This window comes from Macaca thibetana, chromosome 8 (assembly GCF_024542745.1).
Source record: "Macaca thibetana thibetana isolate TM-01 chromosome 8, ASM2454274v1, whole genome shotgun sequence".
NCBI lineage: Eukaryota > Metazoa > Chordata > Mammalia > Primates > Cercopithecidae > Macaca > Macaca thibetana.
Window position 1 is genome coordinate 45223241 of NC_065585.1, and position 1153433 is coordinate 46376673.

A 1153433-nucleotide genomic window follows, 5' to 3' on the forward strand; every position below is an offset into this window, starting at 1 on the left:
GTAAGCAGACTGTAGAGAAGCAAGCTAAGCCATGGCAGATTATCGTTTAACTATGCTTATTCTTTAGCAAATTTCAGGACTCTACCATAATTCTAACCTTGTTTTATGAATGTGACTTCAGTCTCTGAACAAGGAGGGATGTCAGTTTTCCTTACCTCAAAATTTTAGCTAAATTTCTCTCATGGTCTTCACACTAGAATAATATAAAAACCAATTTAGCCTATGAGGTTAGAAACAAGATGGAATCATTCGTGTTAGATTCTCTCATTTCTTAAATTCTAAAGGAGATGGATCTAGCAAGGAGTGTGGGAAGGGACGGGGAGCTTCTATGCCCTCACTGGATATGCCAGCCTTGCAGCACCTCCATGTGTTCAACCGCCCCAGAAGCTCCAGCTCAGGGTGTTTAAGTGTAAATTCTGACTAATCATTGACTGACCACTAAGCTGTGCTAACCCAGAGGTGATCCCTAGGAAACAAGACTTAAACATAAAGAAAATGAATAAAACAACTGTGCAAAGACATAAGTTGCTATACAATGTAGGGAAGACAGACTATAGAATTAGTCTAAGCAAGTCACTGAAATAAATAACAAAACTACAATAACTACCCAGGATGGGAGGTGAATCAGAATCCAGAAATACTACCACATATTATCTTAAATATCCAGTTTTTTGTTGTTGTTTGTTTGTTTGTTTGTTTTTTGAGATAGAGCCTTGCCCTGTCACCCAGATTGGAGTGCAACAGTGCAATCACAGCTCACTATAACCTTGACCTCCCAGGCTTAAGCAATCTTCCCATCTTAGACTCCCGACTAGCTGGGACCACAGGTATATGCAACCACCTCCATCTAATTTTTATTTTTTATATTTTTGTAGAGATGGGGTCTCCCTGTGTTGCCCAGGCTGGTCTTGAACTCTGGGGCTCAAGTGATCGTCTCACCTCAGTCTCCAAAAGTGCTGGAATTACAGGTACAAGCCACCATACCTGGCTTAAAATGTCCAGTTTTAAACAAAAAATAAACACAAGACATGCAAATAAATAGGAAAGTGTGACCCATACACAGGAAGAAAAGCAGGCAATAGAAACTGTCTCAGGGGGCCTCATATTAGATCTTATAGACAGATCTCAAATCAGCTATTATAAATATGTTTAAATAACTAAAGGAAATCATATTTAACTAAAATAAAATGTGGTGACAAGAGTTCATTAAATAAATAACAGTAAAAAGAAATTTTTTTAAATTGAAATTCTAGAGTTTGAAAATACAATAACTGAAATGAAAAATTCATTACATAAGTACAACAGCAGATGTGGGCTGGCAAAAAGAACTTGGAGATAGATGAATAGAGATTACCCAATCTGAATAACAGAAAGGAAAAAGAATGAAAATAAATGAACAGACCTTCAGAGAACCAAGGGACACCATCAAGCATAAAATGTGTTGCATAAAAGGAACCACCGCATGGGGGCAGGGACAGAAATGTGCAATAAAAATACTTGAAGATACAATGGCCAAAAACATTCCCAAATTAAAGTAAAACACTAGTCACATCCAAGAACCTTAAAAGCAAATTGGATACAAGGTCGGTTTAATATCCAAAAATCATTTAATGTAAACCACTATACTAATAAAGGACAAAAGCCACATGATCCTTTCAGTAGACAAAGAAGCATTTGAAAAAAAACTAATGCTTATTAATAAACCTTGAAATAATTCAACCTAATAAAAGGCCTCTACAAAAAAACCACAGCTAACATTTATACTTAATGATGGAAGACCAAAAGCTTCACCCTAAGATTAGGATCAATGCAAGGATATTCCCTCTTGCCAAGAAATCCACCAAAACTACTAGATCTAATAAATAAATTCAAGAAGGTCACAGAATTCTGGATCAGTATTAAAAAATCAATACTGTATTTCCATATACTAGCAATAAAGAAACTAAAATGGGCACATTGAATACAATTCTATTCACAATAGCATGAAAATGAATTAAGAGTAAATTTAACAAAGGAAGTGCAAGACTTGCACACTGCAAACTGCAAAACATTGCGGATAAATATTAAAGAAGATCTAAATAAAGGGAAATACATTTCATATCAGGAACTGGAAGACTGAATATTGTTGTCTGTTTTCCTGAAATACATCAATGGATTCAACACAATCCATATCAAAATCCCCTAGGTTTTTGTAGAAATTGACAAGCTGATCCTAAAATTTAGCTTAGGAAAAGCAAAGGATACATGGCAAAATAATTTTTATAAGAACAAAGTTGGAGGACTTACACTTCTCAATTTCAAAATATGTTGGTAATTAAGACAGTGTGGTATTGACATCAGGACAGACATAGAGATCACTGTGAAAAAATTAGGAGTTTATAGATAAGTCCATATGTTTATTGTCAACTGATTTTTCAACAAGGGCACCAAGGCAATTCAGTGAGGAAATTATCTTACATGAAACACAAAATTTTCCCCAGAATAGATCATAATCCTAAATGTAAAAGATAAAAATTTTGAAAGAATGCAGGAGAAAAATCTTTGTGACCCTGGGGTAAATAAATTTTTCTTGATATCAAATCAACTAAAATATCAACAAAAATACATTGATAAATTATACTTTATAAAATTTTAAAAAATTTGTGCTTTTAAAGACAATTTGTTTTCATTAAGTAGATGAAAAGACAAGCCACAGACTTGGACAACATATGGCCAAATTATATATCTCCCAAATAACTTGTATCTACACTATATAAAGAACTTTTAAAATTCAATAAGAAAAATCCAATTTAAAAATGAGCAAAATATTTGACTAAATGTTTTACTAAACAACATATAGGAATAGCCAATAAGAACATGGAAAGATACTCAACATCATTAGTCATTAGGGAAATGCAAATGAAAACTACAATGAAATACCTCCTTACACTCACTAGAATTGCTATAATCAAAAAGACGATAACAAATGTTGGCAAGGATGTGGAGAAACTGGAACTCCCATACATTTCTAGTGGGACTATAACAGCCATTTGTAAAAGTTCACAGTTTTTTTATAAGTTAAATATATATTTACCATACTACTTAGCAATTCTGCTCCTAGGAATCTATCCAAAAAAAAGAAACCATATTTTCATTTTTTAAAATGAAACACAAAGATTTTTATGTTGATGTTTGTAACAGCATTATTCTTAATAGTTAAAATGTGTATACTACACAAATGTCAATCAACTGGTGAATAAATAAAATGTTGCACATGTATAGAAGAGAATACCATTCTGCAATAAAAATGACAAATTCCTGATACGTGATACAACATATGTGAACCTCAAAAAACATTATGCTAAGTGAAAGGAGACAGGCAAATACAGTCTTGTGTCACTTAACAATAGAGATACATTTTGAGAATGAATCCTTAGGTGATTTTGTCATTATGCAAATATCACAAAATGTACTTATACAAACCTAGATGGTATAGGCTACTACATGCCTAGGGTATATGGTATAGCCTATTGCCCCAGGCTACAAACCTGTACAACATGTTACTGTACTGAATACTGTAGGCAGTTGTAACACAGTGGTAAGTATTTGTGGATATAAACATAGAAAAGGTACAGATATGGCATAAAAGATATAAAACAGTACCCCTATATAGGACACTTAACATGAGTGGAGCTTGCAGGACTGGAAGTTGCTCTGGTTATGAGTCAGTGAGTGGCGAGTGAGTGTGAAGGCCTAGGATATTACTGTACACTTAGGCTATACTAAATTTACAAAAAAAAAGTTTCTTCAACAGTAAAGTATCCTTAGCTTACTGTAATTTTTTCTTTTTTTTTTTTTTTTTGAGTTGGTGTCTCACTTGGTCACCCAGGCTAGAGTGCAGTGGCGTGATCATGTCTCACTGCAGACTTGAATTCCTGGCCTCAAGCAATCTCCCCACCTCAACCTCTCCAGTTGCTGGGATTACAGCAAGCCTTACTGTAACTTTTTACCTTATAAACTTTTAACTTTTTTAGAACTTTTTGACTCTTCTCTAATAACACTTAGCTTAAAATACAAACACATCATAAGCTATACAAAATATCTTCTTTATATCTTTATTCTGTAAGCTTTTTTCTATATATATGTGTATATATATAGAAAATAGATATGTGTATATATATAGAAAAATATATATGTAGAAAAAATATATCTATATTACTGTTAAAACGTTATTGTTAAAAACCAAGTCATACACACACATTACCTAATCTTACACAGAGTCAGGATCATTAGTATAACCGCTGTTGACCTTCACATCTTGTCCTACTGAAAGGTCTTCAGGGACAGCAATATGCATGGAGCTGTCATCTTCTATAACGATGTATTTTTCTGGAATACCTCCTGAAGGACCTGCCTGAGGCTGTTTCACAGGTAACTATAAAATATATAAGTAGGAGTATACTATAAAATAATGATTAAAAGTATAGTAAATACATAAGCCAGTAACATAGTTGTTTATTATCATTAACAAGTGTTATGTACTATACATAATTGTATGTGCTATACCTTTTTGCAAATCACTTCAATGTTTGGTCAAGAAAGATGATCTGCTTCTACTTTCAATCTTATGGCATCTTGTTTTGGTCACACTGTATGAAGAAAATCTGACCTCACACAAATGTATTTGGAAAAAGGAGGAGTATTTTAATAGCCTTCTCAGATAATAATGCACATTCTTCTTCATACTATACCAACACTTGAAAAAGAGGAGATTTTTAAAGGTTAGTTGCAATGTGGAAACTGAAACCATATTAGTAATTCCTATACTCTGCCATATGAAAATCTGTTAATCTGTTTTGCTCTTCGTATGCATCTTTTATCCATGTGTGATTTTGTAACATCATTGGTCTTTTGGGGAAAATAAAAGGTTCACTGAGTTATGCAGGTATTCCAAATGTTGATGTTTCATTATACACTATCAAAAAATCACAAGCTAATATCACCACCAATATCATCAGAAAAATCTTTGAGTATTGGGAAGCTATCAGATTCACAATGGTAGATATGTTTTCCAAAATTCTGATTTTCACTCATAAGCTTGTATTTTATCACTGGGAAAAATACTGTCTGTTGTTTTCCTTGAAGTGATAGTTCCACTTCGTACATTTTTGAGAAAGTGTCTGCTAAATACCCAAGTCTGAATAACTATAATTCATATGTAAGTCCTTAAAGTGAAAATGGTGTTCCATGAGACAAATGGCTAGGCCAGCTGGCAACTCAAACAATTGTACAAGTGCTTTTTCTGGAGATAACCATTGTTCTTTGGTATGTGGCAGACATACTTTCTGTGTACTTCCATTTCACCGCACAGAATATTAAAAAGGTAAGTCCTCAAGGGTCAATATTTAATAAAGTTAATTTTTTTGGACATTCTTAAGTGAAACTGGCAGACCTCAAATCTGAGGTCTTTTTTGCATTTTTTTTCCTTGCTTTTAAAAAAATCTTTATCTATTGCTCATCATTATACAAATGAGGACTCTTCTTAAAAAGGACATTTATTGAGGCATAACATAAACAAAAAACTGTACATATTTAATGTATGCAATTTCATGAGTTAGGACCTATGCATATACCCATAAAACTATCATCACAATAAATGTATAGACATAGCCACCACCTCTAAAAGTATCCTGGTTTCTTTTATGTATATATATAATATGAGGTCTACCTTCTTAAATTTTTAAGGGCACAATACTGTTAACTAGAGGTACTATATTGTGCAGTAAATCCCTAGAACTTACTCATCTTGCATAACTAAAACTTTATACCCATTGAACAACTCTCCATTTATCCCTTCCCCTGGCCCCGGGAAACCACCACTCTAGTCTCTGCTCCCATAAGCTTGACTGTTTTAGATACTACATATAAATAGAATCATGCAGTATTTGTCTTGTGATTGGCTGTTTCACTTAGCAGAATGTCCTCTGGGTTCATCCATGTTGTCACACATAGCAGGATTTTCTTCTATTTTAAGGCCAAATAATATTCCATTGTCTAAATAAGCCACATCTTTCTTCTCTCTTTCTTTCTTTCTTCTTTTTTTTTTTAATTTTTAAATTTTTTATTTTTTTATTGAGATAGGGTCTCTCTCTGTTGCCCAGGCAGGAGTGCAATGGCACAATCATATCTCACCCAGCCTCAAACTCCTGTGCTCAAGCAGTCCCCCTGCCTCAGTCGACTGAATAGCTTGGACTACAGGCGTGCACCACCACACCTGGCTAATTTTTGTATTTTTTGTAGAGACGGGGTCTCTCTTTCTTGCCCAGGGTGGTCTCAAACTCCTGGACTCATGATCTTCCTGCCTTGGCCTCCCAAAGTGCTGGGATCATAGGCATGAGCCACTGTGGCTGGCATCCTTTTTTTCTTTTCTTTTCGGTTTGTTTGTTTGTTTGTTTGTTTGTTTTTTACTTTTTTGAGACGGAGTCTCCCTCTGTCGCCCAGGCTGGAGTGCAGTGGCACAATCTCGGCTCACTGCAAGCTCCGCCTCCCGGGTTCATGCCATTCTCCCACCTCAGCCTCCCAAGTAGCTGGGAATACAGGCACCCACTGCCACACCCAGCTAATTTTTTTGTTTGTTTGTTTTTGTATTTTTAGTAGAGACAGAGTTTCACCATGTTAACCAGGATGGTCTCCATCTCCTGACCTTGTGATCTGCCCATCTCAGCCTCCTAAAGTGCTGGGATTACAGGCGTGAGCCAGAGCGCCCAGCCTGGCCTCCTTTTCTTTATCTGCTCATCTGTTGATGAACATTTGAGTTTTTTTCATATCTTAGCTATTGTGAGTAATGCTGCAATGAACATGGGAATGCAGATATCTCTTCAAGATATTGGTTTCAATTATTTTAGATATATGCTCACAAGTAGGATTGCTGGATCATACGGTAGTTCCATTTTTAATTTTTTGGGGAACCTCCATACTGTTTTCCATAATGTATACCATTTTACATTCCCACAAGTAGTGAACAAGGGTTCCAATTTCTCCACATCCTCACCAATGCTTATTATCTTTTGTGTTTTTTTAATAATAGCCATCCTCAACAGATATTAAATGATATCTCATTATAGTTTTTATTTGCATTTCCCTGGTGATTAGTGATATTGAGCACCTTTTTAAGATAATTGTTGACCATTGATATGCCTTCTTTAGAAAAATGTCTATTCAAGCCCTTTGCCCATTTTAAAATCAGTTTGAGTTCAATTTTCTTTTGACTTGTGGAAGTTTCTTTTTTTCTTTTTTCTTTTCTTTCTTTCTTTCTTTTTCTTTTTTAGACAGAGTCTCACTCTGTCTCCAGGCTGGAGTGCAGTGGCATGATCTGGGTTCACTGCAACCTCCAAATCCCTGGCTCAAGCGATCCTCGTGCCTCAGCCTTCTGAGTAGCTGGGATTATAGGCAAGGGCCACCATGCCCAGCTAATTTTTGAATTTTTATTTTATTTTTATTTTTAGTAGAGGTGGGGTTTCACCACGTTGGCAGGATGGTCTCGATCTCCTGACCTGGTGATCTGCCCGCCTCGGCCTCCCAAAGTGCTGGAATTACAGGCCTGAGCCACCACAACTGGCCAAGTTGCAGGAATTTCTTATATGTTTTCAATGTTAGCCCATTATAAGATATATGGCTTGCAAATATTTTCTCCCATTCTATAGTTAGACTTTTTGTTCTGTTGATTATTTCCTTTGTGGTGTAAAAGTGTTTTAGTTTGACATAGTTTCATTTGTCTGTTTTTGCCTTTGTTGCCTGTGCTTTTGGCGTCACATCCAAGAAATAATGGCCAAAACCAATATCAATAAATATTCCCCCTATGTTTTCTTCTAGGAATTTTATGGCTTCAGTTTCTTATGTTTAATCTTTAAATATAAGACCTGAAACTGTAAACTAAAAACTGTAAACTTAAACTGTAAAATTCTTAGAAGCCAAATTAATTATTTTTTTAAAGAAATTTAAATCAATTTAATTCAGTCCCTTTTGGGTTGATTTTTGTGTATGGTGTAAGATAGGGGTCTGATTCATTCTTTTACATTGGGATATCCATTTTTGTCAACACCATGTATTGAATAAACTGTTCTTTTCCCAGTGTGTATTCTTGGCACCTTTGTCAAAGGCCTATTGACTATATATGCGTGTATTTCTTTTTGGGCTCTTTATTATGTTCCATTGGTCCAAATGTCTGTCTTTATACCAGTAGCATACTTTTAAATTATTGTAGCTTTGTAATATATTTCAAAATCAGGAAATATGCTTCCAGCTTTGGTCTTTTTTCTCAAGATTCCTTTGACTACTCTAGGTCTTTTGTTTTTCCATATAAATTTTAGGAGACATTACAACTAATGCCACAGAAATAAAAAAGATTATAAGTACTAGTATGAATAATTATACATCAACAAATTGTACAACCTAGAAGAAATGGATAAATTCCTAAAAACACACATTCTTTTTTTTTTTTTTTAACTTTTTTTTGAAACAGATTCTTGCTGTCTTACCCAGGCTAGAGTGGCACAATCAACGCTCACTGCAACCTCCACCTCCCAGGCTCAAGCAATCCTCCCACCTCAGCCTCCCATGTAGCTGGGACTACAGGCATGTGCCACTATACCCAGCTAATTTTTATTTATATATATTTTTATAGAGATGGGGTTTCGCCATATTGCCCAGGCAGATCTTGAACTCCTGAGCTCAAGCAATCCACCCACCTCGGCCTCCTGAAGTTAGAAACACACAATCCAACAAGACTGAATCATGAAGAAATAGAAAACCCGAACAGACTAATAACAAGGAGACTGAATCCTTAATCAAAACCTCCTAACAATAGCAGAAAAAGCCCGGGACCTTATGCCTTCACTGGTGATTCTACCAAGTATTTAAATGAGAATTAATTCCAGCTATTGTCAGACTCATCCAAAAAACTGAAAATGGGGGAACACTTCCAAACTCTTTTATGAGGCCATCATTATCCTGATACCAAAGCCAGACAAAGGCACCACAAGAATGGAAAATGATAGGCCAATATCCTTAATGAACATAGATGCAAAAATTCTCAACAAAAATACTAGCAAACCAGATTTGACAGCATATTAAAATCATCCTACACCATGATCAAGTGAGATTTATCCCTGGGATATAAGGATAGTTCAACATTTGCAAATCATAAATGTGATATACCACATTAATAGAATGAAGGTTAAAAATCACATGATCATCTCAATAGATGTAGAAAAAACACTTGACACAATTTGACACCCTTTCATGTAAAAAATATGCAATAAACTAGGTACAAAAGGAAGGTACCTCAACATAATAAAGATCAAATATAACAAACCCACAACTAACATTATACTTCACAGGGAAAAACTGAAAGCTTTCCCTCTAAGATCAGGAAAAAGGCAAGGATGCCCATTCTCACCACTTCCATTCAACATAATATTGGAAGATGTAGCCATAACAATTAGGCAAGAAAAAGAAATAAAAGGCATGCAAGAAGGAAACAAAGAAGTGAAGTTGTATGTTTGCATGATCTTCTATGTAGAAAACCCTGAACACTTCACACAGCAAAACAACAATGAACAAACAAAAACTATTAGAGCTAATAAATGAATTTGACAAAGTTACAAGATACAAAATCAACACACAAAAATCAATTACCCTTCTATATGCTGACAACTATCCCCAAAGGAAATTAAGAAAATAATCCCATTAACAAAAAATAGCATCAAAAATAATAAAATATTTAGGAACAAAATTAACCAAGCAAGTTAAAGACTTGTGCACTGGGGATGGCCATAGTGGCTCATGCCTGTAATTCCAGCACTTTGAGAGTCCAAGGTGGGAGGATTGCTTTAGGCCAGGAGTCTGAGATCAGCCTGGGCAACACAGCAAGACCCAGTCACCAAAAAATAAAAAGTTCAGTATGTGTGGTGACACACAGTTGTAGTCCCAACTACTTGGAAGGCTGAGGCAGGAGGATCACTTGAGCCCAGGAGTTCACGGATATAGTGAACTATGATCGTGCCACTACACTCCAGCCTGGGTGACAGTGCAAGACCCTGTTAGTAATATTTCAGTAGTATTATGAAAATAGTTTTGGCTGGGCATGGTGGCTCACGCCTGTAATTCCAGTGCTGGGAGCCTGAGGCAGGTGGATCCTTATATCCCAGGGATAAATCCCACTTGATCATAGTGTAGGATTATTTTAATATGCTGTTAAATTAAACCTGATTTGCTAGTATTTTGTTGAGAATTTTTGCATCTATATTCATTAAGGATATGGCCTATTGTTTTCTATTCTTGTGGTGTCTTTGTCTGGCTTTGGTATCAGGATAATGACGGCTTCATAAAAGTTTGGAAGTGTTCTCCCATCTTCAGTTTTTTGGAAGAGTTTGACAATAGCTGGAATAGGCTGAGCTTCAGAATAGTCTGGGCTTGAGCCCAGGAGTTCAAGACCAGTTTGGCCCACATGGCAAAAGTCTGACTCAAAAAAAAAAAAAAAAAAAAAAAAAAAGAAGAAGAAAAGAAAAGAAAATAGTTTTGATCTCATTGAACCCCTGAATAAGAGGTTTACAGGCCATACTTTGGGAATCACTGTACTATTATAAAATAAATTACTTACAGCTCACAAGTGGGTTATGGCAGTTTCATAACTGGTTCATCTGTCAGGGAATTCCTTCCCTCTTTAACCTGCAGCGCTCCTACCCATTTTTTCAAAAGTCCAACTTGAAAATTGTTTCCTTTGTAAAGCTGTCCCTGACCCCTTCCCTTTTCTTCTCCAACTGAGTTGATCTTTTTCTCTTTTGTCTTGCCATGGTACATATATATCTGCTTTGGAACTAAACAACAGTATTGCATTTTTTGTTTACATGTCTTACTTATTTCCTTAGCACTTATTGGACACTGAATAATTTAATGGGACTGAAATTTTATAGTTATTTACCAGAAAATCGTGGCAATGGCTGTTTCTTCTTACTTCTGTGGACTGTTTTCTAGGGTTTAAACACAGTACTGCTGCCGTTGAGTCACCCTGTACTATAGATGTGGGATACTCTATTCCTTATAATTGTATTAGGTTGGTGCAAAAGTAATCGTGGTCTTTGCCATTAAAGCCAATAGTGCCAACCGAATAGTTCTTAGTTGAATCTCCTTACTTGTTATTTACATATTCATCTTACAAAGAAATATTAACCTACATATTCAATTCTCATTACAAGTTATACTGGGATTATGTATCTTCAATCAAATCTGTTTCAGCTTTTATATATCTTTCTAAGTTAAAGTAGTACTGATTTACTGAACTTTTCCGTTTATCATCAAAAGAAGAAAATAGCTTAAATTTCTTTAAAAGAATAATTTGGCTCATAAGAAAAACACTTTATAACATAGTGGTAACACTTATTTCATCTGAGGATTTTAAATGGATTGTTACAAAAAAATCAGTGTACATTTTCATTGTGTGTACTATTCATTTTAAGGCTTGTTGGCAGAAAAGGAGAATGCACTTAATGGATTGTGATTTTAATTGAAGGAATTTTTTGTCCATTAAGACTATTATGGGCATAGTAGTCTTTTTACACCATATGTGTTTGAAGTTCCCATCCTGCCAGAAATATATATTTTTTCAAATCAAGAGAATTATTTCTTCTCAGAAAAAATTCTTGCACACAGAAGAGCAATCATGTCATTAACTAGAATGTGAAATGAGACAAATGGCAGAACAAACAAGGAACAAACACATTGTCATACAGGAAGAATGTGCTAGCGTGCAAGAGCTTATGCATTACTGCTGTTAAGACAAAAAATCTGATATATCAACAAAATGTAACATACTGTGTAAAAATTTTTGTAAGTGTGCGTGTGGGTGTATGTGTTTGGAGAATGGCTATTCTTGTTGGTAAGTCCTCATTATTACATTTTAGCCTAAGAGAAAATGACAGTTTTAATTCAGATATAATTCAGCAAAGACCACTGTGTAATCATTATAGCCATCAACAAACTGATTCATGTGCAGTTGGTCCAAAAGTTACAAAAGCTGTTTCTGAGTTCTTGTTTGTATCCACCATTTTAAGATTACATCAGAATTAAAGCATGCAGGACTTGAACTGACTTCAAAGACTAGACTTAGACTTCTAGCTAGTTTAGCTTTTTTATTTTATTGGTTCATGTTTTCCATTTGGCTTCCATATCCTGTTCTAGCTTGATGCCCCTTCTAGAATTTCATTTACAAGTCTTACAGCCTTGGTTGGTGAAACGCACTAATTAATACTGTGATGGAGGCTGAGTATTTTAACAATATCATGCCTCCTGCTTGGAAAAATATCTGCTGTTTTTCCATCCATGTCTAGTACCATATTGAACAGGCAAAATGCATCTTAAGTGAAACCTTAAATGCATTTTGATTAAATGCTGTTTACACTGTTACCTGTTGCCAATACTGTTAATCACAAAGCTCAAACCTTTCAATGCAACAGAAATGTGAGATTTACTTTTTCCCAATTAGATTTTTTCAAGCAAAACAGTAAAGTAAAAACAGGCCATTTTATGATTTTTTAAAGTCCCAAGTAATACTTAAGCTAACAGCACTCCAGCTTTTAAAAAGTGGGCAATTCTATGGGTTTTGTAAATCCCTTATGACTATATTAAGCAATACTAATTTAAGGGACAAATTTCAGTTCCACAGGTCTTTGGCCTGCCTAGAAACTCTATGCTGGCAGCCAAGCTTAGATTTGCAGCTTTATGCGTATAGAAACTATGTCTAGAACCAACTTCTCAATACATTTTAATCAGTGCTATGGTGCATCTGTCATATTTTAGTTGGAGTGGAATAAACCTAAAATTATTTATTTGCCTACCAAATATGTAGCAGATCCAGAAGGGACCGTATATTTTTGGTTGATTCGAACCTCACTTAACCCGTATGCGGTCTTGTAATAATGTAACTACATGTGAATTCCATATTTTTTGAGCAGCATGTAGGCATTGTTTAGTAGGTTTAAAACCTTTGGAAAAGTAGTTGGGTGGCTTTATAATAGCTGAGCATTTTTTAGAATGTGAGATTATAGTTAAGTTTTTGACTCTTAGATTTATCTAACCCTAGCAAAGTGATGAAATGAAAAGACCAACCACTCTTGAAACTCAAAATTCATTGAGCCTGGAACATAACACTTTTGTTTGGTGTGTTGACTTGGCTACATTAGTTGGCTGGCTATAAACCAAGAGAGATGGAAAGGATGGTTTGTCAATTTGTGCTGTAGATGGTGCAATCTGCACTGCCAAGTTCAAAGCCCTATTTGCCAGATTCCCTCCTTATCCAAATCCTCATGTATTTGAAAGCTTTATGTGTCCCTTGAGACCTTCTGATAAATGTGATTCCACCATACTCCCAAGAACCCAAAGATCTAAGATTAGCTAGTGAAAAGATAATTTATAGTACACTTACCTTGAGCTCTGATTGGCAGTGTTTGTATTAGTGTAGTCCCTGTGTTCTGTCTAATGTGTGTGTGTACGCAAACACAAAGGAATGACAAGTTAGTTCCAAAACAACAATTTTTAAAAGTATGGGGGGAAAAACCTGTATGTACTTACTTAAGACTGTTTTCCTCATAATTTTATGTCTTTTCCAAGATGACATGCTCTAATTTTTTTAACATTTAATTGAAAATTTCTTTTGAAATATAGATAAATCTAATTCAGAAATGTATTCCCTGGCTTCTACTTTAAAAACACCTAACACAATTTTCAGATACTTGAACATGTATGCCTTTATAATATTCCTATTTTACTAAAGGGGGTAGGAAGAAAGCCCCAAAATGATAAAATGTATTGTTTACACTCTTTTTCACATTCTTATACAAAGTGAATGACAAAGTTATGGTCAGTACTAATAACATTTGAATTTCCTTACTATATTGATGATGATTATGATGATTGTTAGCATTTATTAAGCAGTTTTTATGTACCAGGTTGTTCTATGCATTCCTCACAACAACCAGAACCATCAGTGAAAAGTATTATTTTATAGATGAAATAACTGGGGCACCAAGAGGTTTAGTAACTTGTCCATTGTTATACTGCTACAGCTTATATCATTGAAGCACAATGCCTGGCTGGGTCCTGTGGCTCATGCGTGTAATCCCAGCCCTTTGGGAGGCCAAGGCAGGAGGATTGCTTGTGCCTAGGACTTTGAGACCAGCCTGAACAACAGAGTGAGACCCCATCTCTAAAAAACAAAACAAACCATAAAAGCACAGTGCCTTTCATCATCAATTCCCTTTTAATCCCATCAAAGACCAACTCAAATTTGAATAATTACAGCACTTAGATTTAGTGTGAGAGGAGAATTGAAGTTCAAGTCTCATATTAAGCAAATTAGCCTTCTCATTTGACATTAATAATAACATTGCTTATTTCCTAGAAATACAATAGACTATTAAGTAGTAAGTGCAGATCTCATACTTCTGTGGCAGATAGATAGAATAATCTCTTTAGAAATATTTGGTTTTTCTAAAATGTGATGCTTTACTTTGGTTTTGGACTCTAGTAAGTGGCCTAAAAAAAAAGTGACTTTGTTTTTAAATTAAATTTTTATTTTTATAGATCTAGGGGGTACAAGTGCAGCTTTCTTACATGCATATATTTCATAGCGGTGAAGTCTAAGCTTTTAGTATACCCATCACCCAAGTAGTGATATGGTAACCAATAGGCAATTTTTCAGCCCTCACCCTACTCCCACCTTCCTACCTTTCAGAGTCTCCAGTGTCTGTTATTTCATTCTGTATGTCCATGTGTACTCCTTGTTTAGCGCCCACTTATGAGTGATAACATGTGGTATTTTACTTTCTGTTTCTGAGTTAATTTATTTAGGATAATGGCCTCCAGTTCCATTCATATTCCTGCAAAAGACATGTTTTCATTCTTTTTATGGTATTCCATGGTACATAGATACCACATTTTCTTTACCCTATCCTTTGTTGAGGACACTTAGGCTGATTCCACATTTTTGTTATTGTGAATAGTTCTGTGATAAAATATGAGTGCAAGTATCTTTTTAATATAATTTTTTTTCCCTTTGGGAACATACCGAGTAGTAGAATTGCTGGATCTAATGGTAATTCTATTTTTAGTTCTTTGAGAAATCTCCATACTGTTTTCCATAAAGGTTGAACTAATTTACATTCCCACCAACAGTGTATAAGCATTCCCTTCATTCCTTTTCTCCACATCCTTGCCAATATCTGTTGTTTTTTTCTTTATTTTTTACTTTTTTTTTTGGAAACAGTGTCTCCCTCTGTCATCTAGGCTGGAGTATGGTGGCGCCATCATAACTGTCTGCAGCCTCAAACTCCTGGGCTCAAGCAATCCTCCCAGGATCATCGCAGCCTCCTGAGTAGCTGGGACTACAGGCATGTGGTTTTAATTTGCATTTCTCTAATAATTAAGGAAACATTGACTTTAAAGACTTTTTTTTATCCTCTAGTAAAATGTTATTTGAAAAGACACTGCTTATAGGTATAATTTTGTATTGTTGGTCATATAAGAATTGATTAGCCACTTGAACTCTCAAAGTACGAAGTGAGAAAGTCAGTCTTTTAAATGTGGAAGTTATTTTTTGAATGATCTCTAAGACCCCTTTTAATGGCATGGGAACTTAAATGTATGTTGTGTATGTATGCATACATGCATGTGTGTCAGGATGGGTTTCACATCTGAACTTTGCCGTCCAAATATGCTTACACATATCCTTGTGGTATTGTTGTTCATGGGTGATGAACAATGTGGATACTTTGTAGCTTCTTTTTTACTTTTTAAAAAATAGTCTTATTGGCCGGGTGTGGTGGCTCACACCTGTAATCCAAGCACTCTGAGAGGCCAAGGCAGGCACATCACGAGGTCAAGCGATCAAGATCACCCTGGCCAACACGGTGAAACCCCGTCTCTACTAAAAATACAAAAATTAGCTGGGCTTGGTGGTGCATGCCTGTAGTTCCAGCTACTCAGGAGGCTGAGGCAGGAGAATCACTTGTACCCAGGAGGCAGAGGTTGCAGTGAGCCGGGATCGTGCCACTGCACCCTGGCTTAGCAACAGAGTGAGATTCAGTCTCAAAAAAAAAAAAAAAAAAAAAAAAAAAAGTCGTAGTCTTATTATATGCTATAATTGGTACTTACGTCCAGATAGGTCAAGCTCTACCACTGTAATTAACCCTGAAATCTAAGTGGTTTAAAATCACAAGGAGGCCGGGCACAGTGGCTCACGCCTCTAATGCCAACACTTTGAGAGGCTGAGGCAGGTGAATCACCTAAGGTCAGGAGTTCAAGACCAGCCTGGCCAATGTGGCCATACCCCATCTCTACTAAATAATACAAAAATTAGCCCGGCTTGGTGGTGGGTGCCTGTAATCCAAGCTACTTTGGAGGCTGAGGCAGGAGAATCACTTGAACCTGGGAGGCAGAGGTTGCAGTGAGCCAAGATCACACCATTGCACTCCAGCCTGGCCGACAGAGCAAGACTCCGTCTCAAAAAAAAAAAAAATCACAAAGTGTTTGTTTCCTATCACAGTCTTAGTGGGTCAGTCATCTCTCTTCCGTGGCTCTCCTTCAAGCAGTGACTTAAATTTCTAGGCTCCTTCTATCTGTGAGGTCACCATCCTAAAACTATGACCTTTGGGTCACTGTGGAAGGGGAAGGAAATTGAGGCAATCGCACAGTGGTGGAAGGGGGAAGGGAACGTTTTATGGCAGGCCTGGAAATAGCATATATTATTCCACATCCTATTGTCCAGGATTCAGTGACATTCCCCTAACGCAGTTGCACAAGAGGCTGGGAAATGTAGAAATCTGGTATACCTAAGGAAAATGAAATGGAGTTTGGGGAACACATAGCATTGTCTCTGCCTCAGTGGAAAGGCAACTTCTTGGACAGAAAAGTGAAGAGGTACAAACTACAACTATGTTGTGACTAGCTACAGTTTCATACAAAATATAAAATGTCCCTAATTCAGTATGTACTCTCCCTCTTCTACATAAGGGATTATTAGGGCTTAGCAGGTTCCAGATTGCAGTAGATTTAGTCTTAGAGCCAGTGGTCAAAGGAGAATGGGATTACTAAATTGTCTTCATATTCCAATAATTGAATGGCACCCAGGTACTACTTCTATGGATTCTTAATGTTTTACCTTTATCTTCAAGAATTCGTAGATCATCTTCCTGTATCCTCAGTGCATGTTAAGATTACTAAACTTGGCCAGGCACGGTGGCTCATGTCTACAATCCCAGCACTTTGGGAGGCCAAGGTGGGTGGATCACTTGAGGCCAGAAGTTCAAGACCAGCTTTGCCAAAATGGTGAAACTCCATCTCTATTAGAAGACCCAATCCAAAAAAATATTTGCTGGGCCTGGTGACTCCCACCTGTAATCCCAGCTACTCGGGAGGTCAAGGCATAAGAATCACTTGGGGGGCTGGAGCGATGGCCTGGGTCTGGAGCCCGCCGTGCCCCCAAGGCCCAGACAGCGGGTCGGGGGTCTAGTAGGCGCGGGACTGGCTTCTCTCAGGCTGACCCTTCGAGCCAGGCTCCGGATCTTCCTCGGCCTCGGGCCTCCTTCATGTTCAGGACGGAGGCCGGAGAACAGTGATCATCACACACCCCATCCGGCTTCCTGGGCCGGGCATTTTCTCTGCGGCCAAGCAGTGTTGGGATTGTAGCTGCTGGGAGCCCCCTCCTGCCGCCACCTGTCCTGCAGGAAGGGACTGACGCGTTCCCACGTTCTTGCTCTGCACCTCCCCACTCTCTTCCCATTCAGGAACAAGTTTCTCTTCCTTCCCCATTGGAAATCCTCCCCCGGAGGTCCAAAACACCTATTTTAAGTGTGCCCTTCCTCAGCTCCTGGAGCACCCTTAGAAGTATTGCCTACTTATCTGGGCTGAGAATCCTTCATTTTTGAGTTGGCTTTTTTTTTGGCCTTTGGAAGATAAAAGTCCCTTTCCACCCTCTACTAAGACTCTGCGCCCAAGGCCTTATCCTTTGGGGTCACCAGCTTCTTGGCCATTTCTATGTGATTTCCCCCACCCATCTGAGTTCCAGTTTCCTCTGGGCTCCAATCTCCAGTCCCTGGCGGATCTGGTCAGTCCCACCCCTAGGTGGGAGTGACCAGGGGGCTCTGGCCCAGGATCCCCAACCCTGGAAGGCAGCTCCAAGGCAGGAAGAGAATTGGGCATTGGGTAGGAACCTGGCAGCTTAGGAGTCAGGGCTCCACTCACCCCACACAAAAAGATGAAAAAGCGCAAAGAGCTCAATGAATTGATTGGTTTGGCTAGGGACAGCCGGAGAAAGAAGCCCAAGAAAGGCCCAAGCAGTCACCATCTGCTTCGCACTGAGCATCCTGACTCAGACTCTGAGTCCAGCTCCAAAGAGGAAGAGGAATTTGGTGTGGTTGGAAGTCGCTGTCACTTTGCCAAGGGAAACTATTTACGATGCTGCAAGATCTGTTATCCGCTCTGTGGTTTTGTCAACCTTGCTGCCTGTGTTGTGGCCTGTGTTGGCTCGGCGTGGATGCAGGTTGCTCTCAAGGAGGATCTGGAAGCCCTCAAGGAAAAATTTCGAACAGTGGAGTCTAATCAGAAAAGCTCATTCCAAGAAATCCCCAAACTTAATGAAGAACTACTCAGCAAGCAAAAACAACTTGAGAAGATTGAATCTGGAGAAATGGGTTTGAACAAAGTCTGGATAAACATCACAGAAAAGAATAAGCAGATTTCTCTGTTGACTTCTGCAGTGAACCACCTCAAAGCTAATATTAAGTCAGCTGCAGACTTGATTAGCCTGCCTACCACTGTAGAGGGACTTCAGAAGAGCGTAGCTTCCATTGGCAATACTTTAAACAGTGTCCATCTTGCTGTGGAAGCACTACAGAAAACTGTGGGTGAACACAAGAAAACGATGGGATTACTGCAGAGTGATATGAATCAGCACTTCTTGAAGGAGACTCCTGGAAGCAACCAGATCATTCCATCACCTTCAACCACATCAGAACTTGACAATAAAACCCACAGTGAGAATTTGAAACAGATGGGTGATAGATCTGCCTCTCTGAAAAGAGTGTCTTTGGATCAAGTCACCAACAAAACAGATACGGTAAAAATCCAAAGCATAAAGAAAGAAGATAGTTCAAATTCTCAGGTATCCAAGCTAAGAGAGAAACTCCAGATGATCAGTGCTTGTACAAACAAACCTGAAAGCAACAGGCCTCCAGCGACCGCCGATGAAGAGCAAGTACAGAGTTTCACATCAAAGCCATCAGCATTGCCAAAATTTTCACAGTTTCTTGGAGATCCAGTTGAGAAAGTTGCCCAACTAAGACTTGTCTCTCTACTAGGAGTTTCCAGCATTGAAGATCTTCAGGATTTATTCCACAAGACTGGCTAGGATGTGGATGGGAAGCTGACCTACCAGGAAATCTGGACCTCCCTAGGTTCTGCTATGCCAGAACCAGAGAGCTTGAGAGCATTTGATTTTGATGGAGATGGGAGATACTCATTTCTGGAGCTAAGGGTAGCTTTAGGTATCTAGCCTCATCAGGCATATTTTAGAAATGGACTGCCTAATATCTACTTACCTAACAACAAAACAACCCTTACTTACCCATCAGTCCTCTAGTCCTCCAAACTACTGTAGCAGATACTTTGCCACCTTTTAACTTGTTTGAAGAAGCCATATAAAAGTTATTTTTTTAAAGAAAAAAAAAAAAAAAAAGAATCACTTGAACCCGGGAGGCGAAGATTGCAGTGAGCTAAGATCCTGCCACTGCACTCCAGCCTGGGTGACAGAGTGAGACTCTGTCTCCAAAAAAAAAAAATTACCAGACTTACAGGAAGCACAACAATAAGCACCACATGTGTTTCTTATCATGTAGAGGACTAAACTGGAAATTATATGATGTAGGTTTGTTTGCCTACCTTTAATTTTCCACTATATAAGAATAGGATTGGTCTATAAAAACATAAGAAGTATTTGTGGACTTCTTGTACTGGACATCATGAAGTAACTAACATCAGACCTTCCCTCCTGCCATAAACAACTATTAAACTAAACAAAATGTACAAAACAATTTATTTTGGGCGTGGGATAAGGCACAGTGCACGACTATAATCCTTGAGAGAAAAGGAGCTCAAAATGAGAATTTTACATTCAACCTTGGGGGGCAATTTTCCAAACCACTTTCAGAGAATTGGAATAGATAAATAAATTGGAGTTTGGGCCTGCAAAGGTTACTGGAAATTACAGGACAGGGTAGGTAGATAGAAAAGAGTGACAAAGAAGGAGCCCCAGGAATCCACATAGGAGTTTCCTTTGGGCTCTTGGCCAAATGGTAAACTGCATATGTGCTTGGCAAGATTCTGTAAGCTATACCAGCAAAAAACAGCTGAAGGAGCTGAAAACCAAACCTAGATTTCAGAAGCTGCACAAAGCTATGAAGACATTGGAGTTCTGATCCACTCAAGAGTGGAGATACCATGTTGAGACACCAAAAAGACCATGCCCTAGGTGTAAGGACCATGCCATATGAGTAAGAGCCAAATCCCAGAACTAAGGAAAACCGGAAATAGACTCACCATAGAGGCCTAAAATAAACCTCAACAGAATCAAAGTGATCTACCAGTAATTTAACTTTCTTTCAGAAAAATATTTGGCACTCTTCAGTGGAAGATAACAAAATCCGGAATTTTTCTATGCCCAGCATAAGATTTTTTAAATTGCTGAACATGTAAAGCAGCAGAGGAAAAACTGACCCATTATTAAGAGAAAAGGTGGTCAACTGAAGAGACTTACAGATGACCAAGATTTTGGAATTAACGCAGAAGGAGTTTAAATTCATAAATGTTTTAAAATTTAAAAGATCTTTCTCCTGTTGAACCTTATATGAGACCAAAGCCCTGCCTGGCAGCTTGACTGTAACCTTATGAGCGAGCTTGACCCAGAGTCATCTAGCTAAGACAGCTAAACCACATGCAGATTTCTGACCTACCAGATACCATGAGACAATAAATTACAATATGTAAAGGAAAAGATTGAAGAAATGGCAAAAGAGATGGATGAAATTACAACAGAAAAAGAGAAACTTGACTGGGTGTGGTGGCTCACGTCTGTAATCTCAGCACTTTGGGAGGCCAAGGGGAGGGATAGCCTGAGTTCAGGAGTTTGTGATCAGCCTGGGCAACATGGTGAACCCCATCTCTACTACAAATACAAAAAACAAATTAGCCAGGCATGGCAGCGTGCGCCTGTAGTCCCAACTACTCAGGAGGCTGAGGCAGGAGAATCACTTGAACCCATAAGGCAGAGGTTGCAGTGAGCTGAGATCGTGCCACTGCACTCCAATCTGGGCAACAGAGTGAGACTTCATCTCAGAAAAAAGAAAAGAAAAGAAAAGAAAAGAAAAAGAGAAACTCTAAAAAGAATTAAATGAAAATTCTAAAACGGAAAAATATGGTAATCTGACGTGAAGAATCCAGGGCATGGGCTTCCCAGCAGATGGACACAGCTGAAAAGGGGATGAGGAAACTTAAAGACAGGCTAATGGAAATTATCCAAATTAAAGCACAGAGAGAAAATAAAAGGAGGAAAACAGGACAGAGTTATAGAGAACAATGGGATAATATAAAATAATCTGCCGGGTGCGGTGGCTCAAGCCTGTAATCCCAGCACTTTGGGAGGCTGAGACGGGTGGATCACGAGGTCAGGAGATTGAGACCATCCTGGCTAACACGATGAAACCCCGTCTCTACTAAAAAAATACAAAAAACTAGCTGGGCGAGATGGCGGGCGCCCGTGGTCCCAGCTACTCCAGAGGCTGAGGCAGGAGAATGGCGTAAACCCGGGAGGCGGAGCTTGCAGTGAGCTGAGATCCGGCCACTGCACTCCAGCCTGGGCGACAGAGCCAGACTCAGTCTCAAAAAATAAAATAAAATAAAATAAAATATCTAACAGGTATAATGGAGAGAGAACGGGGTAGAAAAAATATTTGAAGATAAAATGCCCTCAATTTTTCCACATTTTATGAAAGATATCAACCTACATGTCCAAGAAATTCAGAGAACCCCAAGCAGATAAATTATTTGAAGACCACACCTAGGCTCATTGTAGTCAAAGTGCTATAAACCAAAGATAAAGAGAAAATCTTAACTGCATCCAAAGGAAAAATACATAGTACATTTTAAGGTCTAACAATAAAAATGATGGCTAATTTTTTATAGGCAACAATGAAAACTAGAATGAAAAGACATCTTTAAAGTGATGAGGCTGAGCGCAGTGGCTCCTACCTGAGGTCAGGAGTTCGAGACCAGCCTGGCCAACATGGTGAAACGCCACCTCTACTAAAAATACAAAAATCAGCTGGTTGTTATGGTGGACACCTGTAATTCCAGCTACTCAGGAGGCTGAGGCATGAGAATCTCTTGAACCTGGGAGGTGGAGGTCGAGGTGAGCTGAGATCATGTCACTGCACTCCAGCCTGGGCAACAGAGTGAGACTCAGTCTCAATAAATGAATAAATAAATGAAGTGATGAAAGAAGAAAAGAATTTGTCTAGTTGGAATTCTATATCCAGTGAAAATATTCTTCAAAATTGAGGGCCTTCACTTCACCTTCCTCTTCCTCTTTGTCAGAGCCAAGAATTAGGCTGGCACAATCAGTGGGGCCAGGGTCAAGAATTTAGCTGACAGGTTTGGCAGAGACAGGTTTAGGAAGATGGCCTGTATAGTTAGGAGATTGATTACATATGGGGATTGCCAAAAAGTATATTGAGGATAAGAGGAGCTAGGTTTTCAGTGTTGGAGAAATTACAAATATGGTAACAGAGGATGCTAGAATAAATCTTGTGGTGTTGGATTGGTATTCGAACTATTGGTGTGAATTATTTGAAATTATATAATTTCAAATTATCTTACTACAAAATACTTAATAATTGTTGATAAGTACAGATATTTATTAACTTTACAGTGGAGAAATAAGGCACATGCCATCTTTTTAAAAATTGTGGTAAAATCCAAATAATTAAAATTTATTTATTTATTTATTTTGAGACGGAGTCTCTCTCTATTGCCTGGCTGGAGTGCAGTGGCGTGATCTCGACTCACTGCAAGCTCCACCTCCTGGGTTCACGCAGTTCTCCTGCCTCAGCCTCCCCAGTAGCTGGGACTACAGGCACCTGACACCACGCCCGGCTAATATTTTTTGTATTTTTAGTAGAGATGGGGTTTCACCACGTTGACCAGGATGATCTCGATCTTTTGACCTTGTGATCTGCCCACCTCGGCCTCCCAAAGTGCTGGAAATACAGGCGGGAGCCACTGCGCCGGCCAAAATTTACCATTTTGACCATTTTCAGTGTATGTTCAGTGGCATTAAGTACACTCACAACAATGTGCAACATTGTGCAACAATCACGACTATCTCTCTCCAAAACCTTTTTGCCTTCCCAAACTGATATTCTGTACTCATTAAGCAACAACTACCCATTCTCCCTTTCCCCCAGACCCTGGCAGCTACCATTCTACTTTCTGTCTTTATGAGTTTGACTACTTTAGGTACCTCATATAAGTGGAATCATACTGTATTTGTGTTTTTGTGACTTATTTCACTTAGCATTATGTCCTCCAGTTTCATCCATGTTGTAGAATTTCCTGTTTTTAAAGGCTGAATAATATTCTGTCATATGTATATATCACATTTTGTTTATCATTCATACATTGATGGTAACTTGGGTTGCTTCCATCTTTTGACTATTGAGAATAGGCTGCTATGAACATGGGTGTAGAAGTAACTGAGTCTCTGCTTCCAATTCTTTGAGGTATATATGGAATTGCAGGATCGTATGTAATTCTCTGTTTAATTTTTTGAGGAACTGCCATATTATTTTCCACAGTGGCTGCACCATTTTATATTCCCACCAGCAGAGCAAAGGGTTCAAATTTCTCCACATCCTTAACACTTATTTTCTGTTTTGTTGTTTGTTTGTTAATTTTTTATAATAGTCATCCTAATGGGTGTGAAGTGGCATCTCATTGTGGTTTTGATTTGCATTTCCCTAATGATTAGTGATGTTGAACCTCTTGTGTTTGTTGGTGTCTGTATATCTTCTTGGATAAATGTCTATTCAAATTCTTTGCCTGTTTGCTGCTGCTGCTGCTTCTTCTTCTTCTTCTTCTTCTTCTTCTTCTTCTTCTTCTTCTTCTTCTTCTTCTTCTTCTTCTTCTTCTTCTTCTTCTTCTTCTTCTTCTTCTTCCTCCTCCTCCTCCTCCTCTTTTTTTTTTTTTTTAAATAAACCAGTACTCGCTCCTTATGTTGCCCAGGATGGAGAGGCTTTTCACTACAATCATAGTGTACTGCAGCCTTGAACTCCTGGGCTCAAGCAATCCTCCCATCTCAGCTGGGACTACAGATGTGCACCACCATGCCAGACCCCTTTGCTCATTTGCAAATTGGAGCTGCTGTTGTTGTTGTTGAGTTGTAGGAATTCTTTATAAATTCTGAATATCAGATATGTGATTTGCAAATTTTTTCTACCATTCTGCAAGTTGTCTTTCACTTTATTGATATAGTCCAATTGCCTTTTTTTTTTTTTTTTTTTTTTTTTTTTTTTTTGACAGAGTCTTTCTCTGCAACCAAGGCTGGAGTGCTATGGTGTTATCTCAGCTTACTGCAACCTCTGCCTCCCAGGTTCAAGCGATCCTCCTGCCTCAGCCTCCTGAGTAGCTGGGATTATAAATATGCACCACCATGCCCAGCTAATTTTTGTATGAGATGGGGTTTCACCATGTTGACCAGGCTGGTCTCGAACTTCTGACCTCAAGTGATCCACCTTCCTTGGCCTCCAAAAGTGCTGTGATTACAGGCGTGAGTCACTGCATCTGGCCAGTTGCTCTAATTTTTTTTGTTGCTTCCTGTTCCTTTAATGTCATAGCTAAAAGATTATTGCCAAATACAACATCATGAAGCTTTTTACTCTGTGTTTTTTTCCTGAGAATTTTATAGTTTAGCTCTTACCTTTAAGTCTCTGATCCATTTTAAGTTCATTTTTATGTATGTAAGGTACGGGTCCAATGTCAGTGTTTTGCATGTGGATATCCAGTTTTCCAACACCTTTTGTTAAGAAGACTGTTCTTTTTTCCATTGAATGATCTTGGCACCCTTGTTAAAAATCATTTGCTCATATAGACAGATTATTTCTGGGTTCTGTATTGTATTCCATTGGTCTACATGTATTTCTTCATGCCAGTACCACATTGTTTTGATTACTGTAGCTTTGTAGTAAGTTTTGAAATCAGGAAATGTAATTCCTCCAACTTTGTTCTTCTTAGTTAAGATTGTATTGGCTATCCAAGGGCCTGTATTATCTTAATCAAATAATAAAAGTTAACATCACCTGTATTGAGGACAATTGATATTATATGCTGATATGGTTTGACTGTGTTACATGCTGATATAGCTTGGCATATGATATGGTTTGGCTATGTCCCCACCCAAATCTCATCTTGAATTGTAATCCCCATACTCCTCATGTGTCTAGGGAGAGACCTGGAGGGAGGTAATTGGATCATGGGAGCATTTCCCCTATGCTGTTCTAGTGATAGTGATCTCTCCCAAGATCTGATGGTTTTATAAGGGGCTCTCTCCCCTTTACTCCCCACTCTTCTCTCTCCTGCCACCATGTGAAGAACCTCCTTGCTTCCCCTTCAATTGTTAAGTTTCCTGAGGCCTCCCCAGCCATGTGGAACTGTGAGTCAATTAGACCTCTTTCCTTTATAAATAACCAGTCTTGGGTATTTCTTTATAGCTGTGTGAAAACAGACTAGTACACATGTCTGCTGACATGATGCACTGAGAAGAACATAGAATCATTTCTGTGGTATTCCTGCCAAAAACAAAACAAAACTACACACAAAAAAAGAATAACCTATCTTGAATAATGAGGATATATCAGACAAATCCAAACTAAATGATATTTTACAAAGTAATTGGTATGTGTTCCTGGAAACTATCAAGGTGATGAAAGACAAAAAAAAAGGGAATTCATCCAGATTGAAGGAAATTAAAGATATATGATAACTAGATGTGACGTGTGATTAGATGCTAGACTTATAAAGATCACTCTTGGGTAGTACAGCCATTATGAAAAATACAATGGAAGTTCCTCAAAAAACTAAAAATAGAACTACCACATGATCCAGCAATCCCACTCCAGGTATATATCCAAAGGAAATAAAATTAATATGTCCAAGAGAGATATCTACTCCCCCATGTTCATTACAGCATATTCACAATAGCCGAGATATGGAATCAACCTGTGTCCATCAACAGATGAATGGATAAAGAAAATGTGGCATATATATACAATGGAGTACTATTCAGCCTTAAAAAAGAAGAAATCTTGTCATTTGCGACAATATAGATTGACCCAGAGGGCACTGTGCTAAGTAAAATGAGTCAGACAAGAAAGAATATCGTGTGATCTCACTTACATGTGGAATCTGAAAAAGTTGAACTCATAGACAAAGAGTGGAATACCAGGGTCTGGGGAAGGGTGGAATGGGAAGATGTAGGTCAAAGGGCACAAAGTTTGAATTAGACAAGAGGAATACATTCTGGAAATCTATTGTACAGCATGGTGACTATAGTGAATAATAATGTATTGTACTTGAAAACTGCTAAGCATAGATATTAAATGTTCTCACCTCAAAAAAAGTATGTGAGCTAATTAGCTTGATTTAATTATTTCACAAAAGATATGTTGAAACATGTTGTACAATGTAAATATGTACAATTTTTATTTTTCAATTACATCTTAATAAAGCTGGGGAAGGGGATGAAGAACATTATCAAGACAAAGTGAAATTTGAGTGGAACTTGTGGATTAGATGATAATACTGTATCAGTATGCATTCCCTGAATTGGGGTCATTATATCTACAATCTATTTTTAAACAATTTAAAAATTATCTGTGGGTCTGACTGGGTGTAGTGACTCATGTCTGTGATCCCAACACTTTGGGAGACCAAGGTTTGAGGATTGCTTGAGGCCAGGAGTTTGAAACCATCCTGGGCAACATAGTGAGACATCATCGCCACAGAATTTTTTTAAAAAATTATGGGCCAGGTGTGGTGGCTCACGCCTGTAATCCTAGCACTTTGGGAGGCCGAGGCAGGCGGATCACGAGGCCAGGAGATTGAGACCACCCTGGCTAACACAGTGAAACCCCATCTCTACTAAAAACACACAAAAAATTAGCTGGGCATGGTGGCGCATGCCTGTAGTCCCAGTTACTCGGGAGGCTGAGGCAGAGGAATTGCTTGAACCCAGGTGGCCAAGGTTACAGTGAGCTGAGATTGCGCCATTGCACTCCAGCCTGGACAATAGAGCAAGATGCTATCTCAAAAAAAAAAAAAAAAAATTATGTACCAGGTGTGGTGGTTCATGCCTGTCATCCCAACACTTTGGGAGGCTGAAGAAGGCAGATTGCTTGAGCTCAGGAGTTTGAGACCAGCCTGGGAAACATGGCAAAACCTCATCTCTACAAAGAATACAACAATTAGCCAAGCATGGTGGTGCATGCCTGTGATCCCAGCTACTTAGGAGGCTAAGGTAGGAGGATTGCTTGAGCCCAGGAGGTCGAGGCTGCTATGATCCAAGATCATGCCACTGCACTCCAGCCTGGGTGACAGAGTGAGACCCTGTCTCAAAAACAGAAAAAAAAAAAAAAAAAAAAAAAAAAAGATGTGGTGTGTGTAGTGGTCTAAGTATATCCACATATACAAAGAGACAGAGAGATTGATTAAGCAAATGTGGCCAAATGTTAACAATTAAATGTTACCAGCTGAAATGAGTACTTGGGAGTTGTTGGTGCTATTGCAGTTTTTCTGTAAGCTTAAAATTAGTTCAAAGTAAAAAGTTTAAAAACCAGAAAAATGAAGGCCAAATATAGACATTTTTCAGACAAACAAAAGCTGAGAGAATCTGTTGGTAATAGATCTGCACTGCAGAAAATACTAAGGAAGTTCCCAGGGTTTAAGAGAAATGATCCCAGATGGCAGCCTGCATCTGCAGGAAGGAAGAAGAGTGCTAGAAACGGTAAGATTTCTAAACGACACTTTCAGACTGTAATTCAATATGGTGGATTAAGTACATGTTTTTAGCTCCTCTCCCTCCCAGCTCCAAAAAAGGACTGTAAAGTCTAAAGTTATAAATCCACAAAAATAAATAGAAGGCATCAGTTGATTAAGAGATTTCAACATCTGCAGGGTTTGGGTGGGAAAAAATATATTTTAAAAAGTAAAAATAAAAAATAAAAGGATTTCAACAAATTTCTGGAGACTGAAAGTGAATAATGGAGTAAGTGTGGGGGAAGCAGGGAGAAGGAAACCTCACTTAAAGAACGTATGATGGATACTATTGCTGAGGAAACCGTACAGCTGCCCCTCAGAAGCCTGGGGAGGCTCAGGATTCAGAAATTCCAGGTCCTGCAGAGATAGCAAAACATGGGGCTGAAAACAGAGGAGTTACTGGAAAGTCTGTAGGCAGAACATTCAACTCAAACATATCTCAGCAGAGAATGCCTCACTCTTCCTAAATATAGACAGAGAGACAGAATGAGAGTGAGAGAGGAGAGATTGATTGACCTATTGATTTACAAAAGAAATGAAAAAAAGTGTCTGGTGAAAGACCGGACAGTGAAAGTGTGAGTTAGTGCCCAGTTCAGTGCATAGCCCCCTCATTCTGTTTTTTAAGATCCGAAGACTAATGGCTGCTCCCTATCTGCTCATCTGAAGTGACTCCTGTCAGGTGGCAAGCCCTGCCATGACATATAACTGATAATTAGTTTTTACATTGCCTCATTCTTAAATGTAGGTGGGCATGATAAACAGAAGTGTGGAGTATTAAGGAAAAAGACCCAGATGTATGCAAACAAAAACTACTCCCTAGGAAACATAGTCGATTCAAGGAAAAAATAGTTTTTAAAAATGTATAATTAGTGTCCTCAGATATCTATATAAATATAGATCTATAAAGATATATCAGAAAACAAAAACACAATGCTATGGGAAAAGACTCAGATTAAGAAAGTGCATTTGGGAATGAAAATTAGAATTACCAGGCTGGGCGTGGTGGCTGTAATCCCACTACTTTGGGAGGCTGAGGCAGGAGGATTGCTTGAGCCTAGGAGTTCCAGGCCAGCCTGGGCAATATAGTGAGACTCTGTCTCTACTATGTGACCCAAGTTGGATATAGGAAGAATACTCACTTGTAAGAATGCCAAGAAGGCTGAGGCGTGGTCTGGGGCTTGTGAATAGTGCTCAAAACATTCTATCATTTTAAATGGAAAGCATCAAACTTCCTGTATATGCAAAAGTGGACAGAAATTTATAGTACTTATGTACTCCCATGTACTCCTGATCCAGCTAAAATAATGATTACTTTACCAGAGGGGATTAAATTATGGCCCAAAGGCCAAATCCAGCCCACTGAATGTTTTTGTAAATAAAGTTTTATTGGAACACAGTCACACTCATTTCTTTATATTTTGTCTGTGACTGCTTTCACATTACAATTGCAGAGTTGAGTGGTGGGCAACACAGTTTGAGACCCTGGCCCACAGCTACTATCTGGCCCTTTATAGAAAAAAAAAAAGTTGTGGCTCACACCTGCAATCCTAGAACTTTGGGAGGCCAAGACAGGAGCCTGAGCCCGAGATCAGCTTGGGCAACATAGCAAGACCCTGTTTATATTTAAAAAAGAAAGAAAAGAAAAGAGAAAGTTGGTGACCTAGGTTTTATTTGCCTATGATTAACACCTTCCACTCCCATCTGCCCACCTGCCTACCCCACTCTCGTATTATTTTGAAGCAAATCATCATTGTATCATTTGATTGGTAAATATTTCAGCGTGTATTTCTATTTTTTTTAAGTGGCAGTGTCTCAATCTGACACCGAAGCTGGAGTGCAGTGGCATGATCATGGATCACTCTAACCTCAACCTCCTGGGCTTGAGTAATCCTCCCATTTCAGCCTTCTGAGTAGCTGGGACTACAGGTACATGCCACCATGCCTGGCTCATTTTTTTTTATTATTTTGTAGAGACAGGGTCTCGCTCTGTTGCCCAGGCTGGTCTTGAAATTTTGGCCTCAAGAGACCCTCCTGCCTGGGTCTCTCAAAATGCTGGTATTACAGGCATGAGCCACTGTGCCCTACACCTCCAGATTTTAAATGTGGCAGTGTCAGGGTGATCATACAATATTCTAATGACTATGTCCTGCTGTCAACACAGTTACTGTTTACTCAGAAGAGCATGTGGAAGCTAAAGATATCCATGTTTGAATTTGACTAGGTGACCACATCCATAAATTAAAATAAACATAAGTTCAAAGTGGAATTCCAAAGAAACTACTAAGACATCCTTTTTTAAAAAAAATCAATTTAAAAGTCATTACCAAGTGTCCTATCTTAGAATGATAATTTATATCTTTTGACTTTGCTGTATCCTCCTAGAAGTTAAAATAGGTATTTGCAGCTCCTCTTGGTTTTTTTTTCCTCATCTAGTAAATTTGGATTTTTTGCTGTCTCTGTATTCAAAACGAAGCTGAGTTTAACGTGACTCTTTCATTTAACAGCTTCATTTCACAAAGGCCATTATCAGGCTGGGTCATCTCTGTGTGTAGCTTCTGTGATTGATGTCAGCCCGATTCTGGGAAAATCGTTTTAATTAGTACTGCTTCTGAAATGCCCAAAGGAACACAAATATCTGGTACTTAGTTATAGAACAGACCTCATCATCTGAATAAATAACCTCTTTGATTTTCTAAGTAGGACCTAGGAGAATTTATCAATTCAACTAAAAGAAACTGAAGGCTCTGGAATGATCTACTGATTTAGGAAGTGTCCTCAGTGACTTGGGACTATCCTCTCAGCCATTAGGGACAACCACACAGGGCACACCATCGGTGCTCAGTGAACTATCCTAGGCTAATGAGTGTTATCCACTGAGATGGATTTGTTTCCTTGGATGTGCTCTCCACAGCCCTGCTGTGGAAGGGAATCTCTGGATTCTCACACTCTAGATTCCAGTCTCAGTGTTTCTGTTTTTCTACCACTATGACTCTCAGTTTGTTTATCTAAAAACCGAGGCCAGACGTGGTGTTTCGTGCCTTTAATCCCCGCACTTTGGGAGGCTGAAATGGGAGGATCACTTGAGCCCGGGGGTTCGAGACCAGCCTAGGCAACATAGTAAGACCCTGTCTCAACAACAAAAAAATTTTTTAATGAGCTGGGTGTGGTAGCATGCATCTGTCATACCAGCTACTCAGGAGGCTGAGGCAGGAGGATCACTTGAGCCCAGGACTGCAATGTTGCAGTGAGCTGTGATTGAAGGGCTGGGCTCCACCATTCAATTTTGTTTTCAATTTAGAAGACATCGTAATGATCAACATAGCTTATTTCCAGGCCCATCTTAATGTCCCCATTACTTTTTTACATTCCCACTGTCTCTGTCACTCAGTTTATCTGCCTCAGCATTCACACACATGCATCCCTAACGAAAACAGATAATGAGATTTTGCCACCATCATTTTTGCCTTTCGTAAGATTTCTGTGTTTTTATTAATTTATATTTTATATGAGTTAAGTTCTGGGGTACATGTGTAGAATGTGCAGTTTTGTTACATAGGCATACACGTGCCATGGTGGTTTGCTGCACCCATCAACTCTTCACCTACATTAGGTATTTCTCTAAATGCTATCCCTCCCCTAATCCCCCACCCCATGACAGGGGCCGGTGTGTGATGTTCCCCTCCCTGTGTCCAGTGTTCTCATTGCTCAACTCCCACTTATGAGTGAGAACATGTGGTGTTTGGTTTTCTGTTCTTGTGATAGTTTGCTGAGAATGATGGTTTCCAGCTTCATCCATGTCCCTACAAAGGACATGAACTCATCCTTTTTTATGGCTGCATAGTATTCCATGGTGTATATGTGCCACATTTTCTTAATCCAGTCTATCATTGATGGGCATTTGGGTTGGTTCCAAGTCTTTGCTATTGTGAATAGTGCTGCAATAAACATATGTGTGCATGTGTCTTTATGGTAGAATGATTTATAATCCTTTAGGTATATACCCAGTAATAGGATTGCTTGGTCAAATGGTATTTCTACTTCTAGATCCTTGAGGAATCGCCACACTGTCTTCCACAATGGTTGAACTAATTTACACTCCCACCAATAGTGTAAAAGCGTTCCTATTTCTCCACATCCTCTCCAGCATCTGTTGTTTCCTGACTTTTTAATGATTACAAGACAAGGATGCCCTCTCTCACTACTCCTATTCAAGATGTGAAGGACCTCTTCAAGGAGAACTACCAACCACTGCTCGAGGAAATAAGAAAGGACACAAAAAAATGGAAAAAACATTCCATGCTCATGGATAGGAAGAATCAATATCATGAAAATGGCCATCCTGCCCAAAGTAATTTATAGATTCAATGCCATCCCCAGTAAGCTACAACTGACTTTATTCACAGAATTGGAAAAAACTACTTTAAACTTCATATGGAACCAGAAAAGAGCCTGCATAGCCAAGACAATCCTAAGCAAAAAGAACAAAGCTGGAGGCATTGTGCTACCTGACTTCAAACTATACTACAAGGCTACAGTAACCAAAACAGCATGGTACTGGTACCGAAACAGATATATAGACCAATGGAACAGAACAGAGGCCTCAGAAATAACACCACACATCTACAACCATCTGATCTTTGACAACCCTGAGATAATCTAGCAATGGGGAAAGGATTCCCTATTTAATAAATGGTGTTGGGAAAACTCACTAGCCATATGCAGAAAAATGAGACTGGACCCCTTCCTTACACCTTATACAAAAATTAACTCAAGATGGATTGAAGACTTAAATGTAGGACCTAAAACCATAAAAATCCTAGAAGAAAACCTGGGCAATGCCATTCAGGACATAGGAATGGGCAAAGACTTCATGTCTAAAACACCAAAAGCAATGGCTACAAAAGCCAAAATTGACAAATGGGATCATATTAAACTAAAGAGCTTCTGCACAGCAAAAGAAACTATCATCAGAGTGAACAGGTAACCTACAGAATGGGAGAAAAGTTTTGCAATCTATCCATTTGACAAAGGGCTAATATCCAGAATCTACAAAGAACTTAAACAAATTTACAAGAAAAAATACAATCCCATCAAAAAGTGGGCAAAGGATATGAACAGGCACTTCTCAAAAGAAGACATTTATGCAGCCAACAAAAATATGAAAAAAAGCTCATCATCACTGGTCATTAGAGAAATGCAAGTCAAAACCACAATGAGATACTATCTCTTGCCAGTTATATGCTTGTATTTTTTTTAACCTCCTGTACCAGTCAGGATGAGCTGTTTGTCTGTAGGACCAAACAACCCCGAAGCTCAGTGGAGTGACATACCACTTATTTCTCCCTCACCATATCTGGCCAGCACAGGTTGGTAGAAGGACTCTGCTCATCCTAGTGTCTCACAGACCCAGGTGAGACACAGGTGATGACATATGTGCCATCTCCATCAATACTTCCATCCTATCATAGGCAGGGCAAAGAGAATGTAGTAAATCACATGCTGTCTTATAAAGCATCTACCTGGAAAAGACTCATGCCACTTCCACTCATACTGCATTGGCCAAAGCAAGTCACGTGGCTGCTTTGAAGGGAGCAAGGAAGTATAACCCTACTGTGCATCTGAAAGGAGAATGGAAATATTAGTTATACAGTACTAATCATGATCATACCTCTTGTGGTAGGAAGGATAACAGCCCTTCAAAGATGTCTACGTACTAATCCCTGGATTATGATATGTTACATAGCAAAGGGAAATAAGGTTGCAGGTGGAATTAAGCTTGCTAACCAGGTGACACTAAAATAGGGAGACTGTTCCCCCATTATCCAGGTGGGGCCAATATAATCACAAGGGAGAACAGGGAAGAGGGAGGGAGAAAAGGAGAGGCAGAGGAAGAGATGTATTGGAGCTGGCTTTGAAGATGAAAGAAGGGAATTATAAGCCAAGAAATGCAGGCAGCCCCTTGAAGCTAGAAAAGGGCACAGATTCTTCCTCTTCTAGAGCCTCTGGAAGGAATGCGACCCTGCTGACGCATTAAGTTGAATCTAGTGAGACCTGTGTCAGACTTTTGAACTACCGAACTGCAAGATAATGAATGTGTGTGGTTTTAAGCCACTAAATTTGTGGAAGTGTGTTACAGCAACAATAGGAAACGAATACACCTCTCTTTTTAAAAATTCATATTTATTATTAATTTTTTTCTAACCATAAAAGTAAGACATGATAAAATTTGGATTGCATAAAAATAAAATGTAAAAATTACTTGCAAGTTTTTGGTATATACCCTTTCAGTATTATTTCCTGCTTATATATACATACATATGTATAAGTGTATGTACATGTTACAAAATTAGATCACGTGGCATAGCTTTGCAGCTTGCCTTTTCATTTAGCAATGACTCATGAGCATTTTCTTATGACTAAAATGTTCTAATTGTGCTATCCAATACAGTCACATGTGGCTATTTAGAACTTGAAATGTGGCTAGTCTGAATTGAGACATACAGTAAGTCCTCACTTAATGTTATCAATAGGTTCTTGGAAACTGTGACTTTAAGCAAAACAATGTACAACAAAACCAGTTTTACCATGCTAATTGACATAAACAAGAGGTAAATTCCATCGGCATATTTCTGGTTACAAAAACATCATTAACTTTTAAATAAGGACAAAAACACTTCTAGTATTAAACACTGAAATAAATGTAATATAAAATGTAATAAATACATAAATCTTAGAAAGATTAATAAAAACAAGGCCAGGCATAGTGGCTCATGTCTGTAATCCCAACACTTTGGGAGCCTGAGGCAAGAAGATCACTTGAGTCCAGGCGTTCCAGATAAGTCTGGACAACATAGCAAGACTCTTGTCTCAAAAAAAAAAAAAAAGAATAAATTAAAAACATAAAAATAAACAAGTAAGGTAATTACTTACCCAATTGTTTCAGTTCAGGGTCACTGGAAGTTGGAGCTAGCTCAGAGTACAAGGTCTCTATGTTGCCCAGACTGATCTTGAATTTCTGGGGTCAAGCAATCCTCCCGCCTTGGCCTACCAGAGTGTTGGGATTGTAGGCATGAGTCACCACACCTGGCCTCCATAAGATTTTACATTGAAATACTTATTCATCACACAGCTGATTTAATAAGTTATTTGGGGCCAGTCATGGTGGCTAATGCCTATAATCCTAGCACTTTGAGAGGCCGAGGCAGGTGGATCACTTGAGGTCAGGAGTTCGAGACCAGCCTGGCCAACACGGTGAAACCCCATCTCTACCCAAAATACAAAAATTAGCCGGACATGGTGGCACACATCTGTAATCCCAGCTACTTGGGAGGCTGAGGCAGGAGAATCGCTTGAATCTGGGCGGCGGAGTTTGCAGTGAGCTGAGATCACGCCACTGCACTTTGGCTCTGAACGAAAGTGAGACTTTATAGAGTGAGGCTCTGTCTCAAAAAAAAAAAAAAAAAAAAAAAAAAAAGATTATTTGGAACTTTCACCATGCCTCTCCTATTTAAGGTGAGGTGTGGGACCATCTTTGAGAAAGGAGTCAGGTTTCCTCTGAACTGTCACTGTTGTTTGTCATAAGCTGCAGTGAACTCTATACATGGGACACTGCTGCCACTGAAGAGCTTGGAACACTCCTCCAGGGGCTTTCGTAAACCACACCGGGTCTTCCTGTACCTCCCAAGTCCCATGCCAAACAGCATCAGTGACAATGAAGGATCTCTCTGGTAGAGGCTGCCCTTTTTGGAGGCATGTAGAGCCAGCAAACCTCATCTTGCTTGGAACTATGTTGAATGTCGTCAGTTTCTAAGAGCAGGGGATCATTTGCAGATCATCACTCTCAGCATTTGCTTAGTCAATAACAACGTCACAAAGAAACCACACTTAGAACTTGAAATGTGGCTAGTCTGAATTGAGACGTACAGTAAGTCCTCACTTAACGTCATCAATAGGTTCTTGGAAACTGTGACTTTAAGCAAAACAATGTATAACAAAACCAGTTTTACATGGGCTAATTGACATAAACAAGAGGTAAATTCCCTCTCAGCATAAGAAACTCTTAGCCCTTATGAGTTCCCTTGGATCCTTATTTACATATTGGATATAGTCAGGTCAACTAAAGTCCCCAGACTCAAGCCTTGTGATGGTCCATATCCTCAACTGAATTGTTAGAATATAATTCTAGGGGAAAGAATATGCCTCCTTTTTCCTGTCTACTTTCAGGGTCAGATATGTTTCCCTGTTGAATCTGGCTGGTGATTTCTTATTTATTAATTAGTGGGGAGGCAGAATGGAAATCTAGTTACATTATTGGGCTGCATCTCTGAAATCCTAGATTTTCTTGGTAATAATGAATAGTAAAGAGAAAAATCTCTCTCTCTCTCTCTGTTTCTTTCTCTATCTCTCTGTTAGATACAGGGTCTTGCTTTGTCACCCAGGCGAGAGTGCAGTGTAGCTCACTCACTGTAGTCTTGAACTCCTGGGATCAAGTGATCCTCCTGCCTCAGCCTCCTGAGTAGTTGGGACCACAGGTGTGAGCCACCACACCAGCCTAATTAAAAAACATTTTTTTTTTTTTTTAGACACAGGGTCTCACTATATTGCCCAGGCTGGTCTTGAACTCCTGGCTTCAAGCTATCCTCCCACCTTGGCCCCCAAAGTGCTGGGATTACGGTGTAAGCCACCACACCCAGCCTGTCGTCTCTTAGCTCTAGGATCTAACTCTGACTCAACACACTCATTATTTGTTAAATTTGAAAATGGAAATAAATTATATGTAAAAGAGTCGGTAGATCTACCTCTGAGGTTTGTCAAATATTGCAGATACTGCTATTTTACCTCAGATAGAGGTTGTTTTTGTTGTTACCTTTTAACTTCTGAGCCCCTCACATTTTCTTAATCCATAAAATTATTTATGGCCCTTCCCATTGATACCGTATCAGTGATATATCTTATGGTTGAAAGGATTGAAAGTTTTCCAGTCTTTCGAGTGACTACTGCCTAATTTGTTTCAGGGTCCATTTCATTCCTTTCAGCTCTTGGCATTGTAATTTGCCTTTCTAGGTGTTATATACACTTTTCACAACAGGAAAGGCTGCAGCACAGGTGAGAGGTCAGGTTTTCTCAAAAGCATGTTCACTGCAGGATAGTGATGGAGGAGCCAGGATGTTCCTGGGTGTGCTGCGGTAGACAGCTTAGGCAAAGCTACCGCCCAAAATCTGAGGAAGCTGAGAGGCTGAAAAAGAGGCTGATAAATCTGCCCAAGGGAAAGATTCATGGTCAAGGGTGTTTTGTCCTAAGTGCAGGATTCACAGTTAACAAGCTACAGTGGTGAGCAGGTCTACGCAAACTTGCCCCCAAAGGTTGAAGAAAGAGACTGACAAATCCAGTTTCTTAGGAAGAAACATTTAAAAGGGACTTAGGAACAGAAACAATCTCTCTGTTGGCTGAGGGATGGTAGATTCCCGCACCTGTGGTCCAGAAAATATCCTCTATATAGCAAGCTTTTCCGGTAAAATGTGCAGCTGGTCACGCCTCAGACTTTCTACCAAAACTTGTGACCACTGGGGAGGTTAGATAAACATCTTTATGAGGGTCTATCCATGCCATGGAAACACCTTGGTATGCAGTAGTCAAACATCGGTCATCATGGCAGTTTTTCTTCAAGATGGCATCTTGGTCCCTGTTTCCCTGCCCTGGACCCAAGCTCCCCCTAAGTTTGTATTTAAAAAGGGCATCTTATCAACACATTTTAAGGTAACATGCTGACCTGGTGATTGTCAAGGCCAGAATGGAAAGATATAGTGGGAACAAGACTGTTGGTCGTGTTTTTACCAATTAAGGGATTTACCACGTGAATCCCTTAATTTACCAATTAAGGGATCCTTGTCTCCCCCAGGTGGATGTGTCTCTGGTTGAGGATGACCTTGAAAGGAACTGATTTCTAGCCATGGTGAATACTTAACTGATATCTAACTCCCAGTATCTTCCACTCATCCATCCTACTTTATTCCTTAGGGCTATGCAGAACAAACCCAGTCTTTACACTGAGCCATCTTTTAGTTTAGTGTAAACCATGGGCTTCTTTCGTGGGTTGTTTCATCAATCTTTCAATACAAAAAAGATACCTCTCCACACAGACTTTCTTAATACCTACTCTGTTGTTTCCATTCCACTTACCTCCTTCAGATACATTTTTTTTGGTGGTTTTTTTCCTCGAAGCTCACTAGAATGAAAGTTTCATGAGGCTTTTTATGTCATTTTGTCATATGCTGTGCTTGGTGCATTATAGGCACACAGTACCCTCTGGCCTTATACTCTCACAGATCTGCAAGACCCCTACTCCAACCCAATGCAAACTCCTCTCTCTATAAAAAGAGATCCTTTTCCCCAATAGTTTCAACAGAAGTCATAGAATTGAGTTTCACTGGCCTGGCCAGAATCCTGTGCCCATCCGCAACAAATTACTGTGGCTAAGGGGATGGGCCACATTGCTTGGCTACTCTTGGGTCGCCTGCTCAACTGGAATAATGTTTTTTCTTTTTCTTTTTAGAGCCAGGGTCTCACTCTGTCTGGCTGGAGTGCAATGGTGCAGTCATAGCTCACTACAGCCTGCAACTCTTGGGCTCAAGTGATCCTCCAGCCTCAGTCTCCTGAGTAGCTGGGACTATGGGCATACACCACACTATGCCCGGCTAAGTTTTAACATTTTTATGGAGATGGTGGTCTCACTATGTCGCCCATGTTGGTCTCCAACACCTGGGCTCAAGTAATCTGCCTGCCTTGGCCTCCCAAAGTGCTGGGATTACAGGCGTGAGCCACCACACCCAGTCTGGAATAAGATTTGACTATTGTAGAATCACATGGCTAGCAGTGATGAAGGATTGATTACTGGAAAGACAATTAAGCACTGCTACTAAAAGGAAGATGGAAGGAATGCAGGACAGGTAAAAGTACACAGGGAGGAATGCATATTCAGAAGGCCTGTTTGTCAAGCACTGTATAGGTTGAGCACCCTTAATCTGAAAATCCGAAATCCAAAATGCTCCAAAATTCAAAACTTTTGAGCACTGATGTGGTGCTCAAGGAAATACTCGGTGGAGCATTTCGGATTTCAGATTTTCCTATTGGGATGCTCAACTGGCATGTATTCTGCAAATACTAAAAAATCTGAAAACATCCAAAATCTGAAACACTTCTGGTCTCAAACATTTCAGATAAGGGATACTCAAGCTGCATATACATTATCCCATTTAATTTACATCACAACCCAACAAAATGGGTACTATTTTTAGAGGAGAAAGCAGACTTAGAAAGATTAAGAAATTTGCCAGCTACAAGTTGATGAGCTGGGTCTCAAATCCAGGTCTGTTCGGTTCTAGGACAGAACCTATATGTAACATGTCTCTCTTCACCCCTACCACTCAGGTTTTATTCATGAGTCACCCTCAGTCATTCACTGTGGTTCACTGGATAGCTAGGGAAGCACAGAACACTCAGTATTTCACTCAGTTCAGGCTCTGTGCCCTGAGTGTGCCTGTTTTTGCCATCTTCTCCCAGCCAGTGTTGTCTCTCCAATTTCTCCAGTTTTCCAGCCTTTCCATTAGACTGAAACTCAGGTCTGCTTCCATCTCTTCCACGTCTTGTCTGAAGCTTTCCCTGATGGTTTCACATACACTAATCCGTGTGAACTCTGAAGTTCACCACTTCTTCTTTGGGCCAATGGTGGGGTGGGGAAGGAAAGAGAGTAGAAACAAATTACTCTTTGGACAAATTCCATGCAGAGATTTTCAGCTGGGTAGACCCTTGCTTGATAAGAGGCCTGAAAAACGTTGGTAAAGTCCAAACCTACTTCTGAGTCTCAATTAGTACCTTTCTTCGTGGCTGAAAGGTTTCACCTCCAGAGTGTTTGTTAATAGGTTGAGGACAAAGACTCCCTGACCAGAATGAGCCTCCTCTGTCCTCTTGTTTAGCAGAATCTGGCACGTAGTAGGTACTCAGTGTATTGACTCAATATCATGCATCTGTTGTGTCCCAGTTATCTTCCACAGGGCTTGATGGGTTGACTGAAATAATTCAGGTTATTTCAATAAAAACAGCTCGGCATCATTAAGGCACAAGAGCCTCACCCTTCTACACCACTTTCCACGAACTTCCAGTTGCCTTCCTTCAAAACCCTTGTGCTTTCTCAAGAACCCCACACAAATACCGCCCCTCTATCAAGACGTCCTCAGCTTTGCCAGGTAGAGAATTGCTTCTGCAGTAGCTGGGCCACGTCTCTGTGGTAGTGCCCACTTCATGGGATCGGTATTAATCTGTTTATCTTTCTCATCTTCTGGGCTCTGAGCTCCTAGAAGTCGGCTTTTTCACCTTTTACCCAAGCCAAACGGTTATTCGCATAAGGTTGGTTATAATTAAAATGTCGGTTTGTGCACATGGTTTGGGACTCTGTGTATAAGTACGACTAATATCTTCAATTTACTAAGAAGATAAAGAGGTCGATAAATGAGGAGGTCAAGCCCGTTTTGCAAGGTCACACAGGAAAGAAGCAGACCACGAAAGTGAACGTCGGCTGTCACCTGCGGTGGGCACGCTAGAGGTCTTTTGAACTCCTTCGGCTACCGTCGCCAGGTTCTCTCGGTGCATTGTTATTCCGCGCCTGCGCGCGGCTGGAGTGCCGTCCATTTTTCCTTTAGTTGGGAAGGACGTTGGTATTGAGGTAAGTGTGGTCCGTTTTGCATCTCCACCCCGACACTTCGGGTTGTGACAACGGCAGCCTCCCGCTTTCTCTCTGCCTCGGATTTAGTCGTGATTCTGTGTCTCGGCCGTGGTGAAGCTTCGGGCCTCTCTTCCGCATCTACCCCCTCACGCTTCCGCGGCGGCCTCAGGAGGGCGGCGGGTGGACCACAGAGACCGGGTGGGTTGCGACGGCCCCACCGAAGCCGGGTGGGCTGCGGGACCCTCGAGGACCCAGCGGGCTTCGGAGTGAGCCGACCCGGGGCCGGTACCCGCTGCGGTTTTCCCCAGCCATCGTGACCTTGGTGAGGTCATTTGATCTATTTGGCCCCGGTGTTTCTCCCGTGAGAAAAGAGGTAGTGGTTTCTTCTGCAGCTGGTCGTGAGGCGCAAGGGTCAGTGTAGGCGAAGCAGCTGGCAGCGTCGCTCGCTGTGTGGCAGCGTTTTAAATTAGAGCTGGGAAGCTGGAGGAGGGTCACCGTGCCTGTCGCAGGAGGAAAGGATGGGCTTCCTGCAACCTCCCTCGCCCCACGGCTTCCCATCCTACCCCCGGCCGCGTTAGCTGAAGGCCTGCAGGGACGCAAGGGTCTTTGGGCCCCCGGGTGAGGCTGGGCAAAGGAGTAGTTAGGGAATTTGGGCCCTCATGGCAATTGCCGCGTTCTCGTCCAAGTTTTAATGGTATATCGTGTGACCGTGGAAGACACCTGCCTCATGATCTGACAGGGTTGTCGCGAAGGTTTAACGAGTGGACAGAAAATTTTTAGAAGAGTAAATGTTCCATAAGTGGGTTTGCCATCGTTAATTACAATGTGGAGCCAGTGCTTATTTTTCTTATTGGGAAAGATTTTTGTTGCCGTTGCTCGCCCATTACTAGTGTGCCACAGTTAGTCGCCTTTATTTACGGTAGTCGCTCAGTGTATGGGGGCCGGGGGAGGGAGAGGTGAAACAGGCTAAGCCAAGAGACAGCTTAGGCTTTGTGAGAGGAATCCATCCACTGTCGTGCTGTGATTCTCTAGGTAGTAAAATGTACTGTGCATGAGAATTCTTTTGATATGTTATTTTCTTCAGAGTTTTTCTTTTATTATTTCACCCGAGAAAGGAAAAAAAGCTCAGTAGGGAGAGCTACATGAGGTATGCAGGGCCCAGAGATCTGAGTATTGGACTTCAGTCCCGTCCCTCACCCATGTCTCAACCCAAATATTATTCCTGGATTTGTGACACAAATGACAGCGTTTAGTCAGTCAATAGTTTATGTTATTTAAATGTAAATTCTTGATGAACAATTTAGGAATTGCCTCTAGTTTTTTCTTAACCCACTTGTAGGCTGGAATCCCAGCACTTTGGGAAGACGAGGTAGGGTGATCACTTGAGGGCAGGAGTTTTTAAGACCAGCTTGGGGAACATAGCTAGACCCTGTTTCTGCCAAAAAAGAAAAACATTTCATTTGTACTTGCTGCTAATCGGAGTTTATATTCAGGACAACTCCAATGCTTCCAGGTGGCCATTCTCAATGCTGCTAATCGGAGTTTATATTCAGGACAACTCCAATGCTTCCAGGTGGCCATTCTCAAGTTTATGGCTTAAATAAACTCTGTACTTAATCATATTTTCTGAATCTCTTAAGGTTGGCATACGTATCAAGGACAGTAACTACCATGGCACCTGAAGTTTTGCCAAAACCTCAGATGCGTGGCCTTCTGGCCAGGCGTCTGCGATTTCATATGGTTATAGGATTCGTGCTATCCCTGGGAGTTGCAGCTTTGTATAAGGTATGTATGTTTTTTACTTTGTGCCAGAGGTCATAAAGTATGTGTTTTTGGTTGAAAAATCTTTTAAAGAAATCCCCCTTGTAATGTGTTTCCTTCTAACCCTTTCTGCACTCACTTCAGTGTGACAGGAACTATAGCTTGTCCTCCATCTTTAAATGAAACCTGTTAGTTTGCTGGAATGCCATAACAAAGAACCATAGACTGGGTGCCTTAAATTTGCTCGCAGTTCAGGAGGCTGGAAATCTGTTGGCAGGGTTGATATCTTCTGAGGCCTCTGTTGGCTTGTAGATGGCTCCCTTCTTTGTCTTCACAGGGTCCTCTGTGGGCATATATCTGTGGCTGAACTTCTTTTCCTTTTCCTTTCCTTCCTTCCTTTCCTTTTTCTGCCCTTCTTTTCATTTTTTTTCCTTCTTTCCTTTTTCTTTCTTTCTTTGAGACAGGGTCTTACTCTGTCACCCGGTACCTGGGACTGCAGGTACACACCACCACAACTGGCTAATTTTTATATTTTTTATAGAGATGAGGTTTCAGAGTTGGTCACGTTGTCCAGGCTGGTCTTGAACTCCTGGGCTCAAGGGATCCACCTGCCTTGGCCTCCTTGCTGGGATTACAGTCGTGAGCCACCGCACCTGGCTTGCTGAATTTCTTAAAAGAATTTCAGTCAAATTGGATTAGGGCCCACCCTAAATGGCCTCATTTTAACTTAGTTATCTTGTTAAAGCCCTTATTTCCAAAAACGTTTAGATTCTGAGGTACTGAGAGTTAGGACTTAAACATATGAATTTTGGTCAAACACAATTCAACCCATTACAGAAGCTAGTATGCAGAGGGGCTCTGCCCCTCTATCCATGGGGGATTGGTGCAGGAGCCCTGACGATACTTTAAATCATCTCTAGAGTACTTATAATGCCTAATGCAATATAAATGCTATGTCAGCAGTTTATACTGTATTTTTAATTTTGTAGCATTTTTTATTTTTTTCCTCAAATGTTTTCAGTCCTTGGTTGGCTGAATCCATGAGTGTGGAACGTGCAGGAATGGTCAGCTGATTATGGCTCTGTTTGACACTTTGAGTAATTGTCACATAATTGCATTTTAACACTCTGCCTGATGTGGATTTTGTTATGCCCTTTATTTTTAATCAAAGGCTGCATATTTACAACTTTTCCATAAAAATGCTTTTGATAATATGTTTCTTATTCTTGTCATAATACCCCATGAAAGAATTCAGAGCTTTGCTTTTAAACTCTTTGTACTTAATTTTTGTTTAGTGTTTATATTCTTTACTGGGCTGTGAGCCTCATTAAGGCAGGTACCATGTCTCTTGTTTACTGTGGCACTCTATTGTTGGGTGCTGGACACACAAATAGGTTATTAAAAGGACCTGTTGAATAAGAGGCAGTGTATAAAATTCAGTACAGTGTTAGGTAATGTAGAGTTCCAAGTGCTTTGGAGGAAGCAAAAGGCGTGTATCTAAATCTCTGTTCTTAAAGAACTTAGAGTCAAGTTGGGGAGGTAAAAAAAAAAAATTAGAAGACATTGCAAGATAGAACATAACTGAAATAATGGTTTTGGGGGACGTTGTGGGTCACAGTTATTGTGGGCCGTAGCTATTTGATAGAGGAGGTGGAATCTGAGCCTTGCAAGTTAGGGAGAGGGACTAGGTCTGGTGGCTCATGCCTGTAATCCTGGCACTTTGGGAGGCCGAGGTGGGCGGATTGCTTGAGCTCACGAGTTCAAGACCAGCCTGGGTGATATGGAGGAACTACGTCTCTACTAAAATACAAAAATTAGCTGAGCATTTCTTTTCTTTTTTTTGAGACGGAGTCTTGCTCTGTTGCCCAGGCTGGAGTGCAGTGGCACAAACTCGGCTCATTGCAAGCTCCGCCTCCTGGGTTCACGCCATTCTCCTGCCTCAGCCTCCCGAGTAGCTGGGACTACAGGTGCCCACCATCATGCCCAGCTAATTTTTTTTGTATTTTTTAGTAAAGATGGGGTTTCACCGTGTTAGCCAGGATGGTCTCGATCTCCTGACCTCGTGATGCACCCGTCTCAGCCTCCCAAAGTGCTGGGATTACAGGCGTGAGCCACCGCACCCGGCTGCATTTCTTCTAAAATTACAAAAATACATGATATGCCTGTGGCCTTAGCTACTTGGGAGGTTGAGGTGAGAGGTTGGCTTGAGCCTGGGAAGCAGAGGTGTCAGCCAAGATTGGGAGGCGAGGCCAGGTGCAGTGGCTCACACCAGTTATCCCAGCACTTTGGGAGGCAGAGGCGGGCAGATCACCTGAGGTCAGGAGTTTGAGACTAGCCTGGCCAGCATGGTGAAACCCCATCTCTAGTAAAAATACAAAAAAATTAGCTGGGCGTGGTGGCGGGCACCTGTAATCCCAGCTGCTTGGGAGGCTGAGGCAGGAGAATTGCTTGAACCCAGGAGGTGGAGGTTACAGTGAGCCGAGTTCGTACCATTGCACTCCAGCCTGGGCAACGAGCAAGACTCTGTCTCCAAAAAAACAAAAAAACAACAAAAAAAATGGGGAGGCGGAGGTTGCAGTGAGCCGAGATCGCACCACTGCACTCCAGGCTGGGTGATAGAGCCAGACTGTCTCAAAAAAAAAAAATTAGGGAGAACTGGGAGAGCAAAGAGGAGATGGAACACTGAGAAAGCAGTAAGTGGACCTATGCTTTGGTACTCTTTGGAGAGACAAGCACAAAAAATCTTTTGGTGCTTGAGATTCCTGCTGCCTGGCATATATAGTGGGCATGAAGTAAACGTTTGTAGAAGGGATGGATGTGATGCAGAGTGTTTGCTCCTTACTTTAGCTAAATTTGGGTTCTTGTGTCACAACCAGGAGAAATTAGGCACATGGACACACTGAAAGGTGAGGAGGGCTGAATTTATTGGGTGAAAAGGAACAAATAAAACAGACTCGGCAAAGTGAGGGGGTGTCCTGCTAACAGGCCCCCACCTCACAGATTGAATACCAGGCCACCACACAGGAGCTGAAAAGACTAGGGTCCTTCCCACTGCAAAAGGTGCAACTTCTCCTGGCTCCACCCTATTTACCCCCAGTGTGCCTGTGGCCATTAGTCAAAAAGAATCAGTCCTGAAAGGGCAGGCAAATGTGCAGTTCTCCCTCAGTGTCGTGGGATCTGGGTCCAACAGTCTGGCCTTTCAGCCTTCAGGCTGTTTTTCGAGGACCCTTGGCTGTCTCCTGTCTGTCAGATGGATGACTAAATGAAGTAGGGAGAGTCCAAATTAACCGTATGTGTAATGATGGCCCCCAGCACTTGTGCTTCTGCCTCTTTTTATTTTATTTTTTTCAAGACGGAGTCTTGCTCTGTCACCCAAGCTAGAGTGCAGTGTCACGATCTCGGCTCACTGAACCCTCCGAGGCCTCCCGGGTTCAAGCAGTTCTGCCTCTGCCTCCTAAGTAGCTGGGATTACAACTGCCCGCCACCATGCCCGGCTAATTTTTGTATTTTTAGTAGAGATGGAGTTTCATCATGTTGGCCAGGCTGGTCTCCAACTCCTCACCTCGTGATTCGCCCCCCTCGGCCTCCCAAAGTGCTGGGAGTATAGGCATGAACCACCACACCCGGCCTCTGCCTCTTGATTTATTACTGGGAAGAAATTGGTAATTCAAGTAGAAGTGAAGTAGTAAAACTGGTCAGGTAAAGGATTCTTACTACATTACTCCATCAGGTAGCATGATTTTTGTGTATTTCTGCAGAGGGAGACCCCATGTTTAAAAAAATAATAATAGTAAAATCACTTAAACTTTCCATATTTTGTCTTGGATCTTCATTTGTTCTTTCTCTGTTGAACCCTGCCCGCCCTTTGTGTACGGAAACCTCAAACAAAACAAAATAGACACCTTATTCCCCCATTCTTTTCTTTGCAAATGTAGCTATTTCTTACACTTTGTCTTCCTTTTTATCTGTCACCACCTCCACCCCTTAGAAAATGTAGGGTTTAAATTAAAGGGCGAACAAAAACATGTGTGCTACCTTGTCTTTAGATATTATAATCTGAAATCTAATTTCCAGTAATCTGAAAAATAAACTAATGGATGGTTGCTTTTTAGGTTGGTGTGGCTGATAAAAGAAAGAAGGCATACGCAGATTTCTACAGAAACTATGATGCCATGAAAGATTTTGAGGAGATGAGGAAGGCTGGTATCTTTCAGAGTGTAAAGTAATCTTGGAATATAAAGGTAATATGGTTATTTGAAGTTACTTAAAAAATTTTCTAATTGTGGTAAAATGCAAATACAGATGACTGTCCATGACTTACAATGTTTGGACTTAAGATTTTTTGACTTTACGATGGTGTGGAAGTGATACACATTTGGTAGAAACCATACTTTGGATTTTGATCTTTGTCCACATGAGCAATAAGTGGCACAATACTTTTGTGATGTGGGGGAGCAGCAATGACCACATCTCCCAGTCAGACACATAATCACAAGGGTAAACTGATGCTGTACTTGGTAGTGTTGTGTGAGATACTCAGTGTTTTGTTATAAGCTAGGCTTTGTGTTAGATGATTTTCTGCAACTGTAGGCTAACATAAGTGTTCTGAGCACATTTAAGATAGGGAAGGCTAAGCTATGATGTAGGTTAGGTGTATTAAATGCATTTTCAACTTAAGATATTTTAAACTTATGATGGTTTTATCAGAATGTAACCTGATGGTAAGTTAAGGAGCATCTGCAAGATAAAATTTGCCGTGTTAACCATTTTTAATTGTACAGTTTAGTAGTGTTAAGTTCATTCACATTGTGCAACCAGTCTCCAGAGTTCTTCATCTTATGGAATTGAAACTATATCCATTAAGCAACCCATTCACACCTCCACTTAGACCCTGGCAGCCACTGTGTTACTTTCTAAGAATTTGGCTACCCCAGGCATCTTGTAAGTAGAATCATATGGTATTTGTTTTCTTGTGACTGGCTTATTTCACTTAGTGTAATGTACTCGAGGTTCATCCATGTTACAGCATGTGTCAAAGTTTCCTTTCTTTTTAAAGCTGAATGATCTATTTTAGTTGTGTCACATTGTTATACATTCATCCATCAGTAGACGCTTGGGTTGCTTCCACTTTTTGATTGTTGCGAGTGATACTGTGAACCTAGGCATACAAATATTCCTACAAGGCCTTGCTTTCAGTTCTTTTGGGATATATTCAAGAGTGGAATTGCTGGAATCATAGGATTTTTAATCTCTTAAGAAACTGCCATACCATTTTCCATAGTGGCTGCACCATTTTACACTCTTTCCATCCTCCCCAACACTTTTTTTTAACAGGATCTCCTTCTGTCAGCCAGGCTGTAGTGCGATCATGGCTCACTGCAGCCTCAACCTCCCAGGCTCAAGGGATCTTCCTGCCTCAGCCTCCCAAGAAGCTGGCACTGTAGGCATGTGCCACCATACCTGGCTAACTTCTGTATTTGTAGTAGAGACAGGGTTTCACTGTATTACCTGGGCTGGGCTTGAATTCCTGGGCTCAGGTGATCCATCTACCTTGGCCTCCCAAAGTGTTGGGATTACAGGCGTGAGTCACTGTGCCTGGCATAATTTTGGTATTTTTGATAGTAGCCATCCTAATAGTTATGAGGTGTTATCACATTGTTGTTTTGATTTGCATTTTCCTGATTATTTGTGATGTTGAGCGTCTTTTCATGTGCTTATATGCCATTTGTATGTTATCTTTGGAGAAGTTTATTCAGTTCCGCTCATTTTCAAATTTGGTTTTTTGTTTACTGGTTAAGTTGTGGTTCTGTATATATTCTGGATATTAACCCCTTATTAGATATGATCTGTAAATATTTTCTCCCATTTCATAGGTTGCCTTTTCACTCTTGTGTCCCTTGATACACAGAAATTTTGATGTCGAATTTATTTTTACTTTTGTTTTATGTGCTTTTAGTGTCATATTCAGTAAGTCATTGCCAAATCCAGTGTCATGAAGTCTTTTTTATGTGTTCTTCTACGACTTTTATAGTTTTAGCTCTTGTCTTTAGATCTTTGATTCACTTGAATTTTTGTCTAGGGTGTAAAGAGCCAACTGTATTCTTTTACATGTGGTATCCAGTTTTCCCAAAATCATTTGTTAAGATTGTCCTCTTCCATGGAATGGTCTTGGTACCTTGGTGAAATCATTTGACTCTAAATGTGAGAGTTTATTTCTGGCCTGTCTATTGCATTAGTCTGTATGTCTGTCTTCAGGTCAGTACTACACTGTTTTGATTACACTAGTCTGTTTTATCTAAGATATGTTTCAAGACCCCTCCAGTGGATTCTTGAAACCACAGATAGTACCAAATCCTATATATATTATGTTGTTTTTCCTATACATACCTACCTATGATGACGTTTAACTCATAAATTAGGCATAGTAAGAGATTAGCAACAATAACAAAATAGAACAATGATAGTGTATAGTAATAAAAGGTGAATGTGATTTCTCAATATCTTCTTGTACTGTCCTCACCTGTTTTTGAACCGCAGTTGACTGTGGGTAACTGAAGTGGTAGAAGGTTAAACCACAAATAAGGGATGCTACACTGTAGCTTTGTAGTATGCTTTAAAATCAGTAAGTGTGAGTCCTTCAGCTTTGTTCTTTTTTTCCCCCTGCCCCGAGAGTGTTCTAGCTATTTGGGATTTCTTAAGAGTGTGAATTTTAGGATGGATTTTTCTATTTCTGTAAAAAATGCCATTGGGATTTTGATAGGGATTGCATTAAATCTGTAGATTACTTTTGGTAGTATGGACATCTTAATACTATTAAGTATTCCAATCCATGAACATGGGATGTCTTTCTTCTCCTTTGTATCTTTAATTTCTTTTAGCAGTATTTTGCATCTTTAATTTCTTTTATTGTTGCTAATCTCTTACTATGCCTAATTTATGAGTTAAACTTTATTATAGGTGTGTGTGTATATAGGAAAAAACATAGCTATGTAGGGTTTGGTACCATCCCTAGTTTCAGGAATTCACTGGAGGTGTCTTGAAACATACCACCCTGGATAAAAGGGGACTACTGTAATCAAAGCAGTGTGTCCAAGGACACACATTTCTTTCCGTACTTTTCCTTTATTTTACAGTGACGTGTTTCAGTTTCCTTCTTATTTCCGTTTGTGTATATTCTGTATTTTCTTTATGTATATTCTGTATTTACTGTGGGGATTGCGTGATTGAGATTTGCTAGTTTTTTTTTTTAGCAGTGTACAGGTATATATCTGTTTCATCTAGGTCAGTGTTTAAGTCTTTCATATTCCTGGTTAAATACATTCCTAAGTATTATTTTTGTGCTATTATAAATAGAATTATTTTCTTTTTTTTTTTTTTGAGATGGAGTCTCGCTGTGTCTCCCAGGCTGGAGTGCAGTGGCTGGATCTCGGCTCACTGCAAGCTCTGCCTCCCGGGTTCACGCCATTCTCCTGCCTCAGCCTCCCAAGTAGCTGGGACTACAGGCGGCCGCCACCACGCCCTGCTAGTTTTTTGTATTTTTAGTAGAGACGGGGTTTCACCATGTTAGCCAGAATAGTCTCGATCTCCTGACCTTGTGATCCACCCGCCTCGGCCTCCCAAAGTGCTGGGATTACAGGCTTGAGCCACTGCGCCCGGCCGAATTATTTTCTTAATTTCCTTTTTTAGGGATTCCTTTATTTCCTTCTTGTTGGTGTATAGAAAGAGCTGATTTTTGTATCCTCCAACTTAGCAGAATTCATTTATTTTGATTTATTCTGACACTTCTGTGTGAGAAATCTTTAGGGTTTGCTGGAGGTAAGATTATGTGATCTGTAAACAGATAGTTTTACTTATTCCTTTCCTTTTTGGATGCTGCTTATTCCTTCTTGCCTTATTGCTCTGGCTAGGACTTCCAGTACTACGTTGAATAGAAGTGGCAAGAGTGGGCGTCCTTGTCTGGTTCTAGGTCTTAGAGGAAAAGCTTTCACGTTTTCTGTGTTCACTATATTAGTTTGTCCTTTTTGGCCATGGTCGGGTTGAAGTACATTCCTTCTGTTGATAGTTTTGATCATGAAAGGATGTTGAATTTTGTCAAATACTTTTTCTGCATTTTTTTGAGATGTGTTTTTTATCCTTCATTCTGTCAGTGTGGTATGTCACAAAATGTGTTGAACTATCCTTGCATCCTAGGGATAAATTCCACTTAATCATGGTGTATAATTCTTTTAATGCACTGTCAAATCTGGTTTGCTAGTGGTTTGTTGAGGATTTTTTGCATCTGTGTTCAAGGATTTGGCCTGTAGTTTTCTTGTGTGTTTGTCTTTGGTATCAGGATAATGCTGGCCTTATAGAATGAATGTGGACATGTTCCCTATTTCTCACTGTTTTTGGAAAAACTTGAGGAGGATTGGTGCTGGTTTCATAGAGGTCTGGGCATGGTGGCTCATGCCTATAATCCCAGCACTTTGGGAGGCTGAGAAAGGAGGATCACTATAGCCCAGAAGTTAAAGATCAGCCTGTGCAACATGGCAAGACCCCGTCTCTACCAAACAAACAAACAAAAATAAATATATATATATATTTTTATTAGCTGGGTGTGGTGGTGCATGCCTGTAGTCTCAGCTACTTGGGAGGCTGAGGCAGGAGGTTCACTCGAGCACGGGAGTTTAAGGCTGCAGTAAGCTATGATCACAGCACTGCACTCCGTCCTGGATAACAGAATATGAGACCCTGTCTCAAAAAAAGTTTGGTAGGATTCACCATGTGGTCTTGGACTCTTCTTTGTTGAAGTTTTTGGCTACTGACTAAAAATTCCTACTAGTTATAGATGTTCAGATTACTTTTTTCCTGATCCACTCTTGGTTAGGATTTCTAGGGTGGGTGTGGTAGCTTATAAAGCCTCTAATCCCAGCACTTTGGGAGGCCAAAGCAGGTGAATTGCTTGAGCCCAGGAGTTTGAAACCAGCCTGGGCAGCATGGTGAAACCCCGTCTCTACAAAAAAAAAATACAAAAAATAATGTGTGTGATGGCGCATGCCTGCAGTCCCAGCTACCTGGGAGGATCACCGGAGCCTGGGAGGTCAAGGCTGCAGTGAGCAGTGATTGCACCATTGCACTCCAGCCTAGGTATCAGAGGGAGATGCTGTCCCCACCCCCCGCAAAATTTTCTTTTTTGAGTTGTGTATTTCTGTTTCTTCTAGGTCATCTCGTTTGTTTACATGTAATTGTTCATAGCATTCTCACTCCTTTTAGATCTGTACAATCAGTTGTAATGTTCCATCTGTTATTTGGTGGTTCTCTTTTTTATTAGTCTGACTAAAGGTTTGTCGATTTGATCTTTTCAAAGAACTGACTGTTGGCTTTGATTTTTCTCTATTGTAGTCTATTTTGTTTATCTCTAATATTATTTACTTCAGATACATTTGGGTTTAATTCCTCTTTTTCTAGTTCTTAGGTTGATATAGTTTTTCTTTTAAAATTTCCTTGTAATTTATTTTTAATTTATTGATTGTTAGAGTCTGTTTAACTGAAACACATTTGTGGATTTTCCTCTTTTCCGTTGGCTTTTGATTTCTAGTTTCATGCCATTGTGATCAGAAAAGATACTTTGTATGATTTCCAGTCTTTTAAAATTTAAGACTTATTTTGTGACCTAAAATATGGTTTGTCTTGGAGAATGTTCCATGTGCTCTTGGGAAAAATGTGTATTCTGTTGTTAGATGGAGTGTTTTGTTAAGTCCAGTTGATTTATAGTGTTGTTCAAGTCCTGTGTTTTCTTATTAATCCTTCTGTCTAGTTGTTCTGTCAGTTATTGAAAGTGGGGTATTGAAGTCCTCCACTGCTATTGTAGAGCTGTCTGCTTCTCCCTTCAATTCTGTCAGTGTTTGCTTCATATATTTAGAGCTCTGATGTTTGGTGCATATGTATTTATAATTGCTAGATCTAGAATTAATCTTTTTAAATTATAGAATGTTCTCGTTTGTCTCTTGTAACATTTTAGACTTGGTCTATTTTGTCCCATTTAGTGTAGCTACCCCTGTTCTCTTGGTTACTATATGTGTAGCACACCTTTTTCCACCCTTTCACTTTCAGCTTACATCTACAGTGAGTCTTACATCTTGTGTGTCCTTACATCTACAGTGAGTCTTGTAGACAGCATATAATTGGATCCAGGTTTTTAATCCATTCTGTCGTTGTCTTTTGGTTGAGGAGTTTAATCCATTTACATTTAAGGTTATTACTGATAAAGACACAGTATTGCCATTTTGTTTTCTGTATGTCTTACAGCTTCTTTGTCCCTCATTTCTTTCCTCATTCTTTTATAGTGACATGTTTCAGTCTTTCCTTTTGTATTCAGTATTTTCTTTGTGGTTACCATGGGAATTACGTGAAATATGCTAAAGTTATAATGATTTATTTTAAACTTATAACAACTTCAATTGCATATAAAAACTCAACTCCTTTACACCACCCACCCTCTTCTCCTGTGTTACTGGTATCACACATTATGTGTTTATATATTATGTGTCCATTAACATGGACCTATAGTTCTTATGCTTTTATCTCTTAAATCCTATAAAAGAATTAAAAGTGAATTTACAGACCAATTTTTTTTTTTTTTTAAAGAGATGGAGTCTCACTCTGTTACCCAGGCTGGAATGTAGTGATGCAATCTCGGCTCACTGCAACTGCCACCTCGTGGGTTCAAGCAATTCTCATGCCTCAGCCTCCCGAGTAGCTTGAATTACAGATGCACCCCACTGTGCCCAGCTAATTTTTATATTTTTAGTAGAGATGGGATTTCACCGTGTTGGCCAGACTGGTCTTGAACTCCTGACCGCAAGTGATTTGCCTGCCTGGACCTCCCAAAGTGCTGGGACAACAGGCATGAGCCACTGTACCTGGCACAAACCAAATTTTAATACAAGTTTCTGTATTCTTTGCCAGAGAACTTTATATTTTCACATGACTTTGAGTTACTGACTGGTGTCCTTTTTGTTTCAACTTGAAGGATTCCCTTTAGCATTTCTGTAAGGCAAATCTAATGATAAAACTCCTTTGACTTTTTCATCTGGGAATTTCTCCTTCATTTTTGAAGGACTGTTTTGTGGGATGTGTTATTCTCAGTTGACAGGTGTTTTGTGTGGTTTTTTAAGCTCTCTGCCCTTTTTCTTTTCTGGGACTCCCATAATACCTATATTGGTCTGCTTGGTGTAGTCAGATGTCTTAAGCTAGTTACTTTTTTTTTTTTTTCTCTTCCAGACTTTTAAAAATTTAATTTTATAGAGATGGGGTCTCACCATGTTGCCTAGGCTAGTCTGGAACTCCTAGGCTCAGGTGATCCTACCACCTTGGCCTCCCAAAGTTTTGGGATTACAGGCATGAGCCACCATGTCTGGCCTGCTCTTGAGACTTGATAACTTCAAATGATCCTGATTCTTTCCTCTGCCTGAGTCTGCTGTTAAATCCCTCTAGTGATTCCTACCCCTTCTCCCCCCATTCAGTTACTATATTTTTCACCTCCAGAGTGTGTTTGGTTTTTAGAAATCATTTTCTCTTTGTTTATATTCTCACTTGTTTATATAATGTTTATCTAATTTTGCTTAGTTGTCCACATTCTCCTTTAGCTCATTGAGCATTTTTTAGATAGTTTTTCTTAAGTTTTTTAGAGTAAGTCAGCAGCTTCTGTTTCTTCAGGGTTGGTTTGTGGAGATTTGTTTCTTTCAATCGTTCATGTTTCTGTATTTCTTTATGTGCCTTGTGATCTTTTGTGAAATTCAGGCATTTGCAAAACCAGCTACCTCTCCCTGTGCAGACTGGCTCCGTGCATGGAAAGGCCTTCACTGATTAGCGCACCATAAAGGCTTGGTGTCCTCTCAAACTTTTTCTGGGGATGCCATCTTCCCTGGGCCTGTGCATATGCATTAGTTTTAGTTTCCTCCTATACACAGCTGCCTTTAGTTTTTCTTAGTTTTCCTGAGTTTGCCTTCAGCTTCCTCTTGGAGTCTTAGCTGTTCTGTTGTATTCTTTTGCCTCTGCTCTCTTGCCCACAGGTTTCTGTAGGTCTGTGTTCCCCTGCAGCTCACTCATGCCATGGTACCCATTATTGCTTTCAGCTCTTTCCAACCTCCTGTCCAAACTATGCCATTGTTCCCATTAGCACTCTGATTCAGGCAAGACAGAAAGCAGTCCCTTGGGCAGCTCCATACAAACCAGAACATTGCAGGCCAGTTTCATTCTTTATGTCCTAAGGGAAGAGACAGGGTAGTTTTCTTCTGACTGTATTGCACTGAGGAGGGCGTTTGGCAAGAGTGAGCAAAAATGCCATTTCCTGCTACTTTGAGTGTGACTTTTTCTTGGTTAGGTGGTTCCTTTGGTTGCTGCTCAACTGGTTTCTAGAGTTCTTACAAAGCTAAACTTTTTTAAATTTTTGGTCCATATGTTTACTCATTATTTTTTGTGGAGGTTTGGGGACCTGGAGCTTCACAGTCTATCTTGCTGACATGAAACTACTTTTTATGTTTAAAATCATTTTTATAGGTTATACTATTAATTGCTAGATTGGCATTATGAATGTTACACTTTTAGAAGTCACTTTTTAAAAAAAAAGTATTTGGGACACTATAGTTTGTTAGGTGAGTGTCCACGAGTGACTAGCTGGCTTTCCATAGGTCTGGTTTGGTCTGTTGTATTCACAAGGTCCTTATGCCTCATGGACAGTGTGAATTAAAGTTCTATATCTAGAAAAGGACGGACTGCTGTGCTGATGAAAAGTCATCTAAATTGATTTGATAGCATGTATGAAGTACCTGATGAGACTTCCTACTCTGGAATCTTATGTGTATATTTAACAAAAAAGAACAATGTAAAGTCTCTTTTTGACACTTCAGTCTGGGTTTATGCCTTGTAAATGAGTTTGCTGTGACACAGAGAATGTGAAACTGTTATTTTGGCAGTATTCCTAAATAAGCATTTCAGTTGCACTATATATATGGGGGTTACATCCCAATAAACCTTGTATGTTGAGAATATCATAAGTCAAAAATGCATGTAAGACCCCAGAAAATCCATTAGAAAGTCAAAAAATTGTAAGTCAAACCATCATAAGTTGGGTATCATGTGTATTAAGGAAGAAAGATCAAGAAAATACTAATAGTTGTTTATAATCTTAACATATCTGCTTTAACTTTGAAATTTTCAAAATTTACAGGGAGCATGCGTTTTATAATTAGAAGATATTAATAGGCTAAATTTGTTAGATTTTTACCATTTTTAAGATTATGTTTAAAAACCTATATGAGAGAACATTTGGAGACAGGAACAAAAATATGGCTTGGAACAGAAACAATATGTGGCTAAATAAGGGGCAGTGGCGGTGGGGTGGGGGTAGTGGTGGGCGTAGAATTGAGGAGAAGGAAAAAAGCAGAATTTGTTCAATGCACACAAGCAATGACAGTAAGGTGTGGTATGCCCAAAATGGAAAAGAGGCTATTCAGAGTGGTCAGGGAGCTTAAAGGGGCTTAAAGGAGAGTGAAACTTGGAGTCCAGGTAGCCTGAACTGTGCTTTTTCTGTGGCTAAGGGTGAGTGATCAAGGTGTGAAGTCTACTAGTAGGAATATACCTCAATTGATCCTCAAAGATGGTGAGTATTGAGAGAGTGTTTATCACTAACTTAGCCTTTGTGTTTCTCTTCACAGAATTTCTTCAGGTTGGATTACCTAGAAGTTTGTCACTGACTCCTGAACTATGACACATGAATATGTGGGCTAAGAAATAGTTCCTCTTGATAAATAAACAATTAACAAATACTTTGGACAGTAAGTCTTTCTTAGTTTTTAATGATAATGCAGGGCACTTAATAGCATCAGAATTGGTTTGGGATTTAACTGTTTATGAAGCTAATTTGATTTCCATGTTCTTTAAAATTTCATTGTTCTAGCACATCTTTAACTGTGATAGTTTGTCCGTTTCATTGCAGTTACTTGGTCTTGGGCCATGGATTAAAGTGTTCTTCATGAGCCTGTAAGACTACTGTACTGTGGGCTCTAAGAAGAGATAGAATCCTAATAAAATCTATCCCTTGGCCTTCATTGTCACTATTTGGTAGCTGTGCCACCATCAGATAGTTGAAATAGGTAATTCAAATATAGGGTTTCTTACTCAATATTGCTTTATTAATAACAAGCTAACAGTATGTAATAGAATTTGGATATATATCTAATCCAGAAAAGGTTACTTAACTAGAATTGAGTAATGTCTGCTAAATGACAAGCAAAGTATGGTACTTTTTCAGAGGTCTTTTTAGGACTTCAATTCATGTTTATTGCGAGCAAAGTGATACTGGAGAACTTCAAAAAACGACAGTTATTCAAAGCTAATTTAATCAGTAACTTTATTATAACAAAACCTGTATATTAACCCATTTAAACTCTTGTAAAATTCAGTGATGTGAGCTGTATTAAACCCAGGTATTAGAGAAAATTTGCATTGTAAAACCTGGTAACAATAGACATGTATGGGTGGTCAGTAATTCAAGGATACCTTTTAAACAGTTTTATATAATTCATATCAATATGCAAAATTACCATAAAAGATACAAGGATTAATACATATTTACATTTTTAGAAATACTTTTGAGGTTCACAGTTGTCACTTTTCTAAATGAGTATTTTCAGAACAAAGAGCCATTTTTCATAGTCAGAATTGTTCATTAAATCTTGCTTTCCAGTAACAATTACATAGTGACTTCTTATGCCCAACATGTGAGAGTTGAAGATCAGTGGGTGTTGGGCATGGTGGCTCACACCTGTAATCCCAACAGTTTGGGAGGCGGAGGTGGGAGGAATGCTTGAACTCAGGAGTATGAGACCAGCCTGGGCAACATAGCGAGACCTTATCTCTAGAAAAAATTTAAAAAATCAGCCAGGTATGGTGATGTATACCTGTGGTGGTGCAGTCTCAGCCGCTTGGGAGGCTGGAGTGAGATCCCTTGAGCCCAGGCAGTGAGCTTAAGCTGCAGTGAGCCATGACTGTTCCACTGTACTCTAGTCTGGATGACAGAATGAGACCCTGTCTGTCTCCAAAACAAGTAAAACCCGTGGGCATTTAAAATTGCATTATCTTAGCATCTCAAAGTTGTAGGTAACAAGCTGTAGCCCCAAATTTAAATGTAATCAGCAAACATGTTCTAAGTTACTGGACTGTAAGTAAGATAATTTACCGAACATTGAAGACATCTTGGTAACCCAAGATCTTGAGTCAAACCCATTCTTAGGTGCAAAATATTATCAGACACTGGGAATATCTTCATGCTTTATCGAGTCAATTCCACAGAATAAACGAAATGGACTGGTATAATTATCAGCATTAATATTGGGGTTGTGTGCTCTACGGCATACCAGGGAGTTCCCACTATGTATGTTTTGTTTATGGAACTAGAGAAACTCACCTGAGCACTTTGGGACTGGATATAGGACAAAGGATTTACTCAAAGTTTGCTTAGTAAAACACAAACTGGAAAAACACTTTTTCTAAAATGTACCTGGACAGTAATCAGACTGTTTTGTAAATTTTAGTAAAATGCTTTTTCAGAGAAAATACACATAGCAGCTTTCAATCAAAGAACAGCATTGCAGTTAAGTGACAAATGTAATAAGCCACAAAGTCCTAAGCATTTCATTTAAAGAATCCTAGGCCTTTCCAGACCAAAGAGCATGAGGCAAACGTGGTGACTCAGCCCAAAAACAGATGCAACTTTTAAGTTTTAACTCTGGCTCTCCATTGTAAGGCCTGGCCACATTCTGTGATGGAACGTTAATAGATCCAAATTACAGTAGAAATTTTTGCAAGTGTCGTAGAGCAAAAAGAAATGCATCCTCTGTATGTGGTAAGGGACCTGCTAATCATTGTCTGTAAGTGGGAAAGGAACACGGTTTTGTCACTTTGAAGTATCTTTTAGAGGTAAGGATCTAAATAAGGAAACTGTTGGCCTTGTGTGCATATCAGATGTTAGAGCTGCCTAGGCTTTTTTAAAAAAATGCAGCCCTGTATGGTGGCATGTGTCTGCAGTCCTAGCTACTTGTGGGTTGAGGTGGGAGGATTGCTTGAACCACAGAATTTGATGTCAGCATGGGCAATGTAGTGAGACCCTGTCTCAAAGAAACCCAAAAACTAAATCACACAAGTACGAATCAATACCTCAGAGGGGACTCAAGGAAACCCTTTCCTCAGGGCTTTATTTTTCACCATGGTAAATTTACTAAGGAAGACCTGAGCAAAATGTGGATCAACCAAGTAATGGTATGTTTTAACAGTGGAGGGGGGAGGTTCTGCAGCCACCACAGGGCATGGTATTTGCATGGAAGAACAGCTAGGGGCCAGGTGACAAGATGTCTTTGTGATGTAGTCCACAAGTCTGTTGTACTGTTGCTCTGACAGTCTCTCTCGGACTCCATCTACCTAGGATCCAAAAATAAAGATTAGTTGCCAGACCCTTATGAGAGTTCCAGAGCAGAATTAGTTCTTTTGCCTTGATATATTTGTACATTATGCCTTTTAGGTCATCTATTAAAGCCATTAATCCAAAATGTTTCCTTTTTTCCTCTGAGATACGGCAATGATAACAATGCACTTTTAGCAGTATAACAAAAGTTGTGCATGAGACTTAGGACAGCCTCCTTTGAATAAGCATTTGGTGGTGTGTAAAATTCCCATGTTTGAAGTTGACGATTTGATAACATTCTACTCACTAACCATTAAAACATCTGTCATTGCTCTGTAGCAACCAGCCCAAGAAAAAAGGAGAAAAATCTTTCCTCCACATAAATCTATTCAACATTAAACTCAGCACTGAAATAAAAGCTCTGTTTGCCTAGCTCCCCAAACCTCTTCAGATAGAACATCTTAAAGTGGAGAACACCTCTTTCAAACCAGTGGCTTTGGACAGAGCATTAAAAAACCTTTTGAACTGTAACATTTTCTGCTTTTATAAATCCTAGGATTTAAAGCCAGAGAAAATAGAAAAACTGGGCAGCGGAAGGGGAAATTTTTATGGAAAAAAGAGGATGCAAACTACATTTATGGTTCATAAAAGTCTGGCTCGTCTTCAGTGGAACACAAATAGAACTGAGATATACTAGGTTCTTCAGTGAGATTTTCTGAGAAAGCGCTCATCAACTCATTCAAAGGCAGCTGAAGCTATAAATTCTTCCCACCCTGAAGTCCTTTAGCTGTCTAGTGTGTAGATCAAGTGGAGTGGGAAGTTTGCAGTTGTAAGCCACTGATTTGTGAATCTCAGGTAGCCACCAAACTTTCTGTGGTTTTTGCCTACTGCACATTGGCAAGACTACTCGGGAAGAAATGATAATGTAAAGACTTCCTAGTTCTGTGTGTGGTCCAGTAACAATGCTATCAAAGTGTCTTAACAGCTGGAGAAAGTCCGTGTGATGGCACAGAGATAGTAAAGGGGCTTGCTAGAGAAATAAGTAAGGAGTCCCTTAGAGTTTGGATCTTGTGTTTTTAAGCTTGGGGAAAAACGGTCCCCAAAGATTCACTAACAGATGAAAGCTCTGCACCACCAGGCAAAAGCCAGAGCTCTGATATCATTTGATGGGGCCAGAATTCAGCTGGAAAGCTTTGAATACACAAAAAGTTTTAATTGCTCCTCCTGAACAGCAGCACAGGAAAACCCGTGTTGTGAAAGGAACCCAGCCAAGGAATAAATTGACCTTCTGACTCATTTTGAGCCTCATAAGGGATTTCAATAATGTGCCAAGCATATTAAGCAATTATTACCCCTAAACTGGTTGCATTTAACCAAGAAAAGCAAATGCTGAGTTTAAAAAAAAAATCTCAATCCTGCCATATTTAAATGTACTGCATGATGTCATCTACAAATTAATTCCTTCCAAAACTCAAAGGAACTGTGTTTCCTAGCATCTAAGGCAAAAGCTAAAAATCAGAAAAGTCATTTATAGAAGATCTTAAAATACTGCTTTTAGTCTTCACTGGAAGTGTTCACAGCAGACAGGCTTCCTTATGTCTGTGGATTATGTTGGGATGCACTAAAAGACAGCTCAAGAAAGCTCCCTGACAAGACAGCACTGCTGGCCACCCTCCCCCACCCACTCATGTTGAAAATACTCCGGATTACAGCAGTTGGGAGGGTTTAGTCTCAAAGATGCTCTGCAGCTTGAGTTTTCTTGGGGGTGAGTAGGAGAGGTTGGGGTTACAGACACAGGATTACGGCAGCAGTTATTCCCATTAAGTCATTAATAGGAATATTAATGAGACAGAAAGTGGAATAGAGAAAGCAGAATGTGGAGGCTGAAGGCGCACTGGCCCATCCACTTTCCAGCCAGTGCCTGGCCTTGGCTGTGCAGGCACAGTGCTCCTGCTCTCAGTCATGTCTTCCCACCTCTGTTTTAGGCATTTCTTAATCCCAACCCTCTTTCAGCCCTGGACAGCAATGGAAAATCGTGTTGAAAATGGTATCCAGAGCTTCAGTGCTGCTTCCTCATTCCACAGTCCCAATAATCTTGGCAACTTTTAGGAGTGGTGACTCCAGATACTATCTCAACCCCTAGGGAAACTGAGGTCTGTTTCCTTCCAGCCTATGATGATTCTCCACAGTACCTGCCTCAAACAAAAATACAAGAGAAGGATCACAGTTGAAGACAGTTCAACAGCAAAAGAATCTCCAGTCTTAAGAGTTTAAGATCTGAAATATTTCCCAAGCAGCTAAGGAATAATGATAGTCACAGGGCCTTGGAAGTTTCTCATTAAGGACTAAAGACTTAATTGTAATGATATTATCCCTTGCCAAATCACCGCTGCTTTATTGTCAACTGATCAGAAGATCTTGGCAGATCTAATAAAGTCAGCCTGGACATCTGACCTCTGTTTATTCCCAGAAAGTCATCAACTTGAAGGAGCAATGTAGTCCTGGTGCCAAACCCTAGCTTAAAGCCTGACTATGATCATGATCCAAGAAACTAGAGAAATCTTAGAGTTGTTGTGGTTGGCTGCTTTCCATCTTCTCAGATAATTTTACCCAAACAGTGGTGTGACGGAGATACATGCCCCCATCGCAGGAAGAGAATAATGAAAGGAGGATCAGGCAGAACCTACTGGGGGCAGGTTTGCTGTGCTTTGCTGGGGCCACTCAGTCCCCAGGTTAGGACCAGCAGACTCCAGTTTGCCACTGATCCTCCACCATCTTGCTGTGTGGAAAAAGATGGCTGTTTCTTATGTAAATAATTAGGGTCTTATGGATCAGGCCATCACCCAAGGAGGAAGAGCACAGAGCAGTTTTCCAGTGGGTGCACCTGTTTACCCTGGGCTGGACTACAGGAAGCTGGGGTCTTTCTGGTCGGGGCTCAGCTCTGACTCCTGACACCCAGTATGCCTTGCCTGCGCATCTGTTCCACATTATGCAGGCCAGGAGCCAGCCATGGAGCTGCCCCAAGAGCCTTAAGTATCATCCCCAGGGGGGGATTCTGTGGTACTTATGGGGTGGGAAACCATCCTGTGGGAAAGAACACAGCCACAGAATACAAAGCAGTGGATGTGAGAGAGAGACCACCTCACAAAATGTTGACCCTTGAAGTCACCAGGTTTGGGGGTAGGGGAGGGAGTGGAGAGTCTTTTTTCATGATGCCCCTTGCTCCTGCAGTGGTCCTCTCCAGCACCCACAGACCTCCAGCACCCTGCAGCCAACTGGGGTCCTCAGGCAGCCAAGGACCTGACTTCAGGCTTTCAGACAAGGGGGCCTCCTTTGTGGAGCAGTTGCTGGGAATTGCTGCCCCAATCCTGGCCCTTCCTGTACCGACCCACTCATTTTGTAACTCCATTGTCCTGTCCATCGAGCACCCCAGCCCCATGATGGCCAAGCCAGATCAGCCTTGTTCAGCTGACATGGTGACTTAGCCCCAGACCTTGAGTCCTGCTAGCCGCCTGCTGGGCTCTCCTGTACAGGGCTCATGTGCATATCTGGATGGGGCCTTCCCAGTGCCCTTTTGCAGTGGCCCTCTGGCCTCCGCACTCCCTCTCTGGGTAGCAGCTCTCCTTGGTCTCCAGCAGCCACTCCAACCTCCCTGGCAGCTAGTCTTGTTTGCCCTGTTTTCTGAAACGTACCTCCACATCACAGGCCACTCTTGGCTGCTTCAGCTGCACTGTGAGTAGGCTGTTCTGCTTGCTGTCCTGTGCACAGTCGATTTCTGTGACGGGGAAAGCCTGCTGCTGTGTGTCCTCGCTGACACTCACCACGAAGAGCACTTCTGATGTCAGCAGCAAGCACCCTTCATGCTCCTGGCCTGAGCCCCTCACCAAAACCACGTCCAGGGCCATGTGGACTTCTGGTCTGCCCAGAGACTGAAGCATTTTCCTGTTTAAAAGGAGAAAAGTGAGGCCAGGGGCCAGCTTTGAAAAGATGGTCACTTATCAGCGCTCATTATTTACCAATGGGGCGGCCTCCCCAAGGGCAAAGGGCCCTCACTAATCCAATTACTCATTTTAGCTTGAAATGTAATTGTCAGTTCTCAAACACTGATTCTGGTTAACAGAACCTGCTTCCTCCTGGGAATAAAGATTTCCCTTGGTTTTGCTTAGCTCCTTTTCTCTCCATTAGAAATAGCACCTCTAATTCGAGTGGCCATTCCACAGGGAATCTCAGGCCCTCTAGCAAGACTGGGCTTCTCTGCCAATGTATGACTTTCCTTGAGTGGTTAGGTATGGAGCAGAGGAGTTGTGCAGCTAGCCCCAAACCTGGCAGTGGCAGCCCCTTCCTGTCCCTCTACAGTGCTCTTGTGCTGCCTGAGATGCCAGTGCCAACAATGGCTACTCCTGGGCTCCCTGGAAGTGTGGCCCATTAGCTTGAGAGCAAGCCAGGAGCTATTAACATACAGTATGGATGTAAAGTTGAGCAAGTATCTCAATAATTTTACCAGACATATTTGACATGGCTGTTTGGAGCCTGGTCAGCATGTAGATCACTTGGCTCATAGCGCTGTTTGGGAAGCTGAGAAAGTCCAGCTCCATGTAAAATACCTGTGGTAAGAGAAGCAAGGGAGTTTTACTACTTGTTTTCTGGAAAACAGTTTCATGCTGCAATGATGTCATCTGCTCAGAGCCATCCATAAAATGTTACAGATCCAAAGTGATGTCACATCTTTGGAAGCAAGTGTATAGATAATCTTTAAACATTACAATGCTCTTAACTTTGGTGATCTTGCATTAGAAAATTAAAATATGAATGTGTTACACAGTCCAAGCATAGACCAGCAATTAGAGGAAGCAAAAACACTGAAAGTAGCTGGTCATGAACAATAGCTTAGATATCATTTGTAATTGATATGTTAAAAAAGTCTAGCTAGGTCTGGTATGGTGGCTCATGCGTGTAATCTCAGAACTTTGGGAGATCAAATCAAGGTGGGAGGATTGCTTGAGTCAAGGAGTTAGAGACCAGCCTGGGAAACAAAGTGAGACCCCCATCTCTACAAAAAATAAATAGTGGTGCATGCCTGTAGTCCTAGCTACTCCGGAGGCTGAGGTGGGAGGATCACTTGAGCCCAGGAGTTGGAGGCTGCAGTGAGCTATGATTGTGTGACTAAATGCCAGCCTGGGTGACAGCAAACCCTGTGTCTAAAAAAAACCCTCTAGATTGTTAGTTAGCTTCCTTAATACTTCTGTATCTGTGCTAAGGCTAGTCAAAAAATAAAAAACACAGATATATACAAAGGCACACCCTTTGCCTAGATACACTGTTTAAATGCTAAGTGACTTAATCCAACTGTTAAACACGAATCCATGTACATTTATGAGTGCGCTTGGGGCCTCTGGTTTATGACATGCTCTCCCTGGTGCCAGCACCAAATGAGGGCACCCAGCAGCAGCCACATAGGCCTTTACAGAGACTCTCCAGAACCAAAGATGGTACAGCATGTGTGCTTTCTGAGGGCTTGTAAATGTTTATAAACGACGCAGTCATTAGACTAAGAGTTAGTGGTTTGTAAAACCTTCAGTTCGGTAATAAAAGTTTTACAAGAGTGATGGAAACCAAAAAGGCCATGTGAAGCTCTGCTGTAAGATCTTCTTACATAAGGGAGCATTCTTCAGCCCTGGGAAACACAGTGAGGGACAATGGCATTTTCAAAACCAAAAGAATTTGTGAAGTATGACTTGACTTTACCTCACTGGAGTCCGTATCATAAGGGAGTTTAACTTTTCCCACTTACAGGTTATAGCACATCTTACTGTCAGTTTCCCTGTGAGTGAAAATGTCATTCACAGAAGGAGAGGGAAATGAGGGGGGCGAGGAGGGGAAAGCGAAGAGGAACACATGCTGGCGTCTGTGTGGTCTCTTAAAGGATGCTTTCCGGATGGCTGCCTGAAGTGTGGGCACTCATTCATCTCCACTCCCTTCCTTTCAGATGCTGTTTTTATGCCCTGATCTGGCTGCCTCTTGTCAGGCCTGCTGAGGAGCCGGATGCCTCCCTTGAAACATCCCGTGGGCTTTATGGCCAGATGTGGATGCAGACAGTGTGCTTACATGTCTGACAAACGGGAGGGTGCTTCTGTGGTTTGTGATACTAGCTAGACAGCCTGCTTCATGACCAAAATGATGACACCAATTTTAGGTAAAATGTTAACGGTTCCAGCCACAGGTTTATGGAAAGTCACTTTAATGTGCTCTGCCACGAATGCAGAAAATAAGCCTGGGAGGAGGTGCTTCCTTTCATAGGCACCCATTACTTGTATGCACACTGCTGCACGGGGAGAGGCCCTGGCACGCCCATCCAAGTGCAGGTAGTGCCGTGCGCCCATGCACTCCACAGCTGTCTGCTTGCGAAAGGGATTTTAGTTGCAGATCCTTTGTTTCTGCCCCGGCCTGGCTGTGAGGAGCAGGATGGCGTCTGTGGGTGAGAAGGCCACCCCAAACCCAAAGATCCATGTGCACATCCACACCCTGTCTCATTCTCTACTGCTTCTTAAAGTTATCTTCCCACAACCTATCACTCCTTCCACATTTCTCATAGGAAAAAGTGTTAATTCTTTTCTCTGTGGTATTCTCCATTCTGCCCTCAACCTCTAAACTGGTCTATCAAGTGTACTGTAAAAAGATTCTGTGACATATACACTGAAACTAGTAACTGGTTTCCTGATTCTATGGTTTTATTATTAGTAGTAAAATTCTACTCTGTGTAAATAAGCATAGAGAGGTAAGAAAGATAGCCACTATTTATTTATCTTTTAGTCCTCTACCATGTGAAAGGTTACACTATCTTAGGGAACCCTTGGTATAATCATGCAAATCACTAACGTCTGGGTTGGCCTGATGGGTTTTCCACCAACTTACCGTAACCAGTCTGTGACACCAGCTCAGCAGCTCCTCCGATGGGCTTTGTGAACACCCCCATGATTCCTTTCCCCACACCTGAGATGACACCCTTGGCCTTGTGTCCTGCTGAAGCATGTGCCTCAGATGTTTTCTGGAAGTTCTGCATCGGCTGATCGACTATACCAGCAATTGCACCTGGAATAACAAAAGCCCTCAGTAAGGACAGAGGCTTAAAATTTTTGGAAAATGAAAGGCTCCATCTGGAACACAGTTTTATCTGGATTGAAAATGAGTCCCCACCCTCATTGTAAAGGTCTTTACTATCCATTTATTTACCAGTTACCTAAGTACACCAAGGGCAGTAGACATTTATTATTGTCATCAAAGTACAATATTCAGATGGAGTTTGGTCCACACAGTCAGGATCTGTGAAGTTTAATTCAGAATTTAACAAACCTGTCAGTCTTTTCAGTGTCATCCACACATCTTTCCTCTGAAGTCAGGCAACACAGTTTACAGAGAGGAGCTAACAATTCCTCAGGAGTAGAGAAAGACTGTTCAGCCCAATACATTTGCACCGATTCAGGAAGATGAAAAACTGGAAGGGGTTAAGCCCCTTTCTAACTCCCCACTTTTAATAATAATCATAACAATCATAATTTAGTAGTATTAATACTTAAGAGTAATTATTGATATAGTAATTATTATTTTGATTATAGGTAATCTATCTATCTTGAATGCTTACTAGGTCTGGGGACTGTGCTAAGAGCTTTACTTGTATGAGATTATTTGATCCTCATATTCCCAGGAGTCAGACATTGTTTTTATCCAAATGTGGACACTGAGGCACAGAGCTTAAGGAGTTTTTCCCAAGGTCACACAGCTGTTAAGTGTACAGAGAGTGTGAGTCACAGCATAGCTCTTAACCACCAAGAGATTCGCTTATCCCATTTATAAAACAGGCTCTTCCTCTTTGCCAATCTTGGAAAAACCTTTCTCTCTCACTTGAATTGAGGTTTGGCCACTTACTCCTCACTTAGAATAGCGACCAAAACCCCTCGGGGCTCTGCTCCCACAGCTGTAGCACAGGGCGTCCATCTCCTGCACTGAGCCTGAGGCAGTTAAGATGAAAGGAGCCCCTCAGGCAGTCCTGTGGATACGGCCCCTGTGCTACTCCTGCTTTGAGAGGCCAACAATGAGAGCCAGAAAAGCCTCACCATTCTGATTTTTTTTCATGATGGAGTGGAGGGCTCCCTAACTCAGAAGGGAAAATTTCTTTACAATTCTTGACAGAATTGTCTGTTTTCAACTCAAAACTGCTAGAATTGATGAAAATGCTCTGATGTAGAAATTTTAGTGCACATCACGTCAATTGTAAAGGGAATGTTTTTCATGGACTCCTTTCCTCTAGGTTTTGACAAAGACATTTAAGTTTATGCATTGACAGATTCAGAATGACCTGAGGCAACAGGCCTGTTTCCCAGCCTAGAGTCATGCTGCCAAACCTTATACAGAAATGGCAAGAGTGAGCAGAGGAAGCTGCTCCCAGCAGGCCCAGGCCACCCCAGCTATCAAGAGTGAGGGTCACTCTTTCAGCATCACAGCTAGCCAGGCCTGGCGCTCGGCTAGGAGCGCCCCTCATTTGCCATTGACGCTCCACTCCATTTGGAAGATCAGAAGTCAGAGTGGCCACACTGAGGGACAGGGAGGAACCCTGGGTCTTCTCTTCCGGTCACCTCAGCAGATTATCAAAGTGAACAGCATCAAATCAAAGAGTGGAGCCTGGGCCAGCCGCAGTCACCCGAACAGGGTGCTGACAGCCAGCTGCTCCATCGCACGCAGGTATCAAGTGACGCTCCCTCTGTTATGCTCTTCCGTTTTCTCTGGCCACAGTGAAGGCTCCAGTTACTGTGGCTTTGACAGATAAGACGATTTGGGCAGCTCCCCAAAAGTGGAAAGCCTGAGTCCCATGACAAGGTGTTAGATTCTGAGAGTCAGAGAGGGAGCTGTGGAACCACCTGCCCCGGGCTCAGCAGCAGACCTTTGAGGGGGAAAGCTGGCCTGTCACACCAACTCCTCACCAGCCACCAGGTGCCTTATCTACCTCTGTGCTCACAAGCTGGGGAACAGAGAGGCTAAGAGACCAGCAGCCATTTCATGGTCCCTGCAGCCCTGCTTTGAGAGAGGCAGCCTCTCTCAGAGCCTGGAATGGCTCTCCTCTGAAGTATATCCTCTGAAGTAAATCCCTCAACTGGTAAATTATGGACTGTCATAGACTCAAACTCTGCTTGAAGGCTTTCAAGAGTGGAAACTGATCCCAAGACTTGTCTGCTGGCGTTAGGCCCACGGGGTGGGTGGCCACATGGAGATGGCTGTGATCTGATGAAGCCAGTGGACAGAAGAGCGTGCCTGGGAGGGGTTTCCAGGACTGAGTGAGTGCTGTACCCCACAGGACACAGGAGCTATTGCCTGTTGTGCCTTGGAAGGTGGAGGAGGAGGAAGGCCTTCATTGTGGAGCAGGAGACCACCACGCCTTCCCTCACCGCTTTCTGTGACTTGCTCCTAAGCCTTGGGCAGAAACTACTTGGTCACTGAGCTATGGAAGTTCCTTGTGATGCATCTATTTTGATGCTGCCTTTACCATGTGGTGTAATTTTGTTTCTGGCATTTTTTTTGTCACACTATCAGGACAGGCATAAGATGGGATACTACGCCACAGCTCGCCATTCCAGAAAGAAACGAGATGCATAGAGTATACTGTGCATTCCAGCTCAGTGCTTCTTTTTTGACCAGAACAGATGAGCAAACCAAGAAGGAAGCACTTTGCCTGTCATTCCTAAATTCTGCACTGACTATAATACACACCAGTCAGTAAATGGCAGATGGTGGTCTTAAGGGCTATCTCTTGGGATATGCAACTCTTGAGTCACTCCCTCGGAGGGGACTTTTCTGATTCACCTGGCAGAGGCCTGTTTTGTTGGAATTCCAGATGGCATAGCCAAGAGTGCCTATGAAGAGAGAGGAGGTGGTCTCTGGGGAATCCAGCAGCGTGTCACAAACCAGGAAGCATCCCAAAAGAAGTGGGAGTCAGAGGAGCAATGCTTGACATCCTGACTTTGGTGTTCATGAGAAGGCATCAGGTCTGGGAGGAAACGCAGAACGCAGTTGTGATGCAGAGCTGCATATCCTTTCTCAGTGCAGGCTCCAGAGTGTAGTAGAAAGTGTGGGTGTTGGGGAACAGATCTGGTAAATGTGGGCAAGGCTGATGCCAATACTGCAGGCTAAACAGTTTTTCCAAAAGCCGTTGCTTTTGGAAAACTGTCATGGAGCTCATCCAAAAGCCTCGGCGGCATCTCTCAGCCAGCAGACACTTTTCCCTGCTGACCTGGGGCAGTGCGGCTGGGCATAAATTAAAGACTTGCTTTAATTTTCAAAGGCCTCATAATGCTCCATAGGGTTCCCATGAGGGTGAAGCAGAGTCAAGAAGGACTCCCGAACCCATAAACATTTGGGGGAAATGTGTTTTTCCTATACTGGAACTTGAAATTGTTCAATCTCCCCACATCCTGATGGTTTCCAGGCCTGGAGCTCCACAGGGGTAGGCGACATGGTGGAAAGGCCCGGGCTCCTGTCCTTGCTGGAGGTTTGACCTGGCTAAGTCACTTTACCTCATCCAAAGTTGTGAAGCTGTGAAGGGTTATGAAGTTGTGAAGGGTTGTGAAGATCAAATAAGATGACACCTTTGAAAATGCTTTGCCAACTCTAACTTTTCCTTTAATATATTTTTATGAACTGGGTCCTTGACTTTTGTGTCTTTTTGAAGAAACTGAGCAACTAGAATATTTCACTGGCATGGGTTTAAAACTATTATTATTACTGTCATTATTTTGAGACAAGGTCTCACTCTCTTCACCAGACTGCAGTGCAGTGGTGCAATCTCAGCTCACTCCAGCCTTGACCTGGGCTCAAGCGATCCACCTCAGCCTCCTGAGTAGCTGGGCCCAAAGGCATGTGCCACCATGCCTGGCTAATTTTTGTATTTCATTTTATTTTTGTAGAGATGGGGTTTTGCCACATTGCCCAGGCTGATCTCAAACTCCTGGGCTCAAGCAAGCCACTTGCTTTGGCTTCCCAAAGTGCTGGGATTACAAGTGTGAGCCATGTGCCCGGCCTGGGTTTCAAATTATTATGTGATAATGGCTCTAACTTCAATTAGGCACTGCATTGTATATGGCAATTTCACATTGCCATATACAATTTCTGGGGAAGAATTAAATGGTGGCCAATCTATAACTTTCCAAAGTGAGGAGATTCAGTTTGTTGTACTCCCCTCTTTCTTCTTCTTGCCACACACCTGGTAGTTCTAGGACCAGACATTTTGAGATAACTCAACGATTACATGAAACAAAGGCTCTTGAAGTCTTACAGGAAAGGAAGCTGGTTTGAGCCAAGCTTGAGATGCCCACTGTGAACTCTGCAGAGCCCTGACATGGACACACTGCTCAGGGGGTGGGTTGGGCTGGGACTGGGGCCGGCCAGTGTTGGGAGATGCAGCCAGCATCTACAGAGGAGGTTTATGTTACCCCAAGAATTCCTAATGTTCTGGAAATTACCAGATATGCACAAAGACCCCATGAGCCCACTGCAGTTTCCAAAAATGAATTCCCTCACATGGATAAGGATATGCAAGACACAATGACTACAGCAAAGATCAGAGCGTTATGACTTACCCTGTCAACAGGACCCATGCCCAGAAAGATGACCTCATCAGGGCCGATTCGTGACTCCTCACACAACTGATTTTTCCCATCAGGTACAATCTTACACACTGAAAACGGAGCATTGGCTGGGGCTTCTCTGAGTGGGAAGAGACTGGAACCCTTGGGCGGGAAGGGCGTCGGGTTTGGGGTGGAGACAGCCACACACCAGCCAGCCCAGGGGTGGGTGAGTTGGTCTCTCTCTCTCTCTCTCTCTCTCTCAGAGGGGCTGGGCTGGAGACAGGGAAGCTCTCAACCCCAGAGTAGTGGTACTTAAGCCTCCAATTAATAGCATCAACAGGTCCAGAGTTGCAAAACAATGACCTTAAGATCCTCAATATAACCTCATTGTCACTTCCTCTGGTTACAGCCACTTAATCCATTAGATTAAGGGAAAATATTCCTGCCATTGCTCAGATGTTTCTTTTTGCGGAGACACTCTTGGAAACCAGGCAACTCTTATAGTTCATTTGCTACCATACTATGATAATGATAGGTGCTGTTTACCAAACATGAGCATGGTGGCTGCCATATAACTAACTACCCACTGTTACTTCTAACAATAGTATCACCAGGCCCAATATACAAAAGAAAAACTCAGGTTCAGAGAAGAACTTCTCTGAGGTCACAAAGAAAGGACTTGGGCACCCTAGCCCGAGGTCTGGGGCTTCTGAGGGCAAGGTCCCCTGCCACACCGCCTTCCCCAAAGGAGTCACCATCACCTTTGGGTTACTGAGTTAAGCAGTTAGGTTGCTCCTTTACCCAGCTTGTTTATCACAGGTCACCAGCTTCCCAGTTTCCACATATGACAGTGCCCCACACCACTGAATGTTTTTACCTATATAATTTCTAGCAACTTAACCTGAACTTGTACCATTTTACCACTTCCTCCCAGAGCCTCAGCTGGCTGCAGATGCCAATCGAGGAGTTCCGTAGAGAACTGAAGATCAGAGAGAGGGCAAGTCCTTTCAAACTCATCTTTTCTACCCTTTGCTCTGCACTGCTTTGGGTGACTTTGATCTCTGGGAGGCGCACACTCCCTCAGATGCGGGACAGGCACATTGCCAAGCAATACAGTTTTAAATTCCTTTGCAAACAAATAAACAAAAAAATCCTTGATAATCTTGCCCTGCAAGCTTTTAGCTCTGAAGCTTCCTTTTTATAGATTTTTTTAAAGCAACTTATTTTCAAACATTTGTAATATTTTGAAATATGCATAGCAATCTTCACCTCTCTACCATCTGGCTGCTCTACAAACAATAATTGCTCTGAGTCAGGCTGATCTCAAAAAAGTAAAAGGACAAAGTGGGCTCCTCACTGAAGTTTACATGACATTTGCATGTTGCTCTAGTGCTTCTCAAACAAAAGAAGCGGCTCAGCATGTGTGGGAGTGAGGGAGCCAGTGCTTCGGAAGGGTTGCCTATCATATTCTTCAGAAAGCAAACAGCTGGATGCTGCTGTCCTCTTGCAGACACCACTATGCTTAGAGCGGGTCCTATCAAATTAGGATTTCTTTTAAGAACTTTAGTGAGGCTCAAGATACATTTCATACACAAAGCAAACACAGGTGCTGCCTGTGCGGCTGTGCAGGTGAGCCCTCAGCGGGATGCACTGTGGAACTCAGAGCAAGTGCCTTACCTTCTCTGAGCATTTCCCAGTCATCCCCAGGCAGAAGGCGAGGTTGCCCAGTCCTGGGAGACCCTGCACCTCAGTCTGCTGGATTGCAGACAGGTGGGAGGCCCCACAGCCCCTTACCAAGCAGGCTGATGCCCAGCCGGGACAGGCCCTGTCGAAGCCCCTCGCCCAGGCTCTCGGGGAGCTGCCGCCGCCACTCCTCCTGCCGGTTGTAGTGCTCCTCATCCAGTGAGAGCCGGTCCATGTTCCGGGCCAGGCTTGTGGCCAGGTTGGTGATGGATGTGAGGGTACCTGAGGGAATAAGAGCATGGGGTTAGCCTCCTTGTCACATACATGAGGGACCCCAAGGCAGTAGTTTCAGAGGCAGTGGGAACACTTGTGGGCCCTCTTGGACATGCTCATTGGCAAGTGATGGTGGCTTCCTCTCAGGCAATTTGAAGAAAGAGTCTTAAGAGGTAAACAACTGGGGTGGTGGCTCACGCCTGTAATACCAGCACTGTGGGAGGCCAAGACAGGAGGATTGCTTGAGCCTAGCAGTTTGAGACCAGCCTGGGCAACATGGCAAAACCCTGTCTCTATGAAAAGTTAAAAAATTAGCTGGGTGTGGTAGTGCACATCTGTAGTCTCAGCTACTCAGGAGGCTGAAGTGGGAGGATTGCCTGAGCCCAGGACGTCAAGGCTGCAGTGAGCTGCAATTGCACCACTGCACTCCAGCCTGGGTGGCAGAGTGAGATCTTGTCTCAAATAAGATACAATAAAATTTAAAAGAAAATGAGGTAAAGAGGAACACTTGCCCACAGGGGTGATGACACTCTTCAAAGGGGAAGAATCACAGGTGCCAGAGAGCAGCCTAGAGTTTCACATGAAACTATCCTTCACTATAATTGAATTTGTCAAAGTTTGATTAAAACAGTATTGATGCCTTCATTGAGGCCCAATTTTGAAGGTTAAAATCTGCCTGCTCTGATTTTAAAGGGTAAAGTTACGTTGCTAAGTTTTAGAAAGATGATAAAGAAATATTTCAACTTTAGGAATAAATTTTATTCCCTCCCTATAACTTCAGTAATAACAAAGGGGGAGATACTAAACCTTATCATTTGCCATTCTGAGGATGTAATTATTGTGCCATGGAGAATATGTGCAATTTTGATATTCAGGATATTAACTGAAAAAACAGTGAGGGGAATAAAGGGAGTAAATCATGTGAGAGCCGTGAATCTGTCTGATTTTCCTAAGGAAGGCTGTTTTAGCATTTGGTCACAACAGCCACAATTCCTCTAGCAGGTCTGCACACGTCTCAGTGAGCAAAACTGAGCGACTTTCATGTACAGATCTGGACGCTAACAAACTAGCTCAGCTGTTATTGCAGGTCCAGTTTCAGGAAGAAATGCTCAATGTCGTTTTTGCAGCTGCATCTTTACCAGTAATCTGAAAAGAAAAATATCTGCGTGTGCACACACATAGGGATGCCAACAAACCAAACAAATTTTGCTAAGAGAAGAAGAGAACAAGTGTAAAAAACATTCAGTGAGTCAGTAGGCTGAAAATACCGCTGAGGTTCAATTTAGCAGGTGTTGGTTGTCTTATTTTAACATAAAAACAACAGAACCACAGAGATTCCAGTGTCAAGAGTGAGCAGTCTGCCAGTGACTCCTGGGGTGGATTTCTGCAACTCAGCCCCCAGGCCTCCCAGATGATTTGAGGCCTGGGGGAGTGTCCTTTTCATTGTCTGTGGAATTTGTTTTTATGACTCTGGCTGTTCTCTTGCCAGCCCTCCCACCCATAGTCCCTCACCCCCTCTATGGATCACGGATTCTCCTATTTCAAGATCAAGTCTTTTGTGCCTTACAGAGACTTCTACAACCTGTCCTATGGCCTATGGTCAGATGCCTTTTACGGGAAGAAGCCCTTTGCCCTGTTTTCCTTGCCTCCCACTGAGAAGAAAAGGGGACTCAGATGGCCCTTGTTAGTTCCCAAGTCTCTGCGAAGCTGACCAAAATAACATCAAGCAAACACACACAGATAAAACTAAAACACTGTCCTTGTGGGAAAGCACTTTGGCCTCCGTGCCCGATGACCTGTCTGGGCCACAAGATGGCACTGTTTACGTGGCGTGCTAGAGAAAAGTTGGCTGTTTCACCCTGAAATCTGCTTCCATGTCAGAATGTATCCATATCCTTCAGAAAGTTATGACAACTGTATCTACATTTAAAAAAATATGGAGGCAACAGAGTGTAGAGTTTCTGATGTTTAGCAGAAGTCCTGAACACCTTTAATATTTCTGTGTTTATCACATGGAATAACAGTTGAGCCAATCCTTGTTTTCCCAATGGGAGGCTTAAAATTCTGAAGTTTCTGAAACATTTTCACACACCACAGGCAAGTACTGATCTGCTCAAAACATAAGACATTATATTACGAGCTTTGTTACAAATCCAAACTCTCACTGCAAGCTAACAGGCTAAAGCTAGAGGCAATCTGAATGCACATTCTTTAAAAAAAAAAAAAAAAAAAAAGACAGGGAAGGAGTAAAGGCATTATTGCAAGGAACAGAAACCGCTACCTTTGGAGATGTGCTTTACAAACGATGTAGTCCCTCTGGAGACGCCACTCACGAAGGCTCCGGGGCCCCGGGTCAGCCCCTCGTACGGAAGCCTGAAGAAGTCGGCGACCCCGTTCCCGATGCTTCTCACCAGGCTTGCAGGGCTGCCAATAATCTCCAGAGACCCAACTACCCAGCCTGCAATGGACCAGAGGGAAGGGGTGATTGAAACCTCAAATGCAGAACTTTCAACATTTGTGAAAAAGTGACCCATTTCCCCTGCAATTCATTTTTTCACACTGGAATTGGGAAAGTAATCCATTTCTTTGGAAGAAAATAAGGGAAATAAGTCATTCCCTGTGAATTCATAAATGGCAAACTTTCATACTTTATAAATCAAAGTGATCCCCTGATGGCCCCACAAATGGCTTTAATATAACTGCCTGGCCCGAGCCTCCCATATTCCTGCTAACAGGGGTCCATGTGCTGGGGACGCACTCTGCCACCACCTAAGGAAGGGCGCCTTCTTGGGCTGCAGGTGTTTGCAGGCGGGAGGTCCTCTCTAAAGCCTCCCCGGGACAGAGGCGGCACCAGGATAGGAGGAGATGCCTGGTCGGGGGTGGCCAGATGCTCAATGGTGTGTTGCAAAGGGGATGCAAACTTCTGACAAGAATGGAGGGGTTGTTTTTAATCTTTCCCAATCCTACTGAGTTGAGTGCTTCCCTTTGGAGCAGAGCTGGAGCCAGACAAATGTCTTGGACCCTTCAATCCCAGCTCCGGTTATGTAAACCCTGGCGACAAGGACTTTTTTTTATTTTTTTTGAGATTGAGTCTCACTCTTTTGCCCAGGCTGGAGTGCAGTGGTGTGGTCTCGGCTCACTGCAACCTCTGACTCCTGGGTTCAAGCGATTCTCCTGCCTCAGCCTCCCAAGTAGCTGGGATTACAGGCACATGCCACCACGCCTGGCTTTATTTATTTATTTATTTATTTATTTATTTGTATTTTTAGTAGAGATGGGGATTCACCATGTAGGCCAGGCTGGTCTTGAACTCTGTGACAGGGACATTCTGATGAGGTTAGTGAGAGGGGAGTGTTCACCTGTGCCTGTCCCAGGAGGGCAGCTTTGGATCTGGTTTCCTCCTGAAGCTTGGGCTGACCAGAAGCTGGCCTGCCACGCAGCCACTGCTGCCCCATAGGAACGTGGCTGTGTGTGGAGTCCCACAGGCACTGCCCTTACCCTGGCTCCCTGGGGTGGGGATTTGGGGATGTAGGCCCCAAAAATTGGAGGGGCAAGTGAGGGCCAGGAGAGAGGAGTCCAAAAAGACAGCTTTCTCTGGGAAGCCACCAACCTCCCCAGCCTGGTGCTCAGAGCCTGGCAATGGGAAGGCTGTGGGGACAGGACTGGGTGGGAGCCATCCCTCCTTCACCAGCAGGCTCTGAAGAGGAGGGCAGTCCTGTGACAGAGATCTGCAGCTCAGTGATCTGAGGGGATCGGGAAGGTGAGGACACAACAGCCAAGGTCCCGAAGAATCCCATGCCCAGCCCATGAAGAGAGGGACGTTCTTAAATTTTCAGCCCTCCTCCCTTCTCTGGAACGTTCGGATGATAACACTAGGGCTTAGGGCAAAGGAGGGAATAATTTCTGGAAGATAAAGATTACAAATGAGAGGTCCTATGGATGCCAGGCATTCAACACATTTAATTCTCACAGTAACTGCAAGAAAAGTATTCTCTCCCTTCAAATCAGTGCAGGTTAGCTGGTGACTGAGCTGCTGCCTGGGTCAGGGAATGGACCAGGCACAGGAGGCAGAGGTGCATGCAACATGGTGGTACTGCTTCCATGGCCTCACAGGCAGGAAAAGGGGGAGACTGAGGCTTGGAGACTAAGCCAACTGCTCATAGTCCCCTGGATGATCCACCTGTGGGCTGGGTTTCCAACCCAGGTTTTCCTAATTCCGAAGCCCACCCACCTCTTCCTTCTGTGAGCTCAGGCTGCAAAGAGTAGGCAAAGGAGCTGGGGAGGCTGTGGAATATTCCTCCATGGAGGGCCTTCTCTGGAGGTAAAGAAACAGCAGATTCCCTTTAGTCCTGAATGGCTGTAAGGGTGTACCTAACGGCAGAAGGTTGGTCTAGAAACATCTTAATTCCCCATCTCTCCAACGAGTCCATGTATAAAAGAAAAGAGAGTAGCTATGGCCAAGCAGTGTCCCCCATGACAGGCCTGTTCAGTTTGGTGCCACGGGTGCAGAGAGGGAGTGGGAATCTGCCTTGGCCTCCTCCTCCTGCCAGTGGCAGGTTCTCCCCTGTGGTGGGGTTGGAATCCTTGAAGCCTGAAGCCACTGCCTGATAGAAGGGCTATGTGGAGGCCAGAGCTACATCTCAGTGGCATCTGAGCTGGACAGAAGAGGGCAGACAGATCCAAAGGTACTCCTTTATTGTCCTGCAATAGCAAATCTATCTTTTGCTTGGTCATTTGGAAATTGTGTTGAAGAAGGGAGTCTGCCTGGCTCCTATCAAACTAAACCTTTGGGTTAGAGAGGGGCCTCAGGATAAAGACCACATGCATTCCTTCAGACAGGGTCAGTTACTGATTTCCAATTGCTATTTATTTTCATTCTGCCTCTCCTACCTCTACCTTTTTTAGTTGTTTAATTTTTTAAATATTTTTTATGTTTTTGGAAATGGAGTCTCGCTCTGTTGCCCAGGTTGGAGTGCAGTGGTGCGATCTTGGCTTACTGCAACCTCCACCACCCAGGTTCAAGCAATTCACCTGCCTCAGCCTCCCAAGTAGCTGGGACTACAGGCGCACGCCCCCATGCCTGGCTAAATTTTTGTATTTTAGTAGAGACGGGGTTTCACCGTGTTGCCCAAGCTGGTCTCGAACTCCTGAGCACAGGCAATTCACCCACCTCAGCCTCCCAAAGTGCTGGGATTACAGGCATGAGCCACTGCACCTGGCCTGTTTATTTTTAAAATCTCTTCAAGTTGATACCACAACTTCCCTAGAAATGAGGTAAGGGTGTTTTCCATGACAGGCAGGGGCACTCTGACCCAAGTGAGATGTGAGTGGGCAACTTGCCCACCTGCAGCCAGCTCTCTCCCTTCCCTCGACAAGGATCACCTGGGAGTCTGGAGCCTCCAGCATCTTCCCATTTCCTACTCCTGCAATCACTGCTTTCTTCCAGATGATCTTCAGATTGTCCATAGATTTTTAGTGACAGAGTTTCCAATAGGCTCTGAAAACTTGGCCCTCTATATTAGAATCCCTTATGTTGGTATACAGTGAGATTGGAATGGCAGCTTAGAGGATTTTTAGGTGAATTATATGAAATTCAAATAGAATGTTCTTGTGAAAGCTCATTAAAAATATAAACCAAAACGAAGAGCTCGTTTTTAGCACACGGGCTGCACGGCCCATTACTTGGTGCCACAGGTAGAGTTTCCCTGCTGCTTACTGCACTGCTGCGTCGCGCAGAGACTGAATGGGAGCCTTCGTCCTTGCCGGGCCTCAGACTGGAGCTCAGTAACCTACGTGCCTGCTGCTTATGTGAAAAAGCAAAGATTGCCTGAAGGGAAAGTTTCTGGAATTGTTTATAAATACACCCATCTGTTAAATTTGAAATGTGAACTGCTTATTTTTAAATAAGTTTTTAGCAAGAGGGAAACGTTTTCTTCATTGTTGTGCAAGCTATCAAGACAACAGGTCTGCAGGACCCTCTCCCTGATCTTGTTGTTATCTTTTATAAAAGAGTCTAGATAACCCTAGTAAGTCTATGAATTTCATTATGGAGAAAATGTAATCTGACCAATATGGCAATAACACAGGTTGTTTACTGCTACAATCTTAATCTTATATGGGAATGCATTCACAAAGTACAGCTTTACAAAGAGGATAGAACAAAGGCTCTCTCCTCTGTTACTTTCAGAAAGTAAGATTTCCATGTTTTTTATTGGAAAGGGCTGACAAGGCTAACTCTGGATGCTGTTCTTTGCTTGAATTTCTGGGAGCCCAATTATCAAACTAAAACTGCTTTAGAGTGAACTTGGCTCAGGAACACACACTGTGATGCTGATTACCATAATGTTCCCTGAGACCACATGGTTCCCACCACTCAATCTTTATTTTTTGGGACAAGGTCTTGCTCTGTCACCCAGGCTGGAGTGCAGTGATATGATCATAGCTCACTGTAGCCTCAAAGTCCTGGGCTCGAGCAATCCTCCCACCTCAGCCTCCATAGTAGCTGGGACTACAGGTGCACGACACCACACCTGGGTAATTTTTTAACTTTAATTTTTTGTAGAGACGAGGTTTCACCAGTTGGCCAAGCTGGTCTTGAACTCCCGTGCTCAAGTGATCCTCCCACCTCAGCCTCCCAAAGTGCTGGGATTACAGGTATGAGCCACTGCGCCCGCTACCCACCAGTCTCTAGGACACAGTAGTCCCTCTACAAAATTTTGCATGCATGTTCAAGCCAGCCCCTGCAGACTTTTCCAGCCAGACTGAAGGAATCCTTACCTTTCCCACAGAGTCCCTGAGAAACAGCAGCCCTCAGCCTGCAATAGGCCACTTGCCCGGCCCCAGAGAGTGGAAGGGCCATTCCTTCTCTTTGAGCTCAGGTCTGTGGAGAGGCTGACACACAGCCTTCGCTTTGCCAGCTGTCTAGACAGGCAGTACAGCACTGGATAGATAGAGGGCTCAATGTGCATCTTACGAGCACACAAATCCTCTGAATTTCTCACCTGCTGCTATTCATGAATAGCAATGAAGAAAACTAATAAACAAGAATTGGACTTCTTTTAGGCCCAGGGACTGAAGACCTGGGCTAGCTTTCCTGGTTGCTCTAGGGTGCTAAGAAAGGGCTCTGTGCCTGCAAGGTGCTAAAAAAAAGTGTTTGCTAAACTGAACTAAAATTCTAAGTTACAGAACAGCTACTACTGCTCAAATGTTAATTAAATGGCAAGCAAAATGCTGGATACCTCACATACTTTCATCTGATCCTCTCAGAAATCTTCAAAGCCATTTTATCGATGAGGAAATGGAGACTCAGGAAGAAGGTTCAATAACTTGCCCAAAGTCTTACAGCTAACAGTGGCAGGCTCTATATTTAGATCCAGTTGTGTGTGACTGTAAAGCTCTGGTGTGTTACCTCTTGCCAATTGCTTCTTTAGGTCTTGAAATGAGGTGCTACCCCCAAGCGTGTCATTTCTGCCCAGGCTCTAGCTCATCACAGACCCTCAGCTTGTGTTCTTACCTGCTCTGAAAAGGGCCCCCGCGGCATAGTGCATTGCCAGGGCGTGCACAAGCTGCCTTGCAGTGGTGAAGACGGGTCCTCTTTCAAACACCGAGAAGGAGAGAGGAGTGTGGTCTGAGGCTATGTACAGCTTGAGGGAAGCATGGATGCTGACGAGCAAATTCACTGGCTGGATCACCAGTTTCCGTAACTTCACAGGATTCACCAAGGCCCTGGCGTGCTGTGTGACCTGCACGGGCAACATCTGTTTACCCCCAGAGAGGTGCGTGGAGTGACCAGCCAACCTGCTGTTAGGAAGGTAAGTGTCAAACAAAGTCTTGATGTAGTATACAAATGTGTCTTCCACATACAACCGAGCAGGTTTTAATTCAAAGCTGAACTCGTTAATATCACAGAGGATGCTCTTGCCTTCATTTAAGGTGATGCAAAGTTTGATAAAACAGTTTTCCTTGTATTCTTCCAGCTCTTTGTTAGATATGAGGAGACTCTGCATTTTAGAACACTGAATGGGTTCTGCTTTTTCTCCCTGGCAGACTAAGACAGCAAAGTGGAAATTGGATTTGTTATAAAGCTGGTTGTCTAGCTGCAGGTCCCCACAGCAGATCTCCACACAGTAAAGTTCAAACAGCGCAGCCGCAGGCTCTTCCCCAGGGAGGGGACCAGCTCCCGGGGCCATGCAGAGAAAAACATTGTCCAGTGTGAGTCTCAGAAGCTCAGGTGATGCTTTGTGGTGGGTGAGGTCATCAAACACTGCCAGACTCAACTGAGTGATAAACATTTTGAATGTAACAATCTTCTCCTGGGCTCTAGAAGAGAAAGGGACAAGAACATTAGTCTCCCCCACTCACCTTTTCTTTCTCTCTTCTTTCTTTTTTAATGACAGTACCCTATTAAATACCTCCTGATGGGATATCAGACTCTCATAAGAAACAAATAAGAACTCAACTTTCAGGACATTGTTTCTGGATGGAGCCCGTCACACTCCAACAGTATTGGGAAATGTTCCCAATGGGACTATTATAAGCTCTTGTCATGTTTCCGTATGTTTCCCTTATCAACACCAGATTTTTACTCCAAAATCCCTCTGGTCTTTGTGTATTAATTCTCTATCATGATGATCACAAGACAGAAAGAGAGAAAAAGTAACTGAGACTCCCTAAATTGAAAAAGTCACGTGAGCAGAAGAAAAGTTAGCAGGAATTCCTGCCACAACTGCCCACCAACCATACCTGAGTCCATGCTTAGCTCTTCTCCATCTCCATTTCTGGGGTGGAACTACCCTTGCTTCTGTCTCAGGTGAACCCCTCTAAAGTGCACTAAATCACTCTGCTCTCACCTACTCAAAGACATCCCTCCAGCAACTCACACCCCTTTCCTCCATCATCTTTTTCTTCATTACTAGCAGCTTGTAAACATGCTGTCATCTCTCAGCTCAAAAGATCCCTCATGACTCCACTCTCTCCCTTAGCTACCACTCCTTTTTCTGATCCTCTCTATATAGAAACTCTAAAGTGTGTTCTATACACATTGTCTCCAACTCCTCTCCTTCCCTGCTCTCTAAGGCTTGCTCCAAGCAGCCTTTTGTGCCCCCATCCCCAGCCTAATAAAACAACTCCTGTCAAGGTCATCAGTGACTTCCATTTGGCTAAATCAAATGATGGACTTTCAGGTTTTTGCTTACTCGACATACTAACAAATAATGGCATTGCTGACAACTCCCTCCTCCTGGAAATACTTTCTTTCCTGTCTTCTCTCAGCTCTTCTGCCTCTCTGACCACTCGTCCTCAGTTACCTATGGAGATCCCTCCTCCTCTCCCTGACCTCTTAAAGTGCCTAAGGCTCAGCCCTTGGTCCTCTTCTCACCCCCATCTTCACTGACTTCCTTGGGGATCTCATCCAGTCTCATGACCTAAAATACCATCTATATGTTGATGACTTCCAAAGTATACACTTAGCCTGGAGCTCCCCCCTGAACTCCAATCTTGTGTATCTACCTTTCACACAGTTATTTAGATGTCTAAATGACATCTCAGCTTATCATGTCTATAACCAATCTCTTGATCTTTCCTCCTAAACCTGCAGATAGTCTCTCTCATCTTAGTTAATGGCAACCATATCCTACCAGTTGCTCAGACCAAAAATTTGGATGTCATCCTTGATGCCTCTATTTTTAGCCATTCAATGTATTAGGAAAATCCCATTGACTTTTCCTTAGAAGTAGATCCAGAATCTGACTGTTTCTGACACTTCCACTGACACTTCCACTGACACCACTGTAGTCTAAGCCATCAGTGTCTCTAATATGAGCAACTGTAATCATCTCCTAACTAGTCTCCCTGCTTGCTTGTGCCCTTGTTTGTCTACAGTCTACTTTAACAAAGTGGCCAATGATCTTCTAGAAATTTAAGTCACAGTGTGTCACTTCTATGTTCAAAATGCTCCAATGAGTTCCTCATTTCGCTTATAATTAAAGCTAAGCCCTTCAATGTCCCAATGAGGTCTCCCTCCTTCTAGCTCTTACCTCCTGGACCTCATGCACTGCTACTTCCACTTCCATCCCCTCCACTGGGCCGACAACAGCCTCTTCCCTGTTCCTCCTCGTTGCCAGGCACGTTGTTGCAGGCCTTTGAACTGGCTGTGCCCTTTGCCTGGGAAGCTCTTCCTTCAGATAGTCACATTACTAACCTCCTACTGCTTTCCAGTCTCCGCCCAAATATCAACTTCTCAGTGCAGCTTACCAACACCAATTTGTTTAAAACTACACTCTCCCAGTCCCTTGGCCCTGGCACTCCCAGCACCTCTTACTGAGCTCTGTTTTCATCCCTGTAGAATGCTGACCTTCTACTGCACCATAACATTTCCTTTCTTTTTATGTTTACTCTCTACACCCCCCATCACCCTGCCCAATTCCATGCCTATGAGGAGAAAGTGATCTTCTCCAGGGCAAGGATTGGGCCTTTTTATTTATGGATGTATCCTCATCCTGTGGTAGGCATCCAGTAAGCCTTTGTAAAACATTTGTTGAATGAATTAAGGAAGTTCCAAGAAATACCTGTACTTTTCTCATGAAAGGTTGCTTCTATTGTCATTAACATTTATGCCCTAGATAAAATGTTTCTGAAAGTGTTGAATAAACCTGAAATTTTGTACTATACTAGTTAAAAGTTCATCTCCAATTTTGTTATGCTATTAATTTTTTATGAACACTTTTGGGCAAAGAAAACATCCTATCCAACATTGTTTGAAATATTATAAATTCAAATGAGCAGAATCCAAATTAATGACTTCTTAACCATATATGAGAAGCAATAAACCTCCCCCCCGCCCAAACCGAGATGGAGTTTCGCTCTGTTGCCCAGGCTGGAGTGCAGTGGCGTGATCTTGGCTCACTGCAACCTCCGCCTCCTGGGTTCAAGTGATTCTCCTGCCTCAGCCTCTTGAATAGCTGGGATTACAGGCACCTACCACCAAGGCTGGCTAGTTTTTGTCCTTTTAGTAGAGACAGGGTTTCACCATGTTGGCCAGGCTGATCTCAAACTCCTGACCTCAGGTGATCTGCCCACCTTGGCCTCCCAAAGTGCTGGGATTACAGGTGTGAGCCACCACACCCGGTTGCAATGAACTTTTTAAAAGAAAGATTTAAACAAATGTATGGAAGTTGGTGGTATTTATATTTTAATATTATTTTTTCTGATCATAAAATAAATGCTATTATAAGAAATCAAAATACAGAAATCAAATAATAATTAAATATTAAATAACTCATTAACCCCCCCCATATCTGTTACCAATTTTGACTGTTTTCTTTTCAGTCTTATTTCTAGGAATGTTTTCCGTGTGAGTATGTATACATATGTACTTATGTGTGTATGTATGTACAGATAACACACAACTAGGATCATATATATTCAATATTATATTCTACTTGTTTTTAGATTATATAATATGCATTTTCTATTCCATTAATATTCTTTGAGATCTACTTTTTGCAGTTGTAACATTTATAGTACAATTATAGTACATCTATTTCCCTATGGATGGGCATTTTTACTTTGAATATTTTGCCATTGTAACTGTGTGGTATCTCTCACTGTGTACATCTCTCTGTGTATATCTTTGCCCACTTCTCTACTTCCTTAACTCTTCAACTCTTAACACACTTAAAAGTGGAATTTCTAAGCCAAAAGGATTTTAAAGCTCTTAACATGTATTACTAAAGTGCTTTCCAGGAAATAGTACCAATTTACACTTTCACCAGGACTGGATATGATACGACATCATTGTTAATTTGATAAATTAGCATTTCTTTGATTACTTATATTTCCTCTTCTTAGAATTTTCTGTTTATGCCTATTGCCTCTATTTTTGTTTCTGTAAGGCTATCTTTATTCCTATTGAATTATGTGAATTCTTTTAAATTAAGAATATTAACTCTTTGTCTATTTCAAGTTTTTAAAACCTGATGGCAACATTCAGGTCAAAGTGGGGGAGGAAAATATGACTCTAAGAGGCGTATTTATATTTGATATAGCTCTAATTGCTAAGTTTTATTATTAATTACTACACTGTCATGCAGCTACAGAGGTATTAATGTGCATTTCATGCTAATAATAGTGGTATGATTCCAAGATGCATAGTTTGTAAATCAGTTTGTTAAACCTACCACAGAAGGAGTGGAAGTGGTATCTAGGAAAGATGGTTTATTGCTACCTATTGAAGGTATGATTTATTGCTAATAACCATATTTTTTATGGATTATGCGATAATTCACAAAAAGCTTTAATACATATGTAGAGATGACAAAAATAAATAGTAAGTTTACAACTTTATAACAGGAACACTTACTATGTTGTTACAGGGAAAATAATTAAACCTACCTATTGCTGTTGGTTAAAATAGGTCCTGCTTTTCCTTCTGGGGCCACAGTGATGAAGACTGTGCCACACTGATGTACAGTGTCCACATACACATAGCCAAAGCCAGTCAGGAACACAACCTGCAGAAAGAATATTCAAAATCTGATTAAAAAGAAGTAAGAAACACTACTGAAGTGGCTTGACTTCAGATGTCTCCAGTTCTGATTCAATACCACAAACAATTCCTGGTTATATTTCTTTATATCCATGTGTATGGGCTATTCAGTTGACTTGAAATGAAAAAAAAAATACCCAAAAGATCAAAACCAGATTTTTCAATATTCAGCTGTAAGGTTCATAGAAAAAAATGATGGATGATGGGGCACGAGTGTCTTCATTCTCTGCTTCTTTGGAGTTGGCAAATAACTCTGTGTGGGCTGGAGTCCAGACATGGGGCCCGCTATATGTGTGCATATGAATCGTTGTGGAAAAAAACCCTAAAACTCGGGACTTGAAGTGCAATGTGCAAACAACTTTCAGGCTCTTGGGTGTGAACTTACTACTATGGGGATGTCCTTCTGGACTAGGGACACAAAAACATACCTCAAAACTCACCTAAAAACATATCACAATCCCTCCAGGGTCTTTTGCATAACTTGTAACAAGAATGGTAGATATAAGTTAATTTGTTCAGAGTAAAAAATTAATTTTTCTAACATGAAAAGATGGACTAAGACCTAGAAAAAAGCTCTACCTCAGGATCCAGGTGCCAGACAGCAGAACAAATACCCCTTCAGTATTAAATAGCGAGTTGCTTAAATGGGTAAATATTTGAAAACAGAACAAGGCTATTTAAAAAACAACTCCAAGAACATCATGTTCACAGCCAGGATTACCTGAGGGTAGGGGCAAAATCCTCCTTATGCTTGGGAAGGCTGGTTCTGATGATTTGCAGTATCAATTCAGTCCAAGTCTGGGCCCTTTGTTATTATTATGGCAGCAAATAAAAGCAGACAGACTGAAAAATCCTGGATGACGGAACAAAGGTAGGCTCTTGCTTGACCAACAATGAATATATTCTAATTTTGATCACATGAAGAAGCACCAAAGTGTACAAAGAACCACAGGAGAAAGCCACAGAGTCACATTTGGAAGCAACTTCAAGGTCGCTGGCCTTCTTTCTCATGCAATGACTTTCTCATGGACTTCAGAAATTCAGAATTTCTGACCATCTTCAGCATGTAGGTTACCTGGATGTCATCTCTGCCTTCTGCCTCTGCTCCTTGCTGCAGCCCAGCCCCTCCAGCTCTGCCTGGTTCTTCCACTGCTGTCTTCCTTTTCATTCTACAGCCTCTGCTTCAGCTGAGGCCCTTGTCTGCCACTCACTACTCACTATGCCTAGAATATACTTTTCCCCATACAAGTCCTTTCAAAAGCCTGTATGTCTTTGTGCATACAGCTTAAAGGATAGCTTACTCCATAAAGCCATCTTTAATTTTTCGATTCCCTTCTGGACTGACACCTACTTCTACATTCTAAAACAATTCTAACCATATTTCTATTTGACCAAAAATATCATTGTCTGTACTACAGTTACTTGTTTATGTGCCTGACCCCATTATTAGATTGTAAACCTCTTGACAGCAGAAATGGAGTCCAGTTTTTCTATCTGTATTCTCTATGAACACATTTCCCAAATGGACTGTTTTGCAAAAATATCTTTTTCAAAAGACTTGTATTCTGAATTTGCCCTATTTGTTCCAGGGTAAAAATTAAACTTACAATAAAATTTGAGACTAAAACATAATTAATGGCTTAAAAATGGCTCGGCTCGTGAATCTAAAACAAAAGAGATATTCTTTAAGAAATATTCCTATTTATAAACCCCATCCCTTGGTATGATACATAAGGTAAATCAATTGCTTTTCTTTACTAGGTTGAATGATATGAAATTATCCACTCAGTAGAAACCTTTTTAAGTCCCATGCTCCCATCTCATATTCCTTTTCCTCAGTCACTGCACACAACTTCAGGACCCCTTAGAGGAGAGAGGGAGGGGATGCGAATAGAGAAATATTTACTGTTCTGCTCTGTCTCAAAGTGATCTTCAGGTATTATGAAATGAGGATACTTACACTTTCTAGAATAATAAACCTAAGGTAAGGTGATGGTTTCTGTTAAACACCCCAAGGACCTTCTGAAGGCAAGCAAATTAACCTGAACTTTCACGTTACTTCTGGCCAAAAACCTAGACTCTCGAGGGAAATTTTTGCTTGTTGTCCCTTTCACTCACTGCTATGAGTGGAAGAGACACAGACTTGAGTCTATCCTTGTCTTTTCACATTTAGAGAAACAACTTACACCTTGTAGCCTTTTGTATAATGGCAGCTCTAGGGGTTTGAGAGTTAGGCACCTGAGTGATACAGGAATTAGGCATCTATATCCAGGTTCCCCACAATCCAAAGTAAATCCTTATCTTGGTCTAATGGTTTGAACAATCAATTACTTGACAAGCACTTAAAGAGTGCCTACAAAGAATCAGTCACTGCATCAGGCACAGAGAAGATGTAGTCCTACCCTTGCGTTGCTCACAGCCCAACTGGTGAAAAAGCCAAGTACACAAACAATGAGACGACAACTAACAATTCCAGAGCAGAAGTGTATAAAATGCTTCTCCCTCTCAGTGTATTCACCATCAGGGACTCTGTGTAAGCTCCATGAGGGCACTGGTTTTGTGTCTGTTTTCTTCAGTTCTTACAACCAGTGCCGGCTACTCAATAAAGATAAGGCTGATGATCTGAACATACATCTTCTCAATGTGGCTTCTGCTGTATTGACTTCCAGTGTCCACCCATGTCTAGCTCTTCTCTCCTTCTGGGAATAGAGCAGGATTATACTCCCCATCACCCCTGCAGTTAGATATGGTCTTGTGACTAGTTTTGGCCAATGGGCTGAAGGCAGAATTGACATGTATTCCTTCTAGAGAATAAATAAAGGCTTTATGTTTCACAGCTCAGTGGTGGGCCAAATCTGGTCCACTGCCTGCTATTGTGAATAAGGCTTTATTGGAACATGCTCATTTACTTACATATCTCTCCATCCTAATGAGAAACTGGGAAAACATAAGGCCTGCAAAACCTAAAATATTTACAATCCAGACCTTAAAAAAATATTTGTTGACTCCTGCTCTAGATAGCTGTGGAAGACTGTTGCACAATGAATTTGTATATCCCAGTATCCATGCCCTTGTGTAGTACCTTCCCATACTGACATTGGGCGTGGCTATGTGACTTTCTTCAGCTAACATGACATCAGCAAGTAAGAATCTTGATACAGCTTGCTTATTGGGGTTTTCCCACTTGCCACCCTGGGCTAGCCTCCGTAAGGAGGACAGACAACATGGTGAGAGCAACACCCAGACTTCCCAGCTGAACCCATACCTCAGCCAACTCTCCAGGTGAATGCAAATGCATGACTAATCCCAGGCTCATCCTGCAGAAAAGTCACTTGGCCACTTCCTCAGAATCATAAGAAGTTGTTAATCACTCTTCTTTTAAGCCAGTAGGTTTTGGGGTGGTTAGTTACAAGGGGGTAAATACGAGATGATGGACTTTCCATCAACCTGGGTCCCTGAGTGACCATGTAGAACAAAACCCCCTGAAGACACACACTAGGCATTTAGCATGAACAAGAAGTAAGTTCTAGGCTTATGATAGGCAGCATAACTGAGCTTATATTACTAATATAGATATTGGTGATAGAAGTAGTGTTCTAACAAAATCCTACAATATGAGACCCTGGCTTAATGGTCAGACAGTAGAAATCGATATTGAAAGCTATAAAAATGGGCATATATATTTTGAAGTGGTAAGATATTCAGTAAAACTGTTGCTTGAGATGACTTGGGAGGTAGATCATAAAATTAATAAATCTGTAGCTCTAGAAGATGAGGTCTGAAAACCAAACATCAGTGGTATTATGTTGGCTGCTGTTGCCTGTGTCTGGAACACTACATTTTGTTTTATGAAGAGATGAGCTCAGGAAAGAATTGGCCAGGTTACAAATAAAAATGGGAGATAATAGAGAGATTCCAGAAATTTAGAACCTTGCAAAGTTAGAAATACTTTTAAACCTACTATGGTCTGAATGTGTTCCCCCAAAATTCATACGCTGAAATTCTAGTCCCCCAGTGTGATGATATTAGAAGGCAGGGCCTTTGGAATGCGATTAGTGTCCTTATTAAAGAAGCCTGAGGCCAGGGACAGTGGCTCATGCCTGTAATCTCAGCACTTTGGGAGGCTGAGGCGGGTGGAGGCAGGAGTTCAGGATCAGCCTAACCAACACATGGTAAAACTTCATCTCTCCTAAAAATACAAAAATTAGCTGGGCGTGGTGGCGGGTGCCTGTAATCCCAGTTACTCGGGAGGCTGAGGCAGGAGAATTGCTTGAACCCAGGAGGCGGAGGTTGCAGTGAGCCGAGACTGGGCCACTGTACTCTATCCAGCCTGGGCAACAAGAGTGAAATTCCCTCTCAAAAAAAAAAAAAAAAAAAAAAAAAAAAACCTGAGAAACCCCTCATCGCTTCCATCATGTGAGGTTACAGTGAAAAGATGGTCATCCATGAACTAGGAAGTGAGTCCTCACCAGATACCGAATCTGCCAGTACCTTGATGTTGGACTTGCTAGACTCCAGAACTGTGACAATATGTTTCTGTTGTTTATAAACTACCAGTCTGAGATATTTTGATATAGCAGCCTGAACAGACTAAGATAAAGCCTCAAACAGCAAGGTCTAAAATTAGAAAGCCTCTGAACACAAAGGCAGATTAACACTCAGCCTTAAGACTGACTATAGGCAACACACTGTTGAAACTTCTTAACTGTTATATTGACTTGGAAGAAAATGCAGATCAAGGGTATAACTTTCCTGGAGAAGCTCTCTTAAATCCAGAGAGGAAGGAAGCAAGTAAGCAAATAAATGTGTCTTATGGACCATGGATATGGTTCCTGGCACAGGGAATTTTCTGGAACCAAATAGGTAAGAAGTCTACTAAGTTGAGAAATTACCACTGCCCTATACACTCACGAACCTGGACTAAAAAAGACTGTAATTATTTGAGATGCAATACAAACTTCAAATGGCCAAGGAAGATCTCCCAGAGGGGTGGAGCCAGGAACCTGAAGGATAATCATAAGAGCTCCTTCAAGATTAGAAACAGGGCCGGGCGTGGTGGCTCACACCTGTAATCTCAGCACTTTAGGAGGCTGAGGCGGGTGGATCACGAGGTCAGGAGATTGAGACCATCCTGGCTAACACAGTGAAACCCCGTCTCTACTAAAAAAGACAAAAAAATTAGCTGGGCATGGTGGTGGGTGCCTGTAGTCCCAGCTACTCCCCACTTCGGGACGCTGAGGCAGGAGAATGGCGTGAACCCAGGAGGCGGAGCTTGCAGTGAGCCGAGATCACGCCACTGCACTCCAGCCTGGGCAACAGAGCGAGACTCCGTCTCAAAAAAAAAAAAAAAAAAAAAAAAAAGATTAGAAACAGTACTCAGTGAAAGCTGATTTCTTGCTTCCAGGGTATACACCCCATAATATGTGCCCAGAAAACTTTCAGAATTGCCATAGGCAAGAGACTGCTGTATGTCTGTCATTCTTCCCCCTTCCACAGTGGAGGGGTTATTACTGTTACCCTCTCCTATAAAATGGCAGGGAAATGGGGAACAGGTAAGTCCACAGGTCTCCAGATCAAAGGGTGTCACATCCAGACTGAGCATCGCTCAGAAGTGCTGGACTTCAAGTGTGATGGAGTGACTGCTTCCAACCTTGGGGGGAAGATTTGTTCTGTGTGTGGGGAAAAAAATGATAAATGACTGATGGCCAAGAGGATTTTTTTTCCAGCTGTTTTTTATCACAGAATAACCCAGCCAGTCCTGATCAATGTCATCATTTGGTTCTTTTTTATTTCTTCACTTCACTAGCAGGGTGAGGTGGGGTGGTGTAGAAGGCTCTAGGTGACATATACTAAGAGACTCACTGTTTTACCATTTGAATCTGTGTTAGAGTTCTTTAGTAAGCAAGACACTATCATATTTATTTTTTGAGACAGGGTCTCACTCTGTTACCAGGATGGAGTGAAGTGACACGATCATGGCTCACTGCAACCTCCGCCTCCCTGGGCTTGGTTGATCCTCCCACCTCAGCCTCCCGAGTAGCTGGGATTACAGGCGTTTGCCACCATGTCCAGCTAAGTTTTGTATTTTTCGTAGCGACAGAATTTTGCCATGTTGCCCATGCTGGTCTCAGACTCCTGGGCTCAAGCAATCTGCCTGTCTTGGTCTCCCAAAGTCCTGGGATTATAGGCATGAGTCTCTGTGCTCAGCCCCATCGTACATATGTTAGGTCTAAGAAAACCATTTGAGGCCTGGATACTGGTTTCTACTTAGTACAATATCTTCTATGACAATTACAAACAAGAAGCATTTTAATATAACTTGCGCTTTTCTATCTACTCAGTTATCTTTATTTGAATGATTATATGTAACAAATATTTTTTACAATTATAACAATTTTACTAAGTAAATTAATTACAAGGTGACAAAATATTTGTTGTGTTTTTTTTAAAAACAGAGACAGGTTTCACTCTGTCAACCAGGCTGGAATGCTGTGGTGTGATCACAGCTCACTGCAGCCTCCAGCTCCTGGGCTTAAGTGATCCTCCCATCCTGAGTAGTTGGGAATAGAGGTGCGCACCACCATGCTTGGTGATTTTTTAAAAAAAATTTTTCTGTAGAGACAGGGGTTCTCGCTATGTTGCCCAGGCTGGTCTCAAACTCCTGGGCCCAAGTGATCCTCCCGCCTCGGTCTCCTGAAGTGTTGGGATTATAGGCATGAGCCACTGCACCTGGCCCCCTACTTTTGAACATTTAAGTTGAAGATAGTATCACACTCATCTTTTGCTGCAAGTTGATATGTCTAAACTGATCTGAAAACATGCTACTTAGGCATTTTATTTGTGCAGCTGACTTTGGGTTAAAAGTCATTTCTCACAAAAAATTTCATCCCCCATTTTCGGAAGGAATAAATTTAAAATGTACTACTGATATCTCTATATAAGTAGTTTGTAAAAGAGTATCTTAAGTAGGAAACCATGCTATGGAAGAATTATAGACTTAGACTTTGAAAGGTGGGAAGAAGCGATTGAACCCTGGCCTGTAGAGGGGGAGCAGGAGTGAAACAGGGCCTGCTTGGTCTCAGGTGGAGGTCTGTTTTAAGCAACCTAGTGGACTGGGTTCTCTTCTCTGGGCTGGAGTCTGTGTTTTAGGAATCATTTGTGGGGTGGTTATAGAGAGAGACTGAGAGTGGAGAGGCTGACAATGGAGAGACCTGTTAAGGTACTATTGCTAAAAGCTGGGAGAGAGATGATGAACCAAAGGCCTGAAGCAGACCCTGGTCACAGAGGGAAGGGGCAGATTCCAGAGACGACCCTGGTCACAGAGGGAAGGGGCATATTCCAGAGACGTTTCTGAGGTATTTCTGACAGAAGCTGGTGGCCTACTGGATGTGTGGAGGATCAGAAAGAAAGGAAGACACTGGGAAGCAGTAGGCAGAAGGCAGGCTGGGAAACCACACAGTCCTGGGTTTGAATCCCAGGACCATTTATCCTGAGCAAGTTCACCTCTCAGAGCTTTGGGTAGCATCTACTTTTAAAGGATGTGACAGGGACTAATGACTATACCTGTAGAGAGCTTGAGATAAAACAGGCATTCAATATTATCTGAATCCATTGTATTTATGGTTTTTGTACTGGGAAAACAGGGATGACATTAACTGATGCAGAGACTCCAGAAGAAGCTGGCTTGGGGTAAGAAAAATGATCATCTTGGTTTCTGATGTGTTGATTTCAGATGCTTGTAGGATTTTCAGGCTGAGATGTCTAGTGGGAAGGCAAAAACACAGATTTGCATACTGGGAGTAATGTGGGGGCCGGAAATCAATTTCTGGGAGTGACTGGTGATAGGCAGTAGCTAAAGGTATGAGGTGAATTAGATATCCAAGAGAAGAAAGGAAGATGAATTTCTAAGTTGATCAAGGTAGGAAGGATCAGATAGAGATGAAAAGAAAACAGTAGGTATTCTGGATGTAACTTTTTCCCACTGTATACTTTTTGAAAACCATCTTAGGGAAATCACTACTCCTGAGTATCTTTGGAAACAGTTGTGACTCATCCAGAACAAACTGTAAACACATAGAAGACTCTAGACCAGGGCACCTAGCAGACATTCAGAAGTCAGTGCCAACTTGCTGGTAGCTGTTCTACTGTGCCCTGGAGTACTGGGAAGGTGAGCAAAATAAGCAAGAAGTCAAAATACCTGCATTACACATTTTATAAATCAGACATTCACCTGCATTGACTTTTTTTCTTTATAAAAATTCCTTAATGGAGGGTAGAGATAACTCTGAAAATTACTACCTGCTGCTTTAAGCTTCAGTGTTCAAGGTTACCTCTGTGTGATCTGCACCAAATGGAGAGATTACACATTTGAGTCCTGGTTCGTCAAGGCATTTAACAAAGTATGTTCTGATATTCTTGTAGATAATATCTTATATAGTATAGTTTAAAAGTGATTTTAGATGCATTTTCTTACTTAAGAAACATGGACTAGATGAGAGTAGAGTCTGGCTGAATGACCCCATGCATTCGGGGAGTGTCTAGTGATTCACTGCAGTATGTCGACCATGAACTTGTCCTGTTCAACATATTTATTAATGACCTGGACGAACATGTAGAATGCACGCTCACCACATCTATGGATGACATAAAGCTACCAGGGATACTTAATATGTTAGATGACAGCATCACAATTTTTTAAAAAGTGATTTCAACAAGCCGGACTAGGCCAATATCAACAAGACTTAATTTACTTGGGATAAATGTAAAGTCCTGTCTTTGGGTTCAAAAAGTCAGCTGTATTGCAAGTCATATGATAAAGACCTGGGGGATGTGGTTGACCACAAGTTCAGTATAACAAACAGTCTGAACTCATTAATAAAAAGCTAACTCAATCTTTTACTTTATTAATGGAAGCATAGGGAGGTAATAGCTGGTTAGACCACATTTGGAATACTGTGTGTAATTCCGGCTGCCAGATTTTTAAAAGGGAACATAACACCTAGAGTGTTCACATAGGGTAACTGTGGTGATGGGTGTGGAAATTGCATTTACTGAAGGAATGATTCAAGGAACCAGAAATGTTTGGCCTGGATAAGGGAACACTTAGGAAAGATGTTGGAGCTGCCTTCAAATAATTGTAGCGTTGCTGTATTTGAGGGGAAATAAATAGTCTGTGATGTCCCAGACGGCAAAACAAAGATGAATGAACGGATGCTACAGAGTAATAGTTTTCAGATTGATACAAGAGAAAATTTCTCATAGCCACCACTGGATAAGTTATGACTATTACACTGGGAGCCTTCTGGGGTGAGATGTCATAGAAGGGATTCTTGCATTAGGTAAATGGGGAGATTAGAAAATCTCTTCTATCCTGTGCTTTGATGAACTTTCAGGCAGCTAGTATTTGTAGCCAGGGCAAGACTTCAGAGGACAGACAAGTGGCCTGAGCCTGGTGTAGGAAAAACAGGACTGGACCACATGGGAGCAGATTTAGGCTCCAGCTTGCTCCTGCTTAGTTGTAAGTCACCTAGCTGATTCCTCTTTAAGCCTCAAATCTCTCATCAGTAAATAAACATAAAAATTATCACCCTATCTTAGAATTTTTGCAGTGATCAAAGGTTTTATCTTCCCTTTACTGCATTTATTGGTTACTCAAGTCCTTGAAGGCAGGAATTATGCCTTATTTAGGGCAAAGGGCTTGGCACCTGATAGGTCCTCAGCAAAACTTTGAACAAATGAATAAAAGAATGGAGACTGTGCCTGTGAAACACTTGGTAAATGGCACAGAGCTGTAGAAACATGAAGGACTATCATTCTCTCCTCCCCACAAAACAATCCATTTGCGAAGAAACAGCAGTGACAATGACCCGACTATGAACGTCTGTTAAGAGTCAAAGATCATGAGAATTTAATGGATCTTTTCAGAAGGGAATTTACCTGCAAAGGGATCATTTAAATTCACTTTCTGGGGTTCAAACTACTCACTCTTTGCAGTTCAATGGCTCAGCAAGTACTTTTCATAATGCAATGACTTCCCATGACTCATAAGATAAAAACCAAAATCCTTGATAGGACCCACGGGGCCTTGCCAGGTTTGGTCTCTCATTGCCTCACCAGCTCCCTCTCCTACCCTCTGTCATCTGGTGCTACAGCCGCACGGGCATTTAGTTCCCTAAAAGGACCACGTGCCCTCTGAACACTGAAGCTTCAAACATATTGCTCTTTCTACCTAGAAAGATTCCCTACTCTCTTGTCTAGGGAGAGCCTGTTCACCTTGAAGACACAGAGGCAAGGTCTCTCCATCAGAGACACCCTCCTTGACCTCTCAAACTTGTCTGCTGTACACCCACATAGCACAACTGTACCTTTCCTGCATAGCTCCTCGTAGTGCTTATAATACAACTACCCATGAGATTATTTATTATCTATCTCCTCCACATGTAAACTTGAGGGCAGGGGCTGTGCTCCATTTTTGTTCAGTATATTTTACATGGTGCTAGTACCAAGTTATAATGTCTGGCATACATTAGGAACTCAGTATTTGTTGACTGAATGAATGAAGCAGGCTTCTCAATGTTGTTGGTAGTTAAGTGGTAACTACTATGTTTTCTTTGTTCCTTGTTTTGACTTTTTCAAAATAACATTGCCTAATTCTGACAAAAATAGTTTCTGAGTATCAGAAATTAAAATCCTATACACTATGATAGGAGTCTGAACTATTTTCCTGGTAGGATCAAAATTATGACTTAAAATTATCGGTGTAAACTTACTTTTATGACTTTATTTATTGAGCACCTAAAGACTGTTTTTGTCCTAAAGTCAGCCTACCACCAACTATCAAATCATGCGTATGAGCACCAGGTGCCACCTTCAGGTCTCTGGTTGAATAACCATGAGATGTCTTCTGACCAGGTGTGAGCCAAGGATCCAACCCCCAAAAGCACGCAGCAACTTTACAATCAGTATTCTGCAGCCTACATGTGAGCAGGTCTTCTCAATAACTCTTGGTCCAAAGAATACTCTGTGAGATTATACAACTCCTCTGTGCTTATTTCCTCATGCAATCCATTTCAAAATTCTACAACATGAGACTATCTTATCTACACAACGGAAGCAGAGGGCTTGACTGAAAAAAGTTAAAGGAGTTTTCTTCCTTGCAGCATAATGGGCATTTTATGGTGTTTTGATTTTGCTTGTTAGGTCAGCTTTGAAATACACAGACCAAGGGCTGAGGAAGGTTCCTGGAAGACAAACTCCCTCCTCCAGAAGGACTGCTCCTTCCTTTCATCAGAGGACACAGCTCCCTTTGCTCCCCAGTGATTTATATGCCCTGGGATATTACTGAGGAGATGTCGGTGAGGGTCTGAAACAAATCTTCCTCCAGAGTAGGAAGTAAACCATGGTCTGCAGGACATATGGCACACAGCTTCTAAAAGATTAATGGGAACATGAGATTGCTGGGTCCTCAGACCACAATGATAAGGGTGTTGGAAAGAGCACCTCCTCTTAGCTTTGAAGTATCCCTGACTACAAAGTTTTGAGGAAATTTAGAGTGAATGGGAATCCCCAAAATAAGGTTTGACAGGAAGAATGTCTATCGTAAAGAATTCCTAAGTCAAATATAAGCAGGATTTCAAAAATCTTTAAACCCAGACAGGGGAGTTCAGGGACCCCTGAGAAGCTTGCAATATTTATTTTGTAAATTAATGAGACTGGGAGCATCTTCTGAGGCTGCATAGATCCCATGGGTTTTCACTGTTCAGCCCCTGAGCACAGCTGACAGAAAGCATGCCCCTGAGTAGTTTGTGGCCACTACAAATGCAGGTCTCCAGGGTGAGTGTGGCCCTCCAGGCCACTCAGCCATCCCTTCCTCTGTCTCCAGCCAGGTCCTTCACCAGTTTCCACAGCTACTGCTCTTCCCAGACACCTCCCTTTTTCCTTCTCCCCCTTAGCAGATCAGTCATTCCACACTTCACAAATACACTTCACAGGGGCTTTAATGAAATCTTGAGATGAGAAAGAATGTGCCAGGAGGACTGGGAAAGAGGGGTGGCAAGGAGTTTCATGTAAGGAAACAGCATGCATTGTGCTCAGAGCACTGGCTTTGCTGTCCGGTGAATCTGGATAAAATTCCAGGCCTTTTGCTTCCACTACATGCAAATTAGACCTAGGTACTTCTGGAGGTCTTAGTTTCTACTTCTCCCTCCGTGGAGATGATAGTCCCTAACTTGTATGGCTGTTGTCACGGTTAGATGAGAATGAACGTAAAGTGCTTAGAACAATGCCTCGTATGGAGTAAGTGATTATTCAATGATAACCATTATTATTACTGCAAATGCATTTATAACTTTAATATGTGGTTTGTCACCATTACAGTAGCCTACCTCAGAAGCTTGTTGCGAAGACCAAATGAACTAATAAATGTGAAAGAACTTTTCAAAAAAGTATGGCACAATATTATTCACTCATAAAAACAAATGAAGTTCTGATCCATGCTAAAACATGAACTAACCTTGAGAACATTATGCTAGGTGAAATAAGCCAGACACAAAAGGATACATATTTTATGATTCTACTTATCTGAGATGCTTAGAGCAGGCAAATTCATGGAGACAGAGACGAAGAAGAAGAGAGCTACCAGGGGTTGGAGGAGGGGAGAATGGGAATTACTGCTTACTGGGTACAGAGTTTCTGTTTGAAATGATAAAGAAGTTTCAGAAATAGTGGTGATGGTTATACAACACTGTAAGTATATTTAATGCCACTAAATTACACACTAACAAACAGTAAATTTTAAGTCCAGAAGAAAGGAAATGCTAAGTTCTTATGCTATTTTCAACAAAATTAGTATCACTAACATCCAGACGAAGACAGAAACAATTAAGACATTTTATCTGCTCAGGTTTTTAAACCTACTTCTATTTGTGGGGTTTTATGTAATAAAACTTCCATTTGTGGGGTTTTATGTAATAAAAATTAGTAATTTTAAAATACACATATTTATCCTAGTAATACACAAAAGAGGATTTGTATTATGACTATGCAAAAATCTGTACAGCTGAACTATGTTCTATCTAAATAAGCCTAACAATTTCATTTCCATTTCGACCTTGGATTAGATCCAAGATGGGCCTGCTTTTACTAAGTGCTCCTCTCTAGTCAATGGTTTTATAGTCTACTTTGCAGATACATGCTTGAGTTTGAGAATTTATAACTTAATGAGGATGTAAAAATGGATTCACATGCTCTTTCACACAAAGAAAAGATGTTCAGCATCTAGAAAATTATGTTTAAAAGTAGGCAACCAACAAAACCTCAGAAAAGGACATTTTTCTTTGGGTCTTGGCAGGAACACACGGCTCACTGACCTGTGTTCCCTGACTGTTGATGTCGATGGCATCACTCCACTCAGTTGTTACTTCATCTAGCAGTTCAACTCTCAAAAGGAGGCTCGGAAGTAAGTCTTTGGTCTTGCAGTCCGGATAACTGGAAATCTGATGATACAGTTCATGATGAATTGAGCACTCGGAGGGAATTTTTTTGCAATAAACCTCAAACTTCGGAATATCTGAAATTTTAAAAAAGGCATATCAGAATTAGCCCTTAAAGACAGAGACTTGGGGGACAGTAAACATAATGTGGCAAAAGAAACTTCTCAAAAAGAGATGATTAATACATCTATTTAAATATTTTTTTCACAGGATCACAGGTAACTACTAAACCAAAAAACCCCAGAAAAAAAATACACATTTAGTATTATCTAAATTTGACATTATAAAACATACCTTTAATGTTTTCCTTTATAAGCACTGTTACTGGACATCTGTTGTGGATAATTACTCGAGGACTAGGGTCTTCTGAGAGGGTTAAGTAAGTCACTCCAAGGTGTTCTTGATATGTCAGCACTATAGCCCTAGAACAGAATCAAGTCAAATGACAGATATGTTTAGGAAAAAAAATGAATGCTTTCTCTCCTGGAACATGTTTATTTAGATTTGCAACATTCAGAACTTGAAAATATCTCTTTTATAACTCAGGGGAGCTTTCTTTTCTGACAATAGTAACATATTTATAATATTCATAAAATGTGAAAAAATACTTAAAAGCAAACAAAATAATTCTATCATCCAGAGAGAACTATAGCTAACCTTGTGCTAATATTTCCTGTTGTTCTTTTCCCCCCCAATGCATATGTGTGTTAAACTCCTTAGCCAGGCAGGGTACCTTCTTCTTCCTTAAAAGTGCTTGGTAGTCTGTGCATGGTGGCTCACGCCTATAATCCCAGCACTTTGGGAGCCAAGGCAGGAGGATTGCCTGAGCCCAGGAGTTCAAGACCAGCTTCAGCAAAAGGGCAAAACCCCATCTCTACAGCAAAATACAAAAATTAGCCAGGTGTGGTGGTGCACACCCAGCTACTTGGAAGGCTGAGGTGGGAGGAGGATGGCTGGAGCCTGGGAGGTTGGCTTAAGCCTGGGTGGTTGAGGATGCAGTGAGCCATGATTGTGCCACTGCACTCGAGCCTGGGCAACAGAGCAAGACCCTGTATCAAAAAAAAAAAAAAAAAAAAAAAAGCTGACCTGCTTTTCAAAGGACTACTAGAGAATTTGGGTGCTTGCTCTTTTTTCTAAAGGTAGGCAGGCTGATAATGTTTGCTGTCAATTTCTATATTCCCATCACACCTTAAAAAATGTACATTTTGATTAGCAGGAGCAAAGCTGTATTATTTGGAGTTAGAAAACCAACTGTGTGAGTACAGGTTGCCTTCTGTGATGAAGAGAGAGAAATTTTCCTATTTAGATTACAGACTACCACAAAGAATATTTCATTGAAGCAGGAAAAAAAAAATTACTCTGAAGCCTAAATTACATGGAATGATTGTCAAAATTAATCAAAGAAATCAGATAATTTGCCAAATGTGGCCCTCAGCTGACTAAAAGGGGTCAATAATGCTCTAAAAAGCTTCCATTTGCCATCCATCTTATTTGCCAGTGTGAGTACTTCCCAAAGATTGTATTTGTGTGAAATGTCAAAGTGAATGGTCCGTTAGCATTTGGTAAAAGCACATTAATACCACCATCTAATGTGTGCTATTGGTTGAATTGAGGGAAGGAAATAGATGAGGAGATGGGACAGCACGAAATAAATTCATTTTCAGAGTACAGTTCTTGGATAAACAGCAAAGTTCCTTTCCCAGCCTAATTTTAAAAGAGCTACGCGAGCCAACCTCAGATAATTTCTTTTTGATAGCCAAGAAGGCTGGGGCCAGGACTCAAGTATGGTACTTTCTGTCCAATATCTAGCTTAGTATTTATAGATAAGATTAAATTATACTGTAATTATCAGAATTTTAAGCTTAATTTCCAAATTAAGTTTAGTTTCAAATTTTGTTTTTTTAAAAATGTTTTGTTTATAGACATAAGTTCATATAACTTTCAAAAACACCCTTAAACTCACTATGCTTAACATCTCCAACCAGAATGTAAGGATAACCACTCCTCTACAGTGTAAGAGATGACAAATGTTTGTAAAATCAAGGATTTTGTGAATACTGTGAAAGAAGGAGGGATGTGTGAAGAACAGAACCTTGCCATTATGAACAACTTATTTAAAATATTACTATTATAAATCTCTCTTGTCTTTTAAAATGTTATATCAAAAGAGTTAGCATTGCTAAAATCTCAAAGCCTATAAATTCATAATCATGAAAATAAGGTACTTCTCATAAGGGCACAATATGTTTTCTTTTGCAGCTGTTATATATACTATAAATAAGTTATTCTTGAGAGCTACAGAAGGGATATTTTACATGCAAAACAACCACATAATGGAAGTCCAGTATGAACAAACCATTATACATCTCTGGCTTGATTCTGTGGTTATTTGCATAACTGGTAATCGGTCATTGGAGCAACTTGCGTGCAGGAACAACCACAGAACAGAGTCTTCTGTGACTTGTGTTTATCTAAGTTATCTCTCTTAATGACTTTTTGAGAAAAATTCCATTTTGAAGTAAAGTATAATATGGGAAAAGAAAAAGGTTTTCCAACTTGACTTGCTCATATTTTAACCCTTATTTCCTATAACTCACAACAGGTAATTTTTTCATTATGATATGATCTTTTCATACAATGCTATTTGTATGATCATACATATGATCTTTTCATATAATGACATTCTGTGGTACAAGTACCATCATTTCCCCCCAGCGTAAGCTCCATAAGGGGAAAAATCTCTTAAGTAGTATGCTGGGACAAGCCATATGTGATCACAACACTTGACTCACTGTATACAATGTCTAGAAGTCATTAAAAATAAAGCCTAGTATTACATATGGGGAGCACTACAACCATTCTCTCTCTCGGCATCTAGATGAACAGCTAGACTGACAAGCAAAGAAGAAAGACATTTATACAAACATAAAATACCTGGTACAGAATCCATTTTCCCGGAAATTCCCAAGGGGTACTGCCACACTCTGTCTGGGAAACTCTGGTCTAACTATAGCTGGCAGGCTCCAGCACTGTGAGCTGTCAGCACCTGGGGCAGGAGAAAAGCCCAGCATGATCTGTTTCTGAAGCAGGGATGCATCCAGCACTGACTGACTAATGGCAGGCATCAAGTCCCAGCAAGGAAGGGAGCTGGATTTCATAGCAGGCTGCTCTCCACCTGGGCAAATGCTAAAAGTAGCACTGTCTGGAACATGAAAATACTAAAAAAAAAAATGCAGAGAGCACATTAGCTACAGTAATACAGCAGAATTAGACTTTTTAAAGCATATCTTCTTTTCTTTTCTTTTTTTTGGGACAGTCTCACTCCATCACGCAGGCTGGAGTACAGTGGCACCATCTCGGCTCACTGCAGCCTCTGCCTCCCGGGTTCAAGCAATTCTCATGCCTCAGTCTCCCAAGTAGCAGGGACGACAGGCACACGCCACCACGCCCAGCTAATTTTTGTATTTTTAGTAGAGATGGGGTTTCACTATGTTGGCCAGGCGGGTCCTGACCTCAAGCGATCCACCCGTGTCAGCCTCCCAAAGTGCTGGGATTATAGGTGTGAGCCACCACGCCCGGCCCCGTAAAGCACATCTTCTAAGACACCATCTATAACTATGTATTTTCAGAAAAAGGCTGGGTTGGGGACATGGGAATATTATGAATCCTGTTTCCATGAGAATGTCCTAATGAAAAAATTAGAAGCAGTGAGAACACCATGGATGCTCAAGTCCGTTATACAAAATGGCGTAGTACTTGTACATAACCGTGCCATCCTTCAGTATAATTTAAGTAATCTCTGTATTACTTGTAATACTTGATAACATATAAATGCTATGTAAACAATTGTTATATTGTATTTTAAAATGTGTATTTTAAAATAGTAGTATTGTTAGTTTATTTCTTCCTGAATATTTTTGGTCCATGTTTCGTGGAATCCATAGCTATGGAACCTACGGAGACAGAGGGCTGACTTTAGCACAATGCATTATAAGCTTAAAAGTATAAGACTTTTATCCTATTTGATTAATTTAATATAATTTTTAGGAGCTGAAAGTAGGAGGTAAAAGGGCAGACAAAGGTAAAGAAAGATAATACTTTCCTATAAGACAGTTTCAATAGCATAAAACAATAACATACCACTTAACATTTTCTGTTTTTAAGTTCTCTTAAAACCTCTCCTTACGGCTGGGTGCCAGTGGCTTATGTCTGTAATCCTAGCAATTTGGGAGGCTGAGGCAGGTGGATCATGAGGTCGGGAGTTTGAGACCAGCCTGGCCAACATGGTGAAACCCCATTTCTACTAAAAATACAAAAATTAGAGGGAGTGGTGGTGGACACCTGTAATCCCAGCTACTCATGAGGATGAGGCAGGAGAATCGCTTGAACCCAGGAGGCAGAGGTTGAAGTGAGCTGAGATCGTGCCATTATACTCCAGCCTGGGTGGCAGGGTGAGACTCCATCTCAAAAACAAACAAACAAACAAACAAAAAACTGATTCCTGGGCAAGTTGGCTGAATAGGAACAGCTCCGGTCTGCAGCTCCCAGCGAGATCAACACAGAAGGTGGGTGGTTTCTGCATTTCCAACTTAGGTATGTGGCTCATCTCACTGGGACTGGTTAGACAGTGGGTACAGCCCAAGGAGGGTGAGCAGAAGCAGGTTGGGGAGTCGCCTCACCTGGGAAGCACAAGGGATCAGGGAACTCCCTCCCCTAGCCAAGGGAAGCCATAAGGGACTGTGCCGTGAGGGACGGTGCTATCTAGCCCAGATACTATGCTTTTCCCAGGGTCTTTGCAACCCACAGACCAGGAGATTCCCTCCGGTGCCTATACCACAAGGGCCTTGGGTTTCAAGCACAAAACTGGGCAGCCGTTTGGGCAGATACCGAGCTAGCTGCAGGAGTTTCATTTTGTACACCAGTGGCGCCTGGAACGCCAGCGAGACAGAATCATTCACTCCCCTGGAAAGGGGGCTGAAGCCATGGAGCCAAGTGGTCTTACTTAGCGGATCCCACCTCCACGGAGCCCAGCAGGCTGAGATCCGCTGGCCTGAAATTCTCACTGCCAGCACAGCAGTCTGGAGTCGACCTGGGATGCTCGAGCTTGGTCGGGGGACGGGAATCCACCATTACTGAGGATTGAGTAGGCAGTTTCCCCTCACAGTGTAAACAAAGCCTCCAGGAAGTTCGGACTGGGAAGAGCCCACCACAGCCCCGCAAAGCCACTGTGGCCAGACTGCCTCTCTAGATTCCTCCTCACTGGGCAGGGCATCTCTGAAAGAAAGGCAGCAGCCCTAGTCAGGGGCTTATAGATCAAACTCCCATCTCCCTGGAACAGAGCACCTGGGGGAAGGGGCGGATGTGGGCGCAGCTTCAGCAGACTTAAACATTACTGCCTGCCAGCTCTGAAGAGAGCAATGAATCTCCCAGCACAGTGATCAAGCTCTGTTAAGGGACAGACAGCCTCCTCAAGTGGGTCCCTGACCCCTGAGCCTCCTGATGCGGAGACACCTCCCAGCAGGGGTCAACAGACACCTCATACAGGAGAGCTCCAACTGGCATCTGGTGGGTGCCCCTCTGGGATAAAGCTTCCAGAGGAAGGAACAGGCAGAAATCTTTGCTGTTCTGCAGCCTCTGCTGGTGATACCCAGGCAAACAGGGTCTGAGGTGGACCCCCAGCAAACTCTAGCAGAACTGCAGAAGAGGGGCCTGATTATTAGAAGGAAAACCAACAAACAGAAAGCAATAGCATCAACATCAACAAAAAGGACAACCACGCAAAAACTCCATCTGAAAGTCACCAGCATCAAAGACCAAAGGTAGATAAATCCATGAAGATGAGGAAAAACCAGCACAAAAAGGCTGAAAATTCCAAAAACCAGAATACCTCTTCTCCTCCAAAGGATCACAACTCCTCACCAGCATGGGAACAAAACTGGATGGAGAATGAGTTTGACAAAGTGACAGAAGTAGGCTGCAGAAGGTGGGTAATAACAAACTCCTCCGAGCTAAAGGATCATGCTCTAACCCAATGCAAGGAAGTTAAGAACCTTGATGAAAGGTTAGACGAATTGCTAACTAGAATAACCAATTTAGAGAAGAACATAAATGACCCGATGAAGCTGAAAAACACAGCACGAGAACTTTGAGAAGCATACACAAGTATCAACAACCGAATTGATCAGGTGGAAGAAAGGATATCAGAGATTGAAGATCAACTTAATGAAATAAAGCATGAAGACAAGATTAGAGAAAAAAGAATGAAAGGAACAAACAAAGTCTCCAAGAAATATGGGACTATGTGAAAAGACCAAACCTACATTTGATTGGTGTACCTGAAAGTGACGTGGGAGAAAGGAACCAAGTTGGAAAACACACTTCAGGATATTATCCAGGAGAACTTCCCCAACCCAGCAAGACAGGCCGACATTCAAATTCAGGAAATACAGAGAACACCACAAAGATACTGCTCAAGAAGAGCAACCCCAAGACACATTATTGTCAGATTCACCAAGGTTGAAATGAAGGAAAAAATGTTAAGGGCAGCCAGATGGAAAGATGAGGTTACCCACAAAGGGAAGCCCATCAGACTAACAGCAGATCTCTCTGCAGAAACCCTACAAACCAGAAGAGAGTGGGGGCCAGTATTCAACATTCTCAAAGAAAATGTTTCAATCCAGAATTTTATATCCAGCCAAACTAAGCTTCATAAGTGACGGAGAAATAAAATCCTTTACAGATGAGCAAATGCTGAGGGATTTTGTCACTACCAGGCCTGCCTTACAAGAGCTCCTGAAGGAAGCACTAAATATGGAAAGGAAAAACCAGTACAAGTCACTGCAAAAACAAACCAAAATGTAAAGACCATCAACACTATGAAAAAACTGCACCAACTAATGGGCAAAATAAACAGCTAGCATCATAACGACAGGATCAAATTCACACATAACAATATTAACTTTAAATGTAAATGGGCTAAATGCCCCAATTAAAAGGCACAGAGAATGAATTGGATAAATAGTCAAATTGGATAAAGAGTCAAGACCCATTAGTGTGCTGTATTCAGGAGACCCATCTCATGTGCAAAGACACACATAGGCTCAAAATAAAGGGATGGAGGAATATTTACCAAGCAAATGGAAAGCAAAAAAAAAAAAAAAAAAAAAAAAAAAGCAGGGGTTGCAATCCTACTCTCTGATAAAATAGACTTTAAACCAACAAAGATCAAAAAAGACAAGGGCATTACATAATGGTAAAGGGATCAATGTAAGTAGAGCTAACTATCCTAAATATATATGCACCCAATACAAGAGCACCCAGATTCATAAACCAACTTCTTAGAGACCTACAAAGAAACTTAGACTCCCACATAATAATAGTGGGAGACTTTAACACCCACTGTCAATATTAGACAGATTAATGAGACAGAAAATTGACAAGGACATTCAGGACTTGAACTCAGCTCTGGACCAAGTAGACCTAATAGACATCTATAGCACTTTCTACCTCAAATCAACAAAATATACATTCTTCTCAGCACCACCTAGCACTTATTTTAAAATTGACCACATAATTGGAAGGGAAACACTCAACAAATGCAAAGGAACAGAAATCATAACAAACAGTCTCTCAGACCACAGTGCAATCAAATTAGAACTCAGCATTAAGAAACTCACTAAAATCCACACAACTACATGGAAATTGAAGGACCTGCTCCTGAATGACTACTGGGTAACTAACGAAATTAAGGCAGAAATAAATGAGTTCTTTGAAACCAGTGAGAACAAAGACACAATGTACCAGAATCTCGGGGACACAGCTAAAACACTGTTAAGAGGGAAATTTATAGCACTAAATTCCCACATCAGAAAATGAGAAAGATCTAAAATCGACACCCTAACATCACAGTTAATAGAAATAGAGAAGCAAGAGCAAACAAATTCAAAAGCTAGCAGAAGACAAGAAATAACTAAGATCAGAGTAGAACTGAAGGAGATAAAGACACAAAAAACCCTTAAAAAAAAAAATCAATGAAACCAGGAGCTGTTTTTTTTTTAAAGATCAACAAAATAGATAAGACTGCTAGCCAGACTAATAAAGAAAAGAGAGAAGAATCAAATAGACAAAATAAAAAACGATAAAGGGGAGATCACCACTGATCCCACGGAAATACAAACTACCATCAGAGAATACTATAAACACCTCAATGCAAATAAACTAGAAAATCTAGAAGAAATGGATGAATGCATGGGCACATACACTCTCCTAAGACTAAACCAGGAAGACGTCAAATCCCTGAATAGATCAATAACAAGTTCTGAAATAGAGACAGTAATTAATAGCCTACCAACAAAAAATGCCCAGGACCCTATGTATTCACAGTCAAATTCTACCAGAGGTACAAAGAGGAGGCAGTATCATTCCTTCTGAAACTATTCCAAACAATAGAAAAAGAGGGACTCCTACCTAACTCATTTCATGAGGCCAGCATCATCCTGATACCAAAACCTGGCAGAGACACCACAAAAAAAGAAAATTTCAGGCCAATATCCCTGATGAACATTGATGCGAAAATCCTCAGTAAAATACTGGCCAACCGAATCCAGCAGCACATTAAAAATCTTATCCACCAAGATCAAGTCGGCTTCATCCCTGCAAGGCAAGACTGGTTCAACACACACAAATCAATAAATGTAATCCATCACATAAAAAGAACCAATGACCAAAACCACAATTATCTCAATAGATGCAAAAAAGGCCTTTGATAAAATTCAACACCCTTCATGCTAAAAACACTCAATAAACTAGGTATTGGTGGAACATATCTCAAAATAATAAGAGCTATTCATGACAAACCCACAGCCAGTATCATACTGAATGGGCAAAAGCTGGAAGCGTTCCCTTTGAAAACCATCACAAGACAAAGATGCCCCCTCTCAGCACTCCTATTCAACATAGTATTGGAAGTTCTGGTTAGGTGAATCAGGAAAGAGAAAGAAATAAAGGGTATTCAAATAGGAAAAGAGGGAGTCAAATTGTCTCTGTTTGCAGATGGCATGATTGTATATTTAGAAAATCCCATCGTCTCAGCCCAAATCTCCTTAAGCTGATAAGCATCTTCAGCAAAGTCTCAGGATACAAAATCAATGTGCAAAAATCAGAAGCATTCCTATATGCCATTAACAGACAAACAGAGAGCCAAATCATGAGTGAACTCCCATTCACAATTGCTACAAAGAGAATAAAATACCTAGGAATCCAACTTACAAGGGATCTGAAGAACCTCTTCAAGGAGAACTACATGCCACTGCTCAACAAAATAAAAGAGGACACATACAAATGGAAAAACATTCCATGCTTATGCATAGGAAGAATCAATATTGTGAAAATGACCATACTGCCCAAAGTAATTTATAGATTCAATGCTATACCCATTAAGCTACCACTGACTTTCATCACAGAATTAGAAAAAACTACTTTAAACTTCATATGGAACCAAAAAAGAGCCCGCATTGCCAAGACAATCCTAAGCAAAAAGAACAAAGCTGGGAGCATCATGCTGACTTCAAACTACATTGCAAGGCTATAGTAACCAAAACAGCATGGTACTGGTACCAAAACAGATATATAGAACAATGGAACAGAACAGAGGCCTCAGAAATAACACCACACATCTACAACCATTTGATCTTTGACCATCTGATCTTTAACAAGCAAGGGGGAAAGGATTCCCTATTTAATAAATGGTGTTGGGAAAACTCGCTAGCCATATGCAGAAAACTGAAACTGGATCCCTTTCTTACACCTTATACAAAAATTAACTCAAGATGGATTAAAGATTTAAACTAAGACCTAAAACCATAAAAACCCTAGAAGAAAACCTAGGCAATACCATTCAGGACATAGGCATGGGCAAAGACTTCATGACTAAAACACCAAAAGCAATGGCAACAAAAGCCAAAATTGACAAATGGGATCTAATTAAACTAAAGAGTGTCTGCACAGCAAAAGAAACTATCATCAGAGTGAACAGGCAACCTACAGAATGGGAGAAAAATTCTTGCAATATATCCATCTGACAAAGTGCTAATATCCAGAATCTACAAGGAACATAAACAAATCTACAAGAAAAAAACAAACAACCCCATCAGAAAGTGGGCAAAGGATATGAACAGACACTTCTCAAAAGAAGACATTTACGTGGTCAACAAACATGAATAAAAGCTTATCATCACTGGTCATTAGAGAAATGCAAATCAAAACCACAATGAGATACCATCTCACATCAGTTAGAATGGCAGTCATTAAAAAATCAGGAAACAACAGATGCTGGAGAGGATGTGGAGAAATAGGAACACTTTTACACTGTTGGTGGGAGTGTAAATTAGTTCAACCATTGGAACACACTGTGGCAATTCCTCAAGGATCTAGAACTAGAAAAACCATTTGACTCAGCAATCCCATTACTGGGTATATACCCAAAGGATTATAAATCATTCTACTATAAAGACACATGCACATGTGTGTTTATTGCAGCACTATTCACAATAGCAAAGACTTGGAACCAACCTAAATGCCCATCAGTGATAGACTGGATAAAGAAAATGTGGCACATATACAGCACAGAACACTATGCATCCATAAAAGAGAATGAGTTCATGTCCTTTGCAGGGATATGGATGAAGCTGAAAACCATCATTCTCAGCAAACTAACACAGGAACAGAAAACTAAACACCGCATGTTCTTGCTCATAAGTGGGAGTTGAACAATCAGAACACATGGGCACAGGGAGGGGGACATAACACACCAGGGTCTGTCAGGGAGCAGGGGGAAAGGGAAGGGAGAAATACCTAATGTAGATGTCGGGTTGATGGGTGCAGCAAACCACCATGGTACATGTATACCTATGTAACAAACCTGCATGTTCTACACATGTATCTCAGAACTTAATTAAAATTAAATTTAATTTAATTTTAAGTATAATTAAAAAAAAAAAAAGGAAAACATCTAAGAGGCAATGGAGAGAGAGAAAAAACAAACTCTCCTCTCAAAATATAACTATTCATTTTAACTGTACAAAGAACTGAAATTTAGATTTATTTTCCATATATTCTGCCATCAAGATGTTAACATAAATGAGCTAGTACATTTCTACATTTATTCTCCTCAAAACCACAGAGCTCACTGCTCGCAGATCCACGGCTCAGTTAGGCCCTAGTCTTTTGCCTGCATGTCTCCCCCAGGCACTGCAGCCTGTGAGACAGATGTGCTTTTCCATGTGACCCAGGAGCCAGTCCTCAGGACTATGTGTCTGCTTGTAGGAGTCTAGTGAGCATGCTAGAGGACTGGGCTGGAGCCTCTGTGCAGATGGGGCACAGGCAGGACTAATCCAGCAGTGTGTCAGGGCCTCCTTCTTGGTAGGATTTCTGCTCATTAATTACCTTGGAAGCAGTGACCATGACATTCATGGTTTTAATTATAACAAAAATAAGTGAATTTCTCTTTACCTACGTTCAGGGTTAGCTTTTCATTTGCTGTAGGTTAAAGAGAAGTTGATCCTATTTATTGTTTCTTTATCAAAACTTAGACAAAAGAATCATGTTATGATTTGCTTACCTCCTTTCTAGAAAGGGGACTGGAGACAGATAGCTGTGGTTTATAAAATATTTGATATGGTGTATTGTTGATTATTGTAGTCTTGTCTTCAATCTGAATAATTTGTATACCTTGCTGTACCGTGGAGGAAATGCAGAACTGACATAACTACAAGATAATTGAGAAAAAAGTAATTTTGACAATACTGTAAGGCATATTAAAATCTCTTGAGTACTCCTAAAAGGTTATTTTATCTAATTGTCTACCAGGACAGTACCAATTTTACCGTTTTTTTTCCCCAAAATATTTAATGGTGTTCCTTTCAGTCTCAGAAATGTTCTGGCTCCTGTTGGTATTCAGTCTACAACATGGTGCTTTAGCAACCCCGTTACTTTTGCTGCTGTTATGTAGTGACAGATAAAAGACTTGTTTTCCGCTTGTTTGACCAATAACATCATAAAATGTTTATTTAGAAAGCAGGTATATGTAAATAAATGCCACTCATCTTGGCAGAATTCCACCCAGCCTCCCTCCTCCTCCTCCTCCTTATGGTCTCCCAGCAGCTACCTCGCTAATGACTATGATGAACCAAGGAGAGTTCTAAAAACTTCAGTAATGACAACGAAGACAGTAAGGATTGACCTTCATATATTGCAATATTGTGTTCTACTAGTTTCAAGTGCTGTATACATATTAACTCAAAAAATTCTCACAGTACCTACATGGGGGAGTTACTATTATTAACCCCATTTTACAGAAGAGGAAAGTGAGGCACAAAGAGGTTAAGTAACTTCCCCAAAGTCACAAAGATGAATAGGGTCTAACTAGGGGGTTGGAACCCATGCAGTCTGGCTCTGTGGTGCTGCTCTTAACCACTACATGTATCATTTCGTTACCTTACCATGTTATGCAAGGAACTGATGCTCAGAGAAGATGTTTCTTGCTTCAACATACCCATCTAGTTAATAATATCAGAACACTGGTTTTCAAAGGGTGGTCTGGGGACCCACAGGGGATCTCTGGGCATGGGGTCTCATGGTCAAAACTATTTGTATAATAATAGTAAGATGCTATTAATCTTTTACAATTGAATTCTCTCATGAACATACAGTGGAGTTTTCCAGAGGTACATAACATATGATGTTATTACTGTGATAGCTAATGGAATATATCTTTGTATATTCTTGTGTTTTAAAAGTTTCTGTTTTAATTTCTAATCTGGTCAATATTGATATAACCCACAGAAACAAAAGGTCTTTGGGGGTAATCAATAATTTTTAAGAATATAAAGGGGTCCTGAGACTAAAAAGAGTATAAAGAGGTCCTGAGTCACTACCAAAGCATAATGAGACATCAATATGTTTTCCAACAGTACATTCATTGATTCACAAACATTTATTCAACACTTGCTGTGGCTACTTTGTTAGGTGCTAGAGGTATTGGGTGTTGACTGAATATTATAACATTTTTTCCAGGTTTTGATGGTAGTTCTCAACTTACAACTATTCAACTTTGGGTGATTCATGCTTACAGCTCTTTGCCATTTACACCCATGTTACAGTACTTTGGCTGTCAGAGTATAAACATGTGTTGCCCAGACAACTCTGAGGAAATGGATACCAGCCTTGAATGCTGAAGAAAGACCAATTTCTTTGTATCAGGGAAATTTATTTTTTTAAAAGTCACCAAATGACCCTAACTTTTCTCAAAAGACTTTTCAAAGACACCTGTCAAAAATCTAACTTCTCCCCTGAAAAAAGTCATTCTGAATTCTACTACTTTGATGAAGTATCCCTTCTTTTTCTAATTTGGGACAGCTAAAATAATGATGATATTAGAAGTATAGCATAAAACTTCTGCACGGTACACTGTGATATTGTACTTTCATAAGTGATGTGATTAGTTATATTATTCAGCTAGTTGGTTTTAATAGACTTTAGATTTATGCTGAAAAGCACATACCATTTATATTTAAATAACTTACGTTTTTTGTATCTATCTCTAAAACATGGACACCAGTCCACTGTTCAAGAATATAACTTCCTCTTATAACCATGGTTCTAGGGGAGATTTAGAATTGATCCACATAATTTTGCTCAGGATGTCCTTTCCAGAAATATAACCTTTGCTGCAGGAGGAGCCTTTGTCCTTTCACTCTATGCTCAGAATGTTAGTGACTCTACTTTCTGCTCTAAAGAAGGAGGCCAAGTACAATTTGTGGATATTTTGGAGTAAGTTCATTTTCTCCCCACATACTATAAATCAAGTGACTGCTGAGTATTCTGAAATAGAACAATTATTGGATAAATTATGTGACACAGCTTTTATCACTGGTAAAGAAAAAAAAGCACTGTAAAACAGAGAGGTCTAAGAAGTTAAGAAATCAAATGTTTTACTATTACAAATTGTTTAGAACAAGTAATATGAAAAAGGTATTAAAAAGAAAAAGGCAGATTCATTTCAAACAGGTTAAGGGGATGGCATGCTATTTCCTCCCAGCCACACAGACTTTGATCTTACCTTCTGATGTCCTGGAAAAGCACCAAGTCTTACTTCAGTATCAACAAATGCTTCTTCATCCAATGTCACAACTTCGCCATTACCTCCATCTTTCCACTTTGGAGATGTCAGGTTATGGACCAGTTTAATTGCTACTGACTTGTGCACAGTGTTTGTATTTGCCCAGTATATTCCAATTTGAAAAGCTTCCTGGAAAAATAATGCCTCGATTATTTTCTTAACTTTGATATTTTTTACTTCAATCCTCAGGCTGTTTTAAAAATATTATATAATAGGTCTACTAAGGCAACCAAATATCCCTCCATGGTTTTTTTGTGTGTGTGTGTGTGTGTGTTTGTAATGGCAACGTACATTTTATTTTGGCTCCCAATGTATTTTTATTTTTGTACTCACAATGGAATTCATATTTACGGGAGGGAGGGGAAAACCAAACCCAAACAGTGACTACCCTCTAAATACCAAAGGCTTTAAAAACTGAAGGTTTCATCTCATTTGACAAGAGAATAATATCTAACATTAGGTCCACATAGGTCAACATTCCAATTCCATAAGGTAACATCATCTGATTTTACAAAAAAAGAAAAAATGCAATTGAATAAAGATGTTTATGACCTGGAGCTCAAAAAAGGATTCTGAAATTGTTCTCTATCAGAAAGACATTGTATTTAGGAGTTCCTTTTACTCTATTTTTTTTTTTTTTATAGATTTGTGTGTCTTCTTGAAACAGACTAGCCTTATGAAGAAGGTTTTGTGACAGCATATAAAATCTTCCTGTGATATTTTGGTTCGCAATTAGGTTTCTCTCTGTGTCAGTAATCATTCCATATTGTTATAATCAACAACTGGGTAGACATCCATAATTATGAACATCCAAGTCCACTTATAAAGGAAAAGGGGCCCTGACAAAAACAGTTGCTCTGAAATCCTCAGTATCTTGCAGACTGCAGAGAATTTCCTGAAGAACACCAAAGAATACCTAGGGTATGGATAAGCACACATGATGGCTATATTTCCTTAATATATACTGATAGACCAGCCCGAATACTTGTCAAATATCCTATGCCAATGGAATGAGAATGTAACTAATCCAAGTTATCGAATTTAATGGTAACTCAAGCACCAATAGTGTTGATGGTTTTCAAAAAAAAAAAAGACATCAGAAAAGTCCTTGAATATTCAAAGACCATTCCATACCTCTTACATATGCATCTAAGAAGAATTTTTCACAACTGATTCATTCTGTGAAGATCATAAACACAACTTTACAATAAAATCTACTTGTTGAGAGATAAGAATTCATATTAATTAAAAAAGTTTAGTACCTGAAAATTAGGAGGAATAATAATTTTGCCAGCAGGAACCTGTAGAACAATGTTCTCTCCTTCAAATAGCCAGAGGTCCCATTTGGACTCATTGATAAGCAGGGCCCAGGGCAGAAGTTCTATCAACAAAGTTCTAACATATGGCTTCCAGATTGACAGCTTCACTCGCATTGGGCTATCCCACTGACTTAGCTGTTCATTCCTGTTCCAAACACCACATCCAAGAGACTCAATGAAATATGATAACTTTAATATTTGTGAAATATGTTTAAAGATTCCAAACACACCATGTTCCTGCATGATACCTCCTCATACCAGAATCTTTCAATTCTAAATTTGCATGCAGGAGAAAGCAACTTTTCATGCAATTATGATCTAGATCATGAATAAAGAAATCTACAAAATACACCTACTAGATGATAAAAGGTAAGAATCTGACACATACATGCACACACCACTTATGGTATTTAATATTTTTGTGAATGATCATTTGTTAATATTGAGAAATTTTTGTAGAAAAAGATCACTGAAGAATGTTACCTGTCAGAATCCTTCTTATTATAGGGCCATATGGGTTGAAGCGACTTTTCTGGCCCATAGAATTCGTCAAGGATCTGATTAACTGTGCCTCTAGGGTGTACCTTAGTGGCTATTTGCTTAATGAGGGATGTTGAGATGGGAACTGCACAATCTGAAGGATCATATTCTTCTCTAGGAAATTGAAAGAAAAACCAAGAATAAATATCAGATTTCTAAAGTGGTCTACAATTTATTGAAAAATATCTAACTACACATGTATTACAGACCAACACCTTTTTGGTAGATAGAGTCCATTTATGGGACAGTGTGTGGATGATCTGGGCCCTGGCTTTTCCTCTTTCTTCCCCCACCCCTCAATTCCTGGGTGTTGATCTCTATTCACATCTTCTTTCACTACAGAAGTCATGTGTCAATGAAATAGAAATTAAAATTTCTGATGATTCCTCTTGATTATATCTATGCTTAATGAGAAAGGCTGATTTTTATCTAAAACTACAGATGAGAATAAGAGGTCACTAGGCAGGGCAATTTTAAAATAACATTCTCATAAGATAAGAAATCATACAAAAAACTCCCTCCACCCCATCTTCCCACCCACCTCCTACCCTCCCCAGTGCAAGGTTACTTTTCTACTTAATTTCTCTTAGGAAAATGTAGGGAAGGATTTTTCTAGTACCTTGCTTGGAATGTCAGGTGATGTACAAGGTCAGGTTCTATGTTTTGCAGTGGTTTTTCCTGCCCTTTTCCTGGAATAATTTGTGTTTCACTCAATCCCAGACTCCTTTTCTCCAAATGTATGATAATGGGGTCTGGAAGATGACTCTTCATGATAAAAAGAGGGCTGAACACAATCTATAAAAATAAAAGGACAGAACAACTTTCATATTTGCTTTGTTGCAGTATTCCAGCTGTTTGATGCTGAAACAAACTTGCAATAAATCTCTTCCCTAGGTCACTCTGACCTTAATTTATTTCAGAACAGGAAAGGTCAGAGTCATATACCATATTTTAGGATTGGGAAAGCACTCACCATTCGTTGTTGCACTTGAGAGTTGGGTTCTAAAGTCAAAACTGTGCACCAGACATAAATAATGGAACTGTTTGAAGATGGCACCTGCACATGAAATAGAAACGGGTCCTATTGAGTACTAAGCAGTTTACTAATTAATCAAAATAAGGCACAGATATATCCGTTTGGAAGATTAAAAAGAGTTTAAAGTTATAGAGAAAAAGCCATTATTTAAAAAAAACTAAGCAAAACCAGACTTCATTATGGCATAAAGCAAATGTGCAGTGAGTCGACGGGGCCAACTCTTTCCATAAAGACAGAGATTGCATAAGGAGAGATATAAGACTGACTGGCAAAATGAAAGAGAATTTATCCTTTATGGGAATGAAAGTGATGATGGTAAAGACTGAGGAAGAGATAAAGTAACAGACCATCACAAAAATCCTTAAGTGAGGAGGATACCACCCCCGGTCCCACCCCACCCCTAACCCTGGGGCAGCAGGATCTTTTTCAAGATATCACTTGCATCTGGGAGGGACAGAGTCTTGGCTGTAAGAACTACTGGAACTGATACAAATGTATTGTCATGGGATGGGGAGTAAACAGTTTGAGAAGTACTATTCAAAGCCTTTCTCCCCCCTTTTTTATATATCACTTTTTAATAAATTAAGTGCTGTACAAGTAAAGAACATTTTGAGAAAATTTCAATGTTAAAGCTGCTCTACTCTAGATTGAAGTTCTTTTCAAACCTGAATGACAATGCTGTATTCAGGGGCTTTGGATTCCAGGCGCACATCTCTTGACCAGTCTTCATCTCCTTTGGCCTTCACACACAGCTCTGTCAGTTCATTGTTTTCTAGTATATATGAAGGCAGTTTCTGTTTGGCTGTGAGGCAGTCAAAATGTTCCCGAACTACAGCTTGTCCATCTTGACCAATGTAATGCTGAACGACTTTTAGTTCTATGCTTTGAGACAAGTAACTACAGATGATCTGTCTTCCACAGATGATAATCTAAAAGACAGTAAGTACATAAGTCTTCATCAATTCAGACTTCATTAACTGGAAATATGTTATCGATCAAACAAAATAAACTATGTTGATGTTAATGGAAAGAAAATGAAGTAATTAGCTTAAACAGTACAAGAAGGAAAAAAAACTTGAAGTCAAGAAGAAATTTTGCTTTGGCCATGTTGAGTTTGCTATTTAAAGGACAGACTCCTCCATGGAGTCCAGTACTCAACTGAAATGCTGGTCAGGTGCTGGCCAGAGACAATGTGGCGGAGGAGATAATGATTTGTGAAAGGAAAACCTTGCAAACATGCATGAACAGAAGATAGTTTACCTGAAAGAGAGGGTAGAAGCTCAAACCCAGAAACTGACCAATACTCCAGGGGCAGACTCAGGGTGAGGAGCTAGAAAATGGGGCCAGAGAAGAAGGGGTGAAGGAGAATAGAGGTGAATTGGGGACAGTAGTTTTGCTGAAGCCATAAGAGAAGTGCCTGCCCAGGAGGTGGCAGTGAATCTTGTCAAGTGATGTACAAATGGAAAAGACTGGGAATTGAAAATCATTTAGCTCTGGTAACTGAGAGGGCAACTGTGATCAATCCATTCCTTGAAGTTGATTTTCAAGGGTTTATTGCACTCTTATCTAGTAAGAAATCTCTGTATAAACAGATAATACAAATAATCTTTAATGCCAATATCTAATTTTTAAAATTTTTTTTCAGTTTATTTATTTCGTTTTTTTAGACAGGATCTTGCTCTTTCACCCAGGCTGGAGTGCAGTGGCATGATCACAGCTCACTGCAATCTCAACCTACCAGGCTCAAACAATCCTCCCAACTCAGCCTCCAGAGTAGCTGGGTCTACAGGGAATGCACCACCCCATCTGGCTAACATTTCTGTTTTTTTGTAGGATGGGGTTTCACAGTGTTGCCTAGGCTGGTCTCAAACTCCTGAGCTCAAGTAATCTTCACACCCCAGCCTTCCAAAATGCTGGGATTACAAGCATGAGCTACTGTGCCCAGCCTAAACTGTGTAAGTTTTATCTTTATAAACACAGAATTATCCACTAAACCTATGGGTTATTCAACTTTACAGCCAGGTAAGAGTATAGTTCATAGTAGGTATTAAGAAATGGGGGCCTTGGCCAGGTGTGGTGGCTCACACCTGTAATCCCAGCACTTTGGGAGGTCAAGGCAGGTGGACCACCTGAGGTCGAGAGTTCGAGACCAGCCTGACCAACATGGAGAAACCCTGTCTCTACTAAAAATACAAAATTAGCTGGGCGTGGTGGCACATGCCTGTAATCCCAGCTACTCGGGAGGCTGAGGCAGAAGAATTGCTTGAACCTGGGAGGCAGAGGTTGTGGTGAGCCGAGATCATGCATTGCACTCCAGCCTGGGCAACAAGAGTGAAACTCCGTCTCAAAAACAAACAACAAACAAACAAACAAACGGGGGCCTGGTATGATGGCTTATGCCTGTTATCCCAGTCGTTTGTGAAGCCAAGGTTAGGAGTTCGAGACCAGCCTGGGAAACATGGCAAGATCCCATCTAAACAAAAAATTTAAAAATCAGCAAGGTATGGTGGTGTATGCCTGTAGTCACAGCTACTTAGAAGGCTGAGGCAGGAATACCACTTGAGCCCAGGAGTTCAAGGCTGCAGTGAATTATAACTGCACCACTGTACTCCATCCTGGGTGACAGAGCAAGACCCTGTCTCTACAAAAAACAACAAATGTTTTCTTAAATTGGTTGAAATTGAAAAGATAATGCAAAATTTAATATGGTGGTGAATTTTTTTTCAGAAAGCAAATCCTTCTGTAATATGAATATTCACCATGACTGGAGAAAATAGGACTTTCATATACTGAATTTCCTATTTGTAATATTTTTCCAGATTATAATAACACACACACACACACACACACACACACACACACACACAGAGTATATGTATAAGTCTAAGCATATGATGTTTAATTTTAGTATGTCAACTTGACTGGGTCATGGTATGAGCAGACATTTAGTCAAATATTCTAGGTGTGTGTGTGAGGGTGTTTCTGAGTGAGATGAACATTTGAATTGGTAGACTGAGTAAAGCAGATCATCTTCCCCAACATGGGTGGGCATCATCTAACCAAATGAAGACCTAATCGAAGGAAAAGGCTAAGAGGAAATTCATTTTGCCTGACTGCTTGAGCTAAGGCACTGGTCTTTTCTGGCCTTTAGACTTGGAATGAAGTGTCAGCTCTTCTTGGGTCTTGTACTTGCCAGACTTTGGACTGGAACTTACACTGTTGGCTCACCTGGTTCTCTGGCCTTTGCACTCAGATGGGAGCTACACATTGGCTCTCCTGGGTCTGCAGCTTGCTGACTGCAGATCTTGGGACTTCTCTAAGATTATGTCACATGTTTCATAATCACGAGTCAATTTATAATAAATCATTCTTTTTCCACACACCCATGCACGTACATGTGTGCGTGCATAGGTGTGCACACATACACCCCCTCATTAGTGCTGTTTTTCTGGAGAACACATTCTCAGAGCAGCCTTACAAACTAGGTGCTACTATGACTCCCCATCTTAACAGACAGAAAATTTAACAGAGATATTTAATAACTTGCTTGGTGTTACCCAGTAAGTCTGGCCCAGAGTTTGTTGATCGTCACCCTGATAGTCTGTCTGTCATAAAATTAATATCTACTCATTAAGAAAAGTTAGAAACCATAAAAAAGAAAATAAGGGCTGCTCTTTATGACAGTTATGTTATAAAGACACCATTTCTTCCCTTCCCAATAGCTGTTCTATCCTTTCCTCTTATTATGAAAAACCCTCACTTGATTTGATTTGGTTAGTTAGCAAAAGGCAGCAAAGTACTCAGGGAAGGTAGACACCTCCCTTGGTCCCCAGTGGCTGTATCATGATCGGTACAAGCCAATCCTGTTAATTCCATTCTCCTTTTGCCATTGATTAGGGTAAATATGGAACTCTGGATTGGCCAATAATATGAGAAGGGAAGACTGGTAAAAGGCTCTAGGAAAGATATTACTCCTTGATAATAAGGGAGACAGGTTGAGAAGGGAAGCCCTTCTTTTCTGTCACAGAAGCTGTTATCAGAGGATGTATACAGCTTTTACTGCCATCTGAGACCAGGCAGGCAAATCTAAGAGGATGACAGAGAAGCAAATACAACACTGGGTTGCTTAGTTAGCCAATACTGAACCAGCCTTCTTCCTCCTTGTTATGTGAAACAGTAAACATAAAATAGAATAGTATCTGCCTCATTAACTTGCTATGAAGATTAACAAGCATATTTTGTAACTTCAAACTGAAAGCATCCTAATTGATACATTTTCCTATGTCATTAAGACTTCTCTGTAACCATCAATTTTAATGAACTATTATTTACAAAAATAAATATGAATAACTATTTATAAATGAACTATTATAACTATTTCTAGGTGGGGGTCTCGCTCTGTCACCCAGGGTGGAATGCAGTGGCAAGATTTCAGCTCACTGCAGCCTTGAACTCCTGGACTCAAGGGATCTTCTTGCCTCAGCCTCCTAAGTAGGTTGGACTACAGGCACATGCCACCATGCCTGGCTAATTTATTTTAGTTTTTGCAGAGATAGGGACTTGCTAGGTTGACCAGGCTGGTCTCGAACCCCTGGGCTCAAGTGATTCTCCTGCCTCAGCCTCCCAAAGTGCTGGGATCACAGGCATGAGCCACTACACTGGGATGAACTGTTATTTAATCAAAAGAAACCTGCTAGATTGAGGAACCAAAAATTAAATGTCATTGTTTTAATTTGCATTATTTGAATGGTGAGGTTTAGCTTTTTCTCAAACATTTATTTCTCAATTATCTGCTTATTTGAATTTTCTTTAGAAGGAGCACATCTGTAAAACCAAGCTGTGCTTAACTGTTATATTTCCCTTAGATACTCTAGTCATTATAATCTTTTAAAACTATGCTTTCACAATAACAAACCATAAAAGTCAACTGAACTATGATCCTAAATTAGGAAGCAAACTTTTCTTTAGCATATGCTAGGGGTTACTAGACACTCATGGTAAGTCTTATGATGCCATAGCATTGCCTAACTTGAAAAACATTTGAAAACTCTGAAGCAGTATTTAACTCTGTTATTCTTGATGTGTCCAAGCCTGGCAATATATGCACATGGCTCTTGCTTCAGAACCTTTGGACTCCTGGAGATTTAGAAGAGAATTTTGCTGTCTCTCACAGAAACCACAGAATCTCCACAACCATCTGGGACTCACTTGGTTTATCCAAGACAAAGATCCTCTGGGTGGGTTTTTATAGTCTCATTTTCAACTAAAAAGCCTGTTAAATGGCTTTCAAATTTGATAAAAAGAAAATTCTTAAAAGTGGCCAGGGAGGGAAGGCTACTTTAGATGAAGGAAAATCCAAAAATGGTCACTCAGTGGAGTAGTGTGCTTTCACGGCTGTTCCAGGGTTAGGTTCAGGAGAGCTATATCTGCTTTTCTTCAAAGTGGCAAACTTACAATGCCTTTATTTTGAAAATTATGGTTAGAATTTCAAGATTAATTTATCAGTTGAAGACAGCTACTTAATTTTTTTAAATGCACAGTTTCTCTTTAATACACATTTCCAGGTTTCACACTAATTTCCCTCCTTCCTCAAAGCCACAAAGATGTGTATTGAAGATTTCCACATATGATTTTACTTAGCAGGTTTCAGAACTCTTATTAGATCAGTGCCAAGAAGAATAGTGATATTAAAGAATAACTCCAGAGCCCCAGATGCACTGGAAAATGATATCTTAACCATGATTAAAAGTATGTGTATAAAGACACCATTATACATACATACATATGTACATTTGAGATTTTAGAGTAGTAAAGGTTTCTTCAACAAAAGGATGGGAAATATGGAAGCAAATATGTGTACATGAGTGGTTGTAGAACATACAAAGTTCCCACAAAATTTTCTGTGGTCAATTTTCATTCAATTGGGGAAAATGAGAGGGGTATAAGAAAATGCAGAGCACAGATAACCCAGCATCAATGTTAAAAAAGAGCTTTAGCCAATTCTCCATTATCCAGGGGGCGTTAAGGTCCATCAGGGATCTGCACACACTCACTTCCCCAAATGGGCCCTGGTAATTAGGCAGCTGCAGTTTATTGCAAATTTTCAGGCCCAGGTGGGGGTAGAAGGAAAGAAGCCAAGATGTGAGGGAGGCAAGAATCCACAAAGCTCTTCTGAAGCTTGGTTCCCTTCTTCCTTCCTAACCTTGCCAATTGAGGAAATCCTATGTCTCTGATGTACTTTAACTAGAGCAAATCTGAACGCTAAACTACCCTGACAGCAAAAATTAAATCCAATTGAAAAAGACATTTAACATTTTTGCTTGTGGGTGTGTGTATCTGAGTAAGGGGGCAGGGGAGAGGTAAAACTGTCAGACATTTTTAGAAATGTATTTTTCAAATAACCAACTTTTATGACATTTGGTAGGTATACTGTTGCAACGTGTAATATTTTGTGCAGGAACACTGTATATATTAATTTATCCCTGAAATTTAACATTGTTTCTTGAAAATATATAGTATCTATACAAGAATGAGTCACTACTGTTGTAACACAAAGATGTCCAACTAGTGTTACTCATGCCCGATAACATTTCATTAGAATAATTTTAAGTATGGTACACTGGGCTATGGCAGGAGGGCAGGCATGTTGTAAGCATTTTACATACACAAACTCAGTTAATCCTCACACTAACTTCCTGAGGAAGGCACTATTACTATCCCCATTTTACAGATGAGGAAATTGATTCACAAAGAGTTTAAATGACTTGCTGAAGATCACACAGCTAGCAAGCGGATACAGCCAAGTTGCCTATGATCTTGACTACAAGGACATACCATTAAAACCATTTCTCTATGGAGGGACCCTGCCATTTCAGTAATTGATAAACGTTCTAGCAGCTACACTAAAAAGAGCTGAACCACCTGGGAAAGTTTAGACTGGAGCTATGGTAGTCAAATTGTGGTCCCTGGACCAGCAGCATCAGCAGCACCTGGGAACTTGTTAGAAATGCAAATTACAGGCCACACCCAATCTGAAACTCTGGGGTTGGGAGCCAGCAATCTGTGTTTTAACAAGCCCTCCAGGGGATTCGGATACACTCTCAAATTTGAGAAGGCCTAGAGAGAAGAAAACCAAGGGGAAACACGATAGCTTCCCTTATGTTTTTGAAGGGCTATAATGTAGAGGAGAGGTGACTTGTGGAGTCCTCACAACAAGTTTTGTGCTTGTTGTATATGCCTCATAGTTCTAGGGAAAGGTGGTGGAATGGTGAAAGATTTTTGGTTCAAAATTAGGAAGAAAACTTAGCTGGTAGTAGCCAACAGAAAGGGCTGCTGTGTGAGAGAATGAGCCTCTTGTCATCTGAACTATTCAAAGAGGCTGGATGACCTTTTCTCAGACATACTACTGAATGGGAAGGTGGATAAGACATTCTTGAAAGACCATGAGTGACGGAATCAGAAAACTAGTACATACTTACTGGGCAGATATTCATTGAGAGCAAATTCGTGTAAGAGTGTTCTGAGCGCAGATGGGAGTTAGTGACACTTCTTGTTCTCTTTGGCTCAATGCTCACACTAGTAGGCTGGTCCCCACAGGAATCCTTCAGTAAGACTCATTTGTCCCATATTTGTCTCTTCGTTTATGCTATACTGTCTACTTGGAATGCTGTCTCTTAATCCAAATTCTACATATTTTCCAAAGCCCAGCTCAAGTCATATCTTCTCAGTGAAACCTCTAAATTCCCTTTACACTTACTGTCAGTTGTATACATTGTTGGGCTTACATAAAATTGCAATTTAAAAGCAAAGATTGTTTCACATACTTGGTGTTTTCCATTTTACTTTGTTCCACTTTAGGCAATCAATAAATATTCTGAGGAATGCTCGGTTAATTGGGGAGTCTTCCATGCTTCTTTTCTGAGACTCCTCTGCTAGAGTTGAGTTCTCTTTTTATTTCTGTGGCCCACAATAATAAGATCATCAAGTCTAGCTCCTTGATTAGGTGCAGACCAAGAATGCATATGGTGTGGGTCCTACTGTTCATCTCGCTAGTAGCTTCCTGCTTCCTCCTTGGCATGCAGCAACAGAATAGCCCCTGCTGCTCCATAGGGGAAGCTCCCCTTTTCCAGGGACTAAGTGCTGTTTCTATCATGTCCCACAAAAGCTCTGGATAGACTGTTACAATCCAGATGTAAATGTATATGTTGAAATTCTAATGACAAATCCAGTTATTATGTGTGCAGTGAAGCCAGTTTTCAGATTTTAATACTTCCTTTTTTTCTTTCTACTCGTCATATGCTCCATGCTTGAAAAACATCTTTTAGAAACCACATTTTCACATCTCAAGAACACAAAGAAAGTGTCAGATACTTTTTTCCCTTTGCAGTCTTAGAACTTCAAAAACAGCCAAAAGGAAGTTTTATAAAATACGTAAAAATATGTGCTGAGAGCTGAGGTTTTATATGCCAAGAGTTAGGCTGCAGTGAATTTTTACTGCAGTTAATATTAACTCCTAGGAAAAGAAAAGCTTGCTGGAGACCCAGGCCCACTCTGTCATGGGAGAGTATCACAGCACTTCCTTACAGATCATTCTCACGTGTGAGAACCAACTCTTGGTTATCCGCTGGTGGATTATCCAGGGTTCCCACTACTCTTTGCTGCTTTTCCTTCTCAATAAAGGACTTTTGGCTATTTCACAGCTCATTAGCACCTCCACCAGAAGGTAGGTGGTGACAGGGAGAAGAGGTGAAACTAAAATCAGTAAATTTTACTGCTCGTTAGCAGCTCTTGTAAAAGAAGTGGGACAAAGGGTTTGAAGCCATCATCATTGTCAGGATCATAGATAAGCATTTATTAAATGCTCACATGCGTGCTAGTAGCAGATATAACTAGGTATAACCACTGTGATTTTTAGAAAATTATTAATTATTTTCATTTAAGTTTCTTCTTCATTACACTGAATAATGAAGAGGTGTCTGGGTCAGGAACACAAATAAACTTACCTGTTTTTGTACTCCATTGAGTCGCTGAACCTTGATGATGAGAGAAGCAGTTCGACCCCTGTACTGAATTGTTCTAATAAAAGTCCCGGCATGGTCCACACTGAAAGGCTCTGACCAACGCCAGTTGCCCCAACCTTCAATACAGATGTGTAACAGCTGGAGAGAAAAACAATAATCGTCATATTGCCAAACGTGCCAACAAAAACCTAGTCCTAAAATGAAAGTCTCATTGCTGGAAAACCTTTCCATTTGTAATATTTCGCATCTGTTTTCTTTCTAACCTGCATTATTCATCCACTTCCAACTTATTCCACCAGGCTAAGAATAGCAAATATGCCACATAGAGTCAATGTGGTTTTTCAGATCACATTTTAAACCTTCTTAAAAATAATTGTCCTATCAAATGGTAAAAGGCCTGCTGAACATTTGAGAAAAGATCATTTCATTCATCTGGAGGACAAAAAGGTTGAAGTGTGAGATCAAAGAACCTTGGTATTCACTGATAGTTTATTCCTTCTTATGGCTAGACAGTAATTAAAGTTAAAATTTTTTTTTTTTATTTAACCATAAATTGCCATACCTTACTTTTTTCTTTTGATGAAGAACAAAATAGCAGTTTGAAGATGCAATTCATTTAATATACTCTCCTTATGAGATCAGATATATCAAATTAGAAATACCTTCAACATTTTAAATGTAAGATATGATACATTTATTCTATTTTTTTTGTTATGTACTTACTGTAACGTTTACCAATTGAGTCTCCTGATACATATTTATATTTATTCACGTAGCATTGCCATGTCTGGTCATATTTGGATTTATTTTGGGGTCAGATATGTCCTATTTCTACTCTTACCCACTAACTGCAGCTGAGAAGATCAGTTTAACTACATGAGTATTCCAAAATATATATACAATAATTAGTACTTTTTTAGGAAACAGGTTTAAATGAAAACAATGTTCTATGATTTGTAAGTACAAGGAAAGAAATCTGACGTTTTTTTTTTTTGAGTCTTGCTCTGTCACCAGGCTGGAGTGCAGTGACGCGATCTCGGTTCACTGCAACCTCCACCTCCCGGGTTCAAGCGATTCTCCTGCCTCAGCCTCCCGAGTAGCTGGGACTACAGGCGTGCCACCACACCCGGCTAATTTTTGTATTTTTAGTAGAGGTGGGGTTTCACCATGTTGGCCAGGCTGGTCTCGATCTCTTGACCTCATGATCTGCCTGCCTCAGCCTCTCAAAGTGCTGGGATTACAGGCGTGAGCCACTGCACCTGGCCGAAAACTGATATTTTAAGAAAAATGTATTTATATCATATGCAAACAATTTAAAGTTTTCTTTCACATCACATATAATTTTTTAACAGAGCTAACCAAAGGTAAATCTCATGAAAAACTCCCAATTAGTAGACAGAATAAAACTTTGAAAACATCCTGTAACACTATCATAAAAGGCCCTAATAATAAATACATTAAGGATTTACATGGAAATTGCCATAATATTAAATGTCTTGGTGGAAGCAGGTTATTTTTTAGTTTCAGCCTTAGGAGGAGTCCTGATAACATGCTTAAATTTAAAAAATTCCCAAGGTCATCACAGCATACGTTTTCGATGTTAAGATAGGGCTTTTTTTTAAAAAAAAATCTGAATACATTATTTTAAAAAATCTCCTAACTCATCTCCCTGCTGTTAATACGGCCTCACTCCAGTTCTTCCTCCACACACAGCCAGTGATCTTGTGATAGGAAAAGGCTATCAGTTAGGTGACTTCTAAAAAAGGCTAACAGCTAAGAAAACACACGTGTGTGCGTGTACACACACACACACACACACACCCTGGATAGCAAATACCTTTAGGGAAAATATGGTCTTATATACACTCTACAACATAAAAGTACCAGAATATCTTTGATGTTTAAATATTAGTAACAGAGAAAAAAAGAAAAATAGCAGTGTTTGGAACCATTTCAGTTTTTTATAGCAGCAACTGGGAATCAAGCTCAGGGTACACACAAAACTAAAAGAAATAAGAAAGTTGTTTTCTTTGGACAGACTAGTAGCTGGAAATGACAAAAAAAAAATAATGAGGCAAGGTACTTAAGATCAAGCTCAGCTATATTTTTCCTGAACATTTCATAGACTCTAGAGAAAGTTTTAATGTACACAATGTAATTTTAAGTGAGGAATGTTCACATTTGCATATGAGCTCAGCTTTAGATAGCTGCTCACTCTGTGTACACAGCTTTTAAGGACTGGATGCCACCAAGGAATATGCTGTCAGGTTTTGCTTGGCAGCTATTTGTTCTCAGAATGTTGGCACAGATATTTTCTTTGAATTATGAAAATTCAGATATGTTTGGAGTTAGTTCATACAGGAAAATTAAGTGGGAGAAAAACATTTGTAACACTTCTTCCCACATGCATCATCAATGGAACATTTGTAATGTTTGGTCTACTGTTAAAAAACATCTAAATATCTCTGGCAATTAGATGCATATAATTCATTAGCAAAGGAACTACATTCTTAGGAGAGAAACCAACAAAAAGAAATTCAGGAGGCCTAGCAGTACTTCAGTTCTCCTTCCCATTGTGTAATCACCCCTGCCTGGGAACCCGCGGCACTGGATTTGAGCACTGGATGGCAGTGAGTGCTCAGATACCCACAGATGCCTGGCTAAGGTGAGAGGTTTTGTTCTTGCTGGACCCACTGACTAAATTTCACTGCTACAGGTACTGTAAGTCTCCATTTAGTAACGAAGACTTGCATACCTATTTTATTTCTCTACAGAAGGAAGCATAATATCAGGCACAAAAAAATGTGCCATCTGTGTTAGACCCCCTGATTCAAATGAGATTTCGATCATCATCCAATACATTCCATTACTCAGGCACTGTCAGGAAGGGAATTGCTAGGACTATGGAGGAAATACGGAGGAAGAGATGTGTTCTCTGCCCCACAAGGAGATTATGATCATATAGGGAAAATAAGGCAAGAACAAAAACTAACATGAGGCAGTCAGGAAAGGAGAGGAGCAGTCACATAGTAGTCCAGATAAGGAAGGGTCTGGATCAGGTTGCTGTGATTAAGAAAACATTGGGAAGCAGCTGGATCTCAGAGTTTGGGTAGGATTTCAACTGGCAAAGATGACAGTTCCTTCCCACGCCAAAAAGACAGTGTGAGATGTGCAAAGACTACACATGATCCGGACAAGGTTAACCATCTCAATTGGCCACAGAAAAGGGAACATGGATAAAGGGGTGGGGGATAAGGTTAAATACATAGATTTAGATTGTGGCTGGCACTGATTTACTAAACTAAGGAATTTGCACATTATGCAGGAATTAGTGGATAGTCACTGATACCTTCCCTATAAGTGAGCAACGTGATGACAAAGAATGAGAGCACATGGAGAGGCAGGAAGACTGCAGGAGTTGGATGAGGGGCAATGTGGGCTAGAAATACAGGGGAGAGAAAGGCAACGGGCTTCACAGAAAATAACTATCCCTTCTGCCTGAAGCCCAAGACATTTTTTTTTAATACTTTATGTTCTAGGATACATGTGCACAATGTACAGTTTTGTTACATATGTATACATGTGCCATGTTGGTGTGCTGCACCCATTAACTCATCATTTACATTATGTATATCTACTAATGATATCCCTCCCCTCTCCACCCATCAATTTGGAAATTTTCTTTCACCTCTTTTCTATTAAGATTTTCCTTCCTTACTTCCCCTGCTATCATTCAATCTATCCAGGATTTTCAGTCTCTTTGGTCTACTTAGATAGTGTCTAATATTTTCCATTGCGGGGGAAAAAGTCAAACAGGAAGTATTCTTGTTGGAAGTTTTCGATGACAACTAAAACTAAGCAATAAGGCAGGTTGTACAGTCGCCACACTCGATGGAAGGTCCCAAGAGGGTACACTTTCTTTTGTTCCAGCAGACCCTGGTGCTGGCAGCCAGACTAAATTCATAGTTTTCCCATTGAAGACCTCAGATGGAAGCATATACAGTTTTCAACTCATTTTTTTTTTCTATACAAAATAGAACTTAAAACAGAATTACTGATCAGGGAATTGGGGATCAGCTCTGAGGACCACCCACAGTTTTGTCCAAAGGAGAATTCCTGAATTGATATATTTAGGAGGAAAGAAGAATAAGATAAAATCCCGGAAAAGAGTACACCAAGAAGAGAAAGAAAAAGTGGATGGTTAAATAAAAAATGTTAACCTGCACCTTAAAACATAAATGATAAAGGTATCAAATACTTTTTTGTGAAGTTACATATTTCACTATTCATTTTAAAACTATTGTCAAGATTTTTTCTACTTCAGTATCACAAATTAAAATTTTATCTTCACACTCATTTGTGTATTTTTTTTGCATTTTATAGTAATTTACCCTACAGTAATATGTAATGTTCTAAAAAGAAACTGGAGATTTAAACAACTTCAAAAAAATTCCTAATCCATTGTATTCATTGTAGAAATTTTAAGAGTTCTTAAAAATGAACATGCAATCCAAGTGATATAAACTACTGTATATATATATATATATATATATATATATATATTCTGGTAATATATTTTTATATATTATTTATATATAAAAACTTAGGCACCATTTTATTATATTTTAGAGACAGAGTCACTCTGTTGCCCAGACTAGAGTGCAGTGGTGTGATCATAGCTCATTGCAACCTTGAACTCCTGACCCCTCAAGTGATCTTCCTGCCTCAGCCTCCCGAGTAGCTAGGACTATAGGTACATGCCACCATGCCTGGCTTTTTCAATTTTTTTTATTTTTTGTAAAGATGAGGTCTCGTTATTTTGCCCAGGCTGGTCTTGAACTCCTGGCCTCAATCAATTCTTCCCCCTTGGCCTCCCAAAGTGCTAGGATTACAGGCATGAGCTATTGAACCTGGCCCGTTTATTTTATAAACTTCTAAACTCATCATAATATCCCAAGAGTCTAGTGTATAGCAGGCATTCAATAAATATTTGTTGAATAAATAAATCAAGATTAATACAAAATAACCAAAAGTAAGTATCTTAAAATGTCAGTGGTGATATCTGTTCATAAAATGGTATCACAAAATTAGTATGAGTGCCTCCTGGGGCCAGGGACCGCAGTCACTCAGTCCCCAATTCAGCCCCCAGTTGCAGTCCCCAGGCAATTACTGTACCTAATAGGATGTGCCAGATACTTGATAGGGTGTTGGCCAAATGCCCAAATCCTGGTGAATGTGGTCACACCCTGCCTCCTATTTTCTGCAGAAGAAGACATGGGCACTCCGTACTGTGCCTGGGCCCACTCAATACAGATCATGAAGGCAGAAAAAACTGTGGCCAGCAAGTGCTGCCAGCCAGCAGCCGAGCAATTCTACAACTCTGAGATCAAATTCCTGCTGCCTCACGGCATTCTGTGTCGCCAGCACAAGCCAAGCTTCACCACCAAGAGGCCCAACACCTTATTCTAGGTGTTTGGCCCTCTCACCCCAGGTCTGTCCAAATAAACTCAAGAATGTCAAAACAAAACCAAAACCAAAATGAGTATTAAATCAAGATATTTAGAAGAGTTTCCTATTTTGAATGATCTTTCAACAAAGGAGATTTGTCTTACAGGGATAATAATATTAAACACCAAATCAATGTAATCCCTCAGATTCATAATTCAGATACTGCAGTACTGATATTAAAATATCAAGTAGGCACAAAATGATACAATAGGTGAGCATCATGGGTAAAAATTAAGTTGAAATACTAAAATAATTCTTGTCTATCCAAAATACTATCTGGAAAGTCAACTGAATCAAAATTAAATCACTTGCTTGGAATACATGCATCTAAGTGGAACTGATAGTACATTCCACACTACTAAATTAGCATAAGAATGAAATATGTAGGCCGGGCGCGGTGGCTCAAGCCTGTAATCCCAGCACTTTGGGAGGCCGAGATGGGCGGATCACGAGGTCAGGAGATCGAGACCATCCTGGCTAACACAGAGAAACCCCGTCTCTACTAAAAAAATACAAAAAACTAGCCGGGCGAGGTGGCGGGCGCCTGTAGTCCCAGCTACTCGGGAGGCTGAGGCAGGAGAATGGCGCAAACCCGGGAGGCGGAGCTTGCAGTGAGCTGAGATCCAGCCACTGCACTCCAGCCTGGGCGACAGAGCCAGACTCCGTCTCAAAAAAAAAAAAAAAAAAAAAAAAAAAAGAATGAAATATGTTGCTTATTATTGCTTTTTCAAGGAATTTGAATTTCAAGATGTTTAGCGTATCTGAAATAATGCCAAAAACCAAGTAGAAAAATTTCTAGGTAATGACTAATGCTTGGTGTCATAATTCAATGCTGAAACTTTTAATGCTGAAATTCTTAGGGCCCCATATATCCTTTCACATTTATAGAATATAATTTCCCACCTAAAAGAGTAAGTTGAAATAAATACAACTGAATTATTTTTGAACCCTTTGATGTAGTTTGTTTTGGTAGGAAAAAGAAAAAGAGAAAGTAAGCTCAACTGTGAAAGCCTTTCTAAATCATTCAGGGTGTGATATAATGGAGGCTGCATTGTTGTGATGTAAGTGTTGGCTATTCTTCCACAAAATATGGGTGCTGTAAGTTTTCTCTCAAGCTTATTTGAATTAATTGAAGGCCACAAATACTGTGTAATTAGCATGAAACAACCTCTTACAATAGAGGGAAACCTGACACATTCATAAAAATGTGGTTGGAATAAAAATTGTGGCTGAAAGGTAATCCTTATATACAAAAAATCTGACTTGTAATACCTATTGATGCATCAATTCTATGAAATAATCTATCCTAAAGTAATAATTACAGATGTGTGTAAAGAATGTATCTAGATGTATGTTTATCCCAGTGCTAGTTTAATAATAAAAATTTGGCAGTATTAGGAAATTGGTCAAATAACACGGTAAAAATAAAAACAGCTTTCCTTTATTAGACATTATGTGTCAAGCACTGGGCTAAGGGCTTTTTAATATTACTTATTCCTTAAAACAATCTTGTAAGGTAGACAGATGAAAAAATAAATGGAGGTACACAGGGGCTGAGGGATTTCTTCAGGTACACAGGGCCAGAGTGTTGGGAAGGGAAAGATACAAGATCTGAAGTTATTCAGAGCCTCTGTTCAAAACTATACTAACAGTAGAGTACTTTCAAGTGGCTGAAAAACAATCATAGCATGAAAACATATTAATGCTATCAGTTAACAACAGATTAATTGAAAAACACACATTACAAAAAGGTATGTGCAGTACCCCCATTTTTGTAAAACAAATAAACAAAAAGTATGTATGCCTATTCCAAAGGAAGAAAAAGGCTAGAAATATGCCATAATGCTAACAGTGGTTAGTTCAGGGTTATGGGATTATGCATTTTAAGTTTCCTTTTTTCCATGTGTGTTTTGTGTGCTTCCTCAGGTAATTTCCAAATTTAATATTACAACTATGTCTTATTTGGCAATCAGACAAAAATGTTATTAAAATAAAAAATGTCTAATAGTATGCCTAGAGAGGACACATTTTAGGTAAAAAGAAATTGTACATTTCTATTTTAAAAGTTCAAGTTCAGCCTCCTAGTCAAAGCCAAATTTTCCCAACTTGCACGCTTGGCACTTTGCCAAGAGGGTGACATGATCTTCAGTTCATCTCTGCAGCCTCCATAATTCCTAGTACAGAGTCTGACTTGCTATATTGCTACGTTACATATTCGCATGATTCTTAGGAGCCATTTAATGCGATTATGTGAACTTTTTACCCTAGGGCAACAGCTTGTTTTTTTGAGACTGGGTCTCCCTTTATTGCCCAGACTTGAGTGCAGTGGCACAATCATGACTCACTGTAGTCTCAACCTCATGGGCTCAAGTGATCCTCCCACCTCAGCCTTCTGAGTAGTTGGGACTACAGGCGCACCATGCCCTACTAATTTTTGTATCTTTTGTAGAGCTGGTGTTTGGCCGTGTTGCCCAGGCTGCTCTTGAACTTCTGAGCTCAAGCAATCTGCCCACCTTAGCCTCCCAAAGTACTGGGATTGCAGACATGCGCCACTGTATCTGGCTCAATTTGGCGAATATTTTTAAGGATTTACAGCTATTAAATGTTTACCATAAGCCAACTAACTGTACTACACATGGTAGATATAGAAAAGAACTAGACAGTTCACTTGGGCTGAAAATGCTTACAATATAGTAGGATAAACAGATATTCAATAAGAATAATTACACTGCAAAATGTTGTTAGAGTAAGAAAAACACAGGGCTTCTGAGGGTTCTGCTTGGGGAAGTTAAAAGTTTGACCAGAGAATGTATTTTGCTTACTCCTCAAAATAAGAAAGACACGTTGAAATAGAACAAAAGATGATAGTAATGTTACTTCTGATAAACAAAAGTAGGTGACAACCTAACCTGTCATGTGACAACCAGGGATGGAGTGGTTATTTCTGTACAAAATTTGTGTCTACAAACATATTGATTATATTAGAAACAAAGACAAGCCATAAATGCAGCAAGCTATGGCTTCAAACTATTTTTGAAAACAACTCCTGGTCATTTATTTTAACAGAATTTAGAAAATTAACTTTCTATTATCAACTTGTCAGCTTACTTTCCTCTAATAGTTTTGATCGTAACCCAAATGGAGTCACTGAATACTGATTTTGGAAAGAAGGAGTAACTCTGGAATAAAAAAGTCATTGTTTTAGGAGGTCAAATCTTGAGACAGAGGATGAGAGAGAGATATAGGAAGGCAGGGTGAAGAGGAAGTGAACTCTTAGGTCAGTAACTACTATTTCCTCTCAGAGCATCAATCATCAATAAACACCAGGGATTGATGCATGAAAGACAATGAAACAAAGTAACTGACAAGAAAGTCACTGTTTGGCTGTTTGAAATAATGCTATTCATATGCTATATCTATATTCTTCATAGCTTTAAAACACTGCATTGTGTCATTTCATCATATACTTTGTAATAGTCATTTGAATTTCCCTGGGTAAGTCAGGGTATCAGATTTCACACGTTTCTAGCAAACATTAAGGCTTGATGTTTCAACATACCTATAATCAAGCCATAGAATCTTTTTATTATTTTTCACAAATAACTATAAACACAACTCTAAATTCAAGAATTTATTTATGGATTTTTATTATTCAGGAATTAATCTCTGTTCAATCTCTGGCTGAAATTTACATACTTAAAATAACCTAATAAAAGAAAAGTGGGCAGAATAGTATCATCGTTTCATTTAAATTATTTTCTACAAAACACTGAGATGCTTAATGGGTATTCTGGGCTAAAAAAAAATTAAATCTAAGTGACCTAATTTAGGAAAAACTAATATACTGCATAAACATTTTTGCAAAAAGATTTAATGAGAAAGATGTTTCATGCATTAAAATATTTTATTTTTAAATTTTATGCATAACTTTTTTGGACATTTCAATCATGAAATCAGATATAAATACTGTTAAAAAGTATGAAATGATAAATAGGCTTGTTTTAAAGAGGTCATTTCAACATTTTACGTATCTATTGTTTTCATTCTTCTAAAGGCTTCCCTATAGTTAAATGATACGTGACTGAAAAAACATAAGCTGTGATATTAATAGCTGCCTTACGTCTAGAATTGTGTGACAGTCTTTAAGACTGTTTACCCTTGGTACCACCACAAAGGGTTGAAAAGCACAGATTCAAAGAACTTTGATATATATGTATATACAGAAGAGGATGGACTGTCTATAAAATCTGAAATAATTCACATTTTCTTTTTTTAAAAATAAGTAAAATAAATACAGACTTTGATTGCTTAAGTTATGTCAACAACCAGGAGATTGTGATGCTATGCAGACACACTCTTAACAGAATGATAGTCAATGGTCGCCATGCATTTGGTTAGACCCAATTCTTCAGTGGAAGAATTAAGAGTATGTTAGAAGGAAATGATGATGAATAATTTAGGTGAGCTGAGAAATGGGAGCAACAAGATAAGAAATTGGAGAGGCTGTCTGTCAGTCATTCAGATTTGGATAAATACTCTGAGTCAAATTATCAGATTTTATTTGTTTGCAAATCAATTTTGACAAAATACAAACAATAGAGAAACCTACCTAAAGTTTGAATAAAAGCTTTCTTTTAAACTGTTCTCAGATGTAACATTCACTACTCAGTAAAATTTAGTTTAATGTAAAATAGAAGACATGCCAGCACATGTCCTAAGAAGAGATCAAGCGATTTTTACATAATCTTCCTTTTTTAGTCATCATGGCAATGTGGACAACTGTAATTATCTTTAATTTTTAATTAGAAAAAAGAAGTCAATAGATGGATATAAGAGAAATCCAAAATTTTTACAGTTATTTATTTTAACTAAGCTGCCTTGCCGTACTAAGAAAACATTTTTGTAAAGGTTAAATAAAGTATTTCATGGCAAACGCTGCTTCTTAGTGCCTGTATAACAAGAAATATGAGCCAGCCAAAGTTGTGCAAGTTGGTTTCCTTTCCCAGTAAGGGAATGTGGTATCTAAGACCTTGTCCTAACTCATTTTATCCCCAAGTGTAAGTCAAGCAAGTCAAATATGAACTAATGCCTGAAGGGAAGTCCCTGACTCCAGAAGTATGGATTATTTCACATTTATCTTAAAATCTGCTCTCAGAGTTCTTAAAATTCACTAACTTGGCAAGTCAGGAATTATCATGAGAAATGAAATAATTTCATAACTATGAAGTCATCCAACATTCCATGCATCTGACACTCAGTGGGCTTGGCCATGTCTTGGGCATTATTCTGACCTTTAAATAATAAGCTCTTCAATATTCTGGAAATAATTTAAAAGCACGGAAATAATAAGTGCCACAGTATAATAGGTATGCCATTGTCTTTGAGTTAATGCTTTTGTTACACAGACTCATGGTAACAAGTTATGATTAAAGACAATCACATTATGTATGCTGAAATCTTTACAACATTCTTAATCAGTATTTCCCATTACTTAAAAATGGCAAAATACCATGCTTTAATAGTCCAGCTGCATTCCCTTTCTCCAAGTATTCTGTATTAAAATTCACATTTAAAATTAACTTGGTAAAGGACCTTTATGTTTAGACATCAAGAATTTACATTTGCAGAGCACTGGCTTGTGAAAAGGCTTTGAGTGTCTTGTAAAAAGCTTAAGAAATCTTCAGTATATTCTTCTCCAAAGCCATATTTCAATATCTGAGATTTATTGCCAGGGGAGGAACAGAGAGACCATTAGCAGCACCAGCAGCCATTCCTCTGGGCGCTTCGCACTTGAAATATCCCCATTCTCTTTCATGCAGGCTTGCAGAAAACTCTAGAAATCAGCCCTGGGACTGGATAAAGGACCCTATCACAATCCTATCTTTGCCATTTCTTGTGAAAGACTTTAAAAATCTTGAAATTGGTCATTTTATAAACTAGTTTTACAAAGAAACTTTGAAATATAAAGGAAAAGGAAAACTCAACCCTAAACTTCTGCCTCTGATTTAGGTAGAATGTATCTCCCAACAGAAAATGAAAAAATTCCAAATATGCTCTATGCATTAAATACTTAATGAACAAAACTGCTAGGACCCCATTTACTTCTATTGGTGACTTCAAAAGGCACTGTAATCTCCCTCAGAGAATGTAAGTTTCCTGGAATCCCTGATGAAACTAAAAATATTTTAAGAGAAAAAAGTGAAGGGACAGAGTCTACAGACTACTTTTTTTTTTTTTTTTTTGCTATTTCAATTACTGCTTAAAACTGAAATGAAAATGCAGTTGATGGTGGCTGGACGGTAGTTCCTGGGTACTCAAAGGGAGTCAGTGTTTACAGAATATTTTGGATTAAAATCCTTGCCAGATGGTCCCAAGAAGTGTTTACCTCACTGTTGATTTTAGCTATCTTAATGTCAGCAACAATAAAAAGAAGCTTGTTACTGCCACTCGGGAGCAAAGGCATAAAATCCTTCCTCCCCAAATGGAACTGCTAGTTGCAGACAGCTGTGCCCTACACAACAATAAGGGTGATACTGTAGATTTCTGGGAAACTATTTCCACAATTAGAGAAAGACATTATGTGGCAAATTTAACTTGTAATGACATCTACTTTAAATATATAATATTTAGTGATTAAGCTATATACTTTTAGCTTATGGTAAACAATAAAAATTTTCATAGAATAAGCACAAAAGGCTAAACAAAAATGTGAAGAGTTAGACACACATGAAAGTTGTGCCCAATTGAAGTATATTGCTAATCTTCTTCTGTAGCATGTTTCTATTTTATGACTTTTCATTAGAGGCCATAAGGAGGCCAAAGGGGCAGGAATGGGAAAAAGGGGAGGGGTGTGCGACCAGGAGCTACTCTTAAGAGCCCAACTGAATTGACAGTATATTGGGGCATGTATTTTGAGCTCAGTGCCTCCTTTGTGTGTATATTAATAGTATATACAAAAGTATCCAACATTATGCAAATAATAGTGTTTATAATTTTATTAAGGTTTTAAATCTATGTTCTTGAGAAATCCCAAAACTTATTCAATGAACATTTATTGGCTGGGTGTGGTGGTTCACTCCTGTAATCCCAGCACTTTTGGAAGCAGAGGTAGGAGGATCGCTTGAGCCCAAGACTCAGAGGCTGTAGAGAGCTGTGGACGTGCCACTGCACTCCAGCCTGGGCCACAGAGCAAAACTCTGTCTCAAAAAAATAACAAAAATAAAGGAACATTTCCCGCCTGTCTATTATAAGCAAGATACAGGATTAAATATTGTGGAAACAATACCTTATTAAAGTCCTCTTTTTCTTCCCTTTCATTCTCAGCAAACATCCAATACAACCTCAACCACATTCATGCCCATCTTCATTCTCTCCCTCCTATCTCAAGAATAGGAGGAGACTATTGTGGTACATTGCAAATGGCCACAAATTCTCTGCAGCAACTCTTACCAAGATCTAGTTCCTTACTGTTTGGATCTGGCTTAACCTTGTGGCTTGCTCTGTGAAACAGAATGTAGTGGAAGTGAGGCTGTGTGAATTGAGCCCAGGTTCAAGAGGCCCTGGAGTCTCTGCTCTCATTCTTCTGGGACAGTGTTACCAGGTGAAGAAGCTTGGCTAGCTTATTGGTGAGATCACGTGGATGAGAACCAAGACACCTGGCAAACAGCCTGCTGACCACTAAATATGTGGGTGAGGCCATTGTAGACCACCCAGCCCTCACTGATTTCCAGCTGACTTCAGCCTCCTAAGTGAGACCAGGTGAGACCCACAGAAGAACCTCTTGAGTTCACCTAGATGTCTGACCAACAGACTCACGAGCTAATAAATGGTTTTTAAGTCGCTAAGTGTTGGGATGGTTTGTTAAACAGCAATAAATATTTGGTATAAACTTCTTCCTTCAAGATCAGTCCTTCCACTTGTGATCTGAATTCTTTCCTTTTCTTCCCTTGTAAGATTTTATGCCATTAGTGATTCTCTCTTCTGTGTCATTAATTTCTTTATTTCTTTCTTCTCCTATAGTAATGTGCCTAACTCTTCTTCCATTTAAAATTGTTCCTTAACCCTGTGGCTTTCTGTAGCTAACACATAATTAATACTAAAACAAACAAACAAAAACTTCATGCTCATCATCACCACTTCATCACTTCCCATTCACCTCTCAGCCCACTGTAATCTGGCTTTTATCCCTATCTCTCTACTGAAAGTGCTTTCCTTGAGCCATCAATGATGTTCCAATTGCCGAATACAATAGTCTCTTTTTTTCAATTCTTACCTCACTCAGTTCCCTTAGGACATTTAACAACACTGATAATTCTATCCCTCTAAATATCCTTTTTGGATTTTAAAACACCATTATGTCCTGGTTTTCCTGTGACATCTTGGTTTTCCTCACAGCTCTTATTTCCTCTCAATACATTTTATTTCACAGCCCAACTCCCAAATTCAGCTACTGATCCTTTTGCAAGCTCACCTCCAAGATAGCCCCAGTAATCCTTGCCTCTTGTTATCTGTGCCTTTGTGTAGTCCCCTACTGAATAGGGCAGATCTGTGTAGGATATTACAAATAAGACAATGAATGACTTCTGAGGCTAGGCCATAAAAGATATTGTGGCTTCTGCCTTGGATCACTTGATCTGGAAGACAGCAGCTGCCATGTCATGAGACTACTCAAGTAACTCTCTGGAGAGATCCCTGTAGTGAAGTGCTGAGGTCTCCTACCAAGAGTCATGGAGGTAAGTATTTTGGAGATGCATCTTCCAGATCAGATGAGCCTTCAGATGAGTGCAGCTCCATCTGCTGTCTTGATTACAACCTTATCAGAAACACTGAGCTGGAATCACTCAGTTAGACCATGCCCCAAATTCTTGACTAACAAGACTGTGGGATAATAAGTGCTTATTGCTTTACATACTCAAGTTTTGGGGTAACTTTTTATATAGCAATAGGTGACTAATAGAGATTTAGTATCTGTAAATGGGATACTACTGTAACAGAAGTCTAAAATGTGGAGGAGGCTTGGAGCTGGAAAGTGAGTAAAAACTGGAAGAACTTGGAAAGAGCGTTAGTGAATGTCTACATACTTCAGAGAGATTATTAATAGAAACGTGATGGTCCTAGAGGAGACTGCCAGCTAGAGAGTGAGAAAAATGTTACTGGAAATGGGTGGAAAGGGGATCCTTGCTATGTGGTGGCAGAAAGTTTTTCAACACTATCACCTGCAGTAACATGGAAAGTAGAAAATTTGCCTAATAAACTACATGATCTAGCTAAGTAGATTTCCAGGCAGTGTTGAAGTGCCTCCTAGCTTCTACCTGCTGCTAATATTAAAATCCACAAGGGGAGATATAAGCTTAAGGAAGGACTGTCAGATAAAAAGGAGCCAGGACTTGCTATTTTGAAAGTTCCTAGCCTTATGAGATGCAAATGATGCTAAAATGAAGAAATGGCTTCCCAGCAAAGATCAAATCCAGGACATGGTCAGAAAAGCTGGGTCTAAATATGAAGCAAATAATATGCCTGTAAAATCTTTTGAAAGACCTTAGAAATACCTAAATTGATAGCTCAGAGAACTAGTCAAAAACAAAAGGAGTTCTAAGACACTGAAGGGTTATGTCCCTCAGTAATATCAGAAAAATCTTCAAGTAGAGAAGGGCTTATCTAAAAGATACATGGGGGTAATTTTGTCTAATATAGTAAACCTCAGTAAGAATAACAAGAGACCCACAAAGTTGTTTAAAGAATAATATTGGCAGAAACACTGCCAACTTAGACTGAAAGAGGTACGGATAGTACAAAATGAAAAGACGACTCTGAACCTTCAAAATTCTACCAGCAGAAAGCAGGCTGGGAAAACTACAAGGTGCAAACAAAAGCTACTTTTCATGGAAAAGAATGCGTGACTCAGAGGCTGGAGCCAAGTGCACAAAGCCACGAGCAACAGGGAGCTACTTCCAAGTGGGAGTAATACTGAGTACTAATTAAGAAACTTCCGACATTTATCTGATTGAATTTAAGAATTTCTATGGACCAGAAACTCCTGTGTGTCTTCTGTTTTCTCATTTTATGCATGGAAATGTCTACTGTAGTTATCGTATGCCTATATCACCATTGTACATTGTTCTGCAGCAACAGATAGTTCTTCTCTTAGGACTCTCTCCTGGGCATGCTTATTTGTTCCCACTTCTAGCTAGGCACCAATAACAGGCCAAATTTGTATCTCCAGGTCAGACTATTCTTTTGAGCTCCAGCCTCTTACATTGAATTTGCCTACTTTACATGTCCATTTGGATGTCTAGTTAGGGGCAAAGGAGTAAAAAGGAACCCTTGGTTATAGAGAGCCAAGTTCTTTCTACTTTAAAAAATGTTTTGTATAGACAGGGTCTTGCTATGTTGCCCCAGACTAGTCTCAAACACCTGGCCTCAAGCTATCTTTCCTATCTTAGCCTCCCAAAGTTTTGGGATTATAGGCGTGAGCCACCACTGCACCCAGCCAAGCTGAGTCCTTTACTAGGAGCTTTATGAATGTTTTTCATGGAATATTTACAATAGTCACTTAATTATGCAGAAGAGGAAGTTGAAGCTCCAAGAAATTAAGAAACTGTCCATTCTTCATGCAGCTATCAAACCTTAGGAGTGAAACTCAGGTATTTATGGCTTCAAATTTGTGCTTTTTCTAATATCCCATCCTTCCTGCCCTCTATAGCAGCCTAAAATTCAATGTGTCCAAAATGGTTTTCAGGATTACTCTGTTGTGCTCTTACACCCTGCCCCATTATCTGTCTCTCAAACATTTTCCTACTCAGCTCCCTGGTCTTGGCCAATAGCAAAACTGGCAACACATCACCTAAGTCTGAAACCTCAGAGTCAAACCAGACCCTTCTCTTCCATGATCAATAATCAAATCCTGGTTATTTTAACCTCCCAAATTTCTTCCAAACAGACCTCTATCAAGTTAAACCTTCTCTCAGCAATTTAAAGATGCTGTTCCACTGTCTTCTAGCCTCCATGGTATCTAAAGAGAAGTCCATAGTAATTTGATTGTTGTTCTCCTAATGTGTTGTAGGTAATGTGTTTTCCTCTGGCTGCTTTCAAAATTTCCTCTTATCTTTGGTTTTCAGTAGTTTCATAATGATGTTCCTGATATCTTCAAATTTACTTTATTCTTCCATCATGTACTTTATGTATATATATGGGGAGAGGGTAAGACCCTGTCTCCATACACACACACACACACACACACACACACACACACGCACACATATATATATACACACATATATACTTTTTTCATGCAGGGTCTTGCTCTGTTGCCCAGGCTGGAGTGCAGTGGTGTGATCTCAGCTCTCTGCCAACTCCGCCTCCCAGGGTCAAGCAATCCTCCCACTTCAGCCTCCTTAGTAGGTGGGACTATAGATGTGCACCACCATGCCTGGCTAATTTTTTTTTGGTAGAGGCAGGATCTTACCATATTGCCCAGGCTGCTCTTTAACACTTGGACTCAAGAGATCCACCTGCCATGGCCTCCCAAAGTGCTAGGATTACAGGCGTGAGCCACCATGCTTGGCCCATGTATTATGTTTCTATTGCTCTGTAACAAATTAGTACTAATTTAGCAGCTTAAAACAGCACACATTTACTCTCTCACAGTGACTGTTGGTCAAGAGTCCATGTATAGCTAGCTGCGTTATCTGTTTAGGGTTCCTAAGACTCCAAATGAGCTGTCAGTTGGCTGCATTCTGATCTGGAGGCTTGACTTGGGAAGCCTCTACTCAAGCTTGCTTAAGTTGTTGGCAGAATTTATTTTCTTGTGGCTATAAGACAAGGGCCTTAACTTCTTACTGCCTCGTGCTGGTTCTGGAGGCTTCCCACAGCTCCCTGCCCCAGAACCCTCTTAATAGGCCATCATAACATGACAGTTTGCTTCCCAAGGCCAGCAGGAGCCTCTATGCCTCTCTCTCCTTACAAAAGGGTCCAATCACTCTTTTAGGGTTTTTATCTTAGGCCCATCCAAAGATTTTTTCTCTTGATTAACTAAAAATCAACTAATTTAGGACCTTAATTACATCTGTAAAATCCCTTCACCTTTGACACAGACACTTTAGAGTACATGTCTGATAATGCCAACATGGGTCATCTTTGGATTAACATCTATTAATTGTCTTTCCCTTGAAACTGAGTAACATTTCTTTTTCCTGACTCTTATCTGTCAAGTAATTTTGGGTTACATTATGGACATTGTACCTGTTTTGTTGTGGAGACTCTGGATTCTCTTATGACTGCTCCAAAGAGTGTTGATGTTTGTAGTTAACAGGTAACTAACTTGTTTAGACTCAAACTGGAAATTCTCATACTTGGGTGAGCAGCAGCTCAGGTTAGTTTATTTCTTTAAGCCTTGGGTACAAACTGCATTTAGTTTGCCCCAAGCATGTGTGTGGTTCAGCAGTCAGCTGAACAGTTGGGCCAAATTTAAAAATGTTATATTCCCATTTTATGGCTTTCTCCTCTCCAGGGTTTTCTCTTCACTCTCTAGCATCCTCGGATGCTTGGCTATTTCCCCTGGTACCCTGGGCCAGAAAGATGATAGGCCACCCCTGTTCTGCCGTGACTGCAGTTGCCTCAAGGCAAAGTAAAAAAAATGGGAAAGTCATCCTGCAAATTACTTGCTCAAAATTTTGACTCCCCTCCAAAATCTGCCTTTGTTTTAGTCTCCAGAGCCTTCAGGCAGTTTTTCTGGTTGTTGTTGTTTGTTTTGTTGTTGTTGTTTTTTAAGTTCTGTTCAGAATGTGTGGCTGTTATTCACAGAAGTATCAGTTTCTTAGGCATTTATATCATTTAATGACTTCTACTTTGTCTTAGCTCTGTTACTATAATCTCTCTCACTCCTGGACTATGCAGCAGTACCCATAGTAGTCTCTGCTTGTATTCTCAATCTTCTCTAGACTCTCTTCTCAAATACACTAGAACTTTTCTGAAATACATCTGTGATCATGGCATTCCTCTACTTAAACCCATTCAGTAGCCAAGAGCTGCCCATCACATAGATGTATATCTTCTTGAAATGGATTCCCAGGCTCTTGAGAACATAACTCCGCCAGACAGTGGTGTGCTGGAGCTGGCTCATATCTTGTTTGTGAAAACCAGCAATTAAGTATTCAGAGATTTTGCAAACTGGTGGTCAAACCATTGGTAGCTTGAAATAAGCTTTGGAGTATTTACACCATGAAAGTTGGCCATCCCTACAATCAGGGGGTCCCCACCACTACCACTCTAAGAGCCAGTGGACCAGCATATATTTCCTCTGCAATTTTTATGATTGAGCTACACTGCACAAAACCTGAAATCCCTTGACCATAACTTGCTGTTTATATAACCTCCCTGATGCTTCTTGGTGTACTTCCTCCACTATCGTCCACTGGGGCAACCTATACTTACTGTTCAAACTCAGCTTCTGTGGAAAGCTAACTTTGATCTCTCTGGGTATGTAGATTATCATACCTTTGTGCTATCATGGCCTGAAGACACCATTAAAACTTAGCACAGCATACAAGAGCCCTCATGGCCTTAGCCTATTTCCCCCTCTTGCAGCTCCACACATGTGCTCTACACTGTAGCCAAATTAGTCAAGTTCCCCTTCTGTGCCATATTGTTTCGTGTCTCTGTGGCTTTCACACATGTTGGTCCTTTTAGCTGGAATATTGCCTCCACCCTCACTTCACTGGCCTAGCTAACTCCAAGGCATTAACATGTAATACAAATATCCCTTCTGTCTGGAAGCCTTGCCAGATTCCCATCCTCATGTAGGGTTTGGAAACATTTCCTTTGGGTTCCCATTAAGACTTTGTTCATATCCAGATGCAATTGATTTTACTTCCTGATTCCCTGGCATTTCTTCCCTACGGCTAGTGTTTTCATTAGTCACCCCTCATTTCTCTCTGTCCTGAACTACTGCAATGATATCCTGATAGATTGATAGATACTGTCATGTCTATAATACTTTGTTTACTTTTCTGGGTCCCTCAATAGATAGTAAGTTCTTTGGAAGAATGTATATATTTAAACACAATAGGTAATACATAAAAATATACTGATTAAAAAATGAACGTAAGGGAGACTAAATAAACAGCTACAGAGAAATAATGGCCGACAGGAGGGCCTGTGAAAAGACTGAGTTAGGCCTTGGATGCCAGATAATTTGGATATTATTTAATAAATCATGGTGTAGCCTGTGATGGTTTCTGGACAGGAAAGTGTAACAAAGTATTTGGGAAAATTACTTCAGCTGTAGTCTGCAAGATAAGTCAGAGTTAAAACAGGGCAAAACTGTTAACTAAGAGAACAACTGAGAAAAACTATTGCCATAGTTTGTATAAGAAGTAATAAAGATAACACTCTTGATATATCATTACACTTGCCGGTGTTCCTAAGGGTTAGTATTTGGAGTTCCTTTTAGTCTGTATGTGAATTTTGGGTGTGTGTGGTGCTTAATGTCTCAAATTTAATTTCTTTGTCCTTATTAAGAAGTTGAAAAGTACATAAAAATGTTACAAAAATAGACGTATATCACCTTAACTCAACATTCAGAGGCAACCAGTGATAACATTTTGACATGTCTTTTTCCAGTATTTTTAATGCATTTACTTGTGTGTTGTTATGATCACATTGTATATATAGAATTTTATATTCTGCTTTTGTGACTTATATGATATGATAGGTAGCACTTCCCCCATTCCATGTAAAAATGTAAAGATCCCATAATATATCTATAAGATAGTCTTATGCCAGATTTTACTTAACTCCTTAAAAGTGAACATTTTGGTTTTTTAAATATTTTGTGACAAACTGTGATAAACTTTGTTTGTATAAAAATCTTTGTTTTAATTTGCATTCTCTCCAGAGGGTAGATTACTATTGGGAGACTTACTGGGTCAAAGTCTACAATAATTTTAATAGCTTTGAAGTTTCTTACCCAACTGCTTTCTAGAAATTAAGTACCAATTCCATTAGCAACTCCAGTGTGTAATAGTGTCTATTCATTTGCCTTTTCTAAACAAACTTTAACATGCATGCACACAGAGGAGAACACTTGAAAAATTTATCAGCTTTGGCAACGCAGAGTATTTCTTTGTCCCCCAAGTCTGCTTTTTAAGTTTTTAAATTGTTACTGTGGCAACAAGAAATATGCTCTTTCTCTAAATATATATGTATACATGCATTATACAAATGGATTTGTAAAGCATAGTAACTAAGAATTACAGTCTCGTTAATGAAACTGACAACTGGCTGGAATTACTAAAAGATAGGCAGATACTCAAAACCTGTTGCTTTCCATTTTAGACAAATGAAAAAATGACCAGGTCTCATTTTAAAATATTGTTACATACAAAAAGAAAACCAGAGAACTTTCTGTTATACACTGATTAGGACCAGAACGAGTATAATAAAAATATTTTACTGTAATTTGGTGAGTACAGGTTAATTACATAAAAGTTAGATTTAAACGATTATCTGTCATTTCTCAATTTCTAAACTTTGTACCAAGCTTTCAAATGATAGGAATACCAGTGAGGTCAGAATGAAAACAATTTTAAATCAAACCTTTAGTCTACTGAATTTGATCAATTGAGAAATCTTAAAGCAAGTGTTGGCAAACTTAGGCTTATAGGCCAAATTTGGCATGTAGCCTATTTTTGGATAGCCTATGAGCAGAGAATGGTTTTTACATTTTTAAATGGATGGAAAAAATCAAAAGAGTAATAATTGTGATGTTTGAAAATTATATGAAATTTAAATGTTATTGCCCATAAATACAGTTTCATTGGCACATAGCCACACTCATTCATTTATATATCACCTATGGTTGATTTTACACAGAGTTGAGTAGCTGCAACAAACTGTAAATCCTGAAAGCTTAAAATATTTACTATCTGGCCCTTTATAGGAAAAGTTTGCCACCTCTGCTTTAAAGTAATGTAGGATTTATATTTTTGTCTCTATGTGTCACTCTGTTTAATGAATATTTCCAAGATGCTCTGCTGCTCATTGAAATTAATTTTACCTTGTTACAATTGCTTTGTTATTTAAGATGGGGTCTCATTATATTGCCTAGGCTGGTCTTGAACTCCTGGGCTCAAGTAATACTCCTTCCTGCCTCAGCCTCCCAAGTAGCTAGGACTACAGATATGTGCCACCATACCCCAATAATTTTTAAATTTTTTGTAGAGATTGGGTCTTGTTATGTTGCCCAGCCTGGTCTTGAGAAGTTCTGGCCTCAAGTAATCCTCCTGCCTCAGTCTCCCAAAGTGTTAGGATTACAGGCATGAACCACTATTCCTGACCTGCAGTTTTAAATATTTACTGTTTCATGAGCTTATGAAACTTCTGTTATATTCATTTAGGATAAATGTTATATTATTTTCCATAGGTCTGTCTAGAGCCTATTTCCACTTGCTTGATGGTTTGATTACCACAATTAAGTCATTGGTAACTAGAATTCTGCAATTCTGAAAAAAATGCATAATCCATAAATTGTACATGTTTGAGGTTAAAAGCAAGTGTAAATCCTTACATAAAAGATAAAGGCAATACTATTCCAAGCAGTTTAACCAACAGTGCTCTCTATTAACCAAAAAAGGAAGTTAAACAGCCTCTACATAAATCCTACTAGTTGGTTTTATGTTGATCCTACTAGTTGATATCACTATAGCTTGTTTGTCTAAATTAAACAAAGCTTCCCTTGACTATGAACTGCACATACTGCCTATATTGTGGGGAAACATTTATACACTCACACCTCTAGTCCCTAGATTCAATGTAGTGTAATGTGACATACTTTTCTGAAGAGCAGTCCCTTGCTGGTTATTGTTCTCATCCAACCTGATCTAAAGTCTACTGAATTGGAATATTTAAGAGCCCTTTGTGATGGCATCTATGATTCTGTGCAGCTGAATATATTCAATTATTCCCTAGGAAATAGTTTTCTTCTTCCTTTGTTTGTTTAGGCAAGAAATTGTTGTGAGATATCCAGAATGTTAAGTGATTCTGCCCCAGAGTATGTGTTAGAAACTATAAGGAGCATTTTATGACTTTCAATTCTGAAAGGTTTGTCAGCTTTGGATTTCTAGAATTGGTTGTGTCCATGTTTCTTTTCATCCTACTGGGACTTAACTGTTGTTAGCAACCTCTTGTGTGGTTTTAAGATATCTTGACCTCTTTGAAACCTTTCCAGGTGTCACTGCCACTTTGTTGATCTCTGCAATTTTAGTTACATTGTTTAATGGAGTTAAGTTCCATGAACTTTAGAAATCCTCCCTGAGACTATGAATTGACTAACACCCAAGGCAGCATAAACATGCAGACACAAATGTTCCTAAAACGAAGCTTGCTGGGCGATGCAGGATATGACTTGGAGTCTGGAAAAAGGAATATTTTGCTCAATTGTGCATCTATGACAAGCTCCAGGTGCAGTTTGAAGCTGAGTGGTTAGTTTTTCTGATCCTCACGTAGACTCTCATTAGAACACAGCAGAATCTGCAACTGTGAATGTAAGGAATTCCATGAAGACCCCCTGGGCCCATTAAGGCTTCTGGCTTCAGAGGGTCCTAAAACACTTACATTAGCATATGGAAATATAGTAAGAAGACATTGTTTTTTATAAATATCATCTAGGTTTTAGTCTTAAGATTATAATGACTGCAGCTTATTTTAAAAGTTGCATCCACAAGATGCAGTTACAAATTTAAAAGAAAGAACAAAGTTTATTAGATACCTGTTTTATGTTTACAGTTTGTCATTAAAAAGCTCCTATTATTTTTGGTAACACAGTTAAGACTTTGCAAAGTTCATACTTGGACTAAGAATCCCCTATTAGTTTAGCTTTAGTTGTGGCCTACTATTCCAGTGATTTCTCAGCCCTTCTTTTCAAACTTCACAGCCTGGCTATTCTAACAGACAAATCATGCTGCCAAAACCTAGGAGAGTGAGACAAAGTCGAAGTGACACTGTATTGATAATTAAAAGATAAGGAGTTCAGTCCTAACTCTACCACTACCTAACTTAACATTTCTATTTGTCTCCTTATCTATAAAATATGCATAACAAATAATACTACACAGGAATGCTGTGAAAATAAAACTTGTAATAAATACAAAAAGGCCTTTGAAATAGTGCAAACAAGTATGAAAATGAAAGGTGTGCTGGTGACAGTGGTTGTTTATTCATTCTTTCCTGCTGACCTCTTCTCCACCCAGAAACTATATGTCTGTAACATGAACACTACTGCTCCCCACACTCCTGAGCCAGTTGTTCTCTTATGATCACCTTCCCATCCTGGCTCCAGTGTCCAGGGAATCCTGAGGATCTCTGAGGGATATGCAAGCTATGCATCTTCAAATGACTGTGGAGAGTTAAGCTTCCTCTGCTTTGCTTTCTACCGGCTAAGGCCTGGAGCTTGCTGTGTGTGCATCAGTAAAGTGGCTACAAGTACAGTGTACAATTACATGTTACTGTAGCTTCTCAGAAGCTTCTTTCCTGTCCCTCACAATTCACTGCTGGGAATGCAATGGCAATGGAAACTTAGAAGATCTAACAGGTTATACAGCAAGTGTTAATATGAGTTCTCTCTAGGTGGTTGGAATTATAGGTGTTTTTGTTTGGTTTTGTCTGTATACCTGTATGCTCTCACTTTTGTAATCCATAGGCAAAAAATAAAAAATAGATGAATTTAAAACAAATAAAACATCCTTTATGTTACAAGTGAGAAACAACTTAAATACTTCTAACATGGACATTTCTCAAGAGGAAAATTAGAAAACAAGGGTATGTGATTTACCCTAAAAATATGAGTGTAATACCATATCATGTGAGAAAATTTTTATGAAAAAAAGTCATGTATTTCAGTGTCCTGTCAGATTAATGTGAACAAAATAAGAAATACTGCATTATATCTACTTTTCCAAATTGTATATCAATAGTGTGGCAATCTGATGAAAAAACAAGTAAGAAATCAGCATCTAGCCACCCTCATTTGGAGCCCAAGGGTATAATGTAGTCTGATGCTGGTCTAGAGACCAGATGGGAAAACTTGTTCTCTAATCTAATGACTTTCTTTTAATCACAAGCAGGCAGTAGTTTCCTTATTATCCAGTTTAACAAATACATTATTCTTGAGAGTACTTCCTAGGATTTATTTTGCTCACTTAAGACTACATCTTTGTATTTAATTCATCTTCATATTATCGCTACAGGGCACATATCTCTAATTATTCCCATGTAAAGGGACAGGAAAATGAAATTACACTACTTGGAAAACAGACATCCTCTGGTGTGTCTTTTCTCAGTGCTGCCTTGGATGTAGTTTTTCATTGTCATTGTATCACAGATTGTGAGCTGTCCTCAGAGGGCAAGGCCTGTGACTTACCTCTTTTTGAATTCCCAGTGCCTAGCATGTGCCTGCTACCAAGGACACACACAGAAAAAAATCTGAAGAAACAAATGAATAATAATACCCAACACATAATGCTTACACATTAATGCCTTATATGTATGAATTCACTTAGTCCTTATAACCCTTTGAAATAGGTACTACTTTTATCCCCATTATACATATGAGAAAACTGAAGAACAGAAAGTAGAGCAAAGTTATACACAGCTAGGATCCAAACCTGGCTCTCGAGTCAGCCTCTTCATCACCACACCCTGTTGCCCCCCAAGCACCCGGGCTAAACAGGAAAACACTCCATTCCAAGAGAAGCGTGTGCTCCCATCTCTAAACACTCTTGAGTTTCCGTCAGATGTAGCTACGCTGTGTGGTTCCTTCGGAGACTTAAAAAGGAAAATAACTGGACAAGCACACAAGTGCAGAAGAAATGAATCCCCAACCTTAACAATGGCTGTTTGTAAGGGTGTTTCTCAAATACCTGTGGGGATTTGTGAGAGCGCCAGCTGTACTGGTGACTGTGGAGACTCGCCAGCAGAATATTTTCATCAGTATCCACCTGGCCAAACCGCAGTGTCTCCTGTGTGTCATTACAGATCACAAAATGGCTGAAGACCAACTCCTCTACCTCAGGGCATTTGTTCTGAAAGAAAAAGGATACGAAAGCCAACATGGATCAGATTAATTGCAAGATGTTTGGCAGCTGTCTGCCCAGTGGCGATTGTTACAACACAGAAACCCTAAAAGATCTGTTGTCATTAGCTCTGGTATACAAAGTATTCTATACTGCCAGGATAAGCACACACACACACACAAAATACCTTTAAGAGATTTTAAATGTTTCAAGAATGTGTTTTGATTTATACTCCCTCAAAATAAATCATACACACTGAAGAGTAAAAGAACAATGAGATCCTTCAAACTTTTAACATTTCTTAAAGTGAATTAACATGCTACAAAGAGTGCTGTACTGGGTAGTGCATGTTTTTGAACAGTACTGGAGGCTAGAATTACCATGTTCCCGGCTTCTAAACTCAACAATCAAGACCAATTACCAAAGCCACAGTTTGTACCCTACAGAAAGTAAGAATCATTTAGGTAAAACATCCCCAGATCCCTTAAGGGGGAGGGTGGATATGTGTGTGTGTGTAAATCTGCTCAGGGAGAGATGTAAATAAAACCATAACTTTCCCTCTATTGTTAAGAGGCTGAACATACAAAACAGATCAACTCCAGAGTTACTGTAAGCCAAGTTGCAGTTTTCATGAGAAATAATGTGAGTTGAAACACTTTTCGGTATCTGTTTCAGCTAATAGTCATCAATCAGCTAAAATCCTTCATTAGTCAGCTAAAGCGCAGCAAATTAATAATATGTTCCTGTGCTGATAACTCCTTTCTCATTTAATGGTGCCTCCACTGGTTGTTGCTACATTAAAACGCTGGCAAAGTAATAAAGTATTTCTGTGCTTACTCTTTTATCACTCTAGTTAGACTATGGCTTAAAAGCAATAAACACACTTTTGGTAAACTTAAAAGAATGCTAAATAAATGATTAACTTGAGAATATAAGAAAAAAATCATAAGTAGCTAATTCATTTGCAGATAATGGGAGATAACATGTTTCTCCAGTTGGCCTCTATTTCCCGTATGGATCTAAATAATGTCAAAATGCCACACTCCATCATTTGCCACTTTACTGAGAAGTAGGGGAGTAAACAGAGATACAACTCAGAAGCATTGTGATTCAAGTACAGAGGAGGCATGAGGCCAAGGAGACTACAGATGAATGTACCTGGAATCCAGCCTGGGCCATGACCAGACTTGTACCCATCAGGATACAGACTCATCTTGGGAAACAGAGTCTACTCCTAGTCATCCAAAATGCCCTTGAAGTAGGTGGGCAGGCTCCATGCTGCAGGTGGTGAAGTGGCCCTGACATACCTCATTTTTCCAGAGGTCCTTGAGGACTTCTAAGCCCTCTCGCATCATCCATCTGTTCCCATTGAACTGAACCTTGCTTCACAGTCACACTAACCACCAAAAGAGTTTCTGGCTAAGTGAGACCAAAGTACTCATAACAACAAGCATCGGTCATCTACCATAATACTCTCTACTCTGGCTTTTAATGGTAGCAATGATTTCAAAACTTGCCTGCTGTTGAGTTTTAGATGAATTGTTTTACCCAGCCCCTGCCCATGCCTCCAACTGCATCTTGAGCTACTCTCCATTTGCTGAGGGCATTTGTTCAGGACACTCCAGCTCCACCAGCCTTTTCCAGCTGCTCCAGCACTATGCTGACCTCCTTCCAACTCATCCAACACATCAAACTACTTCCTGCCTCAGAGCCTCCCTCTGCTTAGACATCTTTTTCTCCATTTCTTGTTTGACCAACTTGTTTCTATTCAACTTTCAGATTCCTGTTTTAAGGCTGGTTTTAAGAGCAGCCTTCTGAGATCCTCCCGGGTCAAGTTAGGTTCTCCTATTTTATGCTTATATAAGATTCTATATTTCACCTTCAGAGCACTTGTTAATTTGTACCATTATGGGTTCAATATTGTCTCCATAATTAGACTTTATGCCGCAGAAGGGCAGCAACCACGTCTGTATTCTTTACGGTTTTATCTCTGGTATCCAGCATAATGCCTGGCCGATAAATACTTAGGAAATAAACAAAAACTTTAGTAGATGTAATTTGTAAAACTATAATTATATATTCACTGTACAAAGTTAGAAAATAAAGGGGAGAAGAAGGGGAGGGGAGAATAAGGGGAGGGAAAATTAGGAAATACAGAAAGTATGGATTTTTAAAAATCTTTAATTTTAAACTCAGCAATAACTACTATTAACATTTTGGTGAATTTTCTTCAAGTAATTTTTCCCTTCTGAATGTCCTGCCTGTTACTATTCTAGTCTGTCCTATCCAATCCTTTTTTATATATTTATCTACAAACCTTTAATCAAACTGGAATCATAGTATGTAATTAGTTTTGATGAGATTTTTCCATTGAGCATTATATAATCAACATGAACTGCTCTACTTGTAAACATTTTTCTTTCCTTTCAGTGCGAGTACAGACATGAAGAAAGGAATATGATTCCAATCTCCCACTTAGTTACACATCCTGAGATTAAAATTCAGTTTTCATAATGAATTGGGATCAATCTGCTGGTAACACAGAGGTTAAGTTACCAGATGGGGCTTGAGTAGAAAAAAAATCATATTACTTTCTTCATCTCTAAAAACTGACCTTTAATAAATGATGAGGGTTTTAGGAAAAAATGTAAATTAAAGAACACAAGGGGGTTGTTTACATTTTTCTAAAGAATATTCAAAGTCCTCAGGGAACTATTTCTCTACTGCTCCTTCATCTGTAGAGTTCATTATAACTGTAATAAGTTTAAGCATTTCCTGGAATGTTTTAAATTCTGTTATAATATTAAAAAGTTCATATGTATTTGATGTCACATCATAGATGTTGAGCCTCAGAATGCTCACTTGGAATTGTAATTAAAAGATGGCTTATCCACATTTAAGTTTCATCGAGTGTCATACAAGCATTTGCAATTAAACAGAGATACCATTTTGGTGTTAGAGAAGACACATAAGTGTAACCTTAAGAAAAAATCCCTTTTAATACTATTTTGTCCAAATCTGGGAAAGTGACATAGAAATATAAAACAGATTGCAAGTGGCATTTTGGATCCTTAATCTGTTTTCACAAAACAGTCATCATTTATAAAAGAGAAAAGAAAATCTATAGCCAGAGAAATCAGACACTGATGAAGGCTTCTGTTAATCTTGAACTCATGACCTAAAGGTGGAAGGCCAAATTGTTTCATGCTTCAACTGTCTGGTCCATCCACACTGGGGAAAAATGACTTGTCTCCAATATGAATCCAATAAAAAGTATGTGGATAACTAAAATCACTTTGCTTGCTTATTAAATTCATATTTTTCACTGGCAGCAATTATACTGTATGTGAGCATTATACACACAATAAAATTCAAGTTTGGGAAACTAAACTTCCCTTTCGAAAGGGGATAAACCACATTCAGAACATCTTAAAAACAATGAACTTAATAACCCTTTGTAAGCCCATTTCAATGTCAAATGTCCTATAATTTCAAAGCAGTGCACGTTCATATTTACTTTAGAATACACAGGGTTAGGTGCCTACCACATTAAAACTTGGTGGCAAGTACCCTTGACATGAGAGGAAACAAGAAAATTACAGCAACAATTACAGAAGTATATCCTCTTGTGGCTCATGTTAACGTTGCCAAATCCCTGTATAAATCAGAACCAACTATTCATAGAATGTACCTGTCAGCAATATGCTACGTGACATATGGCTCTACTTAATCAAATATACAATTCCATTTAAAAAAACTCAGAATATTCCTTCAAGGCACTATGTTAGCCAGTCAGTCATTCACACTCTGATGTGGTTTAAAACATTTAAATATTTATGCACCATATTTTATTTATATGTATAGCTGTGTCTAAGAGAGTATTTTTACCCTGGGAGGAAACTGGTATTTCTGAAGGCCATTTTGCAGTAGTTGCTACACATGAGTCCCCTTATAATGGCTCTGATACCAAGACAAAAATATCCTGGGTTTAAATGTTCTATCAATGATTCTTTTATATTTTCTAGGTTTGTTTTTTATTAAATGCATTGTTCAAAATATGACCAAAAAACAGAAATTGGATCCATAGAGGTTTTTTTCACATGGCTATTTGAACCAGCTGCAAAGATTTAGATCACACTAGCTCTTATTTTACGCATGTCCTTTGCAACAAGAAAACCATGGAATGCCCTTAAAAAAGATTTTTAAAATACAAAACAGATGTGTTATCTTCTTTCCCTTTGCTATTGTAGTGCCATGTTAGGTAATTAATTCCTTGGTCTTGTATAGGTCTTCATGCATATAAAGAAAAACATTTATTCCCATACAAATTCTTAAGTTAAAGAACAAAAGCTTCTCTTCCCTTTAGCTGCTCCATCCCAGTGGGGGATGAAGGACCGTTTCTCTTGGGGAGCCAGCTTCACACAAATGTGTGTAACATATACAAAATGTGGGGAAAAGTCTCAGCTTAAATAGCAACACATACTTGATGGAAATACGATCTAACACTAAAATCAGTAAGGGAAACAGAAGTGATTTGTTCTTAAATCGCTGAACTTATTATCATCCAAATATTCTGTGAAGTTACTTTGGTGCTAGCAGACATGGAGAGGTTTCCCATTTTAAATATGCCACTTATCATAGACTTATACTTCATCCCTTTTTTTGGTTTGGTTTATTTCTGATAAGAAATAAAAGTTAAACAATTATTAAAATAATCAAGGCTCTCTAACTGATTAAAAAAATCCATTATCCAGTACTTTTTAGTGAATCAAAAAGTCAGAATGAGAGTAGAGGAAAAAACTAAGACTGTATTGTACTCACATATTTCATCTCACTGCTTTTTGTTTGTTTGTTGGTTTGAAAAGATGGAATGCTTATCATCAGAAAGGGTCACACAGGTTCTTTATTTCTGCAATGGACACTTAGACAATTTGATACATAGCTAAGTTGAAGCTTTGGCAAACTAAAGCCAAAATACTTGGAAAAAATTTCTGGGAATATGTTACTTTCCACACAGATGTGGTACATTAGTCACAAAAATGTGGGCATGATCTCCAATGCATGTGTAGAGAACCCATATTCTCCAGTGTTTCAAAAATAACATGTATCACTTTGCCAAAACAGAGAAGGCCTCAAGTATAATGGTGCCCATCAAATTCTTCATTCTCTCACATTTTTGTTTGTGTTTAACTTATTATCAGAAGTGATAGCATACAGAACCTAATAAAATATCATATGTGACTAAACTGTAAACTGTTATGGAATGTGCATACCTGTTGCCAAGCTTGTATTGCAGTGTTTAGAGAATGGACTACATGCTGTCCAACGTTTACAAATACAGAATCAACTATCACGGTGCAGTCAAGCAGCTTTTCTACTACATCGCTGGAAACTGCCATCTGCCCGAAGATGCTGAAGGGTTTTACCACACTTTGCATAGTGACATTTCTGCACTCTAGAAGTTTACAGTCTGCTTGAGCTGAGAACTGGATCTCCTGACAGACAGAACCATTATTCCACTGTCGAAGATACATGTGTGGTTCTCTGAAGGAAACAATCATGTATTCTAGTTCAGATGGCATATTTCTATCAGAAACAAATGGCTGTAGGTACTGTGGTGCAGCTGTTGAGAAAACAAACAAGAAAGACAGCAATTAAGATGAGCCAATACTTTGTGAAAATAAAGGGTGAAATGACATTCAAACTATTCACTTTTTGATTATTGAAATTAGTTTTTGGTGTTTAATAAATTCAAATTATTTCTTGAAGATATTATAATCTTTGGATTCCCATTTGATATCTGAAAACAAAACTGTTTTGTTCAAGTAGGCCTCTTAAATATATATTGTCCAGAAGTTACTTTCACAAAAAAATTGATCACAGAAGCAAATAAATAAACTGAAAAGCAGGTATCCATCTAAAGAGAATTTTATAGAACTGCTCTGTATCTACCAATTGAATCTCAAAAACCAAAACAAAAATATGACTCAAAGAGAGTTAGAGAAAGCAGGTTAAACTCCATTTTTGCTGAAACGGCAAGATGCTTAACAGCAGTTATTTTTTTATTTATTTATTTTTTGAGACGGAGTCTTGCTCTGTCGCCCAGGCTGGAGTGCAGTGGTGTGATCTTGGCTCATTGCAACCTCTGCCTCCCGGGTTCAAGTGATTCTCCTGCTTCAGCCTCCCTAGTAGCTGAGATTACAGGCATGTGCCACCATGCCTGGCTCATTTTTTTGTATTTTTAGTAGAGACATGATCTCGATCTCCTGACGTCGTGATCCACCTGCCTCGGCCTCCCAAAGTGTTGGGATTACAGGCGTGAGTCACCATGCCCGGCCAGCTATGTTTGGTTTTAATCTGATTTTCTCCTCCTCCCTTTATTACATGTAGGTTAAAAACCTAATACATGAATCAACATGTATCACCTAGAAAAGGTTTGGTACAGAACATAAAGATTGAGAAATAATTGTTCAAATAACATTAGTAAACTTATAAAAGGCCACCTGTGGTGTGTGGGAAAATTTAAACTTCCTTCTAAACTTGTAAAAATGATACCCCTTTAAATTAATTTGAGACTATGCCTATCTTTTGTGGAAGGTGCTCATGCTTTTGAAATCAGGCAATACCAAGTATTTTTGGAATCTATTTGCTACTAATGTAATGACTCAGGATGCTGAACAATAACAGACATATTTCTTTCAAAGAGATCTGATATGGTTTGGTTGTGTCCCCACACAAATCTCATCTTGAATTCCCACATGTTGTGAGAAGGACCCGGTGGGAGACAACTGAATCAGTGGGGGAGGTCTTTCCTGCACTGTTCTCCTGATATTCAGTGAATAAGTCTCACAAGATCTGATGGTTATATAAAAACTGGAGCTTCCCTGCACAAGCTCTCTTTGCCTGCTGCCATCCATGTAAGACGTGACCTGCTCTCCTTGCCTTCCACCCTGATTGTGAGGTCTCCTCAGCCATGTGGAACTGTAAATCCATTAAATCTCTTTTTCTTCGAAGTCTCATGTATGTCTTTATCAGCAGCGTGAAAAATGAACTAATACAAGATCATAATTGGAATTATAGTAAAACTAACTTCCTTGAAAAATTCTCATTAGGTAGCATTCAAAAACATGTCAGCTCAATACCATTGACAATTTATATAATAGGTTCATAAGCTGGTTCAGAAGTAAAGGTTATGCCTGTGTTGCCAAGTCAACCCCAGGATAACTTTGCCACTGCTCGCTTTATACTTCCCGAAGATACGTTATCTAAGACTGATGACTTCTGTTCTGAAAACACTCAAGAGAAAATGGTAAGTATTAAATGGATGTTATTCTGATGCTAAAGAAAAGAGTACCTGTGCCTAGTTGGTCAAGGTGATGACAAAGATGAAATTCCAGGTGAGCAAACTGGAAGGAAACGCAAAGGGATGGGACAAACCATGGGGTAAAGCAGGAGTCAACTCTGGTACAGGCAGCCAGGGCTGTTGGAGTCACAAGTGGATCACAAGTGCTTTGAGAACCAGACTCACTTGCAGAGCTATGGGAAAGAAGTGATAAAAGAAGTTCAATAACCAAAATTGCCCAATATTACATGAGTGAAATGTCTTTTTATAAGGATTTCTAAAACTAGTACTGAAAATTCTATAGTCAATATTTTATCAAATCTTCGGTATTTTCTCAAGTAAATTAGTTTTTTTTTAAAAACTAAGTTCGTTTTTGGCCGGGTGCAGTGGCTCATGTTTGTTATCCTTGTACTTTGGGAGGCCGAGGTAGCAGGATCACTTCAGCTCAGGAGTTCGACACCAGCCTGGGTAACACAGTGAGACCTCATCTCTACAGAAAATTAGCTGGATGTGGTGGTATGCACCTGCAGTCCCAGCTACTCGGTGGTTGAGGTGGGAGAATTGCTTAAGCACAGCAGGTCAAGGCTGTCATGCACTACATTCTAGCCTGGAATCATGTTGATTATTCTCTATGAATTCTTCACAGAAAACTTTCAAAGGATTCCTCAAATGCCAACTCATGCTGATCTATCTCCAAATCAATTTGCTTCCATCCACATCTCACAAAACTTATGGGCCATTCGTTCTGTTATTAAGATCAGTGCAGTTCAGAGTGTGACTCTGCCACTCAAAAACACAATACTTCAGTGTCACCATAAATATTTCACTTTTTTTTTTTTTTTTTTTTGTGAGACAGAATCTCGCTTTGTCGCCCAGGCTGGAGTGCAGTGGCGTGATCTAGGCTCACTGCAAGCTCTGCCTCCTGGATTCACGCCATTCTCCTGCCTCAGCATCCCGAGTAGCTGGGACTAAAGGCACCTGCCACCACTCCCAGCTAATTTTTTGTATTTTTAGTAGAGACGGGGTTTCACCGTATTAGTCAGGATGGTCTTGGTCTCCTGACCTCGTGATCCGCTCGCCTTGGCCTCCCAAAGTGCTGGGATTACAGGCGTGAGCACCGCACCTGGCCAAATATTTCACTTTTGTTTTACTTCTCCAGATTGTCCATACCCATATTCCCATAGGGATCAGTCAATATTCTTCATTAAGCACTCACCCCCTACTGTAATGGGTGCCATAAAAGTTATGACCTTGTCTAGAAGAATTAGGGTTCCATGGACAATTACAATGCATGGGTCCTCTCTTGCCCATCCTCTTAACATTATTTTATACAAGTTAAATCTTTATTTTTTTTTTGAGACAGAGTCTCGTTTTGTTGTCCAGGCCAGGCTGGAGTGCAGTGGCACAATCTTGGCTCACTGCAACCTCTGCCTCCCAGGTTCAAGTGATCTCCTGCCTCAGCCTCCTGAGTAGCTGGGATTGCAGGCGCCTGCCACCACGCCCAGCTAAGTTTTGTATTTTTAGTAGAGATGGGGTTTCACCATGTTGATCAGGCTGGTCTTGAACTCCTGACCCCAGGTGATCCACCCACCTTGGCCTCCCAAAGTGCTGGGGTTACAGGCATGAGCCACAACTCCCAGCTTATATGAGTTAAATCTGATCAAAACAAGTTAAATCTGATTAAAATGAATAGTGAAGGTATCCATAGAAGGGAAGATGTCTGCACATGGTGGCTGCTGCTGTGCACAGGAAGCATGCTGCCTAGATTGCATTAATACTAACAGGAGCACAAAACCTGGGAATTTGGGATTGTTGGAGGAGAACAACAATCCTGTTAATTGTGGATCACCGAATTGATGTTGTCCTGTTAACTGTAGATCACTGAATCGATGTTGCCTTTTCCCCACTACTCACTATCTTTCACTCCCTTCTTTTCATGCTGAAATATGCTCTGTAGCTATCACAGCCTGGCTCCCAAATCCATGAGGAGCCTAAAGACAAGCAATGTGATTTACAGTGTCCTAGGAAGAACTGTGACAGGAAACACTAAAGAAAGAAATCCTTGATTTTCAAAGAACTCACAGTCTAACTGGTGATACTCAGTACGTAGACATTTACAAAAATTACCAAACAGAACCAACACCCAGGAATAGGCAAGTGGGAAGTGCTGCCAGAGTGGAAACACAAGAGGAACTTAATGGCATGGGTGAATCATGTGGGATTTTCAGAGGTGTGAATCTTCCATTGGGTTTTGAAAGAGGTTGTGAAACAGGCTGGTGAAAATGAAAGCTAGGAGCATTGCGACATGTTTACTGAGTTGTTTAACCTCGAAGAGTTTAGTTATGTGGTGTAAGCATTTACTGCAATGCTAGTAAATCTCCATTGCAGACAAAGAAAACAGACTTTGGAGCACTAGGTTATTGACTATGCACAAAAACACAGCTAAGTATATTCTTAAAACATCTATAATGGGCACAGTAATCCAAGTAACTTTCTAGGAGTTTGTAGAGTTAACAAAAGATTTCATTGGCAAGATAAAATTAAAACTTGTATTTATTCAGAAAGAGGAAAATATATTAGTTGTATATGTGTTTTACGCATTTGAACTCTTTCCCTTATACTACTCATGTAAGTTTTTAGAAATAGGGCACAATGTTAGTCAAAATATTACTAAAAATCCAGGCAAGAGTTCTATGGGACCAGTTTTTAAAAATGGGTACACAGTTTGAGGGGTTTATCTGAAGCATTTTCCTGGCCAATTACAGTTTTTGACACTCTTGATTTATTTTTCTATCTCCTGAGAGTGGCAAATATTATAATATATTGCAAAAGTTTGCTAAAACATCATGAGTATCTAATACAATATTTACTTGTAACAAATTGGTTGATTCTTCACTTTTCCTAAATTAAATGCACAAAGCAATGGTAAGACATATTTTTAGGTATATACAGTAGCTCCTGAATCATAAAATCATACTCCAGTAAGCATTAGTGCTAGTAGCACTACTCTAGTCAGCAATACTCCTTCAATCTTGAAATCCTGACTAAAATGGTTACTAGGTTAATCTGTATGCAAAAATTAAAACTTTTACTTAAAAACTGGAGTCAACAAAATCACACACTTCTTAAACACAAAATGTGGTATATGTAATTTGAATATACTTTAACTCTATTTTACATTAGCACATTTATAGTTTTTGATATTCTTAACTTAAATCACCATTATATACTATAAAAGTAGCATTTATGTGTTTACCTTTCACCTAAGGATTAAAATGATCTAAGTACAATACAACTAAATAGTCATAAATATGAGTGATGACTCTGCTAGAGACTTGCAGTAGCTACATTTGTATAATTTCCCTAATTAGGTACAACAGTGAACTTTAATCTGATTCAGATCTCAAAAGGTCAAACATCAGATGTATAATAAGCAGAAAAACAAAAGTAAAAAAATCTCACAACTTATAGTATTTGTATTTCAATACTTCCGCTTTTCCCAAAAGACTTTCAAAACAGGTCAAATTCATGGCCAATGGCAGTGTTCACAGAATTATCTGGTGCTCTTCACTTTTAACATGCTGGAAAATAGCTCCTGGAAGCAAGATCTCTCAAATAGTAATACACAGAATTCACGATTCAGTAATTTATTCAGAGGGTTATTTAAGTGTTATTTTAGAACAGTGGAAGCATTCTAGACAGTGAGAAGGATGGCATGTGTTTTACTTATACCTTCATTTTAGCCAAAGAATTACTTACCAACTGTCCTGAGTGACCTATAGAAGGGATCAATTATTTAAACAAGGAGTATCCAGTACATCTAGATGTAGACTGATCCTATCTTAATGGCACTGTGGGGACCCAGGCACAATCCCTAAAGATCCAGCCCTGAATGTCACTTCTGTAAGGATCCCTTTATGGTAATAAAGATTTTATAATGTAGTATAATATAGCATAGAGATTAAGACATGACTTGCTCCTCCTTGCTTTCCACCATGATTGTGAGATTAAGCAGAGAATGACCAAGGTAGGAGAACCCAGAATGAAATGTATACACTGCTATAATTTATATTGTAGTATTAGGCAAGTTATTTCACTTGGCTAAATCTCAGTATTTTTCATTTATAAAATGAGTACAGAAATTAGACCTACCTTTTTCAAATATTACATGAGTTACTGCATATAAACTACTTAGCATGATATCTACCATTCGATTAAAAAAAAATGATGAAAAAAAATCCATTCTTCTTTTTCTTGTTGGCAAGACAAGGTACCATACTGGCTATATAGGTTAATGTTAATTGATTCTCTTTAGCTTCCTAAGAGGGATCTCACAACAGCATATTGGCATTCATCTCAATGGGGCACTGTCTCTCAACGTTGGTTCACATAAATTCTCCCCTACACACTGCAGGAACACTAATCTGTCCACCCCTGGAGAGTGCTGAATGGGTGAGAGAGGATGCAGGAGGACGTGTGTGCCTGTTGCACTGTGTTTCTTCCACTCCTTACAATGGTTGTTTTTCAAATGTCTTAACCCTAACTCAAAATAACAAGCACACTTTTATTGTAATCCAGTATACACATATAAAACAGGGGAAAAGGTTTTCTGAAAATACGACACACACTATTTTTTATTGTGATAATATATTAACATATATAGCATAAAATTTATCATTTTAACCATTTTAAAGTGTACAGTTCAGTGACATTAAGTACATTCACATTGTTGTGCAACCATCACCACTATGCATCCCTAGAACTTTTTGATTTTCCCAAGCTGAAACTCCATGTCCATTATACCCTCACTCCCCATCCTTCCCTCCCCACAGCCCCTGGCAGCCACCACTATACTCTTTATGAATTTGACTACTCTTAGGATCTCATATAAGTAGAATCATATAATATTTGTCTTTTTCAAACTATTTTCTATTTTATTTTATTTAAAAAATTCCAGTTGTAACCAGCTATTTCATAATCCATGAATGTGCTCCAATTTGTAGTTTGAAAAATAACCTTAAATGAGCCTTCAGGTAAAACACTCCTTTAAATCTAACTTAAAAAAAAAAAAAGGAAAAGTAATCTCCCAAGGTTCATAGAGTAGACAACACGACATAGAGAGCTCATAAGTACCATCATCCAAGAACTCTGAGACCTGAGCAGCACCTAAGTACTTTGGGGACTGTGTATGCAAGAAGGACTACATGGCAAAGGCCAACTCCCTGGAGGACTTCGTATACAGAGTTCAATCACCAACTAAAAGAAAATAGCAAAGGGCCTCAAAAGCAAACCTGGGGAAAACTGTAAGTATTCCTTCCATTCAACGAAGAGAAGACAAGAACTCAGCTTTAGCCCTAGGGAAGGGTAAAGGAAAAAATTTTCTGGATAAATCCTGGATTATACCAGTGTGTAACTAGAAACACAGGTGACAAAGCAGTTCCAAACGTCAAGATTTATGTATAAATGGCTTATAACACTAAACGAGTTACCCCAAAATCTAGATACATCTAAAAGTGCAGACCCAAGTAGCCAAATGGAGAGAAACAGTATCTAGAAGGCCACTGTCACTTTTTGGGAGGAGAGAGTTCAACCAGCAGAGAGAAAAGAAATGATTCAGGGACTTATCCATCATTGCGCTTTCTCTGATTCCTCCACTGTCTGTATATACAAGAATCAAGGTTTTGGAAAATGAAAAGGAGTTCTTCACACTCACACACTCATACACACACAGGCTGTGGATCACTGTCTCAAAGATTCCAAAATATGAGTGGACAGTGATTTCTTTAATGAGATCTTAAGGGAGTAGGAAGAAAAAAAAAAAAAAATATATATATATATAAGCACATCCAAAGATGGAAGCACTCCATACAACTCACCAGAGGTTTAATTTTTATCACATGAAGAAAGAGCCAAACACCCTTAAGCCATTTCTCTTTCCAAGATGCCTTCTGTCATAAGTCAGTATTTGGGGGGTAGGAATAAAAACTCCTTATAAGCAATCTGCTCTCACATGCTTTAATATTGTGAGAAGATGACCGTGAAACATGGACAGGAAAGTACCAAAGTCTTGGCACAGATCAAGAATTTAACGTTATCATCAAACAACTTATACAGAATTAACCAGACATACATATTGAGATCTGCAGTTACTATTGTGTTATATGATAAATGTCTGTAATTTGTGTGACTTTCCACAGCCAAAATAAGTATTTCTGGAATTAGCTCTTTAGGGGTGAAGGTAAGAGGGAATAAATAAAGTAAAAAGTTCTTCTGATCCATCAGAAGACACCTGATTGATTTCAAACCCAGGGAACCTGCCAGTGTGGCCCAAGAGAGTAGGGCTCACGACTCCTTTTCCCTTTTGTTCCTCCCAGGGCTAGTCACCTGGTAAGAAGTTGCCAATTGCAAATAAGAGTGTGTGCTTGCTGGATGTCTTCTGTTTGCTCTCTTGACCCACCTTCTACCACTCCCCACCTTCTTCTTTGCCTCCAGAAGGGAGCATTCTGGACTGCACCAACAAGCTACTTTGTCCTCTGGCTTGTCCTTGGATTCAGTCAGTGGGAGGTACCCACAAGGTGACTTAGAAGGCAGAAGGGGAGTGAGGTAAGGGTATGTATTTTCCCGGTTCCTTTGTAGCCAGATCTCTGTACATTAGCTGTGTTCCTCTATCAAACATAGCTACAAACACCCACTCTGAGTTAGAGTTTTGATAATGGCTCTATCACTTGGCTTCTTTTGGCCTAAGATTGGGACAGTTTCCCAGGGTTCCTAGCCCACACTTTTGTAGTTCATTAAACTCTCCCCAGTCACCCAGTCTGAGTAGCCATCTGTTTCCTGTCAGAACCTGACTGATAAGAGGTTTACTTAGGCTTTGGAAACAGGCAATGGGTGTGGACAAATACATACGTGATGGGAGTAACATAAACAGCTGAAATGGATAGCATGACCAGGGCTCCAGAGGCTGCATCCCTTGCCTCTAGTCCAGTGTACAGCAAATAGAAGGGGAAGGCTTTCAAAGGTCAGTACTATAAAGGTCAACATTTACTTCAAATGCTCCCTCCCAAAAACCATAATATGATCAAGCAAACCATTAGTTAAAGATATAGAAACCTAACTAATGACTCATTTTTTATTTTTTGAGACAAGGTCTCACGTTGTCACCCAGGCTGGAGTACAGTGGTGTGATCTTGGCTCCTTGCAACCTCTGCCTCCTGGGCTCAAGCAATCCTCCCACCTTGGCCTCCTGATCAGCTGGGACTACAGGCATGCACTTTTATGCCTGGCTAATTTTTACATTTTTTTTTGTGGAGACAAAAGTCTCACTAATATTGCCCAGTCTGGTCTTGAACTCCTGGGCTCAAGCCATCTTCCTACCTCAGCCTCCCAAAGTCTAGGGACTATAGATGTTAGCCACTGAGCCCAGTCAATTATTGACTCTTTTTTGTCTTCAGTCATTTGCACCGGGGGCTCCCTGTCATCCATTGAACTGGTTAGCGCCTATTCATTCCTTAAAGTCTCAGTTTAGAAGTCAATCTCTCAACACCAAATAGCATATTGGTGATGGAGCCAGGCCTTAAACCTAGGTCTTCCACCTTGAAAGGTGTAATAGGCCGGGTGCAGTGGCTCACGCCTGTAATCCCAGCACTTTGGGAGGCTGAGGCAGGTGGATCATGAGGTCAGGGAATTGAGACCATCTTGGCTAACACAGTGAAATCCCATCTGTACTAAAAAAAAATACAAAAAAATTAGCCAAGCGTGGTGGCAGGCACCTGTAATCCCAGCTACTCGGGAGGCTGAGGCAGGAGGATGGTGTGAACCTGGGAGGCGGAGCTTGCAGTGAGCCGAGATTGCGCCACTGCACTCCAGCCTGGGTGACAGAGTGAGACTTCATCTCAAAAAAAAAAAAAAAAAAAAAAAAAGATGGAATAGAGGTCTTCTATCTCTATTAAATGCTACCTCTATTTACATATTTAGAGTGATGCCATTACCACAAGAACATTAAAATTGCATCTCAATTATAGGCAAGAAGCTCCTCTTTTTAAATTAGGCTTCATGGGATATATTTTTGTGACCTTTCTTTCAGTAATGTCCAATAGTCTGATGTAAATCCTTCTCAAACCACTGAGACCATCCCTTATAAGACAATCTCTAATAATAAAAGTACCAGTTTTTGTCCAGATTTTGATTTCTCATGTGACAGAATATACTGAGGCTAACTGTAAAAGCATGAAATAAACTGTAAAAGCATGAGGCTAACTGTCTGCATGAAATATTGACATATTATCAAATCATTACTGTTTTCTTGCTAGAAATTGGATGAAACAAATATAATCCTTAATATTGTTTTACTATGTTGACTTTTAAACCAACTCTTCTAATTTAATTTCATTAATATCAATTTCTATCTGAAAAATGATTAATCTCAAACAATTTAAAGTGAGATCGATTGTGAAATATCAGCTAAGGTGAAAAATCCCTGGTGAGGACAAAGATCTGTGATTATAATGTCAGATGCTTGGTGAAAAATTGCCTGAATTTGATTGTCCACTTACATTTCTGTTTCCTAAAGGCTCCACATTTCTATACTGCTAAGCTTACCACGAAAGTAATTTTTATAAATGTTTCAGATTCAGAGGCATTAACATTCTCTACAATGCTTCTTTCGATGATGGAAATGCATTACTTCATAATTAGAATCAAGAAGTCATTTCTAACTTGATACTATTAATAAAACTCAGATTAAAAAAAATCAGTTTAGTTATCCATAGCTCTGTTTTCTGAGATTTCCTGGTTTCTGATGAGATAACCTAAACTTAGAAAAGGCAATCTTTCCATCCATGAAATAATTCATCACAGGATGGGTGTTCTTTTTATTGCTGAACTATATGCAGGTAAAATTAAAACACTACTTCTCTAATATATTTTCACTAATTCTATAATACTAACTAAACTGTTAGGAAAGTAAATATTTTTAAAGAGCCCAAATGACCTAGAACTAGAATATATGAAATATAAAACACAAAACACATTATTATCAAGCATACAAAATAATCAATGAAAAAGACTATGAGGCTACAAACCAAAATGTTAACAGAAGTTATCTCCTTGTGATTATGGGTAGTATTGTTTTATTTTACAAATGTTCTTCAGTGAACATATATTAATAAAAATAAATATTTCCAAAGAAAAAGTATTCACAATAATTTATAATAAAAAGTAGAAACTGGAATACAAAGTGGTGTGCTATGAGTATTACCTTGTAAAAGCATGTACACATATGGGCAAAAATAACGGTAACAGAGAAAAGAAAAAACACTTGATTTGCAAGGTACTGGAATGGTGGTTGGTTTTTTTCTGTTACTGTCAGAACGTTGTTTCCAGGGAAAGAAGAAGGTATTACATAAAAGGAATAAGATAACAACACTAAGCCAGCCCATGAGGAGAAGTGGCACGTAGGGCATCCACAGCAATGAACAGCATAGCCTCACAGTACACGTGATAGTATTTGATCCAAGAAAACTGTTCCACTGGTTGTGGTTTACTTTGTTTATTGTCTTTTATGGGGGCATGAGCAAAGGGGCTTAGCAGGTGTGCATAAGCTAGAAGTACTGAAGAATAGATTGCTGAAGCTATTTTTCTCTACTGTAAATTAGTGGATGTGTTAAGTAGGCAAAAACTGAAATGAGGATAATCTGGTCTAGAGATTTTGTGTGTGTGTGACAGGGTCTCGCTTTGTCACCCAGGCTGGAGTGCAGTGGTGAGATCATGGCTCACTGCAGCCTCACCCTCTGGGGCTCAGGAGATCCTTTCCCCAATAGCTTCCCAAGTAGCTGGAACTACAGTTGTGTGCCACCACGCTCAGCTAGTTTTGTATTTTTTATAGAGATGGGGTTTCACATTGCCCAGGCTGATCTCAAACTCATGGACTCAAGCAGTCTACTCGCCTTGGCCTCTCAAAGTGCTGGGATTACAACTGTGAGCCACTTTGCCCAGCCAGCTCTAGGGATTCTTTATTGCCAATGAAGCTTTATAGGTGGATAAAACTTTATCTGCGTAAAATCCTTTGGGTATGAGTTATTTTGGTTAGCTACACAAGTTTCTTAGTGTCTGGAGGCTTGTCGTTTTTCTTTTCTTTTTATTTTTTTAGAGAGTTGCACTTTGTTGCCCAGGGGAGGCTTGTCTTTTAAAGTTTTAAAAAACCAATTAAGATGAAAATATTTCTGAAATTTACCTTTTAGAAGGAGACAATTCAATTTTTTTTTAAACATTTCTTTTAATGCCCCAGGATAATCATTACTCATATTGATTATTATGTTATTAAGCTTCTGTTGAGGTGTGTATATGACTGTATTCCTATTTTGAGGTTCAGGATGACTAGACTTTTTGTTTAGTTTGCTTTTTTGAATTTTTTTCTTTTTATATTTAAGGAACAGGTTCTTAGTGAGGGCTCACAGAGCTGTATTATGAGTAAAAACACAGGATTTTGAGTACACAGACTTTGAAACATCAGATTTTGTCTTTCTTTGTGGTTCTCATCTGTTGTTCAGACAGACGCAGCTGCTAGACAGCTGAGATACAGTTAAGTGAGGGGTCACTAGATAGGAAAAGATGACCATAGTTTCCCAGTGTAATACTATCATCTCATCTTTCACTGAATTACCTTTGGTCATCAGCTCCATTTTGACTGCTGTTCAAGACAATTCTCCAAAGATCTGAAGATACTAATTTCTTCTGGTCATTCACAAGATTGACATCCGGCAACTGCAGTTCACAAACTTTGCTTTCAGACAGACTAAATTCTCTAAATGCAACAAAAACCTTCTGGAGTTCATCCCAGTATTCCAAGCTACAAGGAACCTATGTTAAAATAAAAAAAAATTTAGAAGTTGCAAATAGAAACTATGCTTTTATATTTGTTGAAATTCATATTAAACCTTTATAAAAGTTATAGCATTAAGACCTTTAGAGGAGAATAAGGTTATAAAAGACAGCAGTTTAGGATTTCTTTTCATATTATTATATATTCATCCTGTTTATTTTTAAAGAACAATTCAATAATAATACATATAAACAGCCAAAATTTTAAAAGTAATAATGGAGAACAAATTCTGCAAGGTGTTAAATGTATTATAAACCCATAGTAAGTAAAAGATAAGGCTAGTGTAGTAACATACAAATAGATTAAAAGAATACAATAGCAGAGAAAGGGCTAAGTACAGACAAAATCTTACTATGTAATGAAGGTGCCAGCCAGGCACAGTGGCTCGTGCCTGTAATCCCAGCATTTTGGGAGGCTGAGGCAGGCAGATCACCTGAAGTCAGGAGTTTCAGACCAGCCTGGCCAACATGGTGAAACCCTGTCTCTACTAAAAATACAAAAATTAGTTGGCCAGGCATGGTGGCATGCACCTGTAATCCCAGCTACTGGGGGAAGCTGAGGCAGGGGAATTACTTGAACCCAGGAAGCAGAGGTTGAAGTGATCAGCGGTCACACCAGTGACTGTACTCCAGCCTGGGCAACAGAGCAAGACTATGTCTCCAAAAAAAAAAAAAAAAAAAAAGGTAATGAAGGTGCCACATCAAATAAGTAGGAGAAAGATGGAAAATGAAGTTTGCAAAAACTGACTAGTCACTTGGTAAAACCAAGTGGGTCCCTACAGCATTCTTTACACAAAAGTAAACTCCAAAATGATAAAATTGCTGAAGGCTAAGAAGTGAAAGTGTAAGAGTGTAAGAGAAAAAAACATGCTAATATTTCAAAAATGTTATAATAGGGTAGACTTTTGTATGTATGGCATGAAACCCATGACAAAATCAAAATTAAAACAGTCAACTGGGATAAGACAGGTAACATTCGATGACAGGTGAAGGAATATTCATTCTGATAGGAGACGGCTCTTACAAATCAATGAGAAAATGATACATAATCACAGAGAAAAGACAGATTTTACAAGTTCCTCAACTGTGCCAAACGTCTACTGCAAGCAGAGCATCCCCCTGGGGGCGCTTCTGCATCATGCCTGTGGGACTTGGGAACAAGGGGAACCAATGAAAACATGATGCTCATGCTGCTTGCCATGCCACAAGCAATAGAGTTCTTTGCTTCTGGCCAAGCAGTCTTATTCCTTCTGCCAGCACCCATGAAACACTAACAAGATAACTTACTAGCTTGCACTGGGTAAAATCCCAGACCCTCACAGCAATTAGATCACAGAAGAAAAAATATAACCAGCCAGTAAACACAAAAAGATAAAAAGATACTCAACTTCACCAATACTCAAAGAGATTCAAATTAAAACAATAATGTAATATTTTATTTACTAACCTTTCAGTTGAAGAAGACTGACAGGTCTAAGTACCGTACAAGCATGAGAAAAAACAACTTTTTTTTTTTTTTTTTTTTGAGACAGAGTTTTGCTTTTTCACCCAGGCTGGATTGAAGTGGCACGATCTCGGCTCACTGCAACCTCCGCCCCATGGGTTCAAGCAATTCTTCTACCTCAGCCTCCTGAGTAGCTGGGATTATAGGCAGGCGCCATCATGCCTGGCTAATTTTTGTATTTTTAGTAGAGAAAGGGCTTCGCCATGTTGGCCAGGCTGGTCTCAAACTCCTGACCTCAGGTGATCCACCTGCTTCAGCCTCCCAAAGTGCTAGGATTACAACCATGAGCCACCACGCCCAGCCAAAACTTTTTTTTTCCCTAGGAAGTATACTTCTAAGAATTTGTTTTACAGAGATTCCAACGCAAGAGAGTGTGTGCATACAATATATACGTATATACACACGTGTGTATGTACTTCAGTACTGTGTTTATTAATAAGAAAAGTTGAAACAAGTCGAATATCTGTCAATAGATTGGTTACATGTAACATGCAGATCTATAGAATGTATTTCTACACAACTGTTAAAATGAATAAAGAATATCTCTATGCCAGGCGTGGTGGCTCACGCCTGTAATCCCAGCACTTTGGGAGGCCAAGGGGGTGGATCACCTGAGGTCAGGAGTTCGAGACCAGCCTGATCAACAAGGTGAGGAACCGCATCTCTACTAAAAATATAAAAATTAGCTGAGTGTGGTGGCAGGTGCCTGTAGTCCCAGCTACTCAGGAGGCTGAGACAGGAGAATTGCTTAAACCCAGGAGGTGGAGGTTGCCATGAGCCAAGATTGCACCACTGCACTCCAGCCTGGGCAACGGAGGGAGACTCCATCTCAAAAAAAAAAAAAAAAAAAAAAAAAAAAAAGAATATCTCTGTGTATTAACAGAAAAGACATTTAGGAAATATTAAAGTATTTTGTTTAGGATAAGAACATTTGGGTTAATTCTATTTGTCTTGAAAAATAAAAGACTGGCTCAGATGTGTTTCCTTTTTTGGAAGCATTTCCTAATTACCATCCTCAGAACTGATCATTGCCTCTCTGTGTCATATCTATACCTAGTATACTACTCTAACATAGGACTCACTATATTTTGTAATTACTTATTTATATGTTTGTCTCCTTTAGTAGACTCTAAGATCCTTGAGGGCAGAAATGGCACATTATTTAAAAAATATTCCTAGCACCTAACACACTTTTGAGAACATAATGGGATCTCAAAAAAGCTTCTTTAATGAATAGATTGCTCCTTAACCTTTGTTTCCTAAGTAAGTAATTCTCAATCTTTTAACAGGAATAAATGTTGAAATAAACATTACCTCCACCTATACTTAAGTTTCTTTTCTTTAAACAGTGACTTGAGCATCCATATATGATGAGATGCTGGAAGGAAGAGGGGAGAACAAAATGGATATGCAGAAGAGGGCAAATGTCATGAAACAGAAGCACACGTTCTGGTTAGTGCTAAGTGACATATCCATGGCATTACACTTTTAGCCACCATTTCTTGAAATTTTCTTTTTTCTTGTTTTCCATGACATAATTTTCTCTAACTTCTTTTTTCTGGGTTATTGTTCCTGTATTTTCTCTCAGCCTGAAATACCTCTATACCCCTTACTTTCTCACTGTCTCATGTTTACATCCTTCACATCAATCAATAACCAAATCGACCACTACCTATCTCAGCCTTTTCACCTCCCCCGATGGAAAAATCCTTTCCCTTTTCTGAACACAAATAATTTTTAAAAATGGAAATGTCTTTTACAGTGCTAATCACTGTATACTTCATGTTATAGTTATTTCTGTACATGACATCTTCTCTGGTGGACACATTCCTTGAGGGAATGATTTCCATTTGGCTAAGCTTTGAATTTTCACAGCACCTGGGAAAGTGAATACAGCAAATGTTCAAAAAGAGTTGCTGAATAAATGAATGAATAATTCATGAATGAATGAATGAATGTACACATACTGGGTGGTTCAAACCATCTCTGGCACATGAAAGATTCTCCACAAAGAGGTATAGAAGTTGAAAGCATGAACTTTGGATCAGATCTGTTGGGATTCAAATCCTAGTTCCATTAACTTTTTCTTGGGAAAATGAATTTTTCTTTTTCTTTTCTGAGACAAGGTCTCACTCTGTTGCCCAAGCTGGGGTGAAGTGGCGTGATCACAGCTCACTGAAGCCTTGACCTCCCTGGCCCAAGCAATCCTCCCACTTCAGTCTCCCGAGTAGCTGGGACCACAGGCATGTGTCACCATGCCTGACTAATTTTTGTATTTTTTTGTAGAGACAGGGTCTCCCTGTGTTGCCCAGGCTAGTTTCGAACTCCTGGACTCAAGCAATCCTCCTACCTTGGCCTCCCAAAGTGCTGGGATAGTAGGTGTGACCTACTGTGCCAGTCCCAAATTAATTTTTCTAACACAAGTTCCCATATATGTAAAAAGGGGATGAGAATATAGCTACATTCATGAATTTTCATAAAAATTAAATGAGACAAAGCATTTTATTTAGTACCACAGAGTAACATCTTAAGAAATATTAGCCATTATTTACCCCTCTCATGCTCAAAGAACACTGTGGAAGCTTGTATGTTGTTACTAGAATCAGGGAAGTTGTAAGAGTTCTGATTATTAGATTTCTTAATAATGGATTGGACTTCTGGGAAGAAAATAATAAACTATGAATCTGGATGTTCAAGAACACTGTTCAATATTATTTTCTGCTACATACCTGTTAAGGTGTGGCCCTCCATATATGCTATGACTTCAGAGATAAAGAAATATATCATTATACATCTTTGCTTAACTACTCTCTGGACTGCCAGTGAGTCAGCCCTGTGGTTTGACACTCATAACAAGCAAGGGTGGAAGAGATATGGTAACTGGAGTATAAATCCCTACAGAGACATATAAAAATCTCAGTGGAGGCGAGTTGCAGTGGCTAATTCCTATAATTCCAGCACTTTGGGAAGTGGAGACAGGAGGATTGTTGGAGCCTAGGAGTTTGAAATCAGCTCGGGCAACTTGGTAAGACCCTGTCTCTACAGGAAAAAAAAAAAAAATTAGCTGGGCATGATGGCATGTTCTTGTGGTCCCAGTTACTTGGGAGGCTGCGGTGGGAGGATCGCTTGACCCCAGGAGGTCGAGGCTGCAGTGAGCCATAATTGTGCTATGGCACCCAGCCTGGACAACAGATGGAGACCCTGTTTCAAAAAAAAAAAAAAAAAAACAGAAAAAACACACACACACACAAGCAAACAAACAACAAAATCTCAGTGGACAGGGAAGAACAAATGAGTTGAGAAAAAGCATATTAATAATTTAATGATATAGTCACCTTGCTGTGCTATCAAATATCAGATCTTATTTATTCTATGTCTGTATCAAAACCTTACATGTGTCCCATACCATAAATATATATGATTATGTACTCATGCTAAAAATAAAAATTTAAAAATGTGTTTATTATAAAATGTTGCATAAACACAAGTACAACAAAGAATATAAAACTGCCTATCATCCCCCCCAAAAGAAAAAGCATATTAATATACCCATTGTTTTTCGTAATACAAACAATGGAACGTAAAGTTCAACATAATCTTTTTGGTGGAGAGGTTATACAGAAAATATGCAAAAAATACTTGTTTCTGGCATTGTCTCCTGAAATTCTGCATTAAAATTAATATATAACAGCTTATAAAAATTAGCTGGCACACTGGAAGGCAGAGTAGGACCTTAAGGAAAAAGCAACAGTAAGTTTTGAAGTACAAGGTGAGGGTTGGAGTAGGTCCATAATATAAGGCAGTCCAAGCTGGGAACCGCTGTGTGAAGCCATTAGGTAGCCTAGGGGCAACGAATGTGGACTGTACCAACAGTGGGGCTTAGGGAAGGGCTTGTGGGAGCCTAAAATAAGAAATGTGGAAGAATGCCAAAGAAAAACTTTATTTAGTTCACAACTTGTGTGAAGCTGGCTCTGTAGTTACATACTTCAGCTGGAATATTCTCAGCTACTCTGAAAATTCAGAAAACAATAGATAACTACTATGGAGATACATACCAAAGTATGTTAGTTATGTGTCAGAATTTTCCTTTATGTGCCCTATTTTTTCTCTGTTAACAAAGGCATATTAATAAATTCACTCCAAATGAAACCTCTATTAAAAATTTAAATTGTATGCCTTTATACATTTATAAAAGTCACATACTTATTCTTTTTTCCCATTATAAGAATATATAATCATCCTTCAGTATCCATGGGGGGTTGGTTCTGGGACTACCCACGGATACCAAAATCTATGAATGCGCAAGTCCCTGATATAAAATGGTGCAGTATTTGCATATAACCTAGGTACATCCTCCCGTATACTTTAAATAATCTCCAGATTCCTCATGATACCTAATACAATGTAAATGCTACGCAAATAGTTGTTATACTGTATTGTTTAGGAAATAATGACAAGAAAAATAAGTCTGTAAATGAGCAGTACAAACAAAATTTTCTTTCCTTGAATATTTTTGATTGGTGGTTGGGTGAATACATTGATGTAGAAGTGATGGATACAAAAGGCCAACTCTATTTGTCTTTAATACATTGAAGCAAAACCTAAAAACAACACTGACAATAATTAATATTTTAAAGATGATTTTATTCAAATATATATTGAACCATACATTTACTTTTAAAAGCATATAGATATCATCTTTACATTATCTTATTTCTCCATCCTAAAAAAAAAATGTCATTGATGTCACATTTTGGATAAAATCTTGGCCCTACCACTTAAATCACAGCTCTATGACCTTGGGCAACCTATTTAATGACTCTGAGCCTCAGTTCCCCCACTTGTAAACAAGGGTAATACAACCTGTATTGTTTTTAGGCCAAATTAAGGATTTTTGACTTTATTTTCTTTGAAGGGTTGAAAGCAAACAAGTGATATCAAATTCATATTTTTCAAAGATTTTGGATACTATAGACAATGGATTAAAAAGAGGCAAGTGGCCAGGAGCAGTGGCCTATAATCCTCATGCCTGTAATCCCAGCACTTCGGGAGACCAAGGCAAGTGGATCACAAGGTCATAAGTTCAAGACTAGTCTTGCCAAGATGGTGAAACCCCATCTCTACTAAAAATAAAACAAAATAGCCAGGTGTGGTGGTGGGCATCTATAATCCCAGCTACTCGGGAGGCTGAGGCATGAGAATTGCTTGAACCCGGAAGCAGAGGTGGAAGTGAGCTGAGATTGTGCCACTGCACTGCAGCCTGGATGACAGAGTGAGACTCCTTCTCCCCCCTCCAAAAAAAAAAAAAAAAAGAAAAGAAGAAAAAAAAAAGGTAAGCATGGATGTAACAAGACCAATTAGGAGGTCTAGCTAGAAATGTTGATAGCTGAGAGTATGGTTGGTGGCAACAGAGTGGTATGTAGGAGATTCTTGGGACATGGCAATTAATAAGTCTTACTGATTGATTGGCTGAGAAGTGAGACGGAAGTGTCAAGAATAACTCCCAGTTTCCTAGCCTGAGCAGCCATATGGATGCTGATGTCATTTACTGGAATGGGTAAGACTGATATGTAGTATGTGTGGGTAGAGCAGGAGAGATCAGAAGTTCATTTTTAGCCATTTTGAGTTGCAGGTACCAATGAGCCATCCCAGCAAAAATACTGAAGAAGGGGTTGGCAATTCTGGAGACTGGAAGAGGGAGTTAATTGTGCTGATACCCAGCTACAGTTTATTCAGCACTAGCCTTTTGTCAGGAGGGTATAGTGGAAAAACAGAGGGCAATGAAGTTTAGGATACCTATTTGTAAGAAGGTATTTTAAATGATGAACTAAGAACGCAAACTGGTTAAAAGAGGATATGAAAACGGTGAGCTGATGAAAAGAAGAAATCAGAGAACTACAGTTTAATGAATAGTTTAATGAATAACTGTAGTGAGGTTTGTTGAATAAGCAGGGCAGAGAGCTATGAAAGACTGTGAGGGAGCTTGAAATGCTGAAATAATGATTTAGGAGTCATAGCAGTTGTGGATGATGACAAGATCCAGGGCTTGTGCATGGGAACGAGTAGTTAAGTGGAGTGGAAAAGATTCCCAGAGATATGAGATCAAGGTAGGGTTTTGGCTGGGTCATTTATGGCAGTGAAGAAAAAGGCTGGCAGCCATGGGGTAAGGACTTGTGAGAATGGGAGAGGACAACCAAAAAGTTAGTAGATGGCAACAACAAAGAGAGATGCGGAGAATATAATTAGAGAGAATGAGAAGCCAGGGGACTTGACAAGAGGGTAAAAGAGTAAAGGCCAGTGGCATTGGTGAGCAAGGAGAACACTTACCCTCCTGGCCTTGAGATAAAAAGGACATGAGAGAATGAACAGCCTCCACATCAGAGGGTCGCAATGGTGAACTAGGTTCCAGGGGACAGCGAGATTTTATTCAAGGTAATGGCACAGAAGAGATGCTGGAAGAACAAGTGGAGGTTTAGTGGAGAGTTCGCTAATCAAGGAGCAGATGATCCAGAGGGCAAAGTGGAAGGGCATGGAAGGCTGAGGAAGAGGGAGGTTGGTAAGAGTAGGTACCGTATCTAGACAGGAAGAAATGCATCTTGTAGTTTGGGTGGTGACTAGAAAAGAAGGAAGTGAAGCATGTGGTGGAACTGACATCTGATATAGGAGGAGTACAGACAATGGCTGTGGTTCTAAAGGTAACCTACTACTATTTCTTGAGGCCTGGCTTACATGCTATGTGTTCTCAGATTAGTATTCTTAAAAATAACAATGCTACCTTCTTTAACAGTCTTTTATTCTAAAAAGATCTTGTTTAATATACTGGTATTTCCATTCAAATTATTTTGCATTCATGCCAATTTTTAACAAACTTTGCATTAACTTAACTCACTAATCCTCTCTTGTCTTTCAGTTAGAAGTTGACATTGCCCAACTAATCTCTAGGTTTGTGGTGACATAATTAAGCTAAAAACCTAATGTGATCATATTGTTCTTATAACTTCATATGGTAGCAATTAATTATTCTCAAGGAATAACTCTGGGCTCTATTTTGTGTGATCTATGTAAAATAACTTTATTATGTGCTTTTAGGTTTGAAAGAGATGACGTGAATGATCTTCAGTTACAATATCTATAACTAAGGATTTGTTATTAATGCCTGTACTGAATAACTTGAAGGAAAGATGACTATTCCAAGAGTTTGGTTGCCAAAAAAATAGTTTAGAAAGCCTGAATATCTAGCACTAAGTCATGGGAAGTGGGAACAAGTAAATTGGTTTCACTGGAAAACATTCCACATGTAACACATGGTACATTTCAAATGACTGTCAAGACTATATATTTTTTATTACATTTTGTTTTCCTATCCATTATTTGACAAGACCTAAAAAATTAGCCAGCCATACATAATAAACTGTACTCTAAGCATATGTGGTCTTTGCATATGAATATATCTTAGGTTGTATATCTGCCAGTTGGTAAGAGCATATGTATTTTTGCATTTAAAATGTTATTCCACAATTTGTTTCCATTTGATGGCTAATTTGGGAAGATTTGCATGTGTGTTGGCCATTTAAAAATATTTTTGGTACAAAGAATATTTTGGCACTTAATTTGTTTTTATTACTTAATAGTACTGCCAAGACTGTTAGCAGGGTTATGACTGCCCATCTGTCCTCATGGATTTCTTTGCGCAGGGGCTGCTGAAGCTGGGCCATCACCCCTTTCTCCACTCAGTCCCACTAAGCAACCTAGGCAAAAGATACAAAGGAAGTGTCTTTGCTGTATATATGTGCATAATAAAGAGCTGGTAAGTAGAGAGGGGGAGATCTAGCAACTGATGTAGCCTAATAGAGTTGGTAGGTAGAGGGGAGAGATCTAGCAATTGATGTAGCCTATCAGTCAGCTTCAACTATGACAAAACAGGGTAGCTGATGGTATAAGGCTGGTTAGTGAGTACAAAGCCAGAGCTTCCATTCTAGACTTAGTTGTTAGAGTTTGGTTACAGCAGAGGATACTGTCTTCATCACTCTTCACGCCATATTTCTACACTTCCCAGGGTGCCAAGTTGGGTAATTACAGCAGAAGAACAGCTATATATATACCATCATCTGTGGTTTGATAGTAGCAGTTAGTGATGGTAGCTGTGGTAGAAGAAACTACCTTTTGAATAGCCCTCTATAAGATACAAATTTACAGATTTTTCTTACACACTACTTTCGGGAGGAAAATATTATTCCCATTTTACAAATGAGTGAAATATCGCTCAGTGAAGTAAAGTAACCTGCTCAAGATTACACATTTAGTAAGTGGCAAACTTTTTGGGTGTAAATCCTATGCTCTTTAATAATTTTTAGATTAAATAAGATAGACTCCATAAGGTGTCATTTACAATTTCCAGTTCCACTTTCTTTAAAGTGGGTTCTTAGGAAGCAATAAACAGAGAATACATTTTGATTTTTGCCACTTATCCCAGTCATTTAGTTGCTTCATTTGGCAGGTTTTTTTTTCCCCATTAGTAGTCTTTTTATTTCAGCACTTTGAATATGTCATCTCACTGTCTTCTGGTTTCTATGGCTTTTGATGAGAAATCAGCAGTTAATCTTAGAGTATCCCGTGTATGTGATGAGTTGCTTCTCTTTTGTTGCTTTCAATATTCTTTGTCTTTTGACAGTTTGTGTCTAGGTGTGGATATTTTTGAGTTTATTTAACGTAGAGTTCATTAAGTTTCTTAGATGTATAGATAAATGTTTGTCATTAAATTTGGGAAGTGTTCACCCATTATTCTTCAAATATTTTCTTCCCTTTTCTCTCCTCTCCTTCTGGGACTTCCCTTATGCATATCTTGGTACACCTGATGGTGTGTCACAGATCTCTGAAGTTCTGTCCATTTTTCTTCATTCTTTTTATTTTCTGTTCTTCAGACTCAATAATCTCAAAATGACCTAACTTCAAGATCACTGATTCATTCTTCTTCATGCTTAAATTTGTTGCTGAGCCCCTCTTTTTTCACTTCAGTTATTACACTTTTTAATTCTGGAATTTGTACTTGTTTTTAAACATTCTCATTTCTATCTCATTATTAATATTCTATATTTGGTGAGACATGATTCCTATACTTAACCTTTTTAGACATGGCCTTTTTAGTTCTTTGAATATATTTAAAATAGGTGATTTAAGGTATTTGTCTAATAAGTCCAACATCTGGGCTTCCTCAGGGACAATTTCTGTTGATTGCTTTTTTAACATATATGGGCTATACTTTCTTACTTCTTTGCCCATCTCATACTACTCTCTTGAAAATAGCATTTTTAATGATATAAGATTTTATAATATTAATAAATAACATTTTTAACTATATTATTATAAATAAACAATGGAAACTTTAAAAATTAGATCCTTTCCCTTCCCCAGGGTTTGCTTATTTATTTATTTATGAGATGGAGTCTCCCTCTTTCACCCAGGTTGGAGGGTAGTGGCATGATCTCGGCTCACTGCAACCTCTGCCTCCCGGCTCATGAGTAGCTGGGATTACAGGTGTGCACCACTACACCCAGCTAATTTTTGTGTTTTTAGTAGAGATGGGGTTTCACCATGTTGGCCAGGCTGGTCTTGAACTCCCGACCTCAGGTGATCTGCCCACCTCAGCCTCCCAAAGTGCTGGGATTATAGGCATGAGCCACTGCCTCCAGCCTCCTCAGGGTTTATTATCCTTGCTATACATTGTAGTTGTTGTTTAGTAATATCTATGAGCTAGTTTTGTAAAGTTTGTAATTTTCATTGTGTGGCCACTGAAGTCTCCACTTGGTTAGTGAAGTCTCTACTTGGTTAGTGTAGTAGTCAGTTAATGATTAAACAGACTTCCTTAAAGGTCTGGAAGGAGTAAGCCTCCAATTCTTTGCTGAAGGGCTCTTTGCCTCTGGTGCACACCTTCAACTCCTCCTTAGCCTTCACTTTACTGCTTGCACATAGCTTCAAGGACAGACAGAGATGAGAGTACAGGACCTTCTCAGGTCTTCCCCCAGCATGTACGACTATGCATGGGGGTGTGCATAGTCATATTCATGAGCATGTACTTATAGTTTCTCAGGAATATGTTGGAGCTTTTCAAAACCCCATGGACATCTCATTCCTGTTTTTCCTTTCAAACATTTTGGTTAGCCTATTGTTTACCCCAACTGTTTCCCATTGCCTCAAGCAACTTTAAAACTAATCAATTGTCTCTAATTATTTTTGACATACATCCCTAGGTGTTGTGGCAGGGCGTGGGGGCATGGGGATTGGGGGAGGCTTTTTGCCCTTGAAAGCTCCTAATTAGTAACTTTTGAAAGAGTAATTGTTGTGAAACTCTTATTTCGATTATAGAAAGCTATTTTATGTCATTAACAAGGTAAAAGTATATACTGCACTTATACAATGTTAAGATGGTGATAAGACCAAATATATTCCCCAAAGAGGAAAGTACTAGAAAATTAGTAGACAAGTAGATAGGTGAAAGAGTTTTAAATTGATGACTGAAGGAGAGTAAGTAGATAGTTAAAAAATAGAAAGTGAGGTCTGGGCATGAAATAGACATGTTCAGTGACTGAAAGAGACAGTCTTTATCTAGAGATAGGGATAAATGGAGAACAATATGAACATCAAAATCTTAATAAGCTAAGAAACCGGCTTTGCCTTTGTACAATAATGGGAGGTTTCTCTTTATGAATGTGTTAGGGCTTAACTGTCCTTTTAAACATAAAGAGTATTTCTCACAATCAGTTATTTATAATTCACAATAGAAGACACATATTCTTCACTCAAAACAAATGCAAATTGAGTAGAGATATTTTTCAATAGTTACTAAATAAAAATAAAATGTAGTCTGATAATGGAAGTTGGTTTTTGAGTTTCTATTTCATTTAAAAATCTACCAACAATGCGATAAAAGGCGAATGTCTTGCAATCTCAAAAGTTTTAGCTTATAATATTATTTCTTTTTATATGTATCTGCTTTTTAGTTGATTTTGAAGAAGGAAAAGAAAAGTTTCTATACATCTTCAACTAATAGAAGTCATAAAAAAAAAAAAAAAAAAAAAACCCTTATAATATTGGAACCAGTTGAGAAACCACAAGTATTCAAATGCAGGAAATCATGATTTTATAACATTTTAATGTGATCTACTCTTGGGAAACAAAGTTAACCAAACCCTATTTTTGTACAGGAAATATTCCAGCATACAGTTGTAATACATTGTGGTGAAGGGGTACAGCTGCAGAGTTTTCACCTGTAATGCCCCACTGGTATTGTGGCTTACTGCATTGCATCAAGACTGCCTTCCTGTCCGGAAAACCCTCTAAGTACAAACAAGACTCTAAGTCCAGATTTTATTTTCCCCTGGTATCAGAATATGGTAATTTAAGAGCCCTGAGAAATACTTTTTAGACTTTAAAAGGAAATGTGTAACATTCTTTTATTAGAATCTATGTTTGGGTTGGTTTTTCAAAAAACTTAACATATGACCCAGTTATCTTATCTATTTATCAAGCTACCAGGTTTCAAGCAAATGCAGGTGCGTAATATGACATCTTTCAAAAAAATATTTTTCCTTAAAGAGAAATAATAAAAATATACTCAGAACTTCTGAGTTAAAACTCAGAGCAGGGGCAACTTTACTAGTTTATGGTGTCTTTTAATGAGACTACAAACTCTAAACTCATATTATGTTTTAGTCTCATTTCTAACTGTTCAGATATTTTACTTATTTGTGTCAAACGCAGTCAAATGTACATCATTTGTTATAAATAACAATAGTTGGGAATCAGGGAGAGCTTAATTCTAATCTAAATTTACTCTTAACTAGTTTTGTCACCTTGAGTTAAAGTCACCTAACCAATGTAAGCCTTAGTTTCCTTACCCATAAAAATTTAGGAAGATAGAATAAGATTACTTTAGTTCTTTCCAACTCTGAAGAGATACATAAATATAAGATTTACTTTTTAAAGTTTATATTTTAGGAAGAGAACTAATATATAAAGTGCATACTACATGTGAAGATTTACATTATTCAATTTTAATGGTAATTCTGTAAGTTAGTAAGAGTATATCCATTTTACAGATCAAGAAAATAAAGCTCAGAAGGTTAAAAAAACCTGTCAAGGATCTCAATGATAATTACTTGCAGAGCCGGGACTCCTGGAGATTCCAGAGCCCAGGAAGCTCTTTCACCTTGTCATACTGACTCCCATATTTCAGTTACTTGATTGTGGTGGTTTTCAAAAATATAAACTGACAAATAAGCAATGCTCATAAACCAAACACACTGTGATAACTCGTTACGTGATTATTTTAAACCTAAAAAGGTGAAAATACAGTAATCATTGATAGTTGGTTCTTTTAAAATTTATTTTAAAGTTTTACATTCAGAGGTAGATAATAGGTTCTTAATAACTCTTGATAATGTGAAAACTATAGTACAGATAGGCAACTCTCAGTAATTGTGAAGAAGTCAATAAGGATTAGAGAATAACTTAAAATTTTTAAATATTTTAGAACAAAAGTCCAGTTAGCATATTTTACAAAGACATCATATGTCAAATATTTAGGCTAGATCTAGGGTCAGTAAACTTTTCCCGTAAAGGGCTATAGAATAAATGCTTTAGGCTTTGTTTGCCATATGGTCTCTGTTACAACTACTTGACTCTACAACCACTTGACTCTGACTATTGTAGTACATAAGCAATATGTAAATGAGCATATGTGTCTATGTTCCAATAAAATTTTATTTATACAAACAGGTTGTGGGCTAGATTTGGCCCACAGGCTGTAGTTTGCTGCTGATCCCTTGATTAGATGAAAGGCAATGCCCTTACAGAGGCCTTTTAGGGTATATGTCTACTAGGGAATAGTTCTCCATGGGTCTAGCACATTTCCACACAGCTTATAGGTAAAGGCATTGCCTGCCTTTTCCCCAGACTACCTTTACTATTTTTAAAATTTAAAATTTATTTTTATTTTTTTAGACATGGAATCTTGCTATGTTTGCCCAGGCTGGCTTTGAACTCCCGGGCTCAAGCGATCCTCCTCCCTTAGTCTCCTGAGTAGCTGGGATTACAGGCACATGCCATAAACCCAGTCCAGACTGTTTTTTCAAGGATAAATATATAAAAACAGTCAATGAAGACAGATAGTTGTCTCCCTAAAAAGAAAAGGGCACGCAGGCTTACTGTCCATTATAAAATATCCAGGTCCTCCAAATCAGGGTCCTCTACTATAATACAACTCCCTGTGTGTGCAGACATCAGCTGGTCCTCTTCAGGTCATCCTCAGAAACTTAGGGTTTGGACCTAGCACATCTGGAGACACTCTGTTCTAGGTAACAAACTATGTTTCATTTCTGATCCGGCATTCTCACGTTTTCTATCCATGAGATTTGCAAATAAGGTAAAACACTAACTTTTCACAATTCTTGACAATGTCTATACTTTACTGAAAGTGATTTTATATGTATCCCATATATTACATACACGTATAAATATATGTTTAAAAATGTGCTTTAGCCTATCAAGTATACTTAATCTATTTATCAAATATTTATTAAATGTTTCCACGAGCAGTGTAAATTAGGAATACAACGATCAGCAAAGCAGACAGACATGATTTGTTACTTCACAGAATTTACAAACAAGTAATAAATAGTCAAGCACCTGGGGTTACTAGAAGTGATTTGAAGTGTGTTTTAAAAATATATACATTTTCTTTACTCAGGTACTCATTCCATACTTTTCTGGCAGATTTGAATATGTCTTTATAGTCCAAATTAAATTAAATGAGTTAATTTGACTATCAGTGGAAGAGATCATCTTCTCATATAAGTCTGTAATTTCACACTGTAGAGCTGATTAAAAGTAGGCAAGAGACTCATGATTTTGACTCTGATGGAGGTGCTGATGAAAATAAAAATTTATAGGCAGATAACAGGAAGGAGAAAGAATAAAAAGCATGAAAAGCTAAAAAAAAAAAATAAGCCTGCATAATTAGCTCCTGAGTAAGGGGCAGACTGTACAGTGTAATTTTGAAAATTAGTAATCTTAGTTGACCTCTGGTATTCTGGATTAATGTCCTAGGGGAATAAATCTCAGTGTGGTCAAAACGGAATTGTGTGCAAATTCCATCAACATTCCTAAGGAATTAGGCCCCAATTCTGGCCCCTACCTCTCTGCCCAAACTAATATCCCACTTCACACTACATAGACCTTTAGCTGTCATCAGTTTGTCTCCATCAGTTTCTTGACATCTCGTCCATCTTTCAAAACTACTCACTACACCTCTGACAAAAAAGAAAAACCAAAACAAAAAGCTCTCCCCAATCATCCAAATTAGAAGTAATTTCTGAATTCCCAAAACACCCATGTATGGTTTAAACTCTTATGGCACTTAATAACACTATCTAATGTTATCTGTGCATATCTGTGCACAGAGAACTCTAACTTATGCACCTCTGTAACTGCCTGCCTGTCCTCAGTGGTGCCCTGTGTAGAATAAGCACTCATTTCAGCTTCTATGTCTTTGTTCAAAACCCTCTCCAGAAGTGCTACAAAGGTCTCCTGGTCTTCAGCCTGCTCATTCAACAGGCTTTAATAGTCCACCCAACAGATTATGATGACAGTATGTAAGCCCAGACTATGGGCTTTACATTTTCAGTACATTAAGATAATCTTCTTCTATTTCATTTTAAGCTTTCATGAAGTCATAGTCAACACTCACTAAGTACTATGTTAGGCACTGGAGATCAAAGATAAATATCATATAAACTCTGTTCTCAAGAAGAGCAAAGTGGAAGGAAGTAATATAAACGGGCCCAGGGAAAGAGTAATACAGTGTTCTAAAGTGGGGTAACTTTTCCACCTGGTTGGAGACAGAGGATATCAGGGGAAGGCTTTCTGGAGGAAGGGTCAAGAAACAAACATATAAAAGTAACATAAATTCACACATATCCACAACGTGTTTGCTATTTTCAGAGTTCAACTTAAGGTCTTTTCTACCTTAGAAATACTTCCATCATGAATGAATATAAAATATATACCATTTAATTAAAACTAAATGCATATAAAATATAAACCATTTCAAACACACATAAATCCACTGACAGGAAATAAAAATGTAATTGTTGCAAACCATTGTGAAGTCTCTTTTAAAAAATAGATAAGATATTAACATGTATTTGCATATAAACTTAAAAATCAGGAAACTTACTTTTTCCTTATGTGTATAATACGTTTTGTTCATGACACATTAAACTACTTGGATTTATCCAAAACACAGGCAATAACAAATGCTGGTGAGGGTGTAGGGAAAAGGGTACCCATGTACACTGTCAGTGGGAATATAAATTAGTACAACCACTATGGAGAACAGTATGGAGGTTCCTCAAAAAACTACAAATAGAACTATCATATGATCCAGCAATCCCACCACTAAATATACCAAAAAGAAAGGAAATCATATATTTAAAGAGATATCTGCACTCTAATGTTTATTGCAGCATTATTTACAATAGCCAAGATTTGGAAGCAACCCAAGTTCCATCAACAGATGAACAGATAAAGAAAATGTGGTACATACACACAATGGAGTACTACTCAGTCATAAAAAAAGAATGAAATCCTGTCATTTACCACAACATAGATGGAACTGGAGGACATTATGTTAAGTGAAATAAGCCAGGCACAGAAAGACAAAATCTGCATGCTCTCACTCATTAGTGGGAGCTAAAAATTGAAATGATTGAACTCATGGAGATAAAGAATAGAAGGAAGGTTACCAGAGGCTAGGAAGAGTAGTGGGGCAGGGGGAGGGAGGTGGGTATGGTTAAGGGATACAAAAATATAGTTAGAATGAATAAGATCTAGTGTCTGATAGAACAACAGGGTGACTACAGTCAACAATAATTTACTGTGCATTTAAAAATAACTAAAAGAATATAATTGGAAGTGTTTTTTTTTTTTTTTTGAGATTGAGTCGCCCAGGCTGGAGCGCAGTGGCACATCTCGACTCACTGCAAGCTCCACCTCCTGGGTTCACACCATTCTCCTGCCTCAGCCTCCTGAGTAGCTGGGACTACAGGTGCCCACCACCACGCCCAGCTAATTTTTTAATATTTTTAGTAGAGACGGGGTTTCACTGTGTTAGCCAGGATGGTCTTGATCTCCCGACCTTGTGATCCACCCACCTTGGCCTCCCAAAGTGCTGAGATTACAGGTGTGAGCCACCGTGCCTGGCCTAATTGGAATGTTTATAACAGAAAGAAATAAATGCTTGAGGTGATGGATACTGCATTTACCCTGTTGTGATTATTATACATTGTATGACTATATCAAAATATCTCATGGACTTCATAAATATATACATCTACTATGTACCCATAAAATTAAAAATAAATTTTTCTAACTACTTGCAATTTCAAAATATTTGTTCACATCTGATAAACATGAGTTATACTCATGTTTATATAGTAAACTATAGTATATACTTTCTCAACACAGTCATTCTTAAATGACCACTTCAACCCTGTATCCACAAAGTGGAATGCAAAAAAAAGTAGTCAAGCACATATGTGACATATACCATTACAAGGAAACATGAATGTCTTTGATATTGATCATGATTCTTTTTTCCTACTGTCATGTCAAATTTGCTTGAAATAATGACATATAATAGTTTAGCACCAATCACTCTTAACATTATACACACCTGATTTACCATAAGATCAGCCACAGGATTTTCGAAAATATGTCTATTTACATATCAACTGAACATATCAAACCATACATCTGTTCATTTAGTTGTTTTTAGGTTCCAGGTGGCTAAGGGAACAAGGAAGCCTCTCAAAGAATCTATAATTTTCTAAGTCTTGCAAAATCAACTCTTAAAAAACCTACAGAGACGCAAATTTCCTGGGCTAGAAAGACTGGCTTTTGATTCAGGAATTTGCAGATAGAATTTCTGGCTGCGCTGACCACTATTATTTGGTGTAACCTGTGTCCTGTTATGTGGATCATCAGGTACAAAGAATGTAATGTGGAAAAGATGAGTTTGGGGAGTGCTTTTTAGACAATTTAGTTAAATTCATAACACATTATAGGGTAGAATAAAAGCCACAGACACTTAATTAGCTATTTAGGGGATACATTACAGATTATAGGTAGCAAATTTTTCTCTTGAGATTCGTGAAAGATTACAAAGATAAAAATGTAAAATAGACAACTAAGAAATAGTATGGATGGATAAACGACAACACAGATCCAAAAACCAGTGGTGCCCATAGACTAGGTCTTACATCCACACAGAATAGTCAATCAGGAACCTTCTCAGCTGTTTCCTACTCTAATCCTCTTCTCCTGACCCTGCTGCCCAAGAGAAAAAAAAAGTATTTTTGAAACAAAATGCTCTTAGAAAAGTTAAAACAAAACAAAAAACCTCAGAAAGAACAAAATCTCCCTAATATAACAAATTCTCCAAAGTTTAGTATGCAATTCAAATGAATGGCATTAATTTAAGAGGCTTCTGCCTCAACAGAACAATAAACAACAAAACAATAAAAAATAATGACTTATTTTTGGGTTAAAAAGTATAAACATTTTTGCCGTATCTCACATAATTATACAATATTTTAAAGGTTTTTATTTCCATTAATAATTCTTGATATGCAACACTGACAATTCCAAAGGGCATCAGAATGATTTTACTTCTGAATGAAAAATATAAGATTACAGATTCTCTAAAAGGTATAATCTGGCACAGGTCTGAAGAACCGAGAGCTGGTCTGTATTCACTTGAATGTAAAGAATTATGAATTTTTTTCAACTACATATCCTTATATAGAGAGGACTTCACTGTCTCTCAACTGGATACTATAGTTTAATAGCTTTATCTGAATATTTTTAAAAATTTTCCGGTTAAAAGCCAAAATCAAAACTTTCTTTTTTTTTTTTTTGTACAATAACATATCTATTTCTAACTTCTGGCCTGCTTTTCTCTTTGGATCCCATCCCTGACAGACATCTGTATTTTGTAACTTTTCCTACATTCTGGCTCTGAAGATACTCCAAGTTCTGGCCCAATAATCCTTTTCTGTTTGAATTCATTAGTGTGAGAATCACAGGACTGAAAAGGACTTTGGGAGGTTATATAGACATCAGCTTGCTGCTCTGAACAAGACTAACTCCAAACCATGAAAACAAATGATGCTTACAGACTTATAGAAAATGCTTTGTGATACAGTTTTTCATTTCATAAAAATGTTATTTGGTGGACATCATGGTGTTCTATAAAAAGAACTACCATACATCTTACATTTTTGGTTTACTAAAGGGATATTTATCACTGAAATAAATTATTTGCCGGGCTCCAATGGTCCAGAATTGGGGCAAGGGAAGTACTAAGCATGTATAATATTAGCATTGCTTTATTGATAATAAAACAAATGCTACAGATGTTGTTGATTCCATTCAGTTTGGTGTTTACTTTTAATCTATTTTACCCATTTCTACATATAAATGAGAATTAATATTTTCCAGGTTAATTTTTCATAAAAACAACCCTCCAAACCTGCAGAACTGGGCTCACTTACTAGATACATGATCTTGAACAGATTAATCTCTCTATTCACAGTTTTCTTTCCTATTAAATTATTGTGATGTATGGAATGTGCAAGATTTGGGAAGAGCAAAGCACAGAATGTAGGTAAACTGTTAAGCAGAATTTTTGGCACACAGGACTTGCTCAACAAATGCAGGATGCCTCCTCCCTCCTAGTGGAGGAATTTAAATGAATTTAAATTCTGTGGATTGGGGAAATTGCTGACAAACCATAGTACACATCAATGGATGCTAAAACCACGTGTAAAAGATTCATGGGGGACTTTATAAATGATGGGCCTGACTAATACTACCTGATCAATTTTAACATTGCTGAAAGTGAAATAAGCAGACATCTCTTGCCTCTTGTTGTGATGCAGTAGGAGGAATATTCTTCTATCAACTGAGAAGTGTTCTTTCCAAAAAATCCAATTCAAATCTAATCAAACTTCTGTAAGGTGACTAGATTACAGAAAATATGGGGGACAGAGAAACATGTTAAACAATACTATAAAGACAGGGTGGGCCACAATCCAGAAAGTGGGAAAATTTACAGGCCAAATAATCCAATTTCTTCAATAAGTAAACGGCATAAGGGGGATAAAAGGGGATTCTTATAGATTAAATGAGACTTAAGAAACATATCAACTAATATAATGTGTGGACCTCAGTGGGATCCTAATTCAAATAAACCAAATCTAAACACAGATTTGTGAGACAACAGGGGAAAAATATAGACTGAGTATAATATGATATTAAGAAATTATTGTTAATTTTTGTTGGCACTGATAATGTGGGTAAAATGATACAGCTGAGACTTCCTTTAAAATATTCCAGAAAAACAATAACAACATCAACAAAAAGTAGAGAATAGATGTAACAAGGACAACAGGATACTGATAATTACTAAAGATGGGTCAGACTCAGAGTTTATTATACTAATCTCTCTACTTCTATATAGAGTAGTCCTCCCTTATCCATGAGGGATACATTCCAAGACCCCCAGTGGATGCCTGAAACTGCAGATAGGATTGAACTCTCTCTCTATGTATATACACACTATATATGTTCTTTTCTATACATGCATACCTATGATAAAGTTTAATTTATAAATTATGCTCAGTAAAAGATTAATATAACACTATAATAAAAGTTACATTAATATGGTCTCTCTCTCAAAATATCTTACTGTACTGTACTCACCTATGGCAAAAAAAAACTGTAGAAAGTGAAACCATGGATAAAGGGAGACTATTGTATTTGAAATTTTTCACAATAGAAAAATTTTTTCAGGGAAATCATCAAATTTTTTTCAACTAAAATTGATTGAATGATAGAAGTCTCAGTTTGAAGAATAAAATAGGACACATATAAAACAAGAAACTTCCAAAAAATAACTTGAAGTTCTTCAAGATCAGTTTATGAATCACTTTGGAAGGTAGAGTTTATATGAGAGAAATAATTTTGATCAAACTAAATCCACATAACTTAGAAAAACAAAAAAAATAAAAAAGAGGCAGCCTAAAAGCTAAAAAAAAAAAAGTGCCATGCCTATTATATGCTATCAAATGATATATTTTAATGTATTCAAAATACATACTTGAAAAAACTGTATGATAGACAGGTTCTTTAACTTACCACTAGATGATAGCACTAGCACTAAACATTAGTAAGTTGTTTATTTTATTGGTCTATGTTGATGGTATTAATATGATGGTATTTATGAAGGTATATTTTATACTCAATGGTAAAATAACTGGTGAAGATTTTCAACATGGTATATAGACTTTAAAGAGATAAAGATACTGCCTGGAAAAAAATATAAGGTTGTATGTATAGAAGGAGTCAAATCTACAATAGGATAAACTGTGAAAACGTTGATTCTTCAAGACCATATTTTATTCTGAATAAAAGATCAACAGAAGTAGCTTACATCAAGGCTAAGCTCTGAATTTTCTTAATGTGTTCAAAAGAATGTTTTAAGAAAGAGAAAAAACTTAGTAATTTGAGTACCCATCTTTTAAGATAATTTTTAATGAAGTAGAAAGGAACTCTGAAAGCTTGCTATATTATACAGATATACTATAATTTAGCTAAAGAGAAAAAGATAGTTGGTGTTTGGAATTTGGGTTGAAATGACTTTTCCTCATAGAGAATTAAAAACAAAAAAGATGTCATGATAAAGGGTTTAAAATATATGTAAGATTAATGAAATCATCGTCTATTTTTGAAAAACGGTTTAAAGTTGGCTTAGCAAATATTTCTACAACCCTGAATAATTTTCAATCAACAAATATAAGATAAAACTGTGAATGTACTCTTATGTGTTTCAAGATCACTGCAATAAAATGAAGTCTGAGAGCTGTGTTAAGAGAGCTAGTTGTTGGGATCTAATTAAACTAAAGAGGTTCTGCACAGCAAAAGAAACTACCATCAGAGTGAACAGGCAATCTACAGAATGGGAGAAAATTTTTACAATCTACTCATCTGACAAAGGGCTAATATCCAGAACCTAGAAAGAACTCAAACAAATTTACAAGAAAAAAACAAACAACCCCATCAAAAAGTGGGCAAAGGATACGAACAGACACTTCTCAAAAGAAGACATTCATACAGCCAACAGACACATGAAAAAATGCTCATTATCACTCGCCATCAGAGAAATGCAAATCAAAACCACAGTGAGATACCATCTCACACCAGTTAGAATGGTGATCATTAAAAAATCAGGAAACAGGTGCTGGAGAGGATGTGGAGAAATAGGAACACTTTTACACTGTTGGTGGGACTGTAAACTAGTTCAACCATTGTGGAAAACAGTATGGCGATTCCTCAAGGATCTAGAACTAGAAATACCATTTGACCCAGCCATCCCATTACTGGGGATATACCCAAAGGATTATAAATCATGCTGCTATAAAGACACATGCACACGTATGTTTATTGCAGCACTATTCACAATAGCAAAGACTTGGAATCAACCCGAATGTCCATCAGTGACAGACTGGATTAAGAAAATGTGGCACATATACACCATGGAATACTATGCAGCCATAAAAAAGGATGAGTTTGTGTCCTTTGTAGCGACATGGATGCAGCTGGAAACCATCATTCTCAGCAAACTATCGCAAGAACAGAAAACCAAACACCGCATGTTCTCACTCATAGGTGGGAATTGAACAATGAGATCACTTGGACACAGGAAGGGGAACATCACACACCGGGGCCTATTGTGGGGAGGGCAGGGAGGGATAGCATTAGGAGATCTACCTAATGTAAATGACGAGTTAGTGGGTGCAGCACACCAGCATGGCATATGTATACATATGTAACAAACCTGCACATTGTGCACATGTACCCTAGAACTTAAAGTATAATAACAACAACAACAAAAAAATAACGAGTCCTTTGAAAATTGGCGTTCAGCTTATATATAGTGAGACTCCCCAAAGTAGAGCACAACCACATTAGTCATCGCTCTTCACTAGAAATGCCCTTTGGTGGGTATTTCCTTGAGATAGTTAAAAGAGGCTGTCTCCTACATCATATGTTGAATAAGCAACTATTCCAGTACAATATATGATATAAGAGAACTGTTAACAAGAAAACACACTTACCAAATTCCTTCCAATAGTAGCCTAAAACCAGCATGTGATTTAGCTGCTTTGGCAGCATTCTGAATATCTCTTCTCAGTGATTCACCACTATGTGGCTGATAAAGCAGTGAAAAAAAATGGTTGTCATCTGTAATTACTTATTTGTATAAGTCTAGGTTTTCAAAATATTGTGGCAACAAGGTAGAGAAAACTGTCTGATACATGCTTTTGGTTTAATTTTATAAATGCAAGAGGATCTCTCAATTAACAGTATAGGTAATGAAATAGAAATTAGAATATTATTTTATAATAGTAAAACTAATAAAAATGCATAGTAGAGTAAAATACAGAATTTGGATGGAAAACAAGAGGTGATTTCAAAAACATTATGCTTGTTGGGGGAGGCTGCTGCTTTGGGACCCTATCACCCCATCTATAGACTGGAAAAATTTAAGAAACACTGATCATATGTGAAAGTGTATTTTAAGAAGGACATATTCAAAGGCTTTCCTGAAACACTTCAAATTCAATAGGACAGAATTTTTCATTAAACTACAAGTATATATCCATCCCTGTAGTTAAGAGTATAGGTTCAATAATCAGAATGCCTGATAGAATCTCAGCTTTGCTATTTACCATTGGAATGCCCTTGGGAAAATTATTTAACCTCTCTGGGCTTAGTTTTCTCATCTGTAAAATAAGAATGGTAACAGTTTTTATAAAATAAGAATAAGTTTTTGTAGTATGAGGACTGAATGAGATTATTACATAAAGCTCTCAGCACAATGTCTGACACTAGATAAGAAAACACATGGAAGCAAAAATATAAAAATAAGTAAAAAACTACATCCTTCAGTCCTGAAATCTTAGGGTTTTTTTCCAAGTTTGTTTCAAGGTTTGTGGGCTACAGTACAATAGCACATGAATATAGCCCAAACCTTGTCACCTCACTATTTTTTTTTCTTCTTTTAAACTGATTTTTGTTGTTGTTTGTTTGTTTGTTTGGAGTCAGAGTCTCGCTGTGTGGCCTAGACCGGAGAGCAGTGGCATGGTCCAGCTCACTGCAACCTCCGCCTCCTGAGTTCAAGCGATTCTCCTGCCTCAGCCTCCCAAGTAGCTGGGACTACAGGTGTGTACCACCACACCCAGTTAACTTTTTTGTATTTTTAGCAGAGATGGGGTTTCACCATGTTGACCAGGCTGGTCTCGAACTCCTGACCTCAAATGATCCACCCATCTTAGCCTCCCAAAGTGCTGAGATTACAGGCATGAGCCACCTCGCCGGGCCTAAACTGTTATTTTTACCTCTAATTTCTCCTGTCTCTAAGGAGAGAATCTTAGCACTCAAGTCTCTACCTATAAGCCCTCCTAAAAACAACCCCCTCCATGTCCTAAAATCAACTGTAAACTAAATTCATACCTTTCTAGTTCCTCACTTCTTCTCTCCATCCTTCAATCCTTTCCACACATACTGAGCAATTGCTACGTTCCAGTCTCTAAACAGGGAGACATTGGTATAAAGCAAAAGACACAGCCTCTACTGCTATTTAACAGTGTATTGAGGATTTCAAACAAGTAAGCCCACTGTGACCCAAGTACAGAGAACACAAGAGGGAGATGGGCTACTCAAAGAGCTCTACATGGTGCTCTGGCAACTAAAATTGATCTCTTCAAGTCAGTGGTGATCTGGAAGTTGTCAAATTCACAGCTTTTTCCACCCCCTAGTCCATAATATACTCTTTCTGCAGACGTGATACCACTGAGCTCTGTAAACTTCCTGAGATTTTCACTATGCCTGGGCTTTCCTGACACTGTTGCCTCCATGGCCTTCCTTTTTGACCACTCCTCTGTTGATTCCTGTATTAGTTTCCTAGGGCTTCCGTGAAATATTATCACATACTTACTGGCTTAAAACAAGAGATTCATTTTCTGGCAGTTCTGGAGGTTAGAAGTCTGAAACTGACGTGTCAGTAGGGCCATATTCCCTCTGAAGGCAATAGAGAAGACTTCTTCCTTGCCTCCTTCTAGTTTCTGGTGGTTCCCAGCAATCCTGGGCGTTCCTTGGCTTGTAGTTGCGACATTCCAATCTCTGCCTCCCTCTGCACATGGTCTTCCCCTCTGTGTGTCTGTATCTCTGTCCAAATTTCCTTTGTCTTATAAAGGATACTGCTTATTGGATTACAGCCCACTCTAATCCACTCTGACCTCATCATAATTACATCTGCAAAAACCCTACTTCCAAATAAAGTCACACTCTGAGGTTCCAGGTAGAAGTGAATTTGGGAGGGGAAACTGTTCAACCGATTAAAATTTCTCATCTACTACTTATTTACTAGAGACAGTGAGTTTTTTCATGGTTCTATCCTCATCTCTCTAGTCTTTGAACTCTTTACTTTCTCTGAGTGTGACTTCTATTTTGCTTTCTTGGTTTCAGTTTTCACTTCCATGAAGATAATTCCCCAAACCATTTCTTAAATAAGTCTCCCTCTTCTCTGAATTATCAGCCCACATGTCCAAACTTCTAGTGGCATTTACTATGATTATTCCTCCAAAACCTTAAATTATAACTGTCCAGTGTAGAACCTATTATCTCTTCCATACTCCTGGCTGCTCCACTTTTCTCTGACATTTCCAGTCCCCATTAATGGTGTTCCATCCATCTAGTCATCTAGAATAGAATAGAATAGGGTCATTTTTAATTTTCCCTTCCCATTACCATACACATCCAGGTATTGAAATCTGTTTATTCTGCCTCTAGATGTCTCCATCTTACATTCATTTCCTCCTTCCCATTCCAACTGTTATTCCTATTACTTGCGAATAATTACAATGTGCTCTAAACAGTTCTCTATGCCTCCAATATATAGTATGTCCTGATTCATTCTTTCCTCTGTAATTGGTCATGGTCATTGCTCAGCTCAATAGCCCTAATGGCTACCTTCACAGAATAAAGTGTTTATTTATGGAATAAAGCCCAAGTGTCTCAGCAAGCACTTTTTAAAGACCCTCCACTATCATGCTTTAAGTCTACTTTTCACACCCATCTTCTATTATATTAACTCCCATCCCTGCCTTTAGTTATAATGCTTACTGTATTTTGCTAGGTAATTATTGCCAATCTATTTGTTTCATGAAGCTTAGATTTTAAGCTTTTTGAGAAAATGTACATTAAGAGTACCTTGTAAATATGATTAATCCTCATCATCATCTTTCGGTCTTCCCCTCAAGTTTGTTGGACACGACAGAGTCTAAGTAAAGTAAATACGGATTCAAAAAGTACCAATACTCAAATGCCCATCAGCTGATGAATGGATAAGCAAAATGTGGTATATCCATATAAAGCAATATCATTTGGCAACAAAAAGGAATGAAATACAGATACATGATACAACATGGATAAACTGTGAAAATAACCTGCTAAATGACAGAAGCCAGTCAGAAAAAAAACTATATTTATATGATTCCACTTATGTGAAATGTCCAGAATAGGCAGATATAAAGTAGATTCGTGATTACTTAGGGCTGGGGGTTGGGGAGACCAGGAGGTAATGCTAAAGAGTCCTAGGTTTCTTTTAGAGGTGATAAAAATTTTCCAAAATTGATTCTAGTGAGGACTTCACAACTCCATGAATATATTAAAGTCACTGAATTATACTCTTTAAATTAGGGAATTGTATGATGTGTGAATTATATCTCAACAGAGCTGCTAAAAAGGTTGCTGCTAAAAAGCATAAGAGAACCAAGACCTTTAACTTTGATGTAGCATTTAAAAATGTTTCTAGAAAACATCTAAGGTAATAAAGTTTCATTATTTTTTTAACTAGGCATTGAATTTTAAAAATTGGAGGCCATGTGTGCTTGACAAAAATAAATTTTTTCTAATATCTTTATGGAAAGGATAAAGAGGTAAAGAAATTGTAGCTTGCAATCAAAACTCAGATTGCCTCCAAGATTCAAAATCTAGGGCAGAAAAAGAGACAAATTAGCACCTGGAGATGATAAGCCCTTAGCAGAACATAATAATTGCTAACATTTATTCAGCACTAACTATGTGCTAGACACCGTTCTACATGTTTTTTACATCCAACAGTCATTTATTCCTCCTAACAACTGAACGAGGCATGAGCTACGATTATCCCTAATTTGCAGATGTGAAAGCTGAAGTACTAAGAAGTTACTTTACATAACTTGCCCAAGATCACCAGCTGACCTTGGATTTGGACCCAGAGACTTTAGCTCCAGAATTTGTGCTCTTAACAGCTGGACAACATTGCTTTTCTGTACTTCCCTTTTTTCTTCTGTTTGCTGTTCTCTTCAACAATGTAGCTCTCAAGAAATGATCTATGCTTAATGGATAATGGTTTTTATTGTGAATCTCATAGGAGGCAAATACTGCTATTTGGCAGAGACCAAGTCATAAAAAGTGGTCACAGACCATCAATTCATATTTACTATTCTTTCATTTTTTACACCCCAAACATTTTTAATACTGAGCAGTGAACATCAAACACACTGATTGCTGAGCACAGTTCTTCATTTTGAGATATGCTGCCCTCCCCCTTTTAAATGTGAGAGTATTTAATAGGAAAAGAGGAATAGGCTAATAAAATTTCTACTACCAAATAAAGTGACAGGATAAAAATGACTTCAGTATTCTTTCAGTTTGCAAATGTTTTCCATTTACTTTAAAAGCACGTCTTACTGACAGATTCCTTCCCCACCTCTTACTTTTTTGAAGGGCAAGGAATGCTAGCATTTCAAACTATTCATTATTATTTTTTGTTTCGAAAATCCTATTTGCTTCTTAAGTGTTCTCTACAAATTCTGCCTTGGCAGACCTTTCGTTAATGAACTAGAAAGTGAGTTTTCTTACTGCACCATAGACTAGATAAAGAAACTCACAATCAGGTAAGACGAGACACGGGTTACTTGGTGGGTGGAGAGACTGTGGACAGTTGCTTGGTATTATAGCTGTGATGCCAGCAGGGCCGATGTTGTCTCCCACTATCTCCTCTTTCCTTCTTCCTCTGCAAATGAGCCCATTTCCCTTTTAACTTGGTGTGGCCATGTGACACAATTCTGGGCTCTGGGATATTGGCAGCACAGCAGTACAGTGTGTGGGTTCCAAGGCATATCCATAAAGGGAAGAGGCATGCTCTGTTTTGGTCCTTTCCTCTTCCTATGGCTGGAGTAGGAACAAGATGCCTGAAGCCTGTACAGCCATCCTAGACCATGAAGGAAAACCAAGTGCTGGGGATGGCAGAACAGCATACGGCAGGAAGATGGGTCCTCATGACTTTGTAGAGACATTTGCAGTCCTAGATCGCTAACCTCCAGACTGTTCCCATGTGTGATAGGAAATAAACTTCTATTTTACCTAAGCTACTGGTATTGTATATTTTCTGTCTTTCATATCTGAATCTAATCCTAATTGACAGAGCTGAAAAGCCCCAGCAGCGTCTATTATGTTCTTGTGATTCTTCACAAGAGACTCATACACGGCTTATAGAGGGGTCTATAAACTTTCTGAAATTGTATGTTAAATCTCATGTTAATTCATGTACTGCTCAGTGACAGGAGGTCCCCCATTTAACTTTTCAGATCCTCAGCTTCCTCATTGTATTAGGGGGATAGCGACACTCTCTCTGCAGGGTTGATTTCAGCTTAGACAGAATGTGTGTAAAGCACCTCACAAAGTGAATAGTGCCTAGCATAGCAGGCACTCCTCTTTATTTCCAAAATTGTGTAAATGCTTTTGCCATACATCCCACTGAGCTTAAATCTTGCAATCACCTTGACTTCTCTTACTTCCTCATTAAATTACCGTATTAGTTGTCAAGAACATAGATTTCTACTCTACAACCTCTCTTGCACTCATTTCTTTTTCTCCTTCCCCACTACTCCCTTCAGGTTGCAGCCTCTCATCTCTCTAAGACCCTTACCAGGTCTTCTTATTCTGGTCTCTCCTGACCCCATTCCACCTCCACAAGACTACCAATGTTTCCAAAGCTCTGGACTGCCAGTGATTCTCCAATGCCTATCAAATGAAATGTAAACCCCACACTCTAAATGTAGTCAAGGTAGCACAACAAAGAAGAAAGAATTATGAAGTCATACAAACTAAGATTTGAGTCCTGGTTTTACTCCCTTAACTTGCTTTATGATCTTGGGAAAATTATTTTTCTCAGGACCTGATTTACCTTAGCTCTAAACAGTACATACCACAGAGGGTTAGAGTGAAGATAATGGTACATACAGGGTTAGAGGGAAGATAGAAGGGATATTACATATAAAATGACAAGTTTGGTGCTTGGTACATACTAGGTGCTCAATAAATGAATTTCCCTCTCTTTTCCCTCCATGGAATCAATGGAGATTAAGAAGCCACATCTGTAGCCTATCACTCTTCCGCTAACCCCATACTTGTCTAACCTGTGCTAGTCAAACCAGATTTGCCACTTCCCAGAAATATGTTCTGCCCTCTCTACCCAGTTCTGAAATTTTGCTCACTGAGTTCTTCTTTACATACACCTTCACTCCATTTTTTTTCAGTTTTAATCCTCTTCATCCTTCAAGGATCAACTCAGTAACCATCTCCTTCATGAAGCCTTGTCTTGATGTCTCCATTCAGACATAAGCTTTGTTTAAAAAGGCAGATTCTCTGTGGCTTTTTTGTGACATGTCACATGTTCTGCCCTGTCATGTTTTATGTACTTGTCCCTCCTAAAAGTCTACAGGTACTTTGAGAGAAGAGCTAGAGCCCTCTCCACTTTTGTGTCTCTCTCTCAGCGTTTAGCCCAGGTCCTTTCATCTGTATTTAGTGAGTTAACCTCAAAATTATCAGGCAGGGCTCTTTTTAATGTATTCCAAGATCTTTTTTTCATACTTTTATAACACTATGAAGACAGAATGATTAAAAGTATATTCAGGGAATACTCTATTTTAGATTTTTCTTTGTCTAAAAAAAGGAGGCAATAGCTTCTGGATGCAAAACACTTAGCAGTTGATCCAGCACCGTTACCCATCATTCAAAAACATTTACTATTGTGTCCACTGGGTACACAGGACTTGTTCCTTTCCTTTATTTCCTAAGAGTCTGGCTCAGCCTCCTACTTCCCGAAAGCCCCCAAGGCTTTTTTTTTTCCTTTCTGCATTTCAACAACAATGAATTTCATATCTGGCTTTGAGCATCCCTCCTAAAGATGATAGATAGGAGCAAAGCCTTCTGGGACACATTAGTACAGCTGCCAGTGGGCAGGAGGTGCTTATAAAATAAAAAGGCTCAGGATTCTGGGAACATATGTGCAGCTATAAGTGAACCGCCCAACCCAGCTGAAAAGAAACACCAAAAACACTTCCTTTTATTCTTTTTTAAGCTATGTGTGGAAGAGGCAAATTATATTCAATTGCAAATAACTCTCAGAAGGATTCTCTTTTTGTAGTGCCTTCATGTGCTAATATCATAACCTTTGCCTAACAGGTTCATGTGCTTCAAAATTACAGGAAGCTTGTAAAGTCAAATTTAAAGCAGCAAAAGTCTAGTTTCACTTGATTGGATAATACTGACTATTACTATCTGACTCAGAACATTTTCCATGTAATTAAGAAAAAGACAGAAAACCCACACAACTATAAGATTTAATGAAGCTTTAGTTCAGTCTGTGGACAAGTAGTAGATAAAATATTATTAGAAAATTCAACACAATGAAATCACCATCAAGCTACAGACATTAAACATTACATTGTAAACTCAATTTCAAAAACAGAAAATTACTTTATATGTTAAGCTCTCATACTTCATTAGAACTGGAAGACTATTTATAGAATCTGTGAAGTTGCCAATGTATTACATAGTCATTACATTAAAAAGCAAGCACTGGTCAAGAAAGGTATTGATCTTAAGCACACTAGAGATAAGAAATTATCTCATGTGTGTCTGTACGACCAAGGACCTTGTCTAACCTACATTTTGAGAGGAGACTAGGGGAAGATAGTGGTGGGATTTAAAAATGGTGTGAGGCTTTTCTCCAGATGCAGATAGCCTTTGATGTGCAGAGCAAAATGGCTTTTCCAGATATTTGCAAAGGGAAAAGCCGGAAAAACCATAGCAAAATGGAGTCAATTTTTGTTAGTGAGAGGTCAGCACAAACCATGAGTTTGGCCAATCTAGCCAGGGTGGAAAGCAAAAGCAGTAAGAGAGATGTGACATAAAATAGATCCTCTAGGGGATCTCTGTAAAGTTCACAATGACCCAATTCATAGCCATGTTGGTAAAATGTGGCTCTCCCCATGACCAAAGTTGACTGGGCCAACAGCACCTGATACCAAACTTGGTCAATTAGGAATGTGGATCTGAAATGGAGGCTGGACTTGTAAATGTGACTTTTGGAGCTCTGGAAGCTGTGGGGAAACTACTGGGTGGCCCAAGAAGAAAGGGAGAAAAAAAGCTAGTCTGTTGAAAGGGAAGAATAAAGCATATATGGGGAAAGAAGCAGAGAAAAAGCGATAGTGAGTGAATATTCCCTTGGGCTCCTATCTTCCTTTCCTGGCCCCAGTTCTTCCAGAGGCCCGGCTGTAATTTGCAATTGTTTCCAGGACTCCCCACTGTATCTTGATATTAACCCCTCTCCAGTTTTAGCTTAAGCTTACTTCAGTGGGGTTTCCGCTACCTGCAACCTAGAGAACAATAGTCGACATACTACCAGAGTCCACTAACCATAACTGTGGGGAAGACAGTCTCTCACAGCAGTTGCTCTCAATGAAAGCATTCCATTCATCAATCACACACAGGGCCAGAATCCCTAACAATTATTACGACATTAACAGACTATAAACACAAAAACATCCTTCTCAGAAAACAGGGTTTTCTTGGTCTAACACATTAGAATCCAGATTCTTTGATCAATTGATAGGAGGAAGAAGATAATGATGATAACAGCTACCATTTATTATGTGTCATAATAATTGATTGGATCTTCAACTATGTAAGGCATTATGCTAAATGCTCCACACACATTATCCCCATTCCTCAGAACTCTTAAGGTAGTGAGAATAGACATTTGTTTGAAAAGGTTTGTGACATATCGAACAGAGATGTCATCAGGGAAAGGCCAACCTGCTGGGAGGGGCAGGTAGCCAGAAGAGGGCATTTAATGTGATGGATTCACCATCATTGAAGATCTAGCCATTGGTCCTGAAGTCTCAGAAAATTTCAGTGGTATTCTAGCACTGACTAGACTTAGGAATGCTGACTCATGCTAACAAAGTTCACTAGAGACTGACATATAAACCAAATGCCAAGTTATGTTATTAAGTTACCATGAGATGTATAACTGCCAAGCAGCCTGGATACTGATGTTGGCTCAACCAGTGTGTGATATACTTTCTCCATGTAGACAGACTACACTGGGAGCCAAACTATTAGAAGGTTGTTTAGGTGGTAACATGATTTGAATGTTAGACACAGAGATTTGACAGCTGCTACATTCATTTCCATAAAGGGGATTTAGCTACCAGGTGAACCAGACTCTTAGGCACCATTTCTTTGGTTGCTGCCAGGAATATCTCTTCCAACAAATACTTCTGTGACCCTCCTGGGCTCCCGAGCTGACCAGTCATCCTTCTAAAGGAAAAGTTTTTCTCTAGCTATCTTAAAACCGAATACTGTTTGGTTTTGTGTCCCCAACCAAATCTCATCTTGTAGCTCCTATAATTCCCATGTGTTGTGGGAGGGACCCAGTGGGAGAGACACAGGGGGACAGACCCAGTGGCAGATGAATGAATTAGGGGGCGGGTCTTTCTTGTGCTATTCTTGTGATAGTGAATGGGTCTCACAAGATCTGATGGTTTTGAAAACAGGAGTTTCTCTACACATGCTCTCTCTTTGCCTGCTGCCATCCATGTAAGATGTGACTTGCTCCTTTTTGTCTTCCGCCATGATAGTGAGGCCTCCCCAGCCATGTGGAACGGTAAGTCCAATAAACCTCTTTCTTTTGTAAATTGGCCAGTCTTGGGTATGTCTTTATCAGCAGTGTGAAAACAGACTAATACAACATCCAATCCATCTTGTGTGTTTGTGAGTCTTTTTATTGACTTAAAGTTACTTCGCATATCTTTGTCTAACTCATTATTTCATGATTTAGCATTTGAAGTAAAAGGATAATTCTATTTTCCTTCTTTCCACATTTCTCAATGAGGTGGCTCACTGTCATCCTAATGTATCATCTCAATTTTTTATATATAGGTGAAAAAAACAGGTTTATAAAACCTTGACTAAAACTCAGACAGACTGGGGATTAAATTTTGGCTCCCTCACTTATAAATTTCATGATTCATAACCAGTTAACTTTTTCTTGGCCTCAGTTTTCCTACTTGTAAAATGGGAATGATGTCTACCTCATGGAATAAAATTAAATTTAATTAGGTATTATGTAAAGTACCTAGTACAGTGCTGGGTATAAAACACACAGGTGATCATAAATGCCCACTGGAGCAATTAGGTTCTCTCTGTGTCTTAGAAAGTTTATGCTGCTATAATAAAATACTTCATACTGGGTAACTTATAAATAATAGAATTTTTGGTGGCTAATGCCTGTAATCCCAGCACTTTGAGAGGCAGAGGCGGGTGCATCACTTGAGGTTGGGAGTTCAAGATCAGCCTGGCCAACATGGTGAAGCCCCATCTCTACAAAAAATACAAAAATTAGCCAGGTGTGGCTAACATTTTCTCAATTAAAAAAGGCATTTTCACTCTTAAGAATTTGCTCCTGTTCCCTTATCATGGTATTCTTCTTGTTTTCATATTTATTTTCATTTATATGTTCACATAAACTTTTAGATATCTTCATTTGGCATGTGACAATGGCCAAGAACCATGACAAATCTGTATAGGAATTAAAATACCCATTACCAATTTTACTACCAAAAAATGGATTGAATATTTATAATCTGGGAACATATGCATTTCCAAAATGGAATCCTCAACAGGCAGTGTACACAGGAGGATTAGGAGAGAGGAAAACCTAGTATGTGCCATATAGTGTGCCAGAAATTTCTTACAGTTAGACCCATTTAAACTGCACAACACTCCTAGGCTGGTGGCATTACTTTACCTAACAGATGCTAATTTTATTGAGATCTAAATATGCTACTAACCTTTAGAAGTTCACATGATAAAATCATAAGCTGACCATAAAATAAGCTTTTGTGTTCTAGGAACATTAGTTTTTGAGGTTTTTATTCAGAACCTATGATTAGTTTGATTTATTATTATAGACATGTTTTTATGTTTACATTTTTCATTACAATTACAAAATAAATTCCATAAAGCGATATGGGGAGTTTGTTTATAAATCTCATCAACAATCATGGAATGAGGAATATAAAGAGACAAATCTGAGGCTTCTGTATTGTAAGTCAACTCTATAAGGTCAATTTTTAAGTGAACTAAATTGTCCTGAAGGAAAAAGTCATCCAAACTCAATTCTGTTTTGAGGACTAAACCTAAGGAGATTAATATATCTCTGTATTTAGGAACTAGCTACTGTTTAAGGGAGCAAGTAAGCTTGGCAGACTATTCAATGATATCACAAAGAGGCTGAGTAATGTAATGACATTAGATTATGTGTACAGCAGATGGTACCACCGAATAACACAACACACCCTGATATAGTTTGGTGTAGAAAATCAAAACACATTCATTTGTTCCATAAAATAGTGATATATAATATCATATTTTAGAATGATATGAAATAGAACATGGAAGTTCATGGATTTGTTTATCCAGTCAATGTATTTATTAAACATCTCTACTGCGATGGATACTGTAAAGAAGTGGTCCCCAGTCTTTTTGGCACCAGGGACCGGTTCCATAGAAGACAATTTTTCCATAGACCAAGGGGCAGGGGGATGATTCTGGGATAAAACTGTTCCACTTCAGGTGATCAGGCATTGGTTAGTTTCTCATAAGGAGTCCACAACCTAGATCCCTCACTTGTGCAGTTCACAATAGGGTTTGCGCTCGTATGAAAATCTTGGCCCTGCTCATTAGATTGGGAGGCAGAGTTCAGGTGGGAATGCTTGCCCAGTGCTCACCTTCTGCTTTGTGGCCTGGTTCTTAACAGGCCATGGGCTGGGAGCCCCTGCTGTAAAGGACATGATGACAAATTAGATACAACCTCTTCCTTTAGAGACATACAATCTAGGAGAGACGCAAGATATGGACACGTAAGTTCAAGTGTGAGGAATATGTTGAAAAATAGCATAAAAGTAGTACCATGAAGTGCTACAAGATTTCAGAGGAGGGCTGTATCATGTTTGAACATGGTATCTAGGAAAGGCTTCACTGACTACATGGCATTTTAGCTCTTCTGAAGTGTGGGGAGGAATTTAGCTGGCAGAGATGGGAGGGATTCAAATGAAGAGGAAGTAGGATGTCACAGGTTGGTTTGGGGAATGCCAGATAGGCCAGTTTGATAGAGGACAAACCATGTCTAAGGGACTGCAAGGCAAAATTGGGGGATGGGGGCAGTTTATGCAGGGCTCTCAAGGTCAGTCTAGCAGAGTGACAGAGCCACTTAAGGTTTTCTTCAGGGAATTACACAATCTATCTGTTCCTGTAAAAACTTAGAAGGACATGCTGGAGGGAAGAGATACCGGAGGCTGGAATTCCATTTAGGAGTCTTTTTTTAGTGGTCCAGGCATTTGTGTGATAAGAGAAAGTGGAGGGGAGGAAACAAGCACTTATTAAGAGCTCACTATGTGTAAGGTATTTATTTAAAGTGTATTAGATATAACACTCCACAACAACTGTGAAAGGTAGATAACATCAACTCCAATGTTCAATTTAGGAAACTGAAGCTCAAAAAGTTCAGTAGTGTGCCCAAGGTCACTGAGTTAGCTACAACAAGGTGGGGGTGGGGGGACAGTGGCAACTGAGACTTCAAAACCCATTTTATAATATACACCAGGTTGATTAGGGCCTTCCTTTCATAAGCTCCCCGAAATTCAGGATCAGCTGTTGAGGATTTTAGCTGTGCCTCTAGTACAGAACTAGAAATAATCACATATGGTAGGAGAATGATTCTGACAACAGATGAAATTAGAGAGACTCTTCTACCCCACACAGCCACAGAAACTTCCCTGCTAGGCTGAGGGATTGAGCTTTCAATGAGGTGATCATGTCTTATCTGTCTCTGGATCCCCCAGAGCAAGACCAGGGACTGGCATTGTAGAACCTCAAGGAGAAAGCTGTTGTATTAAATTGAACTTGTGATTCATGTTACATATGTTCTGTCCTCAACTGAAGTTCTAATGAAACAAAGTATTTTGCATGGTTCTAAGACTGCAATTCACGAGAGTTGTTTCCACAGATGAGACCCACTCTAAGCTCTGGGACAAACTCTGATCCTAGTTGGGAGAATATGAGGATTGAACTGAGAGCTCAGCAGCATGGCATCAAGTAAGCCTCACTGCCAGTCTTGCTCTGCTCCTCGATCCAAGCCGTAGATTCTGAGTATGCTCCTTCTCACCACTAGGATCCAGCTCTCCCTCCTTTTTAACTTCCGGTAGCTACAATCCTGGCTTGCTCCCTAGGCCAGCATCCCTGTCTTTGAATTTTGCCCACATATGGGATCTTCATTTCTCCAACAAAATATGAAACATAGCAAGACCTTTTTGATACCAACTCTTTGCTTGCTGAAACCTGCCAGGCTGTGTTTTGCTTATATTCCAAGGCTACTGTCTGGGTCCCTGGGACTGTCTCTGATCTCCTGGATTACTTCAGCTGGTCTGTAGAGTTATCCATCATACTCCAGACCTCCTTGGTCTAGCCTGTGCTTCTACTTGATGAAAGGAATTTGGACAACAGTCATTATAACATCGGTTGAGTATCCCTTATCCAAAATGCTAGGGACCAGAAGTGTTTTGAATTTTAGATTTTTTTTTTTCAGATTTTGGAATATTTACAAATACATACTAGTTGAGGATCCCTAATCCATAAATTCAAAATCTGAAATACTCCAATAAGCATTTCCTTTGAGCATCATGTTAACACTCAGAAAGTTTTGGATTTTGGAGTATTTTGGATTTCAGATTTTTGAATTAGACTGCTGAATCTGTAATAGTGGTAATATTCAAAACTTATATAACATTTGCTATGTGTCAGGCACTGTTCTATGAGTTTTATAAATATTGATTGTATTGATTCTTATAATCATCACGTTATTATTAGCCTCATTTTGTTGTTGGAGTAAAAAGTAAAACAAAAAACCAACCTGAGTAGTTGTTACTTGTCTAATGTGACGATGTTTGCAAGTGCCAGAGCAAGACTTTGAACCCAGGCATTCTGGCTACAGTTCATCCTCTTAATCACTATACTCTCCTAATAGCAGTGAGAAGATAGAAAACTGCCACTAGTAAATGTACTATCTTAGATGCTTTATTTAATATAATTTACATAATACCACCAATAATTATTAGACTTATGTTAATAAATGTGTTAATATCTAGCTATAACTATAAACCTTTAGCCATTACATGAAGCTAAAACTTTAATATATGAGTATTTTCATTTTGATTGAAAATCTACAGATATTCTGCATTTAGGCAAGTCTAATAAGACAGAATTCACAGACATTGCTGTTTCATTTAGCAAAAAGAATCCAAGAATACCAGTAGAGAATATCATCATGAATAAGACTCTGATAGGAGGGGAAACAAACAGTCCCAGGGACCCAGACAGTAGCCTTGGCATATAAGGAAAAAAAGATGGGAGAACTTAAGAATCAAAATAGAGACTGCTGACATCTTGGCAATTTGGATTGTTCTGCACTGTAGTTCACTTGACGAAATGATGACGTTTCACTGTTACCAATTCAGAAGATGAACATCTGACTAAACATATTACAATGAAGAATTTAAATAAGAATTAAATAAGATTGTAGGCCAGATGTGGTGGCTCACACCTGTAATCACAGCACTTTGGGAGACTGAGGCGGGTGGATCACAAGGTCAGGAGATTGAGACCATCCTGGCTAACATGGTGAAACCCTGTCTCTACTAAAAATACCAAAAAAAAAAAATTATCTGGGTGTGGTGGCACGTGTCTGTAGTCCCAGCTACTCGGGAGGCTGAGGCAGGAGAATGGTGTGAACCCAGGAGGTGGAGCTTGCAGTGAGCCAAGATCCCTCCACTGCACTCCAGCCTGGGTGACAGAGCAAGACTCCATCTCAAAAAAAAAAAAAAAGAAATAAGAAATAAGATTGTAATACTACTTATATTAATATGTAACTGATTTGTGTTATAGATGTAATTTGTTAAAACAGAGCAGTCACTTCAAAAATTTGGTGAGTGTACCTATGTATCAGAGGCATATAAGGCATATAAGGACTTTCTTTTCTTTTCTTTTTTTTTTGAGACGGAGTCTGGCTCTGTCACCCAGGCTGGAGTGCTGTGGCCGGATCTCAGCTCACTGCAAGCTCCGCCTCCCGAGTTTACACCATTCTCCTGCCTCAGCCTCCCAAGTAGCTGGGACTACAGGCACCCGCCACCTCGCCCGGTTAGTTTTTTGTATTTTTTAGTAGAGACGGGGTTTCACCGGGTTAGCCAGGATGGTCTCGATCTCCTGACCTCGTGATCTGCCCGTCTCAGCCTCCCAAAGTGCTGGGATTACAGGCTTGAGCCACCGCGCCCGGCTAGGGAGTTTATTTTCTAACAGTAGAAAGATCACACACAAGTAAACAAACACATAATTCCGACTAGCAATAAGAACTATGAAGAAAGTAAAACAAGGTAATGCAATACAGAATGAAGTACTTGTAGTGGGCTAGTCAGGATACAACATTTGAGCTGGTACCTGACTGACAAAGAATAAGGGTGGTAATGTGACAGAGGTGGTCTGCTCAAGGAGAAAAAGGAGGCCAGAGTGGCTGAAGGATCATGAGAAAGGGAGAGACTGGCATGAACTCCAGTTGGAGAGGTGAGCAGAGTCCAGACTATAGGTCCTTGCAGGCCACAGCAAGAGATCTGAATTTTGTTCTAAGTATTAGAGGAAGCCACTACAGGGTTTTAAGTTAGGGAAGTGATATAGTATAACCTACATTTAAAAAACATCAGTTTAGCTGCTATTTAGAGAATGCATTCCAAGTGGTCAAGAACAGAAGCATAGAGGCCAATTAGGAAGCTACTGGAGTAGGGAACAGAAGATGGCAGTTTGAACTCAAGTTGCATCAGCAGAAACAGAGAGAATTTGTAGACAGAACTGATAGGACTTGTTGATGGGCTTTGATGCAGGGAGGTAGGGAAAGAACGCAATTAGGAATGACTTGTAGATTTTGAGTGGGTGGTTGTGTGATCTAGTAATAGGCGGAAGATTAAGGAAGAAACAAATTTTAAGAAAAATTCCTATCAGTAGAATATTAGTAAGTACAGTGGTAATATAGTGATATCCACAATGACATTTATATTAAACTCAGGGAATTAACAAGCAACACACTTTCACAAAACCTTAGAGAATATGATCACTGGTTAGACCTTTTCTTTGATAGAAAAATCAGCCTACCTCAAGCCCCAAGACCATTTCAGCTATGGAAATGAAAACTACAATCATCTATTTCTGGCCTTCCATGGGCATATTTTGTTTCATGGGGCAGCTCTAGAAGCTCTGAAGTGTGTGAACACATGACAGGCACTTGATAAAGGAGCGGTGAACTAAATGACACCTCCTTGTCCCATTACAATCTACTCACAATAAAATGGAGAGTAGAACTGAGGACTCTGAAAATTGCCATGTATCATGAGTTTGGATTACATTATTCCCTTATTTTAAAAAATCCTATTATATATGTGTGTGGATACACACATACCACATACACAGATGTGTATTTCTCTCTGATACTATTAATGTAAGAAGTAAGTATGTTCCAAACATTTTTCCTAATAAATGATCAGCGCTTTTCCACAATATTTCCATTTTACAATGAATAGTCATTACATACCTGTAGCACATCACCAAGGTCTGCTGTGCTAATATCTGGATCCTCTGTGGTGTTAAAAGGCACAGGAGTTATTCGTACAAGGGTGAGCACTCTAGGTTCTGGGTATCTCCATAACATCATCCCTGGGCAATCTTCAGTTTCATTATAAAATAAGACTTCATAGACCCCAGGCAATTTCAAATATTCTGTCAAATAAAAATATAATTAATTGTATAATTTTAAAGGGGAACATGGTTTAGTAAAGGAAGAAAAACTTATGAGAATAAAAGATATAAAGAAGCTAGTTGATCGGCTTTATATATATTCTGGAACAGAAAGAAATCAAGAACTTCCCCTAAGAGAGACTGAATGATAACGTACTATTTTTGTACTGCAAATTTTAATGCACTTTAAAAAGTCATCTTGATTGTTATTATTTAGTCAACATGCATTTAAAATGCACCCACATGCACACACACACTCTCATACTGAGGCTACTGCTACTTACCAGCATCCTGTACATATTGAAATAGACCTGTCCGTAGGTCATCTGAAGTTTGTTCACTTTTAAATGTCTGATTCTTTTCCACAGGAGATGACATTTGAGGTACTGGTTCAGAAACTTGTACTTCAAAATTTCCCGCCTCACTAAGGTATCCATTGAGTAATTCATGTAGAAGAACTAAACAATTCAAATGTTCTTGACCCCAGAAGACCTTTAAAATCATAAAAAAATTCTAGTGGCTTTTAAATACAAATATTTCTTGAGACTAAGTAGGTGTAATCATATTTGAATTACTGTAGGACTGTAATTATGTTCAATTTAATTACTTATAATAAACTATAATTCCTAAAAAGTAACTGACCTACAGGATGAAATTCTACTGCTTGAGTAAATATATAACAACAAAAAATTAATTATATTTTATATTGTGTGAATAACAATAAAATTTAAATGTTGAAGTATGTTGATGTGAAGTAATGTTTATGAATTAATTTAGCTAAGAGGGAAAAGAACCCTATTATAGTCTGAGAGAAGGCAATGAAGATCCTCTAGGCCAAAATGTTAATAAAATCATAATAATAATCTTGTGGAATAGCTCTGACATTTTGTCATGAGATTAAATAAGCAATCCTTATAATAGGGTTCCTTTCTCTGCACTTTTATTTTTCAGAGAAAAAGAGAGGGAGCCTTCTCAATGAACCTGAACTTAGAAGGCTCCCAACTTCCGTGGTTAGTAAGACTGTGCCAACACAGAGGATTCCAGAGCCCCTGAGAATCAACTATACTACAGTAGCTACAGTAGAGTTTCAGAACAAAAGGACTTAGCGTTTCCTCTAATGGAGATTAAGTTTTCTTTTTCTGCATGTGAGTAATATTAGTCTATAATAAGTTATAGACATATAATGACCAGTAGGTTACAATGAAGATTAAAACTTTCAAAAATGTTAAATTTCTCTGTAAACACTAAATAAAGGCAATACAACTATCAATTCTAAGAGAACCAGGTAACACAGAAAAGACAAAAGAATATATAGTAGTAGAAAATAATAGCCCTATATCGTGTGGGTAAATTTTAAACCCTAGGCTTAGGTTCTGCTCTCTGGAATTAAGGCATCTCAGAAATGAAAGTAAGAGATATAACACTAAGTGTACTTGTGTTCTCATCAATCTTATTTTTATTGGATGTTGAAAAATAGAGATAGGTGAAAAGTCAAAATGGGGAGTAGAATGTTGTGCTCTAGCCTTTAAATTGTCAAGAGACAATGACTGTAATACAGAGATAATACACTGTACTTTGTTTTTGCTTTTATTGATGCTGTGGTTTAAAATTTTCTTACTTTTTATTTTTAAGCACTTGGTCATGTAAACAGATCATTGCTGTTTTTAATGTGAAGTTACTTGGCTGCCTTGGAAAAAAGGTAAGACAATGAATATTCTTGATAAAGTAATACATGCTTATTGCTAAATATATGAAGATTTCTGATAGATGCTGAAAATCTCCAAAGCAACACAAAACAATAAGTTATTAGGATCTTCCCAAATCTTGCTCTGTACATTAAAAAGAAAACTGGTGAAAACTTGAGGCAATACAACTTTTAGATAAAAACAAAAAATTGGCCAGGTGCTATGGCTCATGCCTGTAATCCCAGCATGGGTGGAGGATCACTTGAGCCCATGAGTTTGAGACCAGCCTGGGCAACATAGTGAGAACCTGTCTCTTAAAAAAAATAGTCAGGCATAGTGGTGCATACTTGTGGTCCTGGGTACTTGGGAGGCTGAGGTGGGAGGATCTCTTGAGCCCAGGAGGCTGAAGCTGCAGTGAGCTGTTATCACACTACTGCACTTCAGGATGTGCAACAAAATGAGATCCTATGAGATCCTATCTCAAAAAAAGAAAGAAAGAAAGAAAGAAAGAAAGAAAGAAAATTCACATTTAATGTCTCTATTATTGACCAATTAGTTGTTTTAATTTTCTATCACTGTGAATCTTTCAAGCTTTTTGGATTCATGTCAAGTTTAAAGTGGCATCAAATTACATAAAGATTAAATTAAAATCTATCCAAACACAAAATAATCAAGAAATAAGTTGGATATCTTCATATATTCTACACTTGGCTGTTAATACAAATGCATTAAGAGCTTGCAATGTGACTAATTTATCAAGTGTTGTAATCAGATCTCATCACATGTAAAATATTTAATATTAGGAAATGGTTCTTATATATTGCTAGTGACACTGTGCCTGCAACAGGTTGACTACTTTTAGTATTAATAATTTAAAAAATCTATAGCCTGGACAACATAGTGAGACCTAATCTCTACTGAAACAAACAAACAAACAAACAAACAAAAAACGAAACATTAGCTGGGTGTGGTGGTACACAGTTCTACCTACTCAGGAGGTTGATGCAAGAGGATCACCTGAGCCTGGAAGATTGAGGCTACAGTGAGCTATTATTGTACCACTGTACTCCAGCCTGGGTGACAGAGCAAGATCCTGTCTCAAAAAGAAAAGTCTACACATAAAAAAAAAAATTCAACCCAGCAATTCCACTCCTAGTTACATATCTAAGAGAAATGAAAACATATGTCCACACAAAAAGTTGTACACAAATGTTCATGGCAGCATTATTTATAGCAGTCAAAAGTGGAAAGAACCCAAATGTCTATCAACTGATGAATCAATACATAAAATATGGTATATCCATATGATGGAATATTATTTGGCCATAAAAAGGAATAAAATATTGACACTTGGTAAACATGGATGAACCTTGAAAACACTCTAAGTGAAAGAAGTCAGTCACAAAAGATCACAGGTTATATGGTTCTATTTATATGAAATGTCAAGAATAGGTAAATCTATAGAGACAGAAAGTAGATTAGTGGTTTCCTAGGCCTGATGAGGGGGTTAGAGGGTAATGCGACTGGCTGCTAATGGATATGGGTTTTTTTGTTGGTGGTAATGAAAATGTTCTGAAATTGACTGTGGTAATGATTGTGCAACTCTGCGAATATGCTTAAAAACCCACTGAATTGTATACTTTAAATAGGTAGAGTGTCTGGTGTATGAATTATATCTCAATAAAGTTGTGGAAAATTTAACAAGTAGCAATCTGACAAATACCCTTTCTTACCACACATTTAAAATTTAGTGAAACAGTTCAAAAACTGAACAGAGGCTAGTTAATAACCTATGAAAAAAATATGGCCAATATCCACAGACCTGTAGCAGACCTCCTCTTAAGTCAATGGATATTTTTGGTATGGATTGCTCCGGGCCTGGATTGCCGCTGTGTTTACACCATTTAGCTTCCAGATTGGCAGTAGCACAACATGGTCCTATCAGAATGCGGCTTCTTTCTTTGAGACTTGTTTTAAGGAGAAAATCGTTTATAGTGAGTAGAAATGATGACCCAAGAATTACGCCTGAAAAAAAAAATAGAGAAGAGTATATAATTCATCCTTATCAAAAAAATGTTTGGGAAAGAACTGTCTGTATTTTTGAAGAGTATTAATTCATCCTTTGTCAGAGTCTTCTTGCTCAGTTGGCAGTCCACCACCGTTTCATGCCATTTATACAGAGTTCTAGTTATAAAGCAGGTATACCTCATTCACATTCCTAACAAAGTAATATTTGCCAAAACATTATGACTTTTTCCATGTGTGAGCATTTTAAGTTTTATGAGTAGAGACATTTTCATTAAGTTGTGCAAGTTTTTCAAGCAACTACATTAAGAATAAGAACAGCTGCTTCATTTGTCTATTGTTAACATGATGGGAAAGGGTAATTTTCTGTGATTTCGTACAGTAACAGAGTGCAGTATATTACTTTGCTAGACACTCAAGTTTTTTACTGGCCCATGTTAAAATTCAAAACAATCAAAATATATAACATGTGTTTTCTAAAAATTTTAGTTTAATCCAAACTTCACACATCATAACCACTTGAAGTTTACAAAGTCTTAAAAACAGATAGTGGCAGGTTAGATTTATGAGAAAAACTATATGCTATAGTTCAAAGTAAATATACCCAGAAAAGGAATACACTTTAAAATGTAGGTTTTCTTTTGAACTTAAAATAGGAGTGTAGATCAAAACGTTTTCATAAAACCAATGGCACATTTTAAGATATTTAGATGCAAAGTTAGAGTGGTGAGTTAACTTTCCTCCCAAGGAGCTCATATTCTAAATTGTCATAGTGAATATTGAATTTCACCAGACCACGTTTGTAATGCCCATGGCTTATTTTTCTAATGATATTTGATCCCTAAAAAAGATGAAAGATTAAAAAACACCTTAGGCCCATAGTATACACATGTTTCAAAGTACAGTAACTACACTGACTTTTCAATTCTGTAGAGACTTGAAAATTTCATATAAGTTGTATATTCCTACTGCAGAAATAAGATATTCAACCTCTAATCCTCCACAGAAGGCATCACACCCACAAAAGCGTTAGAGATAAGACTTTTGTTTAAAAATAATCATGGTGGAAATCCATTGCTTAAAATGTTTCATCAAATTGTGAAACTGAAACTACCATTTCATTTACAATTATCCTGATTCAAAGCTTTCACTCAGTCTAAACAAACAAATAAACAAGCAAAAAAAGCACTCCAGAAAATAAAAGAAATAGAAACAGGCCCCAAAATACCCCCAAATAAAAAACCATCTTTATTAACAGAGTCCATAACTTAAGCCATAATTTTCTGACTTAACAGCATTACCTTTCTAAAATATCTAAAACTTCTAAAAGTAAATATTTGCTAAATGAAATATATCTATTCATCATCCAGAAATTTGCCATAAAGGCATAAAAGTATAGCCTTAATTCAGTACAATTATTTAGTAAATGAGCATTAACAGAATGTCAGGATTACATCATCTTTTATTTTCAAATACACATATCTTTGTACAACCCCACACTGACATACCTAATTAACTGTTTGTAATCTTATTGTGATAGTCATATTGAATCCTTGTACACAGTGTTTAATGCCAAAGGCCACCTAGTTTGCTTACCTTATTTAATGGTTATCATTATCTCTTCAGGCACCCAGACTGAAAAATCTAAGGTCCTCTTTGAAGGCTCTTATTTCCTTTGACAAATTTCTAAAACTTATCAATTTCTATTTCATTCTCTCCAATTCCATTATTTTAAAACATCAAAGAAGAGACACCTGAATAATATGAGTGACTGAAAGAGACGATCACACCATTTTCAAGCTCTAGTACTGACCACGCTGGAGGCAAGGACCAGCTTATTCAGTGTAGTCCTGGGCACAACAGTAGCTATTCAGGACATGTTCCATTGAACTGAATCGACAGTTTAGAATCTGATCCTATTTTTCAGCTGCCTCAACGTATTTCTTAATTGGTAGACAGGAAATAAAACTGCTTACATCTTCGGTTTCATTTTGTACCACTGTAACATAACAAGGCTGGATGGAAGAGATCTAGAAATCATCTACTCCAAGACCCTTCACTTAAAAAAAAAAAAAAAAAAAAAAAAGCTTTCTATTTTGGAATAACTTTGGACCTACACAAAAGCTGAAAAAACATACTGTATAACGTTCCTGTATACCCTTCACCTAGCTAAGTAACTTTAGTACAAATACTGCAATCAGGAAATCCACATCAATATAATACTTTTAAATAATCTACACATCTTTTTAAAATTTTGCCATTTTTCCCACTACTTTCCTCTTTCTGGTCCAGGATTCAACCAAGGATCTCTGCTGAATTTAATCATCAAAGCTTCTTAGTATTCTTTAATATGTGACAGATCCCCCAGTTTTCTTTGTCTTTCATGACCTCGATACTGTGGAATAACCCAGGACAATCATTCTGCAACATGTCTGTCAGTTGGGGTTTATCTGATGTTTTCTTGTGATTAGAATGAGGTTATGCATTTTTGGCAATACCACAGAAGTGACACCCTTAGTGCATCATATTGATGTATGTGATACTTAATATTTTACTATTTACAATATTAACTCTGATCATATGGCTAAAGTGGTGTCTGTCACATTTTGCCACTGTAAAGTTAACACTTTCCCCTTGTAAATAAGTATTTTTGCGGGAGAGACACTTGGAGGTTATGCAAATATGCTCTTTTTCTTCAAACTTTCACCCACTGATGTTAGCATCCACCAGTAGTCTCACCTGTAATGATTTCTTGTGGTGTGTGATAATGGTGGTTTCCTATTTCCCTTATTTAGAGCTGTCCCTTCTAGTGCCCACTTCGGTAGCACATATACCAGAGCTGTCCCTTCTACCCCATATACTAATTCAATTATTTATTTATATCAGTATGGACACATGAATATTCATTTTTATGGGTTATAATCCAATACTATCATTATTTACATTGTTGCTTACTCTGAACTAGCTTTGGCCATTGGGAGCCCTTTAAGATGGTCCCTGTGTCCTTTTAGTATATGCTCATCTTTTTTTTTTTTTTTTTTGAGACAGAGTCTCACTCTGTCACACAGGCTGGAGTGCAGTGGCATGATCTTGGCTCACTGCAACCTCTGCCTCCTGGATTCCAGTGATTCTCCTGCCACAGCCTCCCGAACAGCTTGGATTACAGGCGCCCACCACCATGCCCGGCTAATTTTTGTCTTTTTAGTAGAGATGGGGTTTCACCATGTTGGCCAAGCTGGTCTCAAACTCCTGACCTTGGTTGATCTGCACATCTCGGCTTCTCAAAGTGCTGGGATTACAGGCGAAAGCCACTGCACCTGGCCTATGCCCATTATTTTTTGAGAACTTCTTTACTTTCAGGCCACAAAATATTTCAGGCTCATCTTGTATTTTTCCCACCCTATCTCCAACACCAGCCATTTCTCCAAGGAGCTCTGGTTTCTTTTGTTGAAGAATGGTATCTAGAAACCAAAATCTGGGTGGTAGGTATGCTCGTTGCTACTGGGGTGTCACTGCTGCTAGGTCCTTTCAGCAGAGCTAAGAAGTATATGTATGTATAGCAACCCCTGTATACCTACGTATCTTTGTCTCTCTCTCTCTATCCACTGGTAAATATATTAAAAACCATGAATTCATACTGATACCTCAGGTTCAAATCCAACAGCACAGAGTGGTTTCTAGCCTTCTCCCCTTCCTTATTTGTAACCTCTTTCTATGACCGTGAGAAACTTGCTAAGTACCTCTTCAGGTGTGTCTGTTTCTAATCCACCCTAAACCATCACTTGGAGTGGTCAAAATTAAAGCAAAAGAACTAAGAAAGCCATAAAGAACAAGTTTATGGAAGCAAAGGTAATTATCTACTAAAGAAAAGTCAGAAAAGGTTGATATTTATTCCTGGAAGTCTCTTTAGGAGTGGGCTTGACAACATTTTGTCTACAAAGCATAGAGAGGAATGAGATTCCTTTCTCACTCTATAGTGGCTTTCATTTAAAAAAGAATATTTGTAAGCATGATAAAATCTTATATTTGTAGAAATAACATAATACATACAAAATTTGGATCATATTAGGTATTTCTATTATGCAGGAACCACTTTAAAATACCGATATTGCACTAAATACTGATGTTGTACTAAAATTATGAGGATTTGTCTTAAAAGAACTAGTACTGAAATGTCAAAATTCATATCATTCTATATTATGCATATCACTTGCAAAGTGCCTAACCTCTTAGAGAACTTAAGTAGAGTTGATGGAAGGCTCTTTTTAACCCTCCCAAAGTTACACAATTACAAGTTCTTATTGACTGGGGCAAGGAGAGAATGAAAAAAAAATTCCAGACTTGAATTATTACAAAACAAATATAGAAAAACACTTCCCTACTATTACACAAATCCCTTTTTTTTTTCCCCTTGGGGACAGAGAATGGGATAGCTAGAATTCTCAAGAGAGTAAAGATAAAGGTAGGGACAGAAATATCAGGAAAATGGCATAGAATTAGGAAGCCAATGATCACACAAACATTTGGGAGCCTGGAACAAGAAGAAAGTGGGCCAGACTCAGGTGAGCACTAAGGAGGACCAGAGGATGCACAATGTGCTTCAGAAATAGAGGCCCTGCAATGAAGGCAGGCACTAAGCTAGCTATAGCTATGTTCCGGTGACAACGGAATCCAATGACTGGTTTGCCGGAAACAGTCTAGCAGGTTGTGGAACTTGCCACACTTTATGGGACTTTATGTTTGATATTCTCTGGAGATTGATTTGGTTCCAGAATGAGCATAATATTCAATGAAAACCACTAAGGTATAATAATACTTTTGGGAACATGACCCTTCCTCTTGCTCCCTGGTCTTGAGGTTAAGAAAATTAAGGCCCTGGAACTACTGGCAGTCAGCATGTGGAGCCTAAGGGACGAAGCTGCGTAAAGCAGAGGGAAGAAATCTAACAGACTCAAACTCATCCTTTTTTATGGCTGCACAGTATTCTCAGCAAACTATCACAAGAACAGAGAACCAAACACCACATGTTCTCACTCATAGGTGAGAACTGAACAATGAGATCACTTGGACTCGGGAAGGGGAACATCACACAACGGGGCCTATTATGGGGAGGGGGGAGGAAGGATTGCACTGGGAGTTATACCTGATGTAAATGACAAGTTGATGGGTGCTGACGAGTTGATGGGTGCAGCACACCAACATGGCACAAGCATACACATGTAACAAACCTGCATGTTATGCACATGTACCCTAGAACTTAAAGTATAATAATAAAAAAAAAAAAAAAAAAAGAAATCTAACATACTCTTCCATGCCTCAGGACAACAGTGGTTTGGAGCTTTTCACATACATGACAACTGCTTAAACCAGTTTAGGTTGGATTTTCTGCCACGTGCAATTCGAAGCGTCACAAATAATACCTTTAACCAATGGGATTTCAATAAGTAATCTTCAGTTTTCTATTCTCCCCTTGAACTAATATTTCAGCAAACTTCTCTACTCTCATGGCTTAAACCATAATATCTGTCCTTATGACACAGTATCTAAAACCAGGCCTAATTTCTTAAACAAGTGCTATTACCATGCTTCTAATCGTTTCTAAAGAATTTACATATCCTGGCTCACCTTCAATTTGACATTTATGTAGGCATGTATCCATTATTCAACCAAAAGTTACTGGTTATCTACCATATATTGGGTATATGAAGATAAAGAAAATAATTAGCAATTTTCTTTCATATCAGATTCTCCCTTGGCAATGTATTAGCGTCAAGTTCTGCAATCTCAATAGTAAAGTACTGAGTGGGGAAGAGATATCCCACATTTCTAATATTGACTCTGTTAAGCACATGAACTGTTGAACAGGAATACTTCCCTGGTATCATACAAACCCTAATAATTTTTACTTTCTTTTTATTCACTTTATGTGCTGTTAATTCTTTTTCTCAGTCTCTTTTATTCTTTTGCCCAAGCCTACCCCTTGCTTTAGTCTTAGTTTTTACAGTCATTCTACAGTTCTTATTTGCCTGTAACTCAGGCCTACCAGCACTGATCATGAGCTTGTTTAAACACACAAATGACAATGAGAATTTAATAAGATGCTAATGTTTGCAGTGAGGACACAGGAACAGCCATTGCCAGAAAGTATTAAGAAAATACAAAATCCGCAGATATAAATATGTTCTGCCTGGTCCTTTTTGTCCTTTTTCTTTCTTGCCATATACCTATGTAGAAATTCAGTGTGGTTCAATTTTGAAACTTACACAACTGATACAACTCATCCCCATGCGCCATCCTTGTCTGCTACACATACTGCACACACCAACCTGTTGTGACTCCATTCCTCAATGAGGGAACACAGTTATCTGTAGTACCACAGAAAGATTCACCCACAGATATCAGCTTTTAAGTTTAAAATAGATATTTCCTTTGAACATATACTCCTACATTAAAAAAAGCTACAACATAATAATAAAAATGTTAGTTAAGTGCTTTTAATATTGGAACCAGTATTTATTTATTTATTCAGAGACAGAGTCTCGCTCTGTCACCCAGCCTGGTGTTCAGTGTGTGATCGCAGTTCACTGCAACCTCCACCTCCCTGGTTCAAGCAATTCCCCTGCCTCAGCCTCCTGAGTAGCTGGGATTACAGGCACACACCACCATGCCCAGCTAATTTGTTGTTTTTTTTTTTTTTTCATTTTTAGTAGAGATGGGATTTCACCGCGTTGGTCAGGCTGGTCTCCAACCTTTGACCCCGTCATCTGCCTGCCTCGGCCTCCCAAAGTGTTGGGATCACAAGCGTGAGCCAGTATTTATTAAGAGCTTGTGATAACTTAATAGCAATAAAGGGTGGTGATGAATTTCACAAAGGGTCACTTATAGATGGTAAACCAAATTATACACTTTTACCACAAAATATGAAAATAATCCCTGGGACTCATGACAGGGTTATTAATTTTCCTTTCCCCTTTCTTTCACTCTGAGAAGCTAGCCCGTGGGACACCAGGCCTTTCTTTTTTTTCCCAGGAAACATACTAAATATCTTCCTTATTTTGAATCTTATGTATTAACACACATATAAACCTAGGGCCACAGAGAATACTCAGAGTTCATGTAAACTAGATATTTATACATCCAACAACCTGGTATAAATGACAACAGAAAGTGAGTTAAGGCATGTGTTCTTCTTCCTAGGGGGACGAATGCACCATTGGACAAAATGCCTACAAGTAAAAATTATAAAGAGCTACCTTCTTAACAATGGAACATTGGAAAAGGCCTGAATAATTTTGTAAAGTTCTGTGTGTGTGTTTACAGCAAATAAGACAAATGTTTTGGGGGGCGGAGCAAGATGGCCGAATAGGAGCAGCTCCAGTCTCCAACTCCCAGCGCGAGCGACACAGAAGACCGGTGATTTCTGCATTTTCAACTGAGGTACTGGGTTCATCTCACTGGGGAGTGCCGGATGATCGGTGCTGGTCAGCTGCTGCAGCCCGACCAGCGAGAGGTGAAGCAGGGCGAGGCATTGCCTCACCTGGGAAGCGCAAGGGGGAAGGGAGTCCCTTTTCCTAGCCAGGGGAACTGAGACACACAACACCTGGAAAATCGGGTAACTCCCACCCCAATACTGTGCTTTAAGCAAACAGGCACACCAGGAGATCATATCCCACACCTGGCCGGGAGGGTCCCACACCCACGGAGCCTCCCTCATTGCTAGCGCAGCAGTCTGTGATCTACCGGCAAGGCAGCAGCGAGGCTGGGGAAGGGGCGCCCGCCATTGCTGAGGCTTAAGTAGGTAAACAAAGCTGCTGGGAAGCTCGAAGTGGGTGGAGCTCACAGCAGCTCAAGGAAACCTGCCTGTCTCTGTAGACTCCACCTCTGGGGACAGGGCACAGTAAACTAAACAAACGCAGCAGACACCTCTGCAGACGCAAACGACTCTGTCTGACAGCTTTGAAGAGAGCAGTGGATCTCCCAACACAGAGGTTGAGATCTGAGAAGGGACAGACCCCTGCTCAAGTGGGTCCCTGACCCCTGAGTAGCCTAACTGGGAGACATCCCCCACTAGGGGCAGTCTGACACCCCACACCTCACAGGGAGGAGTACACCCCTGAGAGGAAGCTTCCAAAGCAAGAATCAGACAGGTACACTCGCTGTTCAGAAATATTCTATCTTCTGCAGCCTCTGCTGCTGATACCCAGGCAAACAGGGTCTGGAGTGGACCTCAAGCAATCTCCAACAGACCTACAGCTGAGGGTCCTGACTGTTAGAAGGAAAACTATCAAACAGGAAGGACACCTACACCAAAACCCCATCAGTACATCACCATCATCAAAGACCAGAGGCAGATAAAACCACAAAGATGGGGAAAAAGCAGGGCAGAAAAGCTGGAAATTCAAAAAATAAGAGCGCATCTCCCCCGGCAAAGGAGCGCAGCTCATCGCCAGCAACGGATCAAAGCTGGACGGAGAATGACTTTGACGAGATGAGAGAAGAAGGCTTCAGTCCATCAAATTTCTCAGAGCTAAAGGAGGAATTACGTACCCAGTGCAAAGAAACTAAAAATCTTGAAAAAAAAGTGGAAGAATTGATGGCTAGAGTAATTAATGCAGAGAAGGTCCTAAACGAAATGAAAGAGATGAAAACCATGACACGAGAAATACGTGACAAATGCACAAGCTTCAGTAACCGACTCGATCAACTGGAAGAAAGAGTATCAGCGATTGAGGATCAAATGAATGAAATGAAGCGAGAAGAGAAACCAAAAGAAAAAAGAAGAAAAAGAAATGAACAAAGCCTGCAAGAAGTATGGGATTATGTAAAAAGACCAAATCTACGTCTGATTGGGGTGCCTGAAAGTGAGGGGGAAAATGGAACCAAGTTGGAAAACACTCTTCAGGATATCATCCAGGAGAACTTCCCCAACCTAGTAGGGCAGGCCAACATTCAAATCCAGGAAATACAGAGAACGCCACAAAGATACTCCTCGAGAAGAGCAACTCCAAGACACATAATTGCCAGATTCACCAAAGTTGAAATGAAGGAAAAAATCTTAAGGGCAGCCAGAGAGAAAGGTCGGGTTACCCACACAGGGAAGCCCATCAGACTAACAGCAGATCTCTCAGCAGAAACTCTACAAGCCAGAAGAGAGTGGGGGCCAATATTCAACATTCTTAAAGAAAAGAATTTTAAACCCAGAATTTCATATCCAGCCAAACTAAGTTTCATAAGTGAAGGAGAAATAAAATCCTTTACAGATAAGCAAATGCTTAGAGATTTTGTCACCACTAGGCCTGCCTTACAAGAGACCCTGAAGGAAGCACTAAACATGGAAAGGAACAACCGGTACCAGCCATTGCAAAAACATGCCAAATTGTAAAGACCATTGAGGCTAGGAAGAAACTGCATCAACTAACGAGCAAAATAACCAGTTAATATCATAATGGCAGGATCAAGTTCACACATAACAATATTAACCTTAAATGTAAATGGACTAAATGCTCCAATTAAAAGACACAGACTGGCAAACTGGATAAAGAGTCAAGACCCATCAGTCTGCTGTATTCAGGAGACCCATCTCACACGCAGAGACATACATAGGCTCAAAATAAAGGGATGGAGGAAGATTTACCAAGCAAATGGAGAACAAAAAAAAGCAGGGGTTGCAATACTAGTCTCTGATAAAACAGACTTTAAACCATCAAAGATCAAAAGAGACAAAGAAGGCCATTACATAATGGTAAAGGGATCAATTCAACAGGAAGAGCTAACTATCCTAAATATATATGCACCCAATACAGGAGCACCCAGATTCATAAAGCAAGTCCTTAGAGACTTACAAAGAGACTTAGACTCCCATACAATAATAATGGGAGACTTCAACACTCCACTGTCAACATTAGACAGATCAACGAGACAAAAAGTTAACAAGGATATCCAGGAATTGAACTCATCTCTGCAGCAAGCAGACCTAATAGACATCTATAGAACTCTCCACCCCAAATCAACAGAATATACATTCTTCTCAGCACCACATCATACTTACTCCAAAATTGACCACGTAATTGGAAGTAAAGCACTCCTCAGCAAATGTACAAGAACAGAAATTATAACAAACTGTCTCTCAGACCACAGTGCAATCAAACTAGAACTCAGGACTAAGAAACTCAATCAAAACCACTCAACTACATGGAAACTGAACAACCTGCTCCTGAATGACTACTGGGTACATAACGAAATGAAGGCAGAAATAAAGATGTTCTTTGAAACCAATGAGAACAAAGATACAACATACCAGAATCTCTGGGACACATTTAAAGCAGTGTGTAGAGGGAAATTTATAGCACTAAATGCCCACAAGAGAAAGCAGGAAAGATCTAAAATTGACACTCTAACATCGCAGTTAAAAGAACTAGAGAAGCAAGAGCAAACACATTCGAAAGCTAGCAGAAGGCAAGAAATAACTAAGATCAGAGCAGAACTGAAGGAGATAGAGACACAAAAAACCCTCCAAAAAATCAATGAATCCAGGAGTTGGTTTTTTGAAAAGATCAACAAAATTGACAGACCACTAGCCAGACTAATAAAGAAGAAAAGAGAGAAGAATCAAATCGACGCAATTAAAAATGATAAAGGGGATATCACCACCGACCCCACAGAAATACAAACTACCATCAGAGAATACTATAAACACCTCTACGCAAATAAACTGGAAAATCTAGAAGAAATGGATAATTTCCTGGACACTTACACTCTTCCAAGACTAAACCAGGAAGAAGTTGAATCCCTGAATAGACCAATAGCAGGCTCTGAAATTGAGGCAACAATTAATAGCCTACCAACTAAAAAAAGTCCAGGACCAGATGGATTCACAGCTGAATTCTACCAGAGGTACAAGGAGGAGTTGGTACCATTCCTTCTGAAACTATTCCAATCAATAGAAAAAGAGGGAATCCTCCCTAACTCATTTTATGAGGCCAACATCATCCTGATACCAAAGCCTGGCAAGGACACAACAAAAAAAGAGAATTTTAGACCAATATCCCTGATGAACATCGATGCAAAAATCCTCAATAAAATACTGGCAAACCGGATTCAGCAACACATCAAAAAGCTTATCCACCATGATCAAGTGGGCTTCATCCCTGGGATGCAAGGCTGGTTCAACATTCGCAAATCAATAAACATAATCCAGCATATAAACAGAACCAAAGACAAGAACCACATGATTATCTCAATTGATGCAGAAAAGGCTTTTGACAAAGTTCAACAGCCCTTCATGCTAAAAACGCTCAATAAATTCGGTATTGATGGAACGTACCTCAAAATAATAAGAGCTATTTATGACAAACCCACAGCCAGTATCATACTGAATGGGCAAAAACTGGAAAAATTCCCTTTGAAAACTGGCACAAGACAGGGATGCCCTCTCTCACCACTCCTATTCAACATAGTGTTGGAAGTTCTGGCTAGGGCAATCAGGCAAGAGAAAGAAATCAAGGGTATTCAGTTAGGAAAAGAAGTCGTCAAATTGTCCCTGTTTGCAGATGACATGATTGTATATTTAGAAAACCCCATTGTCTCAGCCCAAAATCTCCTTAAGCTGATAAGCAACTTCAGCAAAGTCTCAGGATACAAAATTAATGTGCAAAAATCACAAGCATTCTTATACACCAGTAACAGACAAACAGAGAGCCAAATCAGGAATGAACTTCCATTCACAATTGCTTCAAAGAGAATAAAATACCTAGGAATCCAACTTACAAGGGATGTAAAGGACCTCTTCAAGGAGAACTACAAACCACTGCTCAGTGAAATAAAAGAGGACACAAACAAATGGAAGAACATACCATGCTCATGGATAGGAAGAATCAATATCATGAAAATGGCCATACTGCCCAAGGTAATTTATAGATTCAATGCCATCCCCATCAAGCTACCAATGAGTTTCTTCACAGAATTGGAAAAAACTGCTTTAAAGTTCATATGGAACCAAAAAAGAGCCCGCATCTCCAAGACAATCCTAAGTCAAAAGAACAAAGCTGGAGGCATCACGCTACCTGACTTCAAACTATACTACAAGGCTACGGTAACCAAAACAGCATGGTACTGGTACCAAAACAGAGATCTAGACCAATGGAACAGAACAGAGTCCTCAGAAATAATACCACACATCTACAGCCATTTGATCTTTGACAAACCTGAGAGAAACAAGAAATGGGGAAAGGTTCCCTATTTAATAAATGGTGCTGGGAAAATTGGCTAGCTATAAGTAGAAAGCTGAAACTGGATCCTTTCCTTACTCCTTATACGAAAATTAATTCAAGATGGATTAGAGACTTAAATGTTAGACCTAATACCATAAAAATCCTAGAGGAAAACCTAGGTAGTACCATTCAGGACATAGGCATGGGCAAAGACTTCATGTCTAAAACACCAAAAGCAACGGCAGCAAAAGCCAAAATTGACAAATGGGATCTCATTAAACTAAAGAGCTTCTGCACAGCAAAAGACACTACCATCAGAGTGAACAGGCAACCTACAGAATGGGAGAAAATTTTTGCAATCTACTCATCTGACAAAGGGCTAATATCCAGAACCTACAAAGAACTCAAACAAATTTACAAGAAAAAAAAACAAACAACCCCATCAAAAAGTGGGCAAAGGATATGAACAGACATTTCTCAAAAGAAGACATTCATACAGCCAACAGACACATGAAAAAATGCTCATCATCACTGGCCATCAGAGAAATGCAAATCAAAACCACAGTGAGATACCATCTCACACCAGTTAGAATGGCAATCATTAAAAAGTCAGGAAACAACAGGTGCTGGAGAGGATGTGGAGAAATAGGAACACTTTTACACTGTTGGTGGGATTGTAAACTAGTTCAACCATTATGGAAAACAGTATGGCGATTCCTCAAGGATCTAGAACTAGATGTACCATATGACCCAGCCATCCCATTACTGGGTATATACCCAAAGGATTATAAATTATGCTGCTATAAAGACACATGCACACGTATGTTTATTGCAGCACTATTCACAATAGCAAAGACTTGGAATCAACCCAAATGTCCATCAGTGACAGATTGGATTAAGAAAATGTGGCACATATACACCATGGATTACTATGCAGCCATAAAAAAGGATGAGTTTGAGTCCTTTGTAGGGACTTGGATGCAGCTGGAATCCATCATTCTTAGCAAACTATCACAAGAACAGAAAACCAAACACCGCATGTTCTCACTCATAGGTGGGAACTGAACAATGAGATCACTTGGACTCAGGAAGGGGAACATCACACACCGGGGCCTATCATGGGGAGGGGGGAGGGGGGAGGGATTGCATTGGGAGTTATATCTGATGTAAATGACGAGTTGATGGGTGCAGCACAGCAACATGGCACAAGTATACATATGTAACAAACCTGCACGTTATGCACATGTACCCTACAACTTAAAGTATAATAATAATAAATAAATTTAAAAAAAAAGACAAATGTTTATATTTGTTCTAGCTCATGAGTACACAGGCATTTGATGAATTACCCTGTACATTTTCTGTACTTGTATTTTCCCCTAAATTTCTAAAAACAATAAAGACAAAATTTTTAAAAATATGCTTCAAAAGTTTAGGATATAAAATTATCACTTAAATGTTTAAAAGCATGAATATTATTAGAGTTACTTACCCAATTGTTGATCAGGTCATTTTTTTAAAACTTTAAATTCTGAAACAATTTTAGGCTTTCAGCAAAGTTGATATCCTCCACCCAGCTTCTCAATGTTAATAACTTACATAAAATTAGATTATGACTCTTAAAAACCATTAAATTTGCAGTGATATAATACTACTAATTTAAAGACCTTTCAATCTTACCAGCTTCTCCTCCAATGTCCTTTTTCCATTTCAGGATCCCACTCAGGATCCCATGTTGCATTTAGTGATTATGTGATCAGGTCACTTTGACCAAGCATGCGGTATGACTTCTTCTACTTCCTTTCCTTCAAGAGAATGCTTTCCCGATGAATTTTTCTGCTTTTTCCAAAAATCTATGTTTATCTTTTAAATTTAAGTTTTAGAAAACTAATAGCAGATATTTAATTAAACTAAATGAGGTGTAGCAACATTGAGAAATAATTTCAGAAACAACTGGTATGATAAACAGAACCAATCATGCTTCGTTTGAACACTGACATACTTTTCATTGAGTATAAAAATTTACTTCAAGGAACAAATAGTTTAATGACTTTTAAAGTACTCCTTCAGAAGACTAATAAATGCAAACCACTTGTTTTGGAAAATGTTTACAAAGTGCTGCCAGCCCTACATTGTCAGTATCTACCAGACCCTTAGTAAGGCTCCTAGTTTCTACATGCTGACTGAGCAAAATGCAATCTAAATCGAGCTTCTATATATTATTAGAAAGAGTAGTCAATGATGACATTGCTAGCAAAGCATATCCAGGTAATTATTTTATCCAGCTGTAAGTAATCTAAGGCTACTAGAAAATCAGCAAGCATGGTTAGATATATCCAGAAGCTGATTTGCATAACAGTGAAGCATCAGAAAACCTCAAAATGTGAAAAGGACAAAATTTTGGAAGTATTGGCTGTAAAGACACAACAAATTCCTCAAAAATAAAGTCTTCCATTCCTTCAACCAATTATGTTGAAGCAGATAAAAATGGCATTTGGGTGCTCTAGCAATGAAAAAAATGTGTTCCTCCCCGCTCTTGATCAGAATATGTAATTTTAATTATATTGAATTCTGTAATAAACCTATATATATATAGAGTGCATATATATCTATATATGTGTGTGTGCGTGTGTGTGTGTGTGTGTGTGTGTGTGTATAGAGAGAGAGAGAGAGAGAGAACCTATAATATAGTAAACTAAAATACAGGAAAAAATGATATATGGGACAACATAACAAAACCAGATAACTACATGGATACTGACATTTAAGCTGTAAAAGATGCCAGTATTCCCCAACAAATGAACTTAAAAGTCTAGTCATCAAAATAATAGACCAAATGGGTGGCCAGGCTGCTAACATGTTTCCCTTCTCAAAGCACCTGATGATTTCTCATAGGTGAGATTTCCATTCCCCAGGGACTGTGACTTAGTCCTTACTGGTAAGTAAAAATTGGGACCTCCTAGTTTAATTCAAACCTCTTTGTTTGGACACAAGAAAATGGAAAAACAGGTAGCTGGAAGAGTTTTTTCTTTCCCATAAAAAAAGGCAGAATTTGTCATGAAAGATGAAGTGTCTACTGAGCTGGCTACTCACACATGGCCATTGTCTGGGAAAGGTATTTTTTATGAAATGCTTTAGAACTCTAGGATCCTGGAAAAATGAAAACTAAAAATACCAAAGGGTGATGGAGGATATGCTTTGCCTCCTTCTTCCCCTCCAATCTGCCACCATGCTCACTGTTTTTACAGTTGTGTTAGTTTATTAGAAAAATAAAACTTCATTGGATCATGTGGTTACGTTTTTAAAAAAAAGCAGACTGGCAGATCTGACTGCATGACAACCTTCTTACATAGGAAAGAATAACAGCAAATACATACTTGAAAAGTTTCTGGGATGAATACAGTAGCTGGTTAATTGAATTATGCAAGGAAACTGCTGGAGAATCAATTTTTTTTGAAGTAAGTTACATGAATGAAAAAATTGGTATAAACTTACTCAAATAATGTTGAAAACAACATGACTTGCTGAGTAATTTACTGCAGTGCCTTAGAAAATGGTCTTGATCTACAGAATCCAGGTTTTGAAAGACTGGTATAACAGAAAGGCCAGCAGTCAGGAGATGTGTGTTATAGTCTCAACTCCACCATATGGTATCCCTAGGCAAACCACTTAACCTCTCCACTCCGTACTCAATGAGGGAGTTAAGACCCAAGGTTCCTTAACGCTTAGTGGACCCACATAGTAATGGTGGCCCATGAGGTATTTTTAGTATTCCTAAGAACCTAAAAGAAATCATGAATTTGTCTGAGACTAAGTTGTAGAGGTGTTCTGAAGTTTTTGTTTGTTTGTTTTGGTTATAATTGTATCAAGTTGGTATAGTTAGCTATCTAATACTAAATGCAGTGTGTCCAGACCATGAGGTCAATGGGAGGAAAGGATAATAAGGGCTACTGATAAAAAAGGATGACCTTCAAGGTATTTTTCAGCTCTGATATTTAGTTATCTATGACCTCCATATTCACGTGGTGTGATTTTGGGGAAAGGAAGATAGAAAAAGACCACTTAATTTGTACCAAGCAACGGTTGGATACTCCACATACATTATGTCACCTAATGCTCTCAAAGTCCTATACATTAAATATTTTTGCCTTCATTTGGGAAATGCACTACAGAGTAACTTTTGACACAACCAACTGGTCAGTAAGTGGCAGGGCTGGGGTGCAGATTCTGTCTCTTTACAGCACCATGTTGCTTTATACAAACTACTGCTATTAGTTCTTAGTAATTTCATTTTTCTAACTGGTAACTGGGTTGTAAATAAATGCTTTGTCCTGTCCTCATTTCCCTTGCTCAGCCTCAGTATGTTATGCCAACATAGCCAACAAGTCCAGGGAACCAACCAGGGAGTAAAAGAACATCTAAGATATGTCGTCAGTTACTCATCACTGTCAGGGTTGCTTTTCTAGAAGCTTTCCTAGCAAACAGCCTACTGGCTTATATGGACAAGGGGGCAATCTGCTGTGACCACAGGCAAAACTAAATGCTGTCACAAATTCAGTAGAATGGGGGATAGAGATTTACCTCTAATCTTTTATTTTTCCACACTCCTTGGGTTGGGGCTACAATACTTGTCCATTTTACTTAATACTAACCTAATAGGGACTATCATTCGGATCTAAGGAGAGGCTATTAAGAAAAAAAGTCTCTAGTACTTAATTATTAGGGCTGCTGGAAACGTCCTTCTCCAATAACATTTTGTACAATGAGATAGCTGCATGTTAACTGACAGCATTTTTGTTGTCTCAAAGACCCTTTTTTCTCCAAGAAACACAATATTTAGTATGTGTATATGCAAAATTTGTATCAGTTGTTTTTTTTCCAAATGTATCTATTAATAAATCTAGTGAAAAGGTTCTTTATCATATGACAAAAGAAAAAGCACTATTTTTTTTTTTTCTAGAGTATATAGGACACACAAGGTCCAATGTAATGGCATACAATTCTAAAACAAATACCCTAAGGTCAGCAGTTTTCTAGCAAAGAGTATAGATTAAATTTGGAATTTGGTAACTAAAACTGATAGCCAGAAATGACTAATTTGGCTAAAGATAAGATCTGAAGGTGGATTTACATGGAAGACTATAATGACTACACTGGATTTCTCATTAGAAGGCGCAGAGTCTTATGAAGACTTCATATTCCCCAAGAGAACGATATTTACACAATTAACAATTCTTTTGTTGGGAAAAAAGCTTTTCATTATTGCATGTGGACACATGTGGGCTGTGTAAAAATACAAGGGATGTGTAACACACGGTAAACAGAAAGTAATGATCTTAAACAGGCCAAATCCTTGAACTCGTCATTAATAAATGTCTCTCTTGCATTCAGCTACCCCGGCTGCTGGGAGCCTGTTTTCTTCAAGTACTTCAAACACTGAAATCCAGGAACATTTATTATTTTAATCCATTACAGGCAGTGCTTGATTTAACTTTATTGGTTGTGGTGGTGGTGGTGGTGGTTATAAGTGGGGGTACAGCAATGTTCTTTTACACATCATTTCAAAAGGGCTTAATTATATTTTATAGTTTAGGCCAGGAATTCTGCTTGTTTTTTGTCTAACAAGGTTCAAATGGAGTTCAGGTCAGTGATGAATCAGAACAAAAAGTCAGAGATGGTTATCTCTCTGAAATGAGCTCATCTCCCTCTACGAAAGGCTGGGCAGGTACATCATGTTCACCACACCACAGCACATGAGATCGCTCTGATATCCTAAGTTTGTTGCTTATTAGATAATTTTTATTTTTATGCAGCTTTGAAATACATACATCAGAAACTCAACCCAGTGGATATCTTCCATATCTCTGAAGTTACTCTCCTATGCATTTTAAAGGCTTCCCTTTGGAATCCAAAACAGCTATAGCAACCACACAGCACTAAAACAAAAAATGTACATAAAGAACATTTTAAGAAATGTACAAGCTCTGTATCACAGGACAATGAATATATCTCCCAAAATAAAAGATGTAGAATACTGTATTTACATAATTTGGTTAAACAAAACAATACATGACTAGGTAAACACGGCCGAGCAGCACATACCTCCTAGTGTCTTTTTTTTTAAATGTCAAACAGTCATAATTTTTAATCTCCTTCCTTGAGGGTATGAAAAAAATCTTTTCTAAGGTAGTGGTAATTAATAATGTCTAGTGTATCTAATCATATAACAGTTACAGCAAGGAGAATATAATTTGTATGTTGAGATGTCTTCTCCATTGCACATAATTTCTAAGAAGTGGACAGGAGAATGACAGTATCGCATACATTTATGGTTTTTATTCTCATCATATTAGAAAACATAATATGGGACATTTTTTGAAAAAAGTTAAGATAATTTTACTTGTTCTTATTTCCCAGCCAATTTTTAGAAATTCCCGTTCTACTTTTTTTTCAAATGCCTCAAGGTTCACCAGGATATACAGAAATATATCATAGTCAAAAATTATCAGTAATCTACAGGTAATTTAAAGGTGAAAAAAGAAGTACATGCCAGTTTATCAGTAGCAATTTTGAACCTTGTTATAAAGTAATAGGAGGGAATCTGACCAGGATTAATAGTGGTACTCAGTCCTGGGAGGGGAGGTGTCATGTTTCACGGACCCTAGGCCATCTGTTCTTTCCCCCTACATTTTACTTCTGCAAAACCATAAACGCACCTCTACCTCGGGGACTATAGAAAGGCATTAGAATTCTTCTGCTTTTCATTATCACAAGATTCAGTAACTCATTTCATTGTCAAGATAATCCCCTTTTACTCTTTCTTTTGCGCTTGTGGGGTATGCCAAAATGACAAATAAAAACCCAGATGTTACAGACCCAATGAGGTCTCCACCTTTCCTTGAGTGTTGGGTTTAAGCTACTTGGGACATAGTGTCAAAAATGACAGGACCCTGATGCCCACACCCAATATTCATTAAGGTTTGTTAGTGATTTGTATAGCTGTCTACAAGCTGTACTTCCACTTCAATCCTCAGTGGCTGCTTAAAAGTTAAGTTTATCCTCTGGTTTAACTGTCAAAGAACTCATTTCCTATTGTTCAGGCATTGGACAGAGATGTTATTTCTTTCTAAAAGTAACAAAAGTCTTTGGGGTGTTGTAATTGGCTGGTTATTGCAACATATTATTTTAGGTAGTCATATCTAATTTAATATTTTATTTCCCCTTAGGCTAACTTGCATCTCTGCAGCATCCAAAGCTTATGACAACACCTTATAAGATTTTACTTGGAAGATCCAGTTAACTATAGAATGAAAAGTTGGAGCTCCACTTTTTATCAATTAATGACCTGGTTTCACTTTTCAATACATGAAAAGAAACTTTAGGTGCTTTACATTTTATTGGTCCTGAATTCAGTGAACATGAGAAAAGGCATTTTGTGTATGTGAAAAATAATGTGGTTATGCTTTCTCTACTTTTGTTTATTCAGAAAGATAAGTACATCTGGATGACAGAGGCTGGGGTAGTGAAAGTTCCATAAACCATAGCCCTTTGACTAGAAGGAGTTCAACTCACTGTTTTTGGCTTGGGTGAAAAATCACCCAAGTCCTTATGGACAGGGGATCCTTCTAACTTCTTCCGAATTCTGACTAAAATGCCAGCCAAGATGACTTCATTAAGGTTCTTCCCCCAATCTTTTGTGGCATCTAATTTGCTCATATTCTATTTTCCTTTTCCTTATCTACATACACGGAGGCTGCCAATCTAAGTGCCCCCAAGAAAGAGCAAGGCAGCCTAAAGTACAGCTAGTTCACAGCTCTCAACTGTGGGCTCATTTGTTGAAATCTAAGGAGTGCCGCCCAAATAGAGCCATAATTTACTCAGACAAGGGGAGCTAAAATCTGTAGCTCACTCTCCACCCTGCCTCTGGAAAGTGCTACACTGCAAGTTCACAATTTATAGCTACATACTTATGGTTTCTCCAAAGCTACATATTTCAAATGGCAAAAAAAGATTGTGTTGTATGTGCATGTAAGGGAAAGGTTTTTTTTTTTTTTTTTTTTTCCCAGAAAATACTATAGAATGGGATGGATTTAATGAATAGCAAAATAAACATTATCGGCCTTAAAATATTTTAAAATATATGATATAATTTCTAAAGGAGATGTACTTTTAATACATTCATAGGATTTTCAGCAATATTATACACCAACCTTAAAAATACAAGTATTACCTCTACTGAAATCAGAACTTTCGGCTCATTTTACCAAAGATTCATGAGAGAACGTAAGTATTCTAACAGAAACAGGAGTTAGGTTATTCTAAGTCACTGCTACACCAGTATCTGCAGAGTGGAATTAAAAAAAAATCAAATCCCATGAAACTCCCATAGTTTAGGGTTAAATAATAATGCAGGAGGCTAAGAAGAACTGGTAGATATTTTTTGTAAAGTAGAAAATATTTAACCATTTCGTTTCATTCCAAATGATAATAACAGGAATTCCTTTAACTGCTTCAGTCAATAATTTATAAATATTTAGTTTTATAAATCAGTAAATAAATCTGAAAGCACAGATAATTTAAATGTATTTGGAATGCCTGGGGGAGAAAATTCACTTACCCCTTTCCGTCATATTATTTCCTTTTCACATATACTTCCTGTAAGCTTATGACAGTTTAGATGACAAAAAAATATAATCATTAGGTGAACTCAAATATCTTTGTACCTTTGACAAATAAAGAAACATACCTAAAACACATTCTCAATGGTGTTTCTCTAAATATTACTTAGCACATAAGATTCTTCTAGCATTACAAATCTATTTTGGCTTCTAAATTAAAACTCATATGGAAAGGACCGTTTTACCCTGTTTATATAACATTGTCACATAAAGAGTGTTAAAAAAATACTTCACTAAAAATAGCTTGCGTAAGTTAGGGATTAGAGTAGTTTCTGCTGCTATAATTGTTCCTTTGTAGTTTTTTCCATGATGTTTTTGCACAGTGTTTTTGACTGTGTTTATTAAAGTCAGCACATCAAAAAGGATCAAAGAGAAAGTGAGTGAAAACCAAAGAAACCCCAAGTGTGTTGTCTCATTGGGGAGTTATGCAGATTCGCATAAACAAGTGCAAATTGTTGAGGTTTTAATGAAAATTTTCTACAATTATTTTATCTGAAGTCATTCTATACAATAACATCTGTACAGCAGATGGCTATACTGTACCAAGGCAATGCTCCTTTTTCTTTCTGTTTAATAGTACATCTGAGATGACTACTTTTGTCACTGTGCTCAATTTGGTTCAGCAAATAATTTTGAAAAGTGCAGCTGCTGCAGATGGTCACAACAGTTATATAAACTGTAAAATCAAAGACACAGTTAAGTATTTCTGTATTAGATTCAAACTATAAAACTCTGACATGAACTCCATTGAGCTCAAAGATATACTACAGTATAAACAATTTCAGTTAAATGTAGAACGATGTCACTTGAAAACTACAAAAAGAAATATGACTACTGGTAGGAGGCTTTTATGTGAGTATATTTGTTTTTTGGTGGTGGATAGTTTTTATCACTCATCAAAATTATACTTTGAATATATGTTTGCATGTATTTTATCCAAATTGCAAAGCATGCATTTTTAAGACATTTACACACTGAAATTAACATTCAAAGCTTAAATTATGTTTTATTTTAAAAATATAGCTAAAATCAACTTTTTTGAAAAAAATATGTGGCAATCTCTTAATCACAATTTTCCAAGAAATCAGTCCTTATAACTAGAAGTTAATAAATCTTATTTCAACCTTGCCAACCTTGTTATCATCCTAAACTGTTTGAGTATGCATAAAGAAAAAACTGTAGTAAAAATAGAGTTTGGTGTTCATTATAGTCTCATAACAACAAAATTGTTCCTATTAAGTAGTTAACCTCAACTCTGATTTGATTTGATGCAAATAATTATTTTAAAACATTTGCTGGATACTACATGTTAGAGTTGTATAAAGTATGTTTAGTCAAAGCTATAGTTGCTATTTTTGTGTTTAACTATATTTAAGAACAGCACTGTAAAAGGATTGGGGGTATGTAGTTTTTTTTACATACAGGGGGAAAAAACAAGTTCCAAAACTAGAGTTTACTAACTTGTACAGCTTAGTGAGAGAAGGATTTTTAATATTTTAGAGGTGTTTCCCAAAGACAGACATCATTAAACATGGAAAAAATATGAGTAACGAATAAAAAAAGCAATGAGGATGATAAAAGAACAACCTAAAAGTGAGTACAGTATGTTTAAATTCTTCCATTTTGTTTGAATCTTTACCTTTCCCTGCTATGATTAAGGTACAACTGGAAAGGCATGGGAACAGACCCAGTGTTGTCTGGGTTGCAATTTATTTGTGGATAGACCAGATACTGTAGCCTCCAGTATTTCATAGTCTTTCATGTCCCACGAACCTTACCTTTTTCACTTGTAACTTTTAAGACAACTAAAAAAAAATAATTGGCTTGCTCACAAATATTTATTTCTGATGAGAAAGAAATAAATCATCTATGTTTTGGCCTAAAATTCAGGCTTCTCAACTATAAAACTTTTCCTTTCTCTTTTAACTGCTGTGCCCAAACTGGCTGTGTGGAACTAAGTACAGTAAGTCTACAGCTGCCATTTAATTACTTTTTGATAAGCAACTAAGTTGCATATAAGGATTTGCTTTATCCCCTGCACTATCCCCAATCCCCAATTTCGCCCCACAAATTAAAGTGGGAAAATACATGGTTCCCTTTTGCTACATTTACTTTGAGAGCAAAATTTCTGGCCCTGTGCCCTGAAATTTTACAGTAGCAGTTTCTGTGATTGAAAACTGCTATTTCCCACCTGTGTCTTGCCTTTTCTCTTCCCCTCCTCACAATCCTTCTGCCCACCCTTTTTGAAAAAGTATATAATAATTTAGTCATGGTAACAGAGGTGGAAAAATGTAGATATCACTGCCAGTTGATTTCTCACCTCTCCTCCCATCAATGGCATTCACTTTGCAGAGTCTGTACCCCACTTTGCTAGGCTAGGCACAGAAGCACAGCTTTTCGTTGCCAGGTGTTGCTGCCCGATAAAATGCCTCAACCGCATTCTTGCGAAGTTGAACCTTGGCTTCTGTTACACTTTGTGTAGCATATCTGCCACAACACCAACTTTTCTAAGTAAATGGTTACCAGTGACTTAATGCCGTGCATCAGAATCACCCATAGGGCTTGTTGAAGCACAGATTGCTGGGCTCCATGCCCAGAGTTTCGGATTCAGTAGGTCATGGGTAGGGTCTGAGAATTTGCATTTGTAACAATTTCCCAGGTGATGCTGATGCTGCTAGTCCTGAGATCACATTTTGAGAACCACTCTTCTAATGGTTCACAAAACTTGACATACTGTTGTTCCACTATAGCTGTTTTAGGTAAAAAGGAATTTAGGAATTAACAGTTTTAGACACCTGGAAGAACATGCCTCAAGAGGAGGACAGGAACATAAGACATTAAAATATCTATACTTAAAGGATTTGTTCTAAAATTATCTCTAAAAATAAGGTCACAAACCAGAAATGTCCTAATCTCTAATGGCCTTTATAACTTTTAACTTCTACATAATATAAATCTTCAAAATGATGCATTTTCAGATGTTAACAAATCATATTGCTTGTTCTGTCTCCCCGCTCCCCTTTTCTGTGACTTACCAGGTACTTTTTGTGCTGCTTTGACACTAAGGCTTCCATTGAGGTTTGAGAGAGATGCTAACAGGCATGGTTTACTGGTATGGGGTACAGTTTCCATGGAGATCACAATCTGAGTAGTTTGAACAGAAATTTTTTGAAAGCAGGAAACAGCTCTCCACATGTTTTCTTGAGCTGAAATCTTTTGCACTCCATCACCATGAACTTTGGGTTTAGACAGCTTTCCACGGTAATATTTGGAGACTGGAAGATCATCCTTATTCACCATGGTGTTGGACATGGCTGAAGTCTCTTCATTATGTGCCGAACTGTGTGCATTTTTTATCTTCTTTAAAAAAAGGTGTATCTGATCCAATTTGGTGAAACTCAGGTTTGCTTTCAAAGGCTTTGATATATCCAAATTGACATCCGCTATAAAAGTAAAAAAGATAAAACAATTATTGAAGCTTTCTTATTGAATATAAGCCTTTACTTCTCTGTCAAGCTCTTATTTAAAAGTGTCCCAAGATCCATATTATTAACTCATTAGGATGCCAGAACATGATATATCTCTTACTCATCACTTAACAATTCTTTCCATGTTGTTACTTGAAGGAGTATTCTCCCTGGACTACTTACATGCCTACATTCCTGGCCAATCCCTGTGACAGCCTTGCTATCCATGTGTGGCCCTGATACAGCGAGGGCCACACAAGGATATCAAGGTTGTCCATTTCTATTCTGCCTTTACACTTCAAGGCAAAATGAAGCAGGTTTTCCAGTTTGTTACCCATATGAAACTGGCCTTTCTTCAAAAAAAAAAAAGGACTTTCCTTACTACCCAGAACCATGTTTGACACAAATAATGGTATTATTAACAAATATTTATCCAAGTATCTGGCTGAAGTAGTCTTCCCTACCATTCTCTAATTGTTTATGCAGGAAATGTCTGTTTCCCTCTTATGACCTGTTGCAAACCAGAGGAGTCCCTGTACCTTTCCCTGCACTCTGCATTGATAAAAGTTCAAATACCTTGCCCAGTGTAACACTGGTAGACTGAGATTTCTTTAAATCTGTAGTCCATTTTATATGTACCATATACCAGATGTTGTCCTTATTTGTCTTACTCACCTGACATGAAAACTAGCCGTATTGTTTTTAACCTTCTAAATTACCTAAAATCACTTTCTATTTCTATTATTAATAAGACATAAGACTACTAGTATCATTAAGACAGAGCATGTCACACATCTTTACAACCCAGTGCTTAGCACAATGTGTCTTACAAATGCATGCATTCAACAAATGTTTGAGCTTAACTGACCCTAACAAGTGCTCGTTTCATGAGAGCCTGAGGATGTAACAGAAGACATTATCCCAAATGAAGGTAGGAATAGCAAAATTATTAGGCATATTATTAAGTCATAAATCATATATAATATTCTTTTTCTGTGTGTGCAGGAAGACAGATCTATTGACACCAACATCTAGAAATCAAGGTTCACAGATGAACAGAGGCATCTTCAGCCCTGAGGAGGCTGGGCTGTATCTCCTAAACCTCTGAGGATGGGCACAGCTGACAGCTCTGTGTGGGCAGAGTCCACGTGGTCCTCATTCTCTTCCCTGGGGACAGGGCAGCCGAGACGGGAGGGCACACACAAGGGGGCACCTTCCTGCCCTAGCCTGGCCCAGTGGCCTCTGGAGTCAGGCGGCTGCAGCAGCTGTACCACACCATAGTGTGGGTCCAACACAATTCTGTGGAGGGATTCTGGGATTTCAGACTGATTGAATCTCCATGGAATGATGAAAATTAAAATTTACTTGATTATGGAAGTCTCTGATTCATTCCAGCCAAAGTATTAGATGAGCTACTGAGAATCACCTCAAAGCAATTGCTCTCATGGCCCTTGCCAGGGCCGTGGGGCAGCAGGAGGATGGGTGCCTAGGTCAGCAGCTCTAGCTCTTCACCTCTGTGGCCTCCTTCTCTGCCTTCTCCTCCATCTTCTGCTCTTTCTCCAAGGTCGCTACAATCTCAGCCACCTGGCTGGTGGAGGCATGAACATCTTTGTTCACCAACTCAATCATGTTGATGAGGTGATTGAGGTTGACCTTGCTATTCTTGTCTTCATCCAGTGCTATGGCCAGGCTGGTGAGTTTGCTTTCTGGAATGTGCCTGACTTGCTTCACAGTGCTAGTGAGCTCAGTGACACTGATGACGTTCTCCCCCACAGGCGTGCCGTAGGCCAGGCCCAGCTTACAGCCCCTGGTCCATCTCCAGGTGTGAGATCAAGCCCTCGATCTGCCCGATCATCTGCTGCACCCTGTTTGTCAGTCTCTTGCTGGCTTTAGATTCTTCCACATATTTTTCTTCACTTACTGGTCTTTGAGAGTTCCTTCTTGATCTCTTGCAAGTTCTCGCTGTAGTCCTACACGTCCTTCTTCAGCAGCTCCAGCTCCTCCTTCTCTTTGGTGAGCAACTTCTGCTCCTTCAGCTTAGAGCAGGCATTGCTGAGGATGTCAATTTCCTCCTTAGTTATCTACTTCTCCTTCAAGCTCTCTAGCAGGGGGCAGTGTCCTTCAGGGTCTCTGACCACAGGACTGCGTCAGGCACTTCTGCCTGAGGTTAGGCCCCCGGCCTTCAAGGGGTGGCTTCCACACCTTCGGGCACAACATCCTTCTCCACCTCTGAGCACTTCTGCAGCTCCTTGCGGTGCTCCTGCTGGACGGCTGCCTCCTCCTGCAGCATGGCCTCCAGCTTTGCCTTGTCCACTTGCTCGCCTTCCACCTCAGCCACTTTCATCTGCTCTTCCTTTGCCGCAGTCTCTGGGAGGGTCTGCAGTATGGACTTCAGCTGGTCAGCTGACAAGGGAGTTTCTGGGAGGTACATGGCCCGGGACAGGATGAGCAGCGATATGGGAATCTCCTGGTGCAGGTGCAGGTCCGGACACTGCTTCAGCTGATGCGGAGGGCCCTCATGCCTCACTCCCCACACGCTGGCTGCAGCTCCTTGATGTTCAGGTTGTCCACCCCTCCTCAGCAATCAGCTTGTCACTGGCCTTTATGGAGCACAGCCACACAGTGAGCTGAAAGCGCCAAAGTTGTTGATGCCCATGGACTGCAGCTCCGGCAGTTTGAACAGGGCCACCAGCTGCGGCTGTGACAGGTTGTCCAGGGTCAGCTCATTCTTAAATAATTTGGAAAATGCATGATTTCCTTCCTCATTGCTGGGTCTCTCCCCTGTCCCCCAGATCTTCTGGAAAAGCAGAGAAGTCTGGTGGCACTGCCCTTGGCTGCTTTGTTCTTCAAGGTCCTCTCCTCGATGGTGTCCTGGAGGAACTCTGCCAGCTCCAGGTTGACCCGAAGCTCCTTCTTCAGGCTCTCCTCCTTGATGGACTGGGTCTCAAATGTGGATGCTGGCATGTTGGGGAAGAGCTTCATGGTCACAGGCGCCATGAACTGGACCACTATGAACACAAGGAAAGGCACCAAGCCGAGAAGGTCAGCGCAGATCCGGAAAAACTGCCTGCGCTCCTGGCTGGTCAGGGTGTGGCTGTCAAGGATGCGCCAGAGCATGAGCACCGCCGTCTTGGTATGGATCCACAGCAGGCAGAAGTCACCGCAGTAGCGCTTCAGCTCTTCCAGCTCCCTCTGTCCGAGCGACTTACTCACCACCACCTCTGCGATGTGGGGCTGTACATCGGGCCGCCTTCCTCAAGCTTCCTGTTCTTGTCCTTGAAGGATTTGAGGGACTTCTCTGCTACCAAGTCATCAGAGACAGGGTGCAAAGAGTGCCAGCTGTGCACAGGAAGGCGCCGAGGTCCCGTGACCATAAAATCCGCTGCCGCGTGGGCACTCTGGCCTCAAGGCCTAACAGCCGTGGTAATTGCCTCTGAAGGAAGGGTAGACGGGGTGGACCAGAGTGCAGCAGCCAAATGGAACATTTGCGTCACTCCTCAACCCCAGGATGTTGGCATAGGTGAGATAAGCAGGATGCCCTGGACTACCCAGAAGTTTTCACCAAGCCTTCATGATTGATTACAGCATTCACTCATACTTAATATTCTACATCTTCATGAGCAGGGCCCCTTCTTACCTTCCTCAGACGTCAGGATCTTTGGGTTTGCTCCCGGATACCCAGGCTCTCTGAGGGTCCCATCCCTTGTAAGTGTTCGTTCCCTTATGTGGGGACATTGTGTTTTCTTATCAGGCCTAGCAAAACTCTGAGTCTTGTTTACAACTAGCTGTGCACTGGAAAGGGTCAGACACTTGAGTCATCTGTACATAATACTAAAATGTTCCTTTCTCCCCATGTTTTCAAACAGGAAAAACAACTTAATGTAAAGGAATTATTTTTTAAAATACTGTATTGACATATAACTAACATGCCACAAAAATTACCTTTTAAAAGCGTACAATTTATTGTTTTTAGTATACACAAGGTTGTACAACCATCACCAGTCTAATCCCAGAACATTATAATCAACACACACACACACACAAACAAATATCCCATACTACTTAGCAGTCACTTCTCACACATGCTCCCCCCTCCAGCTCCAAGAAACCACTAATTTTCTTTCTGTCTCTACAGATTTGTCTATTCAGTACATTTCATAGAAATGGAATCATATACTATGTGATCTTTTGTATCTGGTTTCTTTCACATAGCATAATGCTTCCAAGGTTCATCCATGTTGAAACATGTATCAATACTTCATTCCATTTTGTGGCTGAATAGTACAACAACATAAGCATATACCACATTCTGCTTATCCATTATCTGTTAATGAACATTTGGGTTGTTTCCACTTTTTGGCGATTATGAATAATGCTGCTATGAATATGTATGTGCAAAATTGCTTTTAAATTTTCTGATATTTGTACCTAGCAGTGGAACTGCTAAGACATATCTGATTGCAGTTTTCCTACTAAGTGTGAAGGAGTATACCATTGTGATTTTGATTTGTATTTCCCTAATTACTAATGATGTTCAGCATGTTTTCATGTGCTTATTGACTGTATATATTTTTGGAGAAATAGCTATTCAAACTCTTTGCTCATTTTTAAATTGTTATTTGTTCTTTTGTTATTGAATTGTAGGAGTTCTTATATTTTGGATATAAAATATAAGATTATTATATTTGATATATGTAGATATGATTTGCAAATATCAGATATATAATTTGCAAATATATCAGAGATATGATTTGCAAATATTTTCCCCCATTCTGTGGACTATCTTCAGTTTTTTGCAGCACAAAAGAGTTTAATTTCTGCAAAGTCCAATATGTTTGTTATTTTGCTTGTGCTTTTTGGTGTCATACTAAGAAACCACTGTTTAACCCAAAGTCAAAAAGATTTACACCTATGTCTTCTTTTAAGAGTTTTACAGTTTTATATCCTAAATGTAAGTCTACGATCTTTCCTGAATTAGTGTTGCGTGTATGCTGTATGAGGTAGGGGTTCAAGTTCATTCTTTCATATGTGGATATCTAGTTATGTCAGCAACATTTGTTGAAAGGCATTATTTTTATTTTTGACTTGTAGAATCTGGGGTACTGGAAGAGGCTGGTGGGAAAAATATTTTAGATAAATTGGATGGCTAAAATGACTCACACATTTGCCTCTGCATCCCTGTATGTGGGCTTCCAAATTCTATGGCCTCACAGAAAATAATAGCTTTAACAACAACAACAAAAAAGTGCAATTTTAACAAATGATTGTTAGAACAAAAACAAAACAAAGCTAAAGTAGAAAGAAGACTCAGATGTTGGGTCCTGAAACTGTCTTTTTTTGGGTTTATAAAATGAAAACTTAGGCCGGGCGCAGTGGCTCAAGCCTGTAATCCTAGCACTTTGGGAGGCCGAGACGGGTGGATCACGAGGTCAGGAGATCGAGACCATCCTGGCTAACACGGGGAAACCCCGTCTCTACTAAAAAATACAAAAAAAAAAAAAAAAAAACCAACTAGCCGGGCGAGGTGGCGGGCGCCTGTAGTTCTAGCTACTCGGGAGGCTGAGGCAGGAGAATGGCGTAAACCCAGGAGGCGGAGCTTGCAGTGAGCTGAGATCTGGCCACTGCACTCTAGCCTGGGCGACAGAGCGAGACTCCGTCTCAAAAAAAAAAAAAAAAAAAAAAAAAAAAAAAAAAAAAAAGAAAGCATAAAGAAGGGTCTTAAATACTCATTCTGTAGAAGCAATTTAGTAACCTACCCAGAAGGTTGCCCAAATATCCACATAAACCAACTGCTGAACCTAAAGGGATCCATTTTCCCTGACTGCAGAATGGCAAAGCATCCATAGAGACGTAAATACTGAAGCTACTGACTACTACCCTCATATCTCAGGCACCACTGTGGTCCCAGGTACACAGAAAAAAACAGTTTATAACTCTGGCTGCTTAACTTGTCTTTGTCTTTTTTCAATAGATTGGATCTCATTATGTTGTCCAGGTTGGCCTCAAACTCCTAGGCTCAAGTGATCCTCCTGCCTCAGCCTCCTAAGTAGCTGGGACTACAGGTGTGCACCACCGTGCCAAGCGCTAACTTTATTTTTGAGACTCAGACCTTGGACCACTTCTGCCAACACACCCTTCTCGACTCTTGTTGATGAGTGAGGTGCCTCTCATCATTACTTTCAGAATATCCTGTGCATTTTGCCATTACCAGGCACCTATTGATATTATTTTTGTAGTTACTTGCTTAGGTATCAGTCATAGTTCAGTGAACTGTGAGCTCCTGGACTGTCCTATATGTAAATATTCGAAATACCTAAACTACTGTTTGGTCTACAGGAAGTACTAATTGAATGCTAAAGGCAGTAAAAATATTTCATTTCAAAATATCATTCCCAAGTGTGATGAGTATTTTAAATTAAAAACTCTTAGAGATCAACAAGTACTAGAAGATACATTTCTGCTATCTATGATGAAACTGCCCCACCAAGGAGAGCAATTGTTCTTGTTCCCCTCCTTGTTATCTCATTATCCTCTACAGGGAAGAAGACCAAAAATGTAAGCACACCTGAAGAGTCCCTTTGTCAAGACTGTGACTGTCCCAAGGTTATTTGAGTTACAGAGAGAACTATTTACAAGTTATTCTCTGTTCTCTGATCCAATCATTCTCCTTAGTAGTCATTTATTGCCCCTCAGTAGAATTCCTGTTCTATCCCTTCCCATAACCTGTTTTACCAGGATCCAAGCCTTCATTCTTTCTGTGACCTTAAGATGGTATATAAGTTTCTGTACCTTGTGATGCTGGGTGTTCACTCTGAAGGCGCCCATGTATATACATTAAATACATTTGTATGGCTTTTCTATTAATCAATCTGCCATGTCAGTGATTTTCAGATAATCTTTAGGGGGCCAAAAGCCTATGGCCCCCACAATGTTTAATGATGTAATGAAGAAAATATGAATGAATGCAAGTCTGTCACCATTTTCTGCTGAACTCTCACAGGCTCATCAAATTAATTTATCCAAACAATCTATTAATTCCTCTCAGACATGCTGTATTCCCTGTCTTACTTAATGGTTCTATAATCCACCAAGTGGCTTTAGTCAGAAATCTGACTTTTTGACTCCTCATTTCATTCCCTCTTTCTCTGGTCCCAAGCCAAAAACTGATTAAGTTCTGTCAATTTTAGTTCTAAAACATTGCTTGATTCTAATCTTCCCTTCTCTCCAGCATTCCATCCAGTTCCTATTTTCCTCCACCATGTTTTTGATATCGTTCAGTTATTATAAAGCCTCCTAAATGGTTCCCCTGTCTAGACCAATTGTCTTTAGATTTAATCCAGTCTCCACAGAGTAATTTCCAAACAATTTGTTTTAAGTGCAATCCTGAGCGGCTCACTCCTGCCTAAAACTCTTTATTGGCTTCTCCTTACGTAAGAAACAAAAGACCAAGCTCCTAAAAATAAATAAATAAATAAATAAATTTAAAAAATGATAATAATAATTAAAAAGCAAGCAAGCAAGAAAGAGTTCTTGCCTTTCCTTATAATATCTGAGTTTGCAGAGCCCACTTCCCCCAATGCATGCTATTGTATCACTAGGACTTTCATATTGTTCCCTTTATCTAATGTACCCTTTCTTTGCCAGTCTAATCACTGGGATACTGCTTCAGCATTTTCTCCAAGAAGTTGATTCACAAGGCTAGGCCAAGGCTAGGCCAGGAGGGAGGCAGAGCAAGACAGCTGAACAGAAGCCTCCACCAAACATCCTGCTCACAGCAACACCAAAATGAATAATTATCCATAAAGAAAAAGCACCTTAATAAGAACCAAAAATCAGGTAAGCAATCACAGTACCTGTTTTTAACTTTGTATCACTGAAAGAGGTACTGAAGAGGGTAGGAAGAGAGTCTTGAACTGCCAATGCCAACCCTCTTCCATCCCCCCAAGGGTGGCTGTGTGGCACAGAGAATCTGTGCATTTGCGGGCGGGAGAGCACAGTGATCGTGGGACTTAGCATTGGAACTCATGCTGCCCTGTTACAGTGGAAATCAATACCAGGCAGAGCTCAGCTGGTACCCACAGAGGGAGCATTTAGACCATCCCTAGCCTCAGGAGAACCATCCTGTGGGCAGAACCTGAGTTCTGGCAAGCCTTGCCACTGCAGGCTAAAGTGCTCTGGGGTCCTACATAAACCTGAAAGGCAGTCTAGGCCACAAGAACTGCAATTCTGGGGTAAGTCCTGGTTGTGTGCTGGGCGAGGAGCCAGTGAACTTGAGGGGCATGCAATCCAGTCAAACACCAGATGGGGCAGCTAGGGGAGTGCTTGTGCCAATCCAATCCTCCTCCAATCCAGGCAGCACAGCTCACAGCTCTGGGAGAGGAGAGGGAGAGTAAAGGGGACTTGGTCTTGCAGTTTGGATACCAGCTCAGCCACAGCAGAATAAGGCACGAGGCAGAGTCCTGAGGCCTCCATTCCAGGCCCTAGCTCCCAGAGGACATTTGTAGACACACCTTGGGCCAGAAGGGAACCCGTGCCTTGAAGACAAGGACCCAGTCCTTACAGGATTCATCACCTGCTGACTGAAGAGCCCTTAGGCCTTATATAATTAGCAGCAGCACCCAGGCAATACTCACCATGGGCCTTGGGTGAGACACTCAAAGATATGCTGGTCTGAGCTGTGACCCAGCACATTCCCAGCTGTGATGGCTATAGGGAAGGACTCCTGCTTAAGAAAAGGAGACAGAAAAGTAAAGGTAGTTTGTCTTGTAGCTTAGGTACCAGCTAGCCCACAGTGGGAAAGAGCACCAAGTGGGTTCTTGGGATTCCCAATTCCAGGCCTTGGTTCTTGGATGGCATTTCATTTCTGGGCCTGCCCTGGGCCAGAGGGGAGCTCACTGCCTTGAGGAGTCTCAGGCCTGGCAGTATTCACCACAAGTTGACTAAAGAGCCCTTGGGCCTTGTGGGAACATCTGTGGTAGCCACGTAACACTTCCTGCATGCCTGGGATGATGGTGGCCACGGGGAGAGACTCCACTGCTTGTGGAAAGGGGAGGGAAGAATGGGATTTTTTTTTTTTTTTTTTTTTTGTGGCTTGGGTGCCAGCTCATTCTCAGTAGCATGGAGCACCAAGTAGATTCCTAAAGTTTCTGACTCCGGGCCCTGGCTCCTGGACAGCATCTCTGGATGTACCTGGGACCAGAGAAATTTCACTGCCCTGTAGGGAAGAACACAAGCCTGGCAGGTTATAGAGCCCTAGGACCTTGAGTGAACACAGGTGGATAGCCAGGCAGGGGTTATCATGAGCCTTGGGTGAGGCCCAGTGCTGTGCTAGCTTCAGGTGTGACTCAGCACAGTGGCCACCACTGTGTTTGTATTACCTTCCCTAGGCCCAGCTCCAGGCAGCTCAGTACAGAGAGACTCTGTTTGTTTGGGAGAAAGTAAGGGAAGAAAACAAGAGTCTCTGCTTGGTAATCCAAAGAATTCTTCTGGATCTTATTCAAGACCACCAAGGTGGCACCACTGTGAGTCTGCAAGAGCCACAGAGTTACTGGGCTTCAGGTGCCCCCCAATGCAGATATGGCTGCAGTGACCAAAAACTTAGATCACAACACCGAAGTCTCTTCATATACCTGGAAAGCCTTCCTAAGAAAGACAGGTACAAACAAGCCCAGACCATGAAGCCTATAATAAATACCTAACTATACAATGCCCAGATACTGATGAACATCCAGAAGCATGAAAACCATCCAGGAAAACATGATGTCAACAAACAAACTAAGGTACCAGGGACCAATCCTGGAGAGACACAGATACATGACCTTTCTTTCAGACAGAGAATTCAAAATAGTTGTTTTGAGGAAACTCAGCAAAATTCAAAACAATGCAGAGAAGGAATTCAGAATCCTATCAGATAAATGTAACAAAGAGATTGAAATAATTTAAAATAAGCAAAAATTCTGGAGTTGAAAAATGCAACTGACATACTGAAGAATGCATCAGAGTCTCTTAACAGCAGAATTGATCAAGCTAAAGAAAGAATTAATGAGTTTGAAGACAGGCTATTTGAAAATACACAATCGGAGGAGACAATGAGAATGAATGGGTGGTCCCTAGGGCTTAAGGCAACCCTTGAACAACGGCTAATAAGGAACTGGAGACCTCAGTATTAAACCCACGAGGAACTAGATTATGTGAATAATTGGAATGAGTTTGAAAGTAGATTCTATCCAGGAGCCTCCAGATTAGAACCCAGGCCAACAGACAGTCTGATTTTGGCTTTGTGAGACCCTGAACAGAGAACCAGCTGAACTCACCTAGACTTCTAAGCATAGAATTGTGAGATGATAAATTTGTGTTGCTACATTTGTTGTAATTTGTTATGCATCAATAGAAAACTAATACAAATTCCATATGCACATTTGCCCACATGGCATTTCCAATTTCAAAAGCAATTAAAATGAAGTTTCAAGATGTAGGTATATTTGTTGAAGTTTTGTTTATCTCTTCCCCCAAAGGAAAAATATCTAATATATCTTAAAAACATCTAATGGGGCCAGGCACGGTGGCTCATGCCTGTAATCCTAGCACTTTGGGAGGCCAAGGCAGGTGGATCACGAGGTCGTCAGGAGTTCAAGACCAGTCTGGCCATGATGGTGAAACCCCATCTCTACTAAAGATACAAAAAATTAGCCAGGTGTGGTGGCGGGTGCCTGTAATTACAGCTACTTAGGAGGCTGAGGCAGAGAATTGCTTGAACCTGAGAGGCAAAGGTTGCAGTGAGCCAACATCATGCCACTGCACTCCAGCCTAGGCAACAGAGCAAGACTCTGTCTCAAAACAAAAAACAAACAAACAAGCAAAAATCCCAAAAAACAAACAAACATCTGATGATGTTAGTTGCCTACTCCTTCTTTTTAAAAATTATTTCAAAGTTCTAGGAATGATGGAACCTGTCTCTTCCACTGAATGCAGTTACAAAATCTGGCAATAAACCAGCTATAAAACCTACACAGAGCAGCTATTTGAGAATTCTGAAAAGTATATGGTAACAAGTAGATTGAAGAAGAAGACTAGAATTCAAAATACTACCAAAATGGTGAGGAGTTTCTAATTTTTCCTCCCCTACCTCCTTATTCTAGATTAATGGCAGCCCAAAGTCCAGAAGTGGATATCATGTGGAGATAGAGAGAGTACAAGGAGAAGCCCTCTATTTCTGGCTTCAAGAAGTGTGAGGGAGTCTCCTAATGCTCAGGGAAACTAGGGAAATCTATTGTTTTCCTTCTTTCTTTTCTTCATTCCCCTGTCCTCCGGGAAACAGGAGAGAATACTTCTTAATTCATTTTATGAAACCATCATTACTGATACCAAAAGTAGATGGAGAAAGTATAAAAAACAATATACATGGATATTCCTCAAGAAGAGACATAAAAATCTTCAAAAAATTTAGCAAATCAAATCCATCAGCATACAGAACTAATAATGTACCACAACCAAAATAGAGGTTGTCCTAGGTTGTAGGTTGTCCTACAAGCCTTGGTCAATCAATGTAAAACTGTTAACAGTTTACAACAATAACAAAGGTAGTATCAATTGATGCAGAAAACATTTTTGAAAAATTCAATATCCATTCATAATAACTCTAGGCAAACTATCAATAGAGGGAAACTTAACCTGATAAAGGCTATATATGAAAAGCCTAAACCTAACATCATCATTATGAAGAAATGAATGCTTTCCCCCTAAGAACAGAAACAAGGCAAGGATGCCCATTCTTATTACTCATACTCAACATAGTATTGGAAATCATAGACAGTGCAACAAGGCAAGAAAAAAGGGCATAAATAACAAAGAAAAAAATGCCAATTTGCAGATGACATAATTGTCCATGTAGCAAACCCAACAAGAATCTACAGAAAAGCTCCTAGAATTAATAAGTGAGTTTGGCAGTTTTAGAACATAAGATCATCACACAAAAATCAATTCAGTTTCTATAAACTAACAATATGCAGCTGGAAAACAAAAAAGCCTTAAAATAAAAGATAGTATTTATAACATATCCAAATAAAAGGAACACAGGTATAAATCTAATCAAACGGTCATAGGATCTGTATGCTGAAAACTACAAAATGCTGATAATAAATTTTAAAAGACCAACATAAATAGAGAGACATACCATACACATATCATATTCATGAACTGGAAGGTAGACAACATAGTAAATATATAAATTTCTTCCAGATCTGTAGATTTCACACAATTCCAATAATAATCCCAGAAATACTTATTTTAAATATAGAAAAGCTGATTCTAAAATTTACATAGTAAAGCAAAGGAACTAGAATAACCAAAACATTTTTGAGAAAGAATAACAACACTGGAGGACTCAAACTACCAGATTTTAAGACTTACTATCTATTAGGATCAAGATAGTATAGCTTTGGAGAAGGAATATATATGTACCTCAGTGGAACAGAACAGAGTCCAGAAATAGGGTCCAAACAATTATTAGTTGATTTTTTAAATAGGTGTAAATACAGTTCAATGGAGAAAGGTAGTTTACAGATGGTGTTGAACATCTGTATACAAAAAAAAAAGTACCTTAAACTCAACTTCATACTGTATACAAAAATTAACTCAAAATGAATCATGGATTTAAATATAAAATGTAAAATTAGAAAGCCTTTAAAGAAGAAAACAGGAGAAAATCTTCAAGTCCTAGAGTTGTGGCTTGGGTGCCAGCTCATTCTCAGTAGAATGGAGCACCAAGTAGATTCCTAAGGTTTCTGACTCCGGGCCCTGGCTCCTGGATAGCATCTCTGGATGTACCTGGGACCAGAGAAATTTCACTGCCCTGTAGGGAAGGACACAAGCCTGGCAGGTTATAGAGCCCTAGGACCTTGAGTGAACACAGGCGGATAGCCAGGCAGGGGTTATCATGGGCCTTGGGTGAGGCCCAGTGCTGTGCTGGCTTCAGGTATGACTCAGCACAGTGACCACCAGCATTGTGGTGGCCACAGTGCTTGTGTTACCTTCCCTAGCCCCAGCTCCAGGCAGCTCAGTACAGAGATACTCTGTACTGAGTCTCTTATACATGATACCAAAAAGGCATAATTTATTTTAAAAATGTGTAAATTGGACTTCATCAAATTAAAAACTTTTGCTCTGTAAAGGGTAGTGTTAAGAGAATGAAAAGAGAAGCTATGTACTGGGAGAAAATATCTGCAAATTACATATCTGACAAAAGACTTGTGTCAAAAAAAAATAAAAAAGTATTATAATTCAGCAATGAGAAAATAATGTAATTTTTAGATAGCCTAATTTTTAAATCCCAGAAGCTGGGATTACATGCATGCGCCACCATGCCTGGCTAATTTTTTGTATCTTTAGTGGAATGGGGTTTTGCCATGTTGGCTAGGTTGGTCTCAAACTCCTGGTCTCAAGCAATCTGCCCATCTTGGCCTCCCAAACTGCTGGGATCAAAGTGTGAGCCACTATGCTTGGACAGGACTAAATATTTTAGCAACAAGAAAATCTGAAGCAATCTTGGATCTCTGTCTCTCATAGTTTGTCCCAAAAGTCTCAGTGTGGTTTTAAACTTTAATAACTTCAGCAGCATAAAAATACTGCAGGATGATTTAAAAAACATCACTCGAAAAGTTTAATTATTTAAATCTTTTATAGATTTATTTTGTTTTGTGAATTTGAACAGTGAATTTTTAATGTTAACTTTTTGTGGTGCTGGTTTCTGGATGACCCTTTCTCAGACCAGTGGATTGGTAGGGGAGAGTTACTTATTTGGACACTTCGTCACTTGATCTATCTTTCCTATAAGGTTATGTCAAAAGTGTTTTTATGTATCAAAACTGCATTCTTTTGATTACCTTAAATTTAGTAATTTAGGATTACAAATGTAACCCCTCAGTCACTGAGCAGCAGTTGATGAAAGTTTTTAGAAAGTTTGAAAATCTAGTAGAGCTATATGTGTTCCCAAACAGTTGCTATGTTAACTTATTTATTTATTTTTCAAGACAGGGTCTTGCTCTGATGCCCAGGCTGGAGTGCAGTGACATTATCCTAGCTCACTGCAGCCTCAAACTCCTAGACTCACATGATTCTGTTAAGGCTTAATAAGAAACAAATTATTATTTAAGACATTTAAGTAATTCACTTTTCAAATGTTTTTTGTATATTTGTTTCCATATAGGGCATACAGTGCAACCTCTGTACAAGACGTACATTAGTTAGTAGGCCACAAAGTCCCTCACCCTGGAGGGAATGAACCATATAGAGACAGCGCTAAGCCCCATTTCTTGCAAAGCACATTCTGTGCAATGTATACACAGAGTGGCTAGGGCAGTCCCATTTGGGCAAGTTGGACAAGATGATAGGCTAAGAACCAAAAAAGCAGAGTTGAAATTAGGCTATATCGTAATACTAGGTATTCCTTTCAAAAGTACCAGGTCCACCAAAAGACAGGAGGCATGCACCAGAATGGGCAAGTGAAACAGCACCGTTTATTGTTGTGTAAAGTTCATCAATATGTTTCTCTGAACTTTCACATCCTTGATCTAGCTAGTTTTTTGGTAGAAAATTAGTCTTCACTGCAAATATTTTCAGTCTAATGACAGGAAGATTATTTTTACAAGTAGAAAAAAATATGCAAAAATAGTGCCTGGTATTTTTCAACTTAAAAAATAAAAGTAAAAATTGAGCAATCCACATTTTCTGTTTTTTGATACTTTTAAAAAATTGATGAAAATATTAATCTGATCATTAAGATAAAACATTAAAGAAATGGACTAGAACAGTTTTATTAAACAGAGACACACTGGGAGCTATAAAGAATAATGTTTTACGGGAACTGGAAATATAACTGGATAGGGAAACAGGCACAGACTGTTACTGTAAATTTTATTCCAATTATTATCGGATTCTTATGTTTAAGCGTTTAGAATTGTATTATAATCCTCATTGAACTTTAATAAATGGATTATTTTCAAAGTTTTGATTTTAGGAATATGCAGTAATAGAGAATCTCCCAGCTGAGTCATCTATTTCTCTGCCAGATCTAATTTCTCACAATTTTTAGAACATATTCTGTATCTTTAAGTAAACCCATGCCTGCCAATTATTAGATCCTAATTACCCTTCAAAACTTTCTGAACAGCTACCAGGAAACAGAATGATGGAATGACTATCGAGTTAAAAGATTAGACAAATGCAAATAAATTATACTTACTTTATGCTCCTATCATCTTAGAGGATGACTTAATAGTGAAAGGAAAAGTATCATATTGTAATAATGAAATCAGAGAGGGAATTCAAGCCCCAGAGGTGATTCCCATAAGTTTATGTTAATGCACACCTTGTGGGGGACCAAACATCAAATGGAAAAGTTTCCTGAGAACTGTTCCAGCTCTTTTCTCATTTAAAATGCTCCAACTTTACTTGACCCATTAGTCATCATATTACTTACATTTATGATGTATTATGAAATCTATTACCAAAATCCCAATGAATTCAATATGGCTTGTTATACTCAAATCATAACATTTATGAAAGAAAACTTCTTTGTTAAGTGTTTCTTCCTTTGGAATTTTATTTGCAAAAGATAAAAAACTTTTTAGACAAGCGAGGCTTACAAGAAAACATTCAGTGCATACATGGGCGGCTATGTATAGACACAGAAATGATGTTTTTATTCACCATGTTAGTAAATGCAAAACACAGAATTAACAAACCCATAATCAAGGTTGACCTTATTATTATAATAACTCTGGTAAAAAATATTACTAGGTCATAGTACTTTTTTCTCTTATTCAGCAATTGAAATTCAGATTTTTGTTACAGTGTTCAAGTGAAGGTATTCATGATGACAGTGGACAAGGGAGACGGAGTATTCACAGGTATAAGAGCTAGAAAACCTGGAAAGCTGCCCATGACAATGAGATCAATGTGCTCTCCATTGAAGGTGTGAAGTGTAAAGACCTCAGTGATGGCAGACACATGTGCTTTAATTAATGATAGTATACAAAGTGGAACAGGCTATATGCTGTCTTATGTGCTATGAGGAAGCTTAGAGGAAATGAAAGGTTCTTCACCTGAATAAGTCAGCAGCAGTTCATGATACTTATCATTGGGGTCTGGGCATCATCACTACTAGCAAAATTACTCAGAAACATGTTTTTATGATCAAGCATTGACTTTCTAAATTTCATTATCCTCTCCAAATCACAACACAAAAGTTCTAATTATAGGGTAATTGCACCAATTTCTAAAGTAAATGTACTGACCTAAACTCATCAAAATAAGTTTCCCTCCCTCTTAGTAATAACCATAAGGGCTAACTATATTCCACTACTCCAACAATTTTGTACCTTTTTTGGTGCCTATGTCTTCCTTTGTTTGTTTTACTATTTCAGTGATGGCATATACTCATCCTTGAAGACACATATGATTTTTAGAAACAGCCAAATGTTGTTTTGAGATAAATTTAGTGAAAATGTTATTACCAGTCTGTTTATGAAAAAAGGAGAGATCAGTATGAATGGAAATGAAAGGGAAACTATTCCAGAAGAAAACAAGACTTAGGCTAATGTAATGGCAGCTCAGAATTAGAGTGGGCAAAGAAAAAGGGTGTAAGAATTCCAGACTAAGAAAACAACAAAGTTTAAAACATAGAGAAGCCAGTTTATAGAGGTTCTCACTGCCAATGGTGAGACAACTTGAGAATCATTAAAAATAATGAGTTCAAAATAATACCAAACAACATCAACTAACTGGCCACCATTGAAATATGCTAGAGAATGAACTCATTTTTGAAAAGGGATAAAGGGAAAGAATTAAGCATTTATCCTGCCTTTTTGAATGAGCAATACTACTGAATATTCAAATAGTAGGTTGGGGAATGTTTCTCTTCAAAGAAGTATGCCAGCTAACATATGGAAAAGGAATGCTAGAATTAGAATATTACTATTTACAACCTCCAATAAATTTAGGCATTGAGCACCAATGGGTGCTAGCATCACAAAAAGAGCTTTGGACATTATATGCCTCCTGATTGAGTGATACAAAACATCTTGTAAAACAGTTTTGCTTAAAAAAAATCCTGAATCAGATTAAGCCAAATAAGCAATTTATATGTAAGAAATACAGTGGACAGGTGCACAAAGGGTTGGGGGCTAAAGAGAGTTTTGACTGGATTAACTGAGGAAAGGAAGTAGTTAAGATTCAAATAAATTTGGCAGGAGAGGCAAGTCTAGCAAGGGCATAGAAGACAGCATTATTGAGTAAATAAGAGAATCTGAAGTTAGTGCTACCAGGAAACAGAATGAGGAAGTAATCAAGGATTAAACCTACACCAGAGAAGTAGCAGGCATAATGGAGGACTATTTCAAAGAAAAAAGTAGAAGGACTTGAAATAAAAATAAGAATGGCCTAAAGATGGTAGTAAATTGGGAGAGGACATGACCAGAAAATTTTTCCTATCATCAGCAGTTGTAAAAAAAGTTTGAAGACTATGCTAAAAGAAGTGAGCAATGAGAGAGAAGAGAGAAAATGGCTTAATTTACTGTGAACATGTTTAAATAACAAAGCATACCTAATACTCATATGTAGAAATAGTCTTAGAGTTAAATATTAAATCAAAAGAGCTGCATTTGGGAGTTGTCAGCATAAAAGAGACTATTGTATAGGGATAAGAAAGGAAGGCTCAAGACTGTGTCAATGGAAAGGCATGGGGCTGGAGAGTTAGGAAAAAAAGAACTGCAGGCAGAAAGTTGGAAAGTTAGAGTTAGGATAACTTTATCTCTTCTTACTGGGCTTACTCCATGTCCCTAGGAAGATATTTCCCAATTACTCTCATTCTTTTCTGTAGAATAAATAATTCTAACAGAATTAGGCTACATGAAGAAATAAAAAAAATCTAAATAACTGCTATTCTACTGACTGCTCTGCGTGAGACCTAGTACCGGCCCCTACCTCCTTGCCACCTGCCCAACCAGCCTCTGTGACTCTTTGAGTTCTATTACTTAGCCAAGTCTTTCAGAGGTATAATCCCTTGAGGGCACCATTTCAGCTGGGTAATTTTTCTCATTTCTTCCTAAAATAAAAGTTATAGTTTAAAAACAAAAGTTGAAATAATGAAAGGCTTTTCCCTATTTTAAAATTCGTGGTCCATTCCCTAGTTGACATTCTGACATCAAGTTTACTGTTTCATTTGATAGATCACAGAGAAAACAAACTGTGATAATATCATGCTGACACTGGAAATTGGAACCATAAAATTCGGGAAACGTAAAAGTCAAGGTCCTTACAGTTTCACTAACTAGTTTACATTTCTTAAATGTAGAAGATAGCCTGCTAGTATGGCTGTAAAACTCAATTAAGATAGAGGCAGGACTCTCACGATTAAGGTATAGGCCTTAGCCCAATTTCTGGCAAGGGAGAAGCGGCAGAGGATTAAATATCATTTAAAAATGATATTTTGGGCAAGATTAAAATAAATAAATTATTAAAATTAGCTTCTTCTTTTTTTCTTTTTTGAGTTGGAGTTTCGTTCTTGTTGCCCAGGCTGAAGTGCAGTGGCATGATCTCGGCTCACTGCAACTTCTGCCTCCTGGGTTCAAGCGCTTCTCCTGCCGCAGCCTCCCAAGTAGCTGGGATTACAGGCATGCACCACCACACCCAGTTAATTTTGTATTTTTAGTAGAGATGGGGTTTCGCCATGTTGGCCAGGCTGGTCTCGAACCCCTGACCTCAGGTGATCCACCCACGGCAGCCTCCCAAAGTGCTGGGATTACAGGTGTGAGCCACCACACCTAGCCCAAAATTAGCTTCTTAAAATATTTTATTTTGCTTTGAATCTTCTTGCATTTAAAAATCATATTATGAGGGTGGAGCAAGATGGTGGAATAGGACTCTTCAGCGATCATCCCCTCATAGCAATATCATTTTGAACAACTATCCACACAAGAAAATACCCTCACAAGAGCTAAAGAAATGAGATGAGAGATCACAGTACCTGGTTATATCATAATAATATGAAAAGATATACTTAAGAGGGTAGGAGGGACATTCCCTGTGTCAACTCTCCCCTATTCCCAAGTAGCAAATTCAGACAGACACTATCTGCTTGGGGGAACATGAAGGAAGTAAATGGAGGACTTTGTTTTGGTCTCCACCTCTGGGCCTGCCATAGTAAAATCCAGCATCAGGCAGACTGCTGTAGCCCCTTATTTAGGTCAGTACCGATGTACTGAGCCTCTTGACCTATCCCAGTGGTGGGCAGGATACCATAGTCTCTGTGAAATAGACTTGATCACTGGGCTGAATCACTACCAGCTGTCCACAAGGCCTTTGGTTTCAGACAAACCTGAATGGCCATGGGCTCTGAGTATGCCCCAGCACTGTGCCAACCTTGGTGGCCATGGGATTCCATCCTGGTGTTGGGCTGGTGTGGCAAGCCTGAGTGTAGGGTGCCCTCTAAAACTTCGATGGCTGTGGCAATCATGGATTTAGGGACAATGCCAGACAACATGACCAAAAAGTTCTAGACAGGCTTACTGTTGAAGGGCATTCCCAGACAAAGCCAGACTGCAAAGACTGGAGTAAGAACCTACTTCTTCAATGTCCAGACATTGATGCATGACCACAAGAATAAACAAAACAAAACAAAACAAAACAAAAAACTATAAACATGACATCACCAAAGAAAATAGAGTGCTAGCGACCGATCCCCGAAAAATAGAGATATATGAACTGCTTGACAAATAACTCAAAATAATTGCTTTCAGGAAACTCAATAAGCTTCAAGAAAATAGATAAACAATTCAACAACATAAGAAAAACAGTAAGTGACCAGAATGAGAAATTTAAGAGATTGAAAGAATAATTTTTTAAAAACCCAGAAATCCCACAGCTGAAAAATACAATGAACTAAATGAAAGATGCAAAAGAGAATATAAACAGCAGAACTGATCAAGCAGAAGAAACAATCTATGAACTCAAAGACAGATTATTTGAAAATATACAGCCAAAAAATATACAGTAAAGGAATGAAGAAAGCTTACAAGATTCATGGGAGCATCAAAAGGGCAAATTCTTGGTCACTGGTATTCAAGAGGGAATAGAGATAGATAAAGGGGTAGAAAGCATATGCAAATAAAGAATAGCAGAACCCTTTCCAAACCTGGAGAAATATATAAATAACCAGGTATAACAAGGTCAAATGTCTTCAATCAGATTCAATCCAAGTAAGGTTACCCAAAGACAAATTATAATCAAACTATCAAAGAGCAAAGACAAAGACAGGATCCTGAAATCAGCAAGAAAAAAGAAGCAAAGAATACAGAAGGACATTCTAATACACTGAGCAGCAGACTTCTCAACAGAGAGGATTCTTACAGGCCAAGGAAGAGTGGGATGATATATTCAAAGAGCTGGAAAACAAACGAACTAACCTGCAAACCAAGAATACTGTACCTAGCAAAGCTGTCCTTTAATGAAAGAGAGATAAAAATTTTATTGGACAAACAAAAGCTGAGGGAGTTAATCACCAAGAGACCTGCATTACAAGAAATGCTAAGGAGAGTTTTTCAAGCTGAAAGAAAAGGATGATAATAACAGAACATCTGAAAGTATAAAACTCGCTGGTAAAAGTATACCATCAAATGCAGACTATTCTAATATTGTAATGGTGGTGCGTAAATTATATCTCTAGCGTAAAGGTTCAAAGATAAAAATATTAATGATGCTAATTTGTTAAGGAATATACAATATACAAATACGTAAATTTTGAAATAACATATTCAAAATGTGGAGGGAGGTAGTGGAGTGTAAGAATAGAGGTTTTTTTTGTGTACGTGATCAAAGATAAGTTGTTATTAGCTTAAAATAACCTGTTATAACTATAAAATTTTTTTGATATCCCTCATGGTAACCATGTAGATACACAAAAAATTAAAAAGCAAGAAATCAAAACATACCAATAGAGAAAACTTACTTAATCACAAAGAAAGACAGTGAGAGGAAGAAACGAAGAGTCCATAAGACAACCAGAAGCCAATTGACAAAATGGCAGTATTTAGTCCTTACCTTTCAATAACTACCTTGAATGTAAATGGCTTACATTCACCAATGAAAAGAAAGAGCAAATTAATAGATTATAAAAACACACCCAACTATATGCTGCTTACAAGAGACTCAATTCACTTATAAGAACACACATAGGTTAAAAGTGAAGGAATGAAAAAAGATATTCCATGCAAATGGAAACCAAAAAAGAGCAAAAGTAGCTATACTTATATCGGACTTTAGGTAAAAAACTGTAAAATGAGATAATGCACGTCCTTATATAATGACAAAGAGGTTAGTTCAGCAAGATGGCATAACATTGTAGTACATAGGTACCCAACACTGGAGCATCTAAATATATAAAGCAAATATTAATCCAGCATCAGGGAGCATCAGGCATAGCCTGCAATTTAATAATAGTGGAGGCCTTTAACACTTTACTTTCAGCAATGGGTAGATCATCCAGACAGAAAATTAAACAGGAAACATCAGACTTAAACTGCACTCTAGAACATTTGAACCTGACAAACATATACAGAATGTTCCATCCAAAAGCTGCAGAATACACATGCTGCTTAATTGCACATGGAACATCCTCCAAGACAGATCAGATATTAGGCCACAACTTTTAACAAATTTAAGAAGACTGCAATCATATCCAGTATCTTTTCTGACAACAATGGTATAAAACTAGCAATCAATAACAGGAAGAACTTCAGAAAATTCACAAGTTCATGGAAATTAAACAATAAGCTCCCGAATGATCAATGAATCAATGAAAAAATTGAAAGAAAAATTTAAAAATTTCTTGAGACAATATGAAATGGAAACAGCATATACCTAGACCTAAAGGATATAGCAAAAGCAGTTCTAAGAGGGGAAGTTTCTAGTAGTAAATACATACAGTAAAAATGAAGAAAGAGCTAAAATAATCTACCATTACAACACAAAGAACTAGAAAAACAAGAACAAAGTTCCAAATTAGTAGAAGGAGGGAAATAAAATAAAGATCAGAGCAGAAATAAATGAAACAGAGACTACAAAAATAATAGAAAGGATCAAAGAAACAAAGAACTGATCTTTTGAAAAAACAGGCAAACCTTTAGCTAGACTAAGAACAAAAAAGAGAAGACTCAAATAAATAAAATCAGAGATGAAACAAGAGACATTACAACTGATATAAAGAATCCTTAGGAAATAATATGACCAATTATATGCCAATACATGAATAACCTAATGGATAAATTCCAGGACACATACAATCTACCAAGAATAGATAATGAAGAAACAGAAAATCTGAACAAACCAATAGTGAGTATGGAGACAGAATCAGTAATAAAAAGTCTCCCAACAAAAAAAAACCCAGGGTCCAATGGCTTCACCACTGAATTCTATTCAGTACTTAAATATGTAATACCACCAATTCTTCTCAAACTCTTCCAAAACTGAAGAGAGGGAAATATTTCCAAATTTATTCTATAGGCCAGTATTACTCTGATATGAAAACCAGACAAAGACACGCCAAAAAAGGAAAACTTCAGGCCAATATCCAGGATGAACATAGATGTAAAAACCCTCAACAAAACAGTAGTAGACTGAATTTAAAACACATTAAAAATCTACTCGTGATCAAGTGGGCATCATCACAGGGATGATCAACATATGCAGATCAATAAATGTGATACATCACATTAACAGAATGAAGGACAAAAACCTTATGATCATTTCAATAGATACAGAAAAAGCATTTGACAAAATTCAAAATCCCTTCTTGATAAGAACTCTCAAAAAATTAGGTATAGAAGGAACATACCATAACACAATAAAGGCCATATGTGACAAATTCACAGGTCACATCATATTGAACAGGGAAAAGTTGAAAGCTTTTTCTCTAAAATCTAGAACCCTGCAAGAATGGCCATTCTCACCACTGTTATTCCATATAGTATTGGAAGTCCTAGACAAAGCAATTAGGCAAGAGAAAGAAATGAAAGGAATCCAAATAGGAAAAGGTGAATTTAAATTGTCTCCACAGATAACCTTATAACATTTAAGGTTTTCTTATATATAGAAAACCTTAAAAACTTGACCAGAAAACTGTTAGAATACATTCTAAAAACTGTTAGAATTCAGTGAATTTGCATGATTAAAAATCAACATACAAAAACCCATAGCATTTCTATACATTAACAGAGAAGAACACTATACACTAACAGAGAACTGAAGAAGAAACTAAGAAAACAATCTCATTTCATAATAGCTAAAAAATTATTAAATACTTAGGAATACATTTAACCAAGGAAGTGAAAAATCTGTACACTGAAAACTATAAAATGGTCATCAATGGAAAGATACCCTGTGTTCATGAATTGGAAGAATTAATATTATTAAAATGTCCATCCTACCCATGCTATTGATGTGCCCATGCTATTGATCTACAGATCCAATGAAACTCCTATCAAAATATCAAAAACATTCTTCACAGAAATAGAAAAAGCAATCCTGAAATTTATTTGGAATCATAAATGACCCTGAATAGCCAAAGCAATCCTGAGCAAAAGGAACAAACCTAGAAGCATCACACTGTCTGACTTCAAAAAATATACTATAAAACTATAACCAATACAGTATAGTACTGGCATAAAAACAGGCACATAAACCAATGGAACAGAATAGAGAACCCAGAAAGAAATGCATGTATTAGCTAATTAGTTTTCAACAAAGGTGTCAAGAACACAAAATGGGGAAAGGATGGTCTCTTCAATAAATGCTGTTGGGAAAGCCAGGTAGCCCATGCAGAAGAATAAAAGTAGATCCTTCTCTCTCACTATGTACAAAAGTCAACTAAACTTCGGGGGTTGAGGCAGGAGGATCCCTTGACACTAGGAGTTCGAGGATGCAGTGAGCCGTGGTCACACCACTGCACTCCAGCCTAGGTAACACAGTGAGACTCTGTCACTCAAAAAACAAAAACACAAACAAACCAACCCAAAAGCCTCAAAATAGACTGAAGACTTAAATGTAATAAGGCCAACAGCTATGAAATTACTAGAAGAAAACATAGCGGAAAAGCTCTATGACATTGGTCTGGACAGTGCTTTTCTGGATATTATCTGAAAAGTACCAGCAACAAAAGCAAAAATAGGATTACAACAAGCTAAAAAGCTTCTGCCTAGCAATGAAAACAACCAATAGTATTAAGAGATAACCTACAGAATGGAAGAAAATATTTGTAAACTATATAAGAGGTTAATATCTAAAATACATGAGAAATTCAAACAACTCAATAGCAAGAAGACAAAGAACCAAATTTTTAAAATAGGAAAATACCTAAACAGACATTTCTCAAAAGAGGACATACAAATGGCCAACAGGTATATGAAAAAGTGCTCAGTATAACTAACCATCAGAGAAATACAAATCAAAACCATGAAAGACATCATTCCTGCTAGAATGGCTATTATCAAAAAGACAAAACGTAACAAGTGTTGGCAAGGATGTGGAGAAAAGGAAATCCTTGCACATTGTTGGTGGGAATACAGATTGGTACAACCATTATGGAAAACAGTATGGAGATTTCTCAATCAATTAAAAATATAACTACCATATGATCCAGAAATTGCACTAATGGGTATAGATCCAAAGGAAATGAAACCAGTGTGCCGAAGAGATATATTTGGACTCCTATGTTTATTGCAGCACAATTCATAATAGTCAAGATGTAGAATCAACCTAAGTATTCTTCAATGGATGAATAGGGGATGAAAATGTGGTACATATTCACAATAGAATAGTATTCACCCCTTAAAAAGATTGAAATCCTGCCATTTGAGACAATATGGATGAACTTGAAGACATTATGCTAAATGAAATAAACCAAACAGAAATAGACAAAAACTGCATGATTTCATTTATATGTGGAATCTAAAAACGTCAAACTTATAAAAGGAGACATTAGAATGTTCGTTGCCAGGGGCTGGGGGAAGGGAAAATACGGAGAGGTTGGTGAATGGGTACAAAGTTTCAGTTTTGCAGGACCTATAAGCTCTAGAGATCTAATCTACAGCGTTATGACTACAATTAATAAATATTACTGTATTATATACTTAAAACTTGGTAAAAGAGGAGACCATATGGGTTCTCACCACAAATAAAAAGTTGTAAGTATGTGAGGTGATAAATATGTTAATTTGCTTGAATATGGTAATCATTTCTCAATGACACATTTATCAAAACATCGCATTGTACACCTTAAATGTTTATAATTTTTATTTGTCAACTATACCTCAATAAAGCTTGAAGTAGGTAACCAAAAATCCATTTGAAATTTGTGATTGAAAAAAATTTTAAAGATCAAAAAATTATATTATTTATTCTTCATTTTCTACTCCAGAAAAATCAAGACACTATTTGATTAATCTTTTCCAGGTATCTTAATCCTCTGGAATCAGTTACCTTCAGATATGTCTGAATTGATCCCCACTGAGTAATAAATTCAGTGATAACATAAAAGCAGGGTTAACCAAGAAAGGTAAAAACACTTAAAAAATACATCTATTTGAGGGTAAACAACCTAAAATTTCTACTTTATATTCATATAAACAAACTTACTCGAATGGTGTGTTACTGTACCTAAGAACTCTTTTACTATTTTACAGCATTTAAGTACAAATTTTCATTCAAATCAGAGCGGTCTGTGGAAATGGAATTGTTTAAGGATGTTTAGGAATTATTTTAAAGTAGAAATGAAAATCATTGTAACCTATAAAACAGTTATATTAATCCATACAATATAAGGAGAAAACTGTCTTCAAAACAAGATTATAATCAATTCAACAGGTTTTTAAAATCAAAATAAAATAAAACCAGAGATGAAACCAATTTGAAGCCAGAATGAAATCAGAAACACTGAAAACTAGACAGGTAAATTAATGAATGAGTTAAACAAGGTGAAACTAAAGAAGTGATTCTATTAGGAGAAAAAGACCAGTGGCCATGCATTTCAAATATAGACACTATGTATAATACACTAAAAGAAATGGGAAATTGCATTGTTTTGTGTTTGATATAACCATGTTATTTAAATTATATGATGAATGTGGCATGCTAAGCATTAATTTATAATAAAATATAAATGACTTGGGAATGTTTTCCTAATGTGGCATTTTTGTTCTTTGTTGTCATTTAAATGTCATTTCATGGCTACAATGACAGTGGCTCAAAAATTTGTGAAAGAACAATGAAAAAAATACCAGAGGGCTCAAATGTTTTTGCAAATAACCCTGAGTTAATTAGAAAAATCTGCACCCTTTCCAGTTCTTCTTCTCACGTGTCAGCTCTCATTAAATTAAAAAAAAAAAAATCGCATTTCAAAGTTAAGGAATCCTATGGTTAACAAAACTTTTAAAATGGGATCAAGTGGGCACATTCCTACATTTCTGTATGATGTCATACCAAACACTTCACAGCTGAATTTGAATTTGCAAGAAGTATGATTGATTTTTCAATATAAGAAGTATCTGATCTAATGTTAATTTTTTTCTATAGGCTAACTGTGCTGGGAACAGGTGGCCCTGCTTTCAATTACAGAGGGCTAGCATGCCAGTGTGAGGCCTGGAATAGTTCACCTTCTCACGGGGAATTTTCCTCGGTTGGGAATGGATTTATTATGGCTTCACACATGGAATAGAGCTCATGTCAGCTGAGGGCAGTGACACATCATATGATTCAAATTAACCTGCTGTGGACTGTTCCGCAGGGTTTAGATTGTGTACTCAAATGACGACATTTTAAAAACAGCTTGAAAGAAACCAGGATTGCTGAACTGCAATGGTTCCAATTTGTTCCAACTAATCTATCACCTGCTGGAGATATTATTCTAGTGGGTTTCTGGTAGCTGCTGTTTTCCAGGTTTCTCCAAGCCACTGACCTTGCTAATGGGTACAAGGGGGAAAAGGTGGGGGGTTGGGAGCGCTTTGAAAGAGTTTTTGATGTATAAGTTGGGACCTACCATTTGCTCTATTAAGGTACCATTAGGTGAACAGATGAAATAGGGGAATACTCAAGAACTCCACATTATTTTTCTAAAAACAAGTGCTAAAGAGCAGCATTTGTATCACCTTGTTTAGAGAAAATAATCCCTACAAAATAAATCTAAAAGGCTAAATTTCAAAAGCTGTGAAGTTTACATCTTTTTGAAGAAAGCTTAAGGTTAGACAGTTATAATCAGTATTCCCTCTACCTTTAAGGGTTGTAACTTTTTTTTTTTTTTTTTTTTTTTTTTTGAGACAGGGTCTCACTCTGTTGCCCAAACTGGAGTGCAGTAGTGTGATTATAGCTTACTTCAGCCTTTACCTCCTGGGCTCAAGCAATCTTCCCACCTCGCCTTTCTGAGTAGCAAGGACTACAGGCACATACCACCATGCCTGGCTAATTCAGGGTCATAACTTTCATTGTTACTATACCTTTCATTAAAGAGCAAGAAAAAATAAATGGAAATTAGTAATATAGTTCAAGACATTCTCTGGAATGATACTTAAATAGATATGCATACAGATTAAAACATAATAGTAGCTAAAGATTTCTAATGATAACACAATGACATTACCTAAAAACTAAAAGTATTACTTGTAGTGCTTTTATTATTTTTTTGTAATGCTTTTTCTTCAAGGAAAAGGAATGTTATTAGGGAACATTATAAAGCTGGAATTTGTTTGCCCAATCTCAACATAAATGATATTCCTCATAGTATCCTTCCTAGGAGCTGGAAAAAATATAATTTCCTTGAGTTGTCAAAATCTATAAAATAATACATTCATATAGTAAAAGCTGTTTTAATGTGTCCTGTTATTCCCATTTAATTAGTGGTATTCAAGTCTCACTATCTTCTTATAGCCATTTGATTCCTAAATTAATGTAGTAGCATGCCAATCTGGCTGTGTAGTGAGATAATATAATTACTCTATGAAATAACATCTACTTATCTACTCTAAATCACAAACTGCTTACAGTAGGAAAATTTTTGTCTAAGCTAGTAAATTCTGGAGCAGTTAAAGGCTGTTAGGTTACTGTTTTAGAGGAAGTCACACACAGCTGATATATCATTTAAACTAATCTTCCCTCAAATAAAAGAAATGTACTTTTGTTTAAAATGTTTTAGACTTTGAAGAACTTAAATCATCCATTGGATATTATATTCGATTTTCCATAATCAAAGCACCATTCTAAAAACCACTCATCTTTCTTTATCATTGCCCTGTCCTGTTCCCCAAAATATCTGTGGTTTGGCTCTCAAAGACTGATACTAAAAACAAAAATCATATATGATAAGTCATATGTATATTTTTTTAAAAAGAATTTTGGTAAGAACCATATAAAACTTGCTACAAAAACTACAGTACCAGACCAACAGCATCTACTCTATCTGGGAGCTTTTTAGACATGACTTTCAAGTCCTACCTTCTAGAACTATTAAATCACCATTTGCATTTTAACAAACTCCCCAGGGAAGTTTCAAATGCAGAATCAAGTTTGAGAAGTGCTGCTGTAAAATAACTATTTCAATTCATTTACTTAAAAGTTTAAATCTCCAAATATATTATCACTATTATAGCATGGACATAAAATCAGAAATTGTATATATTTAATTCCCAACTTTGAAAAGTATCTTAAGAAACACAAAAGTACAACTACTTTAAAAAGTACATTTCTGGCCAGGCACGGTGGCTCACGCCTGTAATCCTGGCACTTTGGGAGGCCAAGGTGCGCGGATCACGAAGTCAGGAGTTAGAGACTAGCCTGGCCAATATGGTGAAACCCAACCTCTACTAAAAATACAAAAATTAGCCAGGTGTGATGGTGTGTGCCTGCAGTCCCAGCTACTAGGGAAGCTGAGGCAGAAGAATCGCTTGAACCTGGGAGGTAGAGGTTGCGGTGAGCCGAGATCACACCACTGCACTCCAGCCGGGCAACAGAGACTGTGACTCAAAAAAAAAAAAAAAAAAAAAAAATCACATTTCTACTACTGAGTCACGTTAAATGCCAGAATTGTAAATACATAATTTTTCATTTATTCATTGGCATTTGTCTTAAAATTCAATTTATTTGGTTGCCTTGAAAATATTGTATCTAATTTACCATCAACTTTCAAATTCCATTTTTTTAACAAACAAATCAATCAAATGTAAACTACAAGATAATTTTCTAGCCAAAATGAGCAACGTGACTGTGCCTAAAAATAAAACGAATGTGAAACTAAAACTGAGAAATAAGTAAATCCAAGTTTCCCCTGTCACTTTTCCATGAACTAACATGTTTTTACCCTATTGCATCTATTTTATTGTGTTCGGTCTTTCATGTGTGAACAACTCTGAAATCAGAAATTGTCTTCACACTGATGTAATAAAAAGGCACTGTATCACAGTGTAAATAGCATATGTTTTTTTTTCATTTTTAGTGGTACATAGAATGTTTTTCTACAATTGATAGTGGCTTAGATGGAATGAAATATGGTACTTCATGCTCACTAACCAAATACTAGGACTCACACTTCTCCAGTCTATTACCTCACTCCAAAGGGTTCTTCCTACACTTTAACGACTTGCTTATCCTTCAGTTTCTTGCGTTCCTTCATGTATTTAAAACCATATCTAGAGTTTATCAAGATTAGAAATAGTTCTTCATACTTCTACACCTTTACAATCCCAGCACTAGAAAAATACGCTGAAGAAGAATTGGGCCCCAGTGACAAGGTCAGTGGAGATGGTTTCAGTCTCTGTTTAATCCATGACTGGCTTTCTCCATCTGTAGTATGGATCATAAGTACACTAGCATGCCACAACACATATACTCAACAAAGTCTATATATAAATATTTTTCCTTCCTTAAAATTCATGCCTTGCGGAGTATTGCTAGAGATCTTAAGACAGCTGTAAAATCATCGTTTTAAATTCTTTTCTTTTTTTTGAGATACAGTCTTGCTCTGTTGCCCAAGCTGGAGCGCAGTGGTGCGATCTCATCTCACTGCAACCTTTGCCTCCCAGTTCAAGCAATTCTTGTGCCTCAGCCTCCGGAGTAGCTGGAACTGCAGGTACGTGCCACCATGGCCAGTTCATTTTTTATGTTTATTTTTATTTTTAGTAGAGACAGGGTTTCACCATGTTGGCTTGGCTGATGTGGAATTCTTGGCCTCAAGTGATCTGTCCGTCTCAGCCTCCCAAAATGCTGGGATTACAGGTGTAAGCCACTGTGCCCAGCCTATTTTAAATTCTTAATGGCCAGGAGCAGTGGTTCACACCTGTAATCCCAGCACATTAGGAAGCTGAGAAGGAGGATTGCTTGAGTCCAGGAGTTCAGGACCAGCCTGGGCAACATAGTGAGACCTCATCTCTACTAAAAAAAAAAAAAACCAAAAAAAAAACCAAAAAAAAAAAAACTAGCTGGGCGTAGTGGAACACACCTGTAGTCCCAGCTACTTGGGAGGCTGAAGCAGGAGAATTGCTGGAGCCCAGAGATTGAGGCTATAGTGAGATATGATTGTACCACTATACTTCTGCTGGAGCCCAGGAGATTGAGGCTACAGTGAGATATGATTGCACCACTATACTTCTGCTGGAGCCCAAGAGATTGAGGCTACAGTGAGCTATGATTACACCACTGTACTTTGGCCTGGGTGACAGAGCAAGATGATCTCAAAAAAATAAATAAATAAAAAATAAAATGAAATAAAATTCTTAATGAAGAAACTAATACTCATTTCGTGGGTAACACTCTGAAGCACTGTAAGTATAAAATAACAAAACAAAAAGTGAAATGCAATAATTTTTGTTAAATAAATAGCTAAGACTATATGGAGTGAGGGAGAAATAACAGAAGAGGGGGAAGAACATGAGATGAAGGAAGAAAAGACAGAGGAGGAAGATCAAGGAATAAAGAAAAAATCTTTAGTTATGCCCAAATTAGTGTAGTACAGAAGTTAAGTTCTAGTCTTTGGAGTCATAAAAACTTAGGTTTGAATGGCTCCTCTGTCACTATGACCTTAGGCAATTTACTTCACTTTTCTAAGTCTTAGCTTCCTTATTCATAAAATAGGAATAACTATAGTGCATACTCCTAAAATGCATAGTGCCTGGGACATAATTAGCTCTCAAAAAATTTTGATATCTGTATCTAAAACTGAGTAGTTACTATGTCTCAAGCACTTTGCTAAGCATGTGAAACAGGTACATTTAACTATCAAATCTAAACTATGTATACTGTCTTATGTATATATATCATGTTTCCTTCCATTCATCCATCCAGTCTATCCTCTTCATATACAGGTAAGAAAACTGAAGTATAGAAGATTAGATCAATCACTTAAGATCATACAGTTAATTAATAGAAAAGGTAGAAATAAAATATTGGGGCTTTGGCTTCCAGTCAACTGCTCTTTAGTTGATAACTACCTTCTTGTCAGACTGAAGGTAATTCTTAATGCATACTTATATTTGCCTGTTGATCTCTAAAATCGGCAGCCTGAAAAGCATACACCTCTGGGAAAAAGTGAAGTATTCATTTTTTGCATGGAATGTCAAGAGTACTAACAGATCCTATATACATGTTAATATATTCACATAAAAAATGTACACACATGTAAATTTTATGACTTTCTTACCTGGTCCATTCAGAAAGTCTTTAATCTGTAGTGTTATAAAGGAAGGTGGAATACCACTTTTGCTGTCTGTTTCTCCAGGCACTGTTTGTAGCCAAACAGTGCAATAATCAAGGGCTTCAGGCAGAGTCTTCCCAGGATCTAAAGTGACAAAATTGAAATGAAAAACATCAATCACATCATAAACATCTCATTTTCATGTATGAGTTTGAGTTAATAAATGAGAGAAAAACTGGTTAAATAATTGTATGCATGCTTCATTGTTTCATTTGTTTGTACACATAAACAAGCACTCGTGTTGAAAAATATAAACTATCACTGTACAATGTGGGATGACAAGACCATGTTTTCTAGAACTAGGACAAAGAGGAAAAAAAAATGTTCAAATCTGAATTCATATTATGAATGAGGGAAGGTAAAGTTTCTGTATTCTGAGCTGCTGTTAACAGTTTAATAGTTGGATATTTTTTAAAATGTGATATTAAAAACAAATTAAATGAAAAAAGGGTAATTTTGTCAGCTTAAAAAAAAGCATATACATTTTCAAAGATACAGTAGATTAGTACTACTTAGGGGCTATTTGATCTGTTTCAGAGTTTTATTGACATTACAATCACTTTTTACTGCTAGGCCTTTGAAGTTAACCTCAGTAGCTTTCCTATAACCTTCTTTAATGATAAAATTGGTCAGTCTCTTAATAATCCTAATTATAATGAAAATGAGCTTTTTCTGTTTTGACTTTTTTTCTGTTTAATACTATGTATTTTAAAAATCTGGGTAATATTGTATATTTTTTTAAAAGTATTTTTGGTTATTGGTTGTGGCAAACTGAATTTGCTTTTTAATACTTAGGAATCCACAGCTTTTATTGAAATAGCTCTTTAAATAAAAACGACTGCTGTATCTTGGCGTACAGTGTAGCACGCTTTTAAAAAACTTCTAAATATTCACAGTTTTTCTTTAGTTTCATGATTGTTTTACTCTCTGTGTTTTAATGGTCTCTGAATGTCAGTTTTATAGGGATGTTCTTGCCATAGAGTCCATCTATTCCATTTTCAGTCTATTTGAAATGTGTTATTAAAGTATTATTTATTTTAGGTTTTATTGATTGGATTGCTTTCAAGAACAGCATTTACATACAGTGTATTATATTCAACATATGGTTATTTAGTATCGCTGTCATATGTGAAGTGGGCATATAAATTCTGCTTTGGAATTTGTATTTCTTGACCTTATCATGTGATCCTTATGAAATCTGGCACATATGAACCTTATGTGATTTCAAAGAAAATGCTGAAAGCACTTGATCATGATGTTAGATCTATGTGGTCAAGATCAAACACTAAGCTAGTGCACTCTTCTCTTTTTATATCATCAGTGATTTTTAAAGCAGTGAGAATATGCATAGTAGATCCATTGCATAGTAACACTGTGCTATTCTCTCTTTTAAATATAATAGTCAAGTCTGGTGAAAGGATGATTAAAAAGTCTTTGCTGGTACGATCTAGAATCAGTTTGTAGGAGCTATGTAACCTGCTAGGACCTATGCATCTATTTTGGGTCCCACCACTGCAGCTATCATCAAAAGTAGTTATTATCAGGTAAGTAGTACCATATAGAGCTAAACAAGGAGACATAACTCATCATTTTGAAGAGAATACAATGTGCAGGTAAAACAATGATCTAACAGAAAACACAGATCTTAAAAGATATAAATAACACAATAATGAACAGAGATGATTAAATTGATGTAGAAATATTAATATGATGTATAAAAACTGGCAAGTAAGACTTAGGATAAGTAAAACAAGTTACAGTAACTGCATATTCAAACTTACATGGCGCTGAGAATTGTTATCCTTGTGGCATACTTAATCAACTTTCTACATTTTTCTAGAAATAAAGATTCCAAGTAGCAAAATAATGCATACTGAGGGAATGTGCATTAACTATCCTATTGTATATCAACAATAATAACAATAAGACACCAAAACTAAAAAACATAAGGCTGACATATATGACCACACAAAACTTTTGTCAAAGAACACCAAGAACAGAGTAAAAAGTTAAATAACAAAAAGATGAAGTTGTAACGTAGGTGACAGTAAAAGAAAAGGGATACCATTTATATATAAAGAGTTCACATATTCAATGTAGGTACCAACAGAAAAACCAGTGGATAGAATAAACCAATAAATGAAAATTACTAAACAAAACAGTAAACAAAATCAAACGGCATACAAACATTTAAAAAATACAAACATTAAAAGATACTAAATCTTAATAATTAAAGAAACAAATATTTTCAAATAAGGTAGAAATTTTCACCTATCAGACAGGCTAAGACTAAAAAAACTGACAATAGGTCTGTAATCCTAGCACTTTGGAAGGCCGAGGTGAACAGATTGCTTGAACCCAGGAGTTTGAGATCAGCCTGGGTGATGTGGTGAAACCCCAGCTCTACAAAAAAATACAAAAAAATTTAGCTGGGCGTGGTGGCGCGTGCCCATGCCTGTAGTCCCCGTAGTAGCAGCTACTTGAGAGGATAAAGTGGAAGGATCACCAGAGCCTGGGAGGTTGAGGCTGCAGTTTGCTGTGACTGTGCCACTGCACTCCAGCCTGAGTGATAGAGTGTGATCCTGTCTCAAATAAAAACAAAAACAGAAACAACAACAACAAGAACAAAAAAAAAAACCACCCGATAATGCCTGTATTGGTAGTTTGTGATGAGAGGTCCACTCTCATTAATTCCATTTTATAATACATAACAGATTTTAAATGTGTATATCACTTGACCTAGGAAATTAATGTGTAGGAATTTAATCCAAATAAGAAGTGTGTAAATAAACATACTGGAGAATTACCATAGCAAAAATAGAGAACAACCTACATATCCAGCAACAGATTAATGTTTAAATAAATAAATAAATAATCTGTATAATTATTTAAGAGAATCAAGAAGATCTATATGGTTGACATAAGACAGTTATTTTATATTATTAATAGGGGGAAAAAAGCAAGCAGGTTAAGCATTTTCATTCATTGGCCATTCAGGATTCCTCATCTACAAAGAATTTATTTACACATTTTTCTCTTGAGTTCTTTTTCTTACTGATTTGTAGGAGTTCCTTATATATTTTGAATATTAGTGTTTTGTTTGCCTTATTTAGCAAAGCCTTCCTCATGTAAAGAGGCAGCCATTTAACTGTATTCTGATGCTTTTTGCATGCATACTTTTTAAACACATATGGTAAAAAAATCTGTTAACTTTTACTTTATGAATTTATTCCTAGGTAATTATATATGTTCCTAGTTTCTTAAAGCATTTTTAAGCTTTTGTTTTTACCTTTAGCTGTTGAATCCTCCTAGAGAGCACTGCCTTATGAAAAATAGGAAAACTCTGCTCAGCTTCGCTCTTAATCGGGGATATACAAATTAAAACAAGAAATACAATTTTTCATCCATCAGATTAGCATAAATTTAAAAAATTGATAATATCTTATATTGGGGGAGAAGGAGAAGAAACAAATTCTCCCATGGATGGTTGATAAGGGTATACATACAGTATTTTTGCATGAGCAGAGGAGAAGCCTGACAATGAATGTTTATCAAAATTATAAATGTACATGTCCTTGGAATCAGAAAGGCCAACTGTGGGACTGTACCTTAAAGAAACACTTAAGAATATATAAGTAAGTGTCCAAAGAAGTTGACTGCAACATCATGTGAAATATTAACAATTTGGGAAATGTTAAACTAAATATCTATCTATAGATAAATATAAAATAAATTATGAATGCACCATAAATGCTGCATAGAATACTATGCTGCTCATAAAGAGATTGGTGTGAGTCTCATACACTGAAAGAGAAGAGCTTAAAAATGTATTGATCGGTGAATAAAGAAATAGGACACAGATTCAGTAAATTCAAATGTAAAAAAATCTATCTGCATACATACACACACATATGCACGTTTTTAAAGTACTGTTGAATGATCATCTCTAGGATGATCCTAAACATATGCTGACATATAAATTATTCAGGACTTAAAGACAAAATAGCACTATTTACCAAGCATTTATAAAAATTAAAGGGAAAAAGAAAAAACACTTCAGTAGGTATTTGATGCCCTTCTCTCAAGGTATAAACTGGGGGAATAGCAAAGTCTGATAATGTAGATAAGAGTTTTCCAAGTAAGTGAAGTGGGTTTTGTGCAGTTGCCTCTCTTTTGGCACAAGTTAGAGGACCTGACTATCTGGCACCAAACTCAGGAGTCTACCCTGGACAATTACAGGAGAGATGACTTAATAGGAGACACAATAAACCAACTGGTAATAGCAGAAAGCACAACAGAAATCAGAAATTAAAGCAACTGTAAAAGTCTAGGAAATCCATCCAAGGAATCCCAAATGACTATTTCCCAACAAAATATTAGTATACCTGGTTTTTAAAGTATGCCTGAATTTACAGGGTTGATAAAACAGAATAACTGCAATTAGGAACATCCAGAAAAATACAGGTTGCATGGTTAATGAAAATTTAATTCAGGACAGGTCTGGTGGCTCCTTTCCCGGTTTTTGCTAAACTCTCTACTTCAGATATGCCCGTAGTCAGTAACATTGATAGAGGGAAGTATGCCTTTGTTTATCATTTGAATCATACAAAACATGACTCAGTGCAGCCAGCTCAAAATGAAACTCTGAAAGCAGCTGTAGTAGCAGAAAGGTGTGTCAGAATCCCAGAGAAACGGCTTAAGTTTGAAAGTCACCCTTTAGTCCCTTATGGTCTAATGGCTAGAAGATGAGGGGCATGACTCCTAGTCTTCCTGTCCTGTCCTCAATTTAACTTCTCCTTAATTCCATCATCAGGTCTAGAATATAGGATTCATATTACACATTCTTCAGGGTCAACACACTGGGGAATATACCAGATAAACTAAGATTAAAGGAGCCTAAGAATATAATGTAAATGAAGTGACAAACAGATAACTATTTCATATCGGAAGCTCTTTCAGACCTCTTCTGGATTTATTCAAGTCATAGGAATCTCTCAAAAATAATAAACTCCTGCTGATGTTGATGAGCACATTTACACTGCTGTCCCTAAGCCAAAGAAACAGGAGAAAGTCTTATCTTATGAGGAGTAACAGAAGGTAGGAAATATGTCAGAATAAATGACAAACATAAATTTATTCTGTTTATAAATTTGGTTCCCACAGCCATAAATTTGGTTCAGAGTGAGTTCGATCTCACTTTAATAAGGCATTTGTATTGACAAAGCTGTAATAATTGTTTTTCTTCTGGGTTGACCAGGTCTTAAAGAAAAATAAAACCAAAAAATCCTAATCCCCTGCCCCACATCTCATCATATTATGTCATAAGGAATACCTAAAGATTCAGAAAGCCCCAATTCAGTTCCCAGATGAATCAAGACTTTCATGAAGACTTGATTAAGACTATATTCTTTGTGTTTGTAGATTTGCTCTTCTTCAGAAAAAACCCTTCATTTCACTTGTTTGTCAGGGCTTCCAGTAAATCTGATAAAAGTGGTCTTTTGAAGTGCTGCTCACTATTTCTTTTAACCCTTAGCAAACATTCACAGAGTTATGTATGTCTTTGGTTACCACTTGAATTGTGTAAAATACAACATGATTCAGTGCAGCCAACTCAAAATGAAACTCTGAAATTGAACTCACTTCTTTTCTTCTTCTTCTTTTTAACCTTTTATGCTTGGAATCCAACAGTACCTGAAAGCAGGTAGGCGATAGTATAGTGAGGAAAAGCATCTGACAAGGCCAGCTGGGGCAGAGGATGGGAAGGATGGAGACACCTTGGTTTGGAAGCCTAGGAAGTAGGCAAAGACTGGCTTTCACTTCAAATCACTAACCGGGCCCACTGATTCCATCAACAATTCCAACCCACCTCCTCAGGACTCCCTATGCCTTCCCACCAGTGAAATGCAAAATAGCAGCAACTGCCACAGCCAAGAGAGCGCTTAACACAACAGCAGTTTATGGACACAAAGAAGAAGACAAGGGAGAATAAAGAAGAAAATGATGTTGATCTAAAAGTCTCACTCTACTCCTCTATTATAATATATATTTTACTTTGAAATAAACAGATTTTTATGACACTTCGCTTTTTAAGATTCAGTGCTCTTTATTCATATTGTAAAAAGTAGCAAAACTCTTTGTCTCTGGTGGATAACACTTAGAAGTATCCAATGTAATTGGACTTCATTATGTATTCAGTGTTGTATCAAGGAAGTAAATAATCTGCAAGCCAAAACAGACTGCTTTCCATTTTCTAAACTAGAAGTTAGAGTGCTGATTCCTTTTCCAAAGGTGTCTGGGTGTATCAACTTTTATACAAAGAAGGGACTGAAACGAGACTTTAAAATAATTTACAAGTAAACACCAGAACTTCTATTTCAGGCCGGGTGCAGTGGCTCATGCCTGTAATCCCAGCACTTTTGGAGGCCGAGGTGGGCGGATCATGAGGTCAGGAGGTCGATACCATCGTGGCTAACACGGTGAAACCCCGTCTCTACTAAAAGTATAAAAAAAAATTAGCCGCGCGTGGAGTCCGGCGCCTGTCGTCCCAGCTACTTGGCAGGCTGAGTCAGGAGAATGGCGTGAACCCGGCAGGCGGAGGTTGCAGTGAGCCAAGATCGTGCCACTGCACTCAGCCTGGGTGACAGAGCCAGACTCTGTCTCAAAACAAACAAACAAACAGACAGAACTTCTATTTCAAAGAGCTTTCTGTTTTAAGGACGATCAAGCAGCTAGCCAGTAGGGTACGAGGAAACACCTAAAGAGGAGTTAGGGTTGCAGGTGAGTGCTTAGAGATTCCTTACTCTCCCCTCCTGTGTCTCAATTTATTGAGACAAGTTGTTTCTAGAGAGTTTTTTTTTTTTTTTCCTGGCTTAATCCTTTTATCCCCAGCCAAGAACAAATAAAGGTGTTTCTTAATAAAACTTACAGAGAATTTAAAGGACAACATTTTGGAAAGTCCTATCATACTACATTTATTTGTGTCTATCTATGAAACTGATGTTATTAAAGCTGCCAAGCAGCCTCTGTCAGAGGCCAAAGTTGTGATTGGTTTTGGCTATGCTCATGGCTTCAAGTGTAATCCCCTGCAATAAGAGGTCATTATTAGAACACTCACCTCTTGACCACTGGACATATAAAAGGCAAGCTACAAGCTTATTGCGTTTCATACATTTTTCTATATTTACTTTTTCATCTATAGTTTAAATGGCTAATTTTTTCTTTTTCTTATGTAGCCACAAAAGCAAAATTAGTCCATGAAGCCCCTATAAAGCCTGCAAGTTAAATTGTGAAGGAACCTAGATCCATTAAACATCATAATAATTCAATGTGAGGACAGCAAAAATCAACCAAGAAACCAGTTCCAAATTGCTCTGGATGCAAGGTAAGTGCCACCATCTCCCTGTGGATATCCAGGCATTTGGCTAATTCTACAAGCACTGTTTCACATGCTCTATGATTCTGCACCTACACTGCACCTCATAAGATGTGATGGGAAGGGCAAGAGATTTCCTGGTTTGAAACCCCAGGTCTGCAGCCCATAGGAACAGGAAAAGGAAGGGATTAAATTGGCTCCTGGAATATTTGACCATCAATGTCCACTGGCTCTTACTTTTAGAACCAAGTCTTTCATATCTTGTTAGAAGGAAGTGTATTCTTTATACTTAATGATGCTAACCAGCAGATAATATGTGAAATATCAATTCAATGAATTCCTTTTAATTCATATTCTGTACTGCTCTGTGTTGTCCTTGATCTCTTTCTTATTAAAATTTGGTGTTTCACATTAAATTCTAATGTGGGTTTCAGGTATTTTATTGGCCAACATTTGATTAAAATTCAGCACAAGTAAGCACAAGGTGCTATTCAGTGGAAAAAAAAAAAATGCAGTCACATGTCCAAGTCACATATCCAACTTAATCCCAATTGTAAACCTCTCTTCTGCTCTAAGCAAAGTTGGGTTTTGTAACATTAAAGCTAATCACTGCCTTTAAATGATTCCCCCCATTTTCACTTGTTTTAAGTAAATGTTGATGATTACAATGGGAGTCACAAAGGCCAGGGCACTAATCTTTTCCTCATGTCTAAAATGAAAGTTTCCCTTTTAATACTAATAATCACTGAAGTCCCAACTTATGTTTGAATAATGTTTCATATTTCCATATAATTTCATAAATATCATCTCACTTGAAACTCAGATTTAACCAATAATTGACTAAGAGCAGATATTATTAAATAATTTTAGAGATTAGAAAACTAAAGCACCAAGAAATTTAGCTATTTGCATCAAATAGCTCTGGTATTAGAACCAAGGCTAAAAGTCAAGATTTCTGATTTCTGTTCTAATACCCTTCCTCATATAATATTATTTCCCTCAGCTGGTTGTGCCATTTCTTGTTTAACCTTCTCATCACCTTTCTCTCTGAGTGATACACTAGAATGCCTCTCATTTAAGAGGTCTACTAACTTGCTAATTCCTGTCAAAGTAATAATTTTATTTCATATTATTAGCCAGCAAGCAATGTTCCCAGCAGCTAAATTTCCAGATAAATGTTCAGAGTGTGATCATTATGACAGTAAAGTCACAGGTTAATTCTAAGCCTTTCCAGGCATATTAACAAAACCTTTAATTCTAAAGAGGCATATAATTCAATCTTTTTCTTAAAGTCACAACAAATAAATGAAATCAAGATATGATTTATGAGGTGTAAGAAGCCATTTTATGATTTTTCAACTGTTCGTTTACTCAAATGTCTTTGGCACATTTCTACAGTCCTATTCATGAAAGGATAAAAAAAAAAAACCCTCAATTACTTGACTGAAAATTTTCAAACCGCAATAGCTAGAATTACATTGAAATGATGTGCATTTTTTTTGCCATTTACAACCACTACTTTAAAAAAACACTTAAAGATATTAACAATGATGACAAAAGCAACAATATTTATTAATAATCATTGAGCCTTGTGCCATACACTTAGCTAAGAACTTCTCATACATTTTTAAATCCCAATAGCAACCCTAGGAGGCTGCTACCAGTATTAATCTCATATCATAGATAAGGAAACTGAGGCATAAAGAGGCTAAATAACTTGCCTATGGTCACACAGCTGTAAGGAGTAGAATCAGGATTAAAACTTAGTACTGAGAGGTCTAATCCTGAGCTCTCATAGGACTCCATATTTCAAGTTTGACTCTTCATTGGACCTTTGGCATTTATAAAACTTCAAATGCAGAAACTGTTCCATATTAGATAACCTATCTTAAGCATTACAGTATCCTACATAGAAGTGTGTTATGACCTACTTTTTCAGTGTGATACATTCCAATAAACTTTAACTTCTGTATTTTAGTCTAGTTGCTGTTTGAAAAGTTACAATCAGGTAAATAAGTTGCAAGATGGCAGAAGTAACTGTTTTTAGTTGGTTTCTTTGTTAGGTCCTAGCACACATTAATGGGTAACAAGATATTGCACTAATGAGTTAGTTAAATTCCCTCAGAGTTGTTCAGCCCCTTCACAATTGACCAAATGGCACAGTCATTTCTTCAAAAACAAACAAAAAAGCGCCAAACAAACAAGAAGAAAAATGACTTTTTGAGGCTGCCTTGGGCTGCATAGTCAAGATATGAGGCAATTTCAAATCTGGAATCCATTATCTTAAACAAAACAAATACCAATTTTTAAATATTTATAAACACAACTAATACGATTATGTTAAAAACAACTACATACATCTTTATTTAAATGAGAACTGCCAATAATACAGCTGCTATGTATAAAGGTGCTGGCAGAAGATCTCATTTCTGTTAGAGGTTGCTCCAGGTGGGAAGGGCATGGAAAAGCCCATTGCCACATTAGTCTAATATTTTTAAAAAGAAGTTAACTCAAAGACTTATTATCTACTTGGAAAATCATTTGAAGTAGATTATTAATATTAATATTCATAAAAATTCAAGTTGATAATTTAGTCTTTAAATAATGTTTTTAAATTAAGGATGAAAAGCATATTGCTATGTATAGCTTAAAAATTTAGTCAGCATAATTTAGGATCAGTAAATTACGCAGAATGTGAATTATACCCTATTAATAGGGCTTTCAAAATTATAAGTAATTGTCATAATTTTAATTTCGCTTTAGCTTTGTAAAACAGATGTAGATATAGGTATAGATTCCACTTATTTATCCTGGGAAGTATCTCAAATAGTTTTTTAAATATGTATGTTTAAAGTCATCTCTTGTTCACAGAGGACTGGTTCCAAGACCTCCTGTGGATACCACACTCTGCAGATACTCCAGTCCCTGATATAAAATGACCTGGTATTTGCATTATAGCCTATTTATATCCTACTATACACTTTAAATTATCTCTAGAATACTTATAATACCTAATACAATATAAGTGCTATGTAAATAGTTGTTATGCTGTATTGTTTAGAGGATAGTAAGAAAAAAAGGCTGTACATGTCCCGTAAATATGCAATTTTGTTTGGAATACTTTTGATCTATGGTTGGCTGAATTCACAGATGTGGAACCCATGACTACTGAGGGCCAGTTTTATACAGTAATCCCCTGCTCTTATCCATGGTTTCAGTTACCTGCAATTACATATGGTCTGAAAATATATTTTGAGAGAGAAAGAGAGACCACATTCACATAACTTTTATTACAGTATATTGTTGTAATTGTATTATTTTGTTGTCAATCTCTCACAGTGCCAAATGGATAAATTAAACTTCATCATAGTTATGTAATTATAGGAAAAAATAGTATATATAAAGGTCAGTACTATCCACAATTTGAGGCCCCATTGGGGATCTTGGAACATGTTCCCTATGAATAAGGGACATTACTACATAGTATACACATATATTTATACATATATATTTTAAAATTATATATCAGTCACATGTTCTGCGAAAGGCAGGTTGACAAGAAGGGCAATGAATCTCACAGCATTTTCCCCTTCTAACTTGATTTGATAGTACATGAAAGGAAAGCCCTAAGGAATGCAGAGAGCGAACACCATTGCTGCCCTCTGAGTGTGTGCTTATTGGTGGCACGGGAAGAATCAAGTTAATGCTGACAACTCCTTGGGAGCAGTAATTACTGATTAGGATATATGTAGCTGATCTGTGCTTAAGATGTAAAGATATAAAAGTATCACTTTTAGAGGAAATCCCCTATTAAGTTTCCCAGAAAACCAAGTCCTGGCTAATGGACTAGAAAACATTATTATTAGTTTTAAATGGCAGGATTTCTGGTGCCAGCCTAGACTGGAATAACCTCACTGCAGCCTAACTCTCATGCTGCTTACAAATAAAAACCTTGTAAAAGACACAAAAAGCAAATAAATACTTGAGAATTCTGAAAAGTAAATCGGAACAATGCAGATTAGGGAGGAAAGTCCAACTTGTGGCTATAACTTATGTGGTGATGAATTTCCCAGTTCGTGGTGTTGTGTGTCTTCTTTTATGTTTGACTTGAGAGTGAGCCCTATATTGTGGTGCACAGTGAAGGTAAGGACACATCCAAAGCTCCAACAGAAACATTGTCTGGAAATTAAGGCCCCTGTGGTTTCAACAGTGTAGGGGAAATCTTGTTGCTTTTTCTTTTCTTTTTTTTTTTCTCTCTCTCTCTCCTGGCTTTGCACTGAGGGTGGACCCAATATCCAATGTGTGTGTGTGTGTATGTGTGTGTGTGTGTGTGTGTGTGTGTGTGTTGAGGGGAGTGTTACAGTGGTGGCAGTGACACAGGCATTTAAGACTTTAAGCAGCTGTTACAACTGTATTTCATGAGGTAAAGGTAAACACACCTGAAATGAATTGAAATATAAGTTCTTAACAGAGAAATACAAACTACAAAAAAGAACCAAATGGAAATTTTAGAAGTGAAAAATTTAATAGAAGTGATCCAATCTGAAGAGTGGGGAAAAAAAAAGAAAAAAAATGAGAGTCTTAGAGATTTGTAGGACAATATTAAAAAGCTTAACACTTGAATTCCAAAAGGAGAAGAGAAAGAGATTGGTGCAGAAAGACTATTTAAAGAAATAAGGGCCAAAAGTTCTCAAATTTGGTAGACAAAACCAAAACAATATACCCATAAATTTACAGTCAAGAAGATCAGAGAATTCCACACAGGATAGAATCAAAGAAACCAAGCCCAGACACACAATAATCAACCTACAGAAAACTAAAGATAAGCAGGTGTCTTGAAAACAGCTAGAGAAAAACAACACATTACAAATACGGAAAAAATAATTGGAATGAACACGGATTCCTCATCAGAAACCACAGGGGATAGAAGAACATGAAATACTATCTCTAAAGTGCTAGAAGAAATGTCAACCCAGAATTTTACATCCAGCAAAAATATCCTTTAGGAATGAGAAAAAAAAAAAAATACTCGCAGATGAAGGAAAACAGTATTTATTGCTAGCAGCTCTGCTCTAAAAGAAATTCAAAAGGAGGTTCCTAATGCTGAGGAAAAATGTACCAGAGGGAAACTTTGAGCTCTGGGGATAAGGGAATAGCAATGAACATGGTAAATGGCTGGGAATATAAAAGACCACTTTCCCCCTCTTCAGTTCTTTAAAATATGTAAGATTATTGAAACAAAGATCAAAATCTTATCTGGTAGGGTTTTGAATATATAGATGTAATATTTATGACAATTATAACATAAATGGAAGACAGTAAAGGAACCTATGTAGTTGTAAAGCTCTCCCATCTTCCTTTAAGTGATCAAATATTACCTCTAAATAGAGTGTGAATGATTAGACATGCATACTGGAAACCCCAGAGCAATGACTAAAATATATTGCAAAGAAATATAGCCAAAAGGCAAATTAATAAATTAAAATATTTAAAAATATTCTGAATTGCAGCTAGAGCTGAATATACAACTAATAAAAAAATCAGTAACTTTAAAGATGTATCCAAACAGTTTTTCTTAAACCATCGCATACAACTGCTACTAGCTTTTCTAAATGGCTTCTCTGAGAGTTAAATAAAGGTCATAGGCTTTATTTAACTAATTTAAGTGTTTCACAACCCTCCATGGCATGAAGATCTTTATTCTGCTAAACCTTCATAATTAATCATAGTAAGTATGGTTATCACATGAAGCTAGGTGCCTGAAGGTAGAAACTGAGTCTTATTACTGGTTTCTCAGAGTCTTGCACATATCTGACAAGCAGCAGGTGCTCACATTCAGTGAATGAATGAATATTTCCAAAATATGTCTGGTGTATAAATGAAAGCACAATAGGAATAAAAGGTTCTTCTGAAGTAATAAGTCAAGCTGATTGTGTAAGACAGGAGGGAAGATGTAATTTTAAAAGCCAGATTGATTAAAGTAGTCACCTTGGTATATCACCCTGTATTCCTACAACACTCAAAGGATTTTCAATATTCACTTTTGGGCTCTTCATCATAGTTGCCTGAATATGTCAAATTAAACCAAATGGGTTCATAATTTAATGTCAAAACTATTTCCATCTTTCTAGAATCACCTAGAGCCATGCTTTAACAATGAATAATGCCCAGGATCAAGTGACATTCTAAGACACTTATGAATTTCAGAATAAAAATCTCTTGAGATGACCAGGGTCATCTGTGTAGGTCCCTTGTGCATGGATTTTTTTGTGATATTCATACAAATTAATAAGATAAATAAATTATTAATTAAATAAAACCTTTGACATATACTCTTCTTATATTTATATAAAAACTATGATTTTACCTTTTTTGAAAAAATTATTAACTTTTTTTTTTTTTTTTTTTTTGGAGATGGAGTCTCGCTCTCTCACCCAGGCTGGAGTGCAATGGCATGATCTCGGCTCACTGCAACCTCTGCCTCGTAGGTTCAAGTGATTCTTCCACCTCAGCCTCCCAAGTAGCTGGTATTACAGGCATTCACCATCATGCCCAGCTAATTTTTATATTTTTGTAGAAACAGGGTTTAACCATGTTTGCCAGGCTGGTCTCAAACTCCTGACCTCAGGTGATCTGCCTGCCTCGGCCTCACGATGTGCTGGAATTACAGGTATGAGCCACCACGCCCAGCCATTAAATCTTTTTAAAGAGTAAAACAAAATCCTTTTTCTTTTTCCTCCGTATGATTTACATATAAAGGAACACGAGCACCTATAATAATGGTTTATGACGTGTATAGAAAACAATAAACAATGACAAGCCATATTGTGCTAGGATTTTTTTTTAAATAATCAAATGTTATTGTCCTCTCAAAACAAAACCCAGAAAACCAATATCTCTATAACAACCTCATAGGTATTTTTGAAATGTGACAATGGGGCAATTATTGAGATGCCCATTATATTAGGCTATTTTTGCATTACTATAAAAGAATACCTGAGACGGTGATTTACAAAGAAAAAAGATATATTTGGATTATGGTTCTGCAGGCTGTACAAGCATGGCATTAACATCTGCTTGGCTTCTGGTCAGGCCTCAGAAAGCTATGATCAGGGCAGAAGGCAAAGGGGAAAGCCAGTATATCACATGGGGAGAGAGGGAGCAAGGTAGCGGGAGATGCCACATTCTTTAAACAACTATATATTTCATGAACTCAGAGCAAGAACTCACTTATCACTAAAAGGATGGTACTAAGCCATTTGTGAGGAATCTGCCCCCATAATCCAAATACCACCCAGCAGGCCTTATCTCCAACACTGAGAGTCATATTTCAAGATGAGATTTGGAGGGGATAAACATCCAAACCAAATCATACAATCATACATATATGCTAAAATGGCTATTGGCTGGTTGACACTTGAGTTACCTTATAGAAAAGAATACATTATTTTGTGTTTGAGACAGGATCTCACTCTGTCATCCAGGCTGCAGTACGTTGGTGCAATCACGACTTATTGCAGCCTCAACCTCCCAGGCTCAGGTGATCCTCCCATCTCAGCCTCCCCGATAGCTCAGACTACAGATGCACGCCACTGCAACTGGCTAAGTTTTTGTAAATTTTGTAGAGATGGGGTCTCACTATGTTGTCTAGGCTAGTCTTGGACTCCTGAGCTCAAGTGATCCACCCACTTTGGCCTCCCAAAGTGCTGAGATTACAAATGTGAGACAGTATGCCCAGCCAAAAAGAATTTTAATATCCAGAGGAAAAGTATGAACACTGTGGAAACACATGACATGTTACTTCTTTCACTTTTAACTTATGATGCCTTTAACTTTTCCTGGACATTTCTTAGAACATTAGCTTCATGGTAGAATCTCTTTAGTCCCTCCAATTTAAAGACATTGCAATGACTCCTTCACTTTATAATGCAGAAATGGAGCTAGCCACCCCCAACTTACTGCTCCCTCTGCTTCCCTCCCCATGAATGTTAGCATTATAGCCATTTCTATTTTTCTCTTTTTTCTTATCCATAAGGTTACTATCTCAGGGCTTCCAAAAAACACTGGTTATGGAACAGTGCTTTTTTCAGGAAAGAAAGTGCTACATAAAGGGTTTCTGGATAACCAAATTGGTAATGGGACTTAGACAATTCATTCAAGTGGACACATAAAACACATTTCCAGATCGGTTTTTGAAAAATAATTTCATTAACATTTAATAAAACTTATGTATTTAAAACTCGGCATAAAGTAATTAGTGCTCCACTAGAATATCAAAGGAAATCTGCATCTTCAAAACAAGTCAAAATAAATTTCTACCTGATATTGTAGAGCCTTACAGATATCAACTCCCTGAAGCCAAAGCCAAATTACAGAATTCCAAATTACAGAATGATGAAACTTCAGAACTGGAATGGATTTTGTTGATATCTATTATAATCATCACATTTTACAGATAAGAAAACAGAAAGTCAAAGAAGTAAACTGCCTAAGATCACTTTACTAATTGATGGCAGGGCCATGAATAAAAATCCCAGGTTTTCTGCCTCCTAGTTAAATATTCTTTCCACTATATGATATTGACAGCTAAAATAGTACCAGCACACATTTATGAGGGCCTAGGCCTGCTGGCTCAATGCTAAGTACTTTAGAATTATTCATGAATTATCTCTTTTCATTTTCATAAGTGCGTAATGATATAGGTATACATATAAGTGACAGAATTGGAACCCAGGTTTTCCATACCTGAGTACTGTGTAATCACAGCATGGACCCAGTTAACATACAAATTCACCAGTTAAAACTTAAGAGAGGAATCATTTGCATGGTAAGTGGGACAATACAGGCTGACTGCAAGAACCTCCAATTCACATCCTTCTTTTCAGGGGACCCATAGAGGTTGAGAGTCTAGACTCAGGAGTCCAACACTTCTTAGCTTTGAATTGTAGCTCTGTTTACTGCTAGGTCTGTGTCCTTGGGGAAGTTACTTAACTTCTCTAAGGCTTAGTTTCCTAATCTCTAAGAATAGAACATTTCCCATAGAGTTGTCATTAGGATGAAATAAGATAACGCATTAAAGCAGTTAGTACAATGCCTGGCACAGGGTGATCACTCAATAAATGCTAGCTGAATTTTATTTTTAGCCATTGTATTTTAATTACTTGCCTCCTTTTGGGTCTTCTGAAAAAAATTTCCCTAGATCACTAAGTTCACTTTTAAGAAATATTATCATGCATATTGATAACTTTTGATTATTACTAACCAAGAGTCATACTATTGAGATAATATAAATGTCCAAGTAGATGCATTCTGTGTAGGGAAAGGCATCCATGAGAATATTATGCAGAAAATGCTCCTTAGAAGGTATGTGAGTCTTCTTCCTCCTACATTTACCCCCAACCCCTATATTAAATCTGGCCCATGACCACCACTCTAGCTTCATGTACCAAGATTGGGTTCCATGTCAGTTTATATACAAGGTTTTTTTCCCCCCTTTAAGCAAGAAGTGCTCTATTATTTTAACCTAGGAATTGATTATAATCCAAAAGTCTATCTTTGGTACGAGCTCTTATAACTTTGCTGAATACAGACTTAGATGAAAATGTATAAACACATGATTTGGGAGTATATCAATAAAACAGATTTAAGCCAGTCTGCTCTTACAATTTCGGAAAGTGGAAACAAGTCCATCATTGGCAGTTCTTTTCTATTACTGTGGACCCTGGCTTGCCTCAGTTTAACAGTTTCAAAGGTTGAGGTTACATACAGAGTATCCTTAGGTTGGGCTGGAAGTAAGCAAAATGAGGCTTCTGTGATCTCTGCATATCTACAAATTTAGGAAGAGGTTATAGCTGTTCCTCTCAGCCCCTTTCCCCCTCCTACTTTCCTCTGCCTCCCCCAATGTTTTTAGCACAGGTCACCCACCTATAGAGTGACTGTAGCTGAGTGAACTTAATGAAGGGCTGAGAGTTAAGAATTCATCTCCTAATCCTGCACTTAAATTTTGGCTAATGCCAAGCAGACTTGCAAGCAGGTATCAGGTATACAGGCATGAGTTCTTGAATCACATAACATGTCCCACTATACCAGCATCTCCCATATTTTCAGTGCCGCTGAAGTATCTTTTATATCAAAGGCATCCAGTAAATGAGAACATGTTTGAGAAAGAGAGGCAGTTGTTGCTGGTAAGGGTTTAACAAATGGCTCTTGGAGTAGGAGAGCTGATATGATTGAATTTGCAAGCATCTGTGGCATAAATACTTTCACCATGGCCAATTTAAGCTACTAGTGGTTTAACAACTGTCTTGCAAAGTTCTTGAGTCTAACAATCAGCTCTTTTGACCCATTATGAGCTGCACAGGAGAGAGGGACAGCAAGCAGCCCAGGGGTTACTCCTCAGCAACTGGCTAGTTACCCCTTTCTTAAAGCAGGGGACTTGCACTAAACCCTGGCCTAGAGCTCCTTTGATGCTATTTCCTCAGGCTGAATCCTGATTCCCACACCTGCCATCTACCTTCCGGGATCCTGCCATGCAAAACAGTCCTTCTTAATGGCAAGAACGAACAAACCTGTATTCCAGATTAGATTCATTGTCCAAATGCCTCACTGCTGGCTTCCACCTATTGGATGAGACCAGCTGAAAGCAATAAAACGCCTGAACTATACCTGAGCTTGCTAGAGGGCCTCTTTGAATACTGAATCTTAGGTGACCCAGTTACTCTCTCCAGTTTTTTTTTTGGCCAAATCTCCAAATCTACATTAACTGAGGGAAAAGGTATATTGTCACCTTGCTTGACTCCACTGGCCCTTGTTACTTAATAGCTTGTATGTCTTACATCTGAACCCTGCTCACTTTCCTAGTCTCAACAGGCAAAAAGCTTCGGAAATTTCATATAATTATTATAATTAGAATAAGGAAGGGATGGGTTGGGCAGCAAGAGCGAATTAGCCAACATCAATATACTTTCTGTAGATGTACAAAAATCTTTAAATAATCTTTATTAATAAACCTTCTCAATTACATTTAATATGACGCTATTGCATCAAAAGAATACCAAAAACAAACTTCATCTTCTAAGGCTTTTCTTTTTTAATCTGAATAGAAGCATTAACATGGAAAGTATACCTATGGGCCATTAATATGAAACCGAGCTATGCTTTCCAAACACTGGAAATCGTTAAGCATCTCTATAGTCAAGAGAATCCCTGTTTCATTCAGTTCCCAGAAAAAAAAAAATGATATTCAGAGGCATAGTAAGAATACTAAGGCTAAACCTCAATACATTTCAAATATTTAAACAGGATTCAGCTGTGGAACATGAACTTTACATATTCTGTAGAGAAAAGACGTTTTGTCTGTCAGCTGTTTCTGTTTAATCAATCTGGAAACTATGGGAGTACAACTTATTAGATAGTAATTATTAGCACGTCAGTAAGTTTGAAGGTTCTTACCTGTACATTTGTAATCAGAGGCCACCCCTTTAAGCACAGCATCAAAAATGGATACTTCCACTCGCTGCTTTCTGTGGTGACAACTCAGAAGCAAGGAAGGCTGGGACACAATAAAGTACAGAAAAGGTTCTAGCTGTAAGTCACCAGTTCCTCTTCGACCAGGCTGCCGAACAATAGTTATACCAAGTGCTTGTCTAGCAGATGACCTTGTGGATGCATGAATACTTTCAAGAGAGAGGACCCCTATTTTTTTCCCTGAAGGAAAAGAAATGCTGCTCCTTAAGAGATCTTCTGCTGTCACTGTGGAAATACATGCCTGGTTGGGCTTAGCAACATCTGAATCAACTTCTGGGAGATTTAATGAACTCTTGTCTGTTTTTTCATTATCCTTCTGTTCTTGTGATTTCGATTTGGATAAGGCCATACAGGAATAGGTCATTAGTGAGATTCTACTTGCAGTAATAAATATGTCAAAGGGAATAAAATTTAGATTTTTTACAATTGATGACTGGCGTGAGGGACGGGCAATGCGATGCTGGCTGGCACCACTGTGCTGCTCTATTTGCACTATTCTGATTTTAACACTGTCACTGCCAATTCCACTATCCTGAGCACCACTGTACCGAGATGAGGTTTCAGCTATGCCTCCATCAAATGTATCCACTTTTTTCTGTTCTTGTTTAGAGATCTGTAAGAAAAAAGTAATAAAACATTTCAAACTAGTTACATGCCAATTGTCATATAAAAAATGTTATATAAACATGTTGTCAAAAAGAAAATTTTAAAAATGAGTCTAGTATAACTTAAAACAGTAATCAGAAAAACAGAATAGGTGCCCATTTCCTACACCAGACCCCCAAAATCACCTTAAAATGCCAAGGAAATACTTGAGAAAAAGCATCTAATGTTCATTTCCATCATTAAAATACATTTTTGAATGTCAGATCTTCTTTCTTTGGATTACTACAGAATAGCATAAAGACATATCTTTTAAAGAGACATATCTTTTAAAATGTCTCTTTAAAGAATTATTTTAATACATATTTTTATAGTGATTTCCCAAGCAATACAATAAACTGTCTCCAAAATCATGATTACTGGTGGTTGAAATTATATTTTATATAGAAGTAGTTTCTACTATATTCCTTACCTTTCTTATAAAACTGATTTATAGGTTTTTAGACAGTAAGAAAGGGAAAAATCAGTAGTCCTAAATTATGAAGGACAAAGAAAAGTACACTAAAATAAATGCATGCCATTTCAAAAGATGTTTATTTTCTCCTACTACAATAGGACTTAAAACAAGGACAAATATAAGTGATAAAGTAAAATCAAGTCAGTAATTAAGTAATTAAAACCCTTGAGGGTAGATTTTTCCTTTGTGCAATAAAGGCTACTAGTTCTCAAAATTTTCCACCAATGAGTCCCTAAGTAGAGAACAAAGAGCAACTTGGTGGCAGCAGCAGTTATAATCACTTGGCTCCAAGACCATCAGTTCCTCTTTCTTAGACTGCCTGACCATCAGTCTGCAACTTGCTATTCTGCACCTAGATATTTTACTTGCTTTTTCAACAGAATTATTAAGGTAACCATAAAAAAAATCCATAAGAATAAAAAAACTACCTCACCCCATCTTATCTCCAAACATAACCAATAGTAATATTTCATGGCTCTTCCTTTCAGTCTTTTTTACCTACCTATGCACAGGTTCCCTTCACCTGTATCCCTTTGTGGTTATAATGATACCATAGGGACAACCTGATAACTCAAATTTTGACATGCTAATGTATTCTTCATAAATACAATTTTTAAAAGCTACATAATACTTCATTTAGTGTTAGGAACAATTTGTTCTACCATTCACATATACCTGTATATTCAAGCTTTCAATTAGTGCTGACAAACCCCTAGTGATATTTTCTCAGGACAGACAGGCTCCTAGAAGTGAAATTATTAGGTCAGATACAGTTATTCACACTTGTAATTCTAGCACTTTCAGAGGCTGATGTGGGAAGACTGCTTGAGTCCAGGGGTTCAAGACCAGCCTGGGCAACATGATAAAACCCTATCGCTACAAAAACATATGAAGAATTAGCTAGGCCTGATGGTGTGCCCCTATGGTCCCAGCTACTTAGGAAGCTGATGGCTTGAGCCTGGGAGGTGGAGGTTGCAGTGAACTGTGATCATGCCATGGCACTCCAGCTTGGGTGACAGAGTGAGACCCTATTTCAAAGACAAAAACAAACAAAAAAATTTTTTTTTTAAAGTGGAGGCTGGGTGCGGTGGCTCACACCTGTAATCCCAGCATGTTGGGAGGCTGAGGCAGGCGGATCACAAGGTCAGGAGATCGAGACCATCCTGGCTAACGTGGTGAAACTCCGTCTCTACTAAAAATACAAAAAATTAGCCGGGCGTGGTGGCGGGCGCCTGTAATCCCAGCTACTTGGGAGGCTAAGGCAGAAGAATGGTGTGAACCCAGGAGGCGGAGCATGCGGTGAGCCGAGATCCCACCACAGCACTCCAGCCTAAGTGACAGAGCGAGACTCCATCTCAAAAAAAAAAAAAAAAAAAAAGGAATTATTAGGCAAATGGTTTGAATAAGTTAAAAGTTACTATTGTCCAACACCTATCCAAAAAGGCTGCACTCAGTTACATTACTATCAGCAATAAAAAAATGTCTCCCAAAGTACTGGGTAACTGTGTATTGCTTATTATTATTATTATTACTATTTTTAAAGACAGAATCTTGTTCTGTTGCCCAGGCTGGAATGCAGTGGCGTGATCATAGCTCACTGAAACCTACAACCCCTCAGTGGTGGCTCAAGCAATCCTCCCATTTCTGAGGAGCTAGGATTACAGGCATGCACCACCATTCCTGGCTTATTTTTACATTTTTTTGTAGAAATGAGGTCTCATAGTGTAGCCCAACTTGGTCCAAACTCCTGGCCTCAAGCAATCCTCCTGTCTCAGCCTCCCAAAGCTGCTTATTATTTTAACAACTCCTTAATTTGATTGGTAAAAAAATATATATTTATATATAAGAAATAATATATATGCAATAACTTATATATATAAGAACTAATAAATAATTCAAGAAAGTGAGGTAATCCTCATTAAAAAAGGACTTGTTTCTGTCCTTTGAAGACACCATATTCTTTCAAACCATGCAGTTTATACTGTGCTCTTTCCCTTCCTGGAGCGCCCCTCTGAGCTTGCTGTAGCTGGTGAACATTTAGTTATCCATCACGATAAATGACATTTGTCCGAGAACTGTTCTTTCACTCTTTTCCTTCTTGGTGATCTTAGTAGTTCACTTATACTTCTATTATATGGTATATTTTACTAAAATGTTTCGTGGTAACAGTATCAGACAGCATTAAGACAATATATAGGCTTTGAAGTCACACAGATGTGGGATCAAGTCCAACACTCTCTAACTGTATGACTCTGAACAAATTACAAATCTCTCTAAGGCTATATAATATCATTTGTAAAATGAGGATAATAACTCCTACCTCAGAGTTACTACGATGACTGAATTAATAGCACAGTGCCTGCCTTACAGTAAATACCCAATAATGAGCAGCTGTTACGTTGTCTCTTTTACCAGGTGAAGAACTGTTAGAGGGAATGTAGTATACAATTCCGCTTCTATATATCACTAAGGAGCAGGACAGTGCCTAGCACAATGAAGAGAATCCATGAATGTTGGATATGTTTATCTTTGATACAACATTAAATGAAAAAATTGCCCAGCAGACTAGAGTTACATGATTGTTACGATATAAATAAACGTAGATGGAGAATTCTCAATACTGTACTCCTCAAGGTCTTTCCCAGACATATTTATTCATAGTGTCTTTCCTGATCTGCATTCTCTACCTCGTGGGCTGATCATACTTCAAAGAATCCTCTCTATCTCTTCTGTCTTTGTCCTCACATTGGGACATTAATATCTAACTCATAGGGTTGCTGCAGCATAAAATTAATTAACATATTGAACAAACACAGTAGGCACTCTAAAAAGGGTAAGTTAAAAAATTTATCTTCTTTGTGAAGACTTCAGCAATGCTTTCAGGTGGTGCTAGTCTTTCCCACTTCTATGCTTTTATGACAAACTAATATTATAGTACTTTTCACACTATATTCTGTCTCAGGGATTGTGAGCAATTGAAGAAAAATAAAATACCGTTGAGTTCATTTATTATTTGCCAGACACTGTTAGCACATTATATAAGCTACCATTATAATTATTTGAGGAGGAGTACTATTATCCCCATTTTACAGCTGAGAAAATTGAGGTTTATAGAGATTGATCAATAGTTCCAAGGTCAGACAGCTAGTAGGATTTGGGTAAGAGGAAACATCATGTTAGTATTCCTAGAACATACTTTAGTGCTTATCACATAATAAAACTTAATAATTGTGTGCTGACTGAATAAATGAATGAACATATTTAAAAATTCAGTAAGATAAAAATAAAGATAATTGTTATCAAAATAGCAGTTTAATGTTAGTTATCCTTATTATGAAAATTTCAAATAGACCTCCAAATCTATTACCAACTAGGAATTCTCAAATAACATGTGAAAAGTAATGAAATCAAGTACTTAAGTAGTCAAATGCGAAATCAAGCACATTTTGAGGCATTACAAACTAAATACCTAAATACAGTATAACTAAAAAATCCTTTAGGTTGAGTTCCAATGGCAAACTCCAATCAAGAACTCAAGTTTTATAAGCTATTTTCATTCTCTGAATCAAGAAAGTTAAACACAATTAACTACATGAAACTATAGTTTCTATGCATATAGCATTTTTTACTTCTGATTTACAGATTTATACTTAAAATCAACTCTCTCCCTCTTTAAAGTGGATTAAGTGTTCCCATAGGTGTTAACATAAAATGGCAAACCACCTGTAGAGAAAGGTAAAGAAATTTAGCATCCAGCCTATATTACGTGCTGAGACTGCCACATTAGTCTCCAGCAAATGTCAAGTGGTGTGATCTTAAGATATAAATAACCAGCAGTGGCAGGATGGCAGCTATCAGTTCAGGTCACAAAGGTTACTGAACAGAAGTCAGATGGTAACTAATTCTAATCACTACTGAGCAGAATGGAATTTGAACCAATGACCTAGAGATGAAAGACTCTGACTTCCATTGGAAGGAAAGGAAAAAGTACAACTTACCCAGTACTAGAAAACTAGATTCCTAAAACTGAGTTAAAAGCCAGGATTTCCTCAATTTTTTTAAGCCTCTAAACTATCTGTAGCACTGAAATAAACAAGCTGATGATTTTGAGACATATTTAAAAATCCACTGGTTTGTCACCAGTCCACTGCAGATTTATTACATTGAAGGGTATCTGGCCCACTACTGAGAAAAGTTTTTAATTAATTATGTGTGCTGGGCCCTAAACTTGGGCATCAATTTACTATTCCTTTGTGGAAAACGAAGAGTTCACAATGTAATAACTCTGAAAGTAACTTTTGCTTTATTATTGTCCGAGGGGACTAATAATTTAAGTTGTCAAAAATAGCAGTATCTGCTTACTGTTGGTGCAGCAGAAACATGTATTTCTGGGCAGTGCTGTTACATCAGCTCTCCCACTCTTTACCTAACTTATTTAAGATGAACAATAAAAGTTTTCTTTAATTAGCTACTGGTGTGCATTAACATCATCATGATTAAACCATAAAAACTAACTGTACATTACTCTGGTCCTCTGTTCCATATGTTTTGAATTATTCTGTTTGAAAATGTACTTTGCGTCCCTTTCAAAAGTTCGACCTTCTGCTTTCAGAGAATTAAATGCATATTACTGTATTGAAGAAGATAATGTTTCAGACCTCCAGGCATATATTAAACACACTGGCAGCACTTGAGACAAAATGCTTTACTTATTAGATACTTCCTATTCTAAACAGTGTCATCAAAGGCTAAAAACAAAATCCATATAAAAGCTGCACAATGCTTCCACACAGAACCTGTGCCAAAATCCCTGTACTTTCCAACTAATGAGGAAAGGATGTGTACTCTTAACATATGAATGTAAGATTTTCCAAGCATTCACTTTAGGAAACTGGGATATTGATTCCATATGGGTTATGTTAAATGGAACTGTATTGGTAAAATAACCTTTAAGATATCTGGCATGATAATGATAATTAAACAATATTCAAAGGACTAAAACAAAAGGGAATTTAGTTCCACAATGGCTAATTAAAATAAAATGAAAAAATACAGCATGCCATTTATCAAGATAAATTGTTATTGTTTAAGAACTATTTAAATGCTGTTAAAATATACTTTTAGATAAAATCTGAGAGAGCTGGAAAAATATTTGTGGCTTAAAAATGGATAGTTTGGTGAAGAAAAAAGTATAGGACTCTGAAATTTTATGCAGAGATAACAGCTTTAGAGCCTTGAGTACAACCAGATGGTACTTAAATTGGAGGAATTCCACAGTTTTTCTATCAATGGGTTTCAATATGAGACAGTTTTCAATAGCTAGGAAAACATGTCAAGTTGATAGTTTACTTCTTAGATCATTTCAGCGCATTTTCCCATCCTTTCACAGCTGTATATAGAACAGATACTAGCCACCATGGAGAAGGTGCTGAAAGCTGTACTGGTAGCTAACGAACTGTAGCTAATTCCTCTTTTCAATGTATTAAGATAGGTAAGTTTACTAGCTCACTCTGGGGTTTGGTTAAGAGCCATAGTGTCTCAGGAGTAGTAAATAAAACCACATTTGAATAATGCGACAATGTCAAGGAATGCATTAAACTAATTTCAGGTTATATTAATTAGATGTTCTTCAGTAGCATTTTGGGGAAAACAAGCTGATTGAAACTTCTTGTTCAGCCATATCAACATTTTTATGAACATATTCAAATGTCAGCTCATTAATAAAAATGTTGCAAAGAAATGGATGCTTAAAATTTTAAAAAACCTGTGGAAACCAACCTTTTCAGAATTATTAAGGACCAAAACAAATACAATTTTTGTTTTGATGGCTAACAAGAAAAGGAAATTCAGCATCTATTCCAGGATTTTAATTAAAATTATGTCTTTTAATCTTTTTGTCTTTGTAAGAAAACTTACTATGTACCAAATATATGCATATCCAAAATTTCTTCTAACTTCCTATATAACAGCCATGCTGAAGTAATATTTCCAACAGGCAACAGTCATACTTTTTCCTTGATCAAAATATATTTTGCCAATTATGAGATTATATTTCATATCTTATAAGTTATAAAAAGTCAAGTGTAAAACCACAGCATCAAAGTGACAATCACATCTAAATATAACCGTGATCTTTATCCTAATTTTACTGCCCTTGCTAAAATGTAGTAGTATTTTCAAAAAAGTTAACATCTTATCTAACAAATACAGTAAAAAAAGTTATAGTATTTTAATAGTTTCACATACTGAAATTACAAAGGAGAATTTTTACAAACTTGAAAAAGTTATGTGCCTCATTGTGTAAACATTTGCAAACATACTTCTAGCTCTATGTTTCAGAAGTTTGTGGGATGAGGTAGGGTGGGGTGTTTGGGAGAGGCTGTTGCATGCTTTTAACATAGAGATAATCTACACTGGAAGCTTTATATAAATAGAAAATGGTATTAATTTAATCTAGACAACAATAAGAATATATTTTTAAGTCTCAAAATTTCAATGATGTCCATATTATGGTTCATAAACCTTTATCATTTTATTAATGAATTACCATCTCAACTCAGTGATGTGCTAGATGAAATTTATCTTAGCAAGCACATTAAACAAAAACACATCAAAAAGAATTGACTTCAGTATGAAATGTCTCCTTTAGTGTCACCAATTAATGTTATTTTTAATGAAAAAAAAAACCCAAAACTTGAACAAGCACTGTATGCACTAGCTTACTACAGATACCAGAGCTAGAAAACAAGGGCTTTTTATCTTTTATTTCTCTAAAACTAAATGCTATACAAGATCCCAAATAATATAATTGTTCCCAGTTGAATAGCAAAAAAGGTTTTCAGAATACTGCAGTAATTATGCAAAAGAGCAGAACTAATGATACCCATCACTGCTTAACAGACAGAATGATAAAGAGTACTATAGTTTCAAGTTTTCCCTTTCATGAAGTTACTTTTCCGGCTCTTTGAAGTAATAGAATGAGGCCACTACTGCCTGCTAAGTGCTAACTGCAATAAAAGCAGCATGCAGATAGTTCAGTCAAGGTTGTGTTTTACTACAGTCTGTGTTTGGTCTATTCTAAATTAAGTTGTAAATTATGAAAGGGAACTAATATTAGTGCTAAACTGACTGTAACACCTAGATCATTATCAGTGCCTATTTCAATATGATAAACTAAAAAAAAAAAAAAAAGGTATATGTATCCACCTACCCACATGGACACTTAGGTAAATTCAAATCCTACCTATTGAGATTTTATCTGCAGTGTTGACCTTTAGACTTTTGTGTCTGTTTGTCCCTTTATACATATATGATTTCACAGCATAAGCTTATTTTCAGGGGCTTCTAAGTTCATGAAAAAAAAAAAATTAGTTCCAGGCAAAACTGTGCATACAGTTTAACTCAAAAACAGTTCTCATTGTCTGTTCTTTTCTTTCTCTATGTTGCTCACATATATAGTGAATAGGAATAGGTTGGTCATTTTTGTTCGAGACTGGATCTAATTGATTTATACTAGGCTCTAAGTTTAAGTTTTGTAATGAATTCAGTTAAAACACACACACACACACACACACACACACACACACACACACACACCTGACACATTCCGGCAACTTGGACCTTAATCAAAACAGATGCCTCTACATAAGAAACAACAACCTGCTTTGAAATGGCCATGATGTTAATTCTTACAAAGTGGCTACTGTGTGTACGGGGTAACTACTCTTCAGACTGATGAAATCCAAGGTTCATTCCACTGATGTCAATGTGGAAACCATTTTGTCCCATAGCTGCTTAAAGATTTTCAATAGGATTAAATCACCTGCAAGTCCTCATTATATTAGGGTTTACAATTGTGTCTGAGTTGGAGTCTGTTTTTCATAGAATTTGACTCAGAGACTGACTTAGATTGGCTCTTTGGAGCTAGTCTGATTTTACCAGAAACAACTGTATCACATCAGCCACTCTCATAAACTTGCTTTAAGATTGAATCAGTCCTGACCCTAAAGCAGATGAAAGTTTACCGAGCCTACACGTAAGTCACAGAAAAGTTTGCATTTAGTTTCTGCAGCAATATAGAAGTAGACTGTGCTTATTAACTATTCCAGTGGGCCTCTGCCTTGCAACTATGAATGTAATTTTCTGGTAAGAAAACTATAGTTGAACTTGGAGAAATTTCTATCAATAAAATACATATATATCCTTATTTGATTACTTTATCCCCTAAATCATATATATCTCTTTAAAGAAATTATGTAGGACTTATGGAAATGAAGCAAGAAAAAGACATGCTTTTAAAACTAATTTACCCCCAATATCCAGCACAAGTTGAAAAGTGATGAAAATGGCCAAGCATATCCTTAATTAACTTCATCCAGTAGCTGGTTTTCATTGCCAGATAGAAATATTTGACCTGATTTTCATTATTACTTGTTCTAATTGATTAAAAAAACCTGGTGCAATTAATGCTAGATTCTCTTCAAGTCTCAATATTCTCTACTACCTAATTTTATGGAAATCCATCAAGACCCAACAGAATGCATTTGCAAACTTGTATTAGCCATCCTTTACTTCATATAGATCATATTCAAACGGAACTAAAGCCATATATTGATTATCTGTCATATGTTATCAATACCTTAAAAAGTAATGATGTAACAGACTTGAAATGCAATGGCTAAGATGTTAGAGAGAAATATTTGTTTATGCCCTGCAGCCAATTCTTCTTTTCCATTACAAATACTTTGTTCTTCTCTGCTACTCCATAAAAATAATCACTACACCAAAATGACCTTCCACACAAATGCTTTGATCACAACCTCTTCCTTCAATCCTTGGAAATTCGAAGTATTCTCTAAATCAGGTAAAAATTCCTAACAATATCTCTGGTCAGCTAGCCCCATAGCACCAGTCAATTTTAATATGCCGATATGTTATAAGTCATTCTTGCTGTTCTAAGAAAGCAACTTTCTGTATACTAATGAAGGTAATCTAATCTATGCATTAAGCTTGGATAATTTTGGTCATATGGAACTGCTTGAATAAAGTTTAAAAGTTAGAAAGAAGACATTCTTCCTCTCATATACCAAGCATCATCTTTTCAAACATTAAAGTAGTAATCCAGTCTGCAAGCTCCTAAGAAAACTTTCTTTAAAAACTATGAATTAAAAAGTAAATTTTAATCATACCTGGTGTATGATTACTAGCTGATCTTATTAGGATGTCTTTTAAGGCTAAATTTTAGAAGACCACATTCACAACGGTATTACCAGATTAGCACCATTAAAGAGTTTTCTTAGATTTTAAAACTTTCTGACATTTCTCTAACTAGTTAAGAAATAAAGTTTCTATTTTTTCTTATATTAAGATAATATCATTTGGTTAATAATATTACCAAATAGTATTGTGCTATTGGGCTTTAGCTAGAATAATTCATTGGGATAAAATATTTCCCAAGTTTCTTGAAGATAGAGCTAATGTCAAAATTAATATGCAAAATGTGAAATAAAATTTAATTTCACATCATTCATTCATTCATTCATTCATCAAATTGTTATTGAGCATCTACTATGTTCTAGGCACTAGCTAGGGATATAGAAAAAACAAAGCTTTTATCTTCATGAAGTTTACATTCTAGGGGGAAGTCAGCCAATAAAATACATATATGTATATATAAAACCCACACATACACACCATATTTGCTGATAGACTGGATGTTTAGTATTATGAGAGAAAGACAGGAGTCAGGAATGATTTGAGTTTTTTTCGGTCAGAGCAACTGCAAGAATGGAAAAAAATGATTTTCCAGATGATTACAAGCAGCTTTCCAACCTATGTATTATGCCAAAGCTTTTACAATTTGCTTTTCCAAACTTTGCCTGTTTTGCTAAGAATCATAAATGACCACAGTGATATTCCCATAGGGGCATGACGCTCATGACTGTACCCAATTTTAAAGGAATCTCTAGTTCAATTATGTTGTCTTCCTAGTTCCTCCCACAAGCCAAACCATTAATCAGCTGAGAACCATTCAAAGGAAGGCTATGATTAGAGATAGTGTTCTAGGGTTGGACCTAGTCCTCATTATAGACAAACATTTGGCAATCAGAGAAATGGGGCTAAGACATGCAGTCAGGCCATGATTTCCAGAAAAACCAATTGAATGAGACACAAATTCTTGGGAAGAAATTTTGGACCTGGAACAATAAGACAGACGGAAGATTTTTGAGATAAACTGGAGAAGGGGAAAAGGAGAGAGGCCTGGCCTCTTATAAAACCTCTGTATCTCTAATTGCTACTAAGCATTTGGATGTCCCATTATCAACATCACAAACAACACATCTAATGCATCATAACATTTTTAATGTCTTTTATCAAAAATATCACCTATCCATCTTTTAATTTTTTTCTTCTCAAAAGCTCAAATATTAAATATACTTTTGTGGCCCCCACCAAATATTATTGGTCATTCCTTCATTTCACTACTCTTGCTGTTTCCTTTTTACTTTCTCACTGACCTTTCCCACTGTATAAAGGTCACTTGCAAGAGCTCCTTAGTTAATTTCCTTTGCAGGTCTCTCCCATTCCTAATATATCCCATATAGCACTGCCGGATTACTCTTCTCAAAATACTTTCAATATTTACTTATAAATGGTTGCCCAATGAGAATGTAAGGTCCATGAAAACAGGATTTGAGTGCTTTTTCCCCCTACTTTATCACCTAGCACCTAGAACAGTGCATTGGTAAACAGTAGGTGCTCAATAAATCTTTAGGGAAGGAAAGAAGGAAGGAAGGAAGGAAGGAAGGAAGGAAGGAAGGAAGGAAGGAAGGAAGGAAGGAACAAATGAAGGGAATCATTTGCAAGGTGCTCATTATGTTCCTGGGTAGGGGAGTAGATAAAAGGATGAGTTAAAATTGGAGCCTACCTTCTAGGTTAGAGATGTACTCATTTACTAAAGATGCTTTCTGGACATATCTAAACCAGGACAGAAAGAAGCCAGGATTTGGACTTGTTGGAATGGCAGTAAAGACAATGAGGCTGAAGGAAACACATAAAAAAGACACAAAAGATGAAAAAAAAAGCTTAAGTGTAAGGAAAAAGTAAGTGTATGGAAAAGAAAATGTCCCATTTGGCTCAAATAAAGGGTGTATCAATCAGAAAAACAGAAGATGTGGTTGAAAAGGCAGGATAAAGCAAGACTCTGGGTGGCCGGTTAAGAGACGTGCACTCCTCATTTTAGGCCTGTCTTCTTCAAAGCAGTGCCTCTTGAGCACCTGAATCAGAATCATTTAGGGTACTTGTTTAAATATTAAATATGCTTTTGGCCTGACTGCATGCCTTAGCCCCATTTCTCTGATTGCCAAATGTTTGTCTATAATGAGGACTAGGTCCAATCCTAGAACACTGTCTCTAATCATAGCCTTCCTTTGAATGGTTCTCGGTTGATTAATGGTTTGGCTTGTGGGATTCTCAGGCACCATGTCAGAAGCATGTGACCTGAAGGTGGGACTTAGTGATCTGCACCTACAATGAACTCCCAGTAATTCTTATGCATGTTAATGTTTCAGAAACACTGCTATGCACAATGGAGAACTATAAGAACTTTCCAAGCAAGTCAGTGACAAAAGGATGTTTGAGAAAAATTAATGCGATAAAAATGTACAGAGGGGAGTAGGGGATTACAGACTGCAGGTAGCAACACCAGTTAGAAAGTAATCAGCTAGATGACAATTATGGGAATCTGAAATAAGGCAATATATAAAGTAGTAGGCCTCAGGTGAATTAGAGAAATCTTATTTGATTACTCCACCTCAGAACCTGGACATGGCAGATTACTGTTTACTGAATAATTTTAACCAGTGTTCTGGGGCCTTCTCTTTAACCCACACCACACTGCTCCTCTATTCAAAGTCTCCATTCTGGAACTTCACATTCACCTTCCTATGTCCAAATCTTCACTTGTGCTGTTCTTCCAGCCTAGAATGCCCTCCCTCTTAAGAGTCCATTTTCCTCCGAGAAGCCTTAGCTTTATGAGCCCACAATAACTGCTCTCCTCCCTACAATGCTGTAGGACATACTGTTTCTATCACTTATCTAGTAATTAGTGTATATATACTACAATTTTCTTTTAATCCTTACACTATATATTGTAAGCTTCTTGAGTCCAGGAGCATGCTATAGCCACTTCTGTGGGCACAATGCATATAAATGTGGTAAGATAAGTATCTGCAGATGGCAATGATGATAGTGATTAAGATAACAATGCTAACCTAACTAGTTGATTCCCTGATACTCTAAAGCAACAATGCCAACATATAGATAACACTTATTGGATGCATAGTATGTGCCAGGAACTTTTCTAAGTGCACCACATACATCAACTCATTTAATCCTCAGAACAACTCTAATAAAGAAGTTTCTATTATTATCCCCATTTTAAAGTAAAAAAATTGAGGCCCAGAGAAGTTAAGCAACTTGCTCAAAATCATATAGCTAGGCTGGGCATAGTGGCTCATGCCTATAATCCCAGATCTTTGGGAGGCTGAGATGGGAAGACATCTTGAGTCTTCAGGAGTTTGAGATCAGCCTGTACAACATAGCATGATCCCGTTACTACAAAAAATAAAAAAAATTAGCTGGCATGGAGATGCACGCCTGTAATCCCAGCTACTTGGGAGGACAGCTTGAGCTTAGGAGTCTGAGGCTGCAGTGAACCATGATCACGCCACTGCCCTCCAGCCTAGGTGACAAAGCGAGATCCTGTCTGCCCACTAAAAAAAGAAAAGAAAAAATCACATAGCTAGTAAATGCTGAAGTTGGAATTTGAACACTGGCAATGTAACTCTGGAGTTCATTTTAAAATCACATCCTACATAGTTTGTCTCGGAACCTTATTTCTTTCATAGCTCTTAATCATGACTCAAAAATCTTTAAAGTTTTGTTGTTGTGGTTGTCCATATATGTTTCTCTACTAGATGGCAATATCCATAATTGTAGGGACTAATTAATCTTGTTCACTGCTACATATGTAGTGTTGGGCACATAGTAGATGCTTAATAAATATTTGTTTTATAAAATGAATGAAAACATAAGGAAAAGGGAACAGAAGGCTGGAGTAGAGGAGTGAAGCAACACATACTATTATGAATAAGGGAGCTAGAGAGTTTTTTTTTTTTGCTGCAGATTTCAGACAGATGGCTTTCCAGAGAAAGCTCTTCATCAATACATGAATGTACTTTAAAATGCTGAAAGGAAAAATCTATTTGCAAGGTGCTGGAACCAGGTGTCTCTATTTTAGCAAATCATTGAATTCAAGAACAGGAAGTAGGGCTTGGAGATACAGCACTGCTCTAGGGAGCTAAAGACCTGGCTGAGTTCCACAGTTTCCACTAAGTCACACCTGTGTGCAGCTATGTGGGAAAAAATTGACTTTGTTCACAGCTTTCCTTTTGTCGACACGGAGTTAAAATGGAGTAATCTAGGCCAAGTTCAAATTCTGAATTCAATGCATCAGAATCATGACTTGTTAGAGCTGGAAGAAGTTCTGGATCTCATTGTTTCCAGAGATTTTCAAACTACTTTTCTGCTACAGTACACTTTCTTCAAAGAACATCTTATGGATTAATGGAGCAGTGGTTGACGGGTGCACAGGAGAGAGGGGATGCACAATCTGTAAAACATATAAAAGCAAAGTTGCCACAGAATGACTGTATAATGCATATGTGTGCATGTAATTTGAGGGCAACAAAACCCATGCTACAGGTGAACTGCCCCTTGATGTAATTTTTAAATTAGTATTATTTTTGATTGACAAATCATAACTATATACATTTATGAGGTACAGTGTGATGTTTTGTCATTTGTATAAAATGTGGCATAATTAGGTCGGGCACGGTGGCTCACACCTGTAATCCCAGCACTTTGGGAGGCTGAGGCAGGCAGATCACCTGCGGTCAGGAGTTCAAGACCAGCCTGACCAACATGGTGAAACCCCATCTCTACCAAAAATACAAAAATTAGCTGGGCGTGGTGGCATGTACCTGTAATCTCAGCTACTCGGGGGGTGGAGGTTGCAGGGAGCTGAGATTGCACCACTGCACTCTAGCCTGGGCGACAGAGCGAGATTCCATCTCAAATAAATAAATAAAATAAAAATAAAATAAAATGTGGCATGATTAAATCAAGCTAATTAACATATCCATCATCTTACCATCTTGCTTACCTTGTTTTTTTTTTTTTTTCCTTTGAGACAGGGTGTGACTCTGTTGCTCAGGCTGGAGTACCTATCATTTTTTTATGATACATTCGAAATGTACTCTCTTAGTTATTTTGAAATATATAACACATTATTATTGACCACAGTCACCCTGTTATCCAATAGATTCTCAAAAGTTATGCCTCTTATCTATCTGAAAGTCTGTACTCTTTCAACAACAACTCCCCATCCCCTCCTTTCCCCTACCTTCTAGCCTGGGGTAATCAATCATTCTACTTTCTACTTCTGTGAGTTCAACTTTTTTAGATTTCACGCGTGAGACTGTGCAGTATTTGTCTGTCCGTGCCTGACGTATTTCACTTAGCATAATGTCCTCAAGATTCATCCATGTTATCACAAAAGACAGGATTTTCCCCTCTTTGTAAGGCTGAATAGTATTCCATTGTTGACATACACCACATTTTCTTTATCCATTCATCTGTTGATAAACATTTAGGTTGACTCCTAGCTATTGTGAATAATGCAGCAATCAACATGGGAATGCAGATATTTCTTTGGCATATTGATTTCAGTTCCTTTGGATATATACTCAGAAATGGATCACATGATAGTTCTATTTTTAGTTTATTTTAGGAACTTCCATACCCTTTTCCATAATGGCTGGATTCATTTATATTCCCTCCAACAATGCATAAGAGTTCCTTTTTCTCTGCATCCTCACAAACTTGTTACCCTTGATACAATTTTTCAGTATATGCTTTGAGATAATAATTCATCTACTTAAAGTGGATATATAAATGTGCTTTTTATATATTTAGAGTTATACAACCATCACCACAATCAATTTTAGAACATCTTTATCACCCCCTCCTAAGAAACCCCATACCCATTAGCAGGCACTTCCTCTATTACTCCACCTCCCCCACTTCCTGTGACCCTGAGGTAACCAGAAATCTACTTTTTGTCTCTATGGCCTTGCTTATTGTAGACAATTCAAATAAATGCAACCATATAGTATGTAATCTTTAATGACTAGCTTCTTTCCCTCTGTATGATGTTTACAGGGCTCATCCATGTTATAATACGTACCTCATTCCTTTTTTATGGTCAAATAATATTCTGTTGCATGGTGCACTACACTTTATTTATCTGTTCATTAGTTGATGGGTACAGGTTGCTTCTGCCTTTTAGCTATTATAAATAATGTTGCTATCACATGTACAAGTTACCGTGTTGGACACATATTTTCATTTCATCTAAGATCACAAAAAATTACTCCTATGTTTTCTTCTAAGAGTCTTATAATTTTAGTTCTTACATTTAGGTCTTGATTCATTTTGTGTTAATTTTTGCATACAGTATGCAGTTGCTTCTAATTCTGTTTACTTCTGTACAATCAGTATTACTATCACCTCTTTCACTCCAGATTTTAGTACTGTAGTCTTCTTTTTCATAATCAGATTAGCTAAAAGTTGTCAATGTTGCTGTTTTTTTTAAGGAACTTATTTTATTGCCCAGGCTGGAGTACAGTGGCGTGAGCATAGCTCACTGCAGCCTCAGCTTCCCAGGCTCAGGGTGATCCTCCCACCTCAGCCTCTCAGGTAGTTGGGACTATAGGCGTGTGCCACTATACCTGGCTAATTTTTTGTAGAGACAGGGTTTCATTATGTTGTCCAGGCTGGTCTTGAACTCTTAGGCTTAAGTGATCTGCCCGCCTCAGCTTCCCAAAATGTTAGGATTACAGGTGTGAGCCATTGTGCCTGGCCTATTGTTTATTATTATTAACATATAAGAAACAGGTTCTCACTATGTTACCCAGGCTGGTCTTGAACTCCTGGACTCAAGTAATCCTCCTGCCTCAGCCTCCCAAAGTGCTGGGCTGCTGATCTTTTTGAAGGACCAAATTTTTTTTTAAATTTTCTCCACTGCTTTTCTATCCTCCTTTGATATTTTACAAAGGCCGCTGGGAAAGTGAAGAGTTTAAGTTAAGTAAATAGCAGTTTCCCACCCATCCCACATTTAAATAAATGACCACATGTCTTGGATGGCCTGAAACAATCCTACTTCATGAGTATCATCTTGACTTATTTAGTAATAATTTATTTTATTCTCAAAATTTTCCTGTTTAGATGGTAATACATATAGTCACCCTAACAGAAGCTCTGGTCTAAAACTGTGGACCTCCTGCATGTTATATCTAACTTCCTCCCAGTCTTTTCTGTTTGTGTGTTCTCAGGCTTTAATCCCAGCACTTTGGGAGGCTGAGGCGGGGAGGGGGGGGGGGTGGATCACCTGAGGTTGGAAGTTCGAGACCAGCCTGATCAGCATGGAGAAACTCCATCTCTACTAAAAAAAAAAAAAAAAAATACAAAATTAGCCAGGCGTGGTGGCACATGCTTGTAATCCCAGCTGTTTGGGAGGCTGAGGCAGGAGAATCACTTGAACCTAGGAGGCAGACATTGTGGTGAGCTGAGATTGTGCCATTGCACTCCAGCCTACGCAACAAGAGTGAAACTCCATCTTGGAAAAAAAAAAAAGCAAAATAAGGACAAGGACAACACAAATATCAGTTCAAAGAGACACTTGCAGTCAGAATGGTAGAAAAGAAAGAGGCTTTTGAGAATGCTCATTTACCAACAAAAAAGTAAAAGGATTAGTTTTCACTTGTCTCACTCTCTGTACTTTTTATTCTTTTATAAACAAGTGCAAACTATGGCTGAGGCTGAAGAACTGCTGTGGATAAAGCAGCTTGTATCCACAGGTTACCAACTTTCCTATGGGGTTAGAACCCTGTATTCTATTCTCCAACTGTGCCTCTGCATACACCTTTCCACAATGTAGATGGTATGCCCCAGTACAATGCCATCCCTTTGAAGATAGAGGTATTTCCCTTCCCTTGAAAGAAATGGTCCAGTTCTAAGTACTTCACAAAAAACAGGGATTATACTCGACCCATTTGCCACCTGCCTCCCATCCCCAATCAGTGTACTCAATCTATAAGATGCCAATAATTCACTTTCCATTCTGTCTGTCTGTTTCACAGTCTGCCCTAGGCCCATATTCTCTAAGGAGCTGGCGATAGTTCTGTGAGTCCAACTATCTTCAGCACCTTTCTTCCTAACATAGTTGAAGGCATACTGCAAACAAACAAATATATTTTGTCAGTTATTGGAGTGTACTTTACTCACAACAGGCATCAGGGAATTGCATACTCAATATTTCTAGAAGCGTCCTTCACTAATCAAAGAGAATTAAACATATTTTAAGATACTTTGTTTTAATTCTAAAGTCTTTTGCACATACTTCATTAATCTAGAAATCTGATCTGTTGTGTTGACCTGATTACTGCATATTATTAAAAAACTTCATTTTATTTTGATCAAAGGTGTTTTTTTTTTTTTCATGCCATAGTGGTCTTTTGACTTTATTTAAAAGGGGATATTTTAGAAACTGAATGAAACTTTAAAACACTTTCAAGGACCTGTTTGTTAACATGAATTTGCTTGACATCAAAGTTAAATCACAATGAAAAACCTGGTATGTTCAAGGTTTTCACTGGAACAAAAATGTTCATTAAAAGTGGGGGGAAATATTACTGCAATAAAACACAATGATGTAACAAAGCTTCCTTAAAGACAGTGGGACAGTGACTCAAGGCACTGGCATATATTTTATTTTGATAATGTAGTTCACAGAATAGCAGCTGACTTTATCCTTAGGAATACATTTTACAAATAGCAGCGATGGATTTTTAGGCCTGGCTACACCTACCAGGAAAATGACGCAACCATTATTCATCTCTTCCAGCTATGGTTTTTACTGGCATCTTCTATGAGTTACACTTTGGCGCTCTTCTAAACATCATCAGGCCACAAGCTCAGTCTAAATCAAATATTTTTACAAACTAAACAATCCAGTGCTAAAAACTACCTAAGTTACAAAGATCTAATGCCATTTCCATTCCAAGAAATGGACTATTTTATACAGAAAAATGTTCTTACTACATTAAAAGAAAAAAATGGTACTTTAAACCAAAAGAACTGGGCTGGCCAGAGCATTAGAAAAAATCAAACCTGTACTGGCCACCAAACGGACATACATAACCCACCAATGACATTTTCCAATCTCTGTATCCCATCTACCCACATAATGAGTTATCTAGGCAAGTTAGTTCATTTGCTATCAGGTCAGTTAAATTGGGTTCACATGGCAAAAATAAATAAATAAGTAAATAAATAAATAAATAAATAAATAAAGTTTCATGGACATAGCCTTTACCTTTAACTCTAACTAACAACCTTGCAAATGTGAGCCCCTTTCACATTACTATTGCAAAAGAACAAATGCATGTTCTTATGATAAATGATTACCATTATCTCTGCATGTGGAGAGTAACTGATTTTCAAAAAGCTGAGGGAATGTATATAAGCAATGCTGGCAAACTAACCTACTAAAGCCAGTGAAACTTTCATTTTCTCTACACTTAATATCAGCCAAAAGGCCAAGAAGTGATTAAATATACCCTTTCCAGTGGCTGCAATTATCTCCCACTTCTACCACCTCTATCTGTAGTTTTACCACATAGGGCTTTGTATTGGTCAACTGCTGCCAGAACCAGCATAATATTACCTCCTCAATAAAACTGTAACTTCTTTGCTTAGAGGAGTTCATTAATTATATCCATCATTTACTTATTTAACAAATTAGTAGTGAGCCCCGAATATGTGCCCAGGAATTTAAGGCACTGGAGAATACATCAGTAAAAACAAACAACAACAACAACAACAACAAACTCTCCTTGTGGAGCCTACATTATGAGGAGGTAGGGAAATGTCACAAATAAGGAAATAATATGCAGTATGTTAGTAGATCATACATGGTATGAGAAAGACAACAGCAGAGTAAAGGAGATCAGGAAGGGTTCTAAGAGAAGATTGCAATTTTAAATAGGGAAGTCATGGTGGCCTCATCAAGGAGGAGACATTGAATAAAGACTCAAGCTGCTGGGAAAGCACATTTGCAAAGGTCTGGTGGCAGGAATCACAAAACACATGCTCAAGGAACAGCAAGGAGGTCAGTGTGATGGACAGTACAGTAGGAGAGGAGGTCAGAGTGACGGAGGGGTTAGATCTCATAGTGTCTTGAAAGCCATCATTGTCAAGACTGGCTTTTCTCTAGAAGAAGCAGGACTCCCTGAAGAAAGCTTTTGAGGGGACAACAGAATCACTTGACTTAGGTTTTAAAAGGATCACTCTGGCTGCTGTGTTGAGAATAGGGCACAAAAAGGAGATGAATTATGAGGCCACCTTAGTAATCTAGGTGAGAGATGATGGTAGCTTGGACCAGAGACAAACAATGAAGGTAGTGATAAGAAGTCAAATTCTGAATATATTTTGAAGGTAGAACCAGGAAGATCTCCTGACAGATTAGATACAACGTCTAAGAAAGAAACAGGAGGTGACTATAAACTCATATTTGGCCTTAGCAAGTGGAAAAGGGTGTTGTCAATGACTAATATGAGAAAGACTATGGATGCGGTAGGTTTGGAGAAAGGGAAAAATCAGGAGTTTCATTCTGAACATGCTAACTGCATACAGTGAAATGCCATAATCTTTATAAAAAAATTTCAGTTAATTCTCCTCATTGTAAAATTATCTGTAGATTAAAAATGAATCTCTGCCCTTTTGTTTTTTAGGCATTCAATCTAAAGTTGTATTGCATATCTCATACAAAATAGCTTGTATCCATTATAGGATACTACTTCTCTCACTGGGGTAGTTGGAAATTCTAGTCTACTAATTAAGCCTTAAGGAAAATTCCTCCTTGCTTTCCACTTACCAAAAATAAATATGCTCACAACTTCTTGTCCCCTAAATTCAAGAATAAAATAGCTCTGTAATCAGTGTCAGAAGACCTGGAGGCCAAACCTTGGCTCTTCCACTTCCCTGTTATGGGACCGTCACCTCTTTGGGTCCCACTGACAACATAAATTGGAGAAAATACCTACTTTACAGGGATGGTGTAAGACTACATTAAATTATGGAGGTGAAAAAATTTCATGGATTGTAAAGAGCTATACCAATGTTAGCAGCTACTAATCTTGTCTCTAGCCTTGCAAAAAAATTGAACATGACTTTTAAATTGTTTTTGCTCATTCATTCATTGACATATCCTACCATCTTACAAAATGGAATGAATGTTCCAGACCAGCCTGACCAACATGGTGAAACCTGGTCTCTACTAAAAATACAAAAAGGTTAGCCCGGCATGGTGGTGAGTGCCTGTAATCCCAGCTACTCAGGAGCATGAGACAGGAGAATTGCTTGAACCCGGGAGGCGGAGGTTGCAGTGAGTCAAGATCATGCCACTGCACTACAGCCTGGGTGACAGAGACTCCGTCTCAAAAAAAAAAAAAAAAAAAAAAAAAAAAAAAGGAATGAATGTAGATAAGAGTCTTTTGAGGAATCTCAAACTGGCAAAAAACTTCTGATAAGCTTTCTTGGGGTTTCTTCAGTCTTTTTGCCCATGCCTTTCCAAGAGCTTTCTAGACAAGGGTTAGAAAAATAACATATCTTACGCATGTCAGATTCCGTTACAGCGAATTCTACAACAAGACAATCACTAAAATGAAAGGGGAAAAAGGCCCTGGTAAAGTAATAGGAGTTAGCATGGTAAAGCAATTAAGCAGCAAAGAGTGGCTATATTACATGTTATTAAAAAGTCAACTGGGCTGATTCCAAAGTACTAGGGTCAAAACAGAGTAGACTCTTAACAGATAACCTGTTGGGTACAAGAAGATTATACATAGCAGGGGAGTAAAAAAGAGAGGGCAATGGGGATTAATATCAAGGTCTTGTCCTAACTATTGTCAATTTACTTTGTAAAAATTTTGGTCTGACCTTGATAGCCCTTCATCTTTATTTATGGAGAAGCGAAGGGAATGCAGGTAACCTTTCTCAATTGTATCTCCATATACAGAGAGACTGGGGGATTCTGCTGAGAAAGGCAAAAGGTGGAGTCTAGGTTTCTTGTTAAATCTTAGTAAGTTAGCAGCAGAACAGTGACTTGTGTTATTAAACCAACAACAAAATTCTGTGGGAAATAATCTCAATCTTTAACAACTTCTTCCTAATCCTAACTAAAGGACGCAAGATTTATGAAGATCCTCTAGTTTTTCTTTCTCCAGTATGCTCTCAGACACATGGCATTTTCTTTTTCTTTTTTTTTTTTTTTGAGACAGGGTTTTGCTTTTGCTGCCCAGGCTGGAGTGCAGTGGCATAGTCTCAGTTCACTGCAAACTCCGCCTCCCAGGTTCAAGAGAATCCCCTGCCTGAGCCTCTCAAGTAGTGGGATTACAGGTACACACCACCACACATGGTTACTTTTGTATTTTTTTTTTTTTTTTTTTTTTTTTTTTTTTTTTTTTTAGTAGAGACAGGGTTTCACTAGGTTAGCCAGGCTGGTCTCAAACTCCTGACCTCAGATGATCCACCTGCTTCAGCCTCCCAAAGTGCTGGGATTACAGGCATGAGCCACTGCGCCCAGCTGACACATGACACTTCTTATCATGTGCCATAATTATTTCCTGAGAGGGGTGTCTTCTGATCTAAGGTGTGAGCTCTCTTGAGGTTGGGAGAGTATTTTCTTTAACCTTATAACCACAGAGCCTCTGGCACATACATAATGGGGACTCAATAAAGGTCATTTTCCTGGTTCTCCTTCTATGCACAGCTTTCCCTCCCACCCTTTATTTCTCAGTGGCTAACTCCAGAGCTCTTTTAGTGAGATCTCATACATATTTCAATATCCTTTGGTGCCGTAAGCTGCCCACACAAAACAGTTAAGGCCAAGCAGTTTCAACGCAGGAAACCCAGTATTTTAGACTGTGTATTTCCTCATAAAGAAATGGAATGCTTGGGACATAAGAGGAAAATATCATTCCAGCAATTCACCTGAACTGGATTAAACTTACTGCTCTCTTAAGAAGAATTTTGGCTTCTAGTTCTCTTCAGTCACCCTCAGTGGTTTTTATTGCAACACTATCATTCTTGTAAACTTATTTTTTTCAATGTCATCATGAAAATTTTCAAACACACAAAAAGTTGAAAGAATTTTATAGTAAGCATCCTACCTACATTCTCTAATGAACATTTCCTTGTCCACTAATTTTAATAATAACTATTCAGGGATAGCACAGGCCTCAGCAGGAGAAAAGGGCACTTTCACTTATTGTTTATAATTTCAAAAGTAAAAAAAAGAAACCATTAATAACAGCTATATTTACTTATTGAAATATACACTATGTGCTAAGTTCCTTGTCTACATTATTATTATTATTATTATTATTATTTTGAGACAAGGTCTTGCTCTGTCACCCAGGCTGGAGTTTAGTGGCATGATCTCAGCACACTGTATGCAACCTCCACTTCCCAGGCTCAAGTGATGCTCCCACCTCAGCCTCCCAAGTAGCTAAGACTACAGGCATGCACCACCACACCTGGTAATTGTAAAATTTTTTGTAGAGATAAGGTTTCACTATGTTGCCCAGACTGGTTTCAAACTCCTGGACTTAAGCAATCCTGCTGCCTTGGCCTCCCAAAGTACTGGGATTGCAGGCGCAAACTACCATGCCTGACCAGCCTACATTATTTTTAATCATTACAAAATTATTGTGGGGAAACTGAGGCATAGAAGAGCAGTTAAGGAACCTGGCCAAGTGTCAGAAGAGGTCTCTGAAAGCTACTCTTCTATCAAAACTTACACTATTTTAATTATTCTCTATGATTCTAAAAGCCAGATGAGGAAAAAACAAGAAACTGATGCAGACATTAATCACTACCTACTCACCATACATTCCACTTTCCCCTATCCTAAAAGAAATCTAATTTTTCACAACACCCCCTTCTCCTAGCCCACATATCTCAGGGAAATATGCAGCAACCTCCAGGATCCAGGGGTGGAATGGGTCTAATGGTGATCTTCCTTTCCTTTGACTGGTTCAGAAACTCAAGCCTAAGCCATTCAGATATGGCACTGCTTAAATCATAGGGCTTGGTTCAGGAATGGCATGAGATATAATTTGGTCTAACAAATCATGGGAAGAGGTTTTCTCAAGGCTTCTGGGAAGGAAGTTTCCTCATGCTTATAAGGTAGCTTTGGGAAACAACTCGGCCACTGTGAAGTGCAGACATGTACATAGGAACTATTACAGCCACAACACCACCACGAGGAAAGCAGCCTAGGATGAAACCAACATATCAAGGACAGCATAGCAGAGAGAGTTAGGAGAAAAGAAGCTGTATTTGATTGAGATCATTCTGGAGTCACCTCTGGGTTTTACAAAAGCTAAGAGAGGTAAGACATTTCCTTCCTGTACAATACTCTGGGTTTTCTGTTATTTGTAGCCATAGGCATCACAGCTGATAAAAGAAGCCACTAAAAAGAATAATACTTTAAAGAAAAAACAAATAACTAAAAGAGAACGAGGTCAAAGGACTATATTCAGAGACATATGAAGGGTCTATTGAGTTGGGTAGGCTGCAGAAAATAGCAGATAATCTGTGGAATTCCATTCCCAGAGTTGAGTTTAGCAGCACTGGCAGTTTTCTGAGGTTGCTCATGGACAGAACTCTTAGACTTTCCCTTGTGAACAATTCTAACATTTCCATCAAAGATCATATAGTAACGAATTCTATTCAAGCTGTAAAAAGTCTAGATGAGTTCTTGCCAGCAGTCCCAAACATGCAGACAACCACTTTGTCACTCAATTCCAATATTTTTCCTTGTGCTTTTGAGAATGCAATTAACTAGGATTCAGCAGATCTAGGTTCTAGTTCAGGCTTTACTTGATTTCCTTTGTCATTTCAGCTTTCTGTGATTCAGTTTCTAAACCTGAAAACTCCTGGGATTGCTCTGAGAAACAATTGACAGAATACTTTTTTTGAAATATACACATGAAGAATTATTATAAAGGGACTATATTAATAGTTCATTTGCTACTGCTTACTGGTATCAGGGCTTTTTAATCAGTCACGATTATATAAGAAACATGCTAGAAAATTGTCAAAATATCACACAGAGGAAAAGTACATCATTTGCCCTTTTTCTCTTACCCTTCCCAGTTGTTTGGAGCATGGTACTGATGGAGCAAATTGCAGTTCTCCATGAGGCTATGTCATTGTTAATGTTTTATCACAACAGAAAGCAAAGTACAGCTTACCAAGATGGGTACATTTTTCTGGGAATAGAGTTTTAGAAAAAAAAAATTAACAGCTGAGAGATCATGAGTGAGCTTCAGGGGCTGGGTATGAGGTTGATAACTAATAGAAGAAGGAGTGGAGAGGGAATGGACAACACATTTCTTATACTTTACAATTTTGCCTGAGCGGGGACTGGCACCATTTATACACTTTGCCATCTTAAAACAACAAAGCCTAGCATAAATTAGGGTAGAAAAATTGTTTAGAAATCTTTCAATGTAATGAATGCCTAAGTATAGGCTTATATTGTTCTCTTTTTCCTTACAGGAGTTACACCTAATTCCGTCCAAAGCAAGTTATGTGTTAAAAAACAAACAAAAAACCCCCAAAAACAGCTGGGTACGGTGTCCCATGCCTGCAGTCTCAGCACTTTGGGAGGCAGAGGCGAGTGGATCACCTAAGGTCAGGAGTTCGAGACCAGCCTGGCCAACCTGGTGAAACCCCATCTCTACTAAAAATACAAAAATTCACTGGGCGTGGTGGCGCGTGCCTATATCCCAGCTACTCAGGAACCTGAGGCAGGAGAATTGCTTGAACCCGGGAGGCAGAGGTTGCAGTGAGCCAACATGGAACCACTGCACTGTAGCCTGGGCGACAGAGCCTGACTCTTGTCTCAAAAACAAACAAAAAACCATACAAACAAACAAAAGAACCCCAAACAAAAAACCCAAAACCTAGGTTTTACTATTTCAAAGCAACATTATTTGCATATGTTTCACACAATCAACCTTCATTTTTAGGCTTAAAAAATATCATCTATCTACCTCATTTATTTTTGAGGTACAGGACAGATGCAATTCTTAGCTCCCAAATTTACTCATCTGAAATGTCAAATATTATGACTTTTCAATTTTTGTGTGTATGTGTATCTGTGCTGAACATTTTAAAAATTTAACTTATAATCTGCCTTCATGTAATATGATACAACTTTGCATATAGTCTAAGAACCTTACAACTATACATCTCCGTTCCTCCTCACTCAGCTTTTGTACTATTGTCAGACATTTTACTTTCATATATGTTATTAACCCCCAACATATTATTGTCACTTCAGTCAATTATTTCAAATACATTTTTGTAATGTGGGGGAAAAAGTCCTTTATAGTTATTATTCTCAGTTTTCTTCATTCTTTTGTCTAGAGACAGATTTCTATCTGGTGTATTTATTTACAGACAGGATTTCTGATGTAATCTTGGCTCACCACAACTTCCGCCTCCCGGGTTCGAGTGATTCTCCTGCCTCAGGCTCCTGAGTAGCTGAGATAACAGGCACCCGCAACCACAACCAGCTAGTTTTGTATTTTTAGTAGAGATGGGGTTTCACCATGTTCGCCAGGATAGTTTCTATCTCCTGACCTCGTGATCTGCCCACCTCGGCCTCCCAAAGTGCTGGGATTACAGGTGTAAACCACCGCGCCTGGCCATATCTGGCATTCTTATACTTTCTTGTTAACATCATTTCCCTTTCTCCATATTTTCTGCTGTTGAAATGCCTATTTATCTTTCGAAGTTCACCGTAAGTGTTACTTCCTCTTAAACATCTTGAGATACTTCTCCTCCACCCCTATAGGCAGAACCGATCATTTCCTTCTCTCTGCTCTTCAGTCCTTTCTTTAACATCTATTACTCATTATTCTCGTGAGATTTTTTTTAAAAACAAATTTCCATCTAGCCAGTAAATTCCTTTATTATCTGGCATAGTAAATGTACAATAAATATTTGTTGCATAAAATAAATGTCCAGAGACTGGACCTCAGCATCTCAAGATATAGACTCTTTTTCTCCCTCTCCCTGCCAAAATGGTAAAGTCCAAATTGATTTTTAGCTAAAACAGAGTAAAAGAATACCGCAGTTTTAAACTTGGTGGTAATAATAATCATGTGGTATGCTCATCAAACTACAAATTCCTGGGGCCTTCTCCAGGCCTACTTAAATCTGTAGAGAAGATTTTTAACTCATTTTAATGAGCACTCCTGATGATTATCATCATAGACTAGGTTTAGAAAACACCTACCTACCTACACACACACACACACACACACACACACACACACACACGTCTGTATATATTGCCTATAACATATATATAGTAGCACTGCATGAAAAAAGACAATACGCAATTGAAAGAAAGTTGGACTTTTAGAATGAGTCATTACAATAGTAATATTCCAAAAATAATCACTGAATTCCGAGCTGAAAGGGGCTTTAACATTCACACGTCGCAACTCCCCTTGCCAGGAGGAAACAGGCCCAGAGAGGCAAAATGACTTGACCATGATTCCATCATGTGTGGCAAACCAAATTTTACAGAAATTTATCTGTAATGGAGAATCCAAAAGAAATCTAGAAAGTGATCCATTATAAACTGCCAAAACATATTTAAGTATACACTTTTCCTTATCAAAGGAATAAAGAGTTTTTAAAAACTTATAAATTAATCTACAGTAGCAGATTCTAGCAGTGATAACTACTACAACTTTTGAGGAGTGTGTACTAAATGCCAAGCTTAAGTGTTTGTTTTCAATGAGCGTAATTTCAACAAGGCCCCACAATAAGATTAAGGATTAAGGAGTACTATCCCAAATTTACAGACAGGGAAACAGGCTCAGAGGAATCATAGAATTTGCTGTCTTTCAAAGTCAGTAAGTGGTAGTGCCAGGATTAGAACACAGCTTTTCTGACCATTCTGTGCTTTTTGCACTATACTGTACTACTTCATTTAGAAGATGGCTAATAATATTACTCATAATAATAATACAGGAGTAATTATTACATTGAAACAAAGGCAAATTTTAAAAGACATGAAAACTTCCTGATACTTATTTTGACAAGTGAATTTTTTTTTTGAGACGGTGTTTCACTGTTGTTGCCCAGGCTGGAGTGCAATGGCGCAATCTCGGCTCACCACAACCTCTGCCTCCTGTGTTCAAGTGATTCTCCTGCCTTAGCCTCCCGAGTAGCTGGGATTACAGGCAAGCGCCACCACGCCTGGCTAATTTTGTATTTTTAGTAGAGATGGAGTTTCTCCATGTTGGTCAGGCTGGTCTTGAACTCCTGACCTCACGTGATCTACCCGCCTTAGCCTCCCAAAGTGCTGGGATTACAGGCGTGAGCCACCGCGCCTGGCCGGCAAGTAAAGTTTTTAACATGAAACTCAGTAAAGGCATCTGCTTTCTTCTCTAGATTATCATTTCAGGATAAGAAAAAAGAATAGAAGTTTATTTAATCCAAATAATGAAAGCATAAAGTTCTGTTTTAAATCATTAAATAACATAGGACTATTTCTAAATGACCTGCATTAAGCCTAAATCCCATAAAATACTCAGGTTAAAATCATCCTAGACTTCCTTCTTACACTGAAACACTTTTAAAATAATTATAATTTAGGCCAGGCGTGGTGGCTCATGCCTGTAATCCCAGCACTTTGGGAGGCCGAGGTGGGCGGATTACCTGAGGTTGGGTGTTCGAGACCAGTCTGACCAAACATAGAAAAACCCTGTCTCTACTAAAAATACAAAATTAGCCGGGCATGGTGGCGCATACCTGTAATCCCAGCTACTTGGGAGTCTGAGGCAGGAGAATTGCTTGAACCCGGGAGGCGGAGGTTGTGGTGAGCTGAGATTGCGCCATTGCACTCTAGCCTGTGCAACAAGAGCAAAACTCCATCTCAAAAAACAAAACACACACTATATATAATTAAAAGAAAAACTATTTTAAGGGAGTTATTTTTCTCTAGTGAAATTACAGTAGCCTACATAATCTACCAGTAATCTCTGAATGTAAATCTGTGTTCGCCCTTGAATTTGCCATTTAATTTCTTCTTGTTTATTTAACTGAGGGGTATAAATTAGACAAGTACTAAGAGGTTCCTATGGTATGCATCTGTAGTCTGGCTACTTGGGAAGCTAAGGCAGGAGGATCACTTGAGCCCAGGAGTTCTGGGCTGTAGTGCACTATGCCAGTTGGTGTCCACACGAAGTTCAGCATAAATATGGTGACCTCCTGGAATCAGGGGACCACCAGCTTGCCTAAGGAGGGGGTGACCAGCCCAGGATGGAAACAGAGCAGGTCAAAACTCCTGTGCTGAGCAGTAGTGGGACTGCACCTGTGAATAGTCACTGTACTGCAGTCTGGGCAACATAGCAAGACTTCTTCCTTCTTCCTTTTTCCTTTCTCCTTTTTAAATGGTCTGTTCAGAGTATATATATTTTTGATAGCATGTCACCACGTTAAAAGAAACCAAATTTATCCAGTTTTACATTTCTTTAACCTGTCATTCAAGTCCTGGGTGCTTTGACATCTATGGTATTTCACCACTGGACAATATGAAGAGATGAGAATATTTTCACCTTTCTTTTATGCTATAGGCTACTAACAAGTCCACACAACAAAACATATTAGGCACCTAGTACATAAAAGGAATCATGCTATCTATTGTTTCATATATACAGGGAAGTATAGACACTGCTCTTGCCAGCTCTTTCATAGTCTTTTTGAATGAAGTAAGGGGACAGGTGAATGGACAGATAGGCAAATAAGAATGTTGATAGGTGAACAACCAAATAATAAATATTGTTTTAACTGCCTTCAAGAAACTTTCAGTCTACTTAGAGGAACTGATTTAGAAAACATGAATTTATCATTGATCATTGGTCTGGTACTATGGTGAGGTACCAGCAATGCTGAGATACATAATGCAGAGTATTTATGCCCAAAGAATGTAAAATAGGCTGTCTACTCTCCAGAAATACCTAAAAGGTATAACAACATAGTCACATTTTGAGACACTAAAGATGAATCAGACTTTGAACTTGTCTTTAAAAAAGATTTCAGGGTAGTCAATTGTCTTTTTCATGAAAAATAATTATAATTATAAACAGGTATAAAGGGTAAAGCTATCTAAGATTTTTTTTAAAAAGATACAAGTGTGGTTTCACACAGAAACTGGAGGAATCCAGAAATACAAATGGTCATTTAAGCTTGGCCTTGAAGGCTAGATAAGATGACAATTGCCACAGAATTAGAAGGAGAGATAGAAATAGTCAAATAGAAAGCAGGAGTAAAGGAATGATAGTAGGAAAATAGGGAGGAGGTTCAGTGTAGGAAGTGGAAGAAGCTGACTATCCACATTTGTGTGAGATAATTCATGTCTGAGACTGTCACACTCACAGAATAATCTGGAGCGTCCCTGGTCCTAATCCTCTAAATGCTGAGTGTAGACCTTTAGTAATGCTGATGTTCTAAAACATTTCCAAACAACGGTATTCCCACTCCAAATGAGAACTACACAGGTTTCTGTGAGAAAGGATAAAGCAGGAAAGATAAATTGGAACCTTCAGTAGCAGGCTGAGTTCTTATTTAGTGCAGCAGGCAAAGGGAAGCAATGAAGATTTTTGAACAAAGGACTGATATGACCCTAAATAAACCTTAGGATAATTACTCTGGCTGCTGTGTATATTAGACTGGCTTAAAATAGAAGGCAGAGAGTCAGCAGAATATTTAGTATCGTGACATAGTAGTAAGGACCACATGGCTGGAAATACACTCAGTAAGAGAGACTTTATTTCACCACCGTAGGTATTTCCATTTACTGAGTACTTTTGTATACCAAGAATTGTGCTGAATACTTTACTTTCTTTTTTATTCTCACAACACACCCCACAGGGATCTGTGATGCTCATAATGTTAAGCACTGCTACTCTTATTCTCATTTGATAGACGAGGAGAGTGAAGTTTAAAGAGTTTAGGAAAGTTGCACAAGAACACAATCTAAAGCCAGGATTAGGAATCCAGATTGCTAGTCTAATGGCAGAAGCACAGCAGTACTTTAGACATAAAATCTGGGTTGAAATCATGGCTGCACCACTTACCAATAACAGGACCTTTGGAAAATAACTTAAATTTTTCTGTGCCTCAGTTCTCCCTTTTGAAAAGTGGGAATAAGAATAGTACCTGTATTTTATGGCATTATACAGAGAGCTAATACTCAGTATTTACCATACTTAGCTAATAATAAGTATACAATAAATGTCATCATTATCATCTTTATCATTTTCAGTCCTTAGAGTACTAAAATTTTTAGATATCACATATTATTCTTTATCTATATTTCTTTACAGAAAAATTCAGTCAAACCCAGTCTATGAGAACAGTATATCTGGAAAGAAAAAAATGTTTTAAAGTTTATAGAAAGGCTAAAAGACTTTCCAGTCTATTTTACTAGTGTTAAAAGAGAGCAAAAAGCAAAACATCTACCACAAAACAATCCTTGCTATCAAACAGAAGACTGCTTAGAGTGTAAAAATGCTGTTATAGGGTAGTGAAATTACTCCCATGACAAATAAATATGTCAATGATTACCACATCCGAAGCTTTGAGTTTTTTTTTTTTTTTTTTTTTTGGTTTATTTGTTCCCAGCAAGAACAGTCCTCATATAGCTATTTGAGAATTAAATAAGATAATGCATATAAAAAAACAGGTAGTACTTGGCACATGGTAAGCAGTCAATAAGTATTATCTATTGTTATTATCATCACTATTAATAATGTGATTAAAGTACAAAAGTACAAATATGTACTTTAAAAGTCTTCTGAAAATTCCTGTCAAAACTATATCACAAATAAAGCACTGACAAAAATGAATCTGATTTCAACCGGCTAAATAAAATATCTCTATATAATTTATTTCATGTCTATTATATTTTCTATAGGAAGTTTATTTGCAGATTTTTATATAACTAATTCATTCAACCTACTACAAAATTCTTACATATGTTTGCAGCAGTTAGAGGTTTTATAACGAAAGGCACATCTCATTCTTAAAATATTTCTTTAAGTTGTTCAAATGAATTCATTTCCCATGGAACACTGCTTAGGGGAATTTAACTTGAGAATGTTAGAATGCCAGCATAATTCATATCCAATTTCTCAAATCTAACAGTTTTCTATAACCATTTTTGAAGACTAAAAGATTATTTGAAGATTATTCAATATGACAGACGAATTAAGCCTACGCCTTGGACTTTTTCTAAGTTATCATAATATTTCACATAGATTTTCTAGTAAAATAGCTGATAAAAGGCTTGGTTTCCAGATTAGAATAAGCAAATTTACTACTCAACATTAGACAAATAAGTAAAAAACTAATTTCCAATGTTTCCTCATTTTAATATTATTTATTTTCTGAATTTCTTTAGATTATGAAACTAGTTTTTATTATATTTTAAGTTCTGGGATACATGTGCAGAATGTGCAGGTTTGTTACATAGGTATACACGTGACATGGTGGTTTGCTGCACCCATCAACCCTGTCATCTACAAGTTCTGTTAGTGGCTGGAGATGGGGAAATTGGGAATAGTTATGAGGTTTCTTTTTGGTGTGAAAAAAATTACAAAATTGAATATGTTGTTAAAATTCTAAAATTGTGATGATGACTACATAACTTTGAATATAATAAAGGTCATACAACTGTACATTTTAAATGTGCGCATTGTATGATGTGTGAATTGTATTTCAACGAAGCTGTTTAACAAATTCGGTCAATAATGTGGATAGGCCAGATGCAGTGGCTTACCCCCATAATTCCAGAACTTTGGGAGGAGGCAGGAGGATCACTTGAGCCCCGGAGTTCAAGACTAGCCTGGGCAAGAGAGTGAGACCCTGTCACTACAGAAAAAAAGAAAAAAAAATTACAAAAAAAAAAAAAAATTAGCTAGGCATGGTGGCATGTGTCTGTGGTCCCAGTTACTAGGGATGCTGAGGTAGGAAGAAGGCTTGAGCATGGGTGATCGAAGTTGCAGTGAGCCATAATCATGCCACTGCACTCCAGCCTGGGCAACAAAGTGAGACCCTGTCTCAAAAAAAAAAAACAAAAACAAAAACAGTAGATTAAAAAAATATACTACCACTTGTTGAGTTTTAATGCATTATCAAGGAATAATATCCACAATTATCTTAAGGTTATTAAAATAGTCTGTCTTCTAACTACATATCCATGTGAGGCTTTATTTTCTTCATATGCTCCAATTAAAACAAGTATTGCAACAGACTGAAGCAAATAAAGGAATCTAGCTGTCTTTCATTAAGGCATACATTAAAGAAATTCACACAAATTTGAGACAATGCCAGTGATTGTTTTTGTTTTGAAAAATATAATTGTTATAATTTAAAAATATGACTATTTACATTTATATCTAAAGCATTTTTATTGTTACATTTAAATGAATTAATAAATATTTTTAAATGTCCTATTTTAATTTTTATATGGTAAATATTAGGTTATAGCTAATAAATATTACTGGGTTATAGACAACCCACATAAACAAAAGTTCCTTGTGGTCCTCAAGTTTTTAGATTGTAAAGGGATTCTGAAACCAAACGATTTGAAAACCACTGTTCTAGAGTTCTTTTATGTGAGATAATCAATAATACAAATTGTATATGACCTGCTACTAGACCTATATATAATTCAATGGATTTTCTCTTATTAACTTTTGAGCTTCCATCTCTTAAAGACACTTAACTCAAAAGAATCATAGGGTAATGGGAGGGAGGGAAATACCTGGGACAATGTGAGCACAGGTCTAGGCCCAACAGTGTGTGAAACTACCACATTTCTTACTTGTGGGAGAGGAGTTAAGAGACTAAAGTTTTCTTTTAAAATATACGTGGTATCTTAGATGCATAAGATAAACTACTACTGGTCATTAATCTTTGGCTCCATCTATTCGGATTATTTCTCTAGACCATTAAGAAATGAAACAATTTTTGTCAAGGAGCTCTGAAAATAGTTATAATGTTGGGTATTCACAAAGATTTTATAATTTTGTTTAATGTTCTCTTGGAAAAGGAGGGAAGGTTATATACTTTCCCTTTCATTTTTACTAACATAAACAGGCCTCCTTTCATTGCATTTGGCTTTATTGTGCTTCACAGATACTGTGTTTTTTTACAAATTGAAGGTTTGTTGGTTACGTGGCAGCAGGAACTCTGCAGAGTGATTAAGGTTATAGATCTTGAAATGGGGAGATTATCCTTAATTATCCAAGTAGGTCCAATCTAATCACAAGTCTTTAAAAGCTGAGAATTGTTCCTTCCTGTGCTTAAAGAGACATATAATGATGGAACAGCAATCAGAGACATATTTAATACAATATAGGAACCTGGCCTGCCACTGTTGGCATCGAAGATGAAGGAAGAAGACCGTAAATCATAGAATGCAGGAGGCCTCTAGAAAATACAAAATTAGCCAGGCATGGTTGTACATGGCTGTAATCCCACTACTTCGAAGGATGAGGTAGGAGAATCACTTGAATCTGGAAGGCGGAGGTTGCAGTGGCCGAGATCACACCACTGTACTCCAGCCTGGGAAACAAGAGTGAAACTCTGTCTCTAAAAAAGAAAAAAAAAAAGAAAAGGCAAGGAAACGGATTCTCCCCTATGGCTTCCTGAAGCAAACAAAGCCCCTGCTGACATCTTTTTTTTTCTTTTTTGAGGCTGAGTCTTGCTATGTTGTCCGGGCTGGTCTTGAATTCCTGAGCTTAAGTGATCCTTCAGCCTTAGCCTCCAGAGCAGATGGGACTGACATCTGGCTTGATATCCCTGTTCTAGTCCAGTGAGATATCTATGTCAGCCTGCTGAAAAAGCTGGAAGATAATAAACTTGTGCTGTTCCAAACCACTAAGTTTGTGATAATTTGCTATAGCAGCAAGAGAACATTAATATAATAGTAATGTCAGTTTTCACCTGAGGCTGGTTGATTTACCAAAACATTAAAAAAAGTTTCAGCCCGGGCTGCTGGGCATGCCTGTAATTCCAGCACTTTGGGAGGCCAAGGCAGGTGGATCACTCAAGCCCCGGAGTTTTGAGACCAGCCTGGGCAACATGGCAAAACCCCCTATCTACCGAAAAAAAAAAAATACCAATATTAGCCAGGTTTGGCGGCGTGTGCCTGTAGTCCCAGCTGCTCAGGAGATTGAGGTGGGAGGATCCCTTGGACCTGGGAGGCAGAGGTTGCAGTGAGTCCAGATTGTACCACTGCACTCTAGCCTGGGTGATAGAGTGGGACCTTGTCTCAAAACAAGCAAACAAACAAGCAAGCAAACAAAAGAAGTTTCAGCTCTAAGGCCTCTTACTTGCACAGGCCATTTCATGACCCTAAACCTAATTTGGTAATTATAATTTGTATTCTTTTTAAAAAGGACCAACGTCAGGCCCCAGAGAACCTAGATCCACCCTCCCCCTCACCCACCGGAGAATGCCAAAAACAATATTAGAGGAATTATCTCGGATAGAGAGACACCCAAATTCCAAAGATTCACAAATATCTTCCAAGGCTATTGAGAGGGAAAGACCTAATTTATGTGAATATGGCTCCATGAAAAGAGAGATGCCTGAAGAAAAAACTAGAATGATGGGAAGTTAATTTCAGAAAATATTTTAGAAGAACTAAAATTAATGACTGCCAAAACTCTTCTAAAATGTTAAGGAGATAAATTAAGCAGGAGAAACATTTATGAAATGATTACATCGAGGATTAGAGTTATCTCTAGATTGAAGAACAGAGTGTTTAGACTCATTTTTTTACCAAATGACTCAAATTTCAGAAAAATAGAAGAAAGAGACATTTATGGGTTACATGATAGACTAGATAAAGAAAATGAGGCTCATATACATCATGGAATACTATGCAGTCATAAAAAATGAGTACATGTCCTTCGCAGGGACATGAATGAAGCTGGAAACTATCATTCTCAGCAAACTAACCCAAGAACAGAAAACCAAACACCACATGTTCTCACTCATAGGTGGGAGTTGAACAATGAGAACACATGGACACAGGGAAGGGAACATCACACACCAGGGCCTGTTGGGGTTGGGGGGCTAGGGGAGGGATAGCATTAGGAGAAATACCTAATGTAGATGACGGGTTGATGGGTGCAGCAAACCACCATGGCACATGTATGCCTATGTTACAAACCTGCACGCTCTGCACGTGTATCCCAGAACTTAAAATACAATAAAATAATTTTTAAAAAAATTTAAAAAGAAAACCAGTAAAACAAATAAATAAAAAGCTTCTCCTTGAAACTTTACAAAGACAATACTCTACTCTAACATTTTTATTTAGGGTATAAAGGAAACAGTGAGCCGGTCAAGAGTTCGATAAAGGTACAAAGTGCAGGGAGATGCCAATCAGGGGTCTTCCAGTTTAGGAATAGTTGATACCTACAAGAAAACACGTAAGCAGAAGAGTCATTGCCTTTTGTTATTCAATTTGGAACAGCTAGAGAAAGAAAGTTCTCCAGCATTCTCTCTGCTTCAATACATGTGCTGAGACATTGCCTCTCAGGCAAATGCAAAGTTAGCCCATTACTGGTTTTTCTCCTCTCTTCCCCAAATGAATGCTTCAATTTAGGCTTTTGTTATCTGAATTACTACAGGAGATTACCATGTTGGGTCTCCCTGCCTAGTCCACCTGCCACTATTCCAAATGTGAATCTGATCATGTCATTCTCTTGTTTTTGACTCTTCAATGGCTTACCATTGCAATACAATAAAATGCAAATTATATATAAGGACAATTAAGGCCTTGTAAAACCTCATTTTTGCTTAACTGACCCTAAGAACACTCATATCCATACCAGTTAGGTCACCAAACTGTAGTGCTTCTAACCAATACATTCTCAAGTGGGGTGTGTATGTGAGAGTGCATGCCTGCCCACCTGACTTTGATATTTGTTAGGTACAAGTTACAGGACGTCCTTGAAACTTTGTTTCCATATCTATCGAATCTGAAAAGCAACCCCAAATTCAGAGAATGATTATGAAGATTAAAGGAGTTAAACTATATAAAACACTTAGACTATTATCTCACACAGGGTGAGCTCCCAATATGTTAGCTAGTGTTATGGTGTTATGGATCCTGGGTAGTAATACACGTTCTGACAAAAGCTGCACTGAGTAGCCCAACAATTTTTAAAGCGAGGTTTACTGAAGTATAATTTGTAAACAATAAAATTCACCCTTTAAAAAGGTACAGTTGATCGGGCATTGAAAAATGTATACATTTGGGTAACCACCACCATCATCAAAGCCTTCCATCTCCCCAGTGTATTTTTGTGTCTCTCAAAGGTACACTACTAAATGGGCCAGTTTTCAGAAAGAATGGTGAGGGGCCACCTGTGGCATTTGCTAAAGTCTGAGAATCTTAAAAAATGTAGAAGGAAGATTACGGGGTTTAGGCCATGGTGTTTATTTTTTATTCCTCTATATTCTGAGAAGATTTTAAGTCATTTGCTGTGGAAAACCTTTGATGAAGAGCCAACATTCTAGAAATAAGCAATCTAAAAATGTCTGAAATCTTAGATGAAAATTATATACATTCCCATGGCTCTAATGTTAATTTTTCTTAAAAGTCTATTTTTTTATGTAATAGTAACCAAAAGCCCAGAAGTTGCTTGTTAGAAAAGTACAAACTGTCAGATAGGAAACCAAGCAAACCATGGACCCTTAATTATTTTGAATAGCCTGCTTATTTGTCACATTTTTACTTGGAAAAGATCATAAATTATTTAAAACGGATTTTCCTAAGACTTTCCTCCTTCTGTACAAATATTTTTGTGTGTCACAAGTATATGATATTAAAAGCATTAGAAATCAGAGAACAGTAGGTGAGGAAAAAAACAATTATTCAAGAGAAAATTCAGGGTCAGAGAGATGATGTAACTTAGCATGAATGGAAAGAAATGGAAACTATAGAGGAGTATATGGGAGAGGTCCGAGGAGACAGGAAGACAGATATTAATAGTAACCTTGAGAGGACAGGGGCTGACTGAGATGGAGATGTAGCTGGAGCAAAGGGAGTTTTACCTATTCTGACCAGCTTGAGTATAATATTTTTAAAAATGTAAATTTATCATGCTTCATAGAGAGTTAAATACAGTGCTTTATGTAGTTCTTTAGTATTTAGATAGTTGTAGAGAAGTCAAATACAATAAATAATAGCAAAAAGTCTGGGGAAATGGAAACTTTACATTGGATAGAAATAACCATTACTTTAGAAATAGTTTAGAAACATGAACTAAGTACTGTATATTTTATGTTGGCTAAAGTAATTTTTTTTGCAAATGAGATTCTACTTAAAAAAACCATAATTTTTAACTATCAAAGACAGCATGATAACAGGTACCAAACATGCATGGACAGATTACCAAGTGGATCTACACTGGGGACTGAAGGGAAGGGAGAGCTAAGGAAGTGCCTAAAACCAAGTGGTTAAGTGGAGGAGGAGGAGGAAGGGGAGAAGGCAAAGGAAGGAATGCTCAATTAGTGTTATAAGTTGTCTTTATTCTTCTCCAGGATATGCAGTGCAGAGATCAAAGAACTCCCACATCAGATCTCCAATGATGTGGTTCTATTCTTTGCCCCTAAAAACATGGTTTATATTTTCCTACAAAAGTTTTATTTATTCTGAATCACTGATTTGAAAATGAGCATGTGTTACTCTTTACGTACACTACCTCTGTAAGTAGGCTTAATAAGATGATTACTTGCTATTCAGGAATAAAAGAATAATTACTGCAGCCAAATGAACGTAACCCAGGGCAATCTCAGCCCTCTCCCCCTTCTACGTAATCAATAACAATCGTAGCTTCTGAAAACAATGGGTGATACCACATAGTACAGATATTTCCTTACTGAATAATGAGATAATAGGTCCTCATTTATATTACAACAGGTAAAATGTAACTATCATATTTATGTTTGAAGATCACATACTTATAGATGACTATTATTGATGTGGGAGCACAACTGAGAGCTTCAGCCTAAAATGGATCTGAACTTTGAGGCATACCTGTTTAAGTCACTCTCTAACCACACAAACACCAACTTCTCTCTATTGCCCACTGACTTAAGCAAAACATTTCAATCTGATGTTCAAAGCACTCCATGGTATGTACTTAACCTATCTGTCTCCATCAAACATGCAGTTAGCCAATAATTTCTTCCAATTCTTTTGAAGCATATGTTGTATACATCTTATTTTTTCTACTTCTAGGAACAGAAATGAGAATTACTATGATTTCAGAAATCCATTTATTAATTCATTCAGCAAGTATTTATTCAGCATTGAAGTTCACTGTGTGCTCAGTATTTTCCCCAGGTTTTATTATCTCAGACTTAGAATACTGTAACAACATCTGATCAGTAAGGATTGTGCTTGGCGTTATGTAATAGTGAGCCAAATACTAATAGCCTAACTGTTTAGGTTTATTTTGCTCACATAACCTAAAGTTAGGGCTGGTGCAGTAGCTGCATAATGTCACTGACATCTCAGGACCATCTTCTCTGTCCACTTTGTTATCCTTACTGTGTGTTTTCTCCTCATGTTTGTCATCACATGGTCACAAGTGGCTGGTCACTTCCATCGTTGTTATTCCAAGGAGGAGGAGGAGAAAGAAAGTAAAGACTTTCCCAGAAATCTGTAGAACACTTCTCTTTACACCTCATTGACCAGAACTATGTCAAGGGAGTCAGATGATGTCATCAAGACTTTGTCTCTCAAGTTTGCTTATTTCTGTGCATTTGGCTCCTCCTCTCTTTATCTCTCTCTAACACCGAACAAGTTTTCTTCATATGACAGTGGTAAAGAAGGATGGAGCAAGAACAATGAAAGCTTCAGTATTATACCTAAACTTACTTAACTACAGGAAAGGCAGTTTACCTTTCTCACTGTCTTCATATGAAACACTATCCTTGTCTGGGCCCTGTGATCAGACCACCCAGTAAAGGTCAGGAGGATGGAGTAATTATCAGGCCAATGTCACAGGGCGACCATATAATGGGAAGCCCCATCAAAACCACGATGGAAGAGGAGACTATTGTTCACCTAAAGAAATGGGAGTTTATCCTCAGATGAAGAGAGGTAGAAACAATAGGAAAAGACAATATTTGTCACTATAGAGGTACTGGACAATTTTCAAGCTAACACTATTTCTGCCATATTATATGATATAGAACTTTAGACTCTATTTGAGGATATGTTCGAAGTATTGTGGAAGAACCAAAGCTGCTTTCTGAGGAATATCTTGACTGCCTACCAGGTAACCCTGAAGACTCTCTAGCTACGGATGCTGGTTGTACTCCAATATTCGTTATCACCTTCTTTCATAGTAAAATAATTTTCAGCAGGGCATGCAGCAGAAAAATAATTTTTAGCAGGGCACATGTAAAATACTGTATTTCTCTTCTGCAATTATACAGGCGGAATGAAAGAAAAAAGACTACATTTCTCAGCCTCTCTTGGAGCTTGGTGTGACCACATGGCTAAATTCTGACCAATGGAATGTGAGCATAACTGATACATGCAACTTCAGAGTTTGTCCTTATAGGGAGGGGTCCCTGCTTCCTGTTTCATTTCCCCTATCCTCTCATCTGCTGCTTTTAACACAGACCTGGTAAGCCATCTTGGACCAAGTCAGTGAGATACCTCAGAGTTGATAAATTAACAACAAGAGAGGAGACAGGGTCTCTGATTGACCTGAGGGAGCAGAGCCACTACACCAGTCTTAGAACTACTGACCTAAGGACTGTTACCTGAGTAAAAGAAACTTGTATCTATTTTGGGTTTCTGTGACATGCAGCTAAAACAGTCTCCAAGTGAAATGTTACAACCCTTATTTTCACAATAGACTTCTCTGCTAACTTACCCATTTCCATCTGGTTTTCTAAGCGTATGTATCTGTCTTTAATCAGAAGTACCACATCTTAGCTACTCTAGGCTCCAGTTGGGGAGTCATGTAACACCTTCCCCCACCCAAAAAAAAAAAAAAAAAAAAAGACTTACAGCAAAATTCTTTTCAGAGAAGATACTTTAGGGTAGTAGTTGTCAAATGCTGATCTATTCAACTCTCAGAATTTTGCAAATGTACCCCAAATGTCACTGTAGCAGTAGGTTATGTAGATAAACATTCTGGTCCAGTGTAAGAGGGTTCCAATTTCTCTACATCCTTGTCGAAACTTGTTATTATTTGACTTTTTTGACTGTAGCCATCCTAGTCAGTGTGGTGTTTTCTTGTGGCTTTGATTTGCATTTCCTAGATGGTTAATGACACTGAGCAACTTTTCATGTGCTTATTGGTTATTTCTACATCATCTTTGGGGAAATATTTATTCAGATTCCTTGAGCCCACTTAAAAATTGGGGTATTTGCATTTTTATTACTGAGTTGTAAGAGTCCTTTTTATAGTCTAGATAGAAGTCCCTTATCAAATATATGATTAGCAAATATTTTCTCCCATTCTGCAAATATATGATTAGCAAATATTTTCTCTGGTTCTGTGGGTTGTCTTTTCACTTTCTGGGTCATGTCCTATGAAGCACAAAAGCTTCAAGGTTTTTGAAGTTCAATTTATCTATTCTTTTTCTTTTTGGTTTTTTGATTTGGTGTCATATTTAAAAAAAACACTGCTTAACCAAAGATCATGAACATTTTCACCTACAGTTTCTTCAAGGAGTTTTATAGTTTTAGCTCTTACATTTAGGTCTTTGATCCATTTTGAGTTATATATGATATGATTTAGGCATTTTCCTTCATTCTTTTGCATGCGAATATCCAGTCATCCTAGCATTATTCCTTCAAAATACTATTCTTTCCTCCGCTGAACGATCTATACTACCTTGTCAAAAATCAATTGACTATAAACAGGAGAGTTAGTACCTGAACTCTCAATTCTATTTCATTGATCCATATGTCTATCCTTATGCCAGTATCATATTGTCTTGATTGCTGTTGCTTTGTCATACATTTTTATATTAATGAAAGTTTAACATTTTTCATCTATATGTAACCCCCAACAAATAGTTCAAAAAGTATAGGGCACTCAATATAGGACTGACTTTTGAAGCTCTTAACATTTTTAGAGGGTCATATATGGGTCACTAACCATACAGAGCTTATGAAGATAAACACTGGGAATAATTAATCTTTGAGGAGAAAATGCAAGTATCTTCCAATGCAGCTTTAACAGTTGATTCATCTATTGCAAAGAGCTAAAATTTCAGCAATAATTAATTTGACAGTGATCAATTAATAACAGTCCTAACTGATTTGATGAAGACCGGTTCTGTAAATCTTCCCTATGACTGAGAAAAGTCAACAGTGAATCCTGAGTGAATAGAGCAAGGTAAATAAAGCAAAGCAGTGGGATACATACATCCTTCTGTTAGTCTGCCACCTGAAAACAACCCCAGTGCTTCCAGAGCATCTCACTATCAACTATAGTTTCAGCAAGATCTCATTTACCTGAGGAATAAGTTGCTGGGGCAAACTGTGTTATCAACTGGGCAGAAGTCTATGGAACAGACACACTTTCAAAGCCTGCCAGATGATAAACAGGACACTGGAGCATTCTATTACATCCTCCTTTTATCCAATCAAACTCAAAAACATTAAGAAATACTCATATGTGCTCTATAATCAAACAAACTGGAGAAGGATCTTGGGCAAGATATAATGCAGCAGATAGAAAAGAGATGAAAATTAAGGATCTCTAGATGAGATGACAATGATGGTGATGGCTTTTATTGAGCTCTTATTATATAACAATTCCTATGAAAAATACTTAAGAAATAGCTTCCCAACTAATCTCTACAGCAATCCCACTGGGGAGGACTGTTATTATCTCAATTTTGCAGATGATTAAATTGAAGCTCACATGAATTAAATTAACATGTCCAAGGCCACACAGAAAGTAAACACAGGAGATGGGATTTATTGCCGGACTCCAACTACAAAGCTCAAGTTCTTGACCACTGTGTTTTCTTTCTTACATGTCCCCCAAGACTTATATCCTGAGAAATCAACAAACAGACCTTATCTGCAACAATTCTCTCCATTCTCTCTTAACTCCCTTGATGCAAAAGAAAAGCATTTTTTTTTCCTTTAACATTTAAGTTCAGTGGTACATGTGCAGGATGTGCAGGTTTGTCACATAGGTAAATGTGTGCCATGGTGGTTTCCTGCACAGATCATCCCATCACCCAGGTATTAGGTGCAGCATCCATTAGCTATTCTTCCTGATATTATCTATCTCTCCATCCCTCCCCTCCCCCTCCCTCCATGGACCTCAGTGTGAGTAGTCCCCCAACCTGTGTCCATGTGTTCTCATCATTAAGCTCCCACTTAAAAGTGAGAATATGTGGTGTTTAGTTTTCTATTCTTGTGTTAACTTGCTGAGCACAATGGCTTTGAACTCCACCCTTGTTTGTCCCTGCAAAGGATGTGATCCTGTTACTTTTTATGGCTGCACACTATTCCATGGTGTACACTTACCACATTTTCTTTATCCAGTCTATCACTGATGGGCATTTAGGTTGATTCCATGTCTTTGCTATTGTGAATAGTGCTGCAATGAACATACACATGCATGTATCTTTATAACAGAAGGATTTATATTCCTTTGGGTATATAACCAGTAATGCAATTGCTGGGTCAAATGGTATTTCTGCCTCTAGGTCTCGGAAGAATCACCACACTGTCTCACACAATGGTTGAATTAATTTACACTCCCACTCAACAGTGAAAAAGCATTTCTTTTTTCTCCATAACCTTGCCAGAATCTGTTGTTTTTTGACTTTTTCATAATAGCCATTCTGACTGGTGTGAGATGGTATCTAATTGTGATTTTGATGTGCCTTTCTCTAACGATCAGTGATACTGAGCTATTTTTCATATTTCTTGACCACATGTATGTCTTCTTTTGAGAAACGTCTGTCCATGTCTTTGGCCCACTTTTTAATGGGGTTGTCTTGTAAATTTGGTTAAGTTCCTTATAGATTCTGGATATTAGACCTTTGTCAGATGGTTAATTTGCAAAATTTTTCTCCCATGTTGTAGACTGTCTGTTCATTCTGATGATAGTTTCTTTGGCTGTGCAGAAGCTCCTTAGTTTAATTAGATCCCATTTGTCAATTTTTGCTTTTGTTGCAGTTACTTTTGGCATCCTCGTCATGAAATCTTTGCCCATGCCAATGTCCTGAATGGTATTGCCTAGATTTTCTTCTAGGGTGTTTATAGTTTGGGGTTTTACATTTTAGTCTCTAATCCATCTTGAGTTAACTTCTGCATATGGTGTAAGGAAGGGGTACAGTTTCAATTTTCTACGTACAGCTAGCAAGCACTCCCAGCACCATTTACTAAAGAGTCCTTTCCATATTGCTTGTTGTTATCAAGTTTGTCAAAGATCCGATGGTTGTAGGTGTGCAGTCTCATTTCTCAGTTCTCTATTCTGTTTCATGGGTCTATGTGTTTGTTTTTGTACCAGTACCATGTTGTTTTGGATACTGTAGCCTTATAGTATAGTTTGAAGTCTGGTAGTGTGATGCTTCCAGCTTTGTTCTTTTTGCTTACAACGATCATGGCTATTCAGGCTCCTTTTTGGTTCCATTTGAATTTTAAAATAGTTTTTTTCTAACAAACAGAAAGGAATAGCATCAGTATCAACAAAAAGGACAACCATACCAAAACCCCATCTGTTGGTCACCAGCATCAAAGACGAAAGTTAGAAAAAACCACAAAGATGGGGAAAAACCAGGGCAGAAAAGCTGAAAATTCTAAAACACAGAGCGCCTCTTCTACTCCAAAGGATCACAGTTCCTTGGCAGCAACGGAACAAAGCAGGACGGAGAATGACTGACAAGCTGACAGAAGTAGGCTTCAGAAGATCGGTAATAAAAAACTTCTCTGAGATAAAAGGAGGATGTTCGAACCCATTGTGAGGAAGCTAAAAACCTTGAAAAACGATTAGATGAATGGCTAACTAGAATAAACAGTGGAGAGAAGACCTTAAATGACCTGATGGAGCTGAAAACCATGGAATGACAACTACATGACACATGCACAAGCTTCAGTAGCAGATTCAATCAAGTGGAAGAAAGAGTATCAGTGACTGAAGATCTAATTAATGAAATGAAGTGAGAAGAGAAGTTTAGAGAAAAAAGAGAAAAGAACAAAGCCTCCAAGAAACATGGGACTATGTGAACAGACCAAATTTACGTATGACTGGTGTACCTGAAAGTGACCAGGAGAATGGAACCTTGCTGGAAAACACTCTGCAGGATATTATCCAGGAGAACTTCCTTAACCTAGCAAAGGAGGCCAACATTCAAATTCAGGAAATACAGAGAACGCCACAAAGATACTCCTCGAGAAGAGCAACCCCAAGACACATAATTGTCAGATTCACCAAGGTTGAAATGAAGAAAAAAATGCTAAGGGCAGCCAGAGAGAAAGCTAAGATTACCCACAAAGGGAAGCCCATCAGACTAACAGCGGATCTCTCGGCAGAAACCCTACAAGACAGAAGAGAGTGGGGACAAATATTCAACATTCTTAAAGATACAAATTGTCAACACAGGATTTCATATCCAGTCAAACTGTTTTGTAAGTGAAGGAGAAATAAAATCCTTTACAGACAAGCAAATGCTGAGAGATTTTGTCACCACCAGGCCTGCCTTACAAGAACTCTTGTACGAAGCGCTAAACCTGGAAAGGAACAACCAGTACCAGTCACTGCAAAAACATGCCAAATTGTGAAGACCATTGAGGCTAGGAAGAAAGTGCATCAACTAATGAGCAAAATAACCAGCTAACACCATAATGACAGGATCAAATTCACACATAAAAATATTAACCTTAAATGTAAATGGGCTAAATGCCCCACTTAAAAGACACAGACTGGCAAATTGGATAAACAGTCAAGATCCATCAGTGTGCTGTATTCAGGAGACTCATCTCAAGTGCAGAGACACACACAGGCTCAAAATAAAGGGATGGAAGAAGATCTACCACACAAATGGAAAATTAAAAAAAAGCAGGGGTTGCAATCCTAGTCTCTGATAAAACAGACTTCAAACAAACAAAGATCAAAACAGACAAAGAAGGCCACTACATAACGGTAAAGGGATCAATTCAATAAGAAGAGCTAACTATCCTAAATATATATGCACCCAATGCAGGAGCACCCAGATTCATAAAGCAAGTCCTGAAGACCTACAAAGAGACTTAGACTCCAACACAATAATAATGGGAAACTTTTAACACCCCACTGTTAACAGTAGACAGATAAATGAGACAGAAGGTTAACAAGGATATCCAGGACTTGAATTCAGCTCTGCACCAAGCAGACCTAATAGACATCTACAGAACCCTCCACCCCAAATCAACAGAATATACATTCTTCTCAGCACCACATCACACTTATTCCAAAACTGACCACATACTTGGAAGTAAAGCACTCCTCAGCAAATGTGAAGGAACAGAAATCACAACAAACGCTCTCTCAGACCACAGTGCAATTAAACTAGAACTCAGGATTAAGAAACTCACTCAAAACCGCTCAACTACATGGAAACTGAACAACCTGCTCCTGAATGACTACTTGGTACATAACGAAATGAAGGCAGAAATAAAGATGTTCTTTGAAACAAATGACAACAAAGATACAACATACCAGAATCTCTGGGACACATTTAAATCACTGTGTAGACGGAAATTTACAGCACTAAATGCCCACAAGGGAAAGCAGGAAAGATCTAAACTGACACCCTAACATCACAATTAAAAGAACTAGAGAAGGAAGAGCAAACACATTCAAAAGCTAGCGGAAGGCAAGAAATAACTAACATCAGAGCAGAACTGAAGGAGACAGAGACACAAAACAACCCTTCAAAAATCAATGAATCCAGGAGCTGGTTTTTTGAAAAGATCAACAAAATTATCGACTGCTAGCAAGACTAAAGAAGAAGAAAAGAATGAAGAATCAAATAGATGCAATAAAAAATGATAAAGGGGATATCACCACCGACCCCACAGAAATACAAACTACCATCAGAGAATACTATAAATACTTCTATGCAAATAAACTAGGAAGTCTAGGAGAAATGGATAAATTCCTGGACACATACACTCTCCCAACACTAAACCAGGAAGTTGAATTGCTAAATAGACCAATAACAGTCTCTGAAATTGAGGCAATAATTAATAGCCTACCAACCAAAAAAAGTCCGGGACCAGACAGATTCACAGGTGAATTCTACCAGAGGTACAAAGAGGAGCGGGTACCATTCCTTCTGAAAGTATTCCAATCAATAGAAACAGAGGGAATCCTCTGTAACTCATTTTATGAGGCCAGCATCCTTCTGATACCAAAGCCTGGCAGAGACATAACAAACAAAAGAGAATTTAAGACCAATATCCCTGATGAACATGGATGCAAAAATCCTCAATAAAATACTGGCAAACCGAATCCAGCAGCACATCAAAAAGCTTATCCACCATGATCAAGTTGGCTTCATCCCTGGGATGCAAAGCTAGTTCAACATATGCAAACCAATAAAAGTAATCCATCATATAATCAGAACCAAAGACAAAAACCACATCATTATCTCTCTCAACAGATGCAGAAAAGGCCTTCCACAAAATTCAACAGCCCTTCATGCTAAAAACTCTCAACAAATTCGATATTGATGGAACGTTATCTCAAAATAATAAGAGCTATTTATGACAAACACACAGCCAGTATCATACTTAATGGGCAAAAACTGGAAGTGTTCCCTTTGAAAACTGGCACAAGAGAGGGATTCCCTCTCTCACCACTCCTGTTCAACATAGTATTGGATGTTCTGGCCAGGGCAATCAGGCAGGAGAAAGAAATAAAGAGTATTCAATTAGGAAAAGAGGAAGTCAAATTGTCCCTGTTTGCAGATGACATGATTGTACATTCAGAAAACTCCATCGTCTCAGCCCAAAATCTCCTTAAGCTGATAAGCAACCTCAGCAATGTCTCAGGACACAAAAGCAACGTGCAAAAATCAAAAGCATTCCTATATACCAATAACAGACAAACAGAGAGCCAAATCATGTGTGAACTCCCATTCACAATTGCTTCAAAGAGAATAAAATACCTAAGAATACAACATACAAGGGATGTGAAGGACCTCTTCAAGGAGAACTACAAACCACTGCTCAACAAAATAAAAGAGGATACAAACAAATGGAAGAACATTCCATACTCATGGATAGGAAGAATCAATATCGTGAAAATGGCCATACTGCCCAAGGTAATTTATAGATTCAATGCCAACCCCATTAAGCTACCAATGACTTTCTTCACAGAATTGGAAAAAACTACTTTAAAGTTCATATGGAACCAAAAAAGAGTCCACATGGCCAAGACAATCCTCAGCAAAAAGAACAAAGCTGGAGGCATCATGCTACCTGACTTCAAACTATACTACAAGGCTACAGTAACCAAAACAGCATGCTACTGGTACCAAAACAGAGAAACCAATGGAACAGAACAGAGGCCTCAGAAATAACACCACACATCTACAACTATCTGATCTTTGACAAACCTGACAAAAACAAGAAATGGGGAAAGGATTCCCTATTTAATAAATGGTGTTGGGAAAACTGCCTAGCCACATGTAGAAAGCTGAAACTGGATCCCTTCCTTACACCTTACACAAAAATTAAATCAAGATGTATTAAAGACTTAAATGTTAGACCTAAAAACCATAAAAACCCTGGAAGAAAACCTAGGCAATACCATTCAGGACATAGGCATGGGCAAGGATTTCATGAATAAAACACCAAAAGCAATGGCAACAAAAGCCAAAATAGACAAATAGGATCTAAGTAAACTAAAGAGCTTCTGCACAGCAAACACAACTACCATCAGAGTGAATAGGCAACGTATAGAATGGGAGAAAATTTTTGGAATCTACTCATCTGACAAATGGCTAATATCCAGAATCTACAACGAAGTGAAACAAATTTACAAGAAAAAAATCAAAGAACCCCATCAAATAGTGGGGAAAGGATATGAACAGACACTTCTCAAAGGAAGACATTTATGCAGCCAACAGACACATGAAAAAATGCTCATCAGCACTGGTCATCAGAGAAATGCAAATCAAAACCACAATGAGATACCATCTCACACCAGTTAGAATGGAGATCATTTAAAAGTCAGGAAACAACAGGTGCTGGAGAGGAAGTGGAGAAATAGGAACACTTTTACACTGTTGGTGGGCCTATAAACTAGTTCAACCATTGTGGAAGACAGTGTGGCAATTCCTCAAGGATCTAGAACTAGAAATACCATTTGACCAAGTGATTCCATTACTGGATATATACTGAAAAGATTATAAATCATGCTACTATAAAGACACATGAACACATATGTTTATTGTGGCACTATGCACAATAGCAAAGACTTGGAACCAACCCAAATGTCCATCAATGACAGACTGGATTAGGAAAATGTGGCACATATATACCATGGAATACTATGCAGCCATAAAAAAGGATGAGTTCATGTCCTTTGCAGCAACACGGATGAAGCTGGAAACCATCATTCTGAGCAAACTATCGCAAGGACAGAAAACCAGACCCTGCATGTTCTCACTTATAGGTGGGAATTGAACAATGAGAACACTTGGACACAGGGTGGGGAACATCACACACTGGGGCCTGTTATGGGGTGGGGGTATGGGGGAGGGATAGCATTAGGAGAAATACCTTATGTAAATGACGAGTTAATGGGTGCAGCAAACCAACACAGCACATGTATATACATGTAATAAAGCTGCACGTTGGGCACATGTACCCTAGAACTTAAAGTATAAAAAAAATATATTTTTTTTCTAATTCTGGGAAGAGTGTCAATGGTAGTTTAATGGGAATAGCATTGAAACTATTAACTACTTTGGGCAGTATGGCCATTTTCACAATATTGATTTTTCCCATCCACAAGCATGGACTGTTTCTTCATTTGTTGAAAAGCACTTTACTTCCAAAGCTGTGCAAAATAATTGCTCTGTGGTTTAGGGTTTACTGGCCCATCTTTTCCCTCTTCCCACAAAGCCACCACTCAAATTTAACATGCATTTGATTAATCTGATTCAGAATCAGCCTTATATTAAAAGTCAGGCCACAACAGAAAAATAGGGGACAGAAAGCAAGACTCATTAAGAAAGATTAGACAAGTTGGCAAGATGGGATGACTCAGGTATTAGACACTGCTATGTTGAATCTTCCTCTTCTATAAATGTTTTGTGCCCTTGACAGTGAGTTAAGTGCATAGATATAAACTGTTGACTGACCCAGTCTAAGAATTTTCTAAAGGGTGGATGGCAAATAAGTGAACAGCTCTGAGGCCTTAACTTGGCTTTCTAGCAAGGATTCCATCAGAAAAATCATCTGGATTTAAGAAAAGAAGTTATCAGGAAGAAATTTAAGAAACAGGAAGCTATACTGTTTTAAGAAAACAGATACCCTGTTTTAAGAAACAGGAAGTTAGGCTTTCCTCATCCAATGGAAAACTGCTTAATATGGCATCAAGCTTATACCCTCTCCCATTCCTGTCAAACTCAGAGGATACTTGAGGTTTTCTGGTTGTGTCCACTGAAAAGAGAAGTGGGGGAGTGCAAGAAGGCTCACGGAGGGAAGCAGGAGCCTGAGCAGAGTTTCACTCTCACGTGGGCTAATGAATGATAATTAAATAACACAATTTCTGAAGTACCTGACAGTTCTAAGAGTCTCTGATTCTGTAAGAGGACCTCAGTATGATCAGTTTTTGCTTATAAAGTTAAACAGAGTAAGGGATTGGAAGCATACTGGGTGAAATTAACTACTCGAACTAGAACTTCCAGTACAGTGTTGAATAGAAGTGATGTAAGCAGACATTCTTGTCTTATTGTTGATTTCAGGGGAAAGTATCTTAGTCTTTTATCATCAACTATGATGATAATTGTGAGTTTGTAATAACTGTAATTTATCAAGTTGAATAAGCTCCCTTCTATTCCTAGTTTGTTGCATGTTTTTATTATGAAAGGGTACTGATTTCATCAAAAATATTTTTCATTTATTGAGATAATCATATGACTTAAAAAATTCTACTGATATAGTGCTTTACATTAATAGATTTTCAGATGTCAAACCAACCTTGCACTTCTGGGTAATCCCATGTGGCCATAGTGTGTAATTCTTTCTATGTTGCTGGATTTTGTTTGCTAGCATTTTGTTGAGAATTGTTGCATCCATATTCTCCAGAGATATTAGTCTGCAGTTTTAATTTCTTATGTTTTATTGAATGCCACTTCAAATCCTTTGCCAAAAAAAGACTAAGCATAACAAATTTCATTAAAAACCATTTCTTCTATGTCATCCCATTCATTCAAGTCTATAAACTTTGGTTCCCGACTGCCCATGATTAAATACACACTTCTCAGTGTATCTTCCATTATTTCCCTGCACAGTTCCTTCACTCTAGAAAGATTAATTTTTTTCACTGTCTTACCAAAAAAATCCTAATGCTTAGAAAACTCCATGTCTTTATTCATGCTATTTCTCCATGTTGAAATTATTTTTTATTGATGGCAAATTTAATGTATACCCCCCTACTGCTTCTCTTCTCTAACAACCAACATCCTTAATCTAAATGAAGTTTAGGCTTGTAAGAAAGATTAAATCAGTTACAGAAAATGTAAAGCTACATAATCTCTGCACATGAGTAGATGTATTTATATTTTAAGGTAGTTCCAAATATTTATTATTGTCTGTCTTCCCTACTAAATATATGCGCATTAGACCTGAAAGCAGAAATGTTACCTCTTTTGTTTAATGCTGTCACCCTAGTATCCATAATAGTATTTGACCAAAGGAAGCATTCAATATTTATTGAATAAATAAATAGGCTACTCTTTTCTATGTATTCCACTTCTCCATAAAGCTAGATCATTGATCACCTGGCCTAAAGCTTTCTCTTTCTTCCCCAGACTCATAAGTCTAATTTTCCATAGAGTGTATTTAACACTTTTCATATACTGCTCTGTGTTCTTAGTTATCACTCCATTTGTCTATGCTTTACTTCCCAACCAGATTATAAAAGCCTAGAGGGCAGAGACCATAGTGTATTTATTTTTCAAAACTCTGTCACACTGTAGACAGTGTATCTGGCATATAGTAAGCTCTCAATGAACAATGCCTAGTAAGACTAGCATAGACAGTTTACTAGAGCCTCAGGAAAACTTAATGCATTTACTGGATTTCTAGTAAAGAAATCTATAGGGATAAACATCATCATGGCTGAAAATTTTAAAATTTTATTGTCTTCTTGATGTCTTACATCTACTTTGAGGCAACTGTGATGTTTTCCTGTCTCAGCACAAGCTTGTTTATCAGGAGATAAAATTAGTACACTAATTTTAACATTGACAAGGCCTAACTAAAATTGTGATAGATGTGAGAGTTCACTGTACCTAAGAAATCCTTCCCTTGGAGAAGATAGGCAGTAAAATACTTAATATCTTTTCCAGGCCTAGATTTTAAGAAATTTGAGGTATTCTGTCACAGCCCCTCTTGTCCATTTAAGGCTCTGCTTGAATCCATATTTTATTGGAGCCTGTGTTTATTGCCTGGTTACAAGTAGTATATCCAGGTGCCTCTGATAGGAAACAAAATACTCAGCATAGCAACACCAATGGGAGGTCACCCTATGCACACTGTCCAAAATTCCCATCTCGTTTCCTAAATATAGAAATATGTAGCCTCTGATCTGGCCTTTTCCATTCATGACTACCTCAAGAAAGAAAGCAGCAAGACAGACCAGAAAATCAACATACTCCCTCACGCTAGTCTCAGTTTCCTCTCCAAAACCCCCTTTACCCACATACATTTTGGGTATTCATTTCCTCTATAAGCCTCATCTTACCTGAAATTCTATTCCAGAAGACATCTGTTATTATGCCACCACACACTTAAAGTCCCTTTCCTTCTTCTTTACCTTCAAGTTCCTACTTCTAATTATTTCTGACAGTCCTTAGTTTGGTCAAGAATGTCTTGAATTTTTCACTTTCTACTAAAAGACAAGAATTTCTATTCCTAAAATGAAGCACAACTACAAAACAGATGATTTCTAAGTTAAAACAGTAATAATACCACCCCAAACAACCTCTACCATCACTTCATATGGCATAAGCTCAATGACAGTTCATAGCAAAAAAGCCCAATGCATTATTCTGTTTTATAAAAAAATTTTTTAATATCCAAGTAGATTATATTAGCCAGACAACATTTTTCTATACTATTATACTTTTTAATGTAGTAAATAATAATACTTAATATTTTAGAATGATAGAATAAAGATACTGGTCAATTTACTAACTTATATTAATAGAAGAACACATTATTTTATTGATACCTAGATTTTCTCTAACATTGTTTACATCAACCTCAAATCAGAATCTTCTCTCATCTGGCTCTTTTATGCCAAGTGTGCAGTAGGTCTAGAGAACTAACAGTCCCAGAACCGAGAAGGCAGAAAAAGAACTTTAGGAAAAATGGCTCTCGGGGGGAAAGCAGAGGTGATGCTATCTGATACGTTTTACAGTGCGAAAAATTAAATTGCGAGGAATTATGGTAGAGCCACTGATAGGAATGGGGTGTGGGTTAGCGACAGGGAAGACACAGAGATTTTTAAAAAAACAAGTAAATAGAAATTGTGGCAATGAGTAACTTCAATAAAAACAAAAAAGTATAATGACAGGAAATATTATCACACTACATTAACTCACTAAGCAATGAACAATATTTATATCATCTTTATAATGAAAACAATTAAGATTGACAAAAAAGAATATGATATAAGAATACCGGGAAGATGGAAGTGTAGAAAGGAAGTGCAAAAGAGATAGAATCCTTATTTACAACAAATAGCAAGTGAATATGGTAACAGTGAATTAAGAGATGATAGTCCATTCAGGTTATTTAGAAATATGGAGATAAATACTTGAAGAAACAGCTTATAAAGAGTAGCTGACTATCAGGAAGGATGAGGTGGGGGTATCAGGGATTGTGCTACTTTGATGTATTTCATTAGCAAATTTTGGTTGTTAAAATTCATTTACTAATTTGATAAAAATAAAGCCATATTATAATAAATAAACTAATGGCCTTTTTGAGACTAAGACTATCTTGTAAGAAGGTGAAGAACCTTCTGAAGGGTAAACCAATTGTGTCAACCACAGTCCTGTTAAACACTGGTTTAGAAATCAAGGCTGAGTAGTGGAGCTTTGTTTTGGGAGTGAACTTACAATTGTAAATTTGGCTTTGGCTGTTAAGGTATCCAAAAGGTGGACTCTCACCTCATATAAAAGGCAGAGAACTAACATGTAAGAATCCCAAATAATGTGCCTGTTGTACTAGTTCTCTAGATACAGATGTCATGGAGACATGAAATATAGAATGGGATGGTGAACTATTGCAGCGAGCTAGATAAGGAAGGACATGTACTTTGTAATATGGAATGCATTTTGTTTTTGAATATTAAATTCCTGTTTCTTTTATGTAATTTCTCAGCCTGTCATAACACAGGTTGAGTATCCTTAATCCGAAAATTCAAAATCCAAAATGCTCCAAAATCTGAAATTTTTTGAGTATTAACATGACATGACCCTCAAAGAAATGCTCAGTGAAGCATTTCGAATTTTGTGTTTTCAGATAAGGGACTCAACCTGTACGTACAGAGAAACAAGGTTCATTTAAAGGCAGAAACTAAATATTCTGGGAGCTAGAAATCATGGAAATTATAGTATTTGAAAGGGACAGTGAAAATCTAATAATACAAATACAGGTCCATTGGTCTAGTGGTCTCACCCCATCTAAAACACATTTTTCAGAGCAACAATATTGGAAAATTTTTGTTTAATGTGGGACAGAATTTTCCTAATCCATCATCCAGTCATTTTGGCTGTGAACTGGTACATTTCATTATGTGTTAGCTGTCATTTTAATTAAAATTAATATTAAATATTGGTTCTGGCAAGAATCCTCAGATTACCCTATGGTTTTCACTTCTAGTTCCAAAGATATGTTCATTTTTTCCCCTTTGTTTATTGAATAGATGTTTCCTCCACTAATACATAATCCCACTATCATATTATACTTTTTTTTTTTTGAGACAGGGTCTCACTTTGTTACCTGGTTGGAGTGCAACGGTGTCATCTCGGCTCACTGCAGCCTCCACCTCCCAGGTTCAAGTGGTCCTCCTGCCTCAGTCCCCAAGTAGCAGAGACTAAAGGCATGTGCCACCATGTCTGCCTAATTTGTGTGTGTGTGTGTGTGTGGTTTTTTTTTTTTCTTGCTGTTGTTGTAGAGATGTAGTTTTGCCATGTTGTCCAGGCTGGTCTTGAACTCCTATGCTCAAACGATCTGCCCGCACCTTGGCCTCCCAAGTGATATTATTCTTGATTATTCTTGAATAATGTTTAATCTTCCTTTTATTTTTTTTTTTTTTGAGACAGGGTCTCTTGCTCTGTCACCCATGCTGGAGTGGAGTGGCACCACCACAGCTCACTTCACCCTCGACCTCTGGGGCTCAAGTGATCCTCCCACCTCAGCCTCCCGAGTAGCTGGGACTACAGGCACACACTACCACAAGCAACTAATTTTTAATTTTTTTTTTTGTAGAGATGGGGGTCTCACGATGCTGCCCAGGCTGATCGTGAACTCCTGGGCTCAAGCAATCCACCCACCTCAGCCTCCCAGTGTTGGGCTTACAGGTGTGAGCCACTATGCTCCCAGCCAAAATTAATCTTTCAAATAAATATTGCAAAAGGTTGTCTGAAAACGTTAACACCTTCAAAAAACATACTATATTAGGCCAGGTGTGGTGACTCACGCCTGTAATCCCAGCAGTTTGGGAAGCCAAGGCAGATGGATCCCTTGAGGCCAGGAGTTCAAGACCAGCCTGGGCAATATGGTGAAACCCCATCTTTACTAAACAAAAAAAAAAAAAAAAAAAAGAAAAGAAAGGAAAAGAAAAAAAAACATGTGTAACATCAAATATACATAATTTCTTCTTATAGAAGTATATTGTATCAATATAGTATCAGATGGTGGATTTAGAACATATTTGACATTTACTGGTCTACAATTCACAGGGTGCCTTCTAGAAAACCTGATAAATGGGATTCTCATTATTAATGCATAATTCCTATGCAATAGTATTTGTTTATAATGTCAGGATTATATTATATGTACTAACATATGTATCTTCCTCCATTTTCCCAATAAGTTAGCCAGGTTTAATTTTCCTATTTTTCTTTTCAAAAAGAATTTTTTAAAAAATTGTTGGCTGCGCACAGTAGCTCACGCCTGTAATCTCAGCACTTTGGGAGCCGAGGGGGCCAGATCACCTGAGGTCGGGAGTTCAAGACAAACCTGGCCAACATTGTGAAATCACGTCTCTACTAAAAATACAAAAATTAGTTGGGTATGGTGACACGCGCCTGTAATCCCAGCTACTTGGAACTCTGAGGCAGGAGAATCGCTTGAACCCTGGAGGTGGAGGTTGCAGTGAGCCAAGATGGCACTCCGGCCTGGGCAACAGAGTGAGACTCCGTGTCAAAAAAAAAAAAAAGAAAGAAAGGCCAGGCACGGTGGCTTATGCCTGTAATCCCAGTACTTTGGGAGGCCGAGGAGGGTGGATTATGAGGTCACAAGTTGGAGACCAGGCTGGCCAACATGGTAGAACCCTGTCTCTACTAAAAATACAAAAAAATTAGCTGGGCGTGGTAGCAGGCACGTATAATCCCAGCTACTTGGGAGGCTGAGGCAGGAGTATCATTTGAACCTGGGAGGTGGAGGTTACAGTGAGCTGAGATTGTACCACTGCACTCCAGCCCAGGCAACAATGCAGGACTCTGTCTCAAAAAAAAAAAAAAAAAATTTTGTGGTAGTGTGGTTGTGAAACCACACTAAAGGCAGTCAACCAGCCCTTTCAAAATATACCCTTGACTTATTACAGAGTATTCTATGTAACTAAAATATCTTTATATTCATAGACTATCAAATATGAGTTCTGCGAATAATTCAAAAATTGAATCATATTCTTCCAGTGCACTGTAGGTCTTTTCTAAAATACTGAACTTTTTACAGATATGTCCCACCAGGGTTGGGAAAAAGTCCAAACAGTCCTTTCTTATTATATAGCCTGTATTTTTAATTGTGATATATATACATAACATAAAATTTACCATTTTAACCATTTAAAAACATTCATGTCATCTGTACTTGTAACATGATCTCTAAGGAGAAACACACAGCCATAGATACCTTTTTAAAGCAGAAGAAAACAATGCCTATCCAGTTTATGGAACTGCCAGTAATGATTCAACATTCAGGGAGGGATAGTCAGTAACTCCCAGTATCCCTTTATTTACTGAAATTGATCCCCTTACGAGGCATTAAAAGTATGTAAATAGTTAATAACCAATTTGCTAAGTTATACGAATTCCTAAAACAATCAGTGATCTGAGAGTTAGATTTCTTTGATAGGAGACATTCACAAAATTAGCACAAATAATATAGGAATGTAATTTACTTTTATCCAACTCAACGTGCTTCAGAGGCCTCATCGAAAATGCATGGGGAAGTATTTTTTAATTTGCTTATTTTGATGTCATATAATTACATTTTTATGGATTCCCTCATGTATATTTAAAAAGTTAATATTGTGGAGAATATGTAGTTCTAAAGTCCTTTTACAATAGATAGTGAATAAATAGATATCATGGCTAGTAAAGGATGATTACATTAGAAAATCTCCATTTACAAAAGATAAAAGATTTATCATTTAAAAAAAATTTTTTTTAAATAAAGAAGACTGAAAGAATAATGTCGCAGTTGAAAGACCTAAATTCCTCTTCATTTCCTACCTTCTTACTAAACAGAACTTAAAGCCTTCTTTACAACTCATGACAAAAATAAAAGCAACATCTTTTTCATATATAAACAGTTTGTTCACCTGAGTATTTACAAAATATTTATTCTAAGTGCAGAATGTTAGAGAAATGTGGAAACAAAATGCGAAGAAAATATATCTTGAGAAGAATCTAACAAATAGCTTTCTTTGTTTCTTGCTGACACACTTTGTGGTTACAATACAGGCTTCCAACGAACACCGGATCAAAATTAAAATTCTAGGCAGGCATTCAATTTTTATGATTGTGTCCATTCATTTCCCACTGAGCATGGGAAACGAATGCTTTACAAGTTATTTATTGAAGATATTCCCATAGTACTCTTAGAAAGTTCACTTCCAAAAGAGGCCTTATTACTGTAATGTATCCGAGTAAATGAAAGCTATACCAGGATTCTCACATCATACTTTATAATTTCAGCAGGGCAATAAAATTATGTATATAACAGAGGTTCCTCTGAGGTCAGTCCACAGCAATTTTGCAAAGGTACATGATAAATAAGAGGAATAGAGACCAAATTTCTAAAATCAAGAATAACAATCCAAAATGATTTATGACTATATTTTGAATAAAGTTAAATACAGAATAATTAAGCAGAAAGCAGTCAGCTTAATTACAGTTTTCCTGCAGTGAATGTAAAGTTGGAACAAGTGCAGTAAGCCTGATCAAAATCAGGTAACAGTTACCTCTGCAGCCTTGTTTGATGGTTCCAGTCCAGTCATATTTGCTACTATTAACTGATGTAAGAGTTGAACTTGAGCCACACTTAGGAAGAAGTCCAGGTTTGTGGTTATATTCACTTCTAAGGAATGGCCACACACTAAAATCTCCTGAAGCAAAAAAGGTAGAATACAGATAAAGAAACATGATAGCTTTCAGATGATAATTTATCATTCTTACTTATTTGACCTTCACTACTTTGGTGACGTTTCCTAGGACTCAAGTTCATACATTAAGGTGAAGAGCAAAAATGGTGAGCACAGTCACTTGGACAGAATTTAATAGATAAATTTCATATTTATGAGGGCCTGCTGTGTGTTGGGACTTGTGCTAGATATACACAACTAACAATAAGAAGTCTTCACCTTTTCATACCTATTTGACTTTTCCATACCTCAAACTATTATTATTGTTTTCAATATGTAGCGACAATGTATTTGTGTAGCATAATCTTGTTCATGAATTCAAACAAACAAATATTTACTAAGAATCCCCTAAGTACTAGGTACCACAGTAGAGTCCTAGGAATATCACAAAGAATAATGTTGGCCTTGAACAGCAACCTGCTCTTGAGGAGGTTATAATCTAGTTGGGCAGACAGATGTAAACAGACAATTGTAGGCAGGCAATTATAATTGCTAAGAGCCACAGTATGAATATTCTCCAAAGGACATACTCTAAATGATTTATAAAAAAACACAGTGTTGAAGATAGCTAGACTAATTTATTTCACTTCTTTAAACTGCTAAAATCTTGGCAGCATTGGGTAGATGTCCATAACTTAATTGGTGCTGTTCTGCAAAACCGAGGCACTTGAACATTTATCACTGGAAAACTGTTCAGACAAGGAAAACAGAACAAACCAAAAAACTAATCCAGTAGCTTCACTTAATAAGGAGACTATAACTAGTCCAAATGCAAATGCGTCAGCTTAGAGCAGCTTTTAATAAAGCCATAAAGAACAGCATGTCTGAAACAATTATTCTTTTTTTTTTTGGTTAAATAACATTTTCCTCTACAAGTTCTCTGTATTAATTCACTCTAGTTAGAATTCTTGTTCTATTCCTCAAGTATTGACAAAAAGGGAAAAAAGTATACCAATTCAGGATTTTAAAAAAACAGTCGCCATAACATTACCCAAGAGCATAAAAATTTGTACCAAAAATATCTTGGCTCTATTGGTGGCATACATCCTGTGAAAACTTGCAAAAAATTGATCTTACACTAGGAGATTAAATAGTATCAATGCAATTGGTAGAATCAGCAGCTAATAACATAAAAACAAGGATAATTTTCATTTTTATAGAACTTACAGCTTTTCAGATTCCTCTTATAATTATTTTTTCTATTGATCGGTTTGAACCTTATAACAATCTAGAGGGCAACAAGAGTTGCTATATATGAGGCAACTAAGGTATGCATAAGAAAACTGTTGGAACAAAGAATTTAAACGAATGACTTAGGAGGATAACCTTTAGTATAAAGCTGAGTTTGGCCTAGAACTAGGTTTCCTGACCTTTAGCTTCCTGCCTCTTTCACCTGGGAATGAGGAAGTTTCTAGTAATGCCTTCAAATCATGCCTTTAAATGACTTTGAAGATGACTTAATTAAGATAGGATGATATTTCATCAACACTTGGATATATTCTTATCTTTGTTTCTGAATTCAATGACAAGCATTTGGGAATCCAAGTAAAGAATATTTTTGGAGGAAAAAAATCTTAATAATTTAAAAGGATTATGATATCCCATTTTTGTGAGTCAAATACACACAGGAAATAGAAGCATTTCTTAAATGTGATTTCAATATGTGAGTCTTAATTCGTATTTTCATAGCAGCATTGGTATGAAAAAGGGCATGTCATAAGGAGTTTCATGTATTCTAAACCAACAGTGTTACTAAGCAGCTATAAGATATTAGTAGATTTATTTAATCTTTATACCCCTTTAGTGGATATACAAAAAATTAGTATTATATATCTAAATTTTCCAAACATTTTATAATAACTGACTTACAATTCTGTGAATGAGCAAAAAGTTTATATTGTGTTTAGCATAAAAAGTTCTACGAAGAATTGTTTTAGTTATAATGAATAAGATTATTATTACATTTCTTTTTTTTCATTTAAAAAAAATTTTTTTTTATCATACTTTAAGTTATAGGGTCCACGTGCACAACATGCAGGTTTGTTACATATGTATACATGTGCCATGCTGGTGTGCTGCACCCATTAACTCGTCATTTACATTAGGTATATCTCCTAATGCTATCCCTCCCTACTCCCCCCACCCCACGACAGACCCCAGTGTGTGATGTTCCCCTTCCTGTGTCCAAGTGTTCTCACTGTTTAATTCCCACCTATGAGTGAGAACATGAGGTGTTTGGTTTTCTGTCCTTGTGATTGATTGCTGAGAATGATGATTTCCAGCTTCTTCCATGTCCCTACAAAGGACATGAACTCATCCTTTTTTATGGCTGCATAGTATTTCATGGTGTATATGTGCCACATTTTCTTATTCCAGTCTGTCATTGATGGACATTTGGGTTGGTTCCAAGTCTTTGCTATTGTGAATAGTGCCGCAATAAACATACGTGTGCATGTGTCTTTATAGCAGCATGATTTATAATCCTTTGGGTATATACCCAGTAATGGGATCGATGGGTCAAATGGTATTTCTAGTTCTAGATCCTTGAGGAATTGCCACACTGTCTTCCACAATGGTTGAACTAGTTTACAGTCCCACAAACAGTGTAAAAGCGTTCCTATTTCTCCACATCCTCTCCAGCACCCATTGTTTCCTGACTTTCTAATAATCGCCATTCTAACTGGCGTGAGATGGTATCTCACTGTGGTTTTGATTTGCATTTCTCTGATGACCAGTGCTGATGAGCATTTTTTCATGTGTCTGTTGGCTGCATAAATGTCTTCTTTTGAGAAGTGTCTGTTCATATCCTTTTCCCACTTTTTGATGGGGTTGTTTGTTCTTTCTTTCTACAAAGAGCTAAATTTGTTTGAGCTCTTTGTAGGTTTTGGATATTAGCCCTTTGTCAGATGAGTAGATTGCAAAAATTTTCTCCCATTCTGTAGGTTGCCTGTTCACTCTGATGGTAGTTTCTTTTGCTGTGCAGAAACTCTTTAGTTTACTTAGATCCCATTTGTCAATGTTGGCTTGTTGTGCCATTGCTTTTGGTGTTTTAGACATGAAGTCCTTGCCCATGCCTATGTCCTGAATGGTATTGCCTAGGTTTTCTTCTAGGGTTTTTATAGTTTTAGGTCTAACATTTAAGTCTCTAATCCATCTTGATTTAATTTTTGGATAAGGATTAAGGAAGGGATCCAGTTTCAGCTTTCTACATGTGGCTAGGCAGTTTTCCCAACACCATTTATTAAATAGGGAATCCTTTCCCCATTTCTTGTTTTTGTCAGGTTTGTCAAAGATCAGATGGTTGTAGATGTGTGGTGTTATTTTTGAGGGCTCTATTCTGTTCCATTGGTCTATCTCTCTGTTTTGGTACCAGTAGCATGCTGTTTTGGTTACTGTAGCCTTGTAGTATAGTTTGAAATCAGGTAGTGTGATGCCTCCAGCTTTGTTCTTTTTTCTTAGAATTCCCTTGGCAATGTGGGCTCTTTTTTGGTTCCATATGAACTTTAAAGTAGTTTTTTCCCCAATTCTGTGGACTAAGTCATTGGTAGCTTAATGGGGATGGCATTGAATCTATAAATTACTTTGGGCAGTATGGACATTTTCATGCTGTTGATTCTTCCTACCCATCAGCATGGAAAGTCCTTTCATTTGTTTGTGTCCTCTTTTGTTTCATTGACCAGTGGTTTGTACTTCTCTTTGAAGAGGTCCTTCACATCCCTTATATGTTGGATTCCTAGGTATTTTATTCTCTTTGAAGCAATTGTGAATGTGAGTTTACTCATGATTTGGCTCTCTGTTTGTCTGTTATTGGTGTATAAGAATGTTTGTGATTTTTGCACATTGATTTTGTATCCTGAGACTTTGCTGAAGTTGCTTATCAGCTTAACGAGATTTTGGGCTGAGATGATGGGGTTTTCTAAATATACAATCCTGTCATCTGCAAACGGGACAATTTGACTTCCTCTTTTCCTAATTGAATACCCTTTATTTCTTTCTCCTGCCTGACTGCCCTGGCCAGAACTTCCAACACTATGTTGAATAGGTATGGTGAGAGAGGGAATCCCTCTCTTGTGCCAGTTTTCAAAGGGAACGCTTCCAGTTTTTGCCCATTAAGTATGATATTGGCTGTGGGTTTGTCATAAATAGCTCTTATTATTTTGAGATACGTTCCATCAATACTGAATTTATTGACAGTTTTTAGCATGAAGGGCTGTTGAATTTTGTCGAAAGCCTTTTCTGCATCTATTGAGATAATCATGTGGTTTTTGTATTTGGTTTTGTTTATATGCTGGATTATGTTTATTGATTTGCATATGTTGGACCAGCCTTGCATCCCAGGGATGAAGCCCACTTGATCATGGTGGATAAGCTTTTTGATGTGCTGCTGGATTTGGTTTGCCAGTATTTGAGGATTTTCGCATCCAGGTTCATCAGGGATATTGATCTAATATTCTCTTTTTTTTGTTATGTCTCTGCCAGGCTTTGGTATCAGGATAATGTTGGCCTTATAACATGAGTTAGGGAGGATTCCCTCTTTTCGTATTGATTGGAACAGTCTCAGAAGGAATGGTACCAGCTCCTCCTCGTACCTCTCGTGGAACTCGGCTGTGAATCCATCTGGTCCTGGACTTCTTTTGGTTGGTGGGCTATTAATTATTGCCTCAATTTCAGAGCCTATTGGTCTATTCAGGGATTCAACTTCTTCCTGGTTTAGTCTTGGGAGAATGCATGTGTCCAGAAATTTATCCATTTCTTCTAGACTTTCTAGTTTATTTGCACAGAGGTGTTTGTAGTATTCTCTGACGGTAGGTTATATTTCTGTGGGGTCGATGGTGATATTCCTTTTATCATTTTTTATTGCGTATATTTGATTCTTCTCTCTTTTCTTCTTTACTAATCTTGCTAGCGGTCTATCAATTTTGTTGATCTTTTCAAAAACCAGCTCCTAGATTCATTGATTTTTTGAAGGCTTTTTTTGTGTCTCTCCTTCAGTTCTGCTCTGATCTTAGTTTCTTGTCTTTTGCTAGCTTTCAGATTTGTTTGCTCTTGCTTCTCTAGTTCTTTCAATTGTGATTTTAGGGTGTCAATTTTAGATCTTTCCTGCTTTCTCTTGTGGGCATTTATTGTTATAAATTTCCCTCTACACAATGCTTTGTATGTGTCCCAGAGATTTTGGTATGTTGTATCTTTGTTGTCATTGGTTTCAAAGAACATCTTTATTTCTGCCTTCATTTCGTTATATACCCAGTAATCATTCAGGAGCAGGTTGTTCAGTTTCCATGTAGTTGAGCGGTTTTGATTGAGTTTCTTAATCCTGAGTTCCAGTTTGATTGCACTGTGGTCTGAGAGACAGTTTGTTATAATTTCTCTTCTTTTACATTTGCTGAGGAGTGCTTTACTTCCAAGTATTCGGTGAATTTTGGAATAAGTGCGATGTGTGCTGAGAAGAATGTATATTCTGTTGATTTGGGGTGGAGAGTTCTGTAGATGTCTATTCGGTCCACTTGGTGCAGAGTTGAGTTCAATCCCTGGATATCCTTGTTAACTTTCTGTCTCATTGATCTGTCTAATGTTGACAGTGGGGTATTAAAGTCTCTCATTTTTATTGTGTGGATGTCTAAATCTCTTTGTAAGTCTCTAAAGACTTGCCTTATGAATCTGGGTGCTCCTGTATTGGGTGCATATATATTTAGGATAGTTAGGTCTTCTTATTGAATCGATCCCTTTACCATTATGTAATGGCCTTCTTTGTCTCTTTTGATCTTTGATGGTTTAAAGTCTGTTTTACCAGAGACTAGGATTGCAACCCCTGCCTTTATTTGTTTTCTATTTGCTTGGTAGGTCTTCCTCCATCCCTTTGTTTTGAGCCTTTGTGTGTCTCTGCATGTGAAATGGGTCTCCTGAATAAAGCACACTGATGGTTCTTGCTCCTTATCCAATTTGCCAGTCTGTGTCTTTTAATTGGAGCATTTAGCTCATGTACATTTAAGGTTAATATTGTTACATGTGAAACTGATCCTGTCATTATGATGTTAGCTGGTTATTTCGCATGTTAGTTGATGCAGTTTCCTCCTAGCATCGATGGACCTTATATTTTGGCATGGTTTTGCAGTGGCTGGTATCGGTTGTTCCTTTCCAAGTTTAGTGCTTCCTTCAAGAGCTCTTGTAGGGCAGGCCGGGTGGTGGCAACATCTCTCAGATTTGCTTGTCTGTAAAGGATTTTATTTCTCCTTCACTTATGAAATTTAGTTTGACTGGATATGAAATTCTGGGTTGAAAATTCTTTTCTTTAAGAATGTTGAATATCGGCCCCCACTCTCTTCTGGCTTGTAGAGTTCCTGCCGAGAGATCTGCTGTTAGTCCGATGGGCTTCCCTTTGTGGATAACCCAACCTTTCTCTCTGGCTGCCCTTAACATTTTTCCCTCATTTCAACTTTAGTGAATCTGACAATTATGTGTCTGGGAGTTGCTCTTCTCAAGGAGTATCTTTGTGGTGTTCTCTGTATTTCCTGAATTTGAATGTTGGCCTGCCTTGCTAGGTTGAGGAAGTTCTCCTGGATAATATCCTGCAGAGTGTTTTCCAGCAAGGTTCCATTCTCCTGGTCACTTTCAGGTACACCAGTCATACGTAAATTTGGTCTGTTCACATAGTCCCATGTTTCTTGGAGGCTTTGTTCTTTTCTCTTTTTTCTCTAAACTTCTCTTCTCACTTCATTTCATTAATTTGATCTTCAATCACTGATACGCTTTCTTCCACCTGATTGAATCTGCTACTGAAGCTTGTGCATGTGTCATGTAGTTGTCATGCCATGGTTTTCAGCTCCATCAGGTCATTTAAGGTCTTCTCTCCACTGTTTATTCTAGTTAGCCATTCATCTAATCGTTTTTCAAGGTTTTTAGCTTCCTCACAATGGGTTCGAACATCCTCCTTTTACCTCAGAGAAGTTTTTATTACCGATTTTCTGAAGCCTACTTCTGTCACCTTGTTAAAGTCATTCTCCGTCCTGCTTTGTTCCGTTGCTGCCAAGGAACTGTGATCCTTTGGAGTAGAAGAGGCACTCTGTGTTTTAGAATTTTCAGCTTTTCTGCCCTGGTTTTTCCCCATCTTTGTGGTTTTTTCTAACTTTCGTCTTTGATGCTGGTGACCAACAGATGGGGTTTTGGTATGGTTGCCCTTTTTGTTGATACTGATGCTATTCCTTTCTGTTTGTTAGAAAAAAACTATTTTAAAATTCAAATGGAACCAAAAAGGAGCCTGAATAGCCATGATAATTGTAAGCAAAAAGAACAAAGCTGGAGGCATCATACTACCAGACTTCAAACTATACTATAAGGCTACAGTATCCAAAACAACATGGTACTGGTACAAAAACAAACACATAGACCCATGAAACAGAATAGAGAACTGAGAAATGAGACTGCACACCTACAACCATCGGATCTTTGACAAACTTGACAATAACAAGCAATATAGAAAGGACTCTCTAATAAATGGTGCTGGGAGTGCTTGCTAGCTGTACGCAGAAAATTGAAACTGTACCCCTTCCTTACACCATATGCAGAAGTTAACTCAAGATGGATTAGAGACTAAAATGTAAAACCCCAAACTATAAACACCCTAGAAGAAAATCTAGGCAATACCATTCAGGACATTGGCATGGGCAAAGATTTCATGACGAGGATGCCAAAAGTAACTGCAACAAAAGCAAAAATTGACAAATGGGATCTAATTAAACTAAGGAGCTTCTGCACAGCCAAAGAAACTATCATCAGAATGAACAGACAGTCTACAACATGGGAGAAAAATTTTGCAAATTAACCATCTGACAAAGGTCTAATATCCAGAATCTATAAGGAACTTAACCAAATTTACAAGATAACCCCATTAAAAAGTGGGCCAAAGACACGGACAGACGTTTCTCAAAAGAAGCATACACGTAGTCACGTAGTTCTCATGCCATGGTTTTCTGCTCTATCGGGTCACTTAAGGACTTGTCTACATTGGTTATTCTAGTTATCCATTTGTCTAATCTTTTTCAACATTTTCAGCTTCTTTGCGATGGGTTCGAACTTCCTTCTTTAGCTCGGAGAAGTTTGATCGTCTGAAGCCTTCTCACTACTCCTCAAAGTCATTCTCCATCCAGCTTTGTTCTGTGGCTGGTGAGGAGCTGTGTTCCTTTGGAGGGGGAGAGGTGCTCTGATTTTTAGAGTTTTCAGCTTTTCTGCTCTGTTTTTTCCGTATCTTGTGGTTTTATCTACCTTTGGTTTTTGACGATGGTGATGTACAGATGGGGTTTTGGTGTGGATGTCCTTTCTTATGTCCTTTCTTTTCATTAATTTTCTTTCTAACAGTCAGGACCCTCACCTGCAGGTCTGTTGGAGTTTGCTCGAGGTCCACTCCAGACCCTGTTTGCCCGGTATCAACAGTGGAGGCTGCAGAAGAGTGAATATTGCTGAACAGCAAATGTTGCTGCCTGATCATTCCTCTGGAAGCTTTGTCTCAGAGGGGTACCTTGCCGTGAGGTGTCAGTCTGGCCCTATTGGGGGTGCCTCCCAGTTAGGCTACTCGGGGGTCAGGGACCCACTTCCAGAGGCAGTCTGTCCATTTGCAGATCTCAAACTCCGTGCTGGGAGAATCACTGGTCTCTTCAAAGCTGTCAGACAGGGACATTTAAATCTGCAGAGGTTTCTGCTGCCTTTTGTTTGGCTATGCCCTGTCCCCAGAGGTGGAGTCTACAGCGGCACGCAGGCCTCCTTGAGCTGAGGTGGGCTCCACCCAGTTCGACCTTCTCAGCCATTTTGTTTACCTACTCATGCCTCAGCGATGGTGGGCGCCCCTCCCCCAGACTTGCTATTGCCTTGCAGTTAGATCTGACTGCTGTGCTAGCAATGAGGAAGGCCCCATGGGTGCGGGACCCTCTGAGTCAGGTGTGGGACAATCTCCTGGGTTGCCGTTTGCTAAGATCCTTGGAAAAGCACAGTATTAGGGCAGGTGTGACCCAATTTTCCAGGTGCTGTGTGTCATGGTTTCCCTTGGCTAGGAAAGGGAATTCCCTTAACCCTTGCGCTTCCTGGGTGAGATGATGCCTCGCTCTCCTTTAGCTCTCGCTCCGAGGGCTGCACCCACTGTCCTGCACCCACTGTCCAACACGCCCCAGGGAGATGAACCTGGTACCTCAGTTGGAAATGCAGAAATCACCCATCTTGTGTCATTGACGCTGGGAGCTGTAGCTTGGAGCTGTTCCCATTCGGCCATCTTGGAACCTCCCCTATTAATACATTTCTATTCTATGGAGTTGGAGGTAATAAGTCATAGTGATCAGAATTGAAACCTGGATCCACCAATTAATGTTGGGTATGTTACTTAATCTGTTTTCACCTCAGTTTCCTCATCTTTAAAATATGTACACTAGTAGTATCTAATTCATAAGAATGTTGTGAAGACTAAATAATCTATGTAGAACTCACTATGTAAGGTAATCTGATTATCTGTCAGTATTATTGTTATTTTCACTAAAAAGAGGCTGTAGGACTTAGGAGTGTAGAGGATGGAGTCGGACCAGGTGGTTTCACACCCTGCTCTGCTGCTTACTATTTGTGAAAATCTGGGTAGCTTGGTTAGCTTCTCTATGCCTCAGTTTTGTCATCTAAAAAATAGGGATACCAGGAATAACAAATAAGATTATTATGAGGATTAAATGAGTTATTATAAGGAAAGCAATAACTGAAGAGTACTACAAAATCCATAAATGTTAGCTATGATAAGAGCCATTATTATTAATCAGCTAATTTGAAGTCCTATGGGCTGAAACTGTGGCAATCCCTAACATACAAAGAGGAGCAATTCCATTTTTCAAACTAAAATAAAATCAAAATTATGTTCTAACCTCAGTATGCAGATTTTCTGGAGAAATGATTTTGGTGAAAATGATAGCCGGTGCTCCAGTTATTCGGACAGAAAAATCTGTCAAAATGGGAGTCAAAATTGCTCTCCTTTCTTGATGCCGCCGTATGCTAAAAGATAGAGTGAAAGATTATTAGTCATTTCACTTTTTTCAAAGATAATTTTCATTAAATTTGTCCAAGTCTTTGTACTACAGACATGTATGGCAAAATTACATTATTATTTTGAGAGTGCCTATTTGCATATTTTACAGTCATCGTTTCTTAACTTCAATTCCATAAGATTTGTAGAAGATGATAACATCTTGAGAAATTCAGATGTAATTAAGCAATTTCATATTAGTATCATCCCAGAGCTTTTTAACAAATTAATTTTTAAATGTTTACTTCTTGTTCTTGCAAATAGTTTCATATCACTTTTGTTACCAACAATCTTACTATTGTTTAGAATAATTTTTAATTTCCTATTTTTAATATCTGACCTTCTATTTGATAACTGCTGTCTTTCTGACCTCATTAGGGTCATGACCATATCCTTTTAATCTTTTAATTCTTTTCTTTTTAAGGTCTAAGAACAATATTAATTCATTTTTTTTTAAGACAAGGTCTTGCTCTGTCACCTAGGCTGGAGTGCAGTGGTGCGATCATGGCTCACTTTAGCCTCAATCTCCTGGGCTCAAGTGATTCTCCCACCTTGGCCTCCTGAGTAGCTGGGACCACAGGAATGTACCACCACGCCTGGCTAATTTATTTTTGTTTTTTGTAGAGACAGAGTCTCCTCATGTTGCCCAGGCTGGTCTTGAACTCCTAGGCTCAAACAATTCTCCTGCCTAGGACCCTCAAAGTGCTGGGTTTACAAGTGCTGAGTCACCATGCCCAGTTCTTAAGGTTTTTGTGTGAGATATTAAATGCTTCCTGAAAACAATCCTGTATGTGAAGTAGGGACTGTTAATAGTCCCATTATTATCTGTAAGGAAATGAAGTTCAATTACTGGGCTAAGGCTACACAATGAGAGCAAAGGTTCCAGAATTGGACCTGGAGGGCAAGTTGACACCAAAACAGCTTTTGGCCTCTATTTTAGTTCTTCTTTATATATTCCCAGCTTTGATCAGTTATTTAGCAGAATATTTTTATCTGACATTTAAAATTATTAATAATTTCAAAGGAAGTACATGGTAAAAGATGAAATTGGAAAACATTATTGAGAAAGCAAAAGTGGGCTGGTACAGATCTTCAAGTCCACTATGTATATGCTTACTTTTTATTTTATCAACTAATATACATTTATGTTTTGTTAGCAAGCTATACCTCAAATTTTGCTTCAAGCTATTAACTTAATATTCCTTTTACATATGCCCTTATTAGTCCCTTATATCATAAACTGATAAAGTTGAAATCAGAGAATTGGCATAAATTATCTCATGAAAAAGCCTGGTTAAAATTCAAGTCTTTCTACACCATTTTTTCTTTTTATCAGAGTAGTCCAGAGAGTACTCTGGTCTTTTGTTAAACTTGCAATGAGCAGAGTTCTATATGGTGTCTGCCAAAAAAGCAAATTGGATCATCTGGTTCTATGACACATAAGTATTGGATTTCAAGAAAGTCAATTTTAAAGAATTAAGAGATCTGGCGAGTAGAGAGTAACAGGAGGAAGTATTAAAATCTGTGACTACAGAGGAAGGACTGAGATCCTGAGAGACACCATAATTATAGCCTAATAGCTCAAATTCCATAAAATGACCAATGTGAGAAACATGTAACATCTGATGTGCTCTCATAGGGGAGTGCTAAAATATATGATGTATTAAAAATAACTTAAAATGGAAAAGTTGGCAGGGAACCAAATAAGAGCAAACATTAATGACCAAGGGCAATGAAAAAAAAGGTACTTGTCCGTATTATACATTTTTCTCCATAATGTGATAAATTAAATCAGTGACACAAAATATGAAAGCCCTGTGACCTTAGAAGTAATAACAAAATATAAATGTCAATAGTCTTATAAAACTATAATTTTTCTGGTATATAGTATTAACTTTTATGATATCTCTGGTAAATATTTGAGGTAATGGTAAATATTTTAAAAAATCATTAAAAACCTTTACAGATTCAAATATTTTCAGGAATAAATTTAAAAGAAAAACAAAAAAGAAATACTAAATAACTACAATGAAGAATTAAATTCTGGCAATATTTTACTATATAACAGTTCAAGTTTCAAAATTCAAAAGAAGGAACTAAAACACAAAGTATTAACTAAGGTTGTTAATGACCTTAGGGTCATTAAATTGAGAGGGTCAGCACTCTTAATGAATCAAGGGAATAGAGTTTTAACAGCTATTTGAGATAAGACAAGGATTTTTAAATGAGTTGCCTACCTAGATCTGGGGCCCCTGAAGGTCCAGAAAAACATCACACCATCAGAAACCGGAAAGAATAAGAAAGTTTGCCTGTCTTGGCAAGAGAACTTGTTGAAAAAACAAATATCGCCCTGGAAAATTAAAAATAATGGGAAATATCCCATGTGTATTAAGTGGCTCTAACTTATATTACCTGGGTGGTCCTCAAATACCCATTCTGTTATTTATATAGCAGTAGCATCAGAACTTTGATAACCCTGGGGCATCTGTCAGAAACAGATGGAAAACCTCCCTAGAAAACATGTCCTCAATGACAAAAAGGATACTCAAGGGAAAAAGATCGTTGAAGATAAGCTCCTATACAAACCATTTTATATACCAAAAAAAAGAACTTTATTAGCAAGAGGAAAATTAGATCCTGTTTTCAAACGCATTATCAAGAACTTTTGATAATAAAATTTTGATAATAAATTAAATAAAAATTTTGCTTAAAATTACTAAAGACATATAGAATTAAAAAACATAAGAAAAAAAGCAAGGCACTATTAAAAAGTGCAAATCAGGTTTGAAAAAACAACCAAAGAGAATTTCCAAAAATAAAAAATACAGTTACTAAAGTTAAAGACATAATAGGTGGGATAAATAGCATTTAGAAATAATTAGTAAACTAGAAATAGATTTGAGAAAATTCCAGAATTTACTAAAATAAATTTTTAAATGAAAAGTTTAAAAGGAAAATGAAGAGACAGGGAGAGATGAGTCCAACATATATAACTAGAATTCCAAAATGAGAGAACAGAAAGAAAGGAAAAGAGAAAATACTAAAGAAAACATGGCTGATGATTTTCCCAGAAATTATGAAACATAAGAATTCATAGACTCAGGAAGCACAATGTGTCCTGGTTCAGACAAATACAAGGAAATCCACAAGTATACATATCTTGATGAAACTGCTGATCACTCATGATGACGAAAAGATACTAAATTCAGCTGGAGAAAACAGATTACACCATTCCAAGGCACACAGGGTTAGAGGAGCTGTGGAATCAATATTTCGCTGATGTACTCCAGTATAACAATGATTTAATATATGTCTATATTGTCCATATAAACAAAGAAATGGTATAATTATCTGTACCTATCATGTAATATAGAGGATTATATCCATAGAAATTTATTAAACCCTCGTTGAAAATAACAAAACATTGACTATTGTAAGGTTCTAAGCAAATAACAGAAAAATAATCATGTGAGTTGGCAAAAGTTCTTCTAGTAAGCTTTGGGAGGTATAGATTGTAAACAAAAAAAAAGTATAGTTCTCTGAAATTGTTACTAAGCAAGAAGGCACAGGTGTATGCCAGATGCACTCAAGAAAACACATGTATCAGAAAAGCTGTGGTCATCTTTCTTGGACTCAGAATATTTACACTAAGGTTCTTCTGCCCATCTGTCATACATTTTAGTATGCCTTTGTGGGAAATATGAAAGGAGTTTAAGAACCACACTTCAAAAACTGCATATTATCAAAGACCAGAAGTAGGAAAAGTGGTACCAAGGTTCCCAAGATATTCCACCAAAAAAATCAGAATAAGAAATGCTAGATGGTCTGTGTGCACAGAGCAATTCTTTTTTTTTTTTTTTCTTCCTCCTGTGTGTGAGAAAGGGTCTCCTTCTGTCGCCCAGGCTAGAGTGCAGTGGCATGATCTTGGCTCACTGTAACCTCTGCCTCCTGGGCTCAAGTCATCCCAGTACCTCAGCCTCCTAAGTAGCTAGGGCTACAAGTGTGTGACTCCACATCTGGCTAATTTTTGTATTTTTTGTAGGGACGGGGTTTCGCCACGTTGCCCAGGTTGGTGCACACAGCAATTCTTATGCAACATAAAGATTTTCTTAGTATGGCATTATGGCTGAACTTTAGATGGAAGACACTAGAGCAGAAGATACTTAAAACTTGTGGTAATCACCTGAGACCATCTCTTACAGTAGTTATTCCTAAATATGAAAACAGTAATATTCACAAACATTTATTATAAATAATCTGCTACCTGGAAAACTATGTGTTACATAAACCTATTCCTTGATATTCTTCTATTTATATTAATGGGAGGCATAAAGATAAATAATTTAAATCCTATAGGAACTTAAAAAATGAAATAGTTGGCAAGGCACGGTGACTCACGCCTGTAATACTAGCACTTTGGGAGGCCGAGGTGGGCGGATCACCTGAGGTCTGGAGTTCAAGATCAGTCTGGCCAACATGGAAAAACCACATCTCTACAAAAAATACAAAAATTAGCCAGGCGTGGTGGCGCGGGCCTGTAGTCCCAGCTACTTCGGAGGCTGAGGCAAGAGAATCGCTTGAACCCGGGAGGCAGAGGCTGCAGTAAGCCGAGATTGTACCACTGCACTCCAGCCTGGGTGACAGAGCAAGACTCCGTCTCAAAATAAAAACAGAAAAAAAAAAAGGAAAAAAAGAAATAGTTATTGGTATATATCCATTTAGAGGCATTTTTCCAACAGGAGAACTATCCCATGGCTTTCAAATGCAATTAAAATAAAATTCAAACTCCCTCTGACTTACAAAACCATTCATTATTTAGCCCTTCTCTCCCTAAAACTCATCTGCTATTACTTCTTTCCTCCCAGCCAGGCATGATCCCTTAAACGTGCTCAACTTGTTCCTACTCCAGTGTCTTTGCTCTTCCTGAAACACTCTCAGCAGAAACACTCTAGGGGTGTTTGAACGGATAGCTCATTTTTCTCGTTCAGGTATTAGAAGGGGTCTTCCCTGAGCTCCAATCTAAGGAAATTTCCCAATTACTCTTATTATGTTACCCAGTTATATTATTTTCATAGCATTTATCACTCTGAAATTGAGAAACATGGATTGAGGGCTCCCTATGGTGCCAGGGATGCTAGGTGCTGAGAAAACAATGGCAAAATGGGTACATAATGCTGTTTCTGAATGTTAAGAATTCAGTTTAGCAGGAAAGATAACTAAACAAAGTAATCATAAGGTATGATAAGTAGAGTAATAAGGAAAGTACAAGGAAGTGTGGAAATACTCAATAGGGACCTAATCTTTTATCTCAAGGTGTTGAATATACAGAAAGAATTAATCTCTAAAGACATATAAAGCATCTTGTGCACAATGCTACAAGAACTACAGCTTGAAATGAGGATGGTTCTTAAGGTACATTTAAAGAAAATATCAGTATAAATTTAGTTTGGCAAAATTAAATAATATTAAAATAAAATATTCTCATTCTTGAAAAAAAAAAAAACAGCAACATAAACTTTCCTGCCAAAACAAAAGAACAAAACAAAGGTTAATATATTTGTAATGGAGATCACAAGTGCTACGTCTATTTATTACAATATTTAGAAGACAGTTTTATGAGTATACTAAATTAAAATATTAATTCAGTCTTACTGAGATGTCCAATGGATAATAGCTTTGATTCCAGTTGTTTATATCTATAACCTGAAACTCCTGGTCATCTAATTTTACTTGTTAGACCTTTTCAAAGGAAAAGCATCAAAAAACAAAACAAAACAAAACCCAACTTCATAGACACTAGAGGTATTGCTGAAAGTTTCTCAGAGAAAAGAACATTAGAAATTGTGTGTTGAGGATTTACATAGGAATCCACTAAGGAAGAGAAAGTCAGGAGATTTTCAAAATTTCATTTTTAAAGCTTCAATAATATGGCTGGTCACAGTAGCTCATGCCTATAATCCAGTGCTTTGGGAGGATAGGGTGGGAGCATAGTTAGAGCCCAGAAGTTGGAGGTTACAGTGAACTATGATAACGACATAGTGAACTATAAGTGACACAGTGAGACCCTGTCATTCATAAATAAACCAGTAAACTTTAATAGTATGTACTGTTGTACCAGTTACAGTGCTCACAGAATTATACAGGATAATGTATAAAAGGTAAATGTTGTACACATGCTTTTAAAATACATTCTTGATATAATCCTGTTTGGCCCCTTCTCTTAAAAAGAAAACACCATGGCTGGGCACAGTGGCCTCTCAGCACTTTGGTAGGCCAAGGCCAATGGATCACCTGAGGTCAGGAGTTCAAGACTAGCCTGGCCAACATGGTGAAACCCTATCTCTACTAAAAATACAAAAATCAGCTGGGCATGGGGGTACAGGCCTGTAATTCCAGCTACTCAGGAGGCTGAGAGGAAGGAGAATTGCTTGAAGCCAGGAGGCAGAGGTTGCAGTAAGCCGAGATTGTACCACTGCACTCCAACCTGGGTGACAGAGATTCCATCTCAAAACAAACAAACAAACAAACAAACACACACACACACAGAATAAAGAAAACACCATAGAAGGGAAACTGGCTACTTATGGGCTTTGGTCAGTTGGGTTTCAATGAATCAAGGCATTATCTATCCATCCATCTTAGCTGTAAGATGACTGTAAAGTAATTGAAAATATATGCTACCATGATGATTACACACAATTTAAACATTTTCTTATTTTTTAGTGCCTACTGTATCAGTCAGTAACTACACTAAGATATAAAAAAGAGTAAGACCAAGCAAGACAGGATCTCTGTCCTCTTATATCTACACCATCTTTTTATATTGCCATAGGACACTCTCAGCCAACATGTAAGGAAGAAGATATCTGCTGGCTGCTAAGAATGAAAAACCAACTGCTCCCCCCTGTTGTATCATGAATCGTTTAGCCTTCACACCCACTTTCCAGGAACTTTTTAAGCAAGAAGAAAAATTCACATTTTTCATGTAAAGGCATGGTAAGGTTTAAGGAAATTATAAAATCACATCATTCAAGTAGGTTTAGGTCAATCTAGGCATTAACCTACAAAGTATGAAAATTAGACTAACTTCTGTGATTTTGCTTAGGTCTTAACTTGATGTCCTCACAAATTAGATAAAAGTGATGTTTTTCAGGTTGAAAATTTAAAACAAATTTAAAACTTTTTTCCTTCCATATTCCTATCTATAATTTCAGGTGCAATTCTGGAAAAAATCTCATTTTTATTAATCACTAATCAAACTATGCTGGGGGTCCTGTGCAGTGCGAACATTTGGGAAATAGTCTAAAAAATAAAAATAAAAGAGATCTAAGGACACAGAGAATAGTCATAATCTCTCAGAAATAAAGCTAGAAATATATGGTTTAGGGATTTTAATGCCTACACATAGCCATAGTTCCCCATATTCAAGGTTACCAGTCCTGAGAAGTATAAGACCAATGAATTTTAGTAATATGTCATGTCAGATTCCAAGTCAGCTTGCTAAGCAAACATAGTAACAACAATTTTAAAATTCTGTATGTGTAAAAAAAGCCCACAGAGTATTACATGTAATTTGTTATGTGTATATAAAAATATTTTAACAAACAAATATGCTGTAACTATTTCTCTGACAATGAAGTTTAAAAGATAAATTACCTAACAAAATCAAGTCAGAGATAGGAACAGATAAAAGTATTATGATAAAAACAAAATTATTTACTTTTAAGTGTACTTTTGCAAAGTCTATTAGAATTATATCTTTAAATATTACACATGAGAAAAGTATATCAATATTAACTTGGAGAATTAAGACTTAGTGGTACTTTCAGGTAATTATAAGATAAACTTTCCACCTCCCCCTAAAGCACTGGTGGCCATATAAAGCAGCAAGTCACTTGAATGTGCAAACTACACACGGTGGACATCAGTACATTTCCTCAGATTATAAAATAAACCCAGATGTAGCAAAAATGGTTGCTAAGAGAAAAAGAAAAAGAGAGTGATTAGCTAACAACGGACTTTAGCACAAGCCTACAAGATCTGAGCCTTGAGCAGAAGAAAAGTAGTTGACTAGTAAGAGGAAGGAAACCAAGGTTCTACACATAGCTCTATTTTTTGTGACACTGGACAAGCCAAAGAACCACTTCAAATTTAGTTTACTGTAGTAGTTTTTGTTTTATAACCACTTCCCAAGAATAATTCAGAGTTTAGAGTTTTGCAAAAGAGGAACCTTAACAAGATTTGGAAGATGGAGGGAAATAGTAGCCAATATTCTCTGCAAGACTTCATGTTTTAAATGCAGTGAAAGACCAATGGAAAGGTGCTGGCAGATTCTAGCTTGTTCTCACTTTTCCTGGCTCTGTGACCACTTCTTCTTCCTGACCCTTGGCCCTGCTGAACAACAGCAACTCCAGCCTCCCAGCCTTACCCCAGATGCAGAGGCCACAGCCTCCCATTAATGTCTACCAGCCTTCTGGTGGTTTCAGTCCACCAGTTGGATGTGCTGCTGGATGTTTCCGAGGTTCCCTTGAAAGCTCCCAAGTTTTTAACCAGGTCAAGCGCTTCAGGAGGGTTGGTTGTGACTTTGATCCTTCAACTCCCTCTTCCAGACCCTTACTTGTCAGCTTTTTCCACAACTGGGTAAGATTTTACACCTAAAATGAATCTCTTATTCTGTAATACTCTATTGGTTCTGCTGCCTTAATTAAACTGTGATATATTCCCTTGGATGAAAAAAAATCAAAGTTTTAGGAACAGAAGATCTTCAAGTTTTAAAATCTGATGATTCTCTATACTTAACTTCCCTACTCCCCACTCCCTGCAACATACACATAGAAGCACATCACAATTAAAGACAAAATTTGAGTAATGTACCCAGAGGAATGAATGAAAATCATCATTAAAGGTTGCCGTTTAATATTGGTCAGGGAAGTAAACACATTATTCCTCACTGTATCTTTGGAATTTCATCTACAATACCTATTCAGAAACAGAATCATATTAAGGTCCTATTTATATGTCTGTCAAGATTAATCATCAGAACTATGCTACAACAGATCTAAAATTTTATGTTTTTAATTGAATGAGTATCTCTCATAAACATTCACATTCAGTCTCTTGATTAGTTGGCTCTACTTAATCATCACTCTGTCATTGATTAATTTAGCCTTTATTTGGTATCTGTTATGTGCCAAGCATGACATTATGTGCCAAGTAAAACATGCCATACTTTCATACTTCTGGCCTCTGGATCTGCTGCTTCCCTGTTCAGAATGCTCCCTCTACTCTGCAGGCACCCAAACTCTGTGGAAACAGGTTCAGAAGCCATGCACTCTGTGAAACCTTCTCTGAAACCCCACTCATAGAGTCAATCATTCATTTCTCTCTGTTTTTTTTTTTCTTTTAAAAAGAGAAATGAATGACTATTTTGTACCTATGTCAACTTTGCATTAATTTATCTTTTCGCTTATGTGCCTGTGCCTAAGATCTCCTACGTATGTGGCATATATTTATCTTGATTTGGATTTGTTTCTTCTGTAAGCCTAAGTATGCTATATTTGTCAATTATAGCATTCTCCACACTATAATAGTTAAATAGTAAGTCTGTTTCTTTGATTGGCTGCTGAACTTACAGGACATATATTAGAATAAAATTAGAAATTATTTCATTTGTTTCTCCAGTGTAAAAGACCTTCAATGGCATACACTAGACATTCAAAAGTCTTTATTTTTTATTATTCACTTATTTATCTGAGACAGGGTTTTGTTCTGTTGATGAGGATGGAGGTGAAGTGACATGATCATAGCTCAATGCAGCCTTGAACTCCTGGGCTTAAGTGATCCTCCTGATTCAGCCTCAAGATAAGCTAGGGCCATAGGTGCATGCCACCATGCCCTGCTAACTAAAAAAATTACGTTGTTGTTGAGATAAGGTCTCACTATGTTGCCTAGGCTGGTCCTGGCTTCAAGCAATCCTCCCGCTTTGGCCTCTCAAAGTGTGGGATTACAAGCATGAGCCATCAAAAGTCTGTTAATTTTTGACCACACACAGCCATCAAAAGTCTTTGTAAATTTTTGATGAGGGTGACAGGATCATTCAATGGGGAAAGACTAGTATCTTCAGTAAATGATGACAGAACAACCGGAAACCCATATGTTAAAAAATGAAGTTGGACCTTTACCACATACTGAGAGGAGACAATGTGCTAACAGCCCTCGCTCTCTCGGTGCCTCCTCAGCCTTGGCGTCCACTCTGGCAGCGCCTGAGGAGCCCTTCCGCCCACCACTGCACTATAGGAGCCCCGACTCTGGGCTGGCTGAGGCTAGAGCCAGCTCCCTCTGCTTGCAGGGAGGTGTGGAGGGAGAGGCGCTGTCCGGAACCGGGGCCGCGCAGTGGCCCGCGTCCAGGCCAGCACGAGTTCCGGCAGGCACCGGCCTGGCGGCCCCGCCAATGGCCGCGCTGCTGGCCCAGAGCAGTGAGGGGCTTAGTACTGGAGCCAGCAGCTGCGGTGGGTGCGCCTGTCCCCCAGCAGTGCCAGCCCGCGGGGGCTGCGCTCAAGTTGTCGCCTGGGCCTCAGCTGCCTCCCCATGGGGCAGGGCTCCGGACCTGCAGCCCGCCATGCCTGAACTCCCCCCTCATGGCAGTGGGCTACCCTGCGGCCCCAGCCTCCCTGATGAGCACCGCCCCCTGCTCCCTGGCGCTCGGTCCCATCCACTGCCCAGGGGCTGAGGAGTGCGGGTGCATGGCGCTGGACTGGCGGGTAGCTCTGCCTGCACCGGGGGCAGGATCCACTGAGTGAAACTGGCTGGGCTCTTGAGTCTGGTGGGGACTTGGAGAGCTTTTATGTCTGGCTGAGGGATTGTAGACACACCAATCAGCACTCCAGCCCTGGGTTTGCAAGTACACCAATCAGTACTCTGATTACTTAGTATCTAGCTAACCTAGTGGGGACTTGGAAGAAGCTTTAATGTCAAGCTAAGGGATTGTAAACGCACCAATCAGCACGCTAGCTCAGGGTTTGCAAATACACCAATCCTTACTCTGTATCTAGCTAACCTAAAGGGGACTTGGAGAACTTTTCTGTCTAGCTAGAGGGCTGTAAATGCACCAATCAGCACCCTGTCAAAACAGTCCAATCAGCTCTCTGTAAAGCGGACCAATCAGCGGGATGTGGGTGGGGCCAGAAAAGGAAATAAAAGCAGGCTTCCGGAGTCAGCCAGCAGCAACATGCTTGGGTCCGCTTCTACACCGTGGAAGCTTTGTTCTTTTGCTCTTTGCAATAAATCTTGCTCCTGCTCACTGGGTCCACGCTGCCTTTATGAGCTGTAACACCGCGAGGGTCTGCAGCTTAATTCCTGAAGCCAATGAGACCACGAAGCCACTGGGAAGAATGAAAAACTACAGACACGCTGCCTTTAAGAGCTGTAAGACCGCGAAGATCTCCAGCTTCACTCCTGAAGCCAGCAAGACCATGAACCCACTGGGAAGAAGGAACAAACTGCGGACACACCATCTTTAAGAACTGTAACACTCACCATGAGGGTCCGCGGCTTCATTCTTGAAGTCAGTGAGACCAGGAACTCATCAATTCTGGACACAATACCATCAACAAAAAATTTCCATTATAAAAAATATTTTCTAAATCATATATCTAATAAGGGTACAGCATCTAGAATAAATGAAGAACTCTTATAACTCATCAACAAGAAGTCAAGGAACTCGATTAAAAATAGCCAAAAGGCTGGGTGCGGTGGCTCACACTGGTAATCCCAGGATGTTGGGAGGCCAAGGCTGCTGGATCACTTGAGGTTAGAAGTTCGAGGCCAGCCTAGCCAACCTGATGAAACCCACCTCTACTAAAAATACAATAATTAGCAGGGCACAGTGGCAGGTGCATGTCATCCCAGGTACTTGGGAGGCTGAGGCAGGGGAATCGATTGAATCCAAGAGGCAGAGGTTACGATGAGCTGAGGTCATGCCACTGCACTCTAACCTGGGTGACAGAACAAGTCTCTGTCTCAAAAAAGCATGGGGTGGGGGTGGCAAAAGACAAGCTTTTCTCCAAAGAAATACACAGACAACAAGCACACAAAAAGCTACTTCAGGTCATTAATCATTACAGAGATGTAAGTGAAAACCACAAGGATGTACCACCTCACACCCAGTAGAATGATGTGTTAGCTTACCAAACAAATAAAAAAACAAAGAAAAGTAAGTATTAGTAAGAATGTGGAGAAACGAACCCTCAAACATTGCTGGTGGGAATATAAAATGGTACAGCCATTTTATGTTTGAAAGAATTTGGCAGTTTCTCAAAAAGTTAAACATAAAATTGCCATATGACCCTGTAATTCTACTACTAGGTGTATACCCAAATATGTGAAAACAGGTACTCAAACAGGTACTTGTACAGCAATATCGATAGCAACATTATACACAGTAGCCAAAAAGCAGAAATAGCTCAAATGTCCATCAATGGATAGACAAATTGTAGTGTACAGATGATCCTCAACTCATACTGGGGTTATATCCTGATAAACTCATTGTAAGTTGAATGTATCCTAAGTTGAGAATGTATTTAATACACTTAACCAATCGAACATCATAGCTTAGTCTAGCCTATCTTAAATGTGCTCAGAACACTCACATTGGCCTCAGTTGGGCAAAATCATCTAACGCAAAGCCTAGCTTATACTAAAACACTGAATATCTCATGTAATTATTGAATACCGTACTGAAAGTGAAAACCAGAATGGCTGTACAGGTACGCAAAGTACAGTTTCTACTGATTGCACTATTATTTTTGCATCATCATAAAGTTGAAAAATCTTAAGTTGACCCATTATAAATCAGTGATCACTTATATACACACGGTGGAATATTATTTGGCTATAAAGAGAATGAAGTACTGATATATGCTACAACTTGGATGAATATACAAAACAGTATGTTAAGTGAAAGAGGCCAGATATAAAAGGTCACATATCATATGATTCTATTTATATAAAATATCCAGAATACATAAATTCATACAGACAGGGTAAATCCAGACTGGTGAATTTAGAGTCAAATTGGTGGTTGCTAGGGGCTGGAAGGAGGGAGAAGGATAGAGACAAAGTGCCTACCAGGCAAGGGGTTTTACTTTGGGGTGAAGAAAATGTTTTGGAACTAGACAGAGGTGTTAGTTGCTCAATATTGTAAATGTACTAAATGCCACTAAATGTTCACCTTAAATGGTTAATTTTATGTTATGTGAATTTATCTCCAAAAATTATTAAAACACATACACAAACCATAAGTTAAATAAATTAAAGAACAAATAGGAGAGATACAACTAAGGTTAGGTGGTCATAAAATTTCCTAGGAAAGTAAGGCTCATGTTCTTTGTTATGACAGAATTTGTGATTTTTAAGACACAATAACCTGTGACTTTTATAAGCTCGTACCTCCTAAATCTGAAAACTGTGTAAAGATAAGGAATAGAAAGACTTGAAGCTGGCTACTATTATGTGATATTTGGAGTTTATGATTAGTGTAGTTGATGCTGTGGTGTGCCAAGAAGATCTTCCTTTATGATGAAAATATTCACTTCCCAGCTGCCATGCAAGTCGCCTGCTGATGATTCCATAATTACATTCCTCTCTTGAAATTTACCTTGGCTGGCTATGTGTGCTTCTTCACCCAAATTTACACCCCTTCTCAGGGGCACATTCAATCACTTGTCAGTGAAGGACTACAATAATACATTTTATACATGGCAGTGCTATGTTCTAGGGATAAATCAATGAACATGATGGTGATGATTTCTGTCCTCCGGACCCAGAGGTAGTTATATAAGTAATTAGAATAAAATATGTTAAGTGATGTGATAAGAGCACACACAAATGTGACTTAACTTGGTCTTGTGACAGGCTCAGGGAAGGCTTCCTAGAAAACATGTCTACCATGATTGCATATTTAGAAAACCCCACCATCTCAGCCCAAAATCTCCTTAAGCTGATAAGCAACTTCAGCAAAAGTCTCAGGATACAAAATCCATGTGCAAAAATCAAAAGCATTCCTATACACCAATAACAGAGAGCCAAATCATGAGTTAATTCCCATTCACAATTGCTACAAAGAGAATAAAATACTTAGGAATCCAACTTAGAAGGGATGTGAAGGACGTCTTCAAAGAGAAGTACAAACCACTGTTCAATGGAATAAAAGAGGACACGAACAAATGAAAGAACATTCCATGCTCATGGATAGGAAGAATCACTATTGTGAAAATGGCCATACTGCCCAAAGTAATTTATAGATTCAGTGCCATCCCCATCAAGTTACCAATGACTTTCTTCACAGAATTGGAAAAAACTACTTTAAAGTTCATATGGAACCAAAAGAGAGCCCACATTGCCAAGACAATCCTAAGCAAAAAGAACAAAGCTGGAGGCATCATGCTACCTGACTTCAAACTATACTACAAGGCTACAGTAACCAAAACAGCATGCTATTGGTACCAAAACAGAAAGATAGACCAATGGAACAGAACAGAGCCCTCAGAAATAACACTACACATCTACAACCATCTGATCTTTGACAAACCTGACAAAAACAAGAAACGGAGAAAGGATTCCCTATTTAATAAATGGTGTTGGGAAAACTGCCTAGCCACATGTAGAAAGCTGAAACTGGATCCCTTCCTTACACCTTATACAAAAATTATTTCAAGATGGATTAAAGACTTAAATGTTAGACCTAAAACGATAAAATCCCTAGAAGAAAACCTAGGCAATATCATTCAGGACATAGGCATGGGCAAGGACTTCATGTCTAAAACACCAAAAGCAATGGCAAAACAAGCCAACATTGACAAATGGGATCTAATTAAACTAAAGAGCTTCTGCACAGCAAAAGAAACTACCATCAGAGTGAACAGGCAACCTACAGAATGGAAGAAAATTTTTGCAATCTACCCATCTGACAAAGGGCTAATATCCAGATGTACAAAGAACAGAAACAAATTTACAAGAAAAAATCAAATAACTCTATCAAAAAGTGGGCAAAGGATATGAACAGACGCTTCTCAAAAGAAGACATTTATGCAGCCAACAGACACATGAAAAAATGCTCATCATCACTGACCATCAGAGAAATGCAAATCAAAACCACAATAAGATACCATCTCATACCAGTTAGAATGGCAATCATTAAAAAGTCAGGAAACAACAGGTGCTGGAGAGGATGTGGAGAAATAGGAACACTTTTACACTGTGGGTGGGAGTGTAAACTAGTTCAACCATTGTGGAAGACAGTGTGGCGATTCCTCAAGGATCTAGAACTAGAAATACCATTTGACCCACCAATCCCATTACTGGGTACATACCCAAAGGATTATAAATCATGCTGCTATAAAGACACATGCCCTCGTATGTTTATTGCAGCACTATCCACAATCGCAAAGACTTGGAACCAACCCAAATGTCCATCAATGACAGACTGGATTAAGAAAATGTGGCACATATACACCATGGAATACTATGCAGCCATAAAAAAGGATGTTCATGTCCTTTGTAGGGACATGGAAGAAGCTGGAAACCATCATTCTCAGCAAACTATTGCAAGAACAGAAAACCAAAGGAAAAGAAGTCATTATATGAAAAAGACACATGCACACACATGTTTATAGCAGCACAATTTGGAACTGCAAAGAGATGTAAACTATCTAAGTGCCCATCAACCAATGAGTGGATAAAGAAAATGTGGTATATATACACCATGGTCTACTACTCAGCCATAAAAAGGAATGATAATGTCTTTTGCAGGAACTTGGATGGAACTGGTGGCCATTATTCTAAGAGAGGTAACTCAGGAATGGAAAACCAAGTATCATATATTCTCACTTATAAGTAGGAGCTAAGCTATGAGAATGCAAAGTCCTAAGAATGATATAATGGACTTTGGGGATTTGGGGGTGGGGGTGGTGAGGAAGGGGAGTGAGGGATAAAAGACTACATATTGGGCTCAGTGTATACTAATCAGGTGATGGGTGTACCAAAATCCCAGAAATCACCCCTAAATAACTTATCCATGTACCCCAAAACTACCTGTACCCCAAAAACTGTTGAAATAAAAATAAATTTAAAAAATTATCTATGAACATAGTTACTTTTATTTAAAGTGGATGGAAAAAACCCTAGAGTCAGAAACTCTTGTTTTTCCCCCACACTCTAACTTAAACATAACTTTGCAGAGTATTCATTAATTTTTTCTTGTTATTATAAGCAAAAAGGAGAGGCTAAACTTCAACCAAACAATTGACCCCAAATACAACAGATTTTAAGAGAAAATGTGTATCCTTTAGCCTGAAGTAGATTCTTTCAACAAATAGTAAGCTTTTTTTTATGCTAACATAATCCTAAATTTGTAATAATTTCAGTGTGACACTGGTAGGACCAGCAGGTTTCCATGCAAAATCATCAGCTACAATTACAAAATATTTTTTATGTTTGTAATGAAAAGCAGAAGCAATACCAAAATACTTAGGTTGGTTGGACATGCTAAAGATTATATCACCAACTGTTCTGGCAATGAAGTATTAGAAAGAGTGGAAAATTTCTCAATCATTTCCTACCTGCTGGCCATATTCCACTCAAGGGCTGGATTTTGAGAATTCCTTTCAGTCTCTGTTAGCACCCCTCCTGAGACACTTTCCTTCTCTGGTTTTAGTTGATCCCATTGTGCAGTACCAATATTGATAGACTGCAGGTCTATTTGGTATTGTCTGTCTTCGATTTCTGATCCAGGATCTCGAAGAATTCCTAAGTTCAAGGCTCTCCTGTAAAGGCAGTGAAAAAAACAAAAACAAAAACAAGAAAACAGATAAAATAACCATTCTATATTTATTTTGTTCACTAACATATTATCAATACCATTTTTTTCACTGTGGATTACTGATGAATAAACTGGGGCACATCTATGAAAAAGGTTTCAGAAAGTTAGCTCATATTATGACTTGAAAACATATCCAAAACTTATCACTTAGAGTAATCTACACTACAATGACTTCTTACGTTATTCCTGGCATGTTACTCTTTTTCTAAGTACTTTCACATACATGATTTCAATCCCTGAGATGCTCTGAGGTTCTATTTTATGTCCATTTTTACCAATGAAAAAATAATTCAGAGAGTTTGAAAGATAGCTAAAGTTACAAAACTAGTATGGGACAAAACTACAACACAAATACGAGGTTTTTTTTTTTTTTACTCAAAACGCTTTCCCTTGCTAATCATCTACTTTCCTCTGAACTTTGATTTCTTGTTAGGAAAGGTAATGGAGCCTTCTTAATCTATTTCACTCCCTCAACCCTTGCTCTTCATTCTTTATATAACCCAAATGTAGTGTTGAGAAATGACAAGGTTTCTGATGTAGAATAACAGTGAGGTTTACTGCCCCATATAGAGTTGGAACATACAACGTTGATCCTACTGGGTCCACTGCTAAGTAAATGAATAAAATAATCTGTAAAGCTAAATCAAAGGAAGTAAATAGATAAAAATTTTCATGAAGGTTTTAAAGTAAAATAGAAAGGCAGTAAGGTAGGGTGGGAAGCACAAAGTTTGAGAGCCAGAGAAAATTTAAGTGTGCCTGAATTTGGGACCTTTTTCTTATGTTAAGTTTTGTTGGTTCAGAAAAGTTTTAAAGTAGATGATCAAAAGAAAAATAGTATTTGGTCCCCATAAAAGTTTTTATCAGCAGAAAAGCTGAAATAACAAAGTGAATAAAAATAGCCTTACTAGTAGAAATATTTTTTAAAGTTTCAATTACAGACATTAGAAAAAATACAATTAAGTTAATTACATCAGTTGAACGCTAATGAAACTTATTATTCGGAGGTGATGGGGGGAGTGTTGGGTCCTAGTGTGAAAAGTACAGAAAAAGGCACAATCTGATTCGGTTTTTGCTTTGGTTGACTAAGAAGGTGTGGAGGTCAGAATAAGCACTCCCAGAGGCTGGTTAAACGATAATGGACAGTGAATGACTACTCAGACTCAAGAGAGCAGGTGTCTGGGCCAGCTGCTCAGGACTGGGCCAGGCAAGGTGAGGGCTGATATTAATTAATTCAAGTGAAGAGAGAAGCAAGGAGCAGACATGAGTGGAATAAGCAAGCAGCTCAGGTAGTGAGACGTCACAGGGAGTTATGAATGGGGGAAAGGGGAACAAATAGCCAGTGATCAACAAGCCATAGCAGGAGCCAGAGTAACTGAGGATAATTCTCATGATTCCTAAGGTAGGAGCTGGATCTGTTTCTTCTCCTTTTTAACTTAGAAAAATTGCAGGAAAAGTGACCTAAAATTTTACACAGACTCAAGAACTGCATTAGAAACAGGGCTCATAAGTGGGCCATTAATCCTTTCAATTTGTCTTAAAGAGAAAAGGAATGAATGACAGTGGGGGTAGGAAGGAGAGGCATTTTGAGAGTCTCTCTGTAGAAGAATGTTCTAGTTTCATTTAAATATTGGTGTAATTCTGTTAATTCTTAAAAGGCCCAGCTCAGCTATCATTTTTTTTATGAAGCCTTTCCTGATCACCCTTCCTCCAAACTCCCTCCTTCCCAAATCTGTGTTCTTAGGGTCTCTCTATACTTGTAAATACAATAATACCACATTGACTTACCAGTCTTCCCAAATATGCCAAACATTTCTTGAAGTCAGGAACTATCTATACTATCTAGCAATAGGTAAATGCTGTTTCAATTCACTGATGTGAACTGACATAAATCTTTACAAATCTCAGGTGGAGAACGTATCTGTACATAGCAATAAGAGCACATAGTCTTTAAAACACTAAATTTTTGAATCAGGGCCACATAAATTCTGATCGCCAGCAAATATCTGAGGCAGTTGATGGCCTAACCTATTTCCCTAGATTATTACTCCCCATATAAACATTACTTTTACTTATTTTAAAACAGCCAATGCTCTGTACATTTTAAATAAACTCCCTAAACATATTTTTAAGGTGAACTAAAATACTTTAAGAATGCCTTTGAAGGAAAAAAAATGAAAACAAAATTAGTGCTATAGTAAAAGACAAATCAACCTAATCCCAATGTAAACAACCGTTTTCCTATTTCTCTTGACACATGGAAAAACTGTAATAATTACAAGATTACAATCACAAAAACACCGAGTTTCATTAGAGTTTTCATTGCATTCAGGCTTGAAATTTCCTATTTTTTTGCGGGGGGAGCGGGGGCTTAAATTAAGCTATATTTCTCCTGTCATCATTTGTTGACAACATGATTTCCCACAGGTTCTTCTTCCCTATGCAATACTTTCTATTTTGAGTGATAGCCAGATACTTCCAAAAATGTAATTTTCAAATTTAAAACTTTTAGGGATCAGGATTAGTACTTCTACATTTTTTCTTATTGCTTGCTTTTAAAATTAAGTTATATATTTGATATATTGACATATATGTGACATATTTGATTTGAAAAAATTCAGAGTAATTTATAATATTTGAGGATATAAATCCAACTTAAAAGTTAATTGCAAAACCTTCCAAATCTCAGCTGGGGAAAGTAGGATAAGCAGTTGATTTATGTGAGTTTTAGTCTCAGACTTTCCAATGATCATGAGCTTGCAGAAATTATTTAACTTCCCTGTGCTTTAGTTATTTTGGTATAAGAACTATTATAAAGATAAATAAAATATATGTGTAATTGAAAAACTATTCATAAAGTACCTTATAAGTTTTATGACTATTATGGAAGTATATTATCTTATATGATTTTGAATGAACAGCATATTTAAATCACCAACTAATCACAAATGCACAAGTATCAAGATAAAACCAAATCCACTTCTCTATGAATGAACTGCAAAGAAAACGATACAGATAAATGTTCCTTAACATTCCTACTATCACCTATTTCTGAATATGGCATATTAGAAACTCTGAATGAACCTCCTAGCTCTAATAACCAAATTGCTTTAAAAAAAATTTAAAGTATTTTTTCAGACACATCCTGGAGCCAACACCAATAACAGAATAACAGAAACTGGAAAGTCTTCCAAATAATGTGAAACCAGGAACCATGATAAATAAGCACCTGCCAAAGCTGACTTTTACTCTACAGTTTTCTGCTAAATCCTGCAGACACTGATTTTCTGCTCTGTTAACTGCACAGGAGGAGAGGAAGTTCAGGGCTCACGCAAATGATCAATCTGTTTAATAGAAGACAATTCACATAAAGCTGAGATTACCAAGGGTCACCAGCAGTGAAAGGGTGAATTAGAAAGAGCACTTCTAGGGAGCTCTGTGGTGATAGGACAGTTCTGTATCTTGATTGTGATGGTGGTTACATGAATCTACATGTGAAAAAATTACATAGAGCACTATATACATTAACACAAATAAGTGCATGTAAAACTGGCAGAATCTGAATACAACTGTGTATTGATTGTACTGATGTCAACTTCCTGGTCTTGATATTGTACTATAGTTACACAAGACGTTTCTATTGAGAGAAACTGGGTAAAGTGCACACAGAACTTCTCCAAATATTTTTTGTAATTCTTTATGAGTCTATATTTCAAAATATATTTTTAAAGCAACAGTCCTCCTCATGCTCATGTAGAAACAGACAAGGCAATTTATCAACTTACCTGTCTTTACCTTACTAATGGGTAAAGAGGAAAACAAACAAACAAACAAACACAAAACCCAAACCAAAAAACAATGCTCCAAGATTTTGCAATCATGAGCTAGCACTTGGAAGTTTGGGTCTCAAATATGTGATGAACAAAAATTTCTGTCTGGAGAGTCTTGCTCCAGGTAGACAGTGCTGCCAGATGACAGGCAAAGGCAAAAGTAAAAGCACAATATCTTGGGATGAAATCAATTTCAACTCAAAGCTCTTCCACAGATCAGGTTCCAAGTGAAATGAGACACTTACAGACAAAATTCACAATTCACACAACAGCAGAAGCAATGGACAGACTAGCAAATATAAAATATAAAATAATTATTTAAAAAGTAAAAAAGCATCTTCAAAATATGAGCAGGGAACAAGACTTAACAAAAACAAAACCAAAAAAACTCAAGCATGCCCAGCTTGAGTGATAGTGAATAAAAAGAAAGATCCAGTGAAATCCAGAATGTAATCCAAAGAGACAAGGAAATACTATAAATGAAAGAAGGTTAAGATTCATGAAGAATAGAGAGAGAAAGTCTAAAAAATGCTTAATTAAAGCTTGCAGGAGGTAATGCACAGAACAAGGAGGAGGCAATATTTGAAGAGATAATATCTGAGAATTATTCCACAATTATTGAAAATGCCAAGTCCTAAATCCAGGCAGCCCGAAGTATCCCAAGAAATAATCACTAGGAAGACATTGGTAAATATATGAGTAAGTCTAAACAAATATTATGTTTAAATTAATAATAATGATGTCTAAATTATGATGAGAAAATAGGCCAAAAATAAGACACAGGAAAATAATAGTATATAAATAACGGGACCAGATAATTTGACATAAAATGTTCTAACTTTCTTATATTGTTGAAGAAGAAGAATATTAACTTCAGACTTTTGTTAAGTACACATGTTAACATTGCTAGAGTAGCCACTAAAATAACAGATATGGAACACATAACTTCCAAATAAATAAAAATTAGAATGTCAGAAATGAAAAACCAAAGTTGGGCAAGTAAAAAGCACATAAGAAGATACAAATAAAAATCCCAACATAATAATCAATATAAATATAGATAATGTAAACTCTCCCATTAAAAGATAAAAACTGTCAGATGGCATTTAATAAATCACAGTTAATATTCTGTTTTTTATGAGACACACCTAAAACTTCAGGGCACAGAAAGAGTCAACAAATGGAAAAATATATACTAGGCAAACATTTGACAAAAAACTTAAGTAGTTATATTTACATTATATTATACAAGATATACTTTAACTCTATTTAAAAACAGAGTTACTGCCTGAAGACAAAAGATTCAGTACATTTGGAGGTTAAGACAATTCTAAATTTATTTGTAAAAAGAGCCTCAAAACATATGAAAGAAAAACTTATAGCTCTACAAGAAGAAACTGACAAATCTGTCATCGATGGTGGAATACTTTAACCCTCTAAGCAGATAAGAAAAAAAATACAGAAAAATTGAAAAACATAGTATGTGTGATGAGGTGAACATTTACAGAACACAGTATCTGACAACTGGAGAATACATATTTTTCTCAAGCACACAGGAACATTTAAAATCCAACCACCTGCTAGGCCATTAAGCTAGCCCCAGTACATTTCAGTGAATTAGTATCATATAGACTGTATCCTCTGAGCACAATACAATTCAGTTAGATATTTTATTAAAGAAGAGAATTCACAAAATTGCCTATGTTTAGAAATTTTAAAACACACTTCTAAATTAGTCATCCACTGGTCCAAAAAATCATAATAAAAGTTAATACTTAAAAGCAAATGTTATGCATTAAACATTGTAGGATGCAGTTCAAGTGGCACTTACAGGAAAATTTATTGTCTAAAATACTAGTTTTAGCAAATAAAAAAGGCTCGATAAGCTGAACATAAAAAGTAGAATAAACTAAAAGAAAGAGGGAAGGATATAGAGCACAATAAAAAAGAGAAGATGAACAAAGCCAAAAATAAACAAATTTCTAGCATTAAAGGGGAAAAAAGATAAGGATAGAAGGCAAAATAAACTATATTTGCAAGAAAAAAGGAAACATAACTAGGATGTTGTGAAGATTAAATAGATAGTTAAATGAATAGGAAGATTTATAGAGACAAAGATTTTATGACTTACTATGGGGGAAAAAAAAAAAAACTCTCCTAGTCGTCACTGTCCCTAGAAGATATTTCTATTAATATAGTGTCCTCTAATTTCTTCTACAAAATACAACATTACTTCTTCTACAGCTCTTTTTCTACATGAAAATGACTCTATTTTAAAACCATATTGTGACAAAATAAAACTGCTAGTAAAGTAGTAAGTGGTAGAAAGCAACCAGGTTCTTCCCTACTCATAGCCTTAGTCAGGACTGTCACAACTATATTCTCCTACCAAAACAGCCCTTCCTCCAGTGACCTGACTTGCATTATCTGTTCAACAGATATTTATTGGGCACTGTATGTTAGGTATTGTGATAGGCCCTAAGAATAATAGGTCCCTGGATGGTCCTTGCCCTCATAACACTTACAGTCTAATAGGGGATTTAGAGGCAATTATACAACACTTAATACTCCAAAAGGTTACGTATAAAATAAAATTGGAAGCACACAGAAGGGACACCTGACCCAGACTTGGGAGGCCCAGGAAAGAGGAAGGCAACGTAGAAACAAGTTCAAAAAAGTCCAGTTATCTAATTTCATACAAGAAAGAATCTGCAGCAGAGGAAATAGCAGATTCAACGGCTGAAAGGTACGAGGCAGTAGCACATCTAGAAACCCTGAAAAGGCTCTGCACAGTGCGCCTGGAGAGAGGCAGTGGGGAAAGCAATGGCATATGGCATGGAGGTTTCCAGCCAAGGACAAGCCCTTTTGTACCAAGTATCAGAGACTTGTATGAGGCCCAGTGTTTGAGGAAGAGGTGCAGCCCACAAGATGGGCTTGCCTTGTAAACTTGGCATTTTCTCCCCTGCCAAACAGCTTGCATAAATTCTGTAGTAGCACAATAGCCAAGAGGAGAGAAAAAGCTGGGTTTCTGTCTTAATTATGAAAATTAAGTGAGATAATATATAGAAAGCCTGGCACAGAAGTCATCACATCATAAAAACTTCAAAAAATGTCAGGAAAAAAAAAACCCTACTTTGAAATCTTTCCTCAGACTCTGTATAAAATGTCAAATAGAAGTAAAATGATTGGAAAGTGAGAATAAGACAGACTTAGCTAGATAAAGCACATACTAGGATTCTAAAAAGAAACATCAGCTGAGCAGAGTGATACTCAATTTAATAAATCAAACCCAATGAATTCTACTCACATTTTCTAACCTGACCTGTTTCATCAACTTAACAATGTCTTAACAGTATGCTGGTTAGTATGCAATAAACCTCTTACTTTTTAAGCCAAGAAAAAGTTTACTGTGTAAAATTTAGGCCAAATAAAAATATTCTTGCATCTTTAAAACACAGTTTCTTCAACAGTCTTAGTCTCCTGAGCTATCAAAACCAGGAAACATCAATGTATTTCATCTATAGATAGTTTTCCAAGTACAAATGAAAATTTCTATTACAAATTATAAAAGTAGACCATTTGGCTTATTGGTTTTAGTTAATAAAATATTATATTTTGAAGAATTAGCTAATATGTATAAAATTTACAAGTTTAGTTTAATTTTTCTCTAATAAAACAAACATAGGATAGTTTTTCTGGCAGATAAAAATTTAATTTTTCTTTCTTATTACATAATCCCCAAGTTTATTTTTCTTTATCATTATAAGAAAATACAGTAGTAATGCACTGATTTACTTTATTTTCCAAAAAATAGGAGGATGTTTTCCCCCAACTTGAAATAGTCACTAATCTCTATTTTTTAATATGTAAGATATACTCCTGTTTTGTCCTATACATACTTAAAACCAATTTCAGTTATCATGAAATATTAAAAGCATTTTTGTTTTGTTTTTCAATATGAAATTAAGAAAACATATTCAAAATGTTTTCAAATACCATATGCTAGCTTTTAAAAATTATTATTTTTAATGACAAATCATAATTGTATACATTTATGGGGTACATTAACTTTCATTAAGCATTATTAGTGCAAGATGTCTTCTGAAAGATATTTCACATCTCAAGGCACACTAGAGTTTTTTTTAAGTTTTTGGTAAATGGTTACAGACACAAGATTCAAAAATAATTTACTTTTATTTTTTCAAAGATTGAAAATCATTTTACAATTTTACAACTTTTAAAATGCTATTTTCCCTAAGCAAATAACTTTATAACTTAAAAATAAGACTGGCAGGAGTGAAAAACATTCTGATTGCAATGCCAAAAATTAAAGTATATTTTATTCAAGGAACTTTGATTTAGAACACCAAGTTTTCCTAGCACAAATAACACTTGCAGAATAATTAGAGAGAAGAATTCTAACAGAATGATACTTGACTAAGTAGCTAATCATAGGTAAAGGACTATAGCTTGCCCTATGGTGAGGACCAGAATGCCTAATGTTAACAATGTCTGCCTTAAAAATACAATGTAAACATCTTCTAATAAAAAAGCCTTATGTTGTTGTTTCATTTACTAATTAAATGTTTCCTAGAAATGTTTGCTATCATAAACAGGACTCAAATTTTCTGGTCTCAACTTCACATACTTCTAAAAGCTCTATGAACTTCGCCGTCTCCTTATTGCAGCCTTTAAAACCTTTTAGCAATTCAAATCAGGAAAGGGGGTGAGTCAAGAAGCCCATGACTTCCTTACCCTTAGCACAAAAAGCTGCTTTATTGGCTAAAATGTAGGAGTTATAATTGTAATTGCTTTGCCCTTCCGAAACTCTTATCCCATACCATTTGAACCATTCAGCAGGTGGTGTAGGAGGATAAACTAAAGTCTGCAATAGTTGGTCAATAATGTAATCATAAGGAACCAAAGAAGACTTTAAGTATATAACAGGAAACATAGCTTTAATGTTTTTCTTTTTAAATTGATTTAGTCTGGGTCAGGCCTTTTGTATGTTTACATAAGGAACAGCTCATGTTGAACCATTTACTACTCACTGCTGAATAGGCATATCTCGGGAATTCACTGTAAAGAAGTGAAATTCATTCACTTATAGCTCAATTGAGATCCACAAAATGTTAAATAAAGCAGAAAATAGGAATGAAAAAGAAGTAAAACTTTTATGGCTTGATTAAATTAAATGTCTACATATTTATCATCAAGTCTCCATAAGTGACAGTAATTTTGAGAGTAAATAGGACAGGGGATATAATAATTGTCTGTCAGACTGAAACCAATGTTGAGTTCCATCATCAATGATTAGGGCAGGGGTACTAATCTTCAGAGTGTAGAAGAATCACCCAAGGAGTTTGTTCACAATGTTAAGCTCCCATCTTTAGACATTATGATTCAGAAGGTCTGGACTAGGCTGAGGAACATGCCTTCTTTTCCCTTTTTTATCTAAACTAGCATCCCTATTGGTTCTCAAAACCACACTCTGATACTTGGGTCATCATAGCTCTTTAACTTTGAACATTATATCTCTGCTATCTGAACCAAGGTGAGCATAGAAAAGGTGCCCAAAAATCTACGGCTGTTTCACTTATAAAACAGAAGAATTCACATTTGCTTCCTTCACTGAACTACTTAGAGGAAGCATCTCTTTTCTTCTTCAAGGCTAAGGTTTCTGTTAATTCACTCCACCCTTGAAGGCTGGGTTATGTTCTTTTCTCTCACCTCCATGTACACAGCAACAAGTGCAGGGCCTGGCACATGGCAGGCTTTTAATACAGGAAAGTTGAATGAATTAGAAAGCTGAATGAATTACAATGTCGAATGTATTACTTCTTTATTTCCTTTACTTCACATGGGGATTTTACTCAATCACCTTTTTCTTTTTCCTCCTGCATCTTTTACTGTTCTGGCTGAAAACACGTTCAAGTTATCCTCTCTCTAGTTCTTCTCTCTATAAAAGAGACACAGAGACACACTCTCTCCATAAGTCCTTGCATTCCCCTAGCTACTACATTCTTTCTCTCACATTCCCTTAGCCAGAAACTTTTTTTTTCTCTCAATATTTCCATTTTCTCACCATTTATTTTCTCTTTGCTAACCAAGAACAATCAGATATCATCCTTAAATTTTCCAATACTGGATCCAATGGGCAATTTTCAGTCATTAACTCAGCAGGCTTTTCTGGGTATGTGACAATTCAAAATGGCAGTATAGCATGCTGGTAAAGTGCATAGACTGAGAATCCAGCCTTTCTGTGTCTATAATTCTAGCTCTGACACCTGTCACCGGGTACTTTTGGGCAAATTGAAGTTTCAGTGCTTCATTATATTCACCTAAAAAGCAAAGTCACTGGAGGACTTAAATGAGTAAAAAGTAATATCTGACACAGAGTAATTAATATGTATCAGAAGTTATTATTTTTATGAGCTTGCTCATTCTTAAAATTTTGCTCTGTGAACACCATACTCCGTCAACTATTCCTCACTAATCTCCTTTACTAGACTTCTTTCTTTTGTTTGCCAATACTGGTTTCTCCAGGGCTCCAACTTCAGTTTTATTTTATGCTTTATGTGAAATCATTTGTGGCACAACTGATTCACAGATGCCAGTACATGTACTTGTCAATTATAACTCTAATGAAGGAGATTGGCTTACAATTTCTGGTCCAGACAATTCTATGATGAATGGCACACATCTGTAAGACAGCTGGCTATTGTTAAGGTTCCATGGTCAATGATGGTACAATATAATGCTGTAGTAAAGGCATGAATCTTAAAGTCACAATTATATTCAAAATCTGCTTCTACTACCTAACAAGCTTTGTATCCTTGGGAAAGTCAACTAAACCTCACTGAATATCAGAGGTTTACACAGGTTTCTTTTGGGATTAAATGTGGTAATGTTAATTGACATCCTTAGTGTCTAATAAATGACATCTAGTTATTGTTATTACTACAGAGAATAAGAGAAAGGCTGGCTGGCCTGCTTTGGGACTGAATCCATATAATCAGTCTCACTAACTCTGTGCTACAACATCCAAAAGAACACTGATGACACAGAGCTAGTTTAATAAGCAAAAGAATCCCTTAATAATTTCTTGAGCTGAAAGAGAACATTACGTAAGAAAATTTGTTCTCTATATCTTTAGTCCACATGCTAAATTAATTCTAAAACACTCATCACCCATTTCGCATTTGCAAAAGAAAGATGCTTGCTTATAAGAGGAAAGGAGTGAAAATTGAGTATATCCAATTATTAACTTATTTTCTAAGAATGTAATTTCATATCTTCTAGAAAAAAATAATTTTTAATTACTACAAACTTTTTAATGAAGCAGCAATTTTATATTAACAAATGGTTTTATGACGGGGAAATAATAAAACACATTTTTCAATTAAACAAATTATTAAATGATTTATATATACAAACACACATAGTATGAAGTAATAATGACATGACACTCAGCAGTATTTATCAGCTCTTTTCTTTCTGATGGCTAAATTATAGGCAACTTCATTAGAATTTAAATATTCCTCTCTTTCTACTTGAAGATTCTCAAAATAGTCTCACTGGTTAACACTGGTTAAGCAAATAAACTAAATTTTCACAATCTCTCTTCTGGAAAACATGAGCTTTGAATTTTTGTTTTTTGTTTTTGTTTTTTTAGTGAACAGTCATAAACTTCAGCTAAATCCTCATTTGCTCACTAATGTTATAAATGGGTTATACTGGCATGCTGATTTAAGATGCTATATGGCATACAATGTACAGTCAATGTAAAAGGCATAAAAATAGACCAAACACCGTTCATCTCATTAGAAATGTGTTCAACTGCAATGCACTAACTGACCATGATTGTACTAAAAAATCTGTTGATGTTATTAAAGAATCTATGTGTGATCTCAGATATTACAGAGAAAGGTGCTAGAATAGAGAAAAATAAGAATATGATTTCAATTTTGTTAAAAGTTTAATTATGATGTTGATCTTCAACCAAATAGATTACTTGTTAGAAGGCTTCTAGGCAGTGAAAATAGAAAGTGGTCTATATTAGGAGTTCCGTGAGACAACTAAGAACACATTAAACCAAACCAGACCCATTTCCTTTTTTGGTTACAAGACAAGGATAACGAATGAGAGAACAACACCAATTTTATGAAACTCGATGTTATAAAGATGTGTAAATGATAATATGAAGATACTTTCATTAATAGAGAAATATTGACTTGAGGAAAATATAGCAAAATGGATTCAGAGCTGATTTAATACCAAATCCAAACAGTATCTATAGGGAGGTCTCTAGTAACATGCCAGAGGATTTGCATGAACTAAATGGTTTTTTAATCATTAATTTACTGAATTCATATATATCAGTCATCAAATATTCAGATGAAAAAATTGGGAAATATAGCTAACATGGTGAATGAGAAAATCTAGATTCTATAATATCTCAAAATATTGGAACAAAGAGCTAATAAAAACTAGTAAGATGAAATTTAACAGCAACAAATGTAAAATTCCATATATGGGTTCAAATAACCAACATACAGAAAGAGTTTACTTGAAAACACTTGAATTTTTTTTTTTTAAAAAGGACAGTAACAAAAACAACAAGGGAATGCCTAGGAAAGCTAGGCTGGCTTATGAGAAAAAAGAAATATCAAAAGCATTGTCAAATGTGATACCAGATTTTTAAATAGCATAACACATACAACACACATAAAGCATTACAAGATTAACTAATCTCTTCCTTAGTGCACTAATAAAATAGCATAAATCTTAAATACTATTCTTTCATTAATATTCAAACATTAAATTTTAGAATGATTACATTTAATTTGCATAACTTAATTCAAGCAATTATATATAATAACTCATTATTATACTTGGGATCAGAGAGATTTTTTGAGAATGTTAGAATAATACATTACAGGTGTGTTTCCATAAAATCCTCATAGATTTCTTCAATGTGCAAGTGCTTGGCATAAAAGTTAACTTCATATATACTGAAGTCCAGAATTATCTTTCTTAGCAGTGAAGTTTACTGCAATTCCCACAATGGTGACTTAGAAAGGCTAATTGTAAATGTAGTAAAACTCTAAATTCTGCATTCTTTAGTTTTCTAAAGATGGTAATAAAATAAGCACATCAAATTTATCATGTGTCCTTATTAAAGACAGTCAGACCTTCTACCAACTTGTTTCTAATGCTCTACAATATATCTTCGGCAACAGTCCTGTTTTAGGATTCTCCTATAAAATCTACCAGAGCTGCAAGTCAACTTCTATTTTACAAACCATGAATCACTCAGACTTTATTCCAACTGTGTGTGCATCGTTTCTCATTCAGGTATTTTCTTCCTCTCTCTATTCAAAGTTTTTCATTTCATTTACTTAAAATCTCTGATTTTGGTCATTAACAGTCTCCCTATTCATTTCCAAATCAAATTTGGAAATCCGAAAATTTCTGTGAAATTATCCTCGTGTTTATAACGTTCCCTCTTTATCTACTAATCAATCATTTCCTACTCATAAAATTATGTCGACATAGATGACTTCTTTTCAGAGATTATAATTTAAGTTAGGATTCAGAATTGACTCCCTTTTATTCATAATCTCAACTAAAGATGGTCAGCAATAATAGTGGTAATTTAAACACACTGCTGAGTCATTAAAAATAAAGTTTTAAAAGAATACTTAATGACAGAGAGAAAAATGTTCATAGTACATTGCTTTCTAAAGTCAAGTTCTTCTTAATTTTCTAAATAATTTCCATAAGAAAAAAAACATAGAAAAATATTTATGAAAAGTAAATTGTAGCTGAATTAGTTAAACTGTATGTAAACAAGTACTAATTCCAAACTGTTTAGGAAACCTTTAATAACAATTCTAACAAAGACATCTCCCTTTATCTCTTAACCAAATTCATTTTTATTACTATGTCATTAATTCTATCACTTAAATTTTTTTCTCTTTAATTACATTCTTTTGTTTCCAATCATTCCAATTCTACTACCAAATTATGAAGAGCTTTGTAATACAAAATACAGAAATATATAAGTGATAGTAATAATATTAATAATGCCACTTTACATTTGATTACAGTTTAATGGTTTGCAAAGGGGTTTCAATATTATCTAGGTAAATCACAGCTCACAGGGTGCTATAGGTAGACTCCATTTTACAGATGCTGATGATTTAGGTAAGGAGGATGAGAAACAGCACAGTCCAAATGGGAAACCGCACCTTCTGACTACAAATTCAGTCCCCTCTTGTCGCCTACTTTCTGAACCTAACAATATGAGAACTAGCCTTCAAAATAAAATGTAAAACTATGCTTTATCTAAATGTATTTGTATGTTATGTAGTTGGATGAGAAACTGTAAGACTTCAAATTAAACATGATAAAGACTAATTCCAAGGCAACAGATTAGAATTGATTTAAAACAGGAAATTTGAGGAGAAAAAAAAAAAACCTTTAGATTTGTTATATAACAGATCAACTCCTTTTAAAAAATGTCACATTATTTAACATGGTGTTTAATGTATGGAGTTACTTCCAACTCACAAGTATTATAAAATTGGTCAAGAAGAAAGACTAGAAACAGAAGTTAGTATTCTCAAACTTATAATAATCATTAAGCAATTCTCTATTTGTAAAGAAAGGTATGAACTTTTAAAAATACAGCAACAGTCCATAAAATCTCTTAATGTATGATGTTAAAATATGAATAATTTAATTGCAAATCAATCAGAATAAAGATGGTTTCCTTAAGGAAAAGTATCAATCATGAATCTTCTAGTCAGCAACAAAGGCTACATAGTCTAACATTTGATCAGAAAATTGAATATATTTTCTTGACAGTAGCACAATGCCCTTCAGTTACCATACATTAGAAAGCATATCTAATCATACTAGGGTATCATCCATTAATTTATCACCTCCAGTTGTAGAGAGAAAATATTTTTCCTTAAACATCACCCACAAATATCTAGTACCAAGATAATCCCAAGTGTATAGTGTCTAATGCACAGTATTAAGGCTAAGTGTGTTTGCCAGAGAGCCATGAAACTCTTATACTCAGCAATTGGGAATATAAATCTGACACAATTTGGTGAAATCTATCAGCACTGAGGCTATGTAACCTATCGCCTAGCAATTAAGCTCCTAGATACATAACCCAGAGCTATGTTGCCCAATAGCTACCAGCTATACATGTCTCTTTAAAATTAAGTTAATTAAAATTAAATACAATTTTAAAAATTTAGCTTCTTAATTCCTTGAGTCATAGTTTAGTAGTTACATGGCTAATAGCTACTGTATTAGTTACAGTAGTTACAGTAGATAATGGCTACTGTATTAATGCAGATACAGAAATTTACACTATCAAGGGACGTTATACTGGAAGGCACTGCCCTAGAAAAACTACTACATGTGTGTACAAGGAGAATGTTGAATAATATTCATTTTAACATTACAAGTGATAGAGAAAAATTAAAAACTTAAATCTCCATCAACAGAAGGAATGACATAATAACCTGGCATATTCATGCAATAGAATATCACAGTAAAAATCTATGAATGAAATTATGTTTGTCCAAGTGATGAGTCTTACATGGTAGAGTTTAAAAAGCAAGGTATAGAACAGAGGAAGGTGGTGGCTATAGAAAAAGCATTTTCTTGTACTCTATATTGTTTTGATACAGTTGTTTCAATAAAAAGGCCAAACAGAATTATGGTGTGGTGGTTAAGAGCACAAGCTAGCTGTGTGATCTTAGGCATCCCTGAGCTTCATTTTCTCCACTGTGAAATGAATTATAGCACTGAGTAGTGCCTAAGGATGTGGTGAAAGCTAAAGGAGGTAACATATAAAACAGTACTCTGTAACCTGTAAAATGCTATCCAAATGCTAGCTACTAATATGGCCTATTATTAGGTAGGGCTTGAAACAACAATTGAAAATTATCTGGGAATTTTAAATTGATATAAACCTCTTATGTAGCTGGGATAAGGATGCTTGTAAGGGTTTTGTTGTTGTTGTTGTTGTGTTGTGGTTTTTTTTTTTTTTTTTTTTTTTTGCAGCACATACAAAATTACAATTTCTCAGTTCATCAGTGGTATTTTACTTATTTAATTTTGCATAAGCAAAAAGGGGTAGGTAGAATTCTTTCCACAATTCAATCAATATATTAAATACTATAGTCAGACTAAGCACTAAGCAATCATTTCAAAAGCATTCAATAAGTGTAATAATCATGACTGAATTACAAAATTCAGCAAATATTTCTGAATACTTACAAAGTACCAGACAAGTTTTAAATGCTTTATAAGCATTAATTTATGTAATCCTCATAACAACCCTATGAGGTAGGTAGTATTATCATCCCTGTTTTACAAATAAAATTGAGGGATTTAAGTGCTGTATGTTGGCCGAGGTCACTTGTAAAGGCTGTGCTCTTTAAACACTTACTTGTTACTTGGCACGGTATTTATTTCTCCCAAAATAGTGCAAACCTGATCAAAAATACTTAGGGGCTCTTCATCCACCTATGTAATAAAGCACAACCTGAACACCTTAACCAGGAATTCAAAGCTTCCACAATCTGATCTCAATCACTTGTCCTCATATCTCTCTCATTATGCTCCAATAACAAATACACTGATACAAAAAACAAGCATCCTCATGTCTCTAAGTGTACCATGCTTTATTTCTGCCTCTATTCTCTGACCACCTTCTTTTCCTCCACCTGGCCTATTTGCCATAGCTCAACATATTATTCAAAGTCTCACCTATTTCCAATTCTTCCATTGAGTTTTGCAGTGGCTACTATAGCACCAAGAAACCTCTCTGAGAAAATCTCCCTTATCTACTATCCATAATCAAGATGTGATAATATATAGATATTATTAGGACCCTCTATTATTCTAAAGAACAATGATGTGACAAAGAAATTCTGAGGATGTCTGTGTCAGTAACAAAGGCCGGGCTTAGGCTGCCCAATAGCCCAATAGCCTTGCATGGTGGCTCACGCCTGTAATCCCAGCACTTCGGGAGGCCAAAGCGGGCGGATCATGAGGTCAGGAGATGAAGATCATCCTGGCTAACATGGTGAAACCCCATTTCTACTAAAAATACAATAATAAAAGTACATACTTTGAAGAAATGTGCTAGCTATGTTCCAAGGTTTAACATTAGAATTTGCTTCTTTTCAAAACTTTTCCCTGTAGGAACTTATCCTGCAAGTGGAGGTACTAGAAAGGTCTCCATTACATTGAAGAGTAAACACCATTCAGATTTCCAGCAATACTTATGTTTAACACATTAAATATTATTACTGATAAGAACTCCAAGTATAATATTTTATCCACGCATTCAGGAATCAACAAAGCTAAGAACAGATCACCAGCTATTTCACTTGGGAAATGAAACACCACTAGGGCATTCTTAATATAAAGATACTTTTTCTTCAGGAAAAATTAGAATGTAAAAATCTTTTTCCCCATCTTCTCCACCAAAATATGGAGATAGATTTATTTACTTTGGGCATTAATTTTTTTTTTTTTTTTTTTTTGAGACAGAGTCTCGCTCTGTCACCCAGGCTGGAGTGCAGTGGCCCGATCTCGGCTCACTGCAAGCTCTGCCTCCTGGGTTCACGTCATTCTCCTGCCTCAGCCTCCCAAGTAGCTGGGACTACAGGCGCCCGCCGCCACGCCCAGCTAATTTTTTTGTATTTTTAGTAGAGACAGGGTTTCACTGTGTTAGCCAGGATGATCTCGATGGGCATTAATGTTTTAACTTGGCCAGAGTTATACAAATATTGGAATAATAAATGTGCTATGCCTTGTTGTCACTCAAAAGTGGGAGCTGAATAATGAGAACATATGGACACAGGGAGGAGAACATCACACACCGGGCCCTGTCGGGGTGCAGGGGGAAAGGGGAGGGAGAGCATTAGGACAAATGCCTAATGCATGCGGAGGTTAAAACCTAGATGACAAGTTGATAGGTGCAACAAACCACCATGGCATATGTATACCTATGTAACAACAAACCTGCATGTTCAGCACAGGTAACCCAGAACTTAAAATAAAATTAAAAATAAAATGTGCTATGCTTATTCTTAAGAATATAAAAAAGATAATTTAGTACCATATGAAAAGCTTTAGCCACATAGGGTTGACTTTAGTCAGAAAATACCAAATATTTCACACAAATATTTAAACTATATTGTCTATTCTGTTTATAAATTCTTACGTAAGTTTTAATTGATACCAGAGAACAATATTCTTTGGTAATCTTAAAAACAGATAAGTAATACTAATATACAGTATATAGAGTATAAATGTATTACCCCTAGAGATTTTCTAAGCTATAATTAAAACAGAAAAGGCATAGGGAGAATTGAGGCAACATATAAAAAAGTCACAATGTACATTTGGCAGTTTTTATAAGCAGAATAATGACTAAAAAAGCATTTAATCTTAGTATTTGTGCTTCTACACCATGACTCTCTACATTTTAAGAAAATAACCCTGTAATAGAAAACACTGAGCGATAGCAAAGACAAACATTTAAAACATGAAAGTACAGTTATTTGAAATAGGGACTCAAACCCATAATAAAAATCCACAGAACAATTATACAGTTTTTAGATTTTGGTTACAAAAGAAATGCAAAAACAAGAAAGCTTTTGTATCTTTCAAAAAAAATACAAAGGAAACTGATTGAGATAATATAGAATATTATTTTACTGATAAATTCTTCAATTTCAAAAATTTAGTTTTAAAAATGACATGGTCAAAAGTGAAGAAATAGCTAGGAAATATTCTATGAATAAAATTGAGACATGAAAGTGTTGTGAAAAAGGATATTCTTCACGCCTTAGCATATGTATGTGCTGAGGCAAAAGCATTCACTATAAAATTTATGAACTGAGAACAATGAGGTCAAACAGCTAGCTGTTAAAGAGATGCTATAAAAATGACTTCCAATTTAGCTAGTGATGAATTTTAGATCTCTTTTTTCATTAATTCTGTAAAGTATTCCTTAAAAATATAAATGCTCAGGCCGGGTGCGGTAGCTCATGCCTGTAATCCCAGCACTTAAGGAGGCTGAGGCAGGTGGATCATGAGGTCAGGAGATGGAGACCATCCTGGCAAACACGGTGAAACCTCATCTCTACTAAAAATACAAAAAATTAGCCGGGCATGGTGGTGGGTGCCTGTAGTCCCAGCTACTCAGGAGGCTGAGGCAGGAGAATGGTATGAACCCGGGAGGCGGAGTTTGCAGTGAGCTGAGATCACACCACTGCACTGCAGCCTGGGCGACAGAGCTAGACTCGCTCTCAAAAAAAAAAAAAAAAAAAAAAAAAAAAATATATATATATATATATATGTATATATAATTTATATATTTATATAACTCATTTATTTCTACAAGCATTTATATATAATGCTATATATGAGAATGCTATATATATAAATGCTTATAGAAATGAGTCCTTTTCTGTTTTAGGGTACAAAAAAGAAAAAAAAGAAACAGAATACACTTCCAATAAGGCAGCATCAATACTTATTTGCAGGCACCTTTTCCATTACCAATTTATTTAAATGCATCTATTCATTATGTAAAATTAATTTTTTTTTCCAGAAACGATGTCTGTTGCCCAGGTTGGAGTGCAGTGGCGTGATCACTTGCGTAATCACAAGATTACAGCTCATTGCAATCTTGAACTCCTGGGTTCAAGTGATCCTCCTGCCTCAGCCTCCCAAGTAACTGGGACTACAGGTGTGTGCCTGGCTAATGTTTTAATTTTTTGTAGAGACAGGGTCTTGTTTTGCTGACCAGGCTGGTATTAAGCACCTGGCCTCAAGCAATACTCCCACCTTGACCTCCCGAAATGCTGGAATTATAGGCATGAGCCATGGCACTGTCCTAATTTTTATTATGTATCAATAATTCCTTCTCCAAATACTCTGTCTGCAATTCATATTTCATGGACATTAGTAAATCACATTTACATTAAAATACAATATAAAATACAAAAATTATAATCATACATCATTCTTACTCAATATTAATGTTTCTGAATTATACATGTTATATATCTATATTTTAATATGTTGCGAGATAATGCAAAAGAATGTGCAGAAAATTACTGTACCTATTTTTTAAAGGCCAAATGAGTAATTGTTTACAAATTAATGGTGAAAGGCCTCAGTTATTTAAAAAATTTTTTCACATTGTTCTTCATTATGCTTACAATGTAATCATGATCATTTAGATCTTAAATATTAATATCATAAGCCGTGACTTGAAAAGTGAGTTAAGCAATGATGACAATAGCTTAATTTACAAAACTGGTGAAATACTTTCTTATGGAATAAAATAAATGCAGGCACCACACTGCTACACTGAGGACATAAAAAAATTCTGTGAGTTCTTCCTTTATAATCTAAATGTGCCATATATTTCTTTGCCTAGAGAAAATGATGTTTACAAGAAATCAATTAATATACTTTAAGTATAATGATAAAGTCAATTAAACTATGTTCCATGAAGGGTAAAGATTATGAATAATTTTGTCACCAGTGCAGCTTTACATCTAGCAAATAGCTAGCAAATGGTAGGTATTCACAAGTTATTCTGAAGAAATCAGTTAGTGAGATCATAAAATTGATTCATTATGCATGGAGGAAAGACAGCTTATTTTATCACATGAAGATCCTTTAGGCATTTAGCCTTATCAAATTAATGTATTAATGATATATCCAGTACCAAAACTGAAAGAGACAGAAGGCAAATACCAAAAATATCTGGATACTCAACATGAGGGGAAAAGATGAAACTGGCTCTTCAAATAAATAACCCTCAAACACACACACTCAGACACAGACACACACACATATCCCAAAACAGAGCATATATTCCTTTAGAACTATCATTGTCAAGTGCTAAATGACTAATGGATAAGCAAATGATATCAAAGTTTAAAAAAAATCCAAAAGCAAATTTAGAGGGCATAGAAAGATAAATATGAAAGAATAAAGAACCTACTTTTACATATTTTAAACTGAGTAAATATTTAAAAACCTAAAAATTTAAAGTAATATCTGAATATGTGATCTCAGAATAACAAAGAACATGTATAATCATCACATTTTGTTTCATTAAAGGTATATTATATTCTGACAGCAATTTTGTCAATTCTTATTGCATCTAAGAACATCCAGGAAAACTACCATGTAAAGCTAGTTTCCATCTTGAACTTTATATACCCATAGGTAATTGTGTGAAGAAAACGCTGATTTAAAAACAAGGACTACAAGGTAAAGTGAGGAAACTTAAAGAGCATCTGTCTACAGTAATGCTAGTACTAGCAGGTCTCTAATGTTGAATAATCTCTTTCATGAGAATCACAATCACTAGGTCAATTTTCCAATTATGAGAAATATTTTAATGAAAATGAGACATACTTGTTTAAAAGAAAACAGTACTTTAATTACGATAATGCTGCTAGGTATAGTTAATGACCCTATACATTAAGGAAGGTTGAACTTTAATGACCTGGACCACACCAGGGTCACAAATAGTAGCAGAACACTGATCATCATATAAAAGCCACCACCAAACACATGAAAAGAATTACAGTACATCACACATCAAACATTTTGGCCTGGTGCTTCCTTCCTCTAATTCTACTGGCAGGAAACACTCTACATATCCTTTGAGGTGACCAGACACATTTAAAAGTAGTCCCTTGTTTAAAAGAGCTCTTGGATACTGCAATTTTCTCCAAAGAGGAGGGCAACTTCTGTTTAGCACTGTTGCAATACATTTCCATTTGCAGCGTAGAAGTGGAGCTCCACTGATAAGGTACTGTAACTGCATAATGTAATGTCTTCTTTGAGGGTTAAACTATGGAGAACAAACCTGAAAAATGTTTTCACATTGTATATTATATAGAATCAGGCAAATTCACCTATAAATGTTATAGATGTAACTATTTTTATTATAGAGATGTATAAATGAAGTATTATTATAAGTAAACGTTTTGACCTACATCACCTTAGAAGTTAGCTTTTCACACAAATACATTTACAGCACTAGAATAAATTTTTAAAAATCTTTTTCAAACATGCCTATACTTTAACTTGGACAATTTACAAATGATTTTAGTGCACTATTCCAAAAAAGGCTGCTAAATTTTTGATGATGGACATTTTCAAATTAAATAAATGAAATTGTAAAAAAAATAGTGAGAGATTCAGACTGATGGATAATTTTCCCAAGTAGATATCTTTTATTATATGAAAACAAGGATTAAAAAAACAAAACATATTTGATTTTGTTTTATTCTACAGTATAAATATATTTACAGCACAATTTGACATGGTTTACCAGAATGACAAGATATTAATTAGTTTTCTGTATATCTCATTAATATATGTTCTATCATCGAACTGAACAATAACACTGCAATTCTGTAACTCTATGCATGTTATTTTTTTCCCCTAGTTTTTGGAAAATTCTTAAAGTTTAGTGGTACTATACCTCAGTTTTATCAGGTGTTCCTAAAATCACCTGGAAATACTGAGGTTGTGTCTCACTGAACGCAAGCTACGTGACTTCTATTCAGAACTTTAATGACTGGGAATGTGTTTAATGCCAAAGACATGCTGTCCACAGTGTGTTTGATAAGCTGACATGGGACAGGGATTCTTTTCACTGTTGTGTCAGTTTATCAAACCCATACTTGGATGACAGTCAATTCGGTTAAAGGATAATGGGCTCCCAGGATACAAAACATTATTTCCTTTACAGAAGCTATGCACTCCATGTTGTACAAATGCCACACACATATGTATGTAACATTTTTCACTAAATAACTATGGTATTAAGTGAAATTGATAGAAATTGGCTCAAAAGCTCATGCTACAGCCAGTTATTAGGGTATACGCTAGGAATTTATCTAATGAATGAAGATGTTATAAATTATAATGTTTAATCTTCATATACGGATTTTTAATTTTTTTCCTTATGGTTGCATTCAGAGATTTACATGGAAAATACCAGAGTGGATAATATATTATTTGATATTAAAGTTTAAAATTAAAGTTTAAAATCGTGCTTTAAATTCTGATTAAAATCAGGCTGGGTGTGGTGGTCACGCCTGTAATCCCAGCCCTTTGGGAGGCCGAGGCAGGCAGATCTCCTGAGGTAAAGAGTTCAAGACCAGCCTGGCCAACATGGTGAAACCCCGTCTCTACTAAAAACACAAAATTAGCTGGGCATGGTGACATGCGCCTGTAATCCCAGCTACATGGGAGTCTGAGGCAGGAGAATTGCTTGAACCCGGGAGGCAGAGGTTGCAGTGAGCCAAGATCGCACCATTGCAATCCACTCTGGGCAAAAAGAGCAAACCTCCGTCTCAAAAAAAAAAAAAAAAAAATCGGATTAAAATCATTTATATTTTGAATTATATGATCTGACATTGACTCAGAAATTACGTCAAGGAGATTTACAGATGACAACCTATGTTGAGACAAAAGTTTTCACAATCTAAACATTGATAATAACATTTAGTTATATCAAACCTAATATATAGTTAGAGAGGTCAGAATAATGATTATCTTCGCACTACCAAATACAGGCTAGAATAAGAATGAGGAAGGTTTCTGGGGTGCTGCATTGTGGTAACATGTCTATATATATGTAAAACTTCATTCAACTGTATACAAATGATAAATATACTTTCCTATATGTAAGTTCTAACTCAATTTAAAAAATGAAAGAAGTAAAAAGAAAAAAAATTAGCTATGTACTGACTTTTTACCTATTTTTAGGATCATGTTTGTATTTTTCATTACCTTTCTCAATGTAGAATGCTTTTCAGGTATTTGGTTTTTGCTCAAAGTTCAATGTTAGAAATGATGAGCAAGAAAAATGTTTCAGATTGAGGAACTATCTGTCTACACCACACAGGATGGAAGTTCTTCAAACACGATAAATATTTCTAGCACATAAAACAGGCAAAATTATAGTGTCTATTCTAGGACAGTAACCTCAGTGAACACAGAATAAAATATAAAATAAAGTAAGCATATGTATTTAAGAGTTATTGATTAAATTGGTGTTTTGGTAAATAATTATTTACTTGCTTTCATGTAAAAATTATTAGGATTTTTTTTGGTAACAGCATTTTATTTTACCAGGGCTTAGTAAGTGTTCTCATACAATGTGTAGAGGTAATTTATTATTAATTGTACACATTAAATGAATTCATAGATGCTTGCTTCTTAATTTTCTTTTTAGTTAGCTTCTATTTTGGTTTAGGGGGTATGAGGGGGCTGGCTGAAAATGGACACTAGTCAACAAAGGGTAAAATGGATAGTTCCGAAATTGTAACTACAAAGCCAACACTGCTTCTCACATTTATAGGTTTCTCACACTTGAAGTTGGTCAAAGATTTTTTTGAAAAATCTATCCATCCATCCATTCTGTTCAAGCCTTTTATGATGATGTGCAGGTTATACTATAAGAATAGCTATAGGAATAAACTTGCAGGTTACTCTTTTGTTACAATATTTGATCTTTGTTATTAATGAGAAAAATGCAATTCTTCCTTTACATTGGACACTCAAGACAGAAGCACAATGTTTTATTATATTTTAAACAGTTGTCTTATATGTCGGTGGTTATGGTGAACAGCCATCATATTCCAGAAGTTCCAAAGATGCATTTTAAAGGTACCCTATGGTTTCTCTCACTTGTCTTTAAACTCAGAGATGTTTAAATAATAATTTCACATGACAATGTTGGTGCCTCAATGAAAGTACACAATCAGGAATGGTTATAGTAAGATATTATATATCCAGTGTACTTAATATAACAAAAATGTATTTGAAAGAAGTATAAAATAGATTTTCCAAATTCATAACACAAAACTGTTATGATGGGAACCCAAACATTCTATTATTCTGTAGCTTCTTTCTAACATGAATTTCTAGAAACAAGTATAAAAATGACAATAAAAAAGTAAATACATTTAAAAAAACATTTCAAAATTTATGATGGTAGAACTTCTAGTCATTTTCAACACTGTTATTGAGGTAGCTTTTGGCAGTAAATAGAAACATATTCATGGAAACCTATATCCTGCTATAGGAAGCCACAAAAGATGCAGTTATTTTGGTGAGGGCCAAATGTAAATCCAAAGCCTTCAACTAGATCAGCTGAATAACACAACGGACTAAAACTCTGCCAATAATATTTTCAAACAAAGCTTTTAGGCAAGTTAATTTACATACCTACTATCCCAATCTCTCTCTCTCTGACTTACTAAAAGGGAATTATTTGAAACCAACACTAACCATTATAGGATTAGAGTCATAATGTCACCAGATATGAAACATACCTTTGCCAAAAACCAAAATAATAGTTATTTTGAGAATGCTTTTTATATAAAGAGAATTAGGAAGAAATTAAAAGTTGGGAAGAGAAAGGAGGAAACAGTTTTGTGAGAATTTGTACAATTTATCTTAACACTGCATCTAGAAAATACAGCTCAGCGTTAAAGATGATAAGCTAGGTTTTAGGAGAAACCACAAAGATACATAAAGTAGAGATGCCATACCTTGAGGTACATTCATCAGGAATAAAGAAAGGCTATTATAAACATGTCCATAAAAAAGAATGGTTTTCCTATTGTAAAATAAACACAGTTTGTTGAAGCATACAAACATAATTGTTAATGATGTTAAGCTCAATAAAAGAATACTAATCTTGTCTATGATTTTCTATTGGTTATATTCCTCAATTTTCAACTGTTAAAGTATACGTGTAAAACAAGATAAAAAATTTAGTTAATCTCAACCATGAATTTCATTGGTCACATTAATCTAATGTTCCTTCATATTGGGAACATTAACCCTACGAAAAGTCAGAATGACCATTTGAAAATTTGTCAAGAGTATATACATAACAGGAGAAATGAATTTGGAGTTCAAAAATTATTTTAAAGATACTGTCAAGATTTTAATGTATGAAACAATTATGTCACTTGCAAATATCTGTATCTTGGATCACCTGGTAGTTCCTCAAGGTCAATTTATTTAAAACCTTCAATAAGATACTTAATGTTCTGTAAACTATGATTTTAAAAATCTCAGTAAATTGGTCAGGCACGGCAGCTCATGCCTGTAATCCTAGCACTTTAGGAGGCCAAGGTGGGCGGATCACCTGAAGTCAGGAGTCTGAGGTCAGCCTGGCCAATATGGTAAAACCCTGTCTCTACTAAAAATACAAAAATTAGCCAGGCGTGGTGGTGTGTGCCTGTAATTCCAGCTACCTGGGAGGCTGAGGTAGGAGAATCGCTTGAACCCGGGAGGTGGAGGCTGCAGTAAGCCAAGATTGCCCCACTGCACTCCAGCCTGGGCAACGACGGAGTGAGACTCCATCTCAAAAACAAACAAACAAACAAACAAAACCTCAGTAGATTGATTATGCATTTAAAAAATTAAAACACATTTTATATTAATTTAAAAAAATATTTCTGCTAAGTTATATAAAACAGTAAATTTCTGCTGAAGAAGTATGTATTTTTGTGTTAAATATTTATGCTATTAAAATTTAGCCAATAGCATATTTAACACAAAAATACAATAAAATACAATGAAAGAAAGTGAATTTTTGTAATTAATTTTTCATCAACTATGTTAAAAACAAAGCATATTTTCTCACTCTTTCTGTGGCTGAGGGTGTGTTATCAGACTCACAGTAAGAAACAGAGCAAACACTGTTGCAAAAGTTGCTCACAAAAAAAGCAATAAGCAGATGGAAAAAAATTCTGTATATATTTCTGGAAGAATTTTACTAACGCATGTCTTCTAAGGGTGAAACACAAATCAGCTCACTACCTTTTGTAATTCTTTAAAGGTAAAATTTCATGGATTAAACTGCTACAGAACAGGGTACACCTGTCAGAAGTCTTACTTATAAAAGATGTCTTTCAAAAGTTTGCCAAAATTACTACGCAGTTTTCATATAATGCTTGTAGATATGTTTAAGAGAATGAAATTATCCATGAAGAAAAGCTAAAACCCATATCAGAATCAAATCTATTAGTACTGAATGCACTAAAAAGGATTAGCAAAAGTCTGCAAAAAATTTTAAAAAGGTTGAAAAACCTCACAATTGACAATGTTTAAAAAGGAGCTATGGAATAAATTAGTCAAAGATAAAATCCCAGAAGGAACTTCAGAAAACCCACAAATATTTATGGCATGAACAAAAACTGGTATGCAGAAGTTCACAAATGTCCAATTACAAGAAGAATCTACTTCTCTCAAGTTAAAGATGAAAGTTAAAAAAACTCTTTAGTTAAAAATACCTCCAAAGTAAAAAGCTCTGCTTTAAATATTTTTTTTTTTTTTTTTTTTTTTTTTTTTTTTTTTGAGACGGAGTCTCGCTCTGTCGCCCAGGCTGGAGTGCAGTGGCGCGATCTCAGCTCACTGCAAGCTCCGCCTCCCGGGTTCACGCCATTCTCCTGCCTCAGCCTCCCGAGTAGCTGGGACTACAGGCGCTGCCACCACGCCCGGCTAGTTTTTTGTATTTTTAGTAGAGACGGGGTTTCACCGTGTTAGCCAGGATGGTCTCGATCTCCTGACCTTGTGATCCGCCCACCTCGGCCTCCCAAAGTGCTGGGATTACAGGCGTGAGCCACCGCGCCCGGCCAATATTTTAAAGTTCTGTTATAACAAATGAAATACTCCTGAAAAAAGTATGAGGTAAATTATGTTACAATCACTATTTTAAAAATCTATTTGAATAGGTATGAAGAGCTTTTGTTAATATTTTATAAAATATGACAGAGCAATGAAATAGGTGGTTGACATATAATGTTAGATGACTTCCAAGTTTATATATCTAATTCTATAAACTCTATATTCAGATATGTAGCTTGAATACAGTATTTCTCAATTGCACAAGATTAGTGGAAAGAAAAAAATCTAAGTTACTAGAAGCCTTCATAACATACTTAGTCAACTTTGCTGTAATTTTGGTATATAAGAAATGCATGTGAAGTCATTGTTTTAAAATAAAACCAATATTTTTTCATCACAATTTATAAAAATACTGATGTGTAAGTATACAATGGGAGGAAGAGAGACGTTTAACAAAAGTTTTAACATCTCTTTTTCTTTCATAATTTTGAGACAACTAGATTAATAACTAAATTTTACTAGGGGAAAAGAGAAACGATTCATAACGCTTCTGTTTTATAATGACTTTTAAATATTTCCTATAAATAACAGCCACAAAATACATTGACTTTGTTAATCAGATACATCTATGTAAATATTTATCTGGTCATTACTCATCTCAGAGCTCATAAGAGATGTGGGAAAAACCTTGATGGCAATCAAAATCATTACCTAGCGAGCTATATTTGTAGAATAAATGCAGTATTAAGCACATTCTGATTAAAATTCTCTTAAAATGGATTGTATGTTCAAGTACCTTCAAGTATCAAAGAGCTCAAACACTGGGATTATAAATGATTTTATTATAAATTGTAGTTTTAAGGTTATAATAAGTTCATTCTAGCTGAGACTATTCTAAGGAACACAAGGAGAATACACTAAAAATGGTACTTACTAGTTTTTTGCAACATTTAAATAATAACAAAATTTAATGGAACATAAATTTGAAACTTCAAAAATAAGTTTCAAACTTCATGCTATAGACTGATTATAAATAACCTGGTTAAACTAAAGCTGGTATGTCTTACAGGAAACTCAGATACAGGCAGCGAGATGTAGTGGTAAAGTGCATGAGCAATGGAACTGACAGTCCTGGTTCTGTCACTTATTATGTGTGGCCTAGGAGAAACTACTGAATGTCTACAGACCGAATATTTTATTTCTGAAATACAGATAATCATAATACCTGACTCATGAGATTATTATAAGGCTCAACCGAGATGTAGGCATTGCATTGAAAGCAATACACAGAATCTTTGACACAAAGGAAGCACTCAGTAGATGTTAGCTATTACTACTGTTGCTACTGTTTTTTTGTTTTTTGTTTTTTGTTTTTTTTTTGAGACAGTGTCTCACTCTATTGCCCAGGCTGGAGTGCAGTGGTGTGATCTCGGCTCACTGCAACCTCCACCTCCCGGGTTCAAGTGGTTCTCCTGCCTCAGCCTCCCAAGTAGGTGGAATTACAGGTGCCTGCCATCATACCTGGCAAGTTTTTGTATTTTTAGTAGAAATAGGGTTTCACTATGTTGGCCAGGCTGGTCTCAAACTCCTGACCTCAGGCGATCCGCCCACCTCGGCCTCCCAAAGTGCTGGGATTACAGGCATCAGCCACCACACTCAGCCTACTGCTGTTACTATTACTATTATTTTATTATAATTGCATAAAGGTAGGTCAGCCATTGCTGTAGAAGGCCAAAGAAAGGAGACGTTACTTTCAAGAAAAAGATTATGAAAAATTTCAAAAAGAAAGCAAGATTTAAGTGAGACATTAAAAAATACATGTGATTCTTAAGGATTTTTAAAAATTAAAAATAGTGTTGAACATCAAAGAGAAAACATTTTTAAAGGATTCAAACCCCCATTAATGTAAAGTTCTTCATAACAAAAACCCTGAAAGGCTAAACTGGAAGATAGCTATATTTCAAGAAAGTCGAAAATGCATACATAAACAAGAGCCACAGAAAGGCACATAATAAGCATTATTGGATTAGACAAAATATTTAACTTGAACAAGTGTCTTATGTAAAGAAGCAACTAGTGGTAAGATTTAAAGTATAGGATAAGGTCAGATCAGAGAGTAAGATGCATTTTGGGTTAAAAGACAGGGATTTTGTCATGTTAAAAACTGAACACTATGACAGGTGTTGAGCAGAGAGCTGATAAACGATGTTTCAGAGTGGTTTGTTAAAGCCCAAACACCTGTGATATTTTAATTCACATAGCAGTGTTGAATTGTGAATTACTTTGCCCTTGTGATTCAAATGGTAACAAAGAACACATAAGCTATAATAATTTCAATTTCCTATTTTTGCTGATATACTTGTTCTTCAAGAATTGCCCTGGTAACTATTTCACAGAAGGAAACATTTTTCCCTTTTACATTTTATAATGTATAATAAAGTTTGAGGTCAGGGAAGTCTCAGTCACAATATAGTATATAAGAGTTTTTAATTTTAATTGAACTTTAATAGTGAGGCATATTTTCTTGGTTTAAAACAGAAAGCAGTGTTTACATGAGGTTTTTTATCTTTGCTGTCTAAAACAGCTCAAAAACAGACCAGTATGATGGCAAGTCTAAATATGGTGACACTGAAAGATGACCACAATAGATTATTGAGTTTAAACACAAGCAAGTTAAAGAATACTATGTAGAGTACAATTCCATTACTTAAGACAGACAGACACACACGCATAGAGACAAACGGTCTGTGAGTGTTGATCTAACAGTGGCCACGGAGTAAAGAGGTGGTTACCATTCAGAATAAGCCCTGGCAAGGAGAAGAGCTGCATACACTTTGGCGTTACTCGATTTTTAAAAAATAAACAAGATTATCTTTTTATTTAAAAAAATTTAAATGTTTTAGTTATATAGGTTTATTAAAATAAAGATAGATGTACTTTCAAAAAAGGTATCATTCTGAAAATTTATTTATAAAATTTTAAAATGTGATTTTACCTTTTCTTATTTTAATTTCATAATCAGAAGACTAAATCATAAGCTAAATTTTTAAAGAATCAATATTTTTAAAAAACAGGATATAAACAGAATTTGAAAAAAAGACCATTAAAATTTACTGAAAAGGTAATGTATTTACTTAAATATACTCATGAATAATTAATGGTAATATTTCTATTCTCTCTACTACTTCTAAAAAGAAAAAAACTTGAATGAAATTTACGAACATTTTTCTCTATTCCTTTCTGTGAAAACTGCGAATCTAGATGGAACTTCTGGGATCATGCTTTCTTCTTATACTAATTTTCGGAAGATAGGATACAATGCTGTAAGGATACTTAATGATAAAAATGAGACCATGAAAAAAGTTTAGGGTGCAGGTTCAAAACTTCTAATTTCACTTATTTCATCAACCTAGGCATTTTGGGAGGTATTATAGACAAAGCATGCAATTATTATGATATGGAATCTATCGAAATTACAATGTAAGATAATGTAGTTGAAGTCTTGAGTTCCGTGAAGTCATACAGTACCATACGTTCCAGTCAAAAATATGTATCTACTATCGGTGTCTAGTCATCATAAACACTCAATGTCTGTTGAATAGCTGCAAATATTAATCAATGTATATTTAATAAATAAATGAATTAAAGTAATAAATGAATGCATACAAACGAAGGGCATAAATGTCTCAAAGATCCCTATTGTATTAGTAACTAGTAATTAGTAATAGTATTCTATTTCTTATAATAAAAGCTATTTTTAGAAAATCATTAAAAACCATGAAAATCAAGTCAAACTACTTACAGACAGTATTCAGAATCAGAGAAAATGAAATTTTCAGAAAAGACGTAGAAAGTATAAATAATATAAATCCAGTGTAATTCTTCTAGAGCAATTATAGCATAACATGGCTCAAGGTTCTGAGACTTGTTTTCATTATTTCATAGAAATATTTAATAGAAACATTAAATATATTTAATAGAAACAACCATACAAACTATAGTTAATAAGGTATAGAGGATACACCAGCATACTGCACAACATAAAGCTTCTAAGAAATATATGTCATTTATATAAGAGAAATGTAATCAAGTTTATTAACTTTTTTTTTTTTTAAGGCTAGTCAAGTGAAGCAGTGGAAGTGGAGAAGAAACGAAGAAATCTGTAACTGGTCATGATCAATTAGTTGTAAACATCACTTCACTCGGACCAGACTATTAAATCATTAATATGCTTAAGTTATAATATTTAAATATTTTCACCTTGTTTGTTTATAATCTCTAATCAGCCTATGAAAAAACACTTTCACCACGGGTAATTTTTAAAAATCTGCCTTTATAACATCTTACTTAATTGTTTCCTGCTTCTTTTTTGGCTTGAGACAAGGACTTGAAAAATTTCTCAGGAGAAGGGGTTGTGTAAGATAAAAAAACAACTTCAGGTCAGACAGTGCTTCAGGACTATGGTATAAATCAGGGATATGGTTGAACACATCACAGAATAGGAGAATCTCAGATTGAGTTTAAAGGAAACAGAGATCATCCTATCGAGGAGCTGGCAGTTACAAACCAGGTAGATTATCAGGCAAGGAGGAGGCAAGTAAAGAAGGTAAAGGTTATGGGAGGGCCAATGACAATACATACCTGGGCTACACATTGCATAGTCACTGAATAAATAACATGTTATGTATGTTCTGTTGTTTTCTAGTGGATCAGATGCTTTTGAGAGTAGTAAAGTACAAATTCATATAACGTGTTAGTTAACAGAAGTGTTTTATTATTTTACATTTTCTCAGTCACAGATTCCAAAAGTTAACCACTATCAACTAAAAGTTTACAAAAATTTTGATGTTATAAAAAGAATCCACTGAGAGCAACCTCGGATACGGAGTGGGAAAGACTGAGAATGGAGGATATTTAATGTTTCTCACAGAACCTTTCATGCTGTTTTGATTTTTAGCATTAAAAGTTGTTAGTATTCATTTAAAAAAAATTTTTTAAATGATCTCAGTTTAAAAGGTTCGTAAAAAAAATGGATTTAATCATCTCCTACAAAGGGTGTAGCCTCTGAAGTGGCATATCAGTATCACCCAGTAGCGCTATCACACCCAGTCACCCAGGAGCCTAGAAGAAATGTAAAATTTTAGGCCTCAAACAATACCTTTTTAGTCAAAATCCGCATTTTATCAAGATCCTCAAGTGATTTGGAAACACAGTAAATTTAGGAATCACTGGTTTAATTTGACATAAATCATTTTCCCTTTTAAGCCTTGTATGTGGCTTATTAGTCTCTGCTACATCAGAAATGGGGAGCTCATTAACTCCTGAGATAGTCAACGTTTTCAAAAATAAACTCCTAATCTCCACTCACTCAATTCTCCAAAAATAAATCTTCCTACAGTTTTCCTTCTTCAGTTAATTTTCATCCTCCCAGTTGTTTAGGCCATATATAACTGAATTATCTTTGTATTCTTTTTCTCAAACCCTATGTGCAAATTCTCATGGCTCTACCTCTCAAACATCTCCAGAATCTGACCACTTCTCACCACCTCCACACTACTAACTTTGCCCAAGTCGCCACTATCTTCTTCCAAGATTAGAGCAATAGCTTTTCCCTTTCCCTTGCCTTTCCTTGCCTGAGTAATCTGCTTAAGTATAAAAAGAATCATGTCACTTCTCTGCTCAAACCCTCTGAAACCTTTCCATTTGATGACAAAATCAACTCCCCAATAAGTGAAAGAAATTCATATTATATATTCAGTTAACTCAAGTAGCAAAAATATTAATAATTCTTAACATGATTCTTTTAGGGTTGAATGTTACACTTCCATTTGTTCTGAATTGTGACTCCCTTTATTTTCAAATGTAGATTTAACCTCTTTTTAAATGTATATCTCTAGTCCCTTCTGGTGACCCCCCCCCATTTCTTTCTGAAGCAGACGTTTAGTAAATAACAAAAGCATTACATATTTCAAAATTTTGCATGTGTGGATAATTCTTCCCCCACAACCATGTCTCACTCAAACTAATAGCCAAAGTCCACACAATGACCTATATGGCTCCTCTATAAAGTCGTTTTCCTGACAGCCTGCTAAATTCGCCCGGCATACAATGCTCCAGCCACCAGGGGCTTCTCTTACTTCTTCCTGCTTCAGGATCCTTGCAATTTCTCAGTGAGGCGTCTTCTGACTAAGCCAGGCTGTCCACCTCTAACTCTCCATTTCTTTTTCCCTTCCCAGCTTTGTCTCCATGTCACTTATTAAATTCTAGTATACCCTATGATCTATTTATTAGCTTGTAATTCTCTCTCCCATTAGAATGTAAGTTCTATGAGCACAGGGATTTTTCTTTCTTTTGTAAACTGACATACACCCAGTATCTAGAATAGTGTCTGATGTACAATAGGCTCCCCGAAAATAATTGTTAAATGAGTAAGAACAAAAAGCCCCATTTATTATTAGACTTTTATAATCTGAAAGATTTTCATTCTACTGAGCTGCAATTAGTGTCATTGTAACATCCACTGACTGAATGATCCTAGGTCTGTTCTTAGCTTTGGAAGGAATGAACTACTTCCTATGATACATTATCAGCTAGGTATTCAAAGAATAGTACCATGTTCCCTAGGAGTTTTCTGTTTTTCAAATTTAATATACGCCATTATTTTAAACTGATGACAACACTAATTGCATAGACAAACAGGCAAAGAAAAAAATAAAAACTCTATGCTTTAACTTTGTCCTCCCGCTTTTTAACTTTTTGTTGTTTCTATTTATATCTTATTGTACTGTCTATGTATTATTTTTAATCAGTTCATCTTTTAGTCTCTCTACTCAATATATGAGTAGTTTACACACCACAATTACAGTATTATAATATTCTGAGTTTTCCTGGGTACTTACTATTACCAGTGAGTTCTGTACCTTCAGATGACTTCTCATTGCTCATTAATGTCCTTTTCTTTCAGACTGAAGAACTGAATCCCTTTAGCATTTCCTGTAGGACAGGTCTCATGTTGATGAAATCTTTCAGCTTTTGTTTGAGAAAGCCTTAATTTCTGCTACAACATGTTTGAAGGATATTTTCACTGCATATACAATTCTAGGATACAACTTTTCTTCCTTCAGCACTTTAAATATGTCATATCACTCTCTCCTGGACTGTAAGGTTTCCATCGAAAAGTCTGCTGCCAGACATACTGGAGCTCAGTTGTATGGTTTTTGTTTGTTTTTGGAGACAGGGTCTCTCTCTGTCCCCCAGGTTGGAGCGTAGGGGTATAATCACAGCTCACTACAGCCTCAACCTCCTGTGCTCAAGTGATTCTCCCACCTCAGATTACAGAACAGCTGGGACTACAGGCGTATGCCACCACACCTGACTAATTTTTAAATTTTTTTACAGAGACGAAGTCTCATCATGTTGCCCATGCTGGTCTTGAACTCCCAGGCTCAAGCAATCCTCCCACCTAAAGCTTTCCAAAGGGTTGGGATCCCAGGCACAAGCCACTATACCTGACTCCATTGTATGTTATTTGGTTCTTTTGCTTGCTTCTTTTAGGATTCTTTTTTATCCTTGACCTTTGGGAGTTTGATGATTAAATGCCTTGAGGTAGTCTTCCTTGGGTTATATCTGCTTTGTATTCTACAACCTTTACTTGAATTGATACTTTTCTCTAGGTTTAAGAAGTTCTTTGCTATTATAACCCTTTGAATGAACTTTCTACTCCTATCACTCTCTCTACCTGTCTTTAAGGCCAATAACTCTTAGCTATGCCCTTTTGAGGCTATTTTATAGACCTTGTAGGTGTACTTCATTCTTTTTTTTTGGTCTCCTCTGTATATTTTCAAACAGCCTGTCTTCAAGCTTACTAATTCTTCTGCTTGATCAATTTTGCTGTTAAGAGATTCTGATGCATTTGTATGTTAATTGTATTTTTCAACTCCTGAATTTCTACTTGATTATTTTAAATGATTTCAATCTCTTTGTTAAATTTATCTGATATAATTCTGAATTCCTTCTCTATTATTTTGAATTTCTTTCAATTTCCTCAAAATGGCTATTTTGAATTCTCTGTCTGAAAGGTCACATATCTCTGTCTATCCAGGATTGGTCCCTGGTACCTTATTTAGTTTGTTTGGTGAGCTCATATATTCCTCAATGGTTTTGATGCTTACAAATGTTTATCGGTGTCTGGGCATTTAAGAGTTAAGTATTTACTGTAGTCTTTGTGGTCTGGGCTTGTTTGTACCCATATTTCTAGGGAAAGAATTCCAGTTATTTGAAGAAGCTTGGGTGTTGTGATCTAAGTTTTTGGTCATTGCAGCCATACCTGCATTAGGGAGTAACCCAAGCCCAGTAACACTGTGGCTCTTGCAGACTGGTAGAGGTGCCACCTTGGTAGTCTTGGATAAGATCCAGAGAATTCTCTGAATTATCAGGCAAAGACTCTTGCTTTCTTCCCTTACTTTCTCCCAAACACAGCCTCTCTGTGCTGAGCTGCCTGGAGCTGTGGAAGGGATGTGTGTGTGTGCGTGACACAAGCACTGTGGCTGCCACCACCACTGGGACTGCGCTGGGTCAGACTTGAAGCCAGCACAGCACTGGGTCTCACCCAACACCCGTGGTAACCACTGCCTGGCTATGGCCTGTGTTCATTCAAGGCCCTAGGGCTCTGCAATTAACCAGGCTTGAGTCCTTCCCTTCAGAGTGGTGAGTTCCCCTGCTCCCAAGTGCATCAAGAGATGCTGTCCAGGAACCAGGGCCTGGAGTCAGAAACCTTAGGAACCTACTCGGTGCTCTGTTCTACTGAGGATGAGCTGGCACCCAAGCCACAAGACAAAGTCCTTTCCCATTCTTCCCTCCCCTTTCACAAGCAGGCCCTGGCAACCTTTCTGTCTCTCTGAGTTTGTCTATTCTGGACATTTCATATAAATGGAATCATATAATATGTGGACTTTTGCATCTAGTTCACTGAGATTTTATGGTTAACAAAATCATAGGAATAATAAAATCAGCCCTAGTATGCAGGGTCTTTTGCTTTGTGTATTCACTTTTATTCTAACTGAGCTACTTCCACTCTGATTACCTCACTCAAAAGTGGTTTCTAATTCTGCTGTTACTCCTTTGATATTGATGATACAGCATTTCACTGAGATCTTGAAACATTTTTGATAAACTCTTATGTGAACACCTTTTGTTAGTTTGTTTATTTAGAAATGACTTGAATGTGAGCTTTCAAAGAAAAATTATTAGGTTGAGTTTGCCATCCAGCATCTAGAATTTTACATTTGAAATTCTAACACATATTGCTAACCTTGGTCTACAGAGGCAACCCAAGTTACCCAACACGCTTGGAATTCAAGTTGTCCTGAGCCAAAGGAGCAGACAGCCTCACCCAAGAAGAGTTGGGCAAAAAAAAAAGAATAAAAGGAAGACCCTAAGAAATACTAATATCAAAGAGATTGTTTAAGAGGAAGACCAGTAAAGATGACGGAAAAGAAGCCGCAAGGCACACAGAAGGAAACCCTAAAAAAACAATTTGACACAACTGTTCCCAGCAAGTAAAAATACAACTCATGCAAAAGCCAGAAAGTGGAAAGGGTACAGGAGGAAAGGAATTATCCCAGTGGTTCACTTTACTGATGGTGATAGGATCTCTTCATATAACCTAGATTTCTTTCACCAAAAGTAAAGTAGGTCTCTATTTTAGGACCACTTACTTCTGAAGTAGAAAAGATAAAGACATCTGGAAGAATTTCCAAATGTTAGAAAATTAAAGTATTCTCATCTATAATTTATATTCTATTAAATCATTTCCCTAGATCCTAAGGGAGTCGAAAGATAGGAATTGTAACCTTGGCTCTATTACTGTTTCACCAGGGACAACTACAGTATTCTTTTGGTTATTCAGTTTCCTAATCTGTAAAATAGGGAAGTTGAGTTAGATAATTCCTAAAGCCCCTTTCAGCTCTGGAATCCTAAGATTATATATAAGTTAGCTACATGAAAACTTATTTAAGGGATGAATACTATTAAATACCCAAAAAATTAATACAAGGAAGAGATCATACATACATAAGTCAAAGGAAAAAATTATAACTCAAATATCAGAGAAATCTGAGAAATGAAGTTCCTAGATCTATTTAAATAAAAAATAGCCATCACCCTCTAAAGGGTAAATGTATCACCAAATTAGAATCTTTTCTTAGCAGTAACATTTACTGGAGAGCAGTAGGAATTTATTTTTTAGAAGAGACAACAACATCTGAAAAACAGACCAGCAAGAAGAATAAGACACTTGTTCATCTGTATTTCTGTGACTTTTCTCACTTGGTATTATTTGCAACTGTACTTTTCTGTCTGGCAGCAGTGCCAACTTCAGTATGAATCATATATTATTTTTATCATGTTGATTACATATGTTCACCAGTTTAGTTGTCCATATATGCTTGGTGTGGTTTGCAAATACTCAGTGACAAAATCCAGAGCATAGCATTTTCACAGAAAGTGTTTACTGTGAAATTTCTCTTTAGAAGTTTGCTTTTCTTTACAGCTTTGATCCATATGACATCCACATTCCTACATTTCAAATAATAGCTTTCACTTAAATTAATAAAATGTTTCACTTTGATACAACATGACTACAGTAGGATGTGGGGGTTCTACAGAGGACCTCGTTTTCTTATGTGATTAGAGATTTGGTCAAATTTGACATCTGCTAAAATTTTCCAAACTATGTTTCTTCAGTTTTACGGTGACTTAGTACTTACATTCTGTTATTCATCAACACTTCACAGAAATACTTGATTTGTCTGAATGAATTAAAAAACCCACAACTGAAGAAAATCAGAAAAACCTGGTTTTAAATATCAAAAGATCCTGAATGAGAAATATTTCTACAGGCCACAGTAAGTAAGTTATTGATCACTGTACGTCTTTGCAGGATGAAAATTGTTGCAAGATTGGACATAAGAAAATAAACTTACTGGTAAATATCTTTCCTAAGGACAGATCTGCCAAGGGGATTGTCAGCCTGGGGAGCCATGGCAACAGAGCCAATCTTCAAAACCACGGTGTCTTCTTTTGCTGCCTGATTAACTGTAACAAAAGAAGGAGATTCATGAATACACTGTGGATCTGTACATAACTTTATGCATAAGGAGAAATCTTTGAGGGAATGGAATACAGACACTTTAAGATAAGAGCAATACATAAGAAAAAGTAAAATGAAAAAAATCATGTTTAAAATAAAAATATTTGATTCTTTTAACTCTGTTCATACCCATTAAGTGGTTTCCTGTTAAAATACACAATTAAAATAGCAAAGAAAAAACAAACAACTCCACTCCCAACTTAAAAATTATAATATTAAATATATATAAGTAATATTGAAGACAAATGTTTATCTAACTTCACAATCTGTGTCTTTCTCCTAAATGATTTTCAGCTTTGGGTTCTTAATACTTCATTGTTGTCTACAAATATATTGAAGGATATTACAAAGTCAGTGACAAATTCTCAAAGCCATTTAAATTTACATGCTAAATAAGTTAAATACAACACACACACACAAACATAAAGTATATCACTTTAAGCTCCAAAATGTCAGAAAATCCAAAAGAAACATGATGACTGCCACATTGAAGATGGAAAACACCAACTATTTAATATGGAAGAACATATCAACCTGTTATTCCAGATAACTTTTTAATTTTAATAACTTCTACTGTAAAATTGCTTTAGAAATTGGAATCCCAGACCCCTTTAAAAGTTCTACCTCCTAATGACATCTAAAACTATGATAAATAATCCCAGAAAACAAAAAAAGGTAAAAGGATGTATCTGTTCTAATTCTTTTCTTTGTATTAAATAAAATGATATTTGACTATACGCTCTGATTTAGGGCTGAAGTTCAGCACCTTTTCCACAACTCACCAGTAAATTCAATGTCTTTTCTAAGGACTATTTGGGATGAATAGGAGAAATTAATGGCCCCATTCATTACATTTACATTTTACTCTCTATTCTCCAACAGATGATTCTACTATAGTAGCTGTATAAACACTGTTTAAAAAGTGCTAACAATATACAACTTTCTAGGTCTTGAAGTAAACGTATATTAAAACTTATAATTTCTCTCAAGGAACTACCATCTGCCAAAAATAGAACAGAAAATGACTGGCTGCAAGACCTAAGAAATATCCTGAACAGAACCTGCCTACAAAGGCATACAATCCATATTTCCCAAACTGTGGTGCCCAAAGAATGCAAAAGCTACAAGATTATTTCCAGCTGTATTTCCAGTATATTATTTCAGTGTATTATTTTCAGTATACTCAGTATATTTCAGTATATTTTCAGTATATTATTTCAGTATACTTGGTATGGTCTGATTCAGATTAGTCCAAGGAAAGACAGTCAGAATTAAGAAAATCAGAAAAAAGTTAGAAGAATAAGATACTCAGTGAGAGAAATAAGGACCCAGGATAAGATAACCATGAAGGGAGCAGGGTAAGGCAAAATAGTAGGAAGGTGGGAGAAGTGACAGCAAAAGGAGAAAGAAAAAGAGATGATCTATCATAACAAATATTAGCATGTGGATGTCACAGTAAAGACAGTATTTTTACAATTCCATAGCAAAAGATCAAATAGAAAACTACTTCTCATGCAGCTGCACTATTTTCAAATAACTTAGAGGGTTGGTTTGATTATAGGTCCTTATAATATGAACATTGTTTACATTTTACAGATCTTGCATTTTATGCCAAGCTTATCAAATAGTTCCATGTGGGTAAAACCTCTGATTAAGCAGCAGGCATCAATTAAATCAATAAATAGTAAGCCTGGAGAATAGACCATACCACAAAAGTACAATTAGTGTATTTGCTAACCGTTCTTCCAGGCTACAGATACTACCCACCATATGAAAGTCTGAAATGTAACAGAAACATTGCAGTAAATGAGGTACATATGGAGGAGAAATGACGTACTTGGTGTTACATACAAAGCCAGATCCAAGAACAGAATTCTGTTTCTGTTAGGGCCAAAAGTGTTCTCATTAGATTATACTAACTGTTATAATAAAAAAATGAACACGTAATGCAGATCATTCATAAACTAGATTAAAATAAATAATTTGATTATAGAAATTATTCAGCTTATCAAAATATATCATTGAGATGTAAGAAAAAACAAAAAAATGTATTTATACATGAAAGTGCCTTGAGTCATTTCTTCAGCTACTTTATTGCCGCAAAAAAATCAGCTTCTCTTTTTTGGCTTATTTCACCTGTATTTAATAGTTGGACCATATGAGGAAACGTTCCTTCTAGAAATATTTTCAACATGAAAATTAATGCCTTCCTTCCTTGCTTTAACTCTATTTTTAAAAATTGAGCCTCATGAGGAACTACTCATTCTGGACATGCTAGATTTTAAGAAGTTCTCTATTGTGAAATAAAAAGATTAAGCTGGAAGTCAAACACCTGTAGATTTAGAATCCTGATAGTAACTGCACATAACGTAAACAATATCCAGGTTTAAAAGCCGATTTTCACTATTATTTTTCTAAATAAAATATTGGAATGTTAAATATATTTTTTATCATAAACTGAAATGTAGACATGATTAAAGAGTCTTACATTAATGTAGCATATATTATAAGTCTGAAAGATTTCATCTTTTCTCGGGGCAAGAGAGTGTATACACGTGTATGTACAGATGTATGAATGTACATCTGTATGTGGCATATGGAAAGGCTATAAACAACTCTGAAATCAGGAGTTTGTATCAGTAACCAAAAGCTTGAATAAAGACCAGAATCTTCATGCAATTGTCAGATAACATAAGAATGTTGCTTACAACGAACTTTTCTTAATTCCAACCTGAATAAAAGTGTTTTGGATACTTCAACTTTCATTTAAGATTCTCAATATAAACTCAATTTAGTAAAACATTTGAAGTCTCAAAAGTATTTGAAATTGCCACTGTGTAATATTATGCTTTTATAAAGCCAAAACTGTTGTGACAGCTTTCAATAAAAGTTTTTAATTAGTTATTGCCATACTGGCAGTTGAAGACAAAAGTTTCAATAAATATGTAACCAATGACCACTATGCATATTAATAGAAAGTTTAGTTGTATTTAGTTTACCACTCATCTTTGACACAGATTACTTATTCAGTGACAGGCACGAATGCTCTGTGATATTTTTATAATAAAGTTTCTGCTGAAAAGAATGCTGTAGCAAGATTTAGTTATTCTTTCACACTCATCAAAACAACTTACATATACTTTTTTTTTTTTTTTTGAGACACGGTCTCCTCCTGTCACCCAGGCTGGAGTTTGGTGGTGTGATCACAACTCACTGAAACCTTGACCTCCTGGACTCAATTTCTTCTTCCACCTCAGCCTCCTGAGTAGCTGGGACTACAGGCACAGGCCACTATGCCCAGGTAATTTTTATATTTTTTGTAGGATAGAGTTTCGCCATGTAGCCCAGGCTAGTCTCAAACTCCTGGGCTCAAGCTATATGCCTGCTTTGGCCTTCCAAAGTGCTGGTATTACAGGCATAAGCCACCATGCCTGGCCTACATTTTTAATTTAATTAATCTGATAATCATCTTATTCAAACTTTCTTGTAAAGGTTTTCTAGAATAAAATGAATAGTATACTCTTGACTCCAACTTACTAGAGTCATTGATGATATTTATTTCTAATGAAATTCCTCATTCAATCATGATTTCCACAGTCCGCATTGCAGCTTTTAACATGTATTAAATGGACACATCCAATCTCCCATATAAAACATAATGTAAGAATTATCTATACTTTAAAATGGTGAATTTGTTATATGAATTTTACCACAATGAAAATTTTTTCTCTGACCTTTTCATGGGTAAATTACGATTATTTAAATTAAGAGTAGCAAAGAAGAAAGATAAAGTATTAAAAAAAACTAATATAATGTGTCAAAATCTGAAACTTTGGCATGCATTTTGTATTTGTATTCTTAGCTTAGGCACACAGTCTGGCTATTTATAACACCTCAGATACATAGAGAAGCAGGTACAATTATAAATAAAGATACAGATATATGCACAGGCAGAACACAAAAAAGTAAAGATATGAGCAATGCATATGCCAGACAAAAGGATTAATACACAAAAAAGTATTAATAAGGAAAAGATATGCAACTCCTTAAAAAACACTGTACTTTTCACTAATGAGACCTACAAAAGGCTAAAAATAACCTTTGCTAGGGTAAGAGTAAGAAATAGCAGCCATTTAGGAAGGTAATTTGACATCTCTTAAAATAGTAAGGTATGGAATCCTTCGATCTAGCAATCCTTTTGCTGGTAATTTATTCTACAGATACATACATCCAGGCCACACAAAAAAATACCACTAAAAAGTTGTTTGTTGCTAAAAATATGCATATCTGCAAAGGATTACACTTAACCTGAAAGTCCACAGAAAGACAAAAGAAATTATGTTTTCCAAAGACAACTATAACAACCTTCCCCCATCTCATATACTCTTATTCAAAGTGACCTTAGGAAGTACCTAGGCACATGAATTCTGAAATTATATGTTAAAACCCCACCATAGCCACCACCAAAAAAAGAAAAAGCAGCAGCAGCAGCAGCAGAAGAAGAAGAAGAAGAAGCGGAAGCGGAAGCAGCAGCAGTAGCAGCTTTAAAAATAAGATGGCAGAAGTCTGGAAATATTTCTGCAATTAAAATTAGTTGAAGGATTTTCCCAGTTGAAGCAACTCAATAGGAAACAACAAAACTGTGTGATATGTAGTATTAATGTTTATAACACAATAAGCCCAAAACAAAAACATATAAACAAACAAAAAAAGCCCCACAGAAAATAAAGTTGTTCTTTTTTTCCCTCACCTTTCTTAAATAGAATGAATTGTAATCTTTTTGTCACAAATATATCAGTGAAACAGAACCTGTTTCATTAAACCTTTGGTAAGTGTAACAGAAAATAAAGCTAGAGTTAAACAATGAACTTCAGACTTCTGCCTCACCACAGAGCTGCTCAGGTGCTCAGCACACAGCTGCTGCTATGCTAAGCATGAGCTCCATTTGCTCTTCTTGTTGACTAAACTATGCCTGCATATTGGCATTGTTCGGAAAATACCACAAATTGTACTCTAATCCACAAGGGCTTTCAAGAAGTTTGGTGGTTCCTCAAAAACAGAATTCCAAACAGAATTACCATGGGACCTAAAAATTCCACTCTTAGGTGTACACCCCAAAAGAAGTGAAAACAGGGCCTCCAACAGAAACTTCCATGCCAGTGTTCATAGCAGTATTACTCACATTAATACTCACATTAACCAAAAAAAGGGTGGAAATGACCCAACTGCCCAATAGATTAATTAATAAACAAAATGTGGTATATCCAAACAATATTATTCAGTTATAGCAAGGAATGAAGTTCTGATATGTGCAGCAACTTGGATGAGCCTTGAAAACATTATGCTAAGTAAAGTGAGCCAGACACAAAAGGATAAACATTGTATAATTCCACTTACATGAAATTTCTAGAGTAGGAAAATTTATAGAGACAGAAAATAGATTAGAGGTTACCAGAGGATGAGGGTAGCTATTACTTAATGGATACAGAGCTTTTGTTTGGGGTGACAAATACATTTGGAAATAGTGGTGATGGTTTCACAACATTGTGAGTGTAATTATTGCCACTGAATTATATACTTAAAATGATTAAAGTAGAAAATTTGTTATATATATTTTACCACAATAAAAAAGAGAGAAAAAAAAAGGTTTCCAAATTAACAATGAAAACTATTTACATTTATAGGCAAATTTTGCCTTAGGAGGAAATATTTATCACTATAAATAAGACCCCTCTAGTGAAGACCACCTAAAGGCTATGACGAACACTGACATGGATGGTGAAAATAAGTCAGTCATGGAGGTTTCTCTCACGGATATTGCCACAAAAATTTGAGTCAAAGGAGCTCTGCAATGAAGATCTAATTGCAATGAAAGAGCAATTTACTGTAAAAATATTTCCTCACTAACAAATACCAAAGACTTTCAGATGCTTTCAGGACATGAGATAGATAAGATATTATAAGACAAATGAGAAAATTTTGAATATAGATCAAATGCCCACATTGAGGAGCCGCTATGTCTGATTCAGAAAGATTTACCAGTATATACATTATTAAATACCCATTTTAAAAGTCTCAGCCCGGCTGGTCAAAGATGCAGAAAAACAGCACACTGATATTGTATCATATTCTTGGTCAAGTTTTAAAACGTAATAAGTAGGCACTGAATCATACACATTTGGTTTGTTTTTAAAAATTTAAACTTGTTACTGAAATTGATATTTTATGGTGTAAAATGGGTTTTCAAGAAGGAAACCCTAAATTAAAACAGTGTAGGGAATAATATGGGATAAATGACTAAATGTAGTGTCCATTATACAATTATTATTCAGATACCATTACATCATAAAATTTGAGAATCATTTATAAATCATGAACATTTCTTTATTACTAAAAATGTCTACCAATCAGGTAAGTTGCTTTACTTCCTTTTCTGTCTCTATGGCCTCTCACTATTTCCTCAGCTTTTTTCACAGAGATTCTCCCTGTATTTTTGTATACCTCATACCAACCTCTCACCTCTAACACCATATTATTTCTTACGTTTCAATGAAATTTTGGCCTTCCCAAATGTTTACATTAAACTGAAAATAATTTTACAATTAAGGAATGGGGAACATAAAACAAACACTTCAAGAAATATTCAGAAAATCATAAAAGCCTACTAACATATTTTAAATGAAATACAGGAACTCACAAGTTAGAAAAATGAATATTTTATACCAATCAGAGAGGTATTTGTGGAAAACAATATCCTTGTATAAAAACTATACTTAGAATTTTTTATATTATATAGTATAAAACTTTCTTATTTTTATCTAGAGATAAAACTTCTGTAATTTTATTTTAATAAAATAGATACTGTAACATTATGGTTTTTTTTTTTTTTTTTTTTTTTCCCTCGAGATGGAGTCTTGCTCTGTCACCCAGGCTAGAGTGCAGTGGCAGTATCTCGGCTCACTGCAACCTCTACCTCCTGGGTTCAAGCAATTATCCCACCTCAGCCTCCCAAGTAGCTGGGATTACAGGTGCGTGCCACCACGCCTGGCTAATATTTTGTATTTTTAGTAGAGACGGGGTTTCACCATGTTGGCCAGGCTGGTCTCGAACTCCTGACCTCGTGATCTGCCCGCCTCGGCCTTCCAAAGTGTTGTGATTACAGGCATGAGCCACTGCACCCGGCCCATGGTCTTTATTAAATGTAATGAACTACCCCAAATTCTTCTCCCAAATCACTTATAAATTTGGTGTAATAAAGACAATCTACTGTTTTCATGGTGTTTTCCTCCCATTTTCAGTTGTAATGCCAAAAACAGTTTGATAATCTCCCCGATCTTTTGTGTCTGTGTCTCTTCCAAGGTTGAGAACAAATGTTATTATAACTGAAACTATGATCCTCAGGGAATTACCTGTGTAAAAATGTAGATTTCTGTTTTCTAACCTATGCAACCTTAATGTAAATTACACTATCTACAATTTCATTAGGTGCTCCTATATAACAAGGAAAAAGCATAAACGTCATTACCTTTGCAATGAATATACAGCTTCTTACTTTTCTGCTTAGCGAGTTATCACTTGTAATTGGTCGATAAAGACTAACTCTTATTCATAACCATCCATGTGTTTCTACAAACTATCTGAACAGATGAAAACAATTGTATACTACTGTCAGAATATAGGATATTCAGAGAATAGTAATTTCACACCTCAAAGTAATCAATTTGAAGATCGCTTCTAAGAAAAATTAGACATAAAAAGTAGAAACCGGCTTGTATTAAGAATCTGTGAGTATAATACATTGAATTTAGTTCTAGACACCTTGGTAATTAAGGACTATAAGGTTCTACAAATATTTTATTACAAAAATGATATGCCAAGTAGCTGGGGCTACAGGTGTGCACCACCATATTGGGCTAGTATCTTATTTTTGTACATATGGGGTCTCACTACATTGCTCAGGCTGGTCGGAAACTCCTGGGCTCCAGTGATCCTCCTACCTTGGCTTCTCAAAGTGTTAGGATTACAGGCATGAGCCACTGTGCCTGACCTTGTTTTTAAACAAAATTTTAGTTCTATTAGATATATAGAACCCAACATTTGAGTTCAGTAAAACAAATGACACAAAGTATATATATGCTTTACTGGCAAAAGCCTTGAAGAAAAAAAATCCTCATATTTCTTATCCTACTAACAAAGTCAGATACTTACATAGTATTCTGATGTATTTCCTAATGATTTATAGAATATCTATATTTCTTCTCTATAAAATATACCAAACCGCAAAGCACAACCAACTGCTCATATTTTTTAAAAGAAACAAAAAACCCCAGAAAACTAAGGTGTCTAGAAGAAAATTATTTAAAATCAGACCAAAAAAAAAAAAATCAGAAGACAATACCTTCAACAGTTGGCTGCATTTCTTCTGTTTTTGGAATAAAAATTCTGATTACACTTGTGTTGATATAAATCAAAGGTAAATTGCGGGATGTCAGTGTATGGGTCCTCATGGGCTGACCAGGAGATTTTGTTTTCTCTTTTTGGGTCTTTGGTAGTTTTGCTTGAAATATACTTGCAATGGCATTAAGTAAAGGAAAATAAAGAACAATATCAAAAGCTTGTGCTGAAAGAAGAATTTCATGAAGAAAATGAGGAGAACCATCCATTAAGCCTTCAGATAACTTATGAAAACTTCTTCGCTCATTTCTTGATGTTAACTTGTGACGGACATTTTTTGTTACGGCTTTTGTGTATGTCAGAGAGAGGAATCCATGCTGCTGATGAGTGCCATCTAGAAGTTTTGTAGTTGTCTGTTCCAGAAAAAGGAAATCAAAATACACAGTTCATTAAAAACATTTTTTAAAAAATTGGAAAGAAGAAAATGATATCAGTGAGTATTTTTACCTGTTGGTCTTACCCTACACTTCTTAATAAACACATGACTGATCAATTCTGCAGATGGGGACAAAAAACTTCTAAGATGGTTTGAATGACTGAACTAAAGATTGGAATCCTGAGTTCCAGTTCTAGATCTTGAGGAAGGTAATTAATCTTTTTGTGGCTATTTCTGTGACTTCTGCATTTTCTGTAACATTAAGAATTTGGGGCTGGGGTGTAGTAGCTCATGTCTGTCATCCCAACACTTTGGGAGGCTAAGGTGGGCAGATAACTTGAGGCCAGGAGTTCGAGACCAGCCTGGCCAACATGGTGAAATCCCGTCTCTACTAAAAATACAAAAAATTAGCCAGATGTGGTGGTGTGGTAGTACATGCCTGTAATCCCAGTTTCTCGGGAGGCTGAGGCACAAGAATCGCTTCAACCCGGGAGGCAGAGGCTGCAGTGAGCCGAGATTGAGCCACTGCACTCTAGCCTGGGCAACAAAGTGACACTCTGTCTCAAACAAAAAAACTAGGTTGGAAAAGACTATCTTGATTTTATCTTTTCAATTCATGAAAATTTTTCATTATGAGTACTAAGAGGCTGTAATAAAAAGTATCACAGGTCACAGAAAGGTTATTTACTCAGGTGAAATTGAAATAACCACATTATATATTTTTATTTGAGACCAAATCTAAACAGGCCAGATGATTACCTTCACTAGATAGGATATAACAGTTGTGGAAATGGAGTTTTTCCTTCAATAATTTGGCTTATTTATACAAAGACAGAGCCTATAAAAGAAGCCTCATTGATACCATGCTTTGATAACTGAACTAAACAGTTACTGCATATTTAAACAGTAATGTGACGCAACAATATAACATTTGTCTTTCAGAACTTGCCTATTATCAATAGCTAACATATTGTTTATAAAATCTAATTATCACTATCCTGTAACTCATAATCTTTGCATATACTACTATATTAGTACACATATAACATTTAACTGAGAGTAAAATAATTATCATAACTTCAATATTTTTGCTAAACTATCTCAATTAGCTCTCCTATTCAAATTGCATACTATAAACAAGTTATAGTAAAACAGTATGCTTTTAAAGAAGTAAAGTAAAACGTATACTTTCGTATTCCTCAACATACAAAAGAATATCACTTGAAAAAAATCTTCCTCAACCAATTAACAGACATGAAATATTGTTTTGGAAATTACTCAGCACAGAATTAGAGGAGAACTGTTATATTCCACATTCCCTGCCCCTCTTTCCAAAACCTGAAAAAGTTAGTAGGGTCCAAAGAGGGGATTTTTAAGAGGAGAAGTGAACTGGAACAAAGCAAAAAGAAGAAAATATATTCACATAAACAGAAAAAAAAAGAGAAATAGGAAAGCTGTAATGAGTCTGAGCCTATATTATCCCATCACTCCTAAATTTCTTTTGCTTCCATTTTCTTCCTCTTATTTTGTTGCCTATCACCCACTGACGTGGTGAGAGGAAAAAATACGCAATTCAGTTACCACTGTTGATTTTGCTTTTAATTTAGACTTTATAATGAAGGAAGATAAGAAAATAAATTATCTTCGTATTTTTTTAATTGGCCATTAAAAAAAACCCCGGAAAGTAAGCATTAAATAGTTGTGCAATATAATCATCTTTCCCCATAACAGCCTGCTCTCAAAGCATTTTTCACTGTTCCCAACATTTTCACTAATTCTCCTGACTCCCCTTCTTTTTTATTTCTGCACTCAAAACAAAAAGATGCATAGTAAAGCAGGAAAAGTGCTACCAGTTTTATTACCATGTTGCTGGACAATGAGCAATAATGGATGGAGACGAATTGTTAAGGTATATCCCCAGTGGAAGAGGCCACAGTGATCACAGTGATGTTGTTTGTTCTAAGTGTCTAAACTGGGGAGAGGGTTAGTACTGACCACTAATCTAAAAAATCTAATTCATAATAAATCTTTATTAATAGCAATATTTGAATCCTGGAAAGAGTATAAAAGGTATTTCAATGTATAAATGTTTTAATTGGGAAAAATATTTTAAACATGTGGAATGTAAGCATATTTGAAAGGTAAGCTACATGAAGAAAGGGTGCTGTTTTTTTTTAACTGCTGCATTCCTAACTCCCTTACAATAAGGGAAAAAATGAACATTAGTTGAGGTAATATAAGTATAACTTTTCATACAGTAATAATACTTTATACTATTCAAATGTCAAAAAACACTAAGAAACTTTTTAAATGGCATTTAATTTATACATTTAGAAAGAATTTCTGAAGAACATTAATGATAAATTTAGGGTTTCTTTATGAATATTTGTTAAAATTATTAAGAATGTTTTTCATAGACTCTAATGAACATTCAAAGAGAGGAAAATAAATCTAAACACTTCCTCTAACACAAAAGCCACATTTTTTTCCCTGCACTAATGATTAGAGACTATTGCTAGTAAAAGCTCAAAATAAAATCAGAACATATCACTTGCTATGCAAATATACTATTAAACATTAAATTTAAGAACAAAGTTAACTTTAAGAATATCAGTTAAAAGAATTAGCTTAAGAACATATCTAGATATGTTGTACCATTAGAAAAGGCAAGGTTCTAAACTTCTAAAAGTTACTGATATAGCCTTGTGTTCATCTACCTAGTCAATGACAGAAATGCAATCTTGTTCAGATTCAAGAAGGTCCCACACAAGTTACTTTGAATTAGTTGTAAGAAAACAATGGCATAATAATAGAAAAAAAATTTAAAAAGCAATCTTATTAAGAATCATTAGAGGAATGACAAAAGCAGTATTGGTCAACTCTTGATCATTCAATACATGCACAATTTTAAAAAATATATTGAATGTACTACTTTGATTTCCTTATATTGATGATAAAATTAGTCTGTACTCATGCAAGTGACCCAGAAACAGGTTATAGTGGAAAAGCAGTTCTACGATTTTAAATTACATTATACTTCATTTATAAAGTTTATGATATAGAGGAAAACACAAATCAAGAGTTGACTCTATGAATCATTCCATTCCTTCTCTGGGTTCCTGTTAATGGGAGTTGTGTAGCATAATTTAAAAGTAATTTCTTACAGAAGGAAAGAAGCCAGAGCAATTACTGAAAGGGTCCTGCTTGCTGATGGGTCGAACCAACAAGGTGCGTCTGTTCAGCTTGTCAGTACAGGAAAGGAAGACACCTCCACATTGCCCCAAAGACCAACACTCTTCCCCAAGGCTTGAGGTGATGGACAGGAGCAAAGAAGGTGAAAAGACAAAAAGCAATAAAAGCCATAAGCAAAAAAAAAATCTGGATAGTTTTAAATTCTCCTCAAGTTTGCATAAATTTCGATTTGAGCAACTGCTAGGTATGGCCTCTGCCTGGACCATCTTCTGCAAAAGCAATGTTAATGAAAGTAAACAAAAAATAATTGCTTTTAGTATAAAATTACAACTTCTAGTTTATGGTAAAAAACAATCCAGCATGAACTCACATAAGAATTGGGAAACAATTCCAAAAAGTCAACATAATAGTACACTAAAGATAAAGTATATTAACAAAAGCAAGCCTACCTTTGCCTTTTTGATAAATTAATTTTTATAACAGGAAGATGGTTACAAAACAAGAGCAGCTTCAAAGAATAAATAGCTTTAAATTTATATGTAATTTTGAAGAAACAGGTTAATAAGAAGTTATTCTGAACTCAAATTCTTGTAACCATTAGTCCTATTTTATTAAATAACAAAGATAAACAGTTTAAAGTATATTTTCAAAAATCATAATAACTAAATGGGTCTCACCACAGATTTTTCTTTGCATTGTAGAAATACTCCTTCAAAATGTCCTGACTGCCAACCTTCCCCTGGCCTGGAAAACATAAGTTCACCTTATCTGTTCTCTTCAATTTTTCTGAGTTAAGAAATTGAACATATATAACTATTTCAAATACATCTAAAATTCACAACACTGCATTGAACTAAAACATAAATCTGACAATGCAATCAATAGAACAATTTACATTAGCACCACACTCTGATAGTTCTGCATAAGAACATTTGTCTTCATGGTAAATTATATATTTATTTGGCTGATTATTTACTTCCATCTCCTCCACAAGAGTAACATCTATGTTTATTTTTCTTTTTTAAAGATGGGGCCTTGCTCTGTTGCCCAGGCTGGAGTGCAATGGCACAATCATAGCTCACTGTAACCTTGAACTCCTGGGCTCAAGCAATCCACCCACCTTAGCCTCCCCAGCAGCTGGAACTACAGGCATACACCACCATGCCCAGCTACTTTTTGTGTGTATATGGTGATGGGGTCTCGCCATCTTGTCCCAGCTGGTCTCAAACTCCTGGGCTCAAGCAATCCCCCTGCCTTGGCCTCCCAAAGTGCTGGGATCACAGGTGTGAGCCACCATGCCAGGCTATTTTTCTTAAACACTACATCCCCAGTACTCATTTAGCATAGCACTTGGTGCATACCACACACACAACAAACATATATTTTTAATAAATTAATAAATTATCTGAATATTTATAATTTATAAAAATTTAGCAGTAATGTCAGGGATAAAGTACAACGTAATACATAATATTCATGACATTAAAAATTATTTCAGCTAAAATATTGTACTATCACTTGCAAAGATCATTTTTATACAGACACATACCATTTCAAAGGAACTAAAGAGTTGAACATTCTATGATCAAAAGCCAATTAATAATTCACTGTTTAATATGACAAAAATAATTATCATATGATTGGTAAGTTAATACTATTAGAAGAAGTCCTAACACATATCCAGCAAAATATTTTTATCCCATAATTGTGACAGATTTGATAATTATTGACAGACAATAATGATATATGCAATAATGGATAAAAATTCAAACACTTTTAATGTAGAACTAGGAGCTTGGTAAATTAAAAATAATTTTTTAGAGTACGTAATACATCAATATATGTACAGAAACATAAAGGTGCTTCTGGTGGCACACAATAAAAAATTGTTAAATAAATAAATGAAAGAAATGGATTTTAAGGCTGTTTCTAAGCCAAAAACTACAAAATTGAAAATATGATGCTATTTAAAATATTTCTGAAAAACACTTGTTTTTCAAAACAATTTTTATGGCATGTGAATTTTAGCTCAATTACAAAAAGAAGCATCACTGTACTACTATAAAGCCAAAAAAAAAAGGCATTTGTATTTTTGTTTCAGAAAAATTTATCATAAAACCTGTACAGAGCTTTGTGAAAACATCTGAAAACTTTTTTACTAATGTTACTATTACAAGCCATGCATATTTGCATGTAATTATACTTTTGATAGAAATTTATTATGCCAGAAACAATGGTTCTAGGAACATCCACCATATACATAATAATCATCTGTGAGATGAGAGTCATCAAAGTGCTTAGGAAATGAGCTATTGCTCCATCTCAGTGCATGATTATACTGGTATAGAGAATGAATGGGAATTATACAGCAAAAATCAAAGCCATCAACTATGTTGCAGGCATCTAAGCAAATATAAAATACAGAAAATAAATTATGTAAGATTATTAGTAAAAGTAGCTTATTTCATTTAATATGGCAATGTATATATTTATGAACAGATTTGTCATCTTATAAAACAAAATTTTATTATACTCCATACATGAACAAATATGAAATAAAATTAACCAATATATCTGTTAAGAACCCTCTTTGAGAATAAGTACAGGCATACCTCGGTTTTATGGGCTTTGCTTTATTGCATGGTGCAGATATTACATTTTACCCAAATTGAAGGTCTACGGCAGCCTTACATTGAGTAAGTCCATCAGCACCATTTTTTCCAACAATATATGCTGACTTCCAGTCTCTGCGTCACATATTGGTAATTCTTACAATATTTCAAACTTTTTCATTATTATTATACAGATATATGGTGACCTGTGATCAGTGATTTTTGACGTTATCATCATAATCATTTCAGGACATCATGAACAGTGCCCAAATAAGACGCAAACTTAATTGATCAGTGCTGCGTGTTTTCTGATTGCTCCACCGACCCTACTATTTCCCATCTTTCTCCCTCACCTCAGGTCTGCCTATTCCTTGAAACATAACAATATTGAAATGAAGCCAATCAATAACCCTACAATGGCCTCTTAAGTGTTCCAGTGAAAGAAGAGTTGCAAATCTCTCACTTTAAATAAAAATCTAAAAATGATTAAGCTTAGTGAGGAAGGCATATCAAAAGCCGAGATAAGCAGAAAACAAAGCTTCTTGTGCCAAGTTGTGAATGCAAAGGAAGATTCTTGAAGAAAATTAAAAGTGCTACTCCAGAGAACTCGCAAATCATAAGAAAGTGAAACAATCTTATTGCTGATAGGCAGAAAGTCTGAGTGGTCTGGGTAGAGGATCAAACCAGCCACACCATTCTGTTAAATCCAGAGCAAGACCCTAACTCTCTTCAATTCTAGAAATTAAGAGAGGTAAGAAAGCTGCAGAAGTTAAGTTTGAAGCTAGCAGAAGTTAGTTCATGAGGCTTAAGGAAAAAAGCCATCTCTATAATATTAATGTGCAACATGAAGCAACAAATGCTGATGCATAAGTGGCAGCAAGTTATACAAAAGATGTAGCTCAGTTCACTGATGAAGGTGGCTACACTAACAGATTTTCAATGTAGACAAAATAGTCTTCTCTTGGAAGAAGATGCCATCTAAGACTGATAGAGAGAGGAGAAGTCAATGCCTGGGTTTAAAGCTTCAAAGGACAGGCTGACTCTCTTGTTAGAGGTGAATGCAGCCGGTGAAGTTGAAGATAACGATCATTTACCATTCTGAAAATCCTAGGGCCCTTAAGAATTATGTTAAATCTACTCTTCTCCTGTGCTCTACACACGGGAATAACTAAGCTTGGATGATAGCACATCTGTTTACAGCATGGTCTCCTGAATATTTTAAGCCCTTTGTTGAGAATGGCTGCTTGTTTAGAAAACAAAATCCTTTGAAAATATTACTGTTCATTGACAATACACCTGGTTACCAAAAAGTTCTAATGGAGATACACAAGGAGATGAATGTTGTCTTCATGCCTGCTAACATCCATTCTTCAGCTCATGGATCAAGTAGTAATTCTGACTTACAAGTCTTATTACTTAAGAAATACATTCTGTAAGGCCTAGTCCATTTTGCATTGCTATAAAGGAGTTCCTGAGGCTGGGTAATTTATAAAGGAAAGAGGTTTATTTGGCTCGTGGTTTTGCAGGCTGTACAAGCATGGCACTATCATCTACTTGGCTTCTGGTGAGGCCTCAGGAAGCTTTTACTCATGGAAGAAGGCAAAGCAGGACAGGTGTGTCACATGGTAAGAGAGTGAGCAAGAGAAAGCGGGGAGGTACTATGCTCTTTTTAAACAACCAGCTCTTGCATGAACTAAGAAATCGAGAGCTTCACTTGTTACCGTGGGGAGGCACCAAGTCATACACGAGAGATCCTCCCCTATGACCCAAATATCTCCCACCAGACCCAAGCTCTGACACTGGGGATCACATTTCTACATGAGATTTGGAAGGGACATATATCCAAACTGTATCAGATAGTGTTGCTTCTGAAGGTTCTAGGCAAACTAAATTGAAACACCTTCTGTAATAGATTCGCCACTGTCGACAACATTAAGAACATTGGTGATTCATGGGAGGAGGTAAAAATATCAACATTAACAGACGTTTGTAAGAAGTTGATTCCAGCCCTCATTGGTGACTTTGAGGGTTTCAAGACCTCACTGGAGGAAGTAATGGTAGATGTGGTGAAAACAATGTGAGAACTAGAAATAGGAGTGGAGTCTAAAGATGGGGCTGAATTGCTACCATCTCATGATGAAACTTGAATGGATGAGGAGTTGCTTCTTATGAATAAGCAAAGAAAGTGGTTTCTGGAGATGGAAACTACTCCTGGGGAAGATGCTGGGAACATTGTTGAAATGACAACAAACGATTCAGAATATTCCATAATCTCATTTTTTACAGCAGCAGCAAAGTTTGAGAGGACTGACTCTAATTTTGAAAGAAATTCTGTTGTGGGTAAAATGCCACTAAACAGCATTGCATGCTACAGAGAAATCCTTCATAAAGAAAGATTCAATCCATGTGGCAAACTACATTATTGACTTATTTTAAGAAATTGCCACAGCTACCCTAACCTTCAGCAACCACCACCCGATCATTCAGCAGCCATCAACATCAAGACAAGACCCTCCATTAGCAACAAGATGATGACTCATTGAGTGCTCAGATGATCATTAGCACATTTTAGCAATAAAGTATTTTTAAATTAAGGTATGTACATTTTAAAATACATAATGCTATTATACACTTCACAGACTACAGTGTAGTGTACACACACCTTTATATACACTGAGAAACCAAACAATTTGTGTCACTTGCTTTATTGAAATATTCACTTTATTGGAGTAGTCTGGAACCAAACTCCTAAAATGTCCAAGGTATGCCTGTATAATATTTATTTTAATAGCTAGCCAAATTAAAATAGAAAAACTCTTATAGCAACTTTGTTCAAAGAAAAATACAGATGTTCTTATATTCATTATTCATTATTTACCTGCTTCTATAGTGATCAATATTGAAACTCTCTATTTTACATTTCACTTTGGTATACACATCCTGGACATCTATGGAAGCACTGAGATCTTCTAGTTCACAGACCATACAAACCTCTGCAATAAGAAACAAACAGTAATATCAATACAGTCTTCACAATTAATATTAAAACTTTCCATTTTACATTTCACGTTGACATATGCATGCTGGATATGTACAGAGGCACTGAGATCACAAAAGCTTCTAGAATAATAAGCAAATCAGCACAGGTCTTTCGATTAAGATAAGACATTTATTTCAAGAAAGGGGAAAGCCCAGTTAATGTCGGGAGTGTTATATTTAATACCAGTCAAGGATTTTCCCAATAATTTTAGTGACAATAGTATAATGTATCAATATGACCACTGAGGAAAATTCCTTATGGTCTTTTAGATGAATTTTAATACAAACAGGACAAAATTTATGTATTACAAAGTTAAGGAAAATATATACACATAAACCTTTAATGTTAATAAGATTCAACATTTCAGCACTGCAACTAGAAACTCCTTGAATTAGGTTTAATAATACTTATTTAATTATAAATGACAATAAATTATGTTTAATATGTCTTCCAAAATAGCGTTTAATATTTGCACTTTTCAGTAAAGAAGAAAAGCAATCCAGGTTGGGCACAGTGGCTCACGCCTGTAATCCCAGCATTTTGGGAGGTCGAGGTGGGCGGATCACCTGAGTTCAGGAGTTCAAGACCAGACTGACAAACATGGAGAAACCTCTGTCTCTACTGAAAATACAAAATTAGCTTGGCATGGTGGCACATGCCTGTAATCTCAGCTACTCGGGAGGTTGAGGCAGGAGAATCGCTTGAACCCGGGAGGCAGAGGTTGCAGTGAGCCAAAGTCATGCCACTGAACTTCAGCCTGGGCAACAAGAGCAAAACTCCGTCTCCAAAAAAAAAAAGGAAAAGAAGAAGAAAAGCAATCCTGTACCTGTGCCTTTATTTTCAGGATCTGGAGCAAAGAGCTTTACAGTAACTTTGGGAAGCACCCACTGCATCCATAAACTAACACGTCCACTGGTTCCGCCAATATTACTTGTAGTTTGTTCCAAGGTGACAGAATCTGAGAATGGTGAGTCCTCACCTGCTTGTATAGAATCTCCCTGGGATGAGGAGAAAAAAAAAAAAAAACGTATTTTGTAACATAAACAAAAATAAAAAATTCAAATTATAAATTAAAATCAGCAATTATTATTTGTAACTTTTTCACATCTTATATGCAAATGATAATCACATAAACGTTAATACTAATACATAATGCTTATATGTAAACATATATTCTCAAATGGTTTTTGTTAGAAAGCACATGCATGTTTCTAGCTTCCTCTAAAAGTAGGTAAGATCTAGAAAAGGTTAAGATTAAACCATTGAGTATGTTCCTACAGAGTAGAGTCTGCAAGCTACAGTTAAGGGGCTAATCTGTCTGTATTGGGGAATAAAGTTTTACTAGATCACAGCCACCTCCATTCATGTATTGACTGCATATGATTTCTTTTCAGCAGAGTTGAGTAGTTGCTATAGAGAAGCTATGATCTACAAAGTCAAAGGTATTTACTAACTGGCCCTTTACAGAAAAATATTTGTCTACCCCTTCTATAGAGTATTTATAATGGAACCTAGAATAACTATAGAAAAGTGATTATCAGTTTAAGAAACAGCAAAATATTAATCATGCCTTGCATGTTAATTAAGGAGACATTAAAAATTAGTAGATTTGACAATATAATTTTTAAAATGTTTTATATGGTTAAATGTTTCTTAGCGGAATACAGCATAAGCTTATCTGATTCAACAAATACATACTGAACTCTGAATATGTATAAGGTCCTAAATTCAGTGCTAACGAACTTGCTGTCAAAGGCTTGCTGGTTTGTTTTTGGTCTTTTAAGCAGCTTTTAGTAGGCCAGAATAAAATAAACCCTTTTATTTAAAGTTGAACTGGAGTTGAATAGCTTCAGTCTCAAATGCGGAAGAGATGCTGCAATCATTGACATGTTGAGTTCTTTCAGGATTAGCTATAAATATGGGGTTCCTAAAATCCCAAACTTTGCTGTCCATTTAAAACTTGCAAACAAAACTTGCAAATTTAAACCCATATACTCTGAAAACTGATCAAACACAATATAACATTCTTATTTGTTTAAAAGATGTATATGTATTTACATATCAGTTATAGATACTTAGTTAAGCTTAGTCTGTCAGGCAGTATGGTGTACTGGGTTAAGGAATTCAGATGCCAGTCATGTGATTTTAGGCAAGTAGTTTAACTTTTCAGATTCTGTTTACTTCTCTGTAAAATGGTTATTATAATGATATTTATCTCTTACAGTTAAGATTAAATAGCAATATGAACGTGAATGAAGTATATACACATAGAAATATTTCATAAATTATAGGTATAATTATCATTATCAAGTTGAACTGATGTAAGAAATTGTTCACTCACATTCTTACAGAATTTGGTCCCTCTATTGCCTTTCTCATTTTCTCATCTTTCTAACTTCAGACACGTTTTCTTTTGCTGTATATCCTCAACCTCCAATAGTTTATTGTTGCTTTGAATGTCTCAAACAAAAATGTTAATTTCCTATGCTAACGAGTCATGACCAGTAGTCAACTGTCAAAACAAAACACCCCTTAAAATTTAAACAAAGACAATATAATATGATCAGTATTCCATTTTCTATAGACAGGTTGTCAGAGCAGAAGCTACTAATCTCCAAACACTTAAAAGCAGGAATGATCATTAAAATCCTATACAAAACAAACCAAAGCCCCGGCTCTCATTATCACAGACATGCCATCTAGACCAAGGTATATTCAGCTACTACATGAGGCTTTTACTTTAACTTCATTGTTTTATAACATCTTTCAGTCAGAAGAAAATTCAATTTCCCTGCAACTTCAGAAGGAGGCCAAATGGGGAAGATTTTCAGAGCATGACAGGCTGTGTTTATTGCAAGAACACTTAGGCACCAAGCATAGCAAAGTAACAGTGTTCTGGGATTTACTACTAGAGAAAATTATAGAGTTAAACCTGAAGACAGTATAGTTACTCTTTGTCCCAAATACATCAAACAAAGCAAATAGCTCACTGTTTGTGGGGTTTTCATATAAATGCTTTTACAAAATAAGTAGTTCTAAATCTGCTACAACAGAAATTCCTACAACTTGAGAAGCTATAAAAAAATCACGTTTTTGGTTAGCTGTCTAATGTAACACAACATCTAATAAAAAGCACAAACTAATTCCAGATAAGGTTGCTTATTAAATAAAAGGCAAGATAATATACCCTTTCTTGATGGATAGGTTTCTAGAGTAGAAGTATGCTTAAATTAAATCCTCCCTCCAACAGACAGAAGAACATCATATTCCAAGAATGGAGAACTGAGAGAAAATAGCCTCTCAAATCAACAAGACTTCAATTTTTAACACTACTTGGTATAATTGCTAAGAAAACTGGCTGCAAAATTAGTAAGCACTCCTCAGTAAAAGCTTTGCTCTACTTCCTCACGCAGTTTCAATTTTCATTTTGGATTTACAACATTTTGTTTGGTATTGTTAAACATGTTTGTGCATTAATTTTCTGCTCTGTTTCCAAATCTGTTGTGAAAATCAGGCCGGAAATGGAGACGCTGAACTATTTTCCCATACGTCCTTAGGCCAAGTTCTAAAATAAACAGTTCAATTCTTTGACCATTTTGTTGCAAATTGACCAAATACTAAGTTTATTTTCCTAGGTGAATTTATCTTTGTTCATTTGGAAGAGCAAACACTTTATAGCCCTTCATCCTTGGCCTGCTTCAGAGCTTAAGGATGACCATAGTTTTGGCCCCATTGCTACTTTCTCTTATCAAAATAACTCCTGCGTTCTTGTTCAATCACAAAACTTCCCAAAGAGCTAAACACTTCGACCACTGGTTGTACTTAAGTCAACAGTAACAAGTGGCCTGCTTTGGTCTCAACTACCTGTGCTCCCACTATTTCAATGCAAGAGTGGGAAAAAATTAAGTGTTTTAAGCTCAGTACTTAATCTTCAAACTCATATTTCCCACTTTACCATGACTCAGACTGAAACACAGGAAGCTGGAGCTATATGTGCACAAAAGTACAGTGCTGCCTATCAACATGTCAGCATGAAAAGAAGTACGTAATCATAAAGTATAAATCATCTAAGGATCATATAAACAAATACTTCCATTTAATACAAACAATTGTTAGAATGTGTTTTCTTAAACTAGATTCATTTACAGTAAGTTCTCTATATTCAATAGTTTTGACCCAACTAAGCAAAAAAAACAATGTTTTAATAGTAAAATGTTGAAAAATTTTAATGATTGTTTCCGAGTGCAAATTGTAATTTAAAAAAATCAAACCTGCAATTTCAAAGTGTTCCGCAGATACATAATTAACATAAATAACGCAAGAAATGTAAGGTAATCTCAGATTATTAGCTTATAATTACATAATAAAACTATCTGAGTTTTAAAAAATCGAGTAGCCAATAATTTAAAGAAATTTTTGATATGAATATTTTGAAATAGGAAAGGCTTTATACACAAAATATTTTGTTGAATGGTATGTGATGGCTAAACAATAACCTTCATTTTCCTAACTTGTTTTGATATCTTAATTTTTTCCACAGCTGTTCAAATAAGATGATAGTCTAAATGTTATGATTTCTACATTTTGAATAAAAGTTTCTCTCTAAATGTTAAGGATAAAACCATTCAAAGAAAAATATGAAATGACCTAAGTGTTTTCAGGAGTTTTAAAACAATTACAAGAAATTTTAAAAATAGCAATTGAGTAAATTCAAACTTAATATCCTATCTAAACGGTTGTTTGAATAATAATTTGAGGTAGATTACTGCATAGGTTAATTGCACTTGAATAACTGAAAAACTGATAAGAGTTTTGCTACTACAGCAAACTCTGTCAACAACTCTGAAGTTGATGCCAAACAACCTTAGTCCAGTATTCACTTTTCAATTATCAATGTATGTTAAACAGTTACTGGACATTAAAAAAGGAACCACTTCATGCTTAATTTTTTTAACTAGGCTTATAATAACGCAATTTTAATTTTTGAATCAATAAATAATGCTTGTCACATTGTCACACTTTGCCATGACCCTAAGGTGCCCAACACTGAGTAGTTAATATATCAATTTTTATTTAGGTAGAGTTGTAAATAAATATTCTATTATTCACTCAGCATTTTAGATTATTCTGCAGCTTTGAAATTATTTCCTATACTACTGCTGTGATTAAGGAAGACATTACCAAAAACATTTTATATATACAGAAAAAGTTAAAATGAAAAAAACACTAAATAATTTGCCTAAAATCACAACTCAGAGGAATTTAATTTTGTCAACACAATATAATCCTTTAAAATCACATTTACTGAAACTACTGAAAACCCAGAGATCCAAAATATGATTTTATGTAGTTATAACAGTTTCCCAAAGACATATAGGTTATGAAAGTATCCTGTAAGGGAAGATGTGTGTGTGTACTTGTGTACGTATGTATGTGTTTGCTTTGTTTACTTGTCATGAGGAGGAATCATCAAAATGTTAGTGCTTTTAATGGCACTTTTTATTGTTGTGCTGTTCTGTGAACAAAATAGCATAAAAATTTTAATGAGTATAATTATTTCCTATACTACTTCCTTAATCACAGCAGTAGTACAGGAAATAATTTCAAAGCTGTAGAATAATCTAAATATATAATGTTCCACTTTCTAGACCACTTACCTGAATAAAAATTTGACAACTTCATCTAACTGAAGTATAGTTCAGTATGTTCTTCATAAAATATAAAGTTTTATTTATCTTTAGAACCGATGCAACAGTGAGTGTGGCAGAAACAGGTGGCTGTATTCCCAAATTTTGCTCTCCCTTCCATAATACAAAGTTGTCTCTGAGTAACGGTAATCCAACTACGGGCTAAATTTCCCAGCCCACCTTGGAATTATGTTTATATACACATCCATACCCCATCACTAATATGATAAATTCCTCAAAGGATAAAGGATTATGTCTTAATAACTTAGATTTAAAGAGAAGACTGAATATTAATAAGCTAAGAATAAAATTTAAGAAATTCAAAAAACAACAGAATAAACTCAGTAAAAAAGCTATATCTGTCTCAGCCTAAGCAGGGGAACAAAGTTAGCCCGGGTAATTTTTAAAAACAACTCTAAAGTGCATGTAGGTTTAAGGGCTTGATTTCATACTGCCTAAATATTTCAAAAAACTTCTAGCTGTAAGATTAACAGTATAGGGGGTCCCAGGTGAGTGGTAGTGAAGTCCCTTAGAGAAGCAAACACATAAAATGTCTTTGTGGGGGACAGGCCCTCAACCACCATGTAAGGGCTTCATAGAAGAAGTTCCATTGATGAAAAACACCCAACACTAAATTACACAGTGCCTAAGAAAACAATCTAGCAGGGGCAAGATTTAAGAAAACAACAAGTGGTCAGATTCAACTCTAAAGAAGTTCAGATACCAGATCTGATAAAAAATAAAAGAAAATAATTATGTTTAAAATGATTAAGGACAAAAAACAAACTGAAAACACAAACTCATATTGTATATATAGTTTTACATATTTACATAAACATATGTGTAGTGACTTAATGAACATATGCATCTCTATGCTATGTACCACAATAAATGTGATTTAATCATAATGTGAGCTAGTATTCCAAAATTATTCAACATCTACACTCTGAAGAAGAGTATGTGTAGAACCTACTTTGAACCATGCTTAAAATAAATTGGCGTTATCCTTTAATAAAAAGATAATGAGTGATGAATGGTGATGGAAAGTTTATATCTCATATCCAGTATGGCACTGAAACAATATAATCACTATTTGACATCTTTACTTCTGAGTCAGTGAAAGTCTCCCAGTCTGAATCATTTTACTTGTAATCTATAGTGTTTGACTTAACAAATATTTCAGATAGAAAAAAAAAACAGTATAAAAAGTACAACTAAGATGGAAAAAGTAAAAGCAATACAGGGCCAGTTTGTCAATATGTCTTTGGCTATTTGTGTAGAGTTTAATTACAGCCAAAAGAATGTTAGAGGTTTCCCTTGACAATAAAGAATATTATAAAAAGAGATAATTATGGTCAACTTTAAAATATTGCCTCATATTTTCAAAATAAATTGGAAAATTTATTTAAAAACTACTAAGGTCCTCACCAGAGAAATTAGGAAACAAAATGAAATAAAAGGCAACCAAATTGGAAAGGAAAAAGTAAAATTATGTCTTTTAGCACATGACATGATTTTATATGTATAAAACTGAAGATTCTAAGAAAAATTTTAGAACTAATCAATGAATTCCGCAAAGCTGTGGGATACAACACCAACATACACAAATCAGTTGTGTTTCTATGCATTAAAAACAAACAATAAAGAAAGAAAATGAACAGAATAATTCCATTTACAATAGCATCTAAAATTATAAAATGCTTAAAAATAAACATAACAGAGGAAGTAAAAGACATAATGAAGACTATGAAATATTTTTAAAAGAAATTAAGATAACACAAGTAAATGGAAAGACATTCAGTGTTCATACATTGGAATCTTAATATTAAGATGGTGACTTATTGTTTAATGGATACAGAGTTTCAGTTGGGGAAGATGAAAAAATACTGGAGACTGTTGTGAAGGTTGTACAACAATATGAATGTATTTAACACCACAGAATTGTATACTTAAAATGGTAAAAATAGTACATTTTATGTTGCGTATATTTTACAACAACAAAAACCGTAAGCCAAAAAAGTTAATAGTAATATAAAATCACGATCATACAGTAACAAAAAAACATTATATGTGTTTAGCATCTATATGTTCATTAGTTTTACTTGACATAAATTGGGCCACTGGAGTGGGATAGAAATATTTATCTTATCGTTAAGTATTATTTTATCAAAACATAGTATAAAATTTAATTTTGAGGAACAAGGCTGTATTAGTGTTGGAGATGGAAAAAGGATCAAGATACTTCTCTATGTTCTCTTTAAAATTATTAAATTAGGGTCCTTTGTCCATATGGTCCTTACCATTTCATTCTCTCTCTTTTTCTTTTTCTTTTCCTTTCTTTTCTTTTTATTCTTTATTTTTTGAGACAGAGTCTTGCTCTGTCACCCAGGATGCAGTGCAGTAGCACGATCTCAGCTCACTGCAACCTCCGCCTCCCAGGTTCAAGCAATTCTCCTGTCGTGGCCTCCCAAGTTGGGATTACCGGCATGCGCCACCCAGCTAAGTTTTGTATTTGGAGTAGAGACGGGAGTGTCACCATGTTGGCCAGGCTGATCTCAAACTCCTGATCTCAGCTGATCTGCCTGCCTCAGCCTCCCAAAGCGCTCAGATGACATGTGTAAGCCACGACACCCAACCTATTCTCTGTCTCTTCAAATAATTTTCTAGGCCAGGCGCGGTGGCTCAAGCCTGTAATCCCAGCACTTTGGAAGGCCGAGACGGGCGGATCACGAGGTCAGGAGATCGAGACCATCCTGGCGAACATGGTGAAACCCCGTCTCTACTAAAAAATACAAAAAAAACTAGCCGGGCGAGGTGGCGGGCGCCTGTAGTCCCAGCTACTCGGAAGGCTGAGGCAGGAGAATGGTGGGAACCCGGGAGGCGGAGCTTGCAGTGAGCTGAGATCCGGCCACAGCACTCCAGCCTGGGTGACAGAGCAAGACTCCGTCTCAAAAAAAAAAAAAAAAAAAAAAAAAAATTTTCTAAATGACATCTAAATTAAGACTTTCAAATTTAGATCAGATATGTGTTATAGCCAAGTACGTTTTCAATTACGATTACTTTTTTCAACATGGAAATATATTGTGATTAGAATTTTCTTTTCTTTTTATTTTATTTTATTTTTTTTTTTGAGACGGAGTCTGGCTCTGTCACCCAGGCTGGAGTGCAGTGGCCGGATCTCAGCTCACTGCAAGCTCCGCCTCCCGGGTTTACGCCATTCTCCTGCCTCAGCCTCCCGAGTAGCTGGGATTACAGGCGCCCGCCACCTCGCCCGGCTAGTTTTTTGTATTTTTTTTAGTAGAGACGGGGTTTCACTCTGTTAGCCAGGATGGTGTCGATCTCCTGACCTCGTGATCCGCCCATCTCGGCCTCCCAAAGTGCTGGGATTACAGGCTTGAGCCACCGTGCCCAGCCTAGTGATTAGAATTTTCACATGAAAACAGTTTTCTAGAGAGTATGACAAGAGGAAACACTTGCTCACTCATTTATGAAGATAGTACAATCTTCTAATCTAATAGCAAAAGATGACAAGGCTATAAGAAAAAATATAGAATTCAACAGAATTATATACTTAAAATGGTAAAAATGGTCAGTATCACTCATGACTATAGATACCAAAATCATAAACAATTAGCAACCTCAATCTAGCAATATATAAAAAGAAAAATATATCACAGCCAAGTTGGGATTTTTCTAGAACTGCGTGGTCAGTTGAACATTTGAAAATCAATTGATATAATTAGTCACATTAACAGAATAAAGGAGATAAATTAAGTATATAATAATGTTGAAGTCACTTCCAAGACAACCAAATAGGAACAGCTCTAGTTTACAGCTCCCAGTGAGATTGACACAGAAGACGGGTGATTTCTGCATTTCCAACTGAGGTACCTGGTTCTTCTCATTGGGACTGGTTGGAGAGTGGGTGCAGCCCACGGAGGGTGAGCCAAAGCAGGGTGGGGCGTCTCCTCACCTGGGAAGCACAAGGGATCAGGAGATTTCCCTTTTCTAGCCAAAGGAAGCAATGACAGACTGTACCTGGAGGAAGGGTACATGCTCGCCTAAATACTACGCTTCTCCCACAGTCTTAGCAATTGGCAGACCAGGGGATTTCACGCCGTGCCTGGCTCCCCAGGTCCCACTCCCAGGGAGCCTTGCTCACTGCTAGCGCAGCAGTCTGAGATCGACCTGCAAGGCAGGACCCTGGTGGGGAGAGGGGTGTCCGCCACTGCTGAGGCTTCAGAAAGTAAACAAAGTGGCTCAGAAGCTCGAACTGGGCAGAACCCACTGCAACTCAGCAAGGCCTACTGCCTCCCTAGACTCCACCTCTGTGGGCAGGGCACACCTGAATAAAATACAGTAGACAACTTCTGCAGGCTTAAACGTCCCTATCTGACAGCTCTAAAGAGAGCAGTGGTTCTCTCAGCATGTCACTCAAGCTCTGAGAAGGGATAGACTGCCTCTTTAAGTGGGTCCCTGATGCCCATGTAGCCTGACTGACAGAAACCTCCCAGTAGGGGCCAACTGACACCTCATATAGGCAGGTGCCCCTCTGGGACGAAGCTTCCAGAGGAAGAATCAGGCAGCAATAATTGCTGTTCTGCAATATTTGCTGTTGATACCCAGGCAAACAGGGTCTGGAGTGGAACTCCAGTAAACTCCAACAGATCTGCAGCTGAGGAGCCTGACTGTTAGAAGGAAAACTAACAAACAGAAAGGAATAGCATCAACGAAAACAAAAAGGACATCCACACCAAAACCCCATCTGTAGGTCACCAACATCAAAGACCAAAGGTAGATAAAACCGCAAAGATGGGGAGAAACCAGAGCAGAAAAGCTGAAAATTCCAAAAACCAGAGCACCTCTTCTTCTCCAAGGATTGCAGCTCCTTGCCAGCAATGGAACAAAACTGGATGGAGAATGACTTTGATGACTTGACAGAAGTAAGCTTCAGAAGGCTGGTAATAACAAGCTTCCCTAAGCAAAAGGAGCATGTTGGAACCCATTGCAAGGAAGCTGAAAACCTTGAAAAAAGGTTAGATGAATGGCTAACTGAAATAAACAATGTAGACAAGACCTTAAATGACCTGATGGGGCTGAAAACCATGGCACAAGAACTACATGACACATGCACAAGCTTCAATAGTCGATTCAATCAAGTGGAAGAAAGGATATCAGTGACTGAAGATCAAATTAATGAAATGAAGTAAGAAGACAAGATAAGAGAAAAAGCAGTGAAAAGAAACAAACAAAGCCTCCAAGAAATATAGGACTATGTGAAAAGACCAAATCTACGTTTGATTGGTGAACCTGAAAGTAACAGGGAAAATGGAACCGAGTTAGAAAAAACTCTTCAGCATATTATCCAGGAGAACTTCCCCAACATAGCAAAGCAGGCCAACATTCAAATTCAGGAAATACAGAGACCACTACAAAGATACTCCTAGAGAAGAGCAACCCCAAGACACATAACTGTCAGATTCACCAAGGTTGAAACGAATGAAAAAATGTTAAGGGCAGTCAGAGAGAAAGGTCGGGTTACGCACAAAGGGAAGCCCATCAGACTAACAGTGGATCCCTCTGCAGAAACCCTACAAGCCAGAAGACAGTGGGAGCCAATATTCAACATTCTTAAAGAAAACAATTTACAACCCAGAATTTTATATACAGCCAAAATAAGCTTCATAAGTGAAGGAAAAATAAAATCCTTTACAAACAAGCAAACAATGAGAGATTTTGCCACCACCAGGCCTGCCTTACAAGAGCTCCTGAAGGAAGCACTAAACATGGAAAGGAACAACCTGTAGCAGCCACTGCAAAAACATGCCAAATTGTAAAAAGCATTGACGCTATGAAGAAATTGCATCAATTCACGGGCAAAATAATCAGGCAACATCATAATGACAGGATGGAATTCACACACAACAATACGAACCTTAAATGTAAATGGGCTAAATGCTCCAATTAAAAGACACAGACTAGCAACTGGATAAAGAGCCAAGACCCATCAGCGTGCTGTATTCAGGAGACCCAACTTGCATGCAGAGACACACATAGGCTCAAAATAAAGAGATAGAGGAAGATCTACCAAGCAAATGGAAAGCAAAAAAACCAGGGGTTGCAATCCTAGTCTCTGATAAAACAGACTTCAAACCAACAAAGATCAAAAGAGACAAAGAAGGCCATTACATAATGGTAAAGGGATCAATTCAACAAGAAGAGCTAACTATCCTGAATATATATACACCCAATAAAGGAGCACCCAGATTCATAAAGCAAATCCTAGAGACCTACAAAGAGACTTAGACTCCCACACAATAGTAATAGGGGACTTTAACCCCCACTGTCAATATTAGACAGATCAATGAGACAGAAGGTTAACAAGAAGATCCAGGACTTGAACTCAGCTCTTCACCAAGCAGACCTAATAGACATCTACAGAATTCTCCACCCCAAATCAACAGAATATACATTCTTCTCAGCACCACATCAAACTTATTCCAAAATTTACCACATAATTGAGAGTAAAACACACCTTAGCAAATGTAAAAGAACAGACATCACAACAAACTGTCTCTCAGACCACAGTGCAATCAAATTAGAACTCAGGACTAAGAGACTTCCCAAAAACAGCACAACTACATGGAAACTGAACAACCTTCTCCTGAATGACTACTTTACATAACGAAATGAAGGCAGAAATAAAGATGTTCTTTGAAACCAAAGAGAACAAAGACACAACATACCAGAATCTCTGGGACACATTTAAAGCAGTGGGTAGAGGGAAATTTATAGCACTAAATGCCCACAAGAGAAAGCAGCGATGATCTAAAATTGACAACCTAACAACAAAGTTAAAAGAACTAGAGAAGCAAGAGCAAACACATTCAAAACCTAGCAGAAGACATGAAATAACTAAGATCAGAGCAGAACTGAAGGAGACAGAGATACAAAAAACCCTTCAAAAAAATCAATGAATCCAGGAGTTGGTTTTTTGAAAAGATCAACAAAATAGATAGACTGCTAGCAAGAATAATAAAGAAGAAAAGAGAGAAGAATCAAATAGATGCAATAAAAAATGATAAAGGGGCTATCATCACCGATCCCAGAGAAATACAAACTACCATCAAAGAATACCATAAACACCTCTATGCAAATAAACTAGAAAATCTAGAAGGAATGGATAAATTCCTGGACATATACACCACCCCAAGACTAAACCAGGATGAAGTTGAATCTCTGAGTAGACCAGTAACAGGCTCTGAAACTGAGGCAATAATTAATAGCCTACCAACCACAAAAAGTCCAGGGCCAGAGAGATTCACAGCTGAATTCTACCAGAGGTACAAAAAGGAGCTGGTACCATCCCTTCTGAAACTATTCCAATCAATACAGAAAGAGAGAATCCTCCCTAACTCATTTTATGAGGCCAACATCATCCTGATACCAAAGCCTGGCAGAGACACAACAAAAAAAGAGAATTTTAGACCAATATCCTTGATGAACATGGATGCGAAAATCCTCAATAAAATACTGGCAAGCCGAATCCAGCAGCACATCAAAAGCTTATCCACCATGATTAAGTGGGCTTCATCCCTGGGATGCAAGGCTGGTTCAACATATGCAAATCAATAAACGTGTTCCATCACATAAACAGAACCAATGACAAAAACCACATGATTATCTCAATAGATGCAGAAAAGGCCTTTGACAAAATTCAACAGTGCTTCATGCTAAAAACACTCAATAAACTAGGTATTGATGGAAGCTAACTCAAAATACAAGCTATTTATGAGAAAACCACAGACAATATCATATCGAATAGTCAAAAACTGGAAGCATTCCCTTTTAAAACCAGCACAAGACAAGGATGTCCTCTCTCAACACTCCTATTCAATATAGTGTTGGAAGTTCTGGCCAGGGCAATCAGGCAAGAGAAAAAATATAAAGCATATTCAATTAGGAAAAGAGGAAGTCAAAGTGTCCCTGTTTGCAGATGACATGATTGTATATTTAGAAAACCCCATCATCTGAGCCCAAAATCTCCTTAAGCTGATAATCAACTTCAGCAAAGTCTCAGGACACAAAATCAATGTGCAAAAATCATCATTATTCTTATACACCAATAACAGACAGAAAGCCAAATCATGAGTGAATTCCCATTCACAATTGCTTCAAAGAGAATAAAATACCTAGGAATCTAACTTACAAGGGATGTGAAGGACCTCTTCAAGGAGAACTATAAACCACTGCTCAACAAAATAAAAGAAGACACAAACAAATGGAAAAATGTTCCATATTCATGGACAGGAAGAATCAATATTGTGAAAATGGCCATACTGTCCAAAGTAATTTATAGATTCAATGCCATCCCCATCAAGCTACCAATTACTTTCTTCACAGAATTGGAAAAAACTAATTTAAAGTTCACATGGAACCAAAAAAGACCCCACAGAGCCAAGACAATCATATGCAGAAAAAAGAAAAACAAAACAAAACAAAAAACAAAGGAGGTGGCATCACGCTATCTGACTTCAAACTATACTACAAGTCTACAGCAACCAAAACAGCACGGTACTGGTATCAAAACAGAGATATAGACCAATGGAACAGAACAGAGGTCTCAGAAATAACATTACACATCTACAACAATCTGATCTTTGACAAACTTGACAAAAACAAGCAATGGGGAAAGCATTCCCTATTTAACAAATGGTGTTGGGAAAACTGGCTAGCCATATGTAGAAAGCTGAAACTGGATCCCTTCCTTGCACCTTATATGGAAGTTAACTCAAGATGGATTAAAGACTTAAATGTAAGACCTAAAACCATAAAAATCCTAGAGGAAAACCTGGGCAACACCATTCAAGACATAGGCATGGGCAAAGACTTCATGACTAAAACACCAAAAGCAATAGCAATAAAAGCCAGAATAGACAAATGGGATCTAATTAAACTAATGATCTTCTACACAAAAGAAACTATCATCAGAGTGAACAGTCAACCTACAGAATGGGAGAAAATTTTTGCAATCTATCCATCTGACAAAGGGCTTATATCTAGAAGCTACAAAGAACTTAAACAAATTTACAAAGTCTGTTCCAGAGGTTCCACTAACTTAGAATCAAGCTAATATGAGTCAGCCCAGTCCCTACATAGTAACGCTAATTTTAATTCACTGTGTTTCAATTTTCTATATATAAAATAAAAATGCTGGTCTAAAGGATCTGTCTGACAATCTTTTATGAAAATACAACTATAAGTTGACAGAATTAAGACAAAGATCTTTGCTCACTTGTCAAGTTCCACAAAACTACTACATCAAAGTCAGAGGAAGCCAATTCTTAGGGCTGAGAAAAGGAAAAAAGAGAGAGTTCATAACAACAAAGAGTAGGAAAGGAGCAGACAGTTTAGCTAGTTTTCCCCAGGAGAAAAAAAAAAACATACACCTTAGAGAAAATCAATTACTAACATTCTTTTTTGGTTTGAAGGGTTACTATAGAAACTAAACATACTACTCAATTTTTCCCTTTTTTCCCCTCTGGGACCCATATTTTCTGCCAAAATTTTGAAATACGCTTTAACACAGTAAGAGATAATATTAAGTGCTACTAAAATTCTAGACCATTCAGGCTAGTACTAAGCAAACAATATTAAGATGGCAGAAATGTGCTCTTCTAAATCAGAAAATAAGTACCGAATAAAACATGTTTAAAAACATTTCGATTTACTTTCTATCCCCTCCCTCTACATTTTAAACCAAATACATCAGTTATCAACATATTCAACAGTTAAAAAATTAAATACAATTTCTGGTACTCTATGAGTTTTAAAATGCTTTTTCAAGTGCAAGTCATATAACATGCATACAATTTCTTCAAGGGAAAACTATTTCATTAAAAATTAATCAACCCCTGTGCACCAATGCTCAAAGCAGCATTATCCACAACAGCCAAAAACGTAGAAACAACCCAGATTTCCCGCAACAAAGAAACAGATAAATTTAATGTGTTACATGCATACAATGAAATATTACTCAGCCATAAAAAGGAATGGAATTCTGATACACACAAGGAAAGGAATGAGCCTTAAATATATTACACGAAGTAGAATAAGCTAGATACAAAAGTACAAATACCATACGATTCCTCTTATATAAAGTACCTAGAATAGGCAAATCTATAGAGACAGAAAGTAGAATAGAGGTTACCAGGGATGGAGGGAGAGGAGAAGATGGAGTTGTTCGATGGGGATAGAGATTCTATCTAGGATGATGAAAAAGTTCTAGAAATAGATAGTGGTTATGCTACGCACTGTGAACGTACCTAATGCCACTAAATTGTACATTTTAAAATGGTTAAAATGGTAAATTTTACCATGTGCATGTTTTACCACAATTTTAAAAAATCACCAAATAAGTTAACTGATAGTATTGAGAAGTTAATATGTACAAGGAGAGTGAGATTAAAAAGACTAGTTCTTAGGCCGGGCTTGGTGGCTCAAGCCTGTAATCCCAGCACTTTGGGAGGCCGAGACGGGCGGATCCCGAGGTCAGGAGATTGAGACCATCCTGGCTAATATGGTGAAACCCCGCCTCTATTAAAAAAATACAAAAAACTAGCCGGGCGAGGTGGCGGGCACCTGTAGTCCCAGCTACTCGGGAGGCTGAGGCGGGAGAATGGCGTAAACCCGGGAGGCGGAGCTTGCAGTGAGCTGAGATCCGGCCACTGCACTCCAGCCTGGGCGACAGAGCGAGACTCCGTCTCAAAAAAATAAATAAATAAAAAGACTAGTTCTTAATAAGAAATTTTAACACCAGCAATATGGAGACTAAGCTGAAATGAACATTTACCATTTGTACTACCACAGCACAGATATTCTGGATAAAATGTCAGGTGAATTTAATACCGAAAAGTGCTACATATCTTTTCTTTGGCCCTCTAGATCTACTCTCTACGCTTCACTACCCTGTGTGCTTGGGAAGTTAATCTATATGAACAATACGAATGGATTTCCTGGTCCTCTGTTTGTTTTTGTTTTTGTTTTTTTCTTGGTTTCAGTCAATGAGAAACAGTGGAGACAGAAGTGGAGAATGAAGTCTGGGTATTTATTCCCTGTTCTGATAAACTCTCTTTCCTGCCCTTTAAGCCCACTGGTGTCAACAACTGCTCCAGGGTACTCAATCATCTCCTGTTAACTGAGATTTCCCTTCCCAGTTAACATCTTTGTCCTTTTACTAAATTCTCTTAAACTGTCCAATTTCAGACTACCATCTTTTTCTAATACGATAGCAAAACTTGAAATAAAGACAAACACTATGGTGTCAGAAATGAAGAGGCAACACAAAGTCAGGGTAACAAGTGGAAACAGTCCTTGGTGGTATATAGAAGTGTCAAACTCAGATAAGGGTGGAGGGGTTGAGCAATGGTGTTTTAACACTCATTCAGGGACTGCAGACGTGGTCTAGAGCCTGAACTGGGGAGTTCTTTGCATAAAGCCTGGAAGGAAACAGAGCTGCTTTTTAAGCAAAAGATACACTAGACACTAGGCTTCAGCAGGCTAAGAAATGCCATGAATGTTTTTCAGATTCCTAGGACAGAGGAGAGGTGAAAGTAGGGGCATGATAAAGTCATTCATGGCTGAGCAGGATGGCTCACACCTATAATCCCAGCACTTTGGGAGGCCGAACACCTGAGGTCTGGAGTTCCAGATCAGCCTGGCCAACATGGTGAAACTCCATCTCTAGTAAAAATACAAAAATCAGCCGGGCGTGGTGGCAGGCGCCTGTAATCCCAGCTACTCACGAGGCTGAGGCTTGAAACCGGAAGGCAGAGGTTGCACTGAGCCGAGATCACACCACTGCACTCCAGCCTGGACAACAAGAGTGAAACTCTGTCTCAAAAAAATAAATAAATAAAATAAAAAATAAATTATGAGAAACTAATTGCTATTATTTGCTTGTGTGGGATGTCATGTGTACTACTTAGATAAGACAAACCCTTGTTGATAAAGAACCTAAAAACTGCTGAGGGTTCCCTGAAATCTCTAGAACCCTGGCAAAAGCAAATGTCAAAATGCTCTGTAGGGACAATTCTACAACAAAGGGCACATAGGAATCACACAGAAAAATTAAACTGTTGAAGATGAGTTCACAATAAGATATTACAAACCACATGAGAAAATGAACCAGAAAAAGGGAGAGTCAGCAGATATAACTAACAAAAACTTGGCATCTCCAATAAATGGAGTTAAGAAAATCTAAAAAGACTATAAAGGAATTATTTTTAAATGTTAAGAAATAAAAGAATGAACAATATGAAGGGGAGACTATATATATACTTTTTTGTTTGTTTGTTTTAATCTATTCAAAAGACTTTATGCTTCTTTGAACATAGCATTCCTGGAAAGCTCTAGAAGTCCTTCTCTCCTCCTGGTAACCATTGTCCTGATAATCTTTTGATTGTAAGAATATTTTCTATTAGCCACACTATCATGTCAACAACAGAACTATCTGTATATGGATTTAAATATAGAATATATCTGTTGTGGAAAGTTATAGCAGTACTTCCCAACCTTCTTCATATAATTGCATATGTAGGAAATGTTATTTGTATCTGTGGTAAGCAGAAAAATCTCCACGGCATTGAAAGCTTCATTCACCCTGGACCCACCCAAAGACTCTAAAGGCCAAGGTAATCCATGTCTCAGCATAGCTGTGACACATCTCATGGTATTTCAGCGCACTGGTTAGCAAGCTCTGAGTTGTAATTCCTCTTTCATAAATACGTTCTTAATATTTTTATTGCCTTATTAATATGGTGTTAGTGAATTTAAATAACATGGTTACACTGAAATAATTTTATAATTATAGCTCCTTCCTCCTTCGTTATAACAAAATGATATAACAAATAACAGCATAGGGCTACTATGGTACAGCATTTGATTAGTGTGGCAGAATCTTCTTCTGCCCAGGGCTAAGGAGAAAATTAAAAGTTAAATTGAAATGACAAAATTAGCTAACCCTAATAGGGTTTCAAAAATCTGTTAACGAGTTACACAAAGCATATTGCGGACTGACAACTTGCCTGCTCTGTTGTGAGTAAATCCTAGTGTTGTTCGTGACTTCACAAGAGCTGGAAACATAAAATGAAGACTCACTAAATTGAAAATGTTTAAATGGTACCGTGTATATAGAAATTTGCCTATACTCACGGCCTAATGCAAAAATCTTATGAAGGAGATTTGTATTAGCTTTCCCTTTTGGACTATTCACTAAACTAAGTACTTTACAAGCATTATCTCTAGTTTTGTTTTGTTTTTTTTTTTTTGAGACAGGACAGAGTCTTACTCTGTCACCCAAATGGTTATGATATGATGATCAATTTTAAGGCATTGATCTAACTTTACCTTGCAACCTATAAGGAGGTGTCTGTCAATTGAATATTTCATGTTTAATTTCTATTCTTGCTCTCAAAAAATATTTATAGGTAGATTAAGATTAACTATGTGTGCATCTGGGTTTAAATTGACCTCTTTCAAAATTAGCCAATAAATGATAACATAAGAAAATATAGTCATTGTTTTCATTCAGTAGCGAAGAGTGAATAACCATCTTCATAATAGTGAATAACCATCTTCATAAAAATCGTCCTGCCCTTTATGAAAAACAAATCAGCTAAATTATTTTAAGGTACTTCTCAGCAAACAACCTTCCCAAGTGGATTTCAAATTGATATTGGACTAGTAGTAATCACCTTTCTTCTGGACCACACTATATAAATAAGAGAAGAGGGTGCATTTTGAAAACATGTGCCACTTTCCCATCCACCTTCCCCCAGAAATCCATTTCTATGAGCTGCTTTACATGGTCTTTTTTGAATATTAATTTATGAATCTTTTGCATTAAAATTTTATCATTATCAGATCTTTCAAATCTGATACAGATCAGATTAAATCTATAGATAGTACAAAACTAACAAATCTACTACAAGCATTTTCATTACTTGCCTTATAACCCAATCAGAAAAAAATCCTCAACTTTCTAATTTGAAATTAATTTCAGTCATATAAGGGTATTATTAAAATCAGAATTTACTTTTTTATAAGCAATTTAGCAAAATTTTCCCCTTAACTTCTTCACTTTGGCTGGTGAAGATACTATTCTTCTAGTATGTATTATTATACATCTACTAAAACAAAATTGTTACTCATGTCTTACTCATTTTTAACCATCTCAAGTGTTATTTTCTCTACAAAATAGCCACAGACCTCTTAGAATGAATTTATTAATCCTTCCTCTATAAATGTAAGGCGTGTTTATTTTTATTACATCTCACATCAGGGTCACCATGTCCTTTTGCATTGTTTCTACACTGTAGAATCCTAGAGTGTATGATTCAAACTATACCTTGTATGAATGGCAGTCTCTAGATGTATGACCAAAAGCTGTCACCATTTCACGTGAGCCCTGTCTTTCCTGGACTTGAAATATCTTTTAAATGCTTCTTTCAAAAAAACACATTTCCAAAAGAGTTGAGTGAGCACTCCAAAATGGATGTCATGTTCCTCTAGACATTCCTGTAAACACAGTACTTAGAAAACAACTGTTTAATGGAACATTCTCCTTTCAGCCACTAAAATGTCTCTAAGATTTAACTGTATTTATCAGCTTCATTTGTACTATCTTTGTCTAGCAACTGATTACCTTAAACTTTGATTACTCTACCAAAGGATTTCACAAAACGTATTTTGTAAAGCATTAATAGGCAAACTGAGAAAGATGAGCTTTTGGTTAAATAAGTTTGGAAACTGCTGTATTCAATAGCTTTTTTACTGAAGGAATTCTAAAAGATTTTGTATGCTAATAACATTGGAAATCTTCAAGAAAGAATTCATTGCTTTTACTCTAGAAAGGATATGTCCCATTAACTCGATATGGGCTCATTTCTAGACTTCCTATCTCTTCCTCATTTGGGAAGAAAAAAGAAAAAAGAGAAAGAATAATCTTATCACCTGGGTTACTGTGATTCTTAAGATTTGGAATGGGCAAGATAGCAAAGTTGCTTGTACAGGGGGTTAAATAGATGTACTCTAAAGTGTTAAATGCCTTACAGCAGCTGAAATTTGCCCTTTAAACTGAATTTGTTTGTTTTTACTGATTTGTAAGATGAAAGAAATTAACATCCCCTTTACTTGATTCTTATCGCATTCTGTATTTTGCCAATAGCTTTATTTCCAGAGGAAATGGTGTCTTTATGCAGAAACAAAAAAACATTAACTTCTACCTCCATCTACTATAGAACAGTAGTTCTCGTTGGAGAAAGTTCTGTCCTCTAAGCAATGTTTTGGAAATGAATGGGGGTATTTTTGGTTGACTCAATGTTTGTGTATCATTATTGGCATTTAAGGGTTAGGAGTTAGGGGTTCAAGAGATCCTGTGTAGAACAGGGCAGTCCTGAAAAATGAAGGCTGTCTCATATATATTCATATAGGTGAAAACCCTGTTTATAAAGTGTTTTAAATCTAAACATATTTTTCTTCATTTTTGCATGATTTTAATATACATTAGATATTCCAAAATTTAACTACTATAATGAAAGATTGAACTATGTTTTGTTTGAAACTTTACCAAGAGTTTCTCACTAGTTTAGAAAATCATGTCACCAACAGCAATACCACTTGTGGTGTTAAATATAGACCTGTACAAGTCTATTTACAGCCATCATAATTACAGTAATTGCACGTGACTATTCCATTATGTCTTCTAATATAGTCATGCCCAGGCATTTACATATTAAAGTACATATTACTATATATTAATTACTTTCCTTTTATGTATGCTTTACAGTTTAAGACATTATATATTTTTGAAATTATATGTATATGTAAGTTACATTATTTTTCATTTTCATTTCTGGTTATGTTTTTTATTTTCACTTCAGGATGGTAAAGGAGGCATTATAAAATATTTCTTATACAAAAGAGGTACTGGCATGCTAGGTTAGGATGTTAAAAAGAAAAAGAAAAATTTTTACAATTGGGAGGAAGAGGAGAGGGCACTGGGTCTGACAGGGTCGAAAACCACTAATCTAAACCAGGTGACCAGATAATAATAGTCACCTGGTTCAAAAAAGGTGTAGAGGAACAGAGATAGGGAGAGGGGAAGCATGAGTCTCTTTTTCACTCAGTTTCTACATTTCCATACTTCTGAGGAAACATACCTTTACTGTGTCTCAGTTTTCACCACTTCACAGAGCCGGCACTATTCTGAACTACCCCAGAAGCTGCTGAAAGTGATTTAAAAAAAAATTCTTGTACCTGAAAGGAATATACAGTCACTGCTGCCACAGCTCCTCTTGAACCTTCAGAATCTATCAGTTTTCACAGTAGTGAGGTTATCTTCATTTTAAACCATGATCTGGAAATCTGTGTTATATATTAACCTTCATTTTGTAACAGGATTTTCAAAAACACTTACCTCAGTAGTAGTCCCAATGTCAGCAGATGGGCTGCATGTGCTGGTATCTGGAGGAGCCGTGCCTATACTGCTTCTAACTGGAGAAGTAGGAACAGGCCCTGCCATGGTCTCTGGAGAGGTTGTAGATAGGTTGAGATTGCCTCTCTTCTGAATCTTATTCCAGACCTTATTCATGGTATCAGTTAGTTCATAGAAAAGCTGGACCTGAGAGCATAAGAAAAAAAGAAGAGAAAACAAGTCTATCAACTTCCAGTTTCAAACCACTAAAATAATAATATGAGAAAATTAACTATTCCAGAGAAATAAAATTTATAAACAAAACTCTACCAATGCATCACTGATCACTATTAACTTCCACTTGAAATTTGCTTCACACTCACATGGTGATATTTAATAATCAACCTAGCATTCCCGTGGATTAAAACCACAGTAATGTAAGCACAGCTTATTAGCAAACAGTAGATTTATTTCAATATATGAATAATAGAACACATATAAATGCCTCTCGACCAGAGGACAGAATCAAAATTTTTAAAAAAAGGCATTCTAGTAAATGTAATTATTTAATGTAATACAAAATAGCTACCATCCTTATTTCTAAATAATTTCCACATCTAAATTTTCTCTGTGTTTCCCAGGAATAAATCTGAAACTGGATTTCTTGTCCCACAAAACAATTGAAAAAGAATGATATAACATCAAATAGTAAAAGGCAAATGTTACATATGAGACTTTTTTTATAGATAAAGAACATATCCAACTTACTATTCCCAAAGGATATGTCATTCCAATATTCAGAGAAAAACTGTTTAACTTGCACATTGTTTGACTGAGTCCTAAGATATTTATGCAAGATTTCATAAATAAGCATTAATCATGAAATCTGTATGACAATGTAGTGCCATATACTGTATAAAACAAGCCCAGGAAGAAAAAATGCAAACACAATATATAAGCAAATCCACAGCTGGACACCATATTCTGCTTGCCATTTAAAAAAAGTGAAATTCTCATATTTATAAAAAGTTTCAGCCCCAGGAAACATCCAGATGATGAAGCTGGCTTCTTATGTGGGCAGAACAGATGCATAAAAACACTATTGTCAATCCTCATTTGATATAAAACAGCACTTGGGTGTACAATTTTCTCCTGTTTTTTTGCGTAATGAAGTTTCAAATCTCAGGTTATAGCTATTGTTGTTTAAAAGTAATCTAGCAGGTAAAAATCTGATTAAAAAGTTCTTTAAAAATATTTGTTCAAATTCTTCTGTCCTTCATAATTATGAATGTTTCTCTCTACAGAGAAACAACTTTGTTGCAAACCAGTTTTTAAAAATATTATTTTGCTTTTTCTTAAATAATTAGAACGGATAAAGAGAGCACAAACAACAACAACAAAAAGCCATAACAGGTTATAAGTATTTCTAAGGGTATTTATTTAAGAGAAATGATGCTGCTTTTATTGTCACTACTTCTGATTCCTTTAAGTGTTAGCAGTAAAATACTGTGCCTGAATGGCAACGAGTACACTGTGTGTTTAAACTGCCATGCAAACCATGACATAAACTTTAAATGTATTTTTATTTTCAAAGAAGAAAGTTGCTAACAGAACTCAGACTTTCCAAATTTGGAGGTTTAAAGAAATAAGGCAAAAACATCTAGGATAAATGTTCAACTTTTATCCTTCAAGTTGTGCTAAAACACTATGCCAAGTAGAGCCACAATGAACTTCCACTTCCCATCTTTAGAATGTCTAAAATTAAAAAGCCTAACTATATCAAGTATTAGCAAGGACGTACAGCAACTAACGCTCTCGTTTTCTGTTGGTAGGAATGTAAAATTTAGAATACAATTTGACGGTTTTTGAAAAGAGCATATAGCTACCGTATATGATCCCACCCATTTCACTCCTAAGTAGTTTCCTAAGAAAAATGAAGCCTATGTCCACACAAAGTTGTGTACACAAATGTTCATGGCAGCATTATTTGTAATAGGCAAAAATTGGAAAAAATCCCAAATGTACATTGACAGGTAGTGAACAAACTGAAGTGCATTCACATGACAGGATGCTGTTTAGCCATAAAAAGAAACTATTGATGCATGCAACAACGTGAATTAATCTCAAAATAATTATGCAGAATGAAAGAAGCTAGGATAAGAAAAACATGGTATGAATCAATTTATAGAGAATCCTAGAAAACAAAAATTAGTCTATAATGACAGAGTCAGTGGTAGCTGTGATGGGGAGGAATGGGAGAGAGGACTACATAAGAACATAAAGAAACTTTTGAAGATGTTAGACTGTGGGCATAGTTTCATGTGTGTATGTACGCCAAATCTTAACAAATTAGATAATTTAAGCATGCAGTTTATTGTATATTAAGTATACCTCAATAAAACATTTTTTAAAAATCTCTAAAAAATAAATACCATGTGAGGTGGCTTTATGTGAGTTCTGTATGAAGGTGACTTAATATCAACAATGTCTTGTGTATTGAATGCTGACCGAATAAAAATATGTAACGTTATTTTTAAAAAATTTATTCACACACATTTTTTCATTTAATCTATAGCTGTTCAGAAAAAAGATTCAATTTCACTGGAGAGGCTGAGAAAGGCCTCAAGAAGATATATTCCTGAAAGAGAGACAGGATTTAAATGAGTACAAAAAGTCATTCTACTCAGAAGTACAGAATGAACAAAAGCCAAGTGCAAGGGATGATCAAGACAAGATACAGGGCTGATGAGGAGTCCCTAGAGAGGAAAGGCCCAGGAGTATCAGGAGACAGTGTCAAAACAGAATCACTAAAGGCAGAGAGGAAGAAGGGAAGAAGAAAAACCATGGATATACAATGTCAGCGGAAATCAAGGAGAAACAGAATTTCACCAATCAATTTAGTGATCTGTGTTGAACAATGCAGAGCTCTAAGTTAATACAATCTTAGAAAAACTATTTCATTTGGTATGTAGGTTGTTACTAACCATTAAAACTCAGTTTTAAAAAGTTTTTTCTTTTTTTAACACAAAACAACTTTTCACATAAAAGATTACAGTTTAATTGTCCAGTTTAATTTTGTTTAAAAGTTAAAACAAAAATCAAGAGCTCAGGCCAGGCGTGGTGGCTCATGCCTGTAATCCCAGCATTTTGAGAGGCCAAGGCGGGAGGATCACCTGAGGTCAGGAGTTCAAGAGCAGCCTGGGCAACATGGTGAAACCCTGTCTGTACTAAAAATACAAAACATTAGCTGGGTGTGGTAGTGGGTGCCTGTAATCCTAGCTACTTGGGAGGCTGAGGCAGGAGAATTGTTTGCACCCGCGAAGTGGAGGCTGCAGTGAGCCGAGACCACACCATTAAACACCAGCCTGGGCAACAAAAACGAAACTCTGTCTCAAAAAAAAAAAAAAAAAAAAAATCAAGAGCTCAGAGAAATTAAAAATGGGTGAGTGGTGCAAGGATACAAATCCAGTTTTGTCCGAACTCAAAGCCTGTGTTCTTATACAGCAATGCCAAATTCCATTCCCTTGGTAAAAATTGATCAACATAAGAGCAATAAAAACATTAAATAAATGAATAGAAAACTGGCATAAATCTGTTATTTCTCTAGTTCCACATACTTATAGACCCCAAAATGCTAAGACAGTGTTGTATTCCTGTGAATGCCTATAAGAAAACAATGTATCAGTTTGCTGGCCAAAGGTAAACAGAAGTTTTATCACATTAAAAAAAAAAAAAAAAAAAAAAAAAAAAAAAAAAAAAGATCCTATGGGCTTTATTTTTTCTTTTTCTTTTTTTCTTTTTTTTTTTTAAAAATAAAGACAAGGTTTTGTTATGTTGCTCAAGTGGTCTCAAACTCCTGAGCTCAAGTGATCCTCCCATCTTAGCCCACTAAGTCGCTGGGATTACAGGATAGGCTCATTTAACTTTGGAATAAACATAGTATTTAGAGTCTGAGATACTAGTGACTAAAGACATTAAAGGAAACACGGTAACTTTGGTCACATAGTTAAGATGAAGGGAAGGGATAACAGAAATCTCCTCCAGTCACTAAAGCACCAAATATTCAACCAAGATAAATATACAGTGTCTAAGAACACTAAACGGCAATGAAAGTTCCAGGACTAACAGACAGACAGCAATGTCTGATACAATAATAAATTTGCTCTCAGCCTACCTTACATACATAGCCTTCTCTATTTTTAAAGTACACTAACTATATGAGGGTTCTGTATCTAGGCAACAATGAAATAAATTCAATAGTGTACAAGGGTCACAATTCTGATGTCATCCTAATGGATACGCCAAAGAAAGGTATTTAAGTAGGAATTATTTCCACAAAATGTAATCAAGAAGCATACACACTGGCTACAGTCAAAATCCCACAAACCTGACCGTATACCTCAGTATGCAAACTTAATGGGTCTATACAATATTCTGAGAATAGACTCACAGCTTTTAGCCCAATGGTATAAAAAGGACAAGAAGTATTCATTTGCACCTCATCCTTACAACAAATATATTTTAAAAACAAAAAGCAAACAACAAAAACAGATGGATTAATGAGAAAGCACAAGAAAGAAATTTTGAGCCATTAATTTTGAAAGAAAAAACAGTAAGACATTTTAGGATTCTATGGTCATGTGTATATCTGCGCTCATTTTAGGGGTCCATGATACTCCTTTTAAGACAGGATACCCAGAAAATAACAAGGAATATATAGGTATCTTTGACTATGAAAGATTAAACATTTCTGGCAAAAGATGTCAAACAGTTTAAAGGCAAATCAACTGCATTACAGTTATAAGGTTTGTATTTATAGAGTCTAAAGAAAGCTTTTACAAATTGCTAAGAAAAATGAATTTAATAGAAGACTGGCTAAATGATATGAATTAACAAATCACAAAAGAGCAAATTCACTGGACAATAAACATGTGAAAAAATGCTCAATCTTATTAGTATTTAGGAAAATATAAATTAATGTAAACTGTCAATTCACAAATGAGCAAATTCAATGGCCAATAAACATTTGAAGAGATGCTCAGCCATCGGGTGTCATTTCCTTTTAGCATGAAAATTGTTCTTTAGTACATCCTGTATGCAGTTCCTAATGGTGAGTCTTTTCTCTGAAAATGTTTTTCTTTAGTTTCCATTTATAAAAGTTATTTTTTGCTTAATTAATAACTTCTAAATTGATTGAGACCTTTTATTTTTTTTTATTTCCCTAAAGATGTTCTTCTGGCCTTCATGGTTTCTTATGAGAAATAAGCAGTTAATCAAATCTTAGTTCCCCTGAATGTAAGGTATTATACATGTATTTTCTTGTGATACTTTCAATATTTGTTGTTTACTTGCGGCTTTCAACAGTTGGATTATGAGGTATGTAGATATCACATTCTTTGCGTGTTTGTTTTATTCATCTTCATGTCTGCCTTACACGTAGTGCTCAGTAAGAATTTGCTTACTGCATATGGCAAAAAAAAAAATCAAGCCATCCTTCTGAGTTCTGAAAGCATCCAAAGAGAGTCTGGAAGCATAAGCTAAAGCAATCACTCACAACAAAGAGGTTTATTTAGAGACTCATGTTTTGTCATTACAATTTAGGTTAATCTGTCACTTGAAGATATCAAGGAGTATTAATCCCTAACCAAATCTTTTAATTTATATAGATTCTTCAGTGCTGTTATGTTGTGGTTTCACATCTCTTCAGGAATGTTGCTACATTTCACCAGGGATGTTCATACCAATTTGTAAAGAGGGTCTCACATTTTAATCAAAGTCAGTCTACACTAACAAAATGATATTCATATAACATTTCAGTGTTTACAAAATATTTTCATAAATATTTCAGACTTCCCAACAACCTTGTGATCAACTTTGGTTACATCACGTGGTGACAATTGAACACAATTTTGTTTATGAGGATTTATTGAGTAACTCCAAGGATTTTATGAGATTTATAAAGTAGAATTACATAAAGAGATAAGAATTATTACATTTTGGGTAAAAATGAACTCTCTGTACACAAGGTTCATTCAGCCTTGGAGCAATTCTAGAAAAAAGGTCCTTGGTATCAGGAGAACAGGAGAAAGGAGGCACTGGGAGCCAGGTGGCCCTGGAAGCCAGATAACTGAAGAAAGAACAACAGGGAAGGAGCAGACATAGGAAGGAAATACAAGGCCAAACACAAGCCCCATCTAGCTGATGACTTTGCTTAGAGCTGGTTTGTATTTAAACAACAACAAAATCTGAGCTCAGCTCCAAACAAAGTGGGTATCTAGAGAATATACCCAGTACTCTAGTTTTGAGCCAAAGTATTAGATTTACTAACACCATAAAAATCACAAAACTATTAAGTATCTCAAAGTAAATTTTAAAAATATGAATAAGAGTGGAGTCTAAGAATTTTTTTTGTGTTAGCTAGGATAGCTATGGATAACTAGAACATGTGGAGAAGGACTATCCTCTCACAGCTACAATGATCTTTTTTCCTAAGTTATAAGGACTTCGGTAGATAACTCCAAGTAGCACGGGGCTGTCTATTATATGTAGCTTTAGAGAGAGACTGAGCTACCACTAACTATAAACTATGACCTCAGAAAAACAACACTTCTATATCTTCCAAAAATATCATCATATCCCTTTGTAATAGGTCCTCTTCCTGTCACCCTCTCTTCCTTCTCTCTTCCTGTCCTGCTTCCAGGCAACAAGTAACCTACATTTTATCACTATATATTAATAGTAATCTGCATATCTTAACATTTTATGTAAATGGAATTATACAGTAAGTACTCTTTTTCCACCTGGCTTCTTTCAGTCAGCATAATGATTACAAGATTCATCAATGATCTTGCATTTTATCAATAATTCAGCCCTTTAATGGCTGACTAGTATTACCTCAGTATGAGTAGGCCATAATTTTTTTACTAATTCACCTGATGATAAACATGTGACCTGTGCCCCGTTTGGGGCTATACAAATAAAGCTGCTATATACATCTGTGTAAAAGACCTTTTGTGGACATACATTTTTGTTTCTCAGAGGAAATATATAGGGAGAAATGATTGGGTTGTATGCTAAGTGTGTGCCGAACTTTTTCAGAAATTGCCAAGGGGTTTCCAATGTTGTTACATCATTTTTACATTCTCACACGAGGTGTACGATGAGTTCCAGTTGGTCCACATGTTGAGTCTATCATTTATTTAAGCCAATCTAATAGGTGTGTATTTCTATTTCTTCATGATGTTTTTACCCCTGATAATGATACTGGGCATGTTTTCATATGCTTATTGACTATTCAAATAAATATTTTGTGAAGTATGTGTTCAAGTCTTTTCCCCATTATCTGTCTTTATGTTTATCATTTATTGTTCATCTTCATGTTATTGAGTAGAATTTTTAGGCCAGGCGCAGTGGCTCACACCTGTAATCCCAGCACTTTGGGAAGCCGAAGCAGGTGGATCGCTTGAAATCGGGAATTTGATACCAGCCTGGTCAACATGGTGAAACCCTGTCTCTACAAAAATACAAAAATTAGCCAGGTGCGGTGGCACACACCTGTGATCCCAGCTACTCAGGAGGCTAAGGCAGGAGAATCACTTGAACCCAGGAGGAGGAGGTTGCAGTGAGCTGAGATCGCATCACTGCACTCCACCCTGGGCAACAGAGGGAGACTCTGTCAGAAAGAAAAGAAAATGAAAAAGAAAAAGAAAAAAAGAGAAGAGAAGAGAAAAGAAAAGAGAAAAACAAAAAGAAAAAGAATACTTAAATATTTTGGATAACAGTCCATTGTTTGAAAAATGTCTTGTAAATACCTTCTCCAAATGCCTGGCTTTCTGCTATCTCAATGTGTCCTTCAAAAATTATTGTTTTTAAACTTGATTATGCCCAATATCAAGATGAATAAGCCATCAACGATTTGAGTCTTCCAAACTATGAGAAGATATATCTATTTATTTCTTTTAGGCGTTAAGTTTTCTCAGCAATGCTTTATGGTTTTCAGGATAGAGGTCTTAGGTATCTTTTGTTAGATTTATTCATTTATGTTTCTTGGATTTAGTAAAGAGTGAAAGTGATTTCATTCCATTTTCCAGTTGTCTGCTGCTAGTACATAAAAATACAATCAGTTTTAATACATTAACTTTGCCTCATAAAAGCTTGGTGAGTTTTGTTAGTTTTAGTAACAGTGTATTAGACTCCTTTGGGGTTTTCTATAAAATATGTTATATGTAAACAGTTTTACTTCTTCATTTCTTATCTTTATATCTTTTATTAATTTTTCTTGGTTTATTGTAATGGTTAGGAACTCTAATATGATACAGAATAGAGTTGAAAGCAGAAATCATGGGTTTTTTCCTGATCTCAGTGGGAAACAATTCAATATTTTACTATTATGTATGATATTTACCATTGTTTTCCCTTATATGATCTCTATAAGTTTGAGAATGTTACCTCCTACTTGTAATTTGCTGAGACTTCTCATCATGAATGCATGTTGAATTCTGTCAAACGTTTCACCTGAATTTATTGAGATGATCGTATGATTTTTCTCCTTTGTTTTGTTATTATGGTAAATTATATTGAATGACTTTTGAATGTTAAACCAAACTTGCATTTTTAAGATAACTCCTAGTTGGCCATTATATATTATGCTTTTTAGATATTGTTATCTTTGATTTGTTAACATTTGGTTAAGAATTTATGTATCAATTTCATGAGGGATATTAATACCTAATTTCCTTCTGTTGTAAAATCTTTTTGAAGTTTTGTTATTAGAGTTATGCTACCGTCATAAAACCAATTGGGCAAGGATGCTTCAGCCTTTATTTCTGGGAAAACATGTGTGTAACATTTATGTTATTTTTTCCAGAATATTTTATAGAATTCGTCCATCTAGATTGGAAGTTTTCTCCATGGGAAAGTTTTTGACATCACATTCAATTTTGTTAAAAGATATACAGCTATTTGGATTTGCTCTTTTCTTCTTGTGTCAACTTTGACGGAATTCTTTTCCAATGAAAATTTCCATTTCATGTAAGTTGTTGCATTTGTTGGCATAAAGTTGTTCATTATTCTTTTATTACGCTTTTAATGTTATCAACAACTCTTTATTCATGATATTAGTAGTTTGCATTTTTTCCTCCCCCTCTATTATTTCAGTACAGCTACGGAACTGTCAATTTTGTTGATCTTTTAAAAGAACCAGTTCACGGTTTTAATTTTCTATCTCTTGCTCATTTTTGTTAACTGTTCCATTCATCTCTGCTCATATCTTTGTTATTTTCTTCTTTTTACTTACTTTGGGTTTCTCTTGTTCTTTTCTTAGCTTTCTAAAGTTGAACCTTAAATGGCTGATTAAGATCTTTCTTCCTTTCTAATTATGTCTTTAAAGTTATATTTCCCTCTAAACACTGCCTTAGCTTATCCAGGTTTTTTAGTGTCATTCAATATTTTCTAATTTCCCAAATAATTTTGTCTTTGTTCCACAAATTATTTAGAAGCATGTTGTTTAATGTCCACATATTTAAAGTTTTTCTAGCTATTTTATTATTAATTTCTAATTTGACTGAGGTCAAATAATACTTTCATGTGATTTTAATCCTCTTAAAAATGAGACCATGTACACCTGTAAAAAAGTGCATCCTACGATTGTTGGATATACTGTTTTATAAATGCCAATTAGATCAAGGTGAGTTCATAGTATTTTCATATCTTCTAGATCTTCAATTATTTATTTTTAATACAGTTGTTTTATCCACTACTGAAACAGGTGTTATAAAAATTTCTTACTATGATTCTAGAATTATCTTTTCCCTTCATTCTGTTAATTTTTGTTTCATTTCACTCTATCTATGGTAACATGCTTTTTATTTATTTTATCTAAGATTAAAATAAGTAAGTCCAGTCTTCTTATGCTGACTGTTTGTATGGTGTATCTTTCACTATGCATCTATTTATAATCTGTTTCTTTATATTCAAGTAAAATACAATGTTAGGAATTATACAGTAGCATCTTGCTTTACTTCCAACTACAGATCTTTGCCTTTTACTTGGAGTGTTTCGAGCGATAATTTGTTAACTTTCTCTGTAAAGGGCCAGAGAGTAAATATTCTAGGCTTTGTGGGCCATACTGCTCTTTTATTCAATTCTGCAAGTATAGTATGGCAGAAACCATAGACAATATGTAAAAAATGAGTGTGGCCAAATTTGGCTTATGTGTATTAGTTTGCAGATTCCTAATTGAGACCATAAATATTTCATGTAATTATTAATGTATGTGGCTTAGCTCTATTATTTTATTTTTTGTACTGTTTTACCCTCCATTTTTTGTTCCTTTTGTTACTTTTTCCCAACTTCTTTTGGCTTCTTTGAATATTTTTTAGTATTTAATTTTAATTCCTCATTGGCTTTTTGGCTTTATCCTTTGGTATTTTTGCATTTTCTTATTACTTGGGCTAAGAGAGTAAAACATACGCACCTAATCTTTCAGTCTACTTAAGAGTTTATATTGTACCACTTCATATGATATGTAGAAACTTGGCAACCATAGATCCTTTTACTCCATCTTCCTCTAGCCTTAATGCTATAGTTGTCTTGTATGTTACATCTACATACACTGAAAAAACCAGCAGACAATGTTATGCTTTTTGCTTTCAAGCATCATACATATTTTTAAACAGTTTTTTTAAATTATTTACCCAGCTGTTTACCCTTTCTGTTGGTTTTCCTTCACTCCTGAAGATCTAATTTTACATCTAGTATCATTTTCCTTTACCTTGAAGAATTTCCTTTAGCATTTCTTGTAGAATAGAGCAGCTGGTGACAAACTTTCTTAGCTTCCCTTCATCTAAAAATGGGTTTATTTCTCTTTCATTTCTGTGGGGTATCTTCACTAGGTTAACAGTTCTTTTATGTTAGCACTTCCAAAATATTGTTCCAATGTCTTCCGTCTCTTACGATTATTAATGAGAAATCTATTCTCATTCAAATGATTGTTTGCTTATATGGAATGTGTCTTTTCCTATAACTGCTGTCAAAATTTTTTAAAATTTATCATTGATTTTCAATATTTTAATCACAATGTGTCCAAATGCTTGTCACTTTGGGTTTATCCTGTTTGGGATTAGGTGAACTTCTTGGACGCGTAAAAGACTATCTCTTTCCCCAAATTTGCAAAGTTTTCTGTAATTATTTCCTCTTTTTTTTTTTTTTCTATCCCAATCCTTTATCTCCTCTCCTTCTGAAACTCCAAGTAGAAAACAACATTAGACTTTTCTATTCTATAACTATTGGAGCGCTGTTCATTTTTTAAAAAAACCTTTTTCCTTTCTTTTTCAAATTCAGTAATTTCTACTGATCTATGTTCAAGTTTAGTAACTCTTTCTTCTATCATCTCCAGGCTACCTTTAAGCCCACACAATATGGTTTTCTTCCTTCAGGTACTGTATTTTTTAGTTCTAAAATTCCATTTGATTCTTTTTATACTTTTTATTCCTCAATTGAGATTTATTACCTTTTCATTCAGTATGCTTTTGTTTACACCTCATAAAAATTTCTAAAAGCTGCCTTAAAGTCGTTTTGCAATTCAATTATTTTAAAACAAGCTGAGAACATGCATTTATGTGGGGGTAGTCAATTGCTTGTTTTTGAATTTTTCCTAGAGTATATAGGAATAATCAGTGGGAAAGATAGGCTGAGGGAACTTATACTGCCATGCTAAGAGATCTCTTATGTTTTCCTTTTTAACAACTTCTGTGATAAAGGGTCTAAAGAAGTTGAATCTGTTCCTCTACATTCTATCTAGCAAAGCTGCCTAACAAAGTACCATAAACTGGGTGGGTTAAAACAACAGAAATATATTGTCTCAAAGTTATTGGAGGCTACAGTCTAAAATCAAGGTATCAGTAGGGCCATGCACCCTCTGAGATTCTGAGTACAATCCTTCCTTGGCTCTCTTGCCTAGCTTCTTCTGGTGGGAACTAGCTACCTTGGGTGTTCCTTGGCTTACAGCTCCACTAGTTCAATCTTTGCTTCCATGTTCACATGACAATTTCCCTGTGTATCTTTACATCATTTTCCTTTTGTATAAGTCTATGACCAAATTTTTCTATTTTATAAGGATACCAGTCACATTGGGTCACCCTAATGACCTCATTTTAACTTACTTCTGTTACAAACCTATAACCAAATAAGGTTATATTCTGAGATACACAAGGTTAGAACTTCAACATATATTTTTGCGGGGACACAATTCAACACATAACAGTTTCCCTTCCTTTTAAAAACACTTTAAAGCAACCGTTAGCAGTAGCACTCAAAGACTACTCTCAAAGAAGGTAACTCATTTCATGATTATTTTCTTCTATATCACTATGGGTATAATGGAAAGGCAAATGGCCATTAAACTGAAATATTTAGTATCATTCAAAAGTATTCACAACTGATTCTAAAATAAATGAACAAGCACTTTGAGAGGCTGAGGCAGAAGGATCACTTGAAGCCAGGAGTTCAAGATCATCCCAGACAACAAAGCGATACCCTGTTCTACAAATAAATAAAAATGAAATAAATTAGCTGGTTGTGGTGGCATGTGCCTATAGTCACAGCTACTTAGGAGGTTCAAATGGGACAACTGCTTGAATCTAGAAGTTTGAGGCTGCATGAGCTGTGATTGCACCACTGCACTTCAGCCTGGGGGACCAAGCAAGACCCTGTCAAAAGAAAGAAAAGAAAAGAAAAGAAAAAAGAAAAGGAAAGGAAAGGAAAGGAAAGGAAAGGAAAGGAAAGGAAAGGAAAGGAAAGGAAGCACACAAACAAAAATATAGTTAATTGTCACGTGAGAGTAAAATGTAAAACATTTAACATTTATCACTAATACTGCTTCATAAAAAGTGAATTAAACCCCCAGAACAAGATGGCCGAATAGGAACAGCTCCAGTCTCTAGCTCCCAGCACGAGCGACACAGAAGACAGGTGATTTCTGCATTTTCAACTGAGGTACCGGGTTTATCTCACTGGGGAGTGCCAGACAATCAGTGCTTGTCAGCTGGTGCAGCTCGACCAGCAAGAGCTGAAGCAGGGCGAGGCATCATCTCACCTGGGAAGCACAAGGGGGAAGGGAATTCCCTTTCCAAGCCAGAGGAACTGAGACACACAACACCTGGAAAATCGGGTAACTCCCACCCTAATACTGCACTTTACCAAGGGTCTTAGCAAACGGCATACCAGGAGATTATATCCCACACCTGGCCGGGAGGGTCCCACACCCACGGAGCCTCCCTCATTGCTAGCACAGCAGTCTGAGATCTAACTGCAAGGCAGCAGCAAGGCTGGGGGAGGGGCGCCCACAATTACTGAGGCTTAAGTAGGTAAACAAATTACTGAGGCTTAAGTAGGTAAACAAAGCCACCAGGAAGCTCGAACTGGGTGGAGCCCACAGCAGATGGGCCTGCCTGTCTCTGTAGACTCCACCTCTGGGGACAGGGCATTGCTAAACAAAAAGCAGCAGAAACCTCTTCAGATGCAAATGACCCTGTCTGACAGCTTTGAAGAGAGCAGTGGCTCTCCCAACACAGAGGGTGAGATCTGAGAACGGACGGACTGCCTGCTCAAGTGGGTCCCTGACCCCTGGGTAGCCTAACTGGGAGACATCCCGCACTAGGTGCAGACCGACATCCCACACCTCACAGGGCGGGGTACACCCCTGAGACGAAGCTTCCAGAGCAAGAATCAGACAGGAACACTCGCTGTTCAGCAATATTCTATCTTCTGCAGCCTCTGCTGCTGATACCCAGGCAAACAGGGTCTGGAGTGGACCTCAAGCAATCTCCAACAGACCTGCAGCTGAGGGTCCTGACTGTTAGAAGGAAAACTAACAAACAGAAAGGACACCCACACCAAAATCCCATCAGTACGTCACCATCATCAAAGACCAAAGGCAGATAAAACCACAAAGATGGGGAAAAAGCAGGGCAGAAAAGCTGGAAATTCAAAAATTAACAGCGCAACTCCCCCTCAAAAGGAACGCAGCTCATGGCCAGCAATGGATCAAAGTTGGACGGAGAATGACTTTGACGAGTTGAGAGAAGAAGGCTTCAGTCCATCAAACTTCTCAGAGCTACAGGAGGAATTACGTACCCAGCGCAAAGAAACTAAAAATCTTGAAAAAAGAATGGAAGAATGGATAACTAGAATAATCAATGCAGAGAAGGCTATAAACGAACTGACAGAGATAAAACCCATGACACGAGAAATACGTGACAAATGCACAAGCTTCAGTAACCCACTCGATCAACTGGAAGAAAGAGTATCAGCGATTGAGGATCAAATGAATAAAATGAAACGAGAAGAGAAGTCTAAAGAAAAAAGAGGAAAAAGAAATGAACAAAGCCTTCAAGAAGTATGGCATTATGTGAAAAGACCAAATCTACGTCTGATTGGGGTGCGTGAAAGTGAGGGAGAAAATGGAAACAAGTTGGAAAACACTCTTCAGGATATCATCCAGGAGAACTTCCCCAACCTAGTAGGGCAGACCAACATTCAAATCCAGGAAATACAGAGAACACCACAAAGATACTCCTCGAGAAGAAAAACTCCAAGACACATAATTGTCAGATGCACTGAAGTTGAAATGAAGGAAAAAATGTTAAGGGCAGCCAGAGAGAAAGGTCGGGTTACCCACAAAGGGAAGCCCATCAGACTAACAGCAGATCTCTCGGCAGAAACTCTACAAGCCAGAAGAGAGTAGGGGCCAATATTCAACATTCTTAAAGAAAAGAATTTTAAACCCAGAATTTCATATCCAGCCAAACTAAGTATCATCAGTGAAGGAGAAATAAAATCCTTTACAGATAAGCAAATGCTTAGAGATTTTGTCACCACCAGGCCTGCCCTACAAAAGATCCTGAAGGAAGCAATAAACATGGAAAGGAACAACTGGTACGGGTCATTGCAAAAACAAGCCAAAATGTAAAGACCATTGATGTTAGGAAGAAACTGCATCAACTAACGAGCAAAATAACCAGCTAATATCACAACGACAGGATCAAGTTCACACATAACAATATTAACCTTAAATATAAATGGACTAAATGGCCCAATTAAAAGACACAGACTGGCAAATTGGATAACGAGTCAAGACCCATCAGTTTGGTGTATTCAGGAAACCCATCTCACATGCAGAGACACACATAGGCTCAAAATAAAGAGAGAGAGGAAGATCTACCAAGCAAATGGAGAAAAAAAAGCAGGGGTTGCAATCCTAGTCTCTGATAAAACAGACATTAAACCATCAAAGATCAAAAGAGAGAAAGAAGGCCATTACATAATGGTAAAGGGATCAATTCAACAGGAAGAGATAACTATCCTAAATATATATGAACCCAACAGGAGCACCCAGATTCATAAAGCAAGTCCTTAGAGACTTAGACTCCCATACAATAATAATGGGAGACTTCAACACCCCACTGTCAACATTAGACAGATCAATAAGACAGAAAGTTAACAAGGATATCCAGGAATTGAACTCAACTCTACACCAAGTGGACCTAATAGACATCTACAGAATTCTCCACCCAAAATCAACAGAATATACATTCTTCTCAGCACCACATCGCACTTATTCCAAAATTGACCACATAACTGGAAGTAAAGCACTCCTCAGCAAATGTACAAAAACAGAAATTATAGTAAACTGTCTCTCAGACCACAGTGCAATCAAACTAGAACTCAGGACTAGGAAACTCAATCAAAACCGCTCAACTACATGGAAACTGAACAACCTGCTCCTGAATGACTACTGGGTACATAACGAAATGAAGGCAGAAATAAAGATGTTCTTTGAAACCAATGAGAACAAAGATACAACATACCGGAATCTCTGGGACACATTTAAAGCAGTGTGTAGAGGGAAATTTATAGCACTAAATGCCCACAAGAGAAAGCTGGAAAGATCAACAATTGACACTCTAACATCACAACTAAAAGAATTAGAGAAGCAAGAGCAAATACATTCAAAAGCTAGCAGAAGGCAAGAAATAACTAAGATCAGAGCAGAACTGAAGGAGATAGAGACACAAAAAACCCTCCAAAAAATCAATGAATCCAGGAGCTGGTTTTTTGAAAAGATCAACAAAATTGATAGACCGCTAGCAAGACTAATAAAGAAGAAAAGAGAGAAGAATCAAATAGACGCAATTAAAAATGATAATGGGGATATCACCACCGACCCCACAGAAATACAAACTACCATCAGAGAATACTATAAACACCTCTACGCAAATAAACTAGAAAATCTAGAAGAAATGGATAATTTCTTGGACACTTACACCCTCCCAAGACTAAACCAGGAGGAAGCTGAATCCCTGAATAGACCAATAGCAGGCTCTGAAATTGAGGCAATAATTAATAGCCTACCAACCAAAAAAAGTCCAGGACCAGATGGATTCACAGCTGAATTCTACCAGAAGTACAAGGAGGAGCTGGTACCATTCCTTCTGAAACTATTCCAATGAATAGAAAAAGAGGGAATCTTCCCTAACTCATTTTATGAGGCCAACATCATCCTGATACCAAAGCCTGGCAGAGACACAACAAAAAAAGAGAATTTTAGACCAATATCCCAGATGAACATGGATGCAAAAATCCTCAATAAAATACTGGCAAACCAGATCCAGCAGCACATCAAAAAGCTTATCCACCATGATCAAGTGGGCTTCATCCCTGGGATGCAAGGCTGGTTCAACATTCGCAAATCAATAAATGTAATCCAGCATATAAACAGAACCAAAGACAAAAACCACATGATTATCTCAATAGATGAAGAAAAGGCCTTCCACAAAATTCAACAGCACTTCATGCTAAAAACGCTCAATAAATTCGGTATTTATGGAACGTATCTCAAAATAATAAGAGCTATTTATGACAAACCCACAGCCAATATCATACTGAATGTGCAAAAACTGGAAAAATTCCCCTTGAAAACTGGCACAAGACAGGGATGCCCTCTCTCACCACTCCTATTCAACATAGTGTTGAAAGTTCTGGCTAGGGCAATCAGGCAAGAGAAAGAAATAAAGGTACTCAGTTAGGAAAAGAAGAAGTCAAATTGTCCCTGTTTGCAGATGACATGATTGTATATTTAGAAAACCCCATCATCTCAGCCCAAAATCTCCTTAAGTTGATAAGCAACTTCAGCAAAGTCTCAGGATACAAAATTAACGTGCAAAAATGACAGGCATTCTTATACACCAGTAACAGACAAACAGAGAGCCAAATCAGGAATGAACTTCCATTCACAATTGCTTCAAAGAGAATAAAATACCTAGGAATCCAACTTACAAGGCATGTAAAGGACCTCTTCAAGGAGAACTACAAACCAATGCTCAGTGAAATCAAAGAGGATACAAACAAATGGAAGAACATACCATGCTCATGGATAGGGAGAATCAATATCGTGAAAATGGCCACACTGCCTAAGGTAATTCATAGATTCAATGCCATCCCCATCAAGCCTCCAATGACTTTCTTCACAGAATTGGGAAAAACTGCTTTAAAGTCCATATGGAACCAAAAAAGAGCCTGCATTGCCAAGACAATCCTATGTCAAAAGAACAAAGCTGGAGGCATCACACTACCTGACTTCAAACTATACTATAAGGCTACAGTAGCCAAAATAGCATGGTACTGGTACCAAAACAGAGATATAGACCAATGGAACAGAACAGAGTCCTCAGAAATAATACCACACATCTATAGTTATCTGATCTTTAACAAACCTGAGAAAAACAAGAAATGGGGAAAGGATTCCCTATTTAATAAATGGTGCTGGGATAATTGGCTAGCCATAAGTAGAAAGCTGAAACTGGATCCTTTCCTTACTCCTTATATGAAAATTAATTCAAGATGGATTAGAGACTTAAATGTTAGACCTAATACCATAAAAACCCTAGAAGAAAACCTAGGTAGTACCATTCAGGACATAGGCATGGGCAAGGACTTCATGTCTAAAACACCAAAAGTAACGGCAACAAAAGCCAAAATTGACAAATGGGATCTAATTAAACTAAAGAGTTTCTGCACAGCAAAAGAAACTACCATCAGAGTGAAAAGGCAACCTACAGAATGGGAGAACATTTTTGCAGTCTACTCATCTGACAAAGGGCTAATATCCAGAACCTACAAAGAACTGAAACAAATTTACAAGAAAAAAACAAACAACCCCATCAAAAAGTGGGCAAAAGATATGAACAGACATTTCTCAAAAGAAGACATGCATACAGCCAACAGACACATGAAAAAATGCTCATCATCACTGGCCATCAGAGAAATGCAAATCAAAACCACAATGAGATACCATCTCACACCAGTTAGAATGGCAATCATTAAAAAGTCAGGAAACAACAGGTGCTGGAGAGGATGTGGAGGAATAGGAACACTGTTACACTGTTGGTGGGACTGTAAACTAGTTCAACCATTGTGGAAAACAGTATGGCAATTCCTCAAGGATCTAGAACTAGAAATACCATATGACCCAGCCATCCCATTACTGGGTATATGCCCAAAGGATTATAAATCATGCTGCTATAAAGACACATGCACACGTATGTTTATTGTGGCACTATTCACAATAGCAAAGACTTGGAATCAACCCAAATGTCCATCAGTGACAGACTGGATTAAGAAAGTGTGGCACATATACACCATGGAATACTATGCAGCCATAAAAAGGGATGAGTTTGTGTCCTTGTAGGGACATGGATGCAGCTGGAAACCATCATTCTCAGCAAACTATCACAAGAACCGAAAACCAAACACCGCATGTTCTCACTCATAGGTGGGAACTGAACAATGAGATCACTTTGACTTGGGAAGGGGAACATCACACACCGGGGCCTATTATGGGGAGGGGGGCGGGGGGAGGGACGGCATTGGGAGTTATACCTGATGTAAATGACTAGTTGATTGGTGCTGATGAGTTGATGGGTGCAGCACACCAACATGGCACAAGTATACATATGTAACAAACTTGCACATTGTGCACATGTACCCTAGAACTTAAAGTATAATAATAAAAAAAATAAAAAATAAAAAAAAATTTTTTTTAAAGTGAATTAAAACAAAACAAAAAATTTTGAGAGAAAGAGTCTTGCTTTATTGCCCAGGCTGGAGTGCAGTGGCTACTCCCAGGTGCAATCATAGGACACCACAGCCTCTAACTTCTGGGCTCAAGTGATCCTCCTGCCTCGGCCTCCTGAGTAGCTGGGACTACAGGCATGTGCCATCAAGCTCAACTAAGTTGAACCTACTTAAAAAAACACTCTTTAAAAACTGGCTTATAACAATTAATGCTACGTTAAATATAAATTTATCACTATTGACCTAGAGTGTCCAATAATCTTCTAAAAAGGATTATTTTAAAATATAACTCTAAATAGTATTCAGCTTTGACAATCTACAGAGAAAATATAACACAGTCTATTTGAGGTTAAGTAAACAAGTGCTACATTGTATGCAACTATTTGTGTAAACACAGGTGATCTGAATTCACATTAAACTGTAAAATTACAAGATACAGCATGATTGGTGTATGACAACTGAAATCTTTTTCTTTTTAAAAATATTGCATCATAAGCAAAGAAGTTCTGAGTGAGAATCTGAATGAAAATTACATTTGATCAGTTCAACAAACTCTTCCAGTTTAACAGTAAAATAGTTCTTCAGTGTTTAAAAACATTACATCTGCAACTGATTTCATGCCATCGGCCAAAAGATACATTTGTGCTGCCACCATTACATTTTCAGAAGAGTTTAAATTACACAACTTGAGAGAGCTTCAAAGCAATTCTTAATCTAACCACCCTGATCTTGATGGCCAAGTTAAAAATAATTTAGGATACTTAAGAGAAGAGAAACCCTTCAACAAAAAGGATAACAATTGCTTTTAAATCACATTACTTTAAATTTCCTTTCATAAATCAAATGTACCAACCTGGGGATTAGAGCATTTTATCTCTAGTGACTCTAGGTCAACATGGAGACAGACAACAAATGAATGTCGTGTATCAGGTCCCGTAGCAAGTAGTTTTTGAGACGTGACAGCTAGAGTGGAGGTGCAACCCATAGGTTCCACTAGGCAAAGTGTCACTTGTTTTCCAAGAAGGGTATATATGCTGAAATGATGTAAGCTGATCGTCCAAGGAAAAGCATCACCTGATATAGGGGACAAAAGGGAATAGGGAAGCACACAAACAAAAACACAATTAATTTTCACTTGACAGTAAAATGTAAAACATTTAACATTTATGACTAATACTCCATCATACAAAGTGAAAATAGTTTTCCTGAGACCAAAGTGCTAAACAATATACAAGCTACTTAAAATTCTTTCAGTAATTATATACACTACGAACCAAACATTAATATAAATTAAATATATGGGATAAAATTAAAAATAAAAGTTCTAACAACTTCTTCCCTTACCCTAGTTTGTTGTATTGTGAAACTGTTGGGGAGGAATGCGCCATACCTTGGAGGCCAGAGAAAACAGATCAAATTACGTAAATGAAGGTTTTATCAACGGTACTGAAAATGACCATAGATCTTGCCATGGAATGAGAAAGGAAGAGAATAAACAATCTAATATGGTCTGTTGGATCACCTGCATCAGAATCATGTGGGATGCTGGTTTAAAATAGAGGTTCCTAGGACTTTAGACTTTCTTAATCAAAACCTCTGATGGTACGAACCAGCATGAATTTTGATATGTTCCCTAGATTATTCTTACATTTGAGTTATTTTTAATTAAAATGCACTTGATAAAAAAATTGGCATTCATAAACTTCAGGATTAAAAGCAAAATTCCCTTTCTATACTTTGAGCTTTTACTAACTTATCTCAGGTAAGATTAATTTATTAATATAAACTTTTGAGATAAAGCCATTTATTTCTTGTAAATATAGGAAAGTAATTTTGAACTTTTAAAAGTCCATTTAGCATTAGAATATTTTAAAACATTTATTATGGTGATATTAATTTGATATCATTTGTATTTTGGACTTTACAATTCTACTAGTGTTTGTCAGTACAGAGAGTATAACATGAACATCATTTTTAGTAATTCAATTAAGTTAGAACAAATTGAGGACATTTATTTTCTAATTAGAGAGGTAATAGACACCATACTGCAGATAATTTTGAATTATGTAAGAAGAAAATATCAAAACCATTCATAATTTACCTTCTATCTTGCCACTCCCAATAATAAATTTTATTAACACTTAATTATATTTCCTTCATATATATTTTTCCCCCTATGGGGGATGGATGTGCCCAGGCAGAGATTAGATCAGAGATCACACTGCACTTGTAGTCTTACCTTGTTTTTTCACTGAAGAAAAAATACCAAGTGAATTACTAGGTAGATCATACTATAAATATTTTAGAGGAATCTAAATATATATTCAATACTCAGTAGGTACCAGAAGATACATTCTTATAAGTCTGAATATTAAAAATGTCTTGACCAAATATAGTTAATAAAATTGTCATAAAATTAGAAACTTTGAAATTGAGACTTGCATAATAAAATAAACCTAGCAACATAGTTCACAATAACTTGTCTGGAAACAATGATAACTGCATAATATGTGGTCAGCACTATGGTACTTTGCCTGTCTTAAGATTTAAAATATTTTTCCCCCTAGGAAGAACGACAAACTAAATCATCTGTAACTAATTCTAAAATTATTTTAAAACCTACATCAAATTCCATGCTATTTAAAAATAAAGGCTCTGCCAAATTTGTCTTAAAATATTTTGGAATGATTTCAGATTACATATTTTAAAGCTGGTAGTGAGCTATATATATTTTTTCAAACCTTATTTTATCCAAGAAATGCCAAATGGTGGTTATGTTGGATGTAAGAGCACAAAATTTAAATTTGTTAAATTTTTTAAAATCCCAAATAACACAGGTACTATCACAGTTATATTTCTGCTGCTTCTTTGGAATCAGATTAAGAAATTGAAATTGGGCATATCATACTCTAACTCCTAAAAAAAAAAAAATACACCTTTTAAGGTACTACTTAATGTCCATTTATTTAGCATACAGATTGTTTTAAAAAGCACACTATACCTAGAAGATGAGATGTTAACATACAATGATAAAAATTCCACAATTTCCCACTATGAGAAAAATTCACAAAACACATTAATTGCACAAGTACTCCTTTCATACACACACACCACAATAAAAATACCTTATCGACTTATAATACTGGCAAAATAATGTTCTGGGTACTCCATAAAATATGTTCAGACATCCATGACTGGCCAGAACCACATACTATTCTGAGAACTTCACGTAGTTTTCTATCAATCTGGGCTGACCTTCGAGATTAAGATTTTTATTGTACTTGGAAAGTTGTAATGCTATAATCTAAGTCTTTTGTTTCAGAGAAAATATTGCTGGCAGAATTTAAACATTTTCAAACAAAATGTCTAAAGAATAATAAAAAAAGAACAAAGCAGGAACATTGAGAATCCCATTTGTATGTGAATTTGTTACCCCTCTATATTATCATTAGAGAAAAGAATACAAACAAAACAATTCTCAAGAAAATGATAACCAAACACTGATGTAATTCGGAACAAATAATGTGAAAGAAAGTGAATATGACAGAAAGCTTTGGGACAAATTGAATAAATAAAGAACAATCAGTGAGACTATGCATTACACGTGTCAACGCCAAGGGGTGGAGCAGGAAGGAGGTCCCCAAAGGAACATATTAACTTACAATTGAGTGAAACTTAAAAAGAAAATTACAGTGGATTTCTTTATATTGTATCACATGTTGCCGATTTTACACCATGCTATAATCAGAAGATTATAGTTTACACGACACAAAAATAATTTTAATAATATAGATATTAAAAAAAAAAGTTTTTGTCAATGTTGCGGTTAATGAACAGTGACTATTTATACAAATCCTGATCACAGAAACATAATTTATGATCCCAATCTTTTTTGAGGAATCAATATTCTGGAAAGATAATCAGTCTTTCCCTTTCAAAAAACACTCTACTACAGAAAAAAAGTGTATGTACTTGAGGCCAGTTTGAGTCACCTTACAAATATCCATTTAGCAAATGCAGAAAGAATGTTGGTCAATGTTGGAGACACTTTCCTCAGTTTTCCTTGTTTTCATTACCTTAGTCACTGAATGTTTGTCAAAAGCATCAACAACAAAAAAATGCCTTCCTCTTCTCCCAGTTTTTTCTCTTACAGTCAACAAACCAGTAAGACTCAGGCAGGTTTGTATTTCAAATATGAACTAGTATAACCAGGAACATTCTACCACCTATTGTGAGTGTAACACTTGAGAGAAAGATGTACTACAAATTTAAATAGGCCAAAATTGCTGAGAGTGTTAGCCCAAACTAGTTAGCACTTAACTTATTTAAAGACAGTTAAGGCCGGGAGCAGTGGTTGACACCGGTAATCCCAGCGCTTTGAGAGGTCGAGGTAGGCAGATTACCTGAGGTCAGGAGTTCAAGACCAGCCTGACCAACATGGAGAAAACCTGTCTCTACTAAAAATACAAAAAGACTAGCCAGGTGTGGTGGCGTATGCCTGTAATCCCAGCTACTTAGGAGGCTAAGGCAGGAGAATCTATTGAATATGGGAGGCAGAGGCTCCAGTGAGCCAAGATCATGCCATTGCACTCCAGCCTGAGCAACAAGGGCGAAACTCCATCTTAAAATAAAATAAAATAGACAGTTAAGATAAAATGTTTGTTAATTCTAAGTGATGTTAATTTAAGTAATAGATACTTCAAAAAAAATCAAGACATTATAAATGATATCTAGCCCATCTTCATAGAAGAGGAAGACAGTTGAAAGGCATAGAAAGAAAGGAAATGAAAATGAGCAACCTACAGTTTTATTTGTGCTATAACTAAGATTCTACATTTGGAATACTGTTTTGTAGGAAATATGAAATGTATTGTATGTACAAAATATAATAATAATGATAGTAATAAGATAATTGATTTCAAATTTGTGAAAAATCTTTTACATATAGAAATCCATGTTACTAATAAAACTATTATTTACTTCTGAAAGTCATTACTGGTTTAATCATGACTTGTTCATCAACATTTCATTATTCATAAAGAAATACAATCCTCTAAGATTGTCTAAAACATTATTTCAATAGTAAACGATGCAAAACTAGAATAATCACTGCTTTTAAAAGAAGAAGGGACTGAAAAGAATAGCACTGCCCTTCAGACAACAAAGGTATTAGTAGTTACCCTATAGTTTTGCTAAAAATGTGAATATTATAACAATGTGTGACTTAGGGTAAATTGGTATTGAAGACTCCTACTACTCTATAAGACAAGATCCTATCAGTAACATCAGTGCCATGGAATGGATAGCTGTCTTGTGGTCAGCAGAGGCTGGTATAACAAAATACCATAGACTAGTGACTTAAACAATAGACATTCATCTCTAAGAGTTCTGGGAATTCCAGCATCAAGGTGCTGGCAGATTTGGTTCCTGGTAAGAACACTCTCTGAAGCTGGAAAACAATTAGATAACCTTCTTGCTGTGTTCTCACACGACAGAGAGAGAGGAAATTCTGGTATTTCTTCCTTTTCTTCTTAAGGTACTAATCCCACTGGCTCCAATCTCGTGATGTCACAGAAACCTAAATACCTCCTAAATGCCTCACCTCCTAACCATCACATTGGATGTTAAGGGCTCAACATATGAATTTGAGGGAACACAAATATTCAGTCCTTAACATTAGTACAGGTATAGCTAAAATGGGTATCTGGGCATATAAGAAAAGAACAAAGAAGTCAGGCATGTGAAAATCTTACAGATTTGTAAACTATCAGTGAATGATGATAGCTAAAGTTTAGGAAAGCTGTACATAGGAAGAATACCTGTGTTTAAGAGAAAGGCAGAGGAAAGGGAAAAAGAACCCATGAAGAATGTTCAGAAAGAATGGCCAAGATCCACAGAAAACCAAAAGAGAGTGGTTATCCAGAAGTTAGGAAGGTATTCAAGAAGGAATCAAGCAATGATGTCAAGAATTTTAAAAAGTTCTATTTGATTTGACAGCTAAAAGGTTTTGTCCTGATTGGATAAGGTGAAAAGATATCTTGATATTCTTACATGCCAACATGGGGAAAATAAAGAGTTTATAAGCAAGTTCTCTAAAAATACAGTGCATAGCATATAGTACACAAAAGAAAGAGATGGAGGGAGGGAGGGAGGGAGGAGGGGAAAGTTAGGAAGTTGAAAGAAAGGAAATTGGAAGGAAGGAAGGAAGGAAGGAAGGAAGGAAGGAAGGAAGGAAGGGAGGGAGGGAGGGAGGGAGGGAGGGAGGGAGAGAGGGAGGAAGGGAGGGAGGGGAATGAATGAGTAAAAATGGCTGGGTCTTAAGCATTGGCGGCAGTATAAGGATTGCTTCTAGTAAGGTAGATTCTTTTGTTGAACAAATATTGTGAGTTAAAATTATGTGACCTCATTCTAGGATCTAGGGACACAGCACTGAGCAATGCACACTCATTGTTTTCATAGAGCTTGCATTCTAGTGGTAGAAAGATAATCAACTATTAATCAACTGATATTTAGTACGTCAATGTTGATAAAAGCTCTGGAGAACAATTAGCAGGGTAATGGGACACCAGTTGATGGTGGTGTCATTTTAAGATACCATACTCTAGTAAGGTCTCTATGAGAAAGTGGAATTCTTCGAAGAGTGAACTGTGGAACTATTTGGAAGAGAAATATTCTATGATAATTGCAAAGGCTCTTTATTAGGAATTCGATGGGTCTGGGTGAGAAACTGTCAATGCTTTCACTCGCTTCCACTGAAGTAATATGAAGGTTGCCTGTTGAGTAGGGAAAACAATTAGACAATCTTAAAGAAATTGGTAAAAAAAAAAAAAAATTGTCATAGCTACTATAAGGAATGGAAAGACATTAAATAAGTTAGAAAAGCTTGCAAAATCATTAATGAAAGTCAGAAGTAATTTTTCCTAAATATCGTCAGGAACGTAAGAAGAAAACCTCAGATGTCACAGAGTTGGAAAGATCCAAAGCTGGACTTCATTTCATGAAAATGAAAATCTGAGAGAGTATGTAATTATACATTTGTGCTATTCATTGCACAAACTCTGCCTACCACACCCACAGTTGTCTTCAGTATAAAGCAGTCACCAGTAATTCTTTCTGCATAGGTCACAATGCATTGCATTTCCTTACTTGTAATGGGGCCAATCTAAGGAGACAGTGAAATGCAATCATTTCCAGGCTAAATATTTAAAAAAAAAACAAAACAAAACCAACTAGTAATATATGAAGTAGCTTGAGAAAAGAAGAGAATTTGGGTTAGACTTGCAGTTATGGCCAAATAAGCAGTTTTTAAAAAATCATCTTTCCAAAAATAAACTGCAAAGCTAGATATAGTTGATACAACATTTAACAAAAAACACAACCATTTCAGCACTTTGGGATTAAAATAATGAGAAAAGCATTTATGCTTGAAGAACTGTTGAACTTTGGATAAGAAAAGTGAGAATCTGTGATGTTCTTGCATGAGGCCATTTCTATCTCTACCACAGAGGAGGTTCTACAAGGCAAGCTATGAGGACTGGTGGCATTGCTGCCATGATCAAAGAGAGGTCACTTGATTTGAAGTGGTGAACAATGTCCACACTCAGCAATACTATCAGTGGAAACTGGTAACACTACCAAGGAAGGAAAAAAAAAACCTGTCAACCAATAATTTTATATCCAGTAAAACTATCCTTCAAAACTAAAAGTGAAACAAAGATATTCTCTCATAAACAAGCACTCAGATTATTTAATGGTGTCAGATCTTCCTTACCAGAAACACCTTGTCCTTCAATCTTTCAGGTGTTAACTCCAATGTACAGAAAGAAACAAAAAGCACTGGATATAACAAATATTTGGGTTATATGAAGACTCTACAGATACAGTATTCGTCATTTCTCCTCTTAAGTACTTGAAAATGCTACTGAATATATACAACATTTATAACACTGTAATATTGGGTTATATTACATGTAGATATAATATATGTGTCAATACAGGGGGATAAAGATTAGATATAAATTAGAACAAATTTTCCATAATTCACCAGAATTAATTTAGGAGTTTAACTGAGGTAGAATGTAAATTCAAGTCATAATACAGTTCCCAGAGCCACCATTAAAAATATACATAGTAAAAAAATGAATAGAGAAAATGAAATGGTACACTAAAATACAGATACAAAGCACATAAAGTAGTAAAAGGGGAACAGAGTAACAAAAAAGGCAGGAAAAACAGACAACGAATAGCAAATTACCAAGTGAGTTCAAATATATTATTATTACACTAAATGAAAATGTTAAAAGCCGCATTTAAAAATCAGAGATTGTCAGACTGCGTTAAATAGCAAGATTAACAAAATACTGTTTAAACTAGAAACACTTTCATTCAAAACCAAAACTAAGTTAAAGTAAGAAGATGGAAAGAGGTATACTATTAAACCACAACCATAAGAAAGTTGAAGTAGCTATAATTAATAACAGATAGAAACTAATTTAAGACAAGAAGTATTACAGAGACAGGTATTTCATAATAATAAACGGGGCCAACTTTTAGTAAAACCTAACAATTATAGGTATATACACATCTAACAACAGAATCTCAAAATACATTATGTGCTACATAACAATGTTTCACTTAGTGACAGACTGCATATACAATGGTGGTCCCATATGATTCTAATACCATACTTCTATTGTACCTTTTCTATGTTTAGATACATTTGAGATAAAAAAAAATACTTGCCATTATTAACAATTAATACTTATCAAAACTTACAATTGTCTACAGTATTCAGTACAGTTCCATTCTGTACAGGTTTGCAGCCTAAGAGCAATATGTTTTACCATAGATGGGCTATAGCCTAAATGTAGAGTAGGCTATGTTATCTAGGTTTGTATACACATATGCTATAATGTTTGCACAACAACGAAATTGCATAATGATGCATTTCTCAGAACATATTAAGTGACTCATGACTGTACATGAATCAAAAACTGACAGAATTTAAATGATAAAATAGACAACTAAAAAATAACACTTGAAGATTTAAATATCCCACTCTCCATAATTGATAGAATAATTAGAAACTCAATTAAGGTGACAGAAGAAATGAACAGGTTTATCAACCAACTCAACGTAACTGGCATATATATTAATAAAATGCTGCAGCTAAGAACTGCAGAATACACATTCAAGTGCCTATGCAACAATCTCCCAAACAGACCATATGCTAGACCTTAAAACAAGTCTTAATAAATGTAAAAGAATGAACATCATATAAAGTATATCATCTGACCACAATGGAATTAGATTAGAAATCAGCAACAAAAAGAAATCTGTGAAATTGTGAAATATTTGGAAGTTAAACAACACATTTCTAAATAACCCAGGGGCCAAAGAAGAAACCGTAAGGAAAATAACAAAATACTTTAAAGAAAATAAAAAAGGCGAGAGGCTGAGGCAGGAGAATGGCATAAACCCGGCAGGCGGAGTTTGCAGTGAGCTGAGATTTGGCCACTGCACTCCAGCCTGGGCGACAGAGCGAGACTCTGTCTAAGAAAAAAAAAATAATAAGAAAATAAAAAATGTAAATATATCACAATTTCTGGGATGCAGCTTAAGTAGTGATTAAAGAGATATTTATAGCATTAAATGCCCACATCATATGGGAATAAATTTCTCAAATCAATAATCAAAGCTTTAGCCTTAAGATGAGAAATAATAAAACTAAAAACAATGCTATTAAAACAGAAAATAATAAAGATTAGAGCTGAAACCAATGAAATGAAAAGGAAAAATGATAGGAAAAAAATCAATGAAATTAAGTTATTTCTAATGGATTATCAAACTGACAATCCTTTAGCTTAACTAATGCAGAAAAAAGGCATAAGTCACAATTACCAGAATGAGGAATGAAAGAATATCATTATTAACTCTTCAAAAGTAAAAGAGATTAAAAGGGAATGTTAAGAACAGCTTTATGCCAACAAATTAGATAACTCAAGATGAATATATAACTTTCTAGAAAGATACAAATTACCGGTTGGGCACAGTGGCTCATGCCTGTAATCCCAGCACTTCAGGAGGCCAAAGTGGGCAAATCACCTGAAGTCAGGAGTTTGAGACTAGCCTGGCCAATAGGTGAAACCCCAACTCTACTAAAAATAATTAGCTGGGCATGTTGGTGAGTGCCTGTATTCCCGGCTACTCAGGAGGCTGACGCAGGAGAATGGCTTGAACCCAGGAGGCAGAGACTGCAGTGAGCTGAGATCACGCCACTGCACTCCAGCCTGGGCGACAGAGCAAGAGTCCGTCTCAAAAAAAAAAAAAAAAAAAGAAAGATACAACTTACCATAACTGACTAAAGAAGGAAGAAAATCTGTATAGACCTATAACAAAGAAATTAAATTATTAATTTAAAAACTTTTCATCGAAAAAAGTTCTACCAGTTCCACATGGCTTCACTGGTAAACTGTATCAAACATTTAGGGAAAGAATGTCAATCCCTCATACATGCTTCCAAAAGTAGGACAGAATGAAAGACTTCCAAACTCATTCTTTGAGGCTAGCATTAAGTTGACATGAAAAGCAGACGAAGTCACTACAAGAAATTTACAGACTAAAACCCCTTAATAAACATGGATACAGAAATCCTTTAAAAATATAGCAAATCATATCCAGCACCATATAAAGAGGATAACACCCTATGACCAAATGAGATATAGTTGAGAAATACTAGGTTCACATGATTGATTGTTAATTATATATAAAAATTAATTATATAGAATTGGTTAATGTAATACACAATAGTAACAGCAAAAAGTATAGAAACCACATGATATCAACAAATTCAAAAAAATTTTGATAAAATCAACAAGCAATTCATGATTTTTTAAAAGGTTTCAATAAAATGGCTGGTGTGATGGCTCACACCTATAATCCCAGCTCTTCGGGAGGCCAAGGTGGGAAGATCACTTGAGGTCAGGAGTTCAAAATAAACCTGGTCAAGATGCCGAAACTCCGTCTCTACTAAAAATACAAAAATTAGCTGGGCATGATGGTGCACGCGAATCACTTGAACCCAGGAGGCAGAGGTTGCTGTGAGCCAAGATTGTGCCACTGCACTCCAGTCTAGGAGACAGGGTGAGACTCTGTCTCAAAAAAAGAAATAAATAAAAGGTCTCAATTAAACTAGGAAAAAAAGGGATCATTCTCAAAATGATGATGGGCATCTCTGAAAAACTCACAGCTACAATCATTCTTAATGGTGAAAGACTGAATGCTTTCCCTCTAGGATTGGGAATAGCGAAGGATGTCTGCTCTCACTATTTCTATGGAAAATTACACAAGACATTCTGAAGAAAAAAGTAAAACTGTCTTTATTCACATATGGCATGATTTAATATATTGAAAATCCCAGAGAACAAAAAGTAAAGACAACTAGAACTAGTAAACCATAGTTCAGCAAGGTCTCAGGATAGAAGAAAAATACAAAAAATTCAACTGTATTTTTATATACCAGGAATAAAGAATACAAAAAGAAAAATAAGAAAATAATTCCATCACAATAGCATCAAATAAGTAAAATACATAGGAATAAATTTAACATAAGAAGTATAAGACTAGTATACTGAAATCTGCAAAACATTTCTGAAGATCTAAATAAACATTCTGTGTTCACAGATCCAAAGACTCAATAATGTCAAGATGGCAAATTTTCCCACTTGATCTACAAATTAAAATCAATTCCTACCAAAATTCTAGCAGTCTCTTTTTATAGAAATTGATAAACAGATGTCAAAATTTTTATAAAACATGAAAAACACAGACAAAATAATTTCAAAACAGGAGAAGAAAGTTGGATGACTTATATCAGCGGCCCCCACCTTTTTGACACCAGGGATTGGTTTTGTGGAGAAAATTTTTCCATGTTCTGGGGTTAGGGGGTGGTTTGGGGATGAAACTGTTCCACCTCAGATCATCAGGCATTAGTTAGATTCTCATAAGGAGCACGCAACCTAGATCCCTCGTATGCACGGTTCACACTCCTATGAGAATCTAATGCTGTCACTGATCTCACAGGAGGCAGAGCTTAGGTGGTAATGCCTACTCACCCACCACTCACCAGTCCATGTCCCATGGGTTGGGGACCTCTGACTTACATGACCTAATTTCCAAACTTACTTTGACATTTCAGTAATCAAGACTATAATACAGACACCAGGACAAGCATTTATATCAATGGATCAGAAGTAAGAGTCCAGGGGGAATAAATTATATTAATGATAAACTGATTTACAACAAAGATGCCAAGACAATTCAGTGGAGAAACGATAGTCTTTTAAACAAATAGTAATGTGACAATTGTAATATCCACATGCAATAAATGAACTTAGACCCTATTTCACATTATAAGCAAAATTATCTTGAAATGTATCATAGATCTAAATGTAAGAGCTAAGACAATGATACCAAAAGCACAATTCATAAAAGAAAGAAAAATTGGCAAAATAGATTTCAACGAATTTTAAATGTTTATGCTTCAAAAGTAACTATTAAGAAAATGAGCCGGGCGCTGTGGCTCAAGCCTGTAATCCCAGCACTTTGGGAGGCCGAGACGGGCGGATCACGAGGTCAAGAGATCGAGACCATCCTGGCTAACACGGTGAAACCCCGTCTCTACTAAAAAATATACAAAAAACTAGCCGGGCGAGGTGGCGGGCGCCTGTAGTCCCAGCTACTCCGGAGGCTGAGGCAGGAGAATGGCCGTAAACCCGGGAGGCGGAGCTTGCAGTGAGCTGAGATCCGGCCACTGCGCTCCAGCCTGGGCCGCGACAGAGCGAGACTCCGTCTCGAAAAAAAAAAAGAAAAGAAAAGAAAATGAAAAGATTAGATTCTTATAACCAGATTCTCATCACGCTGGGCGTGATGGCTCATGCCTGTAATTCCAGCACTTTGGGAGGCCGAGGCGGGCAGATCTCTTGAAGCCAGGAGTTTGAAACCAGACAGATCAGCATGGTGAAACCCCATCTCTACTAAAAATACAAAATTTAGCCATGCATGGTGGCTCATGCCTATAATTCCAGCTATTTGAAAGGCTGAGGCAGGAGAATCGCTTGAACCCAGGAGGCGGAGGCTGAAGTGAGCCAAGATTGTGCCACTGCATTCCAGCTGAGGCAACAGAGTGAGACTCCATCTCAAAAAATAAAAAAAAGAAAAGAAAAGCCACAGCCACACAGCCACACAGCCAGGAAGAAAACACTAGCAAAGCATATATCAGAAAAAAAGACAGTTGGAATATATTAAAAAAAAAACTCTTAGAACTCAAAAATAAGAAGAAAACTTTAAAATGGGAAAATGATTTGAATAGACATTTCATTAAAGAAGGCATATAAATTATTACATACATGAAAAACATGAAACATTATAAGTCATTACAAAATGCAAATTGACACCACAATAAGATATCACTATATGTATCTCCATCAGAATGGCTAAAATACCAAGTGTTGGTAAGGATATGTAGAAAGTAAAACCCTAACAAATCGAGCATAAGAATGTAAAACGGTGTAAACACTTAGAAAGTGATTTGGGAGTTTCTTTAACTGTTCAACATAAATTTACCATTCAACCCAATAATTCCACTGTAAAGACTCTATCAATGATCAGTTACATTTGTCCATACAAACACATGTACCCAAATGTACGTAACAGCATTATTCACTATAGGCAAAAAGTAGAATATATATCAACTGGTGAGTTGATAAATAAAATGTAGCATTATCATACAACGGAATGCTCCTCAGCAATAAAAAGGAACAAACTACTGATACATGTTACGTCATGGAAGAATACCAAAATGTTACACTAAGTGAAAGAAGCCAGATGCAAAAGACTATCTATTGTATGATTCCAGTGTATTAAAATGTCCAGGAAAGGCAAATTTATAGGGACAGAAAGAAGATCAGGGTTGCCTAGGGCTGTAGGTAGGAGCAGGGATCAACTACAAAGGACACAAGAAAACTTTTGGGATGATGGAAATGTTCTAAAACTGTATTATGGTCATGGTTATACATCTTAATAAATTTAATAAAAATAACAGAATTGTATACTTACAAGTGTTAATGTTACATTATATAAATTATACTTCAGTAAGAACTGGCTGTTTAAAAGTATGTGAAACCACCCTCCACCCTCCCTCTCTTCCTCCTGCTCCAGCCGTGTGAAGTGCTGGCTATTGCTTTGTCTTCTGCCATAATTGTAAGTTTCCTGAGGCCTCCCCAGAAGCAAAGCAGATGCCACCATGCTTCCTGTACAGCCAGCAGAACTGTGAGCCAATTAAACCTCTTTTCTTTATAAATTACCCAGTCTCAGGTATTCCTTTATAGCAATGCAAGAACAAACTAGTACAAGACCTAATGTAAAACACGAAACTATATAACTCCTAGAAGATAACAGGAGGAAATCTAGATAACCTTGACTTTTTGATGACTTTTTACATGTAACACCAAATGCTTGATCCATTAAAGAAAGAACTGATAATCTGGACTTTACTAAAATTAAAAATTTCTGCAAACAAAAACACTCAAGAGAACAAAAAGAAAAGCAAATTTGGGAGAAAATATTTGCCAAAACATCTGATAGGGGACTGTTACCCAAAATATACAAAGAACTCTTAAAACTCAACAATAAGCAAAGCCTATTTTTAAAAATGGGCCAAAGACCTTAACAGACCCATCAATCAAAGATATATAGATGGCAAATAAGCATATGAAAAAATGCTTCACAGAACATGTCATCAGGAAACTAAATTTAAACAGCATTTAGATACCACTACATACCTATCAGAATGGCCAAAATTCAGAACACCAAATGCTAGTGAGTATGTGCAACAACAGGGATTCCCACTCATTGTTGGTGGGAATGCAAAACGAAGACAGTTTGGTGGTATACTACCAAACTAAACATTTTTACCATACGATCTGGCAATCATGTATGTACCTTAGTATTTGTCGAAAGAAGCTGGAAACATAGGTTCACACAAAAACCTGCAGATGGAGGAATATAGCAACTTTATTTAAAATTGCCAACACTTGGAAGCAACCAAGATGTCTATTCACACATGAATGGATAAACTGTAGTACATTCAGACAATTAAATATTAGCACAACAGAAATGAGCTATCGGCCAGGTGCCACTGCTCACACCTGTAATCCCAGTGTTTTAGGAGGCCAAGATGGAGGACCACCTGAGACCAGGAGTTAGAGATCACCCTATGCAACACAGCAAGACCCTGTCTCTACAAAAATTTAAAAACAAAAAAATTTAGCCAGGTGAGGTAGCAAATAGTCCTCCTCAGGATAATTACTTGAGTACAGGAGTTGAGGCTGCAGTGAGCTATGATCTTACCACTGCACTCTAGCCTGGGTGACAGAGTGAGACCCTGTCTCAAAAAATTAAAATCTATCTAGCCATGGAAATACATGGAAGAAGCAAAAATGTAAATTACTATGTCAAAGAATCCTATACGAAAAAGTTATATACTGTTTGATGCCAATTATATGACATTCTTAAAAAGACAAAGCTATGGAGACAGGGAAAATATCATTGTTTGTAGGGGCTAAGAAATGAGTATGTTGAGCACAGGTGGTTTTGGGGGCAGTAAAATATTATGCATACTATAATGACAGATACATGTCATTATATATTTCTCCAAGTCCATAGAATGTACAACACCCAGAGTGAGTCCTCTAGTAAACTACAGATTTTGGGTGACAATTATGTATCCCTGTAGGTTCATCAGTACTGAATTGGAGAGGTTGTGCAGGTTTAGGAGCAGGGGATATATGAGTTATTTCTGTCCCCTCCTCTCAAACTGCTTTAAAAAAATAAAGTCTAAAAATGTGATCAGGAAAAATATGACAGCATGTTAGGTCTGCCATATTGGTTTGGTATTTAAAATAAGTGTGGTGGGGAGAGGGAGGAGATTGGGAAATGCAAAACTGATAAGCAAGGAATAAATAGGGTGATGTTCCTTTTCAGCCTTTTAAAGCTATAGAACCCGTAACAAAATAAATGACAAAGAAGGCTGAATGTGAGCTACTTACAGAAGAATAATGTCTACAGCAATTATATTAAGTATATTTAGGTAGTACAACAGCTTAATTTTACTACTAATACATACATGATTGTTCCCAAGAAATTCATTTAAAAACATCATCATCAAAAACAAATTAGAAGTTAGTTTCTGAGCTTCCTTTTCTCCCCAAGGAATCCTATTTGCATACACAGTTTGAGGATTAAAGTCAAACACACTAAGTGAAATTGGAAAGAAAATAATTTTAACAGTACATCATCATCTTTCAGAACAAGCGGAAATTATAATTATAAAACTATGACTTAAAAAACCTAGAATGGAACAATACATATAAACCACTAAGGTGAACAAGAATTACATGAAAAAGCAGCCCCTGTGTTTTTCATAAATGCTAAATAATTTTCACAACAGTTTCTATTAAAACTCACTAAATCCAACAACAGCAAAGTTTTAATTTATAAATGATCTCAATATTCCATTTCTGTCAAAATATTTTACAAAAGTCACAGGCAATTCATTCAAAGAAGAAAAAACAAACCTCTTTAAGCATAGTGTAGAAATCCATCTGCTCAGAGGTGTTGGCTGGATGTAGCAAATTACATCTGCAAGGCTCACTGCAAGTGCTCCCTAATGAAACTCAAGATGTTGATTTTGACCCAAACACCCTACACAGATTGGAGCTGGCTATATTAGAGATCATCTCTCCCTTTCCACAGCAATTGAAATCAGATGACACATTTCAGCAAACAGTTCATCATTCTGAACTTTAGAAGTCCAAGTTCAGTAAAGACAGAGCCTCAAATCTATAGAGAATTTTTTGTTCATCCTATTAATCATCTATGTAATGCATCTTTTTCCTTTTTTTCAATTTGCAAAGACCAGGAATTATTTTTCAATTGTTTATGGATCTTAAGATAAGTGAGAAGGTAACTTTTTATTTTCTTAAGTTCTTCCTCCCTTATAGTAACCAAAAACTATTTATCATGAATAACTTGAAAACTTCATGTGGCCCGAGAATGTACAGTGAGCTCCTCTTTTGTGGCATGTGTTGTGCTAAATAATGGGAATACAGCAATGAACAAGACAGGTACGGCTCCTGCTCTTTTCACCCTAGTAGGGGAATGAGATACTGAACAAAAATAGTTAAAATTAGGATAGTTTGTAAAAGTGATGACTGGAGTACAAAGACAGCACAGAGTTGAGGGACTTGATAAATGAAATACCCTGAAGCCCGAAGGAGGAGAAGGAGAAAGATGCCTAGAGGATAGATTGGGAAGGAGGAATTCATGTTTGTAGCATATGCTAAGGCAGTGTGATAGGACAGTGCTGTGCTTATTCCAAGAACACAGAAAGGATACTAGGGCTAGAGTTGGGCAAAGCAAGCAGCAGAGAGAGCAGCAGAAAATACAACTGGAGAGGTGGGCAGGGCCAATTCTTACGGGGTCTTGTTGGTCATGTTAAGGATTTTAAAATATACCCTAAGATTGAAAGGAAGCCATGAAAAGGATTGCATGCAAAAATAACTAAATTACTCTGCATGATAAAAGGAGAGGAATTTCAAATTACTTTGGTCAAGAGATTAAAGAGGAAGAGAAAATGGCCAAATAAGCATTGTGATGTACAAACATGTCTAAGAGACTAACAGCCACTTTAAAGACTGTTTGATACAGGGTAAACCAGTACGACCTCTTCCCTATGGTAGGACATCTTCAGCAAACTCTACTTTATTCTTTTTTATTATTATTTCTTTATTACTTCATTATTTCTTTGTGATTCTATAAGTGAATTAAAAGAAGTGAAGAGTTATAAGCCTATTACAGAGACAGAGTTCCATACAGGGTTCCAGGAACATGGCAGCAGAAGAGACCAAGAAAAGAAAATGTATCTGGGAAACAGCAAAGATTGAAAACCAGGCCATGGAATTTGGAAATCCTACGTAGATGTTGAGAACCATAATGGTTTTTACTGAGCATTTACCAGACACTGTTTAAAGTAATGTATATCTCATTTAATCTTTAAAACCCTTAGGAAAAGATATCAATAGCCAGCAATACATAAGATTCAACCAAGGACTATTTATTGCACTACTCTTCCCAATAGTTTGTAAAATATCAGTGAGCAAGCACCATATCTGTCTTGTTCAAATCTGTATTCTCTATGTGACTGCCACATGGTAGGTGCTCAATATGTATTTGCTGAATGAATGGGACAAATATGGGAAATTTAGGAAAACAAAGAAATCCAAAAAAAGGCTGGAGGATTGAGTGGGATAGAGAGGACAGATGGTTGAAGTAAGTATCAGCCTAGGTTTTAGGAATTAAAAGAAAGAAACAGATACCCTTAGAATGCTGTGCCAACTAACTCCCTTGCCTATAAAGTTGTAGATTATGTTTCAAGGTGTACTGAATCAAATTTATGTCATTTTTATATTTCTCAGTATACTGAAAAGGCTTTAAGGTGTAAATAAAAAGGTCTCATTGTATTATATTTATTCTGGTTGCATTCACAATGATAATCCTGAGTAATTTTTTAAATTATTAAATTTTGTATCATATTTTTTGCTTATAAAGTCAGATAGATATTAACAGATGCAATATACCAAAATATTTCCATAAAAATAAAAGGTTTGAGTATATAATCTTAGTTACATAAGAATATGTTCTTTGTGGTTTATTCCATCTGGAATCTAAATAATTAGTCTCAAAGAATTGCAAATTTAATAGAAATTTGGAATCCCAGAATGATAAATAAGCAATGCTAAGGAGAGAGAAAAATATTTTCTCAGGAGTTATGAAGACAAGCAAAAACAAAGATAAAGAAAAGATTTTTTTTTTTTTTTTAAGACGGAGTCTTGCTCTGTCGCCAGGCTGGAGTGCAGTAGCACAATCTTGGCTCACTGCAACCTCTGCTTCCCGGGTTCAAGTGATTCTCCTGCATCATCAGCCTCCTGAGTACCTGGGACTACAGGCACATGCCACCATGCCCGGCTAATTTTTTGTATATTAGTAGAGACGGGGTTTCTCCATGTTGGCCAGGGTGGTCTCGATCTCCTAACCTTGTGATCTCCCCGCCTCGGCCTCCCAAAGAGCTGGGATTATAGGCATGCACCACCGCACCCGGGAGAAAAGAAATTTTTAATTGAACATATGGTCTTCATAACCACCAGAGTCAGATGGTGGGAGTAATATTAAAACTTTAACTAAAAGCCAAAGTTGTTTTCTACAATAGAATATAGACAATGAATCATTAAGTTTCATTTTTGCTTTCATTATCCTGACTTAGTTTCTGTTTCCTGCACCCAAAGAATATCAAGGTATATATACTTTCAGGTACCATCCTTTTTCTCCTGTCATTTCTCAAATAATATTTTTAAACAAATTATTTATTAAATCAGTTCTTCATTTCCTTTTTAGTCCTCAAGCCACCATCACTGACTGGCATTAAAATCATTCTTCTGGCCAGGCGCGGTGGCTCACGATGTAATCCCAGCACTTTGGGAGGCCAAGGGGGGCGAATCGAGAGGTCAAGAAATCAAGATCATCCTGGCCAACATGGTGAAACCCCATCTCTACTAAAAATACAAACATTAGCTGGGCATGGTGGCACGTGCCTATAGTCCCAGCTACTCGAGAGGCTGAGGCAGGAGAATCACTTGAACCCGGGAGGCAGAGGTTGCAGTGAGTGAGCATGCCACTGCACTCCAGCCTGGAGACAGAGCAAGACTCTGTCTCAAAACAAACAAACAAACAAAAAATCTTTCTTCTGAAAATACTGTGGTAAAAGAAACCAGTTACCTAAAATTGTCAAATCTTATAGCTTTTAGTCCTTATCTTATTGGCTACATTTATAAATGATCCAACCATTTATACATGATCCAATCTTATGTCTTCCATAAGACTACTGCTTCACGGTTTTTCCTCACTTACTTAACCTTCTATTGGTAGTTTCTATCACAAATTATTCCGTCCTTCCTCATCCCATAACATTACTGTTCCCCGCCTTGTTATATGGAGATCCCACTTCATTTGTCACTCTATAAATGACTTTGGATAATCCCATTTTTTTTCATGTTTTCCCTGTGGACATTTTGTGTCTCTAACTATGATCCCTCTTTAGAGCTCTAGATCCATATATGCAGCAGCTCATCAGATTTATTTACTTAAATGTCCCATGGATCCTTCATCATATGGACCAAACTAAATTCATCCATCTCACCGTGCACACCCAGAACTGGCCCTCTTTCTCTATTCCTAACCACAATATTAACTATATAAATGTGTACACAGACATCTAAGCCAGGAACCATGGAGTTATTCTACAGATTTTTTTTTCTCTCCTTTCCTATCCATAACTAATCCAGTCATTAAGTTTGGACAGTTTTTGTCAACCTTTTAAACATTTCTCTCTATTCTGTCCCAGTATCTCTTTCTTTTTTTTTTTTCTCGGGCTGTGTAATTTTTTTTTTTTTTAATTATACTTTAAGTTCTAGGGTACATGTGCATAACGTGCAGGTTTGTTACATATGTATACTTGTGCCATGTTGGTGTGCTGCATCCGTCAACTCGTCAGCACCCATCAACTCATCATTTACATCAGGTATAACTCCCAATGCAATCCCTCCCCCCTCCCCCCACCCCCCTCCCCGTGATAGGCCCCAGTGTGTGATGTTCCCCTTCCCGAGTCCAATGATCTCATTGTTCAGTTCCCACCTATGAGTGAGAACATGCGGTGTTTGGTTTTCGGTTCTTGTGATAGTTTGCTGAGAATGATGGTTTCCAGCTGCATCCATGTCCCTACAAAGGACACAAACTCATCCTTTTTTATGGCTGCATAGTATTCCATGGTGTATATGTGCCACATTTTCTTAATCCAGTCTGTCACTGATGGACATTTGGGTTGATTCCAAGTCTTTGCTATTGTGAATAGTGCCACAATAAACATACGTGTGCATGTGTCTTTATAGCAGCATGATTTATAATCCTTTGGGCATATACCCAGTAATGGGATGGCTGGGTCATATGGTACATCTAGTTCTAGATCCTTGAGGAATCACCATATTGTTTTCCATAATGGTTGAACTAGTTTACAATCCCAACAACAGTGTACAAGTGTTCCTATTCCTCCACATCCTCTCCAGCACCTGTTGTTTCCTGACTTTTTAATGATTGCCATTCTAACTGGTGTGAGATGGTATCTCATTGTGGTTTTGATTTGCATTTCTCTGATGGCCAGTGATGATGAGCTGCCCTGGTTCTGACAATCCTTTCTTCTAAGCTATAATGGCTATTTGTAATATTTAACTAATCTTGCCTTCAGGTTTCCTACTTTCTCCCATTACCCCCAATCCATCCTCTACACTTACCAAGAAACATTCACTGAACAAAAATGAGCTAAATATAAAACAATAGTATCAGAGAAGTAGAATGGAAAGGCATGTAATAGGAGGTGGCATGGATTTAGACATCCCTTATCTGCTTGAACATAAATGATTGAAAGTTATCTACATCTTGAAACCAACAAAATGACAATGAAAAGGAAAAAGCATTATAAATCAAAAAGGACTAATAAGAACAAGAGAGGAAATGACAGTAGGTGAAATATATCACAATTTTTTTAAAAATGCAATGTGTGTAAATAGCAAATGACTGAGGACCAGAGGGGGAAGCTATAAAAGAGCAGTCTAATTCATGCCATCAGTCCCAATACTCAAGAAAGATTGTAAAAGAGAATACAGGCATGACACCGAAACCAGAAGGGCTGTTTGAAAACTGGAAATGAGTAAATAAACCTCCAAATAAGTTTTCTATCTGGGTACATGTGTAAAGACAAAGAATAAATTACTCTTAACACGTATGCATCAAAGGCTTATATCCAAATATTTTTATAAACACCACCTTAAAAACAGAAAAAGGGACAAATTTATGGTTATTCATAAGAAGTTCATTTCTATAGTTTTTTCAGACCAAAAGAAAATTAAAATATCTTGAAATAATCTCTTTTTCTCAGAGTAGGTTTGACCAATGAGAACAACCATATGGTTAAAAAGTTGTTTCTACTTTATGTTTCAATGTTGATTATGCAGTCACTCTATATTCTCTTAGGGAGTATGAAAAATAGGCTGGAAATTTCAATTTGATTCAAGCCCTCTCCATCTGGTATGTGATTTTTTGCTTTAAGATCAAAATAAACTAACTTGCCATCTCAGTTCTTGCAAGAAAACAAAAACAAAAACAAAGAAAACACCTGAGAATATAATAGCATCTTATGCTTTAAAGATGGAGACTTCTGCAGTTCTTAAGTCATTCTTGATGTATTTGAAGAACGAGATGAAAATAAAATAATTTTTCATACGAAAAAGACAAGCAGTAGATGTTGGCAGGAGTTTCATAGAAATAAGAGAGATTTTAAATGAGTATTGAAGGTATAAAGAATTATGGGAACTACATATCAGACCTTTTATAAAATCATTTGAAAAGACAGAGTATAGTAGTGTCACATCATCTTTAAAAAACATAACTGAGGGATTCTATTTACAGCAACATGATAAATATGTTGAATGATCCCTCTCCAAAAAAATAAAAATGATGACTATATTGTATTTAAACAATATTTATATGTGACACATACCATAAATAAAATTTATATAATGTTGTACACATATACACATGCATGCACATACACACCAAATGATATCTTCTTAAACTTATTAATGAATTTCCAAAAAGAGTAAAGATTATTAAAGCCAGGGGCTGAGGGAAGCCAGAAACACAGAGGTATGAAAAGTAAATGCCCTGAGGCACTTCAACGTTGGTTAAAACTGAGCATCCGTGTTTACCACTGAACCGAAGACAAGTTAAGTCTGACTGAAGATAAAGCCTGAAGCTAACTCACATTTGCAGAAAATAATAGAAGATAAAGCTGGCATGCAACTGGCTAGAATATTCATGTACAGGTAAACTAGAAATAAAGTTGTCTGCTCTTCCCTTCTGTATATGATCCTCTCACAAACGCTGCCAGAAAATGAAACCTTGAATAGAGGGGGGAAAAAACCCACAATCACAAACCAGCCCTCATAACAGGTTGCAGCTTAAATTTTTATTACCTAAGTGGCATAAAAAGCTTTTATCAAGAATTTAGTTTCAAATTGTTCTGAACTCGTAGTGCCACCAACATGTTGGAAGTAAATTCAGGCCTGCATAGGAGGAATCTTTCAGACCAGTCTTCAAAACATTTCTACAGAGAAATTTCTAAGGAAAATAAGGAGCACAGAAAAGAAAAGAATAAACAAGAAATATTAGGTATAGTAGGCAAGAGTCAGCAGAAATTAGGCAATCATATATGTTAAATGTTTCATGTAGAAAGAAATAAAAGGAAGCCTTAAAAATATTAATATAAATAAAGAGTTTTAAATAGAATCAAGATAAAAAGAATATCCCATGTAAAATTTTAAATTCAATAAAAGCGCTATTCAGTAAGTGCTATGAAGTTCAAAAATAGGAAAACCAATTTATGGTTTTAGATGTCAAACACAATTTGCCTCCAAGAGATCTTCTGAGTACTGAGAATATTCTTGATCTCTATTCAGGTGCTAGTAACATGTATGGGTTTATCTGACAAAAATGTACCCAGTTGTATACTTAGTGTTGTACCATTTTCTGTATGTTAGACTTTCACACAGTTGACATTGAAAAATTCAATGAACAACTTTAACAAAATATTAGACACAACTGAAAAGAAAATGAACTAGATTAAAGAGATTAACTGGAATGCAGGTCAGCAAGTCAAAGAGAAAAAACATCAAAGAGTGAAGAAGCAACATGGAAAATACAGCAAAAAAACCAAAAAAGTCCAACATATGTATGGAAAGAAAGAAGTAGAGGCAATATCTGAATAAATTATGCCAGAAAACTTGCAGAACTCATATTCTCCAATATTAAAACTTTAAAACACAAAGACTGAGAAGATCCTTAAAGAACCCAGAGCAAAAGGACAAAGGAACTCCAAGGAAACATGAAATGACATTGTATCTCCTAAAAGGCCAAGGAAAAGCAACAGTCAGCACAACAGTATCTTTAATGAGCTGGGAGAAAATAACTATAAACAAGGATTTATATACCCAGAAAATATCTTTCAAAAAAAAAAAAAGGCAAAGAAACAAAATTGAGTTTGCTAACATCAGATCATCACAAAAACAGCTTCTAAAGGATGTACTTCAGGCAGAAGTAAATGAACTGAGAAAGAAGGAAGGGCTAAGCTGTGAAAAGGAATGACGACTAAAGCACTAGCATATAGGTAGGCAAATGTGGCTCATGACCAAATGCAGCCAACCACCAGATTCTTTAAATAAAGTTTTATTGGAACACAGTCATACCAGTGTATTGACATATTGTCTATGGCTGCCTCTGCACTATAAAGCATGGTCGGGTAGTTAAAACAGAAACTATATAGCTGATGAAACAAAATATTTACTATCTGGCACTGTGTTGAGAAAGTTTTCCAACCTCTGCCTTAGTTCTATATATGCCAAATCTAAGCAATTATATTACAAAATAATGATATCAAGTTTTAAAAATAAAAGGAAATATATGACAATAACCTCTTAATCTGGAGAGAAGGATTAAAGTGTTTTAAGAACTGTGTTGTTCAGGTGGAGAGTAAATAGACTGATTTACTACATCATTTAATAAATTAAATATGCATCTTAATATTTCTAAAACTAAATCATACTTTGTGGAAATGGTGTTAATTTCTAATATCAAAAAATAGTGAGAATATAATTTCCAATATAGCACAGGAAAACTTGTTACATTATGCTTATATTTATGTATTATATATTACATAATATATATTCTTTACATAATTCTGCATTATATATTATATACTTTATGTAATTATGTAAAATAAAATTACATATTTATATAATTTATAATTATAATAAAATAGTATGTATTACATATTTTATATCATGTATTATATATATTTAGTTAACTAATTTACAGAGACAGGGTCTTGCTTTGTTGCCCAGGCTGGAGTGCAGTGGTGCAATCATAGCTTGCTGCATCCTGGAACTCCTGGACTCCAGCAATCCTCCCACCTCAACCTCCCATGTAGCTAGGACTATAGGCGCAAGCCACCACATCTGGGTAATTTTTAAATTTTTTGTAGAGATGAAGTCTTGCCAAATGTTTATACTATAAAATTTATAATATCAATTTATATTATATAAGTTTATAATATAACTTCATATTATAAAAATTTTATATTACAAATGTTTATATGACAGAGAAAACCATCAAGGAAGTGAAAATACAATGTATAGAATAGGAGAAAATACTTGCAAATCATGTATTTTATAAGGGTCTAGTATCTAGAATATAATAAATAACTCCTACAACTCAACTATAAGATGGCAAGTAACTCAACTAAAAAGTGGGCAAAAGATTTGAATAGAAGAAAATATTAGGCGGGACAGGGTGACTCATGCCTATAATCCCAGTGCTTTTAGAGGCTGAGGGAGGTGGATCACTTGAGCCCAGGAGTTCGAGACCAACCTGCAAAACATGGTGAAACCCCACCTCTACAAAAAAATTTAAAAATTAGATGGGCATGGTGGTGTGTGCCTGCAGTCCCAGCTACTCAGGTGGGAGGATCAATTGAGCTCAGGAGGTCAAGGGGGCAGCGAGCCGTGATTGCACCACCGCACTTCAGCCTGGGCAAGAAGAAAACCCGATCCAAAAAAATAAATAAAAAGAAATAAAATATTAAAGAACATATACAAATGGCCAACAAGCACATGAAAATAAGTTCAACATTATTAGTCATTAGGGAAATGCAAACCAAAACCACAGTGAGATTCCACTTCACACCACTTTTACCATTTTTATAGTAAAAATAAACACCATTTTCATAAAGTAAGCTTTAGTTTTATAAATATTAAGATGAGTATTTAGTATATTAAATGATGTAGTAAATCAATCTACTCTCTGCCTAGCAACAGAGTTCTTAAAAACACTTTAGGAGATTTTGGGCTGAGACAATGGGGTTTTCTAAATATACAATCATGTCATCTGCAAACAGGGACAATTTGACTTCTTCTTTTCCTAACTGAATACCCTTTATTTCTTTCTCTTGCCTGATTGCCCTAGCCAGAACTTCCAACACTATGTTGAATAGGAGTGGTGAGAGAGGGCATCCCTGTCTTGTGCCAGTTTTCAAGGGGAATTTTTCCAGTTTTTGCACATTCAGTATGATATTGGCTGTGGGTTTGTCATAAATAGCTCTTATTATTTTGAGATACGTTCCATCAATACCGAATTTATTGAGCGTTTTTAGCATGAAGAGCTGTTGAATTTTGTCAAAGGCCTTTTCTACATCTACTGAGATAATCATGTGGTTTTTGTCTTTGGTTCTGTTTATATGCTGGATTACGTTTATTGATTTGCGTATATTGAACCAGCCTTGCATCCCAGGGATGAAGCCTACTTGATCATGGTAGATAAGCTTTTTGATGTGCTGCTGGATCCGGTTTACCAGTATTTTATTGAGGATTTTGCATCGATGTACATCAGGGATATTGGTCTAAAATTCTCTTTTTTTGTTGTGTCTCTGCCAGGCTTTGGTATCAGGATGATGTTGGCCTCCTTAAGCTGATAAGAAACTTCAGCAAAGTCTCAGGATACATAATTAATGTGCAAAAATCACAAGCATTCTTATACACCAGTAACCGACAAACAGAGAGCCAAATCATGAGCGAACTCCCATTCACAACTGCTTCAAAGAGAATAAAATACCTAGAAATCCAACTTACAAGGGATGTAAAGGACCTCTTCAAGGAGAACTACAAACCACTGCTCAGTGAAATAAAAGAGGACACAAACAAATGGAAGAACATACCATGCTCATGGATAGGAAGAATCAATATCGTGAAAATGGCCATATTGCCCAAGGTAATTTATAGATTCAATGCCATCCTCATCAAGATACCAATAAGTTTCTTCACAGAATTGGGAAAAACTGCTTTAAAGTTCATATGGAACCAAAAAAGAGCCCGCATTGCCAAGACAATCCTAAGTCAAAAGAACAAAGCTGGAGGCATCACGATACCTGACTTCAGACTATACTATAAGGCTATAGTAACCAAAACAGCATGGTACTGGTACCAAAACAGATATAGACCAATGGAACAGAACAGAGTCCTCAGAAATAATACCACACATCTACAGCCATCTGATCTTTGACAAACCTGAGAAAAACAAGAAATGGGGAAAGGATTCCCTATTTAATAAATGGTGCTGGGATAATTGGCTAGCCATAAGTAGAAAGCTGAAACTGGATCCTTTCCTTACTCCTTATATGAAAATTAATTCAAGATGGATTAGAGACTTAAATGTTAGACCTAATACCATAAAAACCCTAGAAGAAAACCTAGGTAATACCATTCAGGACATAGGCATGGGCAAGGACTTCATGTCTGAAACACCAAAAGCAACAGCAACAAAAGCCAAAATTAACAAATAGGATCCAATTAAACTAAAGAGCTTCTGCACAGCAAAAGAAACTACCATCAGAGTGAACAGGCAACCTACAGAATGGGAGAACATTTTTGCAATCTACTCATCTGACAAACGGCTAATATCCAGAACCTACAAAGAACTCAAATAAATTTACAAGAAAAAAACAAACAACCCCATCAAAAAGTGGGCAAAGGATATGAACAGACATTTCTCAAAAGAAGACATGCATACAGCCAACAGACACATGAAAAAATGCTCATCATCACTGGCCATCAGAGAAATGCAAATCAAAACCATAATGAGATACCATCTCACACCAGTTAGAATGGCAATCACTAAAAAGTCAGGAAACAACAGGTGCTGGAGAGGATGTGGAGGAATAGGAACACTTTTACACTGTTGGTGGGATTGTAAACTAGTTCAACCATTATGGAAAACAATATGGCGATTCCTCAAGGATCTAGAACTAGAAGTACCATATAACCCAGCCATCCCATTACTGGGTATATGCCCAAAGGATTACAAATCATGCTGCTATAAAGACACATGCACACGTATGTTTATTGCGGCACTATTCACAATAGCAAAGACTTGGAATCAACCCAAATGTCCATCAGTGACAGACTGGATTAAGAAAGTCCGGCACATATACACCATGGAACACTATGCAGTCATAAAAAGGGATGAGTTTGTGTCCTTTGTAGGGACATGGATGCAGCTGGAAACCATCATTCTCAGCAAACTATCGCAAGAACAGAAAACCAAACACCGCATGTTCTCACTCATAGGTGGGAACTGAACAATGAGATCACTTGGACTCGGGAAGGGGAACATCACACACTGGGGCCTATCACGGGGAGTGGGGATGGGGGAGGGATTGCATTGGGAGTTATACCTGATGTAAATGATGAGTTGTTGGGTGCTGACGAGTTGATGGATGCAGCACACCAACATGGCACAAGTATACATATGTAACAAACCTTCACATTATGCACATGAACTTAAAGTATAATAATAACAAAAAAAAGAAGAAGAAGAAGAAGAAAAAAAAAAAAACACTTTAATTTGTCCAGGCACAGTGGCTCACGCCTGTAATCCCAACACTTTGGGAGGTCAAGGTGGATCGGTGGATCACGAGGTCAGGAATTCGAGACCAGCCTGGTCAATATTGTGAAATCTGACTCTACTGAAAATACAAAAATTAGCCTGGTATGGCAGCAAGTGCCTGTATTCCCAGCTGCTTGGGAGGCTGAGGCAGGAGAATCGTTTGAACCTGGGAGGCAGAGGCTACAGTGAGCCAGAACTGTGCCACTGCACTCCAGCCTAGGCGACAGAGCAATACTCCATCTCAAAAAAAAACAAAAAACAAAAAACAAAAAATTAACACTTTAAATTAATTGTTCTCTCCAGTTTAAGAGGTTATTGTCTAGGATGGCTAGAACAAAAAAAAAAAGAAAAGAAAAGAAACAAAGCGGATAATAACAAATAGTGACAAAGATGTGAAAAAATTAGAACCTTTGTACATTAATGTGGTATTGTAAAATGGTGCAGACAGTTTGGATAACAGTCTAACAATTCCTGAAAAGCTCAAACATAGTTACTATACGACGCAACAATTTTACTCCTGGGCATATAGCTTAAAAAAATTAAAACAAATCCACACAAAAATCCTGTAAAAAAAAAGTTTATACCAGGATTTTTCATAAAAGTCAAAAAGTGAAAACAAACTCAACTGTCCATCGACTGATGAATGAATCAAGAAAATTTGGTATCTCCATAAGATAGAATACTATTCAGCCATAAAAACAATAAAGACTGCTACAACATAAATCAATCTTAAAAATATTACAGTAAATGAAAGAAACCAGTCACAAAAGATCATACACTCTAAAAATATTCCCTTTCACCTTAAAATTCTGTGACTGTATAATAACAGTATTCATATTATTAAGGACCAAAAATGTCTCTTACTGAAATCATGCTTTCTTTTAATAAATATAAGAAAAGTAGAATTTGACAGAAATTTCAGTATAGAGAAAAGGAGAGAGAAACCAACATCAAAGTAGAGGTCAAAAATTTCACAGGATATGTCTGCTTTTCAGTGACAGTATGTAGAAATTTCAATGGTATCAGGATTCATACACTTACATCCTAATAATATGAACAAGGTGTTGACCTGTTTAGTACTGTCAAAAATTTGAGCCTTGTTATTATAACATATATTCAGATTACTTACTTTATGACTCAAAATTTTTCCAGGTTCACATTTTGTTTGAAATGAACATGCCAAAGTTCAAAAGCTTATGAATTCATAACTGAAAACACGGCAATATGAGAAATCAAATATATATATATTGGAGAAAGGATCATGACTCTAATCATCATATAATTACTTTGTATAAACAAATGAGAAATCTAAAAATGCATTACGCTTGCTAAATACTATATTCACGCAGTTATTTTTATATATAATACATTCATTCATAAATCAAGTAGCTTAAATTAGATCAGTCTACTTATCATTCTTAGTTTAGCCTAATGTTAATATCCAAAACCAACTTTCTTCCCAAGTTAATTCTTCCTATGTTTGTATTTTAGTGATTATATTATATTGTATATGATCTTTTATATATAACATATATGTGAATATGTGACTAAGATTAAAATATATGGATGGCAATAAATGGCATCACTTAGTTCATTTACTTTGGTCAGGAAAATCTTTCAATGAGAAGACTGATTTGCTTATACACTGAAACATTTAAAAACACCAACAAATCTAAAAATGTCCATATAAAATATTAACCATAGGAAAAAAATTTTTAAATATACCTTCTTCGAGGATGGGTCGTGGGATAACAAATGGAATCTCCTGAAGAGGTTCCATGTACTTGTGCCCAGCACTAATAATCTTTATTTGAGGCAAACAGAGGACAAGTGTTCCTGGCATACTGGTTTGTCCATGGTACCAACTTCTCACTGTTCCAGGAATGTCACCAGATATAATTGTACTTGGGGAAGGCAGGCTATCATTTGGAATAAACACACAACAAGATTGTACTTCAAGCTAGAAAAGAAAAGCAGAATTAAAATATTTGGATCAGACTAAATATACCTTCAAACACCTAATATCTTCACCAGAATAAACAACCAAAAAAGTAAACGTTCCATATTTATGACTTATTTGATGACTTATCTTTATGACTTATTTTCACTAATGAACATAAAAAATACTTGAAAAGGTACTGTTTACTCTTGTTATACACTCGATACAAAATGCCCAGTGACAAGAGATGATCTGCCCTTCCACATAGTCTTTTCCAAGACACAAGACTGAGTTAGAAAATGTGCTGGCCAAAGAAGATCAGAAATCCCTCCTTCTTTTGCAGTTTATTAGAAAATTTTGTTAACACCAGATAAGGCCTAGAACTACCTAGCAATTTATTGCTGTTACTTTTTTTAAAAAGGGCTATTTTTATGTGAATTTAGTTCTTCCATTTTTACTTCACAGACTAGAATATAAGAAAAAAATGTTTAAAACATTCAATTTATAATACTAGACAAACATTAAAAAACATGTTTATATCACATACTTTCACTTTTTATATACAATGATTCAAGTATACATACATATATCAGATTTATTATACATAAACAAATACACGGTAATAGGAGAAATCAGAAGACTTAAAAATCAGAGCAATATTTATTGTTTTTTTCATTCTTCAAATTACCTAAATTATAATTTCATGTATTATCTTAAAGCTCTCCTATCTCCAGTAGAGTTACATTAAGTTGCCAGGACCTTAAAGATTAAGATAAAGAGACAAAGTAAGCCCAACCCCAAAACTGAATTCATCATGACTTCTTAATTCAGAAGCAATGTAGATTAAAGTCTATTAGTCTTAGCGGTGCTTATAAAGTAGTACTGTGTGTCTCATTATCCAATTGCTGCAACAGCCTACAATGTTTAAGTTATTGAGAAAATACAAACTATGACTGGTTGATTTCCTACAAAATATTTCACACAAAAAGATGTTATCTGGAGGTGTAATACAAAATATTTTTTTTTAATTCATAAATTCTTGGATATTCAAAGAAACTATATTAGCAAAAAGACTACATTTTTAAAAGATAACAGCAATATCTCTTCTCTTAGGCCTAATATACTACTCTGGTGAGAGCATGATGATATGTAGCAGGTTTGGAATTCCTTGATACGATAAATAATTTGCCAACCTATAAATAAACAAACCTGTTCGTCTTTGCTTCACATTTTGGGGCGTGGACAAACTGATGGATTCAGTGACGAAAAATACAGATAAAATTTTGCAAAAATAAGTGCATTGGTTCATGAAGCATGACCTCATTTTAGTTCTAAAATCTTATCCTGCAGATTAGATAAAGTACATATGTGTTAATATATGTACTTAAGATCAGAATGTAGTTTATTTATTCTGAAATAGAAGTCTACATTGTCTCAGGTAACTTACAATTATGCTTTAAAATATTTAACATAATTCACTAGTAATTTTCAGTTGCACAATTTAAAATGGCACATTAAAAGCATAGCCTTTATTAATTCAGGTTAAAAGGTCAAAATATGAAGTGTCAGTATTTAACACTTCATGTAGGTATTGATATTACAGTGAAAAATGCTTTCAATAATGTGAGGTAATTAGTTTAGTATGCTACCATACACATCCACATGCATACAAATCCTTAGGAACAAATTGAAATCATGCCAAAATTTCCAAAATCATAAAACATAAAATTTCACTAATTTAAAAATCAATTATTTCATCAAGTGTAAACAATGTGAGCAATGCAAACAGAATCAACACTAGAGTAGCATCAGATATACAACTCTAAAATAAACTTTCTAAAATATATTTTGTGAGAATTCCTTTAATGATAAGAATATAATTAAAATTACTCAAAATTATTACGATGTTATATCTATTACATATACTAAAGCTATCATATAAATCTTTTTACACTTTTAAAATAACTGTTAAACTGTATGTATAAAATTGTGGTTTTAATGTAAAATGTTGAGTGATTTATATTACTGAATATAAATCTGCAGCAGTAAATTCTGAATTAATGTAAGGATCCGACAATCCAAGGGAAAGAAAATGAAGTAATCTGCCAGTAAGAAGTCCTCAAGCTGGGGGTCAGATCATGTTCATGGAAACCATCTGGTTGGGACCCTCTGAGCCACACCAAACACAAATGATCTTTTAAAAAAATATCCTATTCATGAATGCATCACAGCTGCACTGAGTGTTACTTCATTTTTCCATGGCAACATCCTTTCTGTTTCAAAGATCTTGTTTCAGTTTTGGTAGCAACGTGTTCTTTTGCCAATACTGAACACATTCATGTGCTAAAGTGAAGGGATTATTACAAATTCTTGAAGTGGAACCACCTCTATTTTGATTCCTACTGGGTCAAAGGCTACATATCTAAGTATCATATACTGAAGATAAACCAATAAAGTAAAAATTATTTGTTATTCTTATTTTAATAAATGAAATGATTGCAATGCATTATTTTCCCTGATGTTTCTAGTTTATGTGCTATTTTAAAGATACATGCCTTTGTAAGTTCTTAACTCTATATGTGAGTTTCAGAAACTTAGATTTTTCTCTTTTATGTGCTCTATAACCGTGATCCCAATTCAGTTAAAAAGAAGAGACTAAGATAGGTTTGATTTACCCATTAATCTGAAAATCTTAATTAGCTACTGCCCATCATATAAAGCACTTTATAGATAAATGCTTTGAAATGTTGTGCCACAATTTCTTCCCTATTCAATAACATTACTGTTTCCTATTCCCAAATAATATACTTATTTTTATTTACAAGTTGAAAATGTAATGATAATTATATTTTGCATAATTTCTACAGTACCAAATATTCTCTATATAAATGTATGTTACTCTTCAGGAAAGAGTTTCAAATAAAAAACAAAAATAAAGGAACATTGTATGGTGCATTTCATTTACTTTTTCTCTCCTTTATTCATGTACTCTCTAATATCTATCATGAACTGACCTGGAAGTCAGGAATACAGAGACAAAAGACATAGTCCCAGCTCTAAAAAAGCTTAAACAAGATCACTTTCAAGTATTAATATCCTTACGGAATTCTCACTAGAACATAAGCTTAATGAAGTCAAACATTTGCTTATTTTGAACACTATATAGTTTCTGTACATTGTACAGTGGTGCATGTACTATGTACTCAATAAATAATTGTTAAACAAGTAGAAACAATTAAACAATTATTTTCATCACATGTGGTAATGAAAATAACTGCTTCATGCATGTTGTTCACCATTTCATTCCAGAGGCAACCTCTAAGGTGATTAATAAAACTGATCTGTTAACAAGATGATTCAACACAGCTGTAGGATCTTCGATAAGCTATTTAATCTCTCCGTGACTTCAGTTTCCTCATCTGTAAATGGGGGAACTCATAGCATTGATACATATATTCAATACAGTGTTACCTAAACATTTGCTAAAGAAATAAAGTCAACAAACAACACCAAGACTCTCCTATATGTGAGATCTCATATATTATTAGCCTTCATAGATTTACAAAAGCTGTTCACAGTGCATTTATTTTCAAATACTGTTGCTTATGGTTTAACTGTCTATGTATACAGAGACCACTAAAATAAGTATTATTCTATTTGCACTATAGCAAATACATAAACTATAACCCAAATCACAGTTTTCCTATTTGATAAATTTTCAGTGCATCATGAAAATATTTTGGATATCATCATATGTAGTAGAAATTTAAATACAACCAATTTGGGGCCATAGATTAAAACCCTACAGTTGGTTGTCTTGGTTGTCATCCTTTCCAGAGTAAGTGTTATAAATCTTCACACTTTTTCCATAAAAATCTCGTCAAGGGAAGACATTAAAAATTCCCAGATTTGAATTCCAGACTTCCTCCTAACAAACTGCCATGCAATGGCTGTCACTTGTTCAATGCCTATAAATAAGAATGTGGGCCTGTGTGCAAAATTTGTAAGGATTAAATATAAAATCTTACTTTTATAATTAGCATGATTGATAGTTGATCTCTCTGGCCTAAAATGTCTACTCCTATTTAATTCTGAAAATAAAGGCCAAGGAGTTCACTGGATATCAGGACATCAAGCAGTATGATTTTTTTCATCACTAGTCATGCTCTAGATGTAACTTCCTAGAAGAAAGAATTCAACTGGCCCAGCTTAACTACCTTATGCTGCTTGAGACACCTTGCCTGACATTCTCATCAAAATAACACAGAATGTGGGAAGTAGATCCCTAAAGGAATAACAGAGCATTATTACCAAAAGAAAGAGACCAGAATGCTTGGTACTGAAATTAAAAATGCCATTAAACTCAGAAGACTTCAGTCCATTCAGAAGACCTCAGAGAGTATAAAAAAAAAAAAGAAAGAAAAAGAAAAGAAAAGAAAATGCTAGTAAATGTCAAAGGACAGCAAGATGAACTTTGATGTAAATGACAAAAAAAAAAAAAAAAAAGCTAAGTCTGGCAATAAGCAGAGAAATATTTTCCTAGAAAGGAGTAAATTCTAGCCAGCACATTTCTATTTTATCAACTATATACTATTGCCAATTATGTGCTTCTAGAATAAAAACATAGCTTTAATAGAATCTTTGTTAATGAGCAGGTACAGAAAACTTGGAAAGAACAGGTGAACTTATGCTAATCTATTGTTAAAAGGCTCGCAAAGTTCATATATTTTTGTTTTTTTAATTTTTATTTTTGAGACAGAGTCTCACTCTGTCACCCAGGCTGGACTGCAGTGGCACAATCTCAGCTCCCTGTAACCTCCACCTCCCGGGTTCACGCTGTTCTCCTGCCTCAGCCTCCAGGGTAGCTGGGACTACGGGTAGGCACCACTATGCCCAGCTAATTTTTGTTTTTTAGTAGAGACAGGCTTTCACCATGTTAGCCATGCTGGTCTTGAACTCCTAACTTCAAGTCGTCTGCCTGCATAGGTCTTTCAAAGTGCAGGGATTACAGGTGTGAGCCACCATGCCCGGCCCCAAAGTTCATATATATTTATTTTTAAAAAGACTGTCCAAGACTACATGGAGTATCCATTATAATTAAGTATGGAAACTCCTTCTTCCAAACTGAAAATCAAATAGGTTACAGCAAATATTGTTAATTATTTTATGTAACATACATGTTTCTATTCTAAGCAAAAAAGAACATGGGTTTAGCAAATATCAACTTTGGCTCCAACATCAACTTTGCAGAAATTCTGGTTCCAATCATAATTACTTGCTTAAACTTCCACTAAAAGAATAATCCTTCGAAACCTTTAAGTTATGATGTCCTGTTTTATCTGATGACAACTTGCAGGGTTTTCTGTTTTATATTTTGGCTCATAAGACATCTTAAAAAATGGACAATGCTTTTAAAAATAAAACTCAGATTTTCAGAGTCTAAATTGTAATCATTTAATGAGAATCTAATTTTATCTTTAAAAATGTTCACAATACATTAACATCTGGAAATGTTTAAATATATAGTATGTTTAACACAGGGCCAGGACTAGGGTGAGGCAAGCCAAGTACGTAGGTCATATTTAAGATAACCTATAAAAAGATGTATTATTTGGTACTGCAATGATTATGTTAACTGATATTCAATAAGCTTACTCAAATCAAGGAACCACAAAATAAACCATATAGTTTATTCCAAATAGTAAGGAAGGTAAATTTTATGTTATATGTGTTTTACCATAATTAGAGATAAAAAAGGAAAAATGAGGAAAATCACTATAATAACTTACAATTAATTCAAAGTGATAGATAAAATTAAGTTTGTTGATGGTAATGAAGCTAATAAAGGTACTGCATCATTATAAAATAAGCAAAAGAATCATACAATAATGTTAGAGTTGGAAGTAACCTTAACCATTATTTAATTTATCCATTTTATACTGCAAATAAGCAAGTAAAGCATATAGTTAACATCTAGAATTTGACATCGCTGACCACTATCTCCTCAACATTCTATGCATTTTTTGCTTTCATGAACTCTCTGGTTTCTCCTCCTCCATTTCTGATCACTAACATAATTTCCTTCAAGGACATTCTCTCTTCTACTAACAACTTTTTAAATGGTATTCCCTTGGCCCATTGCTCTTCAACTTTACATACTTTCTTGAATGACCCATTCTTCTGGTTTGAAAACCATCTGCAGATAACTCCTAAAATTATATCTCTTCTCTTAATCTGTTTTCTTAAACTCCAGATATAAATATCTAATACATACCTGGATGTCTCACATACATTTCAAATACATGTGTAAATTCAAAATCCGTATGTGCCCCTAATCTGGAAAAGCTGCTTCATTTAATAGTATCACTACCACCCAAACACCAAAACTAGAATCTAGAAGATCTCTTAGACTGTGTTCCCTTATTCCCCAAATCAATTAATTACTAAGTCCTGCTGATTCTATCTTAAGACTCTCAGGAATCACTCTCCACTTGGCTTATTGCCTAGTGGTTTGAAACCTTTGTGTTATATATTTCAATAATTTTTTGGTTATTTCAGGCAGTGAAATAAATCTGGTTTCTGTTATTTAATCCCAGCCAGAGAAGGACATTCTCTAGTATATCCTACGCTGTAGAATATTGATGTACCTAGTTGTTTATAGATAGTGTAAAGATTTCTGATATTACTTGGAATCTTAAATTGGAGTATTTTCCTAGAGCTGTCAAAGAATCATGTAACCCAATACTATCTTTCATGTTCCCTATTATAGAACTACTCAGAGTGATATCAATAAAAAGATAATTATACCACATTATTCAATTATTAATAAAAAGATAAGAGGGAATGAGGATTTTTTAATATAACCAGTTCTATTATCATGAAATAACATTTAGATCTATAGTAAACTTTAAACAACTAAATATTATTGGTAGCTATCATATTCTAAACCACACAGTGGTATCAACTAGATCTTCCACAAAGCAATAAATACTTACCTAGGATAACATCCAAATTCATCACAAACCAGGAAGTACATGCCCGAGGCATCCTTTCAATAAGTAACATTCCTCTTGACATTCCCATTTCTCTTCTTTCATCATTAAGTTTTCTAAGAGTCTCCCTACAGGATACTCCATACCATGGCACTTAGCCTTTTCCCAGCTAGACCATGACAACAATTATGTCTCTTTTGCTTTCTCAGCATATAGCCCAACATGTAACAAAAATTAAGAGATGGATGTTACCACTGTACAAAGCGCATCTCGAAGGGAGAAGGACAGGTAAGTCAACGCAAGGAGTTATTAGGATATTCATTAAAATGACTCATGATGGCTGAAATTGGTGAAATATAGCTGATGTCCCTAAAAAAGTCATAATTCTGCAAGCTAAGAGTTAATTACACAAGAACAACAATCCACACTTTCTTCCTCTCATTCTTCTCTTAACTTTCTTATAAGCAGCATGCTCAGAAAAGAAACGCTATAAAGGAATGCTAAAATCAAGATTATGAGCTCTTATATTAAATAGTATTTTTATGCACTAGAGATGTTTTTGGATGAATTCTAAAAGGTTTTTATGGCAGGTATGTATTTCTTATAGTGATTAATCAGACACTATAGCTATGCATAATGTGTCTATATCTGTCTATATTCATTTTCTATGCTATATAAGAAATCACCACAAATGTAACAGCCTAAAACAAGAGACATTTGTTGCAGTTTCTGTGGGTCAATAATCTGGGTAAGGCTTAGCTAAATACTTGAATTACTGACTCAAAAAGCTGCAATAAAAGTGTTGACCATCTGTGTTTTCATCCAGAGGCTCACCTGGGAAAGCATACACTTCCAAACTCACTCTACTTGCTCACAGAGACAATTTCCTCACATCTGCAGGACTAAGGGCTGGCTGGAGTGTAGGACAGATTAGAGACTTCATAAATATTTTCTGAATAAATTACTGAAATTTCATTTAACTGCTGAATTTTGATCTTAATCAAAGCTCCTTTACTTTGTTAAGTGCCACATATTTTTTAATGTTAAATTTAACTAGGGCCAAGTGCAGGGGCTCATGCCTGTAATCCCAGCATTTTGGGAGACCAAGGCAGGCAGATCACCTGAGGTCAGGGATTCGAGACCAGCCTGGCCAACATGGCAACTCTACTAAAAATACAATAAAAAATTAGCTGGGCATGGTGGCAGGCACCTGTAATTCCAGCTACTGGGGAGGCCGAGGCAGAAGAATTGCTTGAACCTGGGAGGCGAAAGTTGCAGTGAGTTGAGATCACACCACTGCGCTCCAGCTTGGGCGACAGAGTAAGATTCTGTCCAAAAACAAAAAACAAACAAACAAAAAGTTAACTGGAAAATAAAGAGGAAAGAAGCTAATAGCCAAAAGGCTAAAACACACTAAAGCTTTCTCCTTGAATTCTATTTTTTTGCAATATTCAGTTGTTTTCCAACATATTTATACTTTCGGATATACTTCATTACTTTCTGAAAAACCAAGATTCTATCTGTCATAATTTCCTTTCAGCCTAAATAACTTCTTTCAGAATATCTTGCAGTTAATTTCTATTGGAGAAAAGTTCTTCTGTCTTTATGTATTTATTGGCCAACATTTTTGATGAATACTTTGCTGACTAGAGAATTCTATGTTAATTCTATGTTATGTGCCGATTTTCCCCAGCACATAAAAGATGTTATTCTATTGTCTTCTGGCCTCCATTGTTTCTAATAAGATGTAAGGAGTCATTTTTAATGTTTTTAATCTGTATATAACATGCCTTTATTGTCTACCCACTTCTTAAATTTTCTCAAAAGGACAGTAACCAAAATGGGTGTGCTGGCAAACCTGGGACACCTGAAGCTTAATTCTACTGAGGACACATTGACAGACAAGGAATGCTACAGAATCATTTCCCATGGTAGGTGAAGATAATCCCAAGGGTGTTATCTCCATCAGTTCTTATCTGCCTGCTGAAGGGCAGGGCAGCCTTCAGCTGCTTTAGAGAAAAGCTACAGCTACAGGAGAGAAAGACGAAATAGAAAAAGAAAACACAGGTGTTATTGAGTACCCAAATGTTTCCTGATTCTTCTAGGGTTAGCTTAATTGACACATATGTTCATGAAGCAGGATCATCATCAATATAGTCAAATTATTTTAAGTACAATCATTTAATGAATGTCTCTCCTTGCCAAACTATGATCTTCATGAGGACAGGACTGCATTAGTTTTCTTCAGTATGTTCTCTGAATACAGTATTGTAACTTTTGCAAAATGAATCAATAAACGAATAAATTTTATCAGTTGCTTTCATATACTTTATCACTCTATATTTTCCACCCTCTTCATGAAGAAGACATTATAATCTCTAACTTGTGGACACAGAAACAAGAAGAAACTCCCCAACATTACATTGCTAAGAAATACATATCTAGGTCTGCCTTACTTATAATTTCAGTCTCTTCCAGTCTAGTCTTCAGGTAAACAAGAATATTGATAAATAAAGATCTTCCCACTTTAAATAAAATAAAATAAAATGTTCTCCTTGAGTTTTCAGTAGTTTGACTGCTAGGTACTTAGCTATGTTCTCCTTTTTCTATATTCTTCATGGAGTTTTCTGAGATTCTTGGGTTTCAAAAAGTGAGTTGCTTGTCACTTTTTTGAATTTTAGCACCCTGCCATTATGGTAATGTCAATTTAAGACCTCAGATCTCTATGGGCTTAATACAGCTGTAATTTTATAGATGATATAACCTTGTTCTCATAGTAAGGTGGGAACAATTTTCTATTGCAACTTTTATATCTTAAGTCAAAGTGAAAGGCTTTGACTTAAGCCCTTGATATTACTATCTGCTACATATAAAATTATATAAGGATGCCTCTGGTATCACAGAGAAAAAATCCTATGCAAAAACTAAAATATATAACTGTTAGCTTATCAAATAAGCATCTAAATGTATATTTTCATCAGGTTAAACATGATCTTGAAGGAAAGTAATTCAGTAAGATAAAATCGTGCATTTTAAAGTAAAAATCAATAAGAAAATTTAATAACAATAAGGAAATAACTATTATAATTTTCGTATTTAACTTATAATTATGTATGAAAAGTAACTAGATAACCATTTCATGTTAATTTAATCACAACTCAGACTTTATCTCAGTACTGAGATAAGAATGGATCTATTAAGCACTTAAAATTGTGAAAATAATGCTTAAACAAAAAGTAGAATGAACTAAAATTTTTTAATTCAAGGAACATGTCAAAATGTTTATATTTTTATAACTATAAGGAAGATCATATGAGTTTCATAAAATTATTTTTAGGATAAGTGAAGTACACCAATTATTTTCAACTAAATTATGAAGATGAGATGGTATACATAATTGTTACATGTGAGAAAAATCTTACCAATATTAACAATGCTGGGAATTAAAAAGGATTATAGAAATTAGATCCATATTTCTAACTTTTATTTTACCTGTAGTGTGAGATGCTTCACTGCATTCCAAACTATTCCAATAAATTCCTTCATTCTTTCTTCAGGACTTCTACAGCTTTCAGATATATTCAACATGGCTTTAACAGGAACTGACAATGGGCGGGATTCTGAGTATGAGAACAGCTAATTATTTAATAGAAACATACCTTACAATTTCACAAAAACATACCAATTGTATTTTCAAGATTATTTCTTCTCTTGCTTAAAATTACAATTTTTATACGAGATTACGAATTGCCATTGTACATCATTTTCTCTTACAGAACTGATTTTTGCAAGTATTCAAAAATAAGCAGGCCTAATTTGTTACAAGTCAGGAGAGCACTCACTCTTGTCAGGGATTAGTGACTAGAAGGTAGACTTGTGAAGAGATAAATGTTCTATTTATTAATTACATGCATGTATTCACTTTCTAAGAATTCATTAAGCAGTAACTTAACAACTTGTCCAATTTTCAGTATAAAGGTAATACATCAATAAAATTTTTTCTTGGAAAAAAAAGAGAAATTCACCTAAAAAGCACTTGATTCATCCAAAATTGATAGAAAATTAGTCTTCCCATATGTAAATCTTCCTGATAACAAAAGCTTACCCATAAAAATCTCTCAATTTTAAAAAGTGACTTTTGGCCAGGCGCGTTGACTCATGCCTGTGAGTCCCCAACACTTTGGGAGGCCGAGTCAGGCAGATCATTTGATGTCAGGAGTTCCAGACAAGCCTGGCTAACATGGTGAAACCCCATCTCTACTAAAAACACAAAAATTAGTCAGGCATGGTGGCAGGCGCCTGTAATCGCAGCTACTCGGGAGCCTGAGGCAGGAGAATCACTGGAACCCAGGAGGCAGAGGTTGCTGCAATGAGGTGAGATTGCACCACTGCACTGCAGCCTGGGCAACAGAGCGACACATTGTCTCAAAAAAAAAAAAAAAAAGGGCGGGGGAGGGGGGGATTTTGATGATAACCAAAACAGGTATGTGATTACATAAAAGGAAGATTTCTTAATAAAATGAAATGTGATATTCCACTCTCTATATTATTTAAAATTTTGTTCATTCAAAGTAAAGAAATTGGAGGATTTCAACCATGTCTTCATAATGAAAGATTTCAGGAATTATTTTAAACAATTGAGTAATTTATAATAGTGTATTATAACTAAACAGATTCATTTAAAACTGAGCAGACACATTTATATAATACAGCTTAAGTTAATGCAAATACATAATTTATACATAGTATTTTAGGTACTTCTAAAGTAGAATAAAATAAATAAATCAGATCTAAATAAATTTTTATTAAATTAAATTACATCACCACTATGAGAATGTGGTGATATATGATTAGTTGCCATATCCACTCATACTTCCCTTCTCCCCCAACTTGGTTAATATATGAGCATTGATTCCATATTTAAAATACCTTAAGGGCATGAATAATGGACTTTTTCTTTCTCATAGTTATAATGTCATATATTATGATATGGTGAATATCAGCAATTTTAAATAATGTTTTTTAAAGCAAACAAGTTTGGGAGAGATCCATGCAGATCTCAGGGGGCAGAGCATTACAGTAGTCAGATGAAACAAAAACAACAAATGTCTGAAGTCAGAGGTATGTTTGGGATTTTCAAGCTAAGTATGGAGGCAAAGATGGCTTGAGCAGAGTGGGCAAGCGTGAGAAAAGTAGGAGATGAGGTTAGAGCTATATATAGGGACCAGGACATACAGGACTCATGTAGGTCATAGTAAGAAGATGGTTTTCACTTGAGGGAACTGGGACAGAGTAACGGATTCTCAATACAGTCACGGCATTGTTGAATATGTGTTTTGAAAGAACTTCTTTGGCTGCTATGCAAAAAATTTACTACATGGATCCAGTGTTGAAAAAGGAACACAGGTTGTAAGAGATAGCAGAAGCAAGGAGGTGGCAAGAAGTGGTGAACCGCTGTATCCGTTTCAAAGATACAGCCAATAAGACTTACTGATGGATTAGATGTATAGTAGGAGAGAAATCAAAGATGACTCAAAGTTACTGGGACTGAGAGACTGGAAGAATGGAGCTATAGGAAAAGTACATTTGAGAAGAAAGGAAACTTAGTTTGGGACGTCTTAAACTGAGATTTCCATTAGACATCCAAGTAAAGATATAAGGTGGCAAATAGATAAACGACTATAAAAAAATAGAAAAGATAAGAATAGATAATTTACAGAAAAAAATGTTATTTGGCTAGTAAACTTATTTTTAAAATGCTCAACATTGCTAACAAAGAAATAAAAATTAAGATATCAGATATCCTTTTCATCAGATATCCAACAATCAGACATACTTTTCATCTGTTACACTGGAAACATGTTAAAGAGTTAATTTGTATACCCACAAAATTTGTCACTGTTGAAGCCTCCTGTGAGAATGTTTTATATATGGGGAAAATAGGTATGCTCTATAGAACGGAATTGCAACAGAGGGCAATTTATATCTGTTACAAATTTAAACATGCTGGCCACGGTGGATGGTGCACATATATAATCCCAGCATTTTGGGAGGCTGAAGTATGTGGATCACTTGAGGTCAGGAGTTTGAGACCAACCTGGCTAACATGGTAAACCCCTTCTCTACTAAAAGTAAATAAATAAATAAATAAAATATAAATAAAAATTAGCGAGGTGCGGTGACACACACCTGTAATCCCAGCTACTCGGGTGGCTGAGGCAAGTGAATTGCTTAAGCCCAGGAGGTCAAGGCTGCAGTGAGCCAAGATCGCACCACTGCATTCCAGCCTGGGCAACAGAGTAAGGCTGTTTCAAAAGAAAAAAAAAATTTCAAGCATACTTGTTCTATAAAACAATCCCATTTCTAAGAATATGCTATGGAAATAGTAAAAGTTGTGAGGGTGCATGCACACAATTTATAAAAGATATTCAGTATCAGTGGTAATTTCTGTAGCAGCAAAAAAGAAAGAAAGGGAAGGAGAGAAGAAGAGAGGAAAGAAAATGCTAAACAATTTATCCATCCATCAAAAAAGAAACAGCTAATTTGGAAATATTTGCAATAAAGAGTAAAATTAAACCATTTAAAGATGAGATACAGTTACAGGTGTGAATAAGGCATATTTTTGGTATCTTACAAAGTGAAAAACCTCAAACATATGTGTGGTATCATCCAAATATGTTTTTAAACAGTATATTAAGTTTGAATACAAATTTGTCTTCCCACAAATAGAAAAAGTTATAGAAGACTAAAAAAGCAAGCCTGTGACAGAGTACTCTGAGGAGGGAAAAATGGAAATGATGATGGGTAAAGGAGTGGTAAGTATTTTAAGTATTTAACTCTTTATTATATATATTTCAGAATTAATTATTTTATAAAAGTGAATTACCTGTTCTATTTCTTTAAAACATATATATTAATTTACTTTGTACTTATTTGGACTTCTTTCTTTTCTTCTGTACGTTAGTAACTATTAGAAGAAGATGGTTACGTAATATTACTGTATATCTCTAGCAATCTAAATAATTGGCTTAAAATACAGACCAAATTTTAAAATTACTTGAAACCATGAATAATAAAGGTTTGCACAAAGGTCTCATGGTCAAAATTTTAAAACCTAGTGACGAAAAACATTAGTACTATATGAGCACTATTATTACATTTGAAAAGAAATCTATCTAATAAATGCTAATATTTCCAAGCAGTATGGGCACTATTAAACTACTGTCAAGCAATATTTCCAGTCATCACTAACCAAAACAGCTACATGTTTTTTGTAAATACTATATTCTCTGATACAATGCTAATGAAAAAATTAGAGACCTTGAAACCTACATGTGGCTTAAAAGTACTGTTCAAATAGCTATGAAAAACATAATCAGTTGAAAATTCTCATGGAATAACATGATCTGGTTATTCAAAGAGTAAAAGTACACTATTTTGGATATACGAGTTTTCAATTCATTATATTTCTAAAGGATAATAGAGAAGTTTGTAAAAAAGAAAAAACATTTTCTGCAGCTAGGTGTATTTTAAAGGCAAGACATGCCTACTCTATAAAACTCTGTCAAGCTTCATGCCCATCTATCTTATTTAATCAAAACTTCTATAGCACCTACTACATGCCAGGCACTGCTACAAGTGCTTTACAAATATTAACCTGTTTGTCCAGGCATGGTGGCTCACACCTGTAATCCCAGCACCTTGGGAGGCTGAGGCAGGCAGATTGTTTGAACCCAGGAGTTCAAGATCACCCTGGACAACATGGCAAAACCTTGTCTCTACCAAAACATATTACAAAACTTAGCTGGGCATGGTGGTGCACGTCTGTAGTCCCAGTTGCTCGGGAGGCTGAGGCAAGAGAATCTCTAGAACCTGGGAGGTGGAGGTTGCAGTAAGCTGAGTTAATGCCACTGCACTCCAGCCTGGGTGACAGAGTCTCAAAAAATAATAATAATGACAATCTGTTTAACCCTTGTAACAACCTGACAGAAAATACACTATTTTCAGACTCTTATGACCATTTTCAGATAGGGAAACTGATAACAAAGAGGTTAAGTAACTTATCCCAAGTCACCCAGCTGGTAAGTGGCAAAACAAGGTGGTAAATCTAAGCAGACTGGTTCCAGGGTCCATCCTTCTAACCACTATGTTATGCCACCTTTTATATTATTCAATCCCCATACAATGACTTCTAGTTCTATCAAATATATAAAAAACATATAATATTTCTACTATGGATCATGGACAATAAATAATTCAGAAAACATCAGATTTATTCATTCCCAATAAAGCTACATAAAGCCTAAATTTAACATGGCAATCTGATTTCAAACATATCTATTACACTTTTAGTTTTCTATAATAAATAAATAATTTTGAGACCCAAATTTCAGTGGTTAAAATAACATATCAACAATTACATCTTGGGGACGAACCATTCAACTTGGTACAATATAATTCCTTCATTTCTGTCCCATGGAAAAGGTACTACACTTGGAGTCAGTTTGTGTTTTAGTTGTGCCAAACGACACATGATTAAGGAAAATGAATTTAATCTAAATGTCACGTTCCTGACCTCTACCTTAGAACTAAAAGTATGTGTAGTATCAAGAATACTACTCAATTTAAATGTTGTAATGTATACAAAAACAGTTTATGAAAATATTATAAAGAATAAAGATATAAAACTAAACTAAACATGGATTATGTAAAGAACCTGAAGATAACTATATCTGAAACACAACTGCACTCCTTTTCTATCAAAATCAACTCATTGTTTTAGTTCTACCTTAAATGTCATTTCCTCTGAGAAATGGTAACTGATTTCCCAAAAAGATTTGGTTCTTCCTCTAGAGCCTGGCAGAATTCTGACATAATTCTGCAAAACATAACATTCTTCATGGTATAACTTTAAACATTTGAATGTGTGTCTCTCCAAAGGAGGAACTGAGCATAGTGATACGGTGCAGCAAGAAAGAGGAGTGGCTAATGGCTGGACATTGAAGACACATTCTTGTTATGTCCTCTCCTACTCTTACTTTTCCAGTAAGAAATAATCTTTATATACATATTTATTAACATGTCACCAATTAGATAGAATTCGATGAGAAATCAAAAAGGTAGAAATTCCAAGCCACAGCATTAAATTACTGTTTTGCATCTATATTTCAACAAATGATTTATACGAAAACATCTCTTTACCTACTTCAAGTTGAACTGGAACCTGATAAAACTTACTCAAAGTCAGTACATCAAAATCTCTGTTCTTATTTTGGAACACTGAATAATGATGTCAATAGTTAAATGGTAACTCTATATATCTTGTAATATGTATAAACCAATGGCACCAAATACTGACACTTGATATCAAATAGCTTATATTCTGAAGTTTACGATTCTCACAATAACCACAAAAGTCAAGATACATTTGTTCAGCTGTAATAATTCAGTTTTCATAGTGAGTGTTTCTTAGAATTAAGCACTTTCTGTTCTAGGTTTTCATCATCTACTAAGTAAAAGTCTGAAAGAAAGAAGTGCTTTCACTAAAGTAGGTTAGGTTTAGTACTTAGTCAATAAAGAAGGATGACTTTTAATAGGATACTTACTTTAAAATTTTCCCTTTAAACATAAAACTTGTAACCATCAACTTATGTTTATGGACTTTATGCAGTACAGCGCTGATACCAACAGAGTGTTCATTTTACTGAAAGGAGAATTCATGTCTCTTTTATCTATTTATTTCATGTAGCAGTAGTATAATGCCTTGCATGGTAAATACTCAATCAAAAAAATCAACTGATATCTTTTAAAACAGAGAACAAATCATATGTGTACCCTCTTAAAACCTCTTCTATTAGCATATTATTTGACATTCTGTATCACCTTTGTGTAAGGTACCTATTTATAATTTATGGTTTCATTTTTTTTCTTTTTATTTATTTATTTATTTATTATTATACTTTAAGTTCTAGGGTACATGTGCATAACGTGCAGGTTTGTTACATATGTATACTTGTGCCATGTTAGTGTGCTGCACCCACCAACTCGTCAGCACCCATCAACTCGTCATTTACATCAGGTATAACTCCCAGTGCAATCCCTCCCCCCTCCACCCTCCCCATGATAGGCCCCGGTGCGTAATGTTCCCCTTCCCCAGTCCAAGTGATCTCATTGTTCAGTTCCCACCTATGAGTGAGAACATGCGGTGTTTGGTTTTCTGTTCTTGTGATAGTTTGCTAAGAATGATGGTTTCCAGCTGCATCCATGTCCCTACAAAGGACACAAACTCATCCCTTTTTATGGCTGCATAGTATTCCATGGTGTATATGTGCCACATTTTCTTAATCCAGTCTGTCACTGATGGACATATGGGTTGATTCCAAGTCTTTGCTATTGTGAATAGTGCCGCAATAAACATACGTGTGCTGGGGGATGGCTGGGTCATATGGTACATCTAGTTCTAGATCTTTGAGGAATCGCCATACTGTTTTCCATAATGGTTGAACTAGTTTACAATCCCACCAACAGTGTAAAAGTGTTCCTATTTCTCCACATCCTCTCCAGCACCTGTTGTTTCCTGACTTTTTAATGATCGCCATTCTAACTGGTGTGAGATGGTATCGCATTGTGGTTTTGATCTGCATTTCTCTGATGGCCAGTGATGATGAGCATTTTTTCATGTGTCTGTTGGCTGTATGCATGTCTTCTTTTGAGAAATGTCTGTTCATATCCTTTGCCCACTTTTTGATGGGGTTGTTTTTTTCTTGTAAATTTGTTTCAGTTCTTTGTAGGTTCTGGATATTAGCCCTTTGTCAGATGAGTAGATTGCAAAAATGTTCTCCCATTCTGTAGGTTGCCTGTTCACTCTGATGGTAGTTTCTTTTGCTATGTAGAAGCTCTTTGGTTTAATTAGATCCCATTTGTCAATTTTGGCTTTTGCTGCCGTTGCTTTTGGTGTTTTAGACATGAAGTCTTTGCCCATGCCTATGTCCTGAATGGTACTACCTAGGTTTTCTTCTAGGATTTTTATGGTATTAGGTCTAACATTTAAGTCTCTAATCCATCTTGAATTAATTTTCGTATAAGGAGTAAGGAAAGGATCCAGTTTCAGCTTTCTACGTATGGCTTGCCAATTTTCCCAGCACCATTTATTAAATAGGGAATCTTTTCCCCATTTCTTGTTTCTCTCAGGTTTGTCAAAGATCAGATGGCTGTAGATGTGTGGTATTATTTCTGAGGACTCTGTTCTGTTCCATTGGTCTATATCTCTGTTTTGGTACCAGTACCATGCTGTTTTGGTTACTGTAGCCTTGTAGTATAGTTTGAAGTCGGGTATCGTGATGCCTCCAGCTTTGTTCTTTTGACTTAGGATTGTCTTGGAGATGTGGGCTCTTTTTTGGTTCCATATGAATTTTAAAGCAGTTTTTTCCAATTCTGTGAAGTAACTCATTGGTAGCTTGATGGGGATGGCACTGAATCTATAAATTACCTTGGGCAGTATGGCCATTTTCACGATATTGATTCTTCCTATCCATGAGCATGGTATGTTCTTCCATTTGTTTGTGTCCTCTTTCATTTCACTGAGCAGTGGTTTGTAGTTCTCCTTGAAGAGGTCCTTTACATCCCTTGTAAGTTGGATTCCTAGATATTTTATTCTCTTTGAAGTGATTGTGAATGGAAGTTCATTCATGATTTGGCTCTCTGTTTGTCTGTTACTGGTGTATAAGAATGCTTGTGATTTTTGCACATTAATTATGTATCCTGAGACTTTGCTGAAGTTGCTTATCAGCTTAAGGAGATTTTGGGCTGAGACAATGGGGTTTTCTAAATATACAATCGTGTCATCTGCAAAGAAGGACAATTTGATTTCTTCTTTTCCTAACTGAATTCTCTTGCCTGATTGCCCTAGCCAGAACTTCCAACACTATGCTGAATAGGAGTGGTGAGAGAGGGCATCCCTGTCTTGTGCCAGTTTTCAAAGGGAATTTTTCCAGTTTTTGCCCATTCAGTATGATATTGGCTGTGGGTTTGTCATAAATAGCTCTTATTATTTTGAGGTACGTTCCATCAATACCGAATTTATTGAGCGTTTTTAGCATGAAGGGCTGTTGAATTTTGTCAAAAGCCTTTTCTGCATCTATTGAGATAATCATGTGGTTCTTGTCTTTGGTTCTGTTTATATGCTGGATTATGTTTATTGATTTGCGAATGTTGAACCAGCCTTGCATCCCAGGGATGAAGCCCACTTGATCATGGTGGATAAGCTTTTTGATGTGCTGCTGGATCTGGTTTGCCAGTATTTTATTGAGGATTTTTGCATCCATGTTCATCAGGGATATTGGTCTAAAATTCTCTTTTTTTGTTGTGTCTCTGCTAGGCTTTGGTATCAGGATGATGTTGGCCTCATAAAATGAGTTAGGGAGGATTCCCTCTTTTTTTATTGATTGGAATAGTTTCAGAAGGAATGGTACCAGCTCCTCCTTGTACCTCTGGTAGAATTCAGCTGTGAATCCATCTGGTCCTGGACTTTTTTTGGTTGGGAGGCTATTAATTATTGCCTCAATTTCAGAGCCTGCTATTGGTCTATTCAGGGATTCAACTTCTTCCTGGTTTAGTTTGGAAGAGTGTAAGTGTCCAGGAAATTATCCATTTCTTCTAGATTTTCTAGTTTATTTGAGTAGAGGTGTTTATAGTATTCTCTGATGGTAGTTTGTATTTCTGTGGGGTTGGTGGTGATATCCCCATTATCATTTTTTAATTGCGTCTATTTGATTCTTCTCTCTTTTCTTCTTTATTAGTCTTGCTAGCGGTCTGTCAATTTTGTTGATCTTTTCAAAAAACCAATTCCTGGATTCACTGATTTTTTGGAGGGTTTTTTGTGTCTCTATCTCCTTCAGTTCTGCTCTGATCTTAGTTATTTCTTGCCTTCTGCTAGCTTTCGAATGTGTTTGCTCTTGATTCTCTAGTTCTTTTAATTGTGATGTTAGAGTGTCAATTTTACATCTTTCCTGCTTTCTCTTGTGGGCATTTAGTGCTATAAATTTCCCTCTACACACTGCTTTAAATGTGTCCCAGAGATTCCGGTATGTTGTATCTTTGTTCTCATTGGTTTCAAAGAACATCTTTATTTCTGCCTTCATTTCGTTATGTACCCAGTAGTCATTCAGGAGCAGGTTGTTCAGTTTCCATGTAGTTGAGCGGTTTTGATTGAGTTTCTTAGTCCTGAGTTCTAGTTTGATTGCACTGTGGTCTGACAGACAGTTTGCTATAATTTCTGTTTTTGTACATTTGCTGAGGAGTGCTTTACTTCCAGTTATGTGGTCAATTTTGGAATAAGTGGGATGTGGTGCTGAGAAGAATGTATATTCTGTTGATTTTTGGGTGGAGAGTTCTGTAGATGTCTATTAGGTCTGCTTGCTGCAGAGATGAGTCCAATTCCTGGATATCCTTGTTAACTTTCTGTCTCGTTGATCTGTCTAATGTTGATAGTGGAGTGTTGAAGTCTCCCATTATTATTGTATGGGTGTCTAAGTCTCTTTGTAAGTCTCTAAGGACTTGCTTTATGAATCTGGGTGCTCCTGTATTGGGTGCATATATATTTAGGATAGTTATCTCTTCCTGTTGAATTGATCCCTTTACCATTATGTAATGGCCTTCTTTGTCTCTTTTGATCTTTGATGGTTTAAAGTCTATTTTATCAGAGACTAGGATTGCAACCCCTGCTTTTTTTTGTTCTCCATTTGCTTGGTAAATCTTCCTCCATCCCTTTATTTTGAGCCTATGTATGTCTCTGCGTGTGAGATGGGTCTCCTGAATACAGCAGACTGATGGGTCTTGACTCTTTATCCAGTTTGCCAGTCTGTGTCTTTTAATTGGAGCATTTAGTCCATTTACATTTAAGGTTAAGATTGTTATGTGTGAACTTGATCCTGCCATTATGATATTAACTGGTTATTTTGCTCGTTAGTTGATGCAGTTTCTTCCTAGCCTCGATGGTCTTTACATTTTGGCATGTTTTTGCAATGGCTGGTACCGGTTGTTCTTTTCCATGTTTAGTGCTTCCTTCAGGGTCTCTTGTAAAGCAGGCCTAGTGGTGACAAAATCTCTCAGCATTTGCTTGTCTGTAAAGGATTTTATTTCTCCTTCACTTATGAAACTTAGTTTGGCTGGATATGAAATTCTGGGTTTAAAATTCTTTTCTTTAAGAATGTTGAATATTGGCCCCCACTCTCTTCTGGCTTGGAGAGTTTCTGTCTGCCGAGAGATCTGCTGTTAGTCTGATGGGCTTCCCTTTGTGGGTAACCCGACCTTTCTCTCTGGCTGCCCTTAAGATTTTTTCCTTCATTTCAACTTTGGTGAATCTGGCAATTATGTGTCTTGGAGTTGCTCTTCTCGAGGAGTATCTTTGTGGCGTTCTCTGTATTTCCTGGATTTGAATGTTGGCCTGCCTTACTAGGTTGGGGAAGTTCTCCTGAATGATATCCTGAAGAGTCTTTTCCAACTTGGTTCCATTTTCCCCCTCACTTTCAGGCACCGCAATCAGACGTAGATTTGGTCTTTTTACATAATCCCATACTTCTTGCAGGCTTTGTTCATTTCTTTTTCTTCTCTTTTCTTTTGGTTTCTCTTCTCGCTTCATTTCATTCATTTGATCCTCAATCGCTGATACTCTTTCTTCCAGTTGATCGAGTGGGTTACTGAAGCTTGTGCATTTGTCACGTATTTCTCGTGTCATGGTTTTCATCTCTTTCATTTCGTTTATGACCTTCTCTGCATTAATTACTCTAGCTATCAATTCTTCCACTTGTTTTTCAAGATTTTTAGTTTCTTTGCGCTGGGTACGTAATTCCTCCTTTAGCTCTGAGAAGTTTGATGGACTGAAGCCTTCTTCTCTCATCTCGTCAAAGTCATTCTCCGTCCTGCTTTGATCCGTTGCTGGCGATGAGCTGCGCTCCTTTGCCGGGGGAGATGCGCTCTTATTTTTTGAATTTCCAGCTTTTCTGCCCTGCTTTTTCCCCATCTTTGTGGATTTATCTGCCTTTGGTCTTTGATGATGGTGACGTACTGATGGGGTTTTGGTGTAGGTGTCCTTCCTGTTTGATAGTTTTCTTTCTAACAGTCAGGACCCTCAGCTGTAGGTCTGTTGGAGATTGCTTGAGGTCCACTCCAGACCCTGTTTGCCTGGGTATCAGCAGCAGAGGCTGCAGAAGATAGAATATTGCTGAACAGCGAGTGTACCTGTCTGATTCTTGCTTTGGAAGCTTCCTCTCAGGGGTGTACTCCACCCTGTGAGGTGTGAGGTGTCAGACTGCCCCTAGTGGGAGATGTCTCCCAGTTAGGCTACTCAGGGGTCAGGGACCCACTTGAACAGGCAGTCTGTCCCTTCTCAGATCTCAACCTCCATGTTGGGAGATCCACTGCTCTCTTCAAAGCTGTCTGACAGAGTCGTTTGCGTCTGCAGAGGTTTCTGCTGCTTTTGTTGTTGTTTAGTTGTGCCCTGTCCCCAGAGGTGGAGTCTACAGAGACAGGCAGGTTTCCTTGAGCTGCTGTAAGCTCCACCCTGTTCGAGCTTCCCAGCAGCTTTGTTTACCTACTTAAGCCTCAGCAATGGCGGGCTTTGTTTACCTACTTAAGCCTCAGCAATGGCGGGCGCCCCTCCCCCAGCCTCGCTGCTGCCTTGTGGTTAGATCTCAGACTGCTGTGCTAGCAATGAGGGAGGCTCCGTGGGCGTGGGACCCTCCCGGCCAGGTGTGGGATATAATCTCCTGTTGTGCCCGTTTGCTTAAAGCACAGTATTGGGGTGGGAGTTACCCCATTTTCCAGGTGTTGTGTGTCTCAATTCCCCTGGCTAGGAAAAGGGATTCCCTTCCCCCTTGCGCTTCCCAGGTGAGGCGATGCCTCGCCCTGCTTCAGCTCTCGCTGGTCGGGCTGCAGCAGCTGACCAGCACCGATTGTCTGGCACTCCCTAGTGAGATGAACCCAGTACCTCAGTTGAAAATGCAGAAATCACCGGTCTTCTTTGTCGCTCGCGCTGGGAGTTGGAGACTGGAGCTGTTCCTAATCGGCCATCTTGCTCCGCCCCCTATGGTTTCATTTTTATTTGAAATTTTAATAGTCATCAAGAAGAAAATTGTGTCAATTTTTATTTTTCCTTTCTATTCATGGGAAATCAAACTGATAGCCAAGACAGTATTATACTAGGGGGCAACTGCCTTAACCACAATTTAATTACCTAAAAGATAAAAATGTAAAAATTAAAAACCTCTAGAAAATAAGCCTTGCAAACTCAGATCACAGATCATCCTGGAGAGGCAGCATTTTTTAAAGAGTCAAAGGCAGACAGAGAAGATGACTATGAAAAATAACCCATAAGGGAAATTGTGTTAGTCCGTTTTCACACTGCTATAAAGAACTAACTGAGACTGGGTTATTTATAAAGATAAGAGGTTTAATTGACTCACAGTTCCACAGGATTAACAGGAAGCATGACTAGGGGGCCTCAGGAAAACAATCATGGTGGAAGGTGAAGGGGAAGCAAGGACCTTCTTCACATGGTGGCAGAAAAGAGAGAGGTAGTGGGGAAGTGCCACGTACTTTTAAACCATCAGATCTCTTGAGAACTCTATCATGAGACAGCACTAGGAAGATGTTGCTAAACGTTTAGAAACCACCCCCACGATGTAATCACTGCCCACCAGGCCCCACCTTCAACACATGGGGATTATAATTAAACATGAGATTTGGGTGAAGACACCTAGCCAAACCATATCAGAAAACAAGGTTCCCTGAAATAATGAGAAAAAAGTGGCAAGGCCTTTGTGAGAGAAATGGTTCGGTAGGACCTCAAGGAAGATGACAGTAACTTATTTACAAGTTTGCAGAAAGTTTAAGACTAACTGGTGAACTCCAGGCCATCGAGAAGGGCACATGTTCTAGATTTCTGGGTAAGAATTTGAAGAAAGAAGGATAAATTTCTCAGAAGAGAAACCAGACCTTGACGAAAGAGTGATAATCACTATCACATTTCATCATCTTATTCAGAAAATTTCACGAAAACTAAGATAAAGTGTTATTAGCCGGGCATGGTGGCACACACCTGTAATCCTAGCTATTCTGGAGGCTGAGGTAGGAGAACCGCTTGAATCAGGGAGGCAGAGATTGCAGTGAGCCGAGACGGCACCAATGCAAGACTCCATCTCAAAAAACAAAAAAATAAATAAATAAATAAAAAGAAAGAAAGAAAGGAAAAAAAGAAAAAGAAAAACCAAGATAAAGTGTTAACTGTTCATGTGCTTGAAGGTGTCTCTTGCTATATGGTACAGTTTTTAAAATACTTTTATTAGAGAAATAACATGTGCCAATAGGAGAAAAATCAGAAAATGTAGCTCACCAAAAAATAAGAAAAATAAGAAAGAAGAAAAGAAGAAAGGAGGGAGGGATGGACAGTGAAAATATGAAATTAAAATTTCAACATATCAAAAAACATCATTCAAAAACTACTTATGGAGTACCTATTATCTCTTAAGGCCTAAGTTAAGAACTAGAAATTCTATGGTGAGCAAAACAAACACAATCCCAGTCCTCATGGAGCTTATGCTTATTTGTAGAAGCTTTGAGATTTAAAATGAAAACAAAAAATCAAAAAACTCTTTGTGACAGAATTTCAGATACCAGTGAAATTAATATATTTAAATAAAAATTTCCTGAAAGCATGGACTGGGAGGACTCAGAAAACCTAGATTTATTTTTTATATTCTACCAATTCAAGATATGTGATCTTAAAATCACGTCAACTACTTAGGTTTCAGTTTCTCATCCATAATTTGCAGGATATAAACAATACAGTCTACCTAGATCTCAATGGAAAGTCATGGGGCAAGGCAGGGATTCTGAAATCTGTCAAGAAAGAAAAAACAAGAAACAAAGTAAGGTGAAGGGAATAAAGACGAGAAAAGAAGTAGGGAGATAATGAGAAAGCGAGTACATTGATTAACACTGTCTTGTTATAAATAGCAAAGCAAAGATATGAATGTCTCTGGAATTCAACATTCAAGTTATATATAGATCATCACATTAATGCACTGAGACCATTAAAATTCCTTTATCCTGGCCTCAATTCCAAAACAAATCACACAGACAACAACAAAAGATTTGAAAAGGGTAGTAAATGAGCTAAAGCACTTCCAGATAGCATATCATGAGATCTTAGAGAAGCAGTAAGAATTTTTAAGTTGCGACAGGCAGTTTTTTGCTTATAGCTGCAACAGGCTATCACTGGTTTCCAATATTTTATACTCAGAATTAAGATTCATTAAGAAGAACAAATTATTCAAAGTGTGACTGTAAAGTAATAAAGCTGATTTTTATGTAGAATTAAGAAATTGGTGGAAATATTTTATGTTCGCCTTTCAATAGCACCCTTCCCACTCTTTGGCTTTTATCATCATTTATAAGGAGTCGGAGAGAAACTAAATATAATCTAGGGAGCTTATAAAAATACAAATTAAAAAAACTTTGGTTAATCAGATTGCTACTAGAATTTGAATGCTCACATCTATGATTTTTTGGAAAGAGAAAGGAGAAAAAAGGTCAGAAGGAAAAGTAGAAGTCATTTTCTTCATCCTAAACTAAAAATCTTATTAAATGTCCATTTACCACATACTAGGGCTCTGCAGTAAGGGCTTAAAAATATGACACAATCCCTGCCCTATGAGAGCTTACAATGTGAAGATAAGATATAAACTTAATTAAATACTATGATTATCATTTGGTTTGACAAATACTGCACTATAAAATTCTGGTAACACAGATGGCTGGCAAGATGGCCAAATAGGAACAACTCAGGTCTGCAGCTCCCAGTGAGATCAATGCAGAAGGTGGGTGACTTCTGCATTTCTGAGATACCCAGCTCATCTCACTGGGACTGGTTAGACAGTGGGTGCAGCCCAGGGAGGGTGAGCCAAAGCAAGGTGGGGCATCGCCTCACCCAGGAAGTGCAAGGGGTCAGGGAACGCCCTCCCCTAGCCAAGGGAAGCCATGAGGGACTGTGCCATGAGGAATGGTGCACTCCAGCCCAGATACTATGCTTTTCCCAGGGTCTTCACAACCCGCAGACCAGGTGATTCCCTCGGGGGCCTATGCCAACAAGGTCCTGAGTCTCAAGTACAAAACTGGGTGGTCATTTGGGCAGACACTCAGCTAGCTGCAGGAGTATTTCTTCATACCCCCAGTGGCGCCTGGAATGCCAGCGAGACAGAACCATTGACTGAAGCCAGGGAGCCAAGTGGTCTTACTCAGCAGATCCCACCCCCACGGAGCCCAACAAGCTGAGATCCACTAGCTTGAAATTCTCACTGCCAACACAGCAGTCTGAAGTCAACCTGGGACTCTGGAGCTTGGTCAGGGGAGGGCGTCCACCATTACTGAGGCTTGAATAGGCGATTTTCCCCTCACAGTGTAAACAAAGCCACCACCGGGAAGTTTGAACTGGGCAGAGCCCACTGCAGCACCACAAAGCCACTGTGGCCAGACTGCCTCTCTAGATTCCTCCTCTCTGGGCAGAGCATCTCTGAAAGAAAGGCGGCAGCCCCAGTCAGGGACTCACAGATAAAACTCCCATCTCCCTAGGACAGAGCACCTGGGGGAAGGGGTGGCTGTGGGCACAGCTTCAGCAGGCTTAAATGTTCCTGCCTGCAAGCTCTAAAGAGAGCAGTGGATCTCCCAGAACAGTGGTTGAGCTCTGCTAACGGACAGACTGTCTCCTCAAGTGGTTCCCTGACCCCTGTGCTTCCTGACTGGGAGACACCTCCTAGCAGGGGTTGACAGACACCACATACAGGAGAGCTCCAGCTGGCATCTGGCGGGTGCCCTTCTGTGATGAAGCTTCCAGAGGAAGGAACAGGCAGCAATCTTTGCTGTTCTGCAGCCTGTGCTGGTAATACCCAGGCAAAGAGGTTCTGGAGTGGACCTCCAGAAAACTCCAGCAGACCTGCAGCAGAGGAGCCTGACTGTTAGCAGGAAACCTATCAAACAGAAAGGAATAGCATCAACATCAACAAAAAGGACATCGACACAGAAGCCCCATCTAAAGGTCACCAACATCAAAGACCAAAGGTAGATAAATCCATGAAGACTGTGGAAAAACCAGCGCAAAAAAGGCTGTAAATTACAAAAACCAGAATGCCTCTCCTCCTCCAAAGAATCACAAATCCTTGCAGCACGGAAACAAAACTGGATGGAGAATGAGTCTGATGAATTGATAGAAGTAGGCTCCAGAAGGTGGGTAATAACAAACTCCTCCGAGCTAAAGGAGCATGATCTAACCAAATGCAAGGAAGCTAAGAACCTGGAAAAAACTTTAGAGGAATTGCTAACTAGAATATCCAGTTTAGAGAAGAACATAAATGACCTGATGGAGATGAAAAACACAGCACGAGAACTTTGAGAACCATACACAAGTGTCAACAGCCAAATCAATCAAGCGGAAGAAAAGATAGCAGACTGAAGATCAACTTAATGAAATAAAGTGTGAAGACAAAATTAGAGAAAAAAGAATGAAAAGGAACGAACAAAGCCTCCACAAAATATGGGACTATGTGAAAAGACCAAACCTACGTTTGATTGGTGTACCTGAAAGTGACTCGGAGAATGGAATCAAGTTGGAAAATATTCTTCAGGATATTATCCAGGAGAACTTTCTCAACCTAGCAAGACAAGCCAATGTTCAAATGCAGGAAATACAGAGAACATCACAAAGATACTCCTTGAGAAGAGCAACCCTGAGACACAAAATCATCAGACTCACCATGGTTGAAATGAAGGAAAAAATATTAAGGGCAGCCAGAGAGAAAGTTCGGGTTACCCAAAAAGGGAAACTCGTCAAACTAACAGCGGATCTCTTGGCAGAAACCGTACAAGCCAGAAGAGAGTGGGGGCCAATATTCCATATTCTTAAAGAAAAGAATTTTCAACCCAAAATTTCATATACAGCCAAATTAAACTTCATAAGCGAAGGAGAAATAAAATCCTTTACAGACAAGCAAACACTGAGAAATTCTGCCACCACCAGGCCTGACTTAAAAGAGCTTCTGAAGGAAGCATGAAATATGAAAAGGAAAAACCAGTACCAGACACTGCAAAAACATACCAAATTGTAAAGGCCATTGACACTGTGAAGAAACTGCATCAACTAATGCGCAAAATAACCAACTAGCATCATGATAACAGGATGAAATTCACACATAACCATATTAACCTTAAATGTAAATGGGCTAAATGCCCCAATTAAAAGACACAGACTGGCAAATTGCATAAAGAGTCAAGACCCATCAGTGTGCTGTATTCAGGGGACCCAACTCATGTGCAAAGACACGCATAAGCTCAAAAAAAGGGATGGAGAAAGGTCTACCAAGCAAAGGAAAAGGAAAAAAAAAAAAAAAGCAGGAGTTGCAATCCTAGTCTCCAACAAAACAGAATTTAAACCAACAAAGATCAAAAAGACAAAGAAGTGCATTACATAATGAGAAAGAGATCAAAGCAACAAGAGCTAACTATCCTAAATATATATGCACCCAATACAGGAGCACCCAGATTCATAAAGCAAGTTCTATAGAGACCTACAAAGAAACTTAGACTTCCACACAATAACAGTGGGAGACTTGAGCACCCCATTGTTAATATCAGACAAATCAATAAGACAGAAAATTAACAAGGATATTCAGGACTTGAACTCAAGCTCTTCACCAAGCAGACCTAATAGACATCTACAGAACTCTCCACCCCAAATCAACAGAATATACATTCTTCTCAGCACCACATCGCACTTATTCTAAAACTGACCACATAATTGGGAGTAAAACACTCCTCAGAAAATGCAAAAGGATGGAAATCATAACAGTCTCTCAGACCACACTGCAATAAAATTAGAACTAAAGATTAAGAAAGTCACTCAAAACTGCACAACTATATGGAAACTGAATAACCTGCTCCTGAATGACTACTGGGTAAATAATAAAATTAAGGCAGAAGTAAATAAGTTCTTTGAAACCAGTGAGAACTAAGACACAATGTACCAGAATCTCTGGGACACATTTAAAGCAGTGTGTAGAGGGAAATTTATAGCACTAAATGCCCACAGGAGAAAGCAGAAAAGACAGAAAATCGACACCCTAACATCACAATTAAAAGAACTAGAGAAGCAAGAGCAAACAAATTCAAAAGCTAGCAGAAGACAAGAAATAACTAAGAAAGAAGAATCAAATAGATACAATAAAAAACGATAAAGGGGAGATCACCAGTGATCCCACAGAAATACAAACTACCATCAGAGAATACTATAGATACCTCTATGCAAATAAACTAGAAAATCTAGAAGAAATGGACAAATTCCTGGACACATACACCTTCCCAAGACTAAACCAGGAAGAAGTCAAATCCCTGAATAGACCAATAACAAGTTCTGAATTGAGGCAGTAATTAATAGCCTACCAACCCAAAAAAACCCAGGACCATATTGAGTCACAGCTGAATTCTACCCGAGGTACAAAGAGGAGCTGGTACTATTCCTTCTAAAACTATTCCAAACAATATAAAAAGATGGATTCCTTGTTAACTCACTTTATGAGGCCAGCATCATTCTGATATCAAACCCTGCAGAAATACAACAAAAAAAGAAAATTTCAGGACAATATACCTGAAGAACATCGATGCAAAAATCCTCAATATAAAACACTGGCAAACCAAATCCAGCTGCAAATCAAAAAGCTTATCCACCATGATCAAGTTGGCTTCACCCCTGGGATGCAAGGTGGTTCAACATATGCAAATCAATAACACAAAAACAGAATCAATGACAAAAACCACACGATTATCTCAATAAGTGCAGCAAAGTACTTCAACAAAATTCAACACCCCTTCATGCTAAAAACTCTCAATAAAGTAGGTATGGATGAGACGTATCTCCAAATAATAAGAGGTATTTATGACAAACCCACAGCCAACATCATACTAGAAGGAAAAAAGCTGGAAGCATTCCCTTTGAAAACCAACAAGACAAGAATGCCATCTCTCACCACTCCTATTCAACATAGCATTGGAAGTTCTGGCCAGGGCAATCAGGCATGAGAAAGAAATAAAGGGTATTCATACAGGAAGACAAGAAGTCAAATTGTCTCTGTCTGCAAATGACATGATTGTATATTTAGAAAACCCCACCATCTTAGCCAAATATCTCCTTAAGCTGATAAGCAACTTCAACAAAGTCTCAGGATACAAAATCAATATGCAAAAATCACAAGCATTCCTATACACCAATAATAAACAAACAGAGAGCCAAATCATGAGTGAATTCCCATTCACAATTGATACTAAGAGAATAAAATACCTAGGAATCCAACTTACTAGGGATGTGAAGGACCTCTTCAAGGAGAACTACAAACCACTGCTCAACGAAATAAGAGAGGACACATACAAATGGAAAAACATTCCATACTCACGGATAGGAAGAATACATATCATGAAAATGGTCAGACTGTCCAAAGTGATTTATACATTCAATGCTATCCCCATCAAGCTACCACTGACTTTCTTCACAGAATTATTTTAAAAAAACTACTTTAAATTTCATATGGAACTGAAAAAGAGCCTGCATTGCCAACACAATCCTAAGCAAAAAGAACAAAGCTGGAGGCATCATGCTACCCGACTTCAAACTATACTACAAGGCTACAGTAACCAAAACAGCATGGTACTGGTACCAAAACTGATATGTAGACCAATGGAACAGAATAGAGGCCTCAGAAATAACACCACACATCTACAATCATCTGACCATTGACAAACCTGACAAAAATAAACAATGGAGAAAGGATTCCCTATTTAATAAACAGTATTGGGAAAACTGGCTAGCCATTCGCAAAAAACTGAAACTGGACCCTTCTTTACACCTTTTACAAAAATTAACTCAAGATGTATTAAAAACTTAAATGTAAGACTTAAAACCATAAACACCCTAGAAAAAAATGTAGACAATACCATTCAGGACATAGACATGGGCAAAGACTTCATAACTAAAACACCAAAAGCAATGGCAACAAAAACCGAAATTGAGAAATGGGATCTAATTAAACTAAAGAGCTTCTGCACAGCAAAAGAAACTATCATCAGAGGGAACAGGCAGAATGCAGAATGGGAGAAATTTTTTGCAATCTATCCATCTGACAAAGGGCTAATATCCAGAATCTGCAAAGAACTTAAACACATTTACAAGAAAAAAAAAACAACTCCATCAAAAAGTGGGCAAAGGATATGAACAGACACTTCTCAAAAGAAGACACTTACGTGGCCTACAAACATATGAATAAAAGCTCATCATCACTGATCATTACAGAAATGCAAATCAAAACCACAATGAGATACCATCTCATGCTGGTTAGAATGGTGATTATTAAAAAGTCAGGAAACAACAGACGCTGGAGAGGATGCAGAGAATAGGAACGCTTTTACACCATTGATAGGAGTGTAAAATACTTCAACCGTTGTGGAAGACAGTGTGGCGATTCCTCAAGGATCTAGAACCAGAAATACCATTTGATCCAGCAGTCCCATTACCGGATATATACCCAAAGGATTATAAATCATTCTAGTATAAAGACACACGTACACATACGTTTATTGCAACACTGTTCACAATAGCAAAGACTTGGAACCAACCCAAATGCCCATCAATGATAGACTGGATTAAGAAAATGTGGCACATATACACCATGGAATACTATGCAGCCATAAAAAGAGATGAGTTCATGTCCTTTGCAGGGACATGGATGAAGCTGGAAACCATCATTCTCAGCAAACTAACACAAGAACAGAAAACCAAACACCACACGTTCTCACTTGTAAGTGGGAGTTGAACAACGAGAACACATGGACATAGGGAGGGGAACATCACACACCAGCCCCTGTCACAGGGTGGGGGCTAGGGGAAGGATAACATTTTCAGAAATACCTAATGTAGATGACAGGTTGATGGGTGCAGCAAACCACCATGGCATGTGTATAATTATGTAACAAACCTGTATGTTCTGCACAGGTATCCCAGAACTTAAATTATAATAATAAATAAATAAATAATTCTGGTAACACAGGAAGACTGAATTAATTCACTCAAATATTGGCAGGAAAGACTCCACAAAGGAGGTAACATGGAGCTTGTTTGAGAAAGAATTCTTAAAGACAGACGACTAGCAGACAGAAAGAAGATGCACAAAGGCATAGATTCACAAAGTGAATTGTAAGTAGTTTAGTGTGAGTGAAGCAGACCACACAAAAAAATGCAACTGGTATACCAGAGGTAAGGCCAGAAAGAAAGACAAGGTAAGGCCTAGTTGTGAAGGGTCTTAAATATCTTGCAAAGAAACATGAAGTTCATCCTGAAGGTACCAAGAGATAGTGAAAACTGTTAAGCAATTCAGTGTAATAAAATTTGAGTTTTAGAAGTGAAAGTTCTTTTCATTTTTAACAATTTTTTAAATTTTTCAATAGCTTCAGGGATACAATTGGTTTTTGGTTACAGAGACAAATGGCATAGTGGTGAAATCTGAAATTTTACTGCACCTGTCACCCAAGTATTCCCCCAACCCACCTTTTTAGTCTCTAATGTCCATTATGCCACTCTGTATGCCTTTGCGTACCCATAGCTTAGCTCATACTTATAAGTGAGAACATACAGTATTTGGTTTTCCATTCCTGAGTTATGAAGTGAAAATTCTTATATTAACACAAAGAATATACAATTGGAAGAAGAGAGTGAAAATAGAGACCAACTAGGAGTTGTTTTGCTAATACTCAAAACTCTTCTCATCTTATTTGATTCCTGATACAAGAACTGTAAGTTGAATCTATTATGACTCCAGTATGTAGTCCGGATGTTAACTTAAATAAATCCACTAAATATGTTTATTTGATCTGCATTTAATTGTTTTCCTCTAAGTGGAGAGCAGAAAAAGAAAATTATGATCCTTGGTTATTTTGTGGGGGTCTTTGCAATCCAAAGAAAAATCCTAGGCCTAAAAATTTCATTATTTTTTGGTGATTTAATTTGACATATATAACTGCAATCATTTAAAAAATCCACTAAGTATATAATTGTACATATACATATTTACCGAATGTATAAATTTCTTCAAATTTGTTTCAGGCTGGGCATTGTGGCTCACGCCTGTAATCCCAGAGGGATTAAAGACCACATCCCTCCAGCCCCAGTACTCACAGCCTTGTCACCTAATTCTGAATTAGACACCCCAGTACTGATTCCTTCATGCCATTTATATTGTTTACATCAGCCACCAGGAGAAACTCAAAATTCTAACAATACCCCTCATCACTCAGATTCTCATCTCTAGACAGACCTGTGCAATCCCCATCTGACCTCATCTCTCACTCCCCACTCCATTCTGCCCTCTAGAACTCATGATATGTCATCAGCAAAATCTTCATCTTCCTAAAACTCTCTTCTGAATCTGAGGCCCTAAGGACCCTCAGAGTGGCTGATTCACTGTTTAGAAAAGAGCTAACACACTGTGGACACAGTAATGGACTTTCCTACAACAAGAAATGAATTCTGAGTCACTGAAATTTCCGTGGTAGTTTTTTAGAGCCATTGTTTAACACTGACCTATTAGAGGAATCTGAAAAAGTTGATCTTTTCCACGTCCTTAAAACACAGTCTTCACTTCTTTCTGAACACTACCATCTCTATGTTCCCATTCTACCTCAGTTGTAGCTCTTTCTCAGTTTTCTAGCTAATTCTTCATTCTACAGACCACTAAATGCTGAAACGTCCAAGCGTTCAGTACTTGGGTCATTTCTCTTCTCTACAAACATTTCCGTCTTAGAGGATCTCACTCAATGTCATGGCTTTAAGTATCCTCTATGAGGATTCTATTTCCAGGGAATTGTCTGGATCTATCCTGTAAGCTCCAGACTATTTATCCAACTGCCTACTGAACATCTCCATTTGGATAGTTAATAGGAATTTCAAATTTAACATAGCCAAAGGAAATCTCTTGAGTCTCTTTCTCAAAAGTCCCTATATTCTTCACCTTTTAGTCTTCCAAGTTTCAATAAATAGCAAATCCACCTTTCTGGCTGGAAAAACAAACGAAGAAACAAAACCATGACCCTTCTCTGTTACACCATACATCCTGAAAATTACTATAATCTGATTGGCTCTATCTCAAAATAGATTCTGAATTTGACCTTGCATCCTCTAGGATGCCTACCTGGCAAAGTTACCATGATTACAGGTATACACACACTATGGCCAAGAGCCATATGGCACCTGGCTTATCTCCTTCTACGCTTTTCTCCCTACAGTGTATTCTCAGTACAGCATCAAGATTATGGTAAAATAGCCAAAAAAGGTTATATCATGCCTCTACTTAAAACTCATCACCTTTCTCTCAATCCCCCATTTCCTCATTTCTTTAGAAGATCACAAAAAGATTTTTAAAATTTCAGCAGCATAGCAGGAATAAAGTCAAACAGATGCCGACTTGTGAATCTTATTACATTGTATTCTTATATTCTGTTGATGTGGCCTGGAAAACACTTGAAAATGAGATAAAGGAAAATGCTGGCCTCTTCCAAGACTTATGAGCTATGGAAAAGTTGCTTAGTTCAATTCAATAAGTATAATCGAGTGCCTAGTTGTGCTAGGTCATGGAGAAACAAAGAGACTGGGGTCACACCTCTGAGGGGCTCTTATTATAAAGAGAGAAATAGATGGATAACAAAAAATGTTATCATAATGTAGAAAGTACAATAATTGTAGAAGCATTGATGGCCTCTCACTTTATTCTAAACCACATATGTATGACTATGAAAAAGACACTATTATCATTCATGATCCTAAAAATGATTTGGGAATCTCTCAAAAGAAATAAACATAAATTTACATATACCTTTTTTAAAGGGTAAGAAAGAAAGTCAATTTTTAGTTTCAGAAATACCCTAAATCTGTACTTTCTTCTTTGTTTCCTTGGCTACCAATTTGTTGAAAATCTTCATCACTATAAAGATTTACTCACAGTTCTGAAATGGGTCTTCCTCCTTTAGTTCCATCCTACAAACAATTCTCAGCTGTAGGATACTACTTAAGAATGAATCTCAGGTAGAAAGTCAAAGTTCTCTATCTGGCTTTCAAAGCTCTGTATAAGCTGGTCTCTGAATCTCTGTTCAACTTTATTTTCCACTATTTCAACTAAAGATTCTTTACTCCAATCAGTGTCTTCTCTCTGCTGTTCCCATCCAAATGAAAGCACCTTCTTGATTGTTACACCTGTCTAAGACCTATCTTAAGGTCTTCTCAATGAAAACTTTTCTAATTCCTAAAATCTATAGTAATGATTCCTTCCACTCAGTTTTCCTCAGTTCTCTAAAGTCTACTATGCTGTACATTACTTTTCTTTCTCCAGATAGAACCTAAAGTTCATCATAACAAAAGCCATGTCATACATTACTTGCAATTTCCCAACCCACTTAGCACAGAATGGAGAACACTGACTAGAGGTAAAATTTTATCTTAATATCCCGTGTTGTACTTGGACTATTCTTAAAATAATTCAACATTTTAAAATATATCTAAATTTCTGATGTAGTAGGAATACCCTGGAAGATTATGCAAACCATGTGAAATTGTGTCATGAGCTGCTAACTCCTTCTGAATACCTGACAAATATCTGTGAGGAACCAGAACAGATAAGAAAAGTTATAGGACATCAACTTAAATCAATTAAAGAACTGGGGTTTAAAAGACTAAGGAATGAGAGTTTTACATCTCTAAAAATAACAGAGAAAGGAAAAGTTTAATTCATTCATGCAACAATTATTTAATACATATTTGCTCAATACCAGAATGGCTGTTAGACTCTGGGAATACAAAAATGAACAAGTCATATATGGCTGTTGAGATATATTCCAGAGAAGGAGAGAATTTTAAAAACAAACAAACAAAAACAAAAACAAAAAAAAACAAGAACAGGATACATGATAAGTGTTCTAAGGACAGAAAGGGGTGTTAAAGAATCCTGGGTGACTGGCACATACCTCTTTTACGGAATACAGAGGTTTCTTTATTGATAATCTAAACTAAGACCTGCAGTATGAAAAGTGTATAGTGGCCAGGCATGGTGGCTCACGTCTGTAATCCACACACTTTGGGAGGGTGAGTGGATTACAAGGTCAGGAGTTCGATACCAGCCTGGCCAATATGGCAAAACCCCGTCTCTACTAAAAATACAAAAATTAGCATGGCGGGCACCTGTAGTCCCAGCTACTCGGGAGGCTGAGGCAGGAGAATCGCTTGAACCGGGGAGGCGGGAGGTTGCAATGAGACAAGATCATGCCACTACACTCCAGCCTGGGCGACAGAGCAAAAGTCCGTCAGGGAAGAGAAGGGAGGGGAGGGGAGAGGATGAAGTATATAAGAAAATGAAACAGGATCCATGTAAGGAAAAATGACAAAGATGCCATGGGAGAACCTGATGGAGGTTAGATAAGATCCAACTGTGTAGAACATGGTAAGAAGTCTGAGTTGTATCTTAAGTGCAATAGGAAGCAATTACTGTGATTAATCAGGGAGAGACATGATCTAACTTAGGTTTTTAATAAGATGACTCTTGCTGCCATGTGGACAATGAACTGAGGTAACTGAGATCAGAGGATAAGATAATACCAAATGCCACCAGGAAGGCTAGTTAGCATATCCTTACATTACTCTGTACAAAAAAATGATGTGGCTCCATTTGTTATGGCATACGAACAGACAAAAAGATTCAAGATACAACTTGGAAGTGGAATGGACAGGAAAGGGAGACACTAAGGATGAATCCTAGGTCTCAGCCTTGAGCATCATGGTGAATGAAGGTTGGGGGAGAGGTACACAGTTATATAAATGTAGGAAGGCAGATGAAACAAGACATGTTAGGCTTGAGCATCCCATAAAATACCTAAGCAGAGATGTGTAGGCAGTTGGATATGAGGCACCTTTAAAAAAGAGAAAAAAAAATAAGACTGGTATAACAAAACAGGTCAGTTAGACAGTTAGCCTAAAAAAGAAGGCAGATCATCAGTGTGAAATACATTTCATTATGTAGGCATCTGTACTGATATACTGAGGTTTAAGCCAACTTGCAGATGATTAAGATCCAAAGGAAAAAAGAAAGAATAAAATTTTACCACAAGGCTAGAAACTGTTAGTCAAAATACGCTTCGCCATGCTTGAAGTCTACAGCTTTTCCTTTAAAATTCAAACATCAAAAATGTGATCTTCGGCTTCTGAATTGTGTTTTATCATATTAAAGAACTTTCATATATCTTACTTTACTTGAGGTATTGCTGGGTATACTTATCATCATTTTATAAATGAAAAAAACAAAACCGTGTGATGTTAGCTTAACATGGGGTAGAGTAAGATAAAAATTTAGGTGTTTTGGTCCCTAAGCTACTGGTTTATCTACTATACCTTCCTAATTCTTGATTTACATTTTATACTCATCATTATTTTTGGCAACTGTATTTGGCAATATAAATTTAAATATATTGAAGAGAAAGTGACCTTTACATAGTACTATTTTTAAAATTTCTAAAAGTTAAATAATATTCAAAGCTTTAAGAAACTTGCCACAGAATTGCAATAATGCATGTGACTTTTCATCAAAATAAAAACTACATTCAATAGTATCACTCTTGAAAGCCCCTTGGGAAATAATGGCTTTTGGATTCTGCAAGTCAGCGTGACATGGCATGCAAAATTGCATCTCATGCTGAGCCAACCAGGAAAATATATGTCATCACTATGTGACATTCAGAATTTCATCTGGAAACTATAATCTTGTTCTGACTGCTAAAAGGGGGTGAAAAGACTGTTAAAAAATTTTTTGGTTGAATTTTTGCTGAATTCTTGCCAGTTTGTATAAAAACTAGAATAACTTATACTTATTTCCAAAGAACTCTATATTTGAAAAACATTCACTTATTAACACTGCAAAATGTTCTCAAAGAACTTTAAAATTAAGTGACATTATAGTTCAAATCACATATGATAATTCAAATTAATGGCTCTTTGGGAAAAAATCTTTATAATGAAACAGATGAAGTTTAAAAATGAATAAATTGTGCTAGGCAAAACTGCATTGTTCAAAACTGCACACAACAAAAACATATTGTAATTCCTTTCCCTCAGTTGAATAAACTCTATGTTTTAAAAAATTAAAACGAAGCCTGTTGTAAAGTCTGCAATCTGTCTTAAGCATCTTATGTCTCTTCCTTCCAGATTTTTCTCCCTGTTCCCTAGTTCATGTGGCTAATACCTTCATAATCAATTTACCATCTTCCTATCAAAACAGTAATGTGTTTTAAACCTGCTGTGACTAAATGCAAAATAAAAAATTAGTATGTACAAACTGGAATAGCTGGAGTTATCCTCATGAGCCATGTTTCTGCTATTCTTGCATTTTTTCTGGCATTATATCTCATGCCCCAGAACACAGGTGTGAAAACATGACCCAACCGGCGTTGCTGCTGGGCCAATCATTGTACCTAACCTTCCTGACCATAGTGACTGTCCAAGATGTTGGCACATGATTTAAGACAGTCAAGCAAAATCCTCTTCGATTACATTTTTTTATTTTATTTATTTATTTTTTTTGGAGACAGAGTCTTGCTCTGTCACCCAGGCTGGAGTGCAATGATGCAATATCAGCTCACTACAACCTCTGCCTCCCGGGTTTGAGCGATTCTCCCACCTCAGCCTCCTGATTAGCTGAGACTACAGGCATGTGCCACCACACCCGGCTAATTTTTGTATTTTTAGTAGAGACGGGGTTTCACCATGTTGCCCAGGCTGATCTCAAACTCCTGGCCTCAGGTGATCTGCCCACCTTGACCTCCCAAAGTGCCTCAATTACATTTTCAATAGGCATTGGATAAGACCTGTTTCTCTTTGATCATAGGGAATTAAGTATGTGAGTTCAGAGGTACCCTAGGAATGTACAAAACTATGTCAAGAAATCTATGTTCAGTAAGAGAAAGTTAAACCAACACGAAAAGATGGCGTGCTGATAACGTGGAATCTCTGGTTCTAAGTCATTCCAAAGAAAAGATCCATCTTTGCCTTTACCATTCTGGTTACGGGATTCAATAAATAGTCTGCCACAACTGGTTTTTAAATTGAAAATCATTTGAATATAGTTTCTGTCTCTCACAATTGAAGACTCCTTTCTAATTTAGGAATGTTTATTTGCTAGTAAAGAAATCACCTATCAATTTGGGGAAAACCAGGCAATAGGTTAGTAGTTGTATGTGCCCTGCCCTAGCAACATCATTACATAGCCTGCATAGGTCCCAAAATGCTTTAAGCATATCATGAGACTTGTTTCCCTCCTTTCTCAGGCTTACTTCTTCAAGAGCTGTTCAACTTCATTGGCTTCCTAACTCACCTGACTTTCAGTACCTCTATTAGCATATTCACTGGTCATTATCCCACTGATTCTCTGCCTAAGCCAGCAGATTTGGAGATGCTATTGATTTTTTTTTTTTAACTCCTTGATCAGAGGGAGTAAAGATTTCTTTCACTGTCTCAGCCAATACCTTTCTTAGTTTAAATTGGCTCCTTGGAAACTGCAGGACGGTGCTCTGGTGGCCTTGGACTACCCAGTTCTCTTCCTTTTTTCACTTGTAGTTCTTAAGAATATTGTACAACGCAACATCTTAAGACAGGAAGGGACTGACCAAAACAGCTCAAGTTCTGTTCCAGTCCAGACTAGAAACAGTACACTGTAATGCTTTAGCCAGCAAGTCATATCACCATGGAATATAAAACCCAAAGACAGATGTCTTCCAGGGACCCTCAGATGTAGTGCGGCATGCACAGATGAGACACCATTTAACCTGAGCAGCTTTCTGGAGTCTGGGGGAACCAAATCACACTGAATCCTAGGCTTCTATTGTCCCTTGATAGCTATCTGTGAGTACAGCCATAAATCTGCTTAATGTAACTCACTGCATATGAGTGTGTTCTGTCTCACTGGACAAGTTCGTAACCACTGCACAGTGAATCTGCTCCACAGGATAATCATATCCGAACCTTACATGAGAGGCTTTCTCTAGGTAATGCTAAACTTTCAAATAATAACATTCCAACACAAGAGTGTTCTCCAAAAAATGTGGTGCACAAAGCTACAAGAACACCCATAGGGTGTTCCTGGCCTAAGTCCAGGAGTTTGAGACTAGCCTGGCCAACATGAGAACATCTACTTATATTTACCTTCATCTAAAAATGAGAAACACATATAGTTACTTATTTATTTATTCAGTTATTTATTTATTTAGAGCTGGAGTCTCGCTCTGTAGCCCAGGCTGGAGTGCAATAGCACAATATCGGCTCACTGCAACCTCCACCTCCTGGGTTCAAGCAATTCTCCTGCCTCAGCCTCCCGAGTAGCTGGGACTGCAGGCACGCATCACCACACCCAGCTAATTTTTGTGTTTTTAGTAGAGATGGGCCATGTTGGCCAGGCTGGTCTCAAACTTCTGACCTCAAGTGATCTGCCCACTTGGCCTCCCAAAGTGCTGGGATTACAGGTGTGAGCCACTGTGCCCAGCCATAGTTTATTAATATTTAATACAGTAGACTATCATTGGAGTCCTTCCTCGTGTCAGAAGGCCACAGATAACACTATGTTAAGTATACAAAGGAACAGGAACACTCAACAACAAGAAAGAATTGCCAAGGATTCTTCAATCCTTCACTTGTTTTCAGTTAATTGTGGCATATTACAATTTACCATGCATAGTTAATCAGGTTTTAGAATTTTATTATTTATTTTAACTGAATTAATACTCATAATCTATATACACACTTTAAAAATATTCCTGTAAAACACACTCAAAAATATGGATTAAAAACAAAACTAATTTATTTGAATAAAAAAGGCAATATCCCATTAAATTGAAATAACTCATTATATAAGGAAGATGAAAATTTACTGGCCTTATGTCAGCAAACCTTTGCAAAATAGATGGGACTGAAAAATAAGTATCTTGAGTACAGTCAATGATGCCCTTTTCATCTCTTCAATATGATGTATCTCAGTGAGGCAGCTTTCCAATTATGTCAGCCATTAAAACCAACAATTGGAATAAACTTAATTAAAAATTAAACTTATAAGTTGCTATCAAAACAAAGTATTAAACAAATATTTAAAAAGTAATACCATGCAGGCTGGGTGCAATGGCTCACGCCTGTAATACTAGCACTTTGGGAGGCCGAGACGGACGGATCATTTGAGGTCAGGAGTTCGAGACCAGTCTGGCCAACATGGTGAAACTTTGTCTCTACTAAAAAACACAAAGATTAGCTGGGTGTGTGGTGGGCACCTGTAATCCCAGCTACTTGGGAGGCTGAGGCAGGAGGATTGCTTGAACCCAGAAGGCGGAGGTTGTAGTGAGCTGAGATTGAGCACTGCACTCCAGCCTGGGTGACAGAGCGAGACTCCGCCTCAAAAAAAAAAAAAAAAGTAATACCATGCAATATTACACCCACTGAAACATTATTGATGTATTAAAATTCTATCTGAATAGTATAATTTAAATATTAAAATTAAAATAATCTTACATGCTTTATTACATTAAATAGTGATACATATATTTAACGTATAAATCAATAACTACTATGGATGCTTGCTCAAAAAATTACTGATAGGAGTGCACTAAGAAAAACAACTGAAGACTACAATTTTAAGGTTAACTATTTTTAAATAGTTTATATTTTCTGTATTTGTTCTAATTTATTCCTTCTTAGTATTCAGTAATGCTTTTAAAGAAATGTTAGTCTGCCTCGGCTGTGCTGAAGGAAACCAAGAAACCATGTTCTGGGGTGGGGGTGGGGGTTCTTATTTCCCCCTCCCTCTTTTCGTTGTTTTGTTCCAGGTTTGGGCCAGCATATTCAAAAGGGAAGGGAGTGAGGTAGTGCTAACAGTAATGGAAGTCAAATAACTCCAATAGGGTATGGAAGTACAAGTAATTTTTCAACATTAATTTACCTTCCAAACCTTTCTCTTCTGAGAAAATTTAATGAAGTCTATGCTCTACCTTCAAAGTAAAAATAGAAAGCAAAACTTGAACACATTAGAAGAAACCATACACAAATAAATCTGCTTTACAATCCTAGAGAAATAAAAAGTGAGCCAAAGAGGTAAGGACCAAGAACTTAAAAAAAATTAAATATGGAATAATTGCTAGTCTCTCAAGAAAAGGACCCAACAAGATAGGACATTATATGTATGTTAATAAAGTACAGCACATTTAAAAATAAAAATAAATAAACCCAGTCTGCTTAACAAACTGAACACTTTGTTGGAATTAACCATCAAATACCAATGATAAAATACTCTGCAGGGCACACATGCAGACATACTAAATAAAGTGTAATTACATCTCCTTACGAGCTAATGATTCATTTCAGGAGTTTTCACATGAACACTAGCAATGTGAGAAATTCAAATATGTGGTAAATGTCAACTTAGTAATACATTTGATAGATATGGCTATAAAAGATTGCCATCAGATGACTGAGGGATGCTTCATGTTTATGAAAGTGATAGCTATCATCAGAGACACTTTATATTTATCACCTTCATAAACTACTACCTTCATAAAACATGAAATATTCAAAAAATCAAAGAGTTAAGGAAATGAAGTATATGGCTACAATCATCTACAGTATGGGTAACATATCAAATAATCATCTAGCATCTGTTGAAGTCCTTTAGAAAATTAATCTTAGAAATATTGTCTAATTATAAATTATGCTGATTGCCTAGAATAGTGCAGAAACAACTTATAAAATAATTTGAACTTTGTGTATCATTTTAAGCTCTGCAGACTGCTAATACTTTTTCCCTTGAATTTAGATTTAGAAATAAAAATAATTTTTCTTACAATATACAAAACAACTCAGTAAACATATATTTTCATTAAATTCTCTGATGACTTTCTGAATTACATTTTCAAGTTATTTTACTTTAGATGTACTTCATTAGATATACTTTATTTTCAACCTTTTTCTGTTCTAAAATAGTAAAATTTTTTAAAACCATCTTTTATCCCTGATAAAATCAATTTTATATTATACAATAATGTCTACTTTCATGCTTTAATATTTTCAAATGACATTTGTAAAGAAAAAATAAAATTTTAGGGCCCTCTAACCACCTGAATGAACTCCTCTTCTCAGCCAGGGCATTCCAAAGTTAACCTGAAAAACTGGTTCCCTGTATGAGAAAAATAGGAGGCTTGTCTTGAGAAAATTATACATTTTTCGATCTCTTAGATTCTGTAAAAGTGCAAAAAAAAAAATACTTGTCCCACATAAGTACTTGTTTGTGGAAAGAAAAATAACTAAATTAATCTATAATGATATATAGTCTTATCTTCTTATCTCTGTCCTAAAGAAGAAATGATTTTTCCTAAATGGTTAAGTCTCACATCTGTGCAGGGTTTTAGATCTTGCTTACCTGTGATCTCACTGTATAAATTATCCTCAGTCTTTGTGGTATCTCCAATTTTGTCTCCTTGTCTCTTTATATCTCTATTGCTATATACATACCCCAAGTGACTATATAGTCAAATTTCTTGAATGACTGGTGTACATAGGTTGTCCCTCCTTCAATTCACATCCGCTCCTTAACAACTAAAAGTCCTCTGGCCAACTGGCCACAGACTAACAGCCTATTTGTCAGCCTCATTGTTCTTGATGACTCTACAGCATATCATGCACATCCACCTTCTTCTTGAAACTCTTTGGAATTGTGTCGCACATATACATGTAGCTTTGTTGCCTACTTCTCATATAGTGATGCTTCTGAACTCTCTTCATTGGCTCCTTCTCCTTACTCTTCCATTAAAGAGTTCCTTTGAATGTAATTTTGCACTCTCTTCCCATCCTGCTCTCTAGGGTCTCCTGAGAAATCTCAACCACTCTGTGGCTTCCACTATGATCCATATGTTGACGACTCCCAAGTCTATATCTCTTAGTGTGAAATATCTAAGCAACACTAAAAACATTTTTTTAACCAGCTTTGTCTTGTGATATGCATACTAAAGGAAAATATTTTTATTCTTTTTTTTTTTTTCCAAAATTCAGCTTTTGATTTTCCATTTTAAGTTACTACGGTAGAAGCAGCTAAATAATCTCTACTATCCACTCTTCCTTTCTTTCTTAGTTAGAAAACACAAGTTGTAGCCAGGTACATGGCTTTAAAGAATACACACTACATTTGCAAGACCTCTTATGCAGCTAGATAGGACCATGTAACTAGCTTCTAGCCAAGAGTATATAAACAAAATGGGGTGTGCAACTTCTGGGTAGTGCTTAATGATGTAGAAAATAGCTTTCTCTTTCACTGTACTCATTTCTGCTCACTGAAATGCAGACTTGATTAACTGCTGAAGCCACCATCATGAACCATGAGGCAAGCCTGGCAATGAAGGTCACTCAAAGTAGAATAAAAAGCTTCCTGATATTGAAAGATTATAATAGCTTTAGGATGCCTGCTTAAACTTTCCAATGAGAGACAAAATTGGATCTTGTTTAAAGCACCGTTATTTAGAGTAGTCTGATATTTTCAGCCAAACTTAAGCCTAAACAAGATAACTGTATTATTAAACTTTGGCATAAATTTAAAATATTACATCTTGAAATGAGGTCAGCAAAAAAATGTAATTAGAAATATTCTACTCAGGCCAAGCGCATTGGCTCATGCCTGTAATCCTAGCACTTTGGAAGGCCAAGGCAGGCAGATCACAAGGTCAAGAGACCGAGACCATCCTGGCCAACATGGTGAAACCCCGTCTCTACTAAAAATACAATAATTAGCTGGGCGTGCTGGCACGTGCCTATAGCCCCAGCTACTCAAGAGGCTGAGGTAGGAGAATCGTTTGAACCTGGGAGGTGGAGGTTGCAGTGAGCCGAGATCACGCCACTGCACTCCAGGCTGGGCGACAGAGCAAGACTCCATCTCAAAAAAGAAAAGAAAAGAAAAAAAGAGAAAAGAAAAGAAAAGAAAAGAAAAGAAAAGAAAAGAAAAGAAAGAAAGAAAGAAAGAAAGAAAGAAAGAAAAGAAAGAGAGAGAGAGAGAGAGAGAGAGAGAGAGAGAGAGAGAGAGAGAGAGAGAGAGAGAAAGAAAGAAAGAAAGAAAAGAAAGAAAGAAAGAAAGAAAGAAAGAAAGAAAGAAAGAAAGAAAGAAAGAAAAGAAAGAAAGAAAGAAAGAAAGAAAAGAAAAAAAAAAAGAAAAGAAAAGAAAAGAAAAGAAAAGAAAAGAAAGAAAAAATATTCTACTCAATAACCAAAGATCATACTCCAAAGACAGGTTCTTTAAAAACAAATAACAATAATCTAAAGCCTTTTATTATCTGTAATATAAACAATGTACTTTTTAAGATTTCAAGATTTTTCATATTTACTTCTCTTGAAGACCTAGGCATAAGAGATAGATTTTCCATATGCCTGATAAAAACTGAAACATCTGAAGGATCATATATATATTTTTTATTTTGGTAGAAGCCTCAGCATTCTGGAATATATTTAAGGCTATATCAAGGCCAAGAAGTATATACCAACAGTAGTGTTTCACTTTTGAGTCTCATCCAGGAACTTAACTGTGCACCAGTGAGTGGCACTCAAATAAAGAAAGGTGGAACTATCAATGCCATTATGAAACACGATCATAAAAGGTGTTTCCCAGTAGTATGCATCTTGGTAACTCTGATGCAAAATCTTTCACTATCTTAGTGCTACGGGACAGGGCTGCAAATTTAGAGTAATTCCTTAGCAAAAAAATAAAAAGGGCACTGAAGTTGGCTGGCTATATATTAGGTATTAGAGATGAAATAGTAGATGGCAAAATTTGCATAGACCTGATTTGCAGGACTGCCTATGCCATGAAAGAAAGAAAGAAGGAAATATTCAGAGCGAAAGAAGGAAATAATCATGAAGTGCCTATACTCTGGCAATTTCAATTTTTAAAAAGTCTCATTAAATATCTTTTTAACCTTGGATAAGTTGCTTTATCTCTTCCTATACTCTGGCAATTTCAGTTTTTAAAAAGTCTCATTAAATATCTTTTTAACCTTGGATAAGTTTCTTGACCTCTTTGTGACTCAATAGTCTTACTTATAAAACGAAAGGGTTACAGTATATCATTTATTCCTATATAGATATAGATACAGATACATAGATAATTCCAAATCATTTATCCACAGATATCCACATGGCTCACTTCCTCGCCTGTTTCAAGTATCTGGTCAAATGTGAACTTTCAGTGAGCCCTACCCTCACAACCATAGTTAATTATCATCCCATGGTTCAATAAGGCTCTGTACATTTATTTTCCTTTATTCTCTTTGTGCTTCATTTTGGCATGTTTCCATCACTATGTCTTCAAGTTAATTAATCTCTTTTTCTTGCAATATCTACTACTCTACATCTAATTCCACTAAATTTTTATTTCAGATATTTTGGTTTTCATCTCTAGAATTGAGTTTGGTTCTTTTATATATTTTCCATTTCTCTCCTCAATGTATGCAACTTCTTGTAAATATCTGAACATAGTTATGATACCTGTTTTAACATATAGGTATTTAATATACCTGCTAATTCTATCATCTGTGTCATTTCTCAGCCTATTTCTATTGGCTAGTTTCTCTCCTGTTGGTAGTTCTCACTCCTTTGCACCTCTAGTAATTTTTTTATTGAATATTTGGCACTGTTATATTTAAGTTGTATGTCTCCATCTTATTGTATTCCTTTTAATGATGTTGGGCTACAACAGTATTATATTCCTTTTAATAGTAACAGTTACTTGCTATTTTGTTTCCTTCAGAGGCTGATTTACAAGTTTGTTTAAGGTGAGTCTAGGGTAGTCTTTATAAATAGTTTAGCCCCACAGCTAAGGCCTAGCCCTTCTGGTCTCTACTGAATGTCCTAAATAACCAATGAGAATGGTATGCGATGGACAGTAGGAACTTCAATGCCTTCTGCCCTGTGTAAGGGTGGGAATCATTAAGATCACAGCTCCAAGGTTATTCTTTGCCAAACCCTGTGAGGTCTCATCGCCCCAGGGGCTCTTTTTCTGCATAACTTTCTCCATCTCTGGAATTTTATTCTATAATTTCTAGTCATTTCTGCCTCCCTAAACTTCAGTTCCTGTCTCTACAACTCAGAAAGACTGCTGAGCTCAGTTTAAGATGTCCTATTCTACTCTGTATTCTGAAACGTGCCTTGAGGCAGAAAGCTAGGGAAATCCTAGGGCTCACCTTTGTTTCCTTTCTATGAGGAATCACACTCCTGCACTGCCTGTTTCCAATGTCCAGAAACTGGGGAATTTTCCCCATATATTTTATCCAGTTTGTTAGTTGTTTACAGCAGGAATATAAATCTAAACCCTGTTAGTCTATCATGGCCAGAAGCTAAAGTTCTATACTTTGAATTTATAGCATTATCTACCAAATCTACAACATTATCACACGTCTTCATTTATTATTATCTTAGCAATAGTCAAAGTGTCTTAAATTTAAAAGGCTTCTATTATTTTAACTCTGTACTTATTACGTTGACATGAGAAGTAATACATAAACATGTAAGATAAAATGGGTTATATCTTTTAAGTATCATTTATGGAGTATTCTGCTTTTTAAGTTTTCATCTCCATTCCAGAAATTTTCATGAATAATTCCAAATTAAGGTTTATAACATTTCAAAACCTAGGGTAAACAAATGTCATAGCTTTTAGGGGTTTCGTTGTTTTGAAGAATATACAGATTCTCTGGAAGATTATTTAGAATTTTGTGAAAATCGATTATCTTCATGTGGAGCAGCAAGTCTTTATTCTGGCTTAGTCCACCCTATGTGACTATATCATTGAAATAGTGGCATTCTGTTGTTAACACATCCCCAGCCCTAAACACATGTCCCCCTGCAGCTAGCCACTTAACATTGGCTGAATTTGGAAGAGGAAAAGGTCTGCTTCTAACTGAATAATTAAAAAGCAAAATCAAACCCAGTGCAGTATCAGCAGGTCTTGTTATTCATGTGTCAAAATCACCATATAACTTGTTGGGGATGAACTTAAAATCAAAATTGGACCATAGGTTGTGATGATATAAATTTAAAAAATAATTTTAATGAGAACTCAGAAATAAAATTAACATTTCTCCACTGTAATATGTAGTTAAAAAATAAATTGTGTATTTTACAACAATGTGATTATACCTAATGCTACTGATTTATACCTAATGCTACTGAAAATGGCTTAGTTAAAAAACAAACAAAAACCAACAACCAAAAAAGGTAGGCAGATGTGCAAAAGACTATGAATACCTTAACAAACTCGTTACAATTTATGATGCAATATAAATAATAATTAAAACAGTGATTGATAACTACATTTAGATGTATGTACATACTCTAAGAAATCATAAAATATATTTTTAATCTAAAAAAGAAGATTATATCCTTTAATTAAAAATAAAGTGTTAAAAGATAATTCTAAGTAAAGAAAATGTTTAGCAAAGAGTATTATCAAGAAAAGAGAGAGTACCACTGCCAAGTTCACCAGAGAATTAAAAATAGTGGGCACCCAAGGGGGAAGAAATAGAATTCATAAACAATAAATGTTATATTCAACTCAAGGCCTTTTACCTTTGGTGACTGCTCACAGAATATACATTTGGTGAAATAATAATGTCCTTATCTATAAGAAAAATACCTATAGGATATCTGATGGTTCTAAAGATGGGGGAACACCAAAGACATAAAATGCAATTATCCTTAATTCTAAAGAAAAGAACCATAGTTCATATTAATAATTTAAAATAAAAAACAATGTTATGTTTTCATATTTTATAAATAATGATGAGAAATTACGTTTTTAGCTTTTGTTATTTATTTTCCCTCATTACAAATTAATTTCTTATAAAAACATAGAGTATAATAAAGAAGGCAAAATAATTATCAGATCAACTGGTATCATTTATGAATTGATATGTGATTGGTATGAGTTTACATATAAACTTTTCCACGCATATACAGATGCATTTCAAAATCTGTGATCACATACTTTATATTTGCATAGAAGATCTAGCAGAGAATATGAGAGAAAGGGGAAGAAAGATGATTAAGGTGTACTGTGGTTTTCAAGAATTCACTTGAAGGAACATACTATTGAGAGACAATTCTCCATGGGTCTCTTAAGTAGAGGTAGTGATTGTCTTTGTTCCCTACTGTGTTTTAAAGGATATTTGTATAGCGAATAGCCTCAGAAGACAGAAATATGATCCTGCTTCTGAGCAAAGGGCAAGTGTGCTTACACCCTCGCAAAGGAGACACAGCGCCTCCCTCTGGAGCACGCTTTCTATCCATTATAAAAGGTTCAGGTTCCCTAAATTCAGAATTCCTGGCCCCTTTCATGTCACCTTATGGAAACTGGGCTCAGGGCACTAACACAAGAAAATGCTAATACTGTGATTATTGCTAACGTTGTGGATAATAAAGTTCTTTGTCTCCAGCTGAGGAGTCTCATGTCTTTGGCCAGCATCCATGAAACTGTGGATGCTAACTTGCTAGCTTAGAAGTGGAGTAAAATCATAGTCCCTTTACAGTACTTGACACATACCTGTTACCGTTTTTGTTTTTATAGGGCTGCTGGCATATTCAGAGGCCTGATATGATTGCTGCTTTGCCAAGGGTGCACTTCCAATAGACACCTCATCCTCTTTCCTTCTACAAACTGGCATAACAAGAGGAATAGCTACCACAGGCTGCTGGAAAGAGCCAAAATGAAAAACTTTTTAGTTTTTAGTTTTTAACTATTTCTTAAGCAGTAAAGGTTAAACATGGCAATACTGAGGACAGTACTTCACAAGTTGGGGCTGAGACTTCATTATTTTAAATCAATCAATCTCTCCCTCCTTCATCTGTCCCTGCACCCCAACTTTTCTCTCTCTCTCTCTCTCACACACACACACACACACAGAGCAATGCTTATCCACTTAAATTTTAAATTAAAATTCTGAGTGAAAACCAAAGAGCCTGTAAGTACCCAGAAAACTTAAGTTTTAGTAAGAAGTATTAAAATAATATGGAAAGAGCAAGATAAAATTTAAATTCACTTTGAAAATTATGTTCTCAAAAAAATGGAAAAGTATCCTTATAAAGTTATCCTTATAAAATGGCATTTTTAGAAACATACTTTTACAAACTGATTGTGTACATGTTAATATGGATACTCCAACTTTTTTGAAGAATACTGAAAATCTCTATATTTTGTCTGACAAAAGATATCCATAGCATATTCAGAAAGCACAGAAAAATATCTACTTAGAGAAAGCTGGAAAATATTATGATCCTCTATTGAATGCATGCAGGCTGAGCTGGACAGTAAAGCAGCTGTTTCATCTTTATTCACTGAAATAAAGTCTGATGTTACTGCTGATGATGCCCAATACAATTTTGTCATATTATTGGCAAAAAAAAGGCACTTTTAAGTTTGCCATAGGATCAAAGATCAATGTTGAAGTGGGTGGAAAACAATCATCAAATGTTGGGTTTTAGCCACAGTTTGAGAAGGAAATTGTAGCTTGGGAAACAACAGATGATAACTGTAACACAGTTGTATCAGATGGTAAATCTGGCGGTGGTTGGTCAGGCTGCAGTGTAGTCTAAGGTTATCTTCAATACTACAACCAAAGTTTTATAGATCCAACCTTAAGCCTCACCCAACTTAAAATACTCAATATAATTTACATTATGAAAAAGTATTTCAATGAAAACTTGTTTATTATATAACTACGTAATAAAATCAATCATGTTCTGAAACATGGAAAAGGGCATATTATTTTACAAGTTGCTAGTCACACTGAGTAAAAAAAAAAGGAAAAGAAATTAGAGGCCAGGCGCAGTGGCTCACTGCTATAATCCCAGCACTTGGGAGGCCCAGGCAGGCGGATCACGAGGTCAGGAGATCGAGATCATCCTGGTCAACACGGTGAAATCCCATCTCTACTGAAAATACAAAAAATTAGCCGGGCATGGTGGCAGGCGCCTGTAGTACCAGCTACTTGGGAGGCTGAGGCAGGAGAATGGCGTGAACCTGGGAGGCAGAGCTTGCAGTGAGCCGAGATCACGCCACTGCACTACAGCCTGGGCGACAAGAGTGAGACTCCATCTCAAAAAAAAAAAAAAAAAAAAAAAATCGAAAATGAGAAAAGGAAAAGATTAAATAAATTATCGGAAGCATCACAACATAGAGTACCTGCTTTTATATTTGGTATTTAGTCAAACTGATAATACACAAATCTAAATTGGAAATCATTTTTAAGATCTAGATGAGAAATGCTCCACATATTGTTAAGTCTTGATGCATTTAAATTTCCTCATCTAAAAAATAAGAGGGGCTGGAGATGGTTACTGGAAAACCTCTTTATACTCTAATATTTAGTGACTCCATAATCCCTTGAATTTCTGCCCATTTATATTTGGAATACAATCCAAACTCTAAAAAGTTATAACCAAGTTCAGGATTAAAATTAATATACAGCTGGCCCTTGAATACGTAAGTCTGAACCACATACGTTCACTTAGTTCACTTACATGTGGATTTTTTTCCACCTCTGCCACTTCTGAGACAAGACGAACCCATCCTCTTCCTCCTCCTCAGCCTACTATTCAACATGAAGACCTTCAGGAATGATCTACTTTCGTCCTATATAGTATTTTGTCTTCCTTATGGTTTTCTTAATAACATTTTCTTTTCTCTAGTTTACTTTATTGTAAGAATACCACATATAATGCATATAATATACAAAATATGTGTTAATTAACTATTTATGTTATTGTTAAGGCCTCTGATCAACAGTAGGCTATTAGTTAAGTTTGGGGGAACTCAAAAGGTATACATGAGTTTTTGACCAAGCAGGGAGTTGGTGTCCCTAGCCCTCGTGTTGTTTGTTTCTAGGGTCAACCATAGAATGAGTAACTAGAGGAAATTTATGTGCTATACAGTGTAAATTCAAGCACAATAGCCGAAAGATGCAACTAATAAAAGCACAAAGTTAAAAATCCATGTAAAATTTTATAGATCCAGTTCATGGTACTGGTAATACTAAACAACAAACAAAAAAACCTTTGGATAGCTAAAACTCTGGGTGTATTTTTTTTTTCTTTTTGAGACAGAGTCTCACTCTGTCGCCCAGGCTGGAGTGCAGTGGTGCAATCTTGGTTCACTGCAACCTCTGCCCTCCGGGTTCAAGCGATTCTCCTGCCTCAGCCTCCTGAGTAGCTGGGATTACAGGTGCCTGCCACCGTGCCCAGCTAATTTTTGTATTTTTATTAGGGATAGGGTTTCACCATCTTGGCCAGGCTGATCTTGAACTCCTGACCTCATGATCCACCCGCCTTGGCTTCTCAAAGTGCTGGGATTACAGGTGTGAGCCACTGTGCCCAGCCAACTCTGAGTGTATTTTTACCCAGGCAAGAATTAAAAGGCCAAACAAAACTACTTTCTAACACAAGAGTAAGGCTCTTGTATGCCCTGTACACAGCTGTATACAAAATACTTACATTTGTTGAATGACTGCTAATAAAGATGCTGCATGTCAGGCATTAAGTGATACCAAATAAGGAGTAAGACCAGTGATTTCCTCCACTATTCTAGAAATATGGCTACCTTGGTCAAAAACATCGAAATAAGCAGTATTTATTTTTAACAACCTCCTATTACCCTGCTTATATTCTTTTTCCTTCTGGTACTGTAGCTCTCCTCAAATTTCAGTTGCACTCTAGTCTCAGAGCTGTTCTATCTTTAACTCAAAACTGTCCCATAACCCAAAATACCTAAAGCTTTTCATAGCTGCATCATATAAAAGGTAACCATCTTTCACTAATTATTAATTTAACAAATTAAAATAATACTAGAAGGTTACAAAGAATACAACATACCTATTATAACCAATAATTAATGGCTATTAACAGTTTATCATATTTGCTTTTTTAAAAAAAGTATTCTAGATAAAACTAAAATCCCCTTTGACTGCCAACCTATTGTCCTTTCCTCCCAGAGTCAACCATTATTATGATATTAGTACAAATCCTTCAACTTAATTTTTATACCTGTATTCACTTACAGACACACATACATATACACATTAAGGGCAGTTTTAGAAAAATATAGGTAAGTGCTCTCATATTGCGAAATGGCTTTTGCATCAAATATAATTTGAGATGTCCATACTAAGGTCTATTGTATAATTTTTAATAAATGTTATATCATGTGAATATTTCATACTTCATCAACCTTCTTACAAATTTTCATTTAAGTTTTCAAATTTTCACATTATTGTAAAGAATATGCAACAGCAGTCTTACACACTATTCCTTAGTTACATGAATTTCACTCTAAGAGCGTACCTGCATCAAGAAGTACAAGTTTGGGGTTATAAGTTCACAGATTTTCAATTTTATTAGATACTGACAAATTTATCAAGTTTTCACTCACAACAACAGTAATCATTCTCTACATTTTCACCAATACTGTATATCGGCATTTTTTTTCACGTAACAGATTTTAAGAGTAAAGATGAGTGGTCATGACTTGATAATTATTGAACCTGGGTATGGAAACATATTGCTCTACTATGCAATTCTCTCAATTTTCCATGGTGGGGTGAGGTGGGGGGAACATTCAAGAGGAAAATAGTAGAATAAGGACATTTTTAAAGTATATTTTTAAGTACGCCAAACTGTAGTAAAATAATAATGCTATCAATTGCTGTTGAAAATGTAAACTGGGCTGGATATGGGGCTCATGCCTGTAATCTCAGCACTTTGGGAGGCTTAGGTGGGTAGACCACTTGAGCCTAGGAGTTTCAGACCAGCTGGGGCAATTTGGTGAGACACCACCTCTACAAAAATATATATATTTTTTTTAATTAGCCAGGCATGGTGGTGTGTGTCTGTGGTCCCCACTACTCAGGAGGCTTAGAAAAGAGGATCACTTGAACCCACAAAGTCAAGGCTGCAGTGACCTGTGATCACAGCACTGCACTTCAGCCTGGGCAACAGAGCAAGACCCTGTGTGGAAAAAAAAAAAAGAAAGAAAAAGGAAAAAGAAAATGCAAACTGTATACCAATTTTGGAAGCAATTTGGTGATATAACAAAAGTCTTAAAATATGTTTCTATAATGCAAAATACTTGCCTAGTGCTACTAATTACACTTGTAAAAATATATTCTAAGTGAATAAAGATGAATGCAAAGATTTAGCTATGGAGACATATACTCCAACATTATTTGTAACTCTGAATGAGTAGGATTATGGTATTTGTTAGTTTACCTTTTATTTTTATTATGTGTAGAGATGGGGGTCTCAACCTTTTGCCCAGGCTGGAGTATACTGGTGTGATTATTGTTCACTGCAGCCTCCACCTCCCAGGCACAAATAATCCTCCTGCTTTAGCCTCCAGTGTAGCTGGGACTACAGGCCTGCACCACCACGCAGACCTAATTTTTCTTTTCTGTAAAAACAGAGTCTTGCTATGTTCCCCGGGCTGGTCTTGAACTCCTGGGCTCAAGCAATTCTCCCACCTTGCCTCCCAAAGTATTGGTATTGCAAGTAGTTTAGCTTCTAAATAGAGCATTGTTTCTGAATTAGAAAAATATACATATAATTATGTGCCACATAACAATGTTTCAGTCAACAATGGATTGCATACATGATGGTGGTTCCATAAGATTATAACACCATATTTTTACTATACCTTTTCTATGTTTAGACATACAAATACTTACCTTTGTGTTACAACTGCCTAAGGTATTCAGTACAGTAATACTCTGTATAGGTTTGTACCCTAGGAGCAATAGGCTATACCAGAGATGGGTTATAGCCCAAACGTCTAGCAGGCCATACCATCTAGGTTTGTGTAAGTATACTCTATGATGTTTGCACAACAACAAAATTGCCTAATGATGCATTTCTCAGAATGTATCCCCATCATTAAGGGGCATGTGATTGTATATTCATTTTAAAAGTTGTAATTTTTTAAAAAGTTAAAAATCAAAATATTTGAATATGCTTGGTATCAATTAAATGAATGTCTAATTTATTTAAGCTGCTAGAACACTCTACTTGACCTTCAGGGATATCTATGGTACACTGGAAATAATTGTATTACTTAGAGAATAACCAATCAAGAATTTACAAAGAAAATTTTTCCAGACTGGTTACTGCCATTAGTCTAACTTCTGTAGCACTCATTCTCTATATCCTGCTAGAGTAAACTTTCTAAAATCCAGCTCTGTTAATACCAGTTTCCTATAGCTCCTCTTTACCCTTCAAAATGAAGTCTCAAATACCTAGGACTACAAATTTTTTTTTCAGAAATTGATTTCCAATTTCTCCCAGTCTCTACAAGAACACTTCACTCCATTCTGGAACCACTGAAGTCTTTCTTGCCATGCTTTTGCATCTTCTTTGCCTTTGCTCAAACAGTTCAGTCTAAAACAACCTTCCCTGTCTGGCTCACTCCTAGATACTCAGCTTAGTTGTTAATTCCTCCTTTTCACACACTACCCTGCTTGTGAGAACTATTCCTCTTTTTTGTTTTCACATAATCCTGGACATACATATACATAGTAATTACTAAAAATGGCATTACTATATCCCTTAAGATTCTCAAATACACTACATACTCTCAGAGGGAGGGATATTCTCACCTATGACTTTTATTTCTGTGGCCATGGTGTATAGCATACTGCCTTACATTCTGTAACTACTCATTGAAGGGAAAAATGGGGACAGGTATGGCAGAAGTTTCAAATAAAATTAGGACAAAGTGAAGAAAAACCTTTAAAACGTGCTCCTTAGAGAGTATTTTTTGTTAAACTTTTTAATTCTTATATAATTATAAAATTGTGTATTCTTCTCCAATCAACTAGCTTGAAGTTACTTCAGAAAAAGGATACAAAGCTATTCCATATAGGATATTGCAAAATTATACTTAAGTTGATGGGAAATTATAATTCAATAAAGCATAAATTTGGCCTCAAAAATTCTTAGTTCTGTCATTTACTTACAGCTGTTTGACTATACATAAACGAATCTCAATAAACATCAGTTTCTTCATCTTTAAAATGAAAATAACAAAACTGTCAGATTTATGTTTAAGTATCCTAGAAACTATAATTGTCTACTTACTACTTTGTAATTCATACCTTTTTAAACAAACATATATTCCAACCTTTTTTGCACCAATCATCCCAATCCAAGAATTAGGTATTCGATGCATGTTTTTTGAAAAAACCTAAATATGACAAGGAAAGGTAGAGATAAAAATAAAAGCTGGCCAGGAGCTGTGGCTCACACCTGCAATTTCAGCACTTTGAGAGGCCGAGGCGGGCGCATCTCTTGAGGTCAGGAGTTTGAGACCAGCCTGGCCAACAGGTGAAACTTCATCTCTACTAAAAATACAAAAATTAGCTGGGTATGATGGTATATGCCCATAATCCCAGCTCCTCGGGAGGTTGAGGCATGAGAATCACTTGAACTTGGGAGGTGGTCCCAAGAAAATCACTTGAACCAGGGAGTGGGCCAAGATCACGCCACTGCACTTCAGCCTGGGAGGCAGAGTGAAACTGTGTCTCAAAACAAAACAAACAAACAAAAATGCCAATTCTTTTATTGAGCAATTCTTATGTATTGCACACCATGAGAAGGGACATGTAGGCACTATGAAAGAATGAAGACTGGTGAAATAGGACTCCTAAACTAGTTTCTGTTTTATAAGCCATTGTACAGAAAGCCCCTTTAGTAGTCAAAGAAACTTTATAATGACATGCAATTTCTCATGCAAAAATAAGGGAACGGAATTGTTTGAAAGGGGTAAAGTGGAGAGACAAAGGAAATCTGGTACATTTGTTAAAAAAGAATCAATCAAAATACATATATAATTCTACTAAATGAATAAGAAAAATATTTGTTAAGAGAAAAAACTATTTAAAAATCTCTTACCTGTTGCATATGTCTACTTGTTCGTTTCTGAGGCTGATAGATGAGCCATGTATATAAGATTGGGTCAATATTAACTGCTAGTCCTTGTATACTGCAAAGAAGTACAGCACCTAGAAGATATGATTTTTAAATTGCTATATAATTCCTCATAAAAAACAATAAGCTATTTATTACTTTACACCATGTAGGATAGCTGTGACATAATAGACTAACAGTAACAAGCGTTGGAAAGGATGTGGAGGAATGCAAACCCTGCTACACTGCTGGTAGGAATGTAAACTGGTACACCCACTTTGGAAAATACTATGGCATAACTGGGTCATATGGTAACTATATGTCTTTTTGAGGAAATGTGGACACCGAAAACTTATGTCCACACAAAAACGTGTATTCACATGCTCATATCAGCATAATTTATAACAGCCAAAAAGTGAAATCAATATAAATTTCCATGAGTTGATGAATAAACAAAATGTGGTATTTCCATACAATGGAAAAGTATTCATCCATAAAAAGAAATGAAGTACTGATACATGCTACAGCATTGATGAATCTCGAAACATTAAGTGAAATAAGCCTGACCAAGAAAACATATATTTTAGAATTCCACTTATACGAAATTGCCACAAGAGGCAAAAACATAGAGACAAAAAGTAGATTTGTGGTTACCAGGGCCTGTGAGAGGGGAGAGTAGAAATAACTGCTAAGAGGTATGTAGTTTGAGAGTGATAAAAATACTCTGAAATTAGAAAACAATTGTAGAACCTGGTGAATATACTATAAACCACTGAATCACACAATATAAAATAATTGTATGGAAAGTGAATTACATCTCATTAAAAGTGCATTTGTCCATAAAATATAATAATAAGCTCAACTTTTTAGGCAAAGAACAATTTTTATATCGGCCCTGAAAATGGAATACGTTAGGTAAAATATTCCTAAATAACTTTTTCATTATATTAAAAAATTGATTCATGATTTGAAATAAATTATTATAATCATTCAATAAATCATTAAAAATTACAATTTTTAATGTTCAAAAGCAAAGAAAAAGAGCAGCCTAGATTAAATGCAGGCCAACATTCTGACATAAAACACAAAGCTGAAGTGTAACAGGTTGCAATTCCAACCTACTAACTAACCTATTTTTTGTCCCTTTCTGATGAAAAGTAGTTCAAATAGAACTTACCTAAAGCAGAATATACAATTCTCAATTTATGTGCAGGTTATATACATCTCTATATAAGTTTCTGTAATTGTACATATATTTTTAATACAAATATTATTAGCTCCACTAGGATATATGAAACATAAAGGAAGGGATATTTGTCAATTTTGTTATCAGCTATACCTGTAGCATATAGGAAATATGCCATCATACTGAATAGGGAAAAGCTGTTGCATTCCCCTTGAAAACTGGCACCAAACAAGATGCCCTCTCTCACCACTCCTATTAGACACAGTACTGGAAGTCCTGGCCAGAGCAATCAGGAAAGAGAAAGAAATAAAGCCCACCCAGATAGGAAGAGAGGAAGCCAAACTATCTTTGCAGACAACATGAAAATATATATCTAGAAAATCCCATAGTTTTGGCCTAAAAGCTCCTTAAGCTGATAAAGAACTTCAGTGAAGTCTTAGGATACAAATTCAACATACAAAAATCATTAGCATTTCTATACACTAACAACTGTCAAATTGGGAGCCAAATCAGGAATGCAATCCATTCACATTTGCCAAAAGAAGAATCAAATACTTAGGAAGACAGTTAACCAGGGAGGTGAAAGAGCCCTACAATGAGAACTACAAAACATGCTCAAAGAGATGACAGAAACAAATGGAAAAACATTCCATTCTCATGGATAGGAAGAATCAGTATCGTTAAAAGGGCCATTCTGTCCAAAGCAATTTACAAATTCAATGCTGTTCCTATCAAACTATCAATGACATTCTTCACAGAACTAGAAAAAACTATTTTAAAATTCATATAAAATGAAAAAAGAGCTTGAGTAGTCAAGGCAATCCTAAGCTAAAAGAACAAAGCTGGAGGCATCACATTACCCAACTTCAATCTATACTACAAGACTATAGTAACCAAAACAGCATGACAACTTTACAAAAACAGACACATAAACCAATGGAACAGAACAGACAGCCAAGAAATAAGACTACACACCTACAACTATCTTATCTTCAACAAACCTGACAAAAACAGGCAATGGGGAAAATGATTCCCTATGCAATAAATGGTGCTGGAATTGGCTACCCATAAGCAAATAATTGAAACTGGACCTCTTCCTTAGACCGTATACAAAAGTCAACCTAAGATAGATCAAAGACTTAAATAAAAACCAAAAACTATAAAAATCCTGGAAGACAATGTAGACAACCATTGTGGACACAGGAACAGGCAAACATTTCATGATGATGATGCCATGATGAGAATGGCATGGGAGAAAATGCCAAAATGGGAGAAAATTTTTGCAAACTCTGCTTCTGACCAAGGTCTAATATCCAACATCTATAAGGAACATAAACAAATCTACAAGAAAAAAAAGCAAGCCCATTAAAAAGTGGGCAAAGGACATGAACAGACACTTTTCAAAAGAAGACATACATATGGCCAACCAGCATATGAAAAAAAGCTCAAGATCATTGATCATTAGAGAAATGCAAATCAAAACCACAATGAGATACCATCTCACACCAGATAGAACAGCTGTTATTAAAAAGGCAAAAAATGACAGATGTTGGTGAGATTGTGGTGAAAAGGCAATACTTATACACTGTTGGTGGAAGTGTAAATTAGTTCAACCATTGTGGAAAATAGTGTGGCGATTCCTCAAAGAGCTAAAAACAGAACTACAATTCAACCCAGCCATCCCATTACAAGGTACATACCCAAAACAATATAAATCATTCTACCATAAGGACACATGCACATGTATGTTCACTGCAGCACTATTCACAATAGCAAAGACATGGAATCAACCTAAATGCCTATTAATGGCAAACTGGATAATGGAAGTGTGTTACATATATACCATGGAATACTATGCAGCCATAAAAAAGAACAAGATCATGTCCTTTGCAGGAACATGGATAAGGCTGGAGGCCATTAGCCTTAGCAAACTAATGCAGGAACAGAAAACAAAATACCACATGTTCTCACTGATTAGTGGCAGCTAAATGATGAGAACACATGGACACACAGAGGGGAAAAACAGACACTGGGGTCTATCAGAGGGTGGAGGGTGAAGGGCGGGAGAAGGGAGAGGATCAGAAAAAAATAACTATTGGTTTATTTTTTAGTACCCGGGTGGTGAGATAATCTGCACAACAAATCCCCATGACACAAGCTTACCTATATTATAAACATGCACTTGTATCCCTGAACCTAAAATAAAAGTCTATTTAAAAAAAAAAAGAAAGAAAGAAAAAATGCCTGATGGTAGGGGGTTAAGAAAGTATATATCAGAATAAACCATAGCTGGTTCTCAGGATAACTGAAAATAGTACATTTGTTCTATTATGTTACAGATTATTTAAACCAGGAAAATTAGTATTAATAACAAGTCCTATGAAAACTGATATATAAAAAGACAGATAAAAGAATGAAGGAGAAAATGTAAGAGAAAAAGAAATTTATCCTTTTTTCAAAGCTTTCCACAGAATCTTCAAATAACCAAAATTTGCCATGTATACTCCTATTCTACCATGTAGTTCTATTTTTCCCATAGGCCCAGAACCAGTATAAATCCCTAGGCAACATGCTCAGACAACAAAAGCAATGTACCCTCCCAAGGACCAATATGTGTACTGTTGAGCAATGATTCACTCAAGCAGATGTCAGAAAAGAAAGATACAGAAAAGCTAAACACAAGATGACTGCCAAATGGGATTCATAATTAAAGTCAACTGAAAATCCAATTTAATATAGAATATTTATTTTAACATATATTTATTACTTTCATAGGTTGCAAATTTCTCATAAGGACCTAAATTCTTCTACTTCCCAAGTATCACTTATACCCAGAATAAAGCCATAAAAATACCATATTAAGATAAATAAATAGGACTTTCCCAATATGATATCCAGTTTTCAAACAATTCTAGCAGCTCTATTACAGCTATTACAGCAAAGACTGTCATCTCCACAGACTAACAAGAATAAAGTAGTACAATATATACAGTAAGATTTAATTTGCATTGTATTCTTATTTGATGACAACTCATTCTCCCAAAAAAGTTACTATGTAAGAAAGAGAATTCTCCCCCAATATGAAAAGTTGTTTACTAAGACCTTTTGATTTTAAAGCAATTAATGGAACAAGATCTAGAGAATTTAAAAGGTTTATTTAAATTCAGGAATATATAATTCAATCTCAAGGGTTAAAAGATCTTTCTAAAATCTATGTAAATAAAATTAAAATTAGATTTAAATTACTATGAATTTCCTTCTGTCCAATGAACCCCTTGTAATTTGTTCTATAATATCACATAAGTACCATATATAATACATATTATTTATTAACAATAAAGAAGACATTCACCAAAAGAAAAGTAAATTACATGAAGAAAGAAGACTTTGGATCCAGAAGACAAAAGATCTAACTCCAGAGAAAAGTGATGGGAATTCCAAGGCTTACAACAGTGAATTAGTCACAGGTACATAGAAAGCTTAGTAACAACAAAACACAATTATTAAACACAAGGAAATCAAATGTTATAAAGGAAAGAATAGCTATTAAGATACAACACAACTGTGACGTGAATAGTGTTAATACATGGAATGATACAAATTCTGAAATAATAAATGAATAATTTAATCAATCAAATTTAGGATATAAGCAAATAAGAACATGTGATGAAGGCTGGAGAAAGTGAAAAATAGCCAATTATCATTTTCCACAGTAAGAAGTCAATAAATAATGCTCCAAAATCAATATTCAGGAAAAAAACAAGAAAAGCTATGTTATTTTAAAATATGGAAGTAAACACCAAAATGATTCCTGAAAATTTGTGAAACTAGTTACAGCTAGAAAAGGAAACATTAAAAAATGAGTTCTTGTCCACCCCCGCACCACACACACAAAAATGTAACTGAGATTCTGAAACTTGGGACACCAGGACAGAGAGATAGATGAGCCGTAGACTTTCTTGTGAAGACCAACAGTCTCCGATCTTTTTGGCACCAGGAACTGGTTTTGTGGAAGACAATTTTTCCACGGATTTGAGGGGTGGAGGAATGGTTTCAGGATGAAACTGTTCCACCTCAGATCATCAGGCATTAATTCAATTCTCATAAAGAGAATGCAAAATCTAGATCCCTTGTATGCACATTTCATAATAGGGTTTGCACTCCTATGAGAATCTAATGCCACCAGTGATCTGACAGGAGGCAGAGCTCAGGTGGTAATGCTTGCTTGCCTGCTGCTCACCTCCTTTTGTGTGGCCCAGTTCCTAACAGGCCATGGACTGGAACTGGTCCATGGCCCAGAGGCTGGGGACCTTAGCTGTAGATACTAGAAAAAAGCAGGAAAAAAGTTGTCTCTTCGAGAAAGTCTCCAATTCACTGTTATGTGACATCTACAAATTATGATCTTTCATTTATGTTTCCCATAACAAAAAAATCAGCAAGCAGTGCAGAAAACAAACCACTGTTAATAAGAGTCAAAAATATTAATGAATAAAACATTTAGATCCTCAAGCACTGAAGGTATTAGAATACAGAATATAAAACAGCTATGTATAAAATATTTAAAAACAAATTTATGAAATCATGAAGATAAACTATGAGAAAGCACCAGCAACAAGTAGACAGATTTTAAAGAAAAATGAAAATCATAGAAATGACAAATTGTTGAAGTAAAAAACCTTACTGAACATGTTAAAAAGCACGTTAGATGCAGTTGAAGAGAGAATTAAGGAAATGGAAGCTACATAACAAGATAGTTTAAAATGTAACCCCAGATTGAAAAATAATGAAACTTTTAAAATGAAGCTAGAGAGAGAGAGGTCTGAGTGAGAAGACATAGCATATGTCTTATTGGACTTGAGAAAGATATTAGAGAATGGGGAAGAGGCAATATGGTTTTAAAAAAAGGTAATGGCTGAGTATTTTACAGAAATGTTGAAAGATAATAAACTTTAAATCTAGGAGGACCAATAAACCCCAAACTGGATAATTAAATCTACACTAAGCAAAAAAAGAAGTTGTAAACGAGTGAAGATAAAGAGAAGATCAGAAAAGTACTCAAAAAGATAGATCACCCGAGGAAAGAATGCATAAAGGCAAATAAATTTATGACCAACCTCTCAGACAATAGTAAATGATATCATTATATAATTTTAATTAAATACTTACATATATGTTACCTATTTTTGTGCGTACCTAATGTTACATTAAAAAAACAGTAAAGAAAGAAAAAAGATATTGATTTTTTAAATAATTCAGGATTATGTTTTTTAAGATTATGTATCTAAGTACAGGTCACATTATATACTATATATTTTTTGATTATGATGAAAAAATATAAAAACCTAGTAAACAAAATGGCATATAAATTTAAATGCATGCAAACTGGACAAGATGCAAGTATGTTAAGAAATTACAGATATCCTCCATATTGTACAAATTATTATAGAAGTCTTTTCAGATATGTCTAAAACTAAATGTGTTCAATGAATTTTCAAATTCTCAACATGTGATTGGGACACCATTTTATTTGAGATTTTATAGAGAGAAAACTGAAAAAAAAGTAATAAATATTTTCAAAAGGAAAATTAAACTTGAAGGTCTTATTATAATTAAGAACTTAAAAATACTTCACCAAACTAAAAGTTATATGATTACATTATACCAAAAATGACCTCATGACTTATAGCCAGCCTTAAAATTTATGAATGTTATAGATGATAAAAGAGAGTAATCCATTAATTTAACACCAATTTGGTTGAAATTACAATTTAGAGATAATGTTCTTTTAAATTTAGAGAGAGATTTTCGTCATATACTCAATTCACAAGATACCAACCTTTAAAAATAGCACACAAGTTCTAACATGTAAATATCTGGGCAATTAGTTTAATATTGAGTTAACACAGACCAGATCCACCACAGATCACTAAAATTTGGCAGTATTTTATTCTGTTTAATTTTAGCCTGGGAGACAAGTAATGAGAAAAGTGTGGTTTACTGCTCTCCTCGCTGCCCAAATGGCTCACTTATCCACATTCCACTCAGGCTTCACCCTGATGTGGAAATCAGGGTGTCACTGTCATTTGCAGTTACATTCTACGCTGAAACATGAGAGCTGAAATAAGAGTTAGAGACCAAAGTTGCACAGTACTAAAATTAAACATACATGCCTCTTGGCAGCTATAGAAGCTTACCAGCCAATGAGACTGTCCTATAATATATCAAGTAATATTAGGAAAAAGTATCCTGTGTTTTTTCTTAAACCAATGAATGAGACAAAAAAATACAAACATATTAATTTACATCTAAGTTGTTAAAACTCACTATTTTTCTATTAAGCAGCTATAGTAAAGAAATTTGTAGAATTGTATAGCTCCTAAGAAATTACGTGCTACTCTAATTTTTTAAGAATAATTTCGATAATTTTGGCTAAATAGTTAAGGTAATAACAGAAATAAAATAAAAGAGGAACCACTACTTCAAAAACAAGGGTAAGGAATAAAGGCAAGAGGGGAATCAGAGACTAAGAAACGACAGAGCAGAGATGAACTGCCAACTACTAGCAACTTTATCTAGGGGAATTGTCAAATTTGGTATAAAGGAATATTAAGATTTGTAGCTGTGTGTATATGGTAGCTGGTCACTTCCTCTTCTCATAGGATGTAGAAAATTGCAAGAGAATTCTATCCCTTTGTAGCAACAAGAACTTTTCAACATTCATCAGAGCAGAGTTCCTAAGGGAATCCAATGAATAAAAACTGTGAAAGTCAAAGGTCTCTCACAGGAGAGAAGAAATGAATAGTGGCTATCATTCTTGGCAGAGTAGTATGAGAAGAAAGTTGATAAGAAGAAAATAACTGCACTTTAAAAAAATGTCAAAAGACCCAGTTGGGGGGTGCATGATAGTTCAGAATCACTGAGAACTCTAGACACAGGGGATCCTACCCACTTGCCATCTATTTTCCACAGGTGTCGATCAATTGTTCATGAGAATGACAAGAAGCAGGGCTGGAGAGATAAGACGCCTGCTGAAGTGCAGGCCCATAGATATGAATGAAGTCTGAGTGCAAAGCAGGAGAATGAAAAGAAATCTCACGAGTACTCTAAACCTTAAACTGAGTACCAGGAGGAAGGGCAATCTGTGTCTGGCAGAAAGAAAGAAGCACTGAGAGATACCTCCCTAAGGCACAAGTCAACAAGGCATGCAGAATTCTGAAGGTGTATCAGGAGAACTAAGCAGAAACTACAAACCATACAAAAACAAAGATCCTAATCTTGCTCTCAAAAAACACAGGGTCCTGTAGTGAACTTAACATAAGTTTTAAAAGAATAATATATAGCTCAAATATGGAATAAAAGCCAAATACCAGACCCAACGGAACTATGCTAATGCCATGACAAAAGAAGAGGCACGTATTTTTGTGGACATAAACATTATTTACATAGGCTCCATTCTCTTTATACACAACATTTGACATTACATAAAAAACTACTGTGAAATATAAAAAAGCAAGAAGAAATGACTGATTATAAAAAGAAGAAACAATCAATACACCAGTCTCAGAGGTGGCCCAGATATTGGAATTATCAAACAAGGACTTTAAAACAACTTTGATAATAAAGATGTTAAGTAATTAAAAAGAGTACACAATATGTTTGAATCGAAGGAAAATTTTAGCAGAGAGAAAGTATAAAAAAGAGTCAAATGAAAATATTAGATTTTTAAAAACACAATATCAGAGATGAAAAACGATTTCCCAAATGGACATATATCGACCAATAGATTAAAAAAGCTCAGCAAACCCCAAGAAGAATAAATAGAAAGAAACGAGATCTAGATATATCATCATCAAACAGCAGAAAAGCAAACGTAGAAAAAAATTTTAAATCATCCAGAAGAAAAAAAAAAAAGACACAATATATATAAGGAAATCATAAGAATAATTTCTCATCAGAAGTAATGGTGACCAGAAAATAATAGAATTTTTTAAATGTTAAAAAAGTCAAACTAGATTTCTATGCCCATAGAAAATGTCCTTCAAAGATGAAGATAAAATAAAAATAAAATGACAGAGAGAATTTGTCTTCAGAAAATTTGTGCTACAAGAAACTGTAAGATAAATGCTTTAGATTGAAAGGAAATTATATTAGATAGAAACTTAACTCTAGAGAAGGAATGAAGAACAAAGGGTAAATATCTTGGTTAAAAAAAAAGAAGAGTTCCTTTTGCTACTTTTTTGAAGCATGGTCTCACTCTGTTGCCCAGGTTGGAGTGTAGTGGCATGATCACAGCTCACTGTAGCCTCTATCTCCCATATTCAAGTGATCCTCCCACCTCAGGCTCAGGGGTGCCACTATACCCGGCTATTTTTATTTTATATTTTTGCAGAGATGATGTCTCACTATGTTGCCCAGGCTGGTCTTGAACTCCTGAGCTCAAGCGATCCTTCCACCTCAGCCTCCCAAAGTGCTGAGATTACAGGCATGAGCCACAGTGCTCGTCCTAAGTTAACATTTTATCTCCTTCTAAATTACTTACGTGTCTTATTTCTCATTTGTCACAGAATCCACCAGGAAGATGTAATGGTAACCTCAAACCATGAGTCAGTAATTAATACTTCAAGATGTTCCAAAGTTATCCTCTGATTTTATAATCACAATGTTAACTACTAAAACAATAAAGGTAATTATAGACAGCTTTGACAATGAAAAGCTCAGAACTACTTTTTTTTTTTTTTAATTTACTTCAAGTTGTGGGATACATGTACAGAACATGCAGGTTTGTTACATAGGTACACATGTGCCATGGTGGTCTGCTGCACCTATCAACCCATCATGTAGGTCTTAAGCCCCGCATGCATTAGGCATTTGTCCTAATGCTCTCTCTCCCATTGCCCCCCACCTCCCAACAGGTACCGGTGTGTGATGTCATCCTCCGTGTCCATGTGTTCTCATTGTTCAACTCCCACTGATGAGTGAGAACATGTGGTATTTGGTTTTCTGTTCCTGTGTTAGTTTGTTGAGAATTATGGCTTCCAGCTTCATCCATGTCCCTGCAAAGGACATGAACTCATTCTTTTTTGTGGCTGCATAGTATTCCATGGTGTATATGGGCCACATTTTCTTAATCCAGTCTATCATTGATGGGCATTTGGATGGGTTACAAGTCTTTCCTATTGTAAATAGTGCTGCAATAAACATATGTGTGCATGTGTCTTTATAGCACTATGATTTATAATCCTTTGGGTATATACCCAGTAATGGGATTGTTAGGTCAAATGGTATTTCTATAGAGTTCTAGATCCTTGAGGAATCGCCACACTGTCATCCACAATGGTTGAACTAATTTACACTCCCGCCAACTGTGTAAAAGCATTCCTATTTCTCCACAGCCTTGCCAGCATCTGTTGTTTCCTGACTTTTTAATCATTGCCATTCAAACTTGTATGAGATGGTATCTCATTGTGGTTTTGATTTGCATTTCTCTAATAACCAGTGATGACGAGCTTTTCTTCATATGTTTGTTGGCCACATAAATGTCTTCTTTCAAGAAGTGTCTGTTCAGGTGGGGTTATTTGCTTTTCCTCTTATAAATTTGTTTAACTTCCTTGTAGATTTTGAATATTACACCTTTGTCAGATGATTAGATTGCAAAAATTTCTCCCATTCTGTAGGCTGCTTGTTCACTCTGATGATAGTTTCTTTTGCTGTGTAGAAGCTCTTTAGTTTGATTAGATCCCATTTGTCGATTTTGGCTTTTGTTGCCATTGCTTTTGGTATTTTGGTCGTGAAGTCTTTGCCCATGCCTTCATCCTGAATGGCATTGCCTACGTTTTCTTCTAGGGTTTTTATGATTTTGGGTTTGACATTTGTCTTTAATCCATCTTGAGTTAATTTTTGTATAAGTGTAAGGAAGGGGTCGAGTTTCTGTTTTCTGCATGTGGCTAGAAATACAACTTACAAAGGACATGAAGGAGCTCTTCAAGGATAACTACAAACCACTGTTCAAGGAAATAAGAGAGGATACAAACAAATGGAAAAAAATTTCATGCTCACAGACAGGAAGAATCCATATCAAAAATGGCCATACTGCCCAAAGTAATTTACAGATTCAATGCTATTCCCATTAAGCTACCACTGACTTTCTTCATAGAATTAGAAAAAACTACTTTAAATTTCATATGAAACCAAAATAGAGCCAATCTAGCCAAGACAATCCTAAGCAAAAAGAACAAAGCTGGAGGCATCACACTACCTGACTTCAAACTATACTACAAGGCTACAATAACCAAAACAGCCTGGTACTGGTACCAAAACGAATATATAAACCCTTGGAACAGAACACAGGTCTCAAAAATAGCACCACACATATACAACCATCTGATCTTCAACAAACCCAACAGAAACAAGCAATGGGAAAAGGATTCCCTATTTAATAAATGGTGCATCTATAAAGTTAATATCTTTTTACCAATTCCATTTCCAGAAATCTATGTTAAGGAAATACAGAAATTGCTTAGTATTAAAAATTTCCCATAGAACTATCTAAAGGTCCAAAACTGAGGACTGGTTCAACAAACTGTGGTGTTAGCCATGTAACAAAATGGTAGCAGTCTTTTAAAGATAGTTGTGAAGATTATGTGATAATGATAACATTCTTGTGACATTAACAGAGATTTTAAATACAATTTAATAAAGGTCAAATAAGTATCAGTAGAATAAAAACCTAGAAAGATGTATGTTTTTAAAAATTTCAAGTGGTTTGTGATTTGGTGGTGAGTTATTTTTCTTCTGCTTTCCATATTTTTTTAATAGTCCAAATCCTGTTTACTCAATATATAATTATTTTTATAAAAAAGAGTTAAGGTTGGGTGCAGCAGCTCGTATATGTAATCCCAGCACTCTAGGAGGCCCAGGTGGGCAGATCACTTGAGTCTAGGAGTTCGAGACCAGCCTGGCCAAAATGGTGAAACCCCATCTCTACTAAAAATACAAAAATTAGTAGGGCATGGTGGTATACATCTGTAGTTCCAGCTACTTGGGAGGCTGAGGCAGGAGTATCACTTGAACTCTGGAGGCGGAGGTTGCAGTGAGATGAGATTGCACCACTGCACTCCAGCCTGGATGACAGAATGAGACTCCATCTCAAAAAAAAAAAAAAAAGACCTTCACAAAATATATGTAGATATCTACAGATTTTATGCATTTAGAGGATAAATCAGATTTAAGTTATTCTTCTGCCTAAACACTGCTTTACCAATCTACTTTAAATTAAATCCAGACTTCTTACCATAGCCTACAAAGCTGTATACAAGCTGATTCTCGCCTCTCTCTGAATTCCCATCCGGTGGCACTCTCCCTATTGACCATACTCCAGCTACCCTTCAATATATCAAATTCTTCGCTGTCCCTTCAGGTTAAATCACTTCTTTATGATCTCTTTGGAGAACCCTGTCACTTAACACCCTATCAAATTAGGTTTTCCCATTTTTTGATATCACATTACCTTGTTTGCTATTAATTAACATTTATAATAATGTAATTTTTTGCTTACTTATTACCTCCTTAGATGGAATGCAAGCTCATATCCGGAACCATTTCTATTGCTCAAATTACATCCAATGCCAAGCACAGTGACTGGCACTTAAAAAACACAAAATCTGTTGAATAAATGTATAAATATATTATTATATCTATCTTTAATTTTACAAACAGTTATTACAAAGTATAGCTCCATTTCATCCAGAAGTAGGTATTGTAAAGTATGCTTCAAATCAAAGAATACTCCAAATATTACTCAATAAGAGACACACTGTGATTACCAATGACAGGTAAAACTGTTTTCTGGACTAGTTTCCAATATTTCAGGGTAATACTATTTTATGTATGCTATTCCTTTAGTCTTTATTCAGATTATACAAACAATATAGAATTACTGGGGACATTGTAGAATCAACAAAAAAGGAGGGAGAAGAAAAGGAAGTTTTATTAATCAATATTAACATTTTGCTATAGATGAAACTCCTCATATTTGATGACTTAAAACCCTAGCTGTTCCAACATTGTAGCCCATGAAGTTAGTATCCCCAACAAGTATATATTCTAAAAACAACTACTTTTTCTTTTATGAAGAGCCTTTTCCTGTGTCATTTTTCCTGTGTCAAAGTAGATAATACTCTCTAGCATTCCTTTCCCCTTGTCCCAGACACCCCTAAATCTCCAAGTAAGCCTAAATTGTTTCTTATTCCAGTTCTATGTGGGCTTCCACCAATTCTACATAGGACAACCTGACAGAACTCAGACTCGCGCCCACTGCCTCACAATCACATACAGTTTATTGAGATTATCAATCAAGGTGTTCTCTACTCCTCTGCCTTCTGGATATGTATGTGGCTTAAACCAGGTGTCATAAATTGGTCTTAATTGCCTACTTAAATCTATATATATTTCATTTTACCCTATGCATATAATTGGTCAACATAACAATCCTCTTCCTTCCCTCTCCCTTTCTTTCTTTAACTAACATTTATGTTCAAATTATTGTGTTAGCTACTCAAGGTTCAAAGATGAATAAAGGAAAATAGCATTCTCAAGGAATCTTGTGGTGACAGTAGGAAAGAGGGACAGCAATAAACAATTATAAAATAAGGGACAGGTACAACTTTAAAACTGTGGAAAGGGTAGGGTTATATGCCTCACAATGAAAGGAGAAGGGACATAGTACAAACGATTTCTAAGTAGAGTCCTAAAGAAGGAGAAGGATTCTGCCAATCATACAAGAAGCAGGAAAGAACAACACAGAAACAGACACTAGCTTGTGCAACAACACGGAAATAAGGAAAAGTATGATACATTCAGGAACATATGAGTAGTTTTAAAAGGATGGAGCAAAAAAATGTAGGGAATATGGCTAGATCATGAATGCCCATTCTAGGGAATTAATCTTTTATTCTGGGAGAGTGAAATACAACTAAAGACTTAAATATAACTGGGGAAAAATAAAATCTCAAGTGTGCATTTAAGAAAAATAAAAATTAATGGAGCATGGACTATGGATTGGGGGATTTAGGGTACTAAGTAGGTAAACACTATTTAGCACCACTACTTTTAAAATTATTTAAGGCATTTGGGACAAAAATCACAAAGGCATGACCTGAGATAGTAAAAGTCATATTGAAAAGAGTGACAAATTTCTAAAAATATTTTATTTTAGAGACAGAAATAAGATTATATAACTAAATAGATTTAAGATACAGGAAGGAATAGTTTGAAGCACTGAGAGGATACAATGGTACAATCATTTATGAAATGTACTAAAAAAATGAATTTGAAGAGAAAGAGGAAGATGGTAATTCGGGAAATTAGGGATGTTTATGGGACATCTTTACCCACATAAACATATTGAGAAGCATTTAAAATATATAACATAACATTGTGTTTGTGTTGGGGTAGGGGGGATTCCCAGAGCTAGAACTGCAACTGAACTACAGGGAAGAAAGCAGTTAGGCTAATCAAATAATAAGAGAAATCTGAAAAGGAAATTAAGGAATGGTCAAAAGGGCAGAATCAGGATACAAAAACTACGACTATCCTATGTCTCTTTCCTCAGCATTTTCAAGAGAATGGTCCAAGCACCAAATGCTAATAAAATTGGGCTTTTAAAAACATTTGATTTTATGAAAAGAACAATAGTCTTCTACTGAGGTTTTATTTCCCTTGGTTCTCTTTCTTTCCCAATAATTAACAATAGTCCTATAACTAAATCTCCTTGGAGTGGCATGGTTCATCTCTTGATCTTCCCCAATCCCTTTAAAAATGGAACCAAACAGTCAGGTGTGGTGGCTCATGCCTATAATCCAGCACTTTGGGAGGCCGAGGTGGGTGGATCACCTGAGGTCACCTGAGGTCAGGAGCTGGAAACCAGCCTGGCCAACATGGCAAAACCCTGTCTCTACTAAAAACACAAAAATTAGCTGGGCGTGGTGGCATACGCCTGTAATCCCAGCTACTCAGGAGGCTGAGGCAGGAGAACAGCTTGAACCCAAGGAGGCTGAAGACAGGCTATTTGAAAATACACACCCAGAGGTGACAAAAGAAAAAAGAAAAGAGTGAAGCACATCTATCTAGATCCAGAAAATAAATTCAGAAGGTCAAATCTAAGAGTTATTAGCCCTAAAGTGGAGGCAGGGAGAGATATAGGTGTAGAAAGTTTATTCAAAAGGATAATAACAGAGGACTTCCCAAACCTAGAGTAAGATATCAATGTTCAAGTATAAGAGGTTTACAGAACACCCAGCAGATTTGAGCCAAAGAAGACAATCTTATGAAATTTAATAATCAAACTCTTAAAAGTCAAGGATGAAGAAAGGATCCTAAAAGCAATAGAAAAGAAACAAATAAACTAACAATGGAGCTCCAATACGTCCGGCAGCAGACTTTTCAGTGGAAACTACAGGCCAGGAGAGAGTGGCATGAAATACTTAAAATTCTGAAGGGAAAAACCTTTCACTCTAGAATAGTATATCCTGTGAAAATATCATTCAAACATGAAGGAGAAATAAAGACTTACCCAAACAAACAAAATCTGAGAGATTTCACTCTAGAATAGTATATCCTGTGAAAATATCATTCAAACATGAAGGAGAAATAAAGACTTACCCAAACAAACAAAATCTGAGAGATTTCATCAACACCAGACCTGTCCTAAAAGAAATGCTAAAGGAAGTTCTTCAATCAGAAAGAAAAGGACACTAAGCAATAAGAAAACATCTGAAGGTACAAAACTCTCTAGTAATAATAAGCACACAGAAAAAACACAGAATACTGTAATGCTGTAATTGTGTACAAACTACTCTTAAGTAGAAAGAATAAAAGATGAACCAATCTAGGACAGTAACTACAATAACTTTTCAAGACATTGACAGTACAATAAGATATACATAGAAAAAACAAGTTAAAAAGCAAGGGGGTAAAGTTAATGTGTAGAGTTTTTGTTAGTTTTCATTTTTCTTGATTGCTTGTTTATGCAGGCAGTGATAAGCTGTCATCAGTTTAAAATAATGGGTTATAAGATAGTACTTGCATGCCTCATAATAACATTAAATCAAAAAACATACAACAGATACACAAAAAATAAAAGCAAGAAATTAAATCAAACCATCATAGAAAATTAACTTCCCTAAAAAGAAGACAGGAAAATAGAAAAGAAGGAAGACCACAAAACAATTGAGAAAACAGTAAGAAATGGCGGAAGAAAGTCTTTACTTATCAACACCGAATGTAAATGGACTAAACTCTCCAATCAAAAGACATAGAATGGCTGAATGGATAAAAAAAACAAGACTCAATGATCTATTGCCTACAGAAACACACTTCACCCATAAAGACAGTCAAATACAAAATAAAGGGATGGAAAAAGAAATTCAAAGCAAATGGAAACCAAAAAAGTGCAGGAGTAGCTATACTTATATCAGACAAAATACATTTCAAGACAAAAACTTTAAGAGACAAAGGAGGTCATTATATAATGATAAATGGTAGATTCCGGAAGGGGATATAATTGTAAATTTTAATGTACCAAACACTGGAGCACCCAGATATATAAAGCAAATATTATTAGAGCTAGAAAGATAGACCCCAATACAATAAAAGGTGGACACTTCAACACCGCACTTTCAGCACTGGAGGGATCTGTCAGAAAGAAAATCAACAAAGAGATACCATATTTAATCTGCACTGTAGACCAAATGGACCTAACAGATATTTACAAAACATTTCATTCAATGGCGACAGAATACAAATTCTTCTCCTTAGCACATGGATCTTTCTCAAGGATAAATCATGTGTTAGGTCACAAAACAAGTCTTAAAACAAACAAACAAACAAAAAACTGAAATAATATCAAGCATCTTCTCTGATCATGGTGGAATAAAACTAGAAATCAGTAACAAGAGGAATATTGGAACACGTGAAAATTAAACAACATGACCCTGAATGTCCAGTGGATCAATGAAGAAATTAAGGAGAAAATTGGAGGGCTGGGCGTGGTGGCTCATGCCTATAATTCCAGCACTTTGGGAGGCCGAGGGGGGGCAGAACACAAGGTCAGAATTTCGAGACCAGCCTGGCCAATATGGTGAAACCCCATCTCTACTAAAAATACAAAAATTAGCCATGTGTGGTGGTGTGTGCCTGTAGTCCCAGCTACTCGGGAAGCTGAGGCAGAAGAATCGCTTGAACCGGGGAGGCAGAGGTTGCAGTGAGCTGAGATCGTGCCACCACACTCCAACCTGGGCGACAGAGTGAGACTCCGTCTCAAAAAAAAAAAAAAAAAAGAGAGAAGAAGAAAATTGGAAAATTTCTTGAAACAAATAATAATGAAAACAGCGAACCAAAACAGCAAAAGCAGTACTAAGGGGGAGTTTATAGCTAAGTTTATAGCTATCAAAAATAAGAAAACTTTCAAATAACCTAATGATATATCTTAAATAACTGGAAAAGCAAGAGCAAGCAAATCTGAAATCTGTAGAATAAAAGAAATAATAAAGATCAGAGCAGAAATAAATGAAATTGAAATGAAGAAAATGCAAAAATCAATGAAATAAAACTGATTTTTTGAAAAGGTAAACAAAATTGACAAACTTTTAGCCAGATTAAGAAAAAAAAATAAGATACAAATAAAATCAAAGATGAAAAACGAGACATTACAATCAATACCACAGAAATTTGAAGGATCATTAGTGGCTACTATCAGCAACTATATAACAATAAATTAGAAAATCTAGAAGAAATGGATAAATTCCTTGTTACATGTAACCTACCAAGATTGAAGTATGAAGAAATACAAAACCTGAACCAACCAATAGCAAGTAATGAGATCAAAGCTGTAACAAAAAGTATCCTAGCAAAGTCCAGAACCAATTGGCTTGACTGCTGAATTCTACCAAACAATTAAAGAAAAACTAATACCAATCCTACTCAAACTATTTCCAAAAATAGAGAAGGTAATATTTCCAAACTCATTCTACGAGGCAAGTATTACCCTGATCCCAAAAGCCAGACAAAGATACATCAAAAAAAGAAAACTACAATAGACGCAGTGGCTCTCACTTGTAATCCCAGCACTTTGGGAGGCCGGGGCGGGGGGATTGCTTCAAGCCATGAATTTGAGACCAGCCTGGGCAATATGGTGAAACCCTGTCTCTACAAAAAATACAAATATTAGTTGTGCATAGTAGCACATGCCTGTAGTCCCAACTACTTGGGACACTGATGTGGGAGGGTCACTTGAGCCTGGAAGGTCAAGGCTGCAGTAAGCCATGAGCATGTCACTGCACTCCAGTCTAAGTGACAGAGTGAGACCTTGTCTCAAAAACAAAGAAGAAAACTACAGGACAATATCTATAATGAATATTGATGCAAAAATCCTCAACAAAATAATAGCAAACCAAATTCAGCAATACAGCAATACATTAAAAAGAAAGCATTCATCATGACCAAGTGGGATTTATTCCAGGTACGCAAGTATGGTTCAACATATGCAAATCAACTAATGTGATACATCATATCAACAGAATTAAGGACAAAAACCATATGATCATTTTGATTGATGCTGAAAAAGCATTTGATAAAATTCAACATTCTTCCTTGATAAAAACCCTCAAAAGACAGAGTACAGAAGAAACACAGCTCAACGTAATAAAAGCCATATATACAGACCCACAGCTAGTATCATACTGAATGGGGAAAATCGGAAAGTACTTCCTCTGAGAACTGGAACATGACAAGGGTACCCACTTCACTACTACCATTCAACAGAGTTCTGGAAGTCCTAGCTAGAGCAATTAGACAAGAGCAACAAATAAAAGGCATCCAAACTGGAAAGAAACAAGTTAAATTATCATTGTTTGCAGATGATATGATTTTATATTTGGAAAAGCCTAAGGACTCCACCAAAAAAACTATTAAAACGGAAAAATTCGGTAAAGCTGCAGGATACAAATTCAACATACAAAAATCAGTAAGATTTCCATATGCCAACAGCAAACAATCTTTGAAAAAGAAATCAAGAAAGTAAACCCATTTACAATAGCTACAAATAAAATAACTAGGAATAAATTTAACCAAGGAAGTGAAAGATCTCTACAATGAAAACTATAAACCATTGATGCAAGAAATTGAAGAAGGCACAATAAAATAAAAATATATTTCATGTTCATGGATTAGAAGAATCAATATTGTTAAAACATCCATACTACCCAGAGCAATCTACATCTTCATTGCAATCCCTATCAAAATACCAATGACATTCTTCACAGAAAAAAATTATCCTAAAAATAATACGGAATCAAAAACAGACCCAAAATAGCCAAACCCATCTTGAATAAAAAGAAAAAAATTGAACATTACCTGATTTCAAGTTTTACTACAGAGTTATAGTAAACAAAATAACCTGGCACAGGCATAAAAACAGACATAGACCAACGGAACAGAATAGAAAACCCAGAAACAAATCCATCCATCTACAGTGAACTCATTTTCGACAAAGGTGCCAAGAACACATATTGGGAAAAGGACAATCTCTTCAATGAATGGTGCTGGGAAAACTAGATATCCATAGGCATAAGAATAAAACTAGATCCCATCCCTCTATCTCTCGCCATATGCAAATATCAAATCCAAGTAGATTAAAGACTTAAATCTAAGACCTCAAACTATGAAACTGCTAAAAGTAACCAATGAGGAAACTCTCCAAAACATTGATCTGAGCAGAGATTTCTTGAGTAATACCCAACAAGCAAAAATGGACAAATGGGATCACATTCAGTTAAAACACTTCTGTACAGCAAAGGAAACAATCAACAAAGTGAAGAGACAAAACACAGAATGGGAGAAAATGTTTGCAAACTACTTATCTGACAAGGGATTAATAACCAGAGTAGACATGTCTCAAAAGAAGACATACAAACTGTAAATACATAGCGACCAAACTATCGAAGAATCCCACTGCTAGGTATAAACCCAAACGAAAGGAAATCAGTATATCAAAGAAGTATCTACACTCCCATGTTTGTTGCAGCACTGTTCACAATAGCCAAGATTTGGAAGCAACCTAAATGTCCATCAACAGATGCATAGATTTTTAAAACGTGATGCATATACATAATGGAGAGGCATTTAAAACCTAAATGCCCTGAATGGGTTTTAGGAAAGACACTTTACTTTAAATGCTCCTCTTTACTCATACTACATTTCTGATGGAGACCTCCTAATTGAAATGAGATCATTTTTCCCTTACTTCATCATTTATATTGAATCTGCCCTCAATTATTCAATCATTAACTAAATTAACATGTATTAGGTATCTACTATAATAGAAACTAATGGCATAAAGACAAATTAAAATATAATAGCTGCCCTTATCAACATTTATTTAGTAAAAACAACAAAGTAAATGAATGTCCTAGTCACAGTTGAAGTTTAATGAAAACAGAGAGGAGCAGAAGGCTTTGGAGTCAAAGGTGTGTGCCCATATCCGGCACTGACTGTTGTGTATTCTTGACCACATCACTTCACTGCAGATTTCTTAAATGTAAAATGAGACTAACGCCACGTAACTTGTAGGGTTGTTATGAAGTCTGAATGAGACATTTATAAGATGCCTATTATACAGTAGGAACTTAAAAAGTAATAGCTACTCCATCATTATCATAATCATCATCTTAGATTAAAAAATTACATGGAGACCTAAAAATAGCTCTGCCTTCAGCTTTCCTATAATTACAGGCATCACGTTCCAACACTAAAATTTGTTGAATTATCTGGCTAAGGTAACCAATCCTACAAAACAATCTTCCAAGAGAAAGACAAAAAGGAGAAAAGACTCAGTGTGTCCTATGGGGGAGGAGAGGCAGTGCTCTGGTAGGCACATTCAAAAAATGAAAATCTAGTAGGGTTAAAATAATAGGCAAGAGTGGGGTATACTTTAATCAAGCAGGTCTTTATAGCAGGTCTTTAAGGACACTGGCTTCTATATATGCCTAAAAGAAGCTATACAAAATAACACACCTTTTCTCCATTTATGTATGTCTTTATGATAGTTGGCACAGAAAGAACTACTATTCTGACCCAACTCCTGATACCTGAGTAAAATAATTCTGCATACTAGTCACCCAGTAAAGAGGTGGGGGAAAACCCTTATTTATCTAATAATCTAAGGAGCCAAGACTGATAACCCTGGATGATATTTTTTTCTAAATGTTGTCTTAATCAAGATCAGATTGCTTTATGGTTGCACCAGAAGTACAATGCTGATATCCCTCACTTATGAGAGATGCTATCTCTGGTGCTGTCCTGTGTTTTCTGCTATTCTGCTTTCATGTGTTTTTACTCTACAAAAGGGGTCTGCAAACTACACTCTGCAAGCCAAAATTGATCTGCCATCTGTTTTTATACCATCTGTCTTTATACACATTGCAGACTGAGAATGGTTTTTACATTTTTAAGTAGTTGAAAATAAATCAAAAGAATAATATTGCATGACTTTTTGGAAATCATATGAAATTCAAATTAGTGTCTATAAATAAAGTTTTATTAAAATGCAGCCACATTTATTCATTTACATATTATCTATGGCTACTGATAGGGTTTGGCTCTGTGTCTCCACCCAAGTCTCATGTCACATTGTCAGGGGTGGGGCTTGGTGGGAAGTTAATTTCACTCTTGCTGTTCCCATGATAGTGAGTTCTCATGAGATCTGATGGTTTAAAAGTGTGTGGCACTTCCCTGTTTGCTCGTGCTCTCTCTCGCTCGCTCTCTCTCATGCTCTCTCCCTCCCTTCCTCCCTCCCTCCTGCCACCATGTGAAGAAGGTGCTTGCTTCCCCTTTGCCTTCCACCATGATTGTAAATTTCCTGAAGCCTCCCAGTCATGCTTCCTGTTAAGCCTGCAAAAATAGTCAGTAGAACATCTTTTCTTGATAAATTACCCAGTCTCAGGTTGTTCTTTATTGCAGCATGAAAACAGACTAATACAGCTACTTTCCTGCTAAAACAGCAGAGTTGAGTAGTTTCACAAGAGACCATTCAAAGACCATGCTACAAAGCCTAAAAAATTATCTGGTCTTTTACTAAAAATTTGCTAACTCCTTATATGACAAGGTATGGTTTCTTAGCCTAAAAGCTGAGAGGCACTGAACGCCTATCAGTTCCTCAATAATGCAGGTGAGTGTCTAATGAATTTTCCAGTGAAACTCTGATAAGATCATTCTGATTCTCTTCTAATGATAATTCCAAGTAACAGCCATTATTTATTCAGTGCTTATTACCACATGCCAGGTATTATCTTCATTTTACAGATTAGGAAACTGAGGATCATTGAGAAGTGGTAACATGTTCAAAGTTTTACTATACATATGAAGTCAATCCCAGTGTTGTTTCCCCTAAAGCCTGTGGGCATAAGCAGTACTGCCTGGTAAAAGAGAACAGAGATGAATGCATTGAGAGTGATGATTTCCCTCAAAGGACAATAATATCCCACAGTGATGTAGATAATGATGCAATAATAAATATTTTATTTATAGAAATCAAAACCAATATCCCTGAAAGAATATATACTCTACCCAAGAAAATCTTTTGAAAATGACTAAGAACTTAACTTACACATCATAATTATCTTCCATTGTTAATTTCCTTGCTTCTGTCAATAGCATCATAATTCTTAGGTAACAGACTAGCTACACCACCTTTTGCCCTTGCCAGTAGATCATACTCAAACTGGTATATGTACATGAAAAAAGTATAATCATAAAATAGCAACGTTACCTAAATTAAGAAGTCAATATTTTATTGTATCTTCAAGTTTATAACAAAATGTTTCCAAAAGAAATGGCCAGGCACGGTGGCTCACACCTGTAATCCCAGCACTTTTGGAGGCCGAGACGGGTGGGTCATGAGGTCAGGAGATAGAGACTATCCTGGCTAACAGAGTAAAACCCCGTCTCTACTAAAAATCCAAAAAGTTAGCTGGGCGTGGTGGTGGGCACCTGTAGTCCCAGCTACTCAGGAGGCTGAGGAAGGAGAATGGCATGAACCCAGGAGGCGGGGCTTGCAGTGAGCCGAGATCGTGCCACTGTACTCCATCCTGGGTGACAGAGCAATACTCCATATCAAAAAAAAAAAAAAGAAAAGAAAAAGAAAGAAAAAAGGAAAAAAGAAAAAAATAGGCTGGGCACAGAGACTTATGCCTGTAATCTTAGCATTTGGAGGCCAAGGCAGGCAGATCACTTGAGGTCAGAAGTTTGAGACAGCCTGGCCAATGTAGTGAAACCCCATCTCTACTAAAAATACAAAAATCAACCGGGTATGGTGCCACATGCCTGTAGTCCCAGTTACTCGGGAGGCTGAGATAGAAGAACTGTTTGAACCCAGGAGGCGAAGGCTGCAGTAAGCCAAGATCGTATCACTGCACTCCAGTCTGGGCAATACAGCGAGATCCTGTTTTCTTTGTAATGAAGTACAGTAATACACATGGTTTTGGTTGTACACTGATTCTAATGTAGAGGCCATACTTTTCATTTAGCATGGGCACATTACTTAATGTATAACTACTATGTGGTTAATCCATGTATTGAATTAAGCTAATTCTATTTAACTCTACATTTAAACTGTTGTTTAATTTTATTACAAGTATACAAGGTGGACTAATATAGTAAACTTTGGAAATTTAAATTTCTTTTAAAGATACTTTTACATTTTTTAATTACATGAAGGATTTTGTATATCTAGTATATACTTCACTTTGTTGTCTAAAATACAAAATGTCTGTCATTGTGATATCTGCATTACTTATGATTCTTAGCCTTTATATTCATCTCTCTTCATGAACACTGAAATATTTATTAGAAATTACATAAACCCCACAATCCATAATACAATGACACATTTCACTTTCAAGCCAAATTAGAAAAATCTAAAAATAGGCTAATGGACAATAACATTAAGGAACCAACTGTTCAAAGCACAAAACTCTAAAATAGAATCTTGGAAGAAAATATTCTGTTATAAAAATATTGTTTCTAAAATCAATGTTATTTTATGACTATAAAAATCTGTTTAAAAAACATTAAAATTGTGTTTTAAGGTTACTGGCAAAGACTACATTTTTGCATTTTATGACAGCAAACGACAAAATTAATCAAATACACCACACTTAAATACTAATTTCTAAAATAATTTTAAGAAAAAAGGACTTATTTATAATAATCTAATTGAGAGAAAAAGTTGTATCTACTAAAGTAGTCTTAAAACATTATTTCTGTACTTGTAAAGCTATATTGTTCTATATACCTAAGAATCTGAAACACTTAAATCAATTATTATCATAGGCAAGATCTTACACTTAAAACCTTTTGGAAATATTAAGGATTCAATAGTAATCAGTACCAAAACATGAAAATTTGCATGTACTTTCAAAAGATAATCATTAAAATGAGGTCTTCCCTACTTATCTTTCCCTGGTTATCAAGATCTATATAATAATGGCAGGGCACTAAAGGTAAATGGCAGGGTACAGCAGACACCACAAGGTGGTGCTAATATCCTCTCATAACTGTCTGCTATTCTTCAGATGTGTCCTAAAGTGAGACTCTCCAACCCTCAGGGTGGATACCAACTGAAACAATCTCTAGTCCAAAAGAAAAAGCAAAACATTAACAATTTTTGAAGGTTTTTGACTACTGGGTGTAAAAAATATTTTGAATTTATAATCTTTCAGAATAAATATTTGGTTTGTGTCAACATTCTTCTCATATGGTTACAGTATTATACAGGTAAAGAAAATAACTCACTATTGTAATATGAAATCACTAATTTACACTCAATGAATACACTATTATCAAGCACAAATCAAGACTCCCTTACCAATCAATAGTGGGACACTGGTACAAATTATAATTAAACAGTCCAGTATTATGAAACCCACACTGATACTGCCCAAAATCTGTTCCTCAGATTAATATTTTTATTCAGTTCTCATCTTCTGAATGTAACGAACTCTTAGAAAAACATGGGGTTTCCTCACAATTCATCTTCTGAAGGCACCAAACCAACTGCTGGAGTCAAAACTTCCTCAAGATGCTTTTAATCAGTCAGACAGACATAAAGGATGGAGGCAGAGGAGCACCGTTCTTTTTCCAGAAAAACAGCAGCAATACAAATGCAAAACAGAATTGCCACTGGGCACATATATTAAGTGTGGGGTGTGTGTGTGTGTGTGTGTGTGTGTGTGTGTTGGTGTGATATTTAATCCTCAAAATAAACCATCCCCATTTTACTAATGAAGAAACTGGGTTTTAGAAAAGCAAAATTGCCCATGGTCACATAAACAGTACAGTCAATCTGACTTCCGAGCCTCTTTCTATTATGCCATAAAATAATTTAACTAATGTTGATGAGGATTAGTACTTAACTGACAACAAAGTGTTAAGCATTTTACATTTACTTTCTTATTTAATCCACACAGCAACCCTAAAAGATAATATCTTCTTTTACAGATGAGAAAACGGAGACATAGAGAGGTTGAATGACTTTACTAAGACCTTACAGCCATTAAGTAGTAAAATGGGGGATCAAATCTAAATAATGTGGCCACAAGAAGTATACCACTGAACATATCACAGTATCATCACTCACAAAATACACGATTATTTCTTTTTGGAATAAAATAAATGGCTGTTTAATGGGGAGTAAAAACAAACCAAAAAAAACTTTATTAAGCACACAAAATGAATAAAAATGCTGGGACAGATGTTATGAACAGAGACCTAAAAGAGCTTGAGCTATTAGAAACACAACAGTTTGTTAATTTGAAACATACAGTGACAGAAACCACAAAATAGAACAGAAAAAGTAAAATGACTAGTTACCAACGGTTAATGAAAAAAATGAGATATTTAAAAGGGTAAAATATGATTAATTACAAACAATAGCTGACATGGTATAAAAAACATAAGCAACCACTTCAGATACAGCAGGTAGGGAACATCAGTGAAAAAGAAGACAAACTGAATCTTTCTGGAGGCAAAGGTCTGAATAGGTGAGGTAGAGGTAAAAAGGGCATTCTGATCAGTTTAATAATATTTGTGTGAAAATACAGACGCAGAAAAGAAAAAGTGTGCTTAGGAGTTGATCAATTAGATTGAATGTAGTGTTTTCACACAGAAGAAATTAAAGTAGAAAAGTTGAATTAGCTTTATTCTTTCAGGGTTCTCAAAGCCTAGAGGTGAATAAATATATCCATGTTTCTAGTAAATTAATTACATTTTCTATAATAAATATTTCAGAAAGCAAAAAAATAGTTTTCAAATTACATAAAGAAAAAATAAAAAGGAAATTGGATGATTATGACATAGGAAAGGAAGTAAAACAGAAATGAAAGAGCTAATACAGAAAAGGTTGAAGAAATTATTAAGTCTATAAGTTTGCAATTCATAAAATATTCAATAATACTGGAGATTCTCCAAAGTAATTAATTTTAACTTTCATCCTTGGATAGTACATGGAGTAAAATTATAATATAAAAGTAAAGCTCACCTTTTAAAATTACTTTATCAAAAAAAAAAGTGGTAAAGACACTTTGTTTGAGACAGGGTCTCACTCTGTCCCTGAGGCTGCAGTGCAGTGGCTTGAATAGAGTTCACTGCAGCCTTGATTTCCTGGCCTCAAGTGATCCTCTCACCACAGCCTCCCAGTAGCTGGGACCACAGGTATGCGTCACCATGCCCAGCTAATTTTTTTAAAAAATTTGTAGAGACAGGGTCTCACCATGTTATCCAGGCTGGTCTGGAACTCTTGGGCTCCAGCAATCCTCCTGCCTGGGCCTCCCAAAGTGCTGAGGTTACAGGTGTGGGCCCCCACACCTCGCCCAAGATACTTGTTTTTAAGTATTTTACTTCTTTTTTAGGGTGGTAAGAAAGAATGTAAAATAATTTATTTAGTGCTTCATGAAAAACTCCTAAATACACTATTTCATTTAAATCTCAGAACAACCCTTTGAGATATTATTTTACAGAAAAAGAAACATAGTCACAAAGGTATAGTGACAGTCTAAATTACAAGTCAAAGTGCTGAGATTTAAATTAGTTTTCCAGTCTTTAACCTGAAAATTCTTTTTCAGTGTTATTATTAGGCCTCTATTTTCACCCCAACAAAAATTATAATACAAGCAAATAGTTTCCGAAAATTGTGGACAATATTACCTGTGCCAGATACAATGATATGACATGGGTAGTACCCCTAACCTAGACCAGTGGTTCATTCATTCATCCATCCAACAAATATTTCTTAGGCACCAACTCTATGCCAAGCACTAACAATATAGTAGTTAATAGAGAAATAAAACAAAGAAGCAAACACACAAGAAAACATCAGATTGTGACAAGCATACTTATAATAATTATAAGTAATAGAAAAGAGAATGACTGGGTGACATATTATTGAGTGGTCACAAATGCCTATGAAACTGATATGTAAGCTGACATAGGACCAGTCACGTACAAAGCAGTAAGACAACCAAGCAAAACAGAAGGCACAGCTAGAACAACAGCCCTAAATAGGATCAAATTTGGTACGAAGGAAAGGGAAGAGTCATAGATTCATTTAGAGAGGTAGGTAGGGTTTGGTAGGTAGGGTTGTTGTTGTTGTTGTTGTTGTTGTTGTTTTCTTTTTGAGACTAAGTCTCACTCTCTCACCAGGCTGGAGTGCAGTGGCGCTATCTAGGCTCACTGCAACCTCCGCCTCCCAGGTTCAAGCGATTCTCCTGCCTCAGCCTCCTGAGTAGCTGGGATTACAGACATGCACCACCAAGCCCAGCTAATTTTTATATTTTCAGTAGAGATGGGGTTTCACCACGTAGGCCAGGATGGTCTCGATCTCTTGACCTCGTGATCCAACCGCCTTGGCCTCCCAAAGTGCTGGGATTATAGGTATGAGCTACCACGCCCAGCCGGTAGGGGATTTTTAAGTTAAGAAAAGCAGTTGGAATTTTTAATTCACATTATGAAAAGAGAGGGCTTTAATAGGGGAATGGCATAAGCTGATTTACATTAAAGGGGAAAATCACTCTAAGTGAGATGGAAAGAATGTTAACAGGGTAAGCTTAGATTATTAGAATTTAAGTGGTACAGCAGTTCTTAACCTTTTCCTCGCCCCAGCTGCCTGAGGGAAATTATATTCTCCAACAAATAACGGCAATGGAGTTAAAACTCCTTGCCCCCTTTCAGAAAGTCTGTTCTAACAGAATTATAGATAGTACTCTTCCAAAGCTTCCTCTCCAACTCCCTTTCTCCCATGACTAGGCTTTTTGTTTGTCTGTTTTTTATATTATTAATTTTTCTCTCCCTAGGCTAAAAATCCACTCTGAGTGTTGCTCAAATCAGAGCTGGATTTTTTGTCTCAAAAGACTACTGGAGCCTGGTGTTATGGCTCCTATAATCCTAGCACTTTGGGAGGCTAAGGTGAGAGGACCGCTTGAGCCAAGGAGTTCAAGACCAGCCTAGGCAATACAGCAAGACAAATAAATTTTTAAAATAAAAAATAAAACACTGTTGAGCCTTGGCCTCACTAAATATTCTTGGTATTTTAAGAACTTTTAATTCTGAATAGAGGCAGCTAAAAAGACATCTCCATAAATAACCAGAATGAATTTCTAAAATAATAGTTTGTCCAATATATAAGACATATAACTAAACCATAATAGGATATTTCCATTTAAAAATCCAATTTTGACATGCTTTCTAAATGCAAAAAAAATGTATGCAGTTTTAGAATAAAGTTATATAAATTCCAGGCACATGAACACACTAAAGACATCTATAGAAAATTAAAATCACTCTCAGGAATCTGATGAAATAGCAAATTTTAGTTTAAGTTTCCCATGTCTTTGTATCCGGGGATATTTGATCTTTATTGTTTAGAAAGCACTGACTTTGCAATTAAAAAAAAAAAAAAAAAAAAAAAAGGCAGCGGGAGGGGGCTAGAGAGTAGGAAGCTCACAATGATTTTCCCTAAAAGTTATAAATTTTCATCTATTAAGAGAGAAAAATAACTTCCCAACTTGAACCAAATGTTTCCAAATACTATCCAAGTCTCAGAAAGCAAACTATGCTTCTATTTTTATTACCCTAAACAAGAATTATTTGTAGTTATAACATGTTACAAAACCAGGAAATAAGACTTAAATCCCCTTTTCTTATAAAAAGAAGGGTAATACAACAGGTTATTTTGTTAATCATGGATCTGATAATTTTAGAAATCAATTCAACCACATTTAATTATAAATGACACATTTATGTACCACAAAGCTTTATAAAATGCAAAACACAATTACATAAAATCATAGACAATATAATAATATAGTGTAATCTTCAAAGTTTTTATTTTTCATAATAGTTTTTACTGCTACAAGTCAGTAAAGAGCCTTCATCAAGGGTATGAAATCTAAGACTTCTTTGGAAATATGTTCAGTCACTTTGGGGGGAAAATAGAATTTTGGCAAAACTTAAGGTCAAATAAATGGAATGACAATAAGCGGATCCAGGAACGCATCTAGTGCTATTTTTTTTTAAGTAAGTGATAACATGAGCAAACAAGTGCTGGGTATTCTGGGTTTTTTTTTAAAGAAGTCTGTCTGCTCTAGGAAGAATATATCCCCTCAAATGAGCACTTCAATTTACATGTAACGTGTGCCTTCAAAATTGATGAACCAATTTTTATTTGTCCTGAAATTAATAATCCTTTAATCCTTTACAACATACTGCTCCACAACGTCAAAGAATTAGAATACTGAGGTTTCTTCTAACTCTACATGGTTAAATGTTTCACCACATAAGTTTCAGTCATGCAATTTTCCTTAGAATACAGTCACTACATCTGCTTTTCTTTTATCAGTTTTTTCCAAGGACTGATACATAGTTGACTATCAAGAACAAAAGTGTGGTCAGGCATGGTGGCTCACACCGGTAATCCCAGCACTTTGGGAGGCCAAGGTGGGCAGATCACTTGAGATCAGGAGTTCAAGACCAGCCTGGCCAACATGGTGGAACCTTGTCTCTATTAAAAATACAAAAATACTAGCCAGGGATGGGGGAACATGCCTGTAATCCCAGGTACCTGGGAAGATGAAGCACAAGAATTGCTTGAACTTAGGAGGTGGAGGGTGCAGTGAGCCAAGTTTGTGACACTGCACTTCAGACTCGGTCTGGAGTAATACTATGTCTCCAAATAATAATAATAATAATAATAATAATAAGTTTTTTGTTGTTTTTAAGTAAATTCATTAGAACTTAAAGTCTGGAAAAGAAAGCATTTAATCAAATTATACTATTATTGCATACAATTTTTACAATTTGCCCTTTGTGTGTGTAATACTATACACACACACACACACACACACACACACTCTTGAGGAAAGAGAAAAGAAATGAACATAATATACACTGGTCAAGAAGGTGATAGTTGGAGTTAACTTTAAGTTTAAACTTACCTCTTCAGAACCATAAAAGGTTCTGAAGCAAGGGAATTATCTAATTAGAATCTGTGTAGGAAAAGATAGATACGTGAAAGGGATTGATTAACTAGGGACAGAGAAACCTGACATAAGGCTACAAACGCTGTAAAACAAACATAATTAAGAGAAAATATACATTTAGGTACTGATTAGTTGAAAAATGGCCTTATTTTAGAATAGTATTTTCAATTCAAAAATCTATTTCCCCAATAAAATAAATTATAAAAGGTAGGGGAAGTCTCCCCAGGAAAAGTTAAGAAGAAAAGCTCCACTTTTTATTTTTTATTTACCATTCTGTGCTTCTTTTATTCTAAAAATACTGAAATAATTTTATAATTTAAAAACTAATTTAAAATTATATCTACTTGAATATGAACAGTACTAAATAACTAAAATTAATTTCAAGGTAACTCAAAATATTACATATTACAATCTCCTGATTCATATTATAATTCATTTTACATATTACATACACATATAATTCATATCATATATAATTCATACTGCATATTATACATATTACAATTATATATTACATATATATTCATATTACAATCTCTTGATTTATCCACCTCCTGCCATCATATAGTTTCACTTTATGAATCCTATCCAAGTGATTTCATTTTAGTTGTTAACCTATTTATCTATGTAATTATTTTTAATTTTTTATTGGCTGTATTATTTTTCATTGCATCTTTGTGCAAATCAGAAACCCATGTTAACTTTAATACTTCTCACTTGGTGACTGTCGCATATCAACAGTATCACTAAATCTTGAAAATTTTACCTCCTAAATTATCATCAAACCTCCCTACTAAGATTAAACTCCTATTTGTCTCTCATAGGAACTGCTACAATATTCTCTTTACTGGTCAAGCAACACTCACTCTCATGCATACACCTATCTATCATACCAGTTCTCCACAGGGCAACCAAAACGATCTTTCCAAAATGCATTCTGATCCTATTAACACCAGTATTGCCCCTTTCAATGGCTTACCATTGCTTTAAAAATGAAAACCTGAAACCTTACATGGAACACAAGTCTCCACAGGGTGTGGCCACTACGTTTCTCTACAACATTATCTTGCACTACTTTCTCTGGAGCTCTCTCCCATCCTTTACTTCCTCCTACTCACCAAATTATTTCTCCCCCTTCATTCTGTTTGAAACGCCATCGTCTTGACTGAGTTAATTCCTACAGAAATTCTTTCATATCTAATCTCAAACTTCACTTCTTGAAGAAAGTTTCCTGTGATCTTCCAAACCAACAGAATCTCTGACTGTATAATCTCGTAACACTGATGTATCTCTCTTCTGTGATGTTTACTGTAATTGCAATTTTATATGTGTGATTTCTTGTCCTTCCCACTCATATGCTCTATGATGGTTAAGTGTCAGATATTTCTATGCATTTTTGCCATCCACTGTATCTTTGCCACTCCACCAAAAACAAGTGAGTTAAGTATTAAAAAAAAAGTACATATTGAAATAAATGAACACAATGTAGAGACTACAAAGTATTTAAAATCTTCCTTCCTCTCCTCTAATCACCAGAAACAACCACCATTAATATTCTGCTGCATATTCTTGAAGACTTTTTTCAAGGATTATAGAAACGTATGTATCTATAATTATATATTTTTAAATACTGAATCACAATTAGGGTTGCCAGATTTAGCAAATAAAATACAGGAGGATCAGTTACATTCAAATTTCAGATTAACAATAAAAGCATGTCCCAAACATTATTTGTTGTTTATATAAAACTCAAATTTAACTAGGCATCATGTATTTTAACTTTGCAATTCTAATCATAAAATACATACTCTCCTAAATGTGATTTTTCTCCATTATGGATTCGAGATTTAGTTTTTGGTATATTTGTGGGAGATCTTAAGTTGTACCTCCAATAAGAAACTATTAGTCTGAGAAGTAAAAGAAAGAAAAAGCATGATATTTTCAAATATAAAAAATATCTCATATCCTTTAAAAATATATTTCTATTCTTTTAGTGAGGTAGGAAGTAATCCATTTCAAGTACAAAAAACTGACATACTTGAAGTGTTATAAATTTTCTCAGAATAATATTCAAGGTGGGCAATTGGCGGCATGTTTTCATGCTACAAAAAAACTCCTCTAATTCAATTTCATGTGTAATTCCAAAGAAGTAAATTATTTTAACTATATATTAACATTGTATCATTAAAATTATGGGAAGAAACAAGTAATTTATACTTAAGAACAACACACTATAAATTACTGAAAAATAAAAGTATTTGTTAGGTGGTTCCTCCTTGTAAGTAATGATCGTACTTTATTATTCCATGAAGATAAAATGATATGACCAAACTTTTATCATTTAAAGCAAACTTTAAAATGTTAATGCTGACCCTAATTCTCTGATCAAAATCACCATATTTGACTTTTAGAATAGACAGTTGTTTTAAATGGTTCCACAGGGAAACTAACATCATCTAATTTATGTCCATGATGTTTAGCACTGCAGAGGTAAAACAAATAACTTTTGCATGTCATCTGAAAAGTTTATTTTCATGACTGCTTTATTTAACAATCTTGATTTCATCTATAATCACAAATGCAACGTGCTAAATATGGGCTAGAAAGTGAGTTTATTTTGTTAGCAACTTAAAAAGATAGGCCATAAAAATGATGTTTGTACCAAACAGAGAATCCTTATGGCAGGCATACTCTATTAGTAACCCTGTTGCAGAAAGCCCTCCAGTGCGCAGAAATATGTGGCATCAGTCCTGTGCCAAAAGACCAAGGTGACCATGAGCTAACTGAAGTCAGCAAGTATATCCACTATAACCTGCTAGAAAAGAAAATTAACAGTGTTAACAAATGATTGAACCAGGCTCTGATCCTCTTGGAGATCATGTATGGATACCTGGATGACCCCAGGCAACTGAGCAGAGTAAGATGTACCTGCATAGGCATTCAGGATACCATGGACCATATGGCCACAGTACAGTTCATCAGCAGAGAGGTGGCCAAATGGCCATATCATCCACCATCCACTGTGATCATCAGACAAGGCTCAGCTCAGGGGTAAGAAAGGTCTGTGCCAGGCCAAGGACATAAATCAGAAAGCATAATTTCCTGGCAACTGCGGATGTGAACTATAGTGTGGGCTTTTAGAAGCTTGGACCTAGAATCAATTTGAAAGCTACATATACCCTAGGATTCTTCTTATTCCACTACCCCCACACCTCAATAGTGGTGGCTTGCAGGGCATATACATTGGAGCTGGGGAGGCTGATGCAGTGGATGGCAGGAGTTGAAGTGCCACAAGATGAATGGTGTGAAGCTGACAGGCACAATCTCAAGCTAGATCTGATCCACAGATGTGATCCTGAAGGTGGCAAACACGTACTGTGGAGTACCAGTGGCCTAGTGTAGAATCCATCTCATACACTGGCCTGATGATAACCTGAACATGGGTGTAGAAATTGTGGCCCTCAGTGTTCTCTTAGAACCACAGAATAAAGAAATAACTGGGTAAGACAGGCTAAGGAGACAATGCCAATCCAAGATAAAATCAAGGATCACTTGGTACCTGACCCTGATTGCCATTATAAATGACAGGTAAAAATTAACCTCAACAAGCTGAAGCCCTATGTAAATAAGCCCTTTACCCCGACCTGGCCCACACTGTGGAAGAAGTAGGTACTGTAGTGGAGAAGGAGGGATGGACTTTGGACATCAAAGTGGGTCTGATCAACAACTGTACCAACTCAAGCTATGAGGACATCAGGTGCTCAACAGCTATGGCCAAGCAAGTGCTAGCTCATGGGCTCAAGTGCAAGTCACAGTTCACCACAGCACTGGGATCTCAGCAGATCTACACCAATATTGAGCATAAGAGTTATTCACAGATCCTATAGGATATAGTAGGCATTGTCCTGGCCACTGTTTGTGACCCCTGCATTGGCCAGTGGAACAGGAAGGACATAATAAAGATGAAGAAAAATGCAATCCTTACCTCCTACAAGAGGAACTTGACAGGCCACAATAAAGCAAACCTGAGGCCCACGCCTTCATCATGTCTCCAGAGATCCTCGAGCCCTAGCCATTTCTGGCACCATCAACTTCAACCAAGAGATTTACTTACTGACAACCATGTACAGCAAGAAGTACAAATTGGAGGCTCCAGATGCAGATGAGCTTCCCTAAGCAGAGTTGACCCCAGGAAAGACACCTACCAGCACCTCCACCACAAGGATATCAGTAGGCAGAGGGTGGATATGAGCACACCCAACAAGTGCCTGCAGCTCCTGGAGCCTTTTGACAAGTGGGATGGCAAAGACCTGGATGACCTAGAGATTCACATATCCTTACAAAAATGAAAAGGAAGTATACCACTGACTATATTTTGATTGTTGGCATATGGCTCAAGTTATTGAGGCACCAGTACAACGTCTCCAATAACCTGTTTATTGGTGCCATAAACACTGAAAACAATAAATGCCAACTCCTTGGTAAGGCTGTCACCAGGAGAATGCCCACTACTGTAAGAAACATGCCATCAGATGGATGGTTATCAGAGATGAGAGCCATGGCAAGCTGGGAGCATACAGCACTAGAACTCTGCCGCCTTGGGAGACAGGGCATCATCATCAAGAGCTTCACCAGGATCCAGGAAACCAATTTCAAGAAGCCAGCCTGTTGCCCCTTACCTTTACTGACATGACAAACTACAAGATCTACCCTGTGTGTAATCTCATCATCCAAGGCTAGAAAGGCTTTGCCCTGGTGAGCCCCTCAAATGTACCATCAAGAACTCCAAGAGGATTCAGGAAACCATCCTTCTGAACCACAAACTTCTACAAGACCCTGATTCAATGGTTCCATGCTGACAGTACTCTGAACAGAATGATGGAGCTGTAGTACTGGGCTCCATGCTCATCTAGCCACTGCTCTGCCTGCCCACCTGCCTGCCCACTCTGCTATCTGAATCCAGCTTAGGTGTCACAAGTGTAGTTCCTTGTGTGTCATGAGAATTGGATCTGATCCAGCTATGGCTTTCTGCTCTAAGATGGCATGGCTAGACACTTTTCCCTGCCCTCCCCTCCCTTGACCTGAAGAATAACTCATGGTTGGAGGGGTTCTTAAAATAATTTTCAGCCCCTTATCTTCCTTTTTTCAGTTTGACTCAGATCTTGAGCAGCTCCATGCAACTGTATTTTTTTTTGATGACAAGACTATTACCTAAAGAACTTTTTCTCCTGCCTCATCATTTCACTGGCGACTGAAGGATTTTAAATAACCTTTTGCTCATGTAGGGAAAATCAGAAGCTGAACTTCACAAAAAGTGTATATAAGAAAAGGGGCATAAAAAAATAGCACAGATAATTTTAAGTAAAAGTCAATAAATTAAGTTCTACTGGCTGTTTTATATGGTTCACAAACAATGGTTTTACAATTTTAAATAATTTTTTTAAAAAGAAAAAATATATAATAATGTGTATATGTGAAAGTTACACAAAATACAACCAAACTCATTCCTTTATACAGCCCATGGGTGGTGTTGCACTACAATGACAGAATTCAGTAGGTGCAATAAAGGCTGTATGGCCTACAAAGCCTAAAATAGTTCCTATGTGGTCCTTATAGAAATAGTTTGCCAGCCCTTGATTTTGAAAAAGAAGGTTAAGGTGGGCAGATTTGCTCTAGCAGATACCAAGAACTATAACACTTCAGTAATTAAGACATTGGTATAAAAATAAGGAAACAGAAAAGGAAGCAGACTAAAGAGCTCAGAAACAGAGCAATGCATACCTAGCACACTATAGTATTGCATACCTAGCATTGCATACTATAGCAGTGATGGCTTTGTAGGTTGAGAAAAGATAAACTATTCAAGAAATGGTACAAGGAGAACTAGTTATCCATACAAGGAAAAAATGGATCCCTAACTAACACCAAAGAATGAGGTGGGCGAGACTCAATTCCTAAATGATAAGAGGAAAACTGGAAAATATTTTTTAAATATGCAGAGGATCTTTAAAATTTCAAAGTAGAAAAAGATTTTTTCAACAAGCCACACAAAACACAAACCATAAAAGAAAAAATAGATAAATCTGACTACTTTAATACTGAAATTTCCCATGCATCAAAACTCATTATGTAAAAAATTGGAAAGCAAGTCACACATATAATTGGGAAGAATTAGAATCCACAATATAAAAAAATTGTACAAACCAATGAGGAGAAAAAACTCACTAGAAAAAAAGAGGAACAACTGAGTAACCTGAAAAAAAAAAAGTTCAAATTCAATAATAACCATTTCAATAATAACCAGGGAAAGGCAAAATAAACCTGCAATGACTTAACATTCAGATCAGTAAAAATCCATAAAAGTCTGACAATACAAATATGGGTGAGGATGTAATATGAAGTAATGAGAAGTCTCTTGCTCTTCTAAAGGAAATATAATGTGGTACAGCTACTTTAGAGTAATTTGGCAATATCCAATAAAGTAAAAGGCATACCTACCTATAACTCAGCAATTTCAACCTAAGTATAGAACAGGATAAATTTGAAAACACATAAATAAGGAAACAATATACTTTGTCTAGACTAACACTGTGGAGCTTTCCCCTATGTTTTCTCCTAGTAGTTCTACAGTTTCAGGTTTTATATTCCTTTAATCCATTTTTGACTTGATTTTTGTTATGGTTTGAGATAAGGATCCAATTTCATTTTTGTGCATGTGCACAGCCAGTTTTTCCAGTACTGTTTAATGAAGAGACTATCCTTTCCTCATTACGCATTTTCGGCACCTCTGTTGAAAATCCATTGACTATAAATGAGTGGGTTTGTTTCTGGGCCTTCTAACTTGATCAATGTGTTTATTTTTATACCAGTATCATCCTGTTTTGGTAACAATAGCTTTATATGTTTTGAAATCAGATAGTTGGATATCATCATTTTGTTCTTTTTGGTCAAGACCGTTTTGGCTATTTGGAGTCTTTTGTGGGTTCATAAGAATTTAAGAATTGTTTTTTCTATTTCTGTGATAAACGACATTGGACTTCTGATAGGGATTGCACTGAATCTGTAAATCGTTTTGGATAGTACGTATGTTTTCACAATATTGATTCTTTCAATCCATAAACACAAGACATCTCTATATTAATGTATGTTTTCTTCCATTTCTTTCATCAGTGTTTTATAGTCTTCAGAATGGTTTTACAATTTAAAATGATTGAAAAAACATTTCATTGTCTGGGTTTAATTTATACTTACATTTTTGTTGTTGTTGTTCTTGCTATTGTAAATTGAATACATTTCTTAATTTCCTTTTCAGATAGTTTGTTATTAGTACACAGAAATGCTACTAATTTTGTATGTTGATTTTGTATTCTGCAACTTAAAGCACAGGTAATAACAACCACAAAAATAGACAAATGGATGGCATCGACCTTAAAAGCACAGCCAAGGAAGCAATTAACAAAGTGAAGCAAGCCCACAAAATGAAAAAAAAATTTTGCAAAGCATATATCTGATAAGGGGTAATATATAAAGAACTCAACTCAATAGCAAGAAAACAACCTAACTGAAAAATGGGCAATAGGCCAGGCACAGTGGCTCACGCCTGTAATCCCAGCACTTTGGGAGTCCAAGGTGGGTGAATCACGAGGTCAAGAAATCAAGACCACCCTGGCCAACGTGGTGAAACCCTGTCTCTACTAAAAATACAAAAATTAGCTGGGTATGGTGGTGCACGCCATACCCAGTGGCCTCAGCTACTCCGGAGGCTGAGGCAGGAAAATAGCTTGAACCTGGGAGGTGGAGGCTGCAGTGAGCAAGATTGTGTCACTGCACTGCAGTTTGGCAACAGAGGAAAGAGACAAGAAGAAAGAAGGAAAGAAAGGAAAGAAAGAGAGAGAGAGAGAGAGAAAGAGAGAAAGAAAGAAAGAAAGAGAGAGAGAGAGAAAGAAAGGAAGGAAGGAAGGAAGGAAGGAAGGAAGGAAGGAAGGAAGGAAGGAGAGAGAGAGAGAGAGAGAGAGAGAGAGAAAGAAAGAAAGAAAGAAAGAAAGAAAGAAAGAAAGAAAGAAAGAAAGCCAATAAACCTGAACATTTGCCATTTGTGTCTCTCAAAAGAAGGCCTGCAAAAGGCAAACAGGTATATGAACAAAATGCTCAGCATCACTAATCAATAGGGAAATGCAAACTAAAACCACAATGAGAAGTCACCTAATACCCATTAGAAAGGCCTTTATCAGGAAGATGAAAGATGACAGGTATTGGTGACAATGCAGAGAAAAGGGAAATCTTTTACATAGTTGCTAGAGATGTAAATTAATACAGCCATTATGGAAAACAGTTTGGAGGTTCCTCAAAAAACTAAAATTACTATATGGCTCAGTAATCCCACTTCTGGGTAAATAACCAAAGGAATTGAAACAAATGTCAAAGGGATATCTGCACTGCCATGTTCACTGCAGCACTATTCACAATAGACAAGATATGGTATCAGCCTAAGTGGCCATCAACAGATAAACTGATTTTTTTTTAATGCAGTATATATACACAATAGACTACTATTCAGCCTTAAAAAAGAAATAAAAATTTGTTATTTTGCAACAACATAGATGAACCTGGAGGACATTATACTAAGTGAAATAAGCCAGGCACAGAAAGATACACCATATGATTTCACATGTATGTGAAATCTAAAATAGTTGAACTTGTAGAAGTAGCACAGAATGATGGCTACCAGAGGCTAGAAAGATGTGAAGAGAGGGAATGGAAATTCTTGATCAAAGAGTACGAAGCTTCAGACAGAGAGGAGGCATAAGTGTTGAGATCTATTGTACAGTAAAGTGACTAACGTCAATTAATAATGTATTATGTATTTCAAAATAATGAAGAGAGTAAATTTCAAATGTCTCACTGTGAAAAAGGATAAGTAAATGAGATGACAGATATGTTAACTGTCTTGATTTAATCATGCCACATTGTATACAAATATCAAGACATCACTCTGTGCCCCATATATGTATACAATTATGATTTGCCAATAAAAAATAATAGTAATTTTTAAAATAAGAGTATACAATCCAAAATTGTTTTACCAAATTCTAAAAATAAATCATCAGCAATAAAAATAAATTGCAGTACATTGTATTCATAAAACTGGAATTACTATATAGCAATTAAGTGCCTGAATTAAGAATTATAGAACTCAAAAAAGAAAACTCTCCCAACACCAGTCGGGAGCCTCATGTCTGCGCTGTCCAGGCCAGGCTGTGGTTTGGCCCTGAAGCCAGTAGAGAAGGCCTCTTGACTATGATCTCTGTTTTGTGTTAAATGTTTTCTCCTCCTGTGCGGCCCAGTGCCACATGGGCTCCGGTGGGACGCCTGGGGGTTCGACCCAGATTGCTGATGTTATTGATGGGAAAGGCAAAACAGACAGAAAGATCCCAGAATATCTAATACATTTTAATAGTTGGAACGGAAGCTGTGATAGATGGGCAGCCAAAGATCATGTGCACTGTAATACAGGTGCAAATCAAGGATGACAGCATGAATTGGCAAGAAAAGCTGCAGCTCACCTGAGAGGCACAGGAAGAAGGAAGTCTGTCTGGCATCGACTCTATCTAAAAAAGCCTCCCAGTTGAAGACAAAGATGAAAATGCTGAAAATTCAATAAGCAGTTCTCCAACAGTAGTGAAAACAAGGATGAAAAATAAGTGAAGAAAGTGTTATTGAAGAAGAGACAAGTGCAAGAACAGAAAGGGAAATGGAAGAAAGAATAATAACTATAGAAATCCCTGAAATTCTGAACGAGCAGCTTCAGGGTGATCGTTAGTACATTAACAGAAGGAAACAGTTAATGAAACTTCCATGACAGACCAACATCATAATGATTTTGGAGTCCTACGAGAAGCATTTTGCTATCAATACAGCTTTTTCAGCCAATGAGAGGCCTTGCCACCATTACACTATGCAGCACGCCAACATGAAGGTGCATTATATCCCAGCAGAAAAGAATGCTGACCTTTGTAAGGAGATGGTGGATGGGTTAAGAATAACCTTTGATTACACTACCCCATCAGTTATAATCTATCCATGAGAATAAGCTCGGTATAAAAAGGTGACTTCATCTAAGTGTTTTCTTTCAATTAAGGAAAGCATCACAGACAATAAAAGGAACCAGGGGGAGCTCTCTCCCAGCCCACCTTTGTTGAATCCATCCACACCACGGTCCACAGAGAGTCAGACAACCACAGCTGAACCAGCCACCCACAAAAGGCACAAAGCCAAGCCGGAAGCATTGCAGGCTGTGAGGCGGTCCACATGCCACATCACCAACTGCAACAGGCTGGCTGAGAGCAGGCGTCACCTCACCCAAGTGCCAGCAGCAGGCCACATCGACCAGCATGCTCCAGGCTACTCCTGAACCTGGAGAAGAAAACACCTGTGCATCATCTTCAACCTCTGCCTCCTAGCAAGGAAGAAAGTGCTGCATTTACTGGTTTTGAAGGGAAAAGAACTAACTAAATAAATGAAGTCCTCTCATGGAAGTTTGTACTTGATAATTACCACCCAGGTGACCAGCCACCTCCACCCCCTTCACATTTACGGGGCACAACATTTGCTGTGACTTTTGGTAAAACTTCCAGAAATCCTTGGAAAGATGTCCTAGTCTGAGAAGAATATGAAGGCTTTATTGAAACACTCTGATCTTTTCTACAATTTTTGGCAGAATACCATGATGACTTCTTCCCAGAGTTGGCTTATGTTGCTGTCTGTGAGACATATTACAGCACCTAGAAACCCCCGGCAATTTATTAAAGTGTTCGTGAGTCTGTAACAATAACTCCTCCATCTAGCTTTGCACTCTGGGTTCCAACTGTTCCAACCAACAAGGCAGTGGGTCTTATTTACCCAGAGCACAAAAGTAACACCCACGTGGGGACTCTGGCAGAGATGGGCCCTGTTGTTTGAGTTGCCCACATAACTGCAGTTATTCTGTTAGGAATTACTTCCTGGGTGTCTGAAACTGTTCTGACAAGATACTTGCTACTAAGGAGGCTATCTGTGATGGCAGAAAAAAAGGGCAACTGTGTTCACAGTGAAATGTTCATGAAAGTATACATAGGTTAGGCCATTTCACTAGATGTTGGAGTTAGTAAGCAGAAACCACAATATTTTGTTATTTGTTGGCATTAAACAGAATTTTTTTTGCAAATTATTTTTATTCTATTGATGAGACTGAGCAACTCTGTCCAACAAATTTTAGTTTGTATTTGGAAACCACAAAGTAGTCTGAAAGTATTATAGAGAGAATTGTTATTGAAGGGGGGGAAAATGCAGTTATACATTTGCTTCTAACAGTGAAACATGATTTTTGGTGACCTAAAGAAAGCACTGCCTTTCTTGTTTGAGATTTTACAGCATACTTTGTTGTGCAATGTTATGGTTCCCTTTCTGTAAAACATTACTTTTAGCAACCTAAATACAGCCTGTCTTATTTGAAAAAAACTGGAGAAAAAAAAAAAAAAAACTGACGTGGTTTAGATCTGTGTCTCCACCAAATCTGATATCAAACTGTAATCTCCAGTGTTGGAGGTGGGGCCTGGTGGGAGGTGACTGGATCATGGGATCGATTTCTCATGAATGGTTTAGTGCCATCCCCCTGTGTACTGTCCTCACAATAATTAGTGAGTTCTCATGAGATCTGATTGTTTAAAAGTACATAGCACTCCCTCTGCATTCTCTCTTGCTCCTACTCCGCCTCCACCTTCCCCCACAATTTTAAGCTTCCTGAGGCCTCCCTAGAAGTCAACCAGATGCCAGCATCATGTTCCTGTACAGCCTACTGTGAGCCAGTCAAACCTCTATTCTTTACAAGTTACCCAGTCTCAGGTATTTCTTCATAGCAATGCAAGAACGACCTAATACAAAAACTCTTCCAAACTTAATATTGAATGAATGTTCAAAAGAATACAGATAGCAAACAAACCAAAACATGCAAAACAATATGAAACTTAAATATTTTTAAAATGATATATATATACTAAAAGTATTTACAGGCACAGGAATAATAATCACTAACTTTAGAATAGTGTCCAGCTCTGATATGGTGAAACAGGAGAAAGAACATCATGAGGAAATTTAAAAATTGCCTTTCTTTTTGATCTGAGATACTCATTATATTATTCTCTATTTGCATATGTGACATATCTCATAATAAAAAGGAAAAGAAATAACCACTAATCTACCACAGACAGAGTGGGAGAATACATGTCTTCCTGTAGTGGACCTCATTATTAATCAAAGATGCTAAAATTTTATCATGGAAACAACCTCTGTTAATTAATAAAAATTATAAGAATGCCCAAGCTTCAAAACGATAACATTCTGCAACATATAAAGGATTGAGAGGCACTGAATTTCAAAATAATGCTTCCGTGTATAAGCAACATAAGGTAACAAAATAATTTGACATTGTTTTCATTAACATTGAATCCATTTTTATATGCCAGGAAAAATAAAAGCTAAAATTAAATATAATGTGCTTAGAATAGGCTTTAACATGTGAATCACATACCGTCAATACTGTCAATTCTTAGAACTCAAATCTTATTTTCTTAGTAAGTATATTTATATATATTTTGAAATACAAATATATCCTTGTAGAAAAATATTCTGTGGGTACCCTAACAGATTACAGAAAAAGAAAATGGAATATAGTATGCAAGAAATAAGTACAAAAACCTCATGAGAAAAAGACCTAAAAAAATGATGAGATACACTATGTTCAAGGATTAAAGACTCAATATTGTCAAAATGTCCATTTTGTTCCTCAAGATTATCTACAAATTCAATGATATCCCAATCAAAATTCTAACAAGTGTTTTTAATAGAAACTGACCAGTTGATAACAAAATAAACAGAGAAAACAAAAAACATATAGTAGTTTACATAATCTTTTTAAATAGCAAAGTTAGAGTACTCATATTACCTGATTCAAAGATTCAGTATATAGCCACAGCAAACAAGACCATGGTAACTGGCATGACCATGGACAAACAGATTTAAAAACCAGAATAGAATTCCAGAAATAAAATAATGCATATGTTGTCTATTGATTTTCAACAAACATGCCAGGGCACTGAATGGGGAGTCTTTTCAACACATGATGCTTTAATAGCTGGACAAACAAATGAGAAAAAAATCCAAAAACTTGATCTCTACCTCGCAACTATTCATAAAAGTTGATTTTTTGAATCATAGAATTAAAAGTAAAAGCTAAACTATAAGGCTTTTAGAGGAAAATATAGAAGGATATCCTGGATTTCTTAGAGAAGTCACAAAAAGCACTAATCATAAAAGCACAAATAATTAAAAAATTGACAAATGTGACTTTACTAAGGTTTTAAAATTTTATTCTTTGTAAGACATTGTTACGAAAAAGAAAAAACAAGGAAAAGACTAAGAAAATATATTATCCACACATATAGCTGACTTGTATTCAGAATACATAAGGAAGTCTTACAATTCAATTAAAGACAAACCATTAACATAAAATGGGCAAAAGACCTTCAAGTCTTTTAAGACACTTCACAAAGGAAGGTATCTGAAATGCCAAAAGGATGAAAAGATGATTATTATTAGTTACTGAGAAACACAAATTAAAACAAGAATGAGATATCATTTCAAGCTTAGTAAAACATAAAATGACTACACCTAATATTGGCAAAGATATGAATGGAACAATGTAATTCTCATTGTAACACACATTGTTGGTGGGAGTGTTAAGTCATATAACTACTTGGAAAAAAGGTCTAATAGTTTTTTATAAAGTTACACATACACCTACCTTATAATAACAATTCCACTTCTAAATATGTATGCAATAGAAATGACAATATATGTCCACAAAAGGCTTGTAAAAGAATGTTATAGCAGGTTTAAACACAATAACTACAAAATAGAAACAATATAAAAGTTCATCAACAGTAGAATGAAGTAGTAAACTGTACTGTATCCATACAATGGAATATTATTTGGTAATCAAAAACGATAAACTACTGATATACACAAGACAAATGATTTCAAAAACATAGTGTGAAACATTAGACACTGATACATACATATATACATCCAGAGAATTATTCTGAGTGAAAAAAGCCAATCCCAGAAAGATTATATATTACATGATTATTTACATAACATTCTTGAAATGACAAAATTGGAGACATAGAGATATTAGTAGATGCCAGGGGTTAAGACTTGGGGTTAGAGTGGATGGTGGGGAGGAAGGAGAAGGAAAGTAGATGTGGACATAAAAGGGTAACACGAGGGATTCTTAAAGTCATAAAACTATTCTGTATCTTGACTATGGTGGTAGGTACATAAATCTACATATGTGATAAAAACTACATACAATTAAATACATACAAACCCAAATGAATACCAGTAAAGCAGGGGAAATCTGAACAAGATCTATGAATTGTATCAATGTCAGTATCCTGGTTGGGGTATTACATTATAGTTTTGTGAGATGTTATCATTAAGGAAAACAGAGAAGAAGATACATAGGATCTTTCTGTATTATTTCACACAACTGCATGTGACTCTACATAATTATCTCAAAAGAAAATGTTTAATTAAAAGAAAGTAAAGTTTAAAAATAACCATACATGTGGCCTTTACTTTTCATGCATATCTTTCTCCAAAAACAGATCTCCTGGGCATTAATTTTACATGTCCCTGACCCCCTTCAGATAAAAATAGTTTTAAAACGTAAGAATAATGTTACATTTCTAAATGTCAGATTCTAGTCTAAAATACATAAACTCTACAAAAATTCAAACTCTCATTACAAAGCTGCCACTAACCTAATACTATTTAAATAGACAAAGTACTATTATTTAAAAAGATTTCTGATACTTACATGTCTGAAGAATTATGATTATTCCCTCATGTAGATAAAGCACTATCTGATGTCTAAGCTCTTCTCTAAGTAGGCCTTGGAATCATTTTTCTACTTCATCATTAAGAAAAATAAGCAACACTATTATATTTGACCACCCTGCTACAAAAAAACATGTGAGCCAACTCTTTTTCCTTTCCTATCAACATGAGATTAATGCAATACCAATAGAATTTCAACATAAATAAATAGACAAGAAAGTGTTATTAGAAGCCTGATATTTTAAAAGTTTAGAATTCATATGGGAAAGTTAGAAGAAATTTTATTAGGGAGAGTCAGGAAGAAAATGAATAAAGTCTCTTAATCTTAAACTTTTATCTTGTTTTCTGTACTGTGCTTTTAAGGATGTTCTGAAGAATAGCCTATGACTGTACATAAAGCACTGAACTGAGGATTCAGAGTAAGTGTAACACTGACTTTACAAGTAAATTACTGTAAACATCCTTTCCACACTGTACCACTTGGGACACTCAGAGAATGTACTGAATTAACTCTTTAGAATATATAAAAGAATATTTTATTTGATCTAAAACACTTGAACTGATTGAACAAAAAAAAATTAACTGTTCTCTTACTTCCATAAAGTGGCCATATATGAAAAGATTAATATAGTAACTATAAATCTTAACATTAATTCCTGATTTTTCTATTTCCTTGCAAATACTTGAGACTTGTTAAAAATAATCATTTAATCCAATTATCTCAGGTTTACTATTTAGCCATTTTGTTTATGAACCACAAGACAAATACTGAAAAAATGTAAGTCACAGTCTATTGTTTAAATGATCCAATGAGTCTTTACACTAAGTTCACCTAATATAGTTTTGGATGTCAGAACATAAGACTGGCCAAATTTCTACTTAATTTATCAATATAAGAAACCCCATTAAATTCATAATTTTCTACGATAAATAAAAACAAAGCTCAATTCTAATATATGTTGCTGGAGCAGCCAAAATGTTGTTACAAAGATACTCAAATTTCTGAAAAAAATGATTTTGAGATAAATTTTTTTAAAATCCCTTGAACAAAACAGAATGTACACTATACTGTGGTAAGTATTCCTTTATCTTAAATTACTAAAGTTATCCTTATGTAGTTACAATGTTGAACTTCAAATACAATTTCTTGTCAACCACCTATAAAATGCTGTAAGATCATGCAATGTATTCTACTGTCTCATGTAAACATGTAATACTTTAAATTAAATTTCATTATTTCTGCAGCAGCTTTCAGATTTCATTTCCATCCTTAAATTTTACAATTTAACCTACACCAAACAACATCACCAAAGTCAAAACGTACTAAGAAGCTTATTATATTGATTTGTACAAAAATGCACAAATACAACCTACATGTTTCATATGTTATTAATATAACTATCCAACTGGTTACAGGTTATATTTTAATTGTTTTCTTGATTTACTATCAAGTATCACTTTTTTAGCAATTCTGAATTTTAAAACTGATATTCCAAATCAGCTACTAGTAGTGTTTATGCTAATGAGAACATAAGTCTATCTAAATGTTCCTTATAAAGGGATCTTGGTTGCCCTACAGCTCTGAACTGCAAGATTCTAGAAGTAGTGTATAAGTAGTGTTGCTACAGAGGCCAACAGTTCTATGGTCATTTACCTGTCAATGTAGTAGCTACTGTAGTAAATGACTAGTGAGTAATGCGATGACAAGCAACACTACTTAAAATGAACAGGTTGATCCCTTAAGTAAGGTTTTCTAAGCACTTTATAGGACCAGTGCATTATTTAAGAACAACCACAACAAGTAAATTGCCAGCATTGTTCATTTAAGTTTAAATTTTCTTCTATAGGTCTCATTCTCTGCCACAAACCAGATAAGTAAGAGTTTAGTGGAACCATCCATCCTTATTCTGAAAAGAATATAAAAAAATTAGAGGAAATTCAATGGATATTTCATAAAATTATCTGTGATTAAAGAATCTGAAGGAAAGCATTTTAGTGTACATGAGAATGCAGCTGAAAGGTGAAGGAGCAATTCTTACCAGGAATACAAGGAATTTTCTTTAAGAGACTCAACTTCACCTAATACTCTAATGCAATAAAAAACTAAATTAATCCTAAATTGCCTTAAGACAATGGGGACAAAAGAAATAACATTTTGCTTAATGGCTTTAGATACTAAAAAAATGATACCATGGGTACTTGGAGACTCTCTACAAGCCACTAAGAAACAAGATATTGATAGTTTCAGTTCTGGTTGAAGACAATGACTAGATAAAATAACTTGGTACCACTATAACATCCTTCTAATCCTACACTTTTCAACCCAGCACTCCATTATCCCACAACTTAGAAGGCAAGAAAAAATTAAAATATAGATAGTAAGTGCTTAGATAAACAAAATAGAGGGAGAAAAGCGGGAACACTTAAGAAACAATTAATTCAGGCTAGGAGTAGGGGTAAGGGAAGACAGGGAGGAGGTAACAGAAGGAATAATGCATGAGCTTTAGGTCAGGGATAAGAAACAACTATATTAAGTGATGGTTCAGAAAGTGAAATCCTGTTCTCTGACTCTGCTTCTTTATTCAGTACTGGATTAAATTCCTGAATTCTGCTTTCTCATCCAAAGTCTCAACCTACAAATAGAAAATATTATTAAAATTACATACCCCCATCACTGGTCTCATCATTCATTCTCCGTGAATGGCATAATATAATAGCAATGAAGATAATACTATTTTTAATATTATATATATGATCAAAAGTTTTAATAAGGGGTACTTAACAGAAAACAATTCTAGTCCAGTGTGTTCTGGAATAGTAGCCGCAAAATAACTAGTCCAAACAACATGTTCAAATATTTAAAGACAATTTTAAATTCTTTTCTAAAATCCTTGGAAGACACGCCTCTCCAAATAGGCATCTCAAAGGAGTTAATATATATTACAGAATAAAACATATACTCTAAAGAGTGACTCTCAAATACAGCACTGTCTGGAAACATTTTTGGTTGTTACATTTCCAAGAGTGCCACTGGTATCTAGTGGGAAGAGGTCAGGGATGCTACACAATATACAACAATATATAAGACAGGATTATGTGGCCCAAAATATCATTCACGCCATTGTCAAAATACCATGCTTGAAAGGAATACTGAACACTATCATTTATTTTATCTATTTTATTTTTATTTGCTGTTAGAATTACTGTGTTGCAGTCTCTTATTAGAATCTGTCAAGATGATAAGAATGACATTATTAAGTGAAATCCTAGAGGAAATATATTTGTAGGAAAAACAGAAAGATAAAGTTCACTGAGAATGCTTAGTGGTTATGTTTAATGTAATCAACCACAGTTGATGGCTCAGAAAGAAATAAGTTGCTTCAAAAATGAAACTGGCAATAACACTCAAATATATCAATTTTATTTATAAACTGGAATTAACAGGGTTTTTCCTCTTAAAGCAGATGGATTTCCTTGAACTACTAAAAACAAGCATTGGATGTCAAGGCAAAAAAATGTGGACATAAAATTCTGATCCACATTCCCTAAGGTGATTTTGTCAAAACAAAATATATAGACCACCACAATGTTCTTCCATAATACCTTAAAAATGTGTCTTTTCAAAATTAATAATCTTTCATTTTACTAAACTCATGCTTGAATATAAGCATTGATTGTAATATACTATAGTTGCTTTTATTGAAATGAATCTTTTTTTCAGAATATGCCCCAAAGTAAAATACAAGGTTTATACCTATCAAAACAAAGCCAAGAGAATTAAATTTTCACTCAATATGTTTCACATAAAAACAGAAAGATAACATTTCACAAGTTTGAATACTTTAGAAGTCTATAATCCAGAAAGAGTCCAACTGGAAGGAATCTTAGAAACCATCATGAGCTAGACTTTTCAAAAGAGGGTACTTATATATATAGGCATATACAATGGTAAGCTAAGAAGCACTCAAATGAAAAAATAAGCACAGTAGGTCTTAGTAGATGAGCAACTTAATCTAATAACTAGGGGGAGGAGAGGTAAACAAACAGAATGCATTGTGGAGTAGAATGTCAAACTTACAAAAATTTTTAATCTAAGAGACGTAAAGTAGATTTTCCTTTTGCAGCTGCTTGCTTTGGGCTGGAATTTTCAGAGGTATGAATTTACACTCTTCTTCTACTGCAAGGATGGAGCTGAACAAATTGAGAGCTCCTCAGATGATATCAAAGAATACTTTGATTTAAAACACTCAAACTGATTGAAAAAAATTAACTGCTCTTTTATTTGGATAAAATAGCCATTTTATAAAAAGACCAATGTAGTAACAAAAATTTTAACTTGATCAATTCCTGATTTTTCTATCTCCTGGCAAATACTTAAGACTTGGTTTTAAGTCCAATCATCTCAGGTTTAAAATTTAGCTATCTTCTCCTACAAGACACCTATATCACCAAAGTTGGAAACAGAGAGTATCCAGGTCCCACTAAACCTTTCAGGTTGCCATTTGTCCTTGCTTCCCCTACTTCGTATCTGTTTTCCCAGCTCAACTTCCTGCCTTGCTGATCTCAGGTGACAGCACCAAACACAAAAGAAATAGTTCCCACAGAATTTTTTTAAAACTCTCACAATTGAGTATGGAGAAATCTTTATAATAAATCCTTTCTATTAGCAGTCCCGAACCATTTGGCAGTAGGGACAGGTTTTGTGCAAGACAATTTTACCACGGACTTGGTTCAGGGATGGTGATTGTTTCAGGATAAAACTGTTCCACCTCAGATCATCAGGCATTAGATTCTCATGAGGAGCATGCAGCCTAGATCCATTGCATGCGCAGTTGACAATGGGGTTTGCGCTCCTAGGAGAATCTAATGCCATAGCTGATCTGACATGAGACAGAGTACAGGTGGTAATGCTGGCTAACCAGCCACTAACCTGCTGTGCAGCCTGGTTCCTAATAGGCCATGGAACCATTTTGGTCCACGACTCAGCAATTGGGGACTTCTGCTTTAAAAGTATATCTCCTAGTGGTTCTGCTTCTTTAATTAAACCTTGACTGATAGAGAATTTCTGTAAGGTATATTTTATGTATTGTTTGAGAATATTCTGTTACATTATAAATCAAGAAAAACAGGATAAGACTCACAAGAAATGTTAACCATAGATAGCAAGTAAACTAGCATCTTATGAGATACAGATAGAAATCATAGAAAGTGTGAATAGGCAAAGTAGCTTATGAAACAGTAGTGATCATAAAATGTGTTAAATATAGAGAGTAAGTTAGTCATCTGTAAAGTGGGCAGGGAATACCTAAACATTCCATGCCACCAGATTCAGATAGTGTGGTCTTTCCCATCCATTTATACAGTATCCAAAGTGTGTTGACTGCCCTATCTCTAGTCTCTTGCCTGTACCTTGTGTTCTAATTAACCTCATGTGCTCTTTCCATCCCACCTGTATAATATCTTATGTGTGTTGACTGCTCTTTCTCACCATGCTTCTACCTTGTGTCTGATTAATCTTGATTGTGCCCTGATGCAAATTTTTGTATTTATTTGACTGGGTAACTGGCATTTATTTGACTGACTACCTATATTAATTATTAATACATTAAATCTAAATACTACATTAATGTACATTCCATCTTGAAAGCGAAATCCCAAATAAAATCACTGTTCTTTAATAATATTTAGTTAGTCATTGGTAAACTTCAAAAGTCAAATTGAATTGGGCTGACTCAATTTCCTGCAGTTGCCATTCTACCCAATTAGGTTGACTGCAATTCTGTGTTTTATCTTATCTAAGACACCATCAATCACGACATACAATTATTTTACATGTACATAGAATTGGAAGACCCAAGGGGTACACCTTTGTTTAAGATTAAAGAGAAAAACTCTTCGAAGTAGATACAAATAGGAAGAAAACTCATAAACTAATCTTTGTACTAGGTGGAGGGTAGGGGAAGAAATCTCATAAAATTGAATCCAAAACCCAGTATTAACAATTATGGCAGTCTAAATTCACACTATCAGCGAAATCCAAAAATCATCTAACAAATAACTTAATTCAAAGTGGTCTCATGTGTCTGAGATGACTGCCAGGAGCAAACACAAACTCCCTCTATTGGAGCTGAACTTCAACTGAGGCCAGTAGTAAGAGGCCATTTATTTTCAGAAAAGTTAAAGTATGAAAAAAGTATCTCAAAAGCCTTTTCTGCATCTATTGAACAACCCCATCAAAAAGTGGGCAAAGGATATGAACAGACATTTCTCAAAAGAAGACATTCATACAGCCAACAGACACATGAAAAAATGCTCATCATCACTGGCCATCAGAGAAATGCAAATCAAAACCACAATGAGATACCATCTCACACCAGTTAGAATGGCGATCATTAAAAAGTCAGGAAACAACAGGTGCTGGAGAGGATGTGGAGAAATAGGAACACTTTTACACTGTTGGTGGGATTGTAAACTAGTTCAACCATTATGGAAAACAGTATGGCGATTCCTCAAGGATCTAGAACTAGATGTACCATATGACCCAGCCATCCCATTACTGGGTATATACCCAAAGGATTATAAATTATGCTGCTATAAAGACACATGCACACGTATGTTTATTGCGGCACTATTCAAAATAGCAAAGACTTGGAATCAACCCAAATGTCCATCAGTGACAGATTGGATTAAGAAAATGTGGCACATATACACCATGGAATACTATGCAGCCATCAAAAAGGATGAGTTTGTGTCCTTTGTAGGGACATGGATGCAGCTGGAAACCATCATTCTTAGCAAACTATCACAAGAACAGAAAACCAAACACCGCATGTTCTCACTCATAGGTGGGAACTGAACAATGAGATCACTTGGACTCGGGAAGGGGAACATCACACACCGGGGCCTATCATGGGGAGGGGGGAGGGGGTAGGGATTGCATTGGGAGTTATACCTGATGTAAATGACGAGTTGATGGGTGCTGACGAGTTGATGGGTGCAGCACACCAACATGGCACAAGTATACATATGTAACAAACCTGCACGTTATGCACATGTACCCTAGAACTTAAAGTATAATAATAATAAATAAATAAATAAATAAATAAATAAATAAAAAAGATCAGCAAAAAAAAAAAGTATCTCAAAATTGATAAAATAAATTGTGATGAATGATATATTTGTAGGAGACTAACAAATACATGAAATTTATTAATATGCAGGGATGGCTGGGCATGGTGGTTCATGTCTATAATCCCAGCACTTTGGGAGGCTGAGGTGGGCAGATCACTTGAGCTCTTGAGTTCGAGACCAGCTTGGGCAATGTGGCAAAACCACGTCTCTACAAAAAATACAAAAATTAGCAAGGCAGGAGAGCCTGGGAGGCAGAGGCTACAGCGAGCTAAGATTGTGCCACTGGGCAACAGAGCGAGACTCTGTCTCAAAATTAAAAAAAAAAAAGTTACCTAGAGATGATGGATAGAAATTCTGCCTTATTTCAAATTATTTTTTTTTTCATAAACTACTTACTTACCAATTAGACAAATACACATACAGAAGAGGACATTGTTTAAGCTCTCCCTAAGCTTAGAATATAGTTAGGAAATAAGATACTCATATCAAACATAAAATGTAAACAACACAAATTTATTCACTCAATACATATACTGAGTACCTGTTGCACATGCCTGTTTTTTCAACCAGGGTTCCTCATCTAAACCCCAAAGCACAGAAAATTATTTGAGTCACTATCTTCACAATTCTTCCACAATTCTTCCAATATAATACATTATTGTTTTTTTATGCACAGAATAGAAGCAAATGCAGTAAGAAATTGCCAAGAAGGAAAACAGAAGAGTAAGAAATAATTTTTGTTTTCAGTAAGCTGGTTACAAGGGTATGTAAGTAAACCAATCATTAAGGTACAGCTTTGGAAGTATTGAGAAATGACACCCAAAAAACATATCCTATGTGAAACAAATACATAATTTAATCTGGACAAAAATCTAAAGAAGAAAAATTTATTTTGGTTGAGATACTAAGGGCAGTAAAAGGAATGCATGATTTAAATATTTGGAATGTAGATGCGAAGAGATAAAATAAAAAGTATTAGAAGAGTTGATAGGCATTTATATAAAGACCTAAACAGGAAATTAGCTGATACTTGAAAGTTGATATGTCTGTTTCTTCCCAAAAGTGATCTTTTCTCTAAGGGGAACTAACAAAAACATCTTGACTAGGTCCTTGCCAATCATGGAAAATAATGTTAAGGGAACTAAATAACTCTCCCTTGAGATGCCAGATTTAAGTTGATTGAGATTTTAGCTTGAGCTACAGATATACACAGATAAGAATTATACTGTTAAGGTTGCTTTGAATAATACATTTCACAAAATTGCCTTTGATGGGGAGGTACCATTTACTTAGGAGGTAGTATTCTGAAGAACAAATAACAATGAAAACAGTTTGTTTCACTAAGTTAGACAGCATATGAGCAGTTGCAAAGGATGAAACTTTTGGATTTTATATGATAGTCTGCACAATTTATAGAGAATGAGTGAAAGAAGGCAAAATTAGCAAGAAAACAAACTATCCAACCAATTCTGTGATTGATGGTGAGAAGTTAGTCTAAAGCAGGGTAAGTGGAAATAAAAAGCAAAAGATGAATTTAAAAGAATCTTGGCCGAGCACAGTCGCTCATGCCTGTAATTCCAACACTTTGGGGGGCCCAGGTGAGAGAACTGCTTGAACCCAGGAGTTTGAGCCCAACCTCGTCAACATATTGGAACTTTGTATTTTTTTTCTTAAAGGAGAGAACCTCAAAGAATTTTAAGATCTGTTAACTAATTGGACAAGCAATAAAGCATAGATTAAAATATGTCATTAGCCATTTGAGAACAATAATGCTAGCCTACCTGTTTAGAACCTCAATGAAAATGAGAATGATTATGAAGTGTTTTTAGATTTTATCTAAAAGATACCTTAATGTGATCATACAGTGGAAGGAGAAGGAAGAGCCTTTAATTAAAAATAAAATATCAAAATGCAACAATTTTTAAAACCATATATAATCTTTGTAACTAGATATAATCCACAGAACTGACTACATTATAGTAACGAGTCTTTATAAACAATTGGTTCTTTTCTTTAGAATACAAGATTCAAGGTAATCTATACCCTTGTTCTCTATCACTTGAAATACATGATCAACAAAAACGTTGAAAATATATCTTACAATTAATACCCTTTAAATTAAACAGCTATATATGTGGCTTTCAAACTTAGGAGCAGGATGTTTTTTCTTTTTTTCAAACAAAATCTCATGGAGTAGTCCAACAAATAAATCAGAAAAAAGGGAGAGCTGCTTTGATACAATCTAGAAGCAAGGGGCCAGAACCCCAGCCCCACGAAAACACTAAGAAATCTTTCAGCTCTGCAAGCAAAGTTTTAAAATAAAATTAAATGGGAAAAGGAACACAGTATATTGCTTTGGTCCAGTGGAATAAAATCCACATAATGCACGCTGGAATTAAATTAGCTATCTGATTGAGGGATCAAAATATAGTGGAATGGGCAGTACTTAAAAGCTGAACAGAATAAAAAGGTTAATATTTGGTTAGAGTAAATAGGAGTAAATAGGTACTCAATAATTATTTACTTCAACGGTTTGAGAAAGTGAAAATTATCATGAGAGACTGTAATAGATTAATTACTTTCCCATGTTCATACTGCTGCTTGGCTTCTAAGCCTAGGTTTCAGAAAGAGTTTGATCAACTGCTGAGTTTTAACGATCTCCTACTGCTTTTATCTTTTAGTAAAGCTTCTGCCTACAAAGACCTCTCCCAAGAATCATGGAGTATGAACTATATGATTGCTCATATCTGGATGCTTGTAACTCAGCCTGCATTCATTACTTCACCCCATTAACATTCCACACTGGGAGTTCTTTGCCAGTTTTATGAGGCGAAACCACAAAATGTCAGGTTAACAAAATCCTCACATAGCAATTTCACCTTAAAATACTGCCTGTCAAGGACTTGCTTCCAAGATATTCAATAAATCACTAACTCTATAAAGCAGGTTGCAAGTCAAATAATTAGAATATTTTGCATCAGAGCACAATCAAGATTAATCAAAATACGAGCTAATTATTTAGAACCACAAGCTTATTGGGGAGGAGGAATACAGCACTATGTTTTCAAGTGTACTTGGTAGCCTATCTAAGTTTTAATTGTGCTTCGATAGGAGCCTATCTGAGTTATACTTAACTAAACTCTATTACTTCCATTCCCAATTGTTTAGACACTTGATTTGAGATGGCATGATATAATAGAGAGCTTTGGGGATATAAACATATTGGTTCAATTCCTGGTTGTGCCACTTATTAGTTACGTTTCTTTGAGATGGTTAATAAGCCATATTGCAATATATTGCATAAGCCTGTTTTGTCAATGCAAAAATGAAGGAGTTCTTTCTTCATTGGGCTATTGTGAGTTTTTAAAGATGTAAGAAAATAAGCACCAACCATAGTGTCTGGTAATAATGTTCAATAATTGTTAGTTTCCTTCCCTCTATCCTTTGTTGGGACAGAACATGACCAACTTTTGTAAGAGTTACTGTTTAAAACTCTTTATGCTCCCTGAGAAGATACTAAGAAATCTCTGTCTCTATAACTACCGTCATGCAGTTAAGAGTGTCACAATAGGTATGAAAGGAAAAACAAAGTGAAGTTTGTTGTGTATACATCAGTGAACACATATCTATTAAACACATTCACCTATACTTCCTCCCTTGCTCAACAGGAACGAAAGAATATGAACTGGCCAAGCCTGTCTACCCTACCCTCTAGGCTGAAGATCTCAGTCGGTCATTCCTAGTATTTGGCTCTCTTGTGATAATTATTAAACAGTGTTGGATAACTATGTCCTAAGCAAGTAATTCACATTCTGATTCTGTTCTACACTTTTCTGATAAAAATTATTTGTACATCTTTTGTGACTTAGTACAGGAGCAGAAGATAACACACATCAGAAAGAATTATCAAGGAATTAAGATAATCGTGTTTCAGAACTATACTTTATGTGTTTCTTGTGTCCTTGTTTCTATCCTAATGATGATTATTCCTTTTCTTTGCACCCATTCCAATTTCTTCAAATTCCTTTATAAATGCAGATACAAAACAGAACAGGGTAAGAAACCAAAATAAGGTTCTTGCAATAGCTAAGTCTTTGCATGTTTATACTTCCCATCTCCAGGAAAAAAATACAAAAATCTCTGACACAGACATGTGGATTGCATTCATGTTAAATTCCCAATTCAACATTTAAAGAGCAGTCATGCTGTCAATCTTATAAGCAAAATAAGTCTAATGACCAATCCTCAAATTAAAAATGTACTTTATTTTCCTCGCTTATTCTCTTAAGGAACGATTTGTAGAATATTTTTATGTACAAAATTATATTCATGCCTCACAGCAACATAAAGAGCAGCAGCATATTCTTGAGTTCTTGAAAACAAACGGAATCTCTACTCAGGAAAAAAAGTACTAGCCTTAATTAAGTGAAAATCTTAGTGATCTAGTAAAATCTAAATCTAGCAATTCAGTCTAATCTTACTAACTGAATACATTTTCATAGAGCATTTATACATTTTAATGACGCAGTTAGCTCTGAAGTGTTCCATGAAAAAGCTGGCTATTTTGCTCTATACTATTAGTAAACAGCAGTCAATTACAAATGGCTATAGGAAAAGAACAAAGTTACACAAAGGAAAAGGAAAAGGCAAAAGCAAGGGTACAAACAACTAGGCTGCTCATCTGAAGGATACAGCTAAAGGAACACATGGTCTTTGGCCAGTGAGCAAACAGGTGTCTAATTTTATTGTATTCTGTAACACCTAATAGCAGCTTGTTTGGCTTCCTATAATAATTGTGACACAAAAGGCAAAAATAGCCTTCCCAGGAATTTACATTTTGATACAACTCAAAGAAAACAAAAGTCTCACTTTCATTCCCACAGTCTAAGTTATGGAACCTTTTAATTTCCAAAGAGATAGAAATGAGATTGAAGACAACTAAATATATACTATGGTTAAATCATAATATTCTCAATACCCCATAATACATTTCTCATATAGTGGGAATTAAATGGTTCATAAGCTTACTAAGCAAAAATAATGTTATGTGCAAGCAAAGTAAAATTGTAAATGTTATTCAAGTACAAATTTAAAATTCACCTTCTCAGCCTTGGAAATGAATAAATAATTTCTCTGATGTACTTACATTTTTAAGAAATAATTACCAGAAAATGGATAAAAATATGGTTTAAACTTTTATTAGGAAAAATATCGTGTCTCTTATCTAATATAGTCATCTATATTAATTATTTAAGTACATTCGAAAATTGTGAGTAGTTCAGGCATGATGGCTCATGCCTGTAATCCCAACACTTTGGGAGGCCAAGGCAGGTGAATCACTTAAGGTCAGGAGGTCGAGACCAGCCTGGCCAACACAGTGAAACCCCGTCTCTATAAAAATACAAAAATTAGCTGGGCATGGTGGTGCCACCAGTAATCCTGGCTGCTCAGGAGGCTGAGGCAGGAGAATTGCTTGAACCTGGGAGGCGGAGGCTGCAGGAGCCAAAATCACGCCACTGCACTCCAGCCTGGGTGACAGAGCAAGACTCTATCTCAAAAAAAAAAAAGAAAAAAGAAAGAAAATTGTGAGTCAAAATACCCTCAGCTTCAAAACAACCTAAAACCATCTGAGCCAATCTAAATTATAACCTGATAGTTTTTTAGTAGTTTATAGAATGTTCCAGAATCTGACTTTGGTACTACAGTCTCTAACTGACAATAGTTACTTTTCTTGTGAAGTGACTGAACATTTAAAAAGACAATTGTTGGTAAATCAAATGAATGCTAAAGATTTGTTTAGTTTTAAAGATTTCAGCATGTACTGGCTCAAAACCAAACTAAAACTGAGTAGCCAAAGGTGAAAGGCAAGCAGATTTGCCAAAGCAGCAATGCCTGACCCAAAGGTGACCTGGAAGAATAAAAAGAAGAGAAAGTAGGTAGACAATTTTAGCTTGTTCACACTGTGAATATCAAAGCAAAGTGACTGCTTTAAAAACTCTTATTCATAATAATCATCATATATTTGAGTTAAAATTTTAATAAACATGTATTTGGAAAAAATACTTGCAAGGTTCACCATTCTATAAAACACAAAGCAGCATTTACGGATTAAATGCTTTCTCTGTCAAATAAATGACAATTTACAAAGGAAAACTAGGGGTCCCTTCTAACATTTTCAAAGTAATAAGTACCATTAAATTTGCCAAAAGTAACCATTCTATCTTACATTAGTAAATGGTTTGAATCAACTAAGATTAAAATTAAACAAGTAACAGAACAAAGATAGCAAATATTTACTAAGAAAACAAAATATACCAACATTAATTGGCTGAAATCACAGGAAGAGTAAGAAAATTGAAGAAGAGGAAGAAATTCCTGATGCTGTATTTTAAACATTAGTGTAACAAAGATCAGGATTCCCAGGAGAAGGGAAGTCCTTGGTCTTCTACATAGCCCCCACTATCCATCCTGACATTAGCAAAACAATATAAATAAATAAGAAAAAACATCAAGATTCTGGGAAAAGAGTGACATTCCCTGCCCATGGTTGCCACTGAGGCTGGTTGCCACCATTAGGGCCAAAGCAAAAGCCATTGCCAGTGGCCCTGCCACTCCAAGTAGCAAAGCTATTGTGCATTTACAAGCACCCTAAGGACAGGCTACCCCACCCACATCCACCACCTGAGGCCAAAGCAGGCATTCTCCACTTGCATGCCTACACTACTGACACTGAAAGCAACCTTGTCTTCCAGAGCAGCAGGGCCACAGCACAGGCACAGCTAGCCCCACCTACACATCCCACCAGAAAACCACCATAGAATGCACGCAGAATCAACACCAAAGTTCCCTAACCTAACCAAGATGATAGATACATCTTCAGGTAAAAGCTCTCCCCTCTGCACACAGATTCAAAAAATTGGAAGGAGTAAAAGTTCTACCAATGGGCAGATATCAACATAAGAACAAAAGAAACACACAAAAAAAGCAAAGAAATATGACACCTCCCAAGAACACAATAATTCTCAAGTAACAAATTCCAATAAAAAAAGAAATTTACAAAATCCTGGGAAAATAATTCAGAATATTGATTATAAAGAAGCTCAGTGAGATACAAGAGAACACACATAAATAGTGCAAAGAAATTTTAAAAAAACACACCAAGATATGAATGAGACATTTACCAAAGGATAAACAAAAGAACCAAGCAGAAATTCTGGAAATAAAAAATCTGCTGAATAAACTTAAAAATATACTTGAAAGCTTCAATAATAGACTAAATTAAGCAGACGGAAAAAATTCAGAGCATGAAGACAGGTCTTTTGAAATAACCCAGTTAGTTAAAAAAAAAAAAAAGAGAGAGAGAATTTAAAATAATTAATAAAGCCTGCATGACACATAGGCCATCATCAAGCAACCAAATATTTGCATTTTCAGTGTCCCAGAAGGGAAAGAGAAAACAAAAGGAATAAAGCTATTTAATGAAATAATAACTGAAAACTTCTGAAGTTTAGCAAGAAATTTGGATATCCAGATTCAGGATGCCAAAGATTCCATCAAAAAATAAAAAAATATTTAATTTAAAAAGCCTTGAATGTAAACAGATTCACTTTAAAAATATAGACTGGCTAAATGGATTATAAAAAAACGTGATCTAACTATATGCTGCCTACAAGAAACTCATCTCACCTGTAAACACACATGAAGATGGAACATAAAGTGATGGAAAAAGATATTCCATGCAAACTGAAATAGGAAAAGAGCAGGAAGAGCTATACTTATATCAGATAAAAAATGCTTCAAGTCAAAACCAGTAAAAAGAGACAAAGAAGGTCATAATATAATAATAGAGGGATCAATTCAGCAAGAGGATATATTATTTAACAATTCTAAACATATATGCACCCAACACCAAGCACCCAGATATATAAAGCAAATAGCATTAGCTCTAAAATGGGAGATAGGCTGGCTATAGTGGTTCTTGCACATAATCCCAGTACTTATGGAGGCCAAGGCAGGAGGACTGCATGAGGCAAGGAGTTTGAGACCAGCCTCAACAACACAGCAAGACTCCACCTCTAGAAAAAAATTTAAAATTAGCCAGGCACAGTGATGCACACCTGTAGTCCCCTGAGGTAGGAGGACAATCACTTGAGCCCAGGAGTTGGATACTGCAGTGAGCAATAGCCAAACAATACCACTCTAGCCTGGGCAATGGAGCAAAACCCTGTCTCTTTAAAAATAAATAAAGAGAGATAGACTCCAATACAATAATAGTTGGGGACTTCAATACCCCACTCTGAGCATGAGACAAATCATCTAGACAGAAAATTAACAATGAAATACTGGATTTAAGCTGTACTTTAGACCAAATGGACCTTACAAACATTTACAGAACATTTAATTCAACAGCTACAGAATATACATTCTTCTCATCAGCACATAGAACATTCTCCTAATTAGATCACGTTATGACATAAAACAAGTCTCAACAAATTTTTTAAAAATCAAAATTATATCAAATATCTTCTCAGAACACAATGGGATAAAACTAGAAATCAATAACATAAACTTTGGAAACTGTACAAGTATACAGAAATTAAACAAAATGCTCCTGAATGACTATTGGGTCAATGAAGAAATTAAGGAGGAAATTAGAAAGTTTCTTGAAACAAATGAAAATCAAAACACAACATACCAAAACCTAGGGAATACACTAAAAGCAGTGCTAGTTAGGAAATATATAGCAATAAATATCTACATCAAAAAAGTAGAAAGATTTCAAATATCTAATGATGCACCTCAAGGAATTAGAAAAGCAAGAACAAACCAAACCCAAAATTAGGAGATGACATGAAATAATAAAAGTCAGAGCAGAACTAAATGAAATAGAAACTTAAATGAAAAAAGGATCAACAGAAGGAAAAGTTGTTTTTTTTAACAGATAAACAAAATCGATAGTCAGCTACTTTGAATAATCAAAAAAGAGATAAGACCCAAATAAACAAAATCAGAAATGAAAATAACCAGTGAAATAGCATATACTGTTGCTGCTTTCAGAATTAACAAAAATAACTAAATGAAATTATATTTAGGGAACAAACCAAAAGGGACTCAGTATCTCAATATTCAGGAATTTTAAAAAAGTTCTACCTATGAAATTTCATTTTATTGTTCATAAACTGTAAGCATCTTTCTTAGGAAGCATTTGAAAATAGAAGACTTTAAAATATTTCTTTACTTTTTATATCTGTGAGTAAAATTATATAACTGTACAATCTGTGAAGCCTGAGGACAGAAATTTTTAACAATTTTTCAAAGGGTCAAGCTAACTTAAAAGTTAACATTTAAAATACAATTGAAAAGGAAAAGGAAACCTTAATGCTATTTTCTCTGAAGTAAGACAGACATATATTAAAAGATATAGAATACATATATAGAACCCTAATTATTACCATTCTTTATCAAGAGATTAAAGACAACAGGTGAATTTTGGAGTGCCCTTTAATGTTAACCAAACTCAGATCCACAATTTTATCAGCAGTGAACCCATTATTACCTCTTTGAAAAATCCAAGAGTGTATGTACTTTTATTCATGTAGTAATACTTGTTTAATTGAGTTAATTAATTACAGCTTAACCAAAAAGCTCAAACAGACCTCACACAGCATTCAAAGCATAGCTTGAAATCTAACCCTGCCTCCCTTTTCTTTAAATTGGCCCTGAGGATGAAGTCAATAAACTGTCAATTAATAACATACTTTCTTTGATGACTCTTTTGTAATTCACTATCATCCCACTTCATAAATTTTTTAGTGTAAGTTCTGGGATTTCAAGTGAGATGCCTCTTCCATGGGAAAACTCAGTTTAAGAGTTTTCTGCTGCCAGTAAAACAATAAGACAAACTGGCTGATGATCCTCCCACACCATAGTGTGTAGGTGTAAGCACTCAACCAGTGAAAGTTTAATTTGTTTCCACCAACAGCACAGAAAACTACTCCAATGTATTCACTAAATAAATCTGAACATTAGTCTCTTGCATTTGGTTAAGACCTAGTTTGAACTAGGTTACTTGTAGGCAAAAACAATCCTGAATCAAATAGGGTTAATACAATAAACATACTTAGTATCCCACTGCAAGGTCCAAGATGTTCCACTATATATATTCTATCAACTTCTAATGGGAATGCACTATTTTCCAAGGCCAGCTTCCCCCAAACAGCATTATCTTCTCACTTAATAGTCAAATACCCCTAAAGTATAATGAAGACATATAACCTCTACGTCACTAGTCCATCTGGCACTCTAGACATCTCTTTTACCTACTGTCTACATATTCCTGACCTATTGACTCAGATTCTTAGCCTCTTGCCCACTCTCAGGGAAACTCCTTAATTGATATATTTATCCTGCCCACATAGTTCACTGACCTCTTATCCTATAAATGACAGGTCCCTGTCTTCATGCCCTTAATTCACTCCAAGGATTAGTCTTCCTAGTTGCCAGATGCCCTTAAATCGACTTAAAGAATCCACTTCACATTTATTACAACGAATGTGCCAAACATAAGGGAAAACTTTTGTCTTAATAGTCATCTGATAAAACAAAAATAAACAGCATTAACAAAAAGTATTAAAAAGAGAGTGGTGATATAACTAGTTTAAGTGAGAAACAGGCAATTTTTGACAGAGTTGATAAGTACTAACAAGAAAGCAGACAAGACCAAATAGTTAACACCAAAGTGATAAACCAGTAAGAGGAAGAAACTAGCAGAGTGGCTAATGTCAAATGGGTAAAAGCCTGGATGTCAGTCCATTTCTTTATTTTTGCCTCTTGATAATAGCTATTAGCAGTTAATTCCCATTATTTCCCATTAAAGACAGGTCTATCATGTAACTTTTACCAAATATTTTTAGTTCAAAATCTTTTACTAATTCAAAACACTTTTACTCAACACCAACCATATGACTAAAAGTAAACACTAAGCACTTAGAGATAAATAGGCCCTGTATTTGAACTGTTCATAATTTAGTGGGAGACACTGATAAAAAAATTAATGATCATATTGTTTGATAAGTGCTTTAATAAAGATACAGTAATCCCTCAGTACCTGGGGGATCGGGTCTAGCAGCCCCAGTGGATATCAAAATCTGCTGATATTCAAATCCCTTATAAAAAATCGTGTTGCGTTTGCATATAACCTACACACATCCTCCCATATACTTGAAATATTCTCTGGGTTTTATAATACCTAGTACAATGTAAATGCCATGTAAACAGTTATTATACTGTATTGGTGTTTATTTGTATTATTTTTATTGGTTGTTTTTTCCCTAACATTTTTGATCCACGATTGGTTGAACCCACAAATGTGGAATGCATTGATACAAAGAACCAACTGTATTCACATGAGGTTACAGAATGTAAAGGAGAAGCAAATACAATGTACACCTAACCTATCTTGGGAAGCAAATTTGTAAATAAATTTTCAATGAGGTAATGATTGAGTTGAAAAAAGTGGAGAGAATACAGTAAGAGAAGAAGAAAATTAGGGAGCTTTCTATGCACTAAAAATTGTTTACACTAATGAAAATGGTAAGAGAATGGCATTTTCATGGAATTACAAATAGTTCCACATGATGGGAGGATAACATGCACATGAAAATACCACACAATATGAGGTTCATGTTGTCCTGCTAAGAAGTCTGAACTTTATACAGAAAACATTGGAAGGGGGGCAGTAAAATATATTTTGAAAGGAAGCAAAAAGATCAGATCTGTCTTACAGAGAAGGTTTATAGAAAAGTCTCAGAATTTGTTCATTGCCCAGATACAAAAGATGGAAAATGAGAGAACAGAAACGTTTAGGATGATCCCTAGGATTATGAATGGACTGACTGATAATACTACCATTCATTGTACAGAGAATAAAGGTCAACGCATAGGCTTGGAGTAAAATGGTAAAATTAACCTGGAAGTGCTGGGTCTAATGTGCTCATAAATTATCCAAGAGACAAAGTTCATAGATAATCAAAAATTTATTGGCAGTCCAGGAAAAATATTGGGACTACCAATGTTAGAGAATACTACAAATTTAATATTTCATCTTTACAGAATTGACTGGCATTATCCAAGACTGGGTACATAATATCAATTCCTTTTAGCCACTGGATTCAATGCCTTATTCCATGAAAAAAAAAAAAAAGATTTTTTCTTTCTTAATCCTTGACTATCCTCTTATAGGGAAGTGCTTTCTGATAAAACAGAAAACAAAGACTACCTTATTTCTGTTTTTTGGATTCCAGTCACAAACTCATGCCATTATAATAGTAACTACTATTTTGATGTGCCAAATCTTATTCTAAATGCTTTAATTATATGAATTCATTAATCTTCATGACAAACCTGAGATAAGACACTATCATTATACCCATTTCACCAATAAGAAAACAAAGTTACCAAAGAGTCAAACTAGCCCATGATCACAAAAATCATACTCAGTGGAGACAAAAATCAGTCTCTTTATAAAGCCCGTATTTTTAACCACTATACTACAAAACCTGTGATAAATGATATTACTCTAATAAATCAGGATTATGCAAACATCAAAATTAAGCTATAGAGAACTACAAAAGAAGCTATGGAGAACTACTGATGGAAACATAAATAAATATGCATATAAATGGAAAAGTAGATCACCTTACTGAGAGATCTGTAGTACAAATATTTTGCCAGGCACTGAGCTACAACCAGCAATACACAATCACAAGAAAGAAACAGATACTCTTTTTCTATTTTTTTTTTTTTTTTGAGAACGAGTCTCACTCTGTCTTGCCCATGCTGGAGTACAGTGGTGCAATTTCAACTCACTACAGCCTCCATCTCCCAGGTTCAAGCAATTCTCCTGTCTTAGCCTCCAGAGTGGCTGGGACTACGTGTGAAGAAACACATATTCTAAAACCACATTACATGTGGGGCTGTGCAGAGTTTCTGCAGCTGCTTCAAAATCTTGTTACTGCTGGAATTTTACTGAATCTAGAATGCACCAGACTTTAAAAGATTTAAAATATTCTTCATTCTTAATGTCACTTTAATTCCTTTAATGGTGGTATTATTATAGGGGAAAAAAATGGCTAGTTACAAAGATAAAGCACTCTATGAATCAAGGGGAATCTGCACCATAGAGGACACGTGTGCCCATTGTCCACAGCAACACTTTTGCAAAATAATGTTTCAGTTCTTCTGCTTCTCAACTAGTTTTTTTTTGGAGACAGGCTGGAGTGCAGTGGCGCAATCTTGGTTCACTGCAACCTCTGCCTCCCGGGTTCAAGCGATTCTCCTGCCTCAACTCAGCCTCCTAAGTACCTGGGATTACAGGATCATGCTACCACATCCGGCTAATTTTGTGTATTTTTAGTACAGAAGGGGTTTCACCATGTTAGCCAGAATGGTCTTGATCTCCTGACCTCATGATCTGCCCACCTCGGCCTCCCATAGTGCTGGGATTACAGGCGGTGAGCCACCACACCTGGCCCTTCTAAACTAATTTTAAACAACAAAGACAGACATTTTCATCATATTACACACATAGTCCCCAACTTAGGTTGGTTCAACTTAGGATTTTTTGACTCTAGGATGGTCCTAAAGCAATATGCGTTCAATAGAAACCGTACTTCACGTGCCCATACAACCATTCTGTTTTTAACTTTCAATAGAGTATTCAGGCCAGGCGCTGTGGCTCATGCCTGTAATCCCAAGGCAGGTGGATCACCTGAGGTCAGGAGTTCAAGACCAGCATGGCCAACACGGCAAAACCCCATCTCTACAAAAAAATATAAAAATCAGCCGGGTGTGTGGCACACCCTGTAATGCCAGCCACCCGGCAGGCGGAGGCAGGAGAACTGCTTGAACCCAGGAGATGGAGGTTACAGTGAGCCGAGATCTTGCCACTGCACTCCAGCCTGGGTGACAGAGTGAAACTCTGTCTTTACAAAAAAAAAAAAAAAATCAATAGAGTATTCAATAAATTGCATGAGATATTCAACACTGTATTATAAAATAGGCTTTGTGTTAGAAGATTTTGCCCAATAATAGGCTAAGGTAAGTGTTCTGAGAATGTTTAAGGTAGGCTAAGCCAAGCTGATGTTGAGGAATATTTATAGTTATCACTGGTATTTAGCATCAAAATACTAAAGTGTTCATCTGAAGCCAACCCTGGTAATCTGGCTAGAGAGTTTGGAGCTATGGCCAGAGGAGTCAAGTAATGGCCAGAAAAGTTAGCATCTTCAAACCCTAGAGTAATGACTTCATAGCAGCCTTGTGCAGCAAAAAATCTGGATGCCCCTCCTTTCTTAGACTGAGTCCCATTAGAGATAATTGAAGTCAGGAGCTCCAGAGCCCTCTTACTTGACACTATGAGTACTGGTTCAGTTGATGGGGGAAAAAAATTAGTTAAAGTAAGAAATCACAAGAAAGAATACATTTACAGTCTAAACATTTTATTTAGCCTGGGTGCAGTGACTCACACCTGTTATCCCAGCATTTGGGGAGGCCAAGGCAGAGGGATCTCTTGAGCCCAAGAGTTTGAGACCAGGTTGGGCAACATAATGAGACCCCATCTTTATTTGTAAAACAAAAACAAAGCCATTTTATTTAAACATAAAACACAAACATATATGCATTCATTTGTCCTTGGATTTAGATAGAAACAAGGACTTTAAGTTCTGCCTTATCTTACATAAATACCTTTAATATATCATCTACAATTTCTGCTTTCAACTTTTTTACTGCAAAAGCTCCCATTCCATTAAGTTAGTATGAGGATAAAACAAGATGGTATTCTTGGGACATTTACATTCAGCACAGGTTTCCATTTTACGTATTAGAAAAAAATGGCATATTGTAGTAATATTAGAAACAAGAAATAAGCTTATACCTCAGCCTCCAAAGTGCTGGGATTACAGGGATGAGCCATTGTGCCTGAACTTATACTTCGAATTTTGATTTTGATCTTTTCCTGGACTAGCGATATACAGTATGCTACGCTCTTGCGATGCTGAGCAGTGGCAGAAAGTGATCACAAGGGTAAACAATCTGTACTCTACAGTGCACTGTGTTGCTAGATGATTTTACCCAACTGAAGGCTAATGTAAGTGTTCTAAGAATGTTTAAGGTAGTCCAGGCTAAGCTGTGGTGTTCAATTGGTGCATTTTCTACTTAATATTTTCTATTTACAAAGTATTTATCAGGCTGTAACATCATAAGTCAAGGAGTTTTCATACATACATATATGTATATATTTTCTGTAGCTTTTATTTGAACACACTTTCTGACCACTTTAGATTCTTCCTGTCAAATTTAGAGCAAGTCCCTTCTGATTATAAAATCCATTACTTAACCTCTTTCAAAAGATACTTCTTTCATTAATCCTTTTTCCTTTTGGCTATTTATAGGTATATCATTAATCTGTATACAAAGTTATTATATAAGTAAAATATCATACATATTAATGATGTAAAACTTCTTTTTTATTTTTGAAATTTCAGGACATTTTATCACCTAGTATCAAGAAACAATTTTTAAATTAACTTCCAATATATCTCCATAACTGTTTTCTACTGCTTATTTTATCTATAAAATCTCAGTATGTCACTAGCATCATGCATCTATATATGATCAAACGTTTGTCAATGAGGATAAGCTCTTACATTTTTTAATACCAACAAATATTTTTAACACATCAACTAAAAAGGAGAAACTAGTCAAACATAGGATCATCAATGTAGTCCACAGCCACCAGCAGCCACATGATGCCATCCTTATTTTTACTTCCATCTGTAGAATATTGTCATAATACACCAATTTGTGAGAACAGCAATAATAATAAACAAATTAACTTGTTTTGCAACATGAATGGTGACCTCTATAAAAGGGTGCCTTTATGCAATGGACGATCAACACAACAGTATTCAGTATCTGGCATTGCAACCATTTAACAGATTAAGAAACAATCAAATTGAGCTCAAGTGATTTACACCAAGATTAGGATCCAGAATTAGAATTCCAAAGTAACAGCTTTAGTGTTACAGACACATTTCTTCCTTCACATAACAGGGATCTTTTCTTAGCTATGCTGTATCACTCCATGCTATTTTCTAAAAATCCCCTTTGGACCAGTAATCAAAAAGGTAGTGAAAAGAAGCTAAACAAGAAGTACAAATAATTATTTGCATTGTGTGTTTATAAGTAGTTCTGATTCAAAATAAACCACTGTCTGTACTTTAGGAAAGTTACAAAAAGTTGCACACAGATAGATATATAAAATTTACCCAAGAACGGCAATATATGGAATCTATTGTGTGTCCCTTAGAGACAAATACATTCTAGATTCCATTTAAGGTGGATAAATTATTTTTTATGATATCTAAATTATTTGCTGTTTTTAGTGATCCGAATATATGTGATAAACCTGAGCAAATCAGAAACATCTAGGTCCATGTGTTTAACTTTTATAAATTTTAAATAATATAATATCTAAACATGATCTTTTCAGCTACAAACTGCAGAGGCTTACTTCAGCGACTATAATCATTAAAAGTAATGGATAAAGCTGGTCAGTAACTAAATTGATCACATCTCCCTGAAGGCCAAAAACCTAGAAGATGACAAAAGAGCTCAACATTTTCCAGCTGCTGAGGGGTAAAAGCTTTCAACATTTGGATGTATGCAGGCATCTTATTTTCCCAGGATTTCAAAGTCCACATGCAGGCTGCTGTTCAGCTATTATAAATGAGTAATTCAAGTAGGGCATGACTGCTTCTTATATTAACTTGATAAAGATGTTTCACTCTAAATGCATCAACAGTTATGTTAAGTCATCCCTTTCACAGGCTGGCTGAGACTTACTTATGCCATGCTTTGTTAACAACAAATCCAATAAAAAAGTTTTCTTCACTTCTGCATTTGTTATTCTAAGGCTAAAAATCAAGTTCTACTTAATAATTAACTCTAAGCTTATCGACATAAATAAAATTCAATCTAATAATCCCAATATCTAAATTTTTAAAATGTCTTAGAAAACAAAGCAGCAATAACAATCCAATATCTTATATTCTACAGTCATTTAAAATTTTTAAATATGATTCCCTAATTAAACTTATCTGAATATTCTGAAATACTGTAGAGGAAAAACTACCTTACCACAAATATGTACCAAATACTTTTTAACAACAATTATACATTTTTTACTTTTATGGGAATATTGTCTTCAACTAATAATAATTACCATTTAAAACAAAAGAATGTAAGCTAATTGAAAATATTTGCAATGCTAAAATAAGAATTTTCCACTCATGTGCAATTCTTTATCACTCAAGGCTTAAATATCAATCCTTCCTTGACAGACCTTTCTAATATCATTCAGTCCTCCCTTCTTCCCTTCAAATTAATCTCTTTTTCCTCTATTTTTGGATAGCAAAACTTCTCTCCCAATCAATTATATCATTTGTGAAAACCAAATTAGAATTAGTTGTATGTGTACATAGACCAGGGCCCTGTACTGAGTAACTTTCTATACCAGCCTCTAGAATGCAGCTAGCAGCCAATAAATAAAATTAAATAGAATTCAATGAATTGAATCATAAATTATTTATGGTCTGAAATCTCCATAGCCTGTGCTCTTTCATGTAATGGTGAAGAATATGAGTTCTATATTCAAACTGCCTATGTTCTATGTAAAATGCTTAGAATAATTCCTGGCACGTAGAAAGAACTATTAGTATTATTAGATCTATTGCCTCTATTACCCTAAAGAAAACTTGGTTCTTGTTGCTTTGTTCCTCATTTCAGTAAAAGGCATTCTATTGTCCACCCAGCTCTTCAAATCCACACAGTGGGTGCTTGCCTACTGTGCTCTTTCCTTTGGCCAACATATTCAATTAATCACCTCCTGTAATTCCAACCCATTAATATCCCACAAATCTGTGTACTTCTTTCCATTGACATTACCATTTTTTCACTGCAATATATTCCTAACTTTTCTCATGGCCTCCTGTCGTTCATCCTCATCCACACTACTGCCTATGTTAGTTTCTAAAGCATAAATATAAAAAAAGCCTTTTAACTATTCCCTTTGGCACTCAGTCCAAACCCTTTAAAATGACTTTCAAGGCCTTTTATAATCTGAGGGAGCTTTCTTATCTTATCAGGCACAAACTATTACCATTGATCCCATCCCATTCAAAGCTTCAATTACACAGAAATTATTTACAGTTTAGCCAAACTTGACCAATTGTTTCTTCTCCAACCCTTAATTAAGGACTCATCTTAGACATGACTTATTCCAGGAATCCTTTTCCAATTCGCAAAGACTGGGTTAAGGATTTCTTTCAATGTGAACTCATAATACCTTGTTTTGTGGCATTCTTTGAACTACATTTTAAATGTCTACTTACCTGTATGTCTCTGTCAATGAACTACATATAAGCTCATTAACAAGAGTTAAAAGGGTCTTGTTCATCTTTATATCATAAGGTTCCAGCACCAAGAAAATATGTGTTGAATGAATAAAGGAAACTACATGGTCACCTGAAAATAGCCATTTAAAGTAATATACATAATAAAAAGAACTCCAGACAACAAGAGTCAGTCTTACCTCCTCCACTCACCAGATGCTTAACTCTAATGACACTTGCCCAAATAAAATGTTTGCCTTTTCTTTTCTTCTGGACTAGAAATGATCTTGAAAGTCTCCCACTCAAAATATATGTATTTTTCTACACAGGATAAGTCATTATAACAAATCTTGTTTCTAGGATAACTGATGACTAATGATTTAACAATATCAAACTGATTTTTTAAAAACTTACCAGTAACTTACTTTAATATTGCCTGTTCCTCCTTCACTCTTTCCTCTCCATTCAGTAGCTATTTATCACCCTGTCAGAGGTGATATATTTTGGCCTGGTCACCTTCTTTCTTCCTGAAAAGATTATTCACTAAGCTCTGCTTGTTTTTCATCAACTACAGCTCATTATTTCAGAAATTCTCATGCCCACATAGAAATGAATCGTCTTTAGATTCTTGACTTTTCCTTTGTCTCTGTCAACCTTTATCCAGCTACCCCAAGGAAATGTTCCATTTCTCAACTTGAGCCCAAAGTAACACTAACCATAGCTAATAATTCTAAATAAAGCCCAAATCAAGAAGAGAGGAACTGACTGGAAGCGAGGGTAAAAACAAAAAAGAGTGGCAATATCATCAACGTCTAATGTCCTATTATAGATACGCTGATAAATACCTAGATAGTGTCTCTACAGAAGTATATATTGCATTCTCTCAACTAAACCTATTTTACCTGAAGTAGATGATTTTAGATATTATTCAAATTTACTATTGTTCTTAACTCTCCCTGTAAGATTATTATCTAGACTATTAACTTCCACTAGTTTCCATTAAGAATTTGGAATATTTCAACTTCATCAAAGGTTTAACAAAAAAAGATTTCATGAGTTGACCTTGATTTCTTTTTCTCTTTCTTTCTCTTTCATTCATTCATTCATTCATTCATTCATTCATTCATTCATTCATTTATAGAGGCAAGGGCCTCACTATGTTGTCCAGGCTGGTCTCAAACTCCTGGACTCAGTGATCTTTCCACCTCAGCCTCCTAAAGTGTTGAGATTACAGGCATGAACTACCACACCCAGCTGAACTTGGAGTTTAACTATGACAATCAATATCTTTGTTCCTATGTCAAAATACATGCAAATAGTCAAAGAACTATTTTTCAAGTGAATATCTGGATCCTGGATCATAAGTCATTGAAGGTTCTTTTTTTTTGTACTATCTCAGGTAGTTGACTAATGATAAAATTCCAACTATGCATCAAAAAGAAGACAAATTTTATTTATCATTAGAAAACAATTATCAGAAAAATAAAGTAATTTTAAACATTTTAGTCACTAGACTAAAACTATTCAAAGAGAAATGCAAATTACGATTACCTTAAAATTTGGTATTTTATTCATATACACACTGAGATCCCTCCTACCTGCACCCCAAAGCATCTTCAAAAATTGAGCTATAGACTCTGTGACTTTCAGGATACACGTATTCTTTAAAAATGAAATTTTATTTCATTATTAAAGGTTATATAAGAATTCAGTGGGCAAGAATACTATGTGTGAGCCAAATAACCATAATGATCTCTAAATGATTGGTTGAAAATAAGTAATTTTGGAGAAGAAATATTTTTTAATGTCTATTATGTTTGCAGAAAATATCAAAAAACATAGAAGGGTAAAAGTATGACTGGGAGTTGACCCATAATCCCATTAAGCACTGCTAATTACTATTAAAAGTAACTTTTTATAAATACATATATATATGCATGCATATATTCATATGTATATATTGAAGAAATTTTACAAAACTGGAATCTTATATGTAGGTTTATACTTTTATTTTCTCACACAAGCTTTTAATATGAACATTTTCTTTTGACATCAAATACTTCCTACTGGCTAATTTCAAAGATATCCTTCTATGAATACACTGTTTTATTAGGTAACTTACCTACTATTAGACAACAAAGATAATTTGTGATTATCATAAATAAGCTGACATAAATACCCTTATACTTTAAATATAAGTCTTTCAAATGCATCTTGGATTACTCACTTGGGATATAGTTTTAGAACTGGGATTATAAAAGATAACCACCCTTAAATTCTTCATACATTTTGCTAAATTGGTTTTTAGAGACTCTGTACTAATTCATATACCTGCCAGACTTTTATGGAAGTACTCCTCTCATTATAAATTCCTCAGTTTTGTTTTATCATGTAGTAAACATTTATCAATTTCACAGGTAAAAAAATGTTCCTTAGTGTTTTAACATCGATTTCTTTGACTACTTGTTAATTTGAATTTTTGATGTGTTTTTGATCATTTGTGCTTCTTACTTTTGTCCCCTTTGGCCATTTTTCTATGGTGTATTTGTATTTTTATTATTTATCTACAATTGAGTTTTATACAACTTTGGCTATCATATTTTTTCAGATAGATATTTTCACAATATTTCAGATTTTATCTTTTAGTGGAAATTAGATGTCATTTTTAGATTCAAAGAAAGACTTCTGATAGTTCAAATAATACTATATTAAGTGTTTTATTCTCATAGAAAATAGAATAAATTAACTACTAAAATTAAAATATCATAATCAACAGAATGTTACTTTGGTGAGGCTTGGAAACTCTACTTTCATGTGTGTAGATAGCTACATATATCCATCTATCATAGATCATATCATAACTCATCATAGATAAGGAGAGGTATCTATCTATCTATACAGTATGGAGATATATACACACACACACACACACACATATCTCCTTAATACCTAAAGCAACACCTAATCTACAATAGATAACTCAAATATTTGCCATAAGTATTTATAAGTTAGAACACATTATTTACTTAACTAAAACAAGATTAGAATATTTTATTTATTTATTTCATTAACAAAGCCTAAAACAAAACCAAAATGAGCCTTAATCTGGCAAGTTTCAGGTACTGGCAAAGCAGCTGGCTGAAAGGAATTTAGTACAGCAATATTTGAAAAGTAAAACTCAAGTTAAGGTCGACAGAATTAGCCCAGAATTATCAACAATCAATATTTCCTTTGTCTTTAAGAAACTGTTACTTCACTACTGCCCTCTGCTGGTAGTATCATTTCCCTTTAATTCTCCCACCATACACTAAACCTTCATAAAATTATTTCTGATCTGCCTCTATATTTAAACCACCCATAGCTAAAAATATCCTAGCCATCTGGAATTAAGTAAGGCTTTTAGGAAATAAATTGTGCTTCAATGTAGAACTCTACATTGTTAAAAGCACACCCTTTCAGGTTACCTGATTCTGACTCTATGTTACTCTGCACCTTTCATTGCCTTTACACTATTTTACAAATCAGTAAATTATAGATAACTGATAGCAAAGCAAAATAATTCTTGACTGACGGTGGGCAAATTCTGTCAGGTAGAAGTTCAATTGATCTCATTTCCCCATTAAGGAAAAAGCCAGTTTATTCATTTCCAAATCTATTTTAATATTACTGATCAACAAATGCCTCTGTTTTTTAAATTCTCCTTTGATCTAGTTGTAACATATGCCTGGTTCTCTCATTAATGATGAGTTAAATAAAATCTTTAGCACTTGTCTAACTTATATATCTATATGAGAGTTATGATTTTACATTTAAAAATTATTCTTTAACAGACTGAAGCCAGACTACATTTTTCCCCATAGAGCAATTCAGAAATGAAATATGTACCTGCAAACAATAGGGCTATGCCCAAATGGCAAAAATAATTTCCTTTGGACCAGCCTATGTTTACTGAATACCTATCATACACTAGTTATGGTTCCCTGCCATTAGGAACTCCCAACTTCATGGGGAAGGAATCCTATAAACAGTTAAGACTATTTGCAGCAGGATACAGCAAAAGTGCTATGGTTGTCCTTAGAAGGGAGTAATTAATTGGGAAGGGAGGGGAGAGGAAAGGGATGGGGAGGAGGAAGGGCAAAAGTCAAAGGGAGGTGAAAATAAAACAGATATATCCTCAGTAAAACACTTAAACTCTCACATATTAACAGACAACTGAGTCTCACTTGCAAAACAATGCAATGGTATAAGAATGATTCCCATGTATACTGGACTGAATAAAAGGAATGCAAAGGCTGTCAGTAGAATGAGGTTTTTTCTAGACGGGATAGAACAACTAGGAGAAGGGGCAGGTAGGAAAGACTGATGTGCATTTCACCCCTAAGTGTTTTGTAAAGCAACTCCTATGGGTTCACTACAGCTTCTACTCCTCTTTTGGCCTATATGAAAGCTACTATACAGCCAACTTCAAAATCTGCACAGGATCACAAGGTTAATGTCACTGGATCTTAAACACAAAAGCTATGAGTTGCAAAAATAAAAACTCACATAGAAAACATATATTATATTCTAAGTAGAAAATAAAGCAATAATGGTACCTTTTTGATCCATATAAAACATACTTTAAACAAATTATGAGACAGTCCATATTTTCTAGTGAAGTTCACCTGCAGCCCAGTATACAATCCAAATACTTTTTGTATATTAATTTACTACTTACTAATGAAGCTACTATTTACTCTCAATGCCAGTTTATTTTTACTATACAAGCAGTAAAAAATGCAAAAAAATTGACCTTGTGCTATATAAATGAGGGAAACTGGTTACCCTTAAGGCTCAAGGGATTTCTCCCTCTGGCTTCCTTCTAGAATCTGGGACCTTTCAAAGGAAGCAAGCGAAGTAATTTCCTGTTGCTATTGCAACTGTTCCTGACTCCTCACATCATACCTTCCAGGGTGTATTTCAATGTGGAAGGAGAATAACGAAACTATGTAAAGGATTTGCTCCTAGCTTCAGAAATGCATAATCATAGGTTTGCACATTTTTACCTTGAGACAAAATTTAAAGTAGATACCACTAGCTGGGATGTTGAGATTAAGCAAGGAAAAGAAACAACTGAGAGAAAAACCTTACATTTTCAATGACTGGTTAATATAGGGTACTATTTTGAACAGAATAATTAATACTTAAAATCCACATTATGCTTTAAAGTTTACAATGTACTTGAGGATACAGTATTTAATTTAATCTTCACAGCAATCTTAGTAAGCAGATAAGAGTATCTCCATTTTATAGACGACAAACCAACACTAGGCCAGGCGCTGTGGCTCACGCCTATAATCCCAACACTTTGGGAGGCCAAGGTGGAAAGATCGCTTGAATGTAGGAGTTCAAGACCAACCTGGGCAACATTGTGGGACTCTGTCTCTACAGAAAAAAAAAAAAAACACAAAAAAAATTTAGCCAGGTGTGGCGGCTCATGCCTGTAGTCCTAGCTACTCGGGAGACTCAGGGAGGAGGATCTCTTGGGCCCAGGAGGTAGAGGATGCAAGCACCACTGCACTCCTTCCTGGATGACAGAGTAAGATCCTATCTCAAAACAAAGTAAAGAAAAAAAGAAACCAATACTCAGAAAGGTTTACTTCCTCAAAGTAACATAATTTATAATGGATGAAGCTGAACCCAAAATATAAGCCTTTATATCATTCATTCATGCAGCTGTAGTTGTTTACATGCTTACTCCTCATTAGAAGTTGATTCACTGTAGAAACTTTGATGCATCATTGTAGTTCTACGCACAAAAAATATGCAATAAATACTTGTTAGATGAATAAATGAATGATTATGCTAAAAAAGTAGAGCAATAAAAACAGGAGAATGGCAAAGAAATACTGCAAGGTGGTGCTTTAATAAAGATAAATTTGAAAATCAACTGCAACACAAAGTAATTTCATGATTTGAAAAAAGAAAAAATATTTTAAACGTGTATATATATATGCTTTGTTTTGTGTAAACATTTAAATATACACCTGTATTTAAATATCTGTTAATTCCCTTAGTTACTATCCTAGCTAGAACCTGACATTTCTAGTACCTGAAAATATTGTTTTTACAATAAAATATTTATTAAACTTTCTGGGGAAAAAAATTAAAATGCGTATGACAAAGAGTTTACCATACCTTTCGTCTTGTGTCTGCATCTCTAAATGGCAAAAAATCAATATAATTTAAGAAATTAGTAGGATAAAAAAATTCTCTGCACTAAAAATGTAACATTTTCAAAAGGCAATGTCCTTACAATTATCATAATCCTTTAGAAATTGCTTGCATTATGATTAAAAAGTACTTACTTCCTACGTTCCCACAACTAGTTCGTGTGGTAAAGAAATCAGTAAACTTACTTTTATGCGTAACATCTTTAACATTTGCTCCCCTTTCTGGGCTTGTGATTAAATGTAACATTTTGAAATCCCAAAGTTCTGAGAAAAGCATAAATCCTTGTCTCACAGCTGCTGTTTGACTGTGGAAACACATGCATTTTCTTTTCAAGCATCTACCATCAAAACTCCCAAAGGGCTTGGACTGGAGAACACCTGCATCTCTTCATTTAGTTCCAATAACAGAGCCTAAACTCCAAAATTACAAAAATAGATGCTCTGTTCAGCTGTAGTTACATTTTGCCCCTAATTCCCGTGAACAAAAATGCTAGGAGCATGAAATCATTCAGGCAAGCTCTGTCATCAAGAGGATAAGATTTTTTGCACCAGAAGCCCAGTGGGAACATGATAGAAAACTGGCAACAATTACAGATAAAGTACATAGTAAAGTCCTCAGGGAGGAAAGAGGAAATGTAATAAGATAGATGGGTATAATTTTTACACATTTATGCCCAAACCACAAATGTGAATTGTCTTTAATTGCTACAATATATAAGCATTCTTACTCATGTGTTCTGTCAAAAATACTAAACATATAACTTCAAGGCAATTCACTTATTTCTACATTAGGAGCAGAATTTTTTGAAACCAAAACAGACATTCTCTACAAATTAAAACTTACAATATAAAATACTGTCTCCATTTTTAAAACTCCTAAACAATATATTCTAACCAACCAACTCCAAATGGTGAAACAAAAGAGTGTGTCTGTTTGCTGGTATGTTTTAATCAAGAGAAAGAACTACCTCCCAATGTAACAGTAAATTGACAGAGATTAGAATTGTAATTGTGGCTTTCCTTTCCAATAGCAATGATCAAAAGTTTCCCATGTTTGATGAGTAAAATTTTAAATTATTTTTAATTTATAACAATTTGGTAAAGTTAAAAATTTTATATTACTTAATTCTGAAACAAATTATACAAGATAATACAAAGACTGGTTTACATTGGTATTACATTTAAAGATACTTTAAGAAGAACACTTATTTTAAATTATTTTAAAACAACATCATAATCATATAAATCTACTTTTCTTACCTTAGTAAAAAACGTTATTTTTAGTTCCATTATATTAAAAGCAAACATAGCATGTGCATCTGAATTGCACAAGTGACTGCAGCTAAGCAGATACTTTAAAAGGTATCGTCGGCTGGGCGCGGGGGCTCAAGCCTGTAATCCCAGCACTTTGGGAGGCCGAGACGGGCGGATCACAAGGTCAGGAGATCGAGATCATCCTGGCTAACATGGTGAAACCCCGTCTCTACAAAAAAATACAAAAAAACTAGCCGGGCGTGGTGGTGGGAGCCTGTAGTCCCAGCTACATGGGAGGCTGAGGCAGGAGAATGGCATAAACCCAGGAGGCAGAGCTTGCAGTGAGCCGAGATCGCGCCACTGCACTCCAGCCTGGGTGACAGAGCAAGACTTCGTCTCAAAAAAAAAAAAAAAAAAAAAAAAAAGGTATCTTCTTTGTTAATGGTGGACCAAAATCAATTAGGTAAAATTTCATAGAAATAAGTATACAGCTTTCCACATAGGTTCATAAACTAATGTAGACATATAAAATATGTAAAAATGACTTAAGAGTACTTCGTGTGAAAAAGATCCATGGTTTCCAAGTAGCATACAAACTCAAGACAAGCAGCAACTGAAGAGAAGTTCCCTATACAAATCTGAGAAGTATATATATTGTACTTTGTGGTATGTGGAGGACTGTGTTAAATTTTAGAGTAACATTTTAAAGAAGACATTTTCAAACATGTAGTGGAAGTAGTCGGTTTGACAATGTGAAGACAAATCATATCAAAAATTACTGAATATATGATGTTTTACCTAGGATATTTAATTGGTGGGGTGGTAGAAGCTTTTGTAAAACATCAACCTTGTGCAGGGAAGAAAGAAGGCAGAATTGAGGTAGTGGTGAAATTGAGAGTATTAAAAGGGAAATAGTGCCATTAATTGAAAGAGTGAATAATGAAGCATGAAATAGGGAATAAAAAATTATACTGAGTTTAGTTTTGAATGTGTTAGGACCATTAAAATATCCAAAGAAAATATTTAAGAAGCAGCTAAAATTTGCAGTCCAGATGTCAAAAGAAAATAAATGGACAGAAAGATATAAACTTATGGTTGGTTGCTGAAAATAGAAGTATTGATTAGATCATTCAGATACAAAGACAGGATCAATAATATAATCTTGGTAACAACCTACACTTAAGGAACAGAAAAAAGAAACATCTTTGAGGAGAGGAACAAAGCAAGGAAAACCAAGAAACGACATTGTTCTGGTGTCAAGAATTGTGAGGGACCTAAGATCATGCACTACCACAGTTTCATGAAGGCTGCAGAAGACAAAGATCCCAAGTCACAGATAAGGACTTTATTACCTATGGCACAGGAAGCAATACCAGTATCAACATATTTGCATCTGTTCCCTTTGCCCACAAGTCTCACAGAGGTGATTGTGTGCAGGTTTCTTCAGATGGCTGCCTGTACATGCAGTGAATTACGTAACAGGAGATGAACCCTAAGTTAAGGAACCAAATGTTTTATAACAGTAAGCATGCTTTCTCTTTGCTCCAGAATGAGACATGACATTTGTCTTCCAAGGCTGTTCACTATAAGAACATCTTTGAATAGACAGTCCAAAACAAAGGGCAGTCAGCACCTCCATTCACAAGAAGTGCAAAAACAAAAAAGACCTATCGATCAGGGGGTCCCCAACCCCTGGGTCATGGACCCGTACCAGTCCATGGCCTGTTAGGAACTGGGCCACACAGCAGGAGGTGAGGAGTGGGCAGGCAAGCAAGCATTACTGCCTGAGCTCTGCCTCCTGTCAGATCAGCAGCACTATTAGATGCTCATAGGAGCACAAAGCCTGTTGTGAAATGTGCACGCAAGGGATCTAGCTTGCACATTCCTTATGACAATCTAATGCCTGATGATCTGAGGTGGACAAGTTTCATCTGGAAACCATCCCCCACCACCCAAGTCCTTTGAAAAATTGTCTTCCATGAAACAGGTCCCGGGTGCCCAAAACAGTTGAGGACCACTGCTATAGAGACTTGTCTCTGAACACTTAGAAGCCAAGAGAGACTAAGGATCGAATAGAAAGGGTATGATCAACCATAGCAGTAAATGCTGGAGACTAAAGAGGATGAATACCAAATGAAAGGAAGGAAAAAAAAGGTAAGAAAGGTAAAACAATATGTGTTGTCAGGTATGTTTCAGGCTGATACATTATTTCACGTCATTTATAAGAATAAAATCAGACCAGGAAATGGAAGTTACAGTCCAGTGAATAAATAATCTAATAGTAATTAGAACTATCTTACAGAGGAAGATATTGGTAGATATTTTCTCTAGTGGTAGATATATGCAGAAGGAAAAGGAAGAGGAGGAAGAAACAGAAATAGAGAAAAGAAAAGGAGGCTAACATGTATTAAGAACCTACTATTTATCTGTCAAATTTATACCCTTGAACATCTGTCATAAATGTTCATTCATTTATTCATTCATTCAACAAATGATTTCTTATGCATTCTTTGTGCATTAATCAATGACAGGCCCTGGAGATAAAATGGTAAGCAACCAGTGATTAATTCTGCCCGCATGGAACTTACTGTCAAGTGGTAAAGACATATATAAATATACACCATCTTAACAGCTATGAAAGAATGTAAAAGAGGTACTTAATTAAACTGAGTGGCTTGGGAGGGAGTAGGGAAAAGGCAGAGTCACAGAAGGCTTCCTTGGATAAATAATAGTTGAGCTGAGATCTTGAGACTGAGCTGGAAATAAACAGGTATAAAAAGGGTAAGGATGGTTGTGAGAATCCTAGACAGAAAAAACAGTATATGTAAATACATAACCACCACAGAGAACATCAAAAAAGGCCAGCAGAGCTAGAGCAAATAGAAAGCAGGAGATATGTAAACAGAACTCCTAACACTGTCTTAGAAATTGAAATGACAGACCAGGCGCAACGGCTTATGCCTGTAACCCCAGCACTTCAGGAGGCCGAGGTGGGTGGATCACGAGGTCAGGAGATTGAGACCATCCTGGCTAACACAGTGAAACCCCGTCTCTACTAAAAATATAAAAAATTAGCTGGGCATGGTAGCGGGCGTCTGTAGTCCCAGCTACTTGGGAGGCTGAGGCAGGAGAATGGCGTGAACCTGGGAGGCAGAGGTTGCAGTGAGCCAAGATCACGTCACTGCACTCCAGCCTGGGTGACAGAGCGAGACTCCGTTTCAAAAAAAAAAAAGAAATTGAAATGATGGCCTAAATTCTTTTGATTCTAAGCTGATAGTAATTCATGGTCATTTTATATCCCTAAATAGCAGACACTCCAAAATTTATTTACACATTAATACCATGATTAACAAAGACTCAGAACTCTTTAGCAAGCAGAACCTGCTACGAATCATACGCAAAATATAGCATAAGAAGAGCCAAAGTCTATATTAAAAAGACAAGGGAGTCCGGGCACAGTGGCTCATGCCTGTAATCTCAACACTTTGGGAGGCCAAGGCGGGTGGATTACATGAGGCCAGGAGTTCAAGAGCAGCCTGGCCAACATGGTGAAACCCCATCTCTACTAAAAATACAAAAATTAGCCAGACACGGTGGTGCGCCTCTGTAAGGCATGAGAATCATTTGAACCCAGGAAGCGGAGATTTCAGTAAGCTGAGATCATGCCCACGGCACTCCAGCCTGGGCAAGGTTCTATCTCCAAAAACAAGAAAAGGGGGGGGAAAGAAAAATATTTAGAGCCTCATTTTTATTTTTATTTATTTTTGAGACAGGGCTGCATTCTGTCAACCAGACTACAGTGCAGTATGCGATCTTGGCTCATTGCAACCTCTTCCTCCCAGGCTCAAGTGATCCTTCCACCTCACCCTTCCCAAAGTGCTGGGATTACAGAGATGAGACACTGCACCTGGCAGAACCTATTTTTAAATGTTTTACATATATCAGTTATAGTCACCAAGTGCTTCTACCTACAAAGGAACCAGTGAAGCATCTATTTCCCTATTTGACCTGTTGTATCTATACAAAACTAAGAAATGTGACATTAAATGGTTCCCCTGAGTAGTAACCATAAATACAGAATGTGTGCTGGCACATTGTATTCTAATAAAAGCATTCAGCTCCTTTGCTGTTAATCAGAGTTTGTCAAGTACAGAATGCAATCAAGGAGGGAAGAGGGGTAAGTGTAAAGGGAATTGCTGAAACTTCAAAGACAAAGCAATGCTGTAAGATCATGACAGTGTGGCTCTTTTGACAGTGCTTAATATAAAGTAAAAAAGGAGATCCTTTACATTAGGAACTTTTAAGACTGAAGGATGTAGTGTTCAGTGAGGTGGATTCTAAGGTTAAAAGAGAAAATGATAAACAGCCCAACACCCAACATGGTGGGAAAATGTACAGTTAGAAGTTCCAAGTTCTAGTTCAAAGTCTGACTTGCTAGGCAATTGGACAAGTCATTGAACTTCTAGGCATCTATTTCCTCCTCTGCAAGGCACAAATTATATTTTCTCTGCCTAAAACAGTTTTGATTTGTAGGCAAATAAAATAATTTATACAAATGTGATTTTTTAATTGTAAAGTACTGTTTTTATGAGTTTTACTAATACCATTAATATTTCTTTCCATCATAATTCCAAATCCCCATTAATAAAGCTGTCCATTCCCTCACATTCTCAAATCACAGTCGAAAGGCTGCCTAGGTAATTAGCTCCTCTAAAAGCTCACTTTCTAATTGACTTTTACATAGCATCTGCAACATTTGCTGGTCCCCAGTTTAACCACCCATCCCCCTCAATTTGAGTATATGCACAAGGGGCAGCTGTCTTCCACACGTCATGTCATGACCCTAAAAAAGCCAGTTAGTATGATCATCATTCAAATTCTATAAGCCCATGGGAAAAGTTCATTAACAACCTCACCTAGACATCTATCTGTATGTGAAAACACAAGCAGAGACCACTCATGCTTCCCTTTAACAGTTCACCTAAAAGATTTAACCACCTAACATCTTTTTCTTCCCTTAAGCCTCTGGAAAGATTTCTGTCTCTATTCCATTAGATGCTTCAACTTCAAAAACCAAAGAAAAGTAAATGTAATCATCAGTTACTAGCTTATTCATTCAATAAGTATTTATTGTTAGCTTATGTGCCAGGTACTGGTCTAGACACTGGGAATACAGCAGTGACCAAAAAGACACAAAACATCCTGCCCAAATGAAGCATAAAATTCTAATAGCAGGGGAAACAATCAACATTATAAATCATTAATATATATAGTATGGTAGATTCTGATAAGCACTAAGGAAAACTAAAGAAGTGTAGAGAAATAATTAAGAAGTGTCAATATGTGTGTAGGAGACAGAGAGAGAAATTTAGATATAACGGTCAGGAAAGTACTTGCTGAAAGTATAATATTTTAGTAAAGTCCTGAAGGACTGTTAATGAATTATTAATTTTTTCATTTAAGATTTACTTATGATTTGTCTATAACATCAGTCATACTCACATACACACCCAATTTAAATCTTGTTATAAGAACATAAGATTAATCCAAATTATTTTAAAACTGGCATAAAAATAGTACTTATTAGCTCTCTAAACCATATCATAAATACCTAAGCCATGAATGTGGGTGGCAGTTCTAGGGTAGATGAAAAATTTAAATTTAAAAATGCCCCAAATAAACTATGTGAATGTAGTTTTAAGTTAAAATATATTACATTTTAGGTTTAAAACATACCCAAAGGAAAATTTTCAAAGCACTAAATACATGATCACATTAAAATTTTACACACAAATCCATAAACATACCACTATACATAACACTAATGTTGCAGATTAGGTGAATTTCCTTGACAGCAAGAAAAAGTTAAAACTTTATAAATATTATAGGTGTCACAGATAATTTTTCCTATACTAGTTTACTTTTAGAGCCATATAAAAAGTTTAAAACACAAATAAAATTTTGTGACCCTAGAAACGCATTTAAATTACAAAAGATAATATAAATATTGTTAGAAGAACAGATTATTTAAATACACTCAACTTATTAATTTATTTTAATTATATATATGGTAAAACAAGTATTAGGAGTTCCTGTCTAACTCATGAATTTTCTTCAGTGGCAAGATTCTAGTAAGATTAATCTCTTCTTAGGTATCAAAATTGTAACTGAATGGTCTGGTCATTTTAGTATCATCTTAGGTTTATTATTTGAAAACAAAAATTATTATATGGGTAATTCTATAAAGAAGTTTACTAAACAATATATTTAAGGAACATGATTAAATAGGATTAACAAAGCCATGATATTTATCCACCAATTCCTTCTTCCTATAACCATGTTAGACAAACCACATAGGCCAAATCTGGCCCACTTACTGCTTTTATAAATAAAGCTTTATTGAAACATAGTCACATCCATTCACCTAAGTCTTGTCTGTAGCTATTTTTGTGCTACAACAGCAGAAATAGTTGAGATAGAGACTGTATGGGCCATAAACCCTAAAATATTAGCTGTCAGGCCCTTTAATAAAGTGTTTACCAATCCCTGCCTTAAAAGATTGGTAAAATCTTTTCTCCATAGTGACAGCCCTACTTTGGATCCTGGAGTCATCCTCTAGTCATTCGTTCTTTATGGTTTCATACCCATTCTTACCAGGCTGAAATCTTATTTTTGAGGTGTGCTGTCCTTAGAAGCATGCTGACAGACAGCATCCTTAGACTCACCTTTCAAATACTAATTTCCAGTTTTCAGTGTGGATGCCACTCAACTGCAAATATTACCATAATATATTCATCTTTCAAATGTTTTGTGTCCCTCTATATATTCACTTGTGTACTGCTTTATTCAATATTCACCTCTACATAGTCTCTGCTCAGTTAATTGCAAATCTTTTCATAGTTTCTACTTGAACATACTAGTGCTGAACAAACTTTCTATAAGCTACAGTAGTTGTTGAATAATGTTAATGAAGCTCTACTCTTAAGCAACTATTTGAAACTACTCACTGGCCAGTTACTTCTAGAGAGAAAATGTGGACCACCTATCTTTTAAAACAAATGTCTATATTACTATCATATTGCTAGCCTCATTGACTGAATACCCTGACTTTGCTAACCACATACTGGCTAAGTGAATTCATGGCTGATAGTGATCTCTACCTATCATACATTTTTCTTGTCTCAGTCTTCATTGATCCTTCTGATACCTCCTCTCAATATGAGAGGTATAGCTCTGCTATTACGGTGTAGAATAAAATGAAATAGATTCTATTCAAAGTGCTACTAGAAAAAAATAAAACTATAAAATATGAGATAATGACCTCTGAGATTTTTTTCTCAGTTCTACCATCAAATCTTTTCATTCCTAAAAAATTATAGAAGGTAAAACCACCTAATTTACACATGACAAACTGTGGGTTACAAAGTGCTACTATCCCTAGAAAGTCTGCATTATAATGATATGCTATATTTTAACACTCAGTTGTTCCTTATATAGGTGAATCTGAAGTTAACCACTATACATACAGCTAAATTCTCTCATATAAATAAAATCATTATTATTTATAAACACATTTCAATTAACAAAAGTGATACAAAAATTCTTAATCTAAATTTTGAAAAAGCACAACTGCAGAGAAAGCCAATTGACAAAAATAGCTAAAAAAAAAAAAAAAAAAAAATACCAATTTTAAAAGCCTTTCTGGGAAAAAAAAAATGCAAAATAAGGAAATAATGATAGGTTTGTACTTACCAGAATTGTGGCAGTAGTCAATATATTGTGGAACTTGGATTGTGAAGGCCATCAAATCTGGAGCTAAGAGAGACTCTGGCTTTCTACTCTCATTGAGCCACTTGGTGCCATGAAGGTCTTTAGTGTCGGAAGGACCCTGAAGCAAGGGAATCAACTTCTCTTTTCCATTATCAACTGAAAAGAAATATTTGTAAGACAATAACAAAAATAAAACATGAGTCACTTGAGAATGTTTGATTTTAAAATATACTAACACCATAATATAACATTTCTATTTCATTTGATATTAGCTATACATTTAATTATACTGAGTTTCATAAAATGTAAAGCATTTTTAACTCTTAAGTTTTCATATTTGCTAATGAATGCAGAACATGTCCAGAAAAGGTTATAAAAGGAAACAACACACTGTCTTCTAAAAATTAAATGAAATCTGGACCTTTATAAAGTTACCTTAAAATCAATTTGCACTGAAAAAAATCATAAATAGTTTTAAAAATATATTATGAAATAAAATATTGGTAGGAAGGTAAAGTCATTTGCAACCAAAATTTAAAAACAATTGGGTCTCCTATTTAATTATATTATAATAACAACTTAATTTAATTTTAAGTGTCTTTTATATATACACACACACACACACACACATATATATACACACACACACCTATTCCCCCAAAAAGTATAATAAACATTCCTTTTTCTCCCTCATAACCATTCATAAAACTAAGTATTTTTGCCTAAATAAAAATTAATTTGTTAAAGTCAAGAAGTATCATCCTGGCACAATTAGAAAAATTTCTAAGTAAAAATTTAAAATGTCTGATTCATAGAAACAATGAGTAAATTCTTGTTTCAGTAACGCTCCTTGTAAAATGCAAGGCCAATTCTCCTATACAGGCAATAAAGTTTTACACGGTCCAGCTGCACATACCTGGGGCTTTGGCACAAATTTTTATTGATCCCATGGTCCCAGAGGCACATTTGACCAATGATGTGCTGTAGTACTTCAATTCAACATTCTGGATTGAGCCTTCAAGAGTTGGCAGGAGATTCTTAGATTTCACACCTAATAAAAGAAAACTGCAAATGTACTAGCCGATTGAATTTAAATAATTTTTATACTCCTTCACCAAGGCATTTAAACTTAATTATACTTTAACTATCTACCTCAGATGTTCTTACAGTATTTGTGTTAGGTTTCATAGTTTAGTGTTTCAGAGGTGAAAGGATGCAAATTTAAAATAAATGGTCTGAACTCTCATAACTATACTTATGCAGTCAATTCTTGATTAGTCAAGCACAAGAAATAAAAGTAAATGTACAAATACTTTTAAAAAAACAACAAACAGTTTTAAAAATCATATTTGGCTTTAGAAAACAGAGTAAAATTTTTCTTTTTAAAACAAATCTAACTTATACAGTCAATTTAGGCGAAGACTTTATTATTATTATTTTTTTTTTGAGACAGAGTCTCGCTCTGTCACCCAGGCTGGAGTGCAGTGGTGCAGTCTCAGCTCACTGCAATCTCTGCCTCCTGGGTTCAGGCAATTCTCCTGCCTCAGTCTCCCTAGTAGTTGGGATTATGGGCGCATTCCATCAGCCTGGCTAATTTTTGTATTTTTAGTAGAGACGGGGTTTCACCATATTGGCCAGGCGGGTGTTGAACTCCTGACCTCAGGTGATCCACCCACCTGGGCCTTCCAAAGTGCTGGGATTACAGGTGTTAGCCACCGCGGCCGGGCCTCACTCAGGTAGTTTTATGTTTAAATGTCTCCACCTAGGCCGGGCATGGTGGTGCACGCACCGTGGCGTGATCCGCCGTGGCGAGCGGATCACGAGGTCAAGAGATCGAGACCATCCTGGTCAACATGGGGAAAACCCCGTCTCTACTAAAAAAGAAATACAAAAATTAACTGGGCATGGTGGCATGCGCCTGTAGTCCGAGCTGCTAGGGAGGCTGAGGCAGGAGAATTACTTGAACCCGGGAGGCAGAGGTTGCAGTGAGCAGAGATCGCGCCACAGTACTCCAGTCTGGCGACAGAGCGAGACTCCATCTCCAGGAAAAAAAAAAAAAAAACTACCTGAGTAAACAAATTCTCTGAAATATCTTGGTCAGGTGAAATGAAGAAACAGAAACAAAATACAGATCGAGGATGCCTTATCCAAAATACTTGGGAGCAGAAGTGTCTTGAATTTTGGATTTTGTTGAATTTTGGAATATTTGTATTATATATTTACCAGTGGAGCATCTCCACTCTGAAAATCAAAAACCAAAAATGCTCCAATGAACATTTCCTTTGAGAGTCACGTTGGCTCTCAGAAAGTTTCAGATTTTAGAACATTTCAGATTTTGAATTTTCAGAGTAGGGGATCACTCAACCTGTAACTCAAATAGCTCCTGTGTTAAAATACAATAGCTTATAAGTAAAATTCACTTGCTCTGTGTAGATAAATAGGAAGCAAATAAATGTTTATCAATTAACCAAAAAAGTAGATATTAACATCTTTATTATATACTACTTGCTAAAGGATATAAAAGCACAGAAGGTAGTGATTCCCATAAATAAATGGTTAGAAAAACATAATCAAAAGGCAGAACCTCATTTTGATCCTTACGGGTAGGTGAGAATTATACAGGCAAAGAAACCTTAAGAATATTGACAGTATGGACAACCACCACTAAAACGATGATGATAGTGATGATGATGATGATGATGATAATGACAATTAACTCTAATCAATTAACATTTACTGAGGACTTCAGTATGTGTTATGTACATTATCTCATTCAGTCCTTACAACAGGCCTATATTATAGATATTATTATCTTCATTTTACAGATGAGGATACAATAGATTAGAGAAGGTAACTAATTTTTGCCCAGAGGACAAAAGTTACTATGTGAAAAATCTAGGATGTTTAACACAATCTGATCCCATCACAGAAGACTTCGTCACTCATTTTGCCAACTATTCACGAAAACCTACCAATGTGATTTCGCCTATTTTTCCCTTTCCACACTTTGGTTAAATAAATTCCATCCTTTGTTTTTGAAGCTTCTTTAACTATGTATGAATAGTTAAGAAGATCATACACTTTCTATGATAGCTGTATTAAACATTCTAAACTCCTTGACTTTAAACTTTAGGGTATTCAAGAAGACTCATAATCTCTCAAAGAAATTATGATTCAGTCATCCTGAGCTATGGCCCAGAATTCTGCTATTTAACAAGCACATTAAATGATTTGCAAATGGTTAGACAATGTTATCCTGAGAAATACCTTGTCCCAAATCAACCCTTATGATATGGTTTAGCTTTGTGACCCCACCCAAACCCCATGTTGAGTTATAATCTCAAGGTTTTAAGGGAAGAACCAGGTGGGAAGTGACTGGATTATGGGAGCAGTTTCCCTCATGCTGTTCTCACAATAGTGAGGGAGTTCTCACAAGATCTAATGGTTTTTAAAGCATGGCACTTCCTCATTCGCTGGCAATTCTCTCTCCTGCCACCATCTGAAGAAGGTACTTGCTTCCCTTCGCATTCTGCCATAATTGTAAATTTCCTGAGCCCTCCCCAGCCATGTGGAACTGAGAATCAATTAAATGTCTTTCCTTTATAAATTACCCAGTCTCAGGCAGTTCTTTACAGCAGTATGAGAACGGAATAACACTTGAAGCTATTAATTTGCTAATTTGCATTTTGTCTTTATATAACTGTGTATGATTGGTTGCTATTTTCCAGTATTTGCCACCTGAATTGTGTCCATTTGAAGTGGTATCCATTATCCTCTGAGAAGGAGTTCTAAACCTATGGTCTATAGCACACTTTAAGGAGTTCATTACACCTATGAAATGGTATCTAAAACTTTATTTATGCATTTTAAAGCATTTTTTAACAGATTCTCAAAATTCATGTCTCAGGAAATTTTAATATCTCAGAAAATTAAATGATGCCAAAAATGCTAATACAATCATCATCATCATTGTAGTAGTAGTAGTAGCAGCAGCAGCAATAAAAGCAGCAGCAGTAGTATCAATAATAGTAATCATAGCACTTAAGATTCACTGAGCACTTACTGAGTGCCATGCATGATACCTAGTTTATTTTATTTATTTGGCACACACAAAATAATCCTTAGGAGCTATTACTATTTTCATTCTATATATATAAAAAAAGGATTGGATAAGGATTTTGCAAAGGCCCAAGTCAGAAAGTAGCAAAGCCTGGATCTCATTTTTCTTTATAAGAAAGGACGCTGAGCAACCCTATTTAACATCTACTGTGGTTGCAGGGAGCTATAATCAATGGATAACTTAACCTGTTCCAATCACTATGTTAGATGATGAGACAGAAATAGAACTTAATAATACCCTGCCCTCCCCTGGCTCTCATGCCTTAGGGTCAGACTCTCATTCAATACCAATTTTTCAAAAGAAATACAGGAAACCTATATAGTAGTCAGCAAACGAGAGCTACTGAAAGATTCCCTAAAGAGTCATTGATGGTGTTCAGAACCAAAAATCTCAATTAGTTTCTGGTATATACAAAAGCAAAAGAATATGGGTAGACCAAATGAGTTTCTCTAAAATTATTTTATAACACGGCTTCTTTTACAGTTTCCAAAACTTAATACTCTACCTTGAATCATAAATAATAAGTATTTTTTAATACCTCATACATGTTATATATAAGACTCTTATCATAAGTTGTCTGAAACATCTTCTGATAACAATCTTGGCCAAGCGTGGTGGCTCACGCCTGTAATTCCAACACTTTGGGAGGCCGAAGCAGGAGGATCACTTGAGGTCAGGAGTTCAAGACCAGCCTGGCCAATGTGGAGAAACCCCATCTGTACTAAAAATACCAAAATTAGCCAAGCGTGGTGGCGAGCACCTGCAATTTCAGCTAATCAGGAGGCTGCGGCACAAGAATTGCTTGAGCCTGGGAGGCAGAGGTTGCAGTGAGCCGAGATCACACCACTGCACTCCAGTCCAGGCGACGAGCAAGACTCTGTCTCCAAAAAAAAAAAAAGAAGAAGAAGAAGAATCTTATATACCTATATAAAGCACTTTGATTTAGACAACTACAATCAAGAATACAGTTCAACACCTTCAACAACATTACATTTCTCAAGTATTTTTAAATTTGGTTTAACAACTAAAAGACCATGATGTCATAATTTCCCCTTAAGAAAAGCTTTTAATAAAGTAATTTGTTTTTAGTGCTAAAAGCTCAGATTTTTATTAGGAAGAGATTTTTATATAAAAGTTATATTCATCTCTTGATAGACTTTGATATCAAATAGAGAAAAGCTGCTGGTAAAAATAATTGTAGTTTCTTTCCACTCTACCATCAAACTGAAATTATAAAATGCCCCAAATGTGGGCAAGAGAAAGGCAGAAGGGAGTACAGTCTTGACATTATACAATTCAGGGCAGCACTCACAGGAATACTTCTCTCAGAAATTGTAAAAAGAAATTCACGATTAGAGAAGCAATGTGGTGAAACAAAAGGAGCAAATAAGCTAAAATGTGGCTTCAGATATAGGCAGCATTCCTTACCTTATAATACAGTGGCTTAAGGCTAGTCACTATTATTGTTACTTACGGATGCCAAAATAACTGTAGTTATTGTTCCAGGTACTTACCTGTGAGAACTTGGCTAAACTTTATACAGAACTTAATTTAGAAAGGGAGTACAATGTTTTTGTAGAATGTAAAGAAAGCTGACATGAGTCAAAAGGACAATCACAAAGACAGTGAAAATACCCACGTTTGAAAAACTGCTTTACAAAGTATTCGCATATTCCTTTACTCAAATCCTATTGTCATAGTCCACTAGAGGAAGGAAAGAGGGTATCCCTAAGGTACGGTAATTGACATATAAGTTATATTGCACTACCAATACAATAATCTAAAAAAATTACCAATTTTTATAATAAAATTAAATATAGAATAATGCACTGCTATTTTCCTCCTGTGAATTAGTCCATTCTCATGCTGCTGTGAAGAAATACTCGAGACTGGGTAATTTATAAAGGAAAGAGGTTTAATTGACTCACAGTTCCATGTGGCTGGGAAGGTTCAGGAAACTTACAATCATGGTGGAAGGGGACGCAAACATGTCCTTCTTCACAAGGTGGTAGGAGACAGAAGTGCCGAGCAAAGGGGGAAAAGCCCCTTATAACACTATCAGATCTCCTAAGAACTCACTCACTATCACAAGAACAGCATGAGGGTCACCACCTCCATGATCCCATTACCTCCCACTGGGTCCCTCTCACAACACATGGGGATTATGGAAACTACAATTCAAGATGAGATTTGGATGGAGACATAGCCAAACCATATCATTCTACGCTGGCCCCTCCCAAATCCCACGTCCTCATGCTTCAAAACACTCATGCCCTTCCAAAACTCTTTGCTCCAATTCCCAACAAGTTCCTCATCTCCATCTGAGACCACCTCAACCTAGACTTCATTGTCCATATCACTGTCGGCATTTTAGTCAAACCCATTCAACAAGTCTCTAGGAAGTTCCAAACTTTCCCACATCTTCCTGTCTTGTAAGCCCTCCAAATCTCTAGGAAGTTCCAAACTTTCCCACATTTTCCTGTCTTCTTCTGAGTCCTCTAAACTGTTCAACTTCTGTCTTTTACCCAGTTCCAAATTAGCTTCCAAATTTTCAGATATACTTATAGCAGCAGCACCCCACCCTACCGGTATCATTTTACTGTATGAGTCCATTCTCATGATGTTATGAAGAAATACCCAAGATTGGGTAATTTATAAAGAGGTTTGATTGACTCACAGTTCTACATAGCTAGGAAGGCCATCACAGAAGGGTAAACAAACTCATCCTTCTTCACAACGCAGCAGGAGGGAGAAGTGCCAAGCAAAGGGGGAAAAGCTGCTTATAAAACTATCAGATCTCCTGAGAACTCACTCACTATCACAAGAACAGCATGAAGGTAACCACCTCCATGATTCAATTACCTACCACCACGTCCCTCCAGAACTCACTATCACAAGAACAGCATGAGGGTAATCACTCCCATGATTCAATTACCTCCCACCAGGTATCTCCCACGACATGTGAGAATTATGGGAACTATAAATCAAGATGAGATTTGGGCAGGGACACAGCCAAACCATATCATCCTTCGAGTACTTTTCAGAGTCTCACTCTGTTGCGCAGACTGGAGTGCAGTAGTGCAATCATAGCTCACTGTAATCTCGAGCCCCTGGGCTCAAGTGATCCTCCCATCTCAGCCTCCTGGGTAGCTGGGACTATAGGCATGTACTCCACCACACCTGCTTTTTTTGTAGAGACAGGGTCTCACTATGGTGCCCAGGCTAACCCTAATTCTTTTTCCACCAATCTTCTTGCCCTCCATAATTCTTTAAGACTCACTGAGACCTTTCCCTCAGTGTCAACTTTCTAGTGTTCAGTAATCAGCTTATGATCACTTTTGTAGTTATGATGTACATATTAAAAGATGAACTAACAAGAAAGATCTATGTATCTCTGTGGAATTAAAAGATTAAGGAGTAAAACCATATGATTACTTCTGTTCCCCCACTGAAGTCCACCAAAAGACTATTAAGAAATTATTTTAAGGCACTAAACTAACAAAGAACCAAAAATAAAAAGACAAGAGCCAAATACGCCGCTCTCAAACAAGCAAGAGCTATCATCTAAATTTGGAAAGATGGATATCTGATGAACAAGTAGCAATGAGTAGCCTTAGTAGAACAGAGAGAAGTGCCTGTGGGTAATTAAACTAATAAGCAAATTTATCCTGCAATAAGCCCCAGAAATATAAGAATTAAAAAGAGGCCACGAAGCTCTGAAGGCAGGGATGCAGATGAGGTTAAAAAGATGAGGAGGTGACTAAAATTTTATCTAGTGACCGCAGATCATTTTTCTTAATCCATGTAGAATCCTCTCCTCTAATCCATGAGTGTCAGTAACTACCTGACACTCACCTGGCAGAAGACTAAAGGGTTTACTTTGGAGAGGTTAAACCAGGAGGACTCTCAACTGAGGAATATGAAATACAACCATATGCTAAAAGGGGGGAATTATCTTAGAATCTGGATTCTGGATTCCTGATAATGAAATCTCCCCTTCCTTTACTAAGTACCAGGCTTAGAAACCTCAAGAAGGAAATGGACGGCTTTCTCTCTGTAAAAATGAGCAAGCTCAAGAAAAAGGAACCATGACACTGATAATCGATTATCCTCAAACCAAAAATGAGCTGTGTGTCCAATTCCCCTACAATCAACAAGTTCCAACCTCACACAGAGGTTTCAGTTATTTTGTACTTCATTCTGCAATATGAAGGATCGTTAAATATTAGATGGAAATCACAAGTGTGACAGGCAGATATTATTTTAAAACATAAAGAAAAGGAACATGGGGTAAACAGACAAAGCCAGGAGCAAAAGAAAACTTCAAAGAATAATAATAATGATTTCTGTCCTCAAAGAGAGTACAGAAGATACTGCAATAGGAAATGAACATTTATTTAAAATATACAAACAACAAAAACAAGCACTTAGAAATTAAAAACATGATGCTAATTATCTTTAATAAATAGATTGGAAAATAAAGTTGAGAAAATCTCCCATAAATTAAAACCAAAAAATCCAGAGAATGAAAATGGAAGAAAAATGAAAATAAAATGAAAAGATCAACATAAGCAATCCAATATCTAAAAAACAAAAGGTCTAGAAGGAACTATTAAAAGAAAATGGGGAAAATAATCAAAAACATAGTTCAAGAGTATTTCCCAAACTGTAGAAAAGGAGTTCCAAATTAAGAGTGTTTACTAGGTATCCAGTATAACAAATGAAAAAAACACACACATAAACTCATACCACCTGAACATTAGGGCTAAAGAGACACTCCTAAAAGCTTCTGACATAAGACAGACACGCACACATAAAAACAAAAACAGGTGACAAACAAAGGTTAAACAATTAGAATGGCATCAAACTTCTCAACAGAAATGCCAAAAGCAAGAAGACAATAAATGTGATGCTTTCAAATTTCTGTAGGAAAATCACTCCCACCCTAAAAATCTATATACAGTCCAATCAATTACATATAAAGATAAAATGAAGATTCATTCAAACATGTCAGACCTGAAAAAAGTTTACTTCCTATACCAGGAAGATAACCAGAGGATTTTGCTCCATCTAAAAAAGAGAGTAAATCAAGAAAGAGTAACATATGTGGTCTAAGAAATGGGATTCAATAGGAGAAAAGGAAATCCCAGGAAAATGATAAAAGGAAATTTCAAGACATCTCTATAGTAGGCCTAGGGAACAAAGAGAAAAACAGGAGGAAAGAGCATTTAAAAAATTAATAACTCCAAAAATTGAAAGTAATTATCTCGTGCACCTGAAGGCACTGAGAGACGATATGTTTATGCCAGAGTTTGGGGGAATTAATTAAAAATAAGTACATAAAACACTAATCAAGCAATAACAAAATAAAGACAGTTAACTCCAAGACAGTTATTAACTCCAAGAATACAAGTTTTATAAGAAAAATAAACACAATGGTAGCATATTCTAACTCATACATACATGTTTATAATACGTTCATACTTAGTATAGATTTAAGCAAAAACTGTGATATAATTATACTCAAAGATTTAGGAAAAGGAATAAGAGATAGAGGCTGTGAGTATCGGCCCTAAAAACTAAATCCTCTATGACAGGCAGAATAATGGCCCCCCCAAAGATGTTCATATGCCAAATCTCAGGACCTGTGAACATGTCATATCATTATGGAAAGGGAAATTCAGATTCCTAATCAGCTGACCTTGAAATAGGGAGATGACCCTAGATTATTCAGGTGAACCCAATGTAATCAGGAGACTCCTTAAAAGTAGTAGGAGGAGGCAAAAAAGAAGAGTCAGAGAAAGAGATGTGATGACAGATGCACAGTCACGGGAATGTAACATTGCTGGCTTTAGAGATGGGGGAAGGGGTCACAGGCCAAGGAATTCAGGAAATTTCTAAAAGCTAGAAAGGGCAGGGAAAGGGGTTTTATCTTAGAGCCTCTAAAAAGGAGCCCTACTGACACTTTGATTTTAGTCTGAGACCCATTTCAGTCTTCTAAACTACGTAATTGTAAGAAAATAAATGTGTGTTGTTTTAAGGCACTAAGTTTATGGGAATTTGTTACAGCAGCAATAGAAAACTAATATATCCTCATATTCAATAGTAAGTATGTAGATAACATTGACATACCCCTGCCTAACACAGAGAATGATTTAGCTTTTAGGGCCAACACTGACTTTCTCTATGGAAAAACACGGGAAATAAGAAAACTGCGACAAAGACTACTATTTAGATTAGAGGTACATATCTAAGAAAAAGTTGAAAAATGATTGCCTCTAAACAGCAGTAAGGATGACAGGGGGCCAGAAGACTGCTCTTTTTGTTACAAGCCTTGCAAAGCTACAATTTAATAAAATAAAACAAAAGATTGGCCGGATGCAGTTCATGCCTATAATCCCAGCCCTTTGGGAGGCCAAGGCAGGAAGATCACTTGAGCTCAGGAGTTTGAGACAAGTCTGGGCTACATAATGGGACCCCATCTTGACAAAAAAATTAAAAATTAGCCAGGCATGGTGACACACACCTGTGGTCCCAGCTACTTGGGAGGCTGTGGTGGGAGGATTGCCTGAGGCTTCAGTGAGTCATGGTCCTGCCAATACCCTCTTGCCTGAGCAACAAAGCCAGACCCTGTTTGAAACAACAACAAACAACCATCCAAAACATTCAAACAGCTAGGAGCCATATTGATACTGGGAAATAACAAAATCACAGGAGAGTGTAACTATAATAAAGGTCTCTCTCTTTTTTTTTTTTTTTTTTTTTTTTTGAGACGGAGTCTCGCTCTGTTGCCCAGGCTGGAGTGCAGTGGCCGGATCTCAGCTCACTGCAAGCTCCGCCTCCCGGGTTTACGCCATTCTCCTGCCTCAGCCTCCCGAGTAGCTGGGACTACAGGCGCCCGCCACCTCGCCCGGCTAGTTTTTTGTATTTTTTAGTAGAGACGGGGTTTCACCGTGTTAGCCAGGATGGTCTCGATCTCCTGACCTCGTGATCCGCCCGTCTCGGCCTCCCAAAGTGCTGGGATTACAGGCTTGAGCCACCGCGCCCGGCCAATAAAGGTTTCTGAAAGAGGAAAGAAGCAAATTATTTTAAAAGATGCATTAAAGAGATAGTCAAGAGCTTCCAAATCTTTTATACTATATAGTAAGAAGTAAGTATTATCCTTTCAGGGGAAGAATAAAAGGAGAAAGTGAAATGAGGGGAAGATTTATCACATAAGAAGAAAGTGAAAACCTAAATAAAAGTGGCTTGCTAGAAAATACTAATAAGACAGGTGTACCAAGAAAGCTAGTTAGTTCTAAGATTCAATAACAACATGAAACAAAAAGTAATCTCAAAAGTGCAACTCACAGTGATCATTAAATGACAGAACTGAACTTTAAATATTCACAAGGTACAAAACATAAAGTCTGTTCAGTAGAGCTTAATTTTCTCTTTTTTTTTTTTTCTTTTGAGACGGAGTCTCGCTCTGTCGCCCAGGTTGGAGTGCAGTGGCACGATCTCAGCTCACTGCAAAGGAGCTTAATTTTCATTGTTCCACCCTCACTTGCAACTCAGAAATCCCTGTCCATATTGCTGTAATCACCAGCAAAAAGAGTCAACAAGCAATTACTGACAAACATGTAATTCTTTTTTTAAACAATAACAATGGCAAATAAACATTTGACAAGTAAAAGTTCAGCTTCACAGTGACAGAATGATTTTTAAACGCCTCAATTTAAAGCAATACAGTCTGCCGCCTTGCTTATGACATAATTCTTAATATAAAATAAATACATAAAATGTGCTTCTAACTCTTAAATTGTATGAATCACAATCTCTCCTACATGTCTTTGTCACACTAACCACATACGTTCTTAGAAAACTTATTTGCATTACTAATAAGAATTAACCTCACTGACAATGCCAAATGCTAGTGAGGATGTGGAGAAACAGAAACTCATTCACTGTTGGTGAGAATGCAAAATGGCTACAGTCACTCTGCAAGACAGTTTGATAGTTTCATACAAAACTAAACATACATTTATCATACCATTCAGTATTCACACTCTTTGGTATTTACTCAAAGGAGGTGAGACAAGTCCACACAAAAATCTGCATACAGATATTTATAGCAGCTTTATTGATAGTTGCCAAAACACGAAAGCAACCAAGATGTCCCTTAGTAGGTGAATGAATACACTATGGTATATACAGACAAGAAATATTACTGCTAAAAAGAAATTAGCTATCAAGCCATGATAAGGCACATTACTAAAAGAATGAGAAAGGCTACATTCTTGAAAAGGCAAAACTACAGAAACAGTAAAAAGACCAGTGGTTGCTAGGGTTTGGCTGGTGGGGGATGGGATAAATAGGTAGAACACAAAGAAATCTTAGGACTGTGAAATATTCTATATGATAGAATAAGGATGAATACATATCATATACATTTTCCCAACTCCATAGAATATACAACACTAAGAGTAAAATCCAAAGTAGGCTATGGACTTGAGTAATTGTGACACATCAGTGTAGGTTCATGAAGGTAACAAATGTATCACTCTGATGAGGGATATCGAAATTGATAATAGGGGAGACAGACTATACATGTTTTGGGGCAGGGGTATATGGGAAATCTCTGTACCTTCTTCTCAATTGTACTGTGAACCTAAAACTGCTCTTAAAAAAATTAAATTAAAAAAAAAAAAACCTCAAAAACTCAAGTGACTTGTTCCATTATAAGCTTATTTACTTAACTTTGATTGATCTACTATGTCATAATTCCAAATGTGGGAATAAGAACATTTCTGGGTACAAGAGACTAGAAAATTAAGTATTTTTATTTGGAAGGGGACAGAGTTTGGTTCTTCAGAATACAGAGGAACTTACAACTTCTAGATATAGTCTCACAAAAAGATTCAATAATTCACATTGGTTAGAAAGGGGAGAATCAGTAGACTGTATGTGGACTTCAAAGAAGGGATCTAGTGATCCCATCCAATTCAATCTAGTGATCCTCCCCTTTCTAGCCAATTAACCTATTCCAAATAGGTTAATACTATGCCTCAAATATATGTTCAAGAAGAAATAAATTTTCTCTATCCTTGACATCTTCACTACCAACTGCAGGAAACTGAATAACATATGTTGGCAGATCATGCCATTAATTTATTTTCCCTCTGGTTGCTTTTAAAGGTTCATGCTTATCTTTAGTACACCAGAGTTTCACCACAATGTGTCTACTTAGAGGTTTAGGTTTATTTTTCCTGCTTGGAATTTATGATTCTCAGGTCTGAAGATTCACATCTCACATCTATTTTGTCAGGGGTAAAAAAGTCAATAAATATTGCTTCTCTCCCATTTGCTAGTTCTGTTGTGTTGATAGAAATAATCTTTTCATTCTAGCATCCATATCTGTTGACTGTATTTCACATATCATCTCTATTTTCTTTTTTTTTTTTTTTTTTTTTTTTTGAGACGGAGTCTCGCTCTGTCGCCCAGGCTGGAGTGCAGTGGCCGGATCTCAGCTCACTGCAAGCTCCGCCTCCCGGGTTTACGCCATTCTCCTGCCTCAGCCTCCGGAGTAGCTGGGACTACAGGCGCCCGCCACCTCGCCCGGCTAGTTTTTTGTACTTTTTAGTAGAGACGGGGTTTCACCGTGTTAGCCAGGATGGTCTCGATCTCCTGACCTCGTGATCCGCCCGTCTCGGCCTCCCAAAGTGCTGGGATTACAGGCTTGAGCCACCGCGCCCGGCCATCATCTCTATTTTCAATGTTGCACTCTGGGAAACTTCTTTATAACCACCTTCCAGTTCACTTATAGTGTCTTTGGCTGTGTCTAATCTGCTGTTTAATCCATTTAATCCATTAAGGACTTCTGACCTCCACAAACTTTTTTCATTATAAAAATTCTCTAGTCCTTATGATAGTATCTTGTGTCTCTCCTGTAATTTCAATTCCATCTTTTACTTCTTCAATTACTTTTAAACAGTCTTTTATACTGTTTCTGATATATTATCTGACATTGTAGAAGTTGAATTTGGCCACTGGAGGTTTCTGCTCAGTCTTGCTCTTGGTGAATTATTTACTCAAATTCTTTGTAATTTTAGATTATGAGTTTACATTTCACAAGGCTTTCCTTTTTCACATACATTGTCAGATGTAAGGGTATGTGCCACAGCAAATACTTGTACTTACCACTAGATACTCAGGGACGTAATTAACCCACTAAGGATCACATTTTAACTAATTAGTTCTGTAGTTCCTAGGTCAGGCAAGAAATTAAAATCTGAATGAGGACAGAGTTGTGGTTACAAAATCTCCAGGAAAGCATCCTCTCTCTTCCCAGTCAAGGCCAACACAAAGAATCTTCTTTGTTAAATCTGGAGTGAAACAGATTTTTGAAACGGTCTATCTTTTCACTAGTGCTTTGAAGTTATGAGCTTACTGAAGTGGAACATCACTTCCAATTCCTCCCTTCTTGCCCAAACTCCCTTCTGGTAATCAAAATCCAAACCCACTGGTTAGTGGGGTTGCCATAGGATCATTAGGGGAACCCAGAAAAAACATCAGTGCCTACTTCCAACACTAATTTTCATTTTCTCTTTGTTTTTTAAATTTTTTTAGAAGTCTTGCTATACGTTTCCTAAGCAAAAAGTAGCTTATACACGAACTTTCTCGTAAGATTTTATCCATGATAGAAGAGGAAGAAATACATATTTTCTGAGGTTAAATACTGCAGGATATGCAAAGAAATTAAACACATCATGAGCCCAGAAATTTATTAAACTACTCTAAGTTTTCTCGTCTGTAAAATAGGTATAAATCACTAGCTACTTCACAGAGTAATCGTGAGCACTGAGTAGAATAATAAATGGACAGTGGTTAGTAGTGCATTTGGCAGGTAAATGCTCAATAAATGTCAGATACTATATTGTCATTATTCTACTGTTAATATAAACAATACAAGCTGGGATTAGAAAAATTCAGTTCATATACATTAAAAATTAATAAGAGACTTTACTGAAAGATACACTAATCACTAGACCTTTACTCTAGTAAAAACTCTACCATCAAAAAGCTGTATAATGTTGCATTTAAAACTTTGTAGCCCAGTTTCTTCACCTGAAAAAAGCGAGGGACTGGACTTGGTTATGACTATGATTGCTTTTATCTCTAAAAGCCATGATTATCTACAATGGATCGAAGACCATAAATATGACAAAATGGAATATGAAATAAACAGTCTTTCAGGTAGTAATATAGTCATGTACCTTCAACATTTTTAGAGGCAAAGAAAACTTACACTAATTAAATGAAGTAGTTATGTTTTTGAATATACAATAGAAAAAATATTCACTAGGCAAAGTCAGGTAGTGATAAAAGCTGAGATAAAATTTTAAAGGAATAATTATAAATTTGTTTATAAACTGATAAAGAAAGGAAAACTTTCCAAAACTATGATATCTCCCCCTAGCCTCCAGAGCTATGTCAGGAGAAGAATGATAACTAATTATTGTTGTGATACCAATAACAAAGTGATGCAATATTAGAGTGATTTTTTTTCTCTAAAATTTATTGGTTAAAATAATAATACCCAATGATGATCATTTAGTATTATCCACATATATGAACTTAAAAAAACACATGGCATAGATATGAAAATAAAAACTTGAGAAAAAAATGCCTGCTTCTCATATTAGTTAATTTCATAACACATATGGGAAGAAAATAGATGAAACTAAGTTCTTAGTAATAACCACTGGTACAAATATCTAAAGAAGCACGACTATGTAAAAGTCATATTATATTAAACCCCATATTCTGACAGCCCAAGAGGGAAAGAGGGAGAGGGAAACCCATCACTCTTGGGCACTAACTTAAAAAAAAAAATGTCAGCATTAGGGCAAAAATGAAATGAGGTCATTTAAAAATACTACACAGGAAACATAGAGTCTATTTTAAAACACCTTGTTATAAATGCAGTAAGAGAAATCAGTAAAGATTTTCTAAAATACTTTAAGCATGGCTAAAGAAGCTAAATGACTAGCTGAAAGAAATAAAAGAAGTCATAATAAAGACAAAACTATATTTTAAAGAAACATCGTGTGTGTGTGTGTGTGTGTGTGTGTACAGGCACGTACATGCACATCTGTGTTTGGAAGGAGTTGGCAAAGAGCACACTGGAATAAAAACAAGTACATTACTCACTATGCACAGATCATTCTCCTTTCTTTAGTTTAACTCACTGTATGCCACAAGGCACTCTCACTAATGCCACAACACAAAATTGTCATCCTACAAGGCTAATTACCTGACTATGAAATTGAGACTCCAACAAGCTATTTTTTTACTAGAAGAACTGTGTGTGCAACCAAGATTCCAATCTTACTACTTCAATCAAAGCCCTTCAATTCATGATAAAGAACTACTGCACAAAACTGTAACCTGTTTCTCACTTAAGTTTAGAGCAAGCAGGTGCTGCTATGGTTTGAATATATATTCCCCTCACATTGAAATGTAATCACCCATTAGATTTTCATCCTAGCTTAAGGATGCAAGTTTTGTCTGTGCCTAAGCATGATCATTTACTAATGGTCACTCATGTGTGGCACTACGTTTGATTCATATGTCTTTTATTCCCTTTCTTACTCATTCATTCAATAAATATTTACTATGAAACTACTCTATACCAGACTCAGCCTGGAGTTAGACAAGTAAATAAGACCGATTCAGTCTCTTCTCTCATGAAATTCACAATCTAGTGAAAGAAGCAGTCATGAAAAAAATGATACAAATATATACATATTCAACATTGTGAAAAATGCCAAAAAGAAGTTAGACTGCTATGAAAATGGAGGGAAACAATCTGAGAAAATTCTGCAAATCACTTATCTGATGAGACACTGGTATCCAGAATACATAATTGCTAGACCTAAATAACAACCAAAAAAAAAACCAGTTCAAAAATGGGCAAAGGACTTGAACAGACATTTCTCCAAAGAAGATATGCAAATGGACAATAAGCACATGAAAATATGCTTAACATTACTAATTAAGAAAATGCAAATCAAAACTACAAAGAGATACTACTTCATACCCATTAGGATGGCCACTATTTATTTATTTATTTTTTTAATTTATTTATTATTATACTTTAAGTTGTAGGGTACATGTGCATAACGTGCAGGTTTGTTATATATGTATACTTGTGCCATGTTGGTGTGCTGCACCCATCAACTCGTCATTTACAAGGATGGCCACTATTTAAAAAAAACACACACACACACAAAATAACAAATGATATCCAGGATGTGGAGTAATTGGAACTCTTGTATATTGTTAGTGGGAATGTAAAATGATACAGTGGAAAACAGTATCATAGTTCCTCAAGAAATTAAACATAGAACTACTATATGATCCAGCAATCGTACTTCTAGGTATACGCTCAAAATAATTAAAAATAGAGTTTCAAAAAGATATTTGTATACCTGTGTTCATAGCTTCATCATTTATAATAGCTAAAACATGGAAGCAACACAAATTCCAAAGGATGAATAAATAAGCAAAATGTGGTATATACATACAATGGAATTATTAGTCAGCTTTAAAAAGGAAGGAACATGTAGACCCAGCAAATGTCATGGTGGTAAGGATCATGGGTTTTGTTTTGTTCATATATCCTAGAAGCCAGCAACCTAGAAAGGCCAATGGGTGCAGACAGAAAAAAGTATCCCAACCTGCTCTCCTTAGCCAAAGGACCAGAAAGCCGTATCCTAGCAAAACAGAACACGTTTAGGCAAAAACTGGTCTCCTCGAGCCAAATACCACTCTAAAAATGGTGGACCTACCACTACCAACAACAGCAAAAATCAAGTGGGAAGCCTAGACTTCCATATTCAGCATACTCTAACAAGAACCCCAACACCCCTGCCTTGGTAGAGTAAGAGCAGGTTAAGAGAAGGCCTAGACTTTTAACTCAACCTAGCAGCAAGACTATGCCTCTCCCTCTTTCAGCTGGGTCGTGTAAAGAGAGACCTAGTGGAGATTCAAAAATTTTACCAACCTGCAGCAATAACATACCACCTTACCACCAACATAATGTCAGGGGAGGCATCACTTAGAGCAGTAATGAGGCAATCTAAACACTCCAAGCCAGTGATGTATCAACAGAGGCCTAACTGAGAGCCAGAATATTGACCCCAGGCCAGAAGTAACAAGAATCCCCTCGGCCGTAAACAGCAATGCAGGCCAAGTGGAAACCCTGAATTTCTACATCCCCTAGCAGTAATAAGTGGAGGCATGTTCCCTTCCACTGCAGGAGCATTTTCAGAGGAAGTCAGCTAACACAGGTTTAAACACAACACAGAATCTCGGAAAACACTATCCAAACATCCAGGTTTCAAATAAAAATCACTCATAATACCAAAAACCAAGAAAGGCGCAAACTGAATGAAAAAAGATAATAGATGTCACTGAGATGACACAGATGTTAGAACTATCTGAGAAACATTTTAAAGCAGCCATTATAAAAATGCTCCAATTAACATTTTGCTTGAAGCAAATGAAAACAGATTTTGGCAAAGAAACAGGAATTTGTAGGGGAAAAACAGAATAAAATGGACAACAATGACATAAAAACAAACCAAACAAATTTCAGTATTGAAAAATGCAATGACCAAACGAAGAAACTCAATAAACGGGTTCCATACCAGAATGGAGAGGGCTAAGGAAAGAATCATTAAAATGGAAGAGGGAACAACAGATATTACCCAATGTGAAATACAGAAAAAAAAAAGAAAGGGAAAAAAAGAGAAAAGAGTCTTAGGGACCTATGAGAAAGTTAGAAAAAAGATCTACCTTTCAAGTCATCAGAGTCCAGTACGAGAGAAATAAAAAGATGAAACAGAAAATGTACTTCAAAAAAGAGTGGCTCTGTAATCCCAGCATTTTGGGAGGCCAGGGTGGGTGGAGGCCAGGTGGATCACCTGAGGTCAGAAGTTTGGGACCAGCCTGCCCAACATGGTGAAACCCTGTCTCTAATAACAATACAAAAATTAGCCAGGCATGGTGGTGGGTGCCTGTAATCCCAGCTACTCAAGAGGCTGAGGCAGGAGAATCACTGGAACCCAGGGGCAGAGGTTGCAGTGAGCTGAGACCACACCACAGCACTCCAGCCTGGGTGACAGAGTGAGATTCCATCTCTAAATAAATTCATTTAATACAATATAATATAGTTAAAAATCAATTAATTAGAAAAACAGTTGCTAATAACTTCCAATATTTGACAAAAGACAAAACCTAAACATTCAGAAACAGAGCTAGCCCCTAACAGAGTAAACTCAAAGAAATCATCACACATCATGGATAAACTTTTGAAAATAAAAGAGAAAAAATATTGAATGGAGCAAGAGAAAAACTACACCTTATGTATAGAGGGGGGAAAATGAAGAAGTAGCATGACATTTTTCAATTGCTTAAAAAAAAAAAAGTACCCCAAATTCTATATTCAGCAAAAATATACTTCAGAAAAGAAGGAGAAAACGAGACACTCTGAGATGAAGGGAAACTAAAACAAACAAACAAAAAAAAAGTGTCATAAGCAGATCTACAATAAAAGGAGAGGTAAAGATCTCCAAACAGAAAGTTAAGAATAAAATAAGGGTTTTTTTGGATATCGGGAGAGAAAAGAGAATACAACAAGCAAAAATAGGGTACACAGACATTCTGTCTCCTCTGGAGTTTTCTAAACTATGTTTCATGTTGAAGCAAAAATAATATCTGATATGGTTCTCCATATACACAGAGGAAATATTTCAATTATAAATGAGGGAGGGTAAAGGAACATAAGATCAAGTAAGGATTCCATATTTCACTTGAACTGGCATAACACAATACCAGTTAACTGTAATGAGTCAGAAATGTGAAATGTAATGCCTAAAACAATCATTTAAAAAGCTTGATGAGATACACTTAAAATTACTACACATAAACCAAAATGGAATTCTAAATAATGGTCAAATAATGTTCAAGTAACCCACAAGAAGACAGAAAAAGAAATGAAAAACAGAGATATCAAACAGACAGCAAAAAATAAAATGGCAGATATAAAGTCTAACATATGAATGATTGAATTTAATATAAATGCTCTGATTATACAAATTAAAAGACAAGACTGACAGACTGGATCAAAGAAACATACTCCAACTATATGGAGTCAATAAGAAACTCACTTCAAATACAACAATGTAGGCAAGTTGAAAGTAAAAGGGTGGAGAAAGTAGATTATATAAACATCAATATATAAAAATTAGAACGTAGTGAGCTACCACTTCACACCAAATAAAACGGCTATAACAAAAAGAGAAACAACAACAAGTGTTGATGAGGATGTGGAGATATTGAAACCCTCGGGGATCCGCGTCAAGATGGTGGAATAGGAACAGCTCCAGCATCCACCTCCCAGTGTGAGCGACACAGAAGATGGGTGATTTCTGCATTTCCAACTGAAGCACCGGGTTCATCTCATTGGGGCCTGTCGGACAGTGGGTTCAGGACAGTGGGTGCAGCCCAATGAGTGACAGCCAAAGCAGGGCAAGGCATCGCCTCACCTGGGGAAGCGCAAGGGGGAAGGCAATTCCCTTTCCTAGCCAAGGGAAACCCTAACACACAACACCTGGAAAATCAGGTCACTCCCACCCTAATACTGCGCTTTACTAAGGATCTTGGCAAATGGCACACCAGGAGATCCGTTCCCATACCTGGCTCAGAGGGTCCCATGCCCACAGAGCCTCCCTCATTGCTAGCACAGCAGTCTGAGATCTAACTGCAAGGCTGTAGCAAGGCTGGGAGAGGGGCATCCCGCCATTGCTGAGGCTTAACTAGGTAAACAAAGCAGCCTGGAAGCTCGAACTGGGTGGAGCCCATCTCAGCTCAAGGAGGCCTGCCTGCCTCTGTAGACTCCACCCCTCGGGACAGGCCATAGCCAAACAAAAGGCAGCAGAAACCTTTGCAGATGGAAATGTGCCTGTGTGACAGCTTTAAAGAGAGTAGTGGTTTTCCCAGCACGAAGTTTGAGATCTGAGAAGAGATAGACTGTCTGCTCACATGGGTCCCTGACCCCCGAGTAGCCTAACTGGGAGACATCCTCCACTAGGGGCAGAATAACACCTCACACTTCACATGGATGGGTACACCTCTGAGAAAAAGCTTCCAGAGGAACGATCGGATAGCAACATTTGCTGTTCAGCAATATTCACTCTTCTGCAGCTTCTGCTGCAGATACAGGGTCTGGAGTGGACCTCGAGCAAACTCCAAAAGACCTGCAACTGAGGGTCCTGACTGTTAAAAGGAAAAACAAAAAACAGAAAGGACATCCACACCAAAACCCCATCTGTACGTCACGATCATCAAAGACCAAAGGTAGATAAAACCACAAATATGGGGAAAAAGCAGTACAGACAAGCTGGAAATTCTAAAAATCAGAGTGCCTCTCCCCCTCTAAAGGAACGCAGCTCCTCGCCAGCAATGGAACAAAACTGGATGGAGAATGACTTTGACGAATTGAGAGAAGAAGACCTCAGACAATCAAACATCTCGGAGCTACCGGAGGAATTACGAACGCAGTGCAAAGAAACTAAAAACCTTGAAAAAGGATTTGACGAATGGCTAACTAGAATAACCAATGCAGAGAAGTCCTTAAACTACCTGATATAGATGAAAACCATGACACAAGACCTACGTGACAAATGCACAAGCTTCAGTAACAGACTCGATCAACTGAAAGAAAGGGTATCAGTGACTGAACATCAAATGAATGAAATGAAGGGAGAAGAGAAGTTTAGAGTAAAAAGAAATGAACGAAGCCTCCAAGATATATGGGACTATGTGAAAAGACCAAATTTACGTATGACTGGTGTACCTGAAAGTAACGGGGAGAATAGAACCAAGTTGAAAAACACTCTGGAGGGTATTATCCAGGAGAACTTCCTCAACCTAGCAAGGCAGGTCAACATTCAAATTCTGGAAATACAGAGAACGCCACAAAGATACTCCTCAAGAAGAGCAACTCCAAGACACAAAATTGTCGGAATCACCAAAGTTGAAATGAAGGAAAAAATGTTAAGGGCAGCCAGAGAGAAAGATCGGGTTACCCACAAAGGGAAGCCCATCAGACTAACAGCGGATCTCTCAACAGAAACTCTATAAGCCAGAAAGGAGTGGTGACCAATATTTGACATTAGTAAAGAAAAGAATTTTCAACCCAGAATTTCATATCCAGCCAAACTAAGTTTCATAAGTGAAAGAAAAATAAAAATCCTTTACAGACAAGCAAATGCTGAGAGATTTTGTCACCACCAGGCCTCCCCTACAAGAGCTCCTGAAGGAAACACTAAACATGGAAAGGAACAACCAGTACCAGCCACTGCAAAAACATGCCAAAATGTAAAGACCATCGATGCTAGGAAGAAACCACATCAACTAATGAGCAAAATAACCAACTAACATCACAATGATAGGATCAAGTTCACACATAACAATATTAACCTTAAATGTAAATGGGTTAAATGCACCAATTAAAAGGCACAGACTGGCAAATTGGATAAAGAGTCAAGACCCATCAACAATATTAACCTTAAATGTAAATGGGTTAAATGCACCAATTAAAAGACACAGACTGGCAAATTGGATAAAGAGTCAAGACCCATCAACTTGCCGTATCCAGGAGACCCATCTCACGTGCAGAGACACACAAAGGCTCAAAAAAAAGGGATGGAGGAAGATCTACCAAGCAAATGGAAAACAAAAAAAGGTAGCGGTTGCAATCCTAGTCTCTGATAAAACAGACTTTAAACCAACAAAGGTCAAACCATTATATAATGGTAAAGGGATTAATTCAACAAGAAGAGCTAACTATCCTAAATATGTATGCACCCAATACAGGAGCACCCAGATTCATAAAGGAAGTCCTTAGAGACTTACAAAGAGACTTACACTACCACACAATAATAATGGGAGACTTTAACACCCCACTGTCAACATTAGACACATCAATAAGACAGAAAGTTAACAAGAATATCCAGGAATTGAACTCAACTCTGCACCAAGCAGACCTAATAGACATCTACAGTACTCTCCACCCCAAATCAACAGAATATACATTCTTCTCAGCACCACATCACACTTATTCCAAAATTGACCACATAGTTGGAAGTAAAGCACTCCTCAGCAAATGTAAAAGAACAGAAATTATAACAAACTGTCTCTCAGACCACAATGCAATCAAACTAGAACTCAGGATTAAGAAACTCACTCAAAACCACCCAACTACATGGAAACTGAACAACCTGCTCCTGAATGACTACTGGGTACATAACGAAATGAAGGCAGAAATAAAGTTGTTCCTTGAAACCAATGAGAAAAAAGATACAACATACCAGAATCTCTGGGACACATTTAAAGCAGTGTGTAGAGGGAAATTTATAGCACTAAATGCCCACAAGAGAAAGCAGGAAAGATCTAAAATTGACACCCTGACATCACAATTCAAAGAACTAGAGAAGCAAGAGCAAACATATTCAAAAGCTAGCAGAAGGCAAGAAATAACTAAGATCAGAGCAGAACTGAAGGAGATAGAGACACAAAAATCCCTTCAAAAAATCAATGAATCCAGGAGCTGGTTTTTCAAAAGGTCAACACAATTGATAGACCACTAGCAAGACTAATAAAGAAGAAAAGAGAGAAGAATCAAATAGACGCAATAAAAAATGATAAAGGGGATATCACCACCGATCCCACAGAAATACAAACTAATATCAGAGAATATTATAAACACCTCTATGCAAATAAATTAGAAAACCTAGAAGAAATGGATAAATTCCTGGACGCATATACTCCCATGATTAAACCAGGAAGAAGTTGAATCTCTGAATAGACCAATAATAACAGGCTCTGAAATTGAGGCAATTAATAGCCTACCAACCAAAAAACATCCAGGACCAGACAGATTCACAGCAGAATTCTACCAGAGGTACAAGGAGGAGCTGGTACTATTCCTTCTGAAATTATTCCAATCAATAGAAAAAGAGGAAATCCTCCCTATCTCATTTTATGAGGACAATATCATCCTGATACCAAAGCCTGGCAGAAACAAAACAAAAAAAGAGAATTTTGGACCAATACCCCTAATGAACATCGATGCTAAAATCCTCAATAAAATACTGGCAAACTGAATCCAGCAGCACATCAAAAAGCTTATCCACCATGATCAAGTGGGCTTCATCCCTGGCATCCAAGGCTGGTTCAACATATGCAAATCAATAAACGTAATCCAGTATATAAACAGAACCAAAGACAAAAACCACATGATTATCTCAACAGATGCAGAAAAGGCCTTTGACAAAATTCAACAGCCCTTCATGATAAAAACTCTCAATAAATTCGGTATTGATGGAACATATCTCAAAATAATAAGAGCTATTTAGGACAAACCCACAGCCAATATCATACTGAATGGGCAAAAACTGGAAGCATTCCCCTTGAAAACTGGCACAAGACAGGGATGCCCTCTCTCACCACTCCTATTCAACATAGTGTTGGAAGTTCTGGCCAGGGCAATCAGGCAAGAGAAAGAAAAAAAGGGTATTCAATTAGGAAAAGAGGAAGTCAAACTGTCCCTGTTTGCAGATGACATGATTGTATATTTAGAAAACCCCATCGTCTCAGCCCAAAATCTCCTTAAGCTGATAAGCAACTTCAGCAAACTCTCAGGATACAAAATCAATGTGCAAAAGTCACTAGCATTCTCATACACCAATAACAGAAAAACAGAGAGCCAAATCATGAGCGAACTCCCATTCACAACTGCTTCAAAGGGAATAAAATATCTAGGAATCTAACTTACAAGGGATGTGAAGGACCTCTTCAAGAAGAACTACAAACCACTGCTCAATGAAATAAAAGAGGACACAAACAAATGGAAGAACATACCATGCTCATGGATAGGAAGAATCAATATCATGAAAATGGCCATACTGTCCAAGGTAATTTATAGATTCAATGCTATCCCCAGTAAGCTACCAATGACTTTCTTCACAGAATTGGAAAAAAACTACTGTAAAGTTCATATGGAACCAAAAAAGAGCCCGCATTGCCAAGACAATCCTAAGTCAAAAGAACAAAGCTGGAGGCATCATGCTACCTGACTTCAAACTATACTACAAGGCTACAGTAACCAAAACAGCATGCTACTGGTACCAAAACAGACTTATAGACCAATGGAACAGAACAGAACCCTCAGAAACAATACCACACATCTACAACCATCTGATCTTTGACAAACCTGACAAAAACAAGAAATGGGAAAGGATTCCTTATTTAATAAATGGTGCTGGGAAAACTGGCTAGCCATAAGTAGAAAGCTGAAACTGGATCCTTTCCTTACACCTTATACAAATATTAATTCAAGATGGATTAGAGACTTAAATGTTAGACCTAATACCATAAAAACCCTAGAAGAAAACCTAGGCAATACCATTCAGGACATAGGCATGGGCAAGGACTTCATTTCTAAAACATCAAAAGCAATGGCAACAAAAGCCAAAATTGACAAATGGGATCCAATTAAACTAAAGAGCTTCTGCACAGCAAAAGAAACTACCATCAGAGTGAACAGGCAACCTGCAGAGTGGGAGACAATTTTTGCAATCTACTCATCTGACAAAGGGCTAGTATCCAGGACCTACAAAGAACTCAAACAAATTTACAAGAAAAAAACAACCCCATCAAAAAGTGGGCAAAGGATATGAACAGACACTTCTCAAAAGAAGACATTTATGCAGCCAACAGACACATGAAAAAATGTTCATCATCACTAGCCATCAGAGAAATGCAAACCAAAACCACAATGAGATACTACCATTTCACACCAGTTAGAATGGTAATCATTAAAAAGTCAGGAAACAACAGGTGCTGGAGAGGATGTGGAGAAATAGGAACACTTTTACACTGTTCGTGGGACTGTAAACTAGTTCAAGCATTGTGGAAGACAGTGTAGCGATTCCTCAAGGATCTAGAACTAGAAATACCATTTGACCCAGCCATCCCATTACTGGGTATATACCCAAAGGATTATAAATCATGCTGCTATAAAGACACATGCACACATATGTTTATTGCAGCACTATTCACAATAGCAAAGACTTGGAATCAACCCAAATGTCCATCAGTGACAGACTGGATTTTGAAAATGTGACACATATGCACCATGGAATACTATACAGCCATAAAAAAGGATGAGTTCAGGTCCTTTGTAGGGACATAGATGCAGCTAGAATCCATCATTCTCAGCAAACTATCGCAAGAACAGAAAACCAAACACCACATATTCTCACTCATAGGTGGGTATTGAACAATGAGAACACTCGGACACAGGAAGGGGAACATCACACACCTGGGCCTGTTGGGGGTTGGGGGGAGTGGGGAGGGATAGCATTAGGAGATATACCTAATGTAAATGACGAGTTAACGGGTGCAGCACACCAACATGGCACATGTATACATATGTAACAAAGCTGCATGTTGTGCACATGTACCCTAGAACTTAAAGTATAATTAAAAAGAAAAGAAAAGAAACCCTCATACATTGCTGCTAGGAATGTCATATGGTCCAGCTGCTACGGAAAACAATTTTGCAGTTAATCAAACGTGACCATATGATCCCGCAGTACATCTCCTATGTAAATAACCAAAAAAACTGAAAATATATGTCCACACATAAGCTTGTATAAGAATGTCCACACAAAAGCTTGTATAAGATATTCTTAGTGAAATAAATCAGATACAAAACATTACATATTCCATGATTCCATTTATAGAAAATATTCAAAATCAGGATTCCACAGAGACACTAAGTAGATTAGTCATTGCCAAGGGCTGTGGGGAAATGGGAATGGGGAATGATTGCTTAATGGGTATGGGGTTTCTTCTGGGGAGATAAAAATGTTCTAAAATTAGAGAGTGGTGATAGCTGCACAGCTATATGAATTTATTAAAAACTCCTGAATTGTACACTTTAAAATAGCTATATGATACATTTTCTGTTATGTGAACTTTATCTCAATATTTTTTTTAAAAACTGGTTATTTTAATGTCAAACAAAGTAGGTTTAAGAGGAAAAAAATCCTAAGAGCCAATCCTCTGAACAGACACAGCAACTTGAAATATGTATAAACCAAACAACATAGCTATAAAATACGTAAAGCAGAAAGAGATAGAGCTGAAAAAATAAATCTACAACTATATTTGGACACTTCGATACCCCTCTCAACAACAAACACAACAACTAGACAGAGTGTCAGCAAGGATATAGACAATGTCAAAAATGCCATCAACTAATAAGCTGTTTCTAGGTTACAGAACAGCAGAATACACATTCTTTTCAAATGCCCATGAAACAGCTAACAAGGTAGACAATATTATACTGGACCAGAAATGAACAGAATTAAAATAAATGAAGTTATACAGAGTTTGTTCTCGGACCACATTAGATTCAAATTAGAAATCAATTTTTTAAAAAGTAGTAGGAAAATCTCCCCCAACTTGGAAATTAAACAGATCTAAATAGTCCATGAGCCAAAGATTCTCCAATGAAATAGAAGAAAAAAATTGAATGAAGACATAATATATCAAAATTTGTGGGCCACAACTAAAGCAGTACACAGAGAGAAATGTATAGCACCGAATGTGCACAGTAAAAGTAAGTCTTAATTCCATAATCTAGCTCTCACCTAAAACACCAAAAACATGGAAAGCAAAATAAAACCAAAGTAAGCATGGGCAAAAAATAACAAAGGTAGCAGAAATCAACAAAATTTATATTCAAAATTCTAAAAATAAAAAAATTGTATTTAAAATTTTAAATTGATTTTTTAAACTTTTTTAAAGACCAATAAAACTGAAAAACTCTAATAAGAAAGAGAGAAACTATAAATTACCAATAGAAGGAATGAAATGGGATATCATCTTAAGTTTACTATTTGAAAACAAAAATTACTATATGGGTAATTCTATAAAGAAGTTTACTAAACAATATATTTAAGGAACATGATTAAATAGGCGTTAACAAAGCCATGATATTTATCCACCAATTCCTTCTTCCTATAACCATGTTAGACAAACCACATAGGCCAAATCTGGCCCACTTCCTGCTTTTATAAATAAAACTTTATTGAAACACAGTCATATCCATTCATTTCAAAATTAAACATTCAGGCTGGGGCGGCGACTCACACCTGTAATCCCAGCACTTTGGGAGGCCAAGGCAGGCGGATCACGATGTCAGGAGATGGAGACCATCTGGTTAACATGGTGAAACCCCGTCTCTACTAAAAATGCAAAAAATTAGCCAGGCATGGTGGTGGGCACCTGTAGTCCCAGCCACTTGGGAGGCTGAGGCAGGAGAATGGCGTGAACCTGGGAGGCGGAGCTTGCAGTAAGCTGAGATCGCGCCACTGCACTCCAGCCTGGGTGACAGAGCGAGACTCTGTCTCAAAAACAAAAAAAAATTTAAACATTCAACTACCGTATAGCCCAGCAACTGTATTCTGAGGCATTACTCCCAGAGAAACGAAATGCATGTTCACACAAAAACTTGTATATGTTTATCACAGCTTTATTGTAATAGCCAAAAACTGGAAACAACAAATATGTCCTTCCACAGATAAATTATTTAACAAACCGTGGTACATCCATACCATGGAATATTATGAGCAATAAAAAATGAATGAACTGTTGATACACACAACAACTTAGCCAGATCTCTGGAGAAAACCAAAAGGTCCCATAATATTAATATATGATTCCTTTAATATCAGATGTCCAGAAAAGGAAAATCCATAGAGACAAAAGTAGATAAGATTAGAGGATACCAGGGGATGAGGGAGAGGAGGAATTACGAGCAATTACTTAAAAGCTATGGGGTGTTTTTATGGAGTGATATCAATATTTTGAAACTGAGGCCTGGTAGTTGCACATTGTGAATGCACTAAATACCACTGAATCATAAACTGTAAAATAGCTGATTGTATGTAAATGTCACCTAATAAGGGGAAGCAGGGTTGGGGGTGAGGGGGAAGCTCAAGGGAGGGAGACATGGAGGCACTGAGGGATGGGAGGGAGGGAAAATCAATTAATCAATCAATCAATGACAGATTTAGAAGGAAAACCATCTGGTTCAAATATTTAGAACCTAAGACAAATTCGAAAAATGCCTATTTGTTATCCTTTTAACGTCCCTTTTAATTTATAAAAATTCACTCATAAGAGAATGTTCAGCGTTAAAACAATAAGCAGGTACTTGTTCTCTGTAAAAGTGTCAAAAAAGAGAAATATAGCGGTTTGTATATATAAGTGAGATCACTGCAAATCTTTATGAACTAATACACATTTTAATGCTTCATAATGTTCATCAACCAATTGCAGAGTTATCCTAAAGAGAGTTATTGTACATTTCAAAATTTATTCAATCTTAATGCCTATAAAATGTTCAATCGTTCTTGGAGAAAAGCTGAAAAAAACTACCAAGAAACGTATTTAGAAAGTCCTTCAAAAATATTTTTAAATGCAGATATATATCTTTCTATATATGTATACACTGAAAGAAATTTTGGAGAGATTCATTTCCTTATCATTAACAAATAAGAACTTTTTTCCTCTTTCCCTGAAAAAAGTCTTTCATAACCAAGTCACACACAAATTTCATAACTATACAATGTTATAGGGACAGGCCATTATACCAAAAGAATATTAAACATCAATCCCTGAATCATTAAAGAAATATCTTAATAGTTTTAGTCTCTTTATCTGGTTAGAGCACTGGAAGCTAAGTGGTGTCTGTATAAACCAATCATTTCACCAGCAGTTTTATATTACTTTAAAGCCTCATATAAAAAGCACCTGCCTAAAGTGAGTAATGGAGTTTTATATTCATTGCACTTAGGAACAGTGTACGTAACCTATTCCGTTTTCCTCCCTTGTGGAATATATTTCAGCTTATATTGCACAACACATTACCAATGCACATAAAGACTCTCTGATCAGCCATTTGGACTGCCGTCAGCAACCTGCCTGATTGCCTTATTTTTTTCCCTGCCCTAAATAACATATTCACTTTATTTAACAAGTGAAATGAAAAAAACAATGTAAGATAGTGATCTTTCTTAATGAATATAGAAGACATGTATGTGTACTAACTATAGTTGTAATACAAATGCTAAGACACCAGCCTTGAACAAAATTTATGTAGTTAATAGTTTAAAAGAAAACTAGTCAAACACATCATTCCAGGGGAATAACACAGAACCAATACAGGACACTTTGGATCTGTTTTCTCCCTTGAGCACTCACAATTTAAAAATTATTATGACTACACTACCAGCAAAAGCCAAGATAATTTCAATCCATTAAAGATCAAGAAGTAGAAAAAACTATTATTAAAATTGGATCAACCTCGTATCTGACAGACCACTATTTTCAAGACACAAATATCACAGGCATTGCCCAAACTCCCTGAAACAGGAATGAAGGCAAATTTTTAAAACAGTAATGATGATGAAAATATGGTATGCTGTTTTGTAGCTTAGATCTAAACATTAAGTACAAACAATGAGTAATGAAGGTTAATGGTAATTCCAGAAATGAAAAAAAAATTAAGGGATTTTCTGTAATTATACAATGAAGACTTGGTAATATTCTAAATTACAATAATGTCTATTTTAATAGAAGGAGTTAAAAAAAAACTGAACATGCACTAAATACCACTGAATCATTGTGAACATGCACAAATCAAAAGCTCCACTGTCCCTTACTAGCACCTTCATGCAATAACTGAAGGCCAATAACTAGAGTCAATTAATGAACATTTACTTACACCCAACTATGCAAAATTAGCTATATTAGGGGTTGAGGATTTTAAAGAGCTATAAAATATGGAGCCTGCCCTCAAACAGCTCACTATTAGGCAAGAAATAAAAAGGTAATCAAAAATATCTAGCTAATTCACCAATGGATTACCTGAAGTAGCAACAAACACAAAATATGTGCAAAACTGTTGATAATAAGAGCTCATAATCTTTTTTTATTCGTTTTGGTTTGTTTGTTTTTTTTTTTGAGACAGAGTCTCACTCTGTCACCAAGGCTAGAGTGCAGTGGTGAGACCTCGACCTCCCGGATTCAAGTGATTCTCCTGCCTCAGCTTCCTGAGTAGCTAGGATTATAGGTGCGTGCCACCACGCCCGGCTAATTTTTGTATTTTTAGTAGAGGTAGAGTTTCACCATGTTGGCCAAGGTGGTCTCGAACTCCTGACCTCGTGATCCACCTACCTTGGCCCCCCACAGTGCTATGATTACAGGCGTGAGTCACCGCATCAGAGCTCATAATCTAAAATGGGTTTGCAAACCTTTTTTTTTTTTTTTTGAGACGGAGTCTCGCTCTGTCGCCCAGGCTGTAGTGCAGTGGCCAGATCTCAGCTCACTGCAAGTTCTGCCTCCCAGGTTTATGCCATTCTCCTGCCTCAGCCTCCCGAGTAGCTGGGACTACAGGTGCCCACCACCTCACCCGGCTAGTTTTTTGTATTTTTTTAGTAGAGATGGGGTTTCACCGTGTTAGTCAGGATGGTCTCGATCTCCTGACCTCGTGATCCGCCCATCTCAGCCTTCCAAAGTGCTGGGATTACAGGCTTGAGCCACCGCACCCAGCCAGCAAACATTTTTTATGAAGGGTTAAATAATAAATATTTTAGGCTTTGCAAGACATACAGTCTCTGTTGCATTTATTTAACTCTGCTGTTGTAGCACGAAACAGCCATGGATAATAACTAACCAGCCAAATAATGATGGTTACTGCATTCCAGTCAAAAACAGCTGATGGGCTGGATTTGGCCCATGGGTCATAACTTGCCAGTCTCTGTCCTAGAACACTTGTTCTCAACCATGGGTCCACATTAGATAGACACAAAGAGATTTTATTGAAAGATCGACATCCAGGCCCCATCCTCAGAGATTTCAAAACAATAGGTATGGTGTAGGGCCTGAAAGTCAGCATATATTGGAAGCTCTAACTACTGCTCTAGAGGCAAAGCGATTTTGATATGAGAAATCTAAAATTAAGTCCTAGAGTTGAAACTTGTGCTCTTGAACCCATTGATTTTTGGCCAAAGAATGGAGTGGAACCATGTTGGGCAAGTTTGGAGACCAAAAGGCTTGGTTGAGAAAGTGAGACCCAGTCTCAAAAAACAAAACAAAACAAAAAACAGTAAAATATAATTGATTTTTAATGCCAGATTATTCTGTGAGCATGAGGCACCACAGCTAGCTGTATTTGACAAACAGCTGTCATCAAGAACAATTTCCTAATGTTAGAAAAACTGAAATGAGAGACAGTAAAATATTCATACCGCTTTGTCTATACCCAAAAAATAAATGAGGGCAGGGCGCAGTGGCTCACACCTGTAATCCCAGTACTTTGGGAGGCTGAGGTGGGTGGATCACATGAGGCCAGGAGTTTTGAGGCCACCCTGGCCAGCATGGCAAAACCCTGTCTGTACTAAAACAACACAAAAATTAGTCAGACATAGTAGTGAGTGCCTGTAATCCCAGCTACTTGGGATTACTGACGGTGAGGTAGGAGAATCGCTTGAACCCAGGAGGCAGAGGTCGCAGTGAGCCAAGATCGCGCCACTGCACTGCAGCCTGGGTGACAGAGCAAGGCTCTGTCTCAATAAATAAATAAGAATTGTTGTCATATTTAAGGTCAAGGCATTTGGCAAGAAAGGAATATTATGACTAAAGGAAATCAGCACAGTGGACTCTAAAAATTACAGAACTATTGACAAGTTCATTCAGATTACTTCTGAGTTCTTAGAGGTTCAAATCATGGTAATAAATGCTTAGGAAGCAGCTAGGAGCAAGACCAAAACATTCCCTTTCCTCAGGATGTTTGGATTCTAGCAGAAAATGCCTAAAGTTTATTGAAGCTTTAAATAAGTACAAGGCACAAGGCACAATACTTTATATGAGTTTTTAATACCACAAAACAACCTAAGTTAATAAATAGACACTATCACCACTGAAAAACTAAGGATTTGGTAGGTTAAGTAACTTGTTCAAAAATCACACAGTATTATCAAACTGGAACTTAAATACAATTTGACACTGAGGACTGTGTTCTGAAACACGATGTTACACAGATCATTACCTATTAAAAACAATTACAATACTAAATTGATTGTGAAACAAGAGAGAAAGCACAAGAGAGCCAAAAATAAGAGAATTAATCAGTAACATTCACTTACGGTTCTCTATATCATAGACATAAGCTCTGGTAGAAAACAAAGGACTACTCAATTATTTCTCATGTGTTCCTCCCTACAAACACATGTATCCATGCACTACACATGTACACATATTTTAAATATCTAAACTTTTTTAAATATTTAAGATAGTGTGTCTTAAAGATAGTGTGTCTATCTTCTTCAGTAGTCTTCTGTCATGAGGTACTCATTTAGCTAATGTAGTATAGTCCTTCCTCCTGTTTAGTTTAATGAGTAGGCACCTATATGGACCAATACTGTTGAGAAATAACTTTGCTGATTCGGACTCTCATAAGTTTATCATTTTGAGATTTATGGACAAAAATGATGAATATTCTTAGTGTTATTGTAGAACAATCTTCTAAAATATAACTGTTTTACAGATAGATTCAGGTATCTTTCAGATTCTGATCTAAATAACTCCAAAGGAAAAAATGTGAGGACAACTTTTTTAAATGCATAGGTCCTCAGAATATTTTTCTCCATATGAATTTTTGTTCTGTAACCATGGTAGATTTTATGTGCTGAAAAGTGTGTTATATCTAGCATATGCTAGTTTTAAAATCTACTTAATAAAGCTGCAAGAAAAATACTAAATAATATTTTTAAAGAAGCAAATTCCAACATCTACAAATTAACAATTAACTCTAAAAACTACTTATAAAAACTGGACTGTTCAAGGTTCATTGCTTTTTTAATACCAGTAATTCTTAATGCAACTTGAAATATTTATAATCTTGTAAGTTTCAAAGAATTATTTTATAACTTGGCTTAATTTGCGAGAAAACAGCTTATATGAATGCCAGTTATACTTCTTTGGAAAGACAAATGTAAACCTATTTAGTGATCTGATTTTCTCTTTCATCTTGTCTCCAGTTTCTGTGTAGATTTATAATGTTCATTGTTTCCAATTTTAACAAATCACCTAATGGCAGAAAGGAAAATATGTTAACCTTAGAATTATTTGCAGTTGGAGAAATCCCTTTTGTCTGGCCCATACAGGGCCTGCAATCTGTTTTAAACACAGATTGTCTGTCTTTCGTCTGACAGCCACCAAGCTGCACAAATTACTTTCTGCCTGTTCACCTGTTTGCAGCTGTGTCTATAAGCTAAAGATTCTGCAGTTGACTTGACCAACCACTTCAGGATTGATGACATGTGCTGCTGATAAAGTGAGCAATTTGAAGAAATTACTGGCTATAGTTATTGAAAGACATCTGGGCATGAGCTGAGAACTAGAAGCCTTCAATCATGTGCTTGCAACCTGCAGTGGCGGCAGCAGTGTTTGAAGTGATATCCTACTAAAGGCAGTTGGCCCTAGCACTAAATAACCAAGCAATGTATTGAACATAATCTCTCAAATAAGTAATAAAAGATTCTTTTAGCTGTAAAAATTTGAGGTTTGGTCTTTTCTTTAAAATATATTTTCAGGAAAAAACGTAAGGCATCAGTGAAGCTTTCTTATGTCTATCCTTTTCTGAGTTAACTTTACATGTATATTTCCTATGTAATGAACTTTTTCAAACTGTTACTACTACTGCTTTAAAAAAAAAAAGTCAACTATTATTGAACATCTACTACATGCTCCACACCCTGACCACAGAACAGCTTTATGTCCATTATCTTATTATTAATACTCACATCAATATTAATCAGAATTACTATCCCCTTTCTCTGGTAGAAAAATTAAACTAAACTAAAGCTCCAGGAAACTAGTCTAATAACATACAACTGTGTGTTACAGGGCTAGAATTTTGTATGTCTCCTGATCAAGAGTTAATTCAAGTATACCATACTACCTTTCATTTGGGAAATGGACGTACTTGGTTTCTTTATGCACTTTTTATCATACAAGTAATTGTATATTTTGTCAAAAACATCTTGTCCCTCAGGTCAGCCATTGGGAGATGTGGTTTCTAGTCCATCTTTCTGTCTCATTATATAAAACTTATTCCAAATCAAACGTTCTTCATGAATTAAGATGCCTGATTTAGTCAAAATTTAGACTTTAAGGCTAAGGGACAATGCTAAAAGCTCAGGCCTTTCCCGCATTTGCTGAAATTTGATTACAGTGAAAGTTCAAGTAAAATTATGCTAGAAAAAATAGCAAATATACATCCCTTTATGACAAAAAAAGGCATCATGCCTACCATTGAAGAAAAAGGAATCATGCCTATTAAACACTAAGTTTTTAAAGGCATTACAAACTAAAGTTTGACACTATCACTAAAAATAATAATTAGGAAAGCATACAAAATGTCAGTAAAATACAGTCAAATAAGGAACTATGATAAGGCAATTCTATAAGTAAAAAATCAGAACTCAATTATAACTTACATTAATATCAGAAGAATCAATATATCTAGATATACTTATGTGAAAGACAAATTCAGTGTGTTTCAAATGCAAAACTGAATACAAGATTATATATGACAACATATTTTTACAGTACCATTAAAAGTTTCTAATAAGAAAGTTAACATGATTTTGAAAAGCACTTGAACTACTTTCCTCCATTTGCAAATACTTATAAACCTATACATATAAAATGATACAAAACAATAAAGAGGTTATAAATAAAACAAAAACAAATTCTGGTAACAGCTATTGTTAAGCAATGTCTAAAAATTCTTAATTTGTACATATATTTCAAATATAGTAAAAGTCAATCCTTTGGAAAATGATTCAACTGAAACATATCCATTAATATTAGAAACCAATTATATATGGGCCGGGCATGGTGGCTCATGCCTGTAATCCCAGCACTTTGGGAGGTCGAGGTGCGTGGATCACCTGAGGTCAGGAGTTTGAGACCAGCCTGGCCAACATGGTGAAACCCCGCCTCTACTAAAAAAAAGTACAAAAATTAGCTGGCCATGGTGGCAGACGCCTGTAATCTCAGCTACTCGGGAGGCTGAGGCAGGAGAATTGCTGGAACCCAGGCGGCAGAGGTTGCAGTGAGCCAAGACCGCGCCATTGCACTCCAGCCCGGGCTGACAACAGCGAGACTCCATCTCCAAAAAAAAACAAAGAAAGAAAAAGAAAACAAAGAAACCAATTATATATGGAAAAAATCACTGCTTCGTAAGCAATGATAGTTCTTAGAGAAAATGAATATATCCAACACTAATTTTTAAAAAAAGCTTCCACTCTAATCTACATTTGCACTTAAGTAACATATACAGTATCTCATTTGCAAATATTAATTTGAAGATCAATTATCTAATAATCAAATCATTATTCTTGTTTGGGACGGACAGTGTCAATAAAATATATTTCTTCATTTAGTCAGAGAAGACATATTAAAAGAAACAAAAACAATTGCTTCTTTCAAAGGTTCTTTTGAATAACTGGCTTTTCCACTATTTTTATATTGGTTTTAAAATTTCCATAGACTTGGGAAATATTATCCCTGGTATTTATAAACACTAATATTTCTTTCAGAACAAATTTAAATACATTCTAAAAATGGCAAAAAATGCACCACCCTTTCAACTTGTTAAAATCAAATGTACTTGAAAAATAGAATAGCCAAAGCCTTCAAGTCAAGTAATTATATAAATTTGTCTTTCACATTTCAGTATTCATAAATTGGGATTTCATAAAGACCTGACTGACTCTAGTCACAAAAGAGAATATATATCATTCATGATTAGAATACATCAAAACTTTACTTATCTAACGATATAGTAATAACAACATTATTATACACAGGATAATAGTTAAGAAATACCATCTCTATCACTATCCTTTTTCCTCTCTTTCCTAATGATATTATGAGTTCATATTTTTAATAGCAGTTTTTATTTTAAAAGAGCTAAGTCATGAGAATATTCTTACATACCACTTCATAACTTTGACACAAAGTACGTATAAAAAGATTAGACTTTATTTGGTATAAAATCAGTTGGCAGTTTTACATCTGTGCATGCAACATAAATACACCAGCTGGCATCTCAAGCACACACACATATGGACTTCAAAACAGAAACTTCCTTATTTGCAGCACTGCCAGGGTAATTTTGTATCCTCTGCATACTACAGCTATTTGTCAGGCCCCTGCAGGTGTGCACTGCACATAAACACACAGCTGTAGTCCAGCAAGCCAAGTGTTCCATCAAACACATAAAGAGAGACCTCAGCAGTTGGATTAGTCATCCCTACAACAGGTCCAGAGAGAACAATATGGGTTAGTATTTTTGGAAAAAGCATGGATGGGAAATTTATGATTATGCTAGTTTTACCAAATAACTGGTAGATTGTGTCATTTTAAAAGCAATGCCTACTTATTAAGTTCTTGTTAGAATAGCTGGAGAAAGTGAATTTTTTAAGTTTTAAATATAAATAATGTGGTTTATGTACAAATTAGTTTATTAAGTGTAAAATGTAAAAAGAGTTTTCAAATAGTTTTTAATTTTTGGAAGTTGTTGCAACTGCATGCTTTGGCTATAATATTTACAAATCATAATGAGTACATATATTTAAAATATTTACCAGTTCTATGTTACACTTCACTATACTTATAATCCCTTTTATTCATATGTACTTTAGATGAACTTGCCATTTCAAGCTAATCGAGCTCAAAATTATGTATTAGACAACATTTAACTACCTAACATTGCACGCTGTATCAGACTGTAAGGAAATACTATTAAAATATTTAGTTCTCAAGTACATTATTAAATGGCTAGGTAATATATAAAAATGTAAGACATGATCATGATCACTGTAGAAATCATCTAAGAGCTGCCAACCAAATTAAATGAGGTCTTATTAATATTCTTTAAAATACCTGGTAAGTATTTCAAGCAGTTGCTAATTATGGCTGCCTTAACCACATTTCCCCAAAAAATGCCCAGAGTCCACCTGGCAGTTGACAAAACATAAAGATAACTTAGAAAATGAGCTGAATGCACTATGCCTAATATACTGTGTGAACTCTGAGGTCAAAGAGTTAGTAATCAAAAAACAGCAGTCTCTGGCATTAGGGGATTCACATTTCCTCTTATCTGGAATGCATAAAGGGACTTAGAAGTCACATTAATATGATACAAATCCCACCCCTTTACATGAAGCCGAACTTTATTAAGTATTATTTTAACTGAGCCACCAAAATGCCATCTAAAGTAGGAAATAAAGTAAATGAGGAGGAAAGAGTGAAAGCTTTATACTTATTTAATTTCTTTAAAGTAAATTATTGCATATCTTATTATATTGTTCTGTTTAACTATAAACAGAAAATGCTTGGATTCAACCTGAACCCCCTCATTAATGTTGGGTCCCTGAAGTATGATTCATGGCTCCTTAAAGCTTTCTAGTAGCCTTAGATGCTTCAGATTGGTTCTAGCTGAACTGATTCTTAACCCCAGAACCTCTCTTTATCTGCAATTCTGTGTCAATTATTTAAATCATATCCCTTGGCTCAAAATACTGTCATCTAGAAAAGAGTGAAATGCTGAGGATGAGTAGAATATCTTGGTCTTTTCCATGATAAAATATATTTAAGACAAATTTTAATTAAAAATACCTGTTCTGGTTATTTGTTGCTATGGAAATCCTCCAAAACTAAGGTTTAAAAACAAGAATCTATTATTTCTCTCTTACAGTTCTGTGGAATTTTCTAGACTTATCTGAGTGGTTCTTGGGTTGGTCTCACTCATGTAGCTGCATCAGATGGTGGCTTGGGCTGGAATCATCTGAAGTTTCAATCGAGCTGGAAATCCAAGATGGTTTTGTCACTCATATGTCTGATAACTTAGCTGGAATAACTGCAACAGCTGAGAGTCAGAGAAGCATTTCTCTCTCTCCTTCCTTACAATTAGCCTCTCTGTGTGACTAGCTTAGGCGTCCTCACAACATAGCAGTTTCAGGGATACTGGCCTTCACATATGGTGGCTGGCTTCTCCCAGAGCACATATGCCAGGTGACTCGCACGGAAAATGCAAGGCTCCTTATAACCTGTCCTCAGAAGTCAAACAGTATCACTTTCACCACAAGCAAGTCAAAAGCAAGTCACAGGGACAGCCCAGATTTAAGGGGAAAGGCCAACAGAAGAGCATAAATACTAGGAGGCCTGATTCATAGCCATCTTTTGAGGCTGACTACCTCAGTATAGTAAACAGTATCATTTTTTTAAAACCCCAGTATTTTCTATTGTTTGCTAACAATCTGTTAATGATTCAGTATTTTAATTTTCTAATTATTTTGTTGTTTACTAATGCTATTAGTTTCCAAGGATTTGATTATAAACTATGATGACAAAAGTACAGCAAAGTATATCATTTTTTTCAGATTCGTTTCCCTCACTCATCAGAAACTAAATCTATCTTTAAACAATCAAATATTGAAGGTTTGGCTAAATTGCCAAAAAGGATCAATCTTTATTTTGGGAGTTTAAAATATTAACTCCCAAATATTGAAAAATTTGTCACTTACTTAAATGAATATTACCTCGTTGCTTTAAAGTACTATATTTAGTAAATAACTACCAGGACTTTCAAAAGATCTCTTCAAGGAAATGCATTGGGAGTGGAGGTTATGGGGGGAACAGGGTAAATTATCATAGACAGAAATAGCCAGCTACTACACACACACACCCCAAAACCATAATGGGCATAATAATCTTGTTTATGGGAGGTTAAGAGCAACTCTTGTAATGTTAAGAGCTAAATTAAAGGCTACATTTCCCCATACAATTAGAAAAAAAAATTGGAGAGACAGTAGAAATAAGGAACAGAGCAGAAAGAAAAAAGTAATTTTAAAAGCTTTTATTTATTTGGTAGGGGGTATAGCTCCTCCTCCCCTCATCTGAAAGACACAAAACATAAAAGGCAAAACTCATAATTACATGAGTTTTTAAAAGTATATAAAAGGTGGGTCTCACATGCTCCATTTTCCCAAGACGTAATAACTCATAGTTGTTTTATATGAATTCGTCTCAATTTTTCAAACCAAAACTACCACTCTACCTATTCACCTACCTATATATCCATCTATCAGTAACATATATACATGCACACACATACATGAATACAAACATCCTTCTCTAAAAAAGAAAGGTAAAGTGGTGCTAAAAGAATACTTGTTTTTCACTTAGAGCCTATTAATCTATCCTACTTAGTGGAATAGTTTACTAATTTTACTAATAACATTAGTTTAGAATTAGAATAGTTTACTAATTTTACATAGCATAATACTGCACAGCATAGAAATATGTTATATTCATATAACATCAATAAACCACATAAACATTCTATTGAAAGAAACCAGATACAAGAGTATATATTGTATAGTTCCACTTACATGAACTTCAAGAATCAGAAAACTGAGCCTACGATGACAGAAATCAGAATAAGAACTGCCTATGGGGATGATGATCAGGATGGACTGCAAGGAGGCAAAAAGAAACTTTCTGATATTGAGTTTGGAAAACTTTGACATTTTTGGTTCTAAGACAGAATCAAGTTAAGTAACAACATACTATTTAATATTTTTGCTTCTTTTTCTTCAACTGCAAATAACTATCTTAAAATGTAAGTCACTATTACCTGAATTTGGAAATATTGGAGGAAACTAAGGTTCTGACATCAAGTAGCTTAACCAAAATCCCATGTCTAATCAGGTAGATGCCACACCTAGTACTCAAGCTTGCACAGTTCTATTTCAGGGCTATTTTTTCTTCCTTTATCAATATTCCACTTTTTAGATTATATTACAAATTTCATTGGAAGTTCTCAGCTGTTCTCTTTAAGTGAAAGAAGTAGGAACAACAAAGACAAATCTATAGTTAAAACTTAAGGGCCTTAAAAACAAACTACTTGGGCCTTAAAAAAAATACTTAGGCCTGGCACTGTGGCTCACACCTGAAATCCCTGCACTTTGGGAGTCTGAGGTGGGAGGATCACTTGAGCCCAGGAGTTTGGACTGGCCTAAACAACATAGTGAGATCCCATCTCCACAAAAACAAAATTTTTTTAATTAGCTAGGTGAGGTGGCATGCACCTGTAGTCCCAGCTACTTAAGAGGCTGAGGAGGTAGCAGCACTTGAGCCCTGGAGATTGAAGCTGCAGTGAGCTGTGACCACATCACTACACTCCAGCCTGGGTGACAGAGCAAGAACCTGTCTCAAAAAAAAAAAAAAAAAAAATTAAAAATTCAGAATTTGAAATTACTCTGTGAAATCTTCCTTGTGGTAAAAATAAACCTTACAGGATTACAACACAATTGATGTAATGAATTGTAAAGAAGCAAATAATTATAAACAATTGAAAAAGTAACTTCCAATTTGTTAGCACATTGATTGTGTTTTGATGGTAGAGTTATAGATGCTTTTTATTTCATTCTATGTGTTTTCCATATTCTATAGTCTATTTTTATAACAAGTATATAAAATGTTATTTATTTTATAAAGGAAATTCATTAAACTGAAATACACATTATTTTTGACCCACAATCCTGTATCTTTAATAAAACAGAAAGAAAATGAATGCATAGAGATCTATAAGCAAAGTTATCTGTTGCACCATTATGAGTAGTAACGAAAAAGGGTCTTAAATGTTCATAAACAGAATTACTGAAGAAATAATGATACTCTCTTACACATATGGAATAGTACACAGCTATTAAGAAGAATAAGTTATAATTATACAGTTATGCTGGAACAATCACCACAACATGGTGTTTTTAAAAAGCAAGTTCCAAAATATGCAAATAATCACATTAAAATACATACTCAACACAAACCTATACATGTGTTTGTTTGTATCAGCATAAAGAAAGTGAGGTGGTAAAAAAAGGGATGGAAAGGATATTAGCTTTTTAAAAATATTTCTGTGCATATTAATGCACTGTTTCACATATTAAAGTGAGTATGTATTACTTTAACAAAAATTGTAAAAGGTAAAAAACAAAGTAAATGTCTAAGCTTTGTATTTTTTATAAGCAGCATATAATCAAGAAATAACCAAAATTAAAAAGAAAGTTATCCCCTACAAAGTCAGTTAGGGATATATACTATATTTCAACATTTTTAAAATTGTCTATTCTTTAAAAACCAAACCGTTTACTAGAAAGATAAAGATATACCTAACTATTACAAATGAGGCATTAGTGGAATACCAGAAATACCAAAGTGAAATGATAGTAATATTGTTGATGTTTCTTTTTGCACAGACTGTAATAAACAAACCCACATGTAACACAGTTTGCTCAGCAAAGTAGGGTACCCAGATGATAAGAATAAAGTAATCTGAATGATTTTGTGAATTCTAGGTGAAATGTCATGCATTCAATAAGCAACATTTAATTCAATGTACTTAAGATTACTCTAAATTTATGACAGAATTGGATATAACCTGTTGAGAACCTCAGATTTACATAGAATGTGTCAGCCACACCACTCAATGGCCAGGAGAATAAGGGTCAGTTGTTAGTATCTGAATTACATATTACTGACATACACATTATTTTCCAATTTGTTATCACATTGGAATGTGATAACATTGGGATGTTCATTAAAGGTCAAATGTAAGAGCCTCACCAACAAAAACAGGACTGGCCTAAGAACCTGCATTTTAGCATGAACCAAAGTGATTCTTACTCAGGTGAAAGTCTGAGATATTGTCTTATGTAATTCAGGTAAGCCAAATAAATACCTTCCTCTCTCAGTAGATTTTTGGAGAGGGGGAAAAGATGTTTTTCCTTTCCCTTGTAAGATTCTAAATATAAGTTTTACCATATAACATATAAATAAATAAGAAATTTATTTTTAGATATATCACTAGAATGATAATCTAGTCTTATCATTCACTAGATAATAATTATAGGGAAGCAAAATGCCACCAGTTGGCATATTACACGTTTTGCATATAATGCTACTTATTTTCCAAGACCCAGTTATTCTGTTAGTGCTTAAAAACAATTGTTTTAGCTTTCTTATTATGAACTGAAATAAGATAAACTAGCCAGTAACTGTCAGTATTAACATGAAGCATCTGTACATTTCAGACTTTTTTAGAATTTTCATATAAAGTTAATTTCTCATAAGTTTTTTTCAGTATAAATTTTATTATAGTCTAACATCCTTTAACTTATTTTTTATTCTACAAAGCAATGCCAAAATACACTGGAGGAAAAGTTCTTACCAAAATTTATTCTATTTTTATCAGCACCTCGGTCCAGATTAACTCATCCTACACAGCTGAGCTCAAGCATCATCCTTCACCTAAGCTTGCCCCGTGTCCATTAGTTTTCCCCTAAACCCCTGACCCAGGGTGGACTAAGAAGTAATATTTAAATATTTAATAAATGTTTCCTAAATCTAAAAATAGTAAATACTAGAACCAGAATCTTCTCATTCAAAACATATTTATTTTGTGCTTATTAACTAAAGATACTGTCTTTTCACACACACACACACTCTCCTACAAACTCTTACACTAACTTAGAGAAATGTACAATTAATATATGTACTATGAGAGTGGAAGTACAGGGCACTTTGAAACTATAAAGGTACCCCTATCCTGGTCTATAGAATTAATATTCAAGGATAAAGAAAAGTAAACCAGAAAAGAGGGTGAGGGTAGAGTAAATTGAAGTACTCCAGGCAATGGAAAAGCATGACCTACAAACCTAAGGAAGGAACTGGAACTGCCTAGAGGCCTATTACAGAAGCTTACTGGTAGTACCGCCTATAGGAAGTAGGGATGAGAGCAGCAAGACCTGAAATTGAAGAATTGAAGGCCATCAAGAGTTTCAGAAGGAGTTTGCCATTCTTAATTATAAAAAAAAAAAAAAAAATTGCATAATGCAGGTCAGGTAACAAATACTTTCTTTTTTTGTATGAATTTTTTAAAATTTATTTTACTTTATTTCAATAATTTTGGGGGAACAGGTGGTTCCTGTTCCACCCTCTCAACTAATTCTATATCCCTGTGGTATAGCCTATTATCCAAAAACATTCATGACTTTTTCTGTTTCAGTCATTAATTTTATTAAATATTTATTTATTCATTTCTTATTTTTCACTGACAATGTATTTACATGGCCTGTTTTCCTTTTCACTGAAATATTTTCCTTGCCTCCACTTTACATTAGCCTGGTTGCTTACCCCAACATTTGGACAAAAACCCTCAACTATTACCCTTGCATTGTCAATGTATTAAAAGATAACAGTGATAATATGTTAAAGAGATATAATCCTCTATTTTTATAGTAATTTTTACATTTTTAATCAAGTAATCCAAAAAGTACCTGTAAAAGCAAACACAAAATACTTGGGGGAAAATACCATCAGGCATCTCATTTACTTCAAAAGTTAAGGTGTTGTATTATTCCATTTTCACACTGCTGATAAAGACTGAGCAATTTACAAAAGAAAGAAGTTTAATTGGACTTACAGTTCCATGTGCCTTGGGAAGCCTCACAATCATGGGGGAAGGCAAGGAGGAGCAAGTAACATCTTACATGGATGGTGGCAGGTAAAAAATGAGAGCTTGTGAAGGGGAACGCCTCTTTTTAAAACCATCAGATCTTGTAAGATTTATTCACTATCATGAGAACAGCACAGGAAAGACTTTCCACCAGGTCCCTCCCACGACACGTGGGAATTCAAGATGAGATCTGGGTGGGGACACTGCTAAACCATATCAGATGTGGTTACAGAACTGGAATTTTTGAAACTACTTTATATCTAAGATAACTACCATAGCATTATCAAATGTAAGAAATCTCAGAACACTATACATATCACATAAGCAATGCCTCTTTTTTCTCCATTCTTCACTTGCCTTTTTAAAAACATCCAGGTGATTTTATAGGGTGAATGTAATAGGACATGAAGATCACTGCTGTCTGTAGTTGGAAACATATCATTCAAATTTATCTGTTCTCTGCTTCAGGAAACATCATTTAAAAGCTACTTGGTAAAACCATTACAGTTTCAAACTTTAAAGTCATTAAGAACAGAGTTTAGAGATTACATCAAATTAAAATCAGCAAGTCAGGCACGGTGGTTCATGCCTATAATCCTAGCACTTTGGGAGGCCAAGGCAGGTGGATCACTTGAGGCCAGGAGTTCAAGACCAACCTGGCCAATATGGCCAAACCCTGTCTCTACTAAAAATACAAAAATTAGCCAGGTGTGGTGGCACACACCTGTAACCGTAGCTACTCAGGAGACTGAGGCAGAGGCAGGAGAACCGCTTGAACCTAGGAATCTGAGGTTGCAGTGAGCCAAGATCGTGCCACTGCACTCCAGCCTGGGCAGCAGAGCAAGATTCTGTCTTTAAAAAAAAAAAAAAAAATGACATCAACAAATGGACTAGATGTTACACCTATCATTAAAGCAAAATCCTTCAGAACTGTTTTCCAGACCTTATATAATGCCTCTACAACACAACTGACCAATGACCGTAGATGGAAAACAGTAGTGCTTTGAAGCATCAGCCAGTAAATGCCACCATGGTTTACCATGAGTGAGATGCACAACATATTAAACCACAGTTAATTAAATCAAACCAGTTCTTGCATTGTTACAATACATCCTATATTACTTATTTGGATACTATGCAGCTGTTTTTAAACCTTAAGATCTCCACACCCATCTCCAGTAGACACTATTCTATTTTCATTGATTGACAATGAAATAAATAAGTGGTTACCATTGTTTTCTACTGTAGAGGGGAAAAAAGCACATTTTTGTTTTATGTCTCTATTATCTCTAATTCACAGTAAGTGGTTCTAATAACTATCTCATGAAAGAACTGAAGGAAAATGAAATAACACTGAAAAAAAAATTTTTTTTTTGAGACGGAGTCTCCTCGCTCTGTTGCCCAGGCTGGAGTGCAGTGGTGCATCTCAGCTCACTGCAAGCTCCGCCTCTCGGGTTCACGCCATTCTCCTGCCTCAGCCTTCCAAGTAGCTGGGACTACAGGTGCCTGCCACCACGCCCGGCTAATATTTTTTGTATTTTTAGTAGGGACGGGGTTTCACCATGTTAGCCAGGATGGTCTCGATCTCCTGACTTCATGATCTGCCCGCCTCGGCCTCCCAAAGTACTGGGATTACAGGCGGAAATTTTTTATATGGTAGTACTTATTTGTGTAAATTATGTTGAAAAGTACTTCAGTGGATTTAATGTAATGCATCACTTAGTTAAGAAGAAAATAATTGGCAATTCCTCTATGTTGAAACATAAAAACTTGTTTAAATTTTATATATAATATGCAGCCTACTAAATTATTAGTTAAAATAGAAACTAGCCTCTAAAAAAATTAAGGCTGAAAACACAGGATTTTGCTATTAAAAATACTTTCCTCTAAACTTACACAACATTCTGTATAATTTGGGTAAATTAATAAATATGATAGGCACACAGAAGAAAAGGTATAGATTTTACTACATTCCATATTGTTAAAATACAGCACACTACTAAGCTGTGGCAAAAGCCAAATATCATCATTACAGAATGACTTTTTGGAATACAAAGATAAATGTAGAATCTAATTTAAAATAAATTTTCAAGGTAAGTTTCTATTAAGCATATTAAGAGTTGATTTTTAATATGACAGCATGGTACTCAATTTCTCACCTGCTGTCAGCTGCTACATTATTACTATAGTCTCTACACATCTGTAGTGACAAAGAAGGTGTTCAATTTCAGCTGAAATAGATGCGGGAGCAAGACTTTTTTGGTACCATTGAAGATGCTGATACTTCTAGCAACTTACTATATTTTCTTTCCTCTATACCCAACAATTCGTTAATTAAAAATCTACACAGAAATGTTTGTAAAGCACTCTTGTAAAAGTCTGTTATTTTAGGATTACTGAGAAAGTAAGGTGTGTTCTAGATGACCTAATTTTTCTCTAACACTTTCTTCTTTTCATACTCTTCATATTTTTTCATCATTATATTTGAGTCAAGGATTATTTTCTTGGATACTATTAATCATTTTATTCTCCTTCCTGGAACATTCTATTTCTCCCTTTAATTCAATCTTATAAATGTGAATAAATCCCAAATAGGGCATTATTTTGGGAGACTTGTTGCAATTAAATAGAAAATGTATATAGTTTAAAGGTTTTATTAATGCTTGTACATTAAACAATTTTATAAATTATACAAATAATCGATATAATGCAACCTCTACTAATGTGTTATTTTTATTTAAATGTTTATGAACATTTTGACTTAGAAAAATTACAAAGACTTTCATAAAGTTAATAATGTACTAGGAACTCGCGCACGCGCACTACCCAACTCTAGCCAGCACAAGACTCTGCTCCCAGCCTGGCCGAACCCGGCCTCGCAGGAGCCCCTTCCCAACCGACTTGTGGAGTGGGCGTGGGGCGGCGGCAAGGCCAAGGTAAAGTGGAATTGCATGGGAAAATCATGGTTGATTACTCAGTCTCTAAAAAGGTAAGGAACAGGAAAATTCAGATTTGAAACATACCTCCTCACCTTCGGTGGGAGGTGTTGGATGCACTTTTGGCTCAATACGGGACAGTGGAGAATGTGGAACAAGTCAACACAGACACAGAAACTGCTGATGTCAACGTCACATATGCAACAACAGAAGCAGCAAAATAGCCATGAAGAAGCTAAGTGGGCATCAGATTGAGAACTACTCCTTCAAGATTTCCTATACCCTGGATGAAGAGGTGAGCTCCCCTTCACCCCCTCAGCGAGCCCAGGGTGGGGACCACTCTTCCCAGAAGCAAGGCCATGCCCTGGAGACTCTTCTCAGGCCAGACAGATTTCCCGCTGCAGATCCCACCCCCAGTTTTTTGGTGCCATGATTGGAAAGGAGGGCTTGACCATAATGAACATCACTAAGTAGACCCAGTCCCAGCTAGACATCTACAGAAAAGAGAACTCTGGAGCTGAAGAGAAGCCTGTCACCATTCATGCCACCCCAGAGGGGACTTCTGAAGCATGTCACAGCCACACAATTCTTGAAATCATGCAGAAAGAGGCAGATGAGACCAAACCAGCCGAAGAGATTCCTCTGAAAATCATGGCCCACAATGGGCTGGTTGGAAGACTGATTGCAAAAGAAGGCAGAAATGTGAAGAAAATTGAACATGAAACAGGGACCAAGATAACAATCTCCTCCTTGCAGGATTTGAGCATATACAACCCAGAAAGAACCATCACCGTGAAGGGCACAGTAGAGGCCTGTGCCAGTGCTGAGATAGAGATTATGAAGAAGCTGCGTGAGGCCTTTGAAAATGATATGCTGGCTGTTAATACCCACTCCGGATACTTCTCCAGCCTGTACCCTCATCACCAGTTTGGCCCATTCCCGCATCATCACTCTCCAAAGCAGGAGATTGTGAATCTCTTCATCCTAACCCAGGCTGTGGGTACCATCATCGGGAAGAAAGGGGCACACATCAAACAGCTGCCAAGATTTGCCGGAGCCTCCATCAAGGCCCAGGGACGGATCTTCGGGAAACTGAAAGAAGAAAATTCTTTAACCCCAAAGGAGTGAAGCTGGAAGCCCATATCAGAGTGCCCTCTCCCACAGCTGGCCAGGTGACTGGCAAAGGTAGCAAGACCGTGAATGAACCACAGAACTTAACCAGTGCAGAAGTCATTGTGCCTCACGAAAATGAGGAAGTGATCGTCAGAATTATCGGGCACTTCTTTGCTAGCCAGACTGCACAGCACAAGATCAGGGAAACTGTACAACAGGTGAAACAGCAGGAGTAGAAATACCCTCAGGGAGTCGCCTCACAGCGCAGCAAGTGAGGCCTCCCACAGGCACCAGCAAAACAATAGATGAATGGAGGCCTTCTGACACCTGACAAAATGAGACCAAACACAGCCAGCCAGATACGGAGCAAAGTGAAGACCATCTGAGGAATGGGAAGTCTGTGAAGGGGGCCGGGGACTCTGTAGAGGCCCTGAGAATCCCAGGGGCCAAGAAGGGGTGGGGAAGGTCAGCCAGGTTTGCCAGAACCTCCAGGCCCTGCCTCCTGCCTCCCAGGGCTTCTGCAGGCTTCAGCAATCCACTTCACCATCCACTCAGATCTCTCCTTAACTGCCACAACGCTATCCCTTTTGGTTGAAGTAACATAGGTGAACTTCAAAGCCAAACAAAATGCACACCCTTTTTTGTGGCAAATCTCTGTATGTGTGTACATATTAGTAGGGGACATTAAGATATGTGGCCTGTGGGTTACACAGGGTGCCTGCAGCGGTAATATATTTGAGAAATAATATATTAAATAACTAATTCTAATTTTTAATCAACTACTAATTTTTTTTTTCTTTTTAAAGAGAAAGCAGGCTTTTCTAGACTTTATAGTCTTTCTTTGGGAGGTTCATGGTGTACAGAAGAGCTTAGAGGCCACCCACACAAAATCCACCCAGGGGGAAATCTCGTCAGAAGGACACTCACAGCAGTTCTGGATCATCTGTGTATGTCAACAGGAGGGATACCGTCTCCTTGAAGAGGAAACTGTGTCACTCCTTATGCCTGTCTAGCTTATACATCCATTTCTCTTTGCTTCACGGGTTTTAAACTGGTTTTTTGCATACTGCTATATAATTCTCTCTCTCTCTGTTTATCTCTCCCCACCCTCCCCTCCCCTACTTCTCCATCTCCATTCTTTTGAATTCCCTCATCCCTTCATCTCAATCCCCTATCTACGCACCCCCCGCCCCCACCCCCACAGGAAAGCGTATCTGAGTATCCCATCACACAAAAGCAACAAAAAGAACAAGAGTCAATAGTACTTGTCCTAGCATTTTGGAAGAGGAAAACAGGAACCCATCAAACCAACCAATTAACCAAACAAAGAAAAAAATTCCACAATGAAAGAATGTATTTTGTCTTTTCGCATTTTGGTGTATAAGCCATCAGTATGGAGCAAAATACGTTCTTTCTTTAAAAAAAATTGTGGAGGAAAGTAGCAATTTATACAAGGTTGTTGGCCCAGGGTATTAAATTTACAGATTTTTTAAATGAGAAAAACACACAGAAAAACCTACCTCAGGTGTTTTTTACCTCAGCACCTTTGCTCTTGTGTTTCCCTTAAAGATTTTGTAAAACTGATAGTTGGAGCATTTTTTTAGTTTTTTAATAAAAATGAGTTGAAAAAAAATGAAGGTGACCGTCCAACTGTGCAACAACAACTGTTCTGAATTATCTTCTGCTAGCCAAGAACCTATATGGCCTTCTTTTAGACAAACCTTGAAAACATTTATTTAAAAAAAAAAAAAAAAAAGAAAAGATGACAAAGAAAAACAGAGAGAGAATATTGGAGATGCCCTAAATTTTAATAGGGTATGTGCGATTAGGGCTTTCTGTACTAAACGATGAACATGTACTGGTTTATGTGAACAAGCCATTATACCACCAGACTGCAATGCCAGTTTCCTCTACTGTAAATAGTGTTCTGTGACAAAGAAAACAAAAAAAAAAGAAATATATCCAGCTAACAAGAAAAAAAAATGTACTAGGTTAGTATTTGTGTTAACTGTCAATCTCCTGACCTAATCATTGAACTTGTGAAATCATGATTTCTATACATGAAACTAACAGCTCTACAATTATTGACAATTATAGTATTTTACTCTGGTGATAAACATTTATACTTTAACTTATTGACAGAACTTTAACACATAAAGCCTATGAGCATATGTTCATTGTCTGTTACATTTAGAATGCTTACCTGTAATTAAAAATAAACACTGAAACATTAACAAAAAGTCCAAATGACATGCCTCATTTATCAAAGTAATGTTAGGCTACTAAATATAATGGTAAGCATTTTCACACACAAATTCAGGAATGCCAGAAATGACACTGAAGTGACAATTCTGCTATTCAACTTCCCAAAGGCCAAGGCCAAAGCTGAAACCAGAGTAGATTTCAGATGAATGCCCAACTTGAATCTGCATTTCTAGTATCCCTAATAAAGTAATAATCCCATTAAAAGTAACAGTAAAACTGTAACAATTTCCATTTATAGAACAGTCATGGTATACCAGACATTCTATATTATTTCACTTACTTCTCACTATACTCCTATAAGGCAAGTACTACCAGTGTTCATCATTCTACAGAGGAGGAAACTGATTTTTAAAGACGTAAAGATACTTCCCTAAATCATATGGTTAACAAATGGTGTGGCCAAGGTTCAAACTTGGGCATTGAGCAGACATTTCTTAGAACTGCAATCTAGTTTTCATACACAATTACAAGTCTTAAATAAGAATCAACATGAGTAAAATAACTTTCAATTAGGCAAGTCATTATTTTGGAGGGGAACGAGATCTAAAACTTCCTGTGGGAGGAGGACTTCTGACCTCAAGGAAAATACAAGCAGTTCTAGAAGGCAGCACTGTGCAGGTCCTTGCTATGTGCAGGAAACCTGGGAGCTTTCAACAATGCCTTTACTACAACAGAGAGTCGTATGGATCGAGTGAGGGACTAAACTTTAACGACTCAAGATATTCACATGAAGAGCTTAAAATGCCTAAATAAAATTCCTACACAAGCATTTATTTACTTTTTTCAGAGCTAAGAATAGGCAAAAAATACAAACATGTATCATAAGTTCTATTTACTCAACTAAAAACTAAAATTAATATGGCTCTTACAATTCAGTAATAGTTACTTAGAAGCAAAATAACTGGTTAATGAGTTACTACAGAAACACAGAAAATGGGAAAAATAAACTCTAATAATGTAATTAATGTGTGTTTTCTGCAGATGTTACACAATTACTGGTGATATGAAAGAATTCTCCAAGTGACAACATTGTGTGTCTTAAGTGAGAAGTGAATATATATTTGCATTATGCCTACTGAATGTGGAAACAGGTAAGCAGGAGTAAATTTCCTAAACCATAAGTCAAATTGTATCACTCCTTTGGTTAAAACCCTCCAACGACCTCCCAATGCTATTTGAACAAAATCCAAAATTCTTACTGTGGCTTGCAAGGCTTTAGAATATGACATCTACCAAACTCTCTGACCTCGTTTCCCTGCACTCTTTTTTTTTAATCTCAGAATTCTCTAACCAAAGTGGCCTTCTATCTCTCCTTTAAGCCAAGGTTTTGCCCATAACAAGTCCTTTATATCAGATTTTCGGTTTGCTTAGAAAATTCTTCTTCCATACCTTTGCTCTACATGAGAACAGGGACATGTCTGTTTTGTTCATATCACCCATGCCCAGTCCTAACCCTAGCACATAGTGTCAAACTATTAACATTGACTGAATCAATCAATCAATCAATCAATCCATGAATAATTAGTATCATACCAAAGTCCACCCCCACCTTCAACTATGAACACATTGCCTGGCTACAAGGAGCATGATTAGTTGACAGTCTTCAGCTGTTAGCTTTTATAAAGTTGACTTCAGCTTTTCAGCCAAGAGCATTCTCCTCATGGAGAAGCCCAGAGCCAATGCCTGAATAATGGTGGTAGAAGGTCCTAGTCATTTCCACTAATGCAGGAATATTACAACCACCTTTGCTCCAGAGGTCCCTAATGGGTTGCCCAGAGACTTTGCAAAATCAGCTTCACAATGTGATGACTCTTTCCATCCAATCTTATTCCCAACCTTTTTTTTTTCACAGGTGTTGCTCACTAGTATGCAGTTTGCAGTCCTAATTCCATCTCAGGGTCAGCTTTCTGGAGAACCTAACCAGCCCTGTTTCCATTTCAAAAATCACTCCTTATACCTACAAATAACATGTCATTTTTAACAGTGCACAGAAGATTCATTTTATATGAAACATGTGATGAATGAGCTTACTACCACCCTCATCCTCCACTAACATTTACACACACACACACACACACACACACACACACCCTAACCACAAAATGTCAACTCTTCCCTCAAGCCTTCAAATATAATCATCTGCTCTTTTCTTATGGCTTCCTTTTGAACATCCAGCAGTACTTACCACCCACTATTATAATTATGTGCTTATATGTCTGTTTCCCTATTAAAGATGGACCTCCTGCAATCTGTACCTTCTTCACATTAAAAACCCCAGTGCCTTATAATGTACCTGGTACAAGTAGGATGTTCCATCAATTTCTTGATGAAGAAAGGAAACAAACTAAAAGTGAGGTTTAAAAAAAAAAAAAAAAAAAAAAACACTTTAAAACTATATAGATTACATATATTTTATCTGTGAGACTGGATAACTATGGCCAGCAAATTCAAGCCCCAAACATCCACATTCTAAAAATAAAATAACTTTATTTTTCCTAGTGAATAAAATTATTTTCATTTTTGAGATACATTCATTAATGTTAAAACTGAAAGTTTCTAGGCTACCTGAAGGTCTATTCATTTTAAATTTTTTTGGACACTTCCTCACAAGTACATATTAGTTACCAAGGAAAAATGAAACACTGGTTTTTACAACTCATTAAATTTCTTTTCAACTTCATATAACCTGTCAGTTCTCAACTGCACTCTCTAGGGACAAAAACCAAGCCAAACATTCCTAGCACATAAGCACAAAATAAAAGTAATCCATGAAAACACATACAAAAAATAAAGTGTCTATAAGAAAAGCATTTCACAAATTACAAAATTTTAATTTTGAGAATTGCTAAGCCATTCTATTTTCTGAGAACAGTTAAGCCATTTTATTCTTTTAATTCAGTATGTTAAAATGGGCATTACTCCTCCACCTAGTAATCACAGAATAGGTGAACAATTTAGAAATTCAAATATTTGAAAGGAAGGCTAAGCCTCCCATAGGAAATAAAAGTGGAAATGAGTCCAAGAGAGAAAATGGCTTGGTTCCACACCCTTAAAATTGCCTACAGCAATGCATCAAAAAATAAAAATAAGCCCCCTGAGTCTGGGTCAGCAGCATAGTGTTACAACTTAAGCATTGGGTCATCAATGGCAATGGTAGGCTGATTAATGGTTGAGGTAATATATTTACTTACTGTAGTGTGGAACTGTATAACAGTACCACCAACAGTACAAAGAGTTCTTGTGTGGATATCATATACAAAGAAATACTATAACCATCTACTACTTATATTTTAATATGGATATATGAAACAAACCAGAACAGTTTAAGAAGTACACACAAATAAACTATATTATAAATTCTAATCATTCAACTTGTTAAAAAATAAAACTGAACTTCATTCAACAGTCTACTAATTATATTTTCCAAAAAAAAGCACCTCATTTTTGCTACTCATTATTAAAATCTGATCCTAATTTTAAAAACCTTCCTAAAATCTAAAAGATAAAAGCAAAAATGTTAATATGGGAAAAGGCAGTTTTTCAAGTAATTGAGCCATTCCCTAAAATATAAAAAACAAAATCTTTTATACTTATGGCATTAATAGGTTAAATATAACATTGATTTTTCTTCATATTTAGCAGGCAGCTCCAATGAGTACAATAAACATGTATGAATTCTATTATGTATGTTAATTTTCAGAGTTCTTGAGAAATCGATGTTGAAAATAACCAAGGAACGACACAGGGAGTGGAAGAATTTTACTATATGTGTTCCCAGTGCCTGGTATAGAGATAAACATACAACAGTGTCTATATATGTTTATTGAATACAAAAATTAATATTAGTTCAAGATCAGGTTTTTCTTAATGATAAAATATTTCTTTTTCTCAGTCATATGTGGGAGCTAAAAAAGTTGATATCACGAAGGTGGACAGTAGAATGATGGATACCAGAGGCTGGGAAAAGTGTGTGGATGAGTTGCAGGAGATGAAGAGAAATGGGTCAATGAGTACAAACATACAGTTAGACAGAAGGTGTAAGTTCTAATATTGATGGCAGAGTAGGGAGGCTAATAGCAATGGTGTATATTTTGAAGTAACTCGAAGAAAGAAACTGAAATGTTCTCAACATATAGAAATGATAAATACTCAAGGTCATGGATAGTGCAAATATTCTAACCTGATTATTACCCATTTTATGCATGCAACAAAATATTACATATACCACATAAACATGTAAAATATTATGTATCAATTTTTAAAAATTTATTTACACAGAGAAGATGCTATCAGTACCAAGAGTCTTGCTTTCTGAAGATTATTATATCTATAACATGTAATTTAGGCAAGATTGATACTAAGAATCATTACCTGAAAGGCAATGCCCAAGAATCATAAGAAGTGTCCCTAATTTTGACCCGATATTTGTGCTCTCAGAAATTTTTGCAGGAAAGTAACTTAAAAATATCAACATGCATGAAGATACAAAATGTTGTATCTAAGAACAATAATAGATCACCTACATTTCAAGTGTTAATGAATTTCTTTAAAAAAAGATGTCAGTGGAATAATATTAAATAATTCAATTTAAAAGTATGTAAGGCATATACTATATAACTGGCACAACATGTTAGATAGCATACTCTGGGAACTTAAAAGAAGTACACCTAAAGCAGTCTGAAGGATCTGAAGCTTCAGCTATGTCTTAATGGAAAATAGGTTAAGCACACAAGAAGAAATGGTTATGACAGTAGGCAAGAGGTTGCAGGAAGATGCAGTAGCATGTGCAACAGCAAGCAGGTATGAGAGGCTATATGTTTTGGCTTGAAGTATACTATAAGTAGTTCAGACCATCCTGGCTAACACAGTGAAACCCCGTCTCTACTAAAACTACAAAAAATTAGCTGGACGTGGTGGCAGGAGCCCGTAGTCCCAGCTACTCGGGAGGCTGAGGCAGGAGAATGGCGTGAACCAGGAGGCAGAGCTTGCAGTGAGCTGTGATGGCGCCACTGCACTCCAGCCTGGGCGACAGAGTGAGACTCCATCAAAGACAGAGGGGAGGGGAGGGGAGGGGGGGGGGGGGAGGGGAGGGGAGAGGGAAGGAAAAAGAGGCTTGAGGAAGAAAGTTTCCCACAATGAGTCTAAGAGAAGGTCATGAAATGACCATGTACTAACATGGGAAGAAGTTCCAACTTTATCTTGAGGACAAATGAGAAACCACTGAAGGATACAATCAGAATTCCATTTTAGAAAGATCACTGAGACTGCATTGGAGAGAATGAATTGCAAAGAAAAACAAGAGAGAACTTGGAAAGATACTATTACAACAGTACTATTAGAAACAAAAGCATGGTAACACAAAGTAGAGCCCAGGAAGATTTAGCAGGAAGAAATAACAGAACATTAAAGAGAATCCCTAGGTGTTTTACATAAAACAAGGGGTGAATTGTGATACAATTAGCTATGATTAGAAAATAAGAGTTAAATTTCCTTCTGAATATAGTGAGTGTTAGATGCCTTGGCATATTCAATTAAATTTAACAGTTTCAGGAAGATGTTCTGGGCTACAGCATTAAATGAAGCAGTTGTCAGCGAATAGGTTGTAGCTGAAGCAACATAGGAGAAAGAGATTACTCAGTGTACTCTCTTAAGACCAACAATAAAAAGACAAAGGAGAAGAGCCCACAAACCAGAAGAGAGTTCTACGTATATCAAATACAGAGTCAGGAAGTTAGAACTACAAAACAGACACTGGACTCAGCATCAAAGCTAACTGGAGAGGCAGCATGTATATAATTCTAAGTCATTTCTCTGTGACAGAAGAGAGGAAGATAAAATGAGACCTTGGGAGGAACTTTGAATCTAAGGAAATTTTCTATTTGTATGCTTTCCACAATGAGAGAGACAATCAGAGTGGTATGTGACCACCATAAAGAGAAATTTTAAAACATAATGTTATGAAAAGAAGAGCATAACATAAAATAGTAAACACATAATAAATAAAACCATGTAAAAATTTATATATGAAGACATGAGTTGGAAGGGAATGTGAAAAATTAAAAACAGTCATGCCATACTTGTATCTTTTTCCTTTTATGATTTCCTTTAATGTTGTCCTATGCTTTAATAATTTAAAAGTGAGTAAAAAGAAAATAACCACTCAATACATCTCCCCACCAAATCCCATCATATGAATATAATTAATTAGCTATAGTCTTATGATTAATAACTTAATGAAAAATAAACCCATTATTCAATCCTAATTTTCTAATAATCATTTCATCTAATCCAAAAATGTGCATTCCTAAAAATTATCTGGCAAACATCTCAGTACTATAAGATTTCCCATGTCTCACTAAACTTGGAAAATATGAGGTAAATGACATGTTAACTTGAACAATCATAAAAATGCTTAGAAAGTAAAAGGTTCATATAATGAAAAAAACTTAGAAATGTTTCCATATGTTTCTATGAAGTATTCTTTTCCCACTACATGAACACATTCAAGATTTTATTTTTGGCTTTGTTTCAGAAAAAAAAAAAATCCATCTGCATAGTACAGCACTTACAAGCACATCTCAGTCATGCAACAGTTATGTCACAGCTCATATATCAAATAAAAATCACATTCAAGCCCACACAACCTCACAGACCCAAAGTCTTCCTTTCTATTAAGAGTATTCCTGAGAGACCTCTCATTGCACCTCACTGCTGATGTCACATGACTTTTGTTAGGATGTTAAATTTCGAAGCTAAAATATCAAACAGTTTGGAACACAGTTGTGAATGACCTAAAAAAACAACTTTCACTCATTATAAACTACGAATATTTCCTTTTCACAGAAGCAGGTGCAGAAGTGGTGGAAAAAACTTACTATACTTCACCATATGTTGTTTTTTAAATAAAGTATTATTTCATTATGTGAATGACAATAATGTTCCCTTTAATATTTAGAATAATCTTAATAGATTCTTTGAATGCATCTCTATTCAATTTAATATATACATATATGAAAATGTTTTATAGATTAGAAATATTTCATTATCTAGAGCAGTTTTTACAAACTTCATGTATTTGTATACCAACTTTATTACTACCCTATCCATGTATCATTTGTACTATTATTTATTAAAGCAGCAGCAGTTATTACATAGGGACTAAGAGGTCAGACACTGTCAGAGTACATGGATTGATATTCCAGCTCTGCCACTTACTAGATTCATAACTAAGGGCAAGAATGTTTACTTCTCTGTTCTCTAATGTCTCATATTCTCATTTGTACAATGGAAATAATACCTACCTCCCAAAACTGTTGTAAGGACTAAATGACACAACAGATAGCAAGTACGTACAGGAGTGCCTCATATATAATAACCACTCAATAATTATTAATAATACTATTAATATTTTTTCTTTAAATTTACTCATTTTACTATTTTTAGGTTACAATAAATTTATATTATAAGCAAACTTTTATTCCACTATTATCTTAAGCAGTAATATTTGAAATCATGTATGTAAATATGTGGGATATATTTTTCCTAATACACACTAAAATAAATAATTTCTAAAATTAAAGTTTCCCACATACTAATTAAAATCGTCTCCTATGTCAGGCTGAGCACGGTGGCTCACACCTGTAATCCCAGCACTTTGGGAGACCAAGACGGGCAGATCACTTGAGGTCAGGAGTTCGACACCAGCCTGGTGAAACCCCGTCTCTACTGAAAATACAAAAAGTAGCTGGTATTAGCCTGGAATCCCAGCTACTTGGGAGGCTGAGGCATGAGAATCACTTGAACCCAGGAGGCAGAGGTTACTGTGAGCCAAGATCATGCCACTGCACTCCAGTCTGGGTGACAGAGTAAGACTCCATCTCAAAAAAATAAAATAAAATAAAATAAACAAAATAAAATAAAATAAATAAAATAATCTCCTATATCAAAGGCGATATATATACCAATAATGAGCACTTTATAATATGTAATGGCCATCTTTTGTATTAGACATTAACAACTATTTGCCTCATGAAGAAAATTGAGGTATATGTTAACAAAGCACCCATATGGACCATTCAAAGGAAACATGTTAGAAAACAAATAATACAATGTCATACAATGAATAACTGTCATCCTGTTTGAGTTTTTAAAATCCACTGGTTTTTCTTTTAATCCACTAAATTTCTTCTAGTTTTAACTCATTCCTTTCTTTTACAGAATTAGAAAACCCTGTTACCCTTCATAAAATCATGAAATAATCCAAAAGAGATTTGATCACTGCTGTTACTATAATTAATAACAGTAGCCACCAATTACCAAGTTAGGCACTGTGATGAATGCAATTTATCACAACCAAAACATGAAAAATGTATTATCCATATTTTACAATGAAGAAATTGTAAATTTCAATAATCTAAGTAAGATGCCTAAGATACCACCAGTAGTAAATACCAATATTGGGGGTGAACTGGGAAGGAAGTTACATGGTGCTAGAATTTAAACCAGAAGATCCTGGCTATGCTAGTGGATTAGACAGACAAAAATGTGTTGTCTTTCTAAGTACTCATAGGTTAACTACATCAGTGTTTCACTGATAAAAACATATTTGGTACTCTTCATTCGCAACTACATTTATGGCCTACAGGTCATCCTTCTTAATTGTCCCAGTGATGCCAAATCTTGATTATTTGAGGGGTGAGTCTGAATGTTTGAAATAAATAAATAACCATTCAGAGCCAAGAGCAGTAATAAGTAACACTGGATCCCAATAAATCTTTATATTCTAACACAAGGTATAGTTCTGGATAAATACTCAAAATTGCATTTTGTTTCTATGTCTGCCTCTGAGTCTCTAAAAGAAAAGGAAGTATGTGTATGAAGCTGAGGTACTGGCTGGGCATGGTGGTGCACAGCTGTAGTATCAGCTGCTGGGGAGGCTGGGGCAGGAGCATGGCCTGAGTCCATGAGTTCGAGGTTGCAGTCAGCTATGATGGTTGTGCCCCTGTACTCCAGCCTGGGTGATAGAGTGAGACTCCATTCCTGAATACATAGCTGAGGTACTTATTTCCTTATGTGGCTGCAAAACTGGCCACAAAAAAAAAAAAAAAAAAATTTCAAAGAAGTTTTAAAAATCTGAGAATATGGTGTGTCCACAGACTGAAAAGTATTAGCCAAAAGAATTTAGAAAAGCAACAGTTGTTTAGATGTGTTTTTTCTGTGTAACAGAATAAACTTCAAAGATATATTCTGAGAGAATAGTTATTAAAGCCTCTAACTTTTAAAAAAAGTAACATTTCTCTCCTTGTTTTTCATTTTTCTTCCTCTTCAAATAGCTTATTGGAAACCAGTTAGGTATTTTTAAATCTTTTCTTATGTCAACAATACTGCTCAAAATTCTGATTAGTAAAGAATAAAACTAAGAAGAATTTCTCAGTTCTTCTTGGTGAATCTTCTGATGTACAATCAATCCAAACTCATGTTAGCTCTCTCATCAATGTACTAAGTCATGTTCAAAGTACAGATTCATATTCCCTAGGAGTCTAACATAACCCATAACTCCATAACTTTTCTTGCTTGTGCCAATCAAATCTTTGTTTCTAATTTTATTACCTTTAATCCAAAGTATATTTTAACCTTTTATATTTCCTCTGTGTCTTAGAGAAAACCACTTCATATGAATGACAACAACTCTGACAAATTTGGAAATAACATATAGTTTAATGTGCATACATTTTTCATTCCTTCTTCCATGACATCAACACAGACAAACAGAAATGGGTCTAGGTGAAATACAAATTAATATGTCTTAAATTAACATGCCAAACCATCAGTAATTATACTTGGCCTAAGAGAGTGAGATGTATGTGTTGGGACTCATATTTTGGTCAGTGAATTTAAACTAGCCTAATTTAAACTAGCCTAAACAAAATCTGAGATTTACTGGTAAAACCCAGTGAAGATAAGGGAAAGACAAGGCCTCAGAAACTATCGGAAGCAGAGTCTCAAATCACTCCAAAACTCTGTCTCTTTGTCTCTTCAGATGACGTTAAGCTCTCTGTAGACCTAATTTCTCATCATGGCAGGAAACATAAACGACAACCACCAATTCTTACACTTTTTTGCCACTAAAAACAAACATGCCTGATTTTTCTCTGGTTCCAAGTTCAAAACTCTCAGAAAAAAATTCCGATTTGCCCAACACCAGTTTTGTGGACTTTAAACTTACAGATAGACATCACAACTGGCTCGATCTGAGTAAGGTGGCTGCCCCTGGTCAAATGAAAACAGCATATTCAAGAACATACCAGGCTTGGCACCCACAAGCTTTTTGAATTTACATGAAAAAGTGGCAGCCACCCTGCTATGGTTTGAATGTTTGTCGCCTCCAAAACTCATATTGATATTGTCATTGTGACAGTACTGGAAGATGGGATTTTAAAGAGATGTTTAAGTCATGAGGACTCTGCCCTCATGGATGGACTAATGCCATTATAGCAAGAGTAGGCTTGTTATCACAGAAGTGGACTAGCGCCTCTCACCATTGTGCACGCACACACACTCACTCACTCTCTTTGCCTTTCTGCCGTGTGAGGAGGCAGCAAGAAGGCTCTTGCCAGATGCCAGCATCTCGATATTTGACCTCTCAGCCTCCAGAACTGTGATCCAACAGATTTCCATTCATTATAAATTATCCTGCCTGTGGTATTCTATTATAGAAGCACAAACCATAATAAGACACATCCCTTCGGGAGAAACTTTAACTCTCATTTTGCCACTTGAAGTCAAGCTGCAGGACTAATGGGGCCTTTGATACATGAAAATTCCCCAAAATGTCAGAGTCTGATTCACTGATGATTCAACTAAACTGAAACCCAATGGTATACATTGTGCTACTGCTGCTGTTTTATCTTAGCTCCAGCTATTCAGTGGGCATAATGCAGTGAGCAAAATTCAAGGCCATTCTCATAATTTGGCAATTATTCCCCTTGAGGAATCTTGTTATAAATGACTGATTGTTATTGCCAATGGCCTACCTGTTTATGCTGTCACTTGGAAAACTAGAGAGGCAGATTTAAAAACTAAAGCTTAGAGGCCATAAACTATAGAAAAAAACTATTGCTGATCAGATAATCTGGATCACTCATGCTGATGTCAGTAGGGGACCATTCCAGGATAAGATCAACTGGAATCAAGGTATTGATCAAACCTGCACCACCCAGATTGTCACAGTTGCTGCCTGGATCCATCACTGTATCACATAGCAACATATTCACCATCATAGACTGGGCAAAAAGCAAAGGACTGTTTCTGATGCAGAGATTACTACCGTATGACAGACTTGTGACTACCAAAATTCAACCAGTTTACATCATAAGAAAAGCCACATTGCATGAGGCATTACCACCCCTTCCCTGTCCAGACTACTCTTGTCAAACTTAACTTCATTCCCACCCACCTCCCATTCATTCTGATCAGTTGACTCCCTCTGCACCACTGTGGCCATAACAATTAAGCTATTACATATCTTCAGTTTTCAAGACCATGTGCCATATGACAATGGCACTTTGAGAATGCCCTTTTATCATAAAGAGCACACAAGAGCTAAATAGTGAACAAGATTTGATGGATATTCCATGCTCGCTATCTAATCCAGAGACATCAAATATTATCAAACACCAAAACGGCATCCTTATAAATCAACTGAAACACAAAACTCCACCTCCCTTACCCTCTCTTAGTCTACAGTGCTAAGACTGTAAATAAATGTCAATAAATGCATCTGTCATCACAAAGGAATCGTCTCCTTTTGGCTACTACCAGGGGTAGTGATCAGAAAAAACAGTGCCGATTATGCAGACCAAGGATCCACAAACTTCTTCTGTAAAGGGCCAGATAGTAAATATTTTAGACTTTGTGGGCTGCATGTGGACTCTCATATTTCTTCTTCTTCCTCCTCTTTTTTCAATCCTCTAACAATGTAAAAAAACATTCTTAGCTTGTAAGCAATACAAGACCAGGCCACTGCAAGCTGCAGTTTGCCGACTCCTGGGATATACTTATTGTGAACCCTCAGGATTCCACTCTGACCATATTTGGATATAATCAAAATCCAACTTTCTCCTAAGAACAATCTCAAGGCAGTCTAACCCGCATACCTTTAAGGGAGCAGCTCAGGAAAAACCTAGGAGATTCAAATTTAATTGTGGTCCAGCACTAGATTCTTTTATTGGATTGATATGTTCATGAGTCAGAAATTGGCAGATGTTTTATGCAAAGGGCCAAAATCTTTGTGAGCCATGAAATCTCTATTGCAAGTACTCAAGTCAGCCGTTGTGCAAAAGTCACCATAGATAATAAGTAAACAAACTGGCACAAACAGATATGGCCCAAAGCAAGCCTAGCCACTACCAAAACTAGTAGCTTTCTTTTTCCATACTTTTTTTTGTTCTAGTGACAGCTCTATTTTTATCCTGGAAGGATTTGCCAGGAAAAGGAATCGATTCATGTGTCTTTTATAATGAGGCTTAGTAAGGTTCATATATGCACAGCTCTTCTGTATTTTGAGATTCCAAACTATATTACCAAAAATAAAATACACAAAAATACCCACATATAATATAGCTGGAAAGTATAAACTAGAAACTACACCTTCTCAGTGCTCTTCAAATAAAAAAATACCTACTGAATGCCTACTATGTGAAAAGTCACATGTAGTAAGTCATAAAAGCCAGAACTCTGAAAGTACATTATGTCTGAATCACATTTAATACTCTAAATCACATTCTTAGGTACTATCATTATCAGGTAGCGGAATTAAGACTCAAACATGCTGTGCCTGTGTCCTTAACAGTGTTACTTACTGCCTCTGCACCCCAGCTTCCTCATCTGTTAAAAGGGAATGATAATGGTATCTAACAACAGGGCTATTCTAAGGATTAAATGGGTTAATATATATGAAGCCCTTAGAACAGTGCCAAGCACACAACAATCATTTACGTATTAGCAATTATTGTTACTATTATAAATGTTATTAGAGGGAATAAACATGAACATGATCTCTTACAGGTGTTTTGATCATTTACTTACATAATGAAAAAAGAGTAAACAGAAAATGAGTAAACAGAAAATAATGAAAAGAGTAAACAGAAAAAAGAGTAAACAGAAAACACAACATTTTTTGCCGCAAAGTAGTAACAGTACAATATGAAAGAAAAGATAATGTGCCATTTTTTAGATAGCTACTTTTTTCTTGATAATAGCCTAAAGTTAAATTCGTAGGACCACATACTAAGGTAAAACATCATCACCTCACTTTCCGAGCAAGTACTCTCTATTAGAAAATGCCATTTAAAATGTTGTACTAACCACATTTAAAAAGTAAAAATAGGTGAAATCAATATTAACGTTTTTACTTATTCAATATATCCAAATACAATTTATTGACTTTAAAATGTAATGAAATTAAGATATTTACATTCTTTTTTAAAAAGTATTTGAACCTAGTAAGTATTTTACACTTACTTCTCAATTCAGATTAGCTACATGTAAGTACCCAATAGCTACATGTGACTGGTGGCTACAATATTAGGTAGGGTAATTCTGAGTTATTAAATATATAACTCTCAAAAACGTCATACAAATCTTAATCTCTTTCCTTCCTTTTCCTCTAGCACTCTCCTTTTCTCCTTCACCCAAATTTTACATTCATTCATTCATTCATGTGATATGCTAGGATGAGATATGTTCCTCTAGAAAAGACAAGACAGTAAACAATTATAATACAATTGAAAGGTAATACTGAGAGTAGCTAACCTAAGAGACACAGGAGGAGAGGGTAGTGAGATATGACAGATGAAGTTTAAATTGAGACATGAAAAATAAGTGGTTATAAGCCAAGTAAAAATAGAAAGGACATAACAGGAAAAGTGAATAACACAGTGAAAGCCCTGCAGCAGAAGAAAGTTTGTTGTATTTAAATAACGGAAAACAGATCAATGTGGCTTAAGCATAGTGAACAAGAGCAAGTGTAGCACATGATGTGCCCCATTAGGCATTCAAATTTTTCCCAAAGGAGACTTGAAAAAAACCTTAGCATAATAGGATTAGTAGCTGCCTACCTACTACTCATTCCCCTTTCTCAGTTACTAAAAGAACTTCAATTTAATTCAGTGTAGGAATGTATCTAGCTAAAAGTACCTCCGTAACTAGAATAAAAAACAAAAAACATTAGAAAACATTATTTTAAGAACAGTACAAAAAAGACAACATAGCAAGGCTAAGACTGCTATCCTTTGGAAAGTCTGCCTGGAAAGCTGGGCCTTGACTGGTGAAGTCTGGGAAGTTGCCTTCCCCGTATCCTCTAAGATAAGAGTGGTTTACTATGTTGAGCCTTCTATACAAAAAGTAAAGCTTATACTGAACATCTGCTTTCTTTCTAGGAGTCCGGAATTTTGGTACTTGAAAGGCAGAGGTTGTTTATATGACCAGCCCCCAAAAAAAACCCTGGGCACTGAATAGGCTTCAAACAACACACACATTAGTGTATTTTTTTGTTGGTGGAAAAAGGAGTATACTCAATACTCAAGTGTACCTGTGCCTTCACAGGAGGCAGAGGGCAAAAGGAATCACATGCATAAGTTTCTCCAGACTCAACCTATGTCTTTTCCTCTTATGACCCAAGTTATGTATCCTTACTACATTGCTATAATAAATCTTAGTAATGTATACAACTACATCTTGAGTCCTGTAAGTCCTTCTAGATGCTCTCCAAAGTAAGGATGGTCTTAAGGACTTTAGACACAGATAAGAATGCATACAGCAATTCTATTTTAACAATTTTTCACACATAACTTAAATCCCAGTAATTTTTTTAACAATGAATTCCTATAATCTAATTGTAAGTGATTGACTTTGCTAACAGAGACAAATCTCCTAGTTTGTATACCCTATACAACACATGGTGTCACGCAGGCAAAACAAGAGGTGATCTTTAAGAATTAGTAGAATTTGTAAACTATTTACATTTTGAACGTTCACCAAAAAAGCAGACATACAACACTTACCATCTTTAGACATTCCACAGAGTAAACATTATTTGCTGATGATACAATAGGGAAAAAATCAGCCACGCAACCTGCCTTTGAAAGGAACCTATTTTCTTTTTTTTTTTTTGAGACGGAGTCTCGCTCTGTCGCCCAGGCTGGAGTGCAGTGGCCGGATCTCAGCTCACTGCAAGCTCCGCCTCCCGGGTTCACGCCATTCTCCTGCCTCAGCCTCCCGAGTAGCTGGGACTACAGGCGCTCGCCACCTCGCCCGGCTAGTTTTTTGTAGTTTTAGTAGAGACGGGGTTTCACTGTGTTCACCAGGATGGTCTCGATCGCCTGACCTCGTGATCCACCCGTCTCGGCCTCCCAAAGTGCTGGGATTACAGGCTTGAGCTACCGCGCCCGGCCTAAGGAACCTATTTTCTACTTAAAGAAGGCTCCTCTGAGGAACTGACATTTAAGCTGAGCTCCAAAGGATAAGCTGATACAAATAGATTAAATAGAGAGACACGGGCATTGCAGAAATATGGAGTATATTGAGAAAAACTCCAAAATAGAAAAAACCATAGTTCTTTTGAGAAGCTCAGAGGTTAATACAGAATAGGTCCATATTTAAGTTTTTATCCTACAATTAATGCAAAATCAGTGAAGGGGTCGTAGTGCTTGTCACATCTGAGTTTTTCAAAGCTCACTCTGGTACATAGACAATGGATTGGATGGGGAAAAAGAAATGATGGAATTGCCTTAGGGTGACAGAAGTAAAGATGGAGAGAAATGAATACGTTGTAAAAGTATTGAGAAAATAAATTGGACAACACCTGGCATTTGGTACTACGGGTACATGATTAAACACGGGTAAAAAGTATCAATTAATATAATCAGTTAAACCTATATATATTGTGGATGAGACACTTTAACAAAACGATGGTAAAAATGAAGAAAAATTAGCAATGAAGTTTAAATTCTAGCACTTCTTCTGCCAATATTTGACTAAGTAAATTTTAAAATTACATGAAAAATCTGATAAGTTGTTAATTTTTATTAAGTTCTCTACAAATAAAAAGTACAATGTTTGAAATAGGCACCATATGAAAAGTACAAGGCTATAAGCTATACTTTATGCAGTTGATAAATTTTTTCTGGTAAAGGGCCAGATAAATGTTTTCAAATTTGTGGACAATATGTTCTCTGTGGCAACTATTCAACCCTACCATTGTAGGATAAATGTAGCCATAGACAATAATTAAAGGAGTGAGCAGGATTGTGTTCCAATACAATTTTATTTATAAAAGCAAGGAGTGAGACAGATTATTTGCCAAACCCTGATCTCAAGAATTGAATAGAAGGAAGAGTTGAGACAAGTGGTCAGGTCTAATACCTGTACAGTAAGAAACAATACAGTAGGTCTCCCAGCAGGCAAATATAATATAGTGAATAATAACTTTTTAAAAAATTAAATGGGTAGTCAGCAAGCAGATGTCTCCAAATTGGTCTGGTAATACTTACGGGGGAGTACCACAACCAAAGAGTTGGAATTAAGGAAAAGCCTGCAGAACTTAGAAAGGCAAGAAATTCATGACCTTAGCCTCTGATGGGATAGGATACCAAACAGGGAATGTGGCCCAGCAAAAAAAAAAAAAAAAAAAAAATAGGCATCCAGCAACTGAAATGGCAGTTCAAGATGAAAGCTTGGTCAGCTCCAGGAGGAGCTTTCAATCCATAAAGCTAAGCCCACAGTCAAAGCAACACACTGTAAAGTTGAGGACATGCTCCTGAATCATGTGAATATTGAATAAATGTGCACAAGTTATATCAACAGATGTTTATAGAGAGGATTAGTCCTGAACCCTGGGGCATAGCTGAAAATACAGGGGTTCTAGATACAGAGAAGAGAAAGATGTGTATGGACTATCAAAGCAGGCTCTTAGAGAAATATTTACTTTAAAAGAATTACTACTTCTTATACGAAAGGATCTAAAAAGCAGATCAAGTCAGATAGGGAAAAAATTATTAGCCATTTTACTGAAAAATGTTTTCCAGGTTACAAACAATATTAACCCAATTTTTGTCAGAGGACTCTATAATTTTTGACATGAAAATCTGGAAAAAAATGTTATATTTGTATTATTAAAACCAATCATTATATTTATTTTCAATGAATATTTGCAAAAAATTTTATTAGAATTAGGCAGTAATAACTAATGGAAATGTCTTAAGATGTGTATTAACAATATGATCTATGACAGCACATTAGATTTTGTCAGAAAATCTCAGTACAAAAGTAACTACAATAAAGAGCGATGTGTACAAAAAACACGTCATATTACTCAGCTAGAATTAAAGAGCTTTGAAAACAGGGTCCAAGTCTAGCACTTAGTAGGTAAGAAATATCTGTCAAACTAAGCTGATATATTAATCACAACAATTTCACAAAGGAGGAAATAATCAAAACTGCTTAAATGAGGAAAAGAAGTATTTGCAGAGGATACTTATTAAGACTAATCCTAAAAAAAGAATAAGATTTTGGGGGTATATGAAAACAGGCATATGAAAGTGTGACCTAGCCTAGAAACTTTATGGGGTTGATATGGTTAAGAACATCAAAAATATAAGAGATGTGAAGGCAAAGGGGAGCGGAGTAGTTCTGAAAATGGAGCTACATACATTGTTAGAAAAGAATCATATCATGAGGAGCTTTTGATTTCACACTCAGAAGTTTGGGTTTTATCCTGACAAATTATATCATGTAAGATTCTTCATGATGCAAATAAAAGTAGCAGCAGCAAGAAGGAAGAAGAAAAGAAGGTAGGAACAGAAAGACCACCTTAGATCAGCTTAAATCATGTGGTAAGGCAGAGTTCAGAGGTACATCTGAGATTCACAATGTTATCAGTTCCCTGACTCCATTTCTCTGAGATTTCTCAGCTCTGCCTTCCTCCACCTGTCTTCATCAGACTTCCCTTCTTTGTGGCTGTAATGTAATGTAATGTAGTAACATAATGATTCCAACAGTTTCAGATCTCATAGGCTCACACCACACTTCCCAAGGAAAAGAGCCTATCTCTCTGACGGTTTCAGGAGGAAGATGATATCTAATCGGCCCAGCAACACCCTGTGATATCTTACTGGTTTCAATTAGGTTTTTCAACCTCATTGGCCTCAATTAGGTTTCTCAACCAATCAATATAGAAGGAGAGAGGTGAAGGGAATGCTCTGATTGGCTAAAGTCAGTCAGAGCCCAGTGCCTGAAATTTAGTCAGTCACTTCAATCAAAATTGCACAACTGGGCTGGGTGCAGTGGCTTATGCCTGCAACCTCTGCACTTTGGGAGGCCAAGGCGGGCGGATCACTTGAGGTCAGGAGTTCAAGTGCAGCCTGGCCAACATGGTGAAACTCCATCTCTACTAAAAATACAAAAATTAGCCGGGCGCAGTGGCAGACGCCTGTAATCCCAGCTACTCAGGAGACTGAGGGAGGAGAATCACATGAACCCAGGAGGCTCATGTTGCAGTGAGCCGAGATCACACCACTGTACTCCAGTTTGGGTGACAGAGTAAGACTCCGTCTCAAAAATAAATTAAAATTAAAAAAATTAAATTGCACAATTGCTTCGATTGGCAAAAGAGTTCTGCAAAAGAAACTGGTGGTACTACCGAAAGAACAAAAGTACTGAACCAACAACATCTATTACAGCAAGCATAAGTAATTTTTTGTTGTTGTTGTTTTGTTTTGTTTTTTTGAGATGAAGTCTCCCTCTGTCGCCAGGCTGGAGTGCAGTGGCATGATCTCAGTTCACTGCAACCTCCGCCTCCCAGATTCAAGTGATTCTCCGGCCTCAGCCTCCTGATTAGCTGGGACTACAGGCACACACCACCACATACAGCTGATTTTTGTATTTTTAGTAGAAACGGGGTTTCTAGTAGTAGAAGGCTCTAACAGAGCAAAAGTTTCTCCTATATTGCTGCCAGCTAAACCACGGCTACACCTAACTCTCCAAAATCTAGCTTGTCTAAATCTACCAAGAAGGATCCTTGGAAATCCTGACCTACCAAGGGTCTGGAGTTTATTCCTAATACAAAAGACTATTGTCTTTCAGGGAAGACAGCAAACCAAGTCCTCTCCCCTTCCTCCACTTTTGTTGCTGTACTTACTATTACTGAGCGGAAGCCTGGCAGAAGATATGCAAGAAATCGGCAAGAATTCAGCTAGAGGTGTGTGTGAGTTAAAAGAAGTAAAAGGTAGACAGCTTCAAGCTTGTCCTCAAGTGTAAGTAGAGTGACTGCCAGAAGCCTCCCTTATCTTGTCCTCTCATGGCAAAAGAAAACAAAGATGCCTTTTGCCTACTTCTCTCAGACTCTCATTCCTATTAGAAAATTTCACATTTAGGGATGGCTTCAGCTTACAATCATGGTAGTAACAAGGATGAGAGTAAAGAAAAAAAATTCAATGGGCTTGTGGGAAGTGAAGATGTCTGGCGGGCAGGCTCCCAGAACCAAGCACCACCTCCTGAATCTCAGTCATTGGTCACCTGAGATAGTTCTCCCATATATCCTTAATTTCCTAGCCCAAGAACACCATGCCAATAGGAAACACAGTTAAACATTAAATATTTTAAGACCTGAGGCACAGTGACTTACACCTGTAATACCAGAACTTTGGGAGGCTGAGGCAGGCGGATTGCTTGAGCTCAGGAGTTGGAGACCAGCCTGGGCAACACGGCAAAACCCCGTCTCCACAAAAAATTAGCCGACCATGGTGGTGGACACTTGTGGTCCCAGCTACTCGGGAGGCTAAGGTAGGAGGATCCTTTGAGTCCAAGAGGCGGAAGTTGCAGTGAGCCAAGATCGCACCACTGCACTCCAGCCTGAGAGATGGAAGTAAAACTGTCTCAAAACATACATATATATATATTTTTCAAGACCTTATAATGTAAGTTTTTTGTTCAACTTCCAGACATTCAACTTTCAAATATAGTTTCGAAAATGTTCTACGTCTAACACAACGGCACCAAATGTGAGACTAAAAATGTACAAACACACAAACACTAAAAAAATGACCAGACCCCAGTGGAATCCAATGGCCATAATAGAAAGATACTGAGGATACTGTAGAGTGGCACAGAAGTATACCCTAAAGGAACATAGCTCAATGGGAGATGTGTTTGAGAATATAGGGGTCAATAAAAGAACTGTATGCCACAAGGATTAGAAATGAGGTGTTGAGAATATCTAGGATAAAATTAGCAGCTCTACCTTGGAAATTTCCTTTATAGTGTAGGAAACGCTGATTCCCAGAGCGTGATACAGGTAGAAGCAAATAAATAAAATGGGATTCTGGTAGAGCACTCAGCAGCTCTCTTCTCCTTATTCACTTAAACATAGAACCAGCCCTACATAATTTATTACTTGAAATTGTGCTCATCTTCAGAATATATTTAGCACATTCTTAATTATTTAAACTATCATCAAAGAAAAATGAGTAATTATGTATACGGTTATACATTTTTAATTGCTTATTATAAGAACTAATATATAGTATTGGGTATTATTTTTAGACCCACAGAACCTACGTCTCTTGTCCTTAAACAAAAAATTTTGAGTGCCAAACCAGATATTAATATTTAGTATACACTATAAACTTTAAGTTCTGTAACTGAATATATTAAATATTAAAAGAATATTTAATATGTAACTCATTTTGACTATACAATTATGTATTACATGAAATTATAACATAATTTATAAAGGGCCAGGCACAGTGGCTTGGGCCTCTAATCCCGACACTTCAGGTTGAGGTGGGAGGATCATTTGAGGCCAGGAGTTCAAGATCAACCTGGGCAACATAACAACACCCAATCTCTACAAAGTAAAAAAAAAAAAAAAAAAAACAATTGTTATTAAAATAATATATTACAGTAGTGAAAAAATAAGTCAATCTACTATAAAGAAGCTGTATACTTACCTACTAAAACAGAATAAAAATAATATTTATAGATCTTGGTCTTACCTATATTAAAATCAGTAGGAAATTTTTCAAGGATTCACATTAATAAATCCATCAAAGTCAAATATAAATTATACTCTAACATTCTATTTGCCATGAGTAAAAATTTTGAATTGTATAGCATATTACAGCATTATTTCTTCTTTTTTTTTTGAGATGGAGTCTCACTCTGTCACCAGGCTGGAGTGCACTGGCGCTATCTTGACCTCCGCATCCCAGGTTAAAGCGGTTCTCCTGTGTCAGCCTCCCAAGTGGCTGGGACTACAGGCACACGTCTCCACGGCTAGCTAATTTTTGTATTTTTAGTAGAGATGAGGTTTCAGCATGTTGGCCAGGATGGTCTCGATCTCTTGACCTCGTAATCCACCTGCCTCTGCCTCTCAAAGTGCTGGGATTACAGGTGTGAGCCACTGTGCCCGGCTGCATTATTTCTTAAAAAATAAACACAAGTAGTTCTCTGAAAACTGGAACCGAACTTCTCATTCTGTTATTTTTTACTACTCAGTAGCCGTGTAAAAATATCTTCGACAGATTTTAAACCTATAAAATATTGTTCAGATTTTCTACTTCAAAAAATGTACGAGATTAATGAAAATACAGACTACAAAGAACTTATAAAATTTTTTCACTATTGTCACTTGGATTTCCTGTGAAAGTAAAAGACTGTTTTAAAATTAAGAATTAGGAAGTAAATCTATGATAGTAAGACTTTTATCATGATTTCATTTGTTGCAATGATTTGACCTATATCTTCCACAAATCATTAATTGAGTATTCACTTTATGCAAAATATTTATATTTCAAATAAATCTATCGGTATTTAATCTTACATATAATATGAAGATGTTTATCATATGAGATATATACTTTATTTAAAAAGGTGACTATAAAAAGAATCAGGAAACATGGGATTAACGGAATTTTGCAACCAAACTTTCATTTTAAATTATGAAATATTATAATTTTCCTCCAAGTAGAATCAATTTTTTTAAAAAAGGAAATAAAAAGAAAGAAATGAAGTCTTAATGATACGTGATACGGTTTGGATATTTGTTGTCTACTCAAATCACATGCTGAAATGTAATCCCCAATGATAGAGATAGGGCCTAGTGGGAGGTGTTTGGGTCATGAGGATGGATCCCTCATGGCTTGGCGCTGCTTGATAGTGAGTTCTCAGAAGATACGGTTGTTTTAAAGTGCGTGACACATCCTCCCCACTCTCTCTTTTGCTCCAGCTCTGGCGATGTGACACACCAACTACTGCTTTGCCTTCCAACATGACTGTAAGCAGCCCAAGTCTTCAATAAATAAATTTGTTGTTTTAAGCCACCTAGTTTGTGGTACTTTGTAAACAGCCCTCACAAATAAGAGTCCCTTTCTCCACTGTATGTAATTAACTCTTGTCCATTTTTAAAGCCATACTTGATCCTGTAATAGGTGACACAGAAGATTCTACATTTATTACTACAATTATGTCTATTTCTTGTTAGCTATCTGCTCCCAGAACTGAACAGACTGCAAACTACATATTTTCAAAATGTTTGATAAGTGAATACAACCAGAAGAAATATATTTTAGGTTGTGAACAAATAGAAGACATAAAAATGAGCAAAGAATACATAGGCAAATAAACAACAAAAAACACATAAGGCAAAAAGTATATTTTCTGCAGAAATCTAACTCATTTATCTATTAATATATTATTTTCAACAGTAATTTATTAAAACACATTTTTATGATGTTCATAAAAGACTTTCTGTAAGACTAAAAAATCACACTAAACTCATACTGCCTACTTTTCAAATATCCAATAAAATACACTTAAATCGTAATTTGAAGAATTGTATTTTTCTCAAATCTACTCTGTATGCTTACATTTTATATATTTTTTTTACTAAATGACACCTAAAATTCCCATTCCTGTGCCATGAAGTATCATCAGAAAAAAATTTACAAACATTATCAAAATGTCTGAGACAGAATAGAGGAATAAAATCAAGTCAGGTATAACTTAACATTCTAAGTGTGTCTTTAACCCATTTATACCTAGTGTTCTATTATCAGAATGCTAAGCTTGTGGGAGTTATTTATATCCTACTGTGCAAGGTCATTGCCAAGATCTGATTTTTCACACACACACACACACACACACTTGCAACCTCCAGCATAAATGGGTTAAACGCTATATTAATTACTCACTTCTTAATAAGGACCACATATTCTATAAATGAGCTCTCAATACCTGGACATGAGCTGTAGTAAAATGGAAACTTTAAATTCAATAAATATTCATATTATTCAAAGTGCATATGGGGACACCTTAAAACTCACAAGAATCACAAAAATTAATGTCTTTTTACTCCAATTTAAATATCAAGAGGTCTTATTGGTAGTTCTCAATACGAATCTAACTCAATTCATTTTGTTTTTTAGGCAAGAATAAATGTATAGCCAATACCTGTATCTGGCAAGAAAATTTTATAACATCTCAAAAATATGTATCTTAGAACACATTAGAAATATTTAGCAGACATGGTGGAATTGGGGGAAGTAGTCTGAAAACAGAGGAATAGAAAAAGCATATCAATTTACCTCAATCTTTTTCCTAAGTGATTAAAGAACTATTCGACAACTCCAAAATCCTTTTTATATGCACACCTGGGAAGAATACCTCCGTAACTTTATTCAGAGTCACAGTGATGTGGTTTTAGACCAGATGTTTAAATGTTACAGTATGTACATTTTCTTCCCCTCTTCTAAGGCAGAAGTAAAGTAAGAGGAATATTTGACTTCACTCCACAAGAGACCTATTTAATAGTTTGGCAGTTATGTAAGTAAAGGTAGCTTGGCTAAGTCAATGTTGACGACATACAGAACGACATGATCCTAATGAGTTGGAAAATATTGGCTCTCATGAGAATAGACCAGATGCTACTGAGCTGAGAAAGCTACTGTATTATTGAATTTCATTTTTATGAGGTAAAATTTATTATTCAACCATTAAGGTATCCCACATGAAATCTTGCATAAAATACTTTAACAGTTACTTTCTGGAAAGTAGATTTTTATTTTAACATTAAGACATAACTTAAATGAGGGATTCGAATGTCCATTTGATCACCTTTAGCACAGATTTTAAAGTCTGTAAGTTATTTCCCTGCAAATACCAGATTAATGGAACTACACTGTCAACAAAATAATGAGCTTCTGAACAAGGAAAAGTGGTAGCAAGTCCTTGTTTTCCAGAGCAAAACCAAAGCCATGTGTGACTTTATATTTAAGCCTCTCGCAAAAAGACAGGGTTAGAATTTCTATGATTTAAGAGCCATCAGAAACACGAATAACAAAAATATATAATTCAATAACCTGATTAATAAATATGTATTAGCTCAAATTTTAATCTCTATCCTTTATAATTTATTATTTTAATTACATTTCCAATATTTGCTATAATTTCATTAATATTTTCTAATGAAGTAACACACTTTATCTGATCTCATTTACCAGAGGTAGTTTGGTATTGCAGACATAATAGTAACAGAAAATTCCAAGGTCTGGCTTCAAAAAATGACTTAGTCAGTGAATAGCTGTGGGATGATATTTAAGAAAAACACTAAATTGTTCTAAGCATAAATGTTCCCATCTGTAAAAAAGGATATATGATCTGCCAACAACAATGTTTCTGGTAAGAAGCCAATGAAATTAATAAATGAGAAATATCAATCTAAAATAGGTGAGCCAACTCAGTCTATCCAAGTAAATTTAATGTTATCCAGTCCTTACATTATACAGCTCACTAGATGAAAAATGCTAAGCAGACAGCTGTAAAGTATGTGAAAAGTAAATGAAAGTATAAAGTTTCATTTTTTTTTATTATTATTCTACTTTAAGTTCCGGGATACATGTGCAGAACATACAGTTTTGTTACAAAGGTATACACGTGCCATGGTGTTCACGGCACCCATCAACCCATCATCTACATTAGGCATTTCTCCTAATGCTATCCCTCCCCTAGCCCCCCAACCCCCAACAAACCCCAGTGTGTGATGTTCCCCTCCCTGTGTCCATGTGTTCCCACTGTTCAGCTCCTACTTATGAGTGAGAACATGTGGTGTTTGGTTTTCTGTTCCTGTGTTAATTTGCTTAGAATGATGGTTTCTAGCTCCATCCATCTCCCTGCAAAAACCATGAACCCATCCATTTTTATGGCTACATAGTATTCCATGGTGTATATGTGCCACATTTTCTTTATCCAGTCTATCATTGACGGACATTTGGGTTGGTTCCAAGTCTTTGCTATTGTGAATAGTGCTGCAATAAACATACAAATGCATGTGTCTTTATGTAGAATGGTTTATAATCCTTTGGGTATAGACCCAGTAATGGGATTGCTGGGTCAAATGGTATTTCTGGTTCTAGATCCTTGAGGAATTGCCACACTATCTTCCACAATGGTTAAACTAATTTACACTACCACCAACAGTGTAAAAGCATTTCTATTTCTTCACATCCTTTCCAGCATCTGTTGTTTCCTGACTTTTTAATGATCGCCATTCTAACTGGTGTGAGATAGTATCTCACTGTGGTTTTTATTTGCATTTCTCTAATGACTAGTGATGATGAGCTTTTTTTCTGTTTCTTGGCCACACAAATGTCTTCTTTTGAGAAGTGTTTATTCATATCTTTCGCACACTTTTTCATGGTATTTTTTTTTTCTTGTAAATGTGTTTAAGTTCCTTGTAGATTCTGAATATTAGACCTTTGTCAGATGGACAGATTACAAAAATTTTCTCCCATTCTGTAGGCTGCCTGTTCACACTGATGATAGTTTCTTTTGCTGTGCAGAGAAGCTCTTTAGTTTGATTAGATTCCATTTGTCAATTTTGGCTTTTGTTGCCATTCCTTTTGGGGTTTTAGTCACAAAGTCTTTGCCGGTGACTATGTCCTGAACGGTATTGCCTAGGTTTTCTTCTACAGTTTTTGTGGTTTTAGGCCTTACATTTAAGTCTTTAATCCATCTTGAGTTAATTTTTGTATAAGATGTAAGGAAGAGATCCAGTTTCAGTTTTCTTCATATGGCTAGTCAGTTTTCCCAAAACCATTTATTAAGCAGAGAATCCTTTCCCCATTGCTAGTTTTTGTTAGGTCTGTCAAAGATCAGATGGTTGTAGATGTGTGGTGTTATTTCTGAGGCCTCTGTTCTGTTCCATTGTTCGATATACCTGTTTTGGTACCAGTACCATGCTGTTTTGGTTACTATAGCCTTTTAGTATATTTTAAAGTCAGGTACTGTGATGCTTCCAGCTTTGGTCTTTTTGTTTAGGACTGTCTTGGCTATACAGGCTCTTTTACGGTTCCATATGAAATTTGAAGTAGTTTTTGCCAATTCTGTGGGGAAAGTCAATGGTAGCTTGATGGGGATATATTGAATCTATAAATTACTTTGGGCAGTATGGCCATTTTCACGATATTGATTCTTCCTATCCATGAACATGGAATGATTTTCCATTTGTATGTGTCCTCTCTTATTTCCTTGTGCAGTGGTTCGTAGCTCTCCTTGAAGAGGTCCTTCACATCCCTTGTAAGTTGTATCCCTAGGTATTTTATTCTCTTTGTAGCAATTGTGAATGTTTTGGCTGTTTGTCTATTATTGGTGTATAGGAATGCTTGTGATTTCTGCACATTGATTTTGTATCCTGAGACTTTGCTGAAGTTGCTTATCAGCTTAAGGACATTTTGGGCTGAGACGATGGGGTTTTCTAAATATACAGTCATGTCATCTGCAAAGAGAGACAATTTGACTTCCTCTCTTCCCGTCTGAATACCTTTATTTCTTTCTCTTGCCTGATTGCCCTGGCCAGAACTTCTAATACTGTGTTGAATAGGAGTGCTGAGAGAGGGCATACTTTTCTTGTGCCAGTTTTCAAAGGGAATGCTTCCAGCTTTTGCCCATTCAATATGATATTGGTTTTGAGTTTGTCATAAGTAGCTCTTATTATTTTGAGATACGTTTCATCAATACCCAGTTTATTGAGAGTTTTTAGATGAAAGGGTGTTGAATTTTATTGAAGGCCTTTTCTGCATCTATTGAGATAATCATGTGGTTTTTGTCAATGGTTCTCTTTATGTGATGGATTACATTTATTGACTTGCACTATGTTGAACCAGCCTTGCATCCCAGGGATGAAGCCAACTTGATCATGGTGGATAAGCTTTTTGATGTGCTGCTGGATTTGGTTTGCCAGTATTTTATCAAGGATTTTCACATGGAAGTTCATCAGGGATATCGGCCTGAAATTTTCTTTTGTTTTTTGTTTTTTTTTTTTTTTGGAGACAGAGTCTCGCTCCGTTACCCAGAATGGAGTGTAATGGCGCGATCTCTGATCACTGCAAGCTCCACCTGCTGGGTTCGCGCTATTCTCCTGCCTCAGCCTCCAGAGTAGCTGGGACTACAGGTGCCTGCCACCATGCCCAGTTAATTTTTTGCATTTTTTTTTAGTAGAGACAGGGTTTCACCGTATTAGCCAGGATGGTCTCGGTCTCCTGACCTCATGATCCGCCCGCCTCAGCCTCCCAAAGTTCTGGGATTACAGTTGTGAGCCACTGCGCCCAATTTTTTTTGTTGTGTCTCTGCCAGGTTTTGGTATCAGGATGATGCTGGCCTCATAAAATGAGTTAGGGAGGAGTCTCTATTTTTCTGTTATTTGGAATAGTTTCAGAAGGAATGGCACCAGCTCTTCTTTGTAACTTTGGTAGAATTCAACTGTGAATCCATCTGGTCCTGGGCTTTTTTTTGATTGGTAGGCTGTTAATTACTGCCTTAATTTCAGAAATTGTTATTGGTCTATTCAGGGATTTGACTTCTTTCTGGCTTAGTTTTGGGAGGGTGTATGTGTCCAGGAATTTATCCATTTCTTCTAGATATCCCATTGCATTGTCACATCCATTCACAGGTCTATTGACTCCCTCCCCTTGGGAATCTGTAGAACTGAAAATATTTAGTTCTTCATACGTTTCTGTGAGCCTAGTGAGGCCTCTTGTAAATAGCTACATTAAAGGGGCACAAATATATACTTTCTTCACTAAGTTCAAACTGCTAGACCTAACCAATGTCTTGACTTTTATTCTTCTCTCATCAATATCTATTCATTATCCTATTTTCTTTCTTGGTTTACTCTTTGAATTTACCTTCACTCTATCATCCTTATAACTAAAACAACGGATCACCTAGACTCCAATTCTGACTGGTGTTATCTCAGTCTCCAAGAACTTTATATCCTAGAACAACTTCCATAGGTAATATCTTCAGATAGATGATTCCAGCAAGGCCTATGTCTATGACAAGAACAACAGATTAAGCCCACAGACAATAATATATTTGGCATTCGCAAGAACTCTATGAGCAGCTATAAAAATATTTTCATCATTTTATAGATGAGAAAATTAACTAAAACTTAATGAAACAAACTGACCTTTATTTAGTCATACCTATAGTTACTGAGAAAGTCTTCACACTCCAATTCAGTGATCTTTCCTAAGTGTCAATAGTTGAAAAGTGAAAATAATATGCAACAGACATACTAAGACACTAAACCAGTATTTATATGTAACATAAAGATTAATAAAATTCAATGCACAAAATCAAATCCCTAGCAAACACCAGCATATAACTTTTTTTATTTTAATATACTTTTAATTTGATTTTTGCAAGAGCTGAGGAAGAAGGATTCATCATTGTAGCATTATAAAACATAACTCAACATCCACAGATATTCTCCTAAAGCCTCTTAAACTCATTCACAAAATAGAAATTAGTGACTGATTCAACAATGAAAATTTATCTCTCACTTTTGTGATATAGCATTTATCAAAGAAAAAATTTTCTCACTAAAAGCACTTTGCAGTTTTGATGCTTGAAGTTAAATTTGTTATTGCTTTTGTGGCACATTAGTCCAACATTTAGAATGAGAAGACTGAGGCACAAAGTTTCTATTCTAGTCTTTTCAAATTCTTAGTAGTAATCAAGGAAGTTGATTTCAAAACTCGCTAATAAACCATAATTTATAATGAAAGAAATGGTAAAAATAGAAACTCAATTATACACATGCATTTTATAAGAATTATCAAACATCAGTAACAGTTTAATTCAGGTCAGATACTGTTATTTTGGTGGTAGTAAAAATGAAACATACACACATTTCTTATTTGCAAACGAATGACAGAATAGGCATGGAGAAAACAAAGATAAACAGAGAAAGGAAAAAAATAGTCTAAAATTATAGCATCATAGATAATGTTGGCCAATGGGAATGAAGCTAAAGAGTAAGACCAAAAAGGATTCTGTGATATTAATAAAATGAAAAAAATAAAAGGACTAAAAGTAATGATGATGACGAAGAATCAATATCAGTATCAAAGGGATAAACCATTTCTAAATGATAACAAGGTCCAGTGTAAAGAAGATGTACTTGAGGGTAATGAAAAAACTTAGACAAAAGTCACCATCAAAAAAGTAAAAAGATAACCCACAAAATTACAGGAAACATTTGCAAACCATATCTGATAGGAAACTTTTATCTAAAATATATAAAGAATTCTCACATTTTAAAAGAAAAAGATAAAAGAGGCAGATCTTAAAATAAGCAAAGGATTTGAAAAATTTCTCCATAGAAGAGATATAAATAGCTAATAAACACATGAAAAGATACTCGACATCATTAGCCATGAGGGAAATGAAAAGGAAAGCCATAATGATGCCACTTCACAACTACAATGATGGCTGGAACACAAAAGACAGATAACAATATGATGAGGATGTGGAGAGATTAGAACCATCACACATTGCCAATGCAAAGTACAATGATACAGCTGTTTTAGAAAACAGTCTGGCAGCTCCTCAAAAGGTTACAAATAAAATTACCATATGACCCAGCAATTATATGTATAGGTATACATACACAAAAGAAATAAAAGCATACATTCACCAAAAAAAAAAAAAAGACCTGTACTTGAAAGTTCAAAGCAACATTATTCACAATAGTCAGAAATAGAAATAATGCAAAGGTCCATCAACTGATTAATGAATTAACAAAATATGGTACATGGATAAAATGGAATACTATTTGGCAATAAAAAGGAATGAGCACTGACATATGCTATAATATGGGCAAACTCTGAAATAGTATGCTAAGTGGAAAAATGCACTAATATGCAGTCACAAAGAACTGCATTTTATGTAATTCATTTATATGAAGTGTCCACAATAGGCACATCCATATAGACAAAAAGTAGATTAGTATTTGCCTATTGCTGGGAAAATGGGAGGCTCCAGGAGTGATAGCTAAGGAATGCAAGGCTTCATTCAGGGATGCTGGAAACGTTCTAAAATTGATTATGGTAATGGATACACAACTCTGTGAATATATTAAAAGCCACTAAACTACATACCTGAAAAGGAATAAATAGTGTGGTACAAAAATTTTATCTAAATAAAACTGTTTTTAAAAACTTAACAGAAGGAAGGGAAAGGAAAAGAAAGAATAAAATATTTCTGACATGGAGGAGGGGAGAATACCTGAAAAAATGGTAGGAATGTGGAAGAGAATGTAATTTTTCTGTTTCAGAGCCTGCTATTGGTCTATTCAGGGATTCAACTTCTTCCTGGTTTAGTCTTGGAAGAGTGTAAGTGTCCAGGAAATTATCCATTTCTTCTAGATTTTCTAGTTTATTTGAGTAGAGTTGTTTATAGTATTCTCTGATGGTAGTTTGTATTTCTGTAGGGTCGGTGGTGATATCCCCTTTATCATTTTTTATTGCGTCTATTTGATTCTTCTCTCTTTTCTTCTTTATTAGTCTTGCTAGCGGTCTGTCAATTTTGTTGATCTTTTCAAAAAACCAACTCCTGGATTCATTGATTTTTTGGAGGGTTTTTTGTGTCTCTATCTCCTTCAGTTCTGCTCTGATCTTAGTTATTTCTTGCCTTCTGCTAGCTTTTGAATGTGTTTGCTCTTGCTTCTCTAGTTCTTTTAATTGTGATGTTAGAGTGTCAATTTTAGATCTTTCCTGCTTTCTCTTGTGGGCATTTAGTGCTATAAATTTTCCTCTACACACTGCTTTAAATGTGTCCCAGAGATTCTGGTATGTTGTATGTTTGTTCTCATTGGTTTCAAAGAACATCTTTATTTCTGCCTTCATTTCGCTATGTACCCAGTAGTGACAGACTGGATTAAGAAAATGTGGCACATATACACCATGGAATACTATGCAGCCATAAAAAAGGATGAGTTTGTGTCCTTTGTAGGGACATGGATGCAGCTGGAAACCATCATTCTTAGCAAACTATCACAAGAACAGAAAACCAAACACCGCATGTTCTCACTCAAAGGTGGGAACTGAACAATGAGATCACTTGGACTCGGGAAGGGGAACATCACACACCGGGGCCTATCATGGGGAGCGGGGAGGGGGGAGAGATTGCACTGGGAGTTATACCTGATGTAAATGATGAGTTGATGGGTGCTGACGAGTTGATGGGTGCAGCACACCAACATGGCACAAGTATACATATGTAACAAACCTGCACATTATGCACATGTACCGTAGAACTTAAAGTATAATAATAAAAAATAAATTTAAAAAAAAAAAGAATGTAATTTTTCTGAAGTACAAGTAGACTGTAATTAGCATAGTGTTAAATTCAAGGAAAAAGACTAGTGTTAAAATAAAACTAGTACTCAAAGAGAGGAAAATGTAGGAGAATGTAATCAAACAGAATTGGGTTCCAGATAGAAGAAAAAGCCATACACAGGAAAAAACTAGATACTGTTGGTCGGTAACTATCAATAATATGAATTAAGACAGCAAGTAGGAGGGTAGGCTAGAGGCATGAGATTATGATGAAAGGTGGTGTACAGTCAAACGTAGACTTTAAAAATAATGGTTCTGGGCTGGGTGTGGTGGCTCACGCCTGTAATCCCAGCACTTTGAGAGGCCGAGGTGGGCGGATCACAAGGTCAGGAGATGGAGAGCATCCTAACTAACACGATGAAACTTCATCTCTACTAAAAATACAAAAAATTAGCCGGGCATAGTGGCGGGCACCTGTAGTCCCAGCTACTCAGGAGGAAAATGGCATGAACCCAGGAGATGGAGCTTGCAGTGAGCCAAGATCGCACCACTGCACTCCAGCCTGGGTGACAGAGCGAGATTCCATCTCAAAAAATATAATAATAATAATGATAATAATAATAGTTCTTCTTTCACACATTATCAGAACCTAAGTCTGAGAGATCCAAAAATGTACATAACTTGTATAATCTCTTTATTAATGTGGGAAATGGAAACTAGTCGTAAAGCAAAGGATCACATACTTACACAAAACATATTAAACAAAGCTTAACAGTGCTGAGTACTGTGTAATGAGAGTCCTCAGATGCAAAATAATAAAATGCTAAAACTTTACACCCTATACACATACACATTTCCTGGATCTTTAGATAGAACTATTTGAAGGCACAATCCTTTAAGCACTCAGTAAGAATACAAAGCACAGAATGAGGTTTTGTTTTTTGGGTGTCGTGTGGGGGAAGACAAGAAAACTGGCCACCTGGAAATCTGGCTTTTTAAAACTGTCTTAGCTGATGGTTTCTCTTTAATCTGTTATAAATTTTGTAAGTATTTCATTTGATAAAAATAAAATTATTTGGCAAAGAAATGTCTTAACATCATTTTAATTTCTTCAACTCCTCACTATGCAAAAATTAGTCCCACTAATTTTAGGTTTCTAAATGACAGAACATCAGGTTACAAATAACAATCTGTTGTCACTTGCCTGATGAATTTTTCAATACATATGCCAGCATTCTTTTAAACACAGAATATTTGTAGAAAAGGAAATTTCAAATAAAACGCTTTTTCATAGCACAGTCCATTTCATAAATTCAGAAAAGTAAAAATGGAATAGGTTTGGCTAGGAAAAAAAATTATAAAAGCAAATTATTTCATGAGCTTACTAATATGAATGTTCAGGCTATCTAAGCCAATTAACAAAAATAAAAATTTTAAATTTTAAAAATACATTAATATTGTGAGACAATAAACCAAAAAATACTCTGAAGAAAACATCACAGGAAATAGAAATTTAGCAAATAAACAAATAAATGAATTAGACAGTTTCAGACAGTGATAAGTGCTAATGCCAAGGAAGATGTTACTGTAGAGTTAACTTATAGATGGGCTAGCATCAAAAAGGTAAGATTTTGAATAGTAAATCCATATAAAATAATGGCCAAAAGACTGGCAATAACATAGTCTACTTAAATAATCATCAAATTAAAACGTTTTTTGAAGACAAAATTCATATAACATAACCCTCATTTTTTCAACGTGTGTAATTAAATGGATTTTACCATATATATTAGGTTGGTACAAATGTAATCGTGTTTTTTGCCATTCAAATTAATGGTGATTACTTTTGTATCAACCTAATGCAAGGTTATGAATCCCATCACAACTATATAATTACAGAATATTTTCACCACCCCAAAAATAAATCTTGGGGAAAATCACAAATATGTGAAAATCAAACAACATGTTCCTAAATTACCAACAGGTAAAGATGAAATCAAAAAGTATCTTGAGACAAATGAAAATGGAAACACAAAATACACAACCTAGGAAATGCAGCTGAAGTAGTTCTAAGAAAGAAGATTACAGCAATACATGCCTAAATAAAAAAACAAATATTTCAAATAAATCACCAAACATTATACTTCAAGGAATTAATAAAAGGTCTAAAGTCAGCAGGAGAAAGAAAATCACAAATATCAAAACAGAAATACACAGAGACTAGGAAAACAATTTTAAAAATAAAAATAAGAGTTGGATTTTTGACAAGATAAACCCTTCAATAGACTAAGAAAAAGGAGCCTGCTCAAATAAATAAAATTAAAAATAAAAGCGGAGACATTACAGCTGATAGAAACAATGGAAATATGTAGACTCATCATAAGCGGCTACTATGAACAACACTACATCAATGGATTGGATAAGCTAAAAGAAATTAATAAATTCCTAGACACATTTAACCTATCAAGACTTAATCACGAAAGAATGGAAAATACAAGTAGACCAATAATGAGTAAGAAGAGTCAATCAGTAACAAAAAGTCCCCATCAAAGAAAAGTTCTGGACTGGATGAATTCTACCAGACATTTAAAGAACCACTAACATTGATCACTTCTCAAACTCTTCCAAAAATCTGAAGAGAGAATACTTTCAAACTCATTTTAGAAGGCTAGCATTACCCTCATACCAAAGCCAGAAAAGGGCACTACAAGAAGACAAACTTACAGACCAATATCTCTGGCGAACATAGATGTAAAAATTCTTAACAAAATATTAAATGAAATTCAACAACACATTAAAATAATCTTTTGCCATGATACAGTGGTATTTATCCATGGGATGCAAGGATGGTTTCACAAATACAACTCAATAAATATGATACACCACATTAACAAAATAAAGGACAAAAGTCATATCATCATCCCAATAGATGCAGAAAAAGCATTTGACAAAATTCAACAGCCTTTCATGATCAAAACTACTAACAGATTAGGTATAGAAGGAATGTACCTAAACACAATAAAGGACATATAGAACAAGCCCATGGCTAACATCATATGGAAGAGTGAAATGTTGAAATCTTTAAAGATAGTGACCTGATAAGAATGCTCACTCTCACTACTTCTTTTCCACACAGTACTGGAAGTCCTATTCAGAAAAACTAATCAAGAGGAAGAAATAAAAGGTATTGTAATAGAAAAAAAAGAAGTTAAATTGTCTCTACTTGTTGACAATATGATCTTATATGTAAAAATCCCGGCCAGGCATAGTGGCTCGCACCTGTAATCCCAGTATTTTAGGAGGACAAGGTGGGTGAATTACTTGAGGTAAGGAGTTCAAGACCACCCTGACCAACATGGTGAAACCCCATCTCTACTAAAAATACAAAAAACCTACCCCGGTGGGGTGACGTGCCTGTAATCCCAGTTACAAACCTAGGAGATGGAGGTTGCAGTGAGCCAAGATCACACCACTGCACTCCAGCCTGGGTGACAGAGGGAGACTCCAACTCAAAAAAAAAAAAAAAAAAAACAAATCCCTAAAGACTCCATCCAAAAACTTTTAGAACTGATAATTGAATTCAGTAAAGATGTAGGTTACAAAATCAACATGTAAAAATCAGTACCATTTTTATGCATTAACATGTCCAAAACTAAAACTATCCATAAAAGAAATTAGGAAAACAATCCCATTCATAATAGCAAAAACAAAAATACATAGATATAAATTTAACCAAGGATATGAAAGATCTATGTACTGAAAAGTATAACACACTGATAAAAAAAAAAAAAACTAAAAAAAAAAAAAAAACCACAAATAAATGGAAAGGTGTTCTGTTCTACTGAAATGAGAGAACTAATGTTAAAATGTCCATGTTACCCAAAACAAGCTACAGATTCAATGCAACCCCTATCAAAATTCTAATGTCATTTTTCACAGAAATAGTAAAAAAAATCCATAAATTCATACGGAATAAAATACCTCAAAGAACCAAAGCAATCTTAAACAAAAAAGAATAAAGCTGAAAAAAAATCACACTATCTGACTTTATACTAAAAAGCTATAGCAATCAAAACAGCATGGTACTGTCATGAAGACAGACAGACACATCAACCTACAAAACAAGACAGAATTCAAAATAAACCCACACATTTACGGACAATTGATTTTTGATGAAGATGCCAAGAATATACAATAGGGAAAGAACAGATTCTTCAATAAATGCTGCTGGGAAAACTGGATATCTACATGCAGAACAATGAGATTGAATCCTTATCTAACACCATGAGGAAAAACCAGTTCAGAAGGGATTAAAGACTTAAATATAAGACCTGAAACTGTAAATCTACTAGAAGAAACTTACGGACAAAGCTTCATTGGTCTGGGCATTGACTATAACCCTGAAAGCACAGGAAATGAAAGCAATAACAGAAAAATGGAACTGCATCAAACAAAAACTTCTGCACAGCAAAAGAAACAACAGAACAAAGGAAGAACACAGAAACTGCGAGAAAAATTTGCAGACCATCCCTCTGATAAAGAGTTGTTATCCAAAATATCTAAGGAACTCAACTCAATAATAAGAAAATGAATACGCAATTTTAAAATGGCACAGGACCTGAACAGACATTTCTCAAAAGGTGACAAATGGCCGACAGATGACAAATGGTGACAAATGAACAATGCGAATGGCCAACATCTAAATGGTTCATACAAATGACCAACAAGTTTATGAAAACATACTCAACATCATTGATTACTAGAGAAATGTAAATTAAATTCACAATGAGATATAACCACATACCTGTTAGAATGGCCATTTTCAAAATGATGAAAGGTAAGTGTTAGCAAGGATGTGGAGAAAAAGAGAATACCATTGGTGGGAATGAAAATTAGTACAACCTTCACGCCTGTAATCCCAGCACTTTGGGAGGTTGAGGCAGGCGGATCATAAGGTCAAGAGATAGAGACCATCCTGGCCAACATGGTGAAACCCCGTCTCTACTAAAAATACAAAAAATTAGCTGGGTGTGGTGGCGCACACCTGTAGTCCCAGCTACTCAGGAGGGTGAGGCAGGAGAATCACTTGTACCTGGGAGGTAGATGTTGCAGTGAGCCGAGATCGTGTCACCGCACTCCAGCCTGGCAACAGAGCAAGACTCCGTCTCAAAAAAACAAAAAAAAAAGAAAAGAAAAAAGAAAATTAGTACAACCATTATGGAAAATGGTATGGAAGTTCCTCAAAAATCTAAAAATATAACTAGCGTATGATCCACCAATCCCACTTCTGGGTATATGTCCAAAGAAAATGAAATCATGTTAGAGAGATATCTGCACACCCGTGTTCACTGTACAACAGCCAAGATATGGAATCAGTATTAGTGTCCATCAAGGGATGAGTGGATAAAGAAAATATGGCATATATCCACAATAGATTACTATTCTGCCTTAAAAAAAGAAGGAAAATCTGTCGTTTAAGACAACACAGTTGAACCTGGAGGACATTATACTAAGTGAAATAAGCCAGGTACTGCAGGATCTCACTTAAATGTGGTATCTAAAAAAGTCAAACTCATAGAAGTAGAGAGTAGAATGGTGGTTAGAGTAGAATGGTGGTTACCAAATGTAGGCGGAATGGAGTGGGGGTTGGTATGTAATAGGAAGATGCTGTTCAAAGGGTACAAAGTTTCAGTTAGGAGCAGTAAGTTCAATTCAAAAAGAGGATACAAATATGTATGTCTGTGTGTGTGTTTATATACACAATAAAATTTGCATGCTACTTCCAGGGATTCAGAAAACTCTTAAGTCCTTTCATAAGCTCCAAGTGAAGAACCTCTAGCCTACTGCAACATTTATCTTGTTATTCTTTATATAATGCTAAAAGCCAGTACCAGAACTACTACAACTTGAGCATCCCTAATCTGAAAACCCCAAATCTGAAATGCTCCAAAATTCAAAACTCTTTGGGCACTGACATGATACAAGTAGAAAATTCCACACCTGACCTCATGTGATTAAGTCACACAAATTATTAAAAATATTGTATAAAATTGCCTTCAGAAGATGTGTATAAGATGTAAATGAAATGCAAATGAATTTCATATTTAGACTTGAGTCACAACTCCAGTATATCTCATTATGTAAGGGCAAATATTCCAAATCTGAAAAAAATCTGAAATTGGAATCACTCTGGTACCAAGCACTTTGGAAAAGGGATAATCAACCTGTATTTTACATTAGTTAATGGGTAGGCCAAATAAGAAAACTCTAATTTGTATGTCAGGTCTGAAATTAAAACCTTCAAAAGCATCATATAAGAACAAAAGTCGCTTTATTTTAACAGATAAATTTAAAATAATGTTACTTTAAGCATAATTACACTTAAATTATAACCTTTAAAAACTACTTTCATGTTACTGACAAATATAACATTATTATTTTGAACTGAAACAACTTTAAAAAGCTTCTATAATTTTTTATTTACATGCAAACTGAATGATAAGAAGATATCTCTTATAGTGACATCAAAGCAGAAATTTGTATTTTTAGTAGTTAATTAACTCATTAAGGGTGTCAGATTAATGCTTTTCAAACACACACACGAAAAAATTTGTTTACCAAACTAACCAAGTATTACAAGTAAGAATTTATTTCATTTTACCAGTATAATAAAAAATACTGTACTTATAATTTGGTTATCATTTCAAACACATACATTGATACCCTCAAAAGTTATCCAAAGGGTAAATTATACAAGAAGCTGGTGAAAAATAATCTTTTGCAATTATGAAACACACGCAGAAATAGGTACAAGGAAATAAAACTGGATGGCTTAACTCATAATCTGGATTTTAAGCATAAACTATAAATATCTACATTCACAGAAACGTATTACAATTTAAGATGACCATGCTAGACATATGATTTTCATAATAAAATATTAATTGCCTCTAACACAAATTTTCCATATACTTATCAAAAAGATTGTGCTCTTACCTATACTTAGGAAGACTTCATTTATCAAAGCTTCAATCACTGCAGAAGAGCTGACACTTCCAAGATGAGACCAACTTTGATATATTGCTTGCAAGAGAAGTGTCTGTGCTCTTGTAGCTTGAATTGTGAGATTTGGAAGTTCAAATATACCTTCAGTTATAGCAATCTGAGATCTTTTGGTCCTGCACAAGAAAACAGAAAGAATCACAATAGAATAAACAGTATTTACAGACAACAAAATACTAAATGACTTAGGTTGCAAGGGAAGAAAGGGTATACATCCAAAGTATTTTAAAATGTGATTAAACAAAATAGATATGCAATTCTGCTAACTTTAAGTTTCACTATTTCAGGAACTCTGAATAATAAAATATAAAAATACAAATTAGAATGATGTCCATACACACATATTCACCTACACATACACTGCTCAAGCAATTACTACATAATCAAGGCAATCATTCTAAAATAAAAATAGTGCTTGTTAACACTTAGAAAGGATTTACTAGCAAATCTGCATTGTTCTAAATTTCTTTTATCTATTAACACGTTGAATCCTGCCATAATAACTCTATGAGGGAGGTACTATCATTATACTAGTTTTTCAAATGGGAAAACCAAGACACACACAGATATATTAAGGTATCAAATGTCATACTACTAAAAAAAGGAAAAATTAGAATTTAAATCCAGGCAACCTGATCCACAGCCCTCTATCCTAATCCTTTCTCTCAGAAGTATTTATGAAGTATTTACATTATATGCAGACTGTACTTGATAGTAACATGGAAAATCATTTTTAAAATTTCTGCCCTGGAATATCTAATTTGTTGATCCCTTATTCATTTGGTTTTGTCTATGAATAAAGTGAATTACGTAATTAAATTTTCTAAATAACAAAGCCTCAAAGTAAGGAAATATTTCAATATGTTTGTGAGCAACAAGTTTATACTGAAGGTTAATTAAGCGTGCAAGATAAAATAGAAGAACAATAAAACAAAAGATAGATACAAAAAAAATCAGGATGCTACTATAGTAGACTGTAACCTGCTCTTTCCTCAACCTCACAAATCCTCCATCATTTGTCATTTTCCCAACTGTAACCACACATGGAGAGTACAGAACATCTCTTGTATATCACCTAAAAAGCTTCTCACCCTACCTCGTATTCTGGCCACTGCTATGGAGACCAATTCAAGGCACAGTTTCATTTGCATTGCCTAAAGCCACCAGGCATAGCATAAGCCACCAGGCATAGCATGAGACACCAGCAAACTACTTTGCAATCATACATGCAGAAGACAGAAATGTAGGAACAAACGACTCCCTCTCTTCTCCCACTACCTGACTAGTCTCTGAGGAGTTCCCAGGAAATCAAGGACCAGGAAAGATAAAACACTAAAATAGGCCCGGCGCGGGGGCTCACGCCTGTAATCCCAGCACTTTGGCAAGCCAAGGCGGGCGGATCACAAGGTCAGGAGCTTGAGACCAGCCTGACCAACATGGTAAAACCCCGTCTCTACTAAAAATACAAAAATTAGCTGGGCGTGGTGGCGCATGCTTGTAATCCCAGCTACTCAGGAGCCTGAGGCAGGAGAATTGCTTGAACTCAGGAGGCGGAGACTGCAGTAAGCCTAGATCGAGATCATGCCACTGCATTCCAGCCTGGGCGACAGAGAAAGACTCCGTCTCAAAAAATAAAAAATAAAAAAAAAGAGACAGAGACTAAAATAACTGAACAAAGCTTTAATGGGATGTGGGATGTGGGACACTATCAAGCAATTTTAAGAAAACTATAAACCCAAATATCCCAGAATTTCAACAAACCCCAAGCAGAAGAGAATTAAAAACACAGCAAGGCACATTATTACCAAATTGTTGAAAACTAGTGTTAAGGAGAAAAACACATCACGTGTTTCTTTAATCAAATTGCTGAAAACTAGTGTTAAGGAGAAAAATACATCACGTGTTTCTTTAATCAAATTGCTGAAAACTAGTGTTAAGGAGAAAAACACATCACATGTAAAGAAACAAAGCTAGAAAATGAAAGCAGACTCTTCATCAGAAATCATGCACAACAGAAGACAACAGAATAACATGACTGAAATGCAGAAAGAAAAAGGAAAAACAGTCAGCCTAGAATCCAAAATTCAGAAAAAAAATCTTTTAAAAATGTTAGCAAAAGAGCTTTTTTATGACTAAACACTGGGAAGAATTCCTCACCAGCATATCTATACTACAAAAAAATGTTAAAGAAAATTCTTCAGGCTAAATGAATGTGATACCAGATGGAAACATTTGTGGCTCTACACAAAGAAATGTGAAGAGTGCTGGGAATGGTAAATATATGGGTGAATTTAAAAAAAAAAAAAAAGAAGAAGAAGAAGAAGGAGAAAGAAACATTCTCATCTTCTAACAAGATTAAGAATTAACTGTTTAAAGCAAAAATCGTAACAACACAGTTCAGAGTTTATAACATATGTAAAAGTAGAATGCATAATGCCAATAGCCAAGGATAGGAAGAGGGAAATGGAGGTTCTTACACAATGTATGACACAGAATGACATTATTTGAAGATAGCTGTGATAAGTAAAAGATGTAAACTGTAAAACCAAGGACAACTAAAGCCATAAAACTAAAAGGTAAAACTAATAAAGGCAATAGTGGAGACAGAGTGGAATAAGAATGAAATAGAGAGGATGAAACGGAATCAATCTAAATAAAGTTGGGAAAAGAAAAAAAGAAAACAAACAATAGATGGGACAACTAGAAAACAAACAGCAAGATACTAGAACTAAACCCCAAAAGATGGTATTATGTTAAGTCTGAAACACTTAAGCATACGAGTTCAAGGAAGAGATGCTCAGATTATATTGAAAAAAAAAAAAAAAGACCAATCCACTTTAAATATAAAGTAGATAGGTTAAAAATAAAGGGGATAGGAGCAAGAAGGAGTAAACGAACCAGCAAAAGAAACACCACATAATTCTAATCAAAAAAGAGTCATGCATTAATATTAGACAAAGTAAACTTTGGAACAAAGACTATTACCATGGATATAGAGAGATTTTTTTTTTTTTTTTTTTTTTTTTGAGACAGAGTCTCGCTTAGTCGCCCAGGCTGGAGTGCAATGGCGCGATCTCGGCTCACTGCAAGCTCCGCCTCCCGGGTTCACGCCATTCTCCTGCCTCAGCCTCCCGAGTAGCTGGGACTACAGGCGCCCGCCGCCTCGCCCGGCTAATTTTTTGCATTTTTAGTAGAGACGGGGTTTCACTGTGTTAGCCAGGATGGTCTCGATCTCCTGACCTCGTGATCCGCCCGCCTCGGCCTCCCAAAGTGCTGGGATTACAGGCGTGAGCCACCGCGCCCGACCGAGAGATTTTTTCATAATGATAACATGGTTAAGTTTGTAGGCACTACAGATGTCCGAAATACATACATTTTTTAAAATACATAACTGAAAACAGGAATAGACAAATCGAAAACCTGAAGATTTCAATACTCCTCTCTCGGGAACTGATAAAACAAATAGAACGTAAGTAAAGAATTAAAAACAAAACCACTACTATGAATCAATTTGGCCAAACTGACATTTGTAGTCTGTGGGTGTCATACTGCATGTGAGATGGGTCTCTTGACGACAGCCTTCCACTGGGACTTGGTTTTTTATCTAGTTTGCCTCTCTGTGCCTTTTAATTGGAGAATTTAGCCTATTTACATTCAAGGTTAGTATTAGTATGTGTAGATTTGACCCTGTCATCATTAAGTTACCTGTTTACTACGGAGACTTGTTTGTATGGTTGCTTTATAATGTCACTGTTCTGTGTACTTAAGTGTTATTTTATAGTGCCTGGTAATGGTCTTTCCTTTTCATATTTAGTGCTTTTTTTCAGGAGCTTTTCTAAGACAGGTCCGGGAGTCACAAATTCTCTCAGCATTTGCTTGTCTGAAAAGGATCTTCTTTCTCTTTCACTTACGAAGCTTAGTTTGACCAGATAAGAAATTCTTGGTTGGAATTTCTTCTCTTTAAGAATGTTGAATAGTGACCACCAATCTCTTCTGGCATGTGGGATTTCTCCTGAGAGATTCACTTTTGTTCTGATGTGCTTCCTTTTGAAGGTGATTTGACGTTTCTCTCTAGCTGCCTTTAACATATTTTCTTTCATTTCGACCTTGGAAAATCTGATGATTATGTGTCTTAGAGATGATCTTCTTGTGAAGTATATTACTTCACAGAGAGGTTCTCTGCGTTTCCTGAATTGGAATATTGGCTCTAGCTAGATTGGGGAAGTTCTCATGAATCATACGCTGAAATATGTTTTCCATGTTGCATCCATTCTCCCCATCTCTTTCAGGGACACCAATGGATCATATATTTAGTCTCTTTACATAATCCTATATTGCTCAGAGGTTTTGTTCATAACTTTTTATTCTTTTTTTCTCTATTCGTGTCTGACTGTCTTATTTCAGAAAGTCAACATTCAAGCTCTCTTTCCTCTGAGTGGTCTATTCTGCTACTAATACTTGTGATTGCATTATGAAATTCTTGTAGTGTGTTTTTCAGCTTTATCAGGTAGTTCCTGTCTACACTAGCTATTTTGTCTGTCAATGGCTGTATTGTCTTACTGTGATTCTTAGCTTCCTAGGATTGGGTTTCAACATACTCCTGCATCTTGGTGATCTTTGTTTCTAACCATATTCTGAATTCTATTTCTGTCATTTCAGATGTCTTGAGTTCAGAAGTTCAAGACCAGACTGGGCAACATGGCAAAACCCCATCTCTATTTTTTTTTCCTTTTAATAAGTGAGGGGAAAAAATGAATAAGTGAGTTCACCAAGGTTGCAAGACACAAGGCAATTACACAAAAAACACTTTAGTAAATGTACACTTACAACGAACAACCCAAAACTGAAATTAAGAAAACAATTCCATTAACAGTACTAAAAAAAATAAAATAAAATACTTAGGAATAAATTTAACAAAGAGGTGTAAAATTTGCACACTTAAAACTACAAAATATTGTTGCAGGAAATTTTAAAAGACTTTAAAAAATGGGAAGACATCCCATGTTTATGGATTGGAAAACTTAACAATTTTAAAATGGCAACACTCTCCAAATTGATCAACAGATTCCATTCAATCCCTATCAAAACCCTAGCTACCTATTTTGAAAAAATGAACAAGGTAACCCCAAAATTCATATGGAGTTGCAAGGGACCTCAAATAGCAAAAACAATCTTTAAAAAGAAGAACAAAGTTGGAAAACTCACACTTCCCAATTTCAAAACTTACTACAAAGGGACAGTAATTAAAACAGTATCATACTTGCATAAAGATAAAACATGTAGATGAATGCACTAAAATTGACAATGGAAAAAAACCATACATCTATGGTCAATTGATTTTTGATAAGGATGTCAAGAACAATCAATGGGAAAAGAACAGTATTTTCAGCAAATAGTTTTGGAACAACTGGATATGCTCATACAAAAGAATAAATTTGGACTAATACCTCAAGTCATACACAAAAATTCAAAATGGATGAAAGAGGTAAAATTACAACGGTCTTAGAAGTAGGCAGAGTTATAAATCTCCACAATCTTGAATTAGACAATAGTTGCTTATCTATAACAAGCAAAAGCCACAAAATAAAAAAGATAAATTGGACTTCATTAGAATTTTGAACTTTTGTGAATCAAGAGATACTATCAAGAAAATGAAAAGGCAAGTTACAGCATGGGAGAAATATTTGCAAATCATTTATCTGATAAGGGTCTAGTTTCCAGAATATAAAAAAAAAACTCTCATAATTCAACAAGAACAAGATACACAGCCCAATTTTTAAACTGAACGTAGGACGTGAAAAGACACTTGACAAAGAAGATATACAAATGGCCAATAAGCACAGGTAAAAATGTTCAACATTGTTAGACATCAGGGAAATGAAAATGAAAACCACTAGATACCACTTTGTACCCGTCAGAAGGGATGTAATTTTAAAAAATAAAAATAAACAGAAAATAACAAGTATGGCCTGAATAGGTAGAAATGGGAACATCACACACAGTGGTATAAGTTACTATGTAAAACACAATTTTGCAATTTGTAAAAAAGATGAACATTGAGTTACCATATGACCCAGCAATTATATTCATAGGTGTATACATACCCAAGAGGACTGAAAACATGTTAATACCAAAAAAATTGCACATGAATGTTCATTGCGGCAGTATTCTTAGCCAAAAAATGAGAATAACACAAATGTACCCCAACTGATGAATAAACAAAATGTATTTGATCCACAAAAGGAACATTATCCGGTCATAAAAAAATGAAACACTGATACATGCTATAACATGGAAGAACCTTTAAAGCATTACATTAACTGAAAGAAATCAGACCAAAAAGTCACATATTATATCATTCTGCTAATATAAAATGCCCAGACTCATAGAGACAGAATTTCTTTTTTGAGGTTTTGAAAATGTTCTGGAATTAGATAGTGGTGATGACTGCACAAAACTGTGAATATAGTAAAAACCACTTAATTGTACACTTTAAAATGATGAAATTTATGTTGTAAATTTTAGCTCAGTGAAAACAAACTAGCTCCCTAAAGTATTAGAACTCTGTTCTTAGCAAAACTGATTCAAATACCATGCTTTCCCTCACTAAAAAATAAAATAAAAATAAAAAAGTCAAAACGACAAAAATAAAAGCCTAGGATCACCCTTCCCTCTGTCTGTCTCTGTCTCTGTCACTCTCTTTCTCTCTTTTTAAGACAGGGTCTCACTCTGTAGCCCTGGCTGGAATACAGCAGCATGATCATGTTTCACTGCAGCCTCCATCTCCCAGGCTTAAGCAATCCTCCCACCTCAGTCTCCTGAGTAGCTGAGACTTTAGGTGCATACCAGCATGCCTGGCTAATTTTTATTTTTTTATAGAGACAGGATCTCACTACGTTGCCCAGGCTGGTCTCAAACTCCTGGGCTCAAGCAATCCTCCTGCCTCAGCCTCCCAAAGTGTTGGGATTACAGGCATGAGTCACTGCAGCCAGCCTACCCATCTCTCTTAATCAGTATGTAAGATCAATCAAATACACAGTTGCCCAATAAGAAAGCCACTATCTCATCCAACAACTTTCAAATCCTTAATAGCAACATGTGACACTACCTAAATGTGTCCCTCAATCTACAATCCTGATCATATTTGGCTATAAAAGCCAAAGGATTAGAAAGAATGAACCAGAAAATAAATATGCAGTAAATAAAAGATCCCTTAAACCAAACAGGTAAAGTAGTAGAGATCAAAAGAAATAGAAGGATAAACAAATATGACTCAATTCATAAACCTGAATGTTAATTATCCTTATGATTTCCTTTTGCTTTTCCAACATTTAGACCATTTTTAAAGACATTTTCTTTTCTTTCTCATTTTCCTTTGTATTCTATACGCATTTTAAAATAGTTAACTAGGTCTCTCCACTATGTTCTCAAATTTCTGTTCAAATTCCTGAAACACCCCTCACCCCTGCGCCAAAAACCCACATTTTATTAGTGATAAGTAGTGAAGAACACGGACATTTGGAATACCTCCTATAATACAAAAATGTACAATTAATCTATCTTCAGGCACTCTGTGGCAATTAGGAGGTCCTATCATGTAGCAAGAGCCATGTTCATATAACTACAGCAGTAAGTATTTATATGGCAAAATTATAGACGGGATTCAATTTTTTTACAAGCAGGTCTTTACTATTTCATAATAAATTCAGCTACCGTATATCGTACTCTTTCAAGCCAGCTTATATCACCTAAAATTTTCCCAAATGGATAACATAGACTTGAATAAAAACTTAAACACATGCAAATTCAGAAAGATTAATATATTGTACATTGTAGTAATGCCCAAGGGTAAGGAGAAATTCTATCCTTCAGATTTATTTTAATATCAAACGAGAAGCTTACTTTGTACAAAAGTTAGAATTCAAAAATAAACACGCCAATTATACACACAGGGTATGTCTTTGTGGTTTATTTTTCAGCTGTAACCCACAACAAATAAAAATACATTCTATTTATATTTCTGTTAGATACTCCAGTAGTATTTAAACTGACATAAATAAATCTGAAATGACTTAGCAATAGATGGTATCCTACACAATTATCTGTTAATGTAACAATACCAATGAAGAGGGGTTTTTCTCTTTTGCTTTTGTCAATTTTGAAATATTTATAACCAGTTAACAAATGTAGAAAATAACAAATACTTTAATGTATCTATTACCAATTCATCAAGCCATAACATTATACCATATTCACCTCAAAAAATTTTTTAAAGATCAACAGCTTTTACAACTTTATTTAAACTATTTGTGGGACTCATTAAAATGTCAATAAAAAGTGTATTTTTCCATGTGATTTATACCACTACATATTTATTAAACTTTACTTAAAACAAAACAGTTCAATATAAATTCATACTAAAAATTTCTAACTTCTGGACTTACCTAATATTTTGAAATATCACTAAATTTCCATTTTAACAGTTAAGCTGTTGAATATAAAATAATTTCTTTAACACATGCCTATTCCTCATATCCAGAAGTCTTAGTCTGAACATATGTTCATTTTACAGAATAGGTTTAAAAACTATCAATTCAAACATTACTCTCTAGGGAAAAATAAATCCTAGTGTAACTAGTGGGATAAACAACTCATTAAAACTCAACTTGGACAAACTCCAGGATAAATTAAAGGAAATAGAAACAAGTAGGTCTTGATTGTATAGTAGCAAAGACTAATAATGAATATGGCCTAATTAACAAATACTTTGAAAGACTTTGCTTGTACCATTTGTTGACAAACTATAACAGAGAGCTGATGAAATTTCAGGACCAAACTGGCATTTCTATTTAAAAAAAAAAAATTCCTTCTTCTAAATGTTAAATAAAAATGATGGAAGTGTAGTTCTTACTACTTGATGCAAAGAAATTAAACAATCCATTCAAGTTCATAGGGATACCATTAAATTTTTGCCATATGTACACTTGAACAGCCATCCATTCTTTTAAAATCAACACACCTCATAGCAATTGAAAGAATATTCTCAGCAACAGCTGGATCTAAAGATTTATATAGAGTCCCAAAATGCAAAGTTTGAACCTACAAATTGGTTCCAAAAATGTATTTTTGTTATTACTCATATCCTGTACAGTAAAATAAGATTAGTTCACTTTTTCCAAAATAAAATTAGTACAATTCTTCACTAACTCAACTTAGAAATGAAAAGTTTAAAAAGCTAAGAAATGTATATTTCTTTACACAGTGACAACTTACACATCAATACTCAATGAAAAGAAAAAAAAGTTTTAAAAGTTTTAAAAAATTAAATAGATAAAATGAAAAGTTAATACTATTTACTCCCAACTCCACACCCTATAGGTAACAACTTTTTATGAGTTTATCATACATCCCTGCAGACCTCTGCATACTCATTTCATGCATTCAATTATACATTTATGATTTTAATGAGAATATATACATAGGTGTAGGTCTACAGCCTACTTGATATGAGTAAACAATGTACCTTAGAGATCACTAAGATCTTTACATGAATACAAATGCTTCTACAGTTATCTTTTTTTTAATACTTTATGTTCTAGGGTACATGTGCACAACGTGCAGGTTTGTTACGTGTATACATGTGCCGTGTTGGTGTGCTGCACCCATTAACTTGTCATTTACATTAGCTATATCTCCTAATGCTATCCCTATCACCTCTCCCCACCCCACAACAGGCCCCGGTGTGTGATGTTCCCCTTCCTGTGTCCAAGTGTTCTCATTGTTCAATTCCCACCTATGAGTGAGAACATGCGGTATTTGGTTTTCTGTTCTTGCGATAGTTTGCTGAGAATGATGGTTTCTAGCTACAGTGGTCTTTTTAATGCATACATGATATCACACTGAATTTTCACATTCATCAGCAGTGTATCAGAGTATCTTTTTCAATATCCATTAGCTTTTGTAATTTTTTTTCTTTTTATTGAAACAGAGTCTTGCTCTGTCACTGAGGCTGGAGTGCAATGGCACAATCTCGGCTCACTGCAGCCTCCGCCTCCCAGGTTCAAGCGACTATTGTGCCTCAGTCTTTCGAGAAGCTGGGATTACAGGAGTGCGCCACTGCATCTGGCTAATTTTTGTATTTTTGGTAGAGACGGGGTTTTGCCATGTTGGTCAGGCTGGTCTCAAACTCCTGACCTGAAGTGATCTACCAGCCTCTGCCTCCCAAGGTGCTGGAATTACACCAAGGTGAGCCACCACGCCTGGCCAGCTTTTGTCATATATTTTTAATTACAATGATTTTAGCATTTGCAAATAAAATACAAATTATATCCTGTTTGTTGAGATATATAACATTTTTCAAACTTCTGGAATAAATAGTTTTATTTGAATTTAAATATTAGATGAAAAACAGGAAAATACAACAAGTAAAAGCTGCCTACCACTAAAATAAAAATGTAATAAATGTCTTATTACTATACATAAAATCCAAAATCTTAAAATGAACTAAGCAAACAAAAATGAATTCTTATAAAACTACCATTCTTATAAAATTAAATTCTTATAAAACCCCATTCCAGTGGGGAATGGACATAATCAAAAAGACAGTCAATAACAAATGTCAGCAAGGTTGTGGACATCATACATTGTTAGAAGGAATGTAAAATGATATCATATTGCAAAACAGATTGGCAGTTTCTTAAAAAGTCAAACATATATTTACTATATAATCCAACAATCCCCCTGTAGGTATCCACCCAAGAGAAATGAAACCATTAAGTCCACACAAAGACTACATGTTCATGGCAGCACTATTCATAATAGCCTTAAAAGTGTAAGCAACACAAATGTCTATCAACTGGTGAATGGATAAATAAAAAGTGGTCTATCCAAACAACTGAATACTATTTAGCAATAAAAAGAAGTGAAGTACTAATACATGTTACAAGGCAGATGAACCCTGAAATAAAAGACCACATATTATAGATTCCAGGGACAAAACAAGTCTAGAGATGTTTCCTATTTCTAGAGATATAGAAAGTAAATCTACAGTTCCTTGAAGTTGGAGTAAGAATTAGGATTAACTGTAACAAAGAGGATCTAACTGGGGTGATATGATTTTGTTGATGAATGCTCAACTTGGTAAATTTATTTAAAATCATTGAATTGTATGCTTAAAAACAGATAATGTTATGGTATGTAAATTATACCTCAATATAGTCATTTTTAAAAAACGAATACTTATACTTTACTTAAGGATTACCTTTGTTACTTCAATACTACATTTATGAAAAAATATATTTATATATCAGTTACTAAGATTTTCCAACACTCTGAAACACTACGATTCAAAAGAAAAAATACCCAATTTAAGTCCACATTTATTACGCAAGTACTAAGTATTAGATACTATTTGATGCTACGCAATAATACAGTTAAAAAGCCACTCTGTGCTTATTGAGAACTTAATATCTAACATATCAAAAGATATCCATTGTTTATCCAAACATCTGCCACGCAGAGACCAAATGCAAACTACTAGGCTGCATATCTCCCCAATTCCATCTGAGCATTTCAATATGTAAGTTGAATTTTTTACATCTTAAGCTCCAGAGTAAAATTTCATACAAAGAAAGGATTCTTCCAAAAAAAAAAACCCATTAACCTATATAAACTTCAATATATCATCAATAGAGCAGCAGCGGGGCATGATGTCTCAACCTAGTGTCTAAATTCAACAAAAGTACTGATGTTAAGTAAGAAGAAAATGGCAACAATATGAACAAAAAGGTGTAAATGTGACATATATCTTTGTATTAAAAACCATGAGTTCATTCTGATACCTCCAATTCAAATACAATACCAAGATGTATTATAGTCTTCCTCTTTTTTTTTTTTTTTCCATGACAGCCTACCATTAAATATAGTCTTCCTCAGCCAGGTGCAGTGGCTTACGCCTGCAATCCCAGCACTTTGGGAGGCTGAGGCAGGCAGATCACCTGAGGTCAAGAGTTCAAGTCTGGCCAACATAATATGGTAACAAACATACCATATGTTTCTGTTGTGTCCAGTTCCTTTCACTCAGGAAACACAACTGTATATATCAGTAGTTCATTACTTTTTATTGATGAGTGGTATTTTGTTGTTTAAATACACCACAATTTATTTAATCTCCAGGGTTATTTCAGTTTGGGGTTATTTTGAATAAAGCTGTTATGATCATTCTCAATGTGGTTTTAATCTGCAATTCCCTTATGTCTAGCTCTTGGGTTCTTTTTCATGTGTTTGGTGACCCTTCCTTTGTGAAATGTCTGTTCATGTCTTTTGCCCATTTTTTAATTGGTTGTCTTTTTTCTTATTAAACTGTAGGATATTTTCATATATTCTGTATACAAGAAGTTTTTCAGATGTTTTTGCATATTTTTACTCAGTCTGTTCCTCAGTTTATTTTCTTAACTGCTTTATAGAAGTTTATAAATTTATTAATAGATTATACTTATTATATTAATACATGTGATTAAAAACACACTTTTCCTTTTTCAGTATGTTAAATAAAATTTTATACAATCTTTGAGAGAAAGGTGACCCATCAATTTTATAAATGTGTGTTCACTGAAAAAAGTCAGAAAAAAATAAATATGCAATAGTAATAATCACAGCTAACATGCATAAAGAACTTGTTATGTGTCAGGCACTATTCAAAGCAGCTCATATTTGTTTAACTCATTTAAGCCTCAAAATAACTCAAAGATAAGAATTAAGAATTGCCCCTTTTACAAATGAGGAAACTCAGACACAAAGACTTTCTCAGCCACAAGGCTAGGAAGTGGAGGAGCCTATATTTAAATGCAAGGAATCCAGTTCTGAGGCCCATGCTTCTAACCACTATAATACATAAACCACATGTCACCTATCACCCACATAACACCATCACAAACAATTTAGCAATAGCCCAACCTTTTTACCTGTGCAAGCATATTTTTTGCTCACATTAATAGACTAATTCTGCATCCTCTGTTCTGTGACCTGTTTTCACTCAATATTTATCATGAAAATCCTTCTATACCAATAAATATATTCTACAACACAATTTTAATGGCTATTCTACATATTACTAACTGGTATGAGTGTAATATAATTTATATAACCTGTTTTTCATTATTGGGTACTTACATTTTTCCATTTTATCATAACTAATTATTGTTCATTTGCTTAATTATGTCTAAGGACAAACTCCTAAAAATTGACATGCTGAGTAAAAGATATTCATGCTTACAGATTTTGATGGATATAGTCAAGCTGTACAGCAGAAAAGTTGTAAGGCTCTGTCAAATTAAATTTCCACCACTGGTGTCACAACCCTAACATTCTGAATATTATATTCATTTAACAGTATACAAAAAAAGATGGTTAATTCTACATTGTTTAAATCTTTATCTACTATTAAGGCTAAAAATTGTTCAGGTTATACCCACTTACGTTGCTTTTCTTTGTGAATAGACCACCTCTCCAATTTAATCTCTTATCTATCTCCCTTTACTAAGTTGCAGTCACACTTGACTTCTGTCTTTCAGATGAACCATATCTATTTCTACATCGAGACCTGCACCAGCTATTCCCAATACTTGCAACACAATTTCCCAAAATCTTTGTATGGCTGCCATTGACTGGTCATTTAGGTTGGAGTCAAAAGTCACATCTACTTAAGAGACCTTCCCTGACCGTTTTAGACAAATAAACTACCCAAAACACTCATTTTCTATTCCACTGGCCATAATTTTTCTTATTACTCTCCATTATCTAAAACGCATGTATTTGTCTTAATGAAGTGTTGACTGGCTCTACCTCTTCAGAATATCAGCTCCATGAAACAGAGACAAGGTCTATTTTGTTTACCACTGCATTCCCAGCATGTAGAATGATGACTGGAATTATACCATGGATCCAATAAATATTTATAAATGAGTTGCAGCATGAGTTGTAAGTCTCTGGAGGGAATGGCCTATATACTATACTTGCGCGGTATGAGCCAAAAAGTGGTGCTAGTACTACGGAACATGGAGCAGATTAAATAATGGTTAACTGATGTGTGGAAGTAAACAAACAAAATACGAAAGAAGTAAGATACCTCTACATTATCTCATCTTCTAGACAAGTTAATTTAAAACAGACAATTCATCTACTTAAAATAAGAACGTGTAACTGCTCAGGAAAAAAAGGAGATGAAGTGTATTTATACAATATATTTTATGTATGTAATTAATAACTTTCAAATATTACCTTGAGAACTCTGAATAGGAAAAGTCACTAAAATTTTAGTTTAATTTAAGTAATTAATATGACAGATTTTCACTTTGGCCAAGAATATGTTTTGCATGTATAATGTGAGCTAATAAGAGACAGAACTTGATTGTCAAAAAAGTATACAATCTAAAACCTCATAAATCAGAAAACCAAAAAAAAAAAAACTGAAATTGTTAAAGAAGCAACCAGATGTATACCAATAAATATTTACTCATGTCTACAACAGATGCAAGGTTTTCAAGATAAATGTGCCCCACAGAAAAAGAGATGGTTCTTACGGAGCTTAAAATAAAACAAGTGGGAAAGGCTATTAAATAATCACACAAAGCAGTGTAAAATCAATTCTATGAAAAGTACAATGAAAAACAAGAACGTTGTCTCCTATTTTAAAGCATATTTTACGGGGATGTGACCTAGTCAGGAAAAGTATCAATTGGACTAGCATCTGGAGTCAATTACAGTTATTTAGGATATAGAATAGTAAAACAATAATAGTGAACAATTTGGTAAAAGGAGAAAAAATTTTTAAAAGCAAGAAGGAGGGGACAGAGAAGAGGATGTTTCAGATGAGTCTAGATAGCCAAGCAGGGGCCAGACCATAGACAGCATCAAAGGATATTTTAAAGCTTTTAAATTTTACCATATAAGCTGTAAGAAGCAAAGAATTCTAGCAAAGAGGTCATAATTAGATCTTCCAAAAACAAGCCAAACAAACAAACTTGGCTGCAAATGTATGAGTTAGCCAGTGTTTAAGAACACCTGTCTAAATTCTTAAAGTATCAAGAAAGGAAACACAAAGACCAAGTGGTATTCACACTCCAAGGCCTACAACACAACAGTTTTAACATGATAGGCACTAAAATTTTTTTTTAATGAATAAATGACTCACTAGTCACTTGAAACCTGAACAACGCTAAGTATTAACAGACTCTTCTAAGAAGCTGGCAGTATTTTTTTAAGTCATAAGTCATAATGAAGAATACAAAGTTCTTGTCCAGAACCTGGTATTAATAGCTATTAACCAACATGCTATTAATAGTTCCAACATCAATTAATCAAAAGATATCTAGGCCAGGTGCGGTGGCTCACACCTGTAATCCCTGCACCTTGGGAGGCCAAGGCAGGTGGATCACTTGAGGTCAGGAGTTCAAGACCAGTCTGATCAACATGGGGAAACCCCATCTCCACTAAAAATACAAAAATTAGCCAGGTGTCATAGCACACACCTGTAATCACAGCTACTCAGGAGGCTGAGGTAGGAGAATCACTTGAACCCAGGAAATGGAGGTTTGCAGTGAGCCGAGATTGTACCACTGCACTCCAGCCTGCGTGACAGAACAAGACTCTGCCTCAAAATATAGAAAAATAAAATAAAATAAAATAAAATAAAATAAAATAAATAAAAGATGTCCAATGCAAGCGATTTTATCTCTCTAGGTCTACCGTATCACCTTCCCTAATCCTCCATTTCCACATCTATAAAATAGAAATAAGAATACCTAACCTGTTTATTTCAAAGGTCGGTTGTGAGTATCAAAAAACTTCCTGTATGCAGTGAAACTTACTTAAGTACAAAATTCTATACAAGGGGATTATGATGCTATTAATAGAAATTTTCTTCTGCCACTAACTTAAGCACTATCTGATCTTTTGAATATGGGAACCTCCAATGATTATTTGTTCTTACATTTCAAGTTAATATATTAAAAAGAAATTAAATCATCAAACACAGTCAAGAAAAAAATTTAAAGGTAGTCATAAAAAGAAAACCTAGGCTAAATTTAATAATTACTAACCAAGCCATTTCCCTTTTTAAAAAAATACATTAACAACTTAAGAGTTCTTTTGCACTCAGAAAATACTATTGACTTTCACTCTCCCTCACAAAAATAATGAAACACAGATATATTTTTTAAAATGCCGTCACCAGAATAGAATGTTGTCACAGGATAATATTTTCCCACTGCTGCACATAGGGAAAGCCAAATACTGAGGAAAAGTCAATATAATTATTCTGACATAGATATAGGTCATGTAGAAATATTCTCCAATAACCAAAAATCAAATTTGAAGGCAACAAACTAAGAATGAGTTGTAAATGCTCATTTGGACACCACTAAACAATTTTACTAAGTTTAAAACATTAAACTAGGGAATTAAAAATGGATCATATTTGCCTATACAACTTCACACCCAACTGACCATAAAATTCCATGTGGAAAATATCAAATTTTCCAAAATCACAATCAAAGGAAACTTTCTGTTCTCACTGGACCAACACTTTCTTGCTTGTTAACATATGTCAAATGCTCTTTGTGCCCTTTCTAAAAAAAGGGAAAAAAATCTAATACAAAGATGCATACTATTTACCTGTAATTATGCTTTTTATATTCTTTTAATTCCATATACATAGGCCATGTTTTAAAAACTGTAAATGTATTTATTTTTTGACTAGCTATTTATTTAAATACATTATCAAATTATAACCAAAAACATAAGGAAAAACAGAAATTGGCAGGACCATTCACATATACAAAGACTGGTCAGTCTTTATTTATTTCAAATAATGCAGTGCCCCTATCATAGGAGGATCCATGTCATTAAAAAAGTCAAAAGCAATCTTGAATAACTGGAACCCTTCTGCCAGACTGTATAATGTCAATTTGTTTTCTGGCACTGCTTTTCCTACTTCTTATCATCTGGCACAGGTCTGTGAACACTCATCACTTCCTTACTAATACGTCCTTGGTGGCATTTTTGTCCAGAATAGAGCACTTTCATCCACACTTAAAATCTGTTCAGGTAGATAGCCTTTCTCCTCAATAATTTTCTTAATGGCACCTAGGAAACTCATCTGCTGACTAAGATGAGCTTCTTGGTAGCAGAAAGTACTTCTCCTGTTCTCTTGAAATTTTTTAAGCCAAACCTCTTTCTAAAATTATCAAACCATCATTTGCTGGCATTAAATTCTTCACCTTTAGATCCTTCATCTCCTTTTTGCTTTAAGTTGTCACATAATGACTTCACTTTTTCTCAAGTCATATTAGAGTCTCCAGTATTCCTTTCTTATAGCAATCCTCCACCCACATAAAAGCTGCATTTTCAATACAAAATAAAAAGGTATTTCACAAAAAGTGAAAAGTGTTTGTGCTAGCCGGCATAACTGAAGCAATGGTTTCACCGATTTTCTTTTACTTTTTTTTTACAATAGTCCTTATGCTGAATTTATCTTCCTTAAAAGGGCAGACAACCGAAGCTGCAGAACTCAATCTATGGTACATATCAAGCAATTCAACTTTGTTTTATAGTGTCATGGCTTTTTTCTGCTTCTTGGAACCACTTCCAGAATCACTTTGTGTGGGTCCTGTGGTGTTATTCAAGGTTTACAGGAGTGGGCACGGTGGCTTATGCCTGTAATCCCAGCACTTTGGGAGGCCGAGGTGGACAGATCACTTGAGGTCAGGAGTTCAAGACCAGCCTAGCCAACATGGTGAAACCTCATCCCTACTAAAAATACAAAAATTAGCTGGGTGTGGTGGTGCACGCGCCTGTAATCCCAGCTACTCGGAAGGTTGAGGAACAAGAATCACTTCAGCCCAGGAGGCAGAGGCTACAGTGAGCCAAGATCATGCCACTGTATTCCAGCCTGGGCAACAGACCGAGACTTTGTCTCAAAAAAAAAAAAAAAAAAAAAAGGTTTATAGTATTTTACAGTATTGCACTCAGCCCAATGACAAATACATTAGAACTGTGACAGATCACTTTTTATTGCAATACACATACTGGAGAGAAGAACTGCTCACATGGAGATGCTCACCATCACACAGCATTTTAAGCAGATACAACACAAAAGCTCACCGCAGTAGCAACAAAAGGTGGCTACAGAATTATTACAGTAGTACACTATGTAATACTATAGTTAACTTTATGCAGTTATGATTTAATACTGCATCTTTATCTTTGTTTACACTTCTCTCAGCTCTGAATGGTGCCATGTGTGGTTCCTAAGCATTTGTGTGCATAAGTTTTAACAAATTTTACCTTTTTGGTTTTGGGGTTTGAAACAGACAGGGTCTCGCTTTGTCATTCAGGCTGGAGTGCAGTGGCATGATCATGGCTTACTGCAGCCTAAACCTCCCGAGTGCAAGTGACCCTCCCACCTCAGCCTCCTAAGTAGCTGAGACTACAGGCACATGCCACCATGCCTGGTTACCTTTTTATTTTTCTAGAAATGGAGTCTGGAACTCTTGGGCTCAAAGAATCCTCCCACCTTGGCCTCCCAAAGTGCTGGAATTGGAGGTGTGAGCCACCACTCCTGGCCAAATTTTAACTTTTTATAATAAATTTGTGTATACTGCATGGTAGTAAATAATATACTAAAATCTACATAAATTGTATGCATTCATAACATATCTAACTTTTTCTTCATTTTTTTGATATTTCTAGGCTAAATGGTTCATCTGCAAATTTTTTCAAATTGTTACAAATCTCAAAAAAAATTTTCCAATATAGTTATTGAAAGAAATTGAACACACACAGTTCAAGCCCATGTTATTCAAGCTGTACATGTTAAAATACCTGATGAGAAATCAAGTTTTTAGAAAAGCTTGCATTAAGTCCTGAATTATCAAATGCACCCTACAACATCATTCAACAATAACTGAAAAACGTTTTCAGAGCTAGTAAATAAAAAATATATTTAATTTATTCAACGGGTTTTTTCACTTATCTGCAGGAATCTATATTTCAATTCCTATCACTGTTTGCTCTACTCCTAATTCGATGGTTTTCAGTTCAAACATGAATCATTAAGAAAAAGTAAAAATGCTGCATTCACTGCAACATAAAAAATAATAAAAAATAGAAAAATGTTAAGTAATCTGAAAGTATTATGCTATCAAGAACTATTCAAACACCTCCTTTCAAGGCTCAGTACAGCAAAAAGGATGATTTTATGATTCAATTTTAAAAGACAATCTACATGAAGCAATTTTTCTCCCGTTAAAATTCCCTTAATTAAGATAATGTTTATTCTCTATTGCCATGAGGGGAAATAACTTGCCTATTTTGTTTATTGATGCATCTCCAGCCAGGACCCTGCAATGTGGTCCCACACAGTGGAAGAAAATACTTGCAAATCATATATCTGATAAGGGATTAATTTACAGAACACATAAAGAACTTCTACAACTCAATGGAAAAAAAACTAATTAAAAAATGAGCAAAGGACTTGAATAGGTATTTCCCCAAACATATACAAATGACCAATAAGCACATGAAAAGATGGCCAATGTCCCTAATCATTAGGAAAATGCAAATTAAAACCACAACGAGATATCACCTCATATTTGTTAGGATAGCTATTATCAAAAAAACAGAAAACAGTAAGTAGTGATGAAAATATGGAGAAATTGGAACCTTTCTGCATCACTGTTGCAGGTGTAAAGTGGTGTGGAAATCAGTATGGCAGCTCTCAAAAACTTAAACACAAAATTACCATATGATACAGCAATTCCACTTCTAGGTATATACTCAAAATAACTGAAAGCAGAGACTCAAACAGATATTTGTACATGCATGTTCACAGCAGCATCATTCACAATAGCTAAAGGGTGAGAGGAATTTGTCAATGGATGAATGGATAAACAAAATGTAGCATATACATAACATGAATACATAAAATTCCGTCTTACAAATGAATGAATAAGGAAGGAAATTCTGACACATGCTGCGACATGGATTAATCTTGAAAACATTATGCTAAGTGAAATAAGTCAGACACAAATGACAAATATTGAATGATTCCATTTAAGTGAGGCACCTAGAATAGTCAAATTTATAGACAAAGTTGAATGGTAGCACTATTGCACAACAATGTGAATGTACTTAATGCTACCGAATTTTACATTTAAAAATAGTTACTTTTTGAAATAGTAATAATTGTTTTAAGCAAAATGGTACAGTTGATCGAGCCTTGAATCAAGAAAGAGAGGAAGAAATTGAGGCAATGATATTAATTAACTTTGTGCTCTTAGGCAAGGAATTTGACCTCTCTGGGACTCAGTTTTCCCATCTTTGAAATGAGAAGATTGTAACAGATGTTCATGTTTCTTTTTTGTTCAAAACATTCCATAAAAGCGCATCTTAGATGCCAGAACCAAAGCTGAAAAATAAGTCTAACACCAATCAGGTGGAGATAAGAGAATTAACATCCCATTTAAGTCTTAGTAGTTTTAAGGCATTTAGTTAAAAGGAACGTTAATCACAAAAGCAGACTGATGAACACAGGTTTGGAAGGAAGATCTATCTCCAGGTTCATTAAAAACACCCACGTATAGCTTCTTGAGGCCTCAAACTGTGGCATTATTAAGAACAGGGCAGTTGAACAAACATCATTTTAAGCCCTGGAAGGTTACTTATTCTGTTGATAATAAGTATTACTGGCAATTTTTTTTAGACTTGAAGGCCCCAGGATCCATTAAAACTAAAAGAATTTATCCTGGTGTCCTTCTGAGCTGAGACAAATGATGCCTTCAGTTTCAGTTCCAGGGAGGCAAAAGGACCAGTATCTGCCTCACCTGTCCTTCACACACCAGCCACATCAATACCATCAGTCTACCGGCACCACGTCCCATAACTTCTAATTAACACTGAACTCAAAGATTTCACAGAAGCATTTTCCCCCTACAAATGATCTGTTCAATAACTTTGCTAGTTAAAACCAACATTTGGCACTGTGCTAAGTAAAAACTGGAAACTTAGAAGTCCCTCAATCTTAAAAAGAAATAGTGTTTTCACACATTTCTCTGAGAATGAAAATGCCTCACGATATATATAATAATTATATCAGAGAAGAAACATTCTTAGGCAGAAATCCAAGTATAAACTTCTCATAAAAGCAAACTTTGATTAAATAAAAGAAACAAATTTAGAGCTGCTCAATAATGGTTGGCCCAGAAAGTACCTAACATCCTCGAATAAAATGTTCAAACAGTAGATAGATGACTATAAACCAAAAGTATGTCATAAAGACTCAGTAACGGGGATAATGTCTAAGATTCCACCTAGTGCTAATATCCACAATTTTAAGATCAGAATTACAATAATATCTACCTGCTATTAACTAATACTAGCAGAGTTCAGCTTTATTAGCTAGTCTGTCGATCCTTGGAAATTTACTTTAACTATAGGCAAGAAGCATACTGGGCCTAAAAAACTGATTAACAAAAGATTATATATGTCCCCTTCACTCCATCAAGTAATAAAACAATCAAAGATGTTCAAATCAGACAATCCTCCACGAAAATCTTGTGAGGCTAGTGTGTGACTTTGGACAACTTATTTAACCTCTCTGAAATTTAGAAAGAGTTTATAAGAGAGAATATCATCTTATCTCAAAGGACTGTCATGAAAACTTTGTTAAACTAGGTACCTAGGACTGTATAAAATAATACAGTATGCTCTTTCAGATTCTATCCATTCCTCAATAGCCTGCTTAAAAATTACCCCTCCATGTTTTCCATGACTTTCTAAGCCAACATACTATTTCTATACTCCAAACTTCCAAATATATTGCATATATTTCTCTACTAATAAAATCACACGTTTGAACCCTCAATTGTAGGACAAAGTGAATTTGAGACTATATTTTAGTTAGACTTTAACAAACATGAAAATGAAGAAATGGGACTAATGAATATTTGATTAACTGGTTTAACTATTTTTAAGTGTTCATATTAAAACATTTAGATATCATTGCTCATCGACAAGTCTAAGGTAGAGTAACTTTCCAAATTCTTCTCTCACTGTATTCAGTGACAGACACATGGACATCTGTCTCATCCATTAATGTCCAATTCTAACAGGACCTCATCTCATCAGCTACCTCTGACCTCCCAGGGAAATTGTCTGCTTTCTTTAAACTTATAGGACATACTGCTTAAGCAGTATTTTATTGAATTCAAACTGCACTAAAACCAATCAACATCTCAATTTATTAAGGTTTGTCTTTATTTTCAAGTTAGAGTTACTAAAGATTTTTTTTACATTTATTATGAAAAGTTCAAGAAACTATTTCAAATCAATATACTTCTAAAAAGCATAGCAAAAATACCACTGAAATAACATAGAAGTAATCTTAACTACAAAAAAACAAAACACATCCAAAAAATATTGGCATTCTGTGATCTCATGCTTTCAGTATTTAATTGGAATATTATTTCTAGATGTCTGCAGGCATATTTTAAGTAACATTTGACAGTATTCACAACAACCTCTTTGTATCCTTCAACCAAGCCTTACTTATTTAAATATTGATTTTATATGAAGGCTATAATCATTTTGAAAAGTGTGGACTTTTTTAAAGAAATTAAGAATTTTCTATGGTAAATTGCACTGCTTGCCATAAAACTATTTCAGTCCTAGAAATGATAAATTAATCAGCACATAACTGAGATAATACTTTTCACAAATACCTATGAAAATTGATATCACCATATCAACTGTGACATATCCCAGTTTATTTCTTAATAAATCAGAATATAAAACTTGGCTCAAATGCAACATACCATATATGCCAGTAAAAAGTTAAATCTATATATAACATAATAAATAACATGTGAGAGGTATGGAGGAGTAAGGACAAAATGAAATTTATCATAGAAATTAAGAATTAATAATGGTTTCATTTTATAGAGGAATTGATACTAAGACTTAACTACAACTTTTAAAAAATTTTTCTGTATCAGCAGGTAAAGTTTCTTGAAAATATGAGCAATTATTTTATAATTTCATTTTAAAAGTTACATATTATTAAAGAAACAAATTTTTAGCAACTGAAGTATTTTAGATAAGAAATTAATGCTAATTTTCTAAAGGTTATGTCATTTTTAGTAAAAAACTAATAGAAAAACTATCCTGCAAAAATAAGCTTACTGATTAGAATGAGAACGCAAAAGATATTCTAAATCACATTTTAAATTGGAAAAATGGTTCACTAAAAATTAATTTCATATATTTAAACATTATTTTATATATTTAAACAATATATTAAAAGCATTCCTTTAAACTAAAAATTTATAACTGGTAACTACTGGCTTTCTTTCTGTAAATCTCTTTGAATTGAAGGAAATGTGACCTCCAAATATAGCACTCACTTCTGAATGAAAATGGTAAGGGCTACAATCAATTTCTTACAAAATATAGCTACTAGACATGTAAATACATTCTAACTCTATGTATTGGGTATACTTTTGTCAGTGGCTATGAATATATATAAAATTACTATTTAATAGATACATACTTTGGTCTTGAATATTAATTTATAACTTTTTAAAATCTTTATACCCCTCTCTTGAAAAAAAGGCACTTGGTCTTACAGTTCCTATTATAATCTGAAGTAGTATTTTACATACATCCAACATGAATTAACAGTTATTACCCTAATAACAGTTATTGCTATCACAAAAGACACTATGAACTAACAGATTTCAGACACTTAAAAAAGATTTTTAGTGTCTCAGTAAAAGTACAAGTTTAGATATTTTTTTCTAAAGTTTTGTATAAAACTAACATAGGCATAAGACAGAAACATTTGGGCGTTTTTTTCCCTCCTAATAAATGGAAATTAACATAAATCACATTTTAACACATTTTAACATGTAAGACTTACCAGTACGTGGGGAGTTTCAGAAGTTTACCATAAAGAGCAGTGCTGAAAGAGGGAATAATTGGTACAGGTAAGCAGTAAGATCCACTGCAATCCAAAGATGTCAGTCCTGCCTGGAAACCAAATATCTAAAACAAAAAGAAAAGATCCAAGTGTTCAGACAAAGTTTTAATAAGTACAGGATGAAATACATCAGTTTCAATTTGCTTTACAACAGCTGCATACTAAGTATGTTCCAAAGCCTTTTTCCACTTCCCAATCAACATTTTCTTCTATACAATTTGACAGTAGCTCAAAATTAACAAATTTAAATATACAGTATTTATTTCACACCCCGAAAGATCACTGCATTTTTGACAAATTTTTTTAAGTTTCACATTTTACTTCTATACATACTCCTCCTGTACTGTTTAATTATCTGCTAAAATATACATTTTTCCATAAATATAAACCACTGACTGCATTTTCTACACTGTAAGCTATAAATTTTATAAATTAATTTTAATATTTTATGACTAAAATAACATTAACTACAAGAAAAACTGTTTAAAAATGTATTTTGTCTTCAACTTGTATAATGTACACACAAAAAGGATATCGAAAAATATCCTAAAATGTTATTTCTTTCCACTTTCTTTTGTGAAAATAATTGTGAGATTGAGGTTTTAAATCCCAGGAAATTTGGTATATGGCATAAATTACTCTTCATATGTACAAGCATGTTTATGCTTAAAGCAAGCAGATGATACTACAAAATTTTATAAGCAACCCCTGAAATTCCTGGGTACTATATTTGTCATAATAGAAAGAAAAAACATAACATCACATGTTACATGAAATACTGCAGAGAACTGATGATATTTCTGCGTCAATTATTTCTAAAACAACAAAAGATAAATACCTCAGCGTGGAAAAATACACATGGATACAAAACAAAGTGTTACTGTTTTCCAGTAAATGTAAAAGTAGCTTAACCTCAACATTTGTCTTTAGTTATTATTTTTTATCCCTTGGGTTTATAATGCACTGACTTCCATATCTCTAGAATTAATTTATATCAACTGTGAAGTTCTATAACAAAATATGTTTAAAATTTCTTCATAACTGATTTTCAAAATACTATTTAATGAGCATAAAATAATTATCAATTTCTTTAACAGTATTAACCTACTTCCAAATAGTTTCAAAAAGCTACTATACTCCTGACATTCATCAAAATGACAATGTCAAATTATTTCTTACACACTCGGTTTAAGTGAAGAAAACAACATTTTAGAAATAAAACTTTTTAAAATTACATTTTCAAGGAAAACTGCATTGCAAAGAACCTACTTATGTAATTACTATCAAGGAAAATAAAAGTGATGCACCCATCAATACCTATAACCTGGTATTAACCAATAAACAACAAGTACAGAATTGAGAAAGAGATTTGCTTCTAATACTGAAATGATTACTGAAAATCATAACTTCAAATTAAGATATTTCACATTCATTCTTTTTTAAGACCTGTTCTGAGCAACAATGTATGCAAAGTACTCTGCTGGTTTCTGTACAATTTCAGGATTTCTTATTTCCACATAAAGGCCCAATATTCAAAGGATTCTGGAATTTACAGTTATTAATATAACAATACAAAACACATTTTTAAAACAATGTCCAACTGCCAAATATTTCGAGTTATGAATAAAGACAATATTTTATCACCTATGCTCAACTAAGAACTCTCTCAAAGCCACTGTCGAATTTTCCATTAAATGCCTCAACAGTATAATCAGACACTATCTACCAACTGTACTCAGAAGGAAATTGGGTGTAGAGGAGATCCCCTGCTGGCTGCCTGCAGAAATGCAAAGGGCTTCGGGGAAATTGCATACTATTCTGACTTTTTTTTTAAAGCCTTTATTATATTTTTGTGTTGTCTAGAGATGCTTCTAAGAAAACACTGAAGCAAGTGAAATTACAATAAAAGAGGACCTACTGGACAAAGAAGTTACCTTCTAAATATTGCCAAGTTATTATGAATCGTATTTTGCTTTCTCTATTATCCACCAAATCAACAAGAACAATTTAAAAATAAAATTTTAAGCTCTCTCTTTTAAACTATAGCAATCAGATACACAGATTTACAAAACCTATATAACCTAATAATTTGTCAACATCCCTTGACCAAGACGATAAATACTTAATCTGGAAAAAGAAGAACCAGCAGTGTAAACTGAAGTTGCTTTCATGAAGGATAGTTCACATATTCAAAAACTGGTTTGGTAAATGTTGTAAACTAATAGTCTGGAGCAATAAAAATGTATGAAACAGTAAGTATAACTACCAATAGAAATGTTAGCCAAAGGAAGTTGTAAAGTTGAATAAGAGGACTTATACATCTCCTTAAATAAAAAGTTAAACATGTATTGCCACCTGTTTTTAAAAATCCCAATTAGTAGGCCGGGCGCAGTGGCTCAAGCCTGTAATCCCAGCACTTTGGGAGGCTGAGACGGGTGGATCACGAGGTCAGGAGATCGAGACCATCCTGGCTAACACGGTGAAACCCCGTCTCTACTAAAAATTACAAAAAAACTAGCCAGGCAAGGTGGTGGGCACCTGTAGTCCCAGCTACTCGGGAGGCTAAAACAGGAGAATGGCGTAAACCTGGGAGGCGGAGCTTGCAGTAAGCTGAGATCAGGCCACTGCACTCCAGCCTGGGCGGCAGAGCAAGACTCCGTCTCAAAAGAAAAAAAAAAAAATCCCAATTAGTAAATAAAAATAAATACATCATCAAGATTTTAACATTTTACAACAAATGTTCTTGAATTAACATCTCAAATAGAAGAAATGGATTTAAAAACATTATAAGGCAACTTATTTCTGTAAGATTTTGCCAAAAATTATCATAAATTAAAATTTGCTATTTTAAAAAGACAAAAGTATAAAAAGCACATGCTAACTATAAATGACAACAAAAACATTATAATTATGACATACAATAAATAATTTTTGTTACTGCCATTATAAAACACATGGTATAATAGTATAATCAGCATTATAAAGATTTGTCCCTTCACTAAAGGGACAAGTAAACATTTCTTTCATTCAAAAGTTGGTATGTATGCAATAATACACTGAAACACATGAAAACTGAAGAAAGAATAACAACTACAGTTGTACAGCATAATAATGAACATCTAACAAAGAAAAACTCTTCAGGAGAAAAGAATGAAACCAAACTCAACCACAGAATTTTAGAGCTCAAACTGCTTAGAGATTATTTAACTCAATCATCTCCTTTTACATGCCGGAAAAATGAAGTCCAAAAGGATTAGGGACATCTCTGAAATCATATATTGCAGTAACAAGTATATGATGCTTCATGTGATGTAGCTCATCTATTAACTCACAATTTCAGCCGACTTTCCTTCCGCCCTCCATTTCCTCCTTCTCTTCACCTAAAAATAAATGGCTGATTCTCTATTTATTCTCAAAGAAAAATAATCTTTCTCACCACCACCTTCCCCCTTCAATCATCAGTAAAGCTACATTTCTCTCCCTTCATCAGCAAATACCTTGAATGAATAGCTCAGAGCAGTGGTCACCAACCTTTTCAGCACCAGGGAATGGTTTCGAAGACAATTTTTCCATGAACGGAAGGTTGGGGGGATAGTTTCAGAATAAAATGTTCCACCTCAGATCATCAGCCACTAGATTCTCATAAGGAGTGTGCAACCTAGATCCCTCACATGCGCAATTCGCGACAGGTTCACTCTCCGATGACAATCTAACACCACCACTGATCTGATAGGAGGCAGAGCTCAAGCAGTAATGCTTGCTTGCTCTGCTGCTCACCTCCTGCCGTGCTGTCAGGTTCCATGGCCCAGGGGTTGGGGAACACTGCTTACACTCTTATCTAGAGATATTTAAATTCCAGAGTTGAATTGGAATGTCCAAATCTTGTTCACAGTTGCTGTTTTTACTGTGACTTGGGAAATCACAGCTGTTGGGGGTCCCTGGCCTAAAGTTTGCTATAACGTTTTCATCACCTATTACTTCCTCTTTTTTTTATTATTATTATTATCATACTTTAAGTCCTAGGGTACATGTGCACAACGTGCAGGTTTCTTACGTGTGTATACATGTGCCATGTTGGTGTGCTGCACCAACTTTACATTAGGTATATCTCCTAATGCTATCCCTTGTCATCTACATTAGGTATATCTCCTAATGCTATCCCTCCCCACTTCCTCCACCCCACGACAGTGTGTCATGTTCGCCTTCCTGCCTCTGTAGACTCCACCTCTGGAGGCAGGGCATAGCCAAACAAAAGGCAGTAGAAAACTCTGCAGATTTAAATGTCTCTGTTGGGCAGCTTTGAAGAGAGTAGTGGTTCTCCCAGCACGAAGTTTGAGATCTGAGAACGGACAGACTGCCTCCTCAAATGGGTCCCAGACCCCCAAGTAGCATAACTGGGAGGCACCCCCCAGTAAGGGAAGACTGACACCTCACATGGCCAGGTACCCCTCTGAGACGAAGTTTCCAGAGGAACGATTAAGCAGCAACATTTGCTGTTCAGCAATACTCGTTGTTCAGCAGTCTCCACTGCTGATACCCAGGCAAACAGGGTCTGGAGTAGACCTCCAGCAAACTCCAACAGACCTGCAGCTGAGGGTTCTGACTGTTAGAAGGAAAACTAAAAAACAGAAAGGACATCCACACCAAAACTCCATCTGTACGTCACCATTATTAAAGACCAAAGGTAGATAAAACCACAAAGATGGGGAAAAAACAGAGCAGAAGAGCTGAAAATTCCAAAAATCAGAGCGCCTCTCCCCCTCCAAAGGAATGCAGATCCTCACCAGCAACGGAACAAAGCTGGATGGAGAATGACTTTGACAAGTTGAGAGAAGGCTTCAGACGACCAAACTTCTCCGAGCTAAAGGAGGAAGTTCGAATCCATCGCAAAGAAGCTAAAAACTTTGAAAAAAGATTAAACGAATGGCTCACTGGAATAACCAGTGTAAAGAAGTCCTTAAATGACCTGATGGAGCTGAAAACCACGGCATGAGAACTACATGATGAATGCACAAGCTTCAGTAACCAATTCAAATAACTGCAACAAAGGGTATCCGTGACTGAAGATCAAATGAATGAAATGAAGCAAGAAGTTTAGAGAAAAAAGAGTAAAAAGAGACGAACAAGGTCTCCAAGAAATATGGGACTATGTGAAAAGACCAAATCTACATCTGATTGGTGTACCTGAAAGTGACAGGGAGAACGGAACCAAATTGGAAAACACTCTGCAGGATATTATCCAGGAGAACTTCCCCAACCTAGCAAGGCAGGCCAACATTCAAATTCAGGAAATACAGAGAACGCCACAAAGACACTCCTCGAGAAGGGAAACTCCAAGACACATAATTGTCAGATTCACCAATGTTGAAATGAAGGAAAAAATGTTAACGGCAGCCAGAGAGAAAGGGCGGGTTACACACACAGGTAAGCCCATCAGACGAACAGCAGATCTCTCAGCAGAAACTCTACAAGCCAGAAGAGAGTGGGGGCCAATATTCAACATTCTTAAAGAAAAGAATTTTCAACCCAGAATTTCATATCCAGCTAATCTAAGTATCATAAGTGAAGGAGAAATAAAATCCTTTACAGACAAGCAAAGGCTTAGAGATTTTGTCACCACTACGCCTGCCCTACAAGAGATCCTGAAGGAAGCACTAAACATGGAAAGGAACAACCGGTACCAGTCACTGCAAAAACATGCCAAAATGTAAAGACCATCAATACTAGGAAGAAACTGCATCAACTAACAAGCAAAATAACCAGCTAACATCATAATGACAGGATCAAATTCACATGTAACAATATTAACCTTAAATGTAAATGGGCTAAATGCTCCAATTAAAAGACACAGACTGACAAATTGGATAAAGAGTCAAGACCCATCAGTCTGCTGTATTCAGGAGATCCATCTCACATGAAGAAGCACACATAGGCTCAAAATAAAGGGATGGAGGAAGATCTACCAAGCAAATGGAAAACAAAAAAAGGCAAGGGTTGCAATCCTAGTCTCTGATAAAACAGACTTTAAACCAACAAAGATCAAAAGAGACAAAGAAGGCCATTACATAATGGTAAAGGGGTCAATTCAACAAGAAGAGCTAACTATCCTAAATATATATGAACCCAATACAGGAGCACCCAGATTCACAAAGCAATTCATAAAGAGACTTACAAAGAGACTTAGACTACCACACAATAATAATGGGAGACTTTAACACCCCACTGTCAACATTAGACACATCAACGAGACAGAAAGTTAACAAGGATATCCAGGAATTGAATTCAACTCTGCACCAAGTGGACCTAATAGACATATAGAGAACTCTCCACCCCAAATCAACAGAATATACATTCTTCTCAGCACCACATCACACTTATTCCAAAATTGACCACATAGTTGGAAGTAAAGCACTCCTCAGCAAATGTAAAAGAACAGAAATTATAACAAACTGTCTCTCAGACCACAATGCAATCAAACTAGAACTCAGGATTAAGAAACTCACTAAAAACCGCCCAACTACATGGAAACTGAACAAACTGCTCCTGAATGACTAGTGGGTACATAACGAAATGAAGGCAGAAATAAAGATGTTCTTTGAAACTAATGAGAACAAAGACACAACATATCAAAATCTCTGGAACACATTTAAAGCAGTGTGTAGAAGGAAATTTATAGAACTAAATGCCCAAAAGAGAAAGCAGAAAAGACCTAAAACTGACACCTTAACATCACAATTAAAAGAACTAGAGAAGCAAGAGTAAACACATTCAAAAGCTAGAAGGCAAGAAATAACTAAGATCAGAGCAGAACTGAAGGAGACAGAGACACAAAAAACCCTTCAAAAAAATCAATGAAGGCCGGGCGCGGTGGCTCAAGCCCGTAATCCCAGCACTTTGGGAGGCCGAGATGGGCGGATCATGAGGTCAGAAGATCGAGACCATCCTGGCTAACACGGTGAAACCCCGTCTCTACTAAAAAATACAAAAAAACCCAGCCGGGCAAGGTGGCGGGTGCCTGTAGTCCCAGCTACTCGGGAGGCTGAGACAGGAGAATGGCGTAAACCTGGGAGGTGGAGCTTGCAGTGAGCTGAGATCTGGCCACTGCACTCCAGCCTGGGTGACAGAGCGAGACTCCATCTCAAAAAAAAAAAAGAGAAAAAAAATCAATGAGTCCAGGAGCTGGTTTTTTGAAAAGATCAACACAATTGACAGACCACTAGCAAGACTAATAAAGAAGAAAAGAGAGAAAAATCAAATAGATGCAATAAAAAATGATAAAGGGGATATCACCACCAATCCCACAGAAATACAAACTACCATCAGAGAATACTATAAACACCTCAAATAAACTAGAAACCCAGAAGAAATGGATAAATTTCTGGACACATACGCCCTCCCAAGACTAAACCAGGAAGAAACTGAATCCCTGAATAGACCAATAACAGTTTCTGAAATTGAGGCAATAATTAATAGCCTACCAACCAAAAAAAGTCCACGACCAGATGGATTCACAGTCAAATTCTACCAGAGGTAAAAGGAGAAGCTGGTACCATTCCTTCTGAGACTATTCCAATCAATAGAAAAAGAGGGAATCCTCCCTAACTCATTTTATGAGGCCAGCATCATCCTCATACCAAAGCCTGGCAAAGACACAACAAAAAAAGAGAATTTTAGACCAGTATCTCTGATGAACATCAATGCAAAAATCCTCAGTAAAATACGGGCAAACCGAATCCAGCAGCACATCAAAAAGCTTATCCACCATGATCAAGTGGGCTTCATCCCTGGGATGCAAGGCTGGTTCAACATATGCAAATCAATAAATGTAATCCAGCATATAAACAGAATCTATTACTTCTTAAACCCTCTCAACCTAGTTTTTGTTTATGTGTCTACTGAAACAAAACAAAATTCTGGATTAAAGCCGATACTACCTTTACGTTTTTCTCCTATGGAGGAAAAAAAAAAAGTATTTTCTCTTGATTTTATTTCCACTAGCAATTTAAGCAAGTAAAACTATCAGTAACACTCTGATTTCATTTTCACCACCCAGAATTTTAAAAATAAGAATAGTGACATGCTGTCACTTACATTATTCAAGAAATGAAACACTTCAGAATACATAAAGGATGTTTACAACTTAACAACAAAAAGACGACCCAATTTTAAAATGGGCCTAAGACTGGAATACATATCTATCCAAAGAAGATATACAAATGACCAAAAGGTAATAAGCACATAAAAAAATGCTCAGTAGCATTAGTCATTATGGAAATACAAATCAAAACCACAGTGAGATACCACTTTAACAACCACTAAGGTTGCTAAGATCACAAAGACAGACAATAACAAACGTGAAAGAGGAAGGAAGTGGAAAAAGAGAAACTCGCACTTATCAGTGGGAGGATAACAAAACAGCCATTCCTTAAAAACCGGTTTGCCATTTCCTAAAAATATTAAAAATACCGTATGACCAGGCAACTCCAAACCTAGGTATACCTAAGAGAAATGAAAACCTATGCTCACGTAAAAATTTAGACATGAATATTCATAGCCGTATTATTCCTAATAGCCAAAGAGTGGAAACAACCCAAATGTCCATCAATGGATAAATGAATAGATAAACTGCAGTAGTATACCCATGCAATGAAATATTATCATTCAGGCATAAAAATGAAGTACTTTTTATAGGTCTTACATTTAGGTCTCTGTTCAATTTTAAGTATTTTTTTTTTAATATGGTGTTAAGTAAGGGTCCAACTTCATTCTTTTGCATATGCATATCCAGTTTTCCCGGCACCATTTGCTAAAAAGACTGTCCTTTCCCATTTAACAGTCTTGACACTTGTCAAAAATCATTTGACCACATACACAATGGTTTATTGCTGGGCACTGCAGTCTTTTCCACTGGTCTATGTGTCTGTTTTTACACTAATACCACACTGCTTTGATTACTATAGCTCTGTAGTAGCTTCTGGAATCAGTAAGAGTGAGTCCTTCAGTTTTGTTCTTTTTCAAGATTGTTTTGGTTATTCGGGGTCTCTTGAGAGTCCATATGAATTTTAGGCTGAGTTTTTCTACTTCTGCAAAAAACATTGGATTTGTAATAGAGATTGCACTGAATGTGTAGAATGGATAGCATGGACAATATTAAGTCTTCCAATTCAAAAAGATGAGATGCATTTCCATTTATGTATATCTTACTTCCTTTCAGCTATGTTTTGTGGTTCTTATTGTAAAAGTCTCTCACTTCCTTGGTTAAGTTAATTCGTAAACAATATACCTCTAAGAAAACAGAGCAAAAACCAACTACAGCCTACAGGCCAAATCCCACACACTGCTTGTTCTGGGATAGCCTACAAGGAAAAAATAATGTTTACACAAAAACATTTATAATCAACGTGGTGGGAACAATAAGTTGAAATCCCAATTAGGTGAAATGTTGGCCCTCCAAAAAGAATTCCATTCTTCTCATTAATAAAACTGTATTACCTGGCCGGGCACGGTGGCTCATGCCTGTAATCTCAGCACTTTAGGAGGCAGAGGTAGAGGTGGGCTGACCATGAGATTAGGAGTTCGAGACCAGCCTGGCCAACATAGTGAAGTCCCGTCTCTACCAAAAACACAAAAAATTAGCCAGGAGTGATGGCACGCACATGTAATCCCAGCTACTCGGGAGGCTGAGGCAGGAGAATCACTTGAACCAGGGAGGCAGAGGTTGCAGTGAGCCAAGATCACGCCATTGCACTCCAGCCAGGGCAACACTGCAAGACTCCATCTCAAAAAAATAAATAAAAGAAAAATAAAACTGTGTACTACCCAAAAACTGTACTCAATTATTACATCTTGAATATTATAAACTCAAAATTTGTAAAATTTGTTCTCTCTTGTCATTTAAGTTCCTACCTAATATCCTCAATTTTGCCACTTGGTCTACAAAGACTAAAATATATACTGAGCCTGCAGGCAAAATTTTGCTGACCCCTGCTGGAGGGTATACACAGAAAATTGGAAGAAATGGGTGGTAAGGTAGATGTGCTTTCAAATGTATTACCTGCTGCTACTTCCAAAATAAATATGCCAATTTATGTAACCATAAAATGTGTATGAAAATAGTATTTCCTCCAAATCCCTTGGGATTTTTTTGAGGTCAAAAATTAACAGATCCAAAGAATCCAAAGGGTTTTCATCCTACTCTAACTCCTTATTCTGTCTGAAGTATGTATTGTAGCTGATCCTTATGAATAATACGGCCTTAAAGTTATATCCTATTCTACAAATTACACAATGCAGTCGCATTACCAAATGTTCTACAGAGGTTTCAAATATCAGATGCCTTGAAACTCTTAGCTACTCGATACCATACATATTCAAAGGATGGGTTTGCCAGATACATAAAGAGGACTTGGTAAGCCATAAGAAAGCGTCATGTCTCAGGGAAAGGAGGTTGAAGAGATGTCAGGCAAAGCATACAAAATTTCAATTAGATAGGAAAAATGAAGTTAAAGGATCTATTGTACAACATGAAGACTATAGTAAATAACAATGCATTCTATTAAAAAATCAATGACAGCAGATTTAAACTGTTCTCACCACAAAAATGATAAGTATGTGATATATATGTTAGCTAAATTGAGCTATTTCAAAATGTACACATATTTCAAAACATGTTATAAACAATAAATACATACAATTTTGTCAATTACAAATAAAAGGAATTTTTCATCTGCATATTTTCCATATAGATCCATGCCAACTCTCCCAATTAGTAAATTTTATTACATGAAGTGGGAATTATGAATCATTTAATCATATAGCCAATACAGTCAAGGTTAAGTATACAAAATTAAAACTCAAGCATTTAAATATTTAATTGAAAATTACATATGAACTAAAATGCCAAACACATGAATCCTCCACTGTACTACTGTAACATGATAACACTAAAACTTTAAAAACTTCCTCAAAGGCTACTGAAATCATCCCAAGTAATATGAACTGCTATAAACTTTATAGCAAACTGGTAAATGCAGTCACATCACAATAGCCATATTAAAAAAAAAAAAAAAAAACTCTACCAAATTCTGAAAGTATTAAAATATCCTGTGTCACAGTAGAAGTACGAAAATGAAATGAAATATTCAAGACAGGATTCAAGGCTTTATTTTCATAAGTATTTACTATTCCTGGCCGGGCGCAGTGGCTCACACCTGTAATCCCAGCACTTTGGGAGGTCGAGGTGGGCAGATCTACTTGAGGCCAAGAGTTTGAGACCAGCCTGGTTAACATGGTGAGACCCTGCCTCTACTAAAAATACAAAAACTAGCTGGGTGTGGTGGTGCACACCTATAATCCTAGCTACTTGGGAGGCTGAGGCAGGAGAATCACCTGAACCTAGGAAATGGAGGTTACAGTGAGCCGAGATTGTGCCATTGCACTCCAGACAGAGTGTGACTCTGTCTCAAAAAAAAAAAGGATTTAGTACTCTTAACACTAGTGAATGGTTTTCCTACACACATTATGCTATTCCCACTTTGCCTAACACTTCACTTGTTGAGACATTAAACTTAACCATTATGACTGTATTCAACCAGGCCAAAATATAAAAGAAAACTAGACAGCATGTGTAGCAAAGGCCCTTTATCCAAAATATAACTATATCGGCAGTACACTGTAAATAACTTTTACATTACACTGGAAATATGAGTTTTAACATATTGACAAGTAGAAATGGTAAAGAACTATTCCAATAAATTTTATGTCAGTATGGATGGTGACTATAGTGACAACCAATGGTTTTGGTGAACATCCTCCTTCTGTATAGAGACACACTTTATTTATCTATAAGCCGAATGTCAATGTGTTATGTTGACTGCATATTAACTGATACTTGCATATATTGGGTTAAATAAAATATATTATTGACATGAAAAAACAAAGCAAATATTCTTAACATTGTAATCTGATACGAAGGTTGTACCAATATTTTTTAAAATTGTCCACTTCTATGTATTAATTATGACAATAAATTAAAAAGCTTAAGTATAAAGCATAGAATCTGAAAATTGTAAAGTATACAGCATTGTAAAGTATAAAGTACATTTATAATCTTTATATCTAGGTTTTAAAAATATCTCTGCTACTCTCCATATGACATAAAACATTATGGTAGATCACTAAAATAAAGGCCCCAATGAGTCACACTTCCCTGTGTCTACACCCTTTTGCAACATGATCTGTTGTTCTTCCACCAAAGGAGCCAGCCTTGAGAAAAAAGGCTTTGCAAAAACAACCAAGAAAACATGTTCTTCTAGTCTGCATGGTTTGACAACAGTCTAATGTTAATATCTTACATTTATATACACCTGCAGGTGATCTAAAACTGGTATCTTGAAATTGGTTTATTTCTGCGTTATAGATACACAAATACTTAAAAACTTTAAAACTTCAAATAAACTAATTAGGCCAAGAGCCTATTTGTGGAGTCCTCTAATCTTTTGATACATTACATGAAAAGCAGTGTTTCTTCGTACTTTTTTTTTTTTTTTTTTTTTTTGGAGACAGGGTCTCATTCTGTTGCCTAAGCTGGAGTGCAGTGGCGCCATCACAACTCACTGCAACCTTGACCTCCTGGGCTCAAGCAAATCTCTCACCTCAGCCTCCAAGGTAGCTGGCACTACAGGCATGCAACCACAACGCCTGGCTAATTTTTGTATTTCTTGTAGAGATCAGGTTTCACCACTTTGCTCAGGGGGGTCTCGACCCCCTGGGCTCAAGTGATCCACCCACCTGAGACTCTCAAAGTGCTGAGATTACAGGTGTTAGCCACCATGCCCAGCCAGTACTGATTCTGAAATTCAACTTTTTATAGTTTTCTTTTGCTCACAAAACAGAAGTGATTGTGTACACACTATTTCTACTTAAACCATACATCCCTGTTTGCTTAGCTAAAACATGTATTGTTCAACATTTGAGGTTATTGTTTGTACATACCTGCATTGGATGTCTTATTTTTTTAAAAATGAAAGAACTGGGAAAAGCTACCAATAATTCACTTTACATAACCAGATAGACATATCCAGGAGATACTGCAAGTTCCACATCACCACAATACAACAAATATCACAAAAATTTTTGGTTTCCCAGTACATATAATAAAAGTTATGTATACATTTATACTGTAGTCTATTAAGTGTGCAATAACATTATGTCAAAAAAAAAAAAAAACTTATATACCTTAAATAAAAAGCACTTTGTTGGCTGGGCACAGTGGTTCACACCTGTAATCATAGCACTTTGGGAAGCAAGGCTCAGGAATTCGAGACCAGTCTGGGCAATGCGGTAAAACCCCATCTTACCAAAAATATAAAAAATTAGCTGAGCATGGGGATATGCACCTGTGGTCCCAGTACCTGGGAAACTGAGATGGGAGAATCGCTTGAGCCCAGGAGGTGGAGGTTGCAGTGGGCCAAGATCGTGCCACTGCATGCCAGGCTGGGTGACAGAGTAAGACCCTGCCCCCACCCCTTACAAAAAATACTTTATTGCTAAAAAATGCTAATGACCATCTCAACCTTCAGCAAGTAATAACCTTTTTGCCTTGATGTTCATGGCTGCTTACTAATCAGGATGATGGTTGCTAAAATTGGTGGGGGTAGCTGCAGCAATTTCTAAAAATAAGATAACAATCAAGTTTGCCATACTGATTAACTCTTCCTTTCATGAAAGATTTCTCCATAGCAGGCAATGATGATTAATTGAGGTTTGATGGCATTTTACAGTAGTAAAACTTCTATCAAAATTGGAGTCAATCCTCTCAAACCATGCCATTGCTTTATCAACCAAGTTTACAGAACTTTTTAAATTCTCTGTAATCATTTAACAATACTCCCAGCATCTTCCCCAGGAGTAATTGCCATCTCCAGCAATCACTTTCTTTGCTTATCCATAAGAAGCAACTCCTCCTCCATTCAAGTTTTATCATGAGATTGCAGCAATTCAGTCATATCTTCAGAAACCAATTCTAGTTCTCTTGCTGTTTCCATTACATCTGCAGTTACTTCCTCCATGGAAGGCTTGAACCCCTCAAAGTCATCCATGAGGACTGAAATCAACTTCTTCCAAACTCTTGTTAATGTAAATAGTTTGACCTCCTTCTATGAATCATAAATATTCTTAATAGCATAGCATCTAGATTGATGAATCTTTCCAGAAGGTTTTCAATTTGCTTTGCCCAGGTCTTTCAGAAGAATCGCTATCTATGGTAGCTATAAGCCTTACAAAATATATTTCTTAAATAATAAGACCAGAGTCAAAATTACTCTTGATCCACAGGCTATGGAATGAATATCATGTTAACGGCATGAAAACAACGTGCATCTCCCTGTACATCTTCATCAAAGGTGTAGGGTGACCAGGAGCATTGTCCGTGAGTGCTAATATTTTAAGAGGAGTCTTTTCTGGGCAGTAGGTCTCCACAGACTTAAAATATTTAGTAAACCATGCCGTAAACAGATGTACTATCATTAGGCTTTATTGCTTCATTTATAGAGCATAAGCAGTGAAGATTTAGCATAATTCTTAAGGCACTTTGGATTTTCAGAATGGTAGATGAGCATTATCTTCAACTTAAAAAGTCACCAGGTACATTAGCCCCTAATGAGAGAGTCAGCATCTTGCCCTCTCACCCAGGCTGAAGTGCAATGACCTGATCTTGGCTCACTGCAACCTCTGCCTCCCAGGTTCAGGCAATTCTCCTGCCTCAGACTCCTGAGTAGCTGAGATTACAGGCACACACCATCACGCCCAGCTAATATTTTTGTATCTTTAGTAGAGATGGGATTTCACCATGTTGGCCAGGCTGGTCTCAATCTAATGACCTCATGATCCGCCCGCCTCAGCCTCCAAAAGAGCTGGGATTACAGGCATGAGCCACCGTGCCCGGCCGCCTTTTGAAGTTTTGAAGCAAAGCATTGACTTCTCTCTAGCTATGTAAGTCCTAGATGGCATCTTCATCCAAGAGAAAGTATTTCGTCTACATTGAAAATCTGTTTAGTGTAGCCACCTTCATCAATTAATTGAGCTAGATATGGATAACTTGCTCTAGTTTCTAGGTCAGCACTTGCTGTTTCACCTTGCACTTTTATGTTATGGAGATGGCTTCTCTTACACTTCATGAACCAACCTCTGCTAGCTTCAAATTTTTCTTCTGCAGCTTTCTCAAGTCTCTCAGCATTTACAGAATTGAAGAGAGTTAGGGCCTTGCTTTTCATTTAAGGGAATGTTGTAACTGGTTTGATCTGCTATCTGGACCACTCAAACTTTATAACAACAATAAGGCTATTTCACTTTCTTGTCATTCCTGTGTTCACTGGAGTAGCACTTTTAATTTCCTGGAGACTTTTCCTTTCAATTCACAACTTGGCTGTTTTGCAAAACAGGCTTAGCTTTCAGGCCTCATCTTGGCTTTTGACACGCCTTCTTCAAGATGCTTAATTATTTCTAGCTTTTGATTTAAAGTAGAGTTATGGGACTCTTCCTTTCACTTGAACATTTACAGGTCATTGTAGGGCTATTAATTGGCTTAACTTCAATATTGTTGTGTCTCAAGGATTACGATAAGGGAAGGAGAAGGGGGAACTGGTCAGTGGAGGACCCAGAACACACACAACATTTACTAAGTTCACCATCTTAAATGGGTGCACTTCTTGGTACCCGAAAAACAATTACAATAGTAACATCAAAGAACAGTGATGACAGATCACAATGCTAAAATAATAATGAAAACTTGTGAAATATTGGGAGAATTACCAAAATATGACACAGAGACACGAAGTGAGCACGTTATTGAAAAAATGGCACCAAAGCTTTGCTTAATGCAAGACTGCCACAAACCTTCAATTTGTTAAAACACACACACACACACAATATTACTATGAAGTACAATAAAGTAATGCATGATAAAATGGCATATGTCTGTATATAAAACAAATTGTCCTTGCATCAATAAATTAACATGAATTAAATAAAGGTGACAAAAAAAGTTTTAAGCCCTCTTTATGCCTCATTATGCCTCACATAAATGCTCCCTTCAAAAAAGCATGAGTCTTCAAAGCATCCATATTAAACTGAGTGCTCTTTCACATTGCTTATAAAAATTACCATCAATGATAAGTAAAATCATTCAAAAGTTATAATTAACTACTCATTTATAAATATCAAGCTACTAATCTCACAAAATTGAGAAATCTTTAAAATAAGTATATTTTTATTACTTATTTTAATTTATTGGAATAAATAAATCTTATTTCTTATTTAAATCTTACCTTTTAGAGTACTATTTCTCTGAAATTACAACATCAAGAAAAAAGAAACTCATGTGATGATCCCACAGCCAAACCCATGCTAACAAACAAGAAAATTCACTTTTCATACCTTAAGATAGCAGTGTACATAACAATAATGAAGCAGGTTATCAGAAGGCTGAGTAAGGCTGCTGACCACATGCACCAACTGTTCAGCATACATCGGCACTGAATGTTCCACATTAATTTTATCTACCAATATTCGAATGGATGGCAAAGGCCGAAGAGACTGGAAGTTTGTAGTGTTCATGAAGTTACTTGAGTTCTAGAAAATAAAAGTGTTCGCTTTATATTTTAAAAGTGGAGCAGTGACTGAGTTGCAATTCCCTCTATACACGCTTCAGATCTGCACATTTGCAGTGATATCCAATCAATCTAGAAATGATGCCTTTCTACAGAACTCTCTTGCCATAACCAAATAACAAATGTCTTTCTATATATATTAAATATGTCCCAGACTTCAAAGAATGCATATTTTTTTGCAAATTTATCATTGCCCTTTCAGTTCAAGTTTTTTTTCTTTTTCAGTCAACTAGAATAGTATCACTACATGCCTCAGTATGATGAAGATATTGTATTAAGCTTAATTATTCCAAAATGTATCTATATATCCAAGAGTCAGCATATTTTATTTTAATCTCTTTTATTCACATTTAGCTGACTAAGGAACTAAATGGACTATACCACACTATGTCAAAAACATTCACCATAAGCAATGTTTGCAGGAAAGAAAAATTCCTGATCTGTACCATATCTACTAACAACACACATGTTAAGGGCTCACAAAGTCCTAAGAATCTTGAGGATGGCACAGTATTCTCAGTTTTACAGAATCTTTCTGAGCTTTCAAATAAATACAGGTAAGTTTCAAGATGTCCAGCTTATGTACGCTGAGTGGCAAATGACCCATCCTAGAACTCACTCACTCACTCCCTTAAAATGCTCTACCTGTGGTTCTCAATGAGGAACACCATGACTTTCCATTCAGAAGAATAAGAAAAAAATGCAAGAAGAGCAGTTTCATTGCTTTGTCTGTCTTTCATTGTTACAATAATATTGGCCTTTAGCAGGTATTGGCCAAAGATGGTAAATGCTACATAATAATTCTCCAATCCAAAAAACCAAAAGTGCCATTACTGAGAATCACTGTGCTTAAAACTAAGTTGAAAATACAATCCTGATTTTTTACTCATTACCAATAATTTTAAAACCACCATTTATTTAGGAATTACGTTGCTTTTTTAAGTGATTTTCTTTGGGATTACTAAAAATAACACAGAATAAAGCAAACAAATCTGAAGGTTAGAGCTGAATGAATTTTTACATCTGTAACCACCACCCATCTGAAGCACCCTACAAGGCTGTGCCATGTCCCTTTCAAGGCAATACTAAATCCTCAACAGACGTAGCTAATCACTTCAATCGCCACAGATTAGTTTTCTCTTTTCTTGAACTTTATATAAATGAAATCACATGGTATATAATTTTTCACTCAAGATTACACCTGTGAGAATTATCTGTGTTGTTCTTTCTTTCAGTTCACACTTTTATCATTATGAAGTGGCTCTCTTTATTTCTAGTAATACTTCTTACCTTAAAATCAACTTTATCTGTTAGTAAAACAGCCAGGCTATCTTTCTTTTGGTTAGCATTTAAATGGTATATTTTCTCCATCCTTTTCCTTCAAACCTGTATCCTTACATTTTCCAGTTTCACAATTTAATTTGGTGCTTTTTTTAATGGATTGAGGTCTCTCTGGAAATCCTCCACCTTTTTGCCTTTTTCCTTAAGCAATTAACCATAAAGTCCATGTCTAACAACTCTAATACCTTAATCATCTCTAAGTCTATTTATATTACTGATTTTTTAATATTTAATTCAATTGGTTCTATTTTTAGTATACCTCATAATTTTGTATCAAGCAGATAACATCATGGATAAAAAATTATAATGGCTTTGATAATGCTATCTTCCCCTAAAGTAAGTTAACTATTCTTTGGCAAGCAAACAGAATACAAGTATATCATCATGGTCCTATTCAGGACTGGAATTAGGCTTTCTTAGACTAATCTATTTCAATCTGTATTTATTCCTACGGTGTGGCCCTTATAAGGTCTCAAAGGAAGGCCCAGGTGCTAACGTGGCAGTGCCTGAACTCTAATTGCAGATGCACAGTACCATGCAAATAGTCAAATTTATACTTTGCTTTCTGCTGGGTTTCCTGAAGTCTTGCATTACACACGGGCAGCTTAGGAACTAGCCAACAATCTAAATGAAATTTTATACAAATTTGTGGGCTGCCATCTGAGTAAGGCCTCCTTGTTAGCATTTTTCCCTTTGACAGGCATACTGGAAGACCAGACATGGCGAACAAAAGAATCTCTAAGCTTGAAGGTATCTCAGTAGAAATTGCCAAAACTGAAAAGCAAACCCAAAAAACCCCCAGAATATTTAAGAACTGTGGGACAACTACAAAAGATGTAACATACACGTAATAAGAATTCCACAAGAGAAGAAAAGAGAGAAAGAAACGGAAGAAACATCTGAAACAATAATGACTGAGAGTTTCCTCAAATTAATGTCAGACACCAAACCAGAAACCCAGGAAACTCAGAGAACACCAAGCAGGATAAATGAAAAAAAAAAAAAAAAAAAAAAAATCCCACACACAGACACATCATTTTCAAATCATAGAAATCAAAGATAAAGTCCCCCAAAAAAATCCACAGAAAAAAATACATCTTACTTATAGAGGAGCAATGATATGAATTACACTTGACCGCCACTCAAAAATGACGTAAGCAAGAAGAGAGTAAAATAAAGTATTTTAAGAGGAAAAAAACCTACAAACCTAGAATTCCATACTCCATGAAATTATCCTTCCAAAGGAGAAAAAAAGACTTTCTCAGACAAAAAAAAAAAAAAAAATTCAGAGAATTTGTTTCCAGTATATCTGCCTTATTAGAAGTGTTAAAAAAAATTCTCCAGAGAGAAGAAAAATGATAAAGGTCAGAATTTCACATCTACATTAAAAAAAAACAGCATCAGAAAAGGCAAAAGGTAAAAAAAAAAGACTTTTAATTTTTATTATTCTTAATTGATCTAATAAATTTGGTCAAAATAATAACAGTAATATGTATTTAATTATGTATGATTGTGTGTAGCAGGCTTATGAATGCTTACATAAAAGTAAAATGAATTACAGCAATGATACAAGAAACAGGATGGCAGAATTAGTATTTCTTTTACTATAAGAAACTCTGACTACCTGTAAAGTGGTATGGTGTTATTTGAAAGTGGACTTGAATTAGCTGTAAAAATATAATGCAAATTCTAGGACAAACACTAAAAAGAAGTATAACAGGTAGGTTAATAGAGGAAAGAAAATCAAATAATATGAAATGCTCAATTAAAACCACAAAAGGCCAAAAAAGAGTGGAAGATAAAATCAGGAACAAATAACAAGGGCAAAAACTAGAAAATGGCAAGAAGTATGGTTGATATTAGTCCAATTATATCAATAATAACTTCTTATCAATGGTCTAAATGCATCAATTAAAAGACAGATTGTCAAGGCAGCTAAAGATACAAGACCCAACTATATATTGTCTACGAAAAAAAACCTACTTTTTAAAAAAAAATTTCATATGTACTTATTTGAGACAGGGTCTCACTCTGTCACCCAGGCTGGAGTGCAGTGGTGCGATCATGGCTCACTGCAGCCTCAACCTCCAGGGCTCAGGTGATCCTCTCAACTCAGCCTCCCAAGTAGCTGGAACTACAGACACACACCAGCATGCCTAGCTAATTTTTGTATTTTTTTGTAGAGATAGGGTTTCACCCAAGTTGGTCTCAAACTTCTGGGCTCAAGCAATCAGTCCACTTCTGCCTCCCAAAGCGCTGGGATTACAAGCATGAGCCACCACACCCAGTCAAAACCCACTTTAAATATGAAGACATGTGTAGATTAAAAGAAAATAGAGAAACACATACCATACTAAAACTAATCAAAAGAGAGTGGAATGGCTATATTAATTTCAGACAGAACAAAAATCAGACCAGGGAAAGCAATCAGAGATAAAGAAGGGATTAAGTAATGATAAAGGTGTCAATTCTGTAAAAAGACATCAGTCCCTAACATGGATGTGCCTAAAGACACAGTGTCAAAATACATAAAGCAAAGAGTGATAAAATTTCAGGGAAAAAACTCGACAAACCCACTATTTTAGTTGGAGACTTCAATATCCCTCTATCAGATATAATTAGTTCCAACAGACAGAAAATCAGTAAGGACATAATTGAATTTATAATCAACCAGATATAATACACATCAGTGGACTGCTTCATACAGCAACAACAGAGTACACATTCTTCTAAAGCTTACATAGAATAGTCACCAACACAGACACATTCTAAGCCATAAAACACACCTAAACAAATTTAAAAGAAATCATACAATGTCTGCTATCAGACCATAATGGAATTAAACTAAAAATCAGTAACATAACTAAAAAATGTCAAAATATTTGGAGATTTAAAAACATACTTCTAAAGAACACAAGTCAAAGAAAAAATCTCAAGAGAAATAAAAAATACTTTGAATTAAATGAAAACAAAAATCCAACTTATCAAAATTTGTAGCGTGTAGTGAAAGCAATGCTTAGAGGGAAGTTTATAGTATTGAGTTCATATATTACAAAAAAGGAAAATCTAAAATCAATCACCTAAGCTTACACTTTAGGAAATTAAATAAATCCAAAATAAGAAGAAAAGAATTAAAATCAAAACAGAAATCAATGAAATTGAAAACAGAAAATCACCAGAGAAACAAAACCAAAAGCTGGCTCAATAAAAATCAGTATAAGCCTCTCTAGCCAGGTTGAGAAAAAGAGTAAGAGGATACAAATCCTAACGTTAGAAATGAAAGAGGAACATTGTTACGAATTCCAAAGACACTAAAATGATAATTTTTAAAATACTAAAGACAGGCCAGGTGCGGTAGCCCACGCCTATAATCGCAGCACTTTGGGACGCCAAGGTGAGCAGATCACCTGAGGTTGGGAGTTCAAGACCAGCCTGACCAACACAGAGAAACCCCGTCTCTACTAAAAATACAGAATTAGCCAGGCATAGTGGTGCATGCCTGTAATCCCAACTACTCAGTAGGCTGAGCAAGGAGAATCGCTTGAACCCAGGAGGCAGAGGTTGCTGTGAGCCGAGATCATGCCATTGCACTCCAGCCTGGGCAACAAAAGTGAAATTCCGTCTCAAAAAAAAAAAGAAAGAAATACCATAAACTCTATGCCTACAAATTTGATAACCTAGATGAGATGGACCAATTCTTAAAAGATACAAGCTGATGACCTTGGGTATAGTGATGACTTTTAGATATAACACCAGAGGCACAATCTATAAAACAAAGAATTGATAAGCAGGACTTCACTAAAATTTCAAAATTTCTGCTCTGCAAAATACAAGAAAATTAAAAGACAAGCCACAGATTGGGGGAAAATATTTGCAAAAGACCTATCTGATAAAGGACTGTTACCCAAAATGTACAAGGAATCCTTAAAATTCAATATTAAGAAAACAAACAACTCTTAAAAAATGGGGAATAGATCTGAAGAGATACCTCACCAAAGAAGATATACAGATGGCAAATAAGCATATGAAATGATGTTCCACACCATATGTCATCAAGGAAATAAAACTAAAAACAACGAGACACCATTACACATGTCTTAGAATGACAAAGAACCGAAGCACTAGCAACATCAAATGTTGGTAGGGCTGTGTAGAAACAGGAACTCTTATTCATTCCTGGCAGGAATGCAAAATCATACTGCCACTTTGGAAGACAATTTGGCAGCTTCTTACAAAACTAAACATACTTTTAGCATACAGTCCATCAATCACACTCCTTGGTATTTACCCAAAGGAGTTGAAAACATGCCCACACCAAAACTTGCACATGGATGTATATGCCTGTTTTACTCACAACTCTCAAAACTTGAAAGCAACCAAGATGTCCTTCAGTAGGTGAATGGATAAGCAAATTGTGGTACATCCATAATGGAGTATTAGTAAGTGCAAAGAAGAAATCAGCTATCAAGTCACGAAAAGCCAAAGAGGAACCTTAAATCCATATTACTAAGTAAAAGAAGCCAATGTGAAAAGGCTACATACTATATGATTCCAATTATATGACAGTCTAGAAAAGGCAAAACTGTGAGGAAAGTAAAAAGATCAGTGGTTGCCAGTGGTTAGGGAGAAGACATGAATAGGCAGAGCACAAAGGATTTTTTGGGAATTGAAACTACTCTATGTGATATTGCCATAGTAGATAATTATACATGAGTCAACACTCATAGAACATAAAACACCAAGAGTGAACCCTAATATAAACTGTGGACTCTGGGTGATAATGATGTGTCAATATAGGTTCATCAATTGTAACAAATATACTATTCTGTTGACGGATGTTGACAATGGGGGAAGCTATGTATGTGGGGGGGTGAGTTTATGAAAAATCTCTGTACCACTTTCACTCTGCTTTGTGAATCTAAAACTACTCTAAAAAATAGTATCTATTTAAAAAAATCAGATGATAGCAAAAACAGAAATGATAAAATGCAGACATATTTTAATTGTCTCCAGTGAAATTTTCTCTACATGATCTCTTAATCATAATACACTGCCATACTTAATTATGAGTGGCCAATAGGGAGCAAAAATAAAGTTAATGCATATAGTTAATTCCCTCACATAACTTCTTCTTTACAGTTAGGACACTTTTTATTTCTATGGTCATCACTATCAGCGGACACCAACCTTTTTGGCATCAAGGATTAGTTTCATGGAAGACAATTTTTCCACAGACAGGAGAAGGGGTATGGTTTCAGAATGAAATTGTTCCACCTCAGGTCATTAGGTATTAGATTCTCATAAGGAGTGCCAACCTAGATCCCTTGCATGCACAGTTCACAGTAGAGTTTGTGCTCCTATGAGAATTGAATGCCGTCGCTGATCTCACAGGAGGCACAGCTCAGGTGGTAATGCTCGCTCACCCACCACTCACCACCTCCTCTGAAACTCGGCTCCTAACAGGCAACTAACCAGTATTGGTCCACATCTCAGGAGTTGGGGACCCTGATCATTATACGAACATCAAAAGAAATATATCCCAAAAAAGACAGATAGGCCGGGTGTGGTTGCTCATGCCTGTAATCCCAGCACTTTGGAAGGCTGAGGCGGGTGGATCGCCTGAGGTCAGGAGTTCAAGACCTGCCTGACCAATATGGTGAAACCCTGTCTCTACTAAAAATATAAAAATTAGTCGGGTGTGGTGGCATGCGCCCATAGTCCAAGCTACTCAGGAGTCTGAGACAGGAGAGTTGCATGAATCCAGGAGGCGTAGGTTGCAGTGAGCCGAGATTTCATCACTGCACTCCAGCCTAGGCAACAGAGCAAGAGTCCGTCTCAAAAAGCAAACAAACAAATAAGGCCTTGTATATATAAGTTAAATTCAGAAAGCAACACATTGTACATGGACCATGAACAAATATTAAGCATTCTCAACAATTATAGCAGACATCACTCAGTTCCTAATACATGCAAAATAGTTTACATACATTATTTCAATGAATATTTAAAATAATCCTAGGAGCTAAGTACTGTGGTGGGACTGGTCTGTACCAGCATCCTGATAATGTTATACAAATCCATGCCATGAAGGCAATACTCAACCACAGCAGATCTTGGTAGAATATCCTGTGATACCCTAAAAACAGAGGATAATATGTGGTCTTGTGAGGAGCTGCTAAAAGAGCATTTCTCATTCACCTTCCCATCTTGAGAGAGGCTGCCATGAAACAGTGTCTCATCAGCATTCCTCATTCAGCTGAGTTACGGGCTTTCGACGTATGCTAAGCTACACCACTGCTTAGCTGCAGTATGAAACTGAATTGTTGCCAACAGGGTGCCCCACGATATACCAATAGAAGTCATTTGGCCCTTTGGTTACAGGTTGTCCTATGGAACAAGGGACAGGGGAGCTTGCACCATTACTGACTTTGCTTCTGCTGTCTATGTAAGTAATAAACTGTCTGAATCTAGGCAGGCTGACAGTTTTACTGGCTAAAACTAAAATAATCAGTCTGCTTGAAAAAATATAATTGTTCTCTTTCTGAGAAGAGGAAAACAAGGCTTAGAGATATAAAGTAATTGTCTGTGGCATTATAGCTGGTATATGGTCTGACTTCTACACCCATATTCTTCAACATTTCTTTATACACCCTCAAGCTCAAGTTTATTTTATTAAAAATATAAATTTAAAATTACATTTTAAAAATTAACATAGTTAATTTTTAGTTCATAGTTACATTGCTTTTACTTCATCATGGATAACTATATAAGCAGACACTTCTATCTTTTTCTTTTTTTTTTTTTGAGACAGGGTCACACTGTGACACCCAGGCTGAAGTGTAGTGGCGTGATCATAGTTCACTGCAGCCTCAAACTTCTGGGTTCAAGCAGTCCTCCTACCTCAGCCTCCTGGAGAGCTGGGAATACAGGCATGTGCCACCATGCCTAACTTTTTATTTTATTTTATTTTATTTTATTTTATTTTATTTTATTTTAGAGACAAGGTATTGATTGCTATGTGGCCTAGGCTGGTCTCAAACTCTTGGCCTCAAGTATGTATCCTACCCCAGCCTCCTGAATTTCCAGGATTACAGGCTCAAGCCACTGTGCCCAGCTGCAGATATTCTTTCAATAAATGACAAAAAAAAAAAAATCCATATATGAGGGGAAAAAATATAGCAAATCACAAAATATACCTTTTCTCCCATAATGACAGGTAGCAAATGGTCCAGCAAGTTGAATTCAGCCATGGAAATTGTGCAGGTACATTTGAGGAGAGTAACACTTGTATGTCGAGTAGGAATATATTCCTCTAGAAAAGCTACCTCTTCAGGATTCAGTATTGTTTCATTTTCATCCTTAATATCTAAAATTAAAATGATAAAAACTTAATAAAGAATATTTTTAAATAATTAATATTCTTAAACAACTAAAAAATGAATTAGTTCTCCAAACTATAAGGTCAAATCCTGTTTTTCTCTTCAACAATGAAGCAGGTATAAAACAACAAGTTACCTTTAACAAATGTAAGTTACACTATTCTCGAATGTAAATGTATGTCTTCGTTATTTAAAAATTTACCAGTTTTTTATTTTAATATATCTTTAAGAAATCCCCATTTTCTTTCTTTAAAAGAATAACAGCTTTTGGTCATTAAAATATCATTGAGATAATGAAAAGGCAAGACACAGACTGAGATAAAATATTTGCCACAGACGGATGGGGAGGGGGAAGATCCAGCTCCATGAGGGACTTGTATCTACAGCATATTGAAAACAAAAATAAAAAACCTTCTAAAAATTGTTAAGAAATAGACAATCTCACACCTGTAATCCCAGCATTTTGGGAGGCTGAGGCAGGTGGATCATCTGAGGTCAGGAGTTCGAAACCAGCCTGGTCAATATGGTGAAACCCCATCCCTACCAAAAATACAAAAATTAGCCAGGGATGGTGGCAGACACCTGTAATCCCAGCTATTCAGGAGGCTGAGGCAGGAGAATTGCTTGAACCCAGGAAGCAGAGGTTGCAGGGAGCTGAGATCACACCATGGCACTCCAGCCTGAGCAACAGGAGAAAAACTGTCTCAAGAAAAAAAAAAAAAAATTGACAATCTTTATTCTGAGATTGTGTTTTTCTATAATTTCACATTAAAATATTATTATCCTATAAAAATAGACAATAAATGGGCAAAAAAGACTTGAATAAGCAAAAGATGGTCTATCCAGTGGCCAAAAATGATACCTAAAGCTGGTGCTCAATGAGCCTAGGGTATTTGGGGTATAAATAAGTATAATAAGTAGGGGAAGGCATCCTACTAGTGTAGATCGCACTATTGCACTCCAGCCTGGGCGACAGAGTAAGACTTCGTCTCAAAAAAAAAGAAGTATGTGCCTGCATTGAGGCACTCGATATCATTAGGCATCAGGTAATTGCAAGTAAAGTCACAGTGTGATAGCACTACATACCTACTAGAATGGCTAAAATGAAAAAGACTGGAGAATACTAAGCATAGAGCAAGCACACAGAGCAAAGGTCAGCAAACTTCTTTAAAGTGAGCCACCATGCCCAGCCAGTGGTTTACTCCTGAGGTCAGAATAGTAACCAGAAGAGGACACAATGGAGACTTCTGAAGTGCTGGTAAGTTTCTGTTTCTTAAACAGTTAGTTACATAGATGTGGCTAAGTTTGCAAAATTCGGCTGGACACAGTGGCTTACGCCTGTAATCCCAGTACTTTGGGAAGCCAAGGTGGACCTTGGACGGATCACCTGAGGTCAGAAGTTCAAGACAAGTCTGGACAACATGGCGATTCCCCATCTCTACTAAAAAAAAAAAAAATTAGCCAGGTAAGCACACCTGTAATCTCAGCTCCTCAGGAGGCTGAGGCAGGAGAATCATTTGAACCCAGGAGGCAGAGATTGCATGAGTCAATACTGTGCCACTGCACTTCAGCCTGGGCAACAGAGAAATCCCTCACAGACTGTGTAGGATAAAATGTTAGAATATTATCCAAACGTAGAAAGGAGTATGAAAATTTGCTAAGGTGGCATAAGAGAGACATGTCATATTGTAAGTTATACAAGAAGGAGAAAAAAACTGTTCGAACAATTCTTAAGTTTATTCAAAGAAATAAAATGGCTTAATTTTGAATATTCCTTTTAAAATTTTTTCATTTCTCTATACATTTATAACCAACAGTAAGAGAATGTTTAATGTTTTGACAAGAATTTCTAAAGATTGTGCAACAACTTAATTCTTCACACTGATAAAGATCACTTTGCACGATCTTTTTATAGTCCCAAGCCATCACGGCAATTGAGGACTGCACGTATATTAAAATAAAGTCAGTCAGAAGGTTCTTTATATACATCACATTTTTGAGATGACAGACTGCTTCAAAACTTCAAATACAGATTACACACACACACACACACACACACACACACACACACAGAATACATCTACTGTGGCAGAGATTGCTAATTGCCCAGGAGTATTCATTTTCTCCTTCTTTCATTTAGCAATAAAACCCTCTGGATTCGAGTCAGGTATATGGACTCCTCCTAGAGATTACCTTGCAGTTAGGTGCAGGGACATGTCACTATTTTGGTCAATGGGATGAGAATGCCATGTCCTTAAAATGAGACTAGACCAGGCGCGATGGTTCACGTCTGTAATCCCTGCACTTTGGGAGGCCGAGGTGGGTGGATCACTTGAGGTCAGGAGTTCAAGAGCAGCCTGGCCAACATGGTGAAATCCCATCTGTACTAAAAATACAAAAATTAGCTGGGCATGGTGGCAGCCGCCTGTAATCCCAGCTACTCAGGAGGCTGAGGCAGGAGAATGTCTTGAACCCGGGAGACAGAGGTTGCAGTGAGCCGAGATCGTGCCACTGCACTCCAGCCCGGGCAACAGAGCAAGACTACTTCTTAAATAAATAAACAAATAAATAAAACTACATACCTTCCTTTATGCTCTTGTTCCCCCTTCCTCCTGATTAAAATTACACACTGTAATGGTGACCCAATAATTGACCATGTATATATGGCATATCTCTGGGGTTGGCAGAACAATAAAACAGAAGGAATCTGGGTCTAAGACAATCCCATAAAACAGTCTCCCTGGAATAATGACCAACTTGGACTTTTACATGAGAAAAATAAATAGTAGATCTATATTAAAAGAATCAAGGGCCAGCACAGTGGTTCATGCCTATAATCCCAGGGCTTTGGGAGGCCAAGGCAGCATTATTTGAGCCCAGGAGTTCAAGATAAGCCTGGGCAACATAGTAAGACTTCATCTCTACAAAAAAAAAAGATTAGCTGGGCATGGAGGTGCACATCTATGGTCCCAGAAACTCAGGAGGCTGAGGCAGGAGACTCATTGGATTTTAGGATATCAAGGCTACAGTGAGCCATGATCACACCACTCGTATTCCAGCCTCGTTGACAAAGCGAGACCCCATCTCAAAACAAAAACAAAACGAAACAGCCAACCCAACATTCCATTAGAGATACATGTAAATGAAAGTTATAATGAGGTTATTTCTAACCTAAGCAAATGTTCCTTCAAAACCAAAATGAGTAACTTCTCCCTCCAATATAAAGGTTTACCACAGAGTTACAGTAATTAAGTCAGCATGGTACTGACAGTGGGAAAGATCATAGGTCTACTAACTGAAAACAAACTAGAGGACTGAGAAACAGACCCACACAAATATGCTCAATTGATTTTTGACAAAGGTACAAAACCAGTTCAGTAAAGAAAGGATGGTGCTGGTGCAACTGAAAATTCAAAGACACATAAATAAACCCCTATCTAAACCTCACTCCTTAAGTAAAAAATTAATTCAAAGTGATGACATACTTCAGCATAAAATGAAAAACATTAAAACTTTTAGATTAACCCAATTTTTTAAATGAGCAAAAGACATATGCAGTACACTGAAGAAATAAAAATGGCAAATAAGCACATAAAAAGATGTTCAACATCATTAGCCAATAAGGAAACACAACTTTAAAACCACAATGAGATGGCAGATTGCTAATTAAAACTACACATCTATCAGAATGGCTAAAATAAAAAACAGTGACAAAACAAAATGCTGGGAAGATGTAAAGAAGCTGGATCACACAGTCATCATTGGATAGGGATGTAAAATGGTATGGCCACTCCTGAAAACAGCCTGGTAGTTTCTTGAAAAAAAAATAATAAACATGCAACTACCCTATCACCCAGCAATTGCACACCTGGGCATTTATCCTGAAGAAATGTTCACACAAAAACCAGTACACAACTGTTCAGAGCAGCATTATTTGTAATAGCCCCAAACTAGAGTAATCCCAAATATTCTTCCATAAGTGAGGGAATTAACAAACTGTAGTATATGTATACAAGGGAATACTACTCAGCTGGAAAAGAAACAAACTACTGATACATGCAACAACTTGAATGAGTCTCCAGAGAATTATGCTCAGCAAAATAAGTCAACCTCAAAAGCTTACATACTGTATGATTTCACTTATTTAACATTTTTGAAATGATAAAATTTTAGAAATGTTATCCCTAGCCCCTGGAAAAGAGGGAGGAGAAAGGAACATGGTAGGGAAGTGGGTGTGGTTGTAAGAGAGCAACATGCCAGATCCTTGTGGTATTGGAACTGCTCACTTTCTTGACCATGGTAGTGAACACACAAACCTACAAAGGTGATGAAATTGTATACAACTTAATACACATACACACAAATGAGTACAAGTAAAACTAGGAAAATCTAAAATTTTTAAATGAAAACATATGCCAACCATACTATTTACTATTAAAATAATAAGTTAATAAGAAGTTAATATTAAAATAATAAGTTAAACTTACCAATGACTTCCCATCACATTTAGAATAAAATCCAGACTACGTGGTCCCTAAAACCCGACAGGGTGATTGATGTCTACTTCTATGACTTACAAACATTTATTGTGCTTCAGCTATTCTAGTCTGTTTGTATCCCTGTATACTGCCAAAACTGTTCCTACCTCAAGGCTCTTGCACTTGTCTGCATAAAACGCTCTTTTCACAAATACATGCATGATTCACTCCCTTACATCATTCACAAGTTAGCTCACATATAAACTCTCCAGAGAAAACTTTCCTAAAGTCCCTACTAAAACAGCTCTCCCCTCCTTCTGTTTCAAGCACTCTTCCTCAAACTTTTTTATTTTTCTTCTCTAGTATTTATCAATGACTGAAATGATATTTTTACTTGTTTACTATTTGTCTACCCCGTGAGGATATAAGCTCCATGAGACCAAAGGCTTTGTATGTCTTGTTTGCTATACTATCCTAGCACATAAAGAACATCTGGCACAGGGTAGGCATTCAAGTAAGGTACAATAAACGAATGCATGAATGTGTCAAGCACTTACTGTACACTGTGTTAAGTGCTTTTACACGCACTATCTCATTTAGTGCTCAGAACAATCATTGGAAGTAGATCCTATCAGTGTATCATTTAAGATAACAGTAAAGTTGCTGGGACAAAAGTAAAGTAATAGAAATTTTAACAAAAAGAGAAGCTTTTTTTTTTTTTTTTTTGAGACAGGGTCTTGTGTTGGCCAGGCTGGAGCACAGTGGCACAATCACAGCTCACTACAGCCTCAACCTTTCAGGCTCAAGCAATCCTCCCTCCTCGGCCCAGGGACCACAGGCTCATGCCACCACACCCAGCTAATTTTTTTTTTTTTTTAATCTTTTGTAGAGACAGGGTCTTGCCATGTTGTCCAAGATGGTCTCAAACTCCTGGGCTCGAGCAATCCTCCCGCCTTGGCCTCCCTAACTACTGGGATTACAGATATGAGTGACCATGCTCAGCCCTTATTTCTTTTGTGAAACAATCTGAGTCTAAAGGATCCAGGACTGACATGGTGCCATCACAGTACTGAGGACCTAGGTGCTTTTTATCTTGCTACTCTATCATCCTCAGTATGCAGCTTTAATTTCAGAATCTAAAATGGCAGGTCCAGCCCATATCATTGTATTCACTTTCCAGCCAGAAGAAAGAAGAGAAGAAAAGGCAGGCATGCTCTTTTGCTTTTAAAGTCATGGCCCAAAACATCACATAAAGTTCTGCTCCCATCCCAGTAGACAGAACCTAGTCATATGACTATCCCTTAAATGTATAGTCTTTATTTCTGTTACAGAAATTTCTATTACTGTGAAAAAAAACTGGATATTGAGGAGACAATTAGCCATCTCTGTCACAATAACTAAACTTACTATGGAGACAGAGAAATGAAATATCAAAGATGTTAATTAAATTTCTTAAGGATACTAAGAAGTGAGGGTCAAATTTTAAACCATAGTCTGACTCCACAGGGTGAGTTCTTCATTATGTTATACTTCCTCATTACACTATTATGCTCTACTCTAGAATTGCTTTACTTCTTTAAAAAGGAATTTGTATTTTATGAAACGATGACAACCACAGCTATCTACCATGTAGAAAAAATTAGTTGTACAGCAATTTTTTTAAAACCAGTAGTGCCTAAGTTTTCTTGAATGTTAAATTTGTGTGTTTAGAGCCCAACTTTATATCTGGCTCCTTACAATCCATTAATGTGAAAACAAAATAGTCATATTTACAAGTATCCACTAGAAAAAGTTTAAAAAAGGTATAGCAATAAAATACTGACACATACTGGCAAATAAAGTACTTGCACAATAACTTTCAAATCTTGACCTCTCCAACTTCTACACACAAGTTTATTCCTTAAATAAACAGCTACATATATCAAAGTCCTTGCAAACAGGCAAATTACACTAAAAAGGTAAAGTTAGCAAGACAACACAAATTGCATTATATAATTACTCAAAACAAATGGCACTAGATTCAGAATTAATCCAGAAACAAACCTGATTTTAGCCTGCTATATGGTTCGTATTCATGTTCCAAGGCACACACAATCATTTTCAAAATCCTATGCACCGCACTGCTATCCAAACGAAAATCAAGAGGACCTATAACAAGGCTTTTGGTGGACTTCTCCTGAACTGTTCCCAAATCTTCACTTTTCCCTGAAGAAAAGTCTTGTTGATTTGTGGAACCTAAAAGAAGTCAAAATTTATATTTTAAGCATCAATTGGATATACCAAGTATATATTTTAAGATCACTCTTATCTCATTTTTATGGCTTATAGCCTAACGCCTTAAAACAAATTCCCAATCAGCTGCATACAGACAGCCCGGCCGATGTGTATTTCTTTATGCATATAATAAATTACTGATAAAAAGCAATTCATTAAATTAAAAGTTATTCCTGTTATTTAATATTATAACGAGCAATATAAAATCAAAACTGTCATTCTTAGAAAATTATTCTGCAAAACCTAATTGACTTGTATCTAGTAATTCTATACACAACATGCATTGACTGAGAGGGTATACTTTGGAGGAAACTCCATTTTACTAATTTACCTTACAAAGTCTATTGAAAATTGGGTTATTTAAGTAACATGATCACAGGGTGCCTTAAGAGTTTTATAATGACCATGGAAATGAACAGTAGGTATTACATGCTTTGAACTTTTCCTAGAATAAATTCATTATGGCAATGTTCCATGGTACAGAATCCTACTTCTTGGATTCCCCATCTCCTCATACACTGTTTTCTAAATAAGATATTAGCCCCACCTATAGGCATGTGTCATTATCTAACATGTACAACCTCTTATATGAGAGTTTTTTTGTACACATGAATCCATTATTATAAGTGATAAAAATGATTTTTAATTTATAATGCATTTTGTGTATTCAGACAAAAAGAAGAAAGATTTTTCCAGGATTTAATTACCTTTAGAAACTAGAAAGGTCTATTTATACACAAAACTTTTATATCTATATCTTCTCATACTTTTATACAAAAATACATTTCCATTATTTCATGCAAAAGAGTATAGTTCAATCTTTAGTCTTCATCACATGAACAAAAATTAATTAGATTTTTTTTTTTTTTTTTGAGACAGAGTCTCAGTCGCCCAGGCTCGAGTGCAGTGTGGCATCATCTCAGCTCACTGCAAGCTCCACCTCCCGGGTTCACGCCATTCTCCTGCCTCAGCCTCCCTAGTAGCTGGGACTACAGGCACCCGCCACCACACCCAGCTAATTTTTTTTTTGTATTTTTAGTAGAGACGGGGTTTCACCATGTTAGCCAGGATGGTCTCGATCTCCTGACCTCGTGATCCACCCGCCTCGGCCTCCCAAAGTGTTGGGATTACAGGCGTGAGCCACCGTGCCCAGCCAAAATTTAATTAGATTTATTACTCACATATTTTTAACCAGATGACTCAGTGCAAAGATTATTTTAAAGTTTGACTACGTAATACAACTAAAACTCTGTAAGCCCACAGATTTAAATGTCACATCAAATAAAACATACAATGTTAATCTTATACATATTTTAAAAGATGTATGATCAATACTGACACATTAGGAATTAGGTATAAATAACTTACAATTCACATCAAAACCATTACTTTTCATAGCTGAAACCATTACATTTCTAGAGTTACGTGTAAGACAGAATGAGGTAACTTAAAGGTAGAAGAACTTCGGTTACAAATCAAAATATTCAAAAAGCAAGAAAAATGCCCTGCTATAGGTCCTTTAGGGATAACAGGCTTCCTAAACAATGTCACTATATAAAAAGACTCTTCTTTTAGACACCAAATTGTCTCTAAAATAATACAGGCCAATGCCCCCCATAATGAAAACTGAATATAATGCAGTTTAAATTTAGATACCAATGGCTTGTCTGAAATGTAAAAACATAACTGGCTTTTAGCCATATATTTTCAGCTATTTACTTGTGCCCATCTTTCATGCATCTGGCCAATCCAGCTCCCTGAATGTTTGGCTGCTCTTATTAAGAGTCAAGACTCTCTCAACTCTTGCCCTTCAATTCAATAACTTAATTGTTTCAGATTTATCTCCTATTGTATCTCTAAAATTGGTTATCTCTAAAATCTTCCTATTGTACATTACAATTTCAGCTATCTACTTTAGGGTCCATAACATCTGTAATAACCCCCTTAAATAGAAAAGACTAGAAAGGTAGTCATTGCAACAATAACAAATATTTACATAATTATATTAAGAACAAATATTTCAATTTAGTTTTTAGGGGGGGGGGGGGGGGGGGGGTGGGGGGGGGGGGGGGTGGGGGGGGGGGGGGGGGGAGGGGGGGAAACATCACTTGCTTTCAAGTACCATAAAAAAATAAAATAAAATAATTGTCAGAAGATGCTTATCTTGTGGAACACAAGGTTCAAACTTTTACTGGTGTCTTTAAGAAGCTCATGGGGAAAAGATGTTCATTTTTCCAGAGTTTCAGTTGTAAACAAAAATGACTACATAAAGTATACTCACAGAGAATAAGGAGGAGGAGGAGGAGGAAGAGGAAGGGAAGAAGGAGGGGGAGGAGGGGGAAGAGGAGGAAGGGGAGAAAGGGGAGGGGGAGAAGGGGAGGAAGGGGAGAAAGGGGAGGAGGGAGAGGAAGCAGCAGCAGCAGCAAGAAGAAAGGAGGAGGAGAAGGAGGAGAAGAAGAGAAGCAGCAGCAGCAGCAGCTTATCATCAATGTGAAATAGTAGTACAGGAAACTTAATCTTTATTTATATGCCATAGTATAATGTGAACAAGGTACTATTATATCATTTATTACAAGAAAAATAAATAATATAAGCTTCCTTTATTACTGTATTTACTAGTTTCTTTTCTTTCTTTTTTTTTTTTTTTAATTTGAGACAGAGTTTCACTCTTGTTGCCCAGGCTAGAGTGCAGTGGTGTGATCTCAGCTCACTGCAATCTCCACCTTACAGTTTCAAGTGATTCTCTTGCCTCAGCCTCCCAAGTAGCTGGGATTACAGGCACATGCCACCATCCCCAACTAATTTTTGTATTTTTAGTAGAGAAGGGGTTTCACCATGTTGTCCAAGCTGGTCTCAAACTCCTGAGCTCGTGGTCTGCCCACCTCAGCCTCCCAAAGTGCTGGGATTACAGGTGTGAGCCACCGTGCCTGGACTAGTTTCTTACATTAATTAGAATACTATCATGAACTTACTTAAAATATACAAAATCAAATCCACCTTCAAACTATCAGGATTCACTACAACCTTTGTAAAAATATTGACTCAGTATGTGTTTAGATATTTACTTAGATAAAATTTAGGGCACTTTTTGATAATGTAGACCATAGAAACAAAAAAAAAAGTTGTCACAAAAAAACAAGAGTTTTACATAAAGTTTTTTTTTAAGTATTTACAAGTATCCTCTTATAGGAACTCACTGCTTTTCCTAGTTCATTAATACTTAAAATTCTACGAATTTCTCGTTTCAGGTAAGCCAAGAAAGAAAGAAATATCAACAGAAGGCTGGGCACAGTGGCTCTCGCCTGTAATCCCAGCACTTTGGGAGTCCAAAGCGGGTGGATCATGAGGTCAGGAGATCGAGACCATCCTGGCTAACACGGAGAAACCCCATCTTTACTAAAAATACAAAAAGTTAGCCGGGCATGGTAGGGGGTGCCTGTAATCCCAGCTACTTGGGAGGCTGAGGCAGAAGAATGGCATGAACCTGGGAGGCGGAGCTTGCAGTGAGCAGAGATTGCACCACTGCACTCCAGCCTGGGCAACAGAGCAAGACTCGGTCTCAAAAAAAAAAAGAAAAAAAGAAAGAAAGAAATATCAACAGAGTAGTTATGAATGTAGGCTCCAGAGCTAGATAGGTTGGGTTCAAATCCCACATACTATGCATGACCTTGGTCCTTGTTACTTTACTTGTATTGGGTTTGCTATTTCCTCATCTTTAAATGGGGATAATTTTACCTACCTTATAGGGATATGAGAATTAAATAAGCTAATACTGTAAAACACTTAGAACAGAGTCTTACATTTAAAATCAATAAAAATTAGCTATTATTATCACCATGATCATCATCATCCTATAAGTAAATATGGATTCATAATGAGAAACATAAACATATAAACACAGTTACCTAAAAAGCAAGCAATAAATTAACAATTATTTGAATGATTTAACATATTTTAAAGTATATTTGACATTCACAAATTAACAGTGGAATTTTATTATTTTATTGTTTGACCCTCTCCCCCCCAAAAACACTCAGCTTGCAAAATTAAGAAAGTAGATGCATAAGTGGCAAACCAAAAGCAAGACAGTGGTTCTCACAAATCTCAAAACAGCAGTCTCCTCCAGTAAAGGAGGAAGAGTGTGGTAGAAAAGAAACACATAGGAGGCTTACTGGATACTAACAACGTCCTATTTCTTGGTGTGCATGGAGAATACACAGGTGTTCAGTTTTAAATTCTTTGCTGTTCTGTACATGTGTAATATGCCAATATTTTGTTTTAAAAGTTAAGGACTATGATATCTGTAACACTGTATACTATTCATGGAAGTGAAAAATATGAAAAACCCCAAAGTTAACAAACTACTGGCTTCTCAGAAGTAATATATAAACAATCTAACAAACATAAATCATGTTTCTATCTTTTAAAAACTGCAGGAGAGGCATATATACAAATAAAGATGTTCTGTGCTAGGTTTCCTTTGCTTGAAAGGTGACTACTAGATATTCCACCTCCTCACAAGATATGGAATCCACAGCACATGCATAAGACATTATATTGAACAAGAGGAAACCTACCAGCTTACAAGTGGCAACTACAACACTATAATAATTTGCAACACTATTACAACATAAGACTTCTGAGTTGCACTTTCATATATATAATTAGCTAAGGAATATTCACACTTCAATGCCCACAGTTATCTCAAAACTCATCTTTCCTTCCAAAAATTTTCCTTTCTTATCTAGCTTTCTTAATAGTTATCACTATCCACCAAGTAACTCAAGACCAGAATCTAGTAAACTATTTAAATTTTGTTTTTAAATAAATCAATGTCAGGCCCATGAAAATTGTCAGCAGAGAATTAAATCCTGTGATTGCAGTAGAAACTATAGGACTACAGTGAAAGCAGGAAGACCAGTAAGAAAGCTTTAGAACCTAACTGGGTGTGGTGGCTCATGCCTGTAATCCCAGCACTTTGGGAAGCCAAGGTGGACGGATCACTTGAGATTAGGAGTTCAAGTCCAGCCTGGCCAACATGGCAAAACCCCATCTCAACTAAAAATACAAAAATTAGCCAGGCATGGCAGCACATGCCTGTAGTCCCAGCCACTTAGGAGGCTGAGGCATGAGAATCGCTTGAACCCAGGAGGCAGAGGTTGCAGTGAGCCGAGATCATGCCACTGCACTCTGAGCAACAGAGCAAAACTCTGTTAAAAAAAAAAAAAAAAAAAGGGCCGGGCGCGGTGGCTCAGGCCTGTAATCCCAGCACTTTGGGAGGCCAAGACAGGTGGATCACGAGGTCAGGAGATCGAGACCATCCTGGCTAACACGGTGAAACCCCGTCTCTACTAAAAAATACAAAAAACTAGCCGGGCGAGGTGGCGGGCGTCTGTAGTCCCAGCTACTCGGGAGGCTGAGGCAGGAGAATGGCGTAAACCCAGGAGGCGGAGCTTGGAGTGAGCTGAGATCCGGCCACAGCACTCCAGCCTGGGCGACACAGCAAGACTCCGTCTCAAAAAAAAAAAAAAAAAAAAAAGGCTATTAGAACCTAGAGATGATGGTACCTATGAACTAGATGCTAGTCCATATGGTAACAGTGATACCACTGTTATCATCTGTGGACCAGATGACTAGGAGCGAAGGAAAAAGTGTGTCATGATGACTCCCAGGTTTCTGGCTTGAGCAACAAGAAGATGATAGTACAATTTTCCAAGAAGAGAAGCCTAAAAATAGAGAAGCAGAGGTAGTAAGTGGTCACAGGAATATTTATTAATAACTCAATTTTGGACAAAATCAGTTTTGAGATACCCGAGACAGACACAGAGGTAAAAACGTCAAGTATGCATTGGATATTTAATTCTGAATCTTAGAGAAGTTTGGACTAGAAAATGCAAATCTGGGTATCAACAACATATGGAAAGTACTTAAATCCATGGAAAAGAATGAAATTACCTTGGGAGAAAGTTTAGGGAAAGAAATTAAGGATTGACCGACGAAAACATCAACATCTAGAAACCATTCCAAAAGCAGAAGCCAGAAAATTACTGCTCTTTCCTTCTTTCCTCATCAAAAACAAATTTACTTCAAGATCAACTCTGAGAAGTTTCGACCTCTCAAGCAAAAGCTGTCATTTTTTTTTTTTACCCACACTTCTTCTAGTTCTCTATATTACTCTTCTTAGCAAACTAAATTATAATCATTTACTTAAATGCCTAGTTCAACACCACCTATTGGCTCCTTAGGAAATGTTTTGGTTTTCACTGTATTCATCTGTACCTAACATATCACCTAATATACTGAAACCATTTTTTAAAAACATGAAAAATTCACCAAAAAAAAAAGTGAACCTATCTTCACTAACTTTTCAACATAAAAAAGACTGAAATAGTAAGTACAACATTATATGTTGATATAGAAGTAAAAAAAAAAAAAAAAGGAGAAATTTTTTAAATGTCATTTATTTCCAAAAAATATAAAATAAAACAATAATAAGATACATAATAAAATAACACAATCTATGCATCTAAAGTCTCTGGAAGATTTTCTATTTTTCTGATTGATACAACACATTCTTTTTAATTAAAAATTAGTACCACCTTCAAAATGTATTTAGAATAGAAAAGGTTTATTCTTTTTAAAAATGTAATGTAATATAAAATTTGATATATCAGAATCATAATATATGGTACATATGAGAACCAATTCTAATAGGTTATATAAAATGTCTTCAATCAGCTATATAAAGAATGGATTTGAAATGACAAGAATCTAAGACAATTCTAACGTGACGCTAAAATTAAACCACTCCTCAAAGCACTAGAGGTAAATCTTATGTAGCAGAGTACAACCAGTCAAGGACGAACTGATTCTGAGGAAGGCTTTGTTTCAGTTGTTCAAGAAATGACAAACATAAAGGAAAGAAGCCAATACCTTTGCCACTAGTGTTCTCCATTGTATACAGGTAATCCATATAAAAAGCCCCAAACCGTTGCATTCCAGCTATCTCAGTGTATGTCTCCTGTCAACGAAGCAATGCAAACAGAACAAACATTGTATAAAAGAAACTTTTGAGCTTAAAGCTTGATAGGTTAGACACATACCCTTATATAGAATGTATAACAACACAAAGGATTACCAAAAGAACAGAGGTTATTCTAAGAATTTACTTCTAAGAAAGGTAATATTACATCTATTATAGACCACACAAAAAGCACATCCATAATTTTATGAGACATTTTGACCACTTTATTAATCACATCTAGTTAATAAATAACTACAATAGACGAGATAGTACACTCCTGACCTTTATCACTATCACTAAACTGTCTAATAATGTATACTCTCAAGTAGAATTAATCCTTAAATACTTCAATACACTTACATGAAACAATTCAAACACTAAAGATATACTAAAATATTCTAAATGTATGTCAACTATGCAAGTCAACATTAAGTATTTTAACAATGAAAGGAAATCTTGGTAAAAAGGAGTAAAATGTAAATTATCCTATTGCACTAATCTTCAGGTAATTATCTGAATTTTTAACTGATTTCATAAATGTATTAATATTCCATAAACATATTAATATATTCTTACATTTAAAAAATACTAAGAAACATACATAGTATAAGGGTAAATTCCTCATTTCTTCCCATCAATCCCACATATTAAAAGTAACAAAAATTAACAGCAGTAATTCAACATGTTTCTTCCATGATTATTTTTGAAGCAGGGCATAAATAAGCAAAATATGTTTACATACTAAATAAAAGTAAAGATCTCTGTGCACTCCTCAAACATTTCTACATGTACACGCTGTATAAATGCACTCTAAATGTTTTAATAAACAATTAGCATTCAGAAGGTATTATTTGAAAAGAAAGCTAGAAATCACAAGTATTCACACAACATGTCCACCCAAACATAGCGTAGAATTTGGTTCAAATATATATTATCTGACCTTATGATGAGTTGAATCCAAGATAAACTCTGCACGAGTACCATTATTTTCTGGGCTTCGGTAATCAAACAATGAATTTGTAAGGTATGTGAAACCTTTAGTACTCAAATTTTCACCACAAATGAAGAAACAGGCTTCCTGAAAACAAATGCAAAATTTATAACATGAAGAAAAACCATTAGCCTGTTAAACAAAATAAAACCTTGATTTTATGATGCCCATTTACCAGTCAAAAGAAATCACTAAAACAGAAAGATAAGGAATGCTGCTACTCCATTTCATTGACTATTTTGGCTAAGAATATTTTAACAAACCAAAGGAAACTCCAAATAACTGCCATAAACAAAAAAGAAGAAACATTCATGAATTAGAAAGTAGTTGGAACTACTGTCCGGGTGTTAGGTGCTACCAACTTTCTAAACTCCCCTGAGCTGTATAATTTATTGCAGGGGAAACACAGGGAGAAATAGTAAAGCTCCTCTCTCAAGCCTGAGATATATATAGTCTAACAGATATCATATGGTTAAACACTTCAATAAGCACTTAATTATTCCTATATCCTATCCAAAAAAGGGTGGAGGTAAGGGACTTACAGTTTCACTTCTATTCATATTCTCTTCAAAATCTTTAACACCCATAATTCCTTTAAGGCACATGGCTCTGCAACCAACAAACCCAATCTGGCAATCAAAGAAAGGTTCTCCCATCATAAGGGCCTATAAGAGGAAAGGAAATATTAGAACTAAGAAATTGAATTTAATAAAAATGTTAGAGGATTTCCTCTTAGAATCTCTAAATTAGTTAAACATCTTTAGAATTATGCCATTTCTAAATTTATTCTATACTATTTATTTATACTATCTAAGGGATAGTAAACTTTATTACAATAAGAAACATCTTCCTTGTATTTTTAAATATACTACATCTGATAAAAACACATACTTATAAAATATTAAACAAAGAACATAATATTTAAAAATACAGGTTCAATATTGAAAGATTACCTCAACTGTAGTTCCTTCTTGTTCCCAACACAATACTTCTTTAGATTTTACTTTCTGTGGACTGTAATAACTACTCTCAGCTTGCATTTCTGTGAGCTAAGAAATATAAGAATATTAAGTAAATCAAAATTAGTATTAAAGAGCAATAAAGTGTCATTGTTATGATTAATTGATTAAAACAAGGCCAATTTTAAGATTCAGGAAATTTAATTATTAAGCAGGAAAGCAGGTGAAACAAAAACAGCTGTAACAGATTATCTATGGTATAAAGGTTGAATATGCTAGTCTCAACATATATAGAGAATTTAAATACTTTTTAAACTCCTTCTTAATATTGTTTTAAAAAGTGAAAGCTATGTGCAATAACAGTCCCATACTCATAAAATAATTCATGTATTCTGCCAAAAATTTACATAGAGTATAACCTCAGTTCATTTTATATTCACTAAAACATTCAACAATGTGTAGTTTCAGTCATTTCCAAGACTTCTCACTATTTGAAATAAAAAAGAAAGTGGTGATGAAATGCAAAAAGCTAAAATAGGCTCTTTCTAGTTCCTATGAAGGAAATAGAATGAAGGATATTCTTTTCAAAATATATTTCCTACTAAATCTCATAGACTCATTCAATCATGCAACAGATACTTTTTGAAGGCCAGCTAGATAAGAAGTAGGGGCAAACCTCATTGTATTGCACTCTGCTTTATTTCACTTCACAGATACTGCAATTTTTACCAATTGAAAGTCTGTAGCAACCCCGCGTTAATCAAGTCTGTCAGCACCATTTTCCCAATAGCACATGCTTACTTTGTGTCTCTGTGTCACATTTTGGTAATTCTCCCAATAATTCAAAATTTTTCATTATTATTATCTGTTATGGTGATCTGTAATCAGTGATCTTTGATGGTACTATTGGAATTATTTTGGGGCACCATGAACATGTCCATTTAAGACTGAGAACTTAATAAATGTGTGTGTTCTGACTGCTCCACTGTCTAGCCATTCCCCTCTCCCTTCTTGAGCCTCCCTATTTCCTGAGACACGACAATATTGAAATTAGGCTAATTAGTAATATTACAATGGTCTAAGTATTTAAGTGAAAGGAAGAGTCCCTGTCTCTCACTTTAAATCAAAAGCTAGAAATGATTAAGCTTAGTGAAGAAGGGATGTAAAAGCCAAGACAGGCCGAAAGGTAGGCATCTTGAGCCAAACAGTTGGCCCAGTTATTAATGCAAAAGAAAAAGTCTTGAAGGAAATTAAAAGCATACACACAAGTGATAAGGAAGTAAAACAGCCTGTTGATATGGAGGAATTTTGAGTGGTCTGGATAGACAATCAAACCAGCCACAACACTCCCTTAAGCTACAGCTGAATCCAGAGCAAAGCCCTAACTCTTAAATTCCATGTAGGCTAATAGACACAAGAAAGCTGCAGGAGAAAAGTCTGACAGTAGCAGAGGTCTGTTCATGAGCCTTATGGAAAGAAGACGTCTCCATACCATAAAAGTGCAAGATAAACAGCAAGAGTTGACATAGAAGCTGCACACAGTTACCCAGAAGACCTGGCTAAGATAATTAACAAAAGTGGCTACACTAATCAACAGAATTTCAACATAGACCAAAGAGCCTTCTCCTGGAAGAAGATGAGATCTGAGCTAGACAGAAGTCAGTGCTTGGCTTCAAAGCTTCAAAAGACAGGCAGATGCTCTTGTTAGGGGCTAACATATCTGGTAACTGTAAGTTGAAGATAGAGTCCATTTACCATTCTGAAAATCCTAGGGCCCTTAAGAATCATGCTAAATCTACTCTGTTTGTGCTCTATGAATGGAATAAAAAAATGACTGAATGACAGTACCTCTGTTTATGGCGTGGTTTACTAAATATTTTAAGCCTATGGAAACCTACTGCTCAAAAAAAAAGGACTCCTCTTAAAATATTACTACTCACTGACAATGCACCTGGTCACCCTACACCTCTGATGGAGATATACAAGGAGATGAATATTGTTTTTCATGCCTGCTAAAATGACATCCATTCTGCAGCCCATGGATTAGGAGTAACGTTGAAGTTCAAGTCTTATTATTTAAGAAATACATTTTGTAAGGCTATAGCCACCATAGATAGTGATTCCTAGGCAAAGTAAATCAAAAACTTTTTTGAAAGGGTTCACCATTCCAGATTCCATTAAGAACATTCGTGATTCATAGAAGGAGGTCAAACGATCCACATTAACAAGAGCTTGAAAGAAGTTGATTTTAACCCTCCCGGATGACTTTGGGGTGTTCGAGACTTAGGTGGAGGAAGTAACTACTAGAGAATTAGATTTAGAAATGGAGCCTGAAGAGGACTTGCTTCTTATGGATAAATAAAGAAAGTGATTTTTGAAGATGGAATCTACTCGTGGTGAAGATGCTGGGAACATTGTTGAAATGACAATGAATTTAGAATGTTCTGTATATTTAGTCGATAAAGTCGCAGTAGTGTTTGAAAATGACTGACTTCAATTTCGACAGAGGTTCTACTCTGAGGCCAGACACGGTGGCTCACGCATGTACTGCCAGCACTTTGGGAGGCCAAGTCAGGTGGATTACTTGAGGCCAGGAGTTTGACACCAGCCTAGCCAATGTGGTAAAACCCCATCTCTACTGAAAATACAAAAATTAGCCAAGCGTGGTGGTGCATGCCTGTAGTCCCAGCTACTCGGGAGGCTGAGGTGCAAGAATTGCTTGAATCTGGGAGGCAGAGGTTGCAGTCAGCCGAAATCATACCACTACACTCCAGCCTAGGTGACAGAGAGAGACTCTGTCTCAAACAAAAATAGTCCTACTCTGAGTAAAATTCAGTCAAACAGCATCCCATGCTACAGAGAAATCTTCCATGAAAGAGTCAATTAATGTGGCACACTTCACTGCTGTCTTATTTTGAGAAACTGCCTCTGCCACTCCAACCTTTAGCAACCACCACCCTGATCAGATAGCAACCATCAATACTGAGTCAAGACCCTCCACCAGCAAAAAGTTATGACTTGCTAAAAGTACAGATGATTGTTAGCATTTTTTAACAATAAAGTACTTTTAATTAAGGTATGTATAGTGTTTTTAGACATATTGTTGGACACTTAAACTACGGTATTGTGCAAAGATAACTTTTTATGCATTGGGCAAAACAAAAAATTTCTGTGACTCGCTTTATTGCTATATTCGCTTTATTGCAATGGCATAGAACCAAATCCACAATATCTCTGAGGTATACCTGTACTAATCTAGATACTAACAAAACAAAAAATTCTTACTCCCCAGATGCTTACAACAAATTATTTATATGTTTCAAAAATTAAATAAATTATTTTTCAAAAGTACTATTTTAAATGCAACATGGTATCCTGGTTTGAATCATGGTACAGAAAAAAGGTATCATGAAATTCAATTAATGTTTAAAATTTAACAGTAATGCATCAATGAAGGTTTCTTAATTTTGACAAATATGCTGTGATAACATAACAATAAGGGTTATAAGGGAACTCTCTACTATCGTTGCATCCTGTCTGTAATTCTGAAATTATACCAAAAAGAAAAAGTTACTTTTAAAAAACCGTATTCAGCCTGTGTTTGCCAATTATTTACTTCCCCTCATTCTTAGGAAATAGATATATTCATCACTTTTAAATGCAAAGTCAAAGCTCACTTTTTAAAAAAACCAGTATTTAACTTAGGCCCAATAAAAGTTCTTGAACTAAAAGTTACAATTTTAAGCACAGTGACTTCTCTATATTGAGTATCAACTGATTATTCTCATTATTTATAATAAAGCTTTTTATATTTTATATTTTTATGTAATGTAGGCTCCTATTTCTTGGATGTTTCTAGTACTTAAATATACAATGTAGCTATTTTAAAGTATAATTCTGTCATCTAGAATGATTACTGAAGTAAACTTGAATTTTTTTAAATTGATCCCTCTTCAGCTGTCTACAATTATTAGAGAGAAAAAGCAATTAATTGATTAAAAGGACTCCTGTGGTGGCTCACACCTATAATCCCAGCACTTTGGGAGGCCAAGGCAGGCGGATCACGAGGTCAGGAGACCGAGATCATCCTGGCTAACACGGTGAAACCCCATCTCTACTAAAACAAAATACAAAAAATTAGCCGGGCGTGGTGGCGGGCGCCTGTAGTCCCCGCTACTCGGGAGGCTGAGGCAGGAGAATGGCGTGAACCCGGGAGGCGGAGCTTCCAGTGAGTCGAGATTGCGCCACTGCACTCCAGCCTGAGCAACAGTGCGAGACTCCGTCTGAAAATAAAAAAAGACTCGAACATTACAAGAACTATTTTAAACATTATTAGAAAAATGCTAGATTTAATTTGGCATGATTTTTGCTGGACTGATATCAACTGTTCGAAATGCTAATGTAGAAACATGATCTTGTTTTCTTAACCAAAATATGAACCAGAAATTAATTCCAAACATTCTTCGAATCCAAGCTGAACAATGAATTCTAATGCTTTCCTCCTTAATATCAAGGTATCTCCCTAAGAGAAAACTTTGAGAAACATAAATGTTCTAAAATTATAAAAAGATGTTGACAAATACTGCCCAAAAAGTCTATAAAAGTTTTATACACAAACGACTATTTTGTTTTGTTGTTGTTTGCTTTTGTTTGTGTTTTTCACACAAGGTCTTCCTCTGTCGCTCCAGCTGCAGTGCAGTAGCAAGATCATGGGTCACTGCAGCCTAAAACCTCCAGGGCTCAAGAGATCCTTCCACTTCAGTTTGCAAAGTAGCTAGGACTACAGGTGCACACTACTGCACCTGGCTATTTTTTTTAAATAAAGATGGGGTCTCACTATGTTGCCCAGATTGGATAAATGCCTATTTTGACTGATTCAGTTGAATATAATTCCTCCCAACAATCAAGTTAACAGAAATGTGTCAGAATAATTTCAAATTTAAAAGTAAACAGGCAAAAATCACCAAAAAGGACAGTACCTAACTTGCAATCCTTGACTTCCTTCAAAAGCTTCTACAAAAATAAGTGCTTTATTCTGATCATCTAAAACTGAAAATGTATCTTTTTTTTCTTTTTATAAAATGTCAGACTTTTTTTTTTTTTTTTAAGGAGACACACTCTTGCTCTGTCACCCAGGCTAGAGTACAGTGGTGCAAACATGGCTCATGGCAGCTCAAACTCCTGGACTCAAGCAATCCTCCTACCTCAGCCTCCTAAGTTGCTAGGATTACAGGCAAGTGCCATCATCCCTGCTAATTTATTTATTTATTTTTTGTACAGACAGGGTCTCACTATGTTGCCCAGGCTACATATCAGGACTTTTGATGTTAAAAAAACTGACAATATATCCAACAATATTTGTCAACAGTTGCCTTTTTATTTTTTTATATCTTATTTTATTATGCTTTAATTTTGAAGATGAATCCTTATCCCTTTAATTTAATCAATGCTAAATCAGTGAATTCAATTACAAAAATAATTTTTTCAGTAGAATTGAGAATGACGTTAAGATAGTACAGCTAATATACGCATTATCTTTTGCCCAAACTTTAAAAAATTAAATCAATCAAGTTATGATACAAACTTTAGTTGAAACTTATTTTCTATTTTTCAACTTTTGTCATATTAGAAAATACTGAATTATCTTAAGCAGAAAAGTCTTTAATATTTATTTGCAAATTTTTTTTTTTTTTAGTAGAGACAGGGTTTCACCATATTGGCCAGGCTGTTCTTGAACACTTGACCTCATGATCCGCCCGCCTCAGCTTCCCGAAGTGCTGGGATTATAGGCGTGAGCCACCGCGCCCGACTATTGTCAAGCATTTTATAACTTGCCATCTGTTGTAGTTATAAATTGTGTAGCTTTAGTACTAACGCAAAGAAAATCTACGCCAAATTTAAAACCATGGTAACAGAAACATTTTTTTCCCCACTGCTATAACCCCACAATGTAACAAGTTGCCTGGAATAATATCTATACTACTATTTCAAAAGTTTAGCTCATTTCACATGGATTTATCTCCTTTACAAAAATGCAGACATGAAAGAATAAACCCACAAAAAATGAAATTGGAGAAGAAATAAAACCTAAAAAATTAGTCCATAAATTTTTGTAAACTAAAAAGCAGATGAAAAGGTGGGCAGATGTATGGATAATGGATGGATGCACATACTAATTCAAAAAATAAATATTTGTAGAAAATATACCGGGCAATTTCTAAGTGCTGAAGAAACAACAAATCTTTTTTTTTGTTTGTTTGTTTTTTTTTTTTGAGACAGTATCTTGCTCTGTCACCCAGGCTGGAGGGCAGTGGCACGACACTGGCTCACTGCAACCTCCACCTCCCGGGTTCAAGCAATTCTCCTGCTTCAGCCTCCAGAGTAGCTGGGATTACAGGCATCCACCAGCACACCAGGCTAATTTTTGCATTTTTAGTGGAGACGTGGTTTCACCATGTTGGCCAGGCTGGTCTCAAACTCCTGACCTCATGATCTGCCACCTCAGCCTCCCAAAGTGCTGGGATTACAGGTGTGAGCCATTACGCCCAGCCCAACAAATCTTTTAAAATTACCACTTAATAAGTTTTAGTGTAATATCAAAAGGAATATCCACAATTTTTGAAAAGGCTATTAAAATACCCCTTCCTTTCCAAATAAATATCTATGTGAGGCTAGATGTTCTTCATATACATTAATTAAAACATGTCCTAACAGACTAAATGCTGAAGCAGACACGAAAATTCAGCTATCTTCTACTAAGCCAGACATTCAAGATATTTACAAAAATAAAACCAATGCATGTCCCTTCTTACCTTTTAAAATACAGCAATTTTACTTTTACTATAAAATGATATTCACATCAACATATAATAAATTTATTTTAAAATAAATTAATAAATACATATTCTTAAGATTTGTTTTAATTTCTAATACCATAAATATGAGTAGATGTAATCTGAATAAACAAAACGCCTCAGAGTTCCCAATAATTTTTAAGAGTGCAAAGGTTTCCTGGAGTCTTGAGATCAAAAAGTTTGAAAACCACTGGTCTATAAGTTGCAATAAAGTTAATGAGAAATGACTGCATCCTAGAGGTACAGCTGATAGAACATGCTGACTGATTAGATGTGGTGGGAGAAGAAAAGATACTGATAAATGTTAAGCCTGAGCAAATTAGTAGATAATGTTGCAATATAATGAAAGGTAAAATAGTGGGGGAGGGGGGTGCACAACTGCAAAGAAAAATCAAGAGTTCTGTTTGTGTTAAGTATCAATCAGATATGAAAGTGGAAATATAAAATAGGCAGTTGAATTCTAGAGCTCAGGGAAAAGTGAAAAGTGGAGACACAAATTTGATAGTCTATCAGCATTTATATCATGATTGAGTTATATCACCTTGGGAGTGTGTAGATAGAAAAGATGAGAGGACCAAAGACCAAGCCCTATATGCCAACATTTAAAGGTCAGACAGAAAAGGAGAAGCACCAAAAACGACTACAAAAAGTCCCTGGTAACCCAGACATAATTTTTTCTTTTCTTTTCTTTTCTTTTCCTTTTTTTTTTTTTTTTTTTTGAGACAAGATCTTGCTCTGTCACCCAGGATGCAGTGGCAGTGGCATGATCTCAGCTCAATTCAACCTCCACTCCTCCAGCTCAAGCGATCCTCTCACCTCAGCCTGGTAAGTATCTCATACTACACGCACATGCCATCCTGCTTGGCTAATTTTTGTATTATTCTGTACAGACAGTTTCACCATATTGGCATGGCTGCTCTGGAACTCCTGGGCTCAAGCGATCCGCCTGGTTTGGCCTCCTAAAGTGCTGGGATTACAGGTGTGAGCCACTGTGCCCGGCGATAAAATTTTTAAAGTAAAAGAAGTATATCCCAAAGAAACTCTTCTACATATATATGTCAGAAGATCTGTACCAGAACATTTACATCAGCATTTTTCAAAATATAGCAAAATATGTGGAACAGACTGTAAGACCCATCATCCTTCTTTCTTAGACTCATAAATCAATCCCACGTCATTCTACTAGTTGTCTGAAGATTTAATTTTGGATTCAGTCCCACACTACCACTGTCATAATTCTTGGTGATTTCAATATCCAGAGAGATGATCATTCCAAAAGTCTGATTTCTCAGTGTTTTGACCTCCTCTTCTGCATTGATCTTGTCCTCCAGATTATTTTCACCATCACCCTAACTAAAGCAACAGAATATGACCAGAAAATATATACAACCACAATGACTGGTATATCTTCAAATTCATGATCACTTTTGTGTAGTAGGTCCTTAGTGTCCCTAGTGAACATACATATTCAAAGGCAATTACTCCTCATCCTCCCCAAGATGACAATTTTACACCTTCTTCCCCTTCCTCAAAGCTTCTCCTCCTTTCCCATGTTTACTCTGAGTTAAGAGAACTATTTAAAGAAAAAAATAATCAGAAGAGAACTTTCAAAAACCACTACCACCTTTTCTACCAAACCACTTATGTGGGTGCAAGAACACATTGCTTTCTCTCCTGCTATCATGAATGAATGACCTATTGTCCCATTAGAGGTCATCAGACTTTCCACCTCTAAAAAAGGTGCCAAGCCCTCTTCTCTTCTCAAGAATATTACGCCAGCAATTCTCCCCCTCTTGCCTATATCAATTTTTTCCTCTCTATTAGATCACTCATATCACCAAACAAATATGCTATAATTACTCCCATCTTTCAAAAAAAAGTCTTTAGCTCCACAACCCCAACCAGCTATTTCCCCATTTCTATGCTCTTTATAACAAAACCATCTTGAAAGAGTTTTCTGTACTCTTCAACAATTACTCTACTATCATTTGCATGTTTATCTGTCCTTTTTGCATGATAAAATATACACAATAAAATTTATAGTTTTAACCACCTGTCAGTATACAATTCAGTGGCATTTAGTACAAAATATTGCATAACTATCCCCACCATATGTTTGCAGAGCTTTTACATCATACTAGGCAGAAACTCTATCTATTAAGCACTAACTCAACTTCCCTGTATCCTACAGCCTCTAGCAATGTCTATTCTACTCTCTGTTTCTGTGATTTTGCCTATTCTAAATACCTCATCTGTGATGGTTAATACTGATTGTCAACTTGATTGGATTGAAGGCTGCAAAGTATTGTTCTTGGGTGTGTCCTGCCAAAGGAGATTAACATTTGAGTCAGTGGACTGGGAGATGCAGACCCACCCTCAATCTGGGTGGGCACCATCTAACCAGCTGGAAGCATGGCTAGGATAAAGCAGGCAGATGAATGTGGAAGGACTAGACTTGCTGAGTCTTCTGGCCTTCATCTTTCTCCTGTGCTGGATGCTTCCTGCCCTTGAACATCAGACTCCAAGTTCTTCAGCTTTTAGACTTTGGGACTTACACCTGTGGTTTGCCAGGGGCTCTCAGGCCTTTGGCCCACACTGAAAGCTGCACTGTCAGCTTCCCTACTTTTGAGGTTTTGGGACTTGGACTGATCCACCACTGGTTTCCTTGCTCCTCAACTTGTAGACACGCCTATCATGGGACTTTACCTTGTGATCGTGTGAGTCAATCTCCTTAATAAACTCCCTTTCATACATACATATAGCCTATTCTGTCTCTCTAGAGAACATCATCTAAGTGGAATCACACAATCTTTGTCCTTTTGTGTCTGGCTAATTTCACTTAGCATAGAAATTTCAAGGTTCATTCATGTTTAGCATGCATCAGAACTTCATTCCTTTTTTTTTTTTTTTTATGATGGAGTTTCACTATTGTTGCCCAGGCTGGAGTGCAATGGCGTGATCTTGGCCCACTGCAACTCTGCCTCCCAGGTTCAAGCGATTCTCCTGCCTCAGCCTCCTGAATAGCTGGGACTACAGGTACCCACCACCATGCCCAGCTTTTTGTATTTTTAGTAGAGACGGGGTTTCACCATGTTGGCCAGGCTGGTCTTGAACTCCTGACCTCATGATCCACCCACCTCAGCCTCCCGAAGTGCTGGGATTACAGGCATGAGCCACCACACCTGGTCAAAATTTCATTTTTTATGGCTGAATATTATTTCACTGTATGTATATACCATAATTTGTTTATTCATTCATCCACTGATGAACATTTGGATTGTTTCCATTTTGGGAGATCACTGAATAGAGTTACTATGAACATTTATGTACATCAATCTGTTTGAATACTAGTTTTTTATTCTTTTGAGTACATACCTAGAAATAAAATGGCTAGATTATATGGTAATTCTACATTTAATTTTTTGTGGAACCACCAAACTATATTCCACAGCAGATGCACTATTTTACATTTCTACCAGTCTTCCCATTCACTTTTAACCAACTCCAACTAAGATTCCAACAGTGTCATATCACTGCTCTGCTCAAAATCACCAGTAATTTCCACACTGTCAAATCCAAGGATCCATTCTTACAAATAATCTATTCCCTCCTCTTTAAAACATTTATGGCACTTACCTTCCAGTCTCTTGGTTTTCTGCCTACAATATTGATCACTTATTCTCAGCTTCCTTTGCTATTTCTTCCTCATCTTTCCAATTTCTTGCCATCACAGTGCCCCAGAGCTTGGCTCTAGAACCTCTTTTTTCTGTTCTACACTAATTTCAGTTTTAATAAAATCATGACTATCAAATATATGCATCTAGGCAAATTTCTAACCTGAATTCTAGATTCATATATCCAACTGCCCACTGAATTACTCTACTTAAATATACAGCAGGCATCTTAAACATACCCAAAACTAAATTCCTCATCTTCATCTCAAATATAGTCTTCTCCTAATCCCAGTCATCTCAAAATGTCAAAGCTCAACTCTTCTAGTTGTTCAAAAGCCATCCTTGGATCATCTTTTTTTTTTTCATTCATGTCTCATAATAAAATCTATCAGGAAATTCTGCCTATTTGACCTTCAAAACACATCCAAAACACAATCACTTTTCATCACCTCCACTTGCTATCACCCTAGTCCAAGTCATTACCATCTCCTGCTTGAAAATTGCATTCCTATCTATTTCTTTTCCTTACTTTTGCTTCCAACACAGCAGCCACAGTGATCCAGATTAAAATATAACCAGATCATCATATAATTCTTCTAAAAACTGGTCAAATATTGTTTATCTCACTTGGAATAAAAGACAAAGTCCCAAAAATGATCTACACAGTTTACAACTTAGGAACCACTCCAAACCTCATCACCCCTCTTATCTTTCATACCACATTCATTTACAATATCTCATGACACTATTGGCTTCCTTGCGGTTCCTTGAACTCTGGTGCCTTTACATTTGTTATTACTGGAAGGTTCATTCTCAGATATTAATAAGGCTTCCTCTTTCGCAGGTCTTTGCTTTAATATTCCCTTCATAATAAGGCCTTCCCTGATGATCCCATTTTAAACTGCATAATTTCCCCTCTAGTGAAAGCACTCACTATTCCTCTTCCCACTTGATTTTTTTTTTTTTTTTTTTTTTTGAGACAGAGTTTCACTCTTGTTGCCCAGGCTGGAGTGCAATGGCACGATCTCGGCTCACCACAACCTCCACCTCCCGGGTTCAAGCAATTCTCCTGCCTCAGCCTCCCGAGTAGCTGGGATTACAGCATGATAGCGTGCGCCATCACACCCGGCTAACCGGCTAATTTTTTTTTTTAGTAGAGATGGGGTTTCTCCATGTTGGTCCGACTGATCTCGAATTCCAGATCTCAGGTGATCTGGCCACCTCGGCCTCCCAAAGTGCTGGGATTACAGGCGTGAGCCACCGCACCAGGCCCCCACTTGATTTTTCTACATAACCTTTATATTCAATGAACACAATATATATGTTATTTGTTTATAATATCAACTTAAGTTTGAAAAAGCAGGAATTTATATCTGTTCACTCTGGTATCTCTGGAGACAAAACAATGCCTAGACACAGCTGGCACTGAGAATATTTGTTGAATGAATTAAGATATTACTCGGGACTATTACAGGCATGGTAATAGTATTATAAAAGTCCAGGAAACAAATAACTCAAAAATTAAGTTTGGGTTATATGTGAGAGGAACAGAAGGTAAAATATGATCAAAGAAGAATACATGGGGAATCAAAGCTACTAGCAATTTTATATTTCTTTTGGCTGAGATGCAGGGGAACTGGGATTACAGGTGCAAGCCACCGTGCATGGCATAATTTTGTATTTCTTCAAGTAAAAGGGTATTTACTTTATTATTCTTTGACCTGGACATACACATATTTGTATATATTATATGTATTTTTGTATAGATGAGAATAGATATTTTACATGCATTATTTTAATGGAAGAAGTCGTCAAATTATGTTAAATACTGCTGGAAAAATAGCTAGAAGAGGACCTAGTGAACAAATTTGTCCTTAAAAGCGAAACAAATGAGGAAAGAGATAATTATATATAAATAATCCTTTAAAAACAAAAATTTGTTATGAGGCTGGGCATGATGGCTAACACCTGTAATCCTAGCACATTGGGAGGCCAAAGGGGGAAAAACGCTTGAGCCTAGGAGTGAGACCAGCCTGGGCAACATGGCAAAACCCCATCTCTACAAAATATTTTTAAAAAGAAAAAAAAATTAGCTGGGCACAGTGGCACATGCCTGTAGTCCCAGCTGCTCGGGAGGCTGAGGTGAGAGGATGTCTTGAGCCCGAGAGGCAGAGGTTGCAATGAGCTGTGATTGCACCACTGCACTCCAGCCTAGGCCAGACCCTGTCTCAAAAAAAAAAAAAAAGAGAGAGACAGAGACTGTTATGATTGTTACGAAGGCAAGCACAGAAATGAAACCGTACCTGATGGGTAAAAGAATTCAAGGGAAAATTTTTGCTGTTCCTTTCTTTTTTAATGACAATATTAAGGCATGTTTGTACACCAAGTGAATGATTCAACAGGGCAAAAAACTATCCATGAAGCTAATAAAAAAGAAATGTGGAGAAGGCCCTAAGAAGACAGGAAGGGATCAAAATTCAAAGATTTCAAGTGGAGGAGCCATGTAATTTTATGAAGTAAGAACTGTTAGACTCTATCTCACATCTACTGAATGCAAAACAAACTTGAATGAAGCCAGAATTGTACTAACAATCCAAATTTAAGTATTAAAGTTGCTACAGATATAAACAGCAAGAGAAAAGACCTACTTTGAAAGTCACCGTTGCCTTTGTGCAATAAAATCCTATAGAAACAATAGGATCCTTCAAAGCCTGTGCTTTTTGCTGATGCGTGGTTGATGCAGGATCATTCCCAACAAAGTCTTCCTCGCCATCGTCATAACTCACAATTGCAGGCACAAAGGACCAGGCCCATGATACCCATCCCTGTGGCTGCTCCTCATCTTGCTGTGAATATAACTCTTGACCTTTATACTGAGTAGGATATTGCATATCTATTCTTGTTTCATCTTCAGAACCTATCAATTAAAATTAAGTCACTTTAAATAAGTCAAAAGAATTTAAGAAAATAGAAATACACATCCTTCACAATTTTTCCTCCCATATCCTTCTATTATAAGATATAAACAAATGATACATTGATTATTATTATTTGAAACCAATAATTTAGCATTATGACTCTCAAGTTTCTGTATGTTGTACTGTATCAATCTCCTTTAGTAGGTTATGGTTAATGTGATGTGGAAAGTAGCTTATCAACTGCCCATAACTTTTAACTGTATTTGATAAAGACAAAGAATAAATTAATTATTTAACGTCGCTCATGATGTTTTAAACCAACAACAAAAAACCTACCTCTCAAAAATAAGGCTGATATATTGAAAAACTGACTTTTCTCAGAAACGTAATACCACAAAGATCCAAGAAATATTCTTCATTTCCTGATGCACCCATGGAGGAAAAAAAAATGGAAAGTGCTTCTAGGCAAAATGTACCCCTGCCCAAACAAGAATTATCCCAAAGATGAAAGCAAACATTACAATAAAATGACTTTTATATGTAGCTAAGAAAAATAATAATGTTGGGGCCTCTTTCTTACTAGCAAGTAAGATATTATATACCTTTCCTGTTGTACAGATGAAAAAATTATAGGGAAGAAATTTTATTAGGTTACAAATTGGCAGACCAAAGATTTAGATTCCAACCACTCTTTAATTTATGCCACCTTTGTAAAGACAAACTCCATCAAAGTCCCTTAATATTATTCTAGCTATATAAACAAAAGAGGCATCATGAAATTTAGAAAAAAAAAAAATTACTTTTTAAAAATTTCACAGGGACCAGGAACAGTGACTAGCACCTGTAATCCCAGAACTTTGGGAGGCCGAGATGGGCAGATCACCTGAGCTCAGGAGTTCGAGACCAGCCTCAGCAACATGATGAAACCCTGTCCCTACTAAAAGTACAAAAAACTGTCCAAGTGTAAAATTCATAGGGGCCAGGATCAGTGACATACACCTGTAATCCCAGCACTTTGGGAGGCCAAAGTGGGCAGATCACCTGAGCTCAGGAGTTCAAGACCAGCCTGGGCAACACGGTGAAACCCTATCCCTACTAAAAAAACAAAAAAAATTGTCTGGGTGTGGTGGTGTGTACCCATTATGGTCACAGCAACTTGGGAGGCTGAGGTGGCACGAGAATCACTTGAAGCCAGGAGGCAAGCATTGCAGTGAGCCATGATCATACCACTGCACTGCAGCCTGGGTGACAGAGCAAGACCCTAGACCCTGTCTAAAAAAAAAAAAAAAAAAACACACCATAGGAAAAGTAGTCTCCAGCAGATTCACTCATATCTACTCTCCATTGATAAATCTATAAATACACATACTCTTTTAAATCTTTAAGTAACATCCTTACAGGTTTTCTTATTGAAAAAGCTTTAAAACTTTTTAAACTCTTATGACAGGAGACTCTTGGAACATTCTACATTTATAGGTTATAAATGTTTGCCTTCTTTCACCTGAGAAGGAAAAGGCTTAATAAGAATTAACTAGAGTAACTAAAATAATAGTACCAAGACACTTTAGCCATTGTAGTTCAGAATAAGTTTTATATAAGTTGCAAACCCTGTTGGGCCCACTGGCTCATTCCTATAATCCCAGCACTTTGGGAGTCCGAGATGGCAGGATCACATGAAGCCAGGAGTTCAAGAACAGCCTGCTACAACAAAGTGAGACCCCCCCCACCACGACAAAAATTAAAAAAAAAAAAAAATTTATCAGCCACACTCAATGTCATGCACCTGTAGTCCCAGTCACTCAGGAGGCTGAGGCTGGAGGATTGCTTGAGCCCAGGAGTTCAAGGCTGCAGTGAGCTATGATCATGCCATCATACTCCAGCCTGGGCAAGAGTGAGACTATGTAAATAAATAAATAATAAATACATAAAGTAAAATAAAATTTTAAAAAGACACAAAAAAGCTTTAAATGGACAAATATTTAACACATACTTCACAAAGGTAGATAAAGGCCTATAATCACATTAAAAATTCAAAATAATTAGCCATCAAAAAATGCAAATTAAAAAACCATAAGATAACACAACACACTCATCCCAATGGCAAAAAAGTGAAAAAATACACCATTGAATGTTAGCAAGGATGTAGGCCAACTGCAACTCTTACACATTGTTGATAGGAATATAAAATGGTACAACCACATTGGAAAAAGTTATGGAAGTTTCTTTGAAAAATAAACATATAATTCTACTCTTAAGTATTTACCCAAAAGAAAGAATAGCACATGTCTACGTGAAATTTGTACAAAAATATCTATGAAAGTTTTATTAATAATAGCCAAAAACGAAAACAGCCCAAGTGTCCATCAACAACTGAATGGTAAAATAAACTATAGTATATTCACATGGTATATTCATACAATGTATCTAGCAATGAAAAGGAAAGAACGACTGCTATATGCAACAACATAGATAAATACCAAACACACTATGCTTAATGAAAGAAACCTTTATACATACTGTTTCCATTTATATGAAACTCTAGAATCAGCAAAACTAAATCTATAGTTTTAAGGAATTTCAGAATAGTGTTTTCTGGAGGGGAGGCAGGCAGGTGAAAGGGGGATGACTAGAAAGGGGTATAAGAAACTATCTCAGCTGTAAATGACCTATATCTTGATGAGTGTTTTGCATCACACAGGTGTAGTATTTCTCAAACTCACTGAATTTTACTTTGGAGATTTAACTTCCAAAAAAAACTAAAATCACCCACTTAGTAGAAACTCTATATAACAACAGGCAGCTGAGGGTTAGGGGTGAAGTGTACCAATGTTTGTAACTTAACTTGAAAGGCATCAAAAACAATCATTGTATTGATAAATAGAGAAAGGGATGTTAGATGAACTGATATGTGATGAAGCAAATGTAACAGAATATCAATAGTAGACTCTAGATGATACGTATGTGAGTGTTCACCTTATAATAACTCTTACAGCTTTTCCATATATTTGAAATTTGTCATGTTGGAAAAAAATAAAATAAGTATCCTCTACGAGCTATGTTTGCTCCAGGTATAAGACACTGTTTCTGTCTCAGAAGTGCATTGTCTAACAAAAATTTACCCTCTAGTGTGAAATAAAGGTACGTTTTATATCTATGTACTCTGATTCATGTTGTTCTCCATGCTTTAAGGTAGTAAGATTTTTTAATGAGATAAAGTTTAAATAGCATAAAATTCAACATTTAAAGGTATACAATTCAGTGGGATTTTTTTAATAGTCACAAGTTCTGCTCCCATCACCACTATATAATTTTAGAACATTTTCATCATTCCAAAAAGAAGCCTACTTATTTGCAGTCATTCTCTCCTCCCCTCAAATCCTGCTTACTAATCTACTTCCTGCCTCTACAGAACTGCCTATTCTGAACATTTCTAATGGAATCATAGCACATGTGTTATCTTTTGACTGGCTGCTTTCACTTAAGATAATGCTTTCAAGGTTCATCCATGCTGAAGCCTATATCAGTATTTCATTTTTTTGTATAGCTAAATAATACTCCAATGTATGAATATACCATAATTTGATCATTCATCAGTTGATAGACATTTCAACTGTGTCCAGTTTTTGGCTACTATGAACATGTTACCATGAACATTTCATATATAAGTTTTTACATGGACATATGTTATCAATTCTCTTGATATATACGTAGGAATGGAATTGCTGGGTCAATATGGTAACTCTATATTTAACGTTTTGAAGAACTGCCATATTGTTTTCCAAAGCAACTATATACCATTTTACACTCCCAACAACAACTTATATGAGTTTCAATTTCTCCACATCCTCACCAATACCTGTTATTTTGTATTTTTTTTTATTATAGTCATCTAGTACCTGTGAAGTGGTATGTCATTGAGGTTTTGATTTGCTTGTTTGCTATTTGTTTATCTTCTTTGGAGAAATGTCTCTTTGCCCATTTTTAATTGGTTTATTTGCTCCTAAGTTTTAAATGCCCTTCTCTTAGGGCCTTATCTATGGAAATTAATCATCTTAAAACTTTCTGAGTCTCAGGCCCAATACCAAGTTGAAATCAGTCATTCCTTTCATCTTTCTACATCAGATCATTCATGATATTTATCAAACTTTCTGCCATTCTACCATACATCATACTTAACTAACTACTGACACATCTATCTGTCCCATTTTATCTTAAAATTCTAAGGGAAAGAAATACATCAAAATGATCTCTGTATTTTCCCACATTACATATCCTTCAATGAAGTTTACATTTCATTAATTAACAGCACTAAAATAATTCAATTTTGCTTAAGTGAAGTTTTGCAGAAAAATTACCAATACTATTATGTACTAGGAAATTTTGAGGTTATACTACTTCAACTTTTATCAAATGTATATCCCGAGTCAAGCATGGTGGCTCATGCCTGTAATCCCAGCACTTTGTGATGCTGAGGTGGGCAGATCACTTACGCCTAGGAGTTTGAGACCACCCCGGGCAATACAGCAAAACCTGTCTCTACAAAAAATGCAAAAATTAGTCAGGCATGGTGGCGCGTGCCTGCAGCCCTAACTACTAGGAAGGCTGTGGTAGAAGGATCACCTGAGCCTGGGAGGTCGAGGTTGCAGTGACCCATGATCATGCCACTGCACTCCAGCCTGGGTGCCAGAGCAAAACCCTGTCTCATTCATAAATAAATAAGTAGTACATTCTGAACACTTATATTTATTAGAAATATATAAGTTATTTTTAGCATACAGGAAAAAGTCAGAATGTTATCCAGCATGTAGATAAAATTAAATAGTGTAGGCTGGGTGCAGTGGCTCGTATCCAGCATTTCAGGAGGCCAAGGCGGGCAGATCACAAGGTCAGGAGTTTGAGACCAGCCTGGCCAATATGGTGAAACCCCATCTCTACTAAAAAAATACAAAAATGAGGCAGGCGTGGTGGTGCATGTCTGTAATTCCAGCTACTTGGGAGGCTGAGGCAAGAGAACTGCCTGAACCTGAGAGGCAGAGGTTGCAGTGAGCCATGATTGCACCACGGCACTGCAGCCCAGGCAACGAAACTAGTCTCCGTCTCAAAACAAAACAAAAAAATTAAAATAGTGTAAAACAACCAAAAAACAATCAGCCCATCTCATTAGAATACAGTAAAACTCAATCTAATACATTTTTTAAAGTTTCTCAATCGTAAAATGTAAGAATAGTCTTAAAGTTTTTGTTTAATAAAGTTTTACATTAGTTACCTGTAATGTTTCCTAGCATATCTTTATTATGACAAGTAGGGTCCTCTATTTCACCTTCTTTAAAACTGCCTATTTCTCCGTAGTAAAGAGCAATTCCAAGTTGCATTATACGAATAAACATAGGCAGTTGTTGATCTGTGATAGAAAGTTTCAAACTTTCTACTAAAGTATGAATCTGCATTTTGAAAAAGACAAAAACACCAACAAACGCATGTTTAAAAAGAGTACCTTTTACGTAAAGAAATGTTTTAAAGTCTTCAAATGGCCTAACACATAAGAAATGCTCCAAACATTTTAATACTTAAAACGATACTCTAAGATCTTAGGAATTAAGTAGATTTTGCTATGATGATCAATACACATTAGCTAGAAACTATATTAAACCAAATGATGTACATACAAATAGAATTAATAGTGAGAAGGTATAATCACATTAGATTTCCAGATTACTGTTCCAGAAACAAAGTTAGTTATGTAACCAAATAGCTACTCTATAACATTAAGAGAATAACAGTACTACCCCCAAAAAACAGAACAATCTGTCAAAACCAAGAATAATAAAAATTTTATGTCATTTTAGTGAAACTCTAATCATTCTTTCCAGGTTTATTAACCATAAATAATACATACATCTAAAACCATGTGTTAACTGGGGAAAAGACTAATATTACAACTATGAAAGTATGTAAATAATAAAAATTTTTGTCAAATATGGAAAAACAAGTGAAATGTATGTTGAAAAACGTTTTTCAAATTTTAAATAAGATTTAAATAACAAAAGTTTTTCAAATTGTAAAGATTTAAATGACATAAAATTTATTCAACTGATAAAATGAAACAATTATAACAAAGAAATAAGATTAACTACTAGCAAATAGGATATACAGCAATCAAAGTTCTCCTTAAAGAAAGAGACATCAATGGAATATAAACACAGCTTCGGTGTAATGGTTTCCTGCTGTTATCGAAATATGGAGTAAAACCAATTAAGCCATAAAGTCCACTCTCTTAGAAGGTTTATTTTGACTAATGTATTTGAGTGTCTATGAAAGATGAAGTAGTAGTAATGGCAATCATCGTATTTTTAGGGCTTAAAGCACATAAAAAAGTTCATGTTAAGGGGGAAAAAACTGTATGGGGGGACTGTGAAATACCATATTTCAAATATAAGCACAAGTTTTTAAAAACTGACCTAATAATCATACACTGAATAAACAATGAAGAGGTAAGAAAATGGGGAATGAATGGGGGAGGTGAGCAGGAAAGGAGTATGCACATCTGCTAAAGTTTCCTTAATTTGAAATTTCTCTGCCATATTCTTTTAAATCTTGTGTTGCACCAATAGCACTGGAGATAAGCAGTCAGCAAAACCAACAACAAAGAATCTGTCTTAAGTGTCTTTTTAAAAACTCCTTAAAACGAGTAAGATTAATACTCAATAGGAAAATGGATAAAGAACCCGAACTGAGAATACAAAGAACAAATGACCAGTGAATGTGTTTTCAAAAATCTAACTTCAGTAATAAACAGCAATTAAATTACATATCATTTGTTGTTCAACAAGTTGGCAATTTTTAAAATATCATCATATTTAAGGATAACAAGAGTATGATGTAGGCACTCCCCCTAATGTTCATGGGAGTATAACCTGGCTAAATCTTTCTGGAAACAATTTGGCAACACAGATCACAGGTCTTAAAAAAAAGATATTTGCAATTATACAAATCTTTCCTAAGGAATTACTCAGGAAATGTGGTCAAAGATCTATGCACAGAATTTCACTGCTCTGAGAAACTGCAAAGTAAATTTCTAAAAACAGGAGAAACGTTAAATAAATTACGTACCCATAGGATCTGTATCTCATAAACGTCATAATCACCAGAACATATTTATTTCACACAAAAAAATGGAAAATTATAAAAAGCCAACCCAAAATATAAATGCATTCAAAATAAACATACATGAAAGATTTGAAAAGAAACAGAGGGGCCAGGCACGGTGATTCATGCCTGTAATCCCAGCACTTTGGGAGGCCGAGCCAGGGGGATCACGCATGAGGTCAGGAGCTCGAGACCAGCCTGATCAACAGGGCAAAACCCTGTCTCTACTAAAAATACAAAAATTAGCCAGGCCTGGTGGACGGCACCTGTAATCCCAGCTACTCGGGAGACTGAGGCAGGAGAATTGTTTGAACCCAGGAGGCAGAGGTTGCAGTGAGCTGAGATCATGCCATTGCACTCCAGCCTGGGCAACAAGAACAAGACTCTGTCTCAAAAAAAAAAAAAAAAGAAAAGAAAGAAAAGAAATAGAATATCCGGAACATTTTGAGAAACCTCTGTTTGTGAGGTAATTAATGAGGTCGACCATATCTATTTAATACATATTCCCTAGGATTAGGAATTGGAAGGATGATGGGTCTAACCCAAAATGGCAAATCTCAACATTACAATAGTATTAACAAAAAACTCAGGCGGGCATGGTGGTTCATGCCAGGATTCCCAGCACTTTGGGAGGCGTAGACAGGAGAATTACTTGAAGCTAGGAGGTTCAAGACCAGCCTGAGCTGCAGAGTGAGACTCCGTCTCTACAAAAAACAATTTAAAATGAGCCAGGGATAGAGACATGCGCCTGTAGTTCTAGCTACTTGAGAGCGTGAGGCAGAAGGATCGCTTGAGCCCAGGAGTTCAAGGTTACAGTGAAGTATGATTGTGCCACTGCACTCCAGCCTGGGTGACAGGGAGCCTCGAAGGTAAAGAAAAAAGGAAAGAGGAAAAAGGAGAGAGAGCAGAGGGGAGGGGAGAGAAAGGGAGGAGAAGGGAGGGAGAAAGGAGGGAATTAAAAAGAGAGAGAAAAGAAAAAAAGAAATAAAACCTCAAAAATTGATTTCAGTTGAGCATAAAACATTGATATCACATATTTGGCAACTATTATACACGTTTATTTATGTTAAGGGACTTTTTCAGTGAAATGTCATGGCTAATCAGTTGTGAGAACACAAACTTACTTATATGCCAACACTAAGTTTTTTCTCATCTATTTTTATCTTCCTCTAATATAACCACATCCCAGAACAGACCATTACATATGCACTAATGATCAAAAAGAGTATTTTATATAGTAAACGTACATATATCCATTACTTGCTTTCAATGTATCTTGAATTTACCTTCACATTCCCCAACTTTACTAGAAAACCCAAGGCTAAAGAAAGTAAGCCCATTTCCCTGAGATAGAGCCATCAATATTACTAAGTTAATTCTTTTCCATGTTTATCTTTGCCAAAGAAGCTAATTCAAATATAGAAGGAAAAAGTAACAGAATATAAACAAACCAATATGCATTATACACTGTGTGGAAAAAAGTAAAACACAGGTGACTGAGCACTACCAAGAAAAAAAATGTAGATTTTACATATTAAGTACAGTAAGGCTACATAAAATAGAAAAAATTATATTTTAAATAAAATATAATGTAACAAAAACAAACCTAGTTTTTATACAACCATACCCAAACAGAAACAGTAGTCAATACCAGTGTTCAGACACCTAAGTCCAGCCCTTCCATCACAGAACTTTGACAGTCAGTGGCAAGTATTTCAACAATAAACATTTATTCCACATTAAAACCTAGTTAACGGATCAGAAGTCACCGAATTCTTTTTCCAAGATACAGTGATAGGAAGACAAACAATATTCAGAAAACTTAAATAAGACAACAATATTTATGCTTAGATACTAACCACATACATTGAAAACATACACTACATTGGAGAGAAAATTTTCACAGGTATCAAAAGACATGTCCTGTGCTCACTTAGAAATGGAAGCTAAATCTTTGGTATACATGGACATAAAGATGGGAACAACAGACAGTGTGGACTCTAAAAGGAAGGAAGGAGGGAGAGAGAATAAGCGCTGAAAAACTTCCTATTGGGTACTATGTTCACTATCTGGGTGATGGTATCAATGGGAGCCCAAACCTAAGCATCATACAATATATCCTTATAACAAATCCCTTAATCTTAAATAAAAATGGAAACAAAAAATAAAAAGACATGTCCTGAATAACTCCCTAAGATTTTAATTACATTTTAAAAATCATAAATCAAAAGCTAAAACTTCTTGAACCAATAAACTAAAATATTGGGTTAGTATATCAAGCTTTACAAAGTCACCTAGTAAAGAGAAGAAAAAGTATAGATAGCAGATCATGCTGAACAGATTATAAGAACTGAAATACAGAATACTGATATGCAGTCCATTGTGGGTATAAATATACCCTTTAATATTATTTCCTCTATCTACTTGAAGAGAGAAACACTAATAAACAGCTGGACAAACTAAAAAAATAAAATTACAGAGAAAAGTTGTCTCTAAACTCTACTAGAATATATCATACAGAAATGTATAAATACAACATAAAAATCATAAACAGAAATAAAATTTTTATAAAAACAAATGGCATACATATTTATAAGGTTAATTTCCTCATTTGTTAATAATGATTATCATCCGCAAGAGTCAATAAACAAAATAAAGACATGCAACTTAACTACAAAAAAAAGAGATACCTACTTTAATAACAGATGGCATCTTGGAATTTAGGTTATCATATGTAAAATGAAGACGAGTTCTGAAGGAACATTTGTACAATAAAGGATCCTGGTAAAATTCTATTTTACCACTGGCATTCCGTTTATCAAGACAAACTGTACAGTCAGAAAAATTGATAACCTTTCTCAGCACCAAATCAGTTGCTAAAAAGGAAAGAAAACATTTTAAGTAAAAAGGAAAATGAGCAAGGGAAAGGCAACCATTATTTATTAGTATAAATAGTAATAAAACTAATAACAGAAAATAAGATTCATGGAGCGTTTAATACATAATGCCAGACCACATGCAATGAACTTTTCATTTTATTATACAATTTAAATCTTCCAACAACTTTATGAAATAGGCACAATTCTCCCCATTTTATACGTAAAGAATCAGAGACCTAATTAGCTTACCCCCAATCTGCATGACACATTAACTACAAATTTTTTTAGTTATGAAAAATTTCACTACAGTTCTCTTACACAATGAGATAATAAAATTCTTAAGAATCCATACTAAAGATAATTTTTTGAAGAAGTCATTCACTTAACATTCATTTTATATTAAAAAACTCACTGCTACTCTAAACTTGCACTATCCAATATGGTAGCCACCAGCCATATGTGGCTATTTAAAATTAAAATTATATAAAAATAAAAATTCAGGTCCTTGGTTGCACTAGCTATATTTCAAGTGCTCAACAGCCACATGTGGCTAGTGGCTACCATATTGGAGAGAGAAGATAAAAAACACTTATATTATGACAGAAAGGTCTAGTGGAAAATACCACATTAATAAAGAAATCACCAATAACAGTCTAGAGTATATTTTCAAAGGAATAAAAATAAAACAGTTGATGGTAAAGTATAAAAGTATGAAATGAAGCCTTTAGCAAATCAATAATTTATTTCTTAACTGATAAGCAATTCCTAGGTAAATATCAGGCCCAAATCTACTTGCCCAGTGATTTTAAGTTAGCCATGGGAATTTAAAAAACAATAAAATGTGTTTTAGTTCGGGTTACAACACTATTTCTGAGTATATCCTGGTAACTTCTAATTAATTCAACATTTTATTTTTTAAGTTTTTAAAAAGTAGAAATTAAAGAAGATGTGTCTAAATAGTATTATTTGCAGATAAATTTCAAAGTTGTCTGTTACTTGAAAAAAATATGACTACCATATTTCAAATGTACATATTACATGAATAATGATTTAGTTACTAATATTATATGTGTACACAAATTAAGAAATTACAATAGTAGGACTAGAAATGAGAAAAAAAAACATAAGATATCCTGTAGGTGTTTCCTTCCCTCTCTTTATGATAACAATTATCATTTTCTGAGTATTTGCTATTACTCAGATACTACACTAAGTCTTTTACATCTCTTATCTGACAATATTTATAAGATCCTGTTAAAAAATGTGAAAACTGAGGCACAGTGGTAATAGTTTGTCTACTGTTATACAGTTTATAAAGATTAGAGCTGTAATTCAAACTCTGGCAACCGTACTGCAGAGCTCATGTTCTCATCTACTGTGCTATAAGAACGTAAGCTATTCAGTCCAGGCATGATGGTCCACGCCTATAATCCCAGCACTTTGGGAAGTGGAGGCAGATTGCTTGAGGCCAGGAGTTCAAAATCAGCCTGGGCAAAGTGGTGAAACCCCATCTCTACTACAAATACAACAATTAGCTGGGTGTGGTGGCAAATGCAGAAAATCACAGCTACTCAGGAGACTGAGGCACAAGAATGACTTGAACCCAGGGGGTAGAGCTTGCAGTGAGCCAAGATCATGCCACTGCACTCCAGCCTGGACAACAGAATAAGACTCTCTCTAAAAAAAAAAAAAAATTTAAGTATTCATATTTCAAGGATACCCCAGACAATTACTATTCAGTGAAAAAAGGAAATTACTGTTTAAAAAAAATTTTTTTTAAACATGAAATATAACAGCAACTATATTTCAAAAACTTACAAAATGAATTATAGTTTCTGGTACTTACTTTAAAAATATGCTACAATTTAATCAGTAAAATATTATTCATCACTGAAATTAGGGCTCTTCAACTATATACGCCAATATATAGAAACATTAAAAGCATAGTATTGATTGAAAACAGCAAACCTAAAATACAACATATAAGAATACTATTTTTAAAAAAAAGGTAGGAAACTTATTCAAAGAAATAGAGAAAACTTCCCAAACCTGGAGAAAGCAATCAAAGAAAAGCCTAAGACCTTTGGATTCACTGTCATATTCTACCAAACATTTAAAGAACTCATACCAATATTCACAAACTATTCCAAAAAATTGAAGTGGAGGGAATTCTTCCAAAATCATTTCCATACTATCCAAAGCAATCTATGAAATCAATGCAATCCCTATCAAAATACCAATGACACTTTCACAGACATAAGAAAAAACAATCCTAAAATATGTATGGAACCACAAAGACCCTAAATACTCAAAGCAACCCCAAGCAAAAAGAACACAGCTGGAGGCATCATACTCCCTGACTTTAAAATTTACTAAAAGCAATAATAACCAAAACAGCATGGTACTGGCACAAAAAAAGACACATAGCCCAGTGGAATAAAATTTAAAAACCCAGAAATAAATCCAAGCATTTACAGCCAACTGATTTTCTACATAGGGGCCAAGAAAACACACTGAGGAAAAGAACAGTCTCTTCAATAAATGGTGCTGGGAAAACGGGATATCTATATGCAGAACAAACCTAGACCCTTATCTCTCACTACAAAAATCAACTTGAGATAGATAAAAGACTTAAATGTAAGACCTGACATTGGTCTAGGCAAAGAATTTATGACTAAGACCTCAAGAGCATAGGCAACATGCTTTTGAATATACATCTTTTCTACCACAAAGACACACGCATGTGTATGTTCATTGCAGCACTATACACAATAGCAAAGACATGGAATCAACCTAGATGCCCAACAGTGGACTAGATAAAGAAAATACAAGACATATACACCATGGAATACTACATAGACATAAAAAAAGATGAAATCATGTCCTTTGCAGCAATATGGATAGAGCTGGAGGGCATTATCCTAAGCAAATTAATGCAGGAACCGAAAAACAAACACCGCATGTTCTCAATTATAAGTGGGAGCTAAGCACCGAGTATACATGGACACAAAGAAGGGAACAATAAATACCAAGGCCTACCTGAGGGTGGAGGGTGGGAGGAAGGTAAGAATCAAAAGATTAACCATTAGGTACTATGCTCATTACTTGAACGACAAAATAATCTGTATACCAAATGCACGCAACATGCAATTTACCCAAGTAACAGACCTGCACATGTACCCCCTGAACCTAAAATATAACTTGGAAAGGAAAAAAAAGAAATATTAATTCTCACATATAGTATGGATGGTAATAAATTGATTTAACCATTTCAGAGAACAATTCAGCAATATAAAACATAACTGAATGTTTACATACTCAGTTATTCTTTTCCTGATCATAATTTACAGAACTTGAATATGTAATGAGGAAACATAGAAAAGGATGTACATTCCAGCATTATGGGCAATGTCAGTATTTTAGAACAACTTGAATGTCAACCATATGGGAGATGATAGGATTCTGCCTCTAATAGTAGAAAAGATTAGATATTCTGAAGACCTTTATATTGAAATAAAAGTCTTGGAAATTATTTTAAAAATATGTAAGGGGAAGGAATGAGTTAAAGGAGAAAGGATAGATGGCCCAAATATTTTATTTTTTAATCCATTATGGCAAGTAATTAGTGCAATCTGATTTGGTGTCAACTGAACATATTATGTTTATTGGTCTTTGGGGTATACTCTTTTTTACATGTTTGTTCAAGTCTCCTGTCCATTTTTCTATTGAGCTATTTTTTTCTTATTGATTTATAAAAGTTATATATTGTGGATATAAGTATGTTGCAAATTGTAAGTATCAAGAATATACACTTCCATCTGTGGCTTGTCTTTTTACCCTCATAAAGACATTACAATTCTTATTTTAACTGCAATATTTTAATACAGCCTCATACATTACTTGTTGGTATAAAAAAATGGCATTACTATTATGAAAAAACTATTTGTCAGTTATCTCTGAAGCTTAACATAGGCCTACAGTATGACCCAGTAATTTCACTCCTAGGCATATACCCAACAGAAATATATGTATATGTCCACCAAAGGACATGTATGAAAATGTTCATTATAGCATTATTCATTATAGCCAAAACTGGACATAATTAAATCTATATCAATAGTACACTGAGCAAAAAAATGTTTTATTCACAACATGGACCAGACCTGCAAACTCACCATCCCCCATACATCAGGAAAGACCAGTGTAGGCAGAATCCCAACCCTTCCTCACCTGATTGTGCAGGGAGAGGAAACAGATATATACACACACAAATGAACTATTGTTACAAAAACCTGAATAAATTTCACTTACATAATATTGAGCAAAATAATCTAGGCCCAAAAATACATATGGTTCCATTCAAATAAAAATTTAAAGAGTCAAAATCCTACTATGGTGTCAGATGTCAGGAAAGTGGTTGCTTTGGGGAAAGAAGGGGCAGTAGTAAGTGAATATATGTACAACAAGCACTTCTGGGTACTGAGATTGTTCAATTTCTTGAGCTTGGTAGTGGTTACATGAGTATGTTCATTTTATGGTATGTCATTTCGCTATGTGGGTTCTCTGTTTGTTTTTGAGTTTTTTTGTTTGTTTGTTTGAGATGGAGTCTTGCTCTATCGCCAAGGCTAGAATGCAGTGGCACAATCTCGGCTCACCCAGCCTCCACTTCCCAGGTTCAAGCGATTCTCCTGCCTCAGCCTCCCAAGTAGCTAGGATTACAGGCACCTGCCACCATGCCCAGCTAAATTTTTTTTGTATTTTTAGTAGAGATGGTGTTTTACCATGCTGGCCAGGCGGGTCTCAAACTCCTGACCTCAGGTGATCCGCCTGCCTCAGCCTCCCAAAATGCTGGGATTACAGGCGTAAGCCACCACACCTGGCCAGTTATGTGTTTTTGCTTAATGCTCTTTCTTTTTTGTATGTTATGCTTCACTTAAAAAAAACTATTTTAAAAAAAAACTAATAAAAGGGAAAATAATAGTTTCTTCCTCAGAGAGTTAAAGGGTTAAACAAGATAATTAATACAAAATATATAACACTAGCCCTGGTACTAAATAAACAGAAGATACTATTTTCACTGTCTTTATCACCACCATCATCATGAGCTTTCATATGGTATCATATTTGCTTCTGAAGATACATTGGCAAGTTAGAAGCAGTCATTTTATAAATGACTCACCCAAGTTTGCACTATCAATCAATAGTGGAGAGAAGATTCCAACTAAGATCTTCCAACTCCTGATCCAGAATTCTAATTCATGATAATTTCCAAAAGTAAAATTGGCATTGCTTCTACATTAAAAATTATATTTCTGGCTGGGCATGGTGGCTCACGCCTGTAATCCCAGCATTCTGGGAGGCCGAGGCAGGCAGATCACTTGAGGTCAGGAATTCGAGAACAGACTGGCCAACATGGTGAAACCCCATCTCTACTAAAAATATAAAAATTAGCCAGGCATGCTGGCAGGCGCCTAGAGTCCCAGCTACTTGGGGACAGGCATGCTGGCAGGCGCCTAAAGTCCCAGCTACTTGGGAGGTTGAGGCAGGAGAATCGCTTGAACCCGGGAGGCAGAAGTTGCAGTGAGCCAAGATTGCATCACTGCACCCCAGCCTGGGTGACAGAGCGAGACTCTGTGTCAAAAACGTTAATTAATTAAAATAAAATTTCTTCACCAAAAATGTCAACTCATTAATTCAATCCTACATTGTCCAGTTCTATTTGTTTTCTATTTTCCATAGCTGCTTCTTCCAGCCTTTTAATCAAATATTTCTTTCCATAGAAGATGCAAAGGAGGCATTAACAATATATAAGAAATGATGTTTGGGCCTTACCTACACTCTTATTTATGTCATAACAAAGCTGTAACATCAGGATTCTCCTTTTGTTAAATATGAAGACTAAAGCTTAAAAAACACATAATAATAAAACTATATTCCAGTTCTACTGCTTCCTAGTTATATGCCTTAATCAGGCAAATTAAACACTCTTGAGACTCAATTTCACCTTGCTTTAACCCTTTAACTGGGATTTATGATGAATAAATGAATATATTACTAAATATCAAAAAGAGATAAAAAGAGGCTTCAGGACAACCAAGAAATTCCAGGCCTGGCATGGTGGTTCACACCTGTAATCCCAACACTTTGGGAGGCCGAGGCGGGTGGATCACTTGAGTCCAGGAGTTTGAGACCAGCCTGGGCAACAGGGCAAAACCCCATCTCTACAAAAAATGCAAAAATTAGCCAGGCATAGTGGTGCACGCCTGTGGTCCCAGCTACTTGGGAAGCTGAGATGGGAGGATTACCTGAGCCCAGGAAGTCGAAGCTGCAGTGAGCCAAGATAACACCACTGCACTCCAGCCTGGGCAACAGAATGAGACTGTTTCTCAAAAAGGAAAGGGGAAGAGGAGAGGGGGCAGGGGAGAAGCGAGGAGAGGGAAGGGAGGATGAAAGGGGGAGGGGAGGGGGGATGGTGGGGGAGAGAGGAGGAAAAGAAGAAAGAAATTCCAAATGTGCTTTGGAATACACAAGCCTAAAACATAAATCAATCAGATATATTACCTTGCCTTCACCAAGCTTTGTAAATGCAACATGATGCCTTTCACCTTTCAAAAACATAAACAATTCAAACTAAGTATCATTTAACTTTTATTGCTACAACCCATGGCACTATAAAATATAGTCATGTACTGCGTAACAATACCTAAGTCAACAACAGACCATATATCTATGATGGTTGTCCCATAAGATTATAATACTATATTTTTACTATACCTTTTCTGTTTTTAGATACACAAATACCACTGTGTTACAACTACCTGCAGTACTCAGCACAATAACATGCTGTACAGGTTTGCAGCCTAGGAGCAATAATAGCCTATACCATATACCTGAGGTGTGTACTGGCTATACCATCTAGGTTTGTGTAAGTATACTCTATGATGTTTGCATAACAACAAAATCGTCTAAGATGCATTTATCAGAATACGTCCCTGTTGTTAAGCAATGCATTATTGTATTATACACCACATTTGAAACAAGCATGTGGCAGGTAAGAAAATGAAAATTAAAAGTATTAAAAAACAAGTACAGGCCATGCATGGTGGCTCATAACTGTAATCTCAGCACTTTGCGGGGCCAAGGCAGGCAAATTGCTAGAGCTCAGGAGTTTAAGACCAACCTGGGCAACGTGGCAAAACCTTGTCACTACAAAAAAACACAAAAATTTGGCCAGGCGCGGTGGCTCACACCTGTAATCCCAGCACTTCGGAAGGCCGAGGCAGGCGGATCACAAGGTCAAAAGATGGAGACCATCCTGGCTAACACGGTGAGACCCCATCTCTACTAAAAATACAAAAAATTAGTCAGGCATGGTAGTGGGCACCTGTAGTCCCAGCTACTCGGGAGGCTGAGGCAGGAGAATGGTGTGAACCTGGGAGGTGCAACTTGCAGTGAGCCGAGATCGCACCACTGCACTCCAGCCTGTGTGACAGAGCAAGACTCTGTCTCAAAAAAAAAAAAAAAAAAAAAAGCCAGGCATGGCAGCATGTGCCTGTAGTCCCAGCTACTCAAGAGACTGAGGTGAGAGGATTGCTTAAGCCTAGGAGGCAGAGGTTGCAGTGAGTTGAGATCACACCACTGCACTCCAGCCTGGGCAACAGAGCCAGACCCTGTCTCAAAAATAAACAAACAAAAAAAAAAACCCCACAAGTATAGATTTCTGAGTTTGGAGTGTCTCCTAACCTCCTGTAATCATATGCAACATTTTGTATATGTGCATTCTTTTTCCACACTGGAGGCATGAAGATTTGATAACATTTACCAGCAAGTCAGTTGGCCCAAAGAAAGGTTAAGAGTTAAAGCAATTGTTTCAATTATGGAAAAATATACAGTATTCTTGATATTTACTCACCAGAAATATCCATGAATGCACGATCCCATAATTCACCTACTGTGTAACATTCTGCAGAAGTGATGTTGACTGAAAGAACGATATCGTCTTCAACATATTTTAATATGAGATTATTTATCACAATGTTTACATTATTTACAACTCGTCTAATCAGACTCTGCACATAACCTATAAAATAGAAAAAAAGATTTTAATTAGCCACAAATCTCTCAGTAAATAATTATTTCTTAAAATGTTATTGAACTTAATGCATGAGAAAGGTGGGTATTATTTAGCATATTTCCCAAAGAGAAACTAAAGTTCAGATAGGTTAAAAGGCTTGCCAAAGTGACACAGTTAGTAAGTAGCAGATCCAGCCCAACAAATGTCATTATCAAGAAGTTCCATAGTGAAGTATTCACACACTAAGAGAAACCACAAAGACCATATATATTTTTGATAACATAATACTAGATCCCATACAATGATTATCCTATACGTCAAGTACTTTGTTTGATTTTTGCTTATTGTATTATGTAAATATTTTCCAAAATGAAACAATGTTACTAAATGCTGATTATACAGTATATTAAAAGATGGGCTTCTTTAAGCTTAAGCTTCTTTTTAAATCAGCTACCATCAACTCTTCCCAGTTTAGCCATAAAAATATTTAAAAGTTATGCCTGGGATAGAGGAAACATGACCATCATAATGAATTCAACTCTATTCACTTACTAATATTTAATGTTAAAATAGAGTAGAGGGGAAAATACGAATGAAGAAAATGTAGACAGGAAGAGTTAAAGAAATATTTTTAAAATACTACCATGAAGAAGACAGAAAAATGAAAAAACAAAAGGAAGGAAGGAAGAAGAATGTATGAAAGTAGAATAAGAACACAGGGAAATAAGAAAAAGAAACAGAAATACTAGTTAACTCAAAACACTAAAAGTAATTAATGAACATTCTATTTCTTCATGGCTTGCTTAGAATCTCCAAATTTTTTCTTTTAATTTCATGCTACTGTGGAATACTTCATAATCTCACTTACGTTTCTCACGTAGGTGTGTACATGGATACATTATTCAGTAATTTAGTTAAAAATATAAATAACACTTTATAAAAAGCATTTTAAAAGCCAGGAGAAAAAAAAATTAATCTTTTCCACTGTAAAAAGCTAACTAAAAGGTAATGCATTTCCACTATTAAAGGAAACTATTTAAAAGGTAATTAAAATTTTAGCTATTTCATGAAATAACCATATGGTTGTATTCTTTAACCCAGAATGTTACTGGACAAAACAGAATCAACTTCTGTCAGCAACTGACATTGTTAACACCTATACTAAAGACTGCTGGGAGAAAGCTTATTGAAATCTATTCAACCATAACATGTTTGCAAAACCCAACTCCTTCATTCATTCCCAATGATGCAAATAGGAAAGAAATGTAATACAACTTAGATTCGAGCTTTTCTCCTATATAGAAACTATTAGCAGCTTTTAGAGTGCCAATTATCACATGCTACAAAATTAATGTTCAAAATATTAATAGATTTAAAGTAACAATTACTATTTCATGAGTAGATGCTAAAATAATTCTTAACAAATGAGACTTCCAAAAGAAATTTTAAGTATCAACATTTTAACCTTAGAATGTACATAACCCCATGTTATTACTACTCAACGCAGATTTTTAAAAATAAAAATAGGGCCGGGCGCGGTGGCTCACACCTGTAATCTCAGCACTTTAGGAGGCCGAGGCGGGCGGATCACGCGGTCAAAAGATGGAGACCATACTGGCTAACATGGTGAAATCCCATCTCTACCGAAAATACAAAAAAATTAGACAGGTGTGGTGTCGGGCGCCTGTAGTCCCAGCTACTCAGGAGGCTGAGGCAGGAGGATGGCGTGAACCCAGAAGGCGGAGCCTGCAGTGAGTCGAGATCGCGCCGCTGCACTCCAGCCTGGGCGACACAGCAAGGCTCCTTCTCAAAAATAAATACGTTTCCAAGAAGTCAAGTGACCATGACTAATATTGGTTTCCCTATTTCTCAAAAACCTGTCATGAATAGGGAACTGTTTTGTTTTGTTTTTTTGAGACGGAGTCTCTCTCTCTCTATTGCCCAGGCTGGAGTGCAAAGGTACGATCTCGGCTCATGGCAACCTCCGCCTCCCGAGTTCAAGTGATTCTCCTTCCTCAGTCTCCTGACTAGCTAGGATTACAGGCCCGTGCCACCACGTCAGGCTAATTTTTGTATTTTTTTTAGTAGAGATGGGGTTTCACCATATTGGCCAGGCTGGTCTCGAACTCCTGACCTCGTGATCCGCCCACCTCAGCCTCCCAAAGTACTGGGATTGCAGACATAAGCCACCATGCCCAGCCAATAGAGTACTCTTAAAAACCACGTAAGCGTTCACGAGTTTTTATTATCTTTAAAACAGTATCAAAAATAGCACAGAAATATAATGCAAAGTAATAGAAACATAAAATATGTATTTTAACTGATAGAACACTACTGATGGATTGTTCATCTTTTTAAAAATATTTTCTGGCTGGGCATGGTGGCTCACACCTATAATCCCAGCGCTTTGGGAGACTGAAGCAGGCAGATCGTTTGAGCTCAGGGGTTCAAGACCAGCCTGGGCAACATGGTAAAACCCCGTCTCTACAAAACTACAAAAATTAACTGGGTGTGGTGGCATGTGCCTTTAGTCCCAGTTACTCGGGAGGCTAAGGCAGCAGAATCGCTTGAGCACCAGAGGTGGAGGTTTTGGTGAGCCAAAGTTGCACCATCACACTCCAGCCTGGGTGATGGGAGTGAAACTCTGTCTCAAAATAATATATATTTTTTTCTTTCCATTTTGTATTATAAAACTGACATACAAATTGAGACGAATAAGCCAATTCACCAAAGTAAAAGAAACAAATATCGAAAGAACTACTTCTGTAGAAGACTATTTCTATTTCCTTATTAAAAATGCAATGTCAAAATAAGTAACAGAAACTTATTAGTGGAATAAATGACACACTGTCTCTATAATCCCTCAAAGTAACTTGCTTCTATGCAAGCTACAAGATAGTGTCAAGCAGATCTAATAGCTCTCATCACTCCATACTTAGAGACTCCCTGGGACTGTATTTGTTCCAATAACATAATAATCATCCAGGTCTACTCCACAAGCATCTGAAAATGGAAAGTCACACTAAGGATGAGACCTTACAAGATGTAATATTAGATGGCTCTAAAACAGCCTGCTACTTAACCTTTCTCCAGAAATTCTTATTATCTACCTCTCCCCATACCTCATATAACCCCTTCTTCCAAACATACATCTATGTCCACAGGACCAGTTGAAAACACTAAATTTTCACTAACTTTGCTCGTGTTCTTCCTCCTTTTTAGAATACTTTTTGTCCATTCACACTTCTTGTTCAGGTGCAGTATAATTTTCCTCTGCCTTATATTGTCTTCTCCAATGTCCTCCATCCTATACCTCAACATTAAAGAGAAATGCCTCTATGACTTTTCTTGGGCTTATGCTACTATTAGTCATTTGCTTGTGTATATGTTTGGTTATCTTCTCTGATAAACTGTGAAATCCTAGAGAAAAAAGATTATATGTTATTTATTTCTCTGATAGTCTTAAATGGCATGTATCAAAATTTTTTGGTTATAAAGAGACACCATCTGCAATTGATTCATCTTGATGTGGTCACTGGGAAGCCAAGTTGCTCATAATCAGAAATTCCACGGTTGATGACTTGGTTACAGTACATAAAAACATCTTAGTCAAGTTTTTGGTGTAAAATTTATTTAAGCATTATGTAGCATCAGATAGGAAATTTATGCTCAAATGGTTAAAGGGAAAATAAGTTCTTTAGAATGTTCTTGTCTTTTATGAAATGCTGAAATTGTTTCAAAATAAAAAGTTTGTTAAAAGGGCAAGAATAAAAAATCTTGATTGTCAATGTCATAGACAGGCCCAATAAAATATGAATTAAAAATGTTTATCAGATTTAGTAACTAGATAATAATTGTGGGCAATTACTGTAGAAGCTAAAAAAAAAACAGACGTGAGTTGGTGATACTGTATTATTTAAGATGGTCACAGAAGTTCTAGACAATGAAATAAAGGGAAAAAAGAGAAATTAGTGTATAAGTATTGCAAAGGAGGGAAAAAAGTCATTTCACAAAGATGACAGTACTTTTTATATAGAAGCTCCAAAAGAAGAGACTAAAAAATACTGAATACTGGTCAGCTAACAAAGTATAAAAGTTAGCTTTCCTATACAAAAAAAGTGATAAAAAGAAAATGGTAAAAAATGGAAATCCCAATTAGCAATAAAATGTATGAGATAGCATTTTCCACCTATAAAAGTTTAAGAGATGTTTTTTAATAATAAAAAACAGCATTGGACTAAAAATGTGATTGGAATAAAGTATTGTTACAAACTTTTCACCAAGTAATTTAGCCATTTTATGCCAAAAACCTTAAAAGTGCTCGCAAATTTTGACTCTATAAATTGGAAAGGATTTTTCCTAAAGAAATAAGCAGAGGTGTATGCAAAGACTTACCTACATATGTTTGCTAAAGCATTTTACAAAACTAAAAATAACAAATAACCTAAATATCAAACAAAAAAAAAAAGGACTGGTTGAATAAACTGTAGAAGAGTTACACAACAGGATTGTATGCCACTGACCGAAATAACAATGTAAAAAATACAAATGGCCTGGAAACATGCTTTTGGCATAACATTAAATGAAAAATTTAGGCTACCAAAAATTGTGTGTGTGTGCATATGTGTGAATGTGTGTGTATAAAGGAAGAAAAGACTCTCTAAAAGGTTGTACACCACGTTAACCGATTTCAGTTCTGGGTAAGATAAAGTAAGCACTCTACCCTGTCTTTCCCAGTGACTGCAGCCATAAAACCTGGAAAGAATGTGTGGAGCAGCTACTTCAGGGCTCTGAAAAAGTAAATAGTAGGCATGAGATGGGAAACAGAAACAAAAAACAGAGTGACCAAAGAAAAACAACAAATGAAATGGCAAGTGTAAATTCAAACACATCAATAATTATATTCTAATTTAATCACACTGTGGTCAGAGAGAATGATACATGATACTGATGCTTTGAAATTTCTCAAGACTTCCTTTTCAACGAAGTCTTTGTTAATATCTGTAGATACTCAATGTGTGCATCAAAAGAAATGTATACTGTCTTACGTGCCTAGTGCAGAGTTTACATGTGTCTGCTAAAACAAAATTTTGATATCCAATGATCTAATTTGGAGATTTTTTTTTCCTGATTGATTTATGACCTTTCAAAGTCAGATTGTTAGGTACATACAAAGTCAACGTGTATTTTCTGGAGAACTATATCTTTTATTATAATTTAGTATCTTTATTACCTATTTCCATTAATGTCTTTTGTCTTTAATTTTTTTATTTTTGCCTCATTTTCATACAAAGATACAGATTTATTTTTGACTACTATTTGTCTCTTATATTATCTCCCATACTTTCATTTTTGATCTGTCTTGCCTCTGTTTTATGTGTGTGTTCAGAAGCCATACACACGTGGACATGACAACTCCCTCCTTTTAGTGCCCAAAAGATATTATTTGTGGTTCATTAGAGCTCATCTTCCTTTGGCTTTGTACTGTGGTTGATAGTTTAAAAGGCTCCTATCCTAAACAGTTAATTCTTTGAGGGCAAAAATAGCCTTCAATGAGCTGCTCTAGCATATTGTTCACATAATGATACACATTTAAGGAAATAAACAGCCTGTCTCCACTAAGCAATACTTTGAAATTCAGTCAAATTTAAATGAAATAAAGGCTCTCTAATGACATTTTCTGTAATAAAATATAAACATCAGCTATCTTAAAGGTTATTCACAAAGTAATAGTTTGAAGCATAATCCATGTAAAAATGGATTGATACATTAATAAGAAAGAACACCTGTATGGCAGAGAAGCAGCTATCTATCAGTAATTTGTGCTCCCACTTCAGGTATGTGGAATTGCTACTGAGATTTAACTTCTAAGTCATAAGTAATATCCCTGCAAATAGTTTTCCTCAGAGGAATATGCATCACTTCTAGCCTGGGGATATTAAGAAGCAGATAGGTCTTCTCCAGACTCTTTCTTCTTGAAAAGGCTGAAAGCAGCAGAATCCAAAGTCTGGCCTAAAAGATAGCAGAGTCTCAAGATAAAAGTAGCTTGGGCTTGGCGCAGTGGCTCACACCTGTAATACCAGCACTTTGGGAGACCGAGGCAGGCGGATCACCTGAGGTCAGGAGTTCAAGACCAGCCTGGCCAACATGGTGAAACCCCATCTCTTCTAAAAATACAAAAATTAGCCAGGAGCAGTGACACACACTGGTAGTCCCAGTTACTCATGAGGTTGAGGCAGGAGAACCACTTCAACCTGGGAGGCAGAGGTTGCAGTGAGCCAAGATCACACCACTGCACTCCAGCCTGGGTGACAGAGTAAGACTCCACCTCAAATAAATAAATGAATGAATGAATGAATGAATGAATGAATGAATGAACGAATGAAGCTTGGATTCCTGGTAGAACACTGCTTTGAACCGGTACATAAAAAAATAAAACCTCTATTGTGATAAGCCGCTAAAAATTAGAGGTTACTTTGTCTACCAGCTAACATTACCGTAACCTGTATAATTTGTCACTGTTATGTTTTTAAAAAAAAAAAAAAGGCAAATAGGAAATGTTTGTGGTATCTCCTATAGCAATTAACTATCAATTTTGACTCAGGTTCTTGAACAGTTGGAATATTCTTAAATTATTTAACATATCTTCCAACTATTACTAAACTCTCTTCAACAGTATTTTCAGAAACCAAGCCCTAAAGGCCAAGATGGCGAGCATTTAAGCACATACACACAAACACAAACTATGTTCTCTATTTCATATTCAATATTTTCTATTGGAAATAGAAAAATCTAAGTAAATGACTATTAATTTAGTAATGTCTCTCCATGTACACCAAAATATCTGAATTTTCATTTTCTTATTCACAAAGTAGGCTAGATCAAAGGCTTAAGTGGGCCTATGGATAGACTTCAGCAAGTATGTGAAGTTATAAGCAAATTTTGAATGTGCACATGTAGCACTTTTTTTTTAACAGATTTCCAATGATCTATGACCTAGAAATGACTGACCACTACACCAGATAACTTGAGATAACTTCTTATTCCAAATTTCAGTGACCATAAATCTAATTATGCAAGCCTGAGGAAAATTCTGCATGATTTTGTATGGTTCAGACATGTAAATGACTATTACGAACCAGATGTCGCTGTAGATTAGGGGCCAGCTAAAGAAGGCCTGTGCCATCTGGTTTTACAAATAAAGTTTTATTGGAGCACAGCCACATTCATAATTTTATTAATCATCTATAGCTAGTTTCATGCTACATGAGAAGAGACAGCTGTGACAGAACATATCACTTGCAAAGCCTAAAATATTTACTGACTGACCCTTTAGAGAAAATGTTTGCTAACCCCTGTGCTAGATGATGACAATCAAAGATGACTAAGTCACAGCCAGGAACAGTGGCTCACACTTGTAATCCCAGCACTTTGGGAGGTCGACATGGGCAGATCACCTGAGGTCAGGAGTTTGAGACCAGTCTGGTCAACATGGTGAAACCCCGTCTCTAATAACAATACAAAATTTAGCTGGGAATGGTGGCAGATGCTTGGAATCCCAGCTACTCGGGAGAATCTCATGAACCTGGTGAGGGGAGGTTCCAGTGAGCCAAGATCATGCCACTGCACTCTAGCCTGTGCGACAGAGTGAGACTTCATCTCGGAAAAAAAAAAAAAAAAAAAGCCCAAGTCATATCTTCCCACCCAGTGGGCAACACGGATTTTAGTTTAACTATACCCTAAATATTTCTATTAAAGTATGTGGTAGAGAAATTATCTCTACTATGAAAGAACTGTAATATGATTCCGAAGCAGGATATGGCTGCCAAAAATTAGTCCTCAAATAACCGTATGACTTAACTGTTAAATAACAAAATGATTTACCATTGTATACACACACACACACACACACACACAGACACACACACACACTGAGAAAAAGAGAAAGGAAAAGGAAAGAGATAATTATATGACAATACCAAGACAGCTGAAGCTATACAATGGAACATAAAATTTGTCTCTGAGCTTCCTCTAGCAGGCAAAAAAAGTAGGGATTTTTTTTTTAAATGAGTAACTACTTGGAAAAAAATAACAGTTAATTAAGAGATGATGAAAAAAACTAAATGACTTTAAACTTTTTAAAAAATTAAAATAACTTAAATTTTTCAAAAATTAAAATGTCCTTTAAAGCCATTTTAGAGACATGCAGAAACAGCCCACCAACTGCAGCTTTTTATAAGGTACTTCAATAAAAGTGAAGGGCATATAATTCAGAGAGTACAGAACTGAGTAACCCAGGTATCCAGTTTAGAAGTGGTTTCACTTTACACCGAAATAAAATGCAGAAGGCACTGAAGAAGCATGCATGCATGAATGAATGAATGAATGCAATACACTTAAACTCTCTGTAAGTAGAAACTGTCAGCATGTCTTACAGGAGGTACTAAGCCCACAATTTAAAACTTTGCTGTTATTAATAAAGTTATTAATGACAATATTAATAAACTGTTATTAACAGTAAAGTTCTTGGCCTATATAACATTAACTGAAAGAAAATGTTTGCTTCAAATCAGTCAGATCCAAACTCTTTTAACCTTCGCCCAGTAAGAAATATTACATTGTAATGCAGCACAAGCATATACATTCATATACTTTCTTGAAATATTACTAAGTTTTAATATAAGCAAACATGCTATGTGGCTTTCTATTCAATGCCATATAGTTTTAAATGCTTGCCATGACCCACTAAAGTGTTTTAACAATAAACTAACTGGTCAGGATCCTTGGTTTGAAAAAGACTATTCTAGATGCCAAGAATAGAGATTGCCAAGTGGATGCTGGATGTTACATTCTTTTCCTAATAGAGAACTACCTATTCTTCAAAAGATTAAAACAACTGTCTATTGCCAACACAAAAACTTCTCAAAAATCATCTCTGGATTTATACAAATGCCCAAACTGCAAAACCGTAAACACAGATGCTGGGAGAAATAACCTCCCCAGAAAATTTCAAAAGCAGGAATTTATCTCTACCATGAAAGAACTGTAATTAATATAATTCCCAAGAAGGATAAGGTTGCCTGAAAAGACTCCTCAAATAACCATACAAGTTAACCTTTAAATAATGACATGATTTACTATTATCCAACTGGATTCTCAAATTATCCCTTTTTTTTACTTTTGGCAAAATTAAGTTTAGCTGCTCTGCCACCCAGTAACTGGCCAACAGCTTCAGTTACTTCTTAACTGTGATTTATGTCAGCATAAAAGAGACTATGAGTCCTCCTGTTAGGTAAAAGGTAGAAAAGCACATGCTAATCTAAAAACTACCTCAAGTAGTTCAGGTAGAACACAATTGTGTTAAATGCTACTAAAAACAGGATGTTTTAGAACGGGCGTGGTGGGTCACATCTGTAATCCCAGCACTTTGGGAAGCCTAGGCGGGTGGATCACGTGAGGCCAGGAGTTCAAGACCAGCCTGGCCAACATGGTGAAACGCCATCTCTACAAAAATTAGCCGGGCATGGTGGTGCAGCTACTTGGGAGGCTGATGCAGAAGAATCGCTTGAATCCGGGAGGCAGAGGTTGCAGAGAGCTGAGATCACACCACTGCACTCCAGCTTGGGCCACAGAGTGAGAATGGGTCTCAAAAAAGAAAAAAAAAAAAGAATGTTTTATGTTATATTGATGATTTCATGTTTTGTGCCATAAAAATAGGCCAATTCTCCCAATTCTGAATAACAGTCTAAATTCTAATACAGACAATAAAGAATCATTAAAAGTCTGGGACCTATTTTGAGTACATGCAGGTTACCCCATAGAAGGTTACTATGAAATCAACAATTGACAACAGCTTTAATTTTTTTGTTTTTTCTTAGGAAAAACAAAATATAGAACAAGCCAACAATTAAACCTACAATTGATTATTCTTTGCCAGGACATTGAGAGAGACCCCAATGCTTCTATACACGAGCTGCTATAGCAACTCTTCAGAAAATATGTAATCATAAATTTGGAGGGACAAAAGGATTGCCTGTTTAAAAAGAACACTTACAGTTTAATTCATAATTTAATTTAATTTCTCAGGATTTTTCGCAAGGAGTTATTAAGAAAAAGTTTTTAAAATTCTGGAACCATCACACAACTCTAAGCACAAATAGAAACATTTAGAAGTAAAACATCTTCCTCTGACACCTTTCCCAGCTTATAACAATTCATCCATCCAGAAGCCAGACGGGTAACAAAGACCTGTTAAATAGAGTTCTGAAGAACACAAAGCATCAGTACTCATGTCACTATAGACTAGTTAACAGTGTTCAATTCAAATGTAACTTAGGACATGTATTTGAGGGAAGGGGTCTATAAAATGATATACCTAATTCTAGCCTTTTACAAGTAAATGGTGCCAAAAGACTGCCAAAAAGTAATGAGAGTAGCAGAAAGCTTATAAGACTTCAGCACAGAAAACAACTATATATCAATGTCTAATACATCTCACAAAAATAGGAGTCACTAATAAATAAAATCAAAACAAAAGTGACTGATAAACAACTCCTAACTGTAAAAAGGCAGCAATGCATCTTGGCCACAGAGCTGACATGTGATGATCAGTTTTTTTCTTTAAATGTTTACGAAGAAACTGTTTCATGCAACCCACTACTGTCCCACCTAAATAAAAACTTCAGGAAATAAAAGAGATGATATATAAGGTCTGTTTCAGTTACAAAACTCTGTGATTCCATTAGTGAATTTTAGCGCTTCCAGAAACTCAGAATAATCTAGTGTCTCTTCTTTGTTATCAAGACACAAGGGGAACAAAGAGACTGTTAGTCTTTTGCTTAAACTGTAAGAAAGAAACTCAAAGAACAACTTACTGCAAAAGAGGATCAAAATTTGAATGAAAGCCATTTGTGAAGGCTCTGGACCCAATTTGTTCAGAAGTCACGCACAAGTACACATGCACATACAGCTTAAAAGTTTTATGATACTAAAAATATATATTCTACAAAGGACTAAAACAATGATCAATTTTTTTTTTTTGAGACAGAGTCTCACTCTGTCACCCAGGCTGGAATGCAGTGGCACGATCTCGGCTCACTACAACCCCCGCCTCCCGGGTTCAAGTGATTCTCCTGTCTCAGCCTCCGGAGTAGCTGAGATTACAGGTGCATGCCACCACGCCCGGCTAATTTTTGTATTTTTAGTAAAGACATGGTTTCACCATGTTGGCCAGGCTGGTCTTGAACTCCTGACCTCAAGTGATCCACCCACCTTGGCCTCCCAAAGCACTGGGATTACAGGCATGAGCCACCATGCCCGGCCAAAAATTGAAGTTTGATTTTATCGATCCCATTAGAAGTTACCTGGTGGTAAGTCAGGATCTGTAGGAGCAGCCTGCTGAATTCTCCGTGGTTTGATTGATGATTTTGTGTTCTCAGTAGTACTACGGTTGGTGGAATTAGAACCACAGCTTTCATGGTCATCCTATTTTTATTTTAAAGAAAGAAAAAGAAAACCATCAATCATATTCAACAATTAAGAAAAAAATTTTATATATGCAGTCTGTGGTAGCTACAGGAGAAAGATCCACATAATTTTATTTTTAGCTCTAAAAACTACATAACCAATTTTCATAATTTGCATTCTCAAACAGCATTTAAAAATATTAATAACTAGTAGTTTAAAACTATAAATTCTTCTTTCTTTAGCTGATGTCAAAACAAACTACTTGACAGTCTCCAAAGAATTCTTATTTATGGCTCTAGCAAAAGAAAAAATTACTTAATGAAAGCCTTTAAACAACATCCATCTCTATGTAAGTGCAAAATAAATAAAAAGGTTCTTAATTTTTCCCCTATTTGTTGTTTATATGTTAAAACACTATTTTCAATCCAAGCTATCTTGGTCATCTTTAATGATTAATCTTAATCACCCTTATAATCCTCTCCATCCTACTAAACAATGTATACTAAATTATCATTCATGTTAGGTATAAGTTTTAACTGGGTTTCAATATGAGTAGCAGAAACAAATAAATTATACATATTTTTGAAATTTATCCCTTTATTTATAATTGCAAATGAATACTTTTTTCTGTCCTGATTCAACATTTATGTAATGCTCTTACATGCCAATTGCTGGATTTACAAGGATAAATTAGATATATTTATCTTTGTATCCTGCCCTTAGGGACTTCAGAATCTATCAAACACATATATAACTAATTCTACAACAGCAATACTTTTGTTTGTTTTTAAGTAATAAGGAGCATAAAAAGAGTCATTATGTTTGGGAGAACTAGAAAGATCAGGCCATTCAAAATCAAATGTAGAAATGTTTTAGGTTTAGACTGGGGCTAATTGAGGTGTGGAGGGAGGGACCATAAGCAAAAGCAAAACAGTATCAACATATGTAGCACATATAAAGAATGATGATTAGTCAAATAAGGCCAGAGTGTACAGTATCTAAGATGGAAGAAGTTAAAGGCACAAATCTTTCAATAAAAATGGGGTAATGTTAACAACTATAGAGATATTCTCAATCCTCATTCTAGTAGGCCTGTTTCAGGATTTGGTAATTAGGAGGAGGCTGCCACTAACCTATTAGAAAGGAGATTTAGCAGTTCCCACAGAAAGAGAGAATTGGGAGCAGTAAATGAGTAGCTCAGAGTGAATGAGAAATTACAGTGGAGTCAATAAAAATAAACTGCACTTTCACGAAGATAGGCATTACAAAGAGAAAATAGGTGGAGTAGTAACATGAGGGAAAATCATCTGGCAACTAAAACTTCTTATTCCTTTTTTGAGGATAAAAGAATACATTTTTTCTTGAAGTAAAAATGCATATGTGGAGTGAGAGATCAAAGATACCAATTTTACAAAGGGTAGTTGAGAGTGCACTGCGCACCATGAATTCATTAATCAATAATAACACTATTTTATAGTGATGAATAATCATCACTAGTTTACCAAACTCACAGGGTATTAGAGGCAAATAAGAACGATAATAAGACCTCTTTAAGAAAATTTTTATTCACTATCGCACTAAGAGAAATATACAATAAACGGTGTTTTACAAAATTGCATGGCTTCAGATGGTAGTGATACATTAGAAAAAAATTTGTTTGAAACTTCATATAAACAAAATGACTTGCAACCATAAACAAGAGTGAAAATTTTCTCACAACCTTATGTTCATTTTAAGTTAATGAAAAACAAACACCACAGGTTTCATTCCACAAAATAACTTCACTATTCAATCTTCATAAAGATATCTTCTGTTATTTGGGGGATGTTACGGTCTTAAATACTAAAAGACTACTACCGTGAATAAAGCCTTACTGTAATTACTTTTAGTTCAACTTAAATCCTTAAAAATGTCCACAGTCATACACTTCTGTACAACATTAACATTGAAAGCACATTATTAATTTTTGAAACATATGGTTGTCTCAAAAGCCCAGAAGTAAAACATGTTCATTAAAGAGATGTGAAAAAGTTCCAAGTGAACTGCCAAAACTAGCATAATTATGAAAATATTTAACACTGAAACCATCTGAAATCACATACTGTATATAGATTATGGTGATGTCATAATAAACATTCCAGCCAAAATGCACTAAAACTACTGCAGTCCAATAAATCTGGCATATGTGAGATGACAAACATTTTAAAGCAAAAGAAAGAACAAGTTATTTTTACTCTATTTTTTAAAAATTATTAGCAGCAAAATGGGATTAAATGAAAAGGATGAGTTTTCAAATTTTTGTTAAAAAAAAAAAAGTGAATAAAGCTTCCCTGCAAACTACATGTATTTATTATTCAAAAGAGAAACAAACTAAATAACTTTATTTGCCTAAACAAAATTTATTTTAAAAACCTGAAATTTTTGTGTGCTCAAAAAATGAGCATTAATCATGGTACTCACAGGAATATATACTATAAACCAAACATTACCAAACACATAAACACTTCTTTCTTAATTATGGTTAGGAAACTTTGACAATGTATACACTATAATTAGAAATTAATCCTTTCAATGATTTGAACTTGTTTTCATTTCAATTACATTTTAGTTGTATCCAATAAAAGTGAGTTTCCATTCAAATCATGCCCCAATCAAATTAAATAAAAATAAAGCCAAATAAGAATAATTATAATATTTACTATTAAGACTGAAATTACTTCCATTAGTTTTGAATTCATCATCTGCTTTTAACCAGTAGGCATCACTGTGGACTATGTAGTTTTCATTCACTGAAAGCCTTTAATTACTAACAAAAGAAACTCTGTTCTCAAAAATACTAGCTAAAATATTTTCAGATAATTTTTAACACCAAACACATTACAGTTAATATCTTATTTAGGTTGCAACTTTTTCCAAAATGTCTGGTAAGTATATTTCATGGCCAAAGAATGTTTTCTCTTGGGGACCACATAGCTATTTCTGAAAATACTGCCATTTACTCCTCATGAAACAAGCAAGAATGTCATTTCCTTACAAAAGTTCCTAACAGAGGAAAAATGTGTGGCAAACACTGCATGTAAATAGACCATTACTTTCATACTGACAGATCATGAGTTCATGTTGCACACTTTTCTCCCTGTCCCTCATAGGGCTAGTCAACTAAAACTAGAAAACCATCAACTCCTAGATTCATAATAGTGTGAATAAAATTGAGAATAAAACTGAAAACAAGTAACTAAATCATTCAAGTCCTCGTCTAAAATTACAAGAGCAAGAAGTTAAGATGCAGGAAAGAGCTGAAGAAGGAGAAAATGAACAGTGAAACTAAGAGGTGATGTACTTTATGCTCAACCCTGTGGCACCAAACCTCGCAAGCAGAAAAGAACTAAGACTCACCTGTCAACTCTGATCACCAAAGGGGCTTAGAAATGAACTGCTACAAGGCTCTTAGGAACATTCACCTCTATCCTCTCCAGTAGCAAGTACAATGATAATTGCCAGATGCAATAAAGAATCTCTGAGAGTAACACTGCACACTTCAAAGTCAGAAAGCTAAATAAAGTCATTTACTCAGAGGTACACTTGGAGAGCACAAGAGAGAGCCAGGGAAAACACATTCACTAAGTTTCATGGTAAAAATAGAAATCTGACTCAACTCTACCTTAAGAGCAATATTTAAAACCTTAGCTTTAATCATAAAAAATATATATATATGTATATATATCAAGCATGCTTAAATAAAGAGGAATGTGTAACACCAATCTCTTCACACATCAACTTTAGTCCACAAGGGAGGCTGCTTCCATCTTCTCTCCTATCAAGAGTAGAAATAAGGGGTTATGATAGGCTGGAAAAAGGAAAAAGAAATGACCCTCCCTTGTATTATTTTCACTTGATCATCTCAAAGGAAGATATAACTAACCTGAATGACCAAAAGCTGAACATTCATTGGGCCCATTTTAATAATAAAGGAGATGACTGTACTCACTGTGAACACTTCTATGTGCTTTTCTAATCGCTTCTCTTCTAATCTCTGAGACCCATGCTACTCAGTAAAAGGACCAGAGCCATTTTCCCAGATGACTCAACCATTAGCCATCTCTCCTCTGCCTTCTTTTCACCCACATAGCCCCCGACCCATGATATTGCCCCAGCCACAGAATGATCAAACTATTGAACTATGCCACAACATCTATCAGAGAAATAGCAAACCATGTTAGGAAAAATTTGTTCTTTATATCTACCTATGACATTCCTTTCCTTCATATTGGTGGGTGTGTATCAGATTGCCACCTCCCTCTCCCACTTTTTTTAAACAACAGAATTGAAACTGTGAGATCCACTCGAAGATTTAGAAGGTGAAATAGGCAGAAATTCAGGGAGGAAAAAAAAAAGTAAATACAGAACTACCCTGGTCTAAACCACATTCTACCATCTAATTTTTACCAGAATTCGCTGGGGGGAATTGGGTTATTGAACAGATCAATTTAACTGCACTTTGTTTTCTTGTATACAACTTCCCTCAGCAACAGATGTCCGAGCAAAGTAAAGTATGTGTTAGGCACCTCAGGGAAAAAAAAAAAGTAGTAAAATAGAAGATATCTTTAAGTATTTTACCTATTTACTCAAATAACAAAACCTACGTATACATTAAAAAGTTAGTAATTTAAGAGTTAATCAGGCCAGGCATGGTGGCTCACGCCTATAATCCCAGCACTTTGGGAGGCAGGTGGATTGCCTGAGGTCAGGAGTTCGAAACCAGTGTGGTCAACATGGTGTAACCCTGTCTCTACTAAAACTTCAAAAAAATTAGCAGGGCGTGGTACTGTGCACCTGTAATTCCAGCTACTCAGGAGGCTGAGGCAGGGGAATCGCTTGAACCAGGGAGGTGGAGGTTACAGTGAGCCAAGATCGTGCCACTGCACTCCTGCCAGGGTGACAAAGAGAGACTCCATCTCAAAAAAAAAAAAAAAGTTTATCAGTGATTATATACATCACAAAGAAAAAAGAAATAGCAGTTCCCTTTACTGAGCACATATACATACCACGCAGCAAGTATTTCAAGGGTAAGAAAAGTAGGGCTTCTCTTAAGAAAAGTGGAGAGTAGGCATAAACTAAAAATAAAATTGTTAGCCCCCAAAACTATCTGAATGGGCTCAAGCCATGGGCATTCCAAACTTAACCTCGAAAACTACTTCAGGCTATGATGGGAGTGGGAGGTCAGACATGCCTCATCATATCCGCCTCTCTTTGAAATTCAGGCACAACTGACCTGTATTAACATTAAAACAGAAATCTTAAGGCTTTTTGTAGCAATAAGACACCAAATTCCACCCTGACTCCAGTATTGCATCACATGACACAGATCACAGGCCCTGAAAGAAATCAAAGTATAACCCTTATACATATTTTGAAATGGCCCTACAAAGCTGTCTCTTGTGGGGAAAAATCTATATTCTGTAAAGAATCCCTTTCCCTTTCCAGGCTTTTCTCTGATCCAGGAGAGAATTAACTAAGAGTCTGGCACCTTTTTAAACATGATTAAGAAATAATTACAATCTGTTCTTTCTGAAGCCTGCTACCTGGAAACTTCATCTGCATCATAAGAACTTTGTTCTCCATAATTCCTTATCTTAACTCAGGCATTCCCTTCTATGGATTCCAGGTCTTTAGATAAATTCTTTCAACCAATTGCAAATCTTTGATTCCACCTATTACTTGGAAGCCCCTTCCTCCTCACGTTGTCCTGCTTTTCCAGACCAAACCAATGTACATCCAATATATATTGATTGATGTCTTATGTCTCCGTAAAATGCACAAAACCAAGGTATAGCCTGACCACCTTGGGCACACGTCATCAGAACCTCCTGAGGTTTGTCCTTAACCTCGGCAAAATAAACTTCTAAATTGAGACTTGTCTCAGATACTTTTTGGTTTACAAACAGAAAGAAGGCAGGCAGAGATGGATGAAAAAGAGACAAACAGAAAAAACTTTGTAACACTTTCAACATGTCACATACTGCTAAAGACATCATGTTCATATCTCTCTTAATCCTCCTAATCGACTCTATGAATGCAAGAATATCCTCATTTTATAGATGAAGAAACTAAGGCATAAAGAGATTACATGCTTCAAAATCACACAGCTATTAAGTGCCTAATCCTAACCACTTTGCCCTACTGCCTCCCTATGAGAAAAAGGTAACTGAGAAGTACAATACTGTATTAACAACCCATCCTTTCCTAACCTATCCAACCTAACCTTTTCTTATCCTGAGAAAGGAAAATTCAGAGTGAAATTGAGTAGTCAGGAAAACATCACAAAGAACAAGAGATTTGAAAAGATTGTGCCCTGCAGGATTGAAAAAGGAAAGGTTGAACAAAGAAAGGTAACATGCCTTACTGAAATAATGGATGGCCCAATGTAGGTTAAATAGAGAGCAGTGAAATATCAAGCTGTAAAAAGAAACTAGGGCAAATGGCAGAGGGCGTATTCGTCCAAGAAGTTTAAACTTTATTCTGTATATTAAGCCAATGAAACTCATGAATGAGAGAATAATAAGATGAAGCATTTCATTTAGGAAGAAGACTCTTCTGAGTATTTAGCCAAGAGCAAAAGCAGAAATATCAGCAATAGATTATTATAAAAGTTTAGAAATTAAATAATGAGGGAAGTAGCACTGAGAAAAAAATTTTTATGTGAGCACCTCAAACTGAACAAGTCTAAAACAAAACTCATAACTCTGCAACTGATTCAGCCCCTTTTTCCCCTTCTCCCATTGTTTCCCCCAAAATCCTCTGTCCTTTATTCCCTAATTCAGTTAATGACACTATTATCTTCTCAGTCTCCTAGGAAAGAAGAATATAATCTAACTTTTATGCCTGCTCTAACACTGCAAATTGATGCTAATGAGGTTTGCAAATTTCAGGACAGAAAAACAGATGCTTGACCATGAGTCATATAGGATGACACTACTCTCTAAGCTCTACACTACCCAGGAAATTACCAACTGATTTTTTTTTAAGATCTGATATTTAAGGTAAAATGGTAAATTCAAATTTTTTTTTTTCTTTCCTGAGACAGGGTCTCACTCTGTCACTCAGTCTGAAGTACAGTGGCACAATCTCAGCTCACTGCAACCTCCACCTCCCGGGTTCAAGCAATTCTCCTGCCTCAACCTCTCGAGTAGCTGGGATTACAGGTGCGCGCAACCACGCCCAGCTAATTTTTGTATTTTTAGTAGAGACTGGGTTTTACCATATTGGCCGGGCTGGTCTCAAACTCCTGACCTTAAGTAATCTGCCTGCCTCGGCCTCCCAAAGTGCTGGGATTACAGACATGAGCCACCGTGCCTGGCCTAGTACATTCAAATTTTGATAGGTGGTATTTCTAGTAAACGCATGATATACAATTATATATGTGCACAGGAAAGCTGAATGTGTACTAGAAGAGACTGAAACGGAGATCAGTTATATAAAGACTTAGGACTCATTTAAAATACAAGTGATGTACAAGTGATATTTGAAGCAGGGCTTTGTAGCATGCTCCTGTAATCCCAGCTACTCAGGAGGCTGAGGGTGGGGAACTGCTTGAACCCAAGAGTTGGCAGCCAGCCTGGGCTACATAATCAGATCCCATCTCTTAAAAAAAAAAAAAAAGTTATATCTGAAGCTCTTAGATTTCCAATAAAAAGAAAAAAGGATTTATACTTCTGATAAAGGCTGACTAGATAAAAACATTGAGGATGGGGGAGGACAAGAAATACTAGCAATAACGTAAAAAAGAGAAAAATTTTAACCAGGCTCAAAGCATTAGTCCGATTGAGAAAGACACGTCACCATGCAACAGATGCAAAACCTGGCAGATAAGGAATAAAGAGAACTCAAAATGGTCACGTAAGACGGGAGACTGTTACCAAGCTCGACGCTTAAAACCAGTAATAGAGTGAAGCCCCAATTTTGAAGGAGGCAGAAAAAACTTACTGCCAACTGCTGATTAGAATTAACATACTGAAGAATGCATCAGAACCTCTCAACAGCAAAATTAAGCAGAAGAAAGAATTAGTGAGACTGAAAACAGGCTATTTGAAAATACACACAGGAGACAAAAGAAAAAAGAATAATAAAGATTGAAACACACCTACAAGATCTAGAAATAATACTCAATGACATAATAGTTTGAACAACAAATACAGAATGCAGAAGGAGAAAATTAAGAAATAAAATGTGAGAAAAGAAGGTAATGTAGACAGTCAGTGAAGAGGAAACCTATAGATAACATATGTCTTTGAAGGGGAGTATCAGAAAAACAAAAAAATTAACTTTTACTACTTATTTTATTTACTTCTGTACCATCTGAATTATTTTGCAACAAGCATTACTTTCACGGCAGCCATAAGAAGTCAAATAGTTAATCTCATGCAGTTGTAGTTTCATTAAGTATGAAATTAAGACTGTTCTAGAAAACTCAGGATATAATCCCCAAACTGTACTATAATAGAAGAAAGAATTAAAGTTTTCACAGAAAAATGTCATGCAACCATTCCAAAACACTTCAAAATATTTGACTGGATAGAAAATTTCTTAGTACCTTAAGATGTTAATAACCTACTAACAGGATATAACAAATCACGTATTTTAAGATAATCAAAGAACTAAAAAAAATTTCATGGGGCCAGGTGCTTTGGCTGACGCCTGTAATCCCAGCACTTTGGGAGGCTGAGGCAGGAGGACTACTTGAGCCCAGGACTTCAAGACAAGCCTAGGGAACACAATGAGACCCAGTCTCTACCAAAAAATTAAAAATTAAAAAATTAGCTGGGCATGGTGATGCATGCCTATACTCCTAGCTACTTGGGAAGCTGTGGCGGGGGGATCGCTTGAGCCCAGCAGTTTGAGGCTGCAGAGATCTGTGACTGTGCCACCACACCCCTGCCTGTATGGACAGAGCAAGACCTTGCCTAAATTTTTTTTTAAAAAACTTTTTTAATTTAAAAAAAAAATTTTTAATTTAAACAATTAGAAATTCATGGAAAAAGGAGCAAGAGAATTTTTTTCAAATGTATTTAGAATCTTTTTAGAAGTAAACTATATGCGCTCTAAAGTTTTCTGCCAATACTCTTCCAATTTCCTTCTCAAGTTCAACACACCGAATATAACAACCTCTCTTAGGCCATTCTGATTATAATCTCCAAGAACCATAACCCTGAATAGTAATGATAATTTACTCAGTAATAGTAGGTCATTCTGCCATTCTCAGATCAACCTACTGTGAATTCTAGACATGTGTAAATACCTGTGTATACACATGCATACATAACAAATTATTAGAAAATGTATATATATACACGCATACTCTAATAATTTATTAGATACCTACATACTCTAATAATTGACAAATGTCATTATTAACTTGTACTTGTGTCTCAAAATCACAAAATGACTCCTCTTCTTTTGAGACACGCTCTCATTCTGTCACCCAGGCTGGCAGTGGTGTGATCACAGCTCACGGCAGTATCAACCTTCCAGGCTTAATCCATCTGCCTGCCTCAGCCTTCAGAGTAGCTGGGACTAAAGGTGTGTGCCACCAAGCCCAGCTAATTTTTGTATTGTTTTGTAGACATGGGGTCTGACCATGTTGCCCCAGCTGGTCTCTAACTCCTGGGCTCAGGCAATCCACCCACCTCAGGCTCCCAATGTACAGGGATTACAGGAGTGAGCCACCATACTCAGTCTGACTCCATTTATTTAAGGGCTCAAATTATGTAGGTATTATGTTATCAAAATATCTGCTAATTTAACACTGAATAATACTTCATCTTTCTTGTGTGTTTCTACATAAAGCCAAAGTAAATATACACAATAACTATCTTGTCTACACTGAAAATGTCAACTCCTTGACATCAGTAACTGCAAGCTTTCTAAATTTTTTTTTTTTAATTTATTTATTATTATTATACTTTAAGTTGTAGGGTACATGTGCATAACGTGCAGGTTTGTTACATATGTATACTTGTGCCATGTTGGTGTGCTGCACCCATCAACTTGTCATTTACATCAGGTATAACTCCCAATGCAATCCCTCCCCCCTCCCCCCTCCCCATGACAGGCCCCTGTGTGTGATGTTCCCCTTCCTGAGTCCAAGTGATCTCATTGTTCAGTTCCCACCTATGAGTGAGAACATGCGGTGTTTGGTTTTCTGTTCCTGTGATAGATTGCTAAGAATGATGGTTTCCAGCTGCATCCATGTCCCTACAAAGGACACAAACTCATCCTTTTTGATGGCTGCATAGTATTCCATGGTGTATATGTGCCACATTTTCTTAATCCAATCTGTCACTGATGGACATTTGGGTTGATTCCAAGTCTTTGCTATTGTGAATAGTGCTGCAATAAACATACGAGTGCATGTGTCTTTATAGCAGCATAATTTATAATCCTTTGGGTATATACCCAGTAATGGGATGGCTGGGTCATATGGTACATCTAGTTCTAGATCCTTGAGGAATCGCCATACTGTTTTCCATAATGGTTGAACTAGTTTACAATCTCACCAACAGTGTAAAAGTGTTCCTATTTCTCCACATCCTCTCCAGCACCTGTTGTTTCCTGACTTTTTAATGATCGCCATTCTGACTGGTGTGAGATGGTATCTCATTGTGGTTTTGATTTGCATTTCTCTGATGGCCAGTGATGATGAGCATTTTTTCATGTGTCTGTTGGCTGTATGAATGTCTTCTTTTGAGAAATGTCTGTTCATATCCTTTGCCCACTTTTTGATGGGGTTGTTTGCTTTTTTTCTTGTAAATTTGTTTCAGTTCTTTGTAGGTTCTGGATATTACCCCTTTGTCAGATGAGTAGATTGCAAAAATTTTCTCCCATTCTGTAGGTTGCCTGTTCACTCTGATGGTAGTTTCTTTTGCTGTGCAGAAGCTCTTTAGTTTAATGAGATCCCATTTGTCAATTTTGGCTTTTGGTGTTTTAGACATGAAGTCTTTGCCCATGCCTATGTCCTGAATGGTACTACCTAGGTTTTCCTCTAGGATTTTTATGGTATTAGGTCTAACATTTAAGTCTCTAATCCATCTGGAATTAATTTTCGTATAAGGAGTAAGGAAAGGATCCAGTTTCAGCTTTCTACTTTTGGCTAGCCAATTTTCCCAGCACCATTTATTAAATAGGGAATCCTTTCCCCATTTCTTGTTTCTCTCAGGTTTGTCAAAGATCAGATGGCTGTAGATGTGTGGTATTATTTCTGAGGACTCTGTTCTGTTCCATTGGTCTAGATCTCTGTTTTGGTACCAGTACCATGCTGCTTTGGTTACTGTAGCCTTGTAGTATAGTTTGAAGTCAGGTAGCGTGATGCCTCCAGCTTTGTTCTTTTGACTTAGGATTGTCTTGGAGATGCGGGCTCTTTTTTGGTTCCATATGAACTTTAAAGCAGTTTTTTTCCAATTCTGTGAAGAAACTCATTGGTAGCTTGATGGGGATGGCATTGAATCTATAAATTACCTTGGGCAGTATGGCCATTTTCACGATATTGATTCTTCCTATCCATGAGCATGGTATGTTCTTCCATTTGTTTGTGTCCTCTTTGATTTCACTGAGCAGTGGTTTGTAGTTCTCCTTGAAGAGGTCCTTTACATCCCTTGTAAGTTGGATTCCTAGGTATTTGATTCTCTTTGAAGCAATTGTGAATGGAAGTTCATTCCTGATTTGGCTCTCTGTTTGTCTGTTACTGGTGTATAAGAATGCTTGTGATTTTTGCACATTAATTTTGTATCCTGAGACTTTGCTGAAGTTGCTTATCAGCTTAAGGAGATTTTGGGCTGAGACAATGGGGTTTTCTAAATATACAATCATGTCATCTGCAAACAGGGACAATTTGACTTCTTCTTTTCCTAACTGAATACCCTTGATTTCTTTCTCTTGCCTAATTGCCCTAGCCAGAACTTCCAACACTATGTTGAATAGGAGTGGTGAGAGAGGGCATCCCTGTCTTGTGCCAGTTTTCAAAGGGAATTTTTCCAGTTTTTGCCCATTCAGTATGATATTGGCTGTGGGTTTGTCATAAATAGCTCTTATTATTTTGAGGTACGTTCCATCAATACCGAATTTATTGAGCGTTTTTAGCATGAAGGGCTGTTGAATTTTGTCAAAAGCCTTTTCTGCATCAATTGAGATAATCATGTGGTTCTTGTCTTTGGTTCTGTTTATATGCTGGATTATGTTTATTGATTTGCGAATGTTGAACCAGCCTTGCATCCCAGGGATGAAGCCCACTTGATCATGGTGGATAAGCTTTTTGATGTGTTGCTGAATACGGTTTGCCAGTATTTTATTGAGGATTTTTGCATCGATGTTCATCAGGGATATTGGTCTAAAATTCTCTTTTTTTTTGTTGTGTCTCTGCCAGGCTTTGGTATCAGGATGATGTTGGCCTCATAAAATGAGTTAGGGAGGATTCCCTCTTTTTCTATTGATTGGAATAGTTTCAGAAGGAATGGTACCAACTCCTCCTTGTACCTCTGGTAGAATTCAGCTGTGAATCCATCTGGTCCTGGACTTTTTTTGGTTGGTAGGCTATTAATTATTGCCTCAATTTCAGAGCCTGCTATTGGTCTATTCAGGGATTCAACTTCTTCCTGGTTTAGTCTTGGAAGAGTGTAAGTGTCCAGGAAATTATCCATTTCTTCTAGATTTTCCAGTTTATTTGCGTAGAGGTGTTTATAGTATTCTCTGATGGTAGTTTGTATTTCTGTGGGGTCGGTGGTGATATCCCCTTTATCATTTTTAATTGCGTCGATTTGATTCTTCTCTCTTTTCTTCTTTATTAGTCTTGCTAGTGGTCTGTCAATTTTGTTGATCTTTTCAAAAAACCAACTCCTGGATTCATTGATTTTTTGGAGAGTTTTTTGTGTCTCTATCTCCTTCAGTTCTGCTCTGATCTTAGTTATTTCTAGCCTTCTGCTAGCTTTCGAATGTGTTTGCTCTTGCTTCTCTAGTTCTTTTAATTGCGATGTTAGAGTGTGAATTTTAGATCTTTCCTGCTTTCCCTTGTGGGCATTTAGTGCTATAAATTTCCCTCTACACACTGCTTTAAATGTGTCCCAGAGATTCTGGTATGTTGTATCTTTGTTCTCATTGGTTTCAAAGAACATCTTTATTTCTGCCTTCATTTCGTTATGTACCCAGTAGTCATTCAGGAGCAGTTTGTTCAGTTTCCATGTAGTTGAGCGGTTTTGATTGAGTTTCTTAGTCCTGAGTTCTAGTTTGATTGCACTGTGGTCTGAGAGACAGTTTGTTATAATTTCTGTTCTTGTACATTTGCTGAGGAGTGCTTTACTTCCAATTACGTGGTCGATTTTGGAGTAAGTACGATGTGGTGCTGAGAAGAATGTATATTCTGTTGATTTGGGGTGGAGAGTTCTATAGATGTCTATTAGGTCTGCTTGCTGCAGAGATGAGTTCAATTCCTGGATATCCTTGTTAACTTTCTGTCTCATTGATCTGTCTAATGTTGACAGTGGAGTGTTGAAGTCTCCCATTATTATTGTATGGGAGTCTAAGTCTCTTTGTAAGTCTCTAAGGACTTGCTTTATGAATCTGGGTGCTCCTGTATTGGGTGCATATATATTTAGGATAGTTAGCTCTTCCTGTTGAATTGATCCCTTTACCATTATGTAATGGCCTTCTTTGTCTCTTTTGATCTTTGATGGTTTAAAGTCTGTTTTATGAGAGACTAGTATTGCAACCCCCCGCTTTTTTTTGTTCTCCATTTGCTTAGTAAATCTTCCTCCATCCCTTTATTTTGAGCCTATGTATGTCTCTGCGTGTGAGATGGGTCTCCTGAATACAGCCGACTGATGGGTCTTGACTCTTTATCCAGTTTGCCAGTCTGTGTCTTTTAATTGGAGCATTTAGTCCATTTACATTTAAGGTTAAGATTGTTATGTGTGAACTTGATCCTGCCATTATGATATTAAGTGGTTATTTTGCTCGTTAGTTGATGCAGTTTCTTCCTAGCCTCAATGGTCTTTACATTTTGGCATGTTTTTGCAATGGCTGGTACCGGTTGTTCCTTTCCATGTTTAGTGCTTCCTTCAGGGTCTCTTGTAAGGCAGGCCTAGTGGTGACAAAATCTCTAAGCATTTGCTTATCTGTAAAGGATTTTATTTCTCCTTCACTTATGAAACTTAGTTTGGCTGGATATGAAATTCTGGGTTGAAAATTCTTTTCTTTAAGAATGTTGAATATTGGCCCCCACTCTCTTCTGGCTTGGAGAGTTTCTGCTGAGAGATCTGCTGTTAGTCTGATGGGCTTCCCTTTGTGGGTAACCCGACCTTTCTCTCTGGCTGCCCTTAAGATTTTTTCCTTCATTTCAACTTTGGTGAATCTGGCAATTATGTGTCTTGGAGTTGCTCTTCTCGAGGAGTATCTTTGTGGCGTTCTCTGTATTTCCTGGATTTGAATGTTGGCCTGCCCTACTAGGTTGGGGAAGTTCTCCTGGATGATATCCTGAAGAGTGTTTTCCAACTTGGTTCCATTTTCCCCCTCACTTTCAGGCACCCCAATCAGACGTAGATTTGGTCTTTTTACATAATCCCATACTTCTTGCAGGCTTTGTTCATTTCTTTTTCTTCTTTTTTCTTTTGGTTTCTCTTCTCGCTTCATTTCATTCATTTGATCCTCAATCGCAGATACTCTTTCTTCCAGTTGATCGAGTCGGTTACTGAAGCTTGTGCATTTGTCACGTATTTCTCGTGTCATGGTTTTCATCTCTTTCATTTCGTTTATGACCTTCTCTGCATTAATTACTCTAGCCATCAATTCTTCCACTTTTTTTTCAAGATTTTTAGTTTCTTTGCGCTGGGTACGTAATTCCTCCTTTAGCTCTGAGAAATTTGATGGACTGAGAGGACTGAAGCCTTCTTGTCTCATCTCGTCAAAGTCATTCTCCATCCAGCTTTGATCCGTTGCTGGCGATGAGCTGCGCTCCTTTGCCGGGGAAGATGCACTCTTATTTTTTGAATTTCCAGCTTTTCTGCCCTGCTTTTTCCCCATCTTTGTGGTTTTATCTGCCTCTGGTCTTTGATGATGGTGATGTACTGATGGGGTTTTGGTGTAGGTGTCCTTCCTGTTTGATAGTTTTCCTTCTAACAGTCAGGACCCTCAGCTGTAGGTCTGTTGGAGATTGCTTGAGGTCCACTCCAGACCCTGTTTGCCTGGGTATCAGCAGCAGAGGCTGCAGAAGATAGAATATTTCTGAACAGCCAGTGTACCTGTCTGATTCTTGCTTTGGAAGCTTCCTCTCAGGGGTGTACTCCACCCTGTGAGGTGTGGGGTGTCAGACTGCCCCTAGTGGGGGATGTCTCCCAGTTAGGCTACTCAGGGGTCAGGGACCCACTTGAGCAGGGAGTCTGTCCCTTCTCAGATCTCAACCTCCGTGTTGGGAGATCCACTGCTCTCTTCAAAGCTGTCAGACAGAGTCGTTTGCGTCTGCAGAGGTTTTGGCTGTGTTATTGCCCTGTCCCCAGAGGTGGAGTCTCCAGAGACAGGCAGGTTTCCTTGAGCTGCTGTGAGCTCCACCCAGTTTGAGCTTCCCAGCAGCTTTGTTTACCTACTTAAGCCTCAGCAATGGCGGGCGCCCCTCCCCCAGCCTGGCTGCTGCCTTGCCGGTAGATCACAGACTGCTGTGCTAGCAATGAGGGAGGCTCCGTGGGTGTGGGACCCTCCCGGCCAGGTGTGGGATATGATCTCCTGGTGTGCCTGTTTGCTTAAAGCGCAGTATTGGGGTGGGAGTTACCCGATTTTCCAGGTGTTGTGTGTCTCAGTTCCCCTGGCTAGGAAAAGGGATTCCCTTCCCCCTTGCGCTTCCCAGGTGAGGCAATGCCTTGCCCTGCTTCAGCTCTCGCTGGTCGGGCTGCAGCAGCTGACCAGCACCGATCGTCCGGCACTCCCCAGTGAGATGAACCCAGTACCTCAGTTGAAAATGCAGAAATCACCGGTCTTCTGTGTCGCTCGCGCTGGGAGTTGGAGACTGGAGCTGTTCCTATTCAGCCATCTTGCTCCGCCCCCCACAAGCTTTCTAAATTTTAGCAATTACCAACATGCAAATTCCTATAACAATCTAGAAAAATATATATATATAATTTTTAAATTATTTTATGCTTTTAATTTTAATCAAATTAAATGTCACTTTTAAATGATCATATACTTTAAAATAAGAGTAGGCAAACTTTCTATAAAGGGCCAGACAATAAATATTTTAGGCTTGCAAGCCATTTAGGCTTTATCAAAATAATATGGTTTGGCTCTGTGTACCAATCCAAATCTCATCTAGAATTGTAGTTCCCACGCATCAAATGAGGGACCTGGTGGGAGGTGACTGGATCATGAGGGTGGTTTCCCCCAAGCTGTTCTAATGATAGTGAGTGAGTTCTCATGAGATCTGATGGTTTTTAAAGTGTGGCATTCCCCCCACCCCTGCTGCCACATAAGATGTGCCCTGCTTTCCCTTTGCCTTCTGCCATAATTGTAAGTTTTCTGAGGCCTCCCCAGCAATGCAGAACTGTGAGTCAAAGGTTTTCTTTATAAATTACCCAGTCTCAGGTAGTTCTCTATAGCAATGTGAAAACGGACTAATACATGCAACTTCTCAATTCTGCCACTGAAGCATGAAAGCAACCAAACACAGTATTTATACAAGTAAGAGTGGCTGTGTTCCAAAAAAATGTTATTTACAAAAACTGGCAGTGAGCCCATGGGGCATACTTTGATTACCCCTACACTAAATAATCTGTCTTTATAAAACATTTACAGAATAAACTATAAAACCTATAAATGCTTTGTAACCTAATGATTTCATTATAAAAGGCAAAAAGTTCAGACCACAAATATGTCTGAATTATAAGAAAATCTATAAAACAGCTAGGGAAGAAAAAAGTACAAAATTTATGCTTGGCAAAAGTACAGCAAAGAAGACAAGGTATTTCTTCTGTTATTCCTTAACAGTTCTAATGAAAGACTAAAGGGTTAATAAAAGAAAGAAAAGGAAAGGAAGTATCTGTAAGAAAATGGGCTGAAGAAGATTCCAGAGGCTCAAGGGAGAAGAAAAATAGAAATATTTCTGAAAATAAATAATATATGTAAGAGCTACATAATATAAAACAGCATTTTTCCAAACATATGCAAAAGTAAAAGTCAAAATCTAGCCAACATGATAAAGATCTAAAAGTGTCATGGGAAAACAATGGGAGCATGGGAGGAAAAAAACGGGAAATATCTTCTAATCATATATAATTCCAAAACAACAAACTCCAGGAGTATTCAATGTATAAGAAGAAAAGAATGCATTTCAGATAAATTTGCAGTAAAGCACAAAAGAATTTTCTCAGCAGTACTTTTGATGCCAATTGAGATTTTAAAGATTTTAAGAATTGAAGTAAAGGATATGAGGGTTAAATTATACATGACAATACTAGCAAAAATAATACAGATTGTTGTTGTTCTTCTTGTTGTGTCCAAGGCATTCCAAAATTTATGGATTTATTATACCTTAAGTTCTAGGGTACATGTGCACAATGTGCAAGTTTGTTATATAGGTATCACGTGGCATGTTGGTTTGCTGCACCCATTAACTCATCATTTAGATTAGGTATTTCTCCTAATGCTATCCCTCCCCCTGCCCCCCAAACCACGACAGGAAATGGGGTATGATGTTTCCCACCCTGTGTCCAAGTGTTCTCATTGTTCAATTCCCACCTATGCATGAGAACATGCGGTGTTTGGTTTTCTATCCTTGTGACAATTTGCTCAGAATGATGGTTTCCAGTTGCATCCATGTCCCTGCAAAGGACATGAACTCATCCCTTCTTATGGCTGCATAGTATTCCATGGTGTATATGTGCCACATTTCTTAATCCAGTCTATCATTGATGGACACTTGGGTTGGTTCCAAGTCTTTGCTATTGTGAATAGTGCCGCAATAAACACACGTGTGCTTGTGTCTTTATAGTAGCATGATTTATATTCTTTTGGGTATATACTCAGTAATGGGATAGATGGGTCAAATGGTATTTCTAGCTCTAGATCATTGAGAAATCGCCACGTTGTCTTCCACAATGGCTGAACTAGTTTACACTCCCACCAGTAGTGTAAAAGTGTTCCTATTTCTCCACATCCTCTCCAGCATCTGTTGTTTCCTGACTTTTTAATGATCACCATTCTAACTGGTGTGAGATGGTATTTCATTGTGGTCTTGATTTGCATTTCTCTGATGACCAGTGATGATGAGGATTTTTTAACTGTCTGTCCTTTGCCCACTTTTTGATGGGGTTAAGTTCTTTGCAGATTCTGGATACTAGGCCTTTGTCAGATGGGTAGATTGCAAAAATTTTCTCCCATTCTGTAGGCTGCCTGTCCACTCTGGTGGTAGTTTCTTTTGCTGTGCAGAAGCTCTTTAGTTTAATTAGATCCCATTTGTCAATTTTGGCCTTTGTTGCCATTACTTTTGGTATTTTAGTCATGAAGTCCGTGCCCTTGCTTATGTCCTGAATGGTATTGTCTAGGTTTTCTTCTAGGGTTTTTGTGGTTTTAGGTCTAATATTTAAGTCTTTAATCCATCTTGAATTTATTTTTGTACAAGGTGTAAGGAAGGGATCCAGTTTCAGTTTTCTACATATGGCTAGCCAGTTTTCCCAGCACCATTTATTAAATAGGGAATTCTTTTCCCCATTCCTTGTGTCAGGTTTGTCAAAGATCAGATGGTTGTAGACGTGTGGTGTTATTTCTGAGGCCTCTATTCTGTTCCATTGGTCTATATATATCTGTTTTGGTACCAGTATGATGCTGTTTCGGTTACTAAAGCCTTGTAGGATAGTTGGAAGTCAGGTAGCGTGATGCCTCCAGCTTTGTTCTTTTTGCTTAGGATTGTCTTAGCAATGCGGGCTCTTTTTTGGTTCCATACGAAGTTTAAAGTAGTTTTTTCCAATTCTGTGAAGAAAGTCATTGGTAGCTTGATGGGGATGGCATTGAATCTATAAATTACCTTGGGCAGTATGGCCATTTTCACGATACTGATTCTTCCTATCCATGAGCATGGAATGTTCCTCCATTTGTTTGTGTCCTCTTTTCTTTCATTGAGCAGTGGTTTGTAGTTCTCCTTGAAGAGGTCCTTCACATCCCTTGTAAGTTGGATTCCTATTTACTCTCTTTGTAGCAATTGCAAATGGGAGTTTACTCATGATTTGGCTGTCTGTCTGTTACTGGTGTATAGGAATGCTTGTGATTTTTGCACATTGATTTTGTATCCTGAGACTTTGCTGAAGTTGCTTCTCAGCTTAAGGAGATTTTGGGCTGAGACGACGGAGTTTTCTAAACATACAACCATATCATCTGCAAACAGAGACAATCTGATTTCCTCTTTTGCTAATTGAATACATTGTATTTCTTTCTCTTGCCTGACTGCCCTGGCCAGAACTTCCAACACTGTTGAATATGAGTGGTGAGAGAGGGCATCCCTGTCTTGTTCCAGTTTTCAAAGGGAATGCTTCCAGTTTTTGCCCATTCACTATGATATTGGCTGTGGGTCTGTCATAAATAGGTCGTATTATTTTGAGATACGTTCCATCAATACCTAGTTTACTGAGAGTTTTTAGCATGAAGGGCTGTTGAATATTGTGGAAGGCCTTTTCTGCATCTACTGAGATAATCATGTAGTTTTTGTAGTTGGTTCTGTTTATGTGATGGATTATGTTTACTGATTTGCGTACGTTGAACCAGTCTTGCATCCCAGGGATGAAGCTGACTTGATCGTGGTGGATAAGCTTTTTGATGTGCTGCTGGATTTGGTTTGCCAGTATTTTATTGAGGATTTTCACATCGATGTTCATTCAGGGATATCAGCCTGAAATTCTCTTTGTTGTATTTCTGCCAGGCTTTGGTATCAGGATGATGCTGGCCTCATAAAATGAGTTAGGGAGGATTTCCTCTTTTTCTATTGATTGGAATAGTTTTAGAAGCAATGGCATCAGCTCCTCTTTGTATGCCTGACAGAATTCGGCTGTGCATCCATCTGGTCCTGGACTTTTTTTGCTGGCAGTCTATTAATTATTGCCTCAATTTCAGAGCCTGTTATTGGTCTATTCAGAGATTCAACTTCTTCCTGGTTTTTTGGTCTTGGGAGGGTGTATGTGTCCAGGAATTTATCCATTTCTTCTAGATTTTCTAGGTTATTTGCATAGAGGTGTTTATAGTATTCTCTGAAGGTAGTTTGTATTTCTGTGGGATTGGTGGTGATATCCCCTTTATCATTTTTTTTTATTGCGTCTATTTGATTCTTCTCTCTTGTCTTCTTTATTAGTCTTGCTAGTGGTCTATCAATTTTGTTGATCTTTCAAAAAACCAGCTCCTGGATTTATTGATTTTTTTGAAGGGTTTTTTGTGTCTCTATCTCCTTCCGTTCTGCTCTGATCTTAGTTATTTCTTGCCTTCTGCTAGCTTTTGAATGTGTTTGCTCTTGCTTCTCTAGTTCTGCCTCACAGGTCGATATCAGACTGCTGCACTAGCAGTGAGCAAGGCTCTGTGGGCGTAGGACCTGCCAAGCCAGGCGCAGGATATAATCTCCTGGTGTGCCGTTTGCTAAGACTGTTGGAAAAGCACAGTATTTGGGCAGGATTGTCCGGATTTTCCAGGTACAGTCTGTCACAGCTTCCCTTGGCTAGGAAAGGGAAATCCCCCAACCCCTTGTGCTTCCCGCATGAGGCAACGCCCCGCCCTGCTTTGGCTTGCCCTCCTTGGGCTGCACCCACTGTCCCACCAGTCCCAATCAGATGAACCAGGTACCTCAGTTGAAAATGCAGAAATACCCATCTTCTGCGTCAATCACGCTGGGAGCTGCAGACTGGAGCTGTTCCTATTCGGCCATCTTGGAAGAGTCAATTTATGGATTCTTAAGTATTCAAATTACAATAATTCATTTCACTATTGCTATAAAAGAGACTCTGGCTCCTAAAAAACACGTCCTGCTTTAAAAATAAGTAAATAAAGGAAAAAAGGCCATAATGTTTACTATGTTCATTTTTAAAATAATTAAGAAATACTTTGTTTTGTAGTTGCAATCCTCTAACATCTATTCTATACTTGAGTGTCCATCTATACCCAGAGATACTTTCAGTAATGGTTAAGAAAATATCTGAATACCTTAAACTATTATAAGAGAATAATGTAGTCTTATGTATTAAGGAATTAAAAATTAAACATATAGGCTAGGCATGGTCACTTACACCTATAATCCCTGCACTTAGGGAGGCCGAGGCGAGTGGATCATCTGAGGTCGAAAGTTCGAGACCAGCCTGACCAAACATGGAGAAATCCCGTCTCTACTAAAAATGCAAAATTAGCCAGGTGTGGTGGCGCATGCCTGTAATCCCAGCTACTCAGGAAGCTGAGACAGAAGAATCACTTGAACCTAGGAGGCGGAGGTTGCAGTGAGCCAAGATGACCCCCATGCACTCCAGCCTGGGCAACAAGAGTGAAACTCTATCTCAAAAAAAGAAGAAAAAATTAAACACATAATAAAGTTATTTTTCAGGGCCCACACTCTTCAACAGTGGAAAGGTTGTCTTATGTGAATAAAAGAAAAGAATAATGATAATTTATTGTATTTTGTAAAGGCATATCTTATCTCTTATTGGTTTTGACGCACATGAAAATTCTCTGTATGAACTACTACATAGAACCCTAAATAAGAACAGTTTTCCCTTCTGTAGCATTGGCATTTGTATTATAAATATTAGACTAATCTTATTTACAGGAAATGGCATGTCCTATCTTCCCTATAAAACAAATAGGGAATCAGAAGCAAGTAATGGTTTTACTAAATAAGATATTGAAGTTGAGAATCGATCTAACTTGGGGGGAATATTTGGATTTAGACAAGTTGAAGCAAACAAAAACATATCCCAGGAGAGGTGAACAGTATACTGTTGGAGACATGAGCTTAGACTTAAGGAAGCATTTAACAACTAAGGTGGACCATCACAGGCACCTTTGTGTACACAGAAGCACAAAGTAACAACGAACACCAAACAAGATTCACTCCTTAAAATCTAGTGTGGGTAAACACAACAAACACTCTTGTTTAAATTTCTTAAAAATTACTCAAAGCAATAATAATAATTATTATTGACCATTGTGAGTGTGTAACATACAGAAGTGTTATGACAACATTAGCACAAATCATGACAGGAGATAAAGAGAAGCATACTGTCATAAGCATTCTAGGTAACGGATAATACTTATGTTACTTATAAAGTGGTATTATATAATATTATTTTGAAGTAGACATTGATAAGTTAAACATGCATACTGTCAACCCTAGAGCAATCACTAAAAAATAAAGTATGGCTAATTAATAATGAAGAGAAAATAGAATGCTAGAATGCTAAAATATACTCAATCACAAAGAAGGCAGGAAGAGAAAAGAAGGAAAAAAATCAGATGGGACCAGTAAAAAAGGAAGACATCAAACTTAAACCTAACCATATTTAAAAGTAAATAAAAGTAAACACTCCAATGAACAGTCAGGAATTGTCAGACTAGTAAGACCCGACTATAATCTGTCCATAGAAAACCCAGGTCAGATAGAAAGACTAAAGTCTCAGCACAGTTTCTAAATACTAGACATCTCAAGTTTCAAAAAATAGTAACGGCAAAATGAACAAGTTAAAAAAAAAAAAAGAAAGAAAGAAAGAAAATTAGCAGCATCTAATCACCAAAACAAAAATCAGAGAACTGTTTCATTTTATGGATTCAAAGGGAACCTAGAGTATGTGAACCAAATAGAAATCAAAAACATGCCAAAAAATGGAAGCTGCAATCTGTGTTCCTTATGTCTTTAACGCCAGATAACACATTGAGATGGCATAAAACTAAAGGGAAAAAAAAAAACTTGCAACCACCATCAACTTCAAAGTTTCAAACTAAGGCTCTTTCAGTTTGCAGCATTTAGACATAAATTATAGTGTCAAAAACATTGAACACTATAATTAAGGTTATATTGGCACTTCTGTTACAATCCCATATTTTCACTCAGTCATAACATTCTTAGAAAGTCCCTCATGAAACTAAAGCCTTCTTTTCTTGTCTTGATCCAAATGTTTCTTCTTACTTAAAATAGTTGACAGAATAAAAATGAAATATACCTTTTTCAGCTCAAAAAGAAAAAAAAAACTTCCCAATAGTAAAATAAATACAGAATTCCAAAAACTTTCCCTTATGGCAAACAAGAAGTAAAACATCTTCAATAAGTTTAAAAAAAAAAAAAAAAAAAAAAAAAAAAAAAAAAAAAAAAACAGTATTATTGAACCAAAAATCCACTTTATTTATGCCAAGTTTTTTGTCTGTTTGTTTTTTGAAACGAAGTCTCGCTCTATCACCCAAACTGGAGTGCTGTGGCGTGATCTCGGCTCACTGCAACCTTCGCCTCCTGGGTTCAAGTGATTCCCCCACCTCAGCTTCCAGAGTGGCTGGGATTACAGATCCCTACCACCACACCCAACTAATTTTTGTGTTTTTAGTAGAGGCGGGGTTTCGCCATGTTGACCAGGCTGGTCTCGAACTCCTGACCTCAAGTGATCTGCCAGCCTCGGCCTCCCAAAGTGCTGGACTTACAGGGGTGAGCCACCACGCCCAGCCCAATTTATGTATTTTTAAAGAATCAGACATTTATAACACATTATATCTCCCAAATAGCCAGCTAAAAAGAATCCTCTATTACTTCTGGGATCTAGACACAAGCTGAAGTTCAAGAAACCATGATTTCTTGTGTTCCCAAACTCTCAGGGAACACAGTACAATTTGAAAAAAATTTACCTACACTTTCATCCATCTACAAGTTATCAGCGTGTGGTTTGTAGTTTTTTTTACTTCGTTTTCAATAATTTGTCAAATGACCCCAATTATTTCACCTCAAAAAGAAGCTAAGCCTTGGCCAGCACAGTGGCTCACGCCTATAATCCCAGCACTTTGGGAGGCCGAGGTGGGCGGATCACCTGAGGTCAGGAGTTTGAGACCATCCTGGCCAACATACTGAAACCCCGTCTCTACAAAAAAAAAATACAAAAATTAGCCAGGCATAGTGGCGCACGCCTGTAATCTCGGCTACTTGGGAGGCTGAGGCAGAAGAATTGCTTGAACCTGGGAGGTGAAGGTTGCGGTGAGCCAAGATCGCATCACTGCACTCCAGCCTGGGTGACAGAGCAAGACCCTGTCTCAAAAAAAAAAAACAGAAGCTAAACCTAAAACAAAAGTTTAGTATCCAATGATTCTAAGATTATAAACAATACTTCATGCTAAAATAAAAATCATAAACCACAGTCAGTCTTCTGCATCCACGGGCTTCACATCCGTGGTACAGAGGGCAGACTGTATCAATTGATACAGTCTTCTTAAAACCCCAAAAAGAGGCCGGGTATGGTGGCTCATGCCTGTAATCCCAGCAGTTTGGGAGGCCAAGGTGGGAAAATAGCTCAGGAGTTTGAGACCAGCCTGGTCAACATGGCAAAACCCCGTTTCTACCAAAAATACAAAAATTAGGGCAAAACCCCATCACTACAAGAAATACAAAAATCAGCCGGGTATTTGAGGCTTCCGCCTATAGTACCAGCTACTTGGGACACTAAGGTTGGAGAATCACTTGAGCCCGGGAAGCAGAAGTTGCAATGAGCCAAGATCAAGTCGCTACACTCCTGGCTGGGCAACAGAGTGAGACCTTCTCTCAAAAAAACACAAACTCCAAAAGAAGAGAAAGTTTTTGTCTGTATCATTAACTACCATATCCACAGCATTCAGTACAGTGTTATAAAACTCAGTAAGCATGTGTTGAATACATAACTTTTCAATTTTTCCTTCAAAGAAAGGAAATAAGTACTAAAATGGTAATTTTCTATGTGGTTCACACACAATGTATTACGCCTACTTTCTGTATTATCCTTCAGTGAGATCTAATTACCAGTAATGTTAGCATATGATGAGCTAGACAGACAAGTCTGAAAAGACCAATCATCCTAAAGTAAAATTCCATAACTCATCCCAGAACTTCCTCCGTATATCCTCCTTCACAACCTATCACCACCTCTCCAATGCCACAGACAATGACTTAGTTCCATCTGGGCTCCATAACTTTTCTTCTAAAATATTGCAAAAGGAATCTAACTAATTCTCTGAAATTATCTCCTCCAATCCCTTCCCCTCCACTGTGAAAAAAGTCAACTTCTGAAATTATAAATTCAGTCAAGTTGCTTACCAGTTTAAACTAATTCAATTTCAATTGCTATGTATTAGTATGTATGAGACCAGCAGTCCTGATAAATTTTAATCTCAGGACCTCTTAATCTCTTAAAAATTACTGAGAATCACATATTTACCATAGTAGAAATACAAAAGAAAAAAATTCTAATATATATGTTTATATAGTTTATAACTTACTTTTAAATAAATTCATTATTTGTTAATTATAATTATATTATGGATAATTTAAAATAAATTACAGATTTTAGGGTTTTCATATTTTATGAAAAATCACTATATTTTCTAAAACAAAAATAAAAATTTGAAAAAAGTGGGCATTATATTTTTTAAAGTCTGACTTAATAGAAGACAGCTACATTCTCATACTTGCTTCTGCCTTCAGTCTGTTCCAGTGTCACACATAACCTCCGGAAAATTCCACACTACATTCATGAGAAAATGAGGATGAAAAAAGTAAATCATGAATCATGTCTTAGTATTAGAAAAATAATGTTAATTTTGTGTATAAAAAGAAAAAACTTGGGAACACCTGAAGGTCTTCAGATCACACTTCGAAAACAACTAGATTACAAAAAATTTCAGTCTCTTTCCTATGAGTTGCACATAAGTTTATGATCTGAGAAAATCACTGAACTAGAAAAAAAGTTTTGAGGAAATGATCCACATTTAAGAATATCGTGTCTAGAGGCAGTGTGAAAAATGATTTGAAGTACCAATGAAAGCTAAAAGATATATTTAAGAGATAGGAAAGCAGCAGAAAACAGACTGATGAATAATTGATATAAGGGATGTGTAAAGTTAAGGATGACCTCAGAGTTTCTGGTTTGGATTGAAAGCACACAGTGGAATTGTTCACTGAAATAGAAAACACATAAAGAGGAAAGGATTTGAGGTTTATGATGAATTCAGTTTGGGACATTCTATGGGACATACAGGTCCGTTTAGCTCTTAGTGCTGGAGTTCAGGGGAAAAAAAGAATGAACTCTAAAATAGCATTTTATGAGTAAAAAACATATAATGGTAACTAAATCCATTGGGAATAAAATTATCTAAGGAGAGTGAGGACTAAAATAACGAAAACCTACTAAACTCCTATTTAAACGTGGGATAAGTAGCAGAAAAGTAACAACAGGAGCCAGAGACAGGGTGCCAAAGACATAGGGAAAGAATCAGAGGAGCCAAGAAAGTGAAGTTTTAGGAAAGAGATGACAAGCATTAAATAGCAAAGGTAAATGAGAATCAAAAAATAAATGAAAAGTATCCACTGGATTTTTTTAAGCTTGATGTTACTAATAAGCTCTGCCAAAGTGCTTACAATGGTATCATGGAGGCAGAATCCATGAAAAGATTAGCTTGTAAGTTTAAAAAGGGTAGAAGGGCATATAGATTGGAAACAAAATAAAAATACTTTTTGTGGGTGATATTATTGTCTACGTAGGTGGTATTACTACCTATGGAGGAAATCTAAAGGAATCCACCCAAAAAAACTCCTAAAGTTAAAAAGTTAAGCAAGGTCACAGGACACAAGATCAGTGCAGAAAAATAAATTCCATTTCTATAACTTAACAACGAACAATCAAAATACAAAATTAAGCATATGATAATATTAAAAATGCTCCAAAGGAAATAAAATATTTAGGTATAAATCTAACAAAACATATACAGGACCTACATGCTGAAAAAACAAAATGCTGATGAAAGAAAGAAAAAGGAATCGAAATAATTAGAGAAGCATACTATGTAGATGGATTGTAAGACTCAACATGGTAAAGATATTCCTGTGAAATTCATCTACATGTTTAAGGCCAACCAGCACAAAGATAATGCATTAAACAACCAAAACTAAGGATGACTCTCACAGAGTCCATTTCACCCCCTGCCACCTCCACCGGATGGAGGAATGAGGATGAGGAATAGAAGGAAACTTCTATGAAAAACACACACCTAACATCATACTCAATAGTTAAAGGCTGAAAGCATTCCCTCAAAGATAAATAAGACAAGGATGCCCATTTTCACCACTGCTATTAAACACTGTACTAGAAGTCCTAGCCAAAGAAATTTGAGAAGGAAGAAAAGGCAACCAAATTGGAGAGAGAAAAGTAAAACTATCTCTATATATTTTCAGATAACATGACTCTATATATAGAAAATCCCACAGAATCCACAAAAAACTACTATAGCTAACAAACGAATCTGGCAAATGTGCAGAATAAAAGATCAACCCACAGGCCGGGCATGATGGTTGATGCCTGTAATCCCAGCATTTTTGGAGGCTGAGACAGGCAGATCACTTGAGCCCAGGAGTTCAAGACCAGCCTGGGCAACATGGTGAAAACCCGTGTCTACAAAAACACACAAAAAAATTAGCTGGGCACAGTGGCGCACACCTGTAGTCCCTGCTACTTGGGAGGCTGGGGTGGGAGGATCACTTAAGCCTGGGAGACGGAGGTTCCAGTGAGCTGAGATCACACCACTGCACTCCACCCTCAGCAGCAGAGTAAAATCCTGTCTCAAAAACAAAAACAAAACAAAAGATCGACTCACAGCTAAGCATGGTGGCTCATACCCATAATCCAAGCACTTTGGGAGGACAAGTGGGAAGATCACTTGAGCCCAAAAGTTCGAGATCAGCCTGATCAATATACCAAGACCCTCCCTCTTAAAAAAAAAAAAAAAAAAAAAAAAAAAAATTTCATTAGCCAGGCATTGTGGCATGTGCCTGTGGTCCCAGCTACTAGGGAGGATGAGGTGGGAGTATTGCTTGAGCCCAGGTGGTCAAGGTTGCAGTGAGCCATGATCACACCACTGCACTGCAGCTTGGGTGACAAAGCAAGACCTCATCTCAAAAATAAATAAATAAAATATCAACTCACCAAAATTGGTGTTGCATCTGTACACTAGCAACAAATGATCCAAAATGGAAATTAAGAAAACAATTCCACTTACAATAGCACCCAAAATAATAATATACCTAGGAATAAATTTAACTAAGGAGGTAAAAGACACAATGAAAATTATAACATACTGCTGACAAAATTAAAGATTATTTAACTAAATAGAAAGGCATCCCATGTTCATGGATCACTATACTTAACATTTAAGTATAGTGATAATACTTTTAAGTTAATACATTTAAGTTAAGATGATAATACTACCAAGCAACTGACAGATTCAGTACAATCCCTATCATAATTCCAATGGCCTTTTGAGCCAAACTGAAAAAGCTAATCTTCAAATTCATATACAACTGCAAAGAGACAAAACAATTTTGAAAAAGAAATATGAAATAGGGCCAGGTGTGGTGGCTCACACCTGTAATGACAGCACTTTGAGAGGCTGAGGCAGGCAGATCGCTTTAAGCTCAGGAATTCGAGACCAGCCTGGGCAACATGGCAAAACCTTGCCTCTACCAAAAATACAAAAGTTAGCCAAACGTGGTGGCTCATGTTTACAGTCCCAGCTACTCTGGAAGCTGAGGCTGGAGAATCGCTTAAGCCCAAAAGCAGAGGTTGTAGTGAGCTGAGATCACTCCACTCTATGCCAACCTGTGAAACAGAGTGAGACCCTGTCTCAAAAAAAACAAAAAAAAGACAGAAATACAAAATAGGACACTTCTTTATTTCAAAATTTACTACAAAGCACAGTAATCAAAATAGTGTTGTTCAGGCTTAAGAACAGACACATAGGGCCGGGCGCGGTGGCTCAAGCCTGTAATCCCAGCACTTTGGGAGGCCGAGATGGGCGGATCACGAGGTCAGGAGATCAAGAGACGATCCCGGCTAACACGGTGAAACCCCGTCTCTACTAAAAAAGACAAAAAAAAAATAGCCGGGCGAGGTGGCGGGCGCCTGTAGTCCCAGCTACTCGGGAGGCTGAGGCAGGAGAATGGCGTAAACCCGGGAGGCGGAGCTTGCAGTGAGCTGAGATCCGGCCACTGCACTCCAGCCTGGGTGACAGAGCAAGACTCCGTCTCAAAAAAAAAAAAAAAAAAAAAAAAAAAAGAACAGACACATAAACCAATGGACTAAAATGCTGAATCCAGAAATCCAGCATAGGCCTATAGGGTTTATTTTCAACAAGAGTGACAAGACCATTCAATGGGCAAAGAAAAGTCTCTTCAACAAATAGTGCTTGGACTATCAAATAACCATAGAATGAAGTTGAACCCATATACAACATATCATATATAAAATTAATCATTCCATATACAAAATTTAATTCAATATGGATCAACAACCTAAATATAAGAGCTAAAACTTTAAAACTCTTAGAACAAAACATAGGGGGAATCTTCAAGACTTTAGATAAAGCAATGAACTCTTAGATATGACACCAAAAGCACTAGCAATAAAAGTTAAAAATAGGCAAATTGGACTTTATCCAAATTAAATACTCTGTACATAAAAATACATTCTCAAGAATGTGACAAGACAACCTACAGAATGGATGAAAATATTTGAAAATCATATATCTGCTAAGGACCTATTACCTTGAATACAAAAAGAACTCTTAAAACTCAAAAACAGACAAACAATTGAATTTTAAAATGGTCAAAAACTGCAAACCCATTAAGATAGACACTATCCAAAGAACAGAAAATAAGTGTTGGTGAAGATGTGGCAAAACTGAAACCTTCGTACATTGGTGGTAAGAATACAATGGTATAGCCGCTGTAGAAAACAGTACAGTAATTCCTGAAAAAATTGAACACTATGTGATCCAGCAATTCTACTTCTGAGTATATGTGCAAAAGAACTGAAAGCAGGGTCTCAAAGAGATATTTGCACACCCATGTTCATTGTAGCATTATCCACAATAACCAAAAGATGAAACAACCCAAGTGTCCATCAGTGAATGAATGGATAAACAAAATGTAGTAAATACACACAACAAAATATTACTCAGCCCTCAAAAAAAAGGAAACCCTGGGCCAGGCATGGTGGCTCATGTCTGTATTCCCAGCACTTTGGGAGGCCAAGGCAGGCAGATCACCTAAGGTCAGGAGTTTGAGATCAGACTGGCCAACATGGTGAAACCCAGTCTTTACTAAAAATATAAAAATTAGCCGGGTGTGGTGGTGGTCGCCTGTAATCCCAGCTACTCAGGAGGCTGAGGCAGGAGAATCACTTGAACCCGGGAGGCAGAGGTTGCAGTGAGCTGGGATTGTACCACTGCACTCCAGCCTGGGTGGCCAAGTGAGATTCTGTCTCAAAAAAAAAAAAGAAGCTGTAAGCAAGAAAAAAGAAAAAGGAAAAAAGGGAACCTTATCATATGCTACAACATGGATGAACCTTGAGGACACTGTGCTAAGTGAAATAAGCCAGACACAAAATGACAAATATTGTATGATTCCACTTACTTGAGGTACTTAGAGTAGTCAAAAATCATAGAAACAGAAAGTATAATAGAATGATGGCTGCCAGGGAAAACAGGAGGAGAATGGGAAGTTATTACATAATGGATACAGTGCTGCCCCTCTGCAAGATGAAAAGCATTATGGAGATCAGTGACAGTGACTTAGCTGAAGCTGAGTGAGTTTAGAGAGCTGAGCAAAATACAGGGGTACAGGAAGCAGCAGGAAAAGTCCTATAGGCTCTCTGGGTCCCCTGGCAAGCCATTTCTGCCTTGCCTCATAGGGGTCTCTGGAGAGGGCTGCTAGAGGCAATGGGAAAAGGCCACAGGGAGAATGAAACCTCCAGTTGAACTTTTTAACAATTACAACCAAATGAGATGTCTCCTAGCCAGAACTCGGGGGAGGGCACGAATCCGGTGTGCAGACTCCACCAGCGGGGAAGCACAAAGGCCCTATCTGCTTTCACAGCTGGGAGGCTGACAGCCTGGGACAAGTTCTCAGCCCTGCTCATCCACTGCCTGGAAACAGACTCAGTGCTGCTGGGGGCCGGGTATGGTGGGAGTGAGATCAGCCCTGTGCAGGGTCCAGCCCCACAGCGTCAGTGGGTTTTTCTCCCCGTGTGTGGAGACGAGAGATTGTAGAAATAAAGACACAAGACAAAGAGAGAAAAGAAAAGGCAGCTGGGCCCGGGGGACCACTACCACTAAGGCGCGGAGACCGGTAGTGGCCCTGAATGCCAGGCTGTGCTGATATTTATTGGATACAAGCCAAAGGGGCAGGGTAAGGAGTGTGAGCCATCTCCAATGATAGGTAAGGTAACATGGGTCACGTGTCCACTGGACAGGGGGCCCTTCCCTGCCTGGCAGCCGAGGCAGAGAGAAAGACAGGAGAGAGACACAGCTTACGCCTTTATTTCCGCGTATCAGAGACTTTTAGTACTTTCACTAATTTGCTACTGCTATCTAGAAGGCAGAGCCAGGTGTACAGGACGGAACATGAAGGCGGACTACGAGTGTGACCACTGAAGCACAGCATCACAGGGAGATGGTTAGGCCTCCGGGTAACTGCGGGTGGGCCTGACTGACATCAGGCCCTCCACAAGAGGTGGAGGAGTAGAGTCTTCTCTAAACTCCCCTGGGGAATTCCTGGTCTGCTAAGTAGCGGGTGTTCTTCCTTGACACTGACGCTACCGCTAGACCACAGTCCGCTTGGCAACAGGCATCTTCCCAGACGCTGGCGTTACCACTAGACCAAGGAGCCCTCTGGCAGCCCTGCCAGGGCATAACAGAATGCTCGCACTCTTGTCTTCTGGTCACTTCTCACTATGTACCCTCAGCTCCAATCTCTGTATGGCCTAGTTTTTCCTAGGTTATGATTGTAAAGCGAGGAGTATTATAATATTGGAATAAAGAGTAATTGCTATAAACTAATGATTAATGATATTCATATATAATCATATCTATGATCTATATCTAGTATAACTATTCTTAGGTTATATATTTTATTATACCATAACAGCTCATGCCCTCGGTCTCTTGCCTCAGCACCCAGGTGGCTTGCCGCCCACAGCCCTATAGGTAGGTTGTGTGGGAGCTGTGTGAGGCCTGTGACTGCCGATTTTTCCCCACTTCCCTAACAACATGCATGATACAGTAGAGGCAACCATAATCCTCATAGGAACATAACTCCATTGACCTGGGAACCTCACCCCCATCCCCAACAGCAGTCACAGCAAGACTCGCCCAAGGAAAACCTGAGCTCAGACACACTGCCCCCATCTAATGGTTCTTCCCTATCCAACTTGGTAGCTGAAGAAAAATGTCATATACTTTCGGGAGTTCTAAGGCCCCACCCACCACCTGTTCCTCCCCATACTACCACAGCTGATACTCTCTTGAAAGCGCCACCTCTCTGCAGGTGACCAACCAGCACAAAGATAGTGCATTAAGCAACCAAAACAAAGGACCCTCACAGAGTCCATTTCACTCCCCTGTCACCTCCACTGGAGAAGATATCCACGACTGAGAAACCCACAGAAGGGTGACATCAAAGGATTCTGTGCAGACAACTCCCAGTACCAGCCTATGGCCTGGTAGACCTGCTGGGGTGGCTAGATCCAAAAGAGAGATAACAATCACTACAGCTCAGCTCTCAGGAAGCCACATCCCTAGGAAAAGGAGATCAGAAGAACACCCCATGGACAAAAGAATCTGAACAACAGCCTTGAGCCCTAGACTTTTCCTCTGACAGAGCCTACCCAAATGAGAAGGGACCAGGAAACCAACTCCAGTATATGACAAAACAAGGTTCTTTAACACCTTCAAAAATTCACACTAGCTCACCAGCGACAGACCCAAACCAAGAAGAAATCCCTGATTTACCTGAAAAAGAATTCAGAAGATCAGTTATTAAGCTAATTGAGGAGTCACCAGAGAAAGACAAAGCCCAATTTAAGGATATCAAACAAATGATATAAGAAATGAGGGAAGAAATTTTCAATGGAATAGATAGCATATATAAAAAACAATCAAAATGTCAGTAAACAATGGACGCACTTACAGAAATGCAAAATGCTGGCCAGGCGCAGTGGCTCACGCCTGTAATCCCAACACTTTGGGAGGCCAAGGTAGGTAGATCATGAGGTCAGGAATTTGAGACCAGCCTGGCCAAGACGGTGAAAGCCCATCTCTACTAAAATTATAAAAATTAGCCAGGTGTGGTGGCAGGCACCTGAAATCCCAGCTACTCGGGAGACTGAGTGAGGCAAGAGAATTGCTTGATCCAGCGAGGTGGAAGTTGTAGTAAGTCGAGATTGCCCCACTACACCCCAATCTGGGCAACAGAGCAAGACTCCATCTCAAAAAAAAAAAGAAGAAAGAAATGCAAAATGCTCTGGAAAGTCTCAGGAATAGAATCAAACAAGCAGAAGCAAGAACTTCAGAGCTCAAAGACAAGATGTTCGAATTAACCCAATCCAACAAAGACAAAGGAAAAAGAATAAGAAAATATGAACAAAGTCTCCAAGAAGTCTGGGATTATGTTAAATAACCAAACCTAAGAATAATTGGCATTCCTGAGGAAGAAGAGAAATCTAAAAGTTTGGAAAACATGTTAGGGAGAATGATCAAGGAAAATTTCCCCAGCCTGGCTAAAGACCTAGACATCCAAAGACAAGAAGCTCAAAGAACACCTGGGAAATTCATCACAAAAAGATCATCGCCTAGGCACACTGTCATCAGGTTGTCTAAAATTAAGACAAAGAAAAGAATCTTAAGAGCTGTGAGGCAAAAGCATGAGGTAATCTATAAAAAAATAAAAATAAAAAAATAAAAACCTATTGAATTAACAGATTTCTCAGCAGAAACTCTATAAGCTAGAAGGGATTGGGGCCCTATCTTCAGCCTCCTTAAACAAAACAATTATCAGCCAAGAATTTTGTGTCCGACAAAACTAAGCTTCATAAATGAAGGAAAGATAGAGTCTTTTGCAAACAAATAAATACTGAGAGAATTTGCCACTACCAAGCCAGCACTACAAGAACTGCTAAAAAGGGAGCAACTCTTGAAACAAATCCTGGAAACACATCAAAACAGAGCCTCTTTAAAGCATAAATCTCACAGGACCTATAAAACAAAAATACAATTTGGAAAAAAAAAAAAAAAGGTATACAGGCAACAAATAGCGCAACAAACGGAATGGTATCTCACATCTCAATACTAATGTTGAATGTAAATGGCCTAAAAGCTCCACTTAAAAGATACAGAATTGCAGAATGGATAAGAACTCACCACCCATCAACTGCCTTCAAGAGATTCACCTACCACATAAGGACTCACATAAACTTAAGGTAAAGGGGTAGAAAAAGACATTCTATGCAAATGGACACCAAAAGCGAAAAGCAGTATCCATCCTTATATCAGAAAAAATAAACTTTAAAGCAACAGCAGTTAAAAAAGACAAAGAGGGACATTATATAATGATAAAAGGCTGTGTCCAACAGGAAAATATCAGAATCCTAAATATATAAGCACCTAACACTGGAGCTCCAAATTTTCTTTTTTTTTTTTTTTTTTTTTTTTGAGACAGAGTTTCACTCTGTCACCCAACCTGGACTGCAGTGGCGTCACCTCAGCTCACAGCAACCTCCGCCTCCCAGGTTTAAGTGATTCTCCTGTCTCAGTCCCCTGAGTGGCTGGGATTACAGGCGCCCGCTACCACACCCAGTTAATTTTTGTATTTTTAGTAGAGAAGGGATTTCACCACGTTGGCCAGGCTGGTCTCAAACTCCTGACCACTGGTAATCCGCCCATCTCGGCCTCCCAAAGTCCTGAGATTACAGGCATGAGCAACCTCACCCAGCCTAGAGCTCCCAAATTTATAAAACAATTACTACCAGATCTAAGAAATGCAATAGACAGCAACACAATAATAGTGGGGGACTTCAATACTCCACTGACAGCACTAGACAGGTTATCACAACAGAAAGTCAACAAAGAAACAATGGATTTAAATTATACCCTGGAACAAACGGACTTAACAGATATTTACAGAACATTCTATCCAACAACTGCAGAATATTCATTCTCTTCATCAGCGCATGAAACTTTCTCCAAGATAGACCATATGAGAGGCCACAGAACGAGCCTCAATACATTTAAGAAAATTGCAATTGGCCGGGCGCGGTGGCTGAAACCTGTAATCCCAGCACTTTGGGAGGCCGAGATGGGTGGATCACAAGGTCAGGAGATCGAGACCATCCTGGCTATCATGGTGAAACCCCGTCTCTACTAAAAAATACAAAAAACTAGCTGGGCGAGGTGGTGGGCGCCTGTAATCCCAGCTACTCGGTAGGCTGAGGCAGGAGAATGGCGTGAACCCGGGAGGCGGACCTTGCAGTGAGCTGAGATCTGGCCACTGCACTCCAGCCTGGGCGACAGAGCGAGACTCCGTCTCAAAAAAAAAAAAGAAAATTGCAATTATATCAAGCACTCTCTCAGAACACAGTGGAATAAAACTGGAAATCAACTCTAAGAGGAACCTTCAAAACCACGCAAATACATGGAAATTAAGCAAACTGTTTCTGAGTGATCATTGGGTCAACAATAAAATCAAGATGGAAATTAAAAATTTCTTTGAACTGAATGACAATAGTGACACGACCTATCAAAACCTCTGGGATACAGCTCAGGCGGTGCTAAGAGGAAAGTTCATAGAGCAGAGCACAGTGGCTCACGCCTGTAATCCCAGCACTTTGGGAGGCCAAGGTGGGTGGATACACTGAGGTCAGGAGTTCAAGACCAGCCTGGCAAAAATGATGAAACCACGTCTCTACTAAAAATACAAAAATTAGTCAGGCATGGTGGCAGGCGCCTGTAGTCCCAGCTACTTGGGAGGGTGAAGCACGAAAACTGCTTGAACCCCAGAGGAGCAGGTTGCAGTGAGCCAAGATTGTGCCACTGCACTCCTGCCTGGGTGACAGAGCAAGACTTCATCTCAAAAAAAAAAAAGAGAGAAAAAGAAAGTTCATAGCCCTAAATGCCTATCTCACAAAGTCTGCAAGAGCACAAACAGATGATCTAAGGTCACACCTCAAGGAGCTAGAGAACGAGAACAAACCAAACCCACACCCAGCAGAAGAAAGGAAATAACCAAGATCAGTGCAGAAATAAATTAAACTGAAACAAAAAAAATACAAAAGATAAATGAAACAAAAAGCTGGTTCTTTGAAAAGACAAGTAAAACAGAGAGACCATTAGCGACATTAACCAAAAAAGAAGAGAGAAAATCCAAATAAGCTCAATTAGAAACAAAACAGGAAATATTACAACCGACAAGACAGAAATACAAAGGATCATTGAAGGCTACTATGAACACCTTTACACGCATAAACTAGAAAACCTAGAGGAGATGGATAAATCCCTGGAAAGATACAACCTTCCTTTTAGCTTAAATCAGGAAGAATTTGATACCCTGGACAGACCAGTAACAAACAGCAAGATTGAAATAGTAATAAAAAATATTACCAACAAAAAAAAGTCCAAGACCATACGAATTCACAGCTAAATTCTACCAGACATTTAAAGGAGAATTGGTACCAATCCTATTGACACCATTCCACAAGACAGAGAAAGAGGGAATCCTCCCTAAATCATTCTATGAAGCCAATATCACACTAATACCAAAACCAGGAAAGGACATAACAAAAAAAGAGAACTACAGACCGATATCCCTGATGAACATAGATGCTAAAATCCTTAACAAAATACTAGCTAACTGAATCCAACAACGTATCAAAAAGATAATCCACCCATGATCAAGTGGGTTTCATACCAGAGATGCAGGGATGGTTCAACACACACAAGTCAATAAATGTGATAAATCACATAAACAGAATTAAAAACAAAAATTAGATGTAGAAAAAGCAATCAAAAAAAAAATCCAGCATGGCTTTATGATTAAAACTCTCAGGAAAATTGGCATACAAGTGACATACCTCAATGTAATAAATGCCATCTACGACAAACCCATAGCCAACATAATACTAAATGGGGAAACGTGAAAGCATTCCCTAAAAGAACTGGAATAAGACAAGGAGGCCCACTCTTACCACTCCTCTTAAACACAGAGCAATCAGATAAGAGAAAGAAAGAAAGGCCATCCAAATCGGCAAAGAGGAAGTCAAACTGTCACTGTTTGTTGATGATATGATTGTTTACCTAGAAAACCCTATCAAGACTCCTCCACAAACCTCCTAGAACTGATAAAAAAAAAAAATTCAACAAAGTTTATGGATACAAAATTAATGTACACAAATCAGTAGCTCTTCTATATACCAACAGCGACCAAGCTGAGAATCAAATCAAGAACTCAACCCCTTTTCATTAGCTACAAAAATAAAATAAAATACTTAGGAATATACCTAACCAAGGAGGTGAAAGACCTCTACAAGGAAAACTACAAAACACTGCTGAACGAAATCATAGATGACACAAATAGAAACACATCTCATGCTCATGGATGGGTAGAATCAATATTGTGAAAATGACCATACTGCCAAAAGCAATTCACAAATTCAATACAATTTCCATAAAAATGCCACCATCGTTCTTCACAGAACTAGAAAAAAAAAATCCTAAAATTCGTAGGGAACCAAAAATGAGTCTGCATAGCCAAAGCAAGACTAAGCAAAAAGAACAAATTTGGAGGCATCACATTACCTGATTTCAAGCAATACAATAAGGCCATAGTCACCAAAACAGCATGGTACTGGTATAAAAATAGGCACATGGACCAATGAAACAGAATACAGAACCCAGAAATAAGCCCAAATACTTACAGCCAACTGATCAAGCAAACTAACATATAAAGTGGGGAAAGGACACCCTATCCAACAAATGGTGCTGGGATAACTGGCAAGTCACATGTACGAGAATGAAACTGGATCCTCATCTCTCACGTTATACAAAAATCAACTCAAGATGGATGGATCAAGGACTTAAATCTAAGACCTGAAACTATAAAAATTCTAGAAGATAACATCAGAAAAGCCCTCTAGACATTGACTTAGGCAAGGATTTTATGACCAAGAACCCAAAGGCAAATGCAATAAAAACAAAGATAAATAGCTGGGACTTAATTAAACTAAAGCGTTTTTGCACAGCAAAAGGAACAGTCAGCAGAGTAAACAGACAATACACAGAGTGGGAGAAAATCTTCACAATCTATACATCTGACAACAGACTAATACCCAGAATCTACAATGCACACAAATTAGCAAGAAAATAAACAATCCTAACAGAAAGTGGGCTAAGGACAAGAATAGATAATTCTCAAAAGAAGATACACAAATGGCCAACAAACATATGAAAAAATGCTCAACATCACTAATAATCAGGGAAATGCAAATCAAAACTATAATGTGATACCAACTTACTCCTACAAGAATGGCCATAATCAAAACATCAAAAAATAATAGATATTGGCATGGCTCCAGTAAACAAGGAACACTTCCACACTGCTGGTGGGAATGTAAACTAGTACAACCACTATATAAAATGGTGTGGAGATTCCTTAAAGAACTAAATGTGGAACTACCATTTGATCCAGCAATCCCACTACTGGGTATCTACGCAGTGGAAAAGGAGTCATTATACAAAAAAAGATACTTGCACACATGTGTTTAAAGCACACACATTTATAGCAAAACAATTCACAATTGCAAAAATGTGGAACCAATGTAAATGTCTGTCAATCAACGAGCAGATAAAGAAACTGTGATATAGATAGATAGATAGACACAATGGAATACTACTCAGCAATAAAAAAGAATGAATTAATGGCATTTGTAGTGACCTGGAGGAGATTGGAAACTATTATTCTAAGTGAAGTAACTCAGGAATGGAAAACCAAATATCGTTATGTCCTCACTGATACATGGAAGCTAAGCTACGAGGATGCAAAGGCATAAGAATTACACAATGAACTTTGGGGACTCGGGGGAAAGAGTGGGAAAGAGGTAAGGGATAAAAGCCTACGAATTGGGTACAGTGTATATTGCTTGTGTGATGAGTGCACCAAAATCTCACGAATTACCACTAGAGAATTTACTCATGTAACCAAACACCACCACCTGTTCCCCAATAACTTATAGAAATAAAAAATTTTAAAAAATAAAAATAAAATGGTTGATTGTATGTTATGTGAATTTCGCTTCCATTAAAAAAACACACACACAAACACTGACTTATTTTAAAAAAGAAAAAAAGAGGCCGGGTGCGGTGGCTGAAGCCTGTAATCCCAGCACTTTGGGAGGCCAAGGCAGGCGGATCACGAGGTCAGGAGATCGAGACCATCCTGGCTAACATGGTGAAACCCTGTCTCTACTAAAAATACAAAAAATTAGCCGGGCGAGGTGGCAGGCAACTGTAGTCCCAGCTACTCGGGAGGCTGAGGCAGGAGAATGGCATGAACCCAGGAGGCGGAGCTTGCAGTGAGCGGAGACTGAGCCACTGTACTCCAGCCTGGAAGACAGAGCAAGACTCCATCTCAAAAAATAAATAAATAAATAAATAAATAAATAAATAAATAAATAAATGATGTGGTTATAAAGAAAAGAAAAGAAGCTGGAGAGGGCAACATGGTTGCCGGAAAGTATTTCCCCAAAATGTAGCAGAGAAATAAGCACTTTAAATGATAGCAAAGTGCCAATAAAGCAAATGAGAGATTGAAAGTGAAGGAATACTGTAAAGTGAGATACTTAAGATACAGAGACAGGATCCACAACAAAGTGAATGCTTCAAGGAACAGCAAAGTCCGTAACATAACCATAAAAGGATTGGCTGAAATGGAACAGAAATAAGGATGACAGAGTTAAAAATCAAGGAATTGTGTTGCTAGAGAATTATATAAGAATCCAATTCTGTGAAGAAACTCATTCATCAAAAAGTGGGCAAAGGACATGAACAGACATTTCTCAAAAGAAGACATTCATACAGCCAACAGACACATGAAAAAATGCTCATCATCACTGGCCATCAGAGAAATGCAAATCAAAACCACCATGAGATACCATCTCACACCAGTTAGAATGGCAATCATTAAAAAGTCAGGAAACAACAGGTGCTGGAGAGGATGTGGAGAAATAGGAACACTTTTACACTGTTGGTGGGATTGTAAACTAGTTCAACCATTATGGAAAACAGTATGGCGATTCCTCAAGGATCTAGAACTAGATGTACCATATGACCCAGCCATCCCATTACTGGGTATATACCCAAAGGATTATAAATTATGCTGCTATAAAGACACATGCACACGTATGTTTATTGCAGCACTATTCACAATAGCAAAGACTTGGAATCAACCCAAATGTCCATCAGTGACAGATTGGATTAAGAAAATGTGGCACATATACACCATGGAATACTATGCAGCCATCAAAAAGGATGAGTTTGAGTCCTTTGTAGGGACTTGGATGCAGCTGGAATCCATCATTCTTAGCAAACTATCACAAGAACAGAAAACCAAACACCGCATGTTCTCACTCATAGGTGGGAACTGAACAATGAGATCACTCGGACTCAGGAAGGGGAACATCACACACCGGGGCCTATCATGGGGAGGGGGGAGGGGGGAGGGATTGCATTGGGAGTTATACCTGATGTAAATGACGAGTTGATGGGTGCAGCACAGCAACATGGCACAAGTATACATATGTAACAAACCTGCACGTTATGCACATGTACCCTACAACTTAAAGTATAATAATAATAAATAAATTAAAAAAAAAAAAAAAAAAAGAGAAAATACCGAGCGAAAAAAAAAAAAAAAAAAAAAAAAGAATCCATATGGACACTGAAATGACCCAAGATGGATGAACTGAAATGACCCAAGATGGATGAACAAAAAAAGTCTGTGAACCAGGTAACAAAATTTTCAGTCACAGGGACCACAAAACCAACGGATGATGGCTATCAGGGGACCATAAATGGTTATATAGTCAGGTCACACGAGCTTCAAAAAATAAGAGATATTTGTGAATGTGTGTGGAAGAGTAATGGTCTAGAGTCAGTCCAATTAGAAGGCCATTTATTATAACATTCAAGCAATGACCTCACCAATGACAATGATGATAAACAGACTTCAGCCAAGCTAAGAGAGAGGTGATACCTCTCTTGTAGGCCTCCTAATCTCAAATTCTAACTAATTGATTTTTTAAATCAATTAACAGAGACTGATTATTCTTAATAGTCTGCCAACACAACTGTAATAATTCATAATAATCAGCACTTAAAATTCTAATGATCACATGTAAAATTTCTACAAGTAAATCCATGAAATCCCTGATGGTAAACAGAGCACATTGATGGCCAGAACAAATGACCATCAAGTAAATACAAAATCCTACCTAAATGTAAACAAAATTTAAAAAAAAAAAAAAAAAAAACTTTGTCCTGTGAAAGTATGGAAATTCTCTGGATCCCAGAAAAGTTCTGCTAGATAGAGCAGATAGGTGCTGGTATCCAATCAAAGAAAGCTTTATTTGCCTGCACTACAGTGGAAAAAATAATTCTGAAGCCCTTCGTCAAAATTAGCCATTCAAATCAAAACAGCTGCCTCATATCTTTAAGTCTAATTACACTGACACAGACTTTTTAGAAAAACAAAAATAAACTACAAGATGAAACTATAAAAACAATTTGATATAAAATACCACAGTCAAGAGTAATAACATATCACTTATTGATCAGGTCACCTAAATCTATGGGTTGTCAGGACCAAAATTTTTTTCTTATTAATACTGGAAATCAGTGGCTCATGCTTGTAATTCCAGTAATTTGGGAGGCCAAGGCAGGAGGGTCACTTGAAGCCAGGAGTTCAAGACCAACCTGGGCAACACAGCAAGACCCAGTATCAAAAACAGAAACAAAACAAACAAAAAGTGGCTTACTGGTTTCTGACTTAAAATGTTTAAGAAAGGTATCTGTGCTTATGGGAAACAGAAAACTCTCTCTGAATTAAAATACCACAGATACAAATATTTTCACTTTTTTGTTTAAAATCTAACTAAACTTGTAGGTACATGAGATAAAAGAATAAAATCACCTTAGGTTTTCAAACAGAAGATTTTTGTAATCTTAAACAGCCATATCAACAATCAGAAGGTTATGACAGTAAAGAAATAAAATTAAACTTGCAAAAATGATTTTAAAATAAGTTAAGCTAAAAAGGAGAAAGGTGGTAAAAGATTATGACAGTAAAGAAATGAACTTGCAAGGTGGATCACGAGGTCAGGAGATTGAGACCATCCTGGCTAACACGGTGAAACCCTGTCTCTACTAAAAAATGCAAAAAACTAGCCGGGCGAGGTGGTGGGCACCTGTAGTCCCAGCTACTTGGGAGGCTGAGGCAGGAGAATGGCGTGAACCCGGGAGGCGGAGCTTGCAGTGAGCTGAGATCCGGTCACTGCACTCCAGCCTGGGCGACAGAGCGAGACTCTGTCTCAAAAAAAAAAAAAAAAGAAGCTAAGCTAAAAAGGAGAAAGATGGTAAGAATATATACATAAAAATAAGTTTCATCTGGAGTGAAACTGCAACTATTTCTCCTATTAGAAGATAATCTCCGATTTTTAGGTTCAAAAGATGCTTTTCAAATTTTATTTTATTTATTTTTATTTTGAGATGGAGTTTTGCTCTTGTTGCCCAGGCTGGAAGCAATGGCGCGGCCTCTGCTCACTGCAACCTCCGCCTCCTGGGTTCAAGCAATTCTCCTGCCTCAGCCTCCCACTTTTCAAATTTTTTATGAAAAATAAGTAGTATTTCCATAAACAGCCTTACAAATAGTTACATTTATTAGATTAAAAGAGATTTTAACATTTATGTTCCAGGTGGTACAAAAACCAGAATAAATAGGTGGTTTAGAAACAAATTTATCATTCTCTTTAGGTTGAAGAAGTTTTTTTTTTTTTTTGGAGACAGAGAGTATCCCTTTGTCACCCAGACTGGAATGCAGTGGCGCAATCTTGGCTCACTGCAAGCTCCGCCTCCCGGGTTCATGCCATTCTCCTTCCTCAGCCTCCAGAATAGCTGGGACTACAGGCGCCGGCCACCACGCCCAGCTAATGTTTTGTATTTTTATTAGAGACGGGGTTTCACCATGTTAGCCAGGATGGTCTCGATCTCCCGACCTCGTGACCTGCCCGCCTCGGCCCCACAAAGTGCTGCAATCACAGGCGTGAGCCACCGTGCCCAGTCAAGACTTAATTCAATGATCAAAGAAAGCACATTAATCATATAATTTTTTATAGCAAGTCTTGTCCTGTTTTACAGATGAGACCCATACAGGCTGAACAAAAAAGAATATGAAAAAGGAGAGGAGTACATAGTTAAATGGAAGTTACTGATAATGTTTTAGCTCTTGAGCTATGTTAACAAGTATTTATTAGATTAGCATGGACATGATGTGTCATGAATCAAAAACTGTGTATCTGAAATCAAAAACAGGATAAACAGTTTACAAGTAGTAACTCTGCAAGATTTAAAAGTGAGGGCAATGACTGACATATATACGTCTCTCAGAGTAAATAGGAAATCGTTAACTATTTCTTGAGTGAAGTTTCAATATATTTTTAAAAATTCAGAGTAAACATCAAGATGGATTTCATTTTACATAACATAACAACTTGGTCACCCACTCATCCTAAAAATATAAGTAAAACTGATTATAATGATATGTTAAGGCAGTGTATTTAAACCATGACCACTAGAATCACAATCATTATGAATCTCTTTTTCTAAGTGTCTTTTGCTGAGATTATATAAAATATTTTAGCAATGCTTTTCAGTGCAGTACAGAGTAGACAACCAATAAATGTTGGTAGAATTAAATTTACCTTCACAAACAAGACATGCCTTCATATCAAGGCATTTAACAATATCTTATTTTTGGAATGATCTTATCTGATTTAAGCCTTATATTCATACCTTTTAATCATACTTCAATACATTCATATATATAATAGTTTTTTAACAGATTCATATCTTTGAGTACCTATAACTCTAAAAGGCCCCTTCACTAAACCTACCATTCCAACCCCAATTTTATTTAGAAAATACATCTTTTCTTCGTGGTGATTCTACAGTAACCTGAAATAATTTGAATATAAACTTATTCAGTTTTACTACTACATGCGTAATTTTCAGCTTAATTACATACTATACTAACCAAAGCTTAAAACAGGAAAATAAACTATTTTAAAATCTGTTTCATCTACAATGTTTTTACTCAAAATTTAATTCCAATCACTAGCATAAACCCAAGCGTTACTCTCCAGGGGTGTACACTGCTAAATAATTTGTCCAAATGTCAACTGCAATTTTCGAAAATCCTCTCTAACCCAAAATGTTAAACATCTGTAAAAAATACTTGTTTTGAGAGTGGTTTACATTCATGACATTTAACCTTTTGCTGTACACACCACAAAATTCAAGTCTCAATTACCATGCAAGCAGGAAACCTGATCATTTCTGCAGTAGCCATCTGCATAGTCCAATATCAAGTATTAGTTCTAGGTTGCACTAAGTCATGTGTTACAAGTCTTTTTCTGCAGCCTCTATAATTAGTTGTAATTTGCCTCTGTTAAAACGTGTTTCTTAAAGGACATCTGGCCTTGAAATTTCCACCTTCTCAATGAAAAAATACTTAGTGTCTGGATTTTTTTTTTTTTTTCTCTTTTAATATGGAACACTGCATGGGTGGTATAACCAAGTCCAGACTTTGAAAAAAAAATAAATTCCAAGAAAAGATAATAATTAAGAACCATTTAAGTATTACCAACTATAAATGTAAAGTAAAACTGTTTTGTAACTATCCACAGATTTCTAAATTAATCTCTCAAATATTAGAAGATCACAAAGTAACTTTTCATTTTCATGAGAATATAACATTGGTCTATTAACTTCTAGAAACTATATTAAGTTAAATTGGATAATACATGTTTGGAATCAAAGATTTCATAAATGGAAAAAACATCTGAGTCCAGTGGGTTGATATGACACTCAAAGCATCCACTTAAAATAGGAAATAATTTTAACAGTTCATATATAACCCTAACTTCACAAAGATTAAAGTTACATTTAGAATATGTTAAACCTACATACAGATTCACATGAAGTCATTTTAATAATACTTATCAATTTACTTGATTATAGCCAATCTTCCTTAAAACTAAAAGTTAAATGTTAAGTAGCTGATTAAAAAAAAAAAACTAATAAAAATGAATGACAGACACACCACTCTTCTGCAAGGTGAAAGTGGAAACATTCTCCACAATAAGCTATGGTCCTGACCTATTTTGCTTTCCTAGATTGGAAAATTTTTGGTAGAAACTCTTTAAAACCAATATTACACATCTGCAAAAAAACACTAGCAAGAAATGTAAGATGGGTCAGAGAAGGAAGAAATAAATCTGAAAAAAGAAAAAATCAGTTTCTTATACCAAAACTTCAAAAACAATTATAAAATTTGGTGCAAATATATTTTCATCTTCCCAAAAAATAACCTGAGAAATTCCCTTCAGATTTAGAAAAATTATGTAAAGAAAAAATTCATACAGGTCCTTTGCAAAAATCTAAAAATGTTTATGTAAAAATTGGACACAATTAGGCTGCACTTTCATTGTAGATGTAATAAGCAATAAGCAATCTGCAAGGTCCCTAGTAGAGCTATGACAAAGTAAGTAAAATCTGTATGAAAACAACCTTTACATATTTTATTCAAATTTAAAAATGCCCATTGCAAATAATCATGTAACTTAAAAGGGCATATACAAATTAAAGGCCAGGCACGGCGGCTCATGCCTGTAATCCCAGCACTTTCAGAGGCTAAGGCAGGCAGATCACGATGTCAAGAGATCGAGACCATCCTGGCCAACATGGTGAAACCCCTTCTCTAGTAAAAATACAAAAATTAGCTGGGCATGGTGGTGCACACCTGTAGTCCCAGCTACTCAGGAGGCTAAGGCAGGAAAATCACTTGAACCCGGGAGGCGGAGGTTGCAGTGAGCCGAAATCGCACCACTGCACTCCAGCCTGGCAACAGAGTGAGACTCTCTCAAAAAAAAAAAAAAAAAAAAAATTAAGTATATAAGCTATGTTTATGTAACAGTTGATATATTCAAAAAGGTAAAGAAATGTCAAATACTACTAAAATTAGTTAACATAAACAACTTAGTTCAATAATGTCTTACCTGTATCCCATCCTTAAGTTTCAAAATGCATTCCATAGTATTGATGGTAATTACCACTGGTTCTGAACCCAGTTTTGTCCATGGTACATGAATCCTTAATTCATGAATATGTCCACTCAAAAAAGTGAATGGTAATTTCAGTTCCTTAAAACACAAAACATTGCATAAGTTAGTAAGTGTTTAATATTTTTTATTATAATATGCAAATTCCTTTTTTAAAAAATAAAATTTCCAACACAAGAATATTTGGGGACTTACTGTTTAGTGCTTAATATTTTTCATTCTAATGTACAAATTCCTTTCTTAAAAGAGAAATAAAATGTCCAACACAAAAATATTTTGAGAATTACTGTTTATCAAAAAGTAGCATCAAATACCTTGTTAGGCCATACTTAATGATAAATAATAATTTATAGTACAAGTTACATTTAATAAGTTACTTAAGCACTCTAGGCCTGTCTCCTACTTTGCTGAATGGAAATAATATATAATACTTGGTACATGATGTAAGCTCATAGATGGTAGTACAACAGTATATAGCAGCAGTACTTGAGATACCTGAAATGATGTAATTTTTTAAGTCTCCATCTAAAAATGTGTCTTCAAAATATGTTTTAAACTAATAGAACAGTATTCTAAGTCAAGTTGAAAGGGGAGCTCAACTGGAGATTTGAGAATAACTTGACAAAATGAAAACTGATCAACCTAAAAAAAAAAAATGTATTCCACTTCACCTAATGTAAAATTGAACTGGATACTACTTGGTCCTAAATTTTAAATATTTTCTGACTGCTTTCCATTATCATTAGATAAAAGATTAGACATGAAAAATTTCACCAAAATTGCTTTATGCTCATTTGTCTCACTTCTAGATACAATTTGTTTACAAATCAACAAAGGAGGAAGAAAAAAATGTATTCCCATCACATTTTTTACAGTTATTGTAACTCTATTTGTGAAAGTTAATAAAAATATTAAGCTTATTCATTCACATTTTAGCCTACCTAGTTGGTTCAGCAACACAGTAGCAATATACCTAAATACAGACAGTATAGCAAAGTGATTAAGACCAATAACTCTGCAGCCAGCAAAGACTTTATTGTATCTGTGCCTCAGTTTCATTATCTTTAAAATTTGTATAAAAATACTATATTTTGAATATTAGATCAATTAATCTATATAAAGCTTAGAATACTACCTTCCTCACAGAGAAATCATTATAAAGGTGCTAAATATTATTATTATAATTACAAAAGTATGGGCCTAATTTGTTTCTTCAACCAGAGGTTTTTTTTTTTTTAAAGGGCAGCTATTAAGTTTATTGTTAGTACTCTATGCTAATAGAATGTCACAATTTTTAGATCTTTGTCATTATCACAGTATTTTTAAAATGCATTAATTTCTTCAAGCATTGTTCAGCTAGCACAAGATTATATATTGATCAGTGCCTGTAACAAAAGCAATATTTACTAAGCACTGAGTATGTACCAGGCACTATTCTAAGCACCTTACTTGTAAACAATTATTTACTCCTCCTAAGAACCACAAAATGTAAATACCATTATCCCCATTTTACAGTGAAGAATCTGAGACATGAAGGGTCAAGAATCTTCCCAAAATGAAACATCTAGGAGAGCCTGGACTCAAAATTAAGAAATATTATGCCAGAGCCATGGCTCTTAACCACTATAATACTGCCTCTACACTTCCATTATCAGCACTGAAAATGTTTCCACTGGCTATTTATCTACCTAACTGGACAATGAGCAGATTACAATTCCACCTCTCCCACCCTATGCCTTGTGTAACAATGATACATTTGCAAAATGGCTATCAAAGTTGCAGTCTAAGGGCATAAATCAGATTGTCTCAGAGTTCTCAGAGTACAGATGTTTAAAGACACCTGAATCAAACTCAAGAACTTAGTGTCATCAGAATGCTACTAACCAAACATTAACACAAGAGGTAACTTTCTGGATTAGAACATGGAATTTTGAGACATATGATCTGACTATAAGCAAGATAGTTTCAATTTCAAAATCACAGAGGAAAGAAAAATAAATAAATAACATATATTTATATATACTGTTTAAAAGGTGAAACACAAATGATGATTGTTATAACAAATGGATCTTCCTTGAGGTAACCAAAAAAGGTATTTTCTTTTCATTCTTTTTCCTTCTTGAAATATATAAATCTACAACTTTAAAATATTTTATTTATGTATAACTTTTAGGTAATACATCATGTAAAATGCATCCCTAAAATCAGAACATCTATGATAATGCAATGGATATTAGTAGCAAAGAATTTCAGAAGAGAGTTGAATATATCTCAAAAATCTAATTATAGGTAAGGTATTATAAAATAACAGAGAAAAGGGATACTTTTAAAATGAACATAACAGGCAACAAAAGCAAATATAGAAAAATGAGACATCAAATTTTAAAACTTCTGCACAACAAAGGAAAAAGAATAAAAAAGATAACTTATGAAATGGACAAAAATATTTGCAAACCATCTATCTGATAAGGTACTACTATCTAGAATATATAAACAAGTTCCATGACTAATCAACAACAAAATAACAGTAATTCTATTTAAAAATGGACAAAGGAATTGAAGACATGTCCACAAAAAAGATATACAAATGGCCAACAAGTATATGAAAAGAAGCTCAACGTAACTACTCATTAGGGAAATGCAAATCAAAAACCACAATGAACTATCTCTCAGTCATAACAATGGCCATTATCAAAAACATAATAAGTGTTGAGAAAATGGAATACTTATACACTCTTAGTGGAAACATAAAATGGTACAACTGCTACAGAACATAATATGGAGGTTCCTCAACAAATCAAAAGCAGAATTACAATGATCCAGAAACCCCAGTTCTAGGTATATACCCAAAATAATTTAAAAGAAAATCTTAAGGAGATATTCACACACCCATGTTCAAAGCAGCATTAATCACAATAGCTGTAAAGTAAAAGCAACTCTAATATCCATTTTTGAATGAATGGATAAGCAAAATGTAATACACACATACAATGGAATATTATTCAGCCTTAAAAAATAAGCAAATCCCATAATATACCATAACATGGACGAAACATGAGGACATTATGGCAAATAAAATAAGCCAGTTATGGAAAGATAAATACTGTATGATTCCACATATATAAGGTATCTAACATTGTCAAACTCTTAGAAAGTAGACTGGTGGTTGTCAAGGGCGGGGGCAGGGGAAAGGTAAAAAGGGAGTCATTGGTTCAATAGACAGAGTTTCAGATTTACAAGACAAAAATGTTCTGAAGATCTGCTCCACAAGGATGTGCATATAGTTAACAGTAATATAGTATATACTTAAAAGTGCTTAAGATGGTCATTTCTCTTTAAGAAACAAGGTCTAACTCTGTCACCCAGGCTGGAGTGCAGTGGCACAATCAGCTCACTGAAACCTCCAACTCCTGGGCTCTCCCACCTCAGCATGCCAAGTAGCTAGGATTATATGCCCATGGCACCACACCCAACAAATTTTTTAAATTTTTGGCACAGATGAGTCTCACTATGTTGCCCAGTCTGGTCTTCAACTCCTGGGCTTCAAGCTATCCTCCCATCTCAGCCCTCAAAGTGCTGGGATTATAGGCACGAGCCACCATGCCCAGCCTCAATGACAAATTTTATGTCACATATTTGTTACTATCAGAACACACTCAAACAGACATACACATAAGTGACAAGACTTCAAGAATGCTGAATGAGGAGCTCGGCAAATCCTCTCCCCAAAAAGCAATGACAAAAAGGACAAAGTTGTCAAAAATAACAGAGAGCTCAGCAGCAATAAGAGTAAGGCTAGCATAAGGTCACAATACAATTTGGGTCAGGCAACAAAACAGCAGATCAGTCCAAAAATTAACAGAGAAATCTGGAAAATGATATAGCCCAACGGGATCTTGCCAAGGTCTCACATATATATTACTGGTAGTCTAGAAAGTTGTACGCATATGCAAGAATGCACTTATTCAGAAGACTGTATATCTGTTGTTCCACCAGATATACAGATACAATCCCCCAAGCAACCACAAAGAGAGGGCAGTAACCAGCAAACTACTCATTTCTAGTTAACCATGAGGCCTCATGAACATAGAGAATTTAAAAAAAAAAAAAAAATCAGACTTATAATCTCCTGACTTTGAAAGTATTACCCAGTAAATGTATATATCCCATGTCAAAGAGTAAATACATTACTAGCTCAAAGGTTTAAACAATCTCCAATCACTGGCTGATGACTAAGTTATAGTAACCCAGTGAAATTCCTAGAATGCCAGGCTTAAAAATAGAAAAGAGAATTTTTTTTTTTTTAATGAGCAGAGAAATCAGAGGGCACACGAAACAGACATCACAAAATTAGTAGAGGCAAGTCAATAAACAAACCTGCAACAACAACCATCTCCTGGAGGAGAAGAAATCAAAATCCTAAGTTGCTGCAATATATTAAACAAAATGTCCAATTTACAACAAACAACTACGACTCATGCAAAGCATACATAAATAAAAACAGTTAATAGAAACTATCTTTGAAGGAGATCAAATGCAGGGCTTGGTACACAAAGACTTCAAAACATCAATTCCGAATATGTTCAAAGAAATAAGGGAAACCATATACAAATTTTTTTTTTTTTTTTTTTTTTTGAGATGGAGTCTCACCCTGTCACCCAGACTGGAGTGCCATGGTGTGATCTCGGCTCACTGCCATCTCTGCCTCCCAGGTTCAAATGATTCTCCTGCCTCAGCCTCCCGAATAGCTGGGATTACAGGCACCCACCACCACGCCCAGCTAATTTTTGTATTTTTAGTAGAGATGGGGTTTCACCATGTTGGCCAGGCTGGTCTCGAACTCCTGACCTCAAGTGATCCACCCACCTCGGCCTCCCAAAGTGCTGGGATTACAGGCATAAGCCACTGCACCCGGCCTCAATTAGAAAATGTCAATAAAAAGAAATTACCAAAAAAATGAAAATTTTGGAGTTGAAAGTACAATCAACAAAATAAAAAATTCACTAGAAGGGCTCAGCAGCAGATTTGAATTGGCAAAAGAATCAGTGAATTCAAATCCAAATATATCATAGTCAAACTGCAGAAAGCCAGGGACAAAAAAAAAAAAGCTGAGAGCAGAAAGACAAAAACAATTTTTCACGTACAAGGAAACTTTTAGTAGATTAACACCTAATTTCTCCCAGAATTCTATATCCAGCAAAATTATCCTTCAACAATGCAAGCAAATTAAAAGATACTCAAATAAAGAATAAGATAATTGATTCCTAGCAGAATATTAATGGAAGTTCATTAGACTGAAAGGAAGTAGCAACAGATGATAAAACAAATTCACACAACAAAAAAATACAGGTAATTATGTTGGTGACTGGTAAAGGACATTATAAATGCTTTTTTCTCCCGTGTTGTTCTGATTTAAAAGGAAATTGCGTAAAACAATAATGATAAAATTGTATTGTTTGACTTTTAACAAGTGAAGATGCAATATATATGACAATAACAGCACAAGCAGCAGAAGAAAATGGAGCTATAGTAGGGAAATGTTCTCTATTTTAATAGAATAAAGTTATCAATAATCTCAAGTAGTTTGCAGTAAATCAGATGCATATTATAATCCCCCAAGCAACCACAAAGAAAATAATTCAGGCCAGGCGCAGTGGCTCACATCTGTAATCCCAGCACTTTGGGAGGCTGAGGCGGGCGGATCACGAGGTCAGGAGATCGAGACCATCCTGGCTAACACGGTAAAACCCCGTCTCTACTAAAAAAAAAAAAAAAAAAAAAAAATTAGCTGGACATGGTGGCGGGTGCCTGTAGTCCCAGCTACTCGGGAGGCTGAGGCAGGAGAATGGCATGAACCCGGGAGGCGGAGCTTGCAGTGAGTCGAGATCACGCCACTGCACTCCAGCCTGGGCAACAGATCAAGACTCTGTCTCAAAAAAAAAAAAAAAGAAAGAAAATAATTCAAAAGTAATTTGAAAGTCAATAAAGGAGTTAAAATAGAACATCGAAAAACATCAATTTATTACAAAAGAAATTAATAAGAGTATCAGAGGAACAAAACAGACATGAGGCACACAGAAAATAATAGCAAAATGATAAATGTAAATCCAATCATATGAATAAAAATTAGAGGTGAACAGATTAAAAACTTCAATCAAAATGGAACCCAATGCTCATCTCCTCCACAAAGAAAAACCAAAACAACAAATAGAGCACTTTGAGTTGAATGTCTATGGGAGAACAATGGAACTCATCAGGAAGTAATGAAGATCTTCTGAGGCACAGAAAACTCCACATGTCAGCATAAAGAGGAAAGGAGAGCACCTGGCCAAAATCAGCCTGGAGCCAGAAGGGGCTCTCCATTGACGAGAAAAGTTAAGCAAGACATCCTCAGCAGTCCCCATGACCACTGTGGATACTTGCAATCCAAGCTACAGGGCAGCTCCACAGTCCTCACAAGCCCTGAGTCCAGTATAGGGAGCTGCCTGAGGTCCATAAGGCTGGATTGCTCCAGAAAGAGAATTCACATTTGATCCACTGAATTCCCCAGGATCCAAGCTGCTGCAGTACTACATCATTTGGAGAATGAAGCAACTACTAGAGTGCATTCTGCCTTGGGGCTCAATAGCCCTGGCAGCTCTACATCCCTTGGACCCTGTAATCAGAAAATGGCAGCTGAGAAATAGCAGCCATTTCTCAGGGACTAAGGACCAGCCTGTCTAGCATTCCTCACCCCAAGCAAAGCCACACCACTGCCTCCACAAACACCCACAGTCTAGCCCACTGAGGCAATCACAGAAAATGCTGATATTGATGACGGCTGAAGAAATCACATAGAAATTACATTACTGCACCCAATGAGGAAAAAAGCCTGGGCACCCTACTCAACCAATACCGAAGTCAAATCTACAGGAAAAAGTTTTTTCCTATGAAAACTACTTCATAGAATTGGCAGAGGTGGTTGTTCTTCCAGATAAACAGATATCAAGCTAGGGACACAAGAAACATGAAAAGGCATGGAAACATGACACCACAAAGGAACACAGTAATTCTCTAATAACATACCCCAAGGAAAACAAACCAATAAAATACCTGAAAAGGAATTCACAGTAATTTCTTAAGGAAACTCAGTGAAATACAAAAGAATACGGATAGTGAATTCAACAAAATCAGAAAAACAAGTCATGATCTGAATGAGAAATTCAACAGATATATGCCATAAAAAAGAACCAAACAGAAATCTTAGCATTGAAGAAGTCAATGAATAAAATTTAAAAATACAATTGAAAGTTTCAGCAATACACGAGATCAAGCAGAAGAATTTGTGAACTTGAACATAAGGCTTTTGAAATATAGTAAATCTTCACCTAACATCATCAGTGGGTTCTTGGAAACTGTCATTTAAATGAAACAACATGTAACAAAACTAATTTCACGGCCGGGCACGGTGGCTCACGCCTGTAATCCCAGCACTTTGGGAGGCCAAGAGGGGCAGATCACGAGGTCAGGAGATCGAGACCATCCTGGCGAACACAGTGAAACCCTGTCTCTACTAAAAAAATACAAAAAAATTAGCCGGGCATAGTGGCGGGCGCCTGTAGCCCCAGCTACTCGGGAGGCTGAGGCAGGAGAATGGCGTGAACCCGGGAGGCAGAGCTTGCAGTGAGCAGAGACCGCGCCACTGCACGCCAGCCTGGGCAACTGAGCAAGACTCCATCTCAAAAAAAAAAAACAAAACTAATTTCACCTAGGCTAACTGATATAAACAAAAGTTCCTACAGCCTATGTCTAGTCACAAAAACATGACCAATATTGTAAAGAGTCAAACCACTTCTAATATCAAATACTGAAATAGATGTAGGCTATACGTACATTTAAGAAAGATTAATGAAATTATTAAATTAGTATTAAATTAGTATCAATTACATTATTAAATTAATAAAATTAAGATTAATAAATATTTACCAAATTTATGGTCAATCGGTGAATGATAGCAGTCACAATAGTTGTGAATGAAATCATGAAACAAATGTTTGGAAAGTGAAAAGAGGAGCATCTTCTAATGCCACACAGTTAAAAAACAAGGAATACTGTGAGATCACTGAGTGCTTTCTGAATGCATCATATATTGTGCATTTGTATGATTATCATATACTTTATGAATTTTTATTTTATAGTATCATGCAATTGTTCATTTTCCAACCTGCTTATTCCAGTTCAGTGTCACAGGTGGCTGAAGCCTATCCTGCCACTCAGGGTAAAAAGTAGAAACCAGTTCTGGACAGGACACCATTACATCACAGTTCACACACACACACTCACTCACTCACTCATACTGGGACAATTTAGACATACCAGTTAACCAAACATTCACATCTTTGGGAAGCAGAAGGAAACCAGACTATCCAGAGAAAACCCATGCAGACATGGGGAGAACAAGCAAACTCCATAAAGACAGAGGGCCTGACCAGAAATCATTTTTGTCTCAGCAACATTATAACTAAACAATGCTGAACATTGTTTTGAGGTCCTGCTGTACCCGGGTTAGCCAAAAAAAACAAAGAAACAAATAAAAAACAGTTAAAAAGAATGAGAAGAAAGCATACAGGGCCTATGGGATAGTATTAAGTTAAAAAAAAAAAAAAAAGCATGTATTTTTGGAGGTCCGGGGAAAAGAACAGACAAGGCATATAAAACCTATTTAAATAAATAATAGCTGAAAACATCTCAAGTCATGGGAGAAATATAAACATCCAGGTCCAGGAAGCTCAAAGTTTCCCAAATAGTCTCAACCCAAAAAGGTCCTCTCAGGATACACTATAGTCAAACTGAGAAAAGATGAACATTACAGTGAAACTGTCAAAATTCAAACACAAAGAGAATTTTAAAAATAGGAAAAGTGTGAAGTAACACATAGGGACTCTCCATAAGACTAACAGCAGATTTCTCAGCAGAAACATAGGCCAAGAGACAATGAGATGCCATATTCAAAATGTTGAAAGAAAACAAACTGTTAGCCAAAATTACCATAACTAGTAAACCTCCCCTTCAGAAATGAAGGAAAAATAAAATCTTTCCCAGAGAAGCAAAAAATGAGGTAATTTATCACCACTAGACCGAATGGACAAGAAATGATTAGGGGAATCCTAGAACTGAAAACGAACAGACTATAACTACCATCATGAAAACATGCAGAAGTGTCAATCTCATTGATGAAGCAGATTCACAAATGAGAAAGAAAAGTAAAAATTATCACTATAGAAACCACCAAACTGCAAAGATAAACAATAAGAAACTAAAGAAGAAAGAATGGATATATATTTTAAAGAAACAAAAGGCAATTAGCAAAATGACAAGAGAAATTCCTCACCTATCAATAATAACCTTGAATGTAAACAAATAAAAATGCCAAATTAAAAACTATAATCCCCAATTAAAAGCTATAAACTGGATGAATGGATTAACAAAAAACAAGACCGGGCTGGCCATCGTGGCTCACACTTGTAATCCCAGCACTTTGGGAGGCCAAGGCAGGCAGATCACCTGAGGTCAGGAGTTTTAAGAACAGCCTGGCCAACGAGGTGAAACCCCGTCTCCACAAAAATACAAAAATTAGCTGGGCATGATGGTGGATGCCTGTAATGCCAGCAACTTGGGAGGCTGACGCGGGAGAACCACTTGAACCTGGGAGGCGGAGGTTGCAGTGAGCCAAGACTGCACCACTGCACTCCAGCCTGGTGAGAGTGAGAGGGGGAAGTGGGGGGGCGGACAGGCAGGGAAACAAGACCCAACTATATGCTGCCTATAAGAAACTCACTTCTGTAAACATATACATAAACTTAAAATGAAGAAATGAAGAAAGTTCCACCAAAAATGAATAGGAGTAGCTATCCTTATATCAGAAAAAATACACTTTAAGTCACAAACTATATAAGGAGACAAAGGTCATTATATAATAATAATGAAGTTGGGCCGGGCGCGGTGGCTCAAGCCTGTAATCCCAGCACTTTGGGAGGCAGAAACGGGTGGATCACGAGGTCAGGAGATCGAGACCATCCTGGCTAACATGGTGAAACCCTGTCTCTACTAAAAATACAAAAAACTAGCCGGGCGAGGTGGCAGGTGCCTGTAGTCCCAGTTACTCAGGAGGCTGAGGCAGGAGAATGGCGTGAACCCGGGAGGCGGAGCTTGCAGGGAGCTGAGATCTGGCCACTGCACTCCAGCCTGGGCCACAGAGCAAGACTCCGTCTCAAAATAATAATAATAATAATAACAACAATGAAGTCAATTTGACAAGCATCTATAACAACTATAAATATATACACACTCACTACTAGAGCACTCGGATACAGCAAATATTATTGGATCTAAAGAGAGAGATAAACTCCTTTACAATAATAATTGGGGACTTGAACACCCCACTCACAGCCCTGAACAGATCACTGGCAGAAAATCAGTCAAAAATACCAAATTTCAATTGCAGTTTAGACCAAATAGACCTAACATATTTACAGAACAACAGCTGCAGAATACATTCTTGCCATTAGTACACAAAAAAAATTCTCCAAAAATTTTAAAAGTCATATCAAGTTTCTTTTCTAACGACAATAGAACAAAACTAAAAATCAGTAACAAGTAAACTTTGGAAACTGTACAAATACATGAAAATTGAATAGCATGCTCTTGAATAACCAATGGATCAATAAAGTGAACAAGAAATTTTAAAATTTCTTGAAACAAATGAAAATAGAAATACAACATAGCAAATCCTATGGAATATAGCAAAAACAGTACAAACAGTTTTTAGCATTAAACAGTTGTATCAAGAAGTTGAAAGATTTCAAATAAACAACCTAACGATGCATGTCAAGGACCTAGAAAAGCAAGAACAAAACAAACACAAAATTAGTAAAAGGAAAGATATTATGAGGATCAGAACAAAATAAATGAAATAGACACCAAACAATACAAAGGATGAACAAAATGAAAAGCTGGTTTTTTGAAAAGATAAACAAAATCAGCAAACTATTACATAGACTAAGAAGAAAAGAGACCAAACCACAGAAATACAAAGGATCATTAGTGACTATTATGAACAAGTATACACCAATAAATAAGTGAACCTAGAGAACACAAATAAATTCCCAGACACATAATCAACCAAGATTGAACCAAGAAGAAACAGAAAACCTGAACAGTCCAATAACGAGTAATAAGATTGAATCAGTAATAAAATCACCCAACAAAGAAAAGCCTGGGACTGAATGGCTCCACTACTGAATTCCACTAAACTTTTTAAAAAGAATACCAATTCTTCTCAAACTATTCCAAAAAAACTGAAGGATAGAAAATCCTTCCTAACTCGTTCTACAAGGCCAATATTACCCTAATAACAAAACCTAACAGGGAACAACAGAAAAAGAAAACAAGACAACATGCCAGATGAACACAGATGCAAAATCCTCAACAAAATACTAGCAAACCAAATCCAATAGCACAGCAAAATGATTATACACCATAATTAAATGGGATTTATCCCAGGAATGCAAGAATGGGACAAAAAGCTTTTCCTCTAAGAACTGGAAAGAGACAAAATGCCCATTTTCACCAGTCTTATTCAACATAGTACTGAAGTCCTAGCCAGAGTAATTAAGCAAGGGAAAAAAAATTTTTTGAACAGGGATCCAAATTGGAAAAGAAAAAGTCAAACTGTCCCTATTTGCAGATGACATGATCTCATATGCAGAAATACCTAAAGACTCTATCAAAAAACTCTTAGAACTGATAAATTCAGTAAAGTTGCAGGATATAAAATCAACATATAAAAATCAGTAGTGTTTCCTACAACAATAACAAACTAGCTGAAAAAGAAATCAAGAAAGCAATCCCATTTCCAATAGCTACAAAAAAATAAAATATCTAGGAAAAAATTTAACCAAGGAGGTAAAAGATCTCTACAAAAAAAGTGACAGAACACTGGGGAAAGAAACAGAGGAAGACACAAAGAAATTAGAAAGACATTTCATGTTCACATATTGGAAAAATTGTTGTTAAAATGACCCAAAAAGATCTACAGATTCAATGTAATTCCTACTAAATTACCAATGCTATTCTTTACAGGTACATAACAAGCAAAGATAAAATTTGTATTTGGCTACAAGACTCTGAATAGTCAAAGCAATTCTGAACAAAAGAATAAATCCACAAGCATCACAATTTCTGACTTCAAAATAAACTACAAAGTTATAGTAATCAAAACAACATGGTACTTGTATAAGAACAGACATACAAACCAGGAGAACAGAACAGCAAAACCAAAAATAAACCCACATATTTAAATCCAATGGATTTTTAACAAAGGCACGAAGAACACCCATTAGGGAAAGGACAGTCTCTCCAATCAATGGTGCCATGAAAACTGGATATCCATAAGCAAAAGAGTGACACTTGATCCCAATCTCTCACCATATACAAAAATCAACTCAAGATGGACTAAAGACTTAAATGTAATTCCTGGAACTATGGAAGTACTAGAAGAAAACACAAGAGAAAATGCTTTGGGACTTCGGTCTAGACAAATATTTTATTGTATAAGAGGTTAATATCCATAATATACAAGGAACTCAGCTCAATAGCACACATGCACGCACGCGCACACACACACACTCACACATCCACACACAGAGAGACTCCAATTTTAAAATGGGCAATTGCGGCCGGGCGTGGTGGCTCAAGCCTGTAATCCCAGCACTTTGGGAGGCCAAGATGGGCGGATCACGAGGTCAGGAGATCGAGACCATCCTGGCTAATACGGTGAAACCCCGTCTCTACTAAAAAATACAAAAAACTAGCCAGGCGTGGTGGCGGGCGCCTGTAGTCCCAGCTACTCGGGAGGCTGAGGCAGGAGAATGGCGTGAACCCGAGAGGCGGAGCTTGCAGGGAGCTGAGATCCGGTCACTGCACTCCAGCCTGGGCGGACAGAGCGAGACTCCGTCTCAAAAAAAAAAAAAAAAAAAAAAAAAAAATTGGGCAATTGCTCTGAGTAGACATTTCTCAAAAGGTGACATATAAATGGCCAACAGGTATATGAAAAATGTTCAACATCACTAATCATAGGGAAAATGTAAATAAAAACCACAATAAAGTATCATATCAGTTAGAATAGCTATTACCCAAACAAACAAACAAAATACTCGTGAGGATATAAAGAAAAGAAAACACACACTTGGTGGGAATGTACATTAGTAGCCATTACAAAAAACACCATAAAAGTTCCTTAAAAAGCTGAAAATAGAACTAAATATAATCCAGCAATCCCACTACTGGGTGTACATACAAATAAAATTAGTATGATAAAGAGATACCTTGTACTCCCATGTTTATTGCAGCTCTATACACAATAGCAAAGATATGGAATCAACCTAACTATCCATCTACAAAGGAATGATGGATAAAGAAAATGTGGTATAGGACGGGTGTACTAGCTCACACCTCTAATCCCAGCACTTTGGGAGGCAGAGGCAGGCAGAGGCAGGCAGATCATGAGGTCTGGCATTCGAGACCCGCCTGGCCAATATGGTGAAACCCCATCTCTACTAAAAATACAAAAATTAGTCGGGTGTGGTGGCGTGCACCTGTAGTCCCAGCTACTTGGGAGGCTGAGGCAGAAGAATCGCTTGAACCCAGGAGGCAGAGGTTGCAGTGAGCCGAGATTGCACCACTGCACTCCACCCTGAGCAACAGAGGAAGACTCTGTCTCGGAAAAAAAAAAAAAAAGAAAGAAAAGAAAATGTGGTGTGTATGCACAATGGAATACTATTATGCAAAAAAAAAAAAAAAAAAAAAAAAACTTGTCCTTTGCAGCAACATGAATGAAAATGAAAGTCATTATGTTATGTGAAATAAGTCAAGCACAGAAAGACAAATATTGCATATTCTCACTCATACACAGGGATGAAAAAGTTGATATCATAGAAGTAGAGAGTATAACAGTGGTTACTAGATACTAGGAAGGTAAAGAAAAAATGGGGAGTATGAAGATGTTTATTAACAGATACAAAATTATAGCTGGACCAGAGGCTGGGAAGGGTAGAGCCCGTGGAAGGCGCAAGGAGGAGAGATGGTTAGTGGGTACCAAATCAATAGAATTAGTAAGACCTAGTATTTGATAGCACAACAGGGTGACTATAGTCATTAATAATTTAATTATACATTTTTAAATAAGTAAAAGAGTATAATTAGGTTGTCTGTAACACCAAGAATGCTTGAGGGAATGGATACCCCATTTTACATGATGTGATTATTAAACATTGCATGCCTGTATTAAAACATCTCATGTACACCATAAATATATAGACCTACCAAGTACACACTAAAATTAAAATCAAAAATCAAAAAAGAACTACAAAAAAAAATTACAGTTGGATGAGAGGAATAAGTTCTAGAGTTCTATAGCACTGTAGAGTGACTACAGTTAACAATAATTTACTGTAGATTTTCAAATAGCTAGAAGAGAGGATTTTGAATGTTCCCAACATGAAGAAATGATATACGTCTGAGGTGATGAATATGCTAACTACCTTGATTTGGTCATTACACATTATATACATGTATCAAAGTATCACTCTGTGCCCTATAAACATATATAATTATTATATGTCAATTTTTAAAAGGCAAAGATTATCAGGCTGAATTTTAAAACGTAACAAGATATAACTATATGCTCTTTAAAACAAACACATTTTAGATTCAAAAACATAAATGAGTTGAAAAGAAAAAGATATGCAAATAGTAACAGCAGAAAGCTGTAACAATTATACTAATATCAGACAAAAGAGACTTATTTTTTTTTAAGTTACTAAAAACAAAATGCGACATTTTATAAGGATAAAAGAGTCCCTTCATGCAGAAGATATAAACATAGCAACAAACCCTTGAAATACTATATATAGCAAAAACTAAGAAAACTGAAAGAACAAATAGATAATTCAACAATAACAGCAGAGACTACGATATCTCACTTACAATAGTGGACAGAATAACTGGATAGAAAGTGAACAAGGACAGAGAAGGTTTGAACAACATTATCAACCAGTTATACCTGACATCTATACATCTCTAACGACTCCATCCAACAACTACAGCAACTGCAAAAATACATATTCATATCAAGAGAAGTCAGAAAATAATTGATCTGGGTAAAAATGAAAACACAATATACCAAAATTTATGGGATGCAGCTAAAGAAATGCACAGCTGTAAATGTCTGCAACAGGAAAAAAGCCAGCCTGGGCAACATACAAGACCTTGCCTCTACAAATAATTTTTTTTTTTAAGTAGCTAGGCATGATAGTACAGGTATGTGGTCCTAGCTACTTTCCAGGCTGAGGTAAGAGAATCACCTGAGCCCATGTGGTCGAAGCTGCAGTGAGCAATGATCAACACTGCACTCTAGCCTGAGCCTTGTCCAGAAAGAAAAAGAAAAGAAGAAAGAGAGAAAGAGATCTCAAATCAATAACCTAAATGTCCACCTTGAGAGTAGAAAAACAAAATCAAACCCAACCCAAAACAAGGAAAAAGAGGGACCACAATAACAAAAAGAAAAATAAAAAAAGAGGGACACTTCTCAGAATGATTTGTTTCAAGTATATTAAACAATGAGATGTCATGATACTAAATATGTATACACTTAATAACATAACTTTAAGATATATAAAGTGAAAACCGACAAAACTAAAAATGAGAAATAGACAAATCCACAATCATAACTGGAGGTTACACTTCCAGCTATGGCTATATCTGCAGACATACCTCAACATCTAGTAGCTGACAGAATAAACAAACAATGAAAAGTCATATGGATTTACAAGATTTGAAGAACTCTAATGACCAATTTCTGGTAAGTGATATTTACAGAACGCTACAGCAACAAGTGCAGAATATGCACTTTTTATCAATTGCACATTAAACACTTATACAGAAACAGACTATATATTAATTTATACATTTTAATAAGCAAAATCGTACAGACAATGTGCTGCTGACCACAGTGGAATTAAATAGAAATCAGTAACAGAAAGATAATTAATAAATTCCTAAATGTTTGGAAATTAAGCAATATATTTCTAAGTAAGCCAAATGATAACCCAATAATCAAAGAAATCAAAATGGAAATTATAAAATTTTTTTAACTTAATGAAAAAACAACATGAAATCCCACATGATACTGCTAAATATATGGTTAGAGAAAAAAATTACAGCATTACATATATATATTTCAGTAGAAAAAGACTGAAAAAAAAGCAATGACTTAAGTTTCCAACTCAGGAAACTAGAAAAAAGAAAAGTAAATGAAATCCAAAAAAAGTGAAAGAAATTATAAAAATAAGAACAAAAGTACAATTCAAAAAAGAATCAACGAAAACAAAAATTAGTTCTTTGAAAATATTAATAAAATTAGTAAGACCCTAGCAATATTGATGGAAAAAATACAAATTACCAGCATCAGGCATGAAAAGAAGATATCACTACAGATCCTACAGATAAATTTTTTTAAGTCAGGCAGCTTTATAATAAACACCAGCCTGGGCATAAGGCGCTCACGTCTGTAATCCCAACACTTTGGGAGGCTGAGGTTGGAAGGTCATTTGAGCCCAGGAGTTTGAGACCAGCCTGGGAAACATCGCGAGACCTTGTCTCTACAAAAAATATACAAATCATTCGGAAATGGTGGCACTGGCACTCAGAGGAGGCAGAGGTGGGAAGACAGCTTGAGCCTGAGAGGTCAAGACTGCACAGAGCTGTGATCTGCCATTGCACTCCAGCCTGTGCAACAGAGTTGAGACTTTGTCTCAAAAAATAAAAATTAAAAAATAAAAAGTAAACAACAAAAAACCCAACTTTATTCCTTACATATAACAATTTGAGCAGGGCAGCAAACTTTTTCAGTACAGATGGAGACAGTAAATACTTTAGGCTTTTGCAAGCCACGCAGTCTCTGTCCTAGCTACTTAATTCTGCTGTTTTAGGGCAAAAGCAGCCACAGACAATAAAATGAGTAGCTATGTTTCAATAAAACTGTATTTACAAAAGCAGGCCCAGGACACAGTTTGCTGATCCCGAATTTTAAAAAAATAGGGAAATTCCTTGAAAGATACAATTCACCAAAACTGACAACAGCAGAAATAAAAGTCTAAATGATCCTACACGTCTTAAATTAAATCAGCAGTTTATAACTTTACATCATAACCCAGATGACTTCATGTTTAATTTTTCCTTAAAAAACTGAGAAGTTGGTAATCTCACACTTCCTGATTCTGAAACTCACTACAATGCTACAATAATGCAAACAGTGTGATAGTGTCATAAGGGCAGACATATAAATCAATGGAATAGTATTGAGAGCCCAGAAATAAACCCTCACATCTATGGTCAAATGATTATTGAGAAGGGTGTCAAGACCATTTAGTGTGAAAGTACAGATACCAACAAATGGTGTTGGGAAAACTGAATATCCACATTTTAAAAAGAGAAAGAGAGGTTGCAACACTACCTTATACTATGTAAGAGCAAAAAAATTAGAAGAAAACACAGGATAAAAGCTTCATGACATTAGATTTGACAATGATTGGGTATGACAGCAAAAATCCAGACAATGAATGAGAAAAATAGCTAAGTTGGACTTCATCAAAATTAAAAACTTTGTTGTATCAAAGGATGCTATTATAGAGTAAGATGCCACTGACAGCATGTGAGAAAATATCTGCAAATCATGTATCTGATAAGGGATTGATATCCACAATACATACAGAACTCCTATAACTCAACAACAACAAAAAACAAAGAACCCAATTCAAAATTGGGCAAAGGACTCAAATAGGCATTTCTCCAAAGAAGACAAACATAGCTAATAAGTACATGAGAAAAGAGGCTCAACATCACTAATCATCAGAGAAATGCAAATTAAAACCACACTGAGATATCATTTCATACCCATTAGGTTAGCTATATTAAAAAAAAAAAAAAAAAGTAAGACAACAAGTGTTAGTGAGGACATGGAGCACTTCGAACCTTTGCACATTGCTGGTAGGAATGTAAAACAACGCAATCACTGTGGAAAACAGTATGGTAATTCCTCAAAAAATTAAACGCAGAATTATCATATGATGTGGCAATTCCATTTCTGGGTGTATACCCAAATAAATTAAAAGCACGGTCTCAGGTATATTTGTACACCTACCTTCATATCAGCATTATAGCCAAAAGATGAAAGCAACCCAACTATCAGTGAATAAATGAACAAAATGTGGCATGTACATCTAATAGATTATTTAGACTTAAAAACAAAGGACATAGTGGCATATGCTACAACATGAATAAGCTTTTTTAGACATTGGGCTAAGTGAAATACGCCAATAACAAAAGAACATTGAATGAGTCCACTTATATGAGGTACTTAAAATAGTCAAATTCATACAGTCATAAAGTAGAATAGTGGTTGCAAGGGGCTGGGAAGAGGGGAAAATAGGGAGTTAGTGTCTAATGGGTACTTCCCAAATTTCAGTTTGGGAAGACGAAAATATTCTAGAGATAAGTAGCAGTGATGGTTGCACAACAATGTAAACATAAGTAATATCACAGAATTGTACATTTAAAAATGGTTAAAATGGGCCAGGCATGATCTCATGCCTGTAATCCCAGCACTTTGGGAGGCCAAGGTGGGTGGATCACCTGAGGTCAGGAGTTTGAGACCAGCCCGGCCAACATGGTAAAACCCAATCTCTACTAAAAACACAAAAAATTAGCCAGGCATTGCAGTGGGCGCCTGTAATCCCAGCTACTCGGGAGGCTGAGGCAGGAAAATTGTTTGAACCCAGGAAGCAGAGGTTGCAGTGAGCCAAGATCGCACCATTACACTCCAGCCTGGGCAACAAGAGTGAAACTCTGTCTCAAAAAAAAAAAAAAAAAAGTTAAGATGATAAAGGTTGTATTATATATATTCTATCACAATTTTAAAAAAACTACTAACATTGATCTTAAACTGTCAGAGATTATAAAAAGAGGGAATACCTCACAAATAAATCAATAAGTCCTATATATACATATACACACACACACACACATATATATGACATTCAAAACCAGTAAACAACATTCCAAGAAAGGAAAATCACAGGCTAGTATCGCTTATAAGCAAATACACAACAAAATCAATCAAAATTTAACAAATTGAACCCAACAATATGTAAAAAAGATAATATATAATCAGGTTTATTCCAGGAATGCAAGGTTAAGATTTGAAAACAATGTAATTTACCACATTAATAAAACAAAAGAGAAAAATCATGTATCAACTCATTAAATGTAATATTTGATAAAATTCAGCATTCATTTACGATTTTTAAAACTCATTGGAAAAGTAGTAATACAAGAAAATCTCAACTCAATAAAGGTTATTTATAGCTAACAACATACTTAATAGTAAAACACTGAATACTTTCCCACTGAAATTGGAAACAAAAAAGGATGTCTATTCTTATGACCTCTACTCCACATTATATAAAAGGTCCTAGCCCAGTGCATTAATGAAATAAAACGAAATAAAAGATACAAGTATTGGATAGAAAGATGTAAAACTGTCATTATTTGCAGATGACATGATTGAACATGGACAATCCAAAAGAACCTACCAAAAACTGTTAGACAAGTTGGGTCACTGGATAGGTCAACATACTAAAATCAATTTTATTTCTCTGTACTGGTAACAAATTATTTAAAAATAGAGGTTTTTTTGTGTTTGCTTTTTGAGACAGAGTCTCACTCTGTCGCCCAGGCTGGAGTCCAGTGGCGCGATCTCGGCTCACTGCAACCTCCACCTTCCCAGTTCAAGTGATTCTCGTGCCTCAGTGTCCCAAGTAGCTGGGATTACATGCATCAGCCACCACACCTGGCTACTTTTTGTAATTTTAGTAGAGACGAGGTTTTGCCATATCGGCCAGGCTGATCTCAAACTCCTGACCTCAAGTGATCCACCCACCTTGGCCTCCCAAAGTGCTGTGATTGATTACAAGTAAAAGCCACCACACACTTAGCCAGAAAACAGGTTTTTAAAATGCTACTTAACCATCAATAAAAAGAGGTAAAATTTAATTAAATACATGCAAAATTTCTCTAAAAAGTTCAAAACATTGCTGAGAGAAATTAAAGGCCTAAAACTATGGAAAGCAATGCTCTGTACATGAATTGAAAAACTCAAAACTATGTCAACTCAATATGTTAATTCATCCAAAATTGATCTATAGATTCAATGTAATCTCAGCAAAAACACTAACAGCTTTCCTTTTTAGAAATTAATTATAAAAGTTACAAGTTGAAATTAAAATGTGTATGATAGGCTGGGCATGGTGGCTCATGCCTGTAATCCCAGCACTTTGAGAGGCCAAGGCGGGTGGATCACCTGAGCTCAGGAGATTGACACCATCCTGGCCAACCTGGTGAAACCCCATCTTTACTAAAAATACAAAAATTAGCCAGGCGTGGTGGTGCACACCTGTAATCCCAGCTACTAGGGAGGCTGCAGCAGGAGAACTGCTCCACAGGGAGGTGGAGGTTGCAGTGAGCCGAGATCGCACTACTGCACTCTGGCCTGGGCTACAAAGCGAGACTCTGTCTCAAAAAAAACAAATAAATAAAATAAAATATATGTGGAAATACAAAGGACCTAAAATAGTTACGAAAATCTTGAAGGAGAAAAGAACAAAGTTGTACTAATTACACTGATATACCAAGTCTTATTATAAAAGCTACACTAACCATATGGAGTGACACAAGAATAGACAAACTCAATAGAATAAAGAGTTCAGAATCAAATCCACACACATATGGCAACCTGATTTACAGTAAAGGCTTACTGTAATTGAGTAAGGAAAGAAGAGTTCAACAAATGGCATAGATCAACTATCAATGGAAATAAATTAATCTTTACCTCTATTACACATATGCAGAAAAACAAATTTGAGATGAATCATGGAATTTAATAAAGCTCCTAAAAGAAATATAGAAGAATATATATTGTTGGTTTAAGCACAGATTTCTTAAACAAGACAAGAAAAACCCTAACCACAAGGGAAAAGATTGATAAACTGGACTTCAGTAAGATTATTAACTTTTATTTATCAAGACACCTTTATGAGTAAAGATACAAGCCACAAACTGAAAGTAAATACTGCAAAACATCTATCCGGCAAAGGACTCATTTCCAAAATATATAAAGAATTCCTGGCCGGGCATGGTGGCTCACACCTGTAATCCCAGCACTTTGGGAGGCCGAGGCAGGCGGATCACAAGGTCAAAGGATCGAAAACATCCTGGCTAACATGGTGAAACCCCATCACTACTAAAAATACAAAAAATTAGCTGGGCATGGTAGTGGGTGCCTGTAGTCCCAGTTATTCGGGAGGCTGAGGCAGGAGAATGGCGTGAACCCGGGAGGTGGAGCTTGCAGTGAGCCTAGATCACGCCACTGCACTCCAGCCTGGGCGACAGAGTGAGACTCTGTCTCAAAAAAAAAAAAGATTTTCTATACATCAATAAGACAGAAAATTCAATCTTTACAAAAGGAAAAAAGACTTAGACTTCACAAAAAAAAAAAAGATAGCTAAATGGCCAATAAGAATATAAAAACATCATTAGTCACGAGGAAAATAGAAGTTAAAATTACAATGAGATATCACTACACACCCACTGGAAAGGCTAACATGAAAATAACAAACATACCAAGTAGTAGCAAAAATGTGAAATACCTGGAATGCTCATAAGTTGTTGGTGAGACTGGAATTGATATAACCACTTTGGAAGACTATCTGGCAATATGAAATGAAAACACAGGCTAAACACAGGCCCTACCTTCTAGGTATATATGCCTAAGAGATATTAATACTTATCTTAACAAGACAGATGTACTGGAATGTTCATGGAAGCTTTCTTCACCAGCCACAAATATTAAAAAACCAAGTGTCCATCAAAAGGAGAATGTGTAAGTAAATTGTGGAATCTCTATGCAATGGAATAGTACTGACAATACGAAAAACAAACTCTTCTAACAACAGGGGTTAATCTTAGAAAGGTTGAAAGAAAAAAGCCAAACACAAGTGATTCCAATTTTTTTGAGGTTCAAAACCAGGTAAAACTTATCTGTGTTGACAGAAGTCAGATTACCAGTCACCTCTTTTAGGAATGGGGAGTACGTCCCCCTACCCTAGATGGAGTCTCACTTTGTCGCCCAGGCTGGAGCCCAGTGGCGTGATCTTGGCTCACTGCAACCTTCCCCTCCCGGATTGAAGCAATTCTCCTGCCTCAGTCTCCCGAGTAGCTGGGATTACAGGCGCATGCCACCACGCCCAGCTAATTTTTTGTATTTTTAGTAGAGACATGGTTTCGCCATGTTGGCCAGGCTGGTCTCGAACTCCTGACCTCATGATCTGCCCGCTTTGGCCTTCCAAAGTGCTGGGAATGCAGGCATGAGCCACTGCGCCCAGCCCGGAGTACTTACTAAAAGTAAAACAGGTGAACCTTTTGGGGTGCTGGAAACATTCTATTTTTTTATTGGACAGTAGTTGCACAGGTGTAAAACATTTTAAAATTGAGCTGTTGGCCGGGCGCGGTGGCTCACGCCTGTAATCCCAGCACTTTGGGAGGTTGAGGTAGGCGGATCATGAGGTCAGGAGATCGACACCATCCTGGCTAACACAGTGAAACCCCGTCTCTACTAAAAATACAAAAAATTAGCAGGGCGTGGTGGCGGGCGCCTATAGTCCCAGCTATACTCAGGAGGCTGAGGCAGGAGAATGGCGTGAACCCGGGAGATGGAGCTTGCAGTGAGCCGAGATGGCGCCACTGCACTCCAGTCTGTGCGACAGAGCGAGACTCTGTCTCAAAAAAAAAAAAAAAAACTCAGCTGTTATACTTGGGATTTGTGCTCATCAAAAAAAAAAAAAAAAAATGAAAATACTAAGCCACTCAACTAACCTTGGAAACAGGAAAAAGCAGCAGCCAGGAGTATTATTTCTTGGTGTTAAGTCTAGACTGACTTAATAAAAGAGTAATAAAAGAGGCTGTGGACTATACCTAAAAATTATCAATAACTATCACTGTCAGATTAAGTCTTCCCTTATCTCCTAAAAATCATTTGGTCTCTGATTCTTCTGAGCTTGCACAGATCCTCAAGCCTAACAGAATTTCTTGGCATATGTTACTAATAAATGTAATAAGTGAATTAATGAATATGTGATCTTTGAAGTTAAGAGTTCTTTTGCATCAGACCAATCTCATGTTAAAAGAAACTAAAACGATTAATAAAGAAGTTTCCAATTTTACTGCCATTCTCAATGTATCTACTCAACACTCTGAGGATGCTGTGGGAAATGTCATCTTTCCTCATGATATGAACCTGCTTTTTTTTTTTTTTAATCTTTTTTTCCTCAACCCCCACCAGCCAGCCACACTTCCTGATGGCCCTCAAACCCTTCCACTGCCCAAAAAGGAGAATGAGAATGTAATATTTTCCAGGCTTATACAGAATTTTGACAACATAAATTAGCACATTCATAATGCTTGAAAATTGACTAAATAGAACAATTCTGACATGAACAATGAAATTGTCTTTCTGTCAAGGCAACTTTAAGTAATCCCATTCTAATATACCGTCACCTGGGAACAAACTATTTTTAAAAATAATGCAGGTCGGGCGTAGTGGCTCACGCCTATAATCCCAGCACTTTGGGAGACCGAGGCAGGCGGATCACCTGAGGTCAGGAGTTCGAGACCAGCCTGGCCAACATGGTGAAACCCCGTCTCTACTAGAAATACAAAAATTAGCCAGGCGTGGTGGTGCGCACATGTAATCCCAGCTCTTAGGGAGGCTACGGCAGGAGAACTGCCTGAGCCCCAGAGGTGGAGGTTGCAGAGAGCCGAGATCACGCGGCTGCACTCCAGTCTGGGCGACAGGGCAAGACGCCATCTCAAAAAAAAAGAAAATAATGTAAAATAAGCCCCCCTTGTTTCAGGGTAGTTCAAAATACATCAGTAGAAAAGTTTCGTTTTTATAGCACAAAGTCAAGGCGTAGGATACAACAGATTACCGTCTAAACAAGTTGAAAACTGTTTCCAGTTCATGACAGCTACATAGCTTACCTGTTCCAGCACATCCAACTTTAACTCGAGCTTGCTAAGTACGACGTCTCCACCCCATAGCGAAAGCTGTAGATCCGACGGCTTTAAGTTCTTGATGTAGCGATTCACATAGCTCATTAAAATTGGAGTTACGTATGACTCCAGCATCTTTTAAGGTAAGGAGTCAAAGTCGGAAGCTGAAAGGAGTAGACAGAAACGTTGTAAGTCGGCCGTATAGTGAAGGAAAGAGCGTTAGTTATCTCAGGCCAAAAGCAGTAAGTCCCCACCAAGGCGGCCGTTCGCCTCCTCTTAGAAGCAGAGAAAACTCAAGAGGACTCCCAGCTACAGCTGCGACTTCCTCACAAGTACAACACCCCTTGCCAAGCGAAGTAAGGGAGGAAGATGTAGTGACCAGAAGAGAGCGGGTCCCTCAGAGTGGAAGAATGAAGTGAGGCGGACTCCCCTTCGGCCGCAGTAGCCCTTCACCAACCCGGTCACTCCGCGAGGCCCTCGCTTCCCGGAACCCAGCCGGATCTGCCACCATAGAACGAAAGCTAGAAGGCCCCCCTCCCCCTCCCGCTCCCGCTCCCGCTCCCCAGCACTCCACTCTCCGCTCACACGCCAGAGTATCGCCGCGTCCCCTCCACCTCCAGGTCCCTGGCACCCACCCCGGCGGCAGCGCTGCTCCTGTACCGCGCCACTTCCGGGTGTGCCCTACTTGGTGTTCAAAACAAAGTGTCCCTCCACGGCCGCCACTCTACGCAGCCGGACCGGATTTCTCAGGCTGGAGAAGCTACTCTGCACGTCTTCGTGGAGAAGAACTGTTGCGTTCGGTTAGCCAGGGTCCCAGCTGCGACCCTGCTAGTTAGTATAAAGATCTAGGAGGTGTCTGAGCGGGTGGAGGGAACCGTAAAGGGGAAACACCCGAGATCCGGAAGTAGTGCTCCGGGGAGAGGGTGGCTGCGGGTCCTGGGGCCGCTGCGCGGTCGGCGGTTCCCGAGGTGGAGGTCCGTCCTGGGTGGGGAGGCACGGAGGGTCGCTGGTTGCGGAGGAAGAAACCACACCTAGCACTTAAAGCCCTGAAAAAAGCCTAGCACTTAAAGCCCTGAAAAAAACAGAGGTGGTTGTCTTTCTTGAGAAATGGGAGGACTGGGAAGAGGAACTAGGTTGGGTTCACTGGGGAGGGCAGAAGCAATAGGCCGCTGGTAGGAGGAGCGAAGTAAGTGACAGATTTCAACTGAGTTCCGAGGTTTATTTGCTGGAAGGAGGGTGGATGTGGGAAGATAAATGAAGGGATTAGGACGTACACTGTTGGAGGACGCGTTTTGGCCAAACGTATAGACAAGCTCTCGCATTGTTACTTTCACAAAGCAATGGTGAAGTACTCCCTAGTTTGCTGATGAGGGGCGGGGGAGGGATGGTCAAAATATTGCGGGGAACCATAGGATTGCAGTCTGACGTGAGATTTAGGGAAGCTGCGGCAATAACCAAAATGAAGACGGAATTGAGAGTTCTAGAGACAAAGTGAATATAACTGATAAGTAATGAATTCAGAGTTGTAAGGGTCGGTGTTGGTTTTATTAGGCTGTAATGAGTGTATAAAATATTGCCTTTCCGTATAATAGCTTGCAAGCTAACAAAGTCAAGAAACTCAAACATTAACTCGGAAAATATATACTGGGCTTAAAGGAATCGCATAGGACATGCTGCCCAAGTTTTGCCCAGCTTGTCTTATTTTTGGTTAGCGCTGAAAAAACCCCTACCACTGCATTTTGAAACTAAACTCCTGGTCAGGCGCGGTGATGCACACCTGTAATCCCAGCACTTTGGGAGGCCAAGGCCTCCAAATTGCTTGAGACCAGTCTGGCCAACATGGAAAAAACCCGTCTCTACAAAAATATTAGTAATACAAAAATAAGCTGAGCACGGTGCCTGTACTGTAGTCCCTGCTACTAAGGAGGCGGAGGTGGGAGGATCACTTGAGCCCCAGAGGTGGAAGCTGCAGTGAGCCGTGATCACACCACTGCACTCCAGCCTGGGCGACAGAATGAGACTGTCGAAAAACAAAACAAAAAAAGAGAAACTAGACTTTTTTTAAAAAGTTATTAAATAACCACCCATGCCTAAAGCTCTTTCCTGGAATTCAAAATTACCATTTCTTGAAAGAGCTTCAGTAACTGCAACAGAAAAGAGGCCTGAGGATGCCAAGGTGTTTAGATTTATTTTGTTATTGAAAATAAGGAAATACGTTTCCCCAAAAGAGGCAGCAGCTAATTGCCAATTCCTTCACAAGAACGCTGTTCCTTCACAAGAACGCCTTAATAACTCAAATATTTGAGTATTATCAAAACTTGCCAAATTATACAAATGAATTAATTTCTTTTTTAGTTATCTGCTTCATCTGAAACACAGGTCAAAGCCATGACTTAGAGGTTTTAACATAAAGAAAATGGTTCCACTAATTGTATAGAACCTCTCAGCAGTCTACAACAGTAGCTCCACGTCTTGTCATTTTTCTAGAGAAAAAGGGCCTAGTTTTCTCTTATGGTGATCTATTAAATAAAAACACTATATTAAGATAAATTGGCCAAATATAGGAGTAGAAATGTGGCTAAGATATTTGAACAAATGACATATGGAATGCTAAACATTTTTTGTTCTCATATGCCATTTTTCTCCTGGAACCAACAAAAAATGGACAAATTACTGGCTTGGGAAAATTATCTGGGCACTGTGTTTTGGTTTAAGTTTCAAAAAATTTGTAGTTTTCAACCTGTATCCCACTGTGCCCTTTACCATAAGCAGTTAAGATAAATTTAATTCATTTTTTTAAATGTCAAATGGCAAGTCTTTTCCAAATCTATTATGTCTTTGTATTGTAAGATTTTTCTTCCCCCCACAAATATTGTTTAAGTGTTCTCAAGACTTTGAGGCAGGTTGGTTCTGTAGAGACAGGCCTTGTTCTTGATCTTAACAGGAAACCTTCAAGTTCCTCACCATTAAGTATGTTGTTAGCTGTAGGGTTTTTGTAGATGTTCTTTAGCAAACTAAAGCTTGCTGAGAGTTATCATAACATAGGTGTTAGATTTTGTCAAATGCTTTTTCTGCATCTATTGATAGGAACATGTGATTTTTCTTCATTAGCCTGTTAATGTGATTGATCACAATAATTGATTGTTGAATATTTAACCGGCCTTGCATACTTGGGATAAGTCCCACTTGGTCAAGGCTTGTACTTCCTCTTATACATTGTTGGATTTAATCTGCTGGTATTTTGTTGAAGATTTTTGCATCTATGTTCATGAGAAATATTGGTTTGGTTTTCTTATAATGTCTTTATCTGATTTTGGTATTATAGTAAGGATGGGCTCATGAAGAAGTTAGGAAGTATTCCTTTGCTTCTATTTTCTGGAAGAGATTATAGAGAATTGGTATAATTTCTTCCTTAAATGTTTGGTATTACTCACCAGCAAACCCATCTAAGCATAGTGTTTTCCACTTCAGGTTATTAACCATTGTTTCTTCATTTCTGTTTTTAATTTTCTTATTTATTTCCATCTCCCTGCTTACATTTTCTAGCTGCAAGATTAAAAGATTGAAAAAGGTAGAGAAAGGCTTGTTTTTTTGTTTAGTTTTCTATTATGTGTGGTATATATATGGGATCTTCAATTACAGGGACCTGTATCCCTAACACCTCGCATATTATGTGGTACCTAATAGGTTATGACAGTGATTTACTTTAACAATTATTCAGGAAATCTGCTTACCTTTTCCTTGTGTACACAAAGCTAAATTATTATTCAGGCTGTCTAACAGCCAGGTGTTGTCAAGTAACTGAGTTCTGACCACCTGAATGTGGATAGAAGTGATGTAGGCACAGGCCTGGCTCATAAAAGCCTCCCACATGACAGCCTTAGTCTTTCTCCATCACCAAGCAGGATAAAAATGTGCAGAGGACTCCAAGGTCCAAGGAGAGGTTAAGGACAAAAACTAGGAGATTGAATCTATGAGTCATTGCCTAGAGAAACAACTGCTGATAAGTGACATCCATTAGGATTTTCCACGATTGAGAAATAAACTACTGTTAAACTTACTGAGATTTGGAGGGTTATCTGTCTCAGCAGGAAGTATTATTTTAAACAATTCATATACTAGACATAAGCTGACCTTAATTCAACTTTGTTATTTCAGAAACGTTAAAATTGTAATCAACCAAAGTCTTCTGACTTTACTTCTCCCCTTTTGAGAAGGAAAAAAGAAAAACCATTAATTACTACAATCAATAGAACAACAAAGTTTTCCGGATTTAAAGTCATACACATTAAGCAGCTGTACAGTACGCTTCTGACTGGCTTCCTAAAGAGTTACAGCAGGTAAACATTCCTAATATACCCTCAGAGTTAAGTGTAAACAAATATCCAAGTCACATAGATATTATCTCACTGAAAATTAGGCACAGTATAGTTCATAAGTCCAGTTGGCAAGAAACTAATAATCATGATTGGCTCAAGTTATTTATGTATGTTAGTTTAATATTCTGAATTTACTCATTAACTCAGACATTCTTTGAATGCCCACTATGTGTTATACACCATACCAGTCACTTGGGCATGCCCACATTGAAGGAGCTCAGTTTCATTGGAATCACAGATATAAATGACCTATTAAAATATCATATGATTAACTGGATTATGTAAAAAGTGCTGTGGGACACTGTAAAAAATCATTTAGAACTATGTGAGAAAATCAGGCAAGGTTTAAGAGAGGAGTTACCAGTTACAGATAACAATGTATTTTTTTCCCACTGACCTAAGCCTTTCAAGCAAAATCAGAAAACTGTAATTTTCACTAAAATAAATCATCAATGGAATGACCTAGTTTAAGACCCTTTTGGAAGACAGAAAGAGTCCTAGAAATCTCTACTACATCAAAACAAATCTGAGGGATAGACAAACATACCAATATAACTGAATAAAGAGCCCAAAAAGTAACCCCTTCAAACATGGCATCTTTATATATGACAGAGCAGCATTACAAATCAATGGCAAAGAGTGCATATTTCAATAATTGATACTAGGAACAATTACTACCCGTATGGAGAAAGATTAAAATTAGATTCCTATCTCAGATGTAGGAAAGAAGTCCAAGTTTTATGAGGCCAAAAACTTATAATTTGGGGATTCCTAAGGAAATTCCAAAATAAATTACTTTTGAAAATTTTATAAAAACACAACCCATGTGAACATTACTTGGGATTCTCCCAGAGCCTTGGAAAGAGCTTATACAAGTGATGGTAGAGTAAATCTACCTCTGTTCACAAAAAATACAAATATAAACTCAAAATGGATTAAAAATTCAATATGTTTTTTTAATTTTTAGAGAAATTATAGGACAAAAATTGTTATGCCTCAGAGAGGAAGGATTTCTTAAGTAAGGTAAGGCACAAAGATATAAAAAGGACAAACTTTCAAGGAAAAGCTTAGTAAGTTTATACATTAAAATTAAAAAAGCTTGTTCATCAAAGAACATGTCAAAATACAAGCCACAAGCTGGATAAAGATGATGAAATGTTCATTATTCAACAGAGAAAAAGAACTCATTTTATAATAAACTACAAATTAATGAACAAATCCAATAGAAAACTGATCAATTCATAGAAGAGGAAACCCAAAAGTATAATAATCACAAAAAACATGTTCAGCTTCACTAATCGGGAATTCAATTTAAAACAATAATGACCTATTCCATACCTATCAGATTGACAGTATTTTTAATGTATAATGTTAATGAGTGGTATGATAGGAACCTAGTACACTGTTACTAAGAACAACACAGTGGAGAGGAATTAAGCAATATCTAGCAGAGTTGAAGCTGCATATGCCCTATGACCCAACAATTCTACTTGTAAGTATTATAGAAACTTGCGGGCCAGGCATAGTGGCTCACACCTGTAATCGCAGCACTTTGGGAGGCCCAGGCAGGCGGATCACCTGAAGTCAGAAGTTCGAGACCAGCCTGGCCAACATACAGTGAAACTCCATGTCTACTAAAATATATATATAAATTAGCCAGGTGTGGTGGTGCACGCCTGTAGTCCAGCTACTTGGGAAGCTGAGGCAGGAGAATTGCTTGAACCCAGGAGGCGGAGGTTGCAGTGAGTGGAGATCACATCAGTGCACTCCAACCTGGGTGACAGAGCAAGACTCTGTCTCAAAAAAAAAAAAAAAAAAAAAAAGAAACTTGCCTATGCGCGCAAGGAGATATGTTTAACACTATTTTGCAGCCTTGTTTGTACCAATTGGGTATTCTTTATCCAAAATGCTTGGGACCAGAAGTGTTTCAGATTTCAAATATTTTCAGATTTTGGAATATTTGCATTATACTTACCACTTTAGCATCCCTAATCCAAAAATCTAAAATCCTCCAAAGAACGTTTCCTCTGAGGGTCATGCAGGCACTCAAAAACGTTCAGATTTTGGAGCATTTTTGATTTGGGGATTAGGATGCTCAACTTGTATTAGTAAAACAGTGGAAACAATTTAAATGTCAGTAGGACAGTAGTTAACTGTCATATTCATACAATAGAATATTATATAGTAGTGAAAATGAATGTATGACTTCCAAATATTTTACCTACAGTGAGAAATATATTTCATACCATGACTCAATACATATATGCATATATATACATCACATACATATATGTATATAGGCATTAAATTGAGTACTTATGATACCTCATTCTATTTTCTGTTCTATTTTTTTCTAAAGCAGTTCATGACTTGCTATATTGATTTTCTGTGCTACTAATGATTTGAAACCTACAGTTTGAAAAAAAAAAAAACACTGAACAGTTATATATTTATCAACATGAATAAATCTGAAGAAATAACGAGTATAGCATATTATGTAGTATGTGTGTATATATATATACCTACATATACTACATATTATGTAGTATGTGTGTGTATATATATATACCTACATATACTACATATTATGTAGTATGTGTGTGTATATATATATACCTACATATACATGTATATGGCATTCAAGAAATGCTATGTATTGTGATACCTACATCTATATAAAGGAATAATTTTTAAAACTTTTATGATAAAGGTAAATACCAAATTCAGGATAGTATTATCTCTGAAGAGGAAGACATGGAAAATAAAATGGGAAGGGAATACTGGGTCTTCAACTATATCTGTAATGTTTTCCTTATTTTATAAAAGGAAAAATGTTAATATTTGATAGGTGTTGAGTACATGGGTGTTATTCATGTTTTTTATTTTTTCAAAATACTTGATTATTAAAATTAACTGAAATAATATTTCTCAATCTTATATCACACTTTGAAAAAATCATCTCACTTTTTCCAAAAAGGAATTTACAGGTATTTTATTATCTTAATTATTTAAAGCAAATTTTAAAGGAACATTGCTGGGTGCAGTGGCTCACACCTGTAATCTCGGCACGTTGGGAGGCCAAGGCAGGAGGATCACTTGAGACCAGGAGTTGGACATCAGCCTGGGCGACATAGTGAGACCCCATCTCTTTAAAAGAAAATGTGTGTGTATTTTATTTTTTTAATTGTCCAGGTATGATGGTGTACACCTGTAGTCGTAGCTACTTGGGAGACTGAGGCGAGAGGATCACTTAAGGCCAGAAGATCAAGGCTGCAGTGAGCTATGATTGTGCCACTGCTTTCTAAACAGGGTGACAGAGCAAGACTCTGTCTCTTAAAAAAATAAATAAGGTAAAATAAAAATAAGAGGCCCAGCACAGTGGCCTATGCCAGTAATCATTCCCAACACTTGAGGAGGCCAAGCAGGAAGAACATTTGAGCTGAGGAGTTCAAGAGTGGCCTGGGCAAGACAGTAAGACCATCTCTACAAAAAATAAACAAAAAATTAGCTGGGCATGGTGATGCATGCTTGTAGTTCCAGCTGCTTGGGAGGCTGAAGTGGGAGGATTGCTTGAGCCTGGAAGGTCATGGCTGTAGTGAGCTGAGATCGCACCACTGCACTCCAGCCTGTGTAACACAGTGAGACCCTGTCTCAAAATAAATACAGCCAGGCATGGTGGCTCATGTCTGTAATTCCAGCACTCAGGGAGACCAAGGTGGACAGATCATTTGAGGCCAGGAGTTCGAGACCAGCCTGACCAACATGGTGAAACCCCATCTCTACTGAAAATACAAAAAAATTAGCCAGGCGTGGTGGCACATGCCTGTAGTCCCAGCTGCTTGGGAGGTTGAGGCAGGAGAATCGCTTCAACCTAGGAAGTGGAGGTTGCAGTGAGCCAAGATCATGCTGCTGCATTCCAGCTTGGGTGACAGATACATAAATTGTGCTATAACAAATCATCCTATCAAGTGTAACCACTGTCCACATAGTTGAATTTCTGGAATCAAGAAATTCTAATTGATTCCCATCAGAACTGGTGAGGCACATGTAACTCAACTGTGAAAAGAAACATCACACAATCACCTTGCTGATTACATGGCCTGGGGGTCTCTGCCTTCTCCCCTTACCCTCCCACCTCCCACTTCCCTGCAACAACAGCCCTCTAGCTTGGCTTGTTAAAGTGGATGTGAAGGTTTCAGGCTGCAGCCTGTGGGACTACTGCTGGGTGTGTGGGGTGCTTCGCCTGCACCCCTGGTTTCTTTAAGTCTTAAATGATGCCCCTTCCAATCCATCATCCTTTCCCCACACTTCTCCACTCCTGCCTTTGGCAGAAGCATAGATTGTAACCCCTCCGCTCCCCTCTGAGATTGGCCTTTGGTAAGGAATTCAGGGCTTTCCCCGTATCTTCTCTCCCCCACCTTTATAGAGGGATGCTGCTTTTTCTTCCCTCCTCCTCAAGTTCCTTTTTGCACCATCACCACTCAGTACTTTCCATGACACTTCCTTGCTTTGGCCAGAAGCCATCAGGTAAGGGTAGAAAGTCTCTAACCTCCCTTGATTAGTTTTGGAACCGTACTTATTCACTCTCCACCAGCCTGGGAAATGAATATTGGGTCCTCAGCCCTGCCATCCTCTGCTGTCATCAGCTGATGCATTGTTTTTAGCTCAGGTTTTGGTAAGGTGAAAAGGAAAGTCACCAGGGTTACTCAGACCTGCCAGCTCTCGGAGTCCTTGGTGGTTGAAATTGGAGAAAGACCACAAGAAGACACCTGTAAGCACACATGATCCCTCTGAATTGTTTTACTTTCCTGTAATTGCTTTTGCTTTTAAAAACTGAAGAAGTTTTAAACAGGGCTTTCATTTGGTCATCCTTGCAATCCATTGAGGTCTAGTTTGGAATCTGACAACTGGAACAGAAAGAACCTTGAATCTAGTGCATGCCTTGGTTTTGGTGCTGCTGCTGCTTCTCAAGATCCTCAGCAGGGATTAAGAAAGAACCCAGTGTGCACAGCAGATCCCTGAAATTGGCGGGCTTGACCTCCTGGCAAATTGCTGTGTCTTTCCAGTTTCTGTTCAGAGCCACTAAATGCTGAAATGTGGATGCATACTGAAATAAAAGTAATTCATTGTGTAAAAAAATAAAATAACTCTAGTTCAGGATGACATCTTGACTGCAAACTCATGAGGGACCCTGAGCCAGAACCCCCAGGTAAGCTGCTCCTAAATTCCTGAACCACAGCAGAAATTGTGAGATAATATTTAGTGCTTTAATCTACCAGATTTTGAGGTAATTTTTTTTTTTTTTTTTTTTTTTTTTTTTTTTTTTGAGATGGAGTTTCACTCTTCTCACCCAGGCTGGAGTGCAATGGCGTGATCTCGGCTCACTGCAACCTCTGGCTCCCGGGTTCAAGCAATTTTCCTGCCTCAGCCTCCTGAGTAGCTGGGATTACAGGTCCCCACCACCATGCCCAGCTAATTTTTGTATTTTTAGTAGAGATGGGGTTTTACCATGTTGGCCAGGCTGGTCTCGAACTCCTGAGCTCAGGTGATCCACCTGCCTTGGCCTCCCAAATTGCTGGGATTATAGGCGTGAGCCGCCGCACCTGGCCTTGAGGTAATTCTTAACACAAATAACTAATACACTGATGCACCTTCTAAATAAAGTGCCATTTTTGTTCAGGAGGCCTTAGCATAACAAATATCACAATCCTATGAATCTCTAGAAGTTGTCATGTAGTAGATGATTACTGACATCACCACAAGTTATAATACCTTAAGAATGATACCATTCATTAAGTACTTCATATGTACATGAATTTTACCAATGCAGAAACAGCCTAGGAATCTGCTTAGTTCCTCTATTATTAACATCATACCTGAGTGGTACATTTGTAATGATCAATGAACAAATATCAATCCATTATTACTCATTAAATTTCATACTTCATTCAATTTTCCTCACTTTCTCTTTAATCTCTAAAATTCTATGAATCCATGGTCCTATTTCTGCACTGATTTGCTTGTGTTTTTTCTATATACTTCTGTATCTAAAATACTATTTTTACTAGATTTTTTACCAGACTAATTTCATTGAATGTCTTCCAAAGTATGAACACTTCTAAAGTTTTCTTAATATTCTCATGGTAACATCAAAATTTAAGGAAATCTGTTTGTCATCAAAAGGGGTTTTGGTAACTTGTTTTGTTAGATTTGCAAACTTTTCATATTACTTGCTCTTACATCACTTCCATGCTATTTCCTTTGCTTTTAGTGTAATTTTTTTCAAAATGGTAAAATAAAAGAAATGTTTATACATTATATTTTTAAGTATCTATTTCCTTAATCTACTAAGGTAAACTTTTCTCAAGGCATTTTAACTTAACAGGATATTACATAGAAAAAAATAGGTGAATAATATCTGACACACTTCAAATGTTCTTTGAACTTTGTTAGTTTAGTGTCAGTTATTGACTGCTTGAATTGGAGAACTCCCTGCTCATATCAGTAACAACTAGTCAAAATTATCAAGAACATTAAGAACACATCACAGAAATCACTGTCATTAGTTATTGATAGAAAGGAAGACTGCACAGTGAGATGATGTATTCAATAGAAGTTGTGTGTAGTAAAAATAAGAATTGTAAATGTAAGTCAACAGTAAATCCAAAAGCCATGTCTTTCAAGGGAAATTTTAAAACTATGTTTCCTACTTTCAAATCCTTTCATCATTACAAGAGTTATTCTTTTCTGGTTAAAAAATCTTGCCTACCTCCTTTTAAAAGTTATTCTTTAAAACATTAGGCCAGATGAGCTAATTTCAGACGGCTTATTTACCTGCTCATGGATTTATATGCCACCTGCTTTTGCTTTTTCTACAGATGCAAAGTCAACCTCTAGGGCAAAATTCCACCTTTCTCTTTCTGCCACACAAGTGGTAAATAACATGACCCAATAAATTTTAGCATTTCCCCAAATGTGTAGGATACAAAAAATGTATTCATTCATGTGAGATATAAAAATGTACACTCACACTTCTGAAATCAACAGCCAGCCATTTCACACTTGGGCCAAAGGCAAACAAACATAATTCTTACTGGCAGCTGGACAACATTCCGAGCTGCCACCACATTAATTAACTCACCTCAATCAGATTCCACTTCAACTTGCACAGCTTGCTGCCAAGAAGCCTAGCAATAAATTGTTAGGTTAAATACTGAACAAGGTAGGGAAATACCATATGGTATGTTGTTATAGAGGGTGGGATATTCTTGTTTAACACTAGTAGCAGGGTTTTCCATTTACTTTTTATTGTCTCTTGTGATTTGAGAAAAATGAGTATATGTTCTTGTTGATAAATGAACTTGCATGTCTTATTGTGAAGGGGAATGGGATGGTAACAAGTTAACAAAACACCTTTGTCCACAAGCTTATATAGTTGATATTCCCTAAATCTGAAGACAACAGCTTACTTAGCAAGTGCTGGGAGCCCATTAATGGTAAATTATTGGTATTAAACCTTTGGGGATTGTCAAGGAACAAAGACCTCAAATTCCCTTTCACTGAGGTCTACTGGGAATTTACAAATAAATACAAACTACTTATAACTGAAAAAAATTGTAGCTTAAGAGTCAAGATTTAAGTGTGAGTCTAGTTTCTGCCTCTGACTGACTGTTCACTTTGGCCAAATCACTTAACTTCTCTCATATTACATACTTATCTGTCATATGAAGGAGTTTGACTATATGAATGGTTCCCAAACCTTAATGCACATATCATCATAAGGAGCTTATTAAAAATGCAGATTCTTGGATTCCACCCTTGGCTTGAAAATGATTTTTTTTGACATGGAGCCTAGTAGTCTGAATTTGTAATAAGCAATAAATTATTTTGCAGATATAGAACCCATATGTTAAGAAATAACAGGACTACATGACATGTTGTATCCCTTTACCTCTGACGGTGTATTATTCTAATTACCAATCCATATCATTGTTTTTATAATGTGTAGTGTGATTTTGGAAAGTGGTATAATTGGGAGTGGTAACTCAAGCCTTAATATACAACAGGCAGTTCAAAACTCTAGTGAAAAAAGACCGAGAACACCTGAATATGACTACCCGAATGCCTGTGAGCATTTTCTTGGGGTTGTAGGATGGGTGATAGCTGACTGACTGTTCCCTCTAGAAATCTTGCCTGTATATATAGTAAAACTCCAAATCTAAACAAAGGAAAACATTGAAAGCCATCCTACAGATCAGCTTTACTCATATTCCTGATCATTCACCCAGGAGAAGGCTTTCTGTGCTCTAAGGGTGTTGTTATGAATGCTCATTTCATTTCTTTTGCTGCTTGTGTATCTGGTGTATTCTGCTTCTTTGTTAAATTCTGAAATCAAAAAATAAATATTTTGTACTTGTTTGTGAGATTTCAAAAGATAAGGAACATTTGAAAACCTCATTCTCTTTAGATTCTAGGACATGATTTGATAAGTAAAGAAAAAGTTCTTACTGGAAAAAGTTCTTATAACTTACTGAATAGGTGCATATGGATTTATACTAATCCACATATATTTTTCCATCTGATTCCTCTTATGACTAGCAGAGAGCCTTAGGATAGCTGTCTGGGGCCATCCTTAAATTAGGAAAAGAGCATGCTTAACAGGTCCACGTAAGATGCTGTGCAACACAGGCTTTTCTCATGATGTTGCAAACTTAACAGACTTGAAGCTCCAAAACTAATCATTATTATTTTACTTTTAAAACTGTGGAATCACCTTTGTTACTAGTTTCTATCAGTGGGGGATGTAAAATGGCAATGCAGTAGTTGCTTTACTATTCAGTCTTCACAAAAGAAGTCTGATTCTCTTCTATCTAATCAGTTCTTTCCAAGCTACTCTAATTATCACAAATATCCCCAAGTTTTAATAATGTTCCTCAGAGTATGGGTAGATTACATTTATTGGTCTTTGTATTCTTCTCAGCCACTAAAATCAGGCTCTTAACTTGGTAGATTCTCAATGATGGAATGTTGGGCTAAAGACATTTTGGCAGAAAAGAAGTGTTGAATCCTGTTGCAGACTTCCTCATCCCCTGCAGGTGGTGCTGGGAGATAGGTTCTCTATTTACTTATTTAATCATAATTAGTTGGGCTAGTAAAGGTGTTCTGAGTTCTTGGTTTAAAGCTGTTGTAACTACCTAAATTTCTTCCTCCCCTTCACTCTTGTTACTGAGTCACAGAGAACAAAAAGACTGAAAAATGTGATCCAACTGAAGAAAATAGAGACATTAAGATAACTGATGGTGTCTCCCAGGCCTAGCAGTAGAAAGATGCTGAAGGGCTTTAGGAGAAAGAGAATTTGTACACTCTTACTTTCAAAAGAGAACATATATTCAGGAAATTTTTCTATAGACTATCTGACTATCTCACCAGAACTACTGTATTAACTCTAGTACTAAATCTGTCATGCTTATACGTCAAGTTTATCTCACCATGGTCATAGATCAGTGGTTATTAGTATTTGGGACTTAAAGGTTTCCTGTACAATACTGTCTATGACACCACCCAGTCAGGGTTAGCAGCCTTCTCCTCTGTCTTCCTCCAGATTAATGAATGTATTGCTTATTTTAATATCTGAATCTTCCACTCAATTGTCAGCTCCTATAGAGACAGTGTCTTTATCATCTTTGTATTACTAGTTCTTACCTTGCTTCTTTGAATGTAGTAAACACTAAATACATTAAATTAATTAAAGCAGTCAACAAATCAATTAGAATACTGTCAGCCACATAACTTTAGAGTTGCCTGAAACCAGGTATGAATTTCTATTCTTTCATTCCTACCCTGAAGCTTACTGATGCCAAAATTAGAGGTCAGTGAAGATGGTCGTAATTAAGGAAGCTAGTATTTTTTAATTGATATAACATGATCCCCCAATATACATTTCTAGCCATATCTCCTCCACCTCCCCCATATGAATCTTTCACAACTGTCAGATTGGTCTGTTTGCTCTCTCTGTAACATGCCTTATACCTTCCCACCTCTGAAATTATACCATCCCTCTATTCTGCCCTTAGTCTCTTTTAATCAGTGGTTCTCAGAGTGCTTCTCGGGGGCCCACAATGTCAATGCTATGCTCATAATAATACTAAGATGCTATTTGCCTTTTTACTGTCATTCTGTGTGAGATGTACAGGTGTACAACAGAGTTTTCCAGAGGCTACATGACATGCAGTATCACAACAGAAGCAAATATAAGAATCCACCTGTCTCCTATTAAAATGCAAAATGTAAAACAATACCAGTTTCCTAACTTTTTGTTTGGGGAAATATAATTCATAAAAATATTTATGTTAACATGTAATTTAGGTTAAAACAAATTAATAAATATTTGTAAATTGTCTCGGTTTTAATTTCTAATATGGTAAATACAATAGATATAACCCATATAAACAAAACCTGTTTGGGGTCCTCAATAATATTGAAGAGTGTTATACAGGGGTCCTAAGGCCAAAGAATTTGACAATGCTGATCTAAGTCTTCCTTATCCATTAAAGTCCAAATGCAAGCCGGGAACAGTAGCTAACGCCTGTAACCCCAGTGCTTTGGGAGGCTGACGTAGGAGGATTACTTGAGGCCAGGAGTTTGAGACCAGACAGGGCAACATACAGAGACCCTGTTTCTACAAAAAACATTTAAAACATAGTTGGTCATGGTGGCACATGTCTGTAGTCCTAACTACTCGGGAGGCTGAGGCAGGAAGATCGCTTGAGCCTAGGAGCTTGAGGCTGCAGTGAGCTGATCCCGCCACTGCACTCCAGCCTGGGTGACAGAGCAAGACCCTGTCTCTGAAAAAATAAATAAAATAGTTTTAAACTTAAAAAAAAAAAAGGTTCATATCACAGCCTTCCTATTCGATAAGCCTTTTTGACCACTGCAACTAGAGAGGATCTTGTCTGTCTACTCTGAATACTACGGCACTTACACACTCATGGCTCTTTTTTATCATTCATCTAGTACAGACCTTGTGCCAAAAAGGAATATTGTTACGTGGATACAGAATGATAATTAAAGACTTATGTGTTTGATGGTGAATCATAAACAACCCTTTTACTTCGCAGTCTCTGATCAGTCTTCCCAGCCTAAAGGAAAAAAAAAATAATTCTTGACTTTTCAACCTACCCTTTTTCCTAAGGAAAATAACAATAAAGTTTAATAATGATATACATAAAATATTTGTTACAGTCATCTTTATTTTAAACCTGATAAATGTTCATTGAAAAAGAAAAAAATTAGAAATTCAAAAATTAAATTTAACCATAATGCCATCATCCTGAGGTAAGAACTGCTAACATTTTAGTGTATACATATCCAGTCCTCTCCTATGCAGGTATTTTTCCACTATATTTATGTTATATGGAACATACTACTGTCTTTTTTTATACACTCTTTTTAAGACACTTTTTTGTTTTTTACTTACTGTCAGGTGGGTGTTACATGGGATTTAAAGAAACAGGTAATGTTCTAACTATAATAAATGAGCTCATAATGAATTTTTAAATACATAATGAACATTTTTCTGTCATTAAGTATTCATTATCTCAAGTAACTCTATAATTTGTTCATTACATTTTATATAGGTGTGTATGCACACACACACACAGGATTTCTACCATTAGACATTAAGATTGTTCTAATTTTTAATACTATAAATGATACTTGGATTTTCTTCCTTGTGTACACATTTTGCCTATATCTCTGATTATTTAGAAAAAATTCTTAAAAAGGGAATTACAAGGTCAGGATATATAAACAATTTTAAGACATTTAATCTAAACATGCAATCATCTTTTGATGCCACTTCATCTTTTTCAATAGAATAAAAACAAAATTGTTATTTAATAGAAAAGGAAAGGAGTTTGAGAGGTTGTGAGGAAAAGCTAGGAAAGCATATGGAAGAAGGAATACAGAAAAATTGGTGCCAAAAAAGAGAGAAGGAGAAGAGCCAGAAGTATAAATAGAATTGAAGAATACGTAGAAAGGGATAAAACAAGGCAAACTGAACAGAGGTTTGAGAGTCAGGCAGATGTTGATTTAAAAGACAAGGCATCTACTAATTATGTGACCTTAAGCAAGTTACAGAACTTTTCTCTTCATTAAACTGTGTTTTAAAATTGGAAACAGAGCAAATCAGCTTCAGTACTCATTATTTGGACTGACCTTGAACCCTGAAGCTTATGCTTTATACCTGTGCTAGTACATGCACTCACTTTATCTTTCTCTTCTATCAAGCAAAGAAGCAGGTAGCAACACCCTTTTGCCACTCTGCTTTCTGTTACTTCATCTCTAGTCTTTGGTTTCTCTTCCACAAACTGAGAATAATATTAGGAATTAAGCGTCTAGTCGGACTAGAAACCTTGAGAAAACAGGTTGTCTTTTTCTCATGAAACCTTTTGGCACTTCATGCTTCTAAGTGTGCCAAGGAATGTCTTGAGACATTTTATTTGGCTTTTCTACTTGAAAATCTAAATAGAACCTGCCTGCACAGAGGTACAAGCCTATCACCCAAAATTTAATATTACTGAAACAGAAAGTCAGATGGGTTGTATATAAATTAATGGTAAAGACTTGTCTTTGTTTACTCTGAAATAATGCATTTCTACTGTTTTTAACTGCTTAATTAGTTTCAGGCTGGTAGAACTATCACCTCTATGGGTGTTGGAAAATTCACCTTAGTCTCCTTATTCGACGACTCTTTTTCTGTTTGGAAGGTGTTACAGATAGGGTTGACAGTGGCTTTTCACATAGCAAAATATTTTAGGCACCCAGCAAGAAACATTAAAGTGTCACATAAAGTGTCACATATTTCACATACTTTAGTTGAGATCAGTCATCTACAAAATGGGGAAATAAAGGACCATTTGAAATAAAGAATGGGTGACAAAGGTGATTTTCATTCCAATCTAACAGAAGCACTAAGTGGAATTAGACCAGACCAAATTTCTGACTTATTCTGGGCTGTTCAGGCTATCCATTAATCTTATCTCCCACTCAGCAACAATAACTTCCAGGAAATTTTTCTTTGTCTTCTCACTTTTTAATTTATTTATTTATGTATGTATGTATTCGTTTATTTTTGAGACAGAGTCTCTCTCTGTCTCCCAGGCTTGAGTTGAGTGCAGTGGTGCAATCTCAACTCACTGTACCCTCCACCTCCTGGGTTCAAGCGATTATTGTGTCTCAGCCTATAGAGTAGATGAGATTACAGGTGCCCACCACCATGCCTGGTTAATTTTTGTATTTTTAGTAGAGACAGGGTTTCGCCACGTTAGCCAGGCTGGTCTCGAACTCCTGGCCTCAAGTAATACACCCGCCTTGGCCTCCAAAAGTGCAGGGATCAAAGGTGTAAGCCACCACACCCAGCCCTTCTTCACTTTTTTAATATCCATATTCCCAAAGCTCTGAAGTAATTGTGGATCACAACAGTCTAGTTAAAAATCTGTGCACATATTCTATATAATTTCAGCTTTCCTGAATCAACTTAGCTGTATTTACCTCACATCTTCTTTTTATCCTTACCCTTTAACTTCCTTTCTTTGGTAATTCCCTCCACCCTTAACCCCAATGCACAGACTTTATTGAACAAAATTGTTTGATTACATCCTTATACTGGTGAAATTTTTAGATGTTGATTATGTAATATGTACAATTTCTGGCTCTCAGTTTTCCAAAAAATGTTAGTCAGGACTTAGAGATTCTCAGCAAAGATAATGAAAGACTCTTACAAAAGGTGTCAGTTGGTTTACATTAAAATTCTTAATATACAAGTAGCATCATTTATTATCTTTTCTGCACCATTATAGATCCCTTGAGAACAATGATAGTATCCTTTTAAGATATTCGGTTATTTTAAAAATATCAAATACATTGAGTTTTTCAGGCCATGAAGATATTTTTCATACAAAAATTTGCATCTCCCAGCCGAGCGCACTGGCTCATGCCTGTAATCTCAGCACCTTGAGAGGCCCAGGAGTGCGGATCACCTGAGGTTGGGAGTTCAAGACCAGTCTGACCAACATGAAGAAACCCCGTCTCTACTAAAAATACAAAATGAGCCGGGCGTGATGGCGCATGCCTGTAATGCCAGCTACTTGGAAGGCTGAGGCAGGAGAATCACTCTAACCTGGGAGGCAGAGTTTGTAGTGAGCCAAGATGGCGCCATTGTACTCCAGCCTGGGCCACGAGAGCGAAACTCAGTCTGAAAAACAAAAAAAAAGTACAATTTTAATGGCCGGGCGTGGTGGCTCATGCCTGTAATCCCAACACTTTGGGAGGCCAAGGTGGGAGGATCACGAGGTCAAGAGTTTGAGACTAGCCTGACCAACGTGGTGAAACCCCCCTCTACTAAAAATACCAAAAATTAGCCAGGCGTGGTGGCGGGTACTGGTAGTCCCAGCTACTCGGGAGGCTGAGGCAGGAGAATGGCGTGAACCCGGGAGGTGGAGCTTGCAGTGAGCAGAGACCACACCACTGCACTCCAGCCTGGGGTACAGAGTGAGACTCCGTACCAAAAAAAAAAAAAAAAAAATTTGCCTCTCCCTAATAGGAAAACACAAAATCAGTATTATGGATTATGGATAAGCTGATTGTGGATAGTACTTTTCTTATGCCACATGCCTTATTTTTTGTATTTTTAGTAGAGACGGGGTTTCACCGTGTTAGCCAGGATGGTCTCAATCTCTTGACCTCGTGATCCACCCACTTCAGCCTCTTAAAGTGCTGGGATTACAGGCATGAGCCACCGCACCCGGCCTATTTAAGCTTTTTAAAAACTTTATTGATAATATTGTATAGCCTAGATCTGCACTGTCCAACATGGCAGTCACTTGCCACACGTGGCTATTTAGATTTAAATTGTAATTAATTAAAATGGAATAAAATTGACTGGGCGCGGTGGCTCACACCTGTAATCCCAGCACTTTGGGAGGCCGAGACGGGCGGATCACGAGTTCAGGAGATCGAGACCATCCTGGCTAACACGGTGAAACCCCGTCTCTACCAAAAATTCAAAAATTAGCCGCGCGCAGTGGCGAGTGCCTGTAGTCCCAGCTACTCGGGAGGCTGAGGCAGGAGAATGGCATGAACCTGGGAGGCGGAGCTTGCAGTGAGTGGAGATCGCCACTGCACTCCAGCCTGGGGGACAGAGCCAAACTCCATCTCAAAAAAAAAAAAAAAAAAGGAATAAAATTATAAATTTGGTTCCTCAGTCACAAAGCCACATTCAAATACTCAGTAGCCATATATAGCTATTAGTTACCCTATCAGCATAGAAAGTTTTATTGGACAGCACTAGTCTAGATGAATTAAATATAGTATCTGATAATAATCAGTATAATTATCTACCAGTCATAAATAAATTTTAACTATATCTAAAAACCTAATCATTTATATCTTTTATAATAAAGTGACAAGGTGGTTTTAGTATGCTCCTAATGAAGCAGCTGAAAAAAAGTGTTAATTGGTCAATTTAGCAAAAATGCAACTCACATAAATATATGCATAGCATTTCTTGCACCCTTCTTATAAATAAATTGACAAGTGCATATGTACCCTTCAAAATGTATATGAATCTCATCACTCTTTTATTCATTTGAAGAAGGGTCTCCCTTTGTCACCCAGGCTGGACAGCAATGGCAGGATCATGGCTTACTACAGCCTTGACCTCCTGGGATCAAGCCATCCTCCCACCCCAGCCTCCCAAATAACTCGGACTACAGGCGTGTACCACTACACCTGGTTAATTTTTTAAATATTTTTGGCCAGACGCGGTGGCTTACACCTGTAACCCCAGCACTTTGGGAGGCCGAGGCAGGTAGATCACTTGAGGTTAGGAGTTCGAGACCACCCTGGCCAACATGGTGAAACCTTGTCTCTACTAAAAAATGCAAAACTGAAGCCGGGCATGGTGGCACGCGCCTTTAGTCCCAGCTGCTGGGGAGACTGAGGCACAAGAATCACGAACCTAGGAGGTTGAGGCTGCAGTGAGCCAAGATCTCACCACTGGATCTTACCACTCCAGCCTGGATGACAGAGCAAGACTCCATCTCAAAAAAGAAAAAAAAAATTTTTTTTGAGAGCCAGGCACAGCCTGAGTGACAGCAAGATTCTGTCTCAAAAAAAATATATAAATAAATAAATAATTTTTTTGAGGGCCAGGCAGAGTGGCTAACGTCTGTAATCTCAGCACTTTGGGAGGCCAAGCCAGCCAGACTGCTTGAGCTAGGGAATTTGAGACTAGCCTGGACAACATGGCAAAACCCCGTTTCTACAAAAATACTAAAATTAGCTGCATGTGGTGGTGGGCGCCTGTAGTCACAGCTACTCAGGAGGCTGAGTTGGGAGGAATGGCTTAAGCCTCAGAGGCTGAGGCCTGGGAAGGCAAGGCCACCATAAGCCAAGATCATGCCACTATACTCCAGCCTCGGTGATAAAACGAGACACTCTCTCTACAAAAATAAAAATAAAAATTGAGACAGGGTCACGCTACCTTGTCCAGGCTTGTCTCAAACTCCTGGGCTCAAGCTATCTTCCCACCTCTGCTTCCCAAAGTACTGGGATTATGGGTGTGAGCCATCACTGTTTTAAAATGCTAACTTCCCATGAATTCTAGGGAAGTTCTTCTCCCAGAAATATATAGAGAATGAGTCCAAGTTCTATGAGAATGGGTAGAAGTAGAGATTAATATTAATATGTGTCCTTATTGCTTGGTGATTACACTGTGCATTGCTCCAATGGTGCGTGCACTGAAGGCCCTGATTTCCCACAATGTAATATACCAGTGCAGCAAAATTTCAGTTGTACTCCATGAATATATACAAATAACAAAATATGCTTTATTAAATGTGTCTAAAATTCTGTTGTCTTTAAAAAGTGTTTTGAGAGATTAAGCTTCATGAACTGTAGAAAACTGGCTAGATGAAAAGTAACTTGTTCTGTTGTCATCCATCCAAGAATGCGGACAGTCAGATCATTCCAATATATCTCCTGCCAAAGGCTTTTGGAGAATGGCTATACACTGAGGTTGTTCTGGAGCTGGAATCAGTTAGCTGTGTATTTCTTTCTGTTGTCAGCATACACTGGGAAACACACCTGCTACACAGAGTTTATCATTTCCAAAATGATCTGACAGCTTATTAGTCATGCCAAAAACTGTCCAAGTCAGACAGTTCCACAAAGGAATCAGAAAATTCCTGGCCAGGCACAGGGGCTCACGCGTGTAATCCCAGCACTTTGGGAGGCCAAAGTGGGTGGCTCACCTGAGGTCAGGAGTTCGAGACCAGCCTGGCCAACATGGCAAAACCCCGTCTCTACTAAAAATACAAAAAAACTAGCTAGGCGTGGTGGCAGACGCCTGTAATCCCAGCTACTTGGGAGGCTGAGGCAGGAGAATCACTTGAACCCCGGGGCCGAAGGTTGCAGTGAGCCGAGATCATGCCACTTCACTCCAGCCTGGGTGAAAGAGCGAAACTCCGTTGTCAAAAAAGTAAAGAAAAAATTCCCTTGATCCAGAATTTTCAGGTTGTAATGCTGTGGCTCACTCCCTCATCATGAATGGATTCAGAGTAGGAAAATGTTAAAAGTTTAGGTTACTGGATCAGTTGCCTTCTATCAATAAAACTATGAGAAACCTACAATGTGCTTTTCTGTTTGGTTTTACCTTTTATCAGCAGCCTTCACAGCACATACAACTTTTTTTTTAAATGTAGACCTGACAGAAGTTTAGTTCAATAGGGATTTTTGTTTGCTTGTTTGTTTCTGAGACAAAGTCTTGCTCTGTCGCCCAGGCTAGAGTGCAGTGGTGTGATCAAGGCTCACTGCAGCCTCCTGAGTAGCTGGGACCAGAGGCGCTCACCATCGCACCCACCTGTAGAGACAGGGTCTCATTATGTTCCCCAGGCTCATTTTGAATTCCTGGGCTCAAGAGATCCTCACACCTTGGCCTCTCAAAGTGTTGGGATTATAGGCATGAGCCACCACACCTGGCCTCAACAGGTATTTTTTACAATACTTTCTGTCAAAAAGTCAACTATAATTTGGCCCTTGCCCTCAAGAAGCTCATTCTTTAGTGAATGCTAGCCATAAACAGTTAAGTACCATGATACAGCTAAGCAAAGCCCACAATGGAAAATCAAAAGAAATGGGGTCACATGACCAACCAGTAAGATTTCCTAAAAGTAATAATATCCAAGTAGAATCTTGATGAACAGTAGTTAGCCAGGTAAGGAAGGAGTGAGAAAGGGATAAAATTTTAGGCAAGAAAGAACATAAGCCAAAGCACAGAGGTGTGAAGGCAACATAATGAGTTTTGGAAATTACATATACTACCATATTACCAAAGTAAGTGTTAGGAGGTGGCAGGAACTAGATCATTGATTTATTTTTTTCTATAGATGATGGGGAGTTATTAAGCAGTTTTTTTTTTTTTAATAAGGAGTGATCTGTTCACATTTGTCTTTTAGATGGATCACTTTGTTAGACTCTGGAAATCATACTGATATAGAAGAGGCAGTTTTGAGAAGTGTTAGGAATAAAGACAGCACGAACTCGTAGGATTTATAGAGAAGAGTTAAGGCGATTTCAACATTTTTGGCCTCCTGGCTAGGTGCCACATAACGGAAATGGAAAATACAGGAGAAAGAGTAGGTACGCGAGAAAATTAGTTTAGTTTTGGTTTTGCTAAAAATGAGGTGTTTTGTGCCATCTAAGCAGATATGTCCATCCAGCAATTATATACATATCTTGACTTAGAAGGAATGTTGGGAGCAGAGATACCTAAAGGTGATGCCTAAGGATTTAAAAATAGAAGAGATCTATACGGCAAGAATGGAAATGAGGGTGGGAAGACTGAGCGCACACGGGGTGAAAAGAGAATAAAGGGCAGGAGCCTGGGAATTCCAATCTTCAAGGAAAATTACAGTGAAGTACTTCACAGTGAAATACTGTGAAGAAATAACAGTGGTCTAAGGAGATCCACAATAACATGGAAGAAAGTTCGTTGCTATGTTCTGTCCTTAGGAAAACAAAATTATTGAAGGAATTCAAAGATCAAAGAAGTGTAACAACAAAACTACTATAACCCATCCTTCTCCACTTAACCCTTTGTCAGACACGATTCCTGGAATGCCTAGTTCAGAATGCCCACAGCCTCTTAACAAAGGGCTTAGAATCCCTTTCTCCAACATCAATGAGGCCAATATGAATTTATGCTGCAAAGCTTCTACAGAGAAGGGAAAACTGGAATCAATTGTTCATACACATACCAAAAATCTAGAAGCAGACTATCTTGGAAGACAATCTAAGATAATACTAACCAAGTAGCTGTTGTCCCAAAGTGAATTTTATTTTTATCTGTATTACCTGGTTTGGATGCCAAGGCAGTTCTGATTTATTGGATAATTTCAAGTCTTCATCTCATTTTGGATGTTCACCACCTCTATGACAAAGGCTTTTTGAAAACAAGAATTGATAAGCAAAATTTCTAGAGGCAGAAACTACCAGACTCCAAGTAATTTTTGAAGGTAATAGTCAAGAAATAAAATTAAAAGGTAACTAAATATGAAGAGTTAAGATTTTCAGGAAGGCAGGAAGGGTTTTTTGGGGTTTGCTATGGTTCATTGGTTGATTTTTATTAGAACCTGTATGAAAGATAAAGTAACTAGAGAACAGATTTAGGAAAACAGAATACAGTAATTTTAGGAAAGAACTTATGACACAAAAAATAAATAAAGGACTGATAATATAGTCAGCACAAACCAAAAGTCAAGTACTAACCTGTACCAAGTTTGGAAACACAGTTAAAGATCTTCATTAGTGATACAGAGCTGAGGAGAAGACAGACATTCTCTTGGTTAATACGATGATGTAATTATACTGAAGGAAATAGAAAAACAGATGAAAAATTAACACAATTTTAAGAAGTCAGCAATTAGGTAGATTAAAATACAAACTAACTCAAAATTAAGCCCTAGATCTCTGTCTCCAAGAGTTGTGGTATTCAAACATCAATTGGAAGGCTTTTGTTTTGTTTTCTGTAAATGGGTGCCATAAAAATTCTGCCAAAAAGTCAGGTACTTTAAAGAGTAGCGAGGAAACTTATTTGACTTAAAAATCATATTTTAAGAGTTTCTTAAAATAGGATTGCATGGTTTCCTGCCTTCAGAACATTCATAACAACATCTGCATCTTGAGGATTTGGACAAGCATTTTCATTACTTTTGTAGATGCTCCAACAAAGCATCAAACACACACACACACACACACACACAGGCATACACACAAACGTTTTCAACCCTGTTTTAATTACTTAGCCTTTCAAAATGAACGGATTAATGACCAAAAGAATGAAAATAAAGTGGTGCTGAATGGGAAATCCAACTAAACAATAAAAAAAAAAATAATGTGCAGGAATTGGAAGCAAAACCTTTCTTGCTCATGTGAAAAGACAGCCAAAAAACTTAAGCTGATGTTGGATTATTGCACATAAACAGTTCCTGACTCCTTCACCAAGTGAAACAAAAGTTGCAAATGTTTCTCTGTCCCTCTGCTAACATTTTGGGAAAGGTTCCTGGAAGAAAAAAAAGAATAATAATTTAATTAAATCACACAAACACACACACATGAACACTTTTTTTCTTCTTTAGAAATAATTAAACTATTTGAACAATAACTTCCATTTATATAATTTTGAATTGCAAGGGCATGAATTATCAATGTTTAAAGTAAGAAGTCTCCAATTACTATAATGGAATCACTGTATTAGTAGAAAAACAAAAATACAAATAGTTTGAAGACAACAATATGAAGAAAGCCCTAGAAATATTATAAATAAGTAAAATATAATTACCTATATAGGTCTTAAATTGTTAAATTTAAATTGTTTTTATACTTTTTTATCTTCAAGTGGCTGAAACATCCCCCTGTGGGTGAAGTATCTGTTGCTTATTTTTTTAAATGCGATATAATTTTATTATCCAATATAGGATAAAATAAAATCAGAGAAAGTTGTATAATTCAAAGGAACTGCTATTACTCAGATAATTAAATGTCCTCTTATTACATGATTAGATATTTAATAATCCAAATTATCAGAATTCAAAATAGGGAACTCAAATTTTTCAATACTACAGAAATAACTGTCAAAGAATGTGAATTTTTTTATTTTTAATTATCCAATTATGAATTTTAACAATTTTATATACAAAAATTTATAAAATGGAAAATAGGTATAAGAAACAAACAATGGACCAGATTTGGAGAGAAAGGGCTTTCTACTTAACAGAGCCACAGAAAATAAGAAACATAAAAAATAGATTTATAAAAAATATTTTTTAGACTATTAAGCTAAAAATGTGAAATATAAAATGACTGAAATTTATAAATCCATATTCAAGTTAAATAATATTAACAGCAACCACCATTATTAAGTGTTCACTCTGTGTCAAGCACTGTGCTGGGCATTTTATATATACATCATCTCATTTAATCACCATAACGATGCATGAAGGGCTTCACTAACCATTTATGCATGTCGAATACTTGTAAATTTTAAAATAACATTCTTATAATTATATCGTATTATCTTCATATTATGCTATGAAATAGACCATAGCAAAACCAAATATTGGCCCTATGTAAATTACAGACAATAAAATGGACAGAGAGATTAAAATCACTGAGTTAATTAATGAAAAGAAACAGAATCAGAGTTTGTTTTCTAACTTAAAACCCTGATTCATTATAAACTAGATAATATTAAAATCAGAGAGCCTTAGTGAGCCTAAATTTTCGAGGAAATCGTTCAAGGTTAATAAGCAAGCATTCACTGAGTTTCAATATTATATAGAGCACAGAAGTATTTGTGAATACAAAAAGAAACAGAGAAAAATGGGGAAAAAGAAAGGAAAAAAATGGAAACAGAAAGGAAGGAAAAGAGGAGTCTATTGAAGAACTTAGTATCTGGCTGAGAAGAAAACATTAATTTTCAGAATAATTATAAAGTAGTATATCATTAAGTGCAAAGTAACAATTGTGAAAATTACCTGAGGTAATTGAACTCTGATCAACTCTGCTGCCAATAAATTATGTATCTTTTGTTTATTTAAATTAATCAAGTCCCAGAAAATGTTTTTGAATTAACCTAATTCTTTGCCTAAACAAAACCCTATTATACAAATTACTGTTACAAAGAAAAAGGTCAACAGCTGGAGAGTAACTGGCAATCTTTGCAGAAATTTTTGTTCTAATAGAATTTGTTATCATAGAATTTTATTTCAGTTGAATTTATAAGGTGGGAAATATTTATCAAAATCTCCACAAAGAAACTATCAATAGGTATAGATTAAAAAGTTTACATTCATTACCATACTTAAGCTATATCAAGCAAATATTACTACGCAGAGGGGGGGAACCTTTGTACTGTTAAAAAATCAAAAAAGAAAAAATATAATTTATATACAAATAGTATTTGGCTTGGAGTACTGTTTAAAGAATGGTAATAAAAAATAAGTTAGCTTACAAGATATTTCTTAGAAAAAAATAACAATCAAAATGCAACTTTACACACACACACTTATATACATGTAAAAGCAGTTAGGTGAAAGACACTATATGGTTCTGAGATAATAGCTTCAAGATAAATTACAGGAATAAATTCATTCTGTAAAGCCAATATTCATTCTGACTTTAAAATAGTGGCCTTTGAAAAAGATACAGTTTAGAACTTACTTCTATAACTTCTTATACAGAACTAAAACTTTGTTACTGTGTTTTTATAAAATGTATGATGACTTTCATAAATGTTTCATGTTCATCTTCTAATTACAATAATTTTCTTCTAATCTCTTTCAATAGTTTCACACAGCCTGTATAGATATTTATCTTTTTCCCTTATTCTCTTCTTTCTTTCTTTTTTTTTCTTTAAGATAGGGTCTCACTCTGCTACCCAAGCTGGAGTATAGTGGCATGATCTTGGCTCACTGCAGCTTCAACCTCCTGGGCTCAAGCCATCCTCCTGCCTCTGCCTCCCGAGTAGCTGGGACTACAGGCAAACAACACCACACCTGGCTATTTTTTGTATTTTTTTGTAGAGACGAGCTTTTGCTATATTCCCCAGGCTGCTCTCAAATTCCTGGCCGCAAGTGATCCTCCCGCCTTGGCCACCCAAAGTGTGAAGATTATAGGCATAATCCACCACACCCAGCCCAGTAACATTTCTGAAACTAGATCAAGTACAATTAAAACACTCAACAAACATTATTTGAATACCATTTATGTGCTGAGCACAGACCTAGGCAATGGAGAATAAAAGGTAAATAATACATAGTAAGTATCTTCTAAACAGAGTTTAGCTAAAGCTTTTCAAACTGCAGATTATGACCCTTTAGGGAGTTATGAATCAATTTAGTGGGCTTCTCACATAACAATTTTAAAATAATAAATCAGAGCAGCATTTAAAAATTCTTGTGTATCACACACAGTAAGGTAAGTACTGTTTCACGGAAGTTTTGTTTCAGTTACCTGTATGTGTACTGGGTCACAATGCAAAATTTCTTTCATACTGTGGGTTGCAGGCAAGAGTTTGAAGAAACCATTGTTTAGGAAAGTACCAACAAGAAATTTTCACAAAAAGGTTCATTCTGTAAAAATTATCACAAACTGGTAACTTTGAATTTTTTAATCTAAATTTAACTGTCAAGACTGAATAAACATCTTACAGAACAGGTAGTCAAGCACCAGCAATGTCTTTCTTTTGAAAAATGTTATCTTATTTAGATCTCCTTTATTAAAATGTTCACCAGTCAATCACAATGCTATGCAATTCCAACCAAATATTTTTACCATTAGTTAATACAAGATAAAGTGAAATGAATATGATACTCCTCTAACATGCTTGAGACTCTGACAAAAGAGATTGGGGATATAGTTATGATATCCTTGATGATAAAAAATTAGAAACATTATACTCTTGCATTAATTTTTAAGGGTTACAAGTTTTTTTCAATGATGGCAAACCACTTCATATTAATCAAGGAGGGCATGGTATCAAAATATTTACATTATGAAATGCTAATTTCAACAGTTCCAACAAAAGGTTGAATAGCCAGTCATACCGCACTTTTAGAGGCTGATTCATTCCAGCTGAACATAATCTGAGTTCCATGGAGCTTGTTGTGTTTACTTAGTTTTTTAACTATTTAAAGTAAACTTAATTAAATCCTAAACAACTTGAAAGCAAAAGAACACACCTTATTTGGTGCTTTGCAAACACACAGTGAATGTTAACTGATTACTGTTGAATGCATTGTTGGTATTAATTTATTTTTTATTTTCATTTTACCAAAATATCTGAGTCTATATTCCAGATATGGATTTAGACTTTCCAAGGAATATATCTCTCTATGTAGAGAGATCTGTGCCATAGATACCTATGCCTTTGTCATCCTTAAATAATTAAAATAAGTGATTGTTAATGGAAATTATTTTGTCTTAGCAAATACAGAAACAGATCCAAACGACAGAATAAGAGAGTTTAAAGGTCACCTGACCCTACCTTCTTTAAAGATGAAAATTGAAACCAGAGAGGTTCAGTGATTTGCACAAGGCAGTTTAGATAATCTGTGTAGGGCTAGAACTAGAACCCAGGTCTTAGGATTCCCAGTGGTATTCATCAAAGTACTTAAAAACAAGAAAATATATACAAAAATACATTTAGAGATTTATGCAGAATTAAGTTTTTGCAAATTACTATAGTCATGAATTCAAATCTCATTATTTTCTGAAAAATAATTCCTGACCACTCCAAACTGCAATACTTTCTCTCTATAGTAGTAGAAAAAGCACCAGATAGGTAACATGAAACTTGGGTTTGTGTGTGGTTTAACCACTAACTAGAGGTTGGAAAAATAATTATTGAACTTTATGTTATTCATTTGTAAAACAGGGAGGGGAAGCAGAGGTAAACGATCTTTAAAGGCCCCTTCCAGATCTAAGATCCTAACACCAATTGTCTATACCAGTTCGTTCAAACTCTGTGCTGCACATCACAGCTGTCCACTGATATCCATAGGTTGCAGATAGATCTATGATCCTCATTTGAGGCAACTGTCCGGGACTCTTACCCTTAATTCCTCTCTTTTCCAGTGTCCCTTTGTTTCCTTTCTTGGGCCATCTCTTAACCCCTTGATGACTAAACTCGGTTTCCCTGTTTTGACTCTTAGTGTTCCCTAAAGAACTCAGTTTATACAGATATTCTGGTTCTTCTTATGCCTGGACACATCAGAAAATACTCCCATTTCACCTGCCTCTGGCCTGGGATCTAGGACTGAGTACCTGCCTATTTGCAGGGACACCCCATAGAGACACCATCACCTAAGTACTGGCAATTTTCCAAATACTAATTTTAAATATTTCTACTATTACTATATTATTTGATATTTAAATATTTTATCATTTAACTTTTTGTACATTATAGAGATTCCCAAAAGTCATGAGGTCTGATGTATTTGGGAATTTGGAATTTTTCACATTTCAAAAGGTAATATAGCACATATATTATATAAAACATAACATTATAATCAAAAACATTACTATTTCTGCAGTGAAACATATGAATATTCTTCTTAAGTAGAATAAATGAAGACTATAGAGTCACACCAGTTCAGTCACATCAGTTCAGGTTTCTTTGCCAAATGATTTAATCTTGGGTTAGATTTTACTGTCAAATACTTTAATCAAAAATAAATAAGTAAATAAATTTTCAGGAATTTTTGGACTTCAGAATTACGCATAAAGGGATTCTGGATCTAATAAATGATGTGGATCTTAGTATGACTGCTTGTCTCCTGGCTAAATTGCATCTATCACAGAGGCAGAAACCATGTATTTTAATTCTTCATATCTCTTAGCCTTACAGTATACTAAAAAAAAAAAAAAAAAAAAAGTTGATGTTTGAAGAATTCTTCACTGAGTGAGTACCACATGCCATGCCAAAACTGCACTCAGGAATTGTGAGACTTTAAAAAAAAAAAAAAGTATAATACATAGAACGTGACCTCAGGGGCATTACAGTCTCAAGAGGAACAAAGCATTAAACAAATATTAAAATAGAAGTCTCTGATTAAGTGCCAAAATCAGTAACTCAAGCAATAAGGATGTCAGAATTAAGAGTAGTAAGTTAGAGTAGTAAGTTAAATGTGAAAAGTGTAATTTAGTTTAACAGTCAGAAGCTGTCAATATCTCACAACTGTCAAAGTTGGCATAATGATTTATAGTCTGGAAAGGAAGTAGTGTGTAATTTGGTAACAGAATTCTATTAGTAATAAAAGGTTACATTGAAAATTCCTGTAACTTTTGCTTTGGATAGTTTCAGGCACAGTTTTATTCAAAATGGACACTCAGAAGGATGACTCCACAGGCTTAAAAATGAAGGGCCATAAGACCATGGAGAATTAGCACTATGGAACTAACCTAGATGAGACAATCTAACTCTGTGCAAAGAGGAAATTGTTTTTGACAAAATGAAATTTCAGTTCAACTTGGGTTTTTTGGTTGGGTATACTTTGAAAGGAGTGGTAGATTCTGGTAAAAGTTAGTATCTTTTTGAGCCAAGAACAAAGCAGAGAGGAATGAGACACATTCATTCAGATCATACATCATTTGTAAATCACTAAGCAACTTTAAAGATACAAGTGATCTAATAATTGGTTGTGATGTATTAAATGTATTTTTATAATAGAACTTATCTGGCATCTCTTCTATCAAAATGTTAAATATTCCTCAAAGGTGATAAATATGATTATACCTATTTTATAAATGAAAACCTTGATCCTGGTGATATTGAATGACTAAAGGTCAATTTGATAATGAGTTTTATTTATTTATTTTTAAAAAATTATTTGGAGGAAAAATCTTACTATGTTGTCCAGGACTCGAACTCCTGGACTCAAACAATTTTCCCACCTGAGCCTCCCGAGTAGCTGGGATTATAGGCACTTGCCACGCTGGTGCTGTAATGGATTTTAAATAAAAGAATATTAACTCCAGCTTCACTGAATTAACCACTAACTACCAGTAACCAACCAAGACAAAGCAATATGAAAATTCAGTGACCTGACTTTTTTCCAATAAATATGTATAACTACCTTTAAGTAGCCAAGTCAGTCAATATAATCACATGATTTGCCCATAAAAACACTTCCTAAGCCTTATTTGTCAGTTCTTTAAGTTTCTGGAACATAAAAAAGCAGCAGTAATAAGCAAGTTATCAGACAAAAAGTAAAGTCTATTCTGTTGTTTCCTATGGTATTCTCTACAAGGGCTTAAAGCAGTAACGTTCTAGTATGGATTTATGAACCTAATAATAATAATAATTTGTTTTATTTAAGACAATTAATTATAACAAAGAAAAATTTTCCTTTCATTATAATCCTCTTTAGGAAGCTGCTGTGATTTGAATGTTTATCCCTGCCAAAACTGTTGAAATTTAATTGCCATTGTAAAGGTATTAGGAGGTGGGGCCATTAAGAGGTGATTAGGCCATAAGAGTTCTGCCCTCATGGAGGAGTTTAATACTTTGTTTTTAAAAGGCTTTCAGAAGGAGGTCTCCTTTGCTCTCACACATTCTCTTGCCCTTCCACTTCCATCATGTGATGGCATGACATGAAGACTCTCACCACATGTGAGCCCCTTGACCTTGGACTTCCCAGCCTCCAGAGGGACGAGAAATAAATTTCTTTTCTTTATATCCAGCCTGTGGCATTCTGTTGCAGCAACACAAAACAGATTAAGATAGAAAACTGGTACCAAGAAGTGAGACTGTTACTAAAACAAATACCTGAAAATGTGAAAGTGGCTTTGGAACTGAATAACAGGTAGAGGTTGGAAGAATTTAAAGGAACAGGGTGGAAAATGGCTAGATTGTCATGAATGAAGCATTAAGGGTAATTCTGGTAAGGACTAAGAAGAGAAGAGCTATAGGGAAAGTGTGAAATGCTTGGAGATTACTCAAGTGGTCACCACATGGACAGTAAAGGCCATTCTGATGAGGTCCCAGATGGAAATGAGGAACAAGGTATTGGAAACTCAAGTAAAGGCCATTCTTGTTATACAGTTACAAAGAACTTGGCTGAATTGTGTCCATGCCCAAGAGCTTTATGGAAGGCCTTATTTAAAAGCAATGAACTAGGGTATCTAGTAAAAGAAATATCTAAGCAGCAAAACAGTCAGTCTTCTGCATGGCTACTTTTAACCACATAGAGTAAGATGTGAAAGGAAATAAATGACTTAAAGATGGAATTTGTAATTAAAAGAGAAACTGAAAGATTTGGGAAGTTCACAGGTTGGCCATGTTAAGAATAAAAAAGTGTGTTTTTACAGGCACAGTGTCTCATGCCTGTAATCCCAGCACTTTGGGAGGCTGAGGCTGGTGGATCACTTGAGGTCTGCAGTTTGAGAGCAGCCTGGCCAACATGGTGAAACCCCATCTCTACTAAAAACACAAAAATTAGCCAGGCATGAGGCGTGCGCCTGTAATGCCACCTACTCAGGAGGCTGAGGCTCAAGAATTGCTTGAAACTGGGAGGCAGAGGCTGCAGTGAGCCAAGATCATACCACTGCACTCCATCCTGAGTGACAGAGCAAGACTCTGTCTCAAAAAGATAATAATAAGATGAAATAAAATAAAATAAAAATTTTAAAGTGCATTTGGGAGAGAATACTAAAGGTGTGGCCAAGGACTGTTTGCTAAAGAGATTAGTATGGCTAGAAGAAAACTAGGTGGTATTCATCAAGAAAATGGTAGAGAGACACCCAAAGGCACTTCAAAGATCCTTAAGGCTGCCCCTCCCATCACAGGCCTAGATCTCTAGAGAGCAGAATGGCTCGGGGGATGGGCCCAGGGTTCACTGCCCCAGGGCAGCTAGGGACTCTGCTCCCCACAATCTAGCACAGTGCTCTTTGGCCACCCCAGCTGTGGTTCAAGCAGGCCCAGTGCGGCTCTGGCCACCACTCCAGTAGGTGCAAGTTGTAAGCCTTGTCAGCATCCATGGGGTGTTAAGTCTGCAGGCTAGCAGAATGCAAGAGCTGTGGGGACGTGGCTACCTCCACTTAGACTTCAAAGGATGTAGCAGACAGCCTGGGAGCCCAGGCAGAAACTTGTAGCAGAGGTAGAGCTGCTGCAGAGTACCCACTAGGGCAATGCTTACTGGAGCCATAGGAGTGTAGCAGTCCTCAAGACCTCAGAACTGTAGGTCCACCTCTAGCCTGGGAAAGCTGGAAGCATAAGACTTAAGTCTGTAAGAGTTGCTGGGTGTCTGAGCCCAGCAAAGTCATCATGGTAATTGAGGGCCCAATACCCACCCTAGTGTATCCAGGATACAGGATATAGAGTCAAGCGAGATTATTCTCCAGTTTAAGATTCAATGTTGTTTTCCCTATTGGGTTTTGGACTTACTTGAGACCAGTTATCCCTTCCTTCTTGCTATTCTTCCATTTTGGAATGGGAATGTCTATACTCTGCCTGTTCCACCTTGTATTTTGGAATTAGATGTCCTGTTTTGATTTCACAGGCTCATAGGTGAATGTACCTCAGGATGAATCATGCCTTGACTTTCACCCATATCTGATTTACATGAGAACTTGGGCTTCTGAGTTGATGCTGCAACAAGTTAGGACTTTTGAGGGTATTGGGATAGAATGAATGTACTTTGCATATGAGAAGGAATGAGTTTTGAGGTGCTAAGGGTAAACTGCTATGATTTGAATGTTTATCCCCTCCAAAACTCATGTTGAAATTTAATTGCCAATATAACAGTATTGAGTGGTGGGGCCTGTAAGACGTGATTAAGCCACGAAGGCTCTGCCCTCATGCATGGATTTAATGCCTTTTAAAAGGAAGGCTTTGGGGAGCGGTTCTCTTTTGCACTCTCACACTTTCCACCTTCCATCATGGGATGATGCAGCATAAAGGCCCTCACCAGATGTAGGCCCCATGGCCTTGGACTTCCTAGCGTCCATAGCTATAATAAATAAATTTATTTTCCTTATAAATTACTCAGCCTATGGTATTATGTTATAAAAACAGAAAATGGACTAAGACAAAAGCTAAATTCATCATCTGATTACAGTGAATTATGAAGTATTTTTAGAAGAATTTTTTTACCATCAATTGAAAAAACAAAACATCCTAGCTGTCCAAATAGGAAGAAAAACCTGGCCAAGACTATTACTGGTAAAAATGAAAGGAAGCCTATAAGTAATATCAGATGACAACTTCTATGGGGTTATTTTAGCAGGGATATCATCTGACATCTTCTATAAGGTTATTTGAGGTGAGTGTGACATTTTCTTAAATGAGATGATTAGGAAGTTGCCCTAAAACAGCCTTATATAATGTATAAGGCCAAGGAACATATGGATAAAGTGTTGCTGCAGAAGTGTAAATATGGCTCTTGAAGTAGTAAATGAAGGTTAAACATAAACAGCTGGTCCAGGGGAAATGAGGGGGAAAAAAGTAAGCTGTCTGTTTCAGACTGGTGTTTTACTAACCAGTAAGTCATCTTTATCTGCTTTCTATTTCAAGTCACCTGGCCAAAATATATTGCATTTCAAAGTTTACGGAAATAAACTTTTAAAAGTTGCTTTGATTTAGCTGAACAAACCAAAAAAGACATTCTAGGATTACGACTTTAAATTTCAAGTTGCATAGGTTTTTTTCAAAGAAAGCAGAGCTATTTTAGCTATAAATCTATCACAGTATTGGTTTTTAAAGACACACATTTTGTACTTTTATATATTAAATCTTAGACCGGAAACATCATCTCTCCCCACACAACTGTCACTTCAAAACTATATCACAACCTTGTTTCTGCATTCTCTAGCTCCAAATCCATTCATTTGGTTCAGGGACACCAAGTCTTCTATGAAATTTGAAATCAAGATATTACTGGTTGCTGGTACAGCAGAGTCACAATTCAATTATAGTTAATTGAATTAAACGTAAGAATGAAAGCCGGACACCGTGGCTCACCCCTGTAATCCCAGCACTTTGGGAGGCTGAGGTGGGAGGATCACTGGAACCCAGGAATTCTAGACCAGCCTGGTAACATAGTGAGATCCTGTCTCTACAAAAAAAATTTTTTTAATTAGCCAGGCATGGTGACACACGCCTATGGTGCTAGCTACTCAGGAGGCTGAGGTGGGAAGACCACTTAAATCCAGGAGATCAAGGTTACAGTGAGCAGTGATTATGCCACTACACTCCAGTCTAGGCAACAATACAGCAAGATCCTGTCTCAAAAAAAAAAAGATACGAATCAAATGTCCCAACAAACTTACTACTGAATATTATTCCAAACAGCCCACATGTAGTTCCCATTCTGCAGGGGTATAGAATAAATTTCAGTCAACAAATATATATATATATCTCCCTGGTACACTTCTGTGAGTAGGATATATATAAAATGACTGGTGTGAGAAGCAAGAATTTTCCACGAAGACCAAATCATTACCAACTTTGGAAGCAGAATAAATGAAGCTGGGGGAAAAAAAAAAAAAAAAAAAAAAAAAAAAAAAACTCCTTTTGCCTCAAATGATTTTCTAGTGGTTAAAAAAAAAACTGCTGATGACTTGATTTTTTAAAATCTTGCCATTATATTGCTAATTTCTTTACAGAGTTAAAAAATAAATGTAATAACCAAATGTTAATCAGTTCTTGAAAAATACATGCAACAGTCTTGTTATAACATACATTTCTGCTCTTTATAGCCTGCAGAAGTACTTGTAATTTGGTGAATAAATTGTTAGTCATAAAAGGTTATACCGAAAATCCCTATAACTTTTGCTCTATATAAGGTTGATGTTAACAGTTGCAGTAAATATAATGCCAAATGCTGAATTTTACATCATGAAGCAAAAAATTAGTTTTCTCCTAATGAAGATGATTATGAACAACATTGAGTGTATAAGTTATTTATCTAGGGCAAATTTATATTTACTTATACATTTTATTATAAGCAAGTTACATGAATTCATATTGGATAGTAAATTTAGACAATTTTGGTTTTATTCACTAAATGCCTTGTACTGTGTTAGACAAAGCGTATCTGCCCACAAGAAGCGTACAGTCTAGAAGACAAAATAAAACATGTACACAAATAACTGTTACACAATTAGAATATGATAAATGCTCTAAGTATACTATAATATATTAAATACACTGGAATTCCAATTACATATTGGAAGTACAGGTACTTTACCTTGTTCCTGTTACTGATATGGGATCTTCTCTCAGAAATAAGCAGAAATAGTCTTCTTGTATGAATCTTTATTTCAACAAAAGAATTAGAAGCAAACTTTACGAATGTGTCTGTCTTGTAAGGCAGTGTTTATAAAACCTTAGGATCCTTAAAAAACGGCAATGATAGGCGAGCTATCATTGTCAAGGATTAGAATGTCTGCCTTACACCCTTCCTTTAAGTGCCTATGTCAGCAAATCTAAAATTTTAAGTTTTACACACACACACACACACACACACACACACACACACACACATTTTTTTAAGAGGGGAGGGAGGCGGTGGAGGAGACCCTAACGCCCCTAAGGTCTTAATAGGGTCACTTCAACTAAGAGTAGCGTCCAAAGGCAGGATGCGGAAACACCTCCCTACGAGATTTTCCTTTTCTTTTAATTCGTCCGCGCAGCGCCTCCTGCCGGTCCCGAAGGCGCAGGGAAGGGCGGACTCCCGGGACCGTCCCCTCCTCCCGCAGGTCCCCTGGGTTGCTCGCGGAAGGCGGGAAAACGCGAGTGGCCTTCGCGCCCGACCTCGGGCACGGCGACCCGGCCTCCACCTGGAGAGGGAACGGGGGCCCGAAACTCCCGTTAGCCCCCTTGGTTATCTCGTGTGGCACCGCCCCCCCCGCCCCCGCCCGGTCTCGAGTGCGGTTCCGGGATCCAGAGGCCTTGCAGTGGCCTCAACTGCGCCCACCGACGTGAGGCCCGTCGCCCAGGGCCGCTTCTACCCAATCCACACCGAACGCCTCACCGAGCTCGCTCCGCGGTCCGAGCACTCGTGCCGGCCGAGCCCAGCCCCGCGCCCCCTGGCCTTGCCGCGCGCGCCTAGCCTTCCCTCCATGTCCCGACCCTGGGCCTGTAGGGAGGGCCGAGCTGGATGCTCCCCAGCTGCTTCCGTGCGGACGGCCGCGAAAAGTCCATATTTCTGCTCGGGTCTCATTGCCTCTACTTTTCCGCAACCTCCCTGGGGACGCTGGCGGTCACACTGCGGTTTAATCCCCCAGTGCGCTTATCCACGAGCAAACACACAGACGTGGCTCAACGGAGCGTTCACCGACTCTCGGAGAAGCAGCTCCTGGGCCCTTTCTCCCAGGACCATTCCGCAGGTTGCATAGGGCTTCTCTGCGACCTGGGCCCTGCGCCATCTGTAGCCGCAGAAGCTTCCTTTCCCCGCGGCGTCGGCGGCAGGGGTTACCGGCCCCTGAACCGGCGGTCCTGGGGACGCGCGTGCCTCGCTGGGTGAGGGGGAGGCCGCCGGCGTCGGGCTGCGGCCGGGCGTCAGCCGTGCCTTGGCCCTCGGGGGGCGGGAAGCGCACGCCCAGGGTCTCGGGACTGCCAGGGTAGGGGTGGGCACGGTGTCGTGGGCGAGGCTGTGAGGGCTTAGGGCTTATGGGACTTCTCTAAAGGAAGTCGGCCACGTGGAGAGGCCTCGTGGACACGAACTAGACCTAGGCCTCTCTAGCCTTCTCCATCACCGCCGACTTCAGCCCTTCGCCCGCCCGCGTCTTCCCGGCTTCGTCCTGCCCCCACCGAACAGCACCCGGCCCAGTTCTCCGCCTTCCAGCCCTCCTCTCTTTCCCTCCCTTCCCGCCCCACATCTCCTCGCCCCCCCCCCCCTTCCTTCTCCTTCCACCCGCTCACCTCTCACGTCTCTAACCCTCCCCTTTCGCGCTTTTTTCCACTTAATCTCACTCCCTCTCGCTTGCTTGCCCCCAGGCACCCTACTCAGGTTTGAGCGCTCACTTTTTTTTGTTGTTTGTTTGTTTGTTTTTGAGACAGGGTCTGTTGCTCGCCCAGGCTGGAGTGCAGTGGCGCGGTCTCGGCTCACTGCAACCTCCGCCTCCCAGGCTCTGGCGATCCTCCCACCTCAGCCTCCGGAGTAGCTGGGATTACAGGCATGTGCCACCACGCCCAGCTAATTTTTGTATTTTTAGTGGAGACGGGTTTTCGCCATGTTGGCCAGGCTGGTCTCAAACTCCGGACCTCAGGTGATCCGCCCGCCTCAGCCTCCCAAAGTGCTGGGATTACAGGCGTGAGCCACCGTGCCCGGCACCTCACTGTCTTTTAACCTGTTTCTTAGTTTATGTGGAAATAAGCTGCCTCCGCCCAGCCCCCCGACATAAGGCCAACTTCATCTTTTTTACTCACAGTGCAAAACAATTTTTACTACCCAAAGGACGCTGCACAAGTATAGAATAAACTCTCGAAAGGAAATCGATCTCCACACGAAGACGTTTTCCTCCGTTGGTCAAGTCGAAGGTCCTCGATGGCCGTCGATGAAACGAGAGATTTCTACATTAGTTCTCAGACAAGCCTGTTCTTTCTCCCGGAGATTCAGAGGCTGGGCCGCAGTGCCTCTTACAGGCTGCACGCGGGGCTGTGAGCACCTGGGGGCAGCGGTCGAAGCTCGTAAAATGCCCCGGCGCGAGCAGGGAGGGCAAGCAGCGGCCACGGCCTGTCTGGCTGCCCGCCTAGGCCACGGCTGCGGGACGCAGGCAAACACCCAGGCCCACTGGTCACGTGCGGAGAGCCCCGCCCGAGTCCCAAATCTGTGGCCCCTAAGCTATGAGCCGGCGCCGGAAAGTGAGGCCAGCGCGGGTCTCAGCAGGCTACTCCTAACCAATTCCTGGAAGGCACTGAAGCGCGCGCCTCCAGGTTGCTCAGGCCATCTGCTGTCCACCTCAGGCGCGGCCCTGGCTTTCCCTCCAAGCCCTAGAGGAGCAGTGGTTTCGTGCAGCCCGAGGCTCTTGGTGTCCGAGAGCCTGAGGTCCTTTGGCAACCTTTCTTACTCTCCCAGGGGCAAAATATAGAGAGCCGAATCTGAGCCCTGAGCATCGACAACGTGGCCTCTTCTCTTCTTAGTGTGATAAGCTCATATGGTTTTTTAAAATTATATATCAGCCATATTAGATATAATAAATATACGTTTGCCAATTACCTGGGCTTGCATAGAGAGAATGCATTAGCTGTGGGCACAAGTATAGAGAGTCTCCCAAGGAAAAGATTGCGAAGACGAACTTGGAGGATTTAGAGCCAAAATACTCTTGCTTTCAGCTGCTTAAGTGGTTTGGGGCAAGTCAGTAATCTCTTTCCCTTAATTTCATTATTTACCAACTGAAGTTATTGGGTAAGCTCTATGATTCCTAAGGTATTTTCCAACTCAGAGACTCTCCCCAACAAAAAAGCTTTTTTAAAAATTCGATTAACGTTTGAATTCGTTGGTTTTGCTTTTTCTTCTTTTTAACCCCTTTTCTCTCTATTACTTTCAGAAAGAGGTAGGAAACAGCTTCAAAAGGTGAAAACATCCAGAAAGATCGGGAAATAATGGAAAAACAGAAAGTGAAGAGATCGACTAAAGTCATAAAAATGTATCCAGTTTCTCCAGTGAAAACAAAACCAAACAGAGCCCTTTAGAACTCAGCCTCTGGTTCAGGTTTTCACAAGAATATTGAATCTCAAGTTTGTAGAGGGCAGGATGTGTACTGCATTGATAGGTCCCAATCAGACTCTTGTTATCTCCCTAGCCTACCAAATGAAATACTCAGGGTCTTAATTGTCTGTTCCATAGAGTGTATCTAAAACCTGTTGTGTCTTCATGTTCCTAGGGTGAGTGGTGGAACCTGGCCATAAGTAAAGTGGAAAAGAAAGGACTGTAGGAGGAATGAGGCTTAAGGAATCTCCAGTTATGTGCCACCTTAACTCAAAGTCCCTACCTTTCCCTTAGCTCCTTTTTTTTTTTTTTTTTTGAGACAGACTCTATGTCACCCAGGCGGGAGTGCAATGGTGCGATGTCAGCTCACTGCAACCTCTGTTTCTCGGGTTCAAATGATTCTTCTGCCTCAGCCTCCCAAGTAGCTGGGATTACAGGTGTCCACCACCATGCCCAGCTAATTTTTTTTGTATTTTTAGTAGAGACGGGGTTTCACCATGTTGGCCAGGCTGGTCTCGAACTCTTGACCTCAAGTGATCTGCCCCCCTCGGCTTCCTAAAGTGCTGGGATTACAGGCATGAGCCACCATGCCCAGCCAGCTTCTTAGGTTCACACACAACATAGCCAAGGGTTAAAAACTCTCTTCCTGAATTCACTCCTTCATTAACCAGCAGTCTGCATTGGTTATGAGCTAGGCACTAGGGATTACGTACTAGGGACACAATGTGGAATAAACTTTGGGGTCCAGTTTACAAACTAGTGACAGACATGTGTAGTATGAAAAGTGCTGTTATACAGCAATGCACAGGTGTCATGAGAGCATTAAACAGAAACACCAGAGTCAACATCAAGGAAAACTGTCCAGAGGAATGCCCTTGAGCTGAGCTTTAAGGAAAGAGTTGATGGGGGATTTTGGAGTTAGGGGGATGGGTAGGCACCCAAGGACATGCCTGAAGCCCCAAGGCTAGAAATAGCTTCCTTTGGAGAAGTTCAAGTAATCCTTCAAAGCCGAAACAAATGGTGCAAATGAAAAAATACAGAATTAGTGGGAAATACAGCTAAAGAGGCAGGAAGCAGCTATATCCTGAAGGGCTTAGTGAGTTGAATTTGAACTTTATCCTGAAAGCTATGGGAAGTTCTTGAAAGAGTTTTAAGTGAAAATGCATAATATGGATTTGCTTTTTAGAAAGATCATTTTGACAGTAATATTGAGGACAGATCGGAGGGTTGGGTAAATTGGAGGGAAATGAGTTAGGAGACTATTGCAGTAATGCCTAGTCTAGTAATGCCAGTAATGCCTAATAGAAGTGATTAGTTTGAATTTAGGCAGTGATAGTGGCTGTGGAAATGAAATTGAGGGAGGATAGGAAGAGAGGGAGGGACTGATACAAATGATAAGAAGGGAGACTTAAGACAACCTGATGACTAATTTGAGTGTAAGGGATGACTGAGAATGAGTAGACAAAGATTCCCAGACCTTGGCTTAGGTATCTAGAGATTCAGTGATGCCACTTGCTGAGAGACAGGCCAGGAGTGAAACAGAAAGATGTGCTGTTTGGGACTTAGTGAGTTCATATGTCTGTGAGACATCCAATAGAAATATCAGCAGTGGTCTGGCCTGGAGGTTCAGATTTAGAAGTCACTAGCATAAAAACAGTAGCTGAAGCCCTGGGTTTGGATGAAGTCACTCAAGGGGAGTGTTCATTTGAAGAACAAACTTAGGGAACACCAATTTAACAGGTCATCAGAGGAAAAGGAACCCTTGAAGGATATTAAGAAGGAATGGCCAGAAAGGCAGAAGGAAAACATAAGGATAAGCACTATTTGGGAGATACCTATTATCTTCTAGTTAATGGCCCAGAATCTTTATATACATTACGTCATGGAATCCTTACAGCAACTCTAGAAAGTAGATATTTTCAAATAAAAAACTCAAGGTATGAGAAGTTATGTAACTTGACTAGAGTATGTTCAGCCTGTGGAGTCAGATGAAACCTCGGTTCAAATTCCACCTCCCAATAGCTATAGGATGTAACCAAATACTTAATTTCTCTGAGTCTCAGTTTCCTCATCTGCAAAATGGGACTAATAAAACCTATGTTTGAGAATTCTTGTGAAGATTAGATGAGATAGCATAATAAAATGCTGGGCACAGATTATGAAAATGATGGTTATTATCCTTAGTAATAACCATAACCACATATCTCTATGTTAACTTGAGTTCTACCATCTATTCTTTAGCCCTTTGGCCCAAACATGAACTCCAAATTTTCATGGTGCTTAATGCACAACTAAGACCTAAGCCAGACATAAGTATAATAATCAGCCTTTACTCAAGGTTTGGGCATAGCCAGATGAGAATGACCATAGAGAAACATAAAGCTAAATAATCTGAAAGTTTATCACTTCATTTTTAGGATCCCCTGCAAGGGCACTGCCTTCTTAACTAGCCCCTGGGAGAAGCCATCTTTCCCATACCACCAGAGAGCATCCTCAAAGAATCCATTTACCTGAAAGTCCAGCAAGAACATGATTCCAGAGGAAGTCAGCAGTTTTTGCTGAAGACCAAAACCCATCTTCCAAGATTCTATCACCTGTCAGAGGACCTGCCCCTCCCAGACAAGTGATACAGAGAATGTGCACGTTCTTCAGAAAAGGTCATGTCTACCTCTAAGGGTATGGCCTTTTTATATGGCCTCAAGAGTAGAGCCTTAGAACACAAAATAAGTGTAACATTCAAATAAAAGTTATACACTTTTCATTATTCCTAGAAAAGATAAGACTTCTCATCTGAATTTTTCTTAATCTTTCATGACCCTTAGGTCTTCTTTTACTGAAACAGATGCACACAAAGTACTTTCTAGCTTTAGATAAAGCTAGAAACTGACTATAGTCCAAGTACAACAACAAGGTACTATAGCAAAAGGAACCTCTCAGACTGAAGGCAGGAGAAAGATTTTGTTGGTATAATTGAGGAAAAAAAAAAACCCACAGTATTTATGTTATCAAAATTAAAAGGTATAAGTAGATATGGAAATGAATAAATAATTGGTTAGTGTTCACTCATGTGTTTTTAATCCTCTAATATGATTAGATATTTCAAAGTATAGAGACTTTTGATCATGGCTTTAGTACAATTCATGATGGCAGTTCTTCAATTTTTTTCTTCACACTTGTTTCAAGGAATGTAGAGACATATTCTGCCCTAGGGCTTTAGTGTGTTCACCTCTAAGGTGGGGATCCTATGCAGATTTTTTGAGAGTTAGGCACACAGCTTCAGCAAGCTAGAGACTCCAAGTCATGGCCTATTTTGCCCATTATAAAAGCTATCCTCATTAACCATTATTTTAGTCACCTGTAAAACATGGACAAGATAAAATATGTTGTTCGATTTTATTTACTTGACCCATAGCATCCATTTTTCATGGGAATTATCCTCCTGAGGTTAAGAATTTTAAGGGTGGGTGGGACGCAGTGGCTCACGCCTGTAATCCCAGCACTTTGGGAGGCCTAGGCGGGTAGATCACAAGGTCAAGAGATCAAGACCACCCTGGCCAACATGGTGAAACCCCGTCTCTACTGAAAATACAAAAATTAGCTGGGCCTGGTGGCGGGTGCCTGTAGTCCCAGCTCCTCGGGAGGCTGAGGCAGGAAAATCGCTTGAACCTGGGAGGCAGAGGTTGCAGTGAGCCGAGGTCATGCCACTGCACTCCAGCCTGGGTGACAAAGCAAGACTCCCTCTAAAAAAAAAAAAAAAAAAGAAAAAGAAAAAGAATTTTAATGGCATCCTTCAGGATGGCAATAGGTCTTCCCCCAGGTGTCCCCGCAACAACAAGAAAGGATGGTTATGGTCAGGGTAGTATGGGAAATGCTGGGTTATACTGTGTTAATCAGATTTCTTTACTGCCAGACTTCTCAGAGACATAAGTTGTTAGCATACCTTGTTAAGTTTCAGATGTATTTGACTACAAAATTCCTTTTTCTCAGAGTGTCTAAAAAGACTTTTGTGTCATGGATTATGCTTTTAAAAAACCCTGCTATTTGCCATTACTGTGATCATTACCAGGAGAGCATACTTCATTTGGATAAAGTCACTTGAATGTTCTCTCACCATTGAAGCCACATTTACCTTCTCCAGTGAGTCTTCCTTATCCCCTCTCTTCCACCCTCACTGACAGGGGAACCTTCTACATACGTCCATAGAAGCCTACACATACCCAGATCATAGCATATTTATTTCTTTATTGATGTTTTTCTTTATTTTTCTTATAATAAATCAACACAATGCACAACACACTGAGATACTCAAATATTTGTTGAATGGCTATCAAATGAATGATAAGCATTGGGATATATATACTTATATATAAGTATATATGTATACAATTGCAGTAATATGTAGTATTATATGTATGTATATATGTATATATTCATATACATATATATATATTCAATCAAAGAATTTTCTAGTTACAGATATGTCCTAGGGTTCTTCATAGGACACCAGCTTGTAGAAAGATAAAAAAAAAAAAGGACACCCCCTTTGTTGACACACCCACTAGGCAAACACCTATTCCATATCCTTCTGTCCAGGCAAACTTAATCATTACCAAGAGCCCCTGTGAGTCAAACCATAGCTATATAATTCCACTGGATTGCTTCCATAAGGTTTTAACTCAAACATGACTAGAGGAAAGGAATCCTTAATTACAACTTTAAAATATGATCAAAAGCAACACTGAAGAAAAGTGTTTCCAGGGAAGAGCCGAGGATGACACCCAGTTTATAATAATTCATTTTCCCAAACCTCAGAGCATGTGATCAAAGCTGATATACATTATCTCAGTCTTGCTACCAGGGTGACTCTTTTTTTAACTTTTTTTGAAGTTATTATTTGGATGAATAAATAGATGAGGATGTGCCAAGCCAGAGACAGTCACTAAGAGTCCTGAGTCCTGCGGCATGATCTGTAATCGTTCTTTTTTTTTTTTTTTTAATAAAGAAGCTGTGGCCTTTGGCAGCTTGAGATATTATCATGCAGCTCAGGCCCTTTCGAATCAAGATGGGAACATAACATGTTAGAACTTGCAAGAAAAGGACAATGGAACCTCCTAATTACAGTTGGAGGAGGTTGCAATCAGATTAGGGTTATTAGGCAAATCAATGTGATACAAGTACCCTTGACAACCTGTATGCTCAATACTGGGATCATTCAGTTAATCTGGGCCAGGGATCTAAGAGATTTATAACCAGTAAGGCTTCAGATCAAACCAGTTAATCTTCCTTCCTACCACATCATCAGAGAAGGAAATAAAACCATGAAACTTCTAGTTCCTTCTTTCTCCTCCCATAAGGTGTGCTAACGTTGACTTATTGGTAATTGTTGGCAGATGTCCCAGAAAGACTGAAAATTTGCTAAATTCCTTGGCATATTTGGATGAGAGAGACGAAAACTTCTATTCTAGAATCTGCATAAAGAAGGAATATGCAATGTATTTTTCCAAGGACCTGGTGGTGTGGTGACACCACTCCCTAAAAATTCTAAACATTTTACAAAGTCCAGCTCAAACATCTTTTCATCTGTTTATAAAAGAAGAATTCTCCTCTTCCCCCAAGTTTACAGCTTAGAGAAAATAAGGGCAGGATTGGGACCAATCATTGGAAGGTGCAATGAGGTGGATTTTTGATTGAACATAAGACTTTTCTAGCATTCAGAGTTAATGGTACCTACGATTTCGTAAAATAGTAAGTGCTCCTACCTTTAATAATACTGTATAAGGAAGGGATGAACAAAGACATTTCTAAAGTTCCTTCCAATTCAAAGACATTGCTATTCTTGAAACATAATAAAGATTACAAATTGAAAAATATGCTAGCTGTTCTGACTAGCAAACCTGTGACCCCTCAGCTCTGTACCTCACCCTCTTTGATAAGTAATGGTTTCTTCTTCATTGGTTCTGAAGACCTGAGAGGAAGGAGAAGATGAAAGGTAGAAAAAAAAAAAAAAAAAAAAACCTTTCGAGCAATATAAACATCTTGAACTAAATATTCACCATTTTACATTTTTAACAGAAAATGTAAAAGTTGTTCTTTGTTTACAAAAGGAAGAATTATATTGGAATGAATATTCCTTGGTCACCCAAATTGTGAGATCCCCATAATAAGTAGAAAGCTGATTGGGAATCATCATTTTACTCAACTAACCCCCACAAAACCAATTTTATTTATTTATTTATTTACTTACTTACTTACTTACTTACTTATTTGAGTCGGAGTTTCTCTCTGTCGCCCAGGCTGGAGTGCAGTGGCGCCATCTTGGCTCACTGCAAGCTCCGCCTCCCGGGTTCATGCCATTCTCTTGCCTCAGCCTCCTGAGTAGCTGGGACTACAGGCGCCCGCCACCACGCCCGGCTAATTTTTTGTGTGTTTTGTAGAGACGGGGTTTCACCGTGTTCGCCAGGATGGTCTCCATCTCCTGACCTCGTGATCTGCCCGCCTCGGCCTCCCAAAGTGCTGGGATTACAGGTGTGAGCCACCGCGCCCGGCCACAAAACCGATTTTCAACTGTTCTTTAATAATCGTACTCTAAGAAGGGCCTAAAAATGAATTTTTAATCTGATGTTTTTCCAATCGTGTTACTCGTGTAACAGCATATATTATTTATAATATCAAAGAATAAGAATTTTTTAAAAGTTTAAATTGGCTCCTGACTATTTTAGGCATGGGCTATCTTTTAGTCTTTAAACCCTATACTACTATATATAACTTGACTCTATCAATTATACTTTAACTTTTTTTTGGTTTTTTAACATTTATTTGACACCTATTATATGCCACCATTGTGCTAGAAGCTTTTACATAATTCGTATTTGGATAGATAGCTTTTACATAATTTGTATCTGGATCAGCAAGTTAGCAGAGGAGATTAAATTATTAGTTTATAGGAGGACTTCAGAGAATTTATAAAGTTAAGCAGTGCATGTAATAGTATCTATAATAATTAACTATCTAGATTTCATGTTGCAGTTTATATCTTTCTAACACTTATGTAAATTCCTGTAGTTTATTTTTTTTTTCTGTTTCATTGCTTTCTGTTCTTTTGTAATAGCTTACTAGCTTTAAGATATAATGTGTATACCATAACCTTTACTAATTTCTAACCTTTTTTTTTTGTTTATTTACGACAGAGTGCCCAGGCTGGAGTGCAGTGGTGCCATCTTGGCTCACTGCAACCTCCGTCTCCCAGGTTTACACAAGTCTCCTGCCTCAACCTCTTGAGTAGCTGGGATTACAGGCATCCACCACCACACCAGCTAATTTTTGTATTTTTTTAGTAGACACGGGGTTTCACTGTGTTGGCCAGGCTGGTCTCAAACTCCTGACCTCAAATGATCCGCCCGCATTAGCCTTCCAAAGTGTTGGGATTACAGGCATGAGCCACTGCACCTGGCTCTAACCTTATTTCAATAGTAAGAGAGAAACTTGATGCTAAAGAACAAAAAAAGACCTTAACTGTAAAACAAAAATTGACAACTCCAACAGTCCATTTTGCGCTAATACTTAAATTTAAGTATGTTTTTTAAGAACAGATGAAAATATTTTGAGGCAAAAAGAGAAAGACAAAGTTTGAGGAGAAAATAAAGGCATCTGAAAAATAGTATACGAAAAGTTGATGACATGCAGTATGTATATGAAGAAGGTGCAGCATGTGGAGCCTGGATACTGAGTTTGGTTTGGTAAATATCAAGAGGGTACTTCAGGTCTTTTGAGAGAGGATGGGAAAAATTAAGAGACCAGCCAAGTTAATTTGGAAACAAGCCAGGTTTACATATAACAAGCTAAAGAACTGTCTGAGAGGATAGGTAATTCAAGAAGGTGGCTAAGGAAGGTTTGCTGGAAAAGGAGCAAAGATAAAGTAGACATGTCTGAAGTTTAGCTAAAGGGAAAAAATAACCTGTATATGCTCCTATGATACAAAACAAAGACAAGTGGCAGATAGCCTATTAGTCAAAGATTCATGTTGTATTTCTGCATTCTGTCTTTTGATTACAGGCTAAGTGTGTGATTCACAAGGAAAACCACATTGAAAAAATGTTAGTTAACCACATTGAAAAAATGTTAGTTCAATGTATACTAAATAATCTACTTTTAAAAACAAATGTAATTATAGGAGGATCCAGTTAAAACAACACTTTTAAAAAATCATATGCAGAGAAGAAATAACACATTATATTTTTATTTAAAATATGACATCTTAAATTTTACCAAATGTTCCAAGTCTAAATGGAACTAGAGTTAGTGTAATGATGATCAGATTATTTGGTATTCATTTAAAATGTTACAAAACTTAAAAATACCCAGTGGCTTTTTCACGGCAGAATTTCTCTTATTGTTCTTTATAAAATGAAACTGCTGTTTTTACTCAGTGGATTTGAGTCATAATATAAATTAATTCATGCCACTTTACTATAATTAGAGTATAATTAGTTAACCAAATAGAAAACTTCTATTATTACATGTAATAAAAAAACTTTCAAGTTGCTTTGTTTTTTTACTATTTGTACCACCAACACAAGATATCTTCACTTTTCACTACTCTTTTTGTGTTGTTTATTTTAAATAGCCAGTCAGGTTATTTTTATTACACCTGGTTAGATCAGATTGTATATTTAGGTAAATTAGTTATAATTGTGATTTCACAGATTACCAAAACTTCTGGTCATTTGTTAAAATTTAAAAATTAGTATATCTTACTTGCATTTTAAAAGTCATATACATTTATATATATTGTGTGTTTTTAATAGAAAGAGAAATATAAAACTCTGCTTATTCAGATACTCTGAAAATTTTAAGAACCTTAAATAAGTAAGAAAATAAACCATTTCTTAACCTTTTTTGAATCACAGATGTCCCTGAAAATCTGACGAAAGCTAGTTTCCTCTCCCTAGGGGAAAAAAAACACACATGTGTATATGCAAGTGAAATTTTGCCTACAATTTCACAAAGTTTATGGACTCTCTGAAGTCTGCCTATGGACCCACTAAAGGTCCATGAACTCTAGGTTAAGAACTTCTGCAATAAACCCACACTTTGTTTTGGCAAGATGAAAAACTTAACTATTACAAAGTATGACTGTTTAAGCTTTCATTCTTTAGGGGCATGTATCTGAAAGGAATAATTTCTTTTTTAATCTCCTATTCCCTAAAAAAATTTGGCTCTGTTATCCCTCCTGTTTAGCCTTAAAATGAGGACCAATTTCCTTTGGGTCAAACCCCAAACTCTTAGTGTCTTGACTTTCTAAATGCTTGACAACTATAGACACTTTAATGAAATCCAAATGGGTGAAATTCAACACTTCATTCTGATGTTCTTTACAGATGTTCTTAATAAGAACACTGAAGAAGTCCTTAGAAACCTAGCTTCACACATCAGCTAAGGGAAGAAATAATTCATTGGAAAATGAAGATAATAAGTAATTCCGGATAATAAGTATCTGTATCCTGTACCAGTCAATATTGTGCACTTACAACATAAACCTGTAATCAACTTTGTAGCGAAGTATGTGACACACAGGGTACAGTCTGCTGATGGACTCCTGGGTAGCAATAGTATTACATCATAGTACCTTCTGACGTTGGATATTTAAATTCGGCTCAGAATAATTTTTCCCCACAAGAGCTTCATTTCTACAAGTGACCATTTCTTTTTCAATAAACTCAGGAAGAAGAAGAAGCTGAAACAATCACCTTCAGCTCTCATAATATTAAAACAATTATTTAAATAGAAATGAAGATAATTACTTTAAAATAAACTTTATGAATGCTAGAGTTTTGTCAGTAGAATAAATGTCATAACACCATCTAGGTAGCTTAGGTTACCATAATCATTTTGTTCTTCTACTCCCTTATTTTCCAACAGTCGATAAAAGCTCACCTGATATCTGTCTTCAAAGCTCTGAATAAAACAGTTACGGCTTGGAAAATGATTTCCCTGAACACTCTTTGAGACCATCTGGAGAGAAGAGTTTGCGTGGACATAAAAGTTTACATTAAACATGTTTACCAATGAATTCACAACTTTGAAGGTGAAAAATAATTCATCTGACAAGGTATTAGTGGTAAGGGCCCTTTTCTTACAATTTTCAAGAGTGTTAGCTTTACAGGAATGTGTGGAAGTGAGGCACATTAACCTAAAAGGGAAGATCAGAAAGAAAGGTACTCCAAATTTTGCATTACATTAAGTCAGAGTTCTGAATTCTGATCCAGAACCTGTCACTCTTGTTTCCTACAGAGCCTTAGGCAATTTACCTCACCCCACTGCTACTCCCCCATTCATCCCTTTCTTCACCCATGAAACAAAGATAATGCTGACCTACCTAATATAAGAAGGTTGTGTTAATTTAATGTCACGTGCAAAATATTCAACAATTTTAAAGCTATTTAGTTAAGTTTTAGTATTTGACAAATTTGTACCTATGCCAAACAGATGGCTACAAAACAAGTGAGACACTATCAATGTGCTTGTGCCTAACACCATCAGTAATTAGAATAACATTAGGTTAGAGGGAGACCAGAGGAAAATAGAAGTATACAGAAAGACAGAGGAAGGCAAAGTTCTAGAATTGGCTTGTACCTTGGGAAAATAACTTGACTTTTTTGCACCTCAATTTCTTCATCCTCAAATGAAATAAAATCCTCTGTGTGGTCCATGTTAATATTCTGTTTATTTTTAAATTTTGTCTCTTTCTGGTAGAATGTAAGCTCCAAGGATGTAGAGACCCTGTGTCTCTGATGCACCAGAGTAATCCTAACATCACCAAAGTAATCCTAACATCACAGAGTAGCTAGTCATTAAAAATCCAATTATTAGACATTTCCTAAAGTCCCTTTCAGCTCTAATATCTGATTCTTTTTTGAAAACAGTTTATTATGAAAATTTCCAAGTATATAGGAGAGTAGAGAGACTAATGTGACAAACACCCCTCTATTTACCACTCGGCTTTTCCAAGTCTTAATTTCTATATTTGCTTCAGATATAATGAAGAAATAAAATATCATAAATACACCTGAAATCTCCCCTCAATGTGTACTGATCTCTAATTTCTATCCTCTTTCTTTCCAGAGGTATCCACTATGCAGACTCTGGTGCTTATTATTTCCAAGAACATCTTATACTTTCACTATAGTTTTATGAACTACATGTCTTCAAACTTTACATGAATGATAGGTACTTATCATTCTGTAACTTATTTTTTTCCCATACAACATTATGTGCTTGAGATTAATCCATGCTGATACATTTACTGCTAAACTGGTCATTTTAACTACTACATGGTGTTCTATTATGTGAATATTGATGATTTATTTATCCATTCTCATGCTAGGGGACATTGTTTTTTTTTTAGTTTTTCTCTATTACAAACAATATTTCAGAGAATATTCCTGCCCATGTATCCTTCTGCAGATGTGTTTCAGTTTCTCTAGTGGAATCACTGATTTAAAGGGATATGTATCTTTAATTTCACTGGTCTAGGCCAAATATCTGATTCACTTGCCCGTATTCTTACTGAGATGGTTGGTCAAGTTATGTATTTATTTTTTCATTTTCATTTTTTATTTTGCCCTGGGCAGGAAATGAATGTTAATCAAGTTGACGAGAGCATCATCTTTCTATTTCTAACCTTTTCTAGATATAAACAGATAGAAATAGGGCATAATTATTTTAGAAGTCAAGAAGACTAACATAAAGTAAGGAGCTTTCAGATGGATCTTGATCAGAACCACATAAAAATATGACCATGTCCTGTCATCGCATTATGAAATTTAAAACACAGCACTGTCAATATGTGATGTTGCAAAAACACAGTGCCACATTGTAAACATTGCCGAGGTCTGTGAATAAATCCCTCTGAGAGCTTATGACTCTTTATGACCCAGTTCACGAAATAACTTTTAGAGTAGAGAAACACTGACTTTTTAGATCAAGATAATGGGAAATGTTAAATTCTGACTCATAACACCAACTGAACTACTGTTTTAATGCTGTCCTTAAATAAGCAACATGTCTATTAGTTTAATTTGGTGTTCCAAATGCTGGATCTTATGCAATTCCTTTAGCCTTGTATTTAAGATGATCTATTTGGAAAGATAGGTTATGGGAAAAGTTTCTTAGTCTCACTCCCTGCAATTAAACAGCTTATGTTTCCTTATTCAATAAATATTAAAATATAATAAAGAATATGAAAGTATTTATATTATCTACTTAATGTAGTTTTTTCTCCTATATTAATTTTCTTATTTAGATAAAAGATGTAGGGCATAAACAATGCAGTTTCACTAGGAGGTTTACCTTGGTAAAAAGACAGGAGCTATTACATTCTGTCTTGTCAATGATCCATGGATAATGGGTCAGCAGGGGATTTAAGAACTGTATCTTTCAGTTCTTGCCAGGGAGATACATCAATGTGCACTGATGTGAACTATAATATGACACACCTTGCAGAACCCTCAAATCCCTTCAGGCACTCTAAGCTGCCTTTATGAAGATAGGGGACTAAAGGTTGTCAGTTAAGGATGGTATTTTGTAAATAATTTCAGTAACAGAATGATTTCCCTATTTCTCCATATTAAATTCTAATGCATAAGAATTAATCCTCAGGTTAAAAAGTCCTTAGTTTTGTTTTGATTGTTTCTATTACATTAGCAGCAGATCTGTTTTAACCGGTAGGGTAAAACAGACCAAATACATGCATTGGTTTATACATACATTATTTTATATATACATTGTTTATTGTTAAGTGGAGGTGGAGGGAAGCAAGTTGAAAAATAGTATTACAGTAGATCCTATTTGTGTGTGATTGTCCAGATTAGTCAGGGTGGGAGCAGGTAATAAGAAACTTACCTTATACATTTATATACTGTTTGAATATTTTAAAATTAGTATGATTGTTTTTATAATCTAAAAAATAAGTAAATTTACTTTTCAATGTAAAAATATTACTTTCAATTAACAATCTTCCATGTGGTCTTTAAAATTTTAAGAAAGTTTTAAGAAATTAAATTAACAGTCTTCTGTAGGGTCTTTAAAATTTTAAGAAGTTTTAAGAAAACAAATGATTTGTGTTTCAAGTAGAAATCACATTTATTTTTATTGAGTTAATAAAAATTTTCATGGGACAGAAGTGATCTGATTTCTTGATATTTTCTAACTTTTGTGAAATCGTCAATACTTTTCTGGAAATGCTCTTTTCCCAAAACCATATATCTTACAAGCTGGAGAGGACTTTATAAATTGTGTAGTGCAAATTCTCATTGTACAGATGAGAAACTGAGTCTCAGAGAAGTTAACTGTCTTGTCCATAAACAGTTTCAGAGCTTAAAAAAATTAAATCCATCTCTGACCTTCATGTTTATGGCTCTTTCTATCAAAAAATGGCCTCCTCCAGCTCTAATTTTAGTGTGATGATAACATAAATAATCTAAAAGCAATTTAGTTTAGCTCTGATTCTAAAACCAGCACACATCCACACCACAATACATAAAGCATTGCTGCAGCAAATGAATGCTCTTTGTAAAAAGCTGAAGTAAGAAGTCATTTGGTGACAATATTTTCATTAGTAAATTGAAAGAAAATTAATTTTACTCTGTGATTTACCCATTTCAACCAATTATTATAGTCTCTTTCTTCTGCTGCTTTTTAAAATTAGGGAGCAGATCAAGAGAACAAAGAAGAATGAATAAATAAAATTTCAAAGCCAAATATGTCTATTAATGAAAAAATTGAAATTTGGGACAGCAACAATAGAAAATAAAAGTACACGGGAAAGACCACGGAAGGGCAGTAAGCATCAAAGCAGAGGAAAATTTGACAACTTCAAGGACAGTGAGTAAATAAGTAAAGAAAAGGGGGTTGAGATTTGTTTTATGTTTATTATGGTAGGCACATAGTAAATGGCTGATGGATAAGATAAAGGTAATGATGGTGTCAAAGGCTAACGCAGAAGTTCTGTCTCTAATACACATAAGAACTACCTGAAGTGTTTGTTTAAAATAGAGTACTTAGTCTTTATCACCAGAAATTCCAATTCACCCACTGGATTAGGGAAGACACAGAAATAAGTACCTTGGGTAATTCTAATGTTCACACATGAGGAACCCTGGGCTAGAATTGTCGAAGCTCTAAAAAGGGTGAAAATATGGAACCAGGATGAAGAAACCTAGAGAAAAGATAGGAAAAGGAGCTCTGAATGGAAATCAATAAAGAGAGATAAACTAGAAAGTAAAGATGTAACTAAATTAGAAGAATGGTTTAGAAGTGGCATATGAGTGTGTGTGAAAGGAGACAAGCAAAGATTGGTCAGAGGTAGTAAATCAAGATGAAAAATTATAAAGATGAGCAAATTAAGGCTTTATTTTAGATTTTTAAAATAAAGATTATTACCCTTTTCCTTTATAAAAGTAATGTGTGCTCATTGTGGAAGAGTTGAAAAATTTAAAAAGGAGAAGAAAAATGTACCCTTAGTTTGCCACTCATGAAGCTGCTGTTAACATTTTGGTATATTTTCTGCTACTCTTTGTTTCTGCTTAGTTTTTGAAAGGTTTTGCTTGTCTTATATAGTTGAGATAATAGTGTCTATGCCTTTTTATATATTTGAAATAATTCTGTCTAATACCAACATCTCCTAACACAAGGTGTTTAATGGAAACTTCATTTTAAACATCTGCCTAATATTAACAATAGCCAGTTCTCTTTTCTTTCCTGCTAACAGAACTCAGGTTTGTTCAGGCGGTCAAGGGCTTCAGGCTTAAAGGCTGACTCCATTTCCACTCACAAAAAGTGATTTTTTATTTAGTTTAAGCCAATCATGGTACAATTCTATTCCCCTTATCAGTGATTGGCTGAGGAAAGGGCAAGTGACATACTTCTGACCAAAAAGATATAAGGGCAAATCTATAGGTTAGATTTGTGAAAGAGATTCTTAGTTCCTTAAAAGTGATCCAAGGAAGAGATAATCCCTTTTTCTGCCTAAGGAATGTGTGTCAGGAGGGAGCAGTGGAGCTAGTGCTTGGTGCTGTGGCAGCCATTTTGTGGCCATAAAGGAAGTCCAGTATACACATTAAAGATGGAAGAACAGAGAAATAGGAAGAATTGATCCTAGTTGATCATGACACTCCAATTAATTACACATCCCTGGACCCTACTTTGAGACTTCTTGTTATGTGAGAAAATATATCTCCTATTGCTTAAGCCCTTTTTAGGTGAGTTTTCTGTTCTGTGCAGTAGAAAACATCCTAATGGAGATAGCATGATAATTTACTTAACAATTTTCCTCTTGTGGGCTATAAGGTTACTTACAGTTTTTCACTATCAGTTTTTGCCTGGGATAGTTTCAAGAAAAAAAGTTACATAGCATAGATAATAAGGTAGCTTGTGTTCGGGGAAAAAAAACAAGCAATAAAAAAAGAGAAACCGGAATGAACTTGAAATATCTCAGGTCATCAAAGCTGAATCATTCTGAATCTCCACGCCCTTTATTGCTCATTGCTGTCAGCAGAGGTGGTTATCATGACAAGTTACATTATAGAAGAAAAAATTGAGAAATATAGTCTCCATATAACACACTAATAAAGGCAAACACAAATAAACCCCTAAAATACAAAAGTCATTCCTGTTTGCAATGTGTTATATGGTTTCATCAATTGTTTAAATCTTTCCTTATTATAATAATATTAAAATTACTTTGGTAATAAGAAAGGCAACCCATTATGCTAATATTTTTCTTGTATTAAAATTTGCTGTTGATTCTACACAGTGTTTAGTGCAAATGCATCTATTTTGTCATGTTGACAATCTTCAAGAACTCAAAGTTGGGGTAAAAGTATCTGACTGAACATTATTTAAGTGAAGAGGACCAAATGCATGTGCTAACATCACAGATGAACAGACAAAATTCCCAGTAACCACCTCTGATTTTATCACTAGTGGTAGTTGAGCCTATTTATAATTTGAGATTTTAGATTTGTTGACTTTTTAAATATTTTGTTATTCTATAGTCAGATTTTAAAAATGCTTTCTCATGTAAAAAAAGGGTATGCCTGTGCAAAATAGCAATTGTAATTTCCACAATTATAAAGCACTAGTACCACAATGACCTACATTTCAAGGTTAGTATCAGTAAGAACACCTAACACACATTCATAATTTTATATTAACAATTGATTACAATGTAATTCATTTTTAGAAATTATTTTAAAAACCTTACTGCATAGACTGCAAAATGAGATTACAGTCACAGCTAGAGAGTAAATACCTAACTTGTGCATGAAGTTCTTCAGTGCTGTGGTTATGACTCGTGATATTTCCACCTCCTGGCTGGTCTCTTGCCAGGAGCATTGATTCACGAGTTGACTGTGGTAGAGGGTGTAAGGAAAACACAGGCTAATCTAAAACTCAAATAATGACTCTTCTCTGAACCAAAAAAACTAGCAGATCAATTTCCTAAGATACAAGATATTTTCCCTATGATGTCTCATAAATTTGTTCATTTCCTGTATACTTGGACAGTCTAAAGAAGAAGAAAACAAAACCCAGAATTTGGAGAGGATCTCACTGTTTAAAAGTTCACCTGGCTGGGCGTGGTGGCTCACCCCTGGAATCTCAGCACTTTGGGAGGCCAAGGCAGGCGGATCACTTGAGATTAGGCATTCGAGACCAGCCTGGCCAACATGGTAAAACCCTGTCTCTACGAAAAATACAAAAATTAGCCAGGCATGGTGGTGGGTGCCTGTAATCCCAGCTACTTGGGAGGCTGAGGCAAGAGAATAATTTAGAACCCAGTAGGTGGAGGTTGCAGTGAGCCAAGATTGTGCCACTGCACTCCAGCCTGGGCAATGAGTGAGACTTTGTCTTAAAAATAAAAATAAAAATAAAAATTAAAAGTTCACCTAAGATCATGAAGCGTATGTAGAAAAAGTCTACCCTGACAGAAGCTAGATCCTTTCTGAGCCTAGACGAATGCTGGATTTAAGTGTCTAGATTGAGGGTGTTAAATTAGCCCTATCGTAGGTTTTTAAATTACCTAAGTAGCCAAGATTCCAAAAATGTGTCACTGGATATAGAAAGGCAGAAACTGATCAAGAAAATCAGTGGAATTTAGCACAGGGCTTGGCACATGAAAAGCATAAAATAAGCATTTATTAAATTAATGAGTAAATAAATTAATTATGAATAAATTAACCTTAACTTTTAAAGTAGTTTGTGTATCAGATGGGGAACTGCTTTCTCCACTTTCTCCTCTCTTCTTCCTCTTTCCCTTCTGATTCTCATTTCTTCAAATAAAATAAATGGAGAGGAACAGTTTTCTGGTTATACCTATCTATATATTCCTGTAATAGGGACTTCAAGGATATGCCTGTAGCTTGATAGCGAACAAGGGTCATTCTTTGATAATTGGACTGAACCCTGTGCAATGGAACTGTGACACTTGTAGTCAGTAGGGGTGGGTGGGGCTGTGAGATTGACTATGTAGAAAAAGCCTGCAGGATTAGGGGGGCTTTAGGGACAGTCAATGTTAACTCTGCCCTAAAGTATTCAAATCTTCTGTACCAACGTGGGCAGGATCTTGAGAGAGGAGAGGGCAGGGAGGTCACTGAGTTAATTCTGTACAAACAAAAGAAAGCAAACAGCTGTTTCATTCCTCTAAATAACACAGGCACATGCACTCCATACTCCATCCCTGCCCCTACTCCTCAGGAAGACTTTGGGCTCATCCCATGCTGGGGAATGCATTTGTGTGAGCATTAGGCACACAGGCTGGTGACTGGACACTTTGTTGGAGAGAATTAATTTCTAGTGAGAGATAAACATGACTTCTAGCCTGCTCCCCTGAAAACAGAGGAAGGAATTAGTCAGGAACACTTTTTGAAACCTCTTAGTAGGTTGTATTGAACAAGGTACTGTTGAGAAATTTTGAGTCTAGTCTTCAAGTCTCTATCTACTTTTCTGGAAGATTCTAAGGTAAAAACATAGGGCATGTTGCTTGGAATCACCCTGAAAGTGAAACATGCCATCCCCACACAAATATACAAATTTTTTAAACATCTGATAATGCCTTGTTTAACCTGTTGTTCCATATTAAACAGTTTGTGAGAGCCTACTGGGCCACAGGTTCCTCTGTCATTCCCCCTTTAAGTTAAATCACTTTCCTTCCAGTCTCTGCATAGTACTACTCTTTATCTCCTTCCAAAGCCCTCCACCCAAATCCTACACTATACTTCAGGGTTGTCACTATACTAGAGTCATGTTCCCCGGGAACCATTTAGGAAAGGTTGAAATGCCTCAGAAGGTGACTACATGTTTGTCATGAGCTCTGTACATGGAGTAACCTGCACTTCTGGCATTTTCCCAGGGACAGAGACCAACCAGTGGTGGAAACCTCACTGGTAGCCTAACTGAGTTTGCTTTGCAGAAAAATCCTAACCTTCTAGAAGAAAGGATCCCCACCCTTGGAAAGAAATATTTTGTGAACATAGCTAACTGGTTTCTCCTTTCTCCTCTTCTCTCCTGTCTTCTTGAAGATTGTATCTTCCTGTACTCTTCTGTAGGATTTTAGACTTCCCTCCTGAAGGCAGGATAAAGTTTCTGTCTATAGTGATAAATCATAGTGTTCAAAGTCTAATGGTAAGAGAAGTTGCCCATCATAAATTGTGACAATAGGCCAAGGACTTTTCAAAAATGAAGTGGTAAGAAGCTCCCACCTCTTCTATGCTTCCTGCTTCTTCCCATCCTGTGCTTTCAAGTGGGACAACCATGGAAGTTGCATGTTATATTAAGATATTACATTTATCTGAGGGAATAATACACAACTAATTGAAATAAACAAAAGGGGATAAAACCTCAGGGGCATCAATGTTTTAATATCTTTGCAAAACAAAGAAACAGCCCAATTGTCTAATTCCAAAATGCCACCGTATAAAAAGGGAAAGGCTGAAGTTGCAGATTGAGAATTCTGAGAAATCCTATTTTTTTAAACTTAGGGATAAAGAATGCCCTTCAGCATTGAATTGTATAGAGAAGGCTCACTCTTCCAGAATCTAGAGGAAAAACAGAATTTAAATAGCAAGACACCTTTGCAGGAGTGTTGAAACAAACAAGAAAAAGTTTTATTTTGAAAATACAGTCTTTAAAGATAAAATTTGGCTTCCATTTTCCATATCTAGGCGCATCCAACAATATCCAAAAACAAACAAAACAACAAAACAAAGACCCACAACATTATGTACAGAGCTCTAAAATGAGCTGTGAATATCTACAAAAAACTAGCATATACTCTTTGTGAAGGGATGTAGTGTGTGGCTTTCTACAGTTCTCAGTCCCCCAGAAGAAGAGTTAACTCCCTGGAGCTGCAGGTGCGGTTGCAGCAAGGGAAGAGCTGGGGTCAGTGAATGGCTAGGGGTGCGACCCCCCGGGAAGGAGACGTGGAGAGGTGTCGGGGGGAGGGGAGCAGCGGCGGCACGGGACAGATCCTGGGCTTCTCTAGAAGTCCTGCCGCGGGGTGTGAGTCAGGCTGTGCCGCCGCAGATCACAGTTTCGCCTGAACACTTTGCCGCACTGCTCGCAGCTGTAGGGCTTGATGTCTGTATGGGTGAGAAGGTGAGTTTTCAGATTACTTCTCTGATTAAAGGTTCTTCCACATGTGGGACATTTGTGTGGAGATTCCTGTTCAGATGTGAAGCAAGCAAAGGATTAATCCTTCACACCACCACTGCACCCTTTTCAATAGTTTCTGTCTTATCGGTATCACAAGCGTTAACATAACACTCGCATGACAACAAAAGAGGGGACTTGCAGGAACAAATCTGTGCTCCTAATCCTCCAATCATGAAAACACACGTGCAGGCATACACAGAGGCCCGATTACACTGATAACTTCGGAGGTAGACCCGCGGCCACCTCGGTGGGCTTTGTGATTTCCAGCTCTTCACATTTCATCACCATGTCATAGGCAGGAAAAGGAGGAAGGAAAAACTCTAATCCTCTCTTAAGAAACAACATTCTCCTGGGTAATAAGGCTCCTCTTTGCTGGAAAACTAAACTATTCCTCAATGTCCTGAAAGGTACAAATTATGAGGCCCCTGGGAAAGAGAACGTATGGGATTTCACTATGCCTCCATTATCAAAATTACCTTTATTTCCTCCTAAACACGAAAGCTTTAAATGCAGGGCAGATTGGATGAAAAAAATTCTAAAATTAGGGTTTATGATAATCAAAGTGGCCTGTTTTTTAAGAAAAATATAAAAATGCTTTATGTTAAATAAGATTAATTTTATATATTAAAAAAAATCAAGAGTGTTGCTTTTCCCCACCTAGAGAACTAATCTAAACAGAGCCTTTTATGAGAAAGAGTCTGCCATTGAACACCTTTTGCAAAGCAGTAATGATAAAATGAACCAGCCACTGTTTTTAAACAAGAAAACAAACTTACCTGCATGTGTAAAGTTTTGTGAACTGCTAGAGTTCTAGACTGACAAAATCCTTTCCCACACTCCTGACATTTGAAGGGTTTTTCTTTGGAATGGATATACCTGAAAATTAATATAAGGTTTCATTGAAATAACTTTGCCCCATGATGAAGAGTTACTTTTAGCAATTACTTAAAAGGAAGTCACGGAAGAACAAAAGAAACAAGATTTCCATTTATGTTTTTAGATTTTTTTTTCCTGTGTAATTCTGTTTATGGTTAATCTCAACACACAGCTTCTCTTCAAAATGTTCACTGGCCTGCGGGTTTTATCTACACTTGATCGCCCTCTCTGGTGTTTTCTGGAGCTCAAAACCCCGCTGAACGGGCCTTTCTTGGCCTCCATGGTTTTCTCTGGGATTTAAATTGGCCAAATCAGGATGTAAGGCAAAGCCGAGTTTAGAGGTGCTAATTTTAGTGAATCCCTTAACGGCCTCGGAGGATGGGTACAGAAGTCTCATCTCTGGGGAACAGCAGGTAGAGTCCAGAAAAGATACCCCTAAAAAGGTCTCCCCAACTCCTGAGAAGTTTTTACCCAAGGATAACACTTACATTATTGTATGTCTTCAATTGCCTTGTATTAATGCAGAGTTTAAGGTCGTGGAAGGCAGGTGGGAGTTGTTTGTAAATTCGGTGACCGCAAGACCCCCCCCCCCACACACACACACACAAATACAGCTTAAAAGAAAGGTCCCCATGGCAGGCTCTGGGGTGCACCTAGGTGGGGGGCGAGGGGCGAAACCCAACAGAAGTAGCCCGATTGCAGGCAGGACCGGCACCCCAGGGTCCCTCGGTTCTTCCTGCACCACTCCTCACCGCACCGGGAAGAGACAGGATAACCATCCCAGGACTAAGGCCAATGAATTGTTCCTGTCCAAGGCTGAGGAAAGGCCCTCCCTCATCCCAAACAAGAACATAGCAGGAGCCGCTGGGGGGGAAGAAAGAGTAGATGTTGGGAGTTAGCTGAACTGGGCTGGGGAGCGTGATTGAGGGTGTATTTTAGATCACAGGGGATTATAAAGACACTTGGGATGTCTATCAGGACTCAGTGTGTCCAGAACAAATTCGCTTTCCCTCTCCCGGCCATCCTCCTTGCCCGCCTCACCTGTGATCCCGCAGGTGATCTTGCCTCCGGAAGGCCTTGTGGCAGATGTCACACGTGTACGGCCTCTCGTCCGTGTGGGTCCTCTCATGGATGAGCAAATTGTAGGATTTGGTAAAGTGTCTGCCGCAAAACTTGCAGATAAACTCTTTTTTCGTTTTGGATGGCAACCTTCCTCGAGAGGGCTTTCTGTCCGGAGTCAATTTACTGAGGCCCGAGATGGGGCTACCCAGCCCCGGACTCAGCTTGGTTAGGTCTCCCATCTTAGGTGGATCTTCTTGCGTGGCAGCCACCGCCAAATTGGCAAAGTCAAAACGGGGCCGGTCTTTGTGCAGGGCTGGGAGGACATGGGCAATGGCCCCCTGCTTGGGGTGGAATAGGTGGGTGGTAAAAGGCAGGGCCGGGAAGGGGAAGCGCGCGTCCACGAGGCCCTGCGCTGCCGCCATCTCCGTGATGGTGGAGCGGGTGATCTCGTGCACATTGGGATACCCCAGCGTCCAGTGGTTCATGTGCATGGTCTGTACCGCGCTGAGACCGTACAGGCCCTGCAGGTGGTCCACTGTGGCCGGGAAAGTATTCACGGCCTGCAGGAAGGAGTAATTGGTGAGCTGCAGCGACGGGTGGAGCGGGATGGGCGCTGGCAGGGCCTTGCTCCCCATTTTCCGGGATGCTGGGGGGCTGAGGGGACCACCCCTTTCTTCCAGGAATCAGAGGCAGGAGTGCGTGGGGCTCCGACAAAAACTCAGTGAGACAACAGCACGTAGAGAAAGCCCTAAAAATGGCAGGGAAGAGAGGGAGAGACCATGACTATAATCCAAGGTTGCTCCTTCTGCCTTCTGGCACCCACACAGGTTACCACACTCACCCAAGTCTCCCTCCCCACCGGACTCCAAGACCCCCGAAAGAAGCCGTGAGGGGACCTCGTGGCACCTGCTCAAGTCCACATGCAGATCAGCCCTGGGCCAGAGCAAGAAATGTTCCACTGGAAAGCGGGCGCCCAAAGGAAGGAAGGTCGGATTCAGACTCTGGACAGATACAGATCGGTCCCGGGAAAACGAAAGGCGGACAGCGGGGCAGCACCCAGCCCAACCCAGCCCACCTTCCCCAAGCCTGTCAGGTGAAGCTCAGTCAACCACAACGCCAATGCCGGCAGGCCGGGGCGAGCCTCTGTCGCCGCTGCGCCTCGGAGCTCCCGGGAACGGTGGGTTAACGTATGGGTGGTGGGATCCCACGCGCTGCGCTGCTGCCGCGCCCTGCGGCCGCCTTTCCCGCGCTTACCCGGACCGCAAGCCGGGGTGCAAGAGCAAAGCCGGTGCGCTTCATCCTTCTGGGCCAGAGGGCCCTGGGAAGGGCTCGCCTCGCCCCGCACTGACCTCGGAGGTTTTCTTTTTCCTTCTCTGCCCTCAGTCCCATTTATCAGCGGTGACGGGCCGCAGGAAAGAAAAGTGACACCTCAGGGGCTGGATTCGGCCTAGAATCGCCCCCTCCTCTTCCAGGGGCTCTCCTCCCAACCCTCCACTAAGATCCCTTCCAGATGGTTCAGGCTCCCAGGGGGTGGGATGGGGGCAGAGAACATCCCTGAGGCTGGAGGAACCCCTTTTCCCAGACTGAGTGCCAAGCTCTCGGGAGGCCTGAGCTGCTTCCCAGTCTGGCACCGAGAAGCGACCCCTGCATCCCTCCACCAGGTAGGCCCCAGGAGACCAGAGAGGAGAGAGAAGACAGGGGAGAGGAGAGAGGAGAGCGCTCCGGGGAGGGAGAGGAAAGGAGCTGCAGCGGAGCCGCAGTAGGCCAAGCACAGGGTGGCCCTGCTGGCCTGCAGGAACCTTGTCCGTTGGCCTAGAGGTGAGTGTGGCTGTGCTCCCGCCACCAGGACGCCCGGCCTGGGCCTAAGCAGGGCACTTCCCCTCTCCTCGTGCTCCCAATGGCAACACAGGTCTGATTTCAGATCCAGGTTCCCGGGAGCACCTCACCTACATTCACGGCGGGCCCACATTCTCCCACGGCCAGCCCCTTTTTAGAAAGGAGTTCTGCCAGCTCGGGGGACCAGGGCCTTCCCTCTGCCAGCCCCCCAGGTGTAGGAGTCAGAGCTAAGCACCAGTCTGTGCCACCAACCGCCAAGCCTGGCATTTGAACCCAGTGGGAAGGCAGGAGAGATTCCAGCCTTCCCTTCCCACCCAACCCCTTCCTGCGCCTAAGTTGTCCTCTCCAGCGTGTTGTGAAGTACTGCCTGTGGTTCCATCTGTGAGCAGACTTAGGGGGCTACGCTAATGACAGTGCGTTCTGGCAAGGCAGGATCTGGCTGCCTCTGCGGGGCCCACACCTTCTTCTGTTTGGAAGGGCTCCGGGACAGAGATTTATTAACGAATCCCTTCTGCTTGGTGGTATGCGGTCTGGGAGTTCAGGCTAGGAGTTAATGAGAGGTGTGTAACAGTCAGAGGGTCTCAGTCAGACCATTCAACCGCAACTGCAAACCCCCATTAGTAATCAACTTTCCCACCACAAATCACGATTATTTTTGCTCAGCGGCAACTCTCTTAGGGAGGCAGGAAAAAAGGATTCTACTAACATTCCTGGTAATCTATCTGATTATTTCCCTTTCAATTAAAAATAATAAATTACACCCTTATTTCCCTTTGTATAATGAGGATTTTCCTGAGATTCAAAATATTATTTTTCCCTTCGTGTTGAAAAGCAACCTCTTTCCCGTAGAGAGGAAACCGAAATTATTATTTGGGTGTATTCCCAGACTAGATTTCTTAGAAATAAATACAGGAGGCAAAGCACAACTCCCACCACAGGGTGTATGTGTTGAGGGAGGGAGCGGGTGTGGGGGGGGAGTGGTGTCAGCTAAAGTACTGTTGTGACCTGTGATTTCTACTCCAAAGGCACAGCAAACTCCGCCATAAAGGTTACTCTGCCACAAAGTTGAGTGCCATCTTCTTTCCCTTTTCTCTGAATGGTTTATAACACAGAAATTAACGACTAGTATATTTCAGGTTCATGTTAGCAAAAAAAAAAAAAGTGCTATTTCATAGTACCTGTTTGTTTTAATTTGCAGAGCATATAGTTTCTTCATAGGGGAAGAGCAAACCACTGGTCCTTTTGAAACCCTTTTAGAAACAGAACTACCTTAAATATCCACCAATGGCTCTTGCCACAAATAATTAGGAAGGTTAAATTTCCACACTCCCATTGAGTTGCTGGAAATGTATGTCAAAAGAAGTATTTTAAGTGAAGGCAGAGATCCTAAAGTACTTTCGTTTTGTCTAGAGCTGAGCCTTGTAGTTCCCACACTCCCTTTCAGGAAATAACAGCGATCTTCTTCTGCTGTCATTTCTCCACCGTCCTGTTTCAGACCACTGGTTACTTTTAATTTTGCAAGGAAATAAACTTAAACCAATGAAAAGGCATAAATATGTTGGTGGAACTGAGGCTATTTTTCTTTCATCAGTCTTCTTCACAGGAATTTCCAGGCATGTGGAGAAATTTTGTAAAATTTAGTTGACTGGCTGTTAACAAGGGAGATGTGTACACACTTAGTTCAGTGAAGCTTTCAAAACATTGGAGAAAAAAGTTAAGAAGTAACTTGATAGGGAGTTTTGCTCTTTGGTAATGGTATTATTACACTGAATTATCTAAAAATAATATACAGTCAGGGTTCATCTGCTAAAACCTGTGCATTGGTATCTGAGAGAAATGACTGATGGTTAGATAGATAGGCTCACTGAAATTCAGCCCAAACCGCAGTGGAATTTTATATAAATTAGAGAGCTATAGACTAAGTAGATCAAAGATCATTAAAAAGAAAAAAATTGTTTAAGGACAGATTGTGAGGGCCAGACTGTATCAGGTGAATAGAGAAACGGCTGCGAATTTCCTGTCCTTTCAGAGCGCCTCTGCCTTCCCAAGGAGTTAATTAAATTAAGATGCCTTCCGCATAATCTGGGTTCTGTTTCTCTCTGCTCCCCTTGCTCCCCCTGCGTGAGTAATTTTCTTGTTCTGCTCAGGACTGCAGTTTGTTTAGCAGAGAAAGTGGCTGTCCGCGCCCTTTCGCTTTGGGAAACGCCAGCCCCCTTTTGTTCTCTGCTAACAGGTAGGAAGACAGATCGGGGCTCCCTCCACAAACACCTTTTCCTCGCTCCTTCTTTGTACAACTGCAACTCCTTTCTCACTTGCCATTTCTCGGGAATCCCAGCGTTTAAGCCCCCGGGGAGTTTGCTTTTGGCCCCCCCTCAGTCAGGACTGGAAGGTGGGAGGAAAATTTAAAAGCCAGCACAAGGTTGACAAATTACCGAGAACTGAACTATTTCCCTCTTGAAATGCGCCTTCAGCGTCGCTGGCTGGGCAGGCACCGGGTGTCCGGGCCCGTCCACGCTGCGCTGCCGCGGCTGCCCCGGGACGAGTCGACCAGGGCTTGCTAGGACAGGGGCAGAAACACCATGGGGTTGTGGGGTTTGATCTCAGTGTACGTCGATCGGCTTTTATAAGAAGTCTTGCCGACCGCTTAGATTAAATATCCCAAAACAAAACTAAGAAACCATACGTAGAAGTGTGTGTGGCTGGGTGTTAGCTGGGAGTTGCATGCCAGGGACCCAAGGAAGTGAGAAATACAGTGCCCTGGGATTGCATCCCCATGATCTATTTTCACATCTAAACTTGGGGCACACCAGACCGAGAATCTGAACGCCTCTTGCACCCCCAAACCCTTCCTTCCAAAGGGCGGCTACAGCCCCTTCCCAGGGCGGACACTCACCTCCTGCAGAAAGGTCTGCCTGCTCAGCAGCGCTCAAACCCGGTCCAGGCAGCGAGGCGCACAGTTTGGAAAGGTCATTGAGTCCACGCCTGGCAAACTTTTTTTTCCGCGCGGAGTCGCAGGAGTCGCGGACATGATCTGGAGGACGCGAGCAGCGAAAGCAAGAGCAGATCCACGTCTTCTTCAGAGTCTGTGGACGCGGACTGTGTAAAGACCCGGGGTGCTTGGGGCAGGCGTTCAGCGCTCGCCCAGAACCTCGCTGTTCCGCGAACCTCTCGCTGCCGACTCCAGCTGAGGTCGGAGCCCACAGCCTTGCAGGGCCATCACCCTCCAGCAGCAAGCACGCCGAGCTCCGTCCCCGCCCGCGTCCCTCCCCAGGCTGCCCCAGGCCGGGAGTCTTGGGCTTTAGTAGCGGCCCCGCCTCCCCTTCGGGCGGGCGTCCCGCCGCCGAGCGGGGCCCTCAGCGCCCTGGCTCCGCCTTCGCGCCCGGCGTCTGCTAATGGTCCACTCTGTTTACTTGTGTTTGGATAGCAACTGAGCCTTAAAGGCACAGGTTTGCTCGAGGTTTCCCTCGAGCAGCCGTAGGTGACTCAGTTCAAAACTCATATACAAACACAATGCCCACCCCCTTTCTTCTCGTTGCCACTTTTCCTTATACTATTAGAAACTCAACAACTGCTTCTCTGCCTCTCAAAGACCCTGCAGAGAATCCCAAAGGGCATTTAGTAATTTTATTTGGTGCGCTCGCCGGCTTCATTTGCACATCTTAACACGTTCAATACAACTACCTTCACCGTAGAGTAAAATAAATCAGTTCTAGACTGTATTCTCCAGCATAAATCACTCTTTCCCCAATTTTGAACAGCTTTGTACATACTTTTGGTCAATTATGACATGTGTAGTCTGCTTTCGCCTGCTGTTTTCTAAACGAAGTTTGTTTACAGAGGTGGCAACTGACTAATTTAGTAATTATTGCAAAGACGCGTGGAATGCCCCAGGAGAAATTTCTTCCAATATTTAAGCTTTAATCGGCAAATGTTCATTTCTTACGCAGTAAACCAACTTGGTTAAAAGAGGGGGCATCTGCAACCCATTGGCAAACAATAAAGAATCCATCTGGAATGGGTGAAGAACATTTTTAAAATTTAGGAAAATGCGATTCTAGTTTTTCAAAACATTTACATCGTCATTCCCAGGAAAAATTGAGTCCATTGTTCAGTCGCCAGGAAAGTTAATCGAATTCAAAGTGCTGTGATACATTCTTCAGGTTCTTCTAAAGGTTTGGTCTTGTGTGAGTGTAACTGCAAAAAGCACTTCAACCACTCTGGAATAGGGGTGACAGAGTGACAGGAAGGGAATGATACACACCCATTTTAAGCAGCTTCTTTTCAGATGTGATTTGCGTGATCAACACTAAGCAAAAACGCCCTTCGTCCCATACGAGTTGCCAGAGGGGATTTGTGTTAGCCCAGGCAAGCCCGCACTTAGAGGAGGTAGATCTTCAACCAAGAGGCTGTACAATTCAAAAGTCTTCCGTCGAAAGATGGTTTTGGATGGGACTCCCCAAAGGACAATTTAAAAAACTCAATCGTGCGGGGAAGTAGACAAATATAAGCAGAGGCTAAAAACTGTCAAAAGGTTAAGCAGTAATTGGGGAGTCAGGCAGAAGCTCCCAGATATTATTTTATTAAGATAAAATTATTTCTATTTTATTTATGCCGAGGTGGAGAGAATTTTTCGTTCCTTTGGTAAAACATAACAGGGGTCGCAGATCTTTTTTTCTATCTTTCCAATTTTAAGTTCGCAAAGATTAAAAAGTGAGCTTAAAACGGAGATCCGAGTGTTTAATATCCTGCAGTACTTAACTGCTTCAAAGTAGATTTGACACACAGAATAGAAGCAGCAGAATGCCTAAGCATTCAGATTTTTTTTTTTTTTCACATTTTCCCTAGTGGGTCCCATAGGGGTGCTTTCATTTTAGAGCTCAGTCCTGAGCCTCAGCTGCGGGGCGCCTGTGGTCCTCTCTCTCCAACTGCCTCATTCCTCCCGCATCTTTTCTCAATTTGGGAGATTTGGAGGGAGCTTTCTCTTCTTTCAGACTCCCCAAGTCTCCCACTCACGGGGTGGTGACCTGAAGAGCGTTCCTAAGCTTCACACTTCCTTTTCATCAAAGGGGAGGCAACTCCCCAGCAGCGAGCTTCACACCTTTCCCGCCCTTAAGTATGTGTACGTTGGGTGCGGAACCGTTTGGTTTTCCGGAGGGGTAGGCAGAATTTCCAACCACCCACGAGCTGCTCCCTCTTTCCGCAAACCTCCTAACCCCGGGGTTTTTCCATAAATGTGTTTACTTCGTCCACTCCAGCCTGCGAAGTTCCAAAATGGAGTCTGGGCCACGCCGGCGTTCTGGGCACGACTGCGGTCGCTTGGAAAGGTAGGGAAGAGTCGGCGAACTCCAGCTTTGGGGGATGCCGCGTGGCCCGGCCGCGCCTAGGCTGCCTGCTGGCCCTGCAGCCTCGATGGGCAGGTGCGCGCCGGACGCGGGGAGCGGCCCGGAGGCTGAGCGCAGCGCAGCACTGTCCACGGGCCTTCCTGGGCCACCTCTGCGCCCACCGCGGGCTGACCCTTGCGTTTCTCCAGCCTCAGACCCAGCCAGCCCCTCATCCCGGCCAGCGTCTAGGGCGCAGGCATTGCGGAGCCCACCCAAGAGCAGGTCACCGGCCAGGCTCTCCGCCCGCCCCCAGCAGCCCCCGGCGCAGAAAGGCCACCTGGCCCACGGGCGAGTTGTGGGTTTCGGGTGTGCGGAGAGGGAAGTCCCGGAGTCTGCAGTGGCCCAGCTGTGCCCCGGGGGCTGTCTCCGCCGAGCAGTTCCATTCCCGCCGCGGCCCCGGGGACCTGAGCTGCTGGCTCGCTCTGAAATTTCCGCTGACCCGGTAGTCTGCTGTCCTCGCGGCTCTGGGCTTTCGACACCAAGGACTCTCTCAGGGAAATGGCTAACTGACGAGGGGCGCGAGCAGCGGTTGTCTGAACCCCAACCGCTGCAAGTTTACGCCCCGGGAGACCGGGATGAAGGCCAGGGAGAGGAAACGCGGAGGAGGTGGAGGAGGAGGGGGCGCGCAGCCCAGGCCCCTGCCCCTGGCCCACCCAGGAGGCTCTGCCAGCTAAGCAGCGAGCAGGTGTCAGACACAGACTTCCCTGGAGTTGACTCTCAGGCTCTCCCACTCGAACCGCGCGCCTCTGCCACTCGGACTCGGATCCTAGAAACTTTTAATCTTTCAAGAATACAATATGGAAACCTTATCTTTTTCCAAGGATCCCAGCCACTACCCCCGGGGACTCGCCTCCCTTCTCCTCAGCCTTCCACTGCCTCTGCGAGGCGGGGACCTTTTGCATTTGAACTTCCCGCACTATTGGCCGTTTTTCGCCATAGCCTGGAGGAGTAGGGAGCTCGGCTCTGCTTGGGGTGCGTGCACCCTGGCCCCGGAGTAGCAAGGACGCCTGGGGAACCCAGAAGAGGATTGCGTGTACTAGGCCGAGTTGAGGGTGCGGAGACAGGGGCAAAAAGCTAAGAATTTTATATTTAAAACAGCGCGTCAGCGCCCGCGCTCTCTGCAGGGCTGAGGTGGGAAAGCGCAGCTGCGGGCTGTAGTCAGCAGCCGGCGGGAAGGGCCGCAGCGCCCCCTGGAGGCACTGGCCGAGCTCTGCGTGGCGCGGGCTGAGGGGGCGGCCACCCCCGTGGCCGGCTCCTCTGCTTCAGGGCTTGGCCACCAGCTGGCCCGCCCGCCCCGCGGCTCCCTGTACCTGGGCTCGAGCTCCCTTGCTGCAGAGAAAGAGTCGTGTATGCGGCAGGGGTCCTGTGGAGAGGGCCTGGGCCTATTATCGGGATTAAAAGGCTTCTCCACACCCACCGTCGGGTCCTTTGTGGAAGCCCCACAAGGTGCCCCCCACCCCCAGAGACTTTTCTCCTGGTGGGTTTCTGAGACGGATTTTTCGGACCCACGACGCCACTCCGGGCTGCCCTGACTTCCCCAGAGGAGAGGAAAGACACCAGTTCTGACACCAGCGCAGGGAGTTCGCAGGCGGTCCAGTGCCCCAGATTCCAAGGCCGGGGACCTTGTCCCGGCGGGAGATGCAGAGGGGTTTCCCAGGGGACCGCGTGCAGACAGGCTGCCCCACTCCCACGGATCGCGCGGGGGCGTTCCCGCGTCTGCAGGAGCTGAGGGTCGCTCCTCACTCCAGGAACCCCGCCACCCCGAGTCGGGCCAGGCCAGGCAGCCTCAGGCACTCTTCCGGCCACCAGCCTGCGAGGCACTGAGTTACAGGGAAGGGGAGCTCTGTGGGAACGCCGAGCACGGGGTCGCAGGGCAAGTTGCGTGGCCGTGGCCCGGGTGGTCTAGCCTGGGGACAGAAATTTCCTTGAGCCCAGTTCCAGCCCGGGTTTGGATCTCCCAGGTGAGGCTCTCGGCTGCCGCAGCGGTGGATCCCAGAGCCGGCGCAAGGCCACCCAGGCCACCGTCAGCCCCTCGCTAGTCGCGAGATGCCTCCGCGACCCTGGAGCGTGAGGATGGTCCCGGGGCAGGAGCGAGCGGAGGGGCGCTGGATACCGCTCGGGCTCCGCGGTCTCCAGGCCCGCGCCGCACGCCGAGGTGGGTAGGAGCGGGCTCCCGGGGCGCGCGGGCAGAGAGTGTGTTTTCGTCTTCCGGTGACTCCAGGGAAGGGGATCTGCTGCAGTTTGCCTAGTCGGAGAGAGCCGGCCAACGCCCATGATCCTGCGTCCAGGGCTGCTTCTAATTCATGGTGCTTTTCGAACTGAGCGCCTCAGTGTCCGTGACAAGGAAGGCATATAGCAGTGAAGGACAGGCCCCAGACTCATCCGGGGGGGGGCAGGGGGCTCTCCGCACGGGACCTCTCTGGGAAGGCCCCAACCGCCGAGGGCGGGACTGGCCCGGCTGTTGTGCTCAATCTGGGTAGACGATGGATGACAGAAAAGAACATCCTGGGAAAAGACTAGGGCACGGTCAGCAAACCTATATTTTTGTTAGGCTTTCATGTTGTGTGTGTTTTTCAACACACTTGCCAAAGCTTAAACGTTGGGAAAATTCAAACGGAAATCTTGATTTCCGATGACCTCCGTTCCTACGCGGCAGTGAGTTGGCTGGAGCTGAGCAGCTCTACCCTCCCGTCTCCGGACTTGTTTTTAAAAGGTCAGCTGAAGATTGCCTTGGACGTTCCATTTCCCGCTGCAGATTTCGTTTCCCCAGGACGCTGGGATAGGTCCGAGTTACCCTCTAGAGCAGCGGTTCTTAAAGTGTGGTCCAACAGCATTCGCATCATCTGGAACTTGTTAGAAATGCAAACTCTCTGGCCTCACCTACTAAGTCAGAAACTGGGAGTGGGGCCTGGCAATCTGTGTTTTGAGCAAGCCCTCCAGGTGATTCTGATGCATGACAAAGTTTGAGAACCACTAACCTAGATCAAATTGACATTGGGGACCATTGCGGGCGGGCGCGATTCATCTTTCTCACGCGTGCTCTCTCTCCTGCTCCGTTCCTACCTCTTCTTTCTTCCTTCACTCTAGAGAATGCACGCATAAACGCATCTGCTTTAGGCAGCTTATTCATTCATTCACTCGCTCATTTATTTCTCATTCATAAGACTTTCCAAGGGCACCTTCAAATACTTGGAAACGTGCTGAGGATACCTAGGGGAACAAGGCTCTACGCCTACCCGCAAGGAGTCAGCATAAGATGGTGGGGAGAGCAATGGAGAGAAAGTGCAGGTGCCTTCTTTCACGGCCAGTTGTTGTTATTAGTATTATCTAAGACTAGATCTGACTGGTTTCAGGAAATGTCGCACCTCATTTTACAGTTTCTAACCATTTGTAACACTTGCCTGCCTTCCTTGTCCGTGCCGATGTCATTCTCTTATTTTCATCACATTTTAGGGACCTTTCTGTGTGTCTACTGCACACACTTCCACACAAATCTTGACACACTTGACCCACACCTTGCCAACCCTCCCTGTAATAGGTCAGAGTGGCACTAGGGGTAAGAGAGTGTCACGATCCGAGGGACCATGGGTGGGCCAGGGTTCAGAGTCTCTGTGCCCCTGGATTACCCTGAGGCTGGACAGGAGGGTCTGAGGACAACTGGAACTGACTCACATGTTCCCCTCACCCACTTGGTGCACACTGGCTCCCACCCTACTTCCTGCTGCCCCAGTCTGCCTAGCTATCCACCTTCAAGTGCATCCAGCATTGGAGTCCTGATTTGTCACCTTAAGATGGAATCAAGTCCCTTTGCTTTTCTCTAGGGAGTACAAAATAGTCTCCCTTCTCCCCCAACTAAAAATTTGAATGACACTGGCACTTTCTAGTCTTCTTATGCCAAGTCAACTTCCCTTATGATTGTTCACTTTGCACTTTCTCTCTAGGACCTTCACTTGAATTTCCATCCTTAGGCAGTCAAAAAATTGCCTCCACTGGACCATTTGCTTCCCTCCAGGATTTTCTAGTTTTGGACAGTGAACAATAGAAGGCACTTTGTCTCCCCAAAATCTCATCTAACTAGAAGCCTCTTGTCATCTATTTTCAAGTTGGGTTTTTTTTAAGCTTTAATTTTAGTGAGTCAGTGCAGGAAAGCCACTGAAAATGCATACAAACAAAAATGAATTTTCGTACTGACCATAGTCATAAATTGTACAAAAGTATTCATCATCTTCACTTTGACAAAGGGTTGCTGTTTCCAAATGACCTTTTCTTATGGGGATTCTCAAAATATAAGCTATTACAGTGGTCAGGAATGTGGTAATTTCTTTACTACCAGTGATTCTATTTCTTAACAGAATTTTGCTTCCCAGTGCAGATGGTTTGATATAGTAACATTCGAAGCAGCCAGTCCTTAGGAAATGCCAAGGCCAATATTTGAATGCAGATACAAGTTTTAACAAAGAAAAATGTAGTATATGCTTGTAGCTGTTTGCCTGTGAATATTCCCCTGGAGGGTTAATATAGTATTCTTGAATCTAATCCAAGTCAAGCCAACTCTAAAAATCATGTGAAGTACCAACTCATAAGGCACATATAATTCCTTTTCAACAATTTTCTTGAGTGTCTACTATGTACCAGGTATGAGGCAATTGTGTTATTGTTTGAAGCCTTGAACTTTCATCCTGACTTGGGGGTGGAAGTGAGGACAAGGAAGGTGGAATTTTAAGGTTGGATCCCCTAGGTTTCGTTAAATTTTGAAGTATTTGTACTTAATGGCAATCTTTAAAACATTTATTGAATTCTCTATTACATTTTTAGTCATTTTTATAAGTCAAGAAGAGAAAATAAATGTTTAAGTCAGCCCATTTATTAGAAAGTGAATGACAGCACAGACTTAACTTCTGGCTTTCCAACTGGAAGACAACATTTTATAATGATGTTATTTCACTTCATGCCAGGTGATAATTTCACTGTAGATTCCCTGTGATTGGTGACCATAGCTCACTCAAACTGATTCTCACTTCCTGACTGTAAGGAGCCACAGAGAAAAAACAAATCATTCTTTTTCTGGCACCCTTGCTGGAGGAGGAGTAAGGGAAGTGGCAGACGGCTAGATTGGCCCCATCCTCATAGTTTTTTGGGAGAATTTGGAGAAGGACCAGCTCAGATCAAAGTTTCAAAGAATCCTGGTCTTACAAGAAGTGATGAGCTCTGTTATCTTTGCCTCTGAGCCCAAAACACAGACAACTTCAATGGATCTGGAGACATACCAGTATGAGAAGCCCCCCTCCACTCTTCACAGTGTCTGCTCACACTGCGTGTCTTAGCCGCATACTTCACTTTTCAGTCACCAAACCCCTCTTCCCATGTCCTTTCCCCTATACCCTCCCTGGCCCATGCTTTGCAAGTGGGCTTGCCTCCAGGAATCAAACTGGGTGGATACTATGATGTCAGAACACCAGGCAGCAGCGTTTCTAACGTGTTAGACCACGGTTGTCTTTTTCTTTTTCTGGAAAAGTACACAAAGTGCAAGTTGTCTCCCAGGCCATGAGGCACACATCCAAATGCCCTATGTGGTGGGCCCACCCAGGCCCAGGAGAGTGTGGAGAACAAGTGTGTCATATGGGTGTGTTCACTAGTCCTGCTCCCCCTCTGTCTCATCCTTGACCACATTCTCTTGACAAGCCATATGGCCTGGGAGTGACCTGAAATATATTAAGGGCATTTGGTTTGTAGAACCCTTGCAGAGCAAGGGAGCAATAGCAGGGTGATATTTTAGAGTTGGTAATTCATTTAATATGCATTTATTGAGTATGTTTGGTATGGACGGCCTTGTGGTAGGTACTGGGAATGCAATAATGAGTTTGGAGCTATGGTCTACTGGGAAGATGTACAAGTAAATAGGCAATTATGGTATCGTATGCATCAGAAAACCTGGATCCAAGATCCCTAGTTAATAGCTCTATTATGTTGGGCAAGTCATGTTGCTTGTTGAACCCTCAGTGTCTGAATCTGCAAATTAAGGATATTCTGAGGGTTAAATAACATGGATGCAGGCCGGGTGTAGTGGCTCACACCTGTAATCCCAGCACTTTGGGAGGCCAAGATGGGTGGATCACAAGGTCAGGAGATTGAGACCATCCTGGCTAACACGGTGAAACCCTGTCTTTACTAAAAATACAAAAACAAAATTAGCTGGGCGTGGTGGCGGGCACCTTTAGTCCCAGCTACTCGGGAAGCTGAGGTGGGAGAATGGTGTGAACCCAGGAGGTGGAGCTTGCAGTGAGCCGAGATCACACCACTGCACTCCAGCCTGGGAGACAGAGTGAGACTCTACCTCAAAAAATAAATAAATAAATAAATAAAAATAAAAAATAAAAATAAATCAATAAGTAAATAACATGGATCCATATTAATGCTCTTAGTAGTTATGACTTTTTCTTACCCATTAACATGAACTGACCTTACGTGCACAAAATTATTCCTACTATCCATGTAAGAAGTTGGAGAAGAAACCAAGGGGAAGAAATTTGACTCAATACCTATTATCTGGTTATCAAGAGTATACAAATTAAGCTGTTGCAACAAATGTTAGAGAAAAAGTTATCTGCTTTGACAGTAAGACTTTTATCAAGAGAAAATGTCTACATTTTCATTTTTTACTGAAAAGTAGGAATACAGTACTGTGCATTATATTTTATTATAATCTTGTTTTAGTTGCAATTAGAGGATACATGGAGTGACTCTATAATGAATAGGTTGTTTTAGGCTTCTAAGTTATTATTTTGGATGCTATTCTCTAATGAAATAATTATGCAATTAATTTGGGGATACTACTGATGTATGAGGCCTTGAGGAAGGAGATAGTATTAGAATACAGTTGAGCTGTGTGTATCAGAAAATCCAAACCAACATGGGTTTAAACAACAGAGAGGTTGACTTCTCCCACATAAATATAGACAAGTCAGTGCCAATATGGTGGATAGCTTCTTCATTATCAGGTACTTGGGCTCCTTCTGTCATGTGGTTTCACCAACTTCAAGCCATGATTCTTACTTTATGGTCCAAGATAGCTGCATTCTGACCCATAGCAAGAAGGAAGGCATGAAGGAGGGCAAGCCCCACGTCTCTAAGGAGACTCCACAGAAACCAGAAGCTAGTCACCAGGCATATCTAGCTGCAAGGGAGGCTGGGAAATGTAGTCTTTACTCTGGGTAGCCATGCGCCCAGCTTAAATTCAGACTTCTATTACTAAAGAAAAGGAGAATGGATATAGGGAGACAACCAACAGTTTCAGCCATAGGATGTCTAGACCTTGTGCTTTGTTCTTTATATATGTCATCTATTTTTTTTTTTTTTTTTTTTTTTTTTTGAGACAGAGTCTCGCTCTGTTGCCTAGGCTGGAGTGCAGTGGCATGATCTCAGCTCATTGCAACCTCCACCTCCTGGGTTCAAGCTTATTCTCCTGCCTCAGCCTCCTGGGTAGCTGGGATTACAGGAGTATGCCACCACACCTGGTTGATTTTTGTATTTTTAGTAGAGATAGGGTTTCACTATGTTGGCCAGGCTGGTCTTGAACTCCTGACCTCAGGTGATCCATCCACCTTGGCCTCCCAAAGTGCTGGGATTACAGGCATGAGCCACTATGCCCAGCCTATATATGTCATCTTATATGTGTTGGCACCATAATCACTGTCATTGGTTCTAGATAGTTTTCACTGACACCTTTGCTGCTTTTATGGTTTTAAGCACTATATGCATTGGCAGGATTCTACTTTGGAACCCCTGAGCATATTGCCACTACTTGCCCCTTTTTGTTCACTCTTAGTTGTGGCTGCTGATATGCAGCTTTCTTCTTAGAGTGTGTAGGTGTGAACAGAGAAGGTGGGTCAGACTTGGAAAAAAGAGGTTTCAGGAACCTGGCTGGGGATTCTTGGGGAAGGCCACTTGTACCACATGGCAGCATTTCCTTTGTCAGATATGTACTAGGTGTCAGGTGGGCCTGGTGACTGGGTATTCTGCAGCAGCACTTCATTTTTTCCTTGGAAGATGGAATAGGAAATGAGACAAAACAGTACACACTAGTGGAAAAGTACCTGTATTGAAGCCCTGGATTCTTCCTGGCCCTGTTGCCATGTAAAGCAGACTTGGTCGGCAACTGCTAAAGGCAGGAATGGCCTTTTTATTAATATAACCTCATAGTCAGAGGCTGCAGAAAAAAATGTGCAGCTCAGGTTCCCCAGAGGGGCAGAGTCAAAACTGCAAGCAGACCCCACACACAGCAGGGAAGGCCCTGCTTAGCCAGAGCTCAAGGACAATCTCTAAAGTAAGTGTGGAGAGAATTAATTACCATTTAAAACTGTCCTGGCCTGACCTCTCTACCTGGTGGGTTAACTTTGCTTCTGAGCCTTGTCCTGTGTTAATACTTACAGGCTCTATTTTCTCTTCCAAGCCTAGAAGTATATTTAGTAACATAATCTTACAGGTATGGAGGGAAGGTGGCAGCAAGGGCTTAGGGCTCCCCAGTCTCACCTAGAGTTACTCTTCAGGATGCTGCTTGGCTTGGTGCAAGTTCGAGTATGGAGGTTATATGCAGGGTGTTGATGCCAATATATGGGGAGAGGGATTCTTTCCTTCCAAAACCATCTGGAGTGACACTGAAGACATACTTATACACAATTTACATGAGCCCCAGGGGCTTCCCATGCCTAAGAGAACTGGCTAGATAGTTCCTATTACACATTTATTTCCTTAAAGGAGATATTTTATATTCTGCCCTGTAATTCAATTCTTTTGACTCCCACTCTGCTAAAACGAAAAAGAACATATAGTCCAAACAATTTTTAAAATCCATTTTCCCCTCCAAATAGTAAATGTGCACAATTTGTGCAGATTTACACACATCTGTAAGCTATGCCTTGTTTATGCCAGTGCTTACAATATTTTAAAAATAAAGTATAATGTTTTTCAGTCTGTATACAATAGTATTTTCTTTTATCAACTCCCCACATACAAATGTATTTCCCTTTTTTTAGGGTGTTATTTCATGTCTAAATAGTAATGTACACAACTGATATATAGGAGGGACACGGATATTTTACAACAAACATACCAAAGGATGTAAAATACTCATGCTGACTCTTTACAATACAATACCTGATAACCTGCAGAGTTAGAAAAGCCCACCTAACTTGGTCTGACCCTATTCTATGTGTTGGAGTTAGAGGATTTAGGATCATGGAATGTAGTTTAAAGACGATATAACCCAGGTCTCTCATTTTACCTATGTGGCCACAGAGGCTCAGGAGGAAAGTAATTTTTCTCAAACTAGCTGTCTTTTCCACAGCACAGACCTGGAGCTCCTGATTTCAAGCAAAAGGCTCTTTCTCTTATGACCAGGTAACAGCCTAGATGGAAGCTGTAATTTGGCTCTGGGAAAAAGTGGTGACTTGATTCCAGCAGAGTATTCAGCCATATCAATAGCCTCTGAGTACCAGAATTCCATTCAACCCCAGCTGTCCTCCCAGGGCCTAACTTTTCGAAGTATAGCTGGAGGACCAGGTGCATTGGCCTCACCTGGGGGCTGGTTAGAATTGCAGCAGACCTCCTGAATAAGAATCTGAATTTTAACAAGATAGTTCCCTTGGTGATTTGCCTATAGACTAAATTTGAAAGAACTACTCCAGGCCACTGTGCCTCTACTGCCAGATAATTTCCTTAAAGCCCTTTTAAATCACTTTCCTCTGATTCATTAAACACCTACAATGGCTTCCTATTGCTTATCTCTTCCTATCCAAATGTTTTTGAAAGTCCAGTGTTTATCTACTAAACCTGGGGAGTATTGTTTCCCTGGTCATATACTTGACTTGCTCTAGAGCTAGATCTGGAAATCTAGCTATTGATATTTAAAGACCTCCTCCAATGACTAGCCTTCATGGGTCCTTAAATTGGCTGTTTGAGAACTATTGATCCAAAATGTTGCTTAGGAATAACTAAGAATAGATAAATCTTAGAAAACAGCAAGCACTACTCCCAACTATCTTGTTTTTCTCAGATGCCAAATCATAAAATCTGTTTTCCTACTGATAGTATTTTCTCTTATTTTTTCCCTTTCATTGGCTTCTCACTTGCTCCCAATCTGAGGTGGTAAACTCTGCATGATTCCCAAATTATCTCTTCCATTTTCCACTGTTAATTATTGTTACCATCAGGAGTGAACTATCCTGGAGGCGTGTTTAGATCAGTTGGAGATCCAGGCATTTGGTTGATCTGGCTTCGATATCTGACTACCAGAATTTATTTGGATTATCTGGTTTGCTAACTGCAAGTCTCCACTTACCTCATCATTTCATTAAAGTCCCTCCCAAAATTGTGCTTTGGTTAAAAGGAACAACATTTCTGGAGTGAGAGGGACCATTCATTAGTCAAGGCGAAATCAATTAAGTTCTGTCTTTTAGAGGAAAAGAAAGTATACTTAACCAGCTTTTAAGTTGCACTGACATATCCAGGAAAGGAGATTGTTGTGTATTCCAGAGAGTCATCTAGTTCAGCATGATTGTTTTTGTTCTGACAGGGCTCCTTTCTTACAAGGCAATGATTTAGGGCGGGGCCAGTCAGCAAAGTATTTTGTACTTAACAAAAATGGCTGTTACCAAAAGCCAGTGCCTCTCCTGGCTGTTCACTGTTATCTCATTACAACCATGATGTTATCTGCTAGGTATCTGGGTTTACCACTGACCACAGCAGAGGCTTGGACATTATTTGCTCAAATGATTTTCTTCTCCTCTTCCTTTTGTTTTAAGTTAAGTATGTGCATGAGGGATCAGGCTGGAGCAGGCCGGGTGGGGGTAGGAGTGGTTATTCCACAGAGCACAATATGTACTTTTTCAGCATTCTACTTACTTCCATAAAGTAGACTTTATGAGCAGTATGCTTGCATTTTTGTTTTCTGACTTATTGTTCTCTATCCTACAATTGTTCTATTAATTTGATAGTATATGGTTTCAGCCAAACATTTGTTCCAAATTCTGCCGGATTAAGGGGAAGTTTCCAGACAAAACACTGCCTAGGGGCTTTCCTATACAAGCCAAACTACTTCAGTTCATCCCCTGGCCACTGCACTATCTCCTTAGAGGTCTTCAGGAGTGGAGTGGGGTCAGTGGTTACACCTGAGCTCAGCCGATTTCAAGGATACCGGTCTCTCTGTAGCAGGGCACATCCACAGGCAATTCTGGAACCAGCTCAGTGGCAGAAACATGGGTCAGACAGAAGCCGTGGGTTAGGAACTTGATCTGAGTATTGAGAAATGAAGTACAGAAGCTTGTAGGGTCAGCTCCATCCTTCTTGCGCTAAGCATTTTCCTTCAGGCGATGTGCAGGCCTGTTCTCAGAATGACATTCACATTCCACTCAAGTAGTCCGCTTTTGTAATTCCCTGGGGATTTTCATGAGTATAGAGGTCACTGTCTCTGACAATTAAGCTTTGAAGTTAATTCCCAAGATAAATAGAGCAAATTGACACCACTTTGGTTGTAATTTTTCTTGCTTCAAATTCTAGAAGACAACAGTGAACCGGCTGCCAGACTCAGTTCCTGGAAATCCAAGAAACATGGGCATTTTATTTTTTAACCTTCCTAAATGAGGCAATTTAAGGCTGTTAGAAACAACAAAATCCATGTAAACGTCTTAATTCTACAATTTTGCTTGCATTTCTGAGAGGACAGAGAATCATTGTTTCCTTTTTTTTTTTTTTTTTAAGCTACATAAGTAGTGGTTTCTTTTAAAACTAGAATGATAGAGGGTTGTAATCTTTTTAATTCAGACCTTGCAGCAGAAAAACTGGATTTATTTGTGAACTGTATTATTCAGTAACACACTCTGCATGGAACAGGGAAAGTAAATAACTGAATACATACTTTATAATTACACATGGGAGGAATTCAAAGCTACAGTGAAGGGAATGGAGTTTAGGGGCCTGGGGCGGCAGCTGCAGTTTCTGGCTTCTCCCTCCCTACATGCTGAGGGCCTGAGAGAGAACAGAAACCTGGAGTTCCCAGTAGGCCTCCCATTCCCCCCACAACCGCCTTCCCCTCCTCCCCGGGTTAGTGAGGGAGTTGAGATGAAGGATTTGTCACTCTAGGCCTCAGCTTACAGGGACACAATTAGGATTTACAGAACAAAATGTGAGCCCAGGAGGGGACTCTAGAGATTTATTACACCACTTCCTACACAGTGTTCAGGACACCTCAAGATCTTAATAATTTTGAGGAAAAAAGATTCTGTTGTCAAACAAGTTTGAGAAAAGTTATATATTGGAGAATTAAAGTGCATGCTAGCACAACCAAGACTCGGAGAAGGACTATGGTAAAGACATCTGTTTAATCCAGTCTTCCTCACCCCGATTTGATTTCTAAAGTTCCTTTCAGCTACAAAGTTCTGAAGGTTCTTGCTGACCAAGCACTTTCTGCTTTTCAAGTAAGTTTATGGGAAGACAGAGAAAATCATGATAATTCAGATTTTAAAACTCAGACTACAACACACTAAAAGATAGGGATATAATTAATTTCATTGTCAAGGGAGACCAAGAGGCTGGCACAATTTAATTGTACTAACCTGATCTTTATTTCTTTATTCCTTTATTTATTTATTTATTTATTTATTTATGACAGGGTCTGGCTCTGTCAGCCAAGATGGAGTATAATAGTGTGATCTTGGCTCACTGCAACCTCCGCCTCCTGGTCTCAAGTGATCCTCCCACCTTAGCCTCCCAAGTAGCTGGGACTACAGTGGTGCGCCACCACACTCAGCTAATTTTTTTGCAGAGATGGGGTTTCGCTACGTTCCCCAGGCTAGTCTCAAACTCCTGAGCTCAAGTGATCCTCTGCCTTGGCCTCCCAAAGTGCTGGGATCACAGGCGTGAGCCAGCACATCTGGTCTCCCAACCTGATCTTTGAATCACAGCACTGCTACTCATCAGCTGTCTGACTCTTGGCATTCATTTGCCTTAGTTTCTTAAGTTAGTTTTTTTGTTGTTTTTCTTTTTTTGAGATGGAGTTTTGCTCTTGTTGCCCAGGCTGGAGTGCAATGGCATGCTTGGTTCACTGCAACCTCCGCCTCTCAGGTTCAAGCAATTCTCCTGCCTCAGTCTCCCAAGTAGCTGGGATTACAGGCATCTGCCACCACGCCTGGCTAATTTTTATATTCTTAGTAGAGACGGGGTTTTACCATGGCTGGTCTCGAACTCCTGACCTCAGGTGATCCACCCACCTCAGTCTCCCAAAGTACTGGGATTACGGCCATGAACGCCTGGCCTGTTTCTCAAGCTTTGACCTTTGAATTAAAAATCTTTTCCGGCTCAACTGTTGTCCATGTATGGGAATATTGATTGGAGCTTCTTCCAGTAGTCCATACAGTTGTTAAAGCCCTCCTAATTTATTTTCACCATAGAACCTGTTATCAGCTTTAGAAATTGCTTTCTGGTCCATAAATCCAGTTTTGCTGGGAATTATTTCCAAGTAAAGAATTTGTCCTTCCTTTGGGGAGAATCAGCAACTTATTATATATTTTTTTAATTGGAAAGGTAATACCAGTATTGTAGAATCTTTGGAAAACCAAGAAGAGAAGAAAAGAACAGTGCTTGGTTAATGAGCACTTACTACTTGCTAGATACAGCTCTAAGAGTTTCTCTTGTATTAATCTCAAGGCCAAGCCACACAAAGGCACACTGCTCTGCAGTGCAGGAACCTAGAAAGGACACTTCAAACTAGTCAAAGGTGGAATAACTATTGAATCTGTCTAGCTATTGCTGAGGGACTAACTAACCATCCAATCACTAAATCCCCCAACCTTTTAAAGGAGGTGTGTAGGTATATTTTAAAGCACAAGCTTTGCAATTGTCTTGTTTTTTTCATAGTTTCTTGGGTATGGCCTTTTTGTGTTCAACCAGCATTCTACAGGTTATTTGCAGTATGCTATAAATCCAGGCATTGATAAGGCAGAGTAAACATTTTCTCCTGGTGAGGTGATAACCCTGCATTGCTTTAGCTTTAGACTTCTCTCTAGGGGCCATTGAACTGTGTCTGTGCAGAGACAGTTGGTTTATAGACCGTCAACTGAAGCAGGGCACAATAGTAAGGTAAGGACAGCTGGAGCCGTGGAATGCCACAACAATGGCATGCGTGTCATAGGATGCCAACCTGCTTTTAACACATTCTGACTCATTTTTCCTGTTCTCATCTTCTCTAGGCTCCCCACTGCATATTGAAGTACGCTACAAACAAGCCTGTATTAGTTAGGACTCTTGTTTGCAAGTGACAAAAACCCAACTCTAGCTAGTTTAAGCAATAAAGGGAGTTTAGTGGTCCATGTAACTGAAAAGTCCATGAGCTGAATAGCTTCAGGCATACCTAGATCCAGGCACTCAAACCATATCATGAGGGTCTCTTTCCCTTCTTTTCATAATATATGGCCTCATTCTCCTCTACTGCAGACACTCCCACTCTGTGGCCTGGGAAGGTGGCCACTTATAGTTTCAGCTTATGTTATCCTTATAGTTTATAGTCCTAGAGCAGGGAAGTGTGTCTTTCCTTCATGTTAATAGCACAAGCTCTGGGACAAGACTGCTTAGTTACACAGTCTATCTCTACCACCTAGTTGTATGATCTTGGACAAGTTACTCTATCTTTGCTTCAGTTTCTTTATCTGTAAAGAGGCGATAATGATAGCATTACCTTATCAAATTATATGATAATTAAATGAGATAATGCATCTGAAGCATTTAAACAGTTCCCAGCACACCAGCACAGGGTAAGCATTCAATAAATGCTAGTAGTAGGAGAAGACCTTCCATGGAAGAGTTGGCTCAGCTTGTGCCATATGCTTATCTGTGGATAAATTACTGCAGGATGGGGAATAAAGGAATCTGACTGGCCAGATCTGAGACACATTCCCACCCTTTTGCACTGGGAGGGCAATGCCCAAACCACACTGAATCACAAGAAAGTTATTCCCAAAGGAAGGACAAATAACACTATAGGGCCAACACATGGTCCAGCCCTGACCAAGACAGGTAGCCTCAGCTTTGCCCTCCAGTGTGATTTGAAATAAAGTTGGATTGCCAGCGTGATCTCACATTCAGAGATTGAGCCACAGGTCTAATGTAGCCCTAAAGTGGAAGTATCATCTCATCACCCTCAGTCTGTCAGAACCGCACCCATCTAGATGTCTTGATTTTAGCTTGATCTGCTTGGTTATCCTGCCTAGAACTCCTAGTTCTGCATAGAGCTAGGACACACTATGAACTTCATTTTGCCTGGCTGTGGCCCTTACACAGCCTAGTCTGCATTCGGGCCCCATGCCCCTGCAGTTCTGACTGTCACCCACACAACCACCCACCACTGCTGCCTGGAACTTCTCAGTACCTTGCCTTGCCTACTGGTTTTGGGCCAGCTGGTACCAGAGCACACCTGAGCTTGCTGTGTCCTAACATACCACGCCATAGCTATCCTGGAGTCAGTTTCCTCTACCCTGCCCTAATTTCCTCTTTTGTTACCCCAAATCCCAATGTGCTTTGGCCCCATTTGAAGAAGATCTGGCTATGCCTTATTTCTTAAAGGCCTTAATTTTACAACTGCATTTGTTTGTTGTCTTTTCTTCGCTGGTTATTCTTTTAGGGCTTTGGTTCTTTTTCAAAAACCTCTTCCCATTTCCCTGTCTATATTACTGCATTATAGATATATGTGTGTGTGTGTGTGTGTGTGTGTGTGTGTGTATTGTTTTACTTTCTCTTGAAGAGAGTATTATTTTCAGTGTCTTAGCCCAGGGCACTAATATGAGAGCATCACAGGGTGTGATAAACTTGAGCATCTATAAGTGGCATCTTGGGTAGAATGGAAAGTTCCGTAATCCATATGTTTGCATTAATAGACAACTAGTTTTGTAGCTGACTAATAAATTACATTTCCAGGTCAATGAATAGGTTTTTATTTCACAATGAATGATTCCCTAAATACAAGAACTTCTAAAGAGCAGATAAAAGCAGCTGCAAATGTGATCTAGGAATAAATATCAAGAAAGGAAACCCAAGCAGCCTGCAGAGTTCCAGCTGCTCTCCCCCAACCCTTATCAGCGTTCTAATGGTCAGGCACATTTTGAAGTTGGAAGGCACATTTCCAACAGCTCTTGTCCTTATATGTGGTTCTTGAAATAGTACAGACATTCTGGTTCCTATCAAAATAGTAGTCACTGTCTCCAAAAAATTATTCACTTCCTTCTCATCCTCTCTTCTCCCCTGGCCCCTCTTTGGCATCTGCATCTTCCATCCTGATATTCAAGATGACAAATCCTGATTATGGGGAGGCTCTGATGCTACATAGTTTAATATGAGCTGAGCAGAGCCAAGTTTAGCCTGTGATTTATGTGATCATTCAACTCACTAGGGCAAACAAGGGTTTCTTAATCCCATACCTTTAATCCTTGCCTCCTCCAAACCACATTTCCATCTTATTGTTGCAGCTGCAGCGGGTTCCTTGAAACTAAACTGCAGTTTTCCAGGGATGGTAATTCCATCTTCCTGAGCTGATTCAAAGATTAAACAGAGTGCTTTAGAGATTGCATTCACAGCAAGCAGCAAGGGCAATCAAAAAGTGGTGTTTGGGCCAACAACAATACAACTTTCAGATGAAAAAGGGGGCTGAAAAAAATCTTTCAAATTAGAGGGGTTTGAATGAGTTTTTATTCTTGACATTGAAGGCTATGGAGCTGCCTTCTATATACCATAAAGTGCTAAGGATTTGGCATCTCTATTACCTCAAAACCTGAGTCCCTCAGGTAAACGAGTGAGTGAGGCATACAGTACAGAAAACAGTTTCTCTCCAGTTCTGCTGCCAATCTGTTCCACGATCTTGGGAGAGCTAAGGAACTTGTTGCTGAATAGTCACATATCTCTCTTTAGATTTTCAGTAATTGTCTTTTTCTGCCTTGTGATGCAAAAAGTCTGGATGCCTTATTTTGCAGTTTTTACTTGAAATGTAAGCAACCACTATCAATAAGCCAGGCAGAAAAAGCAGAATTGTTGAGCCAACAGAAGGATCAAAAATTTCTTATGGGTTTTCAGGAGACCAATGGCAGCCCTGCGCATAGAGAAAAGTAGCATTGAGTCTGATGAGTGACTTTGGGAGCAGATGGGCCCCAAAGCACCCACTCTGTCTGGTCAATCTGACCTTCTTGTGGCTACTTTCAAGAAAGTTTTGGACTTTAACATCATTCTCATTACAGGATGACATTTCAGAGGAAACCTACCTTTGAATCATTGGTGTGAGTAGTTTTTCTCCTTTGTCCCTCATCATTTCAAAATCAGAGGATTTTGTCCTCTTCCTTCTTGTTATCATACTGTGCCTTACACCAGCAACAATTCTGAGGCATTTTATGGGCACAGTGTCCAGGCTCCACTCTCCTATGGGAAGAGAAAGAGAGGTTCATCTTCATTCCTCTGAACTCTCACAGCCTCTCATTGCACCTTCTGCTTTCCGCAGACCTAGCTTCTAATACTAAGTTTACCTCCTTTTAATTGTTTGCTGGTGAGCCAGTAAATTAAACTGTGCCTCAGGTTTGTTCCTCAGTTCTGGCTTTTCACAAGGACTGTTGCCTCTGTGGTATGACTTAAGATTGTCATTCTCAAATATAAACCCACTTCCACACCCAAAATTCAGTCTGTAGTGATCATTCGTTGGGCTAGTCCCTCTTTTGTTTTGATTTAAAGAATCCTGGGAAGAAATCCATTGGTTCCTTTCGAGGTTGATACAAGATGAGAACAGTGGCTTCATGAGCCATCTGGGCCTTTGAAAGAGGGAAAGCATGCATAAAGAAGAAGCAAGGAGCCCATAGAAATAAACTGTACTGACTTCACAACTCTACTCAGGGCTGCCTGCTTACACAACCTTGTCATTTCTTTTTCCTGTGTACATAAAGCCTTTATATAACCAGCTAGGGTAAGCAAAAACTCAATTTAGCAGAGAAACAGAAGCAGATAATGTTTATTTATTGACAAGGGAAGCAATCAGCCTTTGTTCACAAACTTATTAAACAGACAAGGTTCTCCCTGCTGTCTAAACTGCAGTGTTAAGAAACAAGAAGGCAGAGACCTGCCAAGGATGGAGAACAGCCTCCACAAAATTTTCAGGGGCAAAAATGGAATCTCTGTCTTCATGCTTCTCTGCATTCTTCAAATGGACTTTTTGAACCTACAAACCTCCATGAGCTCAAGAAGGCCTGACAACTCTTTCAGGGTACAATGGCTGGTTTTAGTGCTATGGTTTTTCTTTTATTTTATTTTCTTTTTAATATCATGAATCTAAACAAATTCCACAGGCGGAAAAAAATAAAAAGAACTGGCTGGCTCAACATAAAACCATTGACATGGTTCCAAATTCTCTCTCATCATTGTCAACCCACACACACAAGCACACACACACACACACACATACATACGAGTTTTTGCAAAACTGTAACTTGTATATACACAGAGTTTTATGTTCTGGTTTTTCACTTCGCTTTATTCCATATACACATTTCCATGACTTGGGGGGTACCCCAGACTTCAACACTTTTAATAGCTAAAGAGTATTCCATCTTATTTATATCTCTGGTTGCATGACCATTCACCCTTCTACTGTGGGCTTCTGGGTTGTTCTAGCCTAGGGAGACTCCATCTATCTGTGCTTAAGGAAATGCCCCTGGGGTTTCTCAGGCCATGTTCACAAGTAGTGCTAGGGTTTAGGTTTGTTGGTTTGTTTTCATGATTTCCTCTGTCACAGTTTTCATTTTATGTTTGCATGAGGATGTTATTTCTGGATTTGGTTGCTTTAAAAAAAATATCATATTCATCTTTGCCAACTATCAATGCATTTGTTCTGAAATGCAATCAAGGCCTACTCGAAAAAGCAAACAATACAAGTGTTGCCACCTGTTGATGGAAATTTTATTACTCTTGTTTCACTGGAGCTCTGATGAAGAACAGCGTGAAAGGAAAAAAGAAACTTTATTATAATCCCCACAAACTCAATCCCCAGACTTATTAACATAATATTTGCATTATTACTGTTCTTTTTGTTATTTTAGACCTTCTTTTAACATGGGTCATTGACTGTAAGCGAGTATATATTTTGCTTCATTACAATTTGCATTAGATATATTTAAAACCTTTCCATTTGATCAATGCTCCACATTTCTTTTTAATTTAAAAGTTTCAAACATCAAACATTTTGAAACCCCATGGATGGTATATACCCTAGTGCTCTACATGAAATGATGTCAGCAAACAGCCAGAGTTTGACAATCCTCAGCGGAACCAATTTTAACTAATTTCAAAGAAGAAAAAATAGTTTCCATATTTCATAAAAAGGGTTTTGCTAATAAACATAATAGAGGAAATAGAGGAAGTTATTTTTCTTAAAGCTTCAAGAATGAATGAGTATGTGTGCATTAAGAAAATAAGCACACAGCATGCACTTTGATAAACCATAATTTATATAAATCAAAGGACAAGAGTCAAGAATTAAAATAGTTTGTAACCAGTGCCTTACAAATACTATAGTTTAAATATTCAAGTAAATAATAAATTCTAAGAACAGTCCTCACTCAGCGATCAGCAGCGCCTTGTATATAATAGAAGAGCAATAAACTTCTGAATCCCTTTTTATTTGTTTCCTGTTTTGTTTGTTCATTCATTTAATAATATTTGAGCTCTTACTATGTACCAGCTTCTAAGCTAGGTGTGCAGGAATAACAAGTTGAATAAAACACCATCACTATCCATGTATCTAATGTGGAAGTAAGAAAAGTCCCAGTTATGAAATATTCGAATGCAGGTAATAGAAAATAGAATGAGACTAATTGTGACTCAAACATTACAGATGTTCCTGTTATCTCACTTAACAAGAAGGCTGGAGGTAGGTGGTTCCAGAGATGATTCAGTGACTCCGTGAAGCCCAATAATCCAGAATATTTTTGTTTCTCCTCTATAATCCTTAGGGGTTGCATTTTCCTCTTCTTGCTTGTCACTACTTGTTGCAAGACAACTGTCACAGTGTCTGGTTTTACAGTCCACATTCACAGCAAAAAGAAGGAAGAAAGGGCAATGCCAGAAAGTGATTTTATTTGAGTTTTTTTCTTTTTTTAATCAGAAAATAAAATATCTCTCCCAGAAATATGCCAGCAGTTTCCCTCTTACGCCTTATTGGCCAGAACGGCTACCCCTAGCTGCAAGGGCGCTTTCCAACCTCTGTAGTGAGAAAGAGAAAGGAGATAGAAATGACTGTGGATAGGCCAGGCGTGGTGGCTTATGCCTGTAATCCCAGCATTTTAGAAGGCCGAGGCGAGTGGATCACTTGAGGCTAGGAGTTCAAGACCAGCCTGGCCAACATGGCAAAACCCTGTCTCTACTAAAAAATACAAAAACTTAACCAGGTTTGGTGGTGTGCACCTGTAGTCCCAGCTGCTTGGGAGGCTGAGGCAGGAGAATCGCTTGAACCCGGGAGGTAGGGGTTGCAGTGAGCCGAGATCATGCCACTGCACTCCAACCTGGGTGATAGAGTGAGACTGTCTCAAACAACAAAAAAATAAAATAAGAAAAAGGAAAAAGAAAAGAAAGAAATGGCTGTGGATACCCAGCTGACAAAGTTTGCCACAAGGGACCTAGTGTAGTATGAAATGCCTTCAGGCCATCATAGGCTGTAACAACTTGAACATTAAAGATTCAACATATTTGCACGCGAGGGTGATCTGGCTGTGACATCTGTCACTTTATTGACCGCCAGGGTTAATTCAGCTGATCTGGCTGGCTAGGCGGGTGTCCCCTTCCTTCTTCACCGCTCCATGTGTGTCTCTCCTGAAGCTGTGCGCTCATTCGAAGTGGATGACCATCTCTGACAGAGGAGGACCCGTCTTCGGTCAAGGGTACAGAGTAGCTGAGCTCCCCTGCTAGAACCTCCAGACAAGCTCTCAAGATTCAACATATTCATTCATGCAGTAGAGTTTTTTTTGAAGGCTTTCTCTGGGCCAGACCCTGAAGATAGAGCAGTGAATAAGATAGACACAACTCCTTCCCTTAAAGAACTTAAAGTCTAAAAGGAGAAATAGACAGTAGACAAATAATTACACTAAAATATTGTGAGCATATTATCACCAGATACTCATGACCTCCACCAGGATTTCACCCCAAATCCATTTGCACCAGGCTGATCTGCAGCTTAGAAACCCAGAAAAGATCTTATCAACTAAACAGATCTAGGGACTCTTTTAACTAGATACACCCACCCAACCACTCATCCAACCAACCAACTTATTTCAAGGGTGTATTTCAAACACAGGTATTACAATTAGGCTTTTTTTGTAGTTTCACAGGTATGCCTGTAATAAGCAGTTTTTGTGTTAATCTGCCTCCTCCCAGCTCTTTGCACTGTGTTAAGAACATGGACCCTGACAAGGCAGGTCAAACAGTTTCTTAGGGTGAGGTTGTAACCTTCTGCTGTTCTAACTTCAGCCTCTTGCCCTGCTTCTCCAGGGGCTGGAGGATGCTGCCAGGCAGTGAGCATGGCTGTAGGCCAGCACAGGAGCATGGGGGGCTTGCTCACTGCACATGGGTAACATTTGGACAAACTGGAGCTTCTGGAAAAATCAAAGAACAAAGCCCCAGCCCTGAGAAAAACCTACAATGGACTCCGCCAGGTCCAAACAACGGCTGGGCCACTTGTGGCAACATAAAAGGCCAACATCCCGGCCATGAGTAATGTGCTCTTGGCAGCTGTTAAAAGGGGCCTAAAACCCCACTGGCTCCCAGACCCAGCCGGACGGGCCAGGTGCAGGCTGACAGGAGAGCTGTGTTGATTCTAAAGGCCAGAGATGTTATTTTGAGGTTTGACTGTTTATGTCTCATTACTGCTAATTTCCATGAGTTTGCAGGCCTCGTTCTGTCAACTCTATCCCCTGGTGGAGAAATCTATCTACACATGAAGGCTATTCACTAACCTACCCCAACCCCCAATTTTTTTGTGTGATGAGAATCATTTCTGGGAATACAACAATCTACATGTGGAAGTTTCTGAAGCAATTTCAGTTTGGGTTTGTGGGTCCCTCTCCTCTGAAGTTCTCTCACTTGGTATGAGCAGGGCTGGCCTGGGACACATTTAAACAGCATTGTAACCTTCTAGTTCCCCTCCTCTTAGGAAGCTTGTAACTATTAATACAGTGGCCTGTGCAAACACATGAAAATATTAGCTTTCTTTTATACAGTTAGAAAATTAAATGGAAAAAGATCGGATTCATAAGGCAAAAGAATATATAACACGTGGGATTAAATTTGACAAGAAATGTGCAGGGGACAAAAGGCTCCTTCATCCCTCCCCATGACATTTTCATGTATTCCACATGCGGTCCTTTGACTGTGTTGGTCCTCATCCCACAGAGCCCCTTCTTGGTCCCAGTCTTACCTTCCGCTGCTCCTAAGACTTTTCTTAGCTTTTTTATTATGGAAAATTCTAAACATATACAAAGTAACTCTAATACTATAATGAACACTCATGTACCCATCCCATTCTGCCCTCTATATTATCTATACCTCCACTCTCCCATTGCATTATTATTTTTCTTAAGAGTTGTTTAAGGTAAAATTTACGTACATTGAAATATTCAGCTCTTGGGCTCTTAGCTGTCCAAGTTTGGCAAATGGATACATCACCCATGTAACTTACTCCCTTTCACAACATAGAATTTCCCCCTCCCCTGATTCCTTCATGTACCTTCCCAGTCAATCCCCCTCTGAGGCAACCGTTGTTCTGATTTTTTTTTTTTAAACCTCAGATTTATTGTTATTTTTTTGGCCTGTTTTAGAACTGACAGCGGGTTTTCTGATTTGTGTCCTATCTCTGAACTCTACTCTTAGTTTCTTAACACGAGAGCTGGCTTATCTACTAAGACAACACACTCATTTGTGGGTAGGTGCTAATGGATAGATGTATTACCTTTCTCAAGTCAGACCTTGGCATTTCACAGAGGTCTTTGGAGAAAGAGACATTAGCCTCAAAGGGTCCGTCTTCTAAGGTGAGATCTTGTGGCAGGCTGTGGTAAGGGAGGCATATAAGAGGCCCCTCAACTCTTATCCCCTGGGGCCTGTTGGATATGGTACCGTATGTATGGGATAATATCGGGTTCATAAACTGATACACAGGCAGATCTTGCTTGCGAAATCTTGGCTTATGAACACTGTTTACTTCCTTGCCTTATTACCAGGGGTTATTCTCACTGTTTTGAGCCCATCTCCCTGAGCCAGCTCCCCTAACCCTTTCTTCTGCTTGGCCATGACACTGCTGTTGCCTCTTACTCTCAGGCCAGTCTTGATGTGGCTGACAGAGGTGCTGGGCCCCTTCCTCACGTTCTGATTGTCAACTTCTCTGCTGAGGCATGAATTTGAACATTGGAGAGTAACACCTTAAACAAAGATTTAGATTTTCTTTTTTAGAGTTTTGTTTTTGTTTGTTTTTTTGAGACAGGATCTCGCTCTGTCACCTAGGCTAGAGTGTAGTGGTGCCATCACAACTCACTGCAGCCTTGACCTCCTAAGCTCAAGTGATCCTCCTGCCTCAGCCTTCTGAGTAGCTGAGACCACAGGTTTATGCCACCACCACAGCTAATTTTTTATTTTCTGTAGAGTTGGGGTCTTGTTATGTTGCTCAGGCTGGTCTCAAACTCCTAGGCTCAAGCAGTCCTCCTGCCTAGGCCTCCCAAAGTGCTGGGATTACAGGGATAAGCCACCACACCCGACCTTCTTTTCTATAGTTAATAAATACTGAGTTGTATTCTCTGAGATAGGACAGCTACCTTTTCAGGTAGCTCTGGGTCTCAGCAGAGAGGAAAGAATATTTATTAAGTATCTAGTTTGCTCCAGGCTCTTAATCAGTCTCTAGGATAAGTTAGCAGCAAGATGTACCCCAAATACCTGACTTTTGCAAGTTACTCAGCAGGACTTTGACCCTCCAGCTAACCTAGAGCTTCAATGAGGGAGACTTGATAACATCATTATTATTACAGCTACAATATGTTGAGCACCCACTATCAAGCATCACTTCATACACGTTATCTCTTCTAGTGCTTTTGAAGGCAGACATTTTAGTCTTCACAGAAAAAGGGGGAGGGAACAAACATTAACTGATTTGCAACTCCCATCTCAGCCTATGAAGTAGGCACTATTATTATGCCCTCTTAAAGATTAAATGAGATAATACAAATAAGGTCTTTAGAACAATGTCGACCCCATAGAAAGCACTACATAAACACTTACCTTTATTGTTATTAGGTAATTCACTTGCTCAAAGTTGCATTGCTAGAAAGGAGTAGAGAATGGGTCTTGAGCTGTTGGTTTTTTCCCTCCCACACTCCCCAGAGATGGCTTCGAAGTCTTGGTACCCAGAAGACATGACACTAACATTGAGATCAGTTCTTGGTGGTTGGCAGGGTGTTGGTGGAATCTGCAATTTACAGTGAAATAGGAGAGGTTTCTTCCAAGATGGATGATGTCTTATCTTGTTTGGGTTGCTATAACAGAATACCATAGACTGGGTAGCTTATGAACAACAGAAATTTGTTTTATCACGGTTCTAGAGGCCGGTCTATTCGAGATTAAGGAGCTGCCAGATCCAGTGTCTGATGAGGGCCTCTTCCTGGTCCTTGCTATGTCCTCACATGGCAAATAGGGCAAACAAGCTCTCTGAGGTTTCTTTTAAAAGTGTACTAATCCCATTCCTAAGGAGTCCACCCTCATGACCAAAGGCTAACCTCCAAAAAACATCATCAAATTGGGGGTTAAGATTTAAAGATATGAATTTTTGGGAGTCACAAACATTCAATCCACTGCAGATGAGAAGCCCACCTCTGGATTCCGCTCCCTGGAATGCAACCCGCATTACTGTCTTCTTTAAAAAGGTTATGCTGGTACATCTGCCATTTGCTCAGAGCCCTGGTCAATTAGATGACTGTTAGATCACATATTTATCTAAGACATTGTGTCTGTAGGAAATCAATGAATATAAATATTTATTAAGTGCCTATTGTGTGTCAAGGCAATTAAACAGGAACGTGTGCATTTCAGCAGATTTCTGGAATAATCCTTACCATGACCTAGATGCACTGGTTTCCATCTGTTTTCTGACTTCATCCTCTGTCCCTCTCCCTTGCTCACTGTGCTCCAAGAACACGGGCTGTCTTTCTAGTCTGTTGACACATTAATCTCATGCCCAACTCAGGACCCGCACGAAGAAGTGCAGATGCTCTTCTTAGAACAGAGTGCTCCTCCTCCATCTCTTTTCATGGCTGGTTCTTTCCCATTGCTCAGGACTCAGCTCCCAAATCCCCATCAAAAAGGACTGACTAACCTAGAACCACTCCCATCTCCACCCTGTTTTTTGTCTTGTTTTGTTTTGTTTTTTAATTACTTTGCTCTGTTTATTTCCTACTTAGAACTATTCCCAAACTAAAAATATCTTACAATTACTTAGGAAACTGCACAAGGGGCAAACATCTTAGTCTGATGATTTAATGCTCTATCCCCAGAGCCTAGAACAGTGATCTCAGTATTTGTTGAATGCATGATGAATAACAACAATAATAATAACTTAGGTAATGTATTGCTGCCACTCATGGTCATGTGGTCCTCTCAATAACCAGTGGAGAGAGGGAGGGCAATTATATTTATACTGCAGGAAGAGAAACTAAGTCTCAGTTGTGAAGACCGTAGACACAGTGCTTGTTCCATTTTCCTTCTTAAGCTTTTTTGCACCCTTCACTGCATGTCCAGCACTAAGCTAGAAGCTGAAGTGGTTTTTTGTTTGTTTGTTTGTTTGTTTTGAGGAGGAGTCTTGCTCTGTTACCCAGGCTAGAGTGCAGTGATGCGATCTCAGCTCACTGCAACCTCCACGTCCTGGGTTCAAGCAATTCTCCTGCCTCAGCCTCCCGACTAGATGAGATTACAGGTGCCTGCCACCATGCCCGGCTAATTTTTGTATTTTTAGTAGAGATGGGATTTCACCATGTTGGCCAGGCTGCTCTCAAACTCCTGACCTCAAGTGATCCACTTGCCTCAACCTCCCAAAGTGCTGGGATTACAGGTGTGAGCCACCACGGCCGGCCAGTTTTTATATTTTTTTAAACAGGGAGTTTTAACACTGCCTTTCTTTTGAGGACACTTGCTCTCCTTAGCTTTTGCAGAGTTATGCCACAGCAGGAAAAAAAATGCATTTGAGACAGTGAATATAGGCTCCTTGTACCATCTCCAGCAGAAGTTGGTGAATCAGCTACTGCTTTGTAGGTCTTTGAAACAGGGGGAATTTTATTCTGCCTTTCATAGTTTCTGGAAAAGCTATCCTAAAATAGATGGGTAAAGTGATATTGGTCACTAGTAAAGGAAATATGAGCTAACCATGTTGGCATAAAAAGGAAAGGAGAAACTTCTCTTGGATAAGAACTTGATGTGTGTGGAGGGGCGGAGGATGGATGTTTTCTCTGAGTGGTGGGTGCCCTGTGTGACAGAATGATGGACACGTCATATCTGGGGAAAATTTTTATAAGACTCCATTTTAAAAATCACATGCAGACACACACACACACACACACACACATATCAATCAATTAGCATTATTATTTCCTTTTCAAAAAGATTTCTCAAATGATAAAATAATTATTTTGATATCCAAATAAAAACTTTTGAGTATATTAAGTACTATACCAGGCACTTTTACAGTTTCCTATTCAATCTTCAAAACCACTGTATTAGTGTTCTTTAGAGGACAGAACTACATATATATATATAGGAAAGTTTATTAAGTATTAACTCACATGATCACAAGGTCCCACAATAGGCTGTCTGCAAGCTGAGGAGCAAGGAGAGCCAGTCCAAGTCCCGAAACTGAAGAACTTGGAGTCCGATGTTCAAGGGCAGGAAGCATCCAGCGTGGGAGAAAGATACAGGCCAGGAGGTTAGGCCAGTTTCTCTTTTTATATTCTAGCCATGCTGGCAGCTGATTAGATTGTGTCCACCCAGATTAAGGGTGGGTTTGCCTTTCCCAGCCCACTGACTCAAATGTTTATCTCCTTTGGCAACACCCTCACAGACACACCCAGGATCAATATTTTGTATCCTTCAATCAGGTTAACACTTAGTATTAACCATCACAACCTTTCCTTTGAGGTGGGTGTCTAATCTACACTTTTAGAGGAGAAACCAAAGCTCAGAGACAGTGCTTAAGGATCTTGCCCAAAGTTGCATAGTAAATGGCAGAAATGAATTTGAACCTAAATCCAGTGTTCTTTTTACATTTACATTTTCAAAATGTAGTCCTAGATACTTGTCCTACAACACATAAAACTTGATTCTGTTTAGTGAAAGATGTATTTGTCTTCAATTTTTCAGGAATTTTTCCTTCAATCAACCACTGTTTATTGTCCTTGTGTCATATCCATCTTTCAGGCACATAGTTAGCACATCAGCACGTTTAGCTCTTACATGCCCCTAAGCATGTGGGGCTGGCTCCACCGTCCTGTTTTGAGGACCCGTGTTTAGAAATCCATTCTGCTTAAAGAGAGGCTAGGACAGTTTGAGAGGACAGAAAACAATCCAGTACAATTAACATGTCAATAGCGGCAACATGAAACCCAGTGTTGAGCAATTTGGGCCTGTGTGAACAAACAACTGAAATAATTTCAAGCCCCTTATTTTAAGAGTGAAGTGTGTGTGTGTGTGTGTGTGTGTGTGTGTGTGTAGGCATGTGCTTGCACACAAGCCTAGCTTACAGGTTTTTTCTTTTTCTTTTTTTTTTTTTTTAAAACAGGGTCTTGCTCTGTCGCCCAAGCCGGAGGGCAATGGCACAATCACGACTCACTGTAGCCTCAACCTCCTAGGCTCAAGTGAGCGATCCTCCACATTGGCCTCTAATTTTTGTATTTTTTGTAGAGACGAGGTATTGCCATGTTGCCTAGGCTGGTCTCAAACTCCTCAAAGGGTCTGCCTGCCTCACCTCCCAAAGTGTTGAGGTTACAGATGTGAGCCACCATGCCTGGCTGGGTTTTTATTTTTTTATTTAAAAAATACATTTTTTATCTTTGTAGATTTAGGGAGTACAAGTGCAGATTTGTTACATGGATGTATTGCACAGCGATAAAGTCTGGGTTTTTTTTTTTTTTTTTTTTGAATTGGCTTTAGCTGAATAATCAATCACTGAAATAAATTTCACCTTAACTTATTGGATTGCCATAAGAATGTTTGGATAGAAAGAAACTAAAGTATCATAGAATCTCAAGGCAGTTCCCACCTGATAAATCCAGCTTCTGTATTTTTGAGATGAGAAAATAGACTAAAAGAGGCTTAAGGGTCTCAAGGTCTCTCAGTAAAGACAGACCCCAGGTATCTCAGCCTGTGGCTGCCAGAGGCAATTGCCTTAGAGAACTCTGTTCTCACTCCTGGACTTCTGGTTGCTCCTAAGCAGAAATATTCATTTGTGCCTGGTATGGAAGATTATTTTCCTCAGGTTCAGTCACATTGCAGTGTGGAAAGGGATTTAGTTTAATACCTGAGTGGACAAATGTGGTGCAAGAGGTTTGTACACTGAAATACCTATGTGAAAATCTTCTTACCTGCCATCTCCTTGGCGGCATTCAGGCGCATGTGGACACCTTGTCCCAAGGAGTCTGGATGAAGGCCAGAAGTCTTGCACAGCAAATGTGTGTGTTGAATCAACATTTCTGGTTATGACTCTCCAGGGACTCTTCTTTGAAGATTATGCAACTCCAGCTAAGAGGATGGGCTTTCCTTACTAGCTTTGCACACTGAATTAACTTTTACAAAACAAACAACAGCTTCTCTACCCTCTTTTAGAGAAGTTTTTATTTCTCTGTTTCTGGCTAAGTAGTGTTTAGAGAAGGGAGAGAGAATTCTGTTAGACATGACAATGTTTTTCTAATTTTTGTTTTAATTTGCAAGTCATTTTTAATTTGTGGAATTTGAAAGAAGCATAAATCAAGGGAAAATATTATTGCACATTTAAAAAAAGAAAGCTCTCATTTGTTTTTCAAAATACAACAGGTTCCTCTGCTTAATAAGTTTATTTTTGCCATTTATGTGAACCCCAAATTTTAAAAATCAATTTAGTTTCAAACATAGCCAAAATGGGCTGCATATGGTGGCTCACGCCTGTAATCCCAGCTATTTGGGAGGCTGAGGCACAAGAATTGCTTGAACCCGGGAGGTGGAGGCTGCAGTGAGGCAAGATCATGCCACTGCACTCCAGCCTAGGGGACAGAGTCCCTAGGAAAAACAAACCCACAACCAGTGAGACCCTGTCTCAAAAAACAAATAAACAAACAAACAAAAAAACACACATAACCTGTCAAAACTCTTTCTTAGTATCACATGGCCCTGGTTACCTGGCTGAAGTTTTTACCATTTATTATTGTTTCAGGTGGCTTAGGATTATTCATTTCCCTTGGTCTCATAGTTCTGTATGGAAGACTTCTTTTCTTAAAGTAACATCCCTGGTCTCTTTTTACCCCCCTACCTCTGGTGTTTGGGCATAAGAACTGGGCATGCATGACTTAGCCTCTTGGACTCCACTTCCCTGTTATCTCGGCTGCCTGCAGAGAGTATGTTTTTAGTCTGTTCTCTACATAGTGTTGTTAGTGGAGCACATTCCATCCCTGTGAAGAAAGCCTATGGCTTTCCAACTCTTCCTGTGACCAAGCAGACAAGTTTAATTTGGGACAAAATGTAAGTCACAGATCTAAAACCATGTTCTCCACTCTAGCTTTACCAGCAATCAAGATAAAGTTTTTTTTTTCATTTTTGTTGTTATTGTTGTTGTTTTTGTTTTTTTGAGACACAGTCTCACGCTGTTGCCCAGGCTGGAGTGCAGTGGTGCGATCTAGGCTCACTGCAACCTCCTCCCCTTGGGATCAAGCGATTCTCCTGCCTCAGCCTCCGAGTAGCTGGAATTACAGGCGTGCGCCACCGCACTGGGCTAATTTTTATATTTTTAGTAGAGACGAGGTTTTGCCATGTTGGCCAGGCTGGTCTTGAACTCCTGACCTCATGTGATCCGCCTGCCTCTGCCTCCTAAAGTTCTGGGATTGCAGGTATGAGCCATGGTGCCCAGCCCAAGATGAAGTCTTGATCTTCAACTGTCTGACTCTTGTGTCTATCTCTCAGTTGGTCTTAAACTTGGGTGAGGAAAAAAGGGCTTAGCTCTGTAAAACCTCAACACATTAATGTTGTATAGGCAAATTCTTAATGTTTTTCTATAACCTAATTATTTGAACTAGAAGTAATCTATTTTGGTCAATATTTCAAGGGTGGAAAGCACTACTATAGAAACTGTAACAAATCTGAATCATTTAGGAATAAGCTTTGTTTATTTTTTATTAGTTTTTGTTTTTTAAAAAAATTCCCATTATGTACAATTAGAAAAATAGAAAAAAGAAGTAGGATAAATACTCTTATTATAAGACCCCCATTAAAAATGTACTAAAATCACTGTGTTGGTATATTTCCATTAAGAATATTTTCTGGGGTGGACATGGTGGCTCATGCCTGTAATCCCAGCACTTTGGGAGGCTTAGGCAGGCAGATCACTTGAGGCCAGCAGTTCGATACCAGCCTGGCCAACATGGTGAAACCCTGTCTCTACTAAAAATACAAAAATTAGCCAGGCATGGTGGCGTGTGCCTGTAATCCCAGCTACTTGGGAGGCTGAGGCACAAGAATCACTTGAATCCGGGGGCAGAGGTTGCAGTGAGCCAATATCATGCCACTGCACTACAGCCTGGGCAACAGAGCAAGACCTTCTCTCCAAAAATAAGTAAATAAATAAATAAAAACAATATTTTTTATGAGTAACACATCCTTGTGGCTGTATTAGTAATTTTGTAAGGGAGGCTGCTGATATATGATTGATCACTGCAAAAACAGAATCTTGAGTTAATAATTAGTTGTGGTCTACCTAATTTATCTATACCTAAAGAGCTTTTTATATTTAGAACTTTAGGAAGACAATAATTTGTTGAGAATGACCAATCCACTCATTGTGAAAAGAACTAGAGTTTGCTTACAAGATTACATGCAACAAACTACAAAAAATGAACAGTGACATATGACTCCAGACCCTAGTTCTTCCTCATAAAGAATTAGTGGTAACCTTTTTCCAGCATGCATTTCTTCCAGCAGTCCACAGAATTGCTTGTGGCCTGCTGCCTTGCTATGTATGGACCTCACCAGAAGCCATGTGATGCGTCAGTTCTGTTTCCCCTGCTAAGTACAATGGTTGACCACTAAGCTCCCTCCAGTGGGCTATTCACCTATGCTCTCCTTGGGGCTGTAATCTCTCTGCCCAGTCAGTTTTCTCTTGAGCACTGTAACCGTGGGAGGGACATGTTTAACACCTTTCAGTGGAAAGACTCATTTCCTCTGGAGTCTAAGTTGAAGAAGGATATTCTCACAGGCAGGTCGTAGACTGTGTTAAACACTTCCTGTGTGATGTCATTTAACACTGCAATCTCCTACAACCCAGCAGTAATGCACAGGGACTAATGTCATCCAATAATGTGGGCTACATGGGCTTTATTTTAAAACAGAGTTGTAAATTATGTAATGTACCACATACATCCAATAAAAGACAGGATTTTCGTAAAAATATTCCTCAGAAAAGAGTCACCATATGTTCAAGTCCTTACAAAGTTGATCATACTGTAGAAGGTTCCTTCTCAATTATTTTGTTTTGAATAACAACTTACTGTTTAGAGAAGACATGTTAGTTTGAAAAAAACTTCAGCCAATGTTAGTTCTTCACGTTTATTGAGGTCATCTGCTGGAACATTTAAAAGTTACTGAAAAACTTAATATGGAGTCAATAATTCACCCTATTACTGAGTCAGTAATAACCTTGAGGTTATTACTACACAATTTTAAGTGCTGGTTACATTTATAAAGTAAGTTTTTAAAAAATTACTTTAAAAATATAAGTGATTATATTAATACATACCTATGTGGCAAATTAGAAAAATTATCTGTCCTATAACTCAATAAAAAAAAAATCCAATTAAAGATGGGCAAAGTATCTGAATAGACATTTCTCCAAGAAAACTGTATAAGAGACCAATAAACACATGAAGAGATGCTTAGAATTATAAGTCACAGAAGGACAAATCAAAACTACAATAAGATACTACTTCATACCAACTAGGTTGGCTGGAAACAAAAAGTCAGATAACCACAAATGTTGTTGAGGATGTGGAGAAATTAGAATTCTCATACACTGCAAGTGGGAATGTAAAATGGTGCAGCTGCTTTGAAAAAGCGTCTGACAGTTCCTCAAATGATTAAATATAGTATTACCATATTCTACTCCAGGTATGTACCCAAGCAAAATGAAAACATATGTCCACATAGAAACATGTACATGAATGTTTATAGCAACTTTCTTCCTAATAGCCAAAAGCTGGAAACACCCAAATGTTTATCAACTGATGAATGGATAAACAAGACATTGTATATTTATACAGTGGAATATTATTTGACTGTAGAAAGAAATGAAGTACTGGTATATGCTACAACATGGACAACCCTTGAACATATCATGCCAAGTAAAAGAAGCAAGTCACAAAGGATCACATAATATATGATTCAATTTGTATGAAAGTCCCAGACAGGGAACTCTATAGATCAGAAATTAGATCACAGGTTACTTGGGCCTGGGGGAGGGGATGGGTAGATAAGAAGGTGGTAGTTAAAGGGTATGGAGATTTCTTTTTGAAGTGATGAAAATGTTTTAAAGCTGATTGTGGTGATGGTTACATATATCTGTGAATATACTAAAAAATATTGGATTGTACACTTTACATTGTGAGTTGCATGGTATGTGAATTCCATCTCAAAAATTCAACATCTGTCGATAAAATATGATTATCCACTGAAAAAAAGGTCAACTATCTTAATAGTTTATAACTGGTTGATTGTAGCTTATAATAAAAATTCCAGGGTCAGGAACCTATATAAAATAAAAAGTAGTATATCCCAAATAAGATAAAACAAAACTAAGTTTTTATTTTTGTTTTTGTTTGAGACAGAGTCTCACTCTGTTGCCCAGGCTAGAGTGCAGTGGCATGATCTTAGCTCACTGTAGCATCCATCTCCTGGGTTCAAGCAATTCTCCTGCCTCAGCCACCTGAATAGCTGGGATTACAGGTGCGCACCACCATGCCTGGCTAATTTTTGTATTTTTAGTAGAGATGGGGTTTCACCATATTGGCAGGCTGGTCTTGAACTCCTGACCTCAAGTTATCTGCCCACTTTGGCTGCCCAAAGTGCTGGGATTACAGGTGTAAGCCACCACGCCCAGCCATTTTTGTTTTGAGAAAAGGTCTTGTTCCGTTGCCCAGGCTGGAGTGCAATGGTGTGATGATAGCTCACTGGAGCCTCAACCTCCCAGGCTAAAGTGATCCTCCCACTTTGACCTCCCGAAGTGTTGGGATTACAGGCATGAGCCACCATGACCACCCAAAAATAAAACTAAGTAATACACAGACATTAGGTCACTCTTGATGGATGTTAGGAAACCAACTCATTATTCTGAAAACTAATAAAGAGAAGGAATCACACATTTATCTTGCCTTTCCTGAAGACTGCACCTTAGCGCGATCGAAAGCTCATAAGAGAACATTTTTCCTTAGAGAAGTATTCTAGCTAACAAATGAGGAAGAAATGATAGAATCAGAGTGTCACCATTTTGCACCCTTTCTGAAATAGTGAATCTAGGTAGTGATGATTAATGGCTATAATAACACAAAAAGAAAAACAACCAACCAGTTAGCCTCTTGATGAAAGTGCTAAGAAATATTCTTGCCAATAAATAGAATGTGAATGTGATAAAGTCTCCAGAGCTACCTACTAGTTCCAGGAGATAAAGGTGAGTAGAGGAACATGTTACGAGACACCACAGGAATGCAGTCAGCAAAATTCCGGATGTGAGAAACTCTAAAGGGCCAATCAACAAATGAATTGTATGCAAGGAAAAAAGAGCTAGAGGAAGGAGGACACCCATAGATTAAAAGATAATTAAAAAACATATCAACTAAATGCAAGGTATGGACCTAGTCTGGATCCTGATTTAAACAACTTTTTGGCACAATTGGGGAAATCTGAACACTTACTACATGTTTAATGATGTGAAGAAATTATTAATTTTTAGGTACTATAATGCTATTGCAGTTATATTTCTTTAAAAGAGCTTTCTCTTAGGGATACATATTGACATATTTTTGGGTGAAATGATAAGATGTCTGGGATTTGCTTAAAAACAATTCAGGAAGGAGGGCATGGAGGATTATGAACAAAACGTTGGCCATGAGTTGATAGTTGTTGAGGTGTTTCTTTTTTTTTTTTTTTTTTTTTTTTTTGAGATGGAGTCTTGCCCTGTCGCCCAGGCTGGAGTGCAGTGGCACAATCTCAGCTCACTGTAACTTCCGCCTCCCAGGTTCAAGGGATTCTCCTGCCTCAGCCTCCCAAGTAGCTGTGACTACAGGTGGTGCCACCACGCCCGGCTAATTTTTTTTTGTATTTGTGGTAAAGACGGGGTTTCACCATGTTAGCCAGGATGGTCTTGATCTCCTGACCTTGTGACCCGCCAGCCTCAGCCTCCCAACGTGCTGGGATTACAGCCATAAGCCACCCCACCCAACCTTTGTTGATATTTCTATATACTTCTATTTGTGTTTGAAATTTTCTGTAATAAATTTTGTTTCTTTGTTTGCTTTTGAGACAGGATCTTGCTCTGTTGTCCAGGCTGGAGTGCAGTGGCATGATCATGGCTCACTGTAGCCTCCAAATCCTGGGCTCAAGCAATTATCTCACATCAGCCTCTGGAGTAGCTGGTACCATAGGTGCATACCACCATGCCTGGCTAATTTTTTTTTTTTTTTTTTTTTGGTAAAGATGGGGTTATCCCTATGTTGCTTAGGCTGGTCTTGAACTCCTGGCCCCAAGGGATCCTCCCTCCTTAGCCTCCCAAAATGCTGGGATTACAGGCATGAGCCACCATACCCAGTCTGTAATAAATTTTTTGTTTTTAAGAAGAAAATACTATGTTGCAAATCGTTTGAGTAGAAGTGAAGGTGAGGTGGTCAGGAAAATTGGTAGAGAACATCTCTTTAGAGGTGATGGAAGACACTGACATGAAACATGACTTTAAAAAGTTTGAATAAAATGTTTTCATAAAATATGTGAGTGGGAAAAGGCAATTTTAAAAAAAAAGTTTTTTGGGCTGGGCGCGGTGGCTCAAGCCTGTAATCCCAGCACTTTGGGAGGCCGAGACGGGCGGATCACGAGGTCAGGAGATCGAGACCATCCTGGCTAACACGGTGAAACCCCGTCTCTACTAAAAAATACAAAAAACTAGCCGGGCGAAGTGGCGGGCGCCTGTAGTCCCAGCTACTCGGGAGGCTGAGGCAGGAGAATGGCGTGAACCCAGGAGGCGGAGCTTGCAGTGAGCTGAGATCCGGCCATTGCACTCCAGCCTGGGCGGCAGAGCGAGACTCCGTCTCAAAAAAAAAAAGTTTTTTTAATACATATAATTTTGTATATGCATTTTAAACTAAATTATTAAGTTAAATATTGTAAGAAGATAGTTAAACACTTCATCTGTACTTCAGTGGTCAAAAAGACTTGGCTGTCTGATGAGTGCAGCCCCAGGCTCCAAGTTCCTGACTGCCCTCCTCTCTTGTGGTGGCATTCCTGGAAGGCAGTGGATCTGGAAGCACCAGCGGCCGCCCCGCAGACCGTGAGAACTACTACTGCACAGGCACGTCCTACCTGACCATGGGGCAGGAGCACAACCACGCTGTGGTACGCAGAGCTGAGACCTTCCATGCCGTGAAGGCAGCCAACGCTTCCAAGTTCTGCCCTCACAGATTTATTGTAGACCAGCTCAACCATCACAATGTCACCAAGAAAAGGCCCTAACTCTGAGCCATAACTCTAGATTTTATAGATCATGGTGCTGCCCTGTTTTTACCTATCCTTGGAACTGAAAAACTGTAGCTTCTACAGAAATGTGAGCCTTTTAACAGGGATCTTATTAAGGCTGTTAAATCAAGTTTAGTCTAAAGCTGCCTCCTTACATATTTTGATTTTGGCCTAAAGTTTTCTCCATGCATGATGAACTATAACAAGTGGAGCTGTAAACACACTGTAGCCTACACATGTGCCAATCTCTGAGTTTTGACTAATCATATATAGCCAACTGTTCAAACTGTGTTCAAATAAGGCAAACGCTGAGCTGTAACCAATCTGGCTGTTTCTGTACCTCACTTCCGTTTTCTGCATGTCACTTTCCTTTTCCTGTCCATAAATCTCCTTCCACCATGTGGCTGCCCTGGAGTCTCTGAGCCTACTCTGGCTCCGGATTTGTGAATCGTTCGTTGCTCAGTTAAACTCTTTTAAATTTAATTTTGGCTGAAGTTTTTCTCTTATCAAGACAAATGATTTTTTAGGGTTCTCTCTGATGCAGGAGTTACCTCTGCCGCTGCCATCCAGAGGCGCTTGTCAGGATGGTGAAGCTGTTCATCAGAAACCTGCCCCAGAAGGCCACAGAGCAGGAGATCCGCTCTCTTTTCAAGCAGTATGGGAAGGTGCTGGAATATGACATCATTAAGAACTACGGCTTTGTACACACAGAAGACAAGACAGCGGCTGAGGATGCCATACACAATCTGCACTACTACAAGCTTCATGGGGTGAACATCACATTGAAGCCAGCAAGAGTAAGAGCAAAGCTTCAACCAAGTTACACGTGGGTAACATCAGTTCCACTTGTACCAACCAAGAGCTTCGAGTCAAGTTTGAGAAGTATGATCCAGTCATCGAATGTGACATCGTGAAAGATTATGCTTTCATACACATGGAATGTATGAGGAGTGGTCAGAGGATGCAGTGGAGACCGTCAGGGGCCTTGACGACACAGAGTTTCAAGGCAAGATAATGCACGTGCAGTTGTCCACAAGCCGGCTTCAAACTGCCCCTGGGATGGGAGACCAGTGTGGCTGCTATCAGTGTAAGAAAGAAGGTCACTGGTCCAAAGAGTGCCCAGTAGATCACACAGGTTGTGTGGCAGACTTTACTGAGCAGTATAATGAACAGTATGGAGCAGTTCACATGCCTTATACCGTGGGCTATGGGGAATCCAGGTATTACAACGATGCATATGGAGCATCTATAAGCGATACTATTAGCAATGCTGGGTCTGCTTTTATGAGGCAGTAGCAACAGCGGCAGCAGCAGCTTCTGCATATAACTAGGCAGAGCAGACCATGTCCCATCTGCCTCAAGTCCAAAGTACAACTGTGACCAGCCACCTCAACTCTATTTCTGCTAATCCCTACGACAGACACCTATTGCCAAGCTCCCGCACTGCTGCCACTTCAGCTGCTATGGCTGCTGCTCCGGCCACCAATTCCTCCTATTATGGAACGGACAGGAACCTTACCGCGTCGCGCTGCAGCCATGCTCCCCACAGTTGGAGAGGGCTATGGTTATGGGCCAGAGAGTGAGTTATCTCAGGCTTCAGCAGCTACACGGAATTCTCTACATGGCATGGCCCGTTATGAACAGGAGCAGTATATGGACAGAGCCTGATGCTCAGCCTTTTAAAAACTGTAGGTAGAATAATTGCGGACTGAACCTCCGCTGCGGGCATATATGAGAACTTGCTCCGTGCGGTCCACTTTGCCAGGATGTTTCCATTGCTTCACGTTTCAGTAAACAAAAGAAGTTTGTGACCAACTATGTTTTCTTTCTTAATTTGATTCTTTTAAGTTGACTTTTCTTTCCTCCTGATACTAGTCTCTGTAGCCTTTTTACTCTGTTCCTTATATTCTCAGCCTCTGAACAGTCCTGGGTAAGGATTATGCTGGCATCCCCTTTTTCCTGTGCATTGGAACCCCTCTTATCTTGCTTTTCCTAGTAATTGAACACTTCTCCCTGCCTACCTGCAGCATCTCCTTTCTCTTTAAAATGACCGTGTAGTGGCAAGCAGCCTTTTACTCTTCTCTGTTAGTTCTGGACTCTAACGTTGAAGTTAATCTTCTGAAATTGCTAGAACCATTGGGGGTTTCGTTGTTGTTTGTTTTTTTATATCTGACCTGTGATGGTCTTACAGTATTAGCTGAAATTTAGCCTTGTTTTACTCCACTCCTCCCATTTTTTAATAATTTTTTGACAAATAAACATTTCTAACACGTAAGAAAAAAAAAGACATAAACATGAGCATGGTGGTCTGCATATAGAATATCTGGGGCTCTAAACTCCCTAATATTTAAAAGTTTAATCACGGTCCTATTGTGTTTCTTATTTCTTTAGGCCGATAGGAAGATATCAAGGTTTTCCTGTGTGGCAGATGATAAAAAAGATATTTTGAATGAAAGCTGCAATAAATCTACAAACTATGATTTGGGGTCTTTGCTTAAGCATGAGATATTTGATGAGGACTTTATAATGTGACACTAGTTTTCATACCTTCTGTCAAAAATAATTGCCTAAGGCCAGGCACAGTGCCTTGCATCTGTAATGCAGTGTTTGGAAGGCTGAGGCTAGAGGATCACTTGGACCCAGCAGTTGGGCTGCGATTGTGCCACTGTACTCCAGCCTGAGTGACAAAGCAAGGCCCTACTTGAAGGAGAAAGAGAAGGAGAAGAAGGAGAAGAATAAGGAGAACTGCCTAAATTTAAGTGGAAATATAAGCTTTTTCAGTTAAACATACTCCTAAAAAATAGCATTTTCTTCTGGAAGTTGACTACTAAAAATAGCATTTTCTTCTGGGAGTCATTAGAAAAAAAAATATCACCCCCATTGCTAAAAGTTCATTCAAGTTTTCCATCACCTGCCCATAAAAACTCAATTGTTTTAATATTTTAATCAGGATAACTTGGGACTGTATAATAATCAAAGCTGCTCACATTCAGGCATATATAATGTAAGCAATTATGTGTTTTCATTCAGTGCATTCAATGTCATATCCTAGCCATTTCCCTGTGCTATAATGAAAGCATAGTAAACATAATTTTCATGGCCCCTTAAGGTATTAGAGTCACTGAAAGAAGACCCACATGGCTAGAACACACTGAACGATGGAGATGCAGAAGGAGATGGTGCTAAAGAGGGGGTGGAGGCCAGAGTCTTTTAGGTTATGTTAGGGAATTTGGATTTCATCTTAAGTGAAAGGCAGGATAGTGGTGATTGAGAGGCTTGGGTTTTGTAGTCAGACTGACTGAGTTCAAATCTTAACTCTACACTGTTCTAGTTGTCAGTTTGGGCAAATTACTTAATTTCTCCAATCATCAGTTTCCTTATCTGTAAAATAGGATGATAATCACAGGGTTGTGAAGACTAAAATAATGCACATGTGTAATACATGATAATCTCTGCAAAGTGCCTGACATATTGGCTATCATTAAGTGCAACGGGAACCCATTGAAGTGTTTTTGTGTAGGATAGTGACTTGACCCTGTTTACTGTGTTTTAAATGATCCCTGTTTCCATATGGAGGGCTCAGGGTGATTAGCTAGCTGGCTATCAGAAGAGAAGGCTTGGGCCAGGACGGTGACAGTGGGAAGATGCAAGAAATATTGTAGAGGAGGAATTGAGAGAGATTTTTGATCAACTGGATGGGGGTGGTGAGGGAAGAGGACAAATCAAAGATGACTTCTAGGTCTCAGGTATGCTTGAGCTACTGAGCAGATGGGAATCCTTGAGATTTACTAAGAGAGTAGCACTGAATGAAGGAACAATTTGGGGGAATGTGTATTGGGGTGTTAAGATCAAGAGTTTGGGACATGTTAAGTTACAAAAGATCTTAGAGACATTTAAGTGGAGATGTGTGTATCCATGGTATTGGACAAATAGGTCTAGAGCTCAGAAAAATCTGAGCTGAAGATAAAAATTTAGGATTAGGTATTTCAAATCATGGAAATGGATGAGGTCATCTAGGGAGAGGGAAAGTTCATAAAGAGGACAGAGCTTAGAGCCATCCCCTAAGGAGCTCTGACATTTAGAAGTCAAGTAGAGGAGAAATGGCAGACAAAGGAGGGAGTCATGGAACATCCAGAAAAGCAGAAGAAAGCGCGGGAGAGGATGGCATCATGGCAGCCAAGAGAATAGAGTGTTTCCAGAACCAGGGAGTGCTCAGTTGTGTGGAATGCTTCTGGAGCCTTCCTGGGGCAGCAAAAAGCCTCTTGTGTGTTGCAGGCCATTGCCTGCAAGTAAGGAAGTAAAGGGCACATGTGAAGTCCGTCCTTCTGAGAAGGGTTAGGATTGACCCTTTGTCTTCTTTACTGCCCATTCTTTCCCAGCTTGCCTATTAATGATTTATTTGACTCACAGCAGTTTCACATTTCTGTGTAGGGATCAGCTCTACTTTGAAGGCTGAGGATTTCAGACAACTGAGAAGCTCTCACAGAACACAGAAAGCTGCCCTGACCTCCCCAGCTGCCTCTATCCCAGGCCACAGAGGCTTCGGTCATCCCGAGGGAGCCAGCGTGTAATGAGGCTGCCTGAGGGAGCAGGTGGGCACAGCCCACACATCCCAGCAGTGACCAGATCTGCCCTGTGAGCTACCTGGGAATGGAATTTCAGCCTGGGAACCCCTGCTGCTCCTGCAGTTGCAAGAGTTGCAAGAAAAGGGCTAAGGCAGGCATGATGTGCAGTCAGAGAGCCTAGCAGAGCCTTCCAGCTCCCAGGCTTTCTTCTCTCTTTTTCTCTCCCCTTTCACCTCTCCCTCTCTTAAACCAATGTAATCGCTAAGCATATTTCTCTAAAGCCATTGATTAACAGAAAATGTGAAGTAATGCTGTTTGGATGGGGAAGGAGAAGCCTCTAGTTAAGAATAGCTATAGTTAATAAAAGCTTATTGTGAATAGTAAAAGCATAGAGGCTTTACAAGTGTTACCTCACTTAATCTTCACAATAATCCTCTGATTTAGGAATCATTATCCCCATTTTACAAATAAGTAAACAGAGGCTTAGAGAGTTAAGAACTTTCCTAAAGTCACATGGCGATAAGTGGTAGAGCTGAGGATTCCATTCTAGATTTCTCTCACACAGGGTCCAAACTCATCCAAAGGAGAAAAAAAATTCCAGAATGTTTCACTTATTTTGTGATTAAAGATGCTAAGTATAAATAGGATGTAGCATAGTATTCATATTATTTATGATATTCATATTTATGACAATGATAAGTGAAAAAATATAATATAAAACTACAGGCTGGGCGCGGTGGCTCCTGCCTATAACCCCAGCACTTTAGGAGGCCGAGACAGGCAGATCATTTGAGGCCAGGAGTTCGAGACTAGCCTGGCCAACATGCTGAAATCCTGTCCCTACTGAAAATACAAAAATTAGCTTGATGTCATGGCATGCACCTGTAATCCCAGCTACTTGGGAGGCTGAGGCAGGAGAATCACTTGAACCCGGTGGGGGGAGGTTGCAGTGAGCCAAGATTGCACCACTGCACTCCAGCCTAGGTGACAGAGCACGACCCTGTCTCAGAAAAAAAAAGAAAAAAAGAATATAAAACTATAACAATCTTTAAAAAACACGTGAGAAAACAGCAGGAGAAAATATACAAAAAACTATGTGTAATGTATACATACATCAAAATATCACATTCTATACTGTAAATATGTATAATTTTTGTCACTTATACCTCACTAAAGCTTGGGAGGGGAAACTATATATGTGTGATTGAATTTGGGGTGATTTTATATTATTCTACATTTTGTACTTGTGATAATGTTAAATTAGACTTCTTTAAAAAATGTTTTTAAAAAGCAGGCTGGAGGCCGGGCATGGTGGCTCATGCATGTAATCCCAGCACTTTGGGAAGCCGAGGCAGGCAGATCACTTGAGGTCAGGAGTTTGAGACCAGCCTGACTGGCCAACATGGTGAAACCCTGTCTCTACTAAAAAAACAAAAATTAGGCCGGGCGCGGTGGCTCAAGCCTGTAATCCCAGCACTTTGGGAGGCCGAGACGGGCGGATCATGAGGTCGGGAGATCGAGACCATCCTGGCGAACACGGTGAAACCCCGTCTCTACTAAAAAAGAATACAAAAAACTAGCCGGGCGAGGTGGCGGGCGCCTGTAGTCCCAGCTACTCGGGAGGCTGAGGCAGGAGAATGGCGGGAACCCGGGAGGCGGAGCTTGCAGTGAGCTGAGATCCGGCCACTGCACTCCAGCCTGGGAGACAGAGCGAGACTCCGTCTAAAAAAAAAAAAAAAAAAAAAAAAAAAAAAAAAAAAAAAAAAAAAAAAAAAAAAAAAAAAACAAAAATTAGCCAGGTGTGGTGGCGGGCGCCTGTAATCTTAGGTACTCGGGAGGCTGAGGCAGGAGAATCACTTGAACCTGGGAGGTAGAGGGTGCAGTGAGCCAAGAACGCACCACTGTACTCCAGGGCGACAGAGGGAGACCCTGTCTCATAAATAAATAAATAGCATACTAGAAATCAAGGAAACCGGTTTGTGGCCAGCGGGACCCTTTGTGACTTCAGTATTTCATGTGTAAATTTATATTACTAGCCAAAAGTTATTAAGCAATCACTATGTTCCAGGCATGTTTACAATAAAACAAAATGGAAATCTCCCTACAGTTTTCTAAGGGAGGTATTATTATAGCTATTCTATAAATGAGGAAATGAAGTCTCAGAGAGGATGAATAGGAAAGGCAGTGGAGAGCTTCAGACCTGGCTCTGAATCTTGGCTTCCCTTCTACACGTTAACTGGCTATGAGAAGGTTACTATCTCAGAGACTCAGTAATTTCTACCTCCCAGGGTTCTTGTAAAGAGTAGATGTGATTATGCATATCATGCCCTTGGCACAGAATAAAGTACAATTATCCCCCAGCATCCATGGGAAATTGGTCCCAGGACTCCCCATGGATACTAAAATCCAAGGATGCTCAAGTCCCTGATACAAAGTGCTGTCATATTTGCATTTAACCTATGCATATCTTCCCATACTTTAAATCATCTCCAGATTACTTGTAATATCCAATGCAGTATAATGCTATATAAATCATTGTTGTTAATATAATGTATTATTTCGGGAATCACAACAAGGAAAAAAGTCTGTATATATTCAGTTTAGATACAATTTTTTTCCCAGATATTTTTGATCTGAGGTTGGTTGAATCCAGATATATGGAACCCATGGATAAGAAGGGCCTACTGTGCTTGATGAACTGTAACTACTATTAATATTAAGCACTTTGCAAAAAATTTGCAAACTGGGGAAGGCATAATAGGTATTCAAAGCTAGGGCTGTATGAAAGCAAAGTCTAGGCTCCTTTCCCTATGAAGTGCTGTCTGGGTGATCCTGTGGCATCTTCTGTGCTATTTTCCGGGTGTAACACTTACGATCCTGACATTCTTAAATCTGCTTTTGAAATGATAGTTGAAAACATAGTGCCATATTTTGTTTCTTTTTATTTATAAAAGTGTATCTGTTGTCAAAGGCCTTGGACTCAAGGGTCAGCCCCTGATTTCTCTGCTTAAGTGAGATATGTGGGCTAGCACACTCCAACCCATTCTGGAAAGCACACTTGTGTCTGGATCCCAGGAGAGGGGACTGGGGACTGGTCCACAGGCTGGAGATTTTGTTACTGGCTATGGCCGAGCACGTACCAGGCAGGCTGTGTTTGAATTAGCTACATGTCAGAAGGTTATAAAACACTTTTATTCCCTGTGTCCTCTTAAAAATATTTCTTTCATTTTAAATACTGGAGGAACACTACATTATGTTTAAGATCTCTGGATCCCAAAAATTCTTTAGGGGAGTTGGTTTTCTGCCATTTGTGTAGTGAGCCTCTTCTCTAGGTCTTCTTTCTGTATGCGTTTCTACTGTGCAGAAAGATTAAGTTACCGCTAAGTGAATAATGTAACCTTTCATTCATGTTGCACATTTCTTAATGCTCTTTATAATAATTGTCAGTATTTGGTTAATTCACATAAAATGTTTTAGAAATGGAGAGAAAAGAGTTTATGGGAGTGTAGGTTATGCCACACCTGCAGCCCCCTTCTTTGAGAATGATGACCCAAATCAGTTATTCCCTACATAAAGTGGCTTGACTATTCCCTGAGTGAAACTGATCCTGTTGTTTTGGCCCCAGCTGATTAGACCAGGGATTGGTGTCCAAGCCAAAGACAATCATGTGGAAGCCGGGTATGCAGGAGGTTAAAAGCCTCAACAGAGTTTGTTGTGAAACTCTGCCCGACCGACAGAGTCTGTTCGATGGGGATAAACTGACGAGGCTTTCACACAAAGAAGGGTAGTCACGCTTCGTGGCAGAAGCTGTTGTGCCAGTTCTCCATAAGGTCTGGCATAGGGCCTGGCTGGGAAGTCCAGGAACCCAGATTACAGCTAGGGACATGGAGGATGAACTCCACACCCACAGGCAACCTGGTAATCTGAGTGCTTCTTCGCCCAGCAAACCTGAAGAACATCCCTAATATTGACCCTCAGAAATAATATAATCAAGTCCCTTCTAATGAATGAGGAAAACTGAGGCCTGGAAGACGAAAGGACCACATGGCTAGTTAGTAGTGCTCCTGGGGGAGAAGAGCTCTGATTTCTTGATTCCTAAAGTGGTACTTCAAGCTGTAGGGCTGTCTCATGTTTTGATATGGTATGGTGATCCTATCAGCATGCTTTACGAGATACAAATTAATAGTTGTCTTAACATTTATTCATTACGTATGCATTTATTTAATACCTGCTAAGTGGCTACAGCTGAGCCAAGAATCCAGGGGAAAGAAGAGAAAATATAGGCCTTAGCTTCCAGTCATTTATAATCAAACTGAGGAATCACACACATCAAACTACTTTATAATTAAGTGCCAATGTGAATGTATAGAATGATGGAATAAGGGCTGTATTTACTGCAGAGGATAAAAAGACATTTCTTTTGAGTATCAAATAATAGGATTGATAGTGGTTGACCAATGTGATGCATGGAAACGAACTGTGGAGCTACCAAACTCAGAGGAAAGTGAGACTGATGGATTGGGATTGATTGGTCGTGCCTGCCATGTGGATGCTGGAAGTGTGTGTTCTGTGTTGTTTTCAGGTTTCTAGTGGAGGTGGATCCGTTTTGCATAGACACAGAGGTAGACACACAACTTTTCTTTTTTCTTTCTTTCTCTTTATTTCTTTTCTTTTCTTTCTTTCTTTTTTTTGAGACAGGGTTTCTGTCGCCCACACTGAAGAGCGGTGACACTATCAGAGGTCACTGCAACCTCCACCTACTGGGTTCAAGCTATCCTCCCACCTCAGCCTCACGAGTAGCTAGGATTACAGGCATGAGCCACTACACCCGGCTAATTTTTGTATTTTTTGTAGAGATGGGGTTTCACCATGTTGCCCAGGCTGGTCTCAAACTCCTGACCTCAAGTTATCCACCAGCCTCTGCCTCCCAAAGTGCTGGGATTACAGACATGAGCCCCTGCACCTCGTCCACACATTTTTGATGCAAGTAATAGCCTAGGCAAAGACTTGAGTGTGTATGTTTGAAGGGTAGTGGGGAGGCTGGACTTGGTCAATTCAAGAATGTGGGCAGATAATAGAGGCAGGTAATAGAATGACAAGTAGAAATTTTTAATTTTACCCTATGACAAGGCTACTGTTTGTGAAACTATGTGAAATGAAGGCACCAGTGGGACACTACCACTCCTCAGGAAGGGGGTGTGTTGGGATATGAAGTAGGAGTGGGGTTAGGGAGGGGACGAGATTCTGGGTGCCTCTCACTTCTACAGCACAGCACTAGTTTGTCTATTTAATACATTGTGATTTTGTATAAGAACATTTTTTGCTTTTGAAGAAACAGTTTTTTGCTTTCATAAAGCAAGCTTGAAAATCACTGGTTTAAGCAATGGAGGGTCTCTGTAGATTTTTCTCTCATGAATTTGACACTTTAGGAAGATTAACAGGGTACTAGTTTGTAGATGGGATCTGAGAGGGGTGTTAGGGTACTGTTGCAATATTCAAGTGTAAGGAGACAAAGCTCTGTTTTAGGATGAAGCAGTTGTATCAGGGTAGAGATGATTCATAAAGAACTATTTCGGGGCATGGCTAGGGAGGGAGAAGTAGTCCCTATCCAAGGAAATAAATAATTTAAAATGAAATCATGCTCATCTCAGAAATTTGAACTCTATCAAATTAATTTATCATCTAGGCTATAAATTTTATGAGGGTAGAGAATTATGCCTGTCTTATTTTTCTGGTGCCTGAGACATAGTAGTATTCAATAAATGTTTGTTCCCTAAACAAATAAACAAAAATCAGATGTAATCATTGGGATAATTTCTGCTGCCAGTGGAAGTCTTGACCTCAAATTGGCTTGAACAACAAGGATATTTATCGTTTCACACACCTGAAAGATCAGAGGTAGAGTAGGTTCCAGGATCAACACAATCAGCAGCTAACTGGCATCATCAAGGACCCAAGTTCTCTCCCCCTCTCCACTCAGCACCCTTGGCATTGGCTTCCTCTTCAGGCTGATGCTTCTCATGTTGGAGGATGGCTGCCTGTATCCATCAAGCCATATGCTTCTTTGTTTAAGGACAGCAGCATAGAAAGGAAAACCTTTCCCCTAAACAGATCATACATCCTTACTTCCCATTCCCATTCTCACGCAGTAATCAGTCAAAAGAATGCCTTGTCCTGATTGGCCGAGCTCAAATCCAGTCTACCCCTGGAGCCGGGACTAGAACCACTTCCTCTCCATGCTGGAGGAGGGCGTGTTAGATACACAGACAAAATTTGAGTCTAGTAGAAAGAAATAAGGGGCATGGGAGCTGAGTTGAGTAAATTTGTCAGTCAGTGTGTGGTTTGAGGACCAGCAGCCTGAACATCACCTTCGGCCTTGTTAGAGATGTAAGATCTTAGGGCTTACCGTAGGCCCACCAAACCAGAGTTTGTTTTAATAAGAGTCCCCAGGTGACTCATATGCGAATAACATTTGAGAAACATTGCTCCATACCATACACTTTAATCCCTTTGTGGCCCTTTACCTGGCACAGGGAGCGGATAAACATCTATGTCTTCTTTCAGACTCAGGTGTGAAGAATGATCTTCAGTGCCATTGCTCTTGAGTTCCTATGCCATTTTGTTCCGATTTCTGTTATATATCTTTATTCCATTGCATCATAGTTATTTAAAATATCCAGAATTCCCAAGCACCTAGCTTAGTACTTGGTACTAAAAGGTACTCAATGAGTTCCTATCCATTCGTTCATTTATTCAACAAATTTTTATTGAACATCTATGCTACCTGGTGCCATTCTAGATTTTGGGGACACAACAGTGGACAGAGCAGTCAAAGACCTCTACTTCGCAGAGTGTAAATTCCAATCACAGGAGTAAGGTATTTAAAGTTACATTATTTGTTATATTAAGTATATAACTGTAGAGTGAATGAATTAATTGAACACATATTTATTGAGTACCTACTGTATGTTGGGCACTGTTATAAGCACAGGGATAATATCCATGAACAGAAATCCCTGTCTTCAGTGGTGCTTACATTCTAGCAGGATTTAGGGACAGAATGAGAAATAATAAGTAGATAGGTAAATTATGTAGCATACAAGAAAACAATAAATGCTATGGAACAAACAGAGCACTTTAAGGGGGAATCAAGAATGCTGGGGCCATAGAGATGAAATGTTAAATGTAGTAGTCAAGGTGGCCCTCACTGATGAGGTGACAGTTTGTGTTCTAGTGGGAGGATTGAGTTTTCTGCCATGTGACTAGGAGAATAATGGTGTACTGGAAAAAGTTAGGATGTTGCAGCTGTGGCTCAGATATTTTTTTTGGAGGAAGGTAAGATAACAAGGTAGTTTGGGATTGTTGGGTTGAAGTGATTGGTGAGCTATCCAAAGGAAAATGTTCTATAGACAATGAAATATGTGGGGGTGGAGTCTGTTTATGAGGTCCAGGTGGATATATTAAATTTAGGCATCATCAGTATGTAGAATTCATTCCCCAAGGAAAGAAGAGAGACGGAAAAAAATCAGGGCTCACGTCTGGGGCTTAGAAAATACCCCTTATCATGGGACAGAAGGAAGAAGATATTTTTGTATTGCCCAGAAACATCACTGGGTGATTGACTGAGGTCAGTAGTAAAACAAACAAACAAACCAGCGAACACATTTTACATCTTATTTTTCCATTGTACTGATTATAGATAAAAGAGTACACTTGGGGAGGAAAATACCTGAAGCATGGGCTGCTGAAACTTTAATACTTTTCTGAAAGGCTGTGATAAGCAAAAAATTACTCATAACCATCTGTGACTAGGTAAGTTTGGTGAAATTGGCCAGGGCGACACAGGCTGTCCAGTACACTCTGCCTTGTTCTTGCAGCTTCTCCATGGCATAGGCCTGGGACTATGGCCAGGCCTGAGTGGCGGGAATTGAGCCAGCCATGGGTGGAGCCACAGGCCAAGTGCAGGTACTTCACTGTTCAACCCATGCAGAGGAACCAACTTTTCTTGGTGGTGACCTTGGGGATGAAATCAGGGACAGAACTCAAGCTTTGATTGCTTTTCTTTTTCTTTTTCCTTCCTTTTCATTTCCTTCCTTTTCTTTTCTTCTTTTCTTTTCTTTTTTCTTTTCTTTTCTTTCTTCACAAGTCTTGCTCTGTCACCCAGGCTGAAGTGTAGCGGCACAACCTCGCCTCACTGCAACCTCCACCTCCTCAGTGCAGGCAATTCTCCTGCCTCAGCCTCCTGAGTAGCTGAGACTACAGGTATGCACCACCATGCCTGGTTAATTTTTTGTATTTTTAGTAGAGACGGGGTTTCACCATGTTGGCCAGGCTGGTCTCAAACTCCTGATCTCAAGTGATCCACCCGCCTTGGCCTCCCAAAGTGCTGAGATTACAGGCATGAGCCACTGCGCCCAGCTGCTATTTTCTTTTTATCCATAAAGGACCCCTATCTAAGCAATCCCAATAGTGCCTGTTCTTACCTTCCCTCCCAGTGCCTTTCTCTCTTGGCTAACCATTGCCTTTATATTGTCCCCCGGTTTTCTAGAGCCAATTCTGCCTTTATTTCATTAACCCTTTCAAATATATTCTTAGAGAGCTGTAGTATGAAAAATCACACTGAAGTGTGAATTACCAACATTGTTAATAAAAGATAAGACATTTACTGGAATTCACTTGTTCATTTAGTCAACAAATATTTATTGACTGACTACTATGAGACAAGCATTTGCTAGGTCCTGGAAATAAAGCAGTGAGTAAGTAACAGTTCTGGCATTTGTGAAATACATAGTCCTAATTCGGAAAGAATCAGAGAGAGTCAGGTAGATAAAGCTTACATGGTAAGAAAGTGCTAAAATAGGGATAAATTTAGGGTCATGCAGTCTTTGGGAACAAAGGTAGGAAAGCGGGGAGAGTGTTCCAAGCAAAGGGGGCAATGTGTGCAAAGGTCTGGAAGCAAAAATAAGGGACTAAGAAAAGGTGAGTGCACTGACGGGGAGGCAGTGGCATAGGAGAGCCCGCAGTGGTCAGCAATGGCCAGCGCATAAGGGCTTGTAAACCCCGTTAAGGAATCTGGACTTCATTCTGAGGGCCTTGAGAACTCAGCTAATGGTTTTAATCTGGGGATTGTCATAATCAGATCAGAATCTTAGAAAGATTACATTTGTTGCAGTTGCAGTGTGGAGAACAAATTGGAGGCACAGAGACAGGTCAGGAGGTAACCACAGTCATCCTGGCAGGAGTCGGCGGTGACCTGAGCTATGTACTGTCAGAGGGAATGAAGATAAAGGGACAGAGTCAAGAGTTAGGAAGGAGGAATTCATGATTGATTGAATGGGGTCAGAGAAGGAGAGAGAGGAGTCAAGGATGATTCCTAAGTCTCTGACTGGGATGGAAATACTCCCTAATGGTAGAATTGCAGGCATCCGTGACCTGGGTCTATAGCATAGATTTTTTTTTTTTGGGTGGAGTGCGTGCTTGTCACACTTAAAATCACATTATGCAAACAGCTGCCTACCCCAAATATTTACCTTTGAGGATCGCTCTGGCACTTATTTTTACTTACTGGCATAGGGAGGTCTTTTGTCATGCTAGGACTGGGAGTGTTTGTGGCCTGAGTACTTTCAGAGTCTAGTGAAGGACCACAGAGTATATCCTAGAATTATTCAGGGTATTGGCAGTTTTCACCTAAATAGATGATGACTTGAGTCCAACCCCCAGCCCTCACGTCGTGAAGTTTCACTTTTATGCAATCTCTTTTCCCTCTAGATCCCATCCTTCCCGCCTCCTGTTTACAGTGGAAGCACTTGACAGCTGGAAGTCTTAACAGTGTGACATACTGAATTGAATCAGCTTTCTTTTACTACTGTTTATATCTGAGCACTATGTATCTCTCTCTCTCTCTCTCTCTTTCTCTCTCTCTCTCTCTCACACACACACACAGTTTTATTTAAAGATAAAGTCTGCACAACTTACAAAACTTTTAACAAAACCCCAGCCAACCTAAATTGCAATCCCTGCTATGTACATATCGACTGTGCTATACCATAGATATTTAAGTGTTATACATCTAAAGGAATCTACCTAGAAATCATGAATTATCATTAAATATGTTTTATAAAAGTTCTCATTATAATTTATAATGTAACAATGGATGGTTAATGTTGCACATAAAGAGTGTTGGAGTCATAAATGAGAATACTTGACAAAGCAATGAGATTTAGAAAGAAAAAAAGTGCACCTGGTCTGCCTTAAATGCTTCTTAAAAGACTCTTTCAGGAAAGTTCCTGCAAGTGAATTAAGTCTCTGTTTCTCTGGGGGCTGCCAGCACTTTCTTTGGCCAATACAACAGCTGCACCATGCAGTGCTGAGCTGCAAAAGGCACAGCACGTGGCTGTGGTCACTGCCCCAGCCCTGGCAGACTGACCTTCAGAGGCTCTTAGCTGGCACATTTAACAACTGTTAGGAGGCCAGATTTTTCACTTGTGCAACAGTGTATAAACCATTTGCTTTCAGCAGTCCATGTTAACTGAGTAGAAGGCATTTGTAAGTCGGACAGCATGACCATCTTTCAAATTAGGCCTCTTAGTTACTGGCATTGATAACCATGCTCAAGGCTAAGACGATAAAATGGTATCGTTCTTCAATTCAAGGACAAACACAATGCCAAGCTGACTGGTGTTTTAGAAGATGTATCTTTACCAAAATAATAGTTTATCTGTACATCTGTGCTTTCAGATAATGGATTGTCGTGAACCCTGGCCTAAACTCCTAAAGAGTTTCACATCTCTGGAATTAGAAAAAGATATAGTTTTATAGGTGTTTTCTTTTCTTCTTCAAGGGATTCTTGTTGCTGAATTATGTGTTCTACCAAGGCCTGTGGTGGAAGAGGGTAGGTTTGTGAATTAGAAAGGCCCAGTAAAAACTTTTATTTATGTGACCCCTGGTGGCTGGTGGGAGTGATTGGTAAGCCCAGACAATTTTTCTTAAAGGCTAATTTCCTTCTAATAACAGAGTAGCAGATTGATGCCTGGGTCTGGTTGGTGTTTCCTGAGATTCTATTGTTGCTTGCTGTCACATAGACAAGGTACATAGAAAAGTAAATAAATGGGTCTACATTCATTAATGTATCCTCCAGATATTGTGATTAAAGTCTGCTGTGGCTATTGGCTGCCCCATTTTGACTGCCTGTCTTAGGTACAAAGACATGAACGAAAGCGAGAGTAGGAATTCCTGGGTTGGGAATTATACTTTTACCAATGCAGAGGAAATGAAAAGGTAGAAGGCTGTGGAGAAATTGGGATGAATCAGAATCATGTTGGCTTCTTTGTTCCTTGTCAAGCCCAGGTGTCCCATTTTACTCCAGCAAGGGCCAGAGCACTGGACTGGGAGCCAGGACAACTGGGTACTTTGTCCCAGCACAACCATGGACTCACTGGGAGACTGCACAAATTGATTCCCTCTAAGCCTACATTTCCTCAGTGGGAAAATGAAAATGCTGGACAAGGCAGTGCCAGTTTCTGGATCTTCCGGAACTAGTTGCTTTGCCTTTTACTATTCCCCACACTGCTAGAGATGGCTGGGGTCTTCTCCTTAGAGGTACTTCTAGTTCAAAGCTTGCAGAAATCAGTAACGGTGTGCCTTCTTTTCCAACAGATTTGGAATTGACCATGTAGATAATCTCCATCAGCAGTTCTTAAAGTAAAATCCAGAACCAGTGGAACTTGGTAGAAATGCATATTCTTTGGACCCCCTCCAGATCTGCTGAATCTGAGATTGTGGAGGTGCGGTTCAGCAATCTGTATTTTAACAAGCCCTGAATTCAGGTGATTCTGACGCATGCTAATATTTGAGACCACTGATCTAAATGAAATATAATGCATTTGTTGAGGGTAAAAAAGCATTGGACTCTTGTTCTATTATACCTTGCTGATGTTGGTCCCAGTTGGTATTTTTATCTTTTAAAACATGCCCAAGGACACTGGAGATAAGATGAAATTTGAAATGAGCTGAGTCAACTCTGTATGTCAAAAGGTTGTCACATTTAAACGTTTCTGCTTTTCTGGTGGGGGACAATTACAGAGTGGTTTAAAATATAGCCCCAGTCCTGAGCAAAGAGAACTTTGGGAAATGTAGTTTATTTATTTATTATAGGAGTGCTTTGCAGGGGAGGGAGGTTTCTGGGAACTGTCTCCCTGGAGAGGTATGAAGTTTTCCAGGGCACCCCAGACTTGGCTGAAAGAGAGCCATTTCTGCTGCCGCTGGCAGCAACTCTCTGCAAAAGCCCATGCATTTTATCTTTGCGTGTTTGTTTGTTCTGCCTGTTGAACACTGGCTCTCATACCATCTTGTTCTGTAATTCAAAACTGACTTTTTAATTAGGTCTGAAAAGGAATGGTTCCCAGGCAATTCCTTTACAAAACTGGTAAGGACAGTTGCATTTGCTTTGACTTGTTTTGATGTAATTTGTCTGAGAGGGCTGCAGGGTCGCTCTGTTTTAAGTTATATTGGGCTGGCCTCTCCCCTGTGTTTGTAGTGGGAGGGGAGGAGGGCTGAATTCTGCTCTTGGGAACTTTGTGGGGATGAGGGGAAGATCCTGGCAGATTTTTCTCTTTCATTTTTAGACAGTAAACTGAATTGGTTCATGTGTTTAAGTCCACCTGGCTCAAGTTTAGCTGTTTGGCCAGAGGAAAAGGCTTAAACAGCTAAATTACAGGGGCCATGGGGCTGCAAGAGAGCAGACTGGAAATGGTGACTGGTGTGCTAGTTCAAAATTTCCCTTTTCAGGTTCTATCTAACACAGACTGGAGACATCCTAGTTAATTTGCATACTTGAAAGCTTGGATTCTAACCTGACTTCTTGATAGAGAAAATTACTACATTTTTGAATTCCTTTTTGCTTCAACATTCGGGTGTGGGACCCTCAGGAGGCCTGGAAATCAAGGATGCAGTTGCTACCAGAGCAACCTCACTTTGTTTTGGTGGTTTACACTTTTATTTAAGATTTACTTTGGAGAAAATGTTCCACTGCTTTACAAAGTTTGAAAACCACTGATTCAGACTGGGGGTGTCCAGCCCAACCTTGGCCCTACAAATCAGGTTCGTCTACTCCCTCCTAGTCCACAGAGCAAGGCTCAGACACAGCAGGCACTGGGACCACTCCTCCTCAGCTCCTGTGCTATTTGATTTTTCCCAATAGCTTGGACTTTATTTATTTATTTATTTTAAAAATTTTTATTTTTGAGACAGAGTCTCTCTCTGTCTCCCAGGCAGTAGGGCAGTGGTGTGATCTCGGCTCGCTGCATCCTCCGCCTCCCAGGTTCAAGCGATTCTCCTGCCTCAGCCTCCTGAGTAGCTGGGATTACAGGCACGCACCACCGTGCCCAGCTAATTTTTGTATTTTTAGTAGAGAGAGGTTTTCACCATATTGGCCAGGCTGGTCTTGAACTCCTGACCTCAAGTGATTTACTCACCTTGGCCTCCCAAAATGCTGGGATTACAGGCGTAAGCCACTGCACCTGGCCCCCAATAGTTCAGACTTCAGATCCACCTCTAGACCCACATTCAGCCATCCCTCTGCTTCCCCCCAACATGTGAATACTCACTCAGGTCTCCAACTGTCTGGCATCTTGTCACATTGCTAAGCACCTGCTTCAGAGACAGAAAGGCCAACAAATGCCTCGAGCCATATGTTCTCCATAGCTGCTTGGCTTTGTAGTACTTTGTCCAGGCCTACATAACAGGTCTTCTTAGTGGCCTTGTCCAGAATGGAGTCATCCCTGCTGACTGCTCCTTGCTCTGGGGTCATCTCTACTACTGTGGTTTCGCAGAAGTTTACTATCAATAGTTATATCATGTACATCTATTTTCCAGTTTCTATATTTTTACAGTCATCTCAATTTCTATGGTCTCATACTGGGGTGTGTGTGTGTGTGTGTGTGTGTGTGTATGCTTTTACGTTTATAATCTTTTCATTTCTTTACTCCATTTAGTGGGATTTCAGAAGTAAATGAAGGCAAACATATATGATGAATGTTGTTTTACTAGAAATATATTGCATAAAATAAGTTTTTATTTTGATGCCATTATAGATTCACAGAAAGTTGCAAAAATACAGGTTGAGTATTAATTATCCAAAATGCTTAGGACCAGAAGTGTTTTGGATTTTGGATTTTTTCAGATTTTGGAATATTTGCATTATACTTACCAGTTGAGCATCTCTAATCAAAAAATCCGAACTCCAAAATGATTCAATGAGTATTTTCTTTGAGCGTCATTTCAGCATTCAAAAACTTTCAAATGTTGATTCGGGGGGAAATGGATGGTTGTCTCTGTACTGAACACAGACAGACCTTTTTTTGGTCATTATTTCCTAAACGATACACTGTAACAACTATAACATGGCATTTGCACTGTATTAGGTATTATAAGTAATCAAAAGATGATTTTCTTTTTCTTTTTTTGAGGCAGAGTCTCACTCTGTGGCCCAGGCTGTAGTGCAATGGTGCGATCTCGGCTCACAGCAACCTCCGCCTCCCAGTTCAAGCGATTCTCCTGCCTCAGCCTCCTAAGTAGCTGGGATTACAGGTGCGCACCACCATACCTGGCTGATTTTTGTGTTTTTAGTAGAGATAGGGTTTCACCATGTTGGCCAGGCTGGTCTCAAACTGCTGACCTCAGGTAATCCACCCACCTCGGCCTCCCAAAGTGCTGGGCTTACAGACATGAGCCACCGTGCCTGGCCCAAAAGATGCTTTTAAGTATTCAGGAGGATGTGTGTAGGTTATATGCAAGTACTCCACCATTATGTATAAGGGACTTAAGCATTTGTGGATTTTAGGGTGTCCTGGAACCAATCTCCCATGGAGAATGAGAAATGACTGTTTCTCTCTTTTTCTGGGCACAATATTTTTTTAAACTTTTTAAATTACAAAAGAAGCGTAATGATGTTGAAATATCCAAAGAAAAAGTTAATATGTATTTCTTTACTCCCAGGGCAACCACTTGTAACAGTTTAGCATGGGTATGCCCTCATTTCACTCCATATTATCCTAATGTTGCATGTAAATAATTGGCCTAACTCATCCCTTACTGATGAGTATTTATATTGCTTAAATTGTTTTGCTCTTGTAAATACATTGCACTGAACATTTGTTTTAATAAATTTCAGATTTTGAGCATTTCAGGTTTTCAGATTAGGGTTGCTCAACCTGTCATGTGGAGGTTTCATGTATAGTTCGCCCAGATTCCGCCAATGCCAAAATCTTACCAACTCTAGTACAGGATCAGAATTAGGAAGTTGACATTGGTACAGTTGACAGATCCTATTCAGATTTCACCAATTTTAGATGCAGTTGTGTGTGTGTGTGTGTGTGTGTGTACGTGTACATAGTTCTGTGCAATTTTATCTAGTGTAGACATGCGTGACCACCACCACAATCAAGATACAGAACTGTTCTACCATAAAGATTCATTATACCGCTACCTTCTAGTCATGCCTTTCCCCCTCTTCTCACTCCCAACCTCTGTAAATCACTAATCTGTTCTCTATGTCTATCATTTGGTCATTTTGAAAATGTTATATAAGTGGAATCATACAATATGTATTTGATATTGGCTTTTTTCCCACTTAGCATAATTCCCTTGAGATCCATTGGAGGTGTTGTGCATATCAATAACTTGTTCCTTTTTACTGCTGAGTTGTATTCCACGATATAGGTGTTCCATAGTCTAACCATTCGCCCAACTGAAAGACATTTGAAATGTTTCCAATTTTTGGCTGTTACAAATAAATGCAATGCTTTTCTAATAAATAACAACCTAAATCAGCCCGGCGCTGTGGCTTACGCCTGTAATCCCAGCACTTTGGGAGGCTGAGGCGGGTGGATCACCTGAGGTCGGGAGTTTTTTGAGACCAGCCTGACCAACACGGAGAAACCCCATCTCTACTAAAATTACAAAAAATTAGCCGGAACTGGTGGAGCCTGCTTGTAATCCCAGCTACTCGGGAGGCTGAGGCAGGAGAATTGCTTGAACCTGGGAGGCGGAGGTTGCTGTGAGCCGAGATCGCGCCATTGCACTCCAGTCTGGGCAACAAGAACGAAACTCCATCTGAAACAAAACACAAAACAAAACAAAACAAAAACAAAAACAAAAACCTAAATCATAAAACTCTGAGAAATGCCACGAATGTTGAATTTGACACCGTCTTTGCACTTTTAAAAGAGAGGGAAAAGTTTGGCTTCCACATTGCTAGTCATTGTCAAGTCCTTGGTCTGAAGCCTCCTTTACTCACCATGAAACATAAACTGTGCCCTCTTGAAATCAGTGCACATCTCTGCTGGGGCAAGGAAGCAGGCCTGGTCTTGGTTCAGTTAATTACCCAGTGATTTTATACTCCTGGTAAGACCAGACTCTGGTATGTTATGAGAAGTTTGTTCAAGTCCCTAAGGCCATTCTCCACAATAATGTGGCCAGTTACAATGAGTTATAGGTGATTTGGCTAACACATTCCTCATTGTTAACAGGGTAGTTCATTTGTTTGAGATTTATTTAATCTGTTTTACAACGCCATGCCCAACTACACAGGGAACTTGGAATATGGTATTGCGGTGTTCTTTGAGTTTTTAAGCAAAAACAATTTTCTTAGCAATGGTTCCCAGCATCATAAAATGTTTTAAAAGAATTTATTCATTTGTTTAATAAATATTCATTGAGGACATAATATGCGCTAAACACTATTTTAGGTACTGGGAATATAATGGTGACCAAAGCAACCCGACATGATTACTCCCCTCGTGAAGCTTATATTCTAATGGGGGAGACAAATTAATCAAATCACAAAGAGAAACGTGAAGTTACAACTGGGATACATTCTATATGGGAGAGGTGCTATGAAATTGTATAATGACCTGATTATTTCCCAAAAGCCCTACCTCCTAATGCTATAATCTTGGGGGTTCGGATTTCAACATACTGATTTTGAGGGGACGTAAGCATTCAGTCCATTGCAATCCTGAACCAGGAAAAGAAAATTAATGGGACAGTTGACAAAATTTAAATAAGGTCTGTAGGATAAGCTATTGTATTATTCATTCCTTAGTCTTGATAAATTATGCTTATGTACCAAGTTACATTTGGGGAATCTGGGAATTCTTTAAACTATATTTACAACTTTGTAAAAAGTCTGAGATTACCTCCAAATGGGAATTTTTTTATTAAAAAAAAATAAAATGGAGATTAAAGAGGGGGTTCCCTGAGTAAGTACCCAGGGCAATAAATAAAAATAGAGTCACATCTTAGAATATCATTGTGAGGTTTTAGAGCACCACGGATAAAGAAATATCCTGAAGACTTTCAGAGAGGGGAAAAAATAGATCACATATACAGGAATGAGAATCCTATGGGCACAAAACTTATCAATGGCATTACTGAAAACTATAAGTTACAGCAAAATAGTCTTGGTGGTAAGGGCTCAGTGATGTCTTTCCTTACGGTAGCTAACAAGTGTTACCATGGAAGATTTCCTTACTGTGTCCACATTGGCTGTCCGGAGCTTACAGGATGTAGTAGTAGTACACCTTGGGGGAACTCCTGCTCTTCTCAGAATGACCCCCTTAATTGCTTCCTTTGCTTTCCCCTCCCTGTTCCCAACATGCTGAGGTCAGAAAAAGAGAGAAACAGTCATTTCTCATTATCTATGGGAGATTGGTTCCAGGACACCCTAAAATCCACAAATGCTTAAGTCCCTTATACATAATGGTGGAGTACTTGCATATAACCTACACACATCCTCCTGAATACTTAAAAGCATCTTTTGGGCCAGGCACGGTGGCTCATGTCTGTAAGCCCAGCACTTTGGGAGGCCGAGGTGGGTGGATTACCTGAGGTCAGCAGTTTGAGACCAGCCTGGCCAACATGGTGAAACCCCATCTCTACTAAAAATACAAAAATTAGCCAGGTATACAGTAGCACACCTGTAATCCCAGCTACTTAGGAGGCTGAGGCAGGAGAATCGCTTGAACTGGGAGGCGGAGGTTGCTGTGAGCCGAGATCGCACCATTGCACTACAGCCTGGGCAACAGAGTGAGACTCTGCCTCAAAAAAAGAAAAAAAAAGAAAATCATCTTTTGATTACTTATAATACCTAATACAATGCAAATGCCATGCAATAGTTGTTATAGTGTATCGTTTAGGAAATAATGACCAAAAAAAGGCCTGTCCATGTTCAGTACAGAGACAACCATCCATTTCCCCCCTATTTAAATGTGACTGCCCCTCTGGCTTCAGTTGACTGAATTAAGGAGTGAATTTTTTATTCCAAATAGGCCATTCAATGTTCCTTTTTCAGGAATTTGGAAAAAGGATGGAGAGATCTCTCTGAGCTAGACTCTTCAGTGGAGGAAATGTTACAACTCATGGACAGTGGCATTACCATCTGCCTTAGGAATGGAGCAGCCTCTGTCTTCAAGAAAAAAGAATGGAGCACACAGGGAGAAGAAAACAGAAGCAAGACAGGTAAAGAAATGCCTGGTTGCAGTCCCTCCTCGGACCAGGCAGCAGTTTTGGTATTGGGTTCCTTTAGATGTTTACTGTTCTTAAAATAAATTCTTTTTATTTACCTTAAAGTGATCTGTTACTTGGAAACAAAGGACTTCAGTAATACAGAAGAGTGTTTGGATTTCCTTGCAGATATTTTAGCCCAAGAGAGTGATTTGGATAGTTTTGATGAAATTTTGTAATATGCTGTACTTTCCTTCTGGCAGACTAGCCTAATCCATAAGTAATGTGATGAATGGTGGAGAATGACCTCATCAAGCCCCAATGAATGTACACTGTTGGGTGGTTTCCAAACTGGATGGTTAGTCATCAGACTTGCCTGGAGGCACTTTTTAAAAATGCAGATTCTGGACTCCCCCTCACCCTTAGCTATGGAAGGAGAACAGTAGAGGGAAAACAGGAGAGAAATTAGTTTTGTGTAAGGGTGCCTGTATAGTTTTGAGAGATTCCATGTCAGATATTCAACTTTCTTTTAATATTTTCTCTTAAAACAAAAAACAGAAAACAAAAAGAAAACCCTTGTTGATAACATGCTTGTGCTTACCATAAGCCTTTTCTCACTTTACAAAGAAAGATAGACTCATCGCCATCCCAAATCAAGCTGGCCTTGGGTATGAGAACTCCCAGGACACCAAAGAGAAGATTCCTACGATGATGTGGTTCCAGATAAGGCTGAGAAACTCTTATTTAGAAAACCTTATTTCTGAGAGTAAAACCAGCGTTTGAAATAGCCATTTTGGTATTGAGATATTTGGTAGAGTGTGATGGTAGGAGTAATGATAATTGTTGTTTAACATCTTTCTGCTTTAATCTGAGCGGCCCTGTCCTAGTGGTTCCTCTCAATAAGACAGCTGTTAAAGAATGCATTACCTGGTGAGTGAAAAAAGAGGATATTGGACCAGGCTAAGTGGCTCACGCCTCCAGCACTTTGGGAGGCTGAGGCAGGTGGATCACCTGAGGTCAGGAGTTTGAGACCAGCCTGGCCAACATGGTGAAACCCCATCTCTACTAAAAATACAAAAATTAGCCAGGCATGGTGGCGCATGCCTATAATCCCAGCTACTTGGGAGGCTGAGGGCAGGAGAAAGGCTTGAACCTGGGAGGCAGAGGTTGCAGTAAGCTGAGACTGCACCATCTCACTCCAGCCTGCGTGACACAGCGAGACTCTGCCAAAAAAAAAAAAAAAAAGGATATTGTTATGAAGGAGTGAATGGCAATATATTTAAAAATATTTAAATATTGATTTTTTTTACCTCTTCAATTACTTATTCCTAAAATGTATCATTGATTAGGAAGGAATCCATAAACATATACATCTACTATGTACCCACAAAAATCAAAAATAAAAATAAAGTTAAAAAGGAAAGGGAAGTGAACATAAAAACCCAAAGCAGTATAGGTGAATGATTCTGATTATTTTAAACATTTTTCATGAGTACCCAATTTTTCAGGAATAAGCCATGGATAAATTTTTTATTTATTTTGGACTTGCTGTATATTATTACATAAAGAATATAGTTAAAATTGATTATCAAATCATATCGTGAAATATTTATTTCAAATATGGTCAATTCTCTTTAAAAATCTTTTTTGAATGAAACAATTCTTCTTTTTTTTTTGAGACAGGATCTTTCTCCATCACCCAGCCTGGAGTACAGTGGCATGATCCTAGCTCACTATGGCCTCAACCTTCTGGCCTCAAGCTTCTAGCCTTCTCCCTCTTTGGTCTAATTCTCATTTTTATTTATTAAACTTTGCATATTTTCTTCTTTTGATTAATAAGAAATAAAATGGGGGGAGGGCACCCAAGATGGCCAAATAGGAAGAGCTCCAGCCTCCAGCTCCCAGTGTGAATGACACAGAAGACGGGTGATTTCTGCATTTTCAACTGAGGTACCGGGTTCATCTCACTAGGGCGTGTCAGATAGTCAGTGCTGGTCAGTGGGTGCAGCCCAACCAGCGAGAGCTGAAGCAGGGTGAGACATTGCCTCACCTGGGAAGTGCAAGGGGGAAGGGAATTCCTTTTCCTAGCCAAGGGAAACTGAGACACAGAACACCTAGAAAATCAGGTAACTCCCACCCTAATACTGCGCTTTACCAAGGGTCTTAACAAACAGCACACTAGGAGATTATATCCCACGCCTGGCCTGGAGGGTCCCATGCCCATGGAGCCTCCCTCATTGCTAGCACAGCAGTCTGAGATCTAACTACAAGGTGGCAGTGAGGCTGGGGGAGGGGCACCCACCATTGCTGAGGCTTAAGTAGGTAAACAAAGCCACTGGGAAGCTCGAACTGGGTGGAGCCAACCACAGCTCAAGGAGGCCTGCCTGCCTATGTAGACTCCACCTCTGGGAACAGGGCATAGCTAAACAAAAAGCTGCAGAAACCTCTGCGGATGTAAATGTCCCTGTCTGACAGCTTTGAAGAGAGCAGTGGATCTCCCAGCACAGAGGTTGAAATCTGAGAACCAACAGACTGCCTGCTCAAGTGGGTCCCTGACCCCTGAGTAGTCTAACTGGGAGACATCCCCCACTAGGTGCAGACCGACACCTCACACCTCACATGGCTGGGTACACCTCTGAGACGAAGCTTCCAGAGAAAGAATCAGACAGCAACACTTGCTGTTCAGCAATACTATATCTTCTGCAGCCTCTGCTGCTGATACCCAGGCAAACAGGGTCTGAAGTGGACCTCAAGCAAACTCCAGCAGACCTGCAGCTGAGGGTCCTGACTGTTAGAAGGAAAACTAACAAACAGAAAGGACACCCACACCAAAACCCCATCAGTACGTCACCATCATCAAAGATCAAAGGCAGATAAAACCACAAAGATGGGAAAAAAGCAGTGCAAAAAAGCTGGAAATTAAAAAAATCAGAGGGCATCTCTCCCTCCAAAGGAACACAGCCCATTGCCAGCAACAGAACAAAGCTGGATGGAGAATGACTTTGACGAGTTGAGAGAAGAAGGCTTCAGTTGATCAAACTTCTCAGAGCTGAAGGAGGAACTACGTACCCAGCACAAAGAAACTAAAAACCTTGAAAAAAGAATGGACAACTAGAATAACCAAGGCAGAGAAGTTCATAAACAAACTGATAGAGATGAAAACCATGACATGAGAACTACGTGACAAATGCACAAGCTTCAGTAACTGACTCGATCAACTGGAAGAAAGAGTATCAGTGATTGAAGATCAAATGAATGAAATGAAGCAAGAAGAGAAGTTTAGAGAAAAAAGAGTAAAAAGAAATGAACAAAGCCTCCAAGAAATATGGGATTATGTGAAAAGACCAAATCTACGTCTGATTGGGGTGCCTGAAAGGGATGGATAACAGAACCAAGTTGGAAAACACTCTGCAGGATATTATACAGGAGAACTTCCCCAACCTAGCAAGGCAGGCCAACATTCAAATTCAGGAAATACAGAGTACGCCACAAACATACTCCTCGAGAAGAGCGACTCCCAGGCACCTAATTGTCAGATTCACCAAAGTTGAAATGAAGGAAAAAATGTTAAGGGCAGCCAGAGAGAAAGGTCGGGTTACCCAAAAAGGGAAGCCCATCAGAATAACAGTGGATCTCTCAGCAGAAACTCTCCAAGCTGGAAGAGAGTGGGGGCCAATATTCAACATTCTTTAAGAAAATAATTTTCAACCCAGAATTTCATATCCAGCTAATCTAAGTATCATACGTGAAGGAGAAATAAAATCCTTTATAGACAAGCAAAGGCTTAGAGATTTTGTCACCACCAGCCCTACAAGAGATCCTGAAGGAAGCACTAAACATGGAAAGGAACAACAGGTACCAGTCACTGCAAAAACATGCCAAAATGTAAGGTCCATCGATGCTAGGAAGAAACTGCATCAACTAACAAGCGAAATAACCAGCTAATATCATAATGACAGGATCAAATTCACAAATAACAATATTAGCCTTAAATGTAAATGGACTAAATGGTCCAATTAAAAGACACAGACTGGCAAATTGGATAAAGAGGCAAGACCCATCAGTGTGTTGTATTCAGGAGACCTATCTCACATGCAGAGACACACATAGGCTCACAATAAAGGGATGGAGGAAGATCTACCAAGCAAATGGAAAACATAAAAAGGCAGGGGTTGCAATCCTAGTCTCTGATAAAACAGACTTTAAACCAACAATGATCAAAAGAGACAAAGAAGACCATTACATAATGGTAAAGGGATCAATTCAACAAGAAGAGCTAACTATCCTAAATATATATGAACCCAATACAGTGGCACCCAGATTAATAAAGCAAGTCCTTAGAGACCTACAAAGAGACTTAGACCCCCATACAATAATAATGGGAGACTTTAACACCCCACTGTCAACATTAGACAGATCAACGAGACAGAAAGTTAACAAGGATATCCAGGAATTGAACTCAACTCTGCACCAAGCGGGCCTAGTAGACATCGACAGAACTCTCCACCCCAAATCAATGGAATATACATTCTTCTCAGCACCACATCACGCTTTTTCCAAAACTGATCACATAGTTGGGAGTAAAGCATTCCTCAGCAAATGCAAAAGAACAGAAATTATAACAAACTGTCTCTCAGACCACAGTGCAATCAAACTAGAACTCAGGACCAAGAAACTCAATCAAAACCGCTCAACTACATGGAAACTGAACAATCTGCTCCTGAATGACTACTAGGTACATAACAAAATGAAGGCAGAAATAAAGATGTTCTTTGAAACCAATGAGAACAAAGATACAACATACCAGGATCTCTGGGACACATTTAAAGCAGTGTGTAGAGGGAAATTTGTAGCACTAAATGCCCACAAAAGAAAGCAGGAAAGATCTAAAATTGACACCCTAACATCACAATTAAAAGAACTAGAGAAGCAAGAGCAAACACATTCAGAAGCTAGCAGAAGGCAAGAAATAACTAAGATCAGAGCAGAACTGAAGGAGATAGAGACACAAAAAACCCTTCCAAAAATCAATGAATCCAGGAGCTGGTTTTTTGAAAAGATCAACAAAATTATTACACCACTAGTAAGACTAATAAAGAAGGAAAGAGAGAAGAATCACATAGATACAATAAAAAATGATACAGGGGATATTACCACCAACCCCATAGAAATACAAAGTACTATCAGAGAATACTATAAACACCTCTACTCAAAAAACTAGAAAATCTAGAAGAAATGGATAAATTCCTGGACACATACACTCTCCCAAGACTAAATCAGGAGGAAGTTGAATCCCTGAATAGACCAATAACAGACCCTGAAATTAAGGCAATAATTAATAGCCTACCAACCAAAAAAATTCCAGGACCAGACGGATTCACAGCCAAATTCTACCAGAGGTACAAAGAGGAGCTGGTACCATTCCTTCTGAAACTATTCCAATCAATAGAAAAAGAGGGAATCCCCCTAACTCATTTTATGAGACCAACATCATCATGATACCAGAACAAAAAAAGAGAATTTTCGACCAATATCCCTGATGAACATCGATGCAAAAATCCTCAATAAAATAAGTGAAAACCGAATCCAGTTGCACATCAAAAAGCTTATCCACCATGATCAAGTGGGCTTCATCCCTGGGATGCAAGGCTGGTTCAATATATGCAAATCAATAAATGTAATCCAGCATATAAACAGAACCAAAGACAAAAACCACATGATTATCTCAGCAGATGCAGAAAAGGCCTTTGACAAAATTCAACAGCCCTTCATGCTAAAAACTCTCAATAAATTCGGTATTGATGGAACGTATCTCAAAATAATAAGAGCTATTTATGACAAACCCACAGCTAATATCATACTGAATCGGCAAAATCTGGAAGCATTCCCTTTGAAAACTGGAACAAGACAGGGATGCCCTCTCTCACCACTCCTATTCAACATAGTGTTGGAAGTTCTGGCTAGGGCAATCAGGCAAGAGAAAGAAATAAAGGGTATTCAATTAGGAAAAGAAGAAGTCAAATTGTCCCTGTTTGCAGATGACATGACTGTATATTTAGAAAACCCATCGTCTCAGCCCAAAATCTCCTTAAGCTGATAAGCAACTTCAGCAAAGTCTGAGGATACAAAATCAATGTGCAAAAATCACAAGCATTCTTATACAACAATAATAGACAAGCAGAGAGCCAAATCATGAATGATCTCCCATTCACAATTGCTTCAAAGAGAATAAAATACCTAGGAACCCAACTTACAAGGGATGTGAAGGACCTCTTCAAGTAGAACTACAAACCACTACTCAGTGAAATAAAAGAGGACACAAACAAATGGAAGAACATACCATGCTCATGGATAGGAAGAATCAATATTGTGAAAATGGCCATACTGCACAAGGTAATTTATAGATTCAAAGCCATCCCCATTAAGCTACCAATGACTTCACAGAATTGGAAAAAACTGCTTTAAAGTTTATATGGAACCAAAAAAGAGCCTGCATTGCCAAGTCAATCCTAAGCCAAAAGAACAAAACTGGAGGCATCACGCTACCTGATTTCAAACTATGCTACAAGTCTACAGTAACCAAAACAGCATGGTACTGTTACCAAAACAGAGATATAGACCAATAGAACAGAACAGAGCTCTCAGAAATTATACCACACATCTACAGCCATCTGATCTTTGACAAACCTGACAAAAACAAGAAATGGGGAAAGGATTCCCTATTTAATAAATGGTGCTGGGAAAACTGGCGAGCCATAAGTAGAAAGCTGAAACTGGATCCTTTCCTTACTCCTTATACGAAAATTAATTCAAGATGGATTAGAGACTTAAATGTTAGACCTGAAACCATTAAAACCCTAGAAGAAAACCTAGGTAATACCATTCAGGACACAGGCATGGGCAAGGACTTCATGTCTAAAACACCAAAAGCAACAGCAACAAAAGCCAAAATTGACAAATGGGATCTAATTAAACTAAAGAGCTTCTGCACAGCAAAAGAAACTACCATCAGAGTGAAAAGGCAACCTACAGAATGGGAGAAAATGTTTGCAATCTACTCATATGACTAAGGGCTAATATCCAGAACCTACAAAGAACTCAATCAAATTTACAAGAAAAAAACAACCCCATCAAAAAGTAGGCAAAGGATATGAACAGACACTTCTCAAAAGAAGACATACATACAGCCAACAGACACATGAAAAAATGCTCATCATCACTGGCCATCAGAGAAATGCAAATCAAATCCACAATGAGATACCATCTCACACCAGTTAGAATGGCAATCATTAAAAAATCAGGAAACAACAGGTGCTGGAGAGGATATGGAGAAATAGGAACATTTTATGCTGTTGGTGGGACTGTAAACTAGTTCAAGCATTGTGGAAGACAGTGTGGTGATTCCTCAAGGATCTAGAACTAGAAATACCATTTCACCCAGTCATCCTATTACTGGGCATATACCCAAAGGATTGTAAATCATGATATTATAAAGACACATGCACATGTATGTTTATTGCAGTACTATTCACAATAGCAAAGACTTAGAACCAACCCAAATGTCCATCAGTGACAGACTGGATTAAGAAAATGTGGCCCATATACACCATGGAATACTATGCAGCCATAAAAAAGGATGAGTTCATGTCCTTTGTAAGGTCATGGATGCAGCTGGAAACCATCATTCTCAGCAAACTATTGCAAGAACAGAAAACCAAACACCACATGTTCTCACTCATAGGTGGGAATTGAACAATGAGATCACTTGGACACAGGAAGGGGAACATCACACACCAGGGCCTATTGTGGGGAGCAGGGAGAGGGGAGTGATAGCATTAGGAGATATACCTAATGTAAATGACGAGTTAATGGGTGCAGCACACCAGCATGGCACATGTATACATACATAACAAACCTGCACGTCGTGCACATGTACCCTAGAACTTAAAGTATAATAATAATAAAAAAAGAAAATGTGGCAAAAAAAAAAAAAAGAAATAAAATGCTAGCTTCTGGATTTTCAGCAACGCATACACTTTTCTTTTATTAATTCATAGGGAAATTTTGATCATGTATTTAAACAAAATGACAGAGTTTGATATTTTTTAAATTAGCAGACTGTTTTTTAGAGCAGTTTTAGGTTTACAAAAAAAATGAGTGAAAAGTACAGACAGTTCCCGTATAGCTTCTTGTTTCTCCCCCTCCCAACATTTCCCTGATTATTAATATCTTGTATTACTGTGGTACATTTGTTTTGATTGATGAGCCAATATTGATTCATTATTATTAACTAAAGTCCACAGGTTACATTAGGGTTAATTCTTTGTGTGGTACATTCTATGGGTTTGGACAAATATATAATGATATATACCCACCGTAACAGTGTCGGACAGTAGAGTTTTACTGCTCTGAAATGCTCCTGTGCTCCACCTGTTCATCCATCTGTCCCCCACAACTCCAGGAACAACTGACCTTTTACTGCCTCTGTAGTTTTGCCTTTTCCAGAATGTCATATAGTTGGAATCATATAGTATGTAGCCTTTTGGGGTTGGCTTCTTTCACTTAGTAATATGCATTTAAGGTTCCTCTGTGTCTTTTCATGGCTTGATAACTCATTTCATGTTAGTACTGAATAATATTCCATTGTATGGATGTACTACAGCCTGTCTATCCATTCACCTATCGAAGGAAATCATTGTCATGTTCAAGTTTTAGAAATTATGAATGAAGCTGCTATGTTTATTAACTAAATAATAATATACTATATGTTATTGGCATAAATATGTTATTTGTTAACTAAACATTCATATGCAGATTTTGGGGTAGACATGGGTTTGGGTGATACCAAGGAGCAAAACCGTTGCTTCATAATGAAGAGTATGTTTAGTTTTGTAAAATACTGCCAAACCAACTTTCACACTGGCTGTATCATTTGCATTCCTACCAGCGATGAATTGAAGTTTCTGTTGCTCCACATTCTTATCAGCATTTTGTATTATCAGTGTTTTCCATTTGAGTTATTCAAAAAGGTGTGTAGTAGCTTCTAATTTTTGTTTTAATTTGTAATTCCCTAAGGACATATGATGTTGAACTTCTTTTCATATGCTTATTTTCCATCTGTATGTCTTTTTTGGTGAAGTGAGATCTTTTCATGTCTGTTGCCCATCCTTTATCAGATATGCAAATATTTTCTCCCAGTCTGTGGCTTGTCTTTTTATTTTCTTAATGGAGTTTGATTTTTATTCTTGGTTCTTATTCTTTCTCAAAAAATGAACACCAGAGTTTGATCAAAATAAATTTTTCAGAAGAATACTATGCCTTTTATGATACCTCTAACTTCACAAATAACCTAAAAATTTAGTCACACATCTATTACATTTTTACAAAGTATCAGGTTGGTACAAAAAAGTTTTTGCTTTGTTGAAATTTGCCGTTTGATGTTGGAATACATTCTTAAATAAATGTGTTTATGTTATATATCATTTTAATGCACATTTCTCACTTTATTTTTTTGCTAATGACTTATTATTTGCCGTTTATTTTATATTTATTTTATTTATTTTTGAGATGGAGTCTCACTGTCACCCAGGGTAGAGGGCAGTGGTGCAATTTCCGCTCACTGCAACCACCGTCTCCTAGGTTCAAGCAATTCTCCTGTCTCAGCCTCCCAAGTAGCTGGGATTACAGGTGTGTAACACCACGCCTGGCTAACTTTTGTATTTTTAGTAGAGATGGCATTTTGCCACGTTGGCCAGGCTGGTCTCGAACTCCTGACCTCAGGTGATCCACCCACCTCAGTCTCCCAAAGTGCTGGGATTAGAGGCCTACCCACTGTGCCCAGCCTATTTTATATTTATTTTAGGCTATGGAAATGATGTTAGACAAAAAGCAAATTCAAGTGATTTTCTTATTTGAGTTCAAAATGGTTGAAACAGCAAATCGATTTATTATCTTGCTTAGCACGTTTGAATAACATGTTATAAAATTGATATATTAATTATCATTTTATCAATTTAGTCTTTTTTAGTAATATTATATGGTACTTCCCTGAAGATATTTCTCAGTTGTTTTCAATAATGTTTTTGAGATATGAATTAATACATTAATTTGAATTGAAAAACAAAGTCATTGCACACTGATTAATTTTTGAAAAAAAAAAAGTCAGACTTTTTATGAAAGTGAAATAAGGCTGATTGGATTGACAGAGAGGATTCGCTCTTTAGGTTTTTTGTGGCAGGTATTTTCCAAGACTTGAACGTACTCTTTCCTCAGCTCCCAGTTTTGACAAAAGTACATGTAAAATATGTTAAGAACAGTTTACTGAAAAAAATTGAATTGACAGAAGTGTAATGTAATTAAGATTGATGTGGGTATCCTAGTCCTGTCTAAATCCAAAGGATAAAACCTGATGCCTCGAAGTGAAGGAGTAACAACGGTGGTCAGCCGTCCGTATCCGTGGGTTCAGCATCTGTGGATTCAACCAACCTCAGATAAAAAATATTCAGAAAAAAAGTTGTGTCTGTACTCAACATGTACAGACTTTTCGCTTTCTTGTCATTATTCCCCAAACAATATGATATAACAACTATTTACGTAGCATTTACACTGTATTAGATGTTACAAGTAATACAGATGATTTAAAGTATACAAGAGGATGTGCATGGGTTATATGAAAATACTATACCATTTTATATTAGGGACTTGAGTATCCGTGGATTTTGGTATCCAAGTGTGCATACACAAATACACCAATCTGTGGCCAGGCGCGGTGGCTCACGCCTATAATCCCAGCTACTAGGGAGGCTGAGGCAGGAGAATTCCTTGAAACCAGGAGGCGGAGGTCACAGTGAGGAGAAATGGCGCCACTGCACTCCAGCCTGGAAGAAAGAGCAAAACTCCGACTCAAAAAAAAAAAAGGATTCTCTCTCAATAGACTTTTTTGACCGGGTGTGGTAGCTCACCCCTGTAATCCCAGCACTTTGGGAGTGTTATAAATAAAGTTTCGGTGCCGCAAAAGAAATAGCACTCGAATATAAAATTTTCTTTTTAATTCTCAGCAAGGCAAGTTACTTCCAGAGCAGGGTGCACCCTTACAGATGGAGCAATGGTGAGCGTACACTTGGACAAGGAAGGGAAAGGGTTTCTTATCCCTGACGCGCTTGGCCCCTGCTGCTGTGTTGTTCCCCTATTGGCTAGGGTTAGACGGCACAGGCTAAACTAATTCCGATTGGCTAATTTAAAGAGAGTAACGGGGTGAGTAGTTTGACAGGAAAAATGGTTATGACAGAGCAGGTAGTCGGAATGAGTCATGGTGGAGTAGGTAATCGGAATGAGTCAGGGTGGTGCCGGTGATTGAAATGAGTCAGGGTGGAGCAGTTAATCGAAAAAGGTTGCTTTATGAGGAAATTAAGTTTAAAAGTAGAAGGCAAAGAATTGAACATAGTGACATATTGATTCTTTGAAAAGAAATTTAGAATTCATATCTAACAGGAGGCAGAGGCAGATGGATCACTTGAGCCCAGGCGTTCGAGACCAGCCTGGCCAACATGGGGAAACCCAGTCTTTACCAAAAATACAAAAATTAGCTGGGCATAGTGGCTCACACCTGTAATCCCAGTTACTCAGGAGGCTGAGGCCTGAAAATTGTTGAGCCCAGGAGGCAGAGGTTGCAGTAAACTGAGACCACACCACTGCACTCTAGCCTGGGCGACAGAGCAAGACTCAAAAAAAGAAAAAGATTTTTGTTGTTGTTGTTGTTGTTGCAACAAATTTGGTTATGATTTACTAACACCAGTTTGAGCAGGTCGGTTCACCCAGAACTCTTGTGCCAGTTTCTTTGTTTATAAAATTAGACCAGTGACTATTTCTTTTAGGTTTCCTAAACCTCTATAATTCTTTTATTTTATTATTGTCTTAAAAATGTCTGGAAAACATTTTTAAAGTACTATATAATAATTATTTCAGTATTTTTTCAAGTTTTTTTCCCCTACAAAACATGGAATGACTGGGCTGGGCATGGTGGCTAATGCCTGTAATTCCAACACTTTGGGAGGCCAAGGCGGGCAGATCACCTGAGGTCGGGAGTTCGAGACCAGCCTGACCAACATGGAGAAACCCCATCTCTACTAAAAATACAAAATCAGCCAGATGTAGTGGCATATGCCTGTAATCCCAGCTACTTGAGAGGCTGAGGCAGGAGAATTGCTTGAACCCGGGAGGCGAAGGTTGCGGTGAACTGAGATCGTGCCATTGCACTCCAGCTTGAGTGACAAGAGCGAAACTCCATCTCAAAAAAAAAAAAAAAAAAAGGAATAACTGAATTATTAGTAGAGTATTATTGCTAATTTTTTTTTAAGTGAGCCTAAGAGTGAAAAGCCTAAACAAACAGTTGAAGGCATTTGTTCCAACATCTTAAGCTTTGGAGTTTGAAAAGTAGACTGTACAGTCTCCTGAGATAGAACAGAGACAATATGGAGGATGTCAAACTGCCCATGATTTTAAATTCCAGACTCACATAAAATTGTAAGTGTTGACCTCATACTGCTTTGTTATCAAAATGCCTGTTTGTATTGTCATTACATAGCCTAGATAAACCTTAAAAGACCTGTTTACTTTGAATCTTTAGTTATATGGTTATGCATGTTGTTTCTAAAACCTTTTGGAATAGATGTCACAGTTCAAAATCACAGTTATCTATCTAATCATTCTAGCTAACAAAGCTTACAAATTGTGTAACAAATTCTTAGATAATACTGCAAGGCTATGTTTTAATGGAATAGCCAGGATCTTTTTGTTCTGGGCGGAACAAGATTTCCTTTATCTTTTCTGCAAGGAGTTGGCGGTTTACTCAAGGGCATTTCTAGCTTTTCAAAATGCAAATTTACAAGCACATTGTCTACATTTAAAAATACATATATTTGTTTTGATCTGCACAGCAGTTCTCAGCAATAGACAGGGTTGCTGCCATTAGTCACGTTTGGAGAAGCTGAAACAGAGAGACTGAGGCTTTCTCACTTTCGCATAGCTTCTTAGAGATGATTAAGCAACAAGTTTATTGAGCCCTACTAGGAGCAAGTCACTGTTCCAGTCCTAGAAGTCATCTATAATATCCTGGCCTCAAGAGACTTTCCTCTAGACCTGGGCAGGAGAACAAAGCTTTGTGGAGCTGCAGTGTAGTGAGAGTGTTCCTGTGGTCCTTCCCAACACAAATGCCTCTCTTGGCTATGCCTTTGGTTTATTATGGACATTCCTGGGCACTACTTGGTTTGTTAACTTCTCCAGTGGCAGACAGAGATCAGTGATTTCTGACTCTAGGGCAGACTCAAAAGTCTAGAATTTAGGGACATTTCTCCTGAATACGATCATGTGGTGGCTGGATCCATTGAGAGATTAATTTCTCTTAGGTTTCTTACAGTAAGAAAACATGAAAACAATAAGTAGAATTTTTCTCTCTTGGTCTTTTACCCACTTCAAGCAGTCAGGTGAGACTGCTTTTGTTCTCTAGTGTCATTAAAATGCTTTTCCTTCCCCAACCTCTCAAGCCCTAGGTTCCTAAAGGTACTGGATTATCCAAGAAGCAGAGGGACCCCAAAGGCTGAAGGGGGCTAAGTGGAACACCTTGTCCCATGTTGTACCCCAGAAGGGATTGGACATTTGATGGGCATGGGAAGCAGTGGTGCTGGGGGACTAGACTGAACACCAAGAACCATTGCCTTTGGTGCCACAATGGAAGTTTACTATGACTCTGCTTGGCACTAAGCATAATGGAGAGAATAGGGTCCTTCACCTTAGAACAGACCCTGCAGGCTTGGTCAATAAGCATCTGCTACTATGATGGCCTGAGAAATAAAAGCTCTTCTACCATTTCCTGGGTACCACATTATCCTACCCCTCTCTCTACTGTTGGACTATCCAAAGGAGGAGGAGAAACCTCATACTAATCATTGTGATGATGATCTACCATACATTGAAATATACCATATATTTGGCACAGTGTTTACTCAGCAGGACAATTTGTGAAAAATTTCACGTGGCAGAATAACTTGATTACAGAGTTAACTGTATCTTGTGTTCAAGGTTGTAGGCTCATCAGCAAAGAATGAGAGGAATTTTTCCAGATCTCTTCCAACAAAGAAGCCTAGGCATTGTGTTCTGAAGCCTGGATTTCTTTTAACCTTTGGGAAGAATGAAATGGTCTTTATTTATAAAGGTCTAAATCCCAAGTGGAAACTTAAAGGACTGAGCTTCTGGATTTTATTTTGCCTGAAAAATGTTTTAAGAGAATGTGAACTAGATACTTGCATTTAAAAAACAGAAGTTTTCATATAAAAACTGAAATTTCCAGTACCTCTTTAAAAACAAGAAGATTTGGTAACATTCAGCCTAACTTCTCTGTGACAACAAGCAGATGGGGATGAGCTGGAGCTCCAACTCAAGACAAGAATGTTCTTTCCAGTTTGCCTCAGTACCCAGGAAGCCTGAATGTCTTTTATGGTACCAACATCCTTAAAGAATATTTCTGCCTGGCTTCTACAGGTATTTGAGTTTTTGATCTCTGGTCTGGGTCTATTGATGGGAAAAGAACTGAATATTTCCACATAATTGAGGAAGATTGGCTCAATCTCAGAAGTGACTTCCTCAAATCTGGACAACAGATTAGGATCTGGGACCTATCCATTGATGCTATATGGGTTTAAAGCTTTCCAATTATTTATTCAGAAAAATATGTAGTGCAAACACTCATTGGGTAATGGACAGTTGTCATGTATTGTTTCAAAATAAAAATTGGATCATATTGTTTACAACTTGTATTTTTAATTTACTGAATACATTTAAAAATCATAAACAAGGGCCAGTTGTGGTGGCTCATGCCTGTTATCCCAGCTGTTTGGGAGGCTAGGGTGAGGGGATTGCTTGAGACCAGGAGTTTGAGGCCAGGATTTTGAGGCCAGGAGTTTCAGACCACCCTGGGCAACATAGTGAGACCCCATCTCTAAAAAAAAAAAAAAAAATTAGCAGGATGTGATGGTGTGCACCTGTAGTCCCAGCTATTAGGGAGGGGAGGCTGAGGTGAGAGGATTGCTTGAGACCAGGAGTTCAAGCCTGCAATGAACTATGATCTCACCACTATACTCCAGCCTGGGTGACAGAGGGAGACCTTGTCTCCAAAAAAAAAAAAATTATAAACATCTTGATGGATAGCACATATATATGTGTGTATATATATACACACACACACACACATATATATACATGCATACACACACACACACACACACACACACACACACACACGGGTTACAAAGGAAACAATGTGGATAGCAAGACTATCCATTTGAGTTGGCCATTCTTGGTGTATTAGTTTCCTGTGGCTGCCATAACAAATTATCACAAACTTGGTGGCTTAAAACAACAGGAGTTTATTCTTTCATAGTTTTGGAGGCCAGAAGTCTGACATAAAGGAGTTGGCAGAACATTCAAATTCAGGAAATACAGAGAAATACTCCTCGAGAAGAGCAACTCCAAGATACATAATTGTCAGATTCACCAAAGTTGAAACAAAGGAAAAAATGTTAAGGGCAGGGAGAGAAAGGTCAGGTTACCCAAAAAGGGAAGCCCATCAGACTAACAGCGGATCTCTCAGCAGAAACTCTACAAACCAGAAGACAGTGGGGGCCAATATTCAACATTCTTTTTTTTTTTTTTTTTTTTTTTTTTTGAGACGGAGTCTTGCTCTGTCGCCCAGGCTGGAGTGAGTGGCGCGATCTCAGCTCACTGCAAGCTCCGCCTCCTGGGTTCCCACCATTCTCCTGCCTCAGCCTTCTGAGTAGCTGGGATTACAGGTGCCCGCCACCGCGCCTGGCTAGTTTTTTGTATTTTTAGTGGAGACAGGGTTTCACTGTGTTAGCCAGGATGGTCTCGATCTCCTGACCTTGTGATCCGCCCGCCTCGGCCTCCCAAAGTGCTGGGATTACAGGCGTGAGCCACCGCACCCGGCCTCAACATTCTTAAAGAAAAGAATTTTCAACCCAGAGTTTCATATCTAGCCAAACTAAGCTGCATATGTGAAGGAGAAATAAAATCCTTTACAGACAAACAAATGCTGAGAGACTTTGTAACCACCAGACCTGCCTTACTAGAGCTCCTGAAGGAAACACTAAACGTGGAAAGGAACAACAGGTACCAGTCACTGCAAAAACATGCCAGATTGTAAACACCATGGATACTAGAAAGAAGCTGCATCAACTATTGAGCAAAATAACCAGCTAACATCATAATCACAGGATCAAATTCACACATAACAATATTAACCTTAAATGTAAATGGGCTAAATGCACCAATTAAAAGACACAGACTGGCAAATTGGATGAAGAGTCAAGACTCATCAGTGTGCTGTCTTCAGGAGACCCATCTCAAGTGCAGAGACATAGATAGGCTCAAAATAAAGGGATGGAGGAAGATCTACCAAGCAAATGGAAAACATAAAAAGGCAGGGGTTGCAATCCTAGTCTCTGATAAAACAGACTTTAAACCAACAATGATCAAAAGAGACAAAGAAGACCATCACATAATGGTAAAGGGATCAATTCAACAAGAAGAGCTAACTATCCTAAATATATATGAACCCAATACAGGGGCACCCAGATTCATAAAGCAAGTCCTTAGAGACCTACAAAGAGACTTAGACCCCCATACAATAATAATGGGAGACTTTAACACCCCACTGTCAACATTAGACAGATCAACGAGACAGAAAGTTAACAAAGATATCCAGGAATTGAACTCAACTCTGCACCAAGCGGGCCTAGTAGACATCGACAGAACTCTCCACCCCAAATCAATGGAATATACATTCTTCTCAGCACCACATCAGGCTTATTCCAAAATTGACCACATTCTTGGAAGTAAAGCACTCCTCAGCAAATGTACAAGAACAGAAATTATAACAAACTGTCTCTCAGACCACAGCGCAATCAAACTAGAACTCAGGACCAAGAAACTCAATCAAAACCGCTCAACTACATGGAAACTGAACAACCCGCTCCTGAATGACTACTGGGTACATAACAAAATGAAGGTAGAAATAAAGATGTTCTTTAAAACCAATGAGAACAAAAACACAATATACCAGAACCTCTGGCACACATTTAAAGCAGTGTGTAGAGGGAAATTTATAGCACTAAATGCCCACAAGAGAAAGCAGGAAAGATCTAAAATTGACACCCTAACATCACAATTAAAAAACTAGAGAAGCAAGAGCAAACACATTCAAAAGCAAGCAGGAGGCAAGAAATAACTAAGATCAGAGCAGAACTGAAGGAGACAGAGACACAAAAAAACCCTTCCAAAAATCAATGAATCCAGGAGCTGGTTTTTTGAAAAGATCAACAAAATTGATAGACCACTAGCAAGACTAATAAAGAAGAAAAGAGAGAAGAATCAGATAGATGCAATAAAAAATGATAAAGGGGATATCACCACCAATCCTACAGAAATACAAACTACCATCAGAGAATACTATAAACACCTCTACGCAAATAAACTAGAAAATCTAGAAGAAATGGATAAATTCCTGGACACATACACCCTCCCAAGACTAAATCAGGAAGAAGTTGAATACTTGAATAGACAAATTACAGGTTCTGAAATTTAGGCAATAATAGCCTACCAACCAAAAAAATTCCAGGATGAGATGGATTCACAGCCAAATTCTACCAGAGGTACAAAGAGGAGCTGGTACCATTCCTTCTGAAACTATTCCAATCAATAGAAAAAGAGGGAATCCTCCCTAATTCATTTTATGAGACCAATATCATCCTGATACCAAAGCCTGGCAGAGACACAACAACAAAAAAAGAGAATTTTAGATCAATATCCCTGATGAACATCGATGCAGAAATCCTCAATAAAATATTGGCAAACCTAATCCAGCAGCACATCAAAAAGCTTATCCACCACGATCAAGTGGGCTTCATCCCTGGGATGCAAGACTGGTTCAACATACGCAAATCAATAAACGTAATCCAGCATATACACAGAACCAAAGACAAAACCCAGATGATTATCTCCATAGATGCAGAAAAGGCCTTTGACAAAATTCAACAGCCCTTCATGCTAAAAACTCTCAATAAACTAGATATTGATGGGATAGATCTCAAAATAATAAGAGCTATTTATGACAAACCCACAGCCAATATCATACTGAATGGGCAAAATCTGGAAGCATTCCCCTTGAAAACTGGTGCAAGATAGGGATGCCCTCTCTCACATATCTAATCAACAATAGTGTTGGAAGTTCTGGCCAGGGCAATCAAGCAAGAGAAAGAAATAAAGGGTATTTAAGTAGGAAAAGAAGAAGTCAAATTGTCCCTGTTTGCAGATGACATGATTGTATATTTAGAAAACCCCATCATCTCAGCCCAAAATCTCCTTAAGCTGATAAGCAACTTCAGCAAAGTCTGAGGATACAAAATCAATGTGCAAAAATCACAAGCATTCTTATACAACAATAATAGACAAGCAGAGAGCCAAATAATGAGTGAACTCCCATTCACAATAGCTACAAAGAGAATAAAATACCTATTAATCCAACGTAGAAGGGATGTGAAGGACCTCTTCAAGAACTACAAACCACTGCTCAATGAAATAAAAGAGGACACAAACAAATGGAAGAACATACCATGCTCATGGATAGGAAGAATCAATATTGTGAAAATGGCCATACTGCCCAAGGTAATTTATAGATTCAATGCCATCCCTATCAAACTATCAATGGCTTACTTCACAGAATTGGAAAAAACTACTTTAAAGTTCATATGGAACCAAAAAGAGCCTGCATTGCCAACACAATCCAAAGCAAAAAGAACAAAGCTGGAGGCATCATGCAATCTGACCTCAAACTATACTACAAGGCTACAGTAATCAAAACAGCATGGTACTGGTACCAAAACAGAGATATAGACCAATGGAATGGAATAGATCCCTCAGAAATAATACGACACATCTACAGCCATCTGATCTTTGACAAACCTGACAAAAACAAGAAATGGGGAAAGGATTCCCTATTTAATAAATGGTGCTGGGAAAACTGGCGAACCATATGTAGAAAGGTGAAACTGGATCCCTTCCTTACACCTTATACAAAAATTATTTCAAGATGGATTAAAGACTTAAATGTTGGACCTAAAACCATAAAAATCCTAGAAGAAAACCTGGGAAATACCATGCAGGCCATAGGCATGGGCAAGGACTTCATGACTAAAACACCAAAAGCAATGGCAACAAAAGCCAAAATTGACAAATGGGATCTAATTAAACTAAAGAGCTTCTGCACAGCAAAAGAAACTACCATCAGAGTGAAAAGGCAACCTACAGAATGGGAGAAAGTTTTTACAATCTACCCATCTGACAAAGGGCTAATATCCAGAATCTGCAAAGAACTTAAACAAATTTACAAGAAAAAAATCAAACAACCCCATCAAAAAGTGGGCAAAGGATATGAACACACATTTCTCAAAAGAAGATATTTATGCAGCCAACAGACACATGAAAAAATGCTCATCATCACTGGCCATCAGAGAAATGCAAATCAAAACCACAATGAGATACCATCTCACACCAGTTAGAATGGTGATCATTAAAAAGTCAGGAAACAACAGGTGCTGGAAAGGATATGGAAAAACAGGAACACTTTTACACTGTTGGTGGGATTGTAAACTAGTTCAACCATTGTGGAAGACAGTGTGGCGATTCCTCAAGGATCTAGAACTAGAAATACCATTTAACCCAGTCATCCCACTACTGGGCATATACCCAAAGGATTATAAATCATGATGTTATAAAGACACATGCACACATATGTTTATTGCGGCACTATTCACAATAGCAAAGACTTGGAACCAACCCAAATGTCCATCAGTGACAGACTGGATTAAGAAAATGTGGCACATATACACCATGGAATACTATGCAGCCATAAAAAAGGATGAGTTCATATCCTTTGTAGAGACATGTATGAAGCTAGAAACCATCATTCTGAGCAAACTATCGCAAGGACAGAAAACCAAACACTGCGTGTTCTCACTCATAGGTGGGAATTGAACAATGAGAACACTTGGACACACGGTGGGGAACATCACACACAGGGGCCTGTCATGGGGTGGGTTGGGGGAGGGATAGCATTAGGACATACACCTAATGTAAATGATGAGTTAACAGGTGCAGCACATGAACATGGCACATGTATTCATATGTAACAAACCTGCACATTGTGCACATGTACCCTAGAACTTCAAGTATAATAATAATAATAATAAAGAAAAAATAAAATATCCCAAAGCAAAGAGAAAAAAAAGAAAATTTTCAAAGACAATAATATTCATTTCTATTTTCTTATTGTATTTCTGAAATGTATAATAAATCTGTATAAATGGATTAAACTTTTAAAAAAAATAAAATAGGCCGGGCGCGGTGGCTCAAGCCTGTAATCCCAGCACTTTGGGAGGCCGAGACGGGTGGATCACGAGGCCAGGAGATCGAGACCATCCTGGCTAACACAGTGAAACCCCGTCTCTACTAAAAAAATACAAAAAACTAGCCGGGCGAGGTGGCGGGCGCCTGTAGTCCCAGCTACTCGGGAGGCTGAGGCAGGAGAATGACGTAAACCCGGGAGGCGGAGCTTGCAGTGAGCTGAGATCCGGCCACTGTACTCCAGCCCGGGCGACAGAGTGAGACTCCGTCTCAAAAAAAAAAATAAAATAAAATAAAAAAATAAAATAAAATAAAATAAAGGAGTTGGCAGGACGGTGCTTACTTTGAAGTCTCTAGGGGAAAATCCTCCCTTGTCTCTCATCTCTACCCCTGTCTTCATATGGCCTTCCTTTCTGTGTTTCTCAAATCTCCTTCTGCCATTCTCTATAAGGATACCTATCATTGAATTTAAGGCCTGCCCATATTATTCAGGATGATTACATTCTAGAGATTCTTTATTATTTTATTTTATTTATTTATTTTTTGAGACAGGGTCTCACTCTGTTTTCCAGGATGGAGTGCAGTGGCACGATTTCGGCTCATTGTAACCTCTGCCTCCCGGGCTCAAGCGATTCTTGTGCCTCAGCCTCCTGAATAGCTGAGATTACAGGTGTGAGCCACCACATCCAGCTAATTTTTGCATTTTCGGTAGAGACTGGGTTTCACCATATTGGCCAGACTGGCCTTGAACTCCTGGGCTTGAGTGATCCATCAGCCTCAGCTTCCTAAAGTGCTGGGACTACAGGCAAGAGTCACCAGACCCAGCATGAGATTCTTAATGATATCAGCAAAGACTCCTTTTCTTTTCTATTTTCTCTTTCTCCCTCCCCTCCGCTCCCCCCTCCCCTCCCCCTCCCTCCCTCCCTCCCTCCCTCCCCCCTCCTCTCTCTCTCTCTCTCTCTTTCTTTCTTTCTTTCTTTCTTTCTTTCTTTCTTTCTCTTTCTTTCTTTTTCTTTCTTTCTTTCTTTCTTTCCCTCTCTTTCTTCCCTTCCCTTCCCTTCCTCTTTCTTTCCTTCCTTCCTTCCTTCCTTCTTTCCTTCCTTCCTTCCTTCCTTCCTTCCTTCCTTCCTTCCTTCCTTCCTTCCTTCCTTCCTTCCTTCCTTCCTTCCTTCCTTCCTTCTTTCTTTTTTTGAGTCAAGGTCTCATGCTGTCATGCAAGTTGGAGTACAGTGATATGATCACAGCTCACTATAGCCTTGACCTCCCAGGCTCAAGCTATCCTCCCACCTCAGCCTCTCGAGTAGCTAGAACCACAGGTATGTGCCACCACAGCTGGCTTTTTTTTTTTTTTTTTTTTTTTTTTTTTTTTTAATTTTTAGTAGAGACAAGGTCTCACTATGTTGCCTAGTCTGGTCTCGAACTCCTGAGCTTGAGCCATCTGCTGGCCTTGGCCTCCTAAAGTGCTGGGGTTTACAGGCATGAGCCACTGCACTAGGTCCCTTTTTCTAAATAAGGTCACATTCACAGGTTCCAAGTGGACACATCTTTTTGGAGGCCAACATTTAACCCACTATGCTTGGTTGAATGATTTTCTTCTTAAAAGTTATTTTTTAAATGAGTGATTGATTTAAATTTCCAGGTCCTTTTATCACATGGCTACATGGCAGGCAGAACTGAGCTGTGGTAGAACCCACTGAGTGGCTCCAGTGGGGCTGGGGGATATACAGTCACAAATGGGCTACACACCTAAGAAACATGCACTGAGGGTTTAACTCCCTGAGCTTTGCTATCCAGAGGAAGTGGCGGTGAAATTGCAGCAATAAGGTTAATGATCTTTCTCCCCAGGCTGTGGGATTTGGATTACAAAACTCAACTGAAACTTCTTTGAGATTGAATAGCTTCCACTCATGCACTGTCCAAGATTTCTAAAAAGTTGACTTCAATAAAAGGTATTTTGTTTGGCAGACAATAAAGAGCTGTTTTTTACAGTTTTCTTTTATTATTCTGCCTCCAGGATTATACATTGGAGGTGTAGGTGTGGTTGGCACTTGTTCCCTTTCGTATTTCAGGAGTCACCCTGACCATCTAAAAGCTGGATTTTTAAAATTATTCAGATCCATGGAACATCCAGAGCCTTCACTGGTGATGAGGCTGTGTGTGGTGCTCAGGGACAGGCATCATACTTTGAAATGGTAGGCAAGCCTCAGCAGAACCCCTAAAGAGAGTATTTTCTGTACTGTCAAAAGAGTTACCATAAATGGGAATGTTATAATAGTAGCTAAAGTTTACCAGGGGCTTATTATAGGCCTGGCACCGTCCTAGGCCCTGGCATGTGCTGCATTTATTCTTTCATTTAAGCTTTGTAATAACCCTGTGAGGCATGTACTATTATTATCTCCATTTCACAAATGAGAAAACTGGGGCATGGAGAGGTTAAATTCTTGCTGAAGGTTGGTAAGCAATGAAGCTGAGATACAAACCAGTTAGGGTAGCTCCAGAGACTGTGCTCATAACCACTTTGTAATCTGCATCTTCTGATCCATTTCTGACAAAATTGTGCAGTGGGTGAGGCTGTCTCCAGCGTTTTTCCATGCCTTCCCTGCTTTGTTTTTTCCTTTCTGAGGCAGGGTAGTGTATTAGAAAGCATATGGATGTTTTAGTCAATCTAGCCCAGCTATGTGACCGTAGACAAGTTAGATAAACTTCCCGAGCCTCAGTTTCCCCTTTTTTAAAAAAATTATTTTTTCAAGGCAGGATTTCACTCCTATCACCCAGGCTGGAGTGCTGTGGTGCAATCTCGGCTCACTGGAACCTCCGCCTCCCAGGCTCAAGTGATCCTCTCATCCCAGCCTGCCGTAGCTGGGACTACAGGCATGCACCAACACGCCCAACTAAGTTTTGTATTTTTTTGTAGAGGCAGGGTTTCACCATGTTGTGCAGGCTGTTCTCCAACTCCTGGGCTCAAGCAGTCTACCCACCCAGCCTCCCAAATTGCTAGGATTACAGACGTGAGCCCCTGTGCCGGGCCAGTTTCCCCATTTTAAAACGGCAATTATAATAATAACTTCATAGGATTGTCCTGTGGATGAAATAATATAATGTAGTGGATGTTGTGGTGTGCTGCCCAGATCACTCTTTCAGGATCAAGGCACTCTTCCTCTCCTTCCCCTCCTGCCAAGAGAGTTACCTGTTAACAGTTCACAACTGAGCCTCTTCCAGAAATTGCCTTTAGCTGAAGGTATTGAGTCCAAAATTATGCCCCTCCCCAGGGGCATCTGGCATCTGATGACTTATCAACTGTGTGTGGTAAGGGCAAGAAGGCCCACTCCCTTACTTCGACTTAGGATACCTCTGAAGGACCACCCCAGTTCTAGCAGCTTCTGGTGGGAGGATTGGTTGAAACCTCTATTGCAACTGTGCTATTCTTCCACTCTTTCCTCTGTCCTATCCTGTTTACTTCAGTCCTCTCAGGCATTGGTGCTGAGATCACTTCCCAGTGAACCTCTACATTCAAACCTCCATTTCAGAATCTGTTTCCTGGGGAGCCTGACTTACACCAGCTAATGTATACATAATGTCTGACACACGGTACACATTTAACAAACTCTTTCCAGCTTTTCTACTCGCCTTGTATTCTTCCTGCTGCAATGCCTCACCACCCCAGAGTGCTTGTGCCTTGGACTACCTGTGTCTCAATGAAATTTAGCAGCCCCACATCTTGCCACAGGGAAGCATCTTGTCAAAAGCTGGTTAGTCATGGGTCAATTAATGTCTCTGTTCACCTGGGTTGAGGGGTTCATAACCTCATAGACTACATTAAGCAGTCACAGGGTGAGAGCCTGATTCTAGAGGAGATCCAATTACACCACAAAGGTAGCTGCCCACAGCTCTAGACATAAGAGGCTTTCAGCAAATGTTTGTTGTTGATGATGTAAGGCCACTACTGATCCTACAAAATGAACACTCAGTTTGCAGCTTCCAAATAGGTGGAATTCAAAAACTAGACACACATACTCTCTCAACAGTAAATGCTTTGAGAACTTAACAAAATTTGGAATTTCTGCTCCGTCAGCAACATGCCTGAGAGATCTGAGCATCATGGTCTAAAGACTATAGGGTATAGATAGAGCAGAAAGCAGCAGCCACGGTGTGCAGGCAGCAACACACAGCAAGCGGGCACGTGGTCCTGCATCCCGGGAATGTTGCCTGCAGAGCCTCTGCCCACTCCAGCCTAGAGGACTGTGTGCCCAGGAGGAAGAAACAGTCTGGGGCAGCCCCGTGTGTTGTTCTGTGGGCAGGCGACAGGCCTTGCAGAAAACCTAGTGGGCTATTTCACACAATGATCACTGCAGGGCACTAACGGGGCTTTGATACTCCACTGTGTTGCAAGGTAATATAGACTTTGAGGGACTTTGATGTCCAGAATGATACTCTATAGCCAATGGCATTGGCCTACTGCTATTTCAAAGGCACATCATATAACTTTATTAGAGAGTGCCCCTGAGAAATGACCTGTGCTTTAAAAATACCAAACTAGGCTGGACATGGTGGCTCATGCCCATAATCCTAGTGCTTTGGGGGGCTAAGGTGGGAGGACAAAGACTAGCCTGGGCAACACAGCGAGACACCATCTCTAAAAATTTTTTTAAAGATTAGCTGGTTTTGGTGGTGAACACCTGTAGTTCTAGCTACTTGGGAGGCTGAGGCAGGAGGATTGCTTAAGCCCAGGAGGTTGAGGCTGCAGTGAGATCATGCCATTGCACTCCAGCCTGGGCAACAGAGTAAGACCCTGTCTTTAAAAAAAAAAGTAGTAAACTATATGGCATAGAAAGGCCATTTCAGATTGCTTGGGAGGCTGAGAGATATAGCGGAAGGAACAAAAGCTCTGGCAAAATTAACCTGGTTTCAAACTGGGTCTGCTAGAGCCACTTAATTGTTAAGAAACTTTTTGTAGAGACAGGGTCTTGCTATGTTGCCCTGTTTGGTCTTGAACTCCTGGTCTCAAGTGGTCCTCCCACTTTGGCTTTCTAAATCACTGGGATTACAGGTGTGAGCCACCACGACTGGCCTCTTCTTCTGTAGTAATAAATGCTTTATGGCTTCTATTGGTTGCCCTGCAAAAGACTGTATTTCCGATCCTTCCAGCATCTAGGTGTGACCACGTGACTAAGTTCTGTAAAGTGGGATGAGAGTTGAAGTGATATGTGCAGCTTCTGGCCCATGTCCTAAAGAGAAAGGAGATTGCTTTTTCTACCTCTTCTTTCTTTCTGACTGAAATGTAGCTGTAATAGGAGTGGAAGCAGCCAATATGGACCACAAAAAGCTGCTTGTTGAAGATGAAAATAGTAATAGAGTAGCCAGAGTTTACCGTATTAGCCTTGGGCCCTTATGTTCAGAGTGTTATGTGACAGATATAAACTTCTATCTTATTTAAGCGACTGTTATTCTGACCTTTGATGTAGCAGATAAACAAGTATTTTACCTAAATTCTTAAATCTCAAACAGTTTGCATGTGATGTACCTTTCTCATGAAGTTACCTGGGATATGCTCCACCAACACAGGGGAATCAACCAAGGAAAAGGAAACCAGGAGATTCAGGAAACACAGGATTTAATACAAGGTAGAGACAATGGAAGTACTCAAGAATCTAGTTTAGTTATATGAAAACAGATATTTCCATTAGTTAGTGGCTTCAACAAGAAGAGATTTACTCTCACCAAACGAAAGATCCAGAAGGCAGCAGTTCCTGGTGGGTATAGCTGTTCTATAATGTCCTTAGAGGCTCAGTCTTACACTAGTTTTTTATTCCACCATCCCCATGGTGTGCTTTTTATACTCAGGTTTACAAGTTGATTGCTGAAACTTCAGCCATCACTCCCATGTTTTAGACAGCAGGAAGGAGGAAAATGGAATAAAATCCAGCTGATTTAGACTTTTTTTAATGAGCTCTCCTAGAAGCCCTACCCAACAACTTCCATTTACCATAAATTAGTCACATGCCTGATCTTATTTGCAAGGAAGGCTGGGAAATATAGTTTGCTACCCACAACAAAATCAAGATGTGGTTAATAAGGAAGAAGGAAAGAATAAATATTACATAGTTAAATGGTTGTTTCTACCTTATATTTCTTTCCCAAAATGTTTCCATTGCCTGTGGATAGTGAGAATATGGATGGTAATGGGTTGTTTTCATTTAAAAATTTTTTGTATACTGATTGTTTTATAGCAAATATGTATTTTTTTAATCAACCACACAGAAATATAATAACCAACTTTATTAATTACCACATGCTAGGCATGCTCTAAACAGTTCGTGTGGTGTGTTTGTGTGTGAGTGTGTGTGTTTATGAATTCCTCAAAGTAAATCTTTGGGGTAGATGCTACTGTTATCACTATTATATATGGGGAAACTGAGGTACATGGAGGTTAAGTGACTTGCCTAATATCATTCATTTAGCCAGTGGAAGAGCCAGTGTTGAAACCCAGGGAATCTAGCTGATAGTCTGCCTTCAGCTCAATGTTGTACTGCCCTTCCTAAAAGGAAATTAAACAGAGAAAATAAAACAAGAAGGCAAATGCTCATACCAATAACACCATTCTCACTATTTTCACAAAGACAAGAGCTGCATCTCTAGCATACTTCAAATTATATTGATGTTGTCTGTGTCAGGTAAGATCCTTGGCTGGGGGCCTCCTGCTCACACCATAAGAAAGGAACCATATCCTCCTGAAATCAACCATGTCTCCACCCAGAGGGCAGCAGGCTTGGGCTCCACTCACTTTTAAATACATTTGACATCCTTGGCAGCCCTGGCCATCATCAATACCACTTAACATATTTCCAAGGAGTCTGGTATGTTTGGGAGTGCCTCCTTGCCTCAGACTAAATTGGCCAATCCACCGAGTGAGTGCCTGAATCTCTGCTAGGCTGGTTTGAACCTGTTGTGTGTACATTAAGAATGAAAAATACTAGACATCTGTCACTTCATCTAATTAAGTCCTACCTTGGTTTATTAATAGAACTAAGAGGCTCACATAGGTCGCCTGATTCCTTCTTCAGTAGATGCCATTTCAATAGATTTTGCAATCCCTCTGATACCAGCGTCCTCCTTTCTGCCTTCTCTGTTCTTCAAATGATTGCATTAACTAAAATCGCATGAGCTTGAAATTGTATTGACTGTGACTGGTGACATTTGAGAGTTCCAATGTCTCTAAAAAGCCCTGTTCGGTCTGGCATTGAGCCATCTCCAAATGAAAAATCCATTTTCCTGGCAAGAAACAATTGATGTGAACCTAGACTAACATGGTATTAAAAGGGCCTATGAATTTACATAGCTGAAGATTGTTTGCTGGAATCCCAGGTCAGGCAGTGTAAAAAATGTTTTCCCTTGTTGGATATACTGTGCATTGACTTGAGCTTAACTTGGTTTAAATTCTGGCAAGTGGGTTGCTAGTTCTCATGTTTGGATTTTGTTATCAAAATCCTGGAAATAAATGATTTTAGCCCTATTATATGTTAACACCCTTGAAACCAATGTATGTATTAGCTTTCTGCATTAAGAAGGGAGAAAATGCATTACTCCAGAAGTTCCAGAGTTTCTCTTCTCAGAATCCTTTTTGGAATGAGGCTAAATTTCATTTTTCACACATCTTTCCTCAATTCATTGCCTCATAAGTAGTACCAGCTTCTCCTAATGGCCTCACCTTCTTTCTACCCTTTCTCTTTAGGGTCTGTGGACTCCCTATTCCCCACCCAGAGTGGGCCTCCAGGATTTGGGTGAATTGGGGCCACAGGCTTGAGTGGGAAAAATGACCACTGAACATTTGCTGAATCTGGCAGGCACTTTCATTTAAATTATCCAATTAAATCTCTGTAACAAATCTCTCAGGCTGACATTCTTTCAGATGAGGAAACTGGGACTTCAAATAATAAATTTTCTCTAGGTTCCACAATGAGGCAAGTCCACGAACAGTGTACCTGGTTCACAAGGTTGTGAATGCTGCCTCCTTAAAACAATCTCTTTACTCTGTTCTGATTCAGAAACTGCAAGTGCCTCATTACTATCTCTTGCCTTGTTATAAAGACGGAAGGACTATAATCATATATAAAGTTCATACCAAGGTGCTGCCATTCTCTCGTAATAGAGACCTCTTGAAGACTAAATATCCAAATAAATGGGGCCTGGCATGGTGGCTCATGCCTGTAATCCTAGCACTTTGGGAGGCCAAGGTGGGCGGATTGCCTGAGTTCAGGAGTTTGAGACCAGCCTGGGCAACACTGTGAAACCCCATCTCTACTAAAATACAAAAAATTACCCGGGTATGGTGGTGTGCGCCTGTAGTCCCAGCTACTCGGGAGCCTGAGGCAGGAGAATTGCTTGAACCTGGGAGGCAGAGAACCTGGGAGGCAGAGATTGCAGTGAGCCAAGATAGCACCACTGTACCACAGCCTGGGCGACAGAGCAAGACTCTGTCTCAAAATAAATTAAAAAAAAAAAAAAATCCAAAGAAATGAAGCCCTAATAATACATTGCAGGGCATGACATGTAAAGTGTTTCACTTCCCCAGAGTGAGTCCTGGGAGGTTTCTGGTGGAAAAGGAGGTGGATTTGATTGACCTTTTAGGGGTCATTCAAACCCTGCAGTGTAAGGAGCTTAGCCTTGCAGCCCCTGTCCCAGCCCTGGACAATACCCTCTTTGCCCACTCTTGCAGCTGCCTCTGCTCCCACAGTACAGCTTATTCTTAGCCTGGTGTCCAGATTTTTTCTTTGTCTTTTGGGATAGAGTCTTGCTCTGTCCTCCAGGCTGGAGAACAATGGTGTGATCTTGGCTCACTGCAATCTCCACCTCCTGGGTTCAAGTGATCCTCCCATCTCAGCCTCCCCAGTAGCCAGGACTACAGGCATGCACCAATACGCCTGGCTAATTTTTTATTTTATTTTATTTTATTTTATTTTATTGTAGGGACGGGGTTTCACCATGTTGCTCAAGCTGGTCTCGAACTCCTGGACTCAAGGTGTCTGCCCACTTTGGCCTCCTAAACTGTTGGGATGACAGGCATGAGCCACCGTATCCACCCCATGTCCAGATTTTTGTGTGTTTGTCGTATGCTGGTCCATAGTGTCCATAGTCCCTCTTCCTCAGCATTATACTCCTAGTTCTTTCTGAAAATATAATTCATAACTTATGATCTTTCACTCCTGTTCCACATTTAAAATAAAATTCATCTCCCTTGTAAATCTGTGCAATCTGCACGTTATCACTTACTGACATGTTCTCTTTTTTCTGTTGGGCTGTGAGGGTTGAGGGATCCACAAAAGGAAGAACAAGGTCTTCTTCCAGCCTTGTCTGTCTGGCTTCTCCAGGCTTGCTGAGAGATAACTGGTCTTTCTTCTGCTTTTCAAGCACACCAAGCTCCTTCCCACCTTAGGGCCTTCACACTTGCTGTTCCCTCTGCCTAGAAAGCTCTTCCTGGGCATCTTCCCACAGCAGGCTCCTTCTAATCAACAGGTATTATATGTCATCTCTCTGGGAGACTTGTTCTGATTCCGTATAAAGGAACCGCCAACCTCCAGCCACTCCATCACATCCATTTGTTTTGTTTTCTTCGTAGCACTTACCTATTTGATGTTATCACGACTATTTTGATCCTTTAAAAAAATTTGTCTTAATTTCATGAGAACGAGGACCTTGTCTTGTTCACCGCTATATCCCAGCACCTAGAAAAGTGGCTGGCACATAGTAGTAAATAAATATTGATTAATACATGAATGAATAGTGGTACTCAATACATGTTAGTTGAACTAATATGAATAAATAAATGACAGAATTTGGTTTCCCTTTCCTCTGAACACCCACAACCATACCTTCAGATAGCATAATTACCAACTCCTCCATATTGCAATAGTTTTATTTCTCTAAGTAGGCTTGGAGTTCAAGTACACAAGCACGCTGTCTAATTTATCTACATATCCTTCCTAAACCCAGCAGAGTGCCTTTCACATTGTAACTTCTCAATAAACATCCTTCCATTTTCTGGTGCCTATCAGAGCCCAAGAAATGCTGTCTGGGTTCTTACCAGTGATGTGGCCAACCCACATTCTGTCCTTATACATAAGCATGGTCATGCTGTGTGATATGATTGCACAGGGTAGAAAAGCATGCCCTGCATGGCCAGCTCCTTCTATTCATGCTTCTGGGTCTCGGAGCCAAATGTGCTGAGAGGAGTCATGACAGCCATGTTGTTCATGGATAGGAAAATCAACAATGTCAGTTGCCTTGTTTCCAATAACCTTGTGCTGATTTTTTTAATGTCAACAGCACATTGGGGTATCTTTAAAAAGCAGCCTCAGTGACGCCTAGATTCCTGTGCCCCATTGTGACTCAGCAATCAAATCCATGTATAACTAGAGCTTGGATGATTTTCCCACTAATGTGCTTGTTAACTTATATATAGGCCAAAATTGTCTGCTGTTTTTGCTTTGCATAGTTTATCCTTGTCATTTTGACATCTCACTCCCTATAAAAATGTAGTATCATTTTCAAATGTAGAGATTTTACTGTCTTTTCCAAAACATAATAAACCATTAAATTGGACTGACCCAGAATTGCTTCCTCAGGAAATATCACAATTTACACTTCTCCATTTAATAAGGTCTCTGCACTACTACCTTGATGTTAATTCTTTTCTCACAGTGAAAACCTAGGCTAACTCAACTAAGGAATAGCTATTTGTGTGAAAATTTTTCAAAGATTTTTCCAAAAATCAAATAAATTCATTGTTTCTCCCTTTTCTCTGTAAATTTGTTTTCCTTCTGAAAGAATAGTCAAGAGTGATTTATTCTTGTAGACACTGAGTTGGCTGTCCTCTAACTGACAAATATTCAGTAATCCTTAATCCTTTTATTCATTCACATTGCTGCCAATGTGCAGAGATCTCCTTTTTTTTTTTTAGATAGAGTCTTGCTGTCTTGCTCTGTCTCCAGGCTGGAGGGCAGTTGCGTGATCTCGGCTCACTGCAACCTCTGCTTCCCAGGTTCAAGCGATTCTCCTGCCTCAGCCTCCTGAGTAGCTGGGACTACAGGCATGCACCACCACACCCAGCTAATTTTTGTATTTTTAGTAGAGGCAGGGTTTCACCATGTTGGCCAGGATGGTCTTGATCGCTTGACCTTTTGATCCACCTGCCTCGGACTCCCAAAGTACAGGGATTACAGGTGTGAGCCACTGTGCCTGGCCCACATATGTCCCTTTTAGAGGCTTGACCCCTCCCACTATCCCTTCAGACAGGAAAAATAATGGTTAAGTGTAGAAACTCAATTTTCAACCTTTTTTGGCTAAACATAAGACACAGGTACAGGAGAGCATTTAAAAAAAATTACTGGATGGGTGCAGTGACTCATGTAATCCTAGCACTTTGGGAGGTCAAGGTGGGTGGATCACGAGGTCAGGAGTTACATATATATACTATATACTATATATGTTTATATATACTATATATGCTCTATACTATATATATTTATATATAATATAGTATATATTATGTATTTTTATATATAGTAGATATGTAATATATATTTTTTATATATATATATATATATATATATATACTGTAGCTGGAACTATAGGCGCACACCACCACATCTGGCTAATTTTTGTATTTTTAGTAGAGACTGGATTTTGTCATATTGGCCAGGCTGGTCTCAAACCCCTGATCTCAAGTAATCTACTCACCTCGGCCTCCCAAGAACTGGGATTACAGGCATGAGCCACTGTGCCTGGCCCTACCTTATATTTTTGAAATTCATTTTATTACAGGATAAAAAATTGTTGTCCATTTGCATATCCAGCCATTGGTAAACATGTGAGAAAATTAGTTTTAAAAAGTGAGCCTATCAAAATTATCATACTTTTCAACACCCAGTTGAATATTTCACACTGGCTTTTCCTTTTCTCCTTTCTCCAGTTTTGCTTCTAACTGATTCTGTTATTATCCTCCTATCAGAATATTGTTACAGCTCTTTCATCAGGATTTATCTTTTTCTTTTCCTCTTATTGCCATCTCAATAATTCTGTATTTAGTTTAATTGCTTATAGCCAGTAGTTGGTCTAGTAAATAATTTTAACTTGAAGTACTCATTCAGCTTCTATTTTATGGTCATTGATGTCACTCTTAGAAGTTTTAAATGGACTTTAATGCATTATTCCTTTTTTAAGAACTGGAAATGCTAGTAACTCTTAAAGAAGTTTAAACCTATTATTCACTAGCATACTTCTCTAAACAGTGAGCAAATAAGCCATTTAATCTTTTTTTATTCTGCTCTTTTGATAGAAACTTAGTACTCTTGATTTGTTAATAAGGCAAATACATTCTCCTTTGAAAGACATGACAGGGGCTGTTCTTGTGCTTAGATTCATAACTAGAATCTAAGTAACAGTTTTTGAGAGGCTGGAGAATGCTCCTTTAACCTTCATTAATTGCAAAATAAACAGATCCATGAAGCTAAACCTTCAGAAATCTGCGCCAGATGTTCAAAGCTTTTTAATGTTCTGAAAAGTCATCAAATACAACTCTTGGGTGGATTTGGTTATTGTTGGTTTGTTTTTAACAGCTTTATTGAGATATAATTCACATACCATACAATTCACCCTTTAAAGTGTGTGATTCGGTGGCCTTTAGTGTGTTCACAGATTTGTGCAACCATTACTATAGTCAGTTTTAGAACATTTTCATCATCTCGAGAAGAAACCCCCTATTCTTTAGCTATCTGCTCTCTCACTGTCTTCCCCCTGTCCTCCCCTGCCCTAAGCAACTATTAATTCAGGTTTTTTCTTTATAGATTTCTCTATTCTGGACTTTTATATACATGGAATCCTATGGTATGCAGTCTTTTGTGACTGGTCCTTTCCCTTACTATAGTGTTTTCAAGGTTCATCTATGTTATGGCAGTATACAGTACTTTGTTCTACTTTATGGCCCAGTAATATTCCATTACATAGATGTGCCCCATTTCACTTATCTGTTCATTAGTTGATGGACATTTGGGTTGTTTCCACCTTTTGGCTCTTATAATAATGCTGCTACAAACATTTGAATACAAGTGTCCGTGTGGACAGATGTTTTCATTTCTCTTGAGCATATACCTAAGAATGAAAGCACTGGGTCTTATGGTAATCTTATGTTTGTTTGAGGAGCACCCAGACTGTTTTCCAAAGTGGTTGTGCCATTTTACATTCCCACTAGTAGTGTATGAGAGTTCTAATTTTTCCACATCTTCACCAACATTTAATTACTATTTGACTTTTTTATCCTAGCCATCCTACTGTGTGAAATGGTATCTCACTGTGACTTCAGTTTGCATCTCCTTGGTGACTAATGATGTCAACCATTTTTTCATGTGCTTATTTGCCATTTATTTGTATCTCTTTCTTGGTAAACATCTATTCAGACATTTGCTCATTTTAAAATTGTGTTATTTGGCTTTTTATTACTGAATTGAAAGAGTTCTTTATTATTTTTATTATTTTTTTTTTTTTCAGATGGAGTCTCACTCACTCTGTCACCCAGGCTGGAGTGCAATGACGTGATCTCAGCTCACAGCAACTTCCACCCCCCAGGTTCAGGCCTCAGCCTCCCTAGTAGCTGGGATTACAGGTGCCTGCCACTACTGCCCGGCTAATTTTTCTTTGAGACGGAGTCTCAGTCTTGTCGCCCAGGCTGGAGTGCAGTGGTGTGATCTTGGCTCACTGCAACCTTTGCCTCCCAGATTCAAGCTTCTCCTCCCTCAGCCTCCTGGGTAGCTGGGATTACAGGTGCCTGCTACCATGCCCAGCTAAATTTTGGACTTTTAGTAGAGACAGGATTTTGCCATGTTGGCCAGACTGGTCTCAAACTCCTGACCTCAGGTGATCCACCTGCCTCAGCCTCCCAAAGTGCTGGGATTACAGGCGTGAGCCACCATGCCTGGCCTAATTTTTGTGTTTTCAGTAGAGATGGGGTTTCATCATTTTGGCCAAGCTTGTCTCGGACTCCTGATCTCAAATAATCCTCCCACCTCAACCTCCCAAAGTGCTGGGATTACAGATGTGAGCCATTGCACCCAGCCTGAAAGACTTCTTTATATAGTCTAGATACAAGCCCCTCAGCACAAAAGTTCTTAATGTTGATGATGTCTAATATATCTATTTTTTTTCTTGTGTTTCTCTTGCTTTTGTTACCATATCTAAGAAACTATGGCTGAATCCAAGGTCATGAAAATACACCCCTATATTTTCCTCTAATAGTTTATAGTTTTTCTCTTCTATTATGTCACTAACCAATTTTGAGTTAATTTTAAAAAGTAGTGTGAGGTAAGGGTCCAGCTTCATTCTTTTGCATGTGGCTATCCAGTGTCTCAGCACCATTTATTGAAAAGATTATTCTTTCCCCATCGAATCATCTTTGTTCTTTTGTCAAAAATCAGTTGATTAACCATAGATATATAAATTTATTTCTAGACTCTCTGATCCATATGTCTGTCCTTGTGCCAGTACCACAGTGTCTTGATTACTGTTGCTTTACAGTAAGTTTTGAAATTGAGAAGTATGAGTCTTCCTACTTTATTCTTTTTCAAAATTGTGTTGGCTACTCTGGGTCCTTTGAAATTCCATATGAATTTAAGAATCAGTTTGTAGATTTGTTCAAAGCTGTCAATTGAGATGATATTGGAATTGCATCGAATCTATAGATCAGTTTGGAGAGTATTAACATTTTGTTGTTGTTGTTGTTTTGAGACAGCGTCTCACTCTGTTGCCCAGGCTGGAATGCAATGGCGTGATCTTGGCTCACTGCAATCTCTGTCTACCAGGTCCAAGCGATTCTTGTGCCTCAGCCTCCCAAGTAGCTGGGATTACAGGCTCATGCCACCACCCCTGGCTAATTTTTGTATTTTTAGTAGAGATGGGGTTTCGCCATATTTGCCAGGCTGGTCTCAAACTCTTGACCTCAAAGTGATCTGCCCACCTCAGCCTCCCAAAGTGCTAGGATTACAGGTGTAAGCCACCGTGCCCAGCTTTGGAGAGTATTAACATGTTAACAACGTTAAGTCTTTTGATCCATGAACATGGGACATTTTTTCTTTTATTTAGATCTTCTTTAATTTCTTTACAGAATGTTTTTAGTTTTCAGAGTATAAGTTTTGTGCTTCTTTTGTTAAATGTATTGTAAATGAGTTTTTTTATAATTTTATTTTTAAATGATCATTGCAAGTATATAAAAATACAATTAATTTTTGTATATTAATCTTGTATCCTGCAGCATTGCTGAATTCATTTGTTAACTGTAGCTTTTTAGTGGATTTCTAAGGATTTTCTATATACAAGATAATATCATCTTTAAAAATAGTTGGCCGGGCGCGGTGGCTCAAGCCTGTAATCCCAGCACTTTGGGAGGCCGAGGCGGGTGGATCACGAGGTCAGGAGATCGAGACTATCCTGGCTAACATGGTGAAACCCCGTCTCTACTAAAAATACAAAAAACTAGCCGGGCGTGGTGGCGGGCATCTGTAGTCTCAGCTACTTGGGAGGCTGAGGCGGGAGAATGGCGTGAACCCGGGAGGCGGAGCTTGCAGTGAGCCGAGATCACGCCACTGCACTCCAGCCTGGGAGACACAGCGAGACTCCATCTCAAAAAAAAAAAAAAAAAAAAAAAAAAAATTGTTTTAGGCCTGGCATGGTGGCTCATGCCTGTAATCTCAGCACTTTGGGAGGCAGAGTTGGGTGGATCACTTGAGGTCAGGAGTTTGAGATCAGCCTGGGCAACATGGTGAAACCTCATCTCTATTAAAAATATAAAAATTAGCTGGACGTTGTGGTGGGCACCTATAATCCCAGCTACTTAGGAGGCTGAGGCAGGAGAATCACTTGAACCCGGGAGGCAGAGGTTGCAGTGAGCTGAGATCATGCCATTGTACTCCAGCCTGGGTGACAGAACAAGACTCCATCTCAAAAATAAATAAATAAATAAATAACTAACTATAGTTTTACTTCTTCCTTTCCAATCTCAATGCCTTTTCTTTTTCTTGCCTAGTTACATTCATATTCATAAGAGATATTGGTCTACAGTTTTCTTGTGGTATGTTAGTGTGATTTTGACATCTAGGTAATATTGACCTCACAGAATGATTTGGGAAGTGTTCCCACCTCTTCTATTTTTGGAAGAGTTTGTGAAAAATTGGTATTCCTCATGGAATGTTTGGTAGAATTCAGTGGGGATGACATCTGGGCCTGGGTCTTTCTTTATGAATGTTACAAAAAATTACAAACTAATTATTCATTACTAATTCCTAATTCATCCTTCTCACATGTAGTTCTATTCAGACTTTCTAGTTCTTCTTGAGTCAGTTTCAGTAGTTTGTATCTTTCTTTTGGTTCCTGATTCTGTCTGAGCTTCCCCACTTCATTATCTCTAAGTGTTGGCAGATGTGATGAATCAGCACTAGGATTGTGGAGCACAAATGAGTGTGGCTAGATGCAAGACCTGGAAGGATTAAAAAGCAGCCAGGGGTCAGCAACCCATGGAGCAATAGAAGCCAGAATGTGCATTAGCAAAGAAGTCAGGACCAGCCATAAAATAGAGCCAGTGGGAGACTAGACCCAAAGGGAAAGTAAGAACTAGGAGGTGTGCAAAGCAGGGGAGGGAAAACAGCAATAGAAGAAAACACAAACCAAGGCTTAAGCAGACAGACCAGAGACCAGCAGTAAGAACAGAGCTCACTCCCTGGTACTGAACCAACTTCTGCCTCAATCCAAGACCTTTTCTGAACTGTGTTGAAGGCAGGAACCACTCCTGAGCTTGGTGCCATGAGACTCAAAGATACAGATATGTATCTGACAACATTAGGGAATGAAACAGTGATAACTGAAATAATGTGAGAGCCCTAAAAAGATCTATACATCCCGTTCAAGTCATACCCTACACCAAACTCTTTTAAGTATGAGACAGATATCCTAGGAAAAATTAATTTAATATTAATGTATATAATTTCATATTCCTTAGAACTACACATGACTATACCAAACAATGGACAATTAGACTGACATTTTATGTGTCCCAAAAAGAAGAAATTATTTTTTCACATTTTGGAATATAAAAGCTGAGCTTTTATTCCAAGTTAATTCTCTTCCAAAAAGAATGGGTAACATGAATCCATTAAATAAATAAAAGAAGTAAAATGGAAAATATTTTTAATCACACATTTGATTAGAATATTAAGTATGATGTGTATCTGGAAAAAATGGTCCCTTGAGGAATACAAATTCCAAGTAACATGGGATTTATTTTAAAGGGAGAAAGCCACAGCTATGCTAATAATCCCTTTTAAGATTCTGTGGATAACATGAGACCCACAGTAGTATCTTACATAAACATGTAAGGAGATTTGAGAGAAACACAAAAATAAACTGTGAGAATTGCCCCTGCAAAGTTTTTTCCACCCTCTAGCTTTTTTTTTAATCTCAAGGAAAAGATGAGAGTAGAAAAGATAAAGGAAATTAAATCAGAAGAGTGAATTGTTAACTATGTCCTTGAAGAACATATTAATAGATAGGTGTAGGGATAGATTGATTATTTGATTTGTTATTAACTGGTTCAGGGCGTTTTTACTTGAAAATCCCCAAAGCCAATATAAATTAGCTTAGTTCCAGGCTGGGCACGGTGGCTCACGCCTGTAATCCCAGCACTTTGGGAGGCCGGGGTGGGTGGATCACCTGGGGTCAGGAATTTGAGACCAACCTGGCCAACATGGTGAAACCCCACCTCTACTAAAAATACAAAAATTAGCCAGGCATGGTGGCGGGCACCTGTAATCCCAGCTACACGGGAGGCTGAGATAGGAGAATTGCTTGCACCCGGGAGGCGGAGGTCACAGTGAGCCGAGATCGCGCCATTGCACTCCAACCTGGGCAACAAGAGAGAAACTCCAAAAAAAAAAAAAAAAAAAAAATTTACCTTAGCTCCAAAGGCAACTTGTTAGTTCATAGAATTGCAAAGTCTAAGAGATGTAGTTGAATGCTATACATCATTCTCTTGTCTTTCTGTCTCTTGGCTCTGCCTTCTTCTTCCTTTTTCTTTTTCATTTGTTTGTTTATTATTTAAGAGCAGATTTCACTCTGTTTCCAAGGCTGGAGTACAGTGATACAATCATAGCTCACTATAGCCTCGAACCTCTGGGCTCAAGAGATCCTCGCACCTTAGCCTCTTGAGTAGCTAGAACTATAGGTTTGCATCACCATGCCTGACCATTAAAAAAAAAAAAGTTTTTGTAAAGACAAAGTATCTACAAAAAAAATTTAAAAGCCTGATATGTGGACTAGGTTGTTCTCAAACTCCTGGCCTCAAGCGATTCTCTTGCCTCTACCTTCCACAGTGCTGGGATTATAGGCATGAGCTACCATGCTCAACCCCTCCTTTTTCTATTCCTCCTCACCCTCCTTTCCTTATCCTTCTCTGTCTTCTCCTTTTCTTCTTCTTTTTTTTAACCTCATGTTACTTCATTCTAAAAATGGATTTTGCCATGTAGTTGGGGAAGATAGTTTCTGACAAAAATGCAGTTTCATACTCCTTAGAGATAATTGTTGATTACATTAAGGAACTAATGAACACACTTCAGGCCAACAGAGCTGTAGTAACACAGAAGACAAGATAAGAGGCTCAGAGAATGGTCGCATCTGAAGGCCCCTCTGACTCTGCAACCTCTGTCTTTTCAACCATGACCTTGCCACAAGAGCCTTTCTCTATACTAGTGTGGGCTCGACGAACTTCCACACGTTGCCTGAAGATGAGAATGGCTTCAGTTCATTTGACATTCATCCACTAAACACATGCTCTTAAGCTCCTACTCTGGGCTCTGGAGTACAGAGAACAGTAAGATAGATGAGTCCCTGTTCTCACGAAAATTATACTTGAGTCAGGGCTGATGGTTGGGGGTGTTGCTTCCTTAGAATGGTGAAGGCTTCTCTGAGATGTGACAGCTGAGCTCAAAGGTGAGGAGGCTTTAGCCATATGAAGATCACTTTCTAGGAGCGCAGAGAAAATCTCCAAGGAGATGTCAGCTGAGCTTCTGACTTAATTACAAGAAGGAGCTGGGCACGTGAAGGTCACACACCTGCCACACTTTCACAATTGAGGCCCTCACCGTCTCTCACTATTGTGGCTGCAGTAACCTCTCGGACAATCTTCTTGATTCTGAAGGGCCCTAGAATTGCCTTTCTAAAATGTGGCTCTGATCATGACACTCTCCTGTTTAAACCCTTCCACTGCCCCAGGTTAAACTCTGAACCCCCAGGCGCACGGGTGCAGTGTGATTGATGACCTGGCCCCTGTGCTCCTCACCAGCCTCATTCTTGCTGCCCACCACGCACTGCATGTCGCAGTCACACTGAAATCACTGGTGTTCCTCTTTCAGGACAAGCCCTTTCACATCTTCATGTCTTCATACATACTGCTCCATGACCTGAAATTCCCTTCCTTCTTTGGCCCCCGTTCCCTGTGTAATCAGTACTCATTCTTGAAAGATGTCACTCCTTTAGGAAACCTCTGACTGCCCCCAAGCTGGATTGGATGCCTGTGCTGTGCACTTGTAAGCCCCCTGAGCTTACCTTAATCATATTATCTTATTGTAATTTTCTGCTTCTTGGCTTCCTCCTCCATTAGAGAGTGATCTCTCTGAAGACAGGGTCCTTGTCCTAGCCTAATATCCAGAGCAGAGAAGATTCATAGTAAACATTTAAATACAAGTGTAGTGGCATGTTGACTGTAGTCAACTTAGGAAGCTGAGGAAGGAGGATTGCTTGAGTCCAGGAGTTCAAAGCTGTAGTGTGCTATGATTGTCCCTGTGAATAGCCACTGCGCTATAGCCTGGGCAACATAGACAGACTCCATCTCTAAAAAAATTAATTTAATAAATACATAAATCATCTAAAAAAATCTACACAGAAACCAAAGTGCAGAAGGTGAATTATAGACTTCACCTTGCAGAAAACTGAATAAATGATGTATAGGGCAAGTTTGAGAAACATTTCATAGGACACACATAAAAGTGATAAAGAGATAAAAATGAAAATTATGTGATTGAATAATAGATACAGAAAGTGTTGAACAGTTGTTTCTTTTCTGTTTTGCAGGCATATTTTCCTTTCAGTAACCTCTCATCCTATACCTAGTATGGATAGCAATCATTTGACCTCCCGATTCCTGCCACAGGAATGGGCTTGTAACCCAGGCTGACCACCCTATTCCTTTGGACCTGGAAATTGAACAAGGAGTGAAAATAATCCCCATCTCCACATCCAAGGAGGGCTACTTAGCAATTTATGAAGCGATTGATACGGATCTCTTTTGGTATCTGAAATTATGAGCTTCTAAGAGCACTTTTGTTGTCAAGCAGAGCAAGCTCACCTGAGAATTAAGCCAAAGCAGGAAAAGGATTGCTGAAAAGTAGAAAGCTGGCATCTGTCTCTGTTCAGTTTGAACCCTTGCATCCAGCTATATCTGAAGTCAGGTCTCCCAAACTTCCCAGTTATGTGAAACCTAACTGGTTTACTTGCAATCATAAGATAAATATTGGTAACTAGAAGTGCAGTACAGCAAGTCTTAGGCCCTAACATGAAGAACTGGGTGAGTTGAGGTATGTAAGTGGGAATGAGGATTCTTCTGTCCCCATCTAAGAACTGAACACTTGGATTATAGGGTAACCACACATGGTATATTTGGGAAATCTGATCATGTGCCTTCTATGGCTAGTGCTTTAGTGACTTGTAGAAAATACCCAGATATTGGAATAAGTTGATGATTTTTTATGCTTTTAATAATTTCAAGAAAATTATAGCCTTCATCAAGCAGTTAAACATACTATCGGCATATGGCTCAGCAATTCCACTCCTAGGTATTCCAAAAGAAATGCAAACACATGTCCACATCAAAACTTGTACATGAATGTTTATAGCAATATTATCATAATAGCCAAGAGTAAGAAACAACAAAATGTCCACCAACTAATGAATGGATAAGGAAAATGTAGTACATCCACACAAAGAATATTATCCAGCAATAAAAGGAGAAGTTCTGATATATGCTACCACAAGGATGAACCTTGACAATGTTATGCTAAATGAAAGAAGCCAGTCACAAAGCACCACATTTTATCTGATTCTATTTATATGAAATGTCCAGAGTAGGTAAATCTGTAGAGACGGAAAATAGATTAGACTGGGCGCGGTGGTACACACCTGTAATCCCAGCACTTTGGGAGGCCGAGGTGGGCAGATCGCCTGAGGTCAGGAGTTCGAGACCAGCCTTACCAACATGGAGAAGCCCCATCTCTACTAAAAATACAAAATTAGCCAGGCATGGTGGTGCATACCTGTAATCCCAGCAACCCGGGAGGTTGAGGTGGGAGAATCGCTTGAACCCAGGAAGTAGAGGTTGCAGGGAGCGCTGAGAAGGCGCCATCGCGCTCCAGCCTGGACAACAAGAGCAAAACTCCGTCTCAAAAAAAAAGAAAAAAAAAAGTAGATTAGCAGTTGCCAGGGACTGGGAGGGATGAGGGTATTGAGAGGTGAGTGCTAGGTTTCTTTGGAGTGATAAAAATGTTCCAAAATGGATTATGGTGAGGAATGCACAACTGTGTGAAGATATTAAAAAGTCATTGAACTAAGATATTAAAAAGCCATTGAACTTTACTTTAAATAAGTGAATTGTATGGCATGGAAATTATATCTCTATAAAACTGTTTTTTTAAACAAGAAGGCTTTAACCTAAACAGCATGCTGAAGGGGAATGACATATAGCTCTGTGGAGAGGCCCTTTCTGTCTGTAACCAGCAAGATATCTGAGATACCTGCAGGATCACTAAGAAGCAGCTGATCATGTGCATTTGGAGAAGTCTAAGAACACTATTCCCTACTTGAACCTGGAGCTAAAGTTAGTGAGAGGTAAGGCAGGCAGGTGGGAATTGCAGAAGATAAAACTGGCTGGGGTTAAGTAAGGACATAATTAGGAAGAAATATTTTTAAAGGTAAAAACAAACAAAAAAGCAACTTTTTAAAAAAAAAAAGGGGAAAAGACTGGCTGTGTAGAAGCTTGACCCCCAGGCCTCCTCCAGACACCTCCTGCTGTTACTTCTCAGCACCACAAAGGTGAGAGTAATTCTGCTACTAAAGACAACCACTGGGATGTGGTCTGAGAAAGACTAATGGATCTTGGAGTGTTGGGTCACAGCCAGCAACAATACAGTTAAACCAAGAGCAAGGCATATGGGCCCAGCAGCAAGGTCTGCAGCAAAGAGAAAAAGCCACTGGGCTGTGGGTTCAGGTTCAAAAATCAGGACCTGGCAGATCTTTGACTTTGGTTACTAGCTCATGGAGTTTACAGTGCAAGATTCACCCTACTGCTAGGGCAGACTCCTTACTTTTTCTTTTAGCAGCACAGGTATATGCCATAGAGTGGTGGCCACTGGAAATTGGCCCTCAGTTTTCAAATAAGAGGTTTTGTTGTGGTCTCCTGATTTACCTCATATATTGCAAAACTGAATATTCAGGCCAGAGCACAGTGGCTATTCACAGACGCAGTCATAGCATGCTGCAACCTCAAACTCCTGGCTTCAAGCAATTCTCCCACCTCAGCCTCCTGAGTAGCTGGGACTACAGGTACTCGCCACTGTACCCAGCCTATATTTTTAATTTATCCATGGGTTATTAAAAGGTGAAGAGTCATATCTAGACCTAAAATTCTCGGACTTTAGAGCACAATAAGGTGACTAGATGAGTTCTGAGATTTCTTCTTTTGGGGAGAAAGAGAGTGTGTTTTCATTTGTGGAAGAAAAATTTGCATTGTCATGGGGGGTTACTTTTTAAAGTATATGGAAATGTGTGTGTGTGTGTGTGTGTGTGTGTGCGTGTGTGTGTGTCTAGGATCCTGAATAGTTTAGGAATGAAATGGACATCAACTCTATCTTTGTGGTTACAGCACCGTTTGTGTTTGGGAACAGTCTCTCCACATCTGGTGGCTCCTCAATACCCTGATCGGTCTTGGATGCATCACATAATAAAATCAATTATAATCTTTTTATTGTGTGGAATTTATATGGCTTTGGGGGAGGAAAACCCTTTCTGCTTGTGATATTTCAAGCACTAAGTAACCTATAAGCTTGGAGCTACTGAGAACTAGTTTTGCTGCCATTTTCAAATAATCTGCCAGAAAACAAAGTTAACCCAGAGGAAAGTAAGGACCAAGGTGGGCAAAGACTTATGTATGTTTTGTTCACTGCGGCATCCCAGCACTTAGAACAGTGTCTGGAACATAGTAGGTGCTTAATAAATGTTAGTTAAATGAATAAAATCAGAACTGAAAAACAGGAAGAGAAAGAATGCTGGTGACATGGTTTGAACTTTTGCTTCCATTTGTTTCTAGAGTCAGCCTGTTCCTTGGCTTTCCCAGGGACATGGGTGAACAAATTTCCTTTCATTCTAGTGAGTGTGGCACTGTCAACTGGTTCACTCAATAATGCTCCAACCCCATACTAACGAGACTTTGTGTACATCAGAGGCTGGAAGATGGAAGTCTACATTACCCACACATCTTTGCAGTGAGGATTTCTGCATGGGATGTAGCATCCATCAAATGGATGCATCTGAATGAGACTTGGAAGAGGGTTATGGGTCCTATGAGGAGGCTATCCTGGCAGCACAGTGTCAGAGGCATTTTGGTGCTTTTGCAGCAGCTGTCAGAAGCTCTGATGTCTAGTCAGTTCCTAGCTCTGTGCAACCAGCAGTGACAGCAGTAACTTCCTACTCTGGTAGCTTTCTTGACCATGGCTTAAAGGCAGCCGGTCTTTAAGTCAGTAGTGGTGCAGCAGCAGTGGTAGCAGCAATTTTGCTGAGGTAGATTTCAATGTAGCTCCAGGAGTTCCTGAAAGTCCAGCCTCCTGCTACAAGTCTTCCAATCATTCTGCAGCAAGTTAATACACTTTGGTAAGTACCTCTCTGCTTAAACTGACTTCAATGAATTCTTTTGTCCACAATTGAATGCTGATCAATTTTAAGTTGATTTTCTGTCATTAGCAACTGCAAGAGTCCAGACTAACTTTGTAGAACTTATGAACGTAAAAATAACGAAGCAGAAATAATAACAAAACATATGAGAAAACTTCTAAGTATATGAACATGGAAAAACGGTTATTTTCAGTGGAAAAATATCAGATTGGCCTCAGGCTTCTGAGCAACACCAAATACCATAAAAAAAATAAAGCAATACCCATAGAAACAGGGTTGGAGTGCTGTCATGTGTGATGTCAAAAGAATGGCATTCTCAGTTATAAAAGGTCTCAGAATTAGCCCATCTATGTGTTCTGTCTGAAAAGTTTCTTAAAGATGAGCTCTATTACATTGAGAGATTTGTCAAAACTGAAGAATTTAAGAATGAGGAAGTTGTAGTAGAAAAGAACTGCTGACATGTAACAAAATCAAGTAAGCACATAAAACCTAAAATTGATAAATATATTATAAAACTGAATGCAAAACAAAAACTTTGTGAAATAAATATGTAGTTTAAAAAAATAAGTAGGTATATCTAGCAGGGTTCTTGCAAGTAACAGAAATGAACTCTAAGTAAAAAAAGAAAGTTATTAGAGGCCTGTGATGTAGCCATAGAATCAAGGCAAAAACTATCGAATAGGGTCTCAGAGAGGATAAGAACCAGAGCAAGTCCAGGGATCCAGAAGGAACTAAGTGACAATCTCAAGTCATTGCCACTGGGATGCTCTGCTCCAACCATTGTCAGTTTTTGTCACGTGGCAGCAAAGTGCTTTTGGTGTACTTTGCTTGTTGGGAAGTAGAAAAAACACTTCCTAGCTCCAAAGCTGTATACCAGTGACTGAGGCTGCAGTATTTTGCCCCGTTACGTATTTAGAAGAGCAGCTGCACTTGGAATAACCATCTGATCATGCTAGCAATAATCACTGACATTCTTTAAGACTGTGTTGGGGCCGGGACCAGTGGCTCACGCCTGTAATCCCAGCACTCTGGGAGGCTGAGGCAGGAGGATACCTTGAGCTCAGGAGTTAGAGACCAGCCTGGCCAACATGGTGAAACCCTATCTCTACAAAAAGTACAAAAATTAGCTGAGCATGGTGGTGCAGGCCTGTAATCCCAGCTACTGGAGGGGCTGAGGTGGGAGGATGGCTTGAGCCCAAGAGATAGAGGTTATAGTGAACCAAGATTGCACCAAGGCACTTCTGCTTGGGCAACAGAGCCAAACTCTGTCTCAAAACAAAAACAAAAACACACACACAAAAACCAAGCTGTGTTGGAATACTTCTAGCCCCTTTGCAGGCTGTGTTCTCTTCTATTTCCTTTCTTCTCATCTTATTGGCTAGAATGACATCATATTGTCATATCTGAACCAATTATTGCAAAGATAATGAAATTATTTAGATTTGGACATAGTCTAATTAAGATTTATTCTCATGTAATGGGAAGGAGTTTAGTCTCCTTGAAGCCCATGGCTGTTTTATAATTTTAAAGTTAAAAAAGGTGAGACTGGGCGTGGTGGCTCACACCTATTTCCCAGCACTTTGGGAGGCCGAGTGGGAGTAGTATCATCGCTTGAGCCCAGTAGTTCAAGTCCAGCCTAGCCAACAAAATGGGACTGCGCCTCTTTAAAAAAATGAATTAATTAAGCCAGGTGCAGTGGCACATTTGTCTTAGCTACTCAGGAGGCTGTGGTGGGAGAATCACTTAAACCCAGGAGTTCAAGGCTATGGTTTTGCCACTGCACTCCAGCCTGGGTGACAGAACAGACCCTGCCTCTAAAATAAAATAAACTTTAAAGAGGCATTTTGTTTAGCAAGTAAATATAGCTATTGGATAGGTCACAAACAGTGGCATTAACATCTTAAATTCTCCCCGGGATATATCCTTGCCTTTGATTTATCATTTTAATAGGGAGAAGAAACCCCAGGGTCTTCCATTTGGTTCTTCCTATCACAATAATTCTTACTTCATAGGAAAAAAGTCTGGAGATTTTTGCCACTTGTGGAGAATGTTTATCCAACACAGGAACTGAAAAAATCCACAGAATGAGTGAGTTTAAAGTTTGATCCAGTCAAAGTGACCCAGGTACATCCTCACTCTGACAGGTAATTCCTGGTGATTTATGTGTACCAGAACTAGCTAGTAGCCCAGAGCAGGTATCTAAGAGTTTCCAAAAAGCCTTATTTCCTCTCATCCTAAAACACAGTTACCCTATTAAATTCCCATTAGGACTGTCTAGGAGTAATAGTCAAAGAAAGGGAACCTTTGCTGTTATAACACAGTACCTAGACTTCCATTCAAGCAAGTGCTATGAATTTGTTAATTCAGCTCTGGAAATTGCATGAAGAGTCATGACTCTCTACTGTCTTGCCTCAGGTCACATTGGTCTATTTTGGTTACACAAATTAAGTAAGAATTTTGTGGAAACTCTGTGTTCAGATAGGCATAGCCAGATATCTCTGAGGGTGAACTCATTCCGATTACCAAGCTAGTCTTACAGCCTATTGTCATAATCAAGTACGCTCGGCTCTGACTGTTGAGGAAGGCTATCTTACCTCTATAACCCCAAGATTCTCCTTATGCAAATTGAAACTAGCAAATGCATTTCAGTTGCAGTATTTCCCACCAGCAATTTCCAACATTCAGAAAATAGGTCATGAATATTTTCTTTCTGTAAGATGCTGAAATTCCCCTCAACAGCACTGGTCTCAAGGTCATGGATGAAATTCCATCTCAGTCCTTCTTTTTTTTTTTTTTTTTTTTTGAGATGGAGTCTCACTCTATTGCCCAGGTTGGAGCGCAGCGGTGTGATCTCAGCTCACTGGAACCTCCACCTGCCCGTTTCAAGAGACTCTCTGGACTTAGCCTCCTAAGTAGTTGGGATTACAGGCATGAACCACCATGCCCGGCTAATTTTTTGTATTTTTAATAGAGATGGAGGTCTCACCATGTTCACCAGCCTGGTCTTGAACTCCTTATCTCAGGTCATCTGCCCATCTTGGCCTCCCAAAGTGTTGGGATTACAGGTGTGAGCCACTGCATCTGGCAGTCTCAGTCATTCTTGAGGCAACAGTTATGTATGTGCAAAGCAGGACATTCGTAATGAATCTATTCCAGCATTCCTATCTCATGGAGCCTTTAATTTCCTTCCCATATATATGCCAAGGGACTTTTGGCATCTCTGCATCTTTTAATGAGGGCCCAAGTTGGTGCCTGATTTGCCTTATCCAATCCAGTTAGACACCCAACTGCTTAAGCCAGCACTTTGGATGCAGCACTTTTGGCATGTGCATCCTTATCAACAAGTTCAGCCCAATCTAAAATTGTGTTTCACTTTTCTTGGTTGAGTGCTTTTAAAATATATTCCCACAAAAATTTCGCCAATAGTTGTTTATTTAATGTAGCAAATCTCTGCAACACTTGCAGTGTAAAAATATTCTCTTAGCAAAAGGACAGTTCTGGCCAAATATCCCAGGCAGATGTTGTCGTCTACTCTTGTCCTTTATGTGCTTGCTGCAGAATTGGAGGACTCATTACCATTTGAAGCCCCAGGAATGGTTTGGGCAAAATGTAATAAGAGCATCCCCCCAAAACTATTTTCCAAGGCTGGGCACAGTGTCTTATGCCTGTAATCCCAGCACTGTGTTTGGGAGGCCGAAGTGGGTGGATCACATGGGCCCAGAAGTTTGAGACCAGCCTGGGCACACAGCAAAACATCATCTCTACAAAAAAATACAAAGATTAGCTGAGGGTGGTGGCACACTCCTGTGGTCCCAGCTACTCAGGAAACTGAGATAGGAGGATTGCTTAAGCCTGCAAGGTTGAGGCTGCAGTGAGCCAGAGATCGTGCCACTACACTCCAGCCTGGGTGACAGAGCAAGACTCTGTCTCAAAAAAAAAAAAAAAGTTTAAAAGAAGTTATTTCTTTACTGTGATTAAAAAAAAAAAGATCATTTAAAGTGTCATCATAATACTTTTTGGTGGCCGGGGACAGTGGCTTAAACCTGTAATTCCAGCACTTTGGAAGGCTGAAGCAGGTTGATCACTTGAGGCCAGGAGTTTGAGACCAGCCTGGCCAACATTGTGAAACTCCATCTCTACTAAAAACACACACACACACACACACACACACACACACACACACACAAAAATTAGCTGGGCGTGGTGGCGCACACCTGTAGTCTCAGCTACTCAGGAGGCTGAGGCAGGAGAATCAGTTGAACCTGGCAGGTGGAGATGGCAGCAAGTCAAGATCGCACCACTACACTCCAGCCTGGGCAACAGAACGAGACTCTGTCACAAAACAAAACAAAACAAAACAAAACAAAGCAACCTTTTTGGTGAGAAAACTCCCAATAACTTTCTTCTGGACATTTTATCCAACATAAAAAGGCAGAAAACAGAAATAAGAATTTTAAATTTTGAAAGCGACAAGATTATTAATATTTATAGGTAAAATGATGAAATAGCTAAGAGATCCAAAAGGATTGTGAATAATATTAACAAGATAGGCCTACATAAGTCAAATTGATAGGATGGACACAACATATTCCTTTTAAAGAAAACAAATAGTTTTAAAGATGTCAGTACTTCCCAAGTTATAGATTTAATTCCAGTTTGTTTTCTCTTTTTTTTTTTGAGACCAAGTCTCGCGCTGTCACCCACGCTGGAGTGCAGTGGCGCGATCTCAGTTCACTGCAAGCTCTGCCTCCTGAGTTCACGCCATTCTCCTGCCTCAGCCTCCTGAGTAGCTGGGACTACAGGTGCCCGCCACCGCACCCGGCTAATTTTTTGTATTTTTAGTAGAGATGGGGTATCACCATGTTAGCCAGGATGGTCTGGATCTCCTGACCTTGAGATCCGCCCGCCTTGGCCTCCCAAAGTGCTGGGATTACAGGAGTGAACCACTGCACACAGCCTAATTCCAGTTTGTTTTCTTATTTGTTATTAGTTTATTTTCTTACTTGTTTGATTTCTGGGAATTTGACAAAATGATTTTAAGTTTATTTGCAATCATAAACACACTATAATAACAAAGAAAAATATTTTAAAGACTGGGTGTGGTGGCTCATGCCTGTAATCCCAGCACTTTGGGAGGCCAAGTTGGGTGGATCACTTGAGGTCAGGAGTTCAAGACCAGCCTGGCCAACATGGTGAAACTCTGACTCTACTGAAAATACAAAAATTAGCTGAGTATGGTGGTGCACCCTTGTAATCCCAGCTACTAGGGAGGCTGAAGCATGAGAATCACTTGAACCCTGGAGGTGGAGCTTGCAGTTAGTCAAGATTATGTCACTGCACTCCAGCCTGGGCAACAGAGCAAGACTCTGTTAAAAAAAAAAAAAAATTAAAAAATTGAGTAATGAGGGACAATTTATTCTACCAGAATGAAAACAGAATAAAAACACAAAAGTGCATAGTGGTGAGACTAAAAGATCATGGGCTTTGGATCTAGTAGAGGTAGGTTTGAATTCCTGGCTCTGATACATAGTAACCATGTAATTTTCTAAATTAACTTAATACATTTAAGGAAAGTGTATATTATGGACCTTAATTGTCCTACTTCTCTACCGTACCTCCATTGACATCTTGCCATGGCTTCATCATAGACACACTTCCCTGCCTCTTGGGTTTGGGATTGGCCATGTGACTTACTGTGGTCAGTGGCAGTTCCAAGCCCAGGCCTTCAGGAACCTCCACGGTTCTGTTTGCCCTCCTGCCCATGCTGCTGTTGTCATGAGAAGAGCATTCCTGAGTGAGCTGCTGCCCCTTCAGCCTGGGCTCCAAAGTTAAAGCATGTGGAGCACAGTTGCCCCAGCTGCCCGCAGATCCACGATAATAAGTAATTGTCATTTTAGGATCTCGAGAATTAGTTGATAAAATGTACCAGCGGTTTCTTAAGGAAGAGTCCCAGGATTGCCACAAATACTTCTGCTTACACCTCATTGGCCAGAATTTAATCACAAGGCCAATTCTCACTACAGGAACAGCTAGGAAATGTGGCCAGCTAACTGGTACTTTATTACTATGGAGGAAGGGGAAGATGGATTCAGTGGGACAACTAGTGGTCTCAGCCACAGTTGTGTAATCCCTATTTTTTTTTTTTTGCATCTTTAAAAAAAATTTTTAATTAGATTAAATTTTAATTTTTAAATGCATCTTCAGCTGTAATCATTAATTTAAAAAATGAAGTAATTCTGATTGTTCATTAATTAGCTTTTCCTTCACTTACCTCTCTAAGAGATCTTTCTATGACAATACACAACCACTGCATTCTTAACAGCTTTATATATTCCATAATATAGTATATCCATAACACAATTTATTTCCCCTTTAGGTTATTTCCAACCTTCTTCCTAGTTCAAAGAGTGCTAAAACAAAACTCTTGTATATCCATGTTTGTGTATATGTGTAAGAATTTTTGTTGGAAAGATTCCTAGAAATGGATTGCCGAATCAAGTTGTATATGCACTTTTATTCTGAAATATGTTACAAAATTATCCTCCAAAAAGTCTTTAATAATTAATGTTTCCAGGCCAGTCATGGTAGCTCATCCCTGTAATCCCAGCACTTTGGGAGGCTGAAGTGGGTGGATCACTTGAGGTCAGGAGTTCGAGACCAGCCTGGCCAACATGGCTAAACCCCATCTCTACAAAAAATACAAAAATTAGCCAGGTGTGGTGGTGGGTGACTGTAATCTCAGCTACTTGGGAGGCTCAGGCAGGAGAATCGCTTGAACCTGGGAGACAAGTTGTAGTAAGCCAAGATCATGCCACTGCACTCCAGCCTGGGCAATGGAGCAAGACTCCATCTCAAAAAAAAAAAAAAAAAAAAAAAAAAAATCATGTTTCCAAATGAGTATATGAAAATATCTCTTGGAAAGACATTTTTGATAGTAACATATCAAAAGTTTTGCACTGCATATGTGAGCTGTCCCAGTCATTTTGTTTATGGACATTTATACCAGAAAATAATTCTAAACACAAAATAGATTCTGTACAAAGATCTACATTGTAACATTGTATATAATAGTAAAAAACTGGACACAAAATATTTTTTTGAGGCAAGGTTTTGCTCTGTCACCCAGGTTGGAGTTTAGTGGTACAATCACAGCTCACTGCAGCCTTGATCTTTCAGGCTCAAGCCATCCTCCCGCTTCAGCCTCCTGAGTAGCTAGGACTACAGGTATGTGCCACCATGTCTGGCTAATTTTTAAAATTTTTTTGTAGAGAGGAGATCTCACTGTGTTGACCAGCCTGGGCAGCATAGTGAGACCTCCTCTCATATTCTCTAATAGTAAGAACTCCTAAGCTCAAGCAATCTTCCCACCTTGGCCTTCCAAAAGTGCTAGGATTATAGGTATGAGCCACCATGCCCAGCCTAAAGTAAGTTTTTTAAATAGAGCAGGTAAATTATTATAAAGCATGGTGAACAATTAAGGTAATGATTACAAAGACTAATAACGTGGAAATGGCTTATGATATAATGTTAATTGAAAATGGCAAGATTTCATTAAAACTTTAATCAAAAGATTCAAAACAATTGTGTTTTGTATGCATACCTATTGGTGTACATATACCTATTGATATTATATTATTTTACTTATCTTACTACTTTCTATATTTCATAGGTTTTCTTGAATGAAGATGTCTCAGTCCATTCAGGCTGCTATAACAAAATACCACAAACAAGAGAAATTTATTTCTCACAGTTCTGGAGGCTGGGAAATACAAGATCAAGGAAGATTCAGTGTTTGGTGAGGGCTCACTTTCTTGTTCATCAGTTGTGCCTTCTAGCTGTGATCTCACATGGTGAAAGGGGTGAGGGGCCTCTGTTACAAGGGCACTAATCCTATTCATGAGGGTTCTACCTCCATGACCTAACCACCTCCCAAGGGCTCCACCTCTTAATGCCATCACTTTGAGGGTGAGGATTTCGACATATGAATTTTGGGTGGACACAAGCATTCAGACCATAGCAGAAGACTATACATTTCTAGTAAAAAACAAATATTTAATCAAAGCACTTAGGATACTGTTCTGCACTTGTTAGGTATTCAATAGGTTCTTTGATGACTATCCCTAAGGCATTTTATAAAAAGGAGCCAGTTAAAAACACAACAAACATGTTGTGTTTTCCATCTTTCTTTCTTTTCTTTTCTTTCTTTTTTTTTTTGACAGAGGGCTGCTCTGTCACCCAGGCTGGAGTGCAGTTGTGCGATCTTGGCTCACTGCAACCTCTCCCTCCTGGGTTCAAGCGATTCTCATGCCTCAGCCTCCCTAGTAGCAGGGATTACAGGCAGGCACCACCATGCCTGGCTAATTTTTGTATTTTTAGTAGAGACGGAGTTTCACCATGTTAGCCAGGCTGCTCTCAAACTCCTGGCCTCAAGTGATCCACCTGCCTCAGCCTCCCAAAGTGCTGGGATTACAGGCGTGAGCCACTGCACCCAGCCTTGTTTTCCATCTTTCATGTCACTTTCCCTTCCCTTCAATCCAGGAGGTTTATATTTTGTGTTCTGTTCCCGAAGGATTTTGCTTCATGGTTACCGCTCTTGAGTAAACTGGTAATGGCATTCACAAGTATTTGCATTTTTAAACAATCAAATACTTAATAATAAGAAAATTCATATAAAACTCTTAGCACAGAGTAAGTATTGGGTAAGTGTTGTTGATATGATGGTGGTGGTGGTGGTGATAAGAATACTGACCAGGAAGAAGCAGTCTTCAAGATTAAAATGGGGCTTCATGGGGGAAAAGTGGTTATTCACCATTATAACAATTCCAAAATATTTAGATATTTCTTTATCTTTAAAGAAAAAAAGCTCATTACGGATCCATAATCTGTGAAAATACTAGAGATAACTATGATGATAATAATACTCAAACCCTTCTTAAATGTTTATAGTTTCAACCTATATGATTGTATGAATGACTTCCTATTATAAATTCCTACTATAAAATGTCAGTACTTTCTGTTAGTAATATTAATATGGTTTCTGTGAAACCTGAAGGGACATCCTCTTTTGCTAGTATTCTTATATTGGTGGAGTAAATGTAAATTAACCCTATCCATATTTGATGCTTGTCATTACTTTATTATTATTATTTTTGAGACAGGGTCTCTTTTGCGCCGGCTGATGTGCAGTGGCACAACCTCCTGGGCTCAAATGCAACCTCAACCTCCCAGGCTCAAGTGATCCTCTCACTTCAACTTCCTGAGTAGCTGGGACCACAGGCATGTGCTACCACACCTGGCTAATTAAATTTTTTTTTTTGGCTGGGCACAGTGGCTCATGCCTGTAATCCTAGCACTCTGGGAGGCCCAGGTGGGCGAATCACCTGAGGTCAGCAGTTCCAGACCCCGAAACCCCGTCTCTACTAAAAACAAAAAACAAACAAACAAAAAGTCCCACAAAAATTAGCTGTAGTCCCAGCTGCTTGGGAGGCTGAGGCAGGAGAATCACTTGAACCCGGGAGGTGGAGGTTGCAGTGAGCTGAGATCGTGCCACTGCACTCCAGCCTGGGCAACAGAGCGAGACTCCATCTCAAATTTTTTTTTTTTTTTTTTTTGTAGAGACAGGGTCTCACTGTGTTTCCCAGGCTGGTCTTGAAGTTCTGGGCTCAAATGATCCTCCTGCCTCAGTCTCCCAAAGTGCTGGGATTACAGGCATGAGCCATTGTGCCTGGCCTTGTCATGACTTTGCAACCAAATCATATGAGGCAAATTATTTCTTTTTAGGTATCACACCTAGAATGTAGTGTCCTCAGGTAAGAGGTCGAGCTTGGACATGGCTGCATGCCAAAGGCAAGGCTTTCTCCTACTAAGGCTTACTCCCTAAACTTTTCCACAACTATACTTTTTTCTATAAAAATAACTGCTTCCCAGACTTAGAGTAAAGATTAATTAGCCACTAATTGCCAGCGCTGAGTCTGAAGAAAAGGTAACATTTAACACAAGTTTTAAAATATGCCTAGCCATAAGACCATTTAACGTCTCCTTGAATCTGCTTCAACAGTATGGTAGTAAAATGTAATTCTGCTTCTATTTAGTACGTCACCAAATCTCTTCCTAGGGTCCAAAGACATTTGGAACTTACACGGTATACATTTACACTTCTGACTCCGGCTGCCTGTTTACATATTGCCTTATTACAGAACAAGGCTTTGGGTGCCACCTTCCCAACCGAAGAAGCATATCGATATTTTCCTGGCCTGGCATGGTGGCTCACGCCTGTAATCATAGCACTTTGGGAGGCTGTGGTGGGCAGATTGCTTGAGGCCAGAAGTTCAAAACCAGCCTGGGCAACATGGTGAAACCCTGTCTCTACCAAAAAACAAACAAACAAAACCCCCAAATTAGCCAGTTGTGGTGAAGGCACCCACAACTGTGGTCCCAGCTACTCTGGAGCTTCAGGTGGAAGGATCGCTTGAGCCCGGGAGGCAGAGGTTGCAGTGAGGTGAGATGATTTCAAAAAACAAACACATATATTTTCCAAAACAAAAGTAGGAATAATTTGTTTCTACTTCACTAAGTTTTATATTAAGCTTTGCAGCATAGTTTACAACTTGTCTTTTTTTTTTTTTTTTTTTTTTTTTTTTTTTTTTTTTTTGAGGCAGTCTTGCTCTGTTGCCTAGGCTGGAGGGCAGTGGCACATCTCTTGGCTCACTGCAACCTCCACCTCCTGGGTTCAAGCAATTCCTCTGCCTCAGCCTCCCGAGTAGCCAGTATTACAGGCATGTGCCACCACGCCTGGCTAATTTTTGTATAAGTGGAGCCAGAGTTTCACCATGTTGGCTAGGCTGGTCTCCAACTCCTGACTTCAAGTGATCTGCCCGCCTGGGCCTCCCAAAGTGCTGGGATTACAGGCGTGAGACACCATGCCCAGCCTACAACTTGTCTTTCATGGACTTCCTGAAGTCTTGAAGCAGCTATACAATTTCCTTCTTTTCTTTTTCTTTCTTTCTTTCTTTTTTTTTTTTTTTTTTTTTGAAACAGGGTCTCACCGTCACTCAGGCTGGGAGTGCAGTGGCATGTTGATGGCTCACTGTAACCTTGACTTTCTGGGCTCAAGTGATCCTCTGTCCTCAGCCTCCCAAGTAGCTGAGACTACAGGTGTACACCACCACACCTCGCTAATTTTTAAACTTTCTGTGGACATTGGATCTCTCTGTGTTACCCCACTGGTCTCCAAATCCTGGACTTGAGCAATCCTCCCACCTCGGCGTCCCAAAGTTTTGGGATTACAGGTATGAGCCACTTTGTCTGGATACAATTTTTAATCTTACGCTCTTCAAAGGGATAAACAGAAGTTGCTCCCAGTGTCAATTACATACTATCCTTCTAATTTTATTTTTCTTCTCCTTCCCTCCTCTCCTCCCCATGATGACTTAAAAACATTGTTACTTTCATTTGCATTTTCCTGACTATTGGTGAAGTTGAACATCTTTTCATGTATACTAACCATTTGTGTTTTGTCTATAAATTTATCAGTTTAGATTTTTGCCCATTTGTCCAGTCTATCTTTTCCTAATTAGTTCCTTTTCTCTGTTTATGTGTTCTACATATGAATTCTTTTTTGTCTATTATATATATATTGCAAATATTTTTATTTCATTCTGTTGGATATCTATTTTAATTAACTTAAAAAAAAATGTTTAGAGATGGGTCTTGCTATGTTGTTGCTCAGGCTGGTTTCAAAATCCTGAGTTCAAGTGATTCTCCCACCTCAGCCTCCCCAGTAGCTGGGACTGTGGGCGTGTGCCACTGGGCTTGGCTTTAGGTAGGTATCTATTAACTGTGGTTATTGTCTTTCCTGTAGTGGAAGTTTTCAATTTTTGTTTGTTTGTTTGTTTGAGACAGAGTCTTGCTCTGTCACCCAAGCTGGAGTGCAGTGGTACAATCTTGGCTCACTGCAACCTCCGCCTTCTGGGTTCAAGTGATTCTCCTGCATCAGCCTCCCAAGTAGTTGGGATTATAGGCACAAGCCACCACGCCCAGCTTTGTAGTTTTAGTAGAGATGGGGTTTCACCATGTTGTCCAGGCTGGTCTCCAACCCCTGACCTCAAGTGATCTGCCTGACTCGCCTCCCAAAATGCTGGAATTGCAGGTGTGAGTCACTGCACCTGGCCTAGTCTTCAATTCTTATGTAGTCAAATCTGTTCAACTTTTCCTTTCTGTTTTTTGAGTATTTACATTTTGCTTATCAGGTCTTCTATCTCAAGTTTATAAAAATATTCCACTATACTCTACCAAAACTTTTATATTTGGGGATATTTATTTATTTTTGAGAGAAGGCTTTGCTCTATCACCCAGGCTGGAGTGCAGTGGTGCAATCACAGCTCGATGCAGTTTCTATCTCCTGAGCCAAAGTGATCCTCCCACCTCAGCCTCCCAAGTGGCTGAGACCACAGGCATGCACTATCATGCCTCGCTTTTTTTAAAGTATTTTTTTGTAGAGACAGAGTCTCCCTACGTTGCCCAGGCTGGTCTTGAACTCCTGAGTTCAAGCGATCCTCCTGCATTGGTCTCCCAAAGCGCTAGGATTACAGGCATGAACTACTGTGCCTGGCCTAATTTGTTTAAAAATTTTTAAATAAGATTTTAATTTTATAATATTTGTACATTTACAAAAATGTGAAGATAGTACAGAGAGTTCTCATATACCTCAAATCCAATCTCCCTTGTTTATTAACATCTTATATTAGCATGGTACATTTGTCATAATTAATGAACCAGTATTGACATTATTAACTGAACTCCATACATTGTTCATATTTCCTTAGTTTTCACCTCATGTGCTTTTTCTGTTCCAGGAGTCCCTGATACATTTGGGATACCCCATTATATTTAGTTCTAGCATTTCCTTGCCCTCCTCTGGTCTGTGACAGTTTCTCAGACTTTTCTTGTTTTTGATAATTAACCTAGAAGAGTTTTAGTCAGATATTTCATAGACTACTCCTCAACTGAGATTCATCCAGTGTTTTTCTCATAACAAGACTGGAGTTTTGTGTTTGTGGGAGGAAGATCACAGAGCTTTTGTAAAAAGCTCTTCCCATCATGGTTTTTTTTTTTTTTTTTTTAAAGACAGGGTCTAGCTCTGTTGCCCAAGCTGGAGGGTGGTAGTGCGATCTTGGCTCACTGCATTCTCTGCTTCCCGGATTCAAGCAGTTCTCCTACCTCAGCCTCCTTAATAGCTAGGACTACAGGCGCACTCCACCACTCCAGGCTAATTTTTTTTTTTTTTGGCATTTTTGGTAGAGATGGGGTTTCACCATGTTGCCCAGACTGACCATCGTGTCATATGAAAGGTATACATGATCAAGCAACTTAACGCCACTGAGGTTAACCTTGATCACCTGACTGAGAGAATATTTCTCTATTATTCTTTTTCCCCCTTTTCATACTGTATTGTTTTAAAGGAAGTCACTATGTATAGCCCACACTTAAGGAGTGAGAATTATGCTCTACTTCCTTGAGACTGGAATATCCCGTTTCTCTGTTTTTAACAATTTGGATCTAAAACACGTCTGGAATTTATTCTGATATATCATCATAGTAGATATTAGGACTGTTCCTTCCTCCTCTCCTTTATGTAACAAGCATGTCTTTTGTTTGGGGTAGTGGGTTGAAATTGACAACATCCTTACCGCTAAAAGAGAGCCCTGTTGTTTTAGATCAACTGGAATTCCCATCCTTTTTTTTTTTTTTTTTTTTTTTTTTTTTTTTTTGAGATGGAGTCTTGCTCCGTCACCCAGGCTGGAACGCAATGGCGCCATCTTGGCTCACTGCAACCTCCGCCTCCCAGGTTCAAGCGATTCTCCTGCCGCAGCCTCCGGAGTAGCTGGGATTACAGGCATGCACCATCACGCCCAGCTAATTTTTGTCTTTTTAGTAGAGACGGGGTTTCGCCATGTTGGCCAGGCCGTTCTTGAACTCCTGACCTCAAGTCATCCACCCGCCTCTGCCTCCCAAAGTGCTGGGATTACAGGCATGAGCCACCAGGTCCGGCCTCCATCCGTCTTTTCACACAGATTTATTCAGATAAGTCTATTATTGTTTCAGGTGTAAACCAAATCATGGCATGCTAGGGAATGTCAAGCCCATAGTTTGAGCCAATGACAGGAAGAGAGGCTGTCTGCTGGAAGAGGGGGTTTCTTCTTCTCATATAAGGGAGCTACCAAAAGACAATATTTTTCTCCTTTGGGGCAATTTGGTGTGAAGATTTGGAGCTTGGCAACTTCGGCAGCCATTGAAGTCTTAGGAAGCAGCTGACACTGCCTATGTCAGAATGAAGAGGCAGAAAAAGAAAACATAAAACAAGTGAATAAACAAAAACCCCAATGTCTTTCATGTCAGTACTCAGCTACTAACTCCAAGCAATTCCTAAAGCCTGCTCTATTTCAGGGTCTTTCAGTTAAATGGGCCCTTTGTTGAGTAAGGCAGTTTGGGCTGGATCATCAATTGCTTGCAATATAAAGAAGGCTAACTGATGCAGAGTGATAGAAACAGAGATCTAACTTTATTTATTCCAAAAAGTCACGTGTTTCATCTCAATTTATTGAGATGTAAAATGTCACTTTATCATAAACAACATTTCCAGATAAAAATGGTTATGTTCTGGGCTTATTTATTATATATATTAATTTATCTATATCTAAGTTAATACCACTTTTTTTTTTTTTGAGGGAGTCTCACTCCATTACCCAGGCTGGAGTGCATGGTAGCATGATCTTGCCTTACTGCAATCTCTGCCTCCCAGGCTGAAGCAGTCTTCCCACCTTAGCCTCCTGAGTAACTGGGACCACAGACGTGCACCACCACACCTAGCTAATTTTTTTGTATTTTTGACAGAGACAGGGAGGTTTCTCCATGTTGCCCAGGCTGGTCTCAAACTCCTGAGCTCAAGCAATCTACCTGCCTCAGCCTACCAAGTGCTGAGATTACAGGCATGAGCCACCAGGCCCAGCCAATACCACACCGTTTTAATATCCATTGTTTTGGTTTTTTTTTTTTGAGACAGGATCTCATTCTGTTACCCAGACTGGAGTGCAAAGGTGTGATCAAGGCTCACTGTAGCCTCAACCTCCCAGGCTCAAATGATCCTCCCACCTCAGTGTCCTGAGTATCTGGGACTATAGGTACATGTCACCATGTCCAGATAATTTTTTGCATTTTTTGTAGAGACTTGATTTCCCCATGTTGCCCAGGCTGTTTTCAGACTCTTGAGTTCAAATAGTCTGCCTGCTTTGGCTCCCAAAGTGTTGGGATTATAGGTGTAAGGCTGGCCAATTTCCATAGTTTTATTCCATGTTTTGCCACCTGCTAGGACAAGCCTCTCTTCATTGCTCATTTTTTCAAAACCTTATTGACTTTTTTTTTTTTTTTTTGAGATGGAGTCTCACTCTGTCGCCCAGGCTGGAGTGCAGTGGCCGGATCTCAGCTCACTGCAAGCTCCGCCTCCCGGGTTTACGCCATTCTCCTGCCTCAGCCTCCCGAGTAGCTGGGACTACGGGCGCCCGCCACCTCGCCCGGCTAGTTTTTTGTATTTTTTAGTAGAGGCGGGGTTTCACCGTGTTAGCCAGGATGGTCTCGATCTCCTAACCTCGTGATCTGCCCTTCTCGGCCTCCCAAAGTGCTGGGATTACAGGCTTGAGCCACCACACCCGGCCCAAAACCTTACTGACTTTTTTTAATGTATTTCCTTTTCCATTTGAACTTGAGAATTAACATGTTAAATTCTGTAAAAGGTCCTTTTGAGACTTTAAAAAATTGGAGTTAACTAAATTTATAGATTAATTCAAGGAGAATTAAAAATTTTTAAATATTGAATCTTCTCACTTAGGAACATGGTATATCTTTTATTCAGAACTTCTTGTGTGCCCTTAACTATTTTTTTTTAAATTCATATAGGTTTTGTATATTTTTCTTTTGGATTATTTCTATGTATTTTATGGAGCTTGTTATATTTGTAAATGCTATCTTTTTCTGACCCAATTTCTAGTTGTTTATTGCTGATGAACTAGAACAGTGATTCTCAAAGTATGGTCTCTGGACCAGCAGCATCAACATTTCCTGAAAACTTAGAAATGCAGATTCTCCAAGTGATTTTAATGCATGCTAAAGTTAGAGCCACTGCATTAGAAAGATACTTTGTCTTTCCTGATAGTTGAAGTCCTATTTTTCTTATAGGTTGCAGTAGACAACCTTGTATTTTTTATTACTATTATTATTTTTATCTTTTTCCATTTTCCATAGAATCATCAAGTCCAAACTTTTTATTTTTAATTTTTTACATTTTTAATTTTTTTATTTTTTTTGAGACCAGGTCTCTCTTTTCTGCCTAGGTTGGGGTGCAGTGGAGGTTACTGTAACCTCCAACCCCTGGGCTCAAGCAATCCTCTCACTTCAGCCTCCCAAAGCCTTGGGGTTACAGGCATGAGCCACCATGCTAGACCCTGTACTTTTTATTTTCTTTGTTTTTTTAGAGGTCTTAAGGTGAAATGACAGAATTATTGAAATAGTTCCTGCTTTAAAGAACCTCAGTTTTGCACACAGATAAAATAATGCTTTATTTTTGAAACAGCTTTATTGAGATATAATTGACATACAATAAACTGCACATAATGCAAGTGCAGTTTATTGTATGTCAATCATTTGATAAGTTTTGATTTATATACACACTTGTGAAGCCATCACCACAATCAAGACAATGAACATATCCATTCCTCCCAAAAGTTACCTCTTGGTACTCAAGCTCTGTGTAATCCTCTCTCTTTGAGTGTTGGCTGGATGTAGTGATTTGTTTCTACCTGATAGAACACAGAAAAAAATAATAGGATGCCACTTCTGTGATTAGGTTGCAAAAGACTGTGACTTCTATCTTGCTTGCTCTCTTGTCTTCTCTCACTTTCACTTGGATGAAGCCAGCCTCTATGCTGGGCACTGCCCTCTAGAGACGGCCATCTGGGACCTGAGGGGCCTCTCAGAGGCGAACTGGTCGTAAGGAACAGAAGTCTTCAGTTCAACACCCATGACGTACTGAATCTTGCCAACAACCCCTGAATGAGCTTGGAAGTGGATCCTATCCCAATTAAATCTTGAGGTGACTATGACCCGGGCCATCACCTTGACTAAAGCCTTGTGAGAGACACAGGACTAGTGCCTCAACTGCAGCCTTTTGAGAGGCCCTGAACTGAAAGGTCCTGCTAAGTTGCACCTGGATTCCTGACTTATAGAGACTAGGAGGTAATAAATGTTTGTTAAATGGTTAAATTTGGGGGTAATTTGATATTCAGCAATAGGCAACTAATAAAGATATGGATTAATAAGTTGTGTGTGTGTATATACATATATATATAATGTATGTGTGTGTATATATATACATTTTTTTTTCTTGAGACAGGTTGTCACTCTGTTGCCCCAGGCTGGAGTGCAGTGGTGTGATCACGCTTACTGCAGCCTCCACCTCCTGGGCTCAAGAGATCCTTCTGCCTCAGACTCCTGAGTAAGTGAGACTACAGATGGGTGCCATCATGCCCAGGTAATTTTTGTATTTTTTGTAGAGACAGGGTTTCATTATGTTGCTCAGGCTGTTTTTGCTTTTTTTTTTTTTTTTTTTTTTTGACAGAGTCTCACTCTGTTGCCCAGGCTGTAGCGTAGTGGAGTAGTGCATTCTTAGCTCACTGCAGCCTCTGCCTTCTGGGTTCAAGTGATTCTCATGCCTCAGCCTCCTGAGTAGCTGGATTACAGATATGCACCACTGTGCCCAACTAATTTTTTGTATTTTTTAGTAGAGACGGGGTTTCACCATGTTGGCCAGGCTGGTTTTGAACTCCTGGCCTCAAGTGATCCACCTGCCTCAGCCTCCCAAAGTGCTGGAATTATAGGTGTCAGCCATGGCACCCAGCCTATATTTTTAATGCCCTTACTCTTCATTTTTTTTTTCAAAATAATTTCCGTTTACTAAGCATAAATTTGTGGTGTTCAGATGCTTCTCTATTACTCTTTCTCCCCTTATTTGTGGCTAAATATACAGAGATAATTCAACAGTTCTTTGTCGACGGTATTTTATAACAACTGGTTATATGGCAGAAAAATCTATTTTTTTACTTTTGAGTTATTCAAAACCCTTGGATGATGATTTATTAGCAAGGTGCCCCTGAGATAACTTTCTTAATACCTTTGACTTTGTTTCAAAGGGAATTTTAGAAGCCACAGTCATCTAACCCTCTTTCTCATAAAGACTGAGATTGAAATCATAGTTTAAATCCCTGAGGGAAATTAACCATGTAAAAGTATTCCATGGAAAATTTCTGTAAAATAATCACTTTATTAAGCAAAAAATTACTTTTTGTAAGGGAATCATTCCCTTTGGAAAGGAATTCCAAAGAAAGAGCAAAAAGAAGGTTGTAATGGGGATGGATATTCCATAATGTCAGGTTAGGGACCACATTTCATTATCTGTGTCCAGCAACTTAATGAATAAATGTTGATTAAAAAAATGTTTGAAAGGAAAAAAATATTAAAGTTTGAATATTCAGTCTTTCTCCCTTCGGTTTCTCCCACCCACTGAAGGAAGGAGCCTTCATTTCTTATCTCTCCATCTATGTTGGGTTAAGAAGGAGGTTAGTCTGGGCACGGTGGTTCATGCCTGTAATCCTACCACTTGGGAGGTCGAGGCAGGAGGATTGCCTGAGCCCAGGAGTTCAAGACCAGCCTGGACAACATAGTGGGAACCTCTGGTGCTACAAAAAATTTTTTACATTAGCCAGGCCTAGTGGTGCACACCTGTAGTCCCAGCTACTCCGGAGGCTGAGGCAAGAGGATTACCTGAGTCTGAGAATTTGAGGCTGCAGTGAGCCGAAATCACACCACTGGACTCCAGCCTGGGTGGCAGAGTGAGACCTTGTCTCAAAAACCCCCTCAACAAACAAGCAAACAAAAAATCCACACACACACACACACACACACACCCCCAAAGAAAAAGAAGAAGAAAAAGGTTAAATTATTCTCTTGTGTGTTGGGGGAAAGGTCTGAAGTAATAGCCAAGGAAGGTAAATGGCCTTGATGGAAGGGTGGGGGTGGAATTGCGGGGGAGGGAGAGGAGGGTGAGTATGAGAAACCGGAAGAAACTTGAGAATTTGGTGAGCAAGGGAGAAGTTATTTGGGCAGCTTTTCAGGGAAACTTTAGGGAAAGAGACCGGTAAAGAGGACTTTTGGGAAGTTTTGCTGTGTTAATATGTATATAATTCCTCCCTCGGCATTTCTGTGAGATTGTTAGTAAAAATTTTCATCTTTCCAAACTTTTTGCAATTGAATTTGAGCTTGCTTTGAATGTATCACATGCTCAGACTGGCCTTAGGGCGGCTGACTTTCACTCCAGCTTCTCTCTGTCCACTAAACATCTACCTCTCCTCTTTTTTCCCTCCTGCTCTAGGCCTCATCGCCCTGTTTTCCAAGATCATTAACTGATGTCACCACTACACATTTATCTAGGGGTCTTCTTACTTCCCTAACTTTCCTCGCCTAGAAGTAAACAAGTCTTCTTTCTGCTTAGTTCAGTCAAGACACATTAGAAATTATTCATAGAGGCCACAGGCAAGAATAAAAAGAAATTGAAAGATCAAAAATGTATAAAGAAAAATAATTAAAGCAAGAAACAGTTTATAGAGTTTAGGTTTCTTATATATTTTTTAATTAATTAATTAATTTTGATGGAGTCTCATTCTGTCACCTAGGTTGGAGGGCAATGGCATGATCTTGGCCCACTGCAACCTCCACTCTAGGGTTCAAGCCATTCTTCTGCCTCAGCCTTTCGAGTAGCTGGCACTAAAGGTGTGTCCTACCACACCTATTTTTTTTTTTTTTTTTGTATTTTTAGTAGAGACACAGTTTCACCACGTTGACCAGGTTGGTCTCTAACTCCTGACCTCAAGTGATCCACCCACCTTGGCCTCCCAAACTGCAGGGATTATAGGTGTGAGCCACAACACCCAGACTAATTTATTTATTTTTAGATAAGGTCTTGCTCTATCACCCAGGCTTGAGTGCAGTTGTGCAATCATAGCTCTCCGCAGCCTCAAACTCCTGGGCTCAAGTGATCCTTCCATGTCAGCTTCTCAAGTAGCTAGGACTACAGGTGTGTGCCACCATGCCCAGTTGACATTTACATTTTTTTGGTAGAGATGGGGGTCTACACTATGTTGCCCAGGCTAGTCTTGAACTCCTGGCCTCAAGGGATCCCCCCATCTGGCCCTCCCAAAGCTCTGGGATTACAGATGTGAGTCACCACACCTGGACATGTTTCCTTATGTCAATGTAACTAAGGACGCACCATGAAAGGGCTTCATCTCATGGAGTCTATCAGATTCTTCGTATTGGTTCTTTTCTCTTCCTTAGCTCTGTGGCTGTGTTTAGTGTCTTAGCCAATCATTGCTGTGTTTTGAGAGATCTTCAGCTTGTTCTGGAACTTGGGTTTGTACATAAAGGAAATGTTTTTTCTCCTTATAACTAATGTATAAGGAGGGTGAATTTTACAAAATGAAAGCCATTTTTTCTTTTTGCTGAACTCCAGCCTGTTATTAGCCTGAACTACAGCACTTTTCTGAATGATAGAACTTACTGATAGTTTATTACATACAGAATTGAATTGTTATTTTACTCTTTCATGAGTATATATTCTGCATTTTCAACTAAGCAGTTCTGAGAGGGCAAGGACCATATTTTCTATACTTTCCCTTCATAGGTCTTAGTTATTGTGTTTATATAACGTTAGTATAGATCAATTGTTCTTAAAGTGTGATACCGGCACCTCCGGGGGTATCTGAGACCCCTTCAAGGGGTCCACAAGGTCAAAACTATTTAAAAACAAGGTTTAAATATTATTTGCCTTTTTCAGTCTCCCTCTTTCATGAATGTATGATGGAGTTTTCCAGATGCTACATGGATATGTAATGATATCATTGATCTGATGCCTAATGAAATGTGTGCTTGTGTATCTTGTGTTTTAAAATTTTCTCAGTTTTAATTTCTTAATATTGATAGATATAATCCACATAAACAAAAGCTCTTTAAGTTTCTCCGTAGTTTTTAAAAGTGTAAAATGGTACTGAGACAAAAAAGTTTGAGACCTGTTGGTGTAATTATGTGTTGAACTGAAAGTAAAATCAATCTGATCTTATCTAAATCATTTTTCTGAGTTTATAGTGGGGTCTGGGATTCTTTCCTATTACTCTCTGTATCAGTCAAGGTCCAATCTGATACAGAAACCACAAGAGATAGAGACCACAGTTATTTGAACAGGAAGAGTTTAATATAAAGAATTATTAACTATAACTAAGGACTGGAGTAAAAGTGATTGGCTAGTAAGAAGCGAAGTCACCTCTAAAGAATATAGGTGCTATTGTTTGAATGTTTGTTTTCCTCCAAAATTCACATGTTGATATCCTAACCCTGAAGGTGGTGACTTTGGAGGTGGGGACTTTGGAGGTGATTAAGTCATGAGGGCTACCCTCATTAATGGAATTTGTACCCTTACAAAAGAGGTCTGAGGAAGCTGTTTACCTCTTCTACCATGTGAAGACATGGGGAAAGATGGCTGTCTACGAATCAGGAAGTTGGCCCTCACCACACACTGAATCTGCCAGGCCTTTGATCTTGGACCTCCAAAACTGTGAGAAATAAATTTCTCTCTCTCTTTTTTTTTTTTCCTTCAATTTTTTGATTTTATTTTTTTCTGTTGAGACGGAGTCTTACTCTGTTGCCCAGGCTGGAGTGCAATAGTGCAACCTCGGCTCACTGCAACCTCTGCCTCCTGGGTTCAAGTGATTCTCCTGCCTCAGCCTCCCAAGTAGGTGGAATTAACAGGCACCCACCACTGTGCCCAGCTAATTTTTGCATCTTTGATAGAGACAGGGTTTCGCCATGTTGGGCAGGCTGGTCTCGACCTCCTGACTTCAGGTGATCCACTTGCCTCGGCCTCCCAAAGTGCTGGGGTTACAGGCGTGAACCACTGTGCCCAGCAAATTTCTCTTGTTTATAAGCCAACAGTTTATGATATTTTGTTATAGCGGTCTGAATTGACTAAGACAACAGGAATAACAGCTACTCCCCCCTGGGGCTGAGCTGGAGCACCCAAGGAAGAGGCCCCCCAGGACTGAGATCCAGACCTTGTTGAAGAAGACACAGCTGTGTCTCATTGAATGGCAGAGAAGTTACTGTAGTGCCATGCTGACAGAACTTGCTGGAAATCTTCCCTCTGGAACTTTGCAGAAATCTTTCTCTTAGGTTTCTGGGAAAGCTGTTCATGGTAAGGTGTCTCACTGGGGGCACTTGGTAGCAAAACTGCCTGAAGGAGGGGTGGGGTGTGGTGGGAAGGAAACTGTTGGTCACTGGGTGCTGCTGCTGCTCTGTACTGCAGGAACCAAATACTGAAGAGGGTACATGTGTTACAGGACCTGGCTGGACAATGTTGAAGTTGCCCATTTAGTAGGACCCAGAAAAGCAGTCCTTGGTGCAGGAGCCTGCAGAGGGAACACATGCCCACCAGGAAGGAAACCTTTTTCTTTTGCAATGTCTCTCTAGTGCTGTCCACTGACAAAGTTTAACATCATGCCATCTGGTAAAGAAAAATTACTCAAAGGGCATAGCTCTATTTTAACAGAGCAGGCAATGAAGGATGAATCTAGAGTTGAGAAGAAACAAAATCACAAATGGCATACTCATTTTCTCTTATGAGAAAAGAAAAAGAACTCAGAGTAGTCTGAGCTATGTGAGGTATGCAAAATGTATCAGGTCCAGAGAGTCATGAGTATGGAACTTCAGTCATGCCTCTTCCAACCCATGCCCAGGGGCAATTGTGTAAAAGCATTTTGTTCCTGACTAGCTGCCTCACCCACTATCTTCATGTTCCTGAACTTTGTGATACAAAGAAAAATGAATAGCCAATCAATAGCTTATGTTATTTCAATGTAAATTCCTGGTAACAATTTAGGAATTGCCTCTTCTTTTTTCTTTACACCCCACTTTTAACTGCTGTTCATCAGGAGGTCATTCTCAAGCTTTGGGCTGGAATAAACTCTATACTTAATCGTATTTTCTGAATCTCATCATTTAAGGTTGACATAATGTATAGTTCATGAATTACTGTGTCTCTTTAAATTCCATATATCCTACCCCTGAAGGTGATGGCATTTGGAGGTGATTAAGTCATGAGGGCTACCCTCATTAATGGAATTAGTACCCTTACAAAAGAGGTCTGAGGAAGCTGTTTACCTCTTCTACCATGTGAAGGCACGGGGGAAAATGGCTGTCTATGAATCAGGAAGTTGGCCTTCACCAGACACTGAATCTGCCAGGCTCTTGATCTTGGACCTCCTAGCCTCCTTATGTTTTCTTTGTGTGGAAATCCATTCATTCATCCAACAAACATTTATTCATTGATTATAATGTTCTGAGTACTTATGTGTAGCAGACACTGTAGTCTGTTGTCTAATTACAATTTCCCCATTTTTTTCTAAATAATAGGATTCCAATTCTGTTCTGTTGACCTAAAGGAAGAAGCAGGGACAAAATTAATGTAAGTAAAGAGTTTATTTGGGTCAAGCTGGAAGATTGCAACCTGGGAGCACAGATTCAAGTTGCCATGAATATGCACTCCAATTAGCAGCAGTTACAAGTGGAATTTTAAAGGGAAAGAAGAGGCAGTTCCATTGCCAAGAATGTATATTTAAGTATGTTAAGCTATTGATTTGCTATACATTGTTCAACTATAAAGTGTGGGTCATGGTGTCTGGTGCTACATTATTAGGTATGCTTATAGCTACTTGTGGCAATAGCAAGCAGTTTTAAGAAATGAATACATAGCTAAACAGGTGTTTGCAGGGGAGTAGAATGTGATTGCTGTCTCACTGGGCCTGATAATTTTTAAAGACTCACATCCCTCAGATAAAGGTTTTTTTCTTTTCTCAGTTCTTCTCTGCATGGTTCTCTTTGCCATAAGCTTCAGGGAAGTCTAGTCCCAGCCTCAGCTCTAAGCCCACCTCCATGGGGTGAATCACACAAACGGTTTTAATAGGTTTTGGCTATCCCCTTTTCTTTGTCAGAGATGGGGCTATAAACCAAAAATAAAATCTAAGCCCCCCCAACTGACTAAATGGACCCACTCTTGGCCAAGGGATTCCAAAGAAACCTGAAAAACTAGTTCAGGTTATGAAGGAAGTAGAGTTTAGGCACAACTGACCAGTGTTAATATTAAAATAGCAATCCTCAGACTGACAGAATAGACTCTTTATAGCAATAAGATACCAACTCCAAACTGCCTCTGGTCATATCGCATGACAAATAACAGGCCCTAAAGGCAATCAAAGTATTTTTACCCCCAACTATATTTCTTTGAGATGTTTTGGAATGGCCCTGCAAAGCTGTCTCTTGTGGAAAAAATTTACTTTCTCTAGAGAATCCTCTTCCCTTTCCATATCTTTTCCTGATCCAGGAGAGATTTAACTGGTAAATGTCTGATAAGAGACATTTACCATCTATTCCCTTTGAAGTCAGCTACCTGGAGGCTCTATCTACATAACATGAACCTTGGCTCCCATAACCCCCCTTATTTTAACTACAAGACTTCCTTTCTGCTGACTTGAACTCTTTAGGCAAAACTTAACTCTTTCAACCAATTGTCAATCAGAAAATCTTTGGATCCTCCTATGACCTGGAACCTTCCCCCTGCACCCCCCAACTTTGAGATGCCTTTCCAGGCCAAACCAATGTAAACCTTACATATATTGATTTATATTTTTGCTTGTAGTTTCTGTCTCTCTAAAGTGTATAAAATCAAGCGTAACCCAACCACTTTGGGCACATATTCTCAGGACCTCCTGAGGTCATTGTTCATACATTTGGCTCAGAATAAACCTCTTCAAATATTTTACACAGTTTGGCATTTTTCATCAACATGTCTGTGACACATTTCTAGCCAATAGAACATGTAGGAAAGTCTGCAGAGGGACTTCTGGAATAGACTTTTCCTACCATCTTATAAAAGTTGTATTCAGAAATAAATAATTCTCTTCTGGTGCTGGGCATTGTCATGTCTCCATGTAAGGCCTGGAACATTGGTGGCCATCTTGGTCCTTTGAAGGTAGGGAGATAGTTTGAGGAGACAACTAGGTCTGCTGTGCACAGCAGAGGAGTGAGAAATAGAAATTAAATCCTAGGCCCCACAGCCAACTGAATGGACTCCCCTTGGCCAAGGGGACCCCAGAAAAACCTTAAAAACTAAGTTCCCAGCCATGACAGGATAGGCGGTCAGACATACCTCATTATACTTCTTCCCTTGCTAATTGCCTTTAGACTTTCTTTCCTAAGAGTCAAACAGGAACTAGTCCTTTCGAAAGACTTGCTGGACTCCTTTTTTTTGTGGTTTTAACAACACAACTGACCAGCATTCCTTTCTGGTAAGTGACCACCATGGACTGGTTGTGGCTGATTTACAGAGGATGCACACAGGATGCCTCTGTGTTTTCAGTTTCACCTTTTGAAGTATACAGCTTAATTTTAGTGCATGTAAATTGAAGTCTCCACCCGAAAGTGTACATGGGTAATATGCATGTTTGCTTATTGTGCATATGAGTGTCTCCCTTTGTGAATATACGTAGTCACAAAGGAGAGGCACTATAACCTATTGAATATGTACACTTAGCCAATCCGTCTCATTCTTCCTTCTTTAAAATGCCTGCTTCCAGTTTCTGACAGAGGCTATGCTTCCCAGATTGTGGGATGGCCAGCCTGCAGGCTGCAACCTTTTATAAGAAATAAAGCTCTCCACTCAAAATTTGTGAATCTTGTGATTCTTTTTTTTTTTTTTTTTTTTTTTTTGGGACGGAGTCTGCTTTGTCGCCCAGGCTGGAGTGCAGTGGCCGGATCTCAGCTCACTGCAAGCTCCACCTCCCGGGTTTACGCCATTCTCCTGCCTCAGCCTCCCGAGTAGCTGGGACTACAGGCGCCCGCCACCTCGCCTGGCTAGTTTTTTGTATTTTTTTTTTTAGTAGAGACGGGGTTTCACCGTGTTAGCCAGGATGGTCTCGATCTCCTGACCTCGTGATCCGCCCGTCTCGGCCTCCCAAAGTGCTGGGATTACAGGCTTGAGCCACCGCGCCCGGCCTAAACCTTGTGATTCTTAAGTTGACAACAAGAAATGGAAGTAAATTGAAGAATTATTCAAACCTAGAAACACCTCCTTCTAGGCTTCTTGTTTTAAAAATCGTTTTGAGTTGTTACTTGTAGCTAATAGTTATGATAGACTCCTGACATGACAAATAGGAAGAAGATACTGTCCTTATTCCCAAGAGGCTCGCAGTGTGGTCTGAGAAACAAGTTAAATAATAGTTTAAGATTGTTACGATAAAGGAGGACAGTGGTTAAATTCAAATGCAACATGCTAGTTTCAAACTAACCATAAAACTGAGTTAGAAAAGACAAACAGATCAAGAGAAAATGTTTTGTGAAGTTACCTCTTGAAGGAAAACATTTCTAAATTTTCCTGCAAATAAAAACCTACACAATATATTTGATTAGAGATTTCTCTCTTCCCCAAACTCTTCCTTATTATAGCAGAAAAATTAATTAACATGGCCGGGCGCGATGGCTCAAGCCTGTAATCCCAGCACTTTGGGAGGCCGAGACGGGCGGATCACGAGGTCAGGAGATCGAGACCATCCTGGCTAACACGGTGAAACCCCGTCTCTACTAAAAAATACAAAAAAGTAGCCGGGTGAGGTGGCGGGCGCCTGTAGTCCCAGCTACTCGGGAGGCTGAGGCAGGAGAATGGCATAAACCTGGGAGGCGGAGCTTGCAGTGAGCTGAGATCCGGCCACTGCACCCCAGCCTGGGCAGCAGAGCAAGACTCCGTCTCAAAAAAAAAAAAAAAAAAAAAAAAGATTAATTAACATTTGTTAATTGATATTATTTTTCCAACAAATATAAAAATGAGGCTGGGCATGGTGGCTCATACCTACAATCCCAGCGCTTTGGGAAGCTAAGGTGGGAGGATTACTTGAGACCAGGAGTTCGAGACCAGTCTGGGTAACATAGTGAGACCCCTGTCTCTACAAAACTCAAAAGTAAACTTAGCTGGGCATGGTGGTGGATGCCTCTAGTCCCGGCTACTTGGGAGGCTGAGGCAGGAGGATTCCTTGAGTCTAGGAGTTCAAGGTTGTAGTGGGCTTTCATTGTGCCACTGCACTCCAGCCTAAGAGAAATACAAAGTTGTAGTTTCAATGAATAGCTGCAACTAGTATGACAAGGAAAATTTTTTTTACTTTTTTTCTGTCTTGATATTTTAAACATGGTGGTGTACGGATTCAGTTACAAAGAATGTGCTTTTTGTTATTCAAAGGAACTGGATCTCAAATTGCAAATTTCTCTCCCATTTCTCTTAGAGCACTCAACTGAGAATTGTAATCAGCTGTTTGCTAGTATAATTAAAGTGTATCTTTAATCTCGATTCCAAATGGAGCTGATGGAAGCAGAAACGGATTACCTTACTTTCCTTTTTTTTTTTTTTTTTTTTTTTTTTTTTTTTGAGATGGAGTCTTGCCCCATCACCCAGGCTGGAGTACAGTGGTGCAATCTCGGCTCACTGCAAGCTCTGCCTTCCGGGTTCACGTCATTCTCCTGCCTCAGCCTCCCAAGTAGCTGGGACTACAGGCTCCCACCACCACACTCAGCTAATTGTTTTGTATTTTTAGTAGAGACGGGTTTTCACGGTGTTAGCCAGGATGGTCTTGATCTCCTGACCTCGTGATCTACCCACCCCGGCCTCCCAAAGTGCTGGGATTACAGGCGTGAGCCACCGTGCCTGGCCGATTACCTTACTTTCACAGTTAAGTGAAGCTGGGTGACCCCTATCTGTATCTCAAATGTTCCTGCAGCTTTCATTGTTCATGTTCTTATTTGCAGTTTGAATGATGACTTCTATGCTTTCCTCCTGGAATCTTCAGGTTGGTTTTCCACAGACAAAGTAAAATAGAAGCTTGAGGCATTTTTTTTTCTTCTTCTGAATAATTCAGGAGAAAAACAATTCCTTTTATTCAGTAACACACAACACACCAGGCACACTCCTGCCTCTGGGCCTTAGCGCTTATTGTTCCCTTGGCCTCACATTCTAACATTCCCTTGGCCTCACAGTCAGGCTGTCTGCATGGCTCTGGTCTCCACTTCCTTAGTCACTCTCTCATTGAGGCCTTCCTTTGCCATCCTACCTGAAATTCATCACTTCCCCTCCACTTTATTTTTATTTATTTATTTATTTTTTTTGAGGCAGAGTTTTGCTCTGTTGCCCAGGCTGGGGTGCAATGGCTCTATCTTGGCTCACTGCAACCTCCACCTCCTGGGTTCATGCAATTCTCCTGCCTTGACCTCCCAAGTAGCTGGGACTACAGGTGTCCACCACCACACCCGGCTAATTTTTGTTATTTTTTTAGTAGAGACGGGGTTTCACCATGTTGGCCAAGCTGGTCTCAAACTCCTGACCTCAAGTGATCTGCCCACCTTGGCCTCCCAAAGTGCTGGGATTATAGGTGTGAGCCACTGCATCTGGCCTCTTCCCCTCCACTTTATATTCCCTTTTTCCATTTCATGTTTCTTCCTTACCAGTTTTCAATCTCTAACATGACCCATTAGGTACTTTTTTTTATCTTATTATGTTTCCCCAACCAGAATGTAAACCCCCTGAAGGCAGGGATTTTTGTCTATTTGTCATCTCGTCTCTTTACTGATGAATCTCCAACACCTAGAACAGTGCCTGGCATACTTAAGTGCTCAATAAATATTTGTTGACTGATCTACAGTGGAATGAGGCCCAGCTTTGGAGTCATAAAGGCCTGGATTAGAACACAGACATTCTGTTTATCCTAAGGTAACTCCTTTCACACTTTTTTTTTTTTTTTTTTTTTTTTTTGAGACGGAGTCTCGCTGTGTCTCCCAGGCTGGAGTGCAGTGGCGTGATCTCGGCTCACTGCAAGCTCCGCCTCCCGGGTTCATGCCATTCTCCCGCCTCAGCCTCCCAAGTAGCTGAGACTACAGGCGCCCGCCACCACGCCCGGCTAGTTTTTTGTGTTTTTAGTAGAGACGGGGTTTCACCATGTTAGCCAGGATAGTCTCGATCTCCTGACCTCGTGATCCACCCGCCTCGGCCTCCCAAAGTGCTGGGATTACAGGCTTGAGCCACCGCGCCCGGCCCTTTCACACTTTTGAACCTCAGTTTTCTCACATATAAAATGGAAGTAACTACTTCACAAGGTTGTTTTAAGGGTTTAATAAGAAAATGGAGGCCAAGTGTCCGATCCTGTTGGAGTTGTATGATAATTATTAGCCTTCTCCCTTTTCAAGTTGAGGAAAGACCTCAGAAATTTATTTTCTGATAGTATTCCTCCTCCTTCCACAATTCTTTATGGGTGTATGAGTCAGGATCGTAAGCCCTTTAGAAGGTACAATCAAATTAGGGTCAATTGAAGGAGTTTAATTTACAAAGCATCAGTTGAGGATTGAGGTTGGGGAACACAGGACATAGAGAAGAAACCCAGGGAATAGGAGAGCAGCCATGACACTTAGGCCCAAAGGGTCAAGGGGAAGGAGGGATAATAGGTAGAGTAATTTGCCTTGCAAAGAGCTATGATTCTCTGGAACACAGCTAGCCCTAGGTCACCTCACAGGAAGGGAACCAGGGCATCCAATAGTCTGACCTCACCCTCCTTTCTCCCTCAGATGATCTTTTGCTGGGTCTATCGTCGGACCCAACCATAAGCCAAGGGGCTTCTGATGTCAGCCATACATGTTAGCTCTCAGAGCAGAGAGCAGATGGAAAAGGATGGAGAATGAATCTGCAGGACCAAAAGGAAGCTATCTAGCCCAGTGCCCTTACGATGTATCAGGCACTTGCTATGCAAGGTATAGAGAATAAAGATATGGCTCAACTTTCAATCAACTCATAGTTGGGTTGGGATGACAGTCTAACAACAGAGCTTCAATATAGTGTGAAAAGTTTCATAGAAAAGCCAACATAGGCTGCTATGGACATATATACAAGACGGGTATCTCTTTCACAACTTAAATGTGACAGATAGTGGGTGATGGTGCTGGTGGTTTGACTGGGAAAGGCTCCCTGGAGATTACAGTTGATAAAACAATTCAGAGATCATTTATTTTCTTTCTTTCTGTCTGTCTTCCTTCCTTCCTTCCTTCCTTCCTTCCTTCCTTCCTTCCTTCCTTCCTTCCTTCCTTCCTTCCTCTCTCTCTCTCTCATTATTGAAACAGGGTCTCACTCTATTGCTCAGACTGGAGTACAGTGGCTTGATCATGGATCACTGAAGTCTTGGCCTCCTGGGCTCAGGCAATCCTCCTACCTTGGCCTCCCTAGTAGCTGGGACTACAGGTGCATACCACCATGCTCAGCTACTTTTTTGTATTTTTTTTTTTTTGTAGAGATGGGGTTTCACCATGTTTCCCAGGCTGTTTTCGAACTCCTGGGCTCAAGCTATCTGCCTGCCTTAGATTCCCAAAGTGTTGGGGTTGAAGGTGTGAGCCACCTCGCCCAGCCTTCCTCAAGAGGTTTCTCTGATGAAACACAAAAAGATGGGAGTGAGCCTGGCACGGTGGCTCATGCCTGTAATCTTAGCACTTTGGGTGGCTAAGGTGGGTGAATTGCCTGAGGTCAAGAGTTCAAGACCAGCTTGGCCAATATAGTGATACCCTGACTCTACTAAAAAATACAAAAAATTAGCTGGGCATGGTGGTGGGTGCCTGTAATCCCAGCTACTAGGGAGGCTGAGGCAGGAGAATCTCTTGAACCAGGGAGGCGGAGGTTGCAGTGAGCCGAGATCACGGCATTGCACTCAAGTCTGGGCAACAAGAGTGGAAAAAGAAAAGAGAAAAAAGATGGGAGTATGCCATGGAAGTGAAGATGAGAGTTAGGGGGTTAGAGTGGGGTAATTTCAAAGATTCTTCTCAGGTTTAACATTTTAAATATTAGGTTTTAAAATTGTTGTTGTCCTGTTATTTCTGAACAGTCAGACTGTGGATCTTTAATAAATGCAAACAAGTATAAAATTTTGTAGCCGGGCATTGTAGTCCCAGCTACTTGGGAGGCAGAGTTGGGAAGACTGCTTGAACCCAGGAGGTTGAGGCTGCAGAGAGGCATGATCACACCACTGCACTCCAGACTGGGGGACAGTGAGAACCTGTCTCAAACAAACAAAACAAAAAAACCCTTTTTCTTGTTCTCAGAATTTGAGTTTCAAAAATGAATGGCCTTAAAATAACTAAATTTGGGGAAGAATATAATGGTTTGAAAATAAATAATGTAAGTTTATTACATAGTGAAACTTAATGCAACAAGAGGACTAAACTAAACTTGTATTAGCTGCTAACAGTCAAGTTTAATCTGGGCAAATATTCACATTATTCAACATTCTCTTCAAATTCATTTCCTTTATTTAGCATTATCTTCATATTTATTGTTCTAACCTCCAAGAAAATTCTTATAACTCTACATCTTGACAATTTCTTTCTTTCTTTTTCTTTTTTGAGACAAGGTCTGCTCTGTCACCCAGGCTGGAGTGCAGTGGCGCGATTCCGGATCACTGCAACCTCTGCCTCCCGGGTTCAAGTGATTCTCTTGCCTCAGCCTCCCAAGTAGCTGGGAGTACAGGCGCATCGCCACGCCCGGCTAACTTTTGTATTTTTAGTAGAGACGAGGTTTCACCATGTTGGCCAGGATGGTCTTGAACTCCTGAGCACAAGTGATGCGCCCGCCTTGGCCTCCCAAAGTGTTGGGATTACAGGCATGAGCCACTGCGCCCGGCCCATCTTGACAATTTCTGACAAAAACAGGTAAACTCATGTAGCAGCTGTATATTGTTATGTGAAAGGTATCTATACATGGAATTTAAGGTTAAAAGTATACCCACAATATGGATGCATGCAGTGGTCAAATTACAATGGGATGAGGACTACTGGGATCAGGTTAGGGGAGAGGACCAAAGAGGGAACCAAGCACACTTTTCTTGAGTATTCTTCTTGGCACCATAATTTGTGACAGGCTTGCCAGGTTACCCAATGGGACAGCTGCAAGGACCCAGTGCAACTGAATTTGGTGCACCGAGAGATCTCACTGCATTAATTATTTTCTCCGTAATTAGATGTAATTATTGTGAAATGTAGCGAGGAGCTTGTCTACAATAAAAATCAAACAAGAATTTCCAGAAGTATCCCTAGTACTGCGGCCTACACATGCCAAATGGCTGGGGGAAAAACATAACCGATAATTATAAACAGAACTAGAGAGGGAAGCGTGGGCAGTTAGAAAGTAATACTTCAAACGGATTCACACGATGTTTGGATGTATCGTTGGGAAAGCCAAAGAAATGAGTCAAATTGGATCAGGGCAAACCGTATCGAGGGCAAGCGAGGGGCGGAGCACTGGGCCAGCTCGGAGGGACTCGCCCTTCCCCAGGCTAGAGCGGCTCCGGCCTCGCCCCCTCGCTCTAGCGGAACCTCCTCCTTTTCCCGGTCACGGGGCTCTGCGGTCAGCCCGGCCTTCGTCCCCAGCCCCGCCCACCCGCCGCGGCACCAGCCCCGCCCGCCAGCCCAGGCCGCGGCAGGCTCCGCCCCCAGCCGCGGCGCCCGGCTCCGCCCACTTTCTCTGGGCCGCTGCCGGAGGCAGGCGACCGGCGGCCGGGGGCGGGGCGGTAGGAGCAGCGCTCTGAAGCGGGAGGGAGATCCGCCGCGGAGTTACGGGAAAGTTGGTCCGAGTTCCCAGAGTTTCCCTCTGTGGTTCCTTAGGCTCGGCCAGCCGGTGCCCGGTCTCCTTTCCTCCTTTCGGCCTTCGCAGTCCACCAGGTCCCTCTCTCTGCCCCCGGCCACCATGGAGCAGCCGCCGGCGCCTAAGAGGTAACGAATCGGGGAGCGGGAAGAAGGAGGGAAGCGGCGCCGGCGGCCGCGGGGCGGGGGTGGCTAGGCCAGGCCCTGCTGCGACCCTCTCCCTGCCCGCCGGGCCCTGAGCCGGGCGCGCCGAGGTCGGGAGGCGGGTCCGAGTGTCCCGCCGAGTCCGTCTACGGGGCGAGGGGGCCTGAGGGGAGTGGGAGCCGGAGCCTCCCCTGCGGCCGGCGGGCCTGGCGCGTGGAAAGTCGGGTGGGCAGCGCCGGGCTCCCTGCGGCCTGACCTCCCGGGGCGGGTGGGGTGATCCCTCGTAGCAAGTTCACAAAGTCTGGGAGACTTAAAACCAGGGAATTATTGGTCTTCTTACAACCACGTAGACTTTCTTGTCAAATGTTCTGCATAATACTGCCTTTTGTTTTTTTTGAGAAGGTGGTTTGCTTACGGCTTAAGGAATTAAATATTAATAGCTACACAGTCTGTAAAACATTGTGGATGTGCTGCTCTGACAGGTGTTCCTCCGCCTAACCCCTCAAGTTCAAAAGTATTTATGGATTCAAGACAGTGGGAAGTTTAAATTAGAACCCTCTCTCCCAATATAGATTTGCGTGTAAAAATAGTGCTGCTTTGGTATGGTATTTACTGTTATTAATGGTTTATATTTAATCTTTGATACCTGTGTTGGAAATGTGTGCATACAAGAGTGGGATGTGTTTGAGCTAATATTTGCGATGATGTTAGGAAGCCAAATCTAGGTTGTCCATTGACAGAAGTTCATAATATGCATTCCTCTCTCCCCAAGAATGAGTTAACGAATTGTCTGATGTTGCTAAAACATTTACTCAGTCTTTCATTTTTAACTTATAAAATAAGGATAGTAATCTCTCAGATAGTGCTGTTGTGAAGATTAAAGAGATCGTTTGCTTTGACAGCTGGAGATCTTTAGATGAAAGGTGTGTTCAAGAACGTAGGATAATTGAAAAGGTAGGAACTTTAGGGGCTATTGTGAATTGTATGACTAGACAAGTGAACCTTGAGGCCTGGAAGCCATCTGTTCAGGTGAAAAAAGGGGGGAGTCGTGAAGGAGTTTCCAAAAGGGACCTGCTGTCAGAGCCCTTGAGTAAGTCAACTGATAGATTATTTTCTAGCATTTCGTAAGTTACCTGCATTCTACTCACTGGGCACCGTTTTAATACAATATAAGAGAATTGGGCACTTTTTTCTTTTCTGGAAGAACTGGAAGGAGCACTTCTGAGAAAACACAATAGGCCGTTGGAGCAACTGAATTGAAGTGCAGCTCTCTATTGATTAGCTGTACTGTAAGTTATCAGAGTTTCATTATAGGTGTAAGAGAATCCTTGCCCTTGTAGAGACATTAGAGAACCTGGAGGAGTCAGGGGCAGGTGTAGGCGGTAATTCTGTGGTGATTTATACTTTTCAAAGTGGTGGTTGCACATTTAACATACTTATTTTTAGCTTATTCAGAGAGTCTTATTTTGAAGTAGTGAACAAAAATGCCACAAAGGCATTTTGAAAAGGCAAAAGGTATGTGACAGCAATCCCTTATATTTGAATGTCTCAACATTTTAAGAATTTTCGTATTCATAATATTTAATCCTCACAGCAACCCTATGTAGTAGGTTGGATTATAGGCATTAATCCTAATTTATAGATGAGGATGTTGAGGGAGTTTGCCACATGGAAGGCTATGACAGGAATTACTGGCAGTTTTGTCCCTATTGATTATTATCTCCTAATAATGAAATATAGCTACTCGTTTTGAGGTCATCCTGTTTGCCAGGAAATTTAAATATACATTATTTAAATCCTAAGAAATAGTAATCCTGGCACTGCTACTTATTATGCTAGTTCTAAGTTTAATTTTTCCATCTGTGGAAATGTATTGTGAGGATTAAATGAGGTGATATGTAAAGCACTTGGGACAGAGTAAGACCCTGTCTCAAACAAAAACAAAAACAAAACAAAAACAACAAAAGATAATGGGGACTAATTTAATAAATATTTATGTATCACAACTGAGCTTAAGAAATAAAATTTGACCAATATATTCGAAGCCCCTATGTGTTCAACAGTGTTAGTTGTTAACTTATGTTTTCTTTATTATATGAGGCTCAAAGAGGCTAAATAACTTGATCAAGTAGAGAAGGTGCCAGAATTCTGCATCTGATTGGCTACAAAGGCTGTGCACCCTCTCATTGTATACAGTGATGGCTCTTTTCGAAACTCTCTTTCTTATTCCATGATGTAGTGGTCCTCTTTTTTCTGTAATCTCCTGGTCTCTCTTGCTTATTCTGCTCATAATGCCTATAAAAGTGCCATTTTGCTTTTCTGCCTTGAATAACACTTCCTTAGTGCTGACTTTTACATGGCCTTATCGATGTTGTTGATGTTCGGGTATGACTAGAAGCTGCTGCTCAGTTGGCATTTTTCATTTTTTGAGGTAGGTCTTACTCTTTCATTAACCCATCTAGTTTGTCACTAGAGCCTATCAAATTTTCTATTGAAAAGTTGGTGGATTTTTTCTCTTTTCTTTCTCAAGAGTACTACCCCATAAAACCCATTCCATGGTTTTATGACCCTCACTTTTGAATTGCAGCAGTACCTTCTAGCTGGGCACTTTAGTCCAGTGGTTTTCAAAACTATTTTGTTTTGTTTTATTTGTTTTGTTTTGAGATGGAGTGGTGCAATGTCGGCTCACTGCAACCTTCACCATCCTGGTTCAAGCAATTCTCGTCCCTTAGCCTCCTGAGTAGCTGGGATTACAGGTGGGCGCCACCATGCCCAGCTCATTTCTGTGTTTTAGTAGAGACAGGGTTTAGCCATGTTGGCCAGGCTGGTCTCCAACTCCAGACATTAGGTGATCCACCTGCCTCTGCCACCCAAAGTGCTGGGATTACAGGCGTGAACCACCGTGCCTGGCCCCCACTGTTCTTTATTTATGTTATAGGCTGTGGGTACTCCCAGCTTTGCCTTTATTCACACTTTTCCTTTAGAAAAGTTTGTGTTACTTTTTGCCTGAAGAATAATCTATGTTTTATTCTTCCTTCAAAGCCTACCTCATCAAGTATGTTTTCTGAGTACTTTCTAGCCTGAGATATTTCACTGAATTCATAACATGGTATCCATTTGATTATATGCCATCTTTTTATTCTTTTTTATTACAAAATTTTAGACATCCAAAAGATAAAGAGGGCCTACTGCGGTGGTGCATGCCTTGTAATCTCAGCACTTTGTGGGGCTGAGGTGGGAGGATTGCTTGAGCCCAGCAGTGGCAGGTTTCAGTGAGCTGTGATTGTGCCACCTGCACTCCAGCCTGGATGACAAAGTGAGACCTTGCCTTAAAGAAACAAAAATAAAAATAAAAACAAAACAAAACAAAAAAAGAGAACATTATTAATAAAAATATTACCAATACATTTGACGCCACCACGTGTATTTCTTCTCAATTACACTCCCTTCCCATCCCCCAAAAGGTAACCATTGCCATGAATTGGATATTTGTCCTTCCCATACATGCCTTTATATTTTTTAGTATGTTATATATATTTATGTGTGTATGCATGTGTGTATATATATGTATGTATGTACACATATCAGCACATAATGTTAGGCCTGGGTATTAGGCCTGTCCTTGTCACTGACTTTGAAATTTGCTTCTTTGGGTATCTTCTCTGGGAGTTGGAGATTCCAGTGTGTAGCCAAGTTCAAGAATCATGACTCAGAGACCTAGATGATTTTTAAGGCAACTCTCACCCTCACATTCATTGATTTGGTCTCCTTAACAAGGTTTGTGTTAAACATAGGCAATAGATGTGGTCACCCATGTCACTGACTTGAGGCACCAAAGTAGTTTTTAGATTCCTTAGATTTCCTTAACATATCTGTCACTGAGGTCTTCAGAAGTCCTTTTTTTCTTTTTAACTTTTTTTTTTTTTTTTTTTTTTTTTTTGAGATTGGGTCTCACTCTGTCGCCCTGGCTGGGGTGTAGTGGCACAATCATGGCTCACTGCAGCCTTGACCTCCTTGGGCTCAGGTGATCCTCCTACCTCAGCCTCCCGATTAGCTGGGACCACAAACATACACCACCACACCTGATTTTTTTTTTGTTTTTTTATTTGTAGAGATGAGATCTTACCATGTTGCCCAGGCTGGCCAAAGTCGTTATTAAAAGGATTTCCCTCTGGGAAGGGAAATCCATTAAATCATAGATCTCCAACCATTTTGGCACCAGGGACCAGTCTAGTAGGAAACGATTTTCGCACGGATGGTTTAGTTATGGGCGAAATGGTTTCAGGATGAAACTTCCATCTCAGATCATCAGGCATTAGTTAGATTCTCATAAGGAGCATGCAACCTAGATTCCTTGCATGCACAGCACAATAGGGTTCGCGCTTCTATGAGAATCTAATGCTACCGCTGATCTGACAGGACCTGGAGCCCAGAGCAAGGACAGTAATGCTTGCTCATAACTCATCTCCTGCTGTGCTGCCTGGTTCCTGGCAGGCCATGGACCAGTACTGGTCCACTGTACTGTACTGTAAAGAAGTTGGGCTCTCCTTTATTAAATGATTATTAATTAGCATTTTGGTTAGATGGAATTGATTGGATTTTATTTTATTTTTTTTATTTTGAGACGGAGTCTAGCTGTGTCGCCCAGGCTGGAGTGCAGTGGCGCAACCTTGGCTCACTGCAAACTCCGCCTCCCGGGTTCACACCATTCTCCTCCCTTAGCCTCCTGAGTAGCTGAGACTACAGGCACCCGCCACCACGCGCAGCTAATTTTTTTGTATTTTTAGTAGAGACGAAGTTTCAACCGTGTTAGCCAGGATGGTCTGGATCTCCTGACCTCGTGATCCACCCGCCTCGGCCTCCCAAAGTGCTGGGATTACAGGCTTGAGCCACAGCACACTGCCAAATTTATTGGAGTTTTTGTAGGGGAACTGCTAGCTGAGAGAAAAATGACCACATAATAGTCCAGCTTTGATAGGTAGAAAGGTAAATGACCAGAAAACATAGGCTCTTCACCAGGTGGAACCTTCATGGAAGGGAGGTAGGTCTCTGTGATAGATAGGTGGGCAGCATGAGAATATATTTAATACTTGTCAAAGAGAGGACAGAATATCACTGCTGGAGAGAGACACTCTACTAGATAGGCTTGTTCCTCAAATAGATTATAGCGTTAGTTGTTATTTAAAATGTATAATTCGTTGATTAAGGTGTAGTTGGAGGACAGGTTAGCATTGAACAATGAAAACACTAAAAGGATAGTAAAAGAATAAGCTATTGAAGCATACTTACTCTCAAGACAGGTGAGGAGAGTTCTTTAAGCTATAGTTGGATTCTGTCCCAATTTTTAAATTACTATTATTATTTTTAATAGTGTGAAAGGGTAGTTTGGGGGAAATAAAGTTGAAGGTTGAAGTCGTATATTAGGGTCCCTTCACACAAATGGAAAGCAAGAAAACATTAATTTCATAAGGGCAAATGAATGTTTGGAAGGATTACCCATCAGAAAATAGATTATTATGGAATGAAAAAGCAAAGGTAATGGGTTGAGAATATAGAGGAGTTAAGTAGAAAGTACTCATGAGTTCTTCAGCATGAAGAGCCCACATCAACTTGTAGCATCTGTAGCCCGGATCTCAGGCCAGGAATTAGGAATGGAGAGAGAGAGCAGGTAACTCCCAGTGCTCATGAATGGAAGTGGGTGAGACAAAGCAACACACCAGTTAAGTAGATAGAAGGAATATTACGAAGATATTGCAGGGAGAAGAAGGGTGGATGTCATTTTATGTATATATTCCTAATTTATGTTTCCTTGGAATGTTGGAAAGTAAAATTGTGTGTATATCATAGAGATTGACTAAATAGAGAGCTGGAGTTTTCTTTGAGAAGATGAACTCTAAGAACCCTTTAAAAACCCAGCAGTCTTAGAGGAAGGCCCTAGGGAAGATTTCCAATTTTAGAGGTAGGCAAATGGACAAAATGTTCAAAGTAGTTAGTCCAAGGGGAAAAGAAAAGAACCAAGCAAACAGGAGCATCTCTGAATTAACAACTTGGTCCCTAAAGCATCTGCTGTCCTCCCTTTGGCTTTTCTTGGTTAATTTAGGGTGGCATTGACTTGATTAGGATTGCTTTAGGCCCTGCTGATGGCAACAGTCAGTTGGCTCTTTCTTCTTGGATAGAAGGAGTGTGACAATAAAAGTTGCAATAGTTCTGGTAAACAAACTTTTGTTGCACGTCAACTAGAGAAACTCAGTCTTTAGTTGACTCTATAAACAATTCAGGCCATCATATATTACTGGCTTTCAACATTTTTTCAAAAAAATAATCATTGATACTGAGACTCAGTATAGACCGACACGTTTATGTAAATGGGAGGTAGAGGTGCTCTGGAGGATTGCTTGAGCCCAGGAGATTGAGGCTGCAATGAGCCATGATCGTGTGGTTGCATTCCATCCTGGGCAACAGAGCAAGACCCGGTCTCAAAAATGTTCATTGCTTGCATACATACTATGAATATCGACATGAAGGTTACCTTGAATTTCTGAAAGTACATCATAGGAGTATATCTTGAAAAATGACTCATAGCAAAATGAGAATTACAAAGTATTAACATTAATGATAATTAGGTAGTATTATTTTGAGTTCTGAATTAGTTTATAGATTTATATAATACCAGACATCTTAGTGAAGAGGTGAATTGAGTAAATTTTTCAGATGTTTCTGCTATCTTGATACACACACACACACACACACACACACACACACATATATTTATAATTTATAATTGGCAGCTAATTTTCTTGACTCTTTGTTTTTGGAACCAAGCCACATAGTCTCCTCTGTTGTGTTGCTGTGTTCTCTTTTTTCTGAAAACTGGCTTTCTTTACTTACTGATCACTACTCATGGCAAAATTGGCATTCAGCCTTTACTTCATTTCCTCATTTATTCATACATTCAGTAATTATTAATTGTTTTCCACATTCCAGATGCTCATTGGTGAATGAAACAGGTGGGCTCTTTGCCCTCGTATATAATAACATAGACTCTTGTTGGAGCTTGAGCTATGAAAAATATAAGTAGTGTGTAGAGAAAGATGGTGGAACCTGCTTAATAGGGCAGTTGGCAGAGGCTTTTCTGCGAAGGTGATATTTAAGTTGTGACCTGACATTGAGAAATTATCCATGTGAGTAGCAAGGGAAAAGTATTCCAGTCAGAGGGGAAAGCTATGAGAAGGCCTGGAGGTGGGAAAGAGCTTAATGTGTGGGAGGAATTGAAATGAGACCAATGTGCCTGGATTGGAGAAGAGGACAGTGGCTAGAGATGAGGTCAGAGACATGGGCACGGATTCAATGATGCCAGCCATGGAAAGGAATTTGGATTTAAGTCAGAGCTCTGTGTGCTGTTGTTAAAGGTTTTTAAGCATGATTTTAAGCAGTTTATGTTTTTAAAAGATCCTTTTGGCTGCTTTCGGTAGAGTAGATTGTAGAGGGTTAAGAATAAAAGAGAAACAAGTTAGGAAACTATTTGAATAGTTTGTGGTTTGAGATGGTAGAGTCAATGGAGATGGAAGTAGAGAGATTTGTGATGTTTTGGAGTTATAAATGAAGGACTTACTGATAGACTAGATGTGGGGAATGAGGAGAAAAAAAAGTATCAATCCTGGCTCCTATGTTTTGGGTTGAAACAACTTGGGGAATGAGGAAAGACTGGGAGAAGAACAGGTTTGGATATCTATAAATCTCTTTCTTGGAATTTCAGAATCCCAAGAAAGTGAATCTGATTGGCCTAAAATATGATATTAAGTGGTTCCTTTAGAAGAGAAAGTGGGTAGGGAGGAAATGATGCGCACTGATTTCTATTATTATTATTATTTTTTGAGATGGAGTCTTCCTCTGTCGCCCAGGCTGGAATGCAATGGCGCAATCTTGGCTCACTGCAGTCTCCGCCTCCTGGGTTCAAGTGATTCTCCTGCCTCAGCCTCCCAAGCTGCTGGGACTACAGGCACCTGCCACCACGCCCAGCTAATTTTTATATTTTTAGTAGAGATGGGGTTTCACTATATTGGCCAGGCTGGTCTCGAACTCCTGACCTCAGGTGATCCACCCACCTCGGCCTCCCAAAGTGCTGGGATTACAGGCATGAGCCGCCATGCCTGGCCTGATTTCTATTTTTATCCTATTGTTTTCACTCAGTTAGAGTAGAGAATGGAAAACATATCTAGCCTTTTTTAGGTGTTGAAATGTTCAGGTGTGCTGGTAACCTGCTATTAAAAAAAACTTTTTATTGCAAAATAGAACATTAGTACAAAACACATGTGTGGCTTGGTGAATTATTATAAGGCAGATACCTTTGTAATCACACCTCAGGTTGAGAAATAGATCACAGTGGCCTTTCATTGTAAGTAATCATTTTCCTGACTTGTGTAGTAATAACCCAAATGTGCATTGCTAGGTACTCTGGTTAGTCTTGATGATTAAGAAATAGTAGGTTTTGGCCAGATGTGGTGGCTCACACCTGTAATCCCAGCACTTTGGGAGGCTGAGGTGGGTGGATCACCTGAGGTCAGGAGATCGAGACCAGCCTGACCAGCATGGCAAAACCCCATCTCTACTAAAAATACAAAAATTAGCTAGGCATGGTGGTGGCCGCCTGTAATCCCAGCTACTCAGGAGGCTGAGGCAGGAGAGTTCCTTGAACCCAGGAGGTGGAGGTTGCAGTGAGCTGAGATCACGCCAGTGTACTCCAGCCTGGGCAACAAGAGGGAAACACTGTCTCAGGAAAAAAAAAAAAGAAAGGAAAAAAAAGTAGTAGTGGGTTTTGTGTGTGTGTGTGTGTGTGTGTGTGTGTTTTCTTTTGAGACAAGATATTGCCCTGTCACCTAGGCTGGAGTGCAGTAGTGCAATCTCAGCTCATTATAGCCTGACCCTCCTGGGCTCAAGGGATCCTCCTGCCTCAGCCGCCTGAGGAGCTGGGACTATAGGCATCGGCCACCATGCCCAGATAATTTGTGTGTTTGTAGACACGGGGTCTTGCCATGTTGCTCAGTCTGGTCTTGAACTCCTGGGCTCAAGTGGTCCTGCCTTGGCCTCCTGAAGTGTTGGGATTACAGGCATGAGCCACAGCACCCAGCCCAAAAAGTAGTTTTAATATGAGTTGTCACTTTTAATCTTTAGTTTAGTCCTCCATCCTTTTCCTTTTCCTGTTGGAGAACCCAGGTTGTTTGAACTGTTTTCCCAGAGTCTGGATTTTGCTGATTGCTTAATGTAGGTCAGTTCAACATGTTCCTTTGTCTTCTGTATTTTCTGCAAACGTGCAGCTGGATCCAGAGATGGAGCAGACTCAAGTTCGATCCCTTAGGCATTGTGATATATATATAGGTGGGGTTTGGCAAGACCATGGGAATATCTTAATGTCTAATTATCTTTCTTTTTTGTGATGTTAGCAGCTGTGGATGGTTAGTGGGTGTTGCAAAATAATGAAATTCTAAATACATCATTTTGCTTTCATTTATTAATTGGAATGTTTTTATAAAAAGTAACTTCCCCTCATCTTCTGTTTAGTTACCCAGTGGTATCGTTGATAAAGGAAAAAACAGGATAAATGTTTGATTCTTTCCTGTTACTTACTAGTTTTCAAGATAAGGAATTAGTTCCCTGTCTTCCTCCAAAGGTGGCCATTGTTTTTTCTTTTAAATGCCATTATGAGAAGATGGATTTAATCCATTGGAATTACTTTCATTGAAGTGCAAATTGTCTCATCTTTGGTTAGTGGGAGTCTCTTCAGGAGATAACATAACCCTAGAGGTTTTTGATAGTTTCCTTGTTGTCTGCTTTGATATTTCGGGCCCATCTTGTATATTTCTTGTCCCAGATCTGGAATCACCCATTTCTCCAAGAAGCCGTGGTTTCTCTTAGTGAGAAATGGTATTTCAAGATCCTAACCTGGAGACTAATATCGTATCCTGTTGTTTTTAATAGCATTTTATTCATAGATAGGATAACTGATTTTTTTCTCTCAAACTCTGGGATATTCTGCCAAAAAATGTGATGGCACTGGTGGTTTTGAGCTCCTTTCTCTGGATAGTCTCTCCACTACACATTTATTTTCTAAGTTTGAGTCAGAAATTGGGCATATATAAATTCAAATTACGTGATATAGACTATTTAGAGCAGACTTTTATCTTTATGTTCTTCCTATTTGCTCTGGTTGCTCTTTGACCCACTATAATCCTAATACCCCGTCTCACTTTTTTCTCACCATTTAGTGTTTCAGAGGACCTAGTGCCATTTTAAATGAAAAAGATAGAAAATAAAATAATCCAAAACAAATAACACCACTGTTGGTAAGAGTAGATTTTAGGCTGGGTGCAGTAGCTCATGCACTAATCCCAGCACTTGGGAGGCCGAGGCAGGCAGATTGCTTGAGCCTAGGAGTTCGAGACCAGCCTGGGCAACATGGCAAAACCTGGTCTCTACAAAAAAATACAAAAATTAGCTGAGCATGGTGGTGCACACCTGTGGTCCCAGCCAGGAGGCTGAGGTGGGAGCATCACCTGAGCCCAGGATGTTGAGGTTCCACTGAGCCGTGATCATGCCACCGCATCCCAGCTTGGGCTACAGAGTGAGACCCTGTCTCAAACTACACTACACTACACTACACTACACTACACTACACTACACTACAAAAATTTGCCAGGTATAGTTTTTCATGCTTGTAGTCCCAGTACATGGGAGGCTGATGTGGAAGGATTGCCTGAGCCTGGGGGGTTATGGCTACAGCAGGCTATGATTGTACCACTGCACTCCAGCTTGGGTGACCTGGTGAGACCCTGTCTCTACAACAAACAAAACATTAGCTGGGCGTGGTGGCGAATGCCTTTAGTCCTAGTGACTTGGGAGGCTGAGGTCAGAGGATTGCTTGAGCCTAGGAGGTTGTGCTGCAGTGACTTGTAATTATACCACTTCACTCCAGCTTGAACTGCAGCTTGGGTGACAAACAAACAAACAAAAGGCCGGGTGTGGTGGCTCATGAATAATGCCAGAACTTTGGGAGGCCGAGGCAGGTGGATCACCTGAGGTCGGGAGTTTGAGACCAGCCTGACCAACATGGTGAAACCCTGTTTCTACTAAAAATACAAAAAAAAAAAATTAGCCAGGCATGGTGGCGGATACCTGTAGTCCTAGCTGCTCGGGAGGCTGAGGCAGGAGAATCCCTTGAACCCAGGAGGTGGAGGTTGCAGTGAGCAGAGATCGCGCCACTACTCTCCTGCCTGGGTGACAGAGAGAGACTCTGTCTCAAAAAAAAGGAAAAAAAATCAATTAAAGATTCAGTTGCCTTTTTTAGTTCTCAAATCTAGGTATGGTTATTTCAGAATACTTACAATGAACTGGATTAAAATGTATGAGCCTTATAGGTGTCCATATTTCTAATGAAATTATTTTTAATTTTTATTTTACTAGAACATGAATATGTTAGGGCATTTTCAAATTTATTTTAATAGGACATGAATATGTTAGACCATTTTCAAATTTGTCTATATTTTCTGAATTTGTGATTTTTGAATAATTAGTAATTAAGAAAGTGAATGTAGTAACATGTCTTAGGAATAGGGAGTATGTCGCAGTGTTCGTTAACTTTGTATAGGTTTGTTACAAGAAATGCAAAGAAATCATATCACTTTCCAGTTTATGATAAGTGGAGAAAATTCTTAGATAATAAAAATTAGAGTCCAAGGGAGAAAGGAGAAGAGAAAATTTCAGCTTCTTTTCTTTTAAAACTCCTTGCCAGAAAATTATAATTTTAGAGTACTTTTGGGCAAAGAGCCCAACTTAAGAGGAAATAGTATCATAGAGTTAAAAAACAAGACTTTCATTTAATTAAAAAAGTTCTGTCTATTGCAGAGCATTTATTTTCTTAGGTGGTTTCAGGTTTTTATGGTGCCAATAATTAATTAAACCCCCATAAATTTAATACTGTTTTATAAAAGTAAATACACTATGAAATCATCAGATTACATCTATTTTGTATCAAAACAGTGATACAAAGTAAAGCAATTAAGAGCTGGTGCTTTAGAGTCTGATAGATGTTGGCTCTAATCTCAGCTCTGCCATTTACTGAAATGCAGTGGTGGGCAAGTTATTTAGCTTTTCTGTCTGAATATACTCGTAAAATGGAAGTTGTATACTACCTTCTCCTTGAGTTTTGTGAAGATTAAATGAAATATTGATTTTACAGCATTTGTCTCTGAAGACAGTTTCCAAACTGTTTAAAAAATGTGTCTGACATTGTCAGCATCTTTTGAAGAAACACGTAACTTTCCTTTTAAAAAAGTTTTTATTATACTTTAAGTTCTAGGGTACATGTGCACAATGTGCAGGTTTGTTACATATGTATACATGTGCTGTTTTGGTGTGCTGTACCCATTAACTCGTCATTTACATTAAGTATATCTCCTAATGCTATTCCTCTCCACTCCCCCCACCCCACGACAGGCCCTGGTGTGTGTCGTTCCCCACCCCGTGTCCAAGTGTTCTCATTGTTCAATTCCCACCTATGAGTGAGAACATGCAGTGTTTGGTGTTCTGTTCTTGCAATAGTTTGCTGAGAATGGTGGTTTCCAGCTTCATCCATGTCCCTACGAAGGACATGAGCTCATCCTTTCTTATGGCTGCATAGTATTCCATGGTGTATATGTGCCACATTTTCTTAATCCAGTCTGTCATTGATGGACATTTAGGTTGGTTCCAAGTCTTTGTTATTGTGAATGGTGCTGCAGTAAACATATGTGTGCATGTCTTTATAGCAGCATGATTTATAAACCTTTGGGTATATTCCCAGTAATGGGATGGCTGGGTCAAATGGTATTTCTAGTTCTAGATCCTTGAGGAATCGCCACACTGTCTTCCACACAGTTGAACTAGTTTACAGTCCCACGAACAGTGTAAAAGTGTTCCTATTTCTCCACATCCTCTCCAGCACCTGTTGTTTCCTGACTTTTTAATGATCACCATTCTAACTAGTGTGAAATGGTATCTCATTGTGGTTTTGATTTGCATTTTTCTGATGGCCAATCATGATGAGCATTTTTTTCATGAGAAACACATAACTTTCTAAGAGTATAATAAGACAATGTTCACTTCTAGTTCTAGCTGATTTTTTTTAAGAAAAATAAATTTTATTACTTCAGAGCTAAACATTTGCTAAATATTGTAAAATGTTGAGCTTTTAAAAGGCAAAAGGGAGCAGGATTTAAAAAAAATGGCCGGGCCCGGTGGCTCACCCCTGTAATCCCAGCACTTTGGTAGGTTGAGGTGGCCGGATCACTTGAGGTCAGAAGTTCGAGAACAGCCTGGCCAACATGGTGAAACCCTGTCCCTACTACAAATACAAAAATTAGCTGGGTATGGTGTCCCACGCCTATAATCCCAGCTACTTGGGAGGCTGAGGCGGGAGAATTGCTTGAACTTGGGAGGTGGAGGCTGCAGTGCCACTGCACTCCAGCCTGGGCGACAGACCAAGACTTTGTCTCAAAAACAGCAACAACAACAACAACAACAAAGAAACCTTTAATTTTACTAGTTTGAGGTAAAAGTGTACTTCCTGTAGTTGATGAAGAAAAGATGTTTTATTTTGTGGATTCAAAATCAGACTCCTCAATGTATAATTTAGAAAATGCTTTTTATTTAATGCTAACTTTGAGACTTTTTGACATCGTTTAATAACGTCATATTGAAGGACTAAAGGATGAAAACCTTTCATGTGTTTTAAAGATGTATGACTTTTTTTTTTTTTTAATAACAGTATTTAAAGTGAAACTGCTAGGGTGGAAGAGGTTTTTTTTTTTTCCTTAAATGGAACACTTAATTAATTTGCATATCATCCTTGTGTAGGAACCATGATAATCCTCTCTGCATCATTAGTAGGACTTAATTTTAAATGAGATTTCACATATGAGATGAAGGGTCATGCCTGGCACATATCAGTAACACTTATGACTCATTAAATAGCTGCTATTAGTAGTGATACAGCTACCAGCAGTGTGGTCATTAAAACCTTTGCTTTAGTGATAGGGAAATCTGCCAGAAGAGAAAAAGAGATTGACAGTTACAGAGCTGAAATCAGGTAGAAGGCACTTTATGAAGAAGAAATCTCTGTTCTCGGGGTTGGAACTTTTTTCTCTTCCTGAGTTAACACTCTTGCCAGTGCCTCTTCTCCATGATTAGTTTCCTAAGAGATCTAGAGGGCAGATACCAATTGTATTAGTCTGTTTTGTGTTGCTAGTATAAAGGAATGCCTGAGACTGAGTAATTTATGAAGAAAGATTTCCTTGGCAAGCATGGCACCAGCATCAGCTTAGTTTCTGGTGATGCTTCAGGAAGCTTTTACTCATGGCAGAAGGCATAGGGGAGCAGGTGTGTCACAAGGGAAGAGAGAGGGACCAAGAGAGAAGAGGAGGTGCCAAGCTCTTTAAACAGCCAGCTCTCTTGTGAATTAATAGAGCGAGAACTCACTTATCGCCAAGGGGACAACACGAAGCCATTCATGAAGGATCCTCCCCCATGACCCAAACACCTCCTACTAGGCCCCACCTCCAACATTGGGAATCACATTTCAACATGAGATTTGGAGGGGACAAACATCCAAACTATATCACCAATTATTTTTGACTAGAGAGCTAGATCTGATTGTATAGAAAGCCTTCCTTTGTGTCTTTTTTTTAAAAGCTTTTCACCAAAACAAATAAATAAAAAGTGGGCAAGGAACTTGAATAGAGATTTCTCCAAAGAAGATATATACATTGGCCAATAAGCACATGAAAAGATGCTTGACATCAGTAGTAATCAGGGAAATGCAATTGAAACGACAACGAGATGCCACTTCATAGTCTTTAGGATGGCTATTATTAAAAAAAAAAAAAAACCGGCAGAAAATCACAAGCATTGGTGAGGATGTGGAACAATTGGAGCCCTTGTGCATTGCTGGTGGGAGAGTGAAATAGTGCACCCACTGTGGGAAACATTGTAGCAATTCCTCAAGAAATTATAAACATAGAATTACCATGTGACTCAGTAATTCCACTTCTGGATATATACCTGATATGCTTTGGATCTGTATCCCCTCCCAAATCTCATGTCAAATTGTAATCTCCAGTGTTGGAGGTGGGACCTGGTGGCAGGTGATTGGATCATGAGGGCAGTTTCTCATGAATGGTTTAGCACCATCCCCCAGTGCTGGTCTTGTGAGAGGGTTCTCACAAGATCTGGTTGTTTCTAAGTGTAGCACGTCCCTATCTCACTCTCTCTCTCCCTCCTGCTCCAGCCACATGGCCATGTGAAGTGCTACTCCCCCTTTGCCTTCCATGACTGGAAGCTTCCTGAGGCTTCCCCAAAAGCAGAGCAGAAGCTGCTATGCTTCCTGTGTAGCCTGCAGAACCATAAGTCAATTAAACCTCTTTTCTTTATGCATTACCCAGTCTCAGGTATTTCTTTATAGCAGCACCAGAACGGATGAATACAATACCCAAAAGAATTGAAAGCAGGGTCTCGAGATATTTGTGTGCCTATATTCATAGCAGCATTATGTACAACGGCCCAGAGGAGGTGAAAGCAACCCACGTGTCCATCAGTGGATGAATGGATAAACAAAACGTGGTGTATATACACAATGGAATATTATTCAGACTTAAAAAGGGATAAAATTCTGACACATGTTGCAACATGGATGAACCTTGAAAATATTAAGCTAAGTGAAGTAAAGTACACACAAAAGGACAAATTTGTATGATTCCACTAGAATAGTCACAGTCATAGAACCAGATAGAAAGCAGAATGGTGGTTACCAGGGACTATGGGGAAGTGGAATATGGAAAGTTATTTAATAGGTATAGAGTTTTGGTTGGAGATGATAAAGAACTTTTTCTACACTTACAAGACTTCTGACACCAAATACGTGGGGTTTTCCCCCACAGCTCCCAGTACTCTATCCTAGCATTTAATTCAATTTTGATGTTAACTCCCTGGAGTTAGTGTCAGACACCACAGGTTAAGGGCTGAGTTATATAAGACTTCCACCACTTCAGATGCCAGTTGCAAGTCCCATGCCTCTGGTACTTCTGATGTGGCTACAAATCAGGTTCAATCATTGGCTACAATGGTTCATTGAATGCAGAGAAACACTTTACTTACTACTACCAGTTTATTATAAAGGATATACAGATGAAAAGGCACATAGGGTGAGGTCTGGAAGGGTCCCCAGTGCAGGAGCTTATGTCCCCATGGAGTTGGGGTGCATCACCCTTTCAGCACGTGGATGTGTTCATTGATCCAGAAGAAATTCACTGAGTCCCATCATTTAGGGTTTTTATGGAGGCTTCACCCCATAGGTATGATTGATTAAATTATTGGCTCTTTGTGATTAAGTCAGACTCCAGTCCTTCTCCCCTCCCTGGAGGTGGGGCTGAAAGTTCTGACCATATAATCACATGATTGGTTTCTTGGGTGACCAGCTTCCCTACCCACTCCCCTGCAGCTTTGTAGGGGCCTACCAAGAGTCATCTCATTAGCATAAGCTCAAATTTATTTGAAAGGGACTTATTATGAATAGCAAAAGATAATCCTTCCACCCTTATCATTCAGGAAATTCCAAAGGTTTTCGGGGCAGTGTGCCAGGAATGTATATTTCTTATTAGATCCCCATATTACAGATGATGAAAAAATTTGGGAAATGGATAACAGTGATTGTTGCACAACAGCTGAATGTACGGATCACTGAATTGTACATGTTAAAATTGTAAACTTTATGTTGTGTATATTCCGCCACAATAATAATTTAAAAAAGCCTTTAGCCAATCATAAACAGCTCTCTCCTTTCTTCTCAGCTTTTCCTGAGTCTCTTAGCAGAAGTTACAACCTGTCCACAAACGTGTGAACTGCTGTTCCAAGGTTGGAAACAGAGAAAATAAAGAAAGAGGACCAAATATAGTCCCTTCATTTTTTCTGCCCTAAGGCCTTTTGTGACTGACCGAGCTGTTTCGTGTGTTTTGGTGTTTGCAGACTTGTCAGAAACAGCTGTAGTCCTCTCACTTTACACTTTCTTTCCTGTCCTACCCTCATGTTTTCATATAATTTAACACAGATGCTTTCCGCTACTTTGTAGAGAAGATTGAAATACAGTGGCTGGTAGGAAGAGGTGCTGCCTTATGTACTTTCATCTTAATTTCATTTGATTATTGTTCTACATAATTTTTGCTTCTGTCACAGAAGGACAATTTCTTCTCTTCTTCATCTCATCTGACCTTTCAACATGTCCCTTTTCATAGCTCTTAGGACTTTATTCCTGTAAACACACTTTTGCCCCCCAGTTTAAAAATCTGTTTCTACGAGTATATTCTGTTTCAGCCTTCCAACATGTTTAGGCCTTGTTTATTAATGAAACTACTCTAGGTTGCAGATTAGTCATTGTTTTGGCAAGACCAGAAACTTTTTCTCTGTTCTTAACATTCCTCATATCTGTTTCTTGAAGTTTTCTCTGGCATTTTGATTCTCCTGTTGCCTCTGTTTCTCTGCCTGCTTTATGTTCAGTTATGAATTGATCTTCACAGTTCATAATTGACAGTGACTTTGCATTTTCTATCTTTTCCTCCTTTATTTATTTTACATAGTTATTTCCTTGGTGAGCTTATCTACTCTAATGGCTTCAATTTGATTGAAATGATCCACAAATACTATTGAGACTTGGAATTTTTGTACTCAGTCTTATTCATTATTTCCAGTCTCCTAAATTAACATTTGATTACTAGCCGGGTACAATGGCTCACATATGTAATCCCAGTAATTTGGGAGCCTGAGGCGGCTGGATCTCTTGAGGCCAGGAGTTTGAGACCGGCCTGGCCAACATGGCGAAACCCCATCCCTACTAAAAATGCAAAAAATTAACCGAGCATGATGGTGTGCTCCTGTAATCCCAGCTACTCAGGAGGCTGGGGCACGAGAATAGTTTGGACTGGGGAGGCAGAGGTTGCAGTGAGCCAAGATCATGCCATTGCACTCCAGCCTGGGCAACAGAGTAAGACTCTGTCTCCAAAACAAAACAAAAAAACTCCCAAAACCAAAAACCCAAATATTTGATTACTGTCTCCTTAAAGGCCGTATGTTCAGAACTGAATCCGCACCTTCCACCTAATTTTTTTTTTTTTTCTTTTTTGAGATAGAGTCTCTCCCTCTTGCCCAGGCTGGAGTGCAGTGGCGCGATCTTGGCTCACTGCAAGCTCCGCCTCCCAGGTTCACACCATTCTTGTGCCTCAGCCTCCCGAATAGCTGGGACTACAGGTGCCCGCCACCACACCTGGCTAATTTTTTGTATTTTTAGGAGAGACAGGGTTTCACCGTGTTAGCCAGAATGGTCTCCATCTCCTGACCTCGTGATCCGCCTGCCTCCACCTCCCAAAGTGCTGGGATTACAGGCATGAGCCACCGCGCCTGGGACACCTAATCTTTACTAATTGGCATCGTCACTTTTTCCAGTTCACATTGGTGTGTGATTCTTTCCTTTGCTTGGTTTCCTATATTATTTACTGTTACTTAGGTCTTTTAAGACTCAAGGTAGAGAACTACATAGATTGTCTTCAGTGATAGAAGTTTATTGTGAGGATACTTGGGAAATGTGCATGGAGTAGCATGCTCCTTCCAAGCTCCAGAGTTTTCTAATACTGGGTTGTGTAACAGGCTCCATTAACACAGGGACTAACAGCTTAGAGTCACTTGGAATGATGACTTGAGCTCCAGTGACCCTTGTCTTTGTTCAGTTATCTGAAATCTAAGATTAATTGGGTCATTTTGCAACCGTGAAATTTGGAATATCCCCATTGGCCATTTCAGCCCTGGTAGGGATGCTTTTGGCCTTTACATCAACTTCTAGCCATATATGTGTATTTTTTATTGCTGTGGTAGCGAAACTGATTTAAGTTGAAGCAGGTCATGGTTAGCCATAAGCGTTTATATAGGAAGATAGATTTTTTTTTCCCCATAAAGGCACTGTTTAAGTCACAGACATTTTGAGGTTCCTTTAGCGCTCCAGGAGTTAGCAAATTTGTTTTCATTTGTTTATTCATTTGTTTATTAGATAGAAGTTATTTAAACAGTAGTGTGTGAGGTTCTGTTGTAGGTATTTAATGGAAATAGGCTAGATAAGATATGATCCATATCCTTGTGGAATTCATATTCTAGCTCTAGTGATATTCTCATACAGAACATAATAATGAAAGGAATAATGACTCACTGTACTAAGTACTATAATAGAGGCAGGTGCCAAGTGCTGTGGGACCATAGTAGACAGTGGGACTAGTTCTTTGTGTATGTGTGTGTACTTGTGTGGATGGGTGGGGACAATGGTAGAAGTGAGGAGGTGATTTCTGTAAATTTCCCAGAGAAGATTTTTGATGGTGTTTTTAAGCAAGCGGTTAATTTTGACAGGCAGAGATAAGGGGAAGATCATGTTGTAAGAGAATATGGTGATACAGAGGTAGGGCCTGTATTATCTCATCACCAAGAGATAGCTGCTAGTCCCTTCTCAAATCAGTTATGAAGGTCTTCTGCATTATCTTCATTCGTTCATTTTCCAACACAAAATTTGAGTGCCTTTCCCATTCCTGTGTTCTACTGTCTATTTCTTTTGTAACATACAAGTGACTGCACACTATCTGCTTTTTATATTACGGTTATTATTATTACTTTTTGGAGATGGAGTTTTGCTCTTGTCGCCCAGGCTAGAGTACAGTGGCGTGATCTCGGCTCACTGCAACCTCTGCCTCCTGGGTTCAAGTGATTCTCCTGCCTCAACCTCCCGAGTAGCTGGGATTACAGGCGCCCCGCCACCATGCCTGGCTGATTTTTGTGTTTTTAGTAGAGACAGGGTTTCACCGTATTGGCCAGGCTCGAACTCCTGACCTCAGGTGATCCGCCCGCCTCGGCCTCCCAAAGTGCTGGGATTACAGGCGTGAGCCACCGCGCCAGCCTATATTACAGTTATTTTGGGAGTTTTAAAATGTTATGTGAGAATTCAGGACCTTTAAGGAGTAGTTCTCTCTGGCTAGGCTGTAGGAAACAAATGAGGTGACTGAGAAGATCTTAGGTTCCACAGTTAGTTATGATTTTTGTCTTGCATGTAGTGAGAAATGATTCTGCTTTTGAAATATCTCTTGAATTCTTTCCCGTCATTCTCACTATTTTTAGCCCAGATCTTTATCACCAGATTTTTGCAAGAAACAAAACTACCCTCTAGTTTTGCACATTTCCAGTTCTCTTATGAAATTTGGCTTATAGGACATTTAGAAGATTAGGAAGAAGTCCCTGGAGGAAGAGTATCTTGGTTCATCTTATGCGGTCAGCAGTGTTCCCCAATTAGCATAACCACCATAATTTAGCACTTCAGAATTTTATTCCTCTGATTTTCCCATACCACATTTTCCTAATAACATAAATGAAATTGCTATTGACCTAGACCAACTATTATGTAATATGTTATAGTGATTTGGAATTTAGGAAGCATAAAACAAGCTAAAAGTTCATCTGTTTAATATTTCTTGAGTGCATACATTGTATAGCACTGGGAGAAGGGAAGCCACTGAATTCTATGCTCTAGAGGCTCATAGGTTAGTGGCTGTAATAGTGTATTTCAAAGTAGAGATAACTAGTTGAGTTGAAGATAAGAAATTCCTGGAAACACTTCCAAAAGGATATCTACCTTAAAAAAAGGTGACTATTATGTTATACTTGATAGTAACTGATGGAAATGGTAAGAGTCCACTTTGGTGTTTACTAGCATCCTAACAATGAGCGACCCCATATTGTATCTGGGACAGGGTTTATTTGGTTTGATTCTATTTTGCCATTTATTACCCAAGTGACTGAGGAAGTCATTTAAGTCTTAATGTTTTCTTTTCTAAAAACTGAGAATATCATAGTAACTACTAAAAATGTTGTTATTGGGATTAAATAAGAAAATGCTTGTTTGGCCAGGTGTGGTGGCTCATGCCTATAATCCCAGCACTTTAGGAGGCCTAGGTGGGTGGATCACTTGAGACCAGGAATTTGAGACTAGCCTGACCAACATGTTGAAACCCCGTCTCTACTAAAAATACAAAAATTAGCCAGGCGTGTTGGTGCACACCTGTAATCCCAGCTACTTGGGAGGTTGAGGTGGGAGGATTGCTTGAACCTGGGAGGTGGGGGTTGCAGTGAGCTGAGATTGTACCACCGCACTCCAGCCTAGGCAACAGAGTGAGACTTTGTCTCAAAAAAAAAAAAAAAAGAAAATGCTTGTTAAGTGTCAGCACAATGCCAAAAAAAAGAACCTAACAAATGTCAGCTACCTTTATTTTTATGTTTAATTTAGCTTTTATTCATCTGTCTTTCCCACTAGATTGGGAGCCTCTTGGTTATCAAGGGCTATAACGTAATCTTTTTTTGGATTACCCTAGCAGGTAACTTATTGTCTACAAATTCAGTAAGTGTATATTGAATGAATATAATGGACTCATTTTTTTAAAACTGATTTTATACTTTTTTGTATCAGTTTTAAAGATTCATTTTAGAAGTATTAGCTTTCCTAAATATAGTAAGGCTATGTTATTGCTCAGCAACAGAATTCACCCACAAGGATAAGACTGATTAACAAGTTATTGTTTTTACTATTTCCTTTTTTCTTTTTTGAGACGGAGTCTTGCTCTGTCACCCAGGCTGGAGTGCAGAGGGGCTGTCTTTAAGCTCTGCCTCCTGGGTTCATGTCATTCTCTTGCCTTAGCCTCCTGAGTAGCTGGGATTATAGGCGCCCACCAGCACACCTGGCTAAGCTTTTGTATTTTTAGTAGAGACGGGGTTTCACCATGTTAACCAGGATGGTCTTGATCTCCTGACCTCGTGATCCTCCCGCCTCGGCCTCCCAAAGTGCTGGGATTACAGGCATGAACCACTGTATCCAGCCTGTTTTTACTATTTCTGATTGCTGTTGCCAGTTTATTCATTCCAAGTATAGAAGAGGCCTTTCTTTTTTCAGTGTATAAAATGATTTTATTGAATGCATTTCATGAAATAATTATTGAATCAGGCAAATAAATTTTAATTTTGTTATGTGAGATACAATTTTAAGTGTTTTCCCCCAATAACAGAAAAAACTGAATGTTTATTTGAGAAACCTTATGAAACAAAAGCACAGAGAGAATCATACCCCAAGGGAAACCCTGTTGTCTGGAATGCCAAAACCTTTATATGCAACAAGTATGTGTTGTTCTTATTATGTTCCAGGTACAGTTTTTTGTGCTGGGAATAAAGCAGTGAATGAAACCAAGTCTCTCAGTATTTGGTAGAAGTATACACATATGCAAACACACACGTACACACACAGATGCCCACATTTAAAAAATGAAAATGGTTCAATTCTGTACATATTATTTTGTAACCTGCTTTTTTTCTCTTAGAAGTATATTGTGAATTCTTTTTATATCAATGAGTTTTCTACAACATGATTTTTAGTGGCTACTTGGTATCTCATGGAATGAATGTTCTATAACTAATTAATATTTTATGTTTGGACATTTAATTTCCTTCTAAATTTTGTTATAAGTAATTTACAATGAATACCCTTTTTTGTGTCTAATTATTTCTAAGAACATTTTAATTAGATTTAATTCCTATTGTTTACTCTTTAAAAATCTTTTTATTATGGAGAACTTTAAACATAGTTTAGCAAAGTAGAGAAAGTGAACCTCTATGTATTCATCGCTTAGTTTCAACAATTATTAATTCCTTGGCCAATCTTACATAATATACTCCCCTACATATACTGCATCCTTTATTATTTTGAAATAATCTCAGATATATTCTTAACTTTTAGCATGTATCTCTAAATGATAAGAATATTAAATAATTTATCACCATATGAGCATTGTCTGTGGTATAATTTGAAATGTAACTTATTCTTGAAATTATAAAATGTTAGGAAGAATTTGAAGAAAATGGAGACTAGTCTATACAGACTCTCCACCTCCCCTCAATATTTAGAAAACTTTGTATTGAGAGCTGGGAAAAAATTTTGACAGAATTGTTTTTTCCTTTTTTAATTTTTTAAGAGACAGGGTCTTGCTCTGTAGTCCAGGCTGGAGTGCAGTGGCACAGTTGTAGTTTGCTATAACCTCATACTCCTGGGCTCAAGGGATTCTCCTGTGTCACCCTCCTCAGTAGCTAGGACTACAGGCACCCATTACTATGCCTGGCTAATTTTAAAATATTTTATAGAGACAAGATCTCGCTATGTTGCCCAGGGTAGTTTTGAATTCCTGGCCTCAAGCAGTCTTTTCACCTCGGCCTCCCAAAGTGCTGGAATTGCAGGTATGAGCCACTGTTTCTGGCTGGAAATTCTTACATTGAACAGGAAACAACAAAAATGAGATACAACAAGCTTACTGTTTTGAAGTGCTAGAGAATTTGGATGTTAGTGAAAAAAAAAAAAGGGCATATCCTAATGTTCAAAAATGGTTGCTTTTATCTTTGATTAAGTATATTTCCATTGTCAAATAGGAGATTATGCTCTTCCCTACTTAATGAGATAGTTTTAAATGATAGATGTCTTAAGTTTGTTTGTGCTGCTGTAACAAAATGCCATAGACTGGGTAATTTATAAAGAAGAAAAATTTATTTACTCACAGTTCTAGAGGCTACGAAGTCCACGATCAAGCTGCCAGCAGGTTTGGTTGTCCAATAAGGGCTGCTCTGTGACTCCAAGATAGTGCCTTGTTGCTGTATCCTCTGGTGGTGAGGAATGCTGTGTTTTCACATTGTGAAAGGACAAGGGTGAAATCTCTTTTATTAGGGCCTTAATCCCATTCACAAGGTGAGGAACCCTCATGACCTAATTACCTTTTAAAGGCCCAACTTCTTTTCAAAGGGTCTTGATCTTGTCTCGGTTGGAGTGTGGTGGTATGGTGATCATAGCTCACTATAACCTCAAACTTCTGAAAGTACCCCACCTTTTAATACATGACATTGACCATTTAGATTCAGCACCTGAATTTTGGAGGGGACATATCCAAAACATAGCAATAGGAAAACCAGATTGCATTTGCTACTTGCTTATTTTAAAAAAGGTAATTCCAGAGTATGTCTGCCTAAGCACATAAGAAATCCTCCCTCTTAACGTCCACGAGAGGTACTTTGTGGGTGACTTGTTCTCCACAAAATTCCCAAGCAACTAGAAGAGTGCATGCTCTAAAGGCAGTCAGTCAAGAATAACATTTTTGGGGGCCTTTGATTAAAAACATTACCTTTATGATGATGTTCTGAGGTGTTAAAATTCACAGTATGTCAAAGACAGATGAAACTATGTATATTACATTGTGTTTGCCAAGTCAGGAAAATAGAAAATTGTGTTGTGTGTGTATTTTATATTGACTTTTAATTATGAGATTTTTTTGACTGTAAGGATTTTAAAAATAGACAGTATAAGAATTATTTAAAATTCGTAACTGAAAAGATTTTCATGTAAAACACCAGAAAAAGAGGAAATAAAGACAAAATGACATAAAACATGAATTGTTTACCAAAATAAATCATGTGTTTTCACTTGACCAATGCCTCACAGATTGTCTTTTTGCCTAAGTTAAATTAGTAACATTCCAATTGTTCCACATATTGAGAAAATGAGATGCGGGGACTAATAGAAAATTCTCGTGTTTACTGGATTCATTTGGGGGATCTTTGACTTATTTGTTTAAAGTGAGCCATATTATGAGCTGCTTTGAAGCAAACATTTAACTCCTGGAGAATCATGTAGCCATTGGATTACTTTTTTGGTTTAATATTAATGAGATTTGTTAACATAGTGCTGCCTCTATCACTGTACCATGTGGATGGCTTCATCTTGGCCTTAGCCATGAAGATGAAGTCTCTTTGATTTCTAAGGTGCAATTGTCAATTTTTAAAAAATATTGCTTATCTTTCCGTAGGAATATGCTCTTCAATGGTTCGCAAAATGTTTCTACTTTATTCTTTCTCCCTGTTCATTAGTTCCCCTCCCTCTTTTAAAATTTCTTTCTCTGCTCGGTCTATTTCATCAACCATTCTTTTGCTAATATCTTTAACTCTCTTATATCATTGGTATTTTGTGGCATCTGCCTGGAAAATGCTAACTCTGGACAAATTCTACCGTCAGAGTTCTGAGCAGCATTGAAGAAAATACACAAACTCTAAGATTGCCAGCTTGTCAATTTCTACTAGAAAAACTGGCTGAAGTTTTAAAAGATAGGATCATTAATATTTTTATGTAATAAAGTTCATGTTCTCTAAGTGTGCAGTTTGATGAGTTTTGACGAAGTGTGTATAATCCTGTAACTGCCACCCAAATCAAGATTTAGAACATTTCTACCACCTCAAAAAGTTGTGTTATGTTCCTTTGCGGTCAGTTATCTTACTTTCTCTCAGTTTTGGCATGCACCTTTCAAAGTGGTGTGTAATGACAAACCAGAAAGGCTTCTGGGATTTTGATTGATTGCCTTGATCTAAGCTCAAACTTGGGAGGATTGACTTTAAAAATATTGTCTTCCAGTCCTTGCACATGACATACTTGTCCTAAGGGAGAGAGAGAGAGAAGGAAAAGCCATCTGCTGATGGGGGAAGGATAGGGATATTTTACATTCTGACCCCAGGCAAAAAATCATGTTTCTGATGGGCAAGTAGAAACAAAAGCTGTCTGCCCTGAATTCAGGTGGGCCAGGAAACCACCCCTTAACAGCAATTGCCGATATAGAAGCTGCAGTAAGTTATCGGAAGATCTAATTAAGATAATTGAAGAGTGTAGCTGCTGTAAACAACAGATTTTCAATGTAGATGAAACAGCTTTCTACTGGAAGGTGATGTCATCTAGGACTGTCATAGCTAGGGAAAAGATGTCAGTGACTGGCTTCAAAGTTTCAAAGTACAGACTGACTTTCTTGTTAGGGACTAATGAAGTTGGTGACTTTAAGTTGAAGCCGACGCTCATTATCAGTCCAGAAATCCGAGGCCTGACTTTAATAATTGTCATTCTGACTGGTACTAATGGTATATTATTGTAGTTTTGATTTGCATTTCTCTTATGATTAGTCATGTTGAGCATTTTTTCATATGTTTGGCCACTTGTATGTCTTTTGATAAAAGTTTGTTCATGTCTTTTGCCGATTTTAAAAATGGGTTTATTTGCTTTTTACTTTTTGAATTAAGTTTCTTACAGATTCTAGATATTAGACCTTTGTCGACTGCAGAGTTTGCAAATATTTTCTCCTATTCTGTAGGTTGTCTGTTTACTCTGTTGATAGTTTCTTTTGCTATACAAAAGCAGCTTTTTAGGTTAATTAGATCCCACTCATCAGTTTTTTGGTTGCAATTGCTTTTAGTCATAAATTCTTTCCCAAGGCTGATGTCCAGAATGGTGTTTCCTGTGTTTTCTTCTGGGATTCCTACAGTTTGAAGTCTTCTATTTAAATCTTTAATCCATCTTGAGCTAGGGGTCCAGTTTCATTCTTTTGCATATGACTAGCCAGCTATCCCACCACCATTTGTTGAATTAAGGAGTCCTTTCCCTGTCGCTTTTGTCAATTTTGTTGAACATCAGATGGCTGTAGGTGTGCAACTTTATTTCTGAGTTCTCTATTCAGTTCCATTGGTCTATGTGTCTGTTTTGGTACCAGTAACTTGATTTTTTGGTTAAAGTAGCCTTATAGTATAGTTTGAAGTTGGGTAATGTGATATCTCTGACTTTGTCCTTTTTACTTAAATGATTGCCTTGGCTATTTAGGCCCTTTTGGTTCCATATGAATTTTAGAATAGTTTTTTTCTAGTTCTGTCAAAAATGATGGTAGCACGATAGGAATAGTGTTGAATCTGTGGATTGCTTTGGGCAGTGTGGTCATTTTAATGATGTTGATTTTTCCACTTCATGAACATGAAATGTTTTTCCATTTGTTTGTGTCATCTCTGATTTCTTTCAGCAGTGTTTTGTAGTTCTCCTTGTAGAGATCCTTCATCTCCTTGGTTAGATGTATCCCTAGGTATTTTATTTTATTATTTTATTTTATTTTGTGGCCGTTGTAAATGGGATTATGTTCTTGATTTGGCTCTCAGCTGGAACATTACTGGTGTATAGAAATGCTACTGGTTTTTGTTCATTTTGTATCCTGAAAACTCAAGTAGTTTATCAGTTCTAGGAGCCTTTGGTGGAGCCTTTAAGGTTTTCTAGGTATAGAACCAAATTGTCCGTGAAGAGATACTGTTTGCTTTCTCCTTTTTTTACTTGGATGCCTTTTATTTCTTTCTTTTGCCTTACTGTTCTGGCGAGGACTTTCAATACTGTGTTAAATAGGAGGGCTAAGAGTGGGCATCCTTGTCTTATTCCAGTTCTCAAGGGGAATGCTTCCATTTTTTGCCCACTCAGTATGATGTTGGCTGTGGGGCTGTCATAGATGGCTCTTACTGTTTTGAGGTATGTTCCTTTGATGTCTAGTTTGTTCAGAGTTTTGTTTTTTTTTTTTTAATGAGGGGATGTTGAATTTTGTTGAAAGCCTTTTCCATGTCTGTTGAGATGGTCATAAGATTTTTATTTCAAATTCTGTTTATGTGGTGGGTCACATTTATTGATTTGCATATGTTGAACTAACCGTGCATCCCAGGAATGAAACTTCCTTGACCATGGTGAATTAAGTTTTTGATGTGCTGCTGTATTTGGTTTACTAGTTTTTTTTTTTTTTTTTTTTTTGCTATGAAATCTCATTCTTGTCCCCTAGTCTGGAGTGCAATGGGATGATTTTGACTCACTGTAACCTCCGCTTCCTGGGTTCAGGCGATTCTCCTGCCTCAGCCTCCTGAGTAGCTGGGGTTACAGGTGCATACCACCATGCCCCGCTAATTTTTTGTGTTTTAAGTAGAGACGGGGTTTCACCATGTTGGGCAGGCTGGTCTCGAACTCCTGACCTCAGGTGATCCGCCCGCCTCGGCCTCCCAAGTGCCTTGTTGGTAATTTTTAAGTTATACCATTTCAATCTCGCTGCTTGCTGTCTATCTGTTCAGAGTATCTAATTCTTCCTGATTTAAGCGAGGAAGGTTTTATCTTTCCAGGAATTTATCATCTCCTCTAGGTTTTCTAGTTTATGCACATAAAGGGGTTCGTAGTAGCCTTGAATGATCTTTTGTATTTCCTTGGTGTCAGTTGTAATATCTCCCTTTTTGGTTCTAATTGAGCTTATTTGAATTTTCTTTCTTCTTTTCTTGGAAATCTTGTTAATGTTCTATTAATTTTATTTTATCTTTTCAAAGAACCAGCTTTTTGTTTCATTTATCTTTTGTATTTTTTTTGTTTTAATTTAATTTATTTCTGCTCTGATCTTGGTTATTTCCTTTCTTCTACTGGGTTTGGGTTTGGTTTGTTCTTGGTTCTCTAGTTCCTTGAGCTGTGGCCTTAGATTGTCTGTTTGTGCTCTTTCAGAGTTTTTGATGTAGGCGTTTAGGGTTATGAACTTTCCTCTGAGCACTGCCTTTGCTGTATCTCAGGGGTTTTGATAGATTGTGTCACTATTGTTCAGTTCGAAGAATTTTTAAATTTCCATCTTGATTTCATTTTTGACCCAATGATCATTCAAGAGCAGGTTATTTAATTTCCATGTATTTGCATGATTTTGAAGGTTCCTTTTAGAGTTGATTTCCAATTTTATTCCACTATGGTCTGAGAGAGTACTTGATATAATTTCAGTTTTCTTAAGTTTATTGAGGCTCGTTTTGTGGTCTCTCATGTGGTCTATCTTGGAGAAAGTTCCATGTGCTGTTGAATAGAACGTATATTCTGCGGTCGTTGAGTAGAATGTTCTGTATATATCTGTTAAGTCCATTTGTTCCAGGGTATAGTTTAAATCCATTGTTTCTTTGTTGACTTTTTGTCTTGATGACCTGTCTAGTGCTGTCAGTGGAGTGTTGAAGTCCCCCACTATTATTGTTGCTGTCTCATTTCTTAAGTCTTTTAGTAATTGTTTTATAAATTTGGGAGCTCCAGTGTTAGGTGCATATATATTTAGGATTGTGGTATTTTCCTGTTGGACAAGGCCTTTTATCATTATATAATGACTCTCTTTGTCTTTTTTAATGGCTGTTGCTTTAAAGTTTGTTTTGTCTGGTATAAGAATAGCTATTCCTACTCGCTTTTGGTGTCCATTTGCATGCAATGTCTTTTTCTACCCCTTTACCTTAAGTTTATGTGAGTCCTTATGTGTTAGGTGTGTTTCTTGAAGGCAGCAGATGGTTGGTGAATTCTTACCCATTCTGCAATTCTTTCTCTCTCTCTATATATATAGATATATTTATTTATTTATTTTGAGATGAAGTCTCATTCTTGTCCCCCAGTCTGGAGTGCAATGGCGCAATTTTGCCTCACTGCAACCACTGCCTCCTGGGTTCAAGCGATTCTCCTGCCACAGCCTACTGAATAGTTGGGATTATAGGTGCGCACCACCACACCTGGCTAATTTTTGTATTTTTAGTAGAGACAGGGTTTCACCATGTTGTCCAGGCTGGTCTCAAACTCCTGACCTTGTGATCTGCCTACCTCGGCCTCCCAAAGTGTTGGGATTACAGGTGTGAACTACCACGCCTGGCCAATTCTGTATCTTAGGTAGAATGTTTAGACCATTTACGTTCAGCGTTGGTATTGAGATGTGAGGTATCGTTCCACTCATTATGTGATTTGTTGCCTGTATACCTTGTTTTTTTTGTTTTGTTTTGTTTTTTAAATTGTATTTTTGTTTTATAGGTCCTGTGAGACTTATGCTTTAAAGGGGTTCTGTTTTGATGTGTTTCCTGGCTTTGTTTCAAGATTTAGAGCTCCTTTTAGCAGTTTTTGTAATGCTGACTTGGTAGTGGCAAATTCCCTCAGCATTTGTTTGTCTGAAAAATACTTTATCTTTCCGTCATTTATGAAGCTTAGTTTCGCTGGGTGCAAAATTCTTGGCTGACAATTGTTTTGTTTGAGGAGGCTGAAGACAGGGCCCCAGTCCCTTCTAGCTTGTAAAGTTTTTGCTGAGAAATCTGCTGCTAATCTGATAGGTTTTCCTTTAAAGGTTACCTGGTGCTTTTTCCTTGTGGCTCTTAAGATTCTTTTCTTTGTCTTAACTTTAAATAATTTAATGACAGCGTGCCTAGGCGATGATCTTTTTGCAGTGAATTCCCCAGGTGTTCTTTAAGGTTCTTGTATTTGGATGTCTAGGTCTCTATTAAGGCCGGGAAATTTTTCCTTGATTATTCCCCCAAATATTTTTCCAGGCTTTTAGATTTATCTTCTTTCTCAGGAACGCTGATTATTCTTAGTTTTGGTCGTTTAACATAATCCCAGACTTCTTGGAGGCTTTGTCCATATTTTCTTGTTCTTTTTCTTTTGTCTTTGTTGGATTGGGTTAATTCAAAAACCTTGTCTGTGAGCTCTCAAGTTCATTCTTCTACTTTTTCGATTCTATTGCTGAGACTGTCCAGAGCATTTTGCATTTCTATAAATGTGTCCATTGGTTCCTGAAGTTTTGTTTTTTATTTATGCTGTTTCATTGAATATTTCTTCCTTCAGTTCTTGTATTTTTTTTTTTTTGAGACGGAGTCCCGCTCTGTCGCCAGACTGGAGTGCAGTGGTGCGACCTCGGCTCACTGCAACCTCCAGCTCCCAGGTTCAAGTGATTCTCCTGCCTCAGCCTCTGGAGTAGCTGGGACTACAGGTGCGCACCACCACGCCAAGCTAATTTTTGTATTTTTAGTAGAGATGGGGTTTCACCATGTTGGCCAGGATGATCTCGATCTCCTGACCTCGTGATCCGCCCGCCTTGGCCTCTCAAGTGCTGGGATTACAGGCGTGGGCCACCGCACCTGGCCCATATTTCTCTTGGCTCTTTAAATTGTCTCAGCTCCAGGTAAGGTCTGAATCTTCTCCCATAATCTAGACCTTCACGTTCCCCAGTTGGGGGTGTGTGTTCGGGGGCAGACAATCTCCCTTTCCCACTTCCACAGCTTGGGCACTCAAAATATTTGGGATGTCTGCCAGGTCCTGCAGGAGCAGTCCACTTCCTTCAGAGGGTCTCTGGGTTTTCTTGGCTTTCCTAATGTATTCCTGCAGTCATTCTGGAGCAAAAGTTCAAGATGTGAGCCTCCACACACTGCTCTGAGTGGGAGGTGCAATCTAGTCCTGCCTCCTGTCTGCCATGATATCTGGTCTTGTTTTTTAATCCAACTTGCCACTCTACCTTTAATGTGGAACGTTTAGACCATTTACATTCAAGGTTAACATTGAAATGTGAGGTTTTGGCCAGGCGCAGTGGCTCATGCCTGTAATCCCAGCACTTTTGGAGGTTGAGGTGGGCAGATTACCTGAGGTCGGGAGTTCGAGAACAGCCTGACCAACGTGGAGAAACCCCATCTCTACTAAAAATTCAAAATTAGCTGGATGTGATGGCACATGCCTGTGATATCAGTCACTCAGGAGGCTGAGGCAGGAGAATCGCTTGAACCCAGGAGGTGGAGGTTGCGGTGAGCCAAGATCGTGCCATTGCACTCCAGCCTGGGCAACAAGAGCAAAACTCTGTCTCAAAAAAAAAGAAATGTGAGGATTTGATCCTATCATGAAGTCGTTAACTGGTTGTTTTGTAGACTGTATTGTATAGTTTCTTTATAGGGTCTGTGGGCTATGTACTTAAGTGTGTTTTTGTGGTAGCAGGTATCATTCTTTTGTTTCCATGTTTAGAACTCCCTTAAGGATCTCTTGTAATGTTGGGTCTAGCGGTAATGAATTCTCTTAGTGCTTGCTTGTTTGGAAAACATGTTATTTTTCTTCTGCTTTTGAAGCTTAATTTGTTGGGGGGGGATATGAAATTCTTGGTTGGAATTTCTTTTTAGAATGCTGAAAATTGGCTGGGTGCAGTGGCTTACACCTGTAATCCCAGCATCATTTTGGAGGCCAAGGCTGGCAGATTGCTTGAGGTCAGGAGTTTGAGACCAGCCTGGCCAAAATGGTGAAACCCTGTCTCTACTAAAAATATAAAATTTGGCTGGGCATGGTGCCACGTACCTGAAATCTTAGTTACTTGGGAGTCTGAGGCACGAGAATCGCTTGAACCCAAGAGGCAGAGGTTCAGTGAGCCGAGATCACGTCACTGCACTCCAGCCTGGGTGACAGAGCAAGACTTCATCTCAAAAAAGAAAAAAGCATGCTGAAAATAATCCCCCTAGTTTCTCCTAGCTTGTAAAATTTCTACTGAGAAGCACACTGGTAGCCCGATGGGGTTTCCTTTGTATGTAACCTGACCTTTTTCTTTAGCTTTAAGATTTTTTTTTTTTCTTTTAACATTGACCTTGGACGGCCTGGTGAGTATATGCCTTGGTGATGTTCATTTTGTTTGTTATCTCCCAAGTGTTGTCTGGATTTGTATATTATCTCACAGGTGTTGTCTGGATTTGTTGTATCTGGATGTCTATCACTCTAGCAAGATTAGGGAAATTTTTTTGAGTTAGTTCCTCAAATATATTTTCCAGGTTGTTTGCTTTTTCTCCTTCTGTATCATGAATGCTAATAATTTATAGGTTTCATCG

At 37.6% G+C, this 1153433-nt stretch overlaps 5 protein-coding genes and 4 pseudogenes across 18 annotated transcripts in view; 6 read left to right on the top strand and 3 right to left on the bottom strand.

Moving 5' to 3' along the window:
• The first annotated feature begins 18286 nt into the window (after positions 1 to 18286).
• LOC126961145 (EF-hand calcium-binding domain-containing protein 14-like) lies at positions 18287 to 19759 on the top strand. The gene has a single exon (XM_050801211.1). The coding sequence runs from the start codon at positions 18287 to 18289 to the stop codon at positions 19436 to 19438; it is 1152 nt and encodes a 383-aa protein (XP_050657168.1). The 3' UTR covers positions 19439 to 19759.
• A 21060-nt stretch (positions 19760 to 40819) lies between these two features.
• On the top strand, positions 40820 to 56457 carry LOC126961151 (cytochrome c oxidase subunit 6C). The gene is made up of 4 exons (XM_050801216.1): positions 40820 to 40888; positions 42529 to 42673; positions 46762 to 46890; positions 56347 to 56457. The coding sequence occupies exons 2-3, from the start codon at positions 42560 to 42562 to the stop codon at positions 46873 to 46875; spliced, it is 228 nt and encodes a 75-aa protein (XP_050657173.1). The 5' UTR covers positions 40820 to 40888; positions 42529 to 42559; the 3' UTR covers positions 46876 to 46890; positions 56347 to 56457.
• Positions 56458 to 57024: 567 nt separating this feature from the next.
• Positions 57025 to 916226, bottom strand: VPS13B (vacuolar protein sorting 13 homolog B). Of its 9 annotated transcripts, none has more exons than XM_050801187.1 (62): positions 915772 to 916226; positions 915175 to 915350; positions 890923 to 891066; positions 844408 to 844528; positions 832883 to 833050; positions 824786 to 824967; positions 820212 to 820386; positions 814676 to 814944; positions 801494 to 801589; positions 801083 to 801205; positions 800490 to 800627; positions 799459 to 799546; positions 792295 to 792486; positions 785591 to 785760; positions 776821 to 777015; positions 760327 to 760451; positions 736290 to 736471; positions 647326 to 647460; positions 646392 to 646565; positions 559877 to 559986; positions 552489 to 552633; positions 513256 to 513383; positions 502558 to 502792; positions 472970 to 473190; positions 452989 to 453192; positions 431651 to 431822; positions 430663 to 430777; positions 425145 to 425286; positions 421549 to 421957; positions 412984 to 413095; positions 374182 to 374385; positions 357408 to 357534; positions 347341 to 347484; positions 288157 to 288844; positions 269280 to 269417; positions 237122 to 237529; positions 212997 to 213199; positions 209774 to 209981; positions 209287 to 209471; positions 168360 to 168556; positions 157712 to 157893; positions 155631 to 155980; positions 150205 to 150366; positions 124766 to 124921; positions 116429 to 116692; positions 115701 to 115784; positions 115347 to 115522; positions 114671 to 114841; positions 114131 to 114332; positions 112809 to 112997; positions 110310 to 110456; positions 101627 to 101910; positions 98987 to 99114; positions 98570 to 98769; positions 85049 to 85167; positions 80172 to 80977; positions 74940 to 75116; positions 72497 to 72667; positions 66003 to 66179; positions 63592 to 63694; positions 62783 to 63032; positions 57025 to 59107 (listed from the first exon to the last, which is right to left on the bottom strand). In XM_050801187.1, the coding sequence occupies exons 2-62, from the start codon at positions 915319 to 915321 to the stop codon at positions 58859 to 58861; spliced, it is 12066 nt and encodes a 4021-aa protein (XP_050657144.1). In that variant the 5' UTR covers positions 915322 to 915350; positions 915772 to 916226; the 3' UTR covers positions 57025 to 58858. The 9 variants fall into 9 exon arrangements, 8 of the variants coding, with proteins under 8 accessions (XP_050657144.1, XP_050657140.1, XP_050657146.1 ...); XM_050801183.1 differs by having other exon boundaries at positions 552489 to 552636; XM_050801189.1 differs by lacking the exon at positions 425145 to 425286 and adding an exon at positions 425853 to 425916 and having other exon boundaries at positions 552489 to 552636.
• Positions 237930 to 257090, bottom strand: LOC126961544 (mitochondrial proton/calcium exchanger protein-like; annotated as a pseudogene).
• LOC126961545 (male-specific lethal 3 homolog) lies at positions 599978 to 601465 on the top strand (annotated as a pseudogene).
• LOC126961149 (insulin-like growth factor 2 mRNA-binding protein 2) lies at positions 694316 to 695726 on the top strand (annotated as a pseudogene).
• A 58248-nt stretch (positions 916227 to 974474) lies between the features above and the next one.
• Positions 974475 to 982107, bottom strand: LOC126961147 (protein odd-skipped-related 2). Of its 2 annotated transcripts, none has more exons than XM_050801213.1 (4): positions 981711 to 982107; positions 976961 to 977729; positions 975820 to 975919; positions 974475 to 974970 (listed from the first exon to the last, which is right to left on the bottom strand). In XM_050801213.1, the coding sequence occupies exons 2-4, from the start codon at positions 977614 to 977616 to the stop codon at positions 974896 to 974898; spliced, it is 831 nt and encodes a 276-aa protein (XP_050657170.1). In that variant the 5' UTR covers positions 977617 to 977729; positions 981711 to 982107; the 3' UTR covers positions 974475 to 974895. The 2 variants fall into 2 exon arrangements, with proteins under 2 accessions (XP_050657170.1, XP_050657169.1); XM_050801212.1 differs by having other exon boundaries at positions 974475 to 975052.
• Positions 982108 to 1020763: 38656 nt separating this feature from the next.
• On the top strand, positions 1020764 to 1021908 carry LOC126961146 (RNA-binding protein 4B-like; annotated as a pseudogene).
• A 98633-nt stretch (positions 1021909 to 1120541) lies between these two features.
• STK3 (serine/threonine kinase 3) overlaps positions 1120542 to 1153433 on the top strand; it is a 332138-nt gene continuing 299246 nt past the window's right edge. For 4 of the 5 annotated variants that reach the window (XM_050801203.1, XM_050801204.1, XM_050801205.1 and 1 more), the window contains exon 1: positions 1120542 to 1120790. In XM_050801203.1, the coding sequence (XP_050657160.1) occupies positions 1120765 to 1120790 (26 nt within the window). In that variant the 5' untranslated portion in view covers positions 1120542 to 1120764. The remainder of the gene's footprint in view (positions 1120791 to 1153433) is intronic. The other variant, XM_050801202.1, reaches the window with a different exon arrangement.

What these genes read in the sequence shown, in the direction of transcription:
- LOC126961145 (XM_050801211.1), top strand. Translation starts at nt 18,287, where the DNA reads ATGAAAAAGCGCAAAGAGCTCAATGAATTGATTGGTTTGGCTAGGGAC.
- LOC126961151 (XM_050801216.1), top strand. Translation starts at nt 42,560, where the DNA reads ATGGCACCTGAAGTTTTGCCAAAACCTCAGATGCGTGGCCTTCTGGCC. An exon ending in GAGTTGCAGCTTTGTATAAG is followed by an intron (nt 42,674 to 46,761) that starts GTATGTATGTTT and finishes GTTGCTTTTTAG; the next exon opens with GTTGGTGTGGCTGATAAAAG.
- VPS13B (XM_050801183.1), bottom strand. Translation starts at nt 915,321, where the DNA reads ATGCTGGAGTCATACGTAACTCCAATTTTAATGAGCTATGTGAATCGC. An exon ending in TGCATTCATGGATATTTCTG is followed by an intron (nt 824,968 to 832,882) that starts GTGAGTAAATAT and finishes TTTCCTTTTTAG; the next exon opens with CAACTGATTTGGTGCTGAGA. An exon ending in AATGGAGCTGATGACCAAAG is followed by an intron (nt 157,894 to 168,359) that starts GTAATTCAGTGA and finishes TCTTTCCCATAG; the next exon opens with CTCTGCAAGTGAGTCTGGTT.
- LOC126961147 (XM_050801212.1), bottom strand. Translation starts at nt 977,616, where the DNA reads ATGGGGAGCAAGGCCCTGCCAGCGCCCATCCCGCTCCACCCGTCGCTG. An exon ending in GATCACCTGCGGGATCACAG is followed by an intron (nt 975,920 to 976,960) that starts GTGAGGCGGGCA and finishes ATTAATTTTCAG; the next exon opens with GTATATCCATTCCAAAGAAA. An exon ending in ACAAAACTTTACACATGCAG is followed by an intron (nt 975,053 to 975,819) that starts GTAAGTTTGTTT and finishes ACATCTGAACAG; the next exon opens with GAATCTCCACACAAATGTCC.